The sequence below is a fragment of the Schistocerca piceifrons genome, chromosome X (assembly GCF_021461385.2).
Source record: "Schistocerca piceifrons isolate TAMUIC-IGC-003096 chromosome X, iqSchPice1.1, whole genome shotgun sequence".
Lineage (NCBI taxonomy): Eukaryota > Metazoa > Arthropoda > Insecta > Orthoptera > Acrididae > Schistocerca > Schistocerca piceifrons.
The window spans coordinates 749348852-750502284 of record NC_060149.1 but is presented as its reverse complement, the minus strand read 5'-3'; the positions used below and the strand labels follow the sequence as shown (position 1 = coordinate 750502284).

Sequence of the window (1153433 nt, the reverse complement as noted above, 5' to 3'; positions counted from 1 at the left end):
TTGTACAGCATTATGCCAGTATGATACACTCCTCTCTTACAAATGTTTGTACTTACTGTATTGGCATGCAAGTAATGTTTCTGCCTAGTATCATGAGGGTGGTAATCACAGTTACACTTGAAGATATTTCCATCTTTTAAAATACTTCCTTTTGTGAAATTTAATATTTCATACATATATAAGCAAGGAAGAGGCAGTATACTGAGATTTTTAAATATTGGTCTACAGGAGTCTCTGTACTTAGCATGGTTTATCATTCTAACAATCTTTTTCTGTAGCCTAAATGTTTTGTTTGTACCCACGGAGTTCCCCCAAAAGATAATGCCGTACATCAGCAGTGACTGAATACTGCCATGGTACATTGTGATCACAGATGCACAGCTTGTATTTTGTGCGAGGATTCTTATTGTGTACGTAAGTGTGTTTAGCTTTTTATTTACATGGTTAAGATGTGTCTCCCATTTTAGGTTTTGCTGTATATGTATACCTAAAAATTTTGTTTCGCTCACAGATGAGACAGTTTTTCCATCAATTTTAAAAATTGGTCTTGCAGGATGTAGTTTCTGTGAATTGTGGAAATTGACTGTCACTGTTTTTTCATTATTTATTATTAGCTTGTTTGTTCTGAACCATTGGGTCAAATTTTGTATTATAACTGTAGCTATTTTTTGTAGGCTTTCCTCATCATGTGATTTGATTAGGACATTTGTGTTATCTGCAAAAAGTACTGTTGTCCCTTTAGTTATTTTTTCTGACAAATCATTAACATAAAGTTTTGTGGCAGTGTTCGTAGCGACAAACAATTCGCGGTAGAAACGGCTTACGAAGTCACACCCACACTTTTAATAGCGGGCCGACCGGTCCGCTGGAACAGTGAACAGAAAGATGAAAACCCAAACACTCTGATTAAATAAAAGTCGGTACTTATCTTTATTGACGAAGATACAGAAACACAGTAGTGAACTCCGTGTCTACAGAACTCTGTCTAGTTCGAGTCGGAGCGGCTAGGTCAGCGTCGGCTGACGACAAACAACAACTCTGCTGCGATGAACACACAACTGACTAGCAAGTACACAATTCGGTGGCGAGTATACAACTGAGCGGCGAATACAGAACTGTCCTAGCGCTCGCGACTCCAGCGCTTAAGAAGCCAGAAGCCAGCGGTGGCGCGCGCAGCCTTGCGGCGATTTCCTCTCTCGCTGGCGCTGCTTATGCGGACGGCGTCCGAACTTTGATGCTGCCAACCTTTTGGCAGCGGGCTCGGGTGGCATTACTGGCTAGGACATAACATAAAGAATGAGAAGAATTGGCCCAAGGACTGACCCTTGAGGAACTCCATATGTAATGTTTTGTGCATTACTGTAAAAATTACAAATTTTTTGTGTTTTTATGTCTTTGTATTTTATTTGAGTGATCTGTTGATGGTCATGAAGGTAGGAATGTATCCACTTGTTTGGCAAGCGTCATATTCCATAATTACCTAGCTTCTGCAACAGAGTATTATGATCAATTACATTGAAGGCTTTACTAAGGTCAAGAAATATACCAGACACATGTTGCTTATTATCTACTACAGTTAGAATATCATTTAAGAAGGTATAAATAGCTGACTGTGTTGATCTGCCAGTTCTGAATCCGTGTTGCGCATCACTTATTATGTTTTCTTTATTTAGAAAGGCTGTCAGCCTTCTAAGAAATGGTTTTTCAAGAATTTTACCAAAGCCTGACAATACTGATACAGGTCTATAGTTTGCAGCTTCCTGTTTGTCCCCTTTCTTGTACAGCGGTGTCACTTTTGCCATTTTCAGATTTTTCGGGAATATACCACTCACGAATGATGAACTGAAAATATCCGTTAGTGGTTCTATGATAGATGTTACACTTGCTTTGATGATAATATCTGGTATTTCATCAGTACCTGCTGAATACTTATTGGGTAACCTTTTTATAATGACAGATAATTCCTCAGGTGTTGTTGGAGACATAAATAGGGTTCTTGTAAGAATTTTTGTATCTGACTGGAGTGTATTGCTGTCTGGTTGTGAGTTGTAATGTGTTGCTGCAACCTGGGATCATCCTACAGCAGTGATGTGGGGGTGAAATGCATGGCGGCACATTAACTGTCGCAACTTGTGGCCTCGTCATGAGTCATTCCTTACCAGCCTACTCAGTTTCGAATGAGTGTGTAATGTGCAAGATGTCCTCCAACAATGGGTTATGAAGTTTCAACACTGCTGTGTGGACATCCAGATCAGGTGCCAGCTGAACCACATAACATATCAAAGAATCCATATGTGAAGCCTTGCAGCCTTTATTGGTGCAAGTGAAATTGCATTTGCAGCTGAGATCTTGCAAGTACATGATCCAGGCATGTTCAGGCTCTTTATGGTATTGGTGAAACTGAAGCCTGGAGGCAACAACACAATATCTCTGGGAATAATAATGAGTCAAGTGAGCACATATCTCCTGAAAGGAGAGTACAACAGGGTGGAGCAGAAAAGATGTGTCTGGTGATACCCATGACAGAAATAATTATCACTGCAGTGAATTGTCCATGATGTGAAATACTGTGAAATATTGCTTCAGTCAATGTCAGACCTCTGTCAGACAGTCAGACCTCCATAGCATAACTGAAAGATGGAAATGCTGGAAGGTGTATGGGGGTATCGACTGCAGGGGATGCTGAGACATGGAGTAGAGTGACCTTGTGCACTTAGAGTTTGTCCAAATGAAGCTGACACATCTTTGTAACAAGTTGATCTGAAGCTGCTGCTGTTGCATTACCTGCTGCTGTTGCATTACCTGCTGCTGCTGTTTTAGCAGGCAAACCAAGTTTGCAACCATGCTACTCCACAACTTCCTTTTTCTTCATCGCCAATGCTATATCTGTGAGTAGGGAGATATCAATGCACATGTCAGAACTCAGGAGAGAAACAGGTAAAGCCACAAGATGGAAGGCTGCCTGCAGAAGAGAAAACTGTGGCATCACAATCAATACCACCCCATGGGGGTCAAAGTCAGCAGTGAATTGGAAGTTTCTGTCAGACGTCAATAGCAGTCATGCGAGATCCTGCAGACCCAATGGTGCACAATCACTGAGCCACTCCTCCAGTGGCAATGGACTGATAGTGCCCTCTGCACCACTATATACGACAGTTGGCAGCCACCACTTAGCCTTTCACACTCAGAGCCACTTTTCTATGTGACGGTATGCAGATGCCACCTGGTTGCGGCTTCAACACCCATCATTTGTACTTTAGTACAGAGAGCCTCTTCCTTGTTGACACTGAAAGTTTGACTCTATTTCTTGCTGCATTATTTGAAAAGAGTCCTCATATACTTGGAGAAATACAAGTTAAATAAATCTTCTGTTTGCTGTGTTAACTTGTTCACTAATCATTTGTGCTCCTTTCCAGCTTTCCTATGATGAAAGTTGCTGCACCACTTTACAGCCCATCTCTTCTTACCATTGCCTATGAAGTCACACACAACAAAGGTTACAACATGTGGTAATCAAACTAAACCTGTCTGACTGCCAGCAGACAAGGCACAGACTGGGACAGTTCCAAAGCAACTTATGCAATAACAAGTTGTAACATGGAGACCTTAGCCACAGTGATGTCAACAGACCAAGAGCAAAGACAGATAATCCAAATCACAACCAGAGAGGGAAGAACCAAGTGCCAAGTGAGGTTGTTACTGAATAGTCCGTAGTACTGCAGTGTTAGTAACTGACAGTATCAGACATGAGTACAGCAGTCATTGACTATGTGCTGGGCAGCTGCGTTTATACTGGCCATGAGGAACACTATTGATCAGTGTATTAACATTGTGAGACAGGTGTCACTCTCTCTATGCAAGCGCAGCCCTGCAGCAATGCTATGCCCTCCAAAGGCCTTCTAGGTCCATCTCCTCTGGGGGAATGGGGGGAGAGGGAGGGGGGGAGGGAAGGAGTTCAACATCCATGAAGCCAAGTACCAGAAGCATTAGCACAGAGCTTAAAATCCCATTATGATAAGCTGGCTAATCTTCACTGCATCAGCCAGCTAACCATATAGGAGCCAGGCAACTGAACATGGCCATCAGCAGACTTACTGTGCAAGTTGATTTACTTTTAGCCCAACATACACTTATTAGCCAGAACATTATGGCCACCTACCTAATAGCAGTATGTCCACCTTTGGCACAGATAACAGTGGCAACATGGTGTAGCATGAAAGCAATGAGGCTTTGGTAGGTCGTTGGAGGGGTGAGGTCATTCTCCACGACAATGCAAAGCCTCATACGGCCAACACAGTTACAGCACTCCTGCAGAAATTCAAATGGGAGGTTCTTGGCCACCCTCCATACTGTTGGGACCTCTCTCCCTGTGATTATGCCATTTTTCGTCCCCTTAAAAAGGCTCTGAGGGGCAAACGATTCACCTCAGATGATGATGTCCAGCTGCACGTGCGGAACTGGTTAACATCGCAGCCCCAGGAATTTTATGAGACAGCCATTCACCGCCTTGTGTCACAGCGGACAAGTGTCTCAACAGCCAGGGTCAATACTTCTAACATACAGGTAATGGCTTCTGTAATTATGCCTTCGGCTCATTTCTTTTTGAATGCCCCTTATAGACCAGTATGGAGAACTGCATAAAAAATGTCTTTGAACTGCATTCAACATTAACAGCAAAAAAATCAACAACACCAACATGATACCTGATCTCCAAAGATGTAGCTGTTCATTTAATTTTTCTTTTTGAACTTTGGAGTCTGTGGTAGGCTTCTGTCTGCTTCATGTTCTCTAACCTTTAGTGTCTGTGCTCTCTTCAACAAAAAGAGTGAAAGTTCCTTTCATTATAAACATATTTGAAATACACACAAAACACTTTCTGTTAGTGGTATGCAAATTGAAAAAGGCAGAGGTCATTGCCATTTTCAAGAAGTGTCATTGGGCAGATGCACGTAATTACAGTCTACATTGTTAACATCAACCAGTTGTAGCATTATGGAACATGTTTTATGCTCACATATTATGACTTTCGTGGAGAACCAATATCTCCTTTATAAAAATCAATAAAGATCCCATAAAGAGAGATCTTGTGATTTCAGCAAGTCCTGTTCATCCATGAGATGAAGAACACCATAGACATCTATGCAGAGGCTGATGGCATGTTTGTTGACTTGAAGAAGGACTGTGATACAGTTTCACACTGCTGTTAAGTGAAAAAATCACTCATATTGGAACACAATCAATAGATGTTAGAAGAACCCCCAGGAAGTGTGATGAGACTGTTGTTGTTTACAATAGCTATAAATGATCTATTGGATAATGTTTATAAGAAAGTAGCAATGCCAGAAGAATGTACTGAATTGCAGGAAGACCTGCAGAGGATTGATTTTTGGTGAAGGGACTGGCAGTTGACACTGAATGCAAATAAATAAATTGTATTATGCATAAATAAGCAAAGAAATACACTACTGCACAATTACATCATTCATGACAAATCAATGGAAAGAGTAATGACCATAAGATACCTAAGAGAAACCATCTGGAGTGACTAAAAGTGAAATGACCACATAAAACAAATTGTAGAAAAAGCAGGTGGCACATTGAGATTCACTGAAAGAATCTTAAGGAGATGTACTTCATTTATGCAAGAAATGACTTACAAAACAATTGTTTGATCAATTCTTGGGTGTTCATCATACATCTAGAACGCTTACTAGGTTGGGTTGATAGAAGAGCTGAAGAAGACCCAATGAAGGCTGTTGTGTTTTATCACAGGATGATTTGGTCAGTATTAGAGCATTACAGAGAGGTTTAACAAACTGCAGTGGCATGTGTTATAAGAGATTTGTTTTGTATCACACAGAGCTTTCATATTGAAATCCTGAGAGAACATGTTTTAGAAAGAGTTGGACAGCACAATACTTCCTCCCACATACATCTCACAAAATACCTACAACAACAAAATCTGAGAAATTAGAGTTAATATGGAAGTTCACCAAGAATGATTCTTCCCATGCACCATTTGAGAATAGAACAGTGAAGGGGGAGACAAACAGTAGTACCACAGGTCCCCTTCACAACACTGTGTAATGTGGCTTGTGAAGTATAGGTGTTGATGTTTATTAATTCGCAAACACTGATATAGTTTACAGCAAGAACACATCTGTAAGCCCTAGTCATGCTAACATGAGCATGCTGCAATCAAGAACAACTAGGTACTGAAGAGGTTTAAAAGTGAAAGCCATAGTGTGTGTGGGTTGACAATTAGATAAGTGTGCTGGTGTGTAACTGAAGTATTTAGCATTGATGCCAACAAACTGACACCTGCTGTTTGGTGTTGACCTTGTATTTTGGTGTCAGTGAGAGGTATGGCTCACAGGATGTGCAGGTGGCTGCAGGAATGGTGGCTGCATCATGGTCGACTCTCACAATGGCAACTGTCCCCTGTTCCAACAGCATCTCAGTATGGTTATTGGTATTACTAGACACCAGATATCTCCAGCCTATATAAGGCTCATAGGGCTGGAACTGCCCAAGGTATTGGTGACTCCGGCCATGTGGTAGAGAGCTGGACACATGGATCTCTGGTACTGGAGTGTCGCTCTAATCCTTGCTGTCTACACTAGCTGATCAAAAGTATCCATGAACTGTTAGGTAATGTGGAATTGACCACTAGATGTCATGAGAGGCAAACTTGCCAGAATAAAAGGAGGTGTTGAGTACTGTGTTGTCAGTAGAGAACCAGTAACAGGAGAATGGGTCAGACATGAGAGCTCTGTGACTTTGAACATGGACTAATCATTGGATGCCACATAAGTAACACATTCATCAGGAACATTTTAACCCCTCTAAAGCAGCCCATGTCAGCCACTGTTAAGAGGAAACATGAATGAACAACCACAGCTAAAACAAGTACTCATGTACTGATGGGCAGGGTCTGCTGAGCATTGCACAGGGCAATTGTAAAAATCACATGAAATCAACAAAAGGAATTATTCATGAGTTCCAAAGTGCTACCAGCAGTCCAGCAAGCACAATTACTGTGCATAGACAGTTAAAAAGAATGAGATACTATGATCAAACAGCTCCTCGTAAGGCATGCATTTCTGTAGTCAGCTCTAAGTGCTGCTTCGGGTAGCGTAAAGAGTGATGCCACTGGACAGTGGTGACTGAAAATGAGTGAAATGGAGTTATGAATCATGGTTTACCCTGTGGCAGTCTGGTGGAAGGCTTGAGATTTGGCAAAAGTGTGGTGAACGTTACCTGCCAACAGTGAAGTACAGAGGAGGTGATGTCATGGTTAGGGTGTGGTCCTATTGCATTTAAGAAAACAGTAAACATGGAAGGATTTGAACACATTTTACAGCATTGTGTACAGTGTAAAGTGGAGGAACAGTTTGATGATTGTATCACTATGACAACACACTCTGTTATAAAGCAGCATCCAAAAGGGTTGTGGACAATGTCATTCCTGAAAAGGGCTGGCTTGCTCAGAGTACCAAACTGAACCCAATGGAAAACCTTTAAAATGTGTTAGAATGTCAGCTTTACTCCAAATCCCTGTGTCCAACAACACTACCTTCTCTGGTTTGGGCTCTTGAGGAATAGTTGGCTGCCATTCCTCCACAGACATTCAGACACCTCACTGAAAGTTTCCCCCGGCGATTAAACTCATCATAAAGGTGAATGGTGTACACACCCCATATTAATGTCCACCAATAGACATCTGGGCACTTTTAATCAGATGGTGTAGATCCATAGAGATGATGTCAGGGAATCAGACCACTGGCTGGGAGGCATAGGAAAACAATCCTATATAGTCTGCCAAATTGCTTCCCCCTGTGGAAGACTCTTATGGTCATTGGTGTGCTGCCTCTGGTTATGGTCACGCTGCTGACCTGAAAATCATCTGTGAACTCTGGTGCTGTCACAGATTGCTGTCAATAGGATGTTCTGTTGAGGTTCCATGGATATTGAGAACATGATAAACATGTATACATTCGGTGATTTATTATAACATTTCACATTGGTACACTTTACTTCATGTTAGCATACACACAGTTAATATAGACAAACTGGAACTAAACAGAACAGCATGTAGGAACAAAGATATAAAAGCAGTCAAAGGTAATACACACATGGTTCACCACATATCAATATCATTTAAATGGGTTTGACCAGCTTAACACCACTGCTTCAAAACATTTAAATAATTTTTTAAAAAAGTACCTAGATCCATACAATTCAGAAAATCATAGTGTTTTTCTTTTCTCCACCCTTTTCTCATTATATCTGCAGGCATATCTGCTGTTTGCAAGTAAAGAGTTTTTACAACTTTACTGGACACAGCTTACCTTATATACAGTGATGTTGAACATCAATGTGCTTCAAACTTTTATGATTTGAAGGATCAACAGACAAATTCAGGGCACTCTGAATATAATTAAGCAATGTGGCACACTTATTATAGCTTATTAGTTCATGTAACAAGTTCCTTAAATAAATGGCCTCCCGACAAGCTTTGGAAAGAGCCATATACTCAGCCTCTCTGCTAGAAAGAGCAACAGTCATTTGCTTAGCATTCTGCTCTACAGAACCACATAGCTTCAAAATAAAACCAGTGTATGATTTTCTGTCTAAAGAGCAATTTGCCCAATTTGCATCTACATAACCACATAATTCTAAATCTCATTTCCTAAACTTGAGAACATTATTCTTAGTTTTCTTCAGATATTTCAAAATTCGCTTAGCACATATTGAATGTTTTTCTGTATAAGAATTATTGAACTGTCTTAAGTAGTTCACACTGAAAGAGAGATCAGGTCTTGTAAGTACTGATAAATACATTAAGCTACCTATTAGGGCTTGATAAGGTACATAATCAGTTTTAGTTTCTTTTTTATTTGGAAAATCAAGTTTAGCTCAATAGGAGTCTTTACAGTGTTACAGTCTATCATATTGAACCTTATCAATAAAAGATCAATATAGTTCTCTTCACTTAAAGCTCCATTAGGTTTATCATATTTGATTTCCATACCCAAACAATTTTTAGACATTCCTAAATCCTTTACTTGGAACTCTGAACTTAACTTATCTTTCAAAAATTCAGTCTCACTTGAGTAATTTGATAAAATATGAAAGTCATCAACAAATAAAGCTATCATAGTAACTAAGCCTTTATCTTTATGATCTGTAAACAAGCAAGGTTCTAAATCAGATCTTTTGTAACCTAGACACCTTAAGACATCATTTACTCTTTGATTCCACAATCTGGCTGATTGCTTTAAACCATAAATAGCCCTTTTTCACAAAAAACTATTATTTTATAATTACAAAGATTTAATCCTTTGTGTTGTTGTAGGAAAATATATCCTCTTTGAGAACACCATTTAAAAAAGCAGTCTGAAGATCAAGATGAGTAATGTTCAAATATAGTTCAACGTATAAAGCCATTAGGAGTCTATGTGTTGAATGCCTTACCACAGGAGAAAAGGTCTCATCATAATCAACTCCAGGTTTCTGAGTGAATCGTCTTGCCACTAGTCTAGCATGATGCTGCACTTCACCTTCACTGTTAACTTTTTCCTTGAACACCCACTTACACTGCGCAACACTTGCATTTTATGGAAGATTTACCACTTCCCAAGCATTGTTGTCTTCGAAAGCTTGTGTCTCTTCATCTATAGCACATTTCCATTCTTCTGCATCAGGTTTGCTAAGGGCCTCCTGCACTGTTGTTGGGTCCTCGAATTGATCTGAAGTTCCAGCAGAAAAATAAATCTCGTAATAATCAAATCTTCTATTTGGTTTGAGATGCCTTTGTGACCTTCTAATATTTTTTACTTCATCTTCTTGTGTAACACATTTTTTATGACCTGTTTCTTCCTCTGATGTAACTGCTTCTTTTGAGACATCATGTAAATCCTCTCTTAATATAGTATCAGAGTTCTCATTTTATTTATCATCCCTCACTGAAGTGGTGATTTCTTCATGCTCCTTTATTTCAGTTTCTGCATCATTAATATTTTCCATTATAGTCACATCTTGGCTTATCACTATATCATTTGTTTCAGGGTCATAGAGTCTATAGACTTTTGTAGTACTGCTATATCCCACTAAGATAATTTCTTTTGCCTTTATATTCTGTTTTGTTCTCTTGACTTTGGGAATATGCACCATGACCTTGCTTCCAATTATTCTGAGATAACTAATGTTGGGTTTCTTGCCAGTCCATAGTTCATATGGTGTTTTATCCCCTAAACTTGAACTTGCTGACCTATTTCACAAATATACTGCCCTATTAACAGCTTCAGCCCAAAATCTTTTATCAAGTTTGCCATCAAATAGTAAACATGTTTCCTTTTCTACAACAGTTCTAGTCAACTTTTCTGCCAAACCGTTTTGTTCTGGTGCATTGCTGTTGGACAACTGATGTATAATACCATGTTTTTTCAACAAACTGTCAAAATTCACACAACAGAATTCTTTTCCATTATCTATTCTTTTGATTTTCCTTCCTTGCTGATTCTCCACTATTTTCTTAAATTTTTCCGAAGTCTCATTCTTTGTCTTCAGAAAATACACAAATCCCATTCGTGTGTAATCATCTTCCAAAATGAGAAAATACTTTGCACCACCTAATGACATAACTTTCGTTGGTCCCCATAGGTCTGCATGTACTACTTCAAGTGGTTTAGAGGCTCTAGTGCCTCCAAGTGGAAAAGGCTGTCTTGTTTTTTTGTCTTTATTGCATACTACACAGTTTTACTTGTTAATGTTTAATGTTGATATCTTCACATATCATTCCTTCTACAGCACCATTTTTCATTTTAATAATATCCCCTGCATTCAGGTGACCTTACTTTCTATGCCAATCAGATGCTGTAATCATTCCCAAAAAATCGCTTCTTCTGTCAGTGTTAGCTTGTATCACCATTAATCAGATCTGCAGTTGCTACTAGTTCATTATGGTTGTTATAAATATTGCACTGATCACTATTAAATTCAACAAAATTTCCTTGTTCAATCAACCTGCTCACAGAGAGCAAATTTGTAGTTAGTTCAGGAACACACACAGCATTTTTTACAGGACTATCAAAAGAGTTCTTTCTGATTACTGTTGTTAAATCAACTTCTCCAGAGCACAAAACTTGGGTTTCTGTCTGATTTGGAACCATCATTTTATGCATGTTGTAGTAGCCACCAGAAAGATCGCGGGAGGCACACATTGGCACGGGGCGTCACGGACGGTAGTTGCCGCAAGTAGAGTCCCGTCCACCAGAGGGCACGCGAGAATTCGGACGCGACCTCTGCCGGCATGACAACAACAACAACAACAACAACTCCGGCAGCACGGGCTGTGCCCAGTCAGTCAAGATCGGGCATGCCTAGGACACAGTCCCAGTCTACGCTAAGTGCAGTGCGACGTAAACGTGAACAGTGTTACTACACAACTGGCGACGAGTAGGGTCGTTCTTTCGCGTGTTGCGTCGTTGTTCCGGTTTCGCAGCTTCTCCACGGCATGGAGGATTTGGTGCGAGTTTTGGTTGCGCAGCAGACGGAACTCATGGCCACCATGAAACAAGTGCTTCCGGCGTTGCTCTCCACGCCGTCTGCTCCGGCGCCATTCCCTCCTCCCTTTCCCCCGTATGACGAGACGGCGGAGGATTGGGACGCATATGAACATCGCCTTCGGCAGCATTTCCAGGCGTTTCATGTTTCCGATGCGGAGGTATGTCGTGCTCTCTTCTTGTCTTGGATATCTCCCTCACTTTATCAAGTTTTGCGGCAGTTAGCGCCGTTGCAGGAACCCTCGTCCTTGTCTTTTGACGCATTGTGTTCATTGCTGTCTTCATATTATCGCCGCCGCATGCATGTGGTGGCGGCTAGGGTCGAGTTCTATCAATGCAAGAAACAGCCCCATCAGTCTTACCGGGCGTGGGCCGCTACCCTGCACAGTCTTAGTCGCAAGTGTCATTTTGTCACGGAGCAGTCGCGAGAGTCGTACGCCCACGTTATGGTACGCGACGTCATTGTTCGTTTGGCTCCTGATAGGGAGGTCTGGCAACGGGCCCTGCAGATAGAAAACCCTTCCCTGGAGGAAGTCCTGTCCATTGCTCAATCGTATGAAGTCTCTCACGCAGCAGGTCAACAGCTGGAAGCGTGGTGCGACGTCGCGGAGGTTCAGGGCGGCGCGGCCGCGTCCACTGTGTCGGGGGTGGACGACGTGCGAGCGGTTCAATCCAGCCATTACGGCCGCTCCCGCACGGCGCGTAAACAGAATTCCGGCCGCCGCCCCTGTTGCCGTCCTGTGCGTCGTGCTATATACATCATGATCGGTCTGAGTGCCCCCAGCGTTGGGCCGTTTGTCGCAAATGTAATAGAAAAGATCACATTGCTAAAGTTTGCTGCTCAGCCTCTAAAGAATCGAAGGAAGCAGGTACAGAGGACATAGACGTTGATATTCAGGCAGTTTCATCGGCACGCAAACTCTTTATCGAGGTGTCGGTTCGGTCGCGCCGGTTACAACTGCAAGTCGATACGGGCGCAGCAGTTTTGTTGTTGAATGCACAAACTTATTCCGACCTTGGATCGCCCCTGTTGGCGCCAGTTTACCAGCGTCTACGCGGTTATGGTAAACAGTTAATTCCCCTACTGGGTCAATTCACTGCCGACGTGACTTACAAATCAGTCACTCGGCCTATTACTTTTATTGTTGTCAGTGATGCGAGCTCAGCTAACCTTTTTGGCCTGGATGCCTTTCAAGCTTTCAGTTTTTCTATCGCTGACACCATACAGTTGGTCTCCGAAGACGTTCCCTATCAATCATTGGAATCTTTGATCTCCGACTTTCCAGATATTTTTGAGGAGGGCCTAGGGTGTGTTTCAGATTTTGAAGCTCACTTAACGTTGAAGGCGTCGGCTCGCCCGCGTGTTCTACGCGCGAGGCAGATCCCCTTGGCTCTCCGCCCTCAGGTAAAGGAAGAGCTAGACCGGCTGACAGCCCTAGGGGTCGTTCTTCCCATTTCTTCCAGTGAGTGGGCTTCGCCCCTCATTATTGTAAGGAAGCCCTCGGGAAAATTACGTCTTTATGGCGATTTCAAGGCCACCATTAATTCCCAGTTGGTGGTGGACACCTATCCTTTGCCTCGTGCTGATGAATTGTTCTCCTCCGTGGCGGGAGGCCAATATTTTTTGAAAATCGATCTGTCGGAGGCTTATCATCAGATACCACTTGATGAGGACTCCAAACGGTTGGCGGTCGTCAACACCCCGTTTGGCCTTTACCAATACCAGCGGTTGGCCTTTGGAATATCCAGTGCCCCGGCGATATTCCAGTGTTATCTTGAGCATGTCACGTCGACAATTCCTCATTGTATTAATTACCTGGATGACATAATTGTCACAGGCCGCAGCACGAAGGAACACTTGCACAACCTTCGCACCCTCTTTCTCAAATTCAGGTCTGTGGGCTTGCGTTGCAACCTGCATAAGTCAACCTTCTTTCAATCATCCATTGAGTATGTGGGCTACACCATCTCTCGGCACGGTATCCAGCCACTAGGAAGTTTGGTCCAAGGTATCGTCAACCTTCCTCGGCCCGCTTCGCTGAAAGAGTTACAAGCTTTTTTAGGCAAGATAGCCTATTACCACCGGTTCATTCCCAGGGCATCCACTATCGCCCACCCCCTGTACTGCCTTCTGTGCAAGGGTGTTCCTTTTGATTGGTCGCCTGCATGCGAGCGAGCGTTCACCTCGTTGAAGGGCCTCCTCACGTCCGCCCCTTGTTTGGCTACTTTTGATCCCCGTAAGCCATTGGTCCTGGCTACAGGCACTTCGCAGTATGGGGTGGGGGCGGTCCTGGCCCATCGCAACGCAGTTGGTTCTGAGCAACCACTGGCGTTTGCGTCTAAAACGCTTAGTCCCGCGCAGGCCCATTACTCCCAGGTGGAAAAAGAGGCTTTGGCCATTGTCTACGCTGTTACCAAGTTTCACCCTTTCTTGTATGGCACGAAGTTTCAGTTAATCACTGACCATAAGCCGTTAATATCGTTATTTGGCCCCGCCTCTCAGATTCCGGATAGGGCGGCCCACGGACTACAGCGCTGGGCCTTGTTCCTCTCTAAGTACCATTATGACATTCATTTTCGCCCTACAGGACGGCATGCCAACGCCGATGCTCTTTCCCGTCTTCCGGTGGGCCTGGATCCTACGTTCGATCGAGAGGAGATTATGTGTTTTCATTTGGATGTGGCGTCCCGCCAAGCGGTTGATGGCTTCCCGATCACTAGTTCTCGAGTCGCCAGGGAAACGGCAGCTGACCCGGTTCTCCGGCAAGTAGTTTGCCTCATTCAGCAGGGGTGGTCATCCCGCCCTCCGGGCTGGGCCTCGGACCCTCTTCGTAATTATTTTCTTCTACGGGACCACCTCTCATCTTGGAAGGCGTTCTCCTTCTGGCTACTGATGATACAGCCCCTCGCGTGGTTGTTCCTGCAAGTTTACGATGGGAGGTCCTCACGTTATTACATGCGTGGCACTGGGGTGTTTCCCATACTAAAACATTGGCTCGCAGACATGTGTACTGGCCCGGTATTGACAGAGAAATTGAGCACTTGGTGGCCGCCTGTTCCCAGTGTGCGAGCCAACAAGCATCTCCCAGGGCGGCATTCTCTTCATGGCCACTGGCAACCCAAGCATGGGAACGTGTTCACATCGATTTTGCGGGCCCATTTCTCAACGGTTTTTGGCTCATTGTCATTGATGCTTATTCCCGATTCCCATATGTGGTTCGCTGCTCCTCAACCACTTCCGAAGTTGCAATCCAGGCACTAGCAAAAATCTTTTCTGTGGAAGGTCTGCCAATCACCCTGGTCTCGGACAATGGACCACAGTTTATTTTGCAGACCTTCCAGGATTTTTGTAGGCACTTCAGTATTCGGCACGTTTGCTCTCCCCCCTTCCATCCACAATCGAATGGGGAAGCCGAGTGCATGGTGTGCACATTTAAGACGCAGATGAAAAATTATGTGCACGAATTTCCTGCGGAGGAAGCATTGACGTTTTTCTTGACGGCATACCGGACCACACCAATGGGAGACCGCAGCCCCGCAGAGCTCCTCCATGGGCGTCAACCTAGGACTCTGCTGCACCTCCTCCGGCCTGGTCCTCGCCAGTCTTCACAAAACAGAGTACCTGGTTTTCCACTGGGTATGTCGGTCTGAGCCCGTGGGCTTGGTCGCAATCCACGTTGGCTACCAGCGGTGGTCCTGTGCCGAAATGGCCGCCGGCTCTATACCTTGCAGGCGAGGGACCGGGTGGTACGTCATCACCAAAATCAGCTACGTCCACGTTCGGGCACCCACCCTCCGCCCTCTCGGACACCGGCTTCCCCATTGCCGGCACCTGTGTTGGTTTCGCAGGGGACGTTGCCTCCTCTCCCCGCTGTGCCTCTGCCGCACTGCAATGGTTCTCAGCGTTGGCAGCCTCCAGTAGCTCCAGCACCGGCATCGCCCTCGTTCGAGATGCCCCAGCGAGAGCCGGCCCCCCTAGTGGGCCCGGTTTCTCAGGAGGTTGGTTCACCTGTGGTCGCCCCTTCCCCTTCGTCCCCGCCACTGGGTCTTGCCCCTCCCCGGGTGGAACAGGATCCGGAGTTCAACAGCTTGTCGCCCGTTCTGTCCCGGGCTCCAGTTGTGGGATGACGGGGGCCTCTTCGTGTGGGTCACTTCCAGCCGTATTCGAAGGTTCCAGCTCGAGGGTTGGCAGATCCCCTCGACTCCGGCCATCCAATGGATGTGGAGGTCATCGCTCCTGCCCGTCGCTCCACCTTCCGATGCAGTGGATCACAGTGGCTTCACCCCCCGAAGGAGGAGGAGTGTAGTAGCCACCAGAAAGATCGCGGGAGGCGCACATTGGCACGGCGCGTCACGGACGGTAGTTGCCGCAAGTAGAGTCCTGTCCACCAGAGGGCACGCGAGAATTCGGACGCGACCTCTGCCGGCATGACAACAACAACAACAACAACTCCGGCAGCAAGGGCTGTGCCCAGTCAGTCAAGATCGGGCATGCCTAGGACACAGTCCCGGTCTACGCTAAGTGCAGTGCGACGTAAATGTGAACAGTGTTACTACACATATTACCATCATTTACTTTGTTTTTCATCCATTCTTCATTTGCCCGAAATGCACACGAGCACCTGAATCAAAATACCAGTCACTTCAATCAAAAGAGCCACTTATAAACACTGTACTGAAAACATCTGAAGTTTTGTTTTGTTTGTATCACTGTCACTGTTAGGGCACTTACTTTTAAAATATCCTGGTTTCTAGCATTTATAGCAAACAACGTCATTCCTGTTTTGGTTTTCCACTGTATTTCCATTCCGGCGAGAAAACTTTGGTTTACTTTTTCAACTTTTGGCCCTAAAAGCACTACCAGTTGTGGTGATCCCTTCTTCCATGTAAAGAAGCCTACTTTTGATTGTGTCCGATGTGACTGAAAATCATGAATGCTCAATTCTCATTATCATGGCAGAATATTTTTTTGGCAATCCCACTAGCAATAACTTTCAAAAAATGGTTCAAATGGCTCTGAGCACTATGTGACAACATCTGAGGTCATCAGTTGCCTAGAACTTAGAACTAATTAAACCTAACTAACCTAAGGACATCACACACATCCATGCCTGAGGCAGGATTCGAACCTGCAACCGAAGCAGTCGCTCGGCTCCAGACTGTGGTGCCTAGAACCGCATGGCTAGCAATAACTACCCAATCCATTCATCATTAATAACAAAACCTGTTCCACATAATTTCTGACCATTATCTACTATCTGGTTCACATAGCTCGTCACTGATTCACATTTTTCTAGATGTGTTGATATCAGTGTGCTCAATAAATTTATTCTTCTCGCAAAACCAGAGTTGTCAAACATTAATTTCAGTTTCTTCCACAAGTCCACTGTTGTTTTTGCTTCTCTTGTGTGCACATATAGTGATGGATCAGTTGTAAGAATTATCTTCGCTTTGGCCTTCGAATCTTCCAATGAAACTACTACTGAGACACATTCGCTAATCCTTCGAGAATAAGCACATTTTCGATAGTGAACGCCCAATCTCCATAGTTCTCACATCCTATCAGCTTTTCCCAGTAATTAGATAATTTGTCGCCGTATTTGCGACTTGAACAATTCTTCTTTGTGAACAGCAATACACACCGGACTTCAAATCACGACACTTTAATCCGCGACAATTTTTAATCCGTGATTCCTGATACTTTTAAAGATCGATTATCTGGGTACCTGGGCCTGTAACCTGTTGAGGTTTTGTGGATATTGAGAACATGATAAACATGTGCATACTCTGTGATTTATTATGACATTTCACTGTGGTACATTTTACTACATGTTTATCATTCTCAATATCCGTTGAACATGTTCTTTAGAGGTCTTTTTGTCCTTGGGCTAGTGCCAGTGATTGGTAGTGGGACCACAGTAGCTCGAGGTGGGTTTGGTGGAGCCACAGATTGCCATCCCTGGTTGGTGCAGTGTGCATCACCCAGTCATGAGAGGTCTCCATCGCAGTTGGAGTACAGCCTGGTATTATACCTAACATGTGTAAAATGGTTTAAATGGGTCTGAGCACTATGGGACTTAACTTCTGAGGTCATCAGTCCCCTAGAACTTAGAACTACTTAAACCCAACTAACCTAAGGACATAACACACATCAGGATTTGAACATGTGTAAAAGTGGACCTGAAATATATAAAAGTCGATCATGAGTGGACATGCTGTCAGTGCCTAGTAGGTACCGTGAAAAACGAAGTAATGGACACGCTACTCTCAAAAGAAAAAAATATAAGTGTGTTAACAGACGATCTGGAGATAATCAGTTCAAAATACAACGAATTTAAGTGTCAAGAGCTGGATATGAAATATAACGCTCTCTCTCGGCAACACCAGCTATCACAAGAAAACGTTACTGTTACCGGTTATTCCACGCAGAAAATGTGGAGTGTGCCGAGCAAAATGTGCAAACAATTTCAGCATGTAAGTACAGCCCCAGTGATAGTGCTGAAAAACAAATTTTCACCACTAGACGTTGAGAATGATAATAAAACCAACGTAGAAAATCAGGAAAACAACGGAAACACTCCCAAAAAAATTCGAAAATGAACTTTCCGATGCAAAAATGCACCAAAAGTCCCCTAATGTACACCGATAGTCATGCAAAAGGCCTCTCCACACGCTTACGTGAGAATATGCATTCAAAACATTTGGTTTTCGCGAAAGAACAGTCTGGTACCAAATTAAATGTAGTGGTGAAAAATATTGCAGCAGATACAAGCCAACTAAAAAAAGATGATCACGTTGTGATTATTGCTGGCAGAAACCATGCATATACAAACGAAAGCAAGACCCCCCTGCGATGTTTCCGAAACATATTGCCAAAATTGTTGAATACAAATGTCATCATCACAACTGTTCCAGTGCGACATGATCTGCCAATGTGGTCGTGTGTAAACGAAGAAGTGAAATGGTACAATTCTGGGGTAAAAAACTGTGTGACAAATTTAACTATGTACAATTGGTAGACTTCAGTGAAATGAAACATGATGATCACATAAGCCACACCCTGCAAGGAAAAGTCAAGTTAGTTTCTCAGTTAAGTGAACTATTAGACAAACCTAGTGCCCTAAATTACAAGAAAGAAGTTTTTTTTGTAATAAAGGGCCACCACACTAGTACCCGGGGAAGTAGTATTTCCAGCATCAACAGCAAAAGCAATGCAAACATCAGCAGTAGATCTTCTGACAGCAGCAGCAGCACCTGGACCCATGTTAAGAAGCACCAGGAACAGAAAGCCCTCACAAAAGGACCAAAATTTTTGACACCCAGAGGTAGGGAAAAAATCAGTGTAACAAGTAGAACAATAGATTCAAAGAAATTCAATTTAAAAATACTGCCTCAAAATGTTCAATATGCATCCAGCAAATCAGAAGAATTAGATGTGTTATTAGCTGCTGGAGTGCCCAACATTTTCATAATGACTGAGCATGGTCTGAAGAAGAATGAAGTAAAGGTCTTCAATGTAATGGGGTATAAAAAGGAAGCATATTACTGCAGAACTGTACATAAAAGTGGTGGAGTAGCAATATATGTAGACAGAAAAGTAGGAGATTGCACTCCACAGAAGATCACAAACTGTACAGAATTTTGCTTTGAATCAGCAGCAGTACAAGTAAAGTTCATGGGGGAAAAATGCCTTGTAATAGGAATATAGCAATCAACTCGCTCATGCATTATATATACTGGAAATAGATGTGCAACTTCATAAAGTCATTAAGCAATACACTTATGTAGGCCTAATAATAGCTGGTGACTTAAATATAGATATGCTTAAAGTCAGTGGTTATACAAAATGTTTTCAAGACATTATAAGGACATAAAATCTCTGGTTTCATGTAACAAATCCAACAAGACATACAGAAACAACCAGCAAATTAATAGACCATGTTCTGTCAAATATACCAACAGACAGACAGAAAGTTCAGGTTATAAATAGTGTTGCTGCAGACCATTTTGGACAAACAATTGAACTTTGAAATCACATGAAAACAGAGGAAAATGTAGTGGGTGAATTTAGATAAACTAATTTTAGAAATCTGAGCAGGATAGAATTTTTGCTAAAAGAAGAAAAGTGGGATGATATGTACATAGAGGATAGGGTAGGAAAGAGCTGGGAATCTTTCTGTGGTGTTTTAAGACACCACATAGACACAGCTTGTCCTAAAATATGCATAACTATTAGGGGTAAACCAAACAAAAAATGTTTCACCACAAGAAATTAAAAAAGCAAGAGATGAATTGCTTAAACTCTGTGAAACATATCAGAAAGGAGGTCAGGTCAGGCATGAGGCCTACAAGTATAGTACAATATGTGTGGGAAAATAAGACAGTAGTACATTTTAAGCAAGGTTTCTGTGTCCACTGTATAGCTTTTTTTCATTAAAAATATATTTGTACTTATTTTGCAACACATCCTGTCAATGTAGTTTTTCCATATCAGAAATTTGTCCACGTCTACACCCAGAAACCTGTTACAGTCCACTGATTCTAAGTATACATCCCCAATACACAGAATAAATTCCTCTGCTCTGTTGGTTCTGTAATTTCCAAAATTTGTACACATAGTTGTCTTCCTGTTGATCAACAAGTTATTTTCTGTAAAATACCTTTCTGCCATGTGCAAGTTCTCACTTGCTCTTTTTTCCAACTCCTTCACTGAGTCACTACATACCAGTAAAGCTGTGTCATACATGATCACTTTCTCATTTACAGCAGTGGGCATATCATTTATATATAGGGTGGAGAAAAATTGTATCATGGAGTTTTAACCCTGAATAGCTGATGCCATTAGGAACCAAAATTACTAATGTTGTGTAGGTAGACAATGCACCATTTTTAAACTACTGAAACTTGGCGCCACGTGCTCTGATTGGCCGTGGGATTGCCCTGTTGCTGTTTGTCAGTTGACGGGCAGCGCTACGGTTGTCATTTCACACATACAAATGTCCCTCGCACCGTCATTGCCCCAACATAATACGCACACGTGTCAAATAGGTCCTGCTGTTTCTCTCCAGCTCACATTAGAGGCATTCACACATAAGCTTCACTTCGGAGCACACACATGTAACCTAGTCATACAGTAAGCATGGCAGCACAGTATTTGTTCGAAGAGCAATGAGATATGGTTTTTGTTTATGGACTAGCCAACAGTAATGCACATGAAGCTTGATGGTTGTATGAGGAATGGTACCCAGCAAGATGCCACCCACACCCACAAACGTTTACAGCAATTCACCGGCGACTTGGCAAAGCAGGCTTGTTAGCGGGATATCATGGTGATGCTGGAAGATCTCGAACATGATGGGATACTTCATTTGAATAGACTGTTCTCAAGCACTTCGAGGAAGCACCTACAACACGTACTCGAGAGGCTGGACTACCTTGGTTGTCACTCATCAGTTAGTCTTGGAGGTTATGAGGGATGACGGCCAGCATCCATTTAGTTTCCACCCTGTCCAAGACCTAAATCCTGTGGTGGACTATGAACACAGGCTAGGGTTTTGCTGGTGGTTTCTGCAATGTGTTGCATGAGATCCCGACTTCCCCACCACTGTGTTGTTTACCAATGAGTGCACTTTCCATCAGGATGGCCTTTACAACACTCAAAACGTTCATTACTGGGCAAGGGGAAATCCTCATGTCACGAATGTCCACAACCACCGGGAATGATTTTCACTCAACATTTGGGCAGGCATTGTGGGTGACCATCTGACTGGGCCAGTCAGTCTACCTCCTCAACTTACCAGGGCAAATTACCTTCACTTTTTGCAAGAAACTCTACTGGCCTGATGGAAGATGTTCCCCTGGACATACGGCTGCACATACGGTTGCAGCATGATGGGGTGCCCATACATAACATTTCTGCTGTATGCAGATATTTAAATGAACTGTTCAACGGCCAGGTAACTGGCAGATGTGGTCATAGGACATGGCCCCCGCAATCACCATACTTCATGCCACCAGACTTTTTCCTGTGGGGATTCTTCAAGGTTCCAGTTCACCCACCTGGATGCAAACCACCTGGAAATGAAGAGGAATTAATGGATTGCATTCAACATGCTGCCAATCACAACAGGGCAATGCCGGGAATCTTTGAAAGAGTTCAGCAAAACACCGTTCGACGTTACCAAGCATGTGATGCATCAGAGGTTGCCAGTTCGAGCATCTGCTTTTAAGTAAACAATGTCCTAGCTATGGAAAAGGCCCTTTTCAGGGCCGACACAATTTGTAAAAGACTTTCTGTATGCAAACTACCAGCTGTTGATGGGTTTGTTCTCTGTATGTCTTATCATGAAACTACAATGGATGTGTCGCAACCCCGGCAGATTCGCCCCCAGGCCCCCAGAGTGGAAGGCTGGCACACTACCACCAAGTGTGCGGGCTGCCTTGGCTACATGGCGATCTCCGGCAAGCAAAGCATTTGCAGTCGTGTATTGTGCAGAGCATCTGGTGATAGGGCAACCCCTCAGCCAATCGGAGGTCATGGCGCCAAGTTTTCATAGTTTAAAAATTGTGCATTGTCGACCCACACAGCATCAGTAATTTTGGTTCCTACTGGCATACGCTATCCAGAGTTAAAATTTTGTGACACAATTTTTCTCCACCCTGTATAAGATAAAGAGCAGATATCCTAGACTGAACCTTGAGCTACTCCATATTTTACCTGCTGAAAATCTGAGTAGAAAGTATACACTAGAATGATAAGAGAACCAAAGGCCATCCACCAAAAATTTGAAATACAATATTCTTCTAACACCTCTAAAACAGTCTGGAAATATATAAATGAAAACAGAAAAGAATCACATGGCTTGAAAGATACAAATATAGCATTGACATGAGATAGGAAAGAAGTGATCAATCCACAACAATTGTGTAGTATTTTCAAGCAGCACTGTGTAACTATAGTGCAGAAACTTCTAAAACAAAACATATCAGCACTAAAAAGAATGGAAAGTCCCAAAAAGGTGGCTTAGAGTTCATACCTCCTCCCTACAGATGAATCAGAACTTCTTAAGAAAATTGGAGCACTCAAAAATAAAAATACAGAAGATCTGGATAGCATCTCAGCAGAAACGGTCAGACACTGTGCTAGATATCTTGCTAAGCCTCTAGCATTCCTGATGAATTTAGTAATGAATTCCCATAATGTCCAAAGATCAGTAAAGTTGTGCCAGTATTCAAAGAAGGAGATAAGGAGATCCCAGAAACTATAGGCTCATAACGATCATGCCTCTTCTGTCTAAAATAGTAGAAGCAGTGATTAAAGATAGATTTATAAACTTCATAGGGAAGCATATCATCTTAAATGAGGTACAATACAGATTTAGAAAGGGAAGATCCACCAAGACTCCAATAAAAAGCTTCATAACATGCATCAGTGAGGCATTGGATCATCAAAAGAAAGTATCTAGTGTCTATTTAGACATTTCAAAAGCTTTTGACTGTGTCTACCATAAAACTCTTCTACAGTAGCTGGACTGCTATGGCATAAGAGGGAAAGCTGCTGATATTATAAAAACCTTTGTTGAAAACAGACAACAGTATGTTGAAATAAAACATAAATCTGGAAATACAGAGAGAAATGACTACTCTGATTTTCTGCAGGTAAAATATTGAGTCACTAAGGATTCAGTACTAGGACCTCTGCTCTTTATCCTATATATAAATGATATGACCACTGCTGTAAATAAAAAAGTGATCATGCATGCCAATGACACAACTTTACTGGTATGTAGTGACTCAATGAAGTAGTTGGAAAAAAGAGCCAGTGCGAACTTGTAAATGACGGAAAGGTATTTTACAGAAAATAACTTATTGATCAACAGGAAAAAACTATGTGTACAAATTTTGAAACAATCAGAGCCAACACAGCAGAGGAATTTATTCTGTGTATTGGGGATGTGCACTTAGGATCAGTGGACTGTAGGTTTCTGGGTATAGACATGGACAAATTTCTGACATGGGAAATCCACATTGACAGTTCCAAAATAGTACAAATATATTTTTAATGAAAAAATGTGCTATACAGTGGACATAGAAACCTTGCTTAAAATGTACTACAGACTTATTTGCCCACCCGTATTGTACTGTATCTCAATATGGTGTGGTACAACGGATGTACCTGTACAAAAAATCCTAAAACTTCAAAAGAAAGCCATTAGATGCATAGTTAAACAAACGCCTCAGGAATTCTGCAAAAACAAATTCAAAGAATTTAAAATATTAATTGCCACATTTCTACATATACGAGACAATATTTCTTCTAATGGTAAATTGTACAGCACCTCTAGCACCACATCTGCAGCAATAAGATTGAAAATCACAGACAGGGACCCTTCAATTGCAGGAAGCTTATTTTGTAACAGGCTACCATCTAGCATCAAGAACATAAAGGAACTGAACACCTTCAAAAGAAAACTCAAGGAACACCTCATCTCTGGATGCTCGTATAAGGTGATACAGTAATTGTTGGCAAATCCATAGGACAAATGTAGGTTGGAATGTCAAATTTTCCTGAAAGAAGGAAAAAGAAAGCAAAGAGTAGTGTTGAAAATTCAGAAGAAAACATACAGACTAAAATGTAGTGTTGCAATAATGTATAATTGTCCTAATATTTCTATGCAGTGAGTTTAACATAGATATACAAAAAAAAATTAGTCTTCAGATTTCTAAACTCATTATTTATTATTAGCAGTGTAGTCTTTCCCTGTGTGTGCATAAATCGACACAGGCTGTCATATATCACTGAGTAAAAATATTATCAGTAAACATACTACAGAATTATTTCATGCATCAAATGACAAATTTACAAGAAATTTCTGTATAAATGTGCAACAGAACATGTCTAAAATCATTGTAAAACTGATCAATGGACAAAAAATAAACTATAACTATGTGCACCCATACTTGAGTACTACACCTGAAATAAGAGGTGTTTGGGGTGTAGGACAGTGAGGGGCGGGGATTGACTGAATTGTCTCCCATGAAATATGTCTGCTGAGATTTCTGTTTATTGACATTGTTCAGAATGTGATAAAAAAAGGTTTGATTCCAGTTCTGTATACTTCTCCCTTACTGATTTGCTTAATTAATTCTTTAATGTTCATGCCATTGTTTTAGCTTCTCATCAAATGCTTATGGAACTTCTGCATGGTGTATATTGTTGGTGATCATTCATTTTCTCCTTGAGTAATGACTCTGTATTGTGTTGGGCATCTTAGATGTGAATGCCAATGAGTGTTTGAAGTTGTCCAGATTGTGGTACGTCTGTTTCATATTGTCATGTGTCTGCTGCCATTAGAAGTGTTTTCTGGATGTGTAGTTTGCTAAACAGTTTTCCAAGCACAACTTGCTCTTGAGTTTATGATAGTTTGCTCACATGCTGAAGACTATTCCAGTTTTATGACTTTCTGTCTTAATAAATTAATAAGCCTTTGTATGTCCATGATCCCCACTCTGCATAGTAATCAATTTTTCCTAAGAATGATTGCAGTTCTGTAATGTTTGTAAGGTGAGAAACTACTGCTAAATGTTGTTTAGTTGGTGCATTGTTGGAAATACTTGGCCACAAGGCAATACTTTCTTTTCCTTTTGGACACACTTGCAGTTTTTGAGATTGCACTTTAAGCCTGTCTGATAAACATGGGAAAAAACTTTTCTTAAGTTGAGAAAATACTGCTTTCATGATTTTTCCATTAGTGTTATGTTGTCCAGATAATCAACACAGTAAGGAATGGATACTTTCAGTTGTTCCATATATCTTTGAGTTATAATAATGAATTAAAAGGTCTGTTGTCTTGCAAGACTAAAATTTTGTTTTATTCCCCAAACATTATTCTTTATGCAAGCACAGGAACGGAGCTTAAATTCCAGTATGATAGATTTTGAATTAGCACTGGTACACTTTCTGCTCCAAATGATAATGACTTGGAATGATGCAACCCAAAGGATGTATTACTTAACATTATCTTCTGTCCTTTCTTGTCTAATACTGATCGTAAGCATGTAATCCAATTTTGCAAAATATATTTCCTCTCATAATTCGAACAGCAACTATTCTCGCATTGGTACTGGGTAGTACCAAGTAGGGTGATCACTCGATAAAGGTTGTTTGTTCATGTGGAATATGATCTCCTGGCAACATGCTCACTATTCACCCATTCTTGGCAACCAATAGGAAGCGTATGAAAGATATCACTTGTTGACTATTGGCTGCTGCCACAGGGCATTGGCTCCACACACAAGCTCTTTCTGGCACTAACTTCCAGCTAGCAGTGCCATGACATGTCGCCTATTCTCCGTATTTCTCAGCCTTTGTTCCAACACTAAAAGAAACATTGTTTCATGACAACCCTGAGTGGCTGATGTCTCACATGTTGACCTGGGTTCATCCATACTTATTGTGTCTCAATGATATACTGTACTAAATTTTAATTAACTCTTTTATTTAAAGAAGCTCCATTCAGATGTCCATATCTTTGACTTTACTGAACAAGCCCCACTCTGAACCAGTACAGAAATTATAGTTGCCTTAATGTCTCTGCAAGGCTTTAAAGATCCATTGGGTTCCAAATTAGCGCCAATGGTATAGACAGATTGCTGGAAGTGATTGCATCAAGAAGTCTCTGTTCTACTTGATTATCTAATTCTTACTCAGTTTCATCCCTGAATGCAGACATAGACAAAGATGCTGATATAGAAATTGATACAGACTTACATAGAGATGGACATGGTCAGTGCCAACACTGACACTAATGTAGACATGGACATGGATAGTGACACTGATGTACTGATGTGGGTACAGAGACAGCCACTGACACAAACATGGTCACTATCATGGAGGCAGGCATTGATATGACAGGGACAGATGTTGACACAAAGACAAGGAAAGATACTGACACAGTGATGTGGACAGGCAATAATATGGAGAAAGGGACACACATTGGAAGGGAAATGAGGACAGACACTGACACAAAGGTAATGTATGCTGACATGGAGACAGAAATGGAGATAAATGCCAAGACAAGTGTGGATACCGACACTTAATACTTGCTGTCCAACTCTAAGGACAAAAGGATTCCACTTCAGCTGTGCTTGAACATCGTGAGACTCTCCTGGAAACCACAAAACATGGACAGGTATGATTTAACTGAAGCATTTGCTTTGCTCTGAAAGGGGTGCCCAACTTAAATTCTGGTTGACAATTGAAGGCTCTGGTGAGTTCTGAGTGCTTAAGACATTTGAGCTGAGGCTTAATGGCATTTCGGTTACAAACTGGCTTGTCGTTAAGCTTCTCTACATCTCAGGAACAAAGAAAAGTACCTGTAGAGGTTCTCAGATGTTTCCAACAAAAATGTGGCATGTAAGCCACTAAGAAGCCATCAGTCAACAGTGGCAGGTGACACAATGCGACATGGATGAGAACGACTCAGAGTTCTAATGTCATACACTAGCTGATGCCCAGGGAGCATGATCAGAATGTTCTGTTTCTGGACAGAAAATGTGTGCTGATACCGAGATGGGTGCTAATGCAGAAAAAGAAACATTTGCTGACATGGAGATGGAGATGGATGCTGATGTGCAGACAGATGCTGACACAGAGACAGGGACATACACTGACAAGGAGATGGAGACAGATGGTGATGCAGAGGTAGGAGGGGAGATGCAGATGGATCCCAGTGCAAAGGTGAAAATGGAGATTGACCCTAACACTGAGGTTGCCATGGAGAGGGAAAAAGCAGAGATGGAGATAAAGATGGACACGGATGTTGAAATAAATAGTAACATGGCAATGGACAGAGGTGCTGACATGGAGATGGACGTGGATGCTGACAGAGAAATGGACACAGATGCTGACATGGAGAGAGAAGGGGACACAGACATGGTTGTTGCCATGGAGACGGACAGGGGTGCTGACATAGCCGAAGAAAGCATAGACATTGGCACAGTGAAATAGATGCCGACACAGAGACAGATACTGATAGAGACGGACACTGACTCTGAGATGTGGAAGAACACTAATTCAGCGGTGGGAGCAGATGCTGATATGAAGATGGGGATGACCACTAACACAGTAGTGGGTATTGACGCTAATGAGGTGACAGAGACAGATGCTGATGATGTTGCTGGTGCTGATGTGGAGATGGGGAGATGGAGACAGATTCCATACAAGATGCAGAGGCAGATATAGAGAACAATGACAGTGATGCTGATACACAGAGCTGGACAGACATGGAAGTATTCACTGACACTGAAACAGATGCTGACCTGACACTGACTATCACCGATAGTGGTGCAGAGACTGAAGTCCAGGGAGACTGAGGCACCATGGAGACATATACATGGATAGATGGTGTCATTGAGAGACAGAAACATGAGGAGATAGAGACACAGGAAGGTAGAGATGTGCAGATGCAGAGTCACTGAGATATGGGTGGGCACAACTGGGACCTCGATATATCTAAATAGGAAGATGAACACTCAACCAGTTTCAAGAAAATCTAGTTTATGTGTAAGGCTCCACCTTGATCACAAAAACTGTACATTTCACAAATACCTGTTTCAGCCATTGCCATCTTCAGATCTGTCACAAACAGAAAAGCGGTGGAGTAACTAACTAAGTTCAGTTAGCTGAAGCAAAAGCTACAACAGGCCTAGTAATATAAAAATACTAGCATGATTAACAGTCCTAATACCATTAAAATATTCTGATGTAGGTATCAACGTCAAAATCTATATAGCTAAGTACATAGTAAGTGCTGATGGTGTCCAAAATTAAAGCAACAAACCATTATTTTCCTATCCTGTGTCTAATTCCGATATAATCACCCAACTGTTAAAAGATGTCTGTAAGATCATATTCTACACAGAAGATGGCATACTGGTGAATGAACAACCACGGCAATGATGACATCGGGGCACCTATCAAATGTGATAGTGTTTGCCGGGTAGTCCCATATCCACAATTGCTTTGTACACAGTCACTGATGGAGCAGTATGGCACAGAGAAGACCCCTACCAGACTCTATGCGGTGGAAGGCCATAGGAAAAATGGAAGCAGGAAGTCGCATGCGTTTTATATAAACTGAATGATCGATTCTAATCGCGTACTTGCAGTAACGTACTCTGGACTAGACGCACGCGTCAACTGCTCTACGACGCGTTGCCCGATAATCGGACTGTTACTTTCCCTTACCGCGCCTCTCTCCTTATTTACAGACCCTACATGACCTGCAACCTCGACATTGTCTTCACTTTCAATTCCTCAGTGAACTGAACCCTCATTATCGAAATATTCTGCATTTGACATTTGCGCCTTATTTGAAGAATGATTTAAATGAACTTCTTCCGCAGTTCTGTCTTGTTCTGTGGCAATAGCTGGCTCGTGTTCCATTTGGGACGACATTAGTGCGCTGCCTTTCCCACTGCACACACGAGCTTTGTTTCTCGCAAGGATTCAAATCAATTGCCACATCTGCATATTTCCGACTCTAATGCACCACGCGCCACAACCCTTCTCCGATCTTCTTTCAAATAATCGACACATTTATGTCTAAGCCCATGAAACAAAACATACTCTAAAACGTCATACACATCCCCATAAACAAATTTGTTGCACAAAAGCTCACACATCGCAGTTAGCAACGACGCAGCATCAGACAAGCAGTGACGCAAAAGCCACTGACAAGATACAATTATAAACAAACAAACAAAAATCAATGATACAAATAATACAAACACCGAAATAAAATGACCACAACATACTACAAATTACTGAGACACATCGCATTGCGCCATGAGTCTAAATGTTCACAGTGCACCCTAGTCTCACTTTGAAAAAAAGAAAAACACGCGTCTGTTCCGCAAGATAATGCACTAACTACCTCACAAAAGTGCCTTGATTCGAAATCCTGGCTTGCTTTAATCATAAGTATAGGTGTGAGTCATACTAAATATTATTATCTTTACATAAAGAAAAGTATTATCTTCTCAGTAAACTGAAAATCGTAAAGTGCACTCGTAATTTTCATAAATGAAATTAGTGAATTTACGCATGGCATTTTTGTTACTTATGCCTGTGGTCACTTTTACAAATCAGATTAATAGTCAGATTAATTAATTTAATAAGACTGAACCTTGAATTGTTGGTGTACCCATGTACCACCACAATAAAATAAAAACAGTGAATAGTTGAGGGTGTGTAGAACACTGGCGTATTTAAGTTTACAAAAATAATAAGTTTTATTAATCCTTTTATAACTACAACAAGCTGGTAAAACTTACACAAACAAAAATCAGAAAAGAGATGGTGCTTGATTGGCAAAGCATTCAGTGGGAAGGAAGCTATACAAATTCACTCCTGAATTATTTCCATTTACAACGCAATCTCATTTTGTTCACATGAATCCACCGCAAGGGCCAACTCTATTCAAATGGAATCAACTTCGATCAAGTATACCACAAGCTATGGTTCACTGAAGAACAGGGAGCTGTGAATCTCATTTAACAACTCTACACCGGTGCAGCAGTATTTTACCCTTTCTCCTTGATTCAGGCGTCGGCAAAAAGCGGCGCACTGTGGGCGGGGAATGGCGCGCTGCAGCAGCTGTAATATTCTGACGCGTCCAGTTTTCCAGATAGTCTTGAAATATATGCTAAAAGAACCTGGAGACTTACTGGCGTCAGAGGAGTTACAGTCTTGCCTCCACTAAGCATGTGCACCAGCCGCTCTGTCCACAGAATACCACAGAGCAACAAGAAATTATTGTACTCCACTGAAGTGATGAAGGCCCTTTTAGAACAAAGACTAGGAACATTTCTAACATTCTGCGTGGTGTCTGCTGTTCTAAGTCGTGTCTCCTTTACCACTTTCGCGCAACGACGCTCTGAGCGTGTTTTTTAGGGAATTGACTAGTTTGAACCTGGGACCTGTTGCTGGTAAGGAGACGCCAGACCACACATGACATGTAGAGTTCAGAAGAGTTCAGTGAGACTAGCGATGATATAACCAAATACTTAATGATTTCAGCATCAGCTCCACTGCACTCCTTGTAAAAGAATCTTAATACTAACTAAATTTAGTGGAAGGGGTTCAAGGCTTTCCTATTTTTAGTTAGCTGGTAAAATAACGTCGAAAAAGCAGTTAAGTTTACCATTGGAAATTTTATTCTACTCACAAAATATTGTTTATAAATTGCACTATTGATAAAAGGAAATGTTTTAATACAGGATGATAAAAACCAGCTGCGTTCAACAAAACAGTGAACGAATATTCCCCGAATGGGTTTCCAAGTTCTACAATGGATCGAAGGATGACCTATGCCATATCACATCTATAATCTAGGTTTAAATTAAGTTTCACAAAAGAGAAAACTATCGAAATGGTCTACAGTGACCCTCAATTATCTTTAATTACTTATCTAACTTGTCGTAAATTACAGTGGCTGATGTGGCTTCTCAATAATTATATAACAGAAAAATCATCGCGTTTCAGATTTTAACTTACATAGCAAATGTGAATACCATGAGCTTCAATTAACGATCGACATTAGTATTACGTAAAAAGGGGATGTAACAGATGAGACTTCTGCAGTTCTGAGTGAAGCCTTACGCGCTCAAAAATGCGGCATTGCGTGCGTTCATTACCTTGTCGGTGTTCGTCAGGCGGTGGCAGTCAGCACAGCTCCACTCACCTCGCCGTCTCGGAAACAACTCTTTTCTAACTTCTCCTTACTACAATTTACCGAAGTTTGTTTAAAAAAAGCTATCTGGTTGTGTTTTCATCTGACCAATCAGGGTCTCAATGTTAACCTTAAACTCTGCCTACAAAAATTCTGTGTATCCAATGAGAAACGTTATACTTTTCGTGGTGGGGCAATGTTTTTAAAGTTTGCAACGCAACAGAGACGGGAAAAGTCTCACACTAAAACTTGCAACTGGTGTGGCCCTTTTAGTGTTATCGTAAGATCTATAGTGTTCTTCTGGAGGGCTCTAGCTTTTAACATGGGCTGGGTGGTGGTCCTGTCGGTTAGCTGGAGACGTGGGTGTCCGTCCCTTATCGTACGGCCTTCTAGCTTAACACGGCTCTGCTCTCGGCTTCTTTCCTCGTTTCTCCCCTCGGAACTGCATCTCTCTCACGGTGGGAAGATATGACATGCATTTAGGCATTCTTGTGTTAGTCTGTGGTATTCCATTTGCTCACTCGTTACTCATATTACTTTGGTTAATTTAATGTCACGATTTATTCGGAGCTATGTGACATACTACTGGATTTGCTTATCATGTCAGGGTTTTCATGGAAGGTGTTGGATTTGCCTGACACCTTACATATCACCACCCTTCGAACATAATTTTTGCACTGAAGTTAGTCAATGATTGAGTCATTGTCAAAGCCAGTCAAAAATTATTCCTTTATCTAAATTTTGTTGCCTACTGTTTAGCCATGCTATTCTGGTTCTATGCTAGTTTGTATTAGTAATTTATATTTTTACATTCTTCCACATTATTCTCAAAAATATTTTTATATTGACAAGAGAAGAATATTTTTATATTATTATCATTATTGTTAATTTTTAATTATTTTCTTTCTTTATTTAAGTGTGAAGTTTGTTTTTTAAGAAGTTTGTTATCGAAAGTGAGGAGTCTTTCACATCGATTTTCTTAGAAATATTTTTTTTATAAATGTAGTAATTAAGTAAAATCTATTCCTAACACATTTTCTAAATATCATATACAAGTAAAATGTTTTTGTTTCTAGGCACGCATTTCAACATTGTTACACTAACAAATAAGAATTATTTCCAAGAATTGCTTTGCCAAAGAAACATACATACACAAGTATTGAGATATTATCCTAACAAATGGTACAAATGTTAAAAAAAGGGAAAACATCCAACAAGTAAATTTTTTATTCCTTGTTTTTATAAGGAGAAGTCCATAGACGATGACTGTTATTTTGTAGTATATTAACTGTCTGGTGTGCTTAACTTATTTAGTTTTTCACATGTTTGTTTTGCACAATTCCTACATCACATAATTTGATTTCACACATTCACACAATCCTATGAATGTTTAAGCATGAGGTTGGCCAATGTTTTTGCATGAAGGTGATGGACTTGAGCAAGATGGATGTGGGCAAATATTTGATGTACAGCTTCGTTCATCATTTTTTGTTGGCTTTGTAACAGTGTGTTGCTGTTGTAGAGGTCCCCTAACGGAATGGAGCTGTGAGTGCAGAATCTTGTGGTTTACTGGCTTTGTATGCGTGAAAGTCATCGTTATGTATCGCTGAAAGCGGTCGTTTTTCGTTGTAATACTTCACAGACGACTATTTTACAATAGGATAGGGATTTGGGAAGGTATGTCGTCTATTCTTCACCCATCTTCTTCCTTGGTCTCAATCTTGCGAATCTTCAACTTCTGTTTTTCTTACTTTTTCTCTGCTTCTTGGTTCTTCTCTGGGCAGGATATGAAAATATTTATTGATAACTAGTCGCTTTGAAGTTCTCCTCTTAGTAACAGTTTGATAAATTGTTTGGGCTTGTCATTTTTACTTTGTGGAAGTTTATTTCAGTTTCGTGCATCAGCGTGCTGTTTAATAACAGTAGTATGACTTTTACACATATTTTTTTGCCAGTGGTGGCTTGCCCAAACGCTCTTCTCGTCGGGCCGTTTTTGCTCGCTCCACAGAGTCAGGGCATTCCGAGACCCTTCTGGCATTCGGTGTCCTGTCATGTCTCTGCAGGGTTCCGCCACTCTGTGGTTCCATGTTCTGTCCCAGCAGTGTTCCACTTAGCAGGCAGATTTACTGCCCACTTTCGATACAAGGGCCCTCTGTTGGTCTCTCTGTCCTTTCCCTTCTCTCGACGCTTCTGCCTTGTAGGAATTGTGTCTTGCTAATTACGTCCTTTTCTTTCTTGATACTTCTCTCATTGCAACTTGTGGGTCATTGCATCTGATCTTTGCTGGAGTTTTTACTATGGTTCTTACAAAAAGTTTTACTTATAATCATCTAACATATGTCTAGTACCCACATTGTTTTACGCCTTCTTAAAAAGCTTTACAAATTTCGGCGCCCTTGCCATGTTACAATTCTAAGATATTTTGAGTCTTAACTTCTACAAGAATCCTCAAATTCGTTTTTTATTTTTTGTGTAGTGTCATGGTGTATAGCATTTTAGTATTTCATGCTGTTAGACTATCTACGTTTTATCCCTTCACCTTAATCTATGGTACTATTGGTGTTATTTTTGGTTTTGTTTTTATTGAAACTACTTTCTTTTTCCCACCTTCTTCTCTCTTCATTCTTCTTTCTCCTGACGATCTTATCTGCAACATAATCTTGAAATATTGTGCTGATTATTTACCAGTAATAAAATTAATCTTCAGACTTTTTGATATGGCTCACATGGTGAAGTCCTAAGGTTTTGCCTGTTTTTGGGTTCATTAGTTCCACAGCATTATCATGAGCAATTTGGCTAATTATGACTGGTCCTTTGTGTGCAGCATAAAACTTATGTATTTTGTGTTTCTGTTTGCTGGAGAGATGATGTGTTTTTACAAATACTTTCTGGCCTACTGAGAATGTTCTTTTAATTGCTGTTCTATCTCCTCTTTCTTTTCTTTTAATGGCTGCCTTTTGTGATGTTGGAGAGTGCTGTTGCTATGACTTGTTTGTGCTGTCTACGTGGTACAATAGGAAATCTAACATTTTCTCTTGTTATGTTTGGGGGTTCAATATTTTTAAGCACAGTAACTGGAGATAGTAGTGTAGTGCTATGTGGCATTTCATTTATTACTTCTTGAAAATCTTTAAGGTACATATCCCCAGTGTTGTGTCTTTTGCCTGCATATAATCGGCATAAATTGCCTATGTCCTTCATAGACCGTCTGCTGGATTTACGCTAGGTTTGTACTTAGATATGTAGATGGGTTTTATTTTGTGTTGTTTTAACGTGTTCTGCCATTGCACTGATTTGTATTGTGGGCCATTATCCGAAAATATTCGTTCCACTCGACCTACTTGTCTGAGAAAATCTTGTCTAAATGCTTTACTTATAGTAAGACCTGTTGCCCATTTTAATGGTGTCAAGGCAACATATTTAGAAGTAAGTTCCAAAACGACAAATATGAAAATATAACCATTTTTTGTGCGTGGGAGGGGCCCCATCAAATCTGTTGCAGCTATTTGTTTTAATCTTTTAGGGATTATTGGAAACATAGGTGGTTTGGTTTGGAAAGTGACGTGTTTAGCCCTCATACATTTTTTGCATTTGACTAATACTGTTCTAATTCGTCTTTCCATATTAGGAAAATGGCTTGTTTGTTTTACGGATGTGTTGTCCTTAGTTAGGTTTAAGTAGTTCTAAGTTCTAGGGGACTTATGACCTAAGATGTTGAGTCCCATAGTGCTCAGAGCCATTTGAACCAATCTTCGCGACCTGGCTTTCCATTGTCAGGTATTGGTTCGGTATCTTGTCTGGCTAACCTCGCTGCTTCATTGCACGATCCAAACTGTCTTGAAACATATATGTGTGGTTCCGCATGTGTTTGTGATGCCGTTTGTTCATCAAGAATTTCGAAACGTGTTTGTTGCTGTGCAGGCTGTCTGATTTCACGTATGTTACTTTCCGCCTGTGATTGGAATCGCAAATGCGTAATATTTTCGTGAATTGCTTGTTTTTCTGGTGCTGTTACAGATACGGATGTGGTTGCAGACTCTGTGCTTGTTCGATCCTGTTCACTATGCTCTTCAATGGTTTGCAACAACTCTGTTCGCAATTTCAGAAATTGTCGCTTCGTTAGCGCTTCTATTTTGACTATGCGGTTATCATATCTTTTCAGCGCTGCTTTTGTGATACGTTTGTGTAACACACTGTTTTCAACAATTACACGCGCTGTACCTGCTGCTTGTCTGTTTCTCTAGTTTCTTGACTTCTCCCTGGGTGTTGTTACGTAATGTTTTGATCTCGTCCTGAATGTCATTACGCAATGTTTGTACGTCCACTTGTACCTTGTCAATGTCTGTTCTCAATTGATTGTGACCTGTTATTATGTTTCCTATCACTTCTCGAGATTCTTTTGCCTCGTCTTCAATATGACTTAGGTGTAACTGAATTTTTTTGTTTTGTACTTTAATCTCGTGGTTTCTGCATTCTGAATTTGAATTTGGTTCGCTATGTCTTTATTTTGCCTTGTCATGGTTTCCGTAATTTGTTGTAATAATTCTGCCAGATTGGTGGGTCCTATTGCGTTTTCTTCCGATGTCCTACGCTCTGTGTTTTCGCCCAAGTGTTGGTTCGCAGCCGATTGCATTGAACTGTGCTGTGACACGTTTCTGCTCGAATTCCTTGTACTCTGTGGTGAGGGAGCTCTGATTACTTGTACCATGGGTTCTACGTGTTCAAGACGCAAGTTAGAATCCTCATCGACTGTCTCTCTACTTTCCTGCTTCTCTGTCTTATGCTGACTTACGTTTTCTATGCCTTGACGTACATTATCCTCGTTACGGTGCGTTATATGTCCTATTTCTCGCGATACTGCATCGTCTGTTGTACTGTCCTCTATTCTCTGTCCATTTTCATGCTGGGTCTCTACCTCAATTCGGTCAAGATCTCGATCTGCCATTCCTAATCTTTCCGAATCCCTTATTTTCTGTTTTAAAAGCAATTCACGCGCCCTACTTCGAGTCAGCATGCGCTCATACCATCTCACGCGTTTCATAAACTTTTTGTTCACACGACTTGACACTTATTTTACCCAAGACTGACAATCCATTCACTTACTTGTTGGGTCAGAACCAACTTGTCAACGATGTATCCGCCACCTGTGCGCTTGCATTGAGAGAAAACTTAATTCTAACAATATTAAAATTCACAACTTAATTATGCTATTGTCTCTGCTAGAATGTCTCACTATCTATTGAATACTTTATTACTATCTATCGCTGCAGCTACTGTTTTCAACTATTTATGCCTTTCAAAAAAAATTTATTACGAAAATTTTTCAACAGGATATTTTTCTGACCTAGTTAGGCATGTGGTCGACCTTCAATCATGGTATTTAACCATCCTGGCAGGGTCGCCATTCTCTAACATTCTGTGTGGTGTCTCTTGTTCTAAGTTGTGTCTCCTTTACCACTTTCGCACAACGACGCTCTGAGGGTGTTTTTTAGGGAATTGACTAGTTTGAACCTGGGACCTGTTGCTGGCAAGGAGACGCCAGACCACACATGACATGTAGAGTTCAGAAGAGTTCAGGAGACTAGCGATGATATAACCAAATACTTAATGATTTCAGCGTCAGCTCCACTGCACTCCCTGTAAAAGAATCTTAATACTAACTAACTTCAGTGGAAGGGGTTCAAGGCTTTCCTGTTTTTAGTTAGCTGGTAAAATAATGTCCAGAAAGCAGTTAAGTTTACCATTCGAAATTTTATTCTACTCACAAAACATTGTTTATAAATTGCACTATTGATAAAAGGAAATGTTTTAATACAAGATGATAAAAACCAACTGCGTTCAACAAAAATGTGAACGAATATTCCTTGAATGGGTTTCCAAGTTCTACAATGGATCGAAGGATGACCTATGCCATATCACATCTATAATCTAGGTTTAAATTAAGTTTCACAATAGAGAAAACTATCAAAATGGTCTACAGTGACCCTCAATTATCTTTAATTACTTATCTAACTTGTCATAAATTACAGTGGCTGATGTGGCTTCTCAATAATTATATAACAGAAAAATCATCGCGTTTCAGATTTTAACTTACGTAGCAAATGTGAATACCATGAGCATCAATTGACGATCGACATTAGTATTACGTAAAAAGGGGATGTAACAGATGAGACTTCTGCAGTTCTGAGTGAAGCCTTACGCGCTCAAAAATGCGGCATTGCGTGCGTTCAATACCTTGTCGGTGTTCGCCAGGGGGCGGCGGTCAGTACAGCTCCGCTCACCTCGCCGTCTCGGAAACAACTCTTTTCTAACTGCTCCTTACTACAATTTACCGAAGTTTGTTTAAAAAAAGCTATCTGGCTGTGTTTTCATCTGACCAATCAGGGTCTCAATGTTAACCTTAAGCTTCGCCTACAAAAATTCTGTGTATCCAATGAGAAACGTTATACTTTTCGTGGTGGGGCAATGTTTTTAAAGTTTGCAGCGTAACAGAGACGCGAAAAACTCTCACGCTAAAACTTGCAGCTGGTGTGGCCCTTTTAGTGTTATCGTAAGATCTATAGTGTTCTTCTGGAGGGCTCTATCTTTTAACATGGCCTGGTGGGTGGTCCTGTCGATTATTTTTCGTGGTGACACAATGTTTTTAACGTTTGCAACGTAACAGAGACGCGAAAAAGTCTCACGCTAAAGCTTGCGGCTGGTGTGGCCCTTTTAGTGTTATCGTAAGATCTATACTGTTCTTTTGGAGGGCTCTAGCTTTTAAAATGGGCTGGGGGGGGGGTGGTCCTGTCGGTTAGCTGGCGACGTGGGTGTCCGTCCCTTATCGTATGGCCTTCTAGCTTAACACGGCTCTGCTCTCGGCTTCTCCCCTCCGCCACACACCGTTGGGTGGCTTGCGGAGTATAAATGTAGATGTAGTAGAACTGCGTCTGTCTCACGGTAGGAAGGGATGACATGCATTTAGGCATTCTTGTGTTAGTCTGTGGTATTCCATTTGCTCACTCGTTACTCGTATTAATTTGGTTAATTTAATGTCACGTTTTATCCGGAGCTATGTGACATACTACTGGATTTGCTTATCATGTCAGGGTTTTCATGGAAGGTGTTGGATTTGCCTGACACCTTACTCATCCATCAGCTAAGTGTAAGCAGATCAACTTTACATTGTTTCTCAACGAGAAAGGAAGGTATGGACATCAAAGAAATGCTGAAAGAGCAACTTAAGATTGCCAGATCAAATTTCGCACTGGTGTACAGAAAGAAACCGCTTTCATACTGAGTCCAAACACAAAATTGTATTTGCGGACGAGAAGATATCTTCTACTGTACCAAATGGTTCGGTCCATGTATACAGTCCTAGAAGACAGATATTCGACATGAAATATGTCCAGTAGAGACAAAGGTGTGGGTGAACTTCTGCCACAGTTTGGGGATGGACATCAGCAGACGGTCGCGGCGTCTAGCGGGAACTGCACCATCCATTTCTAGCGATTACTGCAAAATATTGGAGAGCATGATGCTTCCTTCTGTTTGTGACAGATTTTCGGAAGGGGGAATAATCTTCCAGCATGATCGATCCCCAATCGACTCAGCGAATTGTCTAAAACACTGGTTTCAAATGAATGGCGATTTTGACCTGTTGGACTGGCCTCCCAAAGGTGTTGACCTTTCTCTTATAGAGCACGTATGGACAGACATGTAGAAAGTTATTATGAGTAGAAGACCTACACGAATAACCAAGACACCATTGTCTGAAGCAGTTCATGATATGTGGGAAGTCATGTTGCAGAATAACAGATTCATCCGGAAACCTTGGCCCTCCAGTGGCAAAATGCTGTTGTAGAGGAAGATGCAAACTCAACGCAATACTGAGTCTAATGTATTACTAGGAAAAAACTTTTTTTAGGACAAATTATTGTTTTGTTTGCACTGCCAGCCTTACGCTGCTTTTTCAGCTTTTCTTTGACGTCCATACCTGCCTTTCTCGTTGAGACGACGACGTATAGTGGGTCTGCTCACACTTAGATGAAGGATGTTCCTAGTTTCTGTGTTTGTCCTGAAAGGATCTTCATCACTGCAGTGGAGAATAATGTCTTGATGCTCCGTGATAGTCCGTGGACGTCCAGAGCTAGGAAGATGACTGGCGTAGCCTTCCTCCGCCATCCTCTTCACCCAGAGATGGATCATAGGTTCACTGTGTCCTAGGGTACGGGGAATGGCGTTGATACAGTGTCCATCTTCATAAAGCGCAAGTATGAGACCATCATCAAATTCCTCCAGCTGTGATAAATTGCCTTGACGCAAGTAAGAACCAACTGACAAAACAAGAGGGAACGAAGTACTATACAAGGTGGGGTGGAGAGACAGGTCAAATTCATTGCTGACTACATGCTTTCAAAAAGATTTCGTAAATAAGTTCCTCTAAAGTATTATTTCAAATGTCTTGGAAATGTGTTTTGCCCCCAAACATCACACTTACAAATAAAGACAGCATTTTCAGAGATTAAAAGTGAAATTTAGTGATACAGGACACGTTGTTAGTGCTATCGAATGTCCGCAGCTTGTGGTTTAGTGTCGCCGGCACGGTAGCTCAGCGTTTTCGGTCAGAGGGTTTAGCCGCCCTCTCTAATTAAAATGAATAAATAAATAAATTAATAAAAAACTGAGTTACTGGATCAACGATGAACTTGAACAAGCGTCATGGGACGTCCGCCTCGAACAAACAGAACGAACAATAACGAACGAAATGAGATAAAAAAATAACAGTGGCTAACGTTGCTGCTTGTGGATCACAGGATCCCAGGTCCGATTGCTGGTCGGGATGGGGATTTTTTCTGCGCAGGGATTGGGTATTTGTGTTGTCCTCGTCATTTCATCATCATCATCGTTCGAGACAGTGACTAGACTGGGCTGTGTAAAAATTGGACTGTGTAAAAAGGGGGACTTTGTACGGGTGCTGATGACCGCATAGTTGAGCGCCCACAAACCAAACATCATCATCACTGCTATCGAATGTTTTAGTCAACTGTGCTACCCTGCTCATAACACCATACAAGATGGTAACAGCACCACATCCAAGGGGAAAGCTGGCATAGTGCTGTAAGCGTTAAGTTTGTAATCTGAGTTTGTTAGGTTCGAATCCTGTCATTTACACAATTTTTTTGTTGTAAACGAAGAATTTTTAATTTAGGAGGAGAATGTAATTGTAGCATTCAAAGTATTTACAGTGTTCCATACAGTCGTGACGTCGCCGCAAACAGAAAATCTGTCGCCAGCAAGCTTTCTTGGACCAGAAATTTTATTTTGTTTAATGGACCAACGATTATTTAAGGTCACAGGGCTCCTATTTTATTTCAACTTGAGACGCTGAAACTTTTGGTGCTGAACTTGGATTCGAATCCTCTTTCACGGTGTTTGACACTCTCGGAACTATTTAGTTCGATCATTTCGTTGTTTTCCCCTAGCTGCGAACTCCTCTAGGTCTTGACGAAAATCGCGTATCTGGGTTCTATCCCAGGTCCAGCACAAAATATTCATAACTTCATTTCAAGCCATAGCAAGTGGACACCAAACTACTAGTGAATAATAATTTTCATTTTAATGTATCTTCGTGTTTTATTCCCAATAACGATAGTTGCCGATATATCTGCTCATACGTGCGAACAGTCATTGCTGGTGAACGAATAGTTGACACTTAACGTCAAACGTCAAAAAAGGAAAAAAAAAATGGTATCGTCATTTCAGTTTCAGACATCTCGCTATTGGTGAAAAACTGATAGTTAATATTTGATTTTACTTAGTTTACAATCAGATTACGTGCTGGGTTCGAATCTCTGTCATAAAACTTTATATCATAGCATTTACATTTTAAATACATGCACACCCTGTCACTTGAAACTATGTTAAACGTCTTTTGTAGCTAGTTAACAGGGAAATAAAGGTCTTGATAGGATTTCCAGTTGACTACAAAGACGTTTGCCATTTATTTTCAAGTTCAGAGTTCCTCAGTGAGACTCGTGAAAACTTCGATATTTCACATCTTTTTATACCAAGTCAACAATGACGATCGTTGTCGTGATGGATTCGGTCAGCCAAGAATGATCTGCTTAGTTAGTAATTACTGTAGTTTCTGGGAACCAAAAAGTTCGTCATGTCATGTAATGTTCAAACACGAGCACAAATATCTATTCAGTGAGTACTGTGAAATTACTGATGATATGCCATCAATGGTGAGGTTTCCATAGAACGAACTTTAGCAGTCCAGACATTAGCTCCGAACCTCTTGTACTTCGCTAGCCATCGGTGCTCAATTCAAAGCGACACTCGTCACTGAAGACAAGTCTACTGCAGTAACTACACTACTGGCCAACAAAATTGCTACACCAAGAAGAAATGCAGATGATAAACGGGTATTCATTGGACAACTATATTATACTAGAACTGATATGTGATTACATTTTCACGCAATTTGGGTTCATAGATCCTGAGAAATCAGTACCCAGAACAACCACCTCTGGCCGTAATAACGGCCTTGATACGCCTCGGCACTGAGTCAAATTGAGCTTGGATGGCATGTACAGGTACAGCTACCCATGCAGCTTCAACACGATACCACAGTTCATCAAGAGTAGTGACTGGCGTATTGTGACGAGCCAGTTGCTCGGCCACCATTGACCAGACGTTTTCAGTTGGTGAGAGATCTGGAGAATGTGCTGGCCAGGACAGCAGTCTAACATTTTCTGTATCCAGAAAGGCCCGTACAGGACCTGCAACATGCGGTCGTGCATTATCCTGCTGAAATGTAAGGTTTCTCAGGGATCGAATGAAGGGCAGAGCCACGGGTCGTAACACATCTGAAATGTAACGTCCACTGTTCAAAGTGCCGTCAATGCAAACAAGAAGTGACCGAGACGTGTAACCAATAGCACCCCATACCATCACGCCGGGTGATACGCCAGTATGGCGATGACGAATACACGCTTCCAATGTGCGTTCACCGCGATGTCGCCAAACACGGATGTGACCATCATGATGTTGTAAACAGAACCTGGATTCATCCGAAAAAATGACCTTTTGCCATTAATCTACCCATGTTCGTCGTTGAGTACACCATCTCAGACGCTACTGTCTGTGATGCAGTGTCAAGGGTAACCGCAGCCAAGGTCTCCGAGCTGATAGTCCATGCTGTTGCAAACGTCGTCGAACTGTTCGTGCAGATAGTTGTTGTCTTGCAAACGTCCGCTTCTGTTGTCTCAGGGATCGAGACGTGGCTGCACGATCCATTACAGCCATGCGGTAAGATGCCTGTCATCTCGACTGCTAGTGATACGAGGCCTTTGGGATCCAGCACGGCGTTCGTCTTATCCTCCTGAACCCACCGATTCCATATTCTGCTGACAGTCATTGGATCTCGACCAACGCGAGCAGCAATGTCGCGATACGATAAACTGCAATCGCGATAGGCTGCAATCCGACCTTTATCAGGGTCGGAAACGTGATGGTACGCATTTCTCCTCCTTACACGAGGCATGATAACAACGTTTCACCAGGCAACGCCGGTCAACTGCTGTTTGTGTATGAGAAAACGGTTGGAAACTTTCCTCATGTCAGCACGTTGTAGGTGTCGCCACCGGCGCCAACCTTGTGTGAATGCTCTGAAAAGCTAATCATTTGAATATCACAGCATCTTCTAACTGCCGGTTAAATTTCGCATCTGAAGCACGTCATCTTCGTGGTGTAGCAATTTTAATGGCCAGTAGTGTAAGATTCCAGACCGAAGAAGTGTGTGAAGGCGCCCCGGACAGGGCTGAAATATCAACCTGACTGTCGCCTACCGTACGGCCCGATAACCAGGAGTGATGGACTTGGGCGCTATTTCTTTCCATAACAGGACAGCATTGGTTGTCAATCCGCGGCACCCTTACAGCGCAGCGGTACGTCGACTATATTTTACGCCTAGTTTTGTTACCCTTCATGGCAAGTCATCCTGGGTTTACATTTCAGCAATATATTGCCAACCCGCGCGCGGCCAAAGCTTCTACTGCTTGTCTTTGTGCTTGCCAAACTCTAACTTGATCAAGATCGCCGGCTCTCTCCCCACTTGAGAATGTTTGGAGCATTATGGACAGGATCCGCCAACCATCTTGGTATTTTGACGATCTAACGCTCCATTTGGATAGAATGTGGTACGATATCCCTCAGGAGGACATCCAACAGGCCAAGCCGAATAACTGCTTGCCTGAGGGTCAGACGTGGACCAACGCGTTAGTGACTTGCTCAATTTGTGAAGCTCTTTCTCCCGAAAAAAATCATCCATTTTTTTCCCGCAATTGTTGTCATTAAATGGTCTGTACATGTACATCACATCTATAGAGTTCCGTTCTAATCTGATAATTCCTTCGTGATACGTTTCTTCTTTCTTGTCTTACAAAGTGACCCTCCATACTGCAAATCATGGATTTTGGTGCGCTTCAAATATTTTGTAGAGGTCCTTACCCTGAGTACCTGGCTGTCCGGTTTTTTTTAGCGACGGGCCTTTGTCTTTGAGAAAATCGATTTTGAAGTTCATTGCGGGCTTTGTATGTCCGTAACATTACTTATGTGTCGAACAAGTCAGCGTAGCGCAGCGGTAAAGGTTCACGACTACCGCACTGGACATACCGTGTTTGAATCCTGCTCGTGTACTTTTTTTTTTCTTTCAAAGTCTACCGAATTTTTCAGTTTTACTTCAAAGAATATCAACAGTGTAAGGTGTGTGTAATTATAAAGATGCATTCAGCTATTAATTTTTTCAAATATTCATTCCGCTTGTGGTTCGCAGTTGGAGTTCTAAATGCTCGTACAACGGTCGCTTCTTGTATTACCTGAAATCGATCTCCGCACATTATCGTCCCCTCTCCCGTGAATACCGTTAGCCTTACGGGAACCCCAGCTCCTAGGCCAATGAGGATGCGAGTTGTATTCCTTTACGTTCGCATCTATCTACAGCGTCAGTTGCTCGCAAAGCGACTCTAGCGCCGTGTGTTAGAAAAATTCTGTGAAATGGAAGTGTGGTGTCACCGCCAGACACCACACTTGCTAGGTGGTAGCTTAAATCGGCCGCGGTCCATTTAGTACATGTCGGACCCGCGTGTCGCCACTGTGTGATCGCAGACCTAGCGCCACCACAAGGCAGGTCTCGAGATACGAACAAGCACTCGCCCCAGTTGTACGACGACATTGCTAGCGACAATACGGACGAAGCCTTCCTCTCATTTGCCGAGAGACAGTTAGAATAGCCTTCTGCTAAGTCCATGGCTACGACCTAGCAAGGCGCCATTAGCCTTACATAGTTAGAGAGTTATAGTACAAATGTCTCATGAAGAACGCTGTAGTCATCAACTAATAAAGTTAAGTATAAAGCAGCTACGTACTTTTCTTGCTACCATTCAATAGTTATCCTGTTCCAGAATTCACGCCCGTCGGCGTGTGTGTACGCGTGCCTTTCTTTCGGCTACTTCAGTGTGGCGTAACAGTCTTGTTACGTCACAACAGATTGGCGACGAGGCAACGGAAAGGGTTTTGTTCTCTCTAATTGCTTACATTTATTTGTGTCATGGCTTCGCCAGATGTACTGTCCGAATTTTATCGCTTGCAGAATCAGCAGACGCAGGCGTTATTGGATGCCCTTGGACAGCTCGTCCAGTGTCAACGTGCCATTCAAACCGATGCAGCAGCCGCCGCTTCACCGGTACCGCAGCCAGAACCTGCCGTTGCACCACCGTTTCGCAGTTTTAATGAGGCGCACGAGTCGTGGCCAGAATGGTCCCGACAGTTCGCCTTCCATCTCGCCGCCTACAGAATTCAAGGTAATGAGCGGCAGCCATTTTTGCTTTCTTGTGTCGGTGTGTCCACCTACCGTGTGATAGTGAAATTGTTTCCCCGACGCGACGTAGCAACTCTGTCCTACGAGGAAATTTTGTCTGCTTTAGATGCCTATTTCAAAGAATCAGTTAATGTGGTTGCAAAACGGTATACGTTTTTTCGTACAAAACGTACGGCCGGTCAAACTAATAGGGAGTGGGTAGCAACATTGCAAGGACTTACTAGGGACTGTGCCTTTGACTGTGACTGTGGCCTTTCTTATTCAGATACAATGGTACGTGATGCAATTGCACAGAACGTTTCTGATGTTCGCATACGGGAGCAAATTTTGAAACTAGTTAATCCCTCCCTTCAACAAGTGATAGACATATTGGATAGACAAGACACACTTGACTGTGCTCAGGAATCTTTTGAAACTTCGCCAGCAGTGTGTAACATTAACCGGCCCGCCGGGCGAGCTGCGCGGCCCTGTCAACTGCCCTCGCGCAAACAAAAGCAGCTGCCGCCGCGCTCTAAGCCACGTGTGCCGCGCCAGCCCACAAATGCAGTGAAATCATGCCCGCGGTGTGCTACTAGACATTCGCGTGAACATTGCCCATCACGCCAAGCTATTTGCTTTTTCTGTAATAGGAAAGGACATGTTCAAAGTGTTTGCCAGAAAAAGCTCCGATCAGACAATCACAATCATTCCAGGCCCTTTGCTTCGCGCCGGAATCGAACCAAGGACACTCAGGATCGTGGACCTTCGCCCATGGACATTCATGTAGTTAATTCCGATTCGTCCAGTGCCACTTTCTCTAACAGTGACTGTGTTCGTCCCACAAAAACTGTGCGTCGACGTCGCCGGAAATCACGTCAATTAGCAAGTGATTCTGTACCAGTGTCTATTCAAATTGCACAAAACAGTCGCTCTTGTCGTCAGCAGGACAATAAACTTTTTGTGGACTTAGACTTTGAAGGCAAAGTGATACCATTCCAGCTCGATACCGGAGCTGCAGTTTCATTGCTCAATCACGACACATACAAACAACTGGGCGCACCTCCGTTGCGTGCCGCAAATGTTAAGCTAACTACATATTCCGGACAGACAATTCCTGTGTTAGGACAGTGCACTCTTCTTGCAACACATAAGGAACAAACAAAACTTGTGTCATTTTACGTTCTTCGTTCTTCTTCTGCAGTGAACTTGTTTGGTTTAGATTTATTTCAGTTGTTTAACATGTCTATTGTAAATCAGGTGCTATCAGTGAATCAAACTGTGCCTACAGACAGTGTTTCTAGTGTATGTGAAGAATTTGCAGACATTTTTGCACCGGGCTTAGGTTGCGCTAAAAACTATGAAGCACATTTGGAACTGAAAGTAAACGCGCAACCGAAATTTTTCAGAGCGTGCACTGTTCCCCACGCATTGCGTGATGAGGTCGCAAGAACATTAAACGATCTAGAATCACAGGGTGTAATTGAACGTGTGCAAGCTTCTCTCTGGGCCTCACCTTTAGTAATTTTGCCAAAACCTTCCGGAAAATTGAGACTTTGCGTGGACTTCAAGGCCACAGTGAATCCACAACTCGTGACTGCTACTTTTCCTTTGCCCCGCCCGGAAGATCTTTTTGCTAAACTGTGCCCGGGAAAATATTTTTCAAAGTTGGACCTAGCCGATGCGTACTTGCAAATACCGGAGGACGACGAATCCCAGCGCGTATTGGTGGTTAACACGCATCTTGGATTGTAGCGGTTCAAAAGACTGCCATTCGGGTGTGCATCCGCCCCTGCATTGTTTCAGCAATATTTACAAACTATTTGTGCGTCGGTCCCTACTGCAGCAAACTATCTGGACGATATAGTGATCTCCGGACAGACAGAAGAAGATCATCTTGCGAACCTACGAACATTATTTCAGGTCTTGCGACAAAATGGTCTTCGCTTGAGGAAGGACAAATGTGTGTTTTTTGCTCGTGACTTACCCTACCTGGGACATGTCATTAATGCCCAAGGCATACATCCGAGTCCAGAGCACCTCCGTGCCATACACGAATTGCCTTCCCCTCAAAATGTGAAACAGCTACAGAGTGTGTTGGGTAAAATTAACTATTATCATAAATATGTGCGCAATGCCTCTTCCATTTCAGCTCCGCTTCATCGCTTACGCCGTAAAGGTGTTCCGTTCGTCTGGACGACGGAATGCGAACGCGCCTTTCGCCAGTTGAAATCGGCGTTGCTTTCTAATACTTGCCTCACGCCTTTCGATCACCAGAAACCCCTTTTGTTGATGGTAGATGCATCGGATTTCGGGATCGGTGCTGTCCTTGCGCACAAAGTTGGCTCGCATGATCGCCCTATTGCCTTTGCGTCCAAATTGCTCTCGTCTGCGCAAAGAAATTACTCGCAGATAGAGAAAGAAGCTTTGGCTGTCGTGTTTGGTGTTACTAAGTTCCATGATTTCCTGTATGGTCGTCACTTCACCATCATCACAGACCACAAACCTTTGACATCGCTTTTTCATCCGAACAAGCCTGTACCTCCGCGTACAGCGCCGAAATTCTTTCGCTGGTCTATTTTTCTCTCGCAGTACCGCTACGATATCTTGCATCGGTCCACTGCTAAGCACGGCAACGCTGATGCGTTGTCCCGTTTGCCTGTTGCTGAGGATAAAGCATTCGATTCTTCCGAACTTGCTTGCATGTTCATTGATTCGGAAACCGATGAAGTGGTCGAATCGTTTCCGATTGATTTTCGTCGTGTAGCTACCGCCACAGCTGCTGCCCTGTCCTTGCTACTGTTTTGCGTTTTGTTGCTACGCAATGGCCTTTGTCAAAGTCTCGGATCGAGGATCCGTTGGTTCGCAGATTTTTTGCTCACAAGGAGAGACTTTTTGTTCGACGTGGTGTTTTGTTGTTGCGTTCTGATAATGATCAGTCAAGAGTCGTGGTCCCACGTTCGTTACAGTCCTCTGTTTTACGGCTTCTTCACCAAGGACATTGGGGTATAGTCCGAACGAAACAACTTGCTCGTCAGCACTGTGCTTGGTTCGGAATCGATACTGCGATTACGAATATGTGTTCTTGCATGGCGTGTGCCGAACAACAATCCGCACCGCAGAGGAAAGTCTTTGCATGGCCAAGAGCCACTTCCCCTTGGCAACGCTTGCACATTGATTTTGCTGGTCCCTTCTGGAATGCTCGATGGTTGGTTCTGGTCGACGCCTTCAGTAATTTTCCTTTTGTTGTCCGGATGTCTTCCACGACGTCCTCCGCCACCATCCAAGCGTTGTCTGCTATCTTTTGCATTGAAGGTCTTCCGCAGACTATTGTTTCCGACAATGGCCCACAATTCATGTCCGCAGAATTTCAGTCATTCTGCCAGGCCAATGGTATTCAACATCTGACATCCGCGCCGTTTTCGCCTCAGTCAAACGGTGCCGCTGAACGATTGGTCCGGACTTTCAAGTCACAGATGTTGAAATTGAAAGAGTCGCATTCTCGGGAGGACGCATTGTTGCTCTTTTTGTCTTCGTATCGCTCTCAGCCCCGAGATGGTCGCTCGCCGGCTGAGTTGCTCCGTGGTCGTCCTCACCTTGATGTCTTTGCTGCATCCGCCGCATCAGGTTCCTGTGCAGCGGCGGACTCCTGCTTTTGCTCCAGGCGACGTTGTATTTTATCGCACCTATCGAGGTTCACGGCGTTGGCTCGCAGGGCGCATTCTTCGCTGCCTCGGCCGCGCGATGTATTTGGTTTTGGGGGCCTCTGGTGAGGTGCGTCGGCATCTCAATCAGCTGCGCCTCTGTCGTCGCACGGGTTCTGCCGCTCCCCGTCTGCTTTCAGCGACGGTGCCGTCCGGTCAGCGCCCTGGGGACCCATCTACTGGCTCGCCTCATCCCCAGGTGTTACCGACGATGCCTTCCATTTTGCCCCATGGCGACGCGCCGCCGCAGCAGCCGCCGCCGCCGCCGCAGCCGCCGGTACTCCGGCCGGCGCCGCCCGCATTCGACGCTTCGCTGCAGCCGCCAAGCGCCTCCCAGGGTCACGCGCCGCCGATCGCTTCCCGTGACCAGCTGTCCTCCGCCATGGAACTCCCGCCCGCTCCGGACCACATGACGTCATCGCGCGTCGGCTACCCCGACGCAATGGAGGTCGACCCTTCGGCCCCTCCTGTCTCTTTACGGGCGCATACACCGCATGTTGACGTGCACCCTGGACTAGGTTTTCAGGCGTTTCCTAGCTCCCCTCGGACCGAATGGCCGGGTGCGGGTGGCACAGCCTCGCCTGTTGTTAGGCTCCCCACCTCATCGCATACGTCAACATGGGGTCCTCCCCACGGCGGGCGGAAGCCTTATCTCACGACCGTTCGCCGATTTGCGGGGGAGGAATGTGGTGTCACCGCCAGACACCACACTTGCTAGGTGGTAGCTTAAATCGGCCGCGGTCCATTTAGTACATGTCGGACCCGCGTGTCGCCACTGTGTGATCGCAGACCTAGCGCCACCACAAGGCAGGTCTCGAGATACGAACAAGCACTCGCCCCAGTTGTACGACGACATTGCTAGCGACAATACGGACGAAGCCTTCCTCTCATTTGCCGAGAGACAGTTAGAATAGCCTTCTGCTAAGTCCATGGCTACGACCTAGCAAGGCGCCATTAGCCTTACATAGTTAGAGAGTTATAGTACAAATGTCTCATGAAGAACGCTGTAGTCATCAACTAATAAAGTTAAGTATAAAGCAGCTACGTACTTTTCTTGCTACCATTCAATAGTTATCCTGTTCCAGAATTCACGCCCGTCGGCGTGTGTGTATGCGTGCCTTTCTTTCGGCTACTTCAGTGTGGCGTAACAGTCTTGTTACGTCACAACAGGAAGAACCAAGTGTTTCTGCAGTAGTGCAGCCAGAGGAAGATCCACAAGTAGAGGAACGAAGAATCAAGAGGCGAAATCACATAGGACATTAAATACGCCGAATATCTACTCCGCGATTTGAGTCTCGTACCGAATGTACCGCCTAGCGTGATCTCTGCCAATTCCGTTGCAATTGGCGATGAGATATGTATCGCAATCCAGGATCTCTTGGTCGAAAGACAGATCATTATTGATGATGAATTGATAGATTTCAATGAAGAAGATGAACTAGGAGAATATGATGCGAACCACAAACGGAATGAATATTTGAAAAATTATTAACTGAATATATATTTATAATTTCGCACACCTTACGTTGTTTGTTGATATTCTTTGAAATAAAATTGAAAAATTCGGTCTATTTTGAAAAAAAAAAGGTACACGAGCAGGATCCGAACACGGTACCTCCACTGGGGTAGCTGGGAACCTTTACCGCTGCGCTACACTTACTTGCTTAAAGTAAACGTAATGTTAAGAATGTACAACAAAGCGCACAATGGACTTTAAAATCGATTTTCTCAAAACCGAAGGCACGTGGCTAAAAACCCGGATAGCCAGGTAGTCAGGGTAAGTGCCTCTACAGCATATTTGAAGCGCATCAAAATCCGTGATTTACAGTATGGAAGGTCCCCTTGTTAGAGTGTAAATGTGGTACAGAGTTGTTCATCGTTCGTTGCGGTACTTTGAAATGCTGGATCTCGAGTGATTGCTGCGACAGAAACCAATAAGTAAAATGCTTCGAAAAGTAGCAAAGCATGCACTCAGATGACGCGTAGCCCTATAGTGGAGCTTCCGAAGTTTGAGTGCTCCACGCGACTGGCTTTGCCTGTTCCCGGCTTGGGCGTGACACATCGTCTCGGTTGTGATCTAAGCGGCAGCGCCACGCCTCTCCTTTGTCGTACGTCCCATGTGTCATCCCACAGCATGCTTGCCCACCTTATCTCATTGCAGGTTAGCCTGTGGATGACGCACACACAGCTCGGCTCATACAGTACGAGTTAGTCGCCTGCTCCCAGTATTCACCGGTGGTGGAATGACTTCATATTGTCGAATGCGGTATGGCGAGTATTTGGTTTCTCGGAACTGACGCTCCCGATACATTCTGTCTGTTATTATTTCGGATGACGGTGGCTTGCCCAAATTAATATTATCGTATTATTAACGCATGACATCTATTCCATCATCTGGAAGTGAGGTCATCAATCAATCAATAATGGCAAAAAGGACCTCGTTAGGTCTCAACGCACGGACTTCGAGACGTGAACACACGGCTGAGGGATGTACGAGAAACCCCGTTACTCTCCTACTTACCTTCTTCAGTATACTAACATATGTTGAATCTATACGCTGTTGGCCGGCCGTGTGGCAGGGCGGTTCTAGGTGCTTCAGTCTGGAACCGCGCGACCGCTGCGGTCGCAGGTTCGAATCCTGCCTCGGGCATGGATGTGTGTGATGTCCTTAGGTCAGTTAGGTTTAAGTAGTTCTAAGTTCTAGGGGATGTTAAATCCCATAGTGCTCAGAGCCATTTGAACCTATACGCTGTTGGAACAGATTTAGTTGAAACAGAGTCATAAACTTCCTCAAAATCTATTAATCCAGTGGTAAATCGTATTCATTACTCTGTTCTATAGTTTCCTCTACCATTTATAAATGGCCGTTGGTTGGTTGGTTGGTTGTTTCGGGGAAGGAGACCAGACAGCGAGGTCATCGGTCTCATCGGATTAGGGAAGGACGGGGAAGGAAGTCGGCCGTGCCCTTTGAAAGGAACCATCCCGACATTTGCCTGGAGCGATTTAGGGAAATCACGGAAAACCTAAATCAGGATGGCCGGACGCGGGATTGAACCGTCGTCCTCCCGAATGCGAGTCTAGTGTCTAACCACTGCGCCACCTCGCTCGGTGGCCGTTTGTGCCACAGTCACTTTCAAAGCAAGCTTGTGCCTTTGCAAGATTAAAATACACTGACGGAAAAAATTGTAACACCAAAAAATAATTAATGTAGAGTAATGGAATTTCTGGAATACATTTGTCTAGGTAACATATTTAAATGATTAAAATTGAAAGATCACAAGTTAATGCAAGCATGAGTTAAACCACTGCAAATATGAAGTGCTGGTACATTAATAACTGGTGTAACCGCCAGAATGTTGAATGCAAGCATGCAAACGTGCAACATTGTGTTGTATAGGTGCCAGATGTCAGTTTGTGGGGTGTAGTTCCATGCTTTTTGCAATTAACCACTCAATATAGGGACGGTTAATGCTGTTTGTGATTTTGTCGTCCGATAATTTCCCATATGTGCTCGATTGGAGTCAGATCTGGCTATCGAGCAGGCCAAGCCAACATGTCAGCATTCTGTAGAGCATGTTGGGTTACTAAAACGGTATGTGGGCGGGCGTTATACTGTTGGAAAATACCCCCTGCAATGCTGTTCATGAATGGCAACACAACAACTCGATTCACCAGATTGACGTTAAAATTTACAATCAAGGTGCGTGAGATAATCACGACAGTGCTCCTATTGTCATATGAAATCACACCCCACACCATAACTCCAGGTGTAGATCCAGTGTGTCTAGCACACAGACAGGTTGTTGCAGACCCTCAACTGACCTCCTTATAACCAACACACGACCATCACTCGCACCGAGGCAGAACCGGCTTTCATCAGGAAACTCAACAGACCTCCACCATGCCATCCCGTGAGCTCTCGCTTGACACCACTCAAGTAGCAAATGGAGGCGGTTTGATGTTAGTAGAATGTACACTACAGGGCGTCTGGCTCTGAGCTGTCCTTGAAGTAACCTATAAATTGCTGCTTTGGATGCAGTACGATTCGCCAGAGCCATATGCCGAACATGATGGTCTTCCTTCTCAGTAGTGACACGTGGCCGTCCAGAGCCCAGTCTTCTTGCAACTGTACATTCTCGTGACCACCGCTGCCACTAATCATGTACAATGGCTATATTCCTGCGAAGTTTTTCTGCAGTGTCGCAGAAGGATCATACAGCTTCTCGTAGCCCTACTACACAACCTCGTTAAAACTCACTGTGATGTTAAACTTCCTGGCAGGTTAAAACTGTGTGTCGGACCGAGACTCGAACTCGGGACCTTTCCCTTTCGCAGGCAATTGCTCTACCAACTGAGCTACCCAAGCACAACTCACACCCCGTCCTCACAGCTTTACTTCCGCCAGTACCTCGTCTCCCACTTTCCAAACTTCACAGAAGCTCTCCTGCGAACCTGCAGAACTAGCACTCCTGGAAGAAAAGATATTGCGCAGACATGGGTTAGCCACAGCCTGGGGGATGTTTCCAGAATGAGATTTCCACTCAGCAGCGGAGTGTGCGCTGGTATGAAACTTCCTGACAGATTAAAACTGTGTGCCGGACCGAGACTCGAACTCGGGACCTTTGCCCGCGAATGGCAAAGGTCCCGAGTTCGAGTCTCGGTCCGGCACACATTTTTAATCTGTCAGGAAGTTTCATATCAGCGCACACTCCGCTGCAGAGTGTAAATCTCATTCTGGACCACTGAGACGTTGGTAACTGCGTCTTGGTTCCCTTAAACTCATTCTTGACTAACTTCAACTCACCATGTCCAATCTCAAAGGTAACATCGCTCACGACCGCTACAGCGGGTATTTAAAGCAAATCTGATTTGCATCCTCATAGTGCCACTACTAGCGCCTCTCTTACACGACTGGCGTGAAATTGGAACAGACATCACGTTTCAGGTGTAGAAACACGCCTACCAATTTTTATTTATGTCGCACAACCCCTTGTTGGTGTAGCGATTTTTTCTGTCGTTGTACGTTTTTCTCTGTGTGGTTATAAATTATGTAACGAAGTTGATCGTTCTATGGTTCATTTATGTCTTGTTTGACCCATTCTGTTATGACGTGGAGTAATTACAGCAGTTTTCCGCTTTCGGGAAACTGTCTTCGTGCACGCAAAATCTGTAAACAAGGTAACAATGTACATATACAGGGTGATTTTGCTAAGCTGTTCACCTCAAATATTTAAGGTGTAATTTACTATCTTGTAAGTCTCTTTTCACTCGGATTAACTGTGAGGAAGTCGTTATTAAACGACATATAGTTTCTTTTCATAGCTATATTAATTACAGTGTTAGAGGTTTCTCTACGCTTTTTCAAATGGCACTATAATAATTTCAGCTGCATGTTCTAAAAGAGATAAATTCCATGGCATTTCATCTCCAGAATGCGATTAGTAGTTTTGAAGTAATTACAATATTTAGACCTTAGGAATTATCTGTTTTGAACATGAAACCAACTGCTGTCTTATGCGGAAGTTCGTGATTTTATACTTAAACAAGGTAATACATGACATTGGATAAGGAGGGACAGAGTGGTATTGGGATAAAGAGGGCACATAGAAAATATAGCTTTTATTATGTCTGTGTTGTTCATGTGTGTCGAGTGCTGGTTACTTGGAAAAATATAAACTTTTCTCACAAACCAAAAGAAACAAGATATGCTACTTCGTTATGGAGAATGCAGAGGGACGCGAAGAGAACAGTTAAGTTGTATGCTTAAAGGTATCCCCAACGACCGTGTCCAGTAAGAGTGACAATTCAACGGATGTGCAAAAAATTATTAATTAGTTAGTCAAAAATGGTTCAAATGGCTCTGAGCACTATGGGACTTAACATCTGTGGTCACCAGTCCCCTAGAACTTGGAACTACTTAAACCTAACTAACCTAAGAACATCACACACATCCATGCCCGAGGCAGGATTCGAACCTGCGACCGTAGTAGTCGCGCGGTTCCGGACTGAGCGCCTGAACCGCTAGACCACCGCGGCCGGCGTTAGTTAGTCAGTTAGTGACATGTTCCATAGCTTATTCGAACGATTCTTTTATCGAAATGATGTGGAGCGAATCAATTTACCGGATTTTTTTTTTCTTTCGAATAACCCATTTGGAGGGTACGATGAATCAACTTTGGCTACTCTTCATTGTATTAGATTTCTTCAGTTTCCAAATTTCCTTCATCCTTTTAGAGTGTTGTTCCCTTTCTTCTTGAGTCCACTTTGGTCTAGTTATTTTCTTTCTCTCCTGAAATTCTGCCTTTTGAACTGCCTTTCTGAAATGTGTTCTGTTTTCTATTGTGTCTATTGTAACTCCAGCATTTTCAATGTCCTTTTCAGTCTCTATGAACCATGCTGGCTTGGATTTGTAGCTATTGAGTAATGTGAATATCCGCTTGGTTAGTCTGTTGTTATCCATTCTGAATATATGTCCAAAAAACTGTAGTCTCCTCTTCCTCATTACATCAGTTAGTTTCTCCGTTTTCAGATATAGCTCTCTGTTTGGTCTTAACCTGTATTCAGCATTATCGTTTCTTTTAGCTCCCAGTATTTTCCTTAAAATTCTTCTTTCGACCTTCTCTAGTTTCACAAGATCTCCATTTCTTGTTAGTTTAAGTGTTTCTGCCGCATAGAGAGCTTCAGGTCTGGCCACTGTTTGGTAGTGTCTTAATTTCGTGTTCCAGGACAAGGATTTTTTATTATAAACGTTTTTGGTCATATGAAACACTCTTTCCATTTTGTGCACTCTAGTTTCTATAGCTATCTTTTCTTTGGCATTGTATGTAATCCACTCTCCTAGGTATTTAAAGGAATCTGTTTTGTGTATTGTGTTGTTGTCAACTGCAATATTTTGAGGAGCATCACAAATGTTTGTCATAAACTTTGTTTTTTCATAGGATATTTGTAGTCCTACTTTGGCTGCTTGTTTTTGTAGTTCTCTTGTTTGTTCTTGGGCATTGTCTAGTGAATCTGTAATCAATGCCATGTCATCTGCGAAGGCTAAACAGTCGACAGTGATCTTGTTTGGATTTCTCCCTAGTTGAATCCCTTTAGTATTGATGGCCTTCCTCCATTCCCGAACTACCTTCTCCAAGACACAATTGAAAAGCAGAGGTGACAGACCATCTCCCTGTCGAACACCTGACTTTATTTCAAACGATTTTGAGAGCTCTCCCCTAAATTTTACTTTCGATTTTGTATTTGTCAAAGAACCTTTAATTACTGCAGTTGTTTTAGCATCGAGTCCCAATTCTTTTAAGATATCAAGCAGTGTATTTTTGTCAATTGAATCATAGGCTTTTTTAAAATCCACAAGAGTAATTACATATTTTAAGTTCCTGATTTTCCTCATTTCTATTATGTTCTTTAAATTTAGTATTTGTTCTGCACATGACCTTCCCTTCCTAAATCCAGCCTGATACTCTCCTAGCTGTTTGTCAAGTATCTCTTCTGCTCTTTTTAAAAGCGCCTTAGACAAGATCTTATAGGTCACTGGTAAGAGGGAGATTCCTCTATAATTGCTTGGATCTGTTTTCTTCCCTTTTTTATGTAGTGGATGTATTAATGCAGATGTCCAGTCTGGTGGTAATCTGTATGTTGTCCAGATTTCTTTTAGTATTTCTGATAGACACTGTATCATGTTGTCACTAGAGTACTTCCATAGTTCAGCAACTATATTATCCTCTCCAGGGGCTTTATTATTTTTAAGCTCTTTTATGATTTCTTTTATTTCTTCTATGGTTGGCGGCTTGGAGTCTGGTGGTGTTGGGTTTACAATATTGAAATTAAATTTTTCTTTCGGTGGATAACAGTTATGTAGTTCTTCAAAATATTCAGCAAGTATTTTACAGTTCTCTATGCTATTGTATGCAGTTTTCTGCGTTTTTGGGTCCGTGAAAAATAGACTAGGAGGAGAGTATTTCTTTAAGTTACTTTTGAAAGTTTTGTAAAAGTCCCTAGCATTGTTCTGTTTGAAGTTGGAGTCTATTGATGCTAGTTGGTCTTTTATGTATTGAACTTGGATCTTTTAAGGCCTTTTGAAGCTTGCTTCCGGGCTTCTTTTAGGGAGTTCCTATTTTTATCATTTTTGTTGGCATTCCAAATGTTCCAAGCTCGTTGTCTTGTTAGGATTAGTTTATCACACTCATCATTCCACCAGGCATGTTTCCATTTTTTGGTAAGGCGAATGGTTTCTTCTGCTGTCTGTACTATATCTTTTTGAAGTTGTTCCCATGTTTTAGGTGTTTTCTTTTCCAAAAGTGTCCTGAAATTGTGTTCCTTGGTTAATTTCTGAGTGTCAAACTTTTTAGGTTGATATTCGCTCTTTCTTTTATATATTGGTCTAATTTTGAATTTAACGACAGATAGATAGTGATCTGAATCTAAACTTGCACTCTTAGCAACTTTTACATTGAGTATCTCTGATGGAGACAGTCTGCTTATAGCAACATGGTCAAGTTGTTTCTCCTCACAGACTGGATTCGGGGATACCCATGTAGTTTGTTTTCTAGGGAGTTTTTTGAAATATGTAGACTTTAGAACTATGTCATGTTCTCTGCATAAACTAATAAGTCTTTCTCCATTTGCATTGGTTCTTTTATGTGCAGGGAATTTGCCTACTATGGATTGGTGATGACGTTCTTTGCCGATTTGAGCATTAAAGTCTCCCAACAATATTATTGTGTTTTTGGATGAAATCTGGTCTAAGGTGTTTGACAGTTCCTGTCAAAAAATTTCTGTTTGTTCTTTTTGTGTTCTGTTTTCCTCATTTGTTGGTGCATGTGAGTTTACAATGGTATACAGTTTGTTTACTGATTTGAAGGTTAATGTTGAAAGCCTTTCATTGACAGATTTAAATTCTACTATCGAGTTTAATATATTTTGGTTTACAATGAATCCTGTTCCAAATTGGGATACATTCTTCATAACTCTTTTTCCTGGCTTCCCTTTGAAGATTCTGAATCCCTCTGAATAAAATGAATGTTCATCAGTATACCTTGTTTCTTGGAGTGCAGTTATCATTATATTTTTCTGTTTTATAAAATTTATTAACGTTTTAAGTTTTCCGGTTTTTAGAAGTGAGTTTACGTTGAACGTTGCCAAGTAGTTTATATTTTTGTGTTTAATTTTATTTGTTGCTTGCTTAAGGCAGGTTTCAGGATGCTCCGACTCATCCTTTGCACATTGCTGTAGGCCCCCAGAATCCGAATGTCTACTTTTAATTTCCTTAGAAATTGGAGATTGGTTACTCCCTGGGGTAAAATCTCTTACAAGGTGCGTATCCATTGTTGATTGTTTGTTGGGTTAGGGGAACAAGTCCCCTAAGGATTCTACTCGAGGTTATTAGCTCCGAGGAATGGTTTTCAGCCGCACCACTGGTGGACAGACGCTGACCACTCAGCAGCTTGTTTCAAGACAGACGCCAAGTGGATTTTTTTCTTTGGTTGCCTCTTCCGCTAGTTCCGCTGTATCGAGAACTATTCCCTCCGCCTTCACTACCGTTGAGGTCTTCACTGTAGTCCTAGCAAGGAGCCCTTACAAGGTGCTATCACCCGGGCCAGGTGAACCTTGGTTTTTTAACGAGATTGTTACTCCTCCCCCTCCTCCTTCCTCACCTCTAGTATGGTGAGGCCCCGGGCTTGGGACCGGCGTAGCGGAGTTAATTTACCGGATATGTATACATAATTAGTGTTAACATTAATGAACACATTATTTTTAGTACTACTCATAGAATTACACTTAAGTTATTTTGTTTTTACTGGCTAACCGGTTTTTAAGCAGAAATTGATCAACGGAAAGAAGGTGTCGTCCAAGAGAAATGTTTCATATCAGCGCAGACTCCGCTGCAGAGTGAAAATCTCATTCTGGAAACATCCCCCAGGCTATGGCTAACCCATGTCTGCGCAATATCTTTTCTTCCAGAAGTGCTAGTTCTGCAGGTTCGCAGGAGAGCTTCTGTAAAGTTTGGAAAGTAGGAGACGAGGTACTGGCGGAAGTAAAGCTGTGAGGACGGGGTGTGAGTTGTGCTTGGATAGCTCAGTTGGTAGAGTACTTGCCCGCGAAAGGCAAAGGTTCCTAGTTCGAGTCTCGGTCCGGCACACAGTTTTAATCTGTCAGGAAGTTTCATATCAGCGCACACTCCGCTGCAGAGTGGAAATCTCATTCTGGACCACTGAGATGTTGATAACTGCGTCTTGGTTCCCTTAAACGCATTCTTGACTAACTTCAACTCACCACGTCCAATCTCAAAGGTAACATCGCTCACGACCGCTACAGGGGGTATTTAAAGTAACTCTGATTTGCATCCTCATAGTGGCGCTACTAGCGCCTCTCTTATACGACTGGCGCGAAATTGGAATAGACATCATGTTTCAGATATAGAAACACACCTACCAATTGTACGGTTTTCTCCGTGTGGTTATAAATTATGTAAGCAAGTTGATCGTTCTATGTTTCATTTGTGTCTTGTCTGACCCATTCTGTTATGACGTGGAATAATTAAAACAGTTTTCCGGTTTCAGGAAACTGTTTTCGTGTGCATAAAATCTGTAAACAATGTACATATACAGGGTGATTTAGCTAAGCTATTCACCTCAAATATTTCAGGTGTAATTTACTATTTTGTAATTGTCTTTTCACCCGGATTAGCTGTGAGGAAGTCGTCACTAAACGACATATAATTTATTTTCATAGCTATATTAATTACAGTGTTAGCGATATCTCTACGCTTTTTCAAATGGCACTATAGTAATTTCTGCTGCATGTTCTAAAAGAGATAAATTCCATGACATTTCATCTCCAGAATGCGATTAGTAGTTTTGAAGTAATTACAATATTTAGACCTTAGGAATTATCTGTTTTGAACATGAAACCAACTGCTGTCTTGTACGGAAGTTCGTGATTTTATACTTAAACAAGGAAATACATGACGTTGGATAAGGAGGAACAGAGCGGTCTTGGGATAAAGAGGGCACATAGGAAATATAGCTTTTATTCTGTCTGTGTTGTTCACGTGTGTCGAGTGCTGGTTAGTTGGAAAAATATAAACGTTTTTCACAAACCAAAAGAAACAAGATATTCTACTTCGTTATGGAGGATGCAGACGGACGCGAAGAGAACAGTTAAGTTGTATGCATAAAGGTATCCCGAACGACGGTGTCCAGCAAAAGTGCAAATAAACGGATGTGCAAAAAATTATTATTTAATTAGTTAGTTAGTCAGTTAGTTACATGTTCCATAGATCATTCGAACGATTCTTTTGTCGAAATGATGTGGAACGAATCAATTTACTGAATATGTATACATAATTAGTGTTAACATTAATGAACACATCATTTTTAGTCTTACTCATAGAATTACACTTAAGTTATTTTGTCTTTACTGGCTAACCAGTTTTCAAGTAGAAATTCGTCAGTGGAGTAGAAGGTGCCGTCCAAGAGAAATTATTTTAAAACAGATTTAAAGCTTGCTTCGCTACCTGTCAGACATTTTATGTTATTGGGCAAATAATCAAAAATCTTTGTTGCTGCAAACTGAAGTCCTTCCTGAACCACTGGCAGGTTTAACAATGGGTAATAAGTCATTTTTCTCTGTAGTGTTGTACGTATGGACATCACTCTTCTTCTCAAATGGTGATGGATTATTTATAACGTATTGCATTAGCGAATATATGTACTGTGTCGGCTCAGTTAAAACGTCTAGCCCTTGAACAGGTACCTACACGACGTCCGTTGGTGAACACCACGTACTGTTCTTACTGCTCGCTTTTTTGCAATCAGTAATTTCTTTCTAATTGATGAGTTAACCCAGAAAAGTATTCTGTACGATATTATTTAATGGAAATATGCGAAATATGTCAGAAGTTCGATTTGTTTTTTCTTGTCTTTTTTTTTAAGACTAGCAATTATACGAAGAGCAGAAGTAGCTGCACTTAATTGTTTGAGAAAATCAGTAATATGCTTCTTACAGTTCAAGTTTTCATCGATAAGTACACCCAAAAATTTGGAAAATTCTACCCTGTTCACTGATTCCTCCTCATATGCTACATGAAATGTTGATATGACTCTATGTATTGTACAGAACTGAATGTAGTGTGTTTTTTCAAAATTTAGGGAGAGTCAATTTTCAGAGAATCGCTTAATAATTCTTTGACAAATATCATTTACCAAATCTTCTGTTGCTTTCTCTCTAATGGCATTTATTACAACATTAGTATCATCTGTATATATAAAATTCTCCGTGGTTTCAACCCCTGTTGCAAATGGCCTTCCTCAGGGTGTTTTACTTACTCTGAGGAAGGCCATTTGCAACAGTAACCGAAACGTCGGAAAGTTTTACATATTGACAGTGCAGTCACATATGCGGAAGAATTTTATTGAAAAACTGTTTATTATTTCAGAAGTAATCGTCATAACAGTTAAAACATTTATCCCGCTATGCGTTTAAAACGGTCAGTACCGTCTTGTAAAAACGTTTGCAGTTGCCTACAGGGCCATGATTGTACCCAGGCGTGCACCTCTCCGTCATAAGCAAAAAGACGGCCATAATTGTCTTTCTGCAGGGCTCTAAAAATATGGAAATCACATGGAGAGAGATCAGGACTTAATAAGATGACGTGTAAGGGCTTCCCAGCGAAACTTACGCAGCGTACTCGAAAATACCTGGACAACATGTGGGCGGGCCGAAATATTTAGCGATGTATGGAACGTAAATCGAAAATAGAGATTAGACGCTATAGGAGTGGGATTGCCCATTGCTGTCGACACAAATATTGTGTGCATGTCGAATCTTAGCCTGACTGTGCAGTTTTCTGGGCACGAGTAGCAGACCTAGGTGACCTCAATTATCGGATGTTTCTCCGGCCATCCTATTCCGCCGTAGCAGCATATGGAATAGGTTCTCAGATATGTGAATGGCTCGAAGACTTCTTAAACAATAGAACCCACTACGTTGTCCTCGAAGGCGAGTATTCATCAGAAAGAAGGATATCGTCAGGAGTGCCCCAGGGAAGTGTGATAGGACTCCTGTTAACTCTGTATACATTAATGGTCTGAGGACACGATGAGCAGCAGTTTATGGTCGTTTGTTGATGATTCTATGGTGTACGGAAATATGTCATCGCTGAGTGACTGTAGGAGGGCACAGAATTGTCTTAGACAGAACTTATAGTTGGTATAAAGAATGGTAACTTGGTCTGAGTGTAGGAAAATGTAGGTTAATGCGGATGAGTGGGAAAAACATCCTGTAATGTTCAAATAGAGCATTAGTAGTGTGCTGTTTGACAAAAGCATACATCAATTAAATATCTAGGTACAGCGTTGCAACACAATATGAACTGGAGCGAGTACATCAAGTTGATAATAGGGAAAGCGAATGATCGACATTGTTTCATTGGGAGAATTTTGGAAGAATGTCGCTCATCTATAAAGGTGACGGCGTATAGAACACTAATGCGAACCGTTCTTGAGACAGCTCGAGTGTCTGTGATCCCCACCAGATTATATTAAAGGAAGACATCGAAGCAATACAGAGGTGTGCTGCTAGATTTATTACCAGTGGGCTCGATCAGCACCCAACCACTACGGAGATACTTTGTCTATTGAGAATATTTAAAGAACTGACATTTGAGGCTGACTGCAAAACGATTATACTGCCATCAACGTACATTTTGCGTAAGGACCGTGAAGATAAGATGAGAGAAATTAGGGCTTTTAAGGAGGCTCATTGACAGTCACCTTTCCCTCGCTCTATTTGCGAGTGGAACAAAAAAGGAAATGATTGCTAGTGGTATGTAGTACACTCCGCCATGCATCTTATAGTGGATCCGGATTACACATGGAGATGTAGATACTTGTACTACATCGCTAAGAAAGCCCCAGAATTTGGTACAAACGTGAAAGTTAAAAAAAAATTAGCATGTAGCACGACATCCTTCCTTCATTCGATTCCGTAACTGCACGTCTTGAAACAAAAGACCACAGTGAATGCAAGTAGTGCATCAAGGAGAGAGCTAGCCAGACTAAATATCAGGCGACAGACCACTTTTATTGGTTTAAACATCAACACTTCTTTATCTGCAAGGCCATAATAGGAATCATAACATTAACATCATTACATGTAGCCATGTACTAAGGCTAGGGAGGGTTAGGCTTAAGGAACTGATGTCATAAAGCTAACCTCACCAGGCATATAACTGCAGAAAATTACATGTTAGCTAAAATGCTACGTTAAGAAGGCAGGCACGCAAGCAAACCGACAGTCTGAATGTAACTAATTAGGCCTACTCTTGATGTACACTGAGGTGACGACAAGAGTCATGGGATGACTACAAATATCGTATTGGACCTCCTTTTGAAGGCCGTAGTGCAGCAGCTTGGTGTGGCATGGACTCAACAAGTCATTGGAAGTCCCCTGCAGAAATATTGGGTCATGTTGCGTCTATAGCCGTCCATAATTGCGAAAATGTTGCTGGTGCAGGGTTTTGTACATGATTTGACCTCTCGATTATGTTCCATATATGTTCAAAGGGATTCATGTTGGGCGATCTGGGTGACCAAATCATTTGCTTGAACTGTCCAGAACGCTCTTCAAACCACAACTGTCAGCTGGTGACATGGCTCACTGTCATCCATAAAAATGACGTCCACGAGCTGCTGCAAATAGTCTCCAAATAGCCAAACACAATAATTTCCAGTCAGTGATTTGCTCAGTTGGTCCAGAGAGCCCCATCTATTCCATGTAAACACAGCCCAAACACTTAAGGAGCCACCACCAGCTTGTACAGCGCCTTGTTGACAGCTTGGGCCCATGGGTACATGGCGTCTGTGATACACTTGAACCTTACTATCAGCTGTTACCAACTGAAATCGGGACTCATCCGACCAGACCACGGTTTTCCAGTCCTCCAACCCACATGACCACACGCACAGGAGAGGCGCTGCAGGCGACATTGCGCTTTTAGCAAAGGCACTCGGATTGGTCGTCTGCTGCCATAGCCCATGCTAAATTTCGCTATACTGTCCTAACACATATGTTTGTCATACATCCCCAGTAGATTTCGTGTACACAATATTACCATCTGCACATGTGCGTACCATCCCAAAACTTTTCTCACTTCGGTGTAAGTCACAATACATCCTCAAATTAAATATACAGAGATGAGCCATGCATCAAGAAACTAATGTGTATGTTTATCCATATTCCATACTAATTCAGAAAACTACACACTGTATGGGTACTGCAGTATAAACATCTTTTACGGACAGATGCTTGCAGCTACACTCCTGGAAATTGAAATAAGAACACCGTGAATTCATTGTCCCAGGAAGGGGAAACTTTATTGACACATTCCTGGGGTCAGATACATCACATCATCACACTGACAGAACCACAGGCACATAGACACAGGCAACAGAGCATGCACAATGTCGGCACTAGTATAGTGTATATCCACCTTTCGCAGCAATGCAGGCTGCTATTTTCCCATGGAGACGATCGTAGAGATGCTGGATGTAGTCCTGTGGAACGGCTTGCCATGCCATTTCCACCTGGCGCCTCAGTTGGACCAGCGTTCGTGCTGGACGTGCAGACCGCGTGAGACGACACTTCATCCAGTCCCAAACATGCTCAATGGGGGACAGATCCGGAGATCTTGCTGGCCAGGGTAGTTGACTTACACCTTCTAGAGCACGTTGGGTGGCACGGGATACATGCGGACGTGCATTGTGCTGTTGGAACAGCAAGTTCCCTTGCCGGTCTAGGAATGGTAGAACGATGGGTTCGAAGACGGTTTGGATGTACCGTGCACTATTCAGTGTCCCCTCGACGATCACCAGTGGTGTACGGCCAGTGTAGGAGATCGCTCCCCACACCATGATGCCGGGTGTTGGCCCTGTGTGCCTCGGTCGTATGCAGTCCTGATTGTGGCGCTCACCTGCACGGCGCCAAACACGCATACGACCATCATTGGCACCAAGGCAGAAGCGACTCTCATCGCTGAAGACGACACGTCTCCATTCGTCCCTCCATTCACGCCTGTCGCGACACCACTGGAGGCGGGCTGCACGATGTTGGGCCGTGAGCGGAAGACGGCCTAACGGTGTGCGGGACCGTAGCCCAGCTTCATGGAGACGGTTGCGAATGGTCCTCGCCGATACCCCAGGAGCAACAGTGTCCCTAATTTGCTGGGAAGTGGCGGTGCGGTCCCCTACGGCACTGCGTAGGATCCTACGGTCTTGGCGTGCATCCGTGCGTCGCTGCGGTCCGGTCCCAGGTCGACGGGCACGTGCACCTTCCGCCGACCACTGGCGACAACATCGATGTACTGTGGAGACCTCACGCCCCACGTGTTGAGCAATTCGGCGGTACGTCCACCCGGCCTCCCGCATGCCCACTATACGCCCTCGCTCAAAGTCTGTCAACTGCACATACGGTTCACGTCCACGCTGTCGCGGCATGCTACCAGTGTTAAAGACTGCGATGGAGCTCCGTATGCCACGGCAACCTGGCTGACACTGACGGCGGCGGTGCACAAATGCTGCGCAGCTAGCGTCATTCGACGGCCAACACCGCGGTTCCTGGTGTGTCCGCTGTGCCGTGCGTGTGATCATTGCTTGTACAGCCCTCTCGCAGTGTCCGGAGCAAGTATGGTGGGTCTGACACACCGGTGTCAATGTGGTCTTTTTTCCATTTCCAGGAGTGTATATCTCGAGCCTCACAGATTGCAGTGTATCTGCTGCTACACTGATCATGTAATGGTTAACTTGAATGTCTGTTTGTGGTTCTACCTGTCTGTGAGTGACATTGGATGACTTGTGAGACCTGAGTTTCTCCTGGCGTATACAACTTTCAAATAACTTCCGGGAATTCAGCCAGGTAACACTTTTCAGCGACCGCCGATATTTCGGCGGGAGAACACCCCGCCATTTTCAAGGCAAACTGCAACGAACAGGCGGCGTACATGCAAAATTTAATACCTCGGTTCTCCGACAGAAGCAGGAAAGAGAACACACACACACACACACACACACACACACTGAACACTAGTGCCACCAAAGATGACCAAAGTCAGAGCTATCGATAGTGAGACTATGAATTCGTAGGTGAGGCAGCATTGACTCTGTTCCTCTGTTTCTTGACAAGGGAGAGAGCCGGATTCCAAACAGAGTTTAAACAGAAACCTCCATCCCTGTTAACGAGGTTGCTCGCTAATTTAATCTCAACTGCCTCCCTAATGACACTGTCCCAATAGCTGGACGTGCATGCCAATATCTCGGTGTTATTATATAACATGGGGTGACCAGTATCCAAGCAATGTTCGGCAATAGCAGAGCTATTTGGCTGCTGTAATCGTATGTGCCGTTTATGCTCAGTACATCTGTCCTCCACGGTCCTGATGTTTTGACCAATATATGCCATGCCGCAGCTACAAGGAATACGATATACACCCGCCTTACACAGTCCAAGATCATCCTTAACGGAACTCAAAAGTGCTCTAATTTTAGATGGAGGTCGGAAAACACATTTCACATCGTATTTCCGTAAAATACGACCGATCTTATTGGACGTGTTTCCTACGTAAGGCAAAAAGGCAGTAGACTTAGGTGTTGACTCAGAATTATCATCAATCACCCGATGTACAGTTGGTCGATAGCGCAACGCACGTTCAATCTGTCTATCACTATAACCATTTTGACGAAATGTAACTTCAAGATGGGACAGCTCAGCTGGCAAAGTCTCAGCGTCAGAAACGACATGTGCCCTGTGTACCAAGGTACGAAGTACCCCTTCACGCTGAGCCGAATGGTGACAACTATTAGCTTGTAAGTACTAGTCGGTGTGAGTACGTTTACTGTAGACTGCATGTCCCAATGATCCATCATCCTTCCTCCTAACCAACACGTCGAGAAAGGGAAGGCAACCATCCTCTTCCACCTCCATCGTAAAACGAATGTTCGGGTGGATCGAGTTCAGATGTTCTAGAAAGACATTCAAATACTCCCTACCGTGAGGCCAAACAACGAAGGTATCGTCAACGTATCTAAAGAAACAGGCGGGTTTTAAAGGCGCCGACTCCAATGCACGTTCCTCGAAGTCTTCCATAAATAAATTTGCGATCACAGGAGACAACGGACTACCCATCGCAACTCCATCTGTCTGCTCGTAATACTGGTCATTAAATAAAAAGTAAGTGGATGTCAACACATGCCTAAAGAGATTAGTTAAATCAGCACCAAACCTGGCTTCAATTAACCGCAACGAATCAGACAGAGGAACACGAGTGAAGAGAGAGACCACATCGAAACTCACTAAAATATCAGAGACATTCAGCCTCAGTCCCTCCAAACGACGTAAAAAATCAGCTGAGTTCCTGATATGATGTTCACACCGTCCTACTTGTGGACTCAACAGAGAAGCAAGATGCTTGGATACACGATATGTCGGAGCACCGATGTTACTCACTATAGGACGGAAAGGAACCCCTTCCTTATGAACCTTTGGAAGGCCATATAACCTAGGGGGAACGGCACTATAGGTGTTAAGCCTCTTGATTGTGTCCTGCGACAAACCACTTTTCTTCAGGAGGCTGTTGGTCTTTCTCTCAACACTTTTCGTGGGGTCAGCATCGATTCTGCGATACGCTGAATCAGATAGTAAACGTTGCATCTTTTGTACATAATCATGTTTATTTAAAACAACGGTGGCATTGCCCTTGTCAGCAGGTAAAATAACAATACTGGGATCAACTTTGAGAGAGCGTAAAGCAGCCCTCTCTGCTGCTGTTACATTACTCTTGGGTGGACGAGCCCTAGTCAGAACACGGCATGCCTCCCTCCTAACTTCCTCTGCAGCGTCAGGAGGTAGTTTGCAAACTGCCTGTTCAATTGAACTAATAAAATCAACTACCGGCAAATTCTTCGGATGATAATTCTGAGTCAACACCTAAGTCTACTGCCTTTTTGCCTTACGTAGGAAACACGTCCAATAAAATCGGTCGTATTTTACGGAAATACGATGTGAAATGTGTTTTCCGACCTCCATCTAAAATTAGAGCACTTTTGAGTTCCGTTAAGGATGATCTTGGACTGCGTAAGGCGGGTGTATATCGTATTCCTTGTAGCTGCGGCATGGCATATATTGGTCAAACCATCAGGACCGTGGAGGACAGATGTACTGAGCATAAACGGCACACACGATTACAGCAGCCAAATAGATCTGCTATTGCCGAACATTGCTTGGATACTGGTCACCCCATGTTATATAATAACACCGAGATATTGGCATGCACGTCCAGCTATTGGGACAGTGTCATTAGGGAGGCAGTTGAGATTAAATTAGCGAGCAACCTCGTTAACAGGGATGGAGGTTTCTGTTTAAACTCTGTTTGGAATCCGGCTCTCTCCCTTGTCAAGAAACAGAGGAACAGAGTCAATGCTGCCTCACCTACGAATTCATAGTCTCACTATCGATAGCTCTGACTTTGGTCATCTTTGGTGGCACTAGTGTTCAGTGTGTGTGTGTGTGTGTGTGTGTGTGTGTGTGTGTGTGTTATCTTACCTGCTTCTGTCGGAGAACCGAGGTATTAAATTTTGCACGTACGCCGCCTGTTCGTTGCAGTTTGCCTTGAAAATGGCGGGGTGTTCTCCCGCCGAAATATCGGCGGTCGCTGAAAGTGTTACCTGGCTGAATTCCCGGAAGTTATTTGAAAATTGGATGACTTACTTCTCTGCCTGCTTTTTGCCTATGTTGCTGCCCCATAGGTTATGACATCGAGTTTCTTCGTGTTGTGCCAGCATGCCAGGATGAGGTGTTGCATTACTATCTACTATTAACAGAATCCTACCGATCCACTTTCAGCCATCTAGGTTAGAATACTACTCTGAAAAAGTAGATAATCCGTTGTGTGCACCTCACCACATGGTGATCTTTTCTGATATCTAATTATTGCAGCAGTCTTGTGTAGACAACTATTACCTTAGATGACACTTGAATTCTAGTGTCATATTATTATATGCATTATCTAACAGCCAGTGAGTGTCTCTCTCCTCGCTATGATTTTAATTTCTAACTACGTTATTGTGCTGTGCTATTGGTATATTTTGTTAAAATAGCACACTGTACTGCTTGTTAGTCATTTAAAATCATTTATTTACATTTATCTTAGAATCTAAAATTGGAGGTATTTGAAGGAAAAAACAGTCAGTAAACATTATAGCAAACAGCAATGGGAAGAGGGTGTGCTTACAGAAAACTTCATGATATCTTCATGTAATTTATCACTTTAATAGATGTTGTGGCTGTTGTTTAGCATTTACAGCATTTTTTTAAATTTAATCATATGGCTAGGTCCTCCTCCGTACGGGCAAACCATTCGCCGGATGCCGGTCTTTCAATTTGACGCCACTTCGGCGACCTGCAGTCGATGAGGATGATAGGATGATGAGGACAGCACAACACCCAGTCCCTGGGGGGAGAAAATTCCCCGACCCAGCAGGGAATCGAACCCGGGCCCAGAGGATTGACAATCCGTCACGCTGACCATTCAGCTACCGGGGACAGACATTTGTAGCACTGGTAGGTGGTAATACAGTGGTGTGCTTACAGAGAATCTCTTGCGTTAGACACTATGCTTTAGGAGTTAAGCGTTATGTGTTAGTCATTAGGTATTAGGCGCTATCCATTATGCATTCAGCGTCAGCCGTTATGTGTATCTGGTGCCTCACTGTGCTTGCAATGTGTGCGAAATCTTACATATAATATAACTTTATTTTTGCTCGAATTTTTGTAGAGGTCCTGCTTATGTATTACGATAAGCATACATTTTAATACGTAATACAGATGTGAAAATTACATCAATAATGTACACTCCTGGAAATGGAAAAGAGACCACATTGACACCGGTGTGTCAGACCCACCATACTTGCTCCGGACACTGCGAGAGGGCTGTACAAGCAATGATCACACGCACGGCACAGCGGACACACCAGGAACCGCGGTGTTGGCCGTCGAATGGCGCTAGCTGCGCAGCATTTGTGCACCGCCGCCGTCAGTGTCAGCCAGTTTGCCGTGGCATACGGAGCTCCATCGCAGTCTTTAACACTGGTAGCATGCCAGGACAGCGTGGACGTGAACCGTATGTGCAGTTGACAGACTTTGAGCGAGGGCGTATAGTGGGCATGCGGGAGGCCGGGTGGACGTACCGCCGAATTGCTCAACACGTGGGGCGTGAGGTCTCCACAGTACATCGATGTTGTCGCCAGTGGTCGGCGGAAGGTGCACGTGCCCGTCGACCTGGGACCGGACCGCAGCGACGCACGGATGCACGCCAAGACCGTAGGATCCTACGCAGTGCCGTAGGGGACCGCACCGCCACTTCCCAGCAAATTAGGGACACTGTTGCTCCTGGGGTATCGGCGAGGACCATTCGCAACCGTCTCCATGAAGCTGGGCTACGGTCCCGCACACCGTTAGGCCGTCTTCCGCTCACGGCCCAACATCGTGCAGCCCGCCTCCAGTGGTGTCGCGACAGGCGTGAATGGAGGGACGAATGGAGACGTGTCGTCTTCAGCGATGAGAGTCGCTTCTGCCTTGGTGCCAATGATGGTCGTATGCGTGTTTGGCGCCGTGCAGGTGAGCGCCACAATCAGGACTGCATACGACCGAGGCACACAGGGCCAACACCCGGCATCATGGTGTGGGGAGCGATCTCCTACACTGGCCGTACACCACTGGTGATCGTCGAGGGGACACTGAATAGTGCACGGTACATCCAAACCGTCATCGAACCCATCGTTCTACCATTCCTAGACCGGCAAGGGAACTTGCTGTTCCAACAGCACAATGCACGTCCGCGTGTATCCCGTGCCACCCAACGTGCTCTAGAAGGTGTAAGTCAACTACCCTGGCCAGCAAGATCTCCGGATCTGTCCCCCATTGAGCATGTTTGGGACTGGATGAAGCGTCGTCTCACGCGGTCTGCACGTCCAGCACGAACGCTGGTCCAACTGTGGCGCCAGGTGGAAATGGCATGGCAAGCCGTTCCACAGGACTACATCCAGCATCTCTACGATCGTCTCCATGGGAGAATAGCAGCCTGCATTGCTGCGAAAGGTGGATATACACTGTACTAGTGCCGACATTGTGCATGCTCTGTTGCCTGTGTCTATGTGCCTGTGGTTCTGTCAGTGTGATCATGTGATGTATCTGACCCCAGGAATGTGTCAATAAAGTTTCCCCTTCCTGGGACAATGAATTCACGGTGTTCTTATTTCAATTTCCAGGAGTGTATATTAGCGCAGAAAAATGCATGTCGCCCTGACCATCACAGCTTCTTCTAATTACAGCCTCTAACGAGAGAGAGAATTGCTGCAGTATGTTCCAATAAAAATTGTATAACCCAGCCCTCTGAGACTAAGATACACGAAATTCCTTTTAAAGCAACGTGAGCTGGCCGCTTCACAAGGGTAGTTGGCACTGATATCCAGCATGTCTTCATATTTCAGCTGTCACACAGTACACACACATGTGCATAGATGCCATATTCGCCTCAAGGCAGTCGCCCTTCTCTCCACAATTTAACAAAGTGCAAAGCAATCCACCCCCTATTGAACTCGGAAGTGAGAGAAGTCATGAGATAGCGATATGCACAAATACAGATAGTGGTAGAATCATGTACACAAGGTTAAAAGGGCAGTGCAGTGGCAGATCTGCCACTTGTACTCAGGTGATTCATGTAAAACGGCTTGCCACGTGATTATGTCGGCACTGCGGGAATTAGGACTGTGAACGTGGAGTGGTAGCTGGAACTAGACACGTGGGAGATTCCTTTTAGGTAATCGTTAGGGTATTCAGTATTTCAAGAGCCACAGGGTCGAGAGTGTGCCGAGAATACCAAATTCCAAGCATTGCCTGTCACCAAAGATAACACAGTGGCCGAAGGAAGGCCTTCACTAAACGACCGAGAACAGCGACGTTTCCTTGGAGTTGTCAGTGCAAACAGACATGCAACACAGAAATCAATGCGGAACGTATAAATAATGTATCCATTACGATATTGCAACGAAATTTGGCGTTAATAGTCTATGGCAACAGACGACCACCATAGATACCTTTTCTAACAGCACGACATTGCCTGCAGTGCTTCTCCTGGGCTCGTGACTATATCAGTTGGACCATAAACTACTGCGAATCTGTGGCCAGGTCGGATGAGTACCGATTTCAGTTGGCAAGAGCTCATGGTGGGAGTAGTGGACCAAAGAGAGGACAGATGCATTTTGTTTGTTTAGGTTTCATACATTCAGTGGCAAACTAGATTGATTTATGACCCAGTCCCCTTAACCTGTTGTTAAGATAATTGATTTATGACTCCCTTAGCGGTGATTTATGACTCCCAGGAGATAACCCATCCTTCTGAGAAACCCCATCCCCCCTGCATCCCCTCCCCCACCTCTCTGGGAATTCCCTGACCCTCCCCCTCCCTTGCCAATACAAGCACACTATTGAAATCAAATTAATTGACTAATTAATTAAATTGATCAATTAACTACCCCTCCCCCCCTGAGAAATTCCCCAGGCGTCCCCTCCCCTCCCCTTTTTCCTTCCTCACCTTCCAGAAAAAAATTGGCAGGAATATCTCTCATTCTATGCAGAGCTGCTGCTGTGGAAGTCTCAGGTATTACCATGTCCAATAACTACATTTGCTAATTATGTAATTAAACTGCTGCAGATTGAAAGTGTTGTCTTGCTGGAAAATTTTCTCGTTTGTGCACACCTTGACATGCAGGGATCGACTGAGCTAGTGCAAACTGCCACCACCAGAGGACATCCCACCCATCACTCACTCCCTCCCCACCCCTTGCAGAAATAATGGGCGGGAAAAATCGCTGAACTGGTGGACTGGAAGAATCTCACAACAGAAAATTCAGATATATTGCAGAAGGTACAATAATACGTTGTTTATTTATAAAATTGAGTTTGCTGGGGCTGGATCTCTCTTTTGGTGGGAAAATCTCATCATTCTCTGCTGGTTAGGAAGATGCAGGTCTTGTAAAGTATATCGGAAAAAAGTAGCTCATGCGTAAATACACTCCTGGAAATTGAAATAAGAACGCCGTGAATTCATTGTCCCAGGAAGGGGAAACTTTATTGACACATTCCTGGGGTCAGATACATCACATGATCACACTGACAGAACCACAGGCACATAGACACAGGCAACAGAGCATGCACAATGTCGGCACTAGTACAGTGTATATCCACCTTTCGCAGCAATGCAGGCTGCTATTCTCCCATGGAGACGATCGTAGAGATGCTGGATGTAGTCCTGTGGAACGGCTTGCCATGCCATTTCCACCTGGCGCCACAGTTGGACCAGCGTTCGTGCTGGACGTGCAGACCGCGTGAGACGACGCTTCATCCAGTCCCAAACATGCTCAATGGGGGACAGATCCGGAGATCTTGCTGGCCAGGGTAGTTGACTTACACCTTCTAGAGCACGCTGGGTGGCACGGGATACATGCGGACGTGCATTGTCCTGTTGGAACAGCAAGTTCCCTTGCCGGTCTAGGAATGGTAGAACGATGGGTTCGATGACGGTTTGGATGTACCGTGCACTATTCAGTGTGCCCTCGACGATCACCAGTGGTGTACGGCCAGTGTAGGAGATCGCTCCCCACACCATGATGCCGGGTGTTGGCCCTGTGTGCCTCGGTCGTATGCAGTCCTGATTGTGGCGCTCACCTGCACGGCGCCAAACACGCATACGACCATCATTGGCACCAAGGCAGAAGCGACTCTCATCGCTGAAGACGACACGTCTCCATTCGTCCCTCCATTCACGCCTGTCGCGACACCACTGGAGGCGGGCTGCACGATGTTGGGGCGTGAGCGGAAGACGGCATAACGGTGTGCGGGACCGTAGCCCAGCTTCATGGAGACGGTTGCGAATGGTCCTCGTCGATACCCCAGGAGCAACAGTGTCCCTAATTTGCTGGGAAGTGGCGGTGCGGTCCCCTACGGCACTGCGTAGGATCCTACGGTCTTGGCGTGCATCCGTGCGTCGCTGCGGTCCGGTCCCAGGTCGACGGGCACGTGCACCTTCCGCCGACCACTGGCGACAACATCGATGTACTGTGGAGACCTCACACCCCACGTGTTGAGCAATTCGGCGGTACGTCCACCCGGCCTCCCGCATGCCCACTATACGCCCTCGCTCAAAGTCCGTCAACTGCACATACGGTTCACGTCCACGCTGTCGCGGCATGCTACCAGTGTTAAAGACTGTGATGGAGCTCCGTATGCCACGGCAAACTGGCTGACACTGACGGCGGCGGCGCACAAATGCTGCGCAGCTAGCGCCATTCGACGGCCAACACCGCGGTTCCTGGTGTGTCCGCTGTGCCGTGCGTGTGATCGTTGCTTGTACAGCCCTCTCGCAGTGTCCGGAGCAAGTATGGTGGGTCTGACTCACCGGTGTCAATGTGTTCTTTTTTCCATATCCAGGAGTGTAGATCACTTTTTTCCAAGTGCAAAAGGAATACCGTCATGAAACCGACGTCAGCATAACTCAACTCACTGCACATAGTTACACTGTTAAAAATCGCTCTAAACATACCTGACGAAAAAACAACTTGCACACACTTTCTTCTTTACACACGCCATCCACAGACTACCAAATGATGATGGGATTACGGCTGCACACATGTTGAACTCTGGGCAGTGACTGCGGGAATGCTGGGTCGCTATCGTTAGCAGCCATTGGTTGCCTGCTACTTAATCACTTAACAAGGCATCAGGTGCCGGCGTCCCTTTGATACCAGAGACACGTCTTGTTTTTCTCCCAAACGCACATGTTCCATACCAGGTCAGTGGACGCAACTGCTCTATGTGCTCGCCCTGTGCATATACTGACTGAGTTAGTTCACAATACCGCCGGTACAGGACGCTGGGAGAAACAACCTCCCTACCCCTCCTCTCTCCAATCCACTGCCCCCCTCCACCTTGCCCCTACTGTTACTTGTTGTCAAAGAAAGCATCAGGTGATGGCAACACTTTTATATTGATACCTGAGAAATTCGTGTTCGTCCTTCGTATTGGCATTGTCCAATGCGCCCTTTCCTGTTGTGTAGAGTACATGGTAAACGTCGCGAGTCCGTCCTTACTTCACACAAAACTTTACCGAAGCATGTGCTCAAAATGCTTCCCCTCTACTGCAATGCACATTTGTAGTCGCCGTTCGAATGATTTGTGAACGGCTGCGAGGGTGTCACGTGAGATAGCAGCGCACTCTTCGATGATACGTTGCTTCATATCGTCTGGCGTAGTTGGTATTTGAGCATACACGATATGTTTAATTGCTCCCCACAGAAAAAAATCAAGAGGGGGTCAAATCAGGAGACCAGCCTGGCCACTTCTCTTCAGCACAACGTCCTATCCAACAATCTGGGAACTTTTCATTTAACAGCTCTGTAGCCGCACGGGAAGGACAGCCCTCGTGTTGGAACCACATGCACTGACGCGTAGTGGTACCTCTTCCAGCAAAATGGGCAGATCGTTTCGCAGGAACTGTAATAGTTACTGCCATTTAGTATACCCGGAATGACGTACAGCTCCACAATGACATTTCCGACGATGCCGCACCACACGTTAACACTCCACAGTTGCTGATGCTGTACCTGTCGAACCCAATGAGGGTTCTCTATTGACCAGTAATGCATGTTATGCAAATTCACATCACTGTGGTTGGTGAAATTCGCTTCATCAATAAAAAGCACCCATTGAAAAATCGTTGGATCATCTTGTAGGTGCTGCAGAGTAAACCGGCAAAATTCCTGGTGCCATTCGAAATCCACACCAGAGAGAACCTGATGTAATGAGAGGTGAAACGGATGAAATCTATGCCAGTGCATTATGCGTAGAACACTTCTCTTCAAGTATTTTCTTTAAATACGTGCAAGAAGCTGGCGCGTAGGACGCTCACGACCAGGATACAGCTCTCCATATCGCTTTATTGTCCTAACAGCATTTCTTCTGCTTTCACCATACACTAGAAGCATATCTAACTTTTCTTCGTTGGTGTACATATCTGCTCCAAGAAACTGTGACGGAAATGCGATGTCTCATTACTCCAGCAGCACTTTTGTACCCTACTCTCCAGATACCTCGTGCGTCACCTTGCGGTGTTATCGAGAAGCAGGAAACAACGCCTTCCCTGTTAAGTTCCTCAGTGGTCAACAGGAAAGGTCGCATTGGACAACGCCGCTTCGAAGGACGAATACGATACGGGAACATATCTGCATCTCAAAAACTATTCGCCTAAATATTATGATATACACATATTTGAAACCGTCTGTTTAAGCCCATCATGTTATGCTAAAATTTAACATAGGGTTCCATTTAAAAAAGCAAAGATGGCCTCATATATCTGTAATAAAAAATAGTACAAACATGAAATGTGATGTATTGAAGTAGTCCCTGTCCCTGCAATTCACTGTCCAAATGGCATCTTTGTATCTATTACGGTTGGGTGGATACAAGGGGTGTTACGACTAGCTGCCTCACCCTGTGTGTATGTATAATGTGTGTGTGTGTGTGTGTGTGTGTGTGTGTGTGTGTGTGTGTAAGTTATAAAGTGCACAGACACGCGTCCACAGGAAACTTTTACATCTTCCTTGGTTAAAGAACATGGTATTACGAGTTTGGTGACCACTACAGAAAGCGTTGTGTGTTTGATCTCTATGCAAGACTGTTCAGATACGTACACGATTTCTTATATCTTTCTTTTCAACTGCTCTGTTATGAAATATAATTGCGTTACTTCGAAAATTATCGGTAATACCCCACTCTATTTTCTGTGTATTACGAGGTCGATATCATCGTCTGTGCGTTACTAGCATTGTGATGTTGTCACACTGCAATGTTAAAGTACCCATACCTCATAACATTTACAGCCATTTTGTTTGAGCTTTGTATATTGGAGGTCCGTTCATGAACGATGCGGTTGAGGACTTGATATTAAGCGTATACTTCAGATGTAGTAATATGAATGTTTGGTAGAATCTCTAATGTGATTTCTGCTTGTTACTCATTATATTTTAGAACACAACTAATTATACATCTACATTTACATATCTGTACGTTACAGAGAATAACTTCACTTTAATACATGTTGCGGCATTTGTTTAGCATTTATAACAATGGAGGGTGGTCATAAAATGTCTTAGGTGCATCTGAGGCTTCGCTGTGTTTGCAATGTGTACAAAACTTTTTGCTCGAATTTTTGTAGATGTCTTCGTATTTGCAATAAGCATACATTTTAATCAGTTACACAGAGGGATTAGATGTTGCAACATTTAATTTTTGGAGCGTCATTGGGCTTGCAAAATGCAAGGTGTCTCATAGTAGATGGTAGGTAATTTTATTTACTCTAAGGATATCGACACTATTGTACTTGGAAATGCCACGTCTATCACTGGTACCGTCTTTGGTCATGTGTTTACAAACTTCCTGCAAAATGATGTGGTCCTCATCCCACACTATACCCACCCTGAAAGCAACACCGCCCCAGATGGCATCCTAGTATGTCCCAGTCTCCTTGGATGACCCACTGCAGAAGTCTTCGATCTAACCGGAACTGACTGCCTGCCTGTTCTCCTCACTATCTCCTACATGCTACTTCAGAACCATGTATCCCATCCCAATCTCTGTCCAAGAGTTCTCCAAAACTACTCCCACACCAACTGGAAGGCCACAGAAAATCAGACTGAAAGCCACACCCTGACTTTACAGCAACCTGACGGTATCCCTCATGCCACATCCTTCTTGCAAGAGATCTTGTCAGACACTATATACTCCCACATTCCTACCAAGACCATATATCCTCATCGCTGCACCACCCCCCACAAGCCCTTATCCTGCTCTAAGAATCACATCGCCCATACTGATAATTCAAGTCGACTTGTGGCCAGGATACACACACATGCCACTGGCAAATACAGTGATACATCAGGAATTTATTAAATGCAAAAGAAGTTGGAAGTGTCGCCAGACATGTACCAGACTCAATGCTATACTCTCCATTAACTCTTCTAAGTACTGGAAAGCATTCCATCCGTCTCTTACCTGACAAATTGAGTGTAGCTAAGTACATTTCATCCTATCTCTCTGACATCTTCTCCATTCCCGATAATCCCCATTTTGACTACCCCCACTACCTTACCATCCACAAACGCACAAGCACCACTGTCCCACCCTTAGCTGGTAGTTTCTGGTATTTGAATAACAGTGGAATTAAACACATCAATCACAGTGCATGATATAAAACAAGTACTCCACAGAAAATGCAACACATGCCCCAGTCGTGACAGCATTACCCATTGACACATCAAAGAATGATCCCACTCCTTTCTAATCTCCCAAGGAACTCTTTATACCCTATACTCTGTATAGTTTACTATCCTCAACAATGGAAAACCTACAAAATCCTATTTTTCCTCATACCTCACAAACCTTCTACTGATACCTCCTTGTACCACCCCATTTGCCTCACCTCAGTACTTAGCAATGTCTTCAAATACATCCTCTCCCACTGCATCCACCAACACCTGAACGAACACTACCTACTTACCATCAACCAGTGTGGCTCCCATCCCAATTTATCCTCTGATGACTAGCTCCTGCACCTCACCCATCTCCTATATCATCAGCTCAACTCCTGTAAATCCAGTTTTTGTCTCCCTCGTCCTAGAGATAGCCTATGACTGTGTTTGGCGTTCCAGTCTCCTTTTCAAACTCCAGACATACACACTTCCAATTAACTACTCAGCCTTATTACATGCTTCCTATGTAGTCACCCATCCTTTGTCACTATTAACAATACCAGGTCCTGCACCTTCCATCCCACTGCAGGAATGCCCCAAGGCTCTGCCCTCTCTCCTCTCCTTTATCTCCTCTACACTGCTGATATGCCCAACCCATCTTCACCATTCCACCTCCTTCAGTATGCTGATGACACCACTTCCCTCGTGCTCTACCCTACACACTAGAAATCCCAACAGTCTCTCCAACTCGACCACAATCAGTTTAACTTGTGGAGTAGCTAATGAGTCCTCAAGACCAACCTCTCGAAAACCCAAGCAATATTTATTAACTAATACACTAAAATATCTTGGACTAACCCTCAACTGACAAGTAATATCAAACACTAATATACTAACCATCCAACAGAAAGCCCACAGTAGACTAAAACTACTAACAGATCGAGCTTGTGGATTACATCCATCTACTATTCTCCACACCTACAAAACCTCTGACCCATCTTTTGCTATGCAAGTGTTGCATGGATTTCCAACCCACCAAAGTTCTGTAAGTTCCTCCATATTCTCAAAAGCCATGCACTCCATCTTGCTTTCTGCATCTGTTCACCTTCACCCACATGGATCCTCTACCATCTCATTGAATTTCCCCCTCCCTCATCACCCCCACTCAACTGTACTTTTCGCCATCTAGATCAACTAGATACCAATAACTCCATTGTTCCCCCTCTGAACACCAACCCTGGTATGCTGCCGTGGCTTTACAAACATGTCCCACTGTCCCTACACCTACAAACACTCCATATCCTATCCCAACGGAACTTCAACCGACTTTCTCTCCCAGACAATGAGGTCTGCCCTGATAATTATCCCTCCTAACAGCTTCACCACTTCCCCACCTGTCCCACTCCATGTCAGGGCTCTTTTCTCCCTATTCCGCTCTTTCCATCCCCATCCCTTTCCTCTTGTAACCACTACTATACCCACACACCAAACTCCACCCCACCCACTGCCTTTCCCAACTTCTGTCTTCCCACTATCTACACCAACACCAACCTGCATCTCCACACTTTTCTCTGCACCTGAACACTATGGAACATGTTCTTTCCTCCAGAAAGACTTTTCTTGCAGTGTTGGTACCTCGGAATTTAAGTGAAACAGCTGAGCTGCAGGGCTTTTTCCTAGAAGAATTTCACCATTCTACAATGTGTTTTTAATATATATACATTTTCGTTTTCCAGATTCTGTATTTGACTTTTTAATTTAAAATAGTACAACAGTCCTCATGTTCTTTTTCTCATCCTTGTCGTATTTTAAAAATACTCTTGGCTGATGAGTGTATATGGGGTGAGGGAGATGAAATAACAATGAAGAAAAAAAACCAATGTGAGTGGTGAACCAGTCCTTAAACGAATTTTTGGAAGCCAGTAATGCAACCATAGTTGACAAAATTTTTTGTATTTGAGGCAAATAAGATATTTTATTGTATTTGGTTGTTGGGCAGGGACACAGGTCCTCCTCTCCCCTCTTTTCTGTACCATAGACTTGGCATGCGGGCCGATGCAATGATTCTAATGTCGTAATTACTGGTATGGCCTTGGGGAGGAGGATGTGCTGATGCTGACATCAGCAAAAGTGGTCCACCGCCCGATGTTTAATGTGGCAAGCTCTCTCTTGACCCACTACTAATATATATAAGTCTGAACGTTATTGTCGTTCATCTTAGGATCTCCTGAAGGCTTTTACCGTCGACGTGTAAGTAACTAATACTTAATTATAAAAAATCGTACAAAGAGTAACGTGTTTGTGATAAATCTTCAATGCACTGTTCCCTTGAAATGGCATACTATCAGACCACTCGAGTTATAATACGGAAACAACGAAATGTGACGAAATTCGCTATCGTGTCTCCAAAGTAGCTGGCGAAAGACATCACAAGAGCGATTTCCGGTTGCATCCGAACGCCGTTGCAGCATCCTCATCGTTCACAGCTTTCTACTGTTTGTGCGCGATAAGGACAGGCGTCTAGCTGCAGCAGAAATGGGGACCCTGGACGTCAAAAGGCACCTGTAAATTTCTCTGTTGTCACATCATTATGCTAAACTGCGGTAGTCATTGTCGCAGACGAATTAAAGTAACAGCTCATTATATCTTCTGTTGGAACATTCATTCCTAATTTGGAAGCTATTGCTGCCTTTTCTTTCTTTAAAAGTGAAAACCTACCAAATTCATACTCGTTATTTAAATATAGGTATATTATCAAAAGTACAATAAATTCTCCCATGATAAATGCGTTGAAGCACTGCACTTTATCATAGCACTGTGACTCACTCGGTAAGTGCTACTCCTATGTTTCTCTATGTAACAGAGAGTTTGAGATTAGGCAATGGCCTCTTCGAAAAAGAGACTCAGATCGATTGTATGGGAGAGGAAGTGAGAGCCAGCGACTGCTCTTTACGTTTTGTTTGTTTCTTTGTTTGTTTTGCACACAATTAGATCCACACGTTGTTCAGTGTTAGTCCAGTGTGTATTTTATATCCTTACAAAATACAAATTTCATTTTGTAAGTAATAAAAATTAGCTGCTCGCGTAACTGCTGCACTTTTATGTAACCAAAGCAATTACTTTTGATGCAAGTGCAGTTTACATGCACAAGCACAAAAAAATCTGTGTACTTACTGTTTTTATTTTGAACTCAATAATATGTTCTTCACTAGATCAAAGGCAAGAGTTTCCTGTTATTATTGATAAGTGTGAATGTCGCTTAGCAGGCAGTAACAGACCCATGTTTTACATAAGGTCGACTAAGTATTGAAGTAATGTTTGATATGATTTTAAGCGTTTTTTTTTAAATTTTACCACTTTCTGAAGAAACTCCATTCTCTATGACTGTATGATAAATCTGTATTTTTTTTATTTTTATAACAGGCCTCTGTTTCACATTAAAAATCAACAAATTTCGAATAAAATCTGAGTTAAACACTGACAATTTCAATTTTGCTATAAATACTGTTTATTTCTAGATAACACACAGCAGGATAGCTATGTAGAACAAAAATGTTGGTAGACTATGCAGCCTTTTATATCTCATCACTCAGTTTCTAGACGGTTCACTGCTTCCAGTTTCTTGGAGAATCTAGTAAGAAACTGATCACATACCCAGACAAATCGATCGAAATGAGGTAACGCCTGATAGATATGCAACACACTTAATGTACAGATAACAAGGTTGCTATATTAACTGACCAAAGTTAATATGAAAACTACTGTAGTGTACCCTTACTGACAATAATCTATTGTAGCCTATGGTAGTTTTATAACTCTACTAATGGAGTATATGGAACATATACAAACAAGGATAGTGTGATTGGTCACAGATTTGACTTGTGGAAGAGCGACACCAAAATGCTGAAGAACATGAACCAATTATCAAGTGAAAGCTTACTTACAAAGTTTAAAGAACCAATATTAAATGATAAATCTAGAAATATTCTTCATCTCTCTACGTGTCACTCCTGTAAAAACCACAAAGACAAGAAGAGACTCATTACCACATGCATAAGGCATTTAAGCAGTTATTCTTCCCACACTCCATATCGAATGGGATGGGAAGAAACAGTAAGACATGGGCCAGTTGGAAGCACTCCCTGTGATACCGTTCACAGTGGTTCACAGGCTAAAGATGTACATGTAGAGGGTCCAGTAATAAATGAATGCTGCTGGCACTGCTGTTACCTCTGGTCTGCCCCTGTCTACTTCTTCATCTTACAAATAACCTTTCGAATTGAATATGGACTCTGTACCTTGGCGCAGCTTTGCATCTTTCACAAAAAGAAAAAATCTAGCATCACAATGGGATACTGCAAGGTTCGTAGGAGTTGCACTTACCAAGTAGTCCACAGACCCACGAAGAAGTTCTCTTCTTTAACACACTTACTTACCACTGGGAGAGTGTTTTGTTATTTTCTATAATATATATACAGGCTGTCTCAAATCTATTGGGTAAAACCGAAACAGGTGATAGTGGGTCCACAAGCGATTATATTGAGATAGAGAACCAACGGTCAGAAACGCATATTTATTGTGTTGTGGACATACATCGCATACACCATACAGCAACAAATTAGCTCATTTTAATTCTTTAAATTGACAAGCACCAGTCTCAGTTGCATGCATGGCAATGGCACATGAAGTTCTGCTGCACTGTCTCAAAGATAACTGGTGTCTGTTACACCAGGAGAAAGGCAGGTTGGACCCCAGCAACGAGGACTTCATCTGTTTCTAGGAGGGTTTCATACATCGATGTCTTCACGTAACCCCAGGGATGTGACATGTGGCAGTTGCACTGGCCTTGGGACAGAACCTCACCTTCCAATCCAATGATGAGGATACATATTGTTCAAGTGCTCACAGATATTAACATCAAAGTGTTGAAACCCCGCCCTTTCATGAACAACAAAGAGTACAGTCTCCAAGATCTATGGCAGCAGCACCTCTTGCAGGAACACCAGGGAGCAAGGGCCAGCCAGACGGAGAGGCAGCAAATAAGGTCCTGTTAGATGATCTTGGATAATGCCCACCCACACACTGACAGAGAATAGTTGCTGGTGCCACCGATGGGGTGGCTGGGGATTGTCCTCACTCCAGACATGGCCGCTGCGTCTGTTGAAACCACCATCACGGGTGAATGTGGCCTCGACAGTTACTGTGAGCTACATTGATGTTACGCGGTGTATGCTGTGTATGCCCATAACACATTAAATGTGCTTTTCGGATCATTGGTACCCTGTCTCAATATAATCGTTTGTTTACTCACTATCACCCATTTCAATTTGACCCAAAAGGTTTGAGACACCCTGTATAGATAACGAGTATGAAGTTGGAACCTCCAAAGATAGAAAAGGCAGCAATAGCTTCCAAAATTTCAATAAATATGCCAGTAGAAGATACAATGAGCTGCTAGAATGGCTACAGCTGTTTAGGGTCATGATACAGGAGAAGCTAGTTCCAGCAGAAGGTTACTGTGAAGTGACATCAAAATATTGTGAACTTGTTTAGCTCATTTGTCAACTGCTATTGAATTTCGTGGTCGTATCGCGTTTTACAGATGTAAGGTGTGTGTATGGGGGGGGGGGGGGGGGGAGGGAGGGGAGAGGGTCACTCAAGTGACTTGTCACTTTGGTAGTGATCAGCTGAGGCCTCCCCTTCAACGGTGTGGCATCGTGATTGTGTTGGCACAGTCTCAGCACACAGAAGTAGTTATTGTAATAGCAGTTCTATTTAATCGTGCTATAGTGTGAAAGCAATGTTGCGTCTAGTATACTTGCTGCGTTCCGACATGAATGGAAATAATGTGACTGGTTCCTGTTTTTTAAATGTATGGTGAAATATATGTAATGGACTTCCGTAGCATCAGTTTTCACCACATCCAAGATTTCACACTCTAGTGAATAAATGGAAATGTGTTTATGCATTATGTACCAGTGAACAAGTCATAGCCTCGGTTTTTTAATGATACTGAAATGTATACTTTCCAACAAATTGCCTAGTTTCTTTTTCTGCCAAAGCAATTACATGTGTTTTATTTTGATGCCAATTCAGAAACAAAAATATGTAGTTAATACGTTGATAAATCATAAAATCTTCTGTTGTCATATTCCAAATAATTATACTGTGTCTGTTGATTCATTCATGGTGAGATCTTCAGTCTGTATATGCCTTCCAATTATGTTTACAGAATATTACATGCCCTCCAAACTTGTGTAATGAAATGCAGTGTTAGTACACATGCTCCAGAGACAGTGCATGTATAATCCAAAAACGCATGTAAATGATTTAGTAGAAAAAGAAACAAGGCCATTTGTTGCAATACACTACAGTCTCATTAAAAAACGGAAGGCATCACACAACTGTAGCACTTTATCTACATTTGTTATAGAATATATGAAACTATTTATATTTGCACGTTGTTTGTAACATTCATTATCACGTTATCTCCACAATTTTCACAGTTTCTGTGGCTGTGGATCAGATGATCGGTTTTGCAATTATTCGTTTATATTTCCTGGCATGTTCACAAAGTCAAAGACACTCTTTTCTGAGAGAGAGTGCTCTTCTATGTATATGACATCGAATATTAAATAAATTAAAAAAAAGCTTCCAAAACTTTTACAAACGTGAAGATGTATAAAAAGTGTTTGAATATACCTGTACACGAACCTATTCCTTTCGATTTTGTAACTCCCTGTTTCTATCCATTACACTACAGCGAATTCATACGGGTTCCGACAGCTTCTTTCATGTTAGCCTCTCATGAAGGCTTTTGGTGATAAATCTTCAACACAACATTAGCTTAAAATGGCATAATGTCATAACACGCAAGTTATAATACGGAAACAACAAAGACTAAATCCAGTATGGCGTCTCTAGATTCCTTCATTTGTCAGTTTGAATCAAATTTCGTGCTCCCATTTAGTTTTATGGAAGACACATCATTTTTCACTTAACTTCCTAGTAAGCTTTAGGTGAAACTAACTTCTGCCATCACAATACCATGATAACAGATATGTCTATCAGTTCGTTTGATAGTCCAGGGTCCCCATTTATACTGGGGCTAGACGCAAATATGATAAGAAGACCATTTATACTGATGCTGTCAGTAGTGGAGGAAAACAACACTAGCTGGAAGATATCCATTTGTGTCGAAGCGCAGCCAATATTTCGGCATGTGACGCCTCTGTTTTCGTAAAAGCACAAAAGACTGGTAACAATGTCAGCACTGTGGGACGGAGTCGGCCATACACTCCCCTCACAATTTCTCGTGACTGTCCTGAAGGATGTGGAGCCGGCCGAAGTGGCCGTGCGGTTCCAGGCACTACAGTCTGGAACCGAGCGACCGCTACGGTCGCAGGTTCGAATCCTGCCTCGGGCATGGATGTGTGTGATGTCCTTAGATTAGTTAGGTTTAAGTAGTTCTAAGTTCTAGGGGACTGATGACCTTAGAAGTTAAGTCGCATAGTGCTCAGAACCATTTGAACCAAGGATGTGGAGGAGAGGGAAGCGGGGTAACAAGGAATGCCTTCTGGCGTTCCCACCAGTCGCTAGGCGGAGGGTCTTATTATCATGGTCAGACAGTATATATCAACTCCTGTCAGTAGTATACTTCTCTAAGTTCCCAAAGCTCCTCTTCAGATGGTAGCATTAGACAGTTATCGGATATAAGCGTCACAACGCTCGAAACTGCGACATACTGTCCCATCAATCACGAAAGGGTTAACCAGCTAGACTGCAGAACACGCGTTGGTTTCTGTCGCTCTGTTATGATGCGACACCAGGGCATTACGTTCTATTTTCCAAAGAAGCTGCCTTTAAAAATTATGGAAAGCTGAGTGTAAGAAATATGTATTGTTGGGCCGTTGATAATTAATCCGCACTGGCTGTAGCAGGTGGAACAAAAGACGTAGTGCAGAGTGGACGTTTGCATGGGATTATCGGAGAGTATGTGAATGGTCATCACTGAAAAAACATCAACGAGTAAAAGATACGATTTCTTACCGTAATGTTACCGGCTCTCCTAAAGGGTGTATCACTTGAAGTATGTTGATGTATGTGGTACCAGCACGATGGGCTCCCGATTCGCTACTCGATTGTGGTTAGAAAAGCGTTCACCCAGCTCTTTCCTGGTCCCTGATAGGAAGTGAATGCGTAATGATTTGACCTGCACGTTCGCCTGATTTGACGCCACTGGACTTTTTCTCTGCGGTAAATTCAAAGATGAAGTCTGTACACAAGTTCCTACGATCCAAGAGGATATAAAACATCACATTGTTGCAGCATGTGCTATGATACCGAAGGAATACCTTCATTGCACTAGTGACTGCAAAGATGTATTGTTGTAGACGTTGGGCACTTGATGACATAAATGTGCCTAAAGTGGCTATGACCACATTATTCTACGGTTTCCATTTTGTTGATGATGTAATTCTTCAATGCAATGTGTATCTTAACACTGAACTCATGACATGGCTATTAACCATGGTTAAATGATGAATCATCTTTAGATGCCACGTCGGTTTCCTTCCAGTTGGTGTGTCGGTCCAACACTTGTAGCCAATTGTGATTAGTATTACTTTCAATTCGAATTTTTCTCCACTGTTTCGCTTTTATAAGTAGATCTCTTAACTGCATCGAACTGGAGAGCCTTGTCAGTCTGACGCAACTCTTCTGAATAACAACAGGAAGTTCCGCATAAAACAGCAATCGGTTTCATGTTCAAAACAGATAAATCTTAAGTTCTAAACAGAGAATTTCTCTGAAACTACTAAGTGGGTTTTGAAGACTGAAACGCCATTGAATTCTTCTCTTTTAGAACTACGATAGTACCGACAGAAATTACTACATTTTCATTTGAAAAAAAGTTTATTCCGATATCTCTGTAATTAATATGTTATGAAAAGAGACTATACGTCATTTACTGAGGACTTTTTTACAATTCGCTTGGGTAGAAACATAATTACGATATCTTAAACGGATGAGCCTGCATACTAGAGAATTGCCGACGTACGCACATATTGGCAGCGGCCACGTGGAGTAGTGCACAGAACATCCTCTCCAGCCCCATTTTCAAAACATACTCATTTAACCCCACAGCTAAGTTCAATGCTGAAATTGAGAAGGTACTTAAAGAAACAGATGCATTACTCACCCCATTTCTTAAAAAAACTTTAATACCGATGAATCCGAGAACGCCAACCTTCAGGGACGTCGTGAAATTTCATAAGCCACAAGCTCCTTTACGGCCAATTTTCAACGCTATTAATGCCCCGATTACTTATTGGCTAAGGAACTGCAAAGTTTCCTCAGTAAGCATTATTTTTTCCATGATGATCATTCCATCAGGAATAGAGAGGAGTTCATTACCCACCTCAAACATTGTAAGGTGTCAGGCAAATCCAACACCTTCCATGAAAACCCTGACATGATAAGCAAATCTAGTAGTATGTCACATAGCTCCGAATAAATCGTGACATTACATTAACCAAAGTAATACGAGTAACGAGTGAGCAAATGGAATACCACAGACTAACACAAGAATGCCTAAATGCATGTCATACTTTCCCACCGTGAGACAGACGCAGTTTCGAGGGGAGAAACGAGAACAGAAGCCGAGAGCAGAACCGTGTTAAGTTAGAAGGCCCTACGATAAGGGACGGACACCTACGTCTCCAGCTAACCGTTAGGACCACCCCCCAGCCCATGTTAAAAGCTAGAGCCTTAGCGTGAGACTTTTTCGCGTCTCTGTTACGTCAGGACCACCCCCCCCCCCCCCCCAGCCCATGTTAAAAGCTAGAGCCGTCCAGAAGAACAGTATAGATCTTACGATAACACAAAAAGGGCTACCCCAGCCGCATGTTTTAGCGTGAGACTTTTTCGCGTCTCTGTTACGTCAGGACCACCCCCCAGCCCATGTTAAAAGATAGAGCCCTCCAGAAGAACAGTATAGATCTTACGATAACATTAAAAGGACCACACCAGCTGCAAGTTTTAGCGTGAGACTTTTTCGCGTCTCTGTTACGTTGCAAACTTTAAAACATTGCCCCACCACGAAAAGTATAACGTTTCTCATTGGATACACAGAATTTTTGTAGGCGGAGCTTAAGGTTAACATTGACACCCTGATTGATCAGATGAAAACACAGCCAGATAGTTTTTTAAACCAACTTCGGTAAATTGTAGTAAGGAGAAGTTAGGGGAGTTTCTTCCGAGACGGTGAGGTGAGCGGAGCTGTGCTGACTGCCGCCCCTTGACGAACACCGACGAGGTAATGAACGCACGCGATGCCGCATAACAGCGCATAAAGCTTCACTCAGAACTGCAGAAGTCTCATCTGTTACATCCCCTTTTTGCATAATACTAGTGTCGATCGTCAATTAAAGCTCATGGTGTTCACATTTGCCACTTGAAGTAAAAATCTGAAATGCTATGATTTTTCTGTTATATAATTATTGAGAAGCCACATCAGCCACTGTAACTTACGACAAGTTAGATAGGTAATTAAAGATAATTGAGGGTCACTGTAGACCATTTTGATAGTTTTCTCTTTTGTGAAACTTAATTTAAACCTAGATTATAAATGTGATATGGCATAGGTCATCCTTCGATCCATTGTAGAACTTGGAAACCCACTCAGGGAATATTCGTTCACATTTTTGTTGAACGCAGTTGGTTTTTATCATCCTGTATTAAAACATTTCCTTTTATCAATAGTGCAATTTATAAACAATGTTTTGTGAGTAGAATAAAATTTCCAATGATAAACTTAACTGCTTTTTCGACGTTATTTTACCAGCTAACTAAAAATAGGAAAGCCTTGAACCCCTTCCACTAAATTTAGTTAGTATTAAGATTCTTTTACAGGGAGTGCAGTGGAGCTGTCGCTGAAAACATTAAGTATTTGGTTATATCATCGCTAGTCTCACTGAACTCCTCTGAACTCTACATGTCATGTGTGGTCTGACGTCTCCTTACCAGCAACAGGTCCCAGGTTCAAACTAGTCAATTCCCTAAAAAACACGCTCAGAGCGTCGTTGCGCGAAAGTGGTAAAGGAGACACGACTTAGAACAACAGACACCACGCAGAATGTTAGAACGTGTAACTGTAACCAGTGATACGAATCTAGCAAGTCTCGACATCGTAAGCGTGTATACGAATATCCCCATTAAAGAGGCGATTCCTATTATTGAATCCAACTTACGGCCGTTCTCTCGTCTAGATTCACAAAAAATTAATGAACTCCTTCACTTTCTCAAAACTGTTCTGGACCATAATTACTTTGCCTTCAAAGACACCATATATGGACAAACTGATGGGTCAGCCATGGGATCCGTCATTGCCAGTACAATACCTAAAATTTATATCAATCACATTGAACATCAATTTTTTTCAACCCACCCACAACATCTTAAAAGAGTAGTATGTTGCAAAAGATACGTCAATGGCATCATACTTTTGTGTAACGGGACCGACTCCGATCTGCAACTTCTTCAACACGACTTTAACCAAATGCACCCCAAGATTCAGTGTACGATAGAATGCCACTCTGGCTTTACACTCTCATTTTTAGACCTGGAAATTTCGTTACAGGGCAGTGAAGTTCACTTGAACATGATTAGAAAACCAACTACGACTAGTTCTATTATTCATCGCTCTTCAGTTCATCCAATGCAGCAAAAAATGGCAGCTCTTCGTGCTACGCTTTACCGCGAGGCCAGAATCCCTCTCTCAAGACAAAGCTACCAGCGTGAGTTGGATACCATTACATTCATAGCACATGCTAATGGCTACCAACCAAATGTTGTTGATGTTCTTCACCAGCAAATGCAATCGAAAGCCACTTCCAACGATTTGTACGAGATTACCCAGTCATCTACTAATAATGATAACTCTACAAAAATTCCATATGTAGGTGTGTATCTGACAGGGTTGCCAAATTGCTTAGAAAAGACGGGGTTATACCCGCCTTTTACATCCTGCATACGGTCGGACACCTATTGAAGCACCACGAAACCAGAGAGGACAATCGCTACGCACAGTCGGGCGTCTATCGCATCCAGTGTAGTGAGTGTCCTTCCGCATACATAGGCCAAACTGGCCGTTCCTTTAACATACCTATCAGAGAGCATCAGGATCTTAGCACTTCCAAATCCGCTCTCACTAAGGATCACAACCATTCCATTTCAGATATAAACACAAACTGCAGCGTTCTACATATTCAACATAAGGGCCCATTTGCCGTGATCCGTCTGCCGTTTTGAACAAGCAAACTGCGCTTAAGCACGCAGTCCTGCTGAATAACTTTTCTTTTTTGAAGCAGCGTCGAACCTCATTTCCTTCTGTTTCTGGTTTCTTATTACTGCACGCCATACATGTATATTTCTTATCTGGGTCAGTGTTTTTCGCCATTATTTTTGTGACCCTCAATTAAGCTTAACGAATGTACGGCATATGGCTGTTTCCTATTGTGAGGTCTGCAAGGTTCACCTAGTTCATTTTACATAGCTGTAAAATTGTCCTCTTTTAATAGAAGTTTGCATGTTTTTCATTTTATACTATGACTATGGTGCATTATTGGGCTGCGTCATTATCTGTGTCCGCACTAATATAAAATTAAACTGTCTTTCATAATGTAAAATACGTTTCAGGTCTTATCTTATGTAAGCCTCGATTAGTTGTCAACTGTTAGTTAGCAGGTTTTAAATTGACCCCATTTTTAATGTGTTCTTTTAGTGCTATTGCTGCTAGCTATTAATTGGCACAATAGTTTGACAGTGTGGACTATAAGGTTTCGCTACTTTCCCTTTTGGTCAATAGCGAGATGCTTGTAAACAGGAGTGGCACATGTGTATGTTCTTTTAACTGATGACTGTGGCGTGTTATTACACGTCGCCACATATATATCCCCACTAAATTAAAAACTTGCATGCCACTAGTGTAAAAGGAAAAGTTTCGTTGCGTTTTATGGTTTATACATAAATTTTACGTCGCAGCTACTGCTCTGTATTGCCCTGTTCAACATTTTCCTTTACCAAGCAAAATGCACTTTTAACTTTTTGTCATGTAACTTTTTATATAATGTTTCTTTTTTTTCTTCCTTTTAAATGTAAAACGCTAATTCAAATTGTGAACGGCTGGACTAGCGGCCCCGCGTTCTTCTTCCCCTTCAATAGATGGCAGTACTTTTGCTACTCTGGTTTACCAGTTTGCTTCCTCCTTCGCGTCCGCTACTCCATGCTCTGCGCTCGTTGGTAGCACACCACGTTTTGTACTCGTCCACGGCGGCGCTCGGGATCACAGAACCAAGTGGAAGTATCCTGGTATTTTTTGCATATTTCTTTACTCAGGCAGTCGTCCGTAGTATTGTCTGTGGTCACTTTGGCATTGACTTAGGTTTCACAGCACCTAGCCCGACCGGCGGTTTTTAAAAATGTTTTTAAATTATTTATGGATTTTTTGTTTTTTATGTGTATAGCTGCATGTAAAAATTATCTCCCGTCTCTTGCTATTTTTAGTACGACACCTGAAGATGGGCGTATAAGAGCCCGAAACCGGTCGTGTGTTAAGTAAAATAACCTTACAACTGTGGCGGTATTTTCAACCTCTGATATACTGATAAGTTGAGTGGGCTTGGCAAATTTCGAGGAATTCTGAGGTGGCCAGTAATCATTTGTCAAGTGGAATTCCAGGTATAAATGAAGATGGAAATTCTCTAGTTATGTTTTGCCCTGCTTGTTTATTGCGGTTATTATTTTGGCTGGTTTCTTAGCAACAGATTTCACGTATTGAAGAAAGTTCTACTTTTGGCATAGAAGAATGTTTTGCGATCTGCAAACTGTGTTACAAGCTATGGAGGACTCTGTCAAGGCCCAGGTTACTGGTGAGAGAAAAGCTTCACTTGAGAACTTTATATGTAGTTTGGTGGATGGCTGCCATCAGATAATTTTTCGTTCACCAACACCCTGTCTATGCGTGATCATCTGTTGTCTTTTCTTCACGCCTAACCCTAGATCTCGCAGACACAGCTAAAAAGACGTCAACGGCGTACGCATCTATTCCTTCAACAATATCTGCCCCTTGTAACATACCTTAGAGGAGTTCAGTATCTTTGGGGACAGACCTAGCTAATCTTTTTGTTTAATTTGCTCTGCTTAGCAAGCCAATAGACACTTCTTCTTCTTTAAAAATCGACAAAACTACTGTACAGACATTCTGGAATACGGTGCTCTGCCGCGCGGGATTAGCAGAGCGGTCTAACGCGCTGCAGTCATGGACTGTGCGGCTGGTCCCGGCGGAGGTTCGAGTCCTCCCTCGGGCATGGGTGTGTGTGTTTGTCCTTAGGATAATTTAGGTTAAGTAGTGTGTAAGCTTAGGGACTGATGACCTTAGTAGTTAAGTCCCGTAAGATTTCACACACACACTTTCTTTCTTTCTTTCTTTTTTTTTTTTTTTTTACTGAGCTCTCGTTGGAGAGCGAACAAGTTAACGAATGCGTCTACATATTATTCATGAGTGCAACTGCACATTTCTGTGCCGAGGTAACTACAATCTGAAAAAAGCTCTATTACCACTCTCATTTATAAATCATCATTTCCTGAACCCATATTTACTCTTGCTAATCCTCAGGAGATCTCCGTATGCCCACCATCGGTGACTCAGTAGACACTACTTGCAAATTATCCAGTCGTGCAAAGTATACAGGAGAACTTCTGTGAACTTTGAAAGGTGTGGAAAAGGTATTGCCGGAAGTAAAACTGCTTGGGCGGGTTGTGAATCGTTACTACATTGCTCAGAAGGTAGAACGTATGCCTGTGAAAGACAAATATTCTGTGTTTCCTCTGTATTTGTGCAAATGTTTAATTTCCCGTCGTTAAATATGACAAGAGGCTGGATAACTACTTTACTCCTGTCGGGAAGTTGTTCGTTCGTATGACAGTCCTGTCTGTGGCCTCTGGCATAGGATACGTAATTGGTTGCCCATTCGGCGTCCAACTCTAATAAATGTCCAAGAGCCAACTGCAATACTACAGGATTCTCTAAATGATTCAACTGGACATTATATTGTAAATTCTTATAACATCTGTCCGGATGTAATCGACTGACGTTAACAGGATTACAGGTAAGGGAGACATGGTTCTTCGTATTGGAAAGTTTTAATTCTTACTTCACTATCATGTGCTCACAGCTGTTGTAACGACCACCACTCGTCATTTCGAGCAGAAGTAAGGGCATCTCTAGAGCTCTCCGGATGAAACATATCAGAATGTCGAAGACGCTGTTGCTTACGGGTGCGGTATCGCTGACATCGTCATCAACACTACTAGGAGCTTCGTCGTTAAGATACGTCCTTTGATTGGGTGATTCAATATGTCGGAAATTTTTATTTATTTATTAACATTACACAGTGACTCACCGCATTGGTAAGTACGGTGGGTCGTGTGCTACTAGAAACTAACAACATGCAGAGACAGCCTCTTGGTCTTTTTCTACAGCTTCTCATAGTGCTGTTATTTTTGTTGCCTTTTACACAGTTACATTGTTAATAGTTTTAAAAAAGTTGGGAAGTCTCTTGGCGAAGGTGCAGCTGTAACAGAACATATCTCTGCTGGTACCAGTTCCCACGTGTTACCTCTCCACCAACAAAGTTCCCGACCTCAGCCGGTAGGATGCTATACGTGATGATAATTATCAGTCTATTAAATGTGAGTAACATTCCAGAATTTTCGGTGTGATTCCCACGTTCCTTCGCAGCTGATGTCTCTGATCGCTTGGTAGTATCATATCATTTGTTAATGTCATGACAACAAGATACTGCTTCTCAAGCGCAGACATTATTGATTCGTGCTGGGACGTTCTCAAACTGTGACACTCCTTTCCTCAGTGGCAACAGCCCAAGTTTCTGACGGAGGCTATTGGCACGATGCCGGTTCCTGCCTATTGTCGAGGGAGACTTGTGCTTGCGTTTCGTGCGTAGCGTCTTTCCCATTTCCGATTAAAACAGCTTTCATATGGAGTTGCCCACAATCATTTTTAATTTTAGACAGGCCTGTTGTAGCTAGTTCACATCTCTTACAGCTGTTCCCAAGTGAGTTATGTTTCCTTTCCAATACAAATCATGGAGTGCACACAGGTGCTAGTGTATAAGTTTTTCTGGTGGCATTCTGCTCCAAAATGGGAGCTCGGCTGTTTTTCGTACTTTCACACCTTCGTGGTAGCACCTATAAGACGTTTGCATGAGCAAATAATACACTGTGCAGCAGAATTAAGAATCACTTTTTCGAAACCCTGTAACTGTCTTCCATACCGACGCATAAGTTTTAAATTTGGCTCAGGTGTGCGGACCCGACGACGTTTCAAACAACAAACTGTCGACACACGAGAAAAAAAGATTAGTTCATGTGAAACGTAAACTGGGTTAATGATGTCACATTGGCATCAAATTTCACTAAAATTCTGCCCAAAGTCACCGTGGGCGTGTCACACGATGAGAAGCCCCTCTTATCAATATTTCACCCCTTCTTTTGACGACTTTGCGATGGAGGTCAGACCCGGGCGCACAGCATTGAAATCGTGCGGTTTTCTTATGGGCGGTCGAGGAAAACTTTTCAGACACACTGCTGCTTAGAATCGAATTGAAAAGGCATCGGGGAGGAAGACATAAAGGATGTCAGTGAAAAGCACCCCTTTCTGTGGGTCGTCGATTCCCACACATTTCACGGTTGAAAACTACAGTTTGCAGTCTAATTATATTAGAACAAATAAGCCCTCGGTCACAAATATTAAGTCAAAATTGACCAGGTTGCGACGCTACTATGAGCGTCGTCTTCAGAATTAGACTAACTGTTCTAAAACATTTTAAGTACATAATACATTAATAAAATTAAAGTTTGTACTGACTGGAAAAAGATGCAGTACTTACAAGTCACATATTAAAAAAGATCTTAGCCGGAAAGGCGATGTCATGAATAGTCGTAAGTAAGATGGCGAGCTGCTAAGGGCTGTCCGCAGCTCGTGGTCGTGCGGTAGCGTTCTCGCTTCCCGCGCCGGTGTTCCCGGGTTCGCTTCCCGGTGGGGTCAGGGATTTTCTCTGCCTCGTGATAACTGGGTGTTGTGTGATGTCCTTAGGTTAGTTAGGTTTAAGTAGTTCTAAGTTCTAGTGGACTGATGACAATAGATGTTAAGTCCCATAGTGCTCAGAGCCATTTAAACCTTTTTTTTTTTTTTTTTTTTGCTAAGGGCTGCTCGTACTTAAGTGAACAAGGGTTGCAACAAGACTTGTTCACTAAAGTACGAGCAGCCCTTAACGGCTCGCCATCTTACTTACAACTATTCATGACGTCGCCTTTCCGGCTTAGATCTTTTTTAATATGTGACTTGTAAATACTGCATCTTTTTCCAGTCAGTACAAACTTTAATTTTATTAATGTATTATATACTTAATATGTTTTAGAACAGTTAGTCTAATTCTGAATACGACGCTCATAGTAGCGTCGAAACCTGGTCAATTTTGACTTAATATTTGTGACCGAGGGCTTATTTGTTCTAATATAATTCTGACACGGTCACTGAACCTTAGCAGCTATGTTCAAAGTTTTATTGTTGTTAATTATCTTTGGCACTGTTGACACCTCCTGAGCGATTTAACCCTTCTCGACGGACATCATGGGGCTGCAACCCCACTGAATGTGATCTCACCCCTTTGGAGTGCAGTTTTTACTTTGGTGAATAGGGCGGAGCCAATAGGCACACTCAAAACCATTCGACGAAATTTGAGTGTGACCTGAAGCAGCAAAGGGCCCTTATGCTTTTTCAGTGTTTCTGTTTCATGCTCTCCTGTGTCATGATCACATAGATGTGATACATTGACACATGCGTCAATAAAACGGCAAAGCGACCCTCTAAGACCCTCCCAGTTGGGAAAGATTCACAGTGGCACACACTCACATTTAAAAATGTACATTTACACAATGCACCAGCGAAGTAGCCCGAGATGCCTTCGGGTAGGCAACCACTTGACACACTCACAAGGCTGATTGCCTGCCTGCAGGCATCTAGGAGTATTTCGCAGGTTTTCTCCGTAAAGGAACATATTTGAAACAGTCGATAAGTGAGGGCAGGAGCCATGGAGGCTTTTACTAAATTGGAGAGGGGGACGATCTTAGAGGGATCATTTTCTGTTTTATTCATGCCTCTGTCAATGTCAAAACCCTCCACAGGAGGGGGTGAAACATGAGCACTGGTGTAAGTAGGCTGTTTAGGTTTTTTTATTGGTAACGCCACCTCTGTATGAAAATCACTGGCTGTGCTGTGTGCAACCTGTGGCTAGTTTGCATTGTTGTCTGCCATTGTAGTGTTGGGCAGAGGCAGCTGGATGTGAACAGCGCGTAGCGTTGCGCAGTTGGAGGTGAGCCGCCAGCAGTGGTGGATGTGGGGAGAGAGATGGCGGAGTTTTGAAATTTGTCATGAACTGCTATATTTATATATGATGATATCAAGGTAAATACATTGTTTGTTCTCTATTAATATCTTTCATTTGCTAACTATCCCTATCAGTAGTTAGTGCCTTCCATAGTTTGAATCTTTTATTTAGCTGGCAGTAGTGGCGCTCGCTGTATTGCAGTAGCTTGAGCAGCGAAGATTTTTGTGAGGTAAGTGATTTGTGAAAGGTATAGTTTAATGTTAGTCAGGGCCATTCTTTTGTAGGGAATTTTGAAAGTCAGATTGCGTTGCGCTAACAAAATATTGTGTGTCAGTTTAAGCACAGACATATATAATTGTTCAAAAAGGGGACGTTTCATATGGCGACCCTGCCAGGATACCTCACTGGAATCTTCTGATTTTTTTTCTTGTAGTTTGTGTAATTAGTGTAGCTTTTGTTTATTGCTAGCGCGTAATTGTAGAGAAAATCTCCTTTGTAGTTGCAGTCTTTCATTGTTGTACAGTAAAACAGTTGTGGCATGCATGTAGATTTGCACCAAGTATTTCGCAGCTGCAATTAACTAGATATTATTTTCAGTGTTATGTTAATGTGTTCTCTTACTTTTGCTCTTCAAATTGTGCTTTTCTGTGTTATCGTGAAATATTGTGACAATAATGGCGTGTGAAAAACGTAATACTAGGCTCCAAAGTAAATTGAGAAATGACAGTGAAGACGAAAGCAGTGTGTTAGCGCCGCAGAGTAATGAATTAACTAATGTTCAAAGTAGTAATTTGGTAATTGTGTATAGGGAAATGGAGCGGGCGGCAAACAATGGTGTAAACAGTGAAACAATTAGAGAACAGGGAAGCATTATCGATCGATCGGTCGGCAACAGCTCGCCTCAGGAATCCGAAATGACAGGAAACAATCTCGCAAATACTGTAGATTCAGGTTTTGGATCCTCACCGTTTTCTCAAATAAGTCAAGACACATTTTTCTGCTTGTCAAAATGTGAATGTCTCCGGTGCAAATTCACTGCCGAAAAGCACTGAGGAACATGTTCCAGACACCAGGGCATTGTTATTACAATTAATACAGCAAATGTGGCAAACACAGCAAAAGCTTCAAAAGTTGGACACAATGGAACAAAATCTTCGAAAGTTAGATACAGTGGAACAAAATCTTAAAAAGTTAGACACAGTGGAACAAAATCTTAAAAAGTTAGACACAATGGAACAACATCAGAGACAAACACAGCAACAGTTAGACACAATGGAACAAAATCTTCAAAAGTTAGACACCACACTTGAACAAACACATGAAGATTTAACTACTGAGTTACATAACATTGAATCGAAATGTCAAAAAGTCTGTAATGACGTAAAAACACAAATTTGTGAGCATTTTCAACCTATTTTTTCGCGGCATGAAAATGCATTACAGAATCACGAAGCAGCCATAAAAGAACTGCAAACCATTGTTCATGAAAATCATGAGACCTTGTGGGCTAAAATTGACTCAGTTGCATCTACCGATTCGGTTACACAACTTGAAAAAACTCAGGAAAACTTAAAGGACACAGTAGATTCGATTTCAACACAAATGGACACTCTGAAACTTGGTTCAGAAAAACACACTGAGGAAATGTGTTCACTATCGGAGAAAGTAGCTGAACTTTCGGATCAGGTCACTAACTTATCTACAAAGGTAGATGATGATCTGAATGACACAATACCCGTAGCCTTCACTGACACAGAAGAGTATGAACAAATTAGAAAATTCAAACAGAATCAAAATCAAATCAATACACAGCACAAAAGAGAAATCCGGGAAGTACAAGATCAGCTGACACAGGTAATAGAAGAATTACGTATTTCAGAGGATACTCACGCCCCAATACGGGAAGAGGGGCACAGAAATACGGAACAGCCACAAAATAATAACACAGGGCATTTCGGAAGTTATGAAAGAAATTGGCAATGTGCACCGAATTTTGATATGGAATGGCCGACACGACCTAACAATGACCGATATGCGACTCGCCGACATGATAATTTTGATTATAAGTTGTTCATTACTACACGTAAATTCAAAACATTTAAGAATTCTGGCAACGATATTCATCCACAAGCATGGCTCCATCAATTCTCTCATTGTTTTCCTCCCAACTGGTCATCAGAGCACAGATTAGAATTTATGTGTGGCTTCTTAGAGAATGAACCAGCTGTAAGAATGCGATCGGTCATTCACGATTGCCACAGTGAAGGAGAGTTTTACCATGCCTTCCTCTCAGCATATTGGTCTCAAGCCACACAAGACCGAGTAAAACATAGCATCATAATGATGAAACGATTCGAACAATCTGAATTTTCCAGTCTTATGAAATATTTTGAAGACATGTTGCATAAGAATCAGTATCTTTCAAACCCATGCAGCCCCTCAGAACTCATCCGCATTTGCTTAATCAAATTGCCTGAACATTTACGACACATTATTTTGGCAGGACGTTGCAAAGACGACATTGAAGCTTTTCAGGGACTGTTACAAGAATTAGAAATTGACACAGACAGTCGCGGGATGCGAAAACAGGAAAACAATCACTACAGGTCACATCTGTCACAATTCCGTGACGACAGAAACAATAACTGGACACGACAAGGCTATTCTTACAACGCAAATCGTGACCAAAACGGACACCACCCATATGACAACCACTGGCAGAGTAATAATAGTTACAGAGAAAGATCGCATTTCCGTAGTAATGAATATGACAGAGATAACCACAGAAACAGACAATATGGGAACCAAAACAATTATTACCAGGGGAGACAGAATAACTTCAGACGCAACAGTTCAGCGCGGAGTTACGATTCAGGGAGAAATTCTCCACCACGTGACCGACAAGGAAGAAACTACGGAATCTATCGACATGACGACAGACGATATGATCATAACGACAGACGTCAATTTCATCAGAACTGGCGGGATTCTAACACGGCTGGGCCCTCTCGGCAAGGCGAATTTGTAGAAGTTAGGTCTCCTAATCCCAATAACGACGCGCGCCAACAAAGAGACAGACAATGACTCGCACCGCAGGCAGCCGCGTGCGCCGGCTGGCTCAGAGAAAAATAACAAAGACGCGAACCTTGAGAAAAGATTTAGCATTCCTTACCGACGTGTAAAACATGACAATTGCTTTGAAGTTGAAACTCTGCGTACTAGGAAGAGTAAAGGTTTACACCACATTTCACATGTAAAACCGTTTATTGAAAGATAATCTGCTTTTTAACTTTGTCATTGCCATAAAACTTTTCACTTTACATTACTAGTATGCTTGTCAGACTTAGAATCTGTTAACATGCAACAATGTTTGAAGTTAAATATCCAGTCAAGAACCAAGAGAACTTATTGAAACAGAAATGACGAATGCATTGTTATAGTGAACAGACGTCACAGTGTTATTGTGTGTGTACATTCTTGCTTGTTAGTTGCACGATTATGGAACGACTATAAGGCTTACATACTTAGAACATTTACCAGTACTGCTAATGAGATTTTAATGCAACATTTTGGTTTACTTGAAAATATATTCTGGATTTACTTTCAGTGAGATACCAGATGGCACAGTGGTTAGTTTATGTGACAGCTACACGATTTTATCACGACGCTACTAATGAGTGACAATTTACAATGTTGCTTTTGCAGTGTTTCTGTTTTATATCTGCACAGTTTTCTGTTTTATTCTGGAAAGTAAAACAGGTTTTAGTAGTAACTTTTGTGGTATAGCTACAATGAGACTGCCTTTTCCATAACACAACAATACGTTACAGCACAGTACTTTCCTCATCACGGCAATAAGCGTAATAACTAAGACATTTATACGCAAAGCATTTCACTTTTGTGTATTATGAGGTAAGTACATTGACTTCTGCAGAACTTAGCTTTCGGAGGACGATAACTACGACACTTCCACACAGATTATGTTGCAACAAGACGCACATTTAGCGCTACAGTACACGTATTTGAGTGATTAATTTTGTACTTAAAACATTTATTTTTAAAGATTTTTTGAATTACAAAGAAAGTTTTCCGTGATACATTTCATTCCATTGCTGTAATCTGTAACACCTGAGGGTATAATTACATTAATCCTCAGGGGGGGTACACGCCTACTTTGTGTACCATGTGTGTGGCAACCACAAGGAACCGTAGCTAATATGGTATTTGCTTATACAACTTTACACAGCTATCTGATCATGTAACTGAGAGATAAACTTTTTTTATTACATCAGTGACAGATGTTTACGCAATTACACAGTTGGATAACTTCACACTTACGAAATTGTATTTTGTCTGTACTTTGTGAAATGCTCATATTTTTTCGGAACCATTGTGATACTATGAAAGCTTTGAATGATGTATTTGGTAAGGGAGCATGATTTTAAAGTACGTTTGAGGTAGATGACACTATTGAAATGAGCAGAGAATTTTTTTTAGGTTTTGAAATTATTGGAGGAAGCTATGACGATTTTGAGAATTGGCTGAGATGTTATGATATTATTACGACAACGATGTGTACTATGCTGTTGAGATATGTTTATGATCAATAAGATGATGCTACCGTATATGAGGAATAAGAAGTATGTTGGAAACCAAGAAGCGTACTTTAAGAGTTATGAAATGTGCGTAAATGCGTGACTGTATCACAATGCTGACGAATATTTTATTTGGACACTTTGCAACGCAAATTCTCGACCCGTGAAATTTTGTATATGAGACTGTCACAGTAGCGGAAACTGCTGTCGTAAATATTTCCGTAAGAAAGTTAAGTGACCACCTGCACGTAATGCGTCGTGGGCACGCAGCTGTGTCAGACGCCGGGAGAACAAGTCATTAGTGAGTGCCTCATCAGAAGCACAGGTAGAATAAAAGAAAGGGGAGGCCGTTGTCCTTGCTATTGACATTTCCTTGTTGAAAGCATACTGTGGAGCTCGTAATTTATGATATTTACTAAAATGCCTAATGAAATGATTAGAAACATTTTACATCTATTGTCTTTGTAGTTAAGAGATTGCTCATTTTGTTTAATATCTGGTTTCCAGCTGTGTTGCAGCATTGGTTTTATAAAATAAACTTAAATGCATCTGCTAATGTGAACACTTTCTGTCAACAGATTTATTAAATAAGAATTTTCTGATCCACATTCTTCGAAAAAGGAGCTCTTGGAATGGAGAGAACAATAAGAAGGGACTAATAACAGTAACTGCGTCTATAATTTTCTTTTCAAGTACTTAGTAATTTCTTTTGTAGAATAATTTGTGGTGCACCACTTTAATTACTTAGACATTAAGATGTGATTATACATTTCCCTTATCTGCATTGTTATCTTTAGTGTACTATTTTTTCTGTGTGAGCTATGTCATGTTTAGATATAAGCTGCTGTTTGCCAGGCATAGTGCTACTGAACTTTAATTTGTGTTACTCTGCTAAGCCAGACTTATTTTTTTGTTTGCTGCGCATTGCCTCATATTAGTTGTAATGTTGAATTGCTTGGTAATTTAGATTTACTGTAGCTTGCTTTGCGATTTTCCATTTTTTTTATTGCTGTTTATATTAATTGTTTTATGTGCTGCTGCATTGCCTCGTCCCTTAGTTTAGCATCTGAGCTCAGTAGATTTAAGTTAGCTTAAGAGGGGGTAGACTATATAAGAAACTGACTATGGAGAATAGGTAAAGAATGCATTGCGAAGTTATATGAAAAAGATTTGGGCCCAAATGAGTATTGTACAATCAGAAATAATTATTTTGAAAGAAATATGAACAGAATACAGAAAGCAGGCTTAGATAGGACTTTTTGGGAATAATGATGAACAAAGGGAGATCTCCATGCAAAATACTGCAGTAAAACAAACCCTGTCCTTTCCCTTTTGTGTTATCCCACTATATGTTTGTGTACCCTTGTGTATTTGTTTTCTTCCTGTCTCTGTGTACTGTTTCATAGAACTTTTTTCTCTTCTAATACTAAGTTACATTCACTATGATGAGGAATACTGTTATCCTCAAATACAATTGGCATTAATAATGTGTTATGTACTTTGTAAAGATGTTTAGACATTATTTATTCTGTTTTGTGTTAATGCTCATGTGTGAAGTTGATGTTTCGAAAGTTATTCTGATCTTCTATGTATGTACTCATGTCATAATTCCTGTAACACTGATGTATATGTCTATTTCTATTCTTTTGTAAAGCCTGTACTACAAATGTTATCTGTATTGTTATGTTCTTTAATGATGTATCTTGTACCTTTGCAATCGTATTCTTATGTTATAAAATTGTAATTGACACCAGTTCATCAAATTAAGTAACTTGTAAGCATTCATTTCACTGCACATATTTCTGTTGGTCATAGTATATGGAAGAAGTAGGGACTGTTAGTGTTTGCACATGTGTTGATAATTCAGCAAGGGACTGGATAACAGCATTGCTGGTTCTAAGGACACTTCCAAAAAACTTTGTGAGTGCACAAGTGGTGGTTATGGACTTGCTATATTATCCGCAAGACTCTTCAATGGTGATTGTGCACCCGCACAGTCACAACAGATGGCTGCTGGCCATCTCTACAAGGACTACAGTGGGTCTGCACCTCTGGTGGCCCACCAATACCATACTCTCTACCAGGACTACAGTGGGTCTGTCCACAATTTCTACAAGGACTGCAGTGGGTCTGCTCCTCTGGTGGCCCACCAATACTCTCTACCAGGACTGCAGTGGGTCTGCTCTGTGATGACCTACCTACCTATATTCATCAACTTCGAATGACTCTGCTGTGGGTTTGCTCTGTTGTGGCCCATTACCTGTCAGCATGTCAAGAGTCAGCACTGTCTTTCCGTTGGAAGGACACCACTACTTCTTCATGACTGCATGGAAATCCACTACTTCTGTGTACATTCTCTTTTACTAATGAGACTTTGTGAAAAAAAACTGTAATTACTATTATGGTGAATGATCAGGACTGTCTTTATGGACTGTGAGAAAATTTTAGCTTTTGACCAACATTATATCAATAAGTGTGTGCATTGGATATCTTTGTTATTCTAATTATGAAAAATTTTTTCAAATCATTATTGGCCACTGCCCAAAAATATTTTGTAAAATTTTTTGTGGGGAGCATGGGGGCTATGTAAGTAGGCTGTTTAGGTTTTTTTATTGGTAACGCCACCTCTGTATGAAAATCACTGGCTGTGCTGTGTGCAGCCTGTGGCTAGTTTGCATTGTTGTCTGCCATTGTAGTGTTGGGCAGAGGCAGCTGGATGTGAACAGCGCGTAGCGTTGCGCAGTTGGAGGTGAGCCGCCAGCAGTGGTGGATGTGGGGAGAGAGATGGCGGAGTTTTGAAATTTGTCATGAACTGCTATATTTATATATGATGATATCAAGGTAAATACATTGTTTGTTCTCTATTAATATCTTTCATTTGCTAACTATCCCTATCAGTAGTTAGTGCCTTCCATAGTTTGAATCTTTTATTTAGCTGGCAGTAGTGGCGCTCGCTGTATTGCAGTAGCTTGAGCAGCGAAGATTTTTGTGAGGTAAGTGATTTGTGAAAGGTATAGTTTAATGTTAGTCAGGGCCATTCTTTTGTAGGGAATTTTGAAAGTCAGATTGCGTTGCGCTAACAAAATATTGTGTGTCAGTTTAAGCACAGTCATGTATAATTGTTCAAAAAGGGGACGTTTCACTGGAGAAGCATAAGGACCCTTTACTGCTTTGTATCACGTTCAGATTTCGCCGAATGCTTTTAAATGGTCCCCAGCGGTTCCTCCCTGTACACCAGAGCAAAAACTGCAGTCTCACTGCACTCAAAAGGGGTGAGATAACGTTCAATGGCGTTGCAGCTCCGTGGTGTCCGTCGAGAAGGGCTGAATCGACCAGAAGGTGTCAACAGTGCCAAACATTGTCAACAACGTCTTCCAGATGCTTACTGCAATGCGCGTCCGCCCCGATAGCTGAATGGTAACCGTGGCGGACGTCCTAAGGGGCCCAAGATTTTCTCCGCTCAGGGTTCAAATGGTTCAAATGGCTCTGAGCACTATGGGACTTAACATCTATGGTCATCAGTCCACTAGAACTTAGAACTACTTAAACCTAACTAACCTAAGGACATCACACAACACCCAGTCATCACGAGGCAGAGAAAATCCCTGACCCCGCCGGGAATCGAACCCGGGAACCCCGGCGCGGGAAGCGAGAACGCTATCGCACGACCATCCGCTCATCATTTCATCCCCATCAAGCGCGCAGGTCGCCCAATGTGGCGTCGAATGTAATAAGACCTGCACCCAGACTGCCGGACCTGCTCCGTACGGGGCCTCCCGGCCAATGACGCTAAACGCTCATTTCCATTTCCACTGCAATGCGAACTGTCGTTTTCGACCGCGAAATGTGTGAGAATCAACGTCCCAAGGAGAGAGGGTGGTTTCTTTGACGTCCTGTATACCACCCTGCCTCAACCCCCCCCCCCCCCCCAACCGCTACAGAGACCTTTTTATTTCCATTCTGGGCGGCGGTGTGTCTGGAATGTTTTCCTCGGCCACACACAAGAAAAAATCATGATTTCAACGCTGGGCGTCGCGGTCCCGACCTCCATCGTAGAGGCGTCAAAAGAAGTGGTGAAATGTAAGAGGGGCTGTGATGACCTTTCCATCATGTGACACTTCCACGGTGGAGATGGACAGAATTGTGGTGAAATTTGGTGCCAATGTGACATGATTAACCTACTTTACACGTCGCATGAACTTCTGAGCTCTGTTTTTTTCCGCCATGTGTCGACATCTTACTGTTTGAAGATTAGTCAAGCCTGAGTGTGTTGTCGCAGGGCACCACGCTTTTGCGCCATTACAGAGGAAGATTGTAGGCACCTTTGAGCCGAATTTAAAACTTATGTGTCGGAAAGGGAGACAATTACGGGGCTGATTTCCATTACGTGGGAAACAACACTTATCGAGTACAGTTGAGAACCTCAGTTTTGCTTGTCCTTCAATAGGTTAGCTGATACACACTGATGAGCCAAAACATTGTGACTACCTACTTAATAACATATTGGACCATCTCTGGAACGCAATCGAGCAGCTGTTCCGCATGGTATGAATCCGATAAGTGCTTGGTAGGGTTTCGGAGGTATATGGCAACAGATGCCAGCGCGTAATTCCCATAAATTACACTACTGGCCATTAAAATTGCTACACCAAGAAGAAATGCAGATGATAAACGGGTATTCATTGGACAAATATATATTATACTAGAACTGATATGTGATTACATTGTCACGCAATTTGGGTGCATAGAGCCTGGGAAATCAGTGCCCAGAACAACCACATCTGGCCCTAATAACGGCCTTGATACGCCTGGGCATTGAGTCAAACAGAGCTTCGATGGCGTGTACAGGTACAGCTGCCCATGCAGCGTCAACACGATACCACAGTTCATCAAGAGTAGTGACTGGCGCATTGTGACGAGCCAGTTGCTCGGCCACCATTGACCAGACGTTTTCAGTTGGTGAGAGATCTGGAGAATGTGCTGGCCAGGGCAGCAGTCGAACATTTTCTGTATCCAGAAAGGCCCGTACAGGACCTGCAACATGCGGTCGCGCATTATCCTGCTGAAATGTAGGGTTTCGCAGGGATCGAATGAAGGGCAGAGCCACGGGTCGTAACACATCTGAAATGTAACGTTCACTGTTCAAAGTGCCGTTAATGCGAACAAGAGGTGACCGAGACGTGTAACCAGTGGTACCCCATACCATCACGCCGGGTGATACGCCAGTATGGCGATGACGAATACACGCTTCCAATGTACGTTCATCGCTATGTCGCCAAACACGGATGCGACCGTCATCATGCTGTAAAGAGAACCTGGATTCATCCGAAAAAATGACGTTTCGCCATTCGTGCACCCAGGTTCGTCGTTGAGTACACCATTGCAGGCGGTACTGTCTGTGATGCAGCGTCAAGGGTAACTGCAGCCATGGTCTCCGAGCTGATAGTCCATGCTGCTGCAAACATCGTCGAACTGTTCGTGCAGATGGTTGTTATCTTGCAAACGTCCCCATCTGTTGACTCAGGGATCGAGACGTGACTGTACGATCCGTTACAGCCATGCGGATAAGATGCCTGTCATCTCGACTGCTAATGATACGAGGCCGTTGGGATCCAGCATGGCGTTCCGTATTACCCTCCTGAACCCACCGATTCGATATTCTGCTAACAGTCATTGGATCTCGACCATCGCGAGCAGCAATGTCGCGATACGATAAACCGCAATCGCGATAGGCTACAATCCGACCTTTATCAAAGTCGGAAACGTGATGGTATGCATTTCTCCTCCTTACACGAGGCATCACAACAATGTTTCACCAGACAGCGCCAGTCAACTGCTGTTTGTGTATGAGAAATCGGTTGGGAACTTTCCTTATGTCAGCACGTTGTAGGTGTCGCCACCGGCGCCAACCTTGTGTGAATGCTCTGAAAAGCTAACCATTTGCATATCACAGCATCTTCTTCCTGTCGGTTAAATTTCGCGTCTGTAGCACGTCCTCTTCGTGGTGTAGCAATTTTAATGGCCAATAGTGTACAAGCCGGTTGTTTGTGACCGCGGAGCTAGTACCTGATAGCACCCAAGATGTTCCGTAACGTTGTGGTATGGCGAATTTGGTGGCAAAGGCATTAACATGAGTTCACTGTCGTGCTCCTCAAACCGCTGTAACACGATTCTGGTCTTGTGCCACGGACACTTTTCCAGCCATTGCCGTCGGTGAAGACATCAAGCATGAAGGGATATAGGTGCTTCACAATAATGTTCACGTAGATCAAAGCTACCTTGGTGGCTTCGATTAGTGCTGCAGATCCCATGGGGGCCCATGTGGACGTTCCTCATAGCACAATACCGCCCCCGTGCCTGCATCCTTCGCGTGGTGCATGTTTCGATCAGCCGTTCGCCAGGATGACTGCGTATATAGACACGACCATTGATCTGGTGTAACAAGAAACGTGATTCATTCCATCAGACGACACTGTTCCATTGATCCACGGTTCTATCTCAATGACATCATGCCCAATGCCGTCATGTGGTTTGGTCAACATGGGAACATGTAGGGATCGTCTGCTGCGGAACCCAGTATTAAAAAAATGTGCGGAGAATGTTGTCTAACACACTTGTACCAGCACCATTATTGTACTGCGTCGTTAGATTTGCTATCCATCGTCACCATTCTGCATTTCAGAGCGGGCAAACCTCCGATCTTCACGTTCAGTGAGGAGGCCTGGGCGTCCAACATCTTTTGTACACTCCTTCAACCACTTTCCATAGATGCTCCCGGCAGTAAAACGGGAACAGCCGACCAGCATCGCTGTTACCGAAAAGCTCGTTTCCACGTTTTGGGCTATAATAATTTGCCCTTTGTCAAAGTCGCCTCCGTCAGTGCATTTCCCTGTTTGCGGCCCGTCTCATCGCTAAAATGATATCCCACTCGTCTCTACTCTACTCGTATACAACCCTAAAAACAAACAAAAAAAAACCCTCACTTGCTATAGATGCCTCCACAAAACGGGAAATCGGATGTACAGGGTGGTCGGAAACAGTCTGAAAAACTTGTAAGGGTGTTGCAGGGTAGGTTGTGCTGAGAAATAATCGTTAAGAAAAAACCAGAGTCGTTGCGCCGTTTCCAAGATAATTAGCACTGAAGTTAGGCAATAAGGACGTTGCCCGCGCAAATTCAAGCGGTCCATCAAATACAGTGTCTGTTGTTCTCATAGCGTAGATGATAAGCGCACGAGACTGCTCATCTTTTTGTTCGGGTTCGATACTTACTACAGCTCCATGTCCAATTTTTGTATCGCTCTCTTATTCGGTTTTAGATAACCAAACGAAGGACACGTTTGGCGGCACCGTCTCTGGAAGGCCGCTTGAATTTGCGAGCGCAAACGGCCTGGTTGGCTAACTTCAGTGCTAATTACACCGGGAACGGATCAACGTATCACATTTTTTCCTAACAATTATTTCTCAGCACAACATGCCCTACAACACCCTTACAAGCTTTTCAGACTGTTTCTGACCAGCTTTTATGTGCAGCGTCAGACAAGTGCAGTGTTCTAAAAATCGAGCACCTATGTCTGTAAGAACAATGGGAATGCCATAGGAAGCAAAAATCTGACCACTGAAGAGGCTCCGAAATAAAGCGAAATGCATATGGTCTAAATAAGACTTTTATTACAGTCGCAAAAGACGAAATATAACCTATATTACTGTCACATGTTTCATGTATGTCTTGATAAATTAAGAGCCGCAACAATGTATAGTTGTAAAGCAGGCAGGGACCGATTCGAACGCAAGGTCGGTGCTTTGGCACAGCAGAACGATAGACGAACAGGATATAAAGCTGCAACACGTGGTTCAAGAACTCGATCTGATTGTGATCAATAAACAAGCCCAGCTTACATTTCCAAATAGTGCCAAGATATACCCTGCCAAATGGGACAGCGGTTAATAAATTTATGTTGTGGGAGGTTAAACAGTACATGACCACTATCGACCCTTGTGTCATGATCTTTGACGCCAGAACAGTGACCGAAAACTCTCGAAGTAGTGAAGGCGCGAGGGAGCTGGAAATCTGGAATTTAAAAGGAGCAACCTGAAATGCACTTATTGCAAATGTAAGGGGCAGTCAAATGAAAACGAGACAGATGGGGAAAAATTAAGTAAACTTTTTATTATTTCAAAAATAATAGCTATAACTGTTAGTACATTTATCCCATTGTGAGTCAAGACATCAATGCCTTCATGGAAAAATATTTCGGTTGTCCACGTAATCATGATTGTACCTAGGAGTGCACCTCTTTGTCCAAAGGAAATCGACGGCCACAAATGTCTCTCTTCAGGGCTCCAAAGATATGGAAATCGCCTGCGGAGATATCGAAACTATATGGAGGATGTGTAACGGCTTCTCAGCGAAACTTCTGCAGTGTAGTCGAAACAACAAGCACGCCAACTCCGGGTAAGTCACGATGACCTTTTTCTCTGGCTGAAAGGGCCCATGCTCATTTGATTTCTGGAACACGGAGCCACAATTAAGGCTCTGCGATGCATGGACGCCTTGTAAAAACTGAAGCGCGCCATCAAGTCCAGGAATGTTGGGGCGGCATCATTCTGTTGCAGGATAATGGCCGCCAGCATGTTGCCACAATTGTTTCGACTACGCCGCAGAAGTTTCGCTGGGAAGCCCTTACACATACTCCATATAGTCCCGATCTCTCCCCATGCGATTTCGATATTTTTGGAGTCTTGAAGAAAGACATTCTTGGGCGTCGATTTGTCTCGGACGAAGAGGTACAGGCAGTGGTGGTTCGTGGAGTTTTTTTAGGGGCTTCACTGGAAAATGGTCTACAAAGTTCCAAATAACTAGCAAAAAAGGCTAAAAACGAAAAACAAAATAAGTTGTATACGAAAATACGCTTGCTTTACGATGAATGTTTGTAAGAAAGATACATTCTTTTCTTTTTAAGAGCAAGCGCTCGTAAGCTCCAAACACACACCTCTACTTAAGAGCAGAGACTCTGTCAATGAAGCATTCATTGAAATATACGCTGCTGCGTACGAAGTCTTTTTCGATGGAGAGCGTTGTTGCTGCTAATAGTCGCTCTTGGCTCATAGTACTTCACAGCATTTATTCTCTTCACGGTAGAGAAAGATAGCTCCGCCTCAGGCGATGTCGTCGATATAGTAACAGTCACTTTGAGGAGTTTCATTGTTGCTCTAAAAGGCTCCTGCAAATTGTTTTCGAACAGGAATTGCTGAAGTGGAACAACACCTGTGAGACTTCTAAACTCATTCCTCATGTATAGAATCTGGAGTTCCGTTCTCAGCTTATTGCATTCAAGGAAGGGAAATATTTCGCTGATATTGAGTTGCATACGAAATAAACTTTTCAGAATTAAATAAATTTGCAGCTGGGAGATACCTTGCAAAAATCAAAGCGTTCAGGAACCCGAGCGCGATATTTGATTCTCACACTTCTTTTGCAACAACAATTTTTGTAACTCGTTTCCCTGTCTCTGTCTCTTCGCAGGACGCACCAGCTCTCTGCAGATGGAAATCATGTCAATGACGCTATCTCGGATATATTAGGTTGGTGCATAAGTTGGTAGCGGTTTTGTTTTGTATGTAGAATTCCGGTTGCTAGGGCTTTATTTGTCGATTGTCATTTTTTATTTCACTTGTGCTATTTGAGTTTAAATATTGACATTTTGTCATTTGAAAATGGTGAGTGAAGCCATGGACGCTAGAAAATGGAGTGCAAAGTGAAGAAATCGGAACATTTTCGACATATTCTTCTGTTTGAGTTCAATAGGGGAGCGACAGCAGCGGACGCAGCCAGAAACATTTGCACCGGGTATTAGGGTAATGCCACTGGACAGAGCACGGCAAAAAATATTTGTATCGTTTTAGGGAGGATCCTTTTGCATTGGTGACTCTCTGCGTTCAGGAAGACCTTCGGACTTTGATGAAGATCGTTTAAACGCGTTAATTCACAATAATCCACGTCGGTGTACTCGAGAGCTGGCAAATGTGATGAACTGTGATCATTCCATTATCGTGCGTCATTTTCATGCAGTGGGGAAGGTGCAAAAATCGGTTCTGTGGCCAGCCGGAGTGGCAGAGCGGTTCTATGTGCTACAGTCTGGAACCGCGCGACCGCTATGATCGCAGGTTCGAATTCTGCCTCGGGCATGGATGTGTGTGATGTACTTAGGTTAGTTAGGTTTAAGTAGTTCTACATTCTAGGGCACTGATGACCTCAGCAGTTAAGTCCCATAGCGCTCAGAGCCATTTTTTCGGTTCTATGGGTACTGCACGCTGTAAGCCAAGATCACATGTCCATCTCTGTTTGCTCGTCATCAGCTAGCTCGTGAACAACACCGGCCGTTCCTATCATGTATCTTTATTGGTGACGAGAAATGGTGTCTTAATGCTAACAGAAGGAAAAGAAAGGAAAGGATGAGACCAAACAAAGCAGCGACTCCGCCTACAAAGATCTCCACAAAAGATAATGTTAGGTATCTAGTGCAACAGTGACGGTGTGGTATACTACAAATTGCTTCCCCGAAGTTTAACCATCACTGCTAACATCTATTGTCAACAACGGAGACGTCTTGCAGACACAATCCAAGAACAACCACCAGGAAGACGACGTGAAGTGATGCTACACTATGTGATCAAAAATATCCGGACACCTCCAAAAACATACGTTTTTCGTATTAGGTGCATTGTACTGCCACCTACTGCCAGGTACTCTATATCAGCGACTTCAGTAGTCATTAAACATCGTGAGAGAGCAGAATGGGGCGCTCCGCGGAATTCACGGACTTCGAACGTGGTCAGGTAATTGGGTGTCACTTATGTCATACGTCTGTACGCGACATTTACATACTCCTAAATATCCACTGTTTCCGATGTGATAGTGAAGTGGAAACGTGAAGTACACGTACAGCACAAAGGTGTACAGGCTGACCTCGTCTGTTGACTGACAGAGACTGCCGACAGTTGAAGAGGTCGTAATGTGTAATAGGCAGACATCTATCCAGGTCATCACACAGTAATTCCAAACTGCATCAGGATTCACTGCAAGTACAATGACAGTTATGCGGGATGTGAGAAAACTTTGATTTCATGATCGAGGGGCTGCTCATAAACCACACATCACGCCGGTAAATGCCAAATGACGCCTCGCTATGTGTAAGGAGCGTTAACATTGGACGATTGAACAATGGAAAAACGTTGTGTGGAGTGATGAAACACAGTACACAATGTGGCGATCCGATGGCAGTGAATGGGTATGGTGAATGCCCGGTAAATGCCTTCTGCCAACGTGTGTCGTGCCAACAGTAAAATTCGGAGTCGGTGTTGTTATGGTGTGATCGTGTTTTTCATAGAGGGGGCTTGCACCCCGTATTGTTTTGCATAGCACTATCACAGCATAGGCATACATTGATGTTTTAAGCACCTTCTTGCCGCCCACTGTTGAAGAGCAATTCGGGGATGGCGATTGCATCTTTCAACACGATCCTGCCTGTGGCGGAGTGGTTGCATCCTTGTAATCCACTGGCCAGCACAGAGTCCTGACCTGAATCCTATAGAACACCTTTGGGATGTTTTGGAACGCCGACTTCGTACCAGGCCTAACCGACCGACATCAGTACCTCTCCTCAGTGCAGCATTCCGTGCAGAATGGGCTGCCATTCCCCACGAAACCTTCCAGCATCTGACTGAACGTATTTCTACGAGAGTGGAAGCTGTCATCAAAGCTAATGGTGGGCCAGCACCATACTGAAGTCCAGCATTACCGATTGAAGGCACCACGAACTTGAAAGTCATTTTCAGCCATTTGTTCTGATACTTTTGATCACATGGTGTACTTCACGATAACGCCCGCCCGTATTCTGCTAGACTGACAAAAACACTACTCAGGAGTTGGGTTGGGAAGTCATTCCTCATCATCTTATTCACCTTATCTTGTTCCCTCAGATTATCACCTATTCCGCTCTCTATCGAACAGCCTTAAAAGAATTTCCCTTCCGGTTGAAAATAAGCTCTGAACATGTCTCGACGAGTTTTTCGCCTCAAAACCACGTGGTTTCTACAGTCTCGAAATCGTAAAGTTACCCCTGCGTTGGCAGATTGTAGTGATGGAAAATATCGGTGACTAAAATCTCTGTTATGTGTATCTGTTGCCTTTATTATATTAAACTTATGGAAAAACGCTGCGAATTTATGCACCAACCTAATATTTTTGAAATGTCCTACCCCTTTTTGTACAGCCAGTGGCTTAACTGTTCGATTTGGTAACTGACTGTACAACATATCACGTGTGACATAGTATGATGAAATGTAGACAACCAGAATTGAAATGCTTGATACCTTAATTTCAGATGGACCTCGGCTGAGTGAGTAATTGTAGTAGTATGTGGAAGCGTAAGCTCAATTTCCTCCAAGTATTCTACAAGTGGCTCTCTATTTTCGTAAACAACTTTCACAGTTCTTCATTTAAAATTTCATCTTCTGTTGGAAACAAGAGGGAATTTCCTGTTCACTGTGTGCATTAGCATGGCGTTCACTGTGAAGAACAATCGAAAAAAGTAAAAGTCTCACTAAGGTCAGCAAAAGAAATTCTCACGTCCGTATTCAGACTCGTTGCTTAGGTTGAAATCAGATTCAACGTACGGACATTACACAGACCATAGGCATCTGTACACACGAAGGACGCCCACACAGCTGCAGCAGCGTAGCTCTGAGAAATAACTTTATTTTAATTATCCACGACATGCAGTAAAGTTTTTTTGAGCGATTCTGCTAACGTTTTTTAATCGTGTTCACAATGATTGAAAAGTCTAAAACCTTTTTGTAAATTTACCCTCAGACAAGACAAATCTGGAAACTGATACAAACCTTGAAACAGCTGAAACGACGGTTATCTTATCTGAAATAACTGATACACAATCAGTGGCAGCAATTTCCCTTCTTTCTTGGTCATCATAAAACTCCAGCTTAAAGGGAAGTAAATGATTATGAATATATTTATAGGTGCCTTTGAAAACAGTAGCTTTTGAAAGGTGGTCGCTAAGAGCAGCATCAAATTCAGCAGTGAAATTTGGCATATCGCGGAAAATTCCTGGATTTGGTAAGTCATTGCATTCGTTATGTCCACGAAGTGCGGGCTCAGACAAGCCACAAACTTTAACACAACGCAAAATTTTAGAGTAGATACGGATATTTGCGAATCTGATCGATGTGCATTTCAGTTGACAGCCTATAAGCAGTATCCAGTTGTTGCCTAATATCCGGTTTCTCTCAAAAATTGATCTCCAGCTGTGTAATCGTGTGTGATTATCTTCTTTGATGAACGTCCGAGATCACATAGCAGAATCCTATCGATCGCTCGCGCAACATAATTCCGAAGATATATACTGGAAATTATTTCTCTATAAACACGAAACTTTAGCGAGGTGTAACGTGCTGTCTGCGAAGATCTTTATGTAAAATCTCGAAAAAAATAGAGGAAACTGATATTTCCACTCGCGAATACTGATGTCGATGGTATAACAGATTTCAAATCATCCTTATAATTTACAAACTAAACTGAGGTGTTTCTCATGTCTAGAGAACAAGCAAATGTGTCCTCCACCCGTCTTTCACCTGCTAGATGCACTCAACACACACGACAATCGATGTTCTCTCAACCAAATAAAGACAGGAAATGTGAAGAAGAAGTTAATCAGATATAATCAGATATACTTGTTCCCAAAATTTTAACACGAATTCTTTACAGACGAATGGAAAAACTAGTAGAAGCCAACCTCGGGGAAGATCAGTTTGGATTCCGTAGAAACACTGGAACACGTGAGGCAATACTGACCTTACGACTTATCTTAGAAGAAAGATTAAGGAAAGGCAAACCTACGTTTCTAGCATTTGTAGACTTAGAGAAAGCTTTTGACAATGTTGACTGGAATACTCTCTTTCAAATTCTAAAGGTGGCAGGGGTAAAATACAGAGAGCGAAAGGCTATTTACAATTTGTACAGAAACCAGATGGCAGTTATAAGAGTCGAGGGACATGAAAGGGAAGCAGTTGTTGGGAAGGGAGTAAGACAGGGTTGTAGCCTCTCCCCGATGTTGTTCAATCTGTATATTGAGCAAGCAGTAAAGGAAACAAAAGAAAAATTCGGAGTAGGTATTAAAATTCATGGAGAAGAAATAAAAACTTTGAGGTTCGCCGATGACATTGTAATTCTGTCAGAGACAGCAAAGGACTTGGAAGAGCAGTTGAATGGAATGGACAGTGTCTTGAAAGGAGGATATAAGATGAACATCAACAAAAGCAAAACAAGGATAATGGAATGTAGTCTAATTAAGTCGGGTGATGCTGAGGGAATTAGATTAGGAAATGAGGCACTTAAAGTAGTAAAGGAGTTTTGCTATTTGGGGAGCAAAATAACTGATGATGGTCGAAGTAGAGAGGATACAAAATGTAGGCTGGCAATGGCAAGGAAAGCATTTCTGAAAAAGAGAAATTTGTTAACATCCAGTATTGATTTAAGTGTCAGGAAGTCATTTCTGAAAGTATTCGTATGGAGTGTAGCCATGTATGGAAGTGAAACATGGACGATAAATAGTTTGGACAAGAAGAGAATAGAAGCTTTCGAAATGTGGTGCTACAGAAGAATGCTGAAGATTGGATGGGTAGATCACATAACTAATGAGGAAGTATTGAATAGGATTGGGGAGAAGAGAAGTTTGTGGCACAACTTGACCAGAAGAAGGGATCGGTTGGTAGGACATGTTCTGAGGCATCAAGGGATCACCAATTTAGTATTGGAGGGCAGCGTGGAGGGTAAAAATCGTAGAGGGAGACCAAGAGATGAATACACTAAGCAGATTCAGAAGGATGTAGGTTGCAGTAGGTACTGGGAGATGAAAAAGCTTGCACAGGATAGAGTAGCATGGAGAGCTGCATCAAACCAGTCTCAGGACTGAAGACCACAACAACAACAACAACTTGTTCTCATGTACAAGAATTGTTCTGCTCCAACCAGAAGACACTCAAGTACTTTCCCCACATTTCGGTGTATATTCCCTCAATCCAGACTGCCATCTTGGATTATGTCACGGGAGGGATGATGGCGCCCTCTGGTGGCAGTACTGTGTACTAGGTCAGTTGGACTCCAGACCGCATGGTGAATACACTGGATGGAGCTACTGCCTCAAATTGTTTAAATAAACACTACATACAAAATAAAGACTGATGTCCATCCTATCCAACACAAGGTAAGTTCTTTTCCTGCCAATTCCTAGGAAGAGGTGGTGGTCGGATGACTTAGTTAGTGGAGGCAGCCCAAGTGACCTTTCTTCCCGCCATTTTCTTTGGTTAGTGGAGGTAGCCATGATGTGTTGCATTGTCCTGCTGGAATTTGAACTTCCCACCATTTTCTGGGGGAGGTACATTGATTGCGTGCCTGTTGCGTTATTTTGCTAGCAGGTCTGTAGGCTGTGCCATGCGTTATTTTGACAGTTTATGAGTTGATTTCGTGTCTGCACATCAGTGTACTGCATTAGTTAGAAAGAGTTTGCATGTCTGTACTGAAATTATTTCGGTAATTTAGAAGTTGTTTGCGTGTCTGTAGTGCGTAATTTAGGAGTAGTTTACAGGTCTATAGGCTGTGTGGTGTGATCCCAAGCACATTAGGGCGGCTGTTTTGTATCAGTGTGATAAATATATTATCTCAAATCGGTCCCTAAATAAATTGTTCCAAAATTTCTTAGACGCGAAACTTAAAACTTCGGCTTTCCTTTTGCTTTATTCTACTGCAAGACTAGTAGTCGATTATGATCTACTGATTCCAGGTCGTGGGTTAAACATGGGACGTGAATGTAATCAAAATGCTGTATTTTGATGTCAATCTAATCGCCAGTTTGCTATGCGGTTCAGAGGAAAACCTAATCAGTCACACTGCCTCTACATAACACACCAAACTGTGATGAGAAAGCCGGCCGCGGTGGTCTCGCGGTTCTAGGCGCTACAGTCAGGAACCGCGCGACTGCTACGGTCGCAGGTTCGAATCCTGCCTTGGGCATGGATGTGTGTGATGTCCTTAGGTTAGTTAGGTTTAAGTAGTTCTAAGTTCTAGGAGACTGATGACCACAGCTGTTAAGTCCCATAGTGCTCAGAGCCATTTGAACCATTTTGTGATGAGAAAAATAATGGATTACCTCAGATCAAAAAGGGAGGGGCGTCATGTGCTTGTCGCTATCAATTAAAAAGAATGTTCTCTCTCTCTCTCTCTCTCTCTCTCTCTCTCTCTCTCTCTCTCTCTCAAGATATAATAGTGTAGCCACTCTCAATACGATTTCCAAGATTATGTACTTCATCTCTTCAGCTGAGTGGCAGCAGAATTATCAGACCACAGCTTGTGTGATAGGAACAACTTCCAAACGGCCTCTTCCGGCTCAGCACTGCCTGCCCGCGCAAACTCACAGTAACAGGCACCTCATATGTAAACTGATCAGCACCAACTGATTCACAATAACAAACACTATATTACAGGGCGAAATCACTTTTGAACGCCCACGTCTGATCCCCACAGACTGACTTAATCAGAGCAATAGCCTCTCCTTGTTCCTTTCAAATTCAACATCCTCATGTGGCACGATCAAGTCCTAGACGTCCATTGGCTGAGCTGCCGAGTCCAAAGACCACAAGTAAAACTGAAGTACTTTGTATGTAACAGAGATACATATCGAAATCGATCAATGTGCAGTCGGAAAACAAAGGCAAAGAGCTCTCCTCTAATCGAAGCGAAAAATATGTCATCCAAATCAAGAGTGGCTCAATCAACAGGCACCTTTCAAGTCACCAGTTCTGCGACTAGATTTTGCCGTTTGTCGGACAGGAGAATTCGATATGCAGTTGTGGGTTTGAAGACGTGAGTTTTACAGTAAGATGTTAATATGTGTAACATTTCAGAGCAGAGAATTAGGAAATGTAATTTGTTTTTCCTGAAGCTAAGCTACGTTTCAAGAACTTCAAGAGACCGAGGCAGAAAATCAAGTTAGTCACCAAAACTAAAGAAATTGTAAGAATTTTCGGATCAGACATTTGAGAGACAGTAGATGGGATATGTAGATCTGATATCATAAACAAATTGTACTGTTTTCAAATGTTCAAATGTGTGTGAATTCCTAAGGGGCTAAACCGTTGAGGTCATCGATCCCTAGACTTACACACTACTTAAACTAACTTACGCTAAGGACAACACACATACCCATGCCAAAGGGAGGACTCGAATCTCCGGCGGGAGGGGCCGCGCAATTCGTGACATGTCGCCTCTAACCGCGCGGCCTACTGTTTTCCGTGTCTGTTGTTGCAAAAGGAAATGCTAGGTGTGAAACAATTTGAATGCTAAGAAGCACTGAAATATTAAATTTTGTGTTAGACCATTCGTAATTCCGGCACATTATAGCGAGCGTGTTAGAACAGAAATACAATCTATGCTTGACGAGGGCATTATTGAGCCTGCAGTAACCTCATACAACAATCCATTACATGTTGTTAAGAAGAAAAAACGATCGATCAGGCTTGTCTTCGATTCGAGACAAATCAATACTATCATCATTCCTGAAACAGACAAGCCGCAAACGTTGGAAGAACTTCTTCAAAATTTTAATGGTGTAAAAGTGTTGTCTTCTATTGATCTCAGATCCAGCTTTTATCAGATCGAACTTCATCCAGAATGTAGAAAATAAACAGCTTTTCTTTGTTTCGGCGTTTGTCATCAATTTCGGAAACTTCCTTTTGGTGTGAACATTTCTTCGGTAGCATTCATTCGTGGGCTAAATTCCATATTACCTGAGTCCTTAAAACGTCACATCACCTTATATGTGGACGATATTCTATTAGTAGAAGCCTCATGGGAACAACATAATCGCATCCTCAACAGTATGTTACGTATTTTTGCAGAATCTGGAATTACAGTTAACTTGGAAAAGTCTGAATTCGGTAGGTCAAAGGTGAAGTTTTTGGGACATATTATTTCTTCTGAAGGCATTCAGCTGGATCCTGAAAAGTTAGAAGCAATCAGAGCAATTCCAGTTCCATCCACCAAAAAAACAAGTCCGCAGTTTTCTAGGCCTCGCAAATTTTTACCGGCGTTTTCTGAATATGCAAATTCTAGTTACACCAAAACTTTGTTCTCTCACTGGAAAAAATACTATTTGGAACTGGGACGAACAGGCACAGTTGGAATGAAATTCATTGAAAGAAGCGCTACTTAACGCGCCAATATTAGCTCATCCAGATCTGCCACAAGATTTATGCCTTAGCACGGATTCTTCTAAAGTAGGTCTTGGTGCCCATTTATTTCAAGAAGCCATAGAAAATGACACTGCTGTTCAGAAAACCATTGCTTTTGCTAGCCGAGTGCTAACAAAATCTGAAAAAATATTATTCCGTTACTGAATTAGAAGCTTTAGCTATCGTTTGGGCATTTAACAAATTCTGTTTCTTTCTTTCTGGTAATCACGTAGAAGTATACAGTGATCATCGTGCATTACAATTTCTTATGTCTTCAAAATTAAATCATGACAGGTTAAAACGTTTGGCATTGTTTCTGCAAGAATTCCACTTCGCAATAATCTACATTCCCGGCGAGGACAACATTGTTGCTGACGCATTATCACGTGCACAGGCTGGGCTTGAGAAAAGTAACACAGAAGGCGGCAACCTCGAAAAAAGTTTCAGTATTCTTTACATTCAGAAAGTCGCCTTTGAAAACTTCATCACCACATCTTTAAAGGACATTGCTCATGAACAAGATAAAGATCCGATTTGGAAAGACATCAAAAGTAAATGGCATGAAAGGACACACACACAGATTCGGCATTATTATCCTGTTAGAAACAACGTACTCTTCAAATACTGCACTGTTGATGACAAGCTATGGATACTTTCCATTCCTGATTATTTTGTTAATAAGATCATCTGGTACATTCATTTCGGCTACGCACATTTTGGTCCAAGAAAATGTTATCATATTCTTCGGACGATTTGTTATTTTAACAATATGGAAAAGAGAATTCGAAGAGTCGTGTCTATTTGAAAACTTTGTCAAAAACCTAAACCATCCACCATCTCACATCGCGCTCCGTTGGTTCCTATCATTCCATCTAAATTAATAGAATTTGCTGCTGTTGATCTCTTGGAACCCCTTGTCAGAACATCGAATGGATTTTCGTACATTCTAGTCGCTGTTGAACTTACTTCAAAATTCGTTTCTTTCACACCGTTACGAAAAGCCACTGGACGGTCTGTATCCAACGCCTTTGTTTAAAAAAAATTTACAAGAAGGTGGACACGTTAGTTAAGTCATTTCAGATCTGCTGTTTGGTCATACATGCTATTGGAATCATAAAATCAAATCTGTTTTTATTTCATTGTATTCACCACATTGTAACCCGTCTGAACGAATTATGGAAGAAGTGAATAAGCTTTGCAGACTTTTTTGTCACAGAAAGTATTAGTATTGGGACAGATATTTACACTTATTTCAAAACGTGCTGAATGAAATTCCTCATGACTCCACTGCTTTACCACCTGTTCTTGTACTGAAGAATGAAGAACCACCAAACAGGATCAGAGAGCTGGTACCTTTTCCGAATACACGTAAATTTCGACACAAAGACATAATTGATTTGGCTGTTGAAAATATAAATTCTACTGCAGACAAGAGGAGAAAACTACACGGTAAAGCAAATGCAAAGAAATTATATATTGGACAGAAAGTTATCATTAAAGCTCATTCATTGTCACATAAGAAGAAACACTTGAGTCACAATTTCTTTCTGATTTATAATGGACCTTACAGAATCCGACGTATACCACATGATAATTGCGTTGAAGATGAAACTCTGTGTACTAGGAAGAGTAAAGGATTGCAACACATTTCACATGTAAAACCGTTTATTGAGAGATAATCTGCTTTTTAAGTTAGTCTTTGCCATAAAATTTTTCACTTCACGTTACTAGTACGCTTTGTCACACTTAGAAACTGTTAACATGCAACAATGTTTGAAGTTAACTATCCAGTCAAGAACCAAGAGAACTTATTTAAAGAGTAATTACGAATGCATTGTTATAGTGAACAGACGACACAGAGTTGTTGTTTGTACATTCTTGCTTGTTAGTTGCACTATTATGTAACGACTATAAGGCTTACATACTTAGAACATGTACTGCTAATGAGATTTTAATGGAACTTTCCGGTTTACTTGAAAAGACATTCTTTATTTAAAGTACTTTCTGTGAGATTGCAGATGACTTAGTATTTTGTTTGTTTGACAGCTACACGATTATATCACGACGCTACTAATATGTGGCACAATTTACATTGTTGTTTTTGCGGTGTATCTGTTTTATATCTGCACAGTTTTTCTGTATTATTCTGAAAAGAAAAACCTGTTTTAGTAGTAACTTTGTGGTACAGCTACAGTGAGACAGCCTTTTCCGTAGCACAACAATATGTTACAGTACAGTACTTTCTTCATCACGACAATAAGCGTAATAACTACGATATCTATCCGCAAAGCATTTCACTTTTATTTATGACGAGGTAAGTACATTGACTTCTGCAGAACTTTGCTTATGGAGGACAATAACTACGACACTTTCACAGAATTATCTTACAGCAAGACGCACAATTTAGCGCTACAGGACATGCATTTGAGTGATTTACTTTTGTACTTAAAAAATTATTTTTAAAGATTTTTGAATTACAAAGATACAAAGGTTTTCCGTCATACATTTCATTCCATTGCTGTAATCTATAACATCTGAGGGTATAATTACATTTATCCTCAGGGGGTACTCGCTTACTTTGTGTACTAAGCGTGTGGCAAGCGCTAGGAGCCCTAGCTAATATGGTATTTGCTTATACAAATTTACACATCGGTACCATGTTTCTCTAACACAGAATTACACAGCTATCTGGTCATCTAACTGAGAGAGACAAACTTTTTTTTTACTGCGTCAGTGACACATGTGTTACACAGTGTGTTAAACTGCTGGATAACTTCACACTTATGAAATTGTATTTTGTCTGTACTTTTTGACTGTTCATATTTTTTCGGAACCATTGTGATACTATGAGAGCTTTGAATGATGTATTTGATAAGGGATTATGATTTTTGAAGTACGTTTGGGGTAGATGACTTTATTGAAGGTTTTGAAATTATTGAAGAAAGCTACCACGTTTTTGAGATTTGAATGAGGTGTTATGATGTTATTATTGCGATGACGATGTCTATTATGCTGTTGAGGTATGTTTATGATCAATAAGTAAATGCTTTATCAGGAATGTGAATACATGTTTATGTGTATATGAGTAATGTATAGAAGTTAGGGACTCTGGTTTGTGAAAAAGGATGTTGGAAACCAAGAATCGTACTTTAAGAGTTATGACATGTGTGTCCATGTGTGAATGTGAATATTCATGAGATTTCGTTTCTACGCATTTCTACTGCAATTTTTCGACCTGTGAAGTTTTTTCTATACGAGACTGTCACTGTAGCAGAAACTGCTGTCGTAAATATTTCGGTAAGAAAGCTAAGAGACCTGGACGAATGCGCTGTAGGTGCCCAGCTAAGCGACAGTCGCTTGGGGAAAAAAAAAATCCGTGCCTTTCAGAGGCACAACAAAAAAAGGAGAGGCCATTAACCTTGCTATTGACATTTCTTTGTAGAAAGCACCGCAAATACGACACACTCATACTTGTAAACATGTGATTACAGTTTGGAGCTCGTAATTTCTGATATTTACTGAAAAACCGAATGAAATAATGAGAAACATTTTAAGTCTATTGTCTTTCTAGTTGAAAGATATTTTACTGCCTTATGAAATGCCATGTGGCTAGTGAATGACATTTCACGCCTTGCTTTATGTATATATTTGCCCATTTTGTTTAATAACTAGTTTCTAGCTGCACTGCAGCATTGGTTAAAATAAAATTTAATAGATGTACTAAAAGAAAAGTTTTCTGTCTATAGACCCAGTAAAGAATGATTTTATGATCTGCTTTCTTAGAAAATGGAGCACAACTAGACATTTCCCTTCACAAGAATTGCATACATAGTTTTTTCAACGATTTGGTAACTTTTTTAGTGGAGTAAGTTAAGGTGAAGCATCACTCTAGTGTTAAGATCTGACATAGGTATTAGACATTGCCTATCTTTACTGTAATATTCTTTCTGATTGAGTTTTATCATGTTTAGGTATAAGTTATTGCATTTGTTGCTACTGTTTGCCAGGCATAGTTCTACTGAATTTTACATTGTATTAAGCCAGTTTTACTACTGATTTATTTTTCTTGTTGCTGCACATTGGCTCATATTAGTTGTAATGTTGTATTTGCTTTGTTAATTTAGATATACTGCTGCTTACTTTGCCAATTTGCATTTTTTTTGTCATTGCTGTTTGTGTTAATTGTTTTGTGCTGCTGCATTGCCTCGCCCCTTAGTATATATATCTGAGCTCAGTAGATCTAAGTTAGCTTAAGACGGGGTAGGCTATATAAGAGAATGAGTTATGAAGAATAGGAAAAGAATGCATTGAGAAGTTATATGAAAACGATTTGGTCCAAAATGAATATTGTACAATGAGAAATAATTATTTTGAAAGAGGATATAAACAAAACAGTAGGGTTTAGGGACAACAGGTACAGATAGGACTTTTTGGGAATAATGATGAACTAAGGGAGATCCCCAGGAAGTAAAGAAAGTTTCGTTTCCCTGTCCTTTTCTTTTGTGTTATTCCGCTATGTGTTTGTGTTGCCTTGCGTATTTGTGTTCTTCCTGTCTTTATGTGTTTATCTGGTAAGAGTTACATTGTAGAATTTTTTCTAATAATATGTTATTTACTTTGTAAAGATGTTTAGACATTATTTATTCTGTTCTGTTTTAATTCTCATGTGTGAAATTAATGTTTCGAAAGCTCTTCTCATTATTTTATTTATTTACTTATGTCATAATTCCTATAACACTGATGTATATGTTTATTTCTATTCTTTTGTAAAGCCTGTATTATTACAAATGTTATCTGTATTGTTATGTTCTTTAATGATGTATTTTGTATCGTTGTAATTGTATTCTCATGTCGTAAATTTGTAATTGTATAGACACCAGTTCTTCAAATTAAGTTTAATTTCACTGTACATGTTTCTGTTGGTCATAGTATATGCACAATATGTGAGAAGTTAAGAAAAAAGGGACTGTTAGTATTTGCACATGTGTTGATAATTCAGCAAGGGACTGGTTAACAGCACTGCTGGTTCTAAGGACATTCCAAAAATTTTGTGACTGCACAAGTGGTGGTTTATGGACTTGCTACATTATCCGCAAGACTCTTCGATGGTGATTGTGCACCGGCACAGTCATAAGAGATGGCTGCTGGCCATCTCTACAAGAACTAAAGTGGGCCTGCTACTTTGGTGGCCCACCAATACAATTATTTCTTCAAGGACTGTAGTGGAACTGCACTTCTGGTGCAGACTAGACTACATTGGGTCTACCTGCCAATATTCATCAAAACTTCAACTGGCTCTGCTGTGGGTTTGCTCTATTGTTGCCCATTACCTGTCTCCATGTCAAGAGTCAGCTCTGTCTTTCCATTGGAAGGACAACACTGCTTCTTCAATTCTGTATGGAAATCCACTACTTCTGTGTGCATTTTCTTTTACTGCTCAGACTTTGAAAAAAAACTGCAATTACTACTGTGATGAATGATCAGGACTGTCTTTCTGAGAACAATTGTTGCTTTTGACCAACAGTGTATCAATAAGTGTGTGCATTTTATATCTTTGTTATTGTAATTATGAAAAACTTTTTCAGATCAGTCTTGGCCACTGCCCAAAACAACTTATAAAATTTTTTGTGGGGAACATGGGGGCTATGTAAATAGGCTGTTTAGGTTTTTATGTTGGAACGCCACGTAGAGCTCTGCATGAGAATCACTGATTGTGCTGTGTGCAGTCTGTGGCTGGTTGGCATTGTTGGAATATTTGCTATTGTAGTGTTGGGCAGCTGGATGTGAACAGCATGTAGCATTGCACAGTTGGAGGTGAGCTGCCAGCAGTGGTGGATGTGGGGAGAGAGATGGCAGAATTTTGAGAGCAGACGATCTGGACGTGTGGCCGTCAGAAAAAGGAAATTTGTAAGACTGGATGTCATGAACTGATATATATATATATATATACTCATATATATATATATATATATATATATATATATATATATATATATATATATATATACTCATATATATATATATATATATATATATATATATATATATATATATATATATATATACTCCTGGAAATGGAAAAAAGAACACATTGACACCGGTGTGTCAGACCCACCATACTTGCTCCGGACACTGCGAGAGGGCTGTACAAGCAATGATCACACGCACGGCACAGCGGACACACCAGGAACCGGGGTGTTGGCCGTCGAATGGCGCTAGCTGCGCAGCATTTGTGCACCGCCGCCGTCAGTGTCAGCCAGTTTGCCGTGGCATACGGAGCTCCATCGCAGTCTTTAACACTGGTAGCATGCCGCGACAGCGTGGACGTGAACCGTATGTGCAGTTGACGGACTTTGAGCGAGGGCGTATAGTGGGCATGCGGGAGGCCGCGTGGACGTACCGCCGAATTGCTCAACACGTGGGGCGTGAGGTCTCCACAGTACATCGATGTTGTCGCCAGTGGTCGGCGGAAGGTGCACGTGCCCGTCGACCTGGGACCGGACCGCAGCGACGCACGGATGCACGCCAAGACCGTAGGATCCTACGCAGTGCCGTAGGGGACTGCACCGCCACTTCCCAGCAAATTAGGGACACTGTTGCTCCTGGGGTATCGGCGAGGACCATTCGCAACCGTCTCCATGAAGCGGGGCTACGGTCCCGCACACCGTTAGGCCGTCTTCCGCTCACGCCCCAACATCGTGCAGCCCGCCTCCAGTGGTGTCGCGACAGGCGTGAATGGAGGGACGAATGGAGACGTGTCGTCTTCAGCGATGAGAGTCGCTTCTGCCTTGGTGCCAATGATGGTCGTATGCGTGTTTGGCGCCGTGCAGGCGAGCGCCACAATCAGGACTGCATACGACCGAGGCACACAGGGCCAACACCCGGCATCATGGTGTGGGGAGCGATCTCCTACACTGGCCGTACACCACTGGTGATCGTCGAGGGGACACTGAATAGTGCACGGTACATCCAAACCGTCATCGAACCCATCGTTCTACCATTCCTAGACCGGCAAGGGAACTTGCTGTTCCAACAGGACAATGCACGTCCGCATGTATCCCATGCCACCCAACGTGCTCTAGAATGTGTAAGTCAACTACCCTGGCCAGCAAGATCTCCGGATCTGTCCCCCATTGAGCATGTTTGGGACTGGATGAAGCGTCGTCTCACGTGGTCTGCACGTCCAGCACGAACGCTGGTCCAACTGAGGCGCCAGGTGGAAATGGCATGGCAAGCCGTTCCACAGGACTACATCCAGCATCTCTACGATCGTCTCCATGGGAGAATAGCAGCCTGCATTGCTGCGAAAGGTAGATATACACTGTACTAGTGCCGACATTGTGCATGCTCTGTTGCCTGTGTCTATGTGCCTGTGGTTCTGTCAGTGTGATGATGTGATGTATCTGACCCCAGGAATGTGTCAATAAAGTTTCCCCTTCCTGGGACAATGAATTCACGGTGTTCTTATTTCAATTTCCAGGAGTGTATATATATATATATATATATATATATATATATATATATATATATATATATATATATATATTATGACTTTTGAACACTATGAAGCTAAATACATTGTTTGTTCTCTACCAAAATCTTTCATTTGCTAACTATGCCTATCAGTAGTTAGTGCCTTCAGTAGTTAGATTCTTTTATTTAGCTGGCAGTATTGGCGCTCGCTGTATTGCAGTAGTTCGAGTAACGAAGATTTTTGTGAGGTAAGTTATTGTTAGTCACGGCCATTCTTTTGTAGGGATTATTGAAAGTCAGATTGCGTTGCGCTAGAAATATTCTGTGTCAGTTTAGTGATGATCAGAATAAGTAAAGAGAGAAATGCCTGAGCACGTTCAGTTTTGCTCAGCTGTTTGAAAATCAAATAACATAAGAGGTTTACCAGCACAGTCATTTATAAATTTTTCTAAGGGGACGTTTCACTAGAAGAGACTGGTAAGTAATGGACAGGCTGTACCATTACGATCGCGAGGGAGAAAGCACTCAGTGTTATTCTGGGCTATTTTCGTTAACAGTTTCTGAAAGCAATGCAGAAGATTTCTATACCGCATCCAGGGGGGCTTGGCTGTTTTTTACACAGACACGAGACATCAGTATAACATTGAGAGCATTTAATTGCACCTGCGCGAATGGGTCGCTATGCAGACATCTCTCGCTTGGCAATTAGGTATGCGCTGGACCAGCAGGTACGCATGGTGGCTGGGTAAGCACATATGCAGCTGGAGGCGTCTCACATGTCTCGTTAGGAAGGCTAGGAACAATGCACTCTGTGCTATTCTGAGAAGCATTGGAACAGATTTCTATAGCACGACCTGTGACGTCAGTATCCACAGGTAGAGAGGTTTCGTGCCAGCAATGGTAAACATGCGTGTGGGTTGGTACAAATGGCTCTGAGCACTATGGGACTTAACTTCTGAGGTCATCAGTCCTCTAGAACTTAGAACTAATTAAACCTAACTAACCTAAGGGCATCACACTCATCCATGCCCGAGGCAGGATTCGAACCTGCGACCAAAGCGGTCGCGCGGTTCCAGACTGTAGCGCCTAGAACCGCTGAGCCACTCCGGCCGGCCATGCGTGTGGGGCCCAGAGGGTGACTTGCCTCTTATTTACATAGACATGGGGCGTTAGTATAACACTTCAAGAACTGTAACTGTAGACGCAACTTTCACCTGCCGTCAGCATCGGCCTGTGAGCAATAGCTCGCGCTCCGGCGCTGGCTTGCGTCTGACGGTGGCTCGTGGTGGCGTCTATGTGTGCACACTTTGGAACAGTTCACTATACATCACGGTTGACGATAGTTCGAAAGGGTATTTTTATGTGCAATGAGAGTTTGTGCAATGCATTATTTTCGGCTGTTTAAGCATTGTGAGCGTGTTTGTAGAGTCTTTTACATGCATTATTTAGGTTATCTACGAGTAGTTTGCACGCCTGTATGCTGTGTACTGCATTATTTCGGTAATTTACAACTTGTTTGCGTCTCTGTACATTAGTGTACTGCATTATTTACGAGTAGTTTGCAGGCCTGTAGACTATTTACTGCGATCTCAAGCATGTCAGGGTGAGTGTTTTGTATCAACATAATAAATATACTATGTCAGATCCGTCCTTAAATAAATTGTTCCAAAATAAATAAAGTACACTCATTCCTCTCTCCGGCAGCCCAGAACACGCTGAGTCCTTTCCCTGCCATTTTTCCCTTTCCCCAGACCGCTGTCTTGGATTACATCACGGGAGGGACGACGGCGTTCCCTGGTGGCATTACTGTGTACTACGTCAGTTCGATTCCAGACCTCATGGTGAACACACTGGACGGAGCCACTACCTCAAATTGTTTAAATAAACACTGCATGCAAAATATAGACTTATCTCCATCTAACCCAGCACAGGCTGAGTCCTTTTCCCGCCAGTTCCTAGGAAGAGATGGCGGACGAACGACTTAGGTTAGTGGCGGTAACCAAGTGACCTTTTTTCCTGCCATTTTCTTAGGTTAGTGGTTTGGTGTGTTGTATTGTCCTGCTAGAATTTGAACTCCCCGCCATTTTCTGGGGGAGGGGAGGGGGGTTAAGTTAGTGGAGGTAGCCCAATTGACCTATTTTCCCTGCAAAATTTGAACTTCCTGCGATGATGTCGCTTATAGCGCGCTGTGTGTTTATAACTTGACATTAATGATGGAGAGTGGCTCTAAGGCAGTTACCTCCCGGGGATGACTTGTTAAAAAGAATCTTTGTGAGTACTCTTCAAGCACAGCTCTATGATACTACTTTTTGGTACCCTTTTATTCTTTAGACTGTTGTTAAGGATTCGTTGTGAAACAATTTTTCTGTATTATTTGTATAGATAACCTGAGGATGTGTCTTCAATTGACGCGAAACCGGACGTGACTTTTAATAAAAAGTGTTCTGCAGCCAGTGCGGATAATTTAATTCAAAATGCTTTAACAGTTCTTATGGTATGTGTTCGTTGCTCGTTTCCGCCGGCATTGTTATTAAAATAGAATCGATCGCTTTCGCATTTTCTGTAATAATATTTCTATAATAATATTTCAAACCAATGGAAATTCGACGAATGAAAAGTATTCCTTTTTTTTAAAAAAAATGGTTTAGGACTGTATTTATTAAAAACGAAAATTTTTTGCACCATTGCTGAGGCCTATTGATATTTCGGTTTATTTACTCGGTTATTAGTAAAACTAAAAAGCACCTGTTATAACTGAGAGCAAATAAATCCCGATTATTCAGAACTAAAATACCGGTATGTGTTTTAACTGCTCGGTTTTTCTCGTTCCTACCATGCGCCCGAACGTCAAGCAGTGGCAAGCGCCTCTCGTGGGCAGCAGTCTGGGATGCAGGCAGAGTTCCTGAAACATGAAAATCTACGGCAGGATCACGATCATTATTAAGGCCTATATTATAAGTAAAACAGTCACGGTCGCAAAGTTATATTTATTTGAAAATAACGTTTTTCGCCGTGGTTAGGAATTATCAGATTATCTAAAAGGAAAAAGGAGGCTAATTCAATAACTATCCTGTAAACATCATAAAGCATGGTTCTAAGCTGCGCCAAAAATTCAGTTGAAACCGCAAACAACACTCACGTGATACCGTCAAATAAAATACATTGCGCCAGTTATCAAAGCTCTACGTCAGCCACATTCACATAAAACAGTCTTTATGAAAATCCGGTCGTCGGAATAACCAGAAGGAACTGTGTGAACCTAGACACAAAATTTCGGTAATCAACCCACAGCTACAACAGAAACGAGGTCTGACAAACTAATAAAGGAAGCCAACAAAGAATTACAAATACTTTTGAACTGCTACAGCAGCAAGTAGAGCACGGCGTAGAGCCAGGCGTACATGTTGGCCTGGATGGCAAACAGCTGAGCGGTCTTACGGGAAGCTGCACAAGAATTACTAAACCGCGGATGGCGTAATATTAAAAGTTAGCCAGCAAGTACGACATGAGTAAAGCATGCGAAAGCAGCGTCCATGAACAGTTAAATAAACCAACCAAATGTAAAATTACAATACAACTTTTACAAATTCTAAAAACGTTAAAAAATTACATATCTGTGCGAGGGGTAGAATGCTATGATACTGCATTATTAAATACACCGTCAAAAACCGCACAATTGTAGTGTGTGTTAATACAGGACAATAAAAAGGTAACATTCAAGCGCCAACATAGTGGTCACAGCTTTAAAACACGTTATACACCGTACAAAAAGACGACAAATAGAAAGTCCAAAACCAGTGGTGCGCAATAAATAATAAACAAGAACACAACGATAAAACAAATTATTTGATAATCGTGCAAAGTCAATGGAGGAACATCATGATACGTATCATTAAGTAATAAAATGTCTGGTTCTTGCTGACCAACTAATTATTAAGAAGCGTACCGCTATGTTCGCATGAGTGTATAGCAATTTCCATATCTTCTAATAAGCTCTGCTTTTCTCCCTTTACGTCGGATGGAGTACCTGTAGATTGCTTAGCGTCGACGGCTGATAACCACTAAGCATTCCAGTCGTGACTGTCTTATTTTTAATATATCCATAAAAAACCAGTTGCTGTATCAGTCAGCCAACGATGAAATGGAATGAATACTTCATTGAAGCCTAGTTGATTTTTGGACTGTCGGCGAATGCCTGTTTTTCCATGAGCTCGAGCAGACGACGACCACGTAATAATTCCTCCGGCGAAGCGTCGCGAAAAGATACCGAGGAACAACAATAAATTATTTCCATTGAATGCGAAGCGTGAAGATTGGATATCTGAACCTTGAAAGTGCAAATGAAACGATCGGATTCATCGTTCGAGTGAGCAGAGAACGGTACCGTCCGAATATGATGAATCCCATTTTGTTCGCAAAATTGGTGAAATCCCAATGAAGAACATTGTGGATCACTGTCCGAAACAATCGCTCGTGGCAAACCTTTTAAACTAAGGACAGAAGCAAGTGCTTTTATAAGTGCTAGCGCTAGTTGTCAAATTCATTAGAATGACAAATGTATGTCTACTGTGTGCGTTGACGAAAAACAGCAACCATGTGTTCCTGAAAGGACCAGCAAAATCACTGTGGATGCGTTGTCAAGGACCGTCAGTTGAGGTCAATTGAAAACTTCCCGGAGGGGCGTTGCCAGGTTACCCCACACGCCTCACTGCGGGACGTTATCTGCTCTGTCTTTTTTTCCTTTTTTTTCGGCGTTTCATTCTCCTCTCTGAGGGAGAGGAGAGGATTGTTCTCAGGCGTGCTATATGCCTTCTTTGGCCATTGGGTTCTAGGGAATTTTTTGTTGTTGTTTATTTATTTTTATTTCTTGCAAAAGGGGGGCTTATTTCTCCCAGTTCGGAATTTATTTACATCAAATTGCGGTACAGCTTGGCTATTTACCTTACGGTCTAAGGAAAACCTACAAAACCCGGCCAGAGCTGCTGTTCTATCTGCTTGTCAAGCTGAAGCCACGTACAATGCTGGTGCGCCAACTGCTTAGTTCTAACAATTCCCCTATTTGTTCTACGTAACAGTTTCAAAACATGTAGCTGTAACGATGAGGAAATTATGACATGCTTTTATTCATTAGGTGTAGGCAATAAAATTACACTATTCAGAAGAGAAAGGTTATTGCACTGCGCATAGTATTTGTGTACTACTTCATCTGAAATTGAATTCGGATTATGAGGCCAGCCCATCCGCATGTAATACTAGAGCAATCATAGTGATTTATCCTGTTCAGTAGCCTGCGCGGTGTACCAGCAGTCAATGGGAAAAATCTGCAGTGCTTGCGAACCAGATAGATCCATTCGAAGAGAAGAAGCTTCTGATGCATCGAATTCCGGACGTTTCCTATAGGTAAGCGAGACAGTGTGTCTGCATTTGCATGTTGTGTCTTAACCCTCTTCACTGCGGAGATAAAAGAAATTTGCAGGAAATTTTTGTTTTCATATTTTCCAGCGAAAATATTTTTTGATTCAGTAAGGCATAAATGGACCTCAAGTCTCACTCATCATGAAAAAGTGTTAGCCATTGCTTTGTATTTTTCCCATTTCTTCAATAAAAACATTTTATTTATATCCTATTTGGCCGGCCGGAGTGGCCGTGCGGTTCTAGGCGCTACAGTCTGGAACCGAGCGACCGCTACGGTCGCTGGTTCGAATCCTGCCTCGGGCATGAATGTGTGTGCTGTCCTTAGGTTAGTTAGGTTTACTTAGTTCTAAGTTCTAGGCGACTGATGACCACAGAAGTTAAGTCGCATAGTGCTCAGAGCCATTTTATATCCTATTTCAAACAGTGAACTGTATATGCTAATGTGAATAGAAAGTAAGATTCTTAATGTTGATATTTTTGAAATACATGAATTCCAATACTGGTTTTTGTTAATGCTCTAAAACAGCTTTATACATGCAAGAAAATAATAACCATACAATAATTTACGGCAAGTAATACTTTGCTACTGCCAGTAAATAAGTCTTTACGTTTTATGTTAAGCTTCAAAACAATTATTTTTCACAAGATATACATGCATTCCACATTTGACGCACATGTCTCGTATCTAGGAATTTCAAGCCGGTTTCTTGAATTTTGGGGCTTTCCTTGCCTCAACAAATTTTGGCAGTTGGCCCACATTGTAAGACTTAACGTCTGAAAAATGTTGCAGCACAGCTCTTCTTGGCTTTTTATTAACGTTTTCTCCATCGTCTACAACTTTACTTTCACAGGAATTCACTGTACAAGGACGTCATGTCTCTGTCCTTATTGTCTACCACTGAATTTCAGCAAGCTCAGCAGGACAATCTTCAGTCAAATACGTGTATTCTTCATTTTCCCAGTCCGAATTTCTGTAATTTTGAAGAACTTTTAATTGCCCACCAGTTAACATTTCATAAAACGCTGTAGTTTGTAGTAAAAACGGTTATTTCAGTATTCCATTGTACAATTGAACTGAACAAATATGCATTATGACACAGGGTTGATATACGAGGACCTTCCGTACCTTTATTTATAGCAACGAGGAAAATTTAAGCAAATCTGAACTAATTCTCGACATCTAGAGCAGTTAGATAAAAAATCTAGACTCTCAGTCTAATATTTAGGAATAATAAGTACTTACACACCTTTTCGATTTGAAGAAGTAACCATTTTCTGTGTACGACCAGCTGTAAACTAACGCACATGTCGTTCTTTCGAAGGTGCTGCGTCCTAGTTTTACAACTAAAAACTAAAAGGTCCACACTCGTGGCCGGCCGGTGTGACCGAGCGGTTCTAGGCGCTTCAGTCTGGAACCGTGCGACCGCTAAGGTCGCAGGTTCGAATCCTGCCTCGGGCATGGATGTGTGTGATGTCCTTAGGTTAGTTAGGTTTAAGTAGTTCTAAGTTCTAGGGGACTGATGACCTCAGATGTTAAGTCCCATAGTGCTCAGAGCCATTTGAACCAACCACACTGCCGGGGTTTGTGGCCTAGCGGTTCTAGGCGCTACAGTCTGGAACCGCGCGACTGATACGGTCGCAGGTTCGAATCCTGCCTCGGGCATGGATGTGTGTGATGTCCTTAGGTTAGTTAGGTTTAAGTAGGTCGAAGTTCTAGGGGACTGATGACCTCAGAAGTTAAGTCCCATAGTTCTCAGAGCCGTTTGAACCATTTGAACCAACCACACTCGTGGGCCATCGGTCTATATGCGGAAAAATACTATTATTTACGGAGAAAAGAAGAACGAAGGTCCACATTTGTGGACCAAGGGAACGAAGAGGTTAAGGGGACAGAGAATTTCATGCTGGAAATTTGAAAGAAGCAATAACCAACATTGCACCATCTGTGCTGTACAATCAACCACATCTTTTGTCGGATGAAAAAGAGTAGTCAGCGGCTTATGACCAATCACGAGAAGAACAAATAACCTCTCACAAAACAATATTTAAATATGTAAACCCTGTATCATTAGTGTGTGGCGGTACTACAGGACTTTTAAGCAACTATGGTAAAAATCCGAATAAGAGTGTCTCAACATAGCGCTATAAGCAATTATCGCAGCTCATTCTTTTTAGAAAATATAGTGGACGATATCCACAATCATTTATTTAACAGCAAATACCCCCTTGATAAGTACCACAGTTATTTTATGCATGGATTATTAATAGCTGTCATCATGGCGATAAAAAACAATGGCATAAACAGTCTGAACACACTATAATAAATAAAACTAACAAAACTAATGGCACATACGATGTTTCGATACTCACACGCCACACACTGTCACCCCTGCCGGCTCAAATCTCAGTAGCATGGAGGTGGGTGAAGTGGACCCCTAGGGAGAAAGTAGTTTATCACATACAGAGTACTCCCATCTATCTAAGAAATGCAACGTGTCTGTACTTCAAGTATATACAAACCATTTGCCAGGAAGTACCACCATACACACAACACCCCACTCATTTTCTCCAAGTAACCACAGGAAATCTTCCCATACATTAGGGATTCTCCATTCTGTGTGTCACTCACAGTAATGGCCGATGTCCTGACGGTGCCTAGGAAGGCACAGGTGCATCTACCAGACATTAACTTTACCTCTTCTTAAAGACACCCACCTGATACCTACACCCCAGATAGTGAGCCTAATGGTGGTCTCTGTGTTTGTGGCTGCCAAGATAGAACAATCGAAAAAATTGGTAAAAGTAAGGTAAACGGTTTAAAAATCAAACAAATGCCAAGCAATAGTATTAAGTGCTTATCTCAATCATGTATATAAAATGTATGCTACAAGTGTTGTGCACAGAGACCCTCTACCAGCACACTTCTTGTGATTTCATGTGTCATAGATTCAATATGTGGTCCATGTATATCGCTTTCCATTTATGAACTCATACCACTTTACATTACATCCAAATACTTTACAGTTTGAGATACATATTACTTGCAGCTCCCATGTATTTGGAGAGAATACCACAGCATTCAAAAACCAAACAAAAGGTTTCTTACAAATCACACTCTCTGTCAATAAAACGAAGTGAGATAAGAAGATTCATCACCTGAGAGTAACTTTTTTTCACCTTGTATTCCTACTTATAAAACTAGCAATTTATCAACCGAATGGATGCCTGCCAGTTTTCGCTACAGTATAATCTTATAGCCGAGAACGTATAATGAAAATACTGCTAAGTAACTGGAAAAAATACGAAGTTTTATAGCAATAATGGGGATTCGGACTGACATTACTGTTTCCTCACACGCAAACATAACTAATAGGAACATGACAATTTCGTCTTGTTACTATGTCTCTAGAATGTACCGTTTTCCCACTATTAAAACATACGTAGTATCTTCCCTCTCCTATTTAATGGTTACATTAAGGACCTACAGCCCCTCTCTACCACATTCCGCGATTACTACGTCTGTATATTTTTTTATTTTTAAATGTATGTATGAATGTGTGTGGCATCTAGTGTCTCCTATATTTATATGTAGAGCTTACTCAGCAAATTTCGGCTACTCCCTCCGTATAAATAACAATCTCCATTTTTTCAAGTGGTCTGCAAGCTCTCTTAACCTTTAGTCCGGATCTATGTCATTTTGCGAGCAGATTGTGATGTAATTCTAATAGTTCTCTTCCTTGCTAAAAACTTGCAGTTTTCTAGGAATGTATCCAAGAGATTTCAATGTACTTTGAACTATCAGTCACAAATTGTGCCTTCTTCCTATACATAAATATAGGTATCTTGTATGCCCATTTTTTTTACATTTTTTACCATTTATTCCGAATTTTTTCCATATTTTTCTATATTTTTTCATGTTCTCCACTTTTCCATATTTTTTCAGTTTTTTCAATTTTTCTATATTTTTCCATATTCTGTATCGTAACTGTACAAGTGTATATATTGCTCTTATTGCTTACCTTACCAGGTGTAATTGCTATCTTTACCATCCACTTGCGATACAGAGTCCCAGCCAGAGTATCTACAAACTATACTTCTCCCAAATGTCAACCCCTCCACAGCAATGCATGTATGTACGTTTGTTTTAGCATGATCACTGTTAGTTAGTATTATGAGGATTGAGATTTGGAAGAAGTATAGTTTGTTGACTCTCTGGTTGGGACTTTGTATCACTGATGGATGGTAGAAAAAGCAACCCACGGCTGTAATAGAAGCAGTAAGACCATATGAACACTTCTAACTCATGTACAAAATCTGGAAAAATGTTCAAAAATCGGAAAAAACTCGAAAATAAGGAAAAATGGAAAAATAAAGAAAAATGTAGAAAAAGCGAGGAGAATAAAAAAAAATTACCGGTAAAATCCGGATACGAAATCGCCATACATTTTTTTTGAAAAATTTTCCGCTCACCCCTTAAATGTTCTGTATTTGGTTGTATTTACTCTGGAAAAAAATGCATAAATATTTCATCTCAATACCTGTTAACCTATGCCGACTAAAGCGACAAAATTTAATATTGGGATTTGTAGGTTTTATAGTTTTTAGTCGGTGTAAAAGTTATTGAGGACTGCATAAAATCAAAATTAAATACCATTTTCTCTTCAGGATGAGTTTAGTATTCTAGAGAATGTTTTCTGTTTCTTGCATCTGGTGCCAGCCTACGATGTTCCTGAACACAACACAATACCAATTTCTTTTGCTCGTCACCTACAGTCAGTAGTCGATGAAAATCTTGCATTAATTTAACACACCTTTCAACAGAGCCATTAACACCCTTTAACTACTTAACTATCCGTTTCCGTCTAAGTATGAACCGCTAGTCGTCTATGTCGAAGGGCATTCTTGAATAAAGCTAGTGTCCATAATCTTCAGGCAAGAGAACAGGTCATTTCTCTTGCTTGACACGAAGTTAGCTAATGTTTACTTCGAAATGGAGATGAGACTGAATTAGGAGATTTAAATTAACGAATAAAAATTAATAATAAATGTTGATTAGAATGACATTAAACTTACCATATAATGGTCTATCCAGTTCTCCAAAAAAAGGAATAATATCTTTTAAATTGGTAGGTTCTCTCTGTCCAAATTTGCTATCATTTTTACTTGGGTTTATATGTCTACAACATCGTCAAAGACTGATAAGAGAAAATGTGCAGTTAAGTAATACAAATGATGACTAAATCTCCTTATAGCTACTTTTGAAATCGTGGACTCTATTTTCTCATATGATTTCAGATCTTTCAAGGAGCAGAGATCCAGATGAGTGGCTTTCACAGCTCCACTGCACCGAAGCCACCGTTTGACATAAACACTTACAATGAAGAGAGAGACATATGTCTCTGCATTTTTATTTTCAATAGATACTTCAAGTTGTGATCTCACAAGAAACACTATTAAGGAATAAATTGCTCATGCCACCTGTCTTGCGTGGTGCATTGATGTAGGAGGGTATAACTTATGTTTTTTTCCTCAGTCTCCTCCCAAAAACGTTACACAGAGCACTATGAGTTCACTGAATCACCTCTCACTGTTGGTTAACCTAATACGCTTAAAAAATTCTTACATCTCCTTAATTTTTGACTCATCTAAAACAAATCCACAATCTTTTTGCCAATGCGAAAGTTACTGACAGTGAAACATTTAATCACTTCCAGTTTGTATTAAATGTTGAAAAACTGGTATGTCAGGACTACTTATTACGCCATGGTACGTAGCATAAAAATACATTTTTAAAAATAAGTTTATATATGTAATGACGGCTTGGGAAATACAACTTCCTGTCCTCTTTGTGCTCACTGAAGCTGTATGCACCACTAAGACGGCGAGAGTTTGAGACAGTTGTGCCGCTACAGAGATTTTACATTGTCGTTAATACCCCAATATGTTAGTGCATTCCAAACAGCGTTTTGCTCTTTACCGGAATTGTCCTGTCATTTTGCAAAGCCAATGAGCTGTTCACTGCCCTGAAATGTAACAATGATCGGAAGTTTTTCTTCTTTTGGTCACTGAGATTCAATGCTGGCAACAATTTACCATGTCAAAGAATAGTAAGATGTTCTGGGATATCATTCTTGATGGCTGATTTAATTGTTTCAGACTGTTCTCATCCCTTCTCCTGTCTGATTCTATGAAGAGATGATTTATTAACATAGAGTACTTCAGTATTGTGAACAAGTGCCTCTGCTGTCGCCTGAAGTAAATGTACGAATATAAAGAATCTCTTACAGTTAGCTGGCGTCTATCCAAGGCAGCCGCTAATTTTTCAGTTATAAAATCTTTGGTGCCCCAAATTGCAGCGTTCTCCAATGACCTACTCTCAAAAATACGTTCTAAAACTCACCATCACTAAAGTCAATTTCATCTGAACTTGAAAATTCCTTATCTGATTCTTCAAATGATGAAGAAGGAAGTACAGCAGAAGATGCAGAAGTAGGTGCTGTGTACTTTCGTTTCTCTTGCCTTTTCTCTTCTTCTAATTTTCTCTTCATCGCTCTTTCTTCTTTATCTGCAATTATTCGGACTATTCCTGCAAGGCAGCCTTTCCGTCGAAGTAAAAACATCCTGTCTTCTTCCTACTTGAAAGTTTGGAGAGCAGTGACACATGCGATACCAAATAAATTCTCCAAATTGTTTATAAACTTCTCTTCACGGTACTTAAAGACATCTAGAAACTTTTTTGCAGTTTTTGCAATTTTCTCCACTGCGAATGCAAATTAATAACTTTTTGTGAACAATGCTGAATAGCTCTTGTCGTTATTCTTGTTTTCTTACAAAATATAATGCACTAGCGAACCACAAGATTAGTACTTACACTAACGGTAAATTTTACTTCCTGTCTGTTATAAAATAAAACTTCCAGCACTTCTCTCTTTGATGATAATTTGCGTGCAGTTACTTGGTGTTTTATATCTCCTACTAAAAACACGCATTCCTTGGCACTGAATAATTGATGTAACATCTTAGCGACTGAAAATATGTGCGACACCATCGACAACAATAATCAACTGACTGCACTGCAAGTGCACGTACTGAAAAGCTGAGGTGACCACAGCGCAACATCTGCGAACATTGGCGCTCAAGTCGTCAAGGTTTATAGTGCTTCATTCGCAACAAAATTTTCTCCAGACACGTTTTATAGTGATTCAAATAATACTGGAGGGTGAGCTCTCAAAAATATTGAAGTAGGAAAATAAGGGACACCCTACCATACACGACATCTGCATTTATACACAGGAAGTAATCGAAACCTGTGACGTAACCACTAGATAAAAAAAAAGGTTCAAATGGCTCTGAGCACTATGGGACTTAACATCTGAGGTCATCAGTCTCCTAAAACTTAGAACTACTTAAATCTAACTAACCTAAGGACATCACACACAGCCATGCCCGAGGCAGGATTCGAACGTGCGACCGTAGCGGTCGCGCGGTTCCAGACTGAAGCGCCTAGAACCGCTCAGTCGCAGCGGCCGGCCCACTAGATCAAAATGTCTAGAGATCTCTTGGATACTTTCCTAAGAAGCTACAAGTTTGTACCAAGGAAGAGAACTACTACCCTGACCAGTCACATTACTGTGAGCACCTGTCAAAAGCCTGAATAATAACCTTTTGCAGAGCAGATTGGTGCGAGACATGCAGGAAGAGAGCCAGTAAGGTTCTGTAAGGTGTAGACAGGGATGTGGAGCCTTACAACTCCAGTGTCATGGCCAGCTGCACTAGGTATCTCGGGTGAGGATCCTTGGAGCGCACAAGCCGATCTAGGTGACACCACAGAGTCTCTATTGTATTTAAATCTGGGAGTTTGGTGACCAGGGGAGTACGGTAAACTCATCCTGGTGCCCTTCGAACCAAGCACGTCCACTGCGAACTGTGTGGCACTCTGCATCATCCTGTTGCTAGGTGCCACTGTGTTGAGGAAAAACAAACTCCACGTAGGGGTGGATGTGGCCCCCAAGGTAAATGTTTACTTGCGTTGATCCACTGTTCGTTCCAGAATGACGAGATCACGCAGAGAACTCCATGAAGATATTTTCCAGACCATAACGCTCCCTACTCCGGCCTGTACCCTTCTGACGATTGTTGCAGGATGTTCGCTTTCAGGCGTTTCACGCCGTAAACGCCAGTAGCCATCTGTGCAATGGAGCATAAAACGCAATTCATCCAAAAAGGCCACCTGTCGCCAGTCAGTGGACGCCTGATTGTGGTATTGGCGTGGAAATTCCCGCCTTCGTCGCCAATGAATGGCAGTCAGCATGGGTGCATGGTCATGGCGCCTGCTGTGGAGGTCCACACACAGCAATGTTCGCTGAAAGGTAGTTGAAGAGACCATGTTAATGGCTTCTAGGTTCATCTGGACGGTCGGTTGCAGCACAGTTGCACGTCTATTCGCCCATACGCGTCTCCAGGTCCGCTGTTCGCCACTATCATCTTCGACCCATGGTGCACCACAGTTGTTTTGGTGTCGATTGTCGAAAGTTCCATTTTACGTTCACCGTATAATTTAACCACGGCGGCAAGCAAACAGTATAGAAATTTAGCCGTTTCGGAAGTGCTTCCACAATTCGCTCAAAAGTCGATGATCATGCCGTTTTGGACATCAGGTAAATCCCTCCGTTTCCACATTACTACAAGGACTTCACTTTTTTCACGTCCGCCCGACAAGTTTTATATACTGACCAGCCAGAACATTATGACCACCTACCTAATAGCCGGCATGTCCACTTCTGGCACAGATAACAGCGGCAATGCGTCGTGGCGTATAGCGATGAGGCCTTGGTAGGTCGCTGGAGGGAGTTGGCACCACATCTGCATACGAAAGTCACACAGTTCCCATACATTCTGGGGATGCGTCGATGACCTCTGGCTCCACGTTCAATCACATCCCCGATGTGTTCGCTCAGGTTCACATCTGGCGAGTTGAGAGGCCAGTACATCAGTTGGAAGTCGCCACTGTGTTCCTAGAATCACTCCGTCACACTCCTGTTCTTATGACATCGCACATTATTCTGTTGAAAAATGCCACTACCGTCAGAAGATATGATCATCATGAAAGGGTGTATGTGGTCTGCAGCCAATGTACGATACTCCTTGGCTGTCATAGTGCCTTGCACGATCTCCACTGGACCCATGGATGCTCACGTGAATGTTCCCCCAGAGCATAATGAAGATGCCAGTTTGTCTCTGTCCCGCAGTACAGGTGTCAAGGAGCTATTTCCCTGGAAGACAGCAGATTCGCGCCCTCCAATCGGCATGATGAAAGAAGGTATTGGGACTCATCAGACCATGCTACATTCTGCCACTGCGGTAACGTACAGTGCCTCTGGTCACGTGCCCATTTTAGTCGTAGTTGCCGATGTCGTGGTGTTAACACGATCCTCGGCTGCAGAGGCCCATCGTTAGGAGTGTTCAGTGCATTGTGTGTTCACTCACACCTGCACTCTGCCCGGCATTAAAGCCTGCTGTTAGTTCCGCCACAGTTCACCGTCTGTTCTGTTTTACCAGCCTGCCCAGCCTACGAAGTCCTACGTCTGTGATGAGGGGTGGCCGCCCAATCCCACGACGTCTGGACGTGGTTTCACCGTGGTTTCTCCACGTGTTGGAGACACTCGTCGAGCACCCAACAAGTCACCCAACAAGTCTTGTAGTTTCCGAAATGCTCGTGCTGATCCTCCGGGCCTTCACAATCTGGCCTCGGTCTAACTCAGGCAGATCGCGCGGATCGTTCTTGGCTCTATCACTCATGAATTAAGATCGACCAGTTGAATTAAAACTTGAATATCTCGTCATCCACTACTTGGATCACGTTGCCGTTTTCATCATAATTAATGTAATAAAATTCTCTGTATAGCTACTAGCTCAGTTCTTTTTCTCCACGTTTTAATTTATACAATTATGGACGAGGAATACAACGAGCGTGGACAGTAGACAGACGTATCACTGCCACATCTCACGCTGGCTGAAACTTTTTTAGAGCATACATAGGCCACAAACAGTCGCACGATACTTTGTGGCACTCGCAAAAATGGAGAAATAGGAGAAGAAAACAACCATCTACGTGCTTCTGAAGAGCCCTAATTTTTCTTCTATCTTACGCAAAATGTATGTTGCCTACGAATTTCAGTTCTCAATAGAGTTTTCGCGAAAAGGGCGTCGTCCAATTTAAGTTCACGTAATACTCATGTGTTGATCAAACCTACCAGTAATTCGTCTAGCATTAAACGATTGGTTTTAGATATCTTCGTAGGGATCAGCGAGTAGACCTGTCTTGCGATAAGTTATAGTAGTTTACCACAGAACACGTAAACAAAGCGTATATTCAGTGATACCATCACGGTGGCCAAGCAGTCATAGATCTCATCGCTAATCTCTCAGAACGTTTTCTTCTTAGTACAATCGACTTAACAAATTCCTGCTGTACAGGAAAACTCTGGTATCGTTAGTGGTTTGTAACTACTGGAATTATTCTTAATGTTAAGGGCAACATTAAATAAAAAAGGTTTAGACTGTCTGAGTACTGTTCATGCCACTTTTGTCATGACCACTTCAAACCACAGCAAATACCAGAAAGGTAAGGAGCAATGCACACAGAGACCACCTCACGTCTCGCTATCTGTGGTGTAGGTAGTTTCTGTCAGGCAGTCGTCTTTAAGAAGTGCTGAAATTAATATCAGGATGCACCTGTGCCTTCCCAGGCAGCGTGAGACTTTGGCCATTACTGCGAGCGACACACAGGATGGGGAATCTTTGACATGTAGGAAGATTTATGGTAGTTACTTGGAGCCAATGAGCAGGGGGCTGCGTGCATAGTGGTACTTCCTCAGCTAAATAAGCCATATACGTTCTAAATCAGACACATTGCAATTCTCAGAGAGATGGGTGCACTCCGTACGTGTGATAGTACCTCGTCACTAGGGGTCCACTGCACCACCACTGTGCTGTTGAGATTTGCGCAGACTGCAGGGTGATAGGAAGTGGTGGGTGAGTACCGAAACTTGGTTTGTGACATTAGGTTTATTCATCGTAGTGTGTTTGAATTGTCTATTCTATTGTTTTAATACTATGACGATGCCCATTAAAACGTGTGGATAAGACAACTGTGGTACCTAGCAAGTGGGTATTTGCTGTTAATTAAGGCATTGTGGGTTACGTTCGTTATATTTTCTTAAAATACTGGCAAGGTAAACTCCCCATCGCATCCCCCTCAGATTTAGTGGTAAGATGGCTCAGTGGATAGCCAGTCAAAACCGGAACACAGATCAAGCATGAAAGCAGGAAGAATGCGTACTGAACTGTGAAAAAAGAAAAAGCAAAACAGAAGCAGTCAACGGTTCAAGAAGAAGAAGTGCAATAAAGAGCAGCGTGAAACGGCAACGGTGTCGTGGGTAAGCGGTCGTGGCGTTGGAGTGCTAAGTGGGCGAGCCTTATTCAAAACTCCCTCGTGCCATTTATTTATTTTTTCACAACATTATGAACTGTCCGTCCCGTCATTGAAATGTTTGTTCTCTTTCTGTACTCTTGGCAGTTGTCATACTATACATTGGTTATAGAATATGAGTCATGTGGTAGGAATACATTACCGTTGCAAGTAATGGTTATAGAATATGAGTCATGTGGTAGGAATACATTACCGTTGCAAGTTAATGTGATGAATAGTGAGAGCAGGCGAAATGCCACATAGACGTCTCACAGAAATGAAAACAACAAATAAACGGGTGTGAACTGTGTGAAAACAAATGAATTCAAAACTCAAGACTTCCAAAACCGTAAGCAACTTCAAAAATATTTTAAAAAATATGTTTTGACAGAGCACAGAGAAACTGTGTGTTTGTGAAAGTGCTAGTCAGTTGTTGCAGCTTATGGGACAAACTATTGATTTTTCATCATTTCCTTGGTTCAAATGGTTCAAATGGCAAAAAAAAAATGGTGCAAATGGCTCTGAGCACTATGGGACTCAACTGCTGAGGTCATTAGCCCCCTAGAACTTAGAACTAGTTAAACCTAACTAACCTAAGGACATCACACACATCCATGCCCGAGGCAGGATTCGAACCTGCGACCGTAGCAGTCACGCGGTTCCGGACTGCGCGCCTAGAACCGCTAGACCACCGCGGCCGGCTCATTTCCTTGGGAGGAATCACATTCACACGAAAACCCATATCGGGCAAAGAGGCATTTCTCACTCACTTACCAGTCGTACAAATTAGGTGCGTCGATAAGAGATTCTTATCATATTCATGCTGTGTGCGGTCTAAGGCGGCTTGCCACAGTTCACGCGGTTCCCACCGTCGGAGTTTCGAGTCCTCCCTCGGGCATGGGTGTGTGTGTGTGTGTGTGTGTTGTCCTTAGCGTGAGTTTAAGTTAGATTAATTTGTGTGTAAGCATAGGGACCAATGACTTCAGCAGTTTGGTCCCATAGGAACTTGCCACGAATTTCCAATTTCTACTCTGATCTTCTTTCAAATAATCCACACATTTATGTCTAAGCCCATAAAACAAAACCTACTCTAAAATGTCATACACAGTCCCATAAACAAATATGTTCCACAAAAGCTTGCACAATGCAGTTAACAACGACGCAACATCAGAGAAGAAGTGATGTAGAAGTCACTGACAAGACGCAGATAGAAACAAACAAACAAAAATCAGTGATACAAATAATATATAAACTGTAATAAAATGACCACAACATACTACAAATTACTGAGATACAGCGCATAGCGCCAAAACTTGAGTCTAAATGTTCTCAGTGCACCATAGTCTCACTTTGAAAAAAAGAAAAACATGCTTCTGTTCCGCAAGATAATGCACTAACTACCTCACAAAAGTGCCGTGATTCCAGATCCGCGCTTGCTTTAATCATAAATATATGTGTGAGTGATGCAAAATGTTATTCAAAATGGTTCAAATGGCTCTGAGCACTATGGGACTTAACTTCTGAGGTCATCAGTCCCCTAGAACTTAGAACTACTTAAACCTAACTAACCTAAGGACATCACACACATCCATGCCCGAGGCAGGATTCAAACCTGCGACCGTAGCGGTCACGCGGTTACAGACTGCAGCGCCTAGAACCGCTCAGCCACCCCGGCCGGCGCTAAATGTTATTATCTTTACATAAAGAAAAGTATTGTCTTCTCAATAAACTTAAAATTGTGAGCTGCACCCTTAATTTTCATATATGAAATTAATGAATATACTCATGGCACTTTTGTTGCCTATGCCTGCGGTCAGTTTCAGAACTCAGATTAATAATCAAATTGATTAATTTAATAAGACTAAAACCTCGAATTGCTGGTGTACCCATGTACCTCCACCATAAAATAAAAACAGTGAGTAGATGAGGGGGTATGAATGAGAACAGTGGCTTAAAAATGGCTCTGAGCACTATGGGACTCAACTGCTGAGGTCATTAGTCCCCTAGAACTTAGAACTTGTTAAACCTAACTAACTTAAGGACATCACAAACATCCATGCCCGAGGCAGGATTCGAACCTGCGACCGTAGCGGTCTTGCGGTTCCAGACTGCAGCGCCTTTAACCGCACGGCCACTTCCGCCGGCGACAGTGGCTTATTTAAGTTTATAAATATAATGACAAGTTTTATTAATCCTCTTACAGGGTGTTACAAAAAGGTACGGCCAAACTTTCAGGAAACATTCCTCACACACAAATAAAGAAAAGATGTTATGTGGACATGGGTCCGGAAACGCTTAACTTCCATGTTAGAGCTCATTTTAGTTTCGTCAGTATGTACTGTACTTCCTCGGTTCACCGCGTTGGCCCAATTGAAGGAAGGTAATGTTGACTTCGGTGCTTCTGTTGAGATGCGACTCATTGCTCCACAGTACTAGCATCAAGCGCATCAGTACGTAACATCAACAGGTTAGTGTTCATCACGAACGTGGTTTTGCAGTCAGTGCAATGTTTACAAATGCGGAGTTGGCAGATGCCCATTTGACGTATGGATTAGCACGGGGCAATAGCCGTGGCGCGGTAAGTTTGTATCGAGACAGATTTCCAGAACGAAGGTGTCCCGACAGGAAGACGTTCGAAGCAATTGATCGGCGTCTTAGGGAGCACGGAACATTCCAGCCTATGACTCGCGACTGGGGAAGACCTAGAACGACGAGGACACCTGCAATGGACGAGGCAATTCTTCGTGCAGTTGACGATAACCCTAATGTCAGCGTCAGAGAAGTTGCTGCTGCACAAGGTAACGTTGACCACGTCACTGTATGGAGAGTGCTACGGGAGAACCAGTTGTTTCCGTACCATGTACAGCGTGTGCAAGCACTATCAGCAGCTGATTGGCCTCCACGGGTACACTTCTGCGAATGGTTCATCCAACAATGTGTCAATCCTCATTTCAGTGCAGCCTTCATTCCAACGTGATCAAATTGTAAATTTTCACAATCAACATGTGTGGGCTGACGAGAATCCGCACGCAATTGTGCAATCACGTCATCAACACAGATTTTCTGTGAACGTTTGGGCAGGCATTGTTGGTGGTGTCTTGATTGAGCCCCATGTTCTTCCACCTACGCTCAATGGAGCACGTTATCATGATTTCATACGGGATACTCTACCTGTGCTGCTAGAACATGTGCCTTTACAAGTACGACACAACATGTGGTTCATGCGCGATGGAGCTCCTGCACATTTCTGTCGAAGTGTTTGTACGCTTCTCAACAACAGATTCGGTGACCGATGGATTGGTAGAGGCGAACCAATTCCATGGCCTTCACGCTTTCCTGATCTCAACCCTCTTGACTTTCATTTATGGGGGCATTTGAAAGCTCTTTTCTACGCAACCCCGGTACCAAATGTAGAGACTCTTCGTGCTCGTATTGTGGGCGGCTGTGATACAATACGCCATTCTTCAGGGCTGCATCAGCGCATCAGGGATTCCATGCGACGGACGGTGGATGCATGTATCCTCGCTAACGGAGGACATTTTGAACATTTCCTGTAACAAAGTGTTTGAAGTCATGCTGGTACGTTCTGTTGCTGTGTGTTTCCATTCCATGATTAATGTGATTTGAAGAAAGTAATAAAATGATCTTTAACATGGAAAGTAAACGTTTCCGGACACATGTCCACATAACATATTTTCTTTCTTTGTGTGTGAGGAATGTTTCCTGAAAGTTTGATCGTACCTTTTTGTAACACCCTGTATAACTACAAGTAGCTGATAAATCTTACACAAACCAAAATGACAAACAAAAATCAGAAAAGGGATGGTGCTTGATTGGCTAATCATTCATTGTGGAGGAAGCTATACAAATACTGCCCTGAATTAACCCCTTTTACAACTCAATCTGATTTTGTGCACATGAGTCCATTGTGAGGCCCAACTCTATTCAAATGGAATCGGCATACGACCAAATATACCACAAATTTTTCACCTTGATTCAGGCGACGACAGAAAGCGGTGCGCTGTGGACGAGGAAAGGCGCGCTGCGGCAGCTGTAATGTTCTGACGCGTCCACGAAAATTTGCAAACTACGCGGACTGGCGTTCTGATTATCAGTACGCGGGAAATTTCTATCAGAGCCGTGTAATCCCAGCAGATTTCCGTGTCCGGTGCGCCTGTTCGCTGGTCTGGCCAAACCAATTTGACTCATCCGGCTCTTATTCCACCACAAGATTTAGACAACCTAAGTCTCACCCACCAGGGAAAGATCTGAAGTTCTCCACCAGGGGAGGACCAGAAAACGATGAAAGCAAAGAATCACCACAACATTCCATCAAGCCTCGGTACGGAGTCGAATCAGTAAAAACGAAACTGTTCCCACGTTGTACAAACCAATCGAACTATCCTCTACTCGTTGAATCTCCCCTCTTGACTGACCTGTTGGCCTGGTAGCCAGTCCAGACACAGCATTGAGGTTCCCTCGCTGGGAAAGTAAGCCTCTACTTTGCATATCCTGAGAGGAGCCAATCAGCAACTCATAATCTCTTTTGTCTGAAAAAAGAAGATTAGGGAAGCGTCGTTCTCATTGTAAGCATGGCCATGTTATTGGCAAAAAGAAAAAAAAAAAGCTGCATAGACGGAATCACAGGCCCTCATTTATGGAGAGATCTAAACTTTCCAGGCCGACCATTTCCAGTTTCTGAAAGAAGGCTGTTAACTTTCCCAGACAGTCGTGCCCGCGAAATATATGTTTCATGCCGCTCGCTCAAGGAACCTGGCGACTTCCTGGCGTCAGGGGAGTTACAGTCTTGCCTCCACTAAACATGTGCACCAGCCGCTCTGTCCACGGAGCATCAAGAAATTATTGTACTCCACTGAAGTGAACTGTTGAACTGTCAACAGTTGGTGGTTGGAGAGACAACATCACAGTTAGAGGTAGTCTGCTTAAACCAGTTACGTTTGCCAGTGATGCGTCGTGTGTGTGGATGGCGTTTGCCCCATCAGCATCAGCTAAGGCCTGAAGATGGTGCACTGAGCCGGCCGCGGTGGCCGTGCGGTTCTAGGCACTGCAGTCCGGAACCGCAGAACTGCTACGGTCGCAGGTTCGAATCCTGCCTCGGGCATGGATGTGTGTGATGTCCTTAGGTTAGTTAGGTTTAAGTAGTTCTAAGTTCTAGGGGACTGACGACCTAAGATGTTGAGTCCCATAGTGCTCAGAGCCATTTGATGGTGCACTGAAGCACCGAAACTGGTAGCCATACAATAAATGACACCATAAAAACGGCTGTATGTGTTTCATTTTCTTACAACAGTGAACGGCCATAGTTCCGCAGACCTCCAGTCACAAGGATGGACATATAAAAACATGAAACTGTAGTTAGTTTGGACATGTGACTCGGATTGAAGATGACAGGTGGCCACGGAAGCTCCTGGGTTTAATCCTCAGAAAGGCCAAGGAAGAGGAAGAGGGGTGCCCTCCGTGAAGACCTGCAACAGTGAGCGATAGATGTGGTCAGAGGGTAGATTTCAGCGGTTGATATAAGAGCATGGAGAAGCAAACTAGTAGCAATACACAATCTGTTCGGTCTTATCACATGAAAGTAAAGTAAGAGGATGTAGCAAATTATTTTGAATGTAGAGGAGTCAACAGACATAGAAGAACTTTGCGTGTGTCCCAAGGAAGTGTATTTGGACAGCTGCTGTTCATGTTTTATATTAATGATCTTGGAGACAATTTTAATCGTAATTTGAGAATTTTCGCAGAGATGCAGTTATCTGTAACGAAGTGCTGTCTGAAAGAAGCTGCACAGAGAGCTGTATTGACAGTAATGCCATTTAGTTTCCTGTAATCAGCCACCACCCCCGTTTCTTTTCACCAGAAGCATCCATCTTTTTGGGGATCATGATTAACGGAAAATTCCAGGCGTTTTTTGGAGATATAATATCATCCTCCAACATTTGATTTACCTCCTGTTGTAACACTTCCTTCTGTGCTTCTGGTATTGTCAAAGAAAGACAGCAAATTACTCGTCCCTCTGCTCCACGAATCCATTTTTTTGATGCCGAATTATACCCATATATGTCAATTTATCCCCTAGTAAATAAAAGATATCATTACACGCAGAACACACCTCTATTATGAACTGTTTCTCTACCGTATTTAAATGCTGTAACTGAAAATTTCGTTTTAATAAACGAATTCTCGGTTTTTTCCTCACTATTTAAAACACTAATCAAACAAGAGCTTTTTCGTACTCTCAACTGTACCCCTGGTAGATATACGCCTTCCAGCAACTCTTGCTTCTCAACAGTGTCTTCTCTTAGGCTAGTGTCTGCAACGTTTATCCTCAGAATCCTCTCACAAGGTACAAATTTTATTTCAGCCACCTGGCCTGCCTAGGGTTCTGTAGCGTCCGTTTCCTGTTGGTGACACGTCTGCCTGCCAGTAACTTGTTTACTCCGCCATTTCCTCGGCGTACTTTTATTTACTAGCTCCTCTGCGCTATTCAGAGAACTATAAACTCTACTGCGTTTACAGGTTGCAGTTTTAAAATCTGCTTGTGGCTTTCTAAGACCCTGCCCCTGTGTACTTGCGCCTTCCGCTTCCGTCTCCGTACACAATATAATGGGCCTAATCAGATCCACAGAGTTCCTTTCGCGTAATCAAGCATGCTTCGTAATGAAGTCTTCACCAGTTAAACCGGCGTAGAGAATATCCAATTCCCCTCCTATCACATGAAATTTATGTTTCACTCTTAATTCCCGTTTATTCCAAGACCTAAAGCTGCTGTCCCCTACGTATGTATGACCAGACTTGTAACACCTTTAATCTTTATACTTTATTCAAGTCTATACCCGACCTGGCTTCGCAGATACTTCATATTGCGCAAGATAATCTACGTTCCATTATCAACAAGCAAATTAATGGACTTTATGTTCTCTGTGGGCAATTCATGTCTACAAACTCATTTTTAATTTCGCCGTCGACTTTAAATATCTTTTCCCATTCAGCAGAAGGCGACTGTTATCTTATTTTTTCTTTAGTTTCCTTGCTTCTTATTTTTCACAGAATATCCTGCATTCTCTGTACACTCTCTAGCCATGTGCACTGGCCTATGACACGTGAAACACACAACTGGGGGGGGGGGGGGGGGCGGGGGTGGGGGGCGGGTTGGGTTGTTTGGGGCTGGAGACCAGACAGCGAGGTCATCGGTCTCATTGGATTAGGGAAGGACTGGGAAGGAAGTCGGCTGTGCCCTTTCAAAGGAACCATCCCAGCATTTGCCTGGAGGGATTTAGGGAAATCACATAAAACCCAAATCAGGAGGGCCCGACGCGGGATTGAACTGTCGTCCTCCCAAATGCGAGTCCAGTGTGCTAGCCACTGCACCACCTCGCTCAGTAAACACACAACTGGCTTCACTTCCTTAGAGGGACCTCTATGTCCCAGTAAACTGCAACTTCCGCATCTGACTGGCTTTGAGGCCTCTGACACTCAACCGATTCTACTTTACGAAGTCTTTTCTCGAGTCGGCAGTGTCACGTTAAATGCACTGATTTGCCACTTATTTAACACTTAACATTACCTCTGCATTCCTTAGATGTGTGTCCTGCAGATTCACATGAGAATCACTTATGGGTAATCTGCCCCGTTTTTCCCTGACGACTTGTATCACCAAATCCTTTTTCTTTGGTGGACATAACTGCCGACTCATCCGTCAAAGCTACGTCAACGGCCATAGTCAGCGTGATGCTTTCGCCCCTTGCAAGCACAGTTGTCTTTATGCGTGCGTCATAGATCTGCTGAAAGAATACTGCTGTGCTTAATTTTCTTACCGATGACAAATATCCTGCCAGTTCTGATGTTGACATTGCACCATGTACAGCCTCACGAAATTGATGCTGAAGTGAATCTATTTTACTGGTCCAATCTGCAAAAGAATCTTCCTTTGATTACCTACTAGAAAACGTTTTACAGGCGCAAAGTCTCATGTATACTTACATGCGTAATTTTATAACAAAGTATTTTTTACTTCTCACGTTGTATGTAATTCAAACACGAGAGTTTGTAAGATGGCAAGAACTATGCCACTTACATGAAGTCATTAGCTATCACCTAACTCACGTCGAGAGAACAATAGGCCTGAACAAAATGACTGACAAGGCACAATGCATCTTGTAGATGGTATAGTATGGACGTATTGGAATAATCATTGTCGGGTGATGGTTTTAAAGTAATTCACACGACATGAAAACGTCGATTTACTGGAGGCTAGTTTATCCCAGGGAAGTACCGAGAAATGACCGCGGCGCGAGGCTGGGGAGCGGCGAAGGGAAGCGACAACAGGCAGCTTAGGGCGGCTCAAGCTCTGAGAAAGCAGTAACGGGGCGCGGCCTCCAGCTGCCTTAAGATGAGTGACAGCATGGGTGGTTGACCCCGACCCCATGCTGGTGTACCGGGAAGCAGACGAAGAACTTGTACGCCTGTTGATAAATGTCCATCGTCCCGTTTTCAGTGAAACATGCGAGAAAGCCGCACAAAGCTACGGTGGAGCAGTCAACAGAGGTCAAAATATGTGTGTTTGGGACTATAGCAACTTCACACTGAATTCACGGTCTGTAGGGTCTGAAGTAAATCAGGTGAAGAACGACGGAATGAAATACGCCAGCCTCCGATGGGAACGTAGGACCGAGGAATTTCAAGTACTCTCCTGGGAGTCAGAATTCCGGAAAAATTGGTGTTTGTGCAGATGCTAACCTTGATGGGTGGCCTGGAAGGAGCTAAATAGCAAAAGTTGAGAGGAAAGGAAATTTTGTGGGAATTTGTTCACTTCCCAGAGCAGGCATTGGTCGGCCCTGGGAAGCGACGCATAATTAACGCGACTTGCGCTGCAATTGACATAAGTGATTTTGCTGGAGGGGAAACCGAGGCGAAGAGCAGACCGGCAGAAGTCTCCGTAGAGGTCTTCCATTCCCAGCTTGCCTAGAGTGCAGACGTAGCGTTCTTTACTCAGCTTCCCTGAGAAAGAGTGAGCATCTCTGCAGTTTAGGACACTTAGCAAATGGAACGTTGAGCTTGGAACTAGAAAGTTTTGGTTCAGCTATGTACTGAGGAAGATAGCTAGGAGTGAATAGACAAACGCAGCCTTGCAGCACCACGAGGTCGGCCGACGTCCACACAACGACGCCGCTCCGCCACGCTGTATTCGGTGATATTGCGCCCGCTCCGGCCACTGATTAATTTGTTGGATCACATAGGCAAAGTTTCCACGAGGGTTTCATGGGCCGTGTATTGTAGAATCCTTCTCACACTTTGCATTATGACTGGGTCAGTCGATAGGAATTACTTTTGAGTTATCGCGCTTTACTCCACGCAAATGCAGTTTATTACCACTGCCTGATAGGAGAGTCTTGTAACGTGATGATTGAAGGTCGGGAGTTAAAATAAATTTGTGCTGATCAACTGCATCTGTTTTCAATCAAGTAGTTGAAATCCCAAGTCACTTTCTTAATTAATTTAATGTTCAACATTTGCATCTGGTGTTCAATAGCTGAATATAACATCAATGTGCACCCCTTTTTAATTAAAAGTGATCAATTCTGAATAAATTAATGTCAACACTGCCACTGCAGTTCAATCAGGAGTCACAGGGCCATATTACTTTTTTGTGTTATCCGATACTGCGGCAGTTTTGCACTCTCTGTTGATCTGTTAGCCAATTAGTTGGTGTGAACACACGCCAAAACCAGCTAAGTGACGGGTGGGGTGTTACAAGTTCACTATGTGCAGGACTCTGAATACGGGTTTAAACAAACGGTGACAGTAATAGATGGTCTGCTTCACGCATTAGTTCAAACGATATATTCATATTGTTTATAAACTCATTTACTGCAGATTTCATACTATGGAAAGCCTGGGGAATGAGTTTAGGTGCATCGTCAACACTAATGTTAGTTGCTGCTGCTCCAGTTTCGACAACTGCGGTGTTAGGTGAGGCCTTGACTTACTTTGGTTACTGACTAGCCGTGTAGAGGCAAGATAGTACCGCCAGTGAAAACGATTCGCTGCGCTGAACTCAGCTGTGCTGAGCTTAGCAGGAGACGATCGCGCGATGCCCGTGGTGTCGCGTCACCTTCAACTGTGCTCAGAGATGGGCACTCTGCTCCTGAATTGATTCAAACAGCCAGATCTTTCTAGATGTGAAATCTTATGGGACTTAACTGCTAGGGTCATCAGTCCCTAAGCTTACACACTACTTAACGTAAATTATCCTAAGGACAAACACACACACCCATGCCGGAGGGAGGACTCGAACCTCCGCCGGGACCAGCCACACAGACCATGACTGTAGCGCCTGAGACCGCTCGGCTAATCTCGCGTGGATAGCTTTCTAGGGAGTGGATAACAGATGATTCGGAAAACATTAATGATAGCTCATCTGGTTTCCAAATGCGTTTATGGTAACTAATGAGCGGGAAGAAAATTCTGCTCTAGGCTGCTGCAGTGACACCCCACGTCGCATCCTTAAGAAAACGTTTCCCAAGCTAGAAAACAGAAAATGAAGAAAGCTCCGTTTTTTCCAATTTATTGGCCGTCAGGCAGTATCCATTCAGCCACTTCAATAGTATTGCTAATTATGATGATACGAACATAAGCACAACACAACACTCAGTCTGAGTGGGAAAAAATTTTCTACCTTGCTGGGAATCGTACCCCTCCACTTCGCAAGCTGCTGCGCTGACCACGCAGCTACCAAGACAAACGAAAGTCGAGGTCCTCAGAAAGGTACATTAATGCAGAAAACACTTCCGGCATGTTTCTGTTCTTGATTTCAAAAGAATATCTCAAATTTCAGAAGCTCCATAAACATTTACATGCTTTTGAGCGAGTTGTTACTTCTTATCCTTTGACTTAGCATCCCACTCGTAATGTGTAGCCAGTGATCATAGAAGCTGCGGCCTTCAGCCACCGTGTGGTCGGTGTGTGTCGCAAGGCGATCCAGGCATCTCCCCACCACATTCACCAATCGGACCGTATGCTGTCTCACTAGCTCACTGCTCCCCACCATTCTTAAGCCCCAGATTGCAAACTAGCTCACTGCTCCCCACCCAGGCAACTAGCTCTCGCGGACGAAATCGCATAGAGCAGACCACATGGCGACTTGAAGTGTCACTCTGTTCTCTGCGCTCTTGGCACAGTGAAACAGCTTGCAATTCGCTTTCATGACTGAGCATGTCTCCATCTGAGTTCAGCTCTTAATTCTCTGTATCCTTATTTGCTCTGTTCTAATCATCATCTTCTTGTGTTGTTGCTCTTCTGTTTTCTTGTTGTGCAAGTGCTCTTGTTAGGTGCACTATTACGTCTTCTTCTATGTCTGTTGCATTTATCGTTGCTTTTGTTGGTGTGTCCGTAGCCTTTATGCACCTTTTAATTACTTTGAGCGGATAGGATACTAAATGTAACGGCTATTTTAACATACATGATAGTCCATGTATACAGGTTGTTCAGAGATATGACAGCAACGATCATTTGAAGCAGAAAACTAAATATGGACATTTGCCCTATTCCAAATGGTTTCTGAGACGAAGCACATTTGAAGTTATTTTTGTATGTTCTTCTTGAATAACACGAAGTCCGCAGTCTAGCGAAACTTGTTGCAGTACAAAATTAAACTACATTAAATTTTATTTTTTCTCAAGGACTTTTAGGCTGCATGAAGAGAGTGAGAAAATATGGAAATTCTTGTGCAATGAGCATGCACTGAGGTGCAAGTAAGCCAGTTTGAGGTAGTTTCTCGACTTGATAGACCATGTGTCCTATATGAAATTGTTCATCTCGAATTCGTCGACACTACTATGGTACATTGTAAACAACGGCAATGTATTGAATAATAAAGAAAATAAGTAACTATGTACGTTAAAGGTGTTCTATCTTGGAAACCATTCAGAAGAGTGCTTATGTTCACACGAAGTTTTTTGCTTCAAATGATCGTTCCTGTCATATCCCTAAATACTGACCATCCATCCTGGTACAACCTGTGCATTACGTTTAATTTTTTATTTATACATTCAACTTGAACAGATTAATGCTCTCAGGAGTCCTAGTACATCAGACCAGAGTTTTATACGTAATTACAAAACTTTAAAAATCACAGTTACTTAAAAAATCATAATATTTTCAGTATGGTATCTCTTCTTCTCTCTGCATGTAACAGGCATTCGCATGTTACACCCTCTTGGCTGAAATTTTTCATTTTCCTTGGGCACACTGGCTAATAATTATCACCAGTTTTGGTAATATGTTGTCTTCCATTCTTTTGACATAATGCTTCCAGTTTTTTGTGTGTTCCTTAATCTGCTCATTTAAGTTTTCCACTCTCAGTTCTTTTCTGATGTCTACATTCACTCTCCCCTCAGACAGAATGTACCCAGCTACTCTTCTTAGCAATCGGATCTCCAGTGCTTGTATTCTGTGGGAACGAGTGTTTCTGCTGTGTTGTCCAAGAAAGAGCTTCTGGGCCTAGGGGGCAGTAATTATTATGAGCAGTAGTGGGTCAATTGTATTTGGACCATGACGCCATCCTGTACAGCAAATGCTGAGCTGAAGGATTTTTCGACAGCCTTGTCAGCTCAAAAAAGAATTTTTCGCAACTACCGTCGTTTACCTCTACGAAATAATCAATAAGTCTATGTTTTGTTTACGGTTCAGTGAAGGTTATTGCTCAAGTCAAGTACTGGTTTAGTTCCTTGGTTGGGACAACGGAATCAGCTGCAGCTTCTACTTTGCCTATTCTTCCCTAGATCACACAAGCTTTTCCATAGAGCATCTGGTCTTTATGTTTTAGATTACTGTACTGGCATGTCTTAGTTATCAGTTCTTTCAGTTTGACTGATTCTGTTTGCTTTCTGCATGTAATCGGTTATATTTTCAAGGGTAAGAGGTCGTTTGTGGTTCCGATGTGCTGTGTCTCAGACGTTCATGGACTGTTTTAGCTCTTCCGTTAGCCAAGGTGCAGGTTTTTCCTTCAGGTTTCCAGTCTTTGGGGGAGCATATTTATTATATAACAGGGTTAGTTTGGTAATGATGTTGTGAGCTGATAGTCTAGGTACGAATTTCCTTGCTTGTGGATTTCATGGCAAATATATGTGTGGGGGCCTGACTATAGGCTGCATTATAGGTAGGTGCAAGCTGAAATACTGTTGCATTTGAAGAAGAAACTGCACATTTGAATTTCACAATGGAGGGGCAGAATATTTATGTCAGTGTTCCTAGCATTATTTGTACGACTTTAAGTCGAGTGGAATTTTGAAAGGTCAGTTTTGAAACAAGCTATGCCTCCTACTTTCGGAGGTCCGTAGAGAGCGCACATTAGGCAACTTTTTTTTAAAGAGATTTGATATTTAAGAACATATATTTGTTTTGTTTTTCTTCATTAGTATTGGATATGAGTAACATGGTCGGTAATAAGTCAAAGTGTTTGTATGCCACTACCCCACTTCCTCATCAGTTACTTCTGCGATGTCTTAGGATAGTAGAGTCTACATTTAGGGAACTGGAGAGAACGCTTGGCTTGAGCCAGGTGTCCACGTTCGTTAGAATAAAGACATGAATGTTGATATTCTGAAATATATGGCGGAGTTCGTCGAAATGAGTTGAAAGTGATGGCCAACTTTGTTCTAAATTAACAATACAAACACGGTGGTAGAAACAATGGCTGCATGAGTAGACAAGTTCGCAGCTCCTAAAGCATAGACTTTAGAGTTCATTTGCACTGCTTTTTTCCAGCCTTTATCTGCACCATTATCCTGTCATCTCTTGTTCCACGCTATGTAGCCCAAATTCCGATATCACATTATTCAAATTTTTTATCTTTCAACAGTGAAATCCTCGCATATTGTCAGGTTTGTCTGCGAGTTTCTTAACCACTATAACTGTATCAGACCTTTTAGTATATAATACAAACTTCACGATTGTGGCTCTAGGTTTCGCAGACCACTACTTCCTACACGCTACTCTATAACTTCTGATTATAGAATGTGCTGCATGTATATTTGTTCTCCCTTTCAGCTTTTGCAACGTAAAATGGCTATGTTAATAGCAAATGTTTTAATTTTACTAGTGTACTTTTAGTGCTGCACAACAATATATTATCCACATTGCCTTCGCCTAGAAGAATTACAAGCAATGTTCGATAACATTTCACCAAAATAGAAGAAAAAGGAAAACGCCGCTACTGTCAGCAGATAATTGTCGTGGCATCTTGCTCATCATCAAACTTGAAGAGACGTCTAAAATTGAAGCATCTTACAGTACCTCTGGAACAATATGGGTCAGGAAGCCGATCAAGATCGGCATCAATCGATGCAGAATTTTGAGAAATTATATCTCGTGAACTGTTCTCGCCGACGTCTGCTTACACCTCGGGTGAAGGTATCCTCTAAAAACGGCAAATTGAGTCTCAAGCACTATACAGCTCATCAGTGTCTTCAGGTTTTGGACCAAGTCCTGGTTTATTTCCTTTGTGGTGCCCTCATCCGCAGCTGCTTTTCATTTACAACAACCAATAAGATTTTTTTTTAATTTTATAAAGCCGTTCAAATTAATTAAATGTATGCAATTAGATGTACAGCTTTTAAAAATGATTTGCAGTAAAAATTAAAATTTTTTCGGCCACCGAAAAGACAGTCTGCCGTACGTCTGAGTGTAAGTAACGTTAGTTTGAGAAGAGCGAACTACAGTCATACCTCTTAGATTGCTCATAATTCGAAGACAGACAGATTACAGAAAACATCTCAAACTGGGAAAGTCCGTTATCCCAAATACAATATCAATTTTAAAATCGCTTCCATAATAACAGAAAATGCGTCAAATACGAAATTAACTACCATGCTTTTAAAACTTCCACATATCCCATGCTTTTCACATTCTTTAAACCCCACTGCACAACACCCACTCCAGAAGTCCATACACAAAACCGTTGATGAGTTCAAATGAATTGTTGTATTTCTTATGGAGAAACCCTTCGCTTTAAGCAGACTTCCTGAAATGCTAGAAAATTTAAAAAAGACCTACTGAAACTGAAACAAGATGTCCCAACAACATGGAACTACTTGCGAAATGTTAAAAGATTTATTTAAAATAAAGACCCCATAATTTCTTACCTCGCTATTTTAGAGGGAAAATCGATCACCTAAAACTTAAAAGATACAGACTTGGTGATAATGCAACAGGCTTTACGGACTTTGAAAGTTTTTGGTGAGGTAACCGAAGAGGTGCCCTCAGAGAAAACAGTCTCAGTTTCAGTAATGAAAATCTTGCCAAGATCAATGGAATGGCAACTAAAACCTTTTAAAGGCAATAATGATTAGTCAGGTAACATTACTTGATCCCCAATTCAAAGGCAAGGATTTTCAGATGACAAAACACTTCAGGACTGCTACATGAAGGCTGTTGCAGAGATAAAAGCGCTGGTTGTTCAATAAGAAAAAAACAGAACTCATGTCTCAACCAGTTACCACCGTTACACATGAGACTTCTTCAATCTGGTAGGAGTTCAATGAAACTATTAGGCAACTTCTACCAAGTCACAACCTGGAAGATGCAACAATTGTCGATCTGGACAAGTATTTAGTGGAGGGATATTTGCCTAGAAACAGCGACCCCGTAAACTGGTGGGAAACAAAAAAAATTGCTGTGGCCCGCACTGTATCAATTGGTTCTAAAACTATTATGTATCACAGCAACATCAGTGGCCTGTGAATGTATATTTTCAAAAGCAAGAGAAATATTCACTGAGAAGAAAAAGAGACTCACATCGACTAAAAAGGGTCAAATTTTATTCATAAATGACAAGTCTGATTAATTTTCCTTAATGGGAACATACATAGTAATACCGACTGTAAATGATGACTGCAGATACACTTTGTAGAGGGAATGTTGGACGAGGATGGGCTGCCACGATTAGCTGTATTAAAACTCATCTGAGTTTCCCAAGTGATTTATTACTTCCAGCTACAGTGCCCACGTTCCTCTCGGTCTGTGTCACCGGGCCCCGCAATGCTGAGGACACCACTTCACTGTCTGCAAAACGGTTGGCGCCTCAGTGAACCGTGCAGTGCACTGCTGTGTGTCGGCCTTGTACGGGCGCAGAGTTGTGTCGACGTCAGGCTGCACTGGCAGCCGACTCAGCGGCCATTGTCCCCGTTGTCTCAGTGCCGCTCATGGGAAAGCTGCAAGGTGGCCCAAGGCGTGCTTCCTCACTGGCGTGGCTAAGAGCGCGGCGACAACTAGCGTCCACGATCCGGAGTCCGAATCTGGGGCCCTCGCCTTGGGATGCCTCCAGCATGTGTTGGGAGCTGACAAGACTGCCCGCGGCAGCGAGCCGTGGCACGGCCTGCTGCTGGCTGGCTGCGGACCCCGTGTTGGCCTCAGAGGGTCGAACCAGCGACCTGCAGTGGACTGGAACGCTGGCGCCCCATCTGCTGCTACGTGTAGTCGATGGTGTGACACACCCCGCCATACAGGATAGCTGTCACACTTAAATGCCTTGTTAGTGAATCAGCGCCTATTTATATGCGGCTGTGGGCCTCTGTTTTGCTAACGCGCTGCTCCGAGTCATGTACTCATAACACCTGGGTTTGGCCAGTGGGCCGCTGCTGCCTGTAACTTGCGCCATGCAGACCGCTGCATTTACTCTTTTCAGTGGGTCTACTGCCCTGTGGCCTCCATTCTACTTCGCAACCGCTGGTAGCATAACTTACTGTCAACAGACCCGCATCTGGCTGTAACTTGTGTGCTCCGAAATATTGCACCGAAGCTAACCTTTTCCCATCTTAAATGGTGGTGCCGCTACAACTTCAATTACAGTTATTATAATTCTTTTATCGTGTTCTTCCAATAAAAATATCAAAATATAACAAGAATCAGTCTTCATTCTTAAAATTTTTCCACTTGATAACAAATATTTAGGATTTTGCTGTAATATTTATAACTCTTGCAGTAGACGAAATTTAAAACTTTTGTATCTGAAAATTACTAGTGAAATAACACAAAATTATTGCTCCTCTTTATTTGTTCTTTCAAAACAGGACCAAATTAGATAAAAATACAGGTTTAGCGATCTTAATTAAAACGGCACTGTACCTTCCTTTTTCTTATTTTTGTGAGTGAATGGTGAGTGGTGAGTCATGAAAAAGAACTAGTTCATTCCAGAGAGTGACCAGTTCTGATCCAATCTCTGAAAAGAGTAGTTTTGCCCATCTCTAGCTGTGCTGTGCTGGGCTGTTGCTCGCTGTCCGTTGCTTGCTGGCCGCCACTGAAGCTCATGAAGATACCGCACGCCCCCTGCGCTGGACCGCGCTGCCCACATGTGTCGTTGCCCTAACGGTCTTCTAAGCACCGCTCCCGCTGCTCTGTCTCGTTGTCGCTCGGCTGTTCCCGCAACACACGCCGTTACATGTAGTCGTGAAGACAGGCTACCCTGGATACGTATTCCCCTGTGCGGCGTCGATCTCTGGACCTCTGCTTCTTTCCTGTGTTCTGCTCACTCCACACTCAATGGGGTGCAAGTGCTGCCTCACATAAAGAGTATCAAGGCCGTCAGTCCAATCATGACGGAGGGCTGAATACGGAAGAAGAACCTATCTATCTCAAAAACCATCAAGGAAACCCCACACCAGGCACCAGAAATTGTTACCCATATTGTTTCCTAATACAGAATAGATGGAAGACAGAGGTTTACAGATCAGCCAATTTCCTAGCAGTTAAGAGCAAATGAAGAAAAACGAACTTCCAATCAAGGCAGGCTGATTGCTTGGATCAGCGCCAAACAGTCACAGGCCACCTACGAGAGGCGCGGATTTTAGGACTCGATAGGATGCTCACAGCAGGAGACTCACGGAAGTCGTGGTCTGATTAACACTATTTATTTGCAGTCAGATGAACTGCTACATTGAGGGCTAATTCTGACTATTAGAAAAAAGGAAGCAACTGATTGCACAACAGACGACGTGAGAGCTATCAGAAATAGCAACGAAACTTCACGTCACGTTGGCGCCCCAACGATCTGACTCAGAACTGCCTCTAATACAAAAAACATGGATTTTTAAAGTATTGTGGCTACACATTATTTCTGCCTTCCTATAGTCGGTCTCCCAATCCAACCGCATTTTATAGGCTTCGTCCAATCTGATGAGTGGCTCTGAACTTCCAGGACGCCTCAGACCAACCACATTCAGATTCCTTCTACTCTCCTTCTTGGTAGGCAGGGATGTTTCTGGTCTTTACGTTAACAAACTCCACGTCTGGTAGCTACAACGTTCATCTGAAAGCTAAACGTCACTATCCTTCCTATTATGGCTAGCAACAACAGTGTTTTATGTCACTTGGCCCCGCCCTGGGGTCTCTTCTCAGCGAGGACCGCTGTTGTAGCACTCTAAACCCACTGACGTCTCGGTTCTCAGGAGCAAGATCAAGCTAGCTGCCTCTGCTAAGAAGTGCCTTTTTGTGACCATCTTCTACTGTGACGTCTTATAACAGCGTCTAGGCGGTGGATGGAGTTACCAGGTAATTCTCTAAAGTGAAACTTCTCCCCTGGGACAGCTGCTCAGAGCAAATGCAGTTCGTAGGGCTCCAGCGTTACTGCTTACGTCCAGTAGCCTAAACGCTAACACCCTTGTCTGCTCTCTAAATTTTGTCTCTGGCTTGCAGAGCCCTCGCTAGCTTCCAACAGCCTTAACCTTAACAATGTACCTCTCAGTACCTCGCCAGTATATGACAATGAGATTCTGGACTGGCTTACTGGCCTGCTTTGCATTGCTTCTTCATCTGTGTGCAATGAACATGCAGCAGAGCACAGGCATTAGTTTGTAACTTTAGCAAGTGTTAAACATAGATAAGGATTACTATATTCTCCAGTCAGTGACCAGAATGAATGGCCATCCTGGCCTATAACTTTAAGATTCGGGTATACGTAGTAACGTATGGTACTACAGACCATGAACAATGGGAGCACCAGATCTTATTGCTCTAATCGAACCCTTAGGTTCAAGTATTCGTCACATAGAATGTGACACAAAGACACATGTACTTGTAGTCAAACAAATTATGGAAACCTATAGCCCTAGCCAAGCAGTGCGTACAGGCAAGCTTTGCAGGTCCTTTTTAGTTTACAAGCTTAATTAAGTGTAATGCTCACTCACATAAGTTCCACTGTAGACCGTTGGTCATCTGAGATTCTGTTTGGAAATCTCCCCTGTCTGGAACTCTCCTTGAATTGGAATTCTCCTCAATCTGGAACTGTGCCTTGCTTGACATTTGAGGGCCTGTATATACACATTTAGAGTTGTTTGCCTACAGATGGTACATGACTGGATCGTGTTTTACTTCCAATTCGCAATCAGTAATCGTGAAATCAACGATTTGTCAATGACATTTTTCTTTAAAAGTACCAACCAACATATTTCAGAATTTATTGTTTTCATTTCCCTTGATCAAGTAGTCGATAACTGACGCTGCACAAAAATTGCAATCAAGATTCAGTACCAACAGTGACTGTTACTTTCTACTGCTTCTGTTGGCTTCACTTTTTACTCTGGAGAAGAGACTGCGCATATGGGAGCCTAAGAGCTCGCTAGCAAAGGATAAGAATCCTTTTAATTGGAGTTCGCTGCCATAAAAATGTTAAGAATCTGAGGCAAAGTCGTAACCACAGGCAGACAGATAGGCATTTAGTTCCTTCATCCCACGCTGTCCAGATGTGACATGAGATGGCTGTCTTCTGGCGAAACAACGCAGTATTGCGCGTACAGCATTTTAGCAAGATAAGAGATCTGTAACCAGACGTCACTTTCCAGAGGTTGGCGTTGGAATCTTCATTGCCACAGAAGCGACGCCACGAAATAACGTTCGGTTTCAGTTTTCAGAATCCATCATTCTGGTTGGTTCTTACTGTTATTTTTCACAGAGCACGCAGTTTCTCGGCTGCGCCTACGTATCAGCCGTTTCATAGATCTATATGAAAATTGTGCCACATAGTGGGAGACATTTTCTCCCTTCCTCCACACCTCCAGAGCACAACTGATTGAAAACAGCAAATACTCACAAGAGTATAAAATTGTTTAACACCTTTACTTGAGTTTTAGGCTAACACTATTCAGGCGATTTTTAACGCAACTTTTATGCGATAAATGAAGCAAGAAATATGGATCCACTGTTGTGCTATAGATTGAGATGACAAAAATCATGGGATACCTCCTAGTATCCTGTCGGACCTCCTTCTGCCCGGCGTAGTGTAGCAACTCGACGTGGCATGGACTCACCAAGTCGTTGGAAGTCCCCTGAAGAAATAATGAGCCACGCTGCCACTATAGCACCCCATAACTGCGAAAGTGTTGCCGTTTCAGGTTTTTGGTACGAACTGACCTCTCCATTATTCCGCATGAGGGGCGATCTGTCTGTCCAAATCATTCGCTCAGACCGTCCAGAACGCCCTTCAAACCAATCGCGCAGTTGTGGCGCAGTGGCATGATGCATCGTCATCCATAAAAATTCCATCGTTGTTTGGGAACATGAGGTCCAGGAATGGCTGCATATGGTCTCCAAGTAGACAAAGATAACCATTTTCAGTCAATAGCAGGTTCGGCTAGACCAGAGGACCCAGTCCATTCCACGTAAACCCTACCCAAACCATTATGGAGCAACCACCACTTTGCATAATGACTTGTTGACAACTTGCATCCATTGCTTCGTGGGGTCTGCGCCACAGTCGAACCCTACCATCAGCTATTACAAACTGAAATCGGGAGGCATATGAACAGGTCATGGTTGTCCAGTCGTCTAACGTCCAATTGATATGACCACGAGTCCAGGAGAGGCGATACAGGTGATATGCTGTTAGCAAAAGCACGCGCGTTGGTCGTCTGCTGCCATGGCCCATTCACACCGAATTTCGCCGCACTGTCCCAACGGATACGTTCGTCGTACGTGCCACATTGATTTCAACAGTTATTTCATGCAGTATAGTATAGCATAGCACTGATAACTCGACGCAAAAGCCGCTGCTCTTGGTCGTTATGTGAAGGCTGTAGCCATTGCGTTGTCCGTGGTGAGAAGAATGCCTGACCTTTGGTATTCTCGACACGCCCTTGACGCTGTGGATCTCAGAATACTGAATTCCCTGACGATTTCCGGAATGGAATGTCCTGCATGTTTAACTCCAACTACCATTCCGCGTTAAAACTCTGTTAACTACTCTCGTGCGGTCACAATCACGTCGGAAACCTTTTTACGTGAATCACCAGACTACAAATGACAGCTCCGCCAATGTACTGGCCTTTTTTACCTTGTACACTCGATACTACCGCCACCTGTATATGTGCATATCGCGTTCCTATGACTTTTGTCGCCTCAGTGTTATACGTGGCTACACAGTATACAAACAAACGCACATTGTTGAAGGGCAGGCACGTTCCAAGGTCGTACCTCAGACAGATGGGTCTGGGCTCATTTTCTTGCGTCAAAAGACACGAGTGGCAAAGGCCACACGCGCGTTAAATAACGCAGTGTTGTGGCTAGCGGCTACTGGTGGCCACGAGTGTTGAGTGTTGCTCTATTTTCACCTTAGTACGCGTGGATAGCCCGACACTTACTTTGAAGTTTATTGACAGTGAAGGCCCTATGATGGAAGTTGAAAAGTACAATTGTTTATATCATGTTCGTCACATTAATTATAAAAGTTGTGATAAGAAACAAAATTCTTGGACGAGTGCATGTGAAACAGCTGTTCACTCCAGTTGGTGCACAATGGACCGTGCTACAAAGGAAACTACGTCAACAATACATCATATAGCCAGCGTGCTTTCAAACTGGCCTCATGTACAGCATAAAATGTTGCTTTGTTTAATGTCGGTATAGCCATATGCCTGCAATAAGAAAACGTCATGGTAATTTCTGTAAAATTGTTGCACTAAAAAACACACATGTAGCCTTAGTCTTACTGGACGGAACTCACGACGCCTGCCACGATTGGACGGAGAGTTCCTGCTCTGGCGAAAAGCAGCTAAGTTACAGAGTGCCCATAAAGAGTACAGTACACTTTATGCTTTTTGAGAGTAATGAATTCACGCTATGTGACGAAAGAGTACACTTCAAGTTAGGAGAGGGAGAAGTAAACGCTAACAGTTACACAGCACAAGAGCTAGTGCGACTGATGCGCTCGCAGAGAAGGATGTTTCCACTCGAGTTCTGAGGACAGGAAGAGATATGAACTCTGATATCCAGCTGCTGCTGCCGATGCCTTTCGCATTATGCTAAGAGTATGGTAAAAAAAAAAAAAAATGGAAATGTCGTGCGGCTAGGGCCTCCCGTCGGGTAGACCGTTCGCCTGGTGCAGGTCTTTCGATTTGACGCCACTTCGGCGACCTGCGCGTCGATGGTGATGAAATGATGATGATTAGGACAACACAACACCCAGTCCCTGAGCGGAGGAAATATCCGACCCAGCCGGGAATCGAACCCGGGCCCTTAGGATTGACAGTCCGTCACGCTGACCACTCAGCTACGGGGGCGGACTAAGAGTATGGTACGATGCTCTATAATTGTGATCGACAGTTCACTAGGGACACGACATTGTGACATTGTTTAACTCCCTTCAGGAGCCATTAATGCCATTTTAATACTTTGCAGCTAGGTAGTTTGCTTTCAATGTGTGATTTGGTGATATCACTGGTATTTGATCCTATTTTCCCCTGTTCTTTCTGTAATTTATTAACTTTGCTTTCAGTCAATGGTCATATTCGTGTATTATCCACATAACTTTGCATTTACTGTGCTCACCCACCTGTGCAAGGTTACAGTTCACCATTAGAACACCTTGTCCAAGTATTTACTGCTCAGTTGTTTATCTCAGTGGGTAATTCGGTGTGTTTTATCTTGTGTTAATAAATCTGACTGTTACAGTGACCACTTGATTCTGTTATAGATTTAGATGATCCCTTCTCTAATTAATATTGTCGTAGAAGAAGCCGAGTAGCGCAGTCGCCGTAGTATAGTGGTTATGATACTATACTCATGCTCATAAATTAAGGATAATGCTGATACATGGTGAAACAAGGCTCTGGTGGGCGGTATGCGGGTTTAAATCACCTCGGGGTACGACCATGCGGTGCATTTGACCTGCAGTCGTCGCACGGTGGCGTTGGCAGCAGTCTACATATGCAGAGGTGTGTTGGTGCATGTCAGAGTACGGTGCAGCGAGAAAGTGTGCAGACGTTTTCAGACATGCTAATGGTAATTGTGGTTTTAAAATGGCTCGAAGAACACATATTGATGACGTTATGAGGGGTGAAATACTAGGGCGACTGGAGGCTGGTCAAACACAGCAGGGCGTAGCATGGGCCCTCCGTGTTCCACAAAGTGTGATCTCACGATTATGGCAACGATTCCAGCAGACAGGAAACGTCTCCAGGCGCTACAGTACCGGACGTCCACAGTGTACAACACCACAAGAAGACCGATATCTCACCATCAGTGCCCGCATACAGCCACGGAGCAATGCAGGTAGCCTTGCTCGGGACATTACCGCAGCCACTGGAACAGTTGTCTCCAGACACACAGTCTACAGACGACTGAACAGAAATGGTTTATTCGCCTGGAGACCTGTAAGGTGCATTCCACTGACCCCTGGTCACAGCAGAGCCCGTAAAGCCTGCTGTCAAGAACACAGTACATAGTCACTGGAACAGTGGTCCCAGGTTATGTTCATGGAAGAGTCCAGGTATAGTCTGAACAATTATTCTCGCCGAGTTTTCATCTGGTGTGAACCAGGAACCAGATACCAACCCGTTAATGTCCTTGAAAGGGACCTATATGGAGGTCGTGGTTTGATGGTGTGGGGTGGGATTATGATTGGTGCACGTACACCCCTGCATGTCTTTGACAGAGGAACTGCAACAGGTCAGGTGTATCGGGACGTCATTTTGCACCAGTATGTCCTCCTTTTCAGGGGTGCAGTGGATCCCACCTTCCTCCTGATGGATGATAACGCACGGCCCCACCAAGCTGCCATCGTGGAGGAGTGCCTTGAAACAGAAGATATCGCGCGAATGGAGTGGCCTGCTTCTTCTCCAGACCTAAACCCCAACGAACACGTCTGGGATGCTCTCGGTCGATGTATCGCTGCTCAAACCCCTACGACACTTCAGGAGCTCCGACAGGCACTGGTGCAAGAATAGAAGGCTATACCCCAGCAGCTGCTCGACCACCTGATCCAGAATATGCCAACCCGTTGTGCGGCCTGTACGTGTGCATGGTGATCATATCCCATATTGATGTCGTGGTACATGCTAAGGAAACAGTGGCGTTTTGTAGCACGTGTGCTTTGGGACGGTTTTCTCAACTAATCACCCATACAGTGGACTTACAAATCTGTGTCGTGTGTGTTCCATATGTGCCTATGCTATTAGCGCCAGTTTTGTGTAGTGCCACGTTGTGTGGCATCACAGTCTGCTATTATCCTTAATTTATGAGCATGAGTGTAGATTGTTGCAGGGAGAGTCGTGAGTTCAAAACTCACCTGAACTCAAACATTTAAATTTCTATCTTCGGTTCGAGTACATTCTAGAAGTATCCACAAATGGCAAGAATCATTGTACTGGAATGTTCTGTAGCTGTAAATATACCGTATGTGTTCTGGCCGGAGGCAGTTCGCTCCGCGCTCTTGTATGTGCAAGTGCTGAATAAACCTTCGTTAAGTGAAGTTAGTGTTCGTCATTCATCTACTTACACCTTCCTCTACGTGACATTATTCTGATGGAGGCGCCGGGTATTGGAATTTGTGATACCGCACATTATACACGACACAGTGGCTCCCATTAGGCCACGACAGAGCCGCCGTTTACGTGGCGAGAAACCCGAGTTCGAGCCATATTCAACAAATCGCAATCTATTGGAGACAGAAAAAGAAGAGGACGTCACGATGACAGCAACTGTGTGCCACCACACGAGACATCCTTCCGGGTTCTCTGGTGACGATGGTCAAGATCCAAACAAGTGGTTGAAGGTATATGAGCGTATAGCCAAATTTAACAAATGGGATGACACCGTGTGTTTGGCTAACGAATTTTTCTACTTGGTGGGCACTGCCAAGCAATGGTATGAGAACAACGTGGAGAAGTTCACAAGCTGGGAAGTATTCCCGGCGGAACTGCTCAAGTATTTCCGCAACACACAACGACAGAAGTGCAAGGATGTAGATAAAGTGCAGGGCACAGCGTCCAGGAGAAACGACAGCATCCTACATTCAGGACGTCTTGGGGCTGTGTAAAATAGTGGATCCTCGAATGAAGGAGGAAGATAAGGTTGCACATCTCATGAAGGGTGTTGCTAAGGACATGTATCAAGCCCTACTCGTGAAGGAGGTTTCGACAGCACACGACTTCATAAAATGGTGCCAGTATATCGAGACAACGCATCAAAAAAGAATTACACGCAAGAAGTTTGAACGCCTTCCAAATGTCGTATCGATGTCTGCGGTGGAGGAAGAAACTGATTTAACAAGTGTTCTTCATCAGATGGGGAGAGAGGAAGTTCAGAAGGCACTTGGATTGCACGGCGAGCAAAAAACCGAGACGCTTCAAGAGGTCATAAAGGAGGAAGTGGAACAGACATTGAACCCAGTCTCTCGTCCTTCATTTCCCTTTAAAACGGTAAAAAGTCGAGACCCAGGTGAAGTTACGTTCCTATAATGCCGCATGAGGAACCTGTTTGGGCACCAAGGAAGACTGATGCCTGGAGGACCCAGGATAGCAAACCAGTATGTTTCCACTGCGGACGACCGGGATGTGTGGTGCGTTATTGTCGAGAAAGGCAGCGGATATTTGATGACGCCCGCGCCAGAAGACAGCAGACCGATCTTAGCCAACGCCAACTCTGGGACGAAAAATATGAGGTGGGTGCAGGACGACGTAGGTCACCATCGCCACAAGCTAGCCGCTGGAGAGGACGCTCCCCAACACGTTGATCAAGGCCTCCGTCGCCGTTTAGAAGCTCCAGCCGATCACCTAGCAGCCGCAACCTGGAAAACTAAAGGGTGCGACCTTCCTTGGAGGTGAGGCCGCTGAAGAGAAAAATCCTCCGCCGTCGATCACTACAAAAATGATAGGAAACTACATCAATATCCTCATGGATGGCCGCCCAGCCCAAGCTCTTGTGGACTCTGGAGCATCATATTCAGTCATTTCGGAGAAGTACCGTTGCTAGTTGCAGAAAACCGTATCTGTCGGCAGCAAAACATCTCTGCTGAAGGTGGCTAATGGGAAATATGTAAAACCTACAGGAAGATATGTCATTCATGTGGGTATAAGTGGCCATACACAGCCCTTAGAATTCATCGTCTTACAAGAGTGTAGTCATAACGTCATTCTCGGATGGGGCTTCTTAAGCAATTATAGATTGTGGTCGCTCGAAGATTATGCTAGACGAGGTGAGATACTGTGGACAGGAAGATGTGCATCCGAGTGTGCAGAGACTATGTGTGCTGGATGAAGTGATCATTCCTGCAGTCAGCGCTAGAAAGGTAGCTGTCATGTGTCTTGCCATGCATCAGCCCTGGATCTTGCAGTGAAATGTAAGAGAAGCATACCACTGAAGAATAACTTGGTCATCGCATCCTCTGTCGTCTCGTTTAAGAACGGATTCGGTGAATTGTGGATAGTTAATTGTTGACGAGAACCGCAGATCGTTCCTAGACGCAAGCCGTTAATTGAAGAACAGCTGAGCGTCATAGAAAGCTTCCATGCCAAGTCCGTGGGCGAAATGAGCACTACCACTACGAGACAAGATCTTCTAGCTCGACTATCACCAGATCTCACTAAGGAACAACAGAAGAAGCTACTTGCCATTCTTCAAGAATTCTCTGAATGCTTCAATCCACAGGTGAAGTGCAAATTAGACAAATTGACGGTGAAGCACCGGATTAGCACTGGAGACCATCAACCAATAAGCCAGAGAGCATACCGTGTGCCAGCAACGGAACGTCGAATAATTCGCGACGAGGTAGAGAAAATGATGCAGAATGACATCATTCAGCTTTCGCAGAGCCCATGGTCGTCACCAGTGGTTCTCGTCAGGAAGAAGGATGGCAGTTGGCGCTTTTGTGTTGATTAAAGGAAGCTTAATAAGATAACAAAAGAGGACGTTTTCCCTCTACCACGAACTGACAATACGCTAGATTGTCTAAAGGGGGCTAAGTTTTTCTCAACCATGGAAATGTACTTGGGATACTGGCAAATCGAAGTAGATGAGGCTGATCGTGAGAAAACTGCATTCATCATCCCTGAGGGCCTGTAAGAGTTTAAGATAATGCCGTTTGGTTTGTGTAATGCACCAGCAACTTTTGAACGAATGGAAATAATCTTCTAAGGCACCTGAAGTGGGCGATGTGTCTTTGTTATTTAGATGACATTATAGTGTTCTCAGAGACATTTGATGAACACATAAAAAGACTGAGGGCCGTTCTTAAGTGTCTCCAACAAGTCGGACTGAAACTTAATCCAAGAAATTGTCTCTTTGGAGCAAAAGAAATCAAAATACTTGGGCACCTCGTGTCAAAGGAAGGTGCGCGGCCAGACCCAGAAAAGCTGAGAGATATAACGGAATTTCCTATTCCTAAAAGTATTAGAGATGTGAGAAACTTCCTCAGATTGTGTTCTTATTACCGTCGTTTTATCAAAGACTTTTGTATCAAAGCCAGGCCACTCCAAGAGTTGTTAAAATCCGATGCTAAATTTATCTGGGGTGATTTTCAACAAGATTCTTTCGATGTGCTGCGAAAAGCTCTGACGACTGACCCTGTACTTGGTCTGTATCGTGAGAGTGCACCTACAGAACTACACACAGATGTCAGTGGGTATGGGATCGGTGCTGTTCTGGTGAAAATTACGGATGGAAAAGAGAAGGTTATAGCCTATGCTTCTAGGACACTTACAAAATCAGAGAGAAACTACTCGACTACAGAAAGAGAATGTCTTGCTGTGATCTGGGCCATGTGCAGATTTTAACAGTATCTCTATGGAAGGCCATTCACAGTTGTTACAGACCATCATTCACTTTGTTGGTTGACATGTCTTAACGATCCAACAGGAAGACTCGCCAGGTGGGCACTACGTCTTCAGGAGTATGACATAACCATACTGTACAAAAGTGGAAGAAAACACCAAGATGCCGACTGTCTCTCAAGAAACCCTGTGCAAGACCATCAAGACTTTGATGAAGATAGTGACTGTCTCGCTGCACTCCAGGATCCCTCTGCTGAGCAGAAGAAGGACGCCAAGATTTCCCAAATTATGCTTGCCTTAAATTCATTAGATGATGTGAAAGGACAATTTAAGGTAGTTAATGGATTACTTTGCAAGAAAATTTTGATCCGTTTGGAAAGAGGTGGCTACCAGTGATTACTAAACACATGCGTTTAGATGTTGTACAGAAATTCCATGACACACCTGAGGCCGGGCATTTAGGATTTATTAAGACATACGATAGGATCCGCAAGAGATTTTTCTGGCCAGGTTTATTTAGGAGTGTCCGTCACTATGTGTCGCACTGTCGAGAGTGCCAGAGGAGAAAGGCAGTTCCTCAGAAGCCACCTGGCCTTCTCATACCAATTCGACCAGCCGAAATGCCTTTCCAGAGTGTTGGGATAGACCTCCTCGGACGATTTCCAACGTCTGCTAGTGGCAATAGATGGATTATTGTTTGCACAGATTATCTGACACGCTACGCCATTACAAAAGCCGTGAAAACAGGCGAAGCATTCGAGGTAGCCAAATCCATCGTAGAAGACATTGTATTAAGACACGGTGCCCCAAGGTCGTTGGTTACTGATCGAGGAAAAGTTTTTCAATCGAATCTTGTGACAAAGATAAACAGTCGAGGTAACATTACTTATCACATGACGACTGCCTATCATCCCAAACTAAAGGGCTTACTGAACGCGTTAATAAGACCTTGGTTAACATGCTATCAATGTTCGTCAATGTTGAGAACACCGCCAAACAAGACACCACAGGATTTGCGCCATTTTTCCTAGTGCATGGGCGCGAGGGGACTACGGCGATGGATACTGTGTTTCCGTTAGATCCTGATGACGTGGACGACGTATACATCGGCTAGGTGTTAACCAGAGCTGAGGAACCTCGGCAGTCAGCTCGACTCCGCACGCTACAGGCTCAAAAAAAAAAAAAAAAAAAAAAAAAACGATCGCCGACGGTATGACGGGAGCCACCGCCCTGTTGTCTACCAGCCTGGTGACCTCGTCTGGATCTTCACTCCTGTTCGAAAGGTTGGTCTCTCTGAGAAGCTCCTCAGGCGCTACATTGGACATTACTAGGCTGTAAGACAGTTGTCTGATATTAATTATGAAGTTGAAGATATCGACCCCGACACAAGACGACGAAAGATCAGATACGGTCCACGTCCTTCGAATGAAGCCCTATAAGGATACTGCAACCCAGGGTAAATTCGAAGCTCCAGCGACAGGCAACAAGCGGAAAGGTGACGAAGAACGTAGCGGTAAGGGACGTTCTAAGAAGATCACCGCCAGGGCGAACGTCAGTCATCGGTAGTCGGAGAATGCAGGACCGATGACTCGTTCCTGGACTAGGAGGACTTAACACAGAGACGCTGTTCTCTTAAGGGGGCCGCAATTGTCGCAGAAGAAGCCGAATAGCGTAGTCGCCGTAGTGTAGTGGTTATGATACTATATTGTTGCAGGGAGAGTCGTGAGTTCAAAACTCACCTGAACTCAAACATTTAAATTTCTATCTTCGGTTCGAGTACATTCTAGAAGTATCCACAAATGGCAAGAATCATTGTACTGGAATGTTCTGTAGCTGTAAATATACCGTATGTGTTCTGGCCGGAGGCAGTTCGCTCCGCGCTCTTGTATGTGCAAGTGCTGAATAAACAGGGGACTGATGACCTCATATATTAAGTCCCATAGTGCTCAGAGCCATTTTGCTGAATAAACCTTCGTTAAGTGAAGTTGGTGTTCGTCATTCATCTACACTACTGGCCATTAAAATTGCTACACCAAGAAGAAATGCATATGATAAATGAGTATTCATTGAACAAATATATTATACTAGAACTGACATGTAATTACATTTTCACGCAGTTTGGGTGCATAGATCCTGAGAAATCAGTACCCAGAACAACCACCTCTGGCCATAATAACGGCCTTGATACGCCTGGGCGTTGAGTCGAACAGAGCTTGGATGGCGTGTACAGGTACATCTGCCCATGCAGCTTCAACACGATACCACAGTTCATCAAGAGTAGTGACTGGCGTATTGTGACGAGCCAGTTGCTCGGCCACCACTGACCAGACGTTTTCAAGTGGTGAGAGATCTGGAGAATGTGCTGGCCAGGGCAGCAGTCGAACATTTTCTGTATCGAAAAAGGACCGTACAGGACCTGCAACATGCGGTCGTGCAATATCCTGCTGAACTGTAGGGTTTCGCAGGGAACGAATGAAGGGTAGAGCCACGGGTCGTAACACATCTGAAATGTAACGTCCATTGTTCAAAGTGCCGTCAAAGCGAACAAGAGGTGACCGAGACGTGTAACCAATGGCACCCCATACCACCACGCCGGGTGATACGCCAGTATGGCGATGACGAATACGCGCTTCCAATGTGCGTTTACCGCGATGTCGCCAAACACGGATGCGACCATCATGATGCTGTAAAAATAACCTGGATTCATCCGAAAAAATGACCTTTCGCCATTCGTGCATCCAGGTGCGTCGTTGAGTACACCATCGCAGGCGCTCCTGTCTGTGATGCAGCGTCAAGGGTAACCGCAGCCATGGTCTCCGAGCTGATAGTCCATGCTGCTGCAAACGTCGTGGAACTGTTCGTGCAGATGGTTGTTGTCTTGCAAACGTCCCCATCTGTTGACTCAGGGATCGAGACGTGGCTGCACGATCCGTTAAAGCCATGCGGATAAGATGCCTGTCATCTCGACTGCTAGTGATACGAGGCCGTTGGGATCGAGCACGGCGTTCCGTATTACCCTCCTGAACCCACCGATTCTACACTCCTGGAAATGGAAAAAAGAACACATTGACGCCGGTGTGTCAGACCCACCATACTTGCTCCGGACACTGCGAGAGGGCTGTACAAGCAATGATCACACGCACGGCACAGCGGACACACCAGGAACCGCGGTGTTGGCCGTCGAATGGCGCTAGCTGCGCAGCATTTGTGCACCGCCGCCGTCAGTGTCAGCCAGTTTGCCGTGGCATACGGAGCTCCATCGCAGTCTTTAACACTGGTAGCATGCCGCGACAGCGTGGACGTGAACCGTATGTGCAGTTGACGGACTTTGAGCGAGGGCGTATAGTGGGCATGCGGGAGGCCGGGTGGACGTACCGCCGAATTGCTCAACACGTGGGGCGTGAGGTCTCCACAGTACATCGATGTTGTCGCCAGTGGTCGGCGGAAGGTGCACGTGCCCGTCGACCTGGGACCGGACCGCAGCGACGTATGGATGCACGCCAAGACCGTAGGATCCTACGCAGTGCCGTAGGGGACCGCACCGCCACTTCCCAGCAAATTAGGGACACTGTTGCCCCTGGGGTATCGGCGAGGACCATTCGCAACCGTCTCCATGAAGCTGGGCTACGGTCCCGCACACCGTTAGCCCGTCTTCCGCTCACGCCCCAACATCGTGCAGTCCGCCTCCAGTGGTGTCGCGACAGGCGTGAATGGAGGGACGAATGGAGACGTGTCGTCTTCAGCGATGAGAGTCGCTTCTGCCTTGATGCCAATGATGGTCGTATGCGTGTTTGGCGCCGTGCAGGTGAGCGCCACAATCAGGACTGCATACGACCGAGGCACACAGGGCCAACACCCGGCATCATGGTGTGGGGAGCGATCTCCTACACTGGCCGTACACCACTGGTGATCGTCGAGGGGACACTGAATAGTGCACGGTACATCCAAACCGTCATCGAACCTATCGTTCTACCATTCCTAGACCGGCAAGGGAACTTGCTGTTCCAACAGGACAGTGCACGTCCGCATGTATCCCGTGCCACCCAACGTGCTCTAGAAGGTGTAAGTCAACTACCCTGGCCAGCAAGATCTCCGGATCTGTCCCCCATTGAGCATGTTTGGGACTGGATGAAGCGTCGTCTCACGCGGTCTGCACGTCCAGCACGAACGCTGGTCCAACTGAGGCGCCAGGTGGAAATGGCATGGCAAGCCGTTCCACAGGACTACATCCAGCATCTCTACGATCGTCTCCATGGGAGAATAGCAGCCTGCATTGCTGCGAAAGGTGGATATACACTGTACTAGTGCCGACATTGTGCATGCTCTGTTGCCTGTGTCTATGTGCCTGTGGTTCTGTCAGTGTGATCATGTGATGTATCTGACCCCAGGAATGTGTCAATAAAGTTTCCCCTTCCTGGGACAATGAATTCACGGTGTTCTTATTTCAATTTCCAGGAGTGTATATTCTGCTAACAGTCATTGGATCTCGACCAACGCGAGCAGCAATGTCGCGATACGATAAACCGCAATCGCGATAGGCTTCAATCCGACCTTTATCAAAGTCGGAAACGTGATGGTACGCATTTCTACTCCTTACACGAGGCATCACAACAACGTTTCACCAGGCAACGCCGGTCAAGCGCTGTTTGTGTATGAGAAATTGGTTGGAAACTTTCCTCATGTCAGCACGTTGTAGGTGTCGCCACCGGCGCCAACCTTGTGTGAATGCTCTGAAAAGCTAATCATTTGCATATCACAGCATCTTCTTCCTGTCGGTTAAATTTCGCGTCTGTAGCACGTCATCTTCGTGGTGTAGCAATTTTAATGGCCAGTAGTGTATCTTTGTATCCTTAATGTATGGGGAAGCGAAGTGCAGAGTTTTCTTCAAACAGCTGAGAACGGTGTGTCGAGCAGGAAACGTGTGGGCTTAACATTGACGATCCATTAATCGACAAGGAAACAACGCATGGGAAAATAAGAAAGGACGAGGAAGATGAACATAGGACAGTACTGGTCATGAGAGAACAATCCGCTAGTATAACAGGAATATATCTGACATTGTCAGAATAGGAGAAAGCGATCGTAAACAAACAATCAAATATAAAGTTACAAAAATTTTAAAATCTTTAACTCTTACAATTTTCAAACATTTTCTATATATTTCATCACTGATGAGCCAAAACATTATGGCCAACGCGACGTTGGATGGCGCCTGGTGCTGTTGCGGGCATGTGACGCGGTAACAAAAGTGTGAATCACCCTAGCAGAGATATGGGCTGCAAATGAGAAAATCCATTGAGATAAGCGACATTCACAGAGGGCAGAGTATTATTACACATAGCGTGGAACGAGTATCACGAAAACGGTGAAGCTGGTCGAATGTTCACGTGCTACTGCCGTGAGCATCTACCGAAAGAGGTAAATGGTTCAAATGGGTCTGAGCACTATGGGACTGAACTTCTGAGGTCATCAGCCCCCTAGAACTTAGAACTACTTAAACCTAACTAGCCTAAGGACATCACACACTTCCATGCTCGAAGCAGGATTCGAACCTGCGACCGCAGCGGTCGCTCGGTTCCAGACTGTAGCGCCTGGAACCGCTCGGCCACCATGACCGGCGGAAAGAGGTAGAAGAAAAGCGAAACTACCACTAGGCACTAAATGGTTTGACGTCTAAGACTTTTCACAGAGTGTGAGGTTCGAAGGCTTTCCTTCTCTGTAAAGTAGGATAGATCGCGATCTACGGCACCTCTGCCAAAAGAGCACAACGCTGGTTCACACACACCGTTCATCCCACATTGTTGAACATGGAGTTCCGCAGCAGATCACCCTCACGGGTTCGCATGTTGACCCCATGACGTCGTCAATTATGATTGCGGTTGACACCATACCGTTGGGATTCGGCCGTCGATCGACGGGAATGTCTCGGCTCTTCGGGTGAATCACATTTTTGCTACATTAGTACGATGGCCGTCTCCACAAACGCCATCATCGAGGTGACCCGCGGCTCGAAACGTGCAGCGCGCCTCGGACGCAGGCTGGTGGCAGCAGTATTATGCTATGGGAGACATTGATCTGCGCTTACATTGGACGTGTGGTAGTAAGCGAAGATACCCTGACAGCTGTGAACCATCTGCATCCCTTTATGCCGCGCGGGGTTGCCACGGTTCGCGCTGCTCCCCCATCGGTGGTTCAAGTCATTCCTCTGGCATGGGTGTGTGTGTTGTCCTTAGCGTAACTTACTTTAAGTTAAGTTAAGTAATGAGAAAGCGTAGGGACCGACGACCTCAGCAGTTTGGCTCCGTAGGAACTTACCACCTACCTACCATTCCTTCATGCCTGATGTCTTCCCCGATGGCGATTTTATCTTTCAACAGTATACTTGTGAGTGTTTAGGAGCCAGAATCGTGCTACAGTGGTTTCAGGTGCATTATAGTGAACTCACGTTGCTAACTTGGCGACCAAATTCGCCTGATGTTATTCCTATGGAACCCACTTGGGTCGCTATCGGGCGCCATCATCGCGTGCGGTGATCAGCAGTCCGTTGTTTACGAGAATTACATGACCTGTACATTACATCTAATGCCACATACCTCCACAAACCTACCAACAAACTCTCAGATCCCTGATACGCAGAATCAGTGATGTATTTCGTCCCAAAGCTATTAAGCAGGTGGTCGTAATGTTTTGAATCATCAGTGTATATATAACATTAAAAAAATTTACAATGTGATGACCAGTTTCCGTAGCTTAACAATCATCTTCAGATCACATGTAGTATTCTAAATGCAGCTAGCAGTGTACAACATCGGTGCATCGTCCATAACATTCACTATATACATTTTTTTCACAACTCTTTACAAGCTCCGTGCTTCAACTGCTGTCACAGATATCATGGCTGAATATAACAGGTTTTACCTCGAGATTTAAAATAAGAATGCTCTGGATGATGCAACGGTGTTGTACACTGCTAGTTGCATTTATAATACTACATTTGATCTGAAGATAGTTAAGCTACTGAAACTGATTACAACTTTGCAAAAATTTTTAACGTTAAATGCAATAGAGACAATATCTAGAAGATTTTCGACAATTTTAAAAAAGTTTTACAGAAAGTTTTTTAATTTTTTTGTAATTTTGTGTTTGATTACAAACAGGGATTGTTGAAACTGCAACTGCAGTTACCACCAATAAAAAAATCAAAATTGAAAGTTACGAACCATGAATTGTACAGTGGATTAGTATCAGGAGAATCCGTGCTAGCCAGTTTAATAGGAAATATCCAGATACGTGTAGGATTTGTGGCGGGAATACACCAGAGTTATAGGGAAAATATCGCGAAGCAGCAAGAAGAGCAAAGTATCAGAAATAGCAAAATGCTTAGCGCAGTCGAATAATGCAGGATCAGTACAGAGAGGTAAGGTGCCGTATTACACAAATTTAGCGTCAACTGAGAAGTACAAGCAGCGGAACGATTTTCGAAAATTCTAGACCATAGGAAGTGTGGTGAGGAACGACTTACCGATATGGAGAAGGAGTATATGGGGCGATGCTGCCAGGCTGAAGAGAGAATTTTCTTAAAGCTAGACGAGTGGATACGCCATGTAGATTCTGAATTAGAAACGGTAACGGAAGAGCACCATGGCGTCGTCGCGGATTTGCAATCTGAAGTGAGTGCCGTGAGGAATGTGGTTAAAGCATTGCTGGATGAACTAAATAAAATCAAGCAAGATCTGAAGTTGTTCGAAGAAAGCTGCAACAAGCAGAAACAGGCAGTAACGAGTCTCGACAATATAGAGCCCAATTTAAGAAAGGAGAACATTCAGAACTGGACGGAATTTACACGTGAGAGGCTTGAGGAAAATGGTACTATTTGTTGCACTTACACAAATGCGCGAACAGTTATCGAATAAGGAATTCGGATCAGTCAGTTCGACCACATTCTGCCACTCTCCTGGTCACACAAATAAAGAACGAACTTCGTATGTGCACACCTACGTGGGGAACCTGCACCAACAATGAGAGCCAGGGCACTTGAATGTTAAAATTACGATGAATTTTGATGAGGTTTCATGGAGGAATACTGGTGGGAAGTAAGTGAACAATGTGACAAGAGGGAAGTTCTCTTGTTGCCATAGCATTTGAAACTGGTATGCAACAGTCCAGGAAAATATTTCAAGGCTACGCTCAAGAGAAAGGACGTTACACGTCAAAGGACATTATACGGCTTTATTTCGTGAAATTACTTCAACAGGTGAGAAGAGAAATTGTGTTGGCCGGTAGAGGCATGTGTGCAAAGGACGAATTTCAGGACCCGGGCGAGTTAGGATTTGAGAGTGAAATACGTGAATGGAAGCCGACACACAGAGTTTCCTAACTAGGGCAGAGCACAGTTCATGTTTCATATAAGTTTAAAATGTGAGCTTGCATACACATACATTCAGTTTGTTACTTTTGTACTTTACTTTTCGATAACCGTGCGTGTGTTGATTAGCTGTGCAAATTACGAGGGTTGGAACTTTAATAGTGGCAACTATTTATTTACCGCTCGTACAAAATAGATACGTGTTTCAAAGTTCTACTGACCTTCAAAGTAGTTACCAGCATTGTATATAACCCGTTTCCAGCGATGTGGAAGTCGTAGGATACTCTTACAGTGCCAGTTATGTTGTCAGTTCGAGCGGCAAACAAATCAGTAACAGCTTGGACTGAACGGGCTTGAGCATTGTCCTGCAAAATGAAGATCAGGTCATGCAGAAAGTGACATCACTTCTGTCTCTGTGCTGTTCATTTTTGGAACACAACCTACGACCAGCTTAGAGACAGAAGTGATGACACTTTCTGCAGGACCTGACCATCATTTTGCAGGACAATACTCAAGCACGTTATAACACCCTAACGACCCCCTTAAAGTCAATTAAGACACAATATCATAATATGAAGTAGGAAAGAGTTATCTTGGCAAATACGACATCTTTACCGATAAGCTAACTCCAAGAAGTTTTGATAACAACATTATACATCACTGAGAGTTTTTTTATGAAAAGAGGAGGAGGAAACCTAGATTTAATTAATGGACAAATATCCAAGTGAGAATTGCAATTAATATCTTGAAAGCTAAGTCCAAGGTGATGTTAGTCAGAGATAACTTTTATGTGGAAGAGAGTTGTAAGCGCAACGAAGAAATTCAATGCGCCTACAATACTCTTTCACAGAAGAAGTCGCTTGCTGGCTCTCGTCCTGTAAAGACGTGCGAGAACAATCCTTGTCTTAGTTATTGAGAGTACGGAATGCGACGAGATTGCTTTGCGTTCAGAAGTGTTTCTTGCGTGACGTGAGTCACGAACTTCGGAAACTGATTTTCTAAGCAGAGACAGGAACTGATAGATCCGTTTAACCGTGCATAACGGGTTAATTGAACTTTATTGACGAAACTAGCGAATATTGGACGTGACGTTCAAATAGTTGGAACTAAAAGAAGAGTGGATAGTATATCAAAGGACTACACTCAATTAGTCTCGAGTAGGACACAATTACACGACTTCACGAAGATAATACAATTACGCTGAAGAGTCAAGTTGTCGTAATTGTCAAGAAACTTAATTTTAACAGAACTGACTTTAACAACCAACTGCGTGTGCTTGTGGTGCGAAAGTTATAAAGTATTTAGTGGCCAAGGAACAATAAACTGTTCGTTCCAAGTGAAATATCAAGCGTGGACTACATTATTAAGTGATTTAATCAATGATAGTTAACCAACGACTGTTCAGCAGGGACAATTTAATCTGAATATCAAAATATTTACTTCATTAATTGAAAAGAGAACTTTTGAACATTTTTTTACCATTACGGCATAGGTTCACTCAGACGTGATCAAAGAGTATCTGTGGATCTCGCTTCATACAGGTACAACAACTCCACAGCAACGAGCCAACAACGTACGAGAAGACTAATAACTACAATGTTTCCTCGCAATTTGTGGTGTGTACGATGCGGATGAGATAAGATTTAACAACTACTGCATATCCGGGCAATGAATCATTCAATCTTAAATCAGAAGAAGCATCCATCGTACGAGTTCGCATTTCTGTCTCCCGTTCACCAACGGGGACCTACGTCATCGCGCTTCGTGTCTCAACTCCACTGCGATGGCTGTGGCAGTAGCAGCTCTACGGCGTCGACAATATCACCACGCGGTTGGAGTGGGGGACGCCACACACCATTTTGGCACCTACAACGTTGGGGCTCGACGACGCCAGCTGCCGCCTCATCTGGGAGACAACGCGGTGCCTAACGACGCCAGTGGACGCCTCATCGAGAAGACGACGAACTCAACGACGCCGGACGTCACACCGGCCGACGTTTCTTCTCAACGACGAGTGCAGAGACGACGTGGGGGGATGACTCCTCCACAACGCAACCAACGCTCCACGACTTCAAGTGAGCTAAATGCACAACGACGCAGCGCGTCGGAGAACGCAACAGTGATCACACCCACGCCACGACTATTTATAACTACTGAGAAAAGTAAGCAATCCACAAAATAAGTTATCCTTTGAGTATCATAGAGCAGACTTTGTACAGTAGTTATAATTGAGATTTCACTGTGCTTGTGTTCTGTAGTTATCATGATGCCTAAAAGAAACTTGAGACTGCGTAGTGATATAGATAAGAGAATACCCGAATCAGGGGAGGAGATTAGTGATTTGTCACAACACGACGAAGGTAATAGAAATATTGTCGATGTGGGAGGTGAAACGTTTACTGAACCAGATAAAGAAGCGATACCGAATGTATCGGGGTTTAGAACAGAAGATAAAGTCGTAGAATTACCAGATAATAATTCTGATGTTAGAGAGGGAATAGATCGCGAATGTAGAACGAATGTCGCACCGAACAGCTCTGGAAGTGTAGACATACTCAGTGTAATGTTATCAAAATGGAATATGTTGGGTGAAGAATTTGCTGAAGTACATGTAAAATTAGACATTAAATTTTCAGAACAGCAAGCGTCTTTCAATAGTAAATTTCCTGAATTAGCCGAACAGCATGCAGTACTGTAAGCGATCTTGAATAGTAAAATTTCTGAAGTACTCGAACAGCAAGCTATTAAATTTTCAGAACAGCAAGCATTTTTCAATAGTAAATTTTCTAAATTAGCTGAACAGCAGGTTAAAGTAGATAACCGGATAGAGAATGTTGAAGCTAGATTTGTCGATCAAAAGGTCAAAGTGGATAATAAATTGGAAGATGTCGAGTCTAGATTAACTAAACAAGAAAAACAGGAAATTAAAATTACTGATTGCACAGATAAATTTTGGTACTTTATCGGAACAGTGTGATATGGTATCGATAAGGGTTAATTCCTTGACAGATAATTATAGTAATATGACAGAACATCTGAATGAAATTGAAAAGAATACGATTAAGAAGATCGATAACTATACAGGGTGAGTCACCTAACATTACCGCTGGATATATTTCGTAAACCACATCAAATACTGACGAATCGATTCCACAGACCGAACGTGAGGAGAGGGGCTAGTGTAATTGGTTAATACAAACCATAAAAAAAATGCACGGAAGTATGTTTTTTAACACAAACCTACGTTTTTTTTAAATGGAACCCCGTTAGTTTTGTTAGCACATCTGAACATATAAACAAATACGTAATCAGTGCCGTTTGTTGCATTGTAAAATGTTAATTACATCCGGAGATATTGTAACCTAAAGTTGACGCTTGAGTACCACTTCTCCGCTGTTCGATCGTGTGTATCGGAGAGCTCTGAATTACATAGGGATCCAAAGGGAACGGTGATGGACCTTAGGTACAGAAGAGACTGGAACAGCTCATTACGTCCACATGCTAACACCTTTTTATTGGTCTTTTTCACTGACGCACATGTACATTACCATGAGGGGTGAGGTAAACGTACACACGTGGTTTCCGTTTTCAATTACAGAGTGGAATAGAGTATGTCCCGACATGTCAGGCCAATAGATGTTCAATGTGGTGGCCATTATTTGCTGCACACAACTGCAATCTCTGGCGTAATGAATGTCGTACACGCCGCAGTACATCTGGTGTAATGTCGCCGCAGGCTGCCACAATACGTTGTTTCCTATCCTCTGGGGTTGTAGGCACATCACGGTACACATTCTCCTTTAACGTACCCCACAGAAAGAAGTCCAGAGGTGTAAGATTAGGAGAACGGGCTGGCCAATTTATGCGTCCTCCACGTCCTATGAAACGCCCGTCGAACATCCTGTCAAGGGTCAGCCTAGTGTTAATTGCGGAATGAGCAGGTGCACCATCATGCTGATACCACATACGTCGACGCGTTTCCAGTGGGACACACGCTATTACACTTCGTAATTGAAAACGGAAACCACGTGTGTACGTGTACCTCACCCCTCATGGTAATGTACATGTGCGTCAGTGAAATGACAAATAAAAAGGTGTTAGCATGTGGACGTAATGTGCTGTTCCAGTCTCTTCTGTACCTAAGGTCCATCACCGTTCCCTTTGGATCCCTACGTAATTCGGTGCTCTCCGATACACACGATCGAACAGCGGAGAAGTGGTACTCAAGCGTCAATTTTAGGTTAAATATCTCCGGATGTAATTAACATTTTACAATGCAACAAACGGCACTGATTACGTATTTGTTTATATGTTCAGATGTGCTAACAAAACTAACGGGGTTCCATTTAAAAAAACGTAGGTTTGTGTTAAAAACATACTTCCGTGCATTTTTTTATGGTTTGTATTAACCAATTACACTAGCCCCTCTCCTCACGTTCGGTCTGTGGAATCGATTCGTCAGTATTTGATGTGGTTTACGAAATACACTCCTGGAAATGGAAAAAAGAACACATTGACACCGGTGTGTCAGACCCACCATACTTGCTCCGGACACTGCGAGAGGGCTGTACAAGCAATGATCACACGCACGGCACAGCGGACACACCAGGAACCGCGGTGTTGGCCGTCGAATGGCGCTAGCTGCGCAGCATATGTGCACCGCCGCCGTCAGTGTCAGCCAGTTTGCCGTGGCATACGGAGCTCCATCGCAGTCTTTAACACTGGTAGCATGCCGCGACAGCGTGGACGTGAACCGTATGTGCAGTTGACGGACTTTGAGCGAGGGCGTATAGTGGGCATGCGGGAGGCCGGGTGGACGTACCGCCGAATTGCTCAACACGTGGGGCGTGAGGTCTCCACAGTACATCGATGTTGTCGCCAGTGGTCGGCGGAAGGTGCACGTGCCCGTCGACCTGGGACCGGACCGCAGCGACGCACGGATGCACGCCAAGACCGTAGGATCCTACGCAGTGCCGTAGGGGACCGCACCGCCACTTCCCAGCAAATTAGGGACACTGTTGCTCCTGGGGTATCGGCGAGGACCATTCGCAACCGTCTCCATGAAGCTGGGCTACGGTCCCGCACACCGTTAGGCCGTCTTCCGCTCACGCCCCAACATCGTGCAGCCCGCCTCCAGTGGTGTCGCGACAGGCGTGAATGGAGGGACGAATGGAGACGTGTCGTCTTCAGCGATGAGAGTCGCTTCTGCCTTGGTGCCAATGATGGTCGTATGCGTGTTTGGCGCCGTGCAGGTGAGCGCCACAATCAGGACTGCATACGACCGAGGCACACAGGGCCAACACCCGGCATCATGGTGTGGGGAGCGATCTCCTACACTGGCCGTACACCACTGGTGATCGTTGAGGGGACACTGAATAGTGCACGGTACATCCAAACCGTCATCGAACCCATCGTTCTACCATTTCTAGACCGGCAAGGGAACTTGCTGTTCCAACAGGACAATGCACGTCCGCATGTATCCCGTGCCACCCAACGTGCTCTAGAAGGTGTAAGTCAACTACCCTGGCCAGCAAGATCTCCGGATCTGTCCCCCATTGAGCATGTTTGGGACTGGATGAAGCGTCGTCTCACGCGGTCTGCACGTCCAGCACGAACGCTGGTCCAACTGAGGCGCCAGGTGGAAATGGCATGGCAAGCCGTTCCACAGGACTACATCCAGCATCTCTACGATCGTCTCCATGGGAGAATAGCAGCCTGCATTGCTGCGAAAGGTGGATATACACTGTACTAGTGCCGACATTGTGCATGCTCTGTTGCCTGTGTCTATGTGCCTGTGGTTCTGTCAGTGTGATCATGTGATGTATCTGACCCCAGGAATGTGTCAATAAAGTTTCCCCTTCCTGGGACAATGAATTCACGGTGTTCTTATTTCAATTTCCAGGAGTGTATATCCAGCGGTAACGTTAGGTGACCCACCCTGTATAATTAGTCAGAGTAAAAGATTATAAGACTTGACAAATAATTTTATTGATGAAATTCATCAAATTAAAAATAAAGTTGTGCATGGTTGTCACGTACGGTTTGCTCAAACATCCGAGCAACGATTTTATAGTGACGCAAAACCAGAAAATGAATATGTAGGCAGTCAAATAAAATCCAACTGCGAGACGAAGCGTCCGTGTATGCAGTCCAACACCTTTGCTAGTGATCCGTGGGAAGTAAATTCACATTGGGAAGTAGAAGATGATCCGTATGTCCAACGAAGCTGTGTTTCTTCTCTAAAGGTGGAACACAGCATCTTTAAGAGTAGGCAATTTCCCACATTCTCTAGTGAGAACAACAATATCAATCTGAAAGTGTTCATAAACTCGTTTAAGAGAATATTTCCGCGCAGCAGGGCTGAATTTGATAAGATACAATTTATCGTGTCTAAGATCACAGGAGAAGCTGCATTATAGGCCGCGAAAATTAGTGAAACATGTAATACGTGTTCAGAATTTGAAAGGCGTTTCTTGGCGAAATATGGGTCCTTGAGTCGTCAAGAACGTTTGCGGAAGGAAGTTTACCAACCCGACTTTTACAACCCTAAGAAAGAAACGTTAAGACAATACTTTGAACGTTATATAAATAAAACTAGATACTGGACGGAACCCATTTCAAGTCGTGAAGTAATCCGTATATTGAAGGGCACGCTGCCGTTCAATATAAGGGAAAAGCTTATCCATGCACCAGACTTTGACGTAGAACAGTTTTTATCAGTAATTGACTCGATCGATATGTTAATGGAGGACGCCAGACAATGGCACAACAACAACAGTAATTATAATAGTAATAACGGTAGTAACAATCAATGAAATTAAAATTGGTCAAATGATAATAAGAATTTTAACAACTATAACTAGAACGTTATAAATGGTAGCGCTCAAAGTGATCGCAAGCCAAAGGATAATCCAAACTGGAATTCAAATTATAATCGTCCTAAAGGTGCTTTCGCACCGAACAATAACCAAGCGCAAGGACAAAATAAATTCCAAAGAGTAAATGTAGTAGTAATAAATAGGAAAAGAAAGTATGGGGGGCGGCAATCGCCAAACCATCAATGTTGTGGCGATGCCCGACAGAATAGCTGTGCTCCTATGAAGCCTCCGAGCAATTCTAGATGGGGAACGTGCCAAATGACTAATGTAGATTGGAATAATCCCAATACTACCCTCAACTCCTGTAATTCTAATCGACCTACACCAGTACCGGACAGTAGAAACGTAAGAGGAGACAACGTGTACCCACAAAAGGTGAATGAAGTACATTTAATTGAAATACACGAACCACCGAGGAACCTAAGTGACGGGCGGTCAAACGAGAGCCAGTGATTTTAGGCCTTCCTCGGATGGCTGGTTATGAGAAGGGAGCAAACTTCACGAGTTAATCAATGTCCATAATTATAATAACGGCTATGACATCAGAGACGAGTTAATGAAAGAACCAAGGGCTGAAGTCAATAAGGAAGAATTTACTTTACAGGGTATAGTAAATGCTAAGATTAATAATATTCCTGTAAGTATTCTGATTGACATAGGTGCAACGGTCAGTGTAATGACGAGTAATTGTTTAAATATGCTTAGTAGGCAACAGAAGCTACTCACTTTACTAGTGTCAGGATGTACCGTTTTGGGGGCTTTTAGCGCTAAAGTGCAAAAGATAATTAAACAAGTGTGGGTAGCAGTAGAACTACAAGAAGCTAAATTGGAATGTACTTTCTTGATAGTATCTAAAATGACTACACCGTGCATCTGGGGAATGGGTTTTTTATATGAATACCAGCAATCCTGGACATTAAGGAATGTGTTTGTACGTTAACTGTTAACGATAAGACATTGAAGATAATGTTAAGAAAGAAGAGAATTATTTTAGGAAAATATTGTCAACATTTGATTGTCAATTATGTTCCGATGAATATTGTGCATTGCATAGGTGATGATCGTGATAAATTAACCGAGGTTGAAACCGAGATGTTGAGCATCGATGAAAAGGTTAGGGAATCAGAATACTTATCAATTCAGCAGCAGATAGAGTTAAGAGAAGTGTTAAGATCATATCTACCTGTCTTTAATAAAAAGCCGGGAATAATTAAAAACTTCGAGTACCACATTGAAACCTACCCTCATAATACATTCTGTAAGACGACATACTCCGTCCCTTGGTCAAAGAGAGAAGCAGTGACCAAGGAAATAAAAAAGATGTTAGACTGGGGTATTATAGAAACTTCAACGTCAGAGTACTCCAGCCCTCTTTTAGCTGTAACTAAGCCAAATGGAGAGATACGTTTAGTCTTAGATGCGAGGGATATGAATAAAATTATCAAACCAGTGAGGATTCGTCCAGAAAATCTTGAAGAACTCGTGCAAAAATTCCATGGAGTGAAGTTTCTGACCTCTCTCGATCTCAAAAGTTCATATTGGCAAACAAAGATCTCTAAAGAATCACGAAAATACACCGCTTTTATTGATTTGGGAAGAAGCTAGCAATTTAAGGTAATGCCGTTTGGGGTCAACATTAGTGGTGGTGTATTCATAGCAGCACTAGACACAGTGTTTGGTCCAGCTCTATTGGAACGAGTTACGGTTTATGTAGATGATTTACTAATTGCCACGGAAACGTGGGCAGAACATCTTGAATTATTAAATCGGGTGTTTGAAAAATTCTTGGAATATATAATGACAATTAATTTGGCTAAATCAAAATTCGGTAGAGATCAAATTAAATTTCTTGGTCATGTAGTTACACCAGAGGGAATAGTGCCAAACCCTAAGGAGTTAGACGCAATTAGAAACTGCCCATATTCTATCAATAGGAAGCAGTTGAAATCATTCTTGGGATTAGCGTCCTTTTTCAGAAAATTCATCTCACACCAGTTATTGAATAAAGAATGGCTGTTACAATTGTTACGAAAAAAATATACCATGGCATTGGACTGATGCTTGTAGTCAAGCTTTTGATGAAATACGTAGTGCTCTACTTAATGCTCCGCTGCTGCACCATCCGCGAATGGAAGAGGATTTTTTCATCGCGACTGATGCATCAGAGACAGAATTGGGGGCTACGTTATTTCAGATGGATGACGAAACTAATGTAGATACCATTAAAATAATTGCTTTTGCTAGTAGAACACTCTCTAATTGTGAACGTTCGTACTGTACAACTGAATTAGAGGTATTAGCGATAATATCGGCGTTGAAGAAATTCAGATACTTTGTATATGGTAAGAAAATAGTCATATATTGTGATCACAAAGCTGTCAATTTTCTCATGTCAAGTCGAATGTTACATGGACGACTTACATGATGGGCATTAGTGTTACAAGAGTACAACATAACAGTTAAGCACGTCAAGGGTGGCGACAGTGTCGTGGCGGACGCATTGTCGAGACTGCCAACACCGAAGTCCGGTTAAATCGAAGAAGAACGGATCGTAGATTTTAAGATAATGATACTTTAAACTGTTCTATATACTAAGGAAGTAAGTGAGATGTGTTCCTATTTGGGACAAATGCAAAGGATAGATGGTAGATGGAAGGAGATTATAAGTAATTTAAGTACTGGCAAGAATAATAAGATTAAGAATCACTACAGAATAAAAGAAGGTGTGTTGTTATATCGAAAAAGTGAGAGAGATCGGTGCAAGATCTGTATTCCTGATAAGTATGTTGATCCTATTTTATGGTTTACCCATGTCCGTTGGGGTCATTTTGGATCTCAGAAATGCGTTATGAAACTACAGGAATTATGTTTTTATCCAAATTTATTAAAGAGAGCTCAAAACATACTAAAAAGATGTAAAATATGTCAAGGAGCAAAACAAGTTAATTATGGTATTATAGGCGTTTTGCAACCCATAGTGCGTAAGCGACCATTGAGTATTGTATCATGCGATACATGTGGACCTTTTCCACCAGCCAAGAAAATTTTAAGTATGTATTTGCTATGTATGATTTATTCTCGAAGCATGTGAAATTGTATCCGCTACGATCAACTAATGTTAAACCGATGTTAAAGAAAATCAAAGACGACTATTTAGTGAACACAGGTAAACCGACGAGGTTAATTTCCGATAATGCCTCTTACTTTAGAAGTAAGATGTGGCGTGAGGCTATGAAGACATGGGGAGTGCCTCATGTATTCGTATCTCGCTTCAACCCGTCGGGGAACCCAACAGAAAGGATATTTCGAGAATTCAATAGGTTTATAAGAACGTATGTGGGCAAACAACACCATCGATGGGTGGAGCTGATAGATAGTTTTGAAACCATGTACAACGAGCTACCACATCTATCGACTGGTTATTCGCCAAATGCAATCTTATTTAATAAACAGAGTAATGATAATTGGCTTGGTACTTTACCATCTATAAGTCAGAAGCAAGGAAATCCCCAGGAAATAATACATAAGGCATACTCAAGATTAAAACATAAGGCTAAAATACGCAAGAATCAGTTTGATAAGAGACTAGGAGTAGTAATTACCTATAAAGTAGGTGATGCTGTATTATTAAGAAATCATCCTAAGTCATCAAGGAAAAAGAGACTGAATAAGAAGTGGTATAATCTGTATAATGGACCTTATCGAATATTCAGATACTTCATGCTGGAAATTACCTACTCAGAGACGAAGAACATAGAAAAGTAAAAGGAGTTTATCCTCATTTTGAATTAAAAAGATATTTTAGTTAGTTTATAAGAAAGAATTTTACATCAGGAGATTTGTAAAGCAAGAGAAGATCAAGACTCTTCATATTTTCTATTTAGATTAGTAGATTAATAGTTCGTTATCGTTAGTGTTTTATTAATTAAGTTTAATTAAGTCAAGATAGATTAATTAATGAATATAAGTTCAGTTGAGTTATTAATTGAGCAAACCATAAAACCATAAAAAAAGAATAATATATTGGAATTTAGTCGATTAATTATGAGTGTGTTTTAGATTAAGATGAATGTTTATTTGGAATATTGTTCACATGTTTTGTGATAACAAAAGCACCGCATGTACACACGCAAGCACAATGGAAACTACAATCAGGATTAATGTGGATAGGAGATTAATTTTAAAATAAGATCACTTATTTTGAGGAAAGCAAACGAAGTTGGTGTAGAAAGAGACCAAGTAACCATGAAGGTACCAGATAGTGAGAACTATTTTAAATGACGTAAGCAAAACAGTTAAATGACAATAGTGTGAACAATCCATGAATAATAAACTAAAGAAGTTTCCATAGAATAATCAGACACTATTCAAATTATAAAATGACATTATTAGGCAGAAACAAAATATACTGTCGTTAATAAGCAGTGAACCATTAGTGTTGGGTATGTGTTTGCACAAAGAGAGGGAGTGTAATAAATGTTTTAGATTTACAACTGTGATGTTGCGGACAGCCAAGCTGCAGGCTGCACTAATCTGTGGTGCAGTCTACTGCTGACGTCATCGCAGTACAACGAGATCAACTCTCGACCGGCGACAATCGGATCGTAATTGCTGCATTTTACGGTCTGATACAGTAGCAGCATCGCCAGCGGTTCGGAGCGGAAGACCAAGCTTCGATCTGGGCTATGTCTCACAGCCCACATGGTACAGTGCTGTCGCAGCGTCAGTGCGACGATGCGACGTCAACAGTGCAATAAAATGAATTATTTAAGTTATGAACACTAGGTTCATTTTCTGTAAAGATCGATGTATATGTATGAATGGTGTACAGTTCAAATTTGTAAATGTGTGTGAGAATGAAAAACCCAAAATAAGGACCCGAACTAAGTAAGGACTTCGAAGTAGGAATGAAATACCCACTTCACCGTCTGGGGGGCAAGTATAACACCCCAATGACCCCCTTAAAGTCAATTAAGACAGAATATCATAACATGAAGTAGGAAAGAGTTATCTTGGCAAATATAACATCTTTGCCGATAAGCTAACACCAAGAAGTTTTGGTAACAACAACATAATACATCACTGAGAGTTTTTGTTATGAAAAGAGGAGGAAGAAACCTCAGATTTAATTAATGGACAAATATCCAAGTGATAATTGCAATTAATATCTTGAAAGTTAAGTCCAAGGTGATGTTAGTCAGAGATAACTTTTATGTGGAAGAGAGTTGTAAGCGCAACGAAGAAATTCAATGCGCCTACAATACTCTTTTCACAGAAAAAGTCGCCTGCTGGCTCTCGTCCTGTAAAGACGTGCGAGAACAATCCTTGTCTTAGTAATTGAGAGTACGGAACGCGACGAGATTGTTTTGCGTTCAGAAGTGTTTCTTGCGTGACGTGATTCACGAACTTCGGAAACTGATTTTCTAAGCAGATACAGGAACTGATAGACGCGTTTAACCGTGCATAACGGGTTAAATGAACTTTATTGACGAAACTAGTGAGTATTGGACTTGACGTTCAAATAGTTGGAACTAAAAGAAGAGTGGATAGTATATCAAAGGACTACACTCAATTAGTCTCGAGTAGGACACAATTACACGACTTCACGAAGATAATACAATTACGCTGAAGAGTCAAGTTGTCGTAATTGTTAAGAAACTTAATTTTAATAGAACTGACTTTAACAACCAACTGCGTCTGCGTGTGGTGCGAATGTTATAAAGTATTTAGTGGCCAAGGAACAATAAACTGTTCGTTCCAAGTGAAATATCAAGGGTGGACTACATTATTAAGTGATTTAATCAATGATAGTTAACCAACGACTGTTCAGCAGGGACAATTTAATCTGAATATCAAAATACCTACTTCATTAATTGAAAAGAGAACTTTTGAACATTTTTTTAACATTACGGCATAGGTTCACTCAGACGTGATCAAAGAGTATCTGTGGATCTCGCTTCATACAGGTTCAACAACTCCATACCAACGAGCCAACAACGTACGAGAAGACTGATAATTACAATGTTTCCACGCAATTGGTGGTGTGTACGATGCGGATGAGATAAGATTTAACAACTACTGCATATCCGGGCAATGAATCATTCAATCTTAAATCAGAAGAAGCATCCATCGTACGAGTTCGCATTTCTGTCTCCCGTTCACCAACGGGGACCTACGTCATCGCGCATCGTGTCTCAACTCCACTGCGAGAGCTGTGTTAAGTAGCAGCTCTACGGCGTCGACAATATCAGCACGCGGTTGGAGTGCGGGGACGCCACAACGTACATTGCGAGCTGTTACTGATTTGTTTGACTGATGGGGCTGCTAAGTGCTATACCACCTACTGCACTCCCCTGACTGAAGGCCCCGTAAGTTCAACTCGAGATGTTTGGGAATATAAATTTGAAATTTTGATCGTCAAAATTTGCTAGTAGAACTGCTCTTTAGACTGGTCTTTTTCATACTTCTTTTTGTCAAATGAAACAACAAGTTTACTGTTACCAGTCACTGTCTCTCTCTCTCTCTCTCTCTCTCTCTCTCTCTCTCTCTCTCTCACACACACACACACACACACACACACACACACACACACCACTGAGACATAAATGTTAAGAAAAAAAATGCGATACGTTGCGCCGTTTCCGAGTTATTTGGCATTGAAGTCAGATAATCGCGTGCGTAAATTCAAGTCTCAGCTAAGGAGACAAAGCACGCGTTGGGCAACACCGCCCCTGGCAGGCCGCTTGAGTGTGAGCGCGCGACGCCCCGATCGGCTAAATTCTATGCTAAATAACTCGGAAACGGAGCAACGTATCGAATTTTTTTCTTAACATTTATGCCTCAGTACAACCTGCCCTGTAAGCATTTCACACACATTCTCACCACCCTATATATATACAGGGTGTTACAAAAAGGTACGGCCAAACTTCAGGAAACATTCCTCACACACAAATAAAGAAAATATGTTATGTGGACATGGGTTCGGAAACGCTTAATTTCCATGTTAGAGCTCATTTTAGTTTCGTCAGTATGTACTGTACTTCCTCGATTCACCGCCAGTTGGCCCAATTGAAGGAAGGTAATGTTGACTTCGGTGCTTGTGTTGACATGCGACTCATTGCTCTACAGTACTAGCATCAAGCACATCAGTACGTAGCATCAACAGGTTAGTGTTCATCACGAACGTAGTTTTGCAGTCAGTGCAATGTTTACAAATGCGGAGTTGGCAGATGCCCATTTGATGTATGGATTAGCACGGGGCAATAGCCGTGGCGCGGTACGTTTGTATCGAGACAGATTTCCAGAACGAAGGTGTCCCGACAGGAAGACGTTCGAAGCAATTGATCGGCGTCTTAGGGAGCACGGAACATTCCAGCCTATGACTCGCGACTGGGGAAGACCTAGAACGACGAGGACACCTGCAATGGACGAGGCAATTCTTCGTGCAGTTGACGATAACCCTAATGTCAGCGTCAGAGAAGTTGCTGCTGTACAAGGTAACGTTGACCACGTCACTGTATGGAGAGTGCTACGGGAGAACCAGTTGTTTCCGTACCATGTACAGCGTGTGCAAGCACTATCAGCAGCTGATTGGCCTCCACGGATACAATTCTGCGAATGGTTCATCCAGCAATGTGTCAATCCTCATTTCAGTGCAAATGTTCTCTTTACGGATGAGGCTTCATTCCAACGTGATCAAATTGTAAATTTTCACGATCAACATGTGTGGGCTGACGAGAATCCGCACGCAAATGTGCAATCACGTCATCAACACAGATTTTCTGTGAACGTTTGGGCAGGCATTGTTGGTGATGTCTTGATTGGGCCCCATGTTCTTCCACCTACGTTCAATGGAGCACGTTATCATGATTTCATGCGGGATACTCTACCTGTGCAGCTAGAACATGTGCCTTTACAAGTACGACACAACATGTGGTTCATGCACGATGGAGCTCTTGCACATTTCAGTCGAAGTGTTCGTTCGCTTCTCAACAACAGATTCGGTGACCGATGGATTGGTAGAGGCGAACCAATTCCATGGCCTTCACGCTTTCCTGACCTCAACCCTCTTGACTTTCATTTATGGGGGGCATCTGGAAGCTCTTTTCTACGCAACCCCGGTACCAAATGTAGAGACTCCTCGTGCTCGTATTGTGGGCGGCTGTGATACAATACGCCATTCTTCAGGGCTGCATCAGCGCATCAGGGATTCCATGCGACGGAGGATGGATGCATGTATCCTCGCTAAAGGAGGACATTTTGAACATTTCCTGTAACAAAGTGTTTGAAGTCACGCTGGTACGTTTTGTTGTTGTGTGTTTCCATTCCATGATTAATGTGATTTGAAGAGAAGTAGTAAAATGAGCTCTAACATGGAAAGTAAGCGTTTCCGGACACATGTCCACATAACATATTTTCTTTCTTTGTGTGTGAGGAATGTTTCCTGAAAGTTTGGCCGTACCTTTTTGTCACACCCTGTATATGACACAAATCGAAACAATTCTTTACTAGAGCTTGATTCTAAATAGTCTTTGTAAACTTTTACTAATTCTTCTGTAGCGGCATACAAATGAACAGCTTCCGTCTTCTTTAAGAGATTCAGATATCTAAATCTCGAGTGGATAGAATCGTATGCATGCAGTCTTTCAGTAAGAGAAACACATAGCTGATCTAGCACTTGGATAAAACCTGCCACATTTAATATTTATTTTGGTGGCAGGTTAGCGTTTGCCACTGGTGCTTTCATATAACCGATTTAACTTCGTATTTCTTGTCCTGGTATGTGATTATATGTACTAGTCAGTATTTGGTTACACTTTAGCTGCTTCTTCATATGTATCAAACTCGTCTCTTTTGGATTCAACAAATGATTTCAATGATTCCATTGCACAAATGGCAGATTCAAGAATCATTTTCGGGTCCTGTAACATCTTGTCTGTAGTACTGAACTGCTCCAAAACGTCGTTCCAAAAAGTGGCAAATAGGACAGTATCGAGATCATTCTGCTTTTCCAAAAGATGTTTTGCTTCATTTATCACGATGCCTTTTTGCTCCTTATCAGATGATATGCTGGTTAGAAATTCTTTGCTTTCAGAATAACTGTCGACAATGACTTTAGTAGTTTCCATCCAGTAACATCAGTGAGAATCGCTAAGCCCTTTCAACATGTAAAACTCTCTGTTTTTTTTCTGCAATCATATTTCATTTAGTACTCTGTATTGTTCTGTATTCGCTATGAAATATTTTTATCAATTCTGAACTAAATCGAAGAACTGAGCATCTGCTTTCCAACTAAATAGTTAAGAGAATAACCACATGTTTCAAACATCAATATACGATTTTTTTCCAAGATCAAAGCTTGCCTCTGTATTTTTCACTCGTATTTGCAGCACTATTGTATGACTGGCCACGGCAATTGAGCTTCTCAATTTGATGGTTACCTCAAAACTTTAGTAATGCGTTTGCTGTGACTTCAGCAGTATGACCACAGTGTGGTAAAAAGGTCAGAAATATTTAATTTGCCATCCATCCTGCAATATATCGAATAACTATAGCCAGTTGATCTATATGAGATTCGTCAAGCATGGAGTTCACTGACACTGAATAATACTTGGATTTCTTTAAATTCCCAATACCATTTCATTGAGGACTTTATCACCAATGGAACTGATAAGGTCTTCACAAACTGTAGACGAAAGGTAACTGACATAACCCATCCCTTTGTTGGCATGCTCTTTCAAAATACCGAGGAAATTTCCGTTTCTCGGTGAACCAATAATTCCATCACCTCTGAAAGCTAATACGTGTTCAGCAATTAATTTATTAGTACTAATGGTAATTCTGAGGATTTTCTGCGAATATTGGATGTCCAAAAGAACAAACACCATGCATTCGTATAGTTGATTAGCATCAACTGTCAATGAATCCACATCCTTCAGTGTGGATGCACATTTACGTTCGACCTCAAATGGGAATCTAAAACTAGCGAGCGTGGAGGACATGGATGGGGACTATGGGTTGGTGGGAGTGTGGGTCAGTCGGGGAGCGTGCCGAGATATTCCACGCATTTGAGATAAACACTGTGTCCGGGTGGTACAGTGGTTAACGCAACTGCCTAGTAAGCAGGAGATCCTGGGTTCAAGTTCTGGTCCGGCACACATTTTCACTTGTCGCCAGTAATTCCGCACAAAGTCCTGATACAGCTGATATCATTAGTTCCTTCCCTTTCCTTTCATTTCCGCCCCCCCCCCCTCCTTCATCTTCAATTTACATAATTAATATTGGATTTCTTGTGCCTCTTTTATCGCTAGCTCTTGATCAATGGAGACTGTGATTTCCCAATTGTACCATTGCACTAAAGTCATTACTGATTCCTAGTGAGTCTTTGAAATCTCATGTTCATGTTGATGATCAGACGCATGCTTCCAGTCGCAAAAGCCTTCTCCACTTAATTTCGTGTTTTGAGTCGACATTAATTCATATGCGTAGCAATATATTCTAGAAATAGATGGAGAAAAACGAAGCCAAAATTGGTTGATGGTCTCTAGATTTTGATTCTGGCATGTAAACATACTCTCTGAACATTTCTAAAAAAAGTTTGAACTAACAACCAATCCTGTAGAGCTGAAATGTGCAAAGATACTTCATCATAATTTTGAAGTTCTATGGAACCTTTTTCTGCGCAATATTTAATCATTTCTTCTTTAATATCGTCAGGCCAAGGACAACTACATCTACATCTACATCTACATGGATACTCTGCAAATCACATTTAAGAGCCTAGCAGAGGGTTCATCGAACCACCTTCACAATTCTCTATTATTCCAATCTCGTATAGCGCGCGGAAATAATGAACTCCTACATCTTTCCGTCCAGTTTCTGTTCTTTTAGCTCTTTTGTGGTTTGTTTCCCTCTTTTAATTTCTTGATTGGCTATCTTGCCTCCTCATTGGTTTTAGTGCATGTGAGAGTGCCTGTGCGATAGTCATTGTGTTTTCGTTTCGTGTGCATGCGTGTACGACAGTTTTCGTTCTTATCCACATTCGTTCCACCTGACGGTGTGTGGCGGAGGGTACCTTGAGTACCTCTATCGGTTCCCCCTTCTATTCCAGTCTCGTATTGTTCATGGAATTTAATCGATGCCAGGGCGCTGATAACTTCGCCGTTGGGCGCCCATAAGATCCCAAACCACACGCACACTATATATTTCTGTACGAGCTCTGATTTCCCTTATTTTATCGTGTTGATCGTTCCTCCCTATGTAGGTCGGTGTCAACAAAATATTTTCGCATTCGGAGGAGAAAGTTGGTGATTGGAATTTAGTGAGAAGATTCCGTCGCAACGAAAAACGCCTCTCTTTTAATGATTTCCAGCCCAAATCCTGTATCATTTCTGTGACACTCTCTCCCACATTTCGCGATAATACAAAACGTGCTGCCTTTCTTTGAACTTTTTCGATGTACTCCGTCAGTCATATCTGGTAAAGATTCCACACCGCGCAGCAGTATTCTGAAAGAGGAGGGACAAGCGTAGTGTAGGCAGTCTCCTTAGTAGGTCTGTTACATTTTCTGTGTCCTGTCAATAAAACGCAGTCTTTAGTTAGCCTTCTCAACAACGTTTTCGATGTGTTCTTTCCAATTTAAGTCAATTTAGTTGAATTTACGGCTTTTAGATTAGACTGATTTATCGTGTAACCGAAGTTTAACGAGTTCCTTTTAGCACTCATGTGGATGACCTCACACTTTTCGTTTTTTAGGGTCAACTGCCACTTTTCGCACCATTCAGATATTTTTTCTAAATCGTTTTGCAGCTTGTTTTGATCTTCTGATGACTTTATTAGCCGATAAACGACAGCGCCATCTGCTAACAACCGAAGGCGGCTGCTCAGATGTTTTTTTTTTTTTCTTTATTGTGATTTTAAAACCTGTAGAACAGGTAGGCTGGCAGCAGCACAATACGCCGCTCTTCAGCCAAAGATAGCACAATGATATAAACAGAGAAGATACATGACTTGGAAAACGGCGGGAAAAAAACAGTAGACACATGAACATAAAAAAAACATGAAGCCGTTCACACTCGATGACAATCCACACTACAAACTGTTGACATGAAGCACAAACACTGAAGACGACGATGGCACTGGTGAACGATGGAGTGTGACGGTGAACACTGAACACTAAACACGACGGCACACACGAGACACTGATGGCGGTGATCTCCGGCGCGCGAATGTCCACTTAGCGTGTGCGAGTCCGGGGAGGTGGGGGAGAGGGGAGAACAAGGATGCCAATGGCTGAGGAGATGGGTGGAGGAGGAGAGGGACAGGGGAGGGGAAGCCTGGGGGAGGAGTGGGGAGAAATGAAGGAGGGAGGGAAGAGGGAGAGAAGGGAGGGAGGGTGCCCAGAGGAGCAAACACAGGAGGAGGGTGGGAGGATCAAAGTTGGTAGGAGGGATAGATGGATGGGAGGAGGGCATCATCAGGGAGAGGGAGCTGGCGGAAGCCACCTTGGGAGAGGGTAAGGAGGGTGGAGAGATGGAGACCGGGTGGGACGTAGGAATACAGGCGCGGCAGCGGGCGGGGGTGGGAGAGGATCCGGGAGACTAGCGGGTGAGGAGGATCGAGTTTGCGGGAGGTGTACAGGATCCGTATCCTTTCAAGGAAAAGGTGGAGGTGGGGGAAGGGGATGAGATCTTACAGGATCCGCGTGGGGGAGGGGAGGCGGATGCGATAGGCCAGACGGAGAGCATGGCGTTCAAGGATTTGGAGAGAGCTATAAAAGGTAGGGGGGGGGGCGGAGATCCAAGCCGGATGGGCGTAACAAAGGATAGGGCGGATGAGGGATTTATAGGTGTGGAGGATGGTGGAGGGGTCCAGACCCCACGTACGGCTGGAGAGGAGCTTGAGGAGACTGAGTTGGGAGCGTGCCTTGGCTTGGATTGTCCGGAGATGGGGAGTCCAGGAGAGGCGACGGTCGAGGGTGACGCCAAGGTACTTAAGGGTGGGAATGAGGGCGATAGGACGGCCATAGATGGTGAGATAGAAATCTAGGAGGCGGAAGGAAGGGGTGGTTTTGCCTACAATGCTCAGATTGTCTCCCAAATCGTTTATATAGATAAGGAACAGCAAAGGGCCTATAACACTACCTTCGGGAACGCCAGAAATCACTTCTGTTTTACTCGATGACTTTGCGTCAATTACTGTGAACTGTGACCTCTCTGACAGGAAATCGCAAATCCCGTCACATAACTGAGACGATATTCCATAAGCAAGCAATTTCACTATGAGATGCTTGTGTGGTACAGTGTCAAAAGCTTTCCGGAAATCCAGGAATACGGAATCGATCTGAAATCCCTTGTCAATAGCACTCAGCACTTCATGTGAATAAAGAACTAGTTGTGTTTCACAGGAACGATGTTTTCTAAACCCATGTTGACTGTGTGTCAATAGACAGTTTTCTTCTAGGTAATTCATGATGTCCGAACACAATATATGTTCTAAAAACCTGCTACATATCGAGGTTAACGATATGGGCCTGTAATTTAGTGGATTACTCCTACTACCTTTCTTGAATATTGGTGTGACCTGTGGAACTTACCAGTCTTTGGGTACGGATTTTTCGTCGAACGAACGGTTGTATATGATTGTTAAGTATGGAGCTAATGCATCAGCATACTCCGAAAGGAACCTAGTTGGTATACAGCCTGGACCAGAAGACTTGCTTTTATTAAGTGATTTGAGTTGCTTCCTACTCCGAGGATATTTACTTCTACGTTACTCATGTCGGAAGCTGTTCTCGATTTGAATTCTGGAATATTTACTTCCTCTTCTGTAGTGAAGGCATTTCGGAAGGCTGTGTTTAGTAACTCTGCTTTGGCAGCACTGTCTTCGATAGTATCTCCATTGCTATCGCGCAGAGAAGGCATTGATTGTTTCTTGCCGCTAATATACTTCACATACGACCAGAATCTCTTTGGATTTTCTGCCAGGTTTCGAAACAAAGTTTCGTTGTGGAAACTGTTATAGGCATCTCGCATTGAAGTCCGCGCTAAATTTCGAGCTTCTGTAAAAGATCCCCAATCTTGGAGATTTTGCCCCTGTTTAAATTTCGCATGTTTGTTTCGTTGTTTCTCAACAGTGTTCTAATCCGTTTCGTGTACCAAGGAGGATCAGCTCCGTCTTTTGTTAATTTATTTGGTATAAATCCCTCAATTTCTGCCGATACTATTTCTCTGGATTTAAGCCACATCTGGTCTACACTTATATTATTAATTTGGAATAAGTGGAGATTGTCTCTCAGGAAGGCGTCAAGTGAATTTTTATCTGCTTTTTTGAATAGGTATATTTTTCGCTTATTTTTCGAGGATTTGGAGATTATAATATTCAATCTCGCTACGACAACCCTGTGTTCATTAATCCGTGAATCGGTTTTGATGCTCGTTATTAACTCAGGATTATTTGTTGCTAAGAGGTCAAGTGTGTTTTCACAACCGTTTACTATTCGCGTGGGCTCATGAACTAACTGGTCGAAATAATTTTCGGAGAATGCGTTTAGCACAATTTCGGATGATATTTTATGGGTACCTCCGGAGTTAAACATGTATTTTCGCCAACATATCGAGGGTAAATTAAAGTCACCACCATCTATTTTCGTATGAGTTGGTACGTGTTTGAAATCAAACTCAAGTTTTGTTTGAACCTTTCAGCAACTGTATCATCTGAAATGGGAGGTCGGTAAAAGGATCCAATTATTATTTTATTCCGGTTGCCAACAATGACCTCTGCCCATACTATCTCACAGGAAGTATCTACTTCAATTTCGCGACAAGTTAAACTACTTCTGACAGCAACAAACACGCCACCGCCAACCGTGTTTAGCCTGTCCTTTCGGAACATCGTTAGGTTCTTCGCAAAAATTTCGGTTGAGCTTGTGTCCGGCTTTAGCCAGCTTTCAGTGTCTATACCGATTTGAGCATCAGTGCTTTCTATTAGCGCTTGGAGCTCTGATACTTCCCCAGCACAGCTACGATAATTTACGTCTGTAACACCAGTGGTTCCTGTATCTACATTCTTCCTGTGTCCAGCTTGCACACTTTGTGACTGAAGTCCTTCTTGTGCTTTCCCGAGACCCTCTAACCTAAAAAACCAACCAGTCCACGCCACACGGCCCCTGCTACCCGTGTAGCCGCCTCCTGCGTATAGCGGACACCTGACCTATTCAGCGGAACCCGAAACCCAAACACCCTCTGGCGCAAGTCGAAGAATTTGCAGCCTACCTGGTCGCAGAACCATCTGAGCTTCTGATTTAGACCCTCCACTCGGCTCTGTACCAGAGGTCTGCAATCGGTCCTGTCGACTATGCTGCAGATGGTCAGCCCTACTTTCATCTTGCAAGCAAGACTGGCAGCCTTTACCAATTCTTTTAGCCGCTCAAAACCAGAGAGAATCTCTTCTGACCCAAAGCGACACACATCATTGGTACCGACGTGAGCAACCACCTGCAGTTGGCGGCACCCTAGGCTCTTCATGGCATCCGGGAGGACCCTTTCCACATCTGGAATGACTCCACCCGGTATGCACACGGAGTGCACATTGGTTTTCTTACCCTCCTTGTCAGCAAAGTCCCTAAAGGGGCCCCATAACGCGTCTAACGTTGGAGCTCCCAACTACCAATAATCCCACCCTGTGCGATTGCCCGGATCTTGCAGGCTGAGTGGTTTCCTCTGAAACAGGACAGGTGACAACATCTGGCTCATGACAGTGTCAGCCACAGACAGCACCTGGGACTTGTTTGTCAGACAAACCTGGGAGATAAAGTTCAGAGGAATAAACTACCACCATTACGTGCATGCATTAACAGCAAAGAGATTTATGCCGATTGAAACATCATGTTAGCATGAATACATAACGTGAGTATACAAGCACACAACAACTGGGTTGACTTGGTGGTGGACTAAGTCACACACACACATTTAACTGTCCTAAACAGAAATAAAAGGAAATCATAAAATGTACTTAAAAAATGGCTCTGAGCACTATGGGACTTAACGTCTGAGGTCATCAGTCCCCTAGAACTTAGAACTACTTAAACCTAACTAACCTAAGGAGATCACACACACATCCATGCCCGAGGCAGGATTCGAACCTACGACCGTAGCGTCGCGCGGTTCCAGACTGTAGCGCCTAGAACCGCTCGGCCACACCGACCGGCATAAAATGTATAGAATCAGTGAGGAAACACAAGTACAAGAGCGAATAGATCATGAATCAATGTGAATTGATACCGAAACCAGTAAGGTCGAAGTCCCCAATAATTCCAGAAACACTTGCCACCGCTAAACAAAGGTACGGTAGTTGCTGAAAGTTCGCACAAAACACGAAAGTGCGATAGCTCAATGAATTCACATGGCACTGATCAATTAAACAATAACGAACAACGTATAGATATGGAATCACGGAGCTGACGACTCACAGAATAAACAAAAAGGCTGACAATACCAGAACAAGGCAAACATCATAACAAGTGAAAGAAAAATACAATAAATGAGAAGAAATATCGCACACACACGAAGTCACAATTAATCTCACATTCATTCAAGATCAAAAGTACACTACTCAGACTGACCTTATCCTGCGGAGCGCACTCCACACCACAGTGTTCCAAAAGTACAAAAAACATTCGACCATTGATAAAATCATAAACTCAAGCGTTGTCTATCATCAGAACTGCATAGCACATACTGAAGAATTACTCGGCACACTTCAGTTAGGCTGAAGAACTTAAGTATTCTCAGTGACTTAACACATGAAGACTGCAATTAAAGCTACGACCTATCCAATCACTGCTAGCATAAGGCATACTTAAGAGCTAGCTCACCAGCAGCTAGTAGCAGAGTATCGCTCCACTCAGAGCACCCAGAAAACCCACATTTGAAATGGAAGTGACCAGGGAGTCATTTCTGCCATCAATCTAACAGACAGACAACTCTCAAACGAAATGGGTAGAGACCTTTCCCCGAAAAAGAGACACAAGGCTGGTTAACATGTACTCCCAGCAGATGAAGAGCAACTCAACTACTAAACACAAAACAAACTCAAAAAGACATACGAAAACACCCATTCACTCACATTCTAGTACACACAAGGTAAGGTAAAGGAAGGACATGATAAATATGGGTCTGGATTACACATTGGAAATAGGTGGATTACATAAGGTTCTGACATACTGATGCAAAGCACAAGTTGCTTGCATTTACATTGCATAAACATTGAATTTTCATCAGCTCCGTCGCTCAGTCCTTCTGGGAGAGTTCATAGGACTATACTGCAGACAAGCGGTGCAGAAAATGACGTGAATAGCATCAGTTTGGGCAACCATCTTATGAGGCAGCTCTACAAAGACATTTCAAAGGCCGGCCGCGGTGGCCGTGCGGTTCTAGGCGCACCAGTCCGGAGCTGCGCTGTTGCTACGGTCGCAGGTTCGAATCCTGCCTTGGGCATGGGTGTATGTGATGTCCTTAGGTTAGTTAGGTTTAAGTAGTTCTAAGTTCTAGCGGACTGATGACCACAGCAGTTGAGTCTTATAGTGCTCAGAGCCATTTGAACATTTCAAAGGTTGAGTCTCAACCATTGAGAAAACTATTTATAGCATTTGTCACTTCCTCTTTAGATACATGTGTGAGGAACATTGAGTGGCTTGGCTTACCTGTCACTGTGGTCTGCTGAGCCCCTTGATTATTGCATCCATGCTTTAGGTTTTCTGCTGCATAGTTCTTCTTCAGCGCGCCAATGTAGAGGTGCGCACAGAAACAGCTAAGTGAAAAATCCGTGCTGTACACACGTTTATTTGTATATAAAAGCTGACTTCGGAATTGTGCTTTGTGTGAGACTGCCTGTTCAAGATTCATGTATCGATTTGAAGGTATGGATTCGCATATTTTACTGTTCGCATCGCTTCTGCTTAATATTTCATTGGCTGTATCAGTACCCGTTTTTATTTTGATATACTGTGAAATTTCGAACATTCGCAAGCGTCGCGATAGACTCGTACTGTAATCGTCAATGATAGGCTTAAACTTAATTGTGCTCTTTTAAAATTTTTGGGAGCAGTAAGCCTGTCCTCGTCAAAACAATTGTTCTCTAATTTCATAGTACATTTACGTGAGAAACAAGTTATTTCTGAGAGATTTCGTACGCTTACAAAAATATATTTTCGTAAGTTACCCGCACGAGTGTTTCAGATATGTAACGCATTTTGTAGCAAATCAGCGTTTGTGGTTCAAAGTCCTTCCAAAGAATACATCTCCCCTAATTTCATTGTATATCAACGCAAATCAAAATGCGTTTTTGAAGATTTGCGGAATCTATCATTGTCCTTTGCATAATCCAAGATCCATCTGTAGTAAATCAGCGTTTGTGATTTAGTTACCGCAGCAGATATTCTAAATGACATATTGTGTTGTACCTAGTTTTCCCTTAAAGAGAAGTAACCCTATATATTATCTGCATTTGTCATAAATCAAGTCTGTTTTCGAGTTTGCTAACAATCTAATTAACCTGAAGAAGTTTTAGGAAAGAAATAATTTTTACCAGGGCTTTTTGTGTTGCGTTAATAGAAATCTCGTTTTGTATATTTGCCTCCGTTCTTACAGGGAATCAGCAAATTTTATAGCTCAATAGATTAAAAGATAATCAGTGGGCTTAATTTAACGTTATTAGTTCACATCCCTGTAATACACTACTAGCCATTAAAATTGCTACACCACGAAGATGACGTGTTACAGACGCGTAATTTAACCGACAGGAAGAAGATGCTGTGATATGCAAATGATTAGCTTTTCAGAGCATTCACGCAAGGTTGGCGCCGGTGGCGACACCTGCAACGTGCTGACATAAGGAAAGTTTCCAACCGATTTCTCATACACAAACAGCACTTGACCGGCGTTGCCTGGTGAAACGTTGTTGTGATGCCTCGTGAAAGGAGGAGAAATGCGTACCATCACGTTTCCGACTTTGATAAAGGTCGGATTGTAGCCTATCGCGATTGCGGTTTATCGTATCGCGATATTGCTGCTCGCGTTGGTCGAGATCCAATGACTGTTAGCAGAATATGGAATCGGTGGGTTCAGGAGGGTAATACGGAACGCCGTGCTGGATTCCAACGGCCTCGTATCGCTAGCAGTCGAGATGACAGGCATTTTATCCGCATGGCTGTAACAGATCGTGCAGCCACGTCTCGATCCCTGAGTCAGCAGATGGGGACGTTTGCCAGACAACAACCATCTGCACGAACAGTTCGACGACGTTTGCAGCAGTATGGACTATCAGCTCGGAGACCATGGCTGCGATTTCCCTTGACGCTGCATCACAGACAGGAGCGCCTGCGATGGTGTACTCAACGACGAATCTGGGTGCACAAATGACAAAACGCCAATTTTTCGGATGAATCCAGGTTATGTTTACAGCATCATGACGGTCGCATCCGTGTTTGGCGAGATCGCGGTGAACGCGCATTGGAAGCGTGTATTCGTCATCGCCATACTGGCGTATCACCCAGCGTGATGGTATGGGGTGCCATTGGTTACACGTCTCGGTCACCTCTTGTTCGCACTGACGGCAGTTTGAACAATGGACGTTACATTTCAAATGTATTACGACCTGTGGCTCTACCCTTCATTCGATCCCTGTGAAACCCTACATTTCAGCAGGATAATGTACGACCGCATGTTGCAGGTTCTGTACAGGCCTTTTTGGATACAGAAAATGTTCGACTGCTGCCCTGGCGAGCACATTCTCCAGATCTCTCACCAATTGAAAACGTGTGGTCAATAATGGCCGAGAAACTGGCTCGTCACAATACGCCAGTCACTACTCTTGATGAACTGTGGTATCGTGTTGAAGCTGCATGGGCAGCTGTATCTGTACACGCCATCCAAACTCTGTTCGACTCAATGCTCAGGCGTATCAAGGCCGTTATTACGACCAGAGGTGGTTTTTCTGGGTACTGATTTCTCAGAGTCGATGCACCCAAATTGCTTGAAAATGTAATCACGTGTCAGTTCTAGTATAATATATTTGTCCAATGAATACCCGTTTATCATCTGCATTTCTTCTTGGTGTAGCAATTTTAATGGCCAGTAGTGTACATTGCAACAGCCAAGATGCAGCCCCACTGCGAATGCTATTGTTACGCTTCTGCACCACTTTTTAGCATCAGACACAGTGGCTGCGCCAAAGACTGAGACGGTGTGGCGTTTTACAATTATTTATTGAACTTTCTTTACAATTTCTCACTCGTCGTCGCTGCCCAGCCCTGCGGATCCCTCCGCCTGGCTGCTGCTGTGTATATCCTCTGACAATGCGCGCAACGCCCGCCGCTGAACGCACTCGGGAGCCTCAGGCCACCAGTGCTCCGCTGAAGCCAGGATGCCTTGTGGTTGAGATGAACTCGTCGCCGCTCCGCGCCCCAGAACGGCACACCCACGGAGCCGCGTCGCCGTGAGGGCAGCTGCCGACGCCTGCTGCACCGGCGGCTGAGAAGCCGTCAGCCGTGATGTCCGCGAGGCCCCGTCATGGACGGACCACGCTCCGTGGGACCAGGTTTCCGTGAAGTCCGGGCGTCAGTCCCCGGCGGCGCCTGTGACCAAGACCGCGCTGCGGCCGGTCCTGCTGGAAGTTCTCGCTGTAGTTAGTCAGCCATGGTGCCGACCGAACTCGGGTCAACCTCCAGAGCTGAAGTTGATATCTGGCGGCGAACGAAGACTCCTGCGAGCTGGAACAGACTTCCGGAATCGTCACTTACGAAAATTGAACATTCGGACACGGACCACATCTGTCCTCAGATCCGAACTGCTTCCTAATGGCTTCTGTCTGTTGCTGCCTGCGCTCCACTATTTATATCCGGCTGGATGACGTTTTTTACCCTCAGTGGTAGCTTTTTGTTATTACTCCCACAGTATATTGCAGCGTAACTTAGCGTGCTGGCCTCACTTCTCCTCACTCAGCACTTTCCAGGCTTCGCTCAGCGCTCGGTCTGTGTGCGTCCTTGTGTCAGCCGGTTGGTAGACTGCTGCTGTCAGCAAGGGTATCTGTGCGTGCTTTACTTTGCAACGTCTCGGTCGCCTGCGTGCCTCTGTTTCACCATTCTCCACTGCGTGAAGCAACGCTTACTATATGTGGCCGCAACACCTCCTCCTCCTAAAAATTAAATTCGTCCCCGATTTTACCCTATACGTTAACTCCAGTTCTATCCTATATTCTTCTTCTTCCCTTTATACATCCAGGTTGCCCTGACTCATGCCCTATTGGTAATCCATTCTACAGGAATCTCATGGAGCGGTCTTGCATTAACATGCTGAATCCTCCGTTTCAATAAGACATATACCACACCGATAAATATAATCAACATGGTAATAGTACTGGTTGAAATACCAATGGTCACTATGCTACGTTTCCGCCTGGTATCGTACTCCTCCACATGCCTTAATAATTGCTGCATTGAATATTGACCTTTCTCCGAATCTACTAGTTTATCTATCGCTTGCAATAGTTGCAATAGTGTAGCATCCAAGGTGTTGTTAACATACGCCAAATTTTCTCCTGGAGCGATGCTGAATGACGCATCCGGCCAGTACAACGTCAGATGAGTATATGTAACCTTGGTGACTTCCGTGACTGTCGTTGGTAAGCTGAAACGATCCCCTACTATTGCACAATTTGTCCCATTAATTAGCAAACCACTGGCCTGTAATTCCATCTCTGTGGTTGCTGTCCAATTCCCATGGTCATAACACTTGGCTGTTATCCTCTCCGTATCGAATACTGAATACAACGAACGCCTCCCAACTTGCTGAAACTGTGGCGTAGGCTTCACTAATATTCTCCGACACTCGGAAGCTTCTGCTTCTGCTTCTGCCCTAAATAACTGGATCTCACACGACCCCTTGCCCGTGAAAACAACCCGTGACGGACAAATGGAAACTGACTCCGTTAGACATCTACTCAACTCTAAACTCGACATAGTAGCATGAGTATCCCCCTCCTTAGAAATTAATAAAACCTCCTGTGTCCTGAACTGTACGCCCTTCCCCATGCGCTCCCATCTGGCTGGATAAAGATGCACTGTGTAACAGTGATACTGTCTCCCCACACTAGTTACTGGAAATCTAATCTCTATATACTGTACATCTTAACTAGATCCGTTGTTACCTTAATCCTAGACATATGATTAAAAAGTGACATACTCGCTTCAATTATCGGCACTACGTGCTCTACCCCCTCTGGAAACTCTCCGTCTGAATTTTTCTGGTGACATCAATGTCACACTCACATGCCCATGCAATGTGTGATGTACTGCCTCTAGCAATTCACCCGTCCACACTCGTGCATCACCAATACTGTCAACCAGTTCCCACAGCAATTTAGCCATTTCCAGCTTCCTTTCCACTATATCCAATCGCGTTTGCACCTGTTCCACATCCGTATTCAATAATTTCTGTGTTTGTTCTATATATGCTCGTAACCCTGTAGCCATAATCACTGCTAACTACACATCCCTCGAACGCAACTTATACTTAATATCCGGTTTACTGTCTACTTCTGGCGCTTCTTTTCGCTTTCTACCAGAAGCAGAAGTACATATACACGGACCTACTAACCCCTGGAACGGCTTAACTTTACTAACGTGAACCACCGTTGTCTTGGTAGGCAACTGTAATTTTACATTGACAGGTGATGTCATTTCCACTACCTGGTACGGTCCCTGGAACTTGTAACTTGTTTGTGAACTTCTTGGCTCTCCCTTTTGGAACATACGGATTAGCTAGTAGCGCCCATTGGCCTACTCTGTAGGCGACTGATGACCTCAGAAGTTAAGTCGCATAGTGCTCAGAGCCATTTGGCCTACTCTGTACTGTGGCAACTTCCTCGCTGTACCTCCCATCCGTTCTTGTCGTTACAACGCTTTCGTGTTAGCTCGTCTAACTCTCTGCCATACTTCCTTAATGGTTTTCGCAAATTGCCTTACATGCTCGCCCTCCGCTCCCAGCCTTGGACGAAGCGTGTCGAAAGGTGATGGCATCTTCCGCCCATACACCACATCGTACGGTGACAATCCTGTCGACTTATGTACCTTACTATTATATGCACTGGTGACGAATTGCAAGTACACATAGCAGTCGGTGTGTTGACTATTTACATAGTGACTCAACATCTTAGCGATCGTGCGATGCACTCTCTCCGTCGTCCGTTTGCTTGCGGATGGAGTGGACTAGTCCGTAGTTTCTTTACCTTCAGTAACTTACACAGCTGCTTCATCAGATCAGACGTGAAATTAGTACCTTGGTCCGAGATTAAGGACTGAGGTATCCCATTATTAACTAAAGGTTGTGCCATTGTACTTGCTTTCTGATCTGGTAGTGGGACCATGACTAAATACCTAGAAAAGTTGTCAATCACTGTTAACACATACTTATTCCCTGCTACACTCATATTACATGGGCCTAATACATCGATTCCGATTTGTTGGAAAGGTCTGTCTGCCTCTGGTAATCTTTGAAGCTGAATCTTTTGATGGCTCAAGTCCGCATGGCACACAATTCCTGACATACTCGTCCACGTCTTGACGTCGTGTCCTCCACCAAAACTTATCCACTTTCGGCCTATCCGTAGCTCTTCTCCCGCCATGTCCTGAAAGAAAATGGTCATGCACCTGTTGCAAAACTTCAGATCTCAACGCTGCTGGTACGGCGACGCGCGGGCCGCATTTCGTCGACCTGCAAAAGTAACCTGTCCTGTACTAGAAACTGCGGTTGCTTTCTGAACAATTGGCAGTCACTATCCACGGCTTGTGCCCTTTTCCGCTCATCTTCAGTCAGCCCTGTTACTTGTAATACTGCCACTTTCCTGCTCAATGCGTCAGCATTGGCATGTTTCACACCTGGCTTGTGTATTACCTCATAATCGAACTCACTGAGTTTCAGCGCCCATCTCACTAGCCTACTCGCTGGGTCTTCCAGACCTAATAACCATTTCAGAGCTGAATGATCCGTCACAACCTTAAACCTTCTACCGTACAGATAACATCGAAAGTACGAAATCCCGTATATTACCGCTAACAATTCCTTCTCCGTCGTGGAATAATTTTGTTCCGCCTTGTTAAGTTGACGAGACGCGAACGCAATCGGATGTTCTTTGCCATCAATTTCTTGCCCAAGTACAACACCAAGAGAGTGATTAGACGCGTCACATTATAGTATAAACTCCTTCGAAAAGTCTGGAAACTTCTAAACTGGATCTGATGTCAGTATCCGTTTGAACTCTTGAAATGCTTTCTCGCACTCTGACGTCCACTGGAAGGTAACACCTTTTCTTAACAACTTAGTAAGTGTCCGAATTTTCGATAATAGCTCGCAAAACCAATATACGATTGCAGTTGTTTAACCGTTTGCGGAACCGGAAAATCTCGTACTGCAGAAGTGAGACGAGGATCTGTCCGTATCCCGTCCTGACTGATAACATGCCCGAGATAATTTACTTGTGCTTGCGCAAAATGACATTTGTCCAAACTTAATGTTAGCCGTGCTGCCTCTAATCTTTTAAACACCTCCTCTAACCGTTCCACATGCTGCTCCATATCTCTTGAAAAAACTATAATGTCATCCAGATACACCATGCATTTTTTCGGTTTCAACCCGCGAAGGACTCCATCCAACAACCTCTGAAATGTTGCTGGAGCGTTTTATAGTCCAAACGGCATTCTTTTATACTCGTAGTGACCACAATGCGTCGTAAATGCTGTTTTTGGCATGTCCTCCGGACATACTTCAATCTGGTGATAACCGCTTCGAAAATCCATAGTGGAGAAAAATTTACACTGCCCTAGGTTGTCTGACGTTTCTGTGATATTCGGAATCGGATATACGTCCGCCACTGTCCGTTCATTCAAATGTCTGTAATCGCAACAAAAGCGAAATTTTTTCGACCCGACCGGTGTCTTCTTCGGAACTAGGACCGCGCTACTAGACCAAGGACTATTACTGTGCTGGATTATCCCATCTTCCAGTTGTTGCTCTGTTAATTGCTCTACTACTGGTTGTAATTGTTTCTGTAGTCTGTATGGCTTACGATGCACAGGAGCGTGATTCCCTGTCGGAATACGATGCTGTGTTATCGGTGTAGCAGGTAACGTACCCTGTGCTTCAAACAATGCAATTACTTTAGTAATAATGCTTCCATACCCGAACGATCATTTCCTCTCAAATGATTTACCTTGTCACGAAGTGCAGACGTGGTGACGGTTTGCTTTACATCATAGTCTAGCCTCGAACTATCGATGTCCCCTTCATCCATTAACTCTACTGTGGCTATTACTAATCCCTTCGGCAGATTGACATCATCCCACCGGAACCATAAACTGCCCGTTAATGTCCGTTACCCGTGATACACTCCTACGAATAAAGCAATGCTTTTCGTCTAAAACCTCATTACCCGGGAGTGGCTCTTCCAAGAATAACCCCTGTTGTGGCACATCGACATCCACTGGTAGTACCCAGATCAACTTCCCTGTACCTGTTCGTACTTTGTCACACGAAATCACCTTTAATGCACTTGTACGCTGTTTAGTTGGTATCACCTTAGCTATTGGTGCACCTTGCGACTCTGAAACATTTGCAACGGCTGTACCCATTGAGAACATGTTCCCATCGAGTTCCAGCGTATGTTGCGAAAGGTCAATTTTGGCGTGACGTTTAATCAGAAAGTCTAACCCAAGTATCACTGAAAATCCCGTCCCACAGTTGACAACACCTCCATTTGCTCCCGGAACCACACGTTCCATATCTTAAACTTGAGCTGTGCTGTCCCTAGTGCATCTAATCTTTTATCACCTACTGCACGCAATCTGTATCTCGGAGCTTCCAATCCTTTCTTGCCCACGAGGTCCACACTGACAACTGATACATGCGCTCCAGTATCCACTAAAACTCTTCGCCACTTATCTTTTATCCAAACCATCAAACTACAATCCGCCTCTTCGTGCACTCTCTGAGTACCTCTTTTTACTGGGAATGCCTTCCGACGGCAGGAACACTCCATTTGTCGTTTAACAATTTTTTACCTGCTGTATCATTAACCCGTTTCTTGGCTTTACGCTGCTGTGCCTGATGACCTATTTTCTGACAATTGAAACATTGCGGTTCCCGACATTGTCCCTTAAAATGGCATTGCTTCCCACAACTGTAACACTCTTTGGAAGACAAAAAAATTTTCTTGTCATTGCGACTTCTAGTGGCACTGTCCACTTCCTGCAAATGTGTAGCTACGCGCAATGCTGCTGCTAAGACACTTGGATTTTCCATCCGTATCCGGCGTGAAAAATTCGGCGAGACCCCTCGCAAAAATGCGTCTAAAGCTCTGTTCTCTTCCACTTTCAATAGAATTTAATTTGCACTCGCATCTTGCGTTAACTCATATGTGTGCGCTTTCGTTCTCCTAATTCTATCTGAAAATTCTTCTACCGTTTCACCCGTTTTTTACATCATCGTCCCCAATTTTTCCCTAAAAAATCTGGCACTGTTTTGTTTCCTAAACCTTTGCTATAGTCCCTCAGCCAACTCTGTGAATGTTGTAGTATCCTTTAACCCTTCGTGGTATGCCACATGAGTCTTTGCGTCACCTACTAACCGTAACCTTGCCATTTGCAAACACATTTCATCCGACCAACCACACAGTCTAGCTGTACTACATACGTCACCAATGAAAACATTCACATCCTCTGATGTTTTACCCGAGAAGGAAGGTATCAAATTAGCCGCTGAACAATCTGCCTCACCGGAAAAGACAGTACCCTTGCATTCTACACTATCGCTTCCCGAGCCTGATTGAGTATTTTGCAACAATTGTTGCTCCATCCTCTGCATGTGCTGCTTTTGCAAACTTATTTTCTTCGATCAGTTTCTTAACTTGCTCTGTTAATGCGACTACGGCGTCACTTGTCCTGGTTGCACGTGTCTCTGGCATTTTCCGTGTGGTATACCTCACCTCACAAAAATAAAATTGTATTACCCAGAAGCAAGTAAATTCCTAGAACGTCTAATGGCAAGCCATCTAGACTTACCACATTGCCCCGTTACATGACCATAGAAGCCACACGCATCACAAGTGCTTGGTGCAAATTTATCGCAAGGAGCGACATGACCTGTTAATCCACACACTGCACACTTAGATGGTACTAAGTTAACGTGACTATCATTCCCGCGAAACTGTGATAAGTCTACAGGGCTGCTGGCCTTTCAAATGACACTCTCACATCCCTTAACATTACCCTCGACATGTCTAGCTACACAGAAAACATAGAGAGAAGGCAGTTTCTGGCCTCACCCTATTCGGTGTTTCTCGGTCGCTCCGCACGGTGCTAGTCAAAGTCGTGGCGTGTGTGCGCCTGACACCACTTGTTACGCTTCTGCACCACTTGTTAGCAGCAGACACAATGGCTGCGCCAAAGACTGAGACGGCGTGGAGTTTTACAATTATTTATTGAACTTTCTTTACAATTTCTCCCTCGTCGTCGCTGCCCAGCCCTGCGGATCCCTCCGCCTGGCTGCTGCTGTGTAGATTCTCTGACAATGCGCGCAACGCGCGCCGCTGAACGCACTCGGGTGCCTCAGGCCACCAGTGCTCCGCTGAAGCCAGGATTCCCTGTGGTTGAGATGAACTCGTCGCCGCTCAGCTTCTTGAACACAGGATGAGGTGGTTGACGTTCGTAAGTAGCTGGAAATCGCCCTGACAACTATCAAACAATTGGCAGCTGCTGTGAAGCAGTGTGTTGGAAGAGCTCCTGAGAGTCGGGTACCTCTGACACCGTTATCAGAGGTACCTCAAGTATTATCCTCTCCTGTGGACCCTGTCTCCTCTGGGGAAAGTAAAGGATTTGTCATAACACATTCCCTTGATTATGAGTGGAATGTCAATGGTAGCTCTAGGCGCCCTGTTCAGGGAGGACAGTTATGAGGGAGGACTCAGGGTGTTGTACCAATCCCTCCAACCACCAACTTTGAGGTTTTGTCTTTCACTGAAATTGAAACTGAGCCAGTGGCACTCACTTCACCTACGTATTTTGGGGAAACATGTTCTGTCCAGTGTCAAGAGGAACCAAATACGAAAGGGTAGCGGTCTATTAATAGTCAGCTGTTCAAACGTATGGCAATTGCTGGTACATTACTGAGAAATACCAGCAACTGACAGGAAAGGACATCAGGTGCACTCAGTGCGTATGCCTGGGAGCCTCATTCAGCATGTTGAAGAGGCTATTCTAACAGCCATTGAGGAAACAGAGTGCAACCAACTGCAGATCGTGGCGCTCGTTGGAAAAAAAAAACAATGCCTGTCATCTGGGTTACGAGGCTATACTTTAGTCACTCCATAGACTGGCAGAGAAGGATGAGAAGACCAACCTTGGACATGGAGCTTCAACAAAGCTCACAATTTGCAGCACTGTCTCCAGAACTGATCATGGTACTTTGGTTCTAAGTCGAGTGGAAGGACTGAACCAGAGACTTTGAAGGCTCTGTGACAAGCTAGGCTGCGACATTCTGAACCTGCGCCAGAAGGTTGAGAACTGCAGGGTCCCCCTAAGTGGGTCAGGAGTGCACTACACAACAGAGGCTGCTACTCAGATAGCTGTCTATATGTGACGTACATATGAGGATTTTTTAGATTAAGCAGTTCTCCATCCAGTCCAGATAACGATAGCTGCAGGAAACCCAGATGTATATGCACGATCGAAGGAAATGTATTCCACAGGATTCCACAGGTGAGAGTATTAAAATCTTAATTGTAAACTGCTGAAGCATTCGCAATAAAGTGCTAGAATTTGCAGCGCTCATGGAAAACAGTGAAGTTCACATAACACTAGGAACTGAAATCTGGTTTAATCCTGAAATTCAGCTGTGAGATTTTTAGGGACAATTTAAAAGTATATCGAAAGGATAGACAAATGGGAATTGGAGTTGGTGTACCTGTCGCAGTAGGCAAGAAACTCAAATCCACCGAGATAGAAATTGAAGCTGCATATGACACTGTTTGGGATAGACTCAGTATCAGGGCCCAGCATAAAATGATAATTGGATCATTCTATCACCCACCAGATTCATCTCCTGATGCAAATGAAAACTTCAGAGAAAACCTCAGTTCACTTGTATGTAAGTTCCGCGTCTTACTGCAATCACCGAGCAAGGTGGCACAGTGGGTAGCACACTGGCCTCGCATTCAGAAGGATCACGGTTCAATCCCACGGCGATTTTGGTTTTCTGTGATTTCCCTAAAACGCTCCAGGCAAACGCTGGGATAGTTCCTTTGAAAGGGTATGGCTGACTTCCTTCCCCATCCTTCCCTAACCTGATGAGACTGATGACCTCGCTGTCTGGTCTGCTTCCCCAAAAACAACCCCTACCCTTACTGTAATCATCCTTGGAGACTTTAATCACTGAACAATTAATTGGGAAAATTACAATTTTGTTAGTGGTGGCGTGATAGGCATCCTATGAAATATTACTAAATGCCTTCTCTGAAAACTACCTAGAACAGATAGTACGGAACCCCACTCATGATGGAAATATGTAAGACCTAATGGCAACAAATGCCAATGGCTTTGCTGCAGTGGTAACACCGGTTCCCATCAGATCACCAGAGTCAAGCGCTGGATGGGCGACCATTCAGTCTGCCGAGCACTGTTGGCAAGCAGGATGCACTCAACTCTTGTGAGGCATACTGAGGAGCTACTTGATTGACAAGTGGCGGCTCCAGTCTCGTAAACTGACATATGGCCAGGAGAGCGGTGTGCTGACCACATGCTCCTTCATATCTGCATCCAGTGACGCCTGAATCAGTTGCTGATTTAGTCCCTCTTCTAACTACACTCCTGGAAATTGAAATAAGAACACCGTGAATTCATTGTCCCAGGAAGGGGAAACTTTATTGACACATTCCTGGGGTCAGATACATCACATGATCACACTGACAGAACCACAGGCACATAGACACAGGCAACAGAGCATGCACAATGTCGGCACTAGTACAGTGTATATCCACCTTTCGCAGCAATGCAGGCTGCTATTCTCCCATGGAGACGATCGTAGAGATGCTGGATGTAGTCCTGTGGAACGGCTTGCCATGCCATTTCCACCTGGCGCCTCAGTTGGACCAGCGTTCGTGCTGGACGTGCAGACCGCGTGAGACGACGCTTCATCCAGTCCCAAACATGCTCAATGGGGGACAGATCCGGAGATCTTGCTGGCCAGGGTAGTTGACTTACACCTTCTAGAGCACGTTGGGTGGCACGAGATATATGCGGACGTGCATTGTCCTGTTGGAACAGCAAGTTCCCTTGCCGGTCTAGGAATGGTAGAACGATGGGTTCGATGACGGTTTGGATGTACCGTGCACTATTCAGTGTCCCCTCGACGATCACCAGTGGTGTACGGCCAGTGTAGGAGATCGCTCCCCACACCATGATGCCGGGTGTTGGCCCTGTGTGCCTCAGTCGTATGCAGTCCTGATTGTGGCGCTCACTTGCACGTCGCCAAACACGCATACGACCATCATTGGCACCAAGGCAGAAGCGACTCTCATCGCTGAAGACGACACGTCTCCATTCGTCCCTCCATTCACGCCTGTCGCGACACCACTGGAGGCGGGCTGCACGATGTTGGGGCGTGAGCGGAAGACGGCCTAATCGTGTGCGGGACCGTAGCCCAGCTTCATGGAGACGGTTGCGAATGGTCCTCGCCCATACCCCTGGAGCAACAGTGTCCCTAATTTGCTGGGAAGTGGCGGTGCAGTCCCCTACGGAACTGCGTAGGATCCTACGGTCTTGGCGTGCATCCGTGCGTCGCTGCGGTCCGGTCCCAGGTCGACGGGCACGTGCACCTTCCGCCGACCACTGGCGACAACATCGATGTACTGTGGAGACCTCACGCCCCACGTGTTGAGCAATTCGGCGGTACGTCCACCCGGCCTCCCGCATGCCCACTATATGCCCTCGCTCAAAGTCCGTCAACTGCACATACGGTTCACGTCCACGCTGTCGCGGCGTACTACCAGTGTTAAAGACTGCGATGGAGCTCCGTATGCCACGGCAAACTGGCTGACACTGACGGCGGCGGTGCACAAATGCTGCGCAGCTAGCGCCATTCGACGGCCAACACCGCGGTTCCTGGTGTGTCCGCTGTGCCGTGCGTGTGATCATTGCTTGTACAGCCCACTCGCAGTGTCCGGAGCAAGTATGGTGGGTCTGACACACCGGTGTCAATGTGTTCTTTTTTCCATTTCCAGGAGTGTATGATCTATTGTAGATCCCTCAAACAAAAAACAATGCCCAAAACTACTGTCCAGTATTCTTGACATCGATTTGTTGTAGAATCTAAGAACATATTCTGAGTTCAAACATAATAAGGTATCTTGAACAGAATGACCTCCTCAGTGCCAACCAGCATGGATTCCGAAAACATCGATTATGTGAAACCCAACTCGCACTTTTCTCACATGAGATACTGAGAACCATGGAGCAAGGAAGTCAGGTAGATGCAGAATTTCTTGACTTCTCAAAAGCATTTGACTCAGTACCACACTTACGATTATTGTCAAAAGTATGGGGTATCAAGTGAAATTTGTTACTTGATTGAAGACTTTTGGTAGTGAGGACACAGCATGTTATCTTGGATGGAGAGTTATCATCAGATATAGAAGTAACTTCAGGTGTGCCCCAGGGAGGTGTGTTGGGGCCCTTCCTGTTCATGTTGTATATTAATGACTTTGAAGACAATATTTATAGTAACGTCAGAATTTTTGCATATGATGCAGTTATATATAATGTTGTGCTATCTGAAAGAAGCTGCATAAATATTCAGTCAGATATCGATAAGATTTCAAAATGGTGCGAAGATTGGCATCTCGCTTTAAATGTTCAGAAATATAAAACTGTGCACTTCACAAAACGAAAAAACTTAGCGTCCTATGACTATAATACCAATGAGTCACTGATGGAATCGGCACTCATACAAATAGCTGGGCGTGACACTTTGTAGGGAGATTGAATGATCCCATAGATTCAGTCATGGGTAAAGCAGGTGCTAGTCGTCGGTTCATTGGTAGAATACTTGGGAAGTGCAATCAGTCTACAATAGAGATTGCTTACAGATCACTTCTGCGACTTTTCTAGAATACTTCTCAAGTGGGTGGGACCTGTACCAAATAGGACTAACAGGATATATTGAATGTATACAGAGATAGGCTGTATGAATGGTCACAGGTTTGTTTAACCTGTGGGAAAGTGTCACAGAGATACGGAAGAAACTGAACTGGACGGCTCTTTAAGATAGACGTGAATTATCGCCAGAACGTCTATTAACAATGTTTAAAGAGCTGACTTTAAGTGATGATTCTGGAGATATACTACATTCCTCTACGTATCGCTCACATAGAGATCGTGAGGATAAGATTAGAATAGTTACTGCATGCACAGAGACATTCAAACAATCATTCTTCCTGTGGTTCATACATGAATGAAATAAGAAGAAACCCAAATAACCAGTACAATGGGATGTAGCCTCCATGTGCCTCATGGTGGTTTGCAGATTATAGATATAGATGTATATATGTAGTTATTATTGAAGACGTTAGCAATTATTGTTTTATCAGTAATGATTTTGTTACTCACTTTCATACTTTCTATTTCATTTGTTCTCTGTGTATATTTTTCGTTGCCCCTCTCAGAGTTAAATATATCCCAGGATGTTTTCATTTTATTTGTTGAGTTGAAAATAATCTCATTGACTGATTTGGCATTTTCTTGTCTTATCAACTGTTTGTACTTCTTCTGGTGTTGCTTGTAGGTGCCAATACTTTCCCCTGTTTTATTACTCTCAGAATGGGCAGAAATGTACCATGTAAGCCTTGGACATGAAGTCAAAGGAAGTGGTACATTTCACTCAGTTTATTGGAAGCAGGACAACTCTAATGGTCCCTTTTTTCACTTTTCCAAGTTTAATCTCGCCGTCTTCACGAATCTGGAGGAGAATGTTAAATGACTTTTGCCACACTTAACACGGATCCATTATTTATAGAACTGGAATCCTGATCTCTGATGCATGATATATTTCCAAACATCGATGGAATTTCCATAAAGCCGACTGAGACATCCAATAAAAGGGAAAAAAACCACTACTGATAACATGAGATCGATTAAGCCACTTCCATAGAATTATGGAAAGTTTTGTGGGATGATTTAAGCTGTAACCAAGAGAAGCATCCCATAAGAATTGCGTACATCTTACATTTCAGGATCGAATGAGAAGACACACAGACTTGTTGATAAATGTGAAGAAGCAGCTTCAGAACTTCTGAATTAGCTGGATCATGCTGGAAGAGGTAAGTGGACGAATACTGTCGCAGTAAATACTTCTCCCTTTCCCATAGGAAACCCTGGTCTTCCATTATGAAACTAAACTCTTTGTTCACAAAATCGAGGAACTAAGCAATAGCTAATCTTGAATTCCCAGCAAACCATCTGTCTCAACTTCTAGGACAACACCAGATAATGATCAAGATCGAAATTGAACTGCATACGGTGAAACGAGTGACCCAACGACATAACACAATTGTCAAACATTACTTCTTGAGTAGTGCAAGAATGCTTGAAAAACTTATAAAGCGAAGAAAGTAAGAGTAGAGTTTAACGTCCAGTTGGCGATTAAGTCATCAGAGACTGAGCACATGCTTGGTTTGGGGGAAGGACATAGATGAAAATCATCCCTGTCCCGTTAAAAGGAACATCTTTGCATTTGCCTTAATTGATTTAGGGAAACTATACAAAACCTTAAACAGGATGACCAGACTGTAATGCAAACGACTGTCTTTCTGAATGTGAATACCAGTGTGCTAACCACAGTGCCATTCATTACTTCCAAAGTGGAAATGCTACTGGTTTTGATGGAATATACTTCAAACTACTCAGATGTTGTAGACCAGATACTAAATGCTGCCTTGATTCCTTTTGCAGATGCATATTGGAATCGAGTAGACATAAACTGGTGTGTGTGTGTGTGTGTGTGTGTGTTCTGATATATCTCAGAACAAACCAGACTTCCCACAGGCGTTGTTAGAGTGACCATCTATTTGGATAATGGCCTTGAGAAGGAGGGAAAATGTGCTGATGTTTAAACAGACATGTGTACAGCACAATTTGGAGATAGAGACTTCTTACGAAACTGATAAAGAAATTTCCTTTCATAAATACCAGCTCTTTACTGGACAATATAGACCTACTAAATAACCACCTGTCCCAAGTTTAGTCATACCATGAACAATGGCCGGCTTCAAAGCTCAGTTCTCACTGTTATATTTAACAAATCATACACTCAGAAACTGCTGGTAATGGTCTCACAACAAAATATACATATATGAAACCAACATGTCAAAGACAGAAGTAATATATGACAGAGGAGCTATTTGCATTGAAGAAGTATTTGAGGTGGCAAAAGCTCCGGCCAGACCCTTAAGAGAAGTGTTGCAACATTCCATCTGAATAATAAATTTGGAAACTACTGTCTACAGATAATATTCAGAGATTACACTTTACATTGCAACACATATGCAGAGTATTTGGGTTTATTTCCTTGTGTATGTTACTTACCTTCTGACACTGCCTCCCAAAAACAGATGGACAAGTGAAAAACCATAATAATCTGTTGATATCTGTTGAATGGGTGAGTGAATATTTGTGGAGAATCGACACAATCCCTTTGAGTATGTCAGTTTAGGCGCTAATTGGTTCATGAGATGAGTACTGTTCAATCACATAGCTCCATAATTCCCCTAGTTGTCTAGAGAATACTCAGCTTCAACAGGCTATGCATATAGTAATAGTTACAATGCCGGCTACCCCTAAACGGTGGCTACCAGTGCTAAGCAGTACCACTCCACCTCACAAAAAAATACAACAATCTCTAGAGCAGCTGTGAACAAGAGCACAAAAGAATCAGTCTCTCCCCATGCACAGTATGATCCACTAAGGTTCTACAGTCTAGCTGAAATCTTGCTATCTGTCAACTAATGCCTCTCAATCCTGAAGCTGATTGGAAATCAGAGTGATCATAATTTCCACAGCAAGGTGTATTGGTAGCTGAAAACCTGACTGTTAAACTTCTGGGTTTCAGCTCTCCTTGGGCCTCCTGGTATAAACTCAATCACGTGAGAAGACTACAAGAACTGCTGCTATTCTCCATAGCTGAAGTTGATGAGACAATTCAAACTTTCAGTACATTGAAAGGGCGCAGATGGTTCCATGTATCTGCAGAACTATATCGTGCAAGGCTTCAAGGGAGCCCTCAAAGATTTGCACCAAGATGGCTCCAATGCAATCAAGTGGTTGAAAAACCTGAACATTCAGCTATAAAGTTTCCTTTTGTTGCTTTTATTGGTTATTACGTTTTTATTTGTGATTATTGTTAAGCCAGAACTATTCAATGGTGTCTAATACGAAATAAAAACACATGGTTATAGATTCCCAATGGTGTGAGTGCTGTCATCTATGCCATCAGAATATTCTCCAATGCATCTGAAATAAGAGAGTTTATTTACTCCGATTATTTTGCAACAAGTATGTCCTATGGTATCATATTAGAGGATATGGTATCTCTGTACATTTCCAAAGGACATCAGTGGGCTACAAATGAGCTATTAGCATAACATGCAGTCCCATTTTGCGAACTTCCGAAAGGACGCTGCTCAACAATTCTAGCACTGACATCTCATGAGATTTATTTATTTATTCATATGTAGACAGTTTCCACTGTATAGATGTTGTCAGGACACAAGCAGTTTCAATTATATTTGTACACATAACATATCACAGGCTCATCTTAATTCGGTCAAACCTTAATTTAATCACCCTTAGATGAATACCCAATCCCAATCCAAGATTTTCTTAATATGATCTGAATGAGATAAAAACATGATTAATTACTCCTTGATGTCCGCACGAATTCGCATATTCAGCTTCACATTGCAATGTACACCGTGCGCTCACTAATCTTCACTGGGTTACACTCTGGCAGTGGGATTTACTAATTCCGCTTTTGGATGAGAAGTTGACAAATTTCATTTTTCAATAGTCATCTCACACAAGTGACAAATGTGAGAAATAAATCGCACAGATTTTCAAATTTAAGTCGATTGGTTTGTTTGGAACACACACTTATATATATGCATCGTGTTGCTAAAATGCAGTAGCCATAGGCGTATACCACGACGATTATTTTGTTTTGGTTTTTGTTTCGTCAGCCTTCGGTTGACTATGGTCATAGTGAATCGCTTCGTAGTCAATTAGCTCTGGCTGAATGTCACGAAACTTGCCATTCACTAAAGTAAAATGAAAGCTAAGATGAGGTTCCTTGCTTCTGTCAGTGATGTTAAATAGTACTGTGCTCTCTTTTAATATTATCTTTGCTGGCGCGTTGCCAACATTTCAGTGTTAAAACTGGAGCCTGCTCTGCTGTAGGTACGGGAAGGGGCGTTTGACGTTTCGATTGAGTGTAGCAAAATGGCGCTGAAAGCCGTGGTTGGACAAAGTAAGTAAGACAGAATTGATAAATTAATTAATCGTAGCAGATATATTGCACTGTTGTGAAGTCTGATACTGTAGCATTAAAGGCATTGTATATTTCGACGTAAATAGTGAAGCTTGAAGCAGCTAATGCCGAAGTGAAGTGGGCGTGTAGGATCAATCATTGATAAAACGACATTAATTGTTAAACAAAAGTTGAAGTAGCTAACCATTCGAAAAATGTCTTACGTTAATACCAAATGTTACGGAAATTTTCTAGCTAGCCACACTGTGACATCTAATTTTACTGTTTTTAAATGTCAACCTCGTTTGTGGTTACAGTATCGGTAAATCATTAAGGAGACTCTGACTGTCGTTATATGTATTTTAAATACAAGACTAATACACCTTTGTGCTATCTTACTCGAAATAACAGTGAATGTTACAGGTGATTACTTACTGACTGACCCCTTTTGAAGACTTTAATGTGTTTGCATTGTCATTATATACTACCAACTATTGTAACGAGGCACTAAGTGATATATGCGAAGTGAAATGTCAACATAATTTGTTGAATCATGTTTTCAAATGACTATACTTCGTCAAGCCCTTCCTGCTTAAAGACTTTACACTTGTAAAATTTGCGATACGGTGATAGTATTCTAATGTGGTATATTGAAAATTTAATGAAGAGTTTGTAAATTTATTTTTAATAATAGAAAATACAGAAGTTGCTACTATGTTTGGAATTTTCACTAATATTTACATTTGAACTTCGGACAGGTGTGTTGCACGATGCATATAGTAAATATCACAGGAGTTAGGAGACTTGCTTATGATAAACATACACTGTGTGACTCTGCAGCAGTTGAGCAGAGCAGAGAGATTATTTTCTTTTTTGTTGTATAAGAATGTTGAGTGTTGGAATGTTTGTTCTGGGTGTAAAATATTTTGCTATTTAAGCAGGATCAATTTGGTGAAATTCACTGTTAGTGATGATTCTTTCACGAACTTCATTTTCCGTTAGAATATGATCATTAGCTTGTCTTTAAAAGGTATAATATATGTCATTCAGTAGTTGTAACTGTTAGGTGAACAGTGTAACCATTTGAATTATTGTCAAGTGATGGAAAATTTTGTCTGTAGATGTCATTGTTACTGTAATGCCTTATGCCTTTGATAACATTCAACTGAGATGGCTATAATGCCATGGACCTTGTGTGATGACAGTTTAATGTTAATGAACAGTGACTCTCATGAAAATAGTTCTGGAATTTGAATTTCTTAATTGACATATTGAGAGCATGCACTTCTAAAATTTTACAAGATTCACTTCCCCTTGGGGAATGGCTCGTTCGTCTCTGTAAGATTTTTTTTTTTTTTTTTTTCCTCATGCATCAGCTGTATTATTTTTGCAGCTTTGCATAAATTTTTATTTTATTTATTTTTATGTCGAGGACAGATGTGTAATACATAAGCTGCGAATTAGTCAGGTGACTGAAATATTTGAGACGCACAAACGTTTTTATTTATTTTGTCATCGAAGGGTTCTCTCTCAATGATATAGGAATTGTCAAGGTAATGCAATGAAAATCAATAGCTCAAAATACATCGAATATGTAAGTGCGCTTTATGAGATGATAGGACAGATGGTGGGCTGATACCTTCAAGGAACCATCCTGGCGTGTGCCTGAGGTGATCTGGGAAAACCTAAATCAGGATGGCCAGACAAAACAAAATCCATCCTCCCAAATATGAGGTCAGTGTCTTAATAGCTGCACCACCTGATTTGGTCACTCTTTTGTACGGTGTTCTTTGGTTTACACACAATTTGCTTCAGATAACTTATAATATAAAGCAGAGATTTGCTCTTCATTACTGAACACTCAATAAAACACCCATTGCTGGTTTCTGGACCATGAAGATGCTGCGGTGTGTCTTGTACTAACTGCAGTTTGCAAAACTGGCTCTAGATGTGCAAGCATTCAGCTGTGCTTCATGTTTTCCCATATATGCACCACAGATTGCTAGATGTAATCACTTGGAGCAGTGAGGACGCCCAGTGTTGTTTAAGTAGCTCTTTACACTGAGCATGATTACCACCGCTGGTTGTTATTCTTGTGGCTCTTTTCTGCAGTTTAAAAACTATGTTCTTCTCCTTTGATTCCCAGAAAAGAAATTCATATTTAAGAATTGAATGCACATAGTATGTGACTACAAGATGTTGGTTGTTATAAACTGACAATAAAACCCCAGTAGCGAAACATATTGATGGCAGCTTTTTTTTGCCAGAATCTGTGTGTGTTCATTCCATGTTAACTGACAGTCAGTATTCATCACTAAAAACACTGTAAGTCTATAGATTTATTTATGCTTAATGAACAAGAATTGTTTTCCTTGTTTATGCTGAAATGCATACTGTTTTTCTTTATGTTCAGTGTTAATATGTTGCATACTGCTCAATTGTAAACATCCTTCAGGGTTTCATTTGCTTTCTCTAATAAGTGTCTTATCAACATCTGTGATTTTGCTGTTATCAGAAAAAAGTACTTTTCCTCCCTGTCTTATACTGTCTGGAAAGTCATTGATACAAATAACATAATTACCTGACAGTTCTTACTAAAAATTTATCAGAAGGTGTGTGAACTATCTATAAGATAAGGGTCATTCCTGTACAGAAATAATTTGCCCACATTGTAGTGCCTCACATTTAACTCAAATAATCTATACTGATGGAAATGGCACATGACTTGAGCAATCATCAAACTGTGTAGTATTTTGTACAAAATATTTAACACAATAGAGTATTAGGGAAAGTCAGAAGAAATGTTTACAATTTCTGGAAGAGTAAAAAATTTCGTATGTTTCATTTCGGAAATTAAAGTATTTTTATGAGGATCATTTTACCATCATAGTATTCGTCTGCTTAATATAATCCAAATGTGAGTGTGTGAGATATATTGTATGAAATGTTATACCTTGCAGTCAAAAATATTGGTCTGTCTACTTCTTTTGTGAATGATCAGTAGTATAAGAATGTGACTCAATGACAATATGTAGTGCACTTCTTGCATATGACTGTAGAGACAAAACCTGTGGACAAATCTTGCTGCACATTTAACTACATGAAATGGAACATCACATAGGCTGTGTTGTCAGTAAAGGAAACAGCAGACTTAGATGAATAGCTTGGATACTGGTACAGTGCAATTAGTGCTTCTACAAATATGTAAATGAACATTCAAAAGTAGGCTACTATTGAGTGGTTCTCAGCAAATTGTATGTAACTTGCTTAGCTAATATAGTTCATTCAGTTTTGTACATTTATTGTAATACAGCACGGGGGAAAGGAAATTGCGGGATATGCATGTTAATCATAATTTGAATCGGAAATAACATGTTATAGAACAGCTAAAACACTAGTTTCATTTTGAGCAACATTTACTGAAAATGTAGTTGCTGTTTTTGGTGATGAAAGCATTAAAGAATTAGGTTTCTTGGAGTACCTCCATTTATACCATATGGAGTAATTTTTGCACAGTATTCATGACACACAAACATGCTGTAAGACTGTCTGATGTTTGTCCTCCAACTTAATGTAGGGAATATTTTGTAAAGAATTACACATTAACCACAACCTCGCAGCACATTTACCCTCATACAAAGTTTGTTGTGAAGAATTGGGCACAGTTTGAAAATAATAGCATTCAGATATACAACACTAGGAGCTTAGTTTCTACACTATCCACAGTTTACACTTACTCATGCACAGGAACTAGCTATAAAAAAATATTTGACCACCACCATCTATACTCAAGTTATATAAACGTCCAGCCACATTTTTGTGGAGAAGAGATCTTCTTTGTAAACCTATTGACACATTCTACACAATATTTAGTTGTTGTGAGTATGATTCATGGACCTAAACTATAAGGCTGGACTATCAGATGACCTCAAACATGTGCAAGAAAGGACAATAAAGTGTGGGGGATATCAATGTAGGTTTTCTGAAAGAGTCCGATAGAAATAATGCCCTTGAAGTACTACTTCATTCTTTCAGTTTGACATTAGTGTTGCAGCTCGGGTAGTACAGGAAAGCAGCACACTGATATAGTTTTAATAGACCACGATAAATTTAATTTAATTAAATGACTACGTTTCCCATTGAGAGTGGTCCTGGTCATAATGCACAGCTAGTTAAACGGTATATGACATACAGTAATGTAAAAGTCCTGTAGAATAGTGCATTCAGTTAACAATTTAACAATTGCAAATTTTAGGGAAAGCTTGCAACAATTAGCCTGGGATGAGGTGTACAAGGAACCTGATCGTAATTCAAAATTTAATAAATTTCATGATACCTTTGTGAGTATATTTGAAAACTGTTTCTCTAAGAAAGCAGTGAAACATAATTGTAAGAAACCACTAAAAAGCTGTGTTGTGTTAGAGAGATAAAAATGTCTTGTAAACAGAAAGGGAAATGTATTTTACTGTTAGGAAGAGAACGGTCCAGAAACATTCAAATATTATAAGGACTACTGCACTATATTAAGAGGAGTTATTAAAAAGTCCAGAAGTACACTATGTGATCAAAAGTATCCGGACACCTGGCTGAAATGACTTGAAAGTTCGTGGTGCCCTTCATCGGTAATGCTGGAATTCAGTATGGTTTTGGCCCATTCTTAGCCTTGACGATAGCTTCCACACTCGCAGGCACACGTTCAATCAGGTGCTGGAAGGTTTCTTGGGGAATGGCAGCCCATTCTTCGGGGAGTGCTGCACTGAGGAGAGGTATCGATGTCGGTCAGTGAGGCCTGGCGTGAAGTCGGCATTCCAAATCATCCCAGAGGTGTTCTATAGGATTCAGGTCAGGACTCTGAAGGTCAGTCCATTAAAGGCCATGCATTATGAAAGGGTGCTTGGTCGTGTTGAAAGAGGCAATTGCCATTCCCGAATTGCTCTTCAACATTGGGAAGCTAGAAGGTGCTTAAAACATCAGTGTAGGCCTGTGCTGTGATAATCCCACGCAAAACGACAAGGGATGCAATCCCCCTCCATGAAAAACACAGTCGGCCATTGTGGTTGAGCGGTTCTAGGCTCTTCAGTCCGGAACCGCGCTGCTGCAACGGTCGCGGGTTCGAATCCTGCCTCGGGCATGGGAGGTGTGTGATGTCCTTAGGTTAGTTAGGTTTAAGTAGTTCTAAATCTAGTGGACTGCTGACCTCAGATGCTAAGTCCCATAGTGCTTAGAGCCATTTGAACCATTTTTTGAAAAACACAACCACACCATAACACCACCTACTACAAATTTTACTGTTGGCACTACGCATTACGTTCACCAGGCATTTGCCATCGCCGCATTGTGTACCATGATTTGTCACTCCGCACAATGTTTTTCCAATGTTTATACCCCTTACACAAAGTGGGGTATCATATGGCATATACCGACATGATGTGGGGCTTATGAGCAGCCGCTCGACCATTAAATCCAAGTTTTCTCACCCCCCGCCTGACTGTCATAGTACTTGCAGTGGATCCTATGCAGTTTGGAATTCCTCTGTGATGGTCTGGATGGATGTCTGCCTATTACAAATTATGACCCTCTTCAAGTGTCGGTGGTATCTATCAGTCAACAGATGAGGTCGGCCTGTATGCTTTCGTGCTGCACGTGTCCATTTGCATTTGCACTTCACTATCACATCGGATACAGTGGACCTAGGGATGTTTAGGAGTGTGGAAATCACGCCTACAGACTTATGACACAAGTGACGTCCAATCACCTGATCACGTTCGAAGTCTGTTTCACGGAGTGCCCCATTCTGCTCTCCCACAATGTCTGCCTACTGAGGTCACTGATGTGGAGTACCTGGCTGTAGGTGGCAGCACAATGCACCTAATATGAAAAAAGTATTTTTGGAGGTGTACGAATCACTTTTGATTGCATAGTGTATGTGCATTATGTCTGAAATCAGCACCTCTGATAATAAAATTAAAATGATTTGGATATTGTTAAAATTTCTGTCAAACTTAATGAAAAGTTTAACAAATAGTCAAAAGTAGAAAATATTTTTAATAGTCATTTATTAAGTGTTGTAAAGAAAACAGGCTCCAGTTGTTTATTAGAAAATGCAAGGAAGAGGTAAGACCTATGCAACTCGATAAAATTGAAATTAAACCCACCTCTCCTACCGAAATTAGGAAAGTAATAAATTCACTCAAAACCAAAAGCTTGCATGGAGTTGGCATTTCCAACAGAACACCAAAAGTTTGTTTCCAACAGATAAGAGGGATTGTCAGTCACATATTTAATAGCTCACTGAAACGACATTTTTCTGGATAGGCCGAAATATGCTATTGTTAAACCATTGCAAAAAAGTGTTATGGGTCTGATGTGCTAACTACTACTGCCCAATCTTGCTTATGGAAGTTTTATCCAAAATTCTTGAAAAAGTAATGTGTGCAAGAGTAGCTTCACATATTTGTAAAAAGGAAGTACTAATAAAATGTCAGTTTGGTTTTCAGAAAGGCTTTTGAACAGAAGATGCTTTATATGCTTTCACTGATCAAATATTAAATGCTCTGGATAACCAAACATTATCCGTTGAGATTTTTTGAGATCTCTCGAAGGCTTTTGACTGTGTGGAACATTACATTGTTCTAGATAATCTTAAGTGTTGTGATGTGAGTGGGATAGTGCTCAAAGTGTTTAATTCATATTTAACTGTAAGAATGCAGAAGGTCAAAATTAATGGTACAGATAGTCTGCAAAATTCAGCGGAGTCATCTAACTGGAGAGGAATTAAGAATGGTGTCCCACAATGTCGTCTTGGGTCCCTTACTGTTCTTAATATATGTTAATGACTTGCCATCTATATTCATGAAGATGCAGAGCTAGTTCTCTTACAACACCCAACAAACAAAAATTGGGTGAGGAAATTTATAAGTGATGTCTTCCAGGAAAGAAGTTTTTCTCTGCAAAAGGATTTGCACTAAATTTTGAGAAGACACAGTATAGACAGGCCTGTACAGTAAATTTCATAACACCATTGATAAATATAGACTTTGAACAGAAGCCTGTTGCTAAGGAGAATATTCAAAATTTCTGGGTGTGTACATTTGAGAAACTGACTTGGGAGAAACACACTGATCTGCTGAAATGTTTGAGTTCAGCTCCTTATGCTATTAGGGTTATTGCAAGTTTTGGTGATAAATGTATCAGTAATTTAGCATGTTATGCCTAATTTCATTCACTGCATTCTTATCGCATCATATTTTGGGGTAATTCATCATAGAGAGAAAAAGTACTCATTGCACAAAAATGCGTAATCAGAATAATAGCTGGAACCCCACCCAAGATCACCTTGCAGACATTTATTTAAGAAACTAGGGATATTCACAGTACCTTCACAGTACATATATTCACGTATGAAATTTGTTATTGACAACCCCTTTCCAATTCAAAATAATAGCTAAATGCTTAACTACAACACTAGAAGAAAGGATGATCTTCACTATTCTGGGCTAAATTTGACTTTGGCACAGAAAGGAGTGAATTGTGTTGCGACAAAAGTCTTTCTCATTTATCGAATAACATTAAACGTCTGACAGATAGCCAACCAACATTTAAAAACAAATTAAAAGAATTTCTGAATGACAACTCCTCCTACTCAGTAGAGAAATTTTTAGATATGAAGCAGTAATTGTAACTAAGAAAATAAATTTGCATAAAGAAACCTTATGTGACACATTCCACGTCATTATGAAATGTTCTACTTGTGAGCATGGAACAAGTATTAATGTAATGTAATCACAAGATTATTTGGGTGGCAGAAAACTGTAAGAGAAGTTCATGATTGATAACATCTGCTGCAGTAGTAATAGACTTTGCTTTCCAGTGACAGGAAAGCACAACCAGATTTCAGGATAACATTTCCATTTCTAGGTGCTTAGAAAATCCATTTCATACTTAACTTACATTTTGTGTACCAGAGTATCACTGTATTAACCCCGTTAGTGTAATTGTATGTATATTCCAATCTCGCGAAGGTTGGACTATTGTCTGAAACCTGGTTGTGCTTTCCTTTCATTGGAAAATAAATAAATAAAAATTGTGGTGGATGTTATCAGTCGTGAATAATATACATACCAGTTGTGGTTGTCCTATGAAGAGAAACATGTAAGCAAAGTGCTGCAAATTCAGAAATAACATGGTGGCCATACACTTCTTATTGTGTATTGAGATTCAGTCATTGACATGAAGTGTGTAACAAATGATCACTTGTAAATTTACAGAAGCATTTATAAATATGAACACTTGATACTGTATTTATCTAACACATTTTCTCTACGTGAGAATGTTGAGTAGAAGCAGCCTGTAAGTTGTATTGAAAGAATGTCTTTAAGGTTGAACTCCCAAAAATTCTGAAATTCACTAGCTGATGTAATTGGAAAAATGTTGCAGTTAGATCGATAGTGTTCGTGATTCAGGAGATTAAAATAGTAAACAAAAATTGATGCAGGTCTTATCTGCAAAAAGCAGGCTGATGTTATGGTTGTGTGAAAACTGTTGTCTAAATTGTTTTGTGTTATATATACTCAGCATTATATATTTTCTAAAACAATTTTAACCATTCAACACATATTGTTGTAGGAATCTAATTGGTGGTTGATTTGGGAGCAAACTTGTTAGCATAGCAAAAATAACAATTTGGTGTTGTTTTGGTGACAGTTGGAAACAATTATTTGCTTATTCCAGAGTCTGCTAGTTGAGTAATATTATTGAGGCTGCTATTTATATTTGTAAATAATATTAAAGTGGAGTAGGGAGTTGAATTGCACTGTACTCTCCATACATATCCTTGTCCAGTCCTAATTTAGTTTTCCTTTTTTTTTTTTTTTTTTTTTTTTTTTTTTTTTTTTTTTTTTTCCCCAGTAGAAGGCTTGTTCCTTTGCAGATGTTTCATCAAGTGCCACACTGTGTGTTTGACCTCCACGTCAAATGTCATTTCTGTAGATGTCATTGAAACATTCGCAGTGACTGAGTGGGGGCACAGTGGTTAGCACACTAGAAGTGCATTTGGGAGGACTACTGTTCATATCCACACAGCCTGATTTATATTCTCCGTGATTTCACTAAATCACTCCAGGCAAATGCTGGAATGGTTCCTTTTAAAGAGCATTGCTGATTTCCTTCACCATACTTCCCTCCTTTCATTCGCAATGACATTGTTATCCACACATATTATGAATATTGATGTACATATGGTCCACATCTTCTCCTGAACTACAGGACCGATTCCAACAAAATGTCGTACACATAACACGTGCTGCCTGGAAATCAATGCTGGGGGATTAAGAACCACTCACCTATGAAAGGGATAGGGGTGGGGGTGGAAAAGCAGTGTAGCCCACAATACGTGAATACCCGTACTTAAGTTATCCAGTGTATGAGAGTGAGAGCACCTACTGACTTGCAGCAAACTTTATACGTAATTTCAAACCTTTACAAAACTTCTGCTCACTGGCAACCCCACAAAATGGTAAAAGGGAAAAAGGTTATTGCTTACTGCATTTCTGCTGTTCATGCAGTAAAATTGGCACATGAAGCATGATGATTTATTACTTCTTTACTACTAACTCTGTTCCCAAAGCATTTTGCAGATAGTAGACACATATACCACTGGTTGTAGGCTACCTACAAAATTATATCATTGTACACCACATAGTCAAGAGATAGGTTCTCATAAATATTGAGCAATGTGAAAGAGAAACAGAGATAGAAAGGTTAAATATGTGTAATCATACATGTAAACTGTGTAAAATACATGTGAAATGTATTTGACATGTGTGTACACAGAAAACGCCATGGGTAAAATCTTATCCTAAACTCCCCTGCAGGTCCGGGGATTAGAATAGGCCTGAGGTATTCCTGCCTGTAAGAGGTGACTAAAAGGAGTGTCTCACATTTCAGCCTTTGTGTGATGGTCCCCTGTAGGGTTTGACCTCCATTCTTCAAAAGTTTCCTGAGGAGAGAGCCAATTGCTGAAGGGTGCCTTATATGGTGCATTGTGTCCACTGTGTATTGAGATCTTGAGCTCGCTTTCTCGTCGTCGCATTGCAGTCCTGCTCATTCTCCATCTCTTGGGTGAGGACACCTTCCTGGGTGTGTTTTCCACCATGCACTGTTGCTTTCTGCGCCGACGATGACCACTGACTTCTTAGCACCTCATATCCACCACGATAGCCAGTCCATTGTGGTGGGGCCGCCATGTGCCTTGTTGGTTGTAGCCCCCTGGTAACACATGCATCGCTCTGCTGATGCATGCGCTGTTAACTTCCCACGTATGCCATGGAGTAGATGACCATCTCTCTGGGGCATCGGGACTCCCAGCAATGGCCATTCTGGCATGTGGCCCTTGCTGAGGTTGGGTGGCGCCGTGGGTTGGTCGGAGTGGGTGGCATCAGGGCAGATGACACGCCATGAAGTGTAGTACATCATCTCTTGCTGGTGGTCCGCTGCCAGCAGTCTCTAAGCAGGCAAAGTCTAGCTTCAGTGCTAAGAAATATGACCCCAAATCGTTCCCCTCCCTGGCCACACCATGGGAGGAACACCAGGGTAAGGATGGCAGTGAAGCCTATTCACCCCTGTACCTCGTATGTACGAGAGTTGATGGGAATCTTAAATATGGTCCAGGGTATTATATTCCAGAAGGACCTTCTTTTGCGGTCTGACCACTAGCTGCATGCCGATTTAGAGCAGCAAGGTGTTCATTTCGTGTGGCGCATCCATCGGGGTCTGAGGGATAATCAGGTTGCCACCGGTGCCTTCATCTTGACCTTCATGGGTGACATTGCCCGAGAAGGTTAAGGTGATGGCCTACCGCTGTGACGTCAAGCCATATATCGCTCGCCCGATGCAGTGGGGGATGTTCCTGTTATCATCAGGCCCCGTAAGTGCTAGAAGTTTGGCCATATGTCTTCCCGCTGTACTTCCAGTGTCACATGTCGAGATTGTGGACGTCCATCACATCCCAATACTTCATGTGCCCCATCTCCCATCTGTATCAACTGCAGAGAGCATCATTCACCTTACTCGCCAGACTGCAGGATTTTACAGAAGAGAGGAAAATCGTGGAATATGAGACCCTGGACTGACTGACCTACACTGAGGCTAAGAGGAAATTTGAGCACCCACATCCTGTGGCTATGACCACCTCTTACACCGCCGATACGAGAACTGTTGTTGCCCCATCAGCTCCTTGCATTCCTTTCACCTCTCAGAACCAGAAGACTATACCTGCTCCATTGATGGGGGGGAGGGAGGTCAGTTCCCTCCTTCCCTGTTGCTCCTGCACCACCTACTTCTGGAGCAACCCCCCCCCCCCCCCCCCCCTCCCAACCATCAGGGATAACAGTCCCCACTTCTGAGCCGGAGAAGCATAAATAAGTCTTCTATGGCTCTTCTCGCTAGGAAGGGGTCCCTTGGGCCACTCCCTTCCCAGGTTTCTGCTAGTGGGAAAGAAGACACTCGCCAGTGGCTGAAGAGCCCAAAAGCAGCTGGTTGTAGGGCTTCATGCTCGTCCTCAGTCCTAGAGACTGAATCAGTGAAGACCTCCCAGCCAGGTAAACCCAAGGAGCAACAAGAGAAATCCAAAAAGATCCCCAAGATCAAGGGAATTGCTACCTACAAGCTCTGCGTCTGAGGATAAGGTGGAGATTCTCGTGTCCACTGAGGACCTAGATCTCGCCGGACCCTCATACCCATTGAATATAGCCTGCTCAGGCAATAAGTCAGTGGCAGCAGGTGACTGTGAGGTGTAACCTGCCTCATTGTATGTTCCATGCCTTTCCAGTCTTACAGTGACTTCATCCTCCAGTGGAATTAGGGCGGTTTTCCCCACTGCCTGGCTGAGCTACAGCGACTGTTAAGCTTTACACCTGCTTTCTGCATTGCCCTCTAGGAAACGTGGTTACTGGCAATGTGGACCCCTGCCCTTCATGGTTATAAAGGATACTACAGGAACTGTAGCAGCTATAATAGTCTCTGATGAAGTTTGTGTCTGTCCTGAACTCAATATGCAGTGCACCTGTGCCCCCTTCAAACCTCTCTTGAGGCTGTGGCTGTCAGGATAAGGAAGATGTAGTAAATAACTGTCCGCAACTTATATCTTCCTTCAGATTGTGCAGTACCCCTGAATGCATTGGCTGCCCTGATTGATCAACTCCCTAAACCTTTCGTACTTTTGGGAGGTTTTAATGCCCATAACCCCTTGTGGGGTGGCACCGTGCTTACTGGCCGAGGCAGAGATGCCGAAACTTTACTGTCTCAGTTCGACCTGTGCCTCTTAAATACTGGGGCTGCCACACATTTCAGTGTGGCTCATGGTAGTTACTTGGCCATTGATTTATCCGTTTGCAGCCCAGGACTACTCCCACCTATCCACTGGAGAGTACATGATGACCTGTGTGGTAGTGACCACTTCCCCATGTTCCTGTCACTGCCCCAGCGTCAGGCCCATGGACGCATGCCCAGGTGGGCTTTAAACAAGGCGGACTGGGAAACTTTCACCTCTGCTGTCACTGTTGAATCTCCCCCACATGGTAACCGAAGTGTTGGTTGAGCAGGTGACTACAGAAATCGTTTCTGTGGCAGAAAACACAATCCCTTGCTCTTTAGGGTGTCTCCAGCGAAAGGCAGTCCCTTGGTGGTCGCTGGCAGTCGCTGAAGCAATTAAGGAGTGTTGGCAAGCTCTACAGCGGCCTAAGCGGCACCCTTTTCTGGAGCACCTCATAGCCTTTAAACTGCTTCATACCAGCATTCGCCAACTTATCAAATGATGGAAGCAGGAGTGTTGGGAGAGAGACGTCTCGACCATCGGATGCCATATGTCACCTTCCCAAGTATGGACAAAGATCAGACGTCTTTTTGGGTACCAGACCCCAACAGGTGTTCCCAGCATTAACATAAAGGGTGTGTTATCTACCGACGCAAACGTGATTGCCGAGCTGTTTGCTCAGCATTATGCTTGAGCCTCTGCATCAAAGAATTACCCCCCAGCCTTTTGCAGTCTCAAACGGCAGCTGGAAGGGAAAGTCCTCTCATTCACTAGACGCTACAGTGAATCCTATAACTCCCCGTTTCCAGAATGGGAGCTCCTCAGTGCTCTTGCACATTGCCCCGACACAGCTCCTGGGCCAGATCGGATCCACAGTCAGATGATTAAACATCTCTCATGTGACTACAAGCGACATCTCCTCGTGATCTTCAACCGGATCTGATGTGATATGACGTCTTTCCATCACAATGACGGGGGAGCACCAACATTCCGGTTCTCAAACCCAGTAAAAACCTGCTTGATGTGGATAGCTATCGACCCATCAGCCTCACCAACATTCTTTGTAAGCTGCTGGAACGTACGGTGTGTCGGCGGTTGGGTTGGTTCCTGGAGTCACGTGGCCTACTGGCTTCATGTCAGGGCGGCTTCCAGCAGGGTCGCTCTACGTCTGATAATCTTGTGTCCCTAGAGTCTGCCATCCGAACAGCCTTTTCCAGACGCCAATACGTGGTTGCTGTCTTTTTTGATTTACAAAACGCATACGACACTACCTGGCGACATCATATCCTTGCCACATTATACAAGTGGGGTCTCAGAGGCCTGCTCCCGATTTTTATCCAAAATTTCCTGTCTCTTCATACTTTCCGTGTCCAAGTTGGTGCCTCCCATAGTCCCCCCCCCTCCCAATCCAGGAGAATGGGGTCCTGCAGGGCTCTGTATTAAGTACCGCTCTATTTTTAGTGGCCATTAATGGATGGTATAGCAGCAGCTGTAGAGCCATCCATCTCACTGTCTCTGTATGCAGAAGACTTCTGCAGTTCGTACTGCTCCACCAGAACTGGTGTTGCTGAGTGGTGCCTACAGGGAGCCATCCACAAGGTGCAGCCATGGGCTCTAGCCCACAGTTTCCAGTTTTTGGCTGCAAAGTCGTGTGATATGCACTTCTGTCGGTGTCGTACCATTCACCCAGAACCAGAACTTTACCTTAATGACAATGCACTCACTGTAATGTATACATATCGATTCTTAGGACTGGTTTTCGATGCCTGATTGACTTGGCTTCCTCACCTTCGTCAGCTTAAGCGGAAGTGCTGGCAGCACCTCAATGCCCTCCACTGCCTGAACAACAACTGGGGTGCAGATCACTCTACACTGCTGCAGCTCTACAGAGCCCTTGTTCAGTCCCACCTTGAATATGGGAGTCGTTGCATTTACTCGACCCAGTGCACCACCGTGGCATTCGCCTAGCGACAGGATCTTGTAGGATGAGTCTGCAGAGACCCTCCATTGCAGGTTAGGGATGCACAACTGCTGGCCAGTTACGTTGCACACATTTGTAGTTCTCCTGTGCATCCGAATCACTGTCTCCTTTTCCCGCCCATGGTGGTTCATCTCCCGCATTAGCAGCCCAGTTCAGGGCTTCCAATTGCAGTTCGTGTCTGATCCCTTCTTTCTGAACTGGAGTCCTTGCCTTTACCACCTATACTTGAGGTCAACTCATGTACACCTCCATGGTGTACGCCTAGGCCGTGACTTCACCTCAACCTTTCACATGGCCCTAAGAACTCAGTTAACCCCGTTGCTCTCCGCGGAGCGGTTTACACAGACGGCTTGATGGCTGATGCTCACGTCAGCTTTGCATATGTGCATGGAGGACATATTGAACAGCATTCCTTTCATCGTAGCTGCAGTGTTTTCACAGCTGGGCTGGTTGCTATATTTCGTGCTCTTGAGCACATCCGTTCTTGCCCTGGGGGAGTCATTTTTTTCTGTGTACTGACTCCTTGAGCAGCCTACAAGCTATCGACCAGTGCTACCCTTGTCATCCTTTGGTAACGGCCATCCAGGAGTCCATCTATGCTTGGAATAGTCCAGTCGTTCAGTGGTGTTTGTGTGGACTCCAGGTCACGTCGGAATCGCAGGCAACGAACTTGCTGACAGGCTGGCCAAACAGGCTATGTTTAAACCGCTTATGGAGATTGGCTTTTCTGCAATTGACCTGTGTTCAGTACTACGCCGCAAGGTTTTGCAGCTTTGGGAGACGAAATGGCATAACCTCGGCATGCACAACAAACTGCGTGCCATTAGAGAGAATATGAATGTGTGGCAGTCCTCCATGCGGGCCTCTCGCAGGGACTCTGTGGTTCTCTGTTGGCTCTGCATTGGCCACATTGGGTGACACAAAGCTACCTCCTGCACCGTGATGACCCACCTCAGTGTCGGTGTGGCGCCCGGCTGACAGTGGCCCAAATCTTGGTGAGCTGTCCTTCTTTGGCTGCCCTGCGACACTCTCTTCAGTTACTGGACTCGTTGCCATTAATTTAAGCTGACAATGCCTCGGCTAATTTAGTTTTACATTTTACATGTGATGGTGGGTTTTATCATTCTATATAAGTTTTAGTGCATGTCCTTTCTCCTGTTGTGTTCTCCTCTCTAATGCTTTTGGGGTGGATGTCTTAATGTGTCACATTGTGGCTGGCTTTTCCTTTTTATTCTCATGATTGGCAAGCCACGGTCATCTGCTCTCTTGTTTTTACTCCTTCTACCTGTTTCTTGCTTCTCTCTGTTGTTTTCTTTTCCTGTTTTGTCCATAGTAGTGTTGGTTGTTATTCCTTTCTCCTGTTATTGCCCTGAACATCTTTGTCATCTTTCTCTTGTTTAATTATTTTACCGGGAACAAGGGACCGATGACCTTGCAGTTTGGTCCCTTCTCCCTCTCTTTTAAACCAACCAACCAAACTCTGAAATGATTCCGACCAATTCAGTACACACATTAGTCTGGAAAGAAAACTGTGGAGTAAGAACCACCAGACTTGTATTGGGGTGAGCATGATAATGTGGACAGAGAAGCTGTGAGGACGAGATTGGTCACTTAGTTTCCATATAAATGTGAGGACATGTTAATGAGTGAGAAATGAGATTGTTGACAAAGAATTGGGAATCATTCCTCAGTAATATTGGCAAATGGATTTAATCTACTAAATTATTTGCACTGTTGATATAGTGTGTGTGTGTGTGTGTGTGTGTGTGTGTGTGAGGTAGAGAGAGAGAGTGTCAGTCCAGCAAAAACTGTATTCAGAAATTAATTGTGAGTACATTCTTGTTGCAGAAATTATGAATGAAGTCATTCGTAACAAGAAAAAGGGACAAGGTATTGAGTGGCGAGTTCTAGTTGTTGATCAGCTTGCCATGAGGATGGTGTCAGCATGCTGTAAAATGCATGAAATATCTGCTGAAGGTATCACAAGTAAGTATGAAATGAACTTATATCTATGACATAATAGCATTTAGCTTTAACTGCACACCGAGATGAATCTCGTTTTGTTATTGACGTTTGTCAAATGTTAGATTCCTGGATTGGTTGGTACCAAGTGGTGTGTGGTGAAGACAACTCTGTCTTGGAAGGAATGGGTTCCACATCATTGGGCTTTGGTGGCTCTAATTTTCCTCGAATCACTCTTGGAGGAACAGATTGGTTTTTAAATACACTTTAACCTTTTCTCTTTGCCCCCTTTTGCATTTCAGATAGCGCTGTAGCTCTTCTGATCACAGTGCCAGAGACTTATCTTAATTTTTATTTGCCCAATGTTAGAATAGAGAGCAAAGAGAAAGTAGGAGGAGCCGGTCGTTGTGGCCGAGCGGTTCTGGATGCTTCAGTCCGGAACCGCACTGCTGCTATGGTTGCAGGTTCAAATCCTGCCTCGGGCATTGATGTGTGTGCTGTCCTTAGGTTCTAGGGGACTGATGACCTCAGATGTTAAGTCCCATAGTGCTCAGAACCGTTTGAACGTAGGAGGAGGGTGTGCACAGATGTGCAGTATGTAAATTCTGTGGAGACAGTTGTAACAACAGTATCAGTTACCATATTGGTCCGGTGAATAAATTTTCATGTTCTCATTTAATTTTGCCAAACATTATAGCTGCTAGGAAGAAAAACAAATATTTTCAGCATTATGATTTCAGATGTAAGTATGCAGTTTCTGTGCTGTGATTGGGTCCAGATGTAAATACTTAATTTTTACCTTTTTGTGAAAGATTATGGGCTTCACTTGTAGCAACTACTTTAAAAGTAGTTAGTGTTACTTTGCAATTGCCATATTTTTTACATAATACATGTGGTGTATGTATTTATTTAACCTTATCAGTTTGAGGCCTTCAGCTCTTTCTTACATCAACCCAGGGTGACACATGTACTTTTTTTTTTTTCCCCCCCCCGCGTAGTTACCTAAGAAGTAACAATAATTTTAATATGACAGATAGTAATACTAACAACCAGTAAAGTTAATACTGGCACCACCACCACCACCACCACCACCACCACCTTCTCCTCCTCTGCCATTGCCGCCATGTGGTGGCGGTGGCAGCGGGGGATACAAGAAGTATTTATACATGTACAAAATTAATATTTTGTAATGTTCCAAGTGCTGAGGGAGAGCAATTTAAGTAGAATGCACCAGTTAAGAGTAATGGGAAATGAGGAAGATCTGCTTAGAAAGGCTGATGTAATGAGTGCGTATGGGGACAAAGGCAGACATTATTGAATTGCTTCAGTAGATGTCATTAACTGCCTTTTAAACTGGAGATAATATTCAGTTCTCTATTCTAATGAGGGAGGTTATTCCACAGTTGGGTTTGTGCTACTGAAAAAGATTTCGTGAAAGTAGGTGAGAGAGAGAGAGAGAGAGAGAGAGAGAGAGAGAGAGAGAGAGAGAGAGAGATTTTGCTCTGTTGTGACTGAGTGTTTCTGCCATGTTGTTCAGATGGGCATTCAAATGGGGAGAAATGTGAGGGACAGCATATATTGACAAGGCAGTAGAGGAGACATAGTGTATGGAAATCTCTGCACTTGTCTGCACACAGCCAGGATAGCTGTGCATATGATGGCAAAACATGACCAAAATGTCAAACGTCAGATATATTGAACATAGGCATTCATAACCAGTTTCACGAGATACAAGCTTTTCTGAGAAAGACCTTACAGGATAACACCATTGTACTCAACAATTGAAAGTACAAGCATTTGTATAAGGTTTTTTTTCTGGTCAGAGGTCAAGAGCTTTTTATATTTTTGTATGGCATGGTGCTATGGCGATCTCTTCTTGCACACTGCAGCTATTTACAAAGCCCAATTTAGATATTCCTCTAATTATTACTTCTAGACCCTTTGCTGTGGAAGAGAAGTCGTTATTTGTCCTATGTAGGATTAAAGGTCACAGGGGTTCCTGATATTTACAGGCTAATTAGCCTACAATGACCAACCAGAACCTGAGTTTTGGGTGAGTTGACCTTAGCTTTAATCCTATATTCTGTACCCATTTTGATAATGCGTACACATCAGTATTGAAATTATTGAAAGCTGTCTTCAGCTTGATTGATTTTGTACTTGAATACAACTGGAGGTCATCAGCATACATTTGGTATTTAGAGTAAGACAAAACTGATGACACATCATTGACATACAATGAAGAGAGTACAGAACATAGCACCATATGCAGGAGGGTACCCGATACTACCTGTCTCCATTGTGACTTCATGATGCACTGCCTGTAGTATGTCATATTACCCTCTGTAATCACAGGATTCACAAGGGGAAGGCCTCAGACACGGCCAACAGATTCGGCTCAAATTTGGCAGGTCGCTTGTGTACAACCTAAAACGAAGGACTCTAAGATATTTGGGTCAACACCCCCGCAATTTTGAGAGAGTCACCCCTAAAGGTTATGAAGAGCAATCGACTCAAAATTGGCAGGATCGATAGATAATTGTAAACAGAGCGTTTTTCATCATCAGGTATGGGGGTCCGAAAACACAAACTTTTCCAGAAATCGAGGTAAGAAACTTTTACAACTGCCGCTTTTGTACCCACATGGTAAACACATCCCGCCGCCATCATCGATAGAGCAACGGCCAAGGTAACTGGCTGGGAATCGGAGAACCCAGGTTTGAATCTCGAAGAAACCTAGCTGATGTTACTCTTCGTTTTTTCTGTATCTCAATTGATAGGGATAGGAGGGTTAATAAGGTAAGTAAATCAATAAGGAATGATAACAATAAGGTAGGCAAACTAATGTCCCAAATGCCGTGAGTTACTAAAGTATTAAACTTTTAAGCCTTGTCACATGAAAACAACTCCGAGTAAGAGTGCTGCGAATTCCTCACGAGGGATCACAGATAGCCAGCGAGGCACGGGACGGAATCCACGTGGGGAGAGTTATATTGTCCCGGTTGCCTCTTCGTCATATCATAGTTGTGAACCTGGAAGAGTGAAGGTGTCCAGCACGAGCCTTATAGAAGTCAATCAGAAACAGTTTTTTTCAGTCATTAGGCTGCTGCGAACCTCGCGGATACATGTAGTGATTTTTCCATCGTTAATGCACCGAATAAATACGTTTAGTGAATGAATACAGTGTTCTTCCGTCAGTAACATATGACGAGTACTGTATGTAGTTTGTAGTAATTAACTCGTCTGTTTATGACGTAGTAACTAGTTATTGTTTGTTGTGTCATATATTTCAGGTGCATAATCTGAATAATGGAGGATGTACACCCTTCGACTAGCGCTGTAGTATATAGTTAGGAGCCTGTCACAGACGATGGCAAGCGGGAAGTTACCGACGCTGTGTTTTGGTTTGTAAAAGTGTTGCAAGATGGATGCATTATCAATGCACTACCGGAAGCAGGCAGTTCTGTTTCTCGGCGTTCCAGGTTGATAGGAGCGGCATTTGTAAAAGATTCTTACCTCGATTTCTGGAAACTTATGCGTTTTCGGACCCATACCTGGTGATGAAAAATGCTCTATTTACAATTATCTATCGATCCCTCCAATTTTGAGTCGATTGCTCGTCATAACCTTTAGGGGCAATTTTCTCAAAAATGCGGGGGTGTTGACCCAAAATATCTTAGATTCCTTCATTTTAGGTTGTACACAAGCGACCTGACAAATTTGAGCCGAATCGGTTGGCCGTGTCTGAGGCCTTCCCCTTGTCAGTGCGCCATGTACAGTTCCAGATAAGCGAGGTAATCGTTTCTCCAGGTCCTATAATTGTTTTAAAACTCTTCAGGTAAAATATAACCCAACAATTGAAGTCTAATTGAGGTGGTTATAGTGTCTCCCCTTAGTAGTTGATGTGACTTTTCACAACAAATGTCATATTCAGTATTTTCAGATTTTTGACCCTACTTACTCATCAGTATATCTTAGTGTGTTGTTAATAAATCTCTACAATTAATGAAATGTGTGTTTTTTAATTTTTTTGTGGGGTTTGTAGAGGAGGGGGTCTCACGCCGTTGACAGCATACATTATTGAAAATGCTTTGTTATTACTAAAGTTAACATGAAACTGTTATCGTTAGGATAATGAAGGAGATAAAGCTTCCAGTTGTTAAGTTACTTTTAATGTTACATTGTGAACATGAGTTGCAAATTTATAGGTTTCTGAAGTAAGATCACTGACCCTGAAAAAATCGGATTGATTTACTATTCCATTTTGGTATGCTGCCAGTTTTGTATTATTTTGGATAAAAGTTGCACCGATTTCCTTTAGTGAGATTTGTATGCAGTGTCAAGCTTTTGATGACTTCCTCCATAGTCATCATAGAAGTTTCTGGTGTTTTATTTGTTACATCAATGACTGCGGTGAAAAGACAGTGGTAGCAGTGTTGATTTCATTAGCTAGTGGATGACTCGACTTATTTCTCCATTGTCTTTCAGCATCAATCATCTTGTTCCATTCACCATTCATCACTAATGGTATAGCCACTTGTTGATTAAAGCAGGTGGTGGTGGTGGTGGTGGTGGTGGTGGTGGTGGTGGTGCACATTCTGATCTCAGAGGCTTCTTTGATAACAGAATACCAGTAGGTTGATGTGTGGGATAACATTTTTGTTTCATCTAACATAATCGTATGTTTGTTCTTGAGACTGTGTTGAGTAACATAACATTTATTGAAATCACAAAATTTAATGTGGCATTGATGCTATGTGCAGCATTCAGAAATTGTTCGTATCGACTCGTCACTGTAATGGCTACTACTTTCACAGGTAATATGATAAATTCCAGGAACAGTGAGGCAAAGACTGCCTGTTACTGGGTGAGGCTTTCTCTAATTTTCTTTGATAATTGGAAAAGTGACTGTAAGACTTATGGATGCAAAATGGTCAGTAAATTCAGTGAGAGTCTGTTTTGTTTTCAGTTTAGTCTGTGTTTTTCAGTTCTGGTCTCTAAAGTATGTTTTGTACAGTGACTTTTTTAAAATATTTACAGGATATGAAAAAAGTTTGTGGCCAGTAAAGAAATGTTTTATGTGGCAAATGGATTGAAAAATTAGCAAAAACTGTTGAAGGCTCTGTGGTAAACTTTAACAACTTTGCACAGCAGAGCTTCATTCAGTGTTATCTAAATGATGTGAAGTCATTTGACAAATCTCAAGATAAGTCAGAAATTTCTCATAAAAAAATGATACAATAAAATACGAAACTTCTGGGTCATCAGCTTATGGAGCATGTTTCCTGTAGATGGCTCACCTGAGAACTAGTTGGAGAGGGACTGTACAAACACTGGTCAGCTGTTGAAAAATACTGTATTCAGTTCATACCTCAGCACAAAAGCAAGCTGAATGGTTCTTTGAAACACAAGAATATTTGTTAGACAAAAAAAGAAAAAATTACCAAAGCAATAATTATGTTAGCATGTGTGACTGCTTATACATGTTAAAGATTTAATGGTTTCTTTCAGAAACTCACAAATCTCATCAGAACACTCATGAATTGATTGATTTTGTGTTAGTGCTGCTCTGTTGAATCTGGGAGTATTTTATAAGAAGTAGAGCAGTTGAAAAACGGTGTGTTCAGCCCTAGAGAAAGTGAATATCTCAAAGTGCCAAAGCAAGATGCTAAATTTCCTTGCAAGCTAGAAAGCAGTGTGAGTACACATATTTTGGAGTTAAGTGTTCTTTGGATAAACCTATATTGTGGCATCCTCTGAAGAAGGTGAAAGGAGGATCATACAAAAACATAGTGAAAGTAGCTGCAGGTCTTCGAATTGAGTACAGTGAACATGGACTAGTTAATGAATCGAAACTATTGACTTCAGAATAAGAAAAATCTGGTGGTGACAAGTACCCAGTGGACATTTACTGGAGTCAGTTTTTTGAGAAGACCTATACCTGAAGAGAGAAGAAATACCATCAGGTTACAAAAATTCTAAAAGCTGTGCTTGTAATTTTGCATTGGCAGTGCAGATGTAGAAAGGGAACACCTTTGATGGAAACACTGCAAATGTGTGAAAGAACATTGGATGCTCATTTAACTGTACAGATGCTGTAGTGAATGTGGTTAAGGGGAAAGCTCACTTTGCAGTTATCACTCAGGAATTTCACCTGTCAGGCACAGTTCATCAGATACAAACAGTACTGTGAAGGTGAGAAGAGATTTACTGAGGAAAAACTGGAGAAACAACACAAACAGGAAAAAGAGGTTGTTGCAAGCAAATGTGAAGAGTAAGTTTGAAAAAAGCTAATTATGGCACTGAACGTGGTGAATAAGCACTGAATAAAATGAAAGAGGAAGAAAAGGAGGAGAGGTTGACTTTTGGTAGATTATTGGATGACACAAACAATTACTTAAAAGAAGCAATACATAAAAAGGGCTTGTTGCAAATGTAGCCCAAGCAATGTTGGAGGGTGCTACAAAAGATAAGAGAAGAAGAATGAAGAAAATTAAAGATGTAGAAAAGGAAGAGAAAGCAGTTAAGTAAAAATCTTTATATAACTATTTTTCAAAGAAGTAAAAAGTAGTCAGAGACTTAATTCCGTAATTTTGTAAGGAAAAGTAGATGATTTTCTACATTACATGTAAAAATTAGAAGCTGTAAACATTTTTTGGTCTTGCACTGAAAATGTCACTGTACAGCTGCTGTGTAAAGCTTTTTCTAGTTCTAGGTATATTTGTGCTGAATAAGAGCATTTCAGTACTCGTGTAATAAAGTCCAATGGATTTCCTTATTTGATTTTGTAATAATTTTTATATGTTGATTACAATTAAAACAATAAATAAGTGTGAGTTGGTTCGGTATGGGGATGGTGGAGACCAATTTGTTTAAAAATAAGTGAAAGAAATAGTTTTGGATCCTTCTTTATTTTCATGGGAAATTTGAGGTGGTATGTAGTCTGTTTTTCTCTATGTCCAATCAGTAGTCAGTTTTTGTAATCAAAATGGTCAGCAAGTTTAATTTTAGGTTTGGTTTCCATTCTTGTAAGACTGTATAAATTTACTGAAAATGTAAACCTGACGTGTGTGTGTGTGTGTGTGAAAACTTTGGCAGTGAGTAAATAAAACATCCATATGTGCACTCTAATGTTGCTCACATTCTCATTTAATTGTTTGTGAATTTTGTTTTCTCAATGTGAAGATTTTGTTACTTTGTGACGTTCAGGAATAAACTTCCAGGTCACATGTAACTTTGTGTATTTTGCTATGTAAGGAGATAATTGGATGCTTTTCGCATTAATACATCTTTTACTTTGGTTATTTTCCAGTTGTGGAGGATATAAATAAAAAGAGAGAACCTCTGTCTACAATGGAGGCCGTGTACTTGATCACACCAAGTGAAAAATCTGTACACGCATTAATGCAGGACTTCGCCAGTCCTAATCGCACCATGTATCGTGCTGCCCATGTGTATTTCACTGAAGGTACATCAGCTTTACTGACATGTATTGACAGGTTTATTCTTTGTGAAGTTATGGGAGTGATGAATACATTGTTTCTTACTTGTCTATTGAGGAGTAAATGTTTATACTTAACGTGGATGTAGAAACAAAAGTTCGTATTGTTATGCAGAGCAAAGTAACAGTGCTGTGTTCACTCAGTGATGTGTGATGATACATGTAAAATAATTTCAGGATTAGGGAGTGAGTATGTGCAGAAGAAATTGTCTCCATAGATGGTCCATTTTAAGAAGCACAATGTTACTGTGGTAAAAATGTCAGCAGACTTGGTTTATTGAAACTACGCCCTGTGCAAAACACAATTTCCTTTTTGTTAACTCAGAAATGTTTAGACATGTGTGTGTCATCATCTTTGCTGGGTGTATACATGCCGGGACAACTGGAGAAAAACTGGGAATTTTTTAAGAGTTCTGGGAATTTTTCATTGTTTTCAGTTAAATTTGTGTAATTTTTAGTTGTAAGAATACTGTTTACATTAATTTTGTTTGATCAGTTGCCAGTGGACTCAAATGCATGCACAGAGCTGAAGTTGTATGTTAGCAGCACCTTCTTGTGCTTGTGGCTACTTGAAGTGCGGCTGTTAGCTATGTAAGCGTTAAGCAGCCATATACTATCTGGAAATTTTTTTATAGGTCACCCAGGCTGCCAGATTCATGCATGCACAGAGCAGTCAGAGTTGAAGTGGACAGTAGCCTTCACATGATCTGTGTTTATGTTTCACGATTTTGGTGTTTTCTCTTCATTCACAGCTCTCATGTCAAATGAAAGCAAAACAGGTTTCTGTGACTGGGAGCTATCAAGTGACTTAAATTACATTCACGTAAATATTTAAGTCTAAAATAGGTCATTAGTTTTAGTTTCCTGATTTTATTTCCATGTTATTGGCAATCGATCGTTAATCATCTTGCAGAACAGTGAAGTTATTTTTGTAAGTTTGTTAAAGAATTTGGCTTTTATTAATCTTCTCCACAGAGACAGCTAATTTATTTGAAATAAAGTGTTTCATCCGACACTATTGGCTAGTTTCAGCTGTTTGTTGAATTTCAAGTGCACGTTTTCATCACCTAGCGCGTATGGCATAATGCCATAATAAAGAACCAAACGTGAGATAATACTGTACTGGTACTCAAAGAAAACTGGCAACCCGAAAACCATGGAAAACCATGCAGAAAAGCTTAATACCAGGTAGGAGCCCACTTTAGTGTGAATATGGACATACAAATGTGCACATTAATCCAAATTATGCATTTTAGTATGGTTTATGAAATTCCAGTGCTTGTGGAGTATTCTGATGTCCTGTCTTCTTTATGACATAATGTATGTTCTGTTTATGCTATAAACACATGAAGATATGTAAATGTCCACTTGAAGATGAAGCAGTAAAATTTGCACAGTAGTGTCGAATAAAATGTTTGCTTTCAAATATAAATATTTGGAAGCAGAATTTTGCAGGTCTGCCTTCCATGAAAAACAATGGTTTTCGAACACACAACTTTTTGCAACACTTGTCTGGTACCATGTCTAGGCTTGACGTTATTTCTTAATTTGTGTAGTTTATGTCTTAAATTTATGAAATGCCATTCTTCGGTAAATTGTAGACTGGCAGCACACCATGTTTTATCATTGTAACTCCCCACTAGGCTTTACATATACTCCTGGAGTAGAATATGAACTGCCAGTTATATAGTTTCTTGGCTTAACAGATAAACTTGTTAATTGTTTTATTTGAAAAGTTATAAAAACTTGTCCTTAGTCCTGGTGTATATGAACAAGGTTATTTTATTTTTGCATAAAATTTGTATTCCTTTTTACTAGCCTTTTGCAAGGCTGCATGGATGTAAACCTGATTGTAAATGCTAGATAACAGTATTGTAGAGTACGAATAAAAGAATCCATGTTACAGCAACCACATAGCAAAATATTAGCGCAGTACTTGGGTTGTAGAGCCTAGTTTCAAAATTAATATTGTTCCTAGGACTACTTCCTTATTTTGATTCCTTACCTGGATAGAATGTGATAAAACAATTTCCCTAGGTACAGTTACTCGGCATGTGCTCTCCGAACAACGTGCTGCAATGCTGCACATGGTTATATGATGCCCCACTATGCATGCAATTCCAATGAGAAATGCAATGAGAGGCGTATGAGCAGAGCAAACACCAAGCATGGGCTTCCTACGTCACTGTAGCTGCACATGCACGGTAACGCCTGTTTTCTGGAGCTCTGGCAACTGTTCAAATGAAACCATTTCTACTAAGTCGCGGGGAAAATATTGCAGATGGTGGTTTGAGAAGCATCACTTTCAAAGTAAATTTCCTTTTATGCGGGATGAATTATGATACATGTGAGAATGTGCAATCAGTTTCTTAAATCAGTATGTCTGAATCTCATTCAAAACTTAACACTTTGAGGACCAGCCACTTCGAGCACAGAAGACTAGCTGTCATTATTTAAAATTTTACCGTCGCATTTGTGTTTGATACATATCTTAAAAGGTAACACAAGCAAAAAGGACCAATATTATATTTGAAAGCTTAGTTTTGCTTGTATCTATACTACTTATTAATGCAAACCATTAACGTCTCTGGTTTGTGTGTTTGCACTACTTAAGCGGTGGTGCTGTTGGCTTGCTACATCCCGTGTCCTATGCTCTGAATATCTGCTGCCATTGGCTGGTGAGATTATGTAATAAGAGCTGTGATTGGGTGGCAAAAGCATATAGCAACCTTGATTGCTTTGGAAACTAGTGTGCTGTGTTTGATGGAGATGGAGTTCACATTTACATTTTCGTAATAAGAAAATAAGCAGTGTGCATTTTGCTGCCCATCAATGATCATTTCAAAGTGAAGCTGTTTTGGTGTATAAAACTTTTACCTTTCAAAGAATTGATAAATTTTACAGCTCCGAGGGAAAGTATACTGTCACTTAACATAGAGAAAGTGTCTTTTCACCCTGGAAAAGTGTGTCTTTTCACCCTGGAAAAGTGTGTCTTTTCACCCTGGAAAAGTGTGTCTTTTCACCCTGGAAAAGTGTGTCTTTTCACCCTGGAAAAGTGTGTCTTTTCACCCTGGAAAAGTGTGTCTTTTCACCCTGGAAAAGTGTGTCTTTTCACCCTGGAAAAGTGTGTCTTTTCACCCTGGAAAAGTGTGTCTTTTCACCCTGGAAAAGTGTGTCTTTTCACCCTGGAAAAGTGTGTCTTTTCACCCTGGAAAAGTGTGTCTTTTCACCCTGGAAAAGTGTGTCTTTTCACCCTGGAAAAGTGTGTCTTTTCACCCTGGAAAAGTGTGTCTTTTCACCCTGGAAAAGTGTGCCTTTCACCCTGGAAAAGTGTGTCTTTTTGACCCAAAAATCTAAAAAAATTTTTGTCTTGTCCATCTATACACCCTATCTGTGGATTAAATTTATTTCTGTAAAATATAATATAACCCGAATTTAAATTCCAAACACAGACAAAAGTCAACAGGAGCTTCCATCCTTAGCAAGATGATGTCAACTAATGCAGTGTAAGCAGAAAATAAAGATAAGGTGAACCTTGCTGGGAGGAGTATTTTAAACTTCGTGTAAGCTAGGAAAATGAATTCAACATAAATTAACAGAGAGAATTTGCATGAGCATAACCAAATCGGAGATTCAGTTCTCATCTAAAATTCCAAAATTTTTTATTGGTAGTGGGCTTGGTAACAAAAGTGAAGGAAGGAACAAATGGAACACCAATGTAAAATTGCAGGGCTTGGTTAAAAAGATGGTGGTGCCTGTGCACATTGGCTGAGAACACTTTTTCTGATTCTTGTTTTTTCTTTGTACTCAGCAAGAGTGCTTTTGTGGATATACCAGGGTTTTTTTGTGTTGCCAGACCTCATAGGAGTCATGAAAGCAGCTACCTCCAATTTAAATTTCATTCGATCCTAATTGTGTGACATGTGAATTCTTAGAGAAGCTAAAGTGGAAGATGAGCATTTAGAATGTGTCGTGCAGTATCTTTCCAAGACATGGTTTGCAAGTCAAATGTTCAGCCTCTGTGTGATCAGCTGGTGAAGTTCCATTTATCCCAGAAAGCTATTTCTTTTGATATTTGTTTAAACTCTCTTTTTGTGTCAGAAAATTCAGTCATTCCTATTACCATGGGAGTAATTATGTAGTGGATAAAGATTAGTGACAGTGTTGCTACACATTTTTGCTTTGCAGTGTTCATAATTAATTATTTATAGTTGTAATTGTGACTGTATTAGAATTTTTTCAGAGTGATTGGGGAATTACTTATTTCAGTGTGTTCAGAGTTAAATGGACATAATAAATCATTTGTGTGATTACAGTGAGAAGTAATGATTTGTCTCTGTAGGAAAGTAATCATTTTTGAAATGTATGTTAAAAAGGCTTAAAGATATTTTCTTTAACAAAGTGTGCCTATTCATTACTTATTTTTGTCTGTGAAATTTCGGTGGTGCTATGTTGATGATGATATGGCTGAAAGATCATTGAAATGATCATGGTGATGAGAACTGGAAAATTTAATTTGGCTCCTGTTGTCCCACAGTTGTACTGCTGCATTGGGATCCATCTAAGGTTATTAATTTTGTGGTTACTTGCAGTTTGGCATTTATTAGACATCCTTTTTCTTATTTTTACCAGTCACAATTGAACACTTCGGTTTGTTTGTGTCTAGGTGAAACATTGTTTCCATTGGTGTTACTTCTTGAAAATGTTTCCACACTCAAGTTTTTGGCAGAAATATGATTTCTTTGTTTGTCAGAGAACTTCCACATTTGCTGGATTCCATTATCTAATTTATTTGTTCTTTTCTAAATCACTATTGCTTTCACTTGAGAGTCCATCATTGGAGGTTCATTGTGCTCCCTCACATGCTCTGCAGTGGGATGTAATGTAAGGTAATGAGTTTTAACATGTTGAGCTTTGTGATCTCTTCTTTTATGTGATGATTCATAGATCTCAAAAAGAATTAGCATCCTTTGTGTAAATTGTGTCATAATCCTATTGCTGAAGCCTAAGCGTTGTTATATACTTGTAGTCCCATTTCTGAACTTTAAAGGTAGCTAGCTCTTGACATTAAAAAGTATGTCATTTGTTTGTTTTTCATTTCAAATTTATGGTACGTGCATTGTCAAGTATCGTTGTATTCTTAAGATCACAATGTGCTAGTTTTATTAGCTGTCATAATTTGCACAGACATCAGCACAATATTGCTCTGTCTTCTGGTCTTCTGATTATTTTTTTCGAGTATTAGTCACGCAGTGTGAGTGAATGGTGGGAAGTAAACATTCTTGATTTAACTGTTCACGTGTAACATAATTTACATAATTTTTGCGTTGAGATACAGGCTACTCTTCTACAGTACAGCAGATGGAAAACATTGCTTATTTGAAGAAGACATTAAAATAATTGAAATTATTACCTTTTATATGTAATTTGGTGTGTGAGTGAGTGAGTGAGTGAGTGTGTGTGTGAGTGAGTGAGAGAGAATTTATTTTATTTGTGCATGGTACCACTTGTGTAAATACAACATTTTATTTCAGCATGCCCAGAGGAGCTGTTTAACAAATTGTGTCGTGCAACTGTTGCGAAGTTCATAAAAACTTTGAAGGAAATTAATATTGCATTTGTAGCATACGAGGAACAGGTAAAAACATCTTATGTAAAGTTTTTCCCTTTGTGGGAAGCTTTGATGTATCACGTGCTGTTCTTCCTGTTTCCCACACAAATCTGTGTGCATTAACACATTGAAGCTAATTTTTACATGATTTTACTGTCATTAATTTTGTGTGTTGTCATGACTTAACTGTGTTCAGATTTATCACAGCTTGGTTTCATTTCCTTTGCATGGTTTAAAGAACTTCCACTCATATGGCCGTTGGGAAACAGAAATCTGTCACTTTTTGTGTACCACTTAAGTAACTCAAACATAATGGTTTTAAGAGCGAAGTTAGTGCATGGCAAATTTGCTTTAGGGGAAACTGACTTAAGTATTCTTTGTGATAAATCATTTCACCAGTGAGACTGTTCTTTGGCTTCATCTGTTTCTATATGTTCCACTTAATATTCAGTTCACAGTGAAATGTCTTCAATAACAACATGCTTTGTGCACAGCTTTATTGTATGATGACTTTCAGTAGATGTGCTGGTTCTTTTGAGTATGGCGTGTGTTCACTTATTATTATGTTACTCATTTATATACTTACCCTGAAATGCAGTCACAGGGATAAAGCAGTTGTTACCTCTTTAGCAATTGCATGTGGAAAGGAAGTAAAATTCTGTGGTATTAAGAATTCCAGTGAACACAGCACTCATTTACATTGCAATTATAAATTGTTAAATGTTCTAAGGCATATGGTGTCACTGAGTTATCATTGGTGTCCAAAAAGTTGAATCTGCAACTCTGAATGTAGTATGAATGCCAGAAATACTGCCCCAGAACATTGATTTCTTTTCTGAAAGCTTAGTGAATTATCTTTTAAATGATGTTGTCTGCTCTGCAGAACCTGTGCTGTATGGGGAGACATGATCTTTCTAACATAAATATTGGCTTCAGCTAACATGGAAATGAAAATTTACTCAGATACTTGGGAGAACTGCTGAAATTTTGTTGCCTTTCCACTGATGTACTGTTCAATTTGGCTGTCATCCAGGCTGATGTCTCATCTGGGTGAAACTCTGAGCTTTTATCAGTTCATGGATTAGCTGTTTCTGTGAAATCAAGTACAAAATTCCAGATCTGACACGAAGTTTCTTTTGTGACTCATTGATGAATGCAGGTGTAGTAACGTGACTGATAAGAACTCAAGGTGGCTTCTGCATAGTATGATTATTTTGTATGTGGGTGCACCATCCAGAATTGATTGTCACAATATATCTATTCTTCACTGAAGCCTAAAGTTCATTTTTGTCATTGTTTCTTAAGCAGTATTCCATTGGATTGATTAAATGGTTTGCACTTTGAAAGCTGTATGGTTGACTCTCCAGTTGAGTCATACGAAAGTGAAAAATGCATTATTCAACAATCTTGACTAGAAAGCATGGTGGTAGCTGAGACAAGGGTACCATAAAATTTGATGTTTATGTCAATTAAGTCATTTAATTGCTTCTGGTAGGGTATGGTAAGCTGTGTTTGTGAACATTTATTTGGAGAATCAACAACTACATTTCCATGATGATGGGTTTGGAGTAGAATTTGTTTGTTAAAAAAATAAAAATAAATGTTGGAATGCTATTTAATCTTTAGGCTCTGCTGTGGATGGATGAAATTGATGTAGGGGAGTGTCCTACATACCATTTACCTTCAGAATTCATATTACTGTTGTTGGCTGCTTCACATGTGTAAAAATCCATGACGAACGAATGAGTTTTGTTGTGGAGGAGTTGTATATTCTTCAGTGTCACAGTAAAGTATATGTTGTCATAGTGTTGAAAAATCTTCTGTTAAGTGTTCCCAAAAATGAAGCAGTGGCAAACATTCAGTAGTAATTAAACTTGAACATCTATGGCATAGGAATTCCACAGTTGAGGGAATTAATCCAAGGGTAATGCAGCAAGAAAACAGCATAATTATACCATGAAAAACTTTGTTTTCATAAAAGTACAAATCAAAATATTTGGAAACAAATTAATTCTACACTCCTGGAAATTGAAATAAGAACACCGTGAATTCATTGTCCCAGGAAGGGGAAACTTTATTGACACATTCCTGGGGTCAGATACATCACATGATCACACTGACAGAACCACAGGCACATAGACACAGGCAACAGAACATGCACAATGTCGGCACTAGTACAGTGTATATCCACCTTTCGCAGCAATACAGGCTGCTATTCTCCCATGGAGACGATCGTAGAGATGCTGGATGTAGTCCTGTGGAACGGCTCGCCATGCCATTTCCACCTGGCGCCTCAGTTGGACCAGCGTTCGTGCTGGACGTGCAGACCGCGTGAGACGACGCTTCATCCAGTCCCAAACATGCTCAATGGGGGACAGATCCGGAGATCTTGCTGGCCAGGGTAGTTGACTTACACCTTCTAGAGCACGTTGGGTGGCACGGGATACATGCGGACGTGCATTGTCCTGTTGGAACAGCAAGTTCCCTTGCCGGTCTAGGAATGGTAGAACGATGGGTTCGATGACAGTTTGGATGTACCGTGCACTATTCAGTGTCCCCTCGACGATCACCAGTGGTGTACGGCCAGTGTAGGAGATCGCTCCCCACACCATGATGCCGGGTGTTGACCCTGTGTGCCTCGGTCGTATGCAGTCCTGATTGTGGCGCTCACCTGCACGGCGCCAAACACGCATACGACCATCATTGGCACCAAGGCAGAAGCGACTCTAATCGCTGAAGACGACACGTCTCCATTCGTCCCTCCATTCACGCCTGTCGCGACACCACTGGAGGCGGGCTGTACGATGTTGGGGCGTGAGCGGAAGACGGCCTAACGGTGTGCGGGACCGTAGCCCAGCTTCATGGAGACGGTTGCGAATGTTCCTCGCCGATACCCCAGGAGCAACAGTGTCCCTAATTTGCTGGGAAGTGGCGGTGCGGTCCCCTACGGCACTGCGTAGGATCCTACGGTCTTGACGTGCATCCGTGTGTCGCTGCGGTCCGGTCCCAGGTCGACGGGCACGTGCACCTTCCGCCGACCACTGGCGACAACATCGATGTACTGTGGAGACCTCACGCCCCACGTGTTGAGCAATTCGGCGGTACGTCCACCCGGCCTCCCGCATGCCCACTATACGCCCTCGCTCAAAGTCCGTCAACTGCACATACGGTTCACGTCCACGCTGTCGCGGCATGCTACCAGTGTTAAAGACTGCGATGGAGCTCCGTATGCCACGGCAAACTGGCTGACACTAACGGCGGTGGTGCACAAATGCTGCGCAGCTAGCGCCATTCGACGGCCAACACCGCGGTTCCTGGTGTGTCTGCTGTGCCATGCGTGTGATCATTGCTTGTACAGCCCTCTCGCAGTGTCCGGAGCAAGTATGGTGGGTCTGACACACCGGTGTCAATGTGTTCTTTTTTCCATTTCCAGGAGTGTATTTGCATCCTTAGTGATTACTGTTTTAAGAGTATTAGGCCATGTCTATAGCATGTTTTTGTGACCAATATTGTCACCTACTGTAGGGGGCAAACACAAAGGCTAGAAAGACTTCATTAATTTTCAAACTTAAAAATACTCAACAAGACAAACTGTTCAGTTATAACTGCACATCAGTTGGGTTGTGATGTCACCAGACCACTGCCGAAACGGAATGTACTGGGATCCAGGATAGCATGTATAATTGACACACACCACCTGGGAAAAAAAACCACTTGCAATAAAATTAATCTCTACAAATAATGTTATTTATTATGAATATTATATGGGTGATAGAGTACTCTTAGACGGACACATAAATGATGTTAACAACTTGTTCAATAAACAGGACAGAAATATAAAATTTAATTTTGAATATGAAAACAGTGCTAGTATTGACTTCCTAGGCCTCACCATGACTAAAGGCAACAACTGACACACATGCAAAGTTCACAGCGAAACAGTAGACACCACCACACAGAGCTGATCTTGCCACCCTACAAAATACAAATATTCTGTGTACAGAGCACTAGTTAAGTCTGTAATATAAAAATGGATAAATACACGAATCCCAACAAACTGTACAGGATCAAACAAATAGCTGCAGCAAATTGCTATAACAATACAGTTACTGATATCATACCTAAAAGAAGAAAACAAAAATAAACTAACTGCTACACAGAAAATAAAAAGAAACCTACTGCTTGGATACAACAAAACTCTTGTACAAAATAGCAAAAATTTTCAAGTTGCACGACATCAACATTACTTTCGCAACACACACTTAGACACAACATAAAACACAGATACACACATGTAGTAGGCATGTACAAAAAAGTGTTATTACATGCAAAGGCGTGTATGTAAGTCAAACTGGGAGAGACTTAAAAAAAAAATAGTGCCACACAATTAAGCTAAGTCAGCAGTAGCCACAGACATTAAGAACACTCTCCACCCTTTGTATTATTTCATGAATGATCTACATATATTACATAAAATGGACAAAGGACACCGAATGGACTAGAAGTTTTCATTCATGGCACACTACATCGTAACAGTTTGATAAATAAGTTATAAAGTAACAATATAAACTTATTCAAAATTGTCTCCAATGTGGAATACTTGTTTTTTTAATATAGGCAGTTAACTGAAAAATATATTAATATCTTACTGGATAACCAATGAATACCAAATACAATCAATCATAATATCTAATATGTGCTTTTATATCAATATGCCAGTATAAAAAAAATAATGTTCACACATAAAAGAGTGGAGCCCCTCTGCGCCCACACCGGCATGATGCCAACACAAAAGGTCTATAGCCATCTCTGCATATTTGTTAGTTTTCACTAAGTGAGGTCTCGAAGAATGTGGGTACTGTGATCTTTGCATACGTCTGGTTATGATTAACTATTAATACGTGCTCATCTGGAGATAGATTGGGTCAAAAGTTGAACAAAGAGTAGTGATTTGAAGGGCAGGAGAAAAAGTGCCAAGGCGAGAGCCAACAGAAAAAAAAAATCTGTGCAATAGTTCGGTCAGGCTGTAAGAGAAGTAACGATTTTCTTTGCTACCTGCGACAGGTCATGCAAGGGTAAGTTTTGTTAGTAATAGGTATGATGCAGGCAGATATAGACGTTGTGGAGTGGTGATACTCAATGCCTGCAGCTGGGTGCCTTTGCTGGCTTCTCGGTCGGCATCAGCATACCTGTAACAGTTGGGTTCATCATCGGTTAGTGGCAGACAGGTCGTACATTGGATTCACTGTGTGGGGTAGTATTGGCAGTTTGTTTGTGCGTTTGTGTGTGAGGTTGTAGGCTTCCCTGCTGTGGCCTGTTGGTCGGCTGTGATAGCAGTTGGCATATCAGTGTTGCTGATGTGCAGGGGCTGGCCAGTGTTGTCTTTAGTGAGTGTTAGTAGCTGACCATAGATGGTTATGCCCTAGCTAGGTATGTCTTTGGCCACTTATGCTTCCACCTATGGTTGTGATCAGTTTCCCAGAGTAAGGATGAGGGGATTTTTAGTGTGTCTCAAGTTCCTGTATAATCGCGTGGCGAGTTTTTCGAAAATTTCCTTGATGGCTTCAAGGCGGTATTCATTGTGAATATCCATGGTGCGGCTGTAGAGTGTAGCATTGCTAATTATGCGTAGCAATTTGTTCTGTACGATCTGCAGGTGGTGCAGTCATGTAGGAGCTGCATATCCCTAGACATTTGCTGCGTACGTCATCAGAGGTCTAACCAGTGCCATGTATATGGACCTTGACACCCTCCTATTTAGTGTGCTTTCAGTGTTGAGCATTGGATAGTCGTTTGAACCTCACGTGTGCTCTGTTGGCAACGTATTCTGTGGGGTCTCCCCCCCCCCCCCCCCCCCCCCCATTTAAGTTTCCAGTCCAGCCAGACACCAAGGTGTCTTGACTTTCTCTCGGAAATGTATTAGGCATGCAAGTAGTGTTACCTGTCTATAGCGTTGATGTTTGCACAGTAGCTTTGGTCTGTGTGTGAACATAACTGCTTCACATGTGTCAACATTCCAACTAGGGCTCAGCAGTTATTTTCATACCAGCTGAAATAAATTTATATTAGCAGTTAATTTGTTGGACTGTAAACATCTGAATGTGAAAGTGTTAAGTTGTGTTTATTATGTGCTGTGTGTGCCAGATAAATTTCCAGTGAAATGTAAAGATTAATGTACATGTAACTGTAATGCACTTGATGATAGCAAATGTCATACTTACAAATATTAGTAAAAATTGACCTTAGGTAGTTATTGACCATTCAGTCACTGACCTCAACCAATTTCATTCAATGTGGATGTATTAAAGTTCATGTTTTTTATTTTCTATGGCCCATCTGTACATCCCAGCATAGACATATAAATCTGCCTTTAATGATATCATCTTGATAAAACTGTAGTATCAGAGAATTAAATTTGGTGGTTCCCTTGTCCCATTACTATAGTAAGATATATGGAGAGACCATAAAAATTCAAAAACACTCAAACAATTTTAACGGAACAAGAGGAGGACTGAAACTAGACAAATTCTGGCTGTTAATGCTAAATAAAGCAATGAAAAGGTAGGCACAGAAACAAATTACCAAAGATATAAGTACTTGCTGTGTGTGCAAGCCTGCATTGTATGATCATATATTTTTGTTTTATACAGTAAAGAATAATACATGTTGCACAATTTGTGGTTGCACCTGTTAATGGCAATATACTATTTGAAATTGTTAGTGTGTAGAGCTCAGAGAAATACTGCTAAAGCTCATAGGTTTTTCAAGTGACACATTAGTGTAGCTAAACACCAAAAATACAAGGTGTGTTTAAAAAAAATTGCGCAACATTCATAATTTCTCGTGAATGGTATGTTGGAGCAAAATGCGGTTGGCAACCATGACGCACCTGTGTTGAATGTGTAACTGCTGGAAGTTTTGTTGTTGTATATCTGTTAGTTATTGTTCAGTGCTGTATTGAGTAGAATGTTGTTTTGTATGGTTTGTGAATTTTGAAATGCAGGGTTAGAGGATAAATGATTCTGCATTAAATTTGGCATGAAACTCAAGGAAACACTTACAGACACACCAAATGCACCAGAAAACCTAGGGTGGTGATGAGTGCTTAAGCTGTACACAGTGTTACAAATGGTTCACATGGTATAAAAATGGCCATATGGAAGTTAAAGATCACCCTCACTCAGGATTCTCTTCAACATCTACTGATGACGCTCACGTCAGGAATGTCAATGAAATTGTATGTGCCAATCGAAGACTGACTGTCCGAACGATTGCAGAAGAATGTAACATTTCAGTTGAATCATGTCATGAAATCCTGACACAGCATCTTGGAATGCCTCATGTTTATTTTCAGACTGTAACAAGAACTTGAAGTGATACATGACACCATTGACTTTAGTATGGCCAGAGAATATGGATGTGTAGTGTGGCATCTGTTGCTGCAGTTATAACATTTATAACCTCTCCTATTTCAAAACGGAAAAATTGCAGTAAGTTCATTACACTGTTGGGAGATTTCCATCTTCACCTCATTTCCTGTTACATGTTTGTCCCAGAAGTAGCTTAAATAAGGCAAAAAAAAAAAAAAAAAAAAAAAATCCAACCATTACTCTAAACCAAGGGGTTGTAAGTGTAATTTCTTTTGACATTGACATGCTTGTTGTATGCTCAGTGGCTTGAGCAAGAGATTGAGACACACATAAGTGACAATTGTGACAGATTGGCTGCGATTTCGAACTTCTTGTCATTGTTTGTGTCTTGTTTTTAGTCTTTCTTCCCCTCTTTGAAGAGAGGCAGTTAAAAGTACCTCACATTTACCTGTTGGTTGATTATTAAAATGTCATCATTTTTGTAATATCTCACATCTTTTCAGTGCTTTTTATTGTAGAAAAAGAGTACTTTTTATTGTAGGTAAGGGTGAATGAGGAGCAGTTGACAGTGTTCAGAAATACTGTTCTCAACCATGTAGTTGATCCCATCCTTTATTATTGTCACTGAATTCTTATTGACTGGGCAATGACGACTTAAAATTGAATTGAATAAATAGTCATAATGCAGATAATCTTGATATAGGCATTTTCACATGTGCAAACTGTTTCCACAGATACATGCCAGCAGCCCTTGAGGAGCATGACATTAATACAACTTGACCTCCTGGTTTTGAGAATTCATTGTCGTGTGAAGTCTCCAGGAGAATGGTCTGGCATGGAACCAAAGACCAATATATGTTCCTAGTGAATCTTCCTCTGTGCAATTTATATGAAAATCCATAAAAAGTGCTATCAGTAGTGGGTGGTGGTGATAAAACTTGCTGAGCAACCAGCAGTTTTAAAGTCCACTATTGCTGTGAGCAGTGTCAACTTTGAGTACTAACCTGGCTCAAGTTAATGTCATAGGGGTTGGTTATACATCAGTCTAAAACCAATGCATTCTAAACTATTTTTTTAGTCCCATAAATATTTTGTATTTTAAAAAATCCTATACTGAATGCCATAACATATAGAATAAAAAGATAGCGTTTAAAGTTCTAAATAATGAGTTACAAAATTTTAAAGATCACAATAAACCCAGAGAATACTTGTGCCCTGCACTTTGACTAGAACACTCTGAAACGTGAAAACTTGTTTTTTTATTTTCTGTGTAGTTATGAACTGTAACAACTGTTACCTGTGAACATAAATCTGGGAGGAACTGGCTAGAGCACAATAGATGGCTGTTTCTTGTACCACTAGCAAGCACTTGTCAGTCAACTGAAGAACTGTAATGTTCAGTCTCTAATGCAGTAACATCACATTCTTATGGACTTTCTTAGCTGCTAAATTCAATGTCAAACTCAGGATCACTATAGCCATCCTTTTTTGAAAGCATTACCTAAACAATAATATAGGAGTGAGTCTGAAAGTGCACATTTTGTTGTTGAGTATCCAAAGCTGCATGCAGTAAATATGATATCTAGTGGCAATCACATCATCCAAATCATGACAACCAGGCTACAAATGTAGTATCAGATGAACTCTAGTGCCAAACTCTTATCAGTGCTGAAACGGCTTTCCTTATTGAGGGGAAATTGCCACTTTTTGCGCCATTCAGATATTGTGTCTAAGGGATTTTGTAATTGGTGTTGATCTTCTGACAGCTTTACTGGGTAGTAAAGTACAGCATCATCTGCAAACAATATAAAAGAGGGCCACTCAGATTGTCTCCTAAATCATTTGTGTGGCTCAGGAGTAGCAGAGGGCATATAGCACTTCCTTGGGGACTGCCGGATATCTGTTCTGTTTTACTCAATGATTTTTCTATTGATTACTATATACTTTGAACTTTGATAGGAAATGATGAATCCAGTCACACAAATGAAGCAATACCCCACTTCGATAGTGATTTCATATAAATTTTATTAAAGGCCTTTTACATAATCACTTGGAGTGTTGCACATCTAATAGTTAGCTGTAGGTAGGTATTACCTGGGATGATTAGGTGAGGAAGTAGGTGATAGTAGTTATGGCTGTGGCACGTTTGCATATCTTTATTTTATAAATTTGTCTGTAACTTCTGATACGTGCAGGATTCACAGTGTATCTTATTGCAGTGTTTTTCTGACATCGACAGCTTTCATTTGATACTTTCTATGATTTGATCTGTCTAGTGGTCTGTTACTAATTTCTATTTTCCCGTGTAATATGTATAATTAAAAACAGCTGCAACTTTTTTAATACTTAGCATAGAATCATTTACATCTATAATCTGCAAGCCAGCGTCCTCATCACTTGTAAACGAAGTACTGATTGCACGAAAGCAAGCAGTAAGAATGTGTGTTCACCAGTGATCGTTTTGTGGGTTCCGCTTTAAGGAGTTCGGCAGTTTAACTGCACCACTACACTACACACATCCACTAATGAATTCAGTTGTAAATAATCCATCACAATTTGTGAATAGTGATAGCCATACCTACAACACTAGAGGAACAAAAAAGTCAAGTATTACCCATTCTTAAAGCTGTCAGTGGCTCAGAAAGGAGTGCAATATGCACCAACAGAAATATTTGATCATTTGCTCAGTACCGTAAAAATTGCCTGACAGGTAGAAAAGCAAGTTTTAAATTTAACCTACGATTCATGAAAGGAGAAAATATAAAAATGCAGTTAATGAAGCAGGCAAAAAGGAATACAAACGTCTCAAAAATGAGATCGACAGGAAGTGCAAAATGGCTAAGCAGGGATGGCTTATCTCACTAGGGGTAAGATAGATACTGACTACAGGAAAATTAGAGACCTTTGGAGAAAAGAGAACCACTTGTATGAATATCAAGGGCTCAGATGGAAACCCAGTTCTAAGCAACGAAGGGAAAGCAGGAAGGTGGAAGGAGTATATAGAGGGACTATACAAGGGCGATGTTCTTGAGGACAATATTATGGAAATGGAGGAGGATGTAGATGAAGATGAAATGGGAGATAAGATACTGCGTGAAGAATTTGATAGAGCACTGAAAGACGTAAGTCGAGACAAGGCCCCGGGAGTAGACAACATTCCATTAGAACTACTGACAGCCTTGGGAGAGCCAGGCCTAACAAAACTCTACCATCTAGTGAGCAGAATGTATGAGACAGGCAAAATACTCTCAGACTTCAAGAAGAATATAATAATTCCAATCCCAAAGAAAGCAGGCGTTGACAGATGTGAAAATTACCGAACTGTCAGTTTAATAAGTCACGGCTGCACAATACTAACGCGAATTCTGTACAGACGAATGGAAAAACTGGTAGAAGATGACCTCGAGGAAGATCAGTTTGGATTCCGTAGAAATATGGGAACATGTGAGGCAATACTGACCCTACAACTTATCTTGGAAGCTAGATTAAGAAAAGGCAAACCTACATTTCTAGCATTTGTAGACTTGGAGAAAGCTTATGACAATATTGACTGGAATAATCTCTTTCAAATTCTGAAGGTGGCCGAGGTAAAATACAGGGAACAAAAGGCTATTTACAATTTGTACAGAAACCAGATGGCAGTTATAGAAGTAGAGGAGCATGAAAGGGAAGCAGTGGTTGGGAAGGGAGTGAGACAGGGTTGTAGTCTCTCCCCAATGTTATTCAATCTGTATATTGAGCAAGAAGTAAAGGAAACAAAAGAAAAATTCGGAGTAGGTGTTAAAATCCATGGAGAAGAAACAAAAACTTTAAGGTTCGCCGATGACATTGTAGTTCTTTCAAAGACAGCAAAGGACTTGGAAGAGCAGTTGAACGGAATGGACAGTGTCTTGAAGGGAGGATATAAGATGAACATCAACAAAAGCAAAACAAGGATAATGGAATGTAGTCGAATTAAGTTGGGTGATGTTGAGGGTATTAGATTAGGAAATGAGACACTTAAAGTAGTAAAGGAGTTTCGCTATTTGGGGAGCAAAATAACTGATGATGGCTGAAGTAGAGACGATATAAAATGTAGACTGGCAATGGCAAGGAAAGTGTTTCTGAAGAAGAGAAATTTGTTAACATCGAGTATAGATTTAAATGTCAGGAAGTCGTTTCTGAAAGTATTTGTATGGAGTGTATCCATGTAAGGAAGTGAAACATGGACGATAAATAGTTTGGACAAGAAGAGAATAGAAGCCTTTGAAATGTGGTGCTACAGAAGAATGCTGAAGATTAGATGGGTAGATCATGTAACTAATGAGGAAGTATTGAATAGAATTGGGGAGAAGAGGAGTTTGTGGCACAACTTGACAAGAAGAAGGGATCGGTTGGTAGGACATGTTCTGAGGCATCAAGGGATCACCAATTTAGTATTGGAGGGCAGCATGGAGGGTAAAAATTGTAGAGGGAGACCAAGAGATGAATACACTAAACAGATTCAGAAGAATGTAGGCTGCAGTACGTATTGGGAGATGAAGAAGCTTGCACAGGATAGAGTAGCATGGAGAGCTGCATCAAACCAGTCTCAGGACTGAAGACGGCAACAACAACAACAACAACAACAACAACAACAACAACCACCTTTACAATCTTTTCTCATAGACAATTCATCCTTCCATGGATGAATTTCCATTTTGAAAGTGGTAGCCTGTTAAAAGAAAACTAGTTTTTTATGTGTAGTGACATAAGTAGGACTAAAATCTCTTGATAAATGTTAACGTTAATCGTGTATCATCTATACATGTAAATTGATTTGTTCCACATAATTTCACTAAAAGAATTGTTCAAATGATCCATGGAACATGGAACTGACTGACTGTGGTGGTGGAGGGTGCTTTGTGTACCACTGTATTTTCCCCCTTGTCCTATCCCACTCATGAATGATTTGTGAGAATGATTGCTGGTAAATTTCCCTACCTTTGTGGTCTTTTTGTGAGATACGCAATATATTAGTCAACTCGTCTAGGAAAATGTATAAAGTTTCAATGTGCTTGCCTCATCACTGTGATTTTTTGCTGTTTATTTGGTTCTACTGCTATATTTGTAAGCCCTGTTACATAGAGTCCCTGGAAGTGCAACATCCATCTTATGTTTTGTTCACTGTAGTACTGCTGTCTTCTGCCCTGCTGCTGAACTCACAGTTGTGTCCCTTATTGCAGTTCTCACTCCATGAACAGACTACTCTTAATGTCACACTATGATAGCTTTACTCAATAGACAACATTTGAGATAAGTGTACAGACAAGGAGAACAATGGTACGATTGTTCCTCAAGGAAAATTGGCTTATTCCGTGCTACATGAAATGCCGGAAGATGACATAGTGATTGCAACACTGAACTCTTTATTTGGGAGGACAGTGGCTCAAATCCTTGTCTGGCCATATAAATTTAACTTTCCTGTGGGTTAAGGAATTCACTTAAAGTGAATGTCGAGATAGTCCTTTTAAAAGGATGTAGCTGCTTTCCATGCCTATCTTTCCCCAGAGTTTGTACTTCGCAGCTAAAGACTTCAGCATTGACTTCATATCCTAATATTCCTTCCTTCCTTTCTATATGTAACAGGGAACTGTCTTGTTGAAATGTGTAATCTGAGTTCACCTGATGGAGGAATGGACCCCAATTTCTAACGCAGGCTATTCCAACTCAGTCCCATGTAACATGGGCACCTTTAAAGTGGACCTATAGCAAAGTGTTTGCATCTTGTTTGTCCTTTGCCATTTTGGTAGATGTCATGAGACATTTGCATAACTGAAATAATTACTTATAGGGAACAGTATAATGATTGTTTCCATGTGCAGTCAAATTAATGCATTACTTGATAAATTGTATTTATTTGAAAGACAGCTTAGTAAAGGAAACACAACATTTTTTTAATATCTTCCATCTCTGTGATCACTTCCAGACAGGTTTCATACATTTTCAGCAAAACATTGTGCAACTTTGTCTGAATTTTGAGATATTTCTGGATCTGATAGCCTAAAAAATGAACTGAAATTATTTAGCACTCAATTTTCAGTTGCACCAGGTAGTGTACCTTTGGAAATGCAATTAGAACTGATTGACTTACAAGCTTGCTCTCTGCTCAAGGACAAGAGTTACACGTGCTAGAATTTGTTGTGATGGTACAGGACATTACATGTGTAAAAGTGTTCCCTGTACTACACAGAAGGAAGTTCTACTGCTTCTGACCTGTTTGGCCACTCCTGCATGCTCGCTCTTGGCCATGTTCTGTAATCCCATAGCATATGGTTCAGTTGCTTGACTGCAAGTGCATGAGCTGTTTGCTGCTTCTACTTACGGATATCCCTTTGCATGCACACAGGCACTAGAATTGGAACAGCCCATACTAAAATTCCCCCGAGGGAACACTTACAGTTCACTATACCCCTGATGCACAAATTGGAATTTCATGTTTTATCAAAATGCACTCCAAACTATCACATTTGGCAACTGAGCAGTGTCGCTCGACAATGCAGGCAGTTGGTGTATGTTCGTAATGGTAGTATCTTCACGCATAAGAAGCCATCATTATAAAACAGGTTGAAAAAGGTCTTATCAAAATCTATTTCCCACTCGACACAGTAGAGGACGTTCTAGTGCACAGTTGTTTGTGGGATCCGTAGACTATGAAATAATTATGACAGTGGTGTATGCCACTAGTCCAGCATACTGCAGAATACTGTGACTCATTATGTTGACATATCAACAAAGACTGCAGTTCTCCAGTGTGGATTGAATGCTGTGGATGATGCTCTGTATTCCATTGTGGCCATACAGAAAAGATGATCATACCATGATAATACATTTTGTGGTCTAGTACCCACTCTTCTATTCAAGTGCGCCCTGTATGAGGCAAAATGACATGATACAACAAACCCATTTCCTGGAGACCAATCATTCTGTCAATTTGAATTTGTGCATCAGCTGAATATTGCACTGTTTATTGGTGAGTCATTTAAGCATTTTCTACTACATTTCTGTTTCATTTTATGCATCTTCCATAGCAGCTCTTACACACTGAGGTGACAAAAAGTAATGGGATAGCAATATCCCCACGTACAGATGGCAGTAGTATCACATACACATGGTATGGAAGGGCAGTGAATTGGTGGAACTGTCATTTGTACTGTGGTGTTTCGTGTGAAAAGGTTTCCGACATGATTAGGGCTGCTTAACAGGAATTAAGACTTTGAACGCAGAATGCTAGATGGAGATAGAGGCTTGGGACATCCCATTTCGGGAATCATTAGGGAATTCAGTATTCTGAGGTAGTGTCAATAGTGTGCTGAGATAACAAAATTTGATGCATTACCTCTCACCACAGACATCGCAATAGCCACCGGCCTTCACTTAACGAATGAGAGCAGCGGCGTTTGTGTAGAGTTGTCAGTGCTGACAAACAAGCAACACTGTGTAACATAACCACAAAAATCAATATGGGACATATGACAAATATGTGTGTGTGTGTGTGTGTGTGTGTGTGTGTGTGTGTGTGTGTGTGTGTTAGGACAGTGCCGTGAAATTTGGTGTTAATGGGCTATGGCAACAGACAACCATTGCGAATGCCTTTGCTAACAGCACATAACCTGCAGTGCCCCTTCTGGACTCGTGACCATATCGGTTGGACCCAAATGACTGGAAAACTGTGACCTGGTCAGATGACTCCTTATTTTATTTGGGAAGAGCTGATGGTAGGGTTAGTGTGTGGACTCAAGTTGTCAACAAGGCACAGTGCAAGCTGGTGGTGGCTCCATAGTGGTGTGGGCTGCATTTACATGGAAAGGACTGGGTCCTTTGGACAACTGAAATAATCATTGACTGGAATTTATTCAGTTCAGCTACTTGGAGGCCATTTGCAGCCATTCACGGAGTTAATGTTCTCAAACAACGGTGGAGTTTTTATGGCTGACAATGCAACATGTCACCAGGTCAAAATTGTTTGTGATTTGTTTGACGATCATTCTGCACAGTTTGAGTGAATGATTTGGCCACCCAGATTGCCTGACAGGAATCCCACCAAATGTTTATGGGACATAATCGAAAGGTCAGTTCGTGCACAAAATCCTACATCTGCAACACTTTCGCTATTACAGACGGCTATAGAGGCAGCATGGCTCGGCATCTCTACAAGGATTTCCGACGACTTGTTGAGTCCATGCCACATAGAGTTGCTGCACTACACTGGGCAGTAGGATGTCCGACACAATATTAGGAGGTATCCTACGACTTTTTGTCATCTCAGTGTATCATTATCTCTGTCGCATGAGATGATGATTCTGGGGCTACACGTGCATCATATCTGTACATTCATGAATGCTTTTTAATGGCATGCTGTTACAGATATCCATGTTTGGATTCATTAGAGACAGTCATTATGGGTATTGTGATTTTTTACAGACTTGAAAAGTATCCAACAGTTTAATGCTTCTCTTAGTTTCCTTCCTTAAAACTGGTATTTAGCTTATGCAACAGACAGGAGAACAGTTTTACTCTTGGGCTTTAGAAGGTACAGTTTATTTCTTCTCTGCCTGTGTACTGCTAAATAGACGAGAATTATACTAAAGTTAGTTGATAATTTACAAGACAGTAGAAGTGGAGAAAATATTGGTTGCTGAACTTGAGGAAGGGAAAAAATGAAGTTAAGTATGAAGTTTGGAAAAGATTCATAATGTCAGGTTACAGTGACCAGCCATGACAGAGTATGAGAAGTGTGAATAAATCCTGCCATCACTGGTGAGAGAAATTGCACAAATTCATGCATTTTGTGTGAATTGTGAAATGATTTAAAATAGCTTTTGCATCTACAGAAGCACTTGATACAATGTTTTGGCTCCAGTCCTAGCCATCAAATGTTTGGCAGGATACTACTTCAGAAATTCTCACTTTTTAATGTGATCAGGCTCACAAAACTACTCGTTTTATTAATGTGTACACATGGGGCAGATCAGTTTTAAGAAACAGTTCAGTTTGATTCTATGGTTTCTGTCATTTCTTTTTCTGTGTTAGCAATTTTCGAAGTTTGGATTTAGGTTTGTGAGCTCTGTTGACTTGTCCTAGTATATAGTCCAGCGAAGGAGTGGAACTACATGGCCTGCTAAGTAGTTTAGCATTGTTGCTAGAGGTCAGTGCCATAAGGAGAGAAAAATTGTTTATGATATGTATTAAACTATTGGTAGCTCATGTGTTGGATGTGATAGGTTAGTCATATCCCTAAATCATTGGAGTGGTTCCTTTTGATTACTGTAGCAATAATTTGGTTATTTTGTTTTCATATATTGGCAGTTGCCAGAAGACTGTTCTTTTGTAATATTAGTAAGTGTACTGTACATTCTATTGTAGAGCATGACTGTAATAAAAGTTATCTTAAAGTAGGGTGTTTAGCATGGGCTGTTAAGGAGTGGGAACTACATGACGCTTTTTATTGGTTGGTGTGAAATATGTGTAATGTTTACTAGAAAATGCTGAAGATGAATTTCAGGTAACTTTTCTTCATTGCTGCTTTAGCAGAGGTTTTTGGAACTTCTTAAATTGTGATTTAATTTTTACATGTATTTATTTTCATGCTTGCTGGTGTAGTTTAAGTAATATTTCTGGTGTGTATATTCAAGCTTTTATTGTGTGCAAAATTTGCATAATTAGTGAATTACTCATATTTCCTTTCCAGGGCTTTTCGAGTTGTAAAAACTGCTGATAAATCAATTACTTTAGTTTTGCTAATGTTGTTAACTTCCGAATTTACTTTTTGGTTTCTGTTAACAGTCTGTCCAGAGGAATTATTCAATGAATTATGTAAATCTTGTGCTGCCAAAAAGATAAAGACATTGAAAGAAATCAACATAGCATTCTTGCCATATGAGTGCCAGGTTTGTAGCTGTTACCGTTCTCCCAGTGTAGACGATTTCACTATTTTAATGCTTGCTGCCTGTTAGTATCGGACTTGATGTTCAGCTTAGCTAACTTCAGAACAAGAAACAGCATGTTAAATGTACCTCAGTTGATTCAGATTAGTAGTCTTAAGTGTCTGCAGTAAAATGTTAAATGAGAATTAGTTACAAACCTTTTCAATTATGATGAAATATGAGTAGATGCACACAAGGTTAGATAATAAAAATTAAGTTTTGAATGAAAATATAATTATGGTTCTCTTTTTAACCAATTTGTTGTAATAATAATTTCAAAATTGCATAATGTGCACTGATAAGTGCCATTTGTTTTATGTAAATTATATGATCATATCACCAACAAAGTAGTTAGTTTTAGGAATTAAATGTGAAAAATGGTATCATTTAAATTAGTTTTGTCTCAAGTTTTTACATATCCTTGATATCAATATCTAAGTTTGGTTAGGTGTTTTTCAGTTTATTAATTAGTTTGGTTATCTGTGCCTCATTTTCAGATTTACCTCTGTCAGCTCCATACACTATAGAGATTAAATAAAAGGTATCAAGTTGCAAAATCTAGCAGACCATTTAGTGCTATTGAGTTGGGGTGTAAAGCAACCACATTTTCGTTTCTAGTAGTTGAATGATTTTATGTACTGGGAGATATCAAAGGTCTCCATTGAAACTTTGCAACTGATACTGTTCTACAGCATTAAAAATTTTGAACATGTAAAAGATACTAAGATAATTGGTAGTGACTTTTTGCTGATCTTTTGACATTTCTTTTGCTCCAAGTTGGACCATGCACTCATTTAAAGGAAATGCAGTTGTTTGGAAAGTGCTAGGGATTGATTGTCCTCAATCGACAATTCACTAAAAATTGTGAATGCTTCTGGAAGTTGGCTGAAATTGGACAGCAGTCATGTGACATCTCTCACTTGTGTGGTGCAGTCTTTGTCTTGACTGACAGATTTACTAAAGAATTGTTCAGGATCTGTCTGCAGTTAAATATTTGTGACAAGCAAGATTATAAATAGGTTTGCTGCTAATTTCATTTGCATCATTTTGTGTTGTGCTCTTAGGTTTATACCCAACCACACCCATTAAAATTGCGACATATTCTGAATAAACGTCAAAGTATTAGTGACAAGGAAGACTATAAACACGATTTCCCCTTGTTTTATTTGCAACAATTTAAACTGTGCTCTTAGGTTCCTGCCTAACATCATCATTGGTGCTTGTGACATATTTGAAAATAAATAGCCAAAAATTTGTGACAGGCAAGAATATATTGCATTTTACTTGCAACACTTCAAGCTGTACTTTTAGGTTCCTGCCTAATCACACCTTCAGGAATCACAACATGTCGAAGAAAAAAAGGTCAAATACTTATGACAAGAAGCAACATAAATGTCATTGCTGGTTGTTTCACTCACATCAGTTTCATATTTTTACTCAGACTGAACTCACAAAATCGAAGGAATTCATTACTGAGAGAGCACACTCTTACAACAATGAATATTGCAGAATATACTACTGTTACGTGAATAGGAAACTTCCAGAATGTGTTACAAATGTGAAAGTGACACACCTACCTTTGAACCTACTACCTTCAATGTAACAAGACACATCTCTTCACATACAAAATAATGCTTCAAAATGTTCATAGTAAATTTTCTTAGAACATCTGCAACTAATGTCATTCATTGGCATCCAATTATAACACATCACACCTAGTGTGATAAATCTACATTAAAATATCATACAGTTGTAACACACAAGTTACAATATGAAAACAACCAACATATAATGAACCCAATATGGCTTCTCAAATGTAGGGAGCAATGGACATCTCATAACTGCTTTCCAGTTTTAGCCAAATGCCAAACACACTTCAGATTTTTAGTCACTAACTTTAATAAACAATGCTGTTGTTTGTCAACAAAGCCACATAATTCATAACCAGCTTTCTAACTGTATAAGTTGTGACCTTAGAAAAGTTTGTTCTTTGTTGCTGTAAGTCGCCACTCTTGAACTGGGAACATTTGTGTGGATGTAGATAAGAATTATGGAAGGCTGGCTGTGTGCTTTACAAAATTTTGTTCATGAAAGATCTTTTATTTCTTTCGACATAGGCTCTTTGTCATTGTTTGCATAAAAAGTCATCATGATCATTAGTATATTTCATTGAGAGGTAACGTATTCTCATCAAAACAATTAATTTTGTTTGTGTTATTGCCTATGAACCTATGTAGCCATTAATCAGTTAGGAGAAATGTCATGTAACAGTCTGTCCAGAATTGATATGTGATTGTTACGTTATGGTATTATAGGATTTTAGAACAGTCGGGCTAAAAAGTTGCTACTGTTATTGAACTGTCTTTTATCTGGGCCCAGGTAATGTGGTGCAGTGATTAAATCATCGGACTTTTGGTAAAGACGGTCAGTGTTAAAATGTGTATCCTAATTTAAGTTTAGTAATTTTCCTAGGACAGTTCATATAGAAGGATGTGACCAGTTTCTTCCTGCATTCCTGCCCAGATGTGCTTGACACAAATGGGATATTAAACTCTAAATTTTCTACCATCTTATTGTGTAATTGGTGGTCTGGATGTCGTAGTTGTAGTAGTATTGGGTAGAAGGAGGGGGGGGGGGGGGGGGCAGCTAAGATAGTTTCAAGTAAATGATGACAAGAAGCTTGTAGTTAAACGTGGAATCTGTATCTCAGTGTGACTTTCCACTTTTACAGTTACTTTTGCTATAAGTGAAAGCCACTGTCAGGGGAAAAAAAATCACAGTACCCAATGGAGACTGAATGACAGACATAGTGATTTGTTGTCTAACTCTTTAAACTGTCACACCAGTTAAAAGGCGAATATCGTTAAAGAACAACTTCAGCAAGCTGTAAATGTTTATTTCCCCCCCTTTCTTTCTGTTGACTAATAACGCAATTAATAGCAGCTGTTAAATTTTTAAGTATGCATTTTGTGAAAAATGTGTATTAAATTTCAGGCGTGAAATTGGTACATAACATTTTTTCAGATTTCGGAGCTGAATACCTTTAGCTATTATTAAGGAGAGTCTGTTACACAACAGAGTGTAATTTCATGTCCTGTCACAAATTTGTTCAGCCTGACAAGAAATGGCTCCAAAATGTAGCCTAAACAAGGATTGAGTCAGGCGGCTTATTGTTAAAACTGATAACAGGTGTAGGTAGGTATACCTAGTGTTAAAGACTTTGAACAAAAAATTCTTGTCGGAGGAGGAGATACAAGTAAGAGTCCATGGATTGTCAAATTGGAAGCCCCTGTCTTGACTGAATGTCTGCCAGATAAAATTCTTGACCCCCCCACCCAAATCCTAAACATGAGGTTATGGGAGGGATATGAACGTTGTCTTAATTTATTGAGTTGCCAGTTTATATGCCTTGCTTCACTGGTACAGATTTTTCAGTTATGAGACTGTACTGCTGCTGATCTATGCATCATTATTGTGTGATGCATGTCATTTGACTTATGTACCACTTAACATGTTCACACAGAATAATTTGACAGCTCCCCCACATATTATTCTTTTTAGAACCCAGGGGATCTGCTGTCTTGGCCATTGGGAAGTTGATTAATTTCACCTGTTTCTTCAGTGTGATGGCTATTTCTGAATTAAATGCTTGCCACACTCAGAAAAAATCGCTGTGACCTTCATCAGGGTTGCCAAAAGTTCTGGAAATCAGGGAATTTCAAATGCATCTTGGAAATTTGAAGGAGAAAACACTGGAAAAATCTCGTTTTTCTCTCAGTAGCATGAAATTGTTCATTTACTGAGATGTCATGCTGCGTCGTCGGCTGGGTGCAGCTAAGGATGTGCTCCGTTTCCCTACTCTCTCATTCTTACTGCTTCTCCCCTTCCCACCCCTCCCCTCAGCTTGCAGTCAGTGCTGCCACCACTACTTTGTGCTAGCGTAGCAGCTGCTGATGAGAGGCAGGGAGGCATGAGGAGTGGTTTGTTTGGATCTGATTCACAGATTGTTGATGCAGTGGCTGCAGACAACGGTCATGTTTGCACGAGTTGTCTGAGTGATTGTGTGAATGTGTGTGCACTCTCGTTTCCTGACAAAGGCTATGGCCAAAAATTTAGTTGTGAGAGTGTGATTGTCTTTTCTATGTGCCTGTCTGTGGCTCAGTGATCATCTGTATGATGAGTTGCTACCTGTCCTCATTAGTATTTATTCTCAGAGTATTTGCGCAAGTTGTCTGTTGTGTGGGTGATCACCGCGGTCTCATTTCATCGACATGGTGTTTGTGCACGTGAATATCTAGCCACACGAATGGACTTCCATGACAGGCCAAAACTGCAGGCCATTTCTGTGGGTATCTCTAACGGATTGGACCTGCCGTTCTGAAGCCCATAGTTTCCCACTAATGTGCAGGCCGTGCCTGTGAGAAGTAGTCTCACCAATCTGCCCACAGGCCTTGTCTGGTAGTGTGTGGCGTAATGCAGTGGATTTTCATGGTTTACCCATGGACCCAGGACTGTAGTGCTCCTTCGCAGGCCAGAGGCCACAGGTGATGGATTTCAGGAATTGTGACTGTCTCACCACAAGTGCATTGTACAGTGTGAAGTTTTACAGCGATATTATTTATTCTAGTACATTCTGGCACTTTCAACGTATGGACGATAAGAAGAAGAAAATTGTGGCAGTCACTGCCAATTTTATGTACTGATGTATTTCTTAAAAGAAGAAGAAGAAAATACAATACCTGTAGAATAATAGACACAACACAGTAGGTAGTAACCGACAATAATGAACATAATAGAAGCAACATTGTATTGGCAGTAACCTATAGTGTTGGTTTATACAGCTCTTCTCCACCTTACACATTTCTTTCAAGAGGCCTACTTTTTATGAGCTTATTTCTGAAAGCAGTGAAGGTATTTTAAATCTGTCTTGTGACTCCAACAAAATGCGTATTTGTGTCATCAAATGTGTTTTGCTTTATTGACATAATGGCAGTGGTCTCAATGAAACATATTTACCATTTATCTTGCTTTCTTCATCTAAAAACAGTTCATTACAAAAGATGTTGATGCTAGTACTTAAAGTTTTTACTCGCATATTCAGAAATACAGAAATCCTTGCAGTTTTTGTCAACTTATTTCTTTACTTACACCAGAGATCTCAAAATTTGTCAGGGAGAAGTGCTAAAACTTGTTTGGAAATCGGGGAATTTCACATGGGGAAACTTGTTGCAATTTTGTTCATAGAACTACACTATCATCATGGTTGAAATCTCACTTTCAGAACTTCCCTAATTTGATGTGTTTTTTTCTTAAAATTTGGTTACAGGTGCACAGTTTGCCAGGGACTGCTTGGGTCCTATAACTCAAAATGTCCTAGTGACCCACCCACCTCCTGATAAATTATGATGTCCAAAACTGGCAGATATGTTTTCCCATTCAGTAGTAAAACATAACATTGTTATGGAGATGGGATATTTCGAAAATAATCTTAGCTACTGGCTATACACATTTTGTTAATTAAATATGGAATATTTTTGTAAAAGAATTATTGAGAAAATTCTAGATTTATTTAAAGTTAGATATTTGGAGGATAGTGTGAAAAAGAAAAGACCATTCAGTAAAGTTTCTTAGTAATCCTGAAATAGGACTAAAACAGTGAATATCCATGTTTGAATGTGTTTTGGACTTAGTTTCCTTCTGTATACCCACTCAGGAGTAGAAACTGGCAAATCAGCCTTGCAAAATAATGATCATAAAATGAATTTGTAGGTTTGAAGGACATGAAACACAAAAGTAACACTTTTAGTGATAATCTCTTACTAAATAGATTTTAAAGTAATATTTTTAACATTCTATATTAATTCCATGTTTCACATTGCCAGGTTTTGTAGGTGGCCTAATATCTCTATGAAAGATGGAAACATGTCAGTGTATTATCTGTATGTAGGAACAAGGAGTATGCTGAACATAGTGTTAACACTGAAATGTAATAGCAGTGTAATAGTCACCATGATGTCACAACTAAAATGAACTGTTTAAGGGTCCTGTAAATTTTTCATGTCAGAAATAAATCATCATTGTTGTAGTTTGTAATTACATTTGAACATGGAATTTGGGTTTGGTTCTGTCTTATAAATGAAGAAATGGTTGCATGACTTTATATCGTGATAGTGAAGAATTTAAGTATAGTTATCATCATGCCTTTAGATAAATATTTATGTAGTTACTTCCTTCATGGTTGGCTTAATGTTAGTGTGTTTATCAGTTTCGTTCTATTATGTGTAGTGTACGCAAGTTGTTGTTTTGTTTGTGTATGCTTTGGAGTTGCATGAAACAAGTAATACATTTCTCTGGCAAAGTTTATCTTGTGCCCTCCTCCCCCCTTTGCACACAATTTTGTATATAATAAACATGCTGTATATACATGTTTAGGCATAAACATTACTTGTTGTTTTGCTAATAGAACTGATAATTTTTCCCACAATTTTAACATCAATATTTGATTTTTATTAGGTATTTTCTCTGGATTCACCTGATACATTTCAATGCTTCTACAATCCCTCCTGTGCTGGTGGTCGAAATGCAAACATGGAACGTATTGCTGAACAAATAGCAACCTTGTGTGCTACTCTTGGAGAGTACCCGTCAGTCAGATATCGATGGTATGTTGACAATTAATTATCCACTACTTTAGTAAGAAATGAGTGTCAATTGTAATGTTATACTAGTGCATTGAGCTGATATGTGAATTGACTCTTAAATAAAAGCTTTAAATTCAGTGAACCTTGCCAGCCACATAGTTGATCTGAGTGTTACTTTTCCTGTAATGTATCAAAATTAATATTGTTTAGCATGTTACAGTGACACTTTTCCTTGTAACAAACAGGTAAAAAAGTAAATATTTTACATAGTTGCATTGTTATTAACTGTCTGAAAGTAGATAGGATTGGCAGATGTCCAGGTTTTTGGGACAGTCTTGGTTTGTGATTAAATAAATTGGTGTCCGGAAAAATACTTTAGACATCAGTTTGTCCTGGATCTTGAATTTCAGAGAAATATTCTCATACTATCTATTTTCCTCCAAATTCTTGCAAGGATCTATTGTATTTCAACTCCCGCTATTGAGCTAAAAAAGCTAAGTAATGAAAGTTTTTATCATCGTAGTTGTCTGATTCCCTTAACAAGTATTATTGCTGTTGAGTTTCCATTAATATCCCTAATTTCAGTTCAATTTAAGCTTTACAGCAATATGGTCCTCTGTTTCTCTCCTCGAGTCATATAGTGATTAATTTGTTATGAAAGTGTTTGTTTCAAGTGAACTCAAAATGCCAAGGAGGAAGTGTTCATTCCAAGAAAAAGTTGTTTCCATTGCACATGGGGAAGAGCAAATACTGAGGATTATTTTGCTAGTGTGAAGCATAAATCAATCATGTATTCTGAAAGCACTTAAAAAATGGACAGTTACTTTGTTTTAAATTCATTTAAACAGGGCAAAATAGTAACAGCAGTGGAAGTAGTAATTTACTATCATACCGTTAAAAATCAGATGTCTTTGAAATCAGTGGACTGTACTTCTTGGCTAAGCTCCAAATTTTATAATGATTCCAAAGAAGCAAAAAATGTGATGTTGGACAGAACAAATTAGTAGCAATTGTAAAATAAATGTTAGTGTGCGACACTAACTATGTGATGATCTTTCAGAGATCCGTTTTGATCTAACTACAGACAGTAGTAATCACAAAGCTTAAGAGAAGTGTCTCGATTTGTCCTGGTTTCTGCTTCCCAAATTACATCCAATTTGTCAGTTTAAAAGAAATGTCCCATTTTGCCAGACAGGAACTATGACCACCAAATATCCGGAGGAACTATTTTAACAGAGATAGTTTGAAATAACTTTGTTTCAGCATATGAATTTTGAAGATGTAATCAGTGTTCAGTTACTGGTATTGTACATCATCTAGCGGAGCCCAGTTTGGAATAATAATATGTCAGAACTTGATTGCAAAATAAACATTGCACAAACCCAATGATGCTCTGGTGCCCTGCCATTTGTGGGTAGGTGAGTGGTCTATTTAAGATACATGCTGCGTAATGCAATGTAGACCTAGCATTTTGTAGTGAAGAAACTCACATGTTTGTTAGCAAAATTTCGGAAGTTGGTATAAAGTACACACTTTTAACTTGACAAACTAGGTGACAGATGTTTTGAGGTGTGGTTGCATCGAATACCGCTAGAGGTCAGGACTGAACTACTTCTTGAACAATACTCTACCATCCTCAACAACCAATTGTGTGGTAACTGTTCCTGAATGCTTTGTGCTATGTCTTGCTTGTTGTTTATTTTTCTTATTTTGAAATGAGTGAAGTGACTAATCCTGTTCCGTTATAGATTTAGATTATGACCCTTACATCAACAGAAGAAATTGGCGATCTCTGTGACAGTGTGTCAATTCTGCTTTCGCAGAACACAGTTGTAGTGTTAGACTGTGGGTATGGGCTCCTGTCCTGCGAGAGGGAAGCCGGGCTTGTTTTCCTGCACAATTCCTCTCCCCTCGGGCACTCAGAATTCTAGTTTGTTTTAAGCTTGTGACCAGCTGCCATTATATTTTGCCTGCACTCTGTGCTATAGCTTGTGATCATCAATATGGATGGGACCAGACAAAGAATGTCAAGAAACAGCTTAAACTGGAGATGCTTTCAATTCACAGGTGGGAAAATGCCACTGCTTTTCAACAGAGCAATCATTTGTTGTAAGCTTAAATACGGATAAAGGAAACAAAGGCAATTTTGGGAAAAAGCTGTTGAAAGTTTTGCAAAAGGAAATATTCCAGTCAAAATATTCCCAATAAACACTTTTTAACAGTAAATTTTAAAGAACTGAAGTTTTGTTTGTCTTCACTCATGTAGCATGACAACCTTTTCAATTTGCGTGTCTAATAATTTCCAAATAAAAATAGATACAGGCTTTGATGAATGCAGATGAGAATTTTGCAAAAATTGACAGATTCCCCAAATATCATTGTTGATTGTGCAGAATTCATAAAAGATCACTGGGGAATTCAAAAAAATTGATACATTTTCTGGTCCCTGTAATTCAGGCACATTATCAAGCATCTCTGTGTCCTGTCACACCTGCAAGGTTGACAATAAATAATACAAGGTACCAATATTACTGCTGTTGAACAGTTTTGAACATGAAAGTTCAACCACCTCATTCATGAATAGGCAGTTCGGAGTAGAATACTAATACTGGTGTTTATTGTATAAGAGTGCACTGGAGAAACCATTTCATTTAACAAGTTGAGAACCAAACCCCTAAAAGCAGCTGTTATACAACCGTTTTTAATGATTATGAGGAATTGGAGAAATTTTGAGTCATAGAATCTGGGCACTTTGACAAACAAAACTATGTAATTTTGAAGATCCAGCACTCCATCTTAATCTGTACTTTTCATTCAGCCTTACGTCTTTCCAGATTTATATGGAGACCAAAAGGGCATTGAATTTTACAATTTTTTTGTGTTTGTATAAGTATCAAATCTGAAACATTACCATGAAAAATATTTCACTTTAGTACAATTAAATTTTATACCATGTTAAAGAAGAGACCTTATGCTGAGAAATCTTTGATTTAATTGAAGGAACAAGCACCATACAGAAAGTTAGAGCTTACATTGATGTTATTACAGAGGCATTATTGTAGTGGTTTTCAAACTTGTTTGCTCCACTGCTCCTTTGACCTGAAGGTGAAAAAGCACCCATGGCTTCAACACGTGAAATTCAACTCGAAGTGTGGTGTAAATAAACTTAATTTTATTTTATGACAAATAAAGTTGCCTGGCAAAACCACCATTGCCAGTTGCTTGGCAGTTCACTATGTTCATAGCAGCTGGTAAAATATCTTCTGCTATGGTGTGAGGTTTTCTGCTCTTTGCTACATGGAAAGCAATATTCCAAGATCAAAGAAGAGTCTTGGGCTTGTTTTCTGAAAGTTTCTGTTCTCTCATTTCTTTTAACTTGTGAGGAAATTATTCTCTTAGTTTGTTTACCAAACTACTGTGGTTTGATTCAAAATGTTGTTTCATCTTATTTGGAATCATGTTTTCAGTAGCCAGGACTCTGTAATGGATGACGCTATTGTCGTTCATTTTCATCAGTACTGCATGTAAAACTGAAGTTAAAGTAAGTCTCACCATACTTCCTCATTTTCGTTTGTTCGTGTCTTTACAACAGCGTGATAGATTTGAAACCACTCTCTCTCTCTCTCTCTCTCTCTCTCTCTCTCTCTCTCTCTCTAGCACTTGCACCCTATATCCTCAATTATTTACTGGGTATATTCAGATATCTATTTCCCCCCGCAGTTTTTTACCCTCCATAGCTCCTTTTAGCACAATGGAATCGGTTCTGATGTTTTAACAATTGTTCTACCACCATGTCCCTTCTTCTGTCAGTGTTTTCCCTATGTTCCTTTCTTCTTATCATTCCTTAACTCATCAGTCCACCTAATTTCCAACATTCTTCTGTAGCACAAGATCTCGGATGTTGCAATTATCTCCTGTTCTGGTTTTCCCTCTGTTGATGATGGATTACTATACAAATCTGTGTTCCAAATGTACATTCTCAGAAATTTCTTCCTCAGATTAAGGCCTGTGTTTGATACCAGCACATCTACATCTATGTACTTACTCCCCAAGCCACTGTATGGTGTGTGGTGGATAGTTTGTATTGTACCAAACATTTCCTTTCCTATTTCACTAGCAAATAGGGCAAAGGAAAAATGACTGTCAATATTTCTTCATACGAGCCCTAATTTTTCTTATCTTCATGGTCTTGCGCAAAATGTACATTAACGGCAGTAGAATTGTTCTGCAGTCAGTTTTAAAAGCAGTTTCTCTAAATTTTCTAAGAAGTCTTCTGCGAAAATAGTCATCTACGCGCCAGGAATCCCCATTTGTGTTCGTGAAACATCCTCATAATACTCAAATGTTGTTCAGACCTACTGGTAACAAATATAGCAGCCTGCCTCCAAATTGATCTAATGTCTACCTTTAATCCGACCTGATGGGGATTCCCAGTAGACTTCTCTTGGCGAGAAATTCCATGTATTCGTGCGCTAGTCTGTTTTTTATGTCCTCCTTGCTTCATCTGTCATGGGTTACTTTGGTTCAAAGATAGCTGAATTCCTTAACTTTGTGATCACGAATGTTGATGTAAAGTTTCTCTCTATTCTCATTTCTGCTACTTCTCATTACTTTTGTCTTTCTCTGGTGTAGTCTCTATCCATATTCTGTACTCATTAGACTCTTCATTCCATTGAACGTATCCTGTTGTTCTTCACTTTAACAGAGGATAACAAAATCGTCACTAAAACTTTATCATTCATAATCTTTCACTATGAATTTTAATCCCACTTGTGAAACTTTTTATTTTCGTCGCAGCTTCTTCAATGTATAGATATAACAGTAGGTGTGAGAACCCTGTCTTACCCATTTTTAATCAGAGCACTTTATTCTCAGTATTCCGATCTTAATGTTCCCTCTTGGTTTGCATGCATGTTGTGTGTTACTCATCTTCCCCTATGGTTTACACCTGTTTTTCTCAGAAGTTTGAATATCTTGCAACATTTCAAATTGTCAAACACTTTTTTTAGGTCAACAAATCCTAGGATCATACCTTGATTTTTCTTCAATCCTTCTTTCATTATTAAGTGCAACATAACTGCTGCTCTGGTGCCTCTATCTTTCTTAAAGCCAAACTGATCATTTAACAGATCCTCAGTTTTCTTTCCCATTCTGCTGTATATTAATCTCATCAGCAGCTTGGATGCATTAACCGTTAAGCTGATAGTGCAATAGTTCTCGCACTTGTCTGCCTTTGCTACCTTCGGAATTATGTGGATGACATTTTTCTGAAAGTTTGGTGGTACATCACCAGTCTCATAGATTCTGCACACCAACTTCAATAGTTGTTTGGTTGCCACTTCCCCCAACAATATAAGAAATTCTGATGGAATGTTATCTATGCTCTGCACCTTGTTTGATCTCAAGTTTCCAGAGCTCTTTCAAATTCTGACTGTAATATTGGATCCCCTATGTCTTCCATATCAAGTCCAGTTTCTTCTTCTGTCACATCATCAACCAATTCCTCCCCCTCGTAGCAGCCTTCAATGCACCCTTTCCCCTTATGTGCTCTCTGCTCTGCATTTAACAGTGGAATACCCATTTCACTCATATTGTTACTGCCCTTGCTTTTAATTTAACAGAAGGTGGTTGTCACTTCTCTATATGCTAAGTCAGCCTATCCAACTTCTTTCCCTGTTCTTGCCGTTTATCTATATTACTAAATGACTATACCTGAACCTGGGGCACAGTACCAGTTATCAGTACCTTACAGTTTCAAGGGGCAACAAATATTTGATTTTTTAGTACTTCACACAATTATTGACCAAATATAAAACACTGTCCTAATCTACTCATTAAGAGGTATAATTATACCTTGAACTATTAACACAATAAGGCAAGTATGAAAGTTAGAAACTGTGTGTTTGTCTTTAGGCTGATAACTGACTGGGCTCTAATACCCAGACTTCTTTCATCCACTATTTGAGACTGAGAGCACTTAGGTACCTCCAATATACTTTAAACATAATTTCAAACCCTTACAAAACATTTTCTCACTGGAACCCCCTCACAAATTGATGAAATGGAAAAAAGTTCATCGCATACTACATTTTTGCTGTTCATGCAATCAAACTTCAGCATCATGCATGACATTTTAATTTATTACTTGTTTACCACTGACTTTGTTCGCAATGCAGTTTACAGACAGTAGTATGCACATATATTACTGAATGTGGCTGCAAAATTAAATCATTGTTAGACACACAGTTCAGGAGATATGTCATAAACATTGAGATAGATGAAAAACTAGCGTTTGCTTATAATGGAGTGCAAAGTACTGACACTGTATTCATCCAGTGTTTCATAATGAGACTACTATCTATCTTTGAACATAATTTCAAACCTTCTGTAAACTGTGTCATGCTTACATGCTGAAAATCATATATTTAACACATTAACTCATTTGTAAAGTAATCAGGTGTTTGAAATTGTTTTATACATGGGAGTACAAATCTTTAAAGAATCGGGAGTTTACTAGTTTCATTCATAAATGACTTTTTGTGCTTATATCTGTAAAGTCATCTATGCTGATGGAGAAATACAAATCATGAGTAGCACAGACATTATTCCTTTACCCACAAAGCAAATCAAGAAAATCATCTTTATGTAACCGTTGCGAGCTGCAACACATAGTTTGAAAACTCCCACAATGTTCTATCCCACAGACTGAGTAATAAAATTGAAATTCTCCTTTTTTAATAGACCATCAATCTATCACAAAACATCAGCATTATTAAAGATAAGAAACCAAAAATGACAGCTGTTTAGTTAATACATAATTCTCGTTGATCCCACCTTTGACCATTCCATGTTTCTTCTCTTTGTATCTCCTTTCCTTACTCTCTTTTATTGCAGTGGTTAATGTTTTTACTAGACAAGGGCACTTATTTTAATGTAGCTTCTTCTAACATGTCAGAGGATCATAAAGTATGGACAGTAGAGGTGCCATGTGATGTGTGGTTGTAGAAAGTAACTATTTAGGTATATAAGTAAATTTAATTTCATATAAAACCAATTAAAATAAATTTAAAGGACCAAATAGTGGCTGGTAGCTGTATTCTCTCTCATCAAAAATGGTCATGGCATCTTGAAAAAATGAGTCAAGGAAAAATTTAGTGGAAGGTGTTTCCTTCATGTGAAAAAAGGAAAGCTTTTTAGTGTGACTATTTCACCTATATTGAACTAGCTGTACTTAGATTTTGTGGACAGTTTTTTTTTCCTGTCAGTAGAGAGATACATTAGATTCATAATTATTGCTTTGATCATATGATACATAATGCTGAATTAAAGGAAGGTTTGGGGAAATAACTCATTTCCATTGCTACTTAATTTGTTGCATTATGTCTTGATGTGATACAGTGTACTTTGATACACACATGACTGCTTACTAATGAGAAACTACATCAACACCCTATGGTGCCGGTAATGTTAGGTCTCAAAGTAGACCTGTTGTGTGTGTGAATAGGAATATTTTAAATAGTAAGAATGATCTGGATTCTTTCGAAAGGAGAAAGGGCCAAACTCTGATGACCATCCAGATTTGTTTTCTTTGGTTGCCTTAAATCAGTCAGTAAAAGTGGGCGTGCTTACTTTGAAGAGAACACAGCCAATTTCTATATCCATCCTTGTCCTCTTTGAGTTGGTGCTCCTTCTGTGATTACTTTAGTGTTATCTGGACAATAAATTCTAATCCTACTCTAAGACACCTTATTGTGCTGATGTATGTAATTCTCAGAACAACAAACCAAGAGAGTTGCACACTAATTAACACTCTGGTTGTGTCAGTGAAGAATGAAATTGAAGTTCTCTTTTTGCAATTGGTATGAAGATTTTCTTTGGTTTTCTTCAATTAATTCCAGAAAATAATGATTGATGCCTTCAAACTGGACAATGAGTAGGTTCATTTCCCTATCGTTATCCAGTCAGAGCTTGTGCTAAATTTTTTATGACGTACATGTTGAAGAGACATTAACCCATAAACTTCCTTCTGTCACAAATACCTAGCTCAATTGATACTGCATGAATCCCCACAAAGTGCCTCCCTTGCTGGTATAGCAAGTTGCTTATAGCAGGATTAGCAGGATTTAGAATGAGTCGATAGATTATGGTCAGAATATGTTATAGGTTTGTTTCAACAACAAACACAGAAAAGGAACTGATAAAATATAAAATAAATGACATGGTCATTGGTCTGAAGACTGCTTTGATGCAGTTCTCCACTCTAATGTCCAGTTCAAACCTCTTCATCATTGCATAATTACTCCAGCTTACATCCATTTGAACCTGCTTGCTTTTGCCTCTCTGCAAATCTCATTCCCCCTCGCCTCCATTACAAAATTAACTATTCGTTAGTGCCTCAGGATATGTCCTGTCAACCAGTCCCTCCTTTTAGTAAAGTTGTGCCATAAATGTTCTCCCAATACAATTCAGTGTCACCTTCATTAATTATCTGACCTACCCATGTGATTCTAAGTATTTTTCTGTGGAACTACATTTCAAAACCTATTACCTTCTTGTCTGAACTGTTTAGCATGCACATTTCCCTTCTGTACAAGGCTACTCTCTTGACAAATACCTTCAGGAAAGAATTTCTAACGCTTTATATTCGATGTTAACAAATTCCTCTTTTTCATAAACACTTTTTTGCCGTTGCCAGTCTGCATTTTATATTCTGCCTAATTCAGTGATGATGTTATTTTTTGCCTAAATAACAAAAAACTTGTCAGTTATTCATAGAATATCATATCTTCTTCAGTTCCTCACCATTGCCTGATTTGATGTGAATATGTTCCATTACCTTTGTTTTGCGTAGGTTTTTGCTCATCTTTTCAGAGCATTGTCCATTCAGTTCGTCTATTACTCCAAATCCTTTGCCATCTCTGTCAGAGTTAAAGTACAATTGACAAACCTCATTCTTTCAGAAGTAATCACCATAACTGTTAATACATTTACCCCACTGTGAGACAAGACGGGCAATGCCTTCATGGAAAAATAATTGTGGCTGTCTATGAATCCATGATTATACCCACATATGCACTTTTTCGGAAGAAAATCGATGGCCATGGATGTTTTTCTTCAGGGCACCAAAAATACAGAAGCCACATGAGAAGAGACTGGGATTGTATGGAGGATGTACAAGGGCTCTGCAGCAAAATATCTGCAGTGTGTTTAAAACAATTTTGGGAACATGTAGGTGGGCATTATCCTGCAACAGAATGATGGCATCCATCAACATTCCTGGGCATTTGGACTTAATGGTATGCAATCAGTTTTTCCTAAGTGTCCTCTTACCACTGTGCATTAACTGTGGCACCAGGGAGACACAGTATTAGCACTTGAACTTGTCCCAGAGCTTGAGCTGTTTGTAGTCTCTTGCTGTAAGAGTTGTTTATGCCATTTGAACATAGGAAAATGAACACACTTGTACAATGCTATGTGCTAGCAATGTTTCATTACTCTCTCCTGCTCTTACATTGTTCTGTGGGAAGTGACCAGTGACTTATAGTCCTATGATCTGGATCACATTTGCCAGATCAAGCAATCTCCAAGAATTCTGCAAAAATAAAAGCTTCCCAAGAAAAAATAATATTGCATAGCCAACAGTGTTAAACAATGATAACACTATCCTGAAATAGGCAGATTGTATTACCAAGATAATCAGCCATACCACTGACACACCCATCCTGCAGTCTTCAGCTCAGCTCTGAATGCAACATGTTCTGTAGTGGAGTGAAGACTGCTGCTCTCTAATCAGGTGGACGGCTGTATGTAAATTCAAATGACAGACAGCTACAGGGAACATCACTGTGTTTTGGACTAACTATGATGTAATGCTACAAAAGTATCAAGAGTACAAGTGAATGTGGAGGTGAAATTTCTTTAATGTCATAAACCATTTCAGTAAGAGGATAGTTCCATAACATTTGTAGTATTTCAGGGAGTTGTAAGTCCACATAGTTTCTGCAGTAATTTGAATGGATGGCTCCAGACCAGTCATATCGACATACCCCAATCATTAAAAAATTTCACAAGTGTTATTGCCATCATCTTTGATGATCCAATTTTCCAGTGACTTGCTGAGAGGGGCAGTTGTGACTTCTGCGTGACCGTCAGTTAAAAGCATACAGTTTTACTTTCTCCATAAGGGAGCTGGTTTAGGCACTGTTTGCTCATGGCCTATCACTTTGTCATGTAGGATCTGTTGTTGCATCCAGTGGTGCCTCCCAGGAATGAAGGTAATAAACTATTCATCTTATCAGTTTCATGTGGATGACATTACAGTGTTGCTAATTGTGTAGCAGTGGTATTTTAAATACCTTATATGAGAAGGGCCACTTTTCTGAGCAGCTGTCAGTGTTGATTTCATGTGGTAAATAGGAGAGAGATTGGGGTGGCTGCTAAACTGCAACATTACCTGGGTCTACGGTAGGGTGCCCATTGAAGTGACGTGGCAGTGATTTGGCATGTTACAAGGGTAGCAGCCGTTGATGGAACATGCACAGTCCAGTAGAGCAGTGGCCACCAGACTGATGCAATGAAACTGAGTTTTGTGCCATGTAACGTTGTTGTCAGGTGACTGGTGTGCGCAACGTTTGCAGTACACCATGTCTGTGCCAGTGACTGTTTGCAAATGTTTCTGCACTCAGAAAACAAAAGATGGTCCTGAGTTCAGTATTCATTTTCATGGTCTTCTGGAGAAATGCCTATGTATTTATGATTACAGTAGCATGGTGGAAGCAACAGAAATGCTCAAGATAGATTGGGAAAGGATTACAAGTGCTAGATCAGAGAAAAGTTCAGTAATTTAAATTAATTTATTTTTAGAAGAGGAAGAATATAAAGAGCTAAATGGAAATATGTAATAGGGTTTTCTGTAGAAGTCTGAAAATCTGTCAACTGATTTGCTGAATATAATGCAAATTAGATTTTTTGGGTACATAGCTGCATACATACATCATTTTGCAAAGACAATGCTCTACTTGGACTAAGAAGTAAACTACAGATGTGATTTCTCAGCTCCATGGCATTTGTATGTCTGTTAGTTCTCTAGTTTTTCTCTGAGTCCCAACAGGGTGGTGCACCCCCCCCCCCCCCCACACACACACACACACACACACACACACACACACACACACACACACACACACACACACACACACACACACACAGAGACAGACAGACAGACAGACAGAGAAAGAGAGAGAGAGAGAGAGAGAGAGAGAGAGAGAGAGAGAGAGAGAGAGCTTGAACTGTCATGTCAGTTTTGTTCACGTCACAGTTTATTGAAGTACACAACATCCAGAACTTGAATTGTGAAGAGCTGCTTTCCTGAAGTAATGTATGATTAAATATGCACCTTTCATTAGACAGTTGTCTATTTGTAAATCTCATTGTGTGTTTTGTGAGAGCAAAAGCTTTACCCATGGCAAAATAATGAGATTTTCAGTCTTCTTGCAACAAAGGTGTAGGTTCTGGAAGCAGGGTGTCACCCCCCCCCCCCCCCCCCCCCCAAACAGTGTTCTACCTAAAGAATTCGCTTTTTGTACTATTCCATCACTGTTTTGACCATACTCCCAAACATAAAGATCAACAGCTAACAAGACTGTGGAAGGAAATCTTCTGCCATTATTAAATGTTGATCCATGTGTAGCAGGAGCCCTAACTCTGATGTGCTTTCTGTCTAACCTATTGATAAGGTTCAGAAGGTTCCACAGTTCTCAGTAATGACCAGCCATTTTCTTCCAGATTTCTTGAGTTGGTGTTGGTAAATATTCAGGTTGCAGGTGTTCCAGGAAGGTGTTTGACAATTCAGCCACAGTTCTTAGAATGATATGTCGTCAGACATAAATGAAAAGAGAGATATATATTAAACTTTAAACAATTTTAAGCACTATGTTCACTGTAGTACACCATTAAGAAGGTACCCATCAATGTCTGTTAGACTTCTATTGACTAAAGTCAAAACTCCTTTGTCATTGGAGACAGACAGTGTTACATTACTAACAGCGCATCACTTCCATTGGCGTCGAGTTACGTGCATGTCAGACCATTGTCTTGTTATCTATCTGCTACACCACATGTCAAGGTTGGCTCACTATGTCGGTGTGTGTCCTCCCTAAGAATCCGTATGAACTGTCACTTTCCGTGTCAGCTCAGAAGGTATCACTACACCATTAGTAATCTAACCCCGATGAAGTTGACTGTAAAATATGTGTTCTTAGTAAGTTATTTATCTCAATTTCACTCCAGAGGCCTGTTGTATTTTGACACAATATACTTACAGCTGTATGAATCTGGCTTAGAGCTGCATTTGCATCTTTATACAGTCCTTCCTGTCCTCACACTACTGCAGTGATGGGCACCTTCTTAATGGTGTACTACAGTGAACATAGTGCTTTAAATTGTTTAGAGTTTAATATATATCTCTCTCTTCATTTATGTCTGAGGACAGATGCATTGTTGGATCCTTTTAAATAGAAGTTTCTTCTCAGAATAGTGCTTAAAGTACAATGTTTTTTTGGCTATTAATTCGCTGTATCGACTGTAAATGGTTTGCTTCAGTGGCCTTTAATCACACACTTCTTCTCAATTTTTTTTTATCCTTGCAGCAAACACATGCCTGTTGCAGGTTTATGGCAACATTTTAAAGTAACTGTGTTTTTACTGGGCTTAGCTTTTGATGACTAACTTACTCAGCTGCTATAACTGAGGATAAAGATTTCAGAGTACTTAGTATTTTGAAGTGTGATAGTCATGAGGCTTGGGGAACTATAAGTAATTCTCTCTTCCACAAATACTTGGGCTTCTACAGCCAAGGTTACTGAAGGCCTTGCTGTTGTGTGCACAGATCAACATACACTGCTGGAGTGTGGTGGAGAAAAAGAAATACTCTTGTAAAGACATCAGTTTTGATCTGATGATGGTGTGTGCCACCTGGGGGATAGATGTACTGATAATGGTATCACTGTCATCTGCCAACAGATAGTGTAGTGGCATAGCTACCAGATTGCCATTTGTGTCTACCCTTTAATAGGGAATGTTGGCAGCCAGAAGGCTTGTTATGGTGCGAACCTGCGAGGCAAACAGGCAACTGTGTCACAGAGAGACACTCTTACTTTGTGCAGCCAACTGAGCAAGATTGAAAGGGGTGAAATTGTGGCCTTCCAAATGGTGACATGATACTTCTGGAGAATTACAATACAAGTTGGATTTGCTTCGTTAGTTGTGCAATGATGCTGGTATCATTGGTCACCTGAACATTCTCACACCTGTAGCTGAGACTCTGGATGTCCACACTTCACACACACCTGCTAGGATTGTCGTATTGTAATGGCAGCAGAAGCAGATTATACAGCTACTACAGCAAAGATAAGAGGGCTTGGGAGCTGAGATGTGTCAAGACGAACTGTTGTGAACCAGTTATTAGCAGTGAGTCTAAGAGCATGCACATATCTAATCTGTCTTCCACTCACGCTATAGAATCAATATGCATGACTAAAGTGGTGCTGTCAGAGGATCACTTGGAAGATGGAATAATATGCCATGATCTTGAGCAGTGAAAGTAGATTCTGCCTGCATGCAAGTGATGGTCATGTGCCCATAAGATGTAGACCTGCTGAGTGTTGTAGCCATAGAGTGCATTTGTTTGACACACTGCCCCCATTCCTGGGCTTATGGTCTGTGGTGCCAGAAGCTAAAACTTTCTATGTGCAAAAGGTTGTTAAACCTGTTCTTTTGTAATTCTTGCAACAGGAATGTGATGCATTGTACCAACAGGATAGTGTTTGCAGCACAGTCTTTGGACTTGTCTCCAATTGAGCGTGTGTGGGGTATAATGGGATGAGAAGTGGCTTGTGTGACTCATCAACTAACTACTCTTACAGAACTACATGAATAGGTTGAGCAGGTGTGGCATAAATCTCCCAGGACAGTATTTGCCATCTGTACGATTGACTGGATGGCTGCCAGTGCTTGTATTGCTGCCTGTGGAGGCGGCACCATATACTAATACTAGTACTTCAGAATGCATTAATACCTGGTACCTCAGAACCGCGTGTGCTATTGATCTGTAAATTTAATCATTTCCTGTACTCCATATGCACTGCTGCAACAAGTCTTGAGTGGATTGGAAACATATAAAAGGGTATTATTTTTTTTATCTGGCAGTGTATTATAATCATTATTGAAACACCTGCTGGTCAGAACAGGTAATTAGGATTGTTGAAAGGGCCAAATAAGGTTGGTTTCAGTTTCACCTTTTAATTGTAATTTCTTGTAATTTAATAACACATTTACAACCAAAGTGGCACATAGCCGAACCTTTACCAAGTGCAACTCTTTCATGACTGAAGGCCTCCAAACAAGAAATCTTAAAAATCAGCAAGATAAAAAAACCAATTAAAAAAGCAAATAAAATAATTAAAAAAAAAAACCTTTATCACAGCTAGGTGGAAAACCTCAAGGCAAAGCAGATAGAACAAACATATGCAAGGTGCAATACAAATGACTGAAGGCCACAATTAAATTTCAAAATTTTAAAATATATTACCATAATCTTTAAAGGCAGAAGGCTGCAATATTTAAGCTTGAAAGAAAATTTTAAGAATAAAGTTGCAAGGCTAAAAGCCCACCATTAATTCTGCAAAATTTAAAAAAAAAGGAAATATATCCATAAGCCTTAAATTTTAAGTAGCTGAAAACAGATAATTAAACACCGGTGAGAAAGACATTAAAGACAATGGCACTTAGAAGCCTCCAGGGAGTTCGTTTCCAGGGAGTTCGTTCTGCCCTTGCTAACTTACGTGAGAGAGGTGGTGAGCCCAACTGCACTTGATCCATCGGAGCCCGACCGGGGGACAGCCACGGACCGACCGACATGATGACTTGCTTCCCATCAATCAGTAGATGAAAACTCAAACACAAAAGGATATAAACATGATAATCCACAATGAAGTATGTATTAGCTGTCAAAATTGCACACCATGTTGGACAGCAACAACAGGTGAGGAAATGACACTGCCTGAAATTACGTTAGTGGCCAGGGCAGGTAACCGGAACACTAATGGCCACAAGGTAGAAAATTCCGCTGGTACACTTGAATTTGTAATACGGTAATATAGTTAACTTCACTCAAAAGAATACTGCCTGAATTGACGTCAGTGCCCAGGGCAGGTAACCAGAACACTAACGGCAACAAGGCAGAAAATTCTGCTGGTGCACTCGAATTGTAGTCAACCAAAACAGTTAATTCCACCGCATGGCAGCTAAATTTCAGCAATAGAAACACTTGGTGTTGCTCACAAGAAAACCTCCCCAACAGCAAACCACCAAAACGAACTACCATAACATGAATGGACGTGGTGTGGGTAGTTGAAACCACTAGTCAACTTTGACGTCCTGGGTTGGCGAACCATGAAGCTCGTAGCGATTGGACAGCTCCACACACGCTCTGACACTGCACAGGGACCACCAGTGGACCCAGCCGACTGCACCATGTGGAGATAACTTCCCTGGTCCGTAGCAACCGACCGACTACCCTCATAAGGGCAGTCGTCAGTGGAAATAACGTAAACTACACACACACAACCTGACACACACTCGCACGAAGACCTGAACGATATCCAGCAGTAACTAAATACACAGGAAGACAGAGAGAGAGAGAGAGAGAGAGAGAGAGAGAGAGAGAGAGAGAGAGGACGACGACGACGACTCATGAATGATCAGTGAGCCAAAATGGGTCTTCAGGTTGGACGACTGACCGACGATCCACCAAGACCATTTCATGGCTCAAATGATGTGTGGCAGCAATGGTCGGGTGAGCCATATTGACGCAGACCTCACTGCTGCTCCAAGCCTACTGCACTAGTGCCACATTGCAACTCCTCGACTGGCAGGCCCGGACTGCGTTCCAAACATGTTCCAACTGACTGGCAGACCCAAACTTGCAACCCGAACTCCCCAATGACAGTCAACGAGCAGGAAGTAATAGCAGTCAAGCAACAGTACTACGAGAGGGGATATATCGATACGTGCTGCTAGCACCGGTCATGGTCAGGCTGAGCAGCAACTCAGTGACAGTAGTAATTTAAATTAATGTAGTGAGGTGGAAGTACGTTAAAACCAGGGTGTAAAAACATGATGGCAGGAACACGAGCCACGCATGGCTCAGTTATCAATAATAAAGTTTCCACAGTCAGTGTTGGTCTCAACCAGGGTATCGGAGCCAGGCGGCAATTTCGGGGGTTGGGGGCAAATTCATATTCTTGAGGAAAAAACCTTGTTTCACAAAGAACCTAGCATCCAGCGCATGTCGATCTGTCGATTATTCATATGATTTTGAAATGCACCCTTGCTGTTTTTGGAAATTTTTGAACACATTCTAAGTTGATTTCTGAATGAATTTGAAGTTGATTTTTGAATGCGTGGACAGAGTACGTTATGTCTCTGCCAGGGAATCCTCGTTGCATCTAGAAACGAACTTTCCTGCAGATAAAACGGGACAGAAGCTTAGCTTCTCTTGTAGCTTATTAATCTGAGAAAGAAATATTATATGTGAAATGTATATTAACTTAAACCATTGACTTTTCCTGTTGATAGAATTGGATTTATACTTTCGTAATACGAAAATACGCAGTGTACATGTTGCTGCACATCAAAGATCTTTCCAAAACGTGTTTTACCCCCCACCCCCTCCACCCCCCTCCCCCTCCCTTCGAGTTTCATTTTCTAAAGCGCCGTTAAATTCTGCACTGCTGTATGAAACCATATCCATTCAAAGGATTGATAAGTTTTACAGTTCCGACGGAAAGAATACAGTCACTTAACACGGAAAAATTGTATTTTCACCTGTGAGAAAATGTATTTTTAACTGGGAGATCTGGGAATTCTTGTTCCTTGTCTGCGTATATACCCTGATAAAGCAATGCCATCATACTCTAGTTTGGAGAACCTTCCCCTGCCACAAATAATGATTACTGTATTAGTTATTGTGTGAGGCATTTTAGGAGTGTAACTTACAAATTTTAATGAGGGGATAACCATTAATTTAAGCACATACTATCCTTCCATTTTATAGGAAAGCAAAGTGTGATATATCTTTCAAAATTTAGCGCATTGCAGAGCAGTGAGCTCATAAATTTGTAGTCCTGTGGTCAGCTTGCTGCCTTTCTTCTTCTGCTATTGTTTAGTTATTTTTCTCATGATGTTCCCCTACAATGTATCTGTTAATTACTGATTGTACTGTTGCAGTGCACACATTTATGTATTTTACAAAATGATTGTAATATCATTATGGTGAAAATTTCAGTTGAAATAAACTGTTGGCTCACGTAAATTATCTTCTAATGTTATCTGAAGTGACCATAAGTTCCTTATGTTCCAGCCTAGTCTTAAATTTGTTCGGCATTGTTTGTAGATAGGTTCACAGAAGTTTGATTTCCATTTTTAACTTGCTCCTGTCTAATAAGATAGATGTTCTGTTTTTAGAAATTTCATTTTAATGATTATCTTTTTTCCAGTGATTTTGACAAGAATGTTGAATTAGCCCAACTAGTTCAACAGAAATTAGATGCATATAAGGCAGATGAACCTACAATGGGTGAAGGACCAGAAAAAGCTCGTTCCCAGCTTTTGATTTTGGATAGAGGATTCGACTGTGTCTCACCATTACTTCATGAACTAACACTGCAAGCAATGGCATATGATTTACTACCAATAGAAAATGATGTCTATAAGTAAGTTATTTTGTCATACAGCTGTATTCACAGCCTCTGCCCCCTTCTTCCTGAGTGTATTATTGTCTCTTTGAATTTGATACAAATTCACAAATGTAACATATTTTAAGTTATCTCTGTAAATATATACTCCTCCGTACTGAATCTTTGATTTCTGTGGTCTAGGTATGAAGCAACAGCAGGGGCACCAGAAAAAGAGGTGCTGCTGGATGAAAATGATGAATTGTGGGTTGGGCTCAGACATCAACACATTGCTGTTGTTTCACAGTAAGTTATAGTTTTTGTTTCCTAAAATCTGAAAATAAAGTGCAAATTTGTGTTTACACTGCCTCCTTTGTCTCTTTCATTTGACAAGCTTGTGCCAGATATTGCACTCTTCAGTGAACTATCACATTATACATTGGATATGGGTTTTGTGAATCTGGGGTTCCTGTGCTGGGTTCTGGGAATGCTGCCTCACACCACTAGTCCTTGGGCATGCCTTAGTGGCCATCATATGGTTCAGCAGTTGAACATTGTGTGCAACAAGGAAGTTGGCATAACCTGGATGAGAAGTATAGTACAAACCTCTACAAAAAAAAGCCCTGAAAAAAGTTTGCTATGTATCACTGCAGTGGATGGTTGTTGATGCAAAACAGTTCTTAGTAAGCAACCTATGGAGCACGTGTTACACGTTAATATTACAACTAGGATTTCCATATAATGCAGGGATCCGTCTGATGTATAATCTTCATTTCACTAGATTTTAATGTGATGTATTACTCAGAAACATGCAGTAATTTGTGTGGTCTATGGACAATTTCACATCCATGCAACCGAAAGGTATTCAGGTGATTGTGCTCAAAGAATGATGTCTCATAACACTTACAGCACAGTGACTATATGCCATATGGGCACGTGCAACCAGGTGTTGCTGAAGGCATCCATATCCCTTATAGATAAGTGTACCTACAACCTTAGTGCAGCAGTTACTTTGTCTTTTAATGTGCAGACTGTTCCTTTTTCTGCTACCAGAGGGCTGCACTTACTGGGTATATCACTTCAGTGGAGATTTAGTGAGCTACAAAGTAGCTTCAGTAGTTAACACATAGTTGTGTACAAAAGTAGAAACGGTACTGTGAAGACTGTCAGACCTTGAATATTTTGTGTGGACATTAAAGATCACCAATAGGAGATAGAGGTGATTCATACTTTCCAGGCTTAAGTACAAGTGATAATTCATGTACATGTATTTTGGTTATCTGTGTAGTGAGTCTTTTATTTCTGTGTTTAGTAGTGGAAGCAGTGTTGACAACTTCATTTCCCTTTGTGTCTTCAGAGTACTTACACCAATATTCTTTCTCTATTTAGACAACAGACTAGACCTTCGGTTGCAATCTGTAGTAAGTGGTTGTGTACATAATTCCAAGGAAAGTGAGCAAGACTGGACTAGATGACCAGCCACAACTGCCAGTGTTCCATGTGGAAGTGGTTATAACTTCAGAATTTTTTCTCCCCAGTGAATAATGTATTTTAGTCATATCTTTGATGATTGCATCATATGAGATATAAAATGTTAAACAAAAGACAATCTTAAAAGGAACTGTGAATGGCATAAGTTGCCTGCAGTGGAAATACACTGCCTGCCAAAATATAGTGAAGCTCTCAGAAGACATGGTCAGATATTAATTTAACTCTGTACATGTACACATCATCGGTGAGTGTGTAAAAGATTATTCATTGGTATAGGTAGAATGGCCAACTAAGTTCAGTAGTGCGTTAGTGTTCAGTGTTTTTACCAGACCTGATAGTGTGTATAAGCTGCATGAACAGTGTCAGATGTTGAGTGATCTGTAGGAAGAACAGAGATGCCACTTACTCCAGAGAGGCAGCAGTGCCAGTATCTAATAGAGTTTGAATGGGGCCTCATTGTGGGCCTCTCTTTGGCTGGCAGATGGGATCGTGCAGTATGCTTATTTGTGAGGCATTTGGATGTGACACTGACCTGATGTTGGACTGCATGCAGATGTGAGGGCAGTCATAGTCGTCATTAAGTTCCAGTCAACTGTGTCTTCACCACAAGGAAGGATTGCCATATTGACCACCAGACAAATTGTAAATCCTCCATCTGCCATCTGAAAACAAGTAATTGACTCGCTGCAACATTGTTTCATCCTGTGCAGTTGGTTGGAGACTAGCAGCAGCCACATTAGGGAATTACTACCCCATGTAAAGGCTGCTATTAACAAAAACAAACGCCTGTATATTGAGTGTCGTCATGACTGAGAAGCATGGACTGCTGAAGAATGTAGTCACATTGTTCAGTGATTAAGTGAATCATCATCAGTTGTTGAAACCAAATAAGTCTTTTTTTTTACATTTTTCAGGAGAAACAAAAAACTGAATACTGCCATATGTATTACTGCTACATTACTGGAATTTTTCAGAACTGAAAGTGACTTCATTCTGGAAAAGAGCAGCATCTGTTGAAATGAAATATGTCAGGCACTTACTTGGTTTCAACAATATACAGCGTGAAGTGAACCACCTTTTCTACCATTTGTATGTGCATGACATGTTTCATACCAACACCGAATGACAGGCTATACTCTTAAATGTACTATTCAGTGAAAAAGCGAAAATTGAAAATTTTGACTTATTTGGTTTCAACAATTCGTGATTCAGTAGTGGTTCTGCACCACCACAGATGACAGTCGGTGAATATGGCAGTGGGAGAGGCCCCATTCTTGCAGTGTTTTGGAGAGGCGCAGCTGTGCTTTTCATGGCGTCATTGTGTGGGGAGCCATTGAGTAAGACTTTCAGCCATGGCTGGTTATGGCTGAGGGAACTAAACGACTAAGTGGTATGTTCCATACGTCCTGTGTCTTCGTGTTTTTTTCTCATGTGATAGTGTTGTGGTGCCATTTTTCAACTGTAAAATGCTTGTTCAGACATGGCATGTGCCTTTACACACACACACACACACACACACACACACACACACAGACAGACAGACAGACAGACAGACAGACAGAGAGAGAGAGAGAGAGAGAGAGAGAGAGAGAGAGCACGCACGCTTATCACATTTATGTATTTTCTCGCGTCATTTGAAACAATCAAGAACGATGTGATTCCACAATGAAGTACGAAGAGAGAAGCCTACAGTGTTAAGTGTCCATCATAAACTGTAAAATACCATTGTTAGTATGTCACTATATATATTAGAGGGAAACATTCCACGTGGGAAAAATATATCTAAAAACAAAGATGATGTGACTTACCGAACGAAAGCGCTGGCAGGTCGATAGACACACAAACAAACACAAACATACACACAAAATTCTAGCTTTCGCAACAAACGGTTGCTTCATCAGGAAAGAGGGAAGGAGAGGGAAAGACGAAAGGAAGTTGGTTTTAAGGGAGAGGGTAAGGAGTCATTCCAATCCCGGGAGCGGAAAGACTTACCTTAGGGGGAAAAAAGGACGGGTATACACACACACACACACACACACACACACACACACACACACACACACACACACATCCAGACACAAGCAGCCATATTGAAAGACAAAGAGTTTGGGCAGAGATGTCAGTCGAGGCGGAAGTGCAGAGGCAAAGATGATGTTGAATGACAGGTGAGGTATGAGTGGCGGCAACTTGAAATTAGCGGAGATTGAGGCCTGGTGGGTAACAGGAAGAGAGGATATATTGAAGAGTAAGTTCCCATCTCCGGAGTTCGGATAGGTTGGTGTTGGTGGGAAGTATCCAGATAACCCGGACGGTGTAACACTGTGCCAAGATGTGCTGGCCGTGCACCAAGGCATGTTTAGCCACAGGGTGATCCTCATTACCAACAAACACTGTCTGCGTGTGTCCATTCATGCGAAGCGAATGGACAGTTTGTTGCTGGTCATTCCCACATAGAATGCATCACAGTGTAGGCAGGTTTGGGGATTTCATAGGGATGAACTAACAGGTTACGAACTAACAGGTAACCTGCTAGTTCATCCCTATGAAATGCCCAAACCACCTTCCCTACCCTCTGGCTCCTATCCTTGTAACCGCCCCCGGTGTAAAACCTGTCCCATGCACCCTCCCACCACCACCTACTCCAGTCCTGTAACCCGGAAGGTGTACACGATCAAAGGCAGAGCCACATGTGAAAGCACCCACGTGATTTACCAGCTGACCTGCCTACACTGTGATGCATTCTATGTGGGAATGACCAGCAACAAACTGTCCATTCGCATGAATGGACACAGGCAGACGGTGTTTGTTGGTAATGAGGATCACCCTGTGGCTAAACATGCCTTGGTGCACGGCCAGCACATCTTGGCACAGTGTTACACCATCCGGGTTATCTGGATACTTCCCACCAACACCAACCTATCCGAACTCTGGAGATGGGAACTTGCTCTTCAATATATCCTCTCTTCCCGTTACCCACCAGGCCTCAATCTCCGCTAATTTCAAGTTGCCGCCACTCATACCTCACCTGTCATTCAACATCATCTTTGGTGTGTGTGTGTGTGTGTGTGTGTGTGTGTGTGTACCCGTCCTTTTTTCCCCCTAAGGTAAGTCTTTCCGCTCCCGGGATTGGAATGACTCCTTACCCTCTCCCTTAAAACCCACTTCCTTTCGTCTTTCCCTCTCCTTCACTCTTTCCTGATGAAGCAACCGTTTGTTGCGAAAGCTAGAATTTTGTGTGTATGTTTGTGTTTGTTTGTGTGTCTGTCGACCTGCCAGCGCTTTCGTTCGGTAAATCACATCATCTTTGTTTATATATGTATATGAGTATATATCTATATGAGTATTTTATTCACCCTGATAAGGAGACCTCACTTACTGTGAGGCCATTTTATAGGATGGCCTTCGGCTGTGCGTCTCAGCAGGACTTTGAGGTTTTTAATCTATTGAGGTAAAAATAATCTACCCTAATAATAAAAATAAGGGATAAGGGCGATTCTGCAACAAGGTCCTAGTAATACTAGGTCCCTTGTTGCTGCAGAATAGGATTTTTTAAGAACTTATTAAGGACGATATATTAATCTGAATTTTAAATAAATATTGAAAAATAAAATTCAATTCTCCATAAGAATAACACAGGCTGGAAGTGAATTAATCTGCAACAAAGAGACAAGTAATATAGTAGACGGACAAAATGCAATAGAGGGAAACATTCCACGCACGAAAAATATATCTAAAAACAAAGATGATGTGACTTACCAAATGAAAGTGCTGGCAGGTCGACAGACACACAAACATACACACAAAATTCAAGCTTTCGCAACAAACTGTTACCTCATCAGGAAAGAGGGAAGGAGAGGGAAAGACGAAAGGATGTGGGTTTTAAGGGAGAGGGTAAGGAGTCATTCCAATCCCGGGAGCGGAAAGACTTACCTTAGGGGGGAAAAAAGGACGGGTATACACTCGCGCACACACACACATATCCATCCACACATATACAGACACTGCTTGTGTCTGTATATGTGTGGATGGATATGTGTGTGTGTGCGCGAGTGTATACCCGTCCTTTTTTCCCCCTAAGGTAAGTCTTTCCGCTCCCGGGATTGGAATGACTCGAGGTTGTATTTTTCTGATTACCGGATCACATGGAGATGATGCAGTGGCCAAGGACTACTGTAGAGAGAGAATTCAAGATGTGCCATTTTCCTGTGAGCCACTGACTCGGTATTGAGATCACATATCAGTGTAAAGGAGCATGGCTAGAGGTGAGGGTCAAGAAGACGTAGACAGTAAAAGCTGTTGTTTCTCCTTTCCCTTCCCTTAGAGACAGAACGGTGTCGCATTCAACTCTATAGGACAGTTCCCTGACAAGGAGTACTGTTCTCCACTAGAGTGACCCACAAGTTTGTTGCCTGTGGTGTACACATTTCTGTGGACTCCATTTTAATGAAGTGCACTTCATGGGTAGCTGTGAATTTAACTGTATGTGTTGCTTAACCATTTTTAGCTGTCAGTGAGTGTTCGATATGTACGACCTTTTTATGTATTGCCTAGACTTCACATGAATCTCTTAGATTTGAGGTTTTTTAAAGTATTGCCAAGTGGCTCAGTCATTTGTTTTTTGTTGTAATAATTTTTGCCTCTGTAGGTTATTCATATTTTGTGTGTTCTAATACATGACACAGTATAAAAGTGCCCTGTATTTCTGTGTAGATTATATAGGTGAGCCTTTGAAAGCCATAATGATGATCCTGATTGTGGAGATCTTGATACATACTATTTCTAGAGACAGTGTGAAAAGTATTGGATTCACAAGTTTGTTGTTGTTCATTGATCGATGTATTTACTGTTTTTATTTATTTATGCCATAGGGTCAAATGAAGTGGTCCAATAAAAATTAAGTTGGTTATTTAACCATTTTTAAATATTTTAATTTTTTATATGTGATTACCCTATAATTGAGAAGTTCAAAAAGTTTTTTTAAAAGAATTTTACCTTTACTGAATAATGGCGGCCATTTTTGTTTGTAAGTGTGCGATGATGATTCAGTTTAGAGACGTTGGCAAAAATATGAATATCTCTGCACTGGGTTAAGTTACAACATTGCAATTGACATGATTGTTTTTAGAAAAGTGTGCTCTACAACATTGTCTATTACACAAAATATCCTAAATTCAAAAATAACTAGTCAAAATTACCTCCAAAGTTTGGTATCAAATTTTCAAAGATCCACTTTTTAGGCCCAAAAAGTTGGCCGCATGGCCGAGTGGTTCTAGGTGCTTCAGTCCACAACCGCGTGACCGCTACGGTCACAGGTTCGAATTGTGCCTCGGGCATGGATGTGTGTGATGTCCTTAGGTTAAGAGCCATTTAAACCATTTAGGCCCAAAAATAACAAACAAGGAGTGATTTGAGTGTCTATTTTTTTCCTGTAGTTAGATATAGTACACTACTAGCCTCATATACAGCAAGCACACATACAAATGTTTCCTTAATTTTTTATGAATTTTTGAAATTTGAAAATTCTCATTTTTTGTAAAGTTTAGGGTTAGTTATATCAGGTGGGATTGAATATAAAAATGATTTTTGCACAGTTTATATACCTATATGATAGCAAAGTACTGTAAAAATTTAAACATCGATATCTGACTGTGAACAGAGATATGAATTTTTGAAAATGAGGAAATAATTCACATTACTCTACAACTGATCTTATGGCTGTTGCCTATTCATGTGTGATATTGGCGGGATATAATCAATTGTTATTGAAGTAAGGTACTGAGTTATATACAAAAAGTGGAAACATCACTGAAATTAACATTTATATTATTTTGACATACTTAAATATTTTAAATTAACATCCTTTGATATGTGACTTCTTAAACCTGGTGATGAATGTTAAGAACACTTTATTTCTTCAGACAGCTTCTGTGATATACAATAAAACCTCCCAGTTGCTGTGGTAAGTTTAAGCACTGAAAGTTTCCTTAAAACATTTTTCATTGGTATCCAAACTTTGTCACTAGAAGATTTATTGAATGATCATCTTGGGCCAGCAGGGTGCTAAAAATGCGCAAGAACATCATTGATTCCCAAACTAATTCTTTCAACCTCTGCAAGCCACCACTGTCCACCATACACACATGCCACTATGTCATTCAACGTTAAAGACAGAGATGTAATTTTACTGACACAATTATCCTCATAAATTTCGGTTTCTGATGTTATATAGCATCGAATTAAGTTTTCTGCAATTCCAAGGAATTTGTGAAAATGCCTTGTTCCTTTTGTTGCTATACAGCTTTCAAATCTGGTTTTCATATGCAGAACCACTTCTTTATTGATCAGAAAGTAGGTCATGCCTTTAACATTATCCTTGCAAAAGCCATACATGTCCTGTACTGTGAGAATTTGGTCTGTGGTTGGTCTTTGTAGGGTGGCTTTATTTCACATTTTGTTGTACCTCCTACTCCATCACATGCATTTTTACCATGGCAAGATGCAAAAAAGTGTCATTTAGCCTCCAACCCAAAGTCTGCTTTGTGGTTGTACGGATTTGAAAATTTCTTTTTGTTCTTATACTGACTACCACTTCCATCTGAAAAGTATATCAGCTTCTTAACCTTGGGAGAATTTTCTTTACTGTAATTTATTACATACTTTTGAAACACATGTACGGCCAAAGTGTTGTGCTCCAAGTAGTCCCTTGGAATGCAAATTGCAGAATTGCAAGCTTCATCTTTCTCATTTTTAAAGAAGAGAATAAATTGATGCACTGTTGCCTGGTACCCTTGTATTGCATCCTGAATTACAAATGTAAAATTTTCTACAAAATCAGCTAGCACTAGGCATTTGGTTTCGTGAATTTTTTGCTTTTTTGTCGTTCAAAAACTTACTTTGGATTTTAGAAACCTCCAAAATACACCACTTAGGGTGGAGGTCACAGAATTTTGACCTTCCAATTTTCCTTTCAGGATGAGACTTTTTGAAAGCTACATAAAGTTCATTTAAATCTGACAGCACTAGTTTGTTTCTGCTTTGTTATTTTAACTTCATTTATAACAACTCTTTTGCTATCTTTGCAACCTGGGCACATTCTAATGTTTTCATCATCTTCAAAAAACTGTTGGATCTTTTTAATTGTTTCTTCACTCGTACCTAATCGTTTCTTCTTTCCTAAAACTGGAAGAATGCCTTGCTCTTATACTAATTTTTGGATTAGTTTAATCAAACAATGAGAGAAATCGAATTCATGAACTATTTTTTTTCTCTTGACCATGAGTCAGGGAGCAAATGTAAAATTTTAACTTTTTCCTCTTTAGATGTCGTTGTTGTTGTTGTTGTTACTGAACATTTAATTTTTGATTTCTCTGTTAAGCTCAAATATTCAGTGTCAGATGATGCTGGTGGTAGGTTTTCTTCTTCTTTAGACATAATGTTGGTATCTGTATTATTAAAATATGATTCCAAGTCTTATCTAATTTTGTCTGAAATTTGCTGTACCTTATTTTCAATAGCTGCTTTTCTTTTTCTGCTACATAATTTTATTATTTTCGAAGCAGGAGATATGTCTAAGTTAGAACAAGCAAAATCCAATGTGCCAACAGCTTCCTCATTAGGAATATAAATGTCATTAACAAGGTTACACGATTCTGGTTCTGGATTCTTAACAAATATTTTTGAGTAACAATTTGGGCACAAGGAATTTCCAGGAATCACATTACATTTCACTTTGGAAGCTATTTCACTCTCACATAACAAGGACAAATGTTAAAGTTTCAAGTTTTATTTCCCTCAAACCTTTAGTAATAGGCTTTTTATGAACTTTAAGTGGATCACAGCACTTTCTTTCAAAAATGTGGTTGTAGTTCAGAATATATTTCTTCTCGTGATACTCACACACTGATGTTACAGAAGAACTTACTCAAAATTTAAACAAAGTTTGTCTAACTTCATCAAAGTCATTGATATTTTCAAGTTTTTTGAAACTGAACCGTAAACTGTTTTGTGACACACTTCACTTTGCTATCTGTCCAACAGAGCACTGTTAATCCATGTTATTGCATTCCAGTTAATCTCTCAAAATTAATTACAAATTACACATAGAACAAAGCACATAACACATTCTACACTCTCGATGAAGTATGTACATCCACTCTAACAGAGATTTGGGAACAGACCGACTACAACAATGCCACACGCAGCAATAATGTACCTATTGACAATAAACCTAAACATAAATGGGCATTCTATTACCATAGAACAGAAGTGAAAGCTCCTATTGTTTAATATTGCATTATTAAAAATAAATAAACTAAATGAATATTGGGTGATAGTGTTAATGATAGTGTTAACTAAATATATGTCACAATTAAATTTTATTACATTGAAACAACAAACCATTTAAATAGACAACAACCATAAGATCAGTCGTAGAGTAATGTGAATTATTTCCTCATTTTCAAAAATCCATATATCTGTTCAGTCAGATATCATTGTTGAAATTTTTACAGTACTTTGCCATCATATAGGTGTAAAAACTGTGCAAAAATCATGTTTTTATATTGAGTCCCACGTGAGATAACTAACCCCAAACTTTACAAAAAATTAAAATTTTCAAATTTCAAAAATTCATAAAAAATTAAGGAAACATTTGTAAGTGTTCTTGCTCTATATGAGGCTAGTAGTGTATGATATCAAACTATAGGAAAAAAATACTCTCATAAATCACTTGTTGTATGTTATTTTTGGGCCTAAAAAGTGGATTTTTGAAAATTTGGATAACAAACTTTGGAGGTCATTTTGACTGGTTATTTTTGAATTTAGGGTATTTTGTGTAATAGACAATGTTGTAGAGGACACTTTTCTAAAAACAATCATGTCAATTGCAATGTTGTGACTTAACCCATTGCACTGATATTCATAGTTTTGCTAACGTCTCTAAACTGAAACATCATCGCGCGCTTACAAATGAAAATGACCGCCATTCAGTAAAGATGAAAGGTAAAAATTTTTTAAAAACTATTTTGAACTTTTCAATTGTAGGGTAATCACATATAAAAAATTAAAATATTTAAAAACGGTAATGCAACCATTACTGGACACTTCTTGTGGATTGACTCCATAGCTTCCCTGTATATGCCCTGTTGTGCATAAAATACCCTTCCGTAATTGTTCAGTCTTTCGGCTTATGGTAAATAATGCCGTTCTTATGTTGTCCCTCATAATTGTTGAATTCACATTATCGTAGTTTATTGCACTAGAAAGTGTAACTGTTGTTCTGTGATTTTTTTTTTTGTCTGCAAATTACTGGAGGCTTATGTAACAGAAAATCCTATTAAAACAATTTTTTATTACACCTGTGTTTAAATGTAACCGGGTGTGGGCTAAATAAAATTCTTCTTAAGAAGTAATTGAAAATGGTGGGCTGTAGTTTCAACTTGTTCCTGACTTGCAGCGTATTTTCTTCAGAAGATTTCTTTTTTCTTTTTCTACTCAGGAATGTTACAAAGAATCTCAAGAAGTTCATTGATTCCAAACGAATGCCACAGGGTGATAAGCAGTCAATGAGGGACCTATCACAGATGATAAAGAAGATGCCACAATACCAGAAAGAGTTAAGCAAGTACTCAACACATCTTCACTTGGCTGAAGACTGTATGAAAGCTTATCAAGGCTATGTAGACAAACTGTGCAAAGTAGAACAGGTCAGTGAAAATATGACATAAGATGTTTTCTGTCTATACTGCAATTTGAAGTCCAAGCTATACATTTAGATTAAATACCAATTTAAATTTCCATACTTTTGTATTTTGAATATTACCTCTGAGAGGTGCTGCATGTAGTTTTTCATCCAGAGGAAGAAACATTTGAGTACAGTTATATCATAGATACCATAATTGGTTTAGAACAGTGAGGGGTATTGTATGCTGTCTAAATATTTGTTACTACTAATATTTGTAAGTGCTTAATTATTTGTGCAATTTAAAGATGTTTACTTACATTGTTCATCATTAGTCACATACAGCTATAATGTTACTTCCCATACACAGTTACATTGTGAATCTAGCACATAGTTTCAGTGATACAACAAAGATCCACCGAAAAATTGCTTCTAAATGTGAATGGATTTCACTAAAGACCAATGAGATGACAATTTGAAGTGCAAGGAGAAACAAATTAATTTAAAAAAATCAGATTTCTTAACTATGGAAGCCATAAATGAATCCACAAGAAAAATGGAAACCTGCCTGCATGGCAGAGGTCAGCAGCGCATGCTTGTGCGGTGGCGGGGTAAGGTGGTTCAAGTCGTGTTGAAAAAAAAATTTTCATTGCCAGTATTTGGTCGGCAAAGGGAGGAGAAGTGGTGGCGTAAAGTTCCTGATCACGAGACTTTGCACCCATGGCCTGGTTTAAATACCAAACCTCTCCACAGTGTGTCATGAAGTGAGGGCATGTGACATGGTTGATGGTGATTCATCTGTCAGATTCATGGAAATCAGAATCCAGGATCTAGCAGTGGAGGAAACTGCAGCAAAACTTTTCAGGCCATTTAATGAGACTTCTGCAAAACTAGAAACAGTAGTGTAATGAATTTGCTACATCAAGAATTACTAAAATCTGACAATATAGAACAAATTTAAAGAATGAAAGTGATTGTTCTATATATTGTAAGAGTATCTGATTTTAAGTTCTCCAGCATGATAGATTTTATATCAGATGGCTCAAAATAGGTTTTTGGTGGGAAATAATAAATTGTTTTATGGTGTGCTGGTATACTAAAGAGTAAATAGAACAATTTGATTAATACCTCATGTTAGAGACATATTTATGAAAACTGAAGGCTTGCCCAGTTGAACATAGGCAGTGTACTAGACTACAAGAAACGGCATGGGATGGAAATTGAAGGCATCAGTGAACGTATAGTAATTAGAATGACAAACAAAAAATTACAGAGAACTTTCTCTGTAAGCAGTTGTCAAAACTTAAAATAGGCTCACAAATTTGTACTATTTGTCAGATTCCTGACAGTGAAAAGTTTATTTAGAAAACACTAACATACAGTTGATAAGAAATAACAATTTTCTTGTCAGAGCCACAGAAACCAAGTTATATGTGCCTAGCTTTTTTATACGTTGGTAATGAGCAATATTGAGTTCAATTATTAAACTTAAGGGTGTTTTGAAACATGAAATACAGATTAAATCATGACTTACAGAATCCAAATAAGGCTATATACTTGTAACATGGGGGGGGGGGGGGGGGGGGGAGTAGTATGTCTTGCAGTAAATAAAGAAAAAGTGATGCTGGTCCTACTGAAACATTAATTTCTGGTATGTTGTAGAATGACTGTGATGGTAATATTTAGTAGGTTTTAGAATGACCATGTTGGTAATATTTCTTTTGATATTGAAAAGGTCAGTGTGATGGAGTAAATTCGTCTAAGACTTGGTTTTTTGATAGAGAGTATTGGTGTTACTGCACAATGTAAAAGAGGAGAAACAAAACATGAATATGTAGAGTTACTCATACTTGTGTTTTGCTTTATATATACAGTAGCAATAGCAGAAGCAACCACCACCACCACCACCACCACAATAGACCATTAGCTGCTGAACTGTTAAGGAATGCAAGAGATAAAGTTAAAGGAACATTTAAGTAATTTTATGTGATCTACATACAAATTTGAATGCTACCAGTCAAACCAGTTACATAAACTGCTTAGAAAGAACAACACCACCTGCATATCAGTGGATGTATTTGGGTTTAGATACAAGGGGAACAGAGAATGGTGGAATAGGCCTTATGAAAACTTTAAAAAAATCTGCAAAATAAAATCAAGCAACCAAAATAAAGGTAATCTCTTCAGAAGTGAACAGTTGCGAATTAAAAATGTGCTTCTGGGTAACATTCACTACAGTGTTGCTTTTTCTTGTGCATTTAACATGCTTAGATCCTCTTTAGAATGCTGTCCGCAGGGTGGTGTTAGAGCCTGCCCAATCTTTAATGGCGGCCATCCCGAGGTCATCCAGTGTGTGGGTGTGAGAAGGGTTCCTGCAGTAACGTACTACAAGCTTCAACCAGCCTCAGCAGGATCCATGTCAGCAGATACCACATACACTCCATTTGTTTCCTTCCTACCTTCTTGAGGAAGGTGTGGTAGATGTGGGAGTTGTATGCTAATATTGAAAGATGAATTTGTTGCTGAAGTCTTCACTGTTTGCCTTTATAATATGTTGCAGGGTCCTTCCACAGTACTGCATAGCCCTTAAATACAGTCAATAGCAATGATAAACAGCTAGCATCTGTATGCGATACTGGCCCAAAACATGACTTTACCATGCCCTTGCTGAACTGTTTGACTGTATGCCTAAGGTGTTCATTGGTTCATGGCTCCCTGTAGAACCTTCTGTGCCATTCAGCCATTAGATAAATCCTACACTCTTCACTGAGGAGAACCTGATGTCGCTGAGCTAGGTTGCATTCCAGGTGCTTCCTTGCCCATCTTCTTCATGCCCTGTGGTTCTGGTGGATTTTTACTGTTCTTCTTATTGGATACTTGGGGACCAAATTGATAGTGTTAAGATGGTTTCATACTATGTTGGGAAACACAGCCTTTCCAGTTCCCTTCAAAAAGACAGCAACAGTTTTGTTGCATTCTCTTCAGAGTACTATCTCGTAGGTAGTGAACAACAGATGTTGACAATGTGTGGCTACTGTAAGGCAACTCTTCAGTGTTTTGTCTCTCATGGCAGTGGTTGAGTGTCCAAATGGTTTTGCTAAAGTAGTCACGCACAACTTGACCCTTCTTGTCATGAAGTAACAATAGGTGCACAATTTAAGCTTGAGATGAACTGTTGAGAAATTTTAATAGACTGGACAATGTTCACAAGCCACAATTTCCTGTTAATCATAAGAAACTCAGTGCATTCTACTGAAGTGAAGTGCACTAAGCATGCATGTTTACTTTTACTTTCATTACACAGGTGGCAGTACCTAGTTATTTACTGTGCTCAAGAGGAAGGGCATTGAGAAATTAATTCTAATTAAAAATCAAGGCAACATTTTAAATAAATGATAGGCTTTTGCTGAAATAGACTGAGAATTTGAAATATGAACAGAATTGTTAGAGAGATTATTTTAAGTTTTCTAAAACTATATGAAAACTGGAACATATTATTGGAAAGAAATTGGAATAAAAAGTACTAGGCAAACCACCTAAATTAGTGAACTTATTTGTAGAAAAGTGATTAGAAATAATTTAAATAAAGCACCAAAGAAAAATGTATTTTAACATATCCTAAAAGCAATGAGAGTTATATGTGAAAGGTTTAGCTGATGGACCAAGTGCCATTAAACTAAATTTTCTTTGCAGATTAATTAAAAATGTGCTATGTAATCACCATCATAACATATAAGGTATTGTTTTATCACATGGCTTTTCTTTTTTACTTAAATATTTTTATCCAAAAGCAAAAAATGAATAATTCCCCAAGAGCGCTGGTCGTCCTATGATTTTCACAGAAAAGCACAATATGGAATTTTCTTTAATGAGAAGGTAAAATATTCACACAGTAACTAATTTTTCTGCTGCTAAAGTTGTCGGTTTGTTGTGAGGGATGTAAATTTCTCTTCTAGTAAACAGTGGAATTAAACTTGATTCATGTTACGTCTTATGGTGAAAGTGAGAGCAGAGTGTGAAGGACTGCCATTCTTATGAAAAAGTTGGACTATAAAAACAACAATAAGGAAGTAGTATGGATGATAAACTTTGTTAATGTCCAAAGCAAAATCGATAGTGGATTTTCTTGACAAAGCTCATATGGTAAATTCTCCACTTCGCTGTGAACTGAAAGAATAGAAGTGTCATCCAAACACTTCAAACATTTATTTACTTGGGATAACATATACATAAAACCGTTCCCAAAAATATTTAGCCTGTTTTTACTTTATCCTTTGTGTCACGTTCTCTTTCTCAGTTCTAGATGACATCAAAAACTATTTCTCCTTCAGCATAGCTGAATTGTTCACCATTGAAACAATTTTCATTAAAGACTTTTTCATCTCTTTATGCTCTTAATTATGCACAATGTAGGCCTTATATTTTTTCATATGTTGTAAAACCTAAATAACCTGTTTTTCTTTTTCATATGAGTGCTCTCCCACAATAGAGAACAAAATCTGAAAGAAAAAGTCCTTGTGCAACATTTGCAATATGAGCCAAATACAAAGCTAATAATAAAATAAAGATTAAGATAACACAAAATCCATTACTATAACACAAGTGAACACAACGAAAATTGGTTTAACTTCCAATGTTAGCAGATGACATTGCACTCCACTGCTTCTGCACAGGCACAGTTTTCAGAAAACTTGGTATTTCAGACCTTTATACTCAGCACAATAAATTTATCACTGACGTCACTGACCACCTTGTGACACTGATGGTGGCTGATTTACATGCTAGCAGTGTATTGCACACTCACTGTGAATAAGCTGATTTCCATTAGAAAGTCCTTGGGCAAAACACTCATTTATTAGAATTCTGAATGTGTAACGGATGCTTGCATACATTTTAGAGCATCAGATTTCATTAAAATAGAACGTAATAGGTATATTTCTTGCAGAAAGATATGATAAAATTTTTGTATATTGGCTGTTTGGAAGCAGTCTATGTATTTTTCTTTAAAGAGCTCCATAGTGGCTTATTTCAAACTATTTGGCAGCATACATGGCAGAGCAGTACAATGAACTTTTAGAAAGAGAGCTGTGGTCAATGCTGTAAAATGTACATTTGCTTTAGCAACTGCAAACACACTCTGGCATGTCCAGCAAGTGCTATTATAGAAATTTGGTAGTTATATTGCATTTGGTCACCTTTTCCAACATGAATATCCTCAAGGTCTCCAGACCTTACACATTGTGGATTTTGGCTGAAAGATTGCCTGATGCCACAGTTATACAAAGGTTTATTGATGTTGACAATGAAAGTATTCATTGTCAGAGATATGTAAAATCCTCGTCAGCACTATTCATTTATCCCTCATCTGTTGGCTGTTCTCTGGATTAATAGCAGTCCCACTGAATACATATAGTCTTGCTGTGAACTTTACTAGGTCACTTTTCTAGCATTCAGCTATTTAATTATTAAAAAGAATGTTTTGTATATTTTTGCAGTTATTTGAAAGCTGCTTTATCTATTACCAGTAAATTTTAAGTTGATTTTTCATTTTTGTGTTAAGTTTTTCAGTCATATTGTTAGAGTAAGACAGAAATTTGTCAAGATATTGTGTCAAAATAGGAAAATCTTAAATAAGAAGCAATAGATATGAATATGTGATAGTGATTTTCTAGGGGAGAAATACCAGTGACAAATTATGTAGGAAAATGATGAGGAGAGAGTACTATCTAACATAGATATTTAATTAGAATATATGTTATTTTTGCATCAGGCTTAAGTAGCTGTGATTTTAAATAGTTTTTTCCATGCTACCAGTAAATATTTTAGATTGCTTACTCTTGATTACTTTAATGACGAACAATACATTTACAGGATCTTGCAATGGGCACTGATGCAGAAGGAGAGAGGATAAAAGATCACATGCGAAATATAGTGCCTGTGCTTCTTGATCAAGGTGTGACGAATTATGATAAAATGCGTATTATTCTGCTTTATATAATATCAAAGAATGGCATAAGCGAAGAGAACCTTAACAAACTTGTCCAACATGCCCAAATTAATCCATCTGAAAAGCAGACCATTATTAATATGGCCAACTTGGGTGTTAATGTTGTTGTTGATGTAAGTAAAAAAGAACATTTTGAGTATTTTATTTAAAGATACAATACCAGTGAAACTTGCTTAGCATGCTTGAAGCATCTATTCAGAGGGAGGCAAAGTGATACACTTTATGCACGAGTGCATGCATTCTTCCGCTTGTGCACTACATTGTATGTTGTTTGCTGTCCAGAATTAGAGAGAGATTGAATTTTTTATATTGTAAATTTTGCATTTTTAGTAGGTACAATGGTTCAATATAGCAAAAGAATTCAGTATTGTCATCTCTTAACACAATAGTTAAAAAATGGACGCATATTTATCGGTGACAGGAAATTTGTTTGTTCCATGTGAAAGATCTGTTTTAAGCTTAACAGTATTTTTAATTGTACAGGAACCCCCCAACCTCTGGGAGCATGCTTCCCATAGTTTGAGAACATTGCGTTTCACTGTATTTTTACTATTGACAATCTGCCTGGTGCTAGAAGACTGTGACTGTTAATGTTCAGATCAGATGCATTTTTTACCAGAAAGATGCAGATAACCAAAATTTACTTCCGTTACGTATAATCATAGCATAACACACACATAAGGTATTGTAGTCGGACATTAATCTTCGCGGTCTAAGGTGCTGCAGTCATGGACTGTGCGGCTGATCCCGGCAGAGGTTAGAGTCCTCCCTTGGGCATGGGGGTGTGTGTTTGCCCTTAGGATAATTTAGGTTGAGTAGTGTGTAAGCTTAGGGGACCGATGACCTTAGCAGTTAAGTCCCATAAGATTTCAAACACACATTAATCTTCGGAAACAATGTTTCCGTTGATCAGCCATAACAGTAGATTTAATACACATTCATGGTCATTAGTCAGCTGAGCTATTGTGGCAAGAAGTTAACCATGATAGTTGCAGCCTGTGGGCTCCAATTTGCATTTAGTATGTTGTAAAAGGATTCTTAAGACACATTCAGTTGGCCTTGTTTTGTGGTGGTGCTGACTGTAGTGATGGGTGGGTTGGGGGAGGCTTAAAATTACATTTGATACTTTTTTCTGTTGCTTCTAAAGAAGGTACATGTTGCTAACAAATGATATATTATAGAGAAACCCTCCTCTTTTTAATGAAAGTAAGAGGTACACACTGAATTAGGATTTTTGAATTACCTGCGGGTTTCATCACCATATGGCCAACCAACTATAATTTAAAACCATTGAGATTTATCAGATGTGAGTAGTTCCAGGTCTTATTGTGCTTATGATATAATTAATGTTCTCAAGATATGTATCAATTTTTTATTGATTTAATTTTCCAAACTTGTGTAGGGACACGCAAGAAATTCTACCAGGTTCCCCGGAAAGAACGTATTACTGAACAAACATACCAAATGTCACGTTGGACACCAGTCATCAAGGACATAATTGGAAGAATGTATTGAAGATAAATTGGATCCAAAACATTTTCCATTTTTGGCAGGAAGAGCTGCTCCATCTGGCTACCATCCACCAACAAGGTACTCTCTCTCTCTCTCTCTCTCTCTCCTCTCTCACTCTCTCCCCCTCTCTCCCCCCTCTCTCCCTCTCTCTCTCTCTCTCTCTCTCTCTCCCTCTCTCTCTCTCCCTCCTCCTCTCTCTCACTCTCCTCATCTCCCTCCCTCTCCCCCCCCCTCTCTCTCTCTCTCTCTCTCTCTCTCTCTCTCTCTCTCTCTCTCCCCTCCCTCTCCCCCCCCCCCCCTCTTCTCTCTCTCTCTCTCTCTCCTCTCTCTCTCTCTCTCTCTCTCTCTCTCTCCTCTCCCCCTCCCTCTCTTCCCCCCCCCCCTCTCTCTCTCTCTCTCTCTGCTCTCTTCTCTCTCTCTCTCTCTCTCTCTCCCCCCCCCCTCTCCCTCCCCCCCCCCCCCCTCTAATGTGTGTGGGGGAGGGTCAAAATGTGAAAACTGTTAAAATGTCTTTTTTCTTTCAGTGCAAGGTATGGCCATTGGCATAAAGATAAAGGTCAACAAGCTGTAAAGAATGTTCCTCGTCTAATTGTCTTCATTGTTGGTGGTGTGTGCTTCTCAGAAATACGCTGTGCTTATGAAGTAACCAACACTGTAAAGAACTGGGAAGTCATTATTGGTATGTTGTTCTGAATTATCATTTTTGTAGTTGTAGTTCATCATATTTAATGTAAAAACAAGTTACATTTTAATGTGGGTTATATTATAATAGGAGTAGGGAGTTTGAATTTGGTTGAATGTCAATCTCTTATTTGTAAAGAATGTAACAATATTGTGAAAAGGATAGTTGCTACTCACCATGTAGCGGAGGTGTCGAGTTGCAGGTAGGCACAACAGAAAGTCGCAGATAGGCAAAACACACACACACACACACACACACACACACACACACACACACACAAAAACTGTATTCTGTGGCTGCTGAGGCACACCAGCAGCCAGAGACTGCAGTCGCGCATGCATGCGAGAGAGATCTCCGACAAGGCCATGTTGGCTGAAAGCTCATTTTTTGAGAGTCTTTTTGTTGTGCCTATCTGCATCTCATTATCTCCGCTATATGGTAAGTAGCAATTACCCTTTTCATAATACTGTTATGTTCCATCCTGGATTTTCCATTGTCTTAGTTGTGAAGATTTTACTTTGTTTGGTTTCTGTTGCTGGAATGTGTATACAACACAGTTGGCAAATGCTTACAGTTCAATTACACTGGTGTCCAAAATGAAAGCAACAAACGGAAATTTTGGTTGTGTTCATCTGGCTGTGAAACAGTATACACAGTTGATAGTAAAGTAGAAATAATGTGAAGAATAAAGAACGTATGCAACATACATAACGGTAGACAAAAATATTATTCTTTTTTTCTAACTTAACGGATTAGCCCACCTATTCCAACAACTGGTTAATGTGCTAAGTACGGAGCAGCAATAATACAGGCCTGACAATGATGGGGCATGTTTTGAATTATGTCATCAATCTCATGTTGAGACAATAAAGCCCACAAACCAACCAACCAATAAAGCCCATTCTTCCTGCAGATCTGCCCGCAAGTCGTGGAGAGTGGTTTGTGGATGGTGACGTGGTGCAGCCTGTCGCCCTAGTGCAGCCCAGACATGTTCCTTTGGGATTCAGATCGGGAGAGTGAGCACACCACACCATGCATGAAATATCTTCTGTTTGCAAGGAAACATCAGCTACTCGTGCTCTGAGATTGAGCATTATCATCTATCAGTATGAAGACTGGGTCCACAGGGCCTTGCAAAAACCACACGAGATCCCAAGATCTCTTCATGATACCTGACAGCAGTTAAATCTTGCCAATTAACTCGTACAGTTTCATGAAGAGATGTTCTAGTGATCACCATAATTCCTGCCCACATCATTAAGGATCCTCCTCAATATCAGTCTCTTTCCATAATGTTTGGGTCACAAAATCGTATTCCACATTCCCTCCTGATGCGAATCCATTGAGAATAATTCTCCAGACCAAATCAATTCTCATCAGTGAAAAGAACATTGGTCCACTGTTGGACCATCTAGGTGGCATGTTCACGACTCTACTGTAGACATTCCCTTCTGTGAAGACGCATCAGAGGTACACATACAACAGGTTTTTGGCAATAAAGGCCACTCTGCCAAAGCATTTCCTTCAATACAACACGTCCAGTGGATGCTGTCAGGTCAGATGCCAGTTGCTGTGCAGTGCTAAGGTGGTACCATTGTGCACTTACAGCCAAATAACGGCCCCCTCTTTCTGATTGTCATACATGGACAGCCCTGTTCTGATCTTTGGGATACAGTTTTGGTCTCTCTAAACAGTTGGCACATCAGAGAAACAACAGAATGATCCACATCAAGCCATTGAGCCATATCAGTTTGCAACTGTCCTGCTTCCATTCTTCCTATGGCCCACCACTGCAGAGAGTCTTTCAGGCATCTCCTCTGTGCCATACTGCACCATCCGTGACTGTGTACACAGCAGTTGATGATGTAAGACTACCCAGAAAACATTACTCCTGTGGCTAGGTGACCTGATGTCATCGTTGGCGTTGTCTATTGACCAGATGACATCTTCCATGCAGAACATGATTGTACGGACATCTGTTGACAGTTCATATGATTATATCCTATATCAGACACAGGACAGGGAAACAGCGATTTGTTGCTTTAATTTTGGACACTGGTGTAGTTAGCTAACTGTGCTGTAGTCAAAGTGATACTAGATGATGGTGGACTTCTCATTTATAAACAAGCTGTTATATTATGAAATAATTGAAACTTCCAGATCTTTTGGGTTGTGTGCATTACTGCCTTTATCTTTTTCACCTGTGTCAAGTTGCTATTAATTTGTTGCTTTTTTTTTTCCCTGTAGGCTCTTCTCACATTATGACGCCAGAGGACTTCCTCAGTAATCTTACGAATTTGAGCTAATCTGTTAGCACAGTATATCTAGCCTGCCCAAAAAGGTTAGCATGTGTGTTTGTAAGTTCACTTTCATTTTTGAGAAAGCACACTTTTTATCTTAATGAAAATTTAGTGATTGTTTAAATAGTAAATTAAAATAAAAAAGTTTAAAAGCTTCAAAAAGATCTTGAACAACAGTTGATGCAAAACCATCCAGAGAAATCAAAGTTAAACCTTAGTAGTAAATGTAGTGTCCATATTATAATTTTTCTAAATTTTAGTAATGCATGAAGAATTCATATTATTACTTGTTCCTTGCTGTGTTGAAGGAGGTCATCAATATATTGCTAGTGTAGAGCAATATTAATAACACAAGGAAATATCAGTTTTTCTGAGAGCTTTCTGTAGTTTGATAAAAATATCAAAGTAAAACCGTGACATCAGAAATTTATTTATCGGCGCCACCTTTGACAGAAATGACTACATTGGACTTTGTCATAGTTATGTGAAGATATTTTCAGTGTGATTGTCACTATTTCATTAAAAACAATTTTGCTGACAAAATTCAGTGATGTGACTTTTTAGGCCTGAAAGCACATTCGTCATATGTAGAAATTTTGAAATGTCGTTAAACAAATAATGCTTTCATTTGCTTACAAAAAATAAGTTTTGTGAAATGAAGCAGAAGGCATATGCAGTTTGTAACAAGTCAACTTGAAGTACATAGCTTCATCCACAATCTCTTGAAGAAAAAAACTGCTTAAGACAGGACTGTTGATAGAGGTTGACAAGTACTGAACTATATGAAATAAAATAGTCATAACTTCTGAATGGTTTGTGTTAGGACATTCAAACTTAAGTTAGCTGCAGGGTATGATAGGAATTAGTATGTTGCTTTAGTGACGAAGCCCACTTTCATTTGGATTGGTTTGTCACTAAGCAAAATTGGGGGACTGAGACTGCGCATTTCGCGATCGAGAAGTCTCTTCACCCACAATGGGTGACGGTGTGGTGTGCAATGTCCAGTCGCGGAATAATAAGTGGGATATTCCTTGATGGCACGGTGACTACAAAATGGTATGTGAAGATTTTGGAAGATGATTTTATCCCCATTATCCAAAGTGACCCTGATTTCTACAAGATGTGGTTCGTGCAAAACAGCAGATCTTGGCTGCACTCGTCAACATTTATTTTGGGAACTGGCGCTGATAACCTCGTTGTTGTGCGCCCTAAAACATTAATCATCATCATCATCCTCCTCCTCCTCATCATCATCATCATGTAAAACAGCGCTCAACCCCCATCGAACTAGGAGAGTTTTGATGTCCTGGAGGACCACTTTGAGGACTGCATTCTGGGTACACAGAGGCCACTGGCATGGGCCTTGATTGGCTGCCATATTCTTCGTATCTGAACATGTGCAACTCCTTTTCGTGGGGCTATATTAATGATAAGGTGTACAGCAGTAATGACAAAACCATTGTTGAGCTGAAAACAGGCATTCAGGAGGTCAACAGCATTGATCTTCTGACACTTCAGCGTATCATGCACAATTCTAGTAGTCGTCTGCGCCACATTATTCCCAGTGATGGCAGGCATATCGAACATGTCATAACCTACATGTGAATATCTCTAGTGACGTTTACATGTTGAGTAAAGTGTGTGCACGCTTAGTGTGTAACTGATTCCCCCCCTGCTTCCCCCATATAGTTCAATAATTGTCACCCTGTAGAAATAGAGCTCAGCATCTAACTCTGTGTGTGTGTGTGTGTGTGTGTGTGTGTGTGTGTGTGTGTGTGTGTGTGTGAGAGAGAGAGAGAGAGAGAGAGAGAGAGAGAGAGAGAGAGAGCTAGCTAGCTAGCCAGCTGATGTCTACTGTCAATTATCTTTTGGAATTTTTCTTGTACGTACAAAATTTTGAAATCGGCAATGAAAAGGCTAGTTCACACACTGACACTAGGTTTCACTAAGTTTTGAAACAGCACTACTGGCCACTGTGCATGCACAGCATGAGGTTGCACAATTCACTGGCAAAACTAAAATGTAGAGTCGAATACAAAACCCCACTTAAAACATGAAAACATGATCTGTAATTTAAAGTCTGACAATTCTTCATGCACTAGAGGATCACTTACTCTATTAAGAAGAAATGTTAACTCTCCTGGTGACATTTTCTGACAGGTACAATAATTTCTTGGGTCTTACACAATAACTTCTTTCAGAAAGGTTTCTGAGCTGTTGCCCCCCCCCCCCCCCTTTTCTTTTCTTTTCTTTTTTTTTTTAAGTCATATAACAAATGTCCAGTTTGGAGAGTGCTCTTGTTCATAATATTGTCTACCACATTAGTTTCAAATTCATGCACAGGAATACTAAGTGTAACGAATATGATGGTTGGTGGATGCTTTTAAAAATGTAGTCTCTCAGCAAACTTTAATTTGATCGATTGGCGACTCCATGGAGTGCTGTGTGCATGACGACCATTTATGTTAAATTAAAAGGAAGGTCAGCGTTGACCGTAATATTGAAGGTTAATTGATAGCAAAATCGATTTTCAATCGCATAGTGATCATCTTCAGTGCTGTGGTGTACAAATTAAACTCATAGGCACTGGTATCAAGTTATTATCAGTAGCCAAAACTGAGAAACGATCGTTTTTGTGTTTGCATTGGAAGGATTTTGGTATATCTGCTGAGTGGAATTTCTTTGGTTGGCATGGAAAACCACTTCCCAGTGGAATTGGAGGGCCAGCTAGAAGATCGGTTGTTTTTGCTAGTTTGCAGTGGCCTTGTTGTCATAGTTTCTTTGATGCGTCAGTGTATATAGTTTAAAGAATTCTCTTTCAGGATATAGCAAGATAAAAATGATTAAAAAAGTATAGTTTAGATATGAGCCCCCAAAATTTTGCACCTAAATTTGCAGGTGCATATACATGTTGTATGGGCTAGTGGTGTACAGAAACAAATGCTTTTAAATGAAAGATCCTGACATTTTATGTTGATGGATAAATCCAGGCATCCAGGAGTTTGAGAACCTGGTTCATGAAACACATGAATGCCCTAATGCTCATACTTCTTCACGGAACAATTAATGGGATGAGAACTACAATCTAACAACTGTTGAAACAGATCCACAAAAATTTATAACATGGTAATAGTGTTTACTTAATGTTAAAAGAAAGCTGCTATTTACAAAAGGATTAGCAGAAGGCAAAAATTAATAAATAAAAGCCCAGAAAACTGCAATAACATTATTACCTAAATGTAACTAATTTAAACATTATGTAATAATGACATTCAAGAGATCTGAAACTTGAAAGCAGATATAATCATGCAAAGAAATTGTGCTCTAATGCTGTTTACACTATGGTTAATTTGTGAACAGGTGCCGGCTGCTGTGGTCGAGTGGTTCTAGGCGCTTCAGTCCGGAACCACGTGGCTGCTACGGTCGCAGGTTCGAATTCTGCCTCGGGCATGGATGTGTGTGATGTCCTTAGGTTAGTTAGATTTAGGTAGTTCTAAGTCTAGGGTATTGATGACCTCAGATGTTAAGTCCCATAGTGCTTGGAGCCATTTGAACCATTTTTGTGAACAGGTGATCAGCAGGCCACAATACCAGAAGATTGGTTATGTACATTTTGTGCATAGTGGTAAACATTTGAGATGGTTAGCAAAAGGAGTAGACAGATTACTTGAGTAGTACATTTTAAGTTCTCACCATAGATTCATAAATTTGTAATTGTGAAAGTTGGTTGTAATCAATTTCAGTTACAGTAACAATTTCGGTTACGCCGGTATTACACTATCAAATTTCTTTGTCAAAGATTTGATCAAAGATGTGATCAAATATTCCGTCAAATATATTTGACAAAGATCTTTGACGTAGCGCTAGAAGGGGTATTACACTGTCATCAAATTTTTCGTCGAAGTTCAAGATGGCTGACAACAACTTGTTATTAACCGCAGCAGTTGCACGTACCGCAATTGCATTGTGTGCACATGCGGAAAAGAAGTGGAGGAAAAAAAGGAACCATACATATGAGGTTGACAGTCTTAAATTCCTGGGATTACAACTTGATAATAAATTCAGTTGGGAGGAGCACACCATAGAACTGCAGAAACGCTTTAACAAATCTGTATTTGCAATTTGGGTGTTAATAGCAGACATAGGCCACATAAAAATGAAAAAGCTTGCATACTTTGCCTACTTTCATTCCATAATGACATATGGGATAATATTTTGGAGTAAATCTTCAAGTCAAACAAAAGTTTTCAGAGTCCAAAAACGTGTAATACGTATTATTTGTGGAGTAAATTCATGGACGTCCAGCAGAAACCTCTTCAAAGAACTGGGTATACTAACTACTGCCTCTCAGTATATTTACTCCTTAATGAAATTTGTCCTAAATAATATATCTCTTTTTCCAACAAACAACTCAGTTCATACATACAATACCAGGAACAAAAATGATCTGAACAAGGACTTAAAAGCACTTACCTTAGTTCAAAAATGGGTCCACTACTCAGGAACACTCATCTTCAATAATTTGCCAGCAAACATAAAAAATTTAGTTACAAATAAAGATCAGTTGAAAAGGAGCCTGAAAGACTTACTGGTGCCCAACTCATTCTACTCCATTGACGAAATTTTTAATAGAAACAAATGATGTATTTATTCATACTATTAGTATTCTTATTTCAGCTTTAAAAAACTGACATTTTCCACATCCACGAGGATCTCCTCAGCACGGGGCTACGGAACGAAAAACTAATCTAATCTGGGTGAAGCCGTGGGTTTTACGATGACACGATAAAAGCATTCAACAAAACTTGTTACGTGAGCTTACAGTGGATGACGTCAAGTCGTACATCAATTACTTAAGAATGGATGAGCATACATTTCTGTATGTGCTCAGTGAAGTGTATCCTCATATCACAAAGCACAATATTCACTTAAGAACTGCCCATCTTCAGAAGACAGGCTCACTGTAACACTCCGATTCCTTGCTACAGGAGAGGGCTATGTTACGTTAGGTTAGTTTAGGTCAGGTCAAGTCTCCAATCTTCTTAATCTATTTTTGTATTCAGGGTGCCTCACGTTCTAAAGTGCCTCATCAGCTTCATACATCTCTATTAATTTTGTAGTTGTCGGCACACACCAATTGTATTTACCGGCAATGTTTATAAAAACACTACGGACGACAGAACGCTACAGCGATGCTAGCGCTCCATGTGGTGACATGTCACATTGCAGTGAAGTGGGAACAGAAGACAAGCGATTTCTTTGATAAAATTTACAGCGAGGCCCTAGATTTGATCAAATATTGGACGACATTTGACAAAGTCCCTATTACACCATCAGAAATCTTTGACAAAGATATTGGACAAAGATATTGGACAAAGATATTGGACAAAGATATTGGACAAAGATATTGGACAAAGATATTGGACAAAGATATTGGACAAAGATATTGGACAAAGATATTGGACAAAGATATTGGACAAAGATATTGGACAAAGATATTGGACAAAGATATTTGATAGTGTAATACCGGCCTTAGAGGTGGCAGGCTGTAGGAGAGACATACATTGTGTAACAGTTGGGTTAGATGTAAATAAATGAATGAAAAGTTATTTTATTTTCAATATACGGTGGTAACAGCGTTCAAAATAATGAGACCATGTATCTGTAATTTATCATAATAAAAGCCTTGTGATGAAGACTAAATTGTGCTGAACTTGGTTTGAGGAGAAGTGATTTTCATCAAGGTGGACCCAAAAATCCCACATTGTTTCCTGTAGGTACAGACCAATCAGGAGAAGGGTATATGACTAAAAACAGGAAGTGATACACTACACTGCTGTCCAAACAATTGATGTCACATTTGAAGATAAAATCATGCTGACACATTTCAGTGTGTTCTATTTGGCACTTGTATATTGTGTGAAGTTTCATCACACATCAGAAAAATAAGTCAAATCTTCACTTTCGTAGTATGAGTAAGTGCAGTTGATGTTGGTCCTATTACACTTACTAAATTAACCAGGTATATGTTAATGATGTGGTCATTTAAATGGTGTCTTGCTAGTGGCAATGTTGTGGGAATTACTGAAATGCTTATTGTGTTATTTTAAGAATCATTCATTCTTATTTAAGAGAGAATAAAGCTAGCAAAGACATCATGAATGTTTTCAAGAGTTTAATTTGTTTCTTTTTCCTTTTTGTTTTACAGCTGCCGAAATAGGAACTTTATGTTGATGGGGTGAAAAGTCACCAGATCTATCAATATTATGTGAAAGATAAATGTAATTCCAGTGTTAGGATTTGTACTCAAGTCTGTATTGTAGTCAGTTGCCTTAAAACAAGAGCTCTATAGCTCTTGTTGCATTTATCATATTAAAGTATTTTTTAAGATAGCATACAAGTTTGTAAAAAATTCTTGTAATTCACAATTTGTGTGTGTGTGTAAAATATTTAGATAACATAATTATGCCATATACAGGCTCATTAATGAAAGGAAAGAAAGCTTATAGATATACCAGTATGAATTACTTGGATTGTAAGATTGCTAGAAAAAATGCCTTCAAGCAAAATGTAGGAACTTTCAGACTTATTTAAGTGTCCTTTTGTGCAGAGGCAGTTAATGAATAGTAGAGTTTGTCTTCTGCAAAGCAAATGTCCCTTTAACCTCTCTGGTCTTTTGGGCATTCTGACTATATTAACTAAAAAGCAGAATGTGATGAAACTTCCATCTTGCTGTCATTTTAATGTATGCATTCTTAATAATGTAATGTGTTTCTGAAAACACTTTCAATAAGATGATCTGTATGTTGTTTGAGAACGACATAGTCAACTTAAATTGTTCCTTTACCAGAGGACCAAACTGTGTTAAAGAGAGACGTTCAAAATCTTCCATTTTCAATAAACACCATAGTTTTAATAATAGTTTTTCAAAGTTATACTATTTAAAGAGTGGATTCTTTGCACAGCAATAACTACTTATAAGACTAAGAGGATAAGCCTGTGTTGCTTCACTAGTACAATAATTGTAAGTAGATTATTATTCAAACATTTTAAATTGCAGATTCATGTAAAAGCACATTTTGTAGCTAGATCTTCATTTCTGTATTGATTAGTTCTGTCTTCATGAGACTGCATTTTCCTGAAGTGTCAAATTTTGTGAGAAGTAATGTCACAAATCTTTCTGCCTTATATGTAAGCTTGTTAATTCATAACTGTTATTCGATATAGTGTTCAGTAAAACTTGGATGTGCTCCAGAATCTGTAAATTAACTGTTTCCATAATAGTCTTTAGTGTTGTTGTAATACCCATTTTTTGACATCGAATATTTTTATCTAACTTCTTAAAAATTTGTCTTACAACTACAGAGACATTATTTTTTATTAAAATTTCATCATGATTTATTTGGACAGTAAAATATGTTAATAACTTTATAAGCAATACTGTGATAGTGTATGTTTGTGTTGAAATGTTTGAGTTCGTGGGAAATAATAAACGATGTTATGCTTCTGCCTGTTTGGGAATATGTTGTCAGTCTCATATTTTGCAGGCAGACTTAAGTGCTGTAGTTACCTGATTGACAGTTTATTAGGCACACAATTTTATGTGAAACTTTTGTAAATCTTCGATAAGAAAAGGAATATGAAAGTTCTTCTTAAACACCAATATATACTAGAGAATCGGCTAAGCATCAAGCAGTGGTATTATTGCTTGCCATATAATTTAGGCAGTTGCCATATAATTTAGGCAGTTGCCATATAATTTAGGCAGTTGCCATATAATTTAGGCAGTTGCCATATAATTTAGGCAGTTGCCATATAATTTAGGCAGTTGCCATATAATTTAGGCAGTTGCCATATAATTTAGGCAGTTGCCATATAAATAAAATTTGTGGAATACCATATTATGTACTTACATACACAAGTACTGTATTTTTATTCAAACAAAAAGTGAACAGGTATGTAAAATGAGCTCCAGCTGGAAAGCTGGTTATTGATCTTTACTTTTAAAAAATTCTGGATTGCTATTTGGAAGTGCTGTCCCCCATGTGTGGTTCTTGCACACTGCTAGACAAGATTGATTTAACAAACCTTTGTACCGTATGAAAACTAAGAAGGCTACTTAAAGAAACATTAAACTAAAATTTGAGATAACCTGAAGTAAGTCTGGGAATTAGTGTTTAAGCTATCCCTGTAGTCCCCCCCCTCCCTCCCTCCCTCCCTCCATCACCAGAAAAAAAAGAAAAGGGAAAAAAAATTACTGCCTAACCTTTCCTTCTTCCCCATCTGCACTACAGTGTATGTGTGAGCGTGCGCATGCATGCACACGCATTTGAGATCATCTGTAAAGAAGTACAGCATTTTTAAAGTGGGGCATTGGGTAGTGCCAAGTCAGTAGGCTTTAGTATGGAAGAAGGGCATTTAAATCTATGACATTGCTATATTTTTAGTGCATACGGGGAGTATTCCTTTTAATTGCAAGTTATAATTTATTTAAAAAGCTGCATTTGAAAACATTTGCTTAGAGCTAGTTGAATAGACATGTAATTGACTTTATCAACAATAAAGTCATGTTAATAACTATATAATTTATACCTACGCATTCCAGTTAAAAACATTGAAAACAGATATGTATGTATAGTATAGTTTAATGAGAAATTATTTTCTAATTATGGCTGTTTCATCAAGCACTGTTTTAAGTTGCCATTAAATTATTGGCGGATGAAAAGTTTTATTTACTTCAAAAGTTTTTTCAGTAGTGTTAGTTTTAAATGTATTTATTTATTTTTACAAGTTAGCAGATAAATTAATAAAAGACACAGTTAAAGTGGTTGTTAAATTTCCATGTATTTCACATCCTGAATCCTCTTTCGTGTTTGTAATGTCTGGATGCCTAAAAATTTCTCATCTTGGCCATGTTTCTGACAAATCTGCCAATCATGGGTCTTAAGGGTATGCCATGTTCTCATTCAGTTTGTGGTGAGTATGAATACATGAAGAGGAAGCGTGCACGAGCCACACCTTTTCACTTGAAGGCAATTTTGGAAGAAAAAGACATTATTGTTACCAAATGAAATACATCACAGTAGGAGTTGAAACGTACAGTGCAATGCTATCCCATTATATCGTTGTTGTTGTTGATGTTGTTATTGTTGCTGCTGTTGTTGTTGTTGGTAATTTAGACCAAATCTCCTTAAGTGTTTAACTGATGTGGCCTGTCAAAGAAGAAATGTTGATTTTCCTATTAATTAATTATTTTTGTTAATGTATTGAACAGATTTTGCAAAAGAAATTAAATGTTATAAAACTGACCCAGCATAATTTTCTCAGACATTTTGTTGCCTTGTGTTGTTAGTGCAATAGTAATGTTACAATGTATGTATTTTCCTTAATGTATTATAAAGCATTGTAGGCTATAGATAATATAGTGATGTTGACATATTGATATATATAGCTTCTTCAGATAGAGCAAATTCATATTTTCATATTTGCTTTCATGTGACCAAACACACACTTCTCATTATCATGAGAGTTTTAATGCAAACTAACAATTGCTAATGTGTAAGAAATACATTGAAACTTAGAAATACGGGTCATTTGGAACTAGTGGGCACATAGTGTAAATTCAATAAATTTTTAATGCATTTTTACAACATTTTCTTGTACTGTTGCTGTGTTCGATTTTTACATAAATATTGCCTAGTACAAATTTGATTTCAAAAAAGTGTCTTAAGATTTTAAAAGATTGGAAAGGTGGAAGACATGATCAGTTTCATTTTTACATAGTTATGAATGTCATTTTTGTCTTTTTCTATCTAATACATTTCATTGATGCTGTTTTGTTGAATGCAGCCTTTGTAAGTGATGCAAAGGATTCCTTACCTAACACACTTGATCTTTCTGCATGTAACAGCATTCATCTTTTTCTCTCCCAAAAATGCAGTCATCTCTTTTCAGCAAGATAGTGTTCTTGAGTGCCTCACTTGTAAGGCTGAAAGTTAAAGATTTACAAAATTAATGTATGGTAGAAAAAAAGTTTCATAGGTATATGTGATTCAGTACATTTGTCCAGTTTTAGTTCTCTCTCTCTCTCTCTCTCTCTCTCTCTCTCTCTCTCTCTCTCTCTCTCTGTGTGTGTGTGTGTGTGTGTGTGTGTGTGTGTGTGTGTGTGTGTGTGTGTGTGTGTGTCGTAATGTTGAATGTTTGCTGTAGTTTCTCTCGTCTCTCTTAAATCTTGAAATATTTCAGATAAAAATTTTAGTTAATTGTACTGATAAGTGTATTAAAGCTTCTAAAATATTGGAACTTCTTAATTGGGAAGGTACTGAAATTGACTCTAAATATTGTTGAGGTCAATAACAATGTGCTAAAAATCCATGAAACTAAAATGGTTTCATCTGACAGGTGGAAAGACAGAGTAAGAAAAAAGATTTCCCTTCCCTTTTCTTACTTGCTTAACTCTTTCCTTCCTTTCTTACTTCCTCCTTGCTTATTCTTCAGAGTCATCAAATGGCCAATGCTCATTTGAGCAGTAATGTGTGATGACAGAATTGACACTTTTGTTATCATGATGTACTAAATCAAATGTTGTGATATTGCTGTGTAAAAGAAATTTGAGGATTAAGGCCACCTGTGTGTTAATATTACTGTTGTTATTGTTGTTATTTTTATTAGTAATATTGAGATGGACAAATGTAAAAAGAAAATAAGTACTCAGAGTTCTGTGTACTGTAACTGTGCATTTAATTTAAAAAAGGACCATTAGAATTGTTTTTCCAGCTTCTCCCCCCCGCCCCCCCCCCCCCCCCTCCTCCCTTCCCTCCCTTTACAGTTACACAAATGTAATGTATCTTGCTATTTTGTTCCTGAAAAAGTTCTGTCATTGAAAATACCAGCATTTAAACTGTGTCATTTTTAAACTAATGACAGAATCTTTCTAGTGTTCTGAAACATATTGTTTATATGTGAAACAATATTTTTAGGATGAAAGGATGTTGTCCATTTTTTATCTTGTAGTGTTACAGTTGTTCTGAGAAAGTGAAAAGTAATATAAGTGCCTGAAATTTGATTTTGTAATAGGGGAAATTACATACCACATTGCCCTTTGACCCAGAAAAGTTGCTGTACATCTTACCACCTTAGGATGCTTTCCTATTTCTCATTTTCGACAAAGCACCTTCATTGAAGCAAGTCACTTAATTCCATTGTAATAGTACCAGTAGCTATACTAGTAATGATAGTTAATGCACATTAAGAAAGAATGGCAAATTAAAATATCCTTTAGGAAATGCCACTAAACTTGTATAATTAAAACATTATCAGATAAACATAATTTATGATGCCCGTAAATAAATCACCTTCTGCTTAGTATGTTGACAATGTTTGTTGAGGATAAATAGTATAATTACATAACAGCAGTTTAGAAACACTATAGAATGTAACTTCAGTCTCTAGTCACATAATTGCAGTTTATGATGGCATAATAAACTTGTTTCCTGTTCCTTTGATATTAACTGAATAAATTAATTTTGCCAGATGGTTGGTGTTATCTATTCATCCCATGAGATTTCCTACTTAGTCCATTTTGTCTGTCTTCACAGGAAAATAAAATTTTAACACAGAAATAATATTCAAAGAACATATGATAACAATTTGTGTGGGGTTTCAGATTGGATAAATTTGATACACGTCTATATGCGTTTACTTCTTGAGTGAATTTTAAATTGAAAATACTGTTCTTTTGGTTTGTTTTTGCAGTATTGTAAACAACTGGAAATGTGTTTTCAAATGCAGGAAAAACATGTTTAAGAATGTTAGGAAAAGGGCAGAGTGCTACTCACTGTAAAAGATGACATTTACTACCCTAAAATGTCTGGGAGGAATGTAGGGCTAAGCAATAAGCAGAGAAATACTTCTCCCAATACTTAGTTTGTACAGGGACTGATTGGGATTTGTTGTTGGCCACAAAGCTCTTATTCTTTGCGGAGAACTTGGAAGACAAGTTTAGGGAAGTGGCAGCCAAAAACTTGGGTCAATTTTGATCAAAACAGCATTCCATGCCCAGTCACAGGTGCTGCTTACTTGCAACAAGGTGTGTAACACATTAGTGACTGTCTCTCCCCATAATAGTCTAAATATGGTTCAGGAAATCATTTTCCACTGAGACCTGCTCTTGCAATGTAGTGATGAACTACATGCCAACTTGGATCAGTGGGGTGTGCTTTTTGTCCGTCTTGTACATAGGGGGCTGGACAATAGGGTCCCTAGTGATGGCTTCATCTTGGCCCTTGAGGGCGATACATTGCTTGAAAAGGTCAAGCTGGAGATAAACCGATGCAATGTGAAACAATATGCCCCCCCCCCCCCCTGCAATGCAGTGCTTCAGATGTTTGAAATTCAGGCACATGTCAAAATTCCCATTGCAATGCTAGTCCCATCTGTAGAGATTGTGGACAAGCACCACATATCCCCCCCCCCCCCCTCCTCCAATCTGTGTCAAGTGTGGGAAGTACCATCTTTCCTGCTCACCAGATTGCACCATTTTCCAGAGAGAAGAAAATACAGTACTCTGGACAAACTGACCTACCAAGAGGCCAAGAAGGAATACGAGCAGTTGCACCCAGCATGTACGAGTGTGTTTTCAAAAGTTCTCAGAACAGAATAGCAAAAAATTACATCAGTGATGTTTTTTTATTTATTCAATGTAGTCTCCTTGTAGATTAATTCATGTGGTCCAAGAATGTTCCAGGGCATTGATCCCATCTCGAAAATTCGTTTCCTCCAGCAAAATATTTGTTAACTCTGGCTATCAGGTCTTCGTTTGAAGTGAATCTTCACCCACCAAGAAAAATTTTCAGTTTTGGGAAGAGATGGAAGTCTGACAGCCATATCAGGTGAATAAGGCCAGTGTGGCAACAATTCATAACTTGGTTCATGTAATTTTTCCATAGTGCCAGCACATCTTTTTAATCCAGCACTGACCTCTCGTGGTGATTCCGAGAACTTTGCAGACCACCATTGTATAACAGTATCGTATGCTACAGCTATGATGACATTGCTACCTTTGCCAACAATACTCCCGCCTGTTACACCTCCTACCATGGGCACTCAGGGCTATTCAACCATGCCTGCCTGCCTGATGGTTGGGGGCTCACCTGTGTTGTTGCTCCTCCCACACCTACTTTGGGATTCTTGGCTTCCCACTCACTGGGGAAATTGGTTCCAACCTCCCAGCTGGAGACAAATCGCCTTTCTCTTACCAGTAAAAGTGTCCCTCAGAACACTTCCTTCCAAGGTTTGTCAGTCTACAACTGGACACCAGCCACTGGTTGAAGGAGTCACAGGGTGGTGGTCGCAGGGCTTTGCAGTCATCATCTTTACCTGGAACTGATTCAGAAAAGCCGTCGCAGTCATCCATATCCTCTAATGAGAGGAGAGATAAGTAGAAGTCCTCCAAGGAGGAGATTCTGGTGGCCCCACACTACCAGATCCAGCCTCTTTCAGTCCAGGTGGAGATTCCGATAGCCCCTGGGGCTCTGGGTCACACAACACAATGGAACCTGGAACCTATGTGTATTGCTAGTATAACCCCTCAACCAGTGGCAACCGGTAACACTACGGCATTACCTGCCTCCTCGGTCCCTTCACGCCATCACAATATGTGGACATTATTCTCCAATGGAATTGTAGCAGTTTTTTTTTCCACTACCTTGGACCCCCCTGCGGATCCAGGGGGGTAAGAATAGGCCCAAGGTATTCCTGCCTGTCGTAAGAGGCGACTAAAATGAGTGTGTCATGTTTCAGCCTTTATATAATGGTCCCCTGTAGGGTTCGACCTCCATTCTTAAAATTTTTTCTGAAAAGCGAGGCAACTGGGGATAGGCGCCTTACATGGTGCATTGTGTCCATCGTGCCTGGAGATCTGTAACCTGCTTTCCCATTGTCATATTGCAGTCCCACTCATTCTTCACCTCTTGGGAGAGGACACCTTCCTGGGTGCATTTTCCACTATGCACTATGCAGCGTCGCCTTCTGCGCTGATGATGACCATAGACTTGTTTGCACCTGTATTCCAGCACAGTAGCCAGTCCGTTGTGTTGGGGCTGCCATATGCCCTGTTGGTTGTAGCCCCCTGACAACACAGGGATCTCTCTGCTGATGCCTGAGCCGCTAACTCTCCAAATATGCCAAGGAGTAGATGCCTGTCACCCTGGGGCATAGGGACTCCCGGCAATGGCCATCCTGCCAGGTGGCCTTTGCTGCAAGTGGGTGGTGCCCGTGGGGAGGGCCCCTGGTCTGAGTGGGTTGCATCAGGGCATATGACGTGTGATAGTGTACCACATCATCACTTACTGGTGATCAAACACCAGCAGTCTGCAAGCGTTCGAGGGCTCGGTACAATGCAAGGAAGTAACCACCAGGCTAAGGGTAGCAGCGAACCTTATTCACCCCAGTACCTCGTATGTACAAGAACTGATGGAGACTTCCTTGTTTCAATGAAGCCACAGTTTAAGAGCATTTAGAGGACAACTTTGGGAAGGTTGAGGGCTTGTCCAAAATGCACTCTGGGTCAGTCTTGATAAAAACAGCTTCCTCTGCCCAGTCACAGGCTTTACTCACTTGTAACAAGTTGGAGGGTGTTTCTGTTACCGCCACACAAGGTAAGAGCTTAAATATGGTCCAGGGTATTATATTCCACAACGACCTTCTTTTGCAGTCTGATGACTAGTTGCGCGCCAGTTTGGAGCGGCAAGGTGTTCATTTCGTGCAGTGCGTCCATCGGGGTCCGAGGGATAATCAGCGTGCCACCAGTGCCTTCATCTAGGCCTTCGAAGGTCATACCCTACCCGAGAAGGTCAAGGTGATGGTCTGCTGTGATGTCAAGCCATATATCCCTCCCCCAATGCAATGCTTTAAGTGCTGGAAGTTTGGCCATAAGGCATAAGTCTTCCCGCTGTACTTCCAGCATCAAATGTCGAGATTGTGGAAGTCCATCACATCCCAATACTCCATGTAGCTCACCTCCCACCTGTGTCAACCGCAGAGAGCATCATTCACTTTGCTTTACAGACTGCAGAATTTTACAGAAAGAGAGGAAAATCATGGAATACAAGACCTTGCACCACCTGACCTACACTGAGGCTAAGAGGAAATTTGAGCACCTGCATCCTGTGGCTATGACCTCCTCCTACACTGCCACTGCAAGAACAGTTGTAGCCACATCAGTTCCGCGAATTCCAGTCGGCTCTCAGAGCCAGAAGGCTACACATGCCCTCTTGATGGTGGGGGGCAATTCTGCCCTGTTGCCCTGCACCACCTACCTCGGGAGCATTGTCCCCCAACCATCGGGTACACCAGTCCCAACTTCCCAGCTGGAGAAGCATAAGTCATCTTTGGCTCATCACGCCAGGTAGGGATCCCTTGGGTCACTCCATTCCCAGGTTTCTGCTAGTGGGAAAGATGGTGCCCATCAGTGGCTGAAGTGCCCAAAAGCAGCTGGTCTTAGGGCTTCATAATCCTCCTCAGTCCTGGAGACTGAATTAGTCAAGTCCTCCCAGCGAGAGAAACCCAAGGAGCAGTGAGAAAAGTCCAAAAAGAAGATCCCCAAGACCAAGGAAATTACTGTGGTACCCACACCACCGCTACCTACAAGCTCTGCATCTGGGGAAGAGGTGGATATTCTGGCGTCCGCTGAGGGCATAGATTATAGACTGCTCAGGCAATAAGTTGGTGGCAGCAGGTGATCCTGAGGCGTAAACTGCCTCATTGGATGTTCCATGCCTTCCAAGTCTCACGATGTCATCCTCCAGTGGAATTGCGGCGGTTTTTTCCACCACCTGGCTGAGTTACATCAACTGTTAAGCTTTACACCTGCTTTCTGCATTGCCCTCCAGGAAACATGGTTCCCAGAAATACAGACCCCTACCCTCCGCAGCTATAAGGGATATGGCAGGAACCATAGCGACTATAATCGAGTGTCAGGTGGAGTTTGCGTTTGTATCCTCAACTCAGTCTGTAGTGAAATTGTGCCCCTTCAAATCCCTCTTGAAGCTGTGGCTGTCAGAATAAGGACGACGCAGGAAATAACTGTCTGCAACGTATATCTTCCTTCAGATTATGCAGTACCCCTGAATGCATTGGCTGCATTGATTGATCAACTCCCTAAACCTTTACTACTTTCGGGAGATTTTAACGCTCATAACCCCTTGTGGTGGCACCGTGCTTACTGGCAAAGGCAGAGATGTCGAAACTTCACTGTCTCAGTTCGATCTGTCCTCTTAAATACTGGGGCGGCCACACATTTCAGTGTGGCTCATAGTAGTTACTCGGCCATTGATTTATCAATTTGCAGCCCAGGACTTCTCCCATCTATCCACTGGAGAGTACATGATGACCTGTATGGTAGTGACCACTTCCCCATCTTCCTGTCACTGCTCCGGCATCAGGCCCACAGACGCCTGCCCAGATGGGCTTTAAACAAGGCGGACTGGGAAACTTTCACCTCTGCGGTCACCGTTGCTTCTCCCTCACATGGTAACATCGATGTGATGGTTGAGCTGGTGACTACAACAATCGTGAATGCGGCGGAAAGCGTGATCCCTCGCTCTTTATGGTGCCCTCGGCGAAAGGCAGTCCCTTGGTGGTTGCTGGAAGTCGCTGAGGCAATGAAGGAGTGTCAGCAAGCACTTCAGCGGCATAAGCAGCACCCTTCCCTGGAGCACCTCATGGCCTTTAAGCGGCTTCATGCCCATGTTTGCCAGCTTATCAAAAGACGGAAGTAGGAGTGTTGGGAGAGAGACGTCTCGACCATCGGATGCCATAAGTCACCTTCCCAAGTATGGACAAAGATCAGACGTCTTTTTGGGTACCAGACCCCAACAGATGGCCCTGGCGTTAACATCAATGGCGTGGTGTCTGTTGACACAAATGCAATTGCTGAGCAATTTGTTGAGCACTATGCTCGAGCCTCAGCGTTGGAGAACTATCCCCCAGCTTTTTGCACCCTCAAACAGCGGATGGAAAGGAAAGTCCTCTCTTTCGCTACACGCCACAGTGAGCCCTTTAACGCCCCATTTACAGAGTGGGAGCTCCTTAGTGCCCTTGCACATTGCCCTGACACAACTCCTGGGCCAGATCGGATCCACGGTCAGATGATTAAACAACTCTTGTCTGAATAGAAGCGATACCTCCTCTTCATCTTCAACGGAATCTGGTGCCATGGCGTCTTTCCATCGCAATGGCGGGAGAGCACCATCATTCCAGTGCTTAAACCCGATAAAAACCCGCTTGATGGGGATAGTTATCGACCCATCAGTCTCGCCAACATTCTTTGTAAGCTGCTGGAACACATGGTGTGTCGGCAGTTGGGCTGGGTCCTGGAGTCACGTGGCCTACTGGCTCCATGTCAGGGCAGCTTCTGCCAGGGTCGCTCTGCCACTGATAATCTTGTGTCCCTCGAGTCTGCCATCCGAACAGCCTTTTCCAGATGCCAACACCTGGCTGCCGTCTTTTTTGATTTAGGAATAGCATATGACACCACCATTGTGACTTCATATCCTTACCACATTATATGAGTGGGGTGTCCGATGCCCGCTCCTGATTTTTATCGACAATTTCCTGTCGCTTCGTACTTTATGTGTCCAAGTTGGTGCCTCCCATAGTTCATCCCATATCCAGGGGAATGGTGTCTCTCAGGGCTCCGTATTGAGTGTGTCTGTTTTTAGTGGCCGTCAATGGTCTAGCAGTAGCTGTAGAGCCATCCGTCTAACCGTCTCTGTATGCAGATGACTTCTGCATTTTGTACTGCTCCACCAGTACTGGTGTTGCTGAGTGGCGCCTACAGGGAGTCATCCACAAGCCGCAGTCACTGGCCCTGGCCCACGGTTTCCAGTTTTTGGCCCCAAAGTCGTGTGTTATGCACTTCTGTTGGTGTCGTACCATTCATCCGGAACCCGAACTTTACCTTAATGACGATCCACTCACTGTAGTGGAGACATATCGATTCTTAGGACTGGTTTTCGACGCCCGATTGGCTTGGCTTCCTCACCTCCGTAAGCTTATGTGGAAGTGCTGTCAGCACCTCAATGCCGTCCACTGCCTGAGCAACACCAATCCCACAATGACTATGGGAGTCTGGTTTATGGTTTGGCAGCACCCTCAGCATTGCATTTACTCGACCCAGTGCACCACTGCCTCGCAACAGCAGCTTTTAGGGCGAGTCCGGTGACCAGCGTCCTGGTGGATGCCGGAGTCCCTCCATTGCAGGTTAGGCATGTGCAATTGCTCTCCATTTACGTTACATATGTTCGTAGTTCTCCTGTACATCTGAATTACCGTCTCCTTTTCCTGCTCACAGCGGTTCATCTCATGCATCGGCAGCCCAAGTCAGGGCTTCCAATTGCAGTTCATGTGCGATCCCTTCTCTCCGAACTGAAGTCCTTGCCTTTACCACCTATACTTGAGGTTCGTTCATGAACACCTCTATGGTGTACACCTAGGCCATGGCTTCGTGTGGACCTTTCACATGGCCCTCAGCACTCAGTTAACCCTGCGACTCTCTGTTGTCACTTTTTCTCGATTCTCGACATGTACCGGGGCCATGAAGTGGTTTACACTGATGGCTCGATGTCTGATGGTCATGTTGGCTTTTCCTGTGTTCATGGAGGACATATAGAACAGCAATCCTTGCCAGATGGCTGCAGTGTTTTCACTGCAGAGCTGGTGGCCATATCTCATGCTCTTGAGCACATCTGCTTGTGCCCAGGCGAGTCCTGTGTGCTGACTTCTTGAGCAGCCTACAAGCTATCGACCAGTGCTACCCTCATCACCCTTTGGTAGCAACCATCAAGAAGTCCATCTATGCCCTGGAATGGTCAAGTCATTCAGTGGTGTGTTTGTCTGGGTCCCAGGTAACGTCGGAATCCCAGGCAATGAACTTGACAACAGCTGGCCAAACAGGATACGCAGAAACCACTTATGGAGATTGGCTTCCCTGAAACTGACCTGCGTTCGGTATTATGCCGCAAGGTTTTGTGGCTTTGGGAGACGGAATGGCATAATCTCAGTATGCACAACAAGCGGTATGCCATTAAGGAAACTACGAATGTGTGGAAAACCTCTGTGTGTGCCTCTCGCAGGGACTCTGTGGTCTCTTTTGGCTCTGCATTGGCCATACGTGACTGACACATGGTTACCTCCTCCATTGTGAGGACCCACCTTGGCGTCGCTGTGGCTCATGAATGACAGTCGTCCATCTCCTGCTGGACTGCCCACTTTTAGCCACTCTGCAGTGGACGTTTAACCTTCCCAGCACCCTACCTCTAGTGTTGAGAGACAGTGCCTCAATAGCAACTTTAGTTTTACATTTTATTCGTGATGGTGAGTTTTATCATTTGCTCCAAGTTTTAGCACATGACCTTTGTCCCTGTGTGTCCTCCACCCTAGTGCTTTCAGGGTGGGGGTTTCAATGTGTTGCGTAGTGGCTGGATTTTCCTTTTTATCCTCATGGTCAGCCAGCCATGATAACCTGCTTTCTTGTTTTAACCTCTTCTATCTGTTTCTTGCGTCTTTGTGGTTTTCTTGTCCCCCTTTGTCCATTTGAGTGTTCAGTCATTCTTGTGGTTTTTCCTTTAATTCTGTTTTGTGTTGTCTCATTGTCTTATTCTCACCCTTGTGCCATTGTTCCCTTCAGAACAAGGGACCGATGACCTCTTAGTTTGGTCCCTTCTCCCCCTCTTTTAAACCAACCACTACCCTGCTGAGCTAAGGCGTATTTTAAGCACTTCCCCTGCCTTCTGTATTGCCTTTCATTAGACTTGGTTTCAAGCAACATGGATCCCAACCCTTTGTGGATGCTGGAGATGATATAAGAATCGTGCTACATATGACAGTGTGTTCGGTGGAGTTTGCACATATGTTCTGGACACACTATGTAGTGAATTTGTGCCTCTTAATACACCTTCTGAAGTTGTGACTGTTCAGGTAAAGGCATTTCAGGATATTACCGTTTGCAGTGTTTACCTCCTTGCTGATGGTGAAGTGTCTCAGAACGTATTGTTTGCATTTGTTTCTCAGACCCCCCCCCAAATCACCTTTCCTAGTCTTGGGTGACTTCGACACCCATAACCGTTTGTGGGGTGGAACCACGATCACTGCCCACAATAAAGACCTGCAAGTTTCTGGCCCAACTTGAACTTTGCCTCTTGAATACTAGTACACCCATACACTTCATTGTCACACACAGAATATTCTCAGCCATTGAACATTCCATTTGCAGCCCTTGTTTTCTCCCATCCATCCACTGTAGTGTCCAAAATGAACTGTGTGATGGTAACCAGTTCTCAATCTTCTTGTCCCTCCCTCATTGTCATTACCCTTGGATGGCTGCCCATATGGGCTCTCAACGGTATTAACTGGGGTGCTTTCATCTCTGCTGTCACACTAAGCTCCCTGTCGCATGGAGATATTGATGAGACAGGCAAGAATACAAATACAGCCATTCTTTCAGGATCTCATTCAGTGCTCCTCTGTTCCTTGAGGCCACCCCCCCCCCCCCCCCCCCCCCCCGATGGAATAGAAGACAGTTCCTTGGTGGTCATCAAAAATCACAGAAGCCATTAGAGATCGTAGGCGGGCTCTCAAATGCCATAAGTGATACTCCTCAATGGAGCACCTCATTACCTTCGGCTCCATGCCTGGGTCTGCCATGTAATAAAACAACGGAAACAAGATTGCTGGGAAAGGTAAGTTTCAGCCTTCAGGCCACGTACCTCTCCCTTGCACATATGGGCAAAGATCAGATGTTTCTACAGATACCAGACACCTGCAGGTGTACCAGGCAGTACTTCAAATTGTGCTGTCTACCTTCACGCCATCGCCAAACATGTCACTCTGCATCATGCTTGAGCCTCTGTGTCTGAGAATTATCAATCTGCCTTTCGTTTCCTAAAACAGCAGGTGGAGCAAAAGTAATTACCTGCTACTGGACGCGACTAGGAGCCATATAATGCTCCATTCAGTGAATAGGAATTCGTCAGTGTCCTAGGCCACTGCCCTGATACAGCCCTAGGACTCGACCACGTCCACAACCAAATGTTCAAGCAGCTAATGGTGGATTCTGAGGGTCATATCCTTGCCGTCTTTAACCACATCTGCAGTTAGGGCGAATTCCCATTGCAATGGCAGGAAAGGACCGTTATCCCATTACTGAAACAGGATGAGCATCCTCTAGAGATGGGCAGTTATTGCCCAGTTAGCCTCACCAGAGTTCTCTGTAAGTAGCTTGAAGGTGTGGAAAGCCAATGGCTTTGTTGACTCCTTGAGTCTCTGAGCTTCTGAATCCTCCCCAGGATGGTTTCTGCCAAGGACATTCCACTACCAATATCTGGTTCACCAAGAATCTGCCATCTGAACAGCTTTTGCCCAACATCACCACCTTATAGCCGTCTTCTTTGACCTACAAAACGATTATGATACCACATTCTCACTACCTTTCATGAATGGTGTGTCCAGGGTCCGCTCCCAGTTTTTATGCAGAAGTTCTTGTCGCACCATACTTCCCAAGTTGGAGTTGGTGCTTCCCACAGTGCACCTTATAGCCAAGAGAATGGGGTCATGCAGGGCTCTGTAATGATTGTCGCCCTCTTTCTAGTATTGATCAGTGGTCTAACAGCACCTGTCAGTTTCTCAAATCACCGTCCTTGTATGCTGACGACTTTTGCCTCTACTATTGCTCCTCTAGTGCGGGAGTTGCTGAATATCGACTGCAAGGCGCAGGCATGGTCCCTCACCAATGGCTTCCGGTTTTCAACCACCAAGACTCACATCGTGCACTTCTGTTGACATACTGTTCACCCACAACCAGAACTTTACCTCGATAAGCAACTACCCAATGTGGTGGAGACTTATTGCTTTTTAGAACTGGTCTTCGATGATTGGTTGAAGTGGATTTCCCATCTTTGCCGGTTTAAGCGAAAGTGCTGGCTGTACCTTAATACACTCCACAGCCTGAGGAACACCAGCTAGGGTGCCGATCGCACTACCATTCTGCAGCTTTACAAAGCCCTGATAGAATCCCATCTTGATAATAGGAATCCAGCATACAGTTTGGCATCACCCTGAGTATTGTGGATACTGAATCTGATACACTTATGTGGGGTTTGACTTGTAACAAGAGCCTTTTGAACTAGCCCTGTGAATAGCTTACTTGTGGACGCTGGGGTCCTTCCATTGCAGATCAGGTGCCAACATAGCTTGTCAATCACACTATACACGTCTGCAGTTCCCCTAAGCATCCGAATTACTGTCTCCTTGTTCCAAACATGGAAATCCATCTCCCACAATGGCTGCCCAGATCAGGGATTATGATTGCACTCCACATCTGGTTCGTCCTCTCTGAACTCCAGGTGTTCCCTCTACCACCGCTCCTCTGGTCCCACTCACGTGTATGTTCATGGTTCATCCCTTGGCCACAGCTTTGTCTTGACCTATCACAATGCCCAAAAGACTCAGTTCGTCCTGAGGCCCTCTGCCGCTAGTTTTTCTCCACCCTTGGTGCATCCCAGCATTCAGAAGTAGTCTACACTGATGGCTCAGTGGCTACTGATCACGCAGGCTTCGCTTATGTTTCATACAGGACACACTGAACTGTGCTCCTTGCCAGATGGCTGTAGTGTTTTCACTGCAGAGTTGTTAGCCATCTCTCATGCTCTTGCTCATATCTGTTTCTGCACCGGTGAGTCTTCTCATTTACAGTGACTCCTTGATCATTCTGCAAACTCTCCACCATTGTTACCCTGTCATCCCTTGGTCATTGCTATCCAGGATTCCCTGTATGCTCTTGAACAATGTGGACGCTCAGTGACCTTTGTCTCAACCCCAGGCCACATCAGGATCACAGGGAATGAACTCGCTGATAGCCCGGCTGAGCTGGCTACCAGTAAGTCAACTCTTGAGATCAGCATTCCGGAAACAGACATCTGATCGGTATTAAGCTGTGAAGTTTTAGAAATGTGGAATGCGGAATGGCTCACTCTGACTTCACCAGACTAAATATCGGTGATATAGGGGACTACAAATCCACGCAGGTCCTCCATGTAGGTCTCTCACAAGGACTCTATCATTCTTTGCTGAAGTGGCTTTGGCCATATTCAGCTGACTCATGCTCATCTCCTCCATCACAAGGACCCATGTCACTGTCATTATGGTTTCCATTTGATGGTGGTCCACATTTTGCTGACTTTCCCAACCTGGCCACCCTGTGGTGGATTCTGAATATCACTGACTTGCTATCCCTTGGGTTAGGAGATGATGCTTCAGTGGCTGACTTAGTTTTACATTTTATTCATGATGGGGCTTTTACCACTTTCTTTAAGGGAGCCCACTTAGCCTTACCAGCCCATTGAGTGGTTGGCAGAACACTCTGTTGCCTCCTCTGCCCAGACCAGGCTGCGGCTGTCTGCTCATGGTAGTTCAGCCTGGTCCTCATCCTACCTGCTGTTTTACTCTTTCTTCCTCCTTTCATGTGGTCTGTTCGACTTGTTCATTTTATGTTGTATCTGTGCTTCTCTTGCCCTGTTTGTGTTGCTAGTCTTTCCTTTGAAATTTCTGAATGGGATGCCTCTGGCAAGTGGTGGGGAGGGGGTTTGGTTGCTCCCTAGGTGGGCCACCTTGCCTGCCTTTTGTACTATGTCTCCCTTCTTTTTTGTCCCTTAGCTTGTCTTTGTTGACCTTTGATAGACATTGGGGTTTTTGTCCCTTGGGTTGTGCACAGTGGGCTATCTCAGATGTAGAGTCATGTAGACCCCTGTGTTCGAGAAAAAACGGACTGATGACCTAGTAGTTTGGTCCCAACCAACACAAGTAAGCATACCTCACACGAACATTACTGCTGTCTGGCAGCTCTGACTGAAATATGTTCCATGTATAACTTCCTGGCAGATTAAAACTGCGTACCAGACAGAGATTCGAACTCAGGGCCTTTGCCTTTTGTGTGCAAGTACTCTATCGACTGAGCTACCCAAGCACAACTAATGACTCATTCTTACAACTTTAAATCTGCCAGTACCTCGTCTCTTACCTTCCAAGCTTCACAGAAGCTCGTCTGCAAACCTTGCAGAACTAGCACTCTTGGAAGAAAGGATATTGTGGTGACATGGCTTAGCCACAGCCTGGGGGATGTTTCCAGAATGAGATTTTCAGCCGGCCGGAGTGGCCGTGCGGTTCTAGGCGCTACAGTCTGGAACTGCGCGACCGCTACAGTCGCAGGTTCGAATCCTGCCTCGGGCATGGATGTGTGTGATGTCTTTAGGTTAGTTAGGTTTAAGTAGTTCTAAGTTCTAGGGGACTGATGACCTCAGAAGTTAAGTCCCATAGTGCTCAGAGCCATTTTTTTTTTTTGAGATTTTCACTCTGCAGTGGAGTGTGCTCTGATATGAAACTTCCTGGCAGATTAAAACTGTGTGCGGGCCCGAGACTCGAACTCAGGGCCTTTGTCTTTCGTGGGCAAGTGCTCTACCACTTGTTTCGTCTTTATACGTTCAATGCTGAGTACTATGAACCTCTGACACACTATTTTCAATAGTTTACTTTCATTTTTAACAATACCCATCTAAAAATTGTTACACCCTCACAGCAAGAGACTTAAGCCGCAAAGCACACTGAATGTGTAAAGGACAAACTGAATGTAATTGCCTTCAGATAGGCATAAGCCAAAATCCAGTAGTATTTAAAATAAACTGCACTGAATTTTTACTGGTAGTTGATTTTCATCATTCCATTAAAGGAAGTTGCAGAGCAGCTATTAAAGTCAAGATGGTGTATACACAGTGCAAGTAGGCAGTACTCTAAAATATTTATATTGGGTACCTATTAGAGAGACTCACTTTTACAAGGCAATCTGAACAACCATTCTGGACTTCAAACAGTGCTAATCCAGCTACATGTAGTGAGAGAAAATTGAATTTCCTCACAATTTAACACATGAAGCATCCCCAACTCTCTTGTGGTTCCCTTTTTATGTACTCCATGTCGACGTCTGCTCGTAGATATGTATCGTCGGTAGGTTTTCTGGCTTTACTGCCCGACATGACAGCGACGACTCTCCGATGTCACGTCGGGAAGTAAAGCCGGAAAACCTACCGACGATACATACATTATGTTAAAAAGGGTTTATATGTTAAGATCAATGGACGACTTAGAGGAGAATTGGAGCGATAGGAATGTGGATCAGAATGCTCAAGGTGGGGATTCTGTAAGTGTTGGATCAGTAGAACGTGTGAATGATAATGCAAGGGAGGTAGAATCTGTAGATCGCGTTACTGCAATCCAGCTCCCAGTTCATAGCCACACACCGTCCTCTGGCATCCCAACGAGAGGGCCTCAGCAGCTTCCTATCGTGACTACAAAGACTAGCTGACAAAGAGCACAGTAAAAACCTTCTACAAATGTGCAATATTTTTCAAAGGTGCGCTATTGACCCTCTCCACCTCCTTGAAATATGACTCCCCCCATTCTAGAAATCCCCTGCCCACTGCAGCCCTTCTCTGCACTGCCATCTTGGTTGAGTCCACAGGCCGAAGAAGGCACCGCGGACGCTCCTGAGCTCACGAAACGGCCGAATCTGCAGTTGTACCACAATTCTCTCCCACACAACGGCCTTCCAGTAGCTTGTAGCTCTCAATGCCGCCAAAACTACGGCACTCTGTTGTCACAGATCCTGTCAGTTTATGATGATTGATTGAAATTACATCGGCCAACCCATGCCGCGGCCTGCAGGAGCATCGCCACCACCTGATTTAGGATTTTTTTATGGTTTCATCTACAGATAAGACAAGGCAAGCTGCTTCACATGCAGCTGTTAATGTGTTAATCCTGACAACAGCAGGCTCCCAGACTCATGCTTCAAAGTTATCACTGATGTCTTCATTGTTGATGTCCACACCATACCAGCAATAACCTTGTGCATGTTTCTGGCGCAGTTTGTTGAGAATGTTAGTTGCATCAAATCCAGCATTATCACACAACTGTCTAGGTATAACCTCCAGAGCCTTTGCAATAGCACCAATCAGCAATTGTTCTTTTCCAGAAATAGTACATGAGTAGTCACGTAACGGTCGACTCAGTTCCATCTCGATTGCACCACCACTTGCAACTACAGAATCATTCTATATTGTACGCTGGACTATCATAATGGCATCAGGAATGGATCTTTCAGTCTCTTCCATGAACTGTTCTGCACCACTCCTCAGTACAATTATACAAGTCTTTGCATTGGGGCAACCAGTAAAAATGTTAAATCTTTCACCACCTACTTGTCTTTCTTCAAAATACTCGCAGCTGCCAAGAACTGAATCTTTCAAGTCATGAGCAGTTGTCATTACGGAACCTCCACAAACCTTCATTGTATGTTTCAGATCCTCTTCCGGGACCGGTCCAGCACAAAACATGTCTCTGTCAGCAAAGCACTGCTTTGCAACATCACCAGTGGGTAGCTTAGACAGTACTACCTTTGCTCCACTTTTGTGTATTAAATCCAACTTTTCATACAATATTTTCCATTCAGCGTCCACCACCTTCTGATATTCCCGTACATTATCCACTCTGATTTCAGCATTGTCCCTTTCAGCTTTGAGCTCCAGTTCAATATTAAGCAGAGCAATTTTGGGGTTTGAATACTTCTTTGGCTACATTTCAAAACCAGCATATGAAAATGTTTTCTTGAAAGCAACGCGTGCTACCAACAGCGAATCTTCCAATGCACCTCCTGTCACCTTCTTGATCCCAATCGTATTGAGCGGTAAAAGCTCATCCAGAAGTAAAACAGCATCAACGACCATTTTTGAGAAGAATCCTTTTTGGTGGCTTATTAGCTTTGAACTTAGGGCTGTCGCTGCACATTTCTCTAGCAATGAACAATGTTCAGCTATATTTTTCTTGTCAATCTTTACAGCTAGGGAATTGATTTTATCAACTGCCAGTTGTATAGCTTTACGAAAAGCTTTTATTATAATTCGTGGATGTACACCTTCTTCTACGAATGGTTTAATCTGTTTCAAAAATTCACCAGCCAGCAAAACTGCACTTGTTGTTCCATCGCCTACCTCAGCGTCCTGTGACTTCGCTATGTCAACAAGTGTCTTTGCTGCAGGATGAACTAAAAAAAATGGTTCAAATGGCTCCTAGCACTATGGGACTTAACTTCTGAGGTCATCAGTCCCCTAGAACTTAGAACTACTTAAACCTAACTAACCTAAGGACATCAAACACACCCATGCCCGAGGCAGGATTCGAACCTGCGACCGTAGCGGTCGCGCGATTCCAGACTGTAGCGCCTAGAACCGCCGGGATGAACAACATCCAGTAATTTCATAATGGTAACACCGTCATTTGAGATGGTGGACTTTCCATTTTTGTCTACTATTAACTTATCCATTTCCTTTGGACCAAGTGTTGTTCTGACTGCATCCACAACACTACTGCAAGCAAAATGTTTTATGTTGGGAAATAGTTTCATATTTCGTTCATATGCTCCAGTTTCTCAAGCATGAGATCGAAGAGTAGTAGCACGAGATTTTTATATAAATTTGGAATCATCATATTCTTCCATATAATTTGTGTGATGTTCCCGTTTCTTTTCTTTCCTTGTTCTAACAAAATATCTTGTCATCACTAATCCTGTAACTATTTCTGTCATTGTCAAAACTTATCCTCTGGTTAATTTCACTAACCCTGCCAGAATTATCAGCTTAGTTATCCCGTGTTTATTCTCCAGTTAGGCGTTATTGCGTAGACATACAACGCGTTTTCCGCGCTATTCCGAGAATATACCTTAAGCAGCTGCTAACCGGGGACTGTACAACTGACCCTTGGTAGTGTAGCGATCTGGCAAAAGTTTTCTGTCAGAATTAAATTTTCTTGGATACACCGAGAAGATTATATAATCTTTCTTGTTATTTCTGCTAGTCGTTTACTTCCACTCTAGTAGTCTGAGTCTATGGATTTCACTAATAATTACAGCAACACTGATCATTTGCACACACAATCAACCGCATAAACAAAAACAGATTGGCATTCAGCCATTCAGGTTGATTTGGGTCGGCTCGTATAGCCCCGTCTCCTTTTGTCTGCGGGAATTTTTTTTATTTCTAGATGCGACAGGAATTCCATTGGCACACATTCAAAAATCAACTTATGATTCGTTCAGAAATCAACTTAGAATGCATTCAAAAAACCAACAGGGATGCGCTTCAAAGTCATGTGAATGATCGATAGACCAATATGTGCTGGATGCTAGGCGTTTTGTGAAACAAAATTTTTTCCTTCAAGAATACGAATTTGGCGCCCTCTCAAATTGCCCAGGGCCGATACCCCGGTTTGCTCCTCTCCCCATAGATCCCGGCTCGACACATCGTATGAACCATAAGTAGAGTCTTGTCACAGTAGCAGCGTACTGAGGGATCAAGTCACCTACAGATTACATTATGATCTCTTGAGGAATTTATGTTTTTATGAGTGGGTCAGCAGAGCATCAAATGTTTATTGACACAAAAATAAAAATGAAGATTGGAAAAGTGGAATTAAAAGAGTTAAATGACACTAAATGGGCCTCTCAATGTGCTTCATGTCTGGCTGTGAAGAATACAGTTGAAGCTGTCATTGTAACCCTACTAAACATTGAGGCAGAAAATTCAGAACGACCTTCAGAAGCATCAGGATTTAGTGCAAAGTTAATTTTTTTTTCATTTACGCCTGTTCACATGCTTGCTAGAAATGTGAAAGTAACTATTTGATTTCCTTCAGGGTAAAGACTGATATTGTTGGTGCTATCAAGTTAGCAGAAGCTACAAGAGATCAGTTCAATCAAATGCATGAATCGACTAAGGTTTCACTTATGTATGGAAAGAAAGTGTGGATGTGGCAACAAAAATAGGTACTGATATTCCTGCAGATTCCTCTTCTCTTGTTAGAATTCGAAAGTTGAAAACATCTGGGGGGAATATTGAGTGGTTTGCCGAATAAAGACAGTACAATCAACTGATTTCAAATCTTCAGTATTTGATAAAGTTTTACGTATAATAGACAATGAACTTGAGAGACGCAATATTTCAGATTCTGGAATAATTAAAGGAATCACTTGTCTAAACCCAAAAAGTGAATATTTCATGTATAAACAAATGTTACTGCCGTTGGCACAAAATTATTCATGCAATACTGAATCGTGGGAGGCGGAAATTAAAACATTAAAAAATCTCATTGGACATGAACAGCAAACTGGAGTGAAGACTATCAGTTTACTTGCACTGCTCAAGTTGTCAGAGCAGTACAAAGTCAAATAGCAGAGACTATTCCAGCTTCCTCTGCATCAAGTGAAAGAACACTTTCATGTATGCAACGTATAAAAAGTTATTCAAGGAATTCAGTGTCTGATGAACGCCTATGTTATTTGTTTATTCTTGCAGTAGTAACAAAGATCATTGACTTGCAAAAAATGGTTGATGATTTCGCCACCAGTCACAACAACAGGAGGATTAATTTATCTTAAAAGTAAGTAAACACCTGCTGTTGTTTTGTGCTACACAGTTTTTCGTTTTTTTCTCAGTGGTATCAATTTTTCTGTTTTCCATCTGAAAGTAAAATAAATTTCCAATCTAGACGCTTGTTTTGAGGCAAAGTTTGTTTTTGTTGTGTGGCATGTCTGGAAAGGGATGTCATTGGTATTGGAGTATGTGATATGCGGACACTATATCGTAGCAGTTTTAGGCAGACAATGTTTTGTGTTTTGGTCTATGGTTCCTAAAGATAACGATATAGGTCGGGCCTAGACTACACAGTTACGATACTGCCACTCTCAGCAAACAATTTTTTTTGCAATGTTTATGTTGTATCCATTCGAAATTCCCATATTTTCGTGTCCCTCCTGATAGTTTGGAACAGAAAGAAAATGTCAAGCTATCTAGATTTAGGAGAGGTTGGCATAGGAAGTGATGATAGTGAGATAGCAAAAGATACCCTTGTATTTATGGCCACAGAAATAAACTGAAACCGAAAATGTTGTAGAAATGAAGACTATTAAGTCACTTATGTAAACTGGCTGTCACACAACTGTTTTTAAAAGGCCAGCCATTGTGACCAAGCAGTTCTAGGTACTTCAGTCCGGAACCACTCAACTGCTATGGTCGCAGGTTTGAATCCTGCCTTGGGCATGGATGTGTGTGGTGTCCTTAGATTAGTTAGGTTTAAGTAGCTCTAAGTTCTAGAGGACTGATGACCTCAGATGTTAAGTCCCATAGCGCTCAGAGCCATTTTTTTTTTTTGTTTTTAAAAATATTTTTGTCCAAGGTGGAATGGTTTTGAGTCTGTTGCTTTAGGCTTAAAATACCAACAAAAAGACAGAACCAGTCACTGGCCTTATTACATAATTACAATGCATTTTGAAGGTTACTCCGTAATATTCAGCTGGTACAGGCTCAAATTTCATTGGTTTACATTCCATTTGCCAGCAACAAGTAAAGTCACCATGATGTTTTGAATCTTCTTGCAATTTTTTTCTACATCGTAAATGTTATCCATATTTATATTACTAAATGACTAACCCAGGGCACACACTCCAAACCCATTTGTAGGTTGCCTATCAAAGAACCTCCAGGGGCAACAAAAATTTGATTTTCTGTATTTTGCGTAGTTATTGACGAACTTTAAAAATTTTAAATGCTGTCACGATCGACTCATTAAGAGGTACAACCTTCTGTTGGAAGTTTAACACAATAAAGCAACTACTACAGTTAGAAACTGTGTGCTTGTCTCGAGGCAACGTGCAAATGCCTGGATATCATTCATCCAGTATTTGAGGATGAGAGCATGAAGGGACTTCTGGCAAACTTCACACGTAATTTTAAACCTTTTCAAAACTTTGTCTTGTTGACAACCCCCACAAACTGATGACAGGAAAACGTTTATCGCTTACTGCATTTTCACAGCCCATGCACTAAAACGGCATCATCAGGCATGACGTTTTAATATACAGGGGGTCCCAAAAAGAATGACTCGATTTTAAACAGAATTATTTATTAGGAAGAAGGGCTTAACACAAACAAATTGCATACTAAATTACTCAGAAAAGACAGACGTTTACAAAAATCCATCATAAATATTCAGTATGTCATTAATTGGCTGCATGGACGACATCTAGCTGATAGCCGAATTCATCCGAAACTGAGCGTAAGGTGTCTTCTGTCACTAAAGCTCCACCAGCTGATACTCTGGTTTTTAGTTCATCAATGTCACGAGGTAAGGGTGGAATGTAAACACATTGTTTAACATATCCCCACAGGAAGAAATCACATGGTGTTAAGTCAGGGGACCTAGGAGGCCAAGAGTGTAAAGCCTGGTCTTGCAGTCCTGTACGCCCTATCTAACGTTGAGACATGTTGGTATTGAGGAAACTGTGCACGTTGTTGTGCCAGTGCGGTGGTGCTTCATCTTGCTGATAGATGAAATTGTCAGAGTCAAGTTGTGGGAATAACCAGTTCCTTAGCATTGCAAGATATGATTGTTCTGTCACAGTTTCTTCCTCAGAAAATTAGTATCCATAAACTTGCTTTGCGAAACAGCACAAAGAACATTCACTTTTGGTGAATCTCATTTGCATTCAATTGTTTCATGAGGATTTGCGAGCCCCCATATACGCACATTATGACGATGAATCTTACCGCTAATATGGAAAGTTGCCTCATCACCGAATATCAACTGTGACGTAAAAGTGTTATCTTCCACGTCCTCTAGAATAGCATTGCTAAAGTCCACTAGCTTCACTTTGTCAGTATATCAGAGAGCTGGTACCAGTTGTAATCGGTATGGTTTGAGCGGTAAACGCCACCGTAACACACACCACACTGTCATGCACAGTAACGCAACTTCTCGGCTAGCACCACGCGTAGACTAGCGGGGTCTCCGCTCAAATGCTCGTCGCATTTTTTCCACTGTTCGTTGAGGAACGCGTGGCCAGCCAGGACTTCTGCCTTTACAGAGGCACCTTGTTTCTTCGAACTGTTTATACCACCGTTGAATGTTCTTTGGTGATGGTGGTTTAGCACGATATCGAATATGAAACGCCCGCTGAACTGCGATCACTGATTGAGTACGACTACATTCAATAACACAATACGCCTTCTGTTGCGCGGACACCATATTGCGCGAGACTGGCTGCACGCTCTGGGTCAGCGCTCGTAACGACATCTAGCGAATTTTTTCTGAAACTCTAGACCATGCCGATTACATCTACCGCTGTTTCAGTTACCTAGTGACATTTGTCTCAATATTATTACACGTCAAAATCGGGTCATTCTTTTTGGGACACCCTGTATTACTTCTTTATTGCTAACTCTATTGGCAGCACAATTTGCAGGCCGTACCTACATATATCACTGGATGTACCTGCAAACTTACATGATTGTACGAGAGACAGTTCAGGAGACATGATACCAAGTAGATTTAGCTGCCTGAGAAACTAGCATTTCCTTAAAACGCCGCTCAGCAAAATTTCGTTAGACATGATGTTTTAATTTGTTAGCTCCCTACTACTAATTCTATTCGCAACACAGGTTGCAGACTGTATCAGTGTAAAGCACTTAATGTAACTACAGAATTGTTGCATGGAACAACACGTACAGTTCATGAGATATGATGATAAACATTGAGATGTGTGAAAAACTAGCTTTTGCTTCAAATGAGGTGAAAATTACCCAGATTTTATTAATCCAGTATTTGGTAATGAGAGCACTTAACGACTCCCAACAAATTTTAAGCATAATTTCAAACCTTCCATAACCTTTTTCTCTTTTACATACTTAAAATTAAATATTTAACGCATTAACTCAGTTGTCAAGTAATCAGATGTTTGAAGCTGTTTTATGCATGGGAGTTTTATTCTTCCACTGGTTTTTACTAAAACTATACTTGTTACAGCCACTATACGCAGAAATCGACATTGTTTACTGTTTCTCAAGGAAAAATAATGCTAACATGTGCTATTTCAATTTAGTAAAAGGCGACGACATAGGATTTTCAAGCTGGCGTGACGAAACAGATGACACCCTTGAGAAAAAAATAGCAAACAGAAGTTCAGTACAGTGCAAATACATAAAGCCATTCAATGAAATTTTATGTTCCATACAGATTCATAAATGCACAAAATAACTGCAAGTATACAGTGACTATAAATATACAATACTCAGGTCTAATTTTGATCTGCACTGCAGACCAAAATGACTTTATTGGAGGAATTAAGTATGGTCAATAAATTAATGTTTTAAACTATATTTTGTCCTCCATATTTATTCGTGTGATCTTGAGGCTAGGCTAGGATTGCCATCTGTCCTGATATACCGGAACTGTCACCACTAAGGACCTACTTTGAAATCCTGATAAGACCCAATTTTGTCCCGATTTTCCAAAATACTCTTACGAGCTTGCCTGAAGTACTGAAAAAAGCCATCTGTTAGCACAACTTGTAAATTCAGCCTCAGTTATTTATGTTAATTAGTTTATGCCGACAGGATCCTATCACAGATGGCATTCCATGTTACGTATCCTGTATCGACAATGAAAGTGCCATCATTCGAGAAAGCACCAGACTTCTACAGTAGTACGGGGCTGGAACTATTCAAACAGCGCCACGCTGTTAAAAGTGTTTCCTGTGGATATAAAAGGCGTGAAGTGTACTAAAGTAGTACTGTCGACGGTTTACCGTCTAATTAACTTATCATCTTATCATAGCTCACGAAAATGACCAAGAATGGAAAGAGAAACTGTCACCTTTCGGATGATTACACAGAAGAGTGGTCTTTTGTCAAGAAAGGACGTATGGATTAGGAAGCGTTGTGTGAGATTTGTAGCTGTTTCGTCTCAGCAACTCACGAAGGTAAGGCAGATATGAGGCATCGCTCTTCTACTAAGAATCATACAAACAGGTTTGCGGTAGCATCGGCATCAAAGCCTATTTCTGCATTCATGATTGAAGAAGATACCAAGGAAGAGTCGCTCGTTGTTGCTGTCGAAATTACAACGGCCAGGCGTCAGGCGTCAATCCTTTAGTTCTCTTGACTGTATCACAAACCTGAAAGCTGCAATGTACTCTGACTCCAAAGTCGTCACCACGCAGTCTACAGCCAGGCCCAAAACTAGGGCGATTGTTAAAAATATTCTCGCGCCATACTCCATGCCCGAATGTATAAAACAATTTGCAAGAAGTTACATTTTCCGGCTTAGGCACCGATGCTTCTAACCACAAGGCTGAAAAGATGTTTCCTTTAGCCGTTCAATACTTCGCTAAAACTTACGGGATCCAACAGAAGGTACTAAAGTTTGATTTGCTGAGTTAGGAAACATGGGAGACAATTGGAAGGTTTCGTCTCGACACTTTAAGTCAACTGCAAATTCCATTAGATTAATTAATCGCTTTTTGTGGAGGCAGTACCAGTACCAACTTCGGAGGGTTTCATTGACGTGGCCAGCGGAACGTGTTTCACCAAATTAAAGAACTAGGATAAAATGTAGTATTAATTGCTTGCCCTGTCCATACTCTCCTCAAATTCTAATCAAGTGCTGCTGGAGTCTTTAACTGTCGACACTGAAATAATCGTCATGAAAATATTTAACTATTTTCAATATACACGGTAAGGACAGAAAAGCTGAAAGAGTTCTGCTTATATGTTGATGTCAATCACCAGGCTCTTCTATCTCACTCAAAAACAAGATGGCTGTCCTTAATGTCCGCAGTTGAGAGAATTCTTAAGCTTTGTGTTCCATGAAAAGAATTTTTTTAACGTCTAAGACAGACCACCTAAAATAATTTCAGGTTCTTTCGGTGTGAAGGAAATAAACTCTCGATAATTGAAATAAGAAATATATTAATAGACACTCAAAAACGTCTGAATGAAAGAAAGACCGAATTTTAGTGGCGCACAAACCAATATGAATTTAAACTAAACTAACCAAGAAATATTGAATTCGATTTCGAAATTTGAGGAGGAGACAATGGCTTTCTGTGTCACAGCATTTGACTACTTAGAAAAATGGACTATTTCTTTTAATTGATACCACGTATTTGATAGGATTATATTATCTGACGATTGAAAGCACCATTATATGACTAAAATGGCGTGAGGCTTTCAGGGGACAATTTATTGTTTTCAGGAACATATATTACAGAAGAGCTTTTTAGAAACTAAACGTGACTCGGAGAATGGGAGTCTAAACACTCCATGGATTTACTTTCCTCAGGAAACAGAAAATCCTGTACGCAAATGCCAATTGCTAAAATTAGGTGAATATTTGTTTTCTATTCTCTCACATCGTGCCGCTGTTGAAAGAGTATTTTCACTAATGACGGCCCACTGGACTGATGAAAAAATGGACTGATGAAAAAAATCGACTGCTGCCAGGAACTGTGGCAGTCTTACAGTGCCAGTTTAACTACAAGTTGACTTGCGTGGAGTTTTAGAAATACTTAAAAGGGGAGAAAAGACTTGGTGAAAAACGTGTAATCCTCCAAAAAATATGATGTACCAACTGCTTCTGCCGCAACTAGTTCTATGTAACTGTGTTCTAAATAAAAAGTAATTATACTCAATAAAATTTTTACCTCATTTCTACACCCTCAGCTCAGAGTATTCAAACGAGGTCTCAGCTAGGTGTGGCAACCCTGGGGCTGCTCCACCTGTTTCATACTCTGGCCTTCGACCATAGATACTAGTGGTCGAAGACTCTGGTTCCAGGTTCACCCTTGGCCCACGCATGGCATACTGCAGCCGTCACTGTGCAATGCGTTTTTACCTATGCGAATTATTTAAAAATTGATGCAATGATTTACTTAATTTGATGCAACCCATTAAGTATGATAGATAGCAAAAAGAAATTCACTTCTTTATCGAGTGAAGACAGACACAAGCATTTGGTGAGCAGTACAGCCGTAACAAAAGCCGCATCGGCACGGAATGCAGAGACCACACCTGTAGCAACGAAATGGTTAATAAATGAGTAACATTAGGTTGGCGTATAAGTTCTTAGTGTTTTTGTTTTGCATTTTTGTATTCCAGTTGCTATGGGTTTTGTTTATCTACTGTCGTTTTTTATTTGTATTTCATTGTTGCTATCTGAGCTTGCATATTGTCATTTTGTCATTTGAAGATATGCGAGGATGTGCCAAGCAAAGAAATCGGAACATTCCCGACATTTTCTTCTGCCTGAGGTCAGTAGATGGGTAACAGCAGCGGAGGCAGCCAGAAACATTTGCACCTTGGATGGGTATAATGCCATTAGACAGAGCATGGAAAGAAAAGGAGGATAATTTTGACATTAGTGAGTCTCCACGTTCAGGAAGAATTTCGAGATTTGATAAGATCGTTTAAATGCATAAATCCACAATAATCCATGTCAGTGTGAGAGATGGCATGAGCCCCCTCTCATATTTCTGTCTTACGATTTTCGTCTCTAATTGCATGCGGTGAAAAGTTGCTATTCCTTCACACGCGGACTTCCCACGCAGCGTCTCTCGTCACCCAGGTGGTCCGGTGACAGGTGGGCTCTGCGGATCTCGAGAGGTTTAAGCCGACGAGTGTGAGGGAGTCCCGTGAATGCTTTCCAGACGTCGACATTGTCAAGAGACACGCCCGCAGGGCCTGAAGTAGTGGCTGGGCTAGAGGTTCCATTACTTCGCAGAAACTTAGCGAAAACACTTTCTGGCGGGCTACCAGCGAGGCGTGGGAATGACTTGTGTACCCAGGCAGTTGTGGCGGGAAAATTCCCGCGCTTTCTGCAAAATAGTAACTGTGATTGGCTTGCTCAGGGCATAGCTCTGTGACGTAGCAAAATCAGCGCAGAAATTGGCGCCAAGAATCTCCATTGGTGGAATGGTAGTGCTCCGGCAATGGAGTGGAATTTTCCGCCAGTTTTCGAGTTGCTGATTGGAACGTTTAACCACGGCCACTGTCGTGGGGGCGGGAATGTTCTGTGTTCGGCCTGTACGGGTGCTCAGGGGTAGTCGGCTCTCGCCTTTCGGTCGAGGACGTCGAAGCAACCAGCCATCACCTCCGGTACGCCAGATCGTGTTCTGGCAGTTAAGAAGACAGTTTGGTAATGTATGTCCGCAGCACCGGCAGATAGGGATTTTCCTAGGTGATAATCAGAGCTCAGCAGAGCGTGCCTGTTCGTCTTTTTCTAACTTTGTTCTGTCTTGAGTAGCAGCAATTAATGTTGGGTTAGCTGTGTGTCTCTCTTAAGATTTGAGTGGCAAGGAATTGGCTCCACATACCACTTCATCATAAACCTCACAATCTAGTTTAGGGACAACTTCACCTGCACAGCATTTGTTTGAGTATGCAATTTGAGCCAATTTGATGTATTATAAATGTTTCATGTGTTTTTGTTTATTATTTTGTGTTTAGTCTTAATAAATCATATTGTTATTTTGGACAGAACTTTCATTCTGTTAATCGGTAGAGCAACCCATCATTTCTCACTACATTAATGAAACCTTCCTTTATTTAACTTATTTATCAAATTAAATTATTGCAGGTGCCAAACTCTTTTCTACTCCACTTGCAGGGTTGATTACAGTCAGTTCGCGTATATTTTTTAATCCATGTGCAACAGCAAAAGTCGGAGTTAGAATAGGGGGGGCTTAGAGCATCATTTACATATGTAGATTCTAGAATTTAGTGTTAAATACACTGCTTGCCCCGGCACCTCGCAAGTGTACCCTCGTGAACTGGAAACTGTGATGAACTGTGAACATTCCACCATCGTGCAACATTTGCATGAAATGGGGAAGGTTCAAAAATCAGATGTATTGTTACCACATTCTCTCAGTCAGAATCACAAAAATCAGTGGGTGGCCATATGTGCATCTCTGCTTGCTCGTCATCAATTGGCTTGTGGAAAATACCAACCATTCCTACCCTGTATCGTTACTGGTGACGAGAAATGATGTCTTTATGCTAACACAAGCAAAAGAGAGGAATAATTGAGCCCAAACAATGCAGCAACTCCCTGTACAAAGAGCTATGTGCATCCATAAAGGATGATGTAATGCATCCGGTGGAACAGCGGCAGTGTGGTGCATTACAAATCACTTCCCCGAAGTATAACCACCACTGCTGGCCATTTATTGTCAACAACTGAGACATTTTGCAGACACAAATCAAGAACAATGACCACGAAGACAGCATGGTAGTCCACGAGAACGACCGCCCACATTCTGCTGACTGACAACAAGACTATACAGGAGTTGGGTCGGGAAGTCATTCTGCACCCACCTTACCCTCCTGATCTTGTGCCCTCAGATTTTAACCTTTCCTGCTGTCTATCTAACAACCTTCAAGGAACTACCTTTCCAGATGAAAATGCACTTCAAACATGGCTTGTTGTGTTCTTCGCCGCAGAATCACGTGATTTTTATGGTTCCAGAATTGAAAAGTTACACCAGTGTTGGCAGACTGTTGTAAATAGTGAAAGAGAATACACACTGAAGCACCAAAGAAACTGGTGTAAGCACGTTTATTCAAATATAGAGATATGTAAACAGGTAGAATATGGCACTGCGGTCAGTAACACCTATATAAGACAACAAGTGTTTGGTGCAGTTGTTAGATCGGCTACTGCTGCTACGAGACTGGAATAGAAAGGAGAACCGATAGAGGTACTCAAGGTACCCTCCGCCACACACCGTAAGGTGGCTTGCGGAGTATGGATGTAGATGTAGATGTAGATGTAGATGGCAGGTTATCAAGATATAAGTGAGTTTGTATGTGGTGTTACAGTCAGTGTACGAGCGATGGGACACAGCACCTCTGAGGTAGCGATGAAGTGGGGATTTTCCTGTAGGACCATTTCAAGAGTGTACTGTGAACATCAGGAATCCAGTAAAACATCAAATCTCTGACATCGCTGCAGCCATAAAAAGATCCTGCAAGAACGATACCAACAACAACGGAAGAGAACCATTCAATGTGACATTAGTGCAACCCTTCCGCAAATTGCTGCAGATTTCAATGCTGGGCCATCAACTAGTGTCAGTCTGTGAACCATTCAATGAAACATCATCGATCTGGGCTTTTGGAGCTGAAGGCCCACTCGTGTATCCTTGATAACTCCAGTACACAAAGCTTTACACCTCGCCTGGGCCTGCCAACACCAACAATGGACTGTTGATGACTGAAAACATTTTGCCTGGTCGGACGAATCTCGTTTGAAATTGTATCAAGCAGATTGACATGTAGGAGTATGGAGACAACCTCATGAATCCACGGACCCTGCATATCTGCAGGGGACTGTTCAGGCTAGTGGAGGCTCTGTAAGGGTGTTGAGCGTGTGCAGTTGGAGTGATATGGGACCTCTGATGTATCTAGATATGACTCTGACAGGTGACATGTACATAAGCATCCTGTCTGATCACCTGCATCCATTCATATCCATTCTGCATTCCGACTGACTTGGGCAATTCCAGCAGGAAAATGCAACATGACACACGTCCAGACTTGCTACAGTGTGGCTCCAGGAACGCTCTTCTGACTTTAAACACTTCCACTGAACACCATACTCCCCAGAAATGAATATTATTGAACATATCTGAGATGCCTTGCAACGTGCTGTTGAGAAAAGATCTCCACCCCCCTCGTACTCTTACGGACAGCCCTGCAGGATTCATGGTGTCAATTCCCTCCAGCATTACTTGAGACATTAGTTGAGTCTATGCCATGTCGTGTTGTGACACTTCTGCGATCTCGCAGGGGGCCCTGCATGATATTAGGCAGCTGTACCAGTTTCTTTGGCTCTTCAGTGTATTATTTCTGGCTACAGTGTTCTTTATATCTATCTAATGTGTTTATTAAACTTATGGAAAAACACTGCAAACTTATGCACCAACTCAAAAATAATGAGAGAAATGATTGGACTTAGACTTACTTTCGAATGTGAGAGACTTCTTATTGATTTTATTCTGGCTGGAGGCGGTAACTGATATCTGTTGGCATTCCATGATCCCTTCACTACAGCATACAGAATTCGAATGACAAAACTCACACAATTGGAATAATAATAAGAGTGAGGGGGGGGGGCAAGGTGACCTTGATTTTGGAGTAAGAACTGGCACAATGGACGAGCGACTTTCAATTTACCACCATCTTTATGTCACGCAATTGCCCGAGATGTATGGGCATCAGAATGGAGGCTTATATTGACATTTGAAAGGCATTAAGTTACATCCTGACAAATGTACCACACACAAGTGCCCCAGAGGTATGGGTGGAGATAAGGCTATTCCATCACCTTGAATTTGACTCTTAAATGAACCCTACCATTCTTCTGAGGTGCATGTACTTATCTAAATGCTGACTTAAATGTCACCATAGCTCTCACGAGTCAGTCTCAAAAACTACAGACTCAACATTTAGCATTCAAAGTTAGTCTTATATTATTTTTACATTTCCACCAGTTTTCCAGCCCTGATAGAATGACACTGACAAGCTAACCAATCAATCCGGCCTTCCAAGCCCTAAATATATGGATGCAGCAATAATTTTGATTGATTCTGATTATTTTTACATGTGACCTCATCTATCACATCCCCATTCCTGGATGTGCCAACCACCACACACATTTTTCAGATAGTAAGTCATACGAGTATCAAATGTGGCAAGGTTGAGCATGTTACCTCTCGCCAATGCAACACCCTGAAGGAAGCATCCGAATCGAGTGAAATTTACACCGTGAGTTTGCAGCGATGAGATATGCAACTGATTAGAATTTCAGCGCAGCCGCACATCACGCGCGCCTGTGGCGCCACCTCATAGCGCCATTCAAGGCTTGGCGATTTCGATGAGTGTACGTTCGGCACCTGTGTTTACCTTGTGGTTGTTTCACAAGACGATCAGTTATGCCTCGTAGACAACAGCGAACATATTTTGATCAAGTATCCGAGTTCGACAGAGGAAGGATAGTGGCTTACCGAGATTGTGGATTATCATACAGAGAAATCGCTAGTCGTGTTGGACGAAACCAAACAACTGTAATGCGGATATGTGACCGTTGGATGCAGGAGGGCACGACGGACCGACGTGGTCGATCGCATTCACCTCGGTGCACCACTGCACGTGCTGATAGGGAAATTGTGCGCATGGCAGTGACGGATCGCTCAGTGACATCCCGAACCATAGCACAGCACATTGCGTCTGTAACGCATCATCCAGTGTCTGCGCGTACCATTCGACGCCGTTTACAGCAGAGTGGTCTGTCCGCAAGACGTCCATTGCTTCGTCTACCATTGACGCAGAACCACAGACGTCTCCATCGCCAATGGTGTGATGACAGACGGATGTGGACGGCAGAATGGAATGACGTTGTCTTTACTGACGAGGCACGCTTCTGTCTGCAACACCACGATGGTCGGATTCGAGTGTGGAGACACCGTGGAGAGAGAATGCTGGACAGCTGCATTATGCACCGCCACACTGGTCTTGCACCGGGTATTATGGTATGGGGCGGTATTGGATATTACTCTCGCACGCCTCTAGTACGCATTGCCGGTACTTTAAATAGCCGGCGCTACATATCCGAGGTGCTGGAGCCAGTTGTCCTTCCTTACCTTCAGGGCTCGGCCACAGCCATATTTCAACAGGATAATGCGCGACCACACGTGGCACGCATTGTCCAAAGGTTCTTCGTCAATAACCAGATTGAATTGCTTCCCTGGCCGGCTCGCTCTCCGGATCTTTCGCCGATAGAAAACATGTGGTCCATGATTGGCCACCATGGGTACACTTCTGCGAATGGTTCATCCAACAATGTGTCAATCCTCATTTCAGTGCAAATGTTCTCTTTACGGATGAGGCTTCATTCCAACGTGATCAAATTGTAAATTTTCACAATCAACATGTGTGGGCTGCTGAGAATCCGCACGCAGTTGTGCAATCACGTCATCAACGCTGATTTTCTGTGAACGTTTGGGCAGGCATTGTTGGTGATGTCTTGATTGGGCCCCATGTTCTTCCACCTACGCTCAATGGAGCACGTTATCATGATTTCATACGGGATACTCTACCTGTGCTGCTAGAACATGTGCCTTTACAAGTATGACACAACATGTGGTTCATGCACGATGGAGCTCCTGCACATTTCAGTCGAAGTGTTCGTACGCTTCTCAACAACAGATTCGGTGACTGATGGATTGGTAGAGGAGGACCAATTCCATGGACTCCACGCTCTCCTGACCTCAACCCTCTTGACTTTAATTTATGGAGGCATTTGAAAGCTCTTGTCTACGCAACCCCGTTACCAAATGTAGAGACTCTTCGTGCTCGTATTGTGGACGGCTGTGATACAATACGCCATTCTCCAGGGCTGCATCAGCACATCAGGGATTCCATGCGACGGAGGGTGGATGCATGTATCCTCGCTAACGGAGGACATTTTGAACATTTCCTGTAACAAAGTGTTTGAAGTAATGCTGGTATGTTCCGTTGCTGTGTGTTTCCATTCCATGATTAATGTGATTTGAAGAGAAGTAATAAAATGAGCTCTAACATGGAAAGTAAGCTTTTCCGGACACATGTCCACATAAAATATTTTCTTTCTTTGTGTGTGAGGAATGTTTCCTGAAAGTTTGGCCGTACCTTTTTGTAACACCCTGTATATATACAGGCTGTTACAGAAAGGTACGGCCAAACTTTCAGGAAACATTCCTCACACACAAATAAAGAAAATATGTTATGTGGACATGTGTCCGGAAATGCTTAATTTCCATGTTAGAGCTCATTTTAGTTTCATCAGTATGTACTGCACTTCCTCGATTCACCGCCAGTTGGCCCAATTGAAGGAAGGTAATGTTGACTTCGGTGCTTGTGTTGACATGCAACTCATTGCTCTACAGTACTAGCATCAAGCACATCAGTACGTAGCATCAACAGGTTAGTGTTCATCACGAACGTGGTTTTGCAGTCAGTACAATGGTTACAAATGCGGAGTTGGCAGATGCCCATTTGATGTACGGATTAGCACGCGGCAATAGCCGTGGCGCGGTACGTTTGTATCGAGACAGATTTCCAGAACGAAGGTGTCCCGACAGGAAGACGTTTGAAGCAATTGATCGGCGTCTTAAGGAGCACGGAACATTCCAGCCTATGACTCGCGACTGGGGAAGACCTAGAACGACGAGGACACCTGCAATGGACGAGGCAATTCTTCGTGCAGTTGACGATAACCCTAATGTCAGCGTCAGAGAAGCTGCTGCTGCACAAGGTACGTTGACGACGTCACTGTATGGAGAGTGCTACGGGAGAACAAGTTGTTTCCGTACCATGTACAGCGTGTGCAGGCACTATCAGCAGCTGATTGGACTCCACGGGTACACTTCTGCGAATGGTTCATCCAGCAATGTGTCAATCCTCATTTCAATGCAAATGTTCTCTTTACGGATGAGGCTTCATTTCAACGTGATCAGATTGTAAATTTTCACAATCAACATTTGTAGGCTGACGAGAATCCGCACGCAATTGTACAATCACGTCATCAACACAGATTTTCTGTGAACGTTTGGGCAGGCATTGTTGGTGATGTCTTGATTGGGCCCCATGTTCTTCCACCTACGCTCAATGGAGCACGTTATCATGATTTCATACGGGATACTCTACCTGTGCTGCTAGAACATGTGCTTTTACAAGTATGACACAACATGTGGTTCATGCACGATGGAGCTCCTGCACATTTCAGTCGAAGTGTCCGTACGCTTCTCAACAACAGATTCGGTGACTGATGGATTGGTAGAGGAGGACCAATTCCATGGCCTCCACGCTCTCCTGACCTCAACCCTCTTGACTTTAATTTATGGAGGCATTTGAAAGCTCTTGTCTACGCAACCCCATTATCAAATGTAGAGACTCTTCATGCTTGTATTGTGGTCGGCTGTGATACAATACGCCATTCTCCAGGGCTGCATCAGCGCATCAGGGATTCCGTGAGATGGAGGGTGGATGCATGTATCCTCGCTAACGGAGGACATTTTGAACATTTCCTGTAACAAAAAGTTTGAAGTCACGCTGGTACGTTCTGTTGCTGTGTGTTTCCATTCCATGAATAATGTGATTTGAAGAGAAGTAATAAAATGAGCTCTAACATGGAAAGTAAGCGTTTCTGGACACATGTCCACATAACATATTTTCTTTCTTTGTGTGTGAGGAATGTTTCCTGAAAGTTTGGCCGTACCTTTTTGTAACACCCTGTATATATAAGACACTTCTTTCCACCTACACCCCAACCGTCTTCCAAGCTACCCAACAGCCTTCCGTGCACTTCGTCAACCTTCCTTGCACTCCGTCTATCAGTCAGCAATGGCAAATAACCTCCCAAATAATGGCACTGACTTTACATTTCTATATGTTAATGGCTTCATCTGAGAGAAGCAGTGGTACAGTGCTATGTCACCAACAAGAACATAGACACACTAGTAGTTATGGAAGTTAAAGCCAGCCCAGTCCACTAGGCCTATGCTTCGGTAAGATGATTCATCATTTCTCTACCAAAAAAAACTCCAGCTGCACTGGAGTAATTATCTTAAACAGAGAAGGATCAGAACTACCACTAAACTCCTAATCTATCTACATCTACATATATACTCCGCATGCCGCCCAACAGTGTGCGGCGGAGGGCACTTCATGTGCCACTGTCATTACCTCCCTTTCCTGTTCCAGTCGCGTATGGTTTGCGGGAAGAACGACTGCCGGAAAGCCTCCGTGCGCGCTCATATCTCTCTGATTTTACATTCCTGATCTCCTCGAGAGGTATAAATAGGAGGAAGCAATATATTTGATACCTCATCCAGAAACGCATCCTCTCGAAACTTGGACAGCAAGCTACACCACGATGCAGAGCGCCTCTCTTGCAGAGTCTGCCATTTGAGTTTGCTAAACATCTCTGTAACGCTATCACGCTTACCAAATAACCCTGCGACGAAATGCGCCGCTCTTCTTTGGATCTTCTCTACCTCCTCCAACCCGACCTGGTGCGGATCCCACACTGATGAGCAATACTCAAGTATAGGTCGAATGAGTGTTTTGTAAGCCACCTCCTTTGTTGATTTCTAAGGACTCTCCCAATGAATCTCAACCTGGTACCCGCCTTACCGACAATTAATTTTATATGATCATTCCACTTCAAATCGTTCTGCACGCATACTCCCAGATATTTTACAGAAGTAACTGCTACCAGTGTTTGTTCCGCTATCATATAATCATACAATAAAGAATCCTTCTTTCTATGTATTCGCAATACATTACATTTGTCTATGTTAAGGGTCAGTTGCCACTCCCTGCACCAAGTGCCTATCCGCTGCAGATCTTCGTGCATTTCGCTGCAATTTTCTAATGCTGCAGCATCTCTGTATACTACAGCATCATCCGTGAAAAGCCCCATGGAACTTCCGACACTATGTACTAGGTCATTTACATATATTGTGAAAAGCAATGGTCCCATAACACTCCCCTGTGGATGTCTGTAGACATCTCTCCATTGTGAACAACATGCTGTGTTCTGTTTGCTAAAAACTCTTCAATCCAGCCACACAGCTGGTCTGATATTCCGTAGGCTCTTACTTTGTTTATCAGGCGACAGTGCGGAACTGTATTGAACGCCTTCCGGAAGTCAAGGATAATGGCATCTACCTGGGAGCCTGTATCTAATATTTTTTGTGTCTCATGACAAATAAAGCAAGTTGGGTCTCACACGATCGCTGTTTCTGGAATCCATGTTGATTCCTACAGAGTAGATTCTGGGTTTCCAGAAACGACATGACACACGAGCAAAAAACATGTTCTACAATTCTACAACAGATCGACGTCAGAGATATAGGTCTATAGTTTTGCGCATCTGCTCGACGACCCTTCTTGAAGATTGGGACTACCTGCGCTCTTTTCGAATCATTCGGAACCTTCCGTTCCTCTAGAGACTTGCGGTACACGGCTGTTAGACGGGGGGGCAAGTTCTTTCTCGTACTCTGTGTGGAATCGAATTGGTATCCCGTCAGGTCCAGTGGACTTTCCTCTGTTGAGTGATTCCAGTTGCTTTTCTATTCCTCTGACACTTACTTCGATGTCAGCCATTTTTTCGTTTGTGCGAGGATTTAGAGAAGGAACTGCAGTGCGGTCTTTCTCTGTGAAATAGCTTTGGAAAAAGGTGTTTAGTATTTCAGCTTTACGCGTGTCATCCTCTGTTTCAGTGCCATTATCACCCCGGAGTGTCTGGATATGCTGTTTTGAGCCACTTGCTGATCTAACGTAAGACCAGAACTTCCTAGGATTTTCTATCAAGTCTGTACATAGAATTTTACCTTCGAATTCACTGAACACTTCACGCATAGCCCTCCTTAATGCTAACTTTGACATCGCTGAGCTTCTGTTTGTCTGAGAGGTTTTGGCTGCGTTTAAACTTGCAGTGAAGCTCTCTTTGCTTTCACAGTAGTTTCCTAACTTTGTTGTTGAACCACGGTGGGTTTTTCTCGTCCCTCACAGTTTTACTCGGCACGTACCTGTCTAAAACGCATTTTACGATTACCTTGAACTTTTTCCATAAACACTCAACTTTGTCAGTGTCGGAACAGAAATTTTCGTTTTGATCTGTTAGATAGTCTGAAATCTGCCTTCTATTACTCTTGCTAAACAGATAAAGCTTCCTCCCTTTTTTTATACTCCTATTTACTTCCATATTCAGGGATGCTGGAACGGCCTTATGATCACTGATTCCCTGTTCTGCGCTTACAGAGTCGAAAAGTTCGGGTCTGTTTGTTATCAGTAGGTCCAAGATGCTATCTCCACGAGTCTGTTCTCTGTTTAATTGCTCGAAGTAATTTTCGGATAGTGCACTCAGTATAATGTTACCCGATGCTCTGCCCCTACCACCCGTCGTAAACATCTGAGTGTCCCAGTCTATATCTGGTAAATTGAAATCTCCACCTATGACAATAACATGTTGAGAAAATTTATGTGAAATGTATTCCAGATTTTTTGCCACTAATGCTGCTGAGTCGGGAAGTCGGTAAAAGGAGCCAATTATTAACCTAGCTCGGTTGTTGAGTGTAGCCTCCCCCCATAATAATTCACAGGAACTATCCACTTCTACTTCACTGCAGGATAAACTACTACTAACAGCGACAAACACGCCACCACCGGTTACATGCAAGCTATCCTTTCTAAACACCGTCTGTGCCTTTGTAAAAATTTCGTCAGAATTTATCTCTGGCTTCAGCCAGCCTTCCATACCTATAACGATTTCAGCTTCGGTGCTTTCTATCAGCGCTTGAAGTTCCGGTACTTTGCCAACGCAGCTTAGAGAGTTTACAATTACAATACCGATTGCTGCCTGGTCCCCGCATGTCCTGACTTTGCCCCGCACCCTTTGAGGTTGCAACTGTGATGCAAAAAACAACCATATCGTCTCTTTGCCCCACCAGGAGGACTCATTCCTAAAGAACCCATCAATTTCATGTCTGCTCAGGACAAGTTATGGTGACCCAAAAGTCTGTTAACATTTGAAAATGCACTAATTCATGGTTAAATAAATGAGTAGATAAAACATGATACACATGCCTGAAATGACATGGGGTTCTATTGAAACCAAAAATGTGTGCAAAAACCAGCCAACGGATGGCACTGAACAGCAACACGTCATTGACACCACATGAAAGTTGTGTAGAAAATGAATTATAGTGAGAGGTGGAGTCAGAGATGCACCAGAAATCACAGTGTGTTGACTTTACCACAAAAAGGACTGTTAGTGAAACTTTGCTATCAGAATGGAGAATCTGCTACTGCAGCTTTACAATTCTTTTGTCATAAGAAAAATATTTCAAAGATAAGTTTTGCTGTGAAGAAAATGATCATGAAGTTTGGAGATACAGGTTGTTTAGACAATTGGCCCTGTAATGGGTGACCAGATACAGGTGCTACTGCTGCTTGGACAGAGGCTTAGCGGATTCATTTCCGCATGGTGAAGTCAGCGCTTGTGAAGTTGCACGTTGTGCCAGCATTCCACATACTACTGTTTGGAGAGCACTAAGCCACACCCTCCAATGCTATCCATACAAAATTCAGAATCATCATGGACTGTTGGCCACTGATTTTGTGACATGGTCAGCATTTGCTATGTGGGCACTGCAAAAAATGCGGAAAGATGATCACTGGTTGTCTAACATTTTGTGGACTGACAAAGCCCATTACACACTCCATGGGTCTGTCAACACCCACAACTACAGAATTTGAGCTACTGAAAATACTAGAACTGTCATGGAAACCTCGTTGCATGATGAGAAAGTCATGTTATGGCATGGATTCACCACATCAATCATGATTGGACCCTTTTTCTTCAGGGAAACTTGGGTTGCTGTTTTGCAAACTGTCAGCATGATGGATGTGAGGTGTGCTGATATGTTACAGAACTGCATCATCCCTAACCTGGCTGGTGAATACCTGCTGGAAGGTATGACTTTTATGCAGGACCGTGTTCCATTCCATATAACTATACATGTGAAAGATCTTTCGTGCACATCTTTTGGTTAGGATCGTATGCTGAGCTGTTGCTTCTGTCATATGTGGCCTTCCAGGTCCCCAGACCTCAATCCATGTGATTATTGGTTGTGGTATTACCTGAAGTCACAAGTTTACCGCAATCATCTGACCTCATTAGGGATGCTAAAAAACAACATCTGACAGTAATTTTTCTCCATACCTACTGATATACTGTACATTGCTGTTCACAGCATTGTTCCTCGATTACAGGTATTGTTGGTGAATGACGGCTGACATGTTGAGCACTTGTTATAAAGAAGTCGGGCCTGGTGGTCTTTAACCTGGCTTTCACCTCTCAATGATGTGAGGAGTCACCAGAAACGACATGTAGTTCAGATTCCACATTAAATTGTGTTTCCTGCCCCCATTTGGGTAACTGTGGTAGGTTAGGGACACGTGAGCCATCAAAGTGGCAGCCAGTTGAAAGATTTGCACCAGGCCATTTGGCCACAAAAAATTATTGTTATTATTACTACTTTTATTATGGCAAAAAGAACATTGTCTTTGTTAAAAAGCAGTTGCTATGCCAATTATTGCTTTTGTATCATGTGAAGCATCATTTGTTGGCCATTTCATGGACTTTCTTTTGGTTTCAACAAAACTCCATGTTATTTCAAGTGTGTATGTCAATTTTTACCTCTATACTTACATTATTCCATTAAGTATTGAATTTTCAAATGGAGTTTTGGTTCACCCTGTATATTATCGAGTGGTACTTAAACACAAAGAAGACCAACTTCAATGACATCACCATCACCCAGTGTGTCAAGCTTCAGCATAACTTCCATTTAAGCTAAATGTGTCCTGGGAAGAAATTCTCCAAAACCTTGAGAAGTACTTATGTTATTCAATGGTCTTACAAGCTATAATAATAATAATAATAATAATAATAATAACAGACTTTCACAACTTAATAATTTATAATTATAGAATCACATTGTAAACTCATCATTATCAGTATTTCACTTAGCCCTAATATTGTGAACACAGATCTACAGAGTATAGATATGTGAGCACAAATGTAAGAAAAGGCTGTATTTTTGTGTTATTTCCATCTACACTTGAGAATGTTAGTCTTTCTTTTATTTGGCCTTTATGGATTTAGGGCACTCAACTTTAAGGTTAGTTGCACCTTTCTGATATTTATTTTCTTAATGTAGCATCTTTCCAATTCTGGCTTGTCTTCCCTCAACTTCCTGTGGATTGCCAGTTCTACCTGTGGATTCACAAACTGTATCAAAATTGTTGGCAGCAAGTATGGCCAGCTGGAAATGGGTGCCTTTTTCTAGCTGGAATGTTTTCTACAGCATGTCAGGTTGCAAACAAATTCATGTAGACTAACCATCAGGAACACAACTGAAAAGTATTCTGTGTGAAATGAAGCTTGTGAGTGTTTAGAATTTCATGTCATTTTTGACTCTCTTACTTCTCACAATACTATAGTCTGCCTCCTTGTTCACATAAGTGAAGAGGAAATCTAGAAAAACCTAGCACCTGGGAACAAAAACACTATCCCTGATACGCATAGTATCACATGGAAAGTATTATGAGTAAAAAAAATCACATCAGAAGCTCCTTCTCACCATGCTTTGGAGGTGGTGCAGTGGTTAGACACTGGACTCGCATTCGGGAGGACGACGGTTCAATCCCGCGTCCGGCCATCCTGATTTAGGTTTTCCGTGATTTCCCTCAATCGCTCTAGGCAAATGCTGGGATGGTTCCTTTCAAAGGGCACGGCCGACTTCCTTACCCATCCTTCCCTAATCCGATGAGACCGATGACCTCGCTGTCTGGTCTCCTTCCCCCAAAACCAACCAACCAACCAACCAACCATGCTTTGTAAGCTATTCAGTGGAGCCCCATTTATAAGAATAGTGCAACTTAGTGGAATGAAGTTCGTATCACCACAAAACACAAACTGTGGGAACATGTAAGTAGTCCAATGTTATTATCAGCGATAGTAGAAGTGAATGAATCTTGGCACTGTCCTTTGATATCGAAAAGACCTTCAACGAGGTCTGGGACAATGGGCTAATTTATGAATTGTGTCTCCAAAGCTTCCCTTCTCACTTTGTGACCAGCATCAAATCAGTATTAACAGAAAGGACTGCAAGAGAGCATTGTGAGGATTATTCACCACAGCCTTGTTTTTAGGAACAGTATCACTATGATATGCAAACCTGGAGAATGTTTAGCTGGAGCTGTTCAGGCTGATCTTTGCAAGGCCAGCATACCTTGTACATCCACATAGTACGAAGGTTTGACCTTATATGCTGATGACACCATGTACTAGTACTTGAAATCCTCCCTCAGCAGGGTAAATCATTATAAGGAAGATTTGCTAAGATGAGTGGCTGATAAAATCAAATTCTACAAAAAATCACCTGCTCTTTTTCAGGCACCAACTCCTAGTACAACTGCCTCCATCTCAGAGTCAAAGATATCATATTTCATCTGTGGTGTAAGGAAATAAAATTCTAGAAATCTCCAAAATACCTATGGATAGTACTTAACGATATCACTTCATGTAGGAACACAAAAGGTGCTATTGGCCCTTATCTTAGACAAAGCAAGCATGAGTTTTGGAATATGTAGATTTAGAGAAAGCACCTGAAAATATTGACTGGAATGTGTTCCTTGAAGTGCTGAAAGTAGCAAGGATAAAATATAGTGAGCAAAAGGTTATCTACAAATTGTACAGAAACTAGACTGCAGTTATAAGAGTCAAAGGATGTGAAAGTGAAGTTATGGGAACGGGATGCACATAGAGGTATCAGGGTCACCAGTATGGGAACGGGATGTGTGTAGAGGTATACTGAATGAACTGTCCCACAAATATCTGCACATAAATATATATTTCCACAGTAGTCATACACATGTACACATCAAGAGACATATACGCAGACTGCTAGAATAACATGGCAGCTTGAATGTCCGATCTCAGTCAAAGATCATGTTGTTCATGGTCAATAAGACCTATCGACACCACAAAGTGATAGTAGAGAAGAGAATTTGTACATTGAATGAGCAATAAAGGGCGTCAAGGACAAATTTCAGCGAGAAAAAATGAAAACTGTAACATTTGATCATAACTTCATAATTCTATCAGGGACAGAAAAAGGACCTGGAATACTAGTTGAACATAATGAATAAGTTTTTGGAAAGAGGCTGTAAGGTGAATATCAACAAAAGTGAAACGAGGGTAATGCAAGGAAGGCAAATCAAATCAGGTGATGCTGAGAGAATTCCATTAGGAAATGAGACACAAAAAATAATAGATGAGTTTTGCTATTTGATGATCAAAATAACTGCTAATGGTCAGACTACAGTATATATAAAATTCAGATTGGCCATGGCAAACCAAGCTGTGTACGGAAAACAGAAATACTGATATGTCAGTGTCTAATATAGATTTTTAAGTGTTAGGAAGTCATTTCTGAAAGCATTTGTCTGTGATGTAGTCTTTTTGTGGAAGTGAAATGGGGCCAATGACAACACAGGGAAAAAGAGAATGAAGCTTTTAAATGTTTTGATACAGAAGAGTGCCAAAGATGAAATAGGTAGATGAGATGAATAATGAGGAGGTACTGAATTGAATCAATGAGAAAAGAAATTTATGGCACAACTTGACTAAAAGAAGGTATCAGTTGATAGGGCATCAAGGAGTAGTCAATCTGGTAATGGAAGGAAGTGTGGGGGAGAGGCAAAAATTGAATAGAGACACCAAGATTTGACTACAATTAGCTAGTTCAGCAATCTGCAGTGTTGACAGGAAGTCCTGTGAAAACAATGTTAGAGGAAGTGAAAATGAAAACATGAAAAAAAATACAATGAAGATTAACTACAAACAGTCTAACCAACAGAAGAAACAGAAAATTTTCACAGGAGTCAGAAAATATTAAAGAGCAAAACACAGCTAAGATGCAAAAAATTAAGCCCAGAAAGCAAAAAGAAACCTACAGGAGACAGATAATGTTTGAAGACATACTAAAATGAGGTATTTATGAAAGCAACTTCTGGAATGATAATGAGAATGATACTGTTCTGATCTGTTTTCTAATGAAACAGCAATGTGTTTAATGTGTGGACAATTTGATGGGAATGAACTGTGGTACAGATGTGGCAGCTATAGAAAATGGGCACATAGTGAATGCAGTGGATTTGAATTAGCTGGAAACTACAGCTGCAATTTTTGTCAATAGATCTATCACTAATTTACAAGCTTACTAATTCTGATTTTGATTGGTTGATGCAATTTATTGTTTTGACATCATTTCTGCATGCTGTGTTCAAGATAGTGATATATTTACTTTAATGTTTAATCAGAATTAAAAATGAATACCAACAGTTTCCTTTATTTTTATTTTCAATAACATTTTCGCAAGTATTTACTACTTAATTAATACTGTCATGTAGTAACATGCCGTGTATTTATGCTGATGTGTGTTAAAATAGTAAAATGTGTTACTTTCTTAGAACAGGAATTTTATACTGTCTATGTCTCATACTGTTGATAGTACCCTGTAAGAGTGTTGATATTACCTATGTACTTCAGGATATACTGACAGGAGTAAGTGATAAACAGGGACAAGTAAAATTTTATTCACTGATTTCCCTCCAAATTTAGTGCAGAATGAACGCATAACTTGTTAACCTGGGTTCATTTTCTGACATACAGCTTCAGAATTTCACTACCACTGTACTGATGGTGAAAGTGACAAATGGAAACTCTGGATACTGATATTAATGTTGCTTATCATTTTCATGTTAAAGCTGAGTGTAGTCAGCATTATCCCAATATTTTTGGCTATGTGATCATGTGGCCTAGTTAACTTGTATTCATTGTTTGAACAATTACTGCCATAAACAAACTGCCTTCTTAAAAATATATGTTGTTTCACATTGATAAGTTGATATTTTGCATTATAGTTCAGAGAGAGTATACAGCATTTGAAGTACACTAATTTGTTTGCAATTTGCATATCTGGAGATATGTGCTTCCAAGTTTGGTTTATTTAGTTCCAGAATAATTTTAGAACCTCAAGTGTCTTTGTCAACTAAATGATGATGATTCTGTTTATTTTATTAACAGTATAGTTTGCTGAATTGTGCTGTGGAAACAAGTCATGCTTATTGTTGGCAGGGCCTATTATAGTTTTACAGTTGGCTCTATGCTCCATTGCACCTGCTGGCTGGACGGTAATGAATGTGAATACAAAGCTAACCTCAAACTAGTATTGAGAAGTAGGTTTAAAATCAATACTGGGCTAGTTTTAAGCTGAAATTATTACTTGCAAAATCTGTTGAAAAAATTTGACATGAATGAGTGTAGGAGCCTAAACCAGTTAATACATGCATTGAATGTAAGTTATGGAAGTTAATAGTGGTAGGATGTTGAGTGAGGAAGTACCTGGTAGATAATTAATAGTATCCTAATTTTAGTCATATGAGAAACTTACACAGATAAAAGCCATAAATACCACTACTAAGTCATCATACTGGCACTGAAATGAAGGTTGACAGAGAGAAGGAGAAATACTAATTTCTGTTTTCTCAAATTGATTCACTGAGGAAAATCATACTGGAGTTCATCTTTAAATCATCATATGGAGTCCAAACTGGTAGAAATTGAGGCAGTGACTATGCAATAGAATGAAAGTCAGCTAAAGTATCTCAACAGAGAAAAGACAATGAAACCTGATGGGATACATATATTATCCTAAGTAGAATATGCAAAAGAATTTGCTCCTCTTCTAGCAGCACCAAGTAATAGGCTGTTGGAAGAACAAAGCATTCCAAGTCATAAGTAAAATGCACAAGTCATCCATTTTTTCCGAGTAGGTCATTGAACATATGACACAAATATAGGCCAGTATCACCAAAGTCAATCTGTTTACCAAATTTGGAACAAATTTTATGATCATGTTTTATGACCTTTTGTGAGACAAAAGAATCAACACATATTCTGCAAACAACAATCTTTGAAACCCAACTCACAATGTTCACCTGTAAGACACAATAGACAGTAGATACTTGTTGAGGTCATGTTCCTTGACTTTTGGATTGAATTAGGTGCAATTCCACAATGTCACAAATGATTGTACAGAATATTAGACCAGCTCTGTGACTGGATTGAAGAGTTCATGGCTAATAGAATGCAACATGATGGTCTCTATGCTTCTTGCTGGATCTATCAAAAATACATAAATTTCCCAAAATTTTCATGGATAACACCAGTAAATAATGACAAAACAGCAGGTAACCTTTTCATAATTTTAATTTTATTTTTTTTTACTATTTTATGAAGGTGGTATTTTTGAGTACCTTCTGACTCTCCAGAGGCTTGTCAACCAACATTTCTCAGCACAACACTTTTCTTAAGTAACAAATCCAAATGTGTTATAATGCACTAAGGCTACAATCATTGACAATTAGGAAGGTAATTACACAGTTACTAAATGGAATTCGACAAATATTTTTATTTTCATTGTGGCAGAGAAAAGCTTCACAAAATAAACATTTTCAGCTTGGTCCAAAGTAACCTTTCCTTCTATTACATAAATCAACTATTCCTCTGTTTACTGCAAAAGTTACAAAATTAACACCTTTCTTTCCTAATTTTACATCATTTGGAATTAATTTCTTCTTTTTGCTGAGTGTATTGCTTTTTGTCAGAACTTGGCTTCCTGCTCTGGGACTGATATGCTTTGCATTGATCTGTCCCATAAGCACCTGAGCAATATTTCTCCTAAACTCCAGATGTGGAATCTTTCTATACAGCTCACAGTACAGTTCATAAGCAGTTACGAATACTTTTTGGATCTTCTTCTCAGCCCATAAGCAGATCTAAATCTGTCAGCATGGTTCACAAATCCCATATTACAAATTTAGTCCTTTATGAAAAGGATAAATTGCTACTCACAGTATAGTGATGTTGAGTCACAGATAGGCACAACAAAAAGATTGATAAAAATGTGAGCTTCTGGCTGAAACACTTTCTTCTAAAGTAGACAACACGCGCATCCACTCAAGCACAACTCACACACACATGAAGCTGTCTCTGGTACCGAGGCCAGACTTCAAGCAATTGCACATGATGAGAGAAACAAACTGGCTGGTGGAGGTAAGAAGGAGGCTGTTGTGTGGAGGGGAATGGATAGAAGTGTAGGGGTGGAGGATGGTAAAATGCTGCTTGTAGGATCATGATGCAGGGACATGGAGGGGATAGGGTAGGTCAGCTAGATGTAGTAAAATGTAAATGTCATGTGACTAGGTCCTCCCATCAGGTAGACCGTTCACCAGGTGCAAGTCTTTCAACTTGATACCACTTCAGCAACTTGCACATCGATGGGGATGAAATGATGATGTTTAGGACAACACAACACCCAGTCCCTGAGCGGAGAAAACCTCCAACCCAGTCGGGAATCAAACCTGGGCTCTTAGGATTAACATTCTGTTGTTCTGACCACTCAGCTACCAGGGATGGACTGCTAGATGCAGTTGGGAGGTTATACAGGGTGGGGAGAGAGGGAATGGAGAAGGAGACTAGTAAAGAGACTGTTGGTGCATTGGTGGAACAGAAGGCTGTGTAGTGCTGGAATGGGAGCAGGAAGGGGTGAGGTGAGGACAGTGACTAAAGAAGATTGAGGCCAGGGGGGTTACAGCAATGTAGGATATACTACAGGAAGAGCTCCCATCTGTGCAGTTCAGAAAAGCGGGTTTGGTAGGAAGTATTCAAATGGTGCAAGCTGTGAAGCAGTCATTGAAGCGAAGAATGCTGTGTTGGTGAGCTTCCTCAGAAACTGAGTGGTCCAGCTGTCTCTTCGCCATCTATGTGGACAGACAGCTAGTTGGTTGTCATGCCTGTGCAGAATGTAGAACAGTGCTTGCAGCTTAGCTTGTAGATCACATTACTGCTTCCACAGGTAGCCCTGCCTTTAATGATTGTGGCTGGACTGGAGTTGGTGGTGGTGGGAGTATGTCTTGGACAGGTCTTGCATCCAGGTCTATTACAGATGGTGGAGCAGGGATGGACAAAGATAATATGTAGGTTTGGTGGGCAGTGGAATACCTCTGTGGGAGAGGTGGGAAGAATAGTGGGTAGGATATTCCCCATTTCAGGGCATGACAAGAGGTAGTCGAAACTCTGGGGGAGAGTGTGATTCAGTCAGTACAGGTGGGAATGCTTCTATGTGGCTAGAGGGAGGGACCTATGGAGGAGATGGGTGACTGAAGAGATAAGGAATGGAAGATCTGTTTTTGTACAAGGTTGGGAGGGTAATTTCAGTCTGAGAAGGCCCCAGTGAGACCCTTGGTATTTCTGGAGTGGGACTGCTCATCACTACAGATGTGATGGCCATGGTTGTGTAGGCTGTATAGAATGGATTTCTTGATGTGGAATGGGTGGCAGCTGTTGAAGTTGAGGTACTACTGGTGGCTGACAGGTTTGATATGGAGAGAGGTACTCAAGTACTCGTGTAGTCATCTTTGAGGTGGAAGTCAACATCGAGGAAGGTGACTTGTTCGGTTGAGGAGAATTGAGTGAAGCAAATGGGAGAGAAAGTGATGAGGTTCTGGAGAAATGTGGATAGGATGTCCTCATCTTTGATCCAGATCATGAAAATATCATCAATGAATGTGGACCAGGTAAGAGGTTTGGGATTCTAGGTGGTTGGGAAGGATTCCTGTAGATGGCACATGAATAGATTGGAATAGGATGATACCATATGGGTACCCATTTCCATACCACATATTAGTTTGTAGGTGATGTCTTCAATGATGAAGTAATTGTAGGTGAGGAATAGTTGATCATGGTGACCAGGAAGGATGTTGTACGTTTGGAATCCATCACGCATTGGGGAAGGTAGTGTTCAATAGTGGCAAGGCCATGGACATTAGGGATGTTTGTGTACCATAAAGAGATGTGGCATCAATAGTGATCAGCAGGGCACCATGTGGCAAAGGAACAGGAATTATTGAGAGTCAGTGGACAAAATGGTTAGTGTCTTTTACATTCAAGGGTAAGCTGCAGGTAATAGGCTGAAGGTGTTGATCTATGAGAGCACAGATTCTTTTAGTGGGAGCACAGTAACTGGCCACAGTAGGTTGTAGTGGGTGGTTGGATTTATGGATTTTAGTAAGCATGTAGAAGTAAGAGTGTGGGGATTGTTAGGGATAAGGAGAGAGATAGATTTGAGGGGAAAGTTTGGGAATGGGCCTACAGATTTGAGGAGAGACTGGAAATCCTGTTGGATTACTGGAATGGTGTCACTGCGATAAGGTTTGTAGTTGGGCGAATCTCACAGTTGGTGGAGTCCTTCTGCTAGGTAATCGCTGTGGTTAAAAACCACAGTGGTGGAGCGTTTGTCAGCAGGTAGGATTGTGAGGTCAGAAACAGTTTTTAAGTGGTGGATTGTGGTTCTTTCTCCAGATGTAAGGTTAGCTTGCATGTTGAGGTATTTGTGGAATGATGGTGAGGCATGGTTTGAGGTTAAGAAATTCAGGAATGTTAAAAGTGTATGATACGGGAGCAGTGGGGATGGATCACAGTTGAATGGAGGAGTGAACTGAGTCATGCAGGGTTCAACATTGGTTTTGGGTTGAATCTGATTGGTAGGGTTGATAGCAAAAAAGTGTTTCCTCTGTAGGGACTGGGAGAAGGAGAGAAGGTCTTTCATAAGTACAGCATGATTGAATTTGAGACGGGGGCAAAAGAAAGAACTGATACTTCTGTGGGACTAACTCTTTTGGAGGAAAGTTTTATGACTGTGTATCAGTTCCAGATTTTGTATGGTGCCAGGAGGGAGTTTGTGATGGTGTGGTAAATGTAGTAGGTCTGTGAGGCAGGGTTTGTCAGCTGTGAGGGGATGTGGGGGAGGTTTGTAGGCTGTTTTGGAGGTGGTGGATAGTGGTACTCAAAGATAGGAGTAGCGGTAAAAAGGCTGGAGAGCTTTTTGAGATGCGGTTGCGCATTGCTGCTCTAGTTCCTGGAGGGCAAGAGGTTTTTTGTGAGAGATGGGATATAGGAATTGGTGATTGCAGAGCAGGAAAACTTCATGGACAGAGAGGAGGTATTGCAAGGAAGTTTGGGCCTGATTTACATGGTTTTGGAGGACTAGGTTGGTGAGGGCTAAGGACTGGCAGAATCTGAACAGATAGAGGTTATTGTGGAAGAAGGGGCTGCATCCAGAGATGAGTAATTTGATGGTTAGGCCATTTTGAGGGATTCTATGAGTCAGGCAAGAATGCAGGAACAGTATGTGGAACTGTGCTTTGGCTAGGAATAAGCAAACTTTTCTGTACTGGCACAGATGAAAGGAGCAAGGATCCATGGTGGAGGATAAAAATGCATAAAAATACGTAAATGACATAGAAATACATGTGAAAAAATTTGCAAAATACATGGGAAAATGACAAAAAGGGCTGAATGTATGGAGTATGGGCTGACAGTGAAAGAAGAAAGCGAACTGAAATTGGTGTGACAACGCTATGACGTAAGATAAAAATAAGTAAAAAGATGATATTGTAGGATGCAGGTCGATGGAGAGATATGTTTGAGGAAGGGGGACAGCAGATGTGACTCGATTAGGTAAGTTTAGTATGTCTATTCTGGAATAAGAGAGAAGAAAGAGTGGAAGGGGGCAGGGAGAAGGTGGCAAGACAGGTATAAGTTTGTGTGGCATGGCACAGGAATGTAGATGCAAGACCGTTCCTATACATTGCCCAATACCACTGACTCCAGTCCCGTCACAAGCATCACCTATTCCATTAAGGGCAAGACTACCTGTGAAAGCAGTCATATGATCTAAAAGCTTAACTGCAACCACTCTTCGGGCACCGAGCAGCGCAAGCTGTGTGACGGTCACAAAGGGGCGGCGTTTTTACATCGCACCGTTGTGAACGTATTGCGGAATTGTCGTGTCGATAGGTTGACAGGGTGAAATAGGACTCAGGAGAGCCTCCCCAGAATAGCTGGGATAGGATGGATAGCGAAGGGAATGATGAAGACCCAGGGCCTCAGATGCAGGGGCCCGACCGAGAGCAGGCCGGCCCCCCACGAGCTGTACATCCGCGGCCTTCCAGGCAAAGAACTAGCAATAGGGCTGAGGTAGATCTCGCGAGTAGGTCTGAGCCAAACACCACCAATACACAGGAAACAGATGTCGAACATGCACTCAGACAACAAATCCAGAAGCTACAACAGGCACAACAAGACAACAACATGGCGACTTCCTTCCAAAAACAACCAACCAATCACGACGCACCACGACAGGACACAGAGCAAAACTCGACCAATGAAGACACAAATCAAACATATGACGATGACAACATTTCACAGTACTACCGCTCTTCAGAATCTGAGTCATCTGAGCAAGAAGAGATGGAACAAGATGATGGGGAAGGGGATTTCCAAACTCCTCCCCCACGGAAAACAGCAAAACGGAAGAACACTGAAGATGATACAGCACCACACAAACAATTCACCATTCAAACAGAAAACAGATTTGAACCTCTCTCACCTCCAACACAACGAAGCAATAGTACCAGAAATCCAGCAACTGCAACCCAACCAACTCCATCATCATCAAACGCACCTCAAGCCATCCCAAAGAAACCAAGGATCCCGCCCATTACTATCCAATACAAAGGCCACTACCTAACGCTCAACGCAGCATTGAAAAAGCATATGGAAGGACCAATACAGGCTATCTATAAAGGAGACACTATCAAATATCACTTTGACTCAATGAAAGACCAACGGACAGCACTCGACTTCTTTCATCACCACAACGTTTGCAATTTTACTCATCAACCACAAAGTGAAAGACACCTAAAAGTAGCGATAGAAGGTTTACCAGAAACAGTCACAGAAGCAGAAGTAGACAAAGACTTACGATACCTCAACTTCCATCCAAGAAACGTTCACCAATACAAGAAAAGAGACAATAATACAAAACAATTAAGACCCATGGATGTCTTCTGCATAACACTTGACAAAAAACCAGAAAACGACGCCATTTACCACATACGCTACATCCTTGACACAAAGCTGACAATTGAATCTTATCAAAATAAAGACGGTCCACCACAATGTAAAAAGTGTCAGGGTTTCTTTCACACCGCAAACTATTGTTCTATGCCGACTCGCTGTGTCCGCGGCGGTGGCGCCCATAGAGCAAGAGAATGCAGCCTACCAGTAAATGCTACATCACACTGTGTAAACTGCAAACAAGATGGCCACCCCGCGTCCTTTTGCGGCTGCGAGGAATTCCAGAAAGCAATACGCATTTACCAAGCCCAACGACCAAGAACCACCACTCCAGCAGTAGCAACAATTCAACCAGCCATAAAGAACACACCAATGCCAACTCCAACTGAAGCCATCCGCAGAGGACGCAAAACGTGGGCAAATCTCCAGACAAATCAGGAATCACCCCCAACTACCCAGACACAACAGGCACCAAATTCAACCTCAAACCAAACAACTGGACCTGCTTCCTTCCTCGACTTCCTGAACCATATTAAAAACTTCTGGCAAAACACACAGTGGACGAACATCATATCAATCATCACCACCACATTTCAGCAATTTATGACTGCACCAGACATACTATCAAAAATAATGGCAATTGTCGGTGGAGTAATGAAATTCTTTGGTACCAACAATGGAAATTAGACCTACCAGGAAACAAAACCTATGGTTTTGTAACTTTAACGCCTCAGGATTACACAACAAAAAAGACCTATTAAATGAATTCGTAGAAGAAAACAAGATTGACATACTATTTGTTACTGAAACACATTTACATCCAACACAATCTTTTAAACTCAGGAATATGGTATGCCACTTAACAGACCGAACCAACGGACAGGGGGGCGGAACGGCCATCTTCATTCGCTCACATATACGACACAATCCTGAAATTACGCCACAAATGACATCATTAGAAGCCACAATAGTAAAAATAGAAACAGTACAAGGAAAAATAACCCTGGTGGCTGCATACCTCAGCCCCAGAGCAATATTCAAAGAAAACGACTTGCTACAAATATTTGATAACAACAACAAAATCTTACTGGCCGGCGACTTAAATGCAAAAAACACCACGTGGAATGCCTGACGTAGCAATGCACGCGGAAACAGACTATATAACCTACAAGGATGACTGAATGCTGCAATTTCCGCTCCTGAAGATATTACCCACATACCATTCAATCACCGCCACCAACTGGATGTCCTAGATATCTGCATAACCAAGAACCTCGATCCCGACCTGCATCTCCGAACCTTTCAAGATCTCACCTCCGACCATCTACCTGTAATCAACCACGTCGGTAATGCAATAGAACCGCCTCACCCATGACACGAAACCACAATAAATTGGGACCAATTCCAGAGGTGGCTAAATAATAACGTTCGTCCCACACTAGACCTAACAACTACTCAAAAAATAGAAGAAGCCATCGGCTCTCTAACAGACAAAATTAAAACAGCCTATAAGAAAGCATCCACAACAAACATATTTCCTGAAACAAACGTTCACACTCTGCCACCACTTATATAAGATCTCATGTACCTCAAAAATGCAGCTAGACGCCGATGGCTCCAAACACGCAACCCGGAAGATAGAAGACAATTAAACAGACTCAAAAAACAAATACATCACGATGTACAAGAATGGAGAGCCAAAGTCTGGGAAGACCAAATGAGCACCCTGCTACTCCAAAACAAAGACGATTGGAAACTAATTAAAAACCTGCGACGCACAAAAACACATAAACCGGCTTTACTGCACAACAAGAACCTCATCTTCGACGCCTTCAGCCAGGCAGAACTGTTTGCAGCTACCTACGAACAACAAAATACAATAGAACCTCAAGAAAACCAACAACCTGACATACTGCAATGTCAACAACACGTGACAGCTACAGCCCAGAATATACGTCAGACACCACCTCGCGACCTACCAGAACTAACCACTCCTGCAGAAATAAAAATAATTATCAACCGACTCGGCACAAACTCTGCTCCTGGACCGGACCTGATCTCCAACATTCAACTCCAGAACCTGCCTAGAAAGCCCTTAGTCCTACTGACCAGAATCATCAACGTCTGTTTAATCAACCATTATTTCCCACAAGCATGGAAGATCTCCCAAATAGTACCTATCCCAAAACCTGGAAAGGACCTGAAACAACCACATAATTACAGACCGATAAGCCTACTCCCAACAATCTCAAAGCTCCTGGAATGCATCCTGCTCCCAAGAATTCGACAACCATTACTTGGCGGCAACATCATCCAACAAGAACAATTCGCATTCCAAGAAAAACTGTAAGCAGAACTCCAGGTCCTCCATATTACAGAATATATTACTCAAAACATGAACCTCTCCAAGTATACAGCCGCAGTTTTTCTAGACTTCGAGAAAGCATACGATAAAGTGTGGAAGGACAACCTTGGCACGAAACTAAAACACCAGACCGACATACCTGAATGCTATATCAAAATGATTGATAGTTTTTTACATGACCGGAGATGCTTTGTACATATAGATAGCAAACGATCAGCACACAAAGTACTACAAGAAGGAATACCGCAAGGTTCAGTACTTTCGTCAACCCTATTTAGCGTGTATGTAAACGACATCCCGAAAACAGAAACCTCAACAATAGCGCAATTCGCAGATGATACAGCACTTCTAGAAACGCACAGATGACTATCAACAACAATAAATAGACTACAAAAACAAGTTGATTACACAGAAAAATGGGCCAAACTAAACAAGATCAGAATAAACCCAGAAAAAGACAGTTGCCATCATATTTACACGCCGCCAACCACAAATCCATGACCAAATCGAGTTAAACGGTACGCTAATCCCATGGACAACATCAGTAAAATACCTCGGCGTAACAGTAGACAAGAAAATGTTATTCAAGCAACACTTAGAACAAAAACGACAACTTATATAAAAAACCATCCACACAATTTACCCTCTTCTGGCCAGCAAAGAAATGTTTCAAAGAACAAAACTAAACATATACAAAGCTATAGTCCAACCAATGATGCTCTACGGCTGCTCATCGTGGGGCATAACCAGTAAAACCAACAGGAAACCACTTCAGACACTTCAAAACAGATGCTTAAAGCTCATTCTTAACACCCCATGGTGGACGAGTACAAATCGAATACACGAAGAACTAAACATGCCGACAGTGGACAAACAAATGAACACCTCTAAAAGAAGACTCATCGAAAAAATAAAAAGGCTCAGACCTACCAGACAGCAATTACAAGAATTGGCAACAGTAGAACCAGCCCCTTGGCACAAAATAAGAGTTCCACTATCCATATTACAATACAACTAAGAACCAAGATGCAAATCAATTGGAAAGATTACAACAGAACAACGAAGCAACGATAAGTATATATAAAATACCAAGACTGTGGGCCTCAAGGACCAATAAACTGTGCCCAAAGGCTCTCAAATGAATACAAGCTGTCCCATTTTTTTCTCAAATAAATGGTGTCCCCAGTAAGAAAACCTACCCCGCACACTTGAGGGACCAACCTCCTCCAGAGGTAGAGCCCTAGCCAATGAACAACACACAAAAAAAGAAAACTGCAACCACTGTTCTGTGTTCTACGTGACATGACAACCAACAAGCTGTCAATATGCATGAGTGCACACTCACAAACTTTGGCCTAGAGACAGCTGGACCACCCACTTACTGAGCACACTGCCCAACACAGCATTCTTCACTTCAGTGACTGCTTCACAGTCTGCACCATCTGGATCCTTCCTACCAACATCAGCTTTTCTGAATTGTGCAGGTGGGAGCTCTCTCTGCAATAAATCCCAGTTGCTGTAACCCCCTTGGCCTCAACCTCATTTAGTCACTGTCCTTCACCCACTTATCCCCTTCCCTGCTCTCCTCTAGCACTTCACAGCCTTTTACTCCACCAATGCACCCACAGTATCTGTTTTTCTCTCCTTCTTTCCTCCCTCCCCCATCCTCCCTGCCTCTGTCAAACCCCCCAACTGCTTCTAACTGCCATACCCTGTCCCCACCACATCCCTGCATGCTCCCACAAGCAGCAATTTTCTGTCCTCCACCCCTACACTTCCACACCTCCCCCTACCCAACCCAGCATCCTCCTTACCCTCACCTCCCAGACTGCTTCTCCTATTGCACACAGTTGTTTGCAGTTTAGCCCTCAGCTGCCAGAGCCAGTAGTTGTGTGTGTGAGTTGTGCTTGCATGAATATTTGTGCCTGTTGTCTACTTTAGAAGAAGGTGTTTTGGCCTAAAGCTCACTTGTTTGGCAGTCTTTCTGTTGTGCCTGGCAAGAGCTCAACATCTCCAATATATGGTGAATAGCAATCTATCCTTCTCATAACACTGCCATATTCATTCTGGCTTTTCCATTGTTTGGATTGTAAACCTTTACTACAGAAGAGCAGTGAATGTTTATTTTAATGCCATCCTCCCACTTTCCTGATACAAATTTTACTTCTGTTTCATGGTAATTGGAAGCCAGCTCCGCAATTTTATTGTCTTTCCACAAAGTACCTGAGTTCCAGAGGATAACACTCTATAATCAAAATCATCTTTTGTCATTTTCTTGGAAGCTGAAAGACCTGTTGAGAAACTTTTCCAATTTACCCTCATTATGTCACAAACCAAAATTTTCTCTATGTTTGTTCAGAAGCAGGGAAAAGTAAGTCAAATCATTATAAAAGTCCAGTCTCCTGTTTTTTGCCCAAAATTTGTTTGAAGAACTTAAAACTATCCTAACACACAATTTTCAAATTCCCATTCCAAAGCTTCATTTCTCCCATGGTGAAAATCAAAGGCAAGAATGTATCCTTTTAGGTTTGGAGTATGCCACATTTTTTTAACTGCTTTGTACAGGCTTCATTGCATTGTATTATTGTGAAGAATTTCTTCCTTTGAAGAAAATAATTTAGTTATCTGCATTTTTTCACCTTCTGTCAATTTTAGCCTGACATGTTTCTACTTTTGAGAGGATTTTCACATAAGCAATCATTTATCATTTGTTTTTCACATTTCTCAACAGATCCAGGTAAACTAATGTCAAGCTCCAGTGGCACATACTCTATAAAAACTCTTTCAAAACTTCCATCAAAACCTAAAGCTTTTTCAAAACTCTCTTCAAAACATAAACCTGTAGGATTATTTGCATAATTTGGATCATTATCATTGTCTTCATCATCCCCTGCTTCCACATCATCATCACTATCTGGCAAATGTTTTAGATGAGCTGCGACAATTCATTATCTGTTAGTATTTCAGTGCCATTTACTTCTCTGTAAAACATCATTTATGATAATTAGAACTGTACTAACACTAAAAGGAATCTGACCCTTATTTAGCTAGATCAACAAAGCTAGTAAAATACAGGGAAAAATATCAAAGAAAGCAATAAACCACAGTTGTGTGGTAGTACACGAAAAATGCACACACGGCCAGACAATACTCTTAGTACAATATGGTTTTTATTTTTTAAAACATCTAACTTTCATCATATCTATGCTAGTAAACACATTGCTGACAACTGTATGATAGTAAACAAAACAAATACGGTATCTCAAAAGCTAATTTTCAGCTGTGACCAAAGATTATACAAACATACTCTTTGAATAGCGAACAATATCTAGAAGGCAGTGAAGTGCTTCCAGCTCAACATAAATATGTACTTAAATGTACCATCAGCCCAGGATGTGGGAAATATGTGTGCAGTCAGAATAACAAGGGCTGAAAGAGGTGGTACTTAGAAGTACCAGCAGTATCAAAGGGTTAATGAGAGAAATCTTCAGACATAAAAATATCTTTGTCATACTGCAAGACATTGTTATATGACCATTTCTTTTCACAGCATATTTAAGTAAGCTAATGGATAATATCAGAAATTCCATGAGGTTGTTGACAAATGATGCTGTTGTATATAGACAAATTGTAGTGCTTGAAAATATATGAAAATGACATAGTGGATAATGGCAGAAGTTCCATTAGGTTGTTAGCATATGACTCTTTTGTATATCTGTATAGAGGAGTCACAATGCTAGAAAGTTGTAGTGAAATGCAAAAATACCTGCAGAGCATCAACAATTTGTGCAGACATTAGTAGCTGACCCACAATTTAAAAAAAAAAAAGTGATGTATTGTGCATAAATAGTAGAAAAGAGATATTGGTGTTTGATTACACATGCACCAAATAATCACTGCCTATGACTGTGTATTCTGGGCAATTTAAAGGGGCACAGCCACATAAGACTACCTTTGGAAAAGCAGATGCTAGACTGAGATTTGTTGAAAGAATCCTTCAAAACCGCAGTCCACCCATGAAGAATGTAGCTTAGAAAATTCTGATACTTGAGTACTGCTCTTCAGTCTGTGATCTTCACCATGTAGAACTGAATGATATAACAGAGAAATGCTGAATTGTCTTAGTAAACATGAAAGCTTTATGGAAGTGCTCATCCATTTTCAGTAGCAGAGACTACAAAAGAGATGTTGTTCGTCATGGTGTGATGTATTGTTAAAATTATGAGAGCATATGTTTCTAGAAGTGCTAACCATCATATTGTTTCCTTCCACATTCATCTCATGCAAAGACCATAAAACTAAAATTAAAGATTTTATGTATTTAGACTGAAGTGGTGAGTGAAAATTTGTATTGAGGCTGGGAATTGAACCCAGGTCTCCTTCCTACTAGGCAGATGAGGCTCTCCATGTGCTGGAAAAGCACCTCAGCATTGAACATAAATGGGGGATCCTGCTGGAAACTCATTTTACAAATGAAATGACACAGTGTCAGAGAATATACTGGTCTCTTCCGGATATGATTTTATGTACATAGACTGAAGCAGTGAGTAAAAATTTGTACCCAGGTTGGGAATCAAACCAGGGTCCCCTGTCTGCTTTAAATTCCCACTTACACATGAACAGAAAAGTAAAGTCTCTGAAATTCTGTAATTTCATTTGTATAAGTACCTGCACCTGGGTTTCAGACTGCATCCCTCATTTACATCTGATGCTGAGGTGCTATTTGAGAACATGGAGAGCCTCAGAAGTTCTGTACATGTGTAAGGGGACTTTAAAGAAGATTGGTGCTATTTGAGAACATGGAGAGACTCAGAAGTTCTGTACATGTGTAAGGGGACTTTAAAGTAGATTGGTATGGCAGTGAGAATTTGGATAGAAGAGGAGCATTCCAGGGTAATTCATGCAGTTGCGTGAGCTGCTGTGCCAAGGTAGCATAGTGGCTAACACACCTGTCTGGTAATCAGAAGACACGGGTTCGATTCCCAGCCTTGGTATAAATTTTCAGTCACCACTTCAGTATATATACAGAAAATCATATCTGTATGAGACAAGTAAAGTCTCTGAAATTGTGTCTTTTCATTTGTAAAATTAAAGAGATCTCATATGGAGGATTGCCAACTGGAAGAGGACAATGGTACATGTAGTGCTCTCTGTCACTCACCATAAAATGATTTATGGAATATATATGTACATTTAAATGTAGATGTTAGATAACCATACTACCTGATTTAATCTGTGCTCTTAAACTACACACATCAAAAAAAGTTTTGTGTCACCTCAGTTCCAAGAGTTCTGGAACTTGTACAGAAAATGGGAATAGTGATCAACATAAACATCAATTCCGTCCTTTTTATTGCTCATGAAAGCCACACATTGCATGTTGTACCATCATACAGTGAGACCTTCAGTGATAGTGATCCAGATTGCTGTACACACTGGTACCTCTAATACCCAGTACCACGTCCTCTTGCATTGATGCATAGACAAGCTCATCAAGGCACTGCTGGTCCAGATTGTCCCACTCCTCAACGGCAATTTGGCATAGATATGTCAGAATGATTGGTGGGTCACATCATCCGTAAACAGTCCTTTTCAATCCATCCCAGTCATGTTCGATAGAGTTCATGTCTGGAGAACATGCTGGCCACTCTAGTCGAGCGATATCGTTATCCTGAAGGAAGTCATTCACAAGATGTGCATGATGGGAGCACGAATTGTTGTCCATGAAGATGAATGCCTTGCAAATATGCTGCTGATATGGTTGCACTATTGGTTGGAAGATGGCTTTCATGTATCGTACCACCGTTATGGAGCTTTCCATTACCACCAGTGGCGTACATCAGCTCCACATAATGCCACCTAAAAACAGCAGGCAACCTCCACCTTGCTGCACTCGCTGGAAAGTATGTCTAAGGTGTTCAGCCGGACCAGGTTGCTGCCAAACATGTCTCCTAGATGATGGTCTGGTTGAAGGCATATGTGACACTCATCAGTGAAGAGAATTTGACGCCAATCCTGAGTGGTCCATTCAGCATGTTGTTGGGCCCATCTGTACCACACTGCATGGTGTCATGGTTGCAAAGATGGATCTTGCCATGGATGTCGGGAGTGAAGTTGCGCATCATGCAGCCTATTGCACACAGTTTGAGTCATAGCACGACGTCCTGTGGCTGCACGAAAAGCATTATTCAGCATGGTAGCGTTGCTGTCAGGGTTATGCCAAGCCATAATCCATAGGTAGCGGCCATCTACTGCAGTAGTAGCCCTTGGGCGGCCTGAGTGAGGCATGTCATCGACAGTTCCTGTCTCTCTGTATCTCCATATCTGAACAACATCGCTTTGGTTCACTCCGAGATGCCTGGACACTTCCCTTGTTGAGAGCCCTTCCTGGCACAAAGTAACAATGCAGATGTGATCAAATCATGGTATTGACCATCTAGGCATGGTTGAACTACAGACGACATGAGCCGTATACCTCCTTCCTGATGGAATGACTGGAACTGATGGGCTGTCGGACCCCCTACGTCTAATAGGTGCTGCTCATGCACGGTTGTTTAAATCTTTGGGTAGGTTTAGTGATATCTCTCAACAGTCAAAGGGGCTGTGTTTGTGCTACAATATCCACAATCAATGTCTGTCTTCAGGAGTTCTGGAAACCGGGGTGATGCAAAATTTTTTTTAGTGTGTGTATTTTACTCTATATCAGAATGATCCACAGGATGTAAATATAAAAATATTTTGGATATGTTTAAATAAACCAGCACACTGTACTTCATAAAAAGTACATTAGTTTATGGAATGCAGTAAAAATGAGAAAAAGCTGTTTGGCAAGACAATAGGCTGGTACCTAGAAAATAAAGTGCTGTGGCATTGTCTTCTATAGAGGCAAAGTTTTTATTGCTTGCAAGAAGTATTGCAGAAAATTTATGGCATATAAACTAATTGGATGCTGTGAATACTCTGAAAAATAAGGAACTTATGACACATAAAAACAATAAATTTTGTATTGCCCCTGGGCATAAAGAGTATAATAGGTTGGGAAAAAGGCATTAAAAATGTATTGGATTGAAATCTATGTTTGGAAAGGTAAAGAAATGTTAAGTATGTTGTCACAGAGAATCAATTTGCTGATATCTTTACAAAATTGTAATCCAAGCAAAACTTTGTTAAGCTGTAAGAAGAATTAGGGGTGTTCAAATCTGTAATATAGTTAGCAATCTATGGAACTGAGATTGGGTTTTGGAAAGGATAGTTCTACTACTCACACCTCTCATTGGATGTAATATGGAGTTGTGGAGATCTGTCTGCTGCTTATTATTCTCTTTGCTTTTTTGTAAGGTTTTTGTATTCCATATTGTTAATCTCTGTGTTCAACATGGCAATCTGAAAGTGTCAGTGTCCACTCATATCCTCTTCTGTAGAACTGAGGTGGGATATTGGGAATAATAGTTCAGCAGAGTGTGAAAAAATGACACCCACAAACTTTTGAGATGCTGTAGGGTGTGTCTTGAACAAACTAAAGTTAGGAACTTAGGTCTTGAAGTGTCATCCATCAACGCTACAGAGTGTCAAAATTAGGCTACCACTTCAGCAGTAGGCCTAAGTGTGAGTTTATGTGCTGACAAGTCATAAGCATTGTAGGTGTCATAGGTGTGGACAAATTTGACACCATCTAATGTTCTTAATTCTGTCAGGGTCATTGTTAGAAGTTCTATCTGTGATCCATCTGAAGAGATCACCTAAGGGTAGGCATTTTCCCCTATAATTTCAACATTCTATACTGTCGGTAGATGATGTTCAGCATTTAGGTTCCTGTTTGTCTGTTTATTATTCATTTATTTATTTATTTACACATCAAGTTCCATGGGACCAAATTAAGGAGCAAATCTCCAAGGTCATGGAAAATTTCAGTACATGAAATTACAACATAAAAGTAATAACAGATAAAAATAAATATTTATGAACTCAGAAAATGTCAGTCCATAAGTTTAAGTAAATGCAATCAACAATACAATAAGAATCAGCTGAAATTTTCAAGGAACTCCTCAACAGACTAGAAGGAGTGATCCATGAGGAAACTCTTCAGTTTCAGTTTGAAAGCATGTGGGTTACTGCTAAGATTTTTGAATTCAAGTGGTAGCTTATTGAAAATGGATGCAGCAGTATACCTCACACCAGTTAAGGAAGTCCGATCCAAATTGATTTCTGCCGAGTATTAACTGAGTGAAAGCTGCATATGCTTGGGAATAAGCTAATATTGTTAACAAGAAATGACAGTAAGGAATATATATATTGAGAGGCCAATGTCAAAATACCCAGACTCGTGAACAGGGGTCGGCAAGAGGTTTTTGAACGTACACCACTTATTGCCCGAACTGCCCATTTCTGAGCCAAAAATATCCTTTTAGAATGGGAAGAGTTACACCAAAATATAATACCATACAACATAAGCGAATGAAAATAAGCAAAGTAGACTAATTTTCGTGTCGAACAATTCGAATAGCAAAAATGGCAGTATTAAGTCTTTGAACAAGATCCTGAATGTGGGCTTTCTACGACAGCTTACTATCTATCTGAACACCTAGAAATTTGAACTGTTCAGTTTCACTAATCATATGCTAGTTCTGTGAAATTAAAACGTCAGGTTTAGTTGTATTGTGTGTTAGAAACTGTAAGAACTGAGTCTTACTGTCATTTAGCGTTAGTTTATTTTCTACAAGCCATGAACTTAGGTCATGTACTGCACTATTTGAAACCGAGCCAGTGTTGCTCACAACACCCTTTACTACCAAGCTAGCGTCATCAGCAAACAGAAATATTTTAGAGTTACCTGTAACACTAGAGGCCATATCATTTATATAAATAAGGAACAGGAGTGACCCCAACACTGATCCCTGGGGCACCCCCCACTTGACAGTACCCAACTCAGACCCCACATCACAGTCATTATCAACATTGTGAATAATGACCTTTTGTTGCCTGTTGCTAAAGTAAGAGGTAAACCAATTGTGAGCTACACCTTGTATTCCGTAATGGTCCAACTTCTGGAGCAATATTTTGTGATGAACACAATCAAATGCATTAGTTAAATAAAAAAAATATGCCAAGCATTCAAAACCTTTTGTTTAACCCATCCAGTACCTCACAGAGAAAAGAGAATATACCATTTTCAATTGTTAAATGAGTTCTAAAGCTGAACTGTGCATTTGATAGCAAATCATGTGATATAAAATGATCAATTATCCTTACAAACACAGCCTTTTCAATTGCTTTTGCAAACACTGATGGCATAGAGATAGGTCTAAAATGATCTACATTATCCATTTCTCCACTTTTATGAAGCCGCTTTACTGCTGAGTACTTTAACCACTCAGGAAACTGACCTTTCCTAAAGGAAAAATTACAAATATGGCTCGATACAGGGCTAACATGTGCAGCACAGCACTTTAATATTAAGCTAGACACTCCATCATAACAATGAGAGTCCTTAGTCTTCAGTGATTTAATTATTGACTCAATCTCCCCCTTGCCTGTATCACAGAGGAGTATTTTGGACATAAATCTCTGGAAGGCATTTGCCAAGAAAGTTATATGATTCCCTGTAGACACTAAATTTTTATTGAATTCACCAGCAATGCTCAGAAAATGATTGTTAAATACTGTACATATATCTGATTTACCAGTAACAGAAATATTTTTACTGCGAACTGACTTTGTATCATCAACCTTGTGCTGCTGACCAGACACTTCCTTCACAACTGACCATATGGTTTTAATTTTATCCTGTGAATTAGCTATTCTATTTGTATACCACATACTTTGCCTTCCTAATAACATTTTTAAGCACCTCCTTTAAAGTTTGTTGGCAGTGTTTTATTGCAGCCAGTATGTTATGTGTCTTTTGGGGAAAGCAATATACTGTACTAGAGCTCTGTTTTGTGTTTATTGTTCTCTTTGCTTTTTCCCTGTGATTTTTGTGTACTATATTGTTCACATATGTGCTGCACATGTCACTCTGAAAGTGTCAGTGGTCATTATATCTTCTTCTGTGTAATTAAATATGTAAAACAAAGTGTCTTTAGCTTTGAGCTACTTATCTACAAACAGAAGACAAACTTTTACCTATGCTTAATAGTAATTTTACATTTGTATTTATAGGTTTAATGTGTTCTCTTAAAACTTGTCCATGAGTCTGCTGAATGTATGAGTATTTCTATTTTCAATAATGAAACTTCATGACTGTTAATTTATAGCTGCATAAACTGAAAGGAATACCACAGCCAATAACTTTATATTTTCTTTATTTACCACTTTCAATCTGATTTGGCTTAGCTTCATATTTGTATGCTTTCCATTTACAGAATGTACAAGTACACACTATTTATCACTTGATGTGGTGGATAAAAACGTAATGGAACAGGAAAATATTCATAACAATTGTAAGGACAGATCAACAAGTGATTTTACTATAAACCATAAATGGCATATCATGAAATGTCAATGTCAGATTGCAAATGTTTTTAATGAGTACTTTTCTTCTGCTGGAAAATCTGTCAATGACCATTTTAAGAATCTTCAGCATAGATATAGGGGCACTCCAATCAAACAAACCATATACTTGGCCCCAACCAATAACAGGGAAGTCATAAACATAGTAATGTCATTAAAAAATACAAAATCAGCAGGCTATGATGGATTGTCTATCAGTACACTGAAAAGATGCATAGACAACATATCTGATGCCATGGCCACAGCAGTAAATGATGTAATTGCATCAGGTTGTTTCCCATATAGTCTAAAGACAGCACAAGTAACCCCGATTCACAAGAAAGGTGATAAATCTAAAATTGAAAACTATTGCCCCATCTCAATCTTACCTGCATTTTCTAAGGTAGTTGAGAAAGATATTTATACTAGACTAATGACATTCCTGAGTCAACACAATTTAATATTTGAAAATCAGAATGGCTTTATGAAAAACAAGTCAACATCAGTAGCAGCAGCACAATTAATAGACAAAATAATAACGGCCATAGAGAACAAGGAGTATGTAACTGGATTGTTCCTTGATCTAGAAAAAGCTTTTGATTGCGTCAACATCACCATATTACTTGACAAGCTGTGGAACCTGGGTATCAGAGGAACTGGCTATGAGCTAATAAAATTGTATATGAGCAATAGAAAACAATTTGTCTTGCTTAAAACAAACAGTGGGTCTTACAAATCTAAAATTACTGATATCAAATATGGAGTGCCTCAAGGTTCTATCTTGGGACCCCTTCTTTTCTTGATTTATGTTAATGATATACAGTAGTGTTCTCCTAACTGTATAAAAATATTGTATGCAGATGACACATCAATAGTGTGTAAACACAAAGACTATGAGAGTCTGGAGGTACAGTGCAACAGTGTAACTATTGAAATAGTCAAGTATTTTAATGAAAGCCATCTAAATGTAAGTGCTTCAAAGACTGCAATGATGGAATTTAACAAAAGGAAACAAATAGAATTTGACATGAAATTATCTATAGGAAATGACATTGTAAAAAAGGAAAAATGGACAAAGTTCTTGGGAATTACAATCCAGGACAGCTTCAAATGGGACATGCATAGTGATTCCTTAGCATGTAAGCTGTTGAAGAATGTGTCTGCTATAAATATGGTTAGCAAATATTGTAAGGGCATGTGTGTACTAAAAACTGCTTATCATGCCCTATTCTCATCAAACTTAAACTATGCTGTAGAAATATGGGGTGCGACAACTCAAGCCAACCTAAGTACATTATTAATACTACAGAAAAAAGTTATCAGAATTTTTTGTGGTGCCAAACCTCGAGAATCAGTTCAGAATCTGTTCCCAAAATTAAGTGTGCTTATCATTATACGTGTATACATATTGAAAGTTATATTGCTTGTGAAAACAATAAATCCAAATTTCAACTGTGACCTGCACCAGTATGATACAAGGCAAAAGTTCAGATACCATGTAAATAGCCACAGAACAGCTTTATATGAAAAACATGCACTTCATGCTGGGCTGAAGCTAGCCAATGCCCTACCAAAAAGTCTCACAGCCCTTCCTACTAACAAATTAAAAGATCAGCTAAAAAGAATTCTAATTGAAAACCCTTTTTATTCCATAGAAAAGTATCATATCCATATGAAAAGTGCTTCATAAGTATGTCAAGCTCATAGTTTTAAGTAACCTACAACTAATATAATGTTGATAAAAACAATATTTGTAATATCGTGATTGTATACTACCAAATGTAAAATCCATCAAAATGTAAAATTTATTAATACAAACAAATCTTTAGTTTGTAATTTATAAACTGATGTATTCAGAAGAATAATCTGTATGATGTCCTGAAACTGTATTATTTCTAGGGATTGTATTTGATTATTCGATGTTGAATAAATATTATTATTATTATTATTATTATTATTATTGTTATTAATATTTTGTGTGTAGTTAAACGAAACCTTTGTTGATGACATAGAAAAAATCAGTGCAACTTACATTGTGTTTTGTAGTAATTATACTGAGTCTCCCAAAAATCAGTTTTTACTTCATTCATCTCCCTGTTCTCAATTCTTAATTTTGCCTTGCCCAGACTATGAACCTTCAGTCTTTTGACACTATTGCAAACCAGTCATACATCTAAACTGATGTGTCAGCAGTTCATTTTAAAGAGAAATTTTGCCAATAATTACTAATTGTTATGTAAATTACAGTTGTGAACATTTCTGTTTGTTCCTTTTGGAGCACCCTAATGAAATAAACAATGTTAAGGCATAAGGTATAACAAATATTGTAATCATACTGCTACCTAAACTATGGATCAAAACACTCTTGAATGTCAGTTTAATGTTAGTATAAAACATTCATGTTGGTGGAAGTACAGGACTTACAACCAAATTTTAATAAATAAAATAGTGTAAATGCCATTATTTTGTTAGCATATTCTGAAATCACGACCATCAGAATGAAAAATACATTTCATGAAATACTCTTCTGGTCATTAAAACTACAACATCATGAAGGAATGCAGATAACAAAATGTTACTTATTGTACATACACAAAATAGAGTAGGAAGATTATTTACACAATTACATTTGTTGAAGATTTTAGGATATAGGTGGTGCAGCATTTAGTAGAGAGAGCTGTCTCCTCTGGCAGCAACAGTGGCTCAAACCCAGCTGGGCGCTGAGTCAACCTGAGCTTGGATGACAAATATAGGCGCATCATAATTACCTGCCAGAGTTCATCAATCACAGTTGATGGCAAGTGGTGGAATGCCAATCTTTTGACAACCCAAAAGCAGATGTTTTCATTGGGTGAGAGATATGGAGATCATATTGGCCAGTGTAACATTTGACCATCATCTGTACTGTGGTAGGTCAGGACAATGAGGATAATGTGCAGTCGTTTGTTATCTTGTTGAAAGATATCAGCATTGATATCCTGAAGGAAGGGTACAGTCATCCACCTTAACACATGAGAAATCTAACAACTGCTATCCAAATTGCTGTGTAGGCGAGCCAGAAGTGATTGTGTTGTGTACTCAATAGAACCCTATATGATCATACTATGTGATGGGCCCATATAATGATGATAAATGCAATTTGGTAATGTTTATTCTCTTTGCAGCCTCCACATATGGATATGACCATTGTGATAATGGAGACAGAACCAGGACTCATCTGATGACAATGGGCCACTCCTGATTCTGTTGTTGTTGTCTGACCCACTGCTGTCAGCCACCTCCCGCTGCTATGAGTTGAGGGAATGTGCAACAATGATCACTGTCCTAATGGTCTGTGGTTGTCTGGATGGATTTTGTTTTGCTGCAAAACATCACTATTTCCTGACTCAGAGTATGTAATTTGGCTGTGTAATTCTGCACAGATGAGTGAACAATACATCTGTCCTCTCAGATGCTGGCTGCATAGGGCTGTTAAAATATAGTGATGGTGATGACATTGAATGTGGTCCTCCTCAACCAACTGATTCAGTATTTGCACAACAGTCATGGGTTCCTGACTGATCTGAGCTGCAATAGTGCAGAATAACAAACTGCCATCTCAGTAGGTCACAGTCCTGTTGCTTTCAAATTTTGACATGTGCTGGTAGGTGTCCCTTTTTCTTACAACAGGTATAACTTTATCTTCTCATGAACAGCCAACATTACTATGTAATTTCCAATTAAGAAACCCATTCCGTAATCTTTTCTTAGATACAGAATGTAGATGGGTTTACTCCTAGATACTTCGTGTGACCCTGCTGAAATGCTAATTGTTTCCATATCCAATCATGTAGTACACTTCATGCCACTTTGACTTTAGTTGGATATTGCATTCACAGTGTAAAATTTTGATGTCCAGCAGTGTAGACATGCAACACTTGGAAGAGACGTGAATGTTTGAAAAATGGCTTTAGAAATTTTCGTAACCAATAACTAAGAGTCTATTAATTATTTGGATGTGTATCAAATTGTCTGGTATTTTATAAGTTATAACATACATTATGAGTCATCAAATTTGCCTGCCAAAGGAGGTCTCAGAAATTCAAAGATTTATCAATATATTCGCAGCCACACATTTTAGTCCATATGTAAGTGTAACATAAATGGCCAGGAAATCTAAATAGGGATTGTTGGGAGAAAGAAACTGTTCTTTTTATGAAATAGACTTGGATAAATTTAAGAGCCAGTACTTTAGATGGGCTATGAAACATTACTCTGAATGTAATGTATTTTGCATAAAAGTCATCAAGGTGACAGAGGGGAGATTAGGGTTTGTATGGAAGCATGCAGAAAAAAAAAAAATAAAAATGAGGAAGGTAGCCACACACAGGAAGGTGATGAAAGGGTACAGATAACAACAGAGAGACACCAGCAGCTTTCTAAGTGTTGCTCTTTTTCCAGTTTAAGAATGCAGTTTTGCTCACACAACAACACAAACACTAAAATGCACCTACCTTAATCTGTGACAACAGTGTTTATAAGTGGTTGCTTATTCTGATGGAAATGGAGGGAGAGGAAAGGCATCTGGAAACTTGGGGGTGGTATGGTGTTTGGCTCTCTCCTGTTCCCCACTACAGATGCAGTGTCAAACTGCATGAGGGCTGAAAGCGGTGGGCAGACTTTCCAGTTTGGCCAAGATGATGACTGTCAAAATGGAGTCTGTGTTTGGTGAACTTGCTCCCTTCTAGAATTTGGGGTACAGAATTGCAATACAAGCTTTTCATTGGAAATTATGCCATTTCTTCGATGAGGTGGTGGTTTGGATATTGTCATGCATTCAATGCAGATATGATGATTTGCAGAACATTGCCAAAATGCAGACCCCAAACTAATCTCTGTCTGCCCTGATAAGGACCACGGCAAGTCAATCAAAATGTTGACAGTTTGATTGCTTTAGTGTTTTACAATGACACAGCCTAATACCAAAAATTATTTTTTTAAATACTCTGTCCCCTCCTTGTACAGTTCTTATTGAGCTCCAGACAGGGATCATTCCAACACTTGGTGCTCGAATTCCTGTGCCTATTCTCACCATAAGATAAACAAGGTGACAGTACAGCTGCCCAATATCCTTCCCCAGTTCCCACAAAGTCACTCCCTCTTTCTGTCCACAACATTATTGCTACAGGAATTTACCATCTATCTCTGGTCCAAGAAGACATGTCATGGCTAGCTTAATCCACATTTAGAATTATTTTAGAAGACTCTGCAGAATATAGTATTGCTGTACTATCTGTACCTCATCCATGGACCATAATACATCAATTTGAAAAAAAAAAAAAAATATTTCTTGCATTAGAAGAGAGGAAAAGTGTGAAAAAAAAAACAAAGTCATAAAGATCTTAAAAGACATAGGATGTTCTCAAACTCCATGGGGTGCAACACAGCACAATATGCACTCACAGAATTACACATTCAGCATTACAGCTGGCATGACTGCATACATGGGGGAGGGGGGCGCTCAATAGGACTCATCTTGGTTCGATCACAGACTGTCAAGTGTAACAGGTGTTGGGCAATTTTTGATTGTTTTGAGTTTTCCCCATTCATCTTGCTGAATTCTGGCCTGAGTTACACTTTATCCATATAATTTAAAAAATGCAGCTTTCACAACAAATTTTAGTAATTCGTAATTATGCCAGTCAATTTTACAAGAAACAGAAGGTGTGAAGATAATGCAGTGAAATCCATCAACATGGAAATTAAGTTTTGTATGCAAACAGTAGTCACTTAAACTGAACAGTCCTTTTTTAAGTTCTATTTCCTGTTCGGATTTTGCTGGTTTCTGTTAGTAATCAACAGGAGTTTCTCAAGTTTTCTGTTATAAAAAAAAAAAAACTGCAATTTTAGAAACTTGCATAAAGTTCTACAGATGACCATGGTCTGAACGACATAGATGTATCCTTCCTGTCTATACTCAGCATCTCAAATCCCTTGTCTGGTTTAGATCCACTGACAACAAGTATATGATCTGGGCCAACAGCACAGATATCATTTTCTCTTTTCTCCAGAAGCACAACATTCTATATATATCTTTTTCATCCCCTTTTCTTTAAGTTTTATGACTGTTATCAGTGTTACTACTGTCTCTGAGAGCTACCTGTCTTTCCATCTATCATCCTTCCCATTGCCCCATCCATTTTTATTACTCACAAACAGTCTGTATCACCATATCTGTGAGTTGAAGTATTTTGGTGCACATATTATTGCTTGTGCATAGGTTCATACTTAAACTGTAAATATAATGATAGCATGAAAGCTAGTGATTTTTAAGTACTGTTGCTTTTATCCATATATTGTCTGCCAATCAGCTTCAGTTGATGTTTGCCTTTCCTCATTTTTGTTTCCTATTTCCACCTTGGAAGTTCCGTTCTAAAGCATGATTTTATCATTCCATTTCTAAGTGGAAAAGGAGAAGTGGTCGACATGTAATGGTACTGGCCAACCTCCATCAGATATTTAATTATTTCTTCTGAAATTTATTTGCAGACACAGACATATTGAGTTCCATTCATATCATTGTTGGTAGTCAAACGAGATACCATAGCACAACACTAAAAAGCATAATAATTTTTATTATTAATTAATGGCAAAGGGTGTATCTACACTGCACATTCACATATGTGTAAAACCAGTAACATTGCAGTAAAACTGCATTGACAATGACTAAATTAAGTACTTATTACCACAAACATGATGATGAAACTGGTAACTGAAATTGCAGTTGAAAATTAAATCCTATATTTACATTAATAATCCACCCCATCGAATAATCCGTGCCATCGAATAATCTGCACACACTAATTTTAAGAAAACAAAATATTGGCTTTAATTAGTGTTTTATTTACAAAAAACTTATTCTAACATAATGATTCTATTCACCATCACTTTCATCATCATCACTAGTGGAAGAATATTGTTGTAGTCACCATCTTCCCAACGAGCATCATCGTTGATTCCATCCAGTGAATCTGTGATACCACTGTTTTTGAAGGACCTTGCCACCAGTGGTAGTGAAATGTAGTCCCATGCACATTTCAGCCACTCACAAATCACACAGATCCAGCTGCTTGATATTTCCACTCGTGAACTCATGGTTTCCATCCATTGTGTGTATCGCTGTTTAAATGCAGCTTTGAATGGCCAATTTATACACACCTCTAGTGGTTGCAGGATGGATTTTAGGCCTCTAAGGATAATGAGCATGTCAATTTTCCTATTTTGTAACTTGTCTCACACTTCCTGACTTGTATGTCCATGGAAGCTGTCCAAGACCAACATGTCACATAAATTTAGTAACACAACAGGCTGATGTTGCCAAACATGTGTCATCCAGTCAACCACGAGGATATTGTCCATCCATGCTTTCAGATTCACTCTTACCACTATGACTTTCACTGATATTTTTGCGATAGTTTTCATTTTAAGTATCATGACAGGTGGTAGTTTTCATCCACCACCAGTTACACACAACTTTAGTATACGCCTTTGCTTCTCATTGCTGTCAGTCTATATCATGATGCTGGATTTCCATTTCCTGTCCACGGTGTTGTCAAATGGCATCTCAAAATAGGCTGGCATTTGATCCACATTACCAGTCTGAGATAATAAATAGGAATGTTTGTGGCACAGAATTACCACATAGTGATGAAAATTCACTACTTTTCTTCATAATTGCCTGGAAGCAATAGAGCAATAGTTTTCCTCCAGAAGCCTAATCCATTTCAATTGAAAAGTCTTGATAGCGAGCTCCAGTTAGCTTTCAAGCTGGTGATGTCTAATTCTATGGCTGAGGCCAATGCTTTGAGTTGGACACATTTCACTAATCACTGCACACCCCTACTCTCACTTCTCATCTACATAATCACAGAGACTTTTTTCAAGGTCAGATACTTCGCTTTTTGGTCATGTAATGATGATGATTACTGTTCATTTCTTGAAGCCATGTTTCATTTTTTTTTTTTTTTTTTTTTTTTTTTTTTTTTTTTTTTTTTTGCCAATTGTGAATACAACCCTCACTCACATCGTACTTTCTTTCCACCGAACAGTTTCCAATTTTCTCTGCTTCTTTAAGAATTTTAAATTTTTTAAAACTGTGTACAATCAATAACAAGAACTGGTAGCCATAACTGACACATAGTTAACACTTCTTCACACCTAATGAGCTACTGGTCCATCACAGACTGAGGCCACAACAACACTACAGGATCTGTTGATGGAGGCAGAGCAGTACCAACCTTATTACAATTAATCTGAACCCCCCCAGTTTTTTGTCCTTAAATTTGGGGAAAAAATTGCATGGATTATTCACGTATATGTGGCACTAGTTAATCTAATATATGTAATGAAAAAGTTCTTGAAACCTTAACTTATATTTGATGACTGTTTTGGAAAGACAATAAATAACTTTTTCTTGTGGTATATGATACTCATTGTCGCAGTTTCTTACAAATTTCAACATAATCATCACAATAATTAGAAAATAATAACTGATCCACAATACTAATGCTTTTTTACTCTCTTTATCACCACGACAAATCCAGTGAAATTTTCATATGGAAAGTTGCTGTAGTTTTATTTTTTCTACAGCACTAAGCAAATGACACCTGTTTAAATTGTAATGTGTCTTATGTTTGTGGTTTGGAAGCTATTACAAAGATAAAAATAGATATCTGCATATTCGTAAATGCATGTGGATCTGTGTATGAATGCATATATGTTCAAACAAAAAAAATCTTTAGTACATATTTATCCTATGATGAAGTGAAAAATACATGTGTTGTTTACACAGGGATTAGCAGCACCCCTTATCCCTTTGGCCATAGAAACACAGATAAACACCTGAGATTCAAAACAAGGTCTGCAAGTCAAATGGATCATGGTATATGTCACCACATTCCTCTAAATAGTGTACTCCACAAATAAAATTCTACAGGAGTCTGTTTTGAAGTTTTAAGTGACTTCATTTCTGGTGCCGCACTGTGTGTGTAAGAATTTTTGGTTAGCTAGTTTTCTTTGCCATCTTATCACTGTAAATATTTTTAATAGTAATTAGCACCAATACAGAAATTTATCTGTGATAATACTGATCTTTTTATATAATAGCAGTCATTCTGTATAATCTTTGATCATATGGTATTTGATGAGTTTATATTGACTGAAAAGTTTAATTACTTGTTATAACAGAAAACTTCCTTTTTAGTACTCTCTCTGCAGATAAAGTTTATAGGGCTATCAAAAGTCGTAAGACTAGAAAACAATCTTGAACCACTGGTAGAAGTGAACTAAATTTAATGGTGCACATTCTGAAATTTTAAAGTATGTGATACAAATTTTATTATCAGTCCTGAAATGACAACATTGTAGTGACACAATGTAATTCACCCTATCTTCTTGGTACAGCAATCCTGAAATGTGAATTAATACTTACAGTGGATATCCGACTTTGGAATTGTGAGTCAAATAGGTAATGCTTTGTATAAATGAAATGTAAAAGGTCTTATGAAAACAGAAGCTGTTGCTTCAACAAACAACAGGTAATTACAAACTTTTATTTGATATTGCAACTGGATTACCTGTCACCTGATGGATCAGTTTTTAATGTGGTGAAAAAATGGTACAAGTTAGAACTACTGAACTAATAAACAATGCAATATATTTCAAGCAATTTTCAATTCAAAAGTGAATATTTTAATAGTTACCATGTGAAATGTTGGAATACAGGAAGACTATACTTAACTGCCTATTAATATATCATTATTTCAAAATTCTCTTGAAAAACGGGCTATGTGACTTTTTGTATTTATTAAGCTGCAGTTCATATCAGTTGCAGCACAAACAGCCAAAATGTGGCAAAATGATATTCTATAAAAATAAGCAGCTCACTGGTGGTGCCTGTTCCTGCATTTTTTGTAATAAAACTATACCAAATTCATTTCACAGTCCCATGAAAAGGAAATACTGAAGTTATTATCTATGAATTTTAACATTATGAGCAAACTTAACTATAATCCAGAGGTTTTAGAAGATTTTATTTTCTATATATTCACATGTCCGAGTTCAGTGTCTGAAATTATATACAGAAGCTTGAGTTCTGAGACACATTATTGCTGAAGTTTAGACTCTACTGTGCATGGAGTTTCTATCATGGTGACAAAAATGCTTTTAATTCTTATCTTCTCGCATAGGAGACTATCCTGATTCAATCAACTTTTACATTTTGTGTCAGTAGCTTGAAATGGAAATACTTTGCAGATACTTGGCACTTTTATTGGTTATCGAAATGCTCACAGTCTCACCTTTTTGAGTCCCCTATACTTATGAAATTTTGTTATTTGACGCAGATTCACAAGTATGTATAGAAACATGATAGACACATTAAACAGCTTCTGCCAATATGTTTTGTGCTAAAATGGATGATTATGTGTATGAATTAAATTAAATGTAATGATTAAATATGAAAACAAAAATTCTATATTTTACAATGACTATTATGATACAATCTTCTGGATTATAGTAAAGCTTGTACACAGTCTGTCATGAACGTGCTGGTTTAGCACATTTACAAACAGTAATACATTGAGCCTTGTTACTGTACTTACAAAACAAGAAGTGACTGAATGACTAACTTGCAATATCATCAACAACTGGTATATGTAACAATATATAACAAATTGCTATTTATCAAAAGTTTTTTCTTTCAAATCCACTACTCTACTAACTGGAGATTTGTCTCTTCTACAATTTGTTTTCTTCACTAACTTTTGGCTAGTCAAGTTTGTACCACACTGCAACAAGCTCTACCTATGAATCTGCTAACAAATTGTTTCACAACTGATTCCTCTTTGGTTATGTAAGAACTGACTGGTAAAAGACCAGTACACCAGTATTTGACATGTGCATGGTAATCAGAGGCCCAAAATATGTTCATTTTTCTAATCTAATCCCATCTACAAGGATTCAATACCGTTTCTCAAACTAGGATAACATACAATTGGCTGGCAGACAATGTCTTAGTATATGTCACATATCTTTTGGGCTCATACATCCCTTAAAGCTGAAGATGCCAAATATTAATTTGTATCAAACACTATTATTCTCTACAGATCATAGCTATTAATAAATGTTTTAATTGATTTCCCACAAAAGTTGGGTCCCACAAGGCAAACACACAACAATCTTACAACTTTTGTAGGGGCATACAGTTTAACTGCAGTCACCATCATGGACAAAAAATGATGATGTAGTTCCTTGTTGCAACACGTAGTGAACTCAGCTATTTTAGCATTCATGCTTTGTCTCCTATTCTGTAGTCTTCCATTAGCAGAGAGAGACACGCTCTTTCTCTTTCCTTCCTCTCCTCTCTCCTTCATTCTTTTTGTAAATGGACTGTTTGAGCATAATACAGTAAACACAACATATTCATTTTCAAGTGGCTACACAAAACTAACTAACTATATGAAATAAATAATATTTTGGAACATGTCCTTGCCTGAAGTAAAATAAAAGTACAGTAAAAAAATCTTGAGCCTTCAGAGATTGCTCCAGTCTTTATACAAATCAGTGCTGCAGTACTTGTAACTTTTCTTCTAACATCAATTAAAATTTGCACAATATTTTGTCATCCAATCAACAGAAGCTAAAACAGCTGAGTAACACACCACATTTGCTACATATTACAGGACATTTAGTCATTCATATTGCTATATTTGCAGGATTCAGTATGTATATGAGCTAGAATTAGGTATGCCTCAGTGATAAAGGTGTTATTTCAGCTGCACATACAAATGATGGAATTTCTGATACTGGCAAGATAAACAAATGTGTATTTTAGAAACTTCATACCTTCTGAATGTCCACTAGCACCGTCTTGTTAGTATACTTCATGTTATATAGACAGTAACAAACATATCTAATCTACGGTTCTATCTAATTATTTGCTTTTAAGGCAAGGCTACGACTTATTGCATCACAGATTTGTAAAATATTATCTGCAAGCCATTCTTCTTAACTGCAAATCTTTTCTTCATTGTTTGACAATTCAAAGCCAATTACACTTTGTACCTCAGAATAAAGTAATATTTTATCACTGAGATCTCTACAGAGGCCCATTGTCCTTGTCTACAAAAAATAATTAATCAATGAAAAAGTGTGGCATATTAACACTCTAACAGATGCTTATTACAAAAACCCTCCCAAAGTTTTATATCACACTGCAGAAGACCTTCACATAAAAAAATAAGAAAAAAGAGCTTAATGGCCCTTTTGAATTTATTCATTGACTAGTACTCATAAATAAACGCTCCAGAAACATTGTATCAATACAACATTTGTCTGTGTGACAGATATCTCCTCCATTTGAAATAATGGATCACTGATGCCACTTCACTACTGAATATGTTCTAAAACATCATGTTGCTTGATTCTGTACTTACAAAAATAAAAACTTGTGAATATCAATCTCACTGAAACACAGACAGAATTAGAAACAAACAAAATACCTTAAACAAGCTGTTGGCGCAACAAGAGAATTAATAATATATATTAACAGTATATGAGTTGAGTATCTTTTTTCAGATGCCCTCATAAGTTAATAACCTAAGGTCAAAAGACATACAAAACTGCACTGCTTTTACTTAAAAAATAATCTGATATGTACAGTAAAATGTAACAAATTTTACAAACAGTGTTCATACTCAACATCAACCACCTTACATTTGTCAAAAAATTCTTATTGTTAACAACTACATAAATAAACAAATAGAAACACTGAAACTGTAATCAAACTGACTGTAAGCATAACAAAAATTTTTTCAAAATTTTTGACACCCAACAAACTATTTAAAACTGTGTTCTGTACAACAACAAAAACAAGCTACAAGATGTAAACATCATACTCACAATGTGCTTAAAAAAAGAAAATATTTAAAAGAAATCACATAGCAATGAGAACTCTAACACAACTCCATATCAGTCATCACATTTTTTTAAATATGGCTAAAGTCTTTGGTAGTTAGAAAACAATCTGTTTTCCCATGCAAGATGACTGGGAATTGTGACTGATAACACCACAAATAAAACAACTATTTACAACACATATTAAAGTGACAACATTATGGCACACATACTTTCTGGGCTGATTGTCTCAGCTTCCATTAGTTGTGCACTAGTTGATCAATATGAGAAAATCTACTTCTCATCCAACTCAAATCTTACAAATTAAGGGAAGAGTTATAAAAATGCATCTTCAAACACATCCAACTAAAGATTCTCATTTCACACAACGCTTGGAGATTACTGCCAAACCCTGCTGTTACCATTAAAAGGGGAAGTTTACAGCAGGTACCATTCAGGCCCAATGCTTAGCAAACACACATAATAAATTGAGCAAAATCTAATAGTGCTAATATACAGCTTAAGATGACTGTGGCTTGGTGGGTGTGGATGGGTTGGAGCTAGAATTTGGTGTCCTTGATGGGGGAGTACGAGCTCCACTGCTTGAACCATTAGATCCTGGATCTCCAGATGTAATTCCTTGAGTGGCATCTATTCCTTCACTGCTGTGAACCACAGTGTTGAAATATCGATCTGAAAAGAAAATGAAATATCAAAGCAATGTTATGGAACATAGCCAATGGAAATTTATCATGAAGTTTTTATTTATTTTTGTTTGGTCTGGAAGTGTAACGGTTAGTACACATTTTAAGTGGAGCACAGAGGCTTAGTAAATGAAATTTTGTCTTTATACACATAACGGTTTTTACACAAAAACATTTGGAACATAAATAGCATAGCATAAAATTAATGAACACACCTTTATCATCTGACCACTCATTGCAAAATGTAAATATCTCAGAACTCTAACATAATTTTCAAGTACTATAGAATCTGTCAGAGATTTATTTATTGATTTAAAAAAACACTGCCACTCTTAGATAAATAATGTTAATGCTATGAAGTACAAATGTGTAAGAAAAAGTGAGTGGTTGTACTGGTAGAAAGAGAAAATCTGTTACTTTTTATTAGAAATTTAAGCATTGTACAATTATTTTAAGGGTATTTTACAATGTAAATTGTCTATGGATGAATAAATCAAACAACACACTCAGTCATTGTGTTCCAGTATTGGATATTTGTAACACACTTAGTATTGCATTTTTTGAGTAGTGCAGTGCAATACTTTTCAAGCCATTATAACTGTTGATATTTCATTAGCAATATATTTGTACTTCTTAGACTGGAGAAAAATTCAGTACTAAATTATCTGTATTTTTCTGCCTCAGGCCCAGATCGTGGGGGGAGGGCGGAGCCAGGGTATTTGCCCCAGGTGGCAATTTCAGGGGGCGCTAAATTCATATTCTTGAAGAAAACAACCTTGCTTCACAAAGCACCAAGAATCCAGGGCACGTTGGTTTATCAATTATTCATATTATTTTGAAACACATCCTTGTTGGTTTTCAAACATTTTTGAACACATTCTAAGTTGATTTCTGAATGAATCATAAGTTGATTTTTGAATGCGTGCATAGTGTATGGGACGTCTCAGTTGGGGGAGTCCCCGTCATATCTAGAAATAGAAAAACCTTCCCGCAGACAAAAGGGGAAGGGGCTATATGAGCTGAGCCGAATAAACTCAAATGGGTTAATGCCAATCGCTGTTTATTTATGTGGTTGACTGTATGTGTGAATGATCAGCATTGGTATAATTGTTAGCGAAATCCTTAGATTCAGACTACCTGAGTGGAAATAAATGACTAACAAGAATAACAAGTGTGAAAGATTAATATGTAATCTTCCTGGTGTATCCAAGAAAATGAAATTTGGACAGAAAATTTTTGCCAGATCATTACATGACTAAGGGCTAGTTGTACAGTACCCAGTTAGCAGCTACTTAAGTTCTATTCTCAGGCTAGTGTGGAAAATGTGTTGTACAAACATGTAATAATGCCTAACCTGAGAATAAATGTGGCACAACTAAACTGGTGATTCTGGCAGGGTCAGTGTAGTTAACGTGAGGCTAAGTTTTGACACTAGCAGGAATAGTTACAGAATTAGTGATGACAAGATTGTTTGTAAGAGCAAGGAAAGAGAAGAAACAGGGACATCACACAAATTATATGGAAGAATATGCTGATTTCAAATTTATATAAAAATTTCATACTACTGCTTTTTGATCTCATGCTTAAGGAACTGGAGTATATGAATGAAATGTGAAACTATTTACTAACATAAAACATTTTGCTTGTAGCTTGTAGTAGGCCTATTAGGCATTTGATATTGGTATGTCAAAAATTAATTTCTATCTTGTTGTTTATGTAAATGAGGTAGATAAAAAATGACCATTTGGCTTGCTTATTTGGCATGTGCTACAATTGCTGCTATATTAGAAATGTCTGTTTCATTTTATCTAGCACACAGTGACAAAACTGACGTAATCAAATAGAGAAACTTAAGTACTATCCATATTAACAGCTTTTTCTGTCTTAGAAAATGACATTTTGATTTTTCATGTAGCAAAATTTTTGACAAGCTTTGACGAGGTAATGGATTCTTTCACAGAAAGGAAAGCACGCCATGTAAAGCCATAGCAAGATTAGAGATAAAAAAATGTGCTGTGTAATGTATTGCTTGCTCTTGTCTTTATTGATATTTAATTTTATGCCACACAAAAGATAATGGGCAACAAAGAGTGCAAATTTTCTGAAGAGTTCTTATTCTTCTGGTTACAAATAAGCCCACCCAGTATTAATAGTGAGTTTTTTTCTTTTTGAGAGAGGTAGGATGTCAAACTGGCCAAATAGGTGTAGGAGAGGCACCACAGCATATTTTAATTTCCACTGCCCTGAATATAGGTTTGATGGCTTCCATTACAAAATATACACATTTGAATTCCACAGAGTGAAATACAGTGATGTGCAATAGAAGACTGCTGTGTGAAGAGGTGTGGTACTGCACTTCAGCATACTTAAGACCAAATAACATCTTACATTTCCTTTAACATATATGTTTTATGTATCAAACTCTTCAGAATGATGTGCACTACAAAATTATCATATTTTTGAAAAATCAGTTTTTAAAAAATTTTTGTATCCTATCTCAAACACTCAAAGAAGCAGGGGGGGGGGGGGGGGGGGAGTACTATCAATTTTTTGCCCCCAGCTCAGAAATATCATAGATCTGGGGCTGTGCTGCATATGATTGGATAGAACTTACATTGCACTTACTTGCATGATGGCATTTACTGTCCAGTTCTGTGCTTAGTTACATTCATATATGTTTCAGTTCTTGCTTGTCCCATTAAATTTAATAACAGATTGTAAAAAACCTTTATGGTTGGAAAACATAAACAATAATGAATAATAAAGAGATATATTCTTCTTATTGTTGTAAGTGACAGATAAAAAATATAATTCTGTGTTACCAAATGAATTAAAGGTACTCAAATGAAATGTGTGCATCAGTGGGAGCGAAACAGTGAAGATGGAGTGATGTGAAATGATATTGGTGCAAATTGTTCAGATATCTTGAAATTGCAATGAAATAAATCTGTTGTGAAAACTGAAAATTTGTGCCAGCCTGGAACTCAAAATCAGACTTCTTAGTTATTCAAAGCAGTCATCTTAACTACTGCACCTTCTGAGCACACATCCAGGCCTGAACTAAGCCTAAGAATTAACCAGGAAACTTGGATTCCAGTTCCAACAGGCGTAAGTATTCAATTTTCACAACAAGTTTATTATATCACAAGTTCAGCATATGTGATCAGCTTGCACTGATATCAGTTCATGTCACTATATTTTTATTGTTTCATTCCCATTGATCCAGTCATTTCATTTCTTTGCATTTAATTAAATTTAGTATACACTGCCTGACAAAAATGTGAAACATCCAGAAATGGAGGAGGAAACAAAATCTAGCCCCATGAGTTGAGATGGTAAGTGATGTTAGTTCAGTAATTACAATAGTAAATCAAATTTACAAACAGCATGGCAGAATGAGCCCACTCATTAGTATTAGGTTGCACCCTGTCTGGCTTAGATGCATGAACTGATTCAGTTGGTAAGGATGTCATAAAGGCATTGTTTCCTCTCCCAAGGCAAGCTGGCCCACAACTGTTGTAAATTGTTCTTGATATCCTGGATACTGGCACTGGGACAGAGTTGATATCCACACTGGACCTACACATGTTCCATTCTGAATGGATCTGGGGATCTTATTGGCTATGGGCATACCTCAACATAATGCAGGCAATTCACAGAGACATGTCAGGTGTCAACAAGTATTGTCTTTTTGCAAAAAGGCACCACAATACTGTTGCATGAGAGGTAACAAGAGCATTTTGGATGTCTGAGACATGCCATTGTGCTATCTGAATTTACTCAATCACTACCGGCTGTAACCTGAAATCATAATCTATGGTTTTCCACATCATGAAACAAGGAGTAACGCCACTGTGACTCTCATAAACATTGAAACAATAGGACTTCTCCCAGGTCAGTGCCATACTTGTTGATGATGGTCACCCGAGGTAGTTCAGAATTGCAGTTCAACACAGCACAATGCCATTCTTCAGCAGTCCATTCTTCTCAGTCACAACATCACTCCAAATGCAGCTATTTGTGTTGTGTTGCATGGTATGATAATTCCCTGCTCTAGCTGCTGCTGGTCTTTGACCAATGTTGCATGATGATGGAGAATATTTCAGGGAGTCCAGTACATGTTCTCAGATTTCAGATGCAGATGAAGAGGTTACGATGTGCTTGGTATACAATACAGTGATCCTCACTTGTGGTGGTTAGACATGGTTGACAGGAACCTTGACAACAAGTATGTCTGCCCTCACATTCCATGTAGTCCAATGTCACATCCACATGCCCCAAAATTCTTGATATTGCATGATTTGACCAACTGGTCAAATGGAGACTCACAATGATAACCATTCCAAACTCTGCAGGTGCTGATAATTATCTCACACAAGAATACAGCATCTCCATGTCCTTCACAGAGATCACTCAACATTTGATGCTGTTCTTGCTTCTTATATATCTTACCAGGCCTGGTAACAGCAATAAAATGAGCAAACTAATTCTCTTGTGGGATACCTACCTGTACCAAGGATTTGCAACTCTTAATCATTTATAGACCCACTGACAGTGTGTACATGTATGTAGTTAAATTGAGATCTGACCATGTCTTCTACACACTTGAACTTTTTTTTCGTCTTGCCCTGTATATACTTTGTGGTGGTGAAAGCCACAGGAATCCATTAACTTTTTCTCCATTGGTACTATTTTCACATGCCTTGTGAGAGAATCTCTGGTAGTAGTAGTAGTAGTAGTAGTAGTAGTACTTGGAAATCGAAGGTGAAGACATCAGTTTCAATGAAAATTTGAGTCAAGCTTGGAGGCATGCTAGGATAGCCAAATGGTTAAGGCAACAACATACAATTATTTGTTGTGCAAATTTTCAGTTGTTACTTCAAGTTCATTAAAATGTAATTACTTTCTGAAAAATACTATACTTACCATCATCTATAAGTGTTCCCGAGTTAGACTCAGTGCTCTGGCCATTTCCAGATATCAGTGGTGTCATCATGTTGTACTCCTCCTCCAAACTGATGAAAGGAGTATTCCAGCGAGGTATTGGTGTGGATCTTGGTGTTGTACGGGGAGTTGTTACAGGAGAGCTGAACATACTCAAGTTTGTTGGACTTATAACTCCTGACATGGCACTAACTGGACTAATACTTGAATAGCTGAAAAGCTGAAAGGAACCAGAATCATAACACAAAATGTTATTTTGTCTAGTGCACTTAAAATTTTAAATTATACTTTAAAATTGCGATGACTCATTGTGCTGAAGTAATATACCACAATATTATAGCAGTGAGAATAAACGCTAAAAACCTCCTAAATACATGCGTACATGAACACACCACAAGAGGAACGGAAAATTATTACATGAGACAATAAACTCTGAAACTGACAGTGGATGCTCCTGTTGAAGCAGGCAAAACGTTTTTCAACAAGGTTCCAAAATCAGTTAAGCAAGTAAAGAAATTAAATTCATTTAAAAATTATTTCAAAGTGTATCTTACAGAGAAATATATATACAGTATGAGTGAGCATTAAATGTCAAATTAAATATTAGCTGTTGTACTGTAACAGAAAATGTGTAATAACCTCATATGTACCCACAAAATGTAACCCCATTTTCTTTACTGTACATACATTGTATATACAGTATAAAATTGTATGATGCACCCTAAACTCTCAGCTGAAAATTATCAGCTAGAGTCCAACGGCAAAGAGTACATAAATAAATAAATATTAATATTCTAGGAACGTTTTGGACTGGTCTGAAATTACCACAGCTCCATCAATTATTTGTAATTAAGAACTCTAAGACAGCAGGGGTAAGTGTCACATTGAAAAATTCACTAGCCTTATGCCTTGATTTCAAATGAGATGCACTGAACAGAAGTGTTCACATTCATTTAATTCATAAAGGGAACATACACTGATAAGCAAAAACATTATGATCACTGCCCACCATGATGTTGGATGCCACTTTTGGTGGCATTGAAGGCAATGGCATGGTAACAAAAGTGTGTAAGTGAAGTAAACATGGACGGGGGATCACCCTAATGAAGACATGGGCTGCAGATGGGGAAATTCATTAAGATATGCAACTTTGACAGAGGGCAGATTATTATTATGCACAGCCTGTCAACGAGTATCTCAAAAATGAAGAAGCTGCTTGAATGTTCACATACCACTGTTGTTAGCACCTATGGAAGCAGGTAGAAGGACAGTGAAACTACCACTAGGTGCTTAATGGATGGAAGACCATGACTTGTCACAGAACATGGGATTCAGAGGCTTGTCTGCTTTGTAAAGTAGAATGTATGGTGATCTGTGGCATTTCTGCTGAAAGAGCACAATGCTGGTGCATACACAAGTGTTTTGGAGCACAACATTCATTGTACATTGTTGAACATTGAGCTCTGCAACAGCCCACCCCTAAATGTTTACATGCGGACCCAGTGACATCGTCAATTATGATTGCAGTGGTCATGGGACCATTGGGATTCGACTGTCAATTAATGGAGACTTGTCAGCGCTTTGGGTGAAGCACATTTTTGCTACATTAGATCAATGGTTGTCTCTGTGAATGCTGTCATTGAGGTGAAAGGCAGCTCAAAATGTGCAGCATGTCACAGATGCAGGCTGATGGGAGTCGTATTATGCTATGGGAGACATTCTCCTGTGCTTGCATGGGACCTGTGGTAGTAAGACACGCTGATAGCTGCAAACCACCTGTATCCCTTCATGCTTGATGTCTTCCCTGATGGTAATGATGTCTTTCAGCAGTATAATTGTCCATGTCTTGGAGCCAGAACCATGCTACAGTGGTTTGAGGAGCACTATAGTGAACTCATGTTGATGCCTTGGTGACCAAATCTTCCTGATGTAAATCCTATGGAACCATCTGGGTCGCTATCAGGCACTATCACTGGATATACAAGTCAGCAGCCCATTATTTATGCAAATTACATGATCTGTGTGTAGCATCTAATGCCAAATACCTCCACAAACATACCAATGAATTGCCGGACCTGTGATTCACAGAATCAGTGGTGTATTTCATTCCAAAGATGGACAAACAAACTATTAAGCAGGTGGTCATAATGTTTTCACTGGTCAGTGTATGAAATATGTAAATTTTGTTACTAGTTTTATGTCAGCAGCAGTGTACTTCTATAAGATACAAACAACTCTTGTGGCAAAAATTTCTATTACTTTTTGCATTGTGTATTTATAAATTTTTCAAGTGTTGTAAATAAACTTTTGATATAAGAAATACAACCATAATGACATGCATACTGTAATATGCAAATATAATGCTACCGACAATGGAAGAATAGTTCTAGATATTGTTATGCTATATATATGTCCTCTTCCTTAGATATCCTAAAAGGAATATTCATTCTTGGATGGATCATATTTAATGTTGGGTATGAAAATTAATACAGCTCAATGTTCCTCATGTATACTGGTTTATTCTCATTAGAGAGAGGTTTCATCAAAATGAAGATGCTAAGTTTGGTCGATAGGGACCTTCTAGTTCAGCAGTGTACTCTGACTTATTACACACACTGCTGGGCATTAAAACACCATAAAGGAAAGTAAAGAACAAAATTTTACTTATAGATCATATGCAGTATAGTAGGAATAAATGATTAAATGTGTAGGTGATTTGGAGGTATACAAATTACAAAATTTAGAACAAAGAGCTGCCAACTCCGACAGTAATAGCAACTGTAATCTGACTGGGCACTGAGCTGAACTGACATTGGAAGACAGATAGGGGCCATCATTCCATTCTGTTTTAACTCTATGCCAGAGTTCATCACCCATAGTGGTTGGTGAGTGATGGCATGCCAATCTCTCGGCAACCCATGACCACATGTTCCCAATGAGTGAGAGATCTAGACAGTGGTTGGAAGGGCAATAGTCTGAAACAACCTGTATCATTGTAGGTAAGGACAGAGCACAGACAAACTGCAGCTGTGAGTTATCTTCTTGAAAGGTAACATCTTGGACACCTCAGTCCTAGGGTACAGTCACCATCCTTAACATATCAGTTACGTATCATCTGCTGTCCAAATTATTGGCTATGCAAACCACAGGTGACTGTGTTGTGTACTTAGTGGCACCCCATACCATCACAGCTGATGCTGGGACAATATAATGATGACAAATGCAATCTGGCAATGTTTGTTCCCCTCAGTAATATCACATACAGATAAATAGATCTGCAGTAAATAAAAGTAAATGAAGAGTATACCATATTCATTACAGTTTATAAGGTGCTTTCAGTGAACGTTCTACACCATTTGTCCCAGAAACACTGTGCTCCTTATTTTTTATTGTCTGTTTTGATCAGGTACTGTTATTTCCTAATACAGCTTCTTAATTCATGCTGACTTTTGCACCTGTCTCATGCTCTTTCTCTCTTTAAGATCCCTCAGATTCTTCAGCTTTCTATCACTTTGAACAAGTAGACAGTGACTGACATGCAAAAATCTAAATTACCTTCTTCAACATATTCTGTATCAGTCCATCAACAATGGGCACAATGAAAAATAAATATAGCTGAAGAGAATGAAAATATGATTTTGAACAATTTTTACACCAAGAAATTTCACTTGATGTTCATTCAACAATTTTAAATGCTAATTCCACTTCAAAATATAAGGCAAATGCACAATCTAGGGTCAAATCTTTCTGTCCTGCAACAAACAGAACATGGAAAGTAATAGCACTAATTGTATCATACAGTATACAAGAGATTTTTCCCTGGAGATCAACAGATTGTTCAATAAACTATAGTTAAGAAAATAGCTAATATTACAGTGACGGGAACAGGACTTTTTTGGTCAATTGGAGGTTTGTCATCCAAACGCAGGGATAGTTCCTTTAAAAAATGTTGTAGCAAACTCAATCAGAATAATTCATCCATTACAGAAAGCTGTAGTCATACGAATTTTAAATTCAGTGTTAAGAAATATCCCTACATAATAAAAAAAGGTTGCCATGTTTAAAAGTAATCATGAAATTCATAAGGATATAATGCATGGACTATTCTGATTGATACAAAAAGTAGCATTAATACACAGTGGTCCATAACAAAACTGTTTTATCATTTGATATTCTTCAAAATTGTAAAGTGTGTGGGTCACAGATTAATTCATATATTTTGAGCAGAAGACTCAATTAGTCTAATGTCTTAAAATATTTAGACTATATTACAATATAAAATGTCAAATTGGCAATAATGGTAGTCAAGTTGCATACATTTTTCTCTTGATTAATATTTAGGTCTTAAAGTTATTTCCATACTCCTTATCTCTGGTGACAACAGAACAGACATACAAAAACATACGATTCATAGAGAGTCAAACAAAGGAAAATTCTGGATGGAATGTAACAATATTATGAAAAGGATAGCTGCTACTTACCAATCAGTGGAGATGCCGAGTCAACTCACACACATGACCACAGTCTGTGGCAGCTGAAGCCAGACTGGCTTCAGCTGCCAGAGACTGTGGTCATGTGTGTTTGAGTTGCACTTGTGTGTGTGTGTGTGTGTGTGTGTGTGTGTGTGTGTGTGTGTGTGTTTTGTCTATTTTCATGAAAGGCCTTGATGGCTGAAAGCTCATTTTCTAACAGTCTTTTTGTTGTGCCTATATGCGACTCAGCATCTCTACTGTATGGTGAGTAGCAACTATCCTTTTCATAATATTTTATAATTTATACAATATATTCAAGTGATTGTAGTACATAATACAGGTAAAACAACGTTTCTTATTATTTACACATATACTCCTTTACAGCACAAAAGTCTTTTTCCAGTAAATAATCCTTTAGAAGCTCCTGTAATTTATTTTCACTCATGTTGTCCTGCAGACACTTAGGAAGATGCTTTACCGGTTGTACACTTGGGTATAAAGGACCTTTTTCAACAGCTCTCAGTCGGTGTGATACACTTCTCAGCTCACTTTTTTTCTTATGTCATCTGAACGAAGACTTGCATTCTTTTCTAGCATTCTCTTTTATTAATAAAATTATTGTTATTCATATGCATGTGGATGGAAATGTCAATATTTTTAGATAATGGAAGATGGTTCTGAATGAGTCAGGTTTTACCCAGGTGGTCCTAATGGCTTTTTCTGTGCTACAAAAATTCTTTTTGAATTATTACTACTGTAGTTTCTCCAAACATTTATTCCATAATGCAAGTGTAGTTCAGAACAAGCATGGTACACTGCATACAGAATTTGTTTGTTACCATAATAAATATTACCGTGTATGGCAGACATTGTTTTTATGCTGTCTTCATTAGAGCTTATTGTCAAATGTTGTGCCCCAAAAAATTTATGGAGGTATCTTCTTCCAGTCTTGCTTCATCTATGAGTACATGTATGTGTTCTTCCTTTTCTAGTCATGAACATCATGAACATTATCTTCTTTAAATTTATAATGAGGCTAAATCATTTTGTATGGGGCACAGTACTGTGTTATTTGTTGAAATAAAAACATCTTTTTCAAACATTTCCACATTTTCTTCTACACTGACTAATGTAATATCACTAACATACATTATTTTTTGATTCTTCTCTCTGACGTCAATACCATTCATAAATAAGTTGAACAAAATTGGACTAAGTAAAGATCCTTGATGTACACCATACATAATATCTTTGACCTCAGATCTGCATCTACTTTATGTAGTAACATACTGCTTTTTGCTAATAACATACAATTTCATCCATTGCATGGTTTGTCCATGCATACCATTGCTTTCAAGTTTTTTAATTAGTGCTGTGTAGGTGGTTGTGTCAAATGCTTGAGACAATCCAGAAGCATAGCAGTTACCAAGTTTCTTTTGTCTAATGCATCTGTAAAAGATTCTGGTAGGCTTGAGATAGTTGTTTCTGCAGATTTCCCTTTTTGGAAACCATGTTGTTCAGGAATCAGGATGTTTTTCTAGAAATAAAATCAACCTACTTTGCATAAATATCTCTAGTATTTTCAGAAAATAGGGATTAAAGATAGTGGTCTGTAGTTATTTGTGTCATATTTGTCACCTTCCTTGTTTATTGGTAACACTTTGCTTATTTTTAATTTTTCTGGATACGCTTCTCTGAGTGAGCAGTTTGCTATTTACAAAAAAGGTTCAATAATACTTTAACAGTCAGTCTGATAGAGCACCATCTCCTGCAGATTTCTTGTACTTTAGTTTCTGAATTGTTTGTAGGAGTTCTAGTTTTGTCACTGGTTCCAGAACACTGAGTCGGACGGTTGTCCAAGTGAACTAGGATTCTATGACCCATGATGGCTTCTTTCACACACTAAATTTTATTCAGCATCTATCAAACTGTCATTGAGTGTAAACGAAATTTTTGTTCCATCTGTAATTTTGGTGTTCTCAATATCATCAGTTTACTAAAATTTCTGTTGGTGCCTATTTACACTTTTGACTACATATATCAGTGTTGATTTGGCCCCATGCTGTTTTACTTTTATGATCTGAATTTGCTATGTCTCTATTTATTGCTTCTCTTATAAATTTCCTGTACTTCTTCTGATACTGTTTAAATACCTCCATCTTTCCTGTTTGTCTGAGTTCCTTCACTCTAGTCTTGAGTTCAATTATTTCTTTGGTAATAAATTGCGTATGGTGACCCTGCTTTTTCTGACAGGTCGTTTTGGGGCAGACTGCATGAAAATGATGCATTAGTTTGTTAAGAAATCATCATACTTCTAATTTGTGCCTTGTGTTTGCATTGTTTCAGTCAAATCTTCTATCCTCAGTGTTACTTCAAAAAGTTCATATTTTATAGACTGACAGTCCTGATTTCCCTCCTGTCTTCTGTTTTAGAGCCCCATTTTGTAGATACAGCATATTAATGAATGATGATCAGAGACTGCTGTTTGCAGAAGTTTTGATTCACATGAGAAGGTACTTTTAGCAAATGAGGGTTACATATGTTGGCAGTAGATCACAAACTATGAAATTTCTTAAAGTTGCTGCTCTGTTTTCAACAGACTAAAATTAATTGCCTCCAGTGATTGGTGAGTGTAGTTAATTCTCAATATTCTTAGAACAAATTATAATGAAAATAATTCTAAAATGTAGCAAGTTGATTTTACATCAGTAGTTGAAATTATTAATAAAAAATTATAAACCTGCATATAAATATTTTAATTCATTATATTTCAGTTCACTGATTTCTATCTATAATGTGTTACATCTTTTTCTGCAACACAATACACATTCCATTAATATTGATTATTATTGCAATATGACTTTCAACATGAGAATTACTCACGTCTACATCTACATCTACATACATACTCCACAAGCTACCATATGATGTGTGACAGATGGTACCTCGTATCACTACTAATAATTTCTTTTCATGGACCACTTGCAAATGGAGTGAGGCAAAAACAACTATATATATACCTCCTCATTCTATAGTCAGATTCAAATGCTGGTTCTCTAAATTTGATCAATAGTGTCTGTAACAAATCTAGCAGCCTGCCTCTGAACTGCTTCAGTGCCTTCCATTAGTTTGACCTGGTGGGGATCCCAGACACTCAAGCAGTACTCAAGACTAGGTTGCACTAGTGTTCTATACAAGGTCTCCTTTACAGTCAAAGCTCATTTTCCTAAAATTCTCCCAATAAAGCAAATCAGCCATTCACATTTTCTACTACTGTCCTTATGTGCTAGTTCCATTACACATCTTTGGCAACATATACCTGCAATATACTGGCAGTCACCAGTTTATGACTTGTTTCTTAGGACAATGATAACACAAAACAACCTTACGAGGTGCATTCAAGTTATGACACCTCTTTTTTTCCCCTCAGGACTGGAAGCACACAGAAACAAGAGGTTTAGTTTAAAATGTGTGTGAACTTGTTGTGAATGTGTGGCAGAGCACAGCACACACAACTTTATTTGCAGTGGCAAGATTGACTACTGTAAAATGGTGATGTTTTCATTTTCCGCATTTGCATGGCGTGACACCAATGAGAAATTCATTTCTAGACGAGTGATACATGCATGGCTGTGTCTAATGTATGTTCATAGGTGTGACAGCTAAAAGAAGCTAGAATATTGTGGGATAACAAATCAAGACGATCTCGGTCTAGCACCAGCCTGTCTGATAACATGATAGAGTGAGTGGAAAAAGTTGTTTTGGAGGATCATTAGATGAATGTGGAATGCATAGCCTCCAAAGTTGGCATTTTTATGGAATCTGGGCACACAATATTGCATGAAGACCTAAAAATGGGAAAAGAGCCCCACAGGTGGATACCATGATGCTGATGGATGATCACCAGGCACCAGCCTGTGCATGTGACATGCTGCTAGGCAATACATGTTGTCTTCTTTGTTTCCTGGCTTCTTTTTTTCTGCAGTCACATCATACAACCCCCCATGAACCATGGACCTTGCCGTTGGTGGGGAGGCTTGCGTGCCTCAGCGATACAGATAGCCGTACCGTAGGTGCAACCACAACGGAGGGGTATCTGTTGAGAGGCCAGACAAACGTGTGGCTCCTGAAGAGGGGCAGCAGCCTTTTCAGTAGTTGCAAGGGCAACAGTCTGGATGGTTGACTGATCTGGCCTTGTAACAATAACCAAAACGGCCTTGCTGTGCTGGTACTGCGAACGGCTGAAAGCAAGGGGAAACTACAGACGTAATTTTTCCCGAGGGCATGCAGCTTTACTGTATGATTACATGATGATGGCGTCCTCTTGGGTAAAATATTCCGGAGGTAAAATAGTCCCCCATTCGGATCTCCAGGCGGGGACTACTCAAGAGGATGTCGTTATCAGGAGAAAGAAAACTGGCATTCTAAGGATCGGAGCGTGGAATGTCAGATCCCTTAATCGGGCAGGTAGGTTAGAAAATTTAAAAAGGGAAATGGATAGGTTGAAGTTAGATATAGTGGGAATTAGTGAAGTTCGGTGGCAGGAGGAACAAGACTTCTGGTCAGGTGACTACAGGGTTATAAACACAAAATCAAATAGGGGTAATGCAGGAGTAGGTTTAATAATGAATAGGAAAATAGGAATGCGGGTAAGCTACTACAAACAGCATAGTGAACGCATTATTGTGACCAAGATAGATACGAAGCCCACGCCTACTACAGTAGTACAAGTTTATATGCCAACTAGCTCTGCAGATGACGAAGAAATTGAAGAAATGTATGATGAAATAAAAGAAATTATTCAGATTGTGAAGGGAGACGAAAATTTAATAGTCATGGGTGACTGGAATTCGAGTGTAGGAAAAGGGAGAGAAGGAAACATAGTAGGTGAATATGGATTGGGGGACAGAAATGAAAGAGGAAGCCGCCTGGTCGAATTTTGCACAGAGCACAACATAATCATAACTAACACTTGGTTTAAGAATCATGAAAGAAGGTTGTATACATGGAAGAACCCTGGCGATACTAAAAGGTATCAGATAGATTATATAATGGTAAGACAGAGATTTAGGAACCAGGTTTTAAATTGTAAGACATTTCCAGGGGCAGATGTGGACTCTGACCACAATCTATTGGTTATGACCTGTAGATTAAAACTGAAGAAACTGCAAAAAGGTGGGAATTTAAGGAGATGGGACCTGGATAAACTAAAAGAACCAGAGGTTGTACAGAGATTCAGGGAGAGCATAAGGGAGCAATTGACAGGAATGGGGGAAATAAATACAGTAGAAGAAGAATGGGTAGCTTTGAGGGATGAAGTAGTGAAGGCAACAGAGGATCAAGTAGGTAAAAAGACGAGGGCTAGTAGAAATCCTTGGGTAACAGAAGAAATATTGAATTTAATTGATGAAAGGAGAAAATATAAAAATGCAGTAAGTGAAACAGGCAAAAAGGAATACAAACGTCTCAAAAATGAGATCGACAGGAAGTGCAAAATGGCTAAGCAGGGATGGCTAGAGGACAAATGTAAGGATGTAGAGGCCTATCTCACTAGGGGTAAGATAGATACCGCCTACAGGAAAATTAAAGAGACCTTTGGAGATAAGAGAACGACTTGTATGAATATCAAGAGCTCAGATGGAAACCCAGTTCTAAGCAAAGAAGGGAAAGCAGAAAGGTGGAAGGAGTATACAGAGGGTCTATACAAGGGCGATGTACTTGAGGACAATATTATGGAAATGGAAGAGGATGTAGATGAAGATGAAATGGGAGATACGATACTGCGTGAAGAGTTTGACAGAGCACTGAAAGACCTGAGTCGAAACAAGGCCCCCGGAGTAGACAATATTCCATTGGAACTACTGACTGCCGTGGGAGAGCCAGTCCTGACAAAACTCTACCATCTGGTGAGCAAGATGTATGAAACAGGCGAAATACCCTCAGACTTCAAGAAGAATATAATAATTCCAATCCCAAAGAAAGCACGTGTTGACAGATGTGAAAATTACCGAACTATCAGCTTAATAAGTCACATCTGCAAAATACTAACACGAATTCTTTACAGACGAATGGAAAAACTAGTAGAAGCCAACCTCGGGGAAGATCAGTTTGGATTCCGTAGAAACACTGGAACACGTGAGGCAATACTGACCTTACGACTTATCTTAGAAGAAAGATTAAGGAAAAGCAAACCTACGTTTCTAGCATTTGTAGACTTAGAGAAAGCTTTTGACAATGTTGACTGGAATACTCTCTTTCAAATTCTAAAGGTGGCAGGGGTAAAATACAGGGAGCGAAAGGCTATTTACAATTTGTACAGAAACCAGATGGCAGTTATAAGAGTCGAGGGACATGAAAGGGAAGCAGTGGTTGGGAAGGGAGTAAGACAGGGTTGTAGCCTCTCCCCGATGTTGTTCAATCTGTATATTGAGCAAGCAGTAAAGGAAACAAAAGAAAAATTCGGGGTAGGTATTAAAATTCATGGAGAAGAAATAAAAACTTTGAGGTTCGCCGATGACATTGTAATTCTGTCAGAGACAGTAAAGGACTTGGAAGAGCAGTTGAATGGAATGGACAGTGTCTTGAAAGGAGGATATAAGATGAACATCAACAAAAGCAAAACGAGGATAATGGAATGTAGTCTAATTAAGTTGGATGATGCTGAGGGAATTAGATTAGGAAATGAGGCACTTAAAGTAGTAAAGGAGTTTTGCTATTTGGGGAGCAAAATAACTGATGATGGTCGAAGTAGAGAGGATATAAAATGTAGGCTGGCAATGGCAAGGAAAGCATTTCTGAAGAAGAGAAATTTGTTAACATCCAGTATTGATTTAAGTGTCAGGAAGTCATTTCTGAAAGTATTCGTATGGAGTGTAGCCATGTATGGAAGTGAAACATGGACGATAAATAGTTTGGACAAGAAGAGAATAGAAGCTTTCGAAATGTGGTGCTACAGAAGAATGCTGAAGATTAGATGGGTAGATCACATAACTAATGAGGAGGTATTGAATAGGATTGGGGAGGAGAGAAGTTTGTGGCACAACTTGACCAGAAGAAGGGATCGGTTGATAGGACATGTTCTGAGGCATCAAGGGATCACCAATTTAGTATTGGAGGGCAGCGTGGAGGGTAAAAATCGTAGAGGGAGACCAAGAGATGAATACACTAAGCAGATTCAGAAGGATGTAGGTTGCAGTAGGTACTGGGAGATGAAAAAGCTTGCACAGGATACAGTAGCATGGAGAGCTGCATCAAACCAGTCTCGGGACTGAAGACCACAACAACAACAACATCATACAAGTCATATAGGTTAAATACAATCTTCTGCAAGTGTAATGAAGTCTAATTTTAACAAAATGCGTTTCACTTTTCTTTTAAAGAATCTACGGTGGTCACTGTAACAATATAGTTTTTCTTATAATTCTGGTTTGTTAGGAGCATGAAGAGTTCTCATGCCATAGCTTACTACTATAAACAGTATTAATAATTATCATTACTCATGTTTTTGTTTTGTTTCTTATGCCATTCTTCACAGTCTTCTGCATATATGTGGTTGATTTTAGCATGCAGAACTTTTCACTAACGCTAACTATATTCCCATTTTTGTATTGTGAAGAACCACTGCCATCTCACCATTTTGTGCACTTTGTTTTGATGTTTGGAATGCGTTTGGATTTTGTTTAGTTTTAGTGGTAAGAAAAGTGGCTGCTGTTTCTCTCAGTGTGATAGAGGGTGTTGATATAGCCTTGTTTATATGATACTGTTTTGTGGTAACTAGGGGGGTTAATCTTTATCTACTACATTTTTTATTATTTTGAATAACGTTTGGTTACTGATGTTTGTTTGGTAATTTATTACATGTTTCTTTTCTATTATTGCCTTTTTGGATTTGGAAGTTCTCTTGTTGAGTTTGGAGATGTTTCTTATTTCTGTATCTGACAATTTTCTTGTCTAAAATGGCAAATGAAAAAATTTCAGCAGTCTAAATTTCTAGTTTTATTTCACTTTTTCTACCAGTTTTAGCATTATATTATGCCATCTTCAGACTCCCTATCCAATGTGTAGGAAGAATCCTACATTTTATACAATTAAAATAGGGGTCAGCATACAGCTGGTGGTATCCATATATTTCTTTTAACAAAGTAATCCCTTCGATCATCATCTGCAAGCTAATGTGCAAACTTCGTTTTTGTAAATTATTGCTTCACTATGGTACAGGTGCGTGATGTAGAGTGGGCAGTCTGCAGGCGATGATTGAATGGATCACATTGTTAAAAGATGTCTACAGATACAGACTTTATGCTGGCCTCTATTTTGATTTTAAAAGAGGTGGGATTCTTCCTACACATTGGTCTGGGGGTCTGAAGATAGCATAATGTAACTCTGAAACTGGTGACAAATGTAAACAAACATAAAGTAAGACAGAAAATTTAGACCGATGAAGGTGTTTTGATTTGACATTTTATATTGAATAGCCAAGGTCCCGCAACCGTCCAGTATAAAGGTAGACTTACAGAGATTTTCATGTCTGTTTCTGTTGTGGTGGGGTGGTGTTTTTCTTGTCAGATGTGTTCTGCAAATGTTGAATGCCTGGTGCCATATGTCCAAGCTATTTTATGTTTTTTATGCCAATACCTTATTACAATCAGCAGACCTGCAGCAGAACTTTTGAAATAAGGTATAAAGAACATAAAAGAGCATGGAAATATGGCACCAGTCAACGTATTACTGCAGTTTCTTCATAACAACAACTTCGAAGTGATTTCTCATTTTCCTTGCTCACCTGGCCTGGCAACTAGTGACTTTTGGCTGATTCAATTGATGAAAGACACTCTCTATGGTTGTACATTCACTAGCCATGCTCCTTTTCCAGAGGTCAAACCAGACTCCTAAGGAAGTGTTTGTAGGCACATGGAAAAATTGCATTGATGTGAAAAATGTATATAGCTGCAGGGAGATTATGTCGAGAAGTCACAAACGCTTCACCTTTTTTGCATGATTAGTTTGTGAGAAAAAAAATCAGAGGTGTTATAACTTGAACAAACTTCATAGCCAATGTCACTACTTGTCCATCAAGTAGCTCCTCAATTGGCCTCACATGAGCTGAGTGCATCCCGCTTGCCACCAGCATTTGGCAGGCCCACACGGTGACCCATCCAAGTGCCAGCAAAGCACGACAGAAGGACGATCTGATGGGAACCAGTGTTACCACTGTGGCAAGGTTGTTGGCATTATAACTTGAAAGCACTTCATTTATCTTTCAAATACCCAGATGATAACAACAGACCCTTACAAAAACCTTCTGAAATGAGTGAAGGAATAACTTACAACTGCCTCATTTAATGTCTTATTTTTAGACCAAACGGAAATGAGATAGAGCACTGCTGACTGCTACCTTCATATATTCACCATGGGTTTGCAGTTATTTCTCAGTATTTCTTCAAAATGAAAAATGTTATCTGATCATGTTTTTTAATATGGATAAAGAACTAGTAGGCTCTTACAAAGCTACGTTTAAAAACCACAGACTGGAAAATTCTGGTAGAATGTGAATAATCTACAAATAAAGAAGTTGTTGTTGTTGTGGTCTTCAGTCCTGAGACTGGTTTGATGCAGCTCTCCATGCTACTCTATCCTGCGCAAGCTTCTTCATCTCCCAGTACCTACTGCAACCTACATCCTTCTGAATCTGCTTGGTGTATTCATCTCTTGGTCTCCCTCTACGATTTTTACCCTCCACGCTGCCCTCCAATACTAAATTGGTGATCCCTTGATGCCTCAGAACATGTCCTACCAACTGATCCCTTCTTCTAGTCAAGTTGTGCCACAAACTTCTCTTCTCCCCAATCCTATTCAACACCTCCTCATTAGTTACGTGATCTACCCATCTAATCTTCAGCATTCTTCTGTAGCACCACATTTCAAAAGCTTATATTCTCTTCTTGTCTAAACTATTTATCATCCATGTTTCACTTCCATACATGGATTCACTCCATACAAATACTTTCAGAAACGACTTCCTGACACTTAAATTTATACTCGATGTTAACAAATTTCTCTTCTTCAGAAATGCTTTCCTTGCCATTGCCAGTCTACATTTTATATCCTCTCTACTTCGACCATCATCAGTTATTTTGCTCCCCAAATAGCAAAACTCCTTTACTACTTTAAGTGTCTCATTTCCTAATCTAATACCCTCAACATCACCCGACTTAATTTGACTACATTCCATTATCCTCGTTTTGCTTTTGTTGATGTTTATCTTATATCCTCCCTTCAAGACACTATCCATTCTGCTCAACTGCTCTTCCAAGTCCTTGCTGTCTCTGACAGAATTAAAATGTCATCGGCGAACCTCAAAGTTTTTATTTCTTCTCCATGAATTTTAATACCTACTCCAAATTTTTCTTTTGTTTCCTTCACTGCTCGCTCAATATACAGATTGAATAACATCGGGGAGAGGCTACAACCCTGTCTCACTCCCTTTCCAACCACTGCTTCCCTTTCATGCCCCTCGACTCTTATAACTGCCATCTGCTTTCTGTACAAATTGTAAATAGCCTTTTGCTCCCTGTATTTTACCCCTGCCACCTTCAGAATTTGAAAGAGAGTATTCCAATCAACATTGTCAAAAGCTTTCTCTAAGTCTACAAATGCTAGAAATGTAGGTTTGCCTTTCCTTAATCTAGCTTCTAAGATAAGCTGTACAGTCAGTATTGCCTCACGTGTTCCAATATTCCTACGGAATCCAAACTGATCTTCCCCAAGGTTGGCTTCTACTAGTTTTTCCATTCGTCTGTAAAGAATTCGCATTAGTATTTTGCAGCCGTGACTTATTAAACCGATAGTTCGGTAATTTTCACATCTGTCAACACGTGCTTTCTTTGGGATTGGAATTATTATATTCTTCTTGAAGTCTGAGGGTATTTCACCTGTCTCATACATCTTGCTCACCAGATGGTAGAGTTTTGTCAGGACTTGCTCTCCCAAGGCCGTCAGTAGTTCTAATGGAATGTTGTCTACTCCCGGGGCCTTGTTTCGACTCAGGAAGTTATTCCTCAGTATTTCTTCAAAATGAAAAATGTTATCTGATCATGTTTTTTAATAGGGATGAAGAACTAGTAGGCTCTTACAAAGCTACGTTTAAAAACCATAGACTGGAAAATTCTAGTAGAATGTGAATAATCTACAAATAAAGAACACCACTCACATAATAACAGAAGTGTTGAGTCATTGACACACACACACACACACACACACACACACACACACACGCACACACGCACACACGCACACACGCGCGCGCACGCGTGCGCGCTGACTGCAGTCTGGCAGCTGAAGCCACACTCTTTCCATTGAAAGCTGAGTGTCTGCTCATTATACAATACCATCCAGTATTGTAGGTTTGAATTACCTTCCGCCATCACCCCATCAGGGTTATGAATATCTCTTGTCAGTACTGACATGAGAAATATCCACTCCACTGTCATTTGCAGCACCTATCAGCCATCGACCTAGAGGTTGTCAACAGTTCATGCAACACTATGCTGACTAAACTTACTGAAGGTCACAATAGCCACCTCAGCTGCCAACTCTGTCCATCACATAGATTCCAAGAGAATACTAATTTGCAAATTAGTGTGTTTTTGTTGTTTAAAACTTTGATGTTCATGATAAACTAAGCAGCACATCTTGACTGGAGGAATTTTTCATTTGTATTTCTTCTCATATGAGTACTTAATTTATGACATATTGTATAAAATACTGAGCTTATTCTCATTAATGATGCTACACCATATTTGCTAGTAGTATGGATATATGCAAAAATACAACTAAACTCAGAGACTGTTTTGGGTGTAGAAATTTAACTGTAACTAACCTGTCCTGGTTGGGTGTGAATGTGAGTGAATGCATATTCACGGCTGACTGAGAATGGACTGCTGACAACAGTGCGGCTTGTGGGGACCACATCAACTGCTGCTGAGCTGACAGGAGGTGATGGACTCAGTGCATTTCCCTGGACTGGTGTGCGGCCATCTCTTGGAGAACCTTCTGCTATTGGTGGGGTCCCAGACGATGGTGGGGAGCTCGCTGAAGTCACTGTCAGCTCACCTGGAGGCATCACATCTCCATACACTCAAAAATGTTATCAGATAATGTATTTTGATGATAAAGTAAGAGAATTAATTTAAAATGGACCGTGACTGGTCTTCTTTTAGAAACCCATTGTATTGAAGAAAGTGTTATTACAGTAACACTAATAGATACTATGAACCTCTTCTTCGACTTTCCTTAATTTATTTTGAAAAAATAGACAAGCAATGATTTAGTCTTCTCTTTCAAATCCTGTATGGCTCGGATGTTAATAGTTAGGCTAGTAGCAGCACTTACTCACAAGTGCAATATCTTTGGAAGGCATTCAGTTATTATCAAAAATTGCAATTTAGAGGTACTGAAGAGATAATATTTATCTGAAGGATAATAGTTATGAGTGAGCAAGAGCAGTTTATTGTGCCACAACCTGGCACTGAATTAGACTGAGATATTTACCAATATGTAAATTTGCTGGCTAATGATACTTCAGTAAATCATAATAGGTGACTTTAAGATAACTCCAACACTACACTTTTTCAAAGTGTGTATTGAGTTAAATCAAATGGGCTTAAAAATAAGACAAATGTAATTCAGTTAAGCACAATGAATAGTCCTCATTAGTCACTTTATATCAGAGTTAATATTTTTCCTTCTCATTTGCCAATACAACACACAACACAGTGGCTGATAAAAGGAAATTACAAAATAAATGGGAAATGTTGTGCAATGATAGCAGCTATTTTGATGTAGTCTTTATCACAGATATACACAATAACAGATTTTACTACCTATAAGAACTTATAAATAGTTCGGAATACAAACTGTATGTTGTAAAGGCTATACATTTCTTTGGTACATCTTCCTAATTAAAATCTTTCACATTTTATTGCAAGCTGTAAATACTATGTAACATTGACATTTTCCTTATCACTCCAGCTGTTGATATATGCAGACTTTCCTGAATTATAATGTGCACTGCAGACCACTCTCATCAGATTACCACATGCTGACACTAAAAATATTTATTTAAAAACATTTGTGAACAGCATGGAACAGCCTGATGACATTTTTCTCATGAACCAACATCATCTACTCTTTGAAATGGTATCTGCAGCTCTGAATGTGATGGTTTCTCTAATCCAGAAACAAATATGTTTCAAATAACCAACACTCCATTCAGAGTGATGCACATAAATTAGAAAGAAGTGGCATATTATGATGATAAATATTCTAACAAGAATATGCAGACACAAGTAAGACGGTGTCTGTAAGGATGGAAAGAGGCTAGATAAATTGAAAAATCAGGTTTTGTAAAATTAGGTAAATAACTGCATTGAGGAAAGGTATGAAGTAGTGTGTTGCCTAAGATTTAGATTACATTATCTACAGCAAAACTTTTTTGGTTAAAATATTTTATAATTAGATAAAACCATGATTATTTGCCAGTGGTTGTTTGGATTCATATAATCATATTTTGTTCTTGAGAACATCAGCTCTATAAATCAGCAGTAATAGAAGTTAGAGTAATGAGGGTTCAAGAAAGCTACATATATTTCCATATAAATGACCACTAAGAGGTCACAAAAGAGAGAAACAGAGTGTTACAGTTACAATTAGGGATACAATCTTCAAAACAATGATAGCACTATATGACACAGAAAAATATTAATGGGTTTATTCTATAGCCACAAAAGTTATCCTTCTTCATGGCATTCATACAGTATCTATATTATACAGAAAGCCCTTCAAAATTGGAGAAGCAGAAACTAAATTTTCTGTTTCATGTCAATAACTAATTATTAATACATTTTTAAATACAGGTAAGTGTTGAAAATCAAAGTAAAATAATTTTATGTTGTCACTATTTGGAATAACTAGCTAAAGTACAGACACTGAGACAGAAAACATCAGTACCTATTAATATAAAAGTAGGTTCACCAGCAATTAAAATGGAAACACAGAAGTGGAAAAGTTACAAATGCAAAGGGGGTAGGGTTCCCTCACATTAAAGTATCAAAAATGAACAGCAGAGAGTGAAATGACTTATTAACCTGCACCTATACCTTTAAAGGAAGTTGAATATTTCGCCAAAAGCACTATGCACTGAAAAGGTGCCCAGCTACTGAAATATATAATTCAGGAGGAGCTGAAAACATGTCTCCTCATTAGAAGCACTTTACTTACAGTTTCCAGGATGGAGCAACTTATCTTGGTTACAGGCTACAGCTGTTCAATAAATGTGTTACTAATGACACACATGTGATTAAGGGAAATGTCAGTAACCATAACTTACAAGAAAAAGTGCAGAAATAATGCACTGTTATTAGTCATTACTAATATGCACAGTTAAAACAGTTCATTGTGCTATAGGAGTAATGTTTGTGGCAGAAAAAACAGCAGCTGATACACCTACATCTAATGTTCTACTAATTGATATCACAGTAATGATGAAAGTCCTGTATATTTTTTTCAATTGAAATGAAAGTAGGATCAAGAAATAGCCATATTGATAGTCATGGTACCACTTGAAATATGTATATAAATTTATAACATATCATGGAATGCACAAATCTCAATGAAACGAAACCAATCAATGCTCTTTAATGCAAGATGTATGATGTATACAGTGTAAATCTACTGAACACATTCACTATAAAATTTTGTATATACATATATAAAAAGATGTTAAAAAGTGGAATGAACCTGATGAAATACATTACATTTAATTTTTAGTTACATATGGTGTCTTATTGGGTATGTGTTAAATGCAGGGACATAAATAATTTTAAAACCATTATTAGTAGCTAAATATTTATTAAAAATATAATTTGAGCAATTTATTTTGTTTATTTGTTCCATAACATGTCCTTTAAGTGTACTATTTTTAATCTAATTTAGTTTGTCACCTAATATTAAACAATACAGTGCCACTTCCGGACATTTATGCGCTGCAGAAAATAAAAAACTGAATAAGCTCATAATAAAATGATTAAAAATTAGGATTTTATATAATAAAAGTGTTAATTCTGAATGAAATGGGTTTGGGAAGGGGACTCACAAACAGAATTTGTCAGATTTCTGGCTACAGAACCTTGAAACATGGAACAAGACTGGATTAATAAAGGAAAAAAAACTATGATTTTTAAATATATGGATATATTTCATCACAAAATTTACACAGCATTACATAACATATAGATATACATATACATTAAAGGTGAACTAAGATAATTATCCAGTGCAAAAATGTACTACAAATGTATAGAGTACAAAATCACATACAGTTAGTTGGTTAGTTAGTTAGTACCACAGTAACTGAATATGAAAATCTTTATATTTCAGCTCAGAAACATTTTCATAGCAGGATCATTCTTTCACAATGATCACAAACTGCACATTAAAACTGTTGCAAGACTGCTGATAACATCTGAACTAAGATGAAAATTTTCGTCTTCAGCTACTTTCCATACAGCTGAAATTCACTGTTTTGAGGTTCCTATTAACATACATATGATACTCACATCTGTATCACCACTTCTTCTATAATTTTCACTGTGTTCATATTTCAACATATGATTTATTATTAGGTTTGTTGTCAATATTTCCATTTCATGAAGGCCTATTTACAGTGTAAGTTTTATCATTGTTGTTGTAAATACGTAGATAACTTCAGGTCAGCAGTTATCTTAAAAGTTTGTTTTGTATTTCATTTCTGGGTAGCCTGTATTATATTTCTCTATTAATGTTACTGTGATAATTTTCTTGGGAAGCTAATGTCTTCAGTAAATCAGTCATTCCAAGTTACCTATAATGGCTATATTAATTTCGAGCATAGACCTACTCAGACATAACATTAGGGGAACGACCATCATTTTCTCTGTGCATGCTGTAGGTTTGGATGTAATGGAGGATTATTATTTGTGAAAAGTTTGGATACAGCCTAACTAATCTCTTCTATTTCATATTTCATAGTTCTGTTTCTGTTTCATAGTTATATTTCACATTTAAGGTTTCCATATGTAATAAGTTATCCATAATGGTTATGTTAAGATTATATATAAAACTAGTCAAACTTAGGAGTATGGGGATATGTTGAAGGTTTGGATATATTGGAGGATTATACGGTAATTTCTGACAGGCTTGATTACAGTATTGTTCATTTGTTTTATAATAATACAAGTTCTTGTTTGTAAAATGAACATCTGCAAGACCAACAAAGTCTATTATACAAAATAATTGGAGGAAATTGTATATACATCTGCAAAAGTGGACCCTATTACTTTTGTTTGAAAATATGGAAAAGAGGACAGTTAGATACCATGAGTACATGGGGGAAAAAATAAAGTAATTTATGAAATACTACAGCTCCACAGTTTGGTGGAAAACAAATTAAATAAATCTCTTTTGAGTTAAGCTTTTAATTGAATTAATATTTTAAAATATGCAAGGATTTTTGCACAAAGCAAAAACATAATAACAACAGATGACTGAACTCATTAAAACTGAAACAATGACTTATATGGTCAAATCTTGATAACAGTACAAAAACTGCCAATAAAACACAATACTGCACAGCTACATTGAATACACATTCTAGAAAGTAAATAAATATCACAGTTTTTTTCAATTTGACTCTGTAAATACAGCAGAAGAAAAACTGACAGATACTAATATATTGGGAAAACTGTGGACATGGTAGATTGATGACATGGGCAGTAATGGTTTGCTAATGTGAGTCAAGAGTAGAGTTTTAGTCAGAAAGACAATGAGGAGCACTTAAGTACACAACAAATGAGAAATATTATATGGACTGTGTATAATCAGACCCATCTTATGAATTAAAAATCCAAGACATTTTTTGAACTTTGGGTACTATTAAATTGTAGTTATACGCAACTGTTGTAAAAAGTAATCACAGTTTCCTATCTCTGACCTGTCTGAATTACACCTAGAAGGTGCACATTGCCTTTAAAGTGTGTATTTATGTTCAATCAAGTCCCCACAGTGTAGCATTATGCTTACAATGGCAGTGACAGAGCAGCAGCTGAGTTATTCCCTCAATTAACACTACATTTCGTTTCATTGTTTAAAGTAACAAACATATTAAGAAGATTGTGATATGGTGGATTGTTTGCTGTTTAAGATAGCAAATATACAAGTGTATAATGGGCTTATGGGTAGAAGACCCAATATTTGTTTTATATGTTTTTATGGTATAATTATGATTTTTTCTGCAGTTTTACAAAACCATTATTGAAGTATTGTAGGACTGCTAATGATGCCCAGACCAGGGCAAATAAATATTCCATAAGTGAACTGAAATACATTTTCACTACTTCGTTCTGAAATAGCCAAAAAATCATTATCTGTTAATAAATGAAACAGGTATGTTGCATCCAGATGCTAGGTTATGGTGCAAATATTCTGAATAGCACACCTTCATTTATTTAATCTATGGGAATTCTATGGCCTTTGTTCACTGCATGTGCATGAAATGTGTGGTTTCTATTCAAAATACATACACACAGTAATTCCATTTATTTTTAATCTGGGGTGCAAATGTCACCCATCACATATATTATTACTCCATGCAAGGGTCCTGCACATTCCTTGATTATAACTTGATCAAAAATGTGTTGTTTCACACTTCTCTAAGCTGTTTCCTGGTTGTTTTATGCCGGAGAATTACACAAAAGTCTGTAACTACTTTTGCACCAGTACTGATATTTGCAGTCTGAAATCACATTTAGGAATATGTATACATGAATGAAAAGAATAAATTAACTGGCATATGTGTAGTGTGTAGAACACTATTCAACTGAATTTAAGTAACATGTTGACTCATTATTCACAGTATTAAGTCCCAATCTTTTAGCTGGTGAAGTTGATTATGATTTATAGTGGAGAGATTCCAGAATATATGAAATGTACATGATATATTCATTATAGTCAGCTTTTATATAATATTGCTCTTTGACTTGAGAATTTGTCAACAATGTCTGCCCACAAGTTGTTTCACTAAACCAGAGGGCTCTTGGTATTCATTAGTCCTTGGTGCGCTATGAGTATTAACTTTCCCTGTCACTTCATTTGAAATGGTGCCTCAGATAAAAAATATATCATTTAGGTCTGTCTCATGGTTTCTTTAAATCACATCCCTCATGTCTTGATTACAGGTGTCTAAGTTTTGTCAATTCATTCCACCTGAAAAATTCATGGAAAGAGTAAAAGAAAATTAAAATGACATTTCTTGCAAAAATTTCTAGTAGGTACATTATGTTTTAAAATTCTAGAGAAAATTATTCTCTTCATAACTTTAATATAACGCATAAAATAATAAACAAAACATTAGTGACTCTTAAACTCTCAGGATACATTAAAATTTTATACAGAAAAAAGTATTAGGTAGAAGATACTTCTGAAATACTGGATATATTTCACAGAATAAATCAGCACAATGGTTTCAAATGTATAAAACTGCAAAACTGATTTCAGAAAAGCTACAATGTATAACAAATCAATTTAGCTGATTAATGACCTGACAAAATTGTATCACTGCATGCAAACAAAATTATATCACTGCATGAAAGAAGTTATAAGAATGTATTCTCAGGTAGGTAATTTAACTAAGTAGTCTTCAATTCTGGATTTCTTTTAGAGAGAAAATGTTGTCCAACAGCAAGCAACTTGTTGCAAAACTATAATATTTTTAATGGTTTCTACAGTAAAGAAATTCACATAGATAAAAAAGTGTTAGAAAATTTTTGTTAAAAGGGCTGTTTCTACATTTCGCAGAGGGATTCAATGCAGTTCTACTGATATTCTGCTATGTCACTATTGACACATTTTCTTATAAAGTAATCAAAAGAGCAATGTATAAAAGATGAGCTGATTTTCTGAACAAAAATAAAATAATCACTAATTATCAGAATGGGTTTAGGAAGAACAGATCAACAGAACCAGCAGTCTTTCATTTCATGAGAGTGGTCCTAACTGCGTCAGATACAAATTCTTATATTTATACAAGGCATTTGATCTAATCAAGCATAACTTACTGCTTATGAAACTACATTGAAATGTGGTCTGGGGATTAACCTACAATTTGTTCTACTCCTATCTCTCCTAGAAACAGAGAATACAAAGACACGGAATACCTTTCAAGTACAAAAATTTAGATATGGGAGTGCCCAGGGTTCTGAGTTAAGTCCTCTTTTATTCCTGGTATATATCAGTGATTTATCAAGCCACTTGATGAGAGCAAATGCATTTTTATTTGCCAATGACAACATTATTTTAATGGAAGGACGCACTAAGGACGACATTCAGCAGAAAGTCTCTATGACAGTAAATGAGGCCAGAGAGTGGTTTGGAGATAATACGTTGGATGTAAATTAGTAAAAATGGTATAGATGAATTTCAGTAATAACAGAGTTTAAGTTAAAAGCATCATGAGAGTTCAGTTAGAGAATTGCAATATTACACAAGTTGCACATGCCAAATTTTTTGGCAATTGGATGGATGAACACTTGAGATGAGAAAATCATCTAGAATTTTTGAATAAAACAGCTATGTAAATGATGATGTTTACTAAGAATGCTATGGGACAGTTGTAGCACTGAGCTTTGTTGTGAGCCTATTATGCATATATGAACAGCTTGTTTAGATATGGTGTGATCTTCTGCGGAAACAAAGGTACAGCAAAACGTATTTTCAAACTTAAAAGTGACAAAGCCATTTCCAATATTCTACTTCAGCCATCGCCATATCATAGCAAAAGGCCAGCTTGGGTGGGCCCATTGGTTGGAGTATTTCACACATACAAGCCCCCCCCCCCCCCTTCCCCTGTCCCCCAGTGAACCCTGCTGTCTCTCCCTTTCTTGCCCTCGTGGCTGCTCATCTACACAATGTTCAGGGGCTGCTGGCTTGGACCCATAGCTAGAGTCTTATTAAGGAGATGCTATGCCCCTTGCAGAACTGCCTAAGCTGCCCCCCCCCCCCTCCTCCCCACCCCAGAAAAACTATCTTTTTTCTACACAGATATAGGAAATTTCATAATTTGTAATGTAGGTTTCATAAAAATGAAGTGTTATTGAAAAATGTTATTTGAATGAGCTATTTGGGTGAAAAATTATACACACAACAAATTGTATGTACCACTGTAGATATAAACTACAAATTTTACAACATTTCCTAAAGGATTGAAAGTAAAACAAAATCTATGTTTATTGTTTGCGGCGGCTACTGTACAATGATTTTATCATGATGTACAATGAAGAACGAAACTGTTAACAACATATGAGTCACTAACAGGAACTAAAAAAAACACAAAAAGGGCTATATTTAACTGTTGAGAACACCTTCATTTCCAGGAATTGTGTTCTTACTGTAATTTTACTGTCCATTTCCTCACTTTGAGCACAGCAAATGCACTGATATGTCACTGAAGTCAAATTTAGGGACAGTGTTGTATTCCATCAACAAGAAAGCTGAACATGACAGTCTGTCTCTAGATCTACATCCTCATCTACATAGATACTCTGGATGCCACCGTACAGTGCATGGCAGAGGGTACAATGTACCACTATGAGTCAATTCCTTTCCAATTCCACTTGCAACTAGAGCAAGGAAAAAAAGACTTCTATATGCCTCCATATGAGCCCTAATTTCTTGAATCTTATCTTTGTGATCCTTATGTGCAATGTATGTTGGCAGCAATGGAATTGTTCAGCAGTCAGCTTCAAATGCTGGCTCTGCAATTTTTTTCAATAGCATTTCTCAAAAAGAACACTGTATTCCCTTCAGGGATACCCATTTGAATTCCTGAAGCACCTCCGTAATACTTCCATGTTGTTCAAACCTACTGGTAACAAATCTAGCTGCCCACCTCTGAATTGCTCCAATGTCTTCCTTCAATTTGACCCAGTAGGGATCCCAAACACTTCAGCAGTACTCAAGAATAGGTCACACCAGTGTCCTATATGCAGTCTCCATTACAGGTAAACCATTCTTTCCTAAAATTCTCCCAATAAACTGAAGTTGACCATTTGCCTTTAATACCACAGTTCTCACATTCTCATTCCATTTCATATCGCTTTGCAACATTACATAGACATATTTAAATGACTTGATTGTGTCAAGCAGGAAATTAGTAATGCTGTAACTAAACATTAAAGGTTTGTTCTCCCTACTCAATCACATTAACTTGGATTTTTCCACATTTAGAGCTAGCTGCCATTTATCACACCAACTACAAATTTTGTCTAAGCAGTCTTGGATCTTTCTACAGTCACTCAACTTTGACACCTTACCTTCCACCACAGTAACATCAGCAAACAACCACAGACTGCTGCCAACCCTGTTGCCAAATCATTTATGTATGTAGAGAACAACATAAACTCTACTGTAAGTAGTTTATCATCACATTTAATTTGCCAAAAATGTATTGAAATTGTCATAAACATCCTCAAAGCTATTTTAATGCATGGATAAGCATCTCATAATCCATACATCGAAACCAAATTCAAAATATCCACATGGAAATCTGTGTCATTGTTCTTCATCAGCTCTTGCTACTGAAATTTGAAGGCAGCTACGTCATTAACCCACTCTGCTATATCAATAGTTCTGTTATATTTGGCACATATTTTTTTGGCTACATATTTTTCAAAATTACATATGTAGCTCTCATTTAATGCTTTCCTGGCAGGTAATTTAAATGAGATGAAATGGTGTGTTATACATGAGATCTATTTCCCATTCTCTTAATATTCTATCCTTGAAGCAGTCTAGCTTAAACAGATCAACTCCAGTCGTCAGTTGGCAGAAATCGGTATGAATAGGAAGTCTTTGGTCAAACAGCATATTATTTGCTTCAAGACCCTGTGGCCAATCTTTGAGATCCTACAAGCCAGTGGAAAAGTACCAGTAAAATCTACATTGCTGAATATGAGCTATCTGTAGGTAGCTGCTGTATGAATTAAGTGCTCTGTTGACACATAACCCAAGTCTCACATGTTCAGTCCTGCATTCCCCCCATTATCATTCATCAATGGGAAATGTTGCAAACATCAAAGAGGTCCATCACAGTACTGTTCCATATTCTGGAGTTCTGTGATTGAAACTCGAATATTCTTACAATAATTTTAAAATTAATAAGGTAGATTGTTTGTTAAAAAAGCCATTTAATTTATAAGTATGGAAGAGAAGCTAGAAATCAAGCAGTTGGGTGTACATCAACCAACTACAGTATTACAAACATGACACACACACAAATTGGGTTCAGTTCTGTATGTACTTTATTATTAGCTCAGTAATTTGTGGATTAGGCCTATATTTAATACTGTATAATTACCATATTTACTATTTTTCTACTGTTTTGAGCAGTGTGACATAAATGAAGGTTATGTAACAAACAATTCAGAGGAATTCTGTTATAAAACTTATTGACTTTTTATCTAGGCCCCACCAATGTAAATGAGCACCAGCCGCCACTGCACCCAGATATTTAAACAATGTAATTGTGTCAAGCAGCAGACTAATAATGCTATATTTGAATACCACGAGTTTGTTTTAAATGCTCATCTGTACTAACTTATATTTAGGTACATTTATACCTAGCTGCCATTCTTCATACCAACTAAAAATTTTGTCTAAATACTCCAAGAGTCAGTCAATGATGACACTTTCCCATATACCACAGAATCATCAGCAAAAAGCTGCAGATTGCTGCTCATCATCTACACCACATCATTTACCTATATAGATAATAACAGTGGTCCTATCACATTTCCCTCAAGCAGTCCTGACAATATCCTTGTCTCTGATGAACACTTGCCAATGTGGACAATGTACTGGGTTGTGCTACTTAAGAAGCCTTTGAGCCACTCACACATCTGGGAACCTATTACATATGCTCATAACTTTGTTAGTAGCCTGCAGTGGGGCACCATGTCAAATGTTTTTCAAAAGTTTGGAATAATAGAATCTGAGAAGATAACCTACAGTTCTCTGGGGTATAGTAGGTTTTTGTGTCACCTATAATATTTTGTTCCTGTAGCACATGTCTGAAAACTGACCAACTCATTTATATAAAAAATGGCAATTCTACAGTCTTGCCCATACCCTCCTTCCCATGAAAAATGTCTGCAGGCACATCTTTAAATAATTTATATGATGACTAATTTAATATAATGATACTTCAGGGCTTATATGTGTAAGACTGTGTGTGTGTGTGTGTGTGTGTGTGTGTGTGTGTGTGTGTGTGTGTGTGTGTGCGCGAATGCACACACTTTCTGAAATCATACCAAAAGTTTTCAACATTGAACAAAGAGGTTCATAACTACGGAACAAGAAACAAAGGTGACTTGCAGAGAGACACACATACACAAAACACTTTTAGCAAAAAAGTGTACTTTACCTACCCAAAATACTTTTTGATGCTTTGCCTGTTACAATAAATAAAACCGAAGAATTTAATAACTTCCAAGTAGAAAACACACTTTTTAATAACATGTAAAATTAAGGAAAGGCAACTACTCACTTCCAGCAGGTCGATGCACGGAGCACAGAAACACCAAGCACTAGTTCTTTTCCTAGCAGCACTACACACATTCATGCTCACAACCACACAGACACTCAAACGTACACTCCAGCGTCCATGGCAAGACTGCTGTGGAAGCCACAGATGTGTGTGTTTCAGTGTCTGTGTGCTTGTGTGTGTACTGTTGTTAGAACAAGAGCTAGTGCTCCAAAGCCTGTGTGAATCATGTGTTTCTGTGCTCCATGCATTGACCTGCTATAGGTTGAGTGGTTGCCTTTTCTTTGTTTATGCAGTACTCCATCCACAAATTTCCATTACTCTTATAATTTTTAATAACATATAGCTTCTAAAATATTGAAAAAAAAACTGGTTTGAACTGAGTTGAATTACAATGAACTTTTACTTTTTCATAGATCCAGGATCAAAACTAATCTTTCTTGCAAATGTTACTTCACTTTATACTGATACAACATCTTAAAATCAGGAAGCATTTTTGGATATGGGTATTGTTCCAGGCTGTGAATCCTGACAGATTATTAACAGCATGAAATGGACCCAGTACACAGCTACATAATTTGGAACTTATGAAGGTTAAAAGAAATATGTTGAGGTGCACATTTAAATGAACAATATTTCTTAAGGATTTAACAACTTTTACATTCTGATGAAGTCATTAAAGTAATAAACAATTTCTCATATGTTGACAACTAGCTTTAACCAACCACACATAACTATTACTACCAGCTCTGTAGTATTTTCTCAAATTTCCAAGAAGTCATTCATCAATACCAGAGCATAAAAAATTATTTTTGAGGGCTCCAGCTCTTTATTGTAAAAGAAAGATGTTTAATGCTCACACAATAATTAATCAAATTCAATCAGTTTATGTAGCTGGACTGTTCAAGACATAGGATGATCTCTTTCCACTCATATTTTAACACAATATTCTTCACACTAATGAAGCACAAAATGAGGTGGGAATCCAAGACGGAAAACAAAGCTTTTTCACTTTCACTACCTTTATTCTTAACACATCTCAAAATTGTTTTGAGCTTTAAGTTGAATATTTCCAATAAAGGTTATTCTGGATCAAACAACATTTTATTTATGTTAAAGTTTTTATTTTTTAAAATCTTCATAATATTAGCGAAAAAGGAAAAGAAATAATGGACATTTCACAATTTTCACAATCTCTTGGTCAGCTGTATGGTACATAAACTCAACCAACAGTCTAAACCTTTATCCAATTGTTTTACTTGTCATGTCTCAATATTCAGCTCTTTTGAAGAAAAATATTGTCAGCATTCCTGGAGATAGCTACGATCATTTGCTACTCTTACACAATTAGACCGAAACTAGTTCATACTTTAAATCATCAAACACCTTGTGGAGAAAAACATATGCCTAATGATATATTTCACTACTGCATCGGAAACTGAATAACTATAAAACAGCACTTATTAACTGATAACTGTAGTTAATACCAATGGTCTAAGTATAATTTTTTCTTTTAAAAAAAGCAGTGTTTTTCTTCATAATATTCATGTATTATTTTTGATTTAAAATAATCCAAATATCTCTCTCTCTCTCTCTCTCTCTCTGTGTATGTGTGTGTGTGTGTGTGTGTGTGTGTGTGTGTGTGTGTGTGTTTATCCCTCCATTAATAAAGCCAAAGTAATGTGTTAAAAGCTTGCTGTGAAAGACATGAATGCTTTTTCACTGTTTTAGTGAATTCACTCTAACAGTGTCAGAAAGCTAGGACTGAAATGAAAATAAAAATAATAATACAGTTATCAGACAGATGTAGCATGTGTCATGATAGGATAAAAATATCAAAGGTACAACCAACAAATTCACCAAAAATCTGTAGATCACTGAAAATCAGCAGTTGTTCTAGCCACAAAAATGTATATATTACAGTACTGGGACAATATGTGATGGGCTCACCATATGTCACTGATTCATAACACATTTTATGAACTATAGAAATGACATTTTATAGCAAACCATACCCTGCTGTTTACATTACTCTTTAATGTGAAACCGGTTGTGATCAAAGATCATTATCCAGCAAAGTTTGAATGACAGAAACAGACAGAACAGTTTGTTATGCATAATTTTTTTTTTAACACCTAAAATCTACACTTACATAACACATTTGTGGACAACAGTTAGAGAAGAACTCTAAGCTTGATATCTACTTGAATATAGACTTTATTTATACTGAAATATAGAAACAAACATATCAAATTACTCTATTGGCACTTTCAGTGACCTCATCCAGACCTTTGCTTGTGAAGATCATAATGTTTTGCAATTCAAACTAGGGTGTTCTAATTTTATTGGTACAACTACCCTTCCCTTCTTTTCTTTGCCACAATCTCCATAGTTTATGTCCAGAACAGAAAATAGAGGACTGTGTTAAAAAATTCCATTACAGGAACAAGGTTCTGGAACCTCAAATGACATGCAAGATACTAAACCTTTAATCTAACAGAAACCCTTATCTTGCATTCCAGACAGTTAGTAATATATACTAACTAGATAATCTTCTTTAGTAACAAACAGAAAGCCTACAGATAATTCATTTTATAAACATAGTCAATAACAATATTTAAGACATTTATGACCATTTTGAGGATCAAATATTTTCTTTTTAGGAATCAACATGGATTTGGCATACAGGAAGTCTGGTGAAATTCAGTTTCCTTTATTCATTTATGAGATTCATAAGACAGCAGATAATAGAACCCAGGTTGATGCCAATGTTTCTTGATTTCTGTAACACATTTGATACATTTCCACGTTGTTGACTTGTGAACAAAATATAAGCTTTTGGACTACTCGACCAGATTTGTGAGAGGCTTCAGGATTTCCTAGTAGAGCAAACCCAACAGGTCATTTTTAGCATGAAGAAGTTGTCAGATGTGAAAGTAATTTTCATCATTGCCAAGTGGGGTATTATAGGGTCATTCTTATTTACAATGTTCGTAAATGATTTAGTGAATAATATCAAAATCCCCATAAATGTCTGAAGATAATAATTTTGTATAGAGAAAAATCACAACAAGGAAGACTTGTGGAAGACTGATATTTGGTGAAGAGACTGGCAATTGAGCCTAAACATAAATGAATGTAACATGTACATAAATAAGAGAAAGGACCCACTGTTATTTGGTTAACTGAATGATGATCAGTTACCAGAAACAGTAACAATTAAAAAATATCTAGGAAGATGCCCGATACCAATCTAAATTATAACAATTGAATAAAACTTGTTGTAGGAAGTGCAGATGACAGATTGCGATTCATTGGGACAGTCTACAGAAAAGTAATTCCTCTATGAAAGAGAGAGCTAAGAAAACTGTTGTTTGGTCAAATCTAAAGTGTTGTTCATCAGTCTGGGGCTCTTTATTAGGTTGATTTAATGGATAACATAGAGAAGAATCACAGAAACAAAGCCACATATCATCACATTACTGCAGCAAGTGCAGCTCTTCAAACTTCAGGGGTAAACTTACAAGGGAGCTGTTGTGCATCATGCAAAAAGAGTCAGGGAACATAACTATTTTCTGCACATATATCTTGCAATATGTCCACGAGAGGAAAATCTTGAGAAATTTGAGCTCGTGGAGATACTCACTGACAATCATTTTTCCTGCTCACCATTCAAGAATAGCACAGGAAACGCAAAAAATTATAGTTGTGTACATTGTCTCTGCCACAAAATAAAGTGTCTTGTGGAATATAGATGCAGATGAAGTCATAAAAAATGACTAGTACATTTGAGTAAAATAAAAAAAAGTCAGTTTCTAATCCACAATGATATTTAGAGCTGTAAGAAAAGAATATAAATTATTCCATACAAATTATATGTACGTTACTTATTTAGTAGTCAGAGTATACATAACACACAAGACTTTATATCATCAAAAGACATAATACAAGAGACTGTAAAACCCCATAAAATAAAAAAATTACTGAAAAAAAAATTACACACACCTCATAAAGAACACACAAAACAAAGTGTGAAAAACAAGAAAAGCAATAATTTCAGCACAAATATGTACCGAAGTATCTTATGTGAAGGAGACGTTCATCTCTTAACATACGACCACTTAAGGGGAAATGCATAAATTGTCATGACTGGCAGTAAGCATGGGTGTCCACAGAAATTTATTCAAGAAGGGGAAATATTCGAAAATTGCCATTTTTTTATACTGGAAAACTTGAGAAATTCCAGTTGACTATTAAGAAAAATAACCAGCAAGATTGCCTATGATTAATATACCTAAAAGTGAAGCAAGAGGAAATAAAAATAAAAAATGCTTATTAAATTTAGGAACCTTTGCTTACAAAACTTCACAGCTCATCATATTAATGCATTTATTGAACTGTTTTCATGCCTTCCAATTTTTGAAGTTGACTGGTATAATTAACGTTCAATAAAAAGTTTTTAAAGCTGGTTGTTTGGGTAAAGTGTGACCCAGGCCAGCATTCAACAAGATTAATATGACAAATCTCCCAAAACAGTCATAAATTCACTAGTACAATCAACCCTTAACAGCCTAGGATTCAACCAAGATGACCTTTGTCCCCCAGGTTGACACATTGTGCTAAATAACAACTGGACTATTGATTTGGTAGAAGTATGACTATCTATTATGCTGTGTTCCACCCATATGGAAGTTGACAAGGTCCCATTTCTTATATTGAGGATCTTTTTTATTTTAACTTTTCTCACTTTTGCCCCTCTCTTGTAGTGGAGAAAATGGTATTTTCCCTCTCCAATTGATGCATTTTGGTCCATAGATGAGGTGAAAATGAACACAGCAACAGATTGAAAGACCATGATGTTCCGAGCCTGCTACAAGTGCACTATGATTTTATAAATGAATGTGGTATCAGTATGTCACAGTGGGTCTTCCTTAACCACAGGCGAATGGTAAAAAACTTGTGATTAAGTTGTGCAGTAAGAGAAGGGGTCATCTTTGTGGGAATTGAGGATGAATGCTGGGTATGTATACTGCAGCCATGTTAACTTTATTCTGGGAATAGGAGCTGGAATTTGCACACCAGCGTGTTGGAATGGTATCTTTCTACATCCCAACAAATACTGTATGTGGAAGGCACAGAACAGTTTGGGGACTATTTTGGCAATGATCTGTATGATCTGCAAATATTTATTGCCACCTTGAATGCAAGACAATGCCAAAATCACCACCATGTCAAATAATAGGCATATTTTCCTATGAACAGCCTGTGTTAGAATCCTGTACTGAGATTCGAGGGAAGGCAAATGCACCCTCTCGCCTCCCCTTGCGGATGGCTAAGGCAGTAACTAACTAAAAATCTGTTGAAAATGCCTTTAATGTGAGCAGGACTTACTGTGAATGTGGACTCTGAACCAAAGTGCAACTTGGCATTACGCACATTATCAAATTATTGCCAGAGATAGAAGAAGCAATAAGTGATAGAAAAAATCATATGACTGACTGAGATTGAATCCCACACTTTTGTATTTGTGGTCTGGCACTTATATACTGACACATCAAATCATGCTGTTAATTCTCTAAAACAGCATCAGTATAATTCAATAATTAAATCACTGTCAGATCCTATTTTGGATTAATTAAAAGCCTCTACTCAGTAGGTATCTTTTAGGCTGTAACAGAGATACCTCATTGTATACCCCAGTATATCTACACAATATTCTTCTCAGAATTAAGTAGCTGTCTTATTTTTCTCTCATGCATATCAATGAACCACTATATGCTACTGCAAAAAAATCAAAAGTTTCCTTTTTTGTTACATCAGTGGGAAAAATTACTACACTGCATAGAAGATACAGTTAATACAGTATGTGTTTCACAGAAAAACAGGTGATCTGTTAACATTGACAAAACACAATGTGTTCAGTATATAACATGCAAAGTAATTATAATTAGCTTTTTCACAAGAACTAGGCTTAAGTTCTCACAGGACATATGTAGAAACAATCTCATTTTATACTTGTGGAAAAATTCTACCTATGAATACCAAATAGTGAGAAGGTACTTATCACTCTTTCTTTTCACTAGTATTATTTCAGGGGAACTTGCTTATTTTGGATTTGGCACTTAGATTTTTGTATCGTTTTCATTGTTCCTAAAGACTTAATAGAAGTTTTGAGGGGAAAAAGTGCTGTCTAACTGGGGCTAATCTGTTAAGTTATATTTCTTACATTACATACCTGAAGCAGAAAGGACAGAAACGGAATGACAATTATATATGTGAGTAAAACTGCCAACAACTACGCTCAATCTGGACAACCTATTACAAACATGAGCACAAATCTTTCAAGTACGTTTGGTTATGATACAAATCTTCTCATTTGTTTGTCTAATGTGTTACTAGTCTACATTTTGCACATAAAAAAAGTCATAAACTTACACAAATACTTCTCTACAGTTGCAGAGACTGAATTTACTGTCATTGGGACATAGTACTATTCTAGAGGTGGGTATTGGAAAATGAAGTTAGTCCAGTGATACTAGACAACTCAGAAAATACACAAGGAAACAGACTGATTCTCAAGATACTGCAGTCCACAGGCAGCTCTTGAAACTAATGAAGACTAAATGTAGGAAGTTTTATTCCTACATCATTAGAGCTATCTTGTTTCAATTGAAATGACTTTGTTTGTGACCTCACAGCAATGACATGAAAAGAGGTTGCACCCAAATGAAAAAGCAAAAACAGGTAAGCAAATCTAGCACACTTTTCTTCAAGACAAATACTTCTTTAGATGCATTTTCACATAAGTTATACATTGAGGCTTAAGTGAATGTGACATATATTTAGTAAGTAGTATGGAATCTGCATTGCCAACATAACTACATGGTGTAAGACATGTTTTCAATTGTAATTCATTAAGTTACATTGGATCTAGCCAAACTCTTAATGAAAAATGTTCTCATGAACTTGAAGCATTAATTGCATGCCAGCGAGAGAAAATAATTCTTTTGGAATGCCTATTAGTTAGACTAAGAAAAAATAGACAGATCAATGAATTAATTACAAAATTGCATGAAAAAACTAATATTATTTGTGCCATTGATACCTCAACACTGTAGGTCGATTGGATGGTGATTGTAAATCTGGTAAACAGGAACAAATATGGTATCATCACACACACACACACACACACACACACACACACACACACAGATATATATATATATATATATATATATATATATATATATATATATATATATATATATATATATATATATGTGTGTGTGTGTGTGTGTGTGTGTGTGTGTGTGTGTGTGTGTGTGTGTGTGTGTGTGTGTGTGTGTGTAAAGGAAATGAAGCAAACTTATAACATCAGGTCACATAGTGAATGTTGACACACAAGTCATGTAAACATTTTGAATCATAGTAACAAGCCAGACTCAATGGCTGGAACATGGAGGAGAAGCAACACTGAGATTACAAGATATAATTAATTTTAAGTAAATTTTAAATAAATATAAGGTAATTGGGAATAGCAATGCTTACCCTGTTGGAATGTACACAATAGATTTGAGTTCATGACAGATGAATACATATGAAAGGATCAAAATGTAACTTTGGAAGAACATAAGCTTCAGTGGAATAATACCTACTTATAAATGTGAAACAATACTAAATACATATGTCTATTATTGGTGTCATTTTACTCAGATGAATCACTGTCTTATATAAAATATGTAATGCATCAGCAACTCAAGGAATTTGTCCAGAGAAACTGAAATATGCCACTGTTAAACCCATGTTTAAGAAAGGTGATAGAAAAGATCTCAATAATAACTGACTTGTTTCACTGTTGACATCATGTTCCAAATTTTTTGAGAAGAGGATGTATTCCAGAACAGTATCTCACCTGAGCATCTACAATATCCTCAGAAAACCACAGTTTGGTTTTCATTAGAATTGCTCTACTGAGAATGCCATTTACATGTTCACTCACCAAGCTTTACAAGCATTAAACAACAAAATAGCACTGGTTGGTATTTTCTGTGATCTATTTAAGGAATTTGACTGTTTGGATTACAGTATTCTACTAGACAAACAGAAGGTTTATGGGATTGATGGAAAAACCAACCAATGGATGATGTCATACCTAACCAAAAGAATATACCAAAGTTGTACTTACTAATTCAACAAATGCACTAAAGGGACATTATTCTGATTGGAGAGAAATGACATATGGGGTTCCCCAATGCTCAGGCTTATGTCGGCTATTGTCTCTCATATATGTAAATGATCTTTCATCTAATATACAAGAAGCTTTTTGCACATGGCACTAACATTGTAATCAATCCAAGCATACATACAGCAACAGAAGAAATGGTAAGTATCTGCAAACAGTCTTACCATTAATTTTAAAAAGACACAACATATCCAAATTAAAAGGAAGGTCAGCATTGGCCATAATATTGATGTTTTATTGATAGCAGAATCGATTTTCGACCACATAGTGATCATCTTCAGTGCTGTACAAATTAAACTCAGACACTGGTATCAAGTTATCAATAACCAAATCTGAGAAGCAATCACAATATTATTATTGTGATGAATTAGGATGAATATGGAGTTGTGTCCTCTGAATTTTTCATAGTGGTGTGCTTCAATAAAATCTTCTTGGTTTATAAGCCACGTCATTTTGAATGAAACACTCAAGCTTTCCACAGCTGTCTCCATCATCGTCATCAGGAGTGGAAATCACTGACTGCAGGGGCTGGCAGGGTTGGTCTGCTTATTTAGATGTAATGACAGCATATGGAACCTTCCAGAGAGGGCTAGAGTGGTGCATGGACATAAAACAAACTTGACAGATCCTAGCTGTTCCATCCTGCCGTGGGATCGAGTGACATCACATGATGTGAGCAGCTGATGCACACATTTGAAACTGCCCCTCCCGCATACCTGCAAGCATCAAGCCTACGTCTTTGCAAGGACATAGGCTTGACAGTTGTAGGGACATGGGAGAGACAGTTTCAAATGTGGCACTGGTCACTCACACCAAGTGACGTCACTCAGTCCTGCAGCGGGATGGATCCACTAGGTGCTGCCAAACTTGCCATGCACCATTCCAGCCCTCTCTGGAAAATTCCAGATGTTGCCATTACATCGATATAAACTCCTGATGACAATGGTGGAGACAGTTGTCAAAATCTTGTAAACTGAGAAGATTTTATTTGGTATGTGGTTGATTTAGTGGTTTCTGCCATACTGGAACATCTCTACTTGTTATTATCCAGTAAAGCAAGTGGTACCATTAACTTTGAAGGCAGTTTCTGTGACTGAATGCCAATTTTAATGCTACACTGTCTTAACAACAGACACCAAAGAAAGGACTGAAGGAAGATTAGAGTTTAACATTTTATTGACAGTGCAGCCATTAGAGATGGAGCACAAGCTCTAATTATAAAAGGATGGAAAGGACATAGGCCACACCCTTTTTAAAAGTACCACTCAGCATTTGCCTGGAGCAATTTAGGGAAATCGCAGAAAATATAAATCTTGATGGCAGGATGAGGATGTGAAGCACTGTTTTCCCAAATGCGAGTCCAGTGCACTAACTGCTGCATCACCACATTTGGTAATAATAACCAGACAATTTGTATGTATTAAGTGTAGTTATGTATTTTTGTTGTGTATACTCATTTAAAGCAGAGCCATAAAAAAGACCAGCTCAACTCAAAAGCAAAGGAAAAGCACTCAAAAAGCAAAAGAGACTTACTGGTGTGACATAATAGTGGTTACTAAACAGTTCTGATTTGCATCAATTATTGAAGTAAATTTACCAGTACACAGTGTGGTCCATTAAAGTTTTGTATGAGTATATTGACGTGATACTTTCCTTGGAAGTTTGAAATGAATCACCAGTGATCAAATGTTTTAACATAGTATGCAGCTCTTCCAACCATGTAAGGTTCTCATTAAAAGTGAGTGCCATTTTTCATTAAATGTACTCATATAGTCACAGGAATTAACTAACGTTTTTGTATTGCATCCCACTTTTGGTAATTAGTTTCTTGAGCCAGAAAAACTAGTTAGAAGATAAAAAAAGGGGGGAATTTGACTGCTGATAATGGATTACTTGTTAAAATTTTGAAGCAATGTCTATCTATTACCCACACTTTGGTGAAAATAAAACTTTGTAGTAACTAGTTTTTGATTTTCCTGCCTCTATGTTCACCTAAATGAATGAAACATATGTGAAAATTTTATTTACCTCTCATTTTCTGAGCTGAAGTCTGCCTTATTATATCCACATTTTCATCAGAAGATATATCACCTAAAAACAAATGGAGAAAAATATGTTAACAGTGCACAATAAGTCTTAATTTTGAGGAAATAAGAAGATGATGTACAATATATCTAAGTGTTTTTCATACCAGTCCCATCATAGATTAATACTTAGACCACTCAAAACATGCAAGAGGAAGAACACTCTAAAAACATAAATGCCATTAAGCTGAAGAATGTTGTAGTTTGATTTTAATCATGGTTCACAGCTCATACATGATCAAATGAAAATATCTTATAAAGGCAAAATATTTTAAAATCTATAGTCTACTAAATGCTTTCAAGAGAAAATGTAGAACACAAATCTAAATCTCTATTAATAACAATTTTAAGTTCTATATTATGGATGCTGTTCCCTATATTATGTCCATGTAACCATCCACAATTCAAAATGCTGTCGAATATCCATTGCCAAACATAGTAAGAAGCACACCTAAATTTTAACAAAGAAATTGTATGTTATTCACCTGTTCCTTCTACCGTGTCAGGCAATTCTTGCTGAAATTCTTCAACTGGAGCATTTTCTGTAACTTCTTGAGCCTTTCTGGTGTTCCGGTAATTATTGTCTTGTTGAGATATGTGTTGAATACTTCCTCCTACTTTGTGTAAAACTGGATCTTTCAATTCGCTGGCTATGAAATCACATATTCCCATAATTAAACATTCACCCTGCATCTTTTTCACCACTGAATTAACAGTTCTCCCTTTCAGCCTCATTGGTTTTCGTATTAAAAAATTGCAACATAAGCATGCAATGGTATACTATACACATAGCAGTGTCTATTTACACAGGTCAAAAAGAAATAAGATTGGAATATCATACTAGCTAATCTGTAACTGATAGGCTTTTCTCTTTCTTTTCATATTTGTTATTTTTTAAAGAAACATATTAGTTTTTTGTTATTGTTACAAAGATATTCCAGAATATGTGGTAGGATAAAAACTTTTCACTGTAATTAATTTGGTGCTCTCATAACTTTTAGTCTCACAATTTATATATAAATGTTTTGAGAGTAAACTGTAAGGAAATTTATTTTCATCAGTCAGTCAGAGTTATTTCGAATCCTTGTAACTGTTTCATTGCTGTCCATGAACTTACCTCAACACAATATTGACAACCTCTGTTTCAAAAAATGAAGTTAACTGCACCAGACATGTTAAAAGGGATATTTGTGTTTTTAGAGAAAATGTATTGGGTCAGATTTGTGAGATGACAGTATATATACTGAAGTGAATAGTTTTTCACCATTATACAGTCACTACCAGAGTTTCTTGTATAGCCCTTCCATAACGAAATGATTACAATCCTAAAATCATTTAATAATTTAAGGGTAATTTGGTATAAGTATCACATAAATTACAATAAAGAAGAAGCAGAATCACAGCTGCAAGAATTAAAAAATTTCCTTCTATTGAAACTCAGCAGCAGTTGCACCAAAATTTATCCATGACCAGTTTTGACCCTTAGACAATTTTCAGATATTCAGAAATGAACAGGTGCTCTTCACTCAGTTGAAGTGCACCAGATACACTATGCTGTGATTTGGTAAAAATATTACTGATAGTTGCAAGTGCTCTGTGGTCAAAGAAAAATATTGGACTAAATAATTTTGAAAAGCATTAGAGTCTAAAATAGACAAAATGTTTGTTAGATGTAATCAACAGTATAATGGTAACATAATTAGAGATGTGATTCTTGAAGTTTTCCCAGCATACTGAACATTCTATGAGGTTTTGGGATTCCAGCTGCTGACTACTAGCCACAATATTTCAGCTGGCAACTGTTCAGCCATCTCCAGGCGAATGTCCACCACAGGAGATTGTTAGTTCATGGTGTCAGCTTTACAGCAAAAATTGGTGTTGGGACACATTCACATTAGCAGATGTCACAAGAGTGTCCTCTATTGAAATTTATGCCCTCTGGCACACAGATCCATGTGTAAATGTGAAACTACAAGTCATACTACTGTGGGAGGCTGGAATTTACAAAATTCCTTGCCAGTGTGGCAAAGTTTACACATGTCAGACAATATGCACAATATATGAAAGATGTGTTGAACATTAGTGCCACAATTGCCTTTCGCAGCCCAGTGAGTTGGCTGTAGCTGAACATGGTACTACCACAGCATACTCTATGGATAATTCTGCCACAAAAATCTACACGTGTGCATTCCAACAGAGGGCAGACATGTAGTTTCAGCTTTACACATGCCCCTGCATGTCAAGTATGGAACATTATTTGCAGAGGGTGCGGATTTTGATAGCGGATGCTCCTGTGATGGCCGCCAATGTTCGTACGTCTCCATGCCAATTTTTGTTATAAAGCCGACAGCATGAACTGGCAATCTCCAGTGGCAGACACTCACCTGAAGATGGCTGAATGGTTGCCAGCCAAAATATTGTGGCAAGAAGTCAACATTATCTGGCTGCAATCCTGAAACCTCAAGGAATATCGTTAGAGATGGAAGAAGTACAAAATCAGCTGACTGATAAAAAAAACCCTAACTTGACTTCAAAGTAGTTTGTATAAACTTACAAAAGTCTAAGTTAAAGTGGGGAACTCAGTCCCCCCCACAATGTATCACTGCAGCATCTCTCACTTAATGCATCAGCAATTCTTGTTCTACAGTTCTCTTGTCTAAAAATGGCTCATGGTACGGAGTGTCTTGAATCTGTTTAGAGCTATTCTATCCTGATATATTAGTTTACAAATATATGACACACAATGCACAATCTCTTGGGACACTGTTACAGTCTGTGAAAATATGTACTAGTCTACTATAGTGAAACTTCACGGCAAGAATTTTGTGAATAACTTTTTCATACAATGGGTGAGAATTCTTTTCTCATCTGACACAATCTGCATGATGTCCTCGTATGACTTAAGAAAAATATTTAATGAGTTAAGAAAAAAAATTACTCTGAGTAGTATGCGAAGTATCTACTGGTTCATTTTACTCATTTCAGAAAATGTACAAACCATAAGATTAAGAAGACAGAAACTAATAAATAGCCAAGAAAGGTTAAGTGTTTTTAAAAATACTATTGCAGCAAAACATTTATTAGACTATGTGGATTGAAGCAGTATCAGCCTTGTCAATTTCATATACTTGTATACCACATTTGTCTTACTATGAGCATAATGACATTTTCAGAGGATTTATGCAATTAGAATAAAGCTTATAGGTAGGTAATGAACTAAAATGAAAGTAAATGTACAGCAACAAATCATAACTGTTTTGTTGCTTCAAAAGAAAATTTGTACAACTCATGAGAGAACACAAATATCTAACCAGAATGACAACTGTATAATTATACAGACCATCTTTCCATAAAGCATATTATATACATGTCATTACCCTGAAAAATAAGGTATCATTCCACAACTTTTTCTGCAGTGACAATTTAAATAGGTTGCAGCTCCACCCTGTACATTTGAAATATTTCATTCATAAAGTCAACAAGTACAGGATGCATTTACAATAAAAATAAATTGTTTCTAAGTTTCTAGCTTCAGAGAAATAGAAAAAATAAGGTATATTTCACATTACGATTAGATGAGCTGAAACGAATTGTAAGGCAAAATTGTTTACTAAGTGAACTAGGTCTTGAAAAATTAATGAATTCGTTGAAGATGAAGGCTTACTATATTTCTTCAATGTAGTTTTATGAACAAAAGACACAAATGTGATCTTTACCTCTAATCTATCAGCCAGTTAAAAAAAAAAGAATACTAAAAGTAAAATGTAGGACAAAAGGAGGAGTACAGGCTGTAGCTGATGAACAACAAGAATGTACAAGAGAGCCAAAAGATAATAAATAGGAATTGATGTATAAATAAAAATAGCAAACTTTGGCAAGGAAAAGAAATGATTTGAAAGAGGAACAACCAGGAGACTAAAATAAAACAATCATAGGATTAAATGAAAAATTTGTTACAGAAACTGATGGAGAAGACATGATGGTATAGATGAGAGTTTCAAAATAAAAACAATGTACTGATGAGAGAGAAGGAAATTATAGTTTTGTAGTAGGAGATATGAACATACAGGATTTACGAATCTGAACTGGCAGTAATTTCTAATACCAGTCACATCTACACACTTCTTATTTGAAACAGCCATTATGTTCCAGTTGTTACAATAATACAAGTTACTATATTCAAATTAGAATGCTTTTGGATATTTTATGTTTTGTGGGTCTTAAAAATTTCTCTCTCCAGAAATTCCACAACCAACACAACCTCACATAAAATACTCCACCATCCTTATTAACTTTGGTTGCTTTGAAGATTATTGCAACATGAACAGTTAGCTTCAGATAAATAGAAATTATAGCTATTTGTCTTATTCCAAAGTTTTTAATTGTTGTAAGAGAGGAATATGTTAACTTATTTCATTTTCATTCACGATAACTATGTGATTACACGAAGTGCTGAATTTAAATTCTGCATAATATGAAATTTTAGCAATTTCCATATGAAATATTACCAGTTAAAAGAAGTAGTATGGATATTTACTGACAGTTTGTTGTAATTTGATGAATATAATTGACAGGCAAACTTGACTTATTCTCTTAATCCCAATGGTATAAACAACTTAGACCTAAAAAGATGGCTGTTTATATTTTTAAATTGTTTTTTCTTCTTCTGTATGTATCAGACTCTAAATGCTATGAACTTTCTACATTTTTACAAGGTATCCTGCGAATCCCAAATTTTCCCCATTCATAAACTGTGAAATGCTTTGCATCGTGTCAGAAATCATGAAAACAGAAATCATATAGAATACAAGTGGTTTCAAAGATGATTGCACATTCTATCAACCAAGATCCTGAACACTAAACACAGTGCTTGAAAACAAATTCATTCTCTCTCTCTCTCTCTCTCTCTCTCTCTCTCTCTCTCTCTCACTCATGCACTCACACACACATTACAATAAACTTGCATTTGAACAGCTCATTCTGTGAGAACATTAATACAACAATGAGAAAATATCATCCGTTTCAAAGATAAAACATAACTGTAGTCACTATATAATATTAAATATGCAATGATTATCAGTTATAATATTACTTGTTTTCACACTATAAGTTGGAAATTCAGTGCCTACATAAAGCAGTTTTGGACAAATAAATTATTGCTGCTTTTGATTTATAAATTTAAGTTTTTGTTTCTATGGAAACATTTACCAACTATGTCCTGTCAAGAAAATTAAAACACAGTAATAATATTCTTATTTAAAGCTTGATCGTGTTTTCAGCTACTCCACTCTGTGATCCAAAAAACTGGACACTAAAAAGATGTTTTTGAAACTTTTCACAGTAATTTAATTAACAGATGAACACCATTTCATGCTCTACTTTTGTGAGTAGAGAAAGAAAGTTAACTTTAATATCATAGTAAATAAAATGATGTAACAGCTCACAACAGGAAGAAAATGTTTCAATATCTTTTCACTACAAAAAATATGAAAACTATTGTACCGCTGTGGCAAAGAAGAAAAAATCCAAATAGAAGTTTACCTGTAGATCGAATGATTGCCACAGGTCGAGCCATGGGTGGGGGAGGTGGGGGTGGCAGCATTGAGCTAGGGTAGTATTGAGACAGTTTTGATGGACTCCTTGATGGACCTGGCTGAGACTGCAACAAACATCCCAATTATAAAATCAGATAGATTGCAGTACACAAAAAAGGGTGCACACAGCTAATTTTCTGGAATATTATGTCAGTTTTGAATGAATAAAAGGCTAACAGTACCAAGTAACTTCTAGATGACTATTTAAGTTGAATGTAACTATGTGGTGGAACTTATGGAGAATTCAGAAAAGCTAAATAATCTTGACTGTTTATGTGTCTTTCAAAGTTGGTGAGTCATTATATGATACAAGAATAATGCCACTACACCACAAATGGCCAGAATATATCATGCTTATTTGATATTATTGTGTATTCTGAAACAAGTAACTGCCTAGTCTTCAAGCAAATAGCTCCCCTCAAGGATTTACGCAGAATTATTTTGAGAAATATAGGAATTCTTTGCCAATGAGGAAATTTTGACCATAAATTATATAGAAAGTGTTTTCTAGCATTTAATGAGTTAGAGGTTGTTTTTCCTAAGCAAACATAGCTACTAGTAATTTTAATGTATTTATTGAATATAATCAATCTCTCTCTTTCTTTCTTCCTTTCTTTCTCTTCACACACACACACACACACACACACACACACACACAAATGAAAAATCTGGCTACACTTCACAATGTTTTTGATAATTCAAATTGTATGTTATTATTGAGAAAACATGTATAATGAACATTTACTAAGAATGAGACTCTGCTTTGGGTTTTATCCACTATTCTCAATAATAGCTCATCTATTGAATATTGTCATAAATTGAAGAGACAGTTGTGAAACAGAGAATACTTTAGTACTAGTATATAAAACATTATTTGCCTTTACGGTATAGATAAGAGACAGTAACAAATTTTTAAATGCATCTTCACACAGAAAAGTTATCTTTATACACGACAAAAAAAAACCATAGCAAGTTGTCATATGAGGAACAAGTCAAATAATTAGAAATTTTGAACAATAAGTGAATCATATCAACACCAAACTAAAATATTTCTTGACATACTCCACAAATTTTGTTTTATTGTTTGATAATTTAGCTCATTTATTGTTTTTTCATATCACTATAGTAAATCAACTTTCTGTATACATTACTCCAATGTAGTGTTGCTATGAAGCTAGCACCTCACTATACTTGTAACATATTAATTAAGATTTCCTTAATTAATAAATTACAAACTTTCTATATATTTGTTATTCTGCTCTTTGGTATAAATTTAATTTTCTATATTATCTCCGTAGATGTACACCCAGCCTTTTTGTTATGATTCGGATTTGTAATTCAATAAAAACATTAATAAACATTTACTACAGTTTTTAATAAATATGGTAATCTGATAAATACTATTTTAGTTATTAAGCCAAAAATTTAGCAGCGCAAAAACCAACCTGACTCCCTTGTTGCGTATTTTCAGCTTCTTGACACACAAAGGTAACAAAATCAGACAGTGTGTCATGCCCATTTTCAGGATACTTTGTTGGACTGTGTTGAGTGTGGTTGGGGCCAGATGCTTGTTGGTAGAAACTGGCAGATGCACTTCCACTAAGACTTGAGGAAGCTATGGATGTCACAGAACTGTGTTGCTGCAGACCTATAAGATATGCAGCTGTTAATATTTGTATTGAATCATACTGAGTCATATCAAGAGATGAGATAGGTAGATGCTAATCTAGAATATAAACATTTAGCTACAAAAAACTAAAATGTCAGATCGACCTCAGAACATCTATAAGCACAATTCCAACTACATATTTCAAAAGCAAAGCAAGACAAATAATACACATAGTTATAGAATTATGGCCATGCTTTTAGTCTGTCCAAGGCTCCAGGATTACAGTCAGTGAAGCATCAGAAAAACAGTGAACTTTATCTTTATTTTATCCAAATATGTCAGTAAAGTTATTTGTAAAGTGAAATGCTGTGCAACTGTTGTGCATAACCAAACTTTTGGTAGAATCGAGTAGTTTTCAATATTGTTAACACTGCACAAACTTAAATTAAGATGTATTATGTATGTGACAGCTGAATCTACTATGCTATCAGATATATTAAATTTCACACATATGTTACGCGGGATGAACAAACATGTGGAATCATTAGAGCTACAAGTTTCACATCTTCTTTATGCACATGAAGCACTTTAAACCTTAGCTATATGTTGAGTAGTTATGTTACTCTCTTCATTGTCTGTATTCCATCCAGGATTTTCAATTATCATATCAACATTACAGTGTACGAGTTATTAAAATTGGTGCCATTCTTGAGTTTGTATTGGATAAAATGTGACATTATTTTTTCATGTAATTAGATTATTATTGAATTGTGTCTGCTGATGACATCCTGTTCAACTAACAATGAATCATATAAAAAGTTTAAAAAGGTAGTAATGCTCACCTATTTGATCAACCTGTGGTAAACTGTGTAACTGTATTAGGAGTATTTTGTGGTAGTGTACCCACGATCATGAGCGCATGAATAAACTTATAACAATGACATGTTGGGAAGAAAGTGGAAGCTGAGAGAAAAGGGGGGAGGGAGCAAGCGAGGAAGGGGGAAGAGAGAGAGAGAGATAGACAGATAAAAAGAGAGAGAGAGAGAGAGAGAGAGAGAGAGAGAGAGAGAAGGCTACTAAAATGATTGTCAAAATGGAAACAAGTGCTTCAAATGTTACTGGAGAACTAACTTTTTGTGTTTAAAAATCAACAATCAGCAATGAAGAAACAACTGCATTAAGAATGTCTATGGATGAGCTACAATTGTAATTCACATTATCAGACAACCACTGAGGCAAGCAGAGGAAAAGAGGAGTGTAACACTCTCAGACTGAGGAATACCAATCACTGGAAAGTGTCACTGGATCTGAAAATCTACCCTTCACAGCATTTTCAACATCATGTCCAATTTCTGAGCAGACATGAATGACCAAACAATGTGAAACTAGTTCATACCAGTGGTGAAGCATAACAGTGTATCTGTCATTATTTGAGCACCCACATAATTGCACTAAAACCCTATTGATTAAAAAGGAAAAGAAAGGTAGATTAAGGTTTAATGACCGGTTGATTACAAGGTCATTGCACAGGGAGCAAAAGCTCAGATTAGACAAGGGTAGCAGTCTTTTGAAAGGAACTAACCCAGTGTGTTCTATGTAAAATTTAGGGAAAATGCAGAGAACAGAAATCCAGATGGCTAGGCAGTGATTCCACCTCTTTCAAGTGCAGCTACTTGTGAAAAAGATATTTATGACAAATAAACTATGATTCAGACCTGAAAGTATTTTCTTGACTCTAAAATGAGAAGAAAACCATATATAAACACATGCCCTAAATCCCTCCAGTTTCAAATTAGCAGCCCTTGATCATATATGAATGAAAAGATTGTCAAGAGACATATGTGCAAAGTCAGGCCAAAAACTGAGTGAGTTTTACATGGGAAACAGGTGCCAGCTGTGCCAGTCTAAAGCAAAATGAGCTATCTAGGATACCAATCGTGGGTGTGATGAAATGATTTTTTTCATGTTGGTTGTATCATAACCACCTTACTCACCATTGTGGAAACTACCAGAATTTCTCAATAAAGAAATTTAAAAAAAATGTTTTAGTTATGTAACACCAACTACTGGTGCAAGATTTTATGTGGAATTACACTACTTACACATTTAATACAATTTTTAAATTCCTTTTTGGGTTACTAGAAAGCTTAATGTAGTCTATGCAGTACCATTCACAAACTTGTACTGAACTGGGTTGAACTCATTTGGAAACAGTATTTTGAAACAGTGTGAATGAAAGAAGAATGAAAACGGACATGTTCCCAACTTATCAGTGGATGTTGCTCTGCAATAAAAAGGCATTAGGCTATGTTTTTAAACAGAATTTTCTTCTCCTTTGGTCTTACCAGCACTGTTTGCATCATTATAAATCTAGCACCTCATTATAAATCTAGCACCTTGTATTTCAATCTCTTTCTGTTCTGTACACCAACTGCATCATTCATGTCTACGACATCTGTCATGTCATTATGCATTAATTGCTTAAAATTACATTTTAGAAGTTCAATATCTGTACAAGATGCACTAGAAATTTTCTATCTCTGTTTAGAGTACAGACAACTTATTTCTGCTTTCTTGTATGCATTAACCACAACTGACTAACTCAGATGTGGACTTATAGCTGCATTTTCAATCTTTGACCAGAAAGAGTTATTTGCACTTATTCATTCAATATTCAGTTTTAAAATTTATTCCTTGCGCCATATGATGTGCTATCAGCAAAATCATAAAAAACCTACATGTTTTAAGGAAGCACACCAAACAAAAATTTAGTAAACTGCAGGGGATATGAAGCTAATATCATGAAACACCAACTCTAGCCTTGATAATGGGCTCAATTTGAATAGAAAGAGAGTCCAAAAGTTTCTTCAGGTAAGCTATATCCAGCTGAAGTCACTCATTGGTGATTAGATCCCACAGAACTGTAAAGTTGTGGGGATGTTTATTGCTACATTTCAGCTGCTGATCTAAACAATCCCAGATATTTTCTGTGCGAATAAGATAGGGTGATTTAGTGAGCCAGTTGAAATGTGATAGGGTGCCTGAGTGTTTCTCATGCCAGAAATGTATGCAGGATGCAGGCATCCCTGTGAATGTGTTTGATGCCTTGCATCATGTGAAGAAACGCAAAATTGCAGCTTGTCAGAGATTAGAATGCAGCTCCAGTCAGCTATTGTCCAGCTTCTGTTGTTATACGGCCCACTCAAGACATGTAGCTTTATCAGCTGCTGTGAGCAATGGCCTTTTGCAAGGTTTGCAACTCCAAATGTTCATTTCATGGAGTTACCTTCACAATGTTTGCTTGGAAACTGGTTGAGATGGCTCTGAATTCACTGGCAGCTGCAGTTGGTGTCAGGTTTTAAACCAAATGTCACTGAGACGATATGAGACTCACCTCCAGTACCTGTCATTTCATCACACATTGGTATCCTAGATACAGTCAATGGTGATGCATCAACTAATCATGGGAGGTCATGGGAATACTCAAATATGATAGTTCATTTCTGTCATATCTTCATGTTCAATCCATTTCACTGTGCTGATTCGATATAACTGACTGGCATATACACAACACTTCACTGGCATGGCTTACGGTGGTAGAGGGTCACATGACTGCCTGGTACTAGCCCTAAACAATTTACAATGCTAGACAGGGACCAGTGTGGTCTTTTAAGGAAGTGGCTAACATTTTGTTGAAACAATGGAAACTCCATGTTGGAATACCAATAACATAAGTAAAAAGATACATTACTAATCACTGTAAATATGACACCTTGACTTGCAGACAGGTGCAACAAAAAGAGTGTTATACAGGCCAAAGCCTTCTTCAGAAAAGGTAAGAGAAACACACACACACACAAGCAAGCACACCTCACACACACAACTGCCATTTCTGGCAGCTTGGACTGGTTTCGAGCTGCTGGAGATGGTGACCGTGTGTGCATGAAATGTGCTTGCTTGAGTGAATGAATAGGTGTGTTTGTTTTTCTGAAGAAAGCTTTGGCCAAAAGCTAAATGTGTAAGACTTTTTTTTGTTATGCTTGTCTCCAGCTCAACATGTCATCTTTACCATTAGTAGCATTCTATCCTTTTCCGTATATTGTTAACATTTTGTTCAGTTAATCTAGTACCAAAGATTAATTCTCCTGGCTTATACAATCTGTATGTATATAATAAGTACATAGCTTCCATTTAAGACTGAAATAACATTTGTAGTGTTAATGTTTGATTAAAAACAATAGAGGAAGAGTGTACATCCTTAATAAAGAGTAGAAGGCCTGAAATGCTTGGAGTTCCAGCAGTTACCCTGTAAGAGGACAGACAGCTTGACTGGAGAGGTGACACATACAGGTAGCAACCAACAGATTTGGAGCTAACCATCAATACCTCCATTTGTCTCCATCTATGACATGGAGATTTAACCCAGTTCTAAGGACTTATATTCTTCGAAAATGCACTTCAAGGTATAAACATATTTTGAATGCTAAAAAGCACAGTGAAGAAAATTCTTGAACTTACTCAGCTTGGTTTTCTACGTTCTATGTGTTTATTTGTCCATGGAACAATAATATTCGCTATGGACTACCTCATGAAAGTGACTCAGTAAATGAAGAAGTGTATAGACAATTAGTGCACCAAAAATAGTCCAATAACCAACATAAGTTTTACAGAAAATCATCATACTAGAAAAGCAATTAATTATGGCACCACACTATAAAGAATGCTCAAGTGTCAGTATTTAAGACCAAACTAAGGGTATTTTAATAAAACGCCATTCCTATCCCGTGAACAAATTTCTGAATATGCAAAAACAGTAACTGTTTTTTAAATTTAGACTGATATACTAAATGTACACAGTAGGAATATGTAGACAGCCTAACTTCTTTGTTTGATTGTACTGAAGGTCATATTATGTTGTTCTGGTCTGTCCTATACCACTTTAAACTTTGTGCTGTGTGATAAAGCTGAATCAATAAATGCACAATGCAATTAAAAAAAAAGTCAGCTCTTTCATTGTAGGAATATGACCTGCTATGCTGAAGAGGTGTCATATTTAATGCAGTAAAAAGTGGATCTGAAATTAGTGGGGGCTTCGGCCAGTATTATCACTGTTGGTGTGTTTTTGGATGAAACTTTCCCAGTCAGCAATATCATTCTGTGGCGATTTTGTTGCCAGAAAAATGTCAGTTTTTATTTTTTAAATTTTTATTATTATTCACAGAACCGAGATAAGAAAAAGAGCTTCAAGGATAGAAATCGAATTTTGAAACATAAGCATGATTAATATATCAAAAAATTTAATGTTCTAATATTTTCATACTGACACTAATTTTAATTTTTAAAAAGACATTGAATTGGTTGACTATTGGTAGTTTCTCACCCTCAAGAACTAAATAGCATGTTCACTAAACATTTTCAATATTAGGATTTATCTAAATTGAGTACAGCTTACTGACTGTTACATTCATATTGTTGTGAAACATACAGATTACTCATTAATTTGCTTCTAACCAGGAGAAGCATATCCTGACTCACCTGACATTTAACAGCAATGCTCTCTTGGAATTGGTGTATGATTTTTTTGGCTTGTTAGTTCCTACAAGAAGAATGTGTCAATTTGTGTGTGTGTAAATATGTGTGGTGAAGAAGAAAGGAGGGAGGGATGCTAAGTCTATGTTTACTGTGCTAAGAGATGTTTCAATCATTGATTTTTTAGTCATACTATTTCTGATGGAGACTACAGCTAAACATAATACTTGCTGTATACCACATCTGAATTAATATTTAAGAAATACAAATTTAATTGCAGAATGCTTTTTAAATGGCTGAATGTATGTACTCTAGAAACAGATTGATATATCTGGTATTTCATAACAAAGTCGAACAGTATTACTGAAACTAACATCTTTTGAGTAGTTAGACTGCATCCATTCCTTATCAAATATCTCCAAAATTTATTGTTTTGACCCATCTGTTTAGATCGTCTTTAGGAGTCTTCTGGTGTTCCTTGGGGGATGAACACTGTTGAAAATCATGTTGCATCTATTTATAAAAGGCTTCTACTTCTTTGAAGGTGTAGAGTTCTTGGGTAAAGGTCTTCAGGCTACTGATTGTTGGACCATTGTCACTGGGCAGGTACTCATAGTAAGTATTGGAAGAGAGATTTAAATATTATGAAAATATTATAGTTGTTTTGCACCAAGGTGGCTTACTGATGGTTGTTTACATTTCTTGCATACTGTTGCTGGGTTGTGGAACACCAGGAACAATGTGAGCAGGATGTGGATTTTAATAAAACATGAATACAAGTAAACAAAAGTAATGTTTATAGAAGAAAAGTCTGCAATTTCAATATAGATGATGGCTACAGGATTCCAGCTACATGGTTTCCTACCATTACAGAAATAACAATCCAGCCATGGTACACACAGAACATTAATAACTTGGTGACACAACAGTAATAATATTTTGATAATATTTCCCCTTTCTTTTAATGACTGCTTTCAGTACCTACTAACTAACAATGACCCACCAATGACAGTCAAAAGATTTTTCCCCATAATTCCACTTCTTCAAAAATGTGTGGATAAACAGCCTTTTATGTGTGGCCACAGCTGTGATTTCTGACAGTGTTTGGGTATCTGGTGACACCTGAAGAAGATCCCAGTAGAGGGATCAAAATGGCAAGCTTTGGAAAAGTATGAAGAGTAACACAACATAGCCTAATAACTCAGAAAATTTTACCTTCCATGACAATGTCCCCAAAAGACTGGTCTCATATGGAATAACTGAAAATTATCTTGAATATCTGCTGTGACAAATGTCTTAGTGTGAAAAGGACAATAAATTTGAAGGAGAAATTCTACATTGTGATCCTCAGTCACAGTAACTAGGAAATTGAATTTTATTTTTCAAATTTTGTGATGTAAAAATCTTAATCAATGGCTGAATAACAAGGGAAATTGTAGAAAACTTCAGATGGCTGAATTCTGTATCGTGTTTTTAAGCAGGCAACTGTGGGGTCACTTGGAAAGAAGGTTAGTGATAGAGACTTGATTATGAGAATCTTACGGGAAGTGTAAGTACAAGAGCTGAATATAAGAGCAGTTTTTGAAAACTAGAATTACGTATTTTTTTAAATCTTTTCTGTCCACAGTAAACAAAATTATAAATATACATACAGCCAGCTTAAACTATTTTTCAATGGTATACAAATGTAAAAATGAAAACGAAAATATAGGGCTTCTGTGTGTAAGAGTATGTGAATTCAGGAGATGTAGATGATCAATATTGCAACAGTGACTGGATGTACAAGCTCTCCCAAGCTTACAGAGTACAGGAATAGTGGTCACTTTACTTAATTTACATTTTTCTTTAGTTTTAATGTTTTGTAAATTACTGGGACAATCACACTATGTGCTTTTTTTATTTGGGTTTACCACATGATGTTAATTGTCACTTTGTCACAGATTGTACAGACTATGTACTAATTTCATTGTAAGAATGTACAATTCATCACTTTTGAACATTTTTTGCTGTTGAGATTTATTTCTGAAACTATTTGCCATTATTTTAGTAACTACTAAAATAATCCTCTGGTGTATCATGCAGCTATCATAGTAAATTATATTTCACAACACATATGAACTGTGTGGTAACCTAATACAAGAATAATGTACAGTTTATCAGATACAAGAAACAACAGACTTTGAAGGGCAAAACTTGTTGACTGACATGTTAAATTAAGAAAACCTAACTTTTCTTGACACATCTAATAACAACAGCCTTATGGCATGGCTACATTAAACAGATCTTCCTGCAATACCTGAGTATATTGAAACTTACAGCTATATTTTATCTTTAACAATTCTGCAATTTTCGTCTAACTTACTTACACACAGCAGGGAACAAACACAAAAAGGGAAGATAGCATACATTAACATAAATTACTCTTTACCACATTAAAACTACTGTACACTTACACATTTACATAACATCTGTGCAAAAAGGATAGAGAAACAGAGCTGTAAACAGAGAAACACAGAGCATAGCAAGTGGGCATGTGCAGCATAGAAACAGCCATGTGTAGCACATTTAGAGAAACACCCACATCTGAATTTGGACATGGACACACAACATACACACATAACATGCTTGCTTAGAGATAGGCATGCGTAAATATAACACACTGAATCAATCTGATTTACCCTGGAAAATAATATACATTAAGGGGGAAATTATGGAAAATTAACAAAAATCTCAGTGATTTGATACCTCTATTATATATGCGTTGAATCACTTTACACAGAGAAAGTTAAACAAATGTCATAGAGAAATGTAAGCAGTGCAGTAATATTGTCAGCACAATATGTATCATTTTATATTTGGAAGAGTACCAGAGGTGTAAACCAATGCTATATAAGTGATTACCTTGATTAGAAATTCTTCTCTCATTTGTTACGCCATATACAGAAAAATTATATATAAAATCAAAACTGTTCTATAATGAACCAGAAACAAACAAAAGTAGCTTTCTGCTCACATTTAGCTCCATGCTAGAAATTAAGAGTAAAACATATTTTACTCTCAGCATATAGGAGTCAAATAAGTGTTTAAGGAACTCAACAGTGACTGTAATAAATTGTAATTGACATCTAACATATGTTTTTTTCTTGTGTGAAACAATGAAACATTTTATGGGATATACTATTTTGATAGTTTATTACATTATTGTCTAGTTTTGTAACCAGACAGGAAGAAAGAAAGATAGGGCAATGTTTTATGGTGCTTATATTTCAGAAAAATGTATATTTGGATTAAATCAATATAAGAGAAACATGAAGTAAATAGATTGGAATGAAAATACAGAATGACAACACTGTCTGTAAAATAGAGTGCTTCCTCATCACCATAGTGTTTAACGTGTACTAGCTGATGTAATGTATGTTTTTGGAAATTTTACAATATATTTTTAATGAAATTTCTGTTGACTCTAGTAATATTTCTATGTATTCATTCTGTAATTATTATTGATTTCCAATTCTCTGTTACAATAAAATAGGTAGGTACAAGAGATGCATATATGCATATCAATAGAATACAGAATGTGTGTGACATCAGTGCTACCAAATATTTAGTATAATAAACAAAGAATGAACTATCTCAAACCTGTAATATTTTTGAATATGGACAGAGACATCAGCAAGTTTGAAATTAGGCCAGTGGTAAACTCAGCATTAAAAAGTGCTCCTATGTCCATGGCAGCATTTAGTTCTTTTATTACCTTTGTCCCCAGTTACCATTGGTAATTACAAGAAAATTGATATGGACATTGTGTTGCTTGCTATGAGTTCCAAACAAAATGCGGCCATTCTTGTATAGTTTTATTTCCTTTTTCACTAATATTTATTCATTTAGTTAAACACTCTTAATAAAATATGCAAGACTGATCACTCTTGATGTTCAAACAGTTGTCAGATATAAACTGAAGAACACCTGTGCTAGCATTTTTGTACTTTTGAATTCCCACCTTAATAATAATTTTACAAGAGGTTGAGAAGCTTCTGCCTTTTTATGTTGAGCTTCAGTGAGGTAAGTGGGAACCCATTTATTACTAAAGGTGACAATATTAGATAAAACAAACATTTCAATAATTCAGGTGCAAGAGGTTTTAGTTACTTATATTTATTTATTAGCCCCTGTGTCACACTGTAGCCATTCATTTGTTATCCATATGGTAGTGAAACTTTTTTTCTCTATCTCATTCAGTAAAAATAGCACTCAGTGGTCAAGGAATTAAGGTTTACCTCAGTAAACTTAGTTATGTGGCTGAAATATACATATGATGTATCATTATGTAACATAATGAGACAGTCAGGGGACAGCAACAATTTACCGAGCATGGGAAAGTAATAAGTTTTGCGAAGGAAAAACTATAGGTTCATTGAATACCAAAACCTGATACATTAGTGAAAATGTGAAACGTTTATGGCTGTTGTATTAACACTATATCCAATTTGGTGCTAACATACAGAAAAGGAAATAAAACCTTTGCACAAGTGTGAAGGGCATTTGGAGGTTAATAGTTGAGACGAGCACATATGTTTTATGCCTGTGAGCCACACTGTTACAAATATGGATTAATCTGCTCAGTGTCAAACACTGTGTCCAACACTTCATGTAGATTAAGCAGTGACAATGATTCAGCTGGAGCTATGACCAAAACAGCTAGACACAAATGACTGTTCAAGACTTTTGTGGAAAGCATTGTGTCAAATGAGACATAAATGTGGACACTGACCAAGAACATGTAAGAAACACTCCACGCAATAGAAATGAAGTATTGGAGAATGTGTTGGAAAGGCACAACAATGGACATGATGGAAACAGATACAACGTTAATGCAGTGAAAAGAAGATAAACAGCTAAAATGGTATTGCCATATGAGATATGTGGATGATGATAGAATACCTCAGAAACAGTAGGCATGAAGACCTCCAGCAAGGAAGAAAAGAAGTCAACCCAGAAACAACAGTAGTGCAAGACTGGCAGAGGTAATACAGAAAGATACTAGCATAATGCATATTTGTAATGCAATACATCTCTCAGAATGAGTACCAGAAGTCATTGTTATATTGTTGAGGAAAGCTAGTTATTGTTGTAGTGTTGAGGAAAGTTGTTTTGAGAAGAAAAGAATATCTCATTAGTCCTGTGATCAGAAGTGCATAATAAGGGTACTATAGATGTCACAAAGAGGACCTAGAGCCATTCAGCTAGCTGGGAAATGAAAAGATTTTTTATGTTTCATTAAAACATAGGAAGCATAGGAAGCATAGGAAAAATCTTGCAACAGAATATTACCACAACCCAGAAAGAAGATGCAGAAATTTATAAGGAATGTCAAAAATGGATGGCAGTCTTCAGAAAGAGAAAAATGCGTAGAATACCATGTAGCTGTAGGTGCTTCTATGAAGAGGACCACAGAGACAGAAGTAGGAGAGTATAAAGTCAACTGTTGAGTGGAACACCCTCTGCGATAAATGACAAGATACTTTTTGTTAACATTCATTTCTTAGTAGCCACTAGTGGGTACTGTAATGTATTGTGGAGAAAGGTAGCCCACGAGGAAACATTAAATTAGAAAAATGAAGGTGTAACTTTTATTAGACTCTAGTTCTCAATACAGAAGATGAAATGCACCATTATTCCCCCCAGGACACTTGCAATAGTGATGAAAACAATTGACAACAGGCTAATTTCACTTGAATTTCAAAAACAACTGTCAACAGTAGCCTACAGAGCACATCAGACTTCCATATGAAACAAAAGATATATTTATCAATAGTGTACTATGTAACAAAGTGCTAGTTTCATTAGGAGAAAATGATGGGGATGAATTAGAGGTGAATAGATTCATTTTATGTCATAAACTACCTGAAATTAATGCTACAATCTAGAAGCATCCCACTTATGAACTGTGTTTTGTTAAGAACTAGCTCAGCACCAGGTATTGCTTGGGTATGTACACTCTAATACAAAAAAATTATGCACCACAGACTAATTATTTGAATGGAACAGAAAATGGTAGATGTGATGTAATATATAGATTATATATTGATTACAATTTCTGAAAAACTGGATGATTTATTCAAGAGAAGGAGCTTGACAAATTGAGCAAGTCAATAACATGTTGGTCTACCTCTTGCCCTTATGCAAGCAGTTTTTTGGCTTAGCACTGATTGATAGAATTGTTGGATGTCCTCCTGAGGGATACCATGCCGAATTCTGTCCAGTGGGTGCGTTAGATTGTCAAAATCCTGAGCTGGTTGGAGGACTCTGCTCATAATGCTCCAAATGTTTTCAGTTGGAGAGAGATCTGGAAAACTTGCCAGCCAAGATATGGTTTGGGAAGCATCAGGATAAGCAATAGAAACTCTCGCTATGTGCAGTCATGCTGAAATGTAAGCTCAGGATGGCTTCCCATAAAGGACAACAAAACAGGGTGTAGAATATCGTCAACATGCCACTGTGGTGAAAGGGAGATGCGAATGACAACCAAAGGGGTCCTGCTATGAAAAGAAATGGCACCCCAAACCATCACTCCTGGCTGTCAGACCGTATGGCAGGGAACAGTCAGGCAGGTATCCCACCATTGTCCGGGGCATCTCCAGACACGTCTTTGCTGGTCACTGGGACTCAGTTCGAAGTAGGACTCATCGCTGAAGGCAGTTCTACACCACTCAATGAGATTCCAGGCCAAGGACCTGTCTGGAGATATCCCAGACAGCGGTTGGATATCAATGTGACTGTCACCTACCATATGGCCAGACAACCAGGAGTGATGGTCTGCAGTATCATTTCTTTTCATAGCTAGACCCGTTTGGTTATCATCTATGGCAGCCTAACAGCACAGAGGTACATGAACAATATTCTAAGCCCCATTTTGTTGCCCTTCATTGCATGCCATCTGGGGCTTACATTTCAGCAAGATAATGCCGTCTGCACATGGCGAGAGATTCTAGCACTTGTCTTCACGCTTGCCAAACCATACCTTGGCCAGCGAGGTCACTGAATCTCTCATCTGCTGAGAATGTTTGCAGCATTATGAGCAGGGCTCTTCAACTATCTCTGGATTTTAATGATATAACACACTAATTAGAATTTGTCATGACATACCACAGGAGAACATCCAACAACTCTATCAATCAATGCCAAGCTGAATAACTACCAGCGTAAAGACCAGAAGGGGACCGATGCATTTTTGAACTTGTTCAATTTGTGAAGCTCCTTCTCTTGAATCAATCATCCCATTTTTCTGCAACTGTAATCATTTGTTTGTCTACACTTGTAAATCACACCTAGTGATTTCTGTTCCATTTGAATAATTCCTTCATGGTGTGGTGTTTTTTTTTTCTTTTGTGTCTTACAGTGTATTTATTCCAATCTTCTATTAGTCCATCTCCTACTTCCCCCTCTCTGCTCATCTCCTCCTCCTCTCTCTGCCCATGTCCTCCTCCCCTCTCTCTCTGTCAATCTCTTCTTCCCTCTTTTTCTGCCATTCTCTTCCTCCCTCTCTCTCCCTCAATTTCTCTCTCCTCCCTCTCCCTGTTCACTTCTTACTCCTCCTGCAATCTGTTCATCTCCTCCTCTTTCCTTTCTCTGTCCATCTCCTCTTCTCCCCTCTCTCTATCCCTCTTCTCCTTTTCCCTTCCTATCTGTTCCCCCTCCTCCTCAGTCTGTCCATCTCCTCCTCACCCCATCTACGTCCATCTCCTCCTTTCCCCTCTATGTCTGCCCATCTCCTACCCCCTTCTTTTCCATGTTATCTCTCCTACCCCTATAGCAGGTTGCTGGTTCTTACGCCCACAGTATTTCTTTCCAGATAGTAAGTTGTATGTGTACCAAATGAATCTAATGATTTAAGATGAGTTTTCTACCCTTAGATCTGCTCACATATGCACATGTCACATGCATTTCACATAGATTAAAAATATTCCATGTATATTTGTACACATAGTTCACCTGCATCTCTAATAAACTTAGCCCTGCAATTTCATTTTCACGTATCTCAATGTTTATGATCTTATATCTCCTGAACCATGTGTCATACAGTTATATAATTTTGCAGGTACATTTAGTGGTATATGTGAATACTGTCTGCAAAATGTGTTACGAATACAGTTAGTAGAAAAGAAGAAATAAAGTAAAACACCATGACTGATATGGCAGCTTTACTGCAGGAACAGCAAAAATGTAGTAAGTAATACTTTTTTTCCTTTCATCTTTTTGTGGGGGTTGTCAACAAGAAAAAGTTTCATAGGGGTTTTCAATTATGTGTAAAGTTTGTTTCAAGTCAGAAAGTGCTCTCATTCTCAAATACTGTATGAATAAAGTCCGAGTATTCATGCATCATGGGCTACACTTCTTTATCATTCTTTACTGACAAAAGACTGTCTCTTTTTCACAATAAGTTACCATAGTTGTTCACTTATGAATATTTTGCCTAATCAAAAGCTGACTTCACTATTTCTGGAAAAAAATTGCAATCAGGCCATTCCATTAAGTCTGTATATTAAAGTTAATTATAAGAGGACAAAAGGATGTGTTTCTAGTCCAAACAATCATTCTACAGAGGACAATAAGTATCACAGATAAAGACAGAGAGATGAACAGACAGATAGAGTGAACAAGAGCAAGCGAGAGAATATCCTAAACACTGTAGATGGCAGGTAACTTTGTTGAATTTGCAATTCAAATCAAAACATAATGGAAGGCTTCTCTATTTTGCACAGGAAATATTATTGGTAGTATAAGATTACTTTTTTCATACACAAAAAAGAGTTATTTTTTCCATAATATAATAACCACATGTAAAATGATACACCAGTGGTTCTCTCTCACTGTATTGGTCAGTTATTTGTCATGTCTTTACATTTTATTGGCGAGAGTATTGTAAAAGTTAATGATTATCTTGAAATGCTTACAGAAGTGTGAGCTGGATTGTATTCTAAACGTAAAACACTATTTTGATGAGCTGGTGTACAATTTCCAGGATGACATGAAATTACTCACATCCAATCAAAGGTAATGTAGTCTTAAACAGTAATGCATCATTACAGTTGCTACATATTGGGCAGTTATCACTGGGAAAGAATATTTACTACAATACTATAACATCATTCTACCACATCCTGAAGAAGTGATTTTCATGAAGTTTTAGTAGCCTCTAACAAATGCTGGAATTAATGGCTATGAAGGTGGTGAAAGAAAATGAGAGTGAAAGAGCAAAGAAACAGTGGAAACTAACAGGAACAAGAATGAAAAACAAACAAACAGATGTAAAAATAGGAACAAATTAAACTTCTTGACAGATTAAAACTGTGTGCCAGACCGAAACTCGAACTCGGGACCTTTTCTTTTCACAGGCAAGTGCTTTAGCATCTGAGCTACCCAAACACGACTCACGAGCCATCCTCACAGCTTTTCTTCTGCCAGTACCTCATCTCCTACCTTCCAAACATCACAGAAGCTCTCCTGCAAACCTACAGAACTAGCACTCCTGGAAGAAAGGATACTGTGGGGACATGGCTTTGCCACAGCCCGGGTCAGGGATGTTTCCAGAATGAAACCTTTACTTTACAGCAGAGAGCTTGGGTAGCTCAGATGAGTTTAGGAAAAAGGGAATAGGAGACTAGAGTTTGTCTCATTTACATCAGAGTCATTATAGACAGTGAATGTTCAACAGTTGAATGAGGAAGAGGGATAGATGTAACAGTAGCCCATTTAATGAATCATACCAACATTTCCTTTAAATGACCTAGGGGAACCACAAGGAACTTAAATTATGAATGCCAGAAGTGGCTTTTCACTGTTTTCTTCTCAAAATCAGTACCTGTGCATTATCATATGTGACACTCAGAGCAGTGGATGATGTACGGCTGTAGGTGTAGTGCTGATGTGTCTAGGTTTTAGGATGCATTGAGATTATTTGTTTGTAAACTAAACTTTTATGTTGAAACAAATTTTAATGGCTAAAACTGACATTAAATCTCTGATTTATAAGAAATAAAGAATTTCTAATCATTTAAGGCAAGTTAAGGTGTTATTAATGGCATAAGCTTGATTAATGGAAATAATGCATTTATATGGGGGTAAATATAGAATCATATGGAGTTTCTATCATTTGCCATAAATTGAAGGAATCTGTTATGTGTTTAACTTTTATGGGAGAATTACTTTTTAAAAAAGCTACAGCTCTCGTCTTTCAGAAAGATATCTTCATTGAAAGATATTAAACATTTATGATAACTTGATGTGTAGCTGATATTAACGGTCAGATTGATGCACAAATTTGAGGAATGATGTTTAGACTGTCTCAAAGCCTCAGAAGCCACACAAACATTCTGTTTCTCATAATATGAACATGCTTTATTAATGCTCTTCCCTCTGCATGCATGAATTATGAAACAGTTTCTCAATACTGAAATTTCAGCACAAATCAGCAATTAGTGCTTTTATTTGTTTGTGAAGTGAAAGCTTGACCATAATTAGCTAATTCAAATGTATTTTATCTTGAGAATACTGGAACAAATTTCACCCAACAATTTTGGAAGGGTGTAAGACAAATAACAAAATAAGAGAAAATTGAAGGAAAAGAGAACAAAACAGGAGGAAAGAACAAGTTAAAATATTTGATGTTTAAACTGAATCAACACACATTTAAAGCAAATATGTTACACACAAACAAACCCTATTCAAACCAGAAAGAGAATTGCAGTGAACTTCATAACGTGTAAAAAGCATTCACAGGCTACCATTGACTTTAAAGCTATTTTAAATATATATCTGTTTTAGCCATTCCCTATGATCATAGCAAAGATATGCACATCACAATGTTTTACACAGTAGGAAGGTGTCCATATATTTTATATGGATTAGTAATTTTATATGTTCAACAGTAAGAAGAGAAGAAGACCCACATTAATGTGACACATGAAACTGCAAATAGGATTCAATATCAGTGTGCGAGTCACAAACAAAAATAAACTAATGAAGCAAGTGAATACTTCTTACACTACATAACATACAGTAAGTGGACAAACTAAGATGTGGAGATCTACTGAAGTATCCAACTCATGTAACTGCAAGTACAGGGCAAGTCACAGGAACACTGATCTATTCTCAAATCAATGAACTCTGCAAGAAATTGTTCATTGTGGAGAACCTCATTTCATAAGCTGAACAACAATGCAAGATCTTTGGTATCAAAGGGAGCAGTATAACAGATCTCCTTGTATTTTTAGGATATGTTTTGCATATTATAATCACACATTTACTTTTATTGTGTGTTTATTTTCATGTTTGGTCTGTGATATGTTCAGCTTCTGCGACAAAATTCAAATCTTACAAAGTTCTTTGCTAAATTGTTGGCTACATCATTTCCATATACTGAAGTGAGGTGGCTACCAGTGCACGGAAGTCATAGATTCCATTCCACTTGTCAGTATAAGTTGCAGGTTTAGAAGGGCCAGTGATATAATGCTATTGTATATGAAAGCTTTGTATTCGGTCTCTGGACTTTGTTTGGGGTAATATCGCAACCATATTTACTGAGAGTTATTGTGAGATATTTTGCTCTTTCAAGGTACTTTTATGACAAAAATCAGTGCACACTGCTTCATGCTTGAAAGCAAACATTTTAAGTAGATGTGCCAAGTAAAGTCTCTGTTTTACAAGAAGCATAGCTTGTTACACATAAAATATATGGTATGGTTTCTGAACATAATAAATAGTCATCCTAAACTGACACCCGTCTGCTGACAACAGACACACTGTAAGAATGTAGTATCCAACAGTTTTTCCTTAGTTCTTGTGGTGGCTCTGTGAACTAATTTGTTTCACATTTTAAAAATATATAGTGGGGTATTTTGTTTGTGTTCTAAGTCTGACTTTCTGCTCCCACATTGGTCAGAAGTGGAAAAATGAATTTATGTTGGACATTATGAATGTAATGTTACAAAATCCATTGCTTTACTTATTACTATTTTATTACTCTGAAGCATCGAAGATTTTCTCAATTTTTTGCATATTCAAATAAAAAATGTATTACATCTCCTAAAACTACATGCTTGTAAGGGGAAAATAACACAAAAAACAACAGTTACAATGACACTTTACCAGAACAAATGAAAGAACGGAAAAAAGGAAGATGAACAAAGTAAGAAAAGAATAGTTAGTAGCTATTCATATACATAGAGTTTTATTTTAAATTTAGGTTTTACTCTCTCATTAAGAACTGATAACTATAAGTTTCTACTACAAAGTGAACAGCAATTCTTCTGTCACTTACTTCTGACAGAGTTTCTCATTCTTGAAAATCAGAATTTCCTAAAAAGATCTAAAGCGGATTCTCAGAGGATGATGGATAGGTAAGCTACAGCACTGTTCTTTTGCCTTTAAAGAGGAAAAACCATTGAAAATGTGGTATATTTAAACATGATCTTTCTATGGAATGTTTCCATACCATTAAAAATAATTACTGAGAGTGCAGTAGGTGTGAAACATGAGATTCCTATCAAAATCAGTTCAACAGACAGCACAATATTGTATTAGATTATTCCCTTAATGGATATTAAAACTAAAGAGATACATTCTACAGAAGAGAATCACTGGGATCCAAAGGTTATAGAAGAATTCCATTGCAATATGGTTATTTCCCATCATATACATTCAGTAACACTGTAATGTATGTATTTCACTGAGGTAATTGAGAATGAAAGTGCGCTTTCCTGCATAAGTGTGACAGGAATATACAAGCTGAAACAGAATGTAATAGAACTGCATGAGAAAGAAAGATTTCAGGTGTGATCTCTCAGTTTTTTTTGGCACAATTGGCTAATGGTTTGCTTCTGGGTGTTCTGCCAAGTTGTTGTTTCCATTTTATGTGCTAAATCAGAAATAGGAACATGAAATTTCATGACCACAATACAAGTCATAAAAAAGACTTTTATATTGTTAACAGAAAATTAACTTTAGTGCCAAAAAGTTCCTATGTCAAAGCAGCTGTTTTTCATAATGTGTTACCAAATGAAGTTAAGACGTTGACAGGGGATACTTTTAAAAAGAAACCCGAGCACTGGCTTATAAAAGATGCCTATATAACTTGGATTTAACACAAATAATAATGCAAGAAACAATAGTATCAAGGAAATAAGTAAAGTAACTGTAGCACACTGTAAAAAGAATCTAATCATAAAAAATAATATACTTCATTGAATAATAATGTAAAAAAAATCATATTTAAGGAATAACTGTAGCACATTGTGAATAACTGTAGCACATTGTAAAAAGAATCGTATTTGTAAATAAATTATACTTTGTTGACAATGACCGTGCACATGAAATGACATGTTATGAGCAGAAAAATAAATTGAAACTGAAATTTTTATAACAAACCCAGGTGACAGCTGGGTTGGTTGCTGAAATATTGTGCATAAAATGGAAACAATATCCTGGTAGATCTCACAAAGTAAACAATTAAAGGTTCCAGGTGGTTTAACATCTGTTCAAACTACTTGTTCTCTTGTATAGTTGTATTCTTTAGCTTTGTGGTAGTATTTGTTCTGCAGTTTAAGTGTAGGAGGTTTAAGATTTATGAGCTATGTCTTAATACACATAAAGCAAGAAGGAATTTTTTGGGAACACTAGCAGTGAAATAATTTGCAGGTAAGAAGATAAATTATTTATTAATAAGGCCTGATGGGGAAATATAAAACAATTTTGTGCCTGTAAACTACTACACACTTTAGTTCAGTGATTTATTATGTATTCTTACGTTAATTTTGCCTAATATCTTCCTATGACGGTTGGAGTTATTTTCAGTCCTTTCTGGATCTGACTCAGCATAAATTTTTTGTCTTAATAACTTATGAAAAAATGTGTTATATCTTCACAAGTTCCACAAGAATTTGTTGTAATTAATTTGGCAAGTATCAGCACTAATATCATACCTCATGTCTACTAGTCCTGTTGAAAGTTTTAAGTCTGAGTCCAACTTGTATTACTTAAAATGCAGAGGCTCCATTAACATATTTTTTCTGTATCTGTTACCATTATATTTAACTCACAATGGACTAGTAACATTAATTCACTAACATACATGCATATTTCCTCTCATGTAGCTATCTAACTCTGTGTAATGTATATTACTCATCTACTTATCTGGCTGTTCACAGGCCCACTACAGTAACCATCAGGTAATCATTATTACTTGTACAATAATGTAATTCCATGTGTGTCATAAATCTGTTAACATTTCAAGTAGTATTTTAATGCATAAGACTGATAATCTCAGTTCCTTACTATGTCATATCAGCATAATATTTTTGACATTATGTTCCCCACGATCACAGATTTCCAAACATAAATAATCAATATGCACAGCCTTTTCATTTGAAAAGGTGTTAACTACAGCCTGCTCCTGTGAGTCACCCTGTGAAAGAGCTGGTGTTTGAGAAAAATGGAGTCCAAGTAATACAGGATAGATTGGTTTAAGTACTTATCTAGGGTTCATGGCTTAAAATGCAGTAGCAACATCAAATCCTTAATTATAACAGCAGACATAAAGAAAGAAAAGGAAAATCAAATATAATTTGAAAATAAACAAAATTCTGGATTTCAAATCTAGAATGTAAAGAAGATGATGAAGGATTGCAGCCTAGAATTGCGAGTTTCCATTTAAGACAACCTGGGCCACAAACAAGAAAGAACATGTACTGTACCACACCGACAACGAGTTTACGCAGAACCACACATTTAGAACAGTGAACCAACCACAGAAGTACCTGTATGTTAACAGATGAGCCTGTCATCATGCAATGAGGAGGGGAAGACTGAAACAAAATGATTAACATTTGTTACTACACAGTGAATTGAACCATTCTGAGTTGTCCTCAGATTGGGGCAGGTAAGGATGGGAAATAGGAAGGCCTCACCCAGACACCTGGTGCATATGGAGTCGCACCTACCTTCCTGAGCTGAGCGGAGGTGACTACACAAAGAGGGGTCCTTGTTAGTGTCGGATGCTCTGAGTACTGCCTTGGCGACCTTTCCAGCATGCACCAGGTGCAGGGGTTGACCTGCAAGCAATCCACGCTAAGCCAGTGGGGAGGTCAAGGACAACACATGGATTAGCGTCATATAAAGCACTGGGGTTCCATTCCATACATACAACTGTCAACTTAGAATAATGTTACTTAAATACTGACTACACTCAAAATAGTTAAGCTTCAAATATCTATCACTTCAGTTGCCCTGAAAAACAAGATTTTTGTTTTAATTATTAAATGCCTTGATATAGTTACTAAATATATGAACTTAACATCTGGAAAGTCTGGAACAATAATGTATAAAAAGGGGCAAAGGCCTCTGCCTCCATATCTTCAGTAAAATATTACGTCAATGAAACTAAAGTGATAGGTACTTTGTTCGTTAATCTAGAGTGTCTACATCAGAAGAAAACTAGTTCTATAATCTATGCCTTCAATTTTATTGCAGTTATCTCATTACTAACTAGGAAAATCATGGTATTAACTAATGTATACTATAGTTATACTATAATAGTCATGATTATTCTATATCAGAATACAGCATGCACACCTTATGCATAAAAGCTTTAAAGCAATTTTAATGGCAGTTACAATTTTGATCCATACACTGCAATTCTTTCTGAAGTTCACCGATTTAGAGTCTGTCTCAGAAGTGGCGATTAAACTTTTCGTTACATGTGAGAACTTATGACAGTTCCTGTTCCTTAAGAGAATATGATTCAGCATAACAGACACAGGGCTAACATAGAAAAACAGAACACTGTAAAAGCAGAAATGTTAAATGTAAAGGGAAATAATGTTAGACAAGAAATGGGAAATTCAAATGATCAGTTGTTTCACAGTTAGTGGAGTGAATATTATTTTGATCATTTACGAAACTCTTGTTATTGGAAACAGATTCGTGCTGAAAATTTTATCTGGTTTGTAGTACACATTAATATGGAAATTGGGAAGGTGATGAAATACAGAACAGTCACAACATTACAATCATTTCTGTATCTTTGCAAGACAAAATGAATGAAGATAATAAATCAGTTTCTCACAGATTTTTGATTTGTTAGTGTCAAAACAAGAATACTGAGTTTTGACACATAAACAGAAGCTATATTTGCAAATGTATATCTGTGTAAATTATTTTTGTGCCTTGTTATTTACCATGGTAAAGGACCCTGGGAAACTGTTGACAGATATAAACACAACTGAACTACATTTACATTGATTCAGCTTGAAAATAAGCACAGCTATTGTCAAAAAAGAAGACAACAATTTCTATCATTTTGACCTTTACACATAAAAGTAGAAAAATATGATTATACAATCTAAATAAAACAACAGAAATTTCAGGTAGGAATATCAACAGTGTCAGAAAAGACAGATTGTTACTCACTGTAAGAAGACACGTCAAGTTGCAGACAGGCACAATTAAAATACAGCTACATAAAGCTTTTGGCCACAGGCTTCATCATGAAAAAGAGAAAGACACACACACACACACACACACACACACACACACACACACACACACACACACACACACATACATACACTCAAAAGCAAGCACACCTCACGCACACACGACCGGGGCAGCCTGAGATGCTGGAGTTTGCAGTCGTGTGTGAATGGTGTGTGACTCTCTTTTACTGATGAAGGCTGTGCCCAAAAACTTTATGTAGGTGTATTTTAATTGCGCCTGTCTGCAACTTGACGTGTCTTCTTTACAGTAAGTAGCACTCTTTTTTCCTACATTGTTGTTTATATAATCTATGATAAATAGACATAACAGGATGTTCTTTCAAGAAAAGTTAGAAAATATGACACTACAGAATATAGCAACAGAGTATACAAAAATAAGTACTATCAACTTACAAGAATATTTTTGTGAATTTATTCCTTTCATTATGGAGATTAAAAGGAAATGAAGAATCATTTGGAAATTAGAACTGAAGCTTACCTAATATCTATACAAGCTGTTTAAAGCTATTTTGATAATTATTTTGAGGAAAAAGGCTTAACTATTCATAGGATCTCCAGTTTGCTATTTATTTATAAATGTCTGTCTTGATCATGCCTATTAATACCTCACATTACCGGTTTTGATTTTGTGATAACATCAGACATGTTCCAAACAGAAAAAAAATTAAAAAGCAGTAAGGTGACAAAATCTAGGAATACATAAAATGGTTAGCAGCCATATGTACCATCCACACATACTATTAAAGGTATTCAGATACAAATGTCGTTGAATAATCTGTATGATAATATTTGTATCTAAAAACTTTTGATGATGCATATGGCTGGTATATACTTGTAACTGCATTTTATTCATCTCATAACATACATTTAACAGATCATGTGATCATATCGTACAGGTGACACATCAATTTTTGGCTTATAATATACACACTTGCATAATTTTCTAACATTAATTTTACCAGCACAGGTTTACATTGAACACAGTAATATTGTTAAATTATTTTTCTAATGATCTACTAGTACTTAGTGTCCAAATTTTCCAGACGTTACTTTATGCATACAATATTATACATAACATAATGATATTAAGTCATTAACCTGTCTATCATTCATAAATTCATTAGTTGAGTAGTAGCTTTTTCCCACAAGGAGCTCATTTGCTCCAGTGAACCTATCTCCATGGTCAGTACATCTCTACCCTTGAGTTTATTGTAGACTTTCATTCCTCTGTGCTTGGGTGACTGCTGGTAGAGTTTTAAGTGCTGTGTTGGAAACATGAAACTTTCTTTGTGTCTGGTATTGTACATATGTTTGAAATGATTTTCCTCAGTTATCAGGATTACTGCATAAAAAGATGATAATCTCAAATATGTACACTGCAGGGATAGGTAACATTTTTAGATTCTTGCATAGTGGGTGACAAGATGTTCTTGAAGGGGCACCACACATTTTTCTAACAATTTTTTGTTTTGTTTTCAAAATAAGAGGATTAGTGACATGTGGCTTCAATTCACCCCAAAAATTAAACCATATCTAATTACAGATTCAAACTAACTGTGGTACACCATTTTGCTACTGTTCCTGTCTGTTACACCAGATAGTATGTCCACTGCAAAATCTAGACTGTTTAATTTAGTAAATCTATATATGCTTGCCAGTTTAGATTTTTGTCAAATTTTAGTCCCAAGAATTTGATGGACTAGGCTTCTTTCATAACTTGATTTCTATGTGCAATACTGAGGCACTGAGTTTTGATTGTTTGGTTTTTATTAAATCAATGGGATTCTTGAAATATTAAGTTTAAGACCAACAATGTAGGAAAAGATAGATTGCTAGTTACACTAAAGATGACACATTAAGTTGCCGACACTTACACATAAGCTTTAAGCCACAGCCTTCATCATCAAAGAAAGAGAAACACACACCATTAATTCACACAAGCAAGCACACGTCATGCACACATGATTGCCAATTCTGGCAGCTTGGACCAAAATGCAACTGTCACATAAAGTGGGAGCAGCAATCTGGAGGGTGCAGGGAAGGGGGAGGGATAGCAGTGTACAGGTGGGGAGAGAGGGGAATGCTCTCTGGCAGCATGCGCAGGGACTAGAATGCCAACAGGCACAGTGTCGGGAGATTGTGGGGCAGGGAGGTGGGGAAAACGGAGCAAAAAAGAAGACAAGCAGGGAGAGATGGGTAGGTGTGTTGGTAGACGGTGGTGCAGAAAGAAGATGGGAGACGAGAATGGGGAAGAGGAGATAGGGCATGGGGGTTAGAAACTGTTGGGTCGAGGGTTCAGGGACAGTATGTTACTGTAGGTTGATGTTAGAATAATTATGGGAGTGGAGAATGTGTTGTAATGATAACTCCCACCTGTGCAGTTCAGAAAAGCTGCTGGTGGAGGGGAGGATCCATATGGCTCAGGTATTGAAGCAGCCATCGAAATCTGGCATGTTATGTTCAGCTGCATGTTGTGGCACAGGGTGATCTACTTTGCTCTTGGCCACAGTTTGGTGGTGGCCATTCATCATGTTGGACTGCTGGTTGGTAGTCATACCAATACAAAAAGCTGTGTAAAGATTGCAGCAGAGCTGGTATTTGAAAGCAGCCATGTCATATACTAGCTCTGCTGCAATCATTTGCACAGCATTTTATATTGATATGACTAGCAACCAGCTGTCCAACAAGATGAACGGCTACTGACAAACTGCAGCCAAGAGCAAAGTAGACCACCCTGTGCCACAACATGTAGCTGAATATAACATGCTTCATTTCAATGATTGCATCACTACCTGAGCCATCTGGATCCTCTCCTCCACAACCAGCTTTTCTGAACTGTGCAGATGGGAGTTACCCTTACAACACATTCTTCGCTCTTGTAATTACCCTGGCCTCAACTTATGGTAACATACTGTCCCCACACAATCCACCCAACAGTGTCCACCTCCTCTGTGCTATCAGCTCTTTCCCATTCTTGTCTCCCACCGTCTTTGTGTGCCACTCTCTGCCAACACACCCGCCCATCTTTCCCCGCTCCTCTCCATTTCCCCACCTCCCTGCTCCACAGCCCCTGACACTGTGCCTGTTGTCAGTCTCATCCCTGCACACTCTGCCAGACAGTGAGCCTCTCTCTACACACATGTACACTATTATACCTTCCCCTTCCACACCTTCTCCAGATTGCTGCTTCCATTCCACATGATAGCCGCATTCTGGTTCGAGCTGCCAGAGTTGGCGGTCATGTACGGGTGAGGTGTGCATGCTTGCTTGTATGAATGAATGGTGTGTGTTTCTCTTTCTTTTTCTGATGAATGCTGTGGTTGTGTACGTGTCTTTTAATTGTGCCTGTCTGAAACCTAACGTGTCATCTTTATGAGAAGTACCAATCTATTTTTTCCTGTGTTGTTGATATTCCAATCCGGAGTTTCCATTGTTTAAGTTTAAGGCCATTTTGTTGAAACCATGTATCTAGGTTGTTTAGTGTGTTTATTACAGCACCTGGAACTCCCATACATTTTCTTTTTCAATAAGTACTGATGTATCATCAGCAAACATGACTAATTGGCACAGATAATGAGAGGTAAGTCATGTATGTAAAAGAGAAACAAGGTTGGTCCCAAGAATGAGCCTTGAGGGAATCTTTGTGAAATTTTATCCCAGTGAGATGCATAGTTTATGGTATTATATGTTACAATTACCCTTTGCTTCTCATTTGTCAGATAAGACTTGGAATCGAATGCCTGCGTAAGGTCGCAAAGATACCTGCCACTTTATACCTTTTGTCCAGGGATGAGCTGATTTCTTCAAGGAACTCATTACCTGGATTCATGGTGCTTTTCCCTTTTTGGAACACTTATTAGTTTTTGAGAATAACATCATCTGTTACCTGGACTACAGCTACTTTTTCAAATACTTTGGATAGCAATGGGGCATGGAGATAGGATGGTAATTTCCCATATCCTCCTTTGATCCTTTCTCATGCAGTGATTTCACCTCTGTATTACATGTTACCTTTTTATGTATTCCTCAGTGTCCTGTATGTTCAACCTTATTGTCACATTACTTTTTTTCTATTTAGAACAGATCTGATAATGGTAGTAGGCTGAAATCAGTAATGTGAGTTGTATAACTTACACGATTAAGATGGATATTTATAAATAAAGTGACAAACATGATCACAGATTTGTTTACAAACTTAATGTCTTCAATGGATAATTGGCATTGTTATTTTAACAATGGGAATTGTTATTTCTTACAAACTACATTATAAAAATTATAGACAACTGATTACTGTGAACTGAAACACCAATGAAGTCTAGAAAATACTTGGAAGAAATCTAAAAATTACAAGTTTTTGATATGGTAGTGCCAAAACAATACACACAAACAGAAGGTATATTTGGAAAGGAACTTCTATGTGAATTAGTTACATACAGAAATAATTCATGTGTTTTTGAAACTGCTGAAAATTTATACTGATATATTGATTTGTTTACATAGTTTCTTAATTGAAGGAGAAGTTAATGTTTAGTTCAAAGTTCATTAATCAAGACAAATGCAAAAAAAACCTACAATTATTTAAATTCAGAAAAATATAACATCATATAGAGTTAATATAAGAAAACCATACAGAAGTTGCACCCTGTACAAACCTAAGTTTTGTACAAGAGCAAAGAGGTAAGTAACCCACCATGGTCAACATCTGACTGCCAGCTGGCTTGGCTGGAAAGGGACGCCGGGCTCTGCCCATAGTACGAGACATCGCCTTTCTCACGATTCGCCAAATCCATGTCCTCTTCTGTTGAGCTGAGACTTCGTGGCCGTTTGTGCCTAGGCTCTCCAGGGCTGTGAGAACTACGTGGCAGGGAAAGTGGGCCTGTAAGCACAAAGAATTTATCACAATGATGTGCACTGGACAAAAAATTTGCACAGACTTTCATCAGTATTAGTCATCCTCCATGACTAATGAAATGATCATTATTATTTGGTATTACATGTTCTCATCAACAAACAACTCAGAGCTAGTTTATATTAATTGTAAAATTACATGTAATGTTGTTTTATTATTGCCACATAGCTTATTAGGAACCATTCAGCATCCCTCTATAGTGGCTATTAACAAACAGAACTTTCTGCAAATAAGCAGGATCTACAATAATGAGTAGATGTAGGATATTAATGTTTGTTAAAGATGGCAGCTGTGTTATCTTCTTTTGTAGACTAGTCTAGTTGATCAAGCTGGAGTATAACAGAGAAGCAATACCGGTACTTAAAACTGTGGAGAATCAAAACAGTAGTGGAAAGCCCACCAAATCATTGGACTGTAAGTCACCTAACTATGTAGAGACAAATAGTACAAAGCAAGAGAAACAAAAATGATCATTTTCGTAAAATATCTCCTGTGTCTAATGAGAAAATAGAAGAGTGGGTAAATTTCACTTCTTTTGTGGCCGGAGGGCAGAACTTGTTCTACAAGGGTTCAGTTCAAACATCCAAACAGAACGGGAAAGCCGACTTTCACCGATCAGAAAAGGGCTACTACATCTAGCGCTAGCGCGTATGAGTGATTTTTGTCATCATGGCAGAAAAGTTTCCGTCACTGTCTCATCACGTCATAAAAGTGCTGACGAAGTAGACAGTCACTAAATTTTTTTTGAAATCAAAGTGTCCTTTAACGATATGGATTTTGAAAAGACGGTCATTATTTGCGAACGCATGAGACGTAAAAGAAAATACAAAACAGAATAGTGAGTACCACCTTTGGAGTCACACACTAATACGTGGGAAGTTACACATAATGTGTTATAAAACTTACACAACATCAAAAGGAAAGTTTTCAATACTTTCGAATTGAACACAACTTGTCCCAAGCATTTGAAAATATTATTCGACTGATTACTTCCCATTTTTTAATTTTCATATTTATGACCGAAGAGTCCTTCAAATTTTTTGCCGGAAAGTGCTCGCCTTTTTTCTACTTCTATAAGAATATCATTATCGATATTCTCTTCGCACACAGTTACGTTGTGCGGAGACGTTGATGCTATGTTTGCGTGTCACTGTGTCGATAATCACAAAGTAAATGGGGAGCGGAGAATGCACGGAAAGTGACAATTTTGCCACCCGTGCACGCCTGGCTATCAAAACCTACTGATGCAATGACAGTTTTGTCACGGACTTGTTCGCTGGTCGGCAGACAAAAATGTCACACGGTTGTCACCACAGTCGTTGTCACGTCGTAACATGCGCGTCTACTAACGTACTGCATACAGCCACGGGCTGGACAAGACAGACGAAACGTCAGGGCGACAAAAATCACCCGCGCGCCCAAGCCCTAAAGTAAACGCCATTAAGCAGGTCATCTAATTATTTGACCACAAGACTGAAAAGACTCTGTACCCTGTGTTCAACAACAAGAAATTCTATAGATAGCATATGGACATAATTACAAATGAAATAAGATCGGTAACATTTACCACATTTTAATGGCCTAATTACTGTGTATGAGGAACTTAAATTCGAAGAACCTATTTAAAATATCTACCATAAATAGAGCTGAGCTGAGTTTATTGTGAACCAACTTTGATTTGTTCCAAACAGCGAGCGGGTCGGAGCAGTGGTAAAAGCACTGGTTTCTTGTCCGGGTGGGGCGAGGTTACCGATCTGTGCTTATGAGGTTTCCACAAATCGTTAAATGTAAAAGCAGAAATGGTTGCATTGAAACGCAAACGGCTGATTTCCTTTCTCATCCTTGTCCTATCCAAGCTTTTGTTCTGTCCATAACGACCTTCCTATAATACATCAACAATGTTTTGTGTATTTTGTGCACTACTGTATTTGAACTGTACGTACCGCATGCAATAACAATAGTGGGAATTCTTTTATCGAACAAGACTAATAATTTATATATAAAACATGTTCATTCTAAGAGAATGTTAAACTATGCATACAGAGACTACGTTAGAAGTCTTGGTAACCTGACTTTCGTATCCATGTACGGTATATATTTGAGACAAGAGCGAAGTTAAAAATAAGTAATCCAAATTGTAGCTGCAAATTGTGTAGGATAGCTCGTGGAACTTCCCGCAAGCTTTCAAGACATTCCAAATACTTACATTCGTAAATCAATATCTTATCGTCCACAAACAGAAAAAAGTTTCGTAAAAGTTACGAAGTCAATGGCCGTGTCGTTCTGACACATTTGGATTTTTTGTATAGGAGAGTTAATGAGTATTTTTAATTACATACCAGTATTTTACATGAGTGGCGAATGATTAAACAACCTATGCATATCAAACAATTTATTCGACGTTACCAGATTTCCTGTAAATAGCGAAATGAGAATGAAATACAGCTATAAAGATGATGAAATTTTTAACGAGTGCATTGGAACTGGCTCCATATTTATCGCATAAGATAATCTTGACTTCTAGCCGGTTCGCAATTCACGTTAGGTTAGTCAAAGCGGTAATTATCAGTTCGAAAAAAATGAAGCTGAGAAATTTGGTGATGGCGCTAATCCTCTGTATAGTCACTCTCCCACGCGACACATTTTTCCCACCCAAGGCTGATTTGATGGAGACCTTAGCTCTAGAAGTCTGCATTTTGGCTGTTCCACGTAAGGAGAATTAACTGGATGAAATGACAGGAGGATACAGCGGTGAGGCATAATTGGGCAGTCCGAAGAAGCAGCATGTGTGAGGGTAACCTGCAGTTCACAAGACTTCGTACAAACGTGACGTCATTTTGATGTAACGCGCTTTATAGAAGATGAAAGAGCTGTCTATCGACATCCCATCGGATTAGGAAAGGACGGGGAAGGAAATGAGTCGCGCCCTTTCAAAGGAACCATCCTGGCATTTGCCTCAAGTGATTTAGCGAAATCACGGAAAACCTAAATCAGGATGGCCGGACGGGGGTTTGAGCCTTCGTCGTCCCGAATGCGAGTCCAGTGTGCTAACCACTGCGCCACTTCGCTCGGTAATACACGAGGCGAACATGATATTCTGAACAATAACATTCACCCCAAGTAGAGGGAACTGGAGATATGCTTTTTCTTTACTGCAGGGTACGTTAACTTCGAGGTTATGTTGTTTATAGATGTATGAAGTTCTGCATTCATGTGGAATGGGCAACGGATAAGGGAAAGATTAAAATGTTTGCAAGAGTAAGTCCGAAACTAAGTACTGATAAAGTTGCACTACATTAACTATTTTTCGTAATACTCCTTAATGAATCCCGAAAGTGAGACAACTTGAAGATTTACAAGTATAAAACCAGCTGAAGATAGCATTGAATCCAATATCGTATTTATTCAAGTGTGCATTAAGATGTCTCAAAAAACATGTTTACGTTTACGAACTCTGAAAACTAGTTTCAGATTTGGTTTTTAATTAGATAGGGTGGGTAGCGATTCTATCACACGAATTAAAGCAATAGCTCATTTACCTTATGTCCCATGAATAAATGATGTTTCACAACACCAGCACATTGAGGACCTCTCGAAAACGCGTCGGTATTGGTAAAATTTGTTGTAATAAAATGATGACAAAAGTAATATTGATGGTTAACTATTTACTTTAATTGAAGACGTTCTTGTTTGGAAAAGAATGTCGTAAAAGAACTAGCTCGTAAATTTTCTTTTCTACCTATAGATGGCTCAGAGTAAGTTACCTTTTAATTCTTTTGCAAATGAGTCGGTCTTTTCTATGCTTCTTATTGTGAGTGGTTGTTTGCTTTACGTGTTTTGAATATTTATTAGCATCTGCGTGTTTCATGATTAATTTGTAAATCATTAACAATGACAACTCACTCCTGAGAGAGAGAGAGAGAGAGCGACGAGACAGTGGGGGGGGGGGGGACGACAGCATTCTTGTTTAGAAGCACGAAGGCGAAAAAATTTTTTTTGGAATTTGTAGGCCACGAACCATCCACTGAAGTAGAAAACTGTGGTACTTTACGCTTCTAACCACACAATTACGACGAACTGGCGAAATTCCAGCTTTTCTGCTGTAACTGACATGTCATAAGGGGCTTAACCGACAACCTGTCATTATGTGATATTTAATTATAACAAATCGTACCAAGAACGACATCTTATTATAAATCTTCAACGTGCCGTTGTTTTTGAAATGGCATACTTCCATAATACGCAAGCTACGATACGGAAACTATCCACTCTGGAATTCAATACGGTGGCTCCCAAGCATCCCGCATCTAACTCCAACGGAAGTCGATAGCAGTTCCTGTGGTTTCGATAACCGTGTGTGACGTCAAAATGACGTCACGTTTGCACGAAGTCTTGTGAACTGTAGGTTACCCCAGGTATGATTGTGTCATGAGAAGAAGGAGCTAGGGTGTTGTCATCGAGTAGAACCACTCCCTCGGACACCTTCCGGCAACGCTTCGTCTTGACAACCCCCAATAACACCGTCGGGAGATTTCGGTAGTATTCTCCTGGACGATTTGCCTCTTACGAACATAACGTGTTAGCACGATTCCATGGCGGTCTAAAAAAACTCGCAACTACACCTTGTCCGACGATGGATGGGCCTTCACGTTTTTTTCGGAGGTAGTAACTTCACATGTTTGCCCTACTAACTTTGTACCTTTGTTCCGGACTCACAGCGACAAACATAACCCTCGTCCATGGAGATGAGGCTGCTAAAGAAGTCGTCTGGGTGAATTGGCACAGTTACAGGATTTCCATAGCTGCCTCGGTTTGACGGACTTTTTTATTTTGTGTGAGTAGTCGCGGAAACCAGCGGATGGCGACCTTTGTCACTTTCAAAATGTCGTGCAAGATACACTGACGGAAAAAATCACAATACTAAAATGTGCGGCATAAGTTGGTAAGCTCGTTTCAACATCTGAAAGATGATATCTATTCAAATTTCACGCCAGTCGCATGAGTGGCGCTAGCAGCGCCACTATGAGAACGCAGGTCTGGTTTGGTTTAAATATATGCCGTAACGGTCGTGAGCGTTAGTTATGTATGAGATTGGACGTGGTGAGTTGTGTTAGTCAAGAATGCCTTTTAGGCGACAAAGACGCCATTATCAACAGCTTACTGAGGTTGAACGAGGTCGTGTAATATGGCTACGAGAAGCAGGATGTTTCTTCTGCGATACTACAGAAAGACTTGGCACTAACGTGATTGCTGGCAGTGGTGGTCACGGGACTGTACAGTCGCAAGAAGACCTGGCTTCGGACAGCCACGTGGCGCTGCTGGGAGGGAAGACCACTGTGTTCGGGGTATGGCTCTGGCGCATCGTCCTGCTACTGCGGCAGTAGTTTGAGCAGCAGTTGGCATTACAGCGACATAACCAACTGTTACGAAACAGTTGCTTCGAGGAGAGCTCCGAGCCAGACGTCCTGTAGCGTTCATTCCACTGACCCCAAACCAGTGCCATTTGCGACGTCAATGGTGTTCAAAAATGGTTCAAATGGCTCTGAGCACTATGGGACTTAACAGCTGTGGTCATCAGTCCCCTAGAACTTAGAACTACTTAAACCTAACTAACCTAAGGACATCACACACATCCATGCCCGAGGCAGGATTCGAACCTGCGACCGTAGCAGTCGCGCGGGTCCGGACTGCGCGCCTGGAACCGCGAGACCACCGCGGCCGGCGTCAGTGCTGTCAAGCGAGAGATTACTGGAGGGCAGAGTAGAGATCCGTTGCGTTTTCTGGTGCTGCCTCAGTGCCAGTGATGGCCGAGTGTTGGTTAGGAGGCCAGTTGAGGAGCGGTAACCAATTTGTCAGCATTGGTCTTACACCTGGGGTTGGTCAGCGGTGCGATATTATGTGACAGCAGAATCACTCTCGTGGTTATCCCATGCATCCTGACTGCAAATTTATACGTGAGTCTGGTGATTCGACCTGTTGTGCTGCCATTCATGAACAGCATTCCTGGGGCTGATTTCCAGCAGGATAACGCTCACCCACATACTGATGATGTAATCCAACATGCTCTACAGAGTGTGGACACGCTGCCTTAGCTTTCTCGACCATCAGATCTGTCTCCAATCGAGCACATATGGGACATTATCGGACAACAACTCCATTGTCATCCACAATACCAACATTAACCGCCCCTGTTTGACCAACTAAGTTAAGTGCAACAGGCAAGGAACTGGCTCTGAGCACTATGGGACTCAACTTCTGAGGTCATCAGTCCCCTAGAACTTAGAACTACTTAAACCTAACTAACCTAAGGACATCACATACATCCATGCCCGAGGCAGGATTCGAACCTGCGACCGTTATTAACGTAGCAGCATTTCACACATGGAATGGCTTACCTCGCGCTTACCTGTGATATTGCAACGTTAATAATTAAATATGCTACCTAGACAATTTTATTCCCGACATTGTTACATGGCAGTTTTTGCCAAACTGACACTGAACCAAACTGACATTCATTTATTTTAGGTAGGGCACCCCGTAATGTCATAATATGAATAGTTCACTTGAATATGCACGTAAATATGCGTTATTAGAATGATTGATAATCCATTTAGTTTCTGTTCTGCCTTTTTGGACTCTGGAGTCTTTTCTTTGTTCCAACAAGTTAGGCGAGCTGCCATGGGACATTTCCACACAGGGGCTCAACACAGGGTCATAAATGGGTTTCTTTTTGAAAGCCCTGAGCGAAGGGGCGGTCACCTTGGCTGGGGGCTGCAGTAGACCGGAACCGTCCAGAGTGCTTAACAATAGGGGGCAGCCTGGCACAACTAGGAGGCTATAAAACTTCAGGGCTACGAGGAGCTTTAAGAATGATTTTTAGACAGCTTCGGCATGGAAAGTCAAGACACGCACTGAAAGCAAGTAACGACCACGTAGTGCGAGAGGAGGTAGCTGGGTCTTCTTAATCAAACTTGTGAAACGAACTCTGATTGGTTCACGAAAATTATTTTGGTAGCCGGAGGAAGGGCTACCTGTGTGTACGTTCCTTCCCTCTTATTGACCAGGACAGAAAATCACGCTCTCGGCGGGACAGAACTCCGAACTTCAGCCCCCACTTTTAGAGACAATTAACATCATTGACCAATCAAGGGATTTTTGTAACATATTTCTGAATTTTTCATTTGTTGGTGCTCGCAATCCTCACCGTAATTGGCCACAGAGTTACCAATGCTGAGACAGCCAGAGCAATTTCTGCAATAGTGAGCAGAAAACGCGTCATCTTAGTTCAAAAAAATGGTTCAAATGGCTCTGAGCACTATGGGACTTAACATCTGAGATCATCAGTCCCCTAGAACTTAGAACTATTTTAACCTAACTAACCTAAGGACATGACACACATCCATGCCCGAGGCAGGATTCGAACCTGCGACCGTAGCAGTCGTGCGGTTCCGGACTGAAGCGCCTAGAACCGCTCGGTCACCGCGGCCGGCGTCATCTTAGTTGCCCACCGAGAACTCAGCAGTCATCTTCACCTCCCTCTTGTAGAGTTTAGGCTGTCGCAAGACGGGTGCAGATGCCGGAGCCCGGACTCAAGTGTCCAGAGCCACTACTTTAGGCAATCGCTACGGCATAACTGAGCATGGTGAGAACGTGCAGCAATTGCACTCGTCGTGACGAGGGGACCGCGAACTTCCTTATTTCGAGATTGGTTTGGCTTAACTGAATACACACAGGCAGCTCAATTGCCTTATCCTGCACTTGCATATAACTTTCTGGGGCCGTTATCTCTGGTGTGGTCTTCTGTTCCATCTATTAGTTGCATTCGCAATCACTGGCGTTTATGTGGGGACTTTTAATCTACATCTACATCTACGTGATTACTCTGCTATTCACAATAAAACGCCTGTCAGAGGGTTCAATGAACCACCTTCAAGCTGTCTCTTTACCATTCCACTCTCGAACGGCACGCGGGAAAAACGAGCACTTAAATTTTTCTGTGCGAGCCCTAATTTCTCTTATTTTATCGTGATGATCATTTCTCCCTATGCAGGTGTTTACGCAATCGGAAGAGAAAACTGGTGATTAAAATTTCATGAGAAGATCCTATCACAACGAAAAATACCTTTGTTTTAATGATTGCCACTGCAATTCACGTATCACGTCTGTGACACTATCTCCTCTATTTCGCGATAATACAAAACGAGCTGCCCTTCTTTGTACTTTTTCGATGTCATCCGTCAGTCCCACCTGATGCGGATCCCACACCGCACAGCTCTAGAATAGGGCGGACAAGCGTGGTGTAAGCAGTCTCTTTAGAAGACCTGTTGCACCTTCTAAGTGTTCTGCCAATGATTCGCAGTCTTTGGTTTGCTCTACCCACAATATTATCTATGCGATCGTTCCAATTTAGGTTATTTGTAATTGTAATCCCCAAGTATTTAGTTGAATTTACAGCCTTCAGATTTGTGTGACTTATCGCGTAATCGAAATGTAGCTGATTTCTTTTAGTACTCATGTGAATAACTTCACACTTTTCCCTATTCAGGGTCAATTGCCACTTTTTGCACCATACAGATATCTTATCTAAATCATTTTGCAAGTAGTTTTGATCATTTGATGACTTTACAAGACGATAAATGACAGCACCATGTGCAAACAATCTAAGACGGCTACTCAGATTGTCTCCTATGTCGTTAATATAGATCAGGAACAATAGAGGGCCTATAACACTTCCTTGGGGAACATCGGATATTACTTCTGCTTTACTCGATGACTTTCCGTCTATTACTACGAACTGTGACCTTCCTGACAGGAAATCATGAATCCAGTGGCACAACTGAGGCGATACTCCGTAGGCACGCAGTTTGGTTAGAAGGCGATTGTGAGGAACGGTTTCGAAAGCCTTCTGGAAAACTAAAAATATGGAATCAATCTGACATCCCGTGTCGATAGCACTTACTACTTCATGAGTATAAAGAACTAGTTGTGTTTGACAAGAACGATATTTTCTAAAACCGTGCTGACTATGTGTCAATAAATCGTTTTCTTCGAGGTACTTCATAATGTTCGAATACAGTATATGTTCCAAAACCCTACTGCAAATCGACGTTAGTGATAGAGGCCTGTAATTCAGCGGATTACTCCTACTTCCCTTTTTGGGTATTGGTGTGACTTAAGCAATTTTCCAGTCTTTAGGTACGGATCTTTCTGTGAACGAGTGGTTGTATATAATTACTAAACATGGAGCTATTTTATCAGCATACTTTGAGAGGGATCTGACTGGTATAGCATCTGGACCGGAGGCCTTGCCTTTATGAAGTGATTTATTTGCAATCGTATTTCCTCACACTCATGCCAAGGTCTTGACGTATTCTTTTTTTTTTTTTTAATGCCACTGGATCATTGTGCTTTCTGTGACGACTGGGAATCCAATTCATGTTTATTAACTAACAATTTATTTAACTTAAGTGTGATCTTTAGTTACAGTCTGTACTTAGATGAAACTGTTCTTTAATATATCTGTGTGAGCTATAGGCTCATGTCATCGTGTTTGTTAGGGCAATCCCTATTGTTACTCCAGACTGCAGTAGTTTCCATTATGCAACGTTTCATTAATTAATCCCAAATAACTTCGTGGGAGGGGCGATTGTTTACTGGCTGGTAAATAGTTATGGGTCTTACTAGCATCATAGGAGTATGCTGAGCAACCAGCCGTAGTCTCCGACTCTGTGCAGGCCGGTCCATTTCAGGAATGTTATTGTCCACAAATCATTGTCTCACAAATGCTTCTTTATGACAGCGCACTTTGTCACGCTGATTCACTCACCGTCTCCAAACTGTTACTCTGCTATACACCGTGCACAATGCTGTAAAATGTGTCCATATCCTTCCGCATTTAGCATTTTCTAAAGTGCAATAATGGGACCACACACAAATACGAAAAACACCCATAACATACATAACACCTTCTCCTCCGTACTTCACTTTTGGCGCCATACATGATGGCAGATAACGCTCTGCAGGCACCCACCAAACCCAAACCCTTCTATTGAACTGCCACAGGAAATAGAGCGATTCATCACTCCGTATCATCCGTTTCCAGTCATCCACTGTCCAGTAAGGTCGGTCTTTGCACCACCTCACGTGCCACCTAGAACTGATTACAAGAATTTGTGACTTATGAGGAGCTGCTCGACCATTGTACCCATTATTTTTAACTCCCCATGCACAGTCATTGTGCTTGCTGGACTGCTGGTAGCACTTTGAAAATCACGAGTGATTCCATCCCCTAACTTCATGAGATTCTTTCTACAACTACACTACTGGCCATTAAAATTGCTACACCAAGAAGAAATGCAGATGATAAACGGGTATTCATTGGACAAATATATTATACTAGAACCGACATGCGATTACATTTTCACGCAATTTGGGTGCACAGATCCTGAGAAATCAGTACCCAGAACAACCACCTCTGGCCGTAATAACGACGTTGATACGCCTGGGCATTGAGTCAGAGCTTGGATGGCGTGTACAGGTACAGCTGCCCATGCAGCCTCAACACGATACCACAGTTCATCAAGAGTAGTGACTGGCGTATTGTGACGAGCCAGTTGCTCGTCCACCATTGACCAGACGTTTTCAGTTGGTGAGAGATCTGGAGAATGTGCTGGCCAGGGCAGCAGTCGAACATTTTCTGTATCAAAAAAGGCCCGTACAGGACCTGCAACATGCGGTCGTGCATTATCCTGCTGAAATGTAGGGTTTCGCAGGGATCTAATGAAGGGTAGAACCACGGGTCGTAACACATATGAAATGTAACGTCCACAGTTCAAAGTGCCGTCAATGCGAACAAGAGGTGACCGAGACGTGTAACCAATGGCTCCCCTTATCATCACGCCGGATGATACGCCAGTATGGCGATGGCGAATACACGCTTCCAATGTGCGTTTACCGCGATGTCACCAAACACGGATGCGACCATCATGATGCTGTAAACAGAACCTGGATTCATCCGAAAAAATGTCGATTTGCCACTTGTGCATCCGGGTTCGTCGTCGAGTACACCATCGCAGGCGCTCCTGTCTGTGATGCAGCAACCAGTGTAACCGCAACCATGGTCTCCGAGCTGATAGTCCATACTGCTGCAAACGTCGTCGAACTGTTCGTGCAGATGGTTGTTGTCTTGCAAACGTCCCCATCTGTTGACTCAGAGATCGAGACGTGGCTGCACGATCCGTTACAACCATGCGGATAAGATGCCTATCATCTCGACTGCTAGTGATACGAGGCCGTTGGGATCCAGCACGGCGTTCCGTATTCTCCGCCTGAACCCACCGATTCCATATTCTGCTAACAGTCATTGGGTCTCGACCAACTCGAGCAGCAATGTCGAGATACGATAAACCGAAGTGCGATGGGCTACAATCCGACCTTTATCAAAGTCGGAAACGTGGTGGTACGCATTTCTCCTCCTTACACGAGGCATCACAACAACGTTTCACCAGGCAACGCCGGTCAACTGCTGTTTGTGTATGAGAAATCGGTTGGAAACTTTCCTCATGTCAGCACGTTGCAGGTATCGCCACCGGCGGCAACCTTGTGTGAATGCTCTGAAAAGCTAATCATTTGCATATCACAGCGTCTTCTTCCTGTCGGTTAAATTTCGCGTCTTCGTGGTGTAGCAATTTTAATGGCTAGTAGTGTACAATAACGACAACTTTAAATAAAAGTAAAATAGCTGACACACACACACACACACACACACACACACACACAGAGAGAGAGAGAGAGAGAGAGAGAGAGAGAGAGAGAAACCGGAGGCTTGTGCACTTACTGTAGGCGCCGGTGGGCATCATGGAGGTATGGTCGGAGGCGGGCGGCGTGTAGCTGTTGCAGTAGTAGTTTGGGTTCTCCAGCTTTATTGCACTCACTGGAGGCTGCATGCCATTCGGGCCCTGCATGATAGAAGCTGAAACACACAGACAAACATCCCATCAGCACTAAGTTTAGAACTGCGTTTCCGCTCTGCAACGCAGTGCATTGTGTTTTGTTATGACGTGTGATTATTTCGTGTAACAGCAATGAAGGACTAAAAGAAACTCTAGCGTATGGTGTTCGACGTGACGGACTATATTTTTAAAATCTCCAAGATTTATACTTTAGGTAAGCAGAAGAATGTTAGTAAAGGAGGCTAACTGTTCCAATATTTAACATAGGATGTCACATCTAAAGTTGACATTTACCATATTTCACAACTGGTTTCAAATATCTGGACAAGATGTTAGACAAGTGATATTACGTTAAGAATCGAGTATTTTCCTACCTAATTTGACTTCATCACTATTTATTTATCGACATGCAGTTATGTAAATATCTTTGTAAACAGAACAAAATAGGATTTTTAAAACAGCTCGAGATCTCCAGGTAAAAATCTTTTTCAGTGCGGCTATGAGACAGTAGCCGCGTGGTCAAAGGCGTGTTACCACGGTTCGCGCGGCTCCCTCCGTCGGAGGTTCGACTCCTCAGTCGGGCATGTGTGTGTGTGTGTGTGTGTGTGTGTGTGTGTGTGTGTGTGTGTGTGTGTGTGTGTGTGCTGTCCGTAGCGTAGATTAGTTTAAGTTAGAGTAAGTAGTATGTAAGGCTAGGGACCGGTGACCTAAGCAGTTTGATCCCATAGAACTTACCACAAATTTCCAAATTTGAGACAGCAACTGTACGAGAATAGGGTAGGTATAAAAGCCAACTGGTTGCAACATTATTTTTTATCAGTTTTTTGCAACCGGTTGGCTGTTTTATGCATATATCAAACTCGAGACCTATTGAAAAGATAAGTATGGTCACAAGGCATGTTAACGTTTGGAAGAAAACGTTTCACTAAAGGACACGGGAAGGCCAAGTCTGCAAGTTCAGTATAGTTATCGCCCTGTTAGACCATATTTACGTGGCGAAGGAGGTGAAACAGTTCGAAAGCCGTAGTCTTCTTCTCCTTTAGTACACTTTCCACGTTTCTTTATTAGTTACCAGTGTAATATTGAAATACGGTCTGCTGTAGAAACCAGTTTAGGGTATTGTCTAACGTTTATGAGGAATTTCCTTCAGAATTATCGTCCAGTACTCATTAATAAATATTTTACTTCTCTTTCGCGAAATTAAAACTGTATGGTTCCACTAACTTGTAAACAACAAAGAGAAAGGCGAAGCAGTTAGTCTAGCCCCTCTTATGGTCTATAAGTCTTCTAGCAGTTTCGAAACTACGATAGTCTTCTCATACTGAATACGATTACTGCAACATGAATGGTCATACGCTGTTGTTACGCAATTACTCCGCATACTACGGTTTATTGACGTATTCTCTGGCATATCGTGAGTTTCAACTATTAGACATTTTGAGTCTATGCTGCGCGTCTTTTAAGCAAGTGAAGCACAAACCTTTTCAAAAAGTTTTAGTATGTTACATGGTTCTTCATTCTTGGCTTCTGGAACTCTCTTTTTACTCAGAGGCCAATGGGGAGAAGGAGGGGAGAGCGACTCTATGAAGCGAATCTCAACAACAATATTTTCGCCAAATGGGATGCTTTTCGTCTTGATTTCATAAAGTAAAGATGCCACTGCAGATTGGTTACAAATGCAGTTTTCTATATATCACTTTTTGTCGACATTAGAATTTGAAATCCCATTGATGGAGACAATATGAGGATCGGGTTCTATCAAATTTCGAGAATTAATCATTGAAAAGAATTTTATCACGATATGTGTGTGATATAATGTAGAATGGCCAATCTCGGAAATAGCACCATAGTCATCCTGAACATGAAACTCGTGATTTAATGTAACACTACTTTGCCTATGGAACATTTGACACATACAGACGCAAATGTTTTGTAATTGAAACATCGTATGGAATGTAGTGAAATATCTTATTCAAATATGTCGCCGTTATTTATACATACAGACTGGCGTGCTACTTCTCTAAAGCTAGAAACAAACTTCGTTTTGCAATGTTTTTACATATTTAAATATTTACAGGTAATTAAATTAAATTAAAAAAGTTTGCTGTATTTTGTGGTCAACCCTCATTTTTCTGAAACTTGAGCTCTAACATTTTTAGAAGTATGTATTTCTTAAAAACTGTTTAATGCATTGATCCAGGGTTTGCGGTGGTGTTCGAAACTCTTTGTAATTATTCCAAATTTAAAAGCAAAAGTAGCTATTTTCGAAGATTGAACGATGCGCTTTGGTATGATGTATGAATGGTTTGGAAATTAAGAGAACCTTAAGTGTTTTCAATCATACATTTTGATAAAGTGACAAATAAAAGTTACCAATTCCAATACTATTACGGGAAGTTTACGTATCTATCGAGATGAAACTTTACGTTGCGGTAACCTATTTAGAAAATTTCCGGGCTGTTTTTGGAAAGATGTTTGCTGCAGATATTAATAGGCATGTTTATCACATTTTACGAGATATCTAACGTCGTTTGAAATGCGTGATCACCAGTCTACATTAAAAGTGATTTTTCTCGAAAATGGTAAGTTAGGTATTTTTAGGAGACAAACACGTTTCAAGGAAATATTAAAGCCAAAATAAATGGTTAATCTCATATTGCCTAGAATTTAAGGTAAATTGAATAGAGCTCTTAAAATCAGACCTTTTTGTCTGAAAAATTTTTTAGTATCTGCTAACGATTCGATCGTATAATCAAAACAGTCTTTCTCGTACATATACATTGAGAAACGAATAAGGAAAGAAACACATATTTTGTATGATAATGCGTGTGACTGAATACTTCTTTTTAATGTTGTAATGAGAAAAACATTTTCTTATAGTACAATTTTGAAAAAAAAAGTTTTTATTTCAAGAATAAGAAATCGAAGACACGACACCTCAACAGTGTTATAGAATAGAAGACTGAAATGATACACCGAATTCGGAAATCATTTTAACATTTTTGTCAACTGAAACAGGAAAATGCACTAATTTTTTTACAATTTATAAATAAGAAGATAATTTATTTTAAGAATCACTAACTCTTTACATTTTAAGAAGCAAAACAATGTTAATTTAAAGTAGAAGTAAAGTTATAAGCCTATGCGTTATCTTATATGACCTGAATTATTTTCCTTAAACGTATTTTTAAGTGTTATGCAAGCTGGTATAATGAATAAATCCGCATTTGGCATGCACTTTTTTCAATTTACATCTGGACTTCACATCTGGGATAGTTGTGCCCGTACATACTATGGTTGTGGAAAATATTGTTAGGGAGGCCATCGCAACTTGCTTTTTCCCTCATTGAGGAGCGGATTATAACATGCTGTAAGCATAACAATTGTTAAATAATGAAGCAAAGTGTTTACTTCAAAATAAAATAAAAGCCTATGCAAGAGAATGCATTCATTTAATATCTTTCAATTAACATGTGATTATAATTGGATTTCATTGACGTTCAGCACTTAGTATCCATTAACGTGCTATGTGACAGCCGTAATCATTCACGATAATCTTGTCTTGATGGAGCAGATTACTTGTCGTACTACGGAACAGATTATTCGCAAAAATCAGAGCCTCATTGAAACTGTTACTAGCAAGCTTGCAGTCCTGTGTAGGTCAACGAGAGCGCTTCTCGCGGGGAATGCTCCTAGGAAATCGCTTTAGCGCGTTTGTGTGGGTATCGACCTGCGGAGTGTCAGTTTCTTCTTTGCACTTTGGGTGAGCTGAGCTCCGTGCGTGCGGACAGTAAATGCCCTGTGCGGAAAAGGATAATGAATGTCGCTCCGCTTACTTGCCATTAAACTGAAGGGCCGTGACGGGAAGCCAACAGGAAACGTCCCCCTACTCCGCCCCCCCCCCCCCTCACCACACCTTTCCCAGAGAGAGCAGCAAGCTTTCCTCGTTTATGAAAATTAACGCTCGTCCGCTTCACTCCGAGCCATTAAAGGATTTTAGTTCAAGAATAACACGGACTTCAGATATGAACAGAGTTTTGCGAGCAGGTCTGGTTTTGTCGCTACTGATTTCCTGCATTCTTTGTTAACAGAGTCTGCTGTTCATTGAATAACGAAAAACAGTTCGCAACAGTGACGCCGATTCTGCTTCCGGTTTGCTCTCAGATTCCTTGTAACGATAGCCGGATGATGTATGGGTGTCGGTAATTTTTATGTGTTTCTGCGAATTCGCTAACGCATAAATTACGTGGCGAATAGCCTGCGGCCAACTATAATGTCTTATCAATGAAATTCGCTAACAGCCGTGCAATTGAAATGTTATTTCATTTTATTTTGACTACTAATTTCGTCATTCCAGTACGCCATCTTCAGGCCCCATATACATCTCCCAAAAACAAACGATGTCATAGAGTGCCATATATTCCTGTATGTCGTGAATTCAAAACCCTATTCCAAGTGCTTCATTCGAAGACCTGATTGCAACCGAAAGTCCGTGATGTATCAACAGTAACCATAAGCCAACGTTGAAAGTAATTGGAGGTTGGACATCCTTTTGTTACTATTACAGTGTCCTTATGTTTCCGGAATGAGATTTTCACTCTGCAGCGGAGTGTGCGCTGATATGAAACTTCCTGGCAGATTAAAACTGTGTGCCGGACCGAGACTCGAATTCGGGACCTTTGCCTTTCGCGGGCGAGTGTTCTACCAGCTGAGCTACCCAAGCACGACTCACGCTCCGTCCTCACAGTTTTACTTCTGCCAGTACCTCGCCTCCTACCTTCCAAACTTTACAGAAGCTCTCCTGCGAACCTTGCAGAACTAGGACTCCTGAAAGAAAGGATATTGCGGAGACATGGCTTAGCCACAGCCTGGGGGATGTTTCCAGAACGAGATTTTCACTCTGCAGCGGAGTGTGCGCTGATATGAAACTTCCTGGCAGATTAAAACTGTGTGCAGGACCGAGACTCGAACTCGGTGTTGAAAAACGGTCTCCTTTTAGATGTAATTGGTTTTCGCTTTTCTTTAAATAACATGAATTGTTTTTGCTGGGCGCTAGAAAAAATAGTGTTATAGGCAACCTACTCTCTAAAGATTAATATTTGTCAAGATTTGGCTTCAAATGGCCGTCCAATCATTGAAGTTTAGGAATTTGTGGTTTCCTGGTGAATGACGAAATGGTTTCTTTGAAAGGACTATTCCTAGTTTTGTGCAATCAGAGCTTGTTTCCCGTCTCTAATGACCTCTAATGACCACAGAGAAAAACTCCATTCTTACACTCTGTCATTCCAAAGACGATCTATGGCGTTCAGTTCGAGTTTATAGAACCACGTTTGTCGCCTATCGACTCACTGTACTGTCCCTGGCCTTGGTAAGTGAAGTGTAAAGGCAGACCTTTGCAACAGCCGACAAGACGTCTGATGACTGATTCGTGTACTATACTTAAAACTGCTGCGAATCCTGCCAGTTAAATTCTCATATCTCCCAGAGCGATAGTGATGTTTCTACAGTTAAAAGCGTTATTACATATAGTTTCTCAGAAGGCTCTATGAAGGAACGTTCTAAATTGTGAGTCTCTACAATCATCTACATCTACATCCATACTCCGCAAGCCACCTGACGGTGTGTGTCGGAGGGTACCTTGAGTACATCTATCGGTTCTCCCTTCTATTCCAGTCTCGTATTGTTCGCGGAAAGAAGGATTGTCGGTGTGCCTCTGTGTGGGCTCTAATCTCTCCTGTTTGGACTCACACGCATTTTTCGTCATTAATTTATTCTGGTACTAACCATGTCTTGGATTACACGGGGTACCCGGAAAAAAAGGTTCCAATATTTACAGAGTACGCAGTATCCAAAAGTTCCTATAAACAATGGTCGTAAACTTCATATCTTTGGAGTTATGTTCTACTACCACTACTGTCAGTGATCACAATGTCTCTACGCTACTCTTCACAAACTGTGCTCGATGTGACCGCCATGCATTGCAATGCAGCTCTCCGCCCTACGTCTCATTGAATCACGCAGTCGTTGGAACACCCTCGGTTGTTGCCGGATTGTGTTGCAGGCATTGAACACATGTTCTCGTAGTGTATCCGCATCACTTATGGGGACTGCAAACAGCAAGGTCCTTACATGTTCCAAAAGCCAGAAAACCACGAGGTGAAGGTTAGGAGAAAAGGCAGGCCAAGTAATTGGCCCTCGCCGACCAATCCATCGCTCCTGAAAGACTTACGTTACGTGTCGCCTCACCCGAAGTTGAAAATCAGCCAGTACCCCGTGACGCAAGTACCACACTTGAAATTGTTTCACGTAATGGCATATTCTCCAGCAATACAGGCAACTGATTTCAAAGGAAGTGACGAGACCTGCCACCATTCAACGTTTTGTGTAGAAGGTAGGGACTTAGCAATCTGTCCCTATGGACACTTACCCAAAAGTTTATACAACACGTGTGTCGTCGCTCTTCAAGAGCATGCGGGTTGGCATCGGCCCATACGAGCGTGTCATGGTAATTTACGATACCGTCTCTCGTGAACACCACGTTACCAGTAAACCACACCTTCGCCGTGAACTGCAGTTCACGAGCACACGTTTGGAGAAACGATTGGTAGAATTGCAATCTGGTGGGCCGATCGTGCGGCAGCAGAGCTTGAACTCGCTGCACATGCAGGTAGAGCAACTGTTCATGGAGGACTTAGCAACACGTTCCGCCGCCGCTATCAGACTGTCGTGCCATGGTTGTCCTCCACATGTTCTACACCTGTTGCTGCATAGCAGGTGTGCGAGTTGTTCGAGGTCTGCAGCGATCCCGTGTTCGTGGTGCAAAAGATCCCGTTTAGAAAATTCACTGTAACTGGGTACTAAACACTTTGTCGATGGCGTAAGGCGTCGTAGATACTTGGCAACACACAGGTTACATGCCAGTAGGCTGCTTCTATCCACTTGCCCGTAGCAGAAAGCCGTATCTGCCATCTCTGGTGTCGAATGGTAGGTCTCCATCGGGAGCTGTACATCCAGTGATAGATAGGGAAACAAATACAGTAATGAACTGTTATGTCACAACAAACAATACGCCATACCAACACTACGGGTACACCAGATGGAAATAACATACCTGACAGATACACTACGTACTGTATCACGCAGTGGCAACTGTTCGTGTTCTTGTGTTGAGTGCGTGCTGGATATCAATGCAAACAAGTTATGCTGCATAAACGTATAGCACGTACGCTATTCCCTTATTGTTCCCATACCAAAGTCCTCGGTGTGTTAGATATGCCCCTCGTACAGAAGCAGATCATAATTCTGAAAAATATGAGGTTTACATCCAATGTTTACGGAAAACATTTTTCTTCCCTTGATGTATACTACGTCCTCTGTAAATAATGGAACCTTTTTTCCGGATACCCTGTATACTCGCAGCCGTTAACGTCACGCGTAAAGCGTTCTTTTTGGATCTCGCAAAGCGTAAGTAAAATAAGAAAAAAGTCTGGGAAATGTAAGTGGTGCCAGAAATTTGAAATTTCTCTGTTTGTTAGATGTCACCTCACAAACAATTAAGAAAAAAACTGTTGTCTTCTTTCTTATGTTTGCACACAATTCCTCCACAGACGAACGATTTCTATCAGCGCCTATCGTAGATCTTGCATTAAGAGTTATGTTCTGACTCTCACTTTTACGTAAGCACTGCTATGGAAATCTGAGAGAAAATGGAAATTGATCCATTATACTTACTGCTTGTGAAGCCTAGTCACTCATTTGTCAAATAGTTTCTGGTTTAAAGAGCCATATTGCTTATGACAGTGAAATGGTTTTTCAAAACGGTTTTTCAGAATTTATCTGTGGATTATTCAGATGATGTGTGATACTCCATTTGAATAATATGATTGCAGCAGCCAGTATAGTTTTAGGTAACTGTAAGCTTTCACTAATTATAAAATGCTAAATATTGGCACCTTTTTGCAATGGGTGGTAAAAACGGAAATAATTCAAACTGTGGTAAGATGGTTGTTGCCTAAACATCGAAGGCTGTCATGCGTGATGAAAATTCTCCAAAAAACTGAAACGTCTGGAGAGTACCGTTTGTAATTTTTCATTCCTTTTCATATATCTGTCTCACTTCTGTTACAGACTTTCTTTTAACGGAAGGTACTCCGTCTGAACTGCTGCGTGAAACTCGGACTGAGGAAAATAAAGTCATCTTGTGAAAAAATACTGAATGGTGGGTTGACTATAGGATTCAAAATAATCATTAATTTTAAACGTTATTAGACGAGAATATTTTAATATAATGCACGTTTCAATATAATGGCTCAAAGATTGCACCATTTGTTCTCCGAATACGGGAATAAATTTCGAGTTCGTCATTTGGTGATACATTGTAATTATAGTGCTTAGATGACACTGGACTAAATAACTAGTACATAAACACGTTTTAATTGTTCAATGATTTGATTCTTTTGCAGATTTATATGTCTTTAAGCAGTTGTAAGTTTGTACAATCAACATCCATCTCTAGGTAATCATATGGCAACTTCGTTTTTACGATCTTCATGCATGATTTTCTTAAAGATAAAATATTTCCGAGTACTCCGCTGGAATATTGATTCTCGTGTGTATTTACCATTTGCTTACGAAGCAGTAGTAACAGAACTATGTTAAGCTTCTCCAGTTAACATTTTTTTGCAGTTACTCTAAATGACACCGGATGGTTATCATAACAACGGCCGATTTCCATTACACGCTTGTCTCTGTTGACTTTGTTGTCTTCGGGACGTTGAACCTAAATTTTGTTTGAAACTTCCTGGCAGATTAAAACTGTGTGCCGGACCGAGACTCGAACTCGGGACCTTTGCCTTTCGCGGGCAAGTGCTCTACCAACTGAGCTACCCAAGCACGAATCACACCGCCTCCGCACAGCTTTACTTCTGCTAGTACCTCGTCTCCTACCTTCCAAACTTTACAGAAGCTCTCCTGCGAACCTTGCAGAACTAGCACTCCTGAAAGAAAGGATATTGCGGAGACATGACTTAGCCACAGCCTGGGGGATGTTTCCAGAATGAGATTTTCACTCTGCAGCGGAGTGTGCACTGATATGAAACTTCCTGGCAGATTAAAACTGGAGAGAAGGTACTGGCAGAAGTAAAGCTGTGAGGACGGGCCGTGAGTCGTGCTTGGGTAGCTCAGTTGGTAGAACACTTGCCCGCGAAAGGCAAAGGTCCAGAGTTCGGGTCTCGGTCCGGCACACAGTTTTAATCTGCCAAGAAGTTTCACATCAGCGCACACTCCGCTGCAGAGTGAAAATCTCATTCTAAATTTTGTTTAATTCGTAGGTCCATTCCTAAGGAGTAGGTACACTTCAGCAGGGAGCCTGATCTAACGTGACAGCATTTTTCACAAACATAGGGTACTCTCAATGGTAAGGGCCAGCAAAAGTCATAGCGGTGACGGGAGACAATAAAAACTCTCGGTTACCAGCGTGAGATTCAACTAACTGAGCTATCACTCTCATACTCGAACGTGCTGTGAAAGATAAAGTGCAGTTAATGGTTGGCGATGGCTTTGGTAGTGGCAGCACATAACAGATGTGTTCTCTGTGGGCGTTGATTTCAGCATGAAACATGACAGTGGTTAAAGACGTTCCCTTTGCGTGTCTGTGTATACCTGCCCTTCATAAAACCAGTGTTAACAATATAATAATTATCTCTTGTTGTCTGTATTTCGCTTTTCGTAAGAGTATTGTTTCGTTGCATATGTATGACCCGCTGTACTCCAGGGCGTCTCCAGACACGCCCTCGATCTGGAGCCTCATTGACTGAAGCAGAAACGTCTTCAGTGACGAGTCCCACTTCCAATCAAGCCCTGATGACTGGCGGAGAAGTGTCTGGAGACGCCCGTGCAGGGGTTGTATACCAATGCGACCGTCGCCCGCCGTACGGCGCGCCCCTCATGGGAAGCCATCCTGGGCTTACATTTCAACAAGATAATGCCCGCCCTGATACGGCGAGAGTTTCTATTGCTTGTCTTTGTGCTTGGCAAACCTTACCTTGGCCAGTACCGTCCCAATTGAGAACACGAATATACACTGCGTGTATCTCAGAATCATTCAAAAAATGGCTCTGAGCACTATGGGACTTCATTTCTGAGGTCATCAGTCCCCTAGAACTTAGAACTACTTAAACCTCACTAACCTAAGGGCATCACACACATCCATGCCCGAGGCAGGATTCGAACCTGCGACCGTGGCGGTCGCGCGGTTCCAGACTGTAGCGCCTGGAACCGCTCGGCCACCTCGGCCGGCCCAGAATCATTCGTTGTCAAACCCAACATATGGCGAAAGCTGGGATTTGTTTAATGTTTATTAAAACGTACAATATAATCTCTACTAAACAATAAAAAAAAGGCAGCATTGTTGGTGACGGGAACAGGAGGGACTATTTAGTCTCCAAAATAGATAAAAACATCTGTCTCTTTGAGATCCTACGCGTATTCCTTTAATGGAGGCGACTGAGATTAGTGCCCATTTACGCCTACTTGTGCGTATTAATGTTCTATTTGTGTTGTTCATGATGGAGGGAGAGGGTGAACCGCTATGCCGGAATGTAGACAGCTGCCATAATCCTTCACGTCATTCGATAGAGTGAACGATGTGGCGTGATAGCTGATGAACTGGAGTGTTAATGAGGAACGAGGTTCCAGCTATGCCAAGGCAACTTAGTTCATGGTTATGTGGTTTCCGTAAGTCGGTTCAGGACAATTTAAGGATGATATCTTCAATAACCGTAGATTTCTTCCCCATCATTGTTTAATCCGAGCTAGTACTACATCTAAAAACATCTCGACGTTGACGAGACGCTAAACTCCTAACTTTCTTCTGCATTCCGTACAATTAAGCCATAGCAGTAAAATGCCACATTTGTGGTTTCAGAAAAATTAAGAATAATCCACTCCCAGACACTATTTTACATGAGCAGATGCCTGTCTTTCCTAGTAACGCGAAACTGTGTTTTTCATTTTCGGAATACTTGACGGATATATTACTCGAAAATAAATGTTCTGAAACATCGCATAGAATGACTTGTTAAAATGAAACGCCTGTTCTTATTTGAGTTTGTGGTCGAATACATGGCTGAGGTGACATGTCATTACTAGTTATCACGTTCTCATCACAGACTGATAGCTTATGATTCACAACGAACAAAAAAGTTACTTCAAGATCCGTTTGCGCGTTATTTCTGTATATTATTAGAGTAAGGTACAGTAAGATGATGTAAATTCAAGTACTACAATCATTTCTATTAAAACATGTTTAACAGAGAGCTTTTTTTTTGATAGATACGTATAAAGTATTTACTTTGAAGTTTCTGTTTAACAGAGACAAGTATTTCTGTTACTCACATGTGCTTAGTAAGTCTTCATTCAGATATCTACATTGTGCTCTTGTTTCTTAATGTTGTAATTAATTTACTGTTATCAAAGGTAATATTTGTTATTACATGGATGGATTTCCTTTTATTAGGTACTTACGGAATTTTCAGTTTCTCTTGCCTTACCGCTCACTTCACAGTTTTTCGTTATATTTTTTTCGATTGTTAATTTCGCAGAACACAAGTTGATTTTTTGTTTGTGATTTACTTTCGATAATGTTAATGTCAATGCAGCGCCTTGTTGTCTGCTGTGTCCCGTATGGGTTCAGTCGCCTGAATCGAAAAGGGTTTCTTCATTCGCACCGATTACGTACCTTCCATTGCGAATTGCGTGTTTTGCTCCTTGGATGTAATTGTGTCATATAGATATCTACATCTACATTTATACTCCGCAAGCTACCCAGCGGTGTGTGGCGGAGGGCACTTTACGTGCCTCTGTCATTACCTCCCTTTCCTGTTCCAGTCGCGTATGGTTCGCGGGAAGAACGACTGCCGGAAAGCCACACAGATAACTGTGTGTATAGCTGTTGTAGTGTTTGTGCTCTCGGTGACTGTTTGTGTGTATGTGTGTGGGTGTGTGTGTGTGTGAGCGAGAAACAAGACAGGCCGGTAGCCGTTCCTAGGGAATGGTCTCACGGATCACTATCAATAGTGTGATATGCCTCACTCCATGAGATACTAGGTTTTATGACATAATCACATCGTATGGTGATACGGAACCTTATGCCACAACCTTTCATCCCTTGCTGGTGATGGTTCCTTCTGCCGCATGAATCAAGCCGGCTACATCCGGGCCGAGTGCAACAAAACTAGTGTTTGTTAGTGATCTCGTCTCCAGATGTGTTTACTTGCTTTACCTGACAGAATATTTTAGCTATCGAAAATACAGTTTCGGCAGCGTAGCTATCAGCTCCACAATTGTGCAAAACTGTGTAATTTGCTAATTAACGTATACTTCTGTACAACTAAGCAGGAAAATACCAAGTATATTTCAAGCAAAGAAAAAAATTACATTATTTACTGAGGTTAAACCTCCTAAATATTATCGATTATGTTTAACGCACATGGTCGCAATGTTTTCCTGTAAGATACGCTTAACCGGAAGTTAATTTAAGATCACAATCAATAGGGAATTTTTCAATAAAGTCAGGTTCAGCGCGTGATTGCCTGCTTGGAACTATGTGGAACTATATGGAACTAACTGCGACAAAAATCTAGTGAAACAACGATTCTTTTATAGACCTTCTGGATTTAGGAAATTTTCCGATGCTTGTATGCATCATGCACTTTTATCTCTGTTCTTGGAAAAGAATGATTAATGGCCTACAAACACAAGAAACTTTGCAAAGAGATGTAGGCGTTTTATTTCAGAATGCCTGTTATTTACTTCCGTGAAATTTCCGTGTACTCTCAGCAACTTCATTAGAAATGTTTTCGTAGCATACGAAGTATATGGAGGCGGTGTCGTGAACTGAAAAGCAAATCTGATAATGTAGAAATTCTCCAACTGGAAAAGAGAAACTAACTGTGAAATTACATATGTTCGGGAATATGACACAAGAAATAATTTCCAGATAATCAACAGTTCGCAACAGCACAATGTCAAATTAGTGAACGGTGACGACTTAATATCACCCCTTATAATTTCGGATCTGTTAATGTAAACCAAATTTAATACATGGTCATGGATTGTTCAGTTACTCTTTTTAGAAAGAATATTTTAAGAAATAAAGACAAAACACTGTGAATGTTCTACTGCTATATATCTAGTTATATACAGTAATTCTTGAACCAGCCGATTCCTGATATATGTCAATTTCTCCTGTATTTTATACGGCGCATATCCATGCTGTCTTCTCTTCAGCTATGAAAAGTTATTTATACTCTATGCAGTATGCCAAAAATGAACATTTACTTTCTAATACCTATGGCTAACAGAGCTTGTTTCCGGCATGCCACCATTATCCAGAGCGATGCTCAGTTGTTTGGTGGTAATGGCTCTTTAGTACAACGTTGACAACAATAGTAAATAAATAAAATCAGAATATTCGCTGTTACGAATGAATTCATTCTGAAACCATCTTAGAACAAATCTGCACCTATCCTTTACAATGACCTGTCAGAAAACGCCTATAACTGTTGTTTGCACTGGTATGAGAAGAACACAGGTTACACAAAATAGAAAAGGATGGTTGTAAGAAATAGAATGAAACTGAAAATCTAAAAAGGACTAAAATTTAAAATTCTATACACTCTTACGACTTTCGCCAATATATAACTCTGTAAAATATATCAGACACTGGAAGCAACCAAATACGTCACTAGACATTCGTTTACTTCATAAATCGAAATGTTTTCGCACAGTAAGCCAGAAAACAGTACACAAGAGTAAGATATCTACGCGGTTAATACAAGTTGGTAAGCAAATAAGATTAATCTTCACAATCATGCAAGCTCACTACTGATTAGTGCGAGGGATGGGACACAGTTATAAAACGTTCTGACATTGTTAAAATGTCGTGTAAGCCATGCATCCAAAAGACAGACAGCGTGGAGTCTGAGAAAAAATCAAATTAAATTAAATTAAAAAACCGTAAATAAAAAGAATACGGCGATCCACACAAGACTGCTACCGAAAAACTCAAAGATTTACTACAGCTTCCAAATTCCCTCATAGCGAGGAAAGGTGCCGCGGTGTTTTTACGTAGGTATTAACATCGTTATTGATAACTAAACATGGCGGGTCACCGTTTCCTCTTGTTAAGTGAAAAGTCATGCTATGTGGAGAGATATCTGGTATAGGAAAACCTAGACGCAGTGGAGGCCGTTGCAGGTTTCGACGTAAAGATTCGAATATCTCCTGAAACATTTATTTGAATAATCACACATATTTAAGGATATACGAACATAAAGCGTGGATTAGAAGTTTCTACCAGTCTCAGTAAAGATGTGCGCTCAATAGTAAGAGGACCTTAAGACACTTCTCGTATCACAGAAAACTCCCATTATGCCATCGCAATGGTGAATCTTTCAAGACTTGAGATAACAGACTGAAGATAATTTCAGTGGTGAATAGACAGGGTCATGCAATTCGATAGTTCCTAGAAATTTTCCGTTTTCGGTTTTGAGTAGATGTAAAGACGATCGATGTAATGCTCTCATACAAAGGGTAACTCGATCAAAATGTTCTTGTGTGTCTTTTTGAGTTATTATTACCATAGGAAAACTGTTGGTTAATATGGATTTCTAATTCTATAAAGTAAGAAAGTGAATGTGTGAATAAACAGTGGTGACGATGTTCTATGCCCACAGAAAGAAACCTGTTAGGTAGTGTGACTATGGCCGCATCCGTTAAGAAGAGTAACATGTTAGTAAGAAGAATACTCTTCTGATATTATATTTCCCTTTCAGACGACTTGAAATGTTAGCATAGGAAAGATAATACAAAATCTAAATCGTCAACCAGAGCAAAGATGATTTTTACTGTCCTAGACATAGCTGCAATTCCTGTGTTTACGCAACTATTTACCCTGAGATGAGAGTGACAGCTGTGCGTTTGTGAGTGATTTAGATTTTTTTCGCTGCGTTTTCGTAGTGTAATATTTTGTGTTATGCTTCTGAGGCTGAGGTGTGTATGGGAAACTGACAGCGTGCCTCAACTACGGGAACGGAGCGAGGTGGCGCAGTGGTTAGCACACTGGACTCGCATTCGGGAGGACGACGGTTCAAACCCGCGTCCGGACATCCTGATTTAGGTTTTCCGTGATTTCCCTAAATCGCTTAAGGAAAATACTGGAATGGTTCCTTCGAAAGGGCACGACCGATTTCGTTCCCTATCCTTCCCTAATCCGAGCTTGTGCTCAGTCTCTAATGGCCTCGTTGTCGACTAGACCTCCTCAGCTACCGGGGTGTGGATTCGTTCAGTGTCTGGGTCCTCTCGCTTTCTCGCAAGCTGGGGCGCAACGCTTTAAGCTTACATATCGCCAAAGAAATGTCGTTAAAAATCTCATTAATAAATCCCAAAAATTTGTTAATAAATCCATCAAATCCATTAGCGGTAGTAACCACAGATTATACAGGTGAAGTTTCTCGTAGTACACATGATGTTGATAGTAATGTAACTGATTTAAGTGTCAGTTATGAAATTTCAACTGTATTCAGTCTCAGAGTAACGGAATGAATCTGCAATGACTGAAAATCGTTCGGTATTCAGTAGGGCAAGAAAGGAAGATTTATCACCGTGAACGGATGTAAAGTGCATCAGTGCTAGCCGGGGAGAATTTTTTTTTTAATGTCTCCACGTTTCGTACAATTCTAATATTTGAGAGACTGAGTAAACATCACTGCGTGGAGTTCTAAGTAGACTCTAACGCATTAAAGATGAAGTATTGTTTGTATTTAGAATTAGAAAAGAAACATTCTTTAAACTATAGACACTACAAAATTTCCTTTTTCTACAACTGCCGCTAAACCAGTTCAGTGTCGTGAAGTGACAATGGTGATCATGCACATTCTCCTAATTGTGCAACAATAAGAGAAGTTATGGTATTCGCACTGTATGGCTTACTATTCTCTTCGTGGGTACATACCTTTGGAAAGACTCCACAGTTCTTTGGATGAGAAGACTCCAGTGGCTAAAATCGTGTCGTTGCATACGACTCCGTTGTATGGGTTGTGAGTGTAGCCTGCAAAGCACAATAAAAATATGGACTTCGCAAAAATGAAAATTTCAAGCCTGACTAAAAATAAAAGCCTTCGCCCATGGTTTCTACTTATAAGCGAACAAAGTGCTTAAAATAATTGATCAGATTCTTTTCTACCACCGGAAGAAAACAGAAAGAAAAATTCAAAAATTATTGGCTTTGCAAAAGACAAGGAACCTTCCAAAATAACATGGTAACCAAAATAAAAATTACTGTGCTACGACAGGTCTGCCGTCGATAGCATAAAGAAACTTATGTTTCAGTTATCTTCTCATATGATGGATAAAACGACATATTTGATGCACCAGATACAGCCTTAATGTGATGTGATGACTAAGTAAGCAATTCTTTAGTTTAAAAGGGCTCAGTTCGATAAATTAGGAAAGTTATTTGATTCAAATTTTCTTATAAATTAGGATATTTCGGAATAAAATACAGAAACACTGTTCAAGAAGTTCAGTCGAATTTGAAATGGGAAAACCTTGCGGAGAGAGTTTTAATGGTATTTGGAATTGATACTTGGTCTTATTTAATCCTTGCGCCATACGGGACTTCGTACTTGCTGGGACCGCGTCTGCAAATACATAAGAGCTGACAACAGTTTTCTGCTTGGAAATAAGTCGTTCGACGCTGTAAACTAACCACCAACCATCAGCAATCGTTATACTTTCCAGTCGTGGCTGAGAGAAGTGAGGAATTCGTGTAAATGGCACCTTGTGTGAGAGGACTATGCATGATCCAGAAATTTCCACTTCTAATGAGAATGTGCAGACAAGTCATCATATGCTTCTATTGCAGGAACTGTTGCGAACAGGCCCGGCCGAGCTAGAGACAGCTTAAGATGATGAAAAAGAGAAACAACGAAGAGTATTATTCCAACGGATTGACACCATACCCTCCAAGCATCGTCAGGCGAAATACTATCTGGCGCCATGAAATACGTGTGTCAGTGGTAGCGAACATCAGGAAGTGATTCTACATCACGTAGTGAATAGCAAGAAGGAACTCATCCATCAGTACACCTGTGTTCAATGGCTATTTGTAGCCGTGTATCTACACCATAAGTTTCTGGCGATAAGCATCGGTTGTTCAGCTGAAGGATTATTAGCAAAATAGGGATTAATATAAAAAAACCACACAAATAAAGGTTACAACAACAAAAACTCCTTCCAAACTTGACTCGGTAGCCACTGTTGCTAACAGACGCTCGTGCGGTCAGGTATTGAATTGCAGGAGATAGGTACTAACCCAGACGATGAAAGAATTTTTTGATCAGAATATGGCTGAAAGGAGATGATATATAGTGGTGTACAGTTCTTGATCGCCAGATCTGCGCCGTCGTTTAGAGTCAGTTTCCAAGACTCTTCGCCTTTTCTTGAGGCTCTGTTCAACCCACTTCCCCTCTTCTCTCTCCGCATCAATAACAGCTCTAGACTCTACATGCAGTGATGTACACTAAATAATTACACGGGTCTATGCTCATACTTGACGAAGGAAAAAATTCCTGTCCAATTTTGAACCTAGCTTACTTATTGAGGTCTATCAGTGAATATTGTCATACGACTTGAATGTTTTATTATTTATAAATCTATAGTTAACTTAATCGCTTTTTAAGGTCTATACTAGGCAGATTTGTGTTACTCTAGTTGCTGTGTACGACCAGCGTCCTACTGCAAGAGACCGAGTGCGTTACTACGTTATGTTAGAAAGAGAAACCGAAGCAGAGATTATGCCTGAGTCATCAGTACCACTGCTCAACAGTTCTGTATTATGCGTAACTGTATCTGACTACGAAATTGCACTCGGTGATTGCAATAAGTGTCTATCAACTGAAGGTTGCACGGGATCTTGCAGTCACTGATACGGACATGGCAAAGCTACAAACTGTAAATGATATTCTCGTGTGGCCTGAAAAATACCCAAGGCGTTCTCAACTAACAAACTATATGTCATGCAGCGAACAAAACATGTATGAGTTTGATTTTGGATATTAACACCCAGCTGATGATGTTAGTACATACTTTGAAATGGCATATCAGTCAGCCAACTTACAAGAAATTCAGAACTGATTACTGGAGTGTAGTGACGTGTTTCTGTTGATGTTTCGGTCATTCGCCCTAAGGGGTTATCCATTCCTGCCGCTTGTTGCTTATAATCTCCATTTCAACATAACTGATTGATGTTGTTTTTGGGGAAGGAGACAAGACAGCGAGGTCATCGGTCTCATCGGATGAGGGAAGGACGGGGAAGGACGTCGGCCGTGCCCTTTGAATGGAACCATCCCGGCATTTGCCTCGAGTGATTTAGGGAAATCACGGAAAACGTAAATCAGGATGGCCGGACGCTCAACATAACTGCTGCATCCAAATTCATCGCAAATGTACATCTACAGGGTGGTCAAAAACAGTCTGAAAAGCTTGTAAGGGTGTTTCAGGGTAGGTTGTGGTGAGACACAATTGTTAAGAAAAAAATTCGGTACGTTTCGCCATTTCCGAGTTAATTAGCATTGAAGTTAGCCAAGCAGGCCGTTGCGGGCACAAATTCAATAGGCCTGCCAGATAAAATTAGTGTCATTTGTTCTGATAGCGTAGATGATAATTCAAAAGACTACTCAGTCCTTGGCTCTGGTCAGTTACTTACCACCACCCTATGCCCATCTTTTGTATTATTCTCTTTACGGTTTTAGGAAACCGAACGGGGATCATGCTAGGCGACACCGTCTCTGGCGGGGCGCTTGAATTTGCTTGCTATCCGGTCTGACTGGTTATCTTCAGTGCTAATTAACTCGGAAACGGTACAACATATCGAATTTTTTTCTGAGTAATTATTTATCCGCACAACCTATCCTGCAACGCCCTTACCAGCTTTTCAGACTGTTTCTGACCAACCTGTATATTCATGTCTATGTCTGAATCTGCGCTTCTTTCCTAACCAAAGTTTTCATTAACAACTCACGTCGTAATATGTGGCAAACCATCCTATCTCGACTTCTGTAACACCACATTTCAAAGGTTTCTATCATCTAATTTCTTTCTTCCCCAATGTACACGCTTCGCACCCATTCACAGTGTGCTCCAAATACAACTTTTGATGGTTCTTCCTCTGGTACCAAGAGTTATAGTAGCCGTTTTTGCTCTTTACAGAAACCAATTTTGTTTCGTGCAATTATATCTCCTATGTCTTTTTGCCTACCTGTTCCTTATCTGTCTCACTTGCTAGACAGAAAAAATCAGTATTATAGCAATTAAGTAGCACTCACTCCGTTACATTAAGCATCAGACTCAATAACTTGGCTTTCAGCGTCTGCTGTTAATTCATGCTCATATGCTGTCCGTGAAAACCCACTCCCACATGAAAATAGCACTTTGCTTTCCTCATTGTGCAATTTAAACATGAGTGATGACAATGAGCAACCCTGCTTACACCTTTCTGGTTTCTGTCTCTTTTGTAATTTAGTTAGTGCTGACGCCTCGAGCCAGCTTCGCATCTACACCTAGATCATACTCCGCAAACCAAGGTACTTCTGATACCACTAACTGATCCTCCTTTCCTGTTCCACTGCCCGCAGCTCGTGGTCGTGCGGTAGCGTTCTCGCTTCCCACGCTCGGGTTCCCGGGTTCGATTCCCGGCGGGGTCAGGGATTTTCTCTGCCTCGTGATCGCTGGGTGTTGGGTGATGTCCTTAGGTTAGTTAGGTTTAAGTAGTTCTAAGTTCTAGGGGACTGATGACCATAGATGTTAAGTCCCATAGTGCTCAGAGCCATTTGAACCATCTGAACCTGTTCCACTAGCGAATGGAGCGTGGGTAGACTGATTGTCGGCAAGCCTCTGTATTAACTCTAATTTCTCAATTTTTCTCGTCGTGGTTATTTCGTGAGATGTGTGTAGGAGGAAATAATATGTTGCCCAACTCGTCCTGGAAACTGCTCCCTCGAAATTTCAATTGTAAACCACTCAGTGATGCACAGCGCCTCTCTTGTAACGTCTGCCACTGTAGCTGTTGGAGCATCTCTGTAGCACTCTCGTATCGACTCAACGATTCTGTGCCGAAACCTGCGCTCTTCATTAGATCTTCTCATCTCTTCTATCAGTCCTACCTGGTAAGCATCCCAGATGGATGAACAATACTCAAGAATAAAGACAATGTCTTTTATCCCTATAGTTGATATCACAATACCTAACAGTTTGTTCCATTCCACAACATCAAAGGCCTTCTCTAAATCTACGAACGCAATGCACGTTTACCTGTGTTTCCTAAAACTGTTCTCTGTTATTACCTACAAGGTTACAACTTCTTATCGAGTCCACCTGCTTACCTAACACCACACTGGTCTTCTGCTAACCTCCTTTTGGTTTTCCTTTCCATTCTTCGGTAAAGTGCTCTTATGAGTTTTCTTGATGAATGTGATACTAGACTGATTTTGAGATATTGTTCACATCTACGATACGTCTTTGTGGACAAAAAAGGACGCCAGTTTATTACGAACGATCACAGGAGGAATTTAGCCACAATTTTGGCACATGGAAAGAAACATAATAATTTTTTACTTCAAGTTCTTAATTTTAGTTCATGTACATTGGACGATACGTCACCTTCATTGAAATTTATTTCAGAGAGAAACAGCATCAGTGAATGTGTTTACAGCAGATATGTGTGAGAGCATAAACGGAACTGAACTAGATAGACTATTTTATTTGTCAAAATATGGAGCAATGTGAGATTCTTGAAGTGTAATTACGAAAGTGAGCAATATGAAGAATGTACTGTGTGGAATTTTTTTAAAAAAATAATTAGATAAAATTTATATAGTAGAAGCAACCAACCTATTTCTAATTCAAACTGAGAAAAATATCTATTGTTATTGTTGTTGTCTTCAGTCCGAAGACTGGTTTGATGCAGCTCTCCGTGCTACTCTATCCTGTGCAAGTCTCTTAATCTTCGAGTAACTGCTTCAACCTACACCCTTCTGAATCTGATCACTGTATACATCTCTTGGTCTCCCTCTACAATTTTTACGCCCCACGCTTCCCTCCAGTACTAAATTGGTGCTCCCTTGATGTCTCAGAATGTGTTCTACCAACCGAGTCGTTCTTCTAGACACGTTGTGACACAGATTTCTTTTCTCCCCAATTCTGTTGAGGATCTCCTTATTAGTTACGTGATCTATTCATCTAATCTTCCGCATTCTTCTGTCGCACCTTATTTCAAAAGCTTCTATTCTCTTCTTGTTTAAACTGTTTATCGTCCATGCTACACTTCCATACATGGCTAAACTCCATACAAATACTTTCAGAAAAGACACCCTAACACATAAATCTATACTCGATGTTAACAAATTTCTTTTCTTCATAAACGGTGTTCTTGCTATTGCCAGTCTACATTTTATATCCTCTCTACTTCGACCATCGCCACTGACAGAATTACAATGTCAGCGGCAAACCTCAAAGTTTTATTTCTTCTCCCTGAACATTAATTCCTACTACAAATTTTTCATTGGTTTCCTTTACTGCTTTTTCAGTGTATATAATGAATAACATCAGGAATAGGCTACAACACTGTCTCACTACCTTCTCAACTACTGCTTCCCTTTCATGCCCCTAGATTCTTGTAACTGTCATATGGTTTCTGTACAAATTGTAAATAGCCTTTCGCTCCCTGTATTTTACCCCTGCTAGCTTCAGAATTTGAAAGAGAGTATTGCAGTCAACATTGTCAAAAGCTTTCTCTGAATCTACAAACGCTAAAAACGTTAGTTTGCCTTTCCTTAACCTATTATCTATGAGAAGTCTTAGGGTCAGTAGTGCCTCGTGTGTTCCTACATTTCTTTGGAATCTAAAGTGATCTTTCCCGAGGTCAGCTTCTACCAGTTTTTCCATTCTTTTGTAAAGAATTTGTGTTAGTATTTTGCAACCGTGACTTATTAAATTGACAGTTCGGTAATTTTCACAGCAGTCAACACGTGCTTTCTTGGGAGTTAGAATTATTATATTCTTCTCTAAGTCTGAGGGCATTTCGCCTGTCTCATACGTCCTTCTCACCAGACATAAGAGTTTTATCATGGTTGGCTCTCTCAAGGCTATCAGTAGTTCTAACGGCATGCTATCGACTCCCGGGTCCTTGTTTCGATTAAGGTCTTTTAATGCTCTGTTAAATTCTTCACGCAGTATCTCATCTTCATCTACGTCCTCTTCCATTTCCATAATATTGCCCTCAAGTACATCCCCTTATACTCCTTCAAATTTTTTGCTTTACCTTCTTTGCTTAGGACTGGTTTTCCACCTGAGGTCTTGAAATTCATACAGGTCGTTCTCTTTTCTCCAAAGGACTCTTTTCTATTATCTATTAATTTCTAAACTCTCAGAATCCAGATTATTTTCGAATGTTGCAGGTTTGGCGCCTGTACTCTAAGTGAGTCAGCAAAGACGAATTCACTGCCTTACATTCTTGCTAGGTATTTTTGTAGCTATAAGGGTACAGAAAAAGATGGCAACGCAAGAAGTATAATAAGTGTAATGTGCGTGATACAATTATTTACGTTGAAACATGTTATAGCTAAATGATGTATTGACGTACAGAACAAAAAAATCCATTTTATGTTAAACTCTAACGAACAGATGAACATGAATATGAGTGGTAGTAAGGTGGGCTGTGGAAGATCGAGAATAATTAATGTGCAACTTTTAAGAAAAGGATTTTTTAATCTGCGAAAAATTTATCATTCCACTCTCAACTGTTGTTTGCTATTATTAAACGGTTGAAGTTGTTTAATCACAGTGCTAAATTTATGTCAATTTATGTGCACGGTAATGTGTAAATGTGGCATATCGTACGATAGGGGGTCCGTGCTGTCTGTAATTGGCGCTGTCGGAGAGAAAAGAAAGGAGATAACGACACTTAGCCGTCCGCAATGAAAGACCCGCGGGGCAGCATTGCGAAGTGTGGCATTTCTCCGTACAACTGAGTCGGAGCATGTGGCGGTCAACTGACGATGTCGTAGTGCACAGTCTAAATATATACACGGCCAACCCCGCACAGTAAGCTGGCTGTTAGCGAACGCTCCGATTCAAATACCTCTTCAAGTAATCCACAGCTCAGGCGCCCAGTTGCTGAAATACTTGCGTAGTTTCATTGTATACCTTCTTCTCGTGTACATCTCTGTCGCACTGCGGTAGAATAGCACTCTGAGCTGATAATCGGGTGAACCGTACCATACGCACGGGGAAAATGTCTCCGCCTGGCTCAAATGATGTTGAGGTCTACAGTTCGAAGACTGAACTGATGTAATTCTACAAGTTTTTCTATTGTTTGTAAGCCTCTTCACATCTGTATGACTACAGCAACACACAACAATATGAAGTTGCTCATTGTAGTCAAGCGTTGGTCTCCCTCAACGATTTTTACTTCCCTCACACTCACACACACATACTTACCTTCCTCACCAAACTGACCATTCCTTGAGACATCACAATGTTTTCTATCAACCGATATCCGATTTTCGTCAAGTTGTGCCATAAATTATTTTTCATTCTAATGCGATTCACTACCTCCTCGTTAGTTATTCTATCCACTCATTTAATCTTAAGCATTATTTTGTAGCGCTACATTTAAGAAGCTTCTCTTCTCTTCTTGTCTGAACTGTTTATCGTCCCATGTTTCCCTTGGCAGCGCCGAGGCTGATGGCCTGGTAGTAAAGTACATGCCTGTAAAGCGAGAGGTTGGGGTATCGAATCCCGTTCGAACGACAAGAATTCTCTCTCCACTTTTAATCTAGCATGCACTTATCAACGACGTGAGAAGCCGCCGTGTTTCAGGTTCCACGTTAAACTGTAGGTCGCCTTTTGCCAGTTGGATTACTGGGGTAAATTAAGTACACGCAAGTCGTCGGAGCAGCGTCCAACTGAAATAACTGCACGGAGCCATTGAGTCACATAAAATTATTAATTACTTGATACAATCAGGACACAACCACACTGTTGCTCTAACAGTTTGACGACATTCACTATAAACGAAAACCATACCGATTTTTTAGACCGTCGTATGTAATACGAAAGTCTCAATAGCATCACGAGCTAATGGTCTGATCGTTACAACGGTAAGGTACAGACTTATTGTCTTCAAGCGGACAGATAAACTCACGAACCGTACCTGATTTACACACTGAACAGCCAAAGAAACTGATACACCTGCCTAATATCGTATAGGGCCCACGCCAGCATGCAGAAGTGCCGCAACACTACGTGGCAATGTACTCGATTAATGTCTGAAGTAGTGCTGGAGGGAATTGACACCATGAATCCTGCAGGGCTGGCCATAAATCTGTAAGAGTACGAGGGGGTGGAGATCTCTTCTGAACAGCACGTTGGAAGGCATTCCAGATATGCTCAATAATGTTCATGTCTGGGGAGTTTGGTGGCCTGAGGAAGTGTTTAAATTCAGAAGTGTGTTCCTGGAGCCACGCTGCAGCAATTCTGGGCGTGTGGGGTGTCACGGCATTGTCCTGCTGGAATTTCCCAAGCCTATCGGAATGCACAATGGACATGAATGAATGGAGATGATCAGGCAGTATGCTTACGTACGTGTCACTTGTCAGAGTCCTACCTAGACGTATCAGAGGTCCCATATCACTTCAACTGCGCACTCCCCACAACATTACAGAGCCTCCACCCAGCTCGAACAGTCCCCTGCTGACATGCAGGGTCCATGGATTCATGAGGTTGCCTCCATAACCGTACATGTCCATCCGCTCGATACAATTTGAAACGAGACTCGTCCAACCAGGCAACGTGTTTCCAATCATCAACAGTCCATTGTCGATGCTGACGGGCCCAAGCGAGGCGTAAAGCTTTGTGTCGTGCAGTCACCAAGGGTACACGAGGTGGGCATCGGCTCCGAAAGCCCATATCGACGATGTTTCGTTGAATGGTTCACACGCTGACACTTTTTGATGGCCTAGCATTGAAATCTGCAGCAATTTGCGGGAGCGTTGCATTTCTGTCACGTTGAACGATTCTTTTCAGTCGTCGTTGGTCCCGTTCTTGCAGGATCTTTTTCTGGCCGCAGCGTTGGAGATTTGATGTTTTACCGGATTCCTGATATTCACGGTACTCTCGTGAAATGGTCGTACGGGGAAAATCCCGCTTCATCGCTACCTCGGAGATGCTGTGTCCCATCGCTCGTGCGCCGACTATAACACCACGTTCAAATTCACTTAAATCTTGATGACCTGCCATTGTAACAGCAGTAACCAATCTAACAACTGCGTCAGACACTTGTTGTCTTATATAGACGTTGCCGACGGCAGCGTCGTATCCTGCCTGTTTACATATCTCTGTATTTGAATAAGTATGCCTATACCAGTTCTCTGACGTTTCAGTGTATGTTTACTTACAGCAGGGTAGATGTTTAAGAGGTCTGTTCTCCTGAAGGTGGGACAGTGATTTGATGTACTTTTATCTTGTTACTATGTGATCAAGTTCCACACGCTTTATGTCACTGAAATAACCTTTGAAGGCTCTTTCCAAAGTTATAGAAAAAATATAGTCCCATAAAAAAGGGAATTCGGTGTCATAATTCGGCAGATACAAACCTGAAAAATTACTTGTGTCCATCAGAAAATTCCCCATGTTGTCCTCAATAACTTACAACTCGTCATCGCTGATTTCGTCCAAATTTGTGGTGTACGCAGGGCTTGGGCAGATATGAAAGTCACAAATGCGGGGACTCCAGATTGCCAAGGGATTTAAAAGAAATAGCATTTTTGGCGCGAGTCGGGGAGCCACCTTTGTTAGCGCAATTTCCAGGCAGTGGTTGGCGCCGTGGAAACGAACAACGATAATGCGACAGGTCGTGGGGTCGAGGTCCTAGGCGGAAATTTTATTTTCAATTTTTACGTTACTTGCACTGCAAATAAACCAAAATAATGCTCAATACATTGTACTTATTAATATTTTCACAAAATGAAAAGGAAAGGCAAAGAAAAACGCGGAATTACAAATAATGCCTTTAATGAAAATGATAATAAATACAATACACTGAGCACTATTTCGGTTTATTTACAGTATAAGTAAAATAAAAACTGAAAATAAAAAATGCGTCTACAGACTCGACCCTACGACCTTCGTATTACCGTTCTGTACTCTTTCCACTGAGCCAACCGCTACGTGGGTGCTACGCTGATATAAATGACCCATGACTTGACCGACCCGCGCCAAAAATACTATTTTTTCTAAACGCTTTGCCATCTGAAACTCCCACATCTGTCACTTTCATTTATGGCAAAGCCCTGTATACGTCATAAATTTGGACAATATCTGTGGTGACGAGTATGTGCGGTCGCTTTGTTAGTGAAAACAGTTGCTAAATATACAGGGTTATTCAGCCCCTACCACAAGCGAGATTTTCGTATTCTCTCGCTCACACAATGCAAACTATTAGTCCTACAAAAAAATCAACGGGGCCTTTTTATAGGAAATTTTGTGTAGCTGAATTTTGTACTGGGATATGCTATCGCTGGAGGCCACAGTTTTCAAGTTACTCAAGAAAAACTGTTTGAAGGTCACTTTTGTACGTTTTTCTTGAATAATTCGAAAACTACAGCCTCTAGCGAAAACGTATCCCAATACATAATTCGACTGCATTAAATTCCCTACAAAAAGTCCCTGTACATTTTTGCTGTAGGACCAACAGTTTGCACATAGCAAGCGAAAGACTGAAAATAGTGCCCGTGGTATTTGAAGGCGTTGTGGGTTGCACAATACCCATAGATAGGGTCAACTGAATGAGCCAGTATATATTCGTTGTGGACATATTTGCTGTGGCCTGTCTTAGCTGCGTCACCCTACAGGTTACAACGTACCAAACTAATGTAGGGGAAGTCGAGACGAGCGGTTTGATACAGGACACTTGTGGTCTGTCAAATTGGGAAACAGCCTAAAATTGGTGTACAAAGGCTACCTAAGCTACAGTGCGCGAGATTTTAAGTATCCTACAGCACTCTTATGTCAGCGGCTTATTTGGTCTAAACTGTTTAAAGTTCCTTTCTTTTTCTCGCTAAAATCGTCCTCAGATATTAAACACATCTTGTTCTTTCACTTACAAATTGTAAAACTGACTTTTTTGTGTAAATCTTTTCTCAAAATCTTGTGAATTGTAACGGCGTAAAAATAACAACTGAATCGTACTATTTTTCTAGCCTTTTTACTGCGATACTGCTGTGTTTGTGTGGGTTAAGATTAGATCGAATGGCAAACGTAATTAGTTTCTGCATACTGTTGACAAAATTCTTTTCCCCTGATCAACCTCACGGGAATGTTTAAATTGCTAATGTTAAGGAGATACAAAAATCCAAAAATCTCATCTACTTAGCCGATGGCGTAATAGGGCGACAGGATATTCAAAACCTTGCGCGGCGCGCATGCGCTGTATGTTAGATGGCTCTTGAAAGTCAATCTCAGGTTGTTTCCGGCTTATAGACAAATGTGTTACATCACATTTTTCTCCTTCAAATTGTTCGTTCCGACTTCCACTACGACAGTGTGGTACGTTGCAAGCAGTTATAGTCTGTACCCTGTATATCTGAAGTCTTTCGATCGACTTTATTTACATTAAATACGAACTGAGTGTTGGCGACAGTTGTTTTCACTGCCGGCCGGCGCTACAGTCTGGAACCGCACGACCGCTACGGTCGCAGGTTCGAATCCTGCCTCGGGCATGGATGTGTGTGATGTCCTTAGGTTAGTTAGGTTTAAGTAGTTCTAAGTTCTAGGGGACTGATGACCACAGCAGTTGAGTCCCATAGTACTCAGAGCCATTTAGTTGTTTTCACTACTGGTAATAAGCTTCAGCATAATTACATTCACATAGAAAGCCCCTATAAGGATAAGTAAGAAGGGTAGGGTATATAAATTGGAGTGTAGTGATTGTGGAATGTGGGATGTCGTATTTAGCCCAGACCGTTGGACGTTTAAGACCAAGTTCAGCGAGCACGTGCTAACGAAGAAGGGTTGGGTTAAACAGAATTCTGCGTTTGCCGAACATTTTAAATCAAGTAGGCATCAGTCTGCCACACTAGAAAACGTGAGAATACTGCACATTGCTCAGAAGGGGAAAAAGTTGAATCTACTCGAGGAGTTGGAAATCGTTAAACATCTCTATGTCGATAAAGACAAGTTGCTGAATGATCAACTGCTTAGCAGAAACCAAGTAGATTATATACAATGCTCCGAGAGTTTGGAATGTTGCCACAGTGATACCTTTCATCTTGTCGACAGCCTAATTTTTAACTTGTTTTGTTGCGTATGAAGTTAGCGGACGGTGGGGGGGGGGGGGGGGGGGCGGTTATACTTCGCAGGGGGACTCTTTAATGACCTTATTTTATCGAAGGTGACTTTGCCTTTTTTATATTCTGCAACTTATATTTTTATTCTATGACTAGGAATAGGTCTCTGTCAGTAGTTTGCAATGCTTACGACTGCCCCTGCTCCTGATGTCTTGATGTTTGGGTTGTTGGTTTTATATGCACACGCTGTGCAAGCACTCCAAAATTGAGCTATTTTACTCTGTATGACAGTTTTAATAACATATTGGGAGGTAGCGTTGCTCACGTCCGTAGGTTTAACCTTAAAATACCCTACACGTGCCTCTTGGGTGGTGCTAATTGAGCAACAGTGATTACAGGCAGCCAGACTATCCATAGGATCTCCTGGCAATGACATATCAACTAAATAGCAGAAACAGTTCTTTTCAGAGCTCATTAACAAGAAACGTTGGACCAACTATCAGACTCCTTCAACGGAATATCGAAAGCATTAGCAGGGCAAAGTGTGACTACCTGTCAAAATTTTTGCTGGACAACAATATCGATGTCGTCGCCATTCAAGAAGCTCGTGTTTCCAGCGAAGAAATATTCCGAAGCCGAGGTCGAATTCCTGGATATTCTGCACTTGGTGTAACTTACCACGAGGTGTATGGAATTGCTACGTATGTCCGTAACAACATAAACGATACTTCACTGATTTCTGTAAGTGTGGAGGCATACAATTGCACGGCATTACTATTACAAATGTTTACAAACCACCCAAAACAACATGGCCCGATTTTGTCCTACACACAGCAGAACATCCTGCAATTTACATAGGAGACTTCAATAGTCACCATGAACTTTGGAAGTACTCTCAAAATGATGAAAATGGTAGCATGCTTGCAGAATGGATCGAAGAGAATAATCTTCATCTAGTGTTTAATGCCAAAGATCAAGGCACTTTCAGGTCAGCTGCTTGGGACAAGGATTCAAATCCTGACTTATGCTTTGTTAGCTGCAACGAAACTGGCTTTCCCATCAACACCACAAGGAAAGTGATAGATGCCTTTCCTCACAGCCAACACAGACCTGTAATAATACAAATTGGCTGCACTGTTCCTGTCATACGATCAACTCCGCATGCTCGATGGAATTTCCAGAAAGCCGACTGGATGAAGTTTTCAACGGAACTGGATAAGACCATTCGATGGATACCTCCATCACATAATAACTATCAACGCTTCATTGGTGCAGTAACAGCAACAGCTAAAAAGTGTATGCCAAGAGGATACCGAAAAGAATACGTTCCAGGATGGAATGAGGAAAGTGAAACACTGTACCAATACTTCCAGCAAAGTCGTGACCCAGAGATAGCTACGGAACTATTGTCCAGCTTGGACATGTCTCGGAGGCAGAAATGGGCAGAAACAGTCAAAACTGTGGACTTTACCCACTCGAGCAGGAAAGCATGGAGTCTTAGAAAACTGGGAGGAAGTGCACCAGCATGCAGAAAAAATTCCGAAGTAACACCAGACCAAATTGCTTCCCACATCATTACTACCTCAAGAGTACCTCCTGACAAGAAACATACAAGACATATCAGACGACAGCTTCGTGACCTGAAAAAGAAGGCATCTCCCTCATCTGAGTATACCCATCCCTTCACAGTTTCAGACATTGACTCTGGACTGAAGGACTTCAAACCTCTTAAGGCACCTGGATTGGATGGTATCCATCCAGAATTCCTGATCCATATGGGAGGAAAAGCTAAGAAATGGCTGGCAGAATTCTTCACTGACATCCTGCTGACTGGTCAACTTCCATCTGAGTTTAAAAAGGTGAAGATAATATCTGTTCTGAAACCTGGCAAACCCAGCAACAAGGTAGAAAACCATCGCCCCATTTCCCTACTCAGCTGCTGCTACAAGCTTTTTGAAAGGCTAACATATAACAGAATAAGTAGCGCTATCTTAGAGAACGTTCCAGTTGATCAGGCAGGCTTCAGGCCTGGGCGCAGCTGATGCGACCAAGTATTGTCTCTCACATCCTTCGTAGAGTCAGGATACCAAATGAAGCAGAAAACATCTGTGGCATTTGTTGATCTAACTGCCGCCTTCGACACTGCGTGGAGGGAAGGCCTTATCTACAAATTTCTCCGCATCATACCCTGCAGAACAATGGCTCGACTGATTAACAGCATGCTAAGTGATCGGAAGTTCCAGGTAATCACTGGAAGCAACGTAAGTAAGGAGAGGAAGCTGAACAACGGATTGCCTCAAGGATCAGTTCTCTCACCCTTACTGTTCAACCTATACCTATCCTATCTATCTGACACTTCGTCCAGAAAATACTGCTATGCCCATGACCTGGCTCTAGCCGTCAAACACCAGGAAATGAAGACAACAGAAGAGATTTTAGCCAATGACCTGTCTGCATTAGACAATTACTTCAAAATCTGGAGACTCCAACCCAGTGTGAGTAAAACAGAAGTGTGTTGCTTCCATATAAATAACCAGTTGGCGAACGTAAAACTGGAAGTAAGTTTCAGAGGCAGAATTCTTCGTCACAATTGGAATCCAAAATATCTTGGTGTCATCCTGGATCGTACACTATGCTTCAAACAACACCTTCTTAACTTAGCTCAAAAGCTGAGGACTCGAAACAACATCCTCCATAAGCTATGCGGAACTACCTGGGGATCTTCAGCAACCACCCCGCGAACTTCAGCTCTGGGCTTGGTATACTCAAGTGCTGAGTATTGTGCACCTGTTTGGATGAATAGTCATCATACAAGGCTTGTTGATCCCAGCTGAATACGACAACGCGCATAATATCTGGCACAATCAGATCTACTACAGTTTATTGGCTTCCACTGTTAACCGGTATAATGCCTCATGATCTACGCAGATGTACTGCCCTTATGAGAGAATTCCACAAGATCTCCAGGAATTCTAACCTACCCGTGCATAGCGACCTGCCACTTTTAAATCGCAAGAGACCGAAATCACGTCATCCAACTCTGTGCGATGCTGCTGACATGGTTGCTAAGAATTTCGAACCTCTTGAAGAATGGAAAGGTCGGTGGGAAGCAGTGACAGATGTGCACCTGCATAACATCTTCTCAGGTGCTAAACTTCCAAGTGGATTCGACTTACCACGCAAGACCTGGTCTACTCTCAACAGAATCTGTACCAGCCATGGGCGATGCAGGGATGCTCTCTTTAAGTGGAAGAAGCTGCCTGATCCAGCTTGTGACTGCGGGGCTCCATACCAGACTGTTCACCACATTGTCAGTGAATGCAGGATTCGAGCCTATCACGGCGCCAAAGAGGACTTCCTGCTAGAAACTCCAGATGCAGTGCGCTGAATTGAAGGACTGGATATTCAGTTGTAAAGACAAACTTAAGTTTATTGTGTGTCAATATGTACATATGTATATGTAATTTCATGATATGTCTGTATTAGCCATACGCTAAATAAATAAATAACATATTTTGATCTGCTATTTTTGGTCATCATTTTAAATAATTTTTTGTTTTATATATGGGTCCCTTAACGTGCTTTTGGTTTCTTGTGGTCCTCAAGGTATGCTTATATGTATATTAATTTAATACGTTTACGTAGTTTTTATATTTCGTACGTGTGCCCTACAACGGTCATGCACGCCGCCTGGGAACCTCTAGCTACACTAAACGCGATGTTTGCATCTCGTTCTGTCACAGTAGTATTTATATGCACGCCAAAAGGGCATTGTGCTGCGTGCGGCTCATATCGTCTTAATTTTTGGCAAGCGTGGCCCTATTTTGTAGTACTATCGCGGTGTCAGCTGGTGCGTTCAAGGTTACATGCGATATATGCATGAAATTTGTCCGCCACCTTTCTGTACCTTCGTGATGATATCCTAGCGGTTTTATTTTCTTTTAACTATATCCACCTTGCATTTTGTGTGTTTTTATGACGGATAGATAATATATCCAGTTACTATTGCGTCCATTTCCCATTTTATATGGCTATATGACGAATGGGTTTCATATCCAGCTACTTTTACGCAAGTTTCTATTACTTTAAGTTCATTTTATCTGCGTAGTCGTGCAAGATAGGACCATGCCCCTTCCTCTGTCTGTTATTAATTGATTGGTTTCTTGTTTTTGTAGGCATTCTGACGATGCTCCAAAAGGGTGAAACGCGGCATTGATATTAAATAATTTTGCAACCATGACTGTTTTTATTTTGAAATACATTCGAAACTGGTTGCTGTACCACCCTGCCACAGTGGAATGAAATAATTTATGGAATCGAATAATTTTTATTTTTCATTTGTTGTTTTACCCGCTTTTACATACTGTTTTCACAAGTAATCATTTACTGGGAAATATTGACTTTGTATCCACCTACATACTATGACTTGCAATCTCGACCTATTATATAAGCATAGACAATAGGTCTGTAGACAGCGACGAACAAATAAGTAATATCGGGAGTACCAGCACGATGGCTAGTAGAAGTTGCACTGCACTGCATCAGCTGTTTCCCGGGTGGCGCCTCTTGCAAAACTTCGCATTCCAGCAACGACAGTAGCTGCTCGCATTCAGCTCACAACGACCGCAGCTAATACAAAATTCTGGAGCAGCTGAGCACCAGACTGAAAAACATACAGTAGAGCTTGTAATGCTGCAGTTTCGCAGAGTCAGAGGAGCGTGCAGACCTATAAAGTAAACTGCTTAGTACATTGCAACTCCGAGACAGAAGTAGCTAAATAGTAACATTCTTAGAGGCAGAAACGCCATGAAAGCTAGAAACCTGCTACCGATGTAAGACTCATTGACTAAACGGCTAGAGAACAATTTGCTTGCAATATTTGTGGAAGCTGCAGCCACAGTGATAAGTTCTGAACGATTTGCTACAGTAGCACAGGTGACTTATCGTGAAACACAAGAACATTTTGCATTGTAGTCTCCTCTACTCGATCTCTTCGTTCAGACAGATCCTCACTGGAGAATGTCGGGATGGGTCCTTCGGAGAGACGCCGTCTCTGATAAACTTGACGTCATAGGTCGTTGAACTCTAAGCTTCTTTCCTTATGAAGTGCGTTCCTGTTTTGTGACGGTCTAAGGCAATGCTGATGGCGATATATCGATAGGATGTGTATGAAAAATGCTACATGTCAAAAACGGATTACATATCCTTATTTCTTTTCATTTCTATACCAGTTTACGAAAACACAGTTGTATTAATACACTCGACTCGTAACATTTAACCAGTTTCACTGGGACCTCGTGCGGGAAGGAAACTTAACATTTGTAGACTGAATGCTCGGTAACATTTTACTCTTCCTAAGCATGTCATGCATTCACCACTACAGCTGACGTCGTTCATGCGAGCTATAATGAAACTTCTCGATCTCCTACAGCTCGGAAGAAATTTTCATAATTAGCACTGGGTTGGCCTATGGAGATCAGGTGACAGTATAAGTTTCATGATCAACAAAATATACGCTAATGTCCTTAGCTAGACCTCAAACATATAGTAAATGCATGTGATTTTGTCAATGTTGTTCCGTCTGTCGGACGGGAATTTTACGCTTGGAAAAACCCCTCCGCCGGGGTTTCCCTTAATAGTCAACAACTACATACTGCAGAAGCACTTCTTATAATCATCCATTTGGCACAGCTGTATACTTGACACAACAGTCGAAGGAAGTCAGCGGCTTTGCTGAGGGCAACAGTGAGGGGCGCCCACATAGTTCCAAAACCCATTGAGGAATATGAGAGTGACTGGTTTGTGTCAAATGGGGAACCGTGTAAAGGAAGAAGATGACAGCCACAGCTAGTCCAAAGTCTAATCATTTTGAAATGTGCCAAGGGAGCTTCGGAGCTTCATGTGTTCATTGCACAGATCGTTTATCACCAAAACAGCCTTCTACTCCCAACCGCCATAGATTATTGCGGAGAGGTTTAAAATGTGATCTATGATATCGGTGCACAATACACTGACCAGGAACACTTTTTATCTTTCTATTCTGTCGTAAGGTATCAGACAACGACTTCATCCGCCACAAGGATTTGAGAATGTCATCTTAGGGTCGAATAAAAAGTAAACTGACACCTAGTCATGTAGAAGAGTTCCATTCCTGACGACCAGCGAAAATGTTGTCAAGATAAGACTGTTCTTCTACCTCATCAAATGTCCGACGTGCATGCAGTTATGGCAGTTACATTCGGCTAGTAACAGCAGTGGTCCGCAGTTTAATTGTTTCACTACTGGTACATATGTACACTAGGCGGACACAAGTCTCTGGATACTCAACTGAACTCTCTCTTCGTGAAACCAGACAATGTACCCGAGGGTGCCAAACGTCGACAGAATATGGCAACATCATAGACATATACTCTGTAAGAATAATTTAACGGAGGGAACTAAGATGGTATCGTTACAGGGATCCGCAAATTTGACCATTTCTTCAGGGAGATTTCTGAGGGTTTATACGTATCCATTCTCAGTGTTACCAGTGTAACTGTAAACAAAGTGTTTCATATTACTTCTCATATGCAAAATACAGCACATCACATTTGTAACATTCAGTCTAATTTAGTTATCTTGATTTTAATGCTAGATAACCATTTACATTAAGTGCTAATGTAGTCATTATACACAGGGTGGTATGGAGCACTCTGAAAAGCTTGTAAGTATGTTGCATGGTAGGTTGTGCTGAGAAATAATTGTTAAGAAAAAAATTCGATACATAGCACCGTTTCCGAGTTAATTGGCATCGAAGTTAGTGACACAGGCCGTTGCGCTAGCAAATACAAACGACCTGAAGATTCAATTAGCGTCAGTTGTTCGCACAGTGTAGATGGTGGCGCACGGGCCTGCTCATTTACTGGGCTTATAGAAATAAATGTAGAAAATTTCAAAATTGTAACCTTCATAGATTCTGAGAAAAAAGTACATAAATTTAAAAGAAATAATTTTCAGGAAATGCAGTTTAATGTTCTACCTAACGTTTTTTCTTATGTCGTCTCTTCAGAAGGCCCTAGATTTGTTCTCAGTGGCCTCTTCCGTTGAAGGTTTCTCTCCTGGTTTCTCGTTTTCTGCCTTCTTTGCTTTAGTATGTCTTCATCTCACTTTTCAACTGCAGAGAGGCGCTGTAAATCTATTTTTTTCAAGAGGTCTTGAGCGCAATTTCCTATCTTCAAGCCTATTCTCTCTAATACATCATCCCTACATTCTAATCATTAAACACAAGAACTGTAACGTAAGTTGAAATTCTGACAACGGTAACAGGTCAAAATGTGGTTTTAGGACATCGTTTCCATGTGAGTTAAATTAGGAACTCATTTGAAATCTGAGTTTTGCGATGAACATACTGTTTTAGAACTTCAGGATCCTCCATATACCTATAAGTGGGCTTTGGAACATCCAGGATACAATTTGGAAGTCTCCACTTGTGAATAAAGGAGTCGTTGTTCACTGAGCTAGTGCTGAAGTGTTGCTTCTAAAAGTGGGGGTGGCAGGACGGTAGCTTCAGACATTTATTTTTTAGGCATTTCGGATGCAATTTGATTATGGAAACTTGTTGTCCATGAGTTCTACTAATAACTAAAAAGAGAAAAAAAATGAAAAGGGACATTTTCGGTCAACTTTATGAAGGTCTCCCCCTCAAAGAATAGGTAGTTTACTGGTACTATATAATGACTCTGCTTGTAGTCCACCATCTTTGCTATGGAGTGCTGCCACCTGTGCATTGCTTTATTTCCCAACAGCAAGAAGACGAGGCTCTACACAACACTGTTACAAGTGTAGGGACTTCGAAACGAATAGCACGGACCTCTGGAGACTTTTGGCTCGTAGTAACTCACGATCGGCCTGTGCGATGTGGTGTGTGGTTTATAGGAGAGGACAGGTGTGCTAGGAGTGAGTACGGAAGTTTCGCGCAGTGCGTAATGAGGATGCGCGCTCGGCGCGGCCGTCGGCGGCGGCACCTGCTTGGCCCGGGCGAAGCCTCCATAAATACTCGCAGCGGCCAGCCCGGGACGCCGACGCCGCCTCGCCTTCCATCTTCGTCGTCGCACGTGTGCGCCGTCCGCGTCTCGCTCAAAAAAGGGACGCCGTGCCAGCTCCATGTGCTAGGCTTGAGGTCGTGACGCGCCGCAACGCGCTTACGTCTCGTCAGTCGGGCAGCTGGCAGCACCCTGCGTAGTTGTGTTCGTCGGGTCTCCTCAATTTTATCGTTTCATCGCTCAGACGTGCACAGCTCTGACTAGTGCCAGCGTAACCATCGTTACTCACAAAGCGTCAAATGGGGCAGATGACAGTGGTGTGCGTCTCCTGCCCTAGGGATGGAGTATATACGAGTCTGCTCATCCAGCGGACGGGTGAGCAACGTCGATCTGTTGAGAGAAGGAATGACAGAAATGAACGATGGCTACAGAAGACCTGTAGTACCTGGATACGCACATGAATGTCTCATTTCTTCCTCTTCGACCCTTTGTCATGCACAGCTCTGAGTAATGATGTTTCATCCAGCAGAGCTACGACTAGTCCCTGTGTCAACCGCACTACCCACAGTGTCAAATGGGGCAGATGACATGAGTGTGCGCGTCCTATCATAGGAAGAAGGTATATAGGGCTTCCCAAAATACACCGACAAATTTTAGGGACAAATTTCCAATGCCAGAACAAAAAAAAAAGTCTAGTAAACAAGGGCTCTAAAGCGCATACCTTAAGAGAGATGAGCACTTGTTCATCTTCGATAGTATGAAACATATCTCTTCTATTGCAAGCTCTTTGCTTATCGTGTTTTAGGAGGAGGTAGTATGGATCAAAACGAGAAATAAATTTCTAGTAAATATGCGCTCTAAAAGGCATATGTTAACAGTACGAGCACTTGTTCAGTAGAAGAGATGTGTTTCACATGAGCGAAGATGAACAAGTGTTCATAGCTCTTGAAGTATGCATTTTAAACCCCATGTTTACTGGATATTTATTTCTCGTTTTGGTCAACTTTTCCTCCTCCCAAAATATGGAAAGCAAAGACCTTGCAGTAGAAGAGGTCTGTTTCATAGTATCGAAGATGAAAAAGTCCTCATACATCTTAAGATATGCATTTTAGAGATCTCGTTTAATAGACATCTTTTTCTTATTATTTTTTTCTTATAAGGGACCTGTCTTTAAAGTTTGTCGGTGTTTTTTTTTGGGACACCCAGTATACTAGCACCCTCAGTCCGGAGACGTACGAGCGACGTCGATATCTTAATTGGAGTAATCACAGAGAGCAGCTAAGGCGACCAACGGTATTGTCAGTATCTGGATGTGTACACTCAGATATGCTTAGCTCCGATATTACCGGGGTAACCTGTCCTATTCACAAAATGTCAAATGAGGAAGACGTGGGGAAGATGACACGAATGTGAGAGTGATGCCTTAGGGCACGTAATTTTGTTCCCTTAACCATCTTAACTCTTGTATCAGCCGAGATACTGAAGTAAGCATTTTTTAACGAAACGATATACTTTTTTAAAGGCATCTGAATGCTCTTGAAAATACGAGCACATTGATGTCAAACTTGGTAATATTGGCGTTGAAACTTTTCGCGGAAGTATCTGAGAAAAGAGCTAAAATTGAAACACATTGCACCCGGCGTCAGATATGGCGGTGTAAACAGTGTCAAGTACTGCACTCAGGCCAGGTTCCGTCGTTAGATGCGCGAAGAACATAGGCCTACGCTACTAAAATAAGACGTACGAGTATTTCTTCTTAGCCATACTTTATACGGCAGAGACGCAGGGACAGCTACAACTGTTGAACACCAACACGAACAAACGTTATATCACAGTAGCTGTGTTTTCAAGAACTTTCGAATGCGCGTTAAAAAGGACATTCTTCCATTTTCAATATCTTGGTCTAAACAAGAGCTAAGAGTATGCAATAAAATTAATTACGTGCTCCTCGCCTACTATCAGTCACCGAAAACCCAAATTTCCATGTCTTGAGCGGTTCATGAAATAAAATGGGTACCTGTTTAAGACAGTTCATTCAACATACGAGCACGCTCAACCACCAGACTAGCGAAATCCATCTGTTACGTGTAGTAATGACAGAACTCAACGGAGACGACCGACGACCATTGCAATATCTGTATCTGTACAAGAACATTTCGTTTTTGCACTGTCCTTCCGGAGAAATTTCGTAAATGAGTAGCGAGATGTCATGACGAGACAATTAAGCGGCGTATCTAGCGAACACAGAACGGAGACGACTGGCCTCCAGCGTAGTTCGCTGACGACGTCTGCAATTTCCTCTGAGCACCCGACATCATGGTTGTTTCCCGTGGAGGATCCAGCAAAAATCTATACAGAGAGCCGAAGACAGACCGTTTCCTATGGAGAACCTGTCACATTCGCAATGTGAGCCTCAGTTGTTTTTCCCAAGCCCGCGATAGGCCAGAGATACTACTTACTTGCCCAGTCCCAGATTTATAGCATTCTCATGGGACTGACAGCAAGTGTAGAATGGCTAAGCAGGAATGGCTAGAGGACAAATGTAAGGATTTAGAAGCATTTATCACCAGGGGAAATATAGATGCCGCCTACACGAAAATTAGAGAGAGACATATGGAGAGAAGAGGACCACCAGTATGAATATCAAGACCTCGGATGGAAAACCAGTCCTAACCAAAGAAGGGAAAGCAGAAATGTGGAAGGAGTATACAGAGGGTCTATACAAAGGGGATGTACTTGACGGCAGTATTATGGAAATGGAAGAGGACGTAGATGAAGATGAGATTCTGCGTGAAGAATTTAAGAGAGCGTTGAAAGACCTTAATCGAAACAAGGACCCGGGTGTAGACAACATTCTGTTAGAACTACTGATAGCCTTGGGAAAGCAAGCCATGATAAAACTCTTCTATCCGGTGAGCAGGACGTATGAGACAGGCGAAATGCCCTCAGACTTCAAGAAGAATATAATAATTCTAACTCCAAAGAAAGCAGCTGTTGACAATTGAGAAAATTACCGACCTGTCAGTTTAACAAGTCACGGTTACAAAATACTAACACGAATTCTTTACAAAAGAATGGAAAAACTGGTAGAAGCCGACCTCGGGGAAGATCAGTTTGGATTCCGAAGTAATGTAGGAACACGCGAGGCAGTACTGACCCTACGACTTCTCATAGAACATAGGTTAAGGAAAGGCAAACCTACGTTTACAGCGTTTGTAGACATAGAGAAAGCTTTTGACAATGTTGACTGGAATACTCTCTTTCAAGGTGGCAGGGGTGAAACACAGGGAGTGAAAGGCTATTTACAATTTTAATGAAACAAGATGGCAGTTATGAGTCGAGGGGCATGAAAGGGAAGCAGTGGTTAAGAAGGGAGTGGGACAGGGTTGTAGCCTACCTCTGATGTTATCCAAAATATGCACTGAATAGGCAGTAAAGGAAAACAAAGAAAAATTTGTAGTAGGAATTAAAGTTCAGGAAGAAGAAATAAAAACTTTGAAGTTTGTCGATGACACTGTAATTCTGTGAGAGATAGAAAAGGACTTGGATGAGCAGTTGAAAGGAATGGAGAGTGTCTTGAAAGGATGATATAAGATTAACATCAACAAAAGCAAAACACGGATAATGGAAGGTAGTCGAATTAAATAAGGCGATCCTGATGGCATAATATTAGGAAATGAGACACTTAAAGTAGTAGATGAGTTTTGCTATTTGGGCAGTAAAATAATTGATGAAGGTCGAAGTAGAGTGGATATAAAATGTAGAATCGCAGTGGCAAGAAAAGTGTTGCTAAGGAAGAGAAATTTTTTAATGTCAAGTATAGATTTAAGTGTAAGGAAGTCTTTTCTGAAAGCATTTGTATGAAGTGTATCCATGTATGTGAAACATGGACTGTAAATAGTTTAGAGAAGAATAAAATAGAAGCTTTTGACACGTGCTGCTACAGAAGAATACTGAAGATTACGTGAGTAGATGACGTAACTAATGAGGAAGTACCGAACAGAATTGGGGAGAAAAGAAGTTTGTGGCACAACCTGACTAGAAGAATGGATCGGTTTGTAGGACACATCCTGAGACATCAAGGTGTCACTAGTTTAGTACCGGAGGCTAAAAATCGTAGAGGGAGAAAAAGAGATGAATACAGTAAGCAGATTCAGAAGGTTGTAGGTTGCAGTAGTTATTCGGAAATGAAGAGGCCTGCACAGGGTACAGTAGCATGGAGAGCTGCATCAAACCAGTCTTCGAACTGAAGACCACAACATCAGCAGCATTCTCAGCTGTATTCGTGAGCTACTGCTGCAGCTCAAGATCTGTCTGCAGTACCTCGGTCAACAGAAGTGCCTAGAACTGGGTAGCACAAATCAAGTGAAGTTTTGAAGTGCTTTTTATCAGTAATGTACAAGTGGTAGTACTGCATAACAAGGACCCTAAACTACAGACAGCCCTGTGATTTAGAATAGCTATTACGAAGATAGCACTATGCATTTTTGCTTTTCACTATGAGAATGAGAGCTATCCAGGTGCTCAGTACAAATGGAAAAATGAAGCAGTAACTACATTCTATCATTATCGACGTTATTCCCCTTCACACAGCAGAAATACAATCGTACAAGGAACATACGTTTTAGTAACACGAAAGATTGCGATGAAATAAAGTACTGATCAATATGACAAAAAGATATATACAACAATATTTTTTTAAAAAAACAATATCATGCTTGAGGAACTCCACCGGTCGTGTCTCCAGAACATCCTTTCTTTCAACTTCAGAAGCGGAAAGCATGTAGGTAGAGCATTTGTGCCTTCGAACCTTTCTTTATTATTTTCAAATTTTAATGTTATTGGTAGCTCTTACGCACTTTGGATGTAATTTATGACCTTGTTTTTAGTTGAAATTAGTATTCTTTTAATGGCAGATGTAATTTGTAAGTGTCGTTCCTCAGTTTAAAGGCCGTCGCTTCTGGTTTTACAGATTGTATTCCTGTGCAGTTATTTTCTCACTATAACATGTCTGATAGTCTTGTGTAGAGATGTTTTGAAGATGATAGCATTTTCATCGTTTCACATCTTGGTCACGCCCTGGAAATAATTTCTTTCTAGTATTTAAGTTTCCTCCCATGCCCTGGGAGTTATCCTCAGAACCAGCGCTGCATTTAGTTTGTTTCTATAACGTGCACATAGTTCGAATTCTTCAGTGCAGTTAATAGTACTGGCCACTATGCTCCCTCTAGCAACACTTTGTCCAAAAATATGCCACCTTTGCACCAGAAAATCGTTTCTCTAGATCGTGCTGTAAAGATGAAGCAATGTGATCTCATTTAAAGTGTTTAGAAAGTGCACCGGATGGTTTCCGTCTGGGTTACATGTACTATATAGCCAATAAAAATACACATCTGAAGGTTTGAAGAGACTGTTCTGGCAGAAATGATGACGGAGAAGTGCGCGTTCTTCGTCCTGATTGCGAATCCGTGCATGTTTTCGTCTTAAGCATTTCGTGCACCTAAAGAACTGCGGACAAGTTATGCTCGGAGGGTGTTCGTAGATTACTCCATGTTAGTTTAAGCTTTCATTCGTAAAAATTGTTTCGTTTAAGAACTAAAGAAGAACGACAATTAGCTGAGATTAGCATTCTGCCAAAGAAATGAAATCATATGTAATCGAAGACGACGAATATTTGGACACATTGTCGAAGTCATACGAGGGCCATTTTTTAATTTATAATTTTTGTGGAACAAGTTCAACTGTTGCTAGTATGCAGACAACAAACACAGGGTGGAGAAAATGAAACTGACACGGAAGATATTTAGAGTAAGGCTGATGCGGGAACGAGCTTCGTTAGTCGAATCGCGGGTTTTATTCGATTCAGAAGCCATTTCGCGCCATTTTGCTGCTATGATCTGCACTGCAGACTTTGCTGGAGGTTTTACCAGAACACTTCCAGCGTTAAACTCCTGCGCAGTTTCGCAAACGTTTTCCACGAACTCCGCTTCGCATAACACTCGGCAACTTACACGCGCTGTTTTATCGTGAACACCATTCCGTGTTGCATTCATCTGGTCAGTAAACACGTCTGCTTCTCTCACTTACTCGAACGTAAAGACGCAACGAATTACTCGCGACAGGACACTTGGGAGATGCGCAATCCTAGATTTGTGACACCAACCGACTGGTGCGTCGAAATCGTGTGTCCAGCATTTTCTTTGATGGACAGTCCTCCTGTTCATTATTTTGCCCATCTTGTATAATGTAATTCACGAACACCTCTTCGAAGCTGCAAAGTGACTGTGTAGTGTGCACATTTCGACACACGAAGTCTTCGGATCTAATTTTGTCGAAAAGTAAGTGTGGATCACAATGAACCTCACTGCGGAAAGTAGCAATCTTTTTCTGTACTTACTCTGTAGTACTGCTGACAACTTCACAACGCCTTCCTTCGCGCTTCACGGACTGGAGGTAATCAAATGAAGGGCCGTCAGGATTGGCCACATTCTCTGGCTTCCCAGATCACCAAATTTCTTTTGTTGTGATCATCCTACCGCAGTGTAGTCACTACAAATCGACCGAAGTGACCCAGACAACGGCGGTTCAAGTCACCCAGATTCACGTTTTCCGTGGTTTCCCTAACTCGACTAAAGCAAAGACCGGGACGATTTCTTTGTGAAGTACACGGCAGATATCCTTCACTAGCTCCATCTTGTGCTCCGTCTCTAAAGACCTAGCTGCCGAACAAACGTTAAACCCGAATTGTCCTTCCTTCCTTTCCCCTACAGAATTTTTGCAACGTGGAAATTTGCAAATCTGATGTTAAATAGCTATTATGTTGATCAGAATAATGCTAAATATCCAGTGCTGTGCTTACATTCTGGACACGGACGTAGAGATAAGCCAGTGCCAATCTCTTGCAAGAAACGCAGAGCCGAGGGGTTTCAGTGAAGAACTAGAAACCATACAAAAAATGCAAATTATTGTCAACCATAGTGTTTGTGAAGGGTAGGGGAATACAGAAAGAATCTCTTTGCTCTTTTTCATAATTGTCATGAGATCTCTTAAGGAAGCATATACAGTTCTTCATAAGTTCCATTTTCACCGAAGCGAACACAAGCGAAAGTGCAACAGCAAAAGAGAAATCCCATAAACGCTAGGCGCGCGTGTGCAAACGACATTCGTTTTTGCGTGGTTGGCAGTCGCAATTGTTCGCTAGGGATTCAGCTGTTCGTCTGTTCTTTAGCGAACAGTCAAAGGAAGTTTACGTCCTCTCCGCTTCTGCGCTGTCAGCATAGAAAGTGTTCTTGTGCTGTTTTGTCTACTTTTGTTGCTGCTGCTGCTGTTGTTGTTAACATGAGTTGCGTGAGCGATGAAGTAGTTCGAATAGAATGTGATGTTGGTAATAGAAAAACATAGATATCATACGTGCTTCTGGAATCGAAGAAATCGATGATACAAATGTCAAAGGAAAAGAAATATTATCTATAGAAAATTGTCGAACCACTCAAAAGTCCAACTGAGGGACGTGAGAAAGACGATAAATTCTTTCAGGCGAAAACGGAGTGATTAAACACAGGATTCGTCATGCTTTTTATTAAAATGAAAAAGCACAATAAATATCCTTTAATATAAACAAATGCGAATATGCATCTGTTATGCTGATTAAAATTGAAAATATAGGAAACGCCTAATCATTCTCGTTGCTTACGTTCTTGTTATCTGTAATTACATGGCTGGTGTACACTGTTATGTCAGAGATTTTTTACGGTAAATAAAAATGGTGTACCAGGATCAAGCTATCTACCCTCTAACAAACTAAGAGGGTGTGCTGAAAAATAATGCCTTCAAACTTTTCATGTGAAAACTCTTAAAGCTTTTTAAATAAAACAAACGTTACCAACATTATACATCATTCTTCTTCATTTCTGGGTGTTTATTTCTCAACATAGTCGCCCTGTCGAAGCGCACATTTATCCCAACGAGAGAGCAGTTTGTTGATACCGTCACTGTAGAAAGTTTGTCTTTGTTGACGGAGCCACAACCTCACCTCTGCTTGCACCGATTCATCACTATCAAAATGAAGTCCTCGAAGGTGTTCTTTAAATTTTGGGAACAGACGGAAATCGGATGGGGCCAAGTAAGGACTGTATCGAGGATGATCGATGACAGTGTACCCAAGGCGTTGGATTGTTGCAGATGTTGCAGCGCTCGTCTGTAGTGTGTAGTGTGGAATTGTCATGCTGAAAGAGAGAGTGCTTTATGTGTGGACGAACTTTTCGAATTCCAAGCTGATGAGAGCACGCTGATTCTCACGCATTGACATAGTCAACGTTACACACTGCCACGGTACACGCTACAGTTCAGAGTCCACTAGCGGCAGAGGGTAACGACTTGCGTTAGCGAAGTGTGAAAGCCGACCGAGTAATATGCAACCGAAATTGAGAACAGAATAAAAAATTTGGAATCATTACTTTTCAGCACTCACTCGTACAGGATGGGGCAAATAAAAGTGGCCCGGAGAACAAAGTTCCAAGGTACAAAGAAACACAGTAGAGTAAAGGAAATACAGTACTAACTTGACTATAGCAGATGTTGGAAGTGAGCACCATTCGTATATTGGCACTTTTGGTCCCTGTTCAGCACGTTTCTGGAGGCAGATCGAAGCTAGGCTGCTGGAATTGCTGCAGTCTCATTCGAAATGTTCTGCTGTAGTGCTTGGAGACTATGAGGGTTGTTGCGAGACACCTTAGACTTATGTGCTCCCCACTCAAAGTAATTGCACACTGACAGATCAGGTGACCTGGATGGCCAGCTAGGGTCACGACTAAACTGGCCTCTACTGACAACTCTGTCAGTCGTGAAGATTGTGTAAAGTGCTCCAAGGATCGGTCAGCGGTATGGGCAGTTGCTCCATCCTGTTGGAAGTAACTGTAGGTCTTTTCTACCTACGTTAACGCTGCCACAAATGGTTTCCAAATGTCGGCAATGTAAGGCGCCGAAGTCAGTGTCTGATGAAAGAAGATGCTGCGTGCAAACACTGCGCACCAAACTCCAACTTTCTGATGATGCGTTTCGTGGAAGTTACGCGGACAGATGTAAAGAACAGTTTCATGTCCAAACCATTCACTGTCGTCTCAGTGAAGAACCACTTACAAAACTGGAAGCGCTCTGCTGGTTTTAGTGCATGAACAACAGACACTTGGTAGGGATGCATGTACAGGTCCAGGTGGAGTATTCGTTCGTATGATCGACGTGATATGCTGATCTCTTGAGGCAGGCGTCAGGTTGATATGGTAGGACTCGGAAGCACTTCCTAGTGAACTGTAGCCACATTTTCCGGTGGGCGGATGCGTTTCGGAATGTTTTTTGACTTGTTCAAAACAGATCTTGTCTGACGACATTCTCGGACAAAGCGTTGCACTCTTTTCTGGCACTTTGACAACATTAAACTTCTCAGCAAACAACTGAACACACTGTTTCTACGACTTTTTCGTTGTCATGAGACTTTCTACAGTGAACACCCGCTGCCCCTCCGTGGGTACCATCGTCTCCTTTGAACTGCTCCACTCACATTGACACATTCCGCACTACGCTCTGAACCCGTGTGGATCACGTAGCTGGCGTGCATGTGGTGTGCGAGTCACGGGGTGTGTTTATATGCTTATATTCTCGCCCAATCGTATCCACTCGTCCGGGCCATTTTTATTCGCCCCACCCTGTATACAGCTGCTTTTATCAAGTAGCCTATGTGACAGGTCTTACGTATATTTCATATTTCTTTAATCACATTTTATTGACGTTATCTTCCTTCTACGTACTTTAATAAAATCCTTTAAGTGCTTCACATCAGAAAGTCATCAGAAACTGTAAGATATAAAGCAGCTATTGAAATGCGAAACAATTAGATGCCTACGGTTGCTAACAACCAGAATGTAAATGATAACCTTTCTTCAGCTAATGTTGGTCGTCGGCAATTATTGTTGTGCTTTTAAATTTCATCCTCAGTTGTAATGAGGATCCAGAGAAAAGTATCAACCGACGAATGTGGAAAATCTTGGACTAATGTTAAGTAAAGTTGGAGCTGCAATTCAGTGTTAAGTGTGCTACCTTCACGAATTTCACGTTCACGTACAAACAAACGAACGTACTTAAATTAAATTATTCCTTTCCTACGGCAAGCTACACGTTTCTTTTCTCCGTCGCGACTATAATACGCTATACGGAATATAAGTAACGCCAAAAAACCAATACACAACGTGTGCTTCTAAGTTTGTTCCCTTGCGTTATCTTCCGTTGGCTCCAATGTAAACGCTTATTCTCAAGTAGAAGTCAATGATGGTATACACTAGCGAATCCGCTGCGCATTGTTTGCTAATGCGCATTCGTTTTTGTTCGCTTCGGTGTAAAAGGGGATGTAATGAAACCAGTGAAAAATGTTTAGTACCTAACAATTCTCATTTGTGTCCAGGCCACGTGTAATTCTGCCACTGGTACGAGTATTTTGGTTGGAGTGCGATGTTATGGCTTCTCTTTCTTGCTTACATGATGTCACTCTGAATAACACAGACATACAAACTTTCGTACGTATTACAGAATATTATGTTGCCAAAACAATCGACCGCTGCGCCATGGTTGTATTAATTGATGATAGATGTTGGTTGTCTTCTATTTGCATGGTTACCATCTTACATTGCATCTGCGAATATTCCATCCATTCTGAGGATTACTTTGGTACCTCAGCCTGAAACGTCTTTGAACTGTAATCATGGAATTACACTTCGCAAACTCAAGAACACAATGATTTCTGCTGCTGAGTGGCCATTTTCAAGGGGGAGCTAGGGTATGAATCGGACATTCAAAGTAGCTGCGATCCCCTTGAAAATGTCTTCCGCAGATGGGAACAAAACGTTGGGTCCATTCGAACACGGCATAATATCACGGAACATTTTATTATATGTGTGATTTCCGGCCGTGAAAGTTTACATTTTACATGTAAGAGATTCACCCAAAGTCAATGTGTTTTTTGCAATACCCCCACTCATCTGTTTACGCCCAATTCTTCTTTGACGGAAACACGGTGAACGGTCATCAGAACCTATGTTATAAAACTTGTTTCCTTGGCTTAACGTCCACAGCTCATGGTCTAGTGGCTAGCGTTGCCGCCTCTGGATCATGGTGTTCCCGGGTTCGATTCCCGGCCGGGCTGGGAATTTCCTCTGCCCGGGAACTGTGCGTTTTTGTTGTTCTCATTATTTCGTCATCATACGTGACAGTGGCTAGATTGGACCGTGAAAAAAATGGGACTGTGTAAAAATAGGGACTTTGTACGGGAAAAAATGACTGCCCAGTTGAGCGTCCCACAAACCGAACATCATCATCATCATCCTTGGCTTAACGGTGATAACTTCATTTTTCAACAAGACTGGAGTTGTAAAGTGCTTGAATATCTGAATGAAACTCTACCGAGCCCTTGGATTGGTCGTCAAACAATCGGCGGCTTAGCAAAAAAATGGCTCTGAACACTATGGGACTTAACTGCTGAGGTCATCAGTCCCCTAGAACTTAGAAGTACTTAAATCTAACTAACCTAAGGACATCACAAACATCCATGCCCGAGGCAGGATTCGAACCTGCGACCGTAGCGGTCGCGCGGTTCCGGACTGTAGCGCCTAGAACCGCTCGGCCACTCTGGCCGGCCCGGCTTAGCATTTCACAGCTGGCGTCCACTGTCACCAAATTTGACGCCATGTGACTTCTTCCTGTGGGGTTTCATTAAGATCATCGTTTATGCACCAGTACTGCCACAGAATCTAGAAGAGCTGAACAACCGTATCCGTAATGCCATTACATCAGTGACGGTGGACATGTTTACTCGAGTATGAGAAGAATTCGAGTATCGATGTGATATTGTCCATTTCGCTGGTGGAGGACATTTAGAACATCGGTAATCTAAACTTGACAGATTCGTAAATATATGCCCCAAGTTTCATAGTTGTATTTCTTACAGCTTAATAAATACACGCGTTCGAAATACGTATATTCTTTCTGAAACACCCTGCAACTAACAGAGACTGAGGATTAACACTGTAGCCGGCCAGGGACGTAGCGGTTCTAGGCGCTACAGTATGGAACCACGAGACCGCTACGGTCGCAGGTTCGAATCCTGCCTCGGGCATGGATGTGTATGGTATCCTTAGGTTAGTTAGGCTTAAGTAGTTCTAAGTTATAGGGGACTGATGACCTCAGCAGTTAAGTCCCATAGTGCTCAGAGCCATTTGAACCATTTCATTAACACTGTAAATACATATAGTCAATTAATGAATAACTGTATGCAGAATGTTATTTGCTTCTGGCATCAGTTGACCAGTGTGGGCCTATATCAGAGTCAATAAACAATGTGGTTGCTATTTCTCAGTCTATACCAGTCTTGGAATTTGCAGACGGATGTCTATTTCTTGTAACTATCTTGCGGTGTGGATGCATATTTTCGGCTGTGGAGCAAGCTTCGTGGCACTTATGGGTAAAGGAATTCCTTGTTTGACATTACCTCATGGAGAATGACCATCTGACATAACGGCAATAGCCGAGTTCTGCCACTTCTGAAGGATGATATTCACAATATGAAGAGGTTAAAACTCTGATTCTGTGGAGATATGCAGGGTAAAACCATACCCATATAGCACTCTTGTTACTGCTGTTATATGACGTCGAGCTAGTTTTAACACTTTTGCATAAGAACATTTGAATCCTTGCAAAGTGTCGTCTTCCCGCCATCTCAAAAGTTTCTCACAATCAGTACCATTAATCAAATTCCCCTTCTTTATAGAAATTTCACAGTCTTAAAAAGATAAACATTTGAAGAAATTTATCTGCTTCTAATATTTGCTAACTGATCGACTATTTCGTTGCCTATGATACTGGAATGAGTCTCTGATGCAGAAAAGTTCCCCGGTTTTGTGTTGCTCGATAAATTGGTTTTGTAAACCAGTCCTTAATTTTCAGTTAATTGCCGTCATACATTAATCTCACGTACTGACTCTCGGTAATATAACAATGTATGGTTTTCGGGGTAGAAGAGAACAAAAATCATTAGCATTATTATTAGTTCACTATTAGAAATTTCTAACAATCAATGGCGAGATCACACACATTTGAACAATGCGTACTTTAAAGCAGGTGGTGCACACATAGATCTGGAACAAGTAGAGTATCCGCTGGACAAAGTTCGTTTAAAGTCGAGCGTCCCGTCGCCCAATTGAACTGAATGCAGTCACTATTGAGAGAGTGGGCAGCACATTCGTTGCCAAGTTCGAGTCCTGAGTCTGTGCTCGTTGTTAATGTACTTATTACAACGGAAGGGTAAAGCTTTGTCCATAGGAACGATAACATCAGATGACTACAGGTACGTGAATTCCACTTCTTCGCTCAAGGCCACAACATAAAACTTATTTACTCCATCGCAATATATTCCAGCGCCGAAGTACATGGGTAGTGCTATGGAAAGTTACATAACATATTTTAAAGGCGCTAAGACTGCATCATGAACGCTATTCGATAGACGAAAGCCGGCCGCTGTGGACGAGCGGCTCAAGACGCTTCAGTTCGGAACCGCGCTGCTGCTACGGTCGCAGGTTCGAATCCTACCTCGGGCATGGATGTTTGTGATGTCCTTAGGTTAGTTAGGTTTAAGTAATTATAAGTTCTAGCGGACTGATGACCTCAGATGTTAAGTCCCATAGTGCTCAGAGCCATTTGAACCATTTATAATTAAAAGAAACCCTGATGTCAGAATGAGATTCACTGGAACATTATTAACGGCTCGTATTCTGCTACGTAGGAGATACTTAAAAGCCCTCGTTTGATTGAGTACTGTACGTCAGTCACGGATTCTAAAGGAGATAAAAAAGTACATATAATCGCTTCAAATTTTATCTCGAGTACTATTAGGCTACGCGAGGGTCTTACGGAGCTGTTAATCCATATTCAGTGGTAGGCGCTACAGGACAGGCGCTATGCATCACGGAGGTAATTCGTGCTACAATTCAGGAAGTGTTTGTTCCAAGAACATTCAGAAAATGTAGTACTTCCACACATATTTAACACATGAAGAGACCACAACAGTAAAAATCATAAGAAAATTGGAATTTATACATAAGTTTACTGGCAGTTGATCTCCTCACTCAAAATTTATAAATGGAAGAAGAGGAATGATACTCGTTCACTATGAACCTTTTGCCAAACACAGCTAGTTGGCGTACGAAGTAAAATGTAGATGAAAACAAGTGTAGTAGGGCAGCTTCAGAGAAAATTACAATACTGTGTGGAAATGCTGTACCAAGAGTTTCTGACCTCTGCCTCAAATAAATGAGGTAAGAATCCTAATGAAGTATAATTCATCCGCCGGCCGGAGAGGCCGTGCGGTTCTAGGCGCTACAGGCTGGAACCGAGCGACCGCTACGGTCGCAGGTTCGGATCCTGCCTCGGGCATGGATGTGTGTAATCTCCTTAGGTTAGTTAGGTTTAATTAGTTCTAAGTTCTAGGCGACTGATGACCTCAGAAGTTACGTCGCATAGTGCTCAGAGCCATTTGAACCATTTTTGTAATTCATCCACGGAAGGAACAGTGAACAAAACTCTCGTTCGACCGATTCTTGAGTACTGTTACGGGGTATGGGACCCTATTCAAATTGTCTGAGAGTATATGATGTAAGAGGTTTGAAGATTACCTGAACCATTCGTCGACTATTTGTTAATTCATCGACATAGCGTCAGTGAAATGCTCAATAAATAAATACCATTGTGCCCCAAGTCAGGGAAAATATAACTTCCCCCAGCCAGATTTTCGAGCTTATGCAGTGAAACATAGACAATCCTTAAGAAAAATGATTCTATTGCACTAAATACTCTCCGTCACACAACGTACCGTCGCTTACTGAGCACACATGTATATCTACTCTGGAGTTACAGTATATGGAAATACAACCCATAACATTTGGTGTACGAAACATATCGCATTCACATACAGGCGCTGAGTTTGTTCAGTTGTCGTTTGCACCGACGAACGCATTATGACTTTAACGTGAAGTTACACCCCTGCTTCCGTAACGGAGCGGTCGAGGTGTCTGACTGCCACGCGAAGGAACTGGATTTGATTGCCGGTGCTGTCAGAGACTTTTTTCTCTGTGGGAGAACATTTAGCCTATGGAGGCCAGTTCGGGAGCTACGTGGAAGAGCAGCGGCTCCGAGGGACATCAATGATACAGCCACATGAGCCTCCATGATACATCGAATGCCACCATCGAATCCATCACTGTCACTTCACCTTGCGTTACAAACAATTCCAGTGAAAAGCTCAACCAAATGATTAGGTCTACGTGAACAGGGCAATGGAACTAACCAGACTGTTGCAATGTATGAAAGGAAAGTTTAGGCAGGGACTGAATATACTACTTGCACTCGTTCGATTGTGGTGGGAAGCTGACGTAACGATGTTAATCTCCATGCCTTGTGACCTCATTCGTTCAATATCGGATTATAACAGCCTCCTGTACGGTAGTGACTCAAAAGAAGTCCTCAACAAAATCGACACCCTGCAGTAGCACGCTATCTTAGTTTAGTTTGGGCAATATTAATTGTTGTTGTTGTTTTTGGGGAAGGAGACCAGACAGCGAGGTCATCGGTCTCATCGGATTAGGGAAGGATGGGGAAGGAAGTCGGCCGTGCCCTTTCAGAGAAACCATCCCGGCATTTGCCTGGAGTGATTTAGGGAAATCACGGAAAACCTAAATCAGGATGGCCGGACGCGGGATTGAACCGTCGTCCTCCCGAATGCGAGTCCAGTGTCTAACCACTGTGCCACCTCGCTCGGTGGCAATATTAATTCTGCCCTTACGTGCATTGAAGAGTCACCACGAGACCGAATACCGATTGGTGCCATTAAATGCATGTTATGCGGTAAGGAAAGTACACAAGCGGAGCAGAGACGAATGAGGAATCATTCTACCGACGGCAAAGGCAGATAATTGGGAAATCTACCGGTAAAAGCGACTTTAGCAACGGGGAGCTTTTTATCGCTCGAATCCTGGGAACGGGCATCTCAGAAACGGCGGAGCTAGCTAGCAGTTCGCGTGCTACTCTCGTGAGAATTTGTGGAAACCGGTTGATGGACGGTGAAACCATGAGTAGGCAACAAGGTGTTGGGCCTCCACGCCTCATCACAAAACTCAAGGGAATATATGCGGCAATCTATGGCAAATTGAACGAGATAGTGCAGTGGTGGTGCAGGCACATGAGTTTTCGAGCACACCACTATCGTTGAACGTCTCTGATGGAGACCAAAAAAATGTTCAAATGTGTGTGAAATGTTATGGGACTTAACTGCTAAGGTCATCAGTCCCTAAGCTTACACACTACTTAACCTAAATTATCCTAAGGACAAACACACACACACACCCATGCCCGAGGGAGGATTCGAACCTCCGCCGGGACCAGCCTCACAGTCCATGACTGCAGCGCCTTAGACCGCTTTTTTTTTTTTTTTTTTTTTTTTTTAATAAGAATTTCTGGAGAAACACATACTGTATAAAAGTAAAGTCTTAAGTTAAAGAACTATGTCAATGTACACAAACACAATCAAGTTTTTCATTCAGTGTTTCATTTCACCTTGTTCATCCTCCTCTTCCACTCCACGAATGTACGGCACATTGTTGCACCTGATAAGCACTTCGCCCAAATTGCCTGTAGGAGAGCCATCTATATGTTCCTCAGTATTTGCTAGCTGCATGTTCATGTAACCGTCCACAGAAACCAAATATCCTTTGTATTCGTGGCCCCATTTCAGTTTTACCATAACTGGTTTTCCCGTCAAGCTATTAAGGACGGGTTTGGGGTTAATTGGCATAGCAGCAGACATTTTGAGAGATTAAATTCGACAAGCTCAAACGAACAACACAATATTACACTGCTTAACCTCGTCCTCAACCCAAAACTGCCGTACCCGCCGCTCTTCACCGTCGGCTAATCGCGCGGCTCTGATGAAGACCGCTTTCATATGTTGACCAAATGACAAAGTCGGCTAGGATTGTGATGTGCACGGGAACAGAGAGACTGGACCGTGGATCAAGCGAACTGCGTCGCCTGGTAGGACGAATCAAGTTTCTAGCTACACCAAGTCGATTGTGATGTCTGAATACGGTTATCCAGTCGAACGCCTGGTCGAAACGTGCACCTCCCACGAACGCAAGCCGGTGGGGTAGTACACAGTCACGTTGATGAGATGATCGCCTATGTTCGCTGTCAACGTTCTGTAACCACCCACAGAAGGCAGCTGCCAGCATTAGCAGTGTCTGGAGGGGGGCGGGGGGAGACGCGGAAAACAGCGTAGTCGTCGTAATGATGAAAAGGACTGATTTATCTGACTTCTGAAAGGGCATCGTCATTGGCTTTCGGGCCAGAAGTGGAAGCATTTCCGAAGCCGCTAAGTTTCTAAAATGTTCGCGTGCTGCTGTGCTAAGGATACCGTGCATGGCAAAATGGCTCTATCCAAATCCCACGCCGAGGCAACCGTGGTGCGCCACGAGCCATAGATGGCAGTGGTGAACAGTGGCTGCAGACATGTGTACGGACGAATAGACGCGCAACTGTTGGACAACTGACCGCCCAGGCAGCGTCTCTTCGAAGACCATTGAGAGAACGTTGATCCACAGCAGGCGCCCTGCTCATGCACTCATTGTGACTGCTTTTCATCGGCGACGAAGATTGGAATGTGCACGCCAATATCGCAGCTGGACGAACGAGGAACGGTAAGAGGTGGCCTTTTCAGATGAATCACGTTTTATACTCCATCGGACAGACGGCCGTTTGCGTGCACGGCATGAAATGTCTGAAAGCAAAGCAATCAGAAGGGACCGTTATGGCCTAGGGAATCCTTACGTAGGATTTCCTGGGTGATCTCGTCATTCTGGAAGGCACAACGGATCGACAGAAGCATGCATTTCTCCTTTGGTATCATGTCTATCCTTACATACAGTTTGTTTTTCCTCGGCACGATGGCATCTTGCAGCAGGGCACTGCATCGTGTCACACAGCTCTTAGTGTACGTGCGTGGTTTGAAGAGCACCAAAATGAGTTTACTGTACTCCCCTGGCCACCAAACTCCCCGGATTTGGACCCAAACGAGAATATGTGGGACCACCTCGATCGCGCTGGACGCGCCGTGGATCCTCAACCGAGAAACCTAGCGCAGCCCGTCACGGCACGAGAGTCGGCATGGCGCTGCATCCCTGTCTGTACCTTCCAGAACCTCATTGACTCTATTCCTGTACGTCTCGCTGCGGCCTACGCTGCAAAAGGCGGTTATTCAGGCTTTTGGCAGGTGATACATTAACGTGAATTGACTGTGTATTGCCCGCCGGAGTGGCCGTGCAGTTCTAGGCGCTACAGTCTGGAACCGCGAGACCGCTACGGTAGCAGGTTCGAATCCTGCCTCGGGCATGGATGTGTGTGATGTCCTTAGATTAGTTAGGTTTAAGTAGTTCTAAGTTCTAGGGGATTGATGACCTCAGTAGTTGAGTCCCATAATGCTCAGAGCCATTTGAAATTTGACTGTGTATTATGCTATGAGGGGGATTCGCTGGGCCTTCGATAGGACCTGTGGAAGTAATCGATGGCATCACAACAGCTATAGACTACGTGACAATTATTACGGAAAACGTGCATCCCTTCATGCCTCACGTCTTCACTAATAGTGATGGCATATTCCAGCAGGGTAACTATCCGTATCACAAGGCCGGAAGCGCCCTACAGTGGTTTGAGGAGCGTGATAGCTAACTCACGTCGATGTCTTGGCCACTAAAATCGACTATTTGAACAAGTGATAATACATCTGGGACTTTATCTGGAACCAGCTCGGCAAGCACAAACCACTGTCCTATGATTTACAGATGTTGCGTGGCTTGTTCAAATGGCTCTGAGCATTATGGGACTTAACATCTAAGGTCATCAGTCCCCTAGAACTTAGAACAACTTAACCTAACTAACCTAATGACATCACACACATCCATGCCCGAGGCAGGATTCGAACCTGCGACCGTAGCGGTCGCGCGGTTCCAGACTGAAGCGCCTAGAACCGATCGGCCACCAGCGGCCGGCGCGTGACTTGTATGTAGACATTTGCCACTACATACGTCTGGTAACATACCAAGGCTTATCGAACTACTTTGCGTTGCAAAGGTGGACCAACCCACAATAGTAGGTTGTCGTAGTGTTTTGGCGAAGTAGCGTATGTGCTGCTGGTATAAGCCAAACATGTGCCGTTGAAAATTCGTAAACAACATCTAAAAGGTCAAAGATTTATACTTTTCTGAGCAGTCGCGTTAACATATCCACTCGAAACCTGAGCGATCAATGAATTTATGAGCGCCAGGATTGTACCGAGGAGATGAAGATATGAGTGCGGGAGGGGGGGAAGAAGGGGAGGGCTTTCCGCTATAAGCCTCCAGTTAGAGCCGGGTCGGACTTGAGTATGAAATCCTCTATTACAAACCACACATACAATAGCAAGTAAGGTTCTTGTGCTATTCTGCCGCAGGGGAACTAAACGCCATTCAGTGCATTATGATAGCTGGGCCGAAGGTTATCACGATATATAGTGACGGATCCAAGTCGACTGAAGAAACACTATTTGCATACTTCATACTTCCGCCCAACTGTGTAAATCGAAGCTAAGTACTTTCTCCTGACGATTGCTGCTTTGCGATACTCAGATACACCTTACGTAACAAACGATATTCTGATAGAAAAAGATTCGCGGGTCTCCCTCGCCACAGTACTAGAACTATAACACACTCTCGGCGAATGTACGAAGGTAGTTCCACATGTCATTGTTGAGGGGTTTAAGTATAAATCATCTCTGTACTAATATTAATAAAAACACACCACCATACCCGTTATCAAAAAGTACACACACACACACACACACACACACACACACACACACACACAAATTCGGAAGTACCTCAAGGGGTAGTTTTTCAATATTTCCGTGTACTTTTGCCTTGGTTTTTGTGGTATACTCAACGTTTAGTGATGTTACATCTACATCTACATCTACATATACATTTATACTCCGCAAGCCACCCAACGGTGTGTGGCGGAGGGCACTTTACGTGCCACTGTCATTACCTCCCTTTCCTGTTCCAGTCGCGTATGGTTCGCTGGAAGAACGACTGTCTGAAAGCCTCCGTGCGCGCTCTAATCTCTCTAATTTTACATTCGTGATCTCCTCGGGAGATATAAGTAGGGGGAAGCAATATATTCGATACCTCATCCAGAAACGCACCCTCTCGAAACCTGGCGAGCAAGCTACACCGCGATGCAGAGCGCCTCTCTTGCAGAGTCTGCCACTTGAGTTTGTTAAACATCTCCGTAACGCTATCATGGTTACCAAATAACCCTGTGACGAAACGCGCCGCTCTTCTTTGGATCTTCTCTACCTCCTGCGTCATCACGACCTGGTACGGATCTCACACTGATGAGCAATACTCAAGTATAAGTCGAACGAGTGTTTTGTAAGCCACCTCCTTTGTTGATGGACTACATTTTCTAAGGACTCTCCCAATGAATCTCAACCTGGTACCCGCCTTACCAACAATTAATTTTATATGATCATTCCACTTCAAATCGTTCCGCACGCATACTCCCAGATATTTTACAGAAGTAACTGTTACCAGTGTTTGTTCCGCTATCATATAATCATACAATAAAGGATCCTTCTTTCTATGTATTCGCAATACATTACATTTGTCTATGTTAAGGGTCAGTTGCCACTCCCTGCACCAAGTACCTATCCACTGCAGATCTTCCTGCATTTCGCTACAATTTTCTAATGCTGCAACTTCTCTGTATACTACAGCATCATCCGTGAAAAGCCGCATGGAACTTCCGACACTATCTACTAGGTCATTTATGTATATATTGTGAAAAGCAATGGTCCCATAACACTCCCCTGTGGCACGCCAGAAGTTACTTTAACGTCTGTAGACGTCTCTCCATTGAGAACAATATGCTGTGTTCTGTTTGCTAAAAACTCTTCAATCCAGCCACACAAAAAAAATTGTTCAAATGGCTCTGAGCACTATGGGACTTAACATCTATGGTCATCAGTCCCCTAGAACTTAGAACTACTTAAACCTAACTAACCTAAGGACATCACACAACACCCAGACATCACGAGGCAGAGAAAATCCCTGACCCCGCCGGGAATTGAACCTTGAACCCGGGCGCGGGAAGCGAGAACGCTACCGCACGACCACGAGCTGCGGACACGTGGAAGTTATTCCACCATGTCTAAACAGATGTACTATCATCCTGTCCCTTCTTCTTGTCGGTGTTTTCCATACATCCCTTTCCTTGCCGATTCTGCGGAGACTCTCCTCATTTCTTACCTTATCAGTCCACCTAATTTTCAACATTTTTCTGTAGCGCCACATCTCCAATGCTTCGATTCTATTCTGTTCCGGTTTTCCCGAGAGTCCATATTTCAATACCATAGAATACTGTGGTCCAAACGTACATTCTCAGGGATCTATTTCTCAAATTAAGGCCTATGTTTGATACTGGAAGACTTCCCTTGGTCAGGAATGCCCTTTTTGCCAGTGATAGCCTGCTTTTTATTTCCTCCTTGCTTCGTCCGTCATGAGCTAGTTTGATACTTAGGCAGAATAATGTCTTAACGTCATCTACTTCGTGATCACCAATTCTGATGTTAAGTTTCTCGCTATTCTTATTTCTGCTACTTCCCGTTAGTTTCGTCTTTCTTCGATTTACTCTCAATCCATATTCTGCACTCATGATACTGTTTATTCCAAAGACAGATTCTGTAATATACAGCATGGTTCTAAAATGCCCTAGCGAACTTTGACCTATTTTGTGGGGACCGAGTAGGTATCGTTTTGAATGGAGACACACGTGAAGAACGTAGTCTTCTGCAGGAACAACGCGTAAAATATCCCACGACTGCTCGTTTGTGCATTAAAAAGCCTGTAACAGCGCAAGAACACTGACCTGCAAATATTCAACTAATTTTTAAATTACCTCTTCAGTGATTATATTTTACTGATCTTAGCTAGTGTGAAGGAAGCTTACAGAACAGTTTTACTGTTAACAACAAACACCGGAACGTGTAACTAACTTAAAGGAAACGTAACTGAATATCAGTGCTACAATAAGCTGGCTCTTCATTCCCATTCGCCTCGTTTCGACAAGGGCTCCTAAACCTCGCGCCAGGGATGTCGATGTATGTGACAAAACAGTTCTGCGTCTACAGCCCGCGGCCTCAGGAGGCCTCCAAAACCTGCACGAACACACCTAAAATAAAAAAGAAACAAAACACGATTCTGAATAATTAGTATCCAGCTGCGACCGTCTGAGGGTATTCTTAGCACGGCAGAAGCGCCGGCGGCCGACTGACCAGGCGCTGTCCGCCGTGCAATCTAAATGTGCGCCGCCGCACCACAGCTATACTCTCCAATACAAAGCAGAAAGCACCCCACACGTGGAAAGCACGCTGTCCAACTGGTACGCTGCATTGTTCGGCTGTAGTTTTAAAGTACCCTAGCAAGCATATCGCACACTGTCGTTAACTTCGTCTACCCTACATCTCCATATGTACTTCATAAATCGCAGCAAAGTGTTTTAGATCGTAATTTTTATTTCTCACATATTACAATTTCCTCTCTTTCCGCTCGCAAATGGAGAGTGAAAAGAACGTCTACCTACATGCCTCTGTGCGAGTTGTAATTATTGTCATCTCTCCTTTAAGCAACTACGCAGTTGAAATACAGCTGGTTGCTCGATATTGCCTGACTCCTCATCAAATACCTGCTACTAGCATTTTGTTAGTCTTTCTATGAGCGCCAAACCTGTAACCATTCTTTATGTTCTTCCGAGTGTACGTCCTGTGTATCCTGTTAGTGCAAAAGGGAAAGGAGAAAATTTAGCGCGTCAATATCAATGAAATTTTGATATTATAAAGTCGATAAATGTTGCATAATCAAACACGCCCAGCTTAAACTGGATCTGCGGATTAACTTTGTTCATACGGCCGTTTAAAGCACTCATGTTGCATGTATTTCGTACAGATGGATAGCCTGGCAGCCTGGGATGTCATGAAATTATTGCCGAGAAGTTCATTCAAAGCAGGTGAGGCTTTATATAGAAACTGTGCCTTTACTTACAGCAGAAATGGGGGGTGGGATGCTTATCCAAATAGAGATTTTTCAGTAATGTTTGAAATATTTTAAAAAGAGTGCAACTGATTTTTGTATCCATATTTGTTACTCGTAATGAGACGTGTGTTCACGAGAGGTGGACGCACCACTTCACGCTAGAAACGAAATAGCAATCTAACCAATGGATGGAGGCCGGTAGCGTTGCACCATAAAAGGCGAATGAGTAAAGAAGACAAGCATTTCTTTTAGCTTTAAAGAGGGTACTCGTAATCGATTACTCTGTAGAGTGTGGAACTATCTAAGGCGAATACTGTACAAGTCTTCTGGACGGACTGGAGGAAAAATGTGTGAGAAGAGGTCTGAATTGCAAAAATAAGTGAAACAGTTTTCACCAAGACATTGAAAGTGTCCACAGAGGTGATTTCGTAATCGGAAACTGAAGCATTTAGGGTATGGATTGTTGTACTATACACTCTGGATACTCTCTGACTTGCAACTAGCGCTACATCTAAAGAAAATAATGACTGGAAAACATTAAGTCAAGTGCAGAGGTTGTGGTGGCCGTAGATCAGTATTTCGGGAATTACTGGACCGATTTAACAGTTGTCTCATATCGTCACGTGCGGCCGGTACTTGCACTACTGGCCACTAAAACTCCTACACCAAGAAGAAATGCAGATGATAAACGGGTATTCATTGGACAAATATATTATACTAGAACTGACATGTGATTACATTATCACGAATTTTGGGTGCATAGATCTTGAGAAATCGGTACCCAGAACAACCACCTCTGGTCGTAATAACGGCCTCGATACGCCTGGGCATTGAGTCAAACAGAGCTTGGATGGCGTGTACAGGTACAGCTGCCCATGCACCTTCAACACGATACCACAGTTCATCAAGAGTAGTGACTGGCGTATTGTGACGAGCCAGTTGCTCGGCCACCATTGACCAGACGATTTCAATTGGTGAGAGATCTGGAGAATGTGCTGGCCAGGGCAGCAGTCGAACACTTTCTGTATTCACAAAGGCCCGTACAGGACCTGCAACATGCGCTCGTGCATTATCCTGCTGAAATGTAGGGTTTCGCAGGGACCGAATGAAGGGTAGAGCCACGGGTCGTAACAAATCTGAAATCCAACGTCCACAGTTCAAAGTGCCGTCAATGCGAACAAGAGGTGACCGAGACGTGAAACCAGTGGCACCACATACCATCACGCCGGGTGATACGCCAGTATGGCGATGACAAATACACGCTTCCAATGTGCGTTTACCGCGATGTCGATAAACACGGATGCGACCATCATGATGCTGTAAACAGAACCTGGACTCATCCAAAAACGTTTCACCAGGCAACGCCGGTCAACTGCTGTATGTGTACGAGAAATCGGTTGGAAACTTTCCTCATGTCAGCACGTTGTAGGTGTCGCCACCGGCGCCAACCTCATGTGAATGCTCTGTAAAGCTAATCATTTGCATATCACAGCATCTTCTTCCTGTCGGTTAAATTTCGCGTATGTAGCACGTCATCTTCGTGGTGTAGCAATTTTAAAGGCCAGTAGTGTAATAGTATTTACTCGCGGGCGCTATCAGCCCTGCTTCCAGTGCACGTCTACCTTATTTACACTAGTAGTTAGGCAATTATCTACTAGTTTTCACTTTCTTAAGCCTTTCTATAGCAGTCAATTTTATTTTGTGAATATTTTTAATCTCATGTTTAAGATTTAAAGGCTATCTGTCCACATCCACATCTATAACCTACAGGCTATCTTGCGGTGTGTAGCGGAGGGTATTTTGTGTACTGCTGTCAGTTCATCCCTTTCCTGTTCCAGCCGTGAATAGTTCCAGTCAATTTTATTTTGTGAATGTTTTTAATCCTATATTTACGATTTAAGGGCTATCTGTCTACATCAACATCTGTAATCTGCAGGCCATCTTGCGGTGTGTGGCGGAGGGTACTTTCTGTACCACTGTCACTTCCCCCCTTTCCTGTTCCAGTCGCGAATAGCCCGAGGGAAGAAAGATTACCGTAGGCTTCCGTGTGGGCTAGAATCTTTCTAATTTTATCTTCATGGTCTTTCCGCGAGATATACGTAGGAGGAAGCAATACATTTGTTGATTTTTCTGTGAACGTACGCTCTCGGAACTTTATCAGCAGACCACCCCGTGAAGCAGAACGCCTCTCTTGCAGTGTTTGTCACTGAAGTGGGTTGATCATCTCTGTGACGCTTTCGTGCTTACTAAATAAGCCAGTAACGAAATACGCTGCTCTTCTTTGGATCTTCCCTATTTCTCCTATCAGTCCTATCTGGTACGGATTCCGAACTGACGAGCAATATTCAAGTACTGGTCGAAGGAATGTTTTGTAAGCTACTTTCTTTGTTGATGGACTATATTTCCTGAGGATTCTTCCAATGAATCTCAGTCTGGCATCTGCCTTACTCGCGATTAATTTCATGTGGTCGTTCTACTTCAAATAGCTTCGTATGCTACTCCTAGATATTTATGGAAGTAGGTGGTTCCATTGATTGTTCTGCAGCTGTTTAATCATGACTTTCTGCCTATGTATTCGCAATACGTTAGATCTGTTCATGTTGAGGGTCAATTGTCACTCGCTGCACCACACGTCGATTGTCTGCGCGTCTTCCTGCATTTCGCTACAATTTTCTAGCGTAACGACTTCTCTCTATACAACAGCATCATCCCCAAAAGGCCTCATGGAACTTCCGACACCACCTACTAGATCTTTATACACGGTGTTTCAGCACAGCAGTTACAAATTTTCAGGATAGATAGAATACGCTTAGACGATGGAAAACCACATAGTACTGCATGGACAGAAGCGCTTACCTGGCGCTGTAGTGATGACACGAAACACAACAAAGAAAGGGCACGAACAGAGTGAGAAAACATGTTTTTTATGCTTACTACAACAGAAACCAAGAAATGAGAACAAAACAGACAACGATAGTCATAAATGGTGTTCGAAGTTATGACATCGGACCGTGGCGCAGGCCTCACATCTCCGGCGCTTGGAAGTCCAGTCAAACATGACACCATACTGTACGCGCGCGCACACACACACACACACACACACACACACACACACACACACACACACACACACACACATTATAGTGACCTGCATTTACCAGGTACACCCAAACACACAACTCTCACGCAGTGCGTGAGGGAGAGGAAAATCTTTCCAATTAGGCAGCTGAACCTACATTCCGGTGTATTCCAGCCAAAAATGTCATACGACTTTATCATTCTATTTACTATTAATAATATTCTGAATTGTCTGCTGAATACGAGCTTAGGTAAAAATGTGTTGCGACGTGCTAAGTAAAAGATGTAAACGACGTAAAGCTATATTTGTACAATGATTCCTGTCAGTATCATTTACCAAATGATTATCTTCGTCCTCAAATAGGCGAGTGCATTTTTATAACATGTGGTAATCTTCTGTGACAGACGCAGTAAAACTCCCGTACGTGTATTTTATAATCACGAAAGATGACTATTCTTTGCTAATGAACACGGTTGCTGGAAATGAACCTTCAGAAGTATGCGTTTTTCTTATTTTCTTTTAAATTCTGTATGAGATGCAATGAACAATAAAGTTATTTGTAGAATTTGAGAATTTAATATGAGAGACGTAAGACGGGGAGGAGTTGGTTGAAGGAATGTATTAGAAAATCAGGCGCTACCAGATTAAGCATTCGCCTGAAGCTGTTTAGGAAAACAATGAAAAACGTTAATCAAAATGGCTGGTCATGGTTTTAAACTTAATTCCTTCCAAAATTGAGGCTATTTTGCGGGATGAGAAAAAGACTAACATTTGACCCATACCTATAGACGATGAATATGTTGAAGTAGACAAGGAAAGTGAGAATACTGTCTTAATTCTTTAATTTTCTCGGACCAACGCATGTCTGTGATTTTATTTTAATCATTGACCATTCCACAAACTGTGTAGTGTAAAGTACATACCTTCGTATTTTCCCCAACGTTCTATGGTTCAAAGAGCTTAAAAGATCGTAGAATCAGGCAAAAGCTCTTGAAATTGTATAAAATTTTGTTTTGAAAGATAAAACAATCGCAAAACACGTGAAGTATTTTAATCATACTATCATATTCATTTTGTTGATCTAGCAATCAACATTCCCCCCAATTTCGACTGGAGCTTTGGATTACGATCTAAAAATTGTAGAAGCAATACTTTCACGAAAATTAATACACTAGCCTTAAAAAAAATGGCTCTGAGACCTATGGGACTTAACTTCTGAGGTCATCAGTCCCCTAGAACTTAAAACTGCTTAAACCTAACTAACCTAAGGACATCACACACATCCATCCCCGAGGCAGGATTCCAACCTGCGACCGTAGCGGTCGCGCGGTTCCAGACTGTAGCGCCTAGAACCGCTCGGCCACTCCGGCCGGCACATAACAGTAATGTTTCAGTTTACAAGCAGCACGCCTGGCGGAACAGCAAAGTTACTGCTGATACTTGCGTAAAATTGGCTTTACATATTGTATGCTATCGGCATTTTTTGTACCGTACTAGTTGGTGGTTATCAAAAGTTTGGAAGTTGGCATTCAGTTAAGGCTGTTCAGGTTGTGCATTTCGAGATGTTCATTCGATCTTGAGATAATCTGTACGCTTTACATCTATTTTCGCACATGACACAATATGCATACTTCAGTGAAACGCAACAGCTTGTTTATGAGATAACACTTTCACTAGTGCGCTGCGGCTGTCATTTTCTGTTACAATGGTAAGAGCTAGTTTGCAGTGGGCTAGAATTCACATGCTTTCTACTCCTGAAACAGACATTTCGCATCGTCACACATCAATCGTTATCTCTGTCTTATGTATCACATAATCTACGTCTACACGAATGAATATGTACAAAATGAAATGTGGCTAGTCCTTCCTTGTCAGATTATGGACTTTTGTTTACAAAGAACACGAACGTCGCTACCCTCACGAAGCACTGATGATGCTGTGCCAGAACGTACCCAGTGAAACGTAAACAAAAAGTAATTATGCATTGGCTGCAAGGAATAATGTTTGAAAATGCATTCTTTTGGAATACTTTTTTAAGATTGTGTGTGTCACACGATGCGTATTTACACTCTCAGATGTTCTAGAGGAAAAAATTCCGACGAAAAACAGCAATAGCACTGAAAGTTTGTGCGCTACGGCCACGAACTGTGAGAGTAACGTGTAGAGATGACTATTGCACACCATTAGTGGTTCTTTAAGAAAGTACAAACATCTACGTTCACATGTATGCACGTACAGGGGTTTGACAAAAATATGGGAACACCGACAGAAATTCATGCTTGAACATAAATGCGGCGCGCGGGATAGCCGCGCGGTCTGGGCTTACTGACGTTGACGAGGACTGTAACGAAAAACAAGAGGACGACAGCTGCAAAAATCGCCGCAGAAATGGATGTTGCACTCTCAAACCTAGTCAGCACCAAAACAATAAAACGGGAGCACCATAAGCAGGGAACTGTGAGCGAGCATTAATTTCAAATCAACGGTGATGCAAATGCCGGTAACAGGAAATAGTGGTTGCGAAAACCTGGACTGTGGAGCAATGGAATAAAGTCATTTGGTCGAATAAGTCTTGTTTCACACTGTTTCCAACCTATGGCCGAGTTTGTGTCCCAACAGTGAAACTTGGCGTGAATTCGGTGATGATTTGAGCAGCCATATCGTGGTATTCCATAGTCCACATGGGTGTTCTGCAACATAGCATTACAGCCAAGAATTATTTGAGCAGTTTGGCTGATCAGGTCAATCTCATGGCACAACGTCTGTTTCCCAGTGTCCCTGTTCGGACGGCTAGCATCGTCGAGTACTGGTTTTTTGAGCACGAGGATGAATCGTCACATCTTCCCTACCACCGTCACCAGATATTAATATTATTGGGCCTCTGCGGTCTAATTTCGAGAGAAGGGTCGTTATCTGAACTTTTCACTGATTTGGAGGAAGAATGGTGTAAGATTCACTTGAAATACATACGGGACCTCTATTTATGCATTTTCAGGCGACTGGGAGCTGTTCTGAATGCTAATTGTTTTCCTACACAATATTAGGCATGATAATGTTTTGTATTTTTGGTGTGTCGATATTTGTTGCCAACCCTCTTTATATTCGCTACTGATGTTCGTGAAAGAAACGTGGTAGATACAGGCATTGTAAAAGACACAAACGCAAGGAACCTCTGAATAGTACAGTACTTTGCGCAATAAAAGTTTTAACCCACGTCTACCCTAGCTCCAGAGTAAAAAAAGTCGTTAGTACTTGTAAGGTACTCAAAAAAGAATCTGAAAGTGTTACTCGTTTCACAAACGCCTATGAAAAATAAATTAATATCACTTAATTGTCTCACGTTAAATATGCGTAGAGTTCAGTGAAGTTAGTTGCCATTTCGACAGTTGGCTTGTGATACTAACGTTTTTAAGCGGATAAACGTTACAATATTGCAAAAGACATGTCTTTTGCTGTGCGCGATGAAAAACGTTGCTTTGTTTCTGGAGCTGTAAAGAGCAGCCGGCCGTTGCGGCCGAGCGGTTCTAGGCGCTTCTGTCTGGAACCGCGCGACCGCTACGGTCGCAGGTTCGAATCCTGCCTCGGTCATGGATGTGTGTGATGTCTTTAGGTTTAAGTAGTTCTAAGTTATAGGGGACTGATGACCTCAGATGTTAAGTCCCATAGTACTCAGAGCCATTTGAACTATTTGAACCATTTTTTGTAAAGAGCGGAAAAGAAACGTAATTATAAGAATGACAGAATTTTCCACACCTCTGATCAATGATAACAAAATGTGTTATTTATATATATAATTAGACAGTTAACATTTCGTGGGAACGTTCTTTTACATTGGCTTCCATGATTGCTTCCATAACTCTTTAGATTACCCTGTTTGACAGGATGTGTATACCTGACAACATCAGCTGACACTATTCACTTAACGTTTGATTGAATGTCTTTTGCAACACCAAAATTTGACTACTAACAATTTCTTGTTGACTTGTGTTCATAAACAAATTCGGTACCACTGTATGCAATTTCGTTCTTACCTGAGCTCTGATGACGGGAAAGACTTCTATCCCGTTCTAAAAGCTGCAAGTTTCTCAAATTGTTTTACATGTTTCTTTAATCCTGCAGTTAGATTTATGGATTTTTTTATGATGAATGTTATTGCCTTGTATCGTTTCCACCGTATCTATTACCGGCTATCATTACATATGATGCTATTCCTGATTTGCTATGTTCAAGCAGCACAGGAAAGTATTATGTGCAGTAGCTGAGTCATCAAGTGCAGAATATGCACACGCATGTTAGTGTATATTCGGAGAAGTTCTGTAGTGCAGGTGAGTGTGGAGAAGTACTGTATCAAGAGGACGTGCCCGCGTGTCACGTGCACGCTTCAGTAGCGTGACAAGTATTTTTAGGTCTCAGCCTGGCATCCCGAAATAGCAACTATGAACTTTGACACCAAAGGCGAAATAAAACTTTACTTCAGACACGAATTCTAACGACTTTCACTTTTCTTTGGTGCACCATGCTTTGGAGAACATTCTCGCAGAAACCAGACGCACGCAAGTGTTGCTCTCAATACTGCAGAGCGGAAAAAAATAGTTGCCGCGTGGTGTTCGGCGCAGTACTAAATAATGAAGGTAGGATAACATGGAGTACCTTCTCAACTATGTGACTGTCAAGAAGAAAATTTGCATCATAGACCCAGTACATTATAGTGGACGGAAAATTTTCAGCTACAACGGCAGTAAAATCGGATGATGTCTCAAAGTAGCGTAACAGAACCGCTGTCGTATCCAATAAAAGTGTAAAATTTGTCGTACAGCGTCTGCAATTTCCGAGATTGTTTATTGATGTTAGCGTTAAATCTTCAGAGCGCATCGCATTAGTTGAATTCGTAGGGGTAACATTACGAAGCGATATGAGATCAGATACAGAGAAGCCGAAAAAGAAAACATGGATCTGTTGGGACAATGCTAGAGTAGTGGAGCTCTTCTATTAAGGAAGCAGCATACTAGACTAATGAGATTTGTTCCCGAATCTTGTTCTCACGTTTGGTGTCCTCACCAACTAAGCCTGATAGGAGACGTCGAAGAAACTCGGACCGGGCTTTTTAGATTGTAACAAGTCTGTATAGCCCATACGAAAATGTAACAGAGATGCTTAAAGGGAAATTTATGGGTATCGTTGAAAGATTTTTGACGTTTTCCGGAAATCATATTTGGTTAATTTAAAGAATCAGAATTAGAGACAGCCAGTATAACAGCTCTACTTTTTTCATCGTATACCTCGCGTAAAGAGAATAAGATAAGAGAGATAGGCTGCTTACCATGGTCTACAGATAATAATTCTTCTCGTTGCGCATTACACGAACAGAACAAAGAATGAAGTAAATAATATCTGTACGGGCCACCCAGCATGCCTTACTGAACTTTTTCTATTGTATCTGTGGTTGTAGATATTCATATGTAGACTTTAACACTAAGCATATATTACAATTAGTGCGTTATCGTATAAAACGATTGGGATTTTATGAAATATGTGATATAAAATGTATCAGCAATGAGTGCACCAGCCAATGAAGTTATGTTTCGTCGTAGTACTGATGCTATATGTGAAGTAACTCATCACTCAGAAGGCAATACTATAAAAACATCGAGAGCTCATTGTTAATCATGTTATTACAGACGTCTGCCGACTACATTTCTGTTATATCTTATGGAATGAGGCGTTAAAAGTTTTGCTGAGATTGTCACGGTTACTTTGATTTATTTTAATAGTAACCTACTGCCTCTGTGGCGAAATATTGAGTCTTCCACGAACTTTCCCCCGCTTTCTGTGCGAGTACGAAACGGCGTACACATAAATTTGAAAACTTTGTAATTGTGTTATACTATTCTTCAGCTTCATGCCTTTGCTAAATTATGGTACTGCACTTCTGCTTATTCCGGAACAAATCACGAATATACATCGGCTACAAACTTTCAAAGCAGATATTTAAAAAATCCGCATTTCCTTTCATGGGGAGTCTGAGCACACAGTGGTCGCTTCCGCGCCATTAAGTTTCCATGGAACCGGTCAGCTGGCGCATATCGGGTCTTGGCTGTGAAATTAAGAACAGCCGCCTTAAAGATCTCAGCCCTGCACGTCTTATGCTAATGAGCATGACACTTTATAACTATCGTTTTGGTACTGAATACACTGAAGCTATTACAAAAGTTCTTTTCGCCGAACTCAGAATCAGCAATACTGGCGACAATACAGAGCAACAGCTTCGGCATCTACCACAATGCCCACTAAATAAACAAAAGAAGGCTAGAAAGTGTAAATCCACGAAGAACACTGATGTTCGAGACAGAGAACAAACACCGAATGCCGAATGCCTTGCAGAACATGAACGCAGTGTTCCATATAAAACAAAAACAATTCACACAGAACAATATGTGCTTACTGCAGAAACACGCAATTACTCATTGAGTATAACTAACATTAATAAGAGAACGGAAAATTGTAAGAACAAAGTAATTAAAGAGGGAAAGCAAATATTTTAAGAGATGTAGTTCGGGTATTTTGGAGATGTAGTTCCTCTAATTATTGTTACAAATGTTTACAATGGGTGCGCACAGTTTATTCTGTAGCTATTTATTCAGTAGCTGGCCTGATGTTTTACCGACAATGTTTCGTAAAATGATGTACACTGGCTTTCCCTGAAAGGATCCACCATTAACGGAGAAGGAAGGAAGGAAGAAAAGATGTAGTGTAACAACTCCACGTCTCGTCAGTGAAAGAGTCATTAGAGGCCGAAAACGTGTTCAGATAAAACTAAGGTCCCATCCATGAACCATGGACTCTGCCGCGGTGGGGTGGTTTGAGTGCCTCAACGATGCATATAGCCGTACCGTAGGTGCAACCACAACGGACTGGTGTCTGTGGAGAGGCCAAAGAAGCATGTAGTTCCTGCAAAGGGGCGGCAGGCTGTTCGGTGGTTGCAGGGGCCTTTTTGCATCAGCCAGCATGACCTTGTTGTGCTGGTACTGCGAACGACTGAAATGAAGAGGTAACTGCAGCTGTTATTTTTTCCGAGCCGGCCACTGTGGCCGAGCGATTCTAGGCGCTTCAGTCCGGAACCACGCGGCTGCTACGGTCGCAGGTTCGAATCCTGCCTCGGGCATGGATGTGAGTGATGTCGTTAGGTTAGTTAGGTTTACGTAGTTCTAAGTCTAGGGGACTGATCACCTCAGATGTTAAGTCCCATAGTGCTTAGAGCCATTTGAACCATTTTATTTCACATGTAGGTCTTCTGCATGGTATCCTCCTGGATTAAATATTCCGTAGGCAAAATAGTCCACCATTCGGTTCACCGGGAGGGGACTGCTCAGGAGGATGTCGTCATTAGGAAAAACAGAACGGGCATTCTACGGCTGGAGCGTGGAATGCTAGATCTATTTATCGAGCAGATAGGCTAGAAAACGTAAAAAGGGAAACGGACAGGTTGAAATTAGATATAGCGGGAATTAGTGGTGTTCGATGGGAGAAGGAACAGGAAACAAAGCTGCTACGAACAGCATAGTGAAGGCGTTACCGTAGCCAATATAGACACGAAGTGAACATCGACTGCAGTGGCATAAATATATGCGCAAATTAGGACCGCAGATTGTGAAGAGATTGAAAGGATGTACGATGAGAGAAAAGAAATTATTCAGATAGTGAAGGAAAAGGAAAACTAAATTGCAACGGGGACTGAAATTCGATAGTAGGAAAAGGATGAAAAGGAAAAATAGTAGGAGAATGTGGGCTCGAGGAGAGGAATGAAAGAGATAGTTGCTTGGTGGAATTTTACACAGAGCATGATTTAACCACCGCTAACACTTAGTAAATTTCATGAAAAGAAGATTGCATACGTGGGAGAGACCTGGAGACACTGGTGGATTTCAGACTGATTATACAGTGTAGTCAGAAACAGTCTGAAAAGCTTGTAAGGGTGTTGCAGCGTAGGTTATGATGAGAAATATCTAACTAAGGAAAAAAAATTCGATACGGTTCACCGTTTCCAGGTTAATTAGCGTTGAAGTTAGACAGTTTGGCCGTTGAAACGTCCTGGCACATTTAAACTGTGTGCCGGACCGAGACTCCAACTCGGGACCTATGCCTTTCGCGGGCAAGCGCTCTACCATCTGAGCAACCAAAGCGCGACTCACGCCCCGTTCTCATAGTCTTACATCCGCCAGTACCTCGTCTCCTACCTTCCGAACTTCACACAGCTCTCCTGCGAACCTTGCGGAACTAACACTCCTGGAAGAAAGGAAACTGCGGAGACATGGCTTAGCCACAGCCTGGGGGATATTTCCAGAATGAGATTTCTGCAGCGGAGCGTGCGCTGTTATGAAACTCCCTAGCAGATTAAAAATGTGTGCTGGACCGAGGCTCGACTCGGGACCTTGCCTTTCGCGGGAAAGCGCTTTACCATCTCCTTTTTTTCCCCCCTTGATCTCATTTTTGTTCGTGATTGTTCGTTCTATTTGTTCGGGGCGGACGTCCCATGACGCTTGTTCAAGTTAAGTTCATCGTCGTTCTATTAAGTCAACTTTTTTATTACAGAGGGAGGCTTACCCTCTGCACGAACACGCTGTGCTACGGTGCCGGCTACCCATCAGGTACGCCCAGTTCTTACAGCCTTACATCTGCCAGTACCTCGTCTCCTACCTTCCAAACTTCACAGAAGCTCTCCTGCGAGTTCGAGTCTCGGTCTGGCAAACAGTTTTAACCTGTCAGTAAGTTTCATATCAGCGCACACTCCGCTGCAGAGTGAAAATCTCATTCAGTTAGGCCGTTGTGCGCCCAGATTCAAGCGGCCGGTGTCGCTAGACGTGTTCAAAATGGTTCAAATGGCTCTGAGCACTATGGGACTCAACTACTGAGGTCATCAATCCCCTAGAACTTAGAACTACTTAAACCTAACTAACCTAAGGATATCACACACATCCATGCCCGAGGCAGGATTCGAACCTGCGACCGTAGCGGTCACGCGGTTCCAGACTGAAGCGCCTAGAACCGCACGGCCACACCGGCCGGCACTAGACGTATTCTTCGTTTGGTTTCATAGAACCGAACAAGAGAGCGATATAAAAATTAGCCGTGGGACGGTAGTACAGATCAAATCAGTGCCAAAGGATGAGCAGTCTCGAGAGCTACGTGAACAACTGACACTAATTGTATCTGGGGGACCGCTTGAATTCGCTCGCGAACGGCCTAATTGGCTGAGTTCAATGCTAATTAACTGGGAAACGGCGCAAAGTGTCGAATTTTCTTAACAATTATTTCGCAACATAAGCTACGCTGCAATTTCAGGAATAAACTGAATATCTATTTGGACGTTTTGTAAAAACGTTCTGTTTGCCATTTTAGAGTTCGCAACAGTATTGAAAGGTTCCCGGCAGAGAAAACACACAACATAGACCTGGGACCACTATCTACTGCCTTGTGGATCTTGTGAACTAACAGAGCAGACTTGGTTTCAAATCGTCAGCGGATGCGGAATAGGCGTTGTGCTATATCCAAAAAATTCATCATACGTAAGTACTAAATAATGTCCTTAATTTCATAACAAACAGACGTTAACGAAATAATTCTGAGATCCTGCAGATCTGCGAACTTCCTTATAGGCTTCAACGGCATGTTCCTTTTTTTCGTTTTCGTGAGATCCTCGCTTGTTCTTGTGACCTATGATAAATTGTCGGTAGAAGAAGGTTACTTTCTTCAGCATGGTTTCTTCACGTAATGGTAGATTCGTCTTCATATGGGTATCACTTGCCAATTATAGCTTGGAAGGAGACCACAAGGCGATCGGATTTTTGTATGTTTTTTATACTGAATGTATGTGAAGTTAAAACCTCAAATACCACTCATCCGACGCAAGCCGCTGCAACTCTCAAAAAAATCTCTAGAAAATAGACTTTTAGATTTTTAAGTGTGTTTAAGACCCTAAAATAAGACCGATTTTTCGCTGTACCACCTAGCTCTGTGCTAGAATGCTCAGTTCCATCTGTGTGGCTGTCATTCTATTCCCAATGGGTGTACATTTTTGAGCGAAGATGCGTGCTGTACGAGCATTTCCATGAATCATAAAATACATAAAGGTTAAAAGAATAACTCTTAATTTCTTAAATTCGAAGAATATTTATTAACACTACTTTATTAAAGAATAGTAATGAAGAATTTTTGTGTGCAGTGTGTAATTAAAAGTAACAAGACATATATTTTTCATAAAATGACAATTATATATTTGATGAATTTTACATTTAAATGACGTAGGTATTCGAACTGAACGAAAAGATAAAGGGAAAAAAAGGGTCGATGCCACACTCGAACCAGCGAGCTAGCAATTACCAGTCTCGAGCAATACAGATTTTTTTTTCAATTTTTAATTATTTTGTACTTCACAGAAATCCTTGTAGAACATCCACCATTAAGATTTTGCATGGGCCAGGAATCGAACCTCGGCCACCCATGTGAGAGGTGAGCATTTTACCGGAAAGCCATACGGACTGTCGGAATGTCAGCCTTACTTTAGAGAACTAAAGATCCCCGGAAAACTTCAAAATAAACTTTCTCGAGAATTTTCGTTAGTTGCGTGTTACTTAGATACTGCAGATCAAGGCGACGGTAAAGAATTACGATCCGAGCGAAGTGCTGATTAAGAGAACTCACAATCCGGAGGAGCGTGGCTTACATCCCCGTTTAGACAAACGGATTTTGGTTTTCCCTTGTTTCCTAAATCACGGGAGGTAAATGCCGAATGATATTGAGAAAGACACTGCCGAATTCTTTCCTTGTTCGTTCATAAATCGTCGCCGTCGACGGGACGTTAAACCCTGACCTTCTTCTTTCTTCATGAAGCGCGAATATTAGAAAATTAATGACGTTTTGTATTCGAGGAATTCTGATTAGGCGTTATTGTTCTGCGCTTTCTACCTTTAATAAGGATTACACATGCTGATGACCAGTGCATTAAGATGTTTTCCGTTCCATTTCTCAGTTCTCCTGACACATAATTTATCGCATTCGTACTTACAGTATTTTCTCAGAAGTTAAAAATTTCCATCTCATTTTTGTTACTTAAAGCTGTACCTGCTACAATCTGAATTTTGTGCTTTGCTTTATTTCTGGTCATAACCATTATTTATTTTCTTGCTCCAGGTCGGCTTTTGGACCATTAACTTACGTAACTGGTATTCTGATTTTCGGTTTAATAACTACGATAAATTACTCAGCTGTCACAACCATCATTTCTTCATTCAGTTGCGGCTCTGGCAGCGCATTTGGTTTTAACAGTTTATGAATTTCTAACGTTTTTTACTAGTAATACGCCATCTTAACAATATCTTGTTTCTCTGTTTAAGTTTAACGTATTTCGGAGTTACAATATAAATTTCAAGTACAACATTTCTATTGTTTCGTGTCACATATGTTCCAGTATATCAGCTAGCAGTAAAAGAACGACACTTTTTTGGTCACGAAATGTTCGCCCTCTGAAAAAAATTACACATTTGCAGTTAGACTTCATCTAATTTAGAGTGAGTATGATTGTACTGCTTGATTGAAATGACAGTTTAATTTATTATTCGACTATGCATTAAAGTAGGAAATGTCATTTTAAATTACAGAAACAGAGGAAGTAAACTAAAATAAAATTATACGCACACACGGTGGAAGGGCAGGTTTTTTTTCCCTCTCGCATATCTTTGGAATTGGCTGGTACGGCATTAAAATGAGCTGCAGTACAAATAACAAAACACAGCATGCCCTTGATCTCAGACGTAACAAACTTGAAAACGTTAACAACCAGTAAATATGTTTTGAAGATTTGCTTTTGAAAAACACAATTTCCTTCTTTTAACTCTCTTCACCCATACATGTTTCGGTGATATTACACCAGAGTCAATGGGTTAAGTGAGAATACATTTAAATTGGAACTGTGGTCATCCTATTAAAATAATTAAGAAAAATGTATACCTTAACATCACATTTCGTTTTTCGTGTCGCTGTCTCTTTTCTGCAGTATGAATAATACTTCAATACAGTTTGTCATCTGCAACTCAAGACGATGTCCCTAAAGTAATGTACTTTCATGGAGCGAATAATTTAGGCTCAAAATTAAAACTTCTTGTGTCTATAGTATTTTCACTATGTTAATGTTATTATCTTATTGATATAATTTATTTGTTACTCTTACCGCCAACAGTTTTCTCTTCTCGATTGTTTTAACTATTTGGAAAAAAATACGCTTTCTTCTTAGTTCAGAAGACAAGTCACTAGTGATGGAACTTGTAAAATTTGAGAGCGTAAGAAGTTGTCTGTAATTTGTTGTAACTTACTGTCTTTTGTGCTTGCGGTCTCCACGTCGTGAAAACTCTATGGATCCCACTTTCACGACGAAATGTTCCACTGTTTATAATACACTGAACCTGTTTTCTGCGTTCTGCATGGGAATTTTTAAGTCTGGCTTGAAAGCAAGTTTTGAGGTGGAAATTTGAGTACCTCTATGTGCTGTTTACCACGTGTTGAAATTTTTAAATGTCTGTCCAATTTAATGTGAGTTGCAATTTTGACATGTGAACTAATAAACGTCAGCTCTATAGTGTTTGTCTGTGTCAGTGTCTCTTGTCCTTAGTTTCTTTTGTACTGAGTTCTCTGTTCTGATGGCTATTTTCAGTGCTTGTGTGTGACATGTTGCCAACCTTGTGAGTGGCTTTATTGCTGTAGGTGAATATGAAGAATTTGTTTGTTTGTTGTGATGTTTCTTGTTCTGGTGGATTCTGTGTGTTCGTGTGACTGTTCTGTGTGCCTGAGTTTGCATATTGCTGATATTCTATTTATTTTTTGTGTCATGGGTGCCCCCTTCATCTTTGTTTTAATTTTGCCGTTGAGATTGTCTAGCACGTTCGTTTCATACATATTTGAAATCTCTATTTGTTTTATTGTCTGGAACTACTTCTTGTAGTTGTCTTCACCTATTGGCATTTTACTCATGTGTAACATAAATCGGAAACAGAATTGCTTGTGTGTTATTGGGTCGTTCAATTTTTTGTGATTGACTGTGCTGGCCGTGGTGGGTTTCCTGTATATAATAAAGTGATGTTTGTTATTCCTATGTATTGTGAGATCTAATTATGTTGTGTTTTTGTGTATTATTTAAAATTTAGTTTACCAATTGATTTAGGAAGATGTTAACTAGATCTCCCCATCCTACGGGAAGCCCTACCCGCTATACTCTGACGCGCCAAAGAAACTGGTATAGGCATGCGTATTCAAGTACAGAGGTGTGTAAACAGGCAGAATATGGCGTTGCAATCCCCAACGCCTATGTAAGACAACGAGTGTCCGGCGCAGTTGTTAGCCAGTTACTGCTCCTACAATGGCAGGTTATCAAGACTTAAGTGAGTTCGAACATGGTGTTACAGTCGGCGCACTAGCGATGGGACACAGCCTCTCCGAGGTAACGATGAAGTGGGGATTTTCCCGTACGATCATTTCAAGAGTGTACCGTGAATATCAGGAATCCGGTAAAACATCAAATCTACAACACTGCTGCGGCTGGAACAAGATCCTGCAAGAACGGGACCAACGACGACTGAAGAGATTCGTTCAACGTGACAGAATTGCAACCCTTCCACAATTTGCTGCAGATTTCAATGCTGGGCCATCAACAAGTGTTCAACGAAACATCATCGATGTGGGCTTTCGGAGCCGAAGGCCTGCTCGTGTACCTTGATGACTGCGCGAAAGAAAGCTTTACGCCTCACCTGGGCCTGTCAACACTGACATTGGACTGTTGATAACTGGATACGTGTTGCCTGGTCGGCCGAGTCTCGTTTCAAATTGTATTGAGCGGATGGACGTATACGGGTATGCAAACAACTGTATGAATACATGGACCCTGCATGTCAGCAGGGGACTGTTCAAGCTGGTGGAGGCTCTGTAATTCTGTGGGGCGTGTGCAGTTGGAGTGATATGGGACCCCTGATACGTCTAGATACAACTCTGACAGGTGACACGTTAGTAAGCATCCTGTCTGATCACGTACATCAATTCAAGTACACTGTGCTTTCGGAGGGGCTTGGGCAGTTCCAGCAGGACAGTGCATCACCTCACACATCCAGAATTGCTACAGAGTGCACCAGGAACACTCTTCTGAGTTTAAACACTTCCGCTTGAGCATATCTGGGATGCCGTGCAACGTTCTGTTCACCCCTTCGTACTCTTACCGGTTTATGGAGAGCCCTGCAGGATTCATGGTGTCAGTTCCCTCCAGCACTACATCCGACATTGGTCGAGTTCATGCCACGTCGTGTTGCTGCACTTCTGCGTGCTCGCGTGGTCCTACACGATATTAGGCAGGTGTACCAGTTTCTTTGGCTCTTCAGTATATATATCATTAGGTGCACTTTGACCCTATCGGATCACGCAAAGCTGTTATGTTTCAATCTTCGGAAACTCCAAGCGGCTCTCATTTTTTCTCCGTGGATTCTTTTTTGTCTTCAGTCCACTTTGTTCTTGGCCTGGTGGTGACTTCATTCTCTGGCAGTACTTCCAATTTTCTAATTTTTTGTCTGTGTAAGTTTCTGTTGAAGCTGTCTGAAGGACTAATATGAGCCTTTTCTAAATTCTTCTTGACCTTCTGGATTCAGTGGATGGTTCTGAATTGTTCCACGTATGTTGCAGTTTTGTGGGTCCTATTACTGGGAGTCTGTGGATATGCTAATAAAATTTTAGTCATCTTTTTCTGAAGTCTGCAGCCAGATTCTGTAGTTTTACGGGATTGTAATCTGTGTTCATCTTATGTTCCTTTGGGGCCGAGTATCTTTCTTAAAATAATGCCTTCTTCTTTTAAGGAAAGCCAAGCAAAGGTTGCGTTTCATTGGCAGGACACTTAGAAGATGTAACAAGTCCACTAAAGAGATAGCTTACACTACACTCGTTCGTCCTCTGTTAGAATATTGCTGCGCGGTGTGGGATCCTTACCAGGTGGGATTGACGGAGGACATCGAAAGGGTGCAAAAAAGGGCAGCTCGTTTTGTATTATCACGTAATAGGGGAGAGAGTGTGGCAGATATGATACGCGAGTTGGGATGGAAGATATTAAAGCAAAGACGCTTTTCGTAGCGGCGAGATCTATTTACGAAATTTCAGTCACCAACTTTCTCTTCCGAATGCGAAAATATTTTGTTGCGCCCAACCTAAATAGGTAGGAATGATCATCAAAATAAAATAAGAGAAATCAGAGCTCGAACAGAAAGGCTTAGGTGTTCGTTTTTCCCGCGCGCTGTTCGGGAGTGGAATGGTAGAGAGATAGTATGGATGTGGTTCGATGAACCCTCTGCCAAGCACTTAAATTTCAATTGCAGAGTAATCATGTAGATGTAGATGTAGGGTATCTTCCAAATCACCTTTTCTGTGGAGTATAGGTGTTTCACTAACGTACAAGGCTTCAGGTTCGATGACTGTGTTATAATACCTGGTTTTTGTGAGTATGGACATACACACATTGCTGTACGTTGTTGATTTTACCTAAGTTTTTGCACCCGAATAATATATATATATATATATATATATATATATATATATATATATATATATATATGTGTGTGTGTGTGTGTGTGTGTGTGTGTGTGTGAGAGAGAGAGAGAGAGAGAGAGTGAGAGAGTGTGTTTGTGCATAAAATGGAATAAGATTGTGTTATAACATGGGAAGTATCCATGGTTCCGCAATGCATCATTAGCTATGTTCCTGTTGAACTACCATGTTACGCGAAATCATGACCATAAGGGGAACTTACACCAGCGATACAGCGATAAACACAGAAAAACTCTGTAGTCTATATCCATTCTAGGATGCCATACGGATGCGTATAGATGGAGCGTAACATACAAAGATATGGTTGAAAGCAAGCGAAGATCTGATGTCTAATCCCAGAGCCCCATGGAATGGCACCGACAGTAGGTAAGGCGGGTTAATGTTCACATCTAGACACGCTCTTCATTTGGGAGTCTGTTAAGCACCGACAGTCAGGTACCTCACGGAAAGAATATCCGTTAAATACCGACATAGCGCAGATAATAAATATTTTATTAGATGACTATTATTTGCGTTGATTGTTATTATTTGTAACTATGGGCCGTCGGGGGTTACACCGTCAGCAGCTGTACAGGTATTTTATTCAATGTCGTGGATCATCAAAAGTCAAATATTTCTGAGAAGGTATACATCTCACTTTTCTGAAACGACTGTCATTCCAAATAACGTCCTCCTCCACTTACCACCTGGTATGGACACAACAAGTCATAGTTCTGCCTCCCTACAATCTCTAAGAATGTGTGTTAAAAAACGAAATTAAAGGCCATAAATTTTATATGAATGTTCAGAAGCAGACGGAAAATACATTAACACTTATTTTTCACTTGTTATTTGTCGACCTAGTTTTCGACTTATTTACCCACTGTATAGCATACTGGCAGAAAATGTAACAGCTACACACACTAATTGTAGAAATTAAGAGAGTCGGCAACGATTTTGCCCTCAAAATGAATTCTAATAAAACCAAATACATAATTATTAGCAAACATGCAAAGATTCCATCATGTATTACTACTAACACCATGCCCATTGGAAGAGTATAAATATGTAAATATCTCGGTTTCTGGGTCAATATTAAACTAGATCTGACCCAGGAAACAAATAGCATAATCGAACAAGCTTCAGTTGCCTTTTTTAAAGATGAGATCGTCTTTCACCAACGGTAATTTAATCTTAGATCTAAGACTCATAATGATTAAATGTTATATAATTCCATTACTCTTGTATGGAATGGAAGCATGGACGCTTAATAACGCAAAAAATGAAGAAGATTGAGGGTCTCGAAATGTTGCTATATCGAGGAGTGTTAAGAATTATCAAGGAAGAAATTCTAAGGCGAGTTAATAAGATTATGGAATTGAGGAGCACAGTCACACCAGCAAACTAGAATATTTTGGCTGTATCACGAGAGGAGCAACGTACAATATTCTAAAACTCATAATGGAAGGAAAAGTTGTAGGGAAATAATTAGTAGCAAGAAGACGAGCATCGTGGCTACAGAATCTGAGAGAGTGGTTAGTATGCACTTCCCTACAATTGTTTGGATCCGCAAAGTCAAAAACAATATTAGCTTAATGACAGACAACTTCCGAAACGAGACGGCAACTTAAGAAGAGGAACAGTGTAACTGACAAAATATTGTACGAATATAAGCAGCAAATAACTTAGTCATCAGAGAAATTAATTCATATTATTATGTATACAAAATAACACATTTACAACAGTTTTGAACAAGATGAGGTAGGCATAAAAACTTCATAAGGTACTAAATTTCTCGGTTTATTTAACAACTGATCGAGAAGAACACAAAATTAATTAACAAACAGGAACTTTTTTTCACAAAATGTAAAAGTGCCAAGTATATAGAAGTAAACGTGAATGAGCTGCGAGGAGAAAGTTTTGCGATTTCCAGTAACATAATGAAATAAAGCGGTATATTGTTTATTACCGAAGAAGGTGAACATCGCAGTTACAAAGAAAGAAGATGAAAAATCTGACGCAAGAACGCCTATGCTATCTTACAGTGGTGACCCAACAAATCCACTCACACTGTCCCCAGTGTTCACTGAATACGTAAGCCGCAATCTCTTTTGATCACAAAACTGACATGCAGTAAATTAATAATCGAGCATATAAATAAATTCAGAAAAGAGATAATTCTTGCAGCCCTTTATCATGGGACGATGTGAGCTTAGTCATCTCATCCACGCCATAACGTGTCGTTGAAAGTGCACGCATGCGGTTTTTTACCACGATTCCCTTACGGGCGTCCTTCGACACCAATAAATAACGCAGCACAGGAGAGGACCCGACCTACAAGAAAGACTGCTATATGGCGTTGTCAATAACGGGCCACGTATAAGCAATGAAAGACCTGTTAAAGGGAATGAGACGGGAAATCAATATAAGCGCCTGGTCTTTATGGGTCATTATGGGCGCCATTATTTGCAAAGCGTGCTTGCGGTCGCTGGGGGCAATATGGTGCTTAACAGGTAGTTGATACACACACACACACACACACACACACACACAAACACACACAAACACACACATACACATATGCGTGCGTGCCCGCGCACGGGCGCTGGTCAGATAGTAAACAATTCTGGAATTTAGTAGCTGTGTAGATCTGAATCATGAATGTTTCGCTTGAGTGGTGTATGACGTTTGAGTCTTAATTTTGTACTGAGACTAGAAGCTACATTTTTTCCACAATACATCAATTAACAATTCCTCTAGCGCAAATCTATCCGTAATGTCCAATATGCCAATATTACAAGAATACCTGAAGGTGTTATTAAGTTAGAAACCTTAATCGTTTGATCACGGTATGCAAAGAGTGGTACTTAACTGTTTACGCAATACACGTCTGAAAAGAACAACACACTAACGTTGTATGTGAAATGTACCTGCTGAAAGTGGACAGTGTGGTAGAACGATCGTATATTGATATAATATGAAGAAAACGCGGTAGTCTCTATCATCCAGGAACAATTGGAAATATTATAGAGTTTTCCTGTCGTAGCTATGCTAAGCGAGAATATGTGCCTCGAAAGAATTCACCTTTTTCTGTTATTCTGTGACAAACGTTGGGACACGAGAACGATTACTGCCGCATCTGTTAACTGCAACAGATTTTTGCTGAGTATAGTAGAGAGTGTTGTACGTAGAGAATGGTGTACCTAATAATACACACTGTTATTTGGCCTATAGTTACGGCTAGTGACTAATTTTAGAATCACATGAAGGAATGCGCGCTATAGGTTCCGCCGTACTGTACAGTTTTTGTTGTTGTTGGACATGAGGTTGTGTTTTGCACAGCATTTGTAAATATTTCGCGTTCTACACATTGAAGTGCTGTATAATATATTAAAGCTGTTTTGAATATGCTGTTAATTCTTCAGGTACAGAATATTATGGCGAGTCAAATGCTATATATTTTAGAACCATTGATATGACATGTGAGGAGTTACGCCATGCGTCCTCGGTCGTGCACCATCTTGTAGCTTGAAACAGATCTTTTACCATAGAACATGCAATACTCGCAAATGAACTGAATTTCTTTAGCGTTTTAATAAGTTTACCTGTCTGGAAAATGGAATTTTGTGTTAGTTTTCAGTTTAATGGTTCAAATGGCTCTGAGCACTATGGGACTCAACTGCTGAGGTCATTAGTCCCCTAGAACTTAGAACTAGTTAAACCTAACTAACCTAAGGACATCACAAACATCCATGCCCGAGGCAGGATTCGAACCTGCGACCGTTCCAGACTGCAGCGCCTTTAACCGCACGGCCACTTCGGCAGGCTAGTTTTCAGTAACTTCTATTTAAAACCGCATTTAACTAGCAATTGGTTTTTTGACAATACTTCTACTTGATGTGTTTTCACTTACTTTGTGTGTAGCAGAGTAATAATGTAACAGATACACGATGAAACACTGTACTGACAATATTTTTCTCGATTGCAACGCTTTTTAAATTTCTATCAAATATTTGTTCCTAGGTACATGATCACCTGGGAACAAGTTTCCATACTTTTAAAGAAGCACAGATTACTGCATAATAGATGTAAAACAAAGCATAGGTCTATAGATAGAGAGATGCTGAACGAAACAGATTTGGCTGTCAAGGGAGCAATGAAAGAAGCGTTCAGTGATTACCATAGCAGAATATTGTGAAATGATGTTTCACAAACTCCAAAGAAATTCTACTCGTATGTAATTGTTGTTACTGGCAACGAAGTTAGTGTCCAGTCCCTAGCGAGCGACACAGGAGAGGATAACAATGCAAAAGCTGAAGTGCTTAATTCCATTTTCAAATGTTCCTTTACAAAGGAAAATCCAAGAAAATTGCCCCAATTTAACCCATGTAGCACTGAAAACATGAGTGAAATAGTATTAATATCAGCGGTGTTGAGAAACAGCTGAAATCGTAAACAATGAACAAATCCCTATCAGATTCTATACTGAATTTGCGGCTAAGTTAGACCTTCTTCTACCTATAATCTATTGTAGATCCCTGAAACAAGAAACTGTGCCCAGTTCTTTGAAAAAAAGCACAGGTCACACCCATCTACACGAAGGGTAGTAGAAGTGATCCACAAAACTACCTTCCAACATCCTTTATATCGATTTGTTGTATAATCTTAGAACATACTCTGAGCACAAGCATAATGACGTATCTTGAACAGAATGGCCTCCTTAATGCCAACCAGTACGTATTCCAAAAACATCGATCATGTGAAACACAACTTGCACTTTTCTCACGTGACGTACTGAAAGCTTTGGATCAAGGCTGGCACGTACATGCAGTATTTCTTGATTTCCGAAAAGCATTTGACTCAGTGCCACGCCTACGCTTATTATCAAAAGTACGATAGTATGGGGTATCAAGTGAAATTTGTTATTGGATTGAAGATTTCTTGCTAGGGAGGACGCAGCATGTTATCTTGGATGGAGAGTCATCAACAAATGTAGAAGTAACTTCGGGTGTGCCCCAGGGAAGTGTGTTGGTACTCTTGCTGTTCATGTTGTATATTAGTGACGTTACAGACAATATTAATAGTAACCTGTGGCTTTTTACAGATGATGCAGTTATCTATAATGATTACTATCTGAAAGAAGCTGCATAAATGTTAGGACAGATCTTGGTTGGATTTCAAAGTGGTACAAAGATTGGCAGGTTGTTTTATATATCAAAAACGTAAAACTGTAAACTTCACAAAATGAAAAAATAGAGTTTCCTACGACTGTAATATCAATAAGTCAATGTTGGAATCGGCCAACTCAGACAAATACCTGGGTGTAACACTTTGTAGAGATATGAAACGGAATTATTACATAGGCTCAGTCGTGGGCAAAATATATAGTAGCTTCGGTTTATTGGTCGAATATTGGGGAAGTGCAGTCAACCTACAGAGTAGATTGTTTACAAGTCACTCCTACTACTGGTTTAGAATTTTGCTTAAGTGTGTGGGACCCATACCCAATAGGATTAATGGGGGATATTGAATGGATACATAGAAGGGCAGCACGAATGCTCACAGATTTGTTTGATCCGTCGGAGAGTGTCACAGAGATACTGAAGGAATAAACTGGCACACTCTTGAAGATAGACGTAAACTACTCCTAGAAAGTCTGTTAACAAACTTTCAGTAATCGGCTTTAAATGATGACTCTAGGAATATACTACAACCTCTCACGTATCGCTCACATAGGGATATAAGGATCGTGGGGGTAAGATTAGAATAATTACATCACGCTCGGAGGCATTCACACAACCATCCTTTTGGTACTCTATACGTGAACTGAATCGAGAAAAACCCCAATAACTGGTACAATGGGACGTACCCCTTGCCATGCACAAATCCCAGTGGTTTTCAGAGTATAGATGTAGATGTATATTTAGGGAGAAACTTTAATTTTCCAGGGTAATTTTTGTAATTTCAGAAAAGGGCTGGAGAATATAAAAATTTAATGTCATCGTTTAACAATAGAATAAGAAATTATATTAAACTTCCGTTACAGGGCACTATAGAGGAGGAAGTCTGAGATATTTACCAGGGTACAACACTGTCCGCTACTATACAGTTAAAAATCTTGTACAATACTATAAAACACATGAGTAGCATAAACTTGCTAATCCTACGAACAGAGGGAATCAAAAGATTTCTGTGTATTTTAGTTTCGAATCCTTCGGCTCATTGCGTGTTCGGTCTCTAAAAACACTAAGGGGTATCACTTCATGCCTTCTGACTTTGTAGTAAAAACCAATACTCAACAAATTATGACAGAGGGACATAGCACTACAGCAATAAGATAAGACTAACAAGGGGAGGCCGCCAATTGTGAAATTCAGATTCAATTCATACTGCGCATGATAAAAGCTCATGGCCAGAGGTGTAATGTGGCAAAGCACCAAGATGCACTTCTCGGCCGTTGTCGACAAAATCGACAGTTAAAAATAAACCGTTGCGGTGAAATACTCTCAACGATTAATAATTATCGATAGCGTCGTAGCTCAGCGGTAAGCGCTCGGGTTCGTAATCCGAGGGTCGCCGGATCGAATCTCGCGCCATGCAATTTTTTGTTTTTAGTATTTGTTTTTTGTTATTCAAATGTGTCTATACACACACACACAGACACACACACACACACACACACACACACACACACACACACACACACACATATATATATATATATATATATATATATATATATATATAATTCCCGGCAATCAGTTGCAACAATTATACAATTATGCATATAATAAGTTGTTGAAGGTCGTTTGTCGTGGAAAAACTGGCGACTTCGAACATCATTATGTTTTTCGCAAACAAAGTTGTATTTCACAAATGTTATTAATTGTCTTCATAATGTTAACCACGTATAGTTAACGGAAGACGTAGAAACGATATTCCGAAACGAATACGTATAGCGTAAGTCAAACGTTCGAATTAGAATAGAGACCCCACGAACACAAATTTGCTGTGGCAGGTATGAATTATAAGCTCCGTTACTCGCTCGTTACACTTGAAGGACAGATGTTGAATGGGCCGAAACTAGCCGCCGCATAAAAGCGTAGTTGCCTGCTAACTTCGAAAGAAGGTAGATGCGGTCCCTAGCGCAACTTATAACATCGTCGAAAATCAGTGCGGACGTGAGAGCTTTGGTACACCCTGTTAAACAAACGGAAAAATCCGCCTTCACCAAAATGCATAAGCATTTCATTAATAGTTTATATATATATATATATATATATATATATATATATATATATATATATATATATATATACTCCTGGAAATGGAAAAAAGAACACATTGACACCGGTGTGTCAGACCCACCATACTTGCTCCGGACACTGCGAGAGGGCTGTACAAGCAATGATCATACGCACGGCACAGCGGACACACCAGGAACCGCTCCATCGCAGTCTTTAACACTGGTAGCATGCCGCGACAGCGTGGACGTGAACCGTATGTGCAGTTGACGGACTTTGAGCGAGGGCGTATAGTGGGCATGCGGGAGGCCGGGTGGACGTGCCGCCGAATTGCTCAACACGTGGGGCGAGAGGTCTCCACAGTACATCGATGTTGTCGCCAGTGGTCGGCGGAAGGTGTACGTGCCCGTTGACCTGGGACCGGACCGCAGCGACGCACGGATGCACGCCAAGACCGTAGGATCCTACGCAGTGCCGTAGGGGACCGCACCGGCACTTCCCAGCAAATTAGGGACACTGTTGCTCCTGGGGTATCGGCGAGGACCATTCGCAACCGTCTCCATGAAGCTGGGCTACGGTCCCGCACACCGTTAGGCCGTCTTCCGCTCATGCCCCAACATCGTGCAGCCCGCCTCCAGTGGTGTCGCGACAGGCGTGAATGGAGGGACGAATGGAGACGTGTCGTCTTCAGCGATGAGAGTCGCTTCTGCCTTGGTGCCAATGATGATCGTATGCGTGTTTGGCGCCGTGCAGGTGAGCGCCAAAATCAGGACTGCATACGACCGAGGCACACAGGGCCAACACCCGGCATCATGGTGTGGGGAGCGATCTCCTACACTGGCCGTACACCACTGGTGATCGTCGAGGGGACACTGAATAGTGCACGGTACATCCAAACGGTCATCGAACCCATCGCTCTACCATTCCTAGACCGGCAAGGGAACTTGCTGTTCCAACAGGACAATGCACGTCCGCATGTATCCCGTGCCACCCAACGTGCTCTAGAAGGTGTAAGTCAACTACCCTGGCCAGCAAGATCTCCGGATCTGTCCCCCATTGAGCATGTTTGGGACTGGATGAAGCGTCGTCTCACGCGGTCTGCACGTCCAGCACGAACGCTGGTCCAACTGAGGCGCCAGGTGAAAATGGCATGGCAAGCCGTTCCACAGGACTACATCCAGCATCTCTACGATCGTCTCCATGGTAGAATAGCAGCCTGCATTGCTGCGAAAGGTGGATATACACTGTACTAGTGCCGACATTGTGAATGCTCTGTTGCCTGTGTCTATGTGCCTGTGGTTCTGTCAGTGTGATCATGTGATGTATCTGACCCCAGGAATGTGTCAATAAAGTTTCCCCTTCCTTGGACAATGAATTCACGGTGTTCTTATTTCAATTTCCAGGAGTGTATATATATTACAAAAACCTAATAATAAAAAAAAATGTTGCATGGCACGAGATTCGATCCGGCGACCTTCCAATTACAAACCCGAGCGCTTACCGCTGCGCCACGACGCTGTATAAAACTATTAACCGTAGAGGGCATTTCACCGCAACGGTTTATTTTAACTGTCGATTTTCTCGACAACGGCTGAGAAGTGCATCTTGGTGCTTTGCCACATTACACCTCTGGCCATGAGCTTTTATTATGCGCAGTATGAATCGAATCTGAATTTCACAATTGGCGGCCTCCCCTTGTAAGTACAAGAGGAGATCTGCAATTAATTGTTAAAAAACTTTAAATGGAGCTATGAATGCACTGTTGATTCGCATTAGCAGTTTCATGTCTCAAACTTTGTGTTTCGGCAATAACACACGGTCCGACTATGGATCCCTTGCTTATCCTCAACATAAATGTGGTTTACAGATGTGGTCTATACGAGCACTGGAATCAGAAATTGTTTCACTGTTCCTACGAATCACGAACAAATCTGACAGAAGAATTATTCCGCAGAGATCGCTAATTTATTCACATACTTAAGTAAGTGTGTATGTGTTATTTTTTTTTAACGTTGTTAGTATTTGGTTTGCAGGCCATACAATTAGCTCATCCATTATGAAGTCAGTCTACTTTGTATTACAAATCACACATAATTCCATTTACAGTCACCACCCCTGCTATTGTCGAGCACACGCACAGTAGAGGAAGAAAGATTAAAGTTGGATTTCCCAAAGAAGACGAGCTCATTTAATGGTGGAGTACATGATCATATATAAGAAGGATGGGAAGTAAATGCATCACGTCGTTGTCAAAGGAATACGTGACGACGTAGTTTTAGCAGTAGCTTCAGTAGCTGCTTACAGAAAGCGCCACATCAAACCTGTAAAATACTGTACATGTCGATTAGACTGGAAGGGACCGTAGAAGAGATACCGTTTATTGCTGCAATGAGTATTTCTCGGAGGAGAAGAAAGGATATTAAATCTTAGGTTTGATTTCAGAGGGGGCTCGATATCAGGAATATAATTTGCTATCTAAATGTGCCACATTCCTAGGCCAGCACCATTCTAAAGGAACCATATCAGCCCATCCTGTTAGCAGTATAAGGCTGCTCATAGATGGCGCTGATGACAGCTCAAAATCTAGTGGCTATGGCAAACTGTGCTAACTACAGCATAAACGAGAAAGTGGTACTACAATGTCACAACACGACCTCTGTTGTTACATAAATTGCAGCATAATGTACTACTGATGCACTTCAAGATATGCATTATTAATTGATTATACGAAAACAATTTAAAACTACATCAATTTATGATTACACTTCTTGTCTCCATATTTAGATAATCGACGTGTTTACGTTTTTCATGGGCGTTTCCGCAAGTAGAGCTGAGATTGTGATAAATAATATTCAGTCTTTCAATGAGATAGTTAGATATTCTTACACATTACCTTATTAATATACAAAAAATTCGTGGGCTGTCCGTGAATGTAACTTCTATGTTAAGGATATGTTTATTAGTAACATTCCGCCATCAGTCACAATATTTTATTTTACAATTACTGTTCAACGCGTTTTGGGGCTACAGCTCCGTTTTCAAGGTTTGTATAAACAAAGTGGGCCTTAAATCTGCTTCAGGTTTTCACCTGACACCAACAGAACGACATAGTTCTCACATTTGACGAGAAATCTAACTCAGGCGGTAAACAAGAGAAATGAAGTATTGTAATATTTTACCTGCGTTTGGCCACAAAACTCAGGTCTTCTGCATTGGCGGAAAACATTCGCACCAACGTTTTTAACGATTCAACATGCTTATGACAGTACTACCTGATTCACAGTGACGCCCATTTAACTAATATTTCAGTGATGTGATGGCGTATCCAATTTCATATTATTACCATTTATTTCGACTGACGAAATAAAAAAAATTAAAAAATTAGCTATAGGATAGACAGTTAAAAAGTTTTTGCACATCATAATGAAAGTACCTAACGCAAAATGTCAGTGAGTACGATCTAGGGTTTATGAGGGAGGGGGAGGGAGAGGGAGAGAGGGAGAGAGAGAGAGAGAGAGAGAGAGAGAGAGAGAGCCCGACTATGATGGATGGTCTCAGATGGAGATGATTGGACGTATTTACGTTTGAGAAAGGGATGATGAAATTATGTTCATTGCTTGGTGTGAGGCTATTGCACCGAGGGAGGTGGCGCAGTGGTTACACACTGGACTCGCTTTCGGGAGGACGACGGTTCAATCCCGCGTCCGGCCATCCTGATTTAGTTTTTCCGTGATTTCCCTAAATCGCTCCAGGCAAATGCCGGGATGGTTCCTTTCAAAGGGCACGGTCGACTTCCTTCCCCATCCTTCCCTAATCCGATGAGACCGATGACCCAGCTGTCTGGTCTCCTTCCCCAAAACAATCCAAATCCAGGCTATTGCACTAAGAGACAGTTATTACTGGATACAGAAAGTAATCTGCTGTATTCACAAACTGTCTTCCCAACCCACTGACATGCTGAATAAAGAGAATGAATACAACAGATTATTTTTGTGATCAGTAATGACTGTCCCTTAATACAACAGCCTCGCAAGGAGTAATTAAAACAATTTCCATACACTTGTCTTATACGTCCTATCATTCCACCTTTTCTGGTGGCCCCCTCTTCTCCCCACACTTCTCTCTTTCTCTCCAGTAATCATGGGCTCTGGACTGCATACCTAAAGAGCTATGGGAACTAGTGCATGTTCACTACTGTGAAACATCTCTTATGCTGCACAAATGCTCGTAGCTGTTAAGGTATGTATTTTACAGTCCTTGTTTACTAGACTTTTTTTCTTATTTTGTTCCATACTACCACCTCTCAAAGTTGCCTACCGTGCAGTCTAAGCAACAACAGTACCAGTGCATGTATTCCACTGTCAAAGGCACCAGAAATATTTTCTCTTGTAAGTTCCGACTCGGTCACTTTCGGACCAGGGTCTGTTACCTCAGACTGATACAGTTAACCTTCTCCATCACCCCTGAAAGTTTGTAACATCATCACGGAATCACCCTGAACGTTTTTTTACTCAAACGTAGAAGTATTTAACAGTCCGTGGAAAACTATTATCGGCACTCCATAAATACGTGAATGTAAAACTCTTCTGTTGAGTAATGTGACTGTATCCTGCAATAACAGTTAGTAGCGTCATGGTGGACTATTCACAAATTCAATCATTAATCAGTCAATATTATTCACATGTTCGACCTCGGTTACATGGGCAACATGACGAAGAGTGATAGCAGAGAAAAGCTATATGCAGCAGACAGCGTATTCTCAATTCTACCAGTTCGTACATTTAAGGAGAAGTGCATCTGGGAAATCAAGATCTAGCTTCATCCTTGTATATTCGTCAGACTTTTTTCTAATTAATGTCTTCCGATCGTAGCTCACTTTCTTGGCACTAGGAATGTTTTTTTGTTTGTTTGGAGTGGTACTATCAGGGAAGACGTGTGGCACGATATGAGAATGGTGTAATCGAGAGGAAACCCTGGTTGTGGACATGTTAAACTGGCGTTCTAGTACGTAGAGAAATATTCATATCAAAAGTGTAAGTCATGTACCCGTAGTCGTGTTTCTTTGTTAATACTCTGATTCTTTCTTGTAAATTCTTCGCTTCCGGCACGGAAAACGCTGGAACATATCAGACAGCACTTCTGAAACTTAGAGTGCTACTCAATTTTGAACAAATGGGAGACTGTTCTCCTGTTTAGGTTTCTGGGATCCTTGTTCAGCTTATTGACAAACGGAGCCAGAAATCGAATTCTGTTACTAGTCCCTAATGGAGAAAAGATCACAAGAGGGGAGGTAGAGACGGCACTAACGTAAAATCGACTTGCCCCCCTTCTTGCAGCGGTATACCGTAGGTCTCTAGAAGAGCGTAGCGTTCCAAAGGATTGGAAAAGGGCACAGGTCATCCCCGTTTTCAAGAAAGGACGTCGAACAGATGTGCAGAACCATAGACCTATATCTCTAACGTCGATCAGTTGTAGAATTTTGGAACACGTATTATGTTCGAGTATAATGACTTTTCTGGAGACTAGAAATCTACTCTGTAGGAATCAGCATGGGTTTCGAAAAAGACGGTCGTGTGAAACCCAGCTCGCGCTATTCGTCCACGGGACTCAGAGGGCCATAGACACGGGTTCACAGGTAGATGCCGTGTTTCTTGACTTCCGCAAGGCGTTCGATACAGTTCCCCACAGTCGTTTAATTAACAAAGTAAGAGCATATGGACTATCAGACCAGTTGTGTGATTGGATTGAAGAGTTCCTAGATAACAGAACGCAGCATGTCATTCTCAATGGAGAGAAGTCTTCCGAAGTAAGAGTGATTTCAGGTGTGCCGCAGGGGAGTGTCATAGGACCGTTGCTATTCATAATATACATAAAAGACCTTGTGGATGACATCGGAAGTTCACTGAGGCTTTTTGCAGATGATGCTGTGGTGTATCGAGAGGTTGTAACAATGGAAAATTGTACTGAAATGCAGGAGGATCTGCAGCGAATTGGCCGGCCGGAGTGGCCGTGCGGTTCTGGGCGCTACAGTCTGGAGCCGAGCGCCCGCTACGGTCGCAGGTTCGAATCCTGCCTCGGGCATGGATGTGTGTGGTGTCCTTAGGTTAGTTAGGTTTAATTAGTTCTAAGTTCTAGGCGACTGATGACCTCAGAAGTTAAGTCGCATAGTGCTCAGAGCCATTTGAACCATTTTTTTTGCAGCGAATTGACGCATGGTGCAGGGAATGGCAATTGAATCTCAATGTGGACAAGTGTAATGTGCTGCGAATACATAGAAAGATAGAGCCCTTATCATTTAGCTACAAAATAGTAGGTCAGCAACTGGAAGCAGTTAATTCCATAAATTATCTGGGAGTACGCATTAGGAGTGATTTAAAATGGAATGATCATATAAAGTTGATCGTCGGTAAAGCAGATTCCAGACTGAGATTCACTGGAAGAATCCTAAGGAAATGCAATCCGAAAACAAAGGAAGTAGGTTACAGTACGCTTGTACGCCCACTGTTTGAATACTGCTCAGCAGTGTGGAATCCGTACCAGATAGGGTTGATAAAAGAGATAGAGAAGATCCCGAGGAGAGCAGCGCGCTTCGTTACAGGATCATTTAGTAATCGCGAAAGCGTTACGGAGATGATAGATAAACTCCAGTGGAAGACTCTGCAGGAGAGACGCTCAGTAGCTCGGTACGGGCTTTTGTTAAAGTTTCGAGAACATACATTCACCGAAGAGTCAAGCAGTATATTGCTCCCTCCTACGTATATATCGCGAAGGGACCATGAGGATAAAATCAGAGAGATTAGAGCCCACACAGAAGCATACCGACAATCCTTCTTTCCACGAACAATACGAGAGTGGAATGGAAGGGAGAACCGATAGAGGTACTCAAGGTACCCTCCGCCACACACCGTCAGGTGGCTTGCGGAGTATGGATGTAGATAGATTATGGAACATGAGAACAATCCGTTCCTAATAACTTATAACGATGCGAGCTTGAACATGGAAAAAATTAGACAAAGGATCGAAGAGGTGATAAAAACGTTTCGCTAATATCAACAGTCTCGCCCAGTGTTATTTTTCCCCCCAACGTTTGACTGCTGACTGCATGGAATGCCCTGTAAGAGTAAACATGCTGGAAAACCGTTGTCCACCATAGGTGAGGCGAAGAACAGCGGAGCATCTCGGCTGACCTAGCAGCTTGTCTGGAGTGTTGTCACGCCCCAGCGACGAGGCCAGCACGCCAATGGCCCTGCTGTCGTCTTGTCTTGTACTCAATGGTCAAACCATTTGCATACCCAAGTAGAGTCGACAATAGAATGCGGGACCCGTTAGTAAAAGGCACGCCGCAGAAAAAAAAAACTAGCGGCGTGCTGTCGCGTTTATCTCATCTCCCAATCATCTGATCACCATAACTACAGAGCAAAAATTGCGCGGTCCAAAGGGAATTAATTTAGTACTCTGCTGTTTTGTTTCTTCGTCCTCTCACTGTGACTTGGATGCACTATCCTTCCTAGCTCAATCCTGTTCTTGAGGACTAATTTCTCTCTCAGGCGATGTTCGGGAATAAAAACAATAATGTACCTATTGTTGTTATTAGGACGGTAGAACGAGTTTCCAGTAACAACTTGTGAAATATAAGTAGGTGTGTATCCTTGCGAGTTGATGTTCAGGTATTACAGATATAAAGCAAATGGTTTTAAACAAAAGAGAAATTTTTAGATCGTTACATTTCGCCCTTCGAATAACACACCGATTAACTCAGGATGATGTATGTGGTATGTGCTTCGTCAAAAATGCGAGCTAATGAAATAGAAACGAGCTTTCCTGTATTTGTAGATCATATTGGTAATGTCCTGTGCTCTTGACTCAGTTCAGTGGTTTTGTCTACACTCTATAAGTTGAAGCACTGTTGAGTGTGTGGCCAAATACTTGGTCTTAACACACTACACTTATAAGGAACCCCAAGTTTAGTATATTGTTACAGTAGGAAATCAACGAAGCTGTTATCTCTCAGTTCCAAATTCCATACGACAGCCACGAACGAAATACTGTGCATAATTTCCATTCAAAAACTTTAGTAACTTCACAATCTCGAATCGGCTTGGTTATACTGGAATCATAAAAAAACTCTCCACTTCTTACGAAGGTGTACTTCATTTAGTAAAATTATTACATAATTCCAGGCGAATGACATGAAATCAGAAGTTTTATCCGTCTCAAGAGCGTTCAGTTTGGTTTCACCCGTCCACAGTTTCCAGTTGCGAGATCATTTTGCCGCAAACTCGGCAACAACTAGTCATCCCACTTGAGGTAAGGTAGATTCAGATTATACCGTCAATGTCTCAGAACTCAGTGGAAAGTCAACCTGACGGGTAAACGTTGCAATATATTTGAAAAGAGGTCCTATACACTATTAGTTGCGTAGTTGGGCGCCTTTGGAAGGAACAGTACGTACAGAAACCTTCGGTCAACTACTGTATTTTCTCTCTTTCAGCTTAAGAGAAAATTACGTATGCAGTATTAGACGTCCTGGCACCACGGGAATAAATGCAGAAGAGAGAAGATAGTAGACATACAATTCTCAATTTTTGCCACGCATTGGTACGCTAATTTTAAATTCTAAATATTTTAAAGAATTGTTGATCAAGATCAACAAATCATTCTGTGAGAAAGCTGGGTGAAGCTAATTTAAAATATAATACCAACCAAATCTCTTCCATCTCACTGAAGATGGAGTGCCGCAAAAATCTTGAATATCGGGGAACTTACGGGATGACCGGTTTCTAAATATCAAATTTTGTTTTTAAGTGCACCTATAGATTAATCAATGCCTATCGCAACAACAAAGGAGTAGGTGAATTATAAAGCAACGCTTGAAAATGAAATCTGATATTTCGAAAAGGCCATTCTATAGAAAAAGAGTAAAGAAAGTATGTGTTACAAGGAAAATTAACTTCTACATATTTAAGAAAATAAAATCTGTGTGTCGGAAAAGCCATTCACCTGAAGTTATTCAGACAAAACTACAGACAAAAATTAGAATGTCCGGCACGTCATTTGTACTGGGTTCTATTCGAACATGAAGTTATAGTTTTAGTACTTCTTTAAGTTTAACATCGTACGTACGGTAAGAGAAACATCTGTATTCTCGTGAACCTGGCACTGTAAACGCACACAGAGTGCAACGGACTACCTTGACGCTACTCCAGAGAATGTGCAGTGGGTTCCCTCAGTGCAGTATCCTGATTTATCAACTTAATTCTTTACTGTTTTCACAGAAGAATGAACTTATTTCGTCATCTGCTTGTTTTTAGTTTCTTGGTAAGGCTTAATCAGCATAAAGTTCTAAGGCTCAGTGGCTACACTATGGTGGACATCTCAGCGACTGTTCCTGTTGTCAGATATTTACCAAAGAAACGCAGGTAATGATGGCATCGAAATAAATAATTGGGAAAAACAAGATGTATTTCATGTCGTATCTGAAGTTGGTTATCACCATTGCACAATGTTTCTCGAGCTGAGACATATTCGTCCATTTATTAAATATCTTGTTAAGGAACACGTACAGAGGATTTTGACATACTAGAAATCCAGAAAGAAATTAAGTAAGTCCGGAAAGCTGCAACAAGAGAAATCAGAAAACAAATACTAGTTAATGTTCGTCAGTCACCCGTTTGGCACTGGTGGAAGGATCAATGACAGAATGGAGGAGTTGGCCAACGCGTTCTGTCACTGGCTGACGGGTATGACAGATCGTCTCCCTAATTGCCTGCAAGCACCAGTGCAGTACCTCTGACCTTCAAACTTTTAACGAGGAAGCTTCATTTTCAACATTATTGGCTCCAGAAAAATTCTCGATCTGTTAGCTGTCTGTCTTACGGGCTTAGCTCAGTCTTTAGCAAAGGAGGAAACTAATTTGAAAAGAGAGAGCCATGTCTCAACTGAGTCGTAAAAATGTAATACCAAACGAGTAATGTTTACGGCAGGTAACAGCCACTAACATAAAATGAAGAAACTTGTAGTTCAGCCGTGGGGCTCTTAGCAGATGACGTACGGTATGTGTTATATTTAAGCTGCGAAAGTAATATGAGATCTAAGAAAAAAGATACGTCAAAGCATCCTTGCTCTATATCCTGATACTATTTTCATTCTTATAAAACTTCAGTTGCTTGGTTGCTAAATTAGTGTTGTGAAATTAAAAGCGCAATGAAGTGTTGTTCCGAAATAAAAAGAAAGAAACAAGTATACAGTTTTGCAGATGTATTATCCTTACTTTTACTTTACTTTTTGGTATCCGGAAATTAATCATAGTTTTTCAGCCCAATATTGAGTCATGTTCTTTCTTGTTCAGCCACAAATCGTCGACTCGCACTATAATCCTGCAACGAACACCAGAGACGTTCTAACTTACCCTACACTTAGTTTATTAATGCCAATAGACATTGCTCCATTTTAAAAGTGCAAATTTGCACAAAAATATACTTTCTATGTATGATTACAGCCGGTTGATTGGCAAACAACACGAACCCCTGACTACCAATCCATTCTGTGAAAACCGCACAGCAGTAGCACTTTCTATTTCCGCATTACTTGCGGTGAGGTGGTTCACCGCGTATGTTTTGTAAATAAAAATAGGGTTGTAAGATCAGTGCTTCAGTGCTCTCTCTCTACCACAATGGCCGTTTGTTTCCGGGTTGTTTGCAATTAAGATAACAACCAGGCAGGTTACTTCAGAGGAGTGACTCTGTACTGTTGGTCTGTTATGTAGCCATCCTAAGTAGTCGGTAGGTGGCCGCGTCGTCCAATTAGTCCACTTAGTAACCTACATGTCTCAGAGAGTCCCTACTCTGTTAGCGTGTCGTTCCTTCAGTACCACGTTTGTCTTATCAGGCGTTGTAAAAATTCTATCATGAAAGTATCGGTGAGTTTCTAACTATTGTGGATGGTGCCAGCGTACTTGAGTCTAATTAAGTAAAAATGAAATGTTCGTGGGATAACAAGTGGAGTAATGATCACTCTCCAGAGTTGTTCAGACTTCATAGAAACCACAAAGCTACGAGTGTTTTTACAAAGAACGGGACTTGGCAGTTCTGCGCTGCTCTCCACAATGATGGAAAGCGCACTGCACAATAAACGATGATGACTTCTACACCGATTGTTGCAAGTTACTGTACACGACATTCTTCATTAAAGATCAGTGATGAATCAGGTATGCTTTTCAGTTTAAGATAAAACTGTAAAAGTCCAATAAAATCCGAAAACCTGTATTCATTTTACATTCAAGTATCAGCAAGAGGAAGTACCTGAATAAACAAATCTTCGATTGGTGCAGATGAGTTGTACAGCGTTCGAGGATAGATTTGTATTACAGGGTGGGTGAAATAAAAGTGACCCGGAGAGCAGAGTTCCAGGGTACATGCTCGATATGATGTGCCGGTATCTTGGGATAGGCGCCCAGTTGACTTGGTAGGACTCTGAAGCATTTTCTGGTGAATTGCAACCGCGTTTTCTGCTGCAAGGGCACGCTTCGGAATGTTTTCTGACTCTTTAAAAACAGATCCTGTCTGACGCCATTTTCAGACAAAGCGTTGCAAGGCACTCTTCGCTAGCACTTTGTCACCATTGAACTTCTCAGCAAACAACTGACCACAGCGTTTCCAGGACTTCGTTTCACGTAACTTTCCACAACGAACACCCGATGCTCCACGGTGAGTACCATCGTCCCCTTTGCACTGCTCCACTCACACTGACACACTCCACCCTACGCTCTGAACCGCTGTTGAGGACATGGCGGGCGTACACGTGGTGTACGCGTCCGTGCTGTGGTTATACGCATACATTCGCGTCGAATCGTATCCACCCGTCCGGACCCCTTTTATTTGTCCCACCTTGTACAAATCTGACACTTCAGCAAAATACGCAAGATATCTAAGAATGTTTATTCGTGTAGATTCACCAAAATGATGCAGGGTTTAAGAAAAGAAACTCACACTCGGGAGGACGGGAATTCAAATACTTGAACAGCTGTCCTAACTAAGATTTACTGTGTTTTCCCTAAATAATTTCAGGCAGATTTTGCCTTACGTCAAAGCGGACATAGCCGACATCCGCATTCTTGACCAACTGATCTAGTGTTACATATCTAACGAACTGGTCGTCTGCGGAACGAATTCCTACATTTGTTCGGGGGGGAGAGGGGGGGGGGGTTTGTCTGCAGCTTAGACCAGCTCTTACTTTACACAGAGCAGTGACAGGCATCGAACTTTTCGGACTATAGAGTTAAATTCACGACGTGTGATAATTCAGATCGTATTCACCCTATGCCCTTTATATGTCCTGGGAATTTGTAAGAGGAATTTATTAGCATCTTTTATATGCAAAGAAAAATCTAAAGAGGAAAAAAATTAATTACATTCTTTGCGCTTTTATTTTTCCATTCAGGTGTATGTACTGGTATCAATTTAACATATTATCGTATTCAGAGCCAAATGGATCCACTTTCAGAAATTTTACGAGAATGCAGCAATCAATATAAATCCGTAATCTGTGTCATTTCATGCAAGATACTTTGACAGAATTATTTTTCATGTATTGTGTACAACCTGTTACAAATGTGGGTGTGAGTGTGGGTAGTAACGACAAGAGTGACAGGTTGTAGCAATCGGGGTGCCTTCGCGTTTGTGTTCGTTCTCGTACATGAAGAGCGGTTTTCTCACTCTCTCTATCACTATATAACGGACTTAGATTGATTGCTGCATCCTTGTAATGTGTGTGTATGTGGAACGATTTGTTTCTGAAACTGTACATCTGAAACCAGTAAATACAGCTGCGTGGAAGAAAAGCTTAGTTTTCCGCTACGAACTTTATCTGACGTTCCCTCAGTCTTCCATCACTAGTCAAACTACAATGAAAAATTTTATCAATTTGAACAGCTTTAGAGAACTCTAATTGGAGAGAAGTACCGAACGAATATATTGGTACGTGTGGAAGTAGAGCTGTGGAGAAAAATGGTAATGTTACGTATGCTACACTAGTTCGTCAACAGAAAGAATTTACCTCTTAAGCGAATAGGAAGGCAACAGTGGTCGGATATCCTGGTAGGTCTGATAGGTCAGAGTTCCCAATATAACGTTTGTAATTCTTTTTCGGTACTTAAAGATAAAACACTTCGTAGTTCACAGACTTTTTGGTGCTTAAACTCAAGTGGCTTAATTTAGGAACTCTAAAGACGCGTAGCAAAAAATTAAAAAAAAGGCAGTGATCGAATATTTCATGCTATGGTATTGTAGGAAATCATCTGTACTGTTTGTGTAGTTTTGTTATATTTGGTTTCTAAAGTTTTGCGGAAACAAGCGGACGCGTCAGCAGAGAGTATGAAATAAGATTTTTATTTAAGTTGTTAACGATAGCACCAAAATACGAGATTCGTTTCGAAATCACTTCTGTTATTCATAACAATTAAATCGCTGTGATGGCACCCAAATCTTGAGAGTAAACGGTGAAAGTGCTGGTTGTTGATCCAGTGGACGTTAGAGCGTGTTTGCAGGGGAGAAGCACTAGGTTAGCTCAAGTAGGGCGCCGCCGGCGTCTGCATCCGCGGTCACGTCGCAGGGAGGGGAGTGCTGAGGGTGGAATGATTTAAGCGTCGCCATAGGTTGCTCGATTCAGCGGCTGCACTACTTACTTTGACTCCCCATGCCCGCGGGTCTTCCCCTCCGTATTTATTCTGTACCATTAATCCAGGCGCGAGCATTGTCGGCAACCCACGTTTCGCAGTCGGAAGATACAAAAGGATGGGTGCCGCTAGGCGAGCGATGTATGGAAGCGAAACTTTATGTTCGCGCGTTTGCTTGCTGGGGAGTCACATATCACATCGGCCGTGCCTTGTCGAACGGCAGATCAGACGCGGGAATAAGTGAGAGCTCTGTAATCTCCCGCCTCTGAAACTATCACAGTCACTCAATTAGCATTCGCCCTTATTTTAAATTCCATTTATAAACACTCCCACTAAAACAGAAAGTGCTAGTGGCGACGTTATATTTTGCCACTGTTGATGTTAAGTGACAAGAGCGTAAATCCTTTTTTATGGCAGTGAAACACTATCTTGGAACCAATGATACCACGACGCTTAGACATCACTTTCACGACTGTTTCATTAATACCACGTCTTCTGGTGGAGTGGCTATGACACTGGATGCTGGCTATACAGATTTAGGTTTTCCGATATTTAGCTAAATTTCTTCAAGCAAATACCGAGACATTTTCTTTGAAATGGACATTCCAGATTTCCTTCCTCGTTGTTGTTCAATCTGAGCTTACGCTCCGTATTTACTAACGTCTATACTGACGTGACTTACCACCGCCGCCCCTCCAAATTTCCATTTGTAACGATATGAAATGGCAAGGTATAAATCTTTCTACCTTTCTCTTGGGCTTGGGTCTACAAACGGCTAGTATGACATGAACTGATCGCTAGAAACAGAACAAGGAAAGGTGCAGAGAAGGGCACCGAAATACATGCTTGTGAAAAACTATATCATAGAAAAATTTCATCCGCTTCAATTGTTCACTGAAGTTCTTCCCTCGCGATGTTAATCAACACCTGAGTGTATGGATGATTCATTTCTGACAAAGAAACTGCCTAAATCTTTCAGAAACCAAGCGAAAAGATCGTTTATTAATTTGAAGTTTTTCGGTGAATCATGTAAATGTACACCACTAATTTTCATGGATATCTGTTCCAGTAACACCTACTTCTCTACTCACTAGAGGATGAGCCCCTCAGTCCTACGTATTAGTAACTCAGAATGGTGGTTTACGACCCTCTTCGTCTAATCTCTAGTGAATAGCTGCACTTCCATTAAAAATGTTGTTACGTACCTCTGTTTTCTTCGATATTTGTGCTTAAAAAGAGTTGTTATATAATTTTTGTTCATGCACAACCTTCAAACATTGTGGAGCAATCGACATACAAGGCAAAGCAGGTCCGGTGGCTCTGTCTTCGGGCAAATGTGATGGTTGTTAGCGCTAGCAATACCGAAGTATTTTCCATAATGCGTATTAGAAAGGGGGGTGTACTTTATGCCCACCACAAAAGAAAAACGAAAATGCTGAAAGCAATTACTAAATATGCTATAATAAATCATAAAAAACAATAGATATTCTTTTTCAAAATTTTAAAGTTTGAAATACATGAGTAAATTACTGCATTTTCTACAGGTGGGCATAAAGTGCTCCCCCCCACCCCCCCCCCCACCCTACCTTGGGTTAAGCCAACATATTTTGGACTATGTACTAAATGCATTTGCTCATCGTAGATTGTTCCTATCGCTGGCTGACTTCCTGACGACCCAGTCTCACGCTAAGTTAGGGGACTGTATGAATGCACGTGATATGCTTGCATGTGTTGTGTTTCCGAGGCAGAGATTGGGAACTAGCGTGGAATCGGTCTAAAAGGATGTTGGAAGCCGCCTGTAAACCACCGAACTAGCGGTCGTTAGTCAAGTGTGAGGATTGGATGCGGGTGTGGCTTATCTGCCGGTCTCAGCAGCTAGTGCAGTGACACATTGCGCCATTCGAGAAGGAAAAAACAGTTCATTTGAAAGAAATTTTTAAGTTAGCAATTTACAGTACAAGAACATGAATCTAGGAGAAAAAGACACGTACAAACTATTCGAATGAAACTGGAATATATAGTGTTTGCATCAACGCTAAATTATGTTCTAAATTTCCATGTCTTATACAGTAAAATATATTAAAAGTTGATGTATGAACGGAAATTATCTAAGTTTTAAACATAAAATTACAAATTATCAGCTTTCGTTGCAAGATATAATCAAACAGAAATCTGGTTATAACCATGCATGATGCCATCAGTGGGTGTCGAAGTAGCGAGACCGTGTCATTCTTGCTCATACATCGTTATTGTCAGTATTAGCACGTAAATAATGTCTTCAACAGTAAACCCTAGCAAAAAGTGAAATCGGATTTTTACAGCCTATTCACCTGGACACTGCATAATCGCTATTTTGTAAGACTCGCTCTTCTATTGGCTCCTGGTGTGTCCATGATGACAGTGGAGCGAACATTAACATCTTAAACCGCTTCTCCTTTCCATGATTACCACAAGAGATGCAGTGCTGATCTTCGGAGTTATAAAATTTTAAAGTTAACAAGTACTTTGAGGGATAATTGAAATACGTCAGAGATTTGGCAGTGCCCGGCTTAGAAAGACTGTCAGGAACTCCACAATGCTTTGTAGGTAACATCCTAGTGGAAAATAGTTGGCGATGCTGGTGGTATGCTACATATGTGCTTTTGTCAATGAGTATAGAATGAATGAAGAGAGGAAGAGAAATGTGATGCGGATACATAGCTTGTACGTCTCTAAATGCAGCAAGGTGGCAGTGGGATTTAATGGCACCAGCCGACGGACGATTTAGCATTAAGAGTGTTATCCTTACTCCTCATGGTAGTATGGAAAAATTTGGGATCTGGTCCAGGGCAATGGCGCAGAGTCTGGTGGTGGTGATCGTTATGTTACTATCTTTCCTCGCCTTGAAGGCCAAAATGTTGTCATGGAAACGTCTTTCAGCACTACAATTCGAACGATTACTCCGTGTGGAGCGGTATAACACTCATGTGTATTGGAGAATTTAGCCAAGCCACTTAGTCGCCTGCCGGCCGCTGTGGCCGAGCGGTTCTAGGCGCTTCAGTCTGGAACCGCGCGACCGCTACTGTCGCAGGTTCGAATCCTGCCACGGGCATGGATGTGTGTGATGTCCTTAGGTTAGTTAGGTTTAAGTAGTTCTAAAAAATGGTTCAAATGGCTCTGAGCACTATGCGACTTAACTTCTGAGGTCATCAGTCGCCTAGAACTGAGAACTAATTAAACCTAACTAACCCAAGGACATCACACACATCCATGCCCGAGGCAGGATTCGAACCTGCGACCGTAACGGTCACGCGGTTCCAGACTGAAGCGCCTTTAACCGCACGGCCACACCGGCCGGCAGTAGTTCTAAGTCTAGGGGACTGATGACCTCAGATGTTAAGTCCCACAGTGGTTAGAGCCATTTGAACTTTGCATTTTCCTGCTGGTAGATGCCATCGTGTCGAGAAAAAACAAACCGCATGTAGGGGTTGATATGGTCCCCAAGGAGAAGTACATACTTGTGATGATCCGTTGTGCGGAAACGCTACTGTTGTCCAACTCCCAACGGTGAATCACAGAGTAGTTTTCATTTGTGTACATACCAACATATTTATCCTCGATAAGTACGTGAGCGCGGTATTGTAACGAGTTTCGTAAAAATTATATACGCTGATGACATAGTCTTGACACCGCAATCATTTTTAGGATGTGTGAAGGTACTCTCAGAAAGAATATTTACGATTTGAATGTATACTTCAACAAGTAACAATTTACGATAAGAACAAACAGAACTAAGAGCAGTTCTTTCCACTTCAAAAACAGATAGGTCAATTGCATCTACCACGAATATACTGCTGGGCAAGAACTAATAAAAAACCACTCCGTCTACAGGCCACAAGTGGCCCATCGGGACCATCCGACCGCCGCGTCATCCTCAGGTGAGGATGCAGATAGGAGGGGAGTGGGGTCAGCACACCGCTCTCGCGGTCGCAATGATGGTATTCTTGACCGAAGCCGCTACTATTCGGTCGAGTAGCTCCTCAATTGGCATCACGAGGCTGAGTGAATCCCGAAAAATGGCAACAGCGCATGGCGGCCTGGATGGTCACCCATCCAACTGCCGACCACGCCCGACAGCGCTTAACTGCGGTGCTCTCACGGGAACCGGTGTAGCCACTGCGGCAAGGCCGTTGCCGGGCAACAACTAATGCGGGATCAATTTCTTTCACTGGATCGGTAATGTTATAGAGTGTTCACTGACTTTTAGGGAATACCTTCTCAAACAAAGCTTCACCCGTTATTGTTGTGTATTTAGCATAATTATGTGATAAAATAAGTGAAAATCTTCCTTGTCGACGTTGGGTTTCTGGAATTTTACTCATGGCCTAAGGCAGATATTGCCACTTAACGTTTCGTCTCTTGATTTGGAGTAGGTGGGACCTGTGAGGGGGGGGGGGGGGGGGGGGAGACATCAAGAGACGCTGCGATATGATGTGATTAGATCCTACGACAGTTACGGCTTTAGAGGTGTCTGTATCACCAAAAAAATGTTCAAACTATTTTCTTTTTGAAACATTAAACATAGGAGACTCGAATGACCAGCTTGTTAACTGGCGAGGCTTGGTTGTAGGCCTCTCTCGGATGGAAGCCCTGCAGCGGATTAACGACCATTGCTCTGGTACATTGGTCACCATGAATGTGGTTTTTAGGCTATTTTCCACGCCCTTTCTGGTAAATTCTAGGCCGATGCCAAATCCCCACCTCAGAAAACATTTTACACAGACAGTTACAATACGACAACACAGAACACAGGATCCACAGACAGATGGCTGACACGGCTTCACACCCTCACGTTAAATGACACGAAGAGCACCCGAGCACGAAGTTAAACCGAAAAAAGCTAAATCATGACAAACAGTGAACCACGTAGACCTACGGTAGGATAAATTCCAGGAAGGAGAGAGGAACACTGGAGCATCTAATCACCTATAACCACTGTCGATGGTGACTGTCTGCCGTACCAGTATACTTAAGCCACGGTCTAAATCACAAAAAATAGATGTCACTTAGGAAGTAAACACAGGCCGTTAACGCCTGCACCGATGATGAATGACAAATATGTTACTTATCCGAGATTTTCATTTCTAAATGGGGTCGAAATGCCAGTTTCCTTCCCCAGTAGGAATGTTCTATTGTCGGAATTTCGTTTGCTCGCAGCGCGGCGGTGCGAACTGAAGTGCGTTCGTTTTCTTTATATGGGTGACGCAAGCGGTTTAGGAGAGTAGGGTTGGGTCGCCTTAGAATCACGTGTCAGCCTATGCGAAAATAAGCTCTGAAATAAAAATGATATGAGAAACGCGCGTCCGTGAGGTCGCAGCCAGCTGGCGCCGTCAGAAGCACAGGCCGCTATTTCTGGGCCCGAACCGGCCGCTGAAGATAACGCCACACTGCGAGCCCTGCTGGAACCCTCGCCGCTGACAAGGTAGCCCCAGGTGACCGCTTTCCTATCCCAGTAGCTGATGTGCCACCTTAACACCGAAAACAAACTTCTCGTCAGACCGCGAGATGCCAATCGACTGCCGATTGATCCTCTAGCTAGCGTGTCATTGGAAGACACTCTCGAAGCGGCTTCTAGTTAGAACACATTACTCTCCCAACTCTCAGGGCAATTTTCGATACCGAAGCCGCCACATCTTTTTCGAAGATCTCTGTTGGCTTGTGAGTCTCAGTAGACCTCGTTCCAGCCATCTGCTCGAGGCAAAACTGGTGATCGAAGCCGGCCGCGGTGGTCGTGCGGTTCTAGGCGCTCCAGTCCGGAGCCCCGCTGCTGCTACGGTCGCAGGTTCGAATCCTGCATCGGGCATGGGTGTGTGTGTTGTCCTTAGGTTAGTTAGGTTTAAGTAGTTCTAAGTTCTAGGGGACTGATGACCACAGTAGTTGAGTCCCATAGTGCTCAGAGCCATTTGAACCATTTTTTTTTTTTTTTTTTTGTGATCGAACGTGGGTCCTTTGTCTACTGGTCAGGTACTTCGCAGCCCAGTCATGGCGATCGATATACAGACGAAACTTCGGTGAGAAAGAACTGGCTCACCAGTTTCGCAGAAATTTTTCTTACGCAGGCAAGTTTTTGATTCCAATACTCTAAAATAGTTTCATGTGGGATAGCTAAAAATCCATGGCCTTGCCTACGTGGAGACACGTATCTGGAAAACAGTACAACTGTCATCAGTGCGAAGGTTGATTGAACACTACAGCGCTTTGATACACACGGTCCTACTGACGGTGATATTACTTAGTCTTCATCCGACTTGTGAACTGGCTCGTAAGTAGCCAGTTTTTGGGTGATTTAAGTGATATCCGAGCAGCAGTGAAACAGCATTTTTTCACATACTTGACGTGTTCCAAGAGAGGAGTCAGTGTTAAGTGTCAGAAAAAAGTGATTACCATTAAACAAGTACTAAAAGTCGTTTGCCGTCACATCTGTCTGATTTTCATGGGGACTATGTAGGCTAAGTACTGAAACAGTAGTTTGCAGCTGTTAGTACATGTCAGTTCACAACGTGATAATTTTGATGGTGTAAAGGGAAGGAGGCGAACGTGAAAAGTGACTGTGCAGTTGGCTGAAATACTTAATGAGATGAGCACAGGAAATTGACGTTTTCAGATATCTTGTCACCAATTGTGGAATAATATTTCACGGCGAAGATATACAAAATGCTGGTCACATATTGTGATAATGTCGAAAAAAACAATTTTTTCGTTTCATTTTATTCTTTGTTTCGTAGCTCAATGTACTTTTGAGATGTGCATGACATTATATCTTTTTACGTTTACTTCCAGTAACTTGCAGTGTGATTCCAACATACATTATAAAATAAAATGGTATTTAAATCCGTCACAAATGGTATAGCTGACGACAGAGTATAAGAAAATATAAAACAGAAAGAGAATATTTATCGGCACACTTCCGTATATTTTTTTCTAATTTTGGTCTGTATCATTACGATCTCTCCTGAGTAGCACCCGTTGCCAGTGGAAAATTTTAGGCATTCTCTTCGCGGACTAACTGCTGGAAATCTGCCAATAGGTTCCCGAGAGACAAGCAGCGCCTTCCTATAACAATCTTCAGTTTCTCAGCACTAAACAAAGGTTTTGGTGGTCCCACAGGTAGGATAACAAAATGCTTGCAGTGCGAGAGTATCTGCTTTGATAGGGACATTTAGTAAGTACAGATAGCGTGCTCTCTAACTGAGTACACGGTAGTTGTTATTTTAGGGAATCTCCCAACAAGTACTACATTTTACACAGACGTTCTCCTCCACTCTTCCCTGCAAACAACAGACATCAGGTGTTCGTAACAGATATCTTAATACTTTAATGAAGCACATTAGAAATGTCTCCATTCATCTTACGTTACCTATTAAATATGGCGGCCGTAACAATTGTCCAGAAGCACCTTCCTGGAAAAACTGCTTTGAGAACCGGGTGTATTAATTACCTGTGGCTAGATAAACTGATCCTCTCCCCAGCAAAAGTAACCAAACTCCTAGGGGAGTCACCTATGACAGACTTTCTACAACCTGTGCGAAGATGTCTTGAGTGATCCTAGATTTCACTTCAGAGAAGCATTTCATTTCACAAAAAGCAATTTACGACACTCGCAGGGGAAATTCGTAGATGGAGGCAGAGGATACTACGTTCCTTATATCTGATGCGTTGAAAGGGAAGTACAGGGGAAATAGAAGCTATTTCCATAACGAAAAAATTCACTCTCTCAACGGGGCTTAGACTTACATGTCTGATTTACGATGGGTAGCTTGACATGCCAAACAAGTCAGGCAGCGTATGGTTTCTGTTAGGTAAATGCTGAATTTGTTTGCTGTAGTGTACCTTATCTGTCACAAAGTGTCTTTCACTCACATGAATCCTTCTTGTTGCTGCAGTTTTCACAATCAGTGGTGTATTCTGTTATGAAATACCATTTCACGTCTGTGTTATTTTGACGTTTCCTTATCTCACACGATTTATTCAGAAATTTGAACTGAGATGTTCGATTTATTTGAAGCTACCGTTCGCAGGTTTTAACAATATTTGAAAGAAAGATATTAATGGCTTATGTCTGTGAAACTTTTTAATTCAAGCTCAATGAATTGTCCTTCAGAAACTGGTACATAGAACGGCGACACTGAGGTTGTTATCACGTCGTAGTTGGAGGAAAAGGAAATTAACGAACTTATTTCACGTCTAAGAAACTGATTTCATCAGCTTTCTGAGATACTTAAGAGAGCTTGTAACAGTTACGTTCATTGATATTGATTTTTATATTCTATGGATGCCCTACTGTCAAATCCAAAAACGCGTGGTCCAGATTATTAAAAAGAGAACAAAAGTAGCCAATAAATACAGAAGTTGTTGAAGCACTTGCTTTAGAATTTTGAACTAGAGATTTTTTTAGATAAAAATTACACAAAATAATGCTCAGTGCGTGCACCTATTGTGGTGCACAAATAATTCCTCTTTGTTTAGATTTCGTCCATGATAGAAAACGAAGATTGGTACGACTTCTGTAAGACGGTCTAATCCCGAGACATATTTCTTATGTAAGAGAGTTCACCACAAACTGACGCATTCACTAATCTACTTTAAATAGCATTATCACTAGTAGTTTCACTGATTCTAACAGTGCCTTGCGGGTAAACATCACGAAACTAAATAGAGATTTACTAAAAGCAATGTTACTGCATCACAATGGTTAAAGATTTGAAACTTAGGACGAAGGCTCTACTAATACTGTAACTACACTCGATTCCCTACGAAAACATCCGTATTTACTGTTGCTTTTGCATCAAAATGAAAACTATACACAATATTCTTTTTTAAGTAACATTTTTTCGTCTGCCAGGTAAATTTGTTAATAAAGGTCAGCTCTTTTTGTCGCTTAAACTTTAATGTTCTGTTACACAAATTGCAAAATTCTGCGACATCTGTTTTCGACAGTTATGTAAATAGTGCATTGGACTACCATATATTTAGCAGAATAAAGACTGTTTCTTCTGAGACATAACATTTTTTACATACTTCAGTTAGCTTTTTACGTCGTACCTAAGCATATTACGTGATGCATTTGTTCATAAAGTCATTGATACCCAATGGAAATTCCAACTAAGAACGTATATTTTACTCCTTTTATGGAAACGTTTGATTTATTGTCCAGCAGGGGAAAGGGAAAGAAATTTCAGTGTTACTTAACGAATCTTACGGTGTTGTGCTGCATGTTCTACATTATTATGATCTGATAATTTGCCTGTTTTATAGTAAGCTCAAGCTTTCTGTTGATATCGATTTCGTTAAAAACAGAAGATCGGATCTGTTGGAAACTTGACGATTTGTTACTATAGTCTGAGAAAGTTAAGGAATCGGCGGCCACTCTGAATGAAGATGCTTGCTAAGGATTTGAAACGTGTTCCTGTCTATCTCTGTTTCAGCTTCGCTCTGTCACTCGTTACAGCACGCATTTGCTTATAAGTAGCCTTGCTATAACTGTCAACTTTAGGATAAATTGTCTTAGGCCAGATACATTAGATTCCTGATACCTGTCACATTATAGCCCCTGTTCCCGGCCTCCTAATTTTCGTACACCGGTTAGAGTAACTAGAAACAGCAGGACGAAGTGAGAAACGAAAAATTCTCTTAAACATCTCTGCTACGGTACCATATACGATCCCAGCGTCCATAAGAGCACAAGGATGGAACCGTAAGCTTCATTCATGTGTTGCTCCAGCGCTTAATGTGAAGACGTAGATGATACTTAAGACAGGAAATATCCCTCGAATCATTAAATCATGGCGCGGGTATCAAGCTTGTTTATAGCGAAATCAAATTAAATGGAAGATTAGATCGTCAATGTCACAGACGAATATCCTGAGTCGTCTGGAGTTATTCTGTAGAAACTGTCAGTGATTGAGATATTAGGACAAATGACTGCCTCGTGTCCCAAAACGGAATGCAGATCATTCTTTCGCGTTTCCGTTCCTAAACATTTTATCCCAGATCCAGATTGTGGAATCAATTACGTAACTAACAATTCGGCTCGTGCTAGTGGTCTATGATGCTCTTAAAGTGCCCGGACAGTTAGAAAAGTATAAGTTCTTTTAATTAACAGCATCCGTCAAAGTAATATAACGCTTTTACGTTCGACATCAATCGTACAGGCGGAAAACGGGAATCTGTGCGCAATAAGCTCCTTGGGATAATTTGGACGCGGCGGCCTCCTAACTTTGTCATTTTCAGGTAGGTATCTGATGATGCCGCCAATTTCCTTGATTAGCATATATAATCAGTGAAATATTGTGATCATGAGAAAGTGAACTAATTTCAACTTTGCGGGATGTGTTTTCCATGTTTAAACTAAATTATGCACGTTGGGAATGCGTGCATTTTTTCCTTACTTAGCACTTGAAATTTGTAATTTCACGACTTTAGAAGCTAATTACAAGTACTGCAACTTTCCATTCTTCGACAAATGCCCATTTCAACTGACACAGTGTGAATAAAGCACGAAGCAGAACGAAACTAATTAAAACAACTTGACGCTGGTAGCCAGATCAGCTCGCAAAATTTATCTTACGTTCCTCGTTGGTCAACAGCACATCGAATTTATGCGGGGCTATTATTTATCGGCACAATTCATTGAAGTAATTGTTGTAGGTTGGCAGGAGAGCCAACACCGTGTTAATAGAGGACGCCGAAAGGCACGCGTTTTAGCTCACACAGGCTGGCGTGAGGTCTGGAACAGGACAAGGAAATTAGAATTTAGAAAAAACGGACGTAGCTGGTGGAATACTTAACTTTAATCCATTAATGGTGAACGTCGCTCTTGACGTTACATGCTTCACAGTATCAATAGTAACTGGTAATGGCGCCTTGCTAGGTCGTAGCAAATGACGTAGCTGAAGGCTATGCTAACTATCGTCTCGGCCAATGAGAGCGTATTTTGTCAGTGAACCATCGCTAGCAAAGTCGTTTGTACAACTGGGGAGAGTGCTAGGAAGTCTCTCTAGACCTGCCGTGTGGCGACGCTCAGTCTGCAATCACTGATAGTGGCGACACGCGGGTCCGACGTATACTAACGGACCGCGGCCGATTTAAAGGCTACCACCTAGCAAGTGTGGTGTCCTGACGTCATGGACCGTACGAATACCTCTGTTCCTCCCCTTGCTCCTAGCTTCCAGTACTTGGGCCACACACCACCATCTGAACTTAACACTCCCATCACTACACAGGACATCAGCCTCACACTCCGCACTAAACGCAACACTGCTCCCGGCCACGACTGCATTACCTACCGCCACCTCAAACACTGCCCTCCCTCCTTCCTTTGAATCCTTGCCACCCTCTACAATGTCATCCTTGCCACTGGCTTTTATCCCGATATGTGGAAAACCTCCCGTATCCTGATGTTCTCCAAACCCAACAAGTCTCCATCTGATGCCTCTTCCTATCGTCCTATCTGTCTCTCATCGGAGTTCAGCAAGCTCTTGGAATCCACCCTTTCCCGACGCATCCATCACCACCTCCGCCAAAACCACCTCCTCCCCAACACTCAATGTGGCTTTCGACCTTCCTTCTCTGCTGATGACCAACTCCTCCGCCTCACTCATCTCCTCTCCCTCCAGCTTAACTCCCATCGCTCAGCCATTTTTGTCTCCCTTGATCTCAAAAGCGCCTATGACCGTGTCTGGCATCCCGGTCTCCTGTTTAAACTCCAAACCTACACCCTTCCTATCAACTACATCCGTCTGATGGCCTCCATCCTCTCCCACCGCCAGTCCTATGTTACCATCCATAATGCCAATTCCCACACCTTCTACCCCTCTGTAGGTGTGCCCCAGGGCTCTGTCCTCTCCCCTCTCCTCTACCTCCTGTACACAGCAGATATGCCCCAACCCCCCCCCCCCCCCCCCACCAGTACACCTCTTGCAATATGCTGATGACACCGCATTCCTCGCCCTCGCTCCTACCCTCCAACGGTCTGAACGACTTCTCCAGAATCACCTTGACCTTTTTGCTGCATGGTGTAACCAGTGGCTCCTGAAAATCAATCCTTCCAAGACCCAGGCAATCATCGTAGGTCATACCACTCACTCCTTCCGGCTCCTGGATTTCTCCCTTACTGTCTGCGCCCATCCTGTCTGCCTCACCCCCACCCTCACCTACCTTGGCCTCACCATTGACCGTCACCTCACCTGGATGCCTCATCTCCGCTTCATCCAATCCAAAGCCCACAACCGCCTCCGACTCCTCAAACTCCTCTCTGGCCGGACATGGGGGTTGCACCCCTCTACCATCCTCCACACCTACAAATCCTTAATCCGTCCCATCCTCTGTTATGCCAGTCCTGCCTGGATATCTGCTCCCCCTCCCCCCCAAATTCTATAAGTCCCTCCAGATCCTTGAGCGTCATGCACTCCGCCTCGCCTTCTGTATATGCCTCCCGTCCCCCATGCGGATCCTCTATGATCTCATTCCTTTCCCCCATGCTCCTATTCCTCGAACATATCCGCATCCTCTACACCTCCCGCCGCCTTGAACCCCCTCACCCCCTGGTTGCTCCTCTCCTCTCCCATCCCCGCCCCCTGCCACGTCTTCACTGTTGTGTCCCCCCTACCCTCCATTTCTACACCCTACATCTCCTTTCCCAAGGTGGCTTGTATCAACTTCCCCTCCCGGATGATGCCCTCTCTCCCTCCATTTATCCCTCCTATCAACTCTGATCCTCACTCCACCTCCTTTCCTCTGTCCTTTTCCCGGGCTCCCTCTCCTCCCCTTCCATCCTCTTTCTTCCCCACCTCCCCTCTCTTTGCCCCCTTGTCTCCCCTGAGTCCTTTTACATTTTCCTCCTATGCCTCCTCTCATTCCCTCTCGCGTCTGCCCCTCTCCCTCTTTATTAGTCCTCTCCCTCCTTGGTTTCCCCCCTTTTTCGTTTTTTTCCTTCCTCCCTCCTTGTTCTTCCCCCTCCTCCAGGTCCCTCCCCCCATCTGCCTTTGGCTCGGGAGTGTCATCTTTGTGCCGCCACTTTCGTGCAGTGTTCTACATTGAGTGTTCTACAGTGAGTGTTTTACAGTGAGTGTTTTACAGTGGGTGTTCTGTGTTGTGCTTTTTGGGAAGTGTTGCGAACGGCCATCATACTGTCGCTGAGTGTGCCTTTTATCTCTTGCGAACAGAAACCAGACTGTCGCCGTGTTTTTTTAATTGTGCTATGTTACTTGTCTGATTCCTGTGTCTTTTATTAACGTTGCCAACCCCTTTTGCTTTCTGTTTTAACTTTCCGCATTTTTCCGCCATTTTACACTTGACGTCACTGTTTTATCACCTGTTTTTCTTGTTTCTTTTCTTCTTCCGTTTTTTAAAATAAAAGTCTATAGGCTGTAGAGCAGCGTACTAAGCTGCTGCCAGCCCGCCCCCTTCGGGGGGAATTGAAAATCAATAAAGGAAAAAAAAAGTGTGGTGTCTGGCGGTGACACCACAGTAATCACGCTAATTTGCTTTCAGGCGTATTGGATAACACGGAAGCGTGCAGTTCTTTCATACCTGTCGCTGCTTCGGTGAGACAGTCAATTCAAAGTGTTTCAATCTGTGTAAATAGCAACAAGGAATGATGCAGAATCATGTTACGCTATCATCTGAATTAATTTCTGACAATAGTGTCCCACTACAGCCATAAACGGAATGATTTAAACAACCCGATCTGCCTAACTAATTGCAGTCATTCATAACTATTGTAATAATACAGATGCATTACGCAGTGTTAAAATACGGAACGAACAGCTCTTCAAATTAAGAGATTAACTGCTGTTGTTTGTATCAAATCACGTAGTCTCTCATTACTTTGTGCTGTGCAATGATACACACAAATGTGAAATTTTTAAAGAACATGCTATTCAATTTTTTTTCCTGAACATATCAACTGCTGGAACGCTTTTCAGTATTCCGCAAGAAATGTTAAGGAGAGTGGAATGTTTCTTCCATGTTGTTGTTGTTGTTGTGGTCTTCAGTCCAGAGACTGGTTTGATGCAGCTCTCCATGCTACTCTATCCTGTGCAAGCTTCTTCATCTCCCAGTACCTACTGCAACCTACATCCTTCTGAATCTGCTTAGTGTATTGATCTCTTGGTCTCCCTCTACGATTTTTACCCTCCACGCTGCCCTCCAACGCTAAATTTGTGATCCCTTGATGCCTCAAAACATGTCCTACCAACCGATCCCTTCTTCTAGTCAAGTTGTGCCACAAACTTCTCTTCTCCCCAATCCTATTCAATACCTCCTCATTAGTTACGTGATCTACCCACCTTATCTTCAGCATTCTTCTGTAGCACCACATTTCGAAAGCTTCTATTCTCTTCTTGTCCAAACTGGTTATCGTCCATGTTTCACTTCCATACATGGCTACACTCCATACAAATACTTTCAGAAACGACTTCCTGACACTTAAATCTATACTCGATGTTAACAAATTTCTCTTCTTCAGAAACGATTTCCTTGCCATTGCCAGTCTACATTTTATGTCCTCTCTACTTCGACCATCATCAGTTATTTTACTCCCTAAATAGCAAAACTCCTTTACTACTTTAAGTGTCTCATTTCCTAATCTAATCCCCTCAGCATCACCCGATTTAATTTGACTACATTCCATTATCCTCGTTTTGCTTTTGTTGATGTTCATCTTATATCCTCCTTTCAAGACACTGTCCATTCCGTTCAACTGCTCTTCCAAGTCCTTTGCTGTCTCTGACAGAATTACAATGTCATCGGCGAACCTCAAAGTTTTTACTTCTTCTCCATGAATTTTAATACCTACTCCGAATTTTTCTTTTGTTTCCTTTACTGCTTGCTCAATATACAGATTGAATAACATCGGGGAGAGGCTACAACCCTGTCTCACTCCTTTCCCAACCACTGCTTCCCTTTCATGCCCCTCGACTCTTATAACTGCCATCTGGTTTCTGTACAAATTGTAAATAGCCTTTCGCTCCCTGTATTTTACCCCTGCCACCTTCAGAATTTGAAAGAGAGTATTCCAGTTAACGTTGTCAAAAGCTTTCTCTAAGTCTACAAATGCTAGAAATGTAGGTTTGCCTTTTCTTAATCTTTCTTCTAAGATAAGTCGTAAGGTTAGTATTGCCTCACGTGTTCCAACATTTCTACGGAATCCAAACTGATCTTTCCCGAGGTCCGCTTCTACCAGTTTTTCCATTCGTCTATAAAGAATTCGCGTTAGTATTTTGCAGCTGTGACTTATTAAACTGATTGTTCGGTAATTTTCACATCTGTCAACACCTGCTTTCTTTGGGATTGGAATTATTATATTCTTCTTGAAGTCTGTGGGTATTTCGCCTGTCTCATACATCTTGCTCACCAGATGGTAGAGTTTTGTCATGACTGGCTCTCCCAAGGCCATCAGTAGTTCTAATGGAATGTTGTCTACTCCCGGGGCCTTGTTTCGACTCAGGTCTTTCAGTGCTCTGTCAAACTCTTCACGCAGTATCTTATCTCCCATTTCATCTTCATCTACATCCTCTTCCATTTCCATAATATTGTCCTCAAGTATGTTTCTTCCATAGAAATTACGTATTTGTATGAGCTGCGTCAGTTCTAACTGGAACATGGTTTCGTACCAAGAAAAATAAACAATTTTTCAAAAATCATATTACAACAACAGAAACAACGTGTTTCCGACAAACAACAGACTATCCTCCGGTATAAAACGACATACATTACAGGAAATGTGTCAGATCATGACGACTTGTATCTAGATTAATGCCAAAGACCAGATGCATTAAAACCATGGAAAGTAGGAAAGCAGTTGTCTGTAATGGTTGTCATTTTATTTCGTAGGATGGTCTGTTGTCTGACCCTAACTGCTTGTTTGTAATAAGGTGACATACAATTATTGTGCAAAGTATGACTTTGAAAACAAATTTAGAAGGGTTATAACACTGTCTCGTTAAAATGATGTAAAATAAATTGTGCTTGTAGTTTTAAAGTAGCCGTGTTGTGTCACTTTAGTTTAAATGAATAAACGAGAAGACCATCGATCACAACATTATTTATGTCGGGTGCTTTACGGCTAACGGAAAGTCATCGAAAGTTGAAAGTTTGTAATAAGTCTGATCCTTCACTTTCAACACCTAAGAAATGCTTGAAGGTGACGCACGTGAAGACGTCCTAACACTACAAGCACATATGAAAACCACGAGAAAGTGAGGAATACGGCACTGGACTACTGACAATTACAGATGTATGAAATACTTAACGCCATCGGCATCTCGGAAGATAGAATAAGGCACGTTTTCTATGAAAAACTAACAGGAAAGCCTTGTGAAAGATGTCTGACATATATGTTGGCTACCAATCAAAAGCAAAAGCAAAAACTAATTTCTTGGGAAAATTCGAAGCGTTGTAAAAAGATTACAACCGATTTTGTGAGCTAGTTCGTTACTGCAGCTGAGACGTGAGTCCACCATTTCCCATTAGAAACAGAATGGCTCAAATGGCTCGGAGCACTATGGGACTTAACATCTATGGTCATCAGTCCCCTAGAACTTAGAACTACTTAAACCTAACTAACCTAAGGACATCACACACATCCATGCCCGAGGCAGGATTCGAACCTGCGACCGTAGCAGTCGCGCGGTTCCGGACTGAGCGCCTAGAACCGCAAGACCACCGCGGCCGGCAGAAACAGAATAGTCAGTAATCAAAGCTGTAGATGGAAAGCGGTGATCCTGATTAATTCCAACTACGATGGCCCATTAGATTAATAATTAAAAGTAGTCCCCTAGAACTTAGAACTACTTAAACCTAACTAACCTAAGGACATCACACACATCCATGCCCGAGGCAGGATTCGAACCTGCGACCGTAGCAGTCGCGCGGTTCCGGACTGAGCGCCTAGAACCGCAAGACCACCGCGGCCGGCAGAAACAGAATAGTCAGTAATCAAAGCTGTAGATGGAAAGCGGTGATCCTGATTAATTCCAACTACGATGGCCCATTAGATTAATAATTAAAAGTAGTAATTGAGCTCCCTGTAAAGATCTGTTTAGGCACCTCGGGATTCTAACTGCACCATGAGAATACACCTATGACTCTGTTATGCACATCAAGTAGTACACTAGCAGTAATCTCACAAACAGTAGCATCCATTATCATGGAACCAGACTGCCGGACTCTGTGGTCGAGCGGTTCTAGGGGCTTCAGTCTGGAAGCGCGCGACCGCTACGGTCGCAGGTTCGAATCCTGCCTCAGGCATGGGTGTGTGTGATGTCCTTAGGTTAGTTAGGTTTAAGCAGTTTTAAGTTCTAGGTGACTCATGACCTGAGATGTGCTCAGAGCCATTTGAACCATTTGAACGAACCAGACTAAACTTACAGTTACCAAGAGTAAACAAATAAAAAACACAAAACAGTATCTTGTCTAAGCGAATAAAATTGTACAATAAACTGTCCACAGAGATTAAAGATAGAACTAAAGCCTAAATACTTTAAGCCAGTTAAAGCATACCCGTTGAATAATTTATGCTGCAAAGTCAAGGATTATTTAGATAACAGAGAGAAGGAAATTGAAAGGAATTAACATTATTTAATAATAAACAACTGCATTCTACAGAAAAATGTCATAGTTTAATGCTTCATGCTGTAAAATCTTATTCCCAGGATCTGTGATGGAAAGTTCTAATCTTATCCCATTATATTGAGCTCAACGTCTCATTCATTTCAGACGAGCCAACGGGTAATAGGAAGAATTCGATAGAACGATAGAATAATCGTCGAGGCTGTGCTGCTAGCCGTGTGTGTGTGTGTGTGTGTGTGTGTGTGTGTGTGTACCCGCGCGCTTTTAATTTAAAACAAAGGCTGTTTCCTTATGTGTGATATCATTTTGTAAACGATCTGTCGATGAATAAACAATTAACTAAGTGGATTCCATCTGATAGAAATGTTATGTCCTATGTTCTCTAAATAATTTCATAAAAGGGAAATATGTCGAAAAGCAAAAACAGTTTTATCCGAGAAGCTCAAGTCTCTCACTACCAGGCAGAGAAACTTTCTGCACAATCTCGTACACACAAACCGTGATTCGACAGTGACGAAAGTAAGGAGGAGAGCTAAATTGTAATGGAAGCAATTAGACCTATCTGATGTATGTAGAGAGCCGCAGTCACACGCGAAACTCAGCTGGTGACAATGCTTCGACGTTTCCGGTGACCATAGTCAGATATGAGGCTGGGAGCGTCTGCGGGCGCTCCGGAATGAAAGGATTAGCCGGGGGCATCCGGCCAAACGCAGCCTAGCGCCCACTCGCTCGCCCTGAATACCAGCGCCTCATTTGTGTCTGAATGCGAATAGGTCTGCACAAGCTCAGCCGCCTTCTCATAATGCTAACTGCTCGCTCAATATTCCTTCCAGATCTGTAACAGACTTAGTTGCTTTCATACGGACTATAGCGCTCCTATCCTCTCCTCCTTAGTAAAACTCTGAGCTTGAAAACATCATTTTTCTTTTCCTCCAGCACGTACGTATCGAAAACAATTTAATAAAATAAATATCTTTAGAGGAGGGTGGCGGGTGGATTATTTCGGTTTTGATGGCATCTTAAAGTAGACGAATGGGATTTTCTTCTTTCATGCAACTTCTTTCTTTATTGAACCCATTATCGGTTTGTATGTTGGTTTTTGAAAATTTCAATTCACTTTCTGAACCTCTCACCTTAAAGCACTGTGACCTATATTCCCACGATATACGCTACTGGCCATTAAAATTGCTACACCACGAAGATGACGTGCTACAGACGCGGAATTTAACCTACAGGAAGAAGATGCTGTGATATGCAAATGATTAGCTTTTCAGAGCATTCACACAATGTTGGCGCCGGTGGCGACACCTACAACGTGCTGACATGAGGAAAGTTTCCAGCCGATTTCTTACACACAAACATCAGTTTCCTGGTGAAACGTTGTTGTGATGGCTCGTGTAAGGAGGAGAAATGCGTACCATCACGTTTCCGACTTTGATAAAGGTCGGAATGTAGCCTATCGCGATTGCGGTTTATCGCATTGCGACATTGCTGCTCGCGTTGGTGGAGATCCAATGACTGTTAGCAGAATATGGAATCGGTGAGTTCAGGAGGGTAATACGGAACGCCGTGCTGGATCCCAACGGCCTCGTATCAATAGCAGTCGAGATGATAGGCATCTTATCCGCATGGCTCTAACGGATCGCGCAGCCACGTCTCGATCCCTGAGTCAACAGATGGGGACGTTTGCAAGACAACAACCATCTGCACGAAGAGTTCGACGACGTTTTGCAACAGAATGGATTATCAGCTCGGAGACCATGGCTGCGGCTCCCCTTAACGCTGCATCACAGACAGGAGCGCCTGCGATGGTATACTCGACGACGAACCTGGGTGCACGAATGGCAAAACGTCATTTTTTCGGATGAATATAGGTTCTGTTTACAGCATCATGATGGTCGCATCCGTGTTTGGTGACATGGCGGTGAACGCACAATGGAAGCGTGTATTCTTCATCGCCATACTGGTGTATCACCCAGCGTGATGGTATGGGGTGCCATTGGTTACACGTCTCTGTCACCTATTGTTCACACTGACGGCACTTTGAACAGTGGACGTTACATTTCACATGTGTTACGACCCGTGGGTCTACCCTTCATTCGATCCCTGCGAAACTCTACATTTCAGCGGGATAATGCACGACCGCATGTAGCAGGTCCTACACGGGCCTTTCTGGATATAGGAAACGTTCGACTGTTGCCCTGGCCAGCACATTCTCCAGATCTCTCACCAATTGAAAATTTCTGGTCAATGGTGGCCGAGCAACTGGCTCGTCACAATACGCCAGTCACTACTCTTGATGAACTGTGGTATCGTGTTGAAGCTGCATGTGCAGCTGTACCTGTACACGCCATCCAAGCTCTGTTTGACTCAATGCCCAGGCGTATCAAGGCCGTTATTACGGCCAGAGGTGGTTGTTCTGGGTACTGATTTCTCAGGATCCACGCACCCAAACTGCGTGAAAATGTAATCACATGTCAGTTCTAGTATAATATATGTGTGCAATGAATATCCGTTTATCATCTGCATTTCTCCTTGGTGCAGCAATTTTAATGGCCAGTACTGTAGATTGCAACAAAGAATACACAAATAAACCAATCACTATAACGCATTGTCTTCAGTTGTAAAAGAGCAAAGTTTGAAGAGATTTGAATCCCTCAGCAGAAAATAGTAGGACAATGCTCATTACAAACAGTAGTCTTCGTTCCTCAGTGTTTTCAATTGTTAATGTTTGTATGTGCAATACCAGAGTCTTAAGTGAAGCTGAGTTGCCGCTATTCACAATTGTTTTGGAACCCTGATCTCAACTTCAAACTTAACCGTTGATTTTAAAATACACTGTAAGACAGGAATATTTTTTCCAGAATGTTAGGTACAGCCTCCTATTGTTCTCATGTTAGCTTACAGCAATTACGTTTAGTGATCAGAACGATCGGCATGAGTACTGCATAACATACTGCGCTTGTTGTTTCTGAGGTCAGCGTTCGATAATGATTCTACCTCAAGTTTTCCAGACTTTCACTAAAATTGAAATAACTACAGGAAATATTGAGACACAGTTGAAGAACTGGTTGGAATGGATGACCCATTGTTGAAAATTACACCATTTACTGTTAACTGAAATGCGTGAAACCACTTAAACAGCCCAAGCCTCCCATTCTTGTGCTTTCGTTTCCCACATCTTCATCTTAGTCGCATGATAAAATTCTGTATTTTCTTCTTTTCAGTGCGATGAAAGATTTCAAATTATTTCTTTGGTCCGAATAACCACATTCAGTAAATATTTATATTTCACAAATTGAATTTTTGTTATTTAACCAGACGAATGACCTTCAGGCGACATCTGTGCAACTTTTTCACTAATTACTTTATTTTCCTTACTTTATTTTTGCTGTTGACACTCTTCGGTTCCTTGGAAAACGAAAAAAATACATTACTGTCCTTTACTTTCTCTGGCACTAAGAATTTCTCTCTTATTTCCTTACTTTTCTTTCTTAATTTTTTAAACCCATAAACTTCCAAATATCTGTTAGAGTTACGGAAATCGAAATATATGTGACATCCCTTTTGCGACTTATAAGACAGGAATATTCCTGGGACGTTTGTTTCGGCGTATAGGCTTCCAAACAGTTCTGCTTAAGTTTTAGCGTGTGAGGGCAAAAGGAATCTTTCGAGTGCCTAAAATCAATACACTTACCTTCTACTGGGTTTAGCCACATTAATGCGTTTCATGGAGGCTTGTGATCTGATTACTGAAAATATCTGGAAAGGTTTCCCAAAATTATTTCTAAAATATATCTGCTTGAAAAGTAACATGCATAGCTTGTTCATTAGTTACAAAACTTTAAAGAAGTATTCTGAGGTTGAAGTAATGTGTGGTTTAGGTCCGATTTATAATATGATAGCGAAAGATATGACAAATTTAAAATAGCGCTACAAGTTCAGTTGATTTAAGAACTATTACGGCAACAGTAAGTTTTTTTGAGTTTAGTAGCTTTCTTTTTGTTTATATCTTAAGATCTATGGAAATTTATGTGTTTCTTAAAGCACTTGTATTTGTGTATGGAGACTCATAGTATGTCGAATCTGATACTTAACTCTGTATTCTCCATAAAGTTGTAGCCAATTCTGATAATTACGAAATTCAGTCAAAGTCTACATTAGACTACAGTTAATGCATGGTTTATACACACATCAAAGAAAGTTTTGCATCACCCCGGTTCTCAGAACTCCTGAAGGTAGATGTTGTGGATATTGTATCACAGACACAGTCCCTTTGACTCTTCAGAGATGTCACTAAACCCTTCCAAATTTGTAAGCAACCATGCATGAGCAGCGCCTATTGGACGGAGGGGGTCCGACAGCTTATCACTTCCAGTCATTCCACCAGGAAGGAGGTACCCGGCTCGTGTTGTCTGTAGTTCAACCATGCCTAGATGGTCAATAGCACGGTTCGATCGCGTCCGCATTGCCACTTTGTGCCAGGAAGGGTTCTCAACGAGGGAAGTGTCCAGGCGTCTCGGAGTGAACCAAAGCGATGCTGTTCGGACATGGAGGAGATACAGAGACACAGGAACTGTCGATGACATGCCTCGCTCAGGCCGCCCAAGGGCTACTACTGCAGTGGATGACCGCTACCTACGGATTATGTCTCAGAGGAACACTGACAGCAACGCCACCTGGTTGAATAATGCTTTTCGTGCAGCCACAGGACGTCGTGTTACGACTCAAACTGTGCGCAATAGGCTGCATGATGCGCAACTTCACTCCTGATGTTCATGGCGAGGTCCATCTTTGCAACCACGACACCATGCAGCGCGGTACAGATGGGCCCAACAACATGCCGAACGGACCGCTCACGATTGGCATCAAGTTCTCTTCGCTGATGAGTTTCGCATATGCCTTCAAACAAGCAATCTTCGGAGGCGTGTTTGGAGGCAACCCGGTCAGGTTGAACGCCTTAGACACGCTGTCGAGCGAGTGCAGCAAGGTGGAAGTTCCCAGCTGTTTTGGGGTGGCATTATGTGTGGCCGACGTACGCCGCTCATGGTCATGGAAGGCGCCATAAAGGTTGTACGATACGTGAATGCTATCCTCCGACCAATAGTGCAGCCATATCGGCAGCATATTGGCGAATTATTCGTCGCCATGGACGACAATTTGCGCCCCCATCGTGCACATCTAGAGAACGACTTCCTTCAGGACAACGACGTCGCTCGACTAGCCATTATGTTCTCCAGACATGAACCATATCGAACATGCCTGGGACAGATTGAAAAGGGCTATTTATTGACGACGTGACCCACCAACCACTCTGAGGTGTGTGTGAATTCCTAAGGGCCCAAACTGCTGAGGTCATCGGTCCTTAGACTTACACACTACTTAAACTAACTTATGCTAATAACAACACACACACCCATCTCGAGGGAGGACTCGAACCTCCGGCGGGAGGGGTCGCGCAATCCGTGACATGCCGCCTAAAACCGCGAGGCCACACCGCGTGGCCCAATCTGAGGGATCTACGCCTAATCGCCGTTGAGGAGTGGGACAATCTGGACCAACAGTGCCTTGATGAACTTGTGGATAGTATGCCACGACGAATACAGGCATGCATCAATACAAGACGACGTGCTACTGGGTAAAGAGGTACCGGCGTGTACAGCAATCTGGACCCCACCTCTGAAGGTCTCGCTGAATGGTGGTACAACATGCAATGTGTCGTTTCGGTGAGCAATAAAAAGGGCTGAAATGACGTTTATGTTGATCTCTATTCCAATTTTTTGTACAGGTTCCGGAACTCTCGGAACCGAGGTGATGCACAACTTTTTTTGATGTGTGTTGTTTTAGAGCCTTAAGTCAATAAATACAGGGTGGGGCAAAGAAAAGTGGACTGGACGAGTGGATACGATTGGTCGTGAAAGTATGCATATAAAGACCTACAATTACTCCCAACAGAATGGAGCAACTGTCCATACAGCCGGCCGAATCTTAGAGCAATTTACACAGTCGTCACACATGACGGAGTTGTTGGCAGAGGTCAGTCTGGTTGCGTCCCCTAGATGACCACTCAGATCACCTGATCTGTCAGTGTGCGAGTACTTTGTGTGGACAACCCTCAAGTCTGTGTATCGCAACAACCTTCACAGTCTTCAAGAACTGCAGCAGAACATTTCGGAGGATGCAGCAATTCCAACAGTCCAGCCTCGAACCGCCTTCATAAACTTGCTGACCTGAACCCAAAAGTGTCAAGAGATGAATAGTGGACACTTTCAACATCTGCTACGCTGTGTTTCTTTGTGTCATGGAACTCTGCTCTCCAGGCCACTTTTATTTGCCCCATTCTGTGTTATGACAGCAAAGAAAAGAAAGTAATACCTTCTAATTTTCGATTCAGCTGAATCTAATTGTTATTGTTGTTTTGAAGGCGTAGGCATAAGAGATTAAGTGACAGAGACTGAAATAGGCGTGTGCGTAGCCCTGGAAGGTACCTGCAAAACGGTGTACACCGGGGAATACCTGAGCGCTTTGCCGGTCTAATTCGTTGGAGGTAATGTGAAGCTTTGGGGCTGTTTTTCGTGTTTAGACCTTTGAATATTAGTTCCGTCAATGGAGAAATGAACGCAGCTCTTCATGAAAGCGATTTATGTAACACCAAGCGTCCTACACTATACTGACAATATGGCATCACACGTTCCCTGTACGTATTTAGTATGATAATGCTATCGTCCACGAATCACAAGCCATTGCATCACAATTCATAGAAGAAAAGTCGGTTTCACTAGACTGACATACGTTAAACAGCGACCTGAAGATTATCGATCTTCGATGGGACGAAGTATGACGTCGATAGTTTGACAAATTCCTAAAAAGGCACCATCTCTTTGTGTATCATCAGCCATTTGCCATCCACTCCTGAAATTGTCCATGCAATACGGTCTTCAGTTATGTGCATCCATGTTGCTCCTAATGTCAGCCACCCACCATTCATTTTCTTATCTCTTGGAACGGCACAAAGAACTTCCTTAGCCGATCTACAATCAGTTCGCCTGGCTACACTCCCCGCTTACCTCTTTTTCCCATTTATCACAGTCATAAATACGACTTCCACTACTACCTCCTCCCTGATTATTGGTTTCGTTTCCTGTCTCTGCCAATATTTATCAAACGAATATTCCCACTGGTCACCGAGCTGCCCTCAGGGTTTCAATGGTTCTTGCATTTAAATTCCATGTATCTCTGCCACAATCAAAATTTGGAAGCTTTTCTTTTTAGACACATGCAGAGGTCAGTTTTGAGAACACAGATAGTCTGCCAAAGGCGCTCCGTGACGTTTTTACTCTTTTTTTTGGTTCTACGTAGGGACTTCAGAAAGTAAGTTTTACATTGCGTTCCAAGCTAAGACCACTGCGCAACAAGTGCGGTGCGTTGTGTTGTCAGTGGAGAGTACAGGTTCCGTGCTTCATGCAGACAGTTCTGCTACAGTAGTGATAACAGCGGCACCACAGTGTGCGACTGAAATGGCGCAGCAACGGGGAACGTACTCCTGTGTTGAAGTACATGGTACAGTACTTTTCTTATGGGGAAAAGTCTAAAATACACACAGATTCGCGCTGAAATTCTGGTGGTATATGGACCAAATGAAATGTCGCGTCCAGCAGTAGTAAAATGGAGCCACAATTTGATCAAAGCCGCACGGACGTGGGTAATGCTGATTGAGAAGTCCAGATCTTGTACCCTGCGATTTTCTTCTTTTCGGCAAGCTGAAAGAATATCTGGGAGGAAATAGTTTTTCCAACAATTAGGTGTTCACACAGTTGTTCTCCAAATGGTCCGTAATCAAGGAGCGGATTTCTATCGACGAGGAATTGAATGATTGGTAGAAAACGCCGACAGTTGTATACAGAAATTTGGTGACTGTTGAAAAATAGTGTCACTTTGAAGTGTAGAACACAATTCAATAATAATTACTTGGCCTGCCATAACAAAATGCAACTTACATTCTGAAGTATATTATTACAGTCTTATTGTAATCCATCTTTGGGTTTCGTCTCAAGCTTGCTCTATTAAGGTTTTCTTTTCACTGTTGGAGATTATTTGCTACAGAGCTAAACAACATATTATCGCCTGTGATACAAAGGTAGTGCCAATATGTTCCATTAATACGTACTCTTCCTGCGATTTCCAATTTTAAAGACCTAAGAAAATCTCTCGAGGAATGCTGAGAATAGTTTAGATGATATAGAATGTCCATGCCCGATTCCTTTATGGTGGTCATAAGTTCCTATGCGACCAAACTGCTGAGGTCATGGTTCCATAGGCTTAAACATTACTTAATCTAATTTAAACTAACTTACGGTAAGGGCAACACACACACACACACCCATGCTCGAGGGAGGACTCGAACCTCCGACGGAGGGAGCAGCGCTGTCTATGGCAAGGTGACATAGACAGCGCGGGTACCCCGCGCGGCTGACTCCTCTTTCAAATGGCTCTGAGCACTATGGGACTCAACTTCTGTGGTCATCAGTCCCCTAGAACTTAGAACTACTTAAACCTAACTAACCTAAGGACATCACACACATCCATGCCCGAGGCAGGATTCGAACCTGCGACCGTAGCGGCCTCGCGGTTCCAGACTGTAGCGCCTAGAAACGCACGGCCACTCCGGCCGGCGACTCCTCTTTCAATTTAGAATATCTCACTACGCTGTTCTAGCAAAAATTGAAACAATTTCTTTGTTCTGTGCATCAGGACTCAGAGTGAGCTCTTCACCATTGATTAAATACTTTATTATTAGCAAAAAGAAGTCCAAACCCTGGTACTTGTTAAATAGTTGTAGTTTGTGGAAAGATCAGTGGTGCATGTCCTAAGAATTTTGGGCATATAACGTAATAGATTAAATATTAAGTATTACTTCTTCATGAGGGGGAGAGGGTTCAAAAATGGATCTGAGCACTATGGGACTTAACATCTGATGTCATCAGTACCCTAGAACTTAGAAGTACTTAAATCTAACTAACCTAAGGACATTACACACATCCATGCCCGAGGCAGGATTCGAACCTGCGACCGTAGCGGTCGCGTGGTTCCAGACTGTAGCGCCTAGAACCGCTCGGCCACACGGGGGGAGAGGGAATACGTTATTTTTATAACTGTGCTTCTATATTCAACAGCAATAGAATAAGTGGAGTTATCTGAAGAAACTGTTTTCCAGTTGTTACCCTCTACACGTTCACTCACTTCTTGTGGTTTTTTTCGAATTATTAGTTTAATTACTAAATAAAGCTGGGTATGTTGTTTCATGAATGAATTACAAGGCTTTGGTTTGCTATTCAAGAATATAAATTTACATATTAATTATTCAATTCTTATCCTATCAGGGTGAATAATTTCGGTTCCTTCGTAACGGCTGTGTGAAAATAAAGGATCGTGTCCAGCAACGACAGGGCAATATGTCCAAAGTAAAATTCAAACATGGAAATACTTGCAAATAATGTTATCCTGTTTCGTTGACCCTTAACATTTCATCACTATCGAAGTTAACGTATTGACGTATCTTCTAAGGGACTTACAATATTAGATGAACAATCTGAAAATTACAGCCGGCCGGAGTGGCCGAGAGGTTCTAGGCACTTCAGTCTGAAACCACGCGACCGCTACGGTCGCAGGTTCGAATCCTGCCTCGGGCATGGATGTGTGTAATGTCCTTAGGTTAGTTAGGATTAAGCAGTTCTAAGTTCTAGGGGACTGATGACCTCAGAAGTTAAGTCCCATAGTGCTCAGAGCAATTTTTTTGAAAATTACAGCAAAAGAAACAGAGCTTGCAAGCCGAGGGGCCACGTACAGGAGGAAGTTTGCTTTGACGTTTCGTCGACATCAAAATCTTTAAAGAGATGAAACATTATTTCCATTGGACAACCTTCGGGAAAATGTTCGTAATGACCAGTCTTAACCGCAGCGCCAACTCGTTCGGTGGAACGAACTGGTCGGCCTCTTTAATAATGGACCGTCTGGCGAATTCTTCTACCTGTATAATCCCTTTTTTGGAGCTTTCATGATCCTCTTAGGCGATCGCTTAAATTTCCTCAAATGCACAAACAGGAAGTGAAACAGAGGAGGGGATAGCTCCTTAGCTGTTATTTAGTTACCTTGCATTAGAAAGAGCGGAGGGGTTCGAAAATTATGCCAGGACCAAAGACAGCAGTGTGGGAATCAGAAACTGGACATCATTATTACTCCTCCCCTTGGTGATAAATCGCAATGATACAATTCTTTAAGCACCGGATTTGGAACCAGATGACTCTGGGTGGAATACTATTGCGCTAGTGTGTGGTTATTGCCATACTCTGCGGAGAACAGTGAACTTCACTTATATAGGACATACGTTACGCTATGAGTTGATAGATGACTCAGTCCACACTACATTTCCACAGAAATGGGATTTGTTCAAAAATGGCTCTGAGCACCATGGGAGTTAACAGCTGAGGTCATCAGTCCCCTAGAACTTAGACCTACTTAAACCTGACTAACCTAAGGACATCACACACATCCATGCCCGAGGCAGGATTCGAACCTGCGACCGTATCGGTTGCGCGGTTCCAGACTGAAGCGCCGAGAACCGCTCGTCCACTCCGGCCGGCAAATTGGATTTGTGCCTCATTCGATTGCAGCTATAAGGATTGTGCGCTCATGATGGTATTGCGTACAGGAAAGAACCGTTGCTGGATTAATGTTAAGAAACACCAAACGATTTTAAAGTTTTGCTTTTGAATACCGAGTGGTGAACGGCTCTTTAAATAGGGAAAAATGCAAGATAATATCTATGAAGTGAAGAAAGAATTTCGTAATTTCTTATATTTAATTAGCGGTAAACTTCTTACATACTTTTCTTACTAAACGAAACGAAATAGGACGAACACGAGAAATCAGTAACAGCGAAGATAAACAGAAGAGAGAATTTTTGGAGTATTCTGGGAAAATGTACACCATATATTACGGAAACAGCATATAGGACGTTGTTCTAGATTACCGGCCCAGCGTTGGGAGTCCTTATTCATTTAGCCTCATAACATACTCGATGGCACTTAGAGACACGAAGATAGGATCTTAATAGATCAGTATGGCTCTTGCGAAAGTGTTACAGAACCAATGATGGAAGTTATGTAAGAATGGCAACTTCATTTTCATGAAGCCGTGTTGGCTATATTTAGAGAACCGTATTTCGGCGTAGACTGGCAAGAATTCTACGGCCTCCATCATGTACCTTGCGCAGGGAGAATGCAAAAAAGGCAAGCTAGATTAAGGCGTATATGGAGGCGTATAAACAGTCAGTCTTATTCCGCTCCATATGCTGATGGTATTGGACAATATTTACAAGAAAAACATGCTTAAGGCAAATGAGTCAGGATAAAACCAACGGTAAAACTCACTGCCTCGTATGAAGGAAATGGAAAGATGGCATAAAATTGCTATCATTAAGCTGAGCTATCAAAATTGAACGCTCTTTTATGGTAGATAAGTTTTATTTTTCGTATGTTCATAACAAAACCATTTTTCTGATAATGATGGTCTGAACAAGTTTCAAGAAAAGGAATAGAAAGTTTGTAGGAAAACAGATATACCTGAAAATACTTTTGTAATGCTGCAAGAATTGAAAAAACAAATCTTTGGGTTTAACTTCAAATGGAGATTCATAGCAAAACTCTAAAATGTCGGCAGCAGTTCAATATCTACACATATACCCCGCCAGCCATTGCATAGTACATACTGTCCAGGACGGTATATGGTACCACTATTACCCATTTTCTTTCCTATTCGATTAGCGTATTGAGCCATGGATAAATGACGGTCTGTATGCCTTGCAAATGCCGTAATCTTCTTTATCTTATTCTCATTGCCGCTCCGTGAGACAGAAGGTTTTGACATCCTAATAGCCGGCCGGTGTGGCCGTGCGGTTCTAGGCGCTTCAGTCTGGAACCGCGTGACCGCTACGGTCGCAGGTTCGAATCCTGCATCGGGCATGGATGTGTGTGATGTCCTTAGGTTAGTTAGGTTTAAGTAGTTCTAAGTTCTAGGGGACTGATGACCACAGATGTTAAGTCCCATAGTGCTCAGTGCCATTTGAACCATTTTTTTTTTTTGACATCCTAATAGCCGCAAAACCTTCGTCGAATACGGGTTCTGCAAATTTATCCAGCTGCGTCTTGTATCGAAATTCTTTTAAAGATGCACTGCATTTTCCCAGAACCTTTCCATCAAATCTAGGTCTTCCATTCGCTTTCTGTAATAGTGATTTTATGTGAAGGTCCTATTTCATATTGCTTCTTAACATTAATCATTAATACTTACAAGATGTGAGGGGCTCAAAATGTTCACCGCTAATCTTGTGATCAGGAATGATCGTGTTCCTCCATTTATATTCACTTGAAGACATCTGGCACTAGTTACGCCACGTGGAAAGTTGTCAAAGTCCTTCTGCATTTCCTATACACAACTACATTGTCACTGATACACGTTGTACGAGGTACAAGGGTGAAAAGCTGAAGTAAAACAAGATAATGGTGATTGAATAGGAATTAGAACAAGGAATATGGCACTAGTATGCACGCTTCACCTCGCATTATTAGTCCACGTCTTGCGGTAATAACGGAAAGGTCAGACTGTAACATGGAGAGTGATCGATAGATTTAGAAGTAACTTCAGGCATGCCCCAGGGAAGTTTATCTGGCCCCTTGCGGTTTGTGTTCTATATTAATGACCGAGCATACAACGTTAATTGTAACCTCAGACTTTTCGCAGATGATGCTATTACCTCCAATGAAGTATCGTCTGAAAAATGCTGCATCACTACTGTCAGATCTTGACAAGATTTCGAAATGGGGCAAAGAGTGGCAGTTTGTTTTAAATGTGAGAAATGTAATACTACGCACTTCATAAAACGTAAAACCATAGTGTCTCATAGTTAAAATATCAATGAGTCTCAACTGAAATCAGTCATCTTATACAAATACCTGAGTGTAATAATATGAGGATACTATGAAAATGCAGTCAGTCGAAAAATAAGATTGTTTGCAGAATACTTGTGCGACCCATCTCAAAATATTCCTTAAGTGCATGGGACGCGTAACAAACAGAACTAACTAGGTTATTTAAAATATACAAAGAAGGTCAGCACAAACTGTCATAGGCTTCCTTGACCCACGGTAGAGCGTCAAGGAAACGCTGAAAAACTGAACTTACAGACGCTTGAGGATAGGCGCAAATTATCCTGCGAAAGCCTAATAACTAAGTTCTAAGAAACAGTTTTAACCATAGAACACCAAAGGTTACTACTAAATCTGTTCAAAGGAAGCCGTAATTTTTAGGTCTCTAACAGACAAAACCAGCATAGCCCAGGTATTCATTTTGCCAATTTTCTGTAAGAAATGAAAACAGAAAAATGAGACGCAGGTGCTTCGCGTGTCTATAACGGGATTTTGTAAACGTCTCTATGGCAAAGCCTCTTCATACAGTAGCTCTGCAGACGGCGATTGTTTCCACCTACAGCTGTTTGTGCTTCGCAGTTGAAAGCTGTCAAAATAGCTGCCAGTTGTTAGCGATTTCCTTATGTTGCGTTTTAATAGCAAAGAATATATATATTAAAACTTCATGCATGATGCGGTATTTTTTCACGCATCTCAGTATTTATGACGCCATCTCTCTTGAACAACGTGTCGTAGAACGATATATTTTTGTAGGTGCATTCTGCTGCATATATACCCGCCAGGGTAGCCGAGAGCGCTAATGTGCTGCTTCCTGGACTCGGGTAGGCGCGCCGGCCCCGGATAGAATTACGACGATGGTCGATATGTTGGCCAGCCTGGATGTGGTTTTTAGGCGGTTTTCCACATCCCGCTAGGTGAATACCAGGCTGGTCCCCAAGTTCCGCCTCAGTTACACGACTCACAGACATTTGAAAAAAGTTCGCACTATTTCATGACTTACACTAGATGCAGACAGCTGAGATACTCTACTTCCGTCCCGGGGGGGTTCGGGGTGGCGGCAGGAAGGGCATCCGGCCACCCTCTGCAATTAACGCTGCCAAATCCGTCATAACAGAGCCGACCCCGCGCTGGAGCGGGACAACGGCCCGAGAAAGTAAGAAAGAAAGAAAGAATTTCTGCGGCATATATGGATACTGTCTGTATGGTTTGTGGATTAAAGGGACTAGATATGGACACCGTCTGCGAAATATGTTGCGAACAGAGAAGTAATAAATTTAAACGTCATGTATGATGCAGCAGTTTTTTTACATGTCTCAGTGTTTATGACGTCATATCTCCTGAGCTTTGTGGGGTTCCACGATATAATTTTGTAGCTGCATTTAGCGGCATATCTGAGTGGTGTCTGCGAAATTTATTGTGAACAGAGTTTGTAGAACATAAGTAATAAATTTAAATATCACCCAGTTTTTCACGCATCTCATTGTTTGATGGCATATTATGTATAGATTCATTAATTAATTACAAAAAATGGTTCAAATGGCTCTGAGCACTATGGGAATTAACATCTGAAGTCATCATTCCCCTAGACTTAGAACTACTTAAACCTAACTAACCTAAGGACATCACACACATCCATGCCTGAAGCAGGATTCGAACCTGCGACCGTAGCGGTCGCGCGGTTCCAAGCTGAAGCGCCTATAACCGCTCGGCCACACCAGCCGGCTAATTAATTACAGTTATAAGATCTGCAGTGATATTTTACATACCAACTTAAGTACAGAATGTCATGTTTTATACCCTACAGCGATCGTAAATTTAAAAAAAAATTTCTTCAGTTTATTGGCTTTCGGAGGATGCCTATTCATACAGCTCAACAGTGGAATGTCAGTTATGACGGCCGGCCGTATAGTGGCCGCGCGGTTCTAGGCGCTACAGTCTGGAGCCGCGGGACCGCTACGGTCGCAGGTTCGCATCCTGCCTCGGGCATGGATGTGTGTGATGTCCTTTAGTTAGTTAGGTTTAAGTAGTTCTAAGTTCTAGGGGACTGATGACCTCAGAAGTTAAGTCCCATAGTGCTCGGAGCCATTTGAACCATTTTTTTCAGTTATGACGACACGAAAGTAAGGACAACACAACATCCACAACCCGAGCGGAGAAGAAAGATCTCCATCCCGACCAGGACTCGAATCCTGGCCCCTTTACTTAGCAGTCCGTAGCGCTGACCGCGCAACCACCGAGGTGGACTTTCCGGACGGTTTAGTAATCGATGATTATGTAAGGGGTCTAGGACTATACTTCAACACCCTACGGATCGCTCACGTTGGGAATTTGAAAAAATGATTATACTAATTACAGAGCATAAAGAGGCGTTGGAATATTCAGTCTTCCCGCCCTCCACACGCGAAAGGGACGGAAGCAATCCCTAATTGTACAGCTTATCCTCTGCCATGCACTTCGTATCAGCTTGCAGAGGAAAGACGTAGGTGTAACAGGCGTACGGTGATGACGTGTAGAAATTAAGTGTGTAAATAGTTCGGAAGGTTTGCATTACACAGATGTTTACGGCGAGATTGCGCGGCCCGGTGTTTGTAAGCGAGGGGCCCACTTCCGCAGAGCTGACCTGGCACACGGCTGATGCGCCGCGGGCCTTGGCACGCTACCGTCAGTACTTGGCAAGATGACGTAGTGCTCCCTGTGGCGTGACGTCAGGAGCAGGCGGGCCGGATCTGGCATTGTTCAGGTCAATATGCAACAAGTCGCGGGCCCGGCCAGGTTAGCGGCCGACCTTCCTCCAGCGGCTGGCAGGCGCCGCGCACAGCCTTGCCAAGGACTCGACGTCTGGAGCCAGAGGCGCTCACCGGGCCACGAGCCATGAATGAGCGCCGGCCGGCGCGCCAGCCGCATCAGCTGAGCGCTGTAAACACGCACTAACCTACGCGACGGCTGGCGGCCAGCGCTCGCCACGCCAGCGCCCTTTGCCTGGAACTGCCAGCCGCCAATCCTCTCCCGGCCGCCGCCGCCGGCGCCAACTCGGCTACGGGAGCGCGTCTTTCCTCCCTTTTGCGTACCACGCCCATCCTCGGTAACGATACTAAGGATCATAGAAGGAGGATTGACCTGGACCTCCTCTGTAAATGACCTGGGTGTAATGAGACAGCTGAAGTACCCTCAGACGTCAAGAAAAATGTAATAATAACCAATCCAAAGACAGCAGTCGCTAATAGGTGTGAATATTTCCGATATACCGATTTCGTAAGTCCTGGTTCAAAAATACAGACTCGAATTATCTACAGGAGAATGTAAAAAATGCTACAAGGACTGTTCAATAACTAACGCAATACATTTTTTCCTTGGTCAAATACAATTGATAAAAAATACGGAATTTGTGGGACATCGTAGAGTATTCCCGCTTTAGTTTCAAGAAGTTCCGATAGGTGGCGGCGCCATACGTGGCCTTCAAAATTGTGTGTGTAACGGAGGTGCGTTCCAAGCAGAGAGCTGTCATAGAGCATCGCGTATGTTCGAAAGTGATTGCAGAATGTCTACGGAGTCCAGGCAGCGAACAAAAGCACGGTGAGTCGTTGGCGAGGCGTCTGTCATCATCGCAACATGGTCGCACAAATTTGTCCGATCTCCCACTTGCCAGCCGGCTGCACTCAGATGTGACTCCTGCAAAGTCGGAACGTGCGGACACTCTGACACGAGGTGATCTACGGATCACAGTTAAAGACCTGTCTGCACAACTGGACATGTCTCTTCGTAGTGCTGACACATTCGTCCACCAGTTTAACAAAAGCCGGCCACGGTGGACGAGCAGTTCTAGGCGCTTCAGTCCGGAACCGCGCGACTGCTACGGTCGCAGGTTCGAATCCTGCCTCGGGCATGGATGTGTGTGATGTCCTTAGGTTAGTTACGTTTAAGTAGTTCTAAGTTCTAGGGGACTGATGACCTCAGATGTTAAGTCCCATAGTGTTCAGAACCATTTGAAGTTTAACAAAAGACCGTAAAGGGCAACTTATTTGACCCAATGAAGGACGCATTGGCTGGAAGCGCTACGTAGGTGATGGGTAGGTTATTGATGGACGTTGGCTCTGACGTAGACCAGTAGAGTGGTACCTTGCGGGCATCCCAGTAAGGTGGCTTAAGGCTGCATTATTGAACGGAGGTCATGTTGAAAAATAGGGCTTTGTAGCCAAAAGGGGGAGGGGGATAATGTGCTGTATTGGAATCTTTAACAAAAAGAACCTGGTTTCAGAAAAAAAAGTGTTGCATTACTCACTGAATGCACCTATGCTGTGGGAAGATCAGTTTGGGATTTCGAGAATGGTAGGAACTCCCGAGGGCATACTGAGACCACGACTTTCTAATTCACACAGTTCGAAGTCGTTACAACCGTGTCTGGTAGAAATAATTCAGCCGTGGCATACCAAGAAAACGATGAGCACACCATATGTGCCATTCATGAAGTATGCGGAAGTATTATAAGGGCTATGAGGGTAAAAGACGAACCTAAAAATTCTCCATAACGTAGAACATATGTAACAACATTTTGCAGCGTGATTGAATGACTTACAACGAATTGGTAATCAGTGTCATCTTAGTATACCAGAGGGACACATTCAAGCATCTTAAACGCAAAAGTAAATATGAGTACGTTATCTTCAGTGCTTCATATTTTGGATGGAGACGAATTCATGTATGCTCCAGTGACCAAACAGCGTGTTATTAAAATGGTTCAAATGGTTCTGAGTACTATGGGACTTAACATCTGAGGTCATCAGTCCCCTAGAACTTATAACTACTTAAACCTAACTAACCTAAGGACATCACACACATCCATGACTGAGGCAGGATTCGAACCTGCGACCGTAGCGGTCGCGCGGTTACAGACTGAAGTGCCTAGAACCGCTCGGCCACACCGGCCGGAAGCGTGTTATTAAAACAGGTTACTGTTTCAGAAAATGTATAGTTTCTAGCCCCACCAAAACATTTTATGGTAGTAATGATGATGGTGCTGTGTAAAAACGTTTAAGCGAAAGCGCTATGATTACGTGTTCTCGGCGTGGGGAAAATGAGTAAGGAAATTTCGCAAAGACTAAAGTGCCAGTACTACGGATATAGCTTTTGTGGAAAGCATTTGACAATGTAGACTGGAATATTCTCTTTGAAATTCCGAAGGGAGCAGGGATAAAATATAAAGAAGAAAAGGTTATCTACAACTTGTACAGGAGCCAGACTACATCTATAGGAGTCGAAGGACATAAAGGGTAGCAGTAGTTGACAAGGGAGAGAGACACAGTTGTAGTATATGCTAGAAAGGGATTTAAAGTTCACTGAAAAGAAACAAGTTTGAGTTCTGCCGACGACATTGTAATTCCGTCAGAGTCGGCGAAGGACTTGGAACTGCAGTTGAACGGAGTGGACAGAATCTTGGAAAGAGGTTACAAGATGGATGTCAACAAAAGTGAAACAACGATAAAAGCGTGTACACGAATTAAAACAGGGTATGGCGAGGGAACTAGATTAAAAAATAAGACACTAAAAGCAGTAGGCCTACATGTGTTTCTATTTGGGTAGCGATATAACCGACGATGGCCGAAGCAGAGATGATATAAAATAAAGATTGGCAACGGCAAGAAAAGCGCTTCTGAAAATAAGTTTAAGTGTTAGGAAGCCTTTTCCCATGGTATTTCCATGGAGTGTAGTCTCTTATTTTACATTCGTGATCTCCTCGGGAGGTATAAGTAAGGGGAAGCAATTATTCGATACCTCATCCAGAAACCCACCCTCTCGAAACCTGGACAGCAAGCTACACCGCGATGCAGAGCGCCTCTCTTGCAGAGTCTGCCGCTTGAGTTTGCTAAACATCTCCGTAACGCTATCACGCTTAACAAATAACCCTGTGACGAAACGCGCCGCTCTTCTTTGGATCTTCTTTATCTCCTCTGTCAACCCTACCTGGTATGGATCCCACACTGATGAGCAATACGCAAGTATAGGTTGAACGAGTGTTTTGTAAGCCACCTCCTTTGTTGATGGACTACATTTTCTAAGAACTCCCCAATGAATCTTAACCTGGCACCCGCCTTACCAACAATTAGTTTTATATGATCATTCCACTTCAAAACGTTCCGTACTCATACTCCCAGATATTTTACGGAAGTAACTGCTACCAGGGTTTGTTCCGCTATCATATAATCATACAATAGAGGATCCTTCTTTCTATGTATTCGCAATACATTACATTTGTCTATGTTAAGGGTGAGTTGCCACTCCCTGCACCAAGTGCCTATCCGCTGCAGATCTTCCTGCATTTCACTGCAATTTTCTAATGATACAACTTCTCTACATACTACAGCATCATCCGCGAAAAGCCGCATGGAACTTCCGACACTAGCTACTAGGTCATTTATATATATTGTGAAAAGCAATGGTCCCGTAACACTCCCCTGTGGCACGCCAGAGGTTACTTTAACGTCTGTAGACCTCTCCCCATTGAGAACAACATGCTGTGTTCTGTTTGTTAAAAACTCTTCAATCCAGCCACACAGCTGGTCTGATATTCCGTAGGCTCTTACTTTGCTTATCAGGCGACAGTGCGGATCGATACCTACAGTACATGGCCGTAAAAAATATTGAACCAGAAGTAATCTTGTATATTAACGTCTCTCTTTAATTTGTAACCTAAAATGCAAAAAAAGAAAAAAAGAAAATAATGAGGACATTGGTTGGAAGGACAAGTGCTAGATTTTCAGCCTTTCAGTTCCTTCACTTTAAACTAGTCTTAGGATGGAAATGTTCTGCAACGTTCGTGGAAACTTTACATAAGGTATCGGGGCGAAAACTCCGAGAATAGAGAGAAATCTGCATTTAAACCTGTATGCTACAAACCAGAGCATGATCTTGCGCTGCGGCCGGCCGGAGTGGCTGAGCGGTTCTAGGCGCTTCAGTTTGTAACCGCGCGACCGCTGCGTCGCAGGTTCGAATCCTGCCTCGGGAATGGATGTGTGTGATGTCCTTAGGTTAGTTAGGATTAAGTAGTTCTAAGTTCTAGGGGACTGATGACCTCAGAAGTTAAGTCCCATAGTGCTCAGAGCCATTTGAACCATTCTTGCCCTGCGAACGTCCTGTTCCATTAGCGGACGTTGGGCGGGAAGGAAGATTGCCGGTACCCGTCTGTATACGACCTAGTTTCCCTATTCAGCCCTCGCAGTCTTTACACAAGATAGATTCTGGGAGAAAAAGTATGTTCCTTCACTCTTTAAGAACTTGAACTCGAGGAATTTCTAGAGTAAGGCTCTACGTGATTGACTAGCGCCATTCTTGTGGTGTCTTCCATTGGAATTTGTTTATGAAACGCTCTCGCGCTGACTAAACAAACGCGTGAGGCAACACACGACTCATAATCAAGTCTTCCGATAATTCCGTCTGGCATCAGCCTTCTTCACGGATAGATTTATGTGGTCGTCTTACCCTACGTCGCCGAGAAGACAAACCTGTGAACGATTGTGACTGCTTTAACTGATTCACCTTTAATCGCATAATTATATGATATTGTCCTTTTTGTAACAAGCGCTAAAGGCTATCTTGTCTTTCCGCATTACATAAAAATTTTCTAACGACATGGCGCATGGCTATAACAGTATTGCTGCATTTCAATCGCAATCTGGATTGAGCTCATCAAATGTTAAAATGGTGGAAATAAGCTTCGTGTATAATTTAACGATCCGTACACTTACTGCTATTCGTTCTTACATTAATCCCAGTTTCTTAGACTACAGTTTTTAATTTCCTGGGTAGATGTGATACAGTGAAAGGGAAATTTGGTTCAATTCGATCCAAGCATGGCGAGTAGCTGCTATGAGGTTCAGCACGCAGCCAACACTTGGTTCATTTAAAAAAATGTTTGGTGAGATTTAGATCAGGACTATAAACAATGAAGTTCCTTCAAACCTGTCTGATTTTCTTCGAATTACGATGGAACTGTCTTTGCTTTGTGGACAGTAGCGTTATCATGTGATGTAGGAAATTCCCGATTCCACATTACTTCCAGTGTGTGGAGCGTGCTATTGTCTGAATGTTTTCATAAACACCTGTTTTAATTTTGCTATCGAAGAAAGGAAGGAACGAATGAAGGAAGGTTAGTGTTTAACGCCCGGCGACAACAAGGTGATTATAGACGGAGTGTTAGCTCGGGTTAGATTAGGATGAGGAAGGAAATTGGTCTTTAGCGACTTAGGGAAATCACGGAAAACTTGAATCTGGATGGACGAAGAATTGTATCATCTTCTTTCCGAATGCGAGTCCAATGTGCTCACAGCGCCATAACGCTCGGATCATTTTTCTATTGGCCAAAACTAATATTCGGAGACCATAAAAAATAACATCGCCCCGCCTCTACCGAATTCTCTGTTCCCGCAATACCTTCACACACACACACACACACACACACACACACACACACACACACACACACAAATACGCATTCCCACACACACAGCGGTAAATGCCGACTAACCGGAGTTCGTCACGTCCTGACATTCCCAGCTGAATGCCACGTCAAGTGTGTCTAATATCTCCACAAATCCCTCATCCATTGCTCCGTAGGCCCACTGTATTTAGAAGAAGTGGGGATCAAGTTGCCGTGTCGCCATCCATCTTTGGATTTTTTCATTTGAAAAGGTCTCTGTAGGTGTCCTTCTCAACTCTCGTTCACTCTGAGCTTACATTTCGTCTCTAATGAGGTTGAATCATGCTCTTCTTCTGTCTCCCTTCCAGAGACCACTGATGGTGGCTGCAACGTTTGAATCACTTTGAGGGAAATTTTCGTCGCATTCTTAACTGTACCTTCTAGGCAGCAGCACTACAATGACAACTGATTTTTACGAGGGGCGTTCAATAAGTAATGCAACAGCTTTTTTCAGCCAAATTCGGTTGAAAAAACGCAGAATTTGTTGCGGGACATCGTCGAATGTTGTCGCTTCAGCTTGTATAGTTTCATGAAGTTCCGATAGGTTGGTGCGCTATACGTAGCTTACAAAATGGCGTCTGTAACGAAGGCGCAGCAAGCAGAGAGCTGTCAATGAATTCCTTTTCACGGAAAACCAGAGAATCGAAGATATTTATAGGCGCTTGCAGAATGTCTACGGAGACCTTGCAATGAAAAAAGCACGGTGAGTCGTTGGGCTAGGGGTCTGTCATTATCGCAACAAAGTCGCGAGAACCCGTCCGACCTTCAGCGTAACAGCCGGCCGCATACAGCTGTGACTCCAGCGATGTTGGAACGTGCGGACACACTCATTCCAGGCGATCGACGGATCACGCTCAAATTCCTCGCTGTTCAACTGGACGTCTCTGGTTGTAGTGCTGACACACTTGTCCACCAGTTGTTCTTCCTCATCCACCCGACAGCCCGGATCTCCCATCTCCGACTTCCACTGGTTTGGCCCAATGAAGGATGCACTCCACGGGAAGCGTTAGATGGATGATGGGAAGGTTACTGATGCAGCAAGATGTTGGCTCCGACGGCTACCAGTAGAGTCGTACCATGCGAGCACACAGGGCCTCTCAGAAAGGTGGCGTAAGGTTGTCGCATTGAATGGAGATTACCTCAGAAAATAGGTTTCTGTAACTAAAAGAATGGAGAATAATGAGGTGTATTGGATTTCTGAATAATTTCAGGAAAAAAATGTGTTGCATTACTCATTGAATTCCCCTTATACTTCCTCACGTCATATCAGTATGGTGTTATCTTCCAAACCTTTTTCCAATAGCTGAGAAGAAAACTTCCTGGCAGATTAAAACTGTGTGCCGGACCGAGACTCGAACTCGGGACCTTTACCTTTCGCGGGCAAGTGCTCTACCAACTGAGCTACCCAAGCACGACTCACGCCCCGTCCTCACAGCTTTACTTCTGCCAGTTCCTCGTCTCCTACCTTCCAAACTTTACAGAAGCTCTCCTGCGAACCTTGCAGAACTAGCACTTCTGAAAGAAAGGATATTGCGGAGACATGGCTTAGCCACAGCCTGGGGGATGTTTCCAGAATGAGATTTTCACTCTGCAGCTGAGTGTGCGCTGATATGAAACTTCCTGGCAGGTTAAAACTGTGTGCCGGGCCGAGACTCGAACTCGGGACCTTTGCCTTTCGCGGGCAAGGGCTCTACCAACTGAGCTACTCAAGCACGACTCCGGAATATCCTTTCTTTCAGGAGTGCTAGTTCTAGAAGGTTCGCAGGAGAGCTTCTGTAAAGTTTGGAAGGTAGGAGACGAGGTACTGGCAGAAGTAAAGCTATGAGGAGGGGGTGTGAGTCATGCTTGGGTAGCTCAGATGGTAGAGCACTTGCCCGCCAAAGGCAAAGGTCCCGAGTTCGAGTCTCAGTCCGGCACACAGTTTTAATCTTCCAGGGAGTTTAATATCAGCGCACACTCCGCTGCAGAGTGAAAATCGCATTCTGGAAGCTGAGAAGGATTTCTGACGACTGATTTGTACTACATGCTTTAGTGTTCGGTGGTCCCTATTAGTAAATTTCTTGTGTCTACTAGAGCGATGTTTGAGTTTAGGGCTATCGCGGACCATTCCATTTAACACTAACATTGAGATCGGTAGAAGAATTCACATTTAAGCTGTATACATATTACTTCGTGGAATGTGTGTGATTTAGGGTCTCTGGAAGAATTTACCGATTGCACTAGTCCAGTTCCGCAAATTCTCTTGTTTATTATCCCGGCACATGAAGCTTGTACATCTCGAATACTTACACTGACGTCATACAGAACGCATCCAGTCGAGTGTTCGACGGTGTTTGGCGACGAAGTGTATTTGCGCAGTGTCTAAAGTAGAACGGGAAAGAGGTAACCACTGGTAGATACACAGTAGGGACTTTATGTAGAGATATGTATGGCTGCCTGTTACTTAATAGTGTCACTTTCGCAGATATATTTCCTGAGTTGATTTGTAGTGGAAGGTTTATATGTTTGTCAGGAAACTTGTGAGGGCTGTCTGCGTGTGGAAAGTTGTCTGCCCGCCACACCCAGCTCTTCGGTAACACGTCCCGTCTCTCCGCAGTCTCGCCGCGCCTCCTAGCACAACACGCTTAACGCTTTACAGAGAGAATAACATTTACATTTATATAGTACTCTTTCGAATTTCGTAAGTAGTAGAAATATACATTTTTCATTACAGTTGCGGGAAATTATATTAGCAGAGTTGCTTGTTGGCAAATGCAAAATAGCACCCGCTTGTTGATGAATGCCGTAATCTCGAACACAACTTTATTTTAATTACTGATTTATGTTAAATAATTTATACGAGCGGCTGTGTATATTGAAACTGTCAACAGAGTTCTGATGACGCGTGAACCTAAAAGTAATGTCGTGTTACAACAGCGTTGGGCAAAAAATGGTTGGATACTTATCACTGCACTGTCCAAAACTAAATTCTAGGCACACTACGATATTTATGGTGCAACTTTATCGGCGATTTCATAATGCACTGTCCAAAACTAAATTCTAGGCACACTACGACATTTATGGTGCCACTTTATCGGCGATTTCATAATACATTCCTCGGTTTTGAAACTGGACGCTCAAACACAGATGACTGTGCGACAGAGATAGGTTGCCGTGTAATCCTGTGTCACACGGTGTCATTCGGAACCGTAATAGAGTGGCCTGGGGTTAGCACGCCACTCTTCCGGTCGTTGTCGGTTTTCCAGACCTTGGAGCCGCTACGTCTCTTTTAAGTAGCTTCTCAATTGCCATCGTGACGCTGAGAAGACCCCGTTCTAGTCCTCCGACAAAGGAAAAAACCGTGGCAATACCGTGAATTGAATTCAGCCCCTCCAAACGGTAGCCAGCCGCACTTACCACTCAGCTAGAGAGTTGGATTATTAGTTGCGAGGGGATGTGAAATATTAAAACTTTTGAAAGTTACCATTTCCCACAAAATTATCACAGGTTTGTGTGGAACTTACGTACCATACGCCTAAGAGGTGTTTCTTCTTGCGGAAGCAAGGAATCAAAGCAGTGAAGTCCTTTTTTATCATTTTTAAATTTCGAAGTGGCTTCAGTAAGGAGCGAACTTCCATTGGTGCGAATCTGATGTTTCACATACTTCAGACCTCTTATCTTATGGGCAGACTGTACCTCACTGACGAAGTATTTGACCATTAAACTTCCAGAATGTGGTAAATCAGGAGTGATGCTGACAGCTTTGGATATGTTGAGATTTTTTTAACTACAGTGTCGTCAGCTGCAGCTGGATAAGGAAGAATATTTGACTATCCATGTGACTAACTTTAAATGGTTTAGCAGCCTTAGACTGTGTTAGGTATTAAATTGGTCAATCAGTACAATTGCCTTCACGAATCCATTTCTCCTTTCTATCAAGGCAAAGTTAGAGTCTCAAGGAAGAAAGTTATGCTTACTGACAAGAAATTGTTTCTCTATTATTTCGAACAACCTATTTGTCATGAGATAGAAACAAATAAATTACATCTAATTCCTCACACCACAGTTATAACTCCAAATGGTAAGGGCAACCAACAAAGAAGTGAAGGATACTCATATCTCACATCTTCGTTTGACGTGTCACGAAACTTAGCCATACCGACTCCTGGAGGATGTCAAGGTAACAATATTAAACATGGCTTGATATAGCCCTTTTTGCATATAGGACCTTTTATACCATAATGCCTTATTTTCCGTACATATGTCAATTTGCATCTTTGTAGTGAAATATTAAAATTCATAAAATGCGTTATTTCCCACATAAAAATGCCATTGGTTTATGCGAAGCTGTTTACTCAGTATTGTCTTTCTTTATACGTCAAAATTTATTTGCGAATATGCTATCAATCATGATGGTTCTGTTCCTATTATTACTAGGAATTTTTACAAAACATATGCGACAGAAAATATTCAAATTAATTTGACGAAAACTGAAAATACCACTTAAGGAATAAATGAAGATTTGGTTTCATGTCTCGTCACGTTGATGTCATTACAGACGAAGCACACACTGTGACTGGGTAAGGAAATCAGTCATTCCCTTTTAAAGGAACCATCCCGGCTTTCACCTGAAGCAGTTTACGGAAATCAAGGGAGACCCAAATTTGGAAGGCGAGACGAATATTAGAGCTGTCGTCCTCCAGAATGAGAGTCCAGTCTCCTACGACTGCGCCACTTCGATCGGTAAATACCATTTTAGTGTAATGTTTCTCTCTACCGCTACCTAAATCGCACTGGGACTAAATTTACAGCCATTAGAAAACCGTACCGAATATCTTGGAATTGTGGATGTTGTGAAAAGCTACTGACATCATATTCGTTCGAAGCAAAAAAACGGCATTGAAAACCACACCATACTACAAGTGTAATAGAATATCTGTCCCGTATCAGGTTTACAGTTTCGCCCACATGCTGTGCATCTCACTATCTCGGAGGCAGAAACTGAAGTGTCTTCTAACTTAAATCATTCATATGTTCAAAATTAATTAAAATTTCCTCACAGAATGATATCAAACGCAGTTGCAGTTGCAATATCAGGTACATCCGATGCGAAGATAATCTGGGAAATTGCCTTATTTTAATAACTTACTTCGAATGTTGCCGGATGAGAATAGTTCGCAAATGAAAAGAGCAGTGTCTGTTGTAAGAGTGTAGAAGGCAATGCGGCATGTCGGATCTTTAAGAACTGAATTTTTACCTAAAATGGGAAGTAATACATTGTTTTATAGCATAAATTAGTTAATATCTATCAAAGCAATCGATAACAAGGTTGTAGTCTGTTCAGGAGAGAAAAAATTCTGCGTCATAAAACGAGCGTTTACTTCTCCTCTTACAGGCATACCTATTGTACGTTTTATTATTACAAATTTTAACAGAATTAGTTTGACACAGACTTTACTCAATGTTATATTTTACTGCGACTGTTTCTTATTTTAGAAGATTTTAATAATTGTACTATATTTGTATTATTTGGATGAATAAAATGAATTCTGGTTAGCACTTCCCACTATCACAGCACTATTTGTTTCATCAATACGTTTTACCGATTTCTTCGTGGCGGAAATTCTACTTTACACGAAATTGTCTTATTTACAAATAGTTTGTGGACATAAGCCATGCATAAGCTCCAATTATTCTGTGGTATAACATGGTACCCTATAAAAAGTTTTTTCATTTCTTAATTGTAATAGGGGAACCAGACTATGGTTTACGTACAATGAAGGAAACAGCGCAATGGAACGAGGGTGCAGTCATGTAAATCAGAACTTGACCTTAATGGTGACGTCGTGAATCATACAAGACAAGGTGCCGAATGAAGAAGATAATTGTTGAACGTTCCACTCATCTCGTGTGTCATTAAAGACGGAGCACACGGTCGGACTGAATAATTTTTGGGAAGGAAATTGGCCTTGGGCGTTTTTAAGGATCTAGCTGGGCATCACTCTCACGTGATTTAGAGGAACCACCGAAAACCTCATTTAAGATTGTCGCAACTGTTTATCACCCCGCTCATCTCAATTGCTTGTTCAGTGTCAAGTGACATTTGCTGTATGACTTTGAATTTGCGTTCTCAACTATCCCGACAATATCTTCTCAGCTATGTTACCCGAGTCTCTATTTGTCTTTGTTGAGAAATTATGAGAAAGCACCCTTGTATACTTCGTTTCGCTGTATCTTTTCATTGGTTCTAAGTATTTTAGATTTGCTAGGGATAACCTGACAGTTCTTTTCGATATCAGAATTGATGTTGTATTATCCATGGAGACGCACCTCATGGCTCCCTTCAAATCAGTGGATTTTGGGTCAGATTTTGTTATCGCAATAGGAAATTCACAAATTTGAAAATATTTTGTGGAGTTTTGTTGTATTAGTGACACCAGGTGGTTGCACTTGTACTACATAATCGTCACCGACGAATTCCATGGCCGCTTGAAGACCGAAAAACAAGAGCATGCCGGTTAAGTTTTGGACCAATAAAGTCGTCTGATTAAGCACAACACGGTCGCTTTTGTCACTTCAAGGCGTGTCAAATGGAAAAGGAGAAAAAAAATAGGCCAGCCTGAGCAGTGTAGTAAATGGTGTTGAGTGTGGTCGTGTCCTAGAACCGGTCCCACTGGCCGCCAGCACACGTCCTTGCATTCCCCTGGTCCAGATGTAATCTGGCAGCAGCGCCTGCTATCACGGCCCCCTCTACTGGTAAGATAGATGACACGCGCTGCCATAGAATATGAAATTGTGCAGCATCGTCTGTGAAATGACGGATGCAGTTTGTCATATCGACGTGGCTACTGTCTATGTCACGAGTATGCCTGACGTCTCTTGCGACAAATAAAGGAAGGGAATACTTCCCCAGCAACACTGGCGAAATTAAGACATCTAGTGTCTTTGCGGGTGGTGCAGCGTGGTTTCTGCAGGTACTATGGTCAGTTTCTGAAGTTGTGATCAGTTACAAAGTACTGATAAGTTTTAAGCTATGTAAGCGTGATAGTCAGTCTCAAATAGATAATTTAAGTTCTTCACATATACATTTTAAAGGCAGCTTTGAAGTACACACATATTCGTGCAAGTACGAAAAGTGGAGTACTATATCAACGTATTTTCATCTTTGCCCACTTTTCTTTCTGGGTGTGTCGCCACTTACAAAAAGAGCTTGTTACAGATGGAGAATAAGTTAACAAATGAGAATGGTTAGGGAAAGACACACTCGCGACATATCGCAAATCGCCAGACAGGTATAAATTGCGGGAAACTATTGAAGTCACTTCCAATAAGTATAAAGCAGGAGTGTACCTTGGACTTGTAGTTGCTGATATCAGGCCAAACCTGAGATAGATTTGCTACAAATTCCGCAAAAATTTTCATACGAATACGCTGCCGGGTGTCCATTCCACAGCAATGCCCAATTTTAGTTAGTGCCCCGATCCTAGTTATAGTCATGCCGGCGGGGTATCGGACCAAAAGAATTAGTGGCCCAAGGTGATCACTTGGGGGATTCGAACCGCGGCCGTCTGGGTAAAAGTCATAGCGTTTTTTATCAGAAGCTCATCACTCAATGTTTGTCAACGTGATGTCAAACGTCAATAACACGAATCACGCTAGTCTCCTGATGACGATTTGAAGGCTTCAAGCAACACATGCTGCTTATCGCAACTCTATTGTCGTTCTTGCCGACCGGACGTTAATGCATAACCCTTTTTTTATTGCAATATGCATCTCAGATGATGGTAAACACATACGAGGGGAGAAACTTCAGAAAGGTTTTGAAAAAGTAATAAACAGCTTCTCAAATTGTGTTTTGTCGAATATGCTCACCTCACTTGCTATTATGCTTTCGTGTCTGAATAATTTAGTTAGGCCAGGTCAGGGGCTACGTGCCAACTAGATGTTCTGAAACCATTAGATCGATTCTTGATGAGAGTGAAAATTTGAAAATAGTAGAGAGGAACTTATCCTAATGAGTACTGAGATTATACGTCATTGTTGGAACTGACCCTTTAATGAAACGAACAATGCAAAATGAGATGGCAAATGATGGTACAAGAACTGCAGGAAAAGCAAAAAACCTACAAAAAGATCACGCGTTTATAAATAAGTATTTAAGCAGATTAAAATAATTTTGGAAAGAATCTGAGTAATTTTAAGAGTGTTGTAGTACGTGGCTAAAACGAGGACAAGATAGAGGAGAACGGGAAGCACGCCTAATGGCTGCGCACCATTAAGCCTTACCACAATTCTGCCAAAGTGTACCAAAATTGACTATAAGAGGCAGATGACTTTCTGAAAAATATCTCGAAAACACTAACCACATCATTCTGGTTTATTATGACGAAGAATGAACATTAAGTAGACGTTAGAGAGGAACGAGGCGTCTCTTATGTGTATACATCATTCGCGGTGTATCTAATACAATAACTGAAAGAAATTATCTAATAGGTCCATCTTTTACTCCAAAGTATTAATGAAGTATCAGTACTATATTTCGATTTTTCTGTCAACATCCGGAATATTACCATGAATCAACACAACATTACGTTCTTGCCGTAAGATGTGCAGAGAGTCTGACATGAAGTGAACTGAATAAAAACGAAACTTCAAAATTTTATTCAGTTCCATCCGAAAGCTAGTCTGTCTGGAGTAGCGTGATTCAGATACCCACTCGGATATTCTGATTTTTGTTTGTCAGTGTTTTTAGGAAAAACGCTGAGGCCAAAGGCCTGAGTAGTTTCTTAAAAACAAACTATGGCTGATTATTTTCTCCATACTTGTCGAAGTCGAGGCCGTTTTACCTCTCTAATCGCCTTTATGTCGACGAAACGTTAAGCGATTAACTTTTAGATTTTACGAATTACACTACTGATTCGTTACGTTTTCGGAAGACGCCGCCTTGGAAAGAAAGAGACTACTATGTTTAACATAATGTCTGATAATTATTTCTTACACATTATCTGAGTACCAAGCTGGACTTGTCTCAGATAACGTTCGGTCACGCGTTTGGCCAAGTTCCTTAAATTGTGTTACTTCTTTCAATAGAGACAGATTAAGATGACTGAGGCACGAAATTCTGTTCTTCAATGAAAGAAGGTGTCTGTTTGGATTCTAAGTGATTTCCTAACCCCTTTATATGACGGGTGACATAATTTTACGAGCTCTGTAGCCACCAGCTTCTTTTCTATACAGGGCGAAAATGATTTAAAACCCATAAACTCTGGGAGGTTGTACGTAATACAGAAACAAATGTTTATCTCTTATGTCATTTTCCTGTGACGATTTTTAAACCGGTAGAGCGAGTTTTCTGTGGATTAAAATTAATTAAACTAACAAACTCTGGGAGGTTGCACGGAACACTGAAAACACATTTTCTAATGTGTTTTCCTGTGAATCAAGTCCTCTGCTGATTCGACAAGGATTTTGTAAACAATGTTGCACACCTCTCGTCACACAAAGTCCAGACGATCAAATCAGGGAATCGATTAGTCCATGGCACAGGACCAATCCTCTTTTCTGGAAACTGTCGGTCCAAGAATCGGTGCTCAGGACGACTGAAATGTGCCGGCGCCCGCTATGCTGGAACCACAAGCGCTGTCTTGTAGCGAATGGCACGTCATCCTGCAATTCTGCCAATGCTCTGGTGAGGAAATTGTAATAATGCCTGTCATTTAATGGCCTCGGTAGGAGATATGGCCCACATAAACAGTCCTCAACAACTTCTGCTCACACATTCACATAGAACTGGGAATTATGAGCGCGAGTAAATGTGGCATATGGATTAATATCAACCAAAACATACGAACTGTGGATGTTACAGCCCCTTCACACCCGAACGTTGCTCCATCTGTAAACAGAACAGAGGACGGAACCGCTGAATGCATTTGACACTGTTCCAGGTACCACTGCCAAAACTGTGCTCTGAGTGGATAATCATCTGGTTCCAGACTGAGCACGTGCCGTAAGTGAAGTGAATTAAGAATTGTGGAGTGGAAAACAATAACGGCCTAAGTGCCAAAAGACTGACTGAGCGGTATTCAGTTTTTTTTTGTTTTGATACAAATATTTAAATGAGAAAACCTTAACACTATTTTTTTATTATCTACAGTAAGAGCCACACAACTCTTGCAATTTTTTTAAGCTCCCTTCATTTTTTCAAAGAAAATAAACATTTTATTCTGAAAAACACAGGACGTTCTACATGCCACAGAGGTATCGGCAAACACGAGTCAAGTGCGAATGAAAGAAATCTCAAGCATTTACCGGTTTTATTAATAATAAACGTTTTAGCGATACATTTTACAGATATACGATCCCGTGATTAAATTATTTTTAATCCTTCTTTTAATTTTATAGGGCACAAAGCAATTTTATCAGATTAACTGTTCGAAAATTGTTCTATTAGCTAGTTTCAATTACGACAGCATCTGTTACAGATTTTTTTCTTTTCAGCAGACAAGTTGTTTTTACACTGCTGCGACGGTAAACCAAAGTTCTTTATTATGTCGGTGGTAATCCCTTTCTTGAAAACCTTGTAGGTGCTCCAGTCTTCAAGCTTGTTAAACGATGTTCTCGTTTTGACGACGCCACGTGGAATTTTATCACTTGATTCCAACTACATTTGTAAATATTTATTTTCGTTGTTAATAAAATAATAAAGTCTTCAGACTGGAGCGTAGTAACCACAAATTTACTGTTAGGTATCTCATTCTCCGTAAGTTTTACAAGCTCCTTAGGTATTGACACTCTGACCTCCTTCCAGCCTCACAAATGGGCCGGCACATATCGCTCATACTGTCTTTCAGGCCTTTCAGGCCTTATCTGCGCTGTTGGAAATGATCGTAGTGCTTATCCTGACTTTCACATTATTTGCAGAGGCACTTAGCTCGGTTTTTCGGGTCTAACTAAAAAAAAGAAATTGTTTTTGGCACTGAAGCCGATATTGATTTCCACCCTGCGATTGCTCATGAGGAACATTTCTTACATTCGTCGGATTTCTCCCCATGTTATGCACAATTGCAGGAGCGCTGAGAGCGATTGCGCCCTCTACTAGATTAAAAAATACTCACAGGTAATTATAACGTTAGAGAAAAGTATTTGTGTTGGTGTCCCGTTCAACGTCCCAGCGTTTGTCGGTTTAAATAATTTTCAGCCCTATAGTGTCAACTAACACAAAAATCACACTTTTAATGTCGTCTATAGCTTATTATGACGATTGGAATGCGTTAGGTCTGAGTATCTTGAAAATTTTCTCCAGCGAATGAAAGTTGTAACAAATTATTACAGGAGAAATTCCGTCGGAACAATTGTTGACTGTAATGCTGAGCACTTTATCTCTGAATGGCGTGAGTAACGCGTTTAGAAACTTTGTCAGTATTTAGTATGCGGGGGAAACGAGCGGCGACAACAGTGCCATTATTTGTGGGCTGCAGTGACGAGGCCCCTGGGCAGGCCCCGGCTTTGACAGGAAATTGGGATTTATGCGAGTGAGAGGCGTCTTCCAGCGCCAGCTGTCAAAACTCGTTGCTGCAATTGCATGACAAACGCTCACGGCCCATAATAAATTAGCACCACCATTCTGGCTGCTCCGCATCCCTGTTATCACAAGTTCCCCACGTTACGCTTTCTCAATATCGCAAGCACGGTCTGAATTTAATGTATAACTTTGCACCGATGAAGAAAACTGGAAAGTATTATTTTTAACACCTGAAATTTTACGAATATCTTCGACGTCTTCTAGTGATGAGTATGCTAAGTGAATGGCAGAGACGAGTTAGTGTTTTCTGGTTACGCTTTCCTTGCGATAATAATAGAAGCTGAAGAAATGAATTAAAATTTGTGCTACGGCCAGGAATTAAACCTGGGTCTTCTGCTCCCTAGGCAGATGTTCCTCCCTAACATAGACTTCAGTTCACGCCTTCAGACTATTTTCTTCCCTTCTGCCTAGTAAGCAGGAGTCTCGGATTCAAGTCCTGGCCGTAACACAAATTTTAATTCGTTTCTTCTGCTTCTGTCATTATCGTAGATAAAGTTGAAACTCGTATGTCTCAAGGAAAATTTAATTCTATCAGACCTATAGTTTTCATTACAGTTCACAATGACAAGAAGACACTCCTAGATGTATAGCAGATACGAAATGTCCTTAAGAATACAAATTATTAATCTTAAAACCTCTATAATCTAAGGATTAAAAAGACAGCTGACGAAAGGTCTCATTCTATTCCACTGCACCTTCAGAGTAACTCTCCTCCCAAATACCTTTATTTAATTACGAGGAATTGAAAAATAGCATAAATGTTCAAATTACACTACTGACCATTAAAATTGCTACACTACGAAGATGACGTGCTACAGACGCGAAATTTAACCGACAGGAAGAAGAAGCTGTGATATGCAAATGATTAGTTTTTCAGAGCATTCACACAAGGTTGGCGCCGGTGGCGACACCTGCAACGTGCTGACATGAGGAAAGTTTCCATCCGATTTCTCATACACAAACAGCAGTTGACCGGCGTTGCCTGGTGAAACGTTGTTGTGATGCCTCGTGTAAGGAGGAGAAATGCGTACCATCACGTTTCCGACTTTGACAAAGGCCGGATTGTAGCCTATGGCGATTGCGGTTTATCGTATCGCGACATTGCCGCTCGCGTTGGTCGAGATCCAATGACTGTTAGCAGAATATGGAATCGGTGGGTTCAGGAGGGTAATACGGAACGCCGTGCTGAATCCCAACTGCCTCGTATCACTAGCAGTCGAGATGACAGGCATCTTATCGGCATGGCTATAACGGATCGTGCAACCACGTCTCGATCCCTGAGTCAACAGATGGGGACGTTTGCAAGACAACAACCATCTGCACGAACAGTTCGACGACGTTTGCAGCAGCATGAACTATCAGCTCGGAGACCATGGCTGCGGTTACCCTTGACGCTGCATCACAGGCAGGAGCGCCTGCGATGGTGTACTCAACGACGAACCTGGGTGCACGAATGGCAAAACGTCATTTTTTCGGATGAATCCAGGTTCTGTTTACAGCATCATGATGGTAGCATCCGTGTTTGGTGAAATCGCGGTGAACGCACATTGGAAGCGTCTATTCGTCATCGCCATACTGGCGTATCACCCAGCGTGATGGTATGGGGTGCCATTAGTTTCACGTCTCAGTCACCTCTTGTTCGCATTGACGGCACTTTGAACAGTGGACGTTACATTTCAGATGTGTTACGACCCGTGGCTCTACCCTTCATTCATTCCCTGCAAAGCCCTACATTTCAGCAGGATAATGCACGACAGCATGTTGCAGGTCCTGTACGGGCCTTTCTGGATACAGAAAATGTTCGACTGCTGCCCTGGCCAGCACATTCTCCAGATCTCTCACCAATTGAAAACGTCTGGTCAATGGTGGCCGAGCAACTGGCTCGTCACAATACGCCAATCACTACTCTTGATGAACTGTGGTATCGTGCTGAAGCTGCATGGGCAGCTGTACCTGTACACACCATCTAAGCTCTGTTTGACTCATTGCCCAGGCATATCAAGGCCGTTATTACGGCCAGAGGTGGTTGTTCTGGGTACTGATTTCTCAGGATCTATGCACCCAAACTGCGTGAAAATGTAATCACATGTCAGTTCTATTATAATATATTTGTCCAATGAATACCCGTTTATCATCTGTATTTCTTCTTTAATGGCCAATAAACTACTTTTAACACCTACTAAGTTGCAAAACAATGAGTATTGCGTGAGAAACAGGTATGGAATAGACATACCATTAGAAGCGATTGGCAAATAGCCGCGAAATTATAGAAACAGTGCAAAGGTTACTTAAGCAATATTCGTAATATGAAACTTTTTCATGCTTTGCTAAGCTTACTTCTTTACCAGCCAGTTCTCTTTACAGAGCAAATGTGTCGCATGTTATACACTAATGGTTGTGAAAACTCCAACACTTGATAACAGTGGTCCGAATGAATCGAGAATCGGAGGATGCGTAAGCTAGTGTACCAGCAATGAAAACAACACTATAGCCGGCCGCGGTGGTCTCGCGGTTCTAGGCGCGCAGTCCGGAACCGTGCGACTGCTACGGTCGCAGGTTCGAATCCTGCCTCGGGCATGGATGTGTGTGATGTCCTTAGGTTAGTTAGGTTTAAGTAGTTCTAAGTTCTAGGGGACTGATGACCAAAGCAGTTGAGTCCCATAGTGCTCAGAGCCATTTGAGCCAACACTATAGAGAGATGATCCACGTGTAGTCTCCTCTCTTTTCTTATCGAGAGCTGAGTGTTATATCAACTTCAGCGCGTGAGGAGCTAAAAAAGCAAACTGGAAAAGTATGTCAAGTGACAGCATGCCTCATAGACATCAGAAGGAGCGACATAATGTTTAAGGGGATTAAAACGGGACAAAATATTCGGTCCTCAAAAAGCTGATTGGTTATACCGTGAAGGTTAAGCTGGCAGAGAGCGTGCTGCTACTACAGTGGTGCGTGTGTATAATCGGTGGACAGGCGAGGATCGTACTCTGTGATGAGCAGGCACCAGAGCACATAATGTGTCCACAGCCACGTGATGTCCGCTGTCTTGTCTACACGTCTGTGACGGCTTGTGCAGCATCGTCCACAACGTTACTACGAACCTGGAGCGTATAGATCTGTCTGCATTGTCGGGTCGTACTGGTGATACCTATGCTGTGGTTGTGCTTCCCATTACCCATAAACCAAAAACGAGTCAGACTGCGATGAACTTGGGTGGTGAGTTGTAAGCTGTAGTATTTAATCTGTCCTACACCGATCATGATAGACACTGTTAAAGTACTCGCAGTCTGGCAGCTTAAGTTGTTGAGCGATGTGGAGTCCCGACGCCAAGCGTCTTGGACGAGGCCGCCAATTGGATACACCCTGAGCTTTCCATTGGCAATTTGAACTCAAATGGTCACACTTTTGGGCCAGAAATAGCGCCTATCTTTCCAGCAACTTCATATACTGATGTTTTGTGGACTACCATTAAACCACATGGAGGGGGATACCACAGGAACATATCCAAGCCCTCCTAAATTCCATGTCACTATGTTCGTGTACACTAATTCGTGGAATTAAGTTCGATAGTCATACACTCCCGCCGGAGATTCGAGTCCTTCCTCGGGCATGGGTGTGTGTGTTGTTCTTAGCATAAGCTAGTTTAAGTTAGTTTAAGTAGTGTGTAAGTCTAGGGACCGATGACCTTAGCAGTTTGGTCCCTTAGGAATTCACATGCGCTCTTTACTGAGAAATTTCAGGCTTATCGTCTTCTATATTTCTGAATACTATGAATTTGTAGCTTGTCTAAAAATTACGTGAGGAGGGCACACGTATATAGTTGTTTACATACATTTCTAATTATTTTTGCGTTATAGAAACAGGGTCTTTCCAACTTAGCGGTGAGGTGACTTTAATTCCACAGAAGGAAACAGTAAATTTAACATGGAGGGGACGGACTGCGTTTCTCTCCCGGTTGTAACAACAGCTCACTACTGTTAGTCTCGTTTTCCTGTTTTTTTCCAGTTCCTTACCGATGTGACTCGTCACGTGTCTGAACAGATAACTGGACTATAGTATCACAGTTCGTCTTTTCGAGTGTTACTTCTGAGCACAAATGTGACAGTAACAATTGCAGTTATCTGTAGATACACAAGCGCATGCAGATCTTCGTGTAGCAAATTAAATACGAGTGATAATATTACAGCTTTTGCTGCGGAGACTTTTCTTTCAGCCGCCTTACTGAATGAAAGGTACTGCATAATTTGTTATGGCGAGGAATTATAGGAGGTTTGTAGCAATGAAAGCTGTTGCTATGCATGTCACTACGTCGAACATTGTTTTCTTGAAAAAGCACATAATTTATTACACTGACGAGAAGCAATTAAGACTAAAATATATATTGTTTTGAGCACTTATTTATGTGTTTAACGTTTACTGTATTTTTAGTCGATCCGTATTTTATTTGTAACTGTTGTGTGTATACTTGCCGCTCTTGGAATAAAGTAGAAATTTTGCTTTTTGCTGAATTAACTCTTTGGCACACTGCGATGCAGGGAATGAACTGACTTTCTGGTTTGTCGGTTGGAGCAAATAAAGCACCTCGATTTTTGCTGGTAGATAATTCTTCATTAAGACCGACTATTCGTAACTGCAACACAATTTCTCGGCAAGTACAAATACTGATCAACTGTGTTAATGAAGTTTGCAAAGACGCATTCTTCAGTCCCTTGGTGAACCATGAATAGCTACAGCGAATATAACATAGCTCTTAAAATTGCAGTAAACACTATTTACTTATAGAATATGAATGTGCATACGATGGTCCTTGCTTTCGAATGGAAACTATAGTGAAAAATTCTAGTACTTATAGTTGCCATGAGGGTGTTTTAAAATAAAATAATGGTCAATTTAGTAATGTGACCTAAATCGTTACTGTTATAAATGACTGCTACATACATTTCACTGTAACTACATGGAAATTACTTGTAAGTATGTTATTAGCAGAAATTTGAAAGCGGCTCTTTTGATTTAATATGCGATAAAAATAGAAACCTACAGTTAGAAACTTACCTTTCATTCCTCTGTCGTCATCTTTGTCATTATTGTTATCGCATAAGCCACTCAAGATTTCTGAAAGACAAGACATACATGTAAGGAAATGAGGAACTCTTTCTTTATGGGAATGTACCTATGAGGAAAGGACTTATTTACAATCAAGTTTACTTGGTGATTCGGGGAATTCTGAACGTGATCAATATACATTACTAATAGCTGTCGAATTTTATAGCCAGAGCCAAAAAAGTGTGTTTTTTATTTTTCATTTTCCTTATGTTAGCAACAAGGCTTTAATATCTCATTTCCAGTTTTTGTTTTACGATTTCAAGTGCATGAACATATAAAACGTTTTAGTCCATCTGATAAATTCTTTTTGCCTTGTAAGATTAACTGTGATTAAAAGAACATCATGACTGAAGGAATATCTTTTCTTGTATGATTTCGTTCTGTTGTAATCGTACTTATTTATGTACTTACATGCAACATTTCATAGGGTACTACAACAGTGCATGCAGGTATAATCTGTAGCATCACTCTGTAATTAATAACGAAATAAGCTTGTGGCACAGTTAACATGACCAGGTATAAATTTTGCGAAAGGTGTGGCTGAGGGTGTCGTATTTTAAAATGATATATTTTTATATTCAGCACTAGCGTTACTGCGGTACGAGTCATTCTCACAGAGCCAGGCGCATGTGGCGAGCTAGAATCAAAACTAGCGCAGCGATCTTATCAACAACTTGGCTCAAAGCGCTCATGGCAAAGAGAGGTCGTAAATCTTGAAAATCATGGAACGACATAAATCTGACACCCGAATAATAATTTTAAAATTATAGTAACTACTGAAATCTAGTAGTACGTGCCAGTCTTAGAATATCTCAGTTTGAATCAGATTATTAAATTCTCTAACCAAGAAATAGCCGAGTGCGTCTCCGTTATGCAGAAACAGCTTGCTCTGTTTCTAAGCCAAATTACAGACAGTAAGTGTAAAAATACATATTTCAGGCATTGTTACTAATCACATCCGTTTGAAACTATTTACAGTGAACAATCATTTTTTCATCCGCATCTGGCTTTTTTCTTACAACGCTCTGTTTATGGCAGAAGACTTCTGAAATATTCCTACATTTATTACACATCTTCCTTCATTGATTGTATTATGATTTTATTTTTTGTGTTTCAGCACTGGACTGTTCTGAAATCTGAATTGCCTTTTCACATGGCGAAGACGAGTATTGGACCAAATATTAAAGGGACAGAATAAGTGAAGGCATTGGACCAAATACTAAATGGACAGAATAAGTGAAGAATATACTGGACATAAGGATTTTTTAAAACCACTGAAATATAGTTTTTTTAAGAGTGGCGGAAGCTAAATGAATTTATAAAGAAAATCTGAAACGGGCATTCGGCTGATTTACAAAGACGCAAGCTTTGTTTTTAGAGAAGAATATGACAACTCGTATCAACCTGCCTTTTGAGTAATCCAAAGTTCAGTGGTATTTTACTGAAAATATAGTCATAGTACTGATTTCAAATAAATAGTAATTGTTTCTACAGATTAATTATGTTATTTTTGAGATGTTTTTCTTGTTATTAATGTAGCTCTTAATGCAAAGTATTAATTATAAAGTTGCTTCTGTACTTTGAGAACTTATCATTAAACTGAAGCCTTTGTTCAGATACTTCCGTCTCTAACGACTTCATCGTCCTTGTGCAGATATTACAGTAAGGGATTCATGAAGAATTAATCTAGCATCTGTTTAACCTGAAAACTGAGAAATGATGTTTGTTATACATAAAATATTTTTCAAAGTACATGATCATTTCGTCATTAAAGAAGCATCTGGCATTCGCTAAACTAAATCGTGATAATCGTAGCGGAGCTTGAACCACCTTCCTTCTACATGTTATTCCTGTGCCTTATCAGTTGCATCACCTCTCTTGACTGGGGATTAGTGGAGTTATGTTGCTTGCCTTGAATTACTCCCGTGCTTTTCTAGACCTCTCTAGACGTTAGCAGTCTCTGAGGCACTGCGAGTATCCACTGCAGGTGGATAAGAAAGGACCTCAGACAGCTAAAGAACCAAAAAATTAAAGTCAACGGCAGAGCTCGAATCTTTGAACAGTTAATTAATGGAGAGTCATCGTAGTAGAAACGCTAACGAGAAGTTCTGTTTAATATGTTCATTTGGTTAGTGGGCTGTCGAAATTTATCCAAGATTGCAATCTGTCGTTATCGTCCGAATCACTGAGCTGTCCAAAACGGTTAAATGTCATGTAATTATGGAGACTCAATTTTGTTATAGGTTAGTAGTAAAAAAACCAGTTAAAAACCATAAGCCAGTTATTTTAGAGGCATCTAAAAGTCAGAATTTTAAAAAAAATCTGGAAGAGCCATAATGACACATGACAAACTGCTGAGGGAAAGGACAAGAAGTTCCAAACATCATCCGAATGCTCAAATAAACTGGATTCCTTGCACATCTAACGCAACGTAAATAGTCTTGAAGCATAACATTTGCTACAGTATACGCTTTCCTCGATTTATACTCAAGGATATGGGCGACATTCTGTAGGACGAATGGCCCATTCGGATGTATCAGGAAAATTTATTCATTCTGTAGCCTGCTCTAATTTGAATTTCTCTACGCGTTCTTATCCTCTACACATTATTAAGGGCAGTGTTTTCACCATACTATTTTGAAACTAATTAAGAATTATGTACCATTACTTCACAATTTTTGAAGTCACATGAGAAATAACATTATAAACTGCTTGAGGTAAGTTTCTGAAAAAATATGGGAAGGAGGTATGGAAGGAGTTGGTTTACTTGAAGTAATTCAGGGATACCACGGGAAAAGTAAATCGTACGGTCGCACAAAGATTTAAATCTCAGTCTGCCCCACCAAGATCTGTTTTACGTTTAGTTTTCTAAGATGAAATCAACTGTCATTGCCAGTTTTTCGTATTTTAATAGTTACAATAAGAAAGGAGATCAGTACATAAAATTGGTCAGGATGCTTCAGACGATACACTGCTCAATTTCCGTAAATGGACCAGGTCGTAATAGGAAGGAGAAAGGAATGGAAGGACTTCTGAATCCAGTAATTTTAAGGAAGGTGAGACTTCATCGTATTAACAATGGCGTCACTTTATACAGAACGCTGTCTGTGCTCGAAAAGGACTGTAGGAGTGGTAGTGACGGGAGGGATGAACCATCCATGGTATTTTAAGAAACCATTCCAGCATTCGCGTAAAAGGTTTGAGACACAAACGAAGAAATTACAGAAGCCTACGGTGTGTAGTAGGCATGGATCTGGCTGTATCAGTCTGTCAAGTATCACAAAGTAAAGCTATTCCTGCAAACACTTGTCACAATGGTAGGCACAATGGTAGGTCGACAAAAATACATTATCAATCTTTTCTCTATTAGGCTAAAGTGCTTGTGCTAACAGTGATTAGTCACCTCGGGCTGGGCCACATTTAAGTCGTAACGTGCCATTCCGATTTAGAAATTTCATGGTTTCCCTTAATAGCTTTAGGCTATTGCCAGAGCACCTCATTTAACCCTGGCAATGGCCAGTTTCTTTGCAGACAGACTGAAGCAGTACCGTATCTCCGCAATAGAACTGAATTTCCTGTACAAAATAAAAGTGTCTGAGCAGTATCCTTAACTTGAAATGAAATGCGCTACTTCAACTCTGCCTCCATGAGCTATGATCCCCCTTTGAGTTGTGTTGTTCTCTAACATCGATGTTTGCAGAATTAATCACTGGAGGGAAAGCCAATGGTTTTTCCAATAATAGGAAATTACACGTTCACCTATACGTGTTTTCTGAGTTTACATTCCATAATGACAGTGTTTCATGTCTGAAAATTTAAAAACGACAGTTATGTTTTTCAAGCACATAATAATTGCTATTTTTCAAATCTATGTTTGATTTTTCAGACATCAGATAAACTAACAGCCCGTTGGTGATGGCAGAAAGGTGTCGAAACCTGTGTAGGTAAAAGTGTAAGGAAGAAAAACGTTGCTGCAGAAACAATTTAAACATACTCCTTCCTTCATCAGACGTGTAATCAGTGCGAAGTCTACATATATGAGCCACAGTATAGGTACTCTCAAGACAGTACAAACTACATTTTGAAGATGTGAGGGCAAAGTAGTTTGTTCTTTTCGGGTGGCAACCTGTAGTCACATTATTTAACAACAAAAGTGTTAGTCATTCCTTTCCATGTGGAACGTACGTCAATTTCTCTGACTGATTTATCGTGCTCCTGTGCCATAGAAAGAGTTGTCTTATCTGCACCACCTAATTACACTTGTACGGTTCCCGAAGCATTAAACGTCAAACAACGGCACAGATTATTTTCGTGAAATAATACCCGCGAACAGCGATCAGCTTTAGTGTGACTGTATATTGCACTCCGATCCCCCTTTGATAATTCGTTGTCCGCCCAACATTGTTAGTAATTTACAATCAAATTAATAAAGTAACATTAATAAAAGTTTTAAGAACGAATAATAAACGCACACAATATTTATGCATCAGTTAACAGACGTAATGTATGCGCATTTCGTTTAGAACGAGTCTCCCAACCAGATATCCTTCAGAATGACACGCGCCTGGTCTCAGCTACAACTGGCCTTTATATTCTCGCGTTCCTCTCGCCAACCTCTGCAGCCCGTGCACGGCACGAGAGAAGCAGAGTTATGGATCCACTATGTAGCTCCCTATCTCGCCGTCTGTAATTATTTTCAAAAAGATTTGGAAAACACACCGCCATTACATTTACTAAAGCGATGTCTATCTTCACGGTTGCCATAATATGGCAACTGGCGCTTATAACAGATAATGAAGCTGTACAGGTGCTCGAAGACGAACAGTAGTCATTTTATTATGTGTTTGTACGGAAAATTTTCCTCGAGTAAGTTCACTAAACCTATTTCGTCTTGTCGGTAAGTACAGAGCAACAGCTGTACAAATGATACCCATAAAAATTTTTAAGAAATGGTTAGATACACAAATTGATTTCTCGATGCATTTATTGATTCAAAAAGAGTCCGGAAAACTTCAACTGCAAAATTTCAGATTGTTTACCACAAACCCCAATGAATTTTTTAAATTACTTCGCAATGCTACGTGTGGCTGTGTGTCCTTTTCTGAAGGTAGCAATATTTAACGTTCGAGCGAGCAATTAGTCACTTTTGTTTATGTTTGCTCTGTAGATTTTATCCCTTCATAAATAGGTCTGCCCGAATACGAAATGGAGAGAATGGTGACTAATGAATACGATGCCTGCGACAGAACAAGCTTTGAGGATTTGATAAGTTTGATTCGTCTGTCTCTTTATGATGTCTGTGGTCTACGTTAGGCTGAAAGGACATATCCAATCATTTAGCCAAAGGAACCAGTTCCATTAATTGTAGAATCCTTTTGTAGGAACTCTGAGTTTAATGAGGCAACATAACCTGTTGAGAAACTGTCAAGCAAAAGGTACCACTCATTTTTAGCCAGTCAATAATTTAAAGGCAATAGTCATGCCCCAATTTCATTGGTGTTTGTGAAGTTTCTCTTCTTTTCTCATTATAGTGCTCCACGTGTGAATCTGTGCCTCGCAGGTGGCTGTAGTGGATGCTTGCACGCTCTAGTGCGTCGTTTGTTTTGGTACTTGTGACTATAGAAGTAAATAAATAGTGGAGTTTGAAATCAGGGTGCCGACACGTAGCCTGCTCCACTCAAACAGCACCTAGGAGGACGTTGAAGTTAACTTTTCCATCCGGCTATCGCATTGCCATCAACAACCTCATATGCCTTCACTTCATGAAAAACAGCGGCGAGTTTTGAAAATTAGAATAGAAATCTAGCGCTCAGTTTTGTAATCAGGACAGGCACAGCACCACGTTTTTCTCCCTGCCGGTCAAATGAGCATATCTTCTACAATCGGCCGTCTGCAGATCGGGCACCATTAAACTAACGTGCGTTAGCGAGCTCGTCTACCGAGACAAGGACCATACATTCACAGAGAAGAAATGTAGAAAATTCTAACTTTCAACGGGTGTAATACAAAATTGTCGAAACTACCAGGGACGGAATGCTAATTGTTATCTCTGTGCACTGATCGACGATACACGTGTGGCAGATGAACGTTGTTTTTCGTACTGCCATTTTGAACTGAGTCTGCTGTCGACATTTGAAACATATGTAAACAGGTGCAAACTGAGACTTGTACTGCAGACCTTTTTTGATAAAGCGTTGGTCAGGTAATCCATTTTACTTTCATCTCATAACTCAGTTCCGCAACAATAAGTTGTACATTAGTATTCATGCATCCACCTCGCCAAACAGAGCAATAAGTTCGTTGTTAGTTCATGCAGAATAACCAATAATCTGTACATGGCTTCTCTGCCTCGTGATGACTGGGTGTTGTGTGATGTCCTTACGTTAGTTAGGTTTAAGTAGTTCTAAGTTCTAGGGGACTGATGACCATAGATGTTAAGTCCCATAGTGCTCAGAGCCATTTGAACCATTTTTTTTGTACATGGCTGAATGAGAGTTGTGGCTTCTTTCGAAAGAAACAATCTAATTCCAGCATTATTTTCTTTGTTTAAAGGCCTTATTTGTAATTGTGTTGTTATTACGAATTCATGTTCTTTAAATTTTTTTATCCAACTATGAGCGGTACAAAAGTCATTCAATACAAGCACCCATTTATCATTTTGATCCAAGGAAGGTGGTGTTGATTTCTAAGATCTAGGGTTTTAATGACATTCGTCTGTTTACTTTCTTCGGTAATGTTTTCCCTACTGAAACGTTCATAATGACGAAATATCCTAGTAGGTTTCTCCGTAAAAATAAAATGACTGACTTATTCTGCAGTTCTGCTGCTTACGCGAACGTTTTATGTACCACCGTTCCCTCCTTCTGTGACACATTGTTTTTATTTATTACATGCGATATCCTAAATTGTATTAGTGTTTTGGAAAGTATACGGAATATTATAAGTTAGCCCTAGAGATGGTCATCATAAGTATCATCTGTATCCCAAACGCCGAGATTTGTATGTAATTAAAGCTGACACTGCTTGTTGATGCAGCGAACAAAATATTACCCACACTCCATCTGCTATGTGTTGCTGTTGAAGCAAGGTCAGTCAAGCAGACTTTGTCTAATTTCTCAATTCCAATCTAAAGAATGCGAGCCAGTTTCCAGCTGCCTTCTTGTTGGAAATTATTAGCGGAGGAAGCTATGAATCCAACCCCAAATGAAACAAAGCATGGAACCAGAATTTACATATAAAACAAATAACAAATGTTAATTTCAGAGCCGCGCGAGGTAGCCACGCCTTGTCACGGTTCGCGCGGCTCCCCCCGTCGGAGGTTCGAATCTTCACTCGGGCATGGGGGTGTGTGTTGTCCTTACCCTAAGTTAAGTTAGATTAAGTAGTGCGTAAGCTTAGGGACCGATGAACTCAGCACCACAAATTTCCAAATTTAAATTCAGCTATTCAGTATCGCTTGGAAGAGGATCATTATTGTTTCAAGTGTTGAAGTCACCAGAGTTTTCAGAAAGAGTGCTTAAGTCATCAGAATTCTTTGTTGGCTTTAGTGGGTCTCCCTTCCTCTAGTCCCACATAAAAGCAACATTTCTCAATTCACCAAGTTCAACTTCATGTAGATTCCGGCAGGTCATCAGTATATGCAATTAACTTCATTATAATTTTGACCGTATCCTCCGTCGTAAGCAAGTGCCGATGGTGTACTATTTGAAATGTCCTCGCAGTTAACTATAAGTTGAAGCCTACAAAGGAACACTGCTGAACGAACTCGAACAATTACCCGCGCAGTTGTTACCATCTCAGCTGTAATGTTTGACATGGTATATATCAATCTGATACGAATTCTTAGTCTCTGAAAATTTCATAGAGTAGTTTATGCTAGTCACACTTGATCGTAATTAAAAGTAACCACAAATGTAGGTAGAATGACATGCTTTTATATATTCTAGACCTAAAATTGGCGATTACATAGTGCAGTTTCAATGCTTCGACTGTTACATGGAGTAGCTCTGTAATTAAGTATGGACTGTCCGTCACCTATAGATGTCAAGCAGTTGGCGGACCTAAAACATGTGAAACAACCTCATTGTAAAAATGTCACCAACTGAGTGGTCTTATAAAAATTTGCTGAAGCCATTACAAACAACATTTATCATCTGAAAGTACAAACTCCGCTTGACACGGAAGCTGTTCTGTAGCTATGCTTTGTTAGAGTGTTCCTTCACTCCTATGACTTGTTACGAAATGATGAATACATACAAAATCGTAATGCAAAAAATTATCTAAAATTGCCAGGTAATTAACAAGTGATACTAAAAATACTTATTAGCAAGTGACGGCGTGAAATTGTTATTACTTCCTGTGATGAGAAACTTACACTATGTGATCGAAGGTATCCGGACACCTGGCTGAAAATAACTTACAAGTTCGTGGCGCCCTTCATCGGTAATGCTGGAATTCAGTATGGTGTTGGCCCACCCTTAGCCTTGATGACAGCTTCCACTCTCGCAGGCATACGCTCAGTCAGGTGCTGGAAGGTTTCTTGGGGAATGGCAGCCCATTCTGCACGGAATGCTGCACTGAGGAGAGGTACCGATGTCGGTCGGTGAGGTCTGGCACGAAGTCGCCTTTCCAAACATCCCAAAGGTCTTCTATAGGATTCAGGTCAGGACTCCATGCAGGTCAGTCCATTACAGGGTTGTTATTGTTGTGTAACCACTCCGCCACAGGCCGTGCATTATGAACAGGTGCTCGATCGTGTTGAAAGATGCAATCTCCAGCCCCGAATTGCTCTTCAATAGTGGGAAGTAAGAAGGTACTCAAAACATCAGTGCGGGCCTGTGCTGTGATAGTGCAACGCAAAACAACAAGAGATGCAAGCCACCTCCATGAAAAACACGAAAACACTACCGCCTCCGAATTTTATTGTTGGCACTACACACGCTGGCAGATGACGTTCACCGGGCATTCGCCATATCCACACCCTGCCATAGGATTGTCACATTGTGTACCGTGATTCGTCACTCCATACAACGTTTTTCCACTGTTCAATCATCCAATGTTTACGCTCCTTACACCAAGCGAGGCGTCGTTTGGCATTTACCGGCGTGATGTGTGGCTTGTGACCATGAAATCCAAGTTCTATCACCTTCCGCCTAACTGTCATAGTACTTGCAGTGGATCCTGATGCAGGTTGGAATTCCGCTGTGGGGCTCTGGATAGATGTCTGCCTATTACACATTACGACCCTCTTCAACTGTCGGCGGTCTCTATCAGTCAACAGACGAGGTCGGCCCGTACGCTTTTGTGCGGTTCGTGTCCCTTCACGTTTCCACTTCACTGTCACATCAGAAACAGTGGACCTAGGGAGGTTTAGGAGTGTGGAAATCTCGCGTACAGACGTATGACTCAAATGACACCCAATCACCTGACCACGTTCAAAATCAGTGAGTTCCGCGGAGCGCCCCATTCTGCTCTCTCACAATGCCTAATGACTACTGAGGTCGCTGATATGGAGTACCTGGCAGCAGGTCGCAGCACAATGCACCTAATATGAAAAACGTATGTTTTTGGGAGTGTCCGGATACTTTTGATCACATAGTGTATGTGTTGCTCACAGTAATATAAAAATGTTACTCTGGAGGCTCTTTCCCTTGAAATTTTTTTTCATGAAGGTGCAAAATATATCATTTGAAACCGGTATAACACGCTAAGTTTTCAGTTTTGCTATAGAGTTCTGACAGTTAAGTGAATGAGGAAACAGAGAAAAATTTGTATTTCAGTGTTGTTTTAATCCTACTTCGATTGTTAGATATGATATGGATTTTAATCGATTGAATGTAAGGAATATTTTGTCTTTCAGTGATGCAGTCCAATATTAGAACAGTGAAAATACCATATGGATTTAATAAGATTTAAAGGAAAGCTTCAGCTGTGTGCTGGGAATGTGAAGGTGTTCATTTATTTTTGGGAACAGGGCAGTGATAACAACATGTTGATGACAGAGTAATTTCCTAAATGGCGAGCGATGTCAGTCCGTCAGGAGTCATTGGCATTTACGCAAATTCCACTACTTGTGACGATTCTCGCATCCAGTTATATAGTATGAATAACGCTATATTCCGTGAGTGGGAGGCGATTTTGTGCTAGAAGGACATTTTGTCCATGGTATGTAAACTGAGTTGCGTGGCTTTTAGTTTGAGAAAGGAAAATTAAATTGTGCAAGAAGGTCATTCGAAATCACTTAGATTTTAGTTTTACAGTGAGACTCTTTCTGATTAAAATACTAGGTTTCTCATTTTGATACCATTATAAACAACAGCGAATTACATTAACAGCATGCAGCCATTTCATATGTAGCGACGTATGGTCAGTCAAAACATCTGACGAATCCCACTACATGCTCGAACCCAACTGTGGTTGTAATGAACTGATTTTAAAAGTGGTAGCAACATCTGAGTAACCACAGTCAGTATGGTGTTGGAACATCTTCGGCTTGTCTTGAAGCAACGATTCGTTGCGCAACGGTACATGTGGAAGAAGTATTTTTGAAAGAAGTTTGTACCATTGCAGCATTACATTTGCGATGATGACAGGGAATATGCGTCTATGCTTCTTTGCTCCAAGAGCAATCGCTAATGCTCAATAACGTTCTAGTTGTTCGAAGACATGAATAAAAAGTTCTCGGTTTTCAAGCCGCGTCAACTCGAGGACCCATGCTCGAATCTTGTAGGAATAAAAGAAGTGACAGCCAACTTTTTTTTAGGTTTTCTATTGCACTGAATCAAATCGTGGAATCTGTTCTAATTGATTACGTTACAGTACCACTGTATGGGAAGCTGTCTCATGCAGAAGTAGTTAGAAATACACAGTGGTTTGAGAACCAGCATAAACTTAAGGAAATTAATCAAACTGTCATGTATAAATTTTATCTGCATATGAACAAAGCACCAATATATATATATATATATATATATATATATATATATATATATATATATATATATATATATACACACTGACTGGTAGTTTACTCAAACACACTTGCAAATTTATCCAGCACTTGTCTCGTAAATCCTGCCTCGGGCATGGATGTTTGTGATGTCCTTAGGTTCGTTAGGTTTAACTAGTTCTAAGTTATAGGGGACTAATGACCTCAGCAGTTCAGTCCCATAGTGCTCAGAGCCATTATGAACTTGTCTTGTAAACACATAGCCATAAAATCGTAGAAATTATCTCTACAATGCAAGACTTTATAATACTGTGTCTCGATAGTTTTCATCGTATAAACCATACAAAGTTCCTCATACCAATATGATGCCTACAATTATACATTTTTTGTACATACCTATGAAAAGTAACTGGTCCTGCTTTCACAAACTTCTCCTTACATCCGTAGCAACGACAATACTGAATCATAGCCGTTACTAAAACCCAAACGTGCAGCAACGTATATAAAACATGGCTGATACGTGTAATATTCAAGTTTCGCTATAACTGCAAATTGTAGACAAGCAGCGTCGCCCCAAAGTCATGTGACTAACCAGTTTGATTTTGAGACCATGCGCAGTAGATTAGCTCACTCCATAGATATGCACCAGATGTCTACACAAAGGTCACTCGGTTTCCATGAATTACGGGACGGTGGTTTGTGGGCACGGAGCTATCGTGCGATAGCGTTCCAGATATTTTCCATTAGGGTCAGGTCAGACGAATTTGCTGTGCCACACATCAAACTGAGTTCACATCATGCTCGTCAAACCAGCAAGCAGAATGCCTTGAGTCACAGACGGTTATCTTGCTGGAGGACGCCGGCACCGTCGAGGAAGATACCAAGCATGAAGTGGTCTAATATCATTTTCACGTAGTCCACAACTTTCATGGTGCCTTCGATTACTATCACAGGTTCCATGAGAGCCCAGGTGAAAGTCCCCCAGAGCATAATTCTGCTCCCACCAAACTACGTTCGTGAAACGGTACATGTTTCGAGGAGCACTTTGCCTAAATGACGACGTATTCGGACACGACCATCGACCTGTTGTAACAAGAAACGTTGTTCACCAGACCAAGCGACACTTCTCCATTCAGCAAGGATCCAGTCGCGGTGACTCCTTGCCCATTGCAGTCGTAATTGACGATGACGTTACGTCAAGATGGGAACACATAGGGATCGTCTGATGGGGATCCTCATCTCCAGCAGTATGCAGCGAACGGTGTCCTCTGAAACACGCCCGCACCACTCTATCATCAGATCTGCCTCTATTGTACTTTACAGAGCGGTCAAGCCTCCGAACTAAACCTTCTGTGATGAGGCACGACGTCCAACACCTTGTCGCCTTTCGTGGTTTCACCGTTATTCAACCGCTCTCCATAGATGTTCAAGACAGAAGTACACGAACACCCGAGCAGTTGCGGCGTTTATGAGATGGTCGTTTCCAAGGATCGGGCCATAACAATCCTCCCTTTGTCAAAGTCGCTTGTATCAGTGAATTTCCTCATTTGAGGCAAGTACCATCGTAAGAAAGATTCCTCATACGTCTCCCCTCGGCTTATATACACTGACAGAAAAAAATCTCCACACCAAGAAGGAGTTACGTGAGACAACAGTTGATAAGCGCATTTATACATCTGAGAGATGACGTCAAATCAAATTACGCGATGCAAATCAAGTTTGCTTTAAATAAGTGCTGTAACGGTCAAAAGCGTTAACCTTTGAGCTTGGACGTAGTGAGTTTATGTTAGTCAGGAACGCCTTTAAGACGACCAAGACGCCATTATTAACAGCTCACTGAGTTTGAACGAGGTCGTGTAATAGGGCTACGAGAAGCTGTATGTTCCTTCTGCGATGTTGCAGAAAGGCGTGGCAGAAATGTAGCTACTGTACATGATTGCTGGCAGCGGTAGTTACAGGAAGATATGGTCGCAGGTAGACCAGGTTCCGAACGGCTACGCGGCACTACCTAGAGGGAAGATCGCCGTGTTCGGTCTATGACTGTAGACCATCGTACAGCGTGTGCAGCAGCAATTCGAACAGCAGTTGGCACCACAGTGCACAACGAACCGTTACAAATCGGTTACTCCGCGGACAGCCACGAGTCAGACGCCCTGTAACGTAACGTGCATTTCACCGATCCCAAACCATCGCCGTTTGCGACTTCAGTAGTGTAAAGTGGGAGCTCATTGGAGGGCAGGGTAGAGGTATGTTGTGTTTTTTGATGAAAGCTGGTTCTGCCTCGGTGTCAGCGATGGCCGATTGCTTGTTAGGAGGAGCCCACCAACCTGTTTGCGGTCTAGACAAAGAGGAACTATAGCCGGAGTTATGGCCTGGGATGCGATTTCGTATGACAACTGGAGCACTCTCGTGGTTATCCCTCGTACCCTGACTGCAAATTTGTACGTCAGTCTGTGACCTGTTGTGCTGCTATTCATTAACAGTATTCCAGGCGGTGTCTTCCAACAGGATAACGCTAGCCCACAAGCCTCTGTTGTTACCCATCATGTTCTACAAAGTGTCGACATGTTTGCCTTGGTCTGCCGATCACCAGATCTGTCTCCAATCTTGCACGTATGGGGAATCATCGGACGACAACTACAGCGTCATCCACAACCAGCATTAACCGTCGCTGTATTGACCGACCAAGTACAACAGGCATGGAACTCCGTCCCACAAACTGACATTCGGCAGCATTTCACAACTGCAATGCCTTTTACTCACACTTACATTACCTGCGATCTTGCAACGTAAATCAGCTAAATATGTTACCTAGACTAATGTATTCCTGATAATTGATTACTCTACATTAATTATTTCTTGGTGTTGGGATTTTTTCCGTCAGTGTAGTTTTCTTAGTGTGTCACGTGACGGTAGCGGTACCTGGCCGTATGCAATGTCGCGCTGAGGACAGGGCCATCATGTTTTGGCTCATCCGCGAATCTTTGTTAGAGTGTCAGTCCTATTTGGGGGATTGTTTAACATCCCTGAACCGCGACTGTTCATGTTGTGAAACGCCCTGTGGACCGTCGAACTATAAAACGTGGCTCGCTGAGGCAGCCTCCTTAAGAGTCAGCTGAGAGAACCGGTACGGAGGCACTGCGTACCCGTGCGTCGCGCCCCTTACTTTCGCAAGTGTCACAATGTCTCGCTCTTTTGCTTAATTTCTGATTTAGTTCCACTTTCACGGCCAGACCAATTTTAAATAATTTGTTCTGCTTCTCAGATACGAATAGTATCGCAATAGTTGACGAGGTAGTAGAGTTCTACGTCAGCGCGTCTCGTTTCAAAAATGTTATCTATGACGACGTAGTACACTAACGGAAAATAAAATCGCAACACCAAGAAATAAAGAATTTACAGTAATGAGTTTTTGGGAAATATTTGTCTAGGTAACACATTTAAGTGATTAACGTTGCAAGTTTACAGGACAGTGTAAGTGCGAGAAAAACCATAACAAATGTGATATGCTAGTGCATGAATAACCAGTGTAACAGCCAGAATTTTGAATGTAAGCCTGCAAACGTGCATGTATTGTGTTGTACAGGTGCTTGATGTCAGCTTGTGGGATGAAGTTCCATGCCTGTTGCATTCTGTCGACAGAGAAGCGGTTAATGCTGGTTGTGGATGACTCTCGGGTTGTCGTCCGATGATGTCTCATATATGTTCGATTAGAGACAAATCTGGTGATCCATCTGGCCAAGGAAACATGTCAACATTCTGTAGAACATGTTGCGTTACAACAGTGATGTGTGGGCGAGCGTTATCCTATTGGAAAACACCCTCTGTAATGCTGCTCGTGAGTGGCAGCACAATAGGTCGAATCACCAGACTGACGTACAAATTTGGATTGAAGGTGCGTGAGAAAACCACGAGAGTGCTCGTGCTGCCATACGAATTCGCACCCCAGACCATAACTCCAGGTGGAGGTCCAGTATGTCTAGCTCGCAGACAGGTTGCTTGCAAGGGCTCGTCTGACCACCTTCTAACCAACACACGGCCATTACTGGCACCGAGGCAGAACCAGCTCTACCTCGCCCTCCAATGAGCTCTCACTTGACACTGCTGAAGTCGCAAACGGCAGTCGTTTGGGGTCAGTAGAATGCACGCTACAGGGCGTCTCGCTCGGATCTGTCCTTGAAGTAACTGATTTGTAACAATTCGTGGTGGCAACTGCTGCCCGAATTGCTGCTGTAGATGCAGTGCGATGCGCCACAGCCATACGCCAAACACGACGGCCTTCACTCTCAGTAGTGCCACATGGCCGTCGGGAGCCCGGTTTTCTTGCGATCAGCACTAGCAACACTAATGTACACCGGCTGCATTCCTGCCAAGTATTTCTACAATAACACAGAAGGAACATCCAGCTTCTCGTAGCCCGATTACACGACTTCGTTCGAACTCTGTGAGCTGCTGATAATGGCGTCTTGGTCGTCTGAAATTCATTCTTGACCAGCATGAACGCACTACGTCCGATCTCAAAGGCTTACACCGCTGGATCTTCAATGCAACTTTCTTCTTTCCCAATGGTTTTTGGAATCTTAACATGACACTTTGCAGTTTTCCCTCCTGTTTCTTGTTAAGTGCGTTGTGGCCCTTCTCTTCCTGTTTGTCTTCTCTATGACCCGACTAACACCCACGACCGTCACAACGCGTATTTAAAGCAAATCTTATTTGCATCCTCACAGTTGCGCTACTCGCGTCAGTCTTATGCGTCTGGCGCGAAATTTGGACAGACTTCATCTTTCAGATGTGGAAACACGCCTACCAAGTTTCGTTTATCTCGTACGTCTCGTACTTGATATTACGATTTTTGTTCGTCTGTGTATATGATTGCGCTCTCTGGGTAAAAGAATACCATGCTGTTGCTGCCTGCAAAATAATCTCTTGTTTATTCACCTTACATTGTTCCCATTTCTGCACCAAAGATCTTTATTTTTGGAGGTCATCAAAGAAGTTCGTTCACAATGCTTACAACTGGTGAAAGATCACTATTTGTGAGATTTTTCTCTTACCCGTTAGATCTATTTAAGATATTTTTCTAAATCCACAACCATTGGAGTGGTGTGGATGGATAAGCGCCATTTATACCAATATGCCCTCACATAATATGAGGGGTGATAAAAAGTTTCCGTTTGAGGACGTTGATGCAGTATGTATGCAACATAGCGCGACTGCGACCCGGGTATATAAGCACCGACGTTTAGGCAAGGGATTGGTGTGATATTCGTGTCTTTACAATGTGAGTGCGGAAAATGCGGAAACGTGACTATGGCGGCGTTATTCCGAGGGCTATTCGGAAGACAAGATCCGATCGATCGCGAAACAGAAACACAGTGTAATCCTGATGAATATTTCCATAGATCTGTTGGTCAGTGTCTCTAGTATGCCCGTCGATCGCGTCACATCGTTTTTTTCAGTCCTGAGCGCAGTCAGAACGTAAAGGTGCCTAGAAAATAGTTCAAAAATGTTCAGATGTGTGTGAAATCTTATGGGACTTAACTGCTAAGGTCATCAGTCCCTAAGCTTACACACTACTTAACCTAAATTATCATAAAGGACAAACACACACACCCATGCCCGAGGGAGGACTCGAACCTCCGCTGGGACCAGCCGGACAGTCCATGACTGCAGCACCTTAGACCGCTCGGCTAATACCGCACGGCTAGAAAATGGCGTCTCCCACCACGTATGAGTGCCTGAGAGAGATTTCGCCTAATTTCATGCAACCCACACAACATAACTGTCGTGCATTTCCTTCCTCATGACAGTTCTCGGCCGCACACTGCAGGGGTTATAAGGACGCTCCTGCAACGTTTTCGATGGGAAGTGTTTGATGACCCACCATGCAGTCCGGACTTGAGTCCCTCTGATTTTCGTCTCTACTCACATGAACCGCTGGCTATGAAGACCACGTTCTGGCACAGACAACAAGCTGCAGATCAGCGTAGAGAATCGGCAGAAAACACAGGTGGCAGCCTCCTGTGGCGAGGGTATTGGAAAATTGGTACAATACTACGACATACGAGCGCAGTCTGAGAGGTGACAATTGAGAGAAGTAGCTGGAAGGTGGAGCTAACTGTTGCAAATGAAACATTTTTAATTTTCACGTGGTTCCCACTTCGCGACCGATCGGACCTTACTTTCCGAGTAGGCCTCTTACTAATGCTTCCAAATAGGACCAGTGTGCTCCTTTTCGTTTCTTGATCGCCATAGCACAAATACCCGTAGATATCCATCGGATAATGAAGAATATGTATGGGGAAGCATGTCTGTTGAATACCACCATTGTGGAATGGCGCGCAAAGTTCCGTGCTGTCGATTCAATACAAAACGACAGTCGATCTGGGAGGCCAGACCCATTCGTTAAGGATAACAACAAATGGGAGACACTCGAGCACCCGCCCTGTAGTCCTGATCTCTCCCTGTGCGATTATCACCTGTTTGGCCCCTAAAGAAAGACCTTGTATGGTCGAAGATACGTGTCGGACGAGGATGTGCAGTAGACAGTTACGGATCTGTTCATGCAGCAGGACACAATGTTTTACCAAACGGTTATCTTCAACTCGGTGCGTCGGTGGGACTATTGCCTCAACGCTCACTGCGATTTTGCCTGCATGACATACCGATTATGGACTGTGCGGCCTTTGAACGGAAACTTATTAATCGCCCTTATACACAAGAAGTTCATCTAACCAATGTGTATGAGGTTATGTCGATAATTCATGAAACTCCTCTCCTCGTTGAACCATTTAGATATCCACTGACACGGTGCTATTACTTCTGCACTTATGTGCATGGAACGTTGTTTAAGCAACATCTCTATATGAGTTTGGTCTTCATATCAAAGCAATACTTATCACTTCGTACCTCCTCCTCCAGATGTCGATGAGGTTTTCGTCAGATACAGATGTATATTGTTTCATTTCCTCTATAAGCTCTGAAACCTGATAAAGAATTATTGCGAGATGACACTGTTTTTTTCTCAACTCGCGTCGTGGTCAGAAGCGTATGAGGTAGTGGGTAACTTCGCATGATCTCCGTAACAACTTCCAATTTCTTCTGGCTAATCAGCTTCTAGGGAGGTTCCGATTATGGAGAAAATCTGACTTGATTTACCGCCATGACCATCTCAATTTCTTTTGCTGTGGCCGGCCGGAGTGACCGAGCGGTTCTAGGCGCTAAAGTCTGGAACCGCGCGACCACTATGGTCTCAGGTTCGAATCCTGCCTCGGGCTTGGATGTATGTGATGTCCTTAGGTTAGTTAGGTTTAAGTAGTTCTAAGTTCTAGGGGACTGATGACCTCAGAAGTTAAGTCCCATAGTGCTCAGAGCCATTTTGCTGTGTTTTTGGGCCAATGATTTTTAAGAAATTTGATCTATAAGAGATACAACATAAATCGGGAATTTTTTCGTATGAGACAAGATCCGATCGATTCCTTACCAAGATAATTTATTTAGCACCAAATTCCCCTCTGAAATAGATGTTAAGTTTTTTGGTGTAGCAGCGATTTTCACTTCATGTGTTTGCCCTATCATTTGGTGATTCTTGCCCTTACGACCAAATAAGCAATATTATTCTGAGGAGACTCTTCACTGCGTGAAAATGTTGACTAAGACAGGAGTTCCAGTTTTGTGTAGTTTATAACGTAATTATATGAATATAACAAATTTTGTTTACTTAGTGTGTACTTTACATGTGCAATATTTCAACGAATGTTACACTTCTTGCAACAGAAAGGCACAAAATATTTGTTTTTCAGCACTGTTTGACTACAGGAACGCAAAGCACCTCAGCGTTAATGCAGATGGCGTTTAATACATAGAAATTTAAGACACAAAGGGATTAAACACATTAGTTGCCAGCGGGCATTGATTTGTATCAATGGGGAAGTTAAAATTTTGTGCCAGACTGGGATTCGAACCCAGATCTCCTGCTTTTTCGGCGGATACACTGTTCACTACGCCATGTAGACGCAGTGGTCACATCATCCGCACCGACTGATCTAGCGTGCCTCCTAATAGAACCAAATTCTCAACCACACACTACCGATGTAGTGCCTCTGGACATGTCCGAACGGACACCACATATACATACAGCTTTAACTAGCGAAAAGTCACAGGAAAATCTTTGTTCTTTTTTTCACGATACCAAACCATGGACTTAGTCATCTAATTTACTGGACGCGATATTTCCTATCCCTTTTTTTCAGGTTCGAATCCTGCCTCGGGCTTGGATGTATGTGATGTCCTTAGGTTAGTTAGGTTTAAGTAGTTCTAAGTTCTAGGGGACTGATGACCATAGAAGTTAAGTTCCATAGTGCTCAGAGCCATTTGAGCCTTTTTTTCAGCATTTGTTCTGTCAGACGGTATAGCTATAAGTAAACGCCCCTTCAATTGCAAATATGTCCACCAGTAATGCAAAATGTATGGCAGAGAATGAGGATTCATCGTCCTATGCTGGTTTGACTACATGGAGTTCACATTATAGCTATGGAATATTTCTCATCTTGATATGAAAATGTGTACCAGCTGCTGAATTTACTACGTTACGTTTAAAAAAGTTAAATAATGTGGAGAAAACTACGTTTACTGCAATTATGTACAACTTTCTCCGTGTATTTTAGGGCATATTCCGTTGCTGAGAAGCCTATCCGAAGCAAATCCCGAATTTATGAGCTCTGGCACCCACAGTGCCTATGAAACTCTTGTTCGGTGTAAGTTTTTTGTGTTTTCGCTTACTCAGTATTAATGACGTGTTTCACCAATGCATAGAAATGGCAAAAGCAACGCTGTGGCCTCCTTTAAGGAATCATCCTGAAATTTATCGGGAATGGTTCAGGGAAACCGTGAGAAATCTGAATCACTGCCGGCCTGATTTTGAATCTCCCTCTTCCTGAAGACAAGTCCATTACTTCAGGTACGACTTCTCGCTGTGTCGCTGAAAGGCAGCTGTCCTTAAATCTGTTCAACTAGAGTAACTTTACTTGTCTTCCCCTCATTATGTTTAACTAAGGTGAATGGAAAAATCTGACACTGGCATTAATCCGGCAAAATTTCGCTTCCAAGTCCTAGCGACAATGTTGGCAACTATGGTTTCTATCGCTCCTTAGACGATGATCGATTTTTAGAGGACACTTCTTTGCGTTCCTTACTTTTTCCTTGCTCCGGTTAAGTAATAGGCAATGACAGCAAAGTAATTAACCAGGACTTGATTGATTTAAGACATGCTAGAAAATTCGTTGGTGACTTTGCATCCACATTTAGTCTGACAAAGTTCACCATTTCTCTGAGGGTTGCTGTTATGTTGGAAAAAGCTCTTAACAAGATTAAAAAAAAGCTATATTTGCTCATCGACCTATAAAATTATAACCAGTTATTCTATCACTGTTGAACTGATGAGATACTGACTTAAGACAACATATTATGGAATTTTCATATACTGTTCGAAAATGCGTTCAAGTGTGATGTTTCCACGTGGGGACGATTACCTAAAAGTCTGACATGTATACCCATAACGTTCCATGTTCTACCGTAAGAAAGTGCGTTAGCTATTGTATCTGGGAAAGAAAGCACATCTTTCGCTACAGCGGATGGAGTAGTTCTGCATGTCACATTAATGGCTTGTCGCCTGACCTTGCAAGGACTGTCGGCATGAAGACAACCGGCCTCAGAATGGGAAGCCGCTCGAAAGCAGCGCACTTGATCGAGTCTGGATCATGATTACATTCCACCTCGGGAATCGTGCAGGCTCTGGGTCTTTCAAGTGCTACCATGTCAAGTGTGTACCGAGAGTACTTCGATTCGAGGAAAAAGTATGTTGCTTGTCAACTGCTGTGGACAACAAATTTTTTTAATGACAGCTGTCGCCGACGACTTGTACTTATTATGACAAAAAGGTTTGATCCCCCCCGAAGCTCCTTCACCCCACAAGATTGCAATTCTATTGAGCACATCTAAGGTGCCATCGAACGGGAAGTAAGTGGTTCGGAACCAGCAATCTCCATATGTTGTGGGCGACGATGAAGCTGTCATAGATCAGAATGACTTTTCGACGCTTTCGACGTCTTAAGAAATCAAGAGGGATCGCCACCATATAAAAGAAAAGGTATTGCATAGCTATGATATGGTGCATCCAAGCCGATTATTTACGAGTGCATGGTGATCGTAAAACACATTGTAACACAGCGCGCGTTTTGGCGATCCAAATCTGTAGCTCGTATTACAGAGACGCATCGAAATATCTGATGACAGGTCGAATGTAGCTGTGTGAAAGAAGTTATTCTTAAGTTAGTTTAACTCGACTGTTTGCATACCAAATCTCTGGAGGCAAGAGTAACCTCAGGGAGTTAGACCATCCCTGAAAAAATAACTATTAAATAAAGTTACACACGAATTAAAACCAGAAACCGAAAACAATTCGCCTAAATACGAATGTGGCTTCTCGTAACTCTAATGTATAAGACATTCAAAAACTTAGTGCCGGTACAAGGGTTGGACAAAAATAAGAAAACGCCACGAGAATTTCATGCTTGGACATAAATGCAAAGGCTAGCCAAGCCTGCGGGTTGCGCCGTTGTGTCTGACCACAGACGCCACCTGTGCAATGTCATCAATACGTTTCAAGTAGCAGTCGAGATCAGAACGGTGTTCTGTGAAGTTACGAGTGCGTTATGTCAGAGCTAAGTGAATTCGAACGTGGGCAAATTGTTGGTGCTGGTATAGAGGATGCTTCCGCAACGAAGGAAGCTGAAGTGCTTGGTGTTTCAAGAGGTATCGTATAGAAGATCTATACTGCGTACAATGGAAGCGGAGAAACATCATCCACTAAGACACTACGCGGATGAAAGTGTGTGTTGAGTGATCGTGACAGGTTGTCATTGAAGAGGCTTGTGATGAAAAATAAGAGAACGACAGCCGCAAAAGTCTCTGCAGAACTGAATGTCACACTCACGAACCCTGTCAACACCAAAGCAACATGAAGGAAGCTCCACGAACAGGGAATTGCACGGCGAGTTGGAATTCCATAAGCTTTCATCAGTGGTGCAAATGCGCGTAACGGGATAACGTGGTGTTGAATCCATAAAACCTGAACTATGGAGCAGTGGAAGAAAGTGGTTTGGTCGGATGAGTTTGTTTCACACTGTTTCCAACTCTTGGCCGAGGGTATATCGCATGAGTGGAACATGGCGAGGGTTCGGTGGTGAACTGGGCAGCCGTATCGTGGTGTTCCATGGGTCCCATAGTTACTCTGCATGGTCGCATTACTGCCAATGATTATGTGGACGTTTTGGTGAATCTGGTCCATCCCATGGTACAATGTTTGTTCCTCAATGGTGACGCTGTGTTCCAAAACGACTGGGCCGCTCTTAATACAGCTGGCATCGTACAGGGCTGGCTTTGTGAGCACTAAGATGAAATGTCGCATCTACCCTGGCCACTAAAGTCACCAGATCTCAATATTAAGGAGCCTTTGTGGTCTACTTTGGAGAGAAGGGTGCGTGATCGCTATCTACCTCCATCACCCTGAGATCATTGCTACTTTGCAGGAAGAATGATTTAAGATTCCCTTGAAAGCCATATAGGTCCTGTATTTATGCATTTCGAGGCGACTGGGAACTGCTTTCAATACCAACGGGTTTCGTACACCACATTGGACATGATAATGTGTTGTGTTTTGGTATTTCCATTTCTTTGGCCGACCCCTGTATATTTACCATTATAACAGTATCTGTAATAAGTGATAATCCAACACGAAAATAATCTACTTTGTTTATTTTCTTTCACTTATCATATACAGCATTCTATTACGGGGACTCGTCGCATTCACAAAGCGTATTTTTGTCTCAGAAACGGGCAGTTCGAGCAATCTGTGGTGTGAGTTGGTGAATATGTTGTAGACCACTATGCAGGAGCCTGGGAATACTGACACACTGGCCTCTCAATACATATTTTGTATGGCTTTTGTTGTTAACAGTATGAGCTTATTCCCAAGAATTAGAGGCCTTCACTCAATTAATACAAGACAGAGGTCCAATTTATATATGGATCACACCTCTTTGACTTTCGCGCAGAAAGGCGTAACGTATTCAGCAGCATCGATTATCAATAAGCTAGCACAAGAATAAAAAATCTTGGCAGTAATCCTCGCACTTTGAAGTCTAAACTAAAGAATTTCCTTGTTCATTTCTTCCATTCTTTCGGGGAGGTCTTGAAAAAAAAATTAAGCAAATTACTGTGTTATATTGTTGATTATGCTAATATATACTCATCTACTTGTCTGCATTGATTCGTGTAGATTTTATTTTTTTATTATTAAATATTCTGGTGCTAATTCCACTGATTCGTTCCTTCAGGATAAAGACTTGCTCTTCAATTTGCTCCTGCGGAACTAGACGTAGAAAACAAATATATATATATATATATATATATATATATATATATATATATATATATATATATATAGAATAAATTAAGTGACGCACTATTGTCTTCTAGTGATCTTTTTGATGAAATGGTACGTTACTGCTCTAGTCGAGCATATTAGCTGGTTACACGTTTCTTATCTGCAGAAAGATTAGTTTCCTATTCTCTATTTCGTTAATTTTCGTTTAATTATTACCAGCAATATACAGTTGGGACTATTCTAGGTGAGGATTAGGTAGTTAAATGTCACATAATCCGTTCAGAATCTTGTGGAACAAGATTATCCGTTCAAATTCTATTCCTGCTTGTTGCATCTTTTGATATTTGGCTCAGTATACAAGTGCAAGGAAAAAATCAGCTCAACAAACTTAAACGAATCTCTTAGATGGCTAGGAAATCACACTGAATAGGGTTGAACTCATTGGGCACCATAGCAACACCTTCCGTGTAAGCTGTCTAGAGCACAACTGAAATCACCGTTTAGTGGAGAGGTACTTTGTATTATTTAAAAGATAAGTGATAGATATCTGTTTCCAATCACCTATATAGCCATATGAGTCATGATTCTTTGTGAATTCTAACTGCACGGAGCGGTCTTTGCCACATATGTAAGCTGCGATGTAGGTCACTGTACACACGTCTGTCTAGGACACGAATTAGACAGTACTATCCACATCCCATGTGTCAGAACACCGGAAAATGTTTTTGAATACATTAATACGACCTGGAGGCCAGTATAGCACTGAGTTCGGTACATATTCCGGTGTAGCAGCGTGCTATCCGAAGTGCAGATGAAATCACTGTGTGTTTTTTACCGTCGGTGAGAGACAGAAGAGACCTTCCCAGACATGAAAGGTGCAACATCGATGAAAGAAATTTGCAACTATGTGCAATTAGAACAAAAAAACTTACGATTTATAAAGTAATATCTGCGTACGAAGTAGGCTTTGCCAAAATGGAGGCTGTGAAATTGGTCGCTAAAGTAAATCTTTCAGGAAGTAAATCAAAAGTTACACTACTCACTTCTCAGAGGCCAAAAATATTTATTAATAAGTAATTATGAACAGCGGGCCCATAAGAGTTGAGTTTCTTTTGTAGGGAGGTTGTACAGACTTTTTCAGAGACAAAATGTACAATGTACATCAAAGGTCCCAAGAAACGTTCCTTCTTTGATTCCTTACGTATTTCATATGCGGAGTAATGCTTGTGAGAGATGAAAGGTCACCAGTCTGAGATTAGAATCAGATACGGCTCGATTCGTGACCGGTGTAAGAGCAACAAAAGAATTTATTAACAAGTAAACTCAACCCAGAGGCACGTACAATTTGAGTTTGGTGAACAGCCTGCAAAGGACAATACATAGCCGAAAGAACGAGTGGCCTGTGCGCCGAGACACCTACGTCCAGACGGATAATTAAATGGCAGCGTGCGCAGACGGCCTTGAAGCTCTCTTAGGCGCATACACAGTTATACCTGCGCAATTTATACCTCCGCAGCGTTGCTCAGACGCACTTTCAAGGCGCGGACCGAGCAACGAGCAGAAAAGTTGTAGACGTAACGACCTGCCGTATATTACACAGACTTGCCCAACAATACGTTCTCCGACATTTGTAACGCTCTAATTGCTCACATACATCGCAATCAGAACGAAAACGCAGCCCATTCTTGTTGCACAGGAGAGCCACCAAAAGCTGTCACCCGTTGCATTTAAAACATGATGTCGTGGTAACCCCGCCGCTGTCGGTTTCGTAACATATTATGAACGCGACGCGGCGTCGGACAAGCAGTGTTGGTTGTGAATGAAAGTCACACTTGGAGGCTCGGAGTAGATTTTAATGATGAATTCCAACTAAGGTGCGTGCGCAGAGTCACGAAAAGAGCCATGTAATGCATGAGTCGTATCCTATTTTGCTTGTTAAGTCTTAATGTCCCATCATCACTGACCTCATCAGAGACGGAAGACATAAGCATTCTTACTGCACTACGGACGGAGGGTCTGCCCTAAGTAAAGAAATTATCTGTACCATGAGGAAAAATGCACACAGAGGCTGATGTTGCAATGACAAAGACACTGAACTAGGATTCTGAAGGTGCCTGGTTTAAATAACCTTCTGGCCGTCAGTCAGCAGGCTTTCTGCAGTATCCCTGCATCTCTGCAGGAAAATTGTGGGATGTTTCCCTCAACAAGATACTGAAACGTCCTCCCGTTGTCTTCCTGTAATTCAGCCTTTGCTCTGACTTCAATGACTTCGTCGACATGTAATACTTAAACTTCTCACTTTCTTTAACTACACACGTACGAACAGAGGTGAAACTGGCTGAGTTGTGAATTTAATACTGATAGTATCGTCTGATAACTGTGTTGAAAACAGTCCAGTCTTCACCAACGTATTTCAGATCTGCCGATCATCAAAATACCTGACTAATCACTTACAACAACTACTACGTTACGGTCGAAAGTTACTGCAATTTACTAAGAATGCAATTTACTAAGAAACTCGAGGAATGTTTATCGTAGAACAGATGGGAAAAGTAAAGAAAACTGCCGTAGTTCCAGTAGTGAAAACAAGTGGATACTTCTAGCTTCATTTGGATACTTTCACATGTACAGAAAATAAGTGGTGATATCGCATCCAGTCTCAGTTATGCGAAGCAACGTGTCTGTTTGGGGCAGACTGTCTTCCATGCATACGTCAGACGCATTCTGCGATAGTAAGAGAGGCTCAGCGCAAGCCAAGTAGAGCCCCGTCCTCAAGGAGAGTGTCTAGGAATGTATCTTGGGAGCGGTCTATTTCAGACCGTGGTTGTCACCGCCTTCGCTCCGTGCAGAGCTTGCCACTGTCGCGCTGTGTGCAGACGGGGCGCGTGCGAGCTATGTCAGCTCTTTAGGTTCTATCCTAGGCCGCGGACTCATTTAGAAAGATTGCGGATATCAGATCGTCACACAACGGAAAACATGCAACCGTTGCTATCTGTAATGGAAGCTGCTTGCTGAGTCGGCTGTTTTATTATTCCCTGACATATGCAGGGAATTCAATGGTAACTAGCCGGCATACGAAATCTTAATTCTTCTCGTTTCTCATTTTGTACGATTTTTAACAATACGGTAAAGTCTTATTAAAAATTAACGACACTTTCTTTCGGCGTCTTGATATTCATCTGCAGTTGTACTTTAAGGATCATTGTCATGTTAGCTGCAGGGGTTACTTCTTTATTGTGCAGTGCAGTCCCGTTTTATTCAGGGACTGCACGAGGTAAGTCGGAGACCAAGAACAGAGCCCTGTGGGACTTCAACGTTGCCAGTCTTCTACATCGGTGATACAGGAATTCCATCTGTGACATTCAACAAAACTTTCAGCTGTCTGACATTCAGATACATCGATACAGGCTCAGAACTGATCCACTGCCACTTGCTACGGTTTAATTCCCCTTTCCTGAAACATCGTTGCCTAGCCTGCTCCCGAGGAAATGAACATAGGTAAACTTTTGACAAGGCAAATGTTTCCCTGATTACTCCTGTTTCAGTCTTTGAGAAATCAGCAGCACAGTAGTTAGGTTTAAGTCTGTGTTCGATACCTTGAAAATTTTTAGAACTTCACAAGTTGAGTTCGAATTTTCTACTTGAAAAAAAAAATGCAGCTTTGAACAGCACATATTTGTTTCGAACGTCAGGAAAAATAAAGGAATGTCACTTTTCATAATTTTTTATGTTGCATTTAGAAAACACACATTGCTGTGCTATTCCCACATATGATTCAGTGAGAGCTATAATTAATGTGCGTTAACATTCCTAATATCTACGAGAGAGGTATAGGAGGTCGTAGGATGTAGGATTTGAAAATCTAATTGAAATTTTTTTGTGAGATGATAAACGCCCCATTCAGCGCCTCCCAGTTAAATTTTTCCAGATATTGTACAAAAATTTCCCTCGAGTCAGATAACCTACATCACACACCGCTATTCTATATAAAAGACATTCTCCATTAATCCCATCTTGATTGATTTCCTGACACTCGAGTAGTATCTTAGTATCGGTCGAACAAGCTTTCTGCACCACATCTCTGTCACCGACTAACTGCCCATTCCAGAACGCTATCAATTAGTTGCCGCCTGCCGCCGAAAGGGGTAGAGCAATTGTCAAGGTACCGGAATCGCATCCAGGAGGAGCGAGCTTCTAATTCTCCTTCAGCCATCCTGATAAATGTTTTCTGTGGCTTCACTTGCTGCTGCAATCCCCTAAGCGTCTCAGATCTTGCTAGTTGTCTGTCTCTAATGCTATCACTGTTGTGGGGATGTTTGTTACTATGTCCTCTTTACCACTGTAGTGGTTGGGGCTCATATAACCAGTAAATATCTGAAACTCTGTACATGAGAATTTTGAATTTTAGGACATCCACCGTTGTCACACAATGGCTTTTTCCTTCTGGGTATGACACATGTACGACATTATTATGACATCTGATTACTCCAACGATTATTTTGTTTACTGTTTCCAATTTTGAGCATAGGAAATTCAGTACGCAGTGAATTTTCTGACTTTTTGACGAAAATCTGAGCCGCTGTTCTGACATTTCACCAGCAGACGTTTTTGAAATGGAGAATTTGTTTAGTTAGAAAAGAAAGAGGAACTAAATTGGGCGCGATAGTGGAATGAACCATTATGCTACTTGAATGAATTGGATTATAAAATTGTAGAGAACCTATATGGGAAACTTATGTCGAGATCTGAACTCGTAATGGGATAACGTGAAATTGACTTTCCTTTCTGTAGTAAATGAAAACCTTTAGAATGGAGATCGCAACACTGAGTGAATCTTTTTGATGTGGAGGGATCGAAGTGTGTTCGTATGTGTGGATAAAATTCACAACCTGACGGCGGTGAGTTGGGGGACCCTGGACAAATTTCGAGTCTGACTGCCGCGTCTACGGAACCAGTTTACCAGTAGGAAATCGTTGCTTTCATTCACAGCCGTTAGTTCTCTAACCATTTGATTTTTACCATATCTTGAAAATAATTGTCCGTCAGATACGATTCATTTTCGTTAATAGGTCTCACAGGGATAGGGACAAACTTGATATGTTTCATTACAGGTGCAGAGAAGAAAATTGAGATGTGTGGATACTTATGGTGGAAACACTGTTTAAATTATTGGCCTCTGTGGCTACCAGTGGAATCTGTTCTGCACTCAGTAATCTCTACATAACTGCTACTAATTCATTTCGCTGCCGTTGTTAGGACTTAATCCTGCGACGAAATTTTTCTTGCTGTACACGATAATGAATTTGATCACATGGTGACTTGATTCTAGCGAGACATCTTATGGAACCTTAAAAAGCCAGTTATTCTAGTGCAGCACCACGGTGTGGAATGGCCAAAATTATCAGACTTGTTAATGAAGCACTAGTCTGCCTTGAAAACTGGTACCACTCCTCATTTCACGTCCAGAACTGAATTCCGTAATATATTTATACTGCCGACAACGTACAGTTTTACAGTATTGCGGTTCTGATATTTCCTGTGTGGCTATATCACGTTACTGATTTGTCGTATTCTCTCACCATATCTTTAAAGGTAATAGTTCACGTAGAACACTAATATCTACGTGTCTTACAATATTTCGTTTATTTACAAACTGTTTACTTGAATGGGAAGTGAAATTAAACTATCTTATCTTGGGAAGACATCGCAAGCTGACTTTGAGAGACAGGCAGCAATAACCGTAACGACAATGCTCCCAGCGGCACTTTCAAAGACTGATCAAATCCCTGCTGATATATACGCACTTCTGTTTTCCTTCAGAAATTAATTCTATAATCTGTATATGGAACATATTTTCGGGAAAGCTAATTTTATTATTTCGTGTGTTTTAGCTAGCCAAATCTGCATCAGTTATTAACAGATTCCTCGTCGTCCTCCTGTCACACAGCGTACGGGAAAAATATTTTGGTTTTCGCGATTTAGAAGTTGCAGAGCCACTTCTCAAGCTCACGAAGTAGCCCTGCTGCCTCTACGCTAATGTGGATACTGCAAACGCTACAAGAATTACGTCTATTACGTCACGAAAGACTTCTTGAAAATGATGAAGATAAAACTTTAAAATCTACTAATTGCCCCTCTCTAATTCTCCTCGTGTTGAGTGCACAATACTCCCTGATCACCCATAATTCCTTCGTCGTTCTCCATTTGGAGCACGCACTTTCGCTTCAGCAAACTGCTTTTCGCCAGCAATATTGTCAAAAACGTTGTTAGTAGTGTTCAGGCGCTTGTGTTTTGTCTTTTCCGACTGAAAGTTTCCATGTTGGAGCCATATTTAACAGTCTTCATAGTGAGTCATAACTTGCATCAATCATTTTCTTGAGCGTAGCATCGCTATCGGATTTGTCTGGTTATAGACTTTAGTTCAGAGACGATATTTCAGTAAATATAACAATGTGTAACGTCTTCCGAAGATTCAGATGCCACGTAAAAAAATTGTATTTTTGAACATCTACCTTTCTATAGTTGTCTCTCCATGCAATTTACATTGCCATCCTGAGAAATCAGTTAATCATTTGAGAATATCGGAAGATAAATTTTGTCAGATGGTTATGACACTGGGATACGTGCGAGAATTTACGCCGCCGTTTCGTCAAAAAAACCGTACAAGAGGTTTGCTGTAGTTACGACTTTCTATTAATGAAGTTTCTGCATTGTCGTTTAAACACCTATTTATCGCGTTACGCATGTCTAATTTATCACAGTTAGTTTTCATGTATCTCTCAGCTCAAATGTCATATGAAGTGGATGTTTACCTGTTTGGTATCTCTTAGTTTGCAATTCGACATTCACAGCGACACGTTTGATTCTCTTACTTATTCCAAAATTTTAACTCGATTTTTATTCGTTTCCAATTAATATTATTTTTTTAAAAAAATAGGTACATCTTTGAGACATCGTTTTAACTTTCACAATGGTGAGAAGAGGCTGGCCCAGTTACTGATTTATTCAGCGTGTCGACGATTTTCTTTTGGTACTCACTGAACGTTTGCTGTCTCTCCCCTCTAGTGAATTTTATTGCTTCCTTTAGATGCAAAAAGCCAAGAGGTGTGACTGGAATTGCTAATGCTCACAAGCGTCTACGCGTTCCCACGCATCAATGCTCCAACAGCGCATGCGTCACAGTTGATGACCATCCTATGACGGCTAAGAGAAGACGTACTAAACGAATGTGGAAAGACCCAGACGACGTCGCATACTGTAGAGGACTGTCTAATAAGCCAAAATTAAATGGAGTGAAAACCTTCTTAACATGGGAGAGTAAGAAATGCGAGTGTGGAGAGAAACAGCCGATTGAGACAGCAATATAATTAACCGAGGAAATAACATATCAACACTTATTTTGTGTAGTTGTAACTAGAGGTGCTATACTGTTGAGAAAGTAAGTAAATAAATATATAAAGATATTCTTAGTTGAAATCTAAGTCTCAAGGGAGTTCTTGTGGTCATCAGCCTGTCATTGGTCCTCTCTCGGCAAGTGCCGAGTGGTTGTAATTAAAGTGCAGTTACAGAGATCCAGTGTGGGCTGTAATTATCGTATGGCAGCGAAGCTTGGAATATATTATAATACGTTAATGCAGAACCTATTTACAATGGAAAAATTAGTTCTAACTTTGGCCACCAGGTGCAAATCTGGAGCTGTGAATGTAAAAAAGACTTAGAGAAAGGTTTCCTTATGTAATGGATTAGAAACGTCAAAGCAGTGAGAAAGGCATAATGTTAATTTTATTATTAACCGCAGCTTACACAGTTTGTTCAATATGGGACGTCGATGAGATGCTGCATCTGTAAAATAACGTGATCAACACTTGATCGCAGCAATATGTCCCTGTGTATTGGCCTTCTACTCAAGTAGAGACTGAACGTGTCCCTGGTAAATGCGCTCTTTTAGAAATCCCCAGAGCTAAAAGACACATGGATTCAGATTAGGTGATCTTGCAGTCCAAGCATCGGTAAAACCACTGCGGATAACATAATCGTAGAAAGTTGCGTTAAGCAGATCTTTCACTGGGCGAGCGATATCGCGTGCTGTACAAGGAGGTCTCGATAACGTGCAGACATCACGGTACACCTGAGACCTCCTCTGGGATACATTCCCTTCAAAGAAGAGCGGACCGAGAATAAAGATGCTTGAGAATCCACACCACACAGTCACATACGCCGAGGGCACACATACGGCTCTTCGTGCACAACAGTGTTTAACAATACCCCAAATTCGGCAATTCTGTATATTCACTCCATCCCGTAGAGTAAAATGAGCCTCATCTCCCCATAGAATGTTGCTTGGCCACATATTATCAATTTCTATCCGTGACAGACACCGAGGAGGAAATTCGAAAGGTTGCTGCGAATCATGAAGTTTCTGTTGCTGTACCTTCTGGACCCTGTAGAGTAGCAGTAAAAATAGACCGCAAAACTGTTGACCATAAGATGGACAATTCTCGTGACAGTGCAAGAGCACTAGCACTAGCCGGGGCTCGTGCAGCAGGGTCAGTTAGAATAACAGAAACCTCGTCAGTAGCTTCCATGGGGATGGGACGCCTTCCTCTTCCAGGTGCCGCACCAAGCTCACCCGTGTTTTCGAATTTCATTACCATCTTCTTTGAACCATATAATGACATCAGACATCTCGTCAGACATACTCTCTCAATGCAGCACTGAAATTGCTGTCGTTCATGTAAAACGGTTTCACTAACAGTGCACGGTCTCTTCTCAAAAAAATGGTTCAAATGGCTCTGAGCACTATGGGACTCAACTGCTGTGGTCATAAGTCCCCTAGAACTTAGAACTACTTAAACCTAACTAACCTAAGGACAGCACACAACACCCAGCCATCACGAGGCAGAGAAAATCCCTGACCCCGCCGGGAATCGAACCCGGGAACCCGGGCGTGGGAAGCGAGAACGCTACCGCACGACCACGAGATGCGGGCAGGTCTCTTCTCGATAGCCATACTGTTCACTTACGCTATGGCTTGACAAATGACAGTGTGCTTATCATTCTGTCATACAAACAGTGTACAGGTCTGCATCTGGTGGCCAAAATTAAAATTAAACTTTTTCCAGTTTAAATCGGTTTCGCACTAACGCATTAGCATATCTACCAAGTTTCGCTGCCATGCAATAATTACAGCCCATCCTGGATCTCCGTGAGTAGCTAGCTGCACTTCAGTTATAACCATCATGCCGACCGCGGTGGTCTAGCGGTTCTAGGCGCTCAGTCCGGAACCGCGCGACTGCTACGGTCGCAGGTTCGAATCCTGCCTCGGGCATGGATGTGTGTGTTAGGTTTAAGTAGTTCTAGGTTTAAGTAGTTCTAAGTTCTAGGAGACTGATGACCACAGATGTTAAGTCCCATAGTGCTCAGAGCCATTTGAACCCTTTGAATTATAACCATCCGGTTCTTTAACATGACGAGTTAGCTAATAAGAGAACTGTAACGACCAATTGTAATGATACTACGTATCTTAGCACCCACTGCATTCTTCCTACACTGCAGCTTATTACCGACGCAGCAGTGTCAAATCAATAGATTGATAAAGTGTGGGGACTTTCCTGTCACACTTTCCACAGGGCAGTTAGTCCGCTCAAGGACACTCATTTCGAGTCGTCTAGTTGACTTAACGGCGACATCTGGCACGCTTCAGAGGCATGAGACGATTCTGGAGCAGGTTTCCGGACCTTTTTAGTTAACAGCTAAAGAAAGGGTAAAAGTAATAGTTCAAATTCCCGTGGCCAACGAAACCTGTAGAGGCGGAACACTAGAGCATTTATGGAAATTTAAGGGATGGAATCAGTCGTAGCCATTTGAAGGAACTATGGTGGTATTTGCTTCTAGAGATTTAGAGAAACCACGGGAAGAATGAATCTGGGTCACCCGGCAAGGGTTACAACAGGTTTTATGAACATTAAATAAGTCTAAATACCACGCAGTACCCAAAGATCGTTGCTTGAAAAATGACTAGGTTCATGTAATGTAGTTGACGGACATTCTGTTGAACATATCTGGCAAACAAACACAGACACAGCTCCACCAGTGATACTAATGGGTTGGAGAAAACTTGCGCACTGTAACGACAGCATCTCATGGACTATTTGCACTATAGCTTTGGAACAGACTCCGTTAAGATTAATACCACTTCATCTACAAATTTCACAGTAATATAGGCTTTGGTGTATGAATATACACATCATTCTGTTCATTTTGTTTTACATAGCTGTTGGAATCACTGTATGCGTTAATTTTGTGAGCCCCAGTTTGCCCTTTCATTCTGTGAAAACAGCATTTGTAAGTATTGGTTGCGGTAGTTTCAAGTGAACTACCGGTAGAGGTAAAAAGCAAAAGGGGAAAGTCTCTCATAAACAGAAAAGAAGGAAGGAATGAAGGAACGAAGGAAAGAAGGGAGGAAGAATGACGTTTAATGTCCCATTTACGACGAAGTCAAGGGATTCTGAGAACAAGCCCTGGTAGGACAAGCATGGGGAAGAATACTGCCTTATGTCAATTTAGGAACACAACGGAAACTCCAGGCTAAATCTGGATGGTTGGACGCTGGTCTTAAACCCGCTCATCCTGAAAGCGAATCCACTCTCGTAAACATTGCGCCACAGCGATGGGTTTGAGACACATGATGTAATGTATGAAACGACTTGCTAAGGAAATGTGACAAGCGAAAACAAAAGGAAGAACACTGGAAGACCAGGTATGAATGAAGTTATAAAAACAATTACTAGAAGGTAAAATAGGACGTCAGGACTCATTAATTACTTACGACAAGGGAAAGCAACCGGGAAGGCTGGTGTGGACACACAGGAGTATTAAAAACAAAGAGACTAAGGACAGAAGAAATTGGAAAGTGATAGGAATTCAGTGTAATGATTTTTTGCTAAAGAGCAAAAAAGGAACGTAATTTTTGGTTTTTTGTTAACACTACAATTATGAAGACTTTTCAGGATGCTTCGCGAACTATGCATATAGTTACAAAGAGTAGTGTCATGAGTTGTATTAGTTGTCTATATAAACGAATTAACGTTCCGTCTCGGATACTGGCTACGGCTGATTGATCCCAGTGGGAACCACGTTCGCCGATACAGATTTTAAAGGTGTGCGAGTCCTTGTTGGGGCCGGTGTCGAGGAGCCTGGTGGCATACCTAGGTTGGGCCGGATGTCCTTGAGAGTGGTTACGAGCAACAACGGCATTCGCAGCGACGCCTTCGTGCCGCCGGAGAATATACAAACAGCCAGCCCCCAGCATCCTAGCTGTGTCCATTTTCTCTCAAAACAGTCGTAAAGAGGGCGTCTGCTCTCCTCTCGCGTCGTATAACAATAGTGCTCTGTTTGATACGACTTCTTGGCCACGATATTTTGAGATCAGACAGAGTAACGTCAATCGCGGGAGAAAATAAATTTCAGCAACTGTATCGCATTATTTCGCCATTACATCCTGTTCCTTTCGCGTCTGTAGTAGATTCGTAGGAATATTCGTGAAAGTGACAGAATGAAGTAAGAAAGTTTCATATCAAACATTGACTCTGTAAAAATGTTAACATGGTGTTAGGAAGTGACTGTGTTTTATTTGTGTTTATGTTTATCCGTAAAGCGCAACTTACGTAGAGGCTACCACTTGTTTGGTTGAAAAAAAAAAAAAAAAAAAAAAAAAAAAAAAAAAAAAAAAAAAAAAAAAAAAAAAAAAAAAAAAAAAAAAAAAACGCTTAGGAAGAAATAAGAAAAGGAAAATAGGGTTTAAGGTCGCGTCGACAATAAAATCAATAGCGGTGGAAAAATCTTCTAGAGCTCTACAGATCGATAAGAATCACTTACATCTACATACATACTCCGCAAGCCACCTGACGGTGTGTGGCGGAGGGTACCCTGAGTACCTCTATCGGTTCTCCTTCTATTTCAGTCTCGTATTGTTCGTGGAATGAAGGATTGTCGGTATGCTTCTGTGTGGGCTCTAAACTCTCTGATTTTATCCTCATGGTCTCTTCGCGAGATATATGTAGGAGGGAGCAAAATACTGCTTGACTCTTCGGTGAAGGTATGTTCTCGAAACCTTAACAAAAGCCCGTACCGAGCTACTGAGCGTCTCTCCTGCAGAGTCTTCCACTGGAGTTTATCTATCATCTGCGTAACGCTTTCGCGATTACTAAATGATCCTGTAACGAAGCGCGCTGCTCTCCGTTGGATCTTCTCTATCTCTTCTATCAACCCTATCTGGTACGGATCCCACACTGCTGAGCAGTATTCAAGCAGTGGGCGAACAAGCGTACTGTAACCTACTTCCTTTGTTTTCGGATTGCATTTCCTTAGGATTCTTCCAATGAATCTCAGTCTGGAATCTGCTTTACCGACGATCAACTTTATATGATCATTCCATTTTAAATCACTCCTAATGCGTACTCCCAGATAATTTATGGAATTAACTGCTTCCAGTTGCTGACCTGCTATTTTGTAGCTAAATGATAAGGGATCTATCTTTCTATGTATTCGCAGCACATTACACTTGTCTACATTAAGATTCAATTGCCATTCCCTGCACCATGCGTCAATTCGCTGCAGATCCTCCTGCATTTCAGTACAATTTTCCATTGTTACAACCTCTCGATACACCACAGCATCATCTGCAAAAAGCCTCAGTGAACTTCCGATGTCATCCACAAGTTCATTTATGTATATTGTGAATAGCAACGGTCCTATGACACTCCCCTGCGACACACCTGAAATCACTCTTACTTATTTATTCGCAGATTGTTATGATACGTTTCTAAACTTGCCTTTGGCAGAAGATTCTTGCCTTCTTAAGAAAGAATGGACTCGATAAGTATTTCATCCTAACCAGTGGTTGTGGTTACTGTACGTCCTGTTTTTCTCGATTCTTTGACGAACAGTATCGAAGAGTCAGAGTTCATAGTTCGAAAAAGAAGATTGACCGTAATTCCCAACTGAGATCTTGCTTTTAAAGTTTTTGTGCCTTAGTGCTGTCGTCCTTCACTTGTTCCCTGTTTCCAGTAATTCTGCTCTATTCTCACTCACATAAGATACACAGTAATCAAAATATCATCCCGTTTATCATGTGAGGGACGTTATAGGACCTCATACGCTTCTATCGTAGTGGCATCCTATACGATACGGTGTGCTATCAGCTTCCTCCAGCTTGTATGTGTGTAAATGTGCCATTTTTTTCGTAGAATGAATTTGATTATAAAAGCAACAATACCAGGAAAGCCGACCGTTGTGGCCGAGCGGTTCTAGGCGCTTCAGTCCCGAACCACGCTGCTGCTGCGGTCGCAGGTTCGAATCCTGCCTCGGGCATGGATGTGTGTGACGTCCTTAGGTTAGTTAAGTTTAAGTAGTTCTAAGTCTAGGGGACTGATGACCTCAGATGTTAAGTCCCATAATGCTCAGAGCCATTTGAACCATACCAGGAAAAGGTAGATTGCTACCCACAGCAAAGAGAACACGTTGAATTGCAGACACGCACAACGGAAAGGCCTTACACATTAGCTTTCGGCCTAAGACTTTTTCAGAAAAGACGTATACGTTCATTTACACAAGCGAGAACATCTCACGCACACATTACCGAGCTGCCGGAGATGGCAGGCATGTGTGCGTGGGGTGTGCTTGCTTGTGTGAATGAAGGTATGTGCGTTTACTTTTCAGAAGAAGGCTTTGGCCGAAAGCTAATGTGAAAGTGTGTTTTCGTTATGACTGTCTACTGCTCAACGTACATCTTTGTCGTGAGTAGCAATCTATCTTCTCCTTAATTGTTGATATTCCAATCAGGAGTTTCCATTACTTGATTTAAAAAAAGTTTCTGTAAAATTTAGTGATGAGACCTATTCGTGTATCTAACTACGATGAGCGTATACAGGGGCACTCCGGAGTAACGACCACTAGTCTGTTTCCCCGTGGCGACTGGAGATACAGATTTCAGGCACCGCTCCCACTCCCCCCACCCCCCCCCCCCCCCAACCCCCTTTTCCCTTATAGAAATGACGTACAAGTTTCCCACTTTCGTGTCAGATGCACAATACACAAACAATTCAACACAAAATCATACAGGGAAAATACAAGACTAACAAAAATATAACGCACACAACTTTTATTTCCAGCTCATGTAAGATAAGTATGAGTGAATAGGAAGTACACAGAGGTAACATAAATGCATAAATGGTGGATCCGGAGTTTAAAAAATAGTCCACCCTGCACAAGTATCAGAATAACGTTAGGAAACGAGAAGTTTGGTGTTAAGTCTGTGATGTTAGTTAAAGACAGTATGGCAGTGATAGAAGGAAGATGATAACAGATGAAATTCAACCTAGTTCTCTTGGAAAACATGAAATTGATTACCAAGCTTACTGCTTATGTGTTATTTCGGAATAATTTTACCATTCATGAGGCATTGTAACTGCGGTATGTGTTGAATAAAGAAATCATCATGAAGTCTTGTCTTGCACTTTCTGGTAGGGTAAACGAAATATTATGCACGCGTGAATGTATTGTCTGATAAATTGTTAATCTGTATACAACTGTTGTTTGATATTGAGTTTCTGATAGCATTAATTAACGTCGTTCTTTAGAAAATCCGTTTTAATTTAAGAATAAAATCATGTTCGTAAAATGTGAATAATGTAAGAAGTTGTTCCGTATAAACACAGCCCACACCGTTATGGAGCCACAATCAGCTTGCACGTTGCCTTGTTGACAACTTGGATCCATGGCTTCGTGGGGTATGCGCCACATTCGAACCCTACTATCGGCTCTTGCTAACTGAAATCGGGACTTATCTGAGCAGGTCACAGTTTTCCAGTCGTCTAGAGTCCAACCGATATGGTCACTAGCCCAGGAAAGGTGCTGCAGACGTTGTCATGCTGATAGCAAAGGCACTGACATCGGTCGTCTGCTGCCGTAGCCCATTAACGCCAGATTTTGCAGCACTGACCTAACGGGTACGTTCGTCGTACGTCCCTCATTGATTTCTGCGATTGTTTCAGGCAGTGTTGCTTGTCTGTTACCACTGACAACTCTATGCAAACGCGCTGCTCTCTGTCTTTAAGTGAAGGCTGTCGGCCCCTGCGTTGTCCGTGGTGGGAGGTAATATCTGAAATTTGATATCCTCGGCAGACTCTCGACACTGTGGATCTCGGACTATTGAATTCCAAAACGATTTCCGAAATGGAATGTCCCATGCCTCTATCTCCAGCTACCACTCCGCGTTCAAAGACTGTTAATACCCTGTGTACGTGATACTATCGCCATATATATACAGGGCGTTTCAGTAAGAGCGTGCAAAAATTTAACAGGATGTAGAGGATGTTCCACTGAACAATTTGTGGTAGGGAACCTGGGATCAGAGAAGCCAGCTTGAGTAGATAATAGGAATAAAATCACGTTACTGTGTACTTTTTTGTTTACATTAGTTACAGTTAACTGCAAATATCATCACTGACACAGTGAATGTACCATTTGTAGTCTACTTCGATGACGCCATAGTCCCACAGCGATCGCAGGGTCGGCGTGGTTACACCGGATTTGGCAATGTTAGTTTTAGGGATGGCCGGATGCCCTTCCTGCCGCCACCCCGTACCCCCCGGGACGGAGTCAGTGTACCCCAACTGTCTGCGGCGAGTGTAAATCGTGAAATAGTGCGGACGTGTTTCAAATATCTGCCGACGCAAGTAACTGAGGCGGAAAGTGGGGACCAGCCAGGTATTCACCTAGCGGGATGTGGAAAACCGCCTAAAATCCACATCCAGGCTGGCCGGCCGGCACACCGGCCCTCGTCGTCAATCCGCCGGGCGGATTCGATCCGGGGCTGGCGCGCCTACCCGAGTCCAGGAAGCAGCGCATTTGCGCTCTCGGCTACCCTGGCGGGTAATGTACCATTTGTAGTGTCTCTTACAAAATGTGCTGAAACTGACGGCCATCAACCTCAATGCAAGCGTGACATCGGCGAACAAGAATCTGACGCACCATGACAAATATTTCGGGTGTGTTTCGAATCACATCACAGGCAGCTACAACTCTGGCATTCGTCGATCGAGAGAAAAAAACGCTCGTCGTTACGGATGATGCCCGTTAGGAAGTCGTTCCCTGTACAGCCTTTCAGCAGCGAAAGCGTTGCAACTTACTTCTCCATGCGCAAGGTGTATGGTTCAAATGGCTCTGAGCACTATGGGACTTAACATCTGTGGTCATCAGTCCCCTAGAACTTAGAACTACTTAAACCTAACTAACCTAAGGACAGCACACACATCCATGCCCGAGGCAGGATTCGAACCTGCGACCGTAGCAGTCGCGCGGCTCCGGACTGAGCGCCTAGAACCGCTCGGCCACCGCGGCCGGCTCGCAAGGTGCATGTCAGTGAGTTCTGCGGAATTGTACCGGTACTGCTCCATCGTATTGTACTGTGAGTCTCTGAGTAGCACTGAATAACGAATGTGTCTGTCGTTGATTCATAGCACTTTCTGTCATGGGAAAATGTAAATATGATACAACAGAACCACCTTATGGGCAAGTAAAGTAAACAAAAATCATGACTGCTTAGTAATGAAGCGCGTCCTCCTTGTTTCCTTGCAGGGAATAAAGAATGTATATGTAAACAAACAGCACAGTACGAGTAAACCTGTGCGCATGTTAGTTGTAAATGAAATGGAAAACAGTAATGCTAGACAAATTGGTTGACAAGTTTACTTCCATATCTCCTTAAGCTGGCTTCTCCGACCCCCGGTTCCCTAACTCAAACTGTTCAGTGCAGCATTCTCTACGTCTTGTTAAAACACCTAGTATGTGTCTATCGCTATCCCATGACGTTTGTCACCTCATTGTACATAGGTCTTCTCTTTACTGTAGGAATTATATTACATTTACCTACATTTAAAGAGAGCCGCTGCTGATCTTTGTGGATACTGAAAATAATAGAGGTCCTCAAACTTTCTGGCAGATTAAAACTGTGTGCCCGATCGAGACTCGAAATCGGGACCTTTGCCTTTCGCGGGCAAGTGCTCTACTAACTGAGCTACCCAAGCACGACTGACGACCGATCCTCACAGCTTTAATTCCGTCAGTACCTCGTCTCCTACCTTCCATACTTCACAGGAGCTCTCCTGCGAACCAGTAGAGAGAAAATTTCATTCTAGAAACATCCCCCAGGCTTTGGATAAGCATTGTCTCCGCAGTATCCTTTCTTCCAGGAGTGCTAGTTCTGCTTGGTTCGCTGGAGAGCTTCTGTGAAGTTTGGAAGGTAGGAGACGAGGTACTGGCGGAATTAAAGCTGTGAGGACGGGGCGTGAATCGCGTTTGGGTAGCTCAGTTGGTTGAGTACTTGTCCGCGAAAGGCAAAGGTCCCGAGTTCTAGTCTCCGTCCAGCACACAGTTTTAATCTGCCAGGAAGTTTCATATCAGCGCACACTCCACTGTAGAGTGAAAATCATTCTAGAATAGAGGTCCTATTACGTTACTTTCGTCGCTGTGGAACATTTACCATCCAGTGTGACGTACTGGGTTTAATTATTTGGGTACTTTATAAAGCCTTAATTTCGCTTAACACCACGTTGGACGGTATAACAGTTGCTTCATATCTGATGACCTCTTTTTCGTTGTCGTATTTCTCTCATGAAGATGACGATGATGATGATGATGTATCATGAGGTTGAATACAAGAGTATTTCGAAGTGCGAAGAACATTAGCGTAAATGTTGAAAGTATTTCGAGGACTCTGATGTCTCTGAAGCACAGAAAGGACTCCAGGAAGTGGAAGGATAATAGCGATACGGACGATGATATATACATAAAATAGTTTATACATAAACCGGTGCGAGACGAGAGAAAAAGATAAATTAAAGCAGGCGTATGGCAATTTTTGTAAAGATTGGAGCAAAGTCAGTTCGTCTGCAATCAAACGTGCCCAAACTGACGGCGCTTCGTCGGAAGTTGGTGCGACAGCGCTTGCAAAATTATCTGCCTTTCGCTGTCAGACTTATCTACTGACAGACGGACGGGGGCTTGGAAGTCGCAGAGACGAGCTGAAGGCGATAGAGTGGTCAGCAGCGGGAACGGCGGCCAGCTGCATACTGCGGAAGACCGCCCCAGTTCGTCCGATCTCTTTGTTCCGATTATGAGGGTCCGGGGCTCCAATCAATATAGCATACGAGCTTGTGCGACACCAGTTACACAGGAAATGGCCGGAAAATCCGTAGTGGCGCATGGGTTCATAATAATTTAGAGGAACAAAGAGAAGGACAAACGCTTTCGAAACTATGGCGTGCACGCTAACTGAAGGTGGAAGGTAGTAAATAGCAGTTACTTCAGCGCCTTATGATTTCACTATTAGAGGCTGAAAGGGCCATAATGATTACGCAGTGGATTCACCTGCAGGAGTTCAAAATTGTGATAGACCGTGTTTATATCGTAGGTTTCAGTATTTGATGCGTTTCCTAAATCCACCCGTTCCACGCAGCCTTGGTGAAACAAATGATAAATTGCGACCTGCAACGTATTCCGTGATTCACATAGTTTGATCCACGTTTGCCACCAGGATTTTTGGTATTGCATAACTTTACGCATACATCCGGCACTGCTTTGTGACACATGTGAAAAATGTGAATTGGAATCTACGTCCAACTGTAGAGCCGAATGAACAAGTTGCCAAATCAAAGGAAGGCAAGGCTGCTTCAAGTCCAATAAGACCAGGTAACATAGTGCTTTTTGTTCAAAGTAACAGTCCGGCGGGAAACCTACGTACTTAAAGTACGAGGGAATGGAAACAACTGACGACCTAGCACAGAAATACTATAAATGAGGTTTGGTTTATAAATTTAGCACAATGAAGTAAGTCAAATATCAACATGGCCTGCCGATTAGTTGTGTTTACAAGGTCTTTTAAACCAATCGTCTCTCGTTTAAATAGGTAAACGAGAATAACACGCAACCAAACAATTATATATTGTTTTCGACGATTTACCTCCAACGGATACTCATCCAAGTATGACAGTTTATATGACGTATGCTTTTCTATTGTCAAAAATTAAGGAATAGGTAACTGAATTCAAATGTTCTTTAGCTTCACTCCAAAAAGATACTTGCGAAAGACGTACCGATAACTCAACCAGAGACGAAAACATTGCGAAACTGCACAATGCAATCGCCAATAGGGAATTAAAAAAATGGTTCAAATGGCTCTGAGCACTACGGGACTTAACATCTTAGGTCATCAGTCCCCTAGAACTTAGAACTACTTAAACCTAACTAACCTAGGGACATCACACACATCCATGCCCGAGGCAGGATTCGAACCTGCGACCGTAGCAGTCCCACGGTTCCGGACTGCAGCGCCTAGAACCGCACGGCCAATAGGGAATTAAAATTGTACGAAGTAACTGACGTCAGAAGCGTGTCGCAGGTAAGTATTCTGTACATATCGTAGGAAGAATTAACTATGAGGGAAACAGCGCAAGATGGATGCCGCGTTTGTTAAATGCTCACCGAAAGCAAATTCGAAAACCAGTTTCTTTGGAATATCTGGAACATTTTGAAAAGAGCTCAACTGATTATATGCAGCGATTTATTGCCGTGGCTGAGATGTGGGTTCACGGCAGAAGGGAAACTAATCAGGCCAGTTTGTGGGAGGCGGTGGCTCTGCATCGGTTAAGGCGACGTCGCTTTTATCTACGAAAAAGAGGTGTGCTGTGATGCAAAAGGCTGTCTTCTTACTGATTACGTTACAAAGATCAAACTAATAACTGATTAGTACTAGGCAAGCCTTCTGGGAGAACTGGAGGGTAATTTGTGAGAAGAGGCCTACACAGCGAAATAAAAAAAGGAAAGCCTGTCCATTAAAATGCTGGAGCAATCAGAAAGCACAGCGAATTGGTGGACGAATTGTTGGAACAACACATTATTCATCATATTTAGTCCCCTCTGACTAAGACGATATCCCTCAGCCGAGGACATTTGTGAACAGGAAACATTTTGAGTCCAGTGGAGAGGTTACGTCATCCGTAGATGGGAATTGTGAAGATCTTGTAGGATCGCACCTCTGGAGTGAAATCTAATCACTGGAAAAGTGTTGGACAAAATTTATTGACGAAAAAGGAAGCTACACTCTCCGATCAGAAGTATCCGGACACACATCAGTGACATTAATTTGGGATGTGTCCACGCTTCGCCTTTAAGACGGCTTGAACTCTGCTGGGGACACTTTCCATGAAATGTCTAAATGTCTACGGAGGTATGGCAGATGGCAGTTAATTCCTTCTCAAGAGCCGAAAACAGAGATGCTCGACGCTGGGACTCGAGCGATGTCAGCGTTCTAACTTATCCCAGGAGTTTTCCATTTTGTCGGGACTCTGGGCAGGCCAGTTCATTTCAGGATGTCGTTGTTCCCAAATCATTGCCTCACTGATGCTGCTTTATGATAGGGTGCAGTGTCGTACTGAACCGGCAGTTGTGACCGAGCGGTTCTAGGCGCTTCAGTCTGGAACCGCGCGACCACTACGGTCGCAAGTTCGAATCGTGCCTCGGGCATGGCTGTGTGTGATGTCCTTAGGTTAGTTAGGTTTAAGTAGTTCTAAGTTCTAGGGGACTGATGACCTCCGATGTTAAGTCCCATAGTGCTCAGAGCCATTTGAACCATTTTGTCGTACTGATGTAAACAATCATTGCATCCAAAGTGTCCCTCTTCTGCACGCATTACCGATGCTGTAAAATGTGTTCATATCTTTCCTCATTTAGCGTCTTCTTAAGCCCAATAGGGAGACTGCACCACAAACACTAAAATCGCTCCCACACCGTAACACTATCTCCTCTGACCGAGTGAGGTGGCGCAATGGTTGGCACACTGGATTCGCCTTGGAGAGGACAACAGCTCAAACCCGCGTCCAGCCATCCTGATTTAGGTTATCCGGGATTCCCGTAAATCGCATCAGGCAAATACCAGGATGGTTCCTTTGAATGGAAACGGCCGAGCCGCGCGGGATTAGCCGAGCGGTCAAAGGTGCTGCAGTCACGGACTGTGCGGCTGGTCCCGGCGGAGGTTCGAGTCCTCCCTCGGGCATGGGTGTGTGTGTTTGTCCTTAGGATAATTTAGGTTAAGTAGTGTGTAAGCTTAGGGACTGATGACCTTAGCAGTTAGTCCCATAAGATTTCACACACATTTGAAACGTAGACAATAAACTCTGTGCGGTATCTAGGGGCTGGAGTCCAAACTTTGTTTGGATGTACCTGTTAATAGTTCTGGGTGTAATAAATTCTCATTAACCGTTGTGACTTTCTAATCTTTTCATATTGTTATTTGTGAGTCTGTCTCATTCGCAGGACTGTTTAATGCTGCTAAATCTCTAGAAAATATGGAGAAAGAATTCTCAAAGCATCCCACAAGCTGCAAATGCGTTTCATGACAGACACAGGACTTCTCACAATGTTCATGTGTCGGGACGGGTTCTATGTTAGTAGCTATACCTAAACAAAAACGGATTATATTAATCTTACATACACTTCAATGAAATCTCGATTTTATTGCTGGTGTGTCAATTCGGATCGGTTCCTCATCTCACAATTTGAGCAGAATAAGTTTATGCAGGTCGAATAAAATACAAACTAGAAGACGTCTCAAGTTTTGTGATCCTTCGGTATAAGCAGAACACGTTATATAGTGGAAAAGTCTCCCTGCTACGAAGAGTGTTTGTCAAACTTGATGTAAGTTACGAAAACTGAACACAGGCGATCAGATATTAGGGTAAGCTACAAGCAACATACTTTATAGCATCAATGTCAGACGATGTATGTACGAGTTGTAGCTCCAAAGATCTGGAAACAAGGCGATCAAGAAAGATGGTTTTTCGAGGCGGTAAACCATCACTATATCCAGATTTTCCTCCGTAATTCTGTGCAAATACCCGTCACATGTGAAATGTGATGCGGGGCCACTACTTTTGGCTAAAAATCTGGTGACAGTCAGACAACTGCACTTCACCTGCCCAATTTTTCTGAGCTCTTGGCAACCGTCATTTACGAATTAACAACCAAATTGGAGAATAAAGGTCACGTTTCTAAATTTGATAGCCATAATGCTTGAGACAGTCTACAACGGTAGCCTTCCTAAAACTTACTTTTAAAATATTTGGATTCACCATAAAGCAAGCAGCCACGGCAAGGAGATGTCGAAAGCAATCTGAACGATCATTGATGACTACTCGAATTCCACGACATTCAACTGCCCGAAATCGAGAATGGAAAGGGGAAGTCCTTCCAAATAAGACGATGATGTTTTCAGCTCAGAGAGACACGATTAGCGAGATAGAGGAAGTAAATTTAAATATTATTCTCGCATAGGTGTAATTATTTATAGGTAGAATGTGTGTATGACCACATAGGCTTGCTTGTGTCTCTTAAACAATTCAGTAGTCAAGGGCAATCGTAGCGTCAGCTTTGAGGCTTGTGCGCAGTTGTTTGCTGTACTCGAGGCGATATAGGTAGAGCGTAAGCAGTCTGCAGTTACGACATCGCTGAAGTTCAAGGATAAACACAAGCCGTCTGGTTACAGGAGCGGGAAACGCTACATAAAATGGTAATCACGGATCAGTCTAGCCCGAAGCGAAAGGTGGCTGCAAAGGATCTTTACCCTAGGCAATCAGCTCTGCGTGGATCAGACAGTATCAGGGGCAAGTGCTGGTCTTGTGATAGACTAATGAAACCTCTCCTTTTTCCGCACCGAGAATGTTCATTTCGAGGTTGTTTATGACACAACTTTCCTGGTGTTGTGCGCATGGCAACTAACACGATGACCCACGTGTTACAAATACCAGTGCGTGTGATCGAGGGGAGAGACCCACTTTCCGAGTTGTGATAAGACACGCGTAAAGCTCTGGAGCTGGCGGCAGAGGTGCGCTTGACTTTGCAGCCGTTGATACACGCAGCGGCGATTCATAGCGGATGAATCCAGGCGTCTCAATTGATAATCACGAAATCCGCGCCGCGCCATGCCGCTAGCCGCAGTAAATAACGGCCCCTCGCCAGTTTGCTTGCGCGTTGTCTCCGTCGTCGTTTTATGGCGCCAGTGCGAGGGTTGGAGGGTGCCGGCCCCTATGTTATGTCACGTGAAAAGGAAGCTGCGCAAGTGCGACATACTGCAGAAATATTTGTCGCTCGCCGAGTCTGAGGAGCCAGCCAAATGTTCTGTTTCCCTCACACACACACACACACACACACACACACACACGCGCGCGCGCGCGCGCGCGCGCGCGCGCGCGCGCGCCAGCACGCACTCACATATACATACACACAAACACGCACACTTGCAGACAAGCAAACGCTCATCAGCGGGACAAGGGAAGAGGAGGAGACGGATGAGAGAGAGAGAAAGAGAGAGAGAGAGAGAGAGCGGGTGACTCAGTCGCACGCTTTTCGTTAATTACATGAACATGTCGAACGAAGGACAGCGGACAGTAGACGCACTGCTAATAATATGGAATCAGTCACATGGAACTGCAGTAGTTACGCGATGAGCCCTACATACGGTAACAATCTGCGCTTAAGATAACGATTCCTTAAACGTTATATAGGTGTGTACAATTCTGCAAGTTCCATTTCGGTATGCTTCCAACGGAAATGAAAAATGCGACTAATAAATTTCATATTTATGAATATTTAAGTGTAAAGGCTTTCTTGTGGTAACCTTCGTTTACTCGCTACACGAGCTCCTCGTAGTAGTCTAGAAACAATAGCGATGCTGTATTCCTCATTTGTACAGACTATGTCTTTTTTTAATTCCTTCTGTTATAATACTTCTTGATGTATAAAAGTTATTGATTATCCGTTTACACGTAGAATAATAATAAAAGAGGCTCATAAAATAGTGTCCATTGTTCTTTCTCAATCTTATTAACCTTTTTTTTTAGGTAGAGCAATTCAGCTGGTGCGTTGACTGAGCTTAGACTGTCGATCTCTCTATGAAAAGAAATGGTCTTTTTTACCTAAGGAAAGGCAATATTGACAACAAACGTAAGTAGCTTAATATACAATAATCCTGAGCACGCTATAGTTGTTTCACGAAGAAAATGATATTTCGTTATGAAGATTTCAAGACGACGACAATTTATGGGATGATAGTTTTCCATACTCCTGGAGATAGGATGCAGGGTGTTATTCTGTACTTTACATGAAGTAAAATGAAGTTTGTTACAGATTATCGAAAGCAGATCATATTACTTGATGACTCCCTGACTAATCTTTGTTTACCTCATAGTTCAGTTTTTAGACGTCGGTTTCTTTGTTCCGTCATTCTCCTTGGGTGCTCATATTGTTTGTTTCCATGAGTAATACTTCCCCGCTTTTCCAGACCATGTCACAGTTCGTCTGGTAGCGATTAGTGAAACCACTGTCCATGATATGTAAAGTGACAATGTCTGTCAGAGACAGAGATGAGCATTTATGTAACGGCGTGTGCTGCGGTTTTGTGACTCGAATTGGGTATATGGGAAACAAGGAGAAACCTCTGTAGTAGCTCAGATGTTGTGACAAACTGCATAAAATCCAGGTTCAGACAGAACAGCAGTTTGTGACATTCATGAAAGAAAGAATAAGCGATGATTACAAAAAAGGTTAGATAGTACAACATAGTAATATGATTTCCAGAAATGAACGCCTAAGTATGACCTAAGCATGTTATGAAACGCATCCCACACGTCTTAAGTTCAGGTATACACGTATTGCTAGTTTCTAAGCATCGCTAATTTTGCGCCTCAGAAATCAAACCAGTATATTACGAAACGAACAAGGGATGCTAGTTTTTTGTGGTTTTTGAGGTATATTGCGTGACTGCAGTCTTCAAGAGATATGTTATTAGACACCCTTCATTTGTACCTGCGATCATCAGAGTGTCTTTGTATGGGCTGTTTTTCGCCATTCAACGAAGATTCCCTCTGCGCTGAAAATACTACCTAATAAGAAGTTTGTGGGGTGACAGAGAAGGGGCTCTTCTAAACGGGGAACGAAAATGAACAAGTACACTATTCCAATAAAATAATCACTGTTAAATGTGACTGGTGCTTGACTTCTTAAAAATTCATTAGAAAGTGTGATTGATAAATGACTTTGGAGTACAATGGTTACAAATATACTTTTCTTTACTTTTATTTTTAACAGCATACAGAAATGCAACCTATTTGTGACAAACGTTAACAACATGTTAAAAGGTAGTTAGTCACAGCCTGATCCACAGTAACTCTCAAAGTATTTTCGACTAGCAGTGACACTTTTACTGTGCTACCCTACTGTGACACTTATTAACTGACTTGCTCCGTGTATTGCAAATACTGTGAATGCATTCTTTTATTTCGTTATTGTCTCTAGTATTAGTTTGGTGAAAACATGGCAAAACAAACGGTGAAGCACTTCGCTTTAATCTCCCTGTCACTAGAAATCTGTGCTCCACTGAAAAGCCATGCGAAAAGAAAAAGAAATACGCAACAATACTTCTGTTTCTGGTAGTTGATTAAGGTTCGTGTTGCAATATACGGAACAAGTCAGTTAACAGGTGACACAGCAGAGTACCATGGTACGATTGGCAATGCTCGTCGAAAGACTATTCCGTAAGAGTTACTGCAGACCAGGTTCGTCTGACAGTGCCGTTAGCGTAAGACAGTGGCCCATTTTCATCCGCTAATTTTAAGCCGATGTATTTCGTGTGTGGACTTATAAACCTTTTGGGAAACATGGGAAACAACATAACAGACACGAGCAGCCTACTCACCGCACACGTCCCATTTTACTGTCTCTCCAGATTTTTATGGACGGTTTACATGTTTGAACTACCTACGTAAACGCCAGCCGACTCGCACATTCTCTTATCAAGCGAATGGATCTTTTTGCTGTCATTCTGAAGTAAAACATGCTCATTGTAATTTTTTCACCCCCTGTGCCTCGATCGATAGCCCAATACTGTGAGGCCCCTCCAAAATCACTTACTTCTCAAAATTTTTTGACGGCAAAAAATCAATGGACGTTACCAACAACCCCATACAACATAACTGGGCAAAGACATCGGATTAGGAGACCAAATTATTTAGGGTTATTAATCCACTTCACTGCAGGTAATTCTGAGAACTTAGATGATGTCAGCAGTCAAGGGTTCTTAGTAAAAGTACCAACAGACATGTAGACGAGGTAGACTGCGACGGGTACTTACCGTGGCTGTTGATGAAGTTGGCCAAGTAGAGGTCTAACTCTCGGACGGAAACATTAATGTGGTACGGGTTGACGCACAATCCCGGGTGAGTGCACTCGGGGGATTTCTCGAGGCGTTCGCCGTCTGTGCTTTCTAAAGGGATTGCTTTGAAAAGTATCACCATGACCAAGTCGAGCCTCCACACCTGCAATGGATACGAAAACAACTTATTTCAAAACAGAGCTACACTACTATTTGTATTTTCTAACAATTATAATGTGAAGATATAACCAACTACCTTAAAAAAAGTACAGATTGTTGAAAAAGGAAAAGAAGAAACAAGTGTAGTGACAATTACAATATAGTGATTGTGCTTTGGAAACAAACTACAGAACTATAGACACTTTACATCCAGTCCACTTGTTTTCATTATCTTTTTACTAACACAGCTCTCTTTCCTTGGATGTGAACTGAGGACCATTCCACGTTCCTTCCCACTCCCTGTGAGACACGTAATTTAGTAATATTCTTCAAAAAATATGGGATGTTGCTGATAAGAATATATCCTGAATATGTCTACCTTTGCTACATCATAGCGTTTGAGATAGATATTTCTTCGTAACTGTTGGTATTGTTCAAGGGATACTAGAAGTGAAAGACCCGATCTCAGTTTTTGCTGGCTACAAGGCGGTGATAGCTATGTTTTGGTTTCTCTAGGCCATCATTGGTATTTTCATTACGAGAGACCAGCACATTGCAGTTTTTTAGCGCCGTAGCTTAAAACTACGTCGCTATCAACTCTGGAACACTGGCGATCTGCGGGAGATACAGGTGGAGCATGCGACAGAGGAATTTGCAGAACGCAGTATCGGATACTTCCCGTTCCGCACGACAATGTTTCACAAGTCTGTGCTAATACGACATGAGCGACAGATGCCTTGATCCCACACCTTGAACTCTTATATCAATTTTTTATATGGATAATGGCGAACACACAACTGAAACTTCAATTATTTACGTTCCACACGTACTCCGTTATTTTACTTGGTAGTTTAGAAGGTAATTTCTTGTCTCATTTTGAGACAGATATGACTCAACTCTTTGGTGAATGGTACTATTTAAAGTTACCACTATTCATCCGCAAGAATCGTAAGCAAGCTTTCAAGCACTAGCTGTGAATTCAGACGATGCTTTCAATATCACGGTTCCATGTTTCTGGAAGTCACGTAGAGCCTCTCTCACATAACTGAAGTGTTGACAGAAGCCCACCAGTCAGCGTTTCTCCCTTTCAACTTTCAATTGGATGCCGAATCTCTTTATTCCTTATTTTCATAGCAAAGTGCACCCTTTATCGCATGTAGAAAACAAAACCTTTTACATTTTAAAATTGTCGTACAGAAAATTTTCTCGTAATCTAAATGTGTATACATATTCGTGTTCGGTAACCACTGTAACTTGTGTGTGACGGCATTTCAGTAACGTTAGTTCTCTCGGCTGTTCTACTCACTAATAGTGCTAGTACGTCTATTAATGAGTCCAAATTTTAATCTTAGCGTCGATGACGTTAGCCATATGTATGTGAGAGGAAATGATACTTGTACATTCCTTCGCATTCGAAAGTGGTTTTCGAATATTAAGGGCGATCCTCTTTTCTTCGTAACGACTAGGTTTTATTGTATCCCATTGACATTTGTTAAGTGACTTTTTACATTTACTAGAAAGCTCTTCTTTGAAACTTTTCTGTCATATTTGTTAACCGATTCTAACCAAGGACCAACAATATTCAAGAATGAAGCGGACAGTAGTTTAAGCAGTCTCCTTCATACATAAACTATATTTCTAAGGATGCTTCTAGTGAATCTTGACCTGGAATCTTCTTTCCCAGCTGTTAGATTTACTTGGTCATTTCATTAAAAGTCATCGTGGAATGTAACATCTAAATATTTGACTAACGACTTACCACCAACAGGTCAGTAATCCTGGATCGAACAACAATTTCACTATTTACACTCACTACAGGTACACAGCAGATAGAAGGAACAATGCTAACAACCTATTGGTGAAGTGTACATAACCAAAAGCAGCGAGTATGAGTAATATAGCTATACTAGCTTAATTCTCTGACGTGAGGGCTGTGTTTTTAACACCATTTTTAGTGTTAAAATGTAAATGTCGTTTGACTAGGGCCTCCCGTCGGGTAGTCCGTTCGCCGAGTGCAAGTCTTTCGATTTGACGCCACTTCGGCGACTTGTGCGTCGATGGGGATGAAATGATGATGATTAGGTCAACACAACACACGTCCCTGAGCGGAGAAAATCTCCGACGCAGCCGGGAATCGAACCCGGGCCCTTGGGATTGACGTCCAGACGCACTGAGCACTCAGCTACCGGGGGCGGAAGTTTGTAGTGTTAAATCGAACAAAAGAAATGTTGTTAGATTTTGCCTACAAAATGTATTTCGTGACCGGTATAAATACTTCCCTTCGTGTCACTTTCATTTAAGGGGAAAACTAGAACTTGAATGCATTTTGCTGTCATGCTGCTTATGAAATTATTCGTGTAGTTGCAATACAATGTACAAAGCAAAAGTTGCTTTGCTACTACTTCACAAAGCTACTTATAACTACGTCCTGGAGCGGTTTCCCTAGAGCACAAGAGGAGAATGCCGGGACGTTTCCTCAAACAAGGCTATGACGGATTCCGTATGCATCCTTGCCCAATATGAGCTAGTGCTCGTCTCTAATGACGTCGACGTCGACGGCATGTTATGCTTTAGCCCTTCTTCCTTACGTTCAGAGGTATGTTTCGAGAACGCTGAACATAGATCATGAAAGAAAATGTCAGTACAACAAGACAGATTAGTTCACGTCAGTGGGTAAATCTACGCAGTTGCTAATGCGGCTTTTTTTTTTTAAATTTTAATCAGACGAAGTACTTTTATGTCGAATGGGTTTACTTCCACAACTAGTGCTGTAGACGAAAATCGTTCGAATAGTTTGAAGTAGGTGTTACCAGATTTGGATATTATCGAAACATCAGTTTAATATGGCATGCTTGTAAAACACTGGCACGGATTGTTCACAGAAGAACGGAAAAACTGATAGGAGCCGATCTCGGGGAAGACTGGGTTCCAAAGTAATGTAGCTACACGCAAGGCAATACTTCCCGTACGAAGACAGGCTGAGGAAAAGGAAGCCTACATTTACAGTATTTGTAAATTCAGAGAAATCTTTTGAAAATGTTTATTAGAATACATTCTCTGAAATTATTTAGCTAGTAAGGGTAAAATACAGGGAGAGAAAGGTTATCTGCAACTTGTACAGAAAGAATACTGCAGCTATACGAGTCTTATAATATGAAAAGGAAGCAGTGGTTGAGAAGGGAGTAAGACAGAGTTGTAACCTAACCGATTTTAATCAGTTTGTACAGAGTAAAGGAAACCAAGCAAAATTTGGAAGGGGAATTTAAGTTGAGGGAGAATAAATAAACTCTGTATTTCTGTCAGAGATGGCAGAGCATTTGAAAGATTAGTTAAATGGAAATGATTATTTCTTGAAAAGAGTTTATAAGGTGAACATCTATAAAACTAAATAAAAGTAATGGAATTTAGTCGAATGAAATCTGGTCATGATCAGGGAATTACATTACGAAATGACACTAAAATTAATAAATGAATTTTGCTGTTCAGGTATCAAAATAACTGACGATGGCCGAAGTACAGAGTATATAAAATGCAGACTTGCAATAGCAAGAATATAATTTCTGAAAAGTAGGAATTTGTTTACATCGAATATAAATGTAAGTGTTAGGAAATCTTTTCTGATGGTATTTGTGTAGGTTGACGTCTTCTGCAGAAATGAAACGTGCGCGATAAACGGTTCACACAGTAAGAGAATAGATGTTTTTAACATGCTGAAGATCAGGTGGGAACAGCGGGTAATTAATGAGAAGGTACTGAATCGAATTGGGGAGTAAAGGAATTTATGGTACAACTTGACTAAAATACGGCATCGATTGAGAGGGTACATTCTGAGGCATCAAAAAATCGCCTGTTTTGTAATGGAAGGATGTGTGAGAGTGAAAACTGTAGCCTGAGAGCAAGGCTTGACGAGATTAAGAACGTACAAATAGATGTCGATTTAGGTAGCTATGCAGAGATGAAGATGCTCTCAGAGGTTAGACTAGCCTGAAGAGCTGCATCGAACCAGTCATCGGAATAAAGACCACAACAACAATTAGAAGAACAGAAAATCTTCGTTAACTGGCATTTAGTATTTAAACTCATTACATCAAATCAGAACACAACCAATAGCCGTGCGGGATAGCTGCGCGGTTTAAGGCGCCTTGTCACGGTCCGTCCGGCTCCCCCCGACGGAAGTTTGAGTCCTCCCTGGGGCATGGGTGTATGTTGTCCATAGTGTAAGTTAGTTTAAGTCAGATTAAGTAGTGTGTAGGTTTAGGGACCGATGACCTCAGCAGTTTGGTCCCATAAGGCCTTACCACAAATTTCCAATATTTCCACAATCAAGAGTGTGTTACAAACAACAGCTCAGAGACATTGTGAATAACAATAACAACACTCAACACTCAATAACCATTCAAATTATCATAAAAATTTAAAGAATGATGAGGTGTTTCCAAAAGTAGCATAGCTCTAAGAAGGTGCTTTATTCGGAACTACCGGTTGCACATCAGTATAGACGCATCTGCAGGTTTATCGGTAAAAAACACAAACCAATGTTTGAAATTTTTGAAATGGTAGAAATACAGACCCAGTGTGTTGTAATTCAACAAAAAATAGTGACAATTACTCACAATGGTTATATTTTCATAATGTAGATGGACAGCCGGCCAAAGTGGCCGTGCGGTTAGAGGCGCTGCAGTCTGGAGCTGCAAGACCGCTACGGTCGCAGGTTCGAATCCTGCCTCGGGCATGGATGTTTGTGATGTCTTTAGGTTAGTTAGGTTTAACTAGTTCTAAGTTCTAGGGGACTAATGACCTCAGCAGTTGAGTCCCATAGTGCTCAGAGCCATTTGTAGATGGACAGTTACAGAGTCCCACATTTCGGGAAGTTATCCGTGTTAAGAGTCAAACCACATTGGTAGGTTGTCATAATAAAATTGAGTATCCCCAAAAGACACTTGTCAAAATATACAAACCATAACTGGTGAATGAGCCACGCCTAAAAAAAAGCGGGGGAAAACAATGAATGGAACACTATTGCGAACTGGGATAAAATGCCTAAAAATCAACGAAAATCTAGGGAAAGCACTCTAAGTGCTCGGTAAATAGCGTCCAAAAAATAATACACTACTCACAGTAGTGTCCCAGTCATTATTTGTTCTTTCCTCCGTTTTTTCCCTAGGTCTGGCTCATTGAGCAGTCAGTCTTTGTAAATTTTGACAAGCATATTTTGGGTGTACTCACTTTTACTATAACAACCCACCTGTGTGGTTTGACTCTTTAATGTGGACATCTGAAGTACGGAAATATAATCATTGTGAGTACTTGTCATTGTTTTTCTTTGAATGCCGACACTATGGTTCTGTATTTCTTCCATTTCAAAAATTTCACACAGATTTGTATTTTTTTTACAGATAAACCTGAAGATACGTCTACACTGACGTGAATCTGGTAGCTGCGAATGAAGCACCTTCATACAGCTATTTGGCTTTTAGAAACACCTCATCATTCATGGCTTTTGAGTTGCTATAATTTTTATGATAATTTGAATGGTTATTGAGTGTTGAGTGTTGTTATTGTTATTCACACAAGATTGTATTGACGTCTGCAGTTACTGTGTTCACTGTGTGGTTGATTTTCGGTGCTATTTGCGAGAAGCACTCGTACAGCATAGCGCCCCCGAGCATGTGGGGTAAACAGCAACGCGGAAGCGGAGTAAGCGCGCGAGACAAGCGTGACGATCCAGCGATCGCGGCGCCCCAGCCATCGATCTGCCGGCTCTTTGGCTGGCAAGCGCTGCCGCCACGGCTCTGCGGATCCCGCTGCAGTCCTCTCGCATTGTCTAACTGGCAACCGCGAGCCTGCGTCGACATACACGCAACATTTCCCACATCCCGTACTATAGGTCAGCCGAGGCTCGCAATCAACGGCTCCGAGGTAGGGATGGTGGTTATCACCGAAACAATCGGTTTTCTGTAACACCGTTTTCTTTTCATCTCCAGTTTAACCTAATTGTTAAAACTGCTCAGAATAAGCGGTTCCTCAGATAATCGCTTTTTGGTGTCTCGTTATTATTTCCAGCGAAAAACGTTGACATCGCACAAAGATTGAAAAATTCTACGTCTCCCTCAGGCTACATCGATACTCCACGTTCCACCTTACGGCACGTGGCGTACGGTACCACTAATAGTCATTCCATTTCCTGTTCCACTCACAAATACAGCGAGGAAAAAACGACTGTCTATATGCTTCCGTACAAGCCCTAATTTCTTGTATCTTATCGTTTGTGATACTTATGCGCATTGTATGTTAGAGGCAACAGAAATGTTCTGCAGTCAGCTTCAAATGCCGGTTCTCTAAATTTTCTCAATAGCGTTCCTTGAAGAGATTGTCGCTTTCCCTTCAAGGATTCCCATTTGAGATCCCGAAGTATCTCCGCAACACTTGCGTGTTTTTCGAATCGTCCGGCAACTAATCTAGCAGCCCGCCTCTGAATTGCTTCGACGTCTGCCTTTAATCGGACCTGGTATGAATACCAAACTCTCGAGCAGTACTCAAGAAAATGTAGCACTAGCGTCTTATATGTGATTTCTTTTACAGACGAACCACACTTTCCTAGAATTCTCCCAATAAACCCGATGTCGATCATTCAGATTCGCGTACACATGTCGAGATACGTTGAATCAAAATATCAAATAAAATTGGCAAATAAAAAGAAAATTTAGACAATCCGTCGTTCGCTGCTTCTCTCGAAAAGTTATCAGTGGCTGAATACTACAAAAAACTCACCAGTATTTTCCTACTGACTCTAATTTTATAAATCTCTGTTAACAAAATCAAGTTGTAATCGAGGATCATACCACTATTTCAGCATTAGGAATAGTCAGTGCTAAAGGGTGATATCTGAGGTCTGAGTGCTCCATTTTTCACGTTAACTAAGCTATGCGTCTCTAAGAGGCACAAGTGGCTGAAGGTATATTATATAGACACAGGAAGCAGATCAACTAAGTTCTGTTTATTAAAAACTGTAAATGAATTGTTAAATTTTTAATTTATTACTGTTGCCATAACTTCCTTTCTCGTTTTATTTCATATAAATGACAAAAAAACAAGCTTTTGTGTAAAATTTGTAGCGATCTTTTTCTTGAACTGCTTCGAATGAAAGAGACATTTTCTTGGCAAATACATATGTTTACTTTTTAGCGGGAATGGGAATAACATTCTTTTTTTGCTGGCAAAGTCAAAAACGCTCTTTTAAAAAATTTAGATGAATAATTTAGATAGTGCACAAAATATAAAATTTATCAGAAACAGTTACATGACTATAGTTAAAAGTTCAATAATGAATTAATTCGCTGCCCAATATCTTTTGTCTAATCTCTTCATAAATACCCGTTATATAATGAGCTGATGTGTAAGCATGACTCCTAACATGAGAAACAATATCTTTAAAAGACACTATCAATCTTTGAGAAGCCACACAGCACCCAACCAAACTCTTTTTTTTTTGTTTTTAAATTTATCTAAAACGAAAAAACCTGCTTTAAGCGAGACCAAACAAATATCGAAAAATACCGGTTACTGAGACCTAAAATACCAGTATCGGTTTTACCCGTTCGGTTTTTCTCATCCCTACCCGGAGGTGGAGCAGCCCCAAAACATAAATTGAAATATATTTTTAATTAATCTATTACATAATTTAAATCAGCTGGAAACATTTCGAATATTTTCACAATCGAAGTTTTTGAAACCGGTGATATCGAGTGACGATTTCCAAACAGCTAGTAGCTAGCGGGTGTTTTGAATTAATAATGCAAGCAGTCGCTTTATCCTGGTTTAAAAAAACCGTTCTTTCATTAATTAGCTTTGAGCCACTAAAGATTCATCTTCAGATGGTTGATACATACAGACACGTAACATAAAGTAAACCACATGCAGCTAGTCGCTGGGATCGTAGCGGCTTTCTATAATTAATGAAGTTGTAAGCCGAATCATTATATACGAACGTGGAAAACACAGCACTTAGATGCACTTGGCTTACCAACTTGCCGGTGTGACCAGCCGCTACACCGGATCCAAAACAGACGACTTGACAGATGACAGGAATGATTGCTAGAAAATGGGGCTGTGATCATGAAATTTGTAGGAAAAATCGAAGAGAAGTAAATATAATTAGATAAAGCGCAGCCGTGAAAGGTCTACTTCACAACAAATTTTCTTTCTGTGCGAATCAGGTCCCTAACCACCTCCGTGACACTCTGGTATTGACCGAACTGAGTGGTTACAAATCTAGGAACACGCCTTTGGATTCCTTAGATATCCTCCTTCAATTTGCCCGAATGACGATCCCAAATCTCGCACAGCCTGAGGCGTAGGTCACTAAATTAATTTTCTTTGCTCTGGAACAGTACTAGCATGTTCCGAGAGTTCTTCCAATGAATGCCTTCCGGTCTTCTCCTACGTAGGGTCTTGAGACAGTAAGTTACGCACGTCGTACGGCGCTAAGATCTAATCATTGCGAAGTAAGAGTGACGTATTGTCAGAGGAGACAATATGTTCCTGGTTTTCTGCAGAAAAAATTCTTCCGGAGTACAGAAACCACGTGCCCCTCAGAGTGCAATTGAAATACGCGGCAACTGGAAACATACTCCAAAGCTGAAGTACGTGGAACACTACAGCTCTTAAGGGCAAAACCTCTAAATTCCACACAGATTCATCATGAAATTCTGGCGGTATGCGGGCCAAATGAAATGTCGGGCCCAGCCGGAGTGAAATGGTGCCAGCAATTTGACCAAGCTCGCACAGATACGAATGATGCTGGTCGGGAAGACCAGATCTTGTACCATGCGATTTTCATCTTTTCGGCAAGCAAGCTGAAAGAACATCTGGAGGAGAGAGGTTATCCACCGGTGAGAAAGTTCATATAGCGGTTCTCGAAAGGCTCCGTGACCAAGGAGCGGATTTCTATCGTCGAGGAATTGAACGATTGGTCGAACGTTCTCACCCTCTTTTTTCGATACTTGGTGACTATGTTGGAAAACAGTGTCGTGTATCTGTGTCACTTTGAAGTGCAGTGTAGTATTCAGCAAAATTTACTGGACGTGTCATTGTAATTGTAACTCAGTTTTTGAAGAGGCATCGTATTTTACCGAAGTCTACATCTACTCATAAGCCCTGCATTCCTCAAGGCACTGTGCAGTGTCTGATCGAGGGTACTGCGTACCAGTATCAGATACGCATTGTCTCATTCCTTTTGCGTGTGGGAGGAGGATAAATGGCTGTCCTTGTGCCTCCGTAGGCACTCTCATCTTTAATCTTAGTCTCTTAAACGCTACACGGCATACACGATGGTGCAAGCAAAATTATTGCAAAGTCTAATTAGAATGCCAGGTTCCTTAATTCGCTAGCTACATATTTATGAACAAAAGGTCACCTCTCTTCAAATATTTACATGTGACTTCCACGAGAATCTCTTTAACGCTTTTCTGTGTTCTGCAGTGACCTTTTGTTATCCATGGATTGCGTCTTTTACTTCCGTCTACGTTTGCTGTCAGGCATACTCGATGAGAGCTTCATACTGATACATTAATTGCCTAACAGCAGACCTTCATTGTAGGTAATGTATTTTCTCAGGTTCTTTTTATCATTTGTTTTCCACTGTTGGTATTCTTTAGGCGAAAATTGGGAGGAGAAAGTAAACGCGAATGTTCTGTAATTACACCAGAAGTGAAACAATTTCTATGTGACTGGAATCCTGCCTCAGTATGGCGAGGTCTTTGATACGTATTACGAGCATTGAAATATTAATTAGATACATTACAAGTGTATGAAATAAGAGGTACGCCATGTTGAGTGATAAGATTAGTGTAATCGGAGGTCATCTCATGAAGCACGTGGAGCAAGATCAGTATTTTCGGCGAAGACGCTGTTCATATGTACAGCTATTTTAGCGGTTAATCACTATTTATAGACCATTCTCTTAGAAAGCGATCTATTTAGAAAATTAGTGTTGTTATTTCGAGATAAAAGTGTTGTAACAGACATTGGTGTTGACTTATAAAAGGTTGACTCCCTTTATGTATAGATGTTACACCTGCTGTGTGAATAGAATGGATCTGAGAAAAATACTCCGCTCAAAACAACGAATGATTTTAAACATGTTAATAATAAAGTAATGAAATGTTAGCGCGAAAATAACTAGCTAAATATACACCTACTGTTATTTTGCAGTTAACAGACTGGCCAGTTTCCGCGAACTAACACTCATATAGTTATTAGCATCGACATAAATTATAAGAACAAAAGCCTTTCAAAAAAATAAATATAGGCGTAAAAACTACTTGCGAAATATACTATGAATTAACATGCATGTTCAAATCATGCAAAGAGGGTTTCTGAACACAAGCTTCAGATGAACAAATTGGTATGTATTTGAAAACATAACTGTTATGAAGCGCAAGCACGGCTAACGGAACTCGGAAGCATGCAATACATACAGGGGACGTAAAATCCTTTGCTTGGAATTGAGGCACCGTCACAAATCTGGGGGTAACACAAAACATGCGTGGGGACGTTAATGTTACTGTCAGATATGATACTCACGAACGGTTAGCTACTCCGAAATGTTAGCTAATACGTGACTCAGGCTGTGATAGCTAGACATGCGTTAATATTGCCATTGTGATGACCAAAACTGATTATCTTTACTGCAGCTTAAGCTTTTTACAGCCACTGGATGTTCCTTCCTTCGACTGGCAGTAGAACAATGCTGCCCGAATCAAATACTATTTCTATCGTGTAAAACTCTAAATATTTTTTAGCAGTACTGAAACTGTAATAGCAAGACTGAAATGCAGTGAATGCCGTATTTCTGAAATACTTAGTAGCACGCCGTTTCGTGAGTCACTCCTAGAAACAGGACTTCAAAGAAACCATAAAAGCAACGACAAAATGGCGTAACCCACACATTTCTAAAAGTGAGTTCATTGTTTTGTATCGTCTGTTTTTCTGGACAGTTTTCTGACAACATAAACCAAGCTACAGTTTTAACAAAAAAGGTGGAAATTTCACTCTAACCCAAACATTATTTTTGTTGTTGAGTAAGTTAAGAGAGTGGTTTTTGGTTAAGTGGCGAGAGAATGGGGAAGACTGTGGTGATGGGGTCTCCCATGCATTCACCTGCCGGTGCGAAATCGTATAAGCTTCGTTTTGATGGTGACTGGAACATCCGGCCTCCTGTAAAATCAGGATTTTGTGGGTTACGACATATTGTCGTTGCATTCACCATCAAATGCCTATTGTATTCTAAATATTATGACTTTTCAATCGATAAGTTCTTTTAAACATGTAATCACACAGTATTCCAATAAGTCCGTAAGTATAGGTCAATAGATTGAAAATTTATTTTAAAACTAGTATATTTAATTCTTTTAAATTTGTTTCTTGTACTGTTTTGCAGAGGTACACTACACACAAGACAAAAATTTTATTCTGTTAACTGCAATTAAAAATAACTATATGCATACGTACGTGGGCATACAGTCGTCTCTTCTTTAGAGTGCAGAGGGCTAAGTTGGCGACGAATTATTTCGTAATAGCGTTTTACAGAGATGATAATCATTCGAATTATAGCTAGCCAGTCCTGCTGATTCTGTATCAGATATGTAGCTTATTAGGTTGGCTTGGAATTTCTGTCCGCCAGTGTGAGTTTTCCTTTGTGTGTGCCAAATAACTCAAGTTACAGAGTGGGTTGTGTTTCACGTATTTTGTAGAGCTCACATAATCGGCTAGCTGGGCCGATTGTAAGATCGGCGAAAGGTCGGAAACACAACTATGTTCTGTATTCTAGCCACCAACATGCAAATCACATTGCTTTACTTAACAATTTGGAAAAAGCCCCTGTAATGTATTAATTGCTTGGCTTTAATTTTTAACCTTAAATAAGCTTTATTACCAGGCAAATCACTTTCACTGTGTGTTTGGCCAAGTAGATAAAGGTCTGACGAAAAGACATGGCAAGAGTGTAGTCTGGAGTGCAGCATTCTGTGGGGCATAAACATGGACACTGCGACGACAGGATGAGAAAAGACTAAAAGCATTTGAGATATTGATGTGGATGAGAATGGAAAGGATAGGCTGGATGGAAGGAGTGAGTAACGGAAGAGTGTTGGAAAAGGTTGATGAGAGGAAATGGCTGCAGCAGATTACAAGAGAAAGGAAGAACTGGACGGGATATTCGTTGAGACGGAACGTCTAGTTCGTGGGAGAAGATTGAGAGGAAGGACGAGATACAAGACGATAGACGACATAAATGGAAGTGGAAATTACGCGGACTTGTAGAGGATGCTGATGATCATAATGATAATATGATGTATCCACTCAAAATAAGGCTCCCAACTTCCGAACCCTGATCATGTAGTACAGAATTATCCGCTGAACACTTCCTAATACTGTCAGATAATTATCCTGTTGATGGAATTTTAACAGCGCAAGTAACTTAAAATGTAATCCTAAGTCTACAGTACAGTAATAATGAATTCTGTTTACCTGCACGAATTGCACAAGCTGCTACATTTACAACAGCTGTTCAAAATGACGTCCCTTAGCGTCAATGCAAGCATGGCACCGTCGCAAAGAGTTTTGTCGTACCCTTTCTAGCATCTTCGGTGTCGTATAAACAGTGTCGCAGGCAGCGAGAATTTTTACCAGTAGATCCTCATCTGTCTCGACAGGTGTCTAATCCAAAAGACTTTTTCACATGGGCGCACAAGAAGAAATCAGGTGAGGTGAAATCAGGTAAACGTGCTGGCCACGAAACAGAACCTGTTCTGCCTATTAGCTTTCCAGGGAATGTATGATCCAAGCATTCACGAAACTTCAGTCCAAAGGCAGGTAGTGCTCCATCACATTGGAGAAACATCCGTCGACAATAAGTGGGACATGTCCCAGGAACCTGGTTAATATGTCTGTGATTAACATTGTGTGCGCTGGTGCATTTCAGTGGGGAGGAAGAAGAAAAGGTCCTAGTATATATTCATTGACTATGCCTGCCCACACATTGACTGATAATCTGTGTTGATGGCTCTTCAGATCTGTAGCGTGGGAATTATCATCGGTCTGAATACGATTATTGCAAGTATTTAGCATTCCGTCTCTGGTGAAACTTTGCTTCTCCGTGAAAAGTACATACACAGGTAAGTGAGAATCGACTGTAAGGCGCCTCAAGAACCCTTGGCTGAAAACGACACGAGGTCCGAAGTCGGCAGGAGTCAAAGCACGCAGTTTCAGTGGATGGTAGGGATGCGGCTGCATTTCCCGTAATACTGGCCATACAGATCTCTGTGAAACATTCACTTCACGTGCATCTCATTGAGTGCTGTTTGTAGGCTCCTCATTGACTCGAGCAAGCACTGCATCTTCAAAGTCGGGAGTCGGTGTAGTTCGTCGTCCTCCGCGGTCGTCGTACCGTGGTACCAGTTAATCGTTGGAATAGTCATAGAAACATGGTGTAATTTCTTCCAAGCGGATATTTTGTTCTATACAACCTTTTCGCTTCTGTGCTGCTTCCATTTGTTTGCCCATACATGAAAATCATGTCTAGAGTTTCCATCACCGGGTACAACTTCATGTCGTTACAGATGATCGACGTTAGTACTTTAACTTGTAAACACATACAGCAGTCTACTACAGTACAGACCTTGCACACTTGCTCATGTCACTACGCAGTACGCCATCTGCATTGGGTTAGTTGAGTTATTATCCCAACCTCTACACCTTTGTGCTTGTCGGAGTTGTTGTCCTACAATCTTAGCAAGGACTGTGCCTGCACATGTATTCCAGTATCGGAGGTATCAAACGATTTTCGCTTATAACTTTCGACTCTGTCGTTTCCGGACCAGGGTTCCTTACCTCAGATTGATACATTTACATTTACCTGTCATCCCTGAAAATTTGTTTCATCATCACGGAATCGCCCTGTATGTTAATGTAAGGGTTACTAACAATTAAAAACTAAGTAATTATAGAAATTGTTGATGTGTTGACAGAAATACGAACTGATTGATTTACAAAATAAACTACCCAATACCGATTAAGTATGAGGATTGAGAACTGGAAGCCAGGAAACCCGGTGAACTAGTGATAGGATATGAAAGGATGGTGCAGAAAGCGGAGGGGAATCAGCGGGGGGAGGGGTGTGGAAATCGTTCACTCGGAGCGAGAGCGTTACTGAGGAGCTCAACAAACTCAGTGGCAGCCACTACAAGAGGAGAGGGGAGGGGATTGGGCATCAATTAGAGGTTTACTAACTATTGAAATTCCTTGAGAGTGCATTCTGGGAATAGTCGAACACCATATTACTTCCTCACACAAACGTCTCGCGAAGTGATCACGACCAGAAAATCACAGGAAATCGAGCTCATAAGAAGGTTTACCGACGATCACTTTCCACGTGCCATTCGCGAATGGAATTGGAAAGGGGCAAAAACAAAAAGATATTGTTATCAGAAGGACCCTCCATCCCACACCGTAAGGTTGTTTGCAGAACGTAGATGTAGAGTGGAAAGAGAGTTAAAAATCGGCCACTCTGTGGAGAGGACTCAAATCAGACGTAGAAGATAGCAAGTGAGTCCTCTAAACAGCAGGTAGATGGATGTTTCCTACCAATGAAACTGTTCTTGTCTAGACTTTAGCACCAGATTCCTCTGTGAAGAAGACCATCAAGGCATGCCCAAAATCACCATTGTGCATGATAGCATACTCATTCTATGGAACGAAACGTCATACCTGCTTTCTTTGAGAGTGAAAAACGCACCCAAACGGAAAGGAACACTATAAGAGCACAAGATTGTAACTCTGGGAAAGACAGCAACTAAGTTCGTTTGTCGTTATCTTCCTTCGACTACTTAAACTGACATCCTCAAAGAAACTATGATCGATCCGGATGAAGCTACAAATGGGATTAACACGAAGCTCTGCGAATATATGAACTTCCTCGTCATATTGTACAGGTGCTTCATTATATGGTGTGAGAAAAAAATGACCAAAGTAAATAAAATTTGGTATCGATTTAAAAATGTGACAACATACATAATGAAATTAAAACGTATTTTCCTGATTGCAGTCAGTTATCTTGTATAATACGGAAAATACTAACGATTCAAAACTTTCAGACAATCGCGGCTGATTGCTCTATTGTTTTACCGACAGGTAAAATTTGAAATAGATTAGCCAAGTGCAAGCTGTTTCCAGTTTTTTTGGTTACAAGATACATTCTCTTGACTATACCACATGACGTTCTTCTGAGTTTGTTTTGGCGTTCTTTTATGAGGGCACCACTATTTATAAACCGACCAATCAATTCGTCCCTTGTGTTTAGTTTTTCATTGTAGACTTCACTTTTCAACCACCCCCATAGACAAAAATCTAAAGGGATCCCGTGAATTATGATGAACAAGAAACGTGACCCCTATCCTCCATGAAATGTTAGATTTAGATGATGTATCACCTGACGAATAAAATACGCAAGAGCCCGGCCATGCCAAAGAACATACCGATCCTATAACCAAACGAACCACTTCCAATAACGCTAGAAGCTCGTTTTTAAGAATGTATAGAGAACTAGGTCCTGTAAGGCGGTGCGGAAATTTAACAGACCCAGGCGAATGTCTGCCTGTCATACCACGTAAAACATTTCAGACAAGCGTTGTTTGAAAATATGTCTTCACAAAGGTATGTGGGTTTTCGTCGGACCACAGATGTGAATTACAAACGTTATTGATACCGTCACCAGTGGTAGTGACTTCATCAGTAAGAAGTACTGACAGGATTACCTGAGGATCTGCAACTAGCCAACGGAAAAATTCAAAACGTCTACGTTCATATCCTTCTCAAAGGAGTTGTATCCACTGTAAATGATAAGGCTAGAGACAGTGTATACGAGATGTCCGTCGTATTTTTGTATGTGAAACACAGTTACTTGTGAAATTATGCGTGTACTTGTTGAAGGACAACGTTCTACCAAATGAATACTGTCTTCTACTTCATCCACACTCTGTTCATTTGCACGTAAAGATGAAATATGATAACTGGAAACAGTATCAGTCTCTTGCAGTTCCGTTAAAACACGAGTAAACACTCGTAAATATGGTACTACACGGTTAGGACATCGTCTACCCATGTCAGCCTATTCAGCGTTTGCAAATAGGTGCCGAACACATAAACGACACGGTACAAATGGCCAACAAATCACACAGTTATTTAAACTCCCGCACAAAATTTTATCTCTGATATCAGCTATATATCTGTTAAAAAAAGATGACATGACATATATAATGTCTTTTTGAACTAGTCTATACTACCTACTCTTAAAATGTTTAATATTCCTCCTGAAATATCCTGTATATTCGTTGTGTTTCAGGAGAAATCACAGAGTTACTTTCTGACCTTAAAATAAGTTGGCACTGTAAGCAGTGAAAAAAATGCGTATTATTTCCCAAGCCGGTTCTGATAGTAAACTGAGGAGTACCTATGCGTACGGGATATTCATTTTGTCTTAAAAATGTTGCTGTGTTTTTGTAAACTTAAACAACAACTATTATACTGAATAGCTCAAAATATAATGAGATTAGGAATGTTGTTACTAAAACATACTTACGTTATAACAGTTAACTATGAACATAAATTGCACGATCACTTACAAAGGGGCGAGGACAGTATTCCACAGAAAATATTACTTTGAACTTGGTCCGAGAGTATAAAAGGACTAAGCTAAAAAGTAAAAAATTCGTAAAAATCCACTTAAACGAAATTTGACTGCCGGCCCGCGTGACCGAGCGGTTCTAGGCGCCTCAGTCTGGAACAGCGCGACCGCTACGGTCGCAGGTTCGAATCCTGCCTCGGTCATGGATGTGTGTGATGTCCTTAGGTTAGTTAGACTTAAGTAGTTCTAAGTTCTAGGGGACTGATGACCTCAGATGTTAAGTCCCATAGTGCTCAGAGCCATTTGAACCATTTTTAAATTTGACTGCTCACATTTCACTAATTATTTATGAATGCAGACTCCTTACGACTAAAATGCGACCATTTTCGCTTAGAGACTGTTATATTAAATATTGTAGGGAATAAAAATTCAAGCATATAAATACAGCTTGTATGTTGTATGTTAACCGGGGGCCTAGAAACGTCGGAGAGGCTCCGTCCCCGCCGCAGCCGCAGTGGTCCACAACCCCACGACGACTACCGCAGTCCACTTCACCCCTCCGCCGCCCCACACCGAACCCAGGGTTACTGTGCGGTTCGGCCCCCGGTGGAGATTTTCAAGAGCAACGCTTCGTTGCACTAAAAATAATGTGAATGTGATTCATATTTTATATGTGACTGCCAATGCTTCACATGAGGTAGTATTCCTATCTAATCCAAAAACGTGTAACGGCAAAAATATCTGCTGTCCTTTTTTACTGGAAAACACAACTAAGACCACAGGGAAAAATGCAAATAATTCATAAGTTTTCCCTATGCTTAAATTCCTTGTGTCTATGCTGCATGTAATGACAACTCTAAACACTGAAGTAAGAATGCTTAGCGTTATGCTGAAAAGTATCATTAGTGTATAATACTCTTGACAATGCTGACTTGGGACATGTTTGTTATTTTTGACGTGGGTGAAAAATTTCATTTTCAGATGGTCAAAATGAAATAATGACTCCATCATTATGGTGACACTCTTACTGATTGAAACCCAAAGCACATGTGGTCGCACAGGTTAACACAGAAGCAAAATTTATATTACTCGCTATCTGGTCCAGAAGTTGTACTTTGGGTTAGCTGCTTTGGAACAAACGCAGAAAATCTCGAATATCCGTAGCATTTTCAGCTGGAACGAGAAAAAAATCGTGACCGCTGTTGGCCGATTCGTACCAAAGTAAGTGTCGTTTCGGAAACATAACCAATTATAAGATTTGTGGGCTACGGCTTTTGTCTTGAAAATATTTCGAGGTAGGCCTACTTGTATGAAATATGCACCAATTTTACTGTTTGCGCTTTAGTCTTTTTTCGTCGCCCGTGGATCTGTTAAGCACCTGCTGGTACGGTTGGAAGCCAAGATGTCTCTGCACCCCACCACGCTGGTGCTGACTCTGCGTTCGACGCGACTCCTTCGTCTTCCCGCACACCGCAGCCCCTAGCAAAGCTCTTAATAGGCCATTAATCCTGAACACGTTCGCCGCCCACTTATAGCCTCTGTCCCCAGCTCTTGTCGTACTTTTCGGTTCGGTAACAAAACCTCTATCAACTTCTTCTCATGTCTATGCAGACAAACTGTTAAAAAGTTATCTTTTATCGTACCAGAAAAAAAAGGAAAGTGTTAGAACACGACGGAAGAATTTTGAAGCTATTTTTCTATATTGGTCTCCAAAGAAAGAGTACGTTCATGTTAGGATGCAGGTTGGATAAATTTAAACATACAGACTTTTCATCTAGTGCCTGTAGAAATATCCATACGAAATGTCCTATTTATCGCAGGACATTATGTTCAGCGCATGAAGCCAGACACAAAATGTTAGCTTAAAAAGTGGCAATGTCGAAGATATTCCACATTAGATTTCCAAGATCTCGCTATAATGAAAAACTATGTTTTCCATCTGACATCTGGAATGAAATACTGTACAATTTCATAGGGGCTGTAACCTGTGAAGTTATTGTCATGTAGGATTGGCATTACATAATTATCGAAGATTGATATTGTAACTAGTGTTAAGACGTTTATACAGGTCGCAATGTCTAAATGTTAATCATACGCTATAGTATGCACCCAGTAGGCTAAATCTTTGTAGCAGCAAGTAGAAAAAATAAAACAAAATAACAAAACATCGTAATGCTGAAACTGTTGTGTTCTAGTAACATCTCATGTCAGTCGTAGGTGGATTGAATTGTGGTATTAGAAGAAATCTTATCCATTAGAAATTTGATGGCATGGAAGGGATTGCATGTGGTATTGTTAATTCAAATGTTCAAATGTGTGTGAAATCTTATGGGACTTAACTGCCAAGGTCATGAGTCCCTAAGTTTACACACTACTTAACTTAAATTATCCTAAGGACGAACACATACACCCATGCCCGAGGGAGGACTCGAACCTCCGCCGGGACCAGCCGCACGGTCCACGACTGCAGCGCCCTAGACCGCTCGGCTAATCCCGCGCGGCTCATTGTTAATTATGAGCCTTCTAACGGATAACGACTTTAAACTGTACGGTTTCCTCATTTCTACCCTCATTTCCATGGGAACCAGTAACAACAAAAAATTAAATTCCACATTTGGCAAGTTCCGTACGTGACACACCATACTGAAGAAAGGAGAGGGGCCAAATCTGTTTATTTAATGTGTCGCCTCAACATCAATGAAGCTGTGTCTCGACCTTCGATTTCGATCTAATGAATGAGCACAATCCTCACTGAAAGTACCTGCAATTTTTCCGAGTGCACTGACTATATCTCTCCATTCGCTTCCAGCACAAAAAGGAAGCTCCTTACACTATGAAGTTTTAGTTCCAGTTGCGTGTTTTTCTGTGTTCATGCTACAAATTTTGCGCTGTCATAACACACTATTTCGTCAGCTTTTAAAAATTTTATCATGAAGTCCTTTAACAACTGAGGAAAGATGAATGTGGCAATACGCGTCATATGAATGCAAATGTTTCAAGTGACGGATAATGTGTTCCACACGACGTAGCAAGTGTAGACCTTGGCCTTCGTTCTGGGACTATTCCGGCGTTCGTCTGAAGTGATTTAGACCAAGCAGGTCGTAAACTAGGATAGCTCAGGAGCCCTCTTTCTGTCACCCTGCGGTGCGAAACCCTAGAGCGAGACCGAGAATAGACGAGAACACAATACAGATGCTCCTCTACAGTGACACGTCCCACCTGGTCTTAGCCCTTCCCTGTTTATCTGGGAAATATGGGCTCTTCTCTGGAGCTACAAATCTGGGAGTAATTCAGTCCTAAAAAAATTCTATATTTGCAGAAGGGTACGTCTGTAAGACATTGTAGATGCTTCAGAAATTTTATCACGAGTTATACGTAGCTTCCCTAGAGAAAAAAGACATTTGTTTCATTTATATTAGTTTTAAGTGATATCCCTTTTTCGGTAACTACGGAGTCACAGCAGCTTGCAGTTGTCTGTAAAATAAACCTAACAGAAGTGATGACGACAAAACAGATTATTATTCATCCATTTTTGGTTAAAAACGAATAGAGAAATTGGCTTTAGTTTCTGTTGTACTGTATTGCCGAAATATCTGTCTCTCATGTCAACAGACATAAAAAATTTTGTCGTAAGAGCACGAGTGTTAGATTATCTTAGCTTTCTTTGTTGAGGCTACTTAAATTGACAATATCCGTACACACATTGTCTCAAAAATTGTTTTTAATCTGTGAAATTAAATTCTCCCTTAGTTAAAAGGTGGAATATACTCCAGAGATCTTTGACAGTAACGAACGTGCTCGTCGCGATCAGTCCATCGTGTCGAAAATTTTATAAGGGAGAGGAAGATTAGAGTTTATAACGTCTTGTTGACAATTGGGTCTTTAGAAATAGTTTAAGCTCTGAGTGGGGGACGACGGGAAAGGAAACCGGTCGTACCCTTTCAAAGAAACCATTCCGGCACACATAATAACCGATTTAGGGGAAACACGGAGAACCAAAATCTGGTTCCGGAACGAAAATTTTAACCACCGGCCTACCAAACACAGGTGCAGCGTTGTTTTACCACTGCGCCACCTCGCTCGATGAGAATTTTAAATTTCATTCTGTTGTCACCATATGGTTAGGATGTATACGGTTCTGAAAATATATCCAGGTGAATCCACAGAGGAATCCAAATTTACAGGCAGTCTATGTCCATCTTTTACTACGTCAAAGGACAGAGTTAACTTATTACCGATTATGTCATACTAGACATTTACTGAGAATCTATGTTGAAAAAATATGTAAATAACTGTATTCCAAATTTCTTTGGACTAACTTTTTAACTTGTGGATGTCGTTAATGCTCTTAATAATCATAGATCGTTTAAACTTAACTGTATCGATACATTCAACTGGCATTTAGTTGTAACAACATGGCAAGATTCAATACTTTTAGTCACACGCGAATGATTCTAATAGCTCCAGCTCCAAATTTTTTGAGAATAAATACAGACTTTTTACTAGAACTTTCCATGGCATTTTGTAGTTCAAAATTTACTTTGCACCATGAACATCCTAATCTTTCAGGCACGAAAGTTTGGAGTGATTTCTACGTCATTTTTTCATGAAAATTAGTGTCGATACTGTCAACAGCGAATTCGCAAACTACTACTTTCCTTACACTACTGAAAACTGTGTCTGAAAAACTCAACATTAATACTCAATATGAAATTTTCACTATCAATAAAATACAGCTTGTACCCTCATATTATTAACTCTTTCAGTCGGGCACTTCACAAAAAGTTATAACTGTGCAACGACGCGTAATGACCTGCCATTTACAAAACATTCAGAGAAAAGCTCTCGAAAGGACGAATGAAAGTGTGAACTGAACGTCGACATTGATTAAGAGATGGAACAACAACTCAATTCACCGGTGATAGAGAGAACATAGGGCGTGGCTTTATCGAAGAAACATTCCAGTATTCATCTGAAGTGATTTGGAAAAAACAAGGGGAATCTAGACTAAGGCAACCGGATGGAGTTTCGTGTGGTGCTCCTCTCGAATATGCGTGAGAATGCTGAAAAGTAATGCCTCCAAATTCTTTATGTGAAAACTCAAAGCGTTTTGAATAAAACAAACGTTATTAACATTCTACATCTTTATTCTTCGTATCTAAATATTTGCAGCCGTCTGCCGCGAGAGGGCTTCGAATTGTAGCGTGTAACATGGCAGTGTGTAATGTAACTGTCGGTGTATGAGAAACAGCGTGCTGTAAACAACTTTCGAATGCTAAGAGAGTTCGTCCATACATGGACCACCCTCTCTTTCATCGTGACAATGCCAGACCACTCACGAGCTCTGCAACATCTGCAACAATACCCTTGGTTTCACTGTCACCGATCATCCTTCACACAGTCCCGACTTGGCCCCACCCGATTTTCATCTTCTTCGAAAACTTAAAGAACGTCTTAGACGACTTCACTTCGATAGTAATGAAGCCATGCAAGCAGAGGTGACGTTGTTGCTCCGTTAACGAAGTCAAACGTTCCACAGGGACAGTATCAACAAACGGTCTCTCGCTTGGATGAATGTGTTCGTCGCCATGGTGTCTATGCTGAGAAACAAATATGTAAACATGAAGAATAAATATGTAGAGCATTAATAAGGTTTGTTTATTTTTTAAAAAAACTTCCAAGAGTTTTCACAAAAAAATTTCCGAGGAATTGGTTTTCAGCACGTCTTATACTACCCACCACATTATGAGTACACTGGACAAAAGACTAATGACCCGTAGGAGCCACCACGCTAATGCCGCGTAACACGCCCCCCACCCCCTCCCCCCGCCCCCTTTCCAGCCTTGATAATGACCACAGTTCGGCGAGTAAGACATACACAAGCATCTTCGGTGTGTCACTCTTTCATCATTAGATTCAGTAGAGCTACCAAACTGTGGGGTGTTGACAGGTTTTGTCTGGTTTTCCAAATTATTGGAGACGTTTTCTACGGAATTAAAATCGATTACTAGTCCAGCTGAGGTGCGACTGGTTACCTGAGTGTTCGTCAAATCAGGAACGTGTGCATGCAGCCCTGGGGGAAACGGCTGTTGTCACCTTGGAAAACGGAAGGTCCACAACACACTCAACATGAAAACGTAGAAGAAACGGCAACAACTTGTCACCGAGAGTCTTGAAATAAACATCCTGGTTCATGTTCACACCTACCTGAACGAGTGGACCCAAGTCATGCTACTAACAACAACCCCAAAATATCACAGGACCTGTTCCGGCCGGAACTACACACACTGCGTACTAAGCGCCTCGTTGGGCTGTCGGTGCACTGGACGCCTTGGATCATTTGAAAATATGCCAACTCACAAATTGTCGGACAGCATTACAAGCCTTTAGTCAGCTACGGTCCGCTTTATGTGTTGTTTGGTTCATTAAAGACGTGCAACTTTACAGTGTCGCGGTGATCAATGGCCTTTTCGAGGGACCAGACTCTATAAGTCCATTGCATGCAGTTCTCTACGCAATGTTCTTTCTAAAACTGATTGAGAGTTACACTATGTGATCAGACATATCCGGACACCTGGCTGAAAATGACTTAAAAGTTCGTGGCACCGTCCATCGGTAATGCTGGAATTCAATATGGTGTTGGCCCACCCATAGCCTTGATGACAGCTTCCACTCTCGCAGGCATACGTTAAGTCAGGTGCTGGAAGTTTTCTTGGGAAATAGCAGCCCATTCTACACGGATTGTTGCACTGAGGAGAGGTATCGATGTCCGTCGGTGAGGCCTGGCACGAAGTCGGCGTTCCAAAACATCCCAAAGGTGTTCTATAGGAATCAGGTCAGGGTTCTGTGCAGGCCAGACCATTACTGGGTTGTTATTGTCGTGTAACCACTCCGCCACAGGCCGTGCATTATGAACAGGAGCTCGATCGTGTTGAAAGATGGAGTCGCCATCCCCGAATCGCTCTTCAACAGTGGGAAGCAAGAAGGTGCTTAAAACATCAATGTAGGCCTGTGCTGTGATAGTGCCACGCAAAACAACAAGGACTGCAAGCCCCCCCAAGGAAAACACGACCACAACGTAACACAGCCACCTCCAAATTTTATGTTGGCACTACACGCGCAGGCACATGATATTCACCGGGCATTCGCCATATCCACACCCTGCCATCGGATCGCCACATTGTGTACCGTGATCCGTCACTCCACACCACGTTTTTCCACTGTTAAATCGTGCAATGTTTACGCTCCTTACACCACGTGAGGCATCGTTTGGCGTTTACTGGCGTGATATGTGGATTATGAGCAGCCGCTCGACCATGAAATCCAATTTCTCTCATCTTGCAGTGGATCCTGATGCAATTTGGAATTCCGTCTGATGGTCTGGATAGATATTTGCCTATTACATAGTACGACCCTCTTCAACTATCGGCGGTCTCTGTCAGTCAACAGACGAGGTCGGCCTGTACGCTTTTGTGCTGTACGTGTCCCTTCACGTTCCCACTTCATCATCATAGCGGAAACAGTGGACCTAGGGATGTTTAAGAGCGTGAAAATCTCGCGTACAGACGTATGAGAGGAAGTCCGTGAGGTCCGCGGAGCGCCCCATTCTGCTCTCCCGCGATGTCTAATGACTTCTGAGGTAGCTGATATGGAATACCTGGCAGTAGGTGGCAACATAATGCACCTAGTATGAAAAACGTATGGTTTTGGGGGTGTCCGGATACTTCTGATCACATGGTGTGCGTACATTCACTGACCGCAACAATTCATGTCGGATCTGAAACAGATTGTCCCTGACGAGACGTGACACTCGGCTCTGGTTCCCGTCTGTTAGGATCGCTCTACGACCACTGTTCTTACACAGGTTGACATAGTTGCAAGTGGTACACCACTGTTTACAGACGTGTCGAACTGTTCCGTTGATCCCCCAACAAATCTGGCAACTTCACCTGCGGTGTAGTCATGGGCACATACAAATACAGTAGCTCCTGCTGCAAGGAGCATCCTTTCCGGATGAAAATGTCCTCCGAACATGGCTCGACAACTTCTCGCCCCGAAACCACGTGATTTCTGCAGTCTCGGTATCGAAAACTTACCCCACCGTGGGCAGACTGTTGTAAATAGTGATGGGGGATATATTATTGAAGACTAAAATTTCTGTTATGGGTATCTATTATGTTTATTAAGCTTACGCATAAACGCTACGAACTTACACACCAACCCAATATACGAGAGCCGGTGTCCATATTAGAGGTGCAAGAGCCTGCCGCGTAACATCTAAGACCTTAATTCAAATCCCAGTCCAGACGTTATCATTCGGTGTTGCTGTGGTTTTCTTAAACCACTCTATGTTGGCAATATTTCTTGGACTAATGGATCCGTTCTCCGTCTTCGTAAACTGAACCAATGCGCCATCTCTAATGATCCGTTTGTGCCTCAGCGATAAAAAGTGATGAAGAAAAAAAAGGTTGCATCGTTGATGAAGTAAATTTTTAATGCAGTGAACAAGAAGGTGACAAATATTACGACGTGAGGAAACAAATGAAAAAATGTAATCTGAAATTTCTAACATAAAAGTGACGATTATAAGCACATGCTATAACGGAAAGAATACGAAGTCAGAATAAAAATGACAATTTTGACGTAACTACGTCCTTCTTGTGTTAGGTCTTGAATTCTCGTCGATAATGTGAACCTTACCGACGGATCGTGAGTTTTGTGTAACATCTGGTTTCTGCGATTCCGTTCCAGACCCAAGAAGTGTTTGTTATCTCTGCACTAATATGCCACTACCGTCTTCCCTTAAACGCACACATGTGAAACATTAGTCTTAGAACACCTGTTTGTTCATGGGCACTGGTAACACGATGAAAATGCATCCGTACCACTTCTCTCGAAGTATCTTAGAAGTTTTATAACAATTAATTTCCACTCTGTGAAATAAGCATAAAGCTATTTCCTATGCTTTCCTTTGAACTATGGTTAACCAGGAATTGTCTTTTCTCGCATCAGTGAACAGAAAAAGAAATTGCAAACTTCTGATCCCCAACATAATGCAAGCTATAGCGAAAAAATTACCGAGTCAATATAGCTGAGAATAGTAGCAGTGCTAAATTAAAGAATAACTATGTGAAGACGTCCGCTGGAACAATCAGAACAGAGCCAAATATGGGCTCAGTTAAGAACTAGCGTGAAAATTATTCGAAACAGTGAGAAGAAAATATCAAGTCGCGCGAAGATGAGCAAAGAAGCAGTAAACAGGGAGCTGTGGATCATTGAGGCGATGCCAGAGTCTAGTCACGAAGAGGGCCGCTTTTCTTAACGCCCATTCAGCCAATCTGCACTGCGACAATTCACAATGACGGCTCGCGCGAGCCTCTTCCGTGCAGTCTCTGTCGAGAAGCACACTGCTTCGAAGAATTTCACCAGTAAATTACAGTCGCAAACTGTATTTTCTGAGAACATTTCCACTAAGGTGTTCCTCTGATAACGCTTCAAAAACTGCTACAGAATCGTACAAACTATGTTCATTGTTTGAGAAATTATTTATTGAGTTTGTAAACGATAGCTTTTCGCCACATTTCCTTGCCCGTCACTTGCTGTGAGTCAAGTTCTTGACGACGGTAAAACAGTGAAATTTACCTGATGGGAAAGCTTCACGATCAGTTGTGTAGACTGTTTTCACAACACAGTCAAAGCTCCAAACTGGAGAGTAAAATTATGACAGTTTCATATCAGTGAATCTAGATCCGGGGATTACGTGAGGGTGCAGTTAGGTAAATATATGTTGCAGGTAAAGCAGAAGTGCGTATAGGACGGAAAGAAAGCCACGTAAACCTAAATTGTTTATTTGGGGAAACAAGAAATCTACAGAAGTTTCATTGCAACGTCTTTTTTATGTTCGGAGGTGCTGCTGTAACTTTCAGCAGTGTAGTTAGACTTCAGCGTAAGAAATAATAGTAAAACTAATTTACTTCCTGTAACAAATCTAAGAAATGTTATCTGTATAATCTTGACACGAAATTTGTCCTGCCCAAAAGAGCGTAGCAGTGTTTTTGAAAGGAAACGCTTCCATTTCAAAGATGTTAAGCATTTAGTTCAATGCATGTGCAGGGTTGAAGATGCCAGTGTTGCTGTGTACTGGCAACTAACGACAGAATTTGCACTTCAGTTACAAGTGTAGAATCTGTTTCTATTTTGATGTCAAATTATCATATCGGAGTGTATCCCTCTGCGTTCACTGTCTACCAATGTTATGTTTTGCTATATGTCAACTGCTGGAATCGTGACGCTGAAGGGCAAGTAAGTTGCGTTACCCCAGGCCAGAGGGGCAACAAGGCGGGGGGAGACTTTAACACAGATACTTCATAAAATCGCCTACGAAAAACAAAGTAGGGGGATTGTTTCCGCATAGTAACCGTTTTTCTTCGGTTGAACCCTGAATGAGTTTGTGTAGCGTTTAAGGCAATGGCCTCATCTTCAGGAGGACATGGTTGCAATGATATTCTGAAACAAACGGGTTAAAATTCCCGTCCGGCAACTACGATTTAGTTTTTGTGTGGTTATCGGGAATCACTTCAAGCTAATGGCGTGATAGCTGCTCCAGTTATGGCACGACAAATTCTCTGTAGATTTAACCCAGTAGAACCAACTCAGGTAAAGCTCTGTTTCCAATGAATTTCTTTCCCTAACTTACGGAAGAATGCAAGGTTTCCGGATGGTAGCCTTACGTAGGTAGAGTTAATAAGACTTTATTGCTACCTAGCTAAATCCATTTACTAGCAGTGGGCTGACGAAAGCTTCAAAACCACTCGAAAGGAGAGCTACCGTAATAGAGCATAGGCATACAACCTGGTTTGGAATTATTATATAAGATATTGGAACGATCTAGCACTTACAGACCTATAGGGATCTACATACCGTGTGTGATCAAAGCATCATGACAGAGATTAGTGGACATTAATATGGAGTCTCTGCAACCTTCACCTTTACGACGGCTTGATGTGATGTTCGACACTGGAGTCTGGAGCCACGTAAACTGTCTGACTCATCTCAAGGGTATTCCATTGGATTTAGGTCGGGACTGTGGACAGGGCAGTTCATTTCATAACTTTATTGTTCACAAAACTTTGTTTCACAGATGCTGCTTTATGAAAGGATGCAACAATGTAAATGTCATGTGACTAGGGCCTCCCGTCGGGTAGACCGTTCGCCAGGTGCAAGTCTCTAGATTTGACGCCACTTCGGCGACTTGCGCGTTGATGGGGATGAAATGATGGTGATTAGGACAACACAACACCCAGTCCCTGAGCGGAGAAAATCTCCGACCCAACTGGGAATGGAACCCGCCCCCCCCCCCCCCCGGGGGCCTTAGGATTGACATTCTGTGGCACTAACCACATTTTTTTTTTTCGTGGCTGATCGTTGCGGACGTCACATGAGATCCGTTGAAGTTCGTTGTTGATCCTTCCACTCAGTTTTTTACTACAGAGGCCAACCAGCTCTCTGACCGAACACGCTGAGCTATCGTGCCGGCTGCATTGTCATGCTGATAGATACAGTCATCGTCTCCGAACTGTTCCTCTACCGTACGCCATACACAGTGCTGTAAAATGTGTTCATATCCTTCTGTAGTTAGTATTTTCTTAAGCGTAATAGGGGAAACACACCCTTACTACGAAAGATACACCTCTAGCGCAACACCATGTCCTCCGCAGTTCACTATTGGCACTACAAATGATGGCAGGTAATGTTACATAGCCATTCCCCAGATCCAGGCCCTTGCCAAAGGGCACAGCGTGATTCGTCACTTCAAATCAGGCGCTTCCAGTCATCCATTTTCCAGTGGCGTCGCTCTTTACAACATTTCAAGTATCCGAAGTTACATTGTATCACATTTCTTAATGACACAGGAAGTACTATTTCGTATTTATTCGGCAATACCAGGCCATCGACTCCCTTGTTGGGCGGGAATATATGTAACGTACGAACACAGATTGCGACACAAGGACGACAACGTATGGAAGTTTAGGTCTGGCCGTGTTTCGTGCACGGATAGCCAAAGCGGTTAGGGCGACCACACGAGTAAAACGCAAAATTCGGGTTCGAGTTCTGTCCGGCCCAAATTTTCGTTGTCGTTATTCTAGTATACAGCCAAAGATACTGTAGTTCATATTCGAAACTGCGAGTACATTTTCTGGAATCCTTTTACACTGGCAGTCCCGCGGCTCGTGACAACTAGCGGTGAATTCCGTATTACATAGCAGTGTCCGGATACTTTTGATCAGATAGTGTATGTTAGAACTGCGATATTTCTGTTGTGAATGGCTTAGAATCGATGGATACTAAATGACTTTTCTGTCAATTTTCTTTTGAATGGTAGCAATCTGTGGCTTCCATGTAGCTGTGTTCCTGTCGTTTTCGAAAGCAGTGTATCGGCGGTATGATATCCCTGAGGTCGAAGTACAATGGGACAACGTGCGAAATTTATTAGCTTCCACTACAAATGGCGATTATTTCAATTAAAAAATTGTTTTTGTCACGTCTGTACATATTGCGCAAAAATGAAAATCAAATGTCAATTCAATCAGCGGAATATCGTTGTTTACACTGATTTTTAAAATACTGTTTTGTGTGTTTCGCTCAATTTGGTAAACTTGAAAGCAGTGCCTTCATTAAATTCTTAGTTTTGGACGTATTATCGCCAAAGGAATTTTCAATTAAATTTTATGAAAGATAATAAGACATGTGGCCTGTTATGTTCAACAGTTATGAAAACACTGGCTGGATTGAAATACGCTGTACTTCTCTTGAAGATTACGCATGTGAAAGACACTCCAAAAATTCCAGCGGAAAATTGCATAATATGATATTGGTCGGTTGTCGACTTAAGTAGTTTGAAAGAAATGACTTCAGGAAAACAAATGTAACGCTGAATTTTAACAAATAAGAAATTGTTAAGAAGCTTTGTGCAAGATGGGTATCGCGTTTGTTGTATTTTCAGCAAAATCGAATGTGAAAAAAGTTTCCAGCTATGTTTGAATCGTTTTAAAATCAATGCAACGGCTATGGATATGTTGTACGGCCACAGCTTCACTCCAGAAACGAAACAGCAGTCAAAACAGTGACTGAAACCCGATGGCTCTGCATCAGTAATAGTGAAGTCTGTTGCATCTACAAGACAGGTTAGAGCCGGCGTTTCCTGGGATGCAAAAAGTATTCCTCTTCCTGATTTTCTCGAAAAGGATAAAATAGTAAAAGGTGAATACGGACAACTGTTCAGGACAAATTGTGTAACAAAACACACGGAAAGAGGCCGGGATTTGAGAAGGGGGAAAAGCGTTCGTTCGGGACAAACGTGTTTTGACGACGCGAAAATGTGGGGTTATGAGTACGAATTGTTGGAGCACCCACCCTATTCAACAGTATTAGCACCCGCAGATTCCCACATTCTTTCACTTCTTAAGAAATTCGTAGCATTCTCTTGTTTTAAAAACAAATAAGGTGTTATATAAGCTGTGGATTTTTCTCCCCAAATCGTCCTTCGGGATCTGAAACGAAACTGTGCGAAAATGTTATTCAAAGTATTGGATTGGTACACAAGTTCGTAGAGTTTTTTTTTTTTTTTGCATGCTAGTATTCCGGCTGCTATAGGTTTATTTATCGACAGTCGTTTTTTATTTGTTGTTCACGGTTGCTATGTGAGTTTACATATTTTCATGTTGTCATTTGGAGATAGTGAGTGGAGCTGTGGACGCTAGAAAATGGAGTTCTAAGCGGAGAAATCGGAACAGGAGAGACATCCAGAAACATTTGCGTCGTGTATGGGGATAATGCCACTGGACAGAGCACGGCAGGAAATGGTTTTTTCGTTTTCAGGAGGATCGTTTTGACATTAGTGACTCTCCACGCTCAGGAAGACCTACGGTGTTTGGTGACGGTTGTTTAAACGCATCAATCCACAATGATCGGACGTCAGTATACTCGAGAACGGGCAAATGTGCAGCATTTACACGCAATAGGGAAGGTTAAAAAATCGGGCGTATGTGTACCGCATGCTCTAAGCCAAAATCGCAAAAGTCAGCGTGTGGCCATATGTGCATCTCTACTTACACGTCATCAACAGGCTCGTGAATAACACCGAACGTTCGTATCCTGTACGTTACTAGTGACGAGAAATGGTGTCTTTATGCTAACATAAGGAACGGTTGAGCCCAAAAAAGCAGAACTCCCAGTACAAAGACCTTCGCACGTACACGAAAGATAATGTTGTGCATCTGGTGGAAAAGCGACGGTGTGGTGCACTACGAACTGCTTCCCCGGGGTGTAACCATCACTGCTCACATTTAATGTGAACAGCTGAGACGTCTTGCAAACGCAGCCCGAGAACGACTACCAGGAAGACTGCGTGAAGTAATGTTACTCCACGATAACGCTCACCCACATTCTGCTGGACTGACTAATAACGCTATACTGGAGTTGGGTTGGGAAGTCATCCCGCACCCACCTAATTCAGCTGATCATGCGCCTTCAGATTTTCTCCTCTTCCGCTCTCCATCGTACAATCTTCCTTCCCGGATGAAAATGCGCCCCGACCATTCCTCGACAAGTTCTTCGCCTCCAAAGGACTTGATGTCTACAGTCACGGAATCGAAAAGTTACCCAGCGTTGGCAGACTGTTGTAAGTAATGTAGGAGAATACAGGGTGTCCGAAAAATCTTTCCCTGATTACATAAATTGATAACTCAGGCTAGAAGTAAGATACAAATATGAAACTGGTGTCTAATTGCTTACAAACTATCAAGGTTTTTTTCACACATCAGTAAACTTCCACATGAGTGCCGTTGGTAGCATGTAGCATATCTAGGCAATATTCAATTTCCGTCCACACATTAGCCAGCATCACTTGAGGGGTCGATTCAACGACTGTGGTTATCCGTTGCCGCAGGGTTTCAAGATCTGGTACACGTGTTCGGTAGACCTCGTCCTTGACATAACCCCATAAAAAGAAGTCTAATGGGGTTATGTCAGGAGAGCGTGAAGGGCAAACCGTTGGCCCATCACGACCAATCCATCGCCCAGGAAAGGTCATATCGAGATAGGTACGGACGTCCAAACCCCAATGAGGCGGTGCACCGTCTTGCTGAAACAAGACATCGGGGCAATACTGAAGTAGCTGAGCAACAGCATACAGTTGCAACATGTCCAGATACACTGCAGATGTGATGGTAGCTTCAGCGTAGAAGAATGGCCCGATAATTCGATCGTGCAATAGCGCGCACCAAACATTCACCTTTGGACTGCCTCTGGTCCACTCCATGACCTCGCCAGGGGGTTGTGAATCACAAATGCGCACATTATGTCGATTCACTACTCGACTGACAAAAAAGGTCGCTTCGTCGGAAAAGGCAATTCGTCTGAGATAACCATCATCGTCCTCAATAGGTGAAAGCATTTCGACCGCAAAGTCATATCGACGTGTACTGTCATTGGGCAACAATGGAAGTGGAAGTTTACTGATGTGTGAAAAAAACTTTGATAGTTTGTAAACAATTAGACACCAGTTTCATATTTGTATCTTACTTCTTGCCTGAGTTATCAATTTATGTAATCAGGGAAAGACTTTTCGGACACCCTGTATATTACTATTGACTAAAGTCTCTATTATGTGTGTCTGTTGTGTTCACTAAACGTATGGAAAAACGCTACGAGCTTATGTGAACTAACCGTACATACTGATATAAAATGTGATTAGGTGAGAATGTGGGTGCACGCCAATCTAAAAAACGCCCTTCAAAATAAGTCGTCGATATTTTCAGCTGGTCCACACAGAAGTATCTCGTGTGGAGGTGTAGGCCTCGTAGGTGATTGTGAGGCGCAGCGAGGCAGCGGTGGCGACAGTGTGTAAGCAAATGAGCGCGTGTGTGGTGTGTGAGGCGGGTGGCCGTGAGGAGCAGGAGGCGGCAGCAGCAGCCTTCACCTTGCAGGGCGTGGTGGCGGCGGAGGTCGCGCGCCTCACTGTACCACAGGCCAAACCGACTCTTGCTTCTCTAACGGGACGCGTAGCCGGTCGTGCTACTCTACCACAGTCTTGGGCACCGAAGCGATCTGTGACAGGTACACATCTACATCTGTGTTGTGACTCTGCAAACCACCGTGCGGTATGTGGATATCCAGTAGCCGATTTATTTATCTCACCTCATCTGATCTCACAACAGACACGCAGCGGCGATACTGACTGTAAAATTTAGTATATATTCTAGTTGCTGTAAATTCATCGCCCTTTTACCCGCTTTCCTGACATCATCCCGTTTTCGAGGGTCCAAATGTGATAAACACTGGCCGGTCGGGGTGGCCGAGCGGTGCTAGCCTCTACAGTCTTGAACCGCGCGACCGCTACGGTCGCAGATTCGAATCCTGCCTCGGGCATGGATGTGTGTGTGGTCCTTAGGTTCGTTAGGTTCAAAAAATGTTCAAATGTGTGTGAAATCTTATGGGACTTAACTGCTAAGTTAATCAGTCCCTATGCTTACACACTACTTAACCTAAATTATCCTAAGGACAAACACACACATCCATGCCCGAGGGAGGACTCGAACCTCCGCCGGGACTAGCCGCACAGTCCGTGACTGCAGCGTCTAAGACCGGTTCGTTAGGTTTAAGTAGTTCTACGTTCTAGGGGACTGATGACCTCAGTAGTTAAGTAACATAGTGCTCAGAGCCATTTAAACCATTTGTGATAAACACTACCATATTCAGGACTTAGCGTAATTGATTTCCAGTGACCGGCTGTCTTTCCTGTCATCACGTCGTTATTCTAATCTAAGGCGAAACGGTAACTAGTGTATTATAGAAAATGAAAGTCGTTTTTTCTGTTGGGTTGGGTGGCCCAGAGGGGTCATTTCGGAAACGGTGGGGTACCATTGTAAATATGGAGTCTGAATGTAGGCGACTGTAATGGATGAACGTGTGTAGTGGTGTAGTGTAGTGCCGTGGGCTGGCACGGTGGCTAAACGTGTTCGGTCAGGGAAACAGACAACCTGCAGCAAAAAAAAAAAAAAAATGCTAAGTGAAGTTCTTGTCGATGGAATCTGAAAGATGTCACGCGACTTCCGCACAGAACCATTGACGAATAAACGATGAAGAGACTTATCGAAAGCAAGAAAAATAAAGAAAAGTGGTAAAGTGCGAGGCTACAAATCAAAAGGGCTCGGGATCGACCCCTGGATTTTTATCTGTTACCATCTCTTTCCCCCTCTGTCAATGTTTGTTGATGGGGAAAATGGTGATTTAAACCGTGGTTCAGAGTACACTTTGAACTGTAGGACCCCCTGTAACTGGCTGGGTAAGTCAGTTCAGACCTCGGAGTGGGGCAACGTCACACCACCTCCAACAGGACCAGCACTGTGGTGTTCAAAACAATCAAAGGATTGATGACTGTTTCACTTCTTTTTGCTACAATGAAATATGTGGTGATTGTTCTATCGGAGATGTCCAAAAAAATATACACCATTTGGATCGTGCACCGTGAATCAAGACACAAAGGAATTAATGACATTAGCTGCCAGTGAGCATTGATTTAAATCAATGGGGAATGTTAAAAATTTGTAGTGGACTGGGACTCGAACTCTAAACTCTCGCTTACGAGGCAGATGTGCTGACCACTGCGCTATCCGGCCACCGTTGTCAGCCCAACTGCTCGGACTATCCTAACACCCCTCCCATCAGACCGAAATTCTCAACTTGCCTACACATTACTGATGTAGAATCTCTTGCCCATCATCCCCACTGCCCATTATCCTACAATGAAAGGTGGGAGACGGTGAAACCTGGTGCCTCTCGAATAGCAAAGAGCGAGCCGCCGAGCTTAACGTCATCATCAGACGGACGGATCTCCATCAACAGTGCCACATACGTGCACTCCATGTGGTCCTGCTGAAAGATTTGGAATGCAATGCAGGGTATTGGCGGAAAATCTTGTGAACAGTAACTATCCGTCGCCACTTCTCGTACCCTTACCGGCCAAATAATTAAGAACGGAATTTTCTTCCAACACCTGAATCGAATAGGTCATCTCTGAGGCAACCGCCATCGTATAAAAGTGCGTTAGCGATCTCGGATACAATTTTTGTTTCACAAAAATGGAATGTTGTTATTTACTCAGCACGCAACTGTAAATTCTGTCTTGGTTAGTCCACAACACATACATTCAACAACTTATAATCGACACGTATCTGTTATACTCCACAATGAAATCTAACTACTCTTCAAATTCTTCACTTGTGTCTGCTCTGTAAAATGAGCAAATCAGAGTAGTTAGACTTTGCTGAATATATAAGCATTGCCCGACGATCCTACCCAATTTTGTTTCTTCAATTTTGCTATGTGCCCCGTCCGCAGTTCTGTAGACAAATTGCTTCCCAGCAGTGCGTATAGAGCTTAAAACTATGCGAATTCGGCCCATATGTTCAGTACGCGCTGAAAAGTAATGCCTCGGAATTATTATTCTGTTCTCAACATCGGTTGAGATATTAGATGTCTAGAATTACTTGGTCGACTTTACCGCTTAACTGAGGCAAGTTGCAACCCTCTGCCGCTAGAGTGCTCGAAATTGTCGCGTATAACACGGCAATGCTTAACGTAACTATGTTGGTGCGTGAGAAACAGCGTGCTGTAATCCTTCAGAAAACTGAAATCACCAATTTGAAGAGTTCGTCCACACATGGAGCTCCCTCTCCTGCATCACGACAAATCCTCCATACAGTACCGACTTGGCCCCATCCGATTTTCATCTGTTCCCGAAAGTTAAAGAACACATTTTACGACTTTAGTTTGATAGTGATGAAGGGATGAAAGCAGAGCTGAGTTTGTGGCTCCGTCAACAAAGCCAAACATTCTGTGGAATATTGGTCTCTCGTTGGGAGAAGTGCGTTCGTCGCCAGGGTGACTGTTGAGGAATAAATATGTAGGCTTGAAGAATGAAAATGTAGAATATTAACAAAGTTTGTTTTATTTAAAAATCCTTAAGAGTTTTCACACAAATTCGGAGGCGTTGCTTTCAGCGCGCGATCGTATATGTGCATTTAAAATTCTGTATTATTTTTGGTGCTTATAGTATGCCATAGAAATCACTGCAGCAATGTGTACTAATAGAAGATGGCTCTTTTCTATTTTGTTTCCTCGCCTCGAAAATTTTCTGCCCTTTTATTCTGTACAATGCTCAGGTGTATGTTCACAAACGGAAAACCTGCGTTTTACAAAGGATCATTTCAGCCTTCCGTGGCGACTTTCGAACGTAACGATGTAAAACGCATAGTTACTACTTAGAAGTATCTTTGATCTTAGAGTGTTTCACGTCCTATATGCAAAGACGAAATCAGTAACACAATATTTTAACACTCCATAAAACACAGAAACGAACTGTAGAGGCGAGTAGTATATTTTACCTATTGACAACGACGTAAATTTTGTTCTTTTGTTTTCGTGTTTTAACTACTTGTGTATTGCATTCCTGAGGAAGAGATTGATAACCAACCACAATTTACGCAGGCTTATGTGAGAAACCTTGTTCAGTCTGGTCGGAGCATCAGACCGTCGGTTGTTAAGTCGTCGCGTGCATCTCCCGAGTTATACTTCACCTATGTGTCTCACAGCCCGCCTGGCCGTACAATCAGGCTTTCTGCAGATTTCTTAAAATGCTTCAGGTAAATAATAGGATTGTTCCTTTGGAAAAGAACCGACTCATTCCTTCCTCCATCCTCCTCCAGCTAAGTTATTTCTCCGTCTTTAATGATCTTGAAGTCGATAAGACGTTAAACTCTAATTTTCCTCTTTGTCTCACGTAGCAGGGTCGAAACATTGATCTATACTAGTAAGTTCTTCTTTTATAATCCTAATCCATCTAACATGGGTTTGCGGAACGTAATTATCAGGTCTTATACTTTGAGGATATCTTCACATGTTCTTGGAGAATAGCCCACTCCGAAAGGAGCTTTGCCTTTGTAGAGGAAACTCAAACTGCACTTTTAGAGTTTACTCATTATCTCTATACTGCTGTAGTCCTATTCAAAACAGTCCCATCAAGAATGACGTAACTTATCTTTGAACATTTTCACTTTACCCTTTTGTTTCAGTAACTGCACTCTGACAATAATCTCTAGAAAAGTTGATATTACTTTGCTTCATGGACATAATTTTTCCATAAGTGATGTGCAGTCTACTACTATTCAGAATTCTCAAGATATACAGTGCCTTGGAATTTGTCTAACATACAGTAAAAATGACATGGTTTCTTCATCTACTATCGCAGTTAATAGTTCTTGTATCTGGATATCTGAGCAACGAGAGTCAATATTGAAGAGTTCGAAGATTCTGATTTTTTGTTTTTGTTTTGGTAATTTGCAGTATCGACAGTGTTTTTGTGAACAGTGCATGGTGCACCGCGCGTTCACCGAAGAAGATCCATTTAAACTGGCCGCCAGCGCGAACCACACCCTCTCTAGGGCTAGCCGTATTCCTGTGGGTGGCGCTAGGAAGTCGTCTTCGCCCTATGCACTGCATGGAAATTTATCCGTTATTGCATACTTTCAGGACGCTGCACACCGTGCTGCCCCCAGATCTCGGAAGACTTGCTGTGAGATAACTATGTACTAGCACGACGCCTTTCATATTCAATGACTGAACCTGCTAGCAAGTGATCAACATTACCGTGCAGAAAAATCAGTGATTGATATATGAGAACCAGTGTGGAACAGACAATCAAGAAATCTAACTTACATATAACATATTTTACTATGAACTTGATGTAAATAAATATATTGATGTTTAATTCATTTATTCAATATCTGTAGTGTTCTACGCCACGTAGTATCAACTCCGGTCACAAACATCATAACTGACATTCAAGAGTTAACATTTTGGTTTAGCTGCAAGTCGCTTAAACTTGCACTGATTGTCCTGTAAGTCCTCACGGATTACGGTATAGTTTTCTAATAATACAATTCATTATGCAAATAAGAGAACTGTATGCACACAGTCTAAGAAATATGCTATCATTATATACTAAACCACTTCTATGTACCGTGATTAAAGACGATCGCCGGCCGCTGTGGCCGAGCGGTTCTAGGCGCTTCATTCCAGAACAGCACTGCTGCTACGGTCGCACGTTCGAATCCAACCTCGGGCATGGATGTGTGCGATGTACTTAGGTTAGTTAGGTTCAAGCAGTTCCAAGTCTAGGGGACTGATGTCCTCAGATGTTAAGTCCCATAGTGCTCAGAGCCTATTGAACCATTAAAAACGATCCAAAAACACTTGTCTGTCTCCAGCCGACGTCAGTCTGCCTTTAGTTAGTTTCCGACGACGTCTGGCTGCCTTGAACTCTCCCGGAACCCTCACTACGTTTCTGTATTTCATCAAATACTCTGTAATGTGTATTAGTTTCCAGAACGACAGTCTGTGCCTTGCCACATATTGTCGGTGTAAGCCACACACACACCATGTTAGGATGTTGTCCCTGACCATATGAAGGATGATTCGCGGAGTTTGTGTATGTCACGAACGTGAAATTATGACGTTGTTACACAACGTGAACAGTCTGGACAGTATAAAAAACGTGTCAGCAAGTCATATGCAAGAACGAGGTTCTGAATTAGCCACAGTCAGTCGTTATCCAGGGAAATTACGAAATTATCAAGCGAATAATGTCTCGGCAGTCGGAACTGTTTTAGCGTCTTTCTTTTATAATGATAATCATTTTAGAAGCTGTCTAATGATACCCAGGGCATTCTGTAGCCGATGGGTGGTGCTTGACTATTGCAAAGTGATATTGTGTTCTCAGAAGACGGTTTCAACAGCTTTACGTGTCAAGCAGTGTAAAACTCACTATTAATCGCCATTCTATCCTTAGGGTGTGCACAGTGTTTTATGGAATCAAGGCACAGTACAAGGTAGGGTTCATTTCAACGTATGATTGAAAAACTAAGTATGAAATCGCTCTTACAGCTTTTCACCAAATGCAGGAGTATTCTATGTATCTACAGCCACATAGATATTATATACAGTATATAGATCTCCTTCATATGACAGTCACGAATAAAGAGAGGGAAAACAGTCCACCTGAGGCCTCTGCGTACACTCTAATATCCCTTATCTACTCAGATTGTCGTATACAAAATATAAAACAGAAAATGGAGGCTTATTGGACAGTTAGTATCGCATGAATTCATTAAACATCGTTTCACGAGAAAAATAACGCCTTTCTTCCACTGTCATGTTGACTAAACGAGTCTGTTACAACACTACGAGATAAATGTAAAAAGTTCTCTGCTTGGCACGGAGCTGACGTCACTATCAATGAAATTTTGTTTTTGTTTCGTTGGTACACGTTATGTAATAATGTAAGGCAAGTTTCAACTTCATCTGTAGAATAGTTTTGTTTATAATGCATTTTTACATCGCCGTGCTCTGTGTATTTTGTTTACGTGCATAGACGGGGACTGATGCTTTGAAGAGTCTCTTTAGCCTCAAATAATCTGGAATCAACACAGCTGAACATCGCTGAGATGGTCTCGATATTAGTATATGCAGTATGAATCCCCCGCATTGCACTCCTCAAAAGTTTTGAAAACATCGCGCACGACCTTGCTCGAAACACACGTGGAGGCCTATGAGCACGTGACTGCGTCACTTCCAGATCATCTAGCTCTTGTGTGAGCTCTGTACATTAACAGATGGTCGTAATTATGTGAAGTGACAGCGTAGGCAAACACTAACACACAATCCTCTATACTACGCTGAGAAGAAGGAAATGAGTTTAAGCGTGCCATAAATCGAAAAGTAAATTATCCGATTATTGAATCGCCATTTTCCTGGTGCTCAGCACCACGAGTGATGTATGACCCATTACGTAGGGACAGGGGACGCGCGTGATAGGTACATGTGTTGTACCAGAAAGTGTGTCAACAGAACCGGGCGGCGTCCCTTACGACGAGGCTCGGCTCGCAACATAAGGCTGGGTCAGTAATAAAACGTATTCCCGACAATTAAGAAGCGTGAAGAGGCACGCTGCAGCAGCGGTAAGCAATAAGGCCTTCTCGCTATCGCGGGGTGACGCCACGGCGAAAGTGGCTGTCACAAATTTTCTCTGCAGTTCGTCTCCGAGAATGCGCGCGTGTGCGTAAAGGTTACAAGGTGGCGCTGCTCTTTAGAAATCGCCTTGCGTAATCTTCACACGTCGCACATTTTCCTTCTTATATGGCTGCGAAACATGGTTTTTGAAATAAAATTATATGCCTAACGCTGGTAATAAGAAAAGCGTTTGTAGGTATCGTATAGCTGTTCAGCATTAAAAACAAAGTAACATTCATTCTGTTTCGCCTTCCAGTATATTAATTATTCGGACTATGAACTCCCCTTCTGCAAGCTCAAGAAGCGAATTAAAAATGTGCAGTGACTGTTCTCTGGTAATAAGGTGAATCAGCCCATGAGACGCTGAAAAAATGTAAGTCAAATCCTTTGGTACTGAGCTGATTTTTTGGCAGGTTCCTGATGGTTATAAGGTATATACTGGAACAGAAAATACCCTTAGCATAATCCCAAATGGGCCCCACTCGAGCCACTCCCAAAAGAAGTCGATAGACCTATAAGGGTCTTCCCCGTTCATAATGTTAGGAAATGAAATGTGGAAAAACATAAAGGCTACACAGAAATAAAATCTGTGCTGTTTTTGCTTCGAATAAGGCAGTAACAGTTGAAAATGAATGATGATAAGCAGAAAATGCTAAATTTCCTTTGCAGACCACAGGTCGGTTTTGGTTGCTTACTTCCTTGTGTTTTTTGAGAGGCTGGGTTCCGTCATCGGAGTTTACTGGTTCCAGAAATGTTAACGGCAAATCATTATAAAAGTAAATCTACTAGTCCTTTACAGATCCGCATTTATTATTCATCCTGAAAGAAGTACAGGGCTATTACAAATGATTGAAGCGATTTCATAAATTCACCGTAGCTCCATTCATTGACATATGGTCACGACACACTACAGATACGTAGAAAAACTCATAAAGTTTTGTTCGGCTGAAGCCGCACTTCAGGTTTCTGCCGCTAGAGCGCTCGAGAGCGCAGTGAGACAAAATAGTGACAGGAGCCGAGAAAGCGTATGTCGTGCTTGAAATGCACTCACATCAGTCAGTCATAACAGTGCAACGACACTTCAGGACGAAGTTCAACAAAGATCCACCAACTGCTAACTCCATTCGGCGATGGTATGCGCAGGTTAAAGCTTCTGGATGCCTCTGTAAGGGGAAATCAACGGGTCGGCCTGCAGTGAGCGAAGAAACGGTTGAACGCGTGCGGGCAAGTTTCACGCGTAGCCCGCGGAAGTCGACGAATAAAGCAAGCAGGGAGCTAAACGTACCACAGCCGACTGTTTGGAAAATCTTACGGAAAAGGCTAAAGCAGAAGCATTTCTTAAACAGGAGATTGGAAAACCGATGGATCGGTCGTAGTGGAGATCATGATCAACAATTCATGTCATGGCCTCCACGCTCTCCCGACTTAACCCCATGCGATTTCTTTCTGTGGGGTTATGTGAAACATTCAGTGTTTAAACCTCCTCTACCAAGAAACGTGCCAGAACTGCGAGCTCGCATCAACAATGCTTTCGAACTCATTGATGGGGACATGCTGCGCCGAGTGTGGGAGGAACTTGATTATCGGCTTGATGTCTGCCGAATCACTAAAGGGGCACATATCGAACATTTGTGAATGCCTAAAAAAACTTTTTGAGTTTTTGTATGTGTGTGCAAAGCATTGTGAAAATATCTCAAATAATAAAGTTATTGTAGAGCTGTGAAATCGCTTCAATCATTTGTAATAACCCTGTACAGCACTGCACAACTACAACTGTTTGAATAGTACAGTGATATACACCGTAACGTAATAATAATAGTGATGTGCGTTTTACTTTCACCTCTGTTTGCCACTTGGCCAGTTCCCTTTGCCAGCTCAGTTTTACTGAACGACCCCAGCACGTTGCAACTTGGCATTCGCCACAGAAAGAAAACTTTGCCAGAAGTGAAGGCCATGTTAAATGGCACAAAAATAATTGTAGCAACGGCATGAATTTGAACAGGGTTCATTTCATCTTAGTCGGAACTCCACAGCTAACTGACCCACTACATTACGCAAGACAAACCCTCAAAACTGAAGACAGTAAACAAAGACATCCAAAAATATCTTGATTACTTTAATAGCTTTTATCAGTTTTTATGTCCCCAGCTGTTAACAATGGTGAGATCACCATGCAGGTCCTCATGTCACTATTTCAAGGGCTGCTGGTTGGCTTTCCAAAGAAATTAAGACTTGTGACATTGAAGAATATGTTTCTAAATGCACTTAATTTAAATTACAAAATTAATATTCTATGGTGATTTAGTGAAATGTTACCATCATGAGATATATCTCAATGAAAGCTATAAGCAGAAGGAGAAGCTGTGTCTTCCTACACGCGAGTGCATGAAGCATGCCTTAGGTGGTTACGTTTGACCAATTCGATATTTAGAGAAGTGAATATGAAACCCATGTAACGGCCACGCTTAGTATTGGCCGTTACGTTGTCACCTGTTTTTATAATGTCATTCTATCGCAGATTATTTTACAGGTGCGTGTCCTCTGGTTATTCTTGAGATATAAAGTTGAACTTATTTAATGGTGGCCTTCGAGTACAATGTATGAGAACTCCTAAAGAATTCAGTACAAAGTTATTCTCAAAACATAAGTGACCATTTATGACGTCTAGAAATTCTTTGCAATACATGCACAAACATGAACGGTTCCTCTTGTAGGTAACTATTATGAAATAACTTTCGTTAAAACCATTTCGGACTGTATGAAGAATAACGTATGGTTACAGTGTACCGAAAATACGAACAGACGACTCTGTTACTAAAAATAATACTAAGAAATTTGTAATTTAGAATATAATTACAACTTCTTACTCATATACAGACGAAATCTGAAAGCCAAGTAAGTATTTCAATGAGGAAAGTGACTTCTGATATTTTGTCGGATTCTGCAATAATTGCTCGTAGTTAAAATAAAAGCACAGTGCAATAATCATATACACCGGTATGTAATTTTCCGATAATTTAGCAACATATTTAGGAATATTTGTTTCTTAAATCCCTTCTTTTTCTTCTGGAGAGACGTTTGATAAATTGCCATCTTTTGAATGATACGTTTAGGTGCTGTGACAAAGAGGATCACAGGCTAATTGTTCAGTACAAATAACGATGTAGGTTAGATTACTGTGGAAATGTGGTACTTCATAATAACAGGTTGTAAGTGGACGTCATAAACGTTTCCAAAACTTCAGAACATTATATTTTATAGCGAATAGTACGCTGTGCTTCAATTACGAATTTGAAAATACAACCACACTACATGCAAATTCTTGTTCAACCCAAAGCAAGTTACGTGTAATGCATGGCACTGTAGACAAAGCATGGACGAGCAATTGTGCTCACCTTAAATGGAAAGACGGCTTACGCTGCGTGGAGCGTGAGCTTATAGGTCAGCACTGTAACAGCATTTACAAAGTTCACCCGAAATATCAGCCTGCCCCTTCGCCGTCTAGTTATAACATCGCAGCAATCTGTGAACCACTAACCTCTGAATGTTCTGTATCGGACGCAAACGCGAAGAAAGCAGACTAATTCTTATCGAGAAATAACTGAGAATGGGGAACTGACGAAGTAGAACAGTTGTATTAATCTCTGCGAGCAATCGTAAAATAATCATGACTGCTGTAGATCATGATTGTTATTATATACCTAAACTTTCAACTGCAAAGCAATGCCTTTTTACAGAGCTTAACTTTGCAGTGAAATCCATTGGTAATAATGAATTAATCAGATTCCATCGGCAAAATTTTGTAAAATAAAGCCTAGATGCAATATTAAGTCTTCTTTAATTTATCCAATAATATGCTCTTCGCTAATTTGAGACGTTGTGTGTGGAACAGGAAAATATGTTTCCTGCAGTAGTTATATACTAAAGCCATGTTCTCAGCAATTACGGGTCGAAGTCTGCATTACACAAACATTTAAAATATATAAATTGAGTTACATTTGGAATTCGAATTCTATATTCATCTCCGTAATCTGGAATAAGCCTTCTGCATAAGATACATCTTTATCGAGGAGGAAGCCGAAAAAGAGGTGTAACCTATATGAATGTATTTCAAGTGCCGCTCAGTTAAACGCTGCACAAGAATAAGTGTAATATGATGAAGAACAAGATGAGCCTGTTTAATAATATAATTTATATAATTATCTCTTCTTTCACTTACATTTTTCTCTCGGGACAAATACGAATTTTTAAGTAACTATTACAACAAAACGCGTTTCTGCTATATGAAGAACCGCCCGTGTTTTAGTCACATAGAAGGTACGACGTAAGAATATCACTGTCGCACAGCATTCTTAGTGTGTTTTTCTTATTAAGCCGGCCGGTGTGGCCGAGCGGTTCTAGGCGCTACAGTCTGGAACCGCGCGACCGCTACGGTCGCAGGTTCGAATCCTGCCTCGGGCATGGGTGTGTGTGATGTCCTTAGGTTAGTTAGGTTTAAGTAGTTCTAAGTTCTGGGGGACTGATGACCTCAGAAGTTAAGTCCCATAGTGCTCAGAGCCGTTTTTCTTATTAAATTCCATATTGTAGTTTATAGTTGTGTGATGAATTACTTTACATGAATATCATAACTTCAGCTTACGCCACAGGTTTTTCGAATTCAGAAGTAATATTTGCTGTGACCATATTCGTGTCTTTTATCATCACATTTATGCGACGACTGAGAAGTGGTTTACATGACAACTTCCTCTAGTGACCTGTTCTCATCTTGCATCCAAAAAACGAACGTTTTCAACAAAGCGCTGAAATTTCTGTAAGCGAAATTACTATGTCCCACCGATGAATAGTTCGAGGAATGATTTTTGTTAACGGAGAAATGTAACGTATTGCATTTGCCCCTTGAATGAAATCTAAATCTCTACGCGAATGATAAGTCACAGGCATACATTAAGTTATGTTGTAAAAAATTTTAAATACCTTACATTTTTCTCTGTTGTAGTCATATCTAAGTCAATAACTGTGAGTCGCAGTGCCCTGAAAATTTTTATGGGAATGTCTCTAACCTGTAATTCGTCAGAATTTGTGCTTCGGCCACTGTAAAAGCGATACACAAACAATAGGGATGACAAGCCATGACAAGACATGTGATCCCGCATCCCAACTAGTTAGCGTATTCAAGGATTCCGTGTACAGCTGAATGGTTCAAGCCGAATGATGCGATGTTTACCTACACAGAGAGGGATGAATAGAAGACAGTGACAGAAGCAATTAATTATAATCCCCGATACGATGTATTACGCGAGGCGTTTAATAAACAGGTTGGTTTTATTCAGGACTCCAAAACCTCATATTATTTCCCACACTTCTGCCCTGAAAACCTTATTTTTCAACATAATCCACGTTCAATATGATGGCCTTTCGCCAGCTTACTGGGAGCGCCTGTATCCCTCATGGTACCACTCTACTCGTCGACGTCGGAGCCAACGTCGTTCTGCATTAATAACCTCCCCAACATCTATGCACTGCTTCCCGCGGAGTGCATCCTTCATTGGACCAAACAGATGAAAGTCGGAACGTACGAGATCCGGACTGTAATGCGTAAGCAGATCAGCGCAATTGGTTGCTCTTTATAGTATTATGTTAGGTGGCGAGGAGTCCAGTGGGTACATACCTGTGCGTACCCCAACTGGTGGACGAGTGTGTTAGCACTGCCAACAGAGACGTCCAGCTGTGCAGCGAAGTGTTTGTTTGTGATCCGTCGATCACCTCGAATGAGAGTGTCCGCACGTTCCAACATTGTGAGAGTCACACCTGTGTGCGGCCGGCCGGTACGCGGGAAATAGAACATGTTTGCGCGACGTTGTTGCGCTGATGACAGACGCCTCCCCCAACGACTCACCGTGCTTTTGTTCACTGATAGGTTTCCGTAGACATTCTGCAAACGCCTATGAATATCTGCGATGCTCTGGTTTTCCCTATGACTGCTATCTGCTTGGAACGCACCTCCGTTGCAGACGCAGTTCTGAAGGCTATTTGTAGCGCCGCCACTTACCCGATCTTCATGTGACCATAGGGGTTGAAGCGGGAATATTCTACTATCTCCTACAAGTTCCGCATTCATTCAACTGAAAATGGCCCAAAAAAAATGTGTTGCATTACTTATTGAACGCTCCTCGTACGACTGAGTACAGGAACACCTTAGAACAAAGCGCCCAAGGATCCAGACTGCGGACATGCACTTGAGGGCAAACACATTACAAGTGTTCCCCATAGTCACCGTTCATTTGAAGCCAGATTTCAGCACATCTCCTCATCGATGCCACTACAAGTTTAAAATTCCCATGCGTGCTCCAAATGTACTGACACCTCTCAAAATGGTATAAGAGAGCTACGACCTATCCGCTTTGTCGAAGATTCGTACTTCGTATTTCCGAACAGCCACATGAAAGTGTACCGGTACACCATCATGCAGGTACCACATACGCCCTGGCAGTTGCCTTAAGCGATTTAGGGAAAGTACGGAAAATCTAAATCTGGTTGTTTGGACGGGGATTTGAATAGCAGTCCTCCCGAATGCTCGGTGCAACCACAGAAGGAAATATTGATCAAGTGCACAGTGATATAGGCACTGCGAAAGTAACTGTACTGTAGAAGAATTAGTCATAAGAAACATCATCCAAATAGTTAATTAGCTTGTGTTGCAAGAAATGAAGGTACACACGATTAGGAAGTCGACTAGGTAGGAAATGTGGCGCTATCAACCCATCACCAACGACGCTTGCCCTAACTTTACTGGAAAATCACCGCTGATGTGCCTTCTTAATGATAATATATGGGCTCTCATAAGCCTAAACGTGTGTTTTAGATGTTGTTATTACGGTCTCGGGTGAAGCATGCTTTGTCTGTAATGAGGAACTATGAATCATTCCCACAATGTGCAAGGATCCATTTTCAGAAGGCAACCTGAGCTGGAAAGTCAGGAATGAGCAGGGCTTGCACACTTTGTACATTATATGCGAAGAACTGTCCCTCACTTAGTAACTGCCGAATCGTGGAGGGTGAGAGTGCACAGTGATATAGGCACTGCGAAAGTAACTGTACTGTAGAAGAATTAGTCATAAGAAACATCATCCAAATAGTTAATTAGCTTGTGTTGCAGGAAATGAAGGTACACACGATTAGGAAGTCGACTAGGTAGGAAATGTGGCGCTATCAACCCATCACCAACGACGCTTGCCCTAACTTTACTGGAAAATCACCGCTGCTGCAGCAATCCGTCTGGTACTTGCGACCGGCACTGCGTTTAGTTGCTGTTATATGCTCTCCTCCATTCGTAATGTCGACACTGTTCATGGTCTAACTGCATAGTGCATGTTAGGTTTAAATGTATCAATGTGGTGCTGGCATTGATGGGACCTAATGAACACACTGCTGTCTGGCTGTCGTCTCTGAGTATACACTGCATAATACAATTGTGCTGCCTCCCGTGTAGTGCTATTACCACGTCCGTACATGAAATGGATATCCGCCATTTCTTCATTCTAAAATGTGTGAGGAGCCATGGTAACCGCTTAAAATACACTGTATTCTGCTTGCGTCTTTCGTTTGTACCTGTTACTCAAACACGCTGCATAAGCCTCAGTACTACAGATTTGGCTGTCTTAATTGTTGACAGAGTATTAGACCCTAAGACAACGACCACTGCTTTACAGGAAAGAATATTATTACTGAGAAGGAAAGTTACTGGTATCGGCTCGTATTATATGTTAACTGACTGCGATTCGAGTTTAGTCCTTACTCATCAAGGAAGTTGAGTGCATTTTGCGAAGGATGAATCACTAAATGCTGGCATTATTTGCAACTAATACCTACTTTTTGGAAACTATGCTAACAACAAACTTGTAGCATAGCCACTTTACAGCTAGATAATATTTTGTCCTTCACGCAACAAAGTACTACGCATCTGAGAACAGAGTCTTCTTTACGTACCAGATCAAGGTGAAGCGTTATCGATCTGTGTACAGGATGGCCTTGATACGAAATTTAGGTTTTTGTTGTGTTGGTACATATTGCGTCGTAATGTGACTCAAGAGTTAACTTAGTTTTGTTCATACAGCCTCTCGAATTCATAGTGTCGAATGAGTCCCTTTCAGACGAATAAGCTGTAATATTTGGCCATGAAACTTATTTTTGGGCGATTCGCCAAAGGAAATTCATCCAAATGAGTGAACGTTTACGTGCAGCACGCTTCTTCATTTTGAGAGTTAACAAATTGACATCCAAATAGATGTGGCCATACTTTGTTGAAGATGGTCAGACCACACATGAAAGAAGGAAGATTCGGGTTTAACTTCCCGTCGATGTTCTTTTAAAACGAGCATCCCCGGCAGTTGCTTTAAGCGATTTAGGGAAAGTACCGAAAAGCTAAATCTGGTTGTGTGGACGGGGATTTGAATCGCAGTCCTCCCGAATGCTCAGTGCAAGCACAGGAGGAAATATCGATCAAGTGCACAATAACATAGGCACTGCGAAAGTAACTGTACTGTAGAAGAATTAATTACTGAAGGCGATTTGTGCAAAAAGAGAGCCCCAATTGTTGAGTGATGAAAAAATCAAATTCGAATAAAAAATGTTTGTACTGTTATAAAAAGAACCTAACTTACTTGTGCACTGATTTGTCTCTGTGAATACCAGGAACGAAATACCAATCAAATCAATATCTGAAGCCGATAAGCCGGCAACGTATCAGGACGAAATCGGTTCCATCTGAAGGCTCCGTTATGATTAGTCTATTATGTGGTGCAAGGGTGACTTAATATGTCGACTACCTTGTGTAGGTAAATATGAATCTAGTGAAAACCACAAAAATCTTTTGGATAAACGGATTGGGAAAGAAAGTTAGGATAATTGTTGCAACGATCATCCTGGTCATGAAATGTTTAATCCCTCTTGACGCCCATATGTAAAGAATTATTTTCTGATTATACTGAAGAGGTTGTGTCACTAGTTGAAAGGTTTTATAAGCAATCCAGAATAGCAATTCTGTGATTGAATGTACTAACTATGAAATCTGTCTAATAGTCTTTTCATCTAAATAAAGTTTACATCATTAAGTAAGTGTATTTTTGACCTAAAAAACGGTACTTCACTGCCCGTCCGAGGAACAACCGTAGCATCCTTACTGGTGCGATTATCATTTTGTGTCACCTGAAACTAGTCTATCCCTGAAAGGGTTCTGTCATTAGATCTGAGCTTAGCAGTTTGTCTCTCATTGAAATTCGAATGTGTATGGTAGAATGACAAGAGTTTTTTATGGTGTATGACAGCAAAGAGATTTCTGTCTCGAAGTCCGAGAAATAACTTGGAATTTTCTTTTGCTGGAAAAGTGACTTGACAGTTTTATTACTTAGGAGAAGTGTGTTACCTTATCAGCCTGTCGCAGGCAGTCGATGCGGCGCATTTTGCCTTTCTGGTCAGGGTTGGACAGGACGCACATGGCGGGCTTTTTGCCCGTGATGCTGAGCACGAAGTCTTCCCGACACTCCTGCGTGATGTCCTTTCGCAGCTTGCCCAGCAGCCGGGACGCCCACTTCTGCTTTACCTCCACTTTCTCGTTCTGAAAATTGACAAATAGAAAAATGTGAGCATGTTTAGATGACATCTGGTAACAGTCAGAAGATGCAAGACGTCTACGTATACACTATCTCATCAAAACTATGTGGACATTGATTAGCAGACATTAATATGGGATTTGTCAACCCTTCGCCTGTATCACGGATTGAATTCAGCTGGGAACGCTTTCAGTGAGGTGTCTAAATGTATGCGGTGGAACGGCAGCCCAGTTTTCCTCAAGACCATAAATCAGAGAAGGTTATCTAGATACAAGGACAATCCAAATGTTGCACATGAATTTGCTTGAAAATAGTACGTAATATTTTAACAAAATTTCAAATGGGATAGTATAATAAACATCATGCATTTAACCAAGCATTGTAACTAACTATTAAGGGGGAAAAGTCTGCACGAAACACCTACATAAAAAAATGATAACTAAAAAATCAATGTACTATCCTTTGGCCGTAAGATGCAAAGATAAAAGTTCACCCGGAATCCAGAAGGCACATGCTACTGGTCTACTGTACTATGCTTCGTTGTTACATTAGAAATTTTGCAGTTTGTAATTTTGGACTACAGTTCTGTACAACACTACAGCATGCCGCACTATGCTACAGTAATGTAGCACTTAGTATAAGCACGAAGGAAATTTTTTAAATTTGTCTTGATAGTTAACCCCTGGCACGCTGAGGCACAAATCAGGATTCACAGGAGCTGCGCTGCTGTTCTACTTAAGGTGTAGGGATTGGGAGATGGTTGTCAGAGTCTCAGGAAACCGTTTCTGATTCTCAACCACTTCATCTCCTCGCTGCTTTGGGAAAGTTTTTGCAGTTAGTTGTTCTGACGTGCTGCGTCTCGTTCCCACGATGTCTGACCTCTTCTAGGATGTCTGTCGGCAATGTAGGTTTGCCGTTCATAATCTGATATTTCGGCTGTCAGCGAGTTCAAAATGGTTCAAATGGCTCTGAGCACTATGGGACTTAACTTCTGAGGTCATCAGTCCCCTAGAACTTAGAACTAATTAAACCTAACTAACCTAAGGACATCACACACATCCATGCCCGAGGCAGGATTCGAACCTGCGACCGTAGCGGTCGCGCGGTTCCAGACTGTAGCCCCTAGAACCGGATGGCCACTCCAGCCGGCACACAAAACTCCATGTCTCCTTTTGTACTGGCGGGTGGGCTGCTCGTGACATGACACAAATCACGGAATCGTGGTTGCCTGGTGAAGAAACCAGTGACGAAACTGCTCCCGATGTGGAAAGTATGTCGCTAGCATGCCCTCCACACGCTGTAAGTGATAAGGGCAGTAACAATTGCCATAGAGAATGTTCCACACGGTCCTCTGGCTTACCGTGAACTGGTGGGCCAACTGCCTGGTACTGACACGGCGGTTTAATCACATTTTCCTCCAAGTCTGGTGTACGAACATTTCGTGTACGTTCTTCATGATTACCTGCTTCCTGAAAGGTCCCCGTCTCAGACAAACGGCGAGACACTGCTGCAAACATTGAAAGGTCTCCAGCGTGGAAACCAAGCATTTCCGGACATAAGTTTATTTGACCTTTTTTGTTTCGTATCCTCTCATCGATCAATCTCTAGAGTTTTTGCACGGTGAAGAAAAATCACACTGTATAATTTTTTTTTATTCCCTTTAAATTAAAATCGTCCGTAGCTCGTGGTCTTGCGGTAGCGTTCTCGCTTCTCGCGCAAGGGGACCCGGGTTCGATTCCCGGCGGGGTCAGGGATTTTTCCTACCTCGTGATGACTGGGTGTTGTTGTGTCGTCTTCATCATCATCATCATCATCATTCGTCCCCATTACGGTTGGAGGAAGGCAATGGCTAACCACCTCCACTAGGACCTTGCCTAGTACAGCGGTGCGGGTCTCCCGCATCGTCCCCTACGCTCCTCGGAGTATGAGACCACATTATCATCATCATCATCATCATCATCAAATTAAAATCAGGTTTCTCATGTGGAGTATATATTACACAGGCTGACAAAAAAGTGAAGCACTCAGAAGGGGAGGAGCAAACGAATGAAACTTCAGGGGTTGAGAGGAAAAGTGATGTTATTTCAGTGATTACGAAAAACCAAGTCATATTTACAAATAATTTGGTAGTATGAGCCCACTTATCAGTATGACGTTGCACCACTTCTGGCGTGGATGCATGCTCTGTTTTGACTGGGAAGGGTCTCATAAGACCGTAGTATGCCCTCCTGAGGCACGCTGGCCCACAACTGTTTTAACGTCCGAGTTGCTCCAACACGTTCTATCGGGGACAGATGTGAGGTTCTTACTGGCACTGGAAAACGACAACATCACGCAATCTGTTCACAGAGACTCGTGACGTGTGTGGATGTGCCTTTTCATAGTGAAAAATGGCACTACGATACTATCGCTCCACAGGTAACACGTGAGGGCGCAAGATCTCTGTGATGTACCGTTGTGCGGTCAGAGATCCTTCAGTCACTACCAGCGGTGTCCTGAAATTATACCCGATAGCTCCCGATACCATAACTGCAGGGTTAACTCCGCTGTGCCTCTCCAAAACATTGGAAGAATGGGGTTTCTCACAGGTCGCCGCCATACTCGCCGACAATGATCACCCGAGGTAGTGTAGTACTGTGGTTCATCGCTGAACATAATGCGACGCCATTAATAAGCAGTTCTTGTTTTCCGGTCACGGCATCGTTCCAAACGCAGCCACATTTTGTGTTGTGTTGACGGCAACATCCGTATAGGGCGGTACTTCCTTAAAAAACTGCTGCTGGTCTCCGACCAATGGTGCGGACTGAGAGTATGACGCAGGGCGTCCATTACTTGTTCACGGATGGCATGTGCAGATATGAAGGGTTTATAACGTGCTTGGTGCACAATACGGCAATCCTCTCTTGTGGTGGTCAGCCGTGGACGATCGGAACCGTGGCGACGAGTATGCCTGGCCATACATTCTGACGCAGTCCACCATAGGGTCTCAACCACATATGAATGGGGTTGGGTTGGGTTGTTTGGCGAAGGAGACCTGACAGCGAGGTCATCGGTCTCATCGGATTAGGGAAGGATGGGGAAGGAAGTCGGCCGTGCCCTTTCAGAGGAACCATCCCGGCATTTGCCTGGAGTGATTTAGGGAAATCACGGAAAACCTAAATCAGGATGGCAGGACGCGGGATTGAACCGTCGTCCTCCCGAATGCGAGTCCTGTGTCTAACCACTGCGCCACCTCGCTCGGTACATATGAATGCCCCACAGATATGGGTACTACACGATTCGACCAGTTGGCCAAATGGAGTTCAATGAGGCCCGTTTCACCTTTCAGCTGCTGATAACGCTGTCTCACACGAATACGCGGCATCTCCGTGTCCTTCACAGTGATCATTCAACATCTGACGCTGCTCGTGCCCTTTATATACCCTGCCAAGCCTGTGACAACTCTAACTACGATCAACATTCTGGTGGCCGTTCTAAATGTGACAGAATATGTACAAAATCGCAACTCCAATCATTGTCATATTCGCCGTTGGTACGCACGAGTACTAAGTTACATTTGCATCTGGCTATGCCTTCTGCGTGCTTCGCTTTTTTTTCAGGCTGTGTATTTCACAATGGTGTCAGTGAAGAAAAACATTTAAATAACTGACACAGATCATAACCATTCTCTTTTACTTGTGCTTTAGCGGCATGTCGGAACCCGTTCCCTTTTCCTCGGGCTTTAGCGGCGTGTCGGCAGGCAGACCAGTAGAAACGGATTAACTCAGTCTTATTAAGCAGAGGACAGTTTCGCTGTTGCTACACGTGCTGTACCCGTAAATTTTGTCGAACGTAAACTGTTTTACATGTGTTTGTGCGCAGAGTACACGAGGAGCAACTTGGAGCAATTCCAGGTTTCGTCTAGAGGGGCGTAAAAAATCGTTTACAAAGGAGACCCTTGCTGTCTAGTACGTCAGATTCCAGTTTTCTCTGTGATGTTGGCTGATTTTGAGGCTTTCACGCCCTACCATTTCATTCACGTTCTTATTATGCGCCGAAACTGCTTTAACGCACCTGAGAGCTGAGAGCTAATCAGCGCATGCATTTATTACGTTGGCCGGCCGAGGTGGCCGGGCCGTTCTAGGCGATACAGTCCGGAACCGCGCCACCGCTACGGTCGCAGGTTCGAATCCTGCCTCGGGCAGAACTACTTAAACCTAACTAACCTAAGGACATCACACACATCCATGCCCGAGGCAGGATTCGAACCCGCGACCGTAGCGGTCACGCGGTTCCAGACTGTAGCGCCTAGAAACACACGGCCACCCCGGCAGGCTTTTCCACGCATCTCAATGTCTATATGACGCCATATCTCCTGAACTATGTGTCGTAAATGATATAATTTCGTAAGTATATTCAGCTGTATGTGTGGATACTGCCTGCAAAATGTCGCCAATGGAGTTAGTAGTAAAGAAGTAATGAAATAAAACTTCATTCCTGAAGCTGAAGTTTTACTACATGAACAGAGAAAATGCAATAAGCAATAAACTTTTTCCTTTCTATATTTTGTGAGGGTGTCAAGGTGAAAAATTTGGAAACGATTTGAAATTCTGTATAAGGCTTGTTGCAAATCTCCCAGTGCTCTCATTCTCAATACTGAATCGATATAATCTGGGTAATTTCCATGCAGTGAGTTACGCTCCCTCAAGACATACTATATACACTCCTGGAAATTGAAATAAGAACACCGTGAATTCATTGTCCCAGGAAGGGGAAACTTTATTGACACATTCCTGGGGTCAGATACATCACATGATCACACTGACAGAACCACAGGCACATAGACACAGGCAACAGAGCATGCACAATGTCGGCACTAGTACAGTGTATATCCACCTTTCGCAGCAATGCAGGCTGCTATTCTCCCATGGAGACGATCGTAGAGATGCTGGATGTAGTCCTGTGGAACGGCTTGCCATGCCATTTCCACCTGGCGCCTCAGTTGGACCAGTGTTCGTGCTGGACGTGCAGACCGCGTGAGACGACGCTTCATCCAGTCCCAAACATGCTCAATGGGGGACAGATCCGGAGATCTTGCTGGCCAGGGTAGTTGACTTACACCTTCTAGAGCACGTTGGGTGGCACGGGATACATGCGGACGTGCATTGTCCTGTTGGAACAGCAAGTTCCCTTGCCGGTCTAGGAATGGTAGAACGATGGGTTCGATGACGGTTTGGATGTACCGTGCACTATTCAGTGTCCCCTCGACGATCACCAGTGGTGTACGGCCAGTGTAGGAGATCGCTCCCCACACCATGATGCCGGGTGTTGGCCCTGTGTACCTCGGTCGTATGCAGTCCTGATTGTGGCGCTCACCTGCACGGCGCCAAACACGCATACGACCATCATTGGCACCAAGGCAGAAGCGACTCTCATCGCTGAAGACGACACGTCTCCATTCGTCCCTCCATTCACGCCTGTCGCGACACCACTGGAGGCGGGCTGCACGATGTTGGGGCGTGAGCGGAAGACGGCCTAACGGTGTGCGGGACCGTAGTCCAGCTTCATGGAAACGGTTGCGAATGGTCCTCGCCGATACCCCAGGAGCAACAGTGTCCCTAATTTGCTGGGAAGTGGCGGTGCGGTCCCCTACGGCACTGCGTAGGATCCTACGGTCTTGGCGTGCATCCGTGCGTCGGTGCGGTCCGGTCCCAGGTCGACGGGCACGTGCACCTTCCGCCGACCACTGGCGACAACATCGATGTACTGTGGAGACCTCACGCCCCACGTGTTGAGCAATTCGGCGGTACGTCCACCCGGCCTCCCGCATGCCCACTGTACGCCCTCGCTCAAAGTCCGTCAACTGCACATACGGTTCACGTCCACGCTGTCGCGGCATGCTACCAGTGTTAAAGACTGCGATGGAGCTCCGTATGCCACGGCAAACTGGCTGACACTGACGGCGGCGGTGCGCAAATGCTGCGCAGCTAGCGCCATTCTACGGCCAACACCGCGGTTCCTGGTGTGTCCGCTGTGCCGTGCGTGTGATCATTGCTTGTACAGCCCTCTCGCAGTGTCCGGAGCAAGTATGGTGGGTCTGACACACCGGTGTCAATGTGTTCTTTTTTCCATTTCCAGGAGTGTATTTTCTATCTTTGATATTTGACTTATTGTGTTAATCCTTTAACGTAAGATTATACCTATTAACGAGTGGATTCTGACTGCATTTTAAATTTTTAAATTCAGTCAATAATAATGTGAAATATAGAAAATCAAATTCTTGTTGCCCCTAGAAGTCGTTAGGTAGGTATCCTGCAATTGAGACCGTGCTCCATTTTAGCTGTTTAGTAGTATACACTACTGGCCATTAAAATTGCTACACCAAGAAGAAATGCAGATGATAAACGGGTATTTATTGGACAAATATATTATACTAGTACTGACATATGATTACATTTTCACGCAATTTGGGTGCACAGATCCTGAGAAATCAGTACCCAGAACAACCACCTCTGGCCGTAATAACGGCCTTCATACGCCTGGGCATTGAGTCAAACAGAGCTTGGATGGCGTGTACAGGTACAGCTGCTCATTCAGCTTCAACACGATACCACAGTTCATCAAGAGTAGTGACTGGCGTATTGTGACGAGCCAGTTGCTCGGCCACCATTGACTAGACGTTTTCAATTGGTGAGAGATCTGGAGAATGTGCTGGCCAGGGCAGCAGTCGAACGTTTTCTGTATCCAGAAAGGCCCGTACAGGACCTGCCACATGCGGTCGTGCATTATCCTGCTGAAATGTAGGGTTTCGGAGGGATCTAATGAAGGATAGAACCACGGGTCGTAACACATCTGAAATGAAACGCCCACTGTTCAAAGTGCCGTCAATGCGAACAAGAGATGACCGAGACGTGTAATCAATTGTACTCCATACCATCACGCCTGGTGATACGCCAGTATGGCGATGACGAATACACGTTTCCAATTTTTATCAAAGTCGGAAACGTGAAGGTTCGCATTTCTCCTCCTCACACGAGGCATCACAACGTTTCACCAGGCAACGCCGGTCAACTGCTGTTTGTGTATGAGAAATCGGTTGGAAACTTTCCTCATGTCAGCACGTTGCAGGTGTCGCCACTGGCGCCAACCTTGTGTGAATGCTCTGAAAAGCTAATCATTTGCATATCGCAGTATCTTCTTCCGGTCGGTTAAATTTCGCGCCTGTAGCACGTCATGTTCGTGGTGTAGCAATTATAATGGACAGTAGTGTATATATAGTTTCTATCTTTAATATTTGACTTATTGTGTTACGCCTTTAACGTAAGATATACCTATTAACGAGTAGATTGTAATTGCATTTTAAATTTTTAAATCCAGTCGCTAATAATGTGAAATGTTGAAAATCAAATTCTTGTTGTCCCTAGAAGTCGTTGGGTCGGCAACGTGCAATTGAGACCGTGCTCCCTTTTAGCTGTTTAGTAATATAGCATTCTCACTATTACAGTAGCAGAAATGCTAAGTTATAGTTGGGTGCAAATGTGAAACAACGGTTTAGTGACTTAGACTACAGCAGCGGCGGTCAAATGAAAATGCTTATTGAATGACCATAATGCACGGCTTTTATTCGTATTTGGCCCCCTATACGCGTTCCTAGGAAGAGGGTAGAAGAAAAGCTGAAAATAACAGTGCCAGACCTTATTTAAGTAAATAAAGTGTGGCTGTTAATGATTCTTTCAGCTGCACAACTCGTCGATGTTTATAAAACTTGCGAAACAATTTCTGATCTTTTGAATAAATCTGTTCAGAAGTCATAGTATCTGTCCTTTCGAGTGACTTTCTCGTTAATGGCACGGCACAGAGCTAGAATGTAAAGTCTTTGTTACATCAGTCGTTTTTACCTCTAAATAAAATAAATTTTTTTATTCGAATTCTTTCTTTTTAATTCTTACTAAGAGATTCCTAAGTGCATTATGTTGACATTCAGAATCCACAAAGTGCTACTTTTACGGGAACACTGGAGGTTGCACAGCTATGTCAAGATGACGTAATATTCTTCAGAGACGGAGTAGTAGCTAATTTACATGAAGATGTGGAAGCAAATCGGCTATAGTCTTGTAGATGGAACCTGCCTGTGCGTCAAGTGATTTACCATACCACAGAAAACCTATTTCATGTTGCCCGTAAGGAGATTTGAACTAGGGTCCTCTTGAATTAGAGTCCAGTTTCGTACCTACTCCGTCACCCCACTTAATTCACATTTAGATTGATGTTACGCAGAGTTGAGTAATAGAGTTTTCGATTACCGCGGCCTGTACTTGCATATTAAACGCGTCGTTCCTCGAGCGTGTAGAGAAAGAAGTGTCATACGCGTTTCAGCTGAGTCTGTCCACGTATTTTCCACTAAAGTGTAGAAGAAAATAATAAAACACTATCTTCTAATTCAGTAATGCTGCTACTTGCAAAACAGTCGACCGTTAACCTATATAACAGTTAGATTCGACATAATTAAAGTGGGACGTGTTAGACTCTAACCACGTAAACTGTAGATCAAAGTTCCAATGAATGTTGCAGGCAGTCTTCGTCAGGACGACTGTATGTTGTGTGACATTACTATCATACAGGGCGTATCAAGTAAAATTTGCACCGAAAATATTGCGGAAGTGGAAAGTGTTATGTTCGGTTTTCACATAATGGATTGGTAGTCAGGGGCTCGTATTGTTAGCCAATAAACAGATTGTAATAATACCTAGGAAGTGTATTTTCTGTGGAAAGATACACTTTTTTAAATGTAACAGTAACTGTCGACATTAGCAAACTAAAAGTAGGATAAATTACAGTGCCATTGGTGTTTGTTGCAGGTTTCTGGTATGAGTCGTTTACGAGGTATCTTATTTTAAAACGTTCCCACACGCTAAAGACCAACGCAAGTGCATACATTAGTTATGTGGATTCTGACCAGTAATGAAACAATTTACCATCACAAGTTGTCTTCAAAATGATCACCGGCAGCGGCAATACATGCTTCCAGTCTGGTATGGAACGACTGTTGAGCACGTGCTAGATTTCAGCGGAAATGCTTGAGCAGGCTGTAGTAATACGTTGTTGCATATCGTCCGCTGTAGTTAGTATGTCCTTTCAGGTTTCCCCACAGAAAAAAGTCTACAGGCGTCAAATCGGTGGACTGAGCCGGCCAACGTACAGGTCCGCTGCATCCAATCCAACGATCTGGAAGCAACTGGTAAAGACATTCTATAGTATTTCCTGCACTATAGTCTGGACAGCCATTATGTTGGTACCACAGGTTTCTCCCAGTCTGCAGAGGAATGTCTTCTAGCATCCGAGAAGATGGTCTGTTAGGAGCCTGCTATACTTGTGCATGTTCAATATTCCGTCTATGAAATCCGGCCTTACGAGCTGGTGGTTGACTCTCCCAAACCACACGTTCACACTCCATGGGCGCTGAAGTACCACCTGACGAAGCTAACGGGGATTGTCAAGAGATCAAAAGAAGATGTTTCGGTGGTTTACCTGGCCATGATTGGTAAATGTGACTTCATCACTAAACAAGATACATGATGCATCTGGAAGATGCTGTCTCAATGCCGACGTACAGGTGTTAATGCGTGTCTAATAATCATTTCCATGCTGTTGGTGTTACACTACCACTTCCGCGTAACTGGTTGAACAAATTGATAAATTTTGGGTAATACACCCTCTATATATATATATATATACTCCTGGAAATGGAAAAAAGAACACATTGACACCGGTGTGTCAGACCCACCATACTTGCTCCGGACACTGCGAGAGGGCTGTACAAGCAATGATCACACGCACGGCACAGCGGACACACCAGGAACCGCGGTGTTGGCCGTCGAATGGCGCTAGCTGCGCAGCATTTGTGCACCGCCGCCGTCAGTGTCAGCCAGTTTGCCGTGGCATACGGAGCTCCATCGCAGTCTTTAACACTGGTAGCATGCCGCGACAGCGTGGACGTGAACCGTATGTGCAGTTGACGGACTTTGAGCGAGGGCGTATAGTGGGCATGCGGGAGGCCGGGTGGACGTACCGCCGGTTTTGCTCAACACGTGGGACGTGAGGTCTCCACAGTACATCGATGTTGTCGCCAGTGGTCGGCGGAAGGTGCACGTGCCCGTCGACCTGGGACCGGACCGCAGCGACGCACGGATGCACGCCAAGACCGTAGGATCCTACGCAGTGCCGTAGGGGACCGCACCGCCACTTCCCAGCAAATTAGGGACACTGTTGCTCCTGGGGTATCGGCGAGGACCATTCGCAACCGTCTCCATGAAGCTGGGCTACGGTCCCGCACACCGTTAGGCCGTCTTCCGCTCACGCTCCAACATCGTGCAGCCCGCCTCCAGTGGTGTCGCGACAGGCGTGAATGGAGGGACGAATGGAGACGTGTCGTCTTCAGCGATGAGAGTCGCTTCTGCCTTGGTGCCAATGATGGTCGTATGCGTGTTTGGCGCCGTGCAGGTGAGCGCCACAATCAGGACTGCATACGACCGAGGCACACAGGGCCAACACCCGGCATCATGGTGTGGGGAGCGATCTCCTACACTGGCCGTACACCACTGGTGATCGTCGAGGGGACACTGAATAGTGCACGGTACATCCAAACCGTCATCGAACCCATCGTTCTACCATTCCTAGACCGGCAAGGGAACTTGCTGTTCCAACAGGACAATGCACGTCCGCATGTTCCCGTGCCACCCAACGTGCTCTAGAAGGTGTAAGTCAACTACCCTGGCCAGCAAGATCTCCGGATCTGTCCCCCATTGAGCATGTTTGGGACTGGATGAAGCGTCGTCTCACGCGGTCTGCACGTCCAGCACGAACGCTGGTCCAACTGAGGCGCCAGGTGGAAATGGCATGGCAAGCCGTTCCACAGGACTACATCCAGCATCTCTACGATCGTCTCCATGGGAGAATAGCAGCCTGCATTGCTGCGAAAGGTGGATATACACTGTACTAGTGCCGACATTGTGCATGCTCTGTTGCCTGTGTCTATGTGCCTGTGGTTCTGTCAGTGTGATCATGTGATGTATCTGACCCCAGGAATGTGTCAATAAAGTTTCTCCTTCCTGGGACAAAGAATTCACGGTGTTCTTATTTCAATTTCCAGGAGTGTATATTCGCCGGGCGGATTCGTACCAGGGACCGGCACGCCTTCCCTCCCGGAAAGCAGTGCGTTAGAACACATCTAACCGGGCGGGCTAGAACGACAAATACAAACACATCACATCTGGAAAAATCAGCCCAAAGCAGGTATAACAATACTAATACATGCTTTTAACGCCTTAAGGATTGTGTGTATGTGGGGGGAAACCAAAAAAAGCAGGTGAAACATACTGAAAACACACACACACAATCTTCCACGCAGAATTACATAATGTCGGGCCTAACGATAACAGTCCTAGTCGTAAAATTTCGAAGTAAATAACTTTTCTACGGTATGTTCTGTATGGTTGCAGACGACAAACTGTGAAAGAAGACAGGTACAGTAAAAATATAAAAAAACCAGGAAAACCGCACCATGTGGTAACAAGGCATAGATACAAAACTTTGTTTGCTCTTCAAATTTGTAAATACTGTCTTAAAAACTCAAATTTATGTGTGTACAAGCATTTTTCCTGTTTAATAGCAAGAAAATAAAAGAGCAGTGATGATGCTGAAACTTCAGAGAAACATGCCTGCGAAATTAAAAAAGAAATAAAATTATATTTTGCTCAAGGTAGACCCCCTCCAAAAACAAATATTGTGTTGGTTTGGACAATAGGGACGAAAAGCTGCCTGCGTCGTCGCTCACGCCATTTCATTTATTGTGATTTATATTTTATAAATCTTATCTGGTATTCATTTTATTACCGTCTCCTTGTCACCTCATTCAAATACAGGATCAATTGAATTGTTACGTAATCTCACTCGATCTGCTTAGAATGTTCCTAAACAAAGGACGATGAAAATATTTTTATCGCCATATGAGACACTGGCGACAATGCTTCGACATCCATTCAGTGTCATACCACGCAAGAGACAGGCAGGCAGATACAAAATCTCCCACTGGTTCAATCTAATAACAAGATGTGAGGGCCGACTTCGTGGCCTCTGTATTCTCATTTGCCGTTGGCAGCGGTCCCCGTTCCTGCAGACTCGAAAAGGCAATTCGAAGGCAAGCTGCTGCTTGTGTCGTGGCGCGATAATTTATAATTTGAAGCACGAGTTGCCAGAGTGTAGGATGTGCCATTGTAGCGACGTGGTGCGACCCGCTCTGCAACGGATTGACCCATTTAAAAGCTCACAGGCAGCAGTATTACGTCGCGTTATGAGCGTTTCTCCGCGCCCGCTGCAGCTCATCTCGTCGCCCGTGAATACAATAGCCGGCCACTCCATAAACTGCAGATGCGCTAAAACGCCACTATTTATACGTCCATTTCGTGCGCAGGCTACGAGATACAGAACACTCGACAAAAGGAAAAAAAAAGTCTGAGACACTTCTAATGCGTTTAGTTCTTTATCTGCACCACAGGAAAAGAAAAATATAAGAACTCCTGATCCCATTGCCACTATAATAACTGTGGTCTCGTGGTTATGTTCGGTGAGCTATACTTATCAATGAATAGAGAAGTTAGTGGGATGGGTCTGTAGCCAAGAATATTGATTAGTATAGAGATGAATGCGTTATAGATTCGGGTCTGAGTAAAATGATTTGGGTAATCGTGGTTGACTTAAACCACTGGAAACAAATGCCAGACTAGATCACCAAAAATGACCACAACATACGAGGGCTATTCGGAAAGTAAGGTCCGATCCGTCGCGAAGTGATAAGCTCTGTGAAAATAAAAGATATGTTTTATTTGCAACAGTTATACACCTTCCACCTACTCCTCCACTTTGTCACCACTCAGACTTAGACATTTGTCGCAGCGCTGTACAAACTTTACAATACCCTCTTTATTGAAGGCAGCCTCCAGTGCTTTCCGCCAATTCTCTGCACTGGCCTACGGCTCGTTGTCTGTGCCAAAAAATCCTCTTCATAGCCAGCGGTTCATGTGAGCAGGGGAACCAATTGCGGGCTGTATTGTGGGTGATAACACTTTCCACTGAAAACGCTGCAGGAGCATTTGCATTGCTCCTGTAGACTGATCCGAGAATTCTCATCAAGAAGGAAACGCATGACAGTTATGATGTGTGGGCTGCATGACACCAGGGGAAATCTCTCACCAGGCCTTTTACTTGGCGGGCGACACTATTTTCTAGGCATCTTTACGTGCTTGTTGTGCGCTCAGAACTGAAAAGAGTGACGTGACGTGATCGACGGGCATACTAGAGACACTGTCCAACACGAGTGTGCAAAACTTCGTTGGATTTTTCACTATGGTTTCCATTTTGCATCGATCAGACTTTACTTTCCGAACAGCCTCATATTATTTCGCCAATCAGCGGGGCTACTGCTCGAACTTCATCTTCAATCTTAACAACGACGTAATTTCCAAAAAATAAAAATATAAAGAAAGGAAAGGTAAGAGCGAACGCAAATTTGCAGACACCACCGATTCGCCGATCGGATGGGAAGGTTGAGAATAGACGTGACCTTTGGAAGACTTGCATAAAAGTGAACTGACAGACTACTGACTAAATCTAAAGAGATGCTGCGCAATGTGTGCAGGAAGACAAACCTTGTTTTCCGTTGAAGTACAGCATCTGGAATAAATTACTAGAAGAGACGAAGGTTAGGGGTTAGACTCTTGTCAACACTGAGGTCAGCAGAGACGGAGCGCTAGCTATGTTGGGCAAGATGAAGCAGCAAATTTGTCGCACTCTTGTTAAAGGCGTTTACGTGAAGATTTTTATATAAATTACAGAAAAATAAAATAACATTCGCTGAATGGGAATTAAAATCACACTAATGCTGCAAGCGTGTCTTCTAACATGTCACAAAACAAAGAGTGTTTAAGATTCACCTATTATCCCTATATGCACGTTTTGTGTGTTGTAAAATGGCTGGAAAAATGGAGTTAGAGTGAGTGAGGTTTATTTTCAAATGTATGAAAGGTTCAGCGTACTATGCAAATGTGAGAACAAACCTCGACTGTTTCCCACCTGTCTGAGATCCCAATCAAGTCGAGAAATCTCTTTAGGATGCAACGGCTCAGAAGAAAGCAACATGCGCTGTAGTGCGTACGTTTGCTCATCACGAAAGCTTTAGAATCACAGGCGCTACAAGCAACGCATCGCTCTTCGCTTAGAACTATTCTTTTAAAATCCCGAACAACTGTCTTCACGGGGCAACAAGAGATCACCTTCTACGCGCACATAGCACGAGAAATGAATTAGAGAAGCTTTAGAGCAATTGTTTCTCGTGCTCAGCGTTGAAGAATTGATTAAAATATGAGGGATTATGTTGGTACCAGATACATCATTAGGTGACGTGTAGTGAGTAAATTTTCGTGTAATATGCTGCTTGAAAATTTCTGGGAATAAGCATTCTACGCAACCTTTCTTACATTGCAAAACGTATCTGCATGGAGTTAGGACTTGAGGGTAAAAACGGGCAGTCTGTTCTAGCGGTATTCCAACAGCGTTATTCAGTCTGAGTAATAAGCAAGAATCTGATGCAGTCTGGTTGTAGACCGTGCTTGCACGACACTGAAGGAACCTCCCGTCGACGGCGAGGTCATTAGCCACAGAGCAAAGCAAGTAGAAGGGAAGGCTAGGAACAAAAACTGGCGACGTTCTTTTCAAAGGAACCACTTTGACCTTCACCTTAATCATATTCAGCGAAACCACGGTAAAGATAAATCAAAATGTTTAGACGTGGGTATGGGCTCTGTTGCCTTCTGAATGTGAGTCCAATGTGCCACACGGTACGTCACCTCCCTTGGAACCAGAAGACTGTCGAGGGCCGAAGTAATGAACTGTAGTACAACACTGCTGAGTATAGTAAATAAACAAGTTGGAAGATTGTTTTAAGGTGTCATTTGTGCCATTGCATCGACTAAGGGTAGTCAGCCAATTCGAGTCGTCACAGTGCCACCATTATTTCGAGTGCGGTGGGAGCGACGTAAAATGTAATCTCAGAACTAACAGCTGCTGGTACCAGAGAAACAGCCATGAGTGGCGTCATAATGGAAAATGTTCGACAAGCAGACAAGATCAATACCTAATACAAATGGCGAGCCGGCCGGGGTGGCCGAGCAGTTCTAGGCGCTTCAGTCTGGAACCGCGCGACCGCTACGGTCGCAGGTTCGAATCCTGCCTCGTGAATGGATGTGTGATGTCCTTCGGTTAGTTAGGTTTAAGTAGTTCTAAGTTCTAGGGGACTGATGACCTCAGATATTGAGTCCCATAGTGCTCAGAGCCATTTGAACCATTTGAAAAAATGGCGAAAAATAATAATATTTACTTTTTGCTTTCTTTATTTCTTTACTACTATACGTCTGTTAATGATGTTGAGGCATAATATTACACAATACCAACGCGCATGCGAAATCCGCAAATGCTGAAAAATAGGCCCTATTTTAGAGCACAATAATGCTTGCTGCTCTCGGTATGCGCCGCAGCAAGTCAACAGGTAGAGGGTGAGTGCGGTAGCTGCCTAGCTAGTAAACAGTTAGGAGCACTCTCGCGTTAATGAACCTGATTAAAGGTCATCTGGGGTGTGAATTAATCTTAGTATGGCTCACAATATTGTCTATGCTTTTTTTGGTCAAAAGATGATTACAGTTGAAGTTCATCGGCTGTTAAATCGATATGACTAATATAAATTTGTGTTCACATTCAAGTAACAATCAACCATATTCTTAAGCTTAAAACAAAACTGATTAACAACGACACTGGAAGTTTTTGGTAACAATGATACAAGCCGCGGTTGCTCACAAGAAAAATAAACGGAAACCGGGCGGGATTTTTACAGACTGTTCAGACTGGTAACACCTGACAAAAACCCACTAGAGAATGCACATCTGCTAACTCGCGATGTGGGACGTACTTGTTTCCAGTTTCATCTTTATTGCGTATTTGTGTTAGACTGTCTCCACTACACGATGAATATGTACTAAAGTGTAGGTGCGTAAATGAACTTTTCTTTAACTGAAAGTATCTTGGAAGGATTCTCAAGACATGTAGTCCACCCACGAAGGAGGTAGCTTACAAAACCCTCTTTTGTACGATATTTGAGAATTGCTCGTTGGTGTGAGATTCTTACTAGACAGGAGTGTTAGGGGAAAATGAGAAACTACAAAGAAGAGCAGGGCATTTCGTTAGCCTAGTAAGCGCGGAGACTTCACGACATGGTCTTGCTATTACAAATCCGAGAGCGTAAGTTACTAAAAGAGGCAACTAATATATTTCTTCCTCCTTAGAATACTTCGGGAAAAGGCCATGAGGCACGGAAGCTTCCCGGCCACCATTCCCGATTGGAGCAGGAAAGGGGAAAATTGAGAGTGAAAAAGTATTATCCGCTACCTTAAGCTGGTTCAAATGGCTCTGAGCACTATGGAACTTAACATCTGAGGTCATCAGTCCCCTAAAACTTAGAACTATTTAAACCTAACTAAACTAAGGACATCACACACATCCATGCCCGAGGCAGGATTCGAACCTGCGACCGTAGCGGTCGCGAGGTTCCAGACTGAAGCGCCTAGAACCGCTCGGCCACCACGGACGGCTCCTTAAGCTAGCTGTCTGAGTGCAGATATAGGTGTAGTTCCACTGTAAAGATTACAAGAAAGGATAAACATCGTGGCTATCAGGCCGGAAAGTTTCAGAAAGCGCAAATAGTATTGGTTCCACGGATCTGTGCTGGCTAGTCTCCCAAAGACACTGTACAGTTCGCCTCCTGGAGCGAACGACCGAATCTCCCTTTACAGGAGCCACGCTCAGACGTGTGAGAGCGGAAATAATATAGGCGAACAGCTAACGGTCACAGTGTGTCCGACGCCTATAGCGCGAAGAATTAAAAAGAAAAAAATGGCGTTCGCCGCAAGAGTGGTGACGAGGGCCGCAGGCAGTGATTTAAGCCGGACGTGGACACAGTTCACAGGAGCCTGCCAAGCGTACACAGCCGGCCAGATCAATGTTAATAGGTGGTGCCGACCTTATCCGCCTCCTCCTTTGGGGCAATTTTTTGGCAGCGGACCGCACTGCGATAATAGACCCCGCGCGCACACATGCAAACACTCGCCCTGCCCTCGCCTCACACGTTCCAACAACTCGACCGTAAAAAATGCTGAATATATTTTCTGACTGCCAAAAAGATCCGGCGTTGCGGAGGGGCCTGTGAGGGCGGGGGCCGATCCGGCCCTCTTTCATGCTAAGTAAGAGGTGACCGCCGACACGCCCACCTCGCAGCTGTTAACGACTTTGCTCTCCCTAAACCCTCTTCACCTTTTTCCTCACCCTCCCATTTTGTTTAAGGATTCGCAGCAAACGACGCCATAAAAGAGCCGTCAAGTCTGGGAAGCCCCAAATTACTCACCTGCACCCTGTGCGGCTGTGGCATCGGTACTGCACTCGGAGGTTTCTGTCCTCGCGAGTCAGTGTCCTATCTACTTGAGGCGTCTGTGTGTCGCTCTAAAAGTACAATACATTACACAGTAGCCAAATCTCTCAATATTGTGTTGTAACACTGTCAGCTAATCTGACAGCAAATTTCCCAAACATTTTTGGTGTCGAACATATATCAAAACATCAAGCGTAGCACCAATCAAATACAGATTCCCCCCCAATATATATATATATATATATATATATATATATATATGTGTATATATATATATATATATATATATATATATATATATATATATATATATATATGATATAATTTTGTTACAAACGAAGATGTACTTCGTTGAGCATCAATCATGAACTCGGTAAACGATCAACGATATTTCTGTTTCCTATGTAATAAATTATCTTCTTCTCATTTCATTTCTATGGTCATTGAAACGTGACGCCAAATCTGACAACAGTACCCCGTGAATTACAGTCCGCTATAGTGAAAAAGAAATATTACAAATGCCACAAAAGGTGCCGGCCGCTGTGGCCGAGCGGTTCTAGGTGCTTCAGTCCGGAACCGTGCTGCTGCTATGGTCGCAGGTTCGGATCCTGCCTCGGGCATGGATGTGTGTGATGTCCTTAGGTTGATTAGGTTTAAGTAGTTCTAAGTCTAGGGGACTGATGAACTCAGATGTTAATTCCCATAGTGCTTAGAGCCATTTTTTTGAACTACAAAAGATGGAACGTGTGACGTAGTAAAGAATAAAGAGAAATATCTTGAAATAGTTCCCACGAGAAAATCAGCCGAACTTTGCTAGAGAGAATGAAATATTCTCGGGATATCAGCCGAGTGAGAGCATCCCTTGTAGTCACCAAGTTTCCTACCCGTCATCTTCGCCCTCCCGAGGAGTTTTCTTCAGTCATATTTGTCGAGATTTTCTGTGTTCCCATATTTTCTAGAAATGATGAACGAGATCCTCGTCCAGGCAGTGAGGACCCAAGGGATGTCTACCGACCGTCGTGTCATCCCTCTGCCGTGCGGAGTCGTGCGGAAATGGTCGGCACCCCGCCCCCCCAACCCGTTCCGGCCGCTACTACATGGTCAAGTAGCTCGTCAATTGGCATCACGAGGTTAAGGACACCCCGAGCCAATCCTCCCATCAAGGCGTGGCCATCGACAAACACAGGACTGAGCGCACGTCTTTGTGACGTCAGCAATGTAGTGTTTGTGGCCAACGACAAATACTTTTCAAAGCTGTTTGGTCAAATCTTTGACGGTGTAGCAGAGAAACCTTTAGCGTAGATCTTTGATAAAATTTAAAGTGAGGGCCACTGTTTAAATGTCGCTTTGCTTGCTTTAGTGCAGGTAAGCTATAAACGACGAAGTATATTTGATGCCTGCCTACCAACCCAGTGATCATTGCGAAGTATGAAGAATACGAAATTCTCCATAACACAAAGCCCACTGACTACAAAAACCGTAATAAGCGGTTGGAATCTTACAAAGAAATTGTTGTGGATTGCCAAGAGCCAACCCACTAAGAGAGGAAGCCGAAAGGCACGCGTTTTAGCTCACGCAGGCTGGCGTGAGGTCTGGAACAGGTCAAGGAAATTAGACTAGCAAAAAAGGACGTAGCTGTGGAATACCTAACTTTAATCCACAAACGGTGAACATCGCTCTTGACGGTACATGTTTTACAGCATCAATAGTAACTGGTAATGGCGCTTTGCTAGGTCGTAGCAAATGACGTAGCTGAAGGCTATGCTAACTATCGTCTCGGCAAATGAGAGCGTAATTTGTCAGTGAACCATCGCTAGCAAAGTCGGCTGTACTACTGGGGCGAGTGCTAGGAAGTCTCTCTAGATCTGACGTATGGCGGCGCTCGGTCTGCAATCACTGATAGTGGCGACACGCGAGTCCGACGTATACTAACGGACCGCGGCCGATTTAAAGGCTATCACCTAGCAAGTGTGGTGTCTGGCGGTGACACCACAGAAATAGCTACAGCAATCAGATGGATTCGGGGTTGCTGCACTGTGGATGAGTTAAGCTAACACACACACATATATATATATATATATATATATATATATATATATATATATATATATAAGGATGTAGAAGGAGATGTACATGTGAAAAGCCAAGTGTGTTCAAAGTGTACACAGGTGAAATAAGTGTATTTGTACTCTTAAAAATCAACTTAACCTTCATAAACACCACATTAGGTGATTTATGTATTGGTTCACATGTTAATGGAATAATACGTAAAATGGTAGACTCAGAGGTTTGAGTACTATATTGCAAGCTAAAATATATTTCCCCTGTTGCCAAAAATCTTACCGTAGCCAAAAAACAATCTAAAGCAGAAAAAAATGGTTCAAATGGCTCTGAGCACTATGCGACTTAACTTCTGAGGTCAAATGGTTCAAGTGGCTCTGAGCACTATGGGACTTAACATTTCAGGTCATCAGTCCCGTAGAACTTAGAACTACTTAAACCTAACTAACCTAAGGACATGACAAACATACATGCCCGAGGCAGGATTCGAACCTGCGACCGTAGCGGTCGCGCGGTTTCAGACTGAAGCGCCTAGAACCGCTCAGCCACCAGCGGCCGGCTTTCTGAGGTCATCAGTCGCCTAGAACATAGAACTAATTAAACCTAACTAACCTAAGGACATCACACGCATCCATGCCCGAGGCAGGATTCGAACCTGCGACCGTAGCGGTCGCTCGGCTCCAGACTGTAGCGTCTAGAACCGCACGGCCACTTCGGCCGGCCATAAAGCAGAAATATCATTCATGATTTAAATAATGAAACATTGAACTAGTTGCGTATTTTTCGCGATTTGCACGATGCTTTGTGAGAATTTATTCTCATGATCAAGTACAAATATATACATATGTACTTTATGCGATATTTCGAAAAATCGGACAAAAGAAACCTGTCCAGTTGCAGAAAACCATAAAAACACAATTGCAGGGCAAGAGAGGCAGAAAAACAAGCGTATAAACACCGCATAAAATTCCGATGTGAATATTTCCTTTTGACAATGAGAATAAATTCTCCAAAAGCGTCATATTAAACATGGGAATATACGTAACTAGTGCAATATTTCATTATTTTCATCATGAATGGCACATCTGTAGGCTTTCCGAAAACATCGATGATGATGAATGAAATTAAGAAATGTCATCGTGTATGCAACTATGAGGGGCCACTTTCATGAGGGGAAACAGAAATGTTTGTTCGCCCATTCTCAAATAATTTTCGTTGTTCTTTATGTGCTCTCACTGTAGCCCACTGACGGTAGGCAAGCACCAAATATACTCCGTCATTTTATGGCTTACATGACTAAAGTAAGCGAAGTAACATGTAAGCAATGGCCCTTGCTCTATTCAAATGGCTCTAAGCACTATGGGACTCTTGAGGTCATCAGTCCCCTAGTCTTAGAACTACTTTAACCTAACTACCCTAAGGACATCACACACATCCATGACCGAGGCAAGATTCGAACCTGCGACCGTAGCAGCAGCGTGGTAACGGACTGAAGCGCCTAGAACCGCTCCATCACAGCGGCTGGCCCCTTGCTCTGACTTTTTGTCAAAGATCTTCGCTAAAAGCTTCCCTGCTACACTGTCGGTGATTTGACCGAACGGCTTTGGTAAGTATTTATCGTTGGTCACGAAGACTACATTGCTGACGTCACACCGACGTGTGCTCAGGCCTGTATTTATCGATGGCCTTGGCATTTCTGGGAATCGAACCCGGGTCCTTCACACGGCAACCCTCGACGCTGGCCACTCAGCTATGGAGGCGGATCCAAAGATGATGAAGGCGTTATTGAAAGTCAGTATTTTAACAAGTGTGAATCCTAATTACAGACGGCAGCGCATACAATGATGTACATGACGTGTAAACTCAGAATAGAACCGATTATGCTGGAAGAGCGTAGCGAGTCGTTATCAGTCTGGAAGATGTATTAGCTTCGTGTTTTTATTAACATAATGTGACAAATTTCTACCAACTAGTACGTTATAGCTACCGCATTATCCTAATGTCGTTTGTAACTTCTGTTGTAACCTGTACGTTACACATACACATTCAATAAAGACAGAGGAGAAAATGAGTGACAGTCGAAGCTCCAAGTTTACTTATTGATGCTCTGTGTAAAATAATAAGTTTTACTGAGGAAATAAGTGACCGTCATAGTATTAACAAACGGAAGACATTACCTAACATACCTCATCTAATATGTTCAAAACAACTAGTGCGCGCTTCGGCAGTAGATTAGCCAGCATTTATCACACGTTTTATTTTACGACAAGCATTGTAATGCATATCGTAAGAGAGCAACACTATTCCTACCTTTGCTCAAAGGCGTATTTCATTAAAAGTGGTGATACGAATCTTCAGTGGCGGTTGAAAGCAATATGTCAATGCAGCTATATCTCCGATTTCTTGTCACGTCAGGCGTAACACTGAATCAATAATAGTCCACTGTGTACATATGATTTAGAAAAGTCTGTCTTAAGAATAAAATTACATAAATAAGCATAGAAATTTTGATCGGAAGCCTAGTATCAACACAGCTAGACCATAGGCAGAATTGTCTTAATGAGAGTGACTAACAGTCATGACGAAGCCTCACGTTCGCAGGGTACATGGCTAACATAGACAGCCGGAGAAGAATACAAACTACTGGTAATTAAAATCTGTCTATGATGACAGTTAAGAAAGGGGGGTCTAAGATTATTTACGAAAGTGTCTTATAACAGAAAGGCGAGTACGAACTAAAAATATGTATGGAACAGTCCATTCAGCAGTTGAAACACAAGAAAAGGAAAATACTTTAAGATTAGGTTAACGTTATGACGCTACTCAGTGTTGTTGTTGCGTTAAATCCGTCATTGGTTGTGCAGTGGAATCCTTTAGCTGTCGTTATGTCAGCTGCTCTGCGTTAGGTTACTTTTTCCTATGTGATAACGGTTCCTACATTCGGTTTTAGTACCCTAAAAGACCGTAGGTCAATTCTCCATGAAATTGGTTGTTCAACCTCTACTTCCGCCATTGAAATGAAAAGAGAGTGAAAAGGATATACTTTCGCATTGGTGCAATACGTCGATAAGATATCTTAGTTAAGTACTGCAATATGGAGTATAAAATTTGGATTGTATAGTGGCATTTACAGAAATATTTCCTAGGGCAACTTGCTGTCAATGCTGTGGTGTTTGTGATACAGTTTGCAGTAAGGGATCATGGAGCGAATAACACAAAAAACTTTGCTATCGGGTAGGAAATACGATATGCAATTAACCAAACACTCTAAATGGAAATCTGTGACGTTTTCTATACCCGAACTTTAAGATTGCATTGTACTCGATTCGGAAAACCTGCGTACTAACAATAAACTTCTGGAAAACTTTCCCAGAGAAGCTGTACAAGCCACTCTTTACACCGGAGAGTAGAACTCTTATTACACTCAGAAACGATCGTCACACTCTGATAAATCAGTATGTCATGCATGCATTTTCCGTCGTACCTGAGAACATGGAGAACGAAATTTTGTACGTGAAGCAACAGTAAACAAAAAGTATAAGAAAGCCTGGAATGCCAGTTGCAATGCAGGTCACCACACAGGGTCAGAAACCGATAACAGACGTGTGCAGAGGGCAATTTAAAGACACCAGTCAATTTGATGAAGCGAAGTCGTTAATCTCTGCTATGGACACGAACTTCAAGTCATCACTATGGCACGGTTCTAGGCGCTTCAGTCTGGAACCGAGCGACCGCTACGGTCGCAGGTTCGAATCCTGCCTCGGGCATGGATGTGTGCGATGTCCTTAGGTTAATTAGGTTTAAGTAGTTCTATGTTCTAGGGGACTGATGACCTCAGGTGTTAAGTCCCATAGTGCTCAGAGCCATTTGAACCATTTGATTTTGTAAGCCTTCACCTGTGTTGACTTACGCAAATGACTTAGGGCCCGAATCGAGATGGATGGGAAGGTTTTGTAGTCCCATCCTGCGGAATGCAAGTCCATCGGTTTGATCACTGCGTTGTATCCCACAGTGAAGCTACGCTACTCGTACACCTACCTGCTTTTCTTTGCGCATCTTTATGTCACGGTCAATAACTTGGCACCTGTGTATCATACTGAGTGCTTCACATATTGGAGCTGTCTAAAGACATACAAGCTGTGGCGAGTGTCAGACAGGGAAGCCGCCTGTGAGCAGCAATGGCAGAGCGAGCGCTTAAGATACGCCCACCAGCTACTTGCTCGGCCTACTTCCTCGCCTTTTCGTCTAATAAGGACGTCCGTCAAAAACCCTGGCTACGTGTAGCTGCCTGCTACGACAGCCCACTCGTCACTCGTGGTTCTTCGTGGCGTCAAAATGACATGCGTCTCATAAGAGGTCTGATGTTCTGCTAACCAACATAATTCTGTCACAAGTATATAATCTCCGCAATCGTGAAACTAGTTCCTTTCTTCCTACAGCTACATTTATTCCTTCTAGTTGACGTCATGGAATAAAGTCTATTGCAATTGCGGAAATACATTTTCCGAGTATCAGTGCGAGAGACGTAAGTCAATAAACCAGTGGATCTCAAAGAAAAATTGACGTCATAATTTATATTGCTGTAATTCTCGAAAATATCATTCCTACCACGGAACATATACCCATCAGTATTCAGTACGAAAGTATGTGTAGTAACGTCTTGTAATACGGACCAATGGCCTGTATAATGATTTTAAAAGACGTCATGTTCGCTTTTAGCTGTGACTGTTATTGTGCTGTTGCAGTTCTAGGTCATTTTCAAGCATAAAATTTGAGTTACCTGGACGCAAATAACAAATCTACTCATGCCATTGAAAACAACCTTTGACAATACAACCATCCTACAAGTACGTCATTATTAACCTGTGGCCTTGCGGTTCTAGGCGCTTCAGTCTGGAACCGCGTGACCGCTACGGTCGCAGGTTCGAATCCTGCCTCGGGCATGGATGTGTGTGATGTCCTTAGGTTAATTAGGTTTAAGTAGTTCTAAGTTCTAGGGGACTGATGACCACAGATGTTAAGTCCCATAGTGCTCAGTGCCATTTGAACCATTTAACCTGTTTGTATGTAATAATATAACATCAAATCTAATGCTTGGAAATAACAAAAAAGCTGAAATTGTAAATGGCAATAAAACAGTCAAAATTTTACACAAATTCACGGTGAAATTCTGGTGGTGTATGGATCAAATGCAATGTCGCTCCAGTGGTAGTGAAATGGCGCCAACAATTTGACCAAGGCCACGCAGATGTGGATGCTGCTGATTGGGAAATCCAGATATTGCACATGCGGTTTCCATTGTTTCGGCAAGTTGAAGCAAGATCTGAGGGGAACGAGATTTTCCAACGATGACAACGTTCACATATCGGTTCTCCCGTGGCTCCGTGGCCAATGAGCGGATTTTTACTGTACAGGAACTGAACAATTGGTATAATGTCTCGACCGTTGTTTGCAGAGAATTTGTGACTATCTCCAAAAATAGTGTCATGCACGTGTCACTTTGAAGTGTAGTGCAGCATTCGATGATAGTCACTTGCCAGAGAATAATATGTGACTTACTTTCTGAAGACGTACTACAGACGCGAAATTTAACCGACAGGAAGCAGATGCTGTGTTATGCAAATGATTAGTTTCTCAGAGCATTCACACAAGGTTGGCACCGGTGGCGACACCTACAATGTGCCGATATGAGGAAAGTTTCCAACCGATTTCTCATACACAAACACCAGTTGACCGGCGTTGCCTGGTAAAACGTTGTTGTGATGCCTCGTGTAAGGAGGAGAAATGCGTACCATCACGTTTCCGACTTTGATAAAGGTCGGATTGTAGCCTATCGCGATTGCGGTTTATCGTATTGCGACATTGCTCCTCGCGTTGGTCGAGATCCAATGACTGTTAGCAGAATATCGAATCGGTGGGTTCAGGAGGGTAATACGGAACGGAACGCCGTGCTGGATTCCAACGGCCTCGTATCACTAGCAGTCGAGATGACAGGCATCTTATCCGCATGGCTCTAACGGATCGCGCAGCCACGTCTCGATCCCTGAGTCAACAGATGGGGACGTTTGCAAGACAACAAGCATCTGCACGAACAGTTCGACGACGTTTGCAGCAGCATGGACTATCAGCGCGGAGACCACGTCTGCGGTTACCCTTGACGCTGAATCACAGACAGGAGCGCCTGCGATGGTGTACTCAACGACGAACCTGGGTGCACGAATGGCTAAACGTCATTTTTTCGCATGAATCCAGGTTCTGTTTACAGCATCATGATGGTCGCATCCGTGTTTGGTGACATCGCGGAGAACGCACATTGGAAGCGTGTGTTCGTCATCGCCGTACTGGCGTATCACCCAGCGTGATGGTATGGGGTGCCATTGGTTACACGTCTCGGTCACCTCTTGTTCGCATTGACGGCACTTTGAACAGTGGACGTGTCATTTCCGATGTGTTACGACCCGTGGCTCTACCCTTCATTCGATCCCTGCGAAACCCTACATTTCAGCAGGATAATGCACGACCACATGTTGCAGCTCCTGTACGGACCTTTCTGGATACAGAAAATGTTCGACTGCTGCCATGACCGGCACATTCTCCAGATCTGTCACCAATTGAAAATGTCTAATCAATGGTGGCCGAGCAACTGGCTCGTCACAATACGCCAGTCACTACTCTTGATGAACTGTGGTATCGTGTTGAAGCTACATGGGCAGCTGTACTTGTTCACGCCATCCAAGCTCTGTTTGACTCAACGCCCAGGCGTATCAAAGCCGTTATTACGGCCAGAGGTGGTTGTTCTGGGTACTGATTTCTCAGGATGTATGCACTCAAATTGCGTGAAAATGTAATCACATGTCAGTTCTAGTATAATATATTTGTCCAATGAATACCCGTTTACCATCTGCATTTCTTCTTGGTGTAGCAATTTTAATGGCCAGTAGTGTACAATCTTGTCGATTACGGTATGTTGGTAACTTTTCTTTTGGGTTGTCCAACTACAACTGAATGAAACAATTTTCCTGCCATACGCGTTTCGACTTTATTCTTTCAAGGCATCTTCAGTGGCCTGGAATACGCACATATTTTTACTATTTAATTTACGTTTGGGGTTTTATATATATTATAAAAACTTTTGGGGGTTGGCTTTTCTATGGCGCAGTAATATTTTAATTTCTACTTACAGGTTCCGTGGATAATGTTCTACATGTTGCGTTTTTGTTCCATTTTTCACGCTGTTCTTTCTATATTTTCCGTTTGAAATGGCAATAGGCTGTTTAATTAGCTGTTGTTCAGAGTAACCCACACTAATAGATTCACTAGGAAATTAACACATGCGAATCGTTTGGAAAAGAAGACGGACCTTAATGGATCTACGAAACGTGCACGGGAACCCTAGCATAGTCTGTGAGGGACAAAGTATAGGCTTCTAGTTTTGAAAGATTGTTGGTTTCAGCCCTGAAGATCACCATCGATAATTATGTCGAATAATATAAAGAGAACACTGCTCTCTCAGGGTGGTAAAATTCGCCAGTTTTACACTCCACACTAACAGTCAATTGGGACTCAAATTGTTCATATTGGATGTTGTACGACAATATTTGTTATTTCGATATGGCAAGCACCGAACAGGAGCACTTTTCATGTGCAGATTACGTCCACTACAGAGTAAATTCAGTCGTGTGAGAATTTACGGATATTCGGAAATGGCAAGTTATTGGAACTCAAGCAGCTAGTGTATCTACGATTGACGTGACCAGTATATTACAGATTTCACGAAGTACTGAATCAAAGTCCTTGGTCGCATTTACTAATTTTGTTGAATGCGTAAACTGATATCTAGATCTCTACTTGGCAGAGGGTTCATCGAACCACCCTGTTGTGGAGACTTTCAATGAGTTTCAGTGTCTGTGGAGGAATAGCAGAGCCTCAAGAGCCACATCCAAAAGGTGTTCCATTGGGTTCATGTTAGGGAACTGGAAAAGCCAGGCCACTTCAGGAATGTTATTGTCCGCAAACCACTACCTTACAGATGTTGCTTTATTGAGATGGTGCATTGTCATGCTGATACAATCATCGTCTGAGAACTGTTCTTCTACTGTACGCAGCAGACAGTGTTGTAAAATATGTTAATATCTTTCCGCATGTAGTGTTTTCTTAAGCGAAATGACTATCTACATCTAGACCTACATCAGATACAAACAGAGCGTCGATATGAGTCGTGATCATGAATAACAAGAAAATACTGACAGAGATAGTTCCCAGGCCAATGAAATAATTTCAGCTTCCAGTTGAGTGAAAGAAGGAAGAAGCAAACCACACAACCAGATATTCGTGGACGAGATGTGCTAACAAAATCACTATAGAGTCAGCTGAGTGTCGAGTGATGTAACACCCACAAACAATGTAATGGTCACTCTACAATGAATCGCACTTCAGGCCATTTTCAACAAGGAAAAAAAAAAAAAAAAAGGTTATGGTTAAACAACGCGTCGATGACCTGCGGATTTAAACTTGAAAGGGATATGGAGATCTTTGCAAAGGAACCGTAACAGTATTCATTATAAGTGACTTAGAGTAACCATATGAAACTTTAATCTAAAGAGCCAGAGGAGTTATTTGAGTCCTGCTCTTCACAGGCACGAGTTCCGTGCCTTATCCACTGCACCACCTCCCAAGCAAGAGCTTATGTTTGCACGTAGAACTCACCGTCCCAGGTTTCCGTTATAGAGTGCTTTGAAACACGGACAGGATTCACCGGCTTCTTATCTTCAGCCATGGTGTGGGATTCTACGGTCTCATCACCACATGGCAGATCCGGTTAAGCGCGACGATTATACGAACATTTTGGATGACAAGAACCTTGCCATTGCCATCGTATATGTCAGAAGTATAAATTTTAATTCGTGGAATTACTGTTGCTGAAGCACAATCACAAAATTTCCACATAACAACACATATAAGATCTGTAGCAGAGAATAGTACTTACTCTATTTACCTGATTTCATTTGCCACCTTAGCAAATTTTGCATTAAGAGTGATGATAAAAGTTCATGATACAGCATCTGGGGCTTTTTTGTATCGGTTCCTAAGCAAACGAAGGCGGCTCTTGCTGCCAGTGGCTGTCCGAGGCTATACTACATGGCTAATGCCTCATCTCGTCGGATTATCCTCGTTTTTATTCAACCCTTCTAGTTCATTCAACTTAACTGTCTCTGGTAATTCATCAAGTGGGACTGCAGCCGGACACGTAGCACTTTAATAATGATGAAAAAACCAGCGGTTGTATTTGAATCTAACGCCGTTTATTCTTTTTAAAACATACTACCAGTTTCGACACCACGTGGTGTGATCTTCAGGTCCGGAACGTAACCTACCATCCACAACCGTTCACATGTGCAATGAAAGAATCGTATGCAGCGGTCCAAATTTAACTGGATCCCGTACCTTCCCTGGCAATAACAAGCCAAGCATGGTCAGACGACAGGGTTAAACAATGCGTCGATGACCAGGGCATCAGAGATGGACCACAGATTTAAATTGGGACGCCATACTGGGTTTGTTACTGCCACGGAAGGTACGGAATCCAGTTAAGTTTGGTCCGGTGCACATGATTCTGTTAACTGAATGTGTAAAAGTTTGTGGGTGGTAGGTTTCTTTCGGGGCCTGAAGTTGACACCATGTGATATCGAAACTGGTAGCATGTTTTGAAAAGAATAAGTGACGTTAAATTCAAATACGGGCGCTGGTTTTGTCATCATTATTCAAGATAACTATACAACGTGCGTTAAATTACAGACCTTTATTTGAAAAAGTTAGGACCTCACTGTCAACAGTACGTTAAAGGGTAAAACAAATGTAAGACATTGAGCAGCGTGTTTCATTGAGTTGGGTTGTCAGTTCGTTGTGGAATCGACGGCGGCTCTGTAAGTTTCTGACTGTACACGATCTGTTGGCACTAAATAGCGGGATTGGATTCCAACGCCGGGGACTGCTCTCCGTTCTCTTTGGAAGCAACATGCTCTAGTTGGCCTTCGCACTGACACTCCTTTCCTTGCAAGCTTCACTTCCCTCGCCCAAGTCGCAACGTTGCAGTAGCATTCTAGTCAAGAAGTGTACGTATACTCAACGGAAACGTTGCAAAATCCTAATTTTGAGCTGCACGTTTAGACAATTTTACGAAGCCAAAACGTGCTTGTCTAGGGTTACTATGATTAATACGACACATGTATGTACTTTTACTAGTCCCAGATAAGTCGCTTTTGATGACTAAGTACTAATGGAAGAAATAAATAGTTTCTAACCTTAGTCTTGGTTTCTTCATGGGATCTGAGATATCCTGCTTGCGAGTAGAAAACTTTTTGTTTGTTTGAAAAAGGTACATAAATACTTGTTCGTGAAGAAACGTGTGGAAAATGACAAGGACTGCCATTTCACTATTAAAAAAAATTACCAACTGATGTAAACACCTGGCTGATCACGTAATAAAGGAAAATTTTTAATTGAAACGTTTCTCCCCTAAACTTAAGATGCACATGCGACGGTCTACATAATTTTTAGTCTGTACACTATCTGATCAGACTATCCGGATTCCTCTTACGTAATGCGGTATGGACCTCAAGATGTTCACCGCTATAAAAGGAGACTGGGAGTATTGTGACGTCATTAAACAAGAAAAATAACAGCGGAATGGGTCGGGCAGTAGAGCTCAGTGACTCCGAACTTGGACTAATCATAGGATGTCACTCGAGTAACAAACCCATCAGAGACAGTTCAGTCCTTGTAAATCGAAGGAAGCAACCGTGGGAATGTCGAGGAACAACCACAGCTAATTCAAAAGTAGGCACACCTCATGTACTGACGGACGTGAGTTAACCAGCACTGCGGGGGGTGGTTGTACAAAATTGCATGGAATCAGCGGAAGAAATCACTCGTGAGTTCCAAAGTGCTACCAGGAATCCTTCTAGCACAATGACAGGGCGTACGGAGTTATAAACAACGGCCGAGCAGTTCCTCGTAAGCCACACATTTCTTTAGTCACTGCTAAGCGGTCCTTGAGGTGGTGTAAAGAACGACGTAATTCGACAGTGGATGACTGGAAACGACTGATTTGGAGTGATGAATCACGCAATACCCATCGCAAACCGATGTAAGGGTTTGGGTTTAGCGAAAATCGGGATAACGTTACTGTCGTCGTGTGTAGTTCCAACCATGAAGTACAGAGGATGTGCTACAGTACGAGTGTGTGCAGTAGAGGAACAGTCCGGAGGCGATATTTGTATCGGTCTAATAATGAACCCTGTCATAAGGCAGCGGTCGTGAGGGAGTGGTATGTGGACAATAACGTTCCTGAAACGGGCTGGCCTGCCCAGCGTCCCGATCTGAATCCAATTGAACACCTTTAGGGTAAGTTAGAATGTCGACTTCGTTGCAGACTCCAGGGTCGAATGTGACTACTTCTCTGGTTTCGGCTCTTGAGACAGAATCGGCTGCCATTCTTCCCCAAACGTTCAGACACCTCAATGAAAGTGTCGCCTCATAACAGCGAAGGATGGACACACCCAGATTAATATCCACGAAGAGGTTTGTCCGATACTTTCGATCATATAATGTATATTGGTGTTTGTAGTCCTGCCAAAAACATTTCCAATTTCGTTAGGTCTACACATGCACTACTCGTAGCGATGAGTGATATTGTGAAAAATAAAAGTATCCTCTAGAATCAGAGAAAATTTTAAGGTTTTCATCTGAAAAACTATTGGTAGTCTAACAGTAATCAAACACGAAGCAGGAGCATCTCCCCACTAGCGATTGGTAATTAGTCGCTTTCTTGATATGAATAAGTCTATGCAAGATGAAGAATAGTTTAATAATGGTGAATTAACTGTCAGTGAATGCTGTAAAGTGCTTTAGGTGCGTGACGGGAAAAAACCTTCAGTTTGAAGGCATATCACTTCAGAATGTTAACATATCTTCGATAAATGCAATCGGACAATGCGTCTCGCTATTTCTCATTGAAATACGCTAACTGTTTCGAAAAGTTTGTATTTCATGTACGAGTGGAGTTGGTGGAATGGGAAGTGGAGACCACATAAGGTAGATCATTCCTAAAACGGAAAATCTTCGAAAAAAGATCAAAATGGTCGACATTTATGTATCCTGAATAATCCGTCGACTTGTCAAGATAATTCTAAAACTAACAAAAGGCACCGTCTAGGACATTCTCCGCCTTGTTATGTTTGCTACGGTATTGGGTCTACAGGACGACTAAGTGTACAGGAAGAACGAGAAAGTTGCGATGGGAACTTTCTGTCGAACAACGAGTCCTGTTCGGATAAGTCAGAATGAAAAGCAGTGTCGAACCCACTACATACCTTAATTTTAGGTCTCGTGACAACAATTTATATACATCCATTTACTTATATACTCAACTGGCCACTGCACATTTCATTCTACCACAGCTATTGTTTTTCTAATTAATTCATCTACATCCTTCAACCATTTACAGAATGATAACCACAACGCATAACTAATGGAATTAATAATGAAGATTTTACACATATTACCCAAAGTTTTAACAATAAACGTACTTGAAGACACAGAAATATTACATACCCGCAATACTGCCCCCTGGCATCATTATAAATGGAATAACGGATTTAAAACGTAAACATTGCACACAAAATTTTATTGAATCCCTAACCAAAGATAACGGATAAACATAAACAACTACCCACAGACACATCCATTACAGACATCATACATATAGCCCGAAATGATAACATCAACACGCCATAGCAACTGTAACCATATAGCATATTTGGCCGATTTTCACAGCTGTCAGTATGTCAAATCTGACGACAAAATGTAAAATTATAAAAATTACTAGAAATGACCAGTAACAACAGGGACAAACCATAAAATGGGTTACAGCACAAGAGTCCTAAACCTACACGACGTTGTAATACTATACTGACTGACAGCGACCACTGGACATAAGTACCAAATTTGTATATCCGAAAATATGGTTAACCGACATTATAATAAAATAAAAAATAATATGTAACGTTTGCATACGGCCTTAAGATGGCAATCTAGCCGAAATGGATCATTCACAATAAAGACATCATTAAACTGCTATAGCAGCAAACTGGATTTTATTTCATAATTACCTAAAAGGGTTTCGCGAGAGAATGTCTCATTTCTTTCAACGATTTTCGGTCAAGTGTTCCTTTCACCTCTGCTACAATTCCGTATGGGCTGCAATAATTTTCTACAATCCTAGCTGCCTGCCACTGGATTCTTTCGTTACGTACTGTAAGGCTTACTTGTTTGACTCGAAAAATGTAACAGTAATCTTCAATAGGTGGCATATCGTCGTATATGTGTTCTCCATAACAAATGCACAACATTTTCCCAGAATCCAATAAATCTAAATCTTCCATCGCCTCTCTAACTATCAACTTCACTTGCTCGTTCCATTCCATGTTGCTTCGTAATGGTAAATATCAACGTTTACCGTGTCGTCGACATCATTTAAGACGCAGCATAAGCTCGAATTGAGACAGGATGCGTTAAGAAATCGCTCGTGCCCTTTTGAGAGGAACTATCATGGCATTTGCATTAGCGCTTTAGAAGAACCTCGAACATCGTAAATCTGGAAGGTCCGAAGGAAATTTGGACTCGTGGCATAGTGAATATGAGTCCTCTCGCTCGGACGTTCCGTAAGTCTGCTAACGTAATTTGACACTGTGGAGTTCTATTATTTATTCTGCTGTAATGATATACGTAAGCCTATAGTGCGGTACGGGACGCTGGGAATATCCATTCCTGTCCTTCACGTTTTCAGTCTGCGCTTTATTGATTACCTTACAAAGTGTCGCTGCTTGGACTATTGAAAGCTAATCCCTATTACCATTCGCTACTAGCTCTCAGCTTCTTTTCATGCACCTTGCGGGCTGTACAGTATCTTGAGGTATTCAACCTCCCCGGGCATATACCGCGTGAGAAATCTTCTTAAGAATAGTTCAGGAAGCACCTCTAAGTTGTACCGCTGTTAGTATTCGATGTCCAAATAGTGAACTAACTTAGCCACTATCTTTTACGTACGCAGAAAATTCTCCACAAATCACACCACACAGCTGGCTTGTTCCAGTATCAGCTATTAATCTAGTGCTGTTACAAGACTCATGACTTGCTTACTTCTTGTCTGAGATGGAAGCACATAGCGTGTTAAGCTATACGAGCTGGTCACGACGCGCCTACGCATACTCGGAAAAACCTGCGCCGTTGTCTTACCTGCTGAATACTTCTTTCTCTGCCTTCTGTAGTGAATACGCTACCTTAGCTTAACAGATTGTAGTTAAAACTTGATCTGTTAATTGAGTCAGAGGAAACCAACAGCAGATGCAAGTACGTAAATCTCCACAACACCTATTTCTAGTTAAAAAGCGGATGAATGACAGAACATCCCTTTCTGTTAATATTGTACTAGTGTCAGTGTTACTTCTCTTATTCGCTGTTGACAGGGAAATGGAAGTCTCTTAAACTACATCAAATAGTTGAATATGTGCTTTGCGCAGTTTGTGAAATAAGAGGGAGAACATAAACAATTCAAAACAAAAATTTATTACCAATCGTGATCACCACGAAATAGCAGTGATATCATCTCTGTCCATTATTTATATATTATAAGAAAATAAAATTATTGCAGTGTCATGGCTATTAGGTGACACACAAGGGTCAAAGTTGTGGTAGAACACAACAGTTCACCATCCTGTATGTTGGGTATTTTGTGACAGTAAATATTATGGCATCTGTGCTGTTTGTCTATGAGAGAACGAACTGCTGTAATTTAACTGCCAACTAATGGTATTTTCCAGCAATCAGCTCTAATTTCGGCTGAACAGTTTTACTGCATTTAGTACTTCATATGTAGACCAGGATGTGCGTACACTTCCTAAAAACGTTAGGATAACGCTGTAAATCACTACATAGTCTAGCACAAAATCTGTTTGTGGAAATATACATTTTACTACATGTACGACAAAGGTTGCATCCATGTTTTTGTAAAAGGCAAGATTGGATATTGCCCTGTGGTAGTTCCCGAACGACGGAGCCATGTCTCTGAGAAACCATTGTGGTAAATATAGCACCGATGTTCGCTGTAGGAGGCGTCAAATTGTTTCAGCGACCAGATGTTGCGCTCGGAAGTCACACCGCGAGCCGGGCGCGTTACGTAATTCATTTGGAACTAACTCTGGAGGGCCTTTGTGGAGATCAGTCGAAGAGAAGTGTGACTCCAAAGCACGGACGAAGACACGAGTTCAACGGGTGTTTTAAGAAAGTGATTAGATATACATAGAGACAAATGTCTGCCCATTCATAATATCCATAAAAGCGGTGAATGGTTGTCGTTTTGGTGAGAGAATTAATGTCGCAGACGGTGGAGTCGGTGCTGAATACTTTTTACGTTAACGAGTAAATAACCATTACATATGTATAAAAGAACCAAGCGGTATTAAGCTACATAATATCTAATATGTCGTATCCATTCTGGCAATGCTAGTGCCATGTAACAAACAATACTTTTTAAGGACAAATGTTTAGAATGTTCTGTGTAGACACAGTGATATTCACAACCATATATGCTACAGTAATGAAGTTCTAGAAATGGGATAGTCACTGTCATCGCAAACTGGAGATGTTTTCTTAGGTATCTTGGTTTAAAAGTCTATACTTTAACGCACAAGGTCATTACATATTTCCACCTGTGTACTTAGAGAACTGTTTCACATGTCAAGACCATGCCGCTAAGACAGTTATAAAGAAAAATAAGGAAGAAATATTTATTTGTAGCAAGACGCCGTTTCGTACAGCACAGTTTCTGATTCAACGGAAGTGTCGTTTGCAGAAGGCAGAACGAAATTTATTGTTTCCAATCTTAATTTCCATATTAACGGATCAACGTCAGCTAGTTCTCTAGATATCTGTAAACCTAACGTATACCAGAACGTTGATTATTTTGCTTCTAAGCGCAACGCCCCCCAGAACTTTTCGAGACAACGCAAAGAAAAACTCCAACGTGCAACGTGAGTATTAATTCCAGAAACATTCCTACCAGTTTCTGGGAGACTATGAACATTATGAAAGAGCGTTTGCTTCAGATGGGGATAACTTGTTACTGTACATGACTGCTCAACGTGTATGTTGTAATTTCTTTCATGGACACCTTTGAGATGGACATAAAATGTTTGTCTCTTATACTAACTTAGGCAAGCAAGCACATTCATGCGGCTGTTTGGGAGAATTCCTTGATATTATCATATTATGCGTCCATCAAAAGAATTCACTGTGTTCGACGCAGAGCTCTATCTATTTCCGAAATTACTAGATCGGGTGAAACGCAACGGAGACAAGAAATATTTCATCCGCTTGGGTGCCCCCAAGTGACCTTCAGAGTATAATGCAAATTTACCCACGGAACAAAACCGTCCAAACGATACAGAATAATCTTGCCTTATAACACCGATAACGGAAGTCTCGCTCACTGGCTACCAATTGAACCAGATGATGCATTGTTTAGCACATTGGAAGGGCATTCGGGACGACAACTGTTCAGATCCGTCCAGATTTATGTTTTCTCTGGTTTCCCTAACTCTACTAGGACAAATGCCTCGTTGGTTCCTTTGAAAAGGGCACAACCGATTTCCTTCCCCCATTCCGAGCTTGTGTTCAGTCTCTGACGACATCACCGTCAACGGGTCTTCAAACTCTGAGCGTCCTTCCTTTCCTCTGCGTACCACAGCGTGGGATGAACCACTTTAGACAGCCCTCAGAATCGCTAGTGAGGTACTCGTTGCCATGCAACGTGGCACCCCATTGCACAATATTACCTCACAGTTTAGGACAATAACTACGGCTGGAGATGACCCGCCGGTGTACAATTTCAAAGCACTAAAATGTGCATCATTGTCTTTGTTTAAGTCCTAAACCTCTCGTGTCTTATGAACAGATAGTACAGAATCTGATACAGTGAATGACATCAATTCTGCCACCATCATTTGCTATTACCACATGAGTAGGTTACCTGTCGACTCCTGTCTCCATCATCAGTACTACAGACACAACACTATTTTCTGTGTGGAACACTGCTCGTGGCCACCATCTCTGAAAAGATACACTTACGACATATTAACATCATCTTGCGGGGGAAAAGTGCCAAGTGCGCAACAGATAACTCCTGCAGTTCGCTGTCTGAACTGCTCCGAGCAGTCTGCCGCTTGTCAATGTCACTGAGCTCTTTCTTTTTTACTTTTTCTGGTTGGAACTAAAAACCATTATGGTCCAGCGACAGTCTTTTCGACTCTCCAAGTCGTCGTCATCTTTAATTGGACCGTTCGTCATGTAATCTTGGAGTCACTTTACTCCTAATCCACCTGCTTTCTGTTTTACCTTCTCCTTTCTTGGTATACGACGTTTTTCCTGCCATGCCGTGTAGAATTAATTTTTAAAGTAGTTTTCACATTTGGTGTACTCTGCTGTCTCACACTTCTCCCAACTGTGATACGGAGCTTTTGGAATATATTTATCTATAGTGCCTATCTTACAACTGAAACCTGATGTTCAATGTACGTTAAATATGTGCTGTACACTCATTCCAAAATTTAGTCTGTTAATATTACTGCCAACTAAACTCCGTAGGATAAACTGACAAAGAAAGCTAATGGGATGACGTTTGAGCTGAATATTGATGCTTCAAACATAGTTGGTGGAAGGAATTTCTATAAGTAGCAGTTCAATGGCAACAAGGAGACAGATGGTGTCACACTGTTTCCGATCACTGGACTGTGCCAGTAGCATAGGCTATAGCCGAAACATTTCCACTACGTTCCATAGAGTGAGGCAATGTACGAGGACCACTTCAAAAGTTCTGCACACTGTAAGAAAATATTTTATTTTACAAAATACTTTTACAGGCCTTCAATATTATCTCCATTATTAGTTATTAACGCTTCTCAACATTACTTCTTTATTCCAGATAGGGCATCTTCATTGTTGAGCTGTCGGATTACTCCAGTAACTTCACTGGAAGCTTCATGAGTTGCATAAAACATTTTCCACGGAGCAGTTCCTACAATTTGGGAAACAAATCAAAGTCTGGCGGGCTCATATCAGGACTGTATGGTGGGTGCGGAAGTATTTCTCATCCCTGTTTATCGAGCGTTTCTGTCTCGGGTAGGGCAATATGCGGTCCTGCATTATCGTGCAAAATGAAGACACTAGTTATGTCTGGCATTATTCGACGAATTTTCGGACGAAAAACATTTTGCGAGAAAAAGCTCGTGGTACGCGTCTGTCACAGACGTCCCCTGGAGCACTCCATTCATGTCCTACTAAAATATCATAATCAATACCACCTTTGATTGTTGGTGGCAGAACTTTTTCGGCTTGGAGAATCGGAACTTTTACATTGTGACGACTGAGACTTAAGGTTTCATCAAGTCAAACAGTTCTTTTCAGAAACTGTTCTCCTTCTGTCCAATGATGTTAAGTCACTTCTTCTGCGATTATTTTCCTATGAAATTTCTGCTCTTCACTCAGACCATGCAACGACTTTTCTCATCTTTAGCTTTTCAGTCATGGTTCTGTAAGCTTAAAAGAGAGAGATTTTGGCCTCATATGCAATTTCCTCACGTGTTTTTCGTTGATTGTCTCTCAAATGTCATTAACAATAACCTGAGAGGTGTAGTCTGTCGCAGCTGATGGTCTTCCACTTCTTGGGCTGTCCTCAGTGCTCACCCGATCTTGACGGAAACGAACAGACCACCATGACACTGTGCTACAATCCGGTACACTACTCCCACATATCTCTCTCGAAGCGTCGTAAATTTCCGTAGGGATTCGATTTTGATGTAGGAACAGTGGTCACTACTTGTAATCCATCCTGACTCGATTTCAGATTCCATTTTAAAACCGAATCACTCACTATACAGTCATTCGAGCAAGCGAACACATGTGCCACAATCACGTCTAAAGTCTCGTTCACAACAGACATGAATTTCAACTTGATCATGCCACCGTGACGGTCGCGCATGCACAGTGTGCAAGACTTTTGAAATGTTAATAATTCTGGTGGTGAATCGTCGTCATTATAAGCAAAAGCACTTTTGGTGGAATTTAGAGTAGCAGTATTTGTAGTGGCGCCGATCTGACTTCTGTTTCTTTATTTACACACGTATCCATAACAACAGTAAACTGCATTAACATTTGTAACAGTCATCCCTAACATACAACTATGCATCAGATATAGTAACCGCTGGTCAGAGAAATGCACTGACAGACCACTATGTGGCATAATGTTAAACATATACACTATGATCAATCTGCATATAGGCAATACAGTAGTCAGATTTAGATTTTGAAGTTTTGAGAACACATACTTCTTGATTTGTACTTTCTTTGTAGATTTTCATTCGTCACTGATGCCAAGCAGACACCACATTGGTTAAGATACTGGACTGTTACCTCAGGAGGAGAGGGTCCCAGATAGTTCTCTAACCATATTTACTAAAATTCAGCCTTGTTTTTCCTATAAAGTTTCAGGCGAATGCTGAGATGTTGCCATGATCAGAGTAGCAGATCTTCTATGATGTCCTTGCGACAAATTAACGAAAGCATTTAACAGCGCGTGACTAGCCAGTGATCAGTGTCAGACTAAAGCAACCTGCTAGAAACGGAGGATGTGACGTCCCGCTTCTTTATCGACTTTGGTCCAGTTAATACTTATGTTAGCAAATCAACGTCGCCGTTTCCAGCATGTTCTTTTAGTTTTATACTGACCACTGACTGGTCAGAACAGATCGCGCCTTGCGACTCTGTAGTAAGGAAATAAAAGACGATACTCAATTGCTCACACGTCTCCACTGACAATGTGTCGTTTTCCAAAGATGACTCCTTGTCACGTTGTAGCCCAACTTAGTTGTTGCTACACCAGTAATAATATCGACGCCAATTGCAGGAAACTCTGACCCGTGATTTCTGCTATTAAGTTGTCCCCTTCAGTCCACATTCAGATAGACCCATACACCACTCAGAACAGAAGAGTTCAAAAGCAGTGAAGAAAAACGAATTCCTCGCACCAGTATCTTAACTGACGCATCGTAAAAACGAGAAAATTCTAGTAGACGATATGCTGCCGTTCCCCACCAAAAGGTGAAGTGTGCTGGAGTGCGAGCATGTACCAGTCATATGACCCAGCGTACCGTACGTGTTCCAACACTGGAGGTAGTGCGTCCCGTAGGAAGCATAGATACGTCCAGCCAGTGACGTGTCGAGGTCGGACATCGATCCCTGTGATGGTAAGTACAAAGAGCAGTACGGCTCCCGTCATAGGGAACAGTACCCACGTCTGCCGGGGAACGATGTGAACATGTGCATTATGGCTACAAAAAACTCGTTCGTAGACACTCATTTGCTGACATACTTAATGATAAAAGTAACTTTCGCAAGATATGCCACTTCCAAGTAACATATCTCACTGAAGCTTGGATCATACATAGACAGAACTGTTAAAGTATAGTAAAGAAGATACCTGAAAGAAATACGCAATGAGACGAACAGAAATTACACTTTTATTCAAAGTCAGTAATTACACCGAAGTCATCACGATTTATGATGCTCTCCTGGACATTAAAAAAGACAGGACATGGTTCTTCATGCAGTGTGTGATCACCACGGACACCAGTGCATGCTCTGAAAAATGCATGCTAGCCACAAAGTTGGTAATTAGTTTTTGTGGTAGGGCGGTCCATGCCATAACGAGCACGGTTGACAACTGTTGGATGGTCAAAAATGGTTCAAATGGCTCTAAACAGTATGGGACTTAACATCTGAGGTCATCAGTCCCCAAGACTTACAAGGGAACCTCCCCATCGCACCCCCCTCAGATTTAATTACAAGTTGGCACAGTGGATAGGCCTTGAAAAACTGAACACAGATCAGTCGAGAAAACAGGAAGAAGTTGTGTGGAACTATGAAAAAAATAAGCAAAATATACAAACTGAGTAGTCCATGCGAAAGATAGGCAGCATCAAGGGCACTGTAAGCTCTGAAGCGCCGTGGTCCCGTGGTTAGCGTGAGCAGCTAGGAAACGAAGGGTCTGTAGTTCAAGCCTCCCTCGTGTGAAAAATTTTTTATTTTCAGACTATTATCAAAGTTAAGGCACTCAAACATAATCAACTTCGCTCTCCAAAATTCCAGGACATGTTCCGATTTGCTTGGACACATGCAGGATTTGACGGTCTACACACGGAAAAATTTGAAAACGTTAGAAACATGTTTTGACAGAGCACAGCGAAAACTGTGCGACTGTGAAACTGTTGCAGTCATTTGTTGCAGTTCATGTGACAAACTCCTATATTTTCATCACTTTTTTGGGAGCGATTATCACATCCACAAGAAAACCTAAATCGGCAAGGTAGAAGAATCTTTTTACCCATTCGCCAAGTGTACAAGTTAGATGGATCGACAACATATTCCTGTCAGGTGACGCACATGCCGTCACCAGTGTCGTATAGAATATATCAGACGTGTTGTCCTGTGGAGGAATCGGTTGACGTATGACCTTGCGAGCAAATGTTTTCGGTGCCCACTGGAGAGGCACGTCATTTCGTCTACTAATCGTACGGTTTTGCGGTGCGGTGGCAAAACACAGACACTAAACTTATCACAGTGAACAGAGACGTCAATGAACGAACGGACGGATCAAAAATTTGCGAGAATAAAGAAAGTAAAATTTTCTCCCGATGGAAGACTTGAACCAAGGACCTCTCCCTCCAGAGCTGCTCACGCTAACCACGGGACCACGGCGCTCCTGAGCTCCCAAGATCCTTAATGTTGCTTATGTTGCGCATGGACTGCTCAGTTTGTATATTTTGCTTATTTTTTTCGTAGTTCCACACAACTTCTTCCTGTTTTCTCGATTGATCTGTGTCCAGTTTTTCAAGGCCTATCCACTGTGCCAAATTATAACTAAATCTGAGGGGGGTGCGATGGGGAGGTTCCCTTGTTAGAACTACGTAAACCTGCCTGACCTAAGGACATCACACACATCCATGCCCGAGGCAGGATTCGAATCTGCGACCGTAGCAGCAGTGCGGTTCCGGATTGAAGCGCCTAGAACCGCTTGGCCAATCGGCCGGCTAACCCTCCCCACACCATTACAAGTGAAACACCAAAATATTCATGTTCGATAATATTCCTGGGTGCTTTCTCATCCCTCGCCTTATGAGGGTCCGTCCAGAATCAGCACTCAGACTGAATCTGCTCTCATCTAAGAAGTGAACATGACTCCAGTTCTCTTTAGCACAAGACCTATACTCTTGGCACCATTGCAAACGATTGCCACCGACGTCAATGGGACACAACGTGTTGGTCGTCGGGCAGAGTGACCACGCCCACGCAGTCGCCGTGTCACTGTGGAGCTTGTGATTGCGTGCCTTGCAGTCCTGTTGGTATGGTTACAATTGCACTCGCTGTGTGACGTTGGTCGCTTCCTGCCTGTTGAATAGTGTAGCGGTCATTTGCTGATGTAGTTGCCTGTGGTCGAACACTTCCTCTCCTTCCGGCAGCAATGCCTGTTGTTGGGAACCCTGCCCAACCACGTGAAATAATGCTGCGTGCAATACCAAACTCGTGGGCTATACTCGTCACACTACGTGATTCTTCCAGTTTCCCGGTGATTATTCCTCGTCTGAATCATCCAGATGTTGACTCAGTGCCATCTTGTAATAAACGCCACCACCACAGTGCACCGTACCTGCTCGTTGATTGATACACACTGCCTTTTCCCGTTCTTTCAACTGCCTCGTGTTGCAGCATCAACCACATTTGGCGGTACAGTCACGCTGACCTCACGTCATTTGGCGTTAAATTTCTGTGCACGACAGGAAAACCTTTAGAGACATGCTCCCGCAGTTTCAATCATTTCCTCCGAGTACGTAATACGTTGTTTGTCTACTTTGACCCTCAAGTTTTGCTGAGCAGTGTAGTCAATACGTTATGTTACTTGGCCCACCTCGTCCTTAAGTTTTGGAGAGTAGTGTACGTTCATTAGAACTTTCTGTTTCCTGTTCTCCCAGTAATAGCCTCCAGTGAGAGATCTGGAGAATGTGCTGGCCAGGACAGCAGTCTAACATTTTCTGTATCCAGAAAGGCCCGTACAGGACCTGCAACATGCGGTCGTGCATTATCCTGCTGAAATGTAGGGTTTCGTAGGGATCGAATGAAGGGTAGAGCCACGGGTCGTAACACATCTGAAATGTAAGTGCCGTCAATGCGAACAAGAGGTGACCGAGACGTGTAATCAATGGCACCCCATATCATCACGCTGGGTGATACCCCAGTGTGGCGATGACGAATACACGCTTCCAATGTGCGTTGACCGCGATTTCGCCAAACACGGATGCGACCGTCATGATGCTGTAAACAGAACCTGGATTCATCCGAAAAAATGACGTTTTGCCATTCGTGCACCCAGGTTCGTCGTCGAGTACACCATAGCAGGCGCTCCTGTCTGTGATGCAGCGCCAAGGGTAACCGCAGCCATGGTCTCCGAGCTGATAGTCCATGCTGGTGCAAACGACGTCGAACTGTTCGTGCAGATGATTGTTGTCTTGCAAACGTACCCATCTGTTGACTCAGGGATCGAGACGTGGCTGTACGATCCGTTACAGCCATGCGGATAAGATGCCTGTCATCTCGACTGCTAATGATACGAGGCCGTTGGGAACCAACACGGCGCTCCGTATTACCCTCCTGAACCCACCGATTCCATATTCTGGATCTCGACCAACGCGAGGAGCAATGTCGCGATACGATAAACCGCAATCGCGATAGGCTACAATCCGACCTTTATCAAAGTCGGAAACGTGATGGTACGCATTTCTCCTCCATACTCGGGGCATCACAACAACGTTTCACCAAGAAACTGGTGTTTGTATATGAGAAATCGGTTGGAAAATTTCCTCATGTCAGCACGTTGTAGGTGTCGCCACCGGCGCCAACCTTGTGTGAATGCTCTGAAAAGCTAATCATTTGCATATCACAGCATCTTCTTCCTGTCGGTTAAATTTCGCGTCTGTAGTACATCTTCGTCGTGTAGCAATTTTAATGGCCAGTTGTGTACAAACGACAGTGTAAATTCCCAACCCTACTTGCTACCTGCATAACAACACTGGCGCCGACGAGAGAAACTAACCCATTATTTCCGTCTATACCTCGTTCCACTCAGAGGTCGCTTCCAATAGCTTTCCTTCTTGTCCAAAACCTCATTACAGCTTTCTCCAAATATGATCTGGAGATGATGATTCAGCTGTTCAGTGCCCTACAAGACGACTAGTTGGTAGTCCGCCTGAGGCAGCACCTCGACGGCAGGCACAGCTCGCCGCCTCGCTAACGCTATCGCCCACGGTCCTGCTTGTGAATACTAGTCGTGTCGCACACGGATCCTACAGCGCATTCCTCTCGGCTCTTTTCGCTCGGTCGTCCGAAACTGGACGAGTGCGCCGGCGCGATTGCCCGAAGAGGCAGGGAGCAGCTCGGAGGGCAGGTCAACGTCTGTGCTAGCGCCAGCGCGTGACCAGGAATTTGGCAAGGCCGACGCAACGGTACCTGCGGCCAAGCGCCGCGCCGCGCCTCATACGCCACGCTTCCGTATGTGGCTTGTCGCGCTACTACTATCTCCAACGTGCTCTCCGCTTCTACTCCCATCTCTCGAATCCTCCTGCCGGCTTTCAAGCCGAGTTCGTACGTGTACTGAACCATATTGCTCGGGTATTTCTCAAGTGTGTGGGAACCATACTACACAGGACAAATGTGTGTGAAATCTTATGGGACTTAACTGCTGAGGTCATCAGTACCTAAGCTTACACACTACTTAACCTAAATTATCCTAAGGACAAACACACACACATAGCCATACCCGAGGGAGGACTCGATCCTCCGCCGGGACCAGCCACACAGTCCATGACTGCAGCGCCTTAGACCGCTCGGCTAATCCCGCACACAGGACAAACAGGGGCTGTTGCACTTATGCAAAGACGGGCATCACTCGTGGTAGACAGACACCAATGATCCCGAGAAAGCCATTTCACAGTGGTTTTCGGAACGTAGACTTACATACTCTAGGAGGGAACGGTACAACTAAGCACTTCTGCTGCCACTCCTTCCTTCGGACGAGTGACGGAGAGAGATGTAGGTTGTTCGACGCAACGGATATTCTTATCACAATAAAAGATTTATTTCCTGTAAAAACCCCGGTGTTTTGTTTAAGTAAGTCACTCCACTTTTCTTTGCGTCGCATGAGAGCTGAATCTTCAGTATCAGGAAGAGAATCAAAAAATGGTTCAAATGGCTCTGAGCACTATGGGACGTAACTGCGGAGATCATAAGTCCCCTAGAACTTAGAACTACTTAAACCTAACTAACCTAAGGACATCACACACATCCATGCCCGAGGCAGGATTCGAACCTGCGACAGTAGCGGTCGCGCGGTTCCAGACTGTAGCGCCTAGAACCGCTCGGCCACACTTGCCGGCGGAAGAGAATCGCTGAGGAGCCTGAAAGAGAGAAGGAAGGACGATACAAGGGACTGTGTAACATCCGAACGACGAGATTAATAGAGACGACTACAAGCTAGCACTGGACAACGATGAGATAGCAGATTGATCACACATTCGTTTGCTAAACCATCTGTTTCAAAAGCAACTACGGTCGCAGGTTCCAATCCTGCCTTGGGTGTGGATGTGTGCGATGTCCTTAGGTTAGTTAGGTTTAAGTAGTTCTAAGTTCTAGGGGACTGATGACATCAGATGTTAAGTCTCATAGTACTCAGAGCCATTTGAACCATTTTTCAAAAGCAAGGAAACCGTGGAAAATGAGGGAAAAGTTAAATCAGACAGCCAGACAGAAAAATTAACTGCTTTCCACCCCTTTACGAGAGCAATATCTTAACCACTCGACCTCCTACCTCGGTCTGCTGAAGGAAGTTAGAAGAATTGGCAAACTGAAGCTTATTAAAGAGTCAGCGAGGACTTCTCACATAGCTATTTTACTAGTAATACCAAAGAAAAGCTGTTGACTTGTCTCGAAATTCAGGCCGGCGTAAAACTGCCATTTGTTACGATTGCTCAACACACTAAATACTTCCCTGATAGTATAACTCGCATTCGAGAGGATGACGGTTCAAACCGGCTTTCGGCTATTAGGATTTATGTTATCAGTGATTTCCCTAAATCGTTCCAGGCGAAAGCCGAGATGGTTCCTTTGAAAGGGCACAGCCGATTTCCTTCCCCATCATTAACACAATCCGAACTTGAGCTACGTCTCTAATTAGCTCGATGTCGACGGGACGTTAAACCCAAATCCTTCCTTCTTCTTGTTGTTAGTAGGAGCTTTCATTCGAGAGAAGAATAATGTGTATACGATGCTTACAATTTTCTCTTGCCATAAAGAGCCGTCCACGAAGTTCCCACGTGTGACAGCGATTTGTTTTCTCAATGTCAACACAGCACAGTTGTGGGAATCTTGCCAACATTGGTCTCAGAGACAACATTCATCGTATCCTTCAAGATTCTCCGATTTAGAGTGTTTAGCATGTTGGTGGCATTACTGTTATAGGATAAGCTAAGGAAATATTGCGAATAAGTCTCGTTCCTACACTATTCATCGCATAAATCATCTGCCGGGCAGCCCCTTGTTGTTTGTTAGCTCTACAGTTGGGCTAGTATTGCCAATAACCTTTACGATCATGACTCGTATAGTAATTTTGAGACATGGAATTAACAGCGCAATTAATTCTGACTTGATGCTACGTAAAAACGGCAAAGGACACCAAGCAGATGTAACACACACACACACACATATATATATATATATATATATATATATATATATATATATACATATATATATATATATATATATATAAACTCCCAGCCACACCTGATACGTGCCTCGACATCTCTATCCGTTTGGGTATCAGTTACTCGGATTAGCAAAGTCGGCTAATCATTACTGAATTCTGATTTCAGTAGTGAGCGAAAGTTGTCTTAACCCTTACAATGTTGATAAGTATATCAATAGAATGCTACAGGATTGTCTTTTGTCACAGTTTCTTCGCCTGCTCTCTGAACGTTTTTGATGGTTATCGAATTCTGCAGTTGAAACAGCCAGTGTTCAATGTCTCCTCCTACTTTGGTGGAGACACTAAACGGACAATCTATGGATAGGACATTAGGCAGAATTACGCACTCATTGCGGTAAATGCTTTGCGCAGCGACAGTTCCTATCCCACGTGTTCTGTTCACAAATATAATCACTTCCCATAAACAAAAATCTTTCACTACCTGGAAGTCTAGGCCTCGTCATCACACGAGATTCTTCCTTCGAATCCTTTTCGAAACGAATTAACCGTTCATACCTAATGATCTAGACGTTAACTTTGAGTTTAAGTATTAAAAAAAGTGTGGTAATCCGGTTTGGCCTTTTGTTCGTTTCTCAATACTTATAAGTAAGTTATGAATTTTCGTCAAGCTTCATCATTTAAAAAACTGCTCTCTAAGTAATATATATGTTTTGTGGCTGTCAGTTTTGAGCCGCAGACAGTGATACTTCAGTCACGACACTTGAATGTATATTAGTTGTGGTCTCTGGTTTAGAGCATTTGTTCGGTTTACGCGCTGTGGTACATTCGCCTACTATCTCTTTCTCCCGCGCTATCCTATGCAGGCAATCACGGCCCGTCACTAAGGCACCCAAAGTATGTTAGCAACATGCTGAAAACTGTTGTGTTGAACTGTGCAGAAAAAGAAGAAATCAGGTCCCGGGGAAAAAGAAGAGCAACCCGGCATTCTCTAAGAGCAAACTATGGAAACCACGTAAAACCTCGAACATGATGACCGGATCGAAATCTGAACCACTGTTTTTGGAATGCATCGCACTGCGGTGTCTCCCGTTGTATTTGCCATTTTCTTTCTTCACACCAATATTATTTTCTACATTTGTGCATCCATTTCGTATATTCTGCATATTTCTTTTGTCGGAAAAATGGTTCAAATGGCTCTAAGCACTATGGGACTTAACTTCTCAGGTCATCAGTCCTTAGACTTAGAACTACTTAAACCTAACCAACCTAAGGACAGCGCACACATCCATTCCCGAGGCAGGATTCGAACCTGCGACAGTAGCAGCCGCGTGGTTCCGGACTGAAGCGCCTAGAACCGCTCGACCACAGGGGTCGGTCTCGCGTCAGAAGATTTTGGCTTACCAGAGTCTATAGAACATTATTTCAACGAAGTAATTTATCTGACTACATTGGTCTACATGAAATCATTCATTAACTCTAAAGCTGTTTTAAGCAATAGAGCGCCTCGCCTATGCATGGGTGCACTTGAAATCATGTAGCCATGACTTCTTAGAACTTTGGGCTTACTCAGCCGTTTACTGGGGACTTTCAGTTTAACATGGAATTCGAAATATTGTAAAATTTTGGATTTCTCACTTTGAGTACGAATTAATATGGGCGAAATCACACTAATCGTCAGGAAAATGCCCAATATGAACTGTGAGTCGAATTCTGTACAACTGGATTTGTAGTCTGACACTCACAGGCAGCCACGAATTCAATAAAAAAATAATATTGTTAGAATTACAAAGTCTAAATCTCACTGTATCGAAGAAGCCTCTTGGCAAGCAGTTGATAAATGTTGTTGAATGTCAGCATCTTGGTAAAAGGAGGTCCCTCCAAGGTTGAGCTCTCGTGTAGCAGTAAGGTTACGACATGCAAACGCGCGCTTAGGCAGACAGTGGTACGCTCCCAATTCGGAGTTCCGGGGACGAGCAGAATGCAAATAGAGCTGTGGCAAACACTTCCGACATGGTCGCGCCTGAGCTCAGCCTAAGCATTCCCGCACTTAGGTCATCTGCGTCTCTCACTTCGGTTACAGGATAAACTTGACGCTGATATGGAGGACAATGAAACCTCCACTCACACCTCTCTCTCTCTCTCTCTCTCTCTCCCTCTCTCTCTCTTTCTCTACGGAAACCAACTTGCTCCAAGGATTTATTAGGATATTAATAAATATTACGTCCCATCTCGACAGAAATGACGAGATTAATTAACATCACCCTCAAAGAAATATTAAGAGATAGCCTAACTGAAAGGAATGTAAGGCATGATATATTCGCGTAGCACTGTTATGGATACGTTTGTTTTACCAGGCAAGGTCATTATAACAAGTTTCCATAGGCGATCAGGTAAGAGATTCGCTAAAGGCACGTTGGTAATGGCACAGCATTTTCAGTATTCTAGGTGAAGACGGCGTCGTGCGCCTTTGCCAATAGCTTTCCACGAGACCCGTGCGTCCTCATTCTAAACACCTGCAGCACGTGGCTACTCACGATCTGCTCTCTTGTGGGCAAACTCACACGAACCCTATCTCTAGTTCACTGGTCTATGTGAGTTTGTACTGAAAGAAATCCACGCTGTCTGATCGCGTACTGCAATAGCATGGACAGTTCCTTGATAGAAATGCTTTCGGTGTTGATAATCTCGTCGTTGAGCGCCCGTAAAGTCAAAACACACACACACACACACACACACACACACACACACACACACTCACATACCTGAAATACTGACATTTCGAAGCGTCGGCGATCTTCTTAGTACATAAGAATGTACCATTTATCTTAAAGAGGCGGAGATTTATGATATGGTCTAAGCGTGATGAAATGAACCTATAAGTAAAATCTCTCTCATCAACTGGTCTCCTATTCTTTTGTACATTATCGTGATTAAATAAAAAAAACGAGTAAAGAGATGTGCCGGGAAAGACAGAAACTAGAACACTATTAAATTTATTCATTTTAACTTCAGGGCAATTATAGCTCTTTAATATGATTTGTAATCCTAACGGATGCCTTCATGAGTTTTGATGCAGAGGAACTGTTCTTATCTTGTGCTTCCACTGAATACAATATCACATTCATTATGTTGTTCCGATTCAGATTCTTCTGATATCAGAAACCGAGCTACTTGAACTTAATGACTGATCTTCAAAACAGAATATGATTCACAGCAGATACCGAGCTAAGACAGTGTGATGCTAAAAAGCGAAAAGTAATTTTACTGTCGGCGCGACAAAGTAGTATCCGAAATAGTAACTCTATTCCATTTATCAAAGTTTTCAAAGATTTGTCGTCAACGTCCTTCATTTGTAGGCCTGAGGAGATAACGTTAAAGTGTTACGGATAGCTTTCGACGGTATCTCTCAACAGTCACGCAGCCTTAAAGAACCGGCGAAGCATATTATACCTTTTTTGCGTGTATTAAGAGAATATTATAGACAATTCGACAGAAAGTTACTCATATGGAAGAATACATAACTAATTATCAGAACTGTACCTAGTAATAATTTACTTAACGATCGAGTTCTCACATACACTTTCTACACTAGAAACTGGAAAACTGTTCTCGAGATTATTCTGTATTCAACTCTTACTATTCTTTGGCAACACTAAAACACCATAGCCGTGGAACAATACCCTTCTATTCCGCCAACTAGAGCTGTGAAATGTCAAAAATGAAGAGACTGCTTAAGAGAATGAAATTTTGTGTGGGAGGGTAAAGTTCAGACTTCCACCCCCTCCGGTTATCTCGAATACGATTTTAAGCGGTTGTCCTCAATCACTTCACGCGAATAATGCTGCAATGCGGTCGTTTCCCTTCCTTTTCCAACGCACCCATTGCCCCATTCACCACTATCTCTATGTCACTGGGCTGCCGAACTCTGATTTCACTCTTGACTGACTGTGTTAAATGTAGTTCATGTACCGGTGCTGTGTTTTCCCACCCATCGTTGAATTATACAGAAAACAAGCTCCTGTTTTTTCCGCTAACGTAAGTGAATGGTGATGGATGATAAGGAAAACATTAAAGTCCGTAGAACAACCAGACAGATTTTAACTGTGCGTAGGAACAGGACTCAAACACTAACCTTTTCTCTTCGTGGAAAACGCTCTCACAGACAGAGGCATCCTAGCATACTTCACTGTCCGGCTAAAAATCTTAACCTACCAAAACGTTTTTCTCGCTCTGATACCGTGCCCTGCTGGTTATTGTACAGACACTACATATGGAATAAATATGGACATATTAGTTCTGCTGGAGTACACTTATGTAACTGAGTGCTCAGCAGGTCTGATCGTTCCAAGCTGCTCACGTTTGCGAGGCAAAACTGGGGACATACTTCTTCCGTACTGATTTCCAAAGAAGCCGTTGGTGGAAGATGACACAACAGTGGGTTGGCTGCATCTTGTCTGCGATGGCTAATCCTTCAGTTGTTCAAATTAGTTAGCTAGTTTTTTGGAAGTTACGTGGATTATGATTGCGACCACTCGCTATGAGGTGGAAGATTTTACTTTTACAATTACAGTACGCTTTCTCAGCGAAAAGTATTGCAGCATACTAAGCATTGACATGATTTCTTAATATATTTTACCCTGCTCCCCCCCCCCCTTCCCACATGCGTACAGTGACTTAGCTAACTGTGTTAAATCTCTTTTTCCCTGTATTAGATTTAGAGGTTAGTTAAATATGTTAAATTTCTCTCTCCTTCTCTTAAAAATGGACACACACACACACACACACACACACACACACACACACACACACACACACACACACGCACACCCACACCATAGAACTACAAATTCAGAAATTATTCTATGGGGCAGAAGGAGTCGTCAAGCAGATTCGATTTCAATTTTATTTGAAGCTAACTTCGTTATAAATTAAATTTTTTACATCAATAGGTAGGTGGTCAAATACCCCACCACTTTCTATGCCAGACTATGGCTGAGTGATGGGCAACCCCAACGTAAGAGGGTTCCAAGGGGTTGCCTGTCCTCAGACGCTAAAGAAGCCACGAGGCACCACTTAGTTGAATGGGAGTCGAACTCTCTCCTAGGCAAATTTTTAACGTGCTCATCAAAGGAGTGTGTGGCATCGAGGATGTTACCGAACTGGAGGGTCTTAGAGGTACCCTTTGACGTATCATTCACACCCATGTCAGTGTTGCAACCCTTGTGATGACGTCACAGAAGGGCGCGAAACAGGAGGGCTGAAGGAGTATGAACACCATCTGCAGCTTAGGAACATGTTTAATTTTGGTCGAATGATTTTAAAGAGTCCCAAGTTGATCACCTTGTATACCGGAGCAAAAACTGGGGTCGTACTAAAAACACTTCAAAGGGGTCAGATCACGTACAGTGGGGTTACAGCCCTACGATGCCCGTAAAGTAGGGTTGAATCGTCCGGATGGTGTCAGCAGTGTCCGACATTTTCCTGTAGTTCATCGCAGTGCAAACTGTCGTTCTCGTCCTCGAGATGTGTGGGAATCAGCGCTCCGACGGAAGAAATGGTTCCATTGACCCCCTTTATGCCACTTCCTGAGGGCTTTTCGTCTCTGTTCGGAGCGGCGGTGTGGCTGAAAAATACTTTCCTCGACCACCCACTAGATAAACGCGTGACTTCGACGTTGGGTGCGGCGGTTCTGACCTGCAGCGTAAAAAGAAGGGGTAGATACTCTCTCTTACCAAGAGAGAGTATCTACATCTACATGGATACTCTGCAAATCACATTTAAGTGCCTGGCAGAGGGTTCATCGAACCACCTTCACAATAACTCTCTATTATACCTCCTTCGAACAGCGCGCAGAAAAAGCAAACACCTATATCTTTCCGTGCAAACTCTAATCTTCCTTATTTTATTATGATGATCGTTTCTTTCTATGTAAGTCGGCGTCAACAAAATACTTTCGTATTCGGAGGAGAAACTTGGTGATTGAAATTTCGTAAGAAGATTGCGGCGCAACGAAAAACGCCTTTGTTTTAATGGTGTCCATCCCAAATCCTGTATCATGTCAATGACACTCTCTCCCCTATTTCGCGATAATGAAAAACGTGCTGCTCTTCTTTGAAGTTTATCGATGTACTCCGTTGGACCTAATCTAGTAACGATCTGACACCGCGCAGCAGTATTCCAAAAGAGGAAGGGCAAACGTAGTGTAGGCAGTCTCTTTAGTAGATCTGTCACATTTTCTAAGTGTTCTGTCAACAACACAGTCTTTGGTTTGCCTTCCTCACGACATTTTCTATATGTTTTGTCCAATTTAAATTGTTCGTAATTGCAATTCCTAGTATGTAGCTGAATTTACGGCCCTTATATTGGACTGATTTATCGTGTAACCGCAGTTTAACGAATTCCTTTGAGCACTCATGTGGATGACCTCACACTTTTCATTATGTAGGGTCAATTGCCAATTTTCGCACCATACAGATATCTTTCCTAAAACGTTTTGCAATTTTTTAATCTTCTGATAAGTTTACTAGACGATAAACGACAGCATCATCTCCAAAAAACCCACGATGGCTGCTCAAATTGTCTCCTAAATCTCTTGTATAGATAAGGAACTGCAGAGGGCCTATAACATTACCTTGGGGACCGCCAGAAACCACTTCTGTTTTAATCGATGACTTCTCGTCAATTACTACGAACTGTGACCTCTGATAGAATATCATGAATCCAGTCACATAACTGAGACGACGTCACCACCGTTTGACCATACCGCACTGGCGTTGGGCGGAATTGTGGTGAAATTTGGTGAGAATTTGACATAATTAACCCAAATTACATGTGACATGAAGATCTGACCTGCGGCCTATTTCTCGCATGTGTCGACACCTCTCTGTTGGAAGCGTTGCCGCGCCGAGGATGCGTCACAGGGCGCCACCCTTTGCACTACTTAATAGGAAGGTTGTAGGGATCTCTAAAATAAATTTCAAAATTACGCGTGGCAGTGTGGGACTTTAACGGGTGGGAGGAGAGGAAGAGGGAGAGAGAGGGAGAGAGAGAGAGAGAGAGAGAGAGAGAGATAGAGAGAGAGAAATATGATTGGTAGTTGTCAACAAACTTGGTAAGGGAGTGTATGTACTGTGAGATTATTTGTAGAGCTGTCTCCAAGAGGCGCTAGAGTGGACATCACATATTATCCTTATTACACGCTTCTTTGTTAAAACTCGTTTTCTTGAATGACGAGTTACCAAAGAATTAGACGCCTTAAGACATTAGCGAATGAAAATAGGAGAATTAGGTCAACTTTTTGACATTTTGATCCCCAAAATTTATGTAAGTTAAAAGTTGCAGAGCTTAGATGTTTAAGAAGATCTTAACATGGGACGTCTAATTCAGGTTCTTATCAAAATGGGACCCCTCATAATTTTGAATATTCTGTCTCTTTTAATGGTCTGTCCCCGCGCATTATTACTAAAGGTGTGATCAGGCCTTGTGCAGTGTGCTGAATGCTATGTATTGAGTTTTACCTAAATTAGGTGACAGTCCATTTGTGGAGGATCAGTTATTAACTTCCAGGGAAATAATATTTACATTTTCAAGAGCTGAAGTTACTCCATTAAGCATAATTAAAATAAATGCATCTGAAGCAATGATAACTACAGTGAGACCCGAAAGTCCGTTAACATTTGAAAATTCAATACGTCGAGGAATAAAGTAGGCAGAGAGATAAAAATTGACACACAAGCGCCGGCCACGGTGGCCGAGCGGTTCTAGGCGCTTCAGTTCGGAACCACGTTTCTGCTACGGTCGCAGGTTCGAATCTTGCCTTAGGCATGGATGTGTGTGCTGTCCATAGGTTGGTTAGGTTTAAGTAGTTCTAAGTTTAGGGGACTGGTGACCTCAGATGTTAAGTCCCATAGTACTTAGAGCCATTTGAACCATTTGACACACAAGCTTGAAATGATACGGGGTTTCATTGAAACCAAAAAATTGCACGAAACAACCAACAGATGGCGCTTCACATGATAAAAAAGCGATAATTAGCGTAACAACTGATTTTTAGGAAAGACGATGTTATTTATGACAAATGCTCAACATGTATGCCGTCATTTATTGACAATACCTGTAGTCGAGGGACAACGTTGTGAACAGTACTGTACAGGATATCAGTAGATGTGGTGGGAATCGGCCATCGGATGTTGTCTTTTCGCATCCCTAATAAAATCGGACCATCGCAGTAGACTTGCGACTTCAGTTAAACTCACTACCAATAATCACTTGGATTGAGGTTTAGGGGCCGGCCGCGGTGGTCTCGCGGTTCTAGGCGCGCAGTCCGGAACCGTGTGACTGCTACGGTCGCAGGTTCGAATCCTGCCTCGGGCATGGATGTGTGTGATGTCCTTAGGTTAGTTAGGTTTAAGTAGTTCTAAGTTCTATGGGACTGATGGCCACAGCTGTTTAAGTCCCATAGTGCTCAGAGCCATTTTGAGGTTTAGGGACCTGGAAGGTCAAGTATGACGGACGTGACGGCTCAGCACGCGATCCTCACCAAACGATGTACGCAACATCTTCCACATGTGTAGCAATATGGGGTGGAGAGGCATTTTGTGTAAGTCGTACCTCCCAGCACGTGTTTATCAGCATGGTTAGGGATGATCCGACTCCCTCTTTTCTTTCATTTATTGTTATTTCGCCCCTTCTCCCCATATGGGCGGGGGTGAGCTGCCAGCAATACAATATTCTGCCCTTAAGCCAAGCGAATTGAAAAATATAGAACGAGAAACAACGTCTGGTGCTGTTTTCTTTTTCAAATTAAAAATCAAAGGCAGCTAAAGAAACGAAAATATTTGCATTCTAAAAACACATCGCAGAAAGGTAAAATTCTTCTCTTAAAATGCACTAAAGCACCGCACTTTCAATTAGTTAATAGGGTGCGCACAAAGTGGGAACTATTGTCGGAGGAGAGAATATGTTCAGTAGGATTGAGAGCTGCTAGGTAGGGAAACTACGGAGATGGTAGGTAAGAGGTGAGGCGGATAGTGGCAATATGGTCAGTGAGAAAGACAGAGTGTGAGGTGTAGTGTGGTGTGTGGAGGTGGTAGTGCTTACAACAGGAGAGAGAGAGGCTTGGATGCAGAGGTACAAGGAGAGAGGGGCCCTGATGTGGAGTGGAATAGGTGGGGAAGAGTAAAAGTTGGAAGGAGGGATAAATATTGGGGCGGATCTCATTGTCTGGGTGAGAGAGTTAGTTGAAATTGCGTTGAGATATGATATGGAGTGCGTATAGGTGTATGGATGAAAGGATATGCTTGTGAAGGCGAGGCGTTGAAGATCAGAGGAGAGACAGTGGAGTAATTGGAATCTAGTTTTCGAATAGTATAGGAGATGTGGAGGTGTTCCATGTAGGTGCGTAGACTTCATCTCTCACTACAGCTCATTTTATACACGATTCTCATGCAGCGTCACTGAGATGTTGCTGTCCATCGCTAGCTACTGACTAGTTTTGCATTAAATTTTGGTTTAAATAGAACACCGTGTTATTTGAGGCATGTGTGTCAACTTTTACCCCTCTAGCTATTTTATGCCGTGAATTAGTGCATTTTCAAATATTAATGGTGTGGCGTCACCGCCAGACACCACACTTGCTAGGTGGTAGCCTTTAAATCGGCCGCGGTCCGTTAGTATACTTCGGACCCGCGTGTCGCCACTATCAGTGATTGCCGACCGAGCGCCGCCACACGGCAGGTCTAGTCTAGGCAGACTCCCTAGCACTCGCCCCAGTCGTACAGCCAACTTTGCTAACGATAGTTCACTGTCTACGTACGCTCTCATTTGCAGAAACGACAGTTTAGCATAGCCTTCAGCTACGTCATTTGCTACGACGTAGCAAGGTGCCATACTCAGTTACTATAATTCATATATTCAAGAATGTATTCTGAACAGATAATATTGTGGATCATGTACCGTCAAGAGCGACGTTCATCATTAATGGATTAAAGTTAAGTATGAAACTAATTACGTCCGCTTTCTGAATTCTCATTCCTTGTCATGTTCCAGACCTAACGTCAGTACAGTTCTTCCCTCCTCACGCCAGCCTGCGTGAGCTAAAACGCGTGCATTTCGGCCTCCAGTAGTAACACGGTGTTGGCTCTTCTGTTAACACAAAAAATGGTCTCTTGGGTTATCCTGTAGTCCTACTTCGTGTATGTTTGATGGAAGATCATTTATACAGAGTGTTACAAAAAGGTACGGCCAAACTTTCAGGAAACATTCCTCACGCACAAAGAAAGAAATAATGTTATGTGGAAATGTGTCCAGAAACGCTTACTTTCCATGTTAGAGCTCATTTTATTATTTCTCTTCAAATCACATTATTCATGGAATGGATACACACAACAACAGAACGTACCATCGTGACCTCAAACACTTTGTTACAGGAAATGTTCAAACTGTCCTCCGTTAGCGAGGATACAAACATCCACCCTCCATCGCATGGAATCCCTGATGCGCTGATGCAGCCCTGGAGAATGGCATATTGTATCACAGCCGTCCACAATACGAGCACGAAGAGTCTCTACATTTGGTACCCGGGTTACATAGACAAGAGCTTTCAAATGACCCCATAAATGAAAGTCAAGAGGGTTGAGGTCAGGAGAGCGTGGAGGCCATGGAATTGGTCCACCTCTACCAATCCATCGGTCACCGAATCTGTTGTTGAGAAGCGTACGAACACTTAGACTGAAATGTGCAGGAGCTCCATCGTGCATGACCCACATGTTGTGTCATACTTGTAAAGGAGCATGTTCTAGCAGCACAGGTAGACAATCTCGTATGAAATCATGATAACGTGCTCCATTGAGCGTAGGTGGAAGAACGTGGGGCCCAATCAAGACATCACCAACAATGCCTGCCCAAACGTTCACAGAAAATCTGTGTTGATGACGTGATTGCACAATTGCGTGCGGATTCTCGTCTGCCCACACATTCATTGTGAAAATTCACAATTTGATCACGTTGGAATGAAGCCTCATTCGTAAAGAGAACATTTGGACTGAAATGAGGATTGACACATTGTTGGATGAACCATTCGCAGAAGTGTACCCGTGGAGGCCAATCAGCTGCTGATAGTGCCTGCACACGCTGTACATGGTACGGAAACAACTGGCTCTCCCGCTGCACTGTCCATACAGTGACGTGGTCAACGTTACCTTGTACAGCAGCAACTTCTCTGACGCTGACATTAGGGTTATCTTCAACTGCACGAACAATTGCCTCGTCCATAGCAGGTGTCCTCGTCGTTCTAGGTCTTCCCCAGTCGCGAGTCATAGGCTGGAATGTTCCGTGCTCCCTAAGACGCCGATCAACTGCTTCGAACGTCTTCCTGTCGGGACACCTTCGTTCTGGAAATCTGTCTCGATACAAACGTACCGCGCCACGGCTATTGCCCCGTGCTAATCCATGCATCAAATGGGCATCTGCCAACTCCGCATTTGTAAACATTGCACTGACTGCAAAATCACGTTCGTGATGAACACTAACCTGTTGATGCTACGGCCGGCCGCGGTGGTCTCGCGGTTCTAGGCGCGCAGTCCGGAACCGTGCGACTGCTACGGTCGCAGGCTCGAATCCTGCCTCGGGCATGGATGTGTGTGATGTTCTTAGGTTAGTTAGGTTTAAGTAGGTCTAAGTTCTAGGGGACTGATGACCACAGCAGTTGAGTCCCATAGTGCTCAGAGCCATTTTTTTGTTGATGCTACGTACTGATGTGCTTGATGTTAGTACTGTAGAGCAAGGAGTCGCATGTCAACACAAGCACCGGAGTCAACATTACCTTCCTTCAATTGGGCCAACTGGCGGTGAATCGAGGAAGTACAGTACATACTGACGAAACTAAAATGAGCTCTAACATGGAAATTAAGCGTTTCCGGACACATGTCCACTTAACATCTTTTCTTTATTTGTGTGTGAGGAATGTTTCCTGAAAGTTTGGCCGTACCTTTTGGTAACACCCTGTATATAAGAAGAAAAAGATCGGATTCAATATCAATCCATGCGCTATACCTATAAAAAAAATGGTTCAAATGGCTCTGAGCACTACGGGACTTAACAGCTGTGGTCATCAGTCCCCTAGAACTTAGAACTACTTAAACCTAACTAACCTAAGGACATCACACACATCCATGCCCGAGGCAGGATTCGAACCTGCGACCGTAGCAGGCGCACGGTTCCGGACAGCACTCCTAGAACCGCAAGACCACCGCGGCCGGCGCTATACCTATAGTGTTTATTCCCCAACAAGAAAATGCTGTGTCGGTGCTAGACCAGCTAGATGTAGCTTATGTCCGCTTTTGCAAACGCGACTGGTGACTACGAGGACGGTTTCCCTATAGAAGAATGAGACGTTAGTGATAAATACCTCCCGAAGTTCGGTTTCGCAGCATCGTGGGAATCCCGGCGCGTCCTTGTGCGAACTGTCTCGTCGCTGACCCGTAAGTCACTGTCGGTGCGTGCTCGTCGGTGTGAGGCGCTCGGACTTCCGCGTCGCGAAAGAGTCGGGCTGTCCGCGTATGCAGATAAGCGGTGGGCGGCGGCGACGGCGGCGGCGGCGGCGGCGGCGGCCGGGCGTCCAGGAAGGCGCTTGCGATGCGCGCCAGGCGGCGGGCTGCGACGCGACGCGCCGCGCCTCCCAACGGCCAGCGCGCGTGTGTAATGTATTCGCCGCCGGACAATGGGGACACGACGGATGCTCGCCCGCGTGGGAACGCGGCCTCTGCACGTCCCGCTGCTCCGCCGTGCCGCGCACACCACGTTTCGTAGGAAAAAGCGCCCTGCTCGCGGAATGCTTCCAAACTCGCTTCATTGTCCTCCCCATTCGCGCTCTCGATGAATCTGCTCGCACGTCCGCATCTTCGTGGACCTTCGAGATCCGCGACAGAAAGGAGTTGCCTAATGACATCAGTATGCAGAATGGACTGCGGAAGGACAACACGAGAACACATGACGTACATCATCATCATCATCATCATCAGTGTTCTGCCTAAAGGCAGGTTTTGACATGGTAGTTCTCCAGGCTGTACGGTCTTCTGCCATCCTCTTCAGGTCTGCATAATTTCCTCTTCCCTTTATGTCGTCTATCACCATGTAAAGATTTGCTGATGACATGGTATTAGTGGCAGAAAGTGAGCGGACAGTGAATAACATGTTCAAAGATTTGAATGAAGCTTGTGTGGAATATGGGATGCAAATAAACACAGTAAAAACAAAGAGAATGGTCAGCAGTAAAAGACACAGACTGTCCAATATTAAAATAGGCCACTCTACCATTAGCCAAGTAAGTGAATTTAAATATCTCGGAAGCACAATAACTGAAGACTTGAGATGTCACCAGGAGGTGAAAACTCGAATTGCCATAGCGAAGGAGGCATTCAACAGAAGGAGGAGACTCTTATCTGGCAAATTAGATAAAGGACTAAGGAAAAGGCTTGCCAAATGTTTTGTCTGGAGTGTGGCACTATATGGGTCAAAAACATGGAATCTGAGACGAGAGGATGAAAAAAGGTCAGAAGCATTTGAGATGTGGATGTGGAGGAGAATGGAGAGAATAAGCTGGATGGAAAGAGTGAGAGACGTGACGTACAGGGTGTGACAAATAACAGCGAAAACTGACACGGTTCGAAGTATGCGATAATAGAAGTAATACCGTTCCACGGTGAACATGGGTCCTCAAAAACTCTCGCACACGTACAGACAACGAAATGACTGCAGTTTCAGAAAAAAATGGATGATTTATTCACAGGAAGACTTTTCCAAACTGAGCAAGTGAGTGAAGCGTTGGTCCACCTCTGGCCCCTCTGAAAGCAGTAACTCGGCTTGGCATTGATTTAGAGAGTTGTTGGATTCCTCCTGTGAGAGTTATATCGTCAGAATCCGAGCTGATCGGGTGGCCCTGCCCATAATGCTCCAAACTTTCTCAGCAGGGAAGAAACCCGGCGACCTTGTTGATCAAGGAACGGTTTGGCAAAAATCGTGAGGACAAGCAGTAGAAACTCTTACCGTGTGCGGGCGGGCGATATCCTTTTGAAATGTAAGCCCAGGATGGCTTGCCATGAAGGACAACAAAACGGGACGTCGAATATCGTCGACGTGTCGCTGTGCTGTTAGGGCCGGCCGGTGTGGCCGAGCGGTTCTAGGCGCTTCAGTCTGGATCTGCGCGACCGCTACGGTCGCAGGTTCGAATCCTGCCTGGGGCATGGATGTATGTGATGTCCTTAGGTTAGTTAGGTTTAACTAGTTCTAAGTTCTAGGGGACTGATGACCTCAGATGTTAAGTCCCATAGTGCTCAGGGTCATTTGAACCATTTTTTGTGCTGTTTGGGCTGCGGCGAATGATAAACAAAGGGGTCCTGCCATGAAAGGAAATGGCAACCCAACCCATCACTCCTAGTTGTCGTGCAGCATGGCGGGCGACAGTCAGGTTGGTATCCCATCGCTGTTCAAAAAAATGTTCAAATATGTGTAAAATCTTATGGGACTTAACTGCTAAAGTCATCAGTCCCTAAGCTTACACACTACTTAACCTAAACTATCCCAAGGAAAAACACACACACCCATGCCCGAGGGATGACTCGAACCTCCGCCGGGACCAGCCGCACAGTCCATGACTGTAGCGCCGCAGACCGCTCGGTTAATCCCGCGCGGCCCCATCGCTGTCCATTTGCTGGCTTCGGTCTTAGGGAAGAATTCCTCCACAGCCATTCAGACATGTCACTGAAAGTGTCACCAGCAGAGTTCAAGCCACCATAAAGGTGAATGGTGGACACACCTCTTATTAATGTCAATTAAGGGTTGATCGGATACTTTTGATCAGATAGTCTATTTTTGCACTGTTGAAACATGCAAACGATCTAGTCAGACCCTCAACCGCACCGGATTAACCATCCCTGAAATATAATTTCTGAAGTTCCTAAAATAAAAAAGAAGCACATGGCATTGTTGGCTAGGAGACCCAACAGATTTGTTCAGCAAGTTAATCGGATGGGATTTCATCCTCGGCGCACAGTGGCTTATGTATAAGAATTTTGTGTTAAGTGTATCTATTCGATGTAGTACAACAAGTGTGTCCGTAATGTGAGGTCGTGTTTGTGTTGTATGACTATGAGGGAAGGGAAAGGGTGAAACCTGGTGTCCGTACATCGCCTACTTCTCTCGAAGAGGGCGGTCGGACTTAACGTACTCCTCCGATGTCACATGCCCTCACTTCCTGGAACTTAATCCAGAACATTGGTGCAAAGTCTGTTGATCAGGAACATTAGACCTCCACCACTCCTCTCTTTGCCGGCCAAATACTACAGGCGGAAATTTCTCGCGCCATCGGAATTAGAACTGACTATCTCCGAGTCAACCATCTCACAGGCGTGTTTTGGCGATTTCGGCAACGGAAGCGGATTTAATCTTACGAGGTGATTTTCCGCTACATCCTGATTCATGGAAAGCAACAGTTTTTTTTTTTCATTTGGTACAGTCAGTTTCGACAGTTCGCTTAAGGGATGTCAAAATATAAAACATACATACAACTGCAAAGTTGTACAACGTATACCTATTTCCATTTTACGTGTTACTGAGCCTACAAATGTGTCAATACAAGGTACAAATAACTGGTTATTAGTGACTTGCAAGAGAAATGTATGGTGTCAATGATAATTGTCCTCGTAAATCACATTAATACTGATCCCCTACATTTTCACTTAAGGCATTCCACCAAATTTTAGCCATATCAGATTCACGCTGGTTCCACCCAAGACCAGCGTTCCTTAGTCTTCCTTCGTAAAATCCTATGCTTCTCTGTTGATGTATGAGGTAAATTGTTGGTTTTAATGCAACAAACACAAGTATGACGATAAATAAGCTGCTTACACGTCAAATTTGGAAGTTTATTTAGGTGAGCAGCCAAATCGACCGTATAAGTTGAGAAATCGTGCAACTGATGTCAAAAGGTTGTGTAATCATATTTACAAAATATCAAGGAACGTAATGATGGATGACTGATTTACGAGCTATGAACTGGTCCTGCCACTTCTGAAAGACCATAAATTAACACTTTTTGGAACAGTAAGGACGAACAAGACGGAAATTCTCCCAGAATTCGTGAACACAAGAGGTATAAATTTTATCTTTGGCTTTCAGAAGACATGCGCCTTAGTGAGTTATGTACCAAAGAAAAACAGGTGACTACTTCTAATGAGTACTATGCACCATGACAACAAAATAGATGCAACAACTGGAGAAGAAATGAGGCCGGAGATGATAACTCTGTATAATGCTACTAAGGGTGGGGTAGATTTAGTAGATCAGATGTGTTCCACCTGTGATGTAGCAAGAACAACTAGAAGGTGACCTTTGGCTTTATTCTTTTGCTTACTGAATGTAGTAGGCATAAATAGTCTCGTCATTTTCAGAGCTAACAACCAGGTGGAGACCACGAGGAGGGACTTTCTGAAATCACTTGCGGAGGCTCTTGTCAGAGGCCAATTACTACACAGGGCTGGCAGTAGGCATATCAACCGACCTCTCAAAAGATCTGTCAACAGACTGGCGGGGGTCGAACAGCAAGACGATGGGAGTGTGAAACCGAGTACGGTGCCTAAGAGAGGACGGTTCTATCGGTGTGAAGATAGCAAAACGAAATATATTTGTTGCAAATGCTCTAAGTTTGTGTGTCTCAAAAAACACTCAGGTTTAATTTGTAAAGATTGCATGTAGCGGCCTGGTGTGGTAAAACTACTCATCTGTTCATAACTGAGTTTGGTTTTCGTAGCTTCCATTGGTCTACTTTGTGTGCTATGACAGACGACAGTCACATTGTGTAACTATTTTTGTCCTGTACTGTATGTAAATGTTAGAATCACTGTCTAATTTGCTTACGTAGTAATAAAGGACAACAATTTACGCAAACCCAAAGCAAAACGAGTTTGTTTCCTTCATCTAGACAACATACGAGAATGTGAAGTCCTTTTGTGCTCCCTATCCTTAACAAATCAGACTGATGCACAGGTCGGGTCTGTGAGATCTCTCGTAGCAACGGTGGTACAAACAAACACAGTAGCAACGCAGGGTTAAGACACTGGACGCGTCTTCGAGAGGATCTGGACTGAGACCACTGTTCACCATCCAGATTTCCCAAAATCAGTTACGAGAAAAATCAGTGTGGTTTCTTTGTGGCCGGCCAGGGTGGCCGAGCGGTTCTAGGCGCTACAGTCTGGAACCGCGCGACCGCTCCGGTCGCCGGTTCGAATCCGGCCTCGGGCGTGGATGTGTGTGCTGTCCTTAGGTTAGTCAGGTTTAATTGGTTCTAAGTTCTAGGCGACTGATGACCTCAGAAGTTAAGTCGCATAGTGTTCAGAGCCATTTGAACCATTTTCTTTGTGAAGGACACCTTTGATTTCCTTACCCATCGTTGCCCAGTTCGAACTTACTCTTCATCTCACGACCTTGTCGTCTACGGGGCACTATAGCCTCAAAGTCGATAAAAAAATTCATGTCCCTATTATAATGTGTTTTTTTTTCATTTTTAGTAGAATTTTTCGCTACGTTCGTCTTCGGAGGACTGAAATGATAGCAGTTTTGTTTACAATCATCAACACTTATGACACTCTTCAGGGCACGATGAATTCAGATTTCTATTAACATAAGACGTGCAGGTGAAATTCTCCAAAGACGCGCAAGCACACTCATGTCTACACGTTAGAGGTTCCTCGACATCCACGAAATAGCGTGAGACACGGAGACACTGTGTGCCTTGGCAGCACTGTGGCACGTGACACAGTGATTCAAGTACGGAGTGTACTGGAATACCAACTATGTTCTGCCACTGACCATGTGCAGTGTGCCTCTGTCGGTGGCATACAGATTATCTGTACGGTACGTGATGCCATCGTATGGCAATATACGCGGTACAGTCGCATTAATGTGACTACCGCCTGTGTTCTACGTCGACGTGCAATAACCACTCACAGCCGGCAGATGGCAGCACTAGCAGTGGTGTGTGGTGTGTGTGGTGTGTGTGTGTGCGTGTGTGGGGGGGGGGGGGGTATATAAAGCATGTATCGGGAGTACGTGGAAAACTGTGCAGCCGATGCAATGCACAAAAGGAGCGATTTATCTGACTTCCAAAAGAGCATGATCATTGACTTTTGGAACAAGGGTGGAAGCTTTTTCGAAACAACTAAGTATGTATTCTGTTTGCGTGTCGTTGTCGTTACAGTATACCGTGCTTGGCAAAATGGCGTTATCCAGAACTGATGCGAAGGCAACTGTGGTGCACCACATCATTTAAGAGATAATGTTACTTTCCAAAAGAGGACCAAGAATGGCCCGATCAGTAGTCCCCAGTGAAGCAGTTCATACAAATGGTACTCCACGGCTCCGAGCACACAGCCCCATACAAAATGCAACACAACCACAGCGGCCCGGCGTACTACCAGAACCACCAGGCAGTAAACCAAAATCGTACTAAGCCAAAACAAGGACCGACTTTTAAAATAACGAGACCTAGCCCGGGCCGGATAACATACCAAATGCCGGGAAATCCATAAGAAACTTCAGCCAACTTAATACCAAAACAACAATTTATGAACAATATGCAAACCTCTCAGTCCAAAGGCTTCCGTTTAGTCGCGAAGCTGGCTCCGACCCGCCTGCTGGGGTGCCAAGTAACGTACGGAGTGCCGAATCAAGCTTAACCTTCGTTAACGGAAAGCGGAAGCACCACAAGACAAAATAAACTCCAATATAACTGCGCAAGGCAAACTCTAAGGAGTGCCACTCGAAGACTATGCACTTGAAGATCAAACATAAAGCACCCAGACTAACGTGCCACTGAACGACGCACTTCCATCACCAGCGTCTAGTAGAGTACGGAAAGCAGCGTAGCCCATCGATATACATCCATGGGACGGTAAATGAGGATAGCAATCCCAGCGACGGAGAGACAGGAGGACGAAATGACATCCCGCCGCACATAGAAGGTATTTCAAATTCAGACTCGGCAAACTACAACAGGCGAGATTTTGCTCCCCTTGCGAATCAAGTTAAACGGCACACCACGCCGCTGTCCACACTATTAACCGTAAAATCACGGCCCAGTCTTCCCATCGGGCCCCACTCGGCGTCCAGACGCAAACAATCCCAGCCGAGCAGGCCGGTGTGGCCGAGCGGTTCTAGGCGCTTCAGTCTGGAACCGCGCGACCGCTACGGTCGCGGGTTCGAATCCTGTCTTGGGCATGGATGTGTGTGATGTCCTTAGGTTAGTTAGGTTTAAGTAGTTCTAAGTTCTAGGGGACTGATGACCTCAGATGTTAAGTCCCATAGTGCTCACAGCCATTTCAACCATTTTTGGACAATTTTAGACAGGGTATGTGGGGTCGGAGAAGGTAGCTTAAGGAGATATGGAAGTAAACTTGTCTAACGCTTAGTCCAGTATTACTATTTTCTAGCTTATTTACAACTAACATGCGTACAAGTTTACACGTACCGTGCTGTTTATTTACCTGTACATTCTTTATTTCCTACAAGTAGACAAGGAGGACGACCTGATTACTAGGAAGTCATGATGCAGGTTTTGTTTAATTTACTTGTCAATAAGGTGGACTTGTTCTATCGTATTTACACTGTCCCATGACAGAATGTGCTATGAATCAACGACAGACCCATTCATTATTCAGACGACGGAGCAGTACCGGCACAATATTTCCCGGCCGCTGGATTGCTAAGGAAGGCACTATTCTACGGCCAGAGAGGTCACCTGATCTGAATCAACTTGATTATTTCCTATGGGGATATCTAAAGTCATTTGAGTGTGAGATCCCAGTGAATACGGAGATGGAATTAGTTGTCAGAATTGTAGCTGCCAGTGATGTGATTTGAAACTCACCAGAGATATTTGTCAAGGTGCGTCAGAATCTTGTTCGCCGCTGTCTTGTCTGTATTGAGGTGGATGGCCGTCAGTTTCTGCACATTTTATAAGATATAGAACAAATGGTACATTTATTGTGGCAATGATGGTATTTGCAACTAAAAATTGTAAATGCAGAAGTACAGAGTAGTGTGATTTTATTCCTATTATCTCCTTAAGCGGGCTTCTCCGAACCCAGGTTCCCTACCTCAAATTGTTCAGTGGAGCGTCCTCTATGTCCTGTTAAATTTTTGCACGCTCTTACGGAAACACTCTGTATATGGCTCTGAGCACTATGCGACTTAACTTCTGAGGTCATCAGTCGCCTTGAACTTAAAACTAATTAAACCTAACTAACCTAAGGACAGCACACACATCCACGCCCGAGGCAGGATTCGAACCTGCGGCCGTAGCGGTCGCTCGGTTCCAGACTGTAGCGCCTAGAACCGCACGGCCACTCCGGCCGGCCACTCTGTATAAATGGGTGGCTTATGAAGAGCTGCTCGCCTATTATACCCTGTTCTTTTTAATTCCCTACGCACAGTTATTGAGCTAGTTGGTCTACTAGTATGACTTTAGCGAATTCCAAAGATTCCTTCTGCTGATTTCATGAGAGTTTTGCAACCGCCTTCCACAATAGATTCTTCCTGTTCGTCAGTACATGGGGTCTACCTGTTTAGCTGTGATTATTCCTTCCCGTTTCCACTTCACGATCACAGTTCCAACAGAAGGGTTGAAATGTCCCTAATGGTTCTGCAGTCAGGTGACATCCATTGACTGGTCCACCATCGAAGTCACTGAGATGCCATGACCGACCCATTCTGCTGTTACTGCTTCTCTACTGTCAACTCAGCACTCCCCGTCTCTTTTTATACTGGCAGATACGCCTCTTGTGACATCTAGTCGCCAGTTCCTTATTGCATGAGGATGTCCGGATACTTTTGATCAGATAATGTAGGTTAGCGATTAGCCGGCAGGGTAGCCGAGAGCGCTAACGCGCTGCTTCCTGGACTCGGGTAGGCGCGCCGGCCTCGGATCGAATCCGCCCTGCAGATTAACGACGTAGGGCCGGTGTGCCGGCCAGCTTGGATGTGGTTTTTAGGAGGTTTTCCACATCCCCTAGGTGAATACCGGGCTGGTCCCCACGTTCCGCCTCAGTTACACGACTCGCAGACATTTTCAACACATTCGCACTATTCCATGGCTTCCATTAGACACAGACAGCTGGGGTACACTAATTCCTTCCCGGGGGGTACGGGGTGGCGGCAGGAAGGGCATCCGGCCACCCCTTGAACTTACCATGCCACATCCGATTAACCGTGTCCGACCCTGCGTAACTGTGGGACAAGGCTCAGACAAAGAAAGAAAGAAGAAATAATGTAGGTTAGCGATGCTAAACAACTTCTCAGAGAAATTTCAAATTTTTCAGATGTCGTATTCAACTGGTGTGTGACACTGTATAGTCATCACCTAGTAACAAGCGGAAGGAAAACTTTTGTTATCGCTGTTTACAAAATGTCAGTAAGGAATGACAAGTAATCGGATCAGTTCACACCGATTGCTCGTTACACGCGACTGACCCTATCTAGTGGATGAAAGTTGGCTTTTTGACTTCTTGTAATCAATGAGACAAGGTTCAAATAGTTGCCTAAGCTTGTTATAACAATATGGTGAGTCACACTTAGAAGCACTCATGGGTATGGTGACCAAATGAGTGTTTCTGTACAGACCACGAAAATAATCTTCCGTCACTCTTTAGCAGTATTGAGAAACTGACAAAGTGCTAGACCAAGGTTATTTAATTTCAGCACAAAAGCACAACAGTGTCGCTGAGTTCTAATTATCCACGCAAGGAAAAACAAAAGAAACATAAAATGCCAAAGTATGGAAGAGGACTTTATTTGTACATGTTACTATAAGGGGAGTCAAATGAAAACGAGACAGATGGAAAAAAGTAAGTAAACTGTTTGTTATTTCAAAAGCAATCGCAGTAGCCGTTAACATATTTAACTCACAGTGTGAGAAGACGGTCAATGCCCTCAACGAAAATTGTTTGTGGTTTCCTACGAAACGACGATTGTACCCAGGCGTACACCTCTTCATTCGAAGAAAATCGTCGTCCACAAATGTCTTTCTTCAGGGCTCCAAAAATATGGATGTCGTAAGGACAAGAGCGGGCCTGTGTGGAGGATGTGTAAGGGCGTCCCAGCGAAACTTCTGAAGCGTAATCGAAACAACCTTGGCAACATGTTGGACCGCCCATATTCTTCCATGAAAGAATTGACCGTCTCGTCTCGCAGTGGGATAAATGTATTAACAGTTACGAAAATTGCTTTTGAAATAATAAGCAGTTTACTTATTTCTTTCAATCTGTCTCCTTTTCAGTTAACTACCCCTTATACAAAGAGAAGGTACAGTGGATTTGTATTAAAGATGCATAATGCACCGAAAACGTTACTTTATCGTAGACGCAGCACTGTCTTTATGTTCAGATCACTGATCTACGAAATGCCTTTTTTTCTGAGCGTTGCCTCAAGTCCGCCTTTTGCAACTTATTTTACGTGTAATACGTTCTTAAAACAAAAGAAACTTTGTCATCCAAGCAGTCGTCTTCAAAAAATATTTTAATTACTACAAAGAAATCTTTTTTCAGTTATTTCATATGTTGTATCACTTAGTCACGTGATTTCTCTGTAAGAATTACTGCAGGTTGACTAACATGTGAATAGAGCCGTCACCCGCAAGATTTTCGCAAGTGAAGGTAGCAGTAACAAACGCTTTCAGAGCCAATGGTAGGACTACCTATGAGCAGCCATAACGAGCCAAATAAACATAAAAATGCAGGCATGTGTTCTAAATGTTTGATTGTGATCTTTATAAGCGTAGCATAAATTAAGTGAAAAGTCTTAGGTTTTATAAGCCAACTACTACAGATATAATTAAGGAAAACGAGCGTGTAGTATATACAGAAATCGACAGAGGACAATGACTACAGGTATTAACAATAGGAATGACGGAAACCACAGAAAACGTTAATCATAGAGCTGGTCGACATTCGAATACTTGTTCAAGCAATGAAAGATCAGGAATCTGTATTATTTTATACTGTTCACTGACCTTTGGGAGTAGAGAAACCACGTTCCATTATAAAAAAAATTGTGTATCTACATACATTTTTCTTAAACGGCTATGTTTATGAAGGAAAGTTCGAAACATGTAAACGCTTATATGCATGCTGTCTGTTTCTTTGATTCGCAGTGTAAGCTTGTTCTTTTACTTGGAAGCACTGTATTTCTCTACAGGTGCGATCTCTTGACTGTTTTTGGCTCTGAGCACTATGGGACTTAACTTCTGAGGTCATCAGTCCCCTAGAACTTAGACCTACTTAAACCTAACTAACCTAAGGACATCACACACATCTATGCCCGAGGCAGGATTGGAACCAGCGACCGTAGCGGTCGCGCGGTTCCAGACTGAAGCGCCTAGAACCGCTCGGCAACTCCGGCCGGCTTTGACTGTTTTTGTTTTTATTTTGTGTTTATATGTGATATTCAGTAATACAAATGTGTCTGTTTAACGAATTGCAATGTGCTTTTTGCTGGAATGTTATGTAAGTTTCTTTACTATGTTTAGAATGCACTACATTACTATACTTTGATAACAAGTGACACATAATAACTAATTTTCGATGGGACGTAAAACCCTAATCTTTCTTTTCCTTTAATAGCTAATTTATAGAGAAATGAAACATGAGGCAGACAATTGGCTACATGCAAGAGAACGATTACAAGTGACCTACCTAAAAATGAGGGGATAAGCCCTTGAAATGCGTCTTGGAAGGAGATAAAATTAACTAATGCAGATTATTGTTTTACTTTGTCTTTTATAGTAGATCGCCGTTTGGTTAAGTTTAAACACAATATTATGAAAGTTTGCATTTGAAATATTTTGGACAAAAAAACGTATTAATGAAGGAGTATTTTTCGACGTAGCTGTAGGTTCCAAATTTTAGGTACCTATCTGCAGTTCTTAATGGATCTTTTTCCCGGAATGCAGCCTATGGTCTTACCCACAAAATAAAATTAGCAATTATAAATCACTACGTTTCGTTCAGCGTTGCGTCGATGCTCACAATTGCGTATTGATATGTTAGAAAACAATCTAAATGAAAGCAACTTGGAACCAGCCCTCCCCACCATTTTCCTTTCCCTATAGCTTATCTACAGTAACCTGTGAGGAGAACGCGCATTGTAAATGTCCCATGCCGTCATCGTGAGTTCTTGACTTCGGGGAGGCCGAATTTACGAGTGCAGACGGCAGTAACCGTAAGTATGGGAGAACGGCAGTTGCCGTATTAATGGAGTTGACGATAACTTGTTAATGCGCAGCAAACTCGATTTCGCAATGATGTCTGTGCGAGCGCATTCACTACAGGTCCGCGACGACCGTATTGGAAGGCCGGAACCATTAATATTTAAAGCAGGGAAGGCCGAGGATTAAATGATAAATATATACGAATCCCGCGAATACCAGCGGTTTGTGTACCGGCGCCGCTCCCTCCGCCACTTGGTTCTTTTTTTTTCCCTGTCAAAGGCAGTTTCTGCAGAAATGAAGTGTCTGGAAGCTATAAAGATTGCGCGACAGGCCTGCTGCGACGTTCCTCCTCCATCCACAAAAGAAAAATGGTGCATGAATTTAATAGAGCTGAAATGAAATGGCTTCTTCAGCCATTTGCATTCAAATTTGAAAGGCATAAGAAAGAGCGTCAGGAAGCGTACAAAACACACACCCAGCGGGCTCCGAGCGCGCACGCACGGCGAATCGTCCGTAAAGCCCCACCCTCCGTGAACGGGAAAAAGTATTCGTGTAAGATAAAAAAGGAGGAACAGAGGTAGGAAGAAGAATGACAGCATTAAATCTGTAATTAAAATGCAATTTGTGGCTTTTTTTAAGTGTCGTTAGCGGCGAATGCGTCGGCGCTGCCAGGTGCCAGCTCAGTAGGTCACGCCACTGCAAGCGGACGCTGCATCACAATTGCCTAATATCGGCGACGAAAGTCAGCCTGCGCTTTCCTCAAAGGAAACTCTCCACGCCACGCCTGCCAAATGATGCACGTCCCACAGCCCTGTCCCTGAAATATCGCCACTCCTCCCTCTTGTCTTCATCTTTCTTTCTCCTCCTTTTTCTCCCCCACAGTTTTATCACCTCACATCGTATACATCTTCGGGAAGCCCCTCTCAATTTGCCGAAATGTCCTTTCTAATTTGAATCTCGGTTAATTTTACAAAGGTCAGTGAGAAAGCATCAAATGGCACAGTATTTCACCGAAACAAAGTCCTCTAAATATGGGTTACCGAGGTCTATTACGAACTTCGCTTACAAAGAGGCGGATAGCAGCTCAAGGCACTAGCAGAAAGCTACAAGCAATTTCTGCAAAACGCTGAATGTGTTAGCGCCAGGTAAACTTGACAACGAAAAAACAACAAATTCTGAATGTCAAGCAACTCTCTACATCTTAATCGAGATCTAAACCGTTCCTTTTATTACACCGTATACTAAGGTTTGTTCCCATCCCATTCACAGGTTGAGTGTGAGAAGAATAGTTGCTTACACGTCCTGTGCGACCTATTATTTGTCAGATTGTATCTGTATATATAAGAGATGCATAAGGGGCTAAAGAATATCCTCAGGTTCTGCCCTGACAGACAGTTCTTGAAATTCGCTTAGCAGGTTCTCTCGAGTAGTGTGGTCTCTTTCTTCGAGGATCTCCCAGTTACGGTTTACCAACATTTCTGTTACACTCTCTCGGCATTCAAGCAATTTGTAACTATTCACGTCACCCTTCTTTATATAGTCTGATGAGTGAGATCGTGGTCGGCTTAATCAATAGAAAAATATATTTGACAAAAAAATAAAATGTATCATACATCATATATGAACAAAGTAAAATTGCAATTACAGTTCATAATACGTCCAGTCACCCGCATCATTGAAAGCAGGTTTCCCTCGTATTGACGTGGAAGAGACGTCCAAATGAGTAGCATCTGCGTTGACAGGTGTTTCACAGTGAAGATCTTTTTTCCTTGCAACTTCTTTTTGATGTAGCAACACACATTTTCAATGGGATCAGCGTCAATTAGAGCCAATCTAGTACCTGCACATCTTTCACCTTTTTCCAGTCAGTGCAAAGACTGCTACAGTGCTTCGGATCATTGTCTTCCTGCAGTAGCCAATCTTCATTTTTGTATATGAACCGCCGGCCGGAGTGGTCGTGCGGTTCTAAGCGCTACAGTCTGGAACCGCGTGACCGCTACGGTCGCAGGTTCGAATCCTGCCTCGGGCATGGATGTGTGTTATGTCCTTAGGTTAGTTAGGTTTAAGTAGTTCTATGTTCTAGGGGACTGATGACCACAGCAGTTAAGTCCCATAGTGCTCAGAGCCATTTGAACCATTTGTATATGAACCAACGTTTGGCGGTCGGCATCAAACATCTTTGATAACTGCGACGTGTAAGCTGCACTCATGTCTCTTCTTGTGCATCTCACTCAATAATTCAAAGTGAACTAATGCTTTGTAGACATTGAATGATGGACAAAATTTGCCTCTGTTGGGTTATGAAAGAACTAAGGCGATATGTTTTACCATCTGTGTTTAATTCCGACGACCCTATTACTTAACAGATTGTATATGCTCAGTAGGTTCTATTGTATGGGTCTCCTAAAATTTATGCGTAGTTCGTACAAGTGCTCTATATGAAATCTCTTTTGTAGAATATTGTAGTCTTCCTGTATCCTACCCGCAGTCGTAGCAATCAACAAAATGGTTCAAATGGCTCTGAGCACTATGGGACTCAACTTCTGAGGTCATCAGTCCCCTAGAACTTAGAACTACTTCAACTCAACTAACCTAAGGACATCACACACATTCATGCCCGAGGCAGGATTCGAACCTGCGACCGTAGAGGTCGCGTGGTTCCAGAATGAAGCAATCAACACAGATTCCATAAGCACCAATAGCGTGAAGCCCCGCTTCCTTTATCTGGGCCTAGACAAAAGTTAAAAGTGTGTTTCTTGACTCCTGAAAAACTTTAGACACAGTTTCCAGGAGGCATCTAGTAAACAAATTATGTATTTATCGGATATTCTAACAGGTGTGCGATTTAACTGAAGATTTCCCAACAAACAGGTGTCAGCATGGTTACGCGAAAAGAAAAGTAGCGTCCGGTGCACTTCAAGGTAGTGAGATAGGACCTCTGCTGTTCAGGATGTGAGTAAATGACTTGGCGTGTAACACCTGCAGCGCTTTAAGGCTGTTCGCAGACGAAGCAGTTATGCTTAAGAAGATGAAGTCGTTAGATATACTGCATGACCAAAAAGTGAAGCATCCAGAAGAACTTCGGAAGTGTACACACCAACGTCGGATATGTAAATGATTGCAAGTCGCAAATTTTCTGACAGGTGAAACAGCCACCAGAGTGTACTAGCTTTGTTCGTATTTAGTGTTGTTACCAGGCCTTATAGTGTATACAGGGTGCTTTCGTAAGAGTGTGCAAAACTTTAACAGGACATAGAGAACGTTCCACTGAACAATTTGAGGGAGGGAATCTGGAGTCGGAGAAGCCAACTTAAGGAGGTAACAGGAATGAAATCACATCACTGTGTACTTCTTTATTTACATTACTTAGTTGCAAATGCCATCATTGACACAATGAACGTACCGTTTGTTCTGTATCTTACAAGATGTGCTGAGACTGACGGCCATTAACTTCGATGCAAGCATGACATCGTCGGACAAGATTGTGACGCAACCTGACAAATATCCATTGTGTGTTTCAAATCACGTCATTGGCAACTAATTCCACCTGCGTATTCATCGGGATCTCATACACAAGTGACTTTGGATATCCTCACATGAAATAAGCAGGGGGATTCGGGTGAGGTGACCTCGCAGGGCACGGAATAGGACTTTCCCTTCTAATCCAGCAACCAGAAATACCGTACCCGTACTGCTACGTCGTATTGTACTCTACGTCTCTGAATAGGACTGAGTAACGAATGGATCTGTCGTTGATTCACAGCACATTCTGTCGTGGGACAATGTAAATACGATACAACAGAGCCATGTTATGGACAAGTAAATTCAGCAAAACCTGCATCATGACTTCCTGGTAATCAGGCTCGTCTTTCTTGTTTCCTTACAGGAAATAAAAAATGTAGATGCAAATAAACAGCACAGTGCGTGTAAACTTGTACCCATGTTAGTTGTAAAAAACAGTACTGTAGACAAAGAGGTGGAAACGTTTACTTCCATATCTTCTTAAGCTGGCTTTTCCGACCCCAGGTTCCCTATCTAAAACTGTTCAGTGGAGCATTCTATATGTGCGGTTACATTTTTGCACGCTCTGTATAAGGGTGTGAACAGTATCAAATGTTGAACAACCACTGTGCAGGACACACATACACCGCGTACACGTGTGAACCAGCATTACCAGCACCTATCAGAAATTGAAAGAAGATTATATGATGGATCTCGATTTGGCCAGCTGGTTGAATCTCGCAATATCCAAATTTGTGGGGCATTAGAATGTGACATTGGCCCGATTTTGGATTAGGTGGGAACGTAGGGAAGGTGTACTCGCTATCAAGGCTACGATCGACAACGTCTGACAATCACAAGGAAGGATCGCGTGTTGTGCACCAAACGCATCGTAACCCCATCACATCTGCGCCTGCAATGGACTCCCTGAAACATACCGTGTCAGCCCACACCACTGGTCTGAGACTAGCAACAGCGGGTTCTGAGCACTATGCGACTTAACTTCTGAGGTCATCAGTCGCCTAGAACTTAGAACTAATTAAACCCAACTAACCTAAGGACATCACACACATCCATGCCCGAGGCAGGATTCGAACCTGCGACCGTAGCGGTCACGCGGTGCTAGACTGAAGCGCCTAGAACCGCACGGCCACACCGGCCGGCAGCAACAGCGGCAATAGGAAATTACCGTCCACTGTGACCGGAAAGCATTGACCGCTGATGAATGGCGTCACATTGTGTTCAGCGGTGAATCGCGGTTCTGCACTATCCTGGGTACCAATCATCAATCATCGCCGACGTGGGGAGACATCCCATTCTTCCAATGATTTGGAGAGACACAGCGGTGTTACGTCTGGCGCCATACTGTGGCGAACCAGCCTGTACGCTTTCGTTTCATAGCTGGTAGTGACTGAGCGGACTCTAACAGCACAACGGAACTTCATGGACATCTTGCGCTCTCATGTTTTATCTCTCATGTGACAATATCGTGGTGACATTTTTCAACAAGACAATACACGTCCACAGATTCAGGTGTCTATGTGAACTGTCTGCGTCATATTGTGGAACTCTTGTGGCCAGCAAGCTCGCCAGATCTGCGCCGATAGAACACGTGTGGGGCCAGCTCGGACGTCAATTCCGTACCACTGGTAGTGTCCAGGATATCAACGACCAGTTACAACAGTTGTGATTCAGCTTGCCTCAGGAGAGCATACAATAGCTTTAAGACCCCCTTCCCAACCGAATTAGCAAAGTAATGTAGGTAAGTGGGCTCATGCTGCCAAGTATTTTGTAAATTTGACTTGATATCGTAATTACCGAAATACACTATGTGATCAAACGTATCCGGACACCTGGCTGAAAATGACTTACAAGTTCGTGGCGCCCTCCATCGATAATGCTGGACTTCAACATGGTGTTGGCCACCCTTAGTCTTGATGACAGCTTCTGCTCTCGCAGGCATACGTTCGATCAGGTGCTGGAAGGATTCTAGGGGAATGGCAGGCCATTCTTCTCGGAGTGCTGCACTGAGGAGAGGTATCGACGTCGGTCGGTGAGGCCTGGCACGAAGTCGGCGTTCCAAAACATCCCACAGGTGTTGTACAGAATTCAGGTCAGGATTCTGTACAGAGCAGTCCATTACAGGGATGTTATTGTCGTGTAACCACTCCGCTACAGATCGCGCATTATGAACAGGTGCTCGATCGTGTATAGAGATGCAATCGCCATCTCCGAATTGCTTTTCAACAGTGGGTGCAAGAAGGTGCTTAAATCATCAATGTAGGCCTCTGCTCTGATAGTGCTATGCAAAAGAACGAGGGGTGCAAGCTTCTCCATAAAAAACACGACCACACCATAGCACCACCGCCTCCGAATTTTACTGTTGGCATTACTCACACTGGCAGATGACGTTCACCGGACATTCGCCATACCCACACCCTGCCATCGGATCGCCATATTGTGTACTGTGATTCGACACTCCACACAACCATTTTCCACTGTTAAATCGTCCTATGTTTACGCTCCTTACACCAAGCGAGGCGTCGTTTGGCATTTAATGGCTTGATGTGTGGCTTATGAGCAGCCGCTCGACCATGAAATCCTAGTTTTCTTACGTCCTGCCTAACTGTCATGGGAATCTCTGTGCGATGCTCTCTAGATAGATGTCTTCCTATTACACATTACGACCCTCTTTAACTGTCAGCGGTCGCTCTCAGTCAACAGACGAGGTCGGCGTGTACAGTCTTTTGCTGTGTGTGTCCCTTCACGTTTCCACTTCACTATCACATCGGAAAGAGTGGACATAGGAATGTTTAGGAGTGTGGAAATCTCGCGTGCAGACGTATGACACAAGTGACACCCAATCACTTGCCTACGTTCGAAGTCCGTTAGTTCCGCTGAGCGCCCCGTTCCGCTCTCTCACGATGTCTAATGACTACCGAGGCCGCTGATATGGAGTACCTGGGAGTAGGTGACAGCACAATGCACGTAATATGAAAAACGTATGTTTTTGGGGATGTCTGGATACTTTTGATCACATAGTGTAACATCACGTAACCGCTCAACCTGTGAAGTTTTATTTTGTCTCCTCCTACCCTTCTTCATGCCTCACTTTCTTTGCCAGACAGTGTAATTATTACGAAACGATCGAATTACAGACGATGAGCTTTTAGAGAAAACGGTGGCAGCTGACTTTCAGCGAGGTTAAAAGAACTGCAATACGTCTAAACAGCTATAATAGGCGGATAATGTCAGGAAAACCAAGGAAGGATGTGAAGAATTTATTCTATAGTCGACGAAGAGGCTAACAGATATGGAGCACAATCTAGTATGGCACAAGGATGAGGGAAGTAAATCAGAGGTGTGTTTTTGAAAGGGCCCACCTCGGAATTTAGGGAAACTAACCCAACAGCATAATCTGGATGACCGGGCGGGGTCTTAATCATGCTCCTCCCAAATGCGAGTCAATTATCACAAGCACTGCACGTCCTTTCTTGGTGTGAGTCGCTATGGCAATGAAGACAGCGTTACGTATTATACGAACCGCAATCCCCCTCATGAGTGGGGCAGGATTCAAACCTGCGACACCTCACCGTAGTGTGAATGATTGACAGGAACGTCTTAAGAAAATGAAACACTCGTTTATCAAGGACATAATTTTCTTGAAGCCTTTAAATATATTTTTAGTTGAATCAATTTCAAACGTCAAACAATGCTATATCCCTTTCTCGGCGTATGGCTCAACTGACCGTCGAGAGCTATCTGATTAGAGACACGCTTGGATGTTTCTAACTTGCGGACAAGCGAATGTTGCGCCATCCGATAGTCTACGTGGAAGCTTCATTGAAATTTAAATAGCGTCACGTATCTACGTTGAAAGCTCAGGTGGAACTTGAATTAGCAGTGCCGCAATGCGAACATACATTGGAATCCTGTAAGGGGAGATCCTGATTCAAATCCCGGCTCCTGTCATACTAATTACTCGTGGCAAATGCCAGGATGGTTCAAGAACACCGCAGTCCATTCATTCTTTAATCACTGTCAAATCTGGGGCGTTGCTCGTCTTTTACGGTCAGATCTTGTGGCGATGGTGAGCTCTTGCCACGTCTAAACAGTCGCGGTATCCCCAGACGACGTTGGCATCGCTTGTATGGGAAGATATCTGTTCGTCGAGTAAAGTCCTTCTTCCTGCAATTTTGCCATATGATGACATGGTTGGAGAGCGTGGCTGTTAATTGAAGACAAATGTTGATGGTGTTGAGGCAGCAACCAGCCTCAAATTTATTTTATGTTCCTTTATTCAAAAGGTACCGTTACCGGTTTTGAACCATTACAATTTATCATCAGACGGCTTTCATGCTTTCATTAGAACATGTGGTGCGTTTTTTATTGATTAGTTGTCATGAAATTTTGGTCTGGAGTATTTGCTTTCATAGTTTTCGTCCAGCAAATGATGTTCGTAGTTTTCACCACATTCTTATCTTTGCACACATAAATTTGTATCACTGAGCACTTTAAATTTGTCATTGAATATATTGCCACCACATTATTATCGTTGCACATGTAAATTTGTATCACTGAGCACTTTAGATTTGTCACTGAATACATTTCCAACACATTCTTATCGTTGCACACGTAAATTTGTATCATTGAGCACTTTAAATTTTTCACAGAATAGATTTCTAACATGAATCGCATATTTTGATATATACGCTATGTATCTAGAGATCTATCAAAACATACGATGTATGTTAGAAATCTATTCTGCGACAAATCTTAAGTGCTCAGTGATACAAATTTATGTGTGCAACGATAAGAATGTGGTGGAAATGTATTCAGTGACAAATGAAAAGTGCTCAGTGATACAAATTTACATGTGCAACGATAAGAATGTGATGGAAATGTATTCACTGACAAATCTAAAGTGCTCAGTGATACAAATTTATGTGTGCAACGATAAGAATGTGGCGAAAACTACGAACATCATTTTCTGGACGACAACTATGAAAACAAATACTCCAGACCGAAATTTCACGACAACTAATCAATAAAAAACGCACCACATCTTCTAATGAAAGCATGACAGCCGTCTGGTGATGAATTGAATTGATTCGAAACCGGTAGTGGTACCTTTTGAATAAAGATTTGTGGCTGGTTGCTGTCAACACCATCAACATAAGTCCTTCTTTGCTTACTGGGACAAGCGTGGTTCGAATAACGATTCGGCCTTTTTTTTTAATCCACTACTTATTCCCTAAGTCAATCTTACGAGCGAAACGATGGTTTCAAACTCACGCAGTAGGTTAGCAAATTAACTTGTTGCTGATGGAACGCGGAAATTTGAAACCAAAGACAAAAACAGAATGGCGCTTATAACATGAGTGAAAAGTTAGACATAGTCTCACTGACTGATACAGGTCTCACGAAAGAGACCGTTTAGCATAATTCGAGAAGACGTATAACTTTTCGCTCAAGTTATAAGTGCTATTGTGTTAACTGTGTCTTCTTCCCGCTGTGTTAGAAAGTGATCCTTGTTTAACTGTGTCATGCTATACAGATAAAAATTTAAGCTTTGGATGCTTGTACCTAATAAGGTAACGAAAACTTGCATTCAACTAGCCCTAATGTAGCTAGAGGCGGGAAAAGAACGGAACGTCCGCAGCTCGTGGTCGTGCGGTAGCGTTCTCGCTTCCCACGCCCGGGTTCCCGGGTTCGATTCCCGGCGGGGTCAGGGATTTTCTCTGGGTGTTGTGTGCTGTCCCTAGATTAGTTAGGTTTAGGTAGTTCTAAGTTCTAGGGGACTGATGACCATAGATGTTAAGTCCCATAGTGCTCAGAGCCAGCCAAAGAACGGAGCCAAAATTTCGGTGAAATGTGCAAACTTACATTGCAGTTATATTCGAGACACATGTGTGTGACCTAACACGGGATTTCCTGTGGCTGTGGCTGATGCCGGCTTATAAGCCCCACTTTTGCTTCCATATATATGAGAGCGTGCTGAAAAAATAATGCCTCCGAATTTTTTGTGAGAAAACTCTCAAATCTTTTTAAATAAAACAAACGTTATTAATATTCTACGTCTTTACTCTTCATGTCTACATATTTGCGGTCCTTTGCCGGTAGTCGGATCCGAATTGTAGCGTGTAACATGGCGCTATGTAACGTAACTGTCGGTGTATTAGAAACAGCGTGCTGTAATCGAGGTTGGAATTCTAAGAGTTCGTTCGTCCATACATGGAGCACCCTCTTCTTCAGCATGATAATGCCAGACCACACACGAGTGCTGCGACATCTGCAACAATGCCACGGTTTGGGTTCACCGTCGTGAATCATCCTCCGTAGAGTCTCTACTTGCCCCATCCGATTTTCATCTGTTTCCAAAACTTAAAGACCACCTCCGACGACCTCACTTTGATAGTAATGAAGCGGTGCAAGAAGAGGTGAGGTTGTGGCTTCGCCAACAAAGTCAAACATTCTACGATTATAGTGTTAACAAACTGGTCTCTCGTTGGGAAAAATGCGTACGACGCCAGGATGACTATGTTGAGAAGTAAATATGCAGAAACGAAGAATAAAGACGTCGAATGTTAATAATGTTCGCTTTATATTAGACGCTTTGACAGTTTTCTAAAAAAAAATTGAAGTTATTACTTTTCAGCACGGCTTCGTATACGTACGTAAATTATTGGTTCATGAAAAGCTCCAGTTTCCTGCAAGTATTGCGCTGGAACGGGACTCTATGAAATATTCCTGGTACAGAAAATCATGTACACTGTCACCAGGGAGTTTCGACGAGAACTTACTCTTCAGAGGATCACAATATTGGATATCTGTGTGTGAACCAAAGTAGAATATGAAAAAGGGAAGATTAAAAAACATATTTGGCTTAGTTTTATTGAACTGTAGTGCCAACAGCTTGGTACAAATAAAAAAACATACGTACAAAGAAATCTCAATGCAAAGAATCTAAACTAGGATTTAAAATTATTTTACAGTTTCCATATAGGCGCAATACTTACTCCGTCATTCCAAAATATTTAGAGACTGAATTGATAAAAAACAGAGAAAAGTTACGATGGTGATTTTAATGCTTCAGGTGTTCTACATAGTCTCTTTCCACCTTAGTACAACGCATAGAACGTTAGTACCACCATGTGAAACTGTCACAAAACTCATTCTTTGGTACGTTATTGAACTAACGCAGCTTATTGGCTTCAATGTCCCTTTTGACGTCAAAGCGTTGACCCTTCTGACTTTATCGTTTCGTAGTAGTTTCGTATTGATAACGCCAAGTCTCGTCAGCTGTGATGATTTTTTCCGGACAAAAATTAACTGCGGTTTTGCATTTCAGTCAAGTCCCTTCTGGCGTCCACGCATCGTTGTTTTTGGTCGGGCATCAAGGCGTGCGGAACAAACTTTGCACACACTTCTCAAAACACTCAGGAGAATGCCTTGCATACTTTATTTAGAGATGTTCATTTCGTTACTCCATTGACAAAATAACGTTGACACACTGCGGCCGCACGTCCATTACTTAACACTATCCGCTCACACCTGCTGTTAACAGTTGTTAGTTCCAGCTGCCACCGTAGCTACTGGGCTGATAACGCTTGTACGCCCGGAATAAAATCAGTCTAGGAACTCTTCGGACGGACGGTGCATGGCTGAAGAATCTAGGTTTGATACCATCTATAGACAAAATAAAATATATAAAAAAACTTGACAACGATTGCTGCACATACTCATGGAGGTAAGATTGGTTATGTAACATATTTTATAAACACGCGTTGCTGTCTCGTATCAGATCCAAAATGGCTTTGTGTATTTGAGTATGTACATGACAAGTTTAACGCCGCGTCAACAATGAAGCCACTACAGGCGGAGCACAGACTGTGACCGTTCTACGACAAGAAAGGAAATCGGGAGCGCCCCTTCCAGGGGAACCATCCTCATGTTTGGTTAAATAATTTATGGTGACGACGAGAACCTAGAAGACCGGACGGAGGTTTGAACCACGCTCCTCCCGAATGCAGTATCTTAGCCACTGCGCCACCTCCCCCGTCCGAACTTTTAAGGGCCTGAGCTAGACAGTGGTGTGGAGTTGAGAAATCATCTCATCTCTGATGTGAGGACAGAAAGTGAATTAATGAGATCCTATGCATCAACTGATACAGCAGGATAAAACCTTCCAGACTTGAGGTATAAAACAGTATACAAATTATATGGCATCAGAATGTATGAGTTTAGTGTCCGAAAAATAACTTCGGAAACTTTTGAGTAGCAATAGGGCTCACATTTTCACATTTCCACATTTTAGGTACCGCAAGTGGCCTTAAACCAGTAACTAATGATAGTAAAATCAAAGCTAGGCCTACACTGCAAAAACTGGATGGCGGTTCGCCATCAACAGTCTTACATGTTCTCATTCCATAACAAACTGCGGAGTGATTTAAAATTTATGCTGAGACACTGGCGTAAAGTGTGATATCCAGAGACTCTTTCCACCATCTATCATTCCATTATTGACCAAATGATGGCGATGAAAATTTATTCAAATCCACGAGTCGAGCCGGACACTTTCGAGTTGAATGCCTCACCACAACCATGAGTTAGCAGTCTTGGCTATTGAGGTGAACATTACCGAGATCTTTGAAACAAACCTATGATTATCGAAAAGACAGGTTGCAATGTGTAAGAGACGGAGTTTTCGTAGTCCTAGGTAAGAAACTTTCGCCAGCTAAATAGAAACTGTATTTGTACACGAAATTTTTAGGCGAGATTAATAAATCGACGGAAAACTATAAGCTATAGCTGTATCTCTTTATTATCTGCTTGATCCACTTGTAGAACTCACAAAAGACTTCAGGGGGAAACCTCAGTTCACTAGCACGTACGAAAATAAATTTGCTGGCGCCAACGTATTGTCGGTTGTGGAAATGTTCACACAGAGACGGGTATCGATGGTCATATTGCAGTTGTAGCGATAATGAACAGAAAGTTACGAAAGGACACAGAAAGGCTTGACCTCGAATGTAAATAAATGTTGCATATTGCGTGACATAAGAAAAAATCCACTACTGTACAATTATTCCATTGAAAAATTGCTGGAAACAGTAAGCACCGTATAATATCAAGGAGTATCTATCCAGAGCGACCTTAAGTGGAATCATCACATAAAACAAATAGTAGAAAAACCAGAAGCGAGACTGAGATCCATGGGAGGAATCTTAAGGAAATGTAGTTCATACACTAAAGAAGTGGCTTACAAGGAGCTTGTTCGACCGATTCTTGAGTATTGTTCATCAATCTGGGACCCTTATCAGGTACGACTGACAGAACAGATAGAGAAAATCCAAAGAATAGCGGCACGTTTCTTCACGGGATCGTTTAGTCGCCGCGAGAGCGTTACTGAGTTGTTAAACAAACTATAGTGCCGGATGCTACAGGAGAGGCGTTGTGCATCACGAAGAGGTTTGTCACTGAAATTTCGAGAGAACTCTCTCCAGGAAGAGTTGCACAATATATTACTTCCTCCCACATACGTCTCACGAAATGACCACAGCGAAAAACTCGAGAAATGAAATTAGAGCTAATACACAGGTTTACCGACAATCATTCTTCCCTCATGGCACTCGCGAATGGAAACGGGAGGGGGGATCAGTTAGTGGTACCAGAACTGTCCTCCGACGCACACTGCCAGTTGGCTTGCGGAGTATTGATGTAGATGTAGAAAAAATGGTGTGTTCAGAAACTGCATAAGAAAGAGGTCGTCTCATTTCTCAGACGAGAATTGGAAACATTTAATATAAACAGCGACCATCAGGGGCAATGTGGTAAAAAAAATGGATAATCGAACCACCTAATAAAATATAAATGCAGAAAAATATTTAAAGATGATAAAGACTTCCGTGGCATACATACGATATCGGGAAGGTTTTTAGAGCAATGGCGCCTGCTGAGTAGCACACATAAAGTAAATATCAGCCGATGGATAGATGGGCGTTAATAAAAACATAATTTAATATCAGGAGGACAACGTGCGCAGCCTTCAATGCGTAACAAAGCAAGATGTAATCGTAGAAAACTTCCAAAAGCCTCAGAAACTTTGGTCGCGCGTTAGAGCTATCAGTGACAACAATTTTGGGACCAGGAGAAGATCATGACAGTCTGGAACCGAGCGACAGCTACGGTCGCAGGTTCGAATCCTGCCTCGGGCATGGATGTGTGTGTTGTCTTTAGGTTAGTTAGATTTAATTAGTTCTAAGTTCTAGGCGACTGATGACCTCAGAAGTTAAGTCGCATAGTGCTCAGAGCCAAGTTCATGACAGAGGTACCAAAACAGGTAATAGGAAATCAAAAGGAGAAGAGTCGATTTCTAACTTTTATCTTATTTCACGACTCAAATGACCCACCGCTAAAAGATGTTCAGTAAAGCTATGGGCACTAGTATTATTAAAAAGGCACTTGCTTACATCACAGCCTAACAAGGCTCCAGAGTCCATTAGAGTCGCAGTCAGATTATGAACATAACTTTCAAGCCATTTAGCACTGCTTTTGATCATAATATACTGCCCATGCTTTAACAGTTCAAAATTCCATAGATATTGGGACAGAGAAGTTATCACACTCAATATACAAAAGAAGTCTCATTACTAATTCGCAGAAGTACCTTTCTATGGCACTCACCACGAACCTGAACAAATTTTTGTAGATACGTAGCGTAATAACCCTCCAGGAACAAAATGAGGGTTAAATGACGACTAACAGTGTTCCGAAAACATCGATCACGAGAAATACAATTTTGTACATTACACGCTTCATATTTGTGGTATCGAAGGAGGTAACTAGATGGGTTCTGTGTCTCTAATCTTTCGAGAAGGTTTTGATTCAGTGCCGTACCTAAATCTACGAACGAAAATATATTCGTGCGGGATATCTAAACGGATTTACGAGAAGACTGAGAACTTCACGACAGGCGGAACGCAGCATATTATCCTGGATGAATATTCATCCAAAAATACATACGCAATCTCGGCTGCGCACCACGGAAATATGATAGGACCATTATTGTTCCCCTGCTATATTAATTACTTAGCTGGCAGTATTAGATACAACATAATACATTTAGTAGATGACGCGGATAACTATACACATTGATGTAATATCCAAGCAGATCTTAATCAAATACAAGCAAAGACTTTCGCGCAGTGCTTCATGTAAAAAGGTGTAAAGTTGTATTATTACATGATTCATGTCTCGCAACTGGAATCAGTCACGTCAAATAAGTAACTGAGAGGAACACTTCGCGCGTATCTGAATTCGAGGGACCTCATGATTTCAACTTCAGGTAAAGTAAATGACAGACTTGGATTCATTGTTAGCATGTTGGAAAATTGTAGTCTGTCTGTGACAGAGTTTAGTTACAAATCACCTGTACAAGACGTAGTGTAATGTTGTGAAGGCGTTTGGGTTCCATATAAGTTGATTAACAGTGGACATCAAGCATACTCAAAGGTGAGTGGTGGAAGACTGAGGTGGAGCTCCAGACGTACTAAGCTATTCTCATTAGTGTGACACAACGTGGAAAATATGTAGGAAATTTTCATTCTCTGGGCGAATCTGTGCTGTTTTACACATTCCTTGCCAATTCAAGTCTTCGAACGGGATTAACGTATTAAAATATCTTAAATGTACCATGCCGTTTTCTTCGAAGATAAATTCACTTCATAGCCCTTTTTGTGTGACTTAACTCCGTATTGACTTCGATTTCGTTAGATTAGAAAGAAATTAAAATTCTAATTTTTTCTAGATCAAGGGACTTGACAGGGATGCGGAGGAGTCAGAGTGCTACAAGAATACATAAATTACTCTTCTATTTCCATTTACTGATCAGGAAATACTTTGTGATCAGTAAGCAGAAATAAAGATATATGTTATTCCATATCTTAAAAGTGAGTGGTTCTAATTGGAGGATATGGTTTAGAAAGTGGAGATCGCACGTGTAGTCGGTTACACAAGATACCAGTACAGCGAGTCACGTATATTTGGTACCCAGTATATCTGATCTGACTAAGGTGATACCTCACGGGAGAGAACAGCCTACTAAATGTACGTGATTGAGCGACGGGGTTCTGTACGGGTAAGGATGATAGGCAATCACATCTCTTTGGAGGCGGAGATGGCGCAGCGATTAAGGTATGGGATCGTAATAGGGAAAACTGTGTTTAAATACTTGTCCAGCTACCGTAATTTAGGTGATTTTTCTAAATGCGTTTAAGCGAAGTCAGAATGATTCTTGACAAAGCCATGCACGATTCTTTTTGTTACCCATGCCCGACTGAGCCAGTGATCCGTACGTCGATGGCGACGAGACGTTGAACACTAAGATATAAGCCTGAATAAACTGCGAAGTTTAAAATTATATTTCATCGTACGAACAAGTTAACAATATCTTATTTAGTTCAGAACACTGATGGAATCAGAAAAATGTGATATGTAACAGAGAGATTTAATGCATTGAATAAGTCAGTGGCCTGGTATTCAGGGGTTACTGGATCCAAATTCCCGACTGGCTATCCTGATTCCAGTTTTTTGTGGTACCCTACATTACTTTGAAGAAATGCAAGGATCGTTTATTCAGTATGACTACAACGCGCTTCTTGTCTACCGAGGTGAGAAAGAGATTCGTGTCTAAAGACCTTGATTCTGGCGACACACGTAATTATGGCTCTTCACCAACTTACCAGTTATACATATTCTTTTAATCTCTTCCTACTTTAAATTCTTGAAGTACGTACGTCAAGCTATGTGTGCGGGATAATCATTACGTATGTAATTACCAGTGATTCAGCTCTGGAACTGATGCGTCAATTGTCTGCAGTAGATCTAAATTTAACAGTCAAGTATGTGGTGAATGGAAATCGTAGTGACATTGCTCGTAACCTCTCTGAATCTTATGCTTATGTTCGTCATTTCGCAAACTAAAATTCTTTTTCATGGTGAAACAGTATGCCATTGAACGATGTGCCTTCAATGACGCTAAAATTTACAAGACAACATTATATGCGACTATGGCTTGTTAGCTCCATAACAACAATTTATAAAATCTGAACAGTGGTGTAAGAGAGAGAGGTGCTAAACCTCTTTATCTTTCGTTTCCTGTATTAGAACTCCAATTGTATATTGGTAAAAGTATACCATATGAGCACAGTTTCCAACTATTTTTTTACAGAAATATGTGTTTTTCTGTGGGTATAGCTTCGGAAAGAAGAGTACACATTGATTTTCTCCATATTTCATTATCAAAGAAACATGTACTTTCGTGCGTAGGAGTTTTACTGTATTCCTTGCAGTTTTCTGAAGGAAACGACAGAGCAGTGCGAAGATCGACAATGAGGAGCAAAGATTATACTACATATTAGAGTACAAAAAAGAATAATTAAAGCACCGTCTCAATGAAGGAACTGGTATCTGATTTGATTTATTACCGAAACAACCAAACTCTCCTGCAGAGTAACTAGTCTTAAGAAATGAGTGGGGTGGCGGGGTGCTCGCTGTGATTATGTCTATGAACTTGCATTAGTGAGGAGTAGAGTTCAAAAGTCCAATCAAGTCACCTAGGATTAGATTTTCCGTGACTTCGCTAGAGAAGGAACACAGGTTTAAATAGCAAAAGGATGGACGAGGAAACTAACTATGTGCTTTTCAAAGGAACAGGCTTGGCATTTGCTTTAACCGATTTAAAGAACCTACGGAAAAATTTAACGTGAACGGTCCGGTTGTGATTTAAGTTTGTGTTCGTCCGATTGTGAGTCAAGTAGCTTTAATATTAACCACAGCATCACGTCGTTCACAAATACCATTGTTCAGGGCGAGGAAGAGATATCAAGCGCGGCTTCGAAGATGACAGAAATATCTTAGTTTCGCATTTTGTCATCGGAAACTATCTCAAAGTTCCACAGAACAACATTTCTGAAACGCGTGTTTTCCATCAAATTCTGATGGCCGTCAGATAAGAACACAACACACAAAACTTTGCGGTCTAAAGAGAGTTTAAAGAATTTAATAAATGTGAACTAACTTCTTAAGTCTTTGTGAAAAAAGAAACGAAGTCTAGCAGTTTCTGGAACAAAACTCTTCGATTTCGAACATTGTAAGAAGTTTCGAAAGGTTTAATGAATTAGCTACTTTTCCTGAAACTTTTAAAAATAATTTAAACGTCTGTTAACAGAATATTTATATGTACTTGCTTTTCACGTTATCAATGTTGTGCATAAACAGAAAAAAATTTAGCTTCAACTGAAGTTTTCTGTTACTTATATTATATGTTAGTTTCTCCTCGGATGGAATAGAAATAAGCAGATACAAACAATAAAAACAATTTTTTGTAGGAATTATTTACTAGACCTGGTGGTTTTAAAGTGGTGAAGGTAGTAATTCATGAATTACTGAATTATTTAGTATATTCTTTGGGAAAAATTTCACGGTAATATTTACATTTGGTTAATATCAGTGAATTTTACAACTTTTTAAATTGATAAAATGCAAATGAAAGTCTCTGTGTTATTAACAGCAGAGCCGAAAAATGTTCAGGAACGACTAGTTACCAGTGTCTTGCTATTCATTCCCTATTCGTCGCAGCTTCTTGCCTTCGTTGCTAATTTCATTAAGTGTTAAAAGATGAGGCTCGGCCAGAGCCACTGTGTGACATACAAAGGTGAGAACAAAAAGAATAGACGAACCAGAGATCGTATAATGATTTGTTTACAGAGCTCCGAATGAAAAATAATTGTGAATAAATGCTGCCACGCAGCAGGTGATTGCTGGACGAGAATAAAACATAACAGTCTCATAACTTGAATGTGTCAACAGCAGGTCTATCAGTCGGAGGAGAAAAACAAAGTTTAAATGTCGGAGACGTCCAGTAGAAGTATCAAAGTGACTTGTCTCTGGGTAGACAGAGAAATTATCTTCCTTGTATTGAACGGAGAGGAAATAGATGAAACGTAGGACCAGTTCAGATGTTAAAAGTAAATGAGCTTACATGGTAGCAACCTCGAAAAGAATTCGACGGCCAGGGGTCGCCCTTCAGTTAGAAGCAGGTGGAACGGCGCCAAGCTTTTTCATATTTTCACTCTATGGAGAACACAAGACGAAGAGGTATTATCATTGTTCTAAACGGATTTGCCTTTCGCTAACGAGGAGAGCTGAAATGATGAAGCGTATCGTAACTTCTAGAGCGACGACTGGAAAGTAATTTGTCGGTCTCTATTTGTTGTGATCAAAATTGCGAGTAGCGTTCTGTACGTCATAAAGTAAGAACGATAGTGGGTGAAGCACTAGAGAGCACTGTTTTAAAGAAAGTGTCATGCACGGATGCGAAGTGCGCAGAAACAAGAAGACGCAGTCGTCCACTGTGTTATTTACGGCCGCAGCGACGGCATGACGAAAATAGTCTCGCTCTGGCCTCACCAATACTCTAGCTCACTGATCTAACATTGCAGATACTTCTCTGATGAGAACGACATTGTTTCACAACAACGTGGAACGTGTTCGCAGTTGGCCTCTGAATGAAAAGTAATGCCTCGAAACAGCTTATTTAGAAGCGGCGTCTGGAGTTAGTATATTTCGCGTACTATATAAGCGCTATTGTCTCAATTTTGAGTCACGCAAATGACAGTGTGAACCTGTTGGTTTTGTTTATGGCCCTTTTTAGAAGAAGTTCTGTTGTTTAAGTACGTGGAAACAGATACTGATGTTCGGAATGAAGCAACATTTTGTGTAATGACTTATTCTAAGCCACTCACAGTACTGTGGGAAATCGAACAACTTTCTCTGTGATGGTTAATAAAGTGTCTAGCAAGAGCAGAGTGTTTTTCTGTCTAGAGTTCACTGAGTAAATGGTTTAGTTCCATTTGAGCTAGTAGATGTGGTCAATTACAAACATATTGGGACAGCACTGTAGGTAACTGAATAGCAGGCTACCTGAAGGTGCCTAGTTGAAGCCTCAAGCTACATTTCTGCGCTGAGGATATACTTTGAGAACGCATATAGTTATTCTAGAATGTCATAACATAGAATATAACAGAAAAAATAAGCGAAGTAACCAAACTTTCATGTTTCAAAGTATATGACATAGATGGTCTTAAATGCCTTGCATTAGAATATTCCATTTACGACTTCCAAAATGAAGTCTGTTTAAGCAGCCACGACAAAATAAAATTAAATTACTGTTCGTTCTATATATCGAATAATGATAAACGACAGAAATTGTGAAGTTCAGACACATAGAATAGATGTCTGCAACAGCCACTTGCAGCTAATGACACGTTCGAACTATAAATCACTTCTTTCATACACGCCCCAAGTGAAACTTACGGCCGGCCGGGGTGGCCTAGCGGCTCTAGGCGCTACAGTCTGGAACCGAGCGACCGATGCGGTCGCAGGTTCGAATACTGCCTCGGGCATAGGTGTGTGTGATGTCCTTAGGTTAGTTAGGTTTAAGTAGTTCTAAGTATAGGGGACTGATGACCTCAGATGTTAAGTCCCATAGTGCTTAGAGCCATTTGAACAATTTTTTTGAAATCACGGAGAAAATAATTGTAAATGGACAGATGAAGATTTGAACAGCCGTACTACCAAATATTAAACAGGAGTGTTCGCTACGTAGTGCTCTCACTCGTTTTTGTGTAGCTACGGGATGCTGGTCATTTCATTTGAACCTTGATCTATCTGTATACAATCCTCTGGTTACCGTTTATAGAGTAAGAGTTATAAAATGCAATACTGTGACATTGAATGTGGATAATTTAACTTTATTGGTGTTGTATATTCAAAAAGGAGACAGGTATTTAATTTCCAGAAACATTTTTCACCATTCATCAGCAGTCAGCTCGTTTTCTAGTTTCCAGCAGTTGACACTCAAACTGAAACCTCTCCCCACCTGTGACGAAGGATAAAACTACTTCTTGAATCCTAGGGATGATGGAGTTCTTTAGTTTTCGGAATCATTCAAAGTAAATGTGGTCATCGATTTTATTTCTACGGTGAACACTTCATTTACTGATCTAAGAGCTAACTATTAGATTTGTAGTTTCAGAAGGGACCATAACCAACGGACACTTTTCTGACACGTTTGTGTTGTACTTCTATTGTCATGAATATTTGATAAACTAGTAGTCTGTAAGTAAACAATTACGTTTCGAGGAGAACAAGTATAATGTTGTCTACTCCTCATCGAGTTAACCAACAAAATTTAATTTAGTTAGCATGTGACCATAAACAAAACATTAAATGGAACAGATCTCTTTTTTTCCCTCACTTGTTATCCAGTTATCTGTTTCTTCAGAAGGCGTCTCGAACTTCTGCAGAGCGGCTTTTGTGTGTCGTGTTCGATTCTGATACGTTCGCCCCTTCTGTTTAAGTTAGATATATAAAAATAGATTAGTTATTCGTACTATTACTAGTTACCGTACACATGAAAAGGGCAACAGAAACCTTTTTCGACAAGGCGGGGAATGCTGCTTTTTTTTCTTTTTATTTTGGTCAAAAGTGCTCCCATTTACATGTACTTTTCTTTTACATAGACTCACGTTATGCAACTTTTCCATCCTTTAAGGGCGAGTTTTTTAAAGTTTGCAAGAACTTTATCTATGTATATCATAGCCTCTTTTGTGGACACATAATGTTTTGTGCCTACAAATAAACTCAGAGGATACCGAATTTGACGAATAGAGTGGATATCCCAATAACTAGTATTTTATGTTCCTCAGTTTTCTCACTGACTATGCACTGACTGACACATACTCCACACTATTTTATATCACAGTCACGTGCTCTTGTTATGTATGTTTACATCTAGTCTGTTCAAACCATATGAACAGTATCTGACAGATATTGTTTTACGTTTTCAAGGAAATTCTTTTAGAAACATTACAAATTGTGATATATTTATTATATCTTTTTATTTTTGATGTTGCACCAGTGATGTCAAGTGGTCGATTCACGTCTTATTCACGGTAACAAATCGACTCGAAAAGTCATGTACATTCTTTCTAAAATGGTCTAAAAATTACTAAGACGTTTGTTTTAGAATTTTATTTCGATTAGCATTCAACCTCTGTGACGCTCATTTTGCATAAAGTTTCCTCTCATAGTTATTTCTTCGTGTACCTGAGATATAAGTTAAATCATACATGTTTAACTACCGATCGCTCAATACCATGGCTGACAATTTCCCGACATTTTCATTCGTAGTTGATGCTTTGGAATGGCCTAAACTTGGATCATCTTCAGAAAAATATGTCTACGCTTGAATTCAGCTGCCCATTTCTTAACTGTTGAAAAGGAAAGACCAGACTTCTTGTAAGTTTTCACCAACTGTAGATTTTGTACATTTGAACGAAACAGACGCAATACGATTAACTGAAGAAACCGTATAACCAAAACTATTCAGCCGATTAAATTGTCTACAGTCTGTAACAACAATATTTCTTGGAGTTGATCTCTACTAAACTATTATTCGGTAGTTTTGGTACACTAGATAAATGATGTAGTAAATGATAGGATTAACGGTAGTAGTGGTAGAATTGGCAGGGAAAGAAACATGACTAAATGTGTGAGAGAAAAACTGTGAGCTGACAACTTCTCTTTGTTTTTTGTTTATTTATTTCTTTTGCCGATCGTTAGAACCGCACACCGTTCAGTGTTAGTCCATTGTGTATTATATGTCCTTATAAAATATAAATTGCATTTTATAAGTAATAAAAGTTAGTTGATAGCGTAACTTTTGCGCTTTTATGCAACCAAAGCAATTAATTCTGATGCACGTACAATTTACATGTGGAAATATAAAAAAATCTATATAATTATTGTTGTTATTTTGTACTCAATAGAACATTTTTCGTCATGATCAAAAGCAAGAGTTTCCTGTTATTAATTACAACAGTGAAAGTTGTTTATGAATGATAGAAACATGTTCCATGTACGCTCGACTAAGTATTGAGGTGAGCTTTGATATGTTTATGTTTCGGATTTTTTAAAATTTTTTTCTTTTTCAGGAAATTGGGTTTTCTAGCGCTATATGATAAATGTGTATTGGTTTTTACTTTTAATCCCTGTGTTTTACATTACAAACCAACAATTTTCGGATAACGCCTGACTCAAACATTGACAACATAAATTTTACTGTAAATACTGTTTATATTTAAGTAATAGACAGGAGGATAACTATGTAGAACAAAAATGATCTGTGGGTTACTCGGCCCTTTATGTACTCTTACACAATTTCTAGACGGCCAACCGCCTCCGGTTTCTAGGTGATTCTAGTAAGACGCGATTGAAATTAGGTAAAGCTCAACAGATATGCAACACATTTTAACGTGCAGCTACGATCTTAACTGACCAATGCTGTTAGGAAAACTGCCGTAGTCAACGCTTACTTCTTATAGTCTACGGTAGCCTACGGTAGCTTTACAATTGTAGCCGCAGCAAATGAAGACTGTTGCGGTGGGTGTTGAATGAGAAAGCCTCAAACAGTTCCTTGTTAGCGGTGGTCGACTCGGACCGTATCTTGTTTGTAATGAAATCGACTGTCGCCGTGGAGGGTAATGCCGCGAGTGCGCTGTAACGGGGGGATGAAGGCGTGTTGCAGTTAGGGGCCGTGATTGGTGCGCCGGCTGATCACCTTTTTCGGGCGCGCTTGGCGCCATCCCCCGTAAATCGGCCGCGTCCCTCATCGGGAGGAGAGCACTAATTAGAGCCAAGCATCCCACCGCTAATTAAGTGCCCAACTACCCGGCCATCGCTTTCCTACAATTTTCGGCCGTCGTCTTCCGCAGCCACTCAGTCGGAACTCAGTTCGGCGGCCAATCCGGGCGCCTTCTCACTTCCGCAGTTCTCGCCTTCTTTTGTAGGTCTTCTTCCTGGAAAGCCCATATATCACCTTGAGGCTCTGTTCACACTACAGATGTGCTAGTTTCTTTCTCTATTACTTTCAGCGTGGGCATCACATTCACGTATTACGCATTCGTTTTCTTCTGTTAGTTAATTTCCGCAAAATGCCAAAGTGCGGTATTACTGTTATGGGTAATGTCCTTAGTGGAGGTGATTTGCTGTTGTCTTCCCATAGCCTCTTATGAAGTATCGGATATGTACGAGGGGCGTACAGTACGTAATGCAACAGTTTTTTGCTGGAAGCATGTTGGTTTTATTCAAGATTCCAATACACCACTGTTTCAGCCACAAAACCCTGTTTTTCAGCATAATTTCCGTTCAATGCAACGACTTTAAGACACCTTACTGGTAGAGCCTGTAAGCCCGCATGGTACCACTCCACTGGTCGATGTCGGAGCCAACGATTTTCTGCATCAATAACCTCCCCATCATCCACGTGCATTATTCCCACGGAGAGCATCCTCCAATGGGCAAAACATATGGAAGTCGGAAGGTGTGAGAGCCGGGCTGTAGAGTGGATGAGAAAGAACAGTCCAATGTTGTTGCGAAGATGACAGACGCACCCAGCGACCCACCGTGCCTATGAATATCTGCGGTGCTCTGGTTTTCCAGTACAAAGAAGTCAATGACAGCTCTGATTGGAACGCACCTCAGCTACAGACACCATCTTGAAAGCTACATACAGCGCCGCCATCTATCGGAACTTCATGAAACTATAGCGGCTGAAGCGGAAATGTTCCACAATGTCTCAAACTAGAGTTGGAGAACTACTGTAACGTAATTGTAGACTACTGTGGTTTTCCTAATAACTTTGGTCAGTTAAGGTCATACCGAGTTATCTGTACGTTTGGCGTGCATTTCTATCAGGCGTTACCTCATAACGATTTCTGTTTACGTATATGATCCCGTAAAAACCAGAAGTGGTGAACGGTCTAGAAACTGAGTGAGGACATAAAAGGTCCAGGGAACCTACATAACGTTTTTCTTCTACATAGTTCTCCTCCTGTCTGTTCCTTAAAAAATACACAGTGTTTTTAGCAAAATTGAAATGGTCAGTGTTCAATTCAGGTTCTATTCGATCTGTAACGTGAAACAATGGGATGTTTTTGTAAAAATAAAGGAAAAACACTGATTTACCATACAGTGCTAGAAAACGCAATTTACTAAAAAAAGTAAAATAAAAAACAAGCGCAATACAACAATAAATCGAACATCGCTTCAATACTTCTTCGAACTTACGTAAAACATGTTTCTGTTATTCATGAACAACTTTTTCATTTATCAAAAATAACAGGAAACTCTTAGCTTTGATCATGATGAAGAACGTTCTATCGAGTACAAAATAATAACAATATATATCATGTAAACTGTACTTGTATCACAATTAATTGCAGAAGCTGCCCGATCAACTAATTTTTACTACTTATAAAACGAAATTTATATTCTCGAAGGATGTAAAATATGCAGTGGACTAACTCTGAATGATGTGCGCTTCTAATACAGTGCAAACCGAACAAAACACAAAGAGAAGTCGTCTGTTCCTAGTTTCTCTGTTATACAGTCATCAGTGTTTCTTTCCCTACCAATACTATCAATATTGCACTGGTAATCCTACCATTTACTACATCATTTATATAGTGTACCTAAGCCACCGAAGCGTAGTTATGGTAGAGCGTAAGTCTACCGACGACAAATTCAACATTTTTAACCGAAATTGGCCGAGAAAAAAAAAAGAGTTGCATTACATATTGAACGCCCTTCGTATCTATCTGTACTTCGTGTATGATTTTGAGGTATGGTTGCACAGTACGGTGAGTGCAGAAAGGCTGATTCTGAACAGTGGGGCCGGCCGAAGTGGCCGTGCGGTTAAAGGCGCTGCAGTCTGGAACCGCAAGACCGCTACGGTCGCCGGTTCGAATCCTGCCTCGGGCATGGATGTTTGTGACGTCCTTGGGTTAGTTAGGTTTAATTAGTTCTAAGTTGTAGGGGACTAATGACCTCAGAAGTTGAGTCCCATAGTGCTCAGAGCCATTTGAACCATTTGAACAGTGGGGACTAATTGCACGAGAAGATATTTTACAAGATAAGGCAGAAATACATTCTCTCCATGCTGGAGAACATTGCATTCATACAACGAAGTCCATCGAACAGGACATTTCAGTGAACAACACTCTGCAGTTCCCCGCAAGAGAGCGTCTGCATTCCTCACGTTGATAGCGGTACTGTTTGTTGGACCTCATTTATTGCCGTACTTTTCTGGGATCGTTGTCTTTTACGACGCTTGACAGGCGGGGCGTAGCTGCACAAAAAAAAAAAAAAGTGCCTGTAGTGGCACGAGACGATCCTCTAAGTCACTGTAGTATTCTGACGTGAATGTGCTGTGTGATATTAATGAAATGGCATCTAGCGGTGGAAACTATGACACTACTTTGTATACATACATTCATGAGACCACATTTGTGTCTCAGCCTCTGTAGGCTGTCTAACATGCGGACGACCCGGGTTCGATTTCGATACTGCCAGGCATTTTTTCATGGTGGGAGAACTGAATAGGATGTACTTATCCTCGTGAGGCCAACTGGGCAGCTACTTGACCGAATACTAGTGGCTGCAGCTCGCAAAAACTGAGAACGACTGGGTTAGTTGTATTCTGACCCCCTACCCCTACATACCGCATCCAGTGACGTCACTGAAGGATGATGACATGGCGGTCGGTCGGTACCTACGGCCTATGAACGGAATTCAATTCACATCTCGGAAATGGTCTCCTGCAATTTGCCCCAGTTGCTTAAAATCACTCTATTTTGTGGTACGGCACGAAAGGAACGAGTAGGAAAAACCAGTTGGTACTGTCCACTCCTCTCCGATAGCGGAACGCGGACTGTCGTCCAGGTATAGGAAGGTATATACCGGATAGTCGCGCATAGTTTCGTGATCAGCAATCATAAGCCACCAGCTCTTCCTCTCATACGGGCCAAATAGTGTGGATGAAAACTGCTTGCACGGTCGGTATTGGAGCCGACTATCTCCGCGTCCAGAGACGCCTCACTACCATCAGCAACAGAGCTGGGATACGCCAGTGAGTCAACTAAACGTGTCGCAGTATGGGAGAATTTTAGATTCCTACCCTAAAATAATGACTATTGGATACTCCTATACTCCACTGAAGAGTATTTTCACTGAAACTGTTCAAAAATGGTTCAAATGGCTCTAAGCACTATGGGACAACATCTGAGGTCATCAGTCCCCTAGAACGTAGAACTACTTAAACCTAACTAACCTAAGGACATCACACACGTCCATGCCCGAGGCAGGATTCGAACCTGCGACCGCAGCGGTTGCGTGGTTCCCGACTGTAGCGCCTAGAACCGCTCGGCCTGAGACCGTTAAAATCAATGTATTGGGCTATAGTGTAGTTTCTATTAGCACTGTAATATTTTTTAAAAAAATAAGTAATATCGCTGTACTGTAATTAAATAAAATGTACAACCTTGACTTCTTTCCAAATCCTATAGGCATCTTTCCTCCAAACCCACATGTACGATTAATGTAATGTAATTTAGGAAAGTCTGTGGTTAAATATGAATAACAAAAACACACAGTCTGTAACAGCTTTTGGTACATAGATCAAAAGTAATACAACCTTACAAAAGCACGCCAAGGACTGTGACAGCCAGTATGAATTCAAATCGACAGTTAAAATTTTGCAGTTTCTACCTGAGTGCATTATCGTTTGTGACTTCGCGTCCAAGAAACGCTTTCCAATGCGAGAACTGGGAAATAATTAACAGAAGTAAGGGGTTTTAATGAGCACGTTGCTTCAGCCAGTTTTAAATACAAGCCGTTTAAATGTTATGCTAAATATAAATATGTGCGGAGTGCTGTAGTAGTCACATTGTCAGTGGATAGCTGCTGTCCATAAAACAACCAATATTCTTAGCAGCTGTCAATAGTCCGATCTCAAATGGCTCTGATCACTATGGGACTTAACTTCTGAGGTCATCAGTCCCCTAGAACATAGAACTACTTAAACTCAACTAACCTAAGGACATCACACACATCCATGCCCGAGGCAGGATTCGAACCTGCGACCGTAGCGGTCGCGCGGATCCAGCTGTAGCGCCTAGAACCGCTCGGCCACTCCGGCCGGCTGTCCGATCTCAGATAGTTCTTCTCTGTCAGACATGGAGATAAATCGTAGCACATTTTACGTGCTTGTCTTCACACAAAATTTTCCGAAAATTTCGTGTAGAGAGATAAATGAGAAAGATGTGATCAATCACGAAAGGATATCGCTTTTCTGAAGTGTGTTTTCAGACAGGTCCATGAACAAATTTATGAATCGTACTATAAGACAGTGGTCTGCAGTAAAATTCATAGTTGACTCACAGTATATTCATTACTGGGAAATGGCAACTTTAGGACAAGATATGTAATAGTTTTCAAATAAAATCAATATATCAACAGTAACAAATATGGTGCTTTGCTTGATTTGCAGACGTATAGTGGGTGGAGTAGCAAGTTCCCGCTCATTGTAAGAATATTCTACCTTTAAATGGCTTCATTAGAGTATATTAATTAGAAAGAAACAGGACTGCCAATTTGACATTGACAGGCTGCCACAGTGTGGGAAATTACTAATACGAATGCTACGCATGTGAATACACCGCTCTTTGCTGCTGTTACAAAATTTGCCTTCTTCAATTTCATATTGGCCACAAGTTGGTATGGCACCTTACTTAACACAATGTATAAATAGCTACGCGGTGGACTTATAAATATTCTTTCAAACAAAATGATGAAGTCGTACGAGATGTGGCGTCTCAAAAGGAATGTTTACACTGTCTTTTTTTACTGCTGAGGTAGCCAAATGTGGAACGTGGTAACAACATCTGAAGCTTCAAACTCTAAGAAATACTTTCTGGAAAAGAGTTTGAATTTCATGTCCAGAAAAGTGTCTAACGAAGGAATAATGACGAACCCTTCAGCGTCGTTTCAAGCCACTGCTCCTCTATTAGCCTTGTATTTGTCCGGCTAGAGTGAAAAACGTATGAGGAGGTAATATGCGCGTTCCTGGGGAGCGCAACCCCTTAAATGAGATGACATAAATCTTCAAAAACAGCGAGAAAATGTCGTGCGGTAGCAGCATTCAGCTTCGGCTAAAAGGAAAAGCTTTAGCAGCTTCCAGTGCGCGGGGCTCGGGAGGATTAATATGCAAATATAGAGAAGACTGCCTAGAAATATGATTCCCAAGAAACCCCTTAGCACTGTGACTACTCTGCTGTACTCATATAGACGACTTGATGTTTGAGCGGCATGCTTTGTTTGTGAAACGGCACTGGTTGCTGACTAATCTTACATCACCTCTTATGGCGATGTAACCCCCACACTACAAGACAAATTAACGCTGTTATATGTGAATTTCAACGAAACCCCTAATAGTAAGGCAGTGGTCAACGTGGAATATATAAATAAAATGCTGAGAAAATACAGAAGGTATATCAGAAAATTATTGGGGGGGGAGGGGGGAAATGGTTAAATACGTCCTGATTTTTCTTATAAACCAAGGACTGTGTGAGTCAATTATCATTTAATGAGTTTCGGAGAAACCCTCATCGGATAATTGGGTGACAGTTCTGTACCAAGCACATTCACCTCAAAATACTTTGAAATAAACGAACGCATGTTTTCCTTACCGGTCTAGGAATTGTTTCATGTCAGGAATATTTAATTTATTCCATAAATAGGAGAAATTCTATTGAAACGCATACATTCACAATTAGCGGCAGCTGCCGAGCCGAGAGGACGCCCAGCAGAGCAGCAGCAGTAGCACTTGTGTGATTAACTGCAAATTAATTTAGTCTTTGTTTTTTGTTCACGTGCTTCTGCAAAGAAGTTAACTGTGCGTGTGTATTTTATTGTGTAGACTAGTGGTTAGAAAATTAATCGTAGTTTTTTGTTTTTGTGTAAGTCTTGTGAGTGCAAATTTTCCGTGTAGAGAAATTTATTTCTGTTTAATAGGAGGGAGCAGGCCTTGCGGCTGGCTCCCTACGTCTTAGCAACATGTACGAGGTACTTCCCAGTATTGGTGATAACTCTGAGCCAGCACGGGATGCCTCTCCTGCTGGGCCAGCGATCGATTTTCCTGCCCAATCCACATGTACAGAGGGTGGGTATGCTAGTCATTGGGAGCTCCAATGTTAGGCAGGTGATGGAGTCCCTGAGGGAGACAGCAGGCAAGGCGAGAAAGAATTCCAGTGTGCATTCGGTATGTTTGCCGGGAGGTCGCATCCGTGATGTGGTGGAGGCCCTGGCGGCTGTCGAGCGCATTGGGTGCAACCGGCTGCATATAGTGGCACAAGTCGGCACGAATGACGCCTGCCGCTTGGGTTCTGAGGCCATCCTCAGCTCCTTTCGGCGGCTAGCTGATTTGGTGAAGGTAACTAGCAACGCACGCTGGCAGCAGGCTAAGCTGTCTATTTGTAGCATCGTACCCAGAGCTGATCGCGGTCCTCTGGTTTGGAGCAGAGTGGAAGGTCTAAACCAGAGGCTCAGACGGCCCTGCGACGGTACTGGATGCGAATTTCTCGACCTCCGCTATCGGGTGCAGAATTGTAGGGTTGCCCTTAATAGGTCAGGCGTGCACTACACGCAGGAAGCGGCTACTAGGGTAGCGGAGTACGTGTAGCGTGCACATGGGGTTTTTTTAGGTTAGAGGACCCCACCCTTAGGAGCAAACACGATTTGCCTGTTAAATCCGCCACAACGACCTCAGAGAATCTTGGTCCCCGCGGATCAGAGATAGAAAAGATTAAAATGATTTTAGTAAACTGCAGGAGTATCCAAGGAAAGGTTCCAGAATTAGTATCGCTTATTGAAGGTTATAATGCACTGATAGTATTGGGAACAGAAAGCAGGTTGAAGCCAGACGTCAATGACAACGAAATCCTAAGTTCAGACTGGAATGTTTATCGTAAGGATAGGTTAGTCGCCAATGGTGGCGGCGTGTTTAAGTACAAAATTCGATAAAATCTAGCGAGGTTATCGCGGATTCCGAATGTGAATTTGTCTGGCTGAAATTGAGTATTAAAGAACGGTCAAAAATGGTGATCGGATGCTTTTATAGATCAATTGAGTCAGGATCCGTAGTTGTAGAGCGCTTCAGACAGAGCTTGAAGAGAGCCGGCCGTTGTGGCCGTGCGGTTCTAGGCGCTTCAGTCTGGAACCGCGTGACCGCTACGGTCGCAGGTTCGAATCCTGCCTCGGGCATGGATGTGTGTGATGTCCTTAGGTTAGTTAGGTTTAAGTAGCTCAAAGTTCTAGAGGACTGATGACCACAGATGTTAAGTCCCATAGTGCTCATAAAAAAAAGAGCTTGAAGAATATCACTAGTAATTTTCCTGATCATGTCCTTGTAATACGTGGTGACTTGCCACATATAGATTGGGAGTGTTATGCCATCAAAACTGGTGCCAGAGGCAGGCAATCGTTTGGCATTATTCTGGATGTCTTGTCCGAAAATTACCTTGAGCAGACAGTTAGAGAACCAACTCGTGAGGGTAACGTCTTAGACCTTCTGGCAACAAACAGACCTGAACTTATCGAATCAGTTAACGTAGAAGAAGGTATCAGTGATCATAAGGCTGTGACAGCATCTATGATGACGGGTGCTACAAGGAATGTTAAGGAACGTAGAAAGATATATTTGCTCAGAAAGGGTGAAGGATACAAATTTCAGAATATCTCAGCAGTCAGCATCAAATATTCGGTGATGAGGACAAAGATGTGGAGAACAAATGGAAATAATTCAAATGCATCGTACAATGTGCCCTAGACAAGTATGTTCCGGCTAAGGTTTCAAGGGATGGGAAAGATCCACCACGGTTTAATACCCGTGTTAGAAAAGCGCTGCGTAAACAAAGAGCACTACTTCATTTCAGATTCAAGATAAGTAAAAACCTAGCTGACAGACAGAAGCTGAACGAAGCGAAAATGAGCGTAAGGAGAGCAATGAGAGAAGCGTTCAATGATTTCGAAAGTAAGACGTTGTCAACCGATCTGAGTAAAAACCCTAAGAGCTTTTGGTCATATGTGAAATCAGTAAGTGGGTCAAAATCGTCTATTCGGTCTCTCAGCGACTACACTGGCACCGAAACGGAAGATAACAGAGAGAAGGCCGAAATACTGAATTCGGTCGTCCGAAGTCGTTTCACCGCGGAAGATCGTATCACTGTCCCTTCCTTCAATCGTCGTCCGAACGTCGAAATGGCAGATGTTGAGATAACCGATCGCGGAATTGAAAAGCAGCTACAATCGCTTAGTAGTGGAAAGGCTTCAGGAACAGATGAGATACCTATAAGATTCTATAAAGATTATGCGAAAGAACTTTCTCACCTTCTAGTAGTAAATTATCGTAGATCGCTTAAGCAACGAAAGATACCTAACGACTGGGAAAAAGCGCAGGTCATTACCGTTTTTAAGAAACGCCGTATAACAGATCCACACAATTATAGACCTATATCGTTGACGTCAATCTGTTGCAGAGTTATTGAATATGTTTTATGCTAAAAAAATATGAAGTTCTTGGAAAATGAACAGCTCCTCTATAAAATCAACAGGGATTCCGTAAACAGAGATCCTGCGAAACTCAGCTCGCTCTGTTCCTCCATGAGATCCACACTGCAGTGAACAACGGCGCTCAGGTTGACGCCGTGTTCCTTGATGTCAGTAAAGCATTTGACACCGTCCTGCATTACTTTCCTACTGCAGATAAAAAATGCTGTTTAACAGAATTACACATTACTAGTCCACTTCCACCGATACACCTTATATGTGGTATAGAAATTCTGCACGGAACAGTACCCAGACACTGAAATTTTAGAGACAAATAGGGAATGGTTGGCTGTTTGGCTTGTGGGAGGGGACCAAACAGCAAAGTCATCGGTCTCATCGGATTAGGGAAGGATGGCGAAGGAAATCGGCGATGCCTTTTCGAAGGAACCATCCCGTCGTTTGCCTGAAGCCATTTAGGGCAAATGGTTCAAATGGCTCTGAGCACTATGGGACTTAACATCTGAGGTCATCAGTCCCCTAGAACTTAGAACTACTTAAACCTAGCTAACCTAAGGACATCACACACATCCATGCCCGAGGCAGGATTCGAACCTGCGACCGTAGCGGTTGCGCGGTTCCAGACTGAAGCGCCTAGAACCGCTCGGCCACACCGGCCGGCGCCATTTAGGGAAATCACGGAAAACCTGAATCAGGATGGTCAGACACGGGTTTGAACCGTCGCCCTCCCGAATGCATGTCCGGTGTGCTAACCACTACGCCATCTCGCTTTATGAGAGAAATGGCGACTTTTCAAGACCAGCAGATGCACGTATCCCATGAATCCTTCGTAACCCATTTCGAACCGTTAATGCAAAATACTAGTGTTTCATTGAAATTTATTAATTTCTCACTATTAAAAATGGGACTATGTTCCACAGCCAAGGTGAAGTAAAAATCCCTTGTCAGTCATTAAGATGTTGAGCGCCCTACAGCAAATCATTATCACCGTCATCAACAATCACCATTTGATTTCTTCTTCACCAGTAGAGCGCTGATAGTTCAGATTCATGTAGTATTACTTGTTTACAATTATAGGAAGAACGATTGCGTCCCTGAGTTTGTTGTATCTGCTATGAGCAAATGATTTATCAGATAGGAAATTCAGACTTCTAAACAACGAATCTGTTAAAGAAGTAAGTTCGTTTATATTTTGAACTCAGTATTTAGTTCAAAAAATCATTTGTCCGCTACACTCACGAGAACCTTAGCCAAGATTGCATTGTACAATTGCTTAAAATGGTATCTGTAGATCTAAATGCAATTTGTCCTAAGAAAACAATCACGAAATTTTAGCTGAGGGCAGAATATACGAAAATTTTACAATTTCATCACGTTTTGTTTTCAATATTTTTACTAATATATCGACAATATTTTCCCGCAGCTTGATCGAGTTACTGTAAGATGAAAAGAAAGAATGCGCCGAGATGTATCATTCATGGAGCATATATCAGATGTCTGAGCAATGAGCGACGCAGTACGCCTGTCTTTGTCATTGCATATCCCCTTGATTCACGCACCGCTTTTCTCTCTTTTCTGAGACAGAGAAGTTAGCTTCTTTCTATCGAGCGGCAACGAAACTACACAGGCTGACGACGAACTTAATAAAACAGCTGCCTAATCTGTATGCATCGATACAGAAGCCACCCAGTTTGTTACTTAAATTAGTGGCAAACCATCTCGCTGCGACAACAATATCAGACTCGCTGGCCGAAAACGGCCTAAGGAACTCCGTCATATAACAAGCTGGATCATGTTGCTTTATTTGTAGCGAGACGAGGAATTACAGAACACCGCAGTGTCTGTCGCAGTTGACTAAATTTTACTCGAAGATGCTTTCTAGAAGCGGTATTTCGAACTTACGATAATAGCGCTCATCCATTTACAAAATGAAAATAAAATCAGTTTTCACTATCAGAGCAAGAAAGACGTCCTGTCCCTATAAAAAACGATCCGAGAATATTGCGTGTACAAATTCATATTCAGATTATGTATGCAATAAATGGCTTGCAACGTTAACAGCTTTCCAGATTCAGAAAAATATATCGCAGCCCTCCGTGACATTACTAGAGAAATCTCTAGCTCAGAAACTCAAAATGCATGGAGATATGAAACCTATGTCAATGCGGCGTGATGTCGAATGTGAGGAAAGATAACTGCACAAACAAAATATTGTATTTTGTATGAGGTGTCAAGTAAATGATGCTGATGTCCATAACATAGCAGCCAATGATACAGAAAAGAACGGAAAGCAAACTAGGAGTGACAGTTAAATTCATTAGTGACAGAATTTAACTTACAAGATGAGTCTGCATAAGAAGACGGCTTGCAAAAGAAAACAGCGCAACTAAAACTAAGTAAAAGAAACTAAAAAAACTAAATAAATGATGAGGCAATTGGCCGAGGACTTACAATACATGGCACAGTCAGGATAGTATATGAATAACATACATCTGCCAGAAAAAAGGTTGTAATATTTTATTGGCATAAGAGAGCAAACATGAGCAGAATCGGAAAGAGAGCCTCAAAATAATGTAAAAAGAAATAAGAATACACCAGTGACTTTCGAGTCCTCACCAAACGGGCAGGGTAGGAAAGTGAAAACTGAAATTGACGGAGGTGGCATGGTAATTTAGTCTTATATTCAAATCGCAAGGGAAACGTGACGAAGTATAGATTCAACTTCATGATAAAAGGAAGAAAAGTGAAAAAAGCAGTCAAAGTTCGGAAATTGCTTGCTCTTCTGATACAACGGTGCTAATGGCTTTCATTAAGGCGTTGGTTTTTTCGGGATATCAACGGAAATTTTTTGCTTTCTTAGTTGGAAAATACTGATCCTTAGTGTGCATATTGTATCTGAAAGATATTATTTTAATATTTTTAGGCAGCCTGGCGTAGAGATGTAAGAAAAGAGCTTTCACCAGATGACTGAAAGAAGTACTATGAATGCAAAAATATCATTCAGAGTTTAAACGTGAGATAAGTTACAGAAATTCCGAAAATATTTGTTTGAAAATACAACGCGTGTTACATTACGCAGTGTCGCAAGAAGCTCTTTCTTTTCTTTTTTTTCAAGTGATGTACTCATGATATCGAAAAATTGAGGGAAAAATGAAACCAAAGAAGAAAATAACGGCAAAACGTGGGCTTCGACTCATTCAGATTATTGGACGTGGAGATATGGAGTCAGGAGATATCTCCATACGCCTGACTGGCTCTACTTTGTTAGGAATTTGATTTCTTGTGTTTTGCGATCCGAGAGTAGTTTCCACACTTAAATTACTGGTACGACCAATGTAAGTAGATTATAGACTACAGAGGGATTAGGTACAACAAATCATAGGACTTGAGCACGCCTTCATGACATCTAAGCATTCTCCAAATTGTTGCACACCGAATATAAGGAAGTGATCTGAAAACCAGGCCATTACACTAATTTCTAAATACAGGGTTATTACAAATGATTGAAGCGATTTCACAGCTCTACAATAACTTTATTATTTGAGATATTTTCACAATGCTTTGCATACACATACAAAAACTCAGAAAGTTTTTTTAGGCATTCACAAATGTTCGATATGTGCCCCTTTAGTGATTCGGCAGACATCAAGCCGATAATCAAGTTCCTCCCACACTCGGCGTAGCATGTCCCCATCAATGAGTTCGAAAGCATCGTTGATGCGAGCTCGCAGTTCTGGCACGTTTCTTGGTAGAGGAGGTTTAAACACTGAATCTTTCACATAACCCCACAGAAAGAAATCGCATGGGGTTAAGTCGGGAGAGCGTGGAGGCCATGACATGAATTGCTGATCATGATCTCCACCGCGATCGATCCATCGGTTTTCCAATCTCTTGTTTAAGAAATGCCGAACATCATGATGCAAGTGCGGTGGAGCACCATCCTGTTGAAAGATGAAGTCGGCGCTGTCGGTCTCCAGCTGTGGCATGAGCCAATTTTTCAGCATGTCCAGATACACGTGTCCTGTAACGTTTTTTTTTCGCAGAAGAAAAAGGGGCCGTAAACCGTGAGATTGCACAAAACACGTTAACTTTTGGTGAATTGCGAATTTGCTGCACGAATGCGTGAGGATTCTCTACCGCCCAGATTCGCACATTGTGTCTGTTCACTTCACCACTAAGAAAAAATGTTGCTTCATCACTGAAAACAAGTTTCGCACTGAACGCATCCTCTTCCATGAGCTGTTGCAACCGCGCCGAAAATTCAAAGCGTTTGACTTTGTCATCGGGTGTCAGGACTTGTAGAAATTGTAAACGGTAAGGCTTCTGCTTTAGGCTTTTCCGTAAGATTTTCCAAACCGTCGGCTGTGGTACGTTTAGCTCCCTGCTTGCTTTATTCGTCGACTTCCGCGGGCTACGCGTGAAACTTGCCCACACGCATTCAACCGTTTCTTCACTCACTGCAGGCCGACCCGTTGATTTCCCCTTACAGAGGCATCCAGAAGCTTTAAACTGCGCATACCATCGCCGAATGGAGTTAGCAGTTGGTGGATCTTTGTTGAACTTCGTCCTGAAGTGTCGTTGCACTATTATGACTGACTGATGTGAGTGCATTTCAAGCACGACATACGCTTTCTCGGCTCCTGTCGCCGTTTTGTCTCACTGCGCTCTCGAGCGCTCTGGCAGCAGAAACTTGAAGTGCGGCTTCAGCCGAACAAAACTTTATGAGTTTTTCTACGTATCTGTAGTGTGTCGTGACCATATGTCAATGAATGGAGCTACAGTGAATTTATGAAATCGCTTCAATCATTTGTAATAGCCCTGTATTTTTTGCTAGAACTGCTAAAACACAGGAAGTGTCAAACGAATCTTTTCTCTTTAGCCAGCCTACAGATCAAGTTGCTATATTTTCAGCGTCAAAATTATTCTAAGACATTAATTTCCCATCCGATCACTTTGGATAATTCTAAAACGACACAGTCTTATCTTGTAAATGCGTTGCAGTACCTTTTCGTTAGATTTTGTCTCTGAAGGCATTTGGTGTTTAGCGAGTTTTCTTCCTTTGTGGCGTCTAATGCTTTATTTTCTTTCTTATATGTTTTCTTCTTGGCGTAGATAATTGCATTAATTGAGACTTAATTGAGACCTTGTCGTCGGTATCGTGCCATTTGAGTCGCAATGGGACACGAGTAGAGATTTACATCGCTTTTTAGCTGGCGTAATAATGTATCAACCCATAATACAATAAGATAAAATGCTAATGTCTGTCACACAGCTAAAATGACGTCAAGAGCCTCAACGGTAGCACGATGTCAAGCCGCAGAAATGCATTGTGCTGTTGCGTATGACGCTTCTCAAATTTAAAATACATGTACCGATACCCCGGCACGTTAAATAAGCTAAAAATCACATAAAACAGTCTCGATCCCGTTTTCAGACTTTTTTATTTGTTAGAAATCGGTTTAGGTCCTTTTCTCACACAACCTTCAGGCTTTTCCCTCTGCAATACAGTAATAACATATATTAATCATAGAGAGATGAAAATATAGCTAAATAACATCTAAAATATAAGATACAATAATTAAAAAGTACGATGTTATACCAAATATGGCTGCTGCTGGTGGTAGACGGAGCGAGATCCGTAGAAGTAAGATTGTAACTGCTAAATTAGGCAGCTTTGGTCGGGATTATATACTGCAAGCTTCGCTCAACGCCTACAGCATTATATCGTTGATGACCAATCATGCGTAAGATATGCTACATTGATTGGTTTAGTCGAATTTAAAAGAAAAATAGATACATACAGGTTGACAAATACTGAACTATATTAAATAGAATCGTCATAACTTTTGAACGGTTTGCGTCAGGAAGTTCAAACTACACGGTTGGATGCGAGGCATGATGGGAATTAGCATGGTTTGGTTTAGCGACGAAGCCCACTTTCATTTGGATGGGTTCGTCAATAAGCAAAACTGGCGCATTTTGGGGACTGAGAATCGCATTTCGCTATCCAGAAGTCTCTTCACCCTCAGCGGGTGACTGTGTGGCGTGGAAGTTCCAGTCACGGAATAATCGGTGCGATATCCCTTGATGGTACGGTGACTACCGAATGGTACGTGAAAGTATTGGAAGATGATATCATCCCCATTATCCAAAGTGACCCTGATTTCGACAAGATGGAGCTCGACTCCATCGAGGCAAGAGAGTGTTTGATGTCCTGGAGGAAAATTTTGGGAACCGCTTTCTGGCTCTGGGGTAGCCAGAGGCCACTGGCATGGGCCTCGATTGGCCGCCATATTTTCCGGATCCAAACACATGCGACTCCTTTTTGTGGGGCTATATTAAAGACAGGGTGTACAGCAATAGCCCCAAAACCATTACTGAGCTGCAAACAGCCATTCAGGAGGTCACCGACGGTATCGATGCTCCTACGCTTCAGCGAATTATGCAGAATTTCGCTATTCGTCTGCGCCACATCATCGCAAATGATGTCAGGCATATCGAACATGTCATAACCTAAATCCGAATATCTGTAGTGACGTTTACATGTTGAATAAAGCGTTTGCACGCCGTAGTTTGTAACTAATGTGCGTTTTTTTAATATAGCTGAATAATTGTCACACTGTAAATTACATTCATAAAACTTTAAGTGTCTAATCCTATCACAACTAATTGAAGTAAAAGAAACAAAATGACAGTCATGTTGTAATCGCTGTTGTGTGCAGACTGCTCCCTGTGAGCATTTGTATGTATTCGCTGCAACTGTGTTTGGTTCCTGTAACAATGGCTTGCCAGTATCGATATTTGCACTGCAGCGAGGCCCACCACGGATATCATAGCAGAGGACGGAATGCTGAGAAGGCGGCGAATGTCTGATGGCTTGGAAGTCGATCTTAGTGCTTCACTTTTGTTCGGCGGTAGCAGCGAAGACTAACTGCCACAGTATGGCCTCCAGTGGTCACCGCTCCGTCCTCTGCCACGGCCTCTGTGGTAGGCCTCGCTTCAGTGCAACCATCGACACTGGCAAGCCATGCCATAGCAACCAAACTGCTGTCTCTGCTGCAGCGAGTGCATACAAATGTTCACAGGGGGCAACCAGCACACAATAGCGATTACAGCATGCCTTTCATTTTGTCACTTTCACTTAAATCAATTATAATAGGATTAGACACGTCAAATTTTATGTATGAAATTCATGTAGTTATTGCTGTATATATTTTTCTTATAAATTCGACTAAACCAATCAGTGTAGCATATCTCACGCATAACTGGTCGTCGATGACGTTATGCCGTAGGCGATGGGCGGGGTTTACACTATATAATCTCGACTAAAGCTGCGTTATTCATGAGTGAGAACCTTATTTCTTCGCATCTAGCTCCGTTTGCCTCTATCAGCAGTCATAATGGGTACAACTCGTAGTTTTTAATTATTGTAGCCTATATTTTAGATTTTGTTTAGCCATATTCTCATCCCTCTATAATGAATATGGATTATTACTGTATTGCAGTGGGAAAAAAACCTGAAGTTTGTCTGAGGAAAGGGCCGAAACCGGTTGCCAACAAATAAAAAACCTGAATACGCGTTCGAGACTGTTTTTGTTAGATTTTTTGCATTTTACACCGATCGTTGTGCTTCAGTTACAGAATGCTCTCTAAAATTTTAAACGATGAATAAGGATTCTTAATGTTATTCATAGGAGACGCACACTCCTAAATTGTAATAAAACATAATCCTCCTGCACATTTTCGAAGCAGTATTGATTGACTCCACTGAGCAGCGTTAATAAAGTTCGACGTGCGAATCCTGGCATAAAGGGTTCCATCTATCTTTCCACAACAAGGTACTCATATTCGCGAACAATTTTACTATGTGATACTAAACTTCGCGGTAACTAGCACGAAGTAATACACACAGTGGAAGCAAAGATGCAAGAAGAGAAGCAAGAGAGAAATGAAGGCTGCTTCAATTTTATGTCCCTAGTATCCAAAGATTACTTCTGTGTCACACTAAGTACCTCTAGGAGAGTGTATTTCAAGAATAAAACAAAACGATAAAAATGTAGAAAAACATTTTGACGGTATTTACTATAATTGAAACAAATTACTTCATGTGTTCTAGATCGTACCACTTCCCATTCGTGATCATGGTCATTACAAAGCCCTCTTCACCGGTAAGCTTCAGTCCTCAGTATTCCATCCCTCCCCCCCATCCCCTCCCCCCATCCCCAATGCCCCAGCACACACACACACTCTCTCCCAACCTCTATAGTTCACATATCTCAACGAAGATTGATTATTTCTCGTAGAATAATTGTGTATTTTCCACTCTCAGTCGACACTTAATTTCGACTTAATCTTTCTCTCGACCATTTTCAGTTTCCGCCAAATACCATTATTTCTCTAGGACTCGATGCTCCATCTTTCCTTGGTGGGCACTTCAGGTTCAGTGAATTATATCTTAGCTGTCCTCACTTCCTGCAATACGTTCTAAAATTACCCAAAGAACAGAAGAGGTAGTTTTGGCGTCTCCGATCTAACATATATATGTTAACTACGCACCTGCATGGTAAGCGAGCAACGGACTAGCACCTCATTGCAGCGCTATGGGAATCCACCCAGAAGCGCCGCCTCGCCTGGGAACGTGCCAGGCTTCCGTTTCCTTGGCTAGCGGATTAGAATCGGACCCAGTTGGCGTCCTCTAAGTAGAAAAAGCGCGTAGCCCCCTTATAGGCTGTAAGTGCTATCGTCCGTCGAATCACATATGTATTTGTTTCAAAGGGCGTGTCTTTCGTCAGTAAATTATTTCACCATCAAGAAAACTTAATACAATTTTCTACTGAAAGTACCTCGTTTGCCTATTTTCTCGATAAATGAAAAATAATTCAAAAATGGCTCTAAGCACTATGGGACTTAACATCTGAGGTTATCAGTCTCATAGACTTAGAACTACGTAAACCTAACTAACCTAAGGACATCACACACGTCTATGCCCGAGGCAGGATTCGAACCTACGACCGTAGCAGCCGCGTGGTTCCGGGCTGAAGCTCCTAGAAGAAAAATAATGAATAAACAAAATTTTCCCTGTTGCATATACCTTCAAGCTATACTGTTTTCGCAAATGCTCAACCACACTACTGACTTTCTCTTCCTTATTCGCTTCCCCAACTACAATACAATTTCGAATTGAGACAAAAGTTAGTTTTCATATACTTCGCCTGTAGTAGTTATTTTCCTGACATCCCATAACCTGTGTTAGGTGAACTATCTTTTGCGTATCGCTGAGCTGTCTGTCCTTAGTGCCGTGGATAAATAAGAGTTTTGTGTGTATCGAAACACGCACTAGTGCGCAAAACATAAAGGCGACAGTATCTATCGCATGATACGTCACAATCACGTAACATAAAATGATGGAAATTGGACCATATATAGAATGAATAGTTACAGTATAGCACAGACGGCAACTGGAAGAGATACGCAATGAGACGGACAGAAACGACACTTTTATTCAAAGACGCTGAAGCATGCGATTCATGATGGTTCCTTGGTCACTACAAAAGGCAGGAAATGATTCTTGATAGAATCTTCTCTTTCAAATTCTGAAGGTGGTGGGGGTAAAATACTGGGAGCGAAAGGCTATTTACAATTTGTACGGAAACCATAAGGCAGTTATAAGAGACGAGGGGCATGAAAGGGAAGCAGTGGTTGTGAAGGGAGTGAGACAGGGTTGTAGCCTATCCCCGATTTTATTCAATCTGTATATTGAGCAAGGAGTAAAGGAAACAAAAGAAAAATTCGGAGTTGGAATTAAAATCCATGGAGAAGAAATAAAAACTTTGAGGTTGACCGATGAGATTGTAATTCTGTCAGAGACAGGAAAGGACCTGGATGAACAGTTGAACGGAATGGACAGTGTCTTGAAAGGAGGATATAAGATAAACATTAATAAAAGCAAAACGAGGATAATAGAATGTAGTCGAATTAAATCGGGTGACGCTGCGGAAGTTAGATTAGGAAATGAGACACTTAAAGTAGTAAAGGAGTTTTGCTATTTGGGGAGCAAAATAACTGATGATGGTCGGAGTAGAGAGGATATAAAATGTGGACTGACAATGGCAAGGAAAGCGTTTCTGATGAAGAGAAATTTGTTAACATCGAGTATAGATTTAAGCGTCAGGAAGTCGTTTCTGAAAGTATTTAATGGAGTGTAGCCACGTATGGAAGTGAAATGTGGACGATAAATAGTTTAGACAATAAGAGAATAGAAGCCTTCGAAGTGTGGTGCTACAGAAGAATGCTGAAGATTAGATGGGTAGATTACATAACTAACGAGGTGGTATTGAATAGAATTGGAGAGAAGAGCAATTTGTGGCACAGTCTGACTAGAAGAAGGGATCGGTTAGTAAGGCATATTCTGAGGCATCAGGGGATCACCAATTTAGTGCAAATGGTTCAAATGGCTCTGAGCACTATGGGCCTTAACATCTGTGGTCATCAGTCCCCTAGAACTTAGAACTACTTAAACCTAACTAACCTAAGGACATCACACACATTCATGCCCGAGGCAGGATTCGAACCTGCGACCGTAGCGGTCACGCGGACCAATTTAGTGTGGAGGGTAAAAATCGTAGAGGGAGACCAAGAGATGAATACACTAAACAGATTCAGAAGGATGTAGGTTGCAGTAGGTACTGGGAGATGAAGAAGCTTGTACAGGACAGAGTAGCTTGGAGAGCTGCATCAAACCAGTCTCTGGACTGAAGACCACAACAACAACAACAGAATGCGTTACCACCACGGACGGCAATGGTGCTCCAATGCTGGTCGCAAGGCTAATAAGGAGTTCTTGTGGTAGGGCGTTTTATTCCTTGCCCAGCGCGGTTGACTACGGCTAGGGGTCAGGCCAAGTCCATTCGCCGAATATCCCCTCGTTGCAAGAGCTCCTACACATGCGCCGTTCGATGCGGTCGCGCATTTTCGTCCATAAGTATGAAGCGAGGGCCGAATGCTGCCCTGGAAAAAGCACATGTTGAAGGAGTACAGTGACATGATAACATTGACCGGTGTCCGTTCCGTGTTCAAAGGTTTGGAGGTCAGTACGACCATGCAACTTTGTGCCTCCCCACACCATAACACTACGACCATCAAAATGATCATGGTCGACAGTGCTGGACGAACTCCCGTGTCGCGAGAAGTTGGAACACGTAATGCACCCTAGAACATGATAGTTTCGGTGGTCCAAGTGTTATGGTGTAGGCATGATGTTGCATGGGCGCACTGGCCTCTGAATCTTTGAACACAGTACACTCACCAGTTGCTTCCCCATGTGCGTATTTTCAGGGTTCAGGGGTGCATTCGACCCTTACTTGGTTATTATGGGAGACAACACACGGCTGCATGGAACAGCGCCGTTGAAGGAGCTCTTGGAACGAGAGAAATTTCGGCGAATGGAGCGGCCTGCCCTTTCCCACGACATAATCCCATTGAGCACGTGTTGGATGCGTTGAGGAGATGTATTGCAGCGCGTCCACCTGCCCCAACAACCACCCAGCAGCTGTCATCTGCGCTGGTGGTGGAAGGAAACCTCCTACCATGACAACTTATCAACCTTGTGGCCAGCATGGCAGCACGTTGCAGAGCATTTATTGCCATCCGTGGTGATCACACAGTTTATTAAGAACCAAGTCCCACCCTTTCTAATGTCCAAAGGACCATCACCAATCGCGATGACTTCCGCGTAATTATTGTCTCTGAACAAAATGTCATTTATGTTCTTATGTGTATTTCTTTCAGCTACCTTCTGTACTATACTGTAGCAGTTCCTTCTATGTTTGGTCCCAGTTTTATAGAGCTATGTTGCTTAGCAGTCACACATCATGTGAAAGTTACTTTCGTTTCTAAGTATTGCACACCAATTGTAAGTAGGCTGTTTAGGTTTTTATGTTGGTAACGCCACGTAGCGCTCTGTATGAAAATCACTGACTGTGCTGTGTGCAGTCTGTGGCTGGTTGGCATTGTTGGAATAGTCGCTATTGTAGTGTTGGGCAGCTGGATGTGAACAGCGCATAGCGTTGTGCAGTTGGAGGTGAGCCGCCAGCAGTGGTGGATGTGGGAAGAGAGATGGCAGAGTTTTGAGAGCGGACGATCTGGACGTGTGTCCGTCAGAAAAACGAAATTTGTAGGACTGGATGTCATGAATTGATTTACATATTATGACTTTTGAACACTATTAAGGTAAATACATTGTTTGTTCTGTATCAAAATCTTGCATTTGCTAGCTATGCCTATCAGTAGTTAGTGCCTTCAGTAGTTGGAATCTTCTATTTAGCTGGCAGTATTGGCGCTCGCTGCATTGCAGTAGTTCGAGTAACGAAAATTTTTGTGAGGTAAGTGATTCATGAAAGGTATAGGTTATTGTTAGTCAGGGCCATTCTTTTGTAGGGATTATTGAAAGTCAGATTGCGTTGCGCTAAAAATATTGTGTGTCAGTTTAGTGATGATCAGAATAAGTAAAGAGAAAACTGTCTGAGTACGTTGTGTTTCGTTCAGCTGTTTGAAAATCAAATAACGTAAGAAGTTTATCAGCACAGTAATTCATAAAGTTTTCTAAGGGGATGTTTCACAGTGTAGGGAGATGTGTAAAATTGAAACATGAAACCTACTTAATAGTGTGTTGGTTCACCAATGTAACGCAATACTGCAGTGATTATGCGTGGCATGGTCTCGAAAAGACTTTGGTAGGTTTTCAGATGCATGCTGCACCAAATGTCTATGCACAGGTCATGCAATTCACGTAAACTGCAGGCTGCAGGTTTGTGGGCGCGGAGATGAAACGCGATTGCGTCTCAGATGTCTTCCATCAAGCGAATTTCGTGGTAAATACATCAATGTGAGTACACTATTATGGTTCTCAGACCACTGTAGTACGAATCTGGCCTTGTGACACGGCCAGTTATACTGTTGGAAGAAACCATCGCCTTCGTGAAAGTTATCAAAAATGAAAGGATGTAGGTAGACCACAATTATGTTTACGTAGTTCACAACTCAATTACTACCATAGCCAAGGTGAACGTTCTCCATGGCATAATACTGCCCCCACCGCCCTACTTTCGTGGTGCGGAGCATGTTCCGAGCAGGCGTTCGCCTGCATGCTGGAGTATCCAGACACAATTGTAACAAGAAACTTGATTCATCAGACAAAGTTACATGTTTGAATTGAGTCACATGCAAATCTAGATGATCCCGTGACCAATGCGATCATGACTAACGACGTCGGTGGGTCAACAAGGGAAAACCGTAAGGGTCGTCTGCTGCGTTGAACTGGGAGCTCCGAAAAACTTTTGGCTTCACCCTAACTGCCAGATCTGCCACAGATCGCCGTATGTCTTGATTTACAGAGAAGGCAAGCCACCGATCTCCACGTTCTCTGGTGAGGCGTGGACGTCCAATATGTTGCCAGCTACTCTGGTTTCACCGTCCTTAGCCAGATTCGTATCAATCGAAGAGCCGATCAAATTCGCTGTCTCCGAGATGCTTGTTCCCAGGCGCCGGGCCATAACAATTTGTCCTTTGTCGAAGTCGCATATGTCAGTGGACTTCCCCATTCGCGGTCCGTACAGTCCCTTGAATGATTCCCATTCGTCTCTGCGCCGCTTAAGTACTTTCCTTACCGCGTGGCTTGGCTATCAGCTCCACCACGTGAGCGGTGGCCACAGTGTTTTGCCTCATCAGTGTACATATCAGAATGAAAATAAAAAGAAAGACCACACCCATGTAACAGAGTTGAATACGTCTTCAAAGTGCCAAGAGATGTATGACTGGAATTTCATCGTCGAAAGTTTGCCGCGAGTGAAGCGACGCAGTGACAAGACACTGTATTCGTAAGCGGGAGGACGGCGGTTCAAATCTTGTCCAACCACCTTGATTTAGTTTCCCCATGATACACTGTAAATAGTATAAAACGATTGCTGAAATAATTCCCTGGAAAGGGCACGGCCGATTTCCTTCCTCATCCTTTTTCAATGCGAGTTTGTGCTATCTCTAATGACATAATCTTTGACGAGACTTTAAACCTTAATTTTCTTCCATTATCCTTTTCGAAAGTGTATGAATTACAGAGAGACGCTGTGGAACTTAAAATTAAATAAAGTTTTCTTAAAACTGTCTGATAAACTTCTGTGTCTAAGAAAATAGATGTTGTTTATCTCGTAAGTTTAGCATCTTCTCGCTCCTGGTTCCGAACAATCACTGTTCATTGTCTCATATCAAGTTCAAGTGTACGGGCAGTCAGAAACAGCTGGAAACGCTTGCAAGGATGTTGAAGGTTAGGTTGTGCTGGGAAATAACTGTTAAGAAAAAATTTCGATACTTTGTGCCGTTTCCGACTTAATTAGCCAAGCAGACCTTTGCGCGCGCAAATTCAAGCAGCCTGCCAGAGACAGCGTCGCCAAAGTGTTCTTCGTTTGGTCTCCTCAGACCAAACAAACACAGCTTTTGCTCACCTAGTTTAAATTTGCCACTTACGGGAAAGGCACATTTTAAATGTTAATGAGCATTTGCACAAGAGGTAACTCAAGGACCCACGAATGTCCTTTCATTAACGTATTTTAGCCGTACTAGTGTTTGAACTTGCGCGATCTGCGACGTGATTGGCTAACGTCAATGCTAGTAAAATCGTAAACGTTAGATGTATAGAATTTTTTTTTAACAATTATTTCTCAGCGAAACCTAACCTGCAATACCCTTACAAGCTTTACAGACTGTTTCTGACCACCCTGTGTAAGTAGCACTGCGTCGAGCTGCTTGCTGTTGTCTGAAAATTTCTGTGACTTTCACTGTATGATTCTGAGTCAACTGTGTCATCAAATATCACCTTCTGTGCTATTATATGTCCTTCACCTACTGAGTCCGCTTATTATCTTACTTTCAGCACTATTTTATGAAGTGGATGGACTCTTTTCCAATCACCATCTGGTCGATTCAACGTGAGACTGGAGGGAAAGTCACGTGTACCACTCGCGTATATTTGGTTCTGTGCGTTTCAAATTTCAACTGAGCATTGTGTTCCACGGTCTACGAGAGAGAGAGAGAGTGTGTGTGTGTGTGTACAAATGACTGAAACCGTTTAGAAACCAAAATCAGGCTGGACGGTGCACCAGGCCTCCCATATAGTGCGTGCTTGCAGTTCCTGTTTAGTTCATCTCTCTGTCTCGCAAGCAAACACGATTCGTGATGCCCTGCAGCAAAATTTGGCTAGTTAAATTTCATCATTTCACTGTTTTCACTCAATTGATCGTGTATAATAAAAGTTTCATCGCTTACTTATTAACAATGTCACATAAATCAATATATACCACACACACACACATTTTACAGCATGCACAAGCTGCTGTAGAACTGACATCGTACAGTGTGTCACACAAAAATAAACATTCTCTATCAATATACGCGAGTTAAACACCTGTAGTAACTGATTCAGTCAGTAGAAACAACGAACGGTAAAATTTAATTCTCTCTGAAGTCAGATGCACCATATTAAGAGCCATATGCACGCCCAGAGATCGGGCTTCAGTGCATACAATGCTAGTAATGTAAATATTGATTAGTGTCATGAATTTGCAGCCATAAAATGCAACAAATTAATGCTTTATGCTTTTAGAGATGTCTGTCGCTGTTTCCTTACGTTATTTTTAAGATAAAGTGTTAAGGTATAATGGCTTTTGTGTGAGATATGATTAGTCACAAATATCTTTTCTAGGCAGCAATCAAATAAAGTTTGTTAACAACAAGGGAATTACCATACTAGGTACAAAGCACGTTCCTGTTGACCTTCACTGCGGCAGTTGGAGTCTGACTTCGACTTTACGACTGGGAAACAAAGGAAAGTCGTTGAATATTCGTCAACAGGGATCGTAGCTCGTAAAATAGCGATCAGAAAGACAGAAAAATATAAAAATGGATAAAGAGAGAGGGAAATGAAGATGTGATCTTAATGTCAAAGAAGTCTATTGAAGTTTCCGATAAATTTTAATGCCTCTGTTATTGTAAGAGTTTAACTGTTTTTTTGTAATCTTAATGATTTTGTGAGCTCCTTTTGGTTTGTATATCACAATGAGAATATAATGGAATGCAGCAGCATCATACTGCAGCACCGTAGTGAGTTTCCATCTGCTACGAATTTTGTTAAATATACCTACGCTTCAGTCAAAGGGTATTTACATAATGTGGAGTTTACTGAATAATATATTCGTCAGTAGTTTTTAGATTATGAAATTTTGTGTGCCCTAACATTTTCCGAGTGATTCGATTTATGAATTCACTACGATGGGGTAGCCTAGGAATAGGCATTAAATAGTGTAGGGCAATAAAATATGGTGTCCTCGTGGGTACAAAGGAAGGATATGTGACTTTTAATCGTGGAATTTTGTATACGTGAATTTTGAGCGGTGTTAGTGATGTAACCTCACTATAAGTCATATTAAAAAGATGCTAGTTTTTGAAACTGCATCCCCGTCTTGAAATGAAGCCAGTAAATAATCCACTTTTTATTCCTTTCTTATATACTTTGACGGAGAAGCCGAATTTATCGAGATACCGTCATATTTAACATTACTGACAGCTTTTTCCAGCAATCAGCAGTTTAGATTTTCCTTCCATCCTGTTTATCGAAGTAACACTGTTGATGAATAAAACTGAATATTAGGTCCAGTTTTCTGCAACAGAGATCGAATGTGACTTTGCATCACGACCATACATTCTACTTTTTTCGATAAAAGGATTACATAAGTGTAGGTACTACTCGAATTGTTTGTATTTCTCACTTAATTTTGGATCGTCTTAATTTCTTTTGTGTTCACGAATAAGTTTATTATTTGGAGAAAAAGTGTCGTGACATGAAAACAGTGAAAAGAGATTGACTTTTCTGTTTACGTTGCCAAGAAATAATATGCAGAAATTCTGTTTGTCGATCTACCTCGTCGGGAATATTTTGGAATGGTTCTCATAGTGCCACAAATTTATCCGCTCACACACCACGGAGGGGAAAAGTTCAGTTGGACATCTGTCGAAATTCCACGATTTAATGGCTACCGGAGGTTTTCTGGTCTCTCTGCGGTTGGCGGGCAGCAGGTTAACTAACCATCTTGATGCGGTGTGCGATCGGCGATCGGCCATCGAGGGTGCTGTGGTTCGTTGCCGCTGCCCGCAGTCCACTGATGGTACATCTGCATTTGTGCTAAAATTTATCTCCTGTCCAGAATTTCCGGATAAACTTGTAACGAGGCTGACTGACATCTCTTCCGGGTTTCTTTCGTACAGATATTTCATACTTTCATCTTTTTAAGATATATATTTTTATACTATCCAAAATTTGTGCGAAGAGCCTACGTGATGTCATCAACGGCTTTTTTAGCTTAGCTGTCCGATAAAATAAAAAGAACTGCATAATGGGAAAGGGAAATAAAGAAGTAATAAAATGAGATTATGACAAAATAGAGAGAATATTGCAATGACCAAGAGAAGAGTTATATTCTATTGACACCTGGAAAGGTTAGATCAAAAAAGTATAACAAAAAGAATTTTTAACTAATTGGACAGAAACCCAGAGACAGCAGTGACGTGGGTAAAAGTATTTAAAAAAGACCTGAGGAAAATGGGAATAACGATGGAAGAAATAGGAGAAAGAGAAAAGTTAAAAGCAAAAGTAAAAACCTTCAAGGGCTTCCAGGAGAAAACAAAGAAAAAGATAGGTGCAATATAGACACATGAAAGAAGAGAAAAACATAGGGGAAGAACGAAAAACTGCTGGAAAGAAAGAAAGGAAAAACGAAAGAAAAATAAGTTATTTCATGTGGCCTTTAGTAGGCCAGACCAGTATATTAAAAAGAATTGCCTATACAACATAGCATTACTGCATGTTCCACACTCGTGGTCACCATTGAAATTTTTAGCTTCTCAACGGATAACTACTAAAAAACACGGCTGCCAACTTTATAAGTATCGTGAGCTGAGATTAAACTAGTAGTATTGTATTCATAATCTTGATTTTCATTTTTCATTGCTTTATCATATCACAGTAAACGAACTGTTTTTCTGTTACCCTATTCTAATTAGCTTCTTGGTTTACTCACGATTGTTTTTTCCGGACATACGCAAGACAAAAAGGAATAATTTTCCGTTGAGCGGTCTCCGAGTCCTCAAGGTCCGCACTGTTAACAAAGGTTTACCGAAGATTTATCAACTCTGTGCAGAAAAGAAAATGAGAGACTATATCACCTAATGAAATATGAAACAGTGAGGGAAAGTGCTTAAAAATTGCTATTTAAGGCTGGTGAGGTTCGCTAAGAATATAACTCCAAAACAGTTTTCTCAGGCAGCCACATATCAAGTGATCAAAGTTTAGTGTGCTCAACATTGGGGTCTTAAGCGAACACTCTTTGTTCATTCCATAATCAATACAGTTTCGACAGTGAACATATATTCTTCTTAGAGTACTTGATTCAGTTTATATGTTCTTTTTAGAATACTAGATTCAGTTTACTGAAAAATTTCATCACTGGTATGAGTTACTGCCCTACACACACACACACACACACACACACACACACACACACACACACACACACACACACACTGTTTTGGTCTTTCTGAAAAGACAATTTGCATTTTTTGTGTTTCAACTTCACCCATGTCCACCAATCACGTCATCTGTTCTCTGTCCTCAACCTTCTACATTTGGATTATCTTAATCCGTTGATTCTTATGTGCCGAGAGGCAAGCTCAAAACAAGCAGTTTGCAGAAATCTTACCCCTTTAATAGTGCTCCACTTCGTCCAGCTGACTTGTGCACTTATGTATTGGCCGGTAAGTCTCTGCAGGACACGCACCGCGTTCGGTTGTGTAGTTGTATTTCAAGGCCTGGAGGATGAACGTAAGGCCATATCTTCTTTCGACGAGAGAATTTGAGATTTATTTCCCGATTAATAGTTTAGATAAACCATTAAAATGCCGTGAAAAAGTCAAATCTGTACTCAGTCGTTGTCGAGTCTTAACTGTAGACTAGTATAGGATTCACGACTGGCCACCATAAGCCTGGTGTCACTGACGTTAACGACGAGGCTAAATTCCCTTATCGATTAGTATCTAGAGACTCTCAGACCTATCATGTATCTCTGTATCCGAACTTACTGAAGAAGGTGCCATTTGAACAAACTCCGCAACTATGAATTCACTTCAAATTATTATGGTCTGCCTATCATCTAGTTGACCTCCACGAATCATTTCAAGCAGTTTCTTTTGTCGTATAGCATAATAACCCATATATCGACAGTATTCGACATGTCTTCTTCGACATATGTGTTGCATTCTAGTGCGAGCAGGAAACGAGAAAAAAAATTCTATGGAATCTATAGAATCGTGAGAGGCTATCAAAAGGTGCTGTGCTGAACAGAAAGCTGAAGTTTCGACCTTCTTCAAAGTGTCGAAATGCAAGAGGCAAACCAAAAAACTTCGCTTGTAAACACTGCCACAGTGTATACAGTCAAACGAAACAGGCCTGCAAGGGCGATTACAAATAGAGAATGCAAACATCTGTCGAAACAACAGAGATAATGCGCCTGACGATTCATGTATAACTGTACATACTGATAGGGATCAACATTTCTTAAAGGCCTCCAAGCCCACGAGCTATTAAACACTCCTTTGTCTAGGATTTTAAGATACTTCTACTTAACAAACGCGACAAGAAAATGACAAGAAACAACCTCATATACCAGTCGCAAAAATTGATTTCTGGAGAGGTGAGTGCGGAGAACCTCCGGCACAATTCTGGCGCATTCCAGGTCATGTGCAAGAAGGAAGGTAGGGAGTATAGGGTTCAACGTCCCGTCAACATCGAAGTCATTAGAGACGGCTCTGTGCAAGAGAAATTGTACCAAGAATGACAGTGAGTATGGGAAGAACCCATCTGGGTTTAACTACAGTATTAGAAAGTTACTATGGAAGCTGAGAGAGCTACATAGTAACTGACAAACTGCAGCTGAATGAATTCAAAAATAATGTAAGGAACCCTTCAACAAATTCTTATTTGACGACTCTAAATGTTTTGGCCCTACATAAAATCAAGCTGGGGAAGGAAACTAATTGTCCAAATGTTCCTTCATCACGGCTGCACCAAATCGAAAGATGATGAAATGAAGGCAGAATTACTAAATTTTGTCTTCGAAAATGGCTTCACATGTTGTGACAAATTAGTTCCAGTTTTCAACTGTCACACACATTCAAAAATTACGTATATACAAATACAAGATCGCGCAGTTGGAAATTGGTTCAAGTCATTTGATAGAGGAAAGACCATTCGACGTCACAGGATGCATATAATATTTGGGGAGGAAATAGGTCCTCTTACAGCAAAGAATTATCGTATGTCTCTGGAACTATGAAGTGTTCCTCGTAACTGAAAAAAGAGACTGGTTGGTGTAGGGCACAGGCGCAGAACTATTTACCTATCACTCTGACGTCAATATACTGATGAAATATGAAGCCTATTTTGTTCTGAAGTATGGCGCCTTGCTGGAGACTGAACAACTCCACTGCTGGAATCAATATGGTCTCTACAAGCACCGATCGTGTGAAACTACTGTATTCGTTGATGAATTCCAAAGGACAACACGTAGCGGAGTTCAGGTTGATCCAGTGTCCTTTGGCTTCCAAGTAGCCCTCGGTATGGTTACGCGCCGTCACCTAGTAAGTAAACAAAGTGTATGCGGAATAAACGAACAGATGTGAGATGTAACTGAAGACATCCTTGAGAACAAAATTCAGTATCTCCGTATATCCATCTTCCGATAGACCAGGGAACACCAACTACTATGTTTCATGGAATATGAAAGAGTCCTTCAGCTGCGTTTACACTGAAGAGCCAAAGAAACTGGTACACCTGCTTAATATCGTGTAGGGCTCCCGCGAGCACGCAAAAGTGCCGCAACACGACGTGGCATAGTCTCGACTAACATCTGAAGTAGTTCTGGAGGGAACTGACACCATGAATCCTGCAGGGCTGTCCATAAGTATGTAAGAGTACGAAGGAGTGGAGAGCTCTTCTGCCTGGGTAGTCTGGTGGCCAGCGGAAGTGTTTAATCTCAGAAGAGTGTTCCTGGAGTCACTCTGTAGTAAGTATTGACTTGTGGAGTGTCGCACTGTCCTGCTGGAATTGCCCAAGTCCGTCGGAATGCACAAAGGGACATGAATGGATGCAGGTGATCAGACAGGGTTCTTACTTACTTGTGACCTGTCAGAGTTGTATGTAGACGTGTCAGGGGTCCCATATCACTCCAACTGCAAAGGTCCCATACCATTACAGAGCCTCTACCAGCTTGAACAGTCCCCTGCTGACATGCAGGGTCCACGGATTCATGAGGTTGTCTCTATACCCGTACACGTCCATCCTCTCGATACAATTTGAAATGATACTGGTCCGAGCAGGCAACATGTTTGCAGTCATCAACAGTTCAGTGTCGGTGTTGACGGGCCCAGGCGAGGCGTAAAGCTTTAGGTCGTGCAGTCATAAAGGGTGCACGAGCAGCCTTCGGCTACGAAAGCCCATGTCGATGATGTTTCGTTGAATGGTTTGCACGCTGACACTTGTTGATGTACCAGCACTGAAAGCTGCAGCAATTTGCAGAAGGGTTACACTTCTGTCTTCTCTTCATTCGTCGTTGGTCCCGTTTTGCTGGATCTTTTTCCGGCCACAGCGATGTCGGAGTTTTGATGTTTTATCGGATTCTTGATATTCGCGGTACACTCATGAAATGGTTGTAGGGGAAAATACCTACACCATTGCTACATCGGGGATGCTGTGTCCCATAACTCGTGCGCCAACTATAACACCACGTTCAAACTCACTCAAATCTTGGTAACCTGCCATTGTAACAGCAGTAACAGATCTAACGACTGCGCCAGGCACTTGTCTTATATAGGCGTTTCCGACCGCACAGCCGTATTCTGCCCGTTTCCATCTCTCTGTATTCGAATACGCATGCCTATACCAGTTTCTTTTGCGCTTAAGTGTATTTGTGTGGCCTGTTTTATATGCCTCACTCTGTCATGGCTGGTAGACAGTAGCTATGAGGCCGTTTGCAGACTATGTAGACGTGCCAAAGGAGGTGATGCCGTTAGAAACTTCTTACGAAATGCTAGAGAGAATTACAGATTATCAGTAACCGATGTAAAGATAGGCAGCTGAACCTCAACATACACACTGCTTAGCAAAAAAGTTAAGCACCCAGAGTAGATGGTCAGATATCACTGCAACTTTGTACATGAAAACATCAAAGGTGGATACGTAAATAATTAGATTTGCAATTCTCTGTGACAGGTAGAACGGCCACCAGAGTTCATTACTGTTCCTCGCGTTCAGTGTTATCTCCACTCCTGGAAGGAAAAATAACGGGCTTGAAGAGCGTGAGATTTGGAGTAATCACTGTGAAGGACACGGAGATGTCGCGTACTTATGTGATACAGCGTTTGAGTGCCTGACAGAAATTGAAAGGAGCCTCATTATGGATCTCGATTTGGCCAGTTGGTCGAATCATGCAATATTCAAATTTGTGGGGTATTTCAATGTGACAGTGGCCCTATGTTGGACTGCACTGGAACGTCGGGCAGACATATTCGTCGTCAGTGCTTCGGTCGACAATGGCTGACCATCTCAAGCGATAATCACCTTATTGTGCATCAAGCACATTGGAATCCCTTCATATCGGTGCGTGCTATCGGAAACAAGTAATGGACTCCCTGCAACATTCTGTGCCATCTTGGTCTGAGACTAGGAGCAGCCAAAATAGGAATTACTGTCCTTTGCATAGGCTACCGTTAATATCACAACACAAATGGCTGTGTGTGGAGTTGCGCCTTGACTGGGAGACATAGACTCCCGATGAATTATGCCGGCATAAGCTGTCGCCAGCACACCAGTCGACAAAGACGTAGCAATAAGATCGATAGGAGGCGCTGGATCAAGAGCGCCTATCAGGAGAGTGTCCAAAGACAGACCTAAAAGCAACGTGCCGCCAACGCCCTCTCGACCACAAGTATTTAGATCGCCGCCGCTGAACGGAGGGCTCAGTCGTAGTCTCAGTCCCAGTCACTATTCTAGTCGGCGTCTGTCAGTTCATGTCACCGGCTACGAGAGTGTAGTGTTTATAGCGGGACTTGTACTTCCCAACAGTGGTGATGATAATGCAACATGAATGGCATCACACTGTGTTCAGTGATGTGTTGCGGTTCTGCACTACCACGGATGGCCATCGTCAGCGAATATGGTGGCGACCTGGGAAGAAGTCCCATTCCTCTAGTATTTGGAAAGTCACAGTGTTCTTACTCCTCGCGTCATGGTGTGGGAAGACATCAGGTATGACTTCAGGTCATGGTTTGTTGTGATTGAGGGAGCCCTGTCGACGCAACGGTATGTTCCGGACATGCTGCGTCTTCATGTGTTACTTGTCACGTGAGAGTATCGTGGTCCGAGTTTTGAACAGGTCAATGCTCATCCACACATGAAACGTGAATCTGTGAACTGTCTTAGTGATGTTGAAGTTCTCACATGGCTCACCTGATCCCTATATTTATCCCCAATAGAACATGCTTGAGACCAGCTCTGATGGCAACTTGGTCCTAATTCCAGTATCCATACTATCGACGACCTGTTACAACAATTATGGACCAGCTTACTTCTGTAGTGAATACACTACTGGCCATTAAAATTGCTACACCACGAAGATGACGTGCTACAGACACGAAATTTAACCGACAGGAAGAAGATGCTGTGATATGCAAATGATTAGCTTTTCAGAGCATTCACACAAGGTTGGCGCCGGTGGGACACCTACAACGTGCTGACATGAGGAAATTTTCCAACCGATTTCTCATACACAAACAGCAGTTGACCGGCGTCGTCTCGTGAAACGTTGTTGTGATGCCTCGTGTAAGGAGGAGAAATGCGTACCATCACGTTTCAGACTTTGATAAATGTCGGATTGTTGCCTATCGCGATTGCGGTTCACATGGCTCTGAGCACTATGGGACTCAACTGCTGGGGTCGTTAGTCCCCTAGAACTTAGAACTAGTTAAACCTAACTAACCTAAGGACATCACAAACATCCATGCCCGAGGCAGGATTCGAACCTGCGACCGTAGCGGTCTTGCGGTTCCAGACTTCAGCGCCTTTAACCGCACGGCCACTTCGGCCGGCTAGGTTTATCATATCGCGACATTACTGCTCGCGTTGGTCGCGATCCAATGACTATTAGCAGAATATGGAATCGGTGGGTTCACAAGGGTAATACGGAACGCCGTGCTGGATCCCAACGGCCTCGTATCACTAGCAGTCGAGATGACAGGCATCTTATCCGCATGGTTGTATCGGATCGTGCAGTCACGTCTCGATCCCTGAGTCAACAGATGGGGACGTTTGCAAGACAACAACCATCTGCACGAACAGTTCGAAGACATTTGCAGCAGCATGGACTATCAGCTCGGAGAACTTGGCTGCATTTACCCTTGACGCTGCATCACAGACAGGAGCGCCTGCGATGGTGTGTTCAACGTCGAACCTGGGTGCACGAATGGCAAAACGTCATTTTTTCGGGTGAATCCAGATTCTGTTTACAGCATCATAATGGTCGCATCCGTATTTGGCGACATCGCGGTGAACGCACATTGGAAGCGTGTATTCGTCATCACCATACTGGCGTGTCACCCGGCGTGATGGTATTGGGTGCAATTGGTTACACGTCTCGGTCACTCTTGTTCGCATTGACGGCACTTTGAACAGTGGACGTTACATTTCAGATGTGGCTCTACCCTTCATTCTATCCCAGTGAAACGCTGCATTTCAGCAGGATAATGCACGACCGCATGTTGCAGGTCCTGTACGGGCCTTTCTTGATACAGAAAATGTTGTTCGACTGCTGCCCTGGCCAGCACATTCTCCAGATCTCTCACCAATTGAAAACGTCTGGTCAATGGTAGCCGAGCAACTGGCTCGTCACAGTACGCCAGTCACTACTCTTGTTGAACTGTGGTATCCTGTTGAAGCTGCATGGGCAGCTGTACCTGTACACGGCATCCAAGCTCTGTTTGACTCAACGCCCAGGCGTATCAAGGCCGTTATTACGGCCAGAGGTGGTTGTTTTGGGTACTGATTTCTCAGGATCTATGCACCCAAATTGCGTGAAAATGTAAGCACATGTCAGTTCTAGCATAATATATTTATCCAATAAATACCCGTTTATCATTTGCATTTCTTCTTGGTGTAGCAATTTTAATGGCCATTAGTGTTGAACGCCATTGTGACACCCTCCCCAGCCGACCAGTGCATGCATCCTGACCAGAGGGGGTGTAATGTCATGTTGACAGGTGGGCTCATATTCCCAATTTCTTTGTAAATCTTATTCAATTTTCTAATCACTGAAAAAACCTCATATTTGCTCCTAACCCGTGGAGTTTTATATAGTTTCCTCCTCCTCTTCGACTGCACGGTCGACGATCAGTCATTAGAATGAAGTACAAGCATGAAGTACCTGAGGGTATCTTTCCCGACTGATTTAAGGTTGATTGACCACATAAATCTATCTGTCAGGAAACTCAGACAAATATATAGCAAAAATGTCGAGGAAATATAACTCACGTACGAAAGAGATCCCTTACAAAACCGTCACTTCACTAACTGTTTTGTATTGTTCGACTGTCTGAGATATTTACCAACTTGGATTAACGAAAGATTTTGTGGAGATTCGTGCAAGAGCTAAAGGCTTCAAGGATCAGTGAACTGCAGTAATAGAAGCTGCAAGAGGAGCATTGCGGAGAACCATACGCAGAAAAATTCGAGCGAGTCATGAAACGCGTTACTTCATCTAACTTATATCTCACATAAAGACCAATGAGTCAAAGTTCGAGAACTTCAGACACATGCAGAAGGGTGCTTTCGGTCTCTCAACCCGCATACCACCAGCTTATGGTAAATGCTAGTGATACTCTGTGTACTCACACACAGTACTGTGTTTTATGGAGTACGTATATAGACGTGTTAGATTGTATGTATTTGCTTGAGAAAAAAATTCAGACTTCAAAAGTGTAGGAACCTAAAGCAGACCGCCAGATTATGGTTAAAGATTTCATTTGTATACCAGTAGTCCAAACAGTTTCACTTTCCAAAGTTCGAGGAAATGTGACGCAGGCTGTGTCCCCAAGTCATGTTATTAAGTGGTTGGAATTAAAATACAAGGTTGAAACAACTCTTCTTATGTAATTTCCGGCAGTGGAAAACCTCCGGACTGCCATAAACTCTCTCGTAAAGTACCGTATCCATTAACGTCCACAAGGAAAAATTTGCTGCATTTAATCACACGGATATATGTCACCAGAAACCGGAAAGAGCTCATACTACAAATAGTAGTATTAAAAGAAGAAAGTTTCCTGCACAAGAGTCTAGGGGCGCACGCACACACACACACACACACACACACACACACACACACACACACACCTTCGCACATAAATACATTGCTGCATCTCAGTTTAATTGAAATTCTATGATTATGTAAATACAGGATCTTATTAGCAATCAGCCTCGCAGCCGATCAGTTCCAGCGGAGTGACTGCGCGAGGTCGTCCAGAAGTTTGGGCACGCTTTCAAACCAGTTCACCTCCATTATACAGTTTACCACACCCACTCATACCAGCATTCTTTGACGCGAAAATTGCGCAAGCGTCTAATTCGAATTGCCATCTGCTACGATTATTTTGCTTTGTTGCTTTCCGGCGTGCTTTTCGCAGTAGCTGACACTAGAATGTCTTGCAGACATGTTGTAATTCCACCACTGAATCAAACGTATCGACTCTGCACTTCCACATTAACGGTACACCGTAACTGCTACAGGTACTACGCGTGATAATGTATGTATATCTACAATTACTTGGCTTGTAATCTGCATTTATTTTCAAGCATACATTTCTTGCGACGTTTCCATATTTTTGGCCAACCCTTGTACATCGTATTAGAACAGGCAATAGACCACCCCAAGTGACCTCTGAATATCGTACTAAATGCAGATTGAGTCTAATATCTGGTAATACTAATTTCTAACTTCTTCAGTCTTAGAGGTACATCGTTTTTGCAAGATCCTTTACATAGCAAACAGTATCTCAGCATTTCCTAACTTAGTTTAAAAAATAACTTGCATACTGTTTAACTCTATCAGTTGGCTTCAAGAGGATGCATGTATACGTCTACCTTCATACGGTGTCCCTTATGAGCATTAAGAGCGACAGAAAGTAAAAATTATTTGAATCGTTCACTCTGTGTGAGATTTGAGACTATATATTCAACCGCTGTGTATCCATGGACAGAATTAGGAAGTAAACCAGTGGGAGTTACGAAGCTATTAAGGAGCACAGCGCTGTAAGCCTGAGTTTGTCGAAGTTGTCCTCGTCCCAGATAATGTAGGAGGATCGATATGCAATCGGCTGTGAAGTCGCTGGTGTCCTGTAAGCTGTAAGTATACGATACAGGCCACAGCGGATATCATGCAGCAACCAAATCTGCCGTAGCAACACCGCAGATGCACACTCAGCCATACTGGGGAGGGTATCACCGCGCTAGCAGACGCAAGTATGTAATTAAAAAAGGAATTTTCGTTTAATCCGAATCTCAGTGTTTCTATGGAAAGAAATGGGAGAAATGAAGACAAACAGGAGGCAGTGTAAGAGCTCCAGGATGTAATGAAAAACTGTCACTGGTGATATAATTATTTCTATGGGTGTTTCATCATTTCATAGTGTGAGATTCGTTTGCCGTTTACGCAGATGTTCATGCAGGAACTTAGTTTATGTATATCGTTCTTAATGGGCACCGGATTAGTATTCACGTAAGCGAATGCAGAGAAGTGCCCAAACACTGTGTACACAACGCATGTAAACTCATGGCAACAGTAAACAGAGCCGCGTCTCTATGGTGTAGGAAACACACGATAAATTCGCTTGCATTGTCGTGAACAACGATATGAATTAATTACTTATGGTTTTCCCTCCGTAAGGGCCGAATAAAAGTTATGCAAGTGACTAGACGGCTCTTTCTTAAAGCAAAACCCAACTCTTCCATTTCATAAGGACGTTGTCCATTGATTGACGAAACAGAAATGCGATGGATCTGCGAGGGGTGGCACGACTCAAAATTTTCCTGCAGTGCTCAAATACAGAACGTTTTTTACGCTGTCTTGCGAATGCAGACTGAAAGCATTTGCTAGAAACAGCACGAGTATGGACAGAAGTAAGATGAACAAGAAATAAGGTGGAGTTTTTGATAAACACACTCTGTGAAGTGCACACGTTCTATACAGTTTACTTCAATTAATTTCATATAGCCGTGCTTCTCTCAAACGTTTCAACATTTTATTTTATTTCATTGAAAAGAGTACGGTATGCTTGTATAGCCAGTGGTATAAGCAAAATAAACACTGAATGCTATTGTTACATCCACGCCTTAGAATTGAATACGCACCAAATGATCAGTCAGTAGTTGGCAGTCAGTATGTGCATTAGTTTCATACAGCCGTGAGGAAAAAGCTGAATGGTGTGTTTTTACTATTGCGACAAGTTAAAGTGTGAAATAAAACTGATATCGTGAAAACGTGTTTCCATTTTGTTACAAAAAGCCTCGGGTTGAGTTTATCTCCTAGTAAACCGACGATCACTGTGTTAAAAACAAACATAAAGATTAGTATATCTTTCTGTATACAGCATGTGTCATGGAGGAAAGGTACATGCTTTGAGGGGTTACAGTATTAGTGACTCGGAACAAAAAAATCAGTTGGATATTTGCCCTATTCCGAATAGTTTCCAAGATAGAACACATTTAATCACTTGTGTACGTTTTTCTTGAAAAACACGAAAGTAGCTCCATTCAGCGAAAACTTGTCACAGTAAAAAATTAAACTAAATTAAATTTCCTACAGAAAAGGTCCTATTCCTTTTCTCTCCAGCATTACCAGTCTGCGCGAGAATATTGAAAATCTCGCGCGACCCGCGCGCTGTTGCTGAGGCAGTTTTTTGAAGGCCAATTTGAGGTAGTTTCCCGACTTGACAGAAATGTTTCCATATGTAATGAATTAACAACGGGACCTAGGCAGAAAACGTCAAACAAATGAGAGAGTCATTATGTTGATTTTTTTATTAACCACTAGTTATACAGTTTGTTCAGCGTGAGCACCGGAGATGTCAACGAAATGCTGCATCCGAAAAGCGACGTGATCAACAGTTGCTCACAGCTGTCCCTGTGGAATCTGAGCAACTTGTTACTGTATACTGAGCTTCAGATAAGGTACAGACCGAACGTTTCACTGTTATACGCGTTCGTTTAGATATCCCCAGAGGCAAAAGTCACATGGATTCAGATCGGGTGATCTTGCAGGCTATGCATTTGGAAAACCTCTAGAGACAACACGTTCGTGGACGGTTTAATTAAACAGATTTTTCACTGGGTGAGCGACAAAAGGTGTTGCCCTATTTTGTGTGAAAACGGTGGTTTCCATACAGTTGCACTCTTCCAAAGCAGGAATCACATGCTGCACAAGGAAGTGCCGATAACGGGCAGAAGTCACGGTACAGCTGACAGGCCATCTGGGTGTATTTTCTTCAAAGAAGTACGGATAGAGAATAACGGTGCTTGTGAATACACAGCACACAGTCACATACGGAGCTTGTAACAGCTCTTCGTGCACAACACGCGGTTTAACAGTATCCCAAATTGCGCAGTTTTGTGTATTCACTGGGTCCTGTAGTGTAAAATGTGCCTCGTCACTCCATAGAATATTGCCCGGCCACGTGCCATCAACATCGATCCGTGCCAAATATCGAAGAGCAATTCAGAAGGTTGCTGCTGATCATGAGGTTTCAGTTGCTGCACCCCTTGGGTCCTGTACGGGTACTAGTGTGACATAGACCGAAAACTTTCCGTATTGTTGATCATGGGATGGGTCACACCAAGCTCACCGGTGTTATCATATATCATTATCATCTTCTTTAAACCATTTAAAGACATTGGACCTCTCATCGGACCTGTAAGTCGGCGATACTCTCTCTGTACAGCACTGTAATTGCTGCCGTTTACATGAAACAGCTTCACTAACAGTGCACGGTCTCTCTTCGCATAGCCATACTGTTCAGTGACGGTATGGCTTGTCTGATGACAGCGTGGATGTCATAGCGTCATACAAACAGTGTGCAACGCCATATTTGCACCTGGTGGCCTCAATTGGAACCAATTTTTTTCCAGCGTAAATTGATTCCGCATTAATGCATTTGCGTATTTACCGATCTTCACAGTCGTACGATACTTACAGCCTACTCTGGACCTCAGTGATTAGCTGGAATTAAATTTTAACAATCTGGTACAATCTTTTTGCCAGATACTCATAAAATGACAATAACGTAATAATAATGGTTATGAACTAAATCACGTACACACAAGGAACAGAAAATGTGTTCAGAAGTCATCCATTTAAATTTTTGCTAACAAATACTTTACCAGCTACGGAGCAAGCAATATTAGCCCTGAAGAGTAACTGAGAAGATCATGCTTTTCGTTTTACTTGCGGTTTCGTTAGTAGGTGTTTCGAAACAAAGCGGATGCAACGAATGATATGTCTCTAAACCGTTTGACCCTGTGTGACTGAGACGGAGCTATGAAATTATTGTGCAAATGACCTCCGTTCTTCGTTGTTTCCAGGAATTCGTAATAATAACCTGTTAATCTGTTTCAATGACATTGCCTAATCAATTAGACGTCCACAATAGATTCGGCAAGAAATAAGGCATGACCGTGATCCAAAATTCCTGTTTCTTAAATTTGTAGCGATATAGTTTATCCGTATTTGATGAAACTGAGAGAGACGAATGCATAGCGTAACGCTCTGACAGAATGAATCACTGAAACGAAAACAATCATCCAATGATAGCTTGCATGGGAATAGTTCTGTAACGTTTTTATAATTCGCTGTGTAGGCTATGCCAGTTACTGATAATGTTAATGTATAGATGGTGCTATACTGAAGATATGCGTATGAAACCTAATAACAGGTTCACAACATGTCAGAAAGGGACTACTTTCCAGAATGAGATCGCAATAATCAATTCAGAGAGGTGAAACTTAATATACAGAAATCTGTGAGCATGTTATGGACTGTTCGTTACCTTCAGATTGAACAAGAAAACTGATCGCGTTCTTAGAGGACATATTTGTAAACCTGGTGTGGGCAACACAGAGGGATCATTGAGATGACACTGTGTACGGAGAACGGGGCAGTGGCGACTTTCAGTGAGTCTGACAATGGAGCGACTGTGATAACACAGCAGCTGAGACGGCAGCTATGATTGAAACGGCGATGCTCATCGATTTGTTCTTAACTCTTTTATTAAAAAACGAGTTTCCGTCCAGGCCCTGAAGGCCCAAGGGATGTCTAGCGGCCCCCGTGTTGTCCTCTGCCTTGACGCGACATGCGGATGCGATATGGGGTTGTATGGTGGGGAGGGGGGTATGTGGTTAGTACACCGCTCTCCCGCCCGTTTTGCAGACTTTGCAGACCGTGGAGCCGCTACTATTCGCTCAACTAGCCAAGAAAGTGAGCGTTGGACGCATTCCCGATCTGTAGAGACGGTACTCTGTGCCACAAATGGTAGCAGAGTGCTGTGCAAGGAGTCTTACTAAGGGTATATCCTTTGGCGATTTCATGGCACTTAAGTTTGTACAGAAGGCACGTACATATGCGATGAGTCAATATTGGAGATTAAACCCCATGTAGTTAATCTTTCCCCTACCAAAAGCGGCATAGCCTTATAGTAAAATGGTCTACACATACAACAGTACAGAATGGACTGATGAACAGTTCGATAAATATTAATCGATATCTCTTTCCGAAAATTCTAAGAGGATCATGAGTCTCGAGAGCATATAGCTTAATCCACCACCAACTCAGAACGTACAAGCTACATTCTGGTAAGTCACACGCACTGTGTGAGGAAGGTTACTGAGAGATACCTCAAATCACTTCCAGCGACTTATTGTGTACGTCACACTAAGAGTTGCGGCTGTGTTTCATCCTAGAGATGTACCAGCACTCTATTCCACGGATTCTATAATATATTTGTTGATCAATGTCTATCTGTCCCGAATAGTAACTATAAGATAGTCTTGTTATAGATCTGCATTTTCTTCTCTCCATATATGCACTGTGCTCCGTATTGAGCTATTGTTCTAGTCATAAAGAAATAGCTGTAACATGAACCTCTGATGTCTTCATCTATGCTTAGGGTAGTCACGTAAACGGGAAATGTTACCGTGTGTGCGTGTGTGTATGTATGTATGTGTGTGTGTGTGTGTGTGTGTGTGTGTGTGTGTGTGTGCATGTGAGAGTGTGGGTGATTCACTTTACCACCTCGAAGTAAATATACCTACTTACGTTCATTATTAAGGAATTTCGGAAAAAAATTGTGTAATCTTAGGATGAAATATTTGTCAGTACAGCTCAGTCAACTGGCCTCGAGTGCTTGCCTTCCTGACTCAATACTGGGGAACGTATTTCATGTAGTAATTGGTAGGCACTACGAAGATATTGGCTCTACTGTTGGTAGGAAAATGACTTTGTCAGACAGGTTGCTACATAATATTTCCAAAACTAAAACGATTTTAAATTTCAGCCATCGCTAGACATGGTGATGTTCAATGACAAATGAAAAGAAAATGGCAGAACTGTTGATTTCTTATTTCATAATTTATGAGAAATTTTCTTGACAGAAAAACAATAAAAAGTATGTTTTTAAACTAGAACCAAGCGTTAAGTCAGCGTATTTTCAGCGAATGTTAGACACTTCAGCCTTATTATTAAATTTATACGAAATATAGTCTGCAGGATGTTAAAAGAGAATATGACAGAAGTTACTCAAGGTAATTCAACCTTTTATAAAATTACTGGAGGAAGGAATTGCCTAAATCATTATTGTAAAAAATCATGAAACATCCAGTCTTTTAATTCTTGACACGAAGAAAATTAATTTGTGACATGTTCTGGTACAAATGAGGAAAGGCTATAAACTGTATCTGAAAATAATCGTATCCACAATTTCAATGCTATTTCGGCTAAAGTATTAATGTGAAATGCCTGTCAGTTGACGTTTCCGAAAGCGTCGCGTGTTAACCATTCTACTGAGTGCAAGAGGAGATACTATTTCAACGATATGCATACAGAGTTAGGACTCGAAGCAAAAAAAAAAACGGTTATAAGGGCTTTGTACGCTGTTGATTTTACGTATATGTATATCGATGCAACTAACCTGGAGTTCTTCCTTGCACCGCCTTTCTTCCTCTAAGGACATACGCTTCTCGTGTTTCTTGAAGTATTTGCGTTTCGCTGCCTGCAGGTTGAACCACGTGTAGGAGAAAGACTTGACGAAAGGCAACAGTGCCTCGATGAAAGGATGAAATTCATCCTGAAAATAAACAGAAAGGAAATATAATTAGTAAATTTAATCTAGCCACATAGAGATTATGTAAGAAAACTCTAGAATTTTTTACAATAGATTTTCAGACAAAATATGTCTTTGCAAGACATGACGGTGATATCTCTTAAACAAAATTCATGCTAACTTTCAAGACGTTAAGGGCATATCAAAAAAGTTATCTCAACGAAGAGTCTTAAATAGTTCGAATAAGTAGTTTTTTGCAGCTCTTTATTATCTTACCTGTACACTGAACTTCATTTAAACGGAAGAAACCACCAAATATTGCGCTATGGAAGGTTAAATAATTAAAAATTCCGAGTCATAGCAAAATCGTTACTTTTTACAAGTTTCAGTTTGTCAACTACAGAGATATCGTAAGATAGTTCAGAAACTGTTCGTTGGAAAATAGGTGAATTATAATGTCATTGCCAATTTCTTCGCTGAGATTTCATCTCTCCTTTGGATTGTGGCTCGCCATTATGTGTTACGCCATAGAAGAATTCATCAGTGCCATCTGTGGACTAAGATGTGGCGCTCCTATAATATTTTAGGTGCGTATATAGTGGCTGGAGATTCAAAATATAAGGATTCCATCAATAGACCATTAATGCTTCCCTTATATCCATCATGTGTGTACAAGGTATGGTTTCAGTCGGATAATCTCATTTTGCGTTCATATCCTGTGCTACGTGGAAAATATAGGTTTCAGATTAAAATTACTCAACTTCCATATCAAATCGGATGTTTTCCAACAAACATAGTAATAATATAGATGTTTATATACTAGCAGAAAAACTACTGCAGATTTCGTGTTGATGCGGCTACTTAAATCTCAGTACGTGCTAATGCTTACGTCCAACTATCACATGACCATAGGAATTCAGTTACGAAAACGTGTGTACTATTTTACTGCCCCTTGTAATCCTTGAAGGAAGCAAAACTATTATGCGCGTTTGCATTTCCTCTTCAGGAAGAAGACTTTCTATAGAGCCTGAATTTTTGTCGTCCTGACACTAAGATTCTCCGTACCAGCAAAAGCTATGACATAGTCTGCACCACTGAGACACTGCGAAGATTATTGGCTATGGTTATACCAGTCAAGTTATGTTTTTGGTACCTGGTGGCGATTTCTTGTGTGCTATTGAGTTTCAACCAATATGTACCAAGTGTAAATTTAATCGCTTGTAGGGGCATATGCGCTCTCGCTGTGATGCAAGACAAAAGTACGTCATCCGAAAGTGATTACAATGGAAAGAAGATAAGGAATAAATTTGATTTTATCTTAGCTTCTGAACGTAGGAATGTGAAATGAATAGCTCAGTTATGATTTCGCAACTACGTTTCCCCTGCTGACTATGAAAGACGCTAAAACATGAGCAGAAATCCTTCACAACCACACGTAATGACTTTCGTGGATATATTCTAACGAACACTATCTAGATGTTTCATTAATGTTTTAGATATCTCATAGAAATTTGAAAAGACACCGTAGCCTATCTGAAGTATTGAAACTCTATTAGAAACTAGAAAAGGCTCCCGGCACGTTAGTTGCCATTTAATATCTAGGCATGTGTGCGGCGTCTGAAATGTTGACCCTAGAGAGGTGTCTCCATATATTTGTAACATCGCTGATTTATTTCCCCTCCAGGAAGCATAGCCGTTGAGTAACACGGACGGCAACGACCATTTTGGTTTTTTAATCAGCAGATTTCGAGCTTCACGTAGTTTTTATTCGTTTTATTAACATTAGCCTAAACTCATTTCATATGTGGCAGACAGCTGTACAAAAACCACAAATTACATTGAAAGCCAGCCACTGCTGCCGGTACGTGGTCGTTACGCTTCTGGTTCAAGCAACATCCGTGGTTCTCTTGCAGTTGATAACAGTTCAGTTCGGCAAGCCACTTTACTAGAAGACCGGATGATGGCGACGACACAGAATCCCACACGTTGTGCTCAAGTAGTGGCTTGCTGAGCAGAGCTAGGCCGTTAAGGCACTCTGTTTTAATGAGCCACTTAAATATGACGTCGCATATCACTCGCTGGCTAAGTTCCTCCGCTGACTCCATCGACTTTAGGGCTGTTAGAAAGACTTCAGAATCTTTGAAGCTCACATTGTCCCTGTTGTATGGGCTCTAACGTTACATCTTTCAATGTGAACTTGTTAACAGTCACTTAAGAAAATACTGTACGCGATAAACATGTACTTAGCTCGAAAAGGGTGTCAGCCGTATGGCTGAGGCGCTAATGGTTTACAGGAATTTGCGTACACTGCAATTTATATCAGATTTCGATACAGCAAGTTGTGTCAGTCAGCAAGGAGAAAGAAATTTAAAATATTTCTGACACATACGATATGTATAAACTCTGGGACAGAGACTAGACATTTCCAGAAATCTCTATTTTTTTAATTTTATATAATTTATTTCATAGAATGCGGTATATCGAATTTCCGTTACAAACACAAAACATTTCTCGCAACCTTCACTGAATGTATGCATAGTTCAGTTGCCAAAACAAATGTTAACTTCATACAATCAGTCCTTTTGTTCAAAACACGCGTTCACTTAGCATCACTAAGTCAGTTGTTACAATACAAGTTTAGTGGCTTTCTTTTTAGGTGTAAATTTGCAACTACATATTTGAGTGGTGACATTGGCGTTTATAGAGTATTTTGTTATTTGTGTTATGTTCTGATTTTTTGAAGGTATTACGTATTAAAACTGTCACGTAGTAACTGGCTATTGTCATGATTTGTAGATTCTTCAAAAATATCCTCCACATAAACCCTTACCATTATCGAAGATACACTGGTGTCCAAAATTAAGGCAACAAACGACTGTTTCCCCGTCCTGTGTCTAATTCACGATATAATCATACAAACTATCATCAAATGTCCGTACGGTCGTGTTCTGCACGGAAGATAGCATTCCGGTCATCGAACAACCACGCCAACGTGACGTCAAGGCACCTATGAAACGGGGTAGTGTTTGCCAGGTAGTCCAAATTCACAATCGCTTCGTACACAGACATAGACGGTGCAGTATGGCACAGTGAAGACGCCTGCCAGACTCTACGGTGGAGGGACATAGGAAAAATGGAAGCAAGACAGTTGCAAACTGATGTGGCGTGATGGCTTAACGTGAATCGTTCTGTTGTTTTTCGGATGTGACGATAGTTCATAAAGACCGTAACTGTATCGTGAAGTCCAGAGCAGGGCCGACACGTGTGACATCAGAAAGAGACGACCGTTATTTGGCTGTAAGGGGACAAAGGTACCACCTTAGTACTGCACAGCAACTGCCATCTGACCTCGCAGCACCCACTGGGCGTGTTGCATCGAGGCAAACTGTGTACAGAAGGCTTCTGCAGTGCGGCCTTTATTATCGGAGACCTGCTGTATATGTACCTCTGACGCGTCTTTACAGAAGGGAACGTGCAGAGTGAAGTCGTCAACATGCCAACTGGACGGTCGGACAGTGGGCAAAGGTTCTTTCCGCAGGTGAGTCCTGATTTGATCTGGAGAGTGATTCTCGACACATTCGCATCTGGAGAGAACGTGGAACACAATTTCGGTACCCAAACATTGTGGAAAGAGACCGATATGGAGGAGGGTCCCTAATGGTGTCGAAAACCTTTTCATGAACATGTACGGTTGAATCGGAAAGGTTTAACTGCTGTCAGGTATCGTGATGAGATTTTGGGGTCTTGTGTGGGGTCGTTGCGAGGTGCTCCGGGCCATGATTTCGTACTTTTCTTGGAAACGGAAGAATTTGCACGTATGCCGTGGCCTGCTCGCTCTCCCGATTTGAATCCCATAGATCAAATCTGGGATACACTAGGGACACGGGTTGCATTACGTTAGCATCCATCAACCACTATCAAAGACTTGCGAGCAACTCTGCAGGAAGAATGGGCGTTACTGCCTCAACATGAAATTGATGACATCATTTACAGCCTGCCCCATTGTTGTTAGGCCTGTACTGCTGCCAGAGGTTTTTTGACATTTATGTGGTGCAGGAACTGCAAAAAGTCAAGAGTTCTCACTTCGTCCACCAGAAAACTTCACCTATCACATGAGAATAAACAAGAGCTATCGATGTAATGTTAGGGAGTGATGCGAACACAAAAAAATTGCAGAACAGCTCATTCGATATCCACTGAGTTCAGGGTTTTACTGTAACACCCAGTAGAAAATAAGAAGCATGGAATCGAGCTCTTCGGTTTCAGAGGTATGATGTAATCAGTGATCAGCTCCATGGTCTGTGAACCATGGACTTTGTGTTGATTGACACGAATATGTCTCATACAACTACAAGGATGATACTTCCATACGTGAGACGTATTTGAAACATGAATAATTACGATAATCACGTGACTTTTGGGTAAGAAAAGAACAGATAAATACAAAAGTAGTAAGGTTAATGTGGAAGAGGGGAAGTTGCTTCTGTTAACGTGATCAAGGCTCTCTCCATTATTTTTGACGAGGACACAGTGTCTTATCGTCGTCAAGGTAATTAAAAACTCAGTACTATCTCAGTTGAAGCCGCTAGTCCACACTCATCGCCGGCCGCTGCGGCCGAGTGGTTCTAGGCGCTTCAGTCCGGAATCCTGCCTCGGGCATGGATGTGTGTGATGTCCTTAGGTTAGATAGGTTTAAGTAGTTCTAAGTCTAGGGGACTGATGACCTAAGATGTTAAGTCCCATAGTGCTTAGAGCCATTTGAATCATTTATTCCACACTCATATTATTATCTTATTCGTGAATGTCAGGGGGACACAAAGGAGAGAACTTTTTTCCGAATTATTTAAATGCTTACTCAACTCTTCGCACGTTTTGCATGACAGGTTCTTAGACGTTCTAGAGAAGCAACTAGTGGTAGTGCCAAGTGAAACGTAGATATTTGTGATCTTGTAGCAAGTTTTTGAGAGTTTATCAGATATTATTAAACAGAAACTGCCTTTTCAGATAGTTAACAGCATTTAATGAAGCTCTCAAACGGGTCAAGTAATATATTACGAACAATAATTTGCTGCTTTACACTTGCCTTGCTTGCACGTTTAATCCATTCTCGAATGGTAACGATTATAGTTGGTACCAAAAGTGAACTGCACGAATGTCATGTAAATCACCCATTTTTAAAGAAAGTATAGTTTATTGCTACTATTCCGGTGAAGAACAATCTATTATCTGCCTTTCTGCCAATTTGTGTTACACTACTTCGCGACTTCTTCATGGCTTAGCCACAGTTTCATATCAGCGCACACTCCGCTGCAGAGTGAAAATCTCATTCTGGAAACATCCCCCAGGCTGTGGCTAAGCCATGTCTCGGCAATATCCTTTCTTTCAGGAGTGCTAGTTCTGCAAGGTTCGCAGGAGAGCTTCTGTAGAGTTTGGAAGGTAGGAGACGAGTTACTGGCAGAAGTAAAGCTTGAGGACGGGGCGTGAGTCGTGCTTGCGTACCTCAGTTGGTATAGCACTTGCCCGCGAAAGGCAAAGGTCCCGAGTTCGAGTCTCGGTCCGGCACACAGTTTTAACCTGCCAGGAAGTTTCATATCAACGCACACTCCGCTGCAGAGTGAAAATCTCAATATGATCTATATCTGAAAATGGTGACTAACATAAAATACGATTATTCACCACAATAAACAGTACTTTAGTGATGTTATACACACAACAGTCATATCCTTCTTTCAGTATATACTGGTGTGCAATACTTAAGAACAAAGATAATTTTCGCATGGTGTTTCGCTGCCAAGTTATATAGCTCGATGAACCTTGGGCTAAAGGGCCTATACAGACTGAACATTAATAAAACCAACAGACTGCAGGGACGGATTACTGACTGGAAATGGAGGAAGAAAGGTCCTGTGGACATTTGATGGACGATGTGCGTGCCAGGGCAATAGATCGTCTCGGGACACAGTACAGAGCTGCATCGCATCCACGTCACAACAGACGTTCAGTGCGGCCTTCGTAGGATGCTAGACTCGCGTTCACACATGCCTGAAATACAGGATACACATAATAGTACTTTGGCTTACACCATGTTGGTGGGCCATTTGCCTGGAGCTTTTATAATGGTTCGTCTCAATGTCCTGTTGAACCTGGGCCTCCACCGGTCTGCCACCTCCCCGCACGTTCGTCTATCTGAAAGGACCTATAATCACACAAACGCCATAAAATGGCTAGAAATGTTGTGTGATGTCGTTGGTGTCTGTAAGGACACTTGCTTTGGCATAGCCGTGCTGCTTTTCGACCGTTTCCATCTGCTTGGCCATACCCAAAGAGCAAATCGGCTTGTTCCAGAGATGAATACCCGACCAATCTGCTGCTTACAGTACGCTGCGTCTATCACACAGCCTGCAACACAAAGGAAGAAATGGCACGTGGTCAGGGGAACTTTCATTCGTCAGTGCCGCCTTCCGTCGCAACGATGCATTTCCGGACACATGTTCATAGGACCTTTCTTCCTCCATTTCCAGTCAGGAATCCGTCCCTGCAGTTTGTCGGTTGTATTAACGTTCACCCTGTATAGAAACAATTGCTACAGTATAGTACAGAAGGTAATTGAAAAAATGCGACGAGCAGAAACTGCACTTTCATTAAAAGACAGTAATTACACTGAAGTCTCAGCGATTTATGGTGGTCACCAGGACATTACAAAGGGCGAGACATTGTTGTAGTTATAAAATGATCTGTGGTCCCACGGACAGCTGCACATGGTCTTGCAACGGACCACAAGGTTGGTAAGGGTATCTTGCGGTGAAGTGTTCCATTCGCACCCCAGCGCGGTTGACAACTGTTGGATAGTCACTGGTGGCTGTCGACGTGCTGCCGTAAGTGTTCCCAACGCATCCCACACGCGCTCGATGGGATTTAAGTCGGGGGAACGGGCAGGCTAGTCCATTCGCCGAAAATCCTCCAGTTCCAAGCGCTCCTGCCCCTGCGCAGTTTGATGCTGTCGCACATTGTCAACCGTTAAAATGAACTCAGGATTGAATGCAACCCAGAAAAGATGCAGATGAGGAAGGACTACAGTGTAACGGTAACGTTACCCAGTGAGTGTATTGTGTTCAAAGATTTTACCTCCCCAAACCGTAACACCCGGGCCACCAAAACGGTCATGTTGGACAATTTTCCTGAGTGCATTAAGTCTTCCCACCTCTCGCCATATGAGGGTACGTAATGCACCCAGGAACAGCGTCGAAAATCATAGGTATGGTGGTCCAGACATTATGGTGTGGTGAGGCATAATGTTGCATGGCCGTCCTCACAAACCTTTGAGCATGATACACTAACCGGGCAGCGTTATAGTCACACTGTACTGCTTCGTCTTTTCAGGGGTGCATGTGGCCCTGAATTCATTTTTATGGATGACAACACGCGACGAGCGAATGATCTGGCTTGTCCGTTCGCCGACGTAAATCCTATTGATCAATTGTGGAATGCGTGGAGGATACGTATTTACAGCATGTTCAGGTGCACTAACGACCGTCCTCCAGTTGTCAACCGCTCTGGCAGAGGGAATAAACGCCCTACCACAAGAACTACTTACCAAATCTGTGGCTAACTTTGATTCCACAACGAACTATTGTGAACAGCGACCGTACACTATAGGAGAGGCACACAGCGACCAGTCGCAACCCCGTTAGTTTTTATTACTCTTGCATATCTAGATTTTGCCTATAAATACTATCCAACAAACTCGCGGCAGCACATGTCACCATACTATCTTACTGGTGTATTGGCAGAAGAACTAGTAAGATCGTATGGTGATATGTACTGCCGCGACTTTGCTGGATTGTGTCTCAAACGCACTGCAGGTGGTATTTACAGCTGAAATCTAGATATGCGAGAGTAATAAGAACTAATGGCATTAGGACTAATTGCTGTGTGCCTCTCCTTCCTTCAATTTGAAGGCCGGCCGGTGTGGCCGAGCGGTTCTAGCCGCTTCAGTCTGGAACACCACGACCGCTACGGGCGCAGGTTCGAATCCTGCCTCGGGCATGGATGTGTGTCATGCCTTTAGGTTAGTTAGGTTTAAGTAGTTCTAAGTTCTAGGGGACTGATGACCTCAGATGTTAAGTCCATTAGTGCTCAGAGCCATTTGAACCATTTTCTCAATTTGAGGACAGCACGAGAGTACGTTGCACAGAATGCATGCCGTCCGTGGTGATCGCATACCCTGTTTAATAACAATGTGCCGCTTTTTGTAATCTCCAAGGGACCATCATAAATAACAGTCATCCCAGCGTAATCATTATCTTTGAATAAAAGTGTCGTTTTTGCTCGTCCCATTGCGTATTTTTTTCCTTTACCTTCAGTACTGTAGTGCAGCAGTTCTTTCTGTATACAGCGCAGTGACACGACAAGCGAAAGTCCATTTCGTCTTTAAGTTTTGTACACCAGTGTATTATCGGCGCAAACGGACTTGCCGCTGTGGTAACACCGGTTCTCAACAAATCTCCGAAGTTAAGCGCTATGGAGCTTGGCTACCACTTGGATGGGTGACCGTTCGGGTCTGTCGAGCGCTGTTGGTAAGAAGGGTACACTCAGCTCTTATTAGGCCAATTGATGAACTATTGTCGTCTGTAGATTCCACCAATACTACTGAGAGGGTTACAACACAAGGACACGACTATTCAATGTCTGTTCGTTTTTATACGCACGCGCACTACTAACTCGGACTGAATAAGTTTGGAAGCCTAGAAACACATTAGGCTCCTCTGGGGTATACTAGCTTATGAAAAATCTTACCTTTTCTCTCTGTAGGTTTACAAAGTAGTGATACTGTGAAGGAAATTTGATTATGTCTTTCAATTTAATGATTTACCTGCACCATTATTAGCTATATGCCACGTAAATTTTACGTTTTTGCTATGATTTATTCATCGTTTACTAATTTATTTTTCGGACAGCGTATTAAAGTTTTGGAGCAGAAGATTCATTACTACTGAGTATAGACACCACGCCATCCAAATCTTTCCACACACTAACGGAATGAGTGACGGCGTCCTCGTAGCTATAAAAGCATTACGTCATAAACTGTTCCAAAACAACGATTCCCGCACGTGATGTAGGGCAAAGGAACACACTTCTATAGAGAGAACAATAGCATTAAGCATCTAAACAGCCAGAAATGGCTAGCGCATGACATCATATCATTCATAATGACTTGTTATATGGCTAGCGCATGACATCATATCATTCATGATGACTTGTTATTCCGTCTTATCGATCTACTTTCCATATTAATGGAGATTCTTTTCTCCTATTATCCGAACTAATTAATTAATTTTACACGATTTTAATGGAAATTTGGTTCCAAATAATTGTGTTAAAAGCTTTGTTTTGGACTTTTAAAGCTGCCAGTTATTGCACAAGAAGAGAAAATTCAATTTCAACTCTTTTAGAGCAATAATTTTCTGAAGTAAGTTACATTTATCTGTGCCAAATAATTTTACTGTTGTAGTCAATTTAACAAGTTTAAGGGGGTAGTTATGTGAATTTACTGCGTTTCGTTTTCCTGCCAGCTTCTCGCTCCTAAACACTGAGTTCAATTGCTTAGTACCATAGTTCTCAAACAACCTCGTCGGATTCGTTGACAGTCCTAAATTTCCTACGATTGAAAATAGCGTTGCTTTTCGTTTATGTTTATAATATACTTGATTCACATGTGAATCGTTTTGAAGCAGTATTTGTGTGAGACGTTGCAGAATGGGGAGTCGAAATACGCATTAAACTGACTGAAAAAACAACCCAATCCTCCTAAGCGATAGTAACTACCTGATAAGATTTAGTGATGGCAAATATAGATAGCACTGAATGTGCGTATTTATATTTTTGAAATAAAAAAGCAAACAAAATCATGAAAATAACGTGGAAATGACAAGCATGTAAGTAGCCGAGCACGAAGAACACTTGACTAGCAGCTACTGTTGTCCAGACATCTCACAGAACTGTAGAAAGAGTTGTGCCATGTCAACTAGGCAATATATCTGCAGCGCATTACCTTATGGGAGCTTGCTGTGAAATAGTAAGTGATTTCACGTAGGATATGATAGGATGGTTTGTTTGGGGTAAACAGTAACTGAGAGAATGGTTAAACGAGAGACACAGAGACAGTAAGAAAAAAGAAAGAATACAGGAATTTTCGACGTCAACGACATTATAAACTGACCACCGACTCTGATTTGATGAAAGTCGAGGAGAGGTGCGGCCGTGGCTTAGTTTAAGTAAACATCTCGACATTCACCTTAACCCACTGGTCATATTAAATTTTACCGTATCTTAGATGAAACAATCCCCAGTGGAAACCTCATGCATACATTTTTAAATGTGCAGTCTGTTTATCATATAAAAGTGCTGTAACTGCTGGGCTTCATTGTAAAAAAATCAACTAGTCAGTGTAGCAGTGCGCAGGAGCTTGTGATCGCCAGAATACACGGAAGTGGTTGGTTAGGTATGGCTCAAATGGCTCTGAGCACTATGGGCCTTAACGTCTGTGGTCATCAGTCCCCTAGAACTTAGAACTACTTAAACCTAACTAACCTAAGGACATCACACACATCCACGCCCGAGGCAGGATTCGAACCTGCGACCGTAGTAGTCGCGCGGTTCCGGACTGAGCGCCTGAACCGCTAGACCACCGCGGCCGGCGGTTAGGTATATTACACAGTGTAAATGAATGGTTATTATTATTGTTATATTGCATCGTAACTATTGAATGACCAGTTTATCTATTAAAACACTGAATATTTCAAAATTAGTTATTTTAGACCATAAAAAGAAGTGTACAAGGTATATTTTGTAAACGGGTACATATTTTGTCTTGCATATCAAAATATTAAAAAAAATTACCTAAGAGCATTACAGCACAAAGAAAAATTTGCTTCCTCCTAAAAAAATTCAGGTCTGAAAGGGGTGATTGTTCTGACGTGACCACAGAAAGCCTAAAACCAAAATGGTCAAAGGGGCATTTATTTCTCGCTCCTGCCGAATATGAGTCTAGTACCTTCATTACCGCAGCACCTGGACCGGTGAAAAAGAAAAACATGATAAGCTGATGGAATACGCCTTGTGCCACACAGTACTATGAAATCGTGACTCAACGGATCGTAGAAGGTAAAAGTTATATGAGAAAGTTTGCCGTGAATGATACAAATAACTAAGGATGACAGGGGCAGCAAATACGTAGAAATGAACAAATTGTCCTGGAAAAGAAAATGATTGAAAGTTTCGTTGTTTAAACAAAACTCTTTATTTTAGTTACATATATTTGCCCGTCACTGCAAAAGGAATTAATAATTCCGTAACTAGAAATCTAAATTTATAAATTATCGAAATTGGAGGGCAAGAACACTGAGCTGCACTTAACGTTTGAAAATGCGTCAGATTTATTCAGACACGTAGAATATGCTTTTCATGAGGAGTCATAGTGGTACTAAGTTCATTTCGAAACGGCGTGTACGTTTAAAATGTGAAACGTTATGCACGGCTGACAAATGATATGGTGTTGTGCTGGACGGTATTACACGGATGAGAAGTGCAATGATGAGAGGCCACAAGTGGCGAGAACATCGACCTTGCCCCAGTATCTCGCAGTGTGTCTATTGAAATGGAATTATCAGCTACTACGTGACCCCAAGTCCAAGGTCGTTATACTTGGAAAGACGTGGCATGCGGGTTGAGGCGCTGCCCGCTTTCTGACTGGACGCTAACAAATGGAGGAAGCATGGCATGTCATGCGCATGAAATTCATTGTAATTATCTCCGAATAGTGCCATCGAAAGTATAGAAAAAAATCAAATACTGACCAATAGACGTCAGTCTCCTGATATGGATAATGCCATATAACAATATGAAGTTACTGTCAATAAAAGCTACAAATTAAAAAGCACGAAGCCGCTACCTGATTATTCAGTCCGGCCAATATTTCAACAGCTGCTGTAATCGTTGTCCTATGTTGCGCGTTATCCCGAATGCAACTGGTGTCTACTACGTGTCACATCAGTAAAGGTCGGGAGATAACGTTACTAGACTTACGCTTGCTACACCTTTCTAGTTTATACAATGTGACAAGCCTGAAGAAGAAATTTTAGGAAACAAGTTTCTAGACAGTGATTCATACGACATTTTTGATTGAGAGACTCCGAAGGACACGTTAAGCCGTCTAATTGCAAGGGTTTTCTTTCTGCGCACACGTTAGTGTCTTTCCTTAGCCAAATATGGGCGTTGTCCCGTAAGTGTATGTGTAGAGCGAAGGTGACTATGATTAGTACGTGGTGGGTTTGTGAAACGTGTTTGTATTGTTCATGACAAGCAGAGAGACAGGAGAGAGTAAACCTGACGCTGTCTTATGCTCTACAGTGGAACTGCACCAACATGGGACACCGTCAGTGTCAGATGCCTTCACAACATCTGCGGTTTGGAATTTAATCCAAAAAAATTATTGCAAGGTCTGGAGATAACGAAATTGTCAGCTGGATACTGCGGGTTAAACTTCTTACAATACCAGTTTTCGAACCTACTCTGTTGATATAGGTTTCTCTGCAGACAGACACTGGCCTCATGTTCGGGACGACAGCTATTCAAATCCCAGTCTGGTCATCTGGATTTAGACTACGAGCAGCACCAGATTGTCGTTTGGAGTATTTTCCATTGATAAAGATGTTCGTTTTAAAGGGAGATTGCAGTACGTCATATATTGACGCAACTAGAAGAGAACTGTTATACCTACGCCACTATTTGGATTAGCGACACATTCATTTATTATCACGAGGCAAACTTCAAAGGCTCTGAACAGGAGCCAAGCGCTATATGTCCTAATCTGCAGTCATTTAGACATTTCTATCCCTTCAAAACTGTAGAGTTGCTTAGATTGCGGCCTTCTCAAAACTGTAGTCTGATAGTGACGAAGACTTAACAATTAGATGATCTACAGCAAGTGACAGCCAAATGAAATATTAAAATCAGTGTATGACGTACTCGTGAGTTTAATGACCGTAGCTGGAGTGCTTTTAAGCTTAAAACGCTTTTTTTACATCGTTAGTTAGATTCATTTGGAATGTTAGATACCCATAATTATCCCTACATCTGTTCATATTATTAAATTAAAGACCCTTGCCGCGTTTTTCTATCTGTTTGTGAAAACTAATATCAGCAGCTAGTAGGATTTTGATACGGTTTTCAGTAACAGACACACTGATTCACAAGGAATAATTCGTGCAAATTGGCTGAACTGTGATGAATTAAATTCCCCACCCTCGTTTTTCTGCCCGTAAGTGAAGGTTAATCTCAGGAACAGCTATAGGGATTTTGTCACTGCTTTCACTAATAGATGGACTGATCACGAGGAAGGTTTATGTATATAATTTATTACGTCTACGCCAGTCAACTCATACGGCTGTAGATTTATGGTGCTACCCGTGCGAAGCCGCGACAAGTCGCTAGTTATAACTAAACGGTCTTATACAGTAAATAATTTTAGGGGGTCATAGAAGCATAAGGACATGCAACAAATGGAAAGAAGTTAGTTATGACGTTGTGGTGAGCTATCAGAGAAAGAAAAGTGAATTGTCGGTCTGGTAGTAAATTATTCTCCGCAATATATAAACATGTAACGACACAGATGGTACTAGTGCTCAACGTTTCTCGATCTCTGTAATTACTACTGCAATGGAGATAACTTACAGACGTAGAGAAAGGAGAAGAGAGAGGGGAGAAACGGGGGAGGGAAGAGGTGGAAGCAAGGTAGGTTTTCATAACAGAAGACTGTCACAGGCCGGAGAGAAGACACATGTGTGACATATACATGTTCCAAATATTGACATTATAATTTATTTTCTTTTTTGGGCATTATTAAAAAAGCCATCATACTGAGCCACAAAAGACGAGTAGAGTAGGTTCAGGAAGGACGAGTGTTGCTTTACTTCACGGACGTCTTAGGGTCAGACTTCGCCCCCTGATTTTTGCCTTTGGCGAATAGTAGTTAGTTGGTAAAGTCTCCTGCCACGAAGGTTCACGTCGACGTACTTTTCACTACGGAGCAAACGATTGAATGTGGCATACATACTAATCTATATATGGACTTCTGTTTCACCTTTTAGGAAAAGCTTGAAAGAGAAGGGCAGGCACACGGGTGACCTCATGTATTTCACGTGAACGACGTAGCAGCTGGTAGGTTTGGGAAAATCCTCGACGTAATAAATGCTTTCTAACTTCCTCAGTGTATATACCGAGTCTCATGCCACAGAAACAGTTTCGAACCGTATTATGGAAGATCTACTACCGTTTACGTCATTTTAAAACGAAATAAAGCAAAATTGTCTCTATGGTCACCTGATCTTTGTTCAACAGATGAGGACACTTCATCCAACGCTCTGAAGGGAAAAGTACGTGGCTAACAGAAGCATATTATGTAACGAAAATATATAGTAGCATCGTGAGCTACGAATCTGTTGAAACAGTAGAAAATAATCCCGAATCGAAGACTCACTGAGGGTGTTAGCGAAACGAGGTCGCAGTCAGGAAAATACCGGGTGATCAGAAAGTCAGTATAAATTTGAAAACTTAATAAACCGCGGAATAATGTAGATAGAGAGGTAAAAATTGACACACATGCTTGGAATGACATGAGGTTTTATTGGAACAAAGAAAAAACACCCCATATTGCTAGACGCGTGAAAGATCTCTTGCGCGCGTCGTTTGGTGATGATCATGTGCTCAGCCGCCACTATCGTCATGCTTGGCCTCCCAGGTCCCCAGACCTCAGTCCGTGCGATTGTTGGCTTTGGGGTTACCTGAAGTCGCAAGTGTATCGTGATCGACCGACATCTCTAGGGATGCTGAAAGACAACATCCGACGCCAATGCCTCACCATAACTCCGGACACGCTTTACAGTGCTGTTCACAACATTATTCCTCGACTACGGCTATTGTTGAGGAATGATGGTGGATGTATTGAGCATTTCCTGTAAAGAACATCATCTTTGCTTTTTCTTACTTTGTTATGGTAAGTATTTCTATTCTGATCAGAGGAAGCGCCATCTGTCGGACATTTTTGAACTATTGCATTTTTTGGCTCCAATAGAACCCATGTCATTCCAAGAATGTGTGTCAATTTGTACCTCTCTATCTACATTGTTCCATGATTTATTCAGTTTTCAAATTTATACTGACTTTTTGATCACCCTGTATACGAATCTCGACTTCTGTCTCGGTTAAGTTTGAGAGAGCAGTGTTTGCTGTAAGTTACGGGATTTTGGAGATTAACAGGGAAGGGGCAACAAAACGTTTGGCGTACCTGGTACAGGAGTACAAGACCACTTCGTGTGCCTGCAGCAGTTCGTGTGGACGCAGTCCTGGACACAGTGCTTCTTACTACTGTTACGTGCGTTTAGCACTGTTTCCGAGCCGCTGTAGAGAAATATGGCACAGTGAACACATGTGAATGATAGTCGACGTGGCCAGATCATAGCGAATCTTGACGCTGACCACAGTCAGCACGAGGTGGCGAATGTTGCCCGTAGCGATATTTCACGTCTGTGGAGGAGATTCTAGAAGGAAGGAAATGTTTAACGCCAAGAAGGGCAATGTCAACCGCTCGCAACACGTAGGACCAAGATAGTAATCTTCCTTTATATGTCGAACATGTCGAACCAGCACAGAATATGCCCTGGCTAGAGAGTTCGAGGTAGCCTATGCGTCACACATCTCCCGCCTTCGGCTTCGCGAGCCTGCCTGTCTGTCTGTCCGACAGCCCACTGCATGCGTTCTTCTTGCACAGAGGAACTACACTTGGCGAATGTGTTGTACTACCCACCGAGAGTAAGTCGAGAAGCGGCGAAGTAGTGTCCTATTCAAGAATATTGAGGCTCACTGTCTGCTTATCTGATGGTTCCCTGGGACATGTCGGTACCCAGCCGTCGGCCGTTGTGACCGAGAGGTTCTAGGGACTTCAGTCCGGAACCGCGCTGCTGCTACGGTCGCAGGTTCGAATCCTGCCTCGGGCATGGATGTGTGTGATGTCATTAGGTTAGTTAGGTTTAAGTAGTTCTAAGTCTAGGGGACTGATGACCTCAGTTGTTAAGCCCCATAGTGCTTAGAGCCATGTTTTTGAACCCAGACAATAATGAAACGGCTTCGTAGTGCCTGTGTTTGCGCCTGAGCATCAAACTATGAGCATGTGTCAATAAGCGTATTTGCTGTGGATATATTGATGGCTGCAGTCTATAGGAGTGACGTCCTAACGGTGTGAGCCCTTTTTTTGTGGCGCAAACTGTCCGGGGTTCCTCGGTTCCTTATGAATGACGATAATACTCGACTACACAGATTAGCATCAGCAACACTTGGAACACGCGCCTAGAATTGTCAGTTTGCTCCCTGTGCTTAAGTCCGATTGAACTGGCGTGGGATACTCTAGGCCGAAGGAGTACAGTCCGAACACTGCTGCCAAGGGCTATTGATAACCTCCAAATGGCAGTTGTTCATCAGAAGGCGTCACCGCAAACTATCCTGGTCAAGTCCACAGGGCGAAGAGCAGTTGTGCACTCAGTATGGCCAAGCGAAGACATTCCAACCTGTCGTGGAATTGTGTATCCCAGTGACAGATGGACACCATGGCTGGCGAATTCCGTCCACAGTCAGTACTGAGTTCCCAGTATAGTTTGCACCCGTACCACTGCGTCACGTGTTACAACGAACGCTTTAGCGTACACGATATTACCGTACCTCACGTTGTTTGGTGGATGTCGAACCTTCCGTTGGCGTCAGAGATACACTTTGAATCATTAGTCGTTTACACAAAGAACATCTCTGGAACTGATTCTATAACATTTGACACTTTGTAAGAGATGAGAATCTGCCACCTCAGTCTGGATACGTGCTTCGATTCAGTAACATATTCTGTAGCACTGATTTCGATATTTTGTAACGAATGTCGTTTTGTTAGTATAGATTATGTGATGAATGTTTTTCTGATGTATGGTGATTGTTTTTGTTATTGATCGCTATCCTACATTTTGGCCTGTTTCATTGTACAGAGTAATCACAAAGTCCCATTATCTCCTACGTATTACATAGACTTTAACGAGGTAATGAGCTCAAAATTTAGAGTAGACTTCACTGCGCGATATTTGTAATAGTTTCCACAACGAAACTTTGTCTCGAAACCTCGCAGAAAATCCAAAGAGATTCTGGTCGTATGTAAAGTGTGCTAGCGGCAATGCATTTTCCGCGCGATAGCAACGGAAATACTATCGACGACAGTTCTCTTAAAGCAGAGTTACTAATCAAACCTTCTGAAACTGCTTCACCAAAGACGACGAAGTAAATATTAGAGAACTTTAATCAAGAACAGCTGTCAACTTGAATAGCTTGGAAGCAGATATCCTCGGAGTAGTGAAGCAACTTAAATCACAAAATAAAAGTAAGTCCTCCGGTCCAGACTCTATACCAATTAGATTCCTTTCAGTGTATGCCGATGCAATAGCTCCATATTTAACAATCATATACAACCGCTCGCTCGACGAAAGATCCGTACCCAGAGACTGGAAAGGTGCACAGGTCACACCAATATTCAAGAAAGGTAGTAGGAGTAATCCACTAAATTACAAGTCCATATCATTAACGTCGATATACGGCAGGATTTTGGAAAATACTTTGTGTTACAACATTATGCATTGAAACTTCCTGGCAGATTAAAACTGTGTGCTGGACCGAGACTCGAACTCGGGACCTTTGCCTTTCGCGGGCAAGTGCTCTACCAACTGAGCTACCCAAGCACGACTCACGCCCCGTCCTCACAGCTTCCCTTCTGCCAGTACCTCGTCTCCTACCTTCCAAAGGTCTCGAGTTCGAGTCTCGATCCGGCACACAGTTTCATATCAGCGCACACTCCGCTGCAGAGTGAAAATCACATTCTGGAAACATTATGCATTATCTCGAAGAGAACCGTCTATTGACACACAGTCAACACGGATTTAGAAAACATCGTTCTTGTGAAACACAACTAGCTCTTTACTCACATGAATTGTTGAGTGTTCTTAACAAGGGATTTCAAATCGATTCCTTATTTTTTGTTTCCAGAAGGCTTTTCACACTGTACCTAACAAACAGCTTGTAATCAAACTGCGTGCTTATGGAATATCGTCTCAGTTATGCGACTGGATTCGTGCTTTCCTGTCGGAGAGTTCACAGTTCGTAGTAATTGACGGAAAGTCATCGCGTAAAGCGAAAGTGATTTCTGGTGTTCCTCAAAGTTGTGTTATAGGCCCTCTGCTGCTGATTATCTATATGAACGATTTAGAAGACAATCTGAGCAGCCGCAGGTTGTTTGCAGATGATGCTGTCGTTTATCGTCTAGTAAAGTCATCAGACAATCAAATCAAATTGCAAAACGATTTAGAAAAGATACCTGTATGGTGCGAAAACTGGCAGTTGACCCTAAATAATGAAAAGTGTGAGGTCATCCACACGAGTGCTAAAAGGAATTCGTTAAACTTCGGTTACACGATAAATCAATCAAATCTAAAAGACGTAAATTCAGCTAAATACCTATGAATTACAATTACGAACAACTTAAATTGCAAAGAACACATAGAAAGCGTTGTTGGGAAGGCAAACCATAGCCTGCAATTCATAGGAAGGATACTTAGAAGATGCAACAGACCTGCTAAAGAGACTGCCTACACTACGCTTGTCCGTCTTGTTTTGGAGTACTGCTGCGCGGTCTGGGATCCTTACCAGATAGGAATAATGGAGTATATTGTGGAAGTTCAAAGAAGAGCAGTACGTTTTGTATTATCGAGAAATAGGAAAGAGAGTGTCACGGACATGATACAGGATTTGGGATGGACACCACTAAAAAAAAGCGTTTCTCGTTGCGGCAGTATCTTCTCACGATATTTCAGTCACCAAATTTCTCTTTCAAATGCGAAAATATTTTATTGACGTCGACATATATAGGGGGGAACAATTCAATGTAATAAAATATAGGAAATTGGAGCTCACGCGGAAAGATATAGGCGTTGGTTTTTTCAGCGCGTTGTTCGAGATTGGAATAATAGAGAATTATTGTGAAGATGATTCGATGAATCCTCTACCAGCCACTTATATGTGATTTGCAAAGTATCCGTGTATATGTAGAACTGTTGTTTATTACTGTTGCAGAGGAGGTTATACATCTAAACCATGGCTGATGAGTCCATCTGCACCATGGAGAAACTGATTGTAATGAGCACGTGGGCTCACGAACGACCCCGTACAGAAAAACGAATGACAGATATTTTCTGTAAGTTTTCAGAAACCTTCTACACGGAAACCAACAACTTTACTTTGAGAGAAAAAACTCTTTGCAACTGGATGCATAAAAGATAAGCCCCGCTCGGGACGACCGCTAATACGACTGCAAACGTTTGCGGAGGCTGTAGCGTCTGTCGAACGTTCGCCAATAATGTCCATTAACAAACGGCCACCGGAATATTGGAAGCTCGGTACTCGAATTATAAAACTATATGAAGAATACTTTCACTTTAAAGACATTTAAATCTTCGTTTGTAAACGAACTGACTGGTAATGATACGCAAAAACGTCATCAGGCTTGTGGGTGAATACGCTATATTTTTACAGTTCTTCCTTCAAGGGGGGAAAGTGTTATTATCGGACTATTCTGCAATATATCGCAATGCTAAAGCAAGAAAGATTGACTTATGAAGTAAGGAAAAACCACATTTTTTGTGAAGAACTTGAACACAACTCATCATATGTCATGATCCGGGCTTCGATGTCTGAAACCCACTTGGTAGGTCCATATTTCTTTGGCGGTGCTGCGAATCGCATTCCGTGACTTATTTATTCAATACCTGCAAGATCGAGGACTTCTCGGTGTATGGATCCAGCAGGATGGACCACCAGCCCGTTATGCTGCTACCGTTAGGGAAAATCTCAGTGAGGTATTTCCTGATAAATGGATTGAACGTGGTTCTATCCACTTTCCTGCATCTTTGGAGTGGCCATCTTTGTTGTGGTCCTCATCTGAAATTTTGCGGCGATGCATTATAAGGGGTTCATTAAACGGAAGGTTGCTGCCACACGTTACGAGACAGTTCACGAACTTAAGAATTCTGTTCGTCGAGCATTTTCTGCTGTTGGGGAGAATTTCACATCGTATATGGAGCAGAATCATACTCTGTTGTGAAAACTCTGGTGTACACACACACTCTGTAAGAAATAATTAAGAATAGTCACACAACCTCAAAGTGTGCTCTGACATGACCCCACATTAATACAATGCGATAATCTATGAATATGTGGATCCGCGATAGGGGGTAATGGGACTCTGAGATCACTCTGCATATAGATACCTGAAGATGCTCTGTTCTCCAATCGAAACTCATTGTTTTTAATAACGTGGTATACAGCTATTGTACAAATCATGATTTTTCAAACTATTGAGGACATGAGTGTATTTCAACCATGAACAACGGAGCAAGCTGTTATCTTGGGATAATCCACAATAGAATCAACTCTCTACAGTGTCTTCAGTTCCAGTTGGAAGCTTTGAATGGAAAATTTGATACTGTTTCCTTTGATTTTGAAACTAAAGAAAGCAAATATGGATTAGCGTTTACATGATCTTTTTGCGACCGGACCGGCTGATTTACCTAAGGGGAAAAGAAAGAGGCGAAGCAGCACACTATGTAGTGAGCAGCTGTCTCTTTGGAATTGTAAAACGTAACGTCGACTAGAGCATCTGCTGAATGGGGCTGCAATGCAACGAAAAGAAGTGGCACTCAAGAATACGATGTTTGACTTCTGGCTTCCATTTAAATAAAGCCTCACCTTACTTTGAAGTTCTGTCTATCAAATCTAGCAGGTCACAGGATGTAGCATTCCTTTCCACCTCTAATGTGTAGACTACAGAGAGATCTGCACTTAAGTCAGACAGAAGTGAGGACGTTTGCTTCTTCCAGACTAAAACTACGCACAAGTCAAGTCACGGGGTTTGCGTTAACGTGAATCATACTTCACTTGATAGTGATCCGCTGTCGATTGCGAAGGTCGCTGAAAGGTGAATCGCTGAGCGCTGCATAGAAGTGGATTACATGATGAAGTCAGTATCCGGGAGTACGCCGTCAGATAAGCCAAATTCGTAAATTTCAGTGATTAACCAGCCAATTGACTGTCATGAGAAAGCAGAGGCCACAAAAACAAATAAAAGCTAAAAGCATGATAAGACTGCGCCAAATAGTAAACGAAGTCTAAAAAGTAAGATTAACATCACCTAATATTTCACAATTCCGTATGTGTATGCCTTCATAACTAGCTTGAGCAACAACACGGCACAATTTTTCTTTTCCGTTAATTTCGATTGGACTTCGGAAGAAAAAATACGGGTACGAACGTTATTCATCTACTAAGTAAATTTGCTAGCTAGTTCAGAGATAACGACCTAGAAATTAGAATGAAAGTTTCACTGGGACAACATTTACGCTTCTATGACGATAACGGAATGAAACCGTCACCAACTGATTACCGACACAGACAACTAGTTCCTACCAGAGTGCAGAAGAAGCTCCCACGCCGTCCAGATAATGCCTCAACAACGGAGATAGTTGTATTGCGGAAGATACACCCCACTATGCTCATCATAGTTAACCTCTCGGAGGCATTTACTAACCGTAAACAACATCACTGTTAACAATGACAGTTAATATCTGAAACTGACATACATCCATTCAACCGTACGAATAGATTTCAATCGACATAGCACAATGGAGATGACTTAGACTGCCCCTACATGGTGGGCAATGTAGAAAAGTCCAAGTACCTAGCATCACTTCGTGGACGATAAGCAATACGAATCGACCACAATGATCAAATAAATAAGAGTAACCACTTGAAGTCCACTGGTAAAACAAATGAGGGAATCAGACTAAATACTACTCATTACTAAAGAAAAGCGTTTAATCTACTGTGATTTCATAAGGAGGCTTTCAGACACAGCATGACTTTGGAAAAAAATGTTCTCCTTATGGTGAAGAGTGACAAGGTTAATATCGAAATTCAGATCGCGAACACTTTGTTCACCAAATGTTAATGACATATATGTATGAATCGTATGTATTTTGATTTTTACTTTACTTTTGTTGCAAATAGAACTGCCGGAAAGATTTTAATGAAGACTTTTTTATTTTTCTATAGTATTATCTGGAGATTGCCCATATATGTCTGAAACCGTTTGATTGTTATCATATTGTGTGAATCAGTCTGTAATAAAAGTGTACACTATGATGTAGGCCTACTGGTATATACTGCCCTACATTCTCCGTTATCCTTGTATTTATGAATAACGATATTAGAGGACAATTAATGTACCAGTAGTACAGCCTAGATACTGGGAGAGTAATAAAATTTTTTGTCGTCTACTACAGTGCATAATCGTCGCTTGTCTAACTTCATTACGTTCCAGAACAGAATCCCAGAAGTAGAAGCAGAAGCAGCATTAAAGATCACAGTATCCGAGTGATAGTTTCACCTTATTGTATGTCGACAGCAAAATGAGTTCTATGGGAATGAGTGTCGTCGTCCATGAACAGAGAAGAATCGCCTAGGGGTTCAGCTAGAGAAGAACATAAGCGCGGACAACTTCGCCTACATATTGTCGAGACTTGAAAGAGCTCTGTCGTAAGACTTGGATGTAAGCATATCCAGCACTTCCGACTCTATTCAAACAGTCTTCGCACCGTGTCAATAGTGAGGCTTTTCGCGCACAAATATGTGGTAATGTTACGTTCCGTTGTCTCTCCCAGTTATAAATCGTCGCATCACAGGCTCTGCACTAGATCACGACACATCGAGAACAAAACACAGTTCCAGCCGGTACATTATTTCCACAAAGTTCCTCCGACCAGTGTCATGTTGCCAATGGGTAAAACACCAGGTCCTACTCAGAATCAATTAGATAACATCCATCGTCCACTTTTTCTCGAGTTAATTTTTGTTACTAATTGTGACACGCACTGTGTCATTAGGCTTGTACTTGGGATCCCTCTCACCTTGGAACCCTAAGCGGCCGCTAATAATTGTGATATGTTCTGTTTAGAAATCTTACAGTGCTGGTGCGTTGATGGCCCCCTCAGTTTGATGCCCCAAGCGGCGGCTTGTGTTACTTGGGACTTAGCTCGGCCCTACTCATACTCCTATTGAGGTCATCTTCACGGGCCTTATAGTGAACATTCTTGGCTGATATCGAACTTACTGTCGCTGCATCAAGGATAACTGCAATTAAGTTGCAATGGATCGAGGAATCCGATAGACTATGCGGTCGAAGCTACAGTCATTTCTTTCTTTAATTATTCGATCGAGACCTTGTCGTCTTTTCGCATTGTTCTTGTTGATTAAAGCCGAGTCCATTGTTGTGAAATAACATTAAAAAGAAAAGACAGGAGTTGTACAGTACACAAAACTCCACAAGAGAATTATCCTTCTCTAACGTATTTAAAAAAATAGTTTAGCCTGCTTGTTGAGTTTGCGGAACTCATATCACCTACAAACACGTGACAGTGGAAGGGCAGAAATGAAATAGTCACTACCTCATCTAAAATCGCAAAGCAGAAGCTACGTCGTCTGTCCATAACAAACGCCTCGTGCGACGAGAGCAGCATGTGACTGTCTGCCTCGCATACATACCACCTTGATGAAGCCTACTGCTTATTCAACAAGGGCAGTGTTGTTGAGGCGGGAATATTAGGGTTCAATGCCCTGTCGATCTCGAGGTCATCAGACACAGTTAATGCCCTCGGATTGGAGAAGAGCGTGGAAAGAATTCGTCCACGTCCTGTTCAAAAGGGCCATTCTCATATAAGTTATACAAGGAGGTCAGAAACAGTCTGAAAAGCTTGTAAGGGTGTTGCAACGGGCGCTGCGCTGAGAAATACTTTTTAAGAAGGAAAATCTGTGCGTTGCGCGGTTTCCGAGATATTTAGCGTTGAAGTTAGCCAATCAGGTCTTTGTCCGCGCAAATTCAAGCAGCCTGCCAAAGACGGTGTTGCCAGATTTGTTCTTCGTTTGGTTTCCTCAAACCGAACAAACGTAGCTTTTGCTCTCCCAACTTAAATTTATAACTTCCGAAAATGACACATTTTAACTGGTAATGAGCATCTGAACAAGTACCAACTCACGAACCCACAGATGTCTGTGCATTACTGCATTTTAGTTCTTGCAAGTGCTTGAATTTACGTGCACAACGATGTGACTGGTTAACTTCAATGATAAATAACTCGGAAACGGCGCGAAGTATCGAATTTTATTCTTACAAGTTTTTTCTCAGCACAACACCCCCCCCCCCCCCCTCCCCAGCAACATCCAAACAAACTTTTCAGACTGTTTGTGACCATCTTGTTTGTGGAGACCCTAAATCTGGCTGGTCCGATGACGATGTTGCGGCGGGGTTGCTCTCTTAATACTTAGTGTTATTTACAGCAAATAATGGTCATCGGTGAGCGCCGTAGGAAGAGGCCGTCCTTGGGAAGGACTAAGTTTGCTACCTACTCCAGAGTTATCTCCAATCTGTCTTAGTTCGAGCAAATTTGGCTGTCCCAGTGGTCTCACGTTCAGTTGCCGTCCTAGTGACAAATAACAAGTTGTCTGCTTCGTACAGATGGGACAAGCTGACTGTAACACCGCTAGGTTGCATGCTATCGTTTAGGCCAGCGTGGCTGCGTTATAACAAACTGAACTTCCGTGTTAATTGCTTTATGTTTTCCAACTAATGACAGTTTATGACATTTTCCGCCGTTTTATTGAGTACAGTGCATATCGATAAATTTGTGGAAGCTGGTTTTCTTTGAGGACTTGATATTAGTATCACGTATCCTTCAGGTAAACGATATAGCAAAGCGTGCTGTAAAATGCAAACAACTATTTCATTGACAAGTTCGTGCGAATGGCGCAGAAATGAGCTGCAGCGATGCTGGCGTCAGATGCCAGACGCCACGCGCCAAACGGTGCCAGGCTGCATGGGGTTACAACTACAGATGCAGACGCCGATTATGAAGTTCATCCACTAAGATGTTCACGTAATCGCCGACGTAACATTGAACTCTCTCAAAGACGAATACCAAAAGGACTGGTCTGATAATGGCTCGTAAGACGCAATATTAATTAGTCCGTAGGTCAGAGTTTACTCTGCAAGCAACGCGATAAAGAATAGGTTCGTATAGTTGCCGCTGGTTATCAAGCTGTGCTTGCTCACCGAAAGAAACACACACGAAGTTCCAGTCAGAAGTGAGGACACGAAATGCAGTCCATTTCCTTGCAACGTTTCGATTGACGCTTTTTTTCCTATGTTTTCTGTTTGTGTTTGTTTTCTGCGTATAGGAAGTCCTTGTTTTGTTGTTCACATGGACATGGACATGGGCAGCAGCACAAGGATTCCACGTGCCGGCTTATGACGAAATCTTTTGCGAGTGCTCCGGAAAATATATTCCACGGACGCGCTGGTCTTCTGAATAACTCATTAAGTAATTCATTCATGCGAATCGTGAAAGAAGCGAATAACTGAATAAATAACACGATTTTCTCCGGAAGTTATTCGGAGTTTAAGTTCAGTTTTCGGCTATGGAAACTTTGTCCGTTTCCGTAGCATCAACATCATATTTAAAGATCTGGCTACTTATTGGGAATTAGCTCACATCCCTTTCTCACCCCCTGACGGTTTTCAGTTTTCGTGCCCTCGTGATTTAAAATCTGAGTACTTCTCCATTTCCCTGCTACAGAATAAAATGAACTTAAATTTACTTATTGGTGCGAAGAAAACAGTTAAAATCCAAGCCCTTCGTTCTTCGTTGCAACTTATCAGTCCGGAAGAAAGTAAACAACTACTTTCCTGTCAGACACTATGAAATATTAAAATTTCCTATCAGGAATGCAGGTCATTTCTCATTTTTATGAAGTACACTATTTATTTATTGAAACTTCTCCGTTTGGTAGTGGATCAGTCAAATGTTAAGGAAACATTCAGTCATTGTACTTCATTGGCTAATAGTTTCTTAGACATAAAAACTACACTCCGTCCGAACAGGCAGTGAAAGCCCAACGGTACCGACCGGACTTCGTGTCATCCTCAGACCACAGGTGTCACTTAATGCGGATATGGAGGAGCATCTAGTCAGCACACCGCTCTCCCGTCCGTTGTCAGTTTTCGTGATCGGGTTTCTTAGACATATTTTTCTACTCAGCACTGAACAAAATTATATTTTTAAATGAAATTTGGCATCGGTTATTTTTGCGTAACATACCAATTTAAGAAACTCTTTCCTTGCTATGTGGTACTATGACACTATCCTGGAAATTCGTGCTGTGGCTGTTTCCAGCAGATGGAATAGTCGTGATTGACATTAATTGCCATTTTCAAAGTACTAAAACAACATCACATTTTTCCGTGTGGTTTGAACCACCAATGTCATTCCATACAAAGATCCTCAAAGGAACCCTCGTCAACTAACGTAGCCAATTTTTAATCATACACAAAAACTATAAAATACCTTACTTGTGTTTAGAGTGCCACAATTTTTGAACAAACGACCCTTGTGCATTATATCATTGCCTCACAGTAGCACAATAATCAAAGTCTATAAACAAAGAGCTGGTACTATTTTAACAGTGCCCAAAGCAGTTCCATTTATTTCAAGTATTTTTTCCATGCATTTTAATTCACTACATTTAGAAATACCTCTCTTTGATGTACCAAAGTACCAAACATATTGTACTCAATTTTTGGTCTGCTTTCGTGAAATTTACCGTTTCTCTCAGTTACTTCTATGTTTTCTCACACACCTGTAATGCCATGTCAAGTAATTATATTCTGGTTTCCAGAACTTGCAGATTAGGTAGTCATAGCTCAAGCAGAGCAATGTTCCTAGATTTTGAAGTTAGAGAAACAAAGACCTCGTAAGACAAGGTTATATTCCAGATACAAAAGTATGTAAAGTCACCTCTTTCACATGGGCATCTAGTGGTCACCAGGGTTAGTTGAAGGAGTTCGAAAGGCATACGAAAAGAAGCTAAGAGTTTACTGTCCCGTTGAATTCTAGGCCATTACAGACGGAACATTAGGTCAGTTAAGACAGAAACACGAAGCAAATAGGCTGTGGCCTTGAAGGGCGTGGCCTTATCCTGACGCTGAACTAATTTAGCGAAACCACGGAGTGCTATAAGCAGGATGGTCAAATATGGATGCATTATCTTAACTGCTGCGTGATGGCTGAAAGTGTTAAATTAATATTTGGTGTAGCGGGAATGTTTCAGATCAAGTCTCTGATGACACTGTGGTATCTTGCCTGAGTAAGTGGGGTTACGTACACGAACTACATGGCCGCTAGTAGTTTGTCGCTAAATTATAAAGGAACTCACCGGCGCCTAATGAAGACCAGCCTGTTATGCAGCGTGTGCCAAGTGTCAAGAATAGTTTCATACAACTGTACACACATAAAGTCCAAGTCGTCTGCCAGTTCCTTTTAAAAAATTTTAAGTCAGTAAGGAAGTATGAAAACTGAGGAAACTTTGACAAACGACAAATTTTTTTCGTATGGATCTTTTAACGCTGTCGTTGTGTGACAAGAGTAAAGAATATATATTTATGAAACAGTTCAGTGATCTGGCGAATACTACGTCTCGCAAATTCTAGTGTCACAACTAGATTAGTACACATTGCTCCAGTATATATACGTTAAAGTGGTTCGTTATTGAACAAAGTTTGTCTTATATTTTGGACGGAAGAGTCTAGCTGTAACACAATTTTCGTATCCTTACATAAACACTCCTTTTTGTTCTGCTTCTCATCATACTATTATGTAATTTAACCTGATACTAACTTTTGTAAATCCCCTGGGTTAGTTCTGATAATGTGTGCTTTGTGCTACTATAACGTACGTGGCATTTCAAGAGTAAGGTCAACCGGCCATTACAAACGCTTCCAACAGAATGAACCGCAGTTTTGAGCCGTTTCCTGCACTTATATAGCATCTCGAACAACAGGTATTACATTTTAAGGATGCCGGCCGAAGTGGCCGTGCGGTTAAAGGCGCTGCATTCTGGAACCGCAAGACCGCTACGGTCGCAGGTTCGAATCCTGCCTCGGGCATGGATGTTTGTGATGTCCTTAGGTTAGTTAGGTTTAACTAGTTCTAAGTTCTAGGGGACTAATGACCTCAGCAGTTGAGTCCCATAGTGCTCAGAGCCATTTGAACCATTTTAAGGATGCTCACGCATTTTGCTAAATGGACCCTTTCTTCTTGTAAGCTAGAAAAAGATGTACTAATTAAGTTGAAGAGTCTCCAGTAAGTATGATATCCATTGGCATACAATGTAAACTCAACATTCTCTTTTAAAATATTATTCCCACCGAACCGCGACGGAAAGACGCTACTGACAACTCGTGCTCTCATTCCTCAGTAAGACAGGCTTGGAATACGTGTTATGGCGATTCTTGTAGAATCCAGTCCGAAAAAATGGCAATTTAACCTCTATTAGCATACCCTGGTATATGCTTTTTGCGACTTGTGCAATGTACACTATCAGATCAAAAGTATTCGGCCAACTATTAGTGACCGTGCGAGGTGGCGCAGTGGTTAGCGCGCTGGTCTCGCATTCGGGAGGACGACAGTTCAAACCTGAGTCCAGCCATCCATATTTAGGTTTTCCACGATTCCCTTAAATCGCTTCAGGCTAATTCTGGGATGGTTCTTTTGAAAGGACACGGCCGATTTCCCTCCCCATCCTTCCCTGATGCGATGGGACCGATGACTTCGCTGTCTGTTCCCCTCCCCTAAATAAACCATCCAACACCTATTGGTGGACATAAATATGGGATGCATCCACCCTTCGTCTTTATGAGGGCTTGAACTCTGCCGAGTACACTTTCAATGACGTGCATGAATGTCGTGGAGAAATGGCAGCATATTTTGCACAAGAGCCGAAACCATAGAGGGTTGGACGCTTGGACGCTTGGTCCTGGAATGAAGTCGACGTTATAGCGCAGCCTAGAGGTGTGCCACTGGGGTCAGGTCGGGGCCAGTCCATATGAAAAATTTTATTGTCCACAAACCATTACCTCATAGATGCTAGTTTACAACAGGCTGCATCGTTGCTGGTGCAACAATCACTGTCTCCGAACTGTTCATATCCTTCAGCATTTAGCATTTCCTTAAGCGCGGTAAGTGGTCCACATCCTAACCACGAAAGACTCCGCCATACCCTAACACCACCTCCTCGGTACTTCACTGTTGCATTACACAAGTTGGCAGGTAACGGTATTGAGGGATTCACGAAACACAAACCCTTCCGTTGCTTTACCCCGGGGGTTATAGTGTGATTCATTAGAACAAATCGCTCTTTCCCAGTCCTCCACTGTCCAATGGCGTAGCTCATTACACAAGCTCAGGCGTCGCTTAGCACTGACTAAAGAAATGTGTGGATTCCGAGGTGCTGCTCAACTATTTTACCCCATTCTTTTTAACTCCCTACACACAGTCACTGTCCTAGTTGGATTGCAGATAGAACTTTGGAACTGACGATTCTCTCCTTCCGTTGATTTCATGCAATTTTTTAAACCAATCTCCACTATGCTCAACCGTCTCTGTCCGTTAACGTAAGAGATCTGCATGGTCTTTGTTTAGCTGTGGTTGGCCGGCCGGTGTGGCCGTGCAGTTCTAGGCGCGTCAGTTTCGAACCGCGTGACCGCTACGGTCGCAGGTTCGAATCCTGCCTCGGGCATGGATGTGTGTGATGTCCTTAGGTTAGTTAGGTTTAAGTAGTTCTAAGTTCTAGGGGACTGATGACCACAGATGTTGAGTCCCATAGTGCTCAGAGCCGTTTTTTTTAGCTGTGGTTGTTCCTTCACGTTTCCACTTTCCAATCACATCACCAACAGTCGACCTGGGCAACTTTAGATCTGTTGAAAGATCGCTGATGGATCTGTTTCTCAGTTCACATTTCATGATTAGTCCACTTACGAAGTCACTGAGCTCTGTTGGTAGACCCTTCTGCTGTTGCAGCTTCTCTACTGACGACACAATACTCCACACCTTCTCTTATACTTGTGGGTCCACCTTTAGAGACATCTAGTGATCGGTTCTGTATTACATAGTAAGGTAAAGATATTTTTGATCGGATAATGTATGTTAGGTTTAAAATGGTTCAAATGGCTCTGAGCACTATGGGACTTAACCTCTGAGGTCATCAGTCCCCTTGAACTTAGAACTACTTAAACCTAACTAACCTAAGGACATCACACACATCTATGCCCGAGGCAGGATTCGAACCCGCGACCGTAGCGGTCGCGTGGTTCCAGACTGAAGTGCCTAGAACCGCTCGGCCACATCGGCCGGCGTGTATTAGGTGTTAAAGTGTTAGCGCACGATGTTCTTTTGGGGCAAATGGGAACTTAACGCAGCGAAATGGGATCGACCAGGTCGTTGCACAGGACCAAGGTTCATTTATATTAAACACAAATTCTCAACACGTGTGCCTGAATTATCACTTGTAGAATCTTTGGGAACCTGATTGTAAATGCTGTATGAAATATTCGATATGCTAGGAGAGGGACGGTGTAAATACAAACGAATACAATTTCCTCTTCTTGTAGCGTCTCCATGTCTCTGTCTGCTCAGCTGAGAAGTTGGAAATATCCAGCTGTGTTACATAATTCTCCCAGATTTGCTTTAGTACACACTGCAGTAAAGTGCTTACATTAAAACTGTTTTCAATATTCATGGAATTCTCAGGCGCAGAACTGCCTGCTAGCTGCTATTACGCTGTGAAAATTCCTAATAGGCCAGCTGTTTCCGATTACGAAGACGTTTCTGACACAGTATCATGGCGTAGATGTGATTCAGCAAGCAGTTTGCCACGAAAGCGATTCCTCACTGGCGACATGAGAAAAATTAATTCTGCCAGACAGCAGCTCTAGTCTCACGTAATTAATATGCAACAAGTAAACTGGAGATTAGAAAGTGCCTATCTCATTGTAACAGTTTTGCAGATAAGCAACATAATGACAGAGAAACTACAGTGCTCGTAGTTTCCTGCTGGCTCGTACTGCCGTTTCACTAGCTGAAGCATTATCGCGAAGGACAACGGGAGATAATCTGAGAAAGAGCAGCAGATCGCGCTACGGGGGAGCAAGGCTTCACCTGTGACATAAGCCAGCGCGACACCTGTGCCCTCCAGCGGAGCACGCCAGAAACTGACAGCAGATGTCGGCAGACAGAAATAGCGCGCGCGCCAAGAAAAGCTGGGACGACGCCGCAAAATACGGGGGGAAAATCAGTGCCGGGGCCGGGGAGCTGGGAGGGGACAAACCGAGGAATATTCTGGTTTCCAAAGAGCCGGCTCGAAGGAGATGGCGAGACGGAGGAACACGGAAAGCGACAAACAGACAGATGGCCGTATAGTGGCGGGGAAAGCGGGGCGACCGAGAGGGGAGGGGGGACTTGGCGCGTGCTGCGAACCAGACATAAAAAACAAGGCAAGCGTCCCGCAGTAGTACGCGCTGGACGAGCTCACAAATACAAAAGAGCACGCTCGCCTACCCGTTACCGAAATAAAAGCAAGCAGCACGTGCGCGCGCACGTCCACCAAATGACTAGAGCTGTGGATCTAGGTGCTGCTCCACCGAAATGTCGTACTGCTTTCCTCACAGTCTTCTTCATAGGTGACAGGTTCACCTACGACTGGAAAAATTCGCGATTTCGAGCATGATAGCTGATAAAATAGCACTATGTGAAGAAAAATAAATATAAAACTATACTCGTCACCAAATGTGACAACGATACAATTCTGATGTCATGTTGTGTTCTTTGTCACCGTTTCTAACAACTTTGTTTTACATCGTTACGCTCAAATGAGGGACGGGAATTAACCCAGTTTGCTGAGGTATTCCTTTTCGCCTTCCCGAGAGATCTCTTTACCTTCTCGCTGAATTTTTGTTTTCTATCATGCAGCGAAAGCTTCGGAATTAACACTTACATTATAGTTCTCAACGCAACACGTTTCGGAAATAATCTCTCACATTCAGGGATTTACATACACGCAGACATACAATTAACACATCCTACAATTAAGAGTTACATCCCGCTATTAAGAACTCCGTGCTGATTGCTGATTTATGTGAAAGAAACGTTAGAGATGCCTTAACACAATGGAAATGTGGATACTACGTTTTGTCTCTGGTACTTGCAAAGTGCGAGCATTTCAGAAATAGCGGAAGGAAAGCGGATGACCGTGGCATCAGTTACTGCCGAGGTGGGGAAAGTCGCAGAGAGTCGACGCCAATGGCGGCTGGCTTACCATGACAACCCAAGAGATACACGTCACAGGAAACGGTGGCTTGACACATGTAAGGAACACTTAAGGCAAGTAAATCAACGGGCGTGATGTCTTCGACGGTCGAGAATACTGAAGGGCATCTCAGTGAGGACACCTTGTATTTTTACCCAGGAAAATCGCAAGCAAAAAAGGCGAATCGGCAGAGTGTAGAGAAGGGCAAAGCAGTTAGTCGCCGGTTTGTTAGGACTCCTCCGAAGAAGTGAATCATCGAAGCACGTAAAGAAATTGAAACCAATCGTCAACTGCCAAGTGGAATGTTATTAATAGAGTGTAAGCAAACATTCCTAAGGAATCTTGGTTCAAATGGCTCTGAGCACTATGGGACTTAACTTCCAAGGTCATCAGTCCCCTAGAACTTAGAACTACTTAAACCTAACTAACCTAAAAACATCACACACATCCACGCTCGAGGCAGGATTCGAACCTGCAACCGTAGCGGTCGCGCGGTTCCAGACTGTAGCGCCTAGAACCGCTCGGCCAACCCGGCCGGCCATGAGGAATGTAAGTGGTCTACATCGACTTATATACGTGTAATGGAGACATTCTGAAAACGCAGTATCCATGAATTTAGAAGACAGGACATATAACAGCAGTGATGCAGAACAGATATTTCTGCCGAGCACTTCGAAGTAATTTTCGTAATATGCACGTGAACCCTTGCACTCTTGAGTGATTCCCGCGAAAAGATCACACTTAGAAACCAGGGGGAATTAGAATTTGCGTGTGCAATAGGCTATAGTACGTATCGTAGTTATTTCATGAGCCGCTGACAGCTGTAAGGCGAAATACACTCCTGGAAATGGAAAAAAGAACACATTGACACCGGTGTGTCAGACCCACCATACTTGCTCCGGACACTGCGAGAGGGCTGTACAAGCAATGATCACACGCACGGCACAGCGGACACGCCAGGAACCGCGGTGTTGGCCGTCGAATGGCGCTAGTTGCGCAGCATTTGTGCACCGCCGCCGTCAGTGTCAGCCAGTTTGCCGTGGCATACGGAGCTCCATCGCAGTCTTTAACACTGGTAGCATGCCGCGACAGCGTGGACGTGAACCGTATGTGCAGTTGACGGACTTTGAGCGAGGGCGTATAGTGGGCATGCGGGAGGCCGGGTGGACGTACCGCCCAATTGCTCAACACATGGGGCGTGAGGTCTCCACAGTACATCGATGTTGTCGCCAGTGGTCGGCGGAAGGTGCACGTGCCCGTCGACCTGGGACCGGACCGCAGCGACGCACGGATGCACGCCAAGACCGTAGGATCCTACGCAGTGCCGTAGGGGACCGCACCGCCACTTCCCAGCAAATTAGGGACACTGTTGCTCCTGGGGTATCGGCGAGGACCATTCGCAACCGTCTCCATGAAGCTGGGCTACGGTCCCGCACACCGTTAGGCCGTCTTCCGCTCACGCCCCAACATCGTGCAGCCCGCCTCCAGTGGTGTCGCGACAGGCGTGAATGGAGGGACGAATGGAGACGTGTCGTCTTCAGCGATGAGAGTCGCTTCTGCCTTGGTGCCAATGATGGTCGTATGCGTGTTTGGCGCCGTGCAGGTGAGCGCCACAATCAGGACTGCATACGACCGAGGCACACAGGGCCAACACCCGGCATCATGGTGTGGGGAGCGATCTCCTACACTGGCCGTACACCACTGGTGATCGTCGAGGGGACACTGAATAGTGCACGGTACATCCAAACCGTCATCGAACCCATCGTTCTACCATTCCTAGACCGGCAAGGGAACTTGCTGTTCCAACAGGACAATGCACGTCCGCATGTATCCCGTGCCACCCAACGTGCTCTAGAAGGTGTAAGTCAACTACCCTGGCCAGCAAGATCTCCGGATCTGTCCCCCATTGAGCATGTTTGGGACTGGATGAAGCGTCGTCTCACGCGGTCTGCACGTCCAGCACGAACGCTGGTCCAACTGAGGCGCCAGGTGGAAATGGCATGGCAAGCCGTTCCACAGGACTACATCCAGCATCTCTACGATCGTCTCCATGGGAGAATAGCAGCCTGCATTGCTGCGAAAGGTGGATATACACTGTACTAGTGCCGACATTGTGCATGCTCTGTTGCCTGTGTCTATGTGCCTGTGGTTTTGTCAGTGTGATCATGTGATGTATCTGACCCCAGGAATGTGTCAATAAAGTTTCCCCTTCCTGGGACAATGAATTCACGGTGTTCTTATTTCAATTTCCAGGAGTGTATATGGATTGAACTCGAACAACGTGACGTAATATGTTATCGAAAAAGTAAACTCAAGTTCTATCGCGTGAATACTGACGAAGACCACTGAACCCACCCCGCGTGAATCTCTATGGAGTGTTTCAAAGTACATGCTTGGCCACTAAACGTACAACACTGGTAGCTGACTACAGAGAAAACATCCGGTAAGCTCATTCCTAAAATGCGTATACGATATTCTGATTTAAACGTGATGCCTTTACAAAACTAATGAGGTATCCTCATTTTTGTGTATTTGTGGAAGTTGCATGGGTGTACTGTCCCAAGCAAGGAATTAGTGATAGTGACCTGTAACTGCCTCCCTTCACCTCTTGGATGACATGACGGAAATAACAGTATCGTGCAATAGTTTTTAAAGAGTTTTTGTGGAATGTAGGCTAGTCTTGTGGTTCTGTAGTTGTTATGGAGGATAACGAAAATAAAAGAAGGGAAGAATAAAACTCGCTTGCCAGCTCAAGCATACTACACTGATATAGTATCAGTAAGTGCCTCCAAATTAACAATCCCTGTCCATAAATAGGATGTCAACCGACGGTGTCATATAATTCACTTTGCGAGTCACTTCCAGGAGTTTTCAGATTTAACGGGGGCAATATTTGAGTTTAAGACGCTGGTCACACCATATTTATTTTCGCTTAAAAAAAAAAAATATTTACACTAACTTATTTCAATGTGTTTTATACTGTCACGGTGACAAACCCAATATAAACTCCTGTGTGCTTTGGTATCATTTATGAGACCGCAGATTTTTATTTTTTATTCCGTCGTTCATTGGCACTTGCGAGTTGGGCGCTGACATCGTATGCTATAGATTACGTGCTTGCCGTCTGTCACTTATTTCACATTCTCCACAATCCCAGAGGTGATAACCTGTTACCGTAGTATGGATTTTGTACTGCAACGACATGTGGAACAACAAAGGTAATTTAAAAAACTTTGTCAATTGTTATTACTTTAGGATGTTTTTATATATTTTAAACTGTCTTGGAACCAACATGACACAAATCCAGTGCTTGAAAGTGACATTACCATTATCAACGAACAGTTTTCTGCATAGTATCACCCATGATACCCCGGGAATCTATTACTACAACTACATGTGTTAATTGTCTCAATTTATAGGTCCACACTGAACTCCTTACGCCTAAATATCAAGCCTATGACATTTAATTTTAAAACCATCTGTTTTCTTGCGTCGGAAAAGTGCGTGATTGAGGTTACATTCATACTACAATTGCCTCCAGGCTTGTTGAAAATGAAAGAAGGATTCAAAACATGTGAGCATCCCAAGACCAAACGCTATTACCCAGTACAAGTCTTTAATGGGCGGAGTAGATACATTTGACCGGGTTGTAGGGAAGATGGAATGACAGAGAGAACAAAAAAGTGGACAATAAAAATAATACATCAGGTTGTGGACCTTGTTATTTCTGCTGCATGGCTTGAATGCTGACAGGATGCTATCCGAAATAAATCGTCAAGAAGGGCTATAATACAGTATTTTGCATTTAAACTTGATATTGCTCAAAATATGATCTACTACAAGAGGCTTTCTGAATAAAATGAGAGCAGTTCAGAGAAGAATGATGGACAGCAGGAGTCCAAACGTCCGAGAGTACCTCAGGTCGTAACATCAACTCAGTTTAGGTCATCAAACGCTTTACACTTGCCAGAGACGAGAAATTTTCAGCAGAGGTGCAGATCCAAAGGTCGGTTCACAGGTTGTGACGGTCTCATCTTCATTCGGTGTACAGAATGCAAGGCATTTTTATGCATCACAAGTGAATGCAAGTGTTTCTGGAAGTTTCACAGTGTGTAATCAAAAAACTATACTAGCTGAAGTTGAAACTTAAATTTGTAAAGTAAGAACATAAGGTGTTTTAATTAATTTGCCGTATATTATGTAATAGTTGAGTGCCCAGCTATCACTAAAAATAAAAATGAAAGAAATATTTTGTGCTAATTTATGCATGTAGTAGCTCAGAAATAGACTTAAGTTAAAATAGGTGATTATATGTGCCTTCAGGATGCAGGAGGATAAGAGTTGCAAAAATGGTTCAAATGGCTCTGAGCACTATGGGACTTAACTTCTGAGGTCATCAGTCCCCTATACCTTAGAACTACTTAAACCTAACTAACCTAAGGACATCACACACATCCATGCTCGAGGCAGTATACGAACCTGCGACCGTAGCGGTCGCGCTGTTACAGACTGTAGCGCCTAGAACCGCTCGGCCACTCCGGCCGGCATAAGAGTTGCACTTTTTTCATTTTACACATGGGCTTCACATCTCAGATAATTGTGCCCGTACCTACCATGGTTTTGTGAAACTCCTGTTAGGCAATCCATTACATGCTGCTTGTCCCACACGGATGAGTGGAATATATCATGCTCTACACATAATAATTTTTGCTGTAATGTAGTTTGATCATGTAAAAGGGGGCGAAATTAGCTAACTGATAAATTGTGAAATAAACTGTGAAAATAAATTGTGAAAATAACTGAAACACGGCCACATGGGATTTGACCTGGTTACTCTCGAGCAGGAATTCAGTATCGTTGCCAATACGCCTCCTAGCATAGAATAAGGCTTATCTGGTTCACATTCACTTGCCAGATAGTGTGAATTTAACGCGAAAATACACTGTTCGCGTGTATGTGGTAAATATTGCGACTTCGTGACACACGCGGCATGGATGTAATTTGTCATTGCGGCCTACGTATAGCAGGTGCAGAAAACCAGGGGAGGATAGGGAAATTGTGGAGTGAGAGAAGTAACTAACTGTAATTTACATAATGTGCTTTTCACGATCCTGAGGTGCGGCGTAATTGCTAAAGCATTAGAGCAATTTCAGAACCAAAGGAAAAAGATAATTACGAGTACCTCCGATAAAAGACTGATACAGTTCCACCTCTGCAATAGAAAACCTGAGGATTCTACACCCGTAATAAAGAGATATGTATCTCAAATATAAAATGTTTAAGTCTGATATTTATTTCAGAAATGCATGAATTAGATCACTGTTCTTTTCTGTAATGTATTCTCCGTTATGTCGATAATATGGAAGATAAAACGACAAGGCTTTAAAAAAAGTGAAATCCATTTGGATCGATGGATAGGTCAACGATAGTTCAGCGACTTTCTTGATATGAAATAATAATTAAATCAAGACCATAAGCTGTCGACAGGCGTTGATATACATCAACGGGGACAGTTGAAAATGTGTGCCCCGACAGGTACTCGAACCCGGGATCGGCATGTCCGAAAGAACAGATACTATCGTCATATAGCTAAGACTAACCGGCCATTGACCTTCCTCTTCTGTGCTGGATGCACACGCATTGCCTGAACTCTTACGGGACTCGTAAGATTATCAGCCGCGAGTAATGAGTGTAATGGGCAGGGGCACTGCGAATGTAGTGTGTGGACATTAAGTTGGGAATGTGGGTCTCATGGGGAGCGTGCAAGGGATAAATCCCTGCATTCGCACTATCGTCTGTGCCCTCGGTGGCACAGATGGATAGAGTGCCTGCCATGTAAGCAGGAGATCCCAGCTTCGAGTCCCGGTCGGGGCACACATTTTCGACTGTCCCCGTTTATATATATCAACGCCTGTCGACAGCTTAGGGTCCTGATTTAATTATCATTTCATTCTAAGAGAGCTGCATGATCTCCGATGGTATCTGTTCTTTCGGACATAAGTAAACGACATGTCCGAAAGAACAGATACCATCTTTATATATTTCTTGATGTGGATAAGTTAAGTGTAAATTATTGTAGTGTGTGTAAAGCGTGATTAGTTACCGTTGAAAACGTCCATGTATTCATACTACAGACTGTTATGCACAATATTTTGATATACGCCAGTACATGGGGAAACGATCACTAAATTCGTACGCCTGAGTTAATTCATTTAGCTGATGTGTAGCACGGCTATATAGCGATTGTCAAGACTGAGTCTGGTTTAATTCTTCATATTTCTTCCTAAGTAAGATAGTGTTTAACGTCCTGTGAACGTCTAAGTCATTACAAACTACTGAACTAGGATTGAGGAAAAAATCGGCCGCAGCTTCGTGGAAGGAACAATCCAGTCATTCACTTAAGTTATTTTAGGAGTGTCACAGAAAAATATCTATCGCTTTGATCGCTACCCCATCTCCGTCGATATACTTCTTTAGCGGTACCCTCATGGTCCATTACATTTCAGCACCTGATAACTTGTTTCGTAACAAATTAAAAAAAAAAAAAGATATATCGGAATTCCTAAGGTAGCAATGATAAAACATGGAGAGTGAAAGGTTGTCTACAACATGTATTTAAACCAAACTGAAGTTTTAACTGCCAAAGGACATGAAAGGACTGCAGTAGCTGAAGAGAGAGTGGAACGGTGTGTAGCCTATTCCCGATGTTATGGGGTCTGTATATCGAGTACGCTGTGAAGCGAACCAAGGAGAAATTTGGAAACGTAAGTCACGTTAAAGGTGAAGAAATAAAAACTCTGATGTTTGATGGTGATATCGTAATTCTGCCAGAGACGGCAGAGGACTTCGACGGTCAGTTGAAGTAAACTACCAATTTCTCGAAAAGAGGTTCTGAGATGAACATTAACAACTATAAAACATTGGTAGTGGAATGCAATAGGATTAAATCAAGGGATGCTGGGGGAATAAGATGAGGAAATGAAACATTAAAAGTTGTAGATGGGGCTGACTACGGTATCTGGGCAGTAAATAACTGAGGATGGCGAATATGGAGTGCATGGAAAATGCAGACACGCAGCAGCAAGAAATCCATTTCCGAAAAGGAGAAATTTATCATCGAATATAAATTTAAATCTTCGGAAGTCTTTTTTAAAGGTATTTGTTTGAAGTGTAGCCGTATATTGCAATGGATCATGGACGATGAACAGTTCAGACATGAAGAGAATTGGAGTTTTTGAAATGTTGTGCTACAGTAGAATGCTGATGATTATATGGGTAGATAGGATAGCCAGTGAGACGGTGCTGAATCAAACAGGGGAAAAAGAATTCTATGTCACAACTTGACTATAGGAAATAGTCGGTTTAGAATCGCGCTCTACCAGAACTACAGTTCGATAGTTTTAGCGTAGTATATTAATGACGCAGTAAATGGTAGAATTACCGGCAGTACGGTAGTATTGGTAGCATTGGTAGGGAAAGAAACATAAATGACTGTGTGAGGGAGGAACTATTTTTTGTTTGTTTGTTTTGCACATGTTTAGAACCGCACATCATTCAGTGTTAGTCCACTGCATTATATAAGTAAAAGAAAAGCCGCTCTCCTAATTTCTGCGAGTTTATGTAACGGAAATAATTACTTTTGATGCAAGTACAGTTTACATGCACAAACACAAAAAATATGTATAATTATTGTTGCTATTTTGTACTCAGTAGAACGTTCTTCATCATGATCAAAGTCAAGAGTTTCCTGTTATAATTGATAAGTGCGAAAATCGTTCAGCAGTAACAAAAACATGTTTTATATACGCTCTACGAAGTAGTGAAGCGAAGTTTGATACGAATTTTACCTTTTTTTTGAGGAAACTGCGTTTTCTAGCGATATGTGATAAATATGTACTGTTTTTTATTTTTATTGCAGCATCTATTTCAAGTCAGAAATCAACATTTATCGAATAAAACCTGAATTCTATTTTGCCATATATATTGTTTATTTTTAAGTAACAGATAGGAGGATAACGATGTAGAAAAAAAATGTTCCCTAGGTTATGTGGCCCTTTATATATCCATATCAGTTTCTAGACTTCACCACTTACGGACTATAGCGGAACCTAGTAAGACACTGATCGCATATGCAAACAAAGCGATCAATATGAGGTAACGCCCGATAGGTATGCAACACACCTGACGTACGGCTAACGCGGTTATGATCTTAACCGACCAAAGCTCCTAGGGAAACTGCCGCAGTCTACTTTTACTTAAGACAGCTTACCGTAATTTTACAACTCTAGGTCGGTTGATACGGTACATCCCGAGGCATCGAGAATAGCTAAATCGGTAATAGAGGGAAGCATGTGCAAGTAGACTCTAGAGGGAGAGCGAAGCTTGACTATAACAAGCACACTGAATTGGATGTAGGTTGTGATAGAGATGTACAGATATGAAGAAGCTTGCACGGGTAGACCAGTGCGGAAAGCTGCATCAAGCCCACCCGGTTAGCCGTGCGGTCTAAAGTATGGCTTTCCGGAGTGGGAAGGAGCACGTGGTCCCCGGCACGAATGGTGTGGAAAGCTGCATCAAGCCCGCCCAGTTACCTGTGCGGTCTAACGCACGGCTTTTTCGGAGTGGGACGCACCTGGTCCCCGGCACGATTCCCCGAATTGGATGTATGTTGTAATAGATGTGCAGATATGAAGAAGCTTGCTCGGGATAGACCAGTGTGGAAAACTGTATCAAGCCCGCCCGGTTAGACGTTCGGTCTAACGCACGGCTTTCCGGAGTGGGAAGGAGCGCCTGGTCCCCGGCACGAATCCGCCCGACGGACTTGTGTCGAGGTCCGGTGAGCCGGCCAGTCTGTGGATGGTTTTTAGGCGGTTTTCCATCTGCCTCGGCGAATGTGGGCTGGTTCCCCTTATTCCGCCTCAGCTACACTACGTCGGCAACTGCTGCGGAATCAAGTTCTCCACGTACGCGTACACCACCATTACTCTACCACGCAAAGATAGGGGTTACACTCGTCTGGTGTGAAACGTCCCCTGGGGAGGGGGTCGGAGGGGGGGGGGGGCACCGGGCGCCGAACCGCACAATAACCCTGAAAGAGTGGTTCGGTGTGGGGAGGCGGTGGGGTGAAATGTACTGCGGTAGTCGTCGTGGGGTTGTGGACCATTGCAGCTGCGGCGGGGACGGACCCTCTCCGTCGTTTCTAGGCCCCCGGTTAACATACAATACAATACATACAAGCTGCATCAAACCAATCTTCGGACTGAATACCACAACAACAACAACACATGGAAACGATACGAAGAAGCAAATTGCTTGAGCCACAGCCGAGACTCGGGCGGTGACGCGGTCAGGCGGCCGCACGCACGCGAGTACAACAATGGATGACGTGCCGGTGTCGGTACGTGGCCGGCAGGCGCCAGTCGCCAGCTGCCCGCTGGCAGCGCTCGCTTCACGCCTCTTGGCGACCGTCCGTATTTTCGGGAACCAGCGGGAGCTGGCGCGCGATATGAGAGGGACGCAACTGTTGGGGTAGGTTCAGCATCCTAGGCTACGCCATCTGCTCGGTTTGCGTCACACCAAGCTGCACCGGGTCAGTGCTTTTCTGCAGTACAGCCTTTGTTTCCCTTCGCCTTACTAGAGCTACAACAAAGCGTCATGCGTATCTGATGATTCTAAAACGCTACTTCGAAGCAAAATATGAATGGTACTTTACTTATCACTTCCTATCTAGTTTTATTAACCTCCCTGAAAGTGTTCCTCTACGTAGCGCCTGAACTCCTACTAGCGACCAAGTTTTTTTGTGGGCTAGTGACTGGAGCATTGTATTGAATTAAGAGGGCGTTGAATGAACATGCGACACATTTTTTTCCACATCCATTTTCGGTTGAATAAATGCGGAATTTGTTGTGTGACATTGTGGAATATTTCCCCTTCGTCCCCTATAGTTTCACGAAGTTCCGATAGGTGTCAACGCTGCACGTATCTTTCAAAATCGCGTGTGTAACGGAGATGCATTCCAAGCAGAGAGCTGTCATTGCGTTTCGTCTGGTGGAAAACCAGAGCATCTCACATATTCATAGGAGCTTGCTGAATGTCTACTGAGACCTGTCAGTGAACAAAAGTAAAGTGAACAGTTGGGCGAGGTGTCTGCCATCTTCGCAACAAGGGCACGCAAATATGTCCGATCTCCAGCCTGACGGGCCGGCCGCACACAGCTGCGACTCCTGCAATGTTGGAACGTGCGGACACTCTCATTCGAGGTGATCAAAGGATTATAATTAAATCCCCCGCTGCTCAACTGCGCGTCTCTTTTGGTAGTGCGGACATGCTCGTCCGCCAGTTGGGTAGTCAAAGACTTGTGCCCGCTGGGTTTCTCGCCTAACAGTAGACCATAAAGAGCAACAAAGGACCATCTCTGAGGAATTGCTTGCGCATTAAGGCGCTGCTTGTGACAATTTTTTGTCAAACATCGTCACAGGCGGTGAAACGTGGGTTCATCGCTTCGAACCAGAAACAAAACAGAAATCCATGGAGTGGCGCCAGACAACCCCTTCCTCGAAGAAAAAGTTCAAAGGCGCACCCTCAGACGGTAAAGTTATGGCTATGGTCTTCTGGGACTCTCTGTTTAATGTCCTCCCTCATGGTGCAACGATCAACTATGGAGTTTATTGTGTTACCCTCAGTAAATTGAAGAAACGACTTGAGCGTGTTCGTCGCCACAAAAATGCAAACGAGCTTCTCCTTCTCCGTGACAATGCAAGGCCTCAAACAAGTGTGCGCACCCGAGAGGAGCTCACAAAACTTCGATAGTCTGTTCTTCCTCGACCACCATACAGCCCGGATCTCGCACATTTCGACTTCCATCTGTTTGGCTCAATGAAGGATGCACTCTGCGGGAAGCAGTACGTGGATGATGGTGAGGTTATGGATGCAGCAAGAAGCTGGTTCCGATGTCGACAAGTAGATTGGTGCCATGCGGGCACACGGGCCCTCCCAGTAAGGAGGTATAAGGCCGTCGCACTGGACGGAGATTATGTTAAAAAATAGGGTTTTGTGGCCAAAAGAGTGGGGAATAATATGGTGCGTTGGAATCCAGTCTAAAACCAATCTGCTTTCAGAAGAAAAATGTGTTGCATTACTTACTGAACGTCCCTCATAGTACTGGCGTTTACTGGCCCCAAGAAAAGAAGAACGCAAGAGCAAAATGCGCGGTCGAATGGCGAAAGGAATGAGAAAATAGACACAGATTATCACTTTTTTCATTTACTGTATATAGTGTGTTAGATAAGTCCACTTTCTTTGGCAACTCGTTTCGTTGATGTACTAGACATTATAGGGTTGCCAGGCCTCTTGTGAGTTCCTTGTAAGTCGCAGCGACAAATGAGACTAGGTTTCTTTAAGAAGTTACGTATTCTCAAATGGAGATGCGAGACCCAGCCGATCGCGTTAACGCACCGCTTTTGGGCTTCGGGGCTTAGCTCGCCTACCCGTGCCCCGGAAGCGAGCACTGTATCGCTCTCCACTATCCAGGCAGAGACACCATGACGAAACTGTTTATGGAGTCCTTATGACATTTGAGGATGACAATATTGTGCTGTAACCGGTAATGTGAATATTTGTAGGTGCTGAGCGACCTTGGCGTAATGAATTACTACATGAAACTAACTTTCAGTGACAAATTTTTTGTAGTCTGTGCATTTGAAACGTACGTTTGCAACCACTGCTAAAATCGAATAAATCCACGTGGAAATCCAGCTTCAACCAGCTTCAGATAGGCAATATGCCAACTCAACTACTATGTCAACACTGCTGTGCAACTAATCGTATTTGTACTTTTTGCACTAGTTCCGGAAATTAGTTTCCTTTGCATAATATGCATTTATATAATTTATACCTGCAAAATTGTTCAAAATATTTCTCTCATAAACATGATTTTAAAGATTTTGTGTCGAGTAAATCACAAAATTATGGATATTTCATTCATATCTGAGCTTCGACTGCAGTTATACAGCAATAAATTACGGCACGAGGCGGTGCAGTTGCTAAGGTTCAGGATCCGCATTCGTAAGGCGTGGGATCGTAACCTCTGTCTGGCCAACCAGACTGAAGTTTTCGTTTTTTTCTGGAAATCTACTATTACTCATGCGTGGGTGGCGTGTTCTAAAAGGGCACGACCCACTCGTCTCCCGACTCTGAGTCCTATTCAAGTTCGTGCTTCGTTTGTGAAATGTTAAACCCTAATCTTCATTCTTCTTTATGTACGAAATTTCCGTGCAATTCGAAAATTATTCACCCTGTAGACGTAGGTACCGTGCAAAAGAAAGGCATAGAAATGCGGAAAAAAGCGTAGCGTTGGCGAGAAATTTGTCTGAAATTATCAAAACATGTTTCCGAACAGAAACAATCGCAGTAGGTACATATCGAATTAATGCAGTGAAATGCAAAGCCGGAATGAATAGATCTCTCAAGCTCTGGCATTTGATCACAATAATTTACGACATTCTTTCTTTGTCAGCTATCGAAATGTGAAAGGAAGTAGCACAAATTTCGGAACCGAACACCGATTAATTGGCACATCACGAAATATAATGCTGAGTTTCGCCATCCAGTTTTGACCACGCACCACGCATCTGCGACTCGGCTAATGTTGATCTAAATTTATTTATATCTGCGCTCAGAAGCTCCCGCGCGGCTTTCTTTAAAGTTCGCAGTACCTTCATAAAAAGACAGTGGCTGCTTTCGGTTGCAAAAAATGTAGTAAATATTCTTAGAACGTTTCCACAATGATTTAAGGAGAGGGATACATGAACTAGTGGAGTATTTTCGAGCGTGTATCCTTTTCGGGGAAATGGTGCACTACAATGAAAAATAAGAGATGAATCCAGCACTAGCTCACACTCCACTTTCCCAGGATTCGTCTTCCTATTCCATAGGTATTTCTTCCGTCGCATCTTTTTGTGGGTAATGTGCATGAAGTTACTTCGAGCTAAACAAATACACGAGCAGGTGCACTTCAGTCTCTTAAATTCTTGGTATTTCCTGTTTCACAATGAATATTTGCGTACTGAATAACAGTGTGATTGCACATGGTTTCATCAGTAGACGTTATTCACACTGACTCTTCCAGACAAGTGTTATAGGCTCTGCAGCTGTAATTAATGCGCAGGATATTTATTTACATTTGCTCAATTATTCGTGAACAGTGTCATTTATATCTAACTATAACTCTTAGGCCAGGCAGCTCTGCACTGTAACTCCCTCCCACTTTATTCCGACAGCCCTGTATCAGCTAGTGATAATGAGTCCATACGGTGCACACAAGGATCAAACTGTGTTTGCTATAGGCAGGCCTTCAGTAGAGCCAACAGACAGGTGAAGCTATTACGATAGCATATTACTTCAAAGAAATATCTCAAAATTGCTACCAAAGTTCAAAATAGCTCCCTTCAATTCTACTATTTTCGCGAGTATCGGCAGACGTAGAGGGATTCTCTTAGCATCACAAGAACTCACATGGTAGTATATACAAACGTACTTCTCAAAGGGATTTTTTAAAGTATAGCTTTCATTCCATTCTTATACATGTGGTCAGAAAAGTACAGTGGTTACTTAATTGAAATTTTGTCTGTTATTGCGCCTCGGTTCAGACGCAAATAGAAAATCGACGACGGTATTTTCTGCGATTGGACACTTCATCTGAACTTTCCGGATTGTGATGGGTTCATTACTTTACTATAAAAATTTATAACTTAGTGTAAGAGCGGCTATAGCGTAACGTTTGGAGGGAAGTGCTGCTACGTTGGAAACGTCACCAGGGAAAATGTTATCTACTGTTTAATTTTTTAAAGATATAACAGTCCGAGTAAGACATGGATTTTCATCATAAGAGACATATAAAATAATAATTATGCTTAAGAATAAACTTTATTATATATTCCTACATCAGAGTAAGAATATGTCATGTCATGAGCCCAAATTTCATTTGATTACATCACCATTAAATGATTGTAATTAGTAAAAATTGTCGAATAACTGTGTGTATCCATTTAGGGCTATTTAAGTGAAGGTAGTTACGCTACAAACTTCGCATTCGGCTTGTCCCAAATGGCTAATGGGTAGTCAGGGAATATTACCAGACTGAATTAACGGAAACAGTAGACCATAGTCTGAACACAGCTTGGTGATTCGTGATAAAAATGATTAGTTATCTCTAGAAGTGACGAAAAATCTTCATATGGAGTCGCTGTAGGAAGGATACTGTGTCTTTAGATTTAATATCGCCGCCTCCATGGGTTCAAATGGTTCAAATGGCTCTGAGCACTATGAGACTCAACTTCTGAGGTCATTAGTCCCCTAGAACTTAGAACTAGTTAAACCTAACTAACCTAAGGACATCACAAACATCCATGCCCGAGGCAGGATTCGAACCAGCGACCGTAGCGGTCTTGCGGTTCCAGACTGCAGCGCCTTTAACCGCACGGCCACTTCGGCCGGCTGCCTCCATGGGTATTGCTATCAGCGGCTTCTCAGAGATGGCGCAAGTCTCTAGCGGGAAGTCGCCACAGCCATTCGCTGGAGGAGGGTCACGCCTGTCATATGGGCGCTACCACTAAACTGTATATAAGCCAGAAAGCATGCTGTACGAAGTGTACAGACAATCTTCATATCTCTAAGCCTACAATAATTCTGCTTTGTGTTTAGGTTAACCGGTTTTCACTGTTTGTAGACGTAGAATGCTTAGCTAAAGAGGACTCTTTACGATTTACGTTTTGGTGTTGGGGGTGAACAGAAAACTCAATAAGGCTTACTCCTGAAATTCGAGCACTAACCACGAAACATAACGACCACGATGATAAGCGTAGAAAAATTAAGCTACTACCTTGGCGCGCGACAGGGGCAGTTCACAATACGGTTAGCTTTCCTACTAGTCTCTCTCACCACAACGGCGAAAAATTCGTGGGTTCTGGAATACTGCACTCTCAGTTAAGCATCGCGGTAAAGTTCTCTCCGTATCCATGATAGCTGTGAACTAAATGCATGCAGTCTTCATTCAGATTGTGAATTATCTCATTTAATTTCATAAAATCGGTACATTTTATGATTTAGAGTTTGAACAAAATTATATGAATGTTGTGGTATAAAACCTAATTACTCGGGATTGTATTCGAATTGAGTGTGTTTTTTGTTTTCTGCACATGCTATAACATGTATAGAAATGCTCTAGGTTCCAGTAATCCCTGTATTTACAATACCGTACAGACTGCGATAATTTCAAATTGCCAGTGGCCCCGTTTGGTGAACCCATGACAGGAAGTTTCACTGGTAGCGCATAGAGTTCATGGGAAAACTTCGCTAGACATAAAAATGGAAGAAACAGGAGGAGATTAACGAGGATAGTCACTTTTAACGACTACTCAACAAAACTAGCTGCTTAGTTAAATATGGTATGTCTGTAGCGAAGACAACTCGACTGTAATCCCATAACCAAATATTTGTAGTATAATTGTTATTGAAAATTTATTTGCAAATCAGGAAAATGCAAAGAAATAGCTTCAGCGGAGCAAATCACAAAATCTGGACTACCGACAAATGGAAACATCCGCTACCTGACAAAGAAAGTGATGCGCCCAGAAGAGGAGGACGAAACGAAATGAAACTTAACTGGTTGAGAATGTATGTCATTTCAGTGAGCCTACTTATCACTTTGACGATGCACTCCGTCTTTCCTGGATGCATTCATTGATTCAATTGGGAAGGGTGTCGTGAAGCAGTTGCGTCCTCTTCTGGGGCAAGCTGTCCCACAACTGCTGTAACTGCTCCTTGACATCCTGGATACTGGTGCTCGGAAGGAATTGACGTCCGAGCTAGTCCCGCACACGTTCTATTGGAGACAGATCTGGGGATATAAAAATGGTTCAAATGGCTCTGAGCACTATGGGACTTAACTACTGAGGTCATCAGTCCCCTAGAACTTAGAACTACTTAAACCTAACTAACCTAAGGACATCACACACATCCATGAACGAGGCAGGATTCGAACCTGCGACCGTAGCGGTCACGCGGTTCCAAACTGACGCGCTTAGAACCGCACGGCCACACCGGCCGGCTCTGGGGATATAGCTGGCCACGAGAGGACTTCATCATAACACAGACAGATCATAGAGACACGTACCATGGATGGACGGGCATTGTCGTGTTGAAAAATGACACCACGATAAAGTCGCATGACAGGTAACACATGAGGATGTCCGTGGCGTACTGTTGGTCAGTCATAGTTCCCTCAATCACTCCCAGCAGTGACCTAGAGTCATATCTGATGGTTGCCCTCACCATGATGCCAGGAGTAACACCGCTGTGTGTCTACAAAACACTGGAGAAATAGGGTGCCTTCCTGGGTAGGTGCCATGCAGTCCATGCTTTCCACTCAGGGCATCACTCAAAAGGCAGCCGTTTGTGGTGGAGTGGTGTTAACGGCAATCTACGCAAGGATGGTAATTGCCTAGGCCGGCTGCTGTTAGCCTCCGACCAGTGGGGCGGGATAACACAGAATGTTGCAGGGAGTCTATTACTTGCTCTCGGACCGCAGGCTCAGATGTGAAATGGTTACGATGTGCTTGATGTGCAATATGGCGATCCTCCTTTGTCGTCGTCAGACGTGGTCGACCGGAAACATGACGACGAGTATGCCTGCTCTTACGTTCTGATACAGTCCAACATCAGGCCACTGTCACATCTGAATGAAAACTCTGTCAGGTGCCGACAACGCTGTCTCACACGAGTACGCGGCATCTCCCTGTCCTTCACAGCGGTCATTCTACAGCTGAAGTTGTTCACACTCCTTTTATATCCTACCAAATCAGGCAACTACACGAGCAACACTAATGCTCTCTGGTGACTGTTCTACTTGTCACAGAGATTTGCAACTCTAATCATTTGCATAACCACCGATGCGACGTATGCGTACGAAGTTACATTAACATCATGTCTTCTGGGTGCTTCACCTTTTCTGTCAGATAGTGTCTAATATGAGCGAACGGGTGAACGTTTACACTTTTCCGCAAAGCGAGACTTCATCGTGTATGGCGAAAACCAGGACAAGAGGATGAAAAATGTAGGAAGGAAGAAATGAAGGTTAATGAACACCATTAGTGTTTTACGTACAGTAAATTACGAGGTCATTAGAGACAACTCGGACGAGTCAGGCTCTTTTGTATGTACAGAAATGGCTTTACACCGTATTAGGTGGATGTTCATGTTATCGTGTGCAGACTGCGCGCGTCGTACATGTCTCATCCACGAGATGGTCTACGATGGAGATATTATGAGGAAATTCGTACTGGTTGATGATGGTTATGGGCAGCTCCTAGGACTACGTGCGTGAACAGAGCTGTGGACAGCGTCCGTCTTTTCAGTGTCTCGTTCAAGATATCCGCTTCCACGATCAGACATTTGAGAACTCTGACTAGTGCAAGCCTACCGGTCACTAAGCAGGCATAAAACTTTCATGGCCGCAGATGTGACACTTATTAAAATATTTCTGGCTCTTATGCCGTTCTCGAATGAATTTCTTAGAGAATACCAACGTTTCATCCCGGTCTGCGGAGGATATCATCAAGGGGCTCTCCTTCAATATGTTCTTTGCAGATCGGGACGAAACGTTTGATTTCTCCTAGAAATTTGTTCGAGCTTGGCGTAAGAGCCAGGAATGTTTTAACAAGTATAAACAGACAGTGCCACACCCGACACGTGTGTGCGCTTCTTGCTTTCGGGCTGTGGGGCTATTCCCGCACCAGACGTCTCAAAAGCTTCTAAGCATGTCAGCTGGATACAACACTACAGCCTGAACTACCAACATTGCCCCACTTTGCACTCAAGCAATGAGACGGCTGATGTTTGCCGCTTGAACTTCGCTATTAGTGTTGCGCATGCGTTCAGGGCAATTTCCAGTTTCCGATGCATCCACCCCTCTGACAGGTGGCATCTCGAGTCGCGACTATACTAAGCTCACCAGATAAAAAGTCAGGCACCCCTAGAGATATCAGTACAAGCATCATATAATACCTTGTAATTACGCCCCTGGACTTGACAACCACCGAGCAAGGTTGCGCAGTGGTTAACATACTGGACTCGCATTCGGCGGACGGCGGTTCAAACTCTCGTCCGGGCACCCTGATTTAGGTTTTCCATGATTTCCCTAAGTCGCTTCAGGCAAATGCCGGGATGGTTCATTTGAAAGGGCACGGCCAGCTTCCTTCCCCATCCTTCCCAAATCCGATGGGACCGATGACCTCCCTGTTTGGTTCCCTCCTCCAATTCAACCAACCAACCAACCAACCAACCAATTTAACAACCACCTGGATTTGATTAGGAAGTGAGTCCTAATGGTTTTGCAGGCATGTCGCATCCAGGTTAGATCACTCACTGAGGATTTGATCGCACAGTTTCAAGTTGCGACGATGCTGATGACGGCGTTTTACCTGCTGTTCCAATATGTCCCACAGATTTTGTATAGGATTCAAGACAGGTGACTTTGCAGGCCAGTCAAGATGTAGGGGGAGTGCTTAGGAAACCGGTCACATATTCTTCCAGCCCGATGAAGTTTGCTGTTACTGTTTTTATGTGGCTGTGTGAGCAATGGCCTCTTGCGAGGTGCCCGGCTCCAAATGTTCACTGCACGCAGTTCCAGTCGCAATATTCTCTCGCTAACAGGTTGAGATGGGCCTTCTTCATTCTCCGCCTGCAGCAACCCCTGTCGGCTTTGAAAGCAATTTTGATTCACAAGCTTTGAAACGCGTTCCGGTCCCTCTCCGTCAGGATCTTTTGACGACCACAATTTTGACGTCGTGGTTCGTGCCAAGTGTGTTACACCACTACTTGTAGGCACGTTGAACAGTCTGCCGCGAAACGCCAGTAAATCTGCAACTTCAGATACACGATTTGCCCGATTTTGCCACTCTGTCACGCCCTTACATTTAGGCCTACCCATGTTTATGCACAATGTACTCTGGAAACATACATGTCTTACTAATCACTACCGAATTATGCACAAGTAGAGGACGGGCGTACGCGGTTGAGCACGTGAATGGATCGCTGCCCCATATATAAAGGCTTAACCCTAGCAATATCAAGGCATTTTCCATAACGCGCATTACCAAGGGGACTACCCAAAAAAAAAAAAAAAAAAAAACAAAATTCTTTAATAGTTTTTGAATTATATTAACAACATACTTTCTAAAGTGGAACTGACGTGTAAGTGTGGTCCAAAACCTGAAAATAACTTTTAGCACACTCTTAGCAGTATCAACGCATTTTAAATAACGTGTAGTACCGTTTTTAGAGAGAAACTGATGTTTTTAAAATTTTATACATTGCTGGAGCAGCAACTGTAGAATAAAATCTTCTTGTAGAAATAATAAACAGCCAATTAGTTGCAAAATGGAAGGTTTATTTAAACCTATTTACAGTGGTTTCAGCGTTTATAAAAACGTCTTCTGTCTTCAGAAGGAAATATTGACAATTGTGTTACATGTTGTGGCAGAGGTACGTTAAAATATTGCCGAAAGGCGTCAGTCAAAATTATTTCTACAAGAAGTTATTGATATGTAAGCAAGCCCCTGAACCTCGAAATAGCAGTAAAGTGACATCTGTTACCGAGACTTAAAGTTTTGGTTTAAGTTTAACTAAAAAATATAAATCGTATGTGGAATCTGGTAGAAAATTCATTAAAACCAATATTTTTTTTAAAAAAATTATAATATAAAGTAACTGAGTAGATTACAATCTTTTCAAAAGGTGGGCATAAAGTACCCCTCTCCTCTTCTGGTATTGGGAGGATTAACGATTCCTCTCTGCGTGCGCACTGGGATGACTATTTTTGTGTCTGGTGAGCTTAGATGGGTGCAAGTGCACCAACCAGGAGGATGAGCACAGGCAGTTCCTTCAGAAATAACGGACAGCCACGAAGGCTGTCGCCAACAAGGCGAGTACCTGAAATTTTCTGACAAGGGAACCTCCCCATCGCACCCCCCTCAGATTTCGTTATAAGTTGGCACAGTGGATAGGCCTTGAAAAACTGAACACAGATCAATCGAGAAAACAGGAAGAAGTTGAGTGGAACTATGAAAAAATAAGCAAAATATACAAACTGAGTAGTCCATGCGAAGACAGGCAACATCAAGGATAATCTGAGCTCAGGAGCGCCGTGGTCCCGTGGTTAGCGTGAGCAGCTGCGGAACGAGAGGTCCTTGGTTCAAGTCTCCCCTCGAGCGAAAAGTTTTTCTTTATTTTCGCAAAGTTATGATCTGTCCACTCGTTCATTGACGTCTCTGTTCACTGTAATAAGTTTAGTGTCTGTGTTTTGCGACCGCACCGCAAAACTGTGCGACTAGTAGACGAAAGGACCTGCCTCTCCAATGGGAACCGAAAATATTTGATCGCAAGGTCATAGGTCAACCGATTCCTCCACAGGAAAAATGGCTCTGAGCACTATGGGACTTAACATCTATGGTCATCAGTCCCCTAGAACTTAGAACTACTTAAACCTAACTAACCTAAGGACATCACACAACACCCAGTCATCACGAGGCAGAGAAAATCCCTGACCCTCCACAGGAAAACACGTCTGATATATTCTATACGACACTGGTGACGGCATGTGCGTCACATGACAGGAATATGTTGTCGACCCACCTAACTTGTACACTTGGCGAATGGGTAAAAAGATTCTTCTACGTTGCCCAATTTAGGTTTTCTTGCGGATGTGATAATTACTCCCAAAAAAGTGATGGAAACATAAGAGTTTGTCACATAAACTGCAACAAATGAATCCAACAGTTTCACAGTCGCACACTTTCCCCTGTCCTCTGTCAAAACATATGTTTTTAACGTTTTCAAATTTTTCAGTGTGTAGACCGTCAAATCCTGCATATGTCCAAGCCAATCTGAACATGTCCCGGAATTTTGGAAAGCGAAGTTGATTATGTGTGAGTGCCTGAACTTTGATAATTGTCTGAAAATAAAAATTAAAATTTTCGATGAAGGAAGACTTGAACCAAAGACCTCTCGTGCCGCAGCTGCTCACGCTAACCACGGTACCACGGCGCTCCTGAGTTCAGTCTACCCTTGATGTTGCTTATCTTGCCCATGGACTACTCAGTTTGTATATTTTGCTTATTTTTTCATAGTTCCACACAACTTCTTCCTGTTTTCTCGATTGATCTGTGTCCAGTTTTTCAAGGCCTATCCACTGTGCCAACTTATAACGAAATCTGAGGGGGGTGCGATGGGGAGGTTCCCTTGTCAGAAAATTTCAGGTACTCGCCTTGTTGGCGACAGCCTTCGTGGCTGTCCGTTATTTCTGAAGGAACTGCCTGTGCTCATCCTCCTGGTTGGTGCACTTGCACCCATCTAAGCTCACCAGACACAAAAATAGTCATCCCAGTGCGCACGCAGAGATGAATCGTTAATCCTCCCAATACCAGAAGAGGAGAGGGGTACTTTATGCCCACCTTTTGAAAAGATTGTAATCTACTCAGTTACTTTATATTATAATTTTTTTTAAAAAAATATTGGTTTTAATGAATTTTCTACCAGATTCCACATACGATTTAAATTTTTTAGTTAAACTTAAACCAAAACTTTAAGTCTCGGTAACAGATGTCACTTTACTGCTATTTCGAGGTTCAGGGGCTTGCTTACATATCAATAACTTCTTGTAGAAGGGGAGGTTCCCTTGTGAGCTACGTCTCATTTTGGTACACACGTTTAGAAATTGTGTGGCGGGCTGCCTACGAAGTGGCCCTAGCAGAGCGACTGCGGTGCCTCAAGGCAGTGGCCGGCTCTGCAAGGCAATGCCGGCGAGGTGGAAGCGTGCGGCGACGCGGTCGGCAAGTATCACGTCCCGTCGGCTGCGGCTGCGGTCGGAACAGGGATCCCGGAGGCGACCGAAAATTTCGTTTTCGCCCGATTAACAAATAGTGGAAGCGGGGTAATAAAGCGAGCGAGCGGCGGGAAGGCGGGTCAGCGGTACCTGCAGTGTCCGGGGCGGACGGCGGGAGATGAATGCCGGCCGAGCAGCAGAAGGGCTGGGCCCGCTCTTGGCCGGACATTGGAAGGGAGGCGCCCAGCGCTCACTTTACGACGTCCCAGCTGATTGTTCAGCGCCCCCCCCCCCCCCCTCCCAGCCGCGCGCCGACGCCGACGCCGGCGGCGCCGCTGTCGAAATATTGGCAGTGCGTGGTGCGGCACTAGGCTCACTACTGTAGCGCGCTGTTCCAGCGTGCACCAAAAATTTACGCCACAGTGGCCCCGCCAGCGCCACTACTCGAACACCGATAAATCAGCCGCGCGCGGGGATGGGCCGCCGGCTTTAAAATAAAACTCGCTAAGCAGCGCTCGCCCCTTCCTTTCCTCTCCCATACTCACACATTTATTCCTGCGATTTGCATTATCCTCGCAGCGAGCGTGTCAACGCCATTTCGCTTCTTATGACTTATCGTACCACTTACTGTTTCTGCTATTACTTTCTCTCCCTGGAACCCCCTCTCTCTCTTTCTCTACCCCCGCTCTTCTGTGGACTGTTAATTAAAATTCTAGTGTGTTTCTAAGTAGGGAATACGCGTGCCTGAATCTTCCGCTCTGGAAACTCTGGCCTCCTTCCAGTCTGCAGAAGGCAGTTGCGGGGAAGGGTGAAAGAGTTCTTTTGTAAAGGCGTAAGATTCGGCACGATTTATTGGGGGGAAGGAAATGGTGCAGGCGCGGCCAGAACTACAGCCATAAGTCAGTATTGCAATACTTCAGTGGAGCAGAAATCACTGTATTTTCCTAAGACCTGACTGGAAGGAGAATGCCTTTGCTGTGGGTAGAATAGCTATCAGGTAATGATGACGACAGCTTCTCTCTCGTATCGTGGTGTTTAGATTAGGTCTGCCTGAGCAGTATGGAGCTAACCGTGGACACGGTCGTGGATACTGAGGAAAGGTTTTCAACTTACGACGCTACGCAAAGAGGCATATTTTGCAATACGGGTAACGGCAACAACGGTTTTATTAAATGCAACGTTGAAGATTGTGTATAGCGACCACCATTATTCAGTAAGAAACTTTTCGCGAAAATAGTCGAGTAATGTAACAAATCTGAAAGAAAAGCTGGTAGCATAGCACATACTCATACCTACAGATACGTAAATATTGGCAGTAGGGCAGACGTTACCAAGCGTTATTCGCCGCATTGCTGTTTTAAAGCGAATGACGTTAATGTAATGTTTTAGTTAAGTGTAGATAAAAATTAGGAGTATTAACAACACAGAAAATATTTGCTCTTAGCTTACTGACACTCAAAATGATGTCTCGATATCCTTAACACTTTATAAAATTTAAGGTTGGTTAAAGTAACATGAGATGTCCTGTTCATGAGTCTATATCGAAGTATGAGATTCTCGAATGGTCTATACTGAACTAACTCTTGCAGCTTACAACTGGGTGTCACTTGACAATAGATTTCATGCCAACGATTTATTTTAGTTATATTTACTTTAGTTAATCCTTTACGAGTGTCTTTATGTGCCGTAACACAGAGAGAATAATATCTCCACAAAATTTCAATAGCCTTGTATTCCGGAAGAATGAGACCACATACCAGGACGAAACTGAGTTCTGTAATTTCCCTAAATAATTATCAGGCGAATGCCCGAATGATTCTTGACGAAAACAAAGTCGAATTCCTGTCTTTAAGTTTCCCCAAAAGAGCCAGCACTCCGTCTCCTACAGACAAGACGTGGGACTTTAACCTCCCACGTTTCTTAATAGTATCAATTTTGACATAGCGTTATGGATTTTCTATAATTTATTTTTTTGGACGACAATAACATCAGTGGCTTAGAGATAGATCAGTTGAACGAGGAAATGTAAGGGATCAGACATGCTTAATTTATGATCTTGTTTTCAAGAAACAATCACATTATTCGCCTTCTTACTATTCATAAAATGTGCAGTGACTTTAGTAACAATGAGAGGACGGTGATATGAATCCAGCCAGACCATCAGAGTCCAGTGCTTGACTAACACCCCACTTTGATTGGCCGTTTGCCTGACAAGTGCTATCAGTATCTGTCAATGATGGGTTCATAACTGTGAAATTTGTGAGGCTGTATCATTAAGTACTCTTCAGTTTTTCAAAATTTTCTTGCGTTGCACGTTATAATTCTGATATACAGATATGTGGTAAGTCACCGTGGACGTCCAATATGTGAACATATCGGCTAGTTCTCTATCATGAATTTCTACTATAATGAAAGAAAAATATTCGTTAATTTTAGTTCCGTTTCGACATAAACTGTGACATTTTGGTGGTAAGTCTATGTGTCGAATGATTGTAGCACAGTTGAAGAAACTATCCCAGTCATCACCCAAGGCTGCACAGAAAGCATACCTCAGTATTACAAGATTTACATTTCAGAACTACTGCTAGCAAAGATGAGTCCATTTTTTTATTCACTGTGCCACTCTCTAGGTTATTTGTTTGCTATGAGTCATTCCGTGTCAAGCTGTTTACAGGCACTTCGATAGGACTAAATTGAAACTGCTGTGAACTCACTATCCGCACTGGACGACGTTTAACTACACAAAAATTCCAGATGAGTTTGTGCTGACCCTTCGCGAGATCAGAAAATATCGCACCAGAAAGTGATGTTTGAAACCGACTGTCTTTATAACCGACTTTCTTTATAAAATGACACTACAGTTTTGTTTGTTATATCATAGCATTCCAACATTGATTCATTACGTGCAATAATTTGATGTAACAGCAATTTTACATGAGGTTAACATTCACGCATCTTAACCGGACGGCGTTCAGTCGCCAACAGCCACGACATGCAAGCTCGAAACCACGATATTCCAATGACCGATCGACACATTTGTTACTGTACTGAGTAATCAGATACAATTAGTAATAATTAATAACAGTGCAACACCAAATGCTGATTACAATAAAATTACTTTTAATTAGTCCCTATTTATAGATATCTTCGGATTATTGGTTTCAGTTCTTGATTTTTTTTAAATTGTTGTTTTACTTGCATTTTGACATGAAATGACTTTAACATTCGGTATCGAATAGATATCTTTTATTACGTTAAACAGCTATAGGTTTGTTTCAGTTTTCAGAATATGCATTACTGTAATGTATTAAACCTTAAGTGCATTTATTTCACTTTAGCCGTAATGACCGAGAGGGCATAGGCTGACAGGATGGTGACGCTCAGCACAATCGTTGGAGAAGAAGAGAAAATGATGTCATTGATTTGCTGAAATAGACCATCCTTAGACATATTTTATATGGTGGCTAACGCGTGGGTTAATATCAGTGTTAATAACCTTTAGAGAACTTTAAAAAACTAATTCCTACTGCTTTCCCACAGAAGAAGCCGAAATTAGCATCAAGTGACTGATGATGATCTCTTACACGTTTTTGGAGACATTAATGAATGCTCAGATGTTGAAACCTTAGACGACTGTCGGTAGCTAAAAGACAATGGTACAGTGACAGCGTTGTTGCAAGGAGCGCGAGTATGCAGATTGAGCAGACCGGTGAAGTGAACGTACCACAACAGTACCACAACAGTAGCACACGATACACGCTGTAGCTGACCACACTTTATGCGTCATTCCGAAACAACTGCAAGAGAACTTTTAATCACCATGAATCTACTGCTTTCACACATCACTCTCGTTTGAAACAGGGCAGAGGATACCGATGCTTTGTTAAAAAATTTACAAGAAAGATACAGTTATTGCTTTTCAGTGCAATATAAAGAACGTTGTTACTCTATGTGATATAAAATCAGAATAAACTATAAGTTTTAATCACTATCCTTTTTATCTCTACCAAAATTCACTCGATTTTAGTGCTTTTCGATTTCTCAGATCACTTCGGGTTACACATTGTGTTATAGGGAACAGAAGCACACTAATGTTACAACAGTAACCACCAACTGAAAGGTTCGTCCAAAATGTTTTTGCTTATTTAAGGCAGATGTAACTGAAGACTTTTGAATACTCACTTCGAACGCATTCCGGCAGATACTTCTCAGTTTTGATACAATTAATGACCAAAACTGAGGTGGCAGCGATCAAACTGCAGCATATTCCTTGGAAACGCTGCTCATTTAGATTTGAGTTCCACAGGGTAGGAACATAAGTTCCTCGAACAGTGAAATACAAGAAATAGAAGGTATTAAGTTCTTATGACAACAGACAGGTCACCAGCTTTATCGGGAAACTCTCTGCCTAGAATGGCTATAGGCCATTTAAAATTGAAACTAGTTTACTCCGTATATTTCTGTTTACTAATGAGTTATGAAATCATTTACTGAGGAAATTCAAGTAACAGGAATAGTATTTTTTCAGGATACAGACGCGTGTTATAAAGATTACATCTGGTGTTAATTGAAGAACATCCTGCAAATATCTCTTCATAAAGCTGCGTATTTTGTCAACTACCTCACAATACAAATACTCATTACTGTCCTTTGACACTATCAACAATTCCGTTTTCACAAAAAAGATGAAAAGCCTCAGTATAATACTATTAGCAACAAAAACCTCTGCAAAGACGTTAGGGGGTTAACATACGAACAGAAACGAGTCAGACAATTTGGTACAAAATGTATTGAACAACCTACTCATTAAATATTATATAGATAGTGTGACGGAGTTTGACTGAGTTACAGAAATTTTTATTGGCCAACTCCTTCAACTACATTAAAGAGTATTTTCATAGAAACTCTTAATGTTTTAACTGATTGTATAATTAAAATTAGCACTGTAATTCAGTAATGTAATATCATTTCACTCTTTTGCACTTAAATTAAGCTGTACGTATTTGACTCCTTTCCTCGTCCCATAGACCGCTCTCCGTATGACGCGTGGAATACGATTAAAAGTAAGGTGATGTAGTGACAGAATAGAATGGTTATACACCGAGTGACTTGGACGCACCAGCTAGGAATGATGGGTCTCATGGTAACATTCGGCTATATACCGAAAATGACCTTTAAAAGCCCGTTGTCCTCTCTCACTATGCAAACGAGATATATCCACTCGCATAAGCAGGTATGATCGGTGTAAAATTGCGTAACGGAACATAATTTTGGCAGTGTTTTCACATTTCAAAATTTTTGGGTGAAAACTACAAAAACTGTGGTAGAGCAACTAAGAATGGAAAAAAATGACTGAAGGCGACCTAGGCCTTGCGTGTAGCCTGCATTTGGGCACACGCACCAGTTTTTATTGCGAGCGACCTTTCGCGCTGATAGTGCCGGCATCCTTCAGAGGGTCGCCCCGGCAGAGCACGCGTCCAGGCCAACACTGCCAGACGAGCGCGTGCGAGGGTCATTACATCAGCTGCCGAGGATTTATGTGCCACTGCCAGGCTGATAGCATACCCGCCCGAACGAGTATGAAGCGCGCATTTGCGTTCCATAGTTTGTTCCATCGTAAAACGAGAAGGAAAGCCATTACCACACTACATAGACGTAGTGTTCAAAACACGTCGTTATGGCGCTCCGACTTTCACTACCTACTCCTTCAGCAGTAACGTCGCCACTGTTGGGAGAGATGACGCCTGATGAAAACGCCGTATTATGTAGCTTTTCCTTAGGATCAAATAATGTTACGATATATTCAAACAGTCCAAACTATTCTAATCCCTGGCCAATCTTTACATAATTTTCGGAAATATGCCATTGATATTTTCGTAACCTTAGACTGTTAAAATGGTGAAATTCCATCCGAGAAATCTTTGGTTTCAGTATTGCCGTCCATTCCCTAAATAATTTCATGCGAATGTCATGATGATGTCCTCAGCAGAACAGGTTTCAATCTTTGCCTCAGTCTTGTGCAACAGATTTAATATTCAGTCTATTAAAACCATAGTGTAAACTGAAGTTGTCCCACTGTATTATTCATCATTAAGTGTTGACAAATTTATCAAGGTTCTCTGAACTTCGAGTTCAAGAACAAATAATCAAAAGTAAACGCTTCTTCATATAGACTATTAGCTACAAATAAGGTAGAATTTACGAACTGCAATCTATTTCATTTCTGTCCATGTGTTCGCTGGTTTAATGCTTACACATGAAACTTTCGTTTGTTAAAGACTGCTGTAATGCAATTATTAAAAGCAGTCGTCTCATATGCACGTATCACGGGTCGCAGGTTTCAGCCCACACTTCTCCAACGTCCTCTCTTTGTTTTTCGGTATTGCTAAATTCAAAATAAAATAAAATAGCATCAGTTTATTCCAACCGAAATTTTGAAAATTTGCACCCGATTGACCTTAACAAGATGAAAAAATCAAAGTGTTTCAAGTCGATTTTTTAAATTTATTTTTTATGACCAAATTCGACTAAATCACCACGTGATGTGGTGGTGTCGTACATTAGATACCAGTCAGCCGAGCAGTATTGACAACCTGCCTCAACATGTTTCAATTTTTTTTTTCATTTTTAGTCGCTTCAGATCCAATTGACGTAAAAACGTGATTGTTCTAATAGTTACAAATAAATTTCAGGTAAAAATTACTTCTGAAATGTTTTGAGTTTACTAAGGTACCGAATTCAGCAAGGTACCACATTAAAGCGTTTCTTTATTCTCTCTAAACTTTCTCGTTATCTACGATTATTGTGAAAGCTGTATGTTACGGAGAATCGTGGCACAACAACCACCCACTGTATTATAACGAATTCAGTAAGACATGAAACGCATTTTATATATTATGAAATACTTCTACACATTACGCACAAATTAAATATTGTGGCTTAAGCAGGCATTAAAGACACTGTTTTCGAGCATAAAGTGTCATTTCTGAATCGAACTCCTTGGTCGATTTTGCTAAATGCCTATAACGTAGAAGGTTTTGTCCCATAGGTGGAGGGCTCGGATCCTCATACGGGGAGAAAATTTCATAGTAAAAAGTTGTCATTTATGGGTAGGGTAGTTGGCGAAACACAGCTCTAAATCGCCACCATCTTGCAGGAAATTAAAAATTTCAAAAAAATTGCTCATGCTGTGACGGGACTGTGCATTGTTCGTGATGATCCGACCACTGCAACTGGACCTTAAACCTAGTGTTCCTATTGGTACTCTTAGAAGGTAGGCAGGAAAATTAGGCTTTAACACCCTATTGACGACGATGTGATTAGAGACAGAGGGAAGCGCAAATTGGACAAGGATGGGTCAACGTTTTAAAATGATTACCTCGGAATTTGTCTCAAACTATTTTTGAGAAACAACATGAAATTAAATCTGCATTGCAGGACTGTTATATGAAACCTGCTCCTCCAGAATGCGACCCTAATGCATTAACCACTTCGTTTGGCTAGGTGCACCTCCTGATATACGAGCTATTTTGCGTCACCCAGTTGAAGCTTCCAATTTCCATGCCATTCCATGAAAACGCAACACTTGGCTTCCTGAACAGTCGCTAGTTTCCCATACTTGGTAATCATATATATTTGATACACCATTCGCGAAATGTCAGAGTCAAGTGGTGGCTAACTCCCGCTAGAACACTTCTATAAGCGAACTGTGCTTGCTTCTGCCTTGCCACTATGTTCAGTATTTCATAACGTAGATGAGTTTACATACTTAATCATTTTATGATAACAAATACCTCCTTATAGCTCAGAAATTAATTGATATTCCCGTCGGTTTACCTCGAGACCAGAATCATTAAAGTATTAGCTTGCTATTTACAGCAATTTACCAAGGTTTGATTGTGAAAGTGGGATATATTTCAAAACGAAGCTAGTATGATTGCAGGGTGAGTGCATATTTTGCAAGAAGGCGTAGTCTCCGCAATATACCACTTCAGGAAACAATGCTCATTACAGAGAATATTATAGCAGAGCAGCATTAGCAAATGATTATAGCATTATAACGTTTTAAAATATCTGCCACTACTAGAATTCTCTTTGACGCTGGTCGTGAAATTAGAGCTTACGAACTTATCTAGTTTATTTTCCATAGGGTTACTTTCTAGTTATATCGCGTTGTATATAATTACAGTTAAGTAAGGATGTGGGAGAAGAATGTATTTATTTGCATTTAGCACAATTGAGTAGGTGGCATGCAAGGCGATCCTGAAACTGCAATACGTGGAATACTGCTCAATCTGCATAATTACAACAGACATAAAATTAATGGCACAGCAGTAACAAAGAAATACGGCATGAATCAGTGAGCTGCTACAAAGGAGTCATAAATTTTGTTTGACGATACACTGAAATTACAGACTACGCTCCTCTGTTGCATGATCTGAAGAGCCATTGTAAAATTACAGTTTGCGTTCATCAGTGATTTTAGGGACACGTGAAGTCTTGAAAAACTGCACAGAAAAAATATGAATGCTGCTAAACCCAAGAGGGTATATACACATATTCAAGATTTCTGTACTTACACACTGCGGATTACTCTGAAATGACGGCAAAGGATACCTTTTATTGTACTACGAACTAAGTTTTGGTGCTCTGAATTATGGATAAAAGATCAGAGTTTCTAAGTAATTGAGGGTGGCTGTCGTGTTTATTTGAGTTTCTTATGCACAGTATTAGATGAGGTGCTAATCATATATATCACTCATGCCCTCAGTGATTTTAAAAGTTTTGCGATAAACATTCAGCGAGGTCATTGTTTACAAGAAGAGGAATTTACAAATATATTGACTGCGGGCTGTGTAGTTACAAGCTACGACTCTAAAGTGAATAAACATTTCTGAGTTTTGATAGCGTACTATTAGAAAGAATAACGACAATTTTAGATCAAAACAAAGAAACCAAGACTTACTTATTATGAACAGGGGAAGAAAGTATACAGAAGAGGATACCAAAGGAGATGAATGAAATAATAATTTCAGACAAATCCAAGAGGAGACACGGTTTTATCATTTTGAAAGGTGAAGCATGGTAGATAGAGAATGAAAAGGCGTATCATATAACAGTTTGCAATATGCTGAAAACTATTACTTGACTTATTCTTTTGAGTGTTTCAGATTCTATCATAATCCAACTATAGTGGAAAGATGTGTTCCCCTCCATTTGATAAGGCTATAGGATTTACATCACGATTCGATTCGACTTGATAAATAAACAGAGACATAGGGAATGCTGATCCCGTTTAATCTGTGTTTAAAGGCAAGCGAAAGTCTGTCCAGAAGAGAGGCTGACGATAATGATAGATGTTGGTAATTTATAATGAAGTGAGTGATCGAAACCCGATAGAGCGAGAGATACTATATAGCTAAAAATAATATGTAATGGCCGAATGATAAAAGCAACGAGAGCAAGTGTAAAGAGGAGTACATATGGCACACGTACTACGTTTTCCGAGGACCGACCACAATATGGAAATATAGATAGTTATTGAAACTTAAGTTTATTATTTTATACAAGAAGGCATCATGTCTTGGAGAAACCAGTGACTAGTCCTCAGTTTTAACAAAGTACTTAGTCACTGTCAGGACAACAATGTATTGTGAATAAATTCTCTGTTAAAACTGAAGTTTAGAATGACGCGAAGAAAAGGCCTAGCTAAAATCTACGTAATGCAGGGTAATTTGGAATGAGTTATAAGTGCGCATTGCTGATGTAATGGAGATTAAGAATTAAATAGCGTTCAATAGCAACTGCAGGAGCCAGGGCGATGCCACAGAACCTACATCGTTATGGCACAAGGCGTGCCAAGAGCTGTTTAACAGTCTGTGAGAATGTTTTCTCAAATGAGAAACAGTACAATATGGTTTTAATTTCAATTTGGAAAATTTAGTCTTTGTCATTCATGACCTCAGACGTATTTATGAAATGATGAGAACGCAGAATAAAGAAAGAGTGAAAAAAATAAACAATCTGCCACGACGAGACTATTAGACACGTTGCGCAAACTGGGCCTGGATAGGGATGGGTTAGGGTTTGGAAAGTGGATTTTTAAAAGAAACCATAACAGAAAAGGCCTGAAGCAATTATGGCAAAGCACAAAAGATACGGGGACAGGAAGATGATCTGAACCGCTCTCTTCACGAATGCGGGTCGAGTGCCGTAACCACTGCACTACCTCGCTCTGTTTTAATATACGAATGCTGGCAATACAGAGAGAATCAGATATTCAGGAGTGAGACTGTCGCTTGTTGTAACACTATTGTCACGGTAATCCGAGAGAGAGAGAGAGAGAGAGAGAGAGAGAGAGAGAGAGAGAGAGAGACAGACAGACGGCGAGACGACGGGAGAGAGAGAGAGAGAGAGAGAGACTGACAGCTGAGCCGTAAGGCCAGAACAGGCATTGTACCCTAATGAACCGGTGTGGAACTGTCCGCCCACAAGATAGAAACAACGATTTACATTACTCAGATGTGGTCACAAACTCTGCTTATGAAGCAGAACATAAATGAACTGAAAAGAAATCTCTTGCAGATCCTTACTAGACAGCTGAAGTACCACGGAACTACGATGCAGAAGCTGTCCAGATCTATCACGTGCCCTAAATCTGTTCATAAAACGAATGGAAAATGTATGGCAGCGTTCACAACACCTTTTAAAACCAATTCTTGGTCAATAAACTGCTCGTTAGTTGTTACAAACTACGTCGGTTAGTTGTTACAAGAAAGTCATACATGAATTCGGGTAGAGTTCCTAGTGCTGCTGTGGATAACGTCTGGAACTAGAAAAGGTTCGGTCGATGACTTTTGACACGACATATCGAACTCCTCAGCGTTGTAGCAACAGTATTTTACCTATGTGTACTTCAGGGCTGTATAGCGACTGATTAACAGAACACGCAGTGACGCAACGTTTTTGGCAGGCGCACAGAGCTTCTAAGTTGAATTGCTGCTTTATTTAAAAAATGTGTTAGTTCTGAAAATTGTTTCGGGATCAAATGCGCAATACTCTGCAGTCCATCTCTTCGTGGAGATAGAAGAAACGCAACAGCATAACTCAGCATCTTGCTCTTATTGATATAATGTATCATCACTCTTTAGAGAGTAAAATTACATTGGTACACACGATATAATAATGAGACCATTCTCGAAGAATTTTTTTATTTTTTAATTTGAAAATTTTGTGCGGGTATAATATGGCTCTGAGCACTATGGGACTTGACATCGGAGGTCATCAGTCCCCTACAACATAGAACTACTTAAACTTAACTAACGTAAGGACATCACACACATCCCTGCCCAAGGCAGGATTTTGCCAGCCGGAGTGGCCGAGCGTTTCTAGGCGCTACAGTCTGGAACCGCGCGACTGCTACGGTCGCAAGTTCGAATCCTGCCTCGGGCATGGATGTGTGTGATGTCCTTAGGTTAGTTAGGTTTAAGTAGTTCTAAGTTCTAGGGGACTGATGACCTCAGCACTTAAGTCCCATAGTGCTCAGAGCTATTTGAACCATTTTGAACCAAGGCAGGATTCGAACCTGCGACCGTAGCAGTCGCGCGGTTCCGGACTGAAGTGCCTAGAACCGCTCGGTGACCGCGGCCGGCTACGAGTAAAATACTCTGCGGTTTCCAGCTAATGTCAGCATTTTCAAAGGGAAACTATATATGAATATTTTGTATAATATTCCACGGTTTCCTATTATAACACGAAGACCCAGGTAAAATACAGCCCTCAGTGTTCTATATTAAAGAAAAGTAGGCAAAACATTGACTTCGATGTCGTCAAAGGCGCAACAGATGCAAAAGTTATTTATTGAAACCATGCAAATTCAAATGAAATGACTGAGCTACGATTTGAACCCTTGTCTCCCTAACTCGAGACCACTGTCTGACGCACTTGAGTTACTCTACTAAGTTTTTCTATAATTAAAATATGATAACAATCCGTGTTTTTGTTCATTAATTTAAAATCAAATTAAGTTAATTACAGGATTAGACACATTGTGTGAACATGATCATTGATACACGTCTCTGGCGCAAAAGGCATTTATGCGAAAATTTAGTCTAAAGAAAAACTGTTCCAACCAGAAGACTACATTCTTTTTAAGAATACCATAACACACGTGAAGTATTTCACACCATACTTCATTTGTTTTGAAAATTTATAGTGTAGGTTAAGCGATGTTCCATTTGATAACAATGGAGCATTTTAGCTATGCAGAAACAGAAAAAAAGCATGAACAATCTCACCTCATTTCCAATACTATATTAAAAGATCAAAAAATTTATAGTTGCCTTTAGTCCATGGAGCCAGCGAGTTGGTGTAGTATTTAAGGCTCATGAGTACAGGGATTCAGAATACCGACTACCCAGAACCGGAAAGAAGGTTAGGGTTTACCGTCTCGTCGTCGTACACATCAATAGAGCAGAAGCACAGGCTCGGATTACGGAAGGATGGAACAGGAAATCCTTTTCATAGGAACCATCCAAGTATTGAAGCGATTTAAGGAAAAAATCGGCTGTCCACGTTTAGGTTTCCCGTGGTTTCCTTAAACCGATGAAAAGGATGGGATGGATTTCCTTCTCCACTCATCTGACATTAAGCATGTGCTCCGTCCTCGACGTCATGCCGTCGACGGTATATTAAACCTTAATCTTCATTCCTTTTTCTAGTCCATAGGTTGCTCTTCACGTTCGATAATACGTCGTTAACAGTGTGATATCGAAAATGACAATTTCATCTTTGCGAGCAATAGTGAAATATAAGAATTTGGAGAAATGTGCTGTTATTCTGGTAGCTTATGGCTCTGAGCACTATGGGACTCAACTGCTGTGGTCATCAGTCCCCTAGAACTTAGAACTACTTAAACCTAACTAACCTAAGGACATCACACACACCCATTCCCGAGGCAGGATTCGAACCTGCGACCGTAGCAGCAGCGCGGCTCCGGACTGGAGCGCCTAGAACCGCACGGCCACCGCGGCCGGCTTCTGGTAGCTTAGTTGAAGTAGAGAGGCTCATCAGTAATTTCTTTAGAGTTGAATAGCTGATAACGTAGTACAGCCACTTTACGATTTCTCACAAGCTATCTTATGTTTATGAAGAGGAACAGATTCGTCCATGACTGTGAACTTGAAAATGGTCGACCGATGAATATAGGCGAGCGATAAAAGCCTCAGTGGTGTCCTTCGAATTAATGCTACATGCATTCGCGTGAAGTTTAAACGCGACCGGTAGAGCTTTTCTTTCGGTTGCAGCGTCCTCTAGCCATCAACACAAGTAAGCGGCGGACAAGGTACTCCAGGATCTTAAAGACGTATGGGAGCACGAAATATTTCTACTTTCTGAAAGAAATTATGTAATTCATTTGAGTCATCTGAATAACTTTGATACATTTGTTTTTGCACAGACATAGCAAAAATTATTGGAATTCGCGAACTGATCACGACGAGAAAATCAGAAGGTTATTGACAGGCTTTCTTCCTGCGTATCATTTGCGAATGCTACGTGGAAGGGGGAGAGGGCTGCTAGTCGTACAAGAAGTAATCTCCAACGCACACTCAAAGGCGGTTTGCGCAGAATAAGTGTAGATATAAATGTATCAGTTTGTTAAACATTTTCTGTCATACTCTCGCGCGGACTAAATAATTCTCAGAATCGCTTCCGCCTCTTCTGCTGATCTGATATGGTTGAGGGGAAAAACTGACAAATAATAATCACTAATGTAGAACGTAGGTCTGGCACATTCTGGAGATATCTGTGGTAAGCGCCGTTATTCTCGACTAGTTTGCGGCGGAAACTTGTCGCTGTTCCAGAAGGGACATTCTCGAGAAGAAAACGAGTAAGGTCAGATTGTACTGTCGTTTCACAACGAATTTAACAAATACAGACGAAAAGTATGGGAAAAGAATTTGTGGGTTTCTGTTGAAGGTTACGTTCCGACATTCGCCTGCACTGATTTAAGCGAACCTTGAAAAATTCACATCTCCTCTCCTTCGGAATATGGCACTGCTGGTGTTGATAACCTGTTACTCGGATAGAACGTGTACAATGGAACATGTCTTGTTTCTACAAAGACTGGGCTATGTTGTCGTATTGTGGAAAACGTCGTTGAAGAGGATGTATTGTAAAGACGGTATCTCCATACAGAGAGAAAGGCATATCTCTTGTTCCGAACCCCGTCTCTGTTGAATTTAAGAAGTCTGAACCTGCAGCGGTTGTCTACGAAACACTGTTAAGAGTGTGACTGAGTGTACTGTATATAAATATTTCTTCCTCCTGTAGACACGAATGGAGTGTGGGGAGTTTGAGAGCCCCTACTCCTTTGTGAGAGCTGTTAATAGCCTAATAAAATTTCCAAGTAGCCTACGGCTTCAGAACGTAAGTCGCCAAAGAATAGTTGCAAATTATGCCATGAAACAGCTTGTTTGGAGTTTTCTTGGCTTCGTATACGGTATCTCCGTTTGCGTGCATGAGATTTCCTCTCATATTCTACTGACAGTCCAGCAAATCTGCGACCATTCACGCAGCTCTTCGTCGTGTAAGTGTATTTTGCCTGTGGTTTCTCCGAGCTAAGAAGGATTGCACACCCTTACACAATACTTCATTATAGTCTGCGAAGGGTGTCTTTTAACCGACTCTTTTGTAGACAAAATGGAGTTTTGCAGTAGCCTATCATAAACCAATTTTTGTTTTATCTACAACTAAGTTATCTTAATGTTGTACTTCATATCTCCAATCACTATATTAGGTTGGTAAGTTCGTAGCGTTTCTTCATAAGCTTAATAAACACAAGAGGTACCCATTACAAAGCCCTTAGTCATCAATAATATATTCTCCTTGACTATTCACAATAGTCTGCCAACCCAGGGGTAGCTTTTCGATTCCTCGACTATAGAAATCACGTGGTTTTGAGGCGAAGAACTCGTCAAACCATGTTCGGAGCGCATTTTCATCCGGAAGGGAAGTTCTTTGGAAGTTTTCGATAGAGAGCGGAAAACGTGAAAATATGAGGGGGCAAGATCAGGTGAATAAGGTGGGTGTGGAATGACTTCCAAACCGAACTCCTGCAAAGCGTTTTTTGTGTCTAGCAGAATGCAGGCGTTATCGTCGAGCAGCATCCTTTCTGGTCGTTGTTCTTGGATTGCGTCTGCAAGACGTCGCAGTAGTTTCCAGGCGCTTGAGTCCAGAACAGCGCAACTGCTACGGTCGCCGGTTAGAATCCTGCCTCAGGCATGGATGTGTGTGATGTACTTAGGTTAGTTAGGTTTAAGTAATTCTAAGTTCTAGGGGACTGATGACCTCAGATGTTAAGCCTCATAGTGCTCAGAGCCATTTGAACCATTTTTTTTCTCCGTAATTGACAATAGCTGTTAGCAGTGATAGTTACATCTCAGGGAAGCACTTCATAGTACACCACACTGTCTCTGTTCCACCTGATGCAATTACGTTATATTTTGCGGGTGCGTGCAGGTCTTTGTACGGGCAGTTGCTGCTTCATTTTGGCTCAACCATTCCTTTCTTTTCCTCATGTTAGCATGAAGACACCATTTCTTGTCACCAATAGCGATGCAGGATAGGAATGGTCGGTGTTGTTCCGTGTCAATTGATAACACGCAAGCAGAAATAGACATATGAACACCCTTTGATTATTGTGATTTAGGCTTAGAGCACCCTCTACCAATACACCCGATTTTGAACCTTCCGCAGTGCATGCAAGTGTCGCACGATGGTGAAATTATCACCATTCACCAAATTTGCCAGTTCTCCAGTACACTGATGTCGATCATCGTGGCTTAATGCGTTTAAACGATCTTCATCAAACCCCGAAGGCCTTCGTAAACGCGGACAGTCAGTAATGTCAGAACGATCTCCCTTAAAACCATTTTCTTGCGGTGCTCTGTCCAGTGGCTTCATCCTCGTACACCGCCGGCTGGAGTGGTTGAGCGGTTCTAGGCACTGCAGTCTGGAACCGCGCGACCGCTTCGGTCGCAGGTTCGAATCCTGCCTCGGGCATGGATGTGTGTGATGTCCTTAGGTTAGTTAGGTTTAAGTAGTTCTAAGTTCTAGGAGACTGATAACCTCAGATGTTAAGTCCCATAGTGCTCAGAGCAATTTGAATCATTTTTGAACCTCGTACACGGCGCAAATGTTTTTGGCTTCCTCCACTGCTGTCACACCTCTATTGAACTCTAAAAGGAAAACAGATCGGAAATGTTCCGGTCCCTCCAGTTGGCAGCCCATTTCCTAGAGTCCACATCTACACTCACTATCACCAAGTCTTGACAATATGTTCACTTAAATAGCAACAGTTAACTGCAAATAAAAATTACAATCGATAAATAAACCAATAGCAACTGGTATACCGACATGAAAAACAAAACACTATGAACTTATGCACCAACCTAATAACTCGGACCGAGCGAGGTGCCGCATTGGTTAGCACACTGGACTCGCATTCGGGAGGACGACGGTTCAATCCCCGCGTCCGGCCATCCTAATTTAGGTTTTCCGTGATTTCCCTAAATCGCTCCAGGCAAATGCCGGAATGGTTTCTTTGAAAGGGCACGGCCGACTTCCTTCCCCGTCCTTCCCTAATCCGATGAGATCGATGACCTCGCTGTTTGGTCTCTCCCCCCCCCCCCTTACCCCCCCCCCCCCAAATAAATAAATAACTCGGAGGTATTTATATTAAGTGGCTCTCTCTCGTAATGGATTCTGAAACGTGTAGTCAATTGTAAGTAGGCTGTTTATGTTTTCTTATTGGCAATGTTACGTAGCGCTCTGTATGAAAATCACTGGGTGTGCTGTGTGCAGTCTGTGGCTAGTTTGCATTGTTGTCTGCCATTGTAGTGTTGGGCAGCGGCAGCTGGATGTGAACAGCGCGTAGCGTTGCGCAGTTGGAGGTGAGCCGCCAGCAGTGGTGGATGTGGGGAGAGAGATGGCGGAGTTTTGTAATTTGTCATGAACTGCTATATATATTATGACTTTTGATGATATTAAGATCGAGTAAATAATAATTTTTTAAAAAAATGAGGGAGCACAAAAAGACATTTACCTTCACAGCTTCAAGACTGCATGGAAATCCACTACATCCGTGTGCATTGTCTTTTACTGCTCAGACTTTGAGAAAAGAAATGGCAGTTTTACTGTGATGAATGATCAGGACTGTCTTTATGGACTGTGAGAAAATTTTAGCTTTTGACCAACATTGTATTAATAAGTGTGTGCATTTGATATCTTTGTTATTGTAATTATGAAAAATTTTATCAAATCATTATTGGCCACTGCCCAAAACAATTTGTAAAATTTTTTGTGGGGAGCATGGGGGCTATGTAAGTAGGCTGTTTATGTTTTCTTATTGGCAATGTTACGTAGCGCTCTGTATGAAAATCACTGGGTGTGCTGTGTGCAGTCTGTGGCTAGTTTGCATTGTTGTCTGCCATTGTAGTGTTGGGCAGCGGCAGCTGGATGTGAACAGCGCGTAGCGTTGCGCAGTTGGAGGTGAGCCACCAGCAGTGGTGGATGTGGGGAGAGAGATGGAGGAGTTTTGTAATTTGTCATGAACTGCTATATATATTATGACTATTAAGGTAAATACATTGTTTGTTCTCTACTAAAATCTTTCATTTGCTAACTATGCCTATCAGTAGTTAGTGCCTTCCGTAGTTTGAATCTTTTATTTAGCTGGCAGTAGTGGTGCTCGCTGTATTGCAGTAGTTCGAGTAACCAAGATTTTTGTGAGGTAAGCGATTTGTGAAATGCATAGGTTAATGTTAGTCAGGGCCATTCTTTTGTAGGGATTTCTGAAAGTCAGATTGCGTTGCGCTGAAAATATTGTGTGTCTGGTTAAGCACAGTCAGGTATAATTGTTCAGAGGGGACGTTTCAAAATAGTAATTGGACTTACAGAACTTAATATTCTAGGGACAAGGTGCGTTCTCGACATAGTTCACTAGTCACTAAAAGTAAAGGTGTCTAGGACGACGGTTCCAATCCCCGCGTCCGGCCATCCTAATTTAGGTTTCCCGTGATTTCCCTAAATCGCTTCAGGCAAATGCCGGAATGGTTTCTTTGAAAGGGCACGGCTGACTTCCTTCCTCGTCCTTCCCTAATCCGATGAGACCGATGACCTCGCTGTTTGGTCTCTTCCCCCCCTCCCAAAAAAAAATAAATAAATAACTCGGAGGTATTTGTATTAAGTGGCTCTCTCTCGTAATGGATTCTGAAACGTGTAGTCAATGGTAATTGGACTTACAGAACTTAATATTCTAGGGACAAGGTGCGTCCTCGACATAGTTCACTTGTCACTAAAAGTAAAGCTGTCTAGTGCCCCCCCCCCTCCCCCTGTCAGAGGAGAGTGGGAGATGGTTAGGTGCTGGTGCTGGATGTAGTGTAAGCGTGTGGGGAGCGAGGCGAGCGCGTTCCAGTGCGGCGGCGCCCACAGCATTCCACACAGCATTGTGCGGCCCACAGCCTAAGGTCGCGTCGCTGCGTCCTCACGCCGCTACTCCTTCACGTGAGCGGACCTCCCAAACATCGTCCGCCACGTACTGCGTGCACAACCAGACCGCCTCGCCGCCGCCATCCACTGAAATGAGCGTGTGTCGTTATTAGGCGGCACACTCCGACGCCACTTTGGCGACTTGCGCGTCAATGCGGACGGGATGAAATGACTAGGACAACGTAAACACCCAGTGTCCGACCCGGCCGGGAATTGAAACCGAGACCCCGCTATCTAAGGCAACGGCGGTAAAAACACTAGACCACGAACTGCGGACGCCATTCTCTTACCTACTACATTGTGCCACAGCCGTGCATGAAGTGACGTAAATTAAGAGGTACTTCGAACCCCGCCACATATCGGTAGAAATAGTCCATCTAGAGATTATATGCCGCCGGTTTCCTCTCAAATATGAACAAGTTGAAGCTCGTGATACAGACGCCGGCCGGTGTGGCCGTGCGGTTCCAGGCGCTTCAGTCTGGAACCGCGGGACCGCTACGGTCGCAGGTTCGAATCCTGCCTCGGGCATGGATGTGTGTGATGTCCTTAGGTTAGTTAGGTTTAAGTAGTTCTAAGTTCTAGGGGACTGATGACCATAGATGTTAAGTCCCATAGTGCTCAGAGTCATTTGAACCATTTTTGATACAGACGACGAATGGGTTAGTGAACCACCAACTCAGCTTGATACCACACCTGGCATATAACTTTTGTCAGCAAGCTCGACGACACTTTTGCTGAATTATCATAATACGCGTCAAGAGTGCTTTCTAACTGCGCCATAGTCCATCACTTACTCAATTATTCATCGTGTAACACGGACAATTCAGGAACCAGATTTTTGCCGGCCGCAGTGGCCGAGCGGTTCTAAGCGCTTCAGTCTGGACCTGCGCGCCCGCTACGGCCGCAAGTTCGAATCCTGCCTCGGGCATGGATGTGTGTGACGTCTGTAGTTAGGTTTAAATAGTTCTAAGTTCTAGGAGATTGATGACCTCAGATGTTAAGTCCCATAGTGTTCAGAGCCATTTGAACCAGATTTTTGCTGTGGGGAATGGAGGGAACAGAGTGCGAGGCTATGGTGTTTTTAAACGCTAAGCGAATGACAGCTCCTCTTGCATATTTCCTTAAACCAACCATCACCATGCCCGAGCTCGTGTTAAAACAACTTGCAACAGTCACAAAATTCTCAGTTTGTGGTTCGCACAGTTTCCCAATAAGCTCAGAGACACAATGTAACAAACCTTTTTGCTGTATTTTCTGTTCTAAAACATCTTATCTTACGACAACAACAGTTCTTGTACTCTAAGGGTCAGTTGTAAGAAAACCATACGACGCCTCATTTTCCGAGAAGGGAGGTGACCCAATAGCTAAGGCAATCTACTGGTATTCCGGAGATACGTTCAAAACTACGTCCAGCCATCCAGATTTAGGTTTTCCATGGCTTCCATGAATCGATTGATACAAATGCCAGGATGTTTACTTCGAAAAGTACGCCGTCCATTTCTGTCCCTATCCTTGTCTTATCCGAATTTGTGTTCCGTCTAGTCATGGACCTTTGAATCCTAATTTGCATCTACATCTGCATCTTATCTTACGACAACAACAGTTCTTGTACTCTAAGAGTCAGTTCTAAGAAAATCATACGACCCCTCATTTTCTGACAAGGGAGGTGACGCAATAGCTAAGGCAATCGACTGGTATTCCGGAAATACGTTCAAAACTACGTCCGGCCATCCAGATTTAGGTATTCCATGGCTTCCATGAATCGATTGATACAAATGCCAGGATGTTTACTTCGAAAAGTACGCCGTCCATTTCTGTCCCTATCCTTGTCTTATCCGAATTTGTGTTCCGTCTAGTCATGGACCTTTGAATCCTAATTTGCATCTACATCTGCATCTTATCTTACGACAACAACAGTTCTTGTACTCTAAGAGTCAGTTCTAAGAAAATCATACGACGCCTCATTTTCCGACAAGGGAGGTGACGCAATAGCTAAGGCAATCGACTGGTATTCCGGAAATACGTTCAAAACTACGTCCGGCCATCCAGATTTAGGTATTCCATGGCTTCCATGAATCGATTGATACAAATGCCAGGATGTTTACTTCGAAAAGTACGCCGTCCATTTCTGTTCCTATCCTTGTCTTATCCGAATTTGTGTTCCGTCTAGTCATGGACCTTTGAATCCTAATTTGCATCTACATCTGCATCTTATCTTACGACAACAACAGTTCTTGTACTCTAAGAGTCAGTTCTAAGAAAATCATACGACGCCTCATTTTCCGACAAGGGAGGTGACGCAATAGCTAAGGCAATCGACTGGTATTCCGGAAATACGTTCAAAACTACGTCCGGCCATCCAGATTTAGGAATTCCATGGCTTCCATGAATCGATTGATACAAATACCAGGATGTTTACTTCGAAAAGTATGCCGTCCATTTCCGTCCGTATCCTTGTCTTATCCGAATTTGTGTTCCGTCTTTAATAACCACCTCGTCGATGGACCTTTGAATCCTAATCTGCATCTACATCTGCGTCTACATAGATACTCCGCGAGCCACCGTACAGTGCGTGGCGGAGGGTACTCTGTACCAGTACTAGTCACTTGCATTCCTGTTCCACTCGAAAATAGAGCGAGGGAAAAGCGACTGTCTATATGCCTCCATATGAGCCCTAATTTCTCGTATCTTATCTTCGCGGCCCTTACGCGCGATGTTAACGTTGGCGGCATCAGAATCATTCGGCAGTCAGCTTCAAATGGTTCAAATGGCTCTGAGCACTATGGGACTTAACAGCTGTGGTCATCAGTCCCCTAGAACTTAGAACTACTTAAACCTAACTAACCTAAGGACATCACACACATCCATGCCCGAGGCAGGATTCGAACCTGCGACCGTAGCAGTCGCGCGGTTCCGGACTGCGCGCCTAGAACCGCGAGACCACCGCGGCCGGCCAGCTTCAAATGCCTGTTCTCTAAATTTTCTCAATAGTCTTCTTCGGAAACAACGTTGCCTTCTCTTCAGAGATTCCCATTTCAGTTACCGAAGCATCTCCGTAATACTTCCTCTTTTCTATGAAAAGATTTACGAGTCATGCATACTATAACTTCCATCGTAATATATTAGTGAAAGATCTACCCTAGAAAATTCTGGTCATACGTAAAATCACTATGGAGACTGTAGGCTGCTATCCAGTCTCTCATCGACCAAACAGATGTGAGAGTAGAAGAAAGCAAATGGAAAATTGAAGTTTTAAATTTCGCTTTTAAGAAATTATACACGCAACAGGTTCGGACAGATATATTGTTGTTTGCCCTTCGCACATGCTCCAATATGCAGGACATAGGCACCAGCTGAAAGAATTAAAAACAAAAAAGTCGCCTAGTCCAGATGGAAGGCCGGATCGGGACTATACGGCATTGCCCCTTTACTTAACTTGCGTTTATAGCCCGGAGCAAAGTCCAAAGCGACTAGAAAAAAGTGCATGTGACCCCTGTTTATAAGAAGGGTAAAAGGACTGACCCGCGAAATCACAGGCGAATATCCTTAACATCAGTTTGCTGCAGAATTCTTGAACATATTCGATGTTGGAATATAATACAATTTTTGAGACAAAAAAGCTTCTGTCTAGAAATCAGCACGGATTTAGAAAGCATCGCTCGACCGAAACGCAGCGTGATATCCGGCGAACCACTGAAGAAGGGCAGAGGGCAGATTCCATATTCTTAGATTTTCGGAAAACATTCCACACAGTTGCCCACTGGAGACTGTAAACAAAGGCCCGAACATACGGAGTAGGTTCCCATACACATGAGTGGTTCGAACACTTCTTAAGTGAGAACCCCTCGACGGCGAATTATCATCAGAGACAAAGAGAAGTGTAGAAGGAGTGCCTCATGGGAGTGTAGTAGGATCGCTCGTGTTCGCTATGTACATAAATAATTTGATGGACAGAATGAGCAGCAATCTGCGACTGTTCGCTAATGACGCTATAGTACACTGGAAAGTATGGTCGTTGAGTGACTGTAGAAGGATATAGGATGACGTAGAATTTATATTTGGTGTGGTGAATGACAGATCGCTCTAAATGTAGAAAAACGTAAGTTAATGCAGATGAGTATGAAAAACAATCCTGTAACGTTCGAATACAGTGTTAGTGGCATTCTGCTTGGTACAGCCACGTCGATTAAATATCTAGACCTAACATTTCACAGCGATGTGGAATGAAACGAGCACCTTAGGGACGGTAGCAGGGAAGGCGAATGGTCGAATTTGATTTACTGGGATAATTATAGGAAAGTGTAGCTCAACTACAAAGAAGACCGCGTGTACAATACCAGTGCGACCCATTCTTGAGTACTGCTCAAATGTTTGGGATCCCCGCCAGGCCGGATTAAAGGAAGACATCGAAGCAATTCAGAGGGGTGATGCTAGATTTGTTACCGGCAGGTTCGACCAAGACGGGGATCTTTCGTGAACTCAAATGGGAATCCATGGAGGGAGGATGACGATCTTTTCGCGTAAAACTATTGACAAAATTTAGAGAACCGACATTTTCAGCTGACTGAAGTACGATTCTACTGCTGCCAACATATATTTCTCATAAGGACCACGAAGACAAGATATGAGAAATTAAGGCTCGTGCGGAAGCGTATAGCCAATCGTATTTTCCTTGCTTTGTTTACGACTGGGACAGGAAAGAGAATGACTAGTATTGGTACAAGGTACCCTTAGCCATTACCATGCGGTGGCTTGCAGAGTACGCATGTGGATGTAGATGTAAAAGATCTTAATGTTCTTGGCTAGTTAACGCGGAATTAAAGTCTGTTGATATAGGCACTCGCGCTAAATGTCAGTATTCGTAACTGAGATGGTGTATGTCAGCCTTTCAGAATACCTTTTAGGAAATCAACGTTTAAATTCTTAGCGTAGAATAATTCACGAAACCGACAGCATTCGAGTATGGCACTAAGGAGGAGCACTGGAAACATTAATCCGGAGGATGGTTCAAATGGTTCAAATGGCTCTGAGCACTATGGGACTTAACATCTGAGGTCATCAGTCCCCTAGAACTTAGAACTACTTAAACCTAACTAACCTAAGGACATCACACACATCCATGCCCGAGGCAGGATTCGAACCTGCGACCGTAGCAGCAGCGCGGTTCCAGACTGAAGCGCCTAGAACCGCTCGGCCACACCGGCCGGCTTTCGGAGGATGTTTCCCTACCTTTACTGTCTTTATAAATGTAGAATTATCATTTAATCTGGATCTCAATTTTACGGCAGCCCCGTATGATCTTTTTATTTTATGTATTTCATGTATGTGATTTTGCAGTCACACTCTAACTGTTTACAATCTTTACTTATTTTATCGATTCAGCTTGTAGTAGAAAATTATCACATCTCGATAATACTGTAGTTTAAAATAGTTGGCCTTTCAGATATGTACAGCTGTGTATTACATTTTAGCGCATCGATGCGATTAGAGAGAGTCACACTCTAACTGTTTACAATCTTTACTTATTTTATCGATTCAGCTTGTAGTAGAAAATTATCACATCTCGATAATACTGTAGTTTAAAATAGTTGGCCTTTCAGATATGTACAGCTGTGTATTACATTTTAGCGCATCGATGCGATTAGAGAGAGTCTGTGTCGTTTTTTACTTTTTTAGCATTTAACCTTGATTATTTGAAAATTAGACATTGCTGAAGGTATATTTATTCGTATATCATTGTTTGTTTGCAATAGATGCGATTGGCAAATAGTTGTTCCAGTTACATTTTACAAACTCAGTATGCAAACAGTTAAAATATTACAACTAGTGCGTATTGCTTTCAATCTGATTGGTTTGTTGGTATGTTTTGGCGTCCGGATGAACATATAGCCCAGAAACAAAAATGGCAAATACAAGATGAGCAAATGTCCAAACATTGGACGTCTTGTAAATGTGCGGACAGCAACGACAAAGAACTATAATTCTTTGGCTCCATTTTTCTCTCTCTCAGGTGTATCCAAGAGAATAAATAGGTTCATAATGTGGTTTCTGCAGCAGGATCATAATGCAGTTTTCAATACGTAGTACACGTGTATACTCAGGCCTTCATGTAGGTGAAATAGGGCCAAGTAGGACGCTACAATTTATCTTAACTGAAGGCAGGCACTACAGCAATTCGAAATTATTCTTGACCTAAACTAGTGTCATTATTATTTGTTGTGAAAAATGTGATATAATCAGCATCAGGTACCAGCTGGAAGTTTTAGTTCTTATCTAGTCTTTATGTGATACAGCATTAATTGAAGCTGGATTATTGTTTGGATACCACAATTCTTCACCAGTCCTAACAGAACTAGTATGTCTTTCCCATCCCCGCGTTTTGAACTGGCTCGCCCTGCTAATTATAGAAGGACCAAAAGTTTAACGTGCAGCCTGAACAACAGTGCAACTTGATTTCCTGGGGTGAACTGTGGTGACAGTAGCTGCTAGAAAAATCCTCGGATTAAACAGGTACCTCGAGATTAATACGGTAGCACTCAGTCGTACAAGCGCCGAGCATCCACTGAAAAGTAAAATAAGTCTACAACCAAAGAGCAATGCAAATATTGCGGATATTGTATGCCGCTTGCTGAAGGGAACTGGTCCATCAAAGATACTGGTATTGACTAATATGGGGAGAAAGATGAATTTTTCTTAATTGGTATTTGACAGATTCACAACTTCGATTTACATATCTTACAATTGTTTATACTACTCTAAACTGTGACCTCTAGCGTACTACTAAATCATCAAGAATGGGGCTTAATTCAGATTTAGTGCATCTTATGAAATGAATCAAGTATGGCCATCTCGGAAAAACTATGACTGCATTTATCAGCGCTGATTTACTGAAGACGTGATCTTTTTTCTGAATATGGAGCTGTGTTTTGCCATTTCTGTATGTCGCTCGGCAATGAAGTTGGCTTTGCCTTGCAATGATGTTCACCACGTCGACAGTTTCATCTCTTTAAACTAGAGCTAATTTGCGTAGAACAAATCTAAGTTGTAAGCTCGACCCTGCCAAGAAAAACGCATAGTTATTTTGTCCAGAACATTTCTAGTGGCATGGTGACAAGCATAGTGAATCGAAATGTTTACGTGTAACGGCGGGAAATTTTCCATCTACTTAATATTACAAAACCTTTGAAAATAAAAAGTAAAAAAAGAAGTTCGTGGCTCTGTCAATGACGCAATAATTTCAGAAGGTGCATTAGCTCACCTTGTATAGGAACGGGGAAATAAAACAGCCATGTCCATTTCCACCGGAACAATACAGGAATTCCATTTGGGAATACCTTAGAAAACCTAACAATGTGTGGTGAAACGGAATTTGCACCGTGCTCCTCATGAAGGTGTATCTGGTGTTTAGCCGTTGCCCTCCTTCCTCTGTACTTTCAAATGTACAACAATGTATGAATGAAAACTTCATATCCATTCGATGTTATTTACTTGCACAGAAAGTATTATTTTGTAAAATTATTGTGTTTTCACCGTAGAGAGTCCTTGGCAGCGTACGAAAAAGAAAGTAATTGTTTGGAACTTGCACGTTACGTAGCCTGCTGTTCCACAGACATTTATTTTTTTAAATGAACTAGCACACTGCAGTGCGACAACGTTTGAGGAAAAGAGTGTTACTCTTGCAGGAGAGAAAACTTTATGCGCACACAAACAAGTCAGACAGCGCGAGCTTTCTACTCGCTACAGTGACAACTGTCGAGTTAAGGAAGATTGTACAAAAGTTATTTCGGCAAGAACCATAAAGCTGTTGGTGTATTATTTCCAGCGCCCCTAAATGGCTTCCAATCTCAACTTCCATGTTAATGGGTTCACTAATGAAACAGGCAGGATTTACAATAGAAACTACGACACGCTTATCGCAATATCTGATCAATAAGGCGATATATCTTGTGAATTGGTTTCCGCGAGTCCCCTGAAGAACAACGGCAGCTGCTAGCCCAAGTTTGTGGTTCCAAGTCAGGGCGAAAAGAAACAAACGTTTGTTGGCTTGTTTCACAAGCCGTGAAAAAAATCGATTTGCTGATCCTTTCGGTTTAGCTATCTGGCGTTTTCACTGTATCCAGGGCTTTGTGATTCCGACTGTTACCAGATCATTATCGCGTCGATTAAGTAAAGAGTACAATAAACAGCAGCCAACAATGTTAATTAGTTTTCTAAGTTATGCACTGAGTCCTTATTCATTTCAGTTAAAGGAGATCAAGAGAGAAGACCGCGATACATACCTCACTGACTTAAACGGCGTCTAGAAACGGTAAACTAATCTTGCACTCTTCTGGGTAACGGAATGTGCGTTTAGTGACGACCTCGCCTCAGTAAATAATTCCACAACATTAAAATGACCAAAAACTTATACGTCAACGTCATAACGTTTGAACGAAACATAATTAATGATACTAAATCGATAGAAGTAAAGGACAACACCAGTTATATTGTAAGCATCACGTTTATCATCAGGCAGAACGACAATGAACGGATTTTCTCTCTAATCCATACGCAGCTTAGGTAGCGTACGTTAAAAAGAGTTTAGAGGCAATTCTAAAGCTCTCATTTGGAGAAAATATCTACTCCTCCGTAGCGACCACATGACTATTGTGACAACATGGTGTTTATCAAAGCAAGCAAATACAGGCTTGTAGATTCAGTACGTGTCGATAAGCGAGCTACTTACAACTCAGTGCTGTAACAAAGTGCCATACCATAGCAGATATATAGCAGATAAGATATGTTCCAGCACCCGGCTATCACAGAAACTAATTTATGACTCGTATGAGATTTTAAAACACTAACTGTCGACAAATGCGCCACTTATATGGCTTGATGTGACGGCGAATACGAAAGTTTATCTGACCTCAGCAGTACGCCAACGGGCTACGAAATCTTAAATACCGTGCATCGGAAAGAATTGGAACAGATGCTGTAAAACACAGAATAATTTGCCAACAGTAGGCGTGTATCTACTGAAAGAAAGAAACGCTGGAGCTGTGACAAATGTGGCAGGCGAGGGGCGGTGATGTTCCATGTCAAAAATAGACGAATGATTGATTTGAAAGAAAGAGTATGAATGTTTGCTAAGTGGATCGCTGTACTGATTCAAACAAAAACAATTATTGTTACATGATTGTATTTTACCCTTCAGTGTAGGGTATTTTAAATGCCTGAGATACTAAAGTCGTTAGTTTACGTTATATTTAATTTAATTTCTTTCCGAGAAACAATTATATTATTGGGTAATTTAAAGATAAAACATAAGATTGTAATTGGTTTGGAGACGTTAAAGTCCAAGGTCGGTATCACGAAACAGTACTATCTGGCCCGGTAGCTACTGACTACAAAATGAAAAGTAATACACCAATTAAGTTACAGAAACGACTGAACGTTTTCGTTCGTGGTATTCTAGTTATCGCTTATACGTCACGTGCATCTCAGTAGTAGCTTAGAAAAATAAATCGGAGTGAATGAATTCCTCTAGAGGACACCCCGTTAGATGACTGAGACGGTTCTGTTCATTTAAAAGTGAAGTTACTTTTAAGGGCAGCCACAAACACAAAAATCTGCAATCTTTGACGAACTGGACAAAGAAAAACATGAGGTGTATGAAGTAAAATTTTGGCTGTGACACAGGTTGAATTCTTGAAACGGCTCAATCAGCCTGGTGAATCAGAGGATGTGCTTTTTATCTATCTTTCTCTAAAGCGTTTAAGGTGAGTGCCAGGATGGTTCCCTTGGAAGTGCACGGCCGATTTCCTTCCCCCTCCTTTCCGATCAGAGTTTGTGTTGACCCCGTCATCGGTGGAACGTTTAACACCAATCATCCTTCCTTATTTACCGTTCAGAGCACTACCACTCGCAATGGTCGGTATATGGTCAGTAAAACAGCTGCCACCTTTACGAATAAAACCTACTACCGTCCTTGATCCGACTCTTTGCCAAAAGAAGCACCTACGTTATCGCAACGGTACGCAATAATATTGTACGAGATCGTACTGTATAAAGTAATGGAATCTGTTAACGTCTACTGCGAGAATTTTAGACACAATACGTGAAATTTGCTCACCCATCGCTTTAACAGGAAATATTTCACCTTCCAATCACTTTCGTAAAAGTGCTTCGCTCACTCTTATTGCTTTCACCTAGAATTCGGATGTGCATAGAATAATAACTTCTCCTTTTTTATTTACGGGAACTATATGATTTGTGTATTCTAACAATGATCTCTAGTCGTACACATCACAGGAGATAGATTATTAGATAAAATTGTATGAAAAGTAATGTCTTTCACTTTAAATTACCTTCACGACTGTAGAAATCAGACGAAGTCGTTTCGCGGGATACAATGCAGCTGTTAGGTCCCTGTATTTGTGTTTTTATGAGTCATATAGAAATCTCAACCGAGAGTGCGTGCTTTAGATTTTCCGTTTCCATAAATCAATACAGCCAAAAGTTAGGATGGTCCCTTTAATAAGGCTACAGTGGAGTCCTCCAACCATCTTCGTCCAACTAACCCTGTGTTTCATTCGAATACCAACAGAGAATAAAACAACAATACGAAAGGGGATCTGGGTGCTATCGAGTATGTTTTAAATGAATGGCTACGGTAGTTTTGAGAGAAATGCTACAGTTAATATACAAGCCAGAAAAAAAAACTGGCTCAAAAATTTTCCAGCATTACGTGGGAATTTAATCCAGACAACAAAGAGATCATTAGAACAGCTCAAATGAGTTCTAACGCTACAAAACAGAGCGCAAGTCAAGTTAAGTCCACAAAATCTAAACGCAGCTCGGTAGCGCAAATCGGAACAGAACGATCGTCCTGCCTGAACATTTTCAAAAGGACCTGCATCTTTACTCTCACAAATTTGCTGTTGTGCGTGAGATGAAGCTTCCAGACTAGCTTTCGTGTGTTGAGTTCTTCCGGTTGCTTATGAACTAACTGATATCGGGACATATCGTTCTTTATTCCATTCCAGTATTCCTACGGATTTTCATTTCTTCAGTTAAGGCCTAACGGAGAAAATTTGGGTATGTGAACTCACAGAACATTTGCGATTTTACATTAGAAAATACTTATTTGTATATTAAACACCTCCTTTTAAGAGTGGTGTTTTGTGCGAAAATTATTGGCCAGTTACATCTCGGACAAAACGTAATTTCTAATTTTCAATAAACGAAGCAACTGAAAACATAAGGCTGGGTCATTTTGCGATAATGTCTGGTTTCTTAAACACAAAAGAGCTTCATTGACTGTTTGTGTCTATGGTGAGACAATATCCGCATATATTTGATTGTTTTTCCTGTTTACAAAGTTCATTTTGTGCACACTTGTAAGCCTACGGGGACACAACGATACACGATATTCCGTAAATGCTTGTTACGTTACTCGGCGGTTTCAATAAACGACAGGACGAAAAAAAAAGATAAGTGAATGTTTCATTATGAGTTATGTTCAGTCATAAATCGCTTGTATAAATTAACAAAGAAGATGCGTTACGAGAAAGAAAATAAATCAGAGGTTCTACTAAGCAACACATAATACGCGCGTTAGTGTGTATGTTGGCAAGACTGGCTGATACAGGCCGGCGGTGTGTAAGCTCGCTGAAATGTCAAGGCCGTATGTATGTTTAGACACAGGTAGCAAAATGCCGCCGCAATTGCAGGTCAATCGTATTATAAACTGTAGTGAAGAGCTTACATTCTTTAAGAATACTCACGTGGTATTTCTATTATTACGACGTGTGGCATTTGCTCAGAACGAGAAACATTTATCTTTGACCAAGAGCACCAACACAGTTCCGCGTACCATGGAGTTTCGAATGTCACCGCAGGATTACAACAATGCGATTCAGGCTGTTAAACAAACAAGTATTACAATTCTTATACAGTCAACGATTTCGGAACTCAACGTGAGTCAGAAAAGCTCGAAATAGCTAAATTCAATCCGTTACTTTCACTGACTTCTCCAATGGAGCTCGTACAGCTATCTGATGAATATTTATCCAAATGCTCTAACATAGATTATAAATAAATAATGGCGTGGTAATACCATTCTATTGATGGTTTGTGCTGAAGATGTACAGCAGATGGGTCATTAATGACCACATAATTGTAACTGCGCCAAAAGTATTCACATCACACCGGATCATGTGATTATTTAAGCCATCATTATCTAGAAAAAAATACGGGTTCAATACTTAGGTAATCACAAATGTGAAGTGATGATAAACTCATACGCATTTACTGCCACGAAAGTGAGTCGACGCTTACTTAATTTCTTTTAATAATCAGTAACACCAAGAAATAAAACTGGATTATGACTACAAACGCACAAATGATTGATTTCATCACGATAACACTAAGAAAAAGTGAGAAGAGTATCAGCGTCTGTATTCAACCAATAGCTTCCATCTTTAAATGTTAGATCAGCCAAGCGGTAGTGTTTCTGCATAATTCTTCGCTACCCCGTACCGGTAGGATCGATCTCAATAACTGTTCTTACAAGTGCTAGAAAACGTGAAGTAATTCCTCAATACACACGCCATCTAATTTCTGGTGTCGTGCATTCTTCGTTGACAAACCACAGAGAGTAAACGTTGGCTGTGAACAGTCCGAAGCCTCTACAGGCAACAATAAAAGTAGGCCGTAGGACTTGGTGCCGTAACTGTTAGTTATGACGGAAAATCGTCTTTGACGAATTACAAACAATTATACCCTCATCTCTGTATGAACTAATGCTCAGCGCAGAGAAATAGAGCAAGATCAGCTGAGTGTAAGAACACTACAAGAAGCTGGAGGACTATTTGATTCTGCATTTATAAGTGGGAATATAGCAAGTAATCTTGTAATATTTATATTTTAAATGCTTATTTTTGGAAATCTCAGAAAATAGAATAAAAGATTAATATTTTCCGTTGTGTTTTAAATAAAATTAGTGGAACTCCTAACGAGGAATTTTATGTTTTCAATGACGACCGCAGAACAAAATCGGTAGTGCAGGAAATCAGATTTTGAAACTATTAAATAATTATTTACTCATTCATTGGGTGTCTTCTGCCTACGTTATCGTTGCAACCTCGGAGTCTAGCCTCTAGATAATTAATTAAGCTTTAGTCTGTTAGATATGCCCGCCAACAAGCAACTATGGGACTAAAAATTTAAATAAATCTTTTCTTGGTACGAAGGCAGAACTAAAACCATGTACCACAGTAGTAATCGTCACATAGTGGAACGACAGGAAGAGGAAATGTTATAGCAGGAATCTGATTTGATGGTGTTTTCAGAAAAGGCAAAGAGAGATACCAAAGACACTCGCCCGCCATGCAAAGTAAAATGTTATCTCAAACTTGTTATCCGATGTGTATATTTTCAACACGTTCCTCTATGTACTTGCACATTGGAGATGTCACGCTATTGGTGCGTGATGTGGAGATACACGATGTGAGTACTATCTGTGCAGATCATACATTCTTTTTATTTAACTTTGTTTGATCCGGAATATACACTCAACTTGGGCCTTGAAATTTCTCAATTTACATAAACTATTCCTACTTTCTTGCTGCAGAAGAAACCGTTTATTTATCGATTGCAATTTACTCTTTAAGATAATAATTTCTGGTTCACAAAGTTCTGGATGGCTTAGGAGTTGCGTTCTTATTTATGAGTAATTTGCATGTATAGTACCACGTCGCTACGGACAAAAATAGGATACATATACTGCTCGGCCTAAGTGAAGCGACGATTCTAAGAAAACGGTTTCATACAGATTAAACAAATTTCATCTAATGCGTAACGTTAAGGTATTAGGCGATATTTCAGAACAGCGTTCCTGTAATGCTATGCAACTTCACTGGAGGTCTTTAGTCAAAAGTCAACGATAGACAAACGATTATAATCATACAGAAAATTACTTCTCCGAAGGTGAAACATGAAATACATTAATTCTTTATGAAAATCACAGCAATCGAATAAACTCGGCAGAATCACAGTTTTCATCTTAAATTTATGATGCCAGCTGAACTATCCTGAAAAGGGACAGTCACCTTTCGATTACTTTCGCAGGTTGACTTTGTCGTGTTTTTTTAAACCTAAAATGCATTCAGTAGTTAAAAAACTGTGTTCTGTCATTTAAACAAGCGCTAACCCAGCCTGTCAACCTCAGAAGCAGATCGAGTATCATGAAAAAAGGAAGGCTAGAGATTGTCATGCTGTTGCCATTAAAGTCCTTAGTAACCAAACAACTTAAATGAATTTAGTGTAAGTTAGTGGAACCTGCAAAGTTAGTTTATTAGTAAATATAGCAGACTGATTATTTGATTATTTAAAAGAATGATCCCTCGTTGGTTTGTGCAATTCAAGCTCCTTATGTAGAGAGCGTCATATCTGCAATAACCAATACCAGTTCGTCCAACGGAAACAAATACGTTCACAATTTACTTCCTAGTACAAAGGCACGTGTAGAATAAGTAATTCCTTCCATTGTCTCTTTCAGTCTGTGTTTATTAACGTTGGGAACGTTTATGATACGTCGGCGGCTGCAGAAATGAGGGGCCGCAAATCTAGGATAGCGCTAGAAAACTGGTATGTGTAGATTTTGACTAAAAACAGATATGAAACACTAGAAAGGGCAATTTACTTTTTTCTGTTAGCTTCCTCTGGCTTTTTATTTTCAGAGTGGCCCGTCTTGTAGTATGCACAAAACACGTGCTTGTCATATTCTTATGGTGCCGATTGGCATTGCACTTACAGTAAAACAGGTGACGCAAGGAGCATGGGAATAATCTATTACCTTTAGTATTTGCAACAGCGGAAAACTGAGTGACGCGAGAAGCACGACAAGAATCTATTACTTCAACTTTCACAGGCTGCCAGTAAGACTAACATTCCGTAATCATAATGATTATAATAGAAAATAACATTTTTTTGGAATGAACTTTTTTAATAACTCCTATTTTATGATTGTCTTTTCGAAATATCAGTGGGTGAAGTAAAGCCTGCACAAACCTTGGATTACAAACAGCTTATAGCTTTCTTTGTCGATGCTAGTCTATGTGTCCACAAGACGCCATGTGCCTTCCATTTTTCTAACTTTATTCAAAGTTATATTAATATTTTGAAACGAAGGTGACGTACAAGGTGAGTGAGGACCTCTTTTTACATGCCATTTTCCTCGGGTGGTAACCTGTCTTGTGAAAACACTCCCGTCTTCTGATGTGTCACTCTGAACATACGGAGCACATGTTACAAGATATCTTAGTCCATATTAGATTAAGATAGAGGTGTACACTGCCACTACATTTCTGAGATACTTATTTACGTTCGCAAGGTTAGACCAAGGATCATTTGTGTCAGGCGACACATGATGACTGACATGACGTTTAATAAAATCACTCAAAGTCGAACAGAAGACGGCTTTAACATGGTGCAACGAAATGACAGAAATTACGTCTTTACGCTCTAATTAGTTTTGCGGAAGGTTTTCGGGAGATGTTCCAAGTGCGAACCTCACCACATTCAGTGTCCCGTCATAGCAGCAGCTGTGGGAGTCTTTCAAAACTTTGAGGATTACGTTGATTTTACTAAAGTGTAACGAATACCCGAGCAACCCGCTGTATTTCGTTTTTAAAAGGCGTGGAGACAGAACAGTACATCTCAAGTGAATTTTCCACTCTACACGATACCGTTCTTACAAACGTGGCCTGGAAATTGGTCCTAGAAGGATCTTGGTTGCTCAGTAAGAGTCATTTCTTGAAGAGATATTTCGTTTATTGTAGTAGAGTGTATGACTCGTCGAGTACATAATGAACACTGCAGAAGAAACATCTCCCCTTTAGCCGACGTTACTAATGCCAGTTATTTAATTAGCCCTGATAGTGGAAGAAATATTCAGCACCACTATTTGGCTTCCAAGGGGATAAAATGTGGTTGCCTAGAATTTCTGTGCGTGAACGTCCAGAATTCAATCGCTAACACCGGCAAAGCGTTTCGTAGAGTAAAATCACATGACACTATTTGTCCGTCCATCGGTTGAGAACGTCAAGTTCGACTACTCCTCGATATTTTCGTGAGGAGATACAAGGATTTCCCTCTCCCTTCTCTCCGTCCCATCATCGTCAATACTAGAAACTCATCACATTAAACAGATGCTGTCATCGCACAAAACTAACGCTTCGAGATGGAACGGTACCAATTGTATGAGAAGAAAGGATCCTTAATTCCACAAGACAGTACTTTGGTTTCAACAGTCAGTAATGAGGATCTCTGAGTCATCAGATTTAGTGTATACAACGTAAGTAAGGTGGGAATATAGTGACTGAGTCTTGAGAAAGAATACCTCTATTCTGCCTGAGCACTTCCGACCGGGTGCGTACCTCCCAAATGCCGCGTCTTGTAACACGAACTGCTTGAGACAAAAATGATTATCTGTGTGACATGATTCAGTCTAGTGAGTTCAAAGCAAAGCTCTTGAGTCAACCTATAGCAGTTGTACAGCGACTGGAGTGTTATCCAGTGCCGTTTTTCTACATTTTTATTTTTTGACATGAAAACGTCTATTCGCTCGTCGGTAGATCTTTCTTGTGTGACATACTACACTATCGCTAATAGTTCGGACAGTAATAATGCAATAATGAGTAATCAATGGTCATTTCTATATGCGTTTCTCATGCCGTATTTGTTTTGCCTGTGATGTCATCGTACCATTAAAGGCACATGCGGGTGATCGTTGGGAATTAGCTTTGTTTAAAGTTATAAATTGGTGGAGATTGGAAATGTGTTTAGCTTGGACATTAGTTCGGGTGTCATTGTGCAGAGCTTACGGAGCACTTGTATGACCCAAAGTGACACATTAAAAATATTCGTCTGAATATAAATGAAAATCGCTACTAACTTGAACTTTACAAAGTAATGAAAGATGGCGTCTCATATGACTCGTAAATAAGCTCGGAATGATAGAAAAAGCGAGTCAGAGGAGAGCGCGCGTCGAAAGGAATCCAAAAAGCCCAAAAAGCCCTGAGGCGAATGAATGCGAGAGCTACGGCAGCGTCGGAAAGGAAATGAAGAAACGGTGCAAAGCGACTACGTAGCCGGCCCATCGGGCATATGCTGCCAGCAACAGTTCTAACTTGTGACTTATTTATTCTGTAATCAATATACTACTCTGCGTACTCATTATATTATAGAGCTATATAGTTAAATTACATATTAATACGAAACACTAGTTACGATCTTAGCTCGACGTTTTCACGAAAAATCTACTGCGCAGACACGAACAGTGTACTCAGAATTTTTTTTTTTTTCTGCGGCAGTTATAACGCTCCGTCATTGTTACTATCGTATTGGATCTCACGCAGTAAGGGTAAGTCTGAGAAGTATTCGGCTGTCAGTGCCTTCACTTCCCAGTGTCCATCTCTTTAACGGGTGCCATCACTATTAGAACCACATACGTTCGTGGGAACCAATTTTTTATGTATTTGACTACCTGGTTTTATTGAGCCTCTCGAGGCGGCCGCAGCAAAGTAGACAGGATGTGTGTGTCTCAGAATGGCGCCTTGTCCCTAGGACTGTCCGTCAAGTATACGAGATAGGCGAGAAGTGTTTCCCGCGAGCCCACGCCAATTCCTCGTGGCGCCAATAAATCGCAGCGGTGTCGGCCACTCCCTGAGTCGGCGATGCCAGTAGCACTGTGCGAACGTGTCGGGCCGCACACTTAAGTCACCAACACACTGCTCACCATGCTACCGCCAAGTCGTACAAATGCACTCGCAGATATTTTCCTACAGCGTCCAGCGTGCCGACAACTCTTTCGATAGAACCGGTTTCGATCCCCAATCCGACCGTGCCTTTCCGTACGACGGAAACAGTCTTTATGTACTGAGATTCGAGGATCGTTCCGGCAGCGTGGTAGTAACTCTAGCCTTGTTTGGTTTTTGGAAGGACCCTTCAGGAGACCACTTGCCATTGCCTTTTGGTAACCAAACTGTTTCAGAATAGTACATGACACTGTCACTACGTGCTTGCGAATCGACCAGTGAATACATATTTGAGCAGAAAGTAGCGTAGGAAGTACAAGAATGGTTGAAATGCCTCTGAGCACTATGGGACTTAACTTCTGAGGTGATCAGTCCCCTAGAATTTAGAACTACTTAAACCTAACTAACCTAAGGACATCACACACATCCTTGCCCGAGGCAGGATTCGAACCTGCGATCGTAGCGGTCGCGAGATTCGAGACTGTAGCGCCTAGAACCGCTCGGCCACTCCGGCCGGCGAAGTACAAGAGATGCCTCAAAATATATTGCTTCAGGTAGCAACAGCAAACTCCCGATTCTCTAAGGAGTCAGACTCCACAGCATCAAACGTCTAATTAAGAGGGTCGTTCAATAAGTAATGACCCACATTTTTTAAAAAAGCCATTAATATACATAGCCAAGCGTCCTTGTTGGTGCTTTACATTTGATGTCTTTTCTGTACGCCGGTGAAGTTTAGAACCGTTCTGGCAGATGGTAGAGCCGTATTAAAGCGTCAAAGTGGCGTCTACGTACGGCTCACGTTACAAGCAGCGTGCTGTTATTGAATTCTTGTGTGCAGAAAAACAAACCGTGGTGAACATCAATACATGTTTGTGTGCAGTGTATGGCGATTCTTCAGTTGATAGGAGTACAGTTGGGAGATGAGTAAAGAAAGTTACAGTCTCAAGAAATACGGAAACAGAGCTCCATGATCAGCCAGGCTCGGGACGTCTTGTCACAGCCAACCTCCACAGGGAACGCACTTTGAAGATGACAAGAGTGTCAGTCATGCAGCGAAAACATGGCTACGCCTATAGGACAAGAGCTTTTACCAGCATGGAATACATGCTCTTCCACAACGGTTGCGTACGGCCATAGAACGTGATGAAGACTACGTAGAAAAATAGGACATAGACAAGACATGTTGATGTAGTTTGTCACCAAATTCTGACTCTTAACAATAAATATGTTCTGAAAAAAATGTGGGGCCTTAGTTATTGAGCTTTACAAATGAATTAATGTGTTAAATATTTGCACGCAAATGTGTAAACGATAAAATGTTTGAAATTACGCATGATTTTTGTTGGATGTTGCTAAGTGCTCTCATTATGAAACACTAGATAATACAGTCAGGATAATTTGTGCTCCATTTCAAGCAGAAGCGAGTTTTTCACGCACCTCAATGTTTATGACGTTATATCTCCTGTGCTATATGTCGTATAACGATATAATTTTTCAGATACATTCGGCGATATATGCGAATACTGTCTGCAAGCTGCGTGGCGAATAGACTCGTTTGTAAAGAAGTAAGAAATCAAAACGTCATTCCTGATGCTGAAGTTTGGATGCATGAACAGCGAGAATGTAGTAAACAAAAAACTTTATTACTTTCATTAGTTTGTGGGGGTGTCAGCGAGAAAAAGGTTCTTAAAGGTTTGAAATTATGTGCAAATTTTGTTGGAAGTCGGTAAGCACTCTCATTCTCAAATGCTGGATGAATAAAATCTGGCTTTTTGCACGCCGTCAGTTCCTCCGCCTTAAGACCAACACACAGTTTCCATCAGTAATACTTGCCCCCGTTGTGTTAAACTTTTAACGTGAGACTATACCTTTTAATGGGTGACTTTTAAAATCTTTAAACAGGGCAATAACCACTCGAAATACTGAAAATTAAATTTTTATTGACCCTGGAAGTCATTAGATACGCTACCACTAACTGGTACCAGGTTTCGGGATAGCAGTTTCGTAATATAGATAGTGCCTACAAGTTAAGTATTCGAACCACGAGCATTTGGACATAAAACTAACCAGCAGCTGGTTAATACACCTCATGTGTAAACTCTGTGCCTAGTGTCTAGTTTAAGTGCCATATAAAGCAACTACGAGTAGCCAGCTGTACTCTACCCCCCTGCGGCGCTCGGACTGCCCTTCTTAGATAAGAGCGGTTGTAGAACAGTTTTGTCCCCGCTCTTTCAGGATGATCTTCCAGATTTGTTGAAGCCATAAAAATACAAACATTTATGTTATACAGTGAACATGTATCGCTGGTACGTATAGTTTGCTCAGTCACCGACTGTTTTATTGGCTGGACCATATGAGACAAAAGGATCATCTGAGACTACCTGAGGCCACGAATTTCTTGAGAGCACAAATCCAACTGGGAGACCTCATCATCGCTTAAGGGGTGTATCTACGAGGAACTGAAGAAAACAGACACTCTCCGTACTTAGTGGTAACATATTCTGGCTGTGGATTTCCGAGGCAACTGACTTTGCGAAATGTAATTTAGGCTGCAGAAAAGAAATCACTTCAAAGAGAATCACTCGAAAGACAAGCAGAGAGAAACAAAGACGGCAGTTTCAGCCTACTGATCTTGTTACTTTGTATATTTGAACTGCGTAAGAAATTGCAACTCTAGAACGAGTTTCATTATTCTCTCGCGGAAATTGTAGAAATTAATGTGATGTGTTACACCATCGGACGTCTATTCCTCAGTACACAGCTTCAGTACACACTTTCAACATGGGCTTACGACAATTTATTCGTATCCGCGAAAACAGCCTTCAGGTCCCCATTCAGTCACCTAAAATTAAATTTTCAGTGTTCTCTGAGGAATACCGAGATTGTGCTTTCAGAGAGATCTTGTTTGAGTTTCTCTTTCAGGCTTCTTTTTTCAACAATGGTTTCATATCGCAGAGAAGTGATGTCCAACCTTTCAGCTTACCTGGGCCACATTGGAAGAAAGTGAGTATTTTTGAGCCTCACATAATCTACTAAACACTAACTATAGCCACTGAAAAATATAAATTGGAGAGCTAGGTATGGATGGACCAATGAGAGAAAGATATCGTGTTCCGGGCATTTCAAACCGAATACTTTCAATTTATCATAAAATAAACGGAATTTCACAGATTTTTTTTAACGGATCGTGTGATAGTTTCTCACTTCTTGGGCCGCTTTCGGCAGCATGCGGCCCGCGGTTTGGACACCCTTGTCTTACTGTCAATATCGGGGTGATGCTGATTACGAATCTTATTTAAAAATAATTAGATGAAATAGCTAGTACAAGCATGGTGTGGACGCTATCTTCAACTGGGAGATTTGAGTCCAAAAATTTGAGCGCCCTCGTGAAATCGGTAGTAGAGAAAGCAAATGAAAAACTTAGATTTGTGTTAACAGTTCTAGAAAAATGCGGTGCGTTTGTTAAGGAAACCACATACCAGACACTTGTTCGTCTCGTTATCTACAGAGGCTTGCAGTGATACGAAAATATGCGTTATTTCGGCAGTGACAGCCTAAGATTACGCTTATCTCACATCAGTCAGTCAAGTCAGCTAGAGCAGAGTGTGGAGATTACTGGGAATTCGTTTCAACTAGTCCGGTCTTTCGGCGCGCTACGCGTTGCTTTCTGACTTCGGAGTCAAAAAATGTGTGTGAAATCTTATGGAACTTAACTGCTAAGGTCATCAGTCCCTAAGTTTACACACTTCTTAACCTAAATTGTCCTAAGGACAAACACACACACCCATGCCCGAGGGAGGACTCGAACCTCCACCGGGACCAGCCGACTTCGGAGTCCTTCCGGGATAGACGTATGGGAGCGGTAGCATACAGTGTCAGGGAAGTAGCGTGGCCGCTCGGATGCCTACTGCGCTGTCCGGGGGCAGATAACAGCTCGGCGGGGAACACCGAAACAAGGAGCATATCCACTCCATCTGGGAACACGGAAAACTTAGCAAATAATCGTTGGAAGAACGTGAAACAAACTGAGCGCGGGAGCAGAAAGAACAAACTTATACGTCACACAGAAGTCGTGTAGCAAATTTGCTGAATTCTTCGAATCGCAAGCTGTTGACATCCTCTACAGATAACGCGGTGTGTCAGCTGTTACGTAACATCACTGCGGCCTCATTAGGAATCTAGAGGGCACTATTTTTCGGCACTATTTCATCTTACGCAAATATTGCGATGAGATTACGAGTCAATTACTGCGTCGTCGAGGGCGTGGCTCTAGATTCTCTTGCCTGCCTACCTCAGTTTTTAACAGCTCATACTCGTAATTTGACTGTATTATAGTCGATTGTTATGCTGTATTCACAATATTTATTTGGCAAAGTGCGGGGTTCGAAACTGAAATCTCTTCCATATGTGCCGCGCATTCAGGTAGCATAGGTGTAGCAACTGTTGCACAGACTTGAGTTTTACGTTGCTGTAATTTAACGCGTCGTGTCATGTAGTGTAGCTATTAAGAAACAGCTCGCAATGAAAACGAATAAATAAAAATTAATGAGGCTCTAGTTTGGTGCTGATTAAGTAAGTGTTTAAAATGTTCAAATGTGTGTGAAATCTTATGGGACTTAACTGCTAAGGTCATCAGTCCCTAAGCTTACACACTGCTTAACCTAAATTATCCTAAGGACAAACACATACACCCATACCCGAGGGAGGAATCGAACCTCCGCCGTGACCAGCCGCACAGTCCATGACTGCAGCGCCTTAGATCGCGCGGCTAAGTAAGTACTTACACAATGTTAACTACACATTATGCACATGAACTCTGTTAGCCGGCCGCTGTGGCCGAGAGGTTCTAGGCGCTTCAGTTCGGAACCGCGCTACTGCTACGGTCGCAGGCTCAAATACTGCCTCGGGCATGGATGTGTGATGTCATTAGGTCAGTTAGGTTTAAGTAGTTCTAAGTCTAGGGGATTTATGACCTCAGATGTTAAGTCTCATAGTGCTTAGAGCCATTTCTGAACCATTTTGAACTCTATTAAATTATTCTGGATACAACCACACCCATGTAGATATGTAAGGATTCATTGGTGCATGACGATGGAGCGTACCCTCTAAATAGTCCTGAAGAGACTATAAAAGTTCTCTTCAGTTAGCTTTCTTACGATGGAAAAGCTACAGTATATATATTTTTGATTTTTAAGGGGGAATTAATGAAATTAGAAAAACAGGAAACTGATGCTAGTCACATGAAGGTAGAGCAATTTTCTCTGAAATCAATCCAAAATGCAAAAAATAATGAGTGGAAGTTGTTCATTTATTTATTGTCAAAATAATGTAATTTACTTTTGTCAAGACGAAGGTTCAGAATCATCGGAAGTGATTTTCTAAAAAAGCGTCTTTGATAGTTGGATAATAGTTCACTATCTTGACAGTAAATACCTGTATTCACAAATGTATATCCAACTCTGAAAATGTATGTTGGGGTTTGTGTTTACGTTAACAGTGAACTTTTACCAATTTATTTATAATTTCCTAAATTTGCAATGCTCCCGAAAGGTGTCGTAATAAAGCTTCTTAGTAATAAAGAGTGACTGGAGCAGGAAATGCATTTTAAAAGAATTTCGTTAGTCAGTCGCAGACCTGAACGAATACTTATAACAACGATAAATTTAAATTTTAACTGTAAAGATGTCTTTTTTGGTCTACAGAATACAAATTATCGCTATGTTATGTATTTTTCATATTAATAAGTATGGATGCTGAAACACAAATGGTGTAATAAGTATGTAACGATGACATTTCCCAATATTTTTGGTTTCCCTGAACCTACTCCGTCTGAACGAAGTAGTCTTGCACTCAGTAAACGGAGGTGGCATTTATTTTTTATAGTGTGGGATTTGTCACCCTCGCAAAAAATACGTTTAATGTAACTCTCTGCTGCGTATTATTGGAAAATACACACATATCACCAGAAACACTGAAAAATCAGTATATGGAAATACAAATATGTTAACACCACTATAATCTGACTACCTCAGCCGGCCGGGGTGGCCGAGTGGTTCTAGGCGCTACAGTCTGGAACCGCGCGATCGCTACGGTCGCAGGTTCGAATCCTGCCTCGGGCATGGATGTGTGTGATGTTCTTAGGTTAGTTAGGTTTAAGTAGTTCTAAGTTCTAGGGGACTGATGACCTTAGAAGTTAAGTCCCATAGTGCTCAGAGCCATTTGAACCATTTTTGACTACCTCAAATTCCAAAGAGCACCAGGTTCGTGTCAATAAGTAAAAGATTTTTGCAAAATAAATGTTAGAGATATAAAAATTGGAAATAAAAGTTACCGGAAGGTAGAAGCATGAGCCAAGTGTGCACATATAAAAGCTCATGGCTGATTCCGAGTAATACTTTACAGCAGTAAAAGGACGTTCAACTTTCTCCGATTTCTAAATAGTCCAGTGAACCTACGTGACGTACTGAAACGTCATTTGCTGGTACATGCCTTATAAAGAAATTCAGCCTTAATTTGATAACGTAATACACTAGAAAGATACTGTGATCTATAAAATACCTCTAATAGACCAGGAATCCGTCCAGAATGCAAAAACAGAATATCATTGGTTTAGCTTGTGACAGGTAGCACGACAGGTTTGGCTGTAACATTTTGAGAATAAGATAGGTTAAATTAGAATGTATCGCGCATGCGACTTCTACGTCTCGCATTGCTACGTGAGTCTGCTTTACAGAAATATCACTCATCATACCTAGTGTGTCTTATAAAGAACAGCTTTTTAACCGCATGTCTCGAGGTATTCTGGAGAACCAGGGGACTCAGTGCGAAAAATAAATAAATAAATAACCGCTTCAGACAACACCTGGAAACTGCCATGAGCAGTTCACTGATGAAAATTTCCATTAGCTTCCTGCCACTGCAATTCTAAACAAGCAGAAGCGGCTATTCTCACAGCGCAATTGTTGTATCTATGTAATTGTTTAACCGCTGACGGTAATGAAAGTGAGACCCAATAAAAGCACACTGTTGCAGCTTAATAATTGAAGAACTGCTATCATTTTAATAGTGTAAACGAAGGAACATATGATTTAAAAAAATACGAAACTTTAAAATAACGAAATGGACATTGCTGATCAAACAGAGTATTTCACGTTCTAATAAGCCAAAATATTCCACCTGCTTTCATTTCGCACCGGCTCCATGAAAAGTGAATATTCCCAGGAGAAGAGTCTAGGAGCAGCGCTAGGTTTGACAGCAGAATTTATTAAATTTGCTTCCGGATCATGAGTATGTAGTGATGATGGTGGTGATACATGGGGAATAAGTGAAATGGGCAGTTCGGGTTAATGAAAGTGCAGAAGTCTTGTTTTAAATGAACGTAAATGAAGTATGCCTAGACTGAAATAAAAATCTAATAAAATAGAAACAGAATTGTATTTCGTTTTTTGTCTGTTAAACAGATGTCAAAACATGCAGACACGGGCAATGTAAGAAAAAAAAAAAAAAGAAAAACGGATGAATTAAGCCATATTGACAAACGATGATATTCAAGAGGAAGAGTGTGACAAGATTATATCTCATTCTCTTCAGTCAGAAAAATGCTCAAGAACTGTTTAGAACATAAAGGCAAGCACTAAAATTTTCTAATTCAATGATCTTTCACCCTTAGCAATGCTTTTTTGAGGACAAAAAGATTGCGCATTGGATTCGATGTTAAACTAGAGGTCTTCCCACAGTTATCTGTTTCAGGTGGTTTTAGTTTCCAGTACTTACATGTCTAAAGAAAGTGTTACAGTGTTTCAGGACCACCATTCGAGTTTATGTTTTCCCCACTTACTTAGGAACATAGGCAATAAATTTGTAAAGTTAAACCACTTTCCCTATTTATGGTCGAAATAAAAAATAGTTTGTGGAAAATAGAAATAAAAGGGAAAAAAGTAGTGATATGCAAAACAAGTTGTACCATATAAGAGATAATTCAAAGAGATAGTTTTTAGGCCCGTAGTACAAACAGGAAATGTAAATTGACTGCTTTAAATGTAACATTTCGATTCTAAAACACGTACAACAGAAACAAATCAACAAATGTACATGGGTCACACTTTACTTTGTGCTTCGGAAAATAAGACTAGCACGACAGAATTATTTCTATTTCTTCTGTAAGATCTTAGCGGTCTAGATAAATGCTGTATTTTAATACAGCTGTACAATTAATATTTTACAGTTATTTCCGATGTGGTTACCAGAAAATTATTTCACGAATGAATAACCGATCAACCGGGGAAAGTTTTACCTTGCGATATTTCAGTGCCACGTGACACTATGTTCGATTGTGTAACGAGGCGACACGGATAGGCTTGTTAGCTAAGATACTGTATCTGCCGAGAGGACACAAATAAGTCTCACTGCTTATCCCACCAACAAGTTTAAAGTTCTGTATCGTTACTTGGCCGAAAGTATCCCTCGGCTGTACTCGCTCATTCAAGACGAGTATCAAATCAAGTGAAATGAAAGTATTTATTAAGGAGTGGCGGATTCCGTTTGACGGGCGAGTCTGCGGGGGTGCGGTAAGGCGTCGGAGAAGCAAGGCCAAACAAGAGATGCCGACACTCTGAGGCGTGCTGCCCACTGAATGAAAACACAGCCAAAAGAGAGCACTACAACTGATTGCTAGGACAAGTATGAGGGGATACCAGGGCGTTGAAGTTGAGCGCCCGTGGGAACCAGATTACGACCGGTCCCGTTAACCAGAGCTGACAAATCTGAGTTTTTAAAAAAATAGATTTATGGGCAGTTTATTTGTCGCAGACTTGCGAGCCAAAGGACTGAGTGAGATACGGAGCCACAACGGTGCAAGCTGTACGTCATATCAGGGCGTAGATTACTGATCTACAGCTCTGGACTCGTCCCCAAGCCGCTTCAAGTTCGGTATTCACGGCGTGGGAACTATTCTCAACTGAACTGCGGAACTCGTCAGGTGGAATCATTACCAGCAAAGTATTTGAAACATTGATTAATTTTACTGATTGTTATGCATGGTGTTCGTGACAACGCATAGTAAAACTACTTCAGTGTATTCTTTAGGAAAAATGGATAAAATCTGAAGGTGCCAAAGTTCATAAAGTAAAAACAGAACGATTCTTTAAAATTCCTCAGACACTTACAAAAAATGAATCTAGCTGTCATTTTAAATAAGCACAGTTATTTTGTCAAGCGGCGGAAACACTCTGGATGTCATACACTGTATTTCAGTCGTCTCGTCTACTTCGGACACTCTAAGATCTCCAAGCGTGGTCGCAGTTTCCTAGCCATTGTCTCTAAAATTAGGCGGAGCACAAGGTCCTACACCCGTAAGACGTCACTCTCGCGTATAAGTTGGAGAGGAAACGCTAAACTTAATTTCATGTTAAGAAATGCCTTTGAACTATCCGTGCGGAGCGCTAAAAGTACAAAGAGGGGAAAAAATAATTCGTGTTCGACAGGCTTCTTCTAGCATACTAACACCGCTGCAACAATGGAAATATTGAAAGGGCTACGAAATTAAATGAAGAGAAACAAACACTGAAACGAAATTCAAATTGACACACAAAAGCGAATAATTTTTTATCTTCGTAATAATTTCGATAAGATCGGTAGCATTTAAAAATCGTATTTAGCTCAGATTTTTGGACATCAATTGTTCTGCACCGTCTAGTGCCTACAAATTAATCGCGCTAATCGGCAAACGGCTAAATTGTCACAAATATAGCTCGTTGCAGCTTCTTACCTTTTTTAAATTATTAATTTCTCCATGAGAAGAGCGGTGAGTACCACAGCTGTAGATAATTGCCGCGGCTCCTGGTGTAAGATTTTCTGTTTAAAATACACGATCAATTAACGACCTTTAGGAAGTCGAATCCTGTCTTGTTTTTTAAACAAAAGACTTCACAACTAGAGCTGCTGTTACTGACAGCAGTGGTCTTTTACTGTAAGGCAAAGCGGACGCAGTTTGTCTGTTACACTACGCTCACCAGGTCCAAGTGGAAAGTGTCCTGTTGAAGCTGTTCGCCCGCAAGGCGTTCCTGCACAGATGTCATACGTCCCAAGGCGAACAGTACTTAACGGCAAGAAACTAAACACTACTCAGCCAAGCATCTGATCTACATTTCCTACAGATTTTTAGAGGGAGTAACAGGGTAAGGTTTCACTTCTTCTCGTGCAACTGGAAAGCATAACATTCCCGTACAACACCTCCACTATGCAGGGCGGAAAACTTTGTGAATTGTTATATTTAAGTCTAGCTAAACAGTAACAATACTTCAGCCGCAGTTAATGGACTTTATGAGACACTATAAATTCGTTAATGCTTTATAGGATATATAACAGGCTACAGTGGATGGCACATGAACATTCCAAGCCACCGGCTTACTCTGGGGTGCAGTGTTCACCCAGAATGACAAAACATGTTGACTTTTGACCTGGACTGCCGTACAAACATGTACGTGTCGTTATCGCCTTAGTTGCGAGAAAGACCAGCAGGGCGTGTAAACCGAGACATATTTGGGGTACAGTTACGCTATCTGAAAGCTACTTAAGTGACTCAGGCACAGAGCTGCTGTCCTATACTGATATCATCCCACCGGTGTATCACCATATCTCCAACTACTTCTGTATAAACCACCGAGGAAAACACTAATTTTAATGCCGATCACGTTTTCTAAGAGTATGCTATACTGCTCAGAGGATAAATAGGGCACACACATCGCTGGCAGTGTAGACATTGGATATTTATAAAAAAATTCTGGGAGATTTTTGCCCTTACTAAATTATGTAATAAGTTGTGAACAGTTTAGTCTGGCGTGTGTTCCAGCAAGTGACAAGTACATAACATACTACGACTTTCACGCGAACATACCGGTGTTATCAAACAAAGGAGGACCTTCACTGAAATCATGTCGATATTACGAAAATATATTCATCGTTATTATGTAGACACAACACAGCGATTTCCAACAATTTATTTTTGATGTTTGTTTATCGGTATATTTGAGGCGAAATTTCCTAGCAAGCAAAAGTACATAAAACGAGTTAGTAGTGTAATGAGGTTGGTCAAACCGCCTGCATACAGCTGCTCAACAGCAAATTTAGTGTCAGCACACCCGTTTTGCGTTTCGTTTCTTAACATCGTCAGTGGGGTTAGAGATTTTCTTGCTATCGTTTTGCTGTCTCAGGCGTGTTTCAGTTTTAGTATAGACAGTTACAATTCTGTGATCAATTTTAGCACTTGTCGTCATTGTTGTGACGTACAAGAGTTACTGTAACAGCATTCACAGCAGAAATGACGATAGGTGCAAAATCGACCGCCCACTGTCATTGTGGCGTACAATGTCGCCCAGCAAAACTACACACTGACGATGCCTTGACAGGAACCGGCAAACCCATCCGGTCAGAAGAAAACAATAACAAAGGTGTCAGATGCAGACGTTTTGCCGAACCACATCACTGAGTCAGTAAGAGCGGGGGATGGCTCCACACACGAAGGACTCGCTAGCGGGCGACATGACGTTCGCGTAGTGGAGCGGTGCGGCCGAAAAGGCGCGAAGGGATGGCGCGGCCACGTGCACCCCGCGCTGTCACTCAGTGCGGCCAGGCCCCGCCTACGGGCCCCCTGGCAACCAGTCACGTGACCGCCGACGCGCCGCACTCCGCCCCTTATCATTTTCACACGAGCTTCACGCCTACGCCGACAACAATAACAAACAGCTGTTCCCCGCGGCGGCCGACACCTCCTCCGGCGACGCGCGCCGTACGGCACTACACAGCTGCCGAGCGGCTCAGAGCCGGTGCGAAGCCCGGCGACAGATAACACGCACAGTCGGTCCACAACGGGAGGGTGGAGGTGCAAACCAGATAACAAAACAGCGGGAGCGACAAGAATGTAACGAGAAGAGAAGCGAGGGCGAGGAGCACACCTGTCCAGACGAGGGCGCCTGCAGGTATGTCGAGACGTCGGGCTCCACCATGCAGCTCCGCAGCGTGTCGGGGATGAACATGGTGCGAGCACGTCGGCGGCGGCGCGAGTACTGCCGGCCCGGCAGGCTGGCGGCGGCGGCGGCAGCGGCGGCGGCGGAGGCCGGTACGCCCCGCGGGGGCGGGCCCTCGCCCCCCTCCCGGGTGGGCCGGCCCGGCGCCGCCCCGCTGCCCCCCGCGCCCCCCGCGGCCCCATACCGCCGCGGCGACCACGTGCGCTCCGCGCAGCGCAGAGCCCAGCCGCAAAAAGCGCGGCTGCCGCAGCCACAATCCGCACCGCGCGCTCCTCTCTGCGCTCATTTCCATATGCTGTCTATCTCTACGAACTGTGCTTTTTAGAAACGCATTCCCTCTTTTGTCAATTCGCAAAACGTTCTGAATATTGCCCCTCTTATCACCGGGATCAAAATTTATAAGAAGAATATAATAATCCCAATCCCAAAGAAAGCAGGTGTTCACAGATGTGAAAATTACAGAACTATCAGTTTAATAAGTCACGGCTGCAAAATACTAACGCGAATTCTTTACAGACGAATGGAAAAACTGGTAGAAGCCGACATCGGGGAAGATCAGTTTTGGATTCCGTAGAAATATTGGAACACGTGAGGCAATACTGACCCTACGACTTATCTTAGAAGCTAGATTAAGGAAAGGCAAACCTACGTTTCTAGCATTTGTAGACTTGGAGAAAGCTTTTGACAATGTTGACTGGAATACTCTCTTTCAAATTCTGAAGGTGGCAGGGGTAAAATACAGGGAGCGAAAGGGTATTTACAATTTGTATAGTAACCAAATGGCAGTTATAAGAGTCGAGGGGCATGAAAGGGAAGCAGTGGTTGGGAAGGGAGTGAGACAGGGTTCTAGCCTCTCCCCGATGTTATTCAATCTGTATATTGAGCAAGCAGTGAAGGAAACAAAAGAAAAATTCGGAGTAGGTATTAAAATCCATGAAGGAGAAATAAAAACTTTGAGGTTCGCCGATGACATTGTAATTCTGTCAGAGACAGCAAAGGACTTGGAAGAGCAGTTGAACGGAATGGATAGTGTCTTGAAAGGAGGATATAAGATGAACATCAACAAAAGCAAAATGAGGATAATGGAATGTAGTCGAATTAAGTCGGGTGATACTGAGGGAATTAGATTAGGAAATGAGACACTTAAAGTAGTAAAGGAGTTTTGCTATTAGGGGAGCAAAATAACTGATGATGGTCGAAGTAGAGAGGATATAAAATGTAGACTGGCAATTGCACGGAAGGCGTTTCTGAAGAAGAGAAATTTGTTAACATCGAATATAGATTTAAGTGTCAGGAAGTCGTTTCTGAAAGTATTTGTATGGAGTGTAGCCATGTATGGAAGTGAAACGTGGACGATAAACAGTTTAGACAAGAAGAGAATAGAAGCTTTCGAAATGTGGTGCTACAGAAGAATGTTGAAGATTAGGTGGGTGGATCACATAACTAATGAGGAGGTGTTGAATGGGATTGGAGAGAAGAGACGTTTATGGCACAACTTGACTAGAAGAAGGGATCGGTTGGTAGGACATATTCTGAGGCATCAGGGGATCACCAATTTAGTATTGGAGGGCAGCATAGAGGGGAAAAGTCGTAGAGGGAGACCAAGAGATGAATACACCAAGCAGATTCAGAAGGATGTAGGTTGCAGTAGGTACTGGGAGATGAAGAAGCTTGCACAGGCTAGAGTAGGTAGCATGGAGAGCTGCATCAAACCAGTCTCAGGACTGAAGACCACAACAACAACAACAACATTTATTTATTTATTTATTGTTCCGTGAGACCAAATGAAGAAGAAGTCTCCATGGTCATGGAACGAGTCAGTACATGCAATTGTAACACGATAGTAGAAACAGATAAAATGAAATATAAAAAACATATTCAGGCGATAAGTCTTAAGTTTAAATAAAGAAAATCAACAATGTAACACTGGAATTTGCTTAATTTTTTAGCTCTTCCAGGAGCTTCTCGACAGAATAGAAGGAGTGAACCATGAGGAAATTCTTCAGTTTAGACTTAAAAGAGTTTGGGCTACTGCTAAGATTTTTGAGTTCTTGTGGTAGCTTATTGAAAATGGATGCAGCAGAATACTGCACTCCTTTCTGCACAACATTCCACATGCAGATTTGATTTCTGCCGAGTATTAACTGAGTGAAAGCTGCTAACTCTTGGGAATAGACTAATATTGCTAACAACAAACGACATTAAAGAAAATATATACTGTGAGGGCAATGTCAGAATTCCCAGACTATTGAACAGGGGTCGACAAGAGGTTCTCGAACTTACACCACATATAGCTCGAACAGCCAGTTTTTGAGCCAAATATACCCTTTTTGAATCAGAAGAATTACCCCAAAAAATAATACTATACGACATAAGTGTATGAAAATATGCGAAGTAGACTACTTTTCGTGTTGAACTGTCACTTATTTCAGATACTGTTCTAATGGTAAATAAAGCAGCATTTAGTTTCTGAACAAGATCCTGGACGTGGGCTTTCCACAACAGCTTACTATCTATCCGAACGCCTAGGAACTTGAACTGTTCCGTCTCGCTCATAATATTCCCATTCTGTCTGATCAAAATATCGGTTCTTGTTGAATTGTGAGTTAGAAACTGTAAAAAACTGAGTCTTACTGTGATTTAGCATCAAATTATTTTCCACAAGCCACGAACTTATTTCATGAACTACATTATTTGATACTGTTTCAATATTACACACAAGATCCTTCTCTACCAAGCTGATGTCATCAGCAAACAGAAATATTTTTGAATCACCTGTAATACTAGAAGGCATATCATTTATATAAATAAGAAACAGCAGTGGCCCCAGCACCGACCCTTGGGGAACGCCCCACTTAACAGTGCCCCACTAGGACTGAACATCACTACCACTCTCAATATTGCGGAGTATTACCTTCTGCTTTCTGTTCTTAAAGTAAAACGACTCCATACTGCCTTCATCTATTACATTTCAGTCTACTTAAGCACTCTTAGACAGTCTCTGCCTTCGGTCATTTTCAAGTAGCCGTTTCGCACTAAAATTCTGTGATGCCAAATATTCACCTATGATAGAGGATTGGTTTCTTCAGTCAACCCTATTGAAGAAACCACTCCTTTGTTGTACAGGTGTTTCACAATTCATGTTACACACTTCTAGAGGTTGTAGAGGGGACTTAGTAGATCAAGTTGTGCCTAGGAACCCATTTCCAGAAACACAATTCAACTACAGATCAAGTTGTGCATAGGAACAATGTCCGGAAACGTCATTCAACGACGCTACAGAGCGTCAACGTTAGAGGCGTATGTATACAGGGTGTTACAAAAATGTACGGCCAAACTTTCAGGAAACATTCCTCACACACAAATAAAGAAAAGACGTTCCATGTTAGAGTTCATTTTAGTTTGGGCCCCATGTTCTTCCACCTACGCTCAATGGAGCACGTTATCATGACTTCATACGGGATACTCTACCTGTGCTGCTAGAACATGTACCTTTACAGGTACCACACAACATGTGGTTCACGCACGATGGAGCTCCTGCACATTCCAGTCGAAGTGTTAGTACGCTTCTCAACAACAGATTCGGTGACCGATGGATTGGTAGAGGCGGTCCAATTCCATGGCCTCCACGCTCTCCTGACCTCAACCCTCTTGACTTTCATTTATGGGGGCATTTGAAAGCTCTTGTCTACGCAGCCCCGGTACCAAATCTAGAGACTCTTCGTGCTCGTATTGTGGACGGCTGTGATACAATACGCCATTCTCCAGGGCTGCACCAGCGCATCAGGGATTCCATGCGACGGAGGGTGGATGCACGTATTCTCGCTAACGGAGGACATTTTGAACATTTCCTGTAACAAAGTGTTTGAAGTCACGCTGGTACGTTCTGTTGCTGTGTGTTTCCATTCCATCATTAATGTGATTTGAAGAGAAGTAATAAAATGAGCTCTAACATGGAAATTAAGCGTTTCCGGACACATGTCCATATAACATATTTTCTTTGTTTGTGCGTGGGGAATGTTTCCTGAAAGTTTGGCCGCACCTTTTTGTAACACCCTGTATACAAGGTTATTCCATGATGACGTTACAAACTTTCTAGGACGGAGCAGAACGATAAATGTATCAAGTGGATGTAAGGGTCCCTTGTACTGAAAACTAACGAGTCCAAAGTTATAAGCGAAAACTGTTATGATAAAAAAAAGGTTCAAATGGTTCTGAGCACTATAGGACTTAACATCTGAGATCATCAGTCCCCTAGACTTAGAACTACTTAAACCTAACTAACCTAAGGGCGTCACACACATCCATGCCCGAGGCAGGATTCGAACCTGCGACCGTAGCAGCAGCGCGGTTCCGGACCGAAGCGCCTAGAACCGCTCGGCCACAACGACCGGCTCCGTTATGATACTCCTACTAGTGGAATACATGTATTGCTACTGTTGTTGATAAGACTGTGGAGTAGGCAATTTTCAGAGGGAGCAGTATGAACCAAATCAAGGAAGAAATGTCTGGTAAACATGGGCTCTAAAATGTATACCTGAGGAACGACGAGCAGTTGTTCGTCTTCGGTACTGTGAAACACATCTCTTCTACTGAACAAGTGCTCATAGCTCTTAAGGTATACATTTTAGAGCCCATGTTTAGTGGACTTTTTCCTTGTTTTGGTCCATACTACCACCTCTGAAAATTGCCTACCCTACAATGTTGGCAGCAAGAGTACCAGTACATGTATTCCACTATCGGTCAGAACGGTTTTCGCTTATAACTTTCGACTTGTTCGCTTCCGGTACAGGACCCTTACCCCAATCATACATTTATCCTTCTCCATCATCATTGAAAGTCGGTAAGATCATCACAAAATCACCCTGTGTATACATACATTTACAGGCGCCAGTGCTCTGTAGGGTCGTTGGATGCGTTTCCGGACATGGGTTCCTGTGTAACACTTGACCTAATAAGTCCCCTCTATAACCTCTAGAAGGGTGTAACATGAATTGTGGAACACCCTGTATGTAACTGAATAAACCAATGAATTTCCCATCGAAAAGGGTGTTAAACAAGGCGAGCCTATATCTCCAAAAATATTTGCAGCAGTCTCCGAAAAAGCAATGTCTAAATTGGGTTGGAAAACGAAGTGAATCCAAGTTCTGGGAAACAGTTTAAATAACGTGAGGTTCGCTGATGATATTTGCAAATAGTATAGAAGAAATTCAAATATTGGTTAGTGACCTTGCCTTAGCCTGCTTTGAATTGGCCTAAAAATGAACTGTGGTAAAACCAAGACCATGAAGAATGAATGGAATCGGAGAGAAATGTTTCCGTTGGAAGTACGTAACTGTAAGGGTCACAGAATACATATATGTGGATCAACTGCTAAAGATGAAAGGTGACCTAAAACCGGGAATATTTCGATGTATTAAATTAGCCTGGCAATCTTATATGTGATACTCTTAAGTTTTGAAGTCTAAGATCTCGACCGAGCTGAAGAAAATTCTTGACCAGCGTATACTGCCAGTAATAACTTGTGGCTGTGAGACATGGATATTAAATGAATTCATTGCTAGAGAACTAATAGTAGCCCAAAGAGGAAGGGAAAAAATCAATGTTGGGCTACACAAAGAAAGACAGGAACAAGCTGTTGATATTAGACAGACAACAAAGGTAGGGGTATAATGGAAAGACTGCATATCTTGGAACGGCAGTGGGCTGGTCATCTTGCTCGAAAAAAAGATGGCAAGTGGTCAAAACAAATACTAGATTGTAGCCCAATTTACCAAAAAAACCAAGTGGAAGGCCACGGGACAGAGACTTAAGAAAAGCAGCCGGATTGAAATGGTACCGGGAAGTTAGAGCTCGGCAGAAATAGAAAAACGTGCAGGGATCTTATGTTGCACGCCCACTCAAAGATGCCACATCACCAAGTGACCGAACTGGCTGATGATGATGATGATGATGATAATGACGATGAACAGAAGATTGCGAGTTCAAGTTGAGATCAGTCACACTGATTTAATATCTGATAATCAGCTTTGTTGCCTCATTGGTCTACTTTTTTTCCTTTTTTTCTTTATTGTTGTTTCATTCCTCTCGCCCCATACAAGTGGAGCCAGTGGGAAAACATTCTACTCTCCAACCGAAAGCATTAAAACGAACAAAAGAACGAAACAAATACGATTATAAGGTGAACAATTTTATTAATGTTTTTAAAACCTATAAAAAGATGGATTTTTGAAGGTATCTACAGAAAACTTCTTTAAAAAGTAGCACTGCATGTTCACTAAAAAGTTGTAGGGCCAGCGCTAGGGAACAGATTGTTTTGGGGAGTTGAAAAGTTTGATTTTCGGTAAGGTTGAAGGGCATGGGTATAAAAATAGGTATCTATTGGGGCGAATCTATGAAATCAAGGTCATGTGTAATGGGATAGAGGTATCAAAGCTATAGTTGATAGGAGGGATAAATATCGGCTCGAATTTTACTGTCTGGCATGGGGCGACAGTACATGTGGTGTTGGCGAGATCACACAGAAAGCCGAAATTTGAAAGTGTACATAAAAAAAAACGTTATTGCATATGGATGGTACTACTGATCTATCATTTACTCCCAAACGTCGAACTCACAAATGTACATGATGTCGATGTATCTACGAAGGCGTGCTGAAAAGTATTGTCTCCGAATTTTTTATGTGAAAACTCTTGAAGCTTTTTAAATAAAAGAAACTTTGTTAACACTCTACATCTTTTTTTTCACGTCTACATATTTATTTCTCAACATAGTCACTCTGGCGACGAACACATTTCTAGCAACGAGAGAAGTTCGTTGATACTGTCACTGTAGAATGTTTTACTTTGTTGACGGAGCCATAGCCCCATAGCCACACCTCTGCTTGTACCGCTTCACCACTATCAAAGTGAAGCCCTCGAAGGTGTTTTTAAAGTTCTGGAAACAGATGAAAATCGGATGGGGTCAAGTCGCGACTACATGCAGGATGATCGCTGACTCTGAACTCAAGGTGTGATGGGACTGTTGCAGGTGTCACAGCGCTCGTGTGTGTTCCGGCATTGTTACGCTTAAGGAGAGGGTGCTCTATGTCTGGAAGAACTCTTCGAATTCGAAACTCGATGACAGCACGTTGTTTCTCAAGCACCGACGTAGTTACGTCATACACCGCCATGTTACACGCTGCAATTCGGAGCCCTCTAGCGGCAGAGGTCTGCAAATACATAGACATGAAGAATAGCGATGAAGAATTTTAATAAAGTTCATTTTATTTAAAAAGCTCAATGAGTTTTTACAAAAAAAAAAAGAAATCTGAGGCTTTGCTTTTCGACACGCCCTCGTATTCACGGTACTGAGAAACAATTGAAACTATTCAATAGGAACACAGTACTAGCACCCAATGGAACTACAGTTAGAATTTGCGTTGAATACTCTTCGGTGATTACCCCTTTCCGAGCTCATATACATCGGGAATCTTCCGCAAAGCGTACAATTGGCGTGACTGCAAAAGGTCAGAGATCTTCGGAAGAGCGTGAAGAAATGGGTGTACAGTACCGTAGATCGGTATCCCTAACGTCCGTTAGATGTAGAATCCTATAGAATAATTACCTTCCTTGGGGGAAAGAATCTTCTCTCAAATCATCTGCACGAATTCAGAAGAAACTGCTACAGAAACACAGTTAGCCTACTTTCAGGACGTTTTGCGAGTAGAGATGCAGGTGAGCGCCTCTTCTCCAATAACCGGAAGGCATTCATTACTACACCACGTTGCTAACTGATAACCAAGATACCATCCTTAGGATTTTTTCCTCAAATCTTTGACTGACTAGGCTTTATTGACTAACAGAAACGAATATGTTACAGAAGACGAAGAGTGTTCAACAGAAACTAAGGAACATTGTTTGTGTGTGTCACTAGCAAACGTACTATGACCGCTAAAGTTCTCGACATACAGATAGTGCAAGCAGTACTATCAGATTGTCTCTTGTCTACAGGAAAAATGTTGTTGCTGGGTGACGATAACGACATGCAGAACGACTAACACATTATATCAACTGAATTTGAAGAACTGCAGTATAATGTCTAAAACAAGACAAAGATCAATTAAGTGCCCTATTAAAGGATTTGTGTTAATCTTATGAATTCTGTTTGTCGTATATGAACGTTGGGATAGTACTTCGAGGTTATATGAAATGGAACGAACATGTGAAATTAGTAATTGCGGAAGTGAAAGGCTGATTCTCAGATATACTGCAGAAACCACATAATAGGTGTTGCCACATAAAAGGTGTTACTGCGACTGATTCTAGAGTGATGCTCCATCATTTGGAGTTCTTACCAAGTAGAAATCACAGCAATCGTCGAACTTATTCGGTGTCGCGCTGCTAGGATCGTAAATTGTCAGTTCGACTACAGCTCACGCGATAGTGTTCAAGAAATGCTCATGGAACACAAATGTGAATCTTTGGCAGACAGTAACAGAATGGAAATTAGGGCAGGTACGAACGCATACCAGCAGTTATTTTTCTCTCACTTCTAACGCAAATGGAATAGGATAGGGAGTTGCTAATAGCGGTACAACCTATCGTAGGCAGTACACTGCACCGAGCATAGATAAAGGTGTAATGAGGTCAGAGCATTTACTACTGTATTGCTCATATCAACAAACATGGTTTTCAAAATTAAATAATATAAATTTTTAAAGTTATTACATAGATCTTGGATAAATGGATTGTACTAATTCATGTCGTGTAAAAGTTTGCTATTAATGCTTCGAAAAAGAAATATCGGGATATGACTTAAACGGTAACAACGACGGACAGTTTCCATCAATTCCAAGCAGCGTTAGACATTACTTAGTTGAAACTTTGCTGTTTCTTTAGCATTGTGCTTAACATTTTTATATTTACCGACTATGTACTACGACGAGTTGAACTTCAAATATCTATAATCATTATATCATGACATTCCTGAATGGCTCTCACATATGTAAATATTATTCCTTCAATTCCTTTAATACACAAACGTGCATTCTGCAGTGAAATAGACGACTTCATGCGTAATACCAGTTACCTAAAACCTTGTTTCATTATCCTGAGCAATTTATGAGACAATGTGGATTTTCACTTTACACGGGAGATCCAGCAGCGAATATCCAGCGGGTTGGCGAAGGGTGAGGGAAAACCTGACCGTGTTCTCTTCAGCAGAAATATTACTGCATTTACCTTAACTTACTGGAAAACCAAGTCCAATTATCATCTCATACAATCTGTTCTCTACATCTGGTTTCTTGCGACTTCATATCACTTACAAAGACGAAGGAATAAATTTAGTGACTTTGAAGGATGGCTGGAGCTTCTAAGTTGAAAGAATTACGACTGGCATTGCCTTTTTATTGTGTTCACATGTTCATTGAGGTTGCTTAGATCCCTTCGCTGTGTGGTATCACTCATAGGTATGTAGTACCGACTATCTCATGCTCTATTTATTTTTGTAAATCGCCATTCTAGAACATATGGGACGACAATGTTTCTCTCGGACTGCCAGCGGGACCTGCGAAAATAAAGATACGAGGGTTTATCAACTATGTCAAAACGAAAATGGATAAATCACTTAGAGGCTGCATTTTGAGAATATTGAAACCTACGGAGAATACGTTGCAAATTGCAATGGTTTTAATCAAGTGAATTTATCTGTGGAAGCATACAAATACAAACAAAAAGTTTTGACACCACTGGTAATATCTCTGGAACGCAACTGAAGTAGATGCTGCGACGTATAGTTGCGAAAGTGAAGGAATAGGAACCGTGAATGAAACTAGTGAAGGGCTAACGTAGAGCATTGCAATGTAAATGGTCGTGTAATGTGTCAGTCTGACAATTACCTTCACATATGATGATATGGTTACGAAAGCATGAACGCTCTAGGAAAAAGTATTTCTCTGCAGCTAAGTTAGACTCAGAAGCTGATCGCATTTTAGAGTGTTCTACATCCTCAAGTCGCCGAAGTGGCGTCAAATCGAAAGACTTGCACCAGGCGAACGGTCTACCCGACGGGAGGCCCTTGTCACACGGCATTTCATTTCATCACAACACCGCATCTAAGACTGGTTGTGGAATTACTGGTGGCTGTAATGTCTAAGCACAATGATGGTACACCACTACTGTAGTGGGAAGTGACGTGAAATTGATGGTAGAAGCAACAGTGAAGCAATTGAGACTACTACGTAAAGAAATCACATTAAGTTCATCTGCTCCAGAACGATGAGACAGCACATCAAACTAAGAAAATCAATCACTCATTACACAATACCAGTACTTGAACTTAGGCTTTAAAATATCTAGGCAGACTTGCACTATAGTACCGTGATGAATAATTCAGCGAGATCTATTAAACGTCGAATTTATACGTAAGTACGCGTAAAGCTCCGTGGCGCTGCGGAAGGTTTCCTGCATTCATACGACAGGGTATTTAGATGAAATTAACCAATATTGTAACTTTAGTATTTAAGCTGCTATTATTTTTTGATAACTGTTTATTTGGTTTTGGAATTCAGTTTAATCTGTTTCATTCACAAATTAATGGGTACGTACTTGGATTTACACCCTCACAAATCTTGTGTATGTCTTTATTACTCTGGAACCGAAAATATTTTGCACCAGCTAGTAACGTTACGTTTATTGTAATGGTGTGGAAGGACGCAACGCTGGTCCTTTGATAATGCTTAAGATTTAGACAATTCTAGTACTCATTAACATACATGTTTCTTGAGTCCATTTCGCAGCCCTAGCCTGCAAATGAAACGAATCTCAGCTTAAAAAAGCAATTTCATGTTGATGGTGAAGTTGGAAGCATGACGAAAGGTTTAGAATATTCAGAATTGAGACAAGAAGAAATAAATAACCACAAAAGCCACAAAAAGGTTAGAGTATGTCAATGGAACATAGAGCCAGGCTTCCTTTGCACGGCATTAACTGAACGAGTGTTTGGTCTATGGAAAACGTCCAGACAGCTAGTTCGACGCTTCCTGAGTACTGACAGTATGTCTGAAACGTTTGGCGTTTATTCATTGGTAATGCAACTACATTCACAGGACTTGATCCTGGAGTGTTAGAAGCAGGGAGAAGGTGTACGCGAAACATTTTTTGTATTTTCTTCTGGCCGCTGTTCTTCTTCTAATGGGGACATTTTATTTAAAATGCTTTCTTAATCTCATCACAGTCTGTTTCTCTCGAGGTCATATTATCTGCAAAGAGACAGACGGATTGTGAGAAGTTGGAAAATGTTTCTTAACTACCTCCAGGAAGTAAGTAGGTTACACGATAGATCACAGAGATTTAAACGTTGTCGATTCAGCTAAATACCTAGGAATTAAAGTTAGAAAACCTTAAATTGGAAATATCATGTAGAAAATGTTGATGGGAAGGCAAACTAAAGACTGCATTTTATTAGCAAAGCATTTAGGAGATGCAATAAATTTACTAAAGGGACTATCAATACTACACTTGTCCGTTCTTTTCAGGAGTACAGATGCGCGGTGCAAGAACCCCACCAGATAGGATTGACGGACGATATCAAAAAAGTTCAAATAGGGCAGCTCGCTCCGTATTATCGCGAAGCAGGGGAGAGAGTGCCACGAATATGAGAAGCGAGTTGGGATGGCAGTCCTTAAAACAAAGGCCTATTCGTTTGGATGAGATATTTTCACGAAATTTCAGTAGCCAACTTTCTCCTCTAAATGTGAAAATATTTTATTGTCACCCACCTACGCATGGAGAAATGACCATCGTAATAAACTGAAAGAAATCGGAGATGGCACGGAAAGATTTAGGTGTTAATTTTTCCCACGTCCTATTTGAGAGTGGATAGATCGAGAAATACTATGAAAGTGGGCCTATGAATCCCTTGCCAAGCACTTAAGTGGGAAATTCAGAGTAGTTATGTAATTATAGATAAAGTACAGACACCAAATTGAATACTACCAGACTCATAGTCACTGCGATAACTCAGTTGTTAATCAAAATGATGAGTCGTCATATGCTGCAGAACACAGAAGCTCTCTGAGACGGAAACACACATCACTTCACTCGTGCGCTGCGTCCGTCGTTTGTTATTGCACTGTCGCGAGTTAGTATGCAGTACGCTAGGCGACGTATTACGTAGTCACCTATGGAAAAGCCAGTCGTTGGTGAGGCGAAATGAAAGACCTTCCTGACTTTCAACGAAGCTGCTCAGCTGTAGCGCTGTTAACTGGAGAAGTGGTATAGAAGAATGACAATTTGTTGCATTTATGGACAGTAGTAGTGCCCATGGTAATGAGGGAATATGCGAGTCGTCACAACACATTACTGAGATATAGACAATCAAACGTGAAGTCAGTCTCATACTCAGACATCGAATGTTCGGAGGGATGTAGGAACAGAGGAAAACTGTCGTTGACCAGGGTTCTCGTAGAGCACATATGCCGTAGCATACCAACGATATGATGTGATGCGTCGAGTCTTATCTGTGTCGCGCAATTAGTGTTGTGATTGTGTAACCGTTGAGTACTGCCTGCAGGCGAACAAAGTCTGTTCCTCTTCACGAGCGTTGAGGGGTCGGCCGCTTAATGTTCCCATCCGCAGGACGGATCATTATCAACCGCGCCACATGTCGTTGTTCCATAATATACTATGTATCAGTTTGAAATTTAGAGGGCTGCCTGATGTTATGAAGTTCTCACTACCACCTCTTGCCTGCCAAATACAGACGATGTAAATTTCTTCTACTATGAAGAGTGGAATAAGCTACTTTAACGTCGATCGTCACCGCAGCTGAGTGTGTTAGCGACCTCGCCTACGGAGTCGGGCATAAAAGTATTAATGGACGAAAATCAACTGTCGGCGACTGAGACCCTATACTACATAAATCTGCCAGAAAAAGTCACACAAGTAGTGTGGGTGAAGTGTCGTCAGTAACCAATCAGTATCTCTGATAACCTGTTGCTGTGACCACTGAAGCCATAGCTGTGAGCGGCGAAAACTGAACATTCACAAATGTTTGGAAATTTCTGACCTCAGATCAAAATCAACAACACTGCAGCGCTACGCTAATGGCGACGAGTCTATGCAACATGATGAAAGCTCATTCGGAGAATGTAGTGTGATACGATAAAAAAAAAGTCATATTCCCCGTTTCAAACTGGGTGTGTGTGTCTGTTTCTTTCTGTGTGTGTGTGTGTGTGTGTGTGTGTGTGTGTGTGTGTACAGCGGAAAACCATGGTGACGTTTATGAAAAGGTGGGAACTGTGTTGGCCATTGTTTCAATTTGTTACTCTGCAAGGATAAATTACGTCCAGCGATCATGTGGGAATTCTAAGGAACCAAGCGGCTGATACGGTAATGAAATTGTTCCCTAACAAGGAAGCCATTCCGATTTTAGAGCGCTAGCAGCGTTTACGCTTGGTTGCGAACACGTGGATTATTAAAGCGTTGCTTGTAGAGTAGATAATCCGTTGCTACTCATTACTGACGGATCTGTAAGATCATGACGAAAAATACTCTGAAAGCAATGAACTAACTGTATACATCAAAAAGACGATGAACTGCAGCAATACGATAGAACGAAGAGGGTATGAGTTCATTACCTGGAGATTACGTTATTTTAATACTTATTTTAATATTACTGTGCAACGCTGTGGCAGAATAAGATAATAATCGACAGCATATTTGTAATGATGGTGTTGCTTGCCGATGTAAGATGCAGATAAACAGTACGATATCACGGATGGAGAAAAACAGATAACGAAAGGATCTGACGGGGTCCGAACCAAACAGCGCAGTCACTGAGACAGTGGAGAGCAGGAATAGGTATCAAATCCAAATTCGATCATCTTGATTTAGATTTACCGTAAATCACTGAAAATTGTGCTGGAAAAGCTGTTCACTGTCCTTATCCATCTACACTTCTGGTCTGGGTTTAGGTTCACCGTAAATCACTTAAAATGATTACTGGAGGAAGTTCTTCCCTACCCTTGAACAACGGAGCTAGTGGTCTGTCTTACAAATCTTCGGCGTCTACCCGGCCCTCCTTTTCTGGAACTGATGTAATTTGGAAAATAACCAGAGAATTAGTAGAGAGTATGCTGCCTCATATTTTATTTTAGTTCAATTGGTTCAAATGGCTCTGAGCACTATGGGACTTAACATCTGAGGTCATCAGTCCCCTAGAACTTAGAACTACTTAAACCTAACTAACCTAAGGACATCACATACATCCATGCTCGAGGCAGGATCTGAAATTGCGGCCTAGAACCGCTCGGCCACATCGGCCGGCTTTTTGTTTTAGTACATAAGCTTATTTAGGCTTTATTGACCTCATCAGTATGTGTCCTGACGTTGTAGATGGACACAGGCCAACTAAGAGTAAACTATTACTGCTGTCCGTAGTTGTTAGATGTAATATCTTCTTCAGTAACGTTTCTAAGTTGTTCGATGATTTGATGTTGTACGTATATTATAATACATTTTCTATTAGTTTTACAGTCGTAGAAATTCAAATTTACCCAAAGATAATTACATCTGAGTAACCAACTAGCTGTCAAACTTGAGTAGTTTACTCAAAGTTGACAAACGATGATCAGCCAGAACACTATGACCACCCACCTAATGGCAGGTATGTCGTCGACCTTTGGCGCGGATAACAGCGGCGACGCGTCGTGGCATGGAAGCAGTAAACCTTGGTAGATCGCGGGAGGAAGCTGGCACATCTGCACACACAAGTCACCTATTTCCCGTAAATTCCGGGGAGGGAGTCGATGAGCTCTAACGCCACGTTCGATCACATCCCAGATGTGTTCGATTGGGTTCAGATCTGATGAGTTGCGCGCCAGCACATTAATTGGAACTTGCCACTGTGTTCCTCGAACCACTCCTTCACACACCTGACATTGTGACATGGCACAATTTCTTGTTAAAAAATGTCACTGCCGTCGGAAAACATGCTCGTCATGAAGAGGTGTACGTGGTCTACAACCAGTGTACGATAATCCTCTGGTGTCATGGTGCCTTGCACAAGCTCCACTGGATCCGTGGACGCCAACGTGAATGTTCCCCAGAGCATAATGGAGCCGCCACTAGCTTGTCTCTGTCCCATTGTACAGGTATCAATGAGCTGTTCCCCTGGAAGACGACGGATTCGCGCTCTCCCATCGGCATGGTGAAGAAGGTATCAGGATTCATCATATCAACCAACGCTCTCCCATTGCGCTAAAATCCAGTGTCGATGGTCACGTTCTCATTTCAGACATAGTAGCCGATGTCGTGGTTTTAACAATGGTATCTGCATGGGTCATTGGCTGTGGAGGCCCATCTTCAGGAGTGTTCGGTGCACGGTGTGTTGAGACACACTTGTACTCTGCCCAGCATCAAAGTCTGATGTTAGTTCCGCCACAGCTCGCCGCCTGACTTGTTTTACCGGTCTGCCCAGCCTACGACGTTTCACATCTACAATGAGGGGTGGCCGCCCAACCCCACGACGTCTGGACGTGGTTTCACCTTGCTTTCGCCCCGTGTTGAAGACGCTTACCACAGCACACCGCGAACAGCCGAAAAGTGCAGTTTCCGAAATGTTCGTGCCGAGCCTCCGGGCCATCACAATCTGCCATCGATCAAACTCAGATAGATAGCGCGCCTTTCCCATTCTACACACGGACAGCACGCTCACAGACACTACATGCACCGTGCGCGCGTCTGACTAGCAATGATTCCTCTCCAGGTGAGGCTGCTATCGCCTAGACGCGTTTATATCGATAGTAGGCCGGCGGTCATAATGTTCTGGCTGATCAGTGTATGTCCATCCGCAACCTCAGGACATGTACTGATGAAGGGAATAATGCCGAAATAAGCTTATATGCCAAAATAAAATATCAACAAGCATATTGTCTACTAATTCTCTGCATAATGTCCTACTGTCACATAATATATCCTTCAGGTCCCATAATACAGTAATTTGGGAAGTTGAGATAGCTAGAATCAAAACAGGTGGTGCGTCCTGAGGAGACGTTCAATCATAGTGATAGTGCTCCAAGTAGGTCTTGAATGTATGCTCCTAGGGACGACTGATGAGACAGCGTTTGGTTGATGGCAAGGTGAAGGCATAGGCACACCAAATCATCCTAGGGATATTACCTATTAGAAATAATCGTTGCCTGCTCTCCCTCTTGAAGTGCACCCATAGGCGAGACTGCAAAAACTCATCGCTGATACATAACTACATTCCTCCACAAAACTTGAGGTCAAACTAAATAAATTAACTTATTATCAACTCGGTGTAACTGAGTGTCTTCCAGTCGTGCACATAAAGTCGGACGTCACATCACATAAAGTCAGAGTGATTGTAGACCCAAATGTCGTTGGCACCGGAACATAAGGCAGTTGACGCAACGTACGTATGTGTGTGTGGGGCTGGGGGTGGGGAGGGGGAGTTGGTGTGTGTGTGTGTGTGTGTTCAAATGTTTCAAATGGCTCTGAGCACTATGGCACTTAACATCTGAGGTCATCAGTCCCCTACAATTTAGAACTACTTAAAGCTAACTAACCTAAGGACATCACAAACATCCATGCCCGAGGCAGGGTTCGAACCTGCGACCGTAGCGGTCTCGCGGTTCCAGACTGAAGCGCCTAGAACCACTCGGCCACACCGACCGGCTGTGTGTGTGTGTGTGTGCGTGTGTGTGTGTGTGTGTGTGTGTGTGTGTGTGTGTGGGTGGGTGGGTGGGTGGGTGGGTGGGTGGGTGGGTGAGTGGATGGGTGGATGGGTGGGTGAGTGGGAGGGTGGGTTTGTCAATCGGCGAACTGTTAGTGTGCACTTTGGTGATATTTTTCATTACATCATGGCCCGGATGCAACATCTGATTGACTTCACACGGGGAAGAATCATCGGGAAACTGGAATAAGGACGAAGTGTGACGAGAGTAGCCCAAGAGTGTTTGGCATTGCTCACAGCACTGTTTCGCGTGCATGGGAAGCGTCCCGAGCCACTGGAACTGCTGTCTGAAGAAGCGAATGTGGTCGATCATCGTCAACTACAGCAGCAGATGATCACTACATTGTACATTCGGAAAGAAGGGACCCACGCAAACAATGGGTGCAGTTGGAACCACATTTAAAAGCACTGCAAGGAACACAGTGTCACACTCCACAGTGGCACGGCGACTGCATGGGGGTTATATCCTTGCCCAACGGTCAGTACGATGTGTCCCGTTGACACCCGTACATCGAAGGTTCAAATGGTTCAAATGGCTCTAAGCACTATGGGACTTAATATCTAAGGTCAACAGTTCCCTAGACATAGAACTACTTAAACCTAACTAACCTAAGGACATCACACACATCCATGCCAGAGGCAGGATTCGAACCTGCGACCGTAGCAGCAGCGCGGTTCCGGACTGAAGCGCCTAGAACCGCTCGGCCACAGCGGCCGGCTACATCGAAGGCTCTACGATGTTGCCAAGAGCATAAGGACTGTACAACGAGGAGTGTGGTCGCGTGCCTTTCTCGGATGAGTGCAGATTCAGTGATTCTGAACGTACCCCCACATGGCGAGAAGGGGGTAAAAGTAATTTACCTGGGGACATTTTCGAACATGATTGTTTTGGTAGTCTAGGTGTTATGGTATGGGGAGACATAGTGTTGTATAGGAGTACTGACCTCCATATTTTTGAAAACGGTGCACACAGCGGTCAACGTTATTGTGACACTGTACGTCTTCCCAATGCGTGACCTTTCAGAGGTGCATTCAACCCTGACTTCACGTTTATGATTGACAATGAGCTACCCTATGGAACAGCGTGGGTGGAGGAGTTCTTGGAACGGGAGGATTTTTGGCGAATTGACTGGCCTGTCCGTACTCCTATTTTATTTATTTATTTATTTATTGTTCCGTGGGACCAAATTAAGAAGTCTCCATGGTCATGGAACGAGTCAATACATGAAATTATAACACGATATTAGAAACAGATAAAATGAAATATAAAAAAAAAAACATATTCAGGTGACAAGTCGTAAGTTTAAATGAAGAAAATCAACAATGTAACACTGGAATTTGCTTAATTTTTTAGCTCTTCCAGGAGCTCCTCGACAGAATATAAGGAGTGAGCCATGAGGAAACTCTTCAGTTTCGACTTAAAAGAGTTTGGGCTACCGCTAAGATTTTTGAGTCCTGACTTAAATATCATCAAGCAGACGTATTGCATCAGCGACCATCCAGCAGCTGTCAACCCTCTGGTGGAGGAATGGAACGTCTTACCACAAGAACTCCGTACCACTATTGTAGCCAACATGGAACCACGTTACAGAGCACGCACTGTCGCCCGAGGTAATCACGTACCCTATTAAGGACAAAGTGCCGCGCGGAGTGGCCAAGCGGTTTGAGGCGTCATGTTACGGATTGCGCGGCCCCTCCCACCGGAGGTTAGAGTCCTCCCTCTGGCATGTGTATGCGTGTGTGTTGTTCTTAGCGTAAGTTAGTTTAGGTAATGTGTAAGTCTAGGGACCGATGACCTCAGCAGTTTGGTCCCTTAGGAATTCACACGTATTTGAACATTTGAGGAACAAAGTCACGCATTTTGTAATGGACAGGGGACCGCCATAAATCGAGGTAATTTCAGTGTAATTATTGTAACTGGTAAAAGTATCATTTCTGTTTGTCTCATTGCGTATTTCTTTCAGTTACCTTTTGCAGTACTATAATGTAGCATTTTTTTCTACGTATGGTCCCAGTTTCATCGAGATGTGTTACTTGGCAACGACAAACCGCTGAAAAGTTACTTTCTCTCTTCAATCCTGCACACTAGTGTACATGAGAACTGGAGTGCATGCGGAACTGGAGGATTTTTACTTCGGTGCATCCAAGATTTTATTGAAGTTCATAGCTAAGAGTAAAGAGGCAAAAATGTTAATTGTCTTGTGCTATGACAAACGTACAAATTCACTGCGGTGATCAATAGACGGATAATGTGCTCACGTGACAAGAACTTGATCTCACGGATTATTTGACACCCTTCTGCACTGTGCAGTTCTACCCTCGCCTCCTAGCACGAACGATACACACAACTACGTTACGGTCGTCCTGATGATTCTCTCATTTCCCAGGATAAAAATTAAACCTGGTATTTTGTTCTTGCGTTTCATGCATCTGATTTTTGAGGCTTTCGGTTTAACTCTGTAGATATGGAATGACACACTAGGCAGCATGGTACATTAATCACGTTAATCTTAATAGTCAAAGTTGCAGAAAACAAACGATGGTTAATTTATTCATGCAGATACTATGTATTTACTAAGGTCTGTTTCTTCTTTGCCATATGAGTACCATTTTATAAAAAAAATTGCCATTAATCTGAAATCTATGTATCCTTTACGATTTTTCCTTTGTATTAGGAAATGCAAAAATAGCCCACGCTTACACCACATATAGGTGCATATTTCATTCCAATTTTCGTCGTCAGCGCTGATTTTACTGCCAGTTAATGTTTTTTTATTTCAAAAACAACACATCTACAAGTATTTTTCCACAGGTATATATATTGCGCAACTTTCTGACAGACACAAATTCATGCTATTTGTGCTGATATCTATATATTTTTTTTGAATTAGCTTTCATTTGTTTACATTGTCGTTCATACCATTATCAATCTGTTAATTTGATTTAGTGTTCTCTCTGTTTCTGAAATATGCCCTGTAGTTGTTGACGGGGTGAGGGGAGAGAAATGTTTTGTGGATTACGAGTGTGAAGGGAGTGGAAGTAGGATATATTATCAAAATCAGTAAGCTGTTTAAAATAGGGAAGGAATGTTACAGTGTAACGGGCCGTTGACATCGAGGTCATTAGAAGCGTAATAGGAGACCGGACTGAACAAAAATAGGAAACGAAATTACTGTTTCATCCTTTGAAGGAACTATCCTGGTGACCGCCTGATATAATCTGATGAAACCACGGGAAGATTAAATCAGATTCGCCTGATATGGATTTGAGCGGCATTCCGCCCCAAGAACAGAGCAGTGCCTCAATTTCTATGCTTCTTCGCTTCTTAAGGTTCCTTCAGATACCTCGCGTAACCCAGGACATGAAGAATATCGGAGGAGGAGGAAGAGATCAGTACTTAACGTTCCGTCGACAACCAGGACGTTAGAGACGGAGCACAAGCTCGAATTAGGGATGGATGGGGAGGGAAATCGGCCGCGCCCTTTGAAAGGAACAATCCTTGCATTTGCTTGAAGCGATTTAAGGGAATCATGGAAAACCTAAGTCAGCATGGGCTGAGGTGAGTTTGAACCGTCGTCCTCCCGAATGCCAGTCCAAATGAAGGATGTAATCTATCATAAAGGCAACATGTGGGCGAACACACTAGTACGTGGGCGCTTGCAGCTCTAGGGCCACAGAGAGCTGTTTGTAATTGAAAAACTTTTACATGAGAAGAAATATTGCCGTCATCGTGGCAACGAATGACCTTGGTGCGGCTGCGTTGGAGGTGAAAGTTACCGTATTGCCAGTATAAGGTTGGCAACAAATGATCACTCGTGTTTAGAGCAGGGAATGCGGGATTAGTCTTCTGGATTTTGCAAATAGAGCAGCACTTTTTACGCACAAAATGGCACTGTAAGTTGTGCAATTACAAATGCGATATGTTCTTTTGAAAATGAAAGAAAAAGAAATCTGAATACCGTGGCGGATTTCCTCACTGGAAGCTGAAACGCTCGATTTTTACTAAAGAGGAAATGAGGCTTTCTCTGGTGAACGACTATGCGAAGTTAAGTGTTTTCTGTTCATGATAATTAATTCCTTTCAAGTAAAAATTTAATCCTCAATGGAAATTGTAAGCCAAATTTTATTTTTGTTCCTTACTCTTCCTTTCCTTGTTTTAATCATCAAAGCTTAAGTTTGAATAAACTACTCAATACTTATTCGCTTCACGATTAAAATTTAAAAATAATGTCTATGATAAATGTTACTATTGCGTGTTATTTCATGAATAATTTGAAAATTCTAATTAGTGAGCGTTCTGGAGCAAACGAATAAAATTTGACGAGAAATTGCTCAATAATTCGCCCCAAAAAATAGACCCTTAGAAATGCGAGCAGTTTCATTCCTTCTTCTGTCAAGGTCTGGCTTTCTCTGTGTAGTCCTAAGATTAAATAGGCGAATTAAAATTAATAAAATACAGAATTAAATCTTCTACACACCATTTGTTCTAATTAAATAAGAACTAAAAAGTTAAACTTCAGTAGGTACGAGTATTCCCATATATTGGCCACACGTAAATGAATGAAATGTCAAGTGACTAGTATCGAGGAAAAATGGGCAGTGACTCGTACCGCAAGAAATCTGATTCAGATGCCACTACGATTTCAACGATGTATGTTTCTCTCTGTAAATAGGACTAATGCTGAAAGACTACCTCTGGCGACTTCACGGTAGATTCGTTTACCACAGCTTTGAATAATTTGAGATGGACTTTCATAGTCAATGCCATCAATACCGAAGAGACAATAGACGCAATTAGGAGAACAGAAGAAACGTCTCTGAATATTGTGCGCTGTTGCACACCGCTATTCGAATTTTTCCGAAATTGTGGAATCTTTGAAAACTTTGTTCACTGACGATCATAATACTAAAAAAATGGTCTCTAACTGGACAGTAGCGTGTTCAAACTGTCATTCAAACACACTGATTTTGACTGTTCACGGTCTTCTTATATCAGTTGAGACGAATATGGGGATATTGCCTCAACAGGCAACAGAGTTAGAGTTCCAATTCTAATGACATCGATGTCGACAGGAACTTGAACTCTTCTTACTTTCTACGTGACGCTATCATAGGGTATACCACCAGTGAAATGTCGTGTGGCGTGGGCCTCCCGGAGGGTAGACTCGATCGACTGGTGCAAGTGTTTTTAGGGGACGCCAGTTCGGCGACTTGAGCGTAGATGGGGATGAAATTATGATGATGAATACGACACAAATAGCCAGTCACTGAACGGAGAAAATCTCCAACCCGGCCGGGAATCGAACCCGGGCCTCCCGACATGGCGTGCCTGCGCGATGTCCACTCAACTACGGTGGCGATCTGGCGGGATCTAAAGGAAGAGTAGTTAAGGTGGTTCATGAAGGACACATCTTGGAGTCTCATAGAGTTGAGTCATTTCAGTTCATAAAAAAGTAACACGAGAAAGTGATGGGCCATCAGAACAGATTGAAGGCGACGAAAGGTTGATATGCAAGCGATGTACCAGCTTTAACGTATGGTACGAACCAACAGACGTATATATGTAAAACAGTTGAACGCGCGTCACGACTGTAATTAACCTGACACTGTAGTACATCCCCGTCCGCAGCTCGTGGTCGTGCGGTAGTGTTCTCGCTTCCCGCGCCCGGGTTCTCGGGTTCGATTCCCGGCGGGGTCAGGGATTTTCTCTACCTCGTGATGACTGGGTGTCGTGTGATGTCCTTAGGTTAGTTAGGTTTAAGTAGTTCTAAGTTCTAGGGGACTGATGACCATAGATGTTAAGTCCCATAGTGCTCAGAGCCAATTACATCCCCTATGAAGATGTACCACACATTCGAGCGTATCGGCCATTTCGGCGAACGAACGCAAGTGAGACGCGCTTCACGCATGTTCAGGATTATGTACGAGACGCCTGATGGAGCATGCTCTTAGGCGGTTTGCGACTTGGTGAGGTCAGTAGTTAAGACGTGTGAAAATCTATAGCCACACTGCCTGATAAAAGAAGTGCTGCAGCCGTATATCAATGAAACTTCGTACACGTGTACACCGTCAGCGGATGTGTAAATAATTAGAATTGCAATTCACTGCTATAGGTAGAACGCCCGTATTAGTGTTGTTCATGTTTAGTGTTGTTACTACGTTTGGTAGGGGTGTATAAGGGACGTGAACAGCATGAGGTGTTGAATGACTGCGTTGAAGGACAGAGAGACTTGTGCGACGTGAGTCATCAGCACCTAATAGAATTAGAAAGACTCCTCATCATGGGTCTCTGGTCGAGTAGTGCCATACCCATTCTTTGATGACAGTGGCCTGATGTTTGTTAAGTTAGGGCTGGCACACTCATTGTCAAGTTTCCAGTCTGAACGTCACAAGCGAGGATTGCCGTATTGGGCGATAAGAACGCTGAGACCAAAATGCTGGCCTGCTTTTAACTAGTGCTATCAAGAGGCAACTTGTTTAACTTCACAGAAATAGAGCTTTATACATTATTATCACTACCGATAGAACCAAGCACCTGAGAGTACGGTGTTTCAGTATGTTAAAAAGCTAAATTGCTACACGTTGACCTGCCGGTTCATCTACTTCTTAGTCTAATGCTACAGGAAGATTTCCCGATATGTCGAAACGAAAGTACAATCTTAGTATTTGAATGAAAAGCAGAATTACTGAAAAAGGGAGAACCCTCCACTGTTCTGCGAAACATTTCCCGCTTTTATAGGGGATACATCGCTAAGGAACTATTAAATAAATCATTTTGCAACTTAACCATAACGTAGATGAACTTGTTTGTTTAACGGTGGTTCATGTATCAAGATTTCCTTAACGCCCAGCCCCTGACTTTCGGGTAGCATTAAGGATTGAAAGTATTTAGCGTTTTAACCGATAGCAATTAGTGTCCTTGGCATTTTTATACTGTTATGTTGCAAGTGATATTATCTATATGTAGAAAAGTTCGTATGAGAAGAAGCCGCCATGGATATTGAAAACGACCAGGCACCATAATATCGTGTCCATACACGTGCATGTCCATATCTGGGAGAACAGATACTTGTGGTCGATAATCTTATTTCACAGGATAAGACTTGACGATAAATTGTTCCCAAATCCTGCCTCTTTTCGAAGAAGGCAAACGGAAAAAGCATCTCAACTACACCTGAAAGCTATGCGATGAAGAGTCTTAGACCTCTGAACAGGGGTGGATATAAATACGTTCACATTTTCCTTTCTCTCAGGACAGTCGATTTTGGAATTCTAGACAACATGGATTGATCAGATGAAAACGATGCTACCAGCGAGATCTGTCTTCATTCCTTGGAAGTTAATGACACCTTTCCACTCTTTTAGAACTGAACTTGATTATAGTGAGTTTCTTAAAAATTCATCTGTAGGCTAAAATTCTACATTCGATTGGTAGTTCTGCAACAAACGTAAATGGGACTTCAAACAGTAACTTCTACATTATTATGGAGCCAAGCAACTGTTATTGATTGCTGCGCTACACATCAAAGTGACCCACGCATATTTGACTCTATTTTCCACTGCATTTGGTCCATATATCGCCAGAATTTCCCGGTGAACCCGAGTGCAATTTAGAAACACTGAAGCGTAAAAGAAGTTGGTATAGGTACGCGTATTCAAATACAGAGCTACGTAAACAAGCAGAATACGACGCTGCGGTTGGCAACTCCTGTATAAGACATAAAGGGTCTGGCGAAGTCAGTTGTTAGATCGGTTACTGCTCCTACAATGGCAGGTTATCAAGATTTAAGTGAGTCTGAACGTGGTGTTATAGTCGCCGCACGAGCGAAGGGACCCAGCATCTCCGAGGTCGCGATGAAGTGAGGATTTTCCCGTACGACCATTTCGCAAGTGCACCTTGAATATCAGGAATCCGGTAAAATATCAAATCTTCGACATCGCTGTTCCTTTGGTTCTTCAGTGTATTTTGATCACGAGAATCATACTGTTTCACTTACTTCAACTTTGAGGTACGATTCCATTTTCCCCCTCATTTCACTACCACACTGTGATGCACCCTTTATCCGTACTGCGGCAGAACTGTATCCGAAAGAAACCCAGAATATGTACTCTCTTCTGACAATGATGCACTCTTTATGCTCAATGGTCTTAGCTTGGGTCGAGCTTCCTTTTGAAGTCTCTTCGTGTAATACAGAACTTTAAGTAATCGTGCGACAGGTCACTACGAGGCTGTTTTTATTAGTCCTTCACACGCTGTACTGCAATGGAATCACAATTTACAATTTCTAATGTATAGCGAGTTTTCGTTGCTTTTGTATAATAGTATCCTTCTTGCGCATACCAGATTTCACCAATTTCCTTCTTCTGCTTCAGTGGTCAACAACTCTTACTGGGTTGTCAGAAACAGTCTAAAAATTGTAACGTTGTTGCAGCGGAGGTTGTGCTAAGCAACAACTGTTTAAAAAAATTGGTACGTTATTGCGCTTTCGAGTTATCGAAGTCAGCGAATCACGTCGTATCGCGCCCATATTCAAGCAGCCTGCGAGAGACAGTCTCGCCAAAGTTGTTCTTCGTTTGGCTTCCTCAAACCGTACAAACATAGCTTTTGACCACCAAGGAAAAATTATCACTTCTGAAAAAGGCACATTTTAAATAGCAGGCATTTGGACAAGTGGTAGCCCACGGACCCACAGATGTCTGTGCATTACCACATTTTAGAGCGTGCAAGTACTTTAATTTGCGCACACAATCACCTGATTGGTTAACTTCAATGTTACACAACTCGGTAATGGCGTAACGTATCGATTTTTTTTCTTAACAATTCCTTATCGGCACAACCTCCCCTGAAACACCCTTAAAAGCTTTCCTGACTGTTTCTGACCACACTGTATACGACATGAGACTTCATACTGTATGCTCTCAACATTTCTCTCACCTAAACAATTATACTGAAGTCACATTACTTACATCCCGACGACAGAACATACACTCCTGGAAATTGAAATAAGAACACCGTGAATTCGTTGTCCCAGGAAGGGGAAACTTTATTGACACATTCCTGGGGTCAGATACATCACATGATCACACTGACAGAACCACAGGCACATAGGCACAGGCAACAGAGCATGCACAATGTCGGCACTAGTACAGTGTATATCCACCTTTCGCAGCAATGCAGGCTGCTATTCTCCCATGGAGACGATCGTAGAGATGCTGGATGTAGTCCTGTGGAACGGCTTGCCATGCCATTTCCACCTGGCGCCTCACTTGGACCAGCGTTCGTGCTGGACGTGCAGACCGCGTGAGACGACGCTTCATCCAGTCCAAAACATGCTCAATGGGGGACAGATCCGGAGATCTTGCTGGCCAGGGTAGTTGACTTACACCTTCTAGAGCACGTTGGGTGGCACGGCATACATGCGGACGTGCATTGTCCTGTTGGAACAGCAAGTTCCCTTGCCGGTCTAGGAATGGTAGAACGATGGGTTCGATGACGGTTTGGATGTACGATGCACTATTCAGTGTCCCCTCGACGATCACCAGTGGTGTACGGCCAGTGTAGGAGATCGCTCCCCACACCATGATGCCGGGTGTTGGCCCTGTGTGCCTCGGTCGTATGCAGTCCTGATTGTGGCGCTCACCTGCACGGCGCCAAACACGCATACGACCATCATTGGCACCAAGGCAGAAGCGACTCTCGTCGCTGAAGACGACACGTCTCCATTCGTCCCTCCATTCACGCCTGTCGCGACACCACTGGAGGCGGGCTGCACGATGTTGGGGCGTGAGCGGAAGACGGCCTAACGGTGTGCGGGACCGTAGCCCAGCTTCATGGAGACGGTTGCGAATGGTCCTCGCCGATACCCCAGGAGCAACAGTGTCCCTAATTTGCTGGGAAGTGGCGGTGCAGTCCCCTACGGCACTGCGTAGGATCCTACGGTCTTGGCGTGCATCCGTGCGTCGCTGCGGTCCGGTCCCAGGTCGACGGGCACGTGCACCTTCCGCCGACCACTGGCGACAACATCGATGTACTGTGGAGACCTCACGCCCCACGTGTTGAGAAATTGGGCGGTACGTCCACCCGGCCTCCCGCATGCCCACTATACGCCCTCGCTCAAAGTCCGTCAACTGCACATACGGTTCACGTCCACGCTGTCGCGGCATGCTACCAGTGTTAAAGACTGCGATGGAGCTCCGTATGCCACGGCAAACTGGCTGACACTGACGGCGGCGGTGCACAAATGCTGCGCAGCTAGCGCCATTCGACGGCCAACACCGCGGTTCCTGGTGTGTCCGCTGTGCCGTGCGTGTGATCATTGCTTGTACAGCCCTCTCGCAGTGTCCGGAGCAAGTATGGTGGGTCTGACACACCGGTGTCAATGTGTTCTTTTTTCCATTTCCAGGAGTGTATTTGAGATGCTATAGACAGGACAACACAGCAATTCGACGGTTAGCCTAACCTAAGGGGATTTAGCCAGCAGTACCGAAAAATTCACTAGGAAACTCGAAATTAACAAGCAGCAACGATCAACAAGAATCTCATAGAAGAAACTTTTATATTAATGTATTTCCGATTGTTGGTTAGTCAGGTGGTCGCCACATATTCTACACTCTGATAAAATCAATTTGACAGATTAGCAGTCGCTTTTACGTTACAGTTGCGCACGTAGATGCAAGATAAACTACGTAATATTGCACTATCTTTCGCTTGTTTTTCTGTTTCTTACCTTGCCTGTTGAATAACCGCGTTGCTACCTGAATTCTAAAACCGTATGTTCTCATACTGAAATGCTCCTGTCTGTCTTACAAACGCTTCAAATCATGTCGATCTTAATTTCTTTTTCTGATTCCTTTAAGTGTATCGACCGTAATCACTCAGATTGTGCATCCTTTTTTATTGTTTACCTAAATTCAAACAAACATACTTCATTATAAAGAGATGAAGGAGAAGTACTAGTATTAACTGAAGCACGAGACCTGATGTCGTGACTGTTAATTGCAATAAGCATAACAAGCTCTCAAGGTAAATGTCAAAAGTGAATCACGTCTAATTACTTGACCTTCAGCAGTCTCTAGCTCTCAACACATTAACGGACGCAGATTCACTCTTATCTCTGTACAGAACCTGACCGCGTTTTCATAACAGTGAAATTAATTTTAAATACGAGTAGTTAGTATATTTCAGCCTACGATGTCATTTGAATAAATACCTTTAGATGCACAAGGACGGTCACTCCGGTGCAGAACAACTATTTACAATAGTATAATATGCATTAAATCTTGATATTGACAGTTTCATAAAGGAAATAAGTACCGAAGGTTTATAAGTAACATTTACGGAACAGAGTTTTGAATTTCCTTAGAATGACTTGCTGTCGACGCTAACCCACTTCATCAATCATCATCATCGTCACCTCAAGCATTAGATTTTTTATATTTTTTATTTTATTTACAGTATCCATTGCTTCCTCGGACTTTCCTGACTTCTTCTTCCAACTTTCTTAAATCTTCTTATCAGGAGAGGGAATCTTTTTCCGCTCATCTAAATAAATTTTAAAAAGTATGGGTGAAATGCTGCACCCTTGATTCTATCCTTTGCTTGTGGCTATAGGCATATTGGAATGCCATTCATATCTAAAGCCTCAATCATGTGTTCGTACAGACTTCTTAAAACGTTTGTTAAGTGTTGTGGATATCTTGTTTTCCTCATAATTTTCCACAGTTTATTTCTATTGGCATTATCGAATGGCTTAATAAACTCAATGAACGCTATTCTCTGTTATATTCTCTCCGTTTTTCGATTATTTGTTATATTATAAATACTGTGACTGTTGTTCATATGTACTGCACCCCACCCTCACCCTCCCAAATCCAATTTGATCTTCACCTAATAAACTCTCAGCTATAACCTTTAACCTATTGTTCACAATTCTTGCATAAACTTTGTATGCGGTGTCAAGTAAGCTGTTTCTCTATAGCCCTCTCAGCTATTGCGGTCTCTTTTCTTAAGTAGTGGCATCACCTTTGCTTGTGACCATGCTTCTAGAATAGCTCCCATTATCCACTCCATACTAAATAAATGTAGTAGTTTCTTTTGTAGTACGGTGCCTCCATATACTATCAATGAAGAATGTTTTGTCGTTCGTAGTGTAGTTAGAATTATACTGAGTTTTCTCATGTAACGGTTGATAAAAAACATTGCACTGAAAAAACATAAATCACTATAACATTATTAAACGTCATTATAGCTGGATGCATTCATACAATCACAAATAATACGCTGATCAGCCAAGACATTTGACAACCTGGTTAATGGCGTCCTGGTCCATTTTTGAGCGTAATACAGAATCCTGGGTAACATGGATTCGAAAAGTCCTTGTTACGTTTCCGGAGATGTGTGGCACAAAATACGCTCAGGAGATACCAATATCTTAAATTGCGCGACGGCTTGTGGACGGCTTGTGGACGCAGAAATGACACCCTATAGCGTCCCAAATGTGTTCCATCCAGTTCAGATCAGGAGAATCTACGTGAGTTCATTATCGTGTTCCTTAAACCACAGTGGCACGATTCTGACTTTCGTAGACGGACAGTTATCCTGCGATAAGATGCCATCGCCGTCGGGGAGACAAGTACATGAACGGGTGAATGTGATCCACAATGATGTTCACGTAGTCCTTTCGATTACTACCACATGTCTGATGGACGCCGAGGTGAATACCCCCGTGGCATAACATTTACCCGATCGGCCGGCTTCCTGTGTACTGTGTGTGTTTCTAGCAACTGTTCACCTGTATGACGGAGTATCCGAATTCGACAATCGACCTAGTGTAACAAAAAACGTGATTCTTCCGATGAAGTCGGCCGAAGTGGCCGTGCGGTTCTAGGCGCTGCAGTCTGGAACCGCGAGACCGCTACGGTCGCAGGTTCGAATCCTGCCTCGGGCATGGATGTGTGTGATGTCCTTAGGTTAGTTAGGTTTAACTAGTTCTAAGTTCTAGGGGACTAATGACCTCAGAAGTTGAGTCCCATAGTGCTCAGAGCCATTTGAACCATTTCTTCCGATGAAACCACATGTTTTTATTCATCCACGGTCCAATCTCGCTAATCCCACGCCCTCTGCAATCGTAACTGACGAGGGGTCTCAGGCGCTGCAGCTATGGACTGTGCGGCTGGTCCCGGCGGAGGTTCGAGTCCTCCCACGGGCATGGATGTGTGTGTTTGTCCTTAGGATAATTTAGGATAAGTAATGTGTAAGCTTAGGGACTGATGACCTTAGCAGTTAAGTCCCATAAGATTTCACACACATTTGAACATTTTTTTCCAAACCTCTTACCGTGCAACAGTATTGTACTCTGTCGTTAGTTCTGCCATAGATCGCCCCTAATACTGCTTTATAGAGCGGGCAAACCTCATACCAGCTTCGCCATTTCCGAGAGTTTCATTCTCAGGTGCCAAGCCATAACGATCCGTCCGTTGTAAAAGTCACTTATTTCAGCGGATTTCCGCATTTTCTGCCCGTATCGTCACTACAATGATTCCTCATTCGTCTCTCCTATGCTCACGTCCCTACAATACCAGCGAGTGGCACTCATTCTCGCGGTGGGCAGTAGTCTTGATATTTCGGCTCACCAGTGTATGCTCTACGAGCGCTTTTCTATTTACTGGAAAGAAACTCGTAACCAAACAACAGCTGATGCAAATGTAGCCATCCTTAACATAGTACGATTAACTTATGAAAATGATTGTCTGTGTTGAATCTGGCAGTCAGCAGCATACGTGAAATGAATTTGCTCCGCTCTATCCGTGTCATAAAAAGTGTAAGAACTGGAAGCATGCTGGATATTGCCGTAAACTGCATTCGGCGACCTATGTCATGAAGAGCGTCATTGCACTATTATTCAACTAGTATGACGGAAACAACGTGTACTAAACACTCACTAGTAATTTACAAAGTCGCTATGATAGACTGACACTAGCACCAGTAACTTACTGCCAAGTAAGATCTTATCCTGATTCTGTTTATTGATGGACTGTCAAAGTACTTTGGTACGATTGGAACAATTTTACACGTTGGTATGAAATAATACTCAGTCAACTAGGGCCGTAATTTTCAGGATGACTACGTTACTGGATTAAAGGCACACACATAAACAAAGAATAACACACAGGGTGACATATTAAAACTTATTTTTATTTAGCACCCGATTAAAATTTGAAGAAAAGGAAACTAAATTGCTTGTTCATCCATGTTAATCGTCGAGCCACGATGATTTAAATGTGTATGCCAATAAGTAACTTTACGATGATATACGAGAAAATGTTATTCACGACTTTCTGGTCGTAGGTGACTCACGAATGTAATTTCTTTGGAGTGAGTGTTTACAAATGTTGATATTTCGCTGGGGGAAGCTCTCCTAATTTGAGATGCACCCTATCAGATGACGTAACTCTGAAACCAAGAAAGCATCCCAATTAAAGCAATACTGTTTCAGAACTACAGCAAATATTTATCATGGCATTCCCAATTTGTTCGTAGGTGTAATAAGGTTTAACCACAGCTAACTGATTTACTCGGATAAGCACCAGTTGGAGGTATGAAGTATTAGCTGTTCCGTCATACCAAGTAAGTAATATTTGATAATTTTCTTTTGTCATTATGAGGACAGTGGTTTCGTTATTTGAGATTACTCGAAATAACGATAGATATAAGTGAATGATACTATCTTTACGTATAATATATCGATGAGAGGGAAACAAGAAAATAACAGAGAAAGGTGGAAATAGGAAAATTTGAATAATTCTGAAACACGATATTACTAGACCATAACACCAATTTGTTGTCCACAAATCATCTGCAGAGGAAACCTGAGGATACGTTGCGCATCCGCTATGTTTCATTTAAAATAAACTTTGCAATTGGTGTTACGGCGAGTCGAGCGGTAGGGGCCGGCCACCACCCAATATTAGTTCTTTCTCGTGACGTCCGACAGCGTCCCAGATGCGTTCATTTGGGTTCACATCAAGCGAATTTAGTGGCCGAGACGTCACCATGATTTCAATGTCATGCTCTTTAAAACATTGTTGCACAATTGTTCTCCTGCTGGGAGGTGGCATCACCGTCGGGGAAGAATTTAACTTTAAGGGTTGCAGGTGGTTTACAATAATGTTCGCATCGTCTACAGCGGTCATGGTGCCACTGATTACTGCCACAGGACCTATGCAAGCCTAGATAAATGGACTGGATATCATAACACTGCCCCCACCGGCCTCTGCCTCTGGCGCGGTGCGTGTTACAAGCAGCCGCTGGCCTGGATAACGGCATACCAGAAACGATCATAGGCTTGGTGTAACATGAAACGTGATTCAACCAAGCAGGTGATAAATTTCCATTGATCCGCGGTCAGATCTCACTGATCCCATGCCCGCTGCAACCTGTAATGGGATAAAGGCTATGATACATTCGGAATCCTTCGATATGAGGAGGTATCGGTATCTTCGTTTACAAAAAGAAAAGCTCATATAAAACTATGTCCATTAAAATTAATTATTTCACGCCTGAATACCTATATTCCATGTATTTAAAACAATGTTGAAATTTGAAGACAAAACTTTGTAAATTCACTCTTATTAAGTTTTGCTAAATATATACCTGCGAGTACCTCGGAAAAACATGTAAACTCTTTACTTTGTATAGTATCTCTGCTCTTAAATGTGTACAGACTTGGCGGGAAGTTGTGGTGAATGGTGGTCTAGCTTTTGTGTGAGACTGCGGAAAGCAGACGTATTGATCGAATAGTCTGTTCAAACTATGTCATTACAATGGTTCAAAATGGCTCTGACCACTATGGGACTTAACATCTGAGGTCATCAGTCCCCTAGAACTTAGAACTACTTAAACCTATCTAACCTAAGGACATCACACATCCATGCCCGAGGCAGGATTCGAACCTGCGACCGTAGCGGTCACGCGGTTCCAGACTGTAGCGCCTAGAACCGATCGCCCACCCCGGCCGGCTGTCATTACAATGTACGAAAAGTTCCAAAACACAAACGTTTAAAGATACTTCATTTCGTGATTTGATAATTACTAGGTTTCCACATGCCTTTCGTTTGTAAATTTTTTTACGTAGTAGGCCAGTCTGTGGATGGTGTCATGCCTCTACAGAAGACAACAAAGCCAACATCAGGACCATCAGCAAAGTAAAAACTTTATATCTTAGTATTTGGTTATGCCCTTCGATGCAATATAATGACTAATAATGCAAAATAATGACTAACGTCCTATCTGAGGACAATTCATTGACTATGCAGCATTGAAGAGGCATATTACAAACCGTAATTTACGATGTTGTTGGATCAACATGAGAAAACGTAGGGGTCGTCTGCTTAGTCCCACGTTTAACAATGTGCGCTGAACAATGCGTTCCGAAACAGTTGTGCCTGCACCAGCATTGTACCTTTCGTCAGATCTGCCGTGGAACGGTGCTTATCCGACTTCGCAGAGTGCGCAAGCCTTCTATCTCTACGTTTTTTGGTGACGCGTGGACGTCGAACACCTTTTTACCAGCCCGTGGTTTCCACCGTCCTTCAACTTGTCTCCATATATGTCCACGACATTAATACGCGAACAGCCGACTGGTTTCGCCGTTTCAGAAATGCTTGTTCACACGCGCCGGCCAAAACAATCTGTACTTTGTCGAAGTCATTAATGTCAGTACATATCCCCATTTGCAGCCCCAATCGTCGCTAGAATGATTCCCCATTAGTCTCTGCTTGGCGTATTAACTTTCCTGACCACGTCACGCACCCGCAAAACCACCAGACGGCATTCAGTCTTGCAGTGGCATTAGTCGTAATGTTTTGGCTCATCAGTGTATAAGAAACCGAATTTGAATTCCATCACGTCCTGCCGGCTTATTCGTTTCCAAGAAGTTCAGCTTTCGGAACCAGGGATCGTTGTTTCTATTTTGCAGTGGTCGAAAAATGGTAATTCTGTACGATTTACATGGTTGAATTATCTTTTAGTACGAGATTTAAGACTTCAGCTTTCTTATTGCTGATTCTTTTTGCCCCACCTGTCTGGTCGACAAGTATCTGAGTAAAAGATTTCGAACTGCATAATGATTTTAAGTAGGACCAGAATTTTCTAATATTTTCGGAAAGTTCTTTGCTTATGGATATTGATTACATATTGCATAGACGTAATAATTCCTACTGACTTTTACGTGGCGCCTTTTCTGTGCCTATATTTCTAAATTGTAATTCATAATTAACAGTTATTTCTACGATCACGACGTTGGTTTACTACGAGTACATTAAGTCAACGCTTCGGTTTCTCAGGACGGATATTTCGCTTGAAGACATATTATAGATCGTGCAACGTATGAAGTACCGTTAGGTAAGTCGCAACTAGTACATGCTGTTTCGCAAGATACTCGATGAAAAGTATGTATCTGATGATAAATGCCACATTTTATATTCCATTTACTTCTTTAAATTTCCATAATCTTACGTATAAGCAGCCTTCGGCAGTGCGGTAATTACCGAGTGAAGGAAGTGGCGCATTGTAGATCAAGAGAATCATATGACTTCTGAAATTTTCCCGGCGTATTTCTTCTTCTAATAATTTCCGGGTATGCAGCCGGATCCCGTCGACATTCTGCCACGATATTTCGGCCCAGAGACGTCCGGCCATCATCAGGTGAGCACACAACTACATGATTTGCGCGAGATTCGGCATAAATACCGCGACTGCACCTGGGCTCTTCAGTAGTTGTGTACTCACCTGATGATGGCCGGACGTCTCTGGGCCGAAATATCGTGGCAGAATGTCGACGGGATCCGGCTGCATACCCGGAAATTATTAGAAGAAGAGAATCATAAACAGAAAGAAGGTCGAAAAAAGTTGATCAGAGATTAATGGAGGGAAGCTCGACTGAACACATAACGGGAAGGAAACGGAAGTAGCCTTATTTAACGAATTACCTTCTACTTTCATCAAATGATGTAGAAAAAAAGGAAACACTTAAATTTGGATCGTTCACTGGTCATTCGACTTGCACTCGTCCCCAATACAAGTTCTGTATCGTGGCCAATGAGACACTTCACTCTGTCATAGCCACTAACGGCGACATCCCCTGACTGCCCCTCTTGAAGTAGTCATAGCGAAGCCATACATGAATTAATGTGGTTCATTCCTCTATCTTTGTTAGAACAATCGCACTAATTGATAAAATATGTACGAGAAGCTGAAGAACACTAAAATGGGAGGTGATGATTCGATCGACTTTTTAGCTAGAAAAAGACAGATGAAAGCAACAAGAGAACGGCACTATTCGTAAGTGGATGTCACAGTAGTTAATATTCTATTTAGGTAGGCGCGTATAACAGTCGACGCTGTCGTATTATTAAAGATTTCAGATGGTTCCGTAAAATCATTGCACATGAATGGCTGGATGGTTTCTTCAGAAAAGCTGATGATGCTTCATCCCTTAAAAAGTCTCCCTGAATAAGTATTTCGTCCGTAATGCTATCAACAATTAAAAAAAAAAAAAGGAATGGCATTCTCGACGGGCCGCGCGGGGTAGCTTCGCTATCTAGGGCGCCTTGCCACGGTTCGCGCGGCTCCGCGTGGGCGTGGGCGGTTCGAGTCCTCCCTCGGGCATGGGTGTGTGTTACCCTTAGCGTAAGGTAGTTTATATTAGATTAAATAGTGTGGTAGCCTATGGGCCGATGATCTCTGTAGTTTGCTCCCATAGGATCTTACCACTACCACCACTTTCTCGACGCGTCTTTTAAGGACTATGCAGCGTGTGATTTACACCTCGAAAGGGAGAATGCACGAATTGAATATTATATCTATCTTCTCCATAATGTTCCAGAAGTGCATGGATAAACAAAAATTACTGAATGCGTCTGTTCCACAGAAGGTTCGAAAAAGCGTAAGAAGAAGCTATTTTGTATTAGACTGAGGACATGCCATCAGCCGGCCGGTGTGGCCGTGCGGTTCTAGGCGCTTCAGTCTGGAACCGCGCGACCGCTACGGTCGCAGGTTCGAATCCTGCTTCGGGCATGGATGTGTGTGATGTCCTTAGGTTAGTTCGGTTTAAGTAGTTCTAAGTTCTAGGGGAATGATGATCACAGATGTTAAGTCCCATAGTGCTCAGAGCCATTTGAACCATTTGACATGCCATCGCGCAGCTGCATGTTCTGAATAGTTCAGCCTATGAACCAAGAAAACACCGTAGCAACTAATGAATTAATTCTATCACTAAAATAAACAGGCTTGGTCGAGACGAACTTTAATGGACTACTGGATTATGTACATGAGAGTGTTCTCAACAACACATGTCACCATGTGCACCTCGTGGAATTACGCAACGAACAATCTACGGGGAACGCCTTCGGTGTCAGCTGACTGACTGGGCAAACTGTGCTCGATCACTTGAGCATGGAGGATGATGTCAAAGGAGAAAACTTGGATGAACCCGGTTCGTATATCAACGCATCCAGAACGTGCGGATGTGGAAAACGACGGACTAAACCATACCTGAGATTAACATACATGTGAGTTATAAGAAGTCAAAATACTCCATCAAAGGACAATCCGTCATTGGGTCTCTTCACATTGCAAACGTGGACACGGTATAAGGAAGAGCAACCTCGTAATCTGAAACGACCTCTGCTACTGGGACAAATGTACTTCCGATGTCGACCACGAGGCGGCTGCTTTTGGAAACTTATGAAACTAAAGAAAAAACAAAACGACCTACGACATAAAAGTATGGAAGTAGTGAGTCTCAGGTGTGTATCAGTCTACATCTGATACTTACGAAGCGTTAATTCATTCACACAGGACACAGGAAATGCTTAGAGTGAAGTAGAGTTAAGCCTACAATGGTTTAGGCCGTAAGATTTTGCTATATTTAGTGTAGCAATGGGACTTTTTATAAGTCTAGCTCACCCTAAAGATAACAAAGTAAATATTCCCTTGTTTGGAGATTTAGATTACAATTTCTTCGATGCTACGATCTACCGACTCATTTAAATGACCTGTGCCATTTGTTAAAACAGGAGAACGCCCGGAGGAAGAATTTTCTGAACATCGAAAGAATCTGCAAAGACTTCGTTAAGGTGCATGGTCGTACATAATTTGAATTCTCGTAGCCCTAATCTAAATCTATCATTCAAAATACGTAGATTTAATCATGTGCGTCACGAGAAGAAGGGTGGTAGTGTTGGTGGAACTGGGGAGCCGACGGTGGACGTACTGTGTATCAAAGAGCTTCACCTGAGGAATTATATCTTACTTCCAGACAACATAGTCAATGATCCAGGGAGAGGGTGAACCTCAGGCGGTAATTTTAGGTCTCAACATAAAATTAGTTGAACAGTAGTCCATTTATGTGACGAATATATGGTTCCCATAATGTTACAGACGCAGTTGGTAGATGGGCAATCACATGTATTTACGTGCAGTTCTTAAGAAGAACGGGAACGTGTTTAGATAAACCGAGAGCAGCTATGCACTGCGCAGTTGGTATTTGCCTTATGTTAGTATCAAATGCAGTATAAAAGCTGTTCTTTGGCACAGCCGTGTGACGTATGGATTGTATGACGTTGTAGCAAAAATAAACTTACATGTTACGAATAAAGTTGGTTAACCGGATACACATTAGCTCACAACAGGTGCCGCAGCCAATATTGATGTTACGCTGACGAACATGTCAGCCATGTAGGAAATCCATGGTTGGACTGTAAACCAAAATCTCAATATTAGTGCCACAGTATTACCCCATTTGACTTAGGTATTCCACATGCTGAATGAACTAAACAAACTTCCGCGTCAACTACTTAATCCCAAACGTGTCGATCTGTATCTGCTAGCTCATGTAATAGCTGCACTTCTATTGCCATATCATGAAAATAGTTTCGACTGCAGAGTACATATACTGACAAAAGTGTTCAATACGCCCAAAATATATCAGTACATTGGAAGAGGTCACCATGCATAAAAAACAAACGGTGGTAAGGGAACGGTTCAGTTTAATGAGAACGATACGTAGTGAGGGGAGAGTTTAAAGGAGATCACTGAGAATACGTGAACATCAGCTAAGTTTAGATAGTTTCTACCGATTAAAAAAGAAGTTCATGGGAAAAATTATTAATTTTAAGTTACGTGTTTTGAAGACATTAATTAAGCAGCCAGTTAGAGTTCAATATCTGGGACAGCCATAAAAACTGCTTTCTGAGAAAGTCAAATTACCTGCACTTATTTCAGCTCTGCGAAGGGTGGATGGAATGATGATTAGAGATTGTTGGCAGTGACCCACCTTTGCTCGCTTTTTCGAGATTTCGTAGCTGCTACAGACAATAACAATCACATACGTCTTTCAAATGAAGTGCATGCATATTGAATATCTTAAAACTGGTGGTGTACTTCCTTTTTTACATTATCTCTAAGACGGAGAAAGGCAAAGGTCCATGTCCTGACAGCATTTATCCAGAGATGTTGCAGTACTGAGCTCTACCAATGGGCCGGCCGGGGTGGACGAGCGGTTCTAGGCGCTACAGTCTGGAACCGCGCGACCGCTACGGTCGCAGGTTCGAATCCTGCCTCGGGCATGGATGTGTGTGATGTCCTTAGGTTAGTTAGGTTTAAGTAGTTCTAAGTTCTAGGGGACTGATGACATCAGAAGTTAAGTCCCATAGTGCTCAGAGCCACTTGAACCATTCTACAAATGGTGCCTCCTTTAACATCTATTCTTAATGAATCACTCATATTAAGGCGAGACCAGAGAACTTGAAGACAGTAAGAACACTAATTATTAAAAGAAGCAGATAAACACGCATCAGATCCGAAGATCAATAGATCCAAATGCATCATGAATACTGTGGTTAAGGTCTAGGTTAGGCTCCAGTGTGAACATCTGCATTCACGAAGATAGTATCACAGTATGCACCAGAGTCAATTTGGATTCATAAAAGGGAAATCATTTGCTAATGCCATTAGTAGGATATACGCGTGATGGACGGGATCCCTAGGAAATATGCAGTGGCTATAATTGTGGGCACACAGCATGCACCTTTGATAGTCTCTGGTGGCCTTCGAAGTCCCCCCCCTGCTAAGAGATCTCTAAGTCTTGAATTACCTTTACGGCAGTTGGTGGACTGCTGTAGAAGACAAACGGCTGGCAAGTTAAACACCAGAAGGTAATTAAACGCATTAGCAAAAACTACCCAAAAAGCTAAATCATGTACAATCTATCGCGAATGGGAACTGTGACTTACAAATTACCATCGCCAGCAACGTGGCTATAGTGTGGTGCCATCTCTATTGCCACAGCTGGATTCACTGCAAGCGTGTTGCGCTAAAAACGTGCATAAGCACATCTCAGGCTTATGCAGCGAGATTTCAAAATTAACAAGCAGTACAAGTCATTAGTAGTTTTGTGAATGCATCCCCCCAATATAATCTTCAGATACAGCGCTGCATTTTATTGGCTGGGGAAAGGGTATACTGAGTTGGAGGGACAGATTACTCGAGAGTAAATCCATACATATCATAAAAATGTACGTATGTGTGTGTGCATGCACGTTCCTTATCTTCTGCTAAACCACTGGATCGATTTCAGCCAAACTTCCTACACAATCACCTACTCTCTGGATAGAGCCACTGTGTGTGTTGTAAGGTGTCAGGCAAATACAACACCTTCCATGAAAACCCTGACATGATAAGCAAATACGGCAGTATGTCACATAGCTCCGAATAAATCCTGACATTAAATTAACCAAAGTAATACGATCAACGAGTGAGCAAATGGTATACCACAGACTAACACAAGAACGCCTAAATGCATGTCATACCTTCCCACCTTGAAACAGACGCAGTTCCGAGGGGAGAAACGAGAACAGAAGCCGAGAGCAGAACCGCGTTAAGCTAGAAGGCCCTACGATAAGGAACGGACACCCACGTGCCAGCCAACCACCAGGACCACCCCCCCCCCCAGCCCATGTTAAAAGATAGAGCCCTCCAGAAGAACAATATAGATTTTACGATAACACTAAAAGGGCCACACCAGCTGCAAGTTTTAGCGTGAGACTTTTTCGCGTCTCTGCTACGTTGCAAACGTTAAAAAACATTGTCCCACCACGAAAAGTATAACGTTTCTCATTGGATAGGCAGAATTTTTGTAGGCGGAGCTTAAGGTTAACATTGTGACCCTGATTGGTCAGATGAAAACACAGCCAGATAGTTGTTTTTAAATCAGCTTCGGTAAATTGTAGTAAGGAGAATTTAGGAGAGAGTTGCTTCCGAGGCGACGAGGTGCGTGGAGCTGTGCCGCGCGCCGCCCCCTGACAAACACCGACAAGGTAATGAACGCATGCGATGCCGCATTTTTGAGCGCATAAGGCTTCACTCAGAACTGCAGAAGTCTCATCTGTTACATCCACTTTTTACGTAATACTAGTGTCGATCGTCAATTGAAGCTCATGGTATTCACATTTGCTACGTAAGTTAAAATCTGAAACGCGATGATTTTTCTGTTATATAATTATTGAGAAGCCACATCAGCCACTGTAATTTACGACAAGTTAGATAAGTAATTAAAGATAATTGAGGGTCACTGTAGACCATTTTGATAGTTTTCTCTTTTCTGAAACTTAATTTAAACCTAGATTATAGATGTGATATGGCATAGGTCATCCTTCGATCCATTGTAGAACTTGGAAACCCAGTCAGGGAATAATCGTTCACATTTTTGTTGAACGCAGTTGGTTTTTATCATCCTGTATCAAAATATTTCCTTTTATCAATAGTGCAATTTGTAAACAATGTTTTGTGAGTAGAATAAAATTTCCAATGGTAAACTTAACTGCTTTTTCGACGTTATTTTATCAGCTAACTAAAAATAGGAAAGCCTTGAACCCCTTCCACTAAATTTAGTTAGTATTAATATTCTTTTACAGGGAGTGCAGTGGAGCTGACGCTGAAACCGTTAAGTATTTGGTTATATCATCGCTAGTCTCACTGAACTCTTCTGAACTCTACATGTCATGTGTGGTCTGGCGTCTCCTCGCCAGCAACAGGTCCCAGGTTCAAACTAGTCAATTCCCTAAAAAACACGCTCAGAGCGACGTTGCGCGAAAGTGGTAGGGAGACACGACTTAGAACAGACAGACACCACGCAGAATGATAGTTCGCTGCAAGCGTGCTGCGCTAAAAACGTGCATACGCACACCTCAGGCTTATGCAGCGAGATTTCAAAATTAACAAGCAGTACAAGTCATTAGTAGTTTTGTGAATGCATCCCCCCAATATAATCGTCAGATACAGCGCTGCATTTTATCGGCTGGGGAAAGGGTATACTGAGATGGAGAGACAGATTACTCGAGAGTAAATCCATACATATCATAAAAGTGTACGTATGTATGTGTGCATGCATGTTCCTTATTTTCTGCTAAACCACTGGATCTATTTCAGCCAAACTTGCTACACAATCACCTACCCTCGGGATAGAGCCGCTGTGTGGGTAAGAACCATTTATCTCTCAAAGGGGTGGGGGTAGAGGTGAAAAGGAAGCATAGCTCACAACCCCCAAATATCCAGGTTTTATTCGTCCAGTATTTAAGAATGTGTGACTTGCAACAAACTTTACACGTAATTTCAAACATTTATGTGATGTTTTCTTGCTGACATCCTCCACAAAATTATAAGTATTCACATACATCACTGATTGTACGACACATAGTTCAGGAGATACGATATCATAAACATAGTGATACGTGAAAAATGGTCGCGTCTAATATGAAGTTTTAATTTATTACAACTTCAGAACTAACTATTCGAAACACATTTCGCAGGCAGTGTCCACATATACCACTGGGTGTATCTGCAAAATTATGACATTGTACGCTACATAGCTCAGAAGATATGACGTTACAAACGTTAAGTGAATACGAAACTGCAGAGAGGAATTCGCTAGGAATACAGGTGAAATATGTTAAGTACGTGGTGGTCAGAAACAACCTGAAAAGCTTGTAAAGTGATTTCAGGGTAGGTTGTGGTGAGAAGTAACTATTTAGAAAAACATTCGATACATAGCGGCGTTTCCGATTTAATTAACATTGAAGTTAGCCAATCAAACCGTTGTGCCAGCGAATTCAAGAGGCCCACCAGATAAAATTAGTGTCACTTGTTCTCTTAGCGAAGATGATAGCGCACGACACTGCTCAGCCTTGGGCTCGGGTTTGATTCTTACTAGCGTCAAACGTCCAATTTTTGCATTGCTCTCTTGTTTAGGAAACCAAACAAAGGACACGTTTGGCGACACCATATATGGCGGGCCCTTTGAATTTGCGTGCACAATGGCCTGATTGCCTAACCGCCCTGTATACACTGATTAGCCGAAAATATAACCGCCGACCTACTATCGATATAAACCCGACCAGGCGATAGCAGCAGGAATGACTGCTATTCAGACACACGCACAGTGCATGCAGTGTCTGTGAGCGTGCTGTCCGAGTGTAGAATGGGAAAGGCGCGCTATATATCTGAGTTTGATCGACGGCAGATTGTGATGGCCGGATGCTCGGCACGAGTATTTCGCAAACTGAATGACCTGTCGGGTGTTCGAGGAGTGCTGTGGTGAATATCTTCAATACGTGACGCAATCAAGATGAAATCACGTCCAGACGTCGTAGGGTTGGGCGGCCACCCTTCATTACAGATGCTGGACGTTATAGGCTGGGCAGACTGGTAAAACTGGACAGCCGGAAAAGTGTGGTAAGATAACACCAGACTTTAATGCTGGGCAGAGTACAAGTGAGTCTCAACACACAGTGCACCGAAGACTCTGATGGGCCTCCGCAGCCGACGACCCATGCATGTGCCAATGTTAACATGCCGATGTTAACACCAGAACATCGGTAACTACGACTGATATTGGCATGCGACCATCGGCAAAGGATGTTGGTGCAGTGGTAGAGCGGTGCATCCGGCCAGCCCTCGAATTAACAATGTAAAATCCAATAGTAACTATACTGACCCCATGTAGTTGCACGACAAAGGTACGAGAAAAATAAGAAGACTGCCTATCATAACATTAAGAAACTGAAAATCCACGTCGTACCATTGGGCTTCGTTTAGTACTCAGAAATTCCAATAAAAGTATAGAGAGTGCTATGACCCTAGTATTATAGAAGGCAGTGAAGAATTGGAGGGTTCTAGATTTTACGTTTATAACTAATTTGAAAACTGACGAAGATATATACATACGTTATATTTGAGGCATATTTGTGTATTATTACGTCTTTTGTTTTATTTGTTTCTATATTTTTGTTATTAATGTTAAGATGAAGAAAGCTACTGACTTTCTAAATATACTACCGTTGTCGTATAGACAACAAGCAAAGATGTCGTGTAAATTTACAGCCTCAGTTTTTGGAAAAATTATTTATTTATTTGTCAGTCTGCGTCTTTGCATGTTTCTCACTCGAGAGAAAATAAATAAATGTTAAAAAATGTGTTGTATTTCTGCACATTCGTAGCACAGTTTGATGGTGAGACAGGAGTGGCGTTATTTCTTAGAGCAGCTGGTCACATATTCCTGTGAACTACATATGAGTTAAACACATGTGTTTCATTAATAACAAAGTATTTTTAATGGATTAGTTCAAAGTTGTGAACACACTTTCTCAATTTATTCATATTACCAGCCGGCGTTTGGTGGGAAAAAGTATTTTCAAGTATCGACTAACTAATTTTCCCGGCTACGTAGCGGAGCTGCTAGCGCACACTTTCGCCGTGGCGTTCGACTTTGAGATAGCCGGTTCGTATTCTGGCGTTAAAACAAATGTTTGCCATCAGTATTACGCCAGCAAGGCGAGGAAACCCGGCGGTGAAAAGCTCCTGATCTTAAACTTTGAGCCAAGGTACCGGATTAAATTCCAAATCTGTTCTCAGTAGCCGGCCGGAGTGGCCGAGCGGTTCTAGGCACTACAGTCTGGAACCGCGCTGCTGCTACGGTCGCAGGTTCGAATCCTGCCTCGGGCATGGATGTGTGTGATGTCCTTAGGTTAGTTAGGTATAAGTAGTTCTAAGTTCTAGGGGACTGATGACCACAGAATTTAAGTCCCATAGTGCTCAGAGCCACTTTTTTTGTTCTCAGTATCTCACGGAGTGAGGGCATGTGCCATTGCCGACGGTGACCGTGAGTTAAGCTTCACGGACACATCGGTGATATTGTAGAAGAACAGGATATGTGCCCTACCCCTCATCTCTGTGTTCGTCATCGATAGCAGGAACATGACACTAAAACTACACACGCTCTCAGCACAAACATCTATACTTAACATACACTGCCTAACAAAAGACAGTGAAGCACCCAGAATAGAAAAAGGGAGCAAAATGAAACTTCACAGTTTGAGAAGGTATATGTTGTGATGTAACTGATTACAATATTTGCAGTATGAGCCCACTTAACAGTATGATGATGCACCTACTCTGGCCTGGATGCGCCCACTCTTTCGGTTGGGTTCAAATGGCTCTGTGCACTATGGAACTTAACATCTGAGGCCACCAGTCTCCTAGACTTAGAACTACTTAAATCTAGCTAACCTAAGGACATGACACACATCCATGCCCGAGGCAGGATAAGAACTTGCGACCGTAGCAGCAGCGCGGTTCCGGACTGAAGCGCCTAGAACCGATCGGCCACAGCGGCCGGGTTTTGGTTGGGAAGGGTGTAATACAGGCGTTGTATCCCGTCTTGAGGCAAGCTGGCGCATCACTATTGAAACTGGTCCTTGATATCCTAGATACTAGAACTGGGACAGAGTTGACGTCCAAGCTGTCTCACATGTGTCCTATAGGGAACAGATCCACAGTTCTTACCGGCCGCGGAAGTAACTACGGAAGCAAACACAGGCTGTGAAACAGTGAGTTACAGCTTTTACGCAAGTGCAATGCTACGCGTAAAATTACTAAAGCGAAGTTAATCGCGTATTATGTGCCTACAGACATCTCAGGCCGAAAATAAAGTAACCGCAAAATTAGTTTCAGAAGACTACCAGCTGCAAAGAATAGTACAGCTACAACAACACGGTTTATTTGAAGTATTAAAAACAGAAATGGTGATTCAAATACACCTTGAGATACACGCGCGAAAATTTACCAATGTATTAACAGTTGGTCCATAAGAGATTTCATTGTGTATTGAAGAGTCATTTGTTTTCTATGTAGAATGGAGTCCTACCAAATAAACTGTTAATGTCTGAAAGAAAATGCGGCTTTTCGCGGATGATGCTGTAGTATACAGAGAAGTTGCAGCATTAGAAAATTGCAGCGAAATGCAGGAAGATCTGCAGCGGATAGGCACTTGGTGCAGGGAGTGGCAACTGACCCTTAACATAGACAAATGTAATGTATTGCGAATACATGGAAAGAAGGATCCTTTATTGTATGATTATATGATAGCGGAACAAACACTGGTAGCAGTTACTTCTGTAAAATATCTGGGAGTGTGCGTGCGGAACGATTTGAAGTGGAATGATCATATAAAATTAATTGTTGGTAAGGCGGGTACCAGGTTGAGATTCATTGGGAGCGTCCGTAGGAAATGTAGTCCGTCAACAAAGGAGGTGGCTTGCAAAACACTTGTTCGACCTATACGTGAGTATTGCTCATCAGTGTGGGATCCGTACCAGGTCGGGTTGACGGAGGAGATAGAGAAGATCCAAAGAAGAGCGGCTCGTTTCGTCTCAGGGTTATTTGGTAAGCGTGATAGCATTACGGAGATGTTTAGCAAACTCAAGTGCCAGACTCTGTAAGAGAGGCGCTGCATCGCGGTGTAGATTGCTGTCCAGGTTTCGAGAGGGTGCGTTTCTGGATGAGGTATCGAATATATTGCTTCCCCCTACTTATACCTCCCGAGGAGATGACGAATGTAAAATCAGAGAGATTCGAGCGCGCACGGAGGCTTTCCGGCAGTCGTTCTTCCCGCGAACCATACGCGACTGGAACAGGAAAGGGAGGTAAGCACAGTGGCACGTAAAGTGCCCTCCGCCACACACTGTTGGGTGGCTTGCGGAGAATAAATATAGATGTAGATGTAAAATTACAATCTCTGGAATTTAATGTTTCTGTTGTTAATGATCAATAGTCTTAACTTCGGTCCCACGAGTCGCTTCTTGCAGTTTTTTGGTTTACTCATTTACTAAGCAGTTCTCTGAAGAAAGCTTACGTTTCAGTAAAAATGTAGGTTTAGAAGGCATTTTTTCCTTGTTTATGGTAGTTTTTTGAAGTTATTAATTGGAAATCAAACTTTACAATACAGCTGAGGAAGAAACAGCTTTTTTCAAAGTAGTGGGTTTCCTTCTGTAGGGTAATCAGAACGAAACTGTATCTCATGCACCTTCAAATGAGTAACCCAACTTACATCACCCGTTCCATGTGTGGGTGATGTAAGTTGGGTCGTCTATCTTCATCATCACAAGTCGTTACTTTGGTTGTTGCGCGTCGTGACCGCATGAACCACACATCTCCATTCAGAACGGTTACCGGTTTCTCTTAGAGCCTGCAGAAGAGGTGGATTGGAGATCTTGATTAGATCTATCCACCTGCTCTCGCCACCCAGGCTAGTTATTTTGCCCACCCTGTACTATAGTAGGTCAGATTTGGTTGGCGTGAGCACAAATAGTATTAGGAAGTACAGCAACGGTTTACACAGTGTTTAGAGTAAGTTATTAAGAGCTGCTTCTCTTTTGTCAATATATATCTTGACTCACTCTCCCCCTTGATGGTCCTCCTCATTGATGAGATCTACGGAACATGAAGAATGAATGGATAAATGAATGAATGATAGAAAAAAGCGACATGTTAACGGAATAGAGCCGTTTAGCAACTGGTGCAGTCCTTTATTTTTCCTTTTCGATGACATAATTCCAAATAATGATGTTGTATGTGTTGTATTGTATGTTAACCGGGGACCTAGAAACGACGGAGAGGCTCCGTCCCTGCCGCGGCCGCAGTGGTCCACAACCCTACGACGACTACCGCAGTCCACTTCACCCCGCCGCCGCCCCACACCGAACCCAGGGTTATTGTGCGGTTCGGCCCCCGGTGGACCCCAGGGAACGTCTCACACCAGACGAATGTAGCCCCTATGTTTGCGTGCTAGAGTAATAGTGGTGTACGCGTACGTGGAGAACGTGTTTGCGCAGCAATCGACGACATACTGTAACTGAGACGGAATAAAGGGAACCAGCGCTCATTCGCCGAGGCAGATGGAAAACCACCTAAAAACTATCCATAGACTGGCCGGTTCACCGGACCTCGACACAAATCCACCTGGCGGATTCGTGCCGGGGGCCAGGCGCTCCTTCCCGCCCGGAAAGCATTGCGTTAGACCGCACGGCCAACAGTGCGGGCCAAATAATGATGTTACTTTGTTACAGCAGAAGCAATGCAGTTTTGGTTTTAACGTCACATCTCTGGACACGAACGACATACACTAACTAAAATGGGAACTGATCATTGGCGTCTGTAAACATGCTTCGTCATGTTTGCTTTAAGTAATTCGTTATAACAATTGAAAACATTAATCGGAATGCACTCGAAATAAGTCCCTCATAAAATGAGTATGCACGATCCTAACGTTTTCCAGTTCTCTCTGTTATACAAATTAATCCCTATTAGATGATCATACTCTTCAGTTATAAGTATCAGTTACTGCCAGAGATTAGTTTAATACGCGTGTCTCTGCTTCTCTCTCCAAATACATTCAGCCATGGTGCGTACCTTCATTCCAATCCTGTTACGTAATTCGGTTTAGACCATAAACGTCATCTGCATTTCCTTCTTGCTTCGAGACAGTCTTGTAATTAGTATGATAATCTGAGGAGACAGCTTGTCGTTTTATTGGTTTCTTTATAGGTTTCTGCATTTACATATCCTGGTGTCAACTCAGAGCCACTATAACGTTACTATATATCTGCGAATCGTGTGATCTATAACTAATTTTGTAGGTGCGGCAGTGACATGACGATTGACATCAAAGATAAAGTACTGCTTTATCAAACAGCCGCTATAATATTGAACACGTTTCAAAACAAAAATCTCTTCGTTCCAAAATTTATCAAAAGGCTTGTCTTCCTTTTGAATACTAGTTACTTCTTTAGCTTTTTAATAGTTACACAAATGTAAAACTTAGAAAACTGAGTTAAGAAATAAAATCCCTTCTTTGTGCGACTAATAATGATCATGCGGAACGCAAATTCCTTTCTTCAATCTCAGTGATTAAATGTGTTGGTTACCTTTGTTTGTTCTGTAAGTGACGCATGATGTTACAGGTACTCACCTGAAAAATAAAAGAAACAGTAGCATAAGTTGCCCGTATTTCAAGGGAAGAATATAATAAATTGTTCATATCAAACATTAGCAAACATTTTTTAAACATAGGTGATGTCCTTATTTCAAAGCAAAACTGAGAAACAATAATACTAAGCAACACAATTATCAACGAGCTAAAGTAAAGTAGCATTTGACATGTAATTTTCCATACTGATACATCATTTTGCAAAAATTAGAATGTCCTCACGGACTCTCGTGCTGCGATGGTAATAATGGTAGAAGTTTGTGTAGCCTTAAGCAGTAGTGGTAACTTTATAATATATGCTATTATCCCATCGTTTTGTCTGCCGTAAGACAGACTTAAGGAGAAGGAACTAGATTAATAACTTACTGTCAAAATATAATTCCTAAAGCCTAGCTCCTGGAATTAGTGATTCGAATATCTCTGTGTGAGAAGTAAGACAGAAAGCCTTTGTCAGAAATGATGACGATAAGCTGATATGCCGACCTAAACAGGTATTACCTGATACAGATTATTCTACGTCTCAGCATTATTTAAATACTTTTATGTATTTGTAGACATTAGCGTACTTAGAGTACATTGAATCAAATGAACTACGTTTGTAGGATAGAGACAGCAAAACTCATCCGTGTTGCAATTGACCACACATTATGTTTAAATAACTCTTACTCCTAAGCGTATTTTATTACCAATATTTGAACCTTAAACCACTGACGTAAAGCCCTACAAAGAATAATGGGCATCTCGACGCGTCGCCAATAAAGTTATTTTTGTCAAAGAGTCTGATCCAATTTTAAGAGCTAAGTTAGTAAGGGAAAGAAAAATACATCTCATTTACAATACAACTTAGAGCGTAGGTACTTTTTAACACTACTTTCATAGCTAACCTTAGTGTGCTAAGAGTAAACTAGATCTGTTTCCAAGCCAGAGCTAGTATGAACATCTAGTAACGTGTAGTACAATATACATTCCTTTGTCTTCATGCACATATGTATTAAGTTGGATACAACCTGTGCTTATGATTACAAGTAGCTACAACTTCTTTATCACACACTGGTTCGTTATTCTTCGTCGAAAAAGAAATGAAATCTCTTGTTAAATAAATTTTGACCTCGCCAAGTAAATTGCGAAACGATCTTCGGTCACGATTCACAAGTAATAACTTATTTCTAATGAAAGTGAGAAATAATAAAATGGTTATAACTGTGATCTTAAAATTGTTAATGAACGATATCTTGAAATGAATTTGAAAAAATTGATCTGTATCGCACAACCCTATTTAGAAGAGTACTTTAATGTATTTCTTGATAAAGCATTTTAAATGGCGCATTTGTTTTCGAATACGGGAAAAAATTAAACTAGAGAGAAAATATCAAAGTTCACTAAAAGAGAATTCAAAATTGCTGGTCTAGTGCTAAAGCTCAATAAAAAAGAACAGTATAAGTAATGTGGTCCAAAACTACTAGAAAATAATAATAATAATAATAATAATAATAATAAAGACTGGTGACATCTCATACATCATGTGGCAGATGACACCGGACACATACGGAATATGATCTGTCCTCTAAAAATATTTCATGAGGCGGAAGATGCCAATTATTATTGCAAATAAAGCTAATAGCAGTAATAATGATGACGACTATAGAAATGAGCAACTCTTTGAAATTGAATAAATAAATAAGTTTCTTATAGGGCCGGTATCAATCACAAAACTTACGCATCTTTAATTTTTATACTCTTATATGTGCTTGGGACCGATGTTTCTACGTGATGAAACACGCATGATTGTTCAGCAGTATACACTTGTGATATGGTTCGGTGATATAAAATACGTTTCCTTCTTTCTGTAGTGTTGTTAAATTTCGGACTACATTCAAGAATTTTCTGCTGTGCCGTTGAATTTTTGACTGCTGCTGTGCCACTGTTGCTTTTAATATCAACGCTATTTCGAATGATATTTTGAGCTAGGCAACACTTATTCAATTTTTTGCTAAAAACTAATGTTAACATCTGAAATTTATAATTTTTTAACGAATATATAATTTGTTTCGTCGTTTCAAGAGAATCTGCAATCGTGGCGACACGGCGTCCGTGGTTGAACAACGAAAACCGAAGGAAAGTAGTTCGTGCAGTTAGAAGGAATATAACGCCTTTCGTAAATTGCGATGTACATAAACGTGTGTGCAGCTTTAGGCATTCTCGCAGGTTAAAAGGCGTTTGCCAGAGCCCTCGTGCACGCGAGGGAGCCCACACAGAAAGGACGCATTGCATATTGCTAAGTTATAGCCGCAATGGCGTTCTATTGGCGACAAGATTCCCTCTCCCTTCGGAGACATTAAAAAGACTGAGAACCCGCCGGGGGTACTTAGGCGGTGAGGGGGCGGCCGGGGGAGATTAACACCCGGCACATCACCTATCATGACAAGATGGATCGCGCCCACCACATAAAATACCCGATAACATTTCTTGCTGGCAACGGTTCCGGTAGCCGGGCAGGGCCAGGCTTTCCTGGGACCGCCACAGCGTCTTCCACCACCACTCGCTCTCCCCCGCACTTCAACACGTGCTAATTTGCCGGCGGTGTGTCTTTCAAATGGACACTTCTCTTCTGAAATCGTAGTTCTCTGAACATGCATTGATATCACCCACCTGTGTGTTGAATCTTAGAGCTCGCAAAACTCGAAAAGTAGTCTGTCGATTGACTCGAAATTTTGACACAACGTTACATGGGAATACGAGCGTTTCCTTATATATATATATATATATATATATAAAGGGTGAGTCAGGACGAAAAGTACATGCTTTGAGGGGTGATAGTATTAGTGATACTGAACAAAAATGTTTATATGGACGTACGTCCTATTCCGTATGGTTACCGAGATAGAATACATTTAATACCACTTTCGTACGTTTTCCTCGAATAACTCGAAAACCGTACCCTCCAACGTGTCGCAGTATAAAATTAAACTACATTAAATATCCTACAAAAAAGGTCCTATTCATGTTTTTCTCTAGAACTAATGGTTTGTGCGAAGAGAGAGCGTGAGAATGTTGAAAAACTCGCAACTCGCTCAACGCGTGTGCGCCGTAGCTTACGTAGTTTTCGTAGGCCAATTTGAGGTAGCATATTGAGGTGGCAAGTTGACATGAACAATTTGATATGGGACACTTGTGGTCTATCAAGTCGGGAAACTACCTCAAGGTCGGCTGTTGTGGCTGAGCGGTTCTAGGCACTTCAGTCTGGAACCGCGCGACTGCTACGGTCCCAGGCTCGAATCCTGCCTCGCGCATGGATGTGTGTGATGTCGTTAGGTTAGTTAGGTTTAAGTAGTTCTAAGTTGTAGGGGACTGATGACCTCAGATTTTAAGTCCCATAGTGCTCAGAGCCATCTGAACCATTTTTTGAACTACCTCAAATTGGCCTACAAAAACTTTTTGAATTACTGAATTTCATATTTTCTCGGCAATTTTGCGTCAACCTGTGCTATACAAAGGTGTAGTGTATTTTTTAACGATATCCACTTGTAATCCACTAGCTTGCTGAAGGTTCGTCTTCTGATTGTTTGCAGGAGTGTGAAGCTGGGATCATCACCGTTTGGCAGTACAGAGTTTGAGATGTATTGATGTTCGCAGCTGACAATTTCACCACTGAAATTAAATAGTGAATTTGATTTAGACAACAGTTAGAAGGCATATTAGCAGTATTATAAACGTAGCTGTGTCCAGTTCGGCGAATAGAAAGTTAACGTCCTTGGCCTATGTGTCCGTGTTTACGTGATTTCCTGAAATCGCTTCAGTCAAGTAACAAATGGGTTCCTTGGATAAAAGAAAAGATCGATATCTTTTCCCATCCCCGTACGTCTGTAATGATCTCCTCGCCTATGGGACATTAGAACCTAATCTTCCTACCTTCCTGTTTACTCCCTCCCCATTTTTGATTCGAAAGTGCATGATTGGTGTTAATATAGACTATTTTGTTGTGACACAATTTTAGTACACTTGTCCTTTGATTGGTGATTAAATTACTTTATATTCCACGTTTAATATTATTACACTTCGCTGGATATAACAATACGATTATCACTAGGGCAGTTTACTTTCTGTACTGGATCGACGAAGTAAGGAAGACAGCGTTAAGTTAAACTGATTGAAAAACATCACATAACAGCTATCACAGAAACAATTGTTCACAGTAATCCTGGGTGATAATGTCAAATATGTTGAGTCTGATAGCTGAGGAGGAGGAAGAGAAGGAGATCAGAGCACAAGCTCGACTTAGGGAAGGATGGGGAAGGAAATCGGTCGTGTCCTTTCAAAGGAATCATTCCGGCATTTCGCGGTGGCGTTCTTGCTTCCCGAGCACGGCGTCCCGGGTGCGAATCAAGCGGGGTCAGGGATTTTCACCTGCCTCGAGACGACTAGGTGTTTGTGTTGTTCTCATCATTTCATCATCATTCATGAAAGTGGCGAGATTGGACTGAGCAAAGGTTGGGAATTTGTACGGGCGCTGATAACCGCGCAGTTGAGCGCCCCACAAACCAAACATCATCATCATCATTATCCTCCCGAATGCGAGTCCAGTGTGCTAACCATTGCCCCATCTGGCGTGGTCTGATAGCTGAACCTTCCAATTTAGATCAAAACTGTAAACACCGTTCCGCAAAATAGACGATACTGTTGTAATATTAACTAGGGGCTTATATGAAATTATAATTGTTTAACTATTTTAGTTACAATAGTGGCAGTTTATTTAAATATTCAGTGTTTGGTTTATGGGATATGTGCAATTAATTTATGACAGAAGCATGATCTCAGAATTACCAAGTGGCTCTAAATGTGTAAACACTACGCTCTAAAATGTTCAAATGTGTGTAAATTCCTAAGGGACCAAACTGCTGAGGTCATAGGTCCCTAGACTTAAACACTACTTAAACTAACTTAAGAACAACACAAACACCCATGCCCGAGGGAGAACACGAACCTCCGGCGGGAGGGGCTGCACAATCCGTGGCATGGCACCTCAAACCGCACGGCCACTCCGCGAGGCGACTACGCTATAATAAATATTGAAATGTAATAATTTTAGTTGTAATATGAATGATCCACTCCGTTAATGGCAGTGGATTTTATATTTCTGGGAAACACGAGAGAGAAAAACAGCATAGAAGTCGGTTCCTACGGAGACCACAGCTTGTCAGTCAAGACGAGCGCTCACAAAATACATGTGCAACTTAGACTGGGGTACGCCCACCCGGTTGGCCGTGCGGTCTAACGCAAGGGTTTCCGGGCGGAAGGACCGCCTGGTCCCCGGCACGAAACCGGCAGGCGGATTTGTGTCGAGGTCCGGTGAACCGGCCAGTCTGTGGATGGTTTTTAGGCGGTTTTCCATCTGCCTCGGCGAATGCGGGCTGGTTCCCCTTATTCCGCCTCAGTTACACTATGTCGACCATTGCTGCGCAAAGAAGTTCTCCACGTACGCGTACACCACCATTACCCTACCACGCAAAAATAGGGGTTACACTCGTCTGGTGTGAGACGTTCCCTGGGGGGTCCACTGGGGGCCGAACCGCACAATAACCCTGGGATCGGTGTGGGGTGGCGGAGGGGTGAAGTGGACTGCGGTGGTCGTCGTGGGGTTGTGGACTACTGCGGCTGCGGCGGGGACGGAGCCTCTCGTCGTTTCTAGGTCCCCGGTTAACATACAATACAGTACAATAGACTGGGGTTTGACCTTACTACCATTCAATGTGTTACATTGCAATGTGATAATGAACGTGTAGAGACAAACAGCGGTCTTTAACTAATCTCTCGTAAGAGATAATTGCTATCTCAGTTAAAAAATGAACGCAGACATATTGACAGGCAAAAGTTAGTAGAAATTCGTGCTTCCGTAAGAAGATAAATGCGTGAACCACATAGCAACGTACAGCGTTATACCGTAGCGAAAGATCTTGCCGAGAACCCTAGAAAATTGTGGTTATCCGTAAAATCACTAAGCGCGTCGATGGCTTCTACCCAGTGACTCGTTGACCAGTCTGAGGTGGCAATACAAAACAGCAAAAGGAAAACCGAAGTCTTAAATTTCACGTTCAACAAATCATTCACATAGGAGGATCATAGAAACCCCGTCGTTTCACTGCCATGCACATGCAGGACATAGAAATAGGCATCCGTGGCGCAGAGAAGCAACTGAAAGAGTTGGAAACAAATAAGACGTCAGGTCCAGGTGGAATCCCAGTTCGATTTTACAGAGAGTACTCTGCTGCATTGGCCCCTTATTTAGCTTGCATTTATCGCAAATCTCTTGCCTAACGTGAAGTCCCAAGCGATTGTAAAAAAAAAAATGGACTCACGTAGTTGCAGACCAATATCCTTAAAATCGGTTAGGTGCAGGATTCTTTTAAGTATTCTACGTTCGAATAAAATAAATTTCCTTGAGACATAAAAGCTTCTGTCCACAGATCAGTACGGTTTTAGAAAGCATCGCTCGTGTGAAACTCCGCTTATCCTTTTCTCACATGTTATCGCGCAAACCGTAGATGGAGGGCAAAAGGCAGATTCCATATTCCTAGATTTCCGAAAAGCGCTGACTTGGTGCACCACTGCACAACTGTTGATGAAGATCCGAGAATACGGTTTAAGCTCCCAGATGTGTGGTGACTCGAAGATTTTCAAGTAATAGATCCCAGTAAGTTGTCTTCGACGGCGAATATTCATCAGAGACAAGGGCATTGTCAGGAGTGCCCCCAGGGAGGTGTGTTAGGACCGCTCTTGTCCATTATACACATAAATGATCTAACGAACAGGCTGAGCAACAATTTACGGTTGTTTGCTGATTAGGGCGACCGGTGTACGTGAAGACGTGGTCGTTGGGTAACTGCAGGAGTATACAAGCTGACTTAAAAAGAATTTCTATTTGGTGTACCGAATGGCAGATTGCTCTAAATGTAGAAAAATGTGTGTTAATGTGGATGAACAGAAAAAGTAATCCTGTAACGTTCGAAGAAAACATTGACAGGGTGCTGCTTAACAAGGTCACATCGATCAAATGTCTAGACGTAACGTTGCAACGCGATATGGAATGGATTGAGAACGCCATGTTGGTAATAAGGAAGACGAATACTCCACTTCGTCTTATTGGAAGAGTTTTCAGATAGTGTAGCTCAGCCACAAAGGAGACTGCGTATAAAACGCTAGTGCGACCCATTCTTGAGCAGTGTTCGTGTGTTTGGGATGCCCACCACGTCGGATAAAAAGAAGAGATCGAGGCAATTCAGAGGCGTGCTGCTAGCTTTGTTACCGGTAGGTTCGTTCAGCACTCAAGTATTACGGTATTACGTACATGTCTCGTGAACTCAAGTGGGAATCCTTGGAGGGAAGACGGCACTATTCCGGAAATTTGGAAAACTGGTATTGAGACCGACTACGGAACGTTTCTACTGCCGCCAACGTACATTACGCTTAAGGACCACGAAGATAAGGTGCAAGGAAAGGATATGACTAGTAGTTGAACGTGGCACCCTCCTCCATGCACCGTACAGTGGCTCGCAGAGTACGTATGTAGATGTATATGTAGTACATTAATGCAAGTCTGAACGATATACTACAGTTACGCAGCTGAAGTTAAGACAAGCTTAGATTACCTGAAACCATTTCATGTCACTTCAAACTGAAAGGAAAATCAGATAATTAGTTGCAAAGACACAACGCCTCTGCCGTGCACGACACAGTAATTTACAGCGTGAACAGTAACTGTGGGCCTGCTTACGGACGTGAAGGTATTTATTCTTACGACCTTTTAAATTTATTCAGAGAAACTGTGTTTTTACGTCTATCAAGATTACCACCACGATTACTGAATATTTTAAACGCAAGCTGTGGATAGAAAAATTGTACGTTATGTAACTGTTGCTGAACGAGTTTCTTGCCGTGTCTAAAGACAACATGTGCACGTACATTGCAGCAATTATATTGTAAGTAGTCTTCTAACTAGAATAACAGAATCTCAACGAAAAAAATCTGTAGTGCACGTTAAAGACAAATAAAGAATTGCCTGGCGGCTGACTTCCGTATTCTGTTTAAAGTGGTTTCCAACTTGTGGGCATTAGAGCAATGCATCAAAGAATGAAATGATTTCATTTTCATCAGATTACTATTTTGGATTTCGTATACTTTCCGCAAACATTTTGATGAATCATAGATCTTGTTATGACCACAAATTACGAAGTATATCGTTTTCAAACTTGGTTTCTTTCCCATTTTCCAGTATTTCCCCATACTATCGACTTTAGTTCTTACTTGGACCTATTATCACTCTCCAGTTCTTTCGGCATGACAACTGACCCACCTAAAAATGAATTTGTCCTATCTTAGGCATAAGACCGTTGAACGGCCTGCACTCATAAGTGTCGGAATTACGTATTTGATGAGAGATTGAGTATTTCATTCGCCTGAATGAATTTTAAAAACAGCTTGAGCACCATAGCCACAAATGACGGTATTCCAGCCTATTGATCGTTACGACTCATTATATAATGACTTCACTGGTGATGCGGCATTGTAATATACTGACACAAAAGTGGACACTGTGTCATCATATGTGATCTGTATTTGACCCCCAAAACGTTCTATACTCACTAGGTGGTCGTGCTAGTTTTTAAATTATACATTATTGCTTCGTAATTAAGTGAAAGAGCTGCTTCTAGAAAGTATATTTTCAAAAGATCTACAGCAACGAGCAATTTATATAACCATTGAGAATGAAGTGATTGCCTGGGAAATTAAAATTTTTTTGGAGTCGATTAATAATATAGGCTAGACATTGAACAGAAGATAAAATTTACAAAGGAGGCCGAGTTAATGAGAAGGCTTCCTGCATGTGGATTAGTGATTTTTCTCTAAAACGAAAATTGTTTGAATAACTAACGAAACGAGCTTGTATATGTGATTGGACCAAAACAAGAAGAAACTGTCCAGTACACATGGGTTGTAAAATGTGTAAATTATGAGTTATGAGCATTTGTTCGGTAGAAGAGGTTTTTCTCAGCAGCGAAGATGAACAAGTGCTCATATCTCTTTAGGTATTCATCTCCGAACCTATGTTTACTGGAAATTTTTTATTGTTGTAGTATAAGGAACCTGTCCTCAAGTCTGTAAAGGGAATTACGTTACATCCTGTATAATGAAAACAAATCAAAGTTAAACGTCAGACAAATGTACAGACTTTTATAAGTGTTTTGTTTTTATAATTTTATTTCACTTCTTTTGTTGCATAGTTTGCCAATGTTGGAATGATTTCCTCTTACAGCTATGCACTACTGGCCATTAAAATTGCTACACCAAGAAGAAATGCAGATGATGAACGGGTATTCATTGGACACATATATTATACTAGAACTGACATGTGATTACATTTTCACGCAATTTGGGTGCATAGATTCTGAGAAATCAGTACCCAGAACAACCACCTCTGGCCGTAATAATGGCCTTGATACGGCTGGGCATTGAGTCAAACAGAGCTTGGATGGCGTGTACAGGTACAGCTGCCCACGCAGTTTCAACACGATACCACAGTTCATCAAGAGTAGTGACTGGCGTATTGTGACGAACCAGTTGCTCGGCCACCATTGTCAGACGTTTTCATTTGGTGAGAGATCTGGAGAATGTGCTGGCCAGGGCAGCAGTCGAACATTTTCTGTATCCAGGAAGGCCCGTACAGGACCTGCAACATGCGGTCGTGCATTATGCTGCTGAAATGTAGGGTTTCGCAGGGATCGAATGAAGGGTAGAGCCACGGGTCGTAACACATCTGAAATGTAACGTCCACTGTTCAAAGCGCCGTTAATGCTCACAAGAGGTGACCGAGACGTGTAACCAATGGCACCCCATACCATCACGACGGGTGATACGCCAGTGTGGCGATGACGAATACACACATCCAATGTGCGTTCACCACGATGTCGCCAAACACGGATGCGACTATCATGATGCTGTAAACAGAACCTGGATTCATCCGAAAAAATGACGTTATGCAATTCGTGCGCCCAGGTTCGTCGTTGAGTACACCATTGCAGGCGCTCCTGCCTGTGATGCAGCGTCAAGGGTAACCGCAGCCATGGTCTCTGAGCTGATAGTCCATTCTGCTGCAAACGTCGTCGAACAGTTGGTGCAAATGGTTGTTGTCTTGCAAACGTCCCCATCTGTTGACTCAGGGATCGAGACATGTGTGCACGATCCGTTACAGCCATGCAGATAAGATGCCTGTCATCTCGACTGTTAGTGATCCGAGGCCGTTCGGATCCAGCATGGCGTTCCGTATTACCCTCCTGAAGCCACCGATTCCATACTCTGCTAACAGTCATTGGATCCCGACCAACGCGAGCAGCAGTACCGCGATACGATAAACCGCAATCGCGATAGCTTTATCAAAATCGGAAACGTGATGGTACGCATTTCTCCTCCTTACACGAAGCATCACAACGACGTTTCACCAGGCAACGCCGGTCAACTGGTGTTTGTGTATGAGAAATCGGTCAGCGCGTTGTAGGTGTCGCCACCGTCGCTAACCTTGTGTGAATGCTCTGAAAAGCTAATCATTTGCATATCACAGCATCTTCTTCCTGTCGGTTAAATTTCGCGTCAGTAGCACGTCATCTTCGTGGTGTAGCAATTTTAATGGCCAGTAGTGTATTTTAAAGAGAGTAACTACATACGCAACTGAATGGAGAATGAACGGTGATTGAAGTTATTTTATATATTTCTAGGTAGTGAAATCGTGAGAACTTCACAGCGTGTACCTTCTTGGATTCGCCTGCAAACATTTAAACGACTTGTCCATCGCCAAGGATGTGATGTCGTCACCATACGTTAAATACGAGGTGCGTGCTATGCGTTATTCAGAAAGAAATAAAACTGACAATTTTATTCCGTTACTGTCATTCATTTATACTTCTAATTTTAGGCGTCTGATAACCTCTGAAAAAGTCTGCATTTAAATAGCTATTAAATATAAACAAACCATTACGATCACTGCCCGCCGCGAAACTGAATTTGGCCTGGTGGCGTCGTGGGTTCAAAATGGCTCTGAGCGCTATGGGACTTAACTTCTGAGGTCATCAGTCCCCTAGAACTTAGAACTACTTAAACCCTACCAACCTAAGGACATCACACACATCCATGCCCGAGACAGGATTCGAACCTGCGACCGTAGCGGCCGCGCGGCTCCAGACTGTAGCGCCTATAACCGCTCGGCCACCCCGGCCGGCATACCGTCGTGGGCACGGGGCATGACGACTACAGCATTCGTATGTCATTATTACCCATGCACGTATACAATGTAACCCGGGATAAGTGATATCAGTCCGAGTAATGGGCTTTAATGTTACGACAGAAAACTTCCAAGTTATGCAAAGGCGAAGGAATTCTTAAACCACAATAATAAAATAGTTATCCTCCTCTTAAGTCTAAAATTAAATAAATACCACAAATGAAAATTTTTAATGAATAATGTATAAATATGTGACTGAATAAATGTAATTGAATATGACAAATAAAAGAACACCACCAACAACACATCAAATTCCTTCTCTTATCACGTCGAATCCTCAGCGATTTCTTATTCTTTATTCTGATTTTCTCACTATCACGTTAATTCCTACTGAGGAGGAAAACGAAGATAGTGACATCATTTGATTTCCCAGGAACTACGCTCAGTGGAAGGGAAGTCAAAATAAGCGAACACGCGTCCCGCCTTACTCGCAGATATTCGGCCGTTTCTGGAAAAAAATAGGATGCTGAAAATTTTCGAGGTACTTTCAAGGTCCTTTATGTGACTCATCGCGCGAGTTTGTCAAAGGCGCTGGTGGTTAGCACCGCTGCTTATAAATTTTGCACCCCGTGTTAATTTATTTTATTTTTATCGTTTTCATTTATGTACCCATATTCGTAGAAAGGCACTACATAAATATTTCTTATAAAATTATGGGATACATGGGCTTCACATTTAATGTAAAATGGCAACTTGATTTTACTATAAATGTCATATATTTATTATGTATCATATGTGTTGTATGGCATATTGAGGAGTTACAACCTTTTTAAATTCTCGTGTCCTGATATTTCATTCTACTATCAATTCATGTATTCATTCTTATATTTTATTCATGTATTTATTCTTCAGGAAGATAGGGTGCATACTCTTGGATAATACCAGTCGTAGAAACATCCGAGACACAGATATTCCAAACACTAAGAACATCGCGAGTAAGCAGGTTTGCCACAGTGACATTTCTTTGTATGAATCTCACTCGGGACAGAAACGTCTTTAACACTGCTGAACATTCCGAACGTTGGCAAAAATTTTGCGGCAAATCATGCATAACGATCACTTTTTCCAAAACTGGCGCTTGAAAGCGATTATGAATCAGCATACACTACAGGAATTTCACCGAAAACAATTTCAAATAATTTTCTCATTCTTTATTTTTAATTCATTCACCTGACGCACAGCCGGCAGGGGTGGCCGAGCGGTTCTAGGCGCTACAGTCTGGAACCGCGCGACCGCTACGGTCGCAGGTTCGAATTCTGCCTCGGGCATGGATGTGTGTTACGTCCTTAGGTTAGTTAGGTTTAAGTAGTTCTAAGTTCTAGGGGACTGATGACCTCAGAAGCTAAGTCCCATAGTGCTCAGAGCCACTTGAACTATTTTTGAACCTGACGTACAGTTAGTAGATGAATATGGCCAGCGTGATATCGATATACACTAGAAAACATTAGTGTAATAATCTTCTGCAGACATGAATATATGAATGAGAAACAAAAATAAAAGTAATAATCGGGTTTCGAACACGCTAAGCACTGTGCCACCAGTTCATCTGAACGCAACACCTGGTAAAAGGGGCACATGCAGTACCTCTAAAATACCTGCGAAACTTTGACCGTCGTTTTTTCAGAAAAGGTCGAGTATCTACGGATAGCCGAGAGAAGTGTTCGCTTATTTTACTCACTCGTCCATTGAGCGTAGTTTCTGGGAAATCGCGACTGAGCAAGTACCAGGTTCTTCTCGTGTGTTCTCACATGGTATCTCTCTTTCTCTCTCTCTCTCTCTCTCTCTCTCTCTCTCTCTCTCTCTCTTTCTCTTTCGCCCCCCCCCCCCTCTCTCTCCCTCCTCCTTCTGTATATTTTTCATTGTGTTACCTGCAGTTCTGCTCTATGAGCTAGTTTCGTTTTGGAGTGAACTTCGTGCAAGCCGACACACAACTGCTTAAAAATCAACATACGACCTTTCACAAGGTTTTTCAAATTTTTGGGACACCAAACACACTTTAAGTTGTACGTAGACAGCTGCCGAATGATAGTGTTTTTGGCGATGTTTTGAAGCGTGTATCGCGGTATACAAGCTGTTTGTATAGCGTACGGCGCCTCGTGCCAACTAGCGAGTTAGAAAGGTGACCCAGTCCAGGATCGAACCGGTGCGACGCCTAACTTACGTGTCTTGATCATCGGCCACCCTGACTGCTACTCATCGGCGGTTTCCACACTCGTTTAGGCAAATACTTGGCTGCTCCCCACAAGGGGACCGCGCCTACTCGTTACCACCGGTTTCGTCCAAATTTGTGGTACATACAGGGCTTAGCCAGACATGAATGCGACAGAAGTTGGAGCTCCACATTGGCACTTGTTTGGAATGGTAGGGGCTGGATGAGGCTTGAGCCACTTATGTTTGCATTGTTTACATGCAAAAATGGTTCAAATGGCTCTGAGCACTATGGGACTTAAATTCTGAGGTCATCAGTCCCCTAGAACTTAGAACTACTTAAACCTAACTAACCTAAGGACATCACACACATCCATGCCCGAGGCAGGATTCGAACCTGCGACCGTAGCGGTCTCGCGGTTCCAGACTGCAGCGCCTAGGACCGCTCGGCCACTCCTGCCGGCGTTTACATGCAAAGATTGGTGCAGCTGAAAAAGTACGGAACCGTAATCTGAGGGTCGTGTGTTCGAGTTCCTATGCAAATTTCTATTTTTAATTTTTAAGTTATTTACACTGTAAATAAGCCGAAATAATGCTCAATATAATGCATTTATTAATATCTTCACCGAATGCATGGAAAGGAGAGGAAAATGAAAATTCGGGACTGTAAATAAATTTCCATGAGGAGGTTGAAAGGCATACACAAGACTTCGCATATAAAATTAGATACTTTTATTATTTTACAGTTGATGATTTACACGTGCTGGGGTAATATTCATCGTAAAAGCAGGACAAGCAGCAGTTTTTGGTATCCTGCACACGTTACAAATGTCACAATTTTGCAATTACATGGTTGTTTTAAAGTTTCTACTCAAAGCAAACTTTGTTACATTCGAACGTCTGGGAAAAATGATTTTCGTTCTGCACGATGGCAATGCCAAAGCTCGTCGTATAAATGTGGATTTGTTTGTCCTCCATACGAGGTCAGTTAATAGAAGAAAGTTTTTCTTCTCCACATTGAGTTTCATCATATCAGATACGATATATTGAGCATTATATCGGTTTGTTTGCAGTGTAAGTAACGTATAAAATGAAAATTAAAAAAGAAGTCCCATGACCATAGGTTTACCGTTCTATACTCTCACCGCTGGGCCGAAAGATTGCTTGAAACGTGCTCGAACCAATGGCTCTTGCCGCACACGACTCGCACAAAAATTGCTACTTTCTTCTAAGCGCTTGGCCATTTGGAGCACTCACGTCAGTCAATTTTATATCTGGCCAGCTTCAAAAAAATGGTTCAAATGGCTTTGAACACTATGGAACTTAGCTGCTGTGGTCATCAGTCCCCTAGAGTTAGAACTACTTAAACCTAGCCAACCCAAGGACATCACACACATCCGTGCCCGAGGCAGGACTCGAACCCGCGGCCGCAGCGATCGCGCGGTTCCAGACTGTAGCGCCTTGAACCGCTAGGCCAATCCGGCCGGCTATCTGGCCAGCTCCTGGATATTTGTGGTCGAAATCGGTGATAACGAGTAAGTACCTTTCCAGGAGACACGATACAAAAACGGTTACAATACGACCACACACAGAACAAAGTTTACACAACTCACAGACAGGTGGCGCACACGACTTCCCTTCCCTCGGTAAATGACGACTTCGGCGACAGGAAAGCTGTGCGACAGCAAAGTTACGTGTATCACAAACTGCCAAAACTTGAGTACGGTGTAGCCCGTGCTATACAGGATAAACGATTATGAAAAGAAGAGGTACCACGCCCTACGTAAAGTGTACTTCGAAAAGTACCCTGAAAATACCAATTCTCTATTTTGGTTAGTAATGTGCTATGGCGTGCTGAAAAGCAGTGCCACCAGATTTTTTATATGAAAACACCTAAAGTTTTTAAAAATAAAGCGTAGTTTATTATCATTCTACATCTTTATTACTCATGTCTGAGTACTTGCAAGTCTTCTGCCGCTGGAGGACTCCAAATTTTAGCGCGTAACATAGCGGCGTGTAACGGAACTATGTCGGCGCGTGAGAAATAGCGCTCTGTAACCGAATTTCGAATTCGAAGGGTTTATGCACACACTGAGCCTTCTCCTCTTCAGCATGACAAAGCCAGAAAACACACGAGCCCTGCGACATCTGCAACAGTCCGACGCCTTGGGTTCCTCTCACGATCATCATCCACACTGTCCAGATTTGGCCCCATCTGATTCTCGTCTGTTTGCAAAACTTAGAGAGCCCTTTTGAGGACTTCACTTTGATAGTGATGAAGCGGTGCAAGCAGAGGTGAAGTTGTGGATTGGTCAACAATGTCAAACATTCTACAGTGTCAGTATCAACAAACTGGTCTCTCGTTGGAAGAAATCTGTTCTTCGCCAGGGCGACTATGTTCAGAAATAAATATGTAGACATGAAGAATAAAGATGTAGAATGTTAATAACGTTTGTTATTTTTAAAAAGCTTCAACAGTTTTCACACAAAAAAAATCGGAAACATTACTTTTCAGCACGCCCTTCATGAAGCGTTACTATGGCAGTCATTAGGCATTCAGTAGCGTCAGAGAATTTTTCACGATATCGTCACTCCTCAAAATTTAATGTACAATGGGACATTAAAACGTCGATACCATCACCAATACTCTAGACCTATCAAAGAAACGAAAAAGGAAAGAAAAAGTACAACTTGTTCTATCTTCTTCTATAAAATAACAAATAATTAACGACAAATGCAAGTCAGAGAACAGATTCACTAATTCCCAAGAGGTTTGCAAGTATTTATCAAACAGTTATAAGTTTGTAATAAATGGAATTTAAGATCATTATTGTAGTATTTTATTTGTTAATTTTGACATCACCAGAAACTCGAAGAAAAATTTTTCACATACTCTTGACTGCTCTCTCATAAACAATAACAAAAAGAGGCATCAGGTATCTACCTACAGTTACTTCATAACTTTCAGCTTTAATTAGGTGCAAGGAATAGTTGTAAGAAGGAAGAAAACGATAGTAGTGGTGTTAATAGTAGTAGTCGTAGTAGTAGTAGTAACAGCAGCACCAGCAACAGTGGTAGCTTCGAGTAAGGAGGAGCCACTGTCGTAGATGCTACCTGCACCTCATGCTGAATCAGAAAACACGTCTTTCCCAAGTATCCGGTCGGTAAGTGTAAACAGCTGACTGGCCTCATTAAAAGGGACATTTAGCAAACTTGAAATAACATTCACATACTAAGAAAATTGCAAGAATATTTAACTATCTGCAAGTCTGTTAAGGTTTATCTCATATCAGACTTCGGAGATCGAAATTTTTGCCAAGTTGGCTAAAAAAAAGGGTTCAAATGGCTCTGAGCACTATGGGACTTAACATCTGAGGTCATGAGTCCCCTAGAACTTAGAACTACTTAAACCTAACTAACCTAAGGACATCCCACACAGCCATGCCCGAGGCAGGATTCGAACCTGCGACCGTAGCGGTTGCGCGGTTCCAGACTGAAGCGCCTTTAACCGCGTGGCCACACTGGCCGGCGCCAAGTTGGCTAAAACCAAACTCAACATGTTAATATATCCCGTTACATACCTCCGTGGTAAGTGAGACAAGAGCCAGTTTTATTCTGGCATTTGACACGTTCGCCTGACATCTGGCTTGGTAAATCAGTTCAAAGCCCAGAGAAGGGCAGGGGTGCAGGTCAAAGATTAGTAAATCACTTCGGTGTTCAAACCAGCCTTAGGGCTCATGACAGATTTACCTTAAAAGTGACACAGAAAACACAGTTATGTACTACAGCACTAAAATTCTGAAGCAGTAAAATACTGCTGATGTGCATTTTTGCAGCGACCGATAATCAATCAAATGAAACATCTCCTGTAATCATGCTATTACCAGTGCCTTATTAGCTCTCGCCGGCCGCGGTGGTCTAGCGGTTCAGGCGCTCAGTCCGGAACCGCCGGACTGCTACGGTCGCAGGTTCGAATCCTGCCTCGGGCATGGATGTGTGTAATGTCCTTAGGTTAGTTAGGTTTAAGTAGTTCTAAGTTCTAGGGGACTGATGACCACAGATGTTAAGTCCCATAGTGCTCAGAGCCATTTGAACTTATTAGCTCTCATTATTAGATTATAATGCTAGTTTAGAAGGTATTTTGTGTAAACGAATTTAATACAATAGAAATATTAATTTAAAATTACTTACTCAAAGATTAGTCCGACTATAACAATCACAAGTTCTATATGGAAAAACCTGCAATGCAGATCAACACAGGACCGAAACAATTTGGCACAGGTTTTTGTGGTTCACAAGTCTGTCACAGATGTAGTCACTGACTTTATCTCAGCTTCAAAAGGACTCTGAACGCTGTCAGTAAGGAACATACACACTCAAGAATGTGCACGCACCAACAAGTGACTACAACAGAAAGGACCCACGGGTGATAGAAGACTTCTGCGAACTAATGGAAGAAATCACAAACAAAACTGTCAAACATCACAACTTCAATGAGCAATCAGGAAAACAAAGGACACTCAGGAGAAGCACAGAGCCGTACGTCGTTCACAACAATACCAATAAAAATGGTAAAAGCACAATTCCAAAAAATGCACACATTACCTAAGGACACTGAAATTCTCCAATAAAACACTTGAAGAATTCAAATGATCATATTGCTATCTCCATGAGGAACGCCAAAAAAGTTCTCAGTGTAGGAACCAGGAAAGGATTTTTCGAGTCAGACCACCACTCACTACAAACCAAGGTAAAATTTCAGCCCAACGGAAAACGGACAACACTAACTTATATTTTTCGGACTGATCCCAAATACCTAGAAATCAACAAGAAGAAAATCCGTTGGGTGAATACCACGAACAAGTCTGGACCCGCAGAGACAGTGAAGCAAACAATAAAATTAGGTCAAACCCCTATAAAGAGCAACCATAGGCGGTGGTACATCACATGCGATTGAGCAGTAGAATATAGGAAAAAAATCACTAATCATAAAACATCAAAACATTAGAAAGAATTCATAGAGGTGCGGAAAAATATTCGTTAAATTATTCAACGAGGAAAACGCAGCTGCTACAGTAAGATTGATTGATTTGGGGGAGGGGACCAAACAGCGTGGTCATCGGTCCCATCGGATTACGGAAGGATGGGGAAGGAAATCAGCCGCGCCCTTTCAAAAGAACAGTCCCGGCATTTGATTGAAGCGATTTAGGGAAATCACGGAGAACTAAATCAGGATGGCCGGACGCGGGATTGAACCGTCGTCTTCCAGAATACGAATCCAGTGTGTTAACCACTGCGCCACCTCACTCGATATCAACAATAAGAGATGAACGAAATACAAGACCACTTTACCAAGAACAACAACCGAAATTTTTACAATAATTTCAAAGAAAATTTAGCCTGTTACCGATCTCATAACCTGTGCTTCCAACGACAGATAGATCCCTGGAAACCAACACAAAAAATTAATTGTGAAATTCTAGACAAATATTTCATTACACTCCTCAACTGCGAAGTGCCATCTGAACTACTCCGATTTGCAAAACCAGCACCAAATCTTGATTCTCTTCCATACTCATACGAAGAAATGGTGAACATAATCTACTCATTGAAAAACAGTAGAGTATCTGGTGAAAATGGCATTATTCTATTATTATAGAAATTGGACCGCAAAACCATAACATAAAAAATTCACCTAATAATATCAGCCGTCCGAAAACCAGAGAAAATCCCTATACAATGGAAGAGCGGCTTGGTACAGTCACACTATAAGAAAGTGGACGAAACAGATCTGAACAATTATAGAGGAACCTCGCTTCTTCGAGTAATAAATAAAATTCTCTCTCTCTCTCTCTCTCTCTCTCTCTCTCTCTCTCTCTCTAACTTAGCTGAACCGATACCAGCTGCAACCAGATACAAAGATCGGCCAGTAACCGGCGTGATTCAGGAAAGGGAGGTCCTATACTGAACAGATCTGAAACCTCAAAAGCATATTACACATTAGACGGTGCCGGAACAGTAGAGTCACATTTCTGGATTTCAAAGAGGTTTAAAATTTTGTTGACAGGCAAACGCTGTTTGATAGCATAGAAGAATTATGAGTAGATAGGAAGACCAGATCCATAATCCAGAAAACATTGTCGGGAACCACCGCAAAAGTTGAATTCATGAGAGATATCTCAAATTCATTCTAAACTCACACAGAGGTCTGTGAAGGAGATGGCTCTTCATCACTCTTGTTCAGCATCTTACAAGAATAAGTAATCAGAAAACGATTAAAGCATGTTGTAGATATCCAAATAAGAAAAAAGGGAAATGAAAAAGCGTCACTGTAGTATGCTTGGTCTTTGAAGATGACCTGGCTAAAATAACGAACAACAAAGATGAACATAAACTAGTACTAGATAAACTGCGTCAAGTCTCCTGTAGAACCGGACTTAGAAATTTCCTATGAAAAAAGACAGTGTATGAACACAAAATCAACGGAAGAATTTCATACGGAAATGTAAATGTCGTGCGACTAGGGCCTCCCGTCGCGTAGACCGTTCGCTGGGTGCAAGTCTTTCGATTTGTCGCCACTTCGGCGACTTGGGCGTCGATGGGGATGAGATGATGATGATAATTAGGACAACATAACACCCAACCCCTGAGGGGAGAAAATTTCCAATCCAGTCGGGAATCGAACCCGGGCCCTTGGGATTGACACTCTGTCGTACTGACCACTTTTTTTTCGATATAGTTCGTTACGTTTGGTCTGGGCGGACGTCACAAGACATCCGTTCAAGTTGATCGTTGATTCCTTGACTCAGTCTTTTTATTACAGGAGTCTCTTCCGTAATGCTAAATTACGACTCTACAACACTGTTATTTTACCAGATGTCTCGTCTGCAGCAGAAAAATCAGTAATAAAAGGGATGAAAATAATTCGTGACATCGAGAAACAAGAACGGAACTTGAGTCAGACGACCTGCAAAGGAACATAGAACAGCACAGATAAATTTATTAAAAGACTCCTAACCTTCTACCGTCACCTATGTAGGATAGATGAAATCAGATGCACTAAGGATTTTTTTTTAAATCGTTAGTAAAAAGAGATGAAAGTCCAGTTGGTTGAAAGAAGCACAAGGAGACCTGGAAAGACTGAAAATTTCAGAAAAAGAAATTAAGGAGAGAAAACAATTCAGAAGTAAAACCAGAAGCAAGAAAATTGAACAAGTCTCAAGAACAGGAACAATAGGGAAAATGGACAGTCGAAAGGAAGAAAAAACAGTGAACTATTAAAGAGATTTTGGCAGGAAAAGAAAGGAATACAAGGAAGTGGAGCTTTGTTTGGCTCAAGTTCACACGCTCTCATGAAGGGAATAACTGAAAATAATAATAATTACAATACATCGAACTACTTTTAGTGTAAAGAGTCGGTTTGGTATTTGCCAAAAACGTTGCGTACTGTGAGAGATAAAATATGTAGATTTCTATGTTGCCTGAGTCGATATACCAATCAAACAACTGAATTATAATTCACCAGCAACACTACAGTATACTGCCGTCTGATAATACCAGTGGCGACTCTATTTTCTTAAGATAAACAGTGTAAATAATAGTGCTGGTTACGATGTATATTTCAGTAAGATATTACCGGCTTTATTACACAAGTATAGACGCATAATATAATTTTCCGATTTGTATGTAATAAAAGCAAAATTTCAGAAAAAAGCCTTCGTAAACACGATCCACGGGATGTAATGCGGAAGACTTTCCAGTTGAGAATCAGGTATTAAGCCATGGAACACTGGACGCCCCAGCAGTGTGCGTAATCTGGTAAATGCACTGGGCTAGCAGTAACGGTGTTTGCGCGGGTGGAGGGGTATTTATGGTGGGCGTGAGCTGGTCTGTGGAATGCCCTGCCGAACGCGCGCCGACTGTCTAAAGACGCGACAGCTATCCGCGCCGTCCTGCTCCCCTAACTTCCAAACACTATTCCTACAAAACACCACGCAACATGATGTTTAAATTTAAATTAGATCCAAACCACGTCTAGCTACAATAAATAAATGATTCGCTTAAAATAGCTTATCGAGCGAGATGACACATTCATGAGGACGACGCATTCGTGAGGACGACGGTTCAGATCCCCGACCGACCATCCAGTTTTAGGTATTCCATGATTTCCTAAATCGCTTAACGTAAATACCAGGATGGTTCCTTCGAAAGGCCATGGCTGATTTCGTTCCTCATCCATTCCTAATTTCACATTGTTCTCCGTCTCTAATGACCACGTTGGCGACGAGGTGTGAAACAATAATCTTCGTTCTTTTTCGTAAGATCTGTTTTTAATTGTAAGTTTGCAGTACCAGCTGCAGGGGGCGGACTGGTAGTGGCCATGGATCCACCCTTACATATTTGAACTAAGAAATAATTGTGTTTTGTTTGTGAGTTTGGAACAGGCATCAACCTAGTCCTTGAAGGAAAGATGAAAATGACGAGGAATTTACTTGGGGGGGGGGGGGGTGGAGGTGAAATTTTCCAGGTTCTGTACTGCATTATCTTGGTTTTACGTGGCTACTGCATTTATATAGAAACTAATCGCCACTGAAGTCAATGCACGTTGCCAAACGCTTTGTCGTTAAATAGATTTCATTGCTGAAATGTGATTTTGTAAGGTTTGCAGAGTACTTATCTATAGTTGGCATGACTTCGCCGTTGGACTCATAAAGGCCTACAGCTACACTTTTTTGGGGCGTACAAATCTTGTGAACAGAGTAGATGTTTCATCAGTTCGTATTTTAAATCCTTTAGTTTCCTTGATGCCGAATCTCCTAGGCTTTTTTTTATTCAGATCTGATCCTTACTCAAATATTTTGATTGTCCACATGATCTAGAAGACTTGAGGAGTATTCTCCAGTTAGTAGTTTATTTTTAAAGGCAATAAGTGAAGGCAATTCCTTTAAAACTCAGAAAACACTGGCAGATGTATTCCACTTTGAATTTTCTTCGTGTAGGGTCACCTGTTTCCACCTATTGCTTTTGTTGCTGCATCGCTTTCGCGCGAACTGGTTTACGCACGTCAGTGGTATCAAACTCTCGAACAAAATATGCTGGATTCGTCTAAAACGGTCCAAATACTGTTGAGAAATCCGTTTTGGCATTTGCTCTTGGTCATCGACTACAGAATTTTTCTCACAGTTAATAGTACATGTGGATATATTGCAACCTGTCTTCTGACACACGTATTTCATGTACCTTTTATCGCTGATCGCAGAATACGACATTTTGAATTGCCTCAATGATTTCATCAGAGGTACAGTTTTGGAATATCGTTCACGTTCTCATTCTCGAGGGATATATTGTCACGTTTGAATGGGACCGCCTATTTCCTTAATGTCGAAAACGAAGGAGAAGACTTCTCATAAACCACAAATACCGGATGATTGGTGTTAAAAAGTTCACATACAATTGTTGTTTTAGCCACTCGGCGTGGGTTTTCGTTTTTGTTCGTCTTATGCTACATAAAATGTGTGGCTATGTGTGTGTGTGTGTGTGTGTGTGTGTGTGTGTGTGTGTGTGTGTGTGTGTGTGTGTGATGTCTCAATTTTTCCACCTGGGCTTCGTAAAAGAAGCATAAAATAAAACTATGATTACCACATAATGCATAATGAAGTGTTTAAGATGTCTGCAGTTTTCATATGGTGGTGAGTGTTACTGGTAACACTTTTTAGGCATGTAATTAGTGTTGTGTTTGGTACTGAAGAGGATTTTCTGTAAAGGAATAAATTTCAGTGAATACATGAGCATAAACTAAATAATAAGACTAAATGTTTATTTGATGCATAGAATTTGCAGCTAGGCAGAAAAGTCTGGATTGGAGCCTTCATTTCGAATGCTATGCGATGGGCTGAAAGGGACGGCAGATCTAACGGACGATTTCAAGGTACGCGATGGAAAGGCGATTAAAATCCAAGTTTATCAATTTTTTTCTGTCTGTTTGATGGTGTGTGGGAACTCTGTGATATAGTACAGTGTATAAATGCTGGGTAGTAGGCGGGGTTAGGAAGTGAGTTAGAATGCAAGTGGTTCAAGGACGTGGACGGAGTGGTAAATTTAGGAGAATGGGCCAGACGATGGTTTCGTAAATGAAGATTATGGTAGTTGCATTTAATCTCCGTGTTATGTCGGTTTTCTTTTGGATATGTAATATATGGAGGGTTGCAAGTTACATTTGACCGAGTGTTACTCCAACGTATTCTACTGTCATGGACAGCTTCGGGCTGTTTGACAGAGGTTTCTAAGACGGATAACCCGATTGTATTTTGCCATGCTCATTCTCTTGGTTTCCTCATTGCTGATGTGAAGGGTAATACCAGCATCATCACAAGATGACGTAATTGAAGTGTATTTGAAGGGGCTGTTGAAATGAGTGGAGGGCGGAGTGGACGTCGAGGAAGGCTACGTCACGGAATGCTGGAAAATGTACTCGAGAGGGGAGTGAATTAGGAAGGTGAACTATGTATTGGAGATACATTTGGAAGGACGGTACACGATTTCTTGCAATTACAGGGCGATTACGACACTGCCGTAAAATATGGGTCTCTAATTTTTTAAATCTACTGTATTTCCAGTAATGAAAAAATCTTAAATATATGTCTGTTGAAGGATGGAACCACAACTAAAGGGCAAAAAACGTCATTTTTTTCAAAACTTACTGATTGATTCATTTTGTTGTGATCACAAAGAAACTGGCTTAAATTTTTTACTTCTTATTGGATATTGCACAGTATTTAGCAATTTCAGAACGTCGTTGGCAGATGGGAGTGTTTATTCATTACTTACTTGGTACAGTAGAACATCATAATTACAATTAAGGTTAAAAATATCTACTGCTGTTCTCAAACAGTACGTTTTTACAAAATTCTCGTGTGACTATTTAGTAGTTACTTATGTACATCGTGAACAAAAACTCCATCGACAAACGCTCAGAGGTGGTAGTATGGACCACAATAAGAAAAACAGTCGAGTAAACATAGGCTCTAAAAAGTATGCCTTAAGAGCCATGCGCACTCGTTCAGTGGAAGAGATATGTAACACAGTAGCGAAGACGAACATGTGTTCACAGTTCTTAATGTATGCACTTTTAAGCCCATGTTTGTTGCTCATTGCCGGCCGGTGTGGCCGAGCGGTTCTAGGCGCTTCAGTCTGAAACCGCGCTACCGCTACGGTCGCAGGTTCGAATCCTGCCTCGGGTATGGATGTGTGTGATGTCCTTAGGTTAGTTAAGTTTAAGTAGTTCTAAGTTCTAGGGGACTGATGACCTCAGATGTTAAGTCCCATAGTGCTCAGTGCCATTTGAACCATTTTTGTTGCTCATTTTTTTCTTATTTGGGTCAATAGTACCACTTTCGAAAGTTTGTCGGTGGAGTTATGGTTCACCATGTTTATTCACCCGCAGATAACAATTACGATGGTTCCAGAATGAGATTTTCACTCTGCAGCGGAGTGTGAGCTGATATGGTGTTCGACATGATAGATTAAGACAAAGATAACATTTAATTACAAATAGATAATTCATATATACTGAAACATAATTACTTCCAGGTCTAGTATGCCAAGTATTTCAAAGTTGTATATAGTGTGCATTTAGCTATTTGTAATTCCAAGCACGTTAGCTGATGATCTGGAAACTTAGAATTCATCCTTAATGAGCTCAGAACGATGACTGGAATCATTACCAGTCATCTCAGATCTTCGGTCTAAGATTGTCTAGTAAGGTGCGTTACACAAATTATACTGTATATTGTAAAATGCCCAACGTATTTCAGCATTAATTTATATTAAATTCTTACCAACAATTACTCTACAGAGACTAAATAACCCATGACTTTATGGTATATAATTTTTATAGGAGTGATTTAGTTAAGTTTTTAGTTTTTTAGGAATAATAATGTATCCCCTACAAACGAAACAAAACACTTTTCTCCCTTGTTTCACAAAATATTGTTTTAGTACGCTCTTAGTTTCGGGTTGCAAGCCCATTTTCCAGTTAGTTTATATAAATGCAATGCATAAACAGGAATCCAGAATTGAATCAATATGTCCCCTTCGTCAGTTAACTGTACAATTTTATTCCCTGTAGAAACTACTATTTAGATTTTTTATTCTACGTTGCATAGTAAATGTAAGTTAATTCCACAGCGTGTTAGACTATCATGGATAGAGATCTTAGTGTAATAATTACTAATGCTTTCCTTAACGTTCTTACGGAAATTTAATAACTGCATTTTATTAGCATGCAGTGCAATAAATCACTTTAATTTTTTGTCTCAGCAGACACTTCTTACTTTGGCTTTATTTTGCAGACTGTCCATTTTTTCCTACATTTTCGGTACAGAACTACCTAACACACATGTAAACGGTTAACATTTGTTACAAGAGCAGTGATGATATAGTGCTCAGAAACAGTATTTTCGGAAAAAAATCGTAGTCGACGCGAACTCTCAACAGGAAAATGAAAATCATCTATAGAAACACTACACGGTATGGTGGTTAAAAGTTCGAGAAATTACATACCTCACAAATGTTTTTAATGCATGCAGTTTCACGCAACGCGCAGTTGATTGAGCCACTTGAGAGAATGCGGAATAACGGAGAATAGACCGAGTGTCACTCTGAATAATAGTCAAGCACTTAGTACAGACCAGTATAGTACAGTAATCAGTGTTACGCCCCTGAATGCATTGGACATTTTTGAAGTTATATGGAAGTAAGTAATAAATAACTATTAAAAAGTCGTAATAGTATTGTCTAAGGCTTTATTTTAACGTATGTTGAGCAGAGATTTTAATGACGTAGTACTAGTGCAATTTAGGGAGGCACCGGCAAAAGAAAGGAAAAAGGTAGGAAATTAGGGTTTAAAGTCCGAACGATGATGAGTTTGTTAAAGGAAGAACACAACCTCGGAAAACATAAATCTGGACGGCCATACATGAATCCGAAGCTCGCTCCTCCTGGCGAAGAGTCCATTGCTTTTACCACTGCACGACGACTCGCGATAATAGCCAAAGGAGACACGCTAGAATTCTTCAAGCAATTACCTATACGTACCTCCTGGACTAACTTAGAAAAAAATACACGTTCTGATGCCACAATTTCCGGTCTAAGAATTGAGTCTCAGCATGTGATGTCCAGAAATTCAGATGAATGGACAATTGGCTGCTTCTGGATGCAGTTGTTTATTCCAAGAGGGCTATTGTCGAAGTTAAGCTAAACACTCCACGAAAAATAATAGAAGGAGAGAGAGAGAAAAGAGAGGGGAACTTAATTGAATCTGACCTTTCTCTGATATTGGCTGCATATTTCTACGATGAGTTTTGCGTGAAAGCATACTGACATACTATCATATTGGAATTACAAACAGTTAGATCCTTAATCAATAGTTCTAGCTTGGTATTAATTTTAAGAATAACTGCTGGCCAGAAGAGAAATTTTTGTTATAAAACTGTTAAGTCAGAAACAGAAATTAATTATGTAAAAGGGAATTAATATACTGGGAGTATCATACGATAGTTGAAGTATAAACGTTTGTAGTTAACACGGGTCCAGTGTATGGTTACGAATTGCCACTGACTTCAAAGTGAAATGGTAATGTTGAATAAAATCCGTTACCACTCACAACTGAAGATGGTTAATTTGAACCCGGACTTACGCCCCTTTACAGGTGATTGAATGTGGAAGCACGAAACCGAATGTGTAATCACCACCAAAGATAGACATAAACTCAAAAACGGTCAGGCCGGCCGGTGTGGCCGAGCGGCTCTAGGCGCTACAGTCTGGAACCGCGCGACCGCTACGGTCGCAGGTTCGAATCCTGCCTCGGACATAGATGTGTTTGATGTCCTTAGGGTTAGTTAGGTTTAAGTAGTTCTAAGTTCTAGGGGACTGATGACCTCAGATGTTAAGTCCCATAGTGCTCAGAGCCATTTGAACCATTTTTTTAAAAAACGGTCATTATTTAAATGAACCACTTTCCATTTTGACTGGTAACGAATTTTAATGAAAACAAACGAACCCGGCAGCTGCCAAGTAGGTACGAGATTTAGACGTACTTCGAAATCTCCTTCTTCCCCCTATCTTTGTCCATGTTATCTCCCCACACTCTCTGCCCATCGTCTCCTCTCCCCTCAACGTATTCATCTCCTGCTCCTCCTCCCTCCCTCTCTCTCTCTCTCTCTCTCTCTCTCTCTCTCTCTCTCCATCTCCTCGTTTCTTCCCTCTATCCATCTATCCATCTCCTCCTTTCCCCTCTCTACGTTCATATCCTCCACCACTCTCTGTCCATCTAATCCTCCACCTCTCTCTGACCTGGGCCTTGTTTATTGTTATTGCGAATTCAGATCCCGTAGTAGTATTCTAATTATAATCTGATAAGCCATGAATACATCATTCCTCTTTACTGCAAAAACCGACTTCGAGGAAGAAAATAAAACAGCACTAAACTGTGTATACAGTTTTTGTTTAAAAGTATATAACGAGAATGAATATGTATAGTAGAAAGAATTTCTTTTAATTGTTTAAATGCCCTACTATCGTAGCTAAAACTGTCTGCAAGAAATAAAACAAAACCACAGTCGATTTTAAAAGAAAACCTGTACATTGCTGTGTAAAAAAATGTATATTCTATGTCCGTATGGATGTTTATTAGAGTATCCTGTAAAAATGTAAAATAAATCGTTCTAGTACTACTCGAAATTTTTGGTAACAACGTTTCCTCTTTCTGTATTAGAGATGTATTAAAAATATATATACCGAATGTTCATTAAAGTATCGTTTAAAAATTTGAAGTAAACGTGTCAATCGCTTTTCGAGATTTTTGGTAACAACATTAAACAACGGCTTGTCTTTATATAGTAGTAGAGAAAAGTTGATTACCCTTCCGAGGAACAGTCAAGAGTATCCACCAATTAGAATCTTGGGGGCCAAGACAGATGTCCTTCTCGACCGATCCATCTGAGGCCGAATTGTCGTGTAAGACTTCGTATTACACTAGCAGCGAAAGGTGCCTGCTCCCATCGAGCATGCACCACATTCCCCATCCACTGCCCATCCGTGCAATCTGAGCCCAATTATATGAAGTTCAATCAAGAAGAATACATAACAAGTACATTGATACTAAGTAGGATAATATTCGTTACTGAAGCCAGTGGTGGCTCATAACCAAAAACTGAGAATTATATTGCAAACGGATCGTTTGAAGATCCTCGTGCTTTGGAATGTGACTTCTTCTGTTATCATATACTTACACCCGTATCATTTTTCGTTGTTAATTTCGATACATTCTGTACACTCTTTATTTATTTTGAGAAACTGATGAGGATATAGAACTATTTACGCAGAGATCCACAACGATGTCACAAAGGCCATAAAAGGACATAAAAATTCAGTCTGACAATATTTTGATCCAATGTCATCACAAAAGCGTGGTGAGAAGAGTCGGAAGTAATGGCCAGCAGTTTTATAGGGAATTCGTTGCTTTAGGGCGCCTCGTACCGATGCCAAGCTGCGTTCGTGAGGAACATACAGAGGCCTGTTTCGAATGCGGAGTGCTAACTTGGCACCGTTATACAAATAGAGCGGTTGGCAAAAGACGTGCACGCTTGTCTCTGAAGCAGTAATTACAGTCGCCAACATCCTTAATTGTTTAGGAGGAACAACAATCAGAATACATTCAAAAGTTAGAAATAATGAACACATTTCTTGCAATTTTCTGAATTCTGGAGCAAAAATCACTGACTAATCTTTTAGTACGATAGTACGCGATCGTAAAGCGCGTTCGATCATTTGTATATGACAAGCCAGTAACAGCGCAAGTAACAGACTTAGTACTACAGTAGGACAAGGTACACACGGGTTAAGGCATTGCACTAACAGCTCTGTTCATGATCATCCAACAACTTATATTTATAGCGAAAAATATTACTCCCAAGGAGCAATATTGTACAATAAATTGTCGATAGAGGCGAATAGTAATTCCTTAAATTACTAAAAATAAATTAAAGCATCACTCTAGCATAACAAATTCTATAAATCGAGGGCTATTTTGATACTGAGTAACTTTTAGTAAAAATCTAAGAGAGCGATTTCGATCTTCTTCCGTCAGTCCCAATTGGTTTACAATGGCCTACTTTAATCAGTTAACGTGAATTCCAGCACAGTTTCTTCAACGAAATCGTGAACACGTAAATTCCCAAACCTCTCCATAAAGCCTTATGGACCGAGGACTCGTAACAATGTTGATGATGATTATTAGTCGAATGAAGACCTAAAGATAGGATGCTCCCTTTCTGTTATTTGAGAGAAACTGGCCGCATAGAGGCAAATAAATAAATAAATAATCAACAAAAAAATATTTCTCTTCAGTATTAATAGACGATTTCGATATTTTAAATATTTTAACTGATGCTCCCCCACTAAAAGAAGACATTATTATTGTCGAAAGTCACTACATGCTAGACAAGGAAGGTCACAAATTGGCCCCATAACTCAACGTCGAGGCCAACACTGCAATAGTAAAGGGGAGCGAACAGTACAGGGAAGAGAGAAATGAGGGATACTCTCGAAGAGTAAAATAATCGGTTGTGATACGTTGCCTTGTAATCCTGAAGCTTTAAATCTACTCCTACATCATCTAGATGCCGACAGAGGGGACTACATAGTACGAACAAATAGAATAATTAATCGCACATCTAGAATAGTAAAAATGTTGTGTATTCGTCAACTGATGGTAACAGAAAACAACTGTACAGAGGCAATTCGGTACCATGTTCAACATTAGTTTCAGTCTTTATTCAGACCAATACCAAAAGTAAGATAAATAATAATTAAATACCCTACTCATCAATATTTAACGTCGATTCGATATAGATAAAGTAACTAACATTCACACATCAAAAAATGTTTTGCATCATCTCGGTTTCAAGAGTCCCGGAATCTGTACAGAAAATTAGAATAGAAATGAACATAAACATCATTTCCGCCCTTTTTACTGCTCATGAAAACCACACATTGCATGTTGTACCACCATACAGCGAGACCTTCAGAGGTGGTGGTCCAGATTACTGTAAACACCGGTACCTCTAATACCCAGTAGCACGTCCACTTGCTCTGATGAAAGCTTGTATTCGTCGTACCATACTATCCACAAGTTCTCAAGGTGCTGTTCGTCCAGATTGTCCCACTCCTCAACGGCGATTCGGCGTAGATCCCTCAGGGTGGTTGGTGAGTCACGTCGTCCATAAACAGCCCTTTTCAATCTACCCCAGGCATGTTAGATAGGGATAATGTCTGGAGAACATGATGGCCACTCTCGTCGAGTGATGTTGCTATCCTGAAAGAAGTCATTCACAAGATGTGCACGATGGGTGCGCGAATTATCGTCTATGAAGACGAATGCCTCGCTACTATGCTGCCGATATGGTTGCACTTCACGTACCGTAAAGCCGTTACGGCTCCTTCCATGACCACATAATGCCACCCCAAAACAGCAGGGAACCTCCACCTTGCTGCACTCGCTGGACAGTGTGTCTAAGGTGTTCAGCCTGACCGGGTTGTCTCCAAACACGTCTCCGACGATTATCTTGTTGAAGGCATATGCGACACTCATCGGTGAGCAGAACGTGATGCCAATCCTGAGCGGTACATCCGACATGTTGTCTGGCCCATATGACCGGTATTGCATAGTGTCGTGGTTGTAAAGATGGACGTCGGGAGTGAAGTTGCGCATCATGCAGCCTATTGCGCACAGTCTGAGTCTGAGTCGTAACACGACGTCCTGTGGCTGCACGAAAAGCATTATTCAACACGGTAGCGTTGCTGTCAGGCTTCCTCCGAGCCATAATCCGTAGGTAACGGTCATCCACTGCAGCCCTTGGGTGACCTGAGCGAGGCGTGTCATCGACAGTTACTGTCTCTCTGTATCTCCTCCATGTCCGACAAACATCGCTTTGGTTCACTCCGAGACGCCTGGACACTTCCCTTATTGAGAGCCCTTGCTGGTGGAAAGTAACAATGCGAACAGTGGTATTGACCGTCCAGGCATGGTTGAACAACAGGCAAAACGAGCCTTGTACCTCCTTCCTGGTGGAATGACTGGAACTGATCGGCTGGCGGACCCCCTCCGTCTAATAGGCGCTGCTCACGCATGGTTGTTTACATTTTTGGGCAGGTTTCAAAAATGGTAATGGCTCTGAGCACTATGGGACTTAACTGCTGTGGTCATCAGTCCCCTAGAACTTAAAACTACTTAAACCTAACTAACCTAAGGACATCACAGACATCCATGCCCGAGGCAGGATTCGAACCTGCGACCGTAGCGGTCGCGCGGTTTCTAGAAGCGCTCGACCACCCCGGCCGGCTGGGCAGGTTTAGTGACATCTCTGAACAGTCAATGGGACTGTGTCTGTGATACAAAATCCACAGTCAACGTCTGTCTTCAGAAGTTCTGGGAATTGGGGTGATGCAAAACTTTCTTTAACGTGTGTATTAACTACTCGGTGGAAATAAATGAAAGTACGGGAGGATGCTGCCCGAGGTATCTCAGTCGTTCACAGAAAGCTGGAAGTCACATGGCGTGAGGTCAGCGTGACTGTAGCGACAGCAACAGGAGGCAGCTGAAGGAACGGGAAATTAGCGAGCAGTTACGGCGCACTACGGTGGTGTTCTCCATTACAACGTGGTCCGGAGACTTTTGGATGATTTCACATGAGGGAACATCATCTGGAAACTGGAAGAAGGACGAAGTGTGACAAATGTAGCCCAAGAGTTCGGTACCGCATACGGCATTGCTTCACGTGCATGGGGGTAGAGTTCCGAACAAGAGGCACTTCTGCCCGAAGGAGAGGAGATATTCGACCATGCTTCATTGTACAACAGACAAGAAGGGACGCACAAATACAGCTGGTGCAACTGCAGCCAAATTCAACAGCACTGCAAGACACGCAGTCTCACTCTCGCGAGTGCATATTTTTGGGCGACAGTATGTTGTGTTCCACTGACAGCCGCACATTGACAGCACCGTTTGGAATGGTACCAAGAGCACAAGGACTGAATTGACCAACCATGTGTGGGGTTGCGTGCTCTTCTCCGATGAGAGTAGATCCTGGACGGACCCTCCGCCACATCTTTGAACATGGTACACTCACCGGTTAGCGTTATTTTGACACTGTAGTTCTTCCACATATGCGTCTTTTCAGTGGTGCATGCAGCCGTGACTTCATTCTCATGGCTGATAATGCGCCCCCGCGTCGAACAGCGCAGTTGGAGGAGCTCTTGTAACGAGAGAATATTCGGCAAATGGACTGCCTTGCCAATTAATCCGCCTTAAATCCTATCGAGCGTGTGGGATACGTTGAGGAGACGTATTGAAGCACGCCCGCTTTCAGTAACGGCCATCCAGCAAGCGCCAGTCGCGCTGGTGGAGGGATGGAACGCCCTGCCACCAACCTTGTGGCCAACATGGGAGCACTTTGCAGAGCATGCATTGCCGTCTGTATTCGTCTGACACCCTATCGAGAACCATGTTCCGCCTTTTGTAATGTCCTGGGGACTATCATAAATGGCGGTGACTATAGTGAAATTACGTTCTGTACTGTATTGTTGCATTTCTTTATACGTATGGCCCAAATATCAGGCAGGGGAAATATCATTCGAATGTTGCTTTCGTCCTTAAGTTCTGCACATCAGTGTATAAGAGTCGTCGTAGGGGAACAGAGGCTCAGTACTAGGTCCCATACTCTTCTCTCTGTATGTCAATGATGTGTTATCGGTTCTGACTTATTGCAAATATCATATGTATGCTGATGACCTTCAGTTCTATCTAAGTGCGAGACCAAGCAACCTTAAGAAAGCTATTGAAAATTTCAATACTGATCTCGATGCACTGTCGAAATGGGCAGAGGACATAGGACTAAAACTAAACCTATCTAAAACCCAAGCGGTACTTGTTTGTCACTCATTAGCCCAAAACATCGGGAATCCGTACCATCTCTTATCCTAAATGGAACAAATATTAACTTCTCTCCCTCAGCAAAGAGTTTGGGAGTAATAATAGATGAAAATCTAAATTAGACAGAGCACGTAACTGCAGTGTGCAAAAAAGCATCAGAATCCCTTCATGTCCTAAAAAAATATAAAAAACTCTTCCCTTTCGATCTGAAAAAGAAATTAGTACAAACGCTTATACTCCCAATCATTGACTATAGCGATATTATCCTACAAGGCCTCTCTCAGGAAAACTCGCGACGTCTGGATCTGGTCATGAATGGCTGCGTCCGATATATCTGTGACGTTCGACTTTTTGATCACATTTCACCAGCATATGCAAAATTGTCCTGGCTGCGTGCAGACAAACGCAGAGATTTCCATACACTCTGTCTCATCTACTGCCTTATAAATGTACACTGTCCCTCATATCTCTCCTCGTCCATAACGCTTATGTCGGAACAACATGACAGAAACACACGTTCCCATCATAATAAAATCCTCTCTGTTCCACTGCATCGCTCAGTCACCTTCTCCAAGTCCTTTACAGTAGCGGGAACCCGACTCTGAAATAACCTCCCTCGTTATGTTAGAGAACTTAAAAACATGTCCGGCTTCAAAAAACAGTTAATGACGTATCTACTTAAGCAACACTAATGCCTTCCTCTGTACATGAATGCACTTCACCTCATTATTTCCCTTTTTCCCCCTCCTTAAATCTCCTTCCCCCAAAACTCGCTATACTAGCAAACATCTACTTTACACACCAAGATATTAATGTACATCTGCACAAATCTTCATTACTATTGCCAATTTTTCTCATGTTTATCATTATTATTTGATTTTTTTACTGTTACTATTATTGCTTTTATCATAATTTGTATGTATAGCACCTGTTGTAAAAATACTGCCAGTACTTACTTTATTAGGTCTTAGTCATTACTCTTTATTCATATTGTGACTAGAGTAATCTAATTTTCTTATTTAAACCATTGTCATGATGTAACTCTGATGTGTGAAATGCTGCGTGTGTGAAACATTGGTCCGATGTAAGAGAGGGCCTGATGGCCCTATTCTGATCAGGTTAAATAAGTAAATAAAATAAATATTAGTATTAGTAGCCCAATTGTAATAGTAACTGCTGACGTAGTAAACTGAATATCGTAGATGCAGTAATAGGGTATTCTACTATAACAGGAGCAGCAGCAGAAGTAGTAGAAAAAGTAGTTTTGTCTTCATTCTCTTAATAGCTCTGACAACACTAGGTGAGAATACTAAACATGAAATAAGTAAAAAGGAGTAGAGCATAGGAAAAAGACTCTTTTTCCATGACGGGAAAAGGACACTCGACTGCGAACAGAATGTGATATCATAGGAAACTCATATAGCTTAATGTGTAGTTACAAAAATGTTAGAATGATAGTTGTGAAACTAGGGAAATTCAACCTGTTTAGTGTGAAAAATGTTGTCAATTGAAGATTTAGCGCAGAACAAGCCAAATTTCAAGTTAATTGAAATTTTGTATGTCCTCTAAATCTTTCGCGGTATGAGGAACATAAAAGAAATCTCTCGCATATATGCAGTGGGTGCTGGGAAGCAGTGTCACCTTCGTTTTTCGATTAACGTTTGCATATTCCTCGCAACACGGTGGAACTGTTGTGCTGCTGAAACATGGCACGTTGAGTAGAATGTAGGAGTGTAGGACTGCTGCCTTTAAAACTTCTCTGACGACTTCTATTCAGCTCATCCTCAATATGTGAAAGTAGAGATCACACTCTGTTTTCAATAATACTCAAAAGAATCACAACTGGAATTTGTCCGATCTTCTGCAGAATAGCGAAAGTTATCAACTGATATCCCTATAGTGGCACAAATTACGTGTACGAATTTCATTGTTGGAGTGTATGAAATGGGAATCGTCCGAAAATACTACATTTTGCCACTCTTCATTACAGCCGGCTGAGGTGGCCGAGCGGTTCTAGGCGCTACAATCTGGAACCGCGAGACCACTACGGACGCAGGTTCGAATCCTGCCTCGGGCATGGATGTGTGTGGTGTTCTTAGGTTAGTTAGGTTTAAGTAGTTTTAAGTTCTAGGGGATTGATGACCTCAGAAGTTAAGTTCCATAGTGCTCAGAGCCAACTCTTCATTCCAGCGGCGTGTGGGGTTCCGGGCAATGTATATCGACTCAACATCACCTCTGCTACCACACGAGCATCAGATATACGTGGTGTCATGTTCACCACATTGCAATGTTTCAGAGCTGAGACTACAATCCGTTACAACTAATTATGGCGATTTGAGAGAACGGTTGACATCCAGTGCTATGGCAGGTTTACTTGGTTCAGTGGCTGTCTAGAACCTATTTCTATCCATTGGTTCTACACATGCATTACTGTCGTAGCAGCACACGCTTTAGGAGTAGAAAAATCGTGGTACACGACAAATCAGTTTCCTTAAGATAGACCTCATTCAAACGCTACATTGCTTCCTTCTACTTTTACAATCCACCCTGGCATTTAATTTTTAGTTTTCGTTTCGTGAGACGGTTTTTTATCGATTGAAATTTGTATGCCAGTGACATTTTCGGTCACGAAAGGAAAAGAACAGAAGGGTCGCTCCCAGATCTTAGTCGTGGATTCTTGGTCCATTGTTCTACGCAATTTACAATTACGGAGTCACTTTCCTCACTACCTGAAAGTAAGGATAACATTTTGTTTTCTATAGTACCCGAAAAAATTGCAGGTGGTATTTGTAAGTAGGTCAGAAAGTTGTTAGAAAATAGTCGAACAGCTTAGTAACAAATGGATACAGTGATCTAGTAAAACGCCGAAGAATTAAGTTACTGAAGGGGGAGATGCTTGCAGTGAGTGACCAGAGGAAAAGGAAAGAGATTTGAAAGCAAATTGCGTGATATTACGAAGTTCTGGAGCGCACACCGACATGAATAATAATCAAGAAGAAATCTTTCACTCTTCAGCATAGTGTACTCCGTTCTGGACCTCCTAGCAGATTAAAACTAAATGTCGGAGTGGGAATCGAACCCGGAACCCTGCCCTTTGAGGGAAATGCTGTTACAGGCTGAGCTATCCAGGTACGAATGCGTTGAAATGGTTCTGAGCACTATGGGACTTAACAGCTGAGGTCATCAGTCCCCTAGAACTTACAACTACTTAAACCTAAATAACCTAAGGACATCACACAACACCCAGCCACCACGAGGCAGAGAAAATCCCTGACCCCGCCGGGAATCGAACCCGGGAACCCGGGCGTGGGAAGCGAGGACGCTACCGCACGACCACGAGATGCGGGCGAATGCGTTGAAGAAGGGATATTGCAGAGCAGTATCTTAGCCACAGCCTAGGTGACAGTCCCCAGAATTAATATTTCACTCTATAGTGGAATCTGTGCTGTTTGAAACTTCCTGGGAGATTAAAACTATGTGCCGGACAGGGACTCGAATCCGGTACCTGGCGGAAACAAAATTCTATGCTGTGGCTAATCCATTTCTCCGTAGTATCCTTTCTTCCAACAAGGGGGAAGCAGGCAGAAGCAAAACTGTGATGGAGAGTCTGCTAAATAGATCAATCGGCAACAGCGCTGCCCTTGAAGTGCAAGGTTCCGAGTTGTAGTCCCTGTTTGATCTACTCTTAAGCTTCATTAACGATAACCAGCGAGTAGTTACGTATTTCTGAGGACCTTGAAATACAAGCCTGCTCCACTAAACAAGTGGCAAGAAGTTCCGTTATAAAAGTGGTGCGTCGGGGTCTCAGGTTAAGTAGCCTGGCTCGGGCGCAGAATGCTTCGGGATCGAATCCCGGCCAGTGCGGATTTCTCCGCGCTCTGTGAAGTATGCTGCCCGAATGTAAAGTACATCGTGCCCGCAGTGCGCTCCAAATTCCACGCCAGGTCGCAGGTCTTTCCCAACCGTGCCGAGACCACAGTTAGGCTAGCAATAGGACATTGGCACCTCACTGTCACGTACTTCGTCAAGCGTATTCTCTGACTTCAATATCGTTTTCCAAGAAATCCTGCACTGAGAAATGTAAGTCAAATTGTTACTGTGCATCGGTGATACTCAAAGAAACTCTGATTTATCTAAACACGTTGTGATAAGTTTTGTCAAATGGACGTAAGTTTCAGTAAATCTGGTGACGCCAAGTAATGTAGAAACATATTTACTATCTTCATTTTTGAAATAAGGCTCACTCATGTAATAGAAGTCTTCTAATTTAACAAACAAGAGTCATATCAATTAAAGTCCTGTTACTCAAAACACCAATAAAAACAGAAAGAAGGATTGTTTCACTTCAAGAAGTTTAACGTGTGTCTGACAAATGTAATGAAGTGTATTACATTAATGTAGAAATTTTCTACATTGCGGGATGCGTTGTAAATAAACTAGTCCCAAAAGGACGTAAACCAGTTTCAGTAATAATGTTTTATACATAAAATACCAGTAGGATTTTCAACGAGATGTTTAATACCAAAACATGGTTTCATTTAATGTAAGAGAATATTTCATCTCTTTCAACGCCAAAGCACTGTAAACCAATGCAGTTTTTCGATAAAGTTGTTAAATATGTGTCATTCACTGCTTACTTATTTCGTAGTCACCTTTAGACGTCTTATTTTTCTGTAGAAATAAATTATGAGCCCCTTTTCCAACGAATCACGATAATTCGGCACAATTATACAATTTTTGTTGCTATCAACTTCATCTTCGTTTCCATGACGACAATTTTTCCGGTTGCATGTAATCTCAATAAACCTGGTAACATTTCGTGGATTACTTATGTCGATTGTAACAAGTGATCACGTCCATATGCAATAGTATTTGGGTTCAGCAGAGTGGAACAGCCAAAATGACGACTAGATGCTGCGTGCTTAATTGAAATTCGTTTCTCCGCTCATTGTAACGACACCAGTTAGCAAGTTATCACCTTTACATGGGCGGTGACGACGTCGTCTGTTACAGGGGCCGGCCGGAGTGGCCGTGCGGTTCTGGGCGCTACAGTCTGGAGTCGAGCGACCGCTCAGGTCACAGGTTCGAATCCTGCCTCGGGCATGGATGTGTGTGAAGTCCTTAGGTTTGTTAGGTTTAATTAGTTCTAAGTTCTAGGCGACTGATGACCTCAGAAGTTAAGTCGCATAGTGCTCAGAGCCGTTTGAACCATTTGAACCTGTTACAGGGGCGCCGATAGTGCCATTTTTCTCTGTTCTAAGAATAGGAAATAATAATAATAATAATAATAATAATAGTAATAATACTATTATTGAACTATCAGTTTAACAAATTATGGTTGCAAAATACTAACACTAATTCTGTATAGAAGACTGGAAAAAGTAGTAGAAGCCGACAATAGTTTGGATTCCGGAGACATGTGGGCACACGCGAGACAATACGAACCTACGACTTATCTTATAAGACAGGTTCAGAAAAGGCAAACCTACGTTTATAGCATTGGTAGACTTATAGAAAGCTTTTGACAATGTTGACTCTCTTTGAAATTCTGAAGGTAGCAGGGGTAAAATACAGGGAGCGAAAGGTTATTTAAAACTTGTACAGAAACCAGACGAAACTTGCAAGAGTCTAGTAAGCAGTATTGAGAAGACAGTGACACAGTGTTTTAGCCTATCCCAGATGTTATTCCATATGTACAATGAGCAAGTAGTAAAGGAAAGTAAAGAAATGTTGTAGAAGGAATTAAAGTCCAGGGAGAAGAAATATAAACTTCGAGGTTTACCGATGACACTGTAACTCTGTCAAAGACAGCAAACGACTTGCAAGAGCAATTGAACGGGGTGGATAGCGTCTTGAAAGGAGGCTATAAGATGAGCATCTACAAAAGCAAAACAGGAGTAATGGAATGTAGTAAAATTAATTCTGAAGATGCTTAGAGAATAAGATCAGAAAACGACACACTTAAAAGTAGCAGATGAATTTTGCCATATGGGCAGTAAAATAACTGACGATGGCCGATGTAGACAGGATATGAAATATAGACTGACAATGACAAGCAAAGCGTTCCTGAAGAAAAGAAATTTGTTAACGTAGAATATAGATTTAAGTGTTAGGAAGTCTTTTCAGTAACTACACACATCAAAAAAAGTTTTGGATCACCCCAGTTAACAGAACTCCTGAAAATAGACGTTGACTGTGGATATTGTTTCACAGACACAGTTCCATTGTCTGCTCAGAGATGTCACTAAACCCGCCCAAAGATGTAAACAACCATGCGTGAGCAGCGCCTATTAGACGGAGGGGGTCCGACAGCCGATCCGTTCCAGTCATTCCACCGGGAAGGAGGTACGTGGCTCGTGTTGCCTGTAGTTCAACCATGCCTGGACGATCAATCCCACTGTTCGATCGCGTCCGCATTGTTACTTTCCACCAGGCGTCTCGGAGTGAACCAAAACGATGTTGTTCGGACATGGAGGAGATACAGAGAGAGACAGGCACTGTCGATGACATGCCTCGCTCAGGCCGCCCAAGGGCTACTACTGCAGTGGGTGACCGCTACCTACGGATTATGGCTCGAAGGAACCCTGACAGCAACGCCACTGTGTTGAATAATGCTATTCGTGCAGCCACTAGACGTCGTGTTACGACTCAAACTGTGCGCAATAGGCTGCATGATGCGCAAGTTCACTCCCGACATCCATGGCGAGGTCCATCTTTGCAACCACGACACCATGCAGTGCGGTACAGATGGGCCCAACAACATGCCGAATGGGCCGCTCAGGATTGGCATCACGTTCTCTTCACCGATGAGTGTCGCATACGCCTTCAACCAGACAATCGTCGGAGACGTGTTTGAAGGCAACCCGGTCGGGCTGAACGCCTTGGCCACACTGTCCAGCGAGTGCAGCAAGGTGGATGTTCTCTGATTTTTTCGGTTGGCATTATATGGGGCTGACAACGCCGCCGGTGGTCATGGAAGGCGCCGTAACGGCTGTACGATACGTGAAGTGCAACCATATCGGCAGCATATTGGCGAGGCATTCATCTTCATAGACGATAATTCGCGCACCTATCGTGCACATCTTGTGAATGACTTCCTTCAGGATAACGACATCGTTCGACTAGAGTGGCCAGCATATTCTCCAGACGTTAACCCTATCGAACATGCCTGGGATAGATTGAAAGGGGTTCTTTATGGACGACATGACCCACCAACCACTCTCAGGGATCTACGTCGAATCGCCTTTGAGGAGTGGGACAATTTGGACGAACAGTGCATTGAGAACTTGTGGATAGTATGCCACGACGAATATAGGCATGCATCAGTGTAAGAGGACGTGCTACTGGGTATTACAGGTACCAGTGTTTACAGCAATCTGGACCACCACCTTTGAAGGTCTCGCTGTATGGTGGTACAACATGCAATGTGTGGTCTTCATGAGAAATTAAAAGGGCGGAAATGATATTTATGTTGATCTCTATTCCAATTTTCTGTACAGGTTCCGGAACTCTTGGAAGCGAGGTGATGCAAAACTTTTTTTGATGTGTGTATTGCCGCGCGGAATTAGCCGAGTGGTTTCAGTCGCTGCAGTCATGGACTGTGCGGCTAGTCCCGGCGAAGGTTCGAGTACTCCCTCGGACATGGGTGTGTGTGTGTGTTTGTCCTTAGAATAATTTAGGTTAAGTAGTGTGTAAGCTTAGGGATTGATGACCTTAGCAATTAAGTCCCATAAGATTTCACACACATTTGAACATTTTTGATGTGTGTATTTATATGGAGTGTAGCCATGTATGGAAGTGAAACATGGACAATAAACAGCTTAGACAAGAAGAGAATAGAGGCTTATGAAATTTGGTGCTATATAAGAATGCTGAAAATTAGGTAGGCAGAACACATAACTAATGAGGAGGTACTGAGTAGAACTGGGGAGAAAAGAAATTTGTGGCACAACCTGACTAGAAGAATGGTTCGGTTGATAGGATACATTCGGAGACCACGAGGGACCACCAATCTAGTATTGCAGGGAAGTGTGGGGAGTAAAAATCATATTTAGAGAGCAAGAAATGAATACAATAAGCAGAGTCTGAAGGATAAATGGAGAGCTGCATCAGACTAGTTTTCGGACTGAAGACCATATAACAACAACAACATTATTATTATTATTATTACTATAATTTGACTATTGGACTAGCAGTGATGCGTCGTAATAATGCTCGAGAACTAAAAAAATAAGTTGATGTTTCGTGTTCAGCTTATCTAAAGAAGGGTTCTGAAGAAAATTTTACAGGTGCTCCTTGTCTGTGATATTACAATTGACAGAAAACTCATTATTATTTGCGGGCTCGGTACACTAAAATCCTCTGGATGTGTCTGTGTCAAGTAGGAATATTTGTCCTGGGAAAATAAGTCCTCTTGACAGTAGCAAGTGTCTTCGCACATTATGGAGCTTGGGCAGTTAGAATGTATAAGTTGATGACTTTCGGCTTTGGAGCAAAGTGGGTCGCCGACGTCGGTTTCCAGTAACAGCCTCTACGAATTTTTCCCAAGCAAAATTAATCTCGGGTATTGAGGAAAATTAATGGAATGCAGGCTTGTAGGAAATCCTGAACTCATAAACAAGTCCCAGTTACAGGACTCCGCAATTTTTCTTCACGACTAAAGCGTCAACTTTCTTTCTAATTTATAATTTGTGTAATGAGAACGGTTTCCTTTCTTTTCTTAGCAGACACATTACTCATCGCGTTAGGAGAGCGCCGTCGTTTGTCGATTACTGGAGATATAAATCCAAGCAGGAAAGTAAGTTCCGCAGCAGCAAGATGCTTTACTTTTATCTGCAGTCCGTAAGGGAAATCGGAGAGCAGGGAAATAAAGTGAGGTGCCGGGAGCATCGGCGTCGCTCAATATCGAAAAAATGGTATTACTGCGGAAAAACACGGCTCTTTCAATATTGGACATTGGAATTCTAACAGTCGGGGCTGTCCTGTCAACATGCGGCTAAGACGCCGGATAACGTCAACAATACGTCTCTTGTTCGCAGCACCATGAATGTAAAATACGGAGGCTGATAAAGTGCATGTAATGCTGGTAGCTGCTGTAAAAATAAATTCCCCCCCTCGTGTTTTGTGAGGCGCGGCCGTGGTGGAAACCATGAGAAAGCCTCAGAAAATGGGGTGGAGGCTTTCCGTTTCCGTCAATACTGGAGCCGTGGCCACTTAGCGCTGATTTACTTGCCCCGCCTCGGCTATGTATTTCCCCGGATGGCACATGCCTGTTCTCCGCCGCTCGACGTTAAGTGTATACGCGTTCCGAAAATAACTCGCTACACAGTTTGCGGGCTGAGATTTGCGGCCGATATCAAGGAACTGCGGATGAACCATATCCTAAATTGCGGAGCCGTCTAACACATCGCCCCCTCGCGGGAAGCCGCTCCAATAATGTGCTTGTATTTCGATGTAATTCCACGGATGGAACTAGACTCGCATGTAAAAGATCTTGCGCGATACAGTCGGGAACAGAAAAGTACGAGAGGAAGTAAACGAATTTATTATTGTGGTAGACATTCAAATCTGAGATCGGGTGAAGAGGGAGGAAAAATGTCGAAGATATTTGTAACAGGCCGCAAACACAAATAACAAAGTAAATGGAAGAGACTATTGGGGTTAGAAACTAAAGTATTACAGAAACGAAATTTTAGGTACTGTTCATCGATCGCACAGGAACACAAACATACGCAGACATAAAAAGCCTACGCAGAAATATGGCAATAAAGATTTTGATTGAGACATGTGCCGTTGAAAGAATAACGGAATTAAATTATCACTATCGTGACAAGTAGAAAATTGGAACAATTACTTCTAACGTACAACTCAAAATACTTTTTATTCCTCAGCTGTACACAGATGTAACATATTGTACAACTAATTTCGCTTCGTTTCGTGCAAGCTAGTGAGGCGAGAGCTTGCAACAGTATCTTTGGGGGATGTGACTGTGGAGGGGGGAACCAATACATGGGCGAACATACGAACAGTAAGAAGTAATGTGTATGTGTTGCATTTCGTTTTTCGTATTTATGTGAACATTGCAGCCGTACGAATCCCTTAGCAATGAAACTGTATTAAAATCATTATAAATTGTTAATCCATTTTGTTTGTGTGATGCCCGTCATCACAACTGCGTGTTACTGAAAACGCTGAGCGGCAGAAATGCGAGAGGTCAAGTAGCAGTTTGTCTTTCGCTTGAGAGCAGCGAAGAGCAAAAACATAAAAGTGCTTTCGCACCGGTTGGACAGTTTGCATACAAATTAGGAGCGTCACATGTAGTACAGGACATAAACATACCATGTCAGTAATTTTGGCAAAATTTAAGTCTTTAGTGGTTATCGAAAAAGACACGGAATAAACTCGTACGTCGCATAGCGTCCGCTTACAAAGACCACCTATTTACTATTACGTAATACCAATGCATTCTATGCCAGTAGAGAAGCGCTGTTAACGGAGCGATTATCGTTAATACTCATACATTTAGTAGTGTAGCAATTTTTCAGTGAATATTCGCCGCATTTAGGTGTCTATTACAGGTTTACATTAGAGCAATACGATGGTGTGGCTTATTAGGAGTGAGTGTAGTGCATTTACATAATTTTTTAAAGCTTTGTGCTGCATGTAAGACAATTAGTCTCGTGGTGCAGCCTCGAATAATGTGTCGATATTTACATCTTACACTGATGACCAACATGGTAGCACTTGGGAGATTACTTGTAATTTATTGTGTTCTGGGCATCCTCATTTGAGGACCTGCAAACTGCAGCCGGCCGGAGTGGCCGAGCGATTCTAGGCGCTACAGTCTGGAGCCGCGCATCCGCTACTGTCGCAGGTTCGAATGCTGCCTCGGGCATGGATGTGTGTCATGTCCTTAGTTTAGTTAGGTTTAAGTAGTTTTAGGTTCTAGGGGACTGATGACCCCAGAAGTTAAGTCCCATAGTGCTCAGAGCCATTTGAACCATTTTTTGCAAACTGCATTAGCGATGTATACATACTTGTTTCACTTTTACTTACAAAAGCCTTGCGAAATGTTTCCGCTTGAAGTCAGTCAGCTTGTACAGCTGATTGTGTAAAATAACTGTAGGCCGAATAATGCAAGGCTCGCTGAAAGCAATGCATCCGAATTTTTCACGTGAAAATTCTGAAAACTTTTTAAATAAAACAAACGTTATTAACATTCTCCATCTTTATTATTCTTGTCCACATATTTATTTCGAACATAGTCACCATAGTAACGAACGCATTTCTCCCAACAGAAACCATTTAGTTGATACTGCCACTGTCGAACGATTTTGTTGACGTTACCACAACCACACCTATGCCTGCACCGCTTCATCACTATCAAAGTCAAGTTTTCGAAGGTGTCCTTTAAGTTTTGAAAACAGATGAAAATCGGATGGTGACAACTCGGGACGTTATGGATGGGGATGATGATGTCGGATTTGTTGGGCTCTCTACTACGCGGTCATCAGCGCCCATGCAAAGTCCCAATTTTAACACAGTTCAATCTAGCCACTGTTACGAATGATGATGATGAAATAGCGAGGACAACATCAGAACCCAGTTCCTGGGCAGAGAAAAATCTCCAACTGACCAAACACGCTGAGTTACCTCGCCGGCAAACACGCTGAGCTACGGTGCCTGCGTTGCTGAGCTACCATGCCGGCGCCACTAGACCAGGAGCTGCAAAAGGAGTGAATGGAGGACGATCGATGACAGTAAACCCATGGCGTCTGATTGTTGCAGATGTTGTAGTGCGCGTGTGCAGTGTGGCACTGTCATGCTGAAAGAGAGGGCGCTCCATGTGTACACGAGCTCTCCGAATTCGAACTCGATAACAGAACGCAGTTTCTCACGCAACGACGTATTTACGTTACACACCACAATGTTACACGCTGAAATTCGAAGCCCTCTAGCGGCAGAGGGCTGCAAACATGTAGACGTGACGAATAGAGATGTAGACTGTGAATGATTTAAAAATATTTAAGACTTTTCACATAAAAAAATCTGTGGCATTACCATTCAGCATATCTCCGTAGCCGGCCGCGGTGGCCGAGCGGTTCTAGGCGCTTCAGTCCGGAACCGCGCGACTGCTACGGTCGCAGGTTCGAATCCTGCCTCAGGCATGGATGTGTGTGATGTCCTTAGGTTTGTTAGGTTTAAGTAGTTCTAAGTTCTAGGAGACTGATGACCTCAGCTTTTAAGTCCCATAGTGTTCAGAACCATTTGAACCACGTCTCCGTAATTTCAGGCTGCTGGTGAGGGTGTTGCAAATAAAACACGTCTGGCGGAAATCCACACCGAAATTTTCGCCCTCAAGCGATATTACCACAAATTCGGCAAATTATTGGCAACTGAGTGTGGAAGAAAGGAAGGAAGGAGGGCGCTGAGCACTATGGGACTTAACTTCTGCGGTCATCAGTCCCCTAGAACTTAGAACTACTTAAATCTAACTAACCTTAGGACATCACACACATCCACGCCCGAGGCAGGATTCGAACCTGTGACCGTAGCGGTCGCGCGGTTCCAGACTGTAGCGCCTAGAACCGCTCGGCCACTTCGGCTGGCGGGAAGATAGAGTTTAACGTTCTGTCGACAACAAAGTCATTAGAGGCGGAACACAAGCTCGGATTAGGGAAGGTTAGGAAAGGAAATCCACCGTGTGTTTTCAGAGGAACCGCCTCTGTATTTCTCTTATCCGATTTAGGGAAATCACGGCAAACATTGCTCTGGAATGGCCGATCAGGGATTTGAACCGTTGTGCTTCTAAAGGCGATTCCAGTGTGCTAATCACCGCGCCGCCTCGCTTGGTTGGGCAACTGAATCTGGACCGTGGCAAAAAATAGGACTATATTAATTACTAGCACAGCTTCAAAAATGGTTCAAATGGCTCTGAGAACTATGGGACTTAACTGCTGAGGTCATCTGGCCCCTAGAACTTAGAACTACTTAAACCTAACTAACCTAAGGACATCAAACACAGCCAAGCCCGAGGCAGGAGTCGAACCTGCGACAGTAGCGGTCGCGCGGTTCCAGACTGTAGCGCCTAGAACCGCTCGGCCACTCAGGCCGGCAGCACAGCTTCCCTTATAGAAATAAGAAGAAATGTGGCATTAAGGTGCAAAGTGCTTTGTGGTTCCTGAAGAACTAAATATTTCAGTAGAGCGTAGTACGAGCAGTTTCACCTTAAAATTGGCCATGTAGCCACGTGGAAAATTTCCTTTGTTTGTAGAGTTGAGCGGCTTAAATGTAATATGTAAAAGAAAGTTCACAATGATCGCAAGTGCACAAATAATTGATCTGAACAGTTTTGTGTGGGAAGATACATGTATAATTTTATATGTAAGATACAATTTACAGGAAATATCGCACCGCCGATTTCAGTACACTTTTCGGATTTACTCACAGCATTAAGCGTAAATTCTTTAGGGGTTCTTTTATAAGGACGGACTGTTCGTAATGCTAAATTGTAATTGGTCTACTGTACTTGCAGAACTTTATTGTATAAGATACAGTGTCATAAGTATTTGTGTTACCACACATAATCAGTTCAGAAATGTAGTCTTTTTGAATCAAATCTTAAACTCAAGAGTGCTTACTTGTACGACTACTGTAAACGACTTGTAGCATTTTCATTCCCACAAGCTCTGAAAATTAGGCAACTGTACGTAATTTCCATAGCACTGTCTACTGACATTCATAATTTCCATAGCATTGTCTACTGACTATTTACTATTCCTCCTGGGGCACCTAGCGTAATGCTGCAATTGATGGTTTCAGATTGCGGTTGCAAACGCATTTTTTATTTCAAGAAATGATGTCTCGCAAATTTAATTACAACACTTTATAACTGCGCGCATAATTGAAACAGATTTAATGTAATGTTTTACTTGTAGCTTACAGCGCGAAGATTATATCTGGCTCGCTTTTAGAATCGTTTAAGTAATCAACGCGAGCTTAGGGCCGGTGCGGTATTCGTTTGGAGTGATTTAGGCAAACAACGGGAAAGGTAGATGGGCACGACGTGATTGTGATTCTAATCACGACACTCTCGGAAACGAGTGTAGAGTTTCTCAGCTGTGCCAGCGCGTTCCACGCGAGAGGAAAGCAGGAGGGGCTTCGGACTGCACCTTTCTCTGGAGTACGCACGACGATTTATTTTGAATGCTACATACTTCACAGGGTGGTCAGAAACAGTCTGAAAAGCTTGTAAGGGTGAGCAGGGAAGATTGTACTGAGAAATAAGTGTTAAGACGTAACTCGGAAATGGTGCAACCTATCGAATTTATTTCTCACCACCACCTCCCGTGCAACATCCTTACAAGCTTTTGAGACTGCTTTTGACCACCCTGTAATGGCTTCGTAAAGGTCGTAATTATATCAAGTATAATCATTTGTTTTAGTCACGTTTTCAGCTTTTTCGTGAATGCCACTCCTAATGACCAAGTTAAGTTTTCTTGCACTGTCTGATGCACTGATACTTACACGGATCCTGCTTGCTACGCCAGCAAATGAAATTCTGGAAGAATCTGTTGGCACCGCTTTAGAATGTGTGAAAAAATATTTCAGTTTAAGTATCTACAACCACTAGATGCGATATAGTTAATGTGAACTTCTTTTAGTAGTGCCCTGTAATGAGTAACAGCCAGCCGTAGATCACTATGGGTGTTGATGGTTACGCTTATCCATTACGCATGGCCGGCCGCGGTGACCGAGCGGTTTTGGGCGCTTCAGTCCAGAACCGCGCGACTGCTACGGTCGCAGGTTCGAATCCTGCCTCGAGCATGGATGTGTGTAATGTCCTTAGGTTAGTTAGGTTTAAGTAGTTCTAAGTTCTAGGGGACTGATGACCTCAGATGGTAAGTCCCATAGTGCTCAGAGCCATTTGAACCATTATGCATGTTTCAGAACTCGATACTGTATGTTGATTATAAATGCAGAAACTTGCAACCAGTGAATTTTCTGAAAGAGTCGTTTATTCCCACACACTAGATTTCGAACCTTTTCAGGCTCATATTCAAATGGAACACGTGGAAGTAAATATTTATTGCCGTAGTGTGATCCTGGGCCGTTCTCGTAAACTGACATAGGGCCGGGAGATGGATGTTGTGACTACATGCCCCTCCATATCCGCATCCAGTGACGCCTGTGGGCTGAAGATGACACGGCGGCCGGTCGATAACGTTGGGCTTTCAAGGCCTGTTCGGGTGGAGTTTGGTTTTAGTGATCCTGGATACTGGCTCGCAACAGTTTAGGCGGCCTTATTGTTGGAGTTGGTACCCACCTGGCAGTATCTACTATGATTGCCGATTGGGCGCAGTCGAGTGTAAATATACTCCGATTTTCATAATACACTTCCAGCATCTGCTATATGCTGTACAACTGGTGTGTGTTATGAAGATCTTCAGTCAAAGACGCCAAAGTATAGCAATAATTTTTTTAATGATTTTATCTGGTTTTAGATGCTTTCGCATTATACAGTCTTTGCTTTCAGTTGTCTCAAGGACTTGCAGTTGGTCTGCATGTACGATGTGAGCAAGTAAAACCAAACATAGAAGTTTTTCCTAACTTGCTACTATTATAGACAGTACAAAATGTACAGAGTGTAATAGTTGTAGGTACAAACATTTATATAAGTGATACTTTAATATGTAAATACATCAGTGAGTTCGTTGTTTTCCGTGCACTGAACAGTCTTCCCTCAAATAAGTCGCAAACTCTACAACATGATGTTTTCTGCACGGTCATAACTGCACCACTATGTGGACTACCCCTGTTAGTATAGACTAACCGTTTTTCGTCCACGAGTCCACACTTCAACAACTGAACTGCTGCACTGGGGATTATAAGCGTTAATGGCTTGCTCTTGTCACATGTACTTGGAGGTACTAACCAACCTAAAAACATACCATTTGTATTAGCTATAATTAATAGTCTGCAGATGACGTAGATACTAATGTAATGTTGTCCAGTACACTGTCCTCAGTGACCAATATAAATATCTGTACTTATACCCATTATACGTACCCTGTTTATACATGTATTTTGTTAAAAAGCCGAATCTCAGTTCAGGTATGACACAGTCCATTCCGCAGGAACAGAAGAGAATAAGAGTTTTAGTACAGCGTATTTCGATGCATTATTAGGTTTATCATAATGCAGAACATAATTTAGAACTTCTTTTGTGGATTTTAATAGAGGCCACAATCTGTCCAAGAACTTCAGAATTCTAATAGTCTCTCTGTCGACAGACTTCAAAAAATGAGACTAAAATATACTGACTTCTGTTTTATAGGAATTAAACGCTTTCAACGCACAAGCTTATGTACGATGCCTTCATTGTATGGTTCGAAAAAGAAATTAGTTGAGCAAATCTTTTTTTTAAGTCTCTACAATTTCTTTCATAATTTTGATGTGATAAGGAACTGAGAGAGATGAATATGATTGACACGACTATATTATTCATGTTTCACTTAGATACGCTGAGGGTTACCAGAATACCTTCAGTAGGGATGTACAAAAAAGGTTAAAAAAATGTCTCTAAGCACTATGGAACTTAACATCTGAGGTCATCCGTCCCCTAGACTTAGAACTACGTAAACCTAACTAACCTAAGGACATCGCACACATCCATGCCCGAGACAGGATTCGAAAACGCGACCGTAGCAGCAGCGCGGTTCCGGACTGAAGCGCCTAGAACCGCTCGACCACAGCGGCCGGCGAGAAAGAAGGAAAAAGCTTTGAACTGAACACTCATGTCGACAAGACCAAACATATTTTTGGAGTCTGTTGTATTTTATAGGCTTTCTACTTTCTTCCTCTGGTGTCGCATAACAGTAAGACAGCTGAGGCACTGAAAATAGGAAACGATCGACGTTGAGCGTACTGTGAACACAGAATTCATTAGGATACGGGAAGAAAGTTTGCTGTGGCCTGACATTCACCTGCAACGTTTCAGGGAATCCACGGGAAACGTATGACACTGTGGCTATGTAGGGTCGTAACTCCACAGAATAGGAATCTAGTGTCTTGGAACACTGCGGTACCACAGCAGTGTCAAAAATAGCAGTCTACCACTGTTGAAAGTCAGTGTAGAAGTTATCGGAAGGATGCTGCATCTTGTTACAAAGCAAATACAATGTAGGAACAGCAACCAGCATGGATTACGCCCAGTTACACATCAAGTCTCTCTAGTAATTGCAACGGCTCTCAAAATGCACCGGCACGAGTACACTAACGTACTACAGTGTGAAATATAATGCCTTATAAGTAGGTAATTTATAGACATATGCCACAGTCACTAGTGACTACTGCACGGCCGTTACCAGCAAAGGGTGCGCACTGTTTTAGTAGCCTTTGCAGCGACTGTACAGCAGCACAATCTGTATTCCAAAGCTACGTGTCACGAGCAGACACCTCGATTTGCTGCGGAATACGATATAAGGTAGATATATGTATCAGGATGGACAGGTCGTTGCTTTGGAATCTCCTCAACATGCAGGGATTTTGCGGCGCGCTGGACAGATGTGGTGCTTCGTAAGATTCGCGGGTGCGTACACGCTTGCCCAAACACGAGGCACGCCCTGCGATATCGCCACTGGTCGTGATCGTGTTACTGGTGCGCGCCTCGGGCAAGCCTTCTGCTTCGGAAACCAGTGCTGCACTCCCACCACCTGGCAGAAGGAAGCAGATCTGCTAATAGAAGAATGCGGCTTACAGCGTCACTCCAATAAGTAAAAACTACGACGGTTAGTCTAACAGTTTTAAGTAACATCTCGAAAAATAAAGTTGTTTAATTGCATTTTTTTCTTGTTCGCAGGTACATTTCTGGAATCCTAGTACAATGGCGTTGTCCATTGATACGGTGGAGATGTCTGCCAGGACTGCAGAAACGTACCTGCAAACATACGGATAGATAATTGTTTCATTTTATTTTTTTTCAGGTAATAATTAAAACTATATGACCAACCCTCGTATCTTAAGGAAATAGGGTATTATCGACGTCTCGAGACATCCAGTATTACATCACACATCCAGTATTATACTCAACGGGTTAAGGTAAGACGTCTAAAGTACGAGAACGGCTACTGTGAATGAAATGTATCTCTGAAATAACATTCTACACTACTGGCCATTAAAATTGCTACACCAAGAAGAAATACAGATGATAAACGGGTATTCATTGGACAAATATATTATACTAGAACTGACATGTGATTACATTTTCAAGCAATTTGGGTGCATAGATCCTGAGAAATCAGTACCCAGAACAACCACCTCTGGCCGTAATAACGGCCTTGATACGCCTGGGCATTGAGTCAAACAGAGCTTGGATGGCGTGTACATGTACAGCTGCCCATGCAGCTTCAACACGATACCACAGTTCATCAAGAGTAGTGACTGACGTATTGTGACGAGCCTGTTGCTCGGCCACCATTGACCAGATGCTTTCAGTTGGTGAGAGATGTAGATAATGTGCTGGCCAGGGCAGCAGTCGAACATTTTCTGTATCCAGAAAGGCCCGTACAGGACCTGAAACATGCGGTTGTGCATTATCCTGCTGAAATGTAGTTCGCAGGTATCGAATGAAGGGTAGAACCACGGGTCGTAACACATCTGAAATGTAACGTCCACTGTTCAAAGTACCGTCAATGCGAACAAGAGGTGACCGAGATGTGTAACCAATGGCACCACATACCATCACGCCGGGCGATACGCCAGTATGGCGATGACGAATACACGCATCCAATGTGCGTTCACCACGATGTCGCCAAACACGGATGCGACTATCATGATGCTGTAAACAGAACCTGGATTCATCCGAAAAAATGACGTTATGCAATTCGTGCGCCCAGGTTCGTCGCTGAGTACACCATCGCAGGCGCTCCTGTCTGTGATGCAGCGTCAAGGGTAACCGCAGCCATGGTCTCCGAACTGATAGTCCATGCTGCTGCAAACGCCGTCGAACTGTTGGTGCAGATGGTTGTTGTCTTGCAAACGTACCCATATATTGACTCAGGGATCGAGACGTGGCTGCACGATCCGTTACAACCATGCGGATAAGATGCCTGTCATCTCGACTGCTAGTGATACGAGGCCGTTGGGATCCAGCACGGCGTTCCGTATTATCCTCGTGAACCCACCGATTCCATATTTTGCAAACAGTCATTGGATCTCGACCAACGCGAGCAGCAATGTCGCGATACGATAAACCGCAATCGCGATAGGCTACAATCCGACCTTTATCAAAGTCGGAAACGTGATGGTACGCATTCCGCCTCCTTACACGAGGCATCACAACAACGGGTCAAGTCAACTGCTGTTTTTGTATGAGAAATCGGTTGGAAACTTTCCTCATGTCAGCACGTTGTAGGTGTCGCCACCGGCGCCAACCTTGTGTGAATGCTCTGAAAAGCTAATCATTTGCATATCACAGCATCTTCTTCCTGTCGGTTAATTTTCGCGTCTGTAGCACGTCATCTTCGTGGTGTAGCAATTTTAATGTCCCGTAGTGTACATAAGCCTACCGGACAAAAACATTAGTCACACCTGCCTGCACGCACAGATGAATCGTTAAGCATTTACCAATGGGGCAGCAGTCGTGTCACATGCTCAAACGTTCGACCTCTACTTGAGTATGACGCAGTAGCGATCAGTGTGACATTTATGTTTCACGCGGACATTGTACCTAAACATGGGTAAATGTAAGGATGTGACATAGTGTCAAAATTGGGCAATCGTGTTTGGACGTGGCAATAGCCATACGGTGTATGGAGTTGCTGGATTTGTTGGTGTTTTACTGCTAACTGTTCAACATGTCTACAAGCAGTGGTGCTAAACACGTGGCCGCGAAACATGATGTCACAACTGTGGTTGCAATAGATCCCCACTGAGAGGGAACGGAGACGCGTTTCACGTTTGTGAATCAAAATCATTTCCAAACCCGACAAGAATTGCTGCAGGAAGTGAACGAAGGTCCATCTTCATCAGTTAACGAGAGAACATTGCAATAGGAACTTCATGAAATTATTATTATTATTATTATTATTACTAGGTAACGGCCTTGACGCAGTGGATACACAGGTTCCCGTCAGATCACCGAAATTAAGCGCTCTTGGGTGTGGCCGGCACTTGGATGGGTGACCGTCCAGGGCGCCACGCGCTGTTGCCGTTTTTTGGGGTGCACTCAGCCTCGTGATGCCAATTGAGAAGCTACTCGACCGAATAGTAGCGGCTTCGGTCACAGAAAACCATCGTAACGACCGGGAGAGCGGTGTGCTGACCACACGCCCCTCCTATCCGCATCCTCAACTGAGGATGACACGGCGGTCGGATGGTCCCGATGGGTCACTTGTGGCGTGAAGACGGAGTGCCATTATTATTATTATTGTTATTGAACTATCGGTTTAATAACTTATGGTTGCAAAATACTAACACAAATTCTTTACAGAAGAATGAAAAAAGTGGTAGAAGCTGACAAGAATTTGGATTATGAAGACATGTGGTCACACGCCAGACAGTACGACCCTACGACTTATCTTATAAGATTGTTTAAGGAAAGGAAAACCTACGTTTATAGAATTGGTAGACTTAGAGAAAGCTTTTGACAATGTTGACTGGAATACTCTCTTTGAAATTCTGAAGGTCGCAGAGGTAAAATACACGGAGCGAAAGGATATTTTCAAATCGTACAGAAACCAGGCGTTAGTTATAAGAGTCGAGGGGCATGAAAAGTAAGCAATGGTTGACAAGGGAGTGACACAGGGTTGTAGCTTATCCTCGATGTCATTCAATATTTACACTGAGCAAGCAGTAATGGAAAGCAAAGAAAAATTAGGAGCAGGATGCGTGCAATGAACATTTATAGTCGGTCACATTGCAAGAGGCCATTGCTTACACAGGCACATAAAAGCGCCTATAACAAAGTTCAGCGGGTTGGAAGAATATGCGACTGGTTTTCCGAACTCTCCCCCACACTATTACATCTTGATTGACCCACAAAATCGCTCGACTTGAACCCCACAGAAAATCTGTGGGAGGTGTTCGGACAGTGGATAAAACGCCGACATCAGTATCCAGCAGTTTGGTGGAGATGCGCGAACAAATCCTGAGCGCATGGCTTAACCGGGATGTATCGTACGTGCAAACCCATGTGGACTCTCTTCCTAAGCGAATCCGGGTTGTTATCAAGTCCAAGGATGGAATTACACGGTATTCAATGATACTTGTAATGATTTCTCTAGAGGTGACTAATTTTTTTGTCTGGTGCACTTAATTTAGCCACGGATGAGGCAGATAGCAAAGCCACACTCTTAAATACAGAAAACCAGCCTCTAATAAAACGGCGACAATAAAATAAAAGGTTTACGACTTGGTTGTGAATCACCCGTCTGTGTGTAAAAAACGAGCTTTTTTGTGATTAAGTCCCCTCTCAGGTCAAAGCACTATGTGCAACTTTTCCAGTGATTAATTTCCATCCGTGAAGTGGGGTTCCGGAAGGCGTGAGAAATAACCATCTACGGCTCACACAGAGATTCAGATGAATCAAAATGTTTCCAGTCAGACATTATATGAGATAACGCTATAGGATGAAGTCAGAGGGTGCCAAATATGATGAAATGAGCGGATATTCAAACAATATATTTTTAAACCCCTTGCATTTCCAATTACCAACGTACTAAAGTCTGAAAGTGCATTGTCCTGAAGAAAGAAGATTTTGTTTGAAAGTTCGGACCTCTTCTTGTATATTTTTATATTCATTAGGTTCGAAGGACTTGCGTAGCATTCTCAATTATTCTTCCTTGGTACAAGGTCACCAGCACTCTTATTTTGATATGCCTATGGCGTTACCTATTATATCCTCGTCTAATGACATGTTGTAATCTTTCCCATCATTTTCCTTTATATCTGCAATTTTGGAACGTCATTATCATGGATCACCCTCAGCAGAAATACAGCACCCATTTATTAAGTGGTTTAAAAGGACGGTAAGACACTTTGTACACTTTCACTAACACTGAATAAAGTTCCATTGGCAATAGGCAGTAAAAATATTGTCAGTAACCTGTAATTTTGTTTCAGTTTCATATTCGCAATGCTTTTATGAGACAGATGTCACCGAGATAGTAGTCGATGGGACTGACAAACACGATTCATTTTCGTGAGGACTGAAACTTAAGAAAAAGCTAGTCTAGCCTCCCAGATTACGGCTTTCTGCTGTTTTTTAAATCACCTGAATGCTCCAAACCCCTAAACGAGCCGGCCGATGTGGACGAGCAGTTCTAGGCGCTTCACTCTGGAACCGCGCGACCGCAACGGTCGCAGGTTCGAATCCTGCCTCGGGCATGGATGTGTGTGATGTCCTTAGGTTAGTTAGGTTTAAGTAGTTCTAAGTTCTAGGGGACTGATGACCTCAGATGTTAAGTCCCATAGTGCTCAGAGCCATTTGAACCATTTTGAACCCCTAAACGAGGCCATGGGCGAATTTTCCACTCTTATTTGACGAATCCGAGACAATGATTCGACATCGATGTAGATGGGAAGTTAAGCTGTACCCTTTCGTTTTCCTTCCGAGGGCTACTTTGTAATATCACAGAATAACAACGTGCGCAGATGTTTCAATACATCATCATCATTTTTAAAGTTAGCAGATGTTTCGGAAACATTCAGAAAATAAGGAATATAAATGACAAAAAATTTAGCCCAAATAAGCTCAATCCAGAGATTGCATTCTCTTACGTAGTCCCCATAACTGCCTTACTTTAAATTATACTTAAATAATACTAATCCAGTATTTGAAGCAAGCATGGAGCTGGATAAATCGGGTTTATCTATACAGTACTCTTAGACTTAACTGGCGATAAAGTGTAGGTGGCACTAACAAATCGCTGATGATCACGACAAAAAGTGTATGAACTAAAAAAATACGAGTAGTGCTATTTGAGACGGTATGATGTAAAGTTACTGGATACTGAGGTAAGTGTCAAGATGTAAACGTCGTATTGCTACCTTGCAAAGGCTACAGCAAACGTGACTTGCAGTTACTTCCTTCCAGTATTTATTTTATCGTGGGCGACATACACGAGTTGGAAAAAAATATGGAAATAGCGCGAGAAATGCGTACTTGAACATAAGTGAAGATGTTAGCCAAGCCTGTATGCTGCGCTGTTGTGTTTAGCCACGAACGGCACCTGTGCCATGTCCTCAATACGTTACAAGTGTCAGTCATGGTCAAAACAGTGTTCTTTTTTAATTGTGGGTGCATGGAGTCGAGGGTAACTAAATTCGAACACGGACAAATTCTTGGTGCTCATATGATGGGTGCTCCCGAGGGAGCCGAAGTGTTTAATGTTTCAAGAGACACCGTATCGAAAATTTATACCACATATGGGGAAAGCGGTAAAATGTCATCCGCTTAATCACAACGCGGACGAAAGTGTGTGTCGAGTGATCGTGACAGACGGTCACTTGTGAAGAATTTTATGACAGCTGCTAAAGTCTTTGCAGAACTGAATTTCCCATTCGCCAATCCTACCAGCCAAAATGGAGTGTAGCCATGTATGGAAGTGAAACATGGACGATAAATAGTTTAGACAACAATAGAATAGAAGCTTTCGAAATGTGGTGCTACAGAAGAATGCTGAAGATTAGATGGGTAGATCACATAACTAATGAGGAGGTATTGAATAGAATTGGACAGAAGAGGAACTTGTGGCACAACTTGACTAGAAGAAGGGATCGATTGGTAGGGCATGTTCTGAGGCATCAAGGGATGACCAATTTAGTTCAAAAATGTTCAAATGTGTGTGAAATCTTATGGGACTTGACTGCTAAGGTCATCAGTCCCTAAGCTTACACACTACTTAAACTAAATTATCCTAAGGACAAACACACACACCCATGCCCGAGGGAGGACTCGAACCTCCGCTGGGACCAACCGCACAGTCCATGACGGGAGCGCCTTAGACCGCTCGGCTAATCCCGCGCGGCACCAATTTAGTACTGGAGGGCAGCGTGGAGGGTAAAAATCGCAGAGGGAGACCAAGAGATGAATATACTGAACAGATTCAGAAGGATGTAGGTTGCAGTAGGTACTGGGAGATGAAGAACCTTGCACAGCTTAGAGTAGCATGTAGAGCTGCATCAAACCAGTCTCTGGACTGAAGACCACAACAACAACAACCAGCCAAAAAACAAGACGAAGCAAGAAGAGCTGGAATTCCAATACCACTCGTTAGTGATGCAAATACCCGTAAAAGGAAAACGTGGCGCTGAAGCCATAAATCCTAGGCCGTGAAACAATGGGAGAGTGTAATTTGGACGTATGAGTCTTGTTTGACACTGTTTCCAACTTCTGGTCGAGTTTAGGTCCCAAGAGTTAAAAATGGCGTGGGTTTGGTGTCGATTTAGGCGCCCATATCAACATCTACATTTTCGTGATTACTCTGCTGTTCTTAATAAAGTGCCTGGCAGAAAGTTCAATGAACAAAACAAAAGCAAACCGAGGATAATAGAATGTAGTCGTATTAAATGAGGCGATACTGGAGTAATTAGATTGACCCGCCAGGGTAGCCGAGTTTGCTAACGCGCTGCTTCCTGGACTCGGGTAGGCGCGCCAGCCCCGGATCGAATCCGCCCGGCGGATTAACGACGAGGGCCGGTCTGCTGGTCAGCCTGGATTTGGTTTTTGGGCGGTTTTCCACATCCCGCTAGGTGAATACCGGGCTGGTCCCCACGTTCCACCTCAGTTACATGCGTCGCAGACATTTGAAACACGTCCGCACTATTCCACGATATACACTAGACGCATACAGTTGGGGTACACTGATTCCGTCCTGGGGGGCACAGGGTGGCGGCAGGAAGGGCATCCGGCCATCCCTATCACTAAAATTGCCAAATCCGTTGTAACCACGCCGACCCTGTGATCGCTGCGGGACTATCGCGGAAGCGAAAGAAAGAAAGAAAAAATACTGAAGTAATTAGATTAGGAAATAAGACACTTAGAGAAGTAAATGATTTTGCTATTTGGGGAGCAAAATAACTGATGATGGACGAGATAGAAAGGATATCAAATGGAGACTGGTGATGGCAAGGTAAGCGTTTCTGGAGAAGAGAAATTTGTTAACATCGGGTATAGATATTAGTGTCAGGAAGTCTTTTCTGAAAGTATTTTCATGGAGTGTGGTCATGCATGGAAGTGGAAAATGGACGATAAATAGTTTAGACAAGAAGAGAATAGAAGCCTTTGAAATGTGGCGCTACAGAAGAATGCTGAGGATTAGATGGGTAGATCGTGTAACTAAATGCGGAGGTACTGAGTAGAATTGGGGAGAAGAGGCATTTGTGGCACAACTTGACTAGAAGAAGGGATCGGTTTGTAGGACACGTTCTGAGGCATGAAGGGATCATTAATTTAATATTGTAGGGAAGAAGGGGGGGGGGGGGCTAAAGTCGAAGAGGAAGACCAAGAGATGAATTCACTAACAAGGGAACCTCCCCATCGGACCCCCTCCGATTTAGTTATAGGTTGGCACAGTGGATAGGCCTTGAAAAACTGAACACAGATCAACCGAGAAAGCAGGAAGAAGTTGTGTGGAACTATGAAAAAAATAAGCAAAATATACAAACTGAGTAGTCCATGCACAACATAGGCAACATCAGGGATAGTGTCAGCTCAGGAGCGCTGTGGTCCCGTGGTTAGCGTGAGCAGCTGCGGAACGAGAGCTCCTTCGAGTGAAAAGTTTACTTTCTTTTTTTTCGCAAAGTTATGATCTGTCCGTGCGTCCATTGACGTCTCTGTTCACTGTAATAAATTTAGTGTCTGTGTTTTGCGACCGCACCGCAAAACCGTGCGATTAGTAGACGAAAGGACGTGCCTGTCCAATGGGAACCGAAAACATTTGATCGCAAGGTCATAGGTCAACCTATTCCTCCACAGGAAAACACATCTGATATATTCTATACGACACTGGTGACGGCATGTGCGTCACATGACAGGAATATGTTGTCGACCCACCTAACTTGTACACTTGGTGAATGGGTAAAAAGATTCTTCTACCTTGCCAGATTTGGGTTTTCTTGTGGATGTGATAATCACTCCCATAAAAGTGATGAAAACATAAGAGTTTGTCACATAAACTGCAACAAATGAATGCAACAGTTTCACAGTCGCACTGTTTTCCCTGTGCTCTGTCAAAAAAAGAAAAGAAAAAAAAATGGTTCAAATGGCTCTGAGCATTATGGGACTTAACATGTGAGGTCATCAGTCCCCTAGAACTTAGAACTACTTAAACCTAACTAACCTAAGGACATCACACACATCCATGCCCGAGGCAGGATTCGAACCTTCGACCGTAGCGGTCGCGTGGTTCCAGACTGAAGCGCCTACAACCGCTTGGCCACTCTTGCCGGCCTCTATGCTCTGTCAAAACACATGTTTTTAACGTTTTCAAATTTTTCCGTGTGTAGACCGTCAAATTCTGCATATGTCCAAGCAAATCTGAACATGTCCCGGAATTTTGGAGAGCGAATTTGATTATGTGTGAGTGCCTGAACTTTTATAATTGTCTGAAAATAAAAAAATTAAACTTTTCACTCGAGGGAAGACTTAAACCAGGGACCTCTCGTTCAGCAGCTGCTCACGCTAACCACGGGACCACAGCGCTCCTGAGCGCGCACTATCCTTGATGTTGCCTATGTTGCACATGGACTTCTCCGTTTGTATATTTTGCTTATTTTTTTCATAGTTTCACACAACTGCTTCCTGTTTTCTCGATTGATCTGTGTCCAGTTTTTCAAGGCCTATCCACTGTGCCAACCTATAACTAAAACTGAGGGGGATGCGATGGGGAGGTTCCCTTGTAAGCAAATTCAGAAGGACGTAGGTTTCAGTAGTTACTCGGAGACGAAGAAGCTTGCACAGGATAGAGTAGCTTGTAGAGCTGCATCGAACCAGTCTCTGTACTGAAGACCACAACAACAACAACAACAACAACAACCTCGTGGTATTCCATGGTTACTCTGTAAGGTCGCATTTCTGCCACGGACTATCTGACCATTTCGGTTGATCAGATCCTTCCCATGGTATAATGATTGTTCCCCAGTGGTGACGCTGTGTCCCAAAACGACACCGTCGCTGTTCACACAGCTCGCAGCGTCCAGCACTGGTTTTGTGAGCACGAGGATGAATTGTCACATTTCCCATGGCCACCGCAATCACCAATATTATTGTGCCTTCGTGGCCTTCTTTGGAGAGTAGGATACGTGATCGCTATCCACCTTCTTCATTGTTACCTGGATTTGCCACTGTATTGCAGGAAGAATGGTATACGATTCCCTTGAAAATCATATACGACCCGTACTTATCCATTCCGAGACGACTGGAAGCTGTTTTGAATGACAACCGTTTTCCTACACCGTATAAGTCATGGTAATGTGCTGTGTTTTTGGTGTTTCCATGTTTTTTGCAATTACTCTACAAAATACTGCATGGACGATTGTACCGAGTGCGTGTAAAATGCAGTGTTCCCTTTACGTTCTTATGGATAGTTAGAAAAAATGATTCCTCTAGAACAGAAAAAAGTTTACCGGCTGACGTAAACTACGGATTGGAATTTAATCCAAGATGTTATCGTGTAATCCGCAAATGCAAAAAAATGGTTCAAACGGCTCTGAGCATTATGGGACAACATGTGAGGTCATCAGTCCCCTAGAACTTAGAACTACTTAAACCTAACTAACCTAAGTACATCACACACATCCATGCCCGAGGCAGCATTCGAACCTGCGACCGTAGCGGTCGCGCGGTTCCAGACTGAAGTGCCTAGAACCGCTCGGCCACCAGCGGCCGACCCGCAAATGAAGATTCTTAGGCCATACCTCCATGTTTGTCCTCCGTTTGTCGAAAAATTCTCATTATGAAATATTCTCCCATGACTTAGACTCACACCGGTTTCTTTATGCTTAATGTCACTCTCCACAACAAAATAAATGCCAATCGCAGCCCCCCTCCCCCCCCCCCCCCAGAAGAAGAAGGACAGGAGTAGCATCCAACTAAAATGGGGAACATAGAAAACCAAAGTTGAACCCTTTTTCCGTTGATAGCTGCGGGTCATTAATTACTTCAGAAGTACAAATCTGGAGTCCTAATTTTCTTTCTGCGTATCTGTTGGATCAGGACACACGCAAGTTTTATTTGTTGAATACTATATCAGCTTTCGCTTTAATAATCACCTTTTAGCGGATTCCTAAAAAATACCAGTAAAGTATTTGCGTTATTATTGGTTTTTATCAACAGGATGCAGATAAAGTTGAAAAACTGAGAAGGAACACAAGTAACAGTACATAATACACTTGAGTTTGTCAAAAAGAGAGACGCGCGTAATATTTGTATAGTCTTCATGGAGGGACTAAAGAAATACACATGTCATACTAATTCATACCAGCGTATTGCAGTAAACACGAGCCTATTTCTCACTAATAAACAACTGAAATTTCCAGAACTTGGAAAACTGACAACAGCAGAACCTTGTTAGTCGTATGCGTTGGTATGTACAGCGGATTCAGTACAACGCGAAATTCGAGATATATCTGCTTTTGGACAAGTTATTCAGTATCTCATTTGCGGGAACGTATATTTCGGGAACTAATCTTCTAGAACAACAAACAAGTCTCTAAAATATATATATATAACCCTGAATGTATAATATGTAAATTGTTTTTTATATGGCACAAAACACTATCGCGTTAGATTTATCACAAAGTTCTCTTAATTTCGTCAGTTACGACTAACACAAAAGTTCTGAAAATAGTTTTAAGGAGAAAGATTCGCAAGAAATGCTTAAACGACGTTATAATCACTGTTAGCACATAAAAGAGGACAACATGCAATTCGACTTCGCGGTGAGATACCTGTTCGTGTCATTAATGATATTTGTAACAAGTGGATTCCTAAAATTCGTCGACGATGTCGCTCAGAATACTCCCGGGAGACCAAGCCTTCTTCATGGAACGTTTCGTTAGAAATAGTACTTGGCGCGAATCCAGGCTAAATAGTGTAGCACAGGGCGAAAACTATAATTTTGCCAACATACCGCTCGTCCTTAAATACCCTAGCTCACCAACCTCAAACAGCTGCTCTTAAAGAACCATCACGTGATCTTTTTTCGGTTTTAATTATCGCTCATAGTTTTCTTTTCTTTCGTCGACGTTACAGCGTTTCGCACACGCTTTACATCATCCTATCATTTAACACATACGTGTATTCATACAAAGCCTTTTTGTTGAGAAAATCATGATTGTGTTTGCTGATAGCATTTTGCTTTTTTAAAGAGTTATTTTATGCTGGAGAGTTGTGGAAATGATGTTGGAAGCCTTAGACCGCAAGGTTGGCGTTATCCATCGGCAATCAGAGAATGCATATATCTGTTAGCTTCCACAAGTTTAATGCTTAAATAAATATAATACATCTGACAAGTAACAGGATTTTTAAACTATTTAGTTTTGATATTACGTTCTGCAGCTGTATTTGTAGCACACTAGACGCTGCGAACGGCGGAACAAAATTCTATAATGATGAGTTAATTCCTTCTTTGTAAAGGAATACGCAATAAACAACATCACCTACAACAGCAATTTGTTAGCTTAACGCGATGTGCATGTGCAATAACAATCTGAATAATAACAGCCCTAGCACTAACATATTACCTAGGCTGTTATTATATTTAATTTGAAAAATATTAGGTTTGTGGAAAATTGCAGATATTTAACTAATAGATGGAAGGGAAAAGAAGGAATAAATGTTAGGAACAAATATCTACATCTACATCTTCGCCGTGTTACATTATTATCTACTATACACCAATGATCAGTAAGTGAAATCAGCAAAAATATTAACAAAAGCCAGGCAGAAGTTAAATACGTCTTGAATTAGAAGCTATTGGGGACTAAAACCAGTTTCAATTTTCAAGACAAGTAAAACTGGTAGGGCATTAAAGCAACTCATTTCATCTCCAAGTATCACATATCCCATGGTAAAAGACCTCCTTCTCTTTTAAAGTACAAGACTGTGCATCGCCGACAAATTGGTTTAACTTTCCACATTTATCAAGGGTGAACATTAAAAAAACAGACAAACTGCAGAGACGGGTTGAAACTTCCTGGCAGATTAAAACTGTATGTCGGACCGAGACTCGAACTCGGGACCTTTGCCTTTCGCGGGCAAGTGCTCTACCAACTGAGCTACCCAAGCACGACTCACGCCCCCTCCTCACAGCTTTACTTCTGCCAGTACCTCGTCTCCTACCTTCCAAACTGCAGAGACGCGTTGTTTACGGGAAATAGAGGAAATAAGGTCCTATGAACATGTGTCCGGGAATGCATCGTTGCCACGGTAGATGGCGATGACGAATGTCAGTTCCTTTGACCGCATGTCTCGTGTTCCTTGTGTATTTTAGGCTGTGTTATTGACGCAGCCTATTGTAAGCAGCAGAAGGGGCCGAAATTCGTGTCGGAAACAAGACGATATGGTGTTTGTGTACGACCAAGCAGATGGAAACGGCCGAGAGGCAGCACGGCTTACCAAACAAGTACCCTTACTGACACCAACCAGATCACACAACGTTTCAAGCTCTTTTTGGGCATTTGTGTTGTCGCGGGTCCTTTCACACAGATGGACGTGCAAGCAGGCGGCGGACTATACGTACACCAGATTTGGAGGACCGGGTTCTACAGAGTATTGACACGAACCCTAGTACAAGCTCGAAACCTGGTGAACGCACAGTCTGCCGCCTCCTTGCACGTTCGTCTTTCTGGAAAGATCCATGATTCCACCCCCTCCCCCTCCCCCGCCAGAAAGGGCTTTAAATTTTGTGTGATGTGGTTGATGTCTGTGAGGGTACTTGTTTTAGTATTGCAGTGCTGCCTCGCAACCATTTCCGTCATCTGCTTGGACGTACGCTAACTCCATCTCGGCTTGTTCCTGACATCAGTACCAAACCTACTGCTGCTTACAGTACGCTGCGTCAATCACACAGCCATCTACCGCGGCAATGATGTATTCCCAGGCACATGTTGATAGGATCTTTCTTCCTCCATTTCCTGTCTGGAATCCGTCCCTGCAGTATGTCAGTTTTATTAATGTTCACCCTGTAGAGATAATTCTAATAAGTTATAGCATTTTACTCATCATAAAATCATGTTCAAGAAGAACTAATAGTAAATTCCAAATAGTTTTAATACGGGGTGAGTTACAAGATTTCCTCCCGGTTGTTGCAGGTTATTCGTTACTTTATTTGGAACAAAAAATGTAAATACAGTAATGTGATCAGATCCATAATCACCTTGACCTTTTTGCCACGTGGTGTAACCAGTGGTTCCTTAAAATCAATCCTTCCAGCAATCATAGCAGGTCATACCACTCGCTCCTTCCGGTTCCTTGATTTTTCCCTTACCATCTGCGCCCATCCTGTCCACCTCTCCCCCATCCACTCCTACCTTGGACTCACTGCTGACCGTCTCCTCACCTGGATCCTTCATCTCCGCTCTGTCCAAATCTAAAGCCCACAACTGCCTCCGACTCCTTAAACTCCTCTCTGGCCAGACATAGGGGTTGAACCCCTCTACCATCCTCCACACCTACAAATCCTTAATCCATCCCATCCTATGTTATGCCAGTCCCACCTGGATATCCGCCCACCCCTCCCAAATTCTTTAAGTCTCTCCAGATCCTCGAGCTCGGTGCACTCTGCCTTGCATTCTGTGGACGCCTACCGTCCCCCATGTGAATCCTCTATGATCTGATTCCTTTCCCCCATCTGCCCCTTTTCCTCGAACATATCCGCATCCTCTACAACTCCCTCTGACTTGATCCCCCTCATCCCCTGGTTGCTCCTCTCCTCTCCAACCTCCACCCTCTGCCGTACTTTCACTGTTGTCCCCCCCTACTGCCCACCTCTACACCCTTCATCTCCTTTCCCAAGGTGGCTTCCATCAACTTCCCCTCCTGGATGATGCCCTCTCTCCTATCAACTCTGATCCTCACCTCCCCCTCCCTCCCTCTGTCCTTTTCCCAGGCTGCCTCTTCCCTCCCTCTCCATCCTGTTTTTTCCCCATCTACCCTCTTTCTGACTCCCTTCTCTGCCCCGAGTCCTTTTGCTTGCTACCCCCCCCCCTCCCCCCCCCCCCCCCCGCCACTGCCTTCACCACTCCTTCTCGCGTCCGCCCTGTCCTCCTCTTTTCTGTGTCCTCTCCCTCCACCGGCCCCCCCTTCTTTTGCCATTCCTCTACTCCCCCCTCCCCCTCCCCATCTGTCTGGGTCTTCCTTCTCCCCCCCCCCCCACCTTATGCCTTCGTACTCTTAAATGCAGTGTTTCTGTGAGTGTTCAGTGTTGCGTGTCCCGCTTTTAAGTGTTGTGAACAGCCCCCATTCTGTTGCTATGTGTGTTTTTAACTGTTGCGAACAGACATCAGACTGAAACTTCCTGGGAGATTAAAACTGTGTGCCAGACCGAGACTATAGCTCGGGACCTTGCCTTGCCTGCAAAAGGCAAGGTCCCGAGTTCGAGTCTCGGTCTGGCACACAGTTTTAATCTGCCAGGAAGTTTCATATCAGCGCACACTCCGCTGTAAAGTGAAAATTTCATTCTAGAGACATCAGACTATCACCGTGGTTTTTAATCGTGCCTGTCTACTTACAATGTGTTTTAAGAAGCACCACCAACCTTTTAATTTTATATTTTCTTCGGAACTTTTTCTCTTTGTTTCAGTTTTTAACAGTCACCGTTTTATCGCCTGCTTTTCTTTTTATATCTCCTAATTCTGTTTTTTAACTTTTCTGATGGTTGCAGAGCGGCGTATTTTGCTGCTGCCAGCCCACCCACCCCCTCTGGGGGGAATCGAAATCCAATAAAGGAAAAAAAATCAGGTCCATAATTAAGGAGCTACAACAGAGTTCCAGAACATGCCACTGTGTATGGAGCGCTACACTTCTGTTCACAGGACACAATAAGTCTTAGGTAGACAAGTACAGCTAATGGTACGTTTGCATAACAACCACGTTGCTGATACTGCAGTCACTGTTTACTGTTATTGTCTCCTGTGCACACTACGCTTTGCGATGCCGTACACGTTTTCATCGCAGGAGTATGGAGAGATGGTGTACATTTTGAGCTTCTGTGATAGTAATGCGAAAGCTGCCGTTGCCGAATATCACCGTCGGTATCCTAATTGTAGGATTCCGAGTGCCAAAGATTTAGTGGAACACACCGAACATTGCTAGAAGCTGGTAATCTTCCCAGTATTCGTATTCACTCCGAAAGACATCGTGTCGTCCAAGAAGAGGAAAACATTCTTAATTCAGTAGAGCGCAGTCCTCGTTCAAGTACAAGACGCCTAGCTACGCGAGTGAACGTTTCACAATCTAAGGCACGTAGGATTCTTCATGAGAATGGACTGTATCCTTTTCATGTGCAGAAAGTTCACCATTTAGAGCCCCATGATTGTGCCAACCGTTTGCACTTTTGTGAGTGGTTAAATGGAAATCGGCAGGTCTATCGCTTCATAATTTTCAATAATGAGGCAACCTTTACAACAGATGGCATCAACAACATGCATGTCTCGGCAGACGAAAATCCCCATGCCACGGTAGTATCTCAATTTCAACGTAAATTCAGTGTCAATGTCTGGTGTGGTGTTGTGTGTGACCAGTTACTGGGGCCGTTTATCCTCGCGGGAAATTTAAATGGTCATACGCACGGTAACTTTTTACGAGAAGATTAACCGCATATTCTTGAAGATTTTCCTCTGGAAACAAGGGGCCACATGTATGTCCAACATGACGGGGCACCTGCACACTTCCACCATGTGGTAAAAGCTTGTCTTAATCAGCAATTCCCACATCGATGGATAGGTCGCGGGGGCTCTATCAACTGGCCTGCAAGATCACCAGATTTTACACCCCTAGGTTACTGCATCTGAGGGTGGATGAATGACATCGTGTACGACGTTAAAGTGGAAACACGAGAAGCACTGATACAACACATTTTCGATGCCGCAGCGTCAATAAGGAACGAGCATGTGAAATTACGAAATGCTACTCGAGCGGTTCACTACAATGTGAATCTTTGCCTTCAAATGCAGGGAGGAAATTTTTAACACTTGCTTTAAATCCACACTTAAATGTGTAGATCGCGAAATATTTATAAATACTGCACAAAAGGCAGCATCATATCTAACAACAACAAAAAGTGTCGAGAATGGCGGTCTGCCTTTACTGCACAAAACACATCCTATCTAACAACAACAAAAAGTGTCGAGAATGGCGGTCTGCCTGTGATGGTCTCTAGTGCTCATTCCTTCATGTTATTCTAAAATCAGCCATTAACTGAAGTGCCGACCAGAAAACATCACGTGTTCCTCACCAAGTGCACTATCTGCTATGTACAGCACTCTCCCCTAATTCATTAGAGATGACTATGATATAGGCAAAATCTCTGAAGTTACTGTTAGTATTGTCTTCCAGGTCACTTATATACAATAGGAGCAGTAAGAATCTCAAAATATTTCCTTGGAAATGTCTAAAGTTATTTCTATTTCTGCCATTGATTATCCATCCAAGATAACACGCTGTGTCCTTCTCGAAAGACATCAACGACTCAGTTAAGAATTTCGTTTGGCCACTCATATGATCGTTCTTTGGATAGTAAGCGTTTTTGTGATACTAAGCGCAATGCTTCTCGGAACATATAGGTCAGGTCTCATTGCAGCGGCTGGGTTGTGGGATGCATAGTAAGTGAACAAAATTATCTGGACACCTATTAGTGGACATTAATATGGCATGTGTCCACCCTTCGCCTTAATGACGGCTTGAACTTTGCTGGGGACACTTTCCATGATGTTCCAGAATGGCTGTGGAGGTATGGCATTCCATTCTTTTTCAAGAGATGGAGCCAGAAATGGTAGTGAGTGATGTTTGGTGTCTGAAGCGAAGCCGGCATTCCGTCTCATCCCATTTGGTTCAGAACGTAAGTCTAGCAGGCCAGACAATTTGAGAAACGTTAATGTTCTCAAATCATTTCTCGAAGATACTGCTTTACATTATCATGCTGATACAGTCACTGTCTCCAAAATGCTCCTCTGTACGCAGCACACAAAGCTGAAAAATGTAGTCATATCCTTCAGCTTTTAGCGTTTTGTTAAGTCCTTTAAGGGGACCACACTCTAACCACGCAAAACAGCCAATACCTTAACACCACCTCCTCTGTACTTCACTGTCAACACTAAACATGATAATGGGTTACTTTCTACGGGAATTCGTTAAACTCAAACCCAGACGCTTCAGTCGGGATGACACGGGGTATAGCGTCAATCATCACTCCAAATCACTCTCTTCCAGTCATCCACTGTCCACTGACGTCGCTCTTTACACCATCTCAAGCGACGCTTAAGAGTGACTACAGAGCCCTGTAGCTAATGAGAAGCTGCTCAACCATGGTGCCCCATTCTTTTTGACTTCCTAGGTACAGTCGTTGTGCTAGCTGTACTGCTGGCAGTACTTTGGAACTCAAGAGTGATTTCTTCAGCAGTTATCACGCAGTTTTTTACAACCGCTCTCCCCAAAACTGCCTATCTGTCAGTACATGAGGTCTGCCTGTTCTTGGTTTAGCTGTGATTATTCCTTCGCGTTTCCACAAAAAATCACATCACCAACAGCCGTCGTGGGCAACTTTGGATTGTGTCCTCGGAGTCTTCCGCGACGGCATACATGAATAAAACGTTCTCGGTTTTCCAGCCGCGCCAGTTCGAATAAAATCCTCCAGCTTTCGATGGCCATCTCCGCCATCGTCGTCAGGAGTTCACTGACAGCCGGGGCTGTTACGGTCTATCGGTTATATATGCATGATGACATCAGCAGCAGCCAACCAGATCGATCCAATGTGGCGCGCGCGCGTAAGTCGACCCGGGCAGCCAGCGGAGCTATTGCCCGTGGCAGCACCGGCGACGTCAGGTGGCGCCAGGGGCAGGCGCCACGTTTGAAACTGCCGCTCCCGCGTCGTCTGCTTTCTTTCGATGTCCAACGCCCGTCTCCATGCCCTGCTGAGAGTGTATCCCCGGCCTCTGTTGAAATTTCTGTTGTTTAAGCGAATCTCGGCCGCTTCCTTTATAAAGGAGTCCCAATATGTAGGCGCATGAGCCTATTTTCGAACTGTATTTTATGTCCGTTTTCTAGGCAATGCTCCGCTATGGCCGACTTGTCAAGCTCTCTTTGTTTTATATGGCGCTTGTGCTCAGTACAACGCTCCGCAAGCGTGCTAATTGTCTGTCCAATGTACATGCTGCCACATTCACAGGGTACACCATACACACCGGACACTCGAAGAACAATGTTGTCTCTAACAGGGCGCAACATATCTCGTATCTTGGGGGCGGGCCGGAACACTGGTCTTAGGCCATGTTTCTGCAGCAGACGTCCTAACTTTCTGCTAGTTGCTCCACAGTATGGCAGGAATACAGTCCGTTTGGCCTCTTCTACTGATTCACCAGGTGTCTTTCGTCGGCGGCCCTTGAAAGCGTTTGTGATGTCTCTTTTGCTGTATCTATTTTCCCCGAAAACACGTTTTAAATTCTGCAAAACTCCTGACGACGATGGCGGAGATGGCCATCGAAAGCTCGAGGATTTTAATCGAATTGTCGCGGCTGGAAAACCGAGAACGTTTTATTCAACTTTGGATTGGTTGAAATGTCCCTGATGGATATGTTACTGAGCTGACATCCAGTGACTTCTCCACATTCGAAGTCACTAAGCGCTCCTGTCCCACCCATTCTGCTGTTACTGCTCCTCTACTGACAATTCAATAATCCCTGGGTCCTTTTATACTGGCGGTTTCGCCTCTCGAGACGTCTAATGGTTCAAATGGTTCAAATGGCTCTGAGCACTATGCGACTCAACTTCTGAGGTCATCAGTCACCTAGAACTTAGAACTAATTAAACCTAACTAACCTAAGAACATCACACACATCCATGCCCGAGGCAGGATTCGAACCTGCGACCGTAGCGGTCGCTCGGTTCCAGACTGCAGCGCCTAGAACCGCACGGCCACTCCGAGCGGCCGTCTAATGGTCAACTTCACATTACATAGGGGTGTCGGATACTTTTGTTCAGATAATGTAATCGAGTAGACTCTCTACAACTGGTTGCTTACACTCTAAGGGCACCTACTCTTCTATGTGATTTTGCACATATGGCACACGCTTTGAATATACCGGGTGATCAAAAAGTCAATATAAATTTGAAAACTGAATAAATCACGGAATAATGTAGATAGAGAGGTACAAATTGACACACATGCTTGGAATGACATGGGGTTCTTCTAGAATAGAAAATAAAAAAATAAAAAATAAATAAAAAATAAAAAATAGAAATACAAATGTTCACAAAATGTCCGACAGATGGCGCTTAATATGATCAGAATAGCAATAATCAGCATAACAAAGTAAGACAAACCAAAGATGATGTTCTTTACAGGAAATGCTCAATATGTCCACCATCATTCCTCAACAATAGCTGTAGTCGAGGAATAATGTTGTGAACAGCACTGTAAAGCATGCCCGGAGTTATGGTGAGGCATTGGCGTCGGGTGTTGTTTCTCAGCATCCCTAGTGATGTCGATCGATCACGATACACTTGCGACTTCAGGTAACACTAAAGCCAGTAATCGCAGGGACTGAGGTCTGGAGACCTGGGAGGCCAAGCATGACGAAAGTGGCGGCTGAGCACACGATCATCACCAAACGACGCGCGCAAGAGATCTTTCACGCGTCTAGCAATACTTTTTTTTGTTCTAATAAAACCCCATGTCATTCCAAGCATGTGTGTCAATTTTTGCCTCTCTATCTACATTATTCCGTGGTTTATTAAGTTTTCAACTTTATACTGACTTTTTGATCACCCGATATATAGGGTGCCCAAGAGAAATGTTGAGTATTTAGAAATATGACAGGGACGAACATTTGAAGCAAAAAAGTCTAGTAAACGAGGGCTGTAAAATACATGCCTTAAGGCCCATGAGCACTTCATCTTCGATACTGTGAAAAGTCTCTCCTACTCCAAGTTCTTTAGTTTTCATAGTTTGCGGGGGGTGGGGGCAGTATGGACTAAAACAAGAAAAATGTCCGGTAAACATGGGTCCTAAAGTGTGCACCTTAAGAGCTAGAAGCATTTGTTAATCTTCTATAATGTAAAACACATGTCTTCTGCTTAACTAGTGCTCATACCCAAGGTAAGCATGTTAGAGCCCACGTTTACTAGACTCTTTTGCTTCGAATGATCGTTTCTGTCATATCCCTGAAAACTGGCCGTTCCTCCAGGGACGCCCTACACAGTCTTTGCTAACACGCGCAGTGCCGTTATTAGTACGGACTGAAGCATTTATGTGACTGTATAAAACTGTTGTTGTGCTTGGCACTGAAGACATTCGGTAGATACTGTTATAACACTAATCTAATGGACGTAGTTGTCTGTGCTTATATACACTACTGACCAACAAAATTGCTACACCAAGAAGAAATGCAGATGATAAACGGGTATTCATTGGACAAATATATTATACTAGAACTGACATGTGATTACATTTTCACGCAATTTGGGTGCATAGATCATGAGAAATCAGTACCCAGAACAACCACCTCTGGCCGTAATAACGGCCTTGATACGCCTGGGCATTGAGTCAAACAGAGCTTGGATGGCGTGTACAGGTACAGCTGCCCATGCAGCTTCAACACGATACCACAGTTCATCAAGAGTAGTGACTGGCGTATTGTGACGAGCCAGTTGCTCGGCCACCATTGACCAGACGTTTTCAGTTGGTGAGAGATCTGGAGAATGTGTTGACCACGGCAGCAGACGAACATTTTCTGTATCCAGAAAAGCCCATACAGGACCTGCAACATGCCGTCTTGCATTATCCTGCTGAAATGTAGGGTTTCTCAGGGATCGTTTTCAAGACAACAACCATCTTCACGAACAGTTCGACGACGTTTGCAGCAGCATGGACCATCAGCTCGGAGACCATTGCTGCGGTTACCCTTGACGCTGAATCACAGACAGGAGCACCTGCGATGGTGTACTCAACGAGGAACCGAGGTGCACGAATGGCAAAACGTAATTTTTTCGGTTGAATCCAGGTTCTGTTTACAGCATCATGATGGTCGCATCCGTGTTTGGCGACATCGCGGTGAACGCACATTGGAAGCGTGTATTCGTCATCGCCATACTGGCGTATCGCCCGGCGTGATGGTGTAGGGTGCAATTGGTTGCACGTCTCGGTCACCTCTTGTTCGCATTGACCGCACTTTGAATAGAGGACGTTACATTTCAGATGTGTTACGACCCGTGGCCATACCCTTCATTCGATCCTTGCGAAATCCTACATTTCAGCAGGATAATGCACGACCGCATGTTGCAGGTCCTGTACGGGCCTTTCTGGATACAAAAAATGTTCGACAGCTGCCCTGGGCAGCACATTCTCCAGATCTCTCACCAATTAAAAACGTCTGGTCAATGGTGGCCGAGCAACTGGCTCGTCACAATACGCGAGTCACTACTCTTGATGAACTGTGGTATCGTGTTGAAGCTGCATGGGTAGCTGTACCTGTACACGCCATCCAAGCTCTGTTTGATTCAATGCCCAGGCGTATCAAGGCCGTTATTACGGCCAGAGGTGTTTGTTCTGGGTACTGGTTTCTCAGGATCTGTGCACCCAAACAGCGTGAAAATGTAATCATACGTCAGTTCTAGTATAATATATTTGTCCAATGAATACCCGTTTATCATCTGTATTTCCTCTTGGTTTGGCAATTTTAATGGCCAGTAGTGTACTTTTATTTGTGAACAACAAATACAGTACCATTTTGTATTAGTTGGTTTTAAAAATGTTATCCAATAAACTGCGTCCACCATTGTTGACACATTAATGAAGCCATTCCAGTAAGTTGTCAATAGTTCTCCGTGTTATTTCCGTGGCATGGCAACAACTTTCTGGCTGACTGACTCTATAAGTGCCTGCAGGGTTGTGGCGCGAAGTCAGTACACTTAAGTATTTATGTGTTCTCAAAGAAAAGAAATTAAAAGGTGATAAATCGTGTATCCTTGACGGCTAGGCGATATCGCCTCGAGAGAAAGAGTCTAGTAAATAATTATCCCAAAATATGTAGACAACGCCGAGAAGTGTGAGCTGTGGCTCCATCTTGTTGGAACTCTCTTCGTAGTCCCCAGCAAAGTGGTTTAGCTTAGGTCGGAGGAAAGTCTCTGTCGTGCGAGAACACTGATTTCAATTAACCGTTACCACTACGCCATCCTCATCGAAAAAATACGGGCCACAAATACGAAATTCAGGTACGGCGCACCAAACTGCCACACGATGGTTGTGAAGTGGTCATTGGCGAAGTTCCTGAGGGTTTTCATCTGTCCAGTAACGGGAATTTTGTTTATTTACAGTGCCTGACAAGTGGAAGTGGGCCTCATCGGAAGGAATTGAAACTGAGCCAAGAGGAATGTAATGGAGAATTCCTTCACACAGAGCTCTGCGAGTTTCAGAATATTTCTCATTTAACTCTTGGGTAACCTGAATTTTGTATGGGTGGAAATAAAGATCTCTATTCAGGATTCTTCTTGTGCACCTATCAGACATTCCCAGACCAGCTGCACCGTTTAAGTACTGAGCGCTTTGGAGATCCCACACACACCACATTTTACGGCGTTGTTACAGCCCGAGGTCAGCCAATAGATTTTCTTTTCAGTGCAGAACCTGATGATCTGAAGTCTGATATCCAAATCCGAACAATTTTTCTATCAGGCACAGAATCATATCGGCCAAGTTCGAACCGAACGCAAAATGCTCTCTGAGTAGTAATCACAGAACCACCATTGCTAATATACTCCTCCACGGTAAACACAGCATTCTCACCTAGAGAAACCAATGCGCCTATTGGTAATGGCCCATACACCGCTAACCATTAACACCCCCTCCACATCAGTATCCCCCTCACAACCAATACAAGGCCTCACCAAATACGAGAGGTCTTTTTTGACGGACCCTGTATTATTATTAGTGTCATTAATATTGTCAGGGCCTTCCAAACACCACGGAAAATTCAATGTAACAAACTTTTTCCGAACTGTGGATGACCTGGCGCAGACCATGGCTGTAGAAGTTTGCATTCTGGTGGTTCATGAACCGTTCCAACCCGAAAATCACTTTGTCATCAATCTGCAAATGCCTATCAGAAAATATTTTTTCATCCGAGGAAATAGGAATAGGTCACGACGCGTCGTGTTTGAAGACTATGGCAGGTGATTAAAATTTCATAGCTGAAAGAAGCAGCACGTGTGACGGCGTCCTTTGCAGAATCAGCTGAGGCGTTGTCGTGTACCAAAAATATCCCCTTGGACAGCTTCCCACGACGCTTAGTCTTGACAGCATTCCGTAAGCTCGTCAGGAGATTTCGGCAGTATGCTCCTGTGACGGTTTGCATAACTCTTTAACACCACACCATGACAATCCCACAAAACACTCAGCATCACTTTGCACGATTGTCCGCCCCTGGTAGCTGATTGGACAGCGAAACGGAATGTCATACCTGACGGCCCGGGTTCGATTCCCGGGTGGGTCGGAGATTTTCTCTGCTAAGGGACTGGGTGTTGTGTTGTCCTTATCATCATTTCATCCCCATCGACACGCAAGTCGCCGGAGTGGCTTCAGATCGAAAGACTTGCACCAGGCCAACGGTCTACCCGACGGGAGGCTTTAGCCACACGGTATTTTCATTTCCATTACTTTGCACGACGATGTTTGGGTCTTCGCCATTTTCGGTGCTGGTGAATCAGCGCGTTTCCACTGCTAGCTTTGCTTCAGTGCTTCGGGGTCATAGCATTACACTCACCACACATCCATGATGATTAGGCAGTTAACGAAGCCATCTCAGTGGGCATGACACAGCTGCAGCATTTTCATTGCTATTTTGGTTCGACGGGATCTTTGAATGGGTGTGAGCAGTCGTGTAACCCAGCAGACGGCGACCTCTCTCGTGTTCCAAATGTCGTGCAATATGTTGGTAAATGATCTGTGACAGATTTTCACTTTTTCCACTATCGTCTCGATTGTGGTACGGCGGTCTTCGCGCACTAGGGCATCCACTTTGCAATTCTCGGTTCTTCACTGACAAAGAGAAATCACTAAATTCAAATGGCTCTAAGCACTATGGGACTTAACATCTGAGGTCATCAGTCCCCTAGACTTAGAATTACTTAAACCTAACTAACCTAAGGACATCACACACATCCAAGCCCGAGGCAGGATTCGAACCTGCGACCGTAGCAGCAGCGCGGTTCCGGACTGAAGCGCCTAGAACCGCTCGGCTACAAGGGCCGGCTAGAAACCACCATCTTGACCTCATCATTGAAGGAGTAAAAAACACTCTAGCAAGACGCCAGTGGTAGCAATCTGTCTCGCACGAAAATTTGTGCCATAATTCTGACAGTACGCAGTTGTGCCGTTCTGAATGTACAGCTTTTAAACCTCGGCGGCCGAAGTGGCCAAGCGGTTCTAGGCGCTACAGTCTGGAACCGCGCGACCGCTACGGTCGCAGGTTCGAATCCTGCCTCGGGCATGGATGAGTGTGATGTCCTTAGGTTAGTTAGGTTTAAGTAGTTCTAAGTTCTAGGGGACTGATGACCTCAGAAGTTCAGTCCCATAGTGCTCAGAGCCATTTTTTAAACCTCGGCGCACCCAAGTTGTTTGACACTCGCTGCGCCCCACTGCAGCCGCCTAATGCCCGAACACGAAGTACTGTGCAGTAGAGAGAGTAAGCGATTTGTTCAAATGGTAAATGGCTCTGAGCACTATGGGACTTAACATCTGTGGTCATCAGTCCCCTAGAACTTAGAACTACTTAAACCTAACTAACCTAAGGACATCACACAACACCCAGTCATCACGAGGCAGAGAAAATCCCTGACCCCGCCGAGAATCGAACCCGGGAACCCGGGCGCGGGAAGCGAGAACGCTACCGCACGACCACGAGCTGCGGACCACAAGAGATTTGTGGAGTACTGTTTTGTCAATGGTAATATGATTTGTACATTGTGTAAAAGTACATGGTTTCCAAACTGTAGCTGGTGCTAGAGATTTCTTTACCCTGAACATTTTTACGTTAGATTCACAAATGCAGTGTAATTGAATGAAACGAACGAATGTGTCATCAAATAAGTAGCGTAACGCTATTAAATTATTAACATCGCTTTTGTGCGTTATTTTATTTTGATTTTAAAGCTGTACTTGTTAAAGGGAAGTAGATTTGTAGGGAATGCGCTATTCTTCAAGGTGATTGGCATGATTAAATTGTAAATAAAAAATCATTAATATATATGAAGTAGCGAATGAGGGGAGAAACGGAAGAGTGGGAATTCGTGACATTTAGCCGCACAGGGGATTATGGTAATGTAATTGTGAAAGTTGAAAATATGTGCCAGACTGTGACTCGAACCCGGATTCACCATTTCTCGCGAGCCAACTGTCGCAACTGCATTGTCACAAAGTCATGTGCGGCTGGGAGTTACAAATTCCACCTATCTCTTCCCTTCTTTCTCCATTCTCTGTTTCATATAAATGTATGCATTAGCCGCATCATCACGAGCGGTGTCTGTTCTGTGGAACTTGCGACAGAACGGGTACCATTCAAATATACAAATGAAAATCATTAACTACATTTCATAATAATTCTTCAGTGACTTAGGTTTATTCATTTTGATTCTGAGGCATATGTACAGGGTGACAGAGACAAAAGGGAACATTTCCACAATCCAGTAAAACTAGAAGTGATGAAGGAAAGAAATGGCATTCATTGTAATTGAAACCATACAACTCCGCCATTTACGAAACATTGATGGAATTTATCATTTTTTAAAAATTACGTCCTTTACATGGCGTCATCCTGTACGAATACTCTCGTGAAATCTGCTGTTGAGATTCCTCATTGACCGCTGCAACGTCTCAGCTGGGATACTGTGAATCTCTGTTTTAACTCATCCAGGGTTCTTGGTTGAGTCGTGTAGACTTTGCTCTTGAGGTAGCCCCACAAGAAAAAATCACAAACGGATAAATCTGGGCGCGCAGTCCGGAACCGCGCGACTGCTACGGTCGCAGGTTCGAATCCTGCCTCGGGCATGGATGTGTGTGATGTCCTTAGGTTAGTTAGGTTTAGGTAATTCTAAGTCTAGGGGACTGATGACCACAGATGTTAAGTCTCATAGCGCTCAGAGCCATTTTTGATAAATCTGGCGATCTAGGAGGCCAGGGAATGTTACCGAATCGTGAGACCACACGGTTGCCAAACAATTCTCGCACATATACCATGGATTGCCGTGCAGTGTGTGATGTCGCTCCCTCCTGTTGAAACCAGGCTTCTTACACATTTGGAAAGTTGTTCAATGCAGGTGTAAAGAAAGTTCGTAACATCTCCACGTAGTGATCGGCACTGACAGTTATTGTGTCTCTCCATTCATTCGTGAAAAAATACGGTCCGATAACCTCATGTGATGAAACATCACACCATACTGTCACTTTACTAGCGTAGTAAACGGTAGTTCTGTTTATTCACATAACCTGTGAAATGAAAATGTGCCTCATCTGACATCCACAACTTGTTTAGGGATTCATCGTCACTGTTAATTTTTTTATCATTTGTTGACAGAATCCTAATCGTAAACGGTAATCGTTGTCCTTCAGTTGCTGCACTATCTGTAGTCTGTATGAATGAAAGTTTAAATCAAGATGACGAATTCTGCGAACACTCTCCCGGGACATTCCAATCACTGCTGCTTGCTTACGAATTGAACGCCGTGGGCTCCGTAAGACAGACTCGCGCACAACATCGATGATCGCTGGAGAAACCACACTTCTTGGTCGTCCTGTAGGTTTCTTCTTGAGGGCAGATCCAGTCTCTTCAAAGTTATTAATTCAATATTTAATCGCATGTTTCCACGTAACGTCATCATGACGTCCTTAATTATAAAAACTTCGAAACTCCCTCTGCGCCATTACCAAACTATTATTGTTTTTATAAAACATGTTTATGGTTAACGCACACTGTTGTCCGTTAGACAGATCCATGATTATTGAAATGGCGGACTGTTTCAGAACATGATGAGTAGATGTGTCCACCTTCCCGCTCCTCTTCTCCAGCATTCAATATTCCGCGAATAGGAGAGCTGTTGTTGTCACCCCAATGTACAGTACTTCGCGCTCGGGCATTGGGCGGTGCCGACCAAATTGGCCGTGCGGTTCTAGGCGCTACAGTCTGGAACCGCGCGACCGCTACGACCGCAGGTTCGAATCCTGCCTCGGGCATGGATGTGTGTGATGTCCTTAGGTTAGTTAGGTTTAAGTAGTTCTAAGTTCTAGGGGACTGATGACCTTAGAAGTTAAGTCCCATAGTGCTCAGAGCCATTTTTGAACCATTGGGCGGTTCACAGTGGGGTGGAGCGAGTGACAAACAAACGATGCGCGCGGAAGTTTAAAGGCTGAGCTTTCAAAAGGTCGTAACTGCGTACTATCAGAATTGGGGCCCAAATTTTTTTTATCGTGTGCTTTTTTATCCTAAAATTTGAGGTCAAGTTAGTGATATTTCCTTGTGAGAGATGGACCGACATGTTGTTCTTCATCATTCAGTCTTTCATGACCACAGCGGAAGCGTCTGCTCAAAAAAATGGTTCAAATGACTCTGAGCACTATGGGATTTAACTGCTGAGGTCATCAGTCCCGTAGAACATAGAACTATTTAAACCTAACTAACCTAAGGACATCACACACATCCATGCCCGAGGCAGGATTCGAACCTGCAACCGTAGCGGTCGCGCGGTTCCAGACTGTAGCGCCTAGAACCGCTCGGCCACTCCTGCTGGAAGAAGTGGCTGCTCCACATAACCATTGTGTGTATTATGATACACTGTTGTTGAACACTTTGCCCGTCTCATAATGGGTTGCTGCTGCGTTGTTCCCTTTCAAATGTAGAAAAAGCGCTGCTACACGATATTCCACTTTATCACTTTCGAACTGATTATCTACAGTACTGTGGTGACGATTTCAAAGTGTACCGGGACTGCAGTTGGAGATATTAAAAGAAGCAAAATTCAATCACGTAACTTTGTTTTTTGGAGCTGGTAATCAAAACTTCGCGAGTACACTTTGTAAGGTAGACAGTATGGAGATAATTTGCGGTACCTTAGACTGAATTGTACATTTTACGAGGAGCCACAGACTGCGGGTAAGTGAAGCCGTAACGGTGGTTACGAGGGCCGGGACTGCGGATTCGCAGTTGGTTGACTGCGGCGGAAGGCTCGTGACATCACATCAGCTGGTGGGTGCGTTGGCGGACGGCGAGCCGCAGTTTTTTCCGTCGCGGGGGAGTAGCGCCGCGAGCTGTTTATCGGGCGTGAATAAATGATGCGGGTTGGCCTCCTGATGGCAGGCAGGCATTTGCTGATGTATGGCTTGGCCCCGTGGCCTCCACATTTACCATGAGGCGCGCCTGTCACCTTATCAGCTGCTCAAATTATATGTCGCTCACAAATATGTCCAAGTATAGCGCCGCCACTTCATAATGGCCTGTCGCAGTTTGAAGCCCGCTGGCAGTTCGCGAAGATTCTTAACTATTTTACGTACTTCTTTTCTTTTTTTTGTAGAAAATCGTGTAAAACAGTTGGCCATTAAAACTGCTACACCGCATAGATGACGCAATTTAACCGACAGGAAGAAGATGCTGTTATATGCAAATGATTAGCTTTTCACAGCATTCACACAAGGTTGGCGCCGGTGGCGACACCTACAACGTGCTGACATGAGGAAAGTTTCCAACCGATTTCCCATACACAAACAGCAGTTGACCGGCGTTGCCTGGTGAAACGTTGTTGTGATGCCACGTGTAAGGACGAGAAATGTGTACCATCACGTTTCCGACTTTGATAAAGGTCGGATTGTAGCCTATCGCGATTGCGGTTTATCGTATCGCGACATTGCTGCTCACGTTGGTCGAGATTCAATGACTGTTAGCAGAATATGGAATCGGTGGTTTCAGGAGGGTAATACGGAACGCCGTGCTGGATCCCAACGGCCTCGTATCACTAGCAGTCGAGATGGCAGGCATCTTATCCGCATGGCTGTAACGGATCGTGGAGCCACGTCTCGATCCCTGAGTCAACAGATGGGGACGTTTGCAAGACAACAACCATCTGCACCAACAGTTCGACGTCGTTTGCAGCAGCATGGACTATGAGCTCGGAGACCATGGCTGCGGTTAACCTTGACGCTGCATCACAGACAGGAGCGCCTGCGATGGTGTACTCAGCGACGAACCTGGGTGCATGAATGGCGAAACGTAATATTTTCGGATGAATCCAGGTTCTGTTTACAGCATCATGATGGTCGCATCCGTGTTTGGCGACATCGCGGTGAACGCACATTGGAAGCGTGTATTCGTCATCGCCATACTGGCGTATCACCCGGCGTGATGGTATAGGGTGCCATTGGTTACACGTGTCGGTCACCTCTTGTTCGCATTGACGGCACTTTGAATAGTGGACGTTACATTACAGATGTGTTACGACCCGTGGCTCTACCCTTCATTCGATCCCTGCGAAACTCTACATTTCAGCAGGATACTGCACGACCGCAAGTTGCAGGTCCTGTACGGGTCTTTCTGGATACAGAAAATGTTCGACTGCTGCCCTGGCCAGCACATTCTCCAGATCTCTCACCAACTGAAAACGTCTGGTCAATGGTGGCCTAGCAACTGGCTCGTCACAATACGCCAGTCTACTCTTGATGAACTGTGGTACCGTGTTGAAGCTGCATGGGCAGCTGTGCCTGTACACGCCATCCAAGTTCTGTTTGACTCAATGCCCACGCGTATCAAGGCCGTTATTACGGCCAGAGGTGGTTGTTCTGGGTACGGATTTTTCAGGATCTATGCACCCAAACAGCGTGAAAATGTAATCTCATGTCAGTTCTAGTACAATATATTCGTATAATAAATACCCGTTTATCATCTGCATTCCTTCTTGGTGTAGCAATTTTAATGGCCAGTAGTGTAATAATCCGTTCCCTTTAGATTAAATTATCTAGCCAAAGACGTACCAATTAGAAAGATCATTGTTGGTTACAATGTCTGTATTTATACCGTGTCTGTATCTTCATATTACAATTTCCTTCATACTTGAATACGTGTGTGAAGGAACAGACTCAGTTTGATGATTACAGGTGTGGTAAGTACTACGAAATGGATACGCATTTTCCGAATCCGAATCGACGACAGCTGTTTACTACACATGAAAATTTGTGCTGTACTGGGACTCGAATCCATATTTCCCGCTTATCGCCAGCGGTCGCCTGAACCACTTGGGCTACCAGAGCACGTCTGCAGGACCGATCCAAAGTTCTACATGTCATCCAGTCCACAACTCTTATGCTCGCACATTTAGCGTTTGCCGCACAGAGAGGAACAAATGTATCACAGTCATTTTAGCCTGTCGATGCATAGATGGATACTATGTCTGTGTGTATACAGTGTCTGCATCTTCACATAACGTTGCACTCCATAACGTATGGAAGTCTGTTCAAATGTTCAAATGTGTGTGAAATCTTATGGGACTTAACTGCTAAGGTCATCAGTCCCTAAGCTTACACACTACTTAACTTAAATTATCCTAGGGACAAACACATCCATGCCCGAGGGAGGACTCGAATCTCCGCCGGGACCAGCCGCACAGTCAATGACTGCAGCGCCTAAGACCGCTCGGCTAATCCCGCGCGGCTATGGAAGTCTGGATCTGCCCTGGAGACGTGTTCGCTTAGTCTAAGTAGCCGGCACGGTAGCTTAGAGTGTTTGATCAGAGGGTTAGCCGCCCTCTGTATTAAAAAAAAAACTGAGTTAATGGAACGACGATGAACTTGAGCAAGCGTCATGGGACGTCCGCCCCGAACACATAGAACGAACAATCACGAACTTAATGAGATTAATGGGAAAAAGTGATTAATGCGACCGCTCATGATAAGCGGGAGATCTGTGTTCCAGTCCCGGCACAGCGCAAATTTTCATTCATCGTAAGCAGCTGGTGTCAATTCAGATTCGCAAAATGCGAATCCATTAAAGAAGTTGGAAAGAGTTACGTAGCCGGCCGCGATGGCCGAGCGGTTCTAGGTGCTTCAGTCCAGAGCCGCGCGACTGCTACGGTCACGGGTTCGAATCCTGCCTCGGGCATGAATGTGTGTGATGTCCTTAGGTTAGTTAGGTTTAAGTAGTTCTAAGTTCTAGGTACGGGACTGATGACCTCAGATGTTAAGTCCCATAGTCCTCAGAGCCATTTGAACCAAAGAGTTACATGTGCTCATAGTTTCTAAAAGAATTTGTATAAGGACAAAGGAAGATCTTCTACAGTAATAAGCGGTTTCGAAATCCAAGTATGTCACGTCCTTAGAACTGAGTACACACCTAATTTCACTGCTACATGAGTCACTTAAAAGAAACTGGTCTGTTGTTTTTTTAAAAAAAAATTACCGAAGCGTTTTAGGTGCAACTCATGTTCAGATTTTCTGCCCAACGAAATAAAAGATTATGAGTACAAGCATAACTAACAAAAGTCAGAAGGAATGAAGATATTTAAAGTATCACAAGATATTCAGACTAAACATGCCAAATACTGCTGAATGCAAATAGTCTCTTTTAACATACAACTTCGGAATCGTTTGTTGGTTTATCGGACACCTTCAGAATCTCAACTGCATAATAACATTGACTCTCTACAGATAAAGTTTGAGTCCGTATTCCACTTTGTGGTATGTGTAGCACAGTTCCTCGTCTTGCTCCACTACTGTCAAAACTAGTTTACCTAAAGTAAAAAAAAAAAAATACAAGGAAGCAAACAACCATTCTAGTTTCAAAAATACGTAACAAAGACTAAAATTTGTTCCATATTAGTTACTGTGCATCCGAAGTATGATTCAATGCAAAAATAACTTGTAGTAGCAATGGTCAGCAAAGATGAGCATCCCAGTACGGTGCTTCTGATAGAGTCTGATTTAGAATATGCTCCGAAAGTCTGTCATTTCCAGTGTAATTTCGGTAAACGACTTCGTTGTCATTAGAGACGCAGAAAACAAACAAACAAACACACACACACACACACACACACACACACACACAGTTTCTCTCACTCACTTACTCTCTCTTTTTCCGGTTCTCTTACTTATTCCGACTGCTATGCAGCGGGCCCAGGTTCGATTCCCGGCCGGCTCGAAGATTTTCTCCGCACGGGGACTTTGTGTTGTGTTGTCCCCATCATCATTTCATCATCATCGACACACTAGTCGCCAAATATGGCGTCAACTAAAAGGACTTGCAACTCGGCGGCGTAAGTTCCTGAGGCGGGGACTCCCGTTCATCAATGCCGTACGATCAATTCAGCTCATTTCTCTCCTTCCCTCCTTCTGTGGATTACAATTCGTGCTTCGGTTCCTCTCGAACGCAAGTCCTCCCTCTTAACCATAACGCCATGTCGATCGGTAGGTATGAAATATGTTATTTTTTATTTTTTTCCTTAGAGAGAAGGAAAATGATTGTATATGTTTAAGATATAAAAACTCCTCATGTGGACTCGAACTTTTTTCTACTGACTCAGATTCTACATGAAAATATAAGCTCTTTGCCAGTTGAACGACACAGTGCCCAAAAATCCTCACATACTACATATTATATCAGTAGTTTTCTGAGAGAGTAGTTGAGCATTTATACGGAAAATCGGAAAATCCAACATGTTTGACAATACTTAAGATTGTTCCGTCACGTGTTCGGATCTTTAGTAGTAGTGTTTGCTACTTATGTCAAATTTACGAGCGGCGAACAAGTGTCAGTAAGGAGAGAAAGTGGGATAAGCAGTGCTTATTTTGCACCCTTGCGTCAAGATCTTGTTAACAACGACTCCCTATCATTACTATACAAATAAGAGTTTAGAGCTTGAACTAATTATACGTGTACGTCACGCAGCAGTAATGTTCAGTAAATTTAGACCTTTGCATCGTAATTGCTATATAAAGCTCCGGATGGTAGGTATTAAAGGGCAAAATTTCATGTCATTAAAATCTGTAATGGCCTATAATCACCAGGTAGCTTACTCCGCGAATGGGCATGTTTTGGCCTTCAGAAGCGTACGAATACGTATTTGTAGTAACTTGATCTGTAGATAGGCTTAACAGTCGTATAGATGAAAAGACTAACGTTATTACTATCTCAAAGTTCACAGAAACCATATGTGCAATAAATCGTTAGTCATCGTGCGATATGAGGCATCTCAACAGATGATTCCGTCTCTAATGATCTATTAGTCGATGGGACCTTAAACTATAATCTCTCTCCCTTCAATAGATAATCACAAACCCGCAGCCGGCTGAAGTGGCCGTGCGGTTAAAGGCGCTGCAGTCTGGAACCGCAAGACCGCTACGGTCGCAGGTTCGAATCCTGCCTCGGGCATGGATGTTTGTGATGTCCTTAGGTTAGTTAGGTTTAAGTAGTTCTAAGTTCTAAGGGACTAATGACCTCCGAAGTTGAGTCCCATAGTGCTCAGAGCCATTTGAACAAACCCGCACAAAATTTTTGCTTCATACAAAGATGTTCTCGAAAAGAACACACACTCACACACACACACACACACACACACACACACACACACACACACACATTTCTCTGGGCCACCTATAAATGTATCTTTTTTATATAAAAATCTGATTGAAATACATTTACCACGGTCAGTCTATTATCAATTTAAGACGGCCTTTGCAACTTATAATTACGTAACTGAACCTAGATCGTTCGGGAAATTTCCTGAGTGGCATATGATTATAGCTCGCTATTTATCCTCCTACTACATGTTCCGCAATTTTATTGAGTAGTAGGCTTTACTCACGTTCGCTTTGTCTGCGCGAGATAAGCTACTAGATTGTATCGGCTTAGGGCTAATCTTATTTTACTTATATTTATTGCAGTTTCTGTGTATGCTAGCTGCGTAGGAAGCTCCGACTAACTTTGTCGTCGTGATTTACTCAGTGTCACGCTAAGTTAACTGAGCGGATCGCGCTCTCGAACCATTGTTCTCGACCATTCTTCTTTTTATAGCTTGCGTCAGACACCCTGTTTTGCAGATTACTGTTTACCTGCTTCCATCCTGATTTACCGTTTTAGAATGTGCTCAAAATTCTGCTGTCAGTATTACAGTTTTTTAACGAAAACTAAAAAGATCCAATGCTACTGCCGGTAGTGCTGAGAAACAGACAACACATTCATGCACCACAATAAAATAAGATTACACCACAAGCAAATCCGAACAGTTGGCATCAAAATGCATTACAGACCTAAAACTGTACAAGTGGCACTTAAACTTGAAGATGAATGTGTCACTTTTCTTGAAGGTATGACCGGACACTGAGACGAAAGGAATAACACGACTCGACACCCAGTCAGCTTTGTTTATTTCAGAGAAAGTACTGTCTAGTTTCTGCAAAACCTCTTGGAAACGAAGCACGCTACTAAAAGAAATAAAAATTAAAAAAAGCTACGGCTGTTTTCAAGGAGCTATTTTCATCTGAAATAATCTGGGGAACAGCGGAAAATCTACTTCTGTGTGGACAAACAAGTTTAGAATCTTAACTACAGAGCTTCCTTGATACTTCAGTGTGAACAACATAGGTGTTAAAGGTCAGGTAGGCAGTAGAATGAAAAGCGAGAATTACTGTCTTATTAGATTTTATTACTCTTTCCTACAGATCAAAAATAAATACAATCAAATAATGTAACTTCATACGTTATTAATTAATTATCAATGGTCCCCTGAATCTCCAGCCAATAAAGGCAAAACATGAGAAAGGAAAAAGACATAAAATGTGACTTTTTTTTGAAATGAAAGCTCTCTGGGATTATAAATAGCCAAACTCTAGTATAGGAATGTGCAATCAATGGGCTCGTAGAATCAAAACAGGAAAGATACTGAAAAAGACAGTGGAGCTCATCGGGGTTGTATGTTGCGTCTGGCGTGTAGTTGTGTTGGGCGTGTTACTACCTAGTAAGTAATTCGAACGCGAACTTTGAGACTGATTTCCTTAATTAATTAATTACAGAAAGAAACAAAGCTGACCTGACAGAGATTAGGAACCACTCGAGAAAAATAACTATTGTTAGATTCTAAGTATTTTTGCAAAGCAACTCTTACGAAAAAGGTAAAAAATTAACACAACGCACAGAGAGAGGGAAAAAGATACGTGGAGGAGAGAGGGGATAACTACTGTCTAGTCTATGATCCACGTGACTTGAAGAATGTTTAGCACACAAAATTTATGTCCAAGTATAAACTAATATTATAAACCCAGTATCAAATACTACTCAACAAATGCGAAAAAAATTGTAAATAACTCTGTGCGTACTTAAACATCAAATAATCGTAATTTATGTGGAAAATTAATTAATTCTCAGGATTAGTAATAGTTGTCTTCCAACGTATAATTTCCTAGTATTTTGTCAGCGAGCAAACTTGATATAATCAGAGTCCTCTGGCACCTCATAAACCCCCTCTGCGAACGCAGCCTAGAAAGGGAGATCATTATTTGGCATTCCATCGCTTCTGTCTGTTGACTCCGTTCAGTCTGTTGCTTTAAATGTTGTTTAGGTACACATAATAAACGGACGACAACACTCAAGGCAATTGCAGTAAAATTCCTAAAATTTATAGACATGTGGGATTCGCAAACCATATTCTCTTTAATGATACTTTTTTAAAAGCACAGAAATTGTAGGCGAATACCTTTTTTGCTAATATCGTTTTGGTAAGGTTCCTCTAGAATCACATCTCAGTAATTACATCCTGCCGGCCGAAGTGGCCGTGCGCTTAAAGGCGCTGCAGTCTGGAACCGCAAGACCGCTACGGTCGCAGGTTCGAATCCTGCCTCGGGCATGGATGTTTGTGATGTCCATAGGTTAGTTAGGTTTAACTAGTTCTAAGTTCTAGGGGACTAATGACCTCAGCAGTTGAGTCCCATAGTGCTCAGAGCCATTTGAACCATTTTTTAATTACATTCTGAAACGACAATATTGGAAAAGAAGACGTTAATGACAAAGGAATTTTTAGTCAAGAAAGTAGAGCAAGAGGCTCACATACAGGGCAGGAAGCTTGTCATCATTGACTGTCTTTAACTAATTTTTTAGTCCTTACAGCAAAAACGACGATCAGGCCCCTTCCTCGTTCCCTCTATGCAAACATAGTCCGAGTGCAGGGTATAAAATAACAGAATTGAAACTGCAATGTTCACATTTAGAGAATAACTCATGCGATGAATGCAGGGCACCCGTACTTAAACAAAAGAATGCCACAGTCTCACGTGCTCAAAGTCAGGCCGTTATACTTTCAGTGGTTGACTTAAGGAAGCTGTTGGAGCTCTTCCAGGGGAACCATTCCACGCTTTTATTGCCTTATTTTTACACATTTCAGCACGCTAGCGCGAAACAGCAGAACGTTACGGAAGATTTTCTACGCCTTTCGACGTTCACGGGTCATGTATTCGCCGTTAATGGATTGGGCCATATTACGCAAGAGCTCCCATGTGGAACCTCGACGAATAGCAGCTCAAAAATGACGGAAGAAACAAAAGCATGTCGAGTACGTACGGAAAATATGCCGTTTCCGTAATGTAGGCACTCCGTCATTGTGACGTAGGAATTTTGAGGTCAGACGCACAGTGTAGTGGCGTTTCCGATGCTAGGGGGCTAATAGAAACTGTTCTAGCTCCACTTGAGCACTCTGTATCGCGGTGGCGAAAGCGTGACGGGAACTACGTTTACTGTGGTGATAATATTAAACGTTCACTGATAGAATAATATGACAGTTTAACGTCCCTCGTGCATTAGCTTGGTAATACAAGAATGGAGAAGCAAACTGGTGGTGTGTTATTCAGATGGACCATCCCAGCTTTCAGTTTAAGTGATTGAGGGAAAATAACGGAAATACATACCTTTATGGCCTATAAACCACCTTTGTTTTAGTCTGTGAAGTATTTTTGAGAAACTACAGAAAATGTATAATTGGACGACGTTACCGTGGAGTGTTTCTGAGAAACTAGATAAAATGTATATTTGGATAATCTAGGAAGCACTTCGGAGTTCACTTAAAGTGTTACGAGAAACTGCAGAAAATGTTTCTTTGGATGCCTTAGGGACCACAACGACATTAGGTTAAAGTGTTTTTGAGAAAATACAGAAATCGTATGTTTGGATTTGCTAGCAGTTACCATGATATTAGCCTAAAGTCTTTCTTCTTTCTTTATTTCGCTTACGCCAATGTCCCGCAGCGATCGCAGGGTCGGCGTAGTTAGAACGGATTTGGCAAGGTTAGTTTTAGGGATGGCCGGATGTCCTTCCTACTGCCACCCTGTACCCCCAGGGATGGAATCAGTATACCCCAGCTGTCTGCGTCTAGTGTAAATCGTGAAATAGTGCAAACGTGTTTCAAATGTCTGCGACGCGTGTAACTGAGGCGGAACGTGGGGACCGGCCCGGTATTCACCTAGTGGGATGTGGAAAACCGCCTAAAAACCACATCCAGGCTGGCCGGCACACCGGCCCTCATCGTTAATCCGCCGGGCGGATTCGATCCGGGGCCGGCGCGCCTACCCGAGTCCAGGAAGCAGCACGTTAGCGCGCTCGGTTACCCTGGCGGGTTTATATTAGCCTAAAGTGTTTCAGAGAAATTGCGGTAAATGAATATCTGGACGATTAGAAGCCCATTCCCCACGAATAACTCGCTTTGTAAACATGGAAGGTGATCGCGGAGAGTGTCTTCGCGGTGAGGCGTGACAACTTGCTATTAATATCATTAACTTTGTTAACAATAAGTATTAAGAAACCGTGCCAGTGAAGTTGGGAAAAACGACACATCATCCTTCTAGGATGTGCATATTATAGAAGGAAAGACATTCCAAAGAGGAAGTAACGTATCATTGTTCGATTTATTATACGTATAGTCCTACATGCGCTGTTACGTATCAGTTTCTGGAATCGTATTCAGATTATAGTAAGTACTGACACTGCGGAAACTTCAGAACTTTCTTCTAAAGCGCTGGGCTTATGTGTTAGTAAAGAATCTTTCACAAACATTAATCTGCCTAGAAGAATCGAGTTTAAAAGGTGACTGATTAAAGAAATAAGCGTTTGTGGAAGATTATACACGCTAGCGAAAAACACACACTACATTTCATTTTTACGAAAAATGAAGCATCCGCATTCAAACGGCCAGTGCTTCAGTTTGGGCATAATGTGGATTCGAAAACATTAAACTGTGAATAAGTCTTGTCAGAATGACTGTGTGCAAATAGTATTGTCGAACGAGAATGCTGATGAATGTTTAATTGTTGCTGGTTTTTTAGTGCGTGACAGAATCCCAGCTGTGCGAATACCGATAATTATGCTGATGCTATCCCCGTCAGTTTTGCGATTTTGATTAGGCCTTCAGTTTAACTTTGTTTTTACACATGTGGATAATTCACTAGTCATTAACACACTCATGAGAAACTGAATTACAGCTGCTGTATCGGAGGCAGAGAGAATGCTCCTGACGTCAGGGCGAATGGAGAAGCTACGCGTTTCACGAGATGTGCGATGTCGTCAGCCCTTCTTCGTTTTACTGGTCGTCTGTGTTACGCAAGTGTAGAACGGGAGCCGGCCGGTGTAGCCGAGCGGTTCAAGGCGCTTCAGTCTGGAACCGCGAGACCGCTACGGTCGCAGGTTCGAATCCTGCTTCGGGCATGGATGTGTGATGTCCTTAGGTTAGTTAGGTTTAAGTAGTTCTAAGTTCTAGGGGACTGATGACCTTAGATGTTAAGTCCCATAGTGCTCAGAGCCATTTGAACCATTTCTTTGTAGAACGGGTAAGACGTAGCATACCCATTCTTTTGATCGCGGCCAGATCGTGGGTAACAGAAACATGGGCCTCCCCATTTCCATCGTGCAGGAACTGGACTTTTCACGGGCCAATGTATCGAGGGTGTATCATTAGCGCCTCAATACAGCCACCTCGAGAGTAAACTGCAATGGGCAACAACGTGTTTATGTCAGGTGCCGCAATCTACTATCTTGGATTTTAAGGGTGGAAGAAAGCGCTACAGTGGAACAAATCACTTGTCAGTTCAGTGCTGAACAACAACAACCTGTAAATAACCGTTCCATCCAGAATGACCTGACAGAACATACATTTGACTCAACTCACCGCATGTCCCTTGGACGCGTGAAGCATGGAAAACCGTAGTCTGGACTTTAGTCGCAGTATTCGCCAATGGCAGAGATCAATTTAGTCGAAAACTACATGAAACACTTGAGATTTAATTCTAGGCGCAAAGTCGAGGCGCTATACAGTACCCTCTCAAATTCGCAACTCCCATAGGCATATCTATCTTTTTGTACAGGCTTGCGGTGCACGACTTCACATGTATAAAGTGATCTGCACCGGACGAGTAATACCAAAATGGCCACGTCATGTTTGTTTATTATTATTCAGTACAAAATAAAAACATATTGCTGCACTTCAATATGGCCATCGACAGTGTTGCCACCAGACTGCCAATCAGAATCGAAGACGCGCAGTACCATCTAAAGCTCTCAGTCCAACCCATCACAGGTTGCTACCGTCATTCTGCTTGTAAACGTCCTAACCCACTGAAAACTATCCAGAACTGCCCCAGCACCTTATCTTCGTTAGAAACAGCTCCTTCTACTGTAACCTACGTCAGCATCACGAACTGTCTTATGAATCAAATTATCATTTATACCATAGCAAATTTACATCTATATCTCCAAGTTTACGACGCAATTCTTATTTAAACGATTGGCAGAGGGTTCGTCGAACCATTTTTTGACTATTTCTCGCCCGTTTCACTCTCAAAGAGCGCGTGGCAAGAATAAAGAACTAAATCTTTCCGTACGAAAACTGATTTTATCACGATGATCAAATGGTTCAAATGGCTCTGAGCACGATGAGACTTAACTTCTGAGGTCATCAGCCCCCTAGAACTTAGAACTACTTAAACCTAACTAACCTAAGGACATCACACACATCCATGCCCGAGGCAGGATTCTAACCTGCGACCGTAGCGGTCGCGCGATTCCAGACTGTAGCGCCTAGAACCGCTCGGCCACACTGGCCGGCTCACGATGATTATTTCTGACTATGTAGGCGGGAGTCAACAAAATACAGGGTGTTTCAAAAAGAATATACGAATTTCGAATGCATGTATTTATTAAACTTTAAGACATACGAATAAGAAAATTTACTCATATATTTACGAACCTATCAAGTTCAGATTACAGATGTTCAATATGTCCTCCATCAGCGACAAGAGAAATATCACATCGATACTCGGACAAGCATGTCCTTTGTCACTGATGTTATGGCAGTACGGATCCTGTTCTTCAACTCTTCCAGGTTCTGTGGGAGTGGTGGTACATAAACGTTGTCTTTAAAGAAACCCCACAGGAAGAAGTTAGAGGTTGTCAAAATCTGGTGGCCGTGGAGCCCAGCTGAGATATGCTAAGTCGCCAGTTCCTTGACGACCAATCCAATGGTTCGGTAGAGTTTCATTCAGATATTCACGCACATGGCGACTCCAGTGAGGGGGTGCCACGTCGTGTTGAAAAATGAAGTTGTCTTCATCCAGCCTTGGAAACAACCAGTTTTGTAACATAGCGTGATACTTTCGAAAGCAGTGCGACATTTTCTTCAGGAACACGAGGGCGGCCAGGACTCTTTCCTTTACATTTACATCCTGTAGCTAGAAACTGTCGATACTATCTGCGAATGTTCCACGCATTCGGAGGATCAATTTGGTACCTCAGCCTGAATCGTCTTTGCACTAAACAAAAGTAAACGCCATGTGGCTAGGGTCTCCCGTCGGGTAGACCGTTCGCCGGGTGCAAGTCTTTCGATTTGACGCCACTTCGGCGACTTGCGCGTCGATGGGGATGAAATGATGGTGATTAGGACATCACAACACCCAGTCCCTGAGCGGAGAAAATCTCCGACCCAGCCGGGAATCGAACCCGGGCCCTTAGAATTGACATTCTGTCGCACTGACCACTCAGCTACCGGGGACGGACGTCTTTGCACTGTAATCACAGAGTTGCTCTTGGCAAACTAGAGAACACAAAATGATTTCTGCTGTGGAGTAGCCATTTTAAACATATGACGGTTACCAAGAAAAACAGAAGACAACTGACATCTAGCGACTATTAATATAAACTAGACTATGTATTTCTTTCTCCAATAGCCGAGCCGAGGCGCAGCGATCGATAGTTTGGACAAAATAATACTTTGTAATACGTTTATTCTTTTTGAAGCACCCTGTATTTTGGCATTCACAAGCGAAAAATGATGACTGAAATATCATGAAAATATCTCACCATTCCGAAAAACGCCTTTCCTTTAATAGTTACCATCCCAACTCACTTATCATACCCATGGCACTCTCTCCCTTGTTTCGAAATAATACAAAACATGCTGCCCCTCTTTAAGCTTTTTCGGTGTTGTCCGTCGGTCCCAACTGATAAGGATACCATATCGCGTAGCATTACTCCAGAAGAGGACAGACAAGCGTAGTGAGGCAGTCTCTTTGTTGCATCTTCTAAGTGTTCTGTCAATTAAATGCAGTCTTTGGTTGGGTTTCCCCATAACATTTCCTATTTAAGGTTTTTGTAAGTGTAGCTCCTGGGATTTAGTTGAATCTACAACCTTTCAGTTTATGTTATTTCTGGTATAACCGAAATTTAACCATTTTTTCCGTACCAATGTCGAGGTCATCATACATTTTATTGTTTAGGGTTAATTGCCACCTTACTTTGTCTAAATAACTTTACAATTCATTTTGATCTTCTTCACCAGATAGAAGACTGGATCATCATCTGCAAACAAGCTAAGAGACCTTCTCATACTGTCTCCTAAAGCGTGTCAACAAACAAGGAAGAAGTCTGAATGAGAATGGGCCAAGTATATTGGAGGTGCCACGGGATTCTGTTCTGGGTCCATTGTTTTTCTTGATATACAGTACGTCAAAGATCTGTCACTGTTCCTGACAGATGACACAAAATTGTTCTGTTTGCAGATGACACAAGTATTACTGTAAATTACCTGAAACGTAATATGGACAATGTATCTAACAGGGTAAATAGTAATGTGAGCATGAGGGTTTTATAAAAAAGATGCTGCCCTTCTTTAAGTTTTTTCGGTGTTGTCCGTCTGTCCCAACTGGTAAGGATACCATATAGCGTAGCATTACTCCAGAATGTTAACTGTTGCAAAACGCTATGCATACTATTTGAGACGTGGAACTCTAGTGAAAATGAAATTTTATTGTCCCTAGGTGGTCAAACAGTCGGCGAAGTCGACCGTTTTAAATTATTAGGACTGAGATTAGATGGAACGTTTGCTTGGGTTTATCACTTTCAAGACTTTTTGCAGAAACTCAATGCTGCTATCTTCACTATAAGAATGATCTGCACTGCATCAGAATCTGAAACGCGAAGGCTTGCTACTTTCCCTGTTTTAACTCATTTCTGTATTATGTGGTTATATTTTGGAATAGCTCTGTGCATTCACGAAGAATACTCTTGGCTCAGAGAAGGTCGGTCAGGGGATCTGTGGTGTCAGTTTGGGAACATTATGTAGGCCGTTGTTCAGACATCCTGGAATTCGTACGATTCCATCCGTATACATCTATTTCATCATGGAACTTGTTGCTAGCAATGCTGATTCATTCAGAAGAAACTGCAACATTCGTTCAGAGAACGCTAGATGGAGAAACGATATGATCTTGGATAACACTTCCTTAAGGAATGTGCTGAATGGTTTCCACTATACAACGGGTTTCATTTTCAGTGGGCTTCCAACAGAACTGAAAATAGTAATGACAAACACTGAGTATTCCAATGCAAGTTGAAAGGTTTCCTTTTGGCACACTCCTATGTAGTACAGGCGTTCCTCACAATAGTGGAAAAATTTTCTCTGATATGTGTTATTTATTCGTATAGTCAGTTTTTCGCGTTTTATTAATTCTTTAATTGCTTAATAAAATATTCTCGGGTTTCAAGCCATTTCAAGTGGTTAACTGCGCACGAGATCTCGGCAGAGATCTTAGATACATCTAAGCCGCGAAAGCATGCCTCCGAAGAAGACATGAAGAAGGTTACGTTTTTACGGTTTTGTGGCTCAATAACAAGGAAGATCAGTCGGCTCCAGAAGAAACATAAAATCGACACAGTCTTCAGGGCCCCAGCAAAGACCCGACAACTAATGAAACCTGTGAAAGACGATGTAGGCCTCAGAACTCCTGGAATACACAAAACATCGCCTGGGTATGGGCAATTTTATGCCGGTCAGACTGTACGCATTATTGAACACTGCCGCATAGACCATGAAAGGTGTTTCTGTCTATACTATCCCGAAAAAATCATTTGTAGCGGAGCAGGCACTGGAAAACGACACCGAATTGTATTTGACGATACTTCTATTATCAAACGGATCAAAAGCCTCTGTGATAGCGTAATAAATGAAGCAATAGAGATCAAAATACCGTACAACAGCCTCAATGAAGACGGTGGATTACAGCTGAGTACGGCCTGCCATCCTGTGATTGGGGAGTTGAAGCGGGTGCGGCGGTCGTGCTACCAAAACATTGCTACATATGGTGGAGGACTGGGCGCCATTGACGTCACTGGTGGCGGTGCGCCTATATAAGCACGGCAGTGACATTCACATGGCAGTCAACCACTTGACAAAGCCAGAGGAGATCTCTGCCGGAAGCTCGTTGGCAACCAACCACTTGACACGGTTTGAAACCAGAGAACGTTTTACTAGTAGCTATCACCACCAGAGCATTAACCAGAGTACATAAATTTTTTGTTTACAAATTTTCTAATAAGTACTTTGTAGAATGTATACTTACTCGTTCCATGACAATGTGGCGGTGGCTCGCACGTTCCTACGGAATCTGATAAATAAATAAATAAGAAGATCAGAGGGCCAACAACACTTCTTTGGGGAAACCCAGATATCATTTCGGTCACATCAGCTGACTTTTTCGCCAATTACAATGAACTGTGTCCTTTCTGACGGAGAATCACGAATATAGTATTCTAAGTAAGACGATACTCCACATACTATGATTACTGCTAATGAGCAACGGTGTCAAGAGTCTTCTGGAAATCTAGAAATACGGAATCAACTTGAGATAACCTATCGATAGCACCCCAAGTGATGTGACTAAAGATCCAGTTGTATTACAAAAGAAAGATATGTTTTGAATCTGTGCTGGTTGTATGTCGATGGTTTTCTTCGAGTTATTTCATAGCGTTGGCACATATAGCAGACGTTCCTCAATCCTCGAGTAAATCGACGTCGATGATATTGGCCTGTACTCCAGCGAATTACTTCTGTGTCTTTTAAATGGTTCAAATGGCACTGAGCACTATGGGACTTAACATCTGAAGTCATCAGTCCCCTAGAACTTAGACCTACTGAAACCTAACTAACCTAAGGACATCACATACATCCATGACCGAGGCAGGATTCGAACCTGCGACCGTAGCGGTCGCGCGGTTCCAGACTGTAGCGCCTAGAACCGCTCGGCCACACCAACTGGCTCTGTTTCTTTCCTTGGGTATTTGTGTGATCTGTCAAACTTTCCAGCCTTTAGGTACGGATCTGTCGTCGAGCGAGCGGTGGTATATGATAGCAAAAATTGTATCTGTTTCATTAGTATACTCCGAAAGGAATCCAGATTGTGTACTATCTGGTCCGGAAGGCTTGCTTTTTTAAGTGACAGGTCTCTTCGCTGTATCGAGAGTATCAGCTAATGAACTATTCATGCAGGATCGCGCTGTGCTTGTAAAGCTGTATTACAAGAATGACGACAGTACATACGTCGCTCTGCAGAAGTTCCGTACACTGAACAGTTTGAAAAAAGGCGTTGGTTTGAAGACAGCCGCGGGTCTGGAGAAAATGATTCGGAAATTCGAAAAGACGGGTTCTTTTGGTGTGCAACCTGGCAGAAGGAGGAAACGAGTTGATTCTACGTCAGTGGAGGCAGTGGCCACAGCAATGCAGGAGGAGACGAGTGGTGGTGTGAAAATGTGTAGTGCACAAAGAATTGCCCGAACATTGGACATACCCGTGAGCACGGTGCGTAAAATCCTATGAAACATCCTTCTTTGCTGTCCATTCAAAATTACCCATGTGCACGAGTTGCTTCCTGTTGAGCTGCCAGCAAGAGAGACCTTTGCTTTAGAATTTCTTGCTCGCATGGAAGTGGACAATGAGTGGCCATGGAAGATTTAGTGGACAGACTTTCATCTGACAGGATATGTCAATACACAGAATTGTCGAATGTGGGCAACGGAAAATCCACACGCAAATCAACCAGTCCCTATAGGGTCACATTTTTTCAAAGAGACAGGTGCTTCCGGTTCCGTTACCTGTACCGTCACTGGTAAGCACTATGAGTATCTTTCGTGCAACCACGCCATTCCAACTCTCCAACACCGTGGATGTGCGGATGGGATCATTTTTATGGAACATGGCGCACCTCCGCACATTGCAAATCCAGTTAAGTAGCTCCGGAAGCGCTATTTCGGAAATGCTAGAATTATCAGCCGCCATTTCCCTACAGTCCGGCCGTCCCGATCACCTGATCTTAATCCATGGGACTTCTGGCTGTGGGGCTATCTGCAAGATGTTGTGTTCAGTGTTCCGACTGCAGACTTAGCTGCATTGAAGGCACGTATTGCGCAACACATTCTGAACGTGACCCCGGAAACACTTCGATCAGTTATGGAACATGCTGTTTCTCGATTTCAACTTGTTGCATAAAACGGTGGACTACACATTGAACATGTTTTGCGCCAGTCACATTGAAATTAATAATCCGATATGATTTTGATTGATGCTTTTTTATGCGGTTTTTGGCCTCAGGATAATTAAAACCAATTTGAATGATGCTTTTTACGTAGTTTTTGGCCTCAGGAAAATTAAAACTGATTTTTCCCATCCGATGTGATATGACCTTGCCGTGGCGGACGGGCTTACATAACTAACAGTATCACACCTGTAAATCCATGCACACTGAGCAGTACAAGTTGTTTAACGTCCGACGTACACCTTAGACATTGTAGTATGATTAATTTGTCATTTGTAGCCGACCACTGCTAAATTATGAAGCTTACAGCGCCATCTATTGCTACATATTATAACTATTTATTTTTCTTCTGCCATACTTTTCCCCATTCACCGATGATATTCCTTTGCAATTTGACGTCATTCAGACCAGTGATGCTATTTCTACAGCGGTTTGAAAGTTTAACTTTAATTATAATCGCCCTGTATATGTGGTACGCACCAAGTCTGGCAAATTACAGACAACGACACGTGAGAAATTCCTTACGATGGATCTACAACCGTATGCGAGAAACGAAAGTTTCTTGTTTATACTGAATTATGGAGCGAACGAATAAATACCGTTTTATACGACAAATTGTTTCACGATTTGGAGGAATAAAACAAAGCAACCTGTACTTTGAAAGTTATACCTTCGACATGTACGGCTTTGTGTAGACCAGACAACGTGCACATCTATCGTTCCGACAAGACTAGTGTGCTCCTTCATTTTCAACAGTTAGGAAATGGGTAACTTCATTACATTACGACCTTACTTCTCTTGAAATATATGCACGTAAACATGGTCTCAAAGTCGCAAAAACAGAAGAAAACCTACAGGTAAATTACACTGTCACGAGAGGAGAAATAGATGTAGGCACAGGTATGTCAGAAAAATGATTGTGGAACATTTCATATGAACAATGACTTATAAGAAAGCTTTGTGTCAGATGGCTTCCGCATTTGACAAATACTGAATAAAATCAACCCCAGAAACGAAATACTCAACAGTATTTTAAAAGTAGACCGGCTGATTTTGTGGGTCAATTCTTACAGTGGGAAAGACTTGAATGTCCGTAGGGGAAAACATGGGCCAATAAAAAAACAAATCAAATCGTTTTATTTGTCAGAGGGGTAGACGCCAGTGTTTTATAAGAGCAAAAAGAGACTGTATTGTTGTTTACCCTGCGAAGGGTAAAACAATAGCTGTCCAGTACATGTCATCTGGTTGAAACAATACTTTGAAAGGCATTTAAACTGAAAAAAAAAGACTGCATCTCCCACCAAAGGTGGCATATCAACTGTGTACCTGAGGTATTAGAAGTATAAGTTGTTCGAACATTGCGCATATTTATTAGATATTGCAAACTTTGGCTTACACCGATTTCTTTATGTAAAGAAATTTGCAGCTATCTCTAAATAACTGGCTTCATATTACGAAGGAGCTTTAGCTATCTATGACTTCGTATGCAAATACGGGGGAATATTACAACACCATAAATCCTGGTAAAAGGGAAAACCTGTGCAAGGCATATGTCAGATAGTGCTACAAAGATGATTCTATGAACGAATTCCGAATGGAGTTTCAAGTGAGTTTGGTCAAATGCGCACGTACACGGAGAAGAAGGCACTCGTTTCCCAGGTGACGGCTACCTTCACTTAGAAAGACAGTGAAATGGCTTCACCGTGGAACTCTCAAAGAGTTTCTTCACAGGTTTGCGGCCTTTGACCGGCGTTAACATTCTGAAGAGCGCAGTTCGCTAATTTGACGACAGCCGGTGGTGTGAATGAAATATTCATTAGCGGTGGCGGTGGCTGCGGCTCATTCGTCTCCAACACGCCTGCTCTGCCCACGGCCCACAGTTTCCGCTCGCTCCGCAGCACAAAAACCTTGCTCAAACTAAATATATTTTCCAGTGGCAGCTTTAAAATGGCTGCAGTGAATGTTCGGCCCGAGTCGGCTTCTACCTTCTCAAGATCAACACTCCACCGTAGCGTACATTTTATATCTACATCTACATAAATACTCTGTAGGCCACTATACAGTGCATCGTGGAGAGTACAATGTCATAATATTATCAGTTTTCTTTTCTGTTCCATTTGTATGTTGAGCGAGAGAAAGGCGACAGTCTGTATGCCTCTCTACACGCCCTGATCGATATACATTGCCTGACAAAGACAGTCAAGCACCCAGGCGACATGGTCGGATGTCAATGTAAATTCGTACACGTACCCGCCATAGGCGGTTTTATAAACGATTGCAGTCTTGACTCTCTGTACCAATTAGAGTGGCCACCAGAGTGCATTAGTGGTGTTCATGCTTATTGTTGTTACCAGGCCTGGTAAGATATACAGAATGGTCCATTGATCGTGACCGGGCCAAATATCTCACGAAATAAGCGTGAAAAGAAAAAAACTACAAAGATAGAAACTTGTCTAGCTTGAATGGGGAAACCAGATGGCGCTATGGTTGACCCTCTAGATGCGCTGCCACAGGTCAAACGGATATCAACTGAGTTTTTTTAAAAATAGGAACCCCCATTTTTATTACATATTCGTGTAGTACGTAAAGAAATATGAATGTCTTAGTTGGATCACTTTTTTCGCTTTGTGATAGATAGTGCTGTAATAGTCACAAATGCCGGCTGGAGTGGCCGAGCGGTTCTAGGCGCTACAAAAATGGTTCAAATGGCTCTGAGCACTATGGGACTCAACTGCTGTGGTCATCAGTCCCCTAGAACTTAGAACTACTTAAACCTAACTAACCTAAGGACATCACACACATCCATGCCCGAGGCAGGATTCGAACCTGTGACCGTAGCAGTCGCACGGTTCCGGACTGCGGGCCTAGAACCGCGAGACCACCGCGGCCGGCTCTAGGCGCTACAGTCTGGAACCGCGTGACCGCTATGGTCGCAGGTTCGAATCCTGCCTCGTGCATGGATGTGTGTCATGTCCTTAGGTTAGTTAGGTTTAAGTAGTTCTAAGTTCTAGGGGACTGATGACCTCAGAATTTAAGTCCCATAGTGCTCAGAGCCATTTGAACCATTGTCACAAATATATGGCTCACAATTTTAGACGAACAGTTGGTTACAGGTAGGTTTTTTTAAATTATAATACAGAACGTAGGTACGTTTCAACATTTTATTTCGGTTGTTCCAATGTGATACATGTACCTTTGTGAACCTATCATTTCTGAGAACGCATGCTGTTACAGCGTGATTACCTGTAAATACCACATTAATGCAATAAATGCTCAAAATGGTGTCCGTCAACCTCACTGCATTTGGCAATACGAGTAACGACATTCCTCTCAACAGCGAGTAGTTCGTCTTCCGTAATGTTCGCACATGCATTGATAATGCGCTGACGCATGTTGTCAGGCTTTGTCGGTGGATCACGATGGCAAATATCCTTCAACTTTCCCCACAGAAAGAAATCCGGGGACGTCAGATCCGGTGAACGTTCGAGCCATGGTATGGTGCTTCGGCGACCAATCCACCTGTCATGAAATATGCTATTCAATACCGCTTCAACCGCACGCGAGCTATGTTCCATCATGTTGGAAGTACATTGCCATTCTGTCATGCAGTGAAACATCTTGTAGTAACATTGGTAGAACATTACGTAGGAAATCAGCATACATTGGACTATTTAGATTGCCATCGATAAAATGGGGGCCAATTATCCTTCCTCCCATAATGCTGCACCATACATTAACCCGTCAAGGTCGCTGACGTTCCACTTGTCGCAGCCATCGTGGATTTTCTGTTGCCCAATAGTGCATATTATGCCGGTTTACGTTACCGCTGTTGGTGAATGACGCTTCGTCGCTAAATAGAACGCGTGCAAAAAAATCTGTCATCGTCGCGTAATTTCTCTTGTGTCCAGTGGCAGAACTGTAAACGACGTTCAAAGTCGTCGCCATGCAATTCCTGGTGCATAGAAATTGGTACGGGTGCAATCGATGTTGATGTAGCATTCTCAACACCGACGTTTTTGAGATTCCCGATTCTAGCGCAATTTGTCTGCTACTGATGTGCGGATTAGCCACGACAGCAGCTAAAACACCTACTTGGGCATCATCATTTGTTGCAAGTCGTGATTGACGTTTCACATGGGGCTAAACACTTCCTGTTTCCTTAAATAACGTAACTATCCGGCGAACGGTCCGGACACTTGGATGATGTCGTCCAGGATACCGAGCAGCATACATAGCACACGCCCGTTGGGCATTTTGATCACAATAGCTATTCATCAACACGATATCGACCTTTTCCGCAATTGGTAAACGGTCCATTTTAACACGGGTAATGTATCACGAAGCAAATACCGTCCGCACTGGCGGAATGTTACGTGATACCACGTACTTTACGTTTGTGACTATTACAACCCCATCTATCACAAAGCGAAAAAGGTGGTCCAACTAAGACATTCATACTTCTTTACATACTACACGAATATGTGATAAAAATGAGGGTTCCTATTTAAAGAAACGCCGTTGATATCCGTTTGACCTATGGCAGCGCCATCTAGCGGGCCAACCATAGCTCCATCTGGTTCCCCACTTCAAGTTAGACGAGTTTAGTTCTTTGTAGGTTTTTCTTTTGATGCTTATTTCGTGAGATATTTTGCCCAGTCACTATCAATGGACCACCCTGTATAAGAGGGGTAAACAAAGCCAGATGTTGAGTGACCACTGTGAAGGCCGTGGAGATGCTGCGAGTAGTTGTCAAGGCCTGATTCTGGCCGTGATAACAATCTTATTTCAAGGTCTGGGGCATCAGGTTGGAGCTGATACAATTGGGCAAGGTCACGCCACATTCATTTCCGCCAGGGATACCCACATTCAGTCCACACACCAGAGGAAAATTGCGCAAGGGCACCCAGGGGATGCCTCTCCTACCAACGCATCATTCTCCCATCCCCTCCATTCTAGATCAATCAGTTCCACACCTCTCCTTCCCCTCCTCAATTCTTTATAACTACAGTAACAGCCTGGTGACATCAGTCTCTTCCTGTGAGATGTAGGGACAGAATCAGGTTTGTTCGGGGCATTTATTTATAATAATCAATAATAATAAATTCATTTTAATGTCATTCCAACTATGCAAGCTTCTTTTTAGGACTGGGAGCGGTAGTGACAGGAGCAGGATGTGGGTATTTGTTATAAATAGTAAACCACTTATATTATCATATGAATTTCGTTGCTTGAGATCTGTATACTGTAATGGATTAGAATTAGGGAGTGGATATTTGTTATAAATAACACATTAAATTTATTATTATTACATTTACAATTATGTCACATGACTGTCATGTCTCGTCACTGTCATGATGCTCTCAGGAAAATGTTGGTAAATATTACTTGACATTATAAATTGATGACATCATGGCATATTATACAAAACGACTGCCAATACTGACGTAATTTGTGGTACAAGACGCTTCGAAAATTCACTGCCAGTTTAAATTAATGACCTCACGATATATTACGCAAAAGGATGGAAAACTTTATTCGGTAAGGTGGAAGAATCAAAGATATTCATTACAAAGCATGACATTGTTTATATCCTTGATGTTTGTGAGTTATTAGATGCTGTTGCGAAATGTCAGTAAATGTTAGTCTATCTACTTCACTGGGCGAACTGTGTGCACCCATCAGCTCAGTGTGATTAGCTTCTAGGAAACGTGTAGCAGTTTCAACCAAACGTGGACAGAAGTAGTGCAAAGCGATTCCAGAGACGAAACTACCATATTTTCCTACACGTGGACAATACCTTAGCAGCACTGGTATAGTGGATAGAATTTAAGGAAAAATACATCCCTGCTCGTACTTTCTGAAAATTCGCTGACAAATCATCACATCCCTTAACTTCTCTTTACCAGTCTCCTGGATGGCTGACGAGAGACTTCGGTGAAATTAAAGATTGTCAAGTCCCTACTGCCCATTGAAACCCACCCTCCCCCACATTTCTGAGAGGATCAATAAGAATCAAGCTCACCTCCTCGCCCATCCCACTTTTATTACTGGAGCAAATGTATGGGAGACATCTTTTTTGTTCTGGTCAATACAAGGAGGGAATTATAAAGAAACACTTGCAACAGCAGGCATCAGCCAGCTCTGTGGCAGAATTGAAAGAGTAAGCTGGCTTTTGTTTACGAATTGTTTATCTACCACAACACGATACTTAAACACATATACTCTTGCTACGTACCAAATCTACATCACTCCTACATTATTAATGTGTGTGTGATATTATAGTGCATGTTAAAACGTGTGACGTGTCGTATATGCAGAAATACAGCAATATAATGATGCCACAACATTTTCTGAATGCACTTTAATGCATGACCACAAGCGCCATTCCAAAACACATAAGAGGCACTTGACTGTTTAATAAATGACGCTATGCTTTATTTAACGCCAGCAAGTAATACACACTTGCTAAGTACCAACCCTACATTATCCCTGTACTACTAAGGTGTGATGTCATAGCATTAAAGAACAGTGGCAAAAAATACAGTGTACAAACACCTGTTGTTGTTGTGGTCTTCAGTCCTGAGACTGGTTTGATGCAGCTCTCCATGCTACTCTATCCTGTGCAAGCTTCTTCATCTCCCAGTACCTACTGCAGCCTACATCCTTCTGAATCTGCTTAGTGTATTCATCTCTTGGTCTCCCTATACGATTTTTACCCTCCACGCTGCCCTCCAATGCTAAATTTGTGATCCCTTGATGCCTCAGAACATGTCCTACCAACCGGTCCCTTCTTCTCGTCAAGTTGTGCCACAAACTCCTCTTCCCCCCAATTCTATTCAATACCTCCTTATTAGTTATGTGATCTACCTATCTAATCTTCAGCATTCTTCTGTAGCACCAGATTTCGAAAGCTTCTATTCTCCTCCTGTCCGAACTATTTATCGTCCATGTTTCACTTCCATACATGGCTACACTCCATACAAATACTTTCAGAAACGACTTCCTGACACTTAAATTTATACTCGATGTTAACAAATTTCTCTTCTTCAGAAAAGATTTCCTTGCCATTGCCAGTTTACGTTTTATATCTTTTCTACTTCGACCATCATCAGTTATTTTGCTCCCCAAATAGCAAAACTCCTTTACTACTTTCAGCGTCTCATTTCCTAATCTAATTCCCTCAGCATCACCCGACTTAACGTGACTACATTCTATTATCCTCGTTTTGCTTTTGTAGATGTTCATCATATATCCTCCTTTCAAGACACTGTCCATTCCGTTCAACTGCTCTTCCAAGTCCTTTGCTGTCTCTGACAGAATTACAATGTCATCGGCGAACCTCAAAATTTTTATTTCTTTTCCATGGATTTTAATACCTACTCCGAATTTTTCTTTTGTTTCCTTTACTGCTTGCTCAATATACAGATTGAATAACATCGGGGAGAGGCTACAACCCTGTCTCACTCCCTTCCTAACCACTGCTTCCCTTTCTTGCCCCTCGACTCTTATAACTGCCACCTGGTTTCTGTACAAATTGTAAATAGCCTTTCACTCCCTGTATTTTACCCCTGCCACCTTTAGAATTTGAAAGAGAGTATTCCAGTCAACATTGTCAAAAGCTTTCTCTAAGTCTACAAATGCTAGAAACGTAGGTTTGCCTTTCCTTAATCTTTCTTCTAAGATAAGTCGTAAGGTCAGTGTTGCCTCACGTGTTCTAATATTTCTACGGAATCCAAACTGATCTTCCCCGATGTCGGCTTCTACCAGTTTTTCCATTCGTCTGTAAAGAATTCGCGTTAGTATTTTGCAGCTGTGACTCATTAAACTGATAGTTCGGTAATTTTCCCATCTGTCAACACCTGCTTTCTTTGGGATTGGAATTATTATATTCTTCTTGAAGTCTGAGGGTACTTCACCTGTCTCATACATCTTCCTCACCAGTCGCTATTTAAAAACATATTCTGACACACTGTCTCCAACTGTTCCAAGGAGTTGTAAGTAAGTACTTTGCTGAACAGCTAAAACACACTGCAATAAATAAAACTAATGCTGCACACCAAGTGATGGTGCAAAAGTGCAACAGCATCACATCCCGCAGCTGTTTCGCATGTGGTAAATTATTGAGAACGTGTGCGGTCACAACGGTGCACTCTCAGTCAGTCACAGACACTCTTGCCTATGAGAGAAGCCCAACTCATGTGGACGTTAACCATCTAGCTGGGGAAAGAACCGCCATGTCCTCAGCATGGGAACACTCATGTACATAAATTGATGCTAACTGATGGAAAAACGTCCTATGCAAGAAGTGATAAATGGAAAATCACCGATCTGTGTCCCTCTCGTTAACGGTCAAAAACTCATTTCGCCTGCTTGCTTCCGCAGGGTAACATAGCACTACCTCCTACCTCTTAAAAGACAGCCACTCAGTATAGGCGCCCATGTGTGGAGATGAAAAGGAGACAGTAGCAGAGAGAGGATTCAGTGTAAAAGCGACCATAAATACGTTCTAAAATTATTTTTATTGCATGACTCGTGTATGCCGTTGAGTGGGATTACGAGCTACAGGATTTTCCCATACAGTATTTCTGACAAAATACGTCAATATCTTGCATTAAACAGTTTCCGAAAATGCATTATTTAATAACAAATACATTCCCATTGTACTTGGGCTTTGTTGTGGCGTAACAAGAAAGCCACGCCACGGAAGTAGCCGGAAGGCACGCGTTTAGCTCACGCAGGCAAGAGATAGGTCTGTAACAGGATACGTAATGAATGCTATAAAGAAAAGTACGTAGCTGCTGGAATACTTAACTTTAATCCATCTTTGTGGTACATCGCTATTGACGATATAAGTGAGACTCCATAGATAAATGCAATGTTACTAATGGCGCCTTGCTAGGTCGTAGCCATTGACTTAGCTGAAGGCTATTCTAACTATCTGCTCTGCAAATGAGCGAGGCTTCGTCAGTGTGCATCGCTAGCTACGTCGTCCGTACAACTGGGGCGAGTGCTAGTCAGTCTCTCTAGACCTGCCGTGTGGTGGCGCTCGGTCTGCTATCACTGAAAGTGGCGACACGCGGGTTCGACATGTACTAATGGACCGCGGCCGATTTAAAGCTACCACCTAGCAAGTGTGGTGTCTGGCGGTGACACCACAGGCTTTCCATACACCACGATTAAATCATCTGGTTTAAAGTATTGGACATTAAGATTTATTCCCATTGTACTTGGGCTTTCCATACATCACGATAAAATCATCTGGTTTAAAGTATTGGACATTAAGATTGATTATGAATCCTCCTCTCATGTTTCTCATGTTTCGTTGCAGCAGTAATAGCTCCGACAACGTCCCAACTTTGGATGTGTCTTTGAACAGAAAACACGAATCAGCTAATATAAGAGTCTAGTTCAGTGCTCGATGCTGCGGAGCGATGTTTGTAGACAGTATATTTCCTGTATGTCTCTGCTCAAATCTTTTTGTTTTTTCACTCTCTAGTAAGGTAGTAAACGCAGCACTTCGTTTGGAACGTGTGTTGATCCTTGCATATGATAATTTCCTCTTATAGTTCACACTCTGTTGTACAATTTTTAACGAATATTCATTTAAGATAGGTTGCGTGATGGTTATACACTACGCTATCGTATCTATTAATCCAACCGGGTAAGAGTCTTAGGGTGATGAGAAAAACCCATACCCCAATGTATTTTTAGATGCAAATTTTAGATGCAAATTTTATCTGTAGTATCAATACATTTTCGAATTTTTTAGGAGACGTGACTAGAAGTGACGTCATGATCATGTGAATAACTTATAATACATACACGGTGGTTTGTAAGGCTAGAGATATTGTTGCAGACGTCGGGCTGTAACATACTTTTTTATAATTCCGCAATTCTCCCACTTAGTTTTTAGTATTCTCACCGAGTAATGAGGTGGAAAAGTTTTGACACCCCCTATAGACATTAATATCTTGATGTTTGGAGATTTATAATTGTTCTTTGCATTCTCAGAATTACTGTCTTGGAGACAATGACTATCATTAGATTTTTTCCATGTATTTAAGATTGCTGTTATCATAAATAACCGTTTCCCTGCTGGCTTAAGAAGTTTGGTATTTTATGAAAACTGCCGAAAAACGGCGTCTCACATTTGTTCATAGGAAATAAGTCTAATAAGGAAATCTCTTCTATCGGCTGGTGAAACACCAACAAGCCTGGTTGTTGGTTACCGAAATGAAACGGGCGGAAATTATTCCAGAAAACGTTTTAAAGCGTGGTATTAATGTCTAGAAGAAACAAGCTGATGGTTCAGTGATCAACTGTACGTGTATGCTCTGGAAACACTCATAACCAAACTTCCTGGCAGATTAAAACTGTGTGTCCGACCGAGACTCGAACTCGGGACCTTTGCCTTTCGCGGGCAAGTGCTCTACCATATGAGCTACCGAAGCACGACTCACACCCGGTACTCACAGCTTTACTTCTGCCAGCATCCCGTCTCCTACCTTCCAAACTTTACAGAAGCTCTCCTGCGAACCTTGCAGAACTAGCACTCCTGAATGAAAGGATATTGCGGAGACATGGCTTAGCCACAGCCTGGGGGATGTTTCCAGAATGAGATTTTCACTCTGCAGCGGAGTGTGCGCTGATATGAAACTTCCTGGCAGATTAAAACTGTGTGCTCGACCGAGACTCGAACTCGGGATCTTTGCCTTTCGCGGGCAAGTGCTCTACCATCTGAGCTACCGAAGCACGACTCACGCCCGGTACTCACAGCTTTACTTCTGCCAGCATCTCGTCTCCTACCTTCCAAACTTTACAGAAGCTCTCCTGCGAACCTTGCAGAACCAAGTTCAGATTCACAAGTTCTTTCTTCAAGGAAAGTTAAATAATGTGCGTCGATGAAAAAAAAGTTTCAGTTTATGGTATCAATACAGACAGAATAGAACACGTGTTGATTAAAAAGAAAGGGAAGAGTAATATAATTTAAACTTTCATCGCCGCAGAGGTCATCAGACAAGGAGCGCTAACTCATCTGGAAAGTGAAGAAAGATCTCGGGTGTGACCTTATCTAAGGAAGCATCCTGACTTCCCTTTAAAGTGATCCTGGAAACTCACGAAAAACCTAAACCCGGGTGGTTGGACAAGATTATTACAATGTGCGAGGCTATTATGAGCGTGTATTACAAGGACATGCTAAGCATTTAGCTAACTCTAGTCTGTCTACTCACTTCCATGCCTCTTGCAAATTTACCCATCTCATTTATTATAAGTGTTAACCACAGTCGTATGATATTCACATTTTTCCTGATGTTTCTCTCAGCACACTAGGCAGATACACTCTGTTCCCTTATGTGGCCGACTATAATTGATTTCAGTTATTTATTCGAAACCAGAGTCTGTAAACTTACCCCATATTGGCAATACTATTTCATTCCACTTGACCCCTTATTTAGTGTCTCGCCTTATCATGGAGTTGCCACATTCATAAAAAAGGAATGTAAATAGAGAAATATAGAAGTAAGTAAATTCCGCATAGATCAGGATATAGGAGCATGTGCTTGTGAGACAATATTGAGAAATGTCATACTTGCGATTGTTACTCTATGCAGGTCCTCTGTGGGTAAATGGAAATGTTCATGATAAATATTGATGGTTTAATGTGATGTCTGTGAGACGAAAAGAACGGACTATTAATTAGCGTTGACGTTAATGTAAATTCGTGAAGGAATATGACACGAAAAGTGATACAGAAATGCTGTTAGTCACTTATAATTTAGTATCAGACTTAAACTTAGTTTCCATACCCGAGTTGTTCAAGATAGTAATGCCCCTATGGTAATGTATTCATACGACAAGTGGATGTTAAACAAACGCATGCGTATCGTGTGATAAAGGAATTGTAAGCTGCACAGTTCGTCACATTACATGTACATTTCAGAATCACTTACGGAAACCAGGGAGGTTGAATAGTGACAAAACAACTTACGAATTTAATGAAAGCTTAAAAGTGTTCTCTGGTGTGAAGCTTACAAAATAGTTCAAATGGCTCTGAGCACTATGGGACTTAACATCTATGGTCATCAGTCCCCTAGAACTTAGAACTACTTAAACCTAACTAACCTAAGGACATCACACAACACCCAGTCAACACGAGGCAGAGAAAATCCCTGACCCCGCCGGGAATCAAACCCGGGAACTCGGGCGTGGGAAGCGAGAACGCTACCGCACGACCACGAGCTGCGGACTGAAGCTTACAATGAGCCTAATACTGACGACTGTACTTGATTCCTGCATTTAATTCTGAACCAAAGACTGTAAAAGTGCGCACATTTGAAATAATAAAGAATATCACGACTCTAAAAGTAAAAGTTCGTAGAGGTTGGATAACATCTCTAACAAGGCTTTAAAATTTGTGGCCCTATAACATATAGTGTTGCTAGTCATTTATGTAAGGTATCATTAATTTAGGACATTTTCCTAGTCAGATTAAAATATGCCATTGGTAGGCCTCTGTAAGAAAGGTATCAACAGACGTCGCTAACTACCGCTCGCTGTCACTCCTTAAATAATATTTTAAACATTTTTGAGAAGGTGGTGTATTTCAGGGTTTTCACCCTCCTCTGTAGTAATAGGATATTTATCCTGTCACAGTTTGGGTCAAAAGAATCACTCTAATGAAACAGGTGTCTATAAATTTTTTGGGCATACAATAAAATCTTTAAATGATAAATTATAAATATCTGGGATCTTCCTTTACTTATCGAAGGATTTCCTTGTCTCGGTGACTATATTATGTTACAGAAGTTACATTTTTGTGAAATATGTAAATCAGTTCATCCCTGGGGATAAAATTACAACAGGGGCCCCAAGGTTAGGGTCATTGATCCACTACTCTTCTTACTTTATGTTAATGATCCAACAATTTATCTGAAACAGTAGCTTCAGTTAGTCCTGTTTGCAGATGACACAAGCACGGTTGTGGAGCCGAGCAAAGACGCATCAAAACAGAAAATAATAAATGATATTATTTATAAAAGTTACAGACTGGTTTTGCTCAAATGTTACCTTTAAGCTTTGGAAACAAAAGATATAAGTCATACAGGTTTGTAATATCAGAAGTATCTCGTCTCCTAGTAACCTAGTGTCCCAACAGTAATAAAAAGGATATAAAGTTGCAAATTCTCAGGTGTGCATATTGATGAAAATGTAAACTGCAAAAATCATATCGTAGACCTCTTGAAACCCTTAGCTTCGGTTATTTTTGTCGTAAGAATATTTGCAGACTTTAGGGATATAGGTGTCTGTAAGTTAACATCATTGTATATTTTCTTTCACTGATGTCTTATGGAATAATATTCAGGGGTAACTCCTCCCTTAGACCAAAAATATTCATTACACAAATAAAAGTAATGAGAATTGTGTGTGGAGTTCACATACATACATCTTACGGGCATCTGTTTAAGCAGCCAGGAATATTAACCACAGCCTCGTGTTACATTTATTCACTTATGAAATTTCTTATCGACAACACATTTGAGTTTGAGAGTAACAGGGATATTCAAAGTACAGCACTAGAAGGTAAAAGCATCTGCGTTACCCTTTAAAGAATCTATTTTTGAAACAGAGAGCTATAAGACTCTTTGACAATGCACACACGGAAATAAAATGTCTGACACATGGCAGAAATATTTTCAGCTGTAGATTATATATGTTCCTCTTTAACATCTACATCTAATCCCTAGTGTAATTCTTAAATAGAAATAATTAGCCATTCGTACAGAAAACACTTGTAAATGGCCAGTTTCTAACCATATTTGTTCCATGTTTGTTCAGTTGACACGTTCCACATCATAACGTTTATCGTGAATTTTATCTATGGAAAACGTATCTATCTAACTAACTGTTAATTCCGTTAAGTAACATGCCTCAGATTTCAAAGATTTCTGTTTGTTGTTCACAATCATGACCCGTAATTCTTTGTTATCTATCTACAAATCTTCGCATCAGCCGCTACTTTATCGATTATTCGTTGTCTTTTCAGTCAACATTATATTGTTTTAAGCGTATGTGGGCGGGGGGAGGGGGTTGGGGGAGGGAGGCGGTAGAGGGGGAAGGGGGAGAATCTTGATATCATTTTCCCAATTAGACTAGAAATAGACAGAAAAAGAAATCAACGAGAGTGAACGGCCATCGGTATTCAGTACTGTACGAGGCAGAAAATTCTACAGAGTTGCTAGACCTCTTATCAGAAAAGATAACTACGGGGTTTTCTGCTCCCTTAAAATGCAGCTGCGTCAGATGTGTACACATAACTGACAGAAACTTCGACATTGGATGATCGACATGAAATGTTTTCTAGATACTTAACGATAACATGATGACATCAGATTTCATTTCGCAATAGGGAATGCGAATGTCTGGGTAGCACAAAGTTTTATTTTTCGGTGTAAGCAAGTACTAAAAATTTAGTTCGGCCTCGTTTCTGCAGACGAACTGATTTAATATCCACGTAAATATTGTAAACATTAAAAATCACCAACAGCAGAAAATCGGCATAACACTGGATATTGAGAGGTAATACAACTAAAGGAACTGCATAAAATGTGGCCAGACTAATATTCTGAAGAAAATAACGTGTAAATTATCGTGTATAACCCAATTATTTTATATCTAAAATGTCATCAGCTGCAAGCTATGCATCATATACATCCTGCTGGCCTTTCATGCATATTTGCATACGCGACGCAGTATAAAGTATCCATCACCGCGTTTGAGCGTATACAGCACAAACCAGAAAACCTACTCTTAATCTGAGAACTGCAACTGCCACACTTTTACTGCCCTGTTTACGGCCTGCGCCAGCAAGTACTAGTGATCGTTTTTCTTACCTTCGCACCGACGACTTCCGTAGGCAGCAACGAAGCCATCTTACATAACACGTGTACAACATCTGCTGAGATAAACGTTTCGTACTGAGAAAGATAGAAAGCAACTAACTGTCAAGAAAATAACCGAGAAAAAGTTTTATTTCACAAGCTTCCTCTTCACAGATGTAGATGGTGCAATAATTGAACGTTGAACGAGTCATTTGATTTGCAATTTTGGAGACACACGCTATCATCTGAATATTTTGGCAGCCATATCAGCTCTAGGTATCATTAACCAACCGCATATCCGTAAATAAAACCGAAATGCGTAGGCGTTGATTAACTTGCTTAGGTTCAGATCCATTTAGGCCTATTCAGTTATTGCAACTAGCGTTTTACCCAGTTTTCTCTACTAAAACTGAGCACATATTCGGGTTGTTGGATTATTAGTACTTCTTCAGATATATTTTACCCATCCGCGTTATAATAATTTTTCTCAAAGTACGTGGGATCTGCAACACACGTATTTCCGTTAATGCGGTGCTCACCGATCCGCTTGGGCCTTGCGGTGAGATCTAGCAGCTTCGAGAATCTGTGAATATATGATAACCCTTAGTTGCTACTACTTATCTACACCTTTCCTCTACAAACCAGCGTAAGGAGTAAGAGGGAAGATACATTGTATAATGCACCACAATCACTCCCCAACCCTCCAACCCCTTTTTGCCACCATATTTCATTCACTGATGGCACGTGAGAATAAAGTTTGACCCTTTTATTCACCGAAATTTCTTAAATTTTACCTTTGTGCCATTGAAACGAGATGTGACTTCGATGAATGGCTTCCTAATGGCTTCACGAAACCCGAGGAAGTAACGCTCTGTAACGCCTGCCTTGCGTCTCGAGTGGGGGATCTGATACATTCCTGTGACGCTCCTGTATTGACTAGACAAGCCTCAGAAGTATCGCGTAGCTCTTCTTTGATTCTTTAACTCATACGTCGATTTTACTTGGTAAAGTTACTAGACGACGACAATCATCAAGAATTGGCCCTAAGAAGTTCTACATCTACATCGATATTCCACAATCTACCATACGGCGCGTGGCGGACTACTACTACTCATATCCTTTACCATCCCACGCGCAAACAGAACAGAGGAAACACGAGTGTTTCTATACCTCCGTATGAGCCCTAATTTCTCTCATCTTCTCTTCGAGGTCCCTAAACGCAATGTATATTGGAGGCAGCAGCATCGTACTACAGTCAGCTTCGAAAACCGGTTCTCTAAATTTTCTCAATAGTGTTTCTCGAAAAGAATGTCACCTTACCTTCAGGGATTCCTATTTGAGTTCCCGAAGCATCTCCGTTGCACTTGCGTCTTGTTGGAACCTACCAGTAACAAATGTAGCTGAACTGCTTCGATGTCTTCCTTTAATTCGACCTCGTACGAGATCCCAAACACTCGAGCAGTGCTCAAGAATAGGTCACACTTGTGTCCTATATGCGGTCTCCATTACAAATGATTTACGCTTTCCCAGAATCCTCCCAATAAACCGAAGTCGACCATTTGCCTTCCCTACCACAATGTTCACATGGTCGATCAATTTTATATCGCTATTCAACGTTACGCCCAGATATTTAAACAATGTGACTGTGTCAAACAGGACACTACTAATGCAGTGTCCGAACATTACGGGTTTGTTTTTCCTACCAGTCCACACTAACTTGTTGTTGAGAGTTATTTCCCCCGTGCCTGCCATAGGATTCTTACGATATATTTCAGTCTGGTAAAATAACTGATCTCACCAGGACTAGATTTATACGGTCGTTCCACATTAAATCGCTTCCGGTAGATACTATTAGATATTCGCAGATACTTGACGGGTATGGTTGAGTGCAATGAAAGAGCTGCGACCCTTAATCGAACTCTATCGTATATTTGGTTCCATTCGTACGGATTGCGGAAATATTCACTAAATCGGTATGTATGCCTTTTCACAGTGAATATCCATGCCGCATTCAATTACTTTACGACCGTCTCCAGAAGGTGCATTTGAGGTCAACACGCTTGTATTTGACTATTGTGTTCTAGTATTTTTTCCATAATTTCGCTTTAGTGTGGCCATGTACGTTTAGTGTATCTTTCTCAGAAATGTACACAAACTTCTTAGGAATATAACACACGAATAACCTCTTATGGTGGTTTATTGTTTGGTTCGATGGCAGTGGTATCAGTATCAACTATTTTCCCAAGTTTTATAGACAAATAATATACCATTATATGGTTCTATTCGACCTCCTCAGGCTTTGATTTTCAGCAAAAATGTCTGTCACTAATTGGATTAACAAACGGAGTCGTATATTTCCTTTTCTCAAAGCTGACGAACGGCTTATTATTCTCTCTCAGTGCAATGCTGACGAAGCATCCAGCCTTGGCAACACGCTTTTCCTCGAGCAAACCCATACTTTCCTAAATATCTGTCGCTAATAAACATAAAGCAGATACTGCTTTATTAAAAATCTAAGAGATCTCCAAGTTTATCGATTTTGAGGCAAACTTTACTTAATAAAAATAAGAATATATCAGTGACATTATGCCATTTTGTATTTTGACATTTTTGCCTGATTACACTCTAGTTAGTAGTGCTATATTCTTCTTCGCGAATCTCGGTCTGAGAATCTTGTGGTATTCATCATATCTGCATCCTCGTGAAGTTCAGTAATTCGTTATGATGGTCACGCAGGTGCGTACGTGATGCGCATCATCAACTTACTTAAGAGGTCGTAAGATTCTGCAATCTATTCTGCATCTTTATAAGGATCATGTCATTAACATTAATTACATTTCAACAGACAAAATAATTTCCAGTTTGAATATTAGTGAAGTAGCAATTCTAAAGGCTATATTAAAAATAACTTTCAATGTGTGGAATCTGTTTCCTGTACTGAAGTTACACTCATTTGCAAAAACTGTTACATGCGTACACCGTAGTAGTCAGATATATCATCCGTAACTGGCTACTCTATTCTACTTATAGCTATAACGTATTCCCCACATTTGATTTTACAAGTCATAAACTTTTCTTCCGATGCAGTAATCATTAAGAAATAAACTGCGCAGCATATGAATGTTTTCTTCAAACAAAAACCATACGAAAAATATGTGGATTACGGTATATTGATAATTTTTACTTATGGACCGTCTGACACCAACTGAATAAAACACAATTTTAGTGCCATATGCGTTTCGCCTTTATTTGCTACAATTCATCATCAGTGGCCTGGAATATGTACATATGTTTGCTATTTAATTTACATTTTTGTTTAATGTACATATAGGTTATAAACAGTTCTGGTGGTGGTATTTCCTATTAAGTAGTAATGTTTTGAACTGTACTTACAGGTTGAGTGGACAATTTCTTACATATTACGCTCCTGTTGCATTTTTGACGTTGTTCTTCTTCTTATGAATGCCAATTTGCGGTTTTTTCCCACATTCCACAGCATTATGAACTGAACGCTTGTTTCAATGCAATGTTTTGGTTTCTGTTGCCGACTGTCAAATGTTTTTGTCAATGATCGAATGTTATTGCCAAACTTTCGAGTGTAATGATTGAAGTATCTGTGATCTGTTCGTGTATACATTTGTGTGTGTGATACAGTTTTTATTTTATTTTATTTCATTTTTTTATGGGCTGTGTGTGTGTGTGTGTGTGTGTGTGTGTGTGTGTGTGTGTCCAGAAGGTGAAGGAGGATGAGTTTTTTTGTTTTATCTTATCATTTCCTTTATTAAGTGTAGTAGGGAGCCTGTGCTGATGTGTGCGTGTTCATTTATCACATGTTTGTTTTCTGCTATGGCTTTCTGGATGTGGAAGTTTTCTTGCGTTTGTATAAGATGTTTGTCATGGTTGGTTACTCTCATTATTTTCATTTCTTGTTCCATGTTTGTAGGATGACGGTTATGGTGTTTTAAATGTTCTGCAAATGTGGAATGGTTTGTTTCATACTTCCAACATCTGATATGTTCTTTGTATCGTGTTTCAAAGTTCCTGCATGTCATGCCTATGTATACTGCATCACAACTTTGACATTCAAGTTTATATATTCCTGATTGTTGAATATTTGGATTAAATTGAGTGCAAAAAGAATGGATTGTACTGTAAATATGCCGTTGGACAGAATTTTAGTGAATTCATCTCTTAAGCAATTGATCTTCTTGATACATGAACTTCTATGGCTACATTCCGAATCTATAAAAAAATATTTCAGTTGTTTAAATAAAAATATAAAAATTCCCATTAATTTTCTATTAAATTAGCCATGAATACTGCTTACTAATGGTGATAGGCTACACCAAAAGCCATAATAATGGATGATGTAAAAACTTTAATATTAATGTAAATTGAAGGTCAGATCGACAGTATGGTTTATGTTTTTCGTGTTCTACATTTCGGGGGAATATTAGACTACAGATCGAATATGAAAATATGTCTGCCTGACAGATTTAACAACATCACTGAGAACTACTACGAAATTATAACTATATGGAACCAACACAGAGCATTTCCATAATAAATAAACACATTGTCAGGAACTACAGTGATATTCTTCTCCAGTAGCTAGGGTGTTTTATTACATATTGCTAAGGTTTGTAATACTACCCTGCAGAAATTTCACTCGGAAGCCCTTACACATCCTACATACAGTCCCGACCGATTTCGGTATTTTTAGAGTTCTGAAGAAAGACTTTCGTGGCCTTCGATTTGGTTCAGACGAAGAAGTGCACGCCTAGATACAATTATGGTTCCTTAAGCAATCGCAAACATTTTTCCATGCATGCACTGACCGTCTTGTCTCACAGTGGGATAAATGTATTAACAGTTGTGGAGATTACTTCTGAAATAATAGACAGTTCACTTACTTTTTTGCATCTGTCTCGGTTTCATTTGAATCTCTTCGGCGTGAATTTAACTGCTATGAAGAACGAACCAGACAGCATGTCCTGAAGCTTGCGCCAGAATACTGATGTTAATATCGCTTATTGATTGTATCTTCATGTGGCTCATTACCCCATGTACAGATGTAAGCATTTAGCGCTCTGCACGACCTTGTCATATCTGTCTATATTTTGTTGTAGAAGCTACCAAAATAAGCGTGCAATAATGGACAAGGGATTGCTAACTTCGTCATTGATACCAAGCAGGTGGTAATAGCTTTGTAGAAGAGATTAAAATTGATGCACATGAGGCAAAACGTCATAAAATAACAGTTATATGTGAAGTGCTGCCAAGAGTCAGCAGGAAATGTTAAAAATGTACAGTGAATAAAAGAAAATGGAGAGGAGAAAGCGCGATGAAGATGTGCAGATACGACGAATTTTCTCTTAGGTTGAAACTATGTTACAACGAAATCAAAATTTTCAACTCTGAAATTACCTGCTGTTGTAAATTGTAACGTCTACCCGCCTAGCTAACTGGTAAGCACGGCTGACAGCCATGTGGTGGACATGGTTCGATCCATTACTGCTGTGGATTTTTTCTTGGTGCACTCAGCCTGATTATGCCAACGAGAAGCTACTTGATCGAGTAGCAGCGGCTCCAAGTAACGGAAACTGACAAACGCTGGGAGAGCAGTGTGCTCACCACAGGTCCTTCCATACCGCATCCCATGACACCATTGGCAGCGAATTACACCGCTGTCGGTCGGTAATGGTGGCACTGCCCGGGCCTATCGACGGAGGTTACGTTTATGACAATTATAAATAATATTGGAAGTTTACGTAAATCAATAATTAAATGAACACTTTGTGTCAGAACCTGTAGGGAAACTCGTTCGATTAGTATTCGAGAGATCAAGTGGTTACATTATTATAAAATCGTAATTCACTGATTCGCGGATGCTTACATAAAAGACGTAACACCTGTGCAACTTGCACTACTCATGTGAAGCGTTGGGACTGTCATAAGACTCAGGAAATGATAGCTTCTGAGCCATAACTGTTCAGTGACATTCTCTACACATTCTTAAAATACGACATCGCCCACAATAGAACAGAACTGTTGATTAGAGGGAAAACGAAAGGGTGGGAAGTGAGTGACACGTTTTCAGGGTTGTGGGGAGGGAGGGAGAAGAGAACAGTTGAGGGCGAATGGGAGGTGTTGGGGTGGCTGAGACGTGGAACATATTTGGGAGAGTGCATGGAGGGGTGGGGGTGGTAGGGTAGAGGGGGTAGGCAGAGCGTGGTACTTCTGTTAGCTATGTTAGATGCCTGACCATAAATTTCAGTATTACATGACTGTCCATTAAATTCAGTTTGATATACTCCCACCACTTATTGCATATGAATACCTGAACTGAACGTGATAGGTTCTATATATATTGTCAAGATGGTACATCAGTATGCTATATGATGTACCTAAACTGTACACTGCAATATTACATGAATATTAGTAATTACATATTAACATAGTCTTACTACTTGAAGTATGTGAAGATCTGCACCAAATACAATGGATTTTATATACATTTCCAAGTGACATACAGACATATATCTTCCTTTTACAGATAATAAAATATAGGGTCCATCAAACTTATTACGAGTTATTAAAATTTTAAAATAACCATTTATTGTTGAAATGTCATATAAGACATACATGGTTGAGGTAGTACACCAAG

General features: G+C 41.6%; 2 protein-coding genes and 1 pseudogene across 8 annotated transcripts; 1 reads left to right on the top strand and 2 right to left on the bottom strand.

Annotated features, from left to right (window-relative positions):
• Positions 1-223739: 223739 nt before the first annotated feature.
• LOC124721315 (protein ROP) lies at positions 223740-326883 on the top strand. The gene is given in 14 exon segments (XM_047246227.1): positions 223740-223830; positions 239970-240107; positions 247396-247551; positions 253119-253222; positions 277023-277171; positions 294706-294921; positions 295087-295188; positions 305870-306077; positions 311924-312176; positions 313462-313556; positions 313558-313649; positions 314096-314250; positions 316501-316594; positions 322762-326883. Coding segments are annotated over 13 exon segments (1755 nt in total). The 5' UTR covers positions 223740-223802; the 3' UTR covers positions 316560-316594; positions 322762-326883.
• Positions 326884-342291: 15408 nt separating this feature from the next.
• LOC124722689 lies at positions 342292-344034 on the bottom strand (annotated as a pseudogene).
• A 56454-nt stretch (positions 344035-400488) lies between these two features.
• Positions 400489-986250, bottom strand: LOC124722841 (nuclear factor 1 X-type). Of its 7 annotated transcripts, XM_047247961.1 has the most exons (15): positions 986157-986250; positions 883471-883626; positions 747141-747332; positions 697732-697915; positions 648046-648105; positions 509157-509252; positions 493030-493164; positions 480975-481160; positions 474731-474841; positions 454042-454244; positions 452544-452661; positions 446947-447009; positions 424926-425158; positions 408558-408795; positions 400489-403620 (listed from the first exon to the last, which is right to left on the bottom strand). In XM_047247961.1, the coding sequence occupies exons 1-15, from the start codon at positions 986235-986237 to the stop codon at positions 403448-403450; spliced, it is 2229 nt and encodes a 742-aa protein (XP_047103917.1). In that variant the 5' UTR covers positions 986238-986250; the 3' UTR covers positions 400489-403447. The 7 variants fall into 7 exon arrangements, with proteins under 7 accessions (XP_047103917.1, XP_047103919.1, XP_047103921.1 ...); XM_047247963.1 differs by lacking the exon at positions 446947-447009; XM_047247965.1 differs by lacking the exon at positions 474731-474841.
• Positions 986251-1153433: the final 167183 nt, after the last annotated feature.

What these genes read in the sequence shown, in the direction of transcription:
- LOC124722841 (XM_047247961.1), bottom strand. Translation starts at nt 986,237, where the DNA reads ATGTTCATCCCCGACACGCTGCGGAGCTGCATGGTGGAGCCCGACGTC. An exon ending in CAACTTCATCAACAGCCACG is followed by an intron (nt 648,106 to 697,731) that starts GTAAGTACCCGT and finishes CTTGTCTTTCAG; the next exon opens with AAATCTTGAGTGGCTTATGC. An exon ending in GCAGTCAGATGTTGACCATG is followed by an intron (nt 474,842 to 480,974) that starts GTGGGTTACTTA and finishes GATTGCTTGCAG; the next exon opens with GTCAACCCCTGCACCTGGTG.